The sequence below is a fragment of the Schistocerca nitens genome, chromosome 11, assembly GCF_023898315.1.
Source record: "Schistocerca nitens isolate TAMUIC-IGC-003100 chromosome 11, iqSchNite1.1, whole genome shotgun sequence".
In the NCBI taxonomy this organism is placed as follows: Eukaryota; Metazoa; Arthropoda; class Insecta; order Orthoptera; family Acrididae; genus Schistocerca; species Schistocerca nitens.
Genome location: NC_064624.1, coordinates 124,616,123 through 125,585,712, shown reverse-complemented (window position 1 = coordinate 125,585,712; position 969,590 = coordinate 124,616,123). Strand labels below are relative to the sequence as shown.

The 969,590-nt window shown below is 45.5% G+C and overlaps 1 protein-coding gene, 1 non-coding gene and 1 pseudogene across 2 annotated transcripts; 2 read left to right on the top strand and 1 right to left on the bottom strand.

The window, feature by feature from the left end:
• The first annotated feature begins 64,775 nt into the window (after positions 1–64,775).
• LOC126212700 (pleckstrin homology domain-containing family G member 5) lies at positions 64,776–935,341 on the top strand. The gene is made up of 22 exons (XM_049940115.1): positions 64,776–65,015; positions 116,571–116,671; positions 401,286–401,416; positions 534,857–534,939; positions 714,196–714,366; positions 724,347–724,449; positions 754,115–754,269; positions 774,542–774,742; positions 796,816–796,926; positions 811,020–811,169; positions 822,805–822,915; positions 836,914–837,063; positions 851,517–851,759; positions 865,050–865,342; positions 876,168–876,347; positions 881,711–882,030; positions 897,553–897,735; positions 910,529–910,743; positions 918,729–918,921; positions 923,429–923,604; positions 927,087–927,286; positions 929,396–935,341. Exons 1-22 carry the CDS (start codon positions 64,776–64,778, stop codon positions 929,403–929,405), a joined length of 3,720 nt encoding a protein of 1,239 aa, XP_049796072.1. The 3' UTR covers positions 929,406–935,341.
• Positions 93,898–93,972, top strand: Trnas-uga (transfer RNA serine (anticodon UGA)). The gene has a single exon. It is a non-coding gene; the product is annotated as a tRNA-Ser (tRNA).
• On the bottom strand, positions 717,491–717,608 carry LOC126214045 (5S ribosomal RNA; annotated as a pseudogene).
• Positions 935,342–969,590: the final 34,249 nt, after the last annotated feature.

Below are 969,590 nucleotides of genomic sequence, written 5' to 3'. Positions count from 1 at the left end.
CCCCTAGAACTTAGAACCACTTAAACCTAACTAACCTAAGGACATCACACAACACCCAGCCATCACGAGGCAGAGAAAATCCCTGACCCCGCCGGGAATCGAACCCGGGCGCGGAAAGCGAGAACGCTACCGCACGAACACGAGCGGCGGACAGCCCAGACATTAATCCTATTGAGCACCTTTGGCATGTATTGGAAGATAGCATCAGGGGAAGGCATAGTTGTAACAGGAGAGACCTAAAAGAAGCATTTCAAGACGAGTGGGACAAAATTCCAGCCTCTCTGACGGAAAACGTGGTCAAGGTGATGCCCAGATGACTACTAGCAGTAATAGCTGCATAGGGAAAGACCACTAAATATTAATTTTTGTAATTGAAATCATATTTTCAGATTCTAAATTTAAAAAATATATGAGTGGACGAATACTTTTTTAAGTGGCCCTTGAATAAATTCTTCGTTTTGTCAAATTTGCTATCGCTATGGATGTATATATTTCCTTGTCCATCAATAAAAATAGCTAACCAAGGTTCGTTGCATATGACTGGATGTACGCATTTTATGTTCCCTTCCTTTCACGTGACATATACTTAGTTATTAAAAAAATAACAATTAGACGAATACTTTTTGGACTCCCTGCACCTCTGTGATTCTAACAATATGTAAACTTGGTGAACTATACAGTTAACAGACCTCTCCCCGTAAGGTCATGTGAAATATGAAGAAAAAGAAGCGCAACAGAAACTATTGAACATACGAATTTAAAAAGAGGTGGCCCAATCGAACTTGAAACAGGAGTACGGTGGCTTCGCATAGGCATACTGAGGAAGTGTTTCATCAAACTATGGAATGAAACTGAGGGTTTCAATGAAATCGTGTTTGACAGAATTGGAACTTTCGTACCACAATATTGCGGAAGCTGTAATTAGGACCCGGCCAATGTGGCCGAGCGACCGCTACGGTCGCAGGTTCGAATCCTGCCTCGGGCATGGATGTGTGTGATGTCCTTAGTTAGGTTTAAGTAGTTCTAAGTTCTAGGGGACTGATGACCTCAGGTGTTAAGTCCCATAGTGCATAGAGACATTTGAACGATGCATGCGTGGTCGTCTTGTCTGACGTTCTTGACGACAGAGTCCAGAGTGATGTATTGAGAACCACTGCCGGCCATTGTCGCCAAGTGGTTCTAGGCACTTCAGTCCAGAACCACACAGCTGCTACGCTCGCACGCTAGAATCCTGCCTCGGGCATGGATGTATGTGATGTCCTTAGGTTAGTTAGGTTTAAGTAGTTCTAAGTTCTAGGGGACTGATGACCTCAGGTGTTAAGTCCCATAGTGCATAGAGACATTTGAACGATGCATGCGTGGTCGTCTTGTCTGACGTTCTTGACGACAGAGTCCAGAGTGATGTATTGAGAACCACTGCCGGCCATTGTCGCCAAGTGGTTCTAGGCACTTCAGTCCAGAACCACACAGCTGCTACGCTCGCACGCTAGAATCCTGCCTCGGGCATGGATGTGTGTGATGTCCTTAGGTTAGTTAGGTTTAAGTAGTTCTAAGTTCTAGGGGACTGATGACCTCAGGTGTTAAGTCCCATAGTGCATAGAGACATTTGAACGATGCATGCGTGGTCGTCTTGTCTGACGTTCTTGACGACAGAGTCCAGAGTGATGTATTGAGAACCACTGCCGGCCATTGTCGCCAAGTGGTTCTAGGCACTTCAGTCCAGAACCACACAGCTGCTATGCTCGCACGCTAGAATCCTGCCTCGGGCATGGATGTATGTGATGTCCTTAGGTTAGTTAGGTTTAAGTAGTTCTAAGTTCTAGAGGACTGATGGCCTGAGATATGTCCTATAGTGCTCTGAGCCATTTGAACCATTTGTAATTAGCAAATTAGAATTAAAATGGGGATGATAGTTCATATGACCACATTAGCTGTTTACAGTAGTCCTTTCAAACAGCCACAACCAGTTTCGTACCTTAAAGGTGCATTTCTGTATAAAAGATTTACACTCTTTCCATTATAAAAAATCATCAATGAATTTAAAAAATTAAAAACCTATAAAAATTTTGAATTCTGTAGAGGTATTGCTAAGCAGCGTTGTCTTAAATAAACTTTAAGAAACTTTTATTACAAATGTCGTATTATATGCTGGTATTAATTGTAATTTTGCGTATTCATTACTTACAAGTAATCGCTTCATGCCTGATGAGAATTACGATGTTCCAAGCTATAAATCAAAGTGACTGATCCCTCAGCGGTCATTTCAAACTGAAACGTTGTTAAACACCGATGGTGCGTCTCCAAAATAAAATCTGCTTGCAAAATGAGGGTGTGTGAGCTTCTATGGTGAAAACATGCGGTAGGTCAAGAACTGGGAGTCGTTTATTGAAGTAACTAAAATGATGCTTTGGGTTGTATTATAGTATGAACGTTGCAATTCCGTTGATCAATGTATTATTTTAGCTACGGTTGCCGCACCTAGAGTAGTTTGTGAACTGTTTATTACAAAGACGAATTAACTCAAATCAAATAATTGAATATGCAAGACAGGTAAGTACAAAGTGCACAAAGGCTCAAATGAAGCATTAAACGTACGTCATAACACTTTGACACAGGTGGGCGCAACTGGAAATGAAGTGACACAGTCAACTCTGTGCATGTAACCCCGACATATTGTTAAATTAGCGAATACGTTAAAGACCCAGAAAAGTACGTATAAGCGCCAGCTCCGTTTCCTAGGCGCACAGTGAGTTCAACTAGCTCAGGGCTTCACAACATATGTGCTCGCGGAGCAAGCTGTGAGCAGCAAGGCGCGAGCATGGAGCAGCGCGAGCACGCTACCCCCACTACCGGACCAGAGCGGAGAGTGGGGAGAGTCACGTGGGGCACACAACAGCTGCCGCCAGTCAATGTAAACCCGCGGCCACCTGCAGGGATATCACTCACGAATTATTACTGCGACAAATGAAACAAATAAAGGAGAATGTACGCGTGCCACATAATTTTATTAGCTTAGTGTATGCCTCTACCATCTGTAGACACTGAAACTAATGAATTCCACGACAATCCTATATTTTCAACACTTTCTTCAACACTACTTAAAATAACAACTCCGGTTGTAGTGTTCTTCATGGCTACTACATCGAGGAGCTCCTCCTTCACCTGAAGATCTCTGTTAACACCTCTAATAAATATGGAAAGCTGCGCTGTTCCAGTGATATCGACACTTTCGTCCAGAGCTAGAGAATACGCCATAAAATCTTAACAGATATTTGCAAGCTGGCTCTGGACGTCGTCTGCCATGTCCTGTATGCGACGCATAATGGTCATGTTAGATAATGGCACAATCCAAAACTGTTCAACTTGAGATGGACAGAAATGTTCCGCAGCAACTACCAAACATTCTTTTATTAAATCGCCATCAGTTAAGGGGCGCAGGGATTTTGCTAAAAGCAAAGAAATTTTGTAACCCACTCTGAGAGCTGCCTCAGTTGATTTTTCTTCGTCGTCCAGATCTTCTTCGGATAGCTTCCTTTTAAGTTTAATAACTTCCTGTGCACGATCTGGTCCATCACATTTTCCACTTCTGTAGTCTTTCGCGTGGTACGACATATAACGTCGCTGCAAATTAAATTTCGTAAAAGAATTCAGCGTTTTGTGACATACTAAACATTTTACAACACCATCTTTTTCAGTAAACACAATTCCTCCCAATGGGGGTTGAACTGCGAAAGCATGGTTGGGTTACACAACGGCGACTTGACATGATTCTTAACCAGCGAAGTGACTGTTAAGAGCTGATTGTAGTACTTTCAACGTTACACAGTCGGCGCGAATTCAATAGGCACGCTGCGGCCCTATTCAAACGTGCGCGCGCATTTCCCCTCCCTCCCCTCCCTCCCCACTCCACGACCTTGCAGCTGCTCGAGAGCACGTGCCTGAGCAGACGCGAGTACTCGCGCTCAAAACAGGCCAGTTGTTAAGCCCTGAACTAACTGAAGGCGTGAATTAATTCAGCAAAGCAAAACTCTTGACTCGAAACAAACGACTGTTCGGTGCCCTCGTCATGACGCACGCAAATGCAGCTAATGCTTACCACCACTCTAAAAACAGTGACAGCTGAGAGTTTCACACTGAGATTACAAAGCCATATGCACATATACAGATGGCGGCAGTATCACGTACACAAAGTGAGTGACAACTCGCAATTTTTCACAAACTTTTATTTATGTAAGTTTACAAGGTTGATGACTGAACAAGAAAAGGAAAGTAGCAATAACGATGCCAGTAAAAGTCTCATAATTGAGGCAAACAAAAGTTCACTTCTACTTTTTCAGAAAGATTCGTGGTAACACACACACGCACGAGTAAAAGTCCAATTCAGAGATGAAGCCGTAATCTTCAGAGGTCGAAGTCCATGAGGTCGGCATCCTGAGTGAACTGACCTACGGGCCTGGTTCTAGCCCCTAAATAGCTGTCTCCAGCCAATCAGGTTGTGGCGTTGTGATACTTCCTGCAGGCCGTGACTCGAGCACCACGCGCAGGAAGTAGTGCTCGGAATGTCTTTTTCCAGTATCTTGTGTGTAAATAGCCGGTGTTGACCATGGCGCTTTTGGTACGCCTTGGACATAGACAACCTCGTCCTCTGTGGTGTAATATCGGTTGCCGACCCTCAGGGGCTACCTTGGCTCCGGCACAACACAACCATTGGCGGAGCTGTCATTTGTTCTCAATTGATTCATATCAAAAGGTTTCCAAACTGATCATGGCCACATGAGGGGAATTAACAGACCTTGAACATGGAATGATAATAGGAGTTACATGCATGTGACATTCCATTTCGGCAGCCTTTAGGGAGTTCAGCATTCCGAGATATAGTGTCAAGAGTGTGCCAAGAATACCGCATTTCATGCGTCACCTCTCACTATGGAAAACGCAATCGCCGACGGAGTTAACTTAACGACCTACATCTACATCTATATCTACATTTACACTCCGCAAGACATCCAACAGTGTGTGGCGGAGGGCACTTTACGTGCCACTGTCATTACCTCTCTTTCCTGTTCCAGTCGCGTATGGTTCGCGGGAAGAACGACTGCCGAAAAGCCTCCGTGCGCTCTCCAATCTCTCTAATTTTACATTCGTGATCTCCTCGGGAGGTATAAGTAGGGGGAAGCAATATATTCGATACCTCATCGAGAAACGCACCCTCTAGAAACTTGGACAGCAAGCTACACCGCGATGCAGAGCGCCTCTCTTGCAGAGTCTGCCACTCGAGTTTGCTAAATATCTCCGTAACGCTATCACGCTTACCAAATAACCCTGTGACGAAACGCGCCGCTCTTCTTTGGATCTTCTCTTATCTGCACTGTCAACCCGACCTGGTACGGATCCCACACTGATGAGCAATACTCAAGTATAGGTCGAACGAGTGTCTTGTAAGCCACCTCCTTTGTTGATGGACTACATTTTCTAAGCACTCTCCCAATGAATCTCAACCTGGCACGCGCCTTACCAACGATTAATTTTATACGATCATTCCACTTCAAAACGTCCCGTACGCATACTCCCAGATATTTTACAGAAGTAACTGCTGCCGGTGTTTGTTCCGCTATCATATGATCATACAATAAAGGATCCTTCTTTCTATGTATTCGCAATACATTTCATTTGTCAGAGGAGCGGCGTTATCGTAGGGTTGTCGGTGCCGACAGACCAGCAACAATGCGTGAAAAAACGTACCTGTTAGGACAGTGCGGCGAAATTGATGTTAATGGGCTATGGCAGCAGACGACCGACGTGAGTGAAAAAAATGTTCAAAATGTTTGTGAAATGTTATGGGACTTAAGTGCTAAGGTCATCAGTCCCTAAGCTTACACACTACTTAACCTAAATCACCCTAAGGACAAACACACACACCCATGCCCGAGGGAGGACTCGAACCTTCGCTGGGACCAGCCGCACAGTCCATGACTCCAGCGCCCCAGACCGCTCGGCTAACCCCGCGCGGCTACCGATGCGAGTGCCTTTGCTAACAGCATGGCACCCTTTCCTGGGCTCGTCACCATATCGGTTGGACCCTAGGCGACTGGAAATCCGCGGCCTGATCAGATGAGTCCCGACTTCAGTTGGTAAGAGCTATGATTGGTTTCGATTGTGCCGCAGACCCCACGAAGCCATCGACCAAAATTGTTGTCAAGGCACTGTGCAAGCTGATGGTGGCTCCATTAGTGATGTGAGCTGTGTTTACATGGAATGGTTCAAATGGTTCAAATGGCTCTGAGCACTATGGGACTCAACTTCTGAGGTCATGAGTCACCTAGAACTTAGAACTAGTTAAACCTAACTAACCTAAGGACATCACACACATCCATGCCCGAGGCAGGATTCGAACCTGCGACCGTAGCAGTCGCGCGGTTCCGGACTGAGCGCCTAGAACCGCGAGACCACCGCGACCGGCTTACATGGAATGGACTGAGTGCTGGGTTATGTTCGGCTTCTTGGAGACCATTTGCAGGCATTCATCCCATCGAACACTGGAATGTGGGGCATAATGGGGAGGTCAGTTAGTGCACAAAATCCTGCACCGACAACACCTTTGCAGTTAAGTACGGCTGTAGAGGGAGCATGGTTCAATATTTCTGCAGGGGACTTCCAATGACTTTACATTTGAACTAAAGTTCAGTCTTGATCACAACACGTATGTCTCGACAACGTAGGTGACCGGTTTCGGTTATATTTATATAACAATCTTCAGACCCATGGCTTCCTTGGAGGACGGTAGGCGGAGCTCTCCTCAGCTGCTACGAAGTCAACTGAGGAGAGCTCCACCTACCATCCTGCAAGGAAGAAAATGACGAACGGAACTCGATCCAGCAATCCAGCGGCTTGACCGCCAAACACCTTTTTTTCGATTTAAAAAAAAAACATTTTGTTTTATATTGTTCGCTGAACTTGTCCAGGGCTGACGTCCGGTGACACCTGTTCAGTTTGTTCGTTGATCCATCGCTCAGTTTTTTTATTAGAAAGGGAAGCTAACACGCTGACCGAACGCCCTTTTTTTTAATCTCATTTTGTTCGCTTTTGTTCGTTGCCGATTCCCGGCGGGGTCAGGGATTTTCTCTGCCTCGTGATGGCTGGGTGTTGTGTGTGATGTCTATAGGTTAGTTAGGTTTAAGTAGTTCTAAGTTCTAGGGTACTGATGTCCACAGATGTTAAGTCCCATAGTGCTCAGAGCCATTTTTTTTGTTCGTTGCGTCGTAAGACATCCGTTTAAGTTCGTTGTTGATCGATTGACTCAGTTTTTTTATTACAGAGGGCAGCTAACCCTCTGACCGAACGCGCGATTTTTTTATTTTTGTTTATTTTTTAATTTTTTTTATTGATCGTTGTGCTTGGTCGTTGCGGACGTCGCAAGACATCCTGTTCAAGTTCGGTGGTTGATCCTTCCACTCAGTTTTTTATTACAGAGGCCAACCGGCTCTCTGACCGAACACGTTGAGCTACCGTGCCGCCACCACTCGGGTGCTGCCGCTTCGTGGTTAAAATGGCCACGCACAGATACATATTTGACGACCGAAACTATCTTGCGATTATCTCAGTAACGCTTGAGAAGTACGCGCTACTGCTCACACATTTTGTTGTCCTCATGGAGTGCTACGAGTGTGCGAAATTTACGGTAAATCCGCCTTCCAAACCTCGTGGCCTCCCCTTGTAAGTTGAAGTAAAGGATGTATCCCATGAGTTTTGCCACCTCAGTGTAAGCTCAGCCCTGGCAACTTTGATCAGGTCTAGGATGAAGTCCTCTGTCTCTGCAGTTGCAAGGTGGAGATGTGTGTCCCTTTAATGATCCAAGACGAAATGTCTATCCGCTCTCCCTCTCAAAATCTTGCTGGTTCTGCCGGTGGAACGTGAGCAACCGTCTCTGACAGAGCCCATCCATTCAGTGTGTTCGTGGCTGGTAGTTCGCCTTTCAGCGAGGAGCAGTTTTACGACTTCTTCCGGCTGTACCTCTGTGGTGCTCATATATCTCACAGCCATCCAGCGGACCCAGGTTACAGGGCAACATTACACTTTATGGAAATGAAACAAGCAAGTACTTATTGAGTTTCCTATCATTGGAGTATAGCTAACACTTGGTTCAAGAATCATAAAAGAAGGTTGTATACCTGGAAGAATCCTGGAGATACTAAAAGGTATCAGATAGATTATATAATGTTAAGACAGAGATTTAGAAACCAGGTTTTAAATTGTAAGACATTTCCAGGGGCAGATGTGGATTCTGACCACAATCTATTGGTTATGAACTGCAGATTGAAACTGAAGAAACTGCAAAAAGGTGGGAATTTAAGGAGATGGGACCTGGATAAACTGAAAAAACCAGAGGTTGTACGGAGTTTCAGGGAGAGCATAAGGGAACAATTGACAGGAACGGGGGAAAGAAATACAGTAGAAGAAGAATGGGTAGCTCTGAGGGATGAAGTAGTGAAGGCAGCAGAGGATCAAGTAGGTAAAAAGACGACGGCTAATAGAAATCCTTGGGTAACAGAAGAAATATTGAATTTAATTGATGAAAGGAGAAAATATATAAATGCTGTAAATGAAGCTGGCAAAAGGGAATACAAACGTTTCAAAAATGAGATCGACAGGAAGTGCAAAATGGCTAAGCAGGGATGGCTAGCGGACAAATGTAAGGATGTAGAGGCTTGTCTCACTAGGGGTAAGATTGCCTACAGGAAAATTAAAGAGACCTTTGGAGAAAAGAGAACCACTTGTATGAATATCAAGAGCTCAGATGGCAACCCAGTTCTAAGCAAAGAAGGGAAGGCAGAAAGGTGGAAGGACTATATAGAGGGTTTATACAAGGGCGAAGTACTTGAGGACAATATTATGGAAATGGAAGAGGATGTAGATGAAGATGAAATGGGAGATAAGATACTGCGTGAAGAGTTTGACAGAGCACTGAAAGACCTGAGTCGAAACAAGGCCCCGGGAGTAGACAACATTCCATTAGAACTACTGATGGCCTTGGGAGAGCCAGTCATGACAAAACTCTACCATCTGGTGAGCAAGATGTATGAGACAGGCGAAATACCCACAGACCAAGAAGAATATAATAATTCCAATCCCAAAGAAAGCAGGTGTTGACAGATGTGAAAATTACCGAACTATCAGTTTAATAAGTCGCAGCTGCAAAATACTAACGCGAATTCTTTACAGACGAATGGAAAAACTGGTAGAAGCGGAACTAGGGCAAGATCAGTTTGGATTCCGTAGAAATGTTGGAACACGTGAGGCAATACTAACCTTACGACTTATCTTAGAAGAAAGATAAAGAAAAGGCAAACCTACGTTTCTAGCATTTGTAGACTTAGACAAAGCTTTTGACAACGTTAACTGGAATACTCTCTTTCAAATTCTGAAGTTGACAGAGGTAAAATACAGGGAGCGAAAGGCTATTTACAATTTGTACAGAAACCAGATGGCAGTTATAAGAGTCGAGGGGCATGAAAGGGAAGCAGTGGTTGGGAAAGGAGTGAGACAGGGTTGTAGTCTCTCCCCGATGTTATTGAATCTGTATATTGAGCAAGCAGTGAAGGAAACAAAAGAAAAATTCGGAGTAGGTATTAAAATTCATGGAGAAGAAGTAAAAACTTTGAGGTTCGCCGATGACATTGTAATTCTGTCAGAGACAGCAAAGGACTTGGAAGAGCAGTTGAACGGAATGGACAGTGTCTTGAAAGGAGGATATAAGATGAACATCAACAAAAGCAAAACGAGGATAATGGAATGTAGTCAAATTAAATCGGGTGATGCTGAGGGGATTCGATTAGGAAATGAGACACTTAAAGTAGTAAAGGAGTTTTGCTATTTGGGGAGCAAAGTAACTGATGATGGTCGAAGTAGAGAGGACATAAAATGTAGACTGGCAATGGCAAGGAAATCGTTTCTGAAGAAGAGAAATTTGTTAACATCGAGTATAGATTTAAGTGTCAGGAAGGCGTTTCTGAAAGTATTTGTATGGAGTGTAGCCATCTATGGAAGTGAAACATGGACGATAAATAGTTTGGACAAGAAGAGAATAGAAGCTTTCGAAATGTGGTGCTACAGAAGAATGTTGAAGATAAGGTGGGTAGATCACGTAACTAATGAGGAGGTATTGAATAGGATTGGGGAGAAGAGAAGTTTGTGGCACAACTTGACTAGAAGAAGGGATCGGTTGGTAGGACATGTTTTGAGGCATCAAGGGATCACCAATTGAGTATTGGAGGGCAGCGTGGAGGGTAAAAATCGTAGAGGGAGACCAAGAGATGAATACACTAAGCAGATTCAGAAGGATGTAGGTTGCAGTAAGTACTGGGAGAAGCTTGCACAGGATAGAGTAGCATGGAGAGCTGCATCAAACCAGTCTCAGGACTGAAGACCACAACATGGAGTTTGTTTCAGTTGCATTCGTACTTTCTTGAATAGCCAGTAATGAAAATTTATTTGATAGTCTAATTTGAATAGAGGGTTTTTAATTAGGCTACAGTTAGTTTCGAAAAAGAATACTGTCCTGTAAACCTACCTAGGAGTCGTCGAATGCATACCGCACACAACTGGAGCTGTATTGTGTTTGAGAAGTTGACTAATATGCTATTAAACAGATGTTCATAATGGATGATTCTTCGGTGCATATAGTTCATGTTTTAGGTACAGTTTATGAGTGTTGTTTAGAACAACGCTATTCCTGCCTGCTACAACCTGATATATCTGCTGTGACCGACCACTGTAGCTTCACAGACAGCACATTCTATATACCTAAAAGGATGCCCAGGTTTCACTGTTTGTATTATACTTCTCGGATCCGCTTTGCAGGGAAGCCATTCAGATAAGTTTGAAGAGTGATTTACTTAATTATGATGATAGTTTCAGCTTTGACAAAATGTGCAACCCAGCTACTGGCAACAGTTAGCACATACACACAATTGTTCTGCCCCCTGTTGACCAGTATTTGTGACACAACATTCATTGCTGTGATGCCCTCTTTTGCATCCATGTATTCGAACCTAACCCCTACGGTTCCAAACGAAAACCTCTTTATGGATGACAAATGGAGGGCTACCATACCATATAACCTCCATGCAGACTACAATGGGATGCTCAGACCACATTTACTTCTGTTATATATCAGACCTACCCCCTGAGCTCCACCTGCATATGTTTGTGCTTGTTGCACACGTCTGCTTCTCCCCCTTATTTTTGGTCCCTCTCCTCCTCTGTCAATACCTCCTCCATGTGCATCTCGCTCTCTGACCTGTCCTACTTGTCTATTCCCCCCCCCCCTCCCCTACTCCTATGTCCTCCTGTCCCCTCTTTCTATTCATCACCTCCTGCCCCGTCTGCCTACACCTCCTTCTTTCCCCTTTATCCTGCTTATCTCCTCCTTTCCCTATTGATTTCCTCCTCCTCTTTATTCCCCCCTCCTGCCCTCTGTAGTTACCTTCATTCTCCCTTCTCTTATCCTGCAAAATGATGGCCAGGTCCTGCAGATAGTCTCTCTATGCTGCTCATTTTTGGAACTCAACCTACAACCAGCTTAGGCACAAAAGTGATGACACTTTTTGCAGGGCCTGACCATCATTTTGTGGGACAACGCTCTAGCACGTACAGTGCAAGCTGTTACTGGTTTGTTTGACCGACGGGGCTGCTAAGTGCTACACCACCTACTGCACTCCCCTGACTTAAGCCCTCGTGAGTTAAACTGGATTTCTTAACTGAAGGACACACTTCACGGCATTCAGAACTGCTACAAATTCGTCGAGCAATAGACCGCGCTGCTCGAACTGTCAACACAACTGGCACTGCTAAGAGTATCCTATGACTTCCACATTGCTAAGAAAAGGTTATAGAAAATGCTGGTGACTACTCTGAAGGTCAGTAAAACTTTGAAACACCTATCTATTTTGTGTTGTTGTTGTGGTCTTCAGTCCTGAGACTGGTTTGATGCATCTCTCCATGCTACTCTATCCTGTGCAAGCTTCTTCATCTCCGAGTACCTACTGCAACCTACATCCTTCTGAATCTGCTTAGTGTATTCATCTCTTGGTCTCCCTCTACGATTTTTACCCTCCATGCTTTTCTCCAATGCTAAATTTGTGATCCCTTGATGCCTCAAAACATGTCCTACCAACCGATCCCTTCTTCTCCTCAAGTTGTGCCACAAACTCCTCTTCTCCCCAATTCTATTCAATACCTCCTCATTAGTTATGTGATCTACCCATCTAATCTTCAGCATTCTTCTGTAGCACCACATTTCGAAAGCTTCTATTCTCTTCTTGTCCACACTATTTATCATCCATGTTTCACTTCCATACATGGCTACACTCCATACAAATACTTTGAGAAACGACTTCCTGACACTTAAATCTATGCTCGATGTTAACAAATTTCTCTTCTTCAGAAACGATTTCCTTGCCATTGCCAGTCTACATTTTATATCCTCTCTACTTCGACCATCATCAGTTATTTTGCTCCCTAAATAGCAAAACTCCTTTACTACTTTAAGTGTCTCATTTCCTAATCTAATCCCCTCAGCATCACCCGATTTAATTTGACTACATTCCATTATCCTCGTCTTGCTTTTGTTGATGTTCATCTTATATCCTCCTTTCAAGACACTGTCCATTCCGTTCAACTGCTCTTCCAAGTCCTTTGCTGTCTCTGACAGAATTACAATGTCATCGGCGAACCTCAAAGTTTTTACTTCTTCTCCATGAATTTGTATACCTACTCCGAATTTTTCTTTTGTTTCCTTTACTGCTTGCTATTTTGTACCAGCTGTAAATAAATAGTTGCCACTATTAAAGTTCCAACCTTCGTATATAAATGATTAGAACTGTGTGGCAGGTAGAATGGCCAGCAGTGTGTGCACATGTTGTTTGTGTTTAGAGCTGTTACCAAGCCTGGTAGGCCATATAAAGGAGTACAGAAAAGTGTCAGGTATTGAGTGAACACCATGAAGTACAGGGATATGCTGTGTAGTTCTCTGAGACTGCGTTTCAGCAGCTGATGGAGCCTTGCTAACAGTCTAACCACACGGCTGCTACAGTCGCAGGTTCGAATCCTGCCTCAGGCATGGATGTGTGTAGTTAGGTTTAAGTAGTTCTAAGTCTAGAGGACTGATGATCTCAGATGTTGAGTCCTACAGTGCTCAGAGCCATTTCAACTTTTTTTGCTAACAGTCTCCATTTGGCCAGACAGTCGAAACACTTATTACCCAGGCTTATTGGACATTGGAATGTGGACACTGCAAGGGAAAGTCATAGGAGACATGTTCTTCATTAAGCTTCCAATGGACCTAGTCAGATGGTCGAAGCACAGATTTCCCAGATTTGTTGGGCGTTCAGATGTTGGGAGTACATGCAAAGGTGATGGTAGGCAAGATCTTCGTTATGCTTCCAGTCGACCACGCCTAACCACTACAAGGTAGGATCGCTGTATCAGACTCCACGAACGTAATAACTGCGTCACATCTGCAAGCCGATATCTGAGAACACGTAATGTACTCCCTGCAATACTCTTTGTCGTCCCAATCGCAGGTCAGCTGCTAGCATGAGTTTCTTAGAAGTAGATACCTTAGGGGTTGCGAAGCAACTCAAAGCGCTTGATACGGGCAAGTCTTCAGGTCCAGATTGTATACCGATTAGGTTCCTTTCAGATTACGCTGATACAATAGCTCCCTACTTAGCAATCATATACAACCGCTCGCTCACCGATAGATCTGTACCTGCAGATTGGAAAATTGCGCAGGTCGCACTGGTGTTTAAGAAGGGTAGTAGGAGTAATCAATCGAACTACAGACCTATATCATCGACGTCAGTTTGCAGTAGGGTTTTGGAGCATATGCTGTATTCAAACATTATGAATCACCTCGAAGGGAACGATCTATTGATACGTAATCAGCATGGTTTCAGAAAACATCGTTCTTGTGCAACGCAGCTAGCTCTTTATTCGCACGAAGTAATGGCCACTATCGACAGGGGATGTCAAGTTGATTCCGTATTTATAGATTTCCGGAAAGCTTTTGACACCGTTCCTCACAAGCGACTTCTAATGAAGCTGCGGGCCTATGGGGTATCGTCTCAGCTGTGCGACTGGATTCGTGATTTCCTGTCAGGAAGGTCGCAGTTCGTAGTAATAGACGGCAAATCATCGAGTAAAACTGAAGTGATATCAGGTGTTCCCCACGGAAGCGTCCTGGGACCTCTACTGTTCCTGATCTATATAAATGACCTGGGTGACAATCTGAGCAGTTCTCTTAGGTTGTTCGCAGATGGTGTTGTAATTTACCGTCTAGTAAGGTCATCCGAAGACCAGTATCAGCTGCAAAGCGATTTAGAAAAGATTGCTGTATGCTGTGGCAGGTGGCAGTTGACGCTAAATAACGAAAAGTGTGAGGTGATCCACACGAGTTCCAAAAGAAATCCGTTGGAATTCGATTACTCGATAAATAGTACAATTCTCGAGGCTGTCAATTCAACTAAGTACCTGGGTGTTAAAATTACGAACAACTTCAGTTGGAAAGACCAAATAGATAATATAGTGGGGAAGGCGAGCCAAAGGTTGCGTTTCATTGGCAGGACACTTAGAAGATGCAACAAGTCCACTAAAGAGACAGCTTACACTACACTCGTTCGTCCTCTGTTAGAATATTGCTGCGCGGTTTGGGATCCTTACCAGGTGGGATTGACGGAGGACATCGAAAGGGTGCCAAAAAGGGCAGCTCGTTTTGTATTATCACGTAGTAGGGGAGAGAGTGTGGCAGATATGATACGCGAATTGGGATGGAAGTCATTACAGCAAAGACGTTTTTCGTCGCAGCGAGATCTATTTACGAAATTTCAGTCACCAACTTTCTCTTCGGAATGCGAAAATATTTTGTTGAGCCCAACCTACATAGGTAGGAATGATCATCAAAATAAAATAAGAGAAATCGGAGCTCGAACAGAAAGGTTTAGATGTTCGTTTTTCCCGCGCGCTGTTCGGGAGTGGAATGGTAGAGAGATAGTATGATTGTGGTTCGACGAACCCTCTGCCAAGCACTTAAATGTGAATTGCAGAGTAGTCATGTAGATGTAGATGTAGATGTAGTAGCAGCTGCCCCTGAGAAGTACCATCCCATGCGTAGCCTGCCGTTAACGCCACAACACCACCAGTTGGGTTTGGAGTGGTGCATGGCTGGGAAGAATGGGCTGCTGATGAAATCTGTTGGACTGTGCTCAGCGATGAATCGCGGTTCTGCACTACTCCAAATGCCCGACGCTGGCGTGTTTGCCAGTGAACTGCGCAGACATCGGATTCGTCCAAAGTTTTGAAAATTGTCAACGGTGTTAGTCCTGGTGTTATGGTACAATGAATCACATTGTATGAAATCGGATCATGGTTGCCTTCTGTCGTGGGAGCTGTCAAGGGGCAATGGTCAATCGTCTACGGCCTGCACCCTCAGATATTGCCTCTCATGCCTGTATAGTGCAGCCACTTTTCAACAGGACAATGCTCAACCACAGACGACATGTCTCTATGTACTGTCTCCATGACGTTCAGTTACTCTAGCATCCAGCATGATAAACCGGTGTCCTCTATACAACATGTGTGCGACCACTTCACACATCAGTTCCATCCCAGTGCAGTATCCTGATAGTGAGGACTAGTTAACAACAGTTGTGGGACAGTTTTCCTCTGCCTTCCAAACTGAGTCAGTGCACGCATCCATACCAGAGGGGGAGGAACTTCACACTGATGAGGGGGCTGGTGCTGCCAAGGTGTATCGTCAATATGACTCGATTTTGTAATCTGTGAAATAATATAAATATATGAAGATGCTATCTGTCCTTTCGGACATGTCCGAAAGAACAGATACCAGTTTCATATAGATACAGGGTGGTCCATTGATAGTGACCAGGCCAAATATCTCACGAAATAATCATCAAACGAAAAAACTACAAAGAACCAAACTCGTCTAGCTTGAAGGGGGAAACCAGGTGGTGCTATGGTTGTCCCGCTAGATGGCGCTGCCATAGGTCAAACGGGTATCAACTGCGTTTTTTAAATAGAAACCCCCATTTTTTAATACATATTCGTGTAGTACGTAAACAAATATGAATATTTTTGTTGGATCACTTTTTTCGCTTTGGCATAGATGGCGCTGTAATAGTCACAAACGTATAAGTACGTGGTATCACGTAACATTCCGCCAGTGCGGACGGTATTTGCTTCGCGATACGTTACCTGTCTTAAAATGCGGAAAAGGTCGATATCGTGTTGATGTATGGCTATTGTGATCAAAATGCCCAACGGGCGTGTTCTATGTGTGCTGCTCGGTATCCTGGACGACATCATCCAAGTGTCCGGACCGTTCGCCGGATAGTTATGTTATTTAAGGAAACAGGAAGTGTTGAGCCACATGTAAAACGTCAAACACGCCCTGCAACAAATGATGATGCCCAAGTAGGTGTTTTAGCTGCTGTCGCGTCTAATCCGCACATCAGTAGCAGAGAAACTGCGCGAGAATCGGGAATCTCAAAAACGTCGGTGTTTACAATGCTACATCAACATCGATTGCACCCGTACCATATTTCTACGCACCAGGAACTGCATGGTGATGACTTTGAACGTCGAGTACAGTTCTGCCATTGGGCACAAGAGAAATTACGGGACGATGACAGATTTTTTTCACGCGTTCTATTTAGCCACGAAGCGTAATTCACCAACAGCGGTAACGTAAACCGGCATAATATGGACTATTGGGCATCGGAAAATCCACGATGGCTGTGACAAGTGGAACATCAGCGACCTTGGCGGGTTAATGTATGGTGCGGCATTATGGGAGGAAGGATAATTGGCCCCCATTTTATCGAGGGCAGTCTAAATGGTGCAATGTATGCTGATTTCTTACGTAATGTTCTACCGATGCTACTACCAGATGTTTCACTGCATGACGGAATGGCGATGTACTTCCAACATGATGGATGTGCGGCACATAGCTCTCGAGCCGTTGAAGCGGTATTGAATAGCATATTTCATGACAGGTGGATTGGTCGTCGAAGCACCATACCGTGGCCCGCACGTTCACCGGATCTGACGTCTCCGGATTTCTTTCTGTGGGGAAAGTTGAAGGATATTTGCCATCGTGATCCACCGACAACGCATGACAACATGCCTCAGCGCATTGTCAATGCATGTGCGAACATTACGGAAGGCGAACTACTCGCTGTTGAGAGGAATGTCGTTATACGTATTGCCGAATGCATTGTGGTTGACGGACGTCATTTTGAGCATTTACAGGTAATCACGCTGTAACAGCATGCGTTCTCAGAAATGATAAGTTTACAAAGGTACATGTATCACATTGGAACAACCGAAATAAAATGTTCAACGTACCTACGTTCTGTATTTTAATTTAAAAAACCTACCTGTTACCAACTATTCGTCTAAAATTGTGAGCCGTATATTTGTGACTGTTACAGCGCCATCTATCACAAAGCGAAAAAAGTGGTCCAACTAAAACATTCATATTTTTTTACGTACTACACGAATATGTAATAAAAATGGGGGTTCATATGTAAAAAAACGCAGTTGATATCCGTTTGACCTATGGCAGCGCGATCTAGCGGGCCAACCATAGCGCCATCTGGTTTCTCCCTTGAAGCTAGACGAGTGTCGTTCTTTTTAGTTTTTTCGTTTGACGCTTATTTCGTGAGATATTTGGCCCGGTCACGATCGATGGACCACCCTGTATATAAATACAGTTAAGGCTCTCCGGCGATTTGACCATCTTCTTCTCTGCAAATGCACAAACAGTGCGCGAACTCTTACGGGAGTCGGCATAAAGCCGCGAGTAATGAGCATAATGGGCAGGGCCAATATGAATATAGTGCGGGACAATAAGTTGGGAATGTGGGTCTCACGGCAGGCGTGCCAGAGATAAGTCCCTGCAGTCGCACTATCCTCTGTGCCCTCGGTGGCTCAGATGAATTGCCGGTACGGTAGCTCACCGTGTTCGGCCAGAGAGCTGTTTAGCCTCTGTAATAAAAAAAATCAAGGATCAACAAAACGAACTTGAACGGATGTCATGTGGCGTCCGTAACGACAAAACACAACGATCAACAACGAACAAAATTAAAAAAAAAAGAAAAAGATGGATAAGGAGTCTGCCTTATAAGCAGGAGGTCCCGGGTTCGAGTCCCGGTCAGAGCACACATTTTCACCTCTCCCTGTTGACGTATATCAATCCCTGTATGCAGGTAAGCGTAGTGATTTCATTGTAATTTCATTCTGTGAAATAACATCACATACCCTACGAACCAGTCAAGTTCCCTTTCGTTCCACCCTCCCTCTGTGGGTGCTTCACTTTTTTTTTGGGGAGGCAGTGTACGTCGACGGAAATGACATTAGTGCTAATGGTTTGCCAAGAAATTGGTAGAGCAGCGTACTGATCCTGGACGATTTCGCTACAGAATACTTCTTTTCACTTGCCACGGTCGTGGGGTCTGAGGAATAGGAAGAGCGACAGAAAAGCGTTCTCTTGAAAAGCCAGTGGAGCGGACGTTGTGCTCAGCTGGTTACGGTGGGCGAGGGAGGTGGCGGCACAGTTGTCGGTGTGACGTCATCAGCGGGGCAGATCCGACACGGGCGTTCCATTACGGGATTGAGCCAAACAGCAGAGGGTGGGTCCGCCGCTGCTTTCGCCTTCTGTAGGGTCACTGCTGCAAACTAGGCCTCTGCACGTGGGCTGCCAAGCCACGATGAACATTCTTAGGCCTAGTTTACGTATGCGGACAACATGGAAATGCCGTGTGGCTAGGGCTTCCCGTCGGGTTGGCCGTTCGCTTGGTGCAACTCTTTCTAGTTCGGCGACTTGCGTGTGCACGGGGATGAAATGATGATGATAACGACAACACCCAGTCCCTGAGCGGAGAAAATCTCCGACCCAGCCGGGAATCGAACCCGGGCCGTTAGGCATGACATTCCGTCGCGCTGACCACAGAGCTGCCAGGGGCGGACTGCGGATGAAATGAAGACCACTGATGGCGACCAGCTGGGATGCGCAGATATGCAACTCTACAGAAAATTAAGAAGACCTATAGCGGCAAGAGCACCCAAAAATGTGACAGGACATGGTGGATGCTCCGAACAATTCGACGTAGGGAACTGAAGTCGCAGAAGCCTGCTTAAGATGTTGTTGTTGTTGTGGTCTTCAGTCCTGAGACTGGTTTGATGCAGCTCTCCATGCTACTCTATCCTGTGCAAGCTTCTTCATCTCCCAGTACCTACTGCAGCCTACATCCTTCTGAATCTGCTTAGTGTATTGATCTCTTGGTCTCCCTCTACGATTTTTACCCTCCACGCTGCCCTCCAATGCTAAATTTGTGATCCCTTGATGCCTCAGAACATGCCCTACCAACCGATCCCTTCTTCTAGTCAAGTTGTGCCACAAACTTCTCTTCTCCCCTATCCTATTCAATACCTCCTCATTCGTTATGTGATCTACCCATCTAATGTTCAGCATTCTTCTGTAGCACCACATTTCGAAAGCTTCTATTCTCGTTTTGTCTAAACTATTTACCGTCCACGTTTCACTTCCATACATGACTACACTCCATACAAATACTTTCAGAAAAGACTTGCTGAGAGTTAAATCTATACTCGATGTTAACAAATTTCTCTTCTTCAGAAACGCTTTCCTTGCCATTGCCAGTCTATATTTTATATCCTCTCTACTTCGACCATCATCAGTTATTTTTCTCCCCAAATAGCAATAACTCCTTTACTACTTTAAGCGACTCATTTCCTAATCTAATACCCTCTGCATCACCCGACTTAATTCGACTACATTCCATTATCCTCGTTTTGCTTTTGTTGATGTTCATCTTATATCCTCCTTTCAAGACACTGTCCAATCCGTTCAACTGCTCTTTCAAGTCCTTTACTGACTCTGACAGAATTACAATGTCATCGGCGAACCTCAACGTTTTTATTTCTTCTTCATGGATTTTAATTCCTATTCCGAATTATTTTGTTTCCTTTACTGCTTACTCAATATACAGATTGAATAGCATCGGGGAGAGGCACTATGGGATTTAACATCTGAGGTCATCAGTCCCCTAGAACTTAGAATTACTTAAACCTAACGAACCTAAAGACATCACACACATTCATGCCCGGGGCAGGATTCGAACCTGCGACCGTAGCGGTCCCGATGTTCCACACTGAAGCGCCTAGAACCGCTCGGCCACAACGGCCGGCAGTCAAAAAAGATATTTAATATAAAGAAAACTCTGATGGCGAGCCACTAAGGGCTGCTCGTGCTTGCGTGGTGCAGGTTGGAAAACGGACTGAGTAGTCTTTATCTTAAATATCTTTGTGACTAATGTCCTTTTGGCATATTTATTATTTTATAAATGAAATATAACTACTGCCAATAATCTGTCACGATGATTCCGTACTTATACCCTATCATACGTTTTTAGTCATAATTCTGTGACAGTGTTATAGAATATAGACCATTCGTAGATTTAAATTCTGAGGAATACAGTCCTAGCAGTGTTGAAAAAAAATGGTTTTGAGCACTATGGGAGCTTAACATCTAAGGTCATCAGTCCCCTAGAACTTAGAACTACTTAAACCTAACTAACCTAAGGACGTCACACACATCCATGCCCGAGGCAGGATTCGAACCTGCGACCGTAGCGGTCGCAGCGGTTCCAGACTGAAGCGCCTAGAAACGCCTTTTTTTCTTTTTTTTTTACTTTTTTGTGTTTTTTTCTTTTTAGCCTTTTTTATTTATTTTTTTTTCGGGCCTCCTTCCTCCCCTACAGCCCGTCCTTCCGCTCGCCATCTGTGCCTTCTTCGGCTAGCTTCTGTGCTATGTTTGTTCCATAAGAGATAGTTGACCAACGAGGTAAATGTGTACAAGTAAACAAAAGCCCTTCCTTTGGGGTTTGGAAAGAAAATAGGTCCGCTACATTCTTCCATCATTGTGCGGGAGCCATTTTTATAGGAGAGCCAGGCGTACTTCAGCCTGCTGGCGTCTGATGTTTGCGTCAGCAACCTATTAGTCCTGCTACACGTGGGCAAACGAAATAGCCACTTGGTTGGCGTAAAATGAATGAGAAACTTAATAGATAATTTCATAAAGAAAAAAAAAGAAAGGAATCCTGAGATTGTACACAATATCGTGTAATCGTTCTTCAGCTCTGTCGGTAAGACAAAGTTCGGTTCAAGAAATTTGCGTAATTTTCTTTGTATTTCTTTTGTCGTTCGAGCTTTTGATGTTCTGTCATCAGGTACATCCAATAGTCTGCTGCACTCTTCGTCATAGCCGTTTAGACGTAATGGACTGTCAGTCCTTTGAGCCAGTTGGCTGACCCGCTCGGCCACTCCGGCCGGCGCAGTGTTGAAACCAGGTTAATTTGTTAAAAATAATGACAGAGCGCTGTTTTTCTTTCAATTGTAACTATTCACGGTCTCGGAACGTGCAGCCATTTACAAAATTTTGCAAGTGACTTTAGATATCCGCATAGGAAAAAAATCAAGGGTATTCAGGTGAGGTGATCTCGCAGGCCATGGAATAGGATTTCCCCGTCCAATCCAGCGACCAGGAAATACCGGTACTGGTCCATCGCAATGTACTTTACGTCTATAAATAGCACTGACAAGGAAACCTCCCCATCGCACCCCCCTCAGATTTAGTTATAATTTGGCACAGTGGATAGGCCTTGAAAAACTGAACACAGATCAATCGAGAAAACTGGAAGAAGTTGTGTGCAACTATGAAAAAATACACTCCTGGAAACTGAAATAAGAACACCGTGAATTCATTGTCCCAGGAAGGGGAAACTTTATTGACACATTCCTGGGGTCAGATACATCACATGATCACACTGACAGAACCACAGGCACATAGACACAGGCAACAGAGCATGCACAATGTCGGCACTAGTACAGTGTATATCCACCTTTCGCAGCAATGCAGGCTGCTATTCTCCCATGGAGACGATCGTAGAGATGCTGGATGTAGTCCTGTGAAACGGCTTGCCATGCCATTTCCACCTGGCGCCTCAGTTGGACCAGCGTTCGTGCAGACCGCGTCAGACGACGCTTCATCCAGTCCCAAACATGCTCAATGGGGGACAGATCCGGAGATCTTGCTGGCCAGGGTAGTTGACGTACACCTTCTAGAGCACGTTGGGTGGCACGGGATACATGCGGACGTGCATTGTCCTGTTGCAACAGCAAGTTCTCTTGCCGGTCTAGGAATGGTAGAACGATGGGTTCGATTACGGTTTGGATGTACCGTGCACTATTCAGTGTCCCCTCGACGATCACCAGTGGTGTACGGCCAGTGTAGGAGATCGCTCCTCACACCATGATGCCGGGTGTTGGCCCTGTGTGCCTCGGTCGTATGCAGTCCCGATTGTGGCGCTCACCTGCACGGCGCCAAACACGCATACGACCATCATTGGCACCGAGGCAGAAGCGACTCTCATCGCTGAAGACGACACGTCTCCATTTGTCCCTCCATTCACGCCTGTCGCGACACCACTGGAGGCGGGCTGCACGATGTTGGGGCGTGAGCGGAAGACGGCCTAACGGTGTGCGGGACCGTAGCCCAGCTTCATGAAGACGGTTGCGAATGGTCCTCGCCGATACCCCAGGAGCAACAGTGTCCCTAATTTGCTGGGAAGTGGCGGTGCGGTCCCCTACGGCACTGCGTAGGATCCTACGGTCTTGGTGTGCATCCGTGCGTCGCTGCGGTCCGGTCCCAGGTCGACGGGCACGTGCACCTTCCGCCGACCACTGGCGACAACATCGATGTACTGTGGAGACCTCACGCCCCACGTGTTGAGCAATTCGGCGGTACGTCCACCCGGCCTCCCGCATGCCCACTATACGCCCTCGCTCAAAGTCCGTCAACTGCACATACGGTTCACGTCCACGCTGTCGCGGCATGCTACCAGTGTTAAAGACTGCGATGGAGCTCCGTATGCCACGGCAAACTGGCTGACACTGACGGCGGCGGTGCACAAATGCTGCGCAGCTAGCGCCATTCGACGGCCAACACCGCGGTTCCTGGTATGTCCGCTGTGCCGTGCGTGTGATCATTGCTTGTACAGCCCTCTCGCAGTGTCCGGAGCAAGTATGGTGGGTCTGACACACCGGTGTCAATGTGTTCTTTTTTCCATTTCTAGGAGTGTAAACAAAATATACAAACTGAGTAGTCCATGGGCGACATAGGCCACATCAAGGATGATGTGAGCACAGGAGCGCCGTGGTCCCGTGGTTAGCGTGAGCAGCTGCGGAAAGAGAGGTCCTTGGTTCAAGCGTTCCCTCGAGCGAAATGTTTACTTACTTTATTTTTGCAAAGTTATGATCCGTCCGTTCGTTCATTGACGTTCTGTTCACTGTAATAAGTTTAGTGTCCGTGTTTTGCGACCGCACCGCAAAACCGTGCGATTAGTAGACGAAAGGACGTGCCTCTCCAATGGGAACCGAAAACATTTGATCGCAAGGCCATAGGTCAACCGATTCCACCACAGGAAAACACGTCTGATATATCCTGTACGACACTGGTGACGGCATGTGCGTCACATGACAGGAATATGTTGTCGACCCACCTAACTTGTACACTTGGCGAATGGGTAAAAAGATTCTTCTACCTTGCCCGATTTAGGTTTTCTTGTGGATGTGATAATCACTCCCAAAAAAGTGATGGAAACATATGAGTGTGTCACATAAACTGCAACAAATGAATGCAACAGTTTCACAGTCGCACAGTTTTCTCTGTGCTGTGAAAACATATGTTTTTAACGTTTTCAAATTTTTCCGTGTGTAGACCGTCAAATCCTGCATATGTCCAAGCAAATCTGAACATGTCCTGGAATTTTGGAGAGCGAAGTTGATTATGTGTGAGTGCCTGAACTCTGATAATTGTCTGAAAATAAAACTTTAATCTTTTCACTTGAGGGAATTCTTGAACCAATGACCTCTCTTTCCGCAGCTGCTCACGCTAACCACGGGACCACGGCGCTCCTGAGCTCATACTATCCTTGATGTGGACTACTCAGTTTGTATATTTTGCTTATTTTTTTCATAGTTCCACACAACTTCCTGTTTTCTCGATTGATCTGTGTTCAGTTTTTCAAGGCCTATCCACTGTGCCAACTTATAACTAAATCTGAGGGGGGTGCGATTGGGAGGTTCCCTTGTGAGTAACGAATGGGTGTGTCGTTGATTCGTAGCACGTTCTGTCGTGGGACAATGTAAATACGACACCACACAGCCACCTTATGGACAAGTGAAGTAAACAGAGGCTGCATCATGATTTCGTGGTAATCAGGCTCGTCCTCCTTGTTTCCTTGCAGGAAATGAAGAATGTATATGTAAATAAACACCACAGTACCTGTAAACTTGTAGAAATATTAGCTGTAAGTAAGCTTGGAAACAGTAATGCTAGACAAAGCGGTAGCCAGGTCTACTTCCATATCTCCTAAGGCTGGATTCTCCCACTATAGGTTCCCCGCCTGAAATTGTCCACTGGAGATTAGATTAGATTAGATTAATTTTTCGTTCCATAGATCCGTGCTGAGGAGATCCTGGTGGATGGGGAACATGTCATTTTTTTAAAGCTGAAATAACAATACTAATAGTATGAGTATATACATCATTTGTTTCTATTAAATGGTTCAAATGGCTCTGAGCACTATGGGACTCAACTGCTAAGGTCATTAGTCCCCTAGAACTTAGAACTAGTTAAACCTAAGGACATCACAAACATCCATGCCCGAGGCAGGATTCGAACCTGCGACCGTAGCGGTCTTGCGGTTCCAGACTGCAGCGCCTTTAACCGCACGGCCAGTTTCTATTAAAAAATTCGTCAATGGAGTAGAAGGAGTTAGTCACTACTAAGTCTTTCAGGCTCCTTTTAAACTGATCTATATTTGTAACTAAATTTTTTATGTCTGCTGGCAAATTATTGAAGCTGAGTGTTCCTGAGTAGTGGACCCCTTTTTGAACTAAAGTAAGTGCTTTTAAGTCCTTGTGCAGATCATTTTTGTTCCTGGTATTGTGTGTATGAATTGAGCTGTTTGTTGGAAAAAGAGATATATTATTTAGGACAAATTTCATTATGGAGTAAATATACTGAGAGCCAGTAGTTAGTACACCCAGTTCTTTGAAGAGGTTTCTAAGGACGTCCGTGAATTTACGCCACAAATAATACGTATTACACGCTTTTGGACTCTGAAAACTTTTGTTTGACTTGAAGAGTTACCCCAAAATATTATACCATATGACATAATGGAATGAAAGTAGGCAAAGTATGCAAGTTTTTTCATTTTTATGTCGCCTATCTCTGCTAACACTGGAATTGCAAATACAGATTTGTTACGGCGTTTCTGCAGCTCTGTGGTGTGCTCCTCTCAACTGAATTTATTATCAAGTTGTAATCCCAGGACTTCAAGACTGTCAACCTCTTCTATCTGCTCTTATTCATACTTCACGCATGAACATTCTCTACGTCCTGCTACATTTTTGCACGCTCTTATGGAAACACCCTGCATATATGCGCGATATCTTAGTAAATAGAATTGATAAACGTGTGTATATGATTACGCACGCTTTATATTTTTGTCAGATCTATCCCATAAAATTTTGCCTGCAAATTGTTCTATGACATTAGGAGAATGATTACAAAAGTACAAGAGAATACAATATTTTTAAAATTTGTTCAAATAAAACTAGTCCTACGATCAGAAGTAGGCTGCAGGAAACAGGAACAACTGTATTCATATTAATACAATGTAGATTATGGGGCAGGTTGCAACAGTAATGATAGTCTCCCGGTATGGTTAATGGTTAGCGAATGAAAGGTCATAGGTTCGGTAATTGCCTAGTGCATTTTTTTTTTCTTTTTGAACTTTAAATTCTGTGGAACAAAGTACAATTTATTATTGTGAGCATCCTAAATATAACTTTGCAACCATACTGTACAGTTAATCAGGTCAAATTTTTACTAGTCATAACAACTTAGTATGGGACCACTCACTACTTATCATTTTATGACAGTGCCACTAAAGGAGAATTATTAAACACGGTTTTTCGAAACTCCTTCACCAAAGAAGACGAAGTAAATATTCATGAATTCCAATCAAGAACAACTGCCAAAATGAGGAACGTACAAATAGATATCCTTGGTGTCGCAAAGCAGCTTAAATCACTTAATAACGGCAAGTCCTCCGGTCCAGATTGTATACCAGTCAGGTTCCTCTCAGAGTACGCTGATAAAATAGCTCCATATTTAGCAATTATATGCAGCCACTCGCTCACAGAAAGATCCGTACCTAAAGACTGGAAAATTGCTCAAGTCACACCAATACTCAAAAAGGGAAGTAGGAGTAATCCGCTGAATTACAGGCCTGTATCACTAACGTCGATTTTCAGTAGGGTTTTGGAACGTATACTGTATTCGAACATTACGAAGTTCCACGAAGAAAACGATTTATTGATACATAGTCAGCACAGATTCAGAAAATATCGTTCTTGTGAAACACAACTAGCTCTTTAAATTCACGAAGTAATGAGTGCTATCGACAGCGTATGTCAAATTGATTCCATATTTTTAGATTTCCAGAAGGCTTTCGACACCGTTCCTCACAAGCGTCTTCTAACCAAACAGCGTGCCCACGGAGTATCGCCTCAGTTCTGCGACTCGATTCGTGATTTCCTGTCAGAAAGGTCACAGTTCGTAGTAATGGAAAGTCATCGAGTAAAACAGAAGTAATATCTGGCGTTTCCCGAGGAAGTGTTATAGGCCCTCTATTGTTCCTGATCTATATTAACGACATAGGAGACAATCTGAGTAGCCGTCTGAGATTGTTTGCAGATGATGGTGTCATTTACCGTCTTGTAAAGTCATCAGATGATTAAAACGACTTGCAATATCTTTTAGATAAGATATCTGTATGCTGCGAAAAGTGGCAATTGACCCTGAATAAGGAAAAGTGTGAAGTTATTCACATGAGTACTAAAATAAATCAGTTAAATTTCGATTACGCGATGAGTCACACAAATCTGAAGGCTGTAAATTCAGCTAAATACTTAAGGATTACAATTACAAATAACCTAAATTGGAACGATCACATAGATAATGTTGTGGGTAGAGCAAACCAAAGACTGCGATTCATGGGCAGAACACTTAGAAGGTGCAACAGGTCTAATAAAGAGACTGCTTACACCTCGCTTGTCCGCCTTATTCTGGAGTATTGTTGTACGGTGTGGGATCCGCATCAGGTGGGACTGACGGATGACATCGAATAAGTACAAAGAAGGGCAGCTCGTTTTGTATTACCGCGAAATAGGGGAGACAGTGTCACAGACATGATACGTGAATTGGAGTGGCAATCATTAAAACAAAGGCGTTTCTCGTTGCGACGGGATCTTCTCATGAAATTTAAATCACCAATTTCCTCCTCCGATTGCGAAGACATTCTGCAGGCACCCACCTACATAGGGAGAAATGATCATCACGATAAAATAAGAGAAATCAGGGCTCGCACAGAAAAATTTAAGAGCTCGTTTTTCCCGCGTGCCGTTCGAGGGTGGAACGGTAGAGAGACAGCTTGAAGGTGGTTCATTGAACCCTCTACCAAGCACTTGATTGTAAATAGCAGAGTAATCACGTAGATGTAGATGTAGACAATTTGCTACGCGGAAGCCATCGCAATTAGGGAAGCAATATAAAACGGCAGGTCTTTCTCATGAAGCGGTATGGTGGTGTTAAAGGACTCCCTAACTGTACTCGGGAGTGTCCAAAAACAAAACTGAAACGGAAATGTGTCGCCTATACAGTGTCTCCCAGGAGGAGTGATCAATAGTCAAGGATATGACAGGACCGATCGTTCGAAAGAAAAAAGTCTAGTAAACATACCCTCTAATATGCATATGTTCAGACTTATGAGCGCTTCTTCATGTATGATTCAGCGAAAAAAATCTCTTCTACTGCAAGTTACTTGATTTCCAATATTGTGAGCTGGTAGTATGGACAAAAACAAGGAAAAAATGTGCAGTGAGTGCTGTCTGTGAAATGCATATCTGAAAAGCTACGAGCACTTCTTTTATTATGGATACTGTGAAACAAATTTCTTCTGCAGCAAACGTTTTCTTTTCCAATTCCGAGAATAGCTAGTATGCACAGGGGAAAAAAAAACAAGAAAAAATTGTTTACTGAGCACAGTCTGTAAAATGCATACCTTAAGAGTTAAGAGCACTTGTTCAACTTCAGTAATGTGAAACAAACATCTTCTACTGCAGTCTCTTTGCTTCCCACATTTTGGGAGGAGGCAGCATATATATAAAAACAAGAGAAAATGTTCAATTAGACAGAGGCTCTACAATGCATACCTTGTGACTAGAGACCGCATTGCATGCATTTCTAAATTTGGCTCCTTTACACCGGTTATTGCAAATACTCTACTGACCATTAAAATTGCTACACCACGAAGATGACGTGCTAGAGACGCGAAATTTAACCGACACGAAGAAGATGCTGTGATATTCAAACGATTAGCTTTTCAGGGCATTCACACAAAGTTGGCGCCGGTGGCGACACCTACAACATGCTGACATGAGGAAAGTTTCCAACCGATTCCTCATACACAAACAGCAGTTGACCGGCGTTGCCTGGTGAAACGTTGTTGTGATGCCTCGTGTAAGGAGGAGAAATGCGTACCATCACGTTTCCTACTTTGATAAAGGTCTGATTGTAGCCTATCGCTATTGCGGTTCATCGTATCGCGACATTGCTGCTCGCGTTGGTCGAGATCCAATGACTGTTAGCAGAATATGGAATCAGTGGGTTCAGGAGGGTAATACGGAACGCCGTGCCGGATCCCAACGGCCGCGTATCACTAGCACTCGAGATGACAGGCATCTTATCCGCACGGCTGTAACCGATCGTGCAGCCACGTCTCGATCCCTGAGTCAACAGATGGGGACGTTTGCCAGACAACAACCATCTGCACGAACAGTTCAGTAGCACGGACTATCAGCTCGGAGACCGTGGCTGCGGTTACCCTTGACGCTGCATCACAGACGGAAGCGCCTTCGATGGAGTACTCGACGACGAACCTGGGTGCACGAATGGCAAAACGTCATTTTTTGCGATGAATCCAGGTTCTGTTTACAGCATCACGACGGTCGCATCCGTGTTTGGCGACATCGCGGTGACCGCACATTGGAAGCGTGTATTCGTCATCGCCATACTGGCGTATCACCCGGCGTGATGGTGTTGGGTGCCATTGGTTACACGTCTCGGTTACCACTTGTTCGCATTGACGGCACTTTGAACAGTGGACGTTACATTTGAGATGTATTACGACCCGTGGCTGTACCGTTCATTCGATCCCTGCGAAACCCTACATTTCAGCAGGATAATGCACGACGGCATGTTGCAGGTCCTGTATGGGCATTTCTGGATACAGAAAATGTTCGACTGCTGCCCCGAGCAGCACATTCTCCAGATCTCTCACCAGTTGAAAACGTCTGGTCATTGGTGGCCGAGCAACTGGCTCGGCACAATACGCCAGTCACTACCCCGTGAACTGTGGTATCGTGTTGAAGCTGCATGGGCAGCTGTACCTGTACAAGCCATCCAAGCTCTGTTTGACTCCATGCCCAGGCGTATGAAGGCCGTTATTATGGCCAGAGGTTGTTGTTCTGGGTACTGATTTCTCAGGATCTATGCACCCAAATTAGGTGAAAATGTAATCACATGTCAGTTATAGTATAATGTATTTGCCTAATGAATACCCGTTTATCATCTTCATTTCTACTTGGTGTAGCAATTTTAATGGCCAGTAGTGTATCTCCCTTCAGTGCCACAGCAGTTACGCCACGTTACAGGGACGACCTGTATGCCTGCACGGTACCTCTCTACTGGTCGACGTCTTCCTACATCAATAACCTCTTCATCATACACGCGCTGCTTGTCGCGGCGTGCCCCCTTTATTGTGCCAAACGGATGGAAGTCGGAAGGTGCGAGATCCGGGCTGTAGGTTGGATGAGTAAGAACAGTCCACTGAAATTTCGTGAGCACCACCAAAAGAGAGGTCCAGCTGAATGGCGAGGTGTTTGGTTGTCGACCGCCTCGAATGAGAGTGTCTGCACTTTCCAACGCTGCAGGAGTCACAGCTGTGATCGGCTGGCCAGTACGCGGGAGACCGGACACGTTTGCGCGACCTTGTTGCGATGACGGCAGACGTCTCGCTCAACGACTCAACGCGCTTTTGTTGACAGGCAGGAGTCCGGAGATATTCCGCAAGTTGCTGCGGATATTCTGCGATAATCTGGTTTTCCATCCGAAAGATGCTCAGTGACAGCTCTCTGTGTGGAATGCATCTCCGTTACCGATGTGGTTTTTAAGGCTACGTCCAGCGCCACCACATACACTCCTGGAAATGGAAAAAAGAACACATTGACACCGGTGTGTCAGACCCACCATACTTGCTCCGGACACTGCGAGAGGGCTGTACAAGCAATGATCACACGCACGGCACAGCGGACACACCAGGAACCGCGGTGTTGGCCGTCGAATGGCGCTAGCTGCGCAGCATTTGTGCACCGCCGCCGTCAGTGTCAGCCAGTTTGCCGTGGCATACGGAGCTCCATCGCAGTCTTTAACACTGGTAGCATGCCGCGACAGCGTGGACGTGACCCGTATGTGCAGTTGACGGACTTTGAGCGAGGGCGTATAGTGGGCATGCGGGAGGCCGGGTGGACGTACCGCCGAATTGCTCAACACGTGGGGCGTGAGGTCTCCACAGAACATCGATGTTGTCGCCAGTGGTCGGCGGAAGGTGCACGTGCCCGTCGACCTGGGACCGGACCGCAGCGACGCACGGATGCACGCCAAGACCGTAGGATCCTACGCAGTGCCGTAGGGGACCGCACCGCCACTTCCCAGCAAATTAGGGACACTGTTGCTCCTGGGGTATCGGCGAGGACCATTCGCAACCGTCTCCATGAAGCTGGGCTACGGTCCCGCACACCGTTAGGCCGTCTTCCGCTCACGCCCCAACATCGTGCAGCCCGCCTCCAGTGGTGTCGCGACAGGCGTGAATGGAGGGACGAATGGAGACGTGTCGTCTTCAGCGATGAGAGTCGCTTCTGCCTCGGTGCCAATGATGGTCTTATGCGTGTTTGGCGCCGTGCAGGTGAGCGCCACAATCAGGACTGCATACGACCGAGGCACACAGGGCCAACACCCGGCATCATGGTGTGGGGAGCGATCTCCTACACTGGCCGTACACCACTGGTGATCGTCGAGGGGACACTGATTAGTGCACGGTACATCCAAACCGTCATCGAACCCATCGTTCTACCATTCCTAGACCGGCAAGGGAACTTGCTGTTCCAACAGGACAATGCACGTCCGCATGTATCCCGTGCCACCCAACGTGCTCTAGAAGGTGTAAGTCAACTACCCTGGCCAGCAAGATCTCCGGATCTGTCCCCCATTGAGCATGTTTGGGACTGGATGAAGCGTCGTCTCACGCGGTCTGCACGTCCAGCACGAACGCTGGTCCAACTGAGGCGCCAGGTGGAAATGGCATGGCAAGCCGTTCCACAGGACTACATCCAGCACCTCTACGATCGTCTCCATGGGAGAATAGCAGCCTGCATTGCTGCGAAAGGTGGATATACACTGTACTAGTGCCGACATTGTGCATGCTCTGTTGCCTGTGTCTATGCGCCTGTGGTTCTGTCAGTGTGATCATGTGATGTATCTGACCCCAGGAATGTGTCAATAAAGTTTCCCCTTCCTGGGACAATGAATTCACGGTGTTCTTATTTCAATTTCCAGGAGTGTATAAAGACTTCGCGACTGGACTGAAGCAGAAATATTCCACAATATCCCACAAAAAATTGTAGATTATTTTAACTGAAATTGGCCGAGGAAAAGAAAGTGTTGTATTACTTTTTGAATGTGTGGATTAATTGCCGCATTGTAAGTGCTGCCTGGTCTGTAGAATGTTCCAACACAAGCTTGAAAAAATATTATAATTTCGAAAATATCGTAAGTTTCTATATTACCTTACCTTCACTTACCTCAAGATTCTCCCGAGGAACCCTGCTTCCAGCGGAATAATTCGGCTAGAGACGCCCCTAGCGACAACTTTTAGCTAACTATTAACAGAGTGGAAACTTTTTTGCCCTGTGGAGCTCTTCGGTGCTGTGAACGTAGCAGGCAAAACTTGTTTACCAACTTAGTGTCACCTAATTGAGTGCTAGGTTGGGATACTGGTGATCTTATCGCCAGTCCCGCAGGAGAGAACGGGAAGTTCTGCAGGGCGCTGTTTCGCCAACTTCAGTTTTAATTTCCGGCTGCAGCCACACAGCGGCTAAATGAAAGATTAAGACACCTGGGCGACCAAAATAAAAGCAGGCAACTTGTTTATTGTCTAGGGCAGGCATCGGCAACCTTTGTGGACCTGCGCGCTTAGTTAGCATACTTACTTAACCCCAGAATGCCCCAGCAATTTTATCACGGTACACTCCTGAGGTGAGCCTGCGAGACGCGTAGGTTTTTCTTTTCACAGTCTTACTTTTTCACTAAAACAAACAACGAAAATATGAATAAATTCTATTTCAGCAAGGTTTTGTTAATATCAGTGCATAAATAACAACATTTTTATTTATTCGTCGAAAACTCACTAAAAGTTAAAGATTGAAGAAAATTATCTGTTAATATTGTATAAGTTTTTCTATTATACTAGCTATACTTAGCCACGCTTTTGCTGTGGGTCAGTCTGCTTATATCGAATACAAAGAAAAGAGAAAGCACAGGTTTCTAATACGTATGGGAATTGGATATACGTCCTAACCTCTTTCTCTATGAAATTTTGACACAACAATGCACTGCAATACACATTTATTTTTAATATACCTATTTTTAACATATTTAACACATAATTTTTTATAAATTTAATAATAGGGAAACGTTGTTGTATATATATATATATATATATATATATATATATATATGGTGTGAATTTTAAGTTGGGAAATCAGAATAACTCGAAAAATAAGCTTCAAACGAAAAAATGTGTAGAATCCAAAGTTGATTATTTTCGAGGGGGACATCTGCTGGTTCTAAAATTAGCCCGCCACCCTTGGGTGTGGGGCGGGAGGCAACTTTAAAATTTCAAATGGGAACCCCCATTTTTTATTGCAGAATCAGATTCTACATAAAAAACTACGTACATTTTGTCTTAAACATTTGTTTTGATTCTTGGTAGCTGGCGCTGTAATTTAAAAAAATCCATGTTCCCTTTTTTGCGTGGAAAATGGTAACGGATGAATAAAAAATACTTATTTACTTCGTAAATTTTGATTCGCTAGAACTAAAACTCTCCCTCTCTCCCTGTAGGGTGCAGTTTGAGAGAGAGGAATTACATTTTTACAAATGTTGACCCATACATTAATGATTTCTGCACGTTCGGATAAGTTTTGTTTGTTTCGTGGTCATAAGGCTGTAAGTAGGCTGTTTATGTTTTCTTATTGGCAACGTTACATAGCGCTCTGTATGAAAATCACTGGCTGTGCTGTTTTATGTTTTCTTATTGGCAACGTTACGTAGCGCTCTGTATGAAAATCACTGGCTGTGCTGTGTGCATGTGTGCGGCTAGTTTGCATTGTTGTCTGCCATTGTAGTGTTGGGCAGCGGCAGCTGGATGTGAACAGCGCGTAGCGTTGCGCAGTTGGAGGTGAGCCGCCAGCAGTGGTGGATGTGGGGAGAGAGATGGCGGAGTTTTGAAATTTTTAAAATTGGATGTCATGAACTGCTATGTATATTATGAGTTTTCAACATTATTAAGGTAAATACATTGTTTGTTCTCTATTAAAATCTTTCATTTGCTAACTATGCCTATCAGTAGTTAGTGCCTTCCGTAGTTTGAATCTTTTATTTAGCTGGCAGTAGTGGCGCTCGCTGTATTGCAGTAGTTCGAGTAACGAAGATTTTTGTGAGGTAAGTGATTTGTGAAAGGTATAGGTTAATGTTAGTCAGGCCATTCTTTTGTAGGGATTTTTGAAAGTCAGATTGCGTTGCGCTAAAAATATTGTGTGTCAGTTCAAGCACAGTCATGTATAATTGTTCAAAAGGGGACGTTTCAAGGCCACACAACTTTTATTTATCAAACAAATCATCTGATTAGTTAACTAACTAACCAAACATCCTACTTACTAACTTAAGTATTTTTTATTTATCCGTAACCATTTTGCACGCAAAAATGAGAACATGGATTTTCTTGAATTACAGCGCCAACTGCCAAGAATCAAAACAAATGTTTAAGACAAAATGTACGTAGTTTTTTTATGTAGAATCTGATTCTGCAATAAATAATAGGGGTTCCCATTTGAAATTTTAAACTTGCCTCCAGCCACACCCCCAGGGAGCTGGAGAGTGACGGGCTAATTTTAGAACCAGCAGATGTCCCCCTCGAAAATAATCAACTTTGGGGTTTCCCCTTTTTTTCGTGTGAAGCTTATTTTGCGAGTTATTCTGGTTTGTCAACTTAAAATTTACACACTTTATACAGAATGTATTTCTTCACTATACAGGGTGTATCGTAATTAATGGCGTAAACGCATACAGTTGAAAATATTCGTTATTAGAAGCAAAAAAGTCGTAAACGTAGGGTGATAAATGCATACCTTACGAGCTAGAAGCGATTTCTCCTCTTCAATATTGTGAAACACATCTCTTCTACTGCAAGCTCTTTGCTTTCCATATTTTGGGAAGTGGCAGTATGGACCAAAACAAGACAAAATATCCAGTAAACATAAGCTCTAAAATGCATACGTTAAAAGCTGTGAGCAATTTTTCATCTGAGCATCTTTGAACATAACTCTTCTAATGAACAAATGCTCATAACCTCAAATAAAGAGGTGTGGAAACAGGTACAAGAGGACGCTGCGCTCGACAACGCCTTTAATAGGACATCGAGTGTCTGACGCAGTTGTTAGATCGGTTACTGCTGCTACAATGGCAGTTTATCAAGATTTAAGAGAGTTTGAACGTGGTGTTATAGTCGGCGCACAGGAATGGGATACCGTATCTCCGAGGTAGCGATGAAGTGGGGATTTTCCCGTACGACCATTTCACGAGTGTACCGTGAATATCAGGAATCCGGCTAAACGTCAAATCTCCGACATCGCTGCGGCCGGGAAAAGATCCTACAATAACGAGACCAACACAATCGTTCAACGTGACAGAAGTGCAAACTTCCCACAAACTGCTGCAGATTGGAATGCTGGGCCATCAGCTAGCATCAAGAGAGCGAACCATTCAACGAAACCTCATCGATACTGGCTTTCGGAGCCGAAGGCCCACTCGTGTACCCTCGATGACTGCACGACACTAACCTTTACGCCTCGCCTGGGACCGTCAAAACCGACACGGTACTGGTGTTGACTAGAAACATGTTGCCAGGTCGGACGAGTTTCATTTTAACTTGTATCCAGCAGATGGACGTGAACGGGTATGGAGACAAAATGGTTCAAATGGCTCTGAGCACTATGGGACTTAACATCTATGGTCATCAGTCCCCTAGAACTTAGAACTACTTAAACCTAACTAACCTAAGGACATCACACAACACCCAGCCATCACGAGGCAGAGAAAATCCCTGACCCCGCCGGGAATCGAACCCGGGAACCCGGGCGTGGGAAGCGAGAACGCTACCGCACGACCACGAGATGCGGGCAGAAGGTATGGAGACAACATCATGAATGCCTGGACCGTGCATGTCAGCAGAGGACTGTTCAAGTTGGTGGAGGCTATGTAATGGTGTGGGGGTGTGCAGTTGGAGTGATGTGGGACCCCTGATACGTCTAGATACGACTGTGACACGTGACACGTACGTAAGCGTCCTGTCTGATCATGTCCACTGTGCATTCCGACGGACATGGTCAATTCCAACAGGACAATGCAACACCCCACACGTCCAGAATTGCTACAGAGTGGCTCCAGGAACACTCTTCATTGTTTAAACACTTCTACTGGCTACCAAACTCTCCAGACACGAACATTATTGAGCATATCTGGGATGCCTTGTAACATGCTGTTCAGAAGACATCTCTACCCTCTCCTACTCTTACTGATTTATGGCCAGCCCTGCAGGATTTATGGTATCAGTTGCCTCCAGAACTACACTCCTGGAAATGGAAAAAAGAACACATTGACACCGGTGTGTCAGACCCACCATACTTGCTCCGGACACTGCGAGAGGGCTGATCACACGCACGGCACAGCGGACACACCAGGAACCGCGGTGTTGGCCGTCGAATGGCGCCAGCTGCGCAGCATTTGTGCACCGCCGCCGTCAGTGTCAGCCAGTTTGCCGTGGCATACGGAGCTCCATCGCAGTCTTTAACACTGGTAGCATGCCGCGACAGCGTGGACGTGAACCGTATGTGCAGTTGACGGACTTTGAGCGAGGGCGTATAGTGGGCATGCGGGAGGCCGGGTGGACGTACTGCCGAATTGCTCAACACGTGGGGCGTGAGGTCTCCACAGTACATCGATGTTGTCGCCAGTGGTCGGCAGAAGGTGCACGTGCCTGTCGACCTGGGACCGGACCGCAGCGACGCACGGATGCACGCCAAGACCGTAGGATCCTACGCAGTGCCGTAGGGGACCGCACCGCCACTTTCCAGCAAATTAGGGACACTGTTGCTCCTGGGGTATCGGCGAGGACCATTCGCAACCGTCTCCATGAAGCTGGGCTACGGTCCCGCACACCGTTAGGCCGTCTTCCGCTCACGCCCCAACATCGTGCAGCCCGCCTCCAGTGGTGTCGCGACAGGCGTGAATGGAGGGACGAATGGAGACGTGTCGTCTTCAGCGATGAGAGTCGCTTCTGCCTTGGTGCCAATGATGGTCGTATGCGTGTTTGGCGCCGTGCAGGTGAGCGCCACAATCAGGACTGCATACGACCGAGGCACACAGGGCCAACACCCGGCATCATGGTGTGGGGAGCGATCTCCTACACTGGCCGTACACCACTGGTGATCGTCGAGGGGACACTGAATAGTGCACGGTACATCCAAACCGTCATCGAGCCCATCGTTCTACCATTCCTAGACCGGCAAGGGAACTTGCTGTTCCAACAGGACAATGCACGTCCGTATGTATCCCGTGCCACCCAACGTGCTCTAGAAGGTGTACGTCAACTACCCTGGCCAGCAAGATCTCCGGATCTGTCCGCCCTTGAGCATGTTTGGGACTGGATGAAGCGTCGTCTCACGCGGTCTGCACGTCCAGCACGAACGCTGGTCCAACTGAGGCGCCAGGTGGAAATGGCATGGCAAGCCGTTCCACAGGACTACATCCAGCATCTGTACGATCGTCTCCATGGGAGAATAGCAGCCTGCATTGCTGCGAAAGGTGGATATACACTGTACTAGTGCCGACATTGTGCATGCTCTGTTGCCTGTGTCTATGTGCCTGTGGTTCTGTCAGTGTGATCATGTGATGTATCTGACCCCAGGAATGTGTCAATAAAGTTTCCCCTTCCTGGGACAATGAATTCACGGTGTTCTTATTTCAATTTCCAGGAGTGTACATATCTTGTCGAGATGAGGGTCACTTTGGATAATGGGGACAAAATCATCTTTCAAAACCTTCACGTACGTTTCGGTACTCACCGTGCCACCGAGGAATATCGCACCTCTTGTTCCTTGACTGTACATTGCACACCACACAGTCACCCGTTGAAGACACTTCTCGATCGCGAAATGCGGATTCTCAGTCCCCAAAATGCGCCAGTTTTGCTTATTGACGAACCCGTCCAAATGAATGTCGGCTTCGTCGCTAAACCAAATCAAACGTGCGCATACTAGTTCCCATCATGCACCGCGGCCAACCGTGCAGTTTGTACGCCCTAACGCAAACCGTTCAGAAGTTATGATGAGTTTATTTCATACAGTTCTACAATTGTCACACAGTATGTTAACTTTCTTCTCAATGCCTTTGTCACAGTTAAAATCCGGCCGTGGTGGCCGAGCGGTTCTAGGCGCTTCAGTCCGGAACCGCGCGACTGCTACGGCCGCAGGTTCGAATCCTGCCTCGGGCATGCATGTGTGTGATGTCCTTAGTTAGGTTTAAGTAGATCTAAGTTCTAGGGGACTGATGACCTCAGATGTTAAGTCCCATAGTGCTCAGAGCCATTTGAACCATTTTAATATTTCATCTGGTAATTTGTCGAAAATTCTTACAGTAGCATATTTTACCCCTTTCTGTGCCAAAGATAGGTTGAGTAGTGTGAGTCTTTCTTTTTTCTGGTATTATAATCATGAATGTCACTGTTGTTATTAAACTGGTCCATATTGTTGGTAACAAATTTCATTAGTGAGTAAATGTACTATGAGGCTATTGTAAGAATTCCCAATCTTTTAAAAAGATGCCTACAACATATGCGTCTATGAACCCCACACATTATTCTAACCATTTTCTCATTCATTATTATTTCCGATATAATTGCCTTCTTTCTTTTGAAAGCCATTATTTCTGTCTTATTTCCAGATAAAGTTTGCCATTTATCTCCTTCTATATATTGCTCTTTGAAAATTATATTCCGCTTCCTGTATAACAATCTGGTCATCAGCATATAACATAGTATTTACGGTACGCTAGATCCTATTTTAATTCCTCGGCGTATTTCATCTTTCCACTTCGTAACTGTGCTTAAACAGTTCCGCTGGCTACCAAACTCTCCAGATACGAACATTATTGAGCATACCTGGGATGCGTTTCAACATGCTCTTCAGAAGAGATCTCCACCCCCTCGTACTGTTACGGTTTTATGGACAGCTCTGCTTCAGACATTAGTCGAGTCCATGCCACGTCGTTTTGCGTCTCTTCTTCATGCTCGCGGGGGCGCTACACGATATTAAACAGGTGTACCAGTTTCTTTCGCTCTTGAGGATACTTATCCATTGTTATGAGCAACAAGCAAGTCACTAGCCGTCACCGAGAGGTTTACTGTTGAAAATTCGACTGCATGCTTTCCAAAGGAAGTAGAAAAGGTAGGAATTTTTGGATTTAACTTCCCGTCGACGTCGTGGTCATTAGAGGCGGAGTTGGAGCTCCTGAATCTCTCAAGGATTGCGAAGGAAGCCGGTCGTACCAAGCCAACTATATTGGCATTTGCCTGGAACGATTTACGGAAATTACGGAAAACGTAAAGCTGGATGGTCGAACGCGGATATGAACCGCCATCCTCCCAAATGCGAGCTCGGTGTAATGACCACTGCTGCGGCTACGTCACTCGGGCGTACGTTCCAAGAACGGTCGAACGTCCCGTTGCTTCCTCCCACATACGTCTCACGAAGTGACCACGACCAAGAGGTCAGAGAAATCAGTTCTACTAGGGAGTTTTACCGACAGCCGTTCTTCCAACACGCCATTTGTGGATGGAAGAGGGAAGGAGGATCAGATAGAGGCAACAGAAGCACCCTCTGCCGTACACCATCCGGTGGCTTGCGGAGTACAGACGTGGATGTAGTTAGTTAGTCATTTAGTTGTTCTATAGGTCATTTGAACGATTCTTTTATTATCGAACCGATGTGGAACGAGTTAGTTTGCAGTGTATCAAGGCCTGTATGATTAGTGTTTACATTATTGAACACACTATTATATTAAGTGCTACCCAGTTAAGTAAATTTTTTATTTTTGTTTACTTACTTTTTCTGGCTACAAGTTTTTAAGTAGAAATTCGTGAGCGGGAGTTGTCCAGGAAAAATTTAAATTAGTTTTAAAACTTCCTTCGCTGCTTTTATTATTGTGCAAATGATCAAATTTTTATTGCTGCGTATAGAACCCCTTTCTGGCCCACTGACAGCTTTAACAATAGGTAAGGAAGATCATTTTTCCCACTAGCGTTGTAGTCATGCACATCAATGTTCTTCTCAAATTGTGATGGATAATTAATGACGAATTTCGTCAGCGAATATATGTATTGTGACGACGCAGTTAAAATGTCTCGCTCCCTGAAGAAGTATCTACATGTTATCGGTCGAAGAAGTATCTACATGACATCGGTCGATGAACACCATACCTTATTCTCAATGTTCATGTTTGTACAATCATTTCTTTCTTTCTAAGTGATGAGTTACCCCAGGGGATTACTCCGTACGACATTACTGAATGGAAATATGGAAAATATGTCAGGAGACTCATACCGTTGTTTGCAAGAAAAGTAATTATATAAAGAGCAAAAATAGCTGAACATAACTGTTCGAGAACCTCAGTTATATGCTCGTTGTAATTAAAATTGACAGAAAAAAACATGGAGTCCTGTACTCTATTTTCTGACTCCTGCTAATGAGGTACGTCAGTTGTTGGTATGCCTGTATTTGTTGTGCAGAACTGAATATAGTGTGTGTTTGTGTTGGTTTTTTTTTCAATATTTAAGGAGTTTCGATTTTCAGAGAACCACTTAATAATTCTTTGGAAAACATCATTTCGCAAGTCTTCTGTTGTTTCCTCTCTAATGCGATGTATTATAAGACTAGTAACGTCTTCAAGAAGTATCAACTTTCTTGTTGAAAAGTGGAAGGTCATACTCTTATGTAAGCAATAGTAGTGGTCCCAAAATTGAACGCTGCGGGTCCCCCGTTGTTATATATTTTTTCCGCAGTAACTAAAATTTTCTACCTTTCCGACATTGTCTGAGTTATTGTTTAAGTATGATTCACTCCAGCTCTGCCAAAAGCCATCAATTCCATAACACTTGATCAAACCAGCTGTGCGAGAAGTCATCAATTACATAAAACTTGAGTTTTTCTGAGAGAGTATCATGACGTACACCGTCAAACGCCTTGAGCAGATCACAAAAGAATACCAACTGGCGATACATTAATATTTAAGCCGTGCAGTGTTTGATAAGTGAATGCCCGGGCGGAGTGGCCGAGCGGTTCTAGGCGCTACAGTCTGGAACCGCGCGACCGCTACGGTCGCAGGTTCGAATCCTGCCTCGGGCATGGATGTGTGTGATGTCCTTAGGTTTAAGTAGTTCTAAGTTCTAGGGGGCTGATGACCTCAGAAGCTAAGTCCCATGGTGCTCAGAGCCATTTGAACCATTTGATGAGTGAATGCATAAATAACATTCTCAGTCGAGGAAACCTTCTGGAATCAAAACTGTGATGTAGATGTAGAGTAGCGTGTGGGACTCCATCAGACCAGGCTTGGTACTGAAGTCAACATCAACAACAACAACAACAACAACAACAACGCCTCCCCTCGTCAACAACGTCCGGCTAGTACTTACCTCCAGCATATTGTTTATCATGTCGACAATTCGTAGCGAGATGGAATGGGCGAGTGCCCGATCGACTGCTTCTTGTATCGATCTCTCTCCCTCGCTCGCTCGCTCCTGTCTCGACCTCAGTGTTAACGACCTCTTAATGGCCGCCGTTCCAGCGCTCCAGTGCGGCCAGGAGTAATCAAGGCTGGAAATAATCCCTGCTTGGCGTGCTCCAGCAAAGACGCGAGTCCATAAAAAAAGTTACGCCGCCGTGCGCCGCGCCCTTTGCATTCGCCATAAAAAGCCATAACTGGCCTCTATCGGGCCGTTCCACGGCCGAGATTGGCTCTGTTTAAAGGGGCCAAACTCTTCATTCCGGCAGCGGTTTCTGCCTCCGAAGCGGCGGAGCGCCGCTGCCGGAATAAACGTCATTCCATTTCGTGACTCCCCGCTCCTACCGAGGCCAGCTTCTCGCTGCAGTTAAAAAAATACAGGCGTGTTTGAAACCTGGTAGTCAGGGCAAGGCAGGATTCGGTTACACACAATTTATTCCAAACCAATAATTCAAGACTCAACAATAAACAAAAAAAAACACACCTTATTAATGAAGGAATAAACAACTGTGCAAATAATAGTTATTTCAGTGAGTTACAATTTAGCAAATCAACATTGAATACCGATACAACAGATAATGTTCAGTTGAAAAAAAAAAAAAATTGTTCAAATGGCTCTGATCACTATGGGACTTAACTTCTGAGGTCATCAGTCCCCTAGAACTTAGAACTACTTAAACCTAACTAACCTAAGGACGTCACACATATCCATGCCCGAGGCAGGATTCGAACCTGCGACCGCGCGGTTCCAGACTGTTTCAGTTGAAACATCCGGGCTGAGAGACCGTGGTCGATGTATAAAATTCTCACCTGACGTTTCGTCTCCATCTGCGGGAGACATCTTCTGACGTCGTCCGGCTACTGCCACTGAGACAGCAGGTACTCTCGCATTTATAGAGCGCGTAGAGGGCACCACCATTCGTCACGTGATGCCTATCTTTAGAAGGCGTCATCATTCTCGATTAAGAGTAATCGATTGTCATTCAGCCGGCCCAACGTCGACATTCATATTTTGTCCAACTTTAAAACTTCCTCTCTTCTATTAAAACTGTTATGGTGTTTGTGAATCTCTATTGCTTCTCTATACATGCGCGCATGATAATGGTATGTTCGCGCTAGAACGCTTGTCTAATTCAATTTAATTTCATGGTTCCCATCACGGAAAAAACGCCCAGCTACGGCCGATTTTCCGATGTGTCATAAGCGACAGTTTCTTTTATGTTCGGCTAAGCGGGTGTTTACACTTCTTTTCGTTGTTCCAATATACACTTGTCCACAACTGCATGGAATTTTGTATACCCCAGGTGTTGCTAGGGGGTGTCGGGCGTCTTTTGCAGTTCTTAAATATTCCTTAATCTTCCTGGTGGGTCTGAAGATTTTTTCGATATCCCATACTTGGCCAGAACTTTCCCACTCCTGCTGAGTCAACACTCACACGACCCGGACAAACAACGACGTCCCCCCAAAGATGGGCAACAGTTACTACACATCGATAACCGCCGCTGCTGCCACTGGCGGACAGGCAACGCTTGGGAAACCGAGTGGTGCCAGTCAACATGAGTAGAAGACAAACAACCGTAACCATGCCAAGTAAACGATACCGTTTGGCCTTCAACAGAGGGCGGAAACCTACAAACAGCACCTATGCGAGCCGCACCACAGCTCAGTATTGTTAATGCTGAGGCTGTAACTTTACATTAAACTTTTACTCGCTATTGGCCCACTTCAATATGGCTTACATGGTCATTTCATAGTCTTATACAGGATCTTATTCAGGGTGAGATTAATAATTTACGTAAAAGGTTGTGTGTGTGTGTGTGTGTCTGTGTGTGTGTGTGTGTGTGTGTGTGTGTGTATGTGTGTGTGTATATGTGTGTGTGTGTGTGTGTGTATCTATGTAGATTATGTTTCACTTACGATTTCTTTTTTTGTTATGTTCTTCATTGCCAAGTTCAGTGTTTTGAGTGAAACATAATGTAAATAGACACACACACACACACACACACACACACACACACACACACAACCTTTCACATAAATTATTAATCGTAGCCATAGCCACAACAGTTTAGAAATCGTAATTTTTGCGTAAATGTTTTGCCTAAATTATGTTCTATATACACTCCTGGAAATTGAAATAAGAACACCGTGAATTCATTGTCCCAGGAAGGGGAAACTTTATTGACACATTCCTGGGGTCAGATACATCACATGATCACACTGACAGAACCACACGCACATAGACACAGGCAACAGAGCATGCACAATGTCGGCACTAGTACAGTGTATATCCACCTTTCGCAGCAATGCAGGCTGCTATTCTCCCATGGAGACGATCGTAGAGATGCTGGATGTAGTCCTGTGGAACGGCTTGCCATGCCATTTCCACCTGGCGCCTCAGTTGGACCAGCGTTCGTGCTGGACGTGCAGACCGCGTGAGGCGACGCTTCATCCAGTCCCAAACATGCTCAATGGGGGACAGATCCGGAGATCTTGCTGGCCAGGGTAGTTGACTTACACCTTCTAGAGCACGTTGGGTGGCACGGGATACATGCGGACGTGCATTGTCCTGTTGGAACAGCAAGTTCCCTTGCCGGTCTAGGAATGGTAGAACGATGGGTTCGATGACGATTTGGATGTACCGTGCACTATTCAGTGTCCCCTCGACGATCACCAGTGGTGTACGGCCAGTGTAGGAGATCGCTCCCCACACCATGATGCCGGGTGTTGGCCCTGTGTGCCTCGGTCGTACGCAGTCCTGATTATGGCTCTCACCTGCACGGCGCCAAACACGCATACTACCATCATTGGCACCAAGGCAGAAGCGACTCTCATCGCTGAAGACGACACGTCTCCATTCGTCCCTCCATTCACGCCTGTCGCGACACCACTGGAGGCGGGCTGCACGATGTTGGGGCGTGAGCGGAAGACGGCCTAACGGTGTGCGGGACCGTAGCCCAGCTTCATGGAGACGGTTGCGAATGGTCCTCGCCGATACCCCAGGAACAACAGTGTCCCTAATTTGCTGGAAAGTGGCGGTGCGGTCCCCTACGGCACTGCGTAGGATCCTACGGTCTTGTCGTACATCCGTGCGTCGCTGCGGTCCGGTCCCAGGTCGACGGGCACGTGCACCTTCCGCCGACCACTGGCGACAACATCGATGTACTGTGGAGACCTCACGCCCCACGTGTTGAGCAATTCGGCGGTACGTCCACCCGGCCTCCCGCATGCCCACTATACGCCCTCGCTCAAAGTCCGTCAACTGCACATACGGTTCACGTCCACGCTGTCGCGGCATGCTACCAGTGTTAAAGGCTGCGATGGAGCTCCGTATGCCACGGCAAATTGGCTGACACTGACGGCGGCGGTGCACAAATGCTGCGCAGCTAGCGCCATTCGACGGCCAACACCGCGGTTCCTGGTGTGTCCGCTGTGCCGTGCGTGTGATCATTGCTTGTACAGCCCTCTCGCAGTGTCCGGAGCAAGTATGGTGGGTCTGACACACCGGTGTCAATGTGTTCTTTTTTCCATTTCCAGGAGTGTAGTTGCAGGTGACAAACTGCAAAGAAAAACAGACATTATAAAAACGTAATATAGCAGGAAAACCACACCATGTAGTGAGAAGGTACGAATTAAAAATTTTATGTGCTCCTCAAAAACCTGTAATTACGATTTAGAAACTAATATTTGTATGTATTTAAATAGTAAAGAACATTTCTTATGTTTAACAAACATAATAACAACAAAAAACCACTGATGCTGCTGCAACTGCAGTCAAACATGTCTGGGACAGCAAACAAAATAGTGTTTTGCTAAAGGCGGACCCCACTCAAAAACACATGGTAACAAATAGCATTTATAACTTGACAACATATTTACAAGAATAACATTCAGCACAACTAATAAATGAAACTTCGCAAAACACGTAGAAATTTTATGATCATCCACAGACTTGTGGTGTTACAAGTTGTGTATGGATATGTTCCGTATACTCGTTCCTTTAACAGTCCCCAGAAGTAACAGCCAGAAGTGGACAAGTCTAGTGACATAGGAAACCAAAAGCCTTTGCTGGTTGCCCTCTCTGATATAAACAGCTCATCCACACAGGACAATGACGCAGCTGATGTGTGGCGTGTTGCACCGTCCTGCTGAAAGCAACACATCCGACGCTTCTCTTCTGTCAAATTTGAATAAAACTCCTCCCGGATTCCCAGATATACGTAACTGTTCAATCTAGTTCCAAAGAATGTTGTTTTTGTTGTGGTCTTCAGTCATGAGACTGGTTTGATGCGCCGGCCGAAGTGGCCGTGCGGTTAAAGGCGCTGCAGTCTGGAACCGCAAGACCGCTACGGTCGCAGGTTCGAATCCTGCCTCGGGCATGGATGTTTGTGATGTCCTTAGTTAGGTTTAACTAGTTCTAAGTTCTAGGGGACTAATGACCTCGGCAGTTGAGTCCCATAGTGCTCAGAGCCATTTGAACCATTTGAACTGGTTTGATGCAGCTATCCATGCTACTCTATCCTGTGCAAGCCTCTTCATCTCCCAGTACCTACTGCAGCCTACATCCTTCTGAATCTGCTTAGTGTATTCATCTCTTCGTCTCTCTCTACGATTTTTACCCTCCACGCCGCCCTCCAATACTAAACTGGTGATCCCTTGATGCCTCAGAACATGTCCTACCAACCGATCCCTTCTTCTGGTCAAGTTGTGCCACAAACTCCTCTTCCCCCCAATTCTATTCAATACCTCCTTATTAATTATTCGATCTACCCATCTAACATTCTATTCAATACTTCATCATTAGTTATGTGATCTACTCATCCAATCTTCAGCATTATTCTGTAGCACCACATTTCGAAAGGTTCTATTCTCTTCTTGTCCAAACTATTTATCGTCCATGTTTCACTTCCATACATGGCTACACTCCATACAAATACTTTCAGAAATGACTTACGGACACTTAAATCTATACTCGATGTTAACAAATTCCTCTTCTTCAGAAACGCTTTACTTGCCATTGCCAGTCTACATTTTATATGCTCTCTACTTCGACCATCATCAGTTATTTTGCTCCCCAAATAGCAAAACTCCTTTACTACTTTAAATGTCTCATTTCCTAATCTAATACCCTCAACATCACCCGACTTAATTCGACTACATTCCATTATCTTCGTTTTGCTTTTGTTGATGTTCATCTTATATCCTCCCTTCAAGACACCATCCATTCCATTCAACTGCTCTTCCAAGTCCCTTGCTGTCTCTGACAGAATTACAATGTCATCGGCGAACCTCAAAGTTTTTATTTCTTCTCCATGGAGTTTAATACCTACACCAAATTTTTCTTTTGTTTCCTTTACTGCTTGTTCAATATACAGATTGAACAACATCGGGAAGAGGCTTCAACCCAGTCTCACTCCCTTCCCAACCACTGCTTCCCTTTCATGTCCCTCGACTCTTATAACTGCCACCTGGTTTCTGTACAATTTGTAAATAGCCTTTCGCTCCCTGTATTTTACCCCTGCCACCTTTAAAATTTGAAAGAGAGTATTCCAGTCAACATTGTCAAAAGCTTTCTCTAAGTCTACAAATGCTAGAAACGTAGGTTTTCCTTTCCTTAATCTTTCTTCTAAGATAAGTCGTAAGGTCAGTATTGCCTCACGTGTTCCAGTATTTCTACGGAATCCAAACTGATCTTCCCCGAGGTCGGCTTCTGCTAGTTTTTCCATTCGTCTGTAAAGAATTCGTGTTAGTATTTTGCAGCTGTGGCTTATTAAACTGATAGTTCGGTAATTTTCACATCTGTCAACACCTGCTTTCTTTGGGATTGGAATTATTATATTCTTCTTGAAGTCTGTGGGTATTTCACCTGTCTCATACATCTTGCTCACCAGATGGTAGAGTTTTGTCAGGACTGGCTCTCCGAAGGCCGTCAGTAGTTCCAATGAATTGCTGTCTACTCCGGGGGCCTTGTTTCGACTCAGGCCTTCCAGTGCTCTGCCAGACTCTTCACACGGTATCGTATCTCCCATTTCATCTTCATCTACATCTTCTTCCATTTTCATAATATTGTCCTCAAGTACATCGCCCTTGTATAGACCCTCTATATACTCCTTCCACCTTTCTGCTTTCCCTTCTTTGCTTAGAACTGGGTTTCCATCTGAGCTCTTGATGTTCATACAAGTCGTTCTCTTATCTCCAAAGGTCTCTTTAATTTTCCTGTAGGCAGTATCTATCTTACCTCTAGTGAGATAAGCCTCTACATCCTTACATTTGTCCTTTAGCCATCCCTGCTTAGCCATTTTGCACTTTCTGTCGATCTCATTTTTGAGACGTTTGTATTCCTTCTTGCCAGCTTCATTTACTGCATTTATATATTTTCTCCTTTCATCAATTAAATTCAATATTTCTTCTGTTACCCAAGGATTTCTACTAGCCCTCGTCTTTTTACCTACTTGATCCTCTGCTGCCTTCACTACTTCATCCCTCAAAGCTACCCATTCTTCTTCTACTGTATTTCTTTCCCCCATTCCTGTCAATTGTTCCCTTATGCTCTCCCTGAAACTCTGTACAACCTCTGGTTCTTTCAGTTTATCCAGGTCCCATCTCCTTAAATTCCCACCTTTTTGCAGTTTCTTCAGTTTTAATCTACAGCTCATAACCAATAGATTGTCGTCAGAGTCCACATCTGCCCCTGGAAATGTCTTAAAATTTAAAACCTGGTTCCTAAATCTCTGTCTTACCATTATATAATCTATCTGATACCTTTTAGTATCTACAGGGTTCTTCCATTATACAACCTTCTATCATGATTCTTAAACCAAGTGTTAGCTCTGATTAAGTTGTGCTCTGTGCAAAATTCTACCAGGCGGCTTCCTCGTTCATTTCTTCCCCCCAATGCATATTCACCTACTACGTTTCCTTCTCTCCCTTTTCCTACTACCGAATTCCAGTCACCCATGAGTATTAAATTTTCGTCTCCCTTCACTATCGGAATAATTTCTTTTATTTCATCATACATTTCTTCAATTTCTTCGTCATCTGCAGAGCTAGTTGGCATCTATACTACTGTAGTAGGCATGGGCTTTGTGTCTATCTTGGCCACAATAATGCGTTCACTATGCTGTTTGTAGTAGCTAACCCGCACTCCTATTTTTTTTATTCATTATTAAACCTACTCCTGCATTACCCCTATTTGACTTTGTATTTATAACCCTGTATTCGCCTGACCAGAAGTCTTGTTCCTCCTGCCACCGAACTTCACTAATTCCCACTATATCTAACATTAACCTATCCATTTCCCTTTTTAAATTTTCTAACCTACCTGCCCGATTAAGGGATCTGACATGCCACGCTCCGATTCGTAGAACGCCAGTTTTCTTTCTCCTGATAACGACATCCTCTTGAGTAGTCCCCGCCCGGAGATCCGAATGGGGGACTATTTTACCTCCGGAATGTTTTACCCAAGAGGACGCCATCATCATTTAATCATAGAGTAAAGCTGCATGCCCTCGGAAAAAATTACGGCCGTAGTTTCCCCTTGCTTTCAGCCGTTCGCAGTACCAGCACAGCAAGGCCGTTTTGGTTAATGTTACAAGGCCAGATCAGTCAATCACCCAGACTGTTGCCCCTGCAACTACTGAAAAGGCTGCTGCCCCTCTTCAGGAACCACACGTTTGTCTGGCCTCTCAACAGATACCCCTCCGTTGTGGTTGTACCTACGGTACGGCTATCTGTATCGCTGAGGCACGCAAGCCTCCCCACCAACGGCAAGGTCCATGGTTCATGGGGGGGCCCTAGAACTTAGAACTACTTAAACCTAACTAACCTAAGGACGTGACACATATCCATGACCGAGGCTGGATTCGAGCCTGCGACCGCAGCGGCGGCGCGGTTCCACACTGTTTCAGTTGAAACATCCGGGCTGAGAGACCGTGGTCGATGTATAAAATTCTCACCTGACGTTTCGTCTCCATCTGCGGGAGACATCTTCTGACGTCGTCCGGCTACTGCCACTGAGGCTCCAGCTACTCTCGCATTTATAGAGCGCGTAGAGGGCACCACCATTTGTCACGTGATGCTTATCTTTGGAAGGCGTCATCATTCTCGATTAAGAGTAATCGATTGTCATTCAGCCGGCCCGACGTCGACATTCATATTTTGTCTAACTTTAAAACTTCCTCTCTTCTATTAAAATTGTTGTGGTGTTTGTGAATCTCTGTTGCTTATCTATACATGCGCACACGATAATGGGATGTTCGTGCTAGAACGCTTGTCTCATCAAATTTAATTTCGTGATTCCCATCACGAAAAAAACGCCCAGCTACGGCCGATTTTTCGATGTGTCATAAGCGACAGTTTCTTTTACGTGTATGTTCGGCTAAGCGGGTGTTTACAATTCTTTGCGTTGTTCCAATATATACTTGTCCACAACTGCATGGAATTTTGTATACCCCAGGTGTTGTTTCGATCCCATACTTGGCCATCTGATTTAATTCGACTACATTCCATTATCCTCGTTTTGCTTTTGTTGATGTTCATCTTATATCCTCCCTTCAAGACATTGCACATTCCATTCAGCTGCTCTTCCAGGTCCTTTGCTGTTTCTGACAGTATTACAATGTCATCGGCGAACCTCAAAGTTCCGTGGATTTTAATTTCTACTCCGAACTTTTCTTTTGTTTACTGCTTGCTCAATATACATATTGAATAACACCGGGGAGAGGCTGCAACCCCGTCTCACTCCCTTCCCAACCACTGCTTCCCTTTCATGCCCCTCGACTCTTATAACTGCCATCTGCTTTCTGTACAAATTGTAAATAGCCTTTCGCTCCCTGTATTTTACCCCTGCCACATTCAGAATTTGAAAGAGAGTATTCCAGTCAACATTGTCAAAATATTTCTTCAAGTCTATAAATGCTAGAAACGTAGGTATATCTTTCCTTAATCTATCTTCTACGATAAGGTGTAGGGTCAGTATTGCCTCACGTGTTCCAGCATTTCTACGGAATCCACACTGACCTTCGCCGAGGTCACCAGTTTTTTCATTCGTCTAGAAAGAATTCGTGTTAGTATTTTGCAGCCTTGACTTATTAAACTGATAGTTCGGTAATTTTCACACCTGTCAACACTTACTTTCTTTGGAATTGGAATTATTATAGTCTTCTTGATGTCTGAGAGTATTCAGTAGTTCTAATGGAATGTTGTCTACTCCTGGGGCCTTGTTTCGACTTAGGTATTTCAGTGCTCTGTCAAACGCTTCACACAGTTTCATATCTCCCATTCCACCTTCATCTACGTTCTCTTCCATTTCCATAATATTGCCCTCAACTACATCGTCCTTGTGTAGGCCTTCTATATACTCCTTCCACGTTTCTGCCTTCCCTTCTTTGCTTAGAACTGAGCTGTTGATACTCATACAAGTGGTTCTCTTTTCTCGAAAGGTCTCTTTAATTTTCCGTTAAGCAGTATCAATCATACTCATAGTGATATATGCCTCTACATCCTTACATTTGTCCTCTACCCATCCCTGCTTAGCCATTTTGCACTTACTGTCGATCTCATTTTTGAGACGTTTGTATTCCTTTTTGCCTGCTTCATTTCAGTATCTCTTCTGTTACCCAAGGATTTCTGCCAGCCCTAGTCTTTTTACCTACTTGATCCTCTGCTGCCTTCACTATTTCATCTCTCAAAGCTACCCATTCTTCTTCTACTGTATTTCTTTCTCCCGTTATTGTCAATCGTTCCCTAATGTTCTCTCTGAAACTCTCTACAGCCTCTGGTTCTTTGTTTTTATCCAGGTCCCATCTCCTTAAATTCCCTTCTTTTTTTCAGTTTCTTCAGTTTTAACCTACAGTTCTACATCTACATCCATACTCCGCAAGCCACCTGACGGTGTGTGGCGGAGGGTACTTTGAGTACCTCTATCGGTTCTCCCTTCTATTCCAGTCTCGTATTGTTCGTGGAAAGAAAGATTGTCGGTATGCCTCTGTGTGGGCTCTAATCTCTCTGATTTTATCCTCACGGTCTCTTCGCGAGATATACGTAGGAGAGAGCAATATACTGCTTGACCCCTCGGTGAATCTGTTCTCGAGACTTCAACAAAAGCCCGTACCGAGCTACTGAGCGTCTCTCTTGCAGAGTCTTCCACTGGAGTTTATCCTTCATCTCCGTAACGCTTTGGCTATTACTAAATAATCCTGTAACGAAGCGCGCTGCTCTCCGTTGGATCTTCTCTATCTCTTCCATCAACCCTATCTGGCCTGGATCCGACACTGGTGAGCAATATTCAAGCAGTGGGTCAACAAGCGTACTGTAACCTACTTCCTTTGTATATTCATAACTAATAAATTGTGGTCAGAGTCCACATCTGCTCCTAGATATGTCTTACAGTTTAAAACCATGTTCCTAGGTCTCCGTCTTACCATTGTATAATCTATGTGAAACCTTCCAGTGTCTGCAGGCCTCTTCCATGTATACAACCTTCTTTCATGATTCTTAAAGCAAGTGCTAGCTATGATTAATTTATGCTCTATGCAAAATTCTACCAGGCGGCTTCCTCTTTTTTTATTCCTTACCCCCAATTCCATATTCACCTACTACTTTTCCTTCTCTTCCTTTTCCTACTATCGAATTCCAGTCGCCCATTATTAAATTTTCGTCTGCCTTCACTATCCGAATAATTTCTTTTATCTCATCATACATTTCTTCAATGTCTTCGTAATCTGCGCATCTTGTTGGCATATAAACTTGTACTACTGTGGTAGGCATGGGCTTCGTGTCCATGTTTGCTACAATAATGTGTTCACTGTGCTGTTTGTAGTAGCATATGCGCACTCCTATATTTTTATCCATTATTAAACCTACTCCTGCATTAGCTCTATTTTATTTTGTGTTTGTAACCCTGTATTCACCTGACCAGAAGTCTTGTTCCTCCTGCCATCGAACTTCACTAATTCCCACTATATCTAGCTTTAACCTATCCCTTTCCCTATTTAAATTTTCTAACCTACCTGCCTAATTAAGGGATCTGACATTTCACGCTCCGATCCGAGCCTCAAAATATTTCTATTTCTTGGGGCCATTGTCTCATGCCACATGGGGTCGGCTGTGGTACTATTTATTTGACAGTCTTAGTTGTAGAGGGTGGCCAGATGCCCTTCCTGCCTCCTCCCTGAACCCCTGGGACGGAATTAGTGTATCCCATCCGTTTGTGTGTAGTGTAAGCCAAGGAAATGGAATTGAGCGTTTGGCGTCATTGGCCGGGAGGCCCCTTGCGGAGCAGGTACGGCCACGTGCAGGTCTTGTTACATTCGATGCCACATTTGGCGACCTGCGCTCCGGATGGGGATGAAACGATGATGAAGACAACACAACACCCAGTCCCTGAGCGTAGAAAATCTCCGACCCAACCAGGAATCGAACCCAGACCCGTTGGACAGCAATCCCTCACGGTGACCACTCAGCTATTGGGGCGGACAGTGTAAGCCATGGAACAATGCGTACGTTTTCAAATGTCTGCGAGTCGTGTAACTGACGCGCAACGAGGGGACCAGCCCAGTATTCAGCTATCGGGATGTGGAAAACCCCCTAAAAACCACTTCCAGGCTGGCCGTCAGGCCGGCCCTCGTCGTTAACGCGCCGGGCGGATTCGATACAGGGCCTACCCGAGTCGAGGAAGCAGCGCTCTCGGCTAACCCGGCCGGTCTTCTGAGTTTCAAAAAATATGGGCCCCATAATGCATTCAGTGGAAATGGCACACGCATGTGGATTTTCTGTTGATCAGTGCCAGTTGTTTTTGGAATCTGTCTGGGCACAGACAGGTGGGACGGTGACTGATCACTCATGGTGAGCCTTAGGGGGTCCTAGACACCACTGGCAACATTTCCCAGCAGCCACGAACAGAAGAAATGTACTCTCTTCCTCAGGTCAGGCGCCTTCAGTTCTTGTACAGCACTTACCTGGTACCGTTTCAACTTCAGTCCCTTTAAAACACGTCTGCAACTTCTCTATCCGCATCAGCTTGTTCACTCAATCTCTTGTTGTGATTCATTATCTGCTGCACCTGCCTCTTTAATTCAGGTGTGCAGACAGTTGGAGGTCTGCTACTGGGAGCATTTTGGACCGATCCTGAATGCCGCCATTTTTCAATCAGTTCCTGTATGGTGTTTCTTGTTGCCACAGAACGTCCTGAAAATGCCTCCTGAAACAAATTCTTTGTTTTCGCAAAAGATCAAGAACGAATGAACGCTTCAACAATGGCAGCACGCTCGGGTAACGAATTTGGCATTATCACAGACTCACCCTAACGCGGCTTCGCGCAGCCACGCCTTTTTCTCAACTGGTTTCGACGAACATCCGCGCAGTGTCGGTACATGAGAGGAAGTGATTAGTTCGTGCACAACTGTGAGGACGGAATTTGTGGTTTTCCATTATTATTGATGCGCGGCGCGGGCACGCGCTGGAACCTTATGTTCGCGTACAACAGGGTAGTTTTACGTGCCGCACCCTGTATAAGTACTTCATATGTAAAAGGTTAAGGGGCTCCGCTCAAAATCATGAAAAGTTCAATTTTTACTTTTTTGCGTTTTCTGAATCTGCAGACTATTACCTTTTAATAGATATATAATTTATTCAATTCCGAAGACTACAACTATTTTTAATTTTTTTTTTTGAAATGTCTTCTACATGGGCGTGACCCACTGTGGCGCTGTTAAACTGCTGTCAAATGGTGTTATTATTAACGTCCGCGTTCATCAGGTACATTTTAGTGATGTGAGATAAAGTATGTGTTGTGGCTAACCTGTGATGGTTCAATATATATATCGCTGGTGTGATTGTCGATTGTTTCATATTTACTCCGTCGTTATCTCGAAAATATTCGTAATTAATTCTGCTTCTTGAGTCTCTGTTTTGTTGAAGTATAATAATGAGTAAAAGTAATGTTATTAGAAATACTCTGAAGGCTTTTAAGAAAAGGAGAAATGTTGGAAAGCCAAAGGTATGTGTTATTACTGTAAACAATAAAGACGATAACCAAGTGAGTGAACCTAACCTCTCAAGTACACCTGCCCATAGCAGTCAAAGTGGGAAAGAAAATACTTCACAGAAGAAGCTTGGTTCAATGAGTGAAAACTATGAATGTTTTATGGGCGAATCGGATGTGAATGAAATATTTGATATGTCGGTTCTCAAAGGAATTTTTTCAAACTGTGTAAGATGTATTCATTGTAGTGAAGTTGGTCTGGAACTCTCCATAATAAAGCACGTAGGACTTGCTAGTGAAATACAACTGAAATGTGATAAGTGTTCATACATGACCACCTTTTGGAACAGTGTTGCAGTAACTGCAACTGAAGAAAATGGTAGCAAAATCTACGAACACAACAACGAGCGATGCTTGCTTTAGACAAGGAACGCCTTCGGGCTGCAGACAGGGCTATAAAGAGTCTAGACATACAAGCAAGAGTAAACAGGAGGAGGAACAAGAGGAAGCTGGAGGAGGAGTTTGCAGAGGATGAAGAAAATCCATCCTATGGACCTGGAATGCACTAAAAAGTTAATCCAATCTTTGTCGCTCGATTCCCAAAACTTTTATTTTCTCATACTAATCACATGTTTTCTAAGGATCTTCCAAACATATTTGTTTCAAACTTTCAGTAAATGTTACGCAGTACCTTCTGCATAATTTAACACAGCCTTTTTCCAAAAAACTGTATATTTTTGAATATATAAATAAAAAATTGCAAAAAAGTTGTGAATTTTCATTACAATTGAAAAAAAAATCATCTTTAATAACTGAACTAAAATTTTGTAAAATCCCTGTGTTAAGTTGTAGCCCATATTCCAATAAATAATCTGTAAAAAGTTCAACTTCCTACCTCAAATACTTTGTGAGGAAAGATGTAATTTATAAGCGTTATTTTAACATTGCAAGTATAGGGCGTTCCGGAGCCCCTTAAAAATACACAAAAATATACGTAATGTAAAGAAGCAAACAATCAAACCAGAGAAATCATTGTGACTGAATATCTGGATCTCTTAACCGCTGTACACTTCTTTTTGTCACCAAATGTAGCTCTCTGAGTCTACCAGGAAATTTTCGTAGTATACACTCTGTCCTGTGTCGTTTTCACTGGATCACACATTCATTCGCCGGGGCATCGTTAAACCCTCATTCTTATTGTCAGGCACCGCATCTTCCACGAACTGTACGGAATCAATTGAGGCGTGTCCACAGTCTTTTGGAAAGACCGAATCCATTCACACGTTTGTTAGGGCCAATTTGCGGTTGTTTCCTGATGATACCATGGTGTACGGTAAGGTGTCGAAGTTGAGTGATCATAGGAAGATCTAAGACAAAATTTCTGGTTGGGTATGATGAATGGCAGCTAGCCCTAAATGTAGAAAAATGTAAATTAATGCTGATGAGTAGGAAGATCAAACCTGTAATGTTAGCATACAGTATTGATCTGAGGTCATCAGTCCCCTAGACTTAGAACTTCTTAAACCTAACTAACCTAAGGAGAGCACACACATTCATGCCCGAGGCAGGATTCGAACCTGCGACCGTTGCAGCAGCGCGGTTCCGGACTGAAGCGCCTAGAACCGCTCGTCCACAGCGGCCGGCAAATACAGTATTACTAGTGTCCTGCTTGGTACAGTCAATTCGTTTAAGTATCTGGGCGTAACGCTGCAAAGCGATTGTGATGGAACGACCATGTTATAACTGTAATGGGGAAGGCAAGTGGTTGGATTCGGTTTATTGGGAGAATTTTAGGAAAGAGTGGTTCACAAGTAAAGCAGACAGCATATAGGACGCTGGTGCGACCTATTCTTGAGTACTGCTCGAGTGTTTGGGATCCGTATCAGGTCGGACTGAAGGAAGGCATCGAAGCAATTCAGAGGCGGGCTGCTAGATCAGTTACTGATACGTTCGAACAACACGTAAGTGTTAGAGAGATGCTTCGGGAACTCAAATGGAAACCCCTGGAGGGAAGGCGACGTTCTTTTGGAGAATCACTGTTGAGAGAATTTAGAGAACCGGCGTTTGAAGGTGAATGCCGAACGATTCTGTTGGCGCCAACATACATCACGGGTAAGGACCACGAAGATAAGATACGAGAAATTAGTGCGAGTGGAACAGGAAAGGAAATGTCTAGTAATGGTACAGTGTACCCTCCGCCACGCACCGTAGGGTGGCTTGCGGGGTAGCTATGTAGATGCAGATGTAGTTATGAGAATTAGTGGGAGGAAATTTCCGCCAACCTTCTTCCCATTCTAGAAGGGCATCACATACAAGAGGTACATCTTGCGTTGGCCAGGGTGGTTTTCTAGATTTGAGTCTGATGGCAGCTGTATGTGATGTGTCGGCAGCTGGGCCAACACCTTGTAGATAGAGGTGGCTTAAAAGGCACGCTAGACTAACGCAGACGGGCGTGAAGTACTGGAACAGGATACGTAATTAATGCTATGAAGAAAAGTACGTAGCTGGTATAATACTTATCTTTAATCAATCATTGTGGTACATCGCACAAAGGAGACTTTAGTTACAATCACTGTAAGGCTAATGGCGCCTTGCTAGTTCGTAGCCATTAACTTAGCTGAAGGCTATTCTGTCTCTCGGCTAATGAGAGAGAAAGGCTTCGTACGTCTAGTCGCTAGCTCTGTCGTCCGTACAACTGGGGTGAGTTCGAGTCAGTCTCTCGAGACCTGCCTTGTGGTGGCGCTAGGTTTGCGATCACACAGTGGCAACACGCGGGTCCGACATGTACTACAGGACCGCGGCCGATTTAAGCTACCACCTAGCACGTGTGGTGTCTGGCTGTGACACCACAGTATGTTATACTTGATTATACAGAAGCGAGTGAAACACTTTTGGAAGTCTCTTATTGCTGCTGGATCTCGTCTTATTGATGGAGCTGCAATACTACGGAATACGAGAAACCATGGAAGTGGTGTAGATTTAGTAGTGCTACTGATTATTCTCATTTATTGATGCAATTTGACGTCAGGTATGCTGACATGTGCAGTATTTTTCCATGATGGAGCACAGTATTCTGACGTGGAAAAAATTAATGCCAGTTGAGAGCAGTACGAGGAGTGTCTGAGGTCCATTCTAAACCAAGCAGCTTTCTGACAATATCAATCCTGTGTTGACCTTTCTTTTCTTTTTTTCTTTTTTTTTCCTTTCCTAAATGGTTCTTAAAGGTAAGATCCCGGTCTAAAACGTCCCGAAAGTATTTTGGGTATGGGTTATGTTCCAGCGGAGCATTTCTGAAGACCATTTATTGCCACACTGTTCTTAAGACGGTAAGGATTTACCTCCGTTTTAGATGGATTTGGCTCAATCTCCACTTCTTGGAATAGTTGCCCATTATGCTGAGGGAATTAGATTAGGAAATGAGACACAATAGTAAAGGAGTTTTGCTATTTGGGGAGAAAAATAACTGATGATCGTGGAAGTAGAGAGGATATAAAATGTAGACTGGCAATGGCAAGGAAAGCGTTTCTGAAGAAGAGAAATTTGTTAACATCCAATATAGATTTAAGTCTCAGGAAGTCATTTCTGAAAGTATTTGTATGGAGTGTGGCCATGTATGGAAGTGAAACGTGGAAGATAAATAGTTTGAACAAGAAGATAATGGGAGCTTTCGAAATGTGGTGCTACAGAAGAATGCTGAAGATTAGATGGGTAGATTACATAACTAATGAGGAGGTATTGAATAGGATTGGGGAGAAGAGGAGTTTGTGGCACAACTTGACTAGAAGAAGGGATCGGTTGGAAGGACATGTTCTGAGGCATCAAGGGATGACCAAATTAGTATTGGAGGGCAGCGTGGAGGGTAAAAATCGTAGAGGGAGACCAAGAGATGAATACACTAAGCAGATTCAGAATGATGTAGGTTGCAGTAGGTACTGGGAGATGAAGAAGCTTGCACAGGATAGAGTAGCATGGATAGCTGCATCAAATCAGTCTCAGGACTGAAGACCACAACAACAACATGAATAAATCTGTGGTCAAAGATACTACACACACTTCCAGCTTTCTTGCTTGATAAGCTTGTGCGAGGCCGTCAGCAAATTGTATCATTTTTGCCATAGTCTTGGCCATATCGGTGGTATAAGGATTAAAAATCGTTGGAAATAACACAGATTCCTGCGGTAGCCCATAATTCAGCCTTCACCATCTGATCCCTTTGTTTTGGAAGAATACTGACCATGCTGTCCATTCAGTTAACCAACTTTTTGCATGGTACGATTTCTGCAAATACAGAGCTGTGTAAACAGGCAGAATACGGCGCTGCGGTCGGCAACGCCTATATAAGATAACAAGTGTCTGGCGCAGTTGTTAGATCGGTTACTGCTGCTACAATGGCAGGTTATCAAGATTTAACTGAGTTTGAACGTGGTGGTATAGCCGGCGCACGATCGATGGGACACAGCATCTCCGAGCTAGCAATGGAATGAGGATTTTCCCGTACGACCATTTCAAGAGTGTACCGTGAATCCTGTAAAACATCAAATTTCCGGTATCGCCGCGGCCGAAAAAAGATCTTGCAGGAACGGGACCAATGACAAGAGAATCGTTCAACGTTTCGGATTACTGCATATTTCAATGCTGGGCCATCAACAAGTGTTAGCGTGCGAACCATTCAACGAAACATTATCGATATGGGCTTCGGAGCCGAAGGCCCACTCGTGTACCCTTGATGACTGCATGACACAGAGCTTTGCACCTCGCCTGGGCCCGTCAACACTATCGCGGCACTTCTGCATGCTCGCGAGGGCCGTACATGGTAATAGGCAGGTGTATTTATGTCAGGTGACGTTCAAAACCGAAATACACCACTCCCAAAGCAGTACGATGCAACTCTCAGAAATACTTGATAAAATCTACTTTGAATTTTTCCGCCCCTTTTTAACATGGGAAACTAAGGTTTTGCACTTTTTTCCCTTTATTTTACACGCAGGGTGGCTAATGTAGTAGAATGTTCACTTGCTGAATGGGGGGGAGGGGGGGAGAGGGCCTGGGTTCGAATCCTGACGAAAACAAATTCTTAAACAAAGAGGCAAGTTCGCAAGCATTTCGTGAAGCGTAAAATACAAAAAGAGAAAAAAAAATATTTCTAAAATTCGCAATCTTGGCAACAAAACGACTATTCACGTTGGTGTGTAAAATATATGAGTCTGGCGACATACCATCTGACTTTCGGAAAAGCATCATCCACACAATTCCGAAGACGGCAAGAGCTGACAAGTGCGAGAATTATCGCACAATCAGCTTAACAGCTCATGCATCGAAGCTGCTTACAAGAATAATATACAGAAGAATGGAAAAGAAAATTGAGAATGCGCTAGGTGACGATCAGTTTGGCTTTAGGAAAAGTAAAGGGACGAGAGAGGCAATTCTAACGTTACGGCTAATAATGGAAGCAAGGCTAAAGAAAAATCAAGACACTTTCATAGGATTTGTCGACCTGCAAAAAGCGTTCGACAACGTAAAATGGTGCAATCTGTTCGAGATTCTGAAAAAAGTAGGGGTAAGCTATAGGGAGAGACGGGTCATATACAATATGTACAACAACCAAGAGGGAATAATAAGAGTGGACGATCAAGAACGACTCGTATTAAGAAGGGTGTAAGACAAGGCTGTAGCCTTTCGCCCCTACTCTTCCATCTGTACATCGAGGAAGCAATGATGGAAATAAAAGAAAGGTTCAGGAGTGGAATTAAAATACAAGGTGAAAGGATATCAACGATACGATTCGCTGATGACATTGCTATCCTGAGTGAAAGTGAAGAAGAATTAAATGATCTGCTGAACGGAATGAACAGTCTAATGAGTACACAGTATGGTTTGAGAGTAAATCGGAGAAAGACGAAGGTAATGAGAAGTAGTAGAAATGAGAACAGCGAGAAACTTAACATCAGGATTGATGGTCACGAAGTCAATGAAGTTAAGGAATTCTGCTACTTAGCCAGGTAAAATAAGCAATGACGGACGGAGCAAGGAGGACATCAAAAGCAGACTCGCTGTGGCAAAAAAGGCATTTCTGGCCAAGAGAAGTCTACTAATATCAAATACCGGCCTTAATTTGAGGAAGAAATGTCTGAGGATGTACGTCTTGAGTACAGCATTGTATGGTAGTGAAACATGGACTGTGGGAAAACCGGAACAGAAGAGAATCGAAGCATTTGAGATGTGGTGCTATAGACGAATGTTGAAAATTAGGTGGACTGATAAGGTAAGGAATGAGGAGGTTCTACGCAGAATCGGAGAGGAAAGGAATATGTGGAAAACACTGATAAGGAGAAGGGACAGGATGATAGGACATCTGCTAAGACATGAGGGAATGACTTCCATGGTACTAGAGGGAGCTGTAGAGGGCAAAAACTGTAGAGGAAGACCGAGATTGGAATACGTCAAGCAAATAATTGAGGACGTAGGTTGCAAGTGCTACTCTGAGATGAAGAGGTTAGCACAGGAAAGGAATTCGTGGCGGGCCGCATCAAACCAGTCAGTAGACTGATGACCAAAAAAAAAATCCGTAACTAAGAATGTTTCTTTGCAATGAATACCGGATTTTTGTTTGCAGTATATAATAAGAAATAAGAATATGTGAATTTTTCATAAAAATGACATGTGTTAATTAGCATGTATTTGATGAATTATACAGGGTGAGTCACTAACTATTGCCACTAGGAGTAACTCCAAAAGTATGATTGGAGCTGAAAAGTTTGTCGGATAAAAGTCGCGTGGGACAACGGGAGCCATAATATGACGTTGGTTTTTGATTGCGAGGTGGGCTCGCTTCAGAGATATGGTAGGAAGTACACCACATTCTTACAAGAAACATTTGGTCTGTTATTGGAAGAAATACCTTTAGGAACATAGAACAGAAAGTGGTGTTAACACGATGGATGTCCGGCACATTTTTCGCTGATGGCCAGAAAAGAGTTGGATAGACAATTCCCAAATCGTTGGATTGGACGCGGAGGAGATGCGTCGTGGCCAGCTCGTTCGCCAGACTTGATGCCTAGGCGCTACAGTCTGGAGCCGAGCGACCGCTATGGTCGCAGGTTCGAATCCTGCCTCGGGCATGGATGTGTGTGATGTTCTTGGGGTAGTTAGGTTTAATTAGTTCTAAGTTCTAGGCGACTGATGACATCAGAAGTTAAGTCGCATAGTGCTCAGAGCCATTTGAACCATTTGAACTTGATGCTTCTAAAATTTTTCTTGTGGGGCTTCGTAAAAGACATTGTTTATAAAGACGTTCCAACTACACCTGAACATATGCCAGAGAGAATTGTCAGAGCATGTGCTTCGATAAGTGACGATGTGATAAGAAATACCACTCAGTCCATGATAAGAAGGTTGCAGCACTGCATTGTTACCAATGGTCATCACTTCGAACGTCTTCTGCAAATGGGCGTTCATGCCGCCTTTTTGACTTTCAAAAACCTTACCGTTAGATATCGTTGCATTCATCTCGGAGGTCGCTATCAGAAAATAAGTACCAAACTATAGCAGCCTATTTAAAAAAACGAAGTTTATCTTCATATTTCTGAAGCGACCCCACCTAGCACCAAAAAACCAATGTCATATTATGGTCCCCGTTGTTCCACACAACTTTTTCCCCACAAACTTTTGAGCTCCAGTCATACTTCCAGAGTTATTCTAGGTGGCAAAAGTTAGTGAGTCACCGTGTATATTAAAATGACGTAAGTATCCGAACTGCAAACAGAAAAGAGAAAAAATAACGACGGGAAAGAGACTCGATCGAGCGCGAGTGATCACGATTCTTCTGCACTTTATGTGCTTTACCCTTCACAGAAATAATCGTAGAACACCTTTCTTTCAAACCAAAAGCCTTCCGCCATAAGTTGTAGCACTTTGCCCCAGAACCACCACATTGCACATGCTTACTTCAGCACATTAAGCAAGTTTGGAAAACTTCAAAGTCTATTTTCTTGAGAATTTTTGAGAGTTGCATCGAACTGCTTCGGGAGAGGTGTGTTTGAGTTCTGAACTTCACGTTGAGAAATATAAAAAATTGTAAAGGTCTGTTATCAGTGTGGTCCCCTTATTTATCTAACATTCGTTTGGATAATGCTTTATGTAAGAAAACGTTCAAATGTGTGTGAAATCTTATGGGACTTAACTGCTGAGGTCATCAGTCCCTAAGCTTACACACTACTTAAGCTAAATTATCCTAAGGACAAACACACACACCCATGCCCGAGGGAGGACTCGAACCTCCGCTGGGATCAGCCGCACAGTCCATAACTGCAGCACCTTAGACTTTATGTAAGACTCCATGTCTTTATGTTGCGCAAATCTGCACTCTATTTCAAAAGTCAGTGGCTTCATTACGGTATGCACATTTTTTATTTTTAACCAATTGGAGTCACACATTTACTCAACAATTAGTGTGTGAAACTGCAGTACTTACACATTGTTACAAGGAGGGACAGTTTATTGAAACGTATATCAAAGGCCATTGTTGTAGAATTTATATAACAATGTTGTCACTGTTGCCAATGTTGCTACTGTGGTGTATACTTTACACCACATGTGTGCTTACATGTTAAACAGGGTGTTACAAAAAGGTACGGCCAAACTTTCAGGAAACATTCCTCACACACAAATAAAGAAAAGATGTTATGTAGACATGTGACCTGAAACGCTTAATTTCCACGTTAGAGCTCATTTTAGTTTCGTCAGTATGTACTGTACTTCCTCGATTCACCGCCAGTTCGCCCAATTGAAGGAAGGTAATGTTGACTTCGGTGCTCGTGTTGACATGCGACTCATTGCTCTACGGTACTAGCATCAAGCACATCAGTACGTAGCATCAACAGGTTAGTGTTCATTACGAACGTGGTTTTGCAGTCAGTGCAATGTTTACAAATGCGGAATTGACAGATGTCCATTTGATGTATTCATTAGCACGGGGCAATAGCCGTGGCGCGGTACGTTTGTATCGAGACAGATTTCCAGAACGAAGATGTCCCGACAGGAAGACGTTCGAAGCAATTGATCGGCGTCTTAGGGAGCACGGAACATTCCAGCCTATGACTCGCGACTGAGGAAGACCTAGAACGACGAGGACACCTGCAATGGACGAGGCAATTCTTCGTGCAGTTGACGATAACCCTAATGTCAGCGTCAGAGAAGTTGCTGCTGTACAAGGTAACGTTGACCACGCCACTGTATGGAGAGTGCTACGGGAGAACCAGTTGTTTCCGTACCGTGTACAGCATGTGCAGGCACTATCAGCAGCTGATTGGCCTCCACGGGTACACATCTGCGAATGGTTCATCCGACAATGTGTCAATCCTCATTTCAGTGCAAATGTTCTCTTTACGGATGAGGCTTCATTCCAACGTGATCAAATTGTAAATTTTCACAATCAACATGTGTGGGCTGACGAGAATCCGCACGCAATTGTGCAATGACATCATCAACACAGATTTTCTGTGAACGTTTGGGCAGGCACTGTTGGTGATGTCTCGATTGGGCCCCATGTTCTTCCACCTACGCTCAATGGAGCACGTTATCACGATTTCGTACGGATACTCTACCTGTGCTGCTAGAACACGTGCCTTTACAAGTACGACACAACATGTGGTTCGTGCACGATGGAGCTCCTGCACATTTCAGTCGAAGTGTTCGTACGCTTCTCAACAACAGATTCGGTGACCGACGGATTGGTAGAGGCGGACCAATTCCGTGGCCTCCACGCTCTCCTGACCTCAACCCTCTCGACTTTCATTTATGGGGGCATTTGAAAGCTCTTGTCTCCGCAACCCCGGTACCAAATGTAGAGACTCTTCGTGCTCGTATTGTGGACGGCTGTGATACAATACGCCATTCTCCAGGGCTGCATCAGCGCATCAGGGATTCCGTGCGACAGAGGGTGGATGCATACATCCTCGCTAACGGAGGACATTTTGAACATTTCCTGTAACAAAGTGTTTGAAGTCACGCTGATACATCCTGTTGCTGTGTGTTTCCATTCCATGATTAATGTGATTTGAAGAGAAGTAATAAAATGAGCTCTAACATGGAAAGTAAGCGTTTCTGGACACATGTCCACAAAACATATTTTCTTTCTTTGTGTGTGAGGAATGTTTCCAGAAAGTTTGGCCTTACCTTTTTGTAACAACCTGAATATAGGTAATACTACTAAGCTCTGCCAACCATCTGAAACATAGCCATTTCTCTGGAGTGGATATATAATCTTTGTTGTCATTTTAAGAATTCCCATGAACACAGCCTGTTCGTAGTTGGCACGCCTGACCACCTGTTGCAGGCATGTGCGTGTCAGTGGGCCCGGGATTCCCCAGCCTGGGCCCTGGGGTTCCCCCGGCGGCCATGTCTGCGCCGGCCGCGTCGCCCGCTGCTGCCTGCCTCGACGTGCCGGGGGCGGACAGCGGGGGTGGGGGCGAGCCTCCGCCCCCAGGACAGGCCCCCGATAAGGCGTCCGGCGCCGGCGTCACCACTGTCACCTCCTTTGTTGGCAGCAGCCGCAGACACCGCCTCGTCCGGTCGCAGGTGAGCATTCAACAATACCCAACATCTGTTGTTGATAATTCTTCCGGGTTATATGGCCATGGTCCATGGAATTCTTCAATTCCTAACGTTTCGTCCAATACTACGTTGGCTCAGCAGGACCAGCCATACGAGGATGGACCACGGCCATATAACCTGGAAGAATCATCAACAACAGTACCATCTGGTCGTGAAAGCCTTCATTGTATGAATACCCAACATCTGTTTACTTAATTATTATTGCTTACAATCCCGACCCCCGACACTTCAAACCAAATTCAGGTCTTATTTCTAACAGCCGCAGTACCTTATATGCAACTGTAACCAGACATTCACCTCAAGATTTGTAATGTAGTCTGAACATATTCAATAATGGGTAAAATTAAGTACTAAAAAACCTAAGAAAAAGATGCTTGATCGATCTGTCTGAAATTTTTAATATTTTTGTTTGAGTCGTCAATCTGCTGACTGGTTTGTTGCAGACCATTACAAATTCCTCTCCGTTGCCAACCTGTTCATCTCACAGTACCACTTGCAAACTATGTGCTCAACTATTTGCTAGATGTATTCCAATCTCTGTTTTCCTCTTCAATTTTTATCCTGTACAGCTCCCTATAGTACTGTGCAAGTTATTTCCTGGTATCTTAACAGAAGTTCTATCATACTGTCTTCTGAGTGTTTTCCATGCACACCATTCCTCGCCGATTCTCCTCCTCATTCCTTACCTTATCAGTGCACCTAATTTTACATCTACATCTACACGGATACTCTGCAAATCACATTTAAGTGCCTGGCAGAGGGTTCATTGATCCACCTTCACAATTATTATTCCAATTTCGTTTAGCGGGCGGAAAGAATGAACATCTGTATCTTTCCGTACGAGCTCTGATTTACCTTATTTTATCTTCATGATCGTTCCTCCCTATGTAAATCGGTGTCAACAAAATATTTTCGCATTCGGGGGTGAAAGTTGGTGATTGGAATTTCTTGTGGACATTCCATCGCAACGAAAAACGCCTTTCTTTTAACGATGTCCATCCCAAATCCTGTATCATTTCAGTGACACTCTCTCCCATATTTTGCTATAGTACAAAACGTGCTGCCTTTCTTTGAACTTTGTCGATGTACTCTGACAGTCCTATTTGGTAAGTATCCCACACAGCGCAGCAGTATTCTAAAAGAGGACGGACAAGCGTAGTGTAGGCAGTCTCCTTAGTAGGTCTGTCACATTTTCTAAGTGTCCTGCCAATAAAACGCAGTCTTTGGTTAGCCTTCCCCACAACATTTTCTATGTGTTCCTTCCAATTAATTTTCAACATTCTTCTGTAGTACCACATCTCAAATGCTTCGAGTCTTTTCCAGTTTTCCAGGAGACCATGTCTTACTGCCATACAATGCTATGCTTCAAATGTACACTGCCAGAAAATTCTTCATCAGATTAAGGCATATCTTTGATGCTAGTAGACTTCTCTTGACCAACAATGCCCTTTTTGCCAGTGCTAGTCTGCCTTTTATGTCGTCTGAGATCCATACATCATGTCCAGGTAGCAGAATTCCTCCCCAGTTGCGATGTTAAGTTTCCTGCTGTTCTCATTTCTGCTACTTCTCATTAGAGATGGGCAAAACTGTTCTTTTCAGAGATTGGATCAGAACTGTTCACTCCCTGAAATGAATTAGCTCTTTTTCATGACTCACCACTCATTTACAATAGAAAATAAATGGAAGGCACATTGCCCTTTAAACTTGGTTTATTCCAGTACTATACGTGTATTTTGATCTTATTTGATCCTATTTTGAAGTAACACAGATAATGAGTAAGAATTTTGTATTGTTTATTGAAATTTCCACGATATGACAAAGTTTTTGATTATTGATTTATTTTGCACTATCGTGGTTTTTTGGGTGATCGGAAAATGTTGTAACTTGAGATTTACATTAACAATATATTTGGCTATAATGTATTAAAATTTCATTAACCTCATACAAATACATCGCAAGCCATATATTTTTAAAGTGAACGTTTCCTTCCGAAGACGCCTAAAATCGCAAAATCCGTACCAGAATAAGAAAAAAAATATAAATTTGACTGTAAAACGAAAGTGCTGCATATAGCCTTACGCAGAATAAAACAAGGAAAATATTGGTGTATCACATTTTGCGATACGTTTATCGGTTCGCTCGTAATTAAAGCGTAAATTCGAGTGTCCATAATAAAAATCCTATAGTAAGAGGAGTCATCAGGAACCTAATCTAATCAGTTTAACCAAATAAAAATAAAATAAAAACAATTGATGTATACATAACATAATAATGTAATATACATAGCGGTATTACTACGAAGAACAATATCCAGTAGGGACGAACTCCGATGCAGAGGCGCTGAGTCGAGCAGGTCGAGCTGCGAGCTGTATTGCTGCATGAGCTGAGACCGCAGAGACCAGAGTGACACCTGAGTCGCTTTGCTCAACGCTCTGGCTAGAGTCGAGACGGTGGGGTGAGCGTTGAGCGGGCAAGTTCCGAGGGTGGGGGAAGCGGTGAACTCACCCGCTCCGAGACAAATCGTCCGCTCTCTTGCGAGTAGGTTGTTGCAAGTAGTTCCAATGTTATCCGCTAGGTGGCTCTCTGTCCTGTTGCTCGCATCAACTGCCCAGAGGGCAGGACGTGCGACTGAAACGATCGCCGACAGAGCGCGATGCTAAGTTAAGCTGCGCCAGACACTGCGCGCGGCAGAGGACGCACAGAGACGGCACGGCATATTTGAAACACAAAATCCAATGGGGCACTGCACAATGCAGGCAGCCAAGGTAGAAGCAGGGCAGAGGCCGGCGCTGGCTGTGTTGTGTGGCGTGCAGCGTGCTCTGACCAGCAGAGGCCCCGCTGATATGTTCCGCTGATATGTTCCGTCTCTCTCTCTCTCTCTCTCTCTGCTGTGGGAAACGTTTGGAGCTACCGTTCTTTTTTTCAGAATCACTGATTGTTCACTCCTTTGAAAGATTCAACTCTATGAATTAGTTCAAGAGCGGATACCCCATCTCTACTTCTCATTACTTTCGCCTTTCTTCAGTTTACTATCAGTCAGTATTCTGTACTAATTAGACTTCATTACAATCAGCAGCTCGTATAATTCTTCAATCAGGATAGCAACATCATCAGCGAATCATATCACTGATATCCTTTCACCTTGATTTTAATTCCACTCGTGAACCTTTCTTTTTTTTCCATCATTGCTGCTTCGATGTACAGATTGAACAGTAGGGGCGCCCTTTTTAATCGGAGCAGTTGTTTCTTGGTCTTCCACTCTTATTATTCCCTCTTGGCTCTGGTACCTATAGGTTACCGCTGCTTATCTCACGATTTTGAATACCTTGCACCATTTGACACTGTCAGATGCTTCTTCCAGGTCGACAGATCCTACGAATGCATCTAGATTTTTCTTTAGCCTTGCTTCTATTATCAACCACATTGTCAGAGCTGCCTCTCTGGAGCCTTTACCTTTCCTAATCTCAAACTGATCATTATCTAATACATCCTCAATTTTCTGTTCCATTCTCCTGTACATTACTCTTGTCAGCAGCTTGGATGCATGAACTGTTAAGATGACTGCGCAGTAACTCCCGCACTTGTAGACTCTCAGCTACTGTATGTCCACATGCATCACTGGGGATAGATTTCAGGGAGGCACATTGGCCCCTGATCGAATCCACCTGGTAAATTACGAGTATTACATATGACTTAGGCAGTACAGGCTGGTACGCATGTCCTTCCGTAGTTATATGATGGTGAAAATTTTGAAAAACGTTCTCACACTGTTGCAGTGGTGCGGTAGCTAGACGGATGGGATACAGAAACTCCAACCGAGCGAGGTGGCGCAGTGCTTAGCACACTGGACTCGCATTCGGGAGGACGACGGTTCAATCCCGTCTCCAGCCATCCTGATTTAGGTTTTCCGTGATTTCCCTAAATCGTTGCAGGCAAATGCCGGGATGGTTCCTTTGAAAGGGCACGGCCGATTTCCTTCCCAATCCTTCCCTAACCCGAGCTTGCGCTCCGTCTCTAATGACCTCGTTGTCGACGGGACGTTAAACACTAACCACCAGCACCACTACAGAAACTCCAACCCAGTGGGAAGGAGGTTGAGCTGGAGGGCTGGTGGTGGGAAGTGCATCTGGCGACCCTGTACCACCAACATCGCCAAACTCAGACAAACCTGCTGCCCCCTTGAAGACATGGGATACGGTTAGGGAAGAAAGAAAGCTAAATTGTTTGTCACCTAAACTACCATTGCAAAAATTGGTTTACCGGCAGTTGCTAATATTAACCATTGTAGCACCTCAGAGCCAGGCAAGTAGTATGCCTTAGGAAGACCCTCTTGTGGAATTCTATGTCTGTAACCTACGCTAGCATTACTTAAGTCTACATGGTAGAGTCCCCAGCTGCTGGGGGAAAGAATGCTAATTGTCTAGAACTGAAGTTGGAGCAATCCCATACCATGCGCAAGCAAACCCAACACACCAGCCTTCAGCCCTGTGGTGGGGCCAACCGATGTGCAACCACTGTCATCTGCAGAACCAGTGGGACTTTATAATGGATCCACCACAGAAAAAATCCAGCAGCCTGCCCTTGCAGGAAGAACCGCGTAGGTCACACACGAGTTCACATTCTTCCTGCTGATTCTGCCACTGGTTTTTGCTTGCGGTCATCCTCTGTGTAGGGACTAATTTCGATATCGGTGAATCCTCGGTGATATTCACTGCACAGTATGTGCCTCACACTATCATGTACTGTCGAGTTTTCCCTTGCCATGCCTTTATCTGTTACTTAGTTCACCAGTGGTCTTTGCTTCCAACAATATCATATAGTATATTATTTACCCTTACTTGAGTTCGCAGATCTTGATATGCTGGGCACTCTGGTAGGATATGATGCGGTGCACCAATGTCGCCACATGCACATACATTTGTCAGACTTTTTCGTACTCTGTATAAATATTTCATAGTATGACCCATGACTCTGTTTGGCCCATGACTCCTTAAACGGTGAATCGTTTCTCTAGATGGATGTACATGGCTCATAAGCAGTCTCTCCTTTGAAACTTCCTGGCAGATTAAAACTGTGTGCCGGACCGAGACTCGAACTCGGGACCTTTGTCTTTCGCGGGCAAGTGCTCTACCGTCTGAGCTACCCAAGCACGACTCACGCCCCGTCCTCACAGCTTTAATTCCGCCAGTACCTCGACTCCTACATTCCAAACTTTACAGAAGCTGTCCTGCGTACCTTGCAGTACTAGCACTCCTGAAAGAAAGGATATTGCGGAGACATGGCTTAGCCACAGTCTTGGGGATGTTTCTAGAATGAGATTTTCATTCTGCAATGGTGCTGATATGAAATTTCGTGGCTGATCAAAGTGTGTTCCAACAGGGACTCGAATTTGGGACCTTTACCTTTGACAGGCAAGTGCTCTACCTACCGAGCTACTCAGCGACTCACAACCAGGCCTGACAGCTGCATTTCTGCCAATAACTCATCTTGCCTTCCAAACAGCAGAGTGATAGGTCATTCTCAAAATAAACCCCAAGCTTTGGCTAAACCGTGTCTCCGCGATATCTGTTCTTCCAGGAGTGCTAGTCTTGCATGTACCGCAGGAGAGCTTCTGTGAAGTTTGGAAGGTAAGATACGAGGTTCTGGCGGAAGTACAGGCGCTCTTCCATGTGCCTCGGCGAATGCTGGCTGGTTCCCCTTATTCCATCTCAGTTACACTATATCGGAAATTGGTGCGCAAACACTATTTCCACATAAACGTACACCATAATTACTCCACCATGCAAACATTTGGGGCTACACTTGCTGTTTTATGGGGCATTGGCATTCTGGGGGGGGGGGGGGGCGGGGGGTAGGGGGGGGTCCACTGGGGGCCGAACCACACAGTAAGACTGGTTTCGGTGTGGGGCGGCGGTGGGGTGGGTAGACTGCTGTGGCCTGTTGTGGGGTTGTGAACCACTGATGGCTACGGCGGGACGAAGCCTCTCTGTCGTTTCTAGGTCCCCGGTTCAATACACCAATATCATAAGAAGATGGAAACGAATTACAAAATGACTTAGACACCATATCTGTATTGTGCGAAAAGTGGGAATTGACTCCAAATAAAGAAACGTGTCAGGTCATCCACATGAGTACCAAAAGCAATCAGTTAAATTTCAGTTACACGATGAGTCAGGCAAATCTAAAGGCTGTCAGTTCAACAACATACCTAGGAATTACAATTTGGAACAACTTAAATTGAATCGATAATGTCGTGGGGAAGGCAAATCAAAGACAACGTTATATTGGCAGAGCACTTAGGAAATGAAACACATCTACTAAAGAGACTGCTTACAATACGCTTTTCCGTCCTCTGCTAGTCTGTTGCTGTTCTGTGTGGGATGCTTACCGGGTAGCATTGGAGGAGGGCATCGAGGAAGTTCAAAGAAGGGCAGCTCGTTATGGATCATCGCGAAATAGGAGAGAGAGTGTCACGAATATTATAAGCGAACTGGGGTGGCAGGCATTAAAACAAAAGCGTGTTGGGTTGAGGCGAAGATTTTTTCGCGGATATTGTCAAGATTGTCCTCTCAATGGGGAAATATTTTAGGAGCACCACCCTTCATAGGGTGATTTTTTCATGGTAATACAATAAGAGAAAGTTCGCACGAAAATATTTTAGTGTTCATTTTTCTCATGAGGAATTAGAGAGTGTAACGGTGGGGAAACAGCCTGAAGATGGCTCCAAGACCCGTCTGCCAGGGACTTCAGTGTGAATTGCAGAGCAGTCATATAAATGAAAATAGATGTACATCGACATCCATACTCCGCACGCCCCCTGACGGTGTGTGGCGGAGGGATATATAGATATTGCTTCCATCAGAGTTGTCCCGGTTCTCTACGAATACCCCTTCCCTCCTCTCCCATCTCCCTCCCCACTCCCCCCCCCCACCCCTCTCTCTCTCTCTCTCTCTCTATCTCTGAAGCGGAATATTATGCTGAGTCTTCCCGACATATCTGTTCTGTTCGTTGGACTGGAACTGGTTCAAATGGCTCTGAGCACTATGGGACTTAACATCTGTGGTCATCAGTCCCCTAGAAAACTAATTAAACCTAACTAACCTAAGGACATCACACACATCCATGCCCGAGGCAGGATTCGAACCTGCGACCGTAGCGGTCACGCGGTTCCAGACTGAAGCGCCTAGAACCGCACGGCCACACCGGCCGGCGACTGGAACTGGATCGAAATAACACGAGAAATATAGAATGAAATTTTCTGTCTGCAGCGGAGTGTTGCGCTGTTATAAAACTTCCTGGCACAGATACTGGGGGAAGTGAAGCTGTGAGGACGGGGCGTGAGTCATGCTTGGCTAGCTCAGGTGGTAGAGCACTTGCCCGTGAAAGGCAAAGGTCGCGAGTTCGAGTCCCAGTCCGGCACACAGATTTACTCTACCAGGAAGTTTCACGAGAAATATATCTTGAATATCCTAATATTCTTACGTAAACCACCTCTTGGAGCCAGCCAGAGTGGCCGAACGGTTCTAGACCCTTCAGTCTGGAACCGCGCGACCGCCACGGTCGCAGGTTCGAATCGTGCCTCGGGCATGGATGTGTGTGATGTCCTTAGGTTAGTTAGGTTTAGGTAGTTCTAAGTGTAGGGGACTGATGACCTCAGATGTTAAGTCCCATAGTGCTCGGAGCCATTTGGGCATTTTTTGCTTGTTCTGGTCCACCATTCTAGCACGTCAGAAGCTTGTCTACCCTACAATTTGACAGTTGGGTTGATTTGGGGGAGGAGACCAAACTGCTAGGTCACCAGTCTCATCGGATTAGGGAAGGACGGGGAAGGAAGTCGGCAGTGGCCTTCCAAAGGAACCATCCCGGCATTTGCATGAAGTGATTTAGGGAAATCACGGATGGCCGGACGCGGGATTGAACCGTCGTTCTCCCGAATGCGAGTCCAATGTGCTAACCTTCGCACCACCTCTCTCAGTGCCTACAATCTGAGCAACAATAGTACCACAGGTGTCTTTTTTGTGTCAGTTTACTAAGACACACCCTCATCAATTCAGATCCGGTCCAACTGTCTCGGTGAACAAGTGAGAGGAGACTCAAAGCAACGGCTGAAGAACAGCCGAGCATAGCACGTTGAAGGTGTGGCGGTGGATCTTTAAGTTCCGTGCCACTATCCGACGGTGGAAGTATATAAGAAGGGTACTAAAATGTAGACTTTCACGGCCGGAAATGTCATGTCCATTATGATTATCCGGGCTGTTGTGCCGTGGTCAGTTGGTAAATTTTGTCTCAATTCCCAACGTTTCGTCCCCGTCTGCGGGAGACATCTTCAAGGGGGTCTGTAGCTCGATGGAAGTTCCAACACAGCCAACACAACGACCCAGCGGGTGGGTTGGACCTTCCATCGAGCTACAGACCCCCTACAAGAAGGGTGCAGTAATGCGCCAACTCTATGGTCAAGGAAAAAAGTGGCTAGACGTGAACAGGCGACTGTTACTGACTGTACGAAAACAGTCAGAAATCGTGGTCGTATTGGGCCTATCGTCAGTCATAGCCCGAATCCGAGTCCTCCAGGATGGTGAGCGGAACGGGGTGTCAGCGCCAGCGTGGAACTGTGGTGCCGATGGTTTGTAGTCCTGCGACCGTCTCACGGAAGGCGTCCACCTTACTGTATTATGGTTGGCTATCCTTACGGCGAATGGTCGTCTCGAGAAGGGCCGTATTTGTCTCCTCAAGCAGAGTGACAATCCTGGTGAGCGGAGGGGCGTGAAGACTCCACCTGAGAACTTTATTCTGTAGGCGCGGGAGCGGCAGCATCCGGAACTTACTAATCGTGGCCCACGCAGAGGAACCATATGTTAGTGCGGCTAGGACAACGGATTGATATAGCTGGAGCTTGGCATCTAAATTCAGCTCTCGCCTGGAGAAGAGCGGGTATAACGCCTTTGCCTTTGTCAACTTTAAACCTTTATGGGTGATGTATTCTGCGTATTTCTTATCCAACCACACCGTGATATGGTAGCTTGGGCCCCCAGAGGGTTACACTACAGCATCGCCACCCTTCCGCGGTCTAACTGTGTTGGTGAGCCAGTAAATACACTACTGGCTACTGCTACACCAAGAACAAAAGCATATGATAAACGGGTATTCATTGGACAAATATGTTATACTAGAACTGACATGTGATTACATTTTCACGCAATTTGGGTGCATAGATCCTGAGAAATCAGTACCCACAACAACCACCTCTGGCCGTAATAACGGCCTTGATACGCCTGGGCATTGAGTCAAACAGAGCTCGGATGGCGTGTACAGGTACAGCTGTCCGTGCAGCTTCAACACGATAGCACAGTTCATCGAGAGTAGTGACTGGCGTATTATGACGAACGAGGTGCTCGGCCACCATTGACCAGACGTTTTCAATTGGCGAGAGATCTGGAGAATGTGCTGGCCAGGGCAGCAGTCGACTATTTTCTGTATCCAGAAAGGCCCGTACAGGACCTGCAACATGCAGTCGTGCATTATCCTGCTGAAATGTAGGGTTTCGGAGGGATCGAATGAAGGGTAGAGCCACGGGTCGTAACACATCTGAAATGAAACGTCCACTGTTCAAAGTGGCGTCAATGCGAACAAGAGGTGACCGAGGCGTGTAACCAATGGCACCCCATACCATCACGCCGGGTGATACGCCAGTATGGTGATGACGAATACACGCTTCCAATGTGCGTTCACCGCGATGTCGCCAAACACGGATGCAACCATCGTGATGCTGTAAACAGTACCAGGATTCATCCGAAAAAATGACGTTTTGCCATTCGTGCAGCCAGGTTCGTCGTCGAGTATACCATCGCAGGCGCTCCTGTCTGTGATGCAGCGTCAAGGGTAACCACAGCCGTGGTCTCCGAGCTGATAAGCCATGCTGCTACTACAAACTGTTCGTGCAGATGGTTGTCGTCTTGCAAACGTCCCCATCTGTTGACTCAGGGATCGAGACGTGGCTGCACGATCCGTTACAGCCATGCGCATAGGATGCCTGTCATCTCGACTGCTAGTGATACGAGGCCGTTGGGATGCAGCACGGCGTTCCGTATTACCCTCCTGAACGCACCGATTGCATATTCTGCCAACAGTCATTGGATCTCGACCAACGCGAGCAGCACTGTCGTGATACGATAAACCGCAATCGCGATAGGCCACAATCCGACCTTTATCAAAGTCGGAAACGTGATGGTACGCATTTCTCCTCCTTACACGAGGCATCACAACAACGTTTGGCCAGGCAACGCCGGTCAACTGCTGTCTGTGTATGAGAAATCGGTTGTAAACTTTCGTCATGTCAGCACGTTGTAGGTGTCGCCACCGGCGGTTACTTTGTGTGAATGCTCTGAAAAGCTAATAATTTGCGTGTCACAGCATCTTCTTCCTGTCGGTTAAATTTCGCGCCTGTAGCACGTAATCTTCGTGGTGCAGCAATTTTAATGGCCAGTAGTGTACAAACCATCGGGCAGTGACACTGCGTCGCTGCAATACACTTTGGAGGTGTGGTGGTGGGACTTAGATTGCCATAGCACCCTGCAACGGTGACAGTACTCGTCTCTCCGGCAGAAAAACGTAGCCGTACAAGGGCAGGTAGGAATGGAAAGTCGTGGATGTGGAGTGGAGGGCTACTCCTGGCATTCATGGTGGCCGTGCCAGGCCCAGCACTAGTCCTGTTCGGTAGCCGATTCCTCGAGGATGGTCAGCGGAACCGGATGGCGATGCCAGCGACGTGGATGTGTAGTCCCAACGTGGCATAGGGCATCCACTTTGTCATAGAGCCGCCGCGCATCGTTGCGTATGGTCTTCTTGAGGGGGACGATATCTGCTTCCTCGTGGAGACTCACTGTGGTGTCACCGCCAGACACCACACTTGCTAGGTGGTAGCCTTTAAATCGGCCGCGGTCCGTTAGTATACGTCGGACCCGCGTGTCGCCACTATCAGTGATTGCAGACCGAGCGCCGCCACACGGCAGGTCTAGTCTAGAGAGACTCCCTAGCTCTCGCCCCAGTTGGACAGCCGACTTTGCTAGCGATGGTTCACCGTCTACATACGCTCTCAATTGCCGAGACGATAGCATAGCCTTCAGCTACGTCATTTGCTACGACCTAGCAAGGCGCCCTTACCAGTTACTATTGACACTGAGTCATCTACAGTCAAGAGCGACGCTCATCATTAATGGATTAAAGTCAAGTATTCCAACAGCTACGTCCGTTTTTCTAAAGTCTAATTTCCTTGTCCTCTTCCAGAGCTCACGCCAGCCTGCGTGAGCTAAAACGCGTCCCTTTCGGCTTCCTCTAATAATACTGTGTTGGCTCTCCTCCCAACCCACAACACTCACAGTCCGAGTGAATGGCTGGGCGTGCAGGCCCCACCTGAGAACTTTGTTCTGCAGGCGCTGCAACGCCCACATCCAGATGACACTAATCGTGGCCCATGCAGTGGAGCCATATGCGAGGGCAGGCAGGATAACGGAGCTTGGTAGGCAGGTTAAGTCGAGAGGTGTCATTTTTTTTTCCTTTATTGTAATTTTAATCACCTCATACAAGGCGGGCTGGCAGCAGCATAATACGCTGCTCTTCAGCCTTAAGGAGTACAATAATGCGATATATAGGTGACACAGACAATACAAAAAATGGCGGGGAAAGAAAGTAGATACAAAAAACAATAAACAAGAAGCCGTTCACGTTGGACGATAAAAACACTAACACTTGTGGACACGGCACACAAAACACGGAGAACGGCGACGGCACATGTGAACAGTTGAGTTGTAATTGCACGAAACACAAAACGAAGCGCACACACTAGACACTGATGGCGATGATCTACGGCGCGCGAATGTTCACTATGCTTGTGCAAGTCCGGGGACCTGCCAAGAGAGGAGGAGGAGGAAGGGGAGTGGGAGAGGGAGAGGGGAGAGCAGAGATGCCACGGGCAGGGTAGAAAGGGGGGAGGGAGGAAGGGGGAGGGGAAGCCCGGGGGAAGAGGGGTGGAGGGAGGGGACAGTGGAAAAGGAAAGAGAAGGGAAGGGAAGGGAAGGGAAGAGAAGGGAGGGAGGGAGGGAGGGTGCCTAAGGAAAGGACACCGGAAGTGGGGGGTGGGGCAGGGTCAAAGTTGAAAGGAGGGAGGGGAGGAGGACATCATCAGGGAGGGGGAACTGGCGGAAGCCACCTTGGGAGAGGGTAAGGAGGGTGGACAGATGGAGACCGGGTGGGACGTGGGCATACAGGCGCGGCAGCGGGCAGGGGTGGGAGAGGATTGGGGAGACGAGCGGGTGAGGAGGATCGAGTTTGCGGGAGGTGTACATTATCCGTATCCTTTCAAGGAAAAGGAGGAGGTGGGGGAAGGGGATGAGATCGTACAGGATCCGCGTAGGGGAGGGGAGACGGATGCGATAGGCGAGGCGGAGAGCATGGCGTTCAAGGATTTGGAGGGATTTATAAAAGGAAGGGGGGGGCGGAGATCCAAGCCGGATGGGCATAACAAAGGATAGGGCGGATGAGGGATTTATAAGTGTGGAGGATGGTGGAGGGGTCCAGACACCACGTGCGGCCAGAGGGGAGCTCGAGGAGACGGAGTCGGGATGCGTGCCTTGGCTCGGATTGTCCGGAGGTGGGGAGTCCAGGAGAGGCGACGGTCGAGGGTGACGCCAAGGTACTTAAGGGTGGGAGTGAGGGCGATGGGACGGCCATAGATGGTGGTGTAGAAATCAAGGAGGCGGAAGGAAGGGGTGGTTTTGCCTACAGTGATCGCCTGGGTTTTGGAGGGATTGACCTTGAGCAACCACTGGTTGCACCAAGCGGTGAACCGGTCAAGATGGGATTGGGGAAGGTGTTGGGAGCGCTGCAGGGTGGGTGCGAGGGCAAGGAAGGCGGTGTCATCGGCAAACTGGAGAAGGTGGACGGGCGCTGACGGCGGCGGCATGTCCGCCGTGTACAAAAGGTACAGAAGGGGGGAGAGGACGGAGCCTTGGGGCACGCCGGCAGAGGGGAAAAAGGTGTAGGAATCTGTGTTATGGATGGTGACATAGGAAGGACGGCGGGAGAGAAAGGAACCGATCAGACGGACGTAGTTAATGGGAAGGGCGAAGGTTTGGAGCTTGAAGAGGAGACCGGAATGCCATACGCGGTCATAGGAACGTTCGAGGTCCAGGGAGAGGAAGATTGCGAAGCGACGGGAATTAAGCTGTTCGGAAAGGAGATGAGTGAGGTGAAGGAGAAGGTCGTCGGAAGAGAAGGATGGCCGAAAGCCACACTGGGTAATGGGAAGGAGGCGGTGCTGGCGGAGATGCTGGTGGATGCGGCGGGTGAGGATAGATTCCAGGACCTTGCTGAAGACCGAGGTAAGGCTGATGGGGCGGTCAGGTGTCAGAACGGTGTTAGTTTATAACTTTCGACTCGTTCCGTTTCCCGTACAGGGACCCATATCTCAAACTGACGCTTTTACACTTCTCCACCCACCGTAGAAAGTTTGTAAAGTCACACAGAATCACCCAGTATGTATACGAGGGTTGCCCAGAAAGTAATGCACCGCTTTTTTTTTCTCAGCTGAAAACAATGCTACGAATGCGAAACTTTACGTACGTACTATTTGAAGTCTCCTGAGTGAGCGCGCCAAGTTTCCGTCACTTCCGACAGATAGCGCAGCTGCAGGACAGTTTCAAAATGGCGTCTGTAGGTGGTGTACGTTACAAGCAACGTACCGTCATTGAATTTCTCACTGCAGAGAAAGAAACTGTAGGAAATATTCACAAACACCTGCGCAAAGTTTTGCAAAAACAGACATAATGTCTGATTGGATAGCAGCAATCAGCGATTGTATAATGTTACTTATAATCCGTCTTGATTGCAAAATTTTTTTATTCATTTGACCGGTTTCGGTTCATCCAGAACCATCTTCAGATCTGATATTTCAGTGACAGGAGTAACCCGTCCAAATCCAGCATCTTTCACGCAGCATGTGCAAGGTGCTGGGTTTGGACGGGTTACTCCTGTCACTGAAATATCAGATCTGAAGATGGTTCTGGATGAATCGAAACCGGTCATATGAATAAAAAATTTTGCAATCAAGACGGATTATAAGTAACATTATACCTGTGCAAAATCTGAGGAGCATCTGCTGTCGACAGTCCGGCCGCGGTGGTCTAGCGGTTCTGGCGCTGCAGTCCGGAACCGCGGGACTGCTACGGTCGCAGGTTCGAATCCTGTCTCGGGCATGGGTGTGTGTGATGTCCTTAGGTTAGTTAGGTTTAAGTAGTTCTAAGTTCTAGGGGACTTATGACCTAAGATGTTGAGTCCCATAGTGCTCAGAGCCATTTTGAGCTGTCGACAGAAGGACAGTCCGAAGCTGGGCACGGAGGGTGAGGTCATCAGAAGGCGGTTCGGCGGAGCTCCACGATTTGCAGCGGTCGGCGAGTCCATCCACTGCTGTCACACCTGACCTAGTTCCCTCGAACTTCCACTTGTTTCGGCCATTAAAGGATGCCATTCGTGAAAAACATTTCGAGGACGATGAGGAGGTGATTCACACAGTGGAACATTGGCTCCGCCTCCAGGACAGGGATTGGTACCGACTGGGCATACACGCCCTTGTTTTGCGCTGGAGGAAGGCCATAGAACGGGATGGAGATTACGTGGAAAATAGGGTGTGTAGATAAACACCATTCTTTCGTCTGTGTAGTTCTCATTATGTCAAATAAATAATTGTTGAAGAAAAAAATGCGGTGCATTACTTTCTTGGCAACCCTCTCAAACCTTCCCGTCGCCTCTATATCTCTTTTTTAAACAACCTCCCTTCTACAATAACCTATGAAACCTTCCCTTAGGATTTCTATCTCTTGCTTAATAATAACAAATGAAATCTTCCCTTTGAAGTTAATTCTCTTTCTCAATCTTAACATATCAATTTAATTGCTGCTTATTAAAAGTGGTTTTCTGATTATTTCGACGAAACATAGAATGTGTCGTCGTCGTGGCCCTCAGTCGTTACCTGCAATAACCCAAAACTGTTCCTCACCTTTTTTACTGTTACTGGATCGCCACCTGACTGCTACATCGAACTGCGACATGAATGTACTTACTCTGCTTTACTATACTCTATTAGCTGCTGGTGGGCTGTCATAATAAGTGGCTGTATTTATTACCAAAGCTTACGTTATTGTTCAAATGTTCAAACGTGTGTGAAATCTTATGGGACTTAACTGCTAAGGTCATCAGTCCATAAGCTTACACACTACTTAACCTAAATTATCCTAAGGACAAACACACACATCCATGCCCGAGGGAGGACTCGAACCTCCGCCGGGACCAGCCACGACTGCAGCGCTTTACATCGCTCGGCTAATCCTGCGCGGCTAGCTGACGTTATTCTTTAATAGCAAAGCTGACGTTATTCTTTAATTAATTTGACTTTAGTTACGTAATTCATAGTTAAACTTTTTCTCCACAGCAATAAAATTTTCCAAAGTTTTACATTGATGGTTTTTGGGATGGATTATATTACAAATGGAATATTGCTGGCAAAAGTTAATTATATTCTGAATGAAATGATTTTACAAACGTTCAAATGGGACTTACTTTTTACAATAATCTTACAACTAGCATTGCGCAAACATACCTTCAGTAGTCTCGAATTTCTATAAAATAATAATAATAATAATAATAATAATAATATTAGTTCCTCTTATGATAATAGTTAGCTGGTGTCTCTGTCCATCCGTTTATAATCTCTTGTAAGTCACAGCTGGTGGCTGGCAGGCACGCCGCTCCTCTCAACCTCTCCCTTCAGACCTGCTACCGACTCGCTTCACTTCTCGCTTACTACTCACTTCCTACGAACGCTAAAGTGCGGTCTCTCCCGCCAACAATGCTTTCTGGTGCAGACAGTCCCTGCTACCGTTACAAAATGTATCAATGCGCGGTCTTTCCCGCTCTTTTCTTAAAACGTATCCATACGCGGTCTCTCCCGCCCTTTTTAAAATTATATCAATGTGCGGTCTCTCCCGCCGACAATAATTTGGTGCAGACGTTCCCTGCTACCACAATTATTTCCAAAATGACAAATTATTCCTACTTAATCCTATTAATAAAATATAAACATATTTCATGACTTGTGGTTTTCCAATAGACAATAGAAATATACACGTCTTACACCTCGTACATACATTTACAGGCGCCGGCGCCTATAACTTTGACGCTCTGTAGCGACCCTGCATGACGTTTTCGGACATGGGATCTTATGTAAAACATCAGCTACTAAGTCCCCTCTACAAACGCTAGAAGTGTGTAACTATGAATTCTAAAACACCCTGTATGTCGTATTGCAGATTCAAAGACGACAGGAAACTACGGTTGAAACCGGTCATCAATTCAAAATAAATCTGAAAAGGCGATCTTGACGCGGAAGTATTTCTTCAAATATTAGAAAATAATTTTCTCCATTGATTTTATTAGTACCTGTATGGCGAAAAACAAATTTCGTTGTGCAATTCCACCTAGTGTTTTGAACAATTTGTCTCACAAGGGAACCTCCCCATCGCACCCCTCCCCCTCAGATTTAGTTATAAGTTGGCACAGTGGATAGGCCTTGAAAAACTGAACACAGATCAATCAAGGAAACAGGAAGAATTTGTGTGGAACTATGAAAAAATAAGCAAAATATACAAACTGAGTAGTCCATGGACAAGATAGGCAACATCCAGGGTAATGTGAGCTCAGGAGCACCGTGGTCCCGCGGTTAGCGTCAGCAGCTGCAGAATGAGAGGTCCTTGGTTCAAGTCTTCCCTCGAGTGAAAAGTTTCAAATTTGTATTTTCAGACAATTATCAAAGTTCAGGCACTGACACATAGTCAACTTCGCTCTCCAAAATTCTGGGACAAGTTCAGATTTGCTTGGACATATGCAGTATTTGACGGTCTACACACGGAAAAATTTGAAAAAGTTAAAAACAAATGTTATGACAGAGCACAGGGAAAACTATGCGACTATGAAACAGTTGCATTCATTTGTTGCAGTTAATGTTGCATCACTTTTTTGGGAGTGATTATCACATCCACAAGAATACCTAAATGGGGCAAGGTAGAAGAATCTTTTTACCCATTCGCCAAGTGTACAAGTTAGATGGGTCGACAACATATTCCTGTCATGTGACGCACATGCCGTCACCAGTGTTGTATAGAATACATCAGACGTGGTTTCCTGTGGAGGAATCGGTTGACCTATGAGCTTGCGATCAAATGTTTTCGGTTGCCATTGGAGAGGCACGTCCTTTCGTCTACTAATCGCACCATTTTGCGGTGCGGTCGCAAAACACAGACACTAAACTTATTACAGGGAGCAGAGACGTCAATGAACGAACGGACAGATCATTATTGCGAAAATAAAGAAATTAAACGTCTCACTCGAGGGAAGACTTGAACCTAGGACGTTTCGTTCCGCAGCTGCCCACGCTAACCACGGGACCACGGCGCTCCTGAGCTCAGGCTATCCTTGATGTTGCCTATGTTGCGCCTGGACTACTCAGTTTGTATATTTTGCTTATTTTTTTCATAGTTCCACACGACTTCTTCCTGTTTTCTCGATTGATCTGTGTTCAGTTTTTCAAGGCCTATCCACTGTGCCAACTTATAACTAAATCTGAGGGGGGTGCGATGGGGCCCGCATCTCGTGGTCGTGCGGTAGCGTTCTCGCTTCCCACGCCCGGGTTCCCGGGTTCGATTCCCGGCGGGGTCAGGGATTTTCTCTGCCTCGTGATGGCTGGGTGTTGTGTGGTGTCCTTAGGTTAGTTAGGTTTAAGTAGTTCTAAGTTCTAGGGGACTTATGACCACAGCAGTTGAGTCCCATAGTGCTCAGAGCCATTTGAACCATTTGGTGCGATGGGGATGTTCCCTTGTCAGTAGAAATCGTAAACACTAATGTCATCACATATTCGTGAGATAGCAGTATATGACCACGCCGATCAATATCCCCGGCGATCGCTCTCTGCCGTTCCTGCCTCCCACTGCCACGCACACTCTGAGCTGACGTCGATGACCTCGCCGTAGACGGGCCACTGCCGCCCGAAACCACTTTCTCCTCGCGACGTTCAGCGCTCCCTCGCCTGACGTCAGCAATTTATAGGCTATTGTGTCGGCCCTTTCTTTTCTTTTCCTTTTTTTTACGACAGGATTCCTCTTCCGCTCACATCGTGTATTTGGCGTTCCTCAAGGTTCAGTTCCGTGTCCCCGCGCAGGCCAGACAGTAAAAGTATCGATGTACGCCTGTCAGACTGCTGAAGAAACCGCGTTAAATATGGATGCGTCCGTGTCGTGGCTCGGTGGGGGGGGGGGGGGGGAGGGAGGAGAGGGGGCGCTATTATGACGTCATGACATGCAACATGCATAATGCAACCTAAACAGAGGGCTCCCAGCTACGGAACAGGCGATGTACACCGCAGCTTATCAAAACACCGCACTGTTTGGGACGCAAACAACAGGGCCGTTTGCACTCGCGATAGCACCGGCTTTCGGCCTAATTGCGCGCGGTAGGTATGACGGTTTTATCTGATTACATGAAGATGATCAGTTCATCGCTGTCGAAACGACCATTTTTTTTTATTAATCGGCCAAGAGAGGGAGAATACGTATTACTTTATTTAACATACGTCAATACAATTCTGTGAAATTCTGAAATTAACACGAGTATAATACAGGCAGTGACATGCTACGAGGGTCACTGCAAAAGAAATGCACACTACCTTTTTTAAAATCCATCTTTTATTCTGTGTGTCGGAAGTTCCATGCGACTTTTCGCGGATGATGCTGTAGTATACAGAGAAGTTGCAGCATTAGAAAATTGCAGCAAGCTCTACAGTGGATAGGCACTTGGTGCAGGGAGTGGCAACTGACCCTTAACATAGACAAATGTAATGTATTGCGAATACATAGAAAGAAGGATCCTTTATTGTATGATTATATGATAGCGGAACAAGTAACTGGTAGCAGTTACTTCTGTAAAATATCTGCGAGTATGTGTGCGGAACGATTTGAAGTGGAATGATCGTATAAAATTAATTGTTGGTAAGGCGGGTGCCAGGTTGAGATTCATTGGGAGAGTCCTTAGAGAATGTAGTCCATCAACAAAGGAGGTGGCTTACAAAACACTCGTTCATCAGTGTGGGATCCGTACCAGGTCGGGTTGACGGAGGAGATAGAGAAGATCCAAAGAAGAGCGGCGCGTTTCGTCACAGGGTTATTTGGTAAGCGTGATAGCGTTACGGAGATGTTTAATACACTCAAGTGGCAGACTCTGCAAGAGAGGCGCTCTGCATCGCGGTGTAGCTTGCTCGCCAGGTTTCGAGAGGGTGCGTTTCTGGATGAGGTATCGAATATATCGCTTCCCCCTACTTATACCTCCCGAGGAGATCACGAATGTAAAATTAGAGAGATTAGAGCGCGCACGGAGGCTTTCCGGCAGTCGTTCTTCCCGCGAACCATACGCGACCGGACCAGGAACGGGAGGTAATGACAGTGGCACGTAAAGTGCCCACCGCCACACACCGTTCGGTGGCTTGCGGAGTATAAATGTAGATGTAGATGTTGGAAAGTTTTACAGTGTGTAGATGCATCCTTTAGGAACAATATTTTCATTTCCCCACATAATTTCCATCCCTCTCAACTGCCTTACGCCATCTTGGAACCAGCGCCTGTATACCGAAACAGTAAAATTCTGGACCAACCTGTTGGAGCCACTGTTTGGCAGCGTGCACAAGGGAGTCATCATCTTCAAACCTTGTTCCATGAAGAGAGTCTTACAGTTTCCCAAAGAGGTGATAGTCACATGGAGCCAGGTCAGGACTGTAAGGCGGATGTTTCAGTGTTGTCCATCCGAGTTTTGTGATCGCTTCTACGGTTTTTTGACTGACATGTAGCCGTGCATTGTCGTGCAACAGCAAAACATCCTGCTTTTGCCGATGTGGTCGAACACGACTCAGTCGAGCTCGAAGTTTCTTCAGTGTCGTCACATATGCATCAGAATTTATGGTGGTTCCACTTGGCACGATGTCCACAATCAAGAGTCCTTCGGAATCGAAAATCACCGTAGCCATAACTTTTCCAGCAGAAGGTGTGGTTTTGAATTCTTTTTTTCTTGGGTGAATTTGCACGATGCCACTCCATTGATTGCCTCTTCACCTCTGGTGAAAAATGATGGAGCCATGTTTCATCACCTGTCACAATTCTTCCAAGAAATTCATCTCCACCATTCTCGTACTGTTCCAAAAGTTCGCTGCATACCGATTTTCTTGTTTCTTTGTGAGCCAGTGTCAACATCCTGGGAACCCACCTGGCACAAACCTTTTTTAACGCCAACACTTTCAGTATTCTGCAAACACTTCCTTCCCCTATCCCAACGTAGCGTGACAATTCGTTCACTGTGATGCGTCTGTCAGCAGTCAACAGTTCGTTAACTCTCTGCACATTGGAGTGTGTGCAGTACGAGGCCTGCCGCTGCGAGGACAATCCTCAATATTGCCGTGCCCGCTTTCATCACGTAACCTGCTTGCCCACCGACTAACTGTACTGCGATTGACAGCAGCATCTCCGTACACCTTTTTCAACCTCTTGTGGATGTTTCCCACTGTCTCGTTTTCACAGCACAGGAATTCTGTGACAGCACGTTGCTTCTGACGAACGTCAAGTGTAGCAGCCACCTTGAAGACATGCTGTGACGGCGCCACTCACGGGAACAGGTTGAACTAAGTTTGAAAACAAGCGGGAAGGATGTATCTACATACTGTAAAACTTTCACACATGCAGAATGAAAACTGCATTTTTACAAAAATAGTGTGAATTTCTTTCGGAGTGACCCTCGTATCTACAACTTGCTCAGGAACTAGACGCGAGGGGCACGGAAGGAAAGCAGTGATAGAGAATGGAGTGAGGCAGGCCTTTAGCCTCTCCCTGAAGTTATTCAATCTGTATATTGAGCAAGCAGTAACGGAGAGCAAAAAATAATTTGTAGGAATTAAATTCAAGGGAGAAGAAATAAGAACTTTGACGTTTTCCGACGACATTGCAATCCTGTCAGAAACAGCAAAGGACTAGGAAGAGCAGTTTAACGGAATGGACAATGTCTTGAAAGAAGAATATAAGATGAACATCAACGAAAGCAAAACGAGGATAATTGAATGTAGTCGAATTAAATCAGTTATTGCTGGAGGAATTAGATTAGGGAATGTGACACTGAAAGTAGTAGATGAATTTTGCTGTTTGGGTAACAAAATAACTGATGATGGTCGAAGTAGAGAGGATATAAAATCTAGATTGGCGATGGCAAGAAAAGCGTTTGTGAAGAAGAGAATTTAGTTAATACACTACTAACCACGAAGATGACGTGCTACAGACGCGGAATTTAACCGACAGCAAGAAGATGCTGTGATATGCAAATGACTAGCTTTTCAGAGCATTCACACAAGGTTGGCGCCGGTGGCGACACCTACAACGTGCTGACATGAGGAAACTTTCCGACAGATTTCTCACACACAGACGGCAGTTGACCGGCGTTGCCTGGTGAAACGTTGCTGTGATGCCTCGTGTAAGTAGGAGAAATGCGTACCATCACGTTTCCGACTTTCATAAAGGTCGGATTGTAGCCTATCGCGATTGCGATTTATCGTATCGCGACATTACTGCTCGCGTTGGTCGAGATCCAATGACTATTAGCAGAATATAGAATTGGTAGGTTCAGGAGGGTAATACGGAACGCCATGCTGGATCCCAACGGCCTCGTATCACTAGCAGTCGAGATGACAGGCATCTTATCCGCATGGCTGTAGCGGATCGTGCAGCCACGTCTCGATCCCTGAGTCAACAGATGGGGACGTTTGCAAGACGACAACCATCTGCACGAACAGTTCGACGTCGTTTGCAGCAGCGTGGACTATCAGCTCGGAGACCGTGGCTGCGGTTACCCTTGACGCTGCATCACAGGAGCGCCTGCGATGGTGTACTCGACGGCGAACCTGGGTGCACGAATGGCAAAACATTTTTTCGGATGAATCCAGATGCTGTATACAGCATCACGATGGTCGCTTCCGTGTTTGGCGACATCGCGGTGAACGCACATTGGAAGCGTGTATTCGTCATCGCCATACTGGCGTATCACCCGGCGTGATGGTATGGGGTGCCATTGGTTACACGTCTCAGTCACCTCTTGATCGCATTGACGGCACTTTGAACAGTAGACGCTACATTTCGGATGTGTTACGATCCGTGGCTCTACCCTTCATTCGATCCCTGCGAAACCCTACATTTCAGCAGGATAATGCACGACTCCATGTTGCAGGTCCTGTACGGGCCTTTCTGGATGCAGAAAATGTTCGAATGCTTCCCTGGCCAGTACATTCTCCAGATCTCTCACCAATTGAAAACGTCTGGTCAACCGGCTCGTCACAATACGCCAGTCACTACTCTCGATGAACTGTGGTTCAAAATGGTTCCAATGGCTCTGAGCACTATGGGACTTAACATCTGTGGTCATTAGTCCCCTAGAACTTAGAACTACTTAAACCTAACTAACCTAAGGACATCACACACATCCATGCCCGAGGCAGGATTCGAACCTGCGACCGTAGCAGCCGCGCGGTTCCGGACTGCGCGCCTGGAACCGCTAGACCACCGCGGCCGGCGATGAACTGTGGTATCGTGTTGAAGCTGCGTGGGCAGCTGTACCTGTACACGCCATCCGAGCTCTGTTTGACTCAATGCCCAGGCGTATCAAGGCCGTTATTACGGCCAGAGGTGGTTGTTGTGGGTACTGATTTTTCAGGATCTATGCATCCAAACTGCGTGAAAATGTAATCATATGTCAGTTCTGGTATAATATATTCGTCCAATGAATACGCGTTTATTATCTACATTTCTTCTTGGTGTAGCAATTTTAGTGTATTTAGTATAGATTAAAGTGTTAGCAAGTCTTTTCTGAAGGTATTTGTATGGAGTGCAGCCTTTATCTGAACTGAAACTTGGACGATAAACAGTTTAGACCAGAAGGGAATAGAAGCTTTCGAAGTGTGGTGCTACAGAAGAATACTGAAGATTAGATGGGCAGATAGCATAACTAATGATGACGTGCTGAATGGAATTGGTGAGAAAAGGAATTTATGGCATAATTTTCAGAAGAAGGGATCGGTTGGTAGGACATGTTCTGAGGCATCAAGGGATCACCAATTTAGCGTTGGAGGGCAGCGTGGAGGGTAAAAATCGTAGAGGGAGACCAAGAGATGAATACACTAAGCAGATTCAGAAGGATGTAGGTTGTAGTAGGTACTGGGAGATGAAGAAGCTTGCACAGGATAGAGTAGCATGGAGAGCTGCATCAAACCAGTCTCAGGACTGAAGACCACAACAACATGGCCAAAGAAAGTGAACTCCAACCAACATACATGAACTGTATCATTTTACAGAGAAAATGGACCTAAACAGTTAATCTACAAATTAATAACTAAAATTTTAATGCATTCAAGTACTGCCTCTCTCACTTCAGAGAAATATTCCACATTTGCAGGTAATCTCGCCCGCTACATGTTGTTACAGTATCTTTGACGGTGTGATGCACTCTGCCGTAGTCACATTGTGAAGATGCAGCCTTGCTCATCTGTCGAGACTTTCTGCAAAAACACCATGGCCTGGAAGAATCGTAGTAATTTTTTTCAACCACGTCGCGGTAATTGCATGCCGGCTGGTCTTCTACCGGGTCTCACGAGAGTCTGATATTCCTCACGGCAACATTATTCTACATTTCCACGTTTCTGATCAGTTCCTGCTCATGGTGACATCCAATGCTTCCAGCGAGTCTGCCAGTATGATAGATATTTACATTAATAATGATTGACAGCCATTCGAAATCAGATCGGAATACGTTCACTGGATGGAAATAAGTTGGTGTGAACTGTATTAGGTACATACTTTCTATCAGTTGGTGACACGTGAAAATTTTTGCCGGACCGGTGGTCGAATAGGGATTTCCCGCTCGCGATACGATGAAATTCCGGGTTCGAGTCCCGGTCTGACACAAATTTTCATACATCATCAAAAGGTAGAACATCTGTAGCCGATAAAGTAGTCGAAATCCGCGAAAGTAATAGTGGAATGTCTGAAGACAATATTTATCGAATTTACTATGAAAGTATTAGGTACATACAAGACATAAACAATCGTGAGTTACGCAGTTTCTTTCATGACGTGAGTAACAAAATAAGGAAATTGCTATGAAGGCACTCATTGTCCTGTCGTGTTATTGTACTGTTAGTTCTTTGTCCATCCTCTGTTCATCCTAATTACCTGAAAAATTCTCTTCCACATTGGTTTTGTTAAGATTTGTAGTTTTTGCACTGATATTCTCGCCGTCTGTTCACGTACTGCACTTTTTCAGATCACATACAGCCTCAAATTGGCTTCCATTGCGATAAACACGCAAGTACTCGCCGAAGGTTCAAATGGTTCAAAAGGCTCTGAGCGCTATGGGACTTAACATCTGAAGTCATCAGTCCCCTAGAACATTTTACTTAAACCCAACTAACCTAAGGACATCACACACATCCATGCTCGAGGCAGGATTCGAACGTGCGACCGCAGCGGTCGCGCGGTTCTAGACTGAAGCGCCTAGAACCGCTCGGGCCTCGCCGAAGGTTTTCGTGGGGGTTCGTATCTGGGCTACGTGCAGTCCAGGGCAAGACGTCGATATCTTTACCTTCAGACGACTTATTGGTTGCAGTAGAAACATACACAGATGCATAATCTTGTTGAAACATTAGACTTTCGGCCGGCCGAGCGGTTCTAGGCGCTTCAGTCCGGAACCACGCGACCGCTACGGTCGCAGCTTCGAATCCTGCTTCGGGCATGGATGTGTGTGATGTCCTTACGTTAGTTAGGTTTAAGTAGTTGTAACTCTAGGGGACTGATGATCTCAGATGTTAAGTCCTAGAGTTACAACTTAGAGCCATTTGAACCATTCTTACCGGTTGCCAGTCATACCGACATCTATCCGGATCATCTAAATCAAACTTCTTTTCATCACTGAAAATCACCTTATCCCGTTCTGAAGCCCGTGACATACTTTTTCACCAAATTACAGTCTGCCCTGTTTATGTTTGGGTGTCAGATCAGGTTTATGCAGTCTTTCTTGAGTGCAAGATGGCACTCATGCGAAAAAATTTGCAGTACACTTCCCGCAGTTACTCAAAACTGTAAATCAGCATGAAGGTGAGAAAAATAACGGTTTGTGGCCATTTCCTTGCGCAAAAGTTGCAGTTTCGAGCCTCAGATAACTTTTTGCTTCTCCCGTTTTTCCATTCTGTCCATGTCGTGCGGCTAATCTAACGAAATTGTCTATCACTGTACCTGAATAGTTCAACATCTTGACAATTTGACAAATAGAGAGTCACATTTCATTGTACATACTCATTTTTTTCTTTTTCACTACATGATAACTGTTTACCATATGGCATTCGTAGAATCGTTGTTTATCTATTCAGTACAGTCAAAGGCACGTATGCACACGCTTAACACTGCACCGAGCTGACGGCCTTTATGCAGACTTCCACACTCTTTAGCCTTTGATGTCTTGTCATACATTTTAAGTTGACAAACCATAATAACTCAAAAAATGAGCTTCACACGAAAAATTTTGTAGAATCCAAAGTCGATTATTTTCGAGGGGGACATCTGGTGGTGGTAAAAGTAGCCCACCATCCCAGCCCCTTGGGGGTGGGGCGGGAGGCAGCTTTAAAATTTCAATTGGGAATCCCCATTTTTATTGCAGAATCAGATTCTACATAAAAAACTGCGTACATTTTGTCTTAAACATTTGTTTTGATTCCTGGTAGTTGGCACTGTAATTCAAGAAAATCCATGTTCTCATTTCTGCGTGGAAAATGGTTAAGGATAAATAAAAAGTACTTAAGTTAGTAAGTAGGATGTGTGGTTAGTTAGTTAGCTAGTCATATGATTTGTTTGTCAATTAAAAGTTGTGTGGCCTCATGCCCACGAAACAAGCAAAACTTACCCGAATTTGCGGAAAAAATTAATATTTGGGTCAACATGTGTAAAAATCTAATTCGTCTCTCTCAAACCCCACCCTATGACGAGAGAGGGAGAGTTTTAGTTTTAGCGAATCAAAATTTACGAAGTAAATAAGTACTTTTTATTTATCCGTAACCATTTTCCACGCAGAAATGAGAACATGGATTTTCTTGAATTACAGCGCCAACTTCCAAGAATCAAAACAAATGGTTCAAATGGCTCTGAGCACTATGGGACTCAACTGCTGAGGTCATTAGTCCCCTAGAACTTAGAACTAGTTAAACCTAACTAACCTAAGGACATCACAAACATCCATGCCCGAGGCAGGATTCGAACCTACGACCGTAGCGGTCTTGCGGTTCCAGACTGCAGCGCCTTTAACCGCACGGCCACTTCGGCCGGCAATCAAGACAAATGTTTAAGACAAAAAGTACGTAGTTTTTTTATGTAGAATCTGATTCTGCAATAAAAAATGGAGGTTCCCAATTGAAGTTTTAAAGTTGCCTCCCACCCCACTCCCAGGGGGCTGGGGTGGCGGGCTAATTTTAGCACCAGCAGATGTCCCCCTCGAAAATAATCAACTTTGGATTCTAACAATTTTTCGTGTCAAGCTTATTTATCGAGTTATTCTGGTTTGTCAGCTTAAAATTTACCTCCTGTGTACTGTACTACTGACATCAAATGCGGTACCATTTGACTCCATTTGTTGGTATACTGGATTTCTACTACTGCATATAAATTGCGCACAACTATTCCATTGGGCAATGTTAATTTTCCTATAATTATCCATGCCTTTGAATTGATTTCCACCACTGTACAGATGACACCACGTTATTCGTATTCAGTGAATTTGTTTCGATTTAAGATGAGAGGCGAGTGCCTGGATTTCAATCGCCTCGTTCTAGGGGCCAACAAGCACATCACAGTGGCTTAGGAGCTGAGGAATTTTAATTATTTTTTTTACATCCCTTGAAAATGAAGTTCTGTCTTCGAAGATCTACAGGGTCAATGTGGTTTAGAGTTAGTAACCAGTGAAACGGAGTACATCTCATTCAACCTGTTATTGTCGTAACTGCTGCATTTAGTTGACCGTCGGTTTTTCTCAAGTGTGGACAACTAAGCAACACTGGAACACACCATTCGGCAGCAGAGTCGACGAGCTCCAAGGAAGAACATGGCAGTATTGTAGCTCTTGCGCCCCAAGCCGTATATTGTTATTGCGTAATCTCAGTTTTTTCATGTAGCACACGGTTTCTTGTAAGCAGCTTGAGTAGCTCAGTTGTTAGAGCACTTGCCCGTGAAAAGCAAAGGTCCCGAGATCGAGTCTCGTCCCGGAACACAGTTTTAATCTGCCACGGAATTTCATACCAGCGCACACTCCGATGCAGAGTCATAATTTCCTTCTAGATATTTTACCAAGTCGTGGTGGCAGAGGACTGTACCATTTGATATGACAACTGGCCGTGGTGGCCGAGCGGTTCTAGGTGCTTCAGTCTGGAACCGCGCTGCTGTACTTAAGTTAGTAAGTAGGATGTGTGGTTAGTTAGTTAGCTAGTCATATGATTTGTTTGTTAATTAAAAGTTGTGTGGCCTCATGCCCACGAAACAAGCAAAACTTACCCGAATTTGCGGAAAAAATTAATATTTGGGTTGCGCTGCTGTTACGGTCGCAGGTTCCGATCCTGCCTCGGGCATGGATGTGCGTGATGTCCTTAGGTTAGTTAGGTTTAAGTAGTTCTAAGTTCTAGGGGACTGATGACCTCAGATGTTAAGTCCCAAAGTGCTCAGAGCCATATGAGCCATTAGATATGACATGTAGCTTTGCATTGGCCATTCTATTGTTAAGATGAAAGCAGCTGACATGAATTGGCAACTACAATACGACGGTTCTTCTCAGGAGCGATCGACCAGATATCTGGGTCATAACGTTCGAAACTTTCGGCTTAATGTTGAGAAAACAATGTAGAGGTGGCAGTGATTCAAGTAACACACACACATACACACAGACACACACACACACACACACACACACACACACACACACAGAGAGAGAGAGAGAGAGAGAGAGAGAGAGAGAGAGAGAGAGAGAGAGAGAGGCACTGAGAAAGGCGATATTCAAAAGGACGTATAGCCGATTGTGGAATCCAGGGAGCTACATATCAGCAGAGAATACGTCGAGGGGGTGTGACGCGTTATTCAGTGGCCCCTAGGGTGCAACAGTGTACTAATAGGCGCCATATTTTGCGTAGGCATTCTGCAGTTCTTGTGAGAGCGAGAGAGTTTGCGTATTGTTTTGTAAGCTACACACTTGCCGAATTTATTTTCGGAATTGTGCCCGCCGTTTGCTCAGGCTATATACAGGATCCAGAATGAGATTTTCACTCTGCAGCGGAGTGTGCGCTGATATGAAACTTCCTGGCAGATTAAAACTGTGTGCCCGACCGAGACTCGAACTCGGGACCTTTGCCTTTCGCGGGCAAGTGCTCGCCCGCGAAAGGCAAAGGTCCCGAGTTCGAGTCTCGGTCGGGCACACAGTTTTAATCTGCCAGGAAGTTTCATATCAGCGCACACTCCGCTGCAGAGTGAAAATCTCATTCTGGAAACATCCCCCAGGCTGTGGCTAAGCCATGTCTCCGCTATAACCTTTCTTTCAGGAGTGCTAGTTCTGCAAGGTTCGCAGGAGAGCTTCTGTAAAGTTTGGAAGGTAGGAGACGAGATACTGGCAGAAGTAAAGCTGTGAGACCGGGCGTGAGTCGTGCTTCGGTAGCTCAGTTGGTAGAGCACTTGCCCGTGAAAGGCAAAGGTCCCGAGTTCGAGTCTCGGTCGGGCACACAGTTTTAATCTGCCAGGAAGTTTTATATACAGGATGTCCCATATATCTTGACCACCCTGAATAACTGTTTGTCCAGATGCAAATTACAAGATGTCCCAAGCAAATGTTCTTTAGTCGTCAGGGGGACATCAATCAGCATGATTGCCTTCGTGGTAGCTTTGTTTTTTGCAAAGATATGAACAGCAATATGACTTTTTTAAAAGGCATCCTGTATTTTTTATTCGGTAATTCATTTAGTCTCCTAAAGGCCTGTTCAAAAATGTATCACAGTGTACCATTCACTGAAACACAACATCATTAATTGCGTAACACAACACTGACTTTGGGCCCGGGATCACTAACTCGTCCACTTGCTGGAGTTGTCACAAAAGAAATGAAAAACAAGTAAAAACATAACACAAAATTGACTTTGACTCTCCTGTACCACTGGCCAGGAGTAGAACATTCCAAAGTGCTCAAAGTGGTGACCCTGGACACCGATACACTGGTTCACTCGTTGAATGAAAGAATTACGAGGTACATTCAAGTTCTAAGGCCTCCGATTTTTTTTTCTCCGGACTGGAAAGAGATAGAAATATGCGCATTGTTTTAAAATGAGGCTGCGTTCATTGTCAATACGTCCCAGAGATGGCAGCACTGTACGGCAGATGGAATTTTACCGCCAGCGGCGAGAATGAGAACTGTTTTCAATACTTAAAATGGCGACGTTTTCCTTACTTGAACAGCGTGCAATCATTCGTTTTCTGAATTTGCGTGGTGTGAAACCAATTGAAATTCATCGACAGTTGAAGGAGACATGTGGTGATTGAGTTACGGATGTGTCGAAAGTGCGTTCGTGGGTGGTGGGTGTGACAGTTTAATGAAGGCACAACATCGTCTGACAACAAACCGAAACAACCTCGGGCTCTCACCAGCCGGTCCGACGACACGACCGAGAAAGTGGAGAGAATTGTTTTGGGGGATCGCCGAATGACTGTCGAACAGATCGCCTCCAGAGTTGGCATTTCTGTGGGTTCTGTGCACACAATCCTGCATGACGACCTGAAAATGCGAAAAGTATCATCCAGGTGGGTGCCACGAATGCTGACGGACGACCACACGGCTGCCCGTGTGGCACGTTGCCGAGCAATGTTGACGCGCAACGACAGCACGAATGGGACTTTCTTTTCGTCGGTTGTGACAGTGGATGAGACGTGGATGCCATTTTTCAATCCAGAAACAAACCGCCAGTCAGCTCAATGGAAGCACACAGATTCACCGCCACCAAAAAAATTTCGGGTAACCGCCAGTGCTGAAAAAATGATGGTGTCCACGTTCTGGGACAGCGAGGGCGTAATCCTTACCCATTGCGTTCCAAAGGGCACTACGGTAACAGGTGCATCCTACGAAAATGTTTTGAAGAACAAATTCATTCTTGCACTGCAACAAAAACGTCCGGGAAGGGCTGCACGCGTGCTGTTTCACCGAGACAACGCACCCGCATATCGAGCTAACGTTACGCAACTTTGAAGTGATTCCTCATGCTTCCTACTCACCTGACCTGCCTCCTAGTGACTTTTACCTTTTTCCAACAATAAAAGACACTCTCCGTGGCCGCACATTCACCAGCCGTGCTGCTATTGCCTCAGTGATTTTCCAGTGGTCAAAACAGACTCCTAAAGAAGCCTTCGCCGCTGCCATGGAATCATGGTGTCAACGTTGTGAAAAATGTGTACGTCTGCAGGGCGATTACGTCGAGAAGTAACGCCAGTTTCATCGATTTCGGGTGAGTAGTTAATTAGAAAAAAAATCGGAGGCCTTAGAACTTGAATGCACCTCGTATTTACTGCTTCCAGTGTTGCCAGCTGAAGAGAATTACAAGCAAGCACGATACATTACTACATGATCTCTGGAGATGTTGGAATATCGTGATAGACAACGTCTTTAATGCATCCACAAAGGAAAAAGTCCAGAGGGTTTTCAATCACGAGACGTAACAGGCCAAGTAACTGTTCCTTCTCGACCGTTCCATCTGCCAGGATGCTTTCGGTTCAGAACACGACGTGCACGGAAGGCATTATGTGCTGGACACCCACCGTGTTGATACCACATGCGCATTCTGGTTCTTAGCGGCACTTCATCCAGAAGAGGAGGAAGAATTCGTCTGAGGACGTGGGTATACGCTGTGCCGTTTAGACTACCAGTGATGAAATAAGGACCAATAATTGTAGTACCAAGCATCCCACACCACACGTTAACTCTCCATTGACGCTGATGTCCCACCTGTCTAAGCCATCGTAGGTTGTCGCCGGACCAATAATGCATGTCCTTTCTATTTACCTGTCCTTCGTTTGAGAAGGAACATTCATCGGTAAATAGAACATTGGAGAAGAAGTTCGGGTTGGCGAGGATTTGCTGCTGTGTCGACGGCCAGAACTGTACACGTTCCTGGGAATCATTCCCATGCAATTCATGATGTAGGTGTACATGTCTAGGATGGAACCGGTGACGTGTAGAAATACGATGTACACTGGCTTTAGGAATGCCAGTCTCGTGTTCAAGCTGTCGTGTGCTCACATGTGGATTCGTAGCAACGGAAGCGAGAACAGTAACTTCGGCAGCTTCGTCTGTGCGAGTGCTACGACGATTGCGTTGTCGTGGGCTGAAACTTCCCTTTTTCTGAAGTGTCGCAGCAAGACGAGAAAACATTAGTCGGGAAAGTGGGTTCTTGTCAGGATATCATTCTCTGTACAGTTCTGCTGCCTGTCTACCATTTCACCTACCTTCGGCAACAACAATAAAAGACGCGTTATGTCATGCAGTTTGTAGGAAGGACAGCCTTTACTGCATGCCTACTTCACACAACAGTATTTAAAAGGACTAAACTGCCGTACATAAGAAAACAGTTTTCCAATTACTGTCCTGCTAACTTGCATTCCTCATAGACGAGTAGCATTTCTACCTTCTCTTCGTTGGTGTACATTCTACTCACGCAACTCTTCTACTGACGATGGTTGATGACGGAATGACGGGCGTGCATTCTACTTGTGTTTACATTTGTCCTCTGTCAACATCAGCACGTGGATGTTTTCCATTACCCCGAGTACCTGCACTAAGCGCTGGGAGCGTTAACGCCAGTGATATGTAATTAATAGCGTTGTGTTTCAGTGAACGGTAACACTGTGGTACATTTTTGAGTAGGTCTTTAGGAGAGGAAATGAATTACCGAATAAAAAATACAGGGTGCAATTTTAAAAAAGTCATACCGCTGTTCATATCTTTGTATAAAACAAAGCTACAACGAAGGCAATCATGCTGATTGATGTCCCCCTGACGGCTAAGGAACATTTGCTTGGGACATCTTATAATTTGCATGTGGACAAACAGTTATTTAGGGTTGTTGTTGTTGTGGTCTTCAGTCCTGAGACTGGTTTGATGCAGCTCTCCATGCTACTCTATCCTGTGCAAGCTTCTTCATCTCCCAGTACCTACTGCAACCTACATCCTTCTGAATCTGCTTAATGTATTCTTCTCTTGGTCTCCCCCTACGATTTTTACCCTCCACGCTGCCCTCCAATACTAAATTGGTGATCCCTTGATGCCTCAGAACATGTCCTCTTCTCCCCAATCCTATTCAATACTTCCTCATTAGTTACGTGATCTACCCATCTAATCTTCAGCATTCTTCTGTAGCACCACATTTCGAAACCTTCTCTTCTTGTCCAAACTATTTACCGTCCATGTTTCACTTCCATACATGGCTACACTCCATACAAATACTTTCAGAAATGACTTCCTGACACTTAAATCTATACCCGATGTTAACAAATTTCTCTTCTTCAGAAACGCTTTCCTTGCCATTGCCAGTCTACATTTTATATCCTCTCTACTTCGACCTCATTTCCTAATCTAATTCCCTCAGCATCACCCGACTTAATTCGACGACATTCCATTATCCTCGTTTTGCTTTTGTTGATGTTCATCTTATATCCTCCCTTCAAGACACCATCCATTCCGTTCAGCTGCTCTTCCAAGTCCTTTCCTGTCTCTGACAGAATTACAATGTCATCGGCGAACCTCAAAGTTTTTATTTCTTCTCCATGGATTTTAATACCTATTCCGAATTTTTCTTTTGTTTCCTTTACTGCTTGCTCAATATACAGATTGAATAACATCGGGGAGAGGCTACAACCCTGTCTCACTCCCTTCCCAACCACTGCTTCCCTTTCATACCCCTCGACTCTTATAACTGCCATCTGGTTTCTGTACAAATTGTAAATAGCCTTTAGCTCCCTGTATTTTACCCCTGCCACCTTTAGAATTTGAAAGAGAGTATTCCAGTCAACATTTTCAAAAGCTTTCTCTAAGTCTACAAATGCTAGAAACGTACGTTTGCCTTTCCTTAATCTTTCTTCTAAGATAAGTCGTAAGGTCAGTATTGCCTCACGTGTTCCAGTATTTTTACGGAATCCAAACTGATCTTCCCCGAGGTCGGCTTCTACTAGTTTTTCCATTCGTCTGTAAAGAATTCGTGTTAGTATTTTGCAGCTGTGGCTTATTAAACTGATTGTTCGGTAATTCTCACATCTGTCAACACCTGCTTTCTTTGGGATTGGGATTATTATATTCTTCTTGAAGTCTGAGGGTATTTCGCCTGTTTCATACATCTTGCTCACCAGATGGTAGAGTTTTGTCAGGACTGGCTCTCCCAAGGCCGTCAGTAGTTCCAATGGAATGTTGTCTACTCCGGGGGGCCTTGTTTCGACTCAGGTCTTTCAGTGCTCTGTCAAACTCTTCACGCAGTATCGTATCTCCCATTTAATCTTCATCTACATCCTCTTCCATTTCCATAATATTGTCCTCAAGTACATCGCCCTTGTATAGACCCTCTATATACTCCTTCCACCTTTCTGCTTTCCCTTCTTAGGGTGGTCAACATAAATGGGACATCCTGTAAATGCACCCACATTCCTTGACAAAAGGTGGAAAATTTATGTGTCGTGTAGCTGTGCTGTGCTGTTGTTTTGTGTACATCGGCTTTTTGTTTACTCGTGCAATAAAGATTATGCAAGTTCTCCTTGCCGTATACCTCAAGCCATATGATACGAGGTGCGGCTGTAAAATAACGATGCTGCCGCAGAGAAAGTACGCATGCGCCAAAGATGAAGGAGCAACTGCTGTGCAACGCGAAGCCTCCTCAGTTGAATGCTGTAGAAGAATCAGTGTGGCCGGAAAAACGATATGCGTAATAACAGACCAATGAATTGTCTTGAATTTCGACATCAATCTTGGGAAAACTGCTACTGACACCTGTTGGGATACTAAAAGAAATCTGTGACGAAGACTGTTTAACACGTACTCGAATCTTTGAGTGGTTCAAGCGTTCCCAAGATGGCCGAGAAGACGTTGAAGATGACTCACGCCTAGGGCGCTCTTCAACATCAAAATAGGATGAGACTATCAAAAAAGCAGGTAATCTGATTCTATCTGACAGTCGGTTCAGTATTCGAATCGATTGCTGAAACCGTGGGAACTGACAAATGATATGTAAGGCAAATTTAACATAATAAAATTGAGATCAGAAAAACGTGTGCCTAACTGGTGCCGAAAATTCTCACGATCGAACAAAAAGACGCTCTTGAAAATGTTTGTGCTGATACTTTGGATAGCACTGAAAACGATCGTAATTTCTCGGAAAGTGTGATAACATGTGACGAATCTTAGTTTTTCGCTTACGATCCAGAAACTAAGGGCCAACCCATGCAATGGAAGGGCTAAACCCTACTGAGACCGACAACAGGTTGAATGAGCAACTCAGGATTCAAAGCGATGATGACTGTTTTTTTTCCGATATTCACGGAATTCTGTATCTTCACTGGGTGTTACTTATAATCCGTCTTGATTGCATAAAATGTTTATTCACATGAGCTGTTGCGGATCCTCTAGAACCATCTTCAGATCAGTAGTGATTCTGCAACGGTAAGAGGTTCCTACTCAGTGGTCTGAAGATGAACACAGCAGTGGTCGAAACCGGTCACCTTGATAAATAAATCGTGATCAAGACTGTTTTTAATAGTAAATATCCTCAGATCTGCAATTTTGGTAACAGGAGTAACCCGTCCACACTCAGCAACCTTCACATGCTGCGTCACATGCTACACCTGGATTTATTGTCTGGGATGCGATTTCATATGTCAGCAGGGGCACTCTAGTGGTTACCCCACACACCCTTACTGCAAATTTGTTGTTCAATCTGGTGATTCGACCGATTGTGTTGCTTTTCATGAACAGCTTAGCAGGGAGTGTTTTCCAACAGGATAACGCTCGCCCGTATACCGCTGTTGTAACCGTACATGCTCTACAGAATCTCGAGATGTTTCCTTGGCCTGCTCGATCATCAGATCCGTCTCCAATCGACCATATATGGGACATCATCCACAAACAGCATTAACCGTCCCTGTATCGACCGACCAAGTGTAACAGGCATGGAACTTCATTCCATAAACTGACATCTGGCATCCGTACAACACAATGCAGGGACGTTTGCATGCATGCATTCAACATTCTCGCTGTTACACCGTTCAGTAATGTACCAGCATTTTACATTTGCAATGCCTTATCTCGCGCTTACGTCGACCTGTGATCTTCCAAAGTTAATCACTTAAATATGTTACCTAGTCAAATGTTTTCCCGAAGTTTCATTAGTATATACACTCCTGGAAATTGAAATAAGAACACCGTGAATTCATTGTCCCAGGAAGGGGAAACTTTATTGACACATTCCTGGGGTCAGATACATCACATGATCACACTGACAGAACCACAGGAACATAGACACAGGCAACAGAGCATGCACAATGTCGGCACTAGTACAGTGTATATCCACCTTTCGCAGCAATGCAGGCTGCTATTCTCCCATGGAGACGATCGTAGAGATGCTGGATGTAGTCCTGTGGAACGGCTTGCCATGCCATTTCCACCTGGCGCCTCAGTTGGACCAGCGTTCGTGCTGGACGTGCAGACCGCGTGAGACGACGCTTCATCCAGTCCCAAACATGCTCAATGGGGGACAGATCCGGAGATCTTGCTGGCCAGGGTAGTTGACTTACATCTTCTAGAGCACGTTGGGTGGCACGGGATACATGCGGACGTGCATTGTCCTGTTGGAACAGCAAGTTCCCTTGCCGGTCTAGGAATGGTAGAACGATGGGTTCGATGACGGTTTGGATGTACCGTGCACTATTCAGTGTCCCCTCGACGATCACCAGTGGTGTACGGCCAGTGTAGGAGATCGCTCCCCACACCATGATGCCGGGTGTTGGCCCTGTGTGCCTCGGTCGTATGCAGTCCTGATTGTGGCGCTCACCTGCACGGCGCCAAACACGCATACGACCATCATTGGCACCGAGGCAGAAGCGACTCTCATCGCTGAAGACGACACGTCTCCATTCGTCCCTCCATTCACGCCTGTCGCGACACCACTGGAGGCGGGCTGCACGATGTTGGGGCGTGAGCGGAAGACGGCCTAACGGTGTGCGGGACCGTAGCCCAGCTTCATGGAGACGGTTGCGAATGGTCCTCGCCGATACCCCAGGAGCAACAGTGTCCCTAATTTGCTGGGAAGTGGCGGTGCGGTCCCCTACGGCACTGCGTAGGATCCTAGGGTCTTGGCGTGCATCCGTGCGTCGCTGCAGTCCGGTCCCAGGTCGACGGGCACGTGCACCTTCCGCCGACCACTGGCGACAACATCGATGTACTGTGGAGACCTCACGCCCCACGTGTTGAGCAATTCGGCGGTACGTCCACCCGGCCTCCCGCATGCCCACTATACGTCCTCGCTCAAAGTCCGTCAACTGCACATACGGTTCACGTCCACGCTGTCGCGGCATGCTACCAGTGTTAAAGACTGCGATGCAGCTCCGTATGCCACGGCAAACTGGCTGAAACTGACGGCGGCGGTGCACAAATGCTGCGCAGCTAGCGCCATTCGACGGCCAACACCGCGGTTCCTGGTGTGTCCGCTGTGCCGTGCGTGTGATCATTGCTTGTACAGCCCTCTCGCAGTGTCCGGAGCAAGTATGGTGGGTCTGACACACCGGTGTCAATGTGTTCTTTTTTCCATTTCCAGGAGTGTATTAATTATTTTTTAGTGTGACGAGTTTTGTTTCTGTCAGTGTTTTAATCAACATTACTACCTTGAGGTTCTTGCTCAACACCGAGAGAAAATAAGAAAAAAACGAGTCGAATTATGGAAGTACAAATCATGTGTTCTGCGTCGAGGCTGACCGACTCATAACGCATTCTCCGCCGAGAGCTTTCTGGCGAAGTACAGCACCTCACTGTTGAACTATCCGCTTTATTCACCTGACCTACCAACACGTGACTATTCGCCAGGGTCAAGTCTGCGTTAAAAGGAATCCGTTGAAGCAGTGAAAGGAAAACCGTCACACGTTATCAAAGAGCTCACACAGGAAAACTTTCAGTAGTGTTTCCATCAGTGGAAAATTCGCACGGAGTGTTGTGGGGGCAGAGGGGGGGGGGGGGGGAGTATCTTGAGGATGACAGTAATTAAATATGTAAGTTTTCGAAATAAAATATTTTACGGCAGTAGTCCCGTTATTTTATAACCACACTTCGTACTCCGAGAGTTTAATGACGATGGAGAATCTTGCATCATACTTCGTAACATTTACGAAACGTCAGTAGCACTAGTTTTTGTTGCGAATGAAAACTTATTTACTGGATGGCAGGTATGGTGAATTACCTCTTTTTTTCAGTGCGTGTTATGAAGAAAATGATTCAGATTTTAGAAGATGCAACAAGCATTACTCCACTTATTGTTTTGTGTTGTCTACTAATAATTTGAAATGAAGTATGACTTCATATTACAAAATATGGCTTTGAGACAGCAAGGCATGTAACTTCCTGTGAGAAAAGTTTGTTGCTTTATATTATAAGTTCAAATTATAACAGGAGCCCCTTGTATTTTTATGCAGATTAGAAAGTGCAAATTACTCTTCAAAATTATCTTTATATACTTTGTACACTCATAATTGTACTGCGAAGTTTTACATCTGTACAATGAGCAGATGATGAACTAATTCAAGAGAAAGCTAGTTTAGCTAGGCAGTATCTTAAGTATTAATTTCATAATCTTAACGATCATCCAGCAACTTTGTTGCGTGTTCGACTGTCTGGGTGGGGCCGGGCGATGTGGCCGAGCGGTTCTAGGCGCTTCAGTCCGGAACCGCGCTACTGCTACGGTCGCAGGTTCGAATCCTGCCTCTGGCATGGATGTGTGTGAAGTCCTTGGGTTAGTTAGGTTTAAGTAGTTCTAAATCTAGGGGACTGATGACCTCAGATGTTAAGTCCCACAGTGCTACATCTATATCTACATTTACATTTATACTCCGCAAGCCACCCAACGGTGTGTGGCGGAGGGCACATTAGGTGCCACTGTCATTACCTCCCTTTCCTGTTCCAGTCGCGTATGGTTCGCGGGAAGAACGACTGTCTGAAAGCCTCCGTGCCCGCTCGAATCTCTCTAATTTTACATTCGTCATCTCCTCGGGAGGTATAAGTAGGGGGAAGCAATATATTCGATACCTCATCCAGAAACGCACCATCTCTATCTCCTCCGTCAACCCGATCTGGTACGGATCCCACACTGATGAGCAATACTCAAGTATAGGTCGAACGAGTGTTTTGTAAGCCACCTCCTTTGTTGATGGACTACATTTTCTAAGCACTCTCCCAATGAATCTCAACCTGGTACCCGCCTTACCAACAATTAATTTTATATGATCATTGCACTTCAAATCGTTCCGCACGCATACTCCCAGATATTTTACAGAAGTAACTGCTACCAGTGTTTGTTCCGCTATCATATAATCATACAATAAAGGATCCTTCTTTCTATGTATTCGCAATACATTACATTTGTCTATGTTAAGGGACAGTTGCCACTCCCTGCACCAAGTGCCTATCCGCTGCAGATCTTCCTGCATTTCGCTGCCATTTTCTAATGCTGCAACTTCTCTGTATACTACAGCATCATCCGCGAAAAGCCGCATGGAACTTCCGACACTATCTACTAGGTCATTTATATACACTCGTGGAAATGGAAAAAAGAACACATTGACACCGGTGTGTCAGACCCACCATACTTGCTCCGGACACTGCGAGAGGGCTGTACAAGCAATGATCACACGCACGGCACAGCGGACACACCAGGAACCGCGGTGTTGGCCGTCGAATGGCGCTAGCTGCGCAGCATTTGTGCACCGCCGCCGTCAGTGTCAGCCAGTTTGCCGTGGCATACGGAGCTCCATCGCAGTCTTTAACACTGGTAGCATGCCGCGACAGCGTGGACGTGAACCGTATGTGCAGTTGACGGATTTTGAGCGAGGGCGTATAGTGGGCATGCGGGAGGCCGGGTGGACGTACCGCCGAATTGCTCAACACGTGGGGCGTGAGGTCTCCACAGTACATCGATGTTGTCGCCAGTGGTCGGCGGAAGGTGCACGTGCCCGTCGACCTGCGACCGGACCGCAGCGACGCACGGATGCACGCCAAGACCGTAGGATCCTACGCAGTGCCGTAGGGGACCGCACCGCCACTTCCCAGCAAATTAGGGACACTGTTGCTCCTGGGGTATCGGCGAGGACCATTCGCAACCGTCTCCATGAAGCTGGGCTACGGTCCCGCACACCGTTAGGCCGTCTTCCGCTCACGCCCCAACATCGTGCAGCCCGCCTCCAGTGGTGTCGCGACAGGCGTGAATGGAGGGACGAATGGAGACGTGTCGTCTTCAGCGACGAGAGTCGCTTCTGCCTTGGTGCCAATGATGGTCGTATGCGTGTTTGGCGCCGTGCAGGTGAGCGCCACAATCACGACTGCATACGACCGAGGCACACAGGGCCAACACCCGGCATCATGGTGTGGGGAGCGATGTCCTACACTGGCCGTACACCACTGGTGATCGTCGAGGGGACACTGAATAGTGCACGGTACATCCAAACCGTCATCGAACCCATCGTTCTACCATTCCTAGACCGGCAAGGGAACTTGCTGTTCCAACAGGACAATGCACGTCCGCATGTATCCCGTGCCACCCAACGTGCTCTAGAAGGTGTAAGTCAACTACCCTGGCCAGCAAGATCTCCGGATCTGTCCCCCATTGAGCATGTTTGGGACTGGATGAAGCGTCGTCTCACGCGGTCTGCACGTCCGGCACGAACGCTGGTCCAACTGAGGCGCCAGGTGGAAATGGCATGGCAAGCCGTTCCACAGGACTACATCCAGCATCTCTGCGATCGTCTCCATGGGAGAATAGCAGCCTGCATTGCTGCGAAAGGTGGATATACACTGTACTAGTGCCGACATTGTGCATGCTCTGTTGCCTGTGTCTATGTGCCTGTGGTTCTGTCAGTGTGATCATGTGATGTATCTGACCCCAGGAATGTGTCAATAAAGTTTCCCCTTCCTGGGACAATGAATTGACGGTGTTCTTATTTCAATTTCCAGGAGTGTATATTGTGAAAAGCAATGGTCCCATAACACTCCCCTGTGGCGCGCCAGATGTTACTTTAACGTCTGTAGACGTCTCTCCATTGATAACAACATGCTGTGTTCCGTTTTATAAAAACTCTTCAATCCAGCCACACAGGTGGTCTTCTTCAAAACGGGGAATCATTTATGTATTTGCTACTACTGCACTGTTTGTACCTACAAGTGGTGCAGTACAGTTTCAACTTCTCTCTTTCACCACTTGTTTGCAATGGAAGCCTGCTACTACTCGTCAAGTGAAATGGCGGATATGATATTCTGCTACGGGTTAGGACATGGACGTAGGCTGCGTGACAGTGCCCCCTACGCCGAAAAATATCGACAGCTCAGAGTGCCCTCTGGTAAACTGTTCGGCAGACCTTAGCAGCGCCTGACAGCACAAGCAGCCTTGCACCTCGGAAGACTGGCGGTGGAAAGTCCAGCACAGCCCGCACGCCTGACATTGAGGAGCGTCCGAACGCTAGGTGGAAGAAATCCCTGGCGCCAGTGTGCGACGATTAGCGGCAGCAGAAGGCGTGTCTCACTCTCTTATCTGGAGAATACTTCGTGAATAAATGCTGTACCCATGTCATCTACAGCGCGTTCGTGCCGTAAGGCCACAGGATCATCAATGGCAGACGGCGGTCTTACACTACTGGCCATTACAATTGCTACACCAAGAAGAAATGCAGATGATAAACGGGTATTCATTGGACAAATATATTATACTAGAACTGAAACGTGATTACATTTTCACGCAATTTGGGTGCATAGATCCTGAGAAATCAGTACCGAGAACAACCACCTCTGGCCGTAATAACGGCCTCGATACGCCTGGGCATTGAGTCAAACAGAGCTCTGATGGCGTGTACAGGTACAGCTGCCCATGCAGCTTCAACCCGATACCACAGTTCATCAAGAGTAGTGACTGGCGTATTGTGACGAGCCAGTTGCTCGGCCACCATTGACCAGACGTTTTCAATTGGTGAGAGATGTGGAGAATGTGCTGGCCAGGGCAGCAGTCGAACATTTTCTGTATCCAGAAAGGCCCGTACAGGACCTGCAACATGCGGGCGTGCATTATCCTGCTGAAATGCAGGGTTTCGGAGAGATCGAATGGAGGGTAGAGCCACGGGTCGTAACACATCTGAAATGTAACGTCCGCTGTTCAAAGTGCCATCAATGTGAACAAGAGGTGACCGAGACGTGTAACCAATGGCACTCCATACCATCACGCCGGGTGATATGCCAGTATGGCGATGACGAATACACGCTTCCAATGTGCGTTCACCGCGAAGTCGCCAAACACGGATGCGACCATCGTGGTGCTGTAAACAGGGAATCTCCATTCATCCGAAAAAATTCGTGAAATCAGGCTCGTTGTCGAGTACACCATCGAAGGCGCTCCTGTCTGTGATGCAGCATCAAGGGTAGCCGCAGCGACGTTCTCTGAGCTGATAGTCCGTGCTGCTGCAAACGTGGTCGAACTGTTCGTGCAGATGGTTGTTGTCTTGCAAACGTCCCCATCTGTTCACTCAGGGATCGAGACGTGGCTGCACGATCCGTTACAGCCGTGCGGATAAGATGCCTGTCATCTCGACTGCTAGTGATACGAGGCCGTCGGGATCCAGCACTGCGTTCAGTATTACCCTCCTGAACCCACCGATTCCATATTCTGCTAACAGTCATTGGATGTCGACCAACGCGAGCAGCAATGTCGCGATACGATAAACCGCATTCGCGATAGGCTACAATCCGACCTTTATCAAAGTCAGAAAAGTGATGGTACGCATTTCTCCTCCTTACACGACGCATCACAACAACGTTTCACCAGGCAACGCCAGTCAACTGCTGTTTGTGAATGAGAAATCGGTCGGAATCTTTCCTTGCGTTAGCACGTTGTATGTGTCGCCACCGGCGCCAACCTTGTGTGGATGCTCTGAAAAGCTAATCATTTGCGTATCACGGCATCTTCCTCCTGTCGGTTAAATTTCGCGTCTGTAGCACGTCACCTTCGTGGCGTAGCAATTTCAATGGCCAATAGAGTATCATTCGCTCTTGCAAAAGTGTGCCACAGATCCACTGTTCACATGCAAGATTGTATTTACCGATGAGGCAGATTTGACAAGAGATGGTGTTGCGAATTTCCACAACCAGCTTGTATGGGCGTATTTAAATCCCCAAGAAATTCAGCAGAGAGGTCATCAACACCGATTCTCAATCATCGTATGGGAAGGCGTACTGCGCGATAGATTAACAGAGCGATGCGTTCTGCTACGGTCGCAGGTTCGAATCCTGCCTCGGGCATGGATGCGCGTGATGTCCTTAGGATAGGTTTAAGTAGTTCTAAGTTCTACGGGACTGATGACTATGTTAAGTCCTATAGTGCTTAGAGCCATTTGAACCATTTCGATACGTGCTACCGCAAAAGTTAAGTGTGGAGCAATATCTAAACCTTCTCATTAATCTGTTGCCTACCTTGCTAGAGGCCGTGCTATTGCAGCAAGGAATACGAAAGTGATTCATGCATCATGGTGCACCAGCACACTTTCATCGCATATGACGCTGGCATTTTAGGACCGCTGGATTGGTCCAAGTGGGGGCGGCACGGACGCCAAAATGGAAAATATTGAAATAAACGATATCGGAATTGAAAAACAACTGCTATCACTTAGTAGCGGAAAAGCATCCGGACCAGACGAGATACCCATAAGATTCTACAGTGATTATGCTAAAGAACTTGCCCCCTTTCTATCAGCAATTTATCGTAGATCTCTGGAAGAACGTAAAGTACCTAGCGACTGGAAGAAAGCCCAGGTCGTTCCCATTTTCAAGAAGGGTCATAAATCAGATGCGAATAATTATAGGCCTATTTCGCTTACGTCAATCTGTTGTAGAATAATGGAACATGTTTTGTGTTCTCGTATTATGACGTTCTTAGATAATACAAATCTCCTTCATCATAACCAACATGGATTCCGCAAACAGAGATCATGTGAAACTCAGCTCGCCCTATTTGCCCAAGAAATTCACAGTGCCGTAGACACTGGCGAGCAGATTGATGCCGTATTCCTGGACTTCAGGAAGGCATTTGATACGGTTCCGCACTTACGTTTAGTGAAATAAATACGAGCTTACGGAATATCGGACCGGGTTTGTGATTGGATTCAGGATTTCCTAGAAGAAAGAACACAACATGTCATTCTTAACGCTTCAAAATCTGCAGATGTAGAGGTAATTTCGGGAGTACCGCAAGGAAGCGTGATAGGACCTTTATTGTTTACAATATACGTAAATGACTTAGTTGACAACATCGGTAGCTCCGTGAGGCTATTTGCAGATGACACGGTTGTCTACAAGAAAGTAGCAACATCAGAAGACTCGTACGTACTCCAGGAAGACCTGCAGAGGATTAATGAATGGTGCGACAGCTGGCAGCTTTCCCTAAACGTAGATAAATGTAATATAATGCGCATACATAGGGGCAGAAATCCATTCCAGTACGATTATGCCATAGGTGGTAAATCATTGGAAGCGGTAACGACCGTAAAATACTTAGGAGTTACTATCCGGAGCGATCTGAAGTGGAATGATCACATAAAACAAATAGTCGGAAAAGCAGGCACCAGGTTGAGATTCATAGGAAGAATTCTAAGAAAATGTGACTCATCGACGAAAGAAGTAGCTTACAAAACGCTTGTTCGTCCGATTCTTGAGTATTGCTCATCAGTATGGGACCCTTACCAGGTTGGATTGATAGAAGAGATAGACATGATCCAGCGAAAAGCAGCGCGATTCGTCACGGGGACATTTAGTCAGCGCGAGAGCGTTACGGAGATGCTGAACAAGCTCCAGTGGCGGACACTTCAAGAAAGGCGTTACGCAATACGGAGAGGTTTATTATCGAAATTACGAGAGAGCACATTCCGGGAAGAGATGGGCAACATATTACTACCGCCCACATATATCTCGCGTAATGATCACAACGAAAAGATCCGAGAAATTAGAGCAAATACGGAGACTTACAAGCAGTCGTTCTTCCCACGCACAATTCGTGAATGGAACAGGGAAGGGGGGATCAGATAGTGGTACAATAAGTACCCTCCGCCACACACCGTAAGGTGGCTCGCGGAGTATAGATGTAGATGTAAGCCTGCCTTTTCCTCAGATGTCAATCCCCTAGACTTTTGCTTGCGGGGACACTTGAAGGAATTGGTAAACGCCATTCTAATCAACGACGCCATGCCAATCAATTACGTGAGGGCGCTACAGGATAGCGTCTTCAATGCGTCCCGGAAGGTACAACAACAACCGGGTGTACTTCAAAGGGTGCGTAACACGTTACTCTGGAGGGCAGAGGGGGGCATTGTCATTAATGGACCCCACGTTGAACACCTCCTGTAAACACGTGTTTTTCGCAGAAAGTACGCATTTCCGGACCCATGTACTGAAAGGAGTCTATTGGGGCACACTTGTACAGGGTGGCGCACGAAATATGTTACCAACTGTTTCTTTCACAATTTACGACGCACATTAGATATCCCGCTGGGATCACTACAGCAGTACCAGCAGAGCTTGGAAAAACAAACGAGTTACGAAATGACGTGTAATTCACGATACTGCCGCTAGGGGACTAGTAAGCAGCAATGGCTGACAATGGAAGACTGACGACACAGCAACGATCGGCAATTGTGTTACTTTTTAATGAAACGAAAAGTCTTGTTGTGACTCAGAGGCGTTTTCGACAACAGTTTAACACACGATGGCTCCCTTGCAAGAAGACCATCCACAGATTGTACGATAAATGTGGACAGGAAGGAACAGTATTGGAAGCGAAGCGACCTCGGCCTAAGCCTGTTTGTCCGCCGGAGAATACTGTAGCGGTACGAGTTGCTGTACAGAGAAGTCCCGGGAAATCGTGTAGAAAGGCAGCAGTGCAACTGGGAATACCCAGACGCTCCGTTCAACGCATTCTTAAAAGTGACCTCCATATGTACCCATACAAGATGACCTGTGCACAGAAGCTCACTGTAGAACACAAGCAGCAGAGACTACTGTTTGCTCGGTGGGCGGAGGATAGGGAAGAAACTCTCAACAGCGTTTGGTTTTCAGACGAGGCGCATTTTCATTTAGACAGTGTGGTTAACAAAGTATACGCTTTTGGGCCGCTGAAAACCCACAAATACTTCATGAACGTCAACATTATGCTCCGAGGATTACAGCGTGGGCCGCAATTTCCAGTCACGGACTTATTGGACCCTTTTTCTTTGAAGAAACTGTGAACAGCGAGCGTTATTTGAGCATGCCTCGCAATAGCTTCATTCCACAGCTTCTTGCTACTGCCTTGCCCTTCAACACGCAGTGGTTCGTGCAAGATGGAGAAAGGCCACATACTGCAAACACTGTGTTGGAGTTTTTACACGAGCATTTCGACATGCGGATCATTTCACTCTGGTTTCCAGGTCGCTTCAATGACGGACAAAATTGGCCCCCCAGTAGTCCAGACCTCAATCCGTGTGACTTTCTTCTTTTGGGGGTACCTAAAGCAAAAAAATTTTCTCGAAACGTCCACGGGATTTACTGGAGCTGAGAAGACTTATTCTTCAAGCTTGCAGTGCAATTACGGAAGACATGTGCCGTATGGCTATCACTAACTGCAGTGTTCGTTTGAAGGAAGGTAGGAAACAAAATGGTGGACATATTGAGCATGTGCTGAGTTAGAACAAATCTCCATGGACGGCTCTTCATTGTAGTATGTGTTCCTTTCAGATTGTACTCACATAAAAGTTTATACTCAAAAAATTTTAACACATCTCGTGCGCCACCCTGTATTGGGGCACCAGAATATGATAACAATATTAATGCAAATTAAAACGAAACTATTATATTTCAAACGATGTATGTCTGTGATAGGCTTTATAATGCGGATCGCTGACTGTACACCACCGCAGAGCCAAAGATGCTGCTTCTGGTCTGAGATTGTAGTGTCGGAGTAAGAGAGTGCTTGGCGCACAGTAGTGGGCAGCTGTCTCTAAGCGAAAGAGGATGGAGTAGGCAGTTTCTGTGGTGTTCTGTGTGAAACCACGAACTGTTAGATTACGAGAACAGTAAGCAGAAGTCTTCTCGCAGGCAAGGTAAAGATGTTAAATAATCTTCATTTTTGTTTTGCCAGCACGTAGCGTAGAAGTGTTGGCTGATAATTTGCAATTGTTGCGTAACCACAGAACATACGTAAACTGATTTGATAAGAAGCCTAGTTAGATATTTCACTTTTATAATGTTTCTATGATTCGTTCTTTCTTCTGTAGTGGTCAATCCAATGATTGGTTTGCAAACAGCTACAATGGTAGCTTGTCTCCATTCTGTGCGTCTTTCAGCTTTTCTCTTCATTTCTTTATAGGTGTTGCATCCCACATCTTTCACGATTTGATCCATGTACCTCAGTCGTGGTCTTCCTCTTGGTCTTTTTCCCTCGACATATCCCTCTATGTTCAGGAGTCCTTAATGTCGTAATAGATGGCCTGTAAATTGCACTCTTCTTTTAACAATGAAACTCCAGAACCTTTTCACCTTCTCTCGCCAGAGCCACTTCGTTTGTAACTGTTAACAGAGCTATATCTAATTTGATGATTTGCATTTATGCTGGTTTAGTGAGGTTAGATAATACTTGCTGTATAAATCTCGCTGTTTGTGGATCAATTAGTAAATATGATATATTATTCTAACTTATGTAACATCAATTGTAGATGTTTCTGAAAAGACAAACTTGACTTGCGATATAACTTTGCTAAAAAAAAGAACCTCAGTGTTAGTAATTCACCATAATCAGTACAGCCTCCTTGTACAGGTCGTATGTGTTTCAAAGAAGTTTGGTTTTCAAAAATGGTTTCAAAAATGGTTCAAATGGCTCTGAGCACTATGCGACTTAACTTCTGAGGTCGTCAGTCGCCTAGAACTTAGAGCTACTTAAACCTAACTAACCTAAGGACATCACACACATCCATGCCCGAGGCAGGGTTCGAACCTGCGACCGTAGCGGTCGCTCGATTCCAGACTGTAGCGCCTAGAACCGCAAGGCCACTCCGGCCGGCAAGTTTGGTTTTTCCTGAAATCTCGTTTATCACCAAGTTTTTCTTGTATTTTTGAAAGTATTACGGCCAGCATTGATCACGACTGAGCATGTAGCTAGCATATTTTATTTTTTTCATGAGAGACCGGAATATATCGCCTTCTACCTTTGCTGCTTTACAGGTAAGACAATTTAATGTATTTGATAGGTGCACACGGACCAAAGTTATCAGTTTTGAACAGGGCCAGAGGATTCAGTCCGTAAGGGACTGAATATATTTTGTAGTGACTCTATTTCTTTACTGGTATTGGGAGTTGCACTGCCCCATCAATTCGTGTAAAGTTTTGCTAGCAATAACACAGAGTAAGTACACTATTTGTAGCTACAACATGCTACACGATAACTCATGTATGCATTCCACATTTCAGACATTAATTCAGCGTAATTGTATGACGTTTTCTTTTTAAAAGAACGTTACTGTATCCATTTCCGGTTCATGTTTATTGGAGTTATTTTCCTTGTTTCTATGAGTACTGCTACCTGTTAAAGTACTCGACTTGTTCTTTAACACCCTGTATCCCCTCCTTTGCTAATGCTGCCACCTACCGCCTGTGAGTGGTAACTGCACGTCCATGTTTAACACCATTGATGGTCACATTAACATGAGTAGACCGTTTATTAACATCCATTGTAAATATTTCTGAGGCAATCTGCTGTAGAATTTCTCCAAGATATTTAAATCCACTACCTCGCTCTGTTTCACCTATTTGTGCTTGTATGAATTTTCGCGCATTTCTTAAGCTACTGTGCCTCAGTCGGTTAAAACGGATGAGTTTGTTGTACGTTTGTGTGCCTTTCTGTCCTCCTCTTTAGACACCTTTTTCTCAGGAATGGGTGGAGGTTTTAAACTGAAATTTATGTCAAATAGTAATGTGTAATGCGCCTTGGTGCGGCAAAAAATTTAAGTTTTTATGTCGATGCAATTAAAAGTTACGGCCATTTATGCCACACATTTTGCTATTAACAAACTCACTCATAATAACCTGTAGAGGAACTTTCTAAAAGTAAACAATTAAGTTTTAATCATCCCGAGCTTGTAGATCTTCTTGCCCTGTTTGCTTGGGATGTTGTAGGAGGGGCTCCATCTGGAGCAAAACACGGTTTTATCTTTTCTTTCCCAGAAGTGTTCTGCTGAAGTTTCAGCATCATCAGTGGGCTTTTATTTTATTTCTTGTTACCACATGCTGTGCGGATTTCCTGTTTCTTGCCGCGCGGGGTAGACATTCTAAGAAAATGTGACTCATCGACGAAAGAAGTAGCTTACAAAACGCTTGTTCGTCCGATTCTTGAGTATTGCTCATCAGTATGGGACCCTTACCAGGTTGGATTAATAGAAGAGATAGACATGATCCAGCGAAAAGCAGCGCGATTCGTCATGGGGACATTTAGTCAGCGCGAGAACGTTACGGAGATGCTGAACAAGCTCCAGTGGCGGACACTTCAAGAAAGGCGTTACGCAATACGGAGAGGTTTATTATCGAAATTACGAGAGAGCACATTCCGGGAAGAGATGGGCAACATATTACTACCGCCCACATATATCTCGCGTAATGATCACAACGAAAAGATCCGAGAAATTAGAGCAAATACGGAGACTTACAAGCAGTCGTTCTTCCCACGCACAATTCGTGAATGGAACAGGGAAGGGGGGATCAGATAGTGGTACAATAAGTACCCTCCGCCACACACCGTAGGGTGGCTCGCGGAGTATAGATGTAGATGTAGATGTAGATGTATGAGGCGCCTTGCCACGTTCGAGTCTTCTCTCGGGCATGGGTGTGTGAGTCGTCGTTAGCGTAAGTTAGATTAAGTTATATTAAGTAGTGTGTAAGTCTAGGAACCGATGACCTCAGCAGTTTGGTCCCATACGAACTTACCACAGCCGGCCGGAGTGGCCGAGCGGTTCTAGGTGCTACAGTCTGGAACCGCGTGACCGCTGCAGTCGCAGGTTGGAATCCTGCGTCGGGCATGGACGTGTGTGATGTCGTTTAACTAGTTCTAAGTTCTAGGGGACTGATGACCTCAGAAGTTAAGTCCCATAATGCTCAGAGCCATTTGAACCATTTTTTGAACTTACCACAATTTAAAAAAAAATACTGTTTCTTCTTTTTTTTTTGCACTTGTTTTCTTTCGCAGTCTGACATTTTTTCTGGTTTTTCCGTTATCTTCACTGTGAAAACCTGCACTATGCAAGTTATCCTGTCACTGTTTATGCTGTTTACAGTGGCAGGTTTTCACAGTGAAGATAACAGAGAAACCGGAAATAATTACAGACTCCGAAAGAAAACAAGTGCAATAAAAAAATATGAAAGAAACAGGAAAACCACACGACTTGTGCTACGAAGAAAGTAAACAGAAGCCCACTGATGATGCTGAAACTTTAGCGAAACACTTCTGGGAAATAGAAGATAAAACCGTGTTTTGCTCAAGGCGGGGGCCCTCCAAAAACAAACCTATAATTTTTTGCGAAACATTGAAAGCGCGAGTTCTTCTTCCACTTTTCGTTTTTTTTTTTGGTTTCAAAAAATTTTTTTTTGTTTCAGTTAAAATTTTGAGACCAGTTCTATTAGCTGTTTTCCAGAAAATTTATTTCAGTAACCGCTTCTGTCAAATTTTCTGAAAATATAGCAAAAATCGTCTCCAGAATCTGCACAGTTCACCTTAATTCTTTTTTAATTTATTGGCTTTCATGACGTGCCCATACAGTCATCTCCAGAGTGGAATATCAAGGTATGACGATACGAACGTAAGAACAACACAACAACAGCCAGAAAATCTCCAACTCCGCCGGGAATCGAACTCGGGCCCTTGAATAGCTGACCACGCATCTACTGAGACGGACAGTTTGCCTTAAGGGGAGGTTTACTATCTTTGGCCCGAAAAAAAGCATGTTCTTTCAGAATTTTTTTTCTCGGGATGTGTTACAGATATCAATGTCAAATTTGGTCAAAATGTTTATTGATCTTTTCTCTACAAACTAAAATTTTTTCGACCGGAAATGTCGAAGAGCAAAGGCGAAAGTGCCGTCGGAACGAAACAAAATTTCGATGTAGACCTCCACGCACGGTATGTCACAGGTCAGCCGGCTCGTCTGAAATCAAAATTGAGTTGACCTTAGCGAAGTAAATGAGATTCTTTAGGAGTTGTGCCTCGCTTAAGTTATTTGGACCATAGAAAACAAAATGGCGGCCATCTGAAAAAAATAGTTTTTTCCATCGATTTTTCGACTTCGTCGGCCAAGTAAAAATATTTATAGTGGATGGATCGGAATAAAAGTGGTTCGACTGCTAGACAATTAAGCTAGCTTCGTCGGAAACTAAGAATCATGTCAATCGATTCAGTAGATTTGATGCAAATGCTTGGAGGCTAACTTCCAAACACACGCGTTCAAACTTTCATTTGAATTTTGTGTGTTTCCTCCCAAGCACTGGTACGATAACTTGTCCTCCGGAAGAAAAAAACTGGTGCGTGAAAAAGGCCAATTTCTGGCAGGTGCATTTTTTTGTTGAACCGCGAATAACAAACGTTTCCGTTCCGTATTCGGAAAAACCGTTTCAGGGGTGGACTCTAAACACTTTAATGGATCCAAAAATGCAATTTTAAAAAAATCCATTTTTTGAACTAAAAGATAGTAAACTTCCCCTTAAATCAACTGGTTTGTGACGTTTTATCTCCGAATGCCAGATCCCATTTTTCTAAAAGGCTTGCAAATAGTAAATGTGATAAGAAGTCTTTTTGTGTATCACCACCTTTTATTTTATGGGTCCTCGTTCGATTCCCGGCCCTGAGCAGAATTCGCAACCTGTGCGAAAACTTAAGATACATCACACACTACGCTTACGGGAGACTCAGCCCTGAAATCAATGTTACTGTGCTAATTTTTCTTTTTTTTAACCCATCGTCGACGACGATTCACACCTCTTCTGTGGTTGCGTCCTCAGGTGAACAGCTCCGAGTACTTCAGCGTGAGCTTCGAGCTGCCCAACGGCGCGGACGCGGGCCCGGACGAGTTCGTCGCGGCGTGTCGCGGCGTCACGCTGGCGTGAGTACCACCCACACATGTGTGGGCGTGTGTTTCTGCTTTACTCCTCTTCCACCCGCACACGTGGCCACAAAGCGCATGGGGTCGGGTTGCAGGCGCCAAGGACGCAGCAGGGCTGAAGCCGACCGCGAAACACGGCGGCAGCGGCTCACACCAGCAGCATTTCACGACGGCACGAAATGCTTATCTCACCTCGGACGGACCCAGAATTTAACTCGTGTTTCGCGCGCCACCCGTCACGGTTTTCTCTCGTCAGTTCCACACGCAACCAGCAGATACCGTCTGCTGTGGGCAGAGTTGTAAAACTACCATAGAGTACCGTAGACTATCACAAGGCGCCGTAGACTAATGTAGTTTTCCTTCTAGCTTCGGTCACTTAAGATCGCGAACGCATTAACTGCTTGTTGGGTGTGTTGCATACCTTTCAGGCGGTCCCCCCCCCCTTTTTTTTTTAATCACTTTGTTTGCAAAAGCGAACAGTCTTTTTTGCCAAGGGAAGAGTACAGTAGACTATCACAAGTTGCCGTAGACAAATGTACACTCCTGAAAATGGAAAAAAGAACACATTGACACCGGTGTGTCAGACCCACCATACTTGCTCCGGACACTGCGAGAGGGCTGTACAAGCAATGATCACACGCACGGCACAGCGGACACACCAGGAACCGCGGTGTTGGCCGTCGAATGGCGCTAGCTGCGCAGCATTTGTGCACCGCCGCCGTCAGTGTCAGCCAGTTTGCCGTGGCATACGGAGCTCCATCGCAGTCTTTAACACTGGTAGCATGCCGCGACAGCGTGGACGTGAACCGTATGTGCAGTTGACGGACTTTGAGCGAGGGCGTATAGTGGGCATGCGGGAGGCCGGGTGGACGTACCGCCGAATTGCTCAACACGTGGGGCGTGAGGTCTCCACAGTACATCGATGTTGTCGCCAGTGGTCGGCGGAAGGTGCACGTGCCCGTCGACCTGGGACCGGACCGCAGCGACGCACGGATGCACGCCAAGACCGTAGGATCCTACGCAGTGCCGTAGGGGACCGCACCGCCACTTCCCAGCAAATTAGGGACACTGTTGCTCCTGGGGTATCGGCGAGGACCATTCGCAACCGTCTCCATGAAGCTGGGCTACGGTCCCGCACACCGTTAGGCCGTCTTCCGCTCACGCCCCAACATCGTGCAGCCCGCTTCCAGTGGTGTCGCGACAGGCGTGAATGGAGGGACGAATGGAGACGTGTCGTCTTCAGCGATGAGAGTCGCTTCTGCCTTGGTGCCAATGATGGTCGTACGCGTGTTTGGCGCCGTGCAGGTGAGCGCCACAATCAGGACTGCATACGACCGAGGCACACAGGGGCAACACCCGGCATCATGGTGTGGGGAGCGATCTCCTACAGTGGCCGTACACCACTGGTGATCGTCGAGGGGACACTGAATAGTGCACGGTACATCCAAACCGTCATCGAACCCATCGTTCTACCATTCCTAGACCGGCAAGGGAACTTGCTGTTCCAACAGGACAATGCACGTCCGCATGTATCCCGTGCCACCCAACGTGCTCTAGAAGGTGTAAGTCAACTACCCTGGCCAGCAAGATCTCCGGATCTGTCCCCCATTGAGCATGTTTGGGACTGGATGAAGCGTCGTCTCACGCGGCCTGCACGTCCAGCACGAACGCTGGTCCAACTGAGGCGCCAGGTGGAAATGGCATGGCAAGCCGTTCCACAGGACTACATCCAGCATCTCTACGATCGTCTCCATGGGAGAATAGCAGCCTGCATTGCTGCGAAAGGTGGATATACACTGTACTAGTGCCGACATTGTGCATGCTCCGTTGCCTGTGTCTATGTGCCTGTGGTTCTGTCAGTGTGATCATGTGATGTATCAGACCCCAGGAATGTGTCAATAAAGTTTCCCCTTCCTGGGACAATGAATTCACGGTGTTCTTATTTCAATTTCCAGGAGTGTAGTTTTATTAGTAGCTTTGGTCACTTAACATCGTGACCGCTTTACCTCCATGCTGGGTATGTTGCATACCTTTCAGGTGTTACCTCTATTTAATCGCTTTGTTTGCGTACGCGAACAGTCTCTTCTTCCAAGAGAAACTCCACATTGCATCCCCCTCATATTTATTGGTAAGATTACCCAGTAGACAGACTGTCAAAAACTGAACACAGATCAAGCATGAAAACAGGAAGAAGGTGTACTGAGCTGTGAGAAAAGAAACAAAATAGAAACAGTGGACTGTCAAAGCTCATACTTGTGTAGCCACGGCGTCGTGGTTGTGTGATCAAGGTGTTCGACAGTTAAAGTGGAGACCCGCGTTCAAAATTCGCTCATGCTCCAATTTTTTTTTTCTTTTCACAAAATGAAACAATGGGATCAAAAGTATCTGGACACCCCAAAAACATAAGTTTTTCAAATTGTGTGCATTATGCTGTCACCTACTGCCAGGTATTCCATATCAGCGACCTCAGTAGTCATTTGACACCTTGAGAGCAGAATGCGGCGCTACGCAGAAGTCACGGACTTTGAATGTGATCAGGTGACTCGGTTTCACTTGTGTCATATGTCTGTACGTGAGACTTCCACAGCCCTAAACATCCCTGGCTCCACACTTCCCGATGTAATAGTGAAGTGGAAACGTGAAGAGACACGTACAGCACAAAAGCGTACAGGCTGATCTCGTCTGCTGTCTGACAGAGACCGCTGACAGTTGAAGAGGGTCGTAATGTGTAATAATCAGACGTATATTCAGACGATCACACAGGAATTCCAAACTGCATCAGGATCCACTGCAGGTACTGTGAGAGATAGGCAGGAGGTGAGAAAACTTGGATATCATGGTCGAGGTCGAGCGGCTCCTCTTAAGCCGCACATCACGCCGGTAAATGCCAAACGACGCCTCGCTTGGTGTAAGGAGCGTAAACATTGGACGACGGAACAGTGGAAAAACGTTGTGTGGAGTGACGAATCACGGTACACAATGTGGCGATCCGATGTCAGGGTGTGGGTATGGCGAATGCCCGGTGAACGTCATCTGCCAGCGTGTGTAGTGCCAACAGTAAAACTCGGAGGCGGTGGTGTTATGGCGTGGTCGTGTTTTTCATGGATGGTGCTTACACTCCTAGTTGTTTCGCATGGCACTATCACAGCACAGGCCTACACTGATGTTTTTAGCACCTTCTTGCTTTAAACTGTTGAAGAGCAATTCGGGGATGGCGATTGCATCTTTCAACACGATCAAGCATCTGTTCATAATCCACGGCCTGTGGCTGAGTGGTTACTCGACAGCAATATCCCTGTAATGGACTGGCCTGCACAGTGTCTTGATGTGAATCCTATAGAGATGCTTTGGGGTGCTCTGGAACGCCGACTTCGTGCCAGGCCTCACCGACCGACTTCGATACCTCTCCTCAATGCAGCACTCCGTGAAGAATGGGCTGCCATTCCCCAAGAAACCTTCAAGCACCTGATTGAACGTGTGTGTGCGAGAGTGAAAGCTGTCATCAAGGCTAAGAGTGGGCCAGCACCATACTGAATTGCACCATAACCGATGGAGGGCGCTACGAGCTTGTAAAGTCATTTTCAGCCAGGTGTCCGGATACTTTTGGTCACATAGTGTATTAATTTTCCGTCCGGTCGTTGACATGTGTGTTCTCCTTCTGTAGTCTGGGCTGTTGTCATACTATACACTGGTTACAGACTGTGTGAGTCATGTAGTAAGTATATATTACCCTGGCAAGTGAATAAACACTCCTGGAAATTGAAATAAGAACACCGTGAATTCATTGTCCCAGGAAGGGGAAACTTTATTGACACATTCCTGGGGTCAGATACATCACATGATCACACTGACAGAATCACAGGCACATAGACACAGGCAACAGAGCATGCACAATGTCGGCACTAGTACAGTGTATATCCACCTTTCGCAGCAATGCAAGCTGCTATTCTCCCATGGAGACGATCGTAGAGATGCTGGATGTAGTCCTGTGGAACGACTTGCCATGCCATTTCCACCTGGCGCCTCAGTTGGACCAGCGTTCGTGCTGGACGTGCAGACCGCGTGAGGCGACGCTTCATCCAGTCCCAAACATGCTCAATGGGGGACAGATCCGGAGATCTTGCTGGCCAGGGTAGTTGACTTACACCTTCTAGAGCACGTTGGGTGGCACGGGATACATGCGGACGTGCATTGTCCTGTTGGAACAGCAAGTTCCCTTGCCGGTCTAGGAATGGTAGAACGATGAGTTCGATGACGGTTTGGATGTACCGTGCACTATTCAGTGTCCCCTCGACGATCACCAGTGGTGTACGGCCAGTGTAGGAGATCGCTCCCCACACCATGATGCCGGGTGTTGGCCCTGTGTGCCTCGGTCGTATGCAGTCCTGATTGTGGCGCTCACCTGCACGGCGCCAAACACGCATACGACCATCATTGGCACCAAGGCAGAAGCGACTGTCATCGCTGAAGACGACACGTCTCCATTCGTCCCTCCATTCACGCCTGTCGCGACACCACTGGAGGCGGGCTGCACGATGTTGGGGCGTGAGCGGAAGACGGCCTAACGGTGTGCGGGACCGTAGCCCAGCTTCATGGAGACGGTTGCGAATGGTCCTCGCCGACGCCCCAGGAGCAACAGTGTCCCTAATTTGCTGGGAAGTGGCGGTGCGGTCCCCTACGGCACTGCGTAGGATCCTACGGTCTTGGCGTGCATCCGTGCGTCGCTGCGGTCCGGTCCCAGGTCGACGGGCACGTGCACCTTCCGCCGACCACTGGCGACAACATCGATGTACTGTGGAGACCTTCACGCCCCACGTGTTGAGCAATTCGGCGGTACGTCCACCCGCATGCCCACTATACGCCCTCGCTCAAAGTCCGTCAACTGCCCATACGGTTCACGTCCACGCTGTCGCGGCATGCTACCAGTGTTAAAGACTGCGATGGAGCTCCGTATGCCACGGCAAACTGGCTGACACTGACGGCGGCGGTGCACAAATGCTGCGCAGCTAGCGCCATTCGACGGCCAACACCGCGGTTCCTGGTGTGTCCGCTGTGCCGTGCGTGTGATCATTGCTTGTGCAGCCCTCTCGCAGTGTCCGGAGCAAGTATGGTGGGTCTGACACACCGGTGTCAATGTGTTCTTTTTTTCATTTCCAGGAGTGTAGATGAATAGTGATAGCAGACCAGATGCCGCAAAGTCCTCTCAAAGAAATTTAATCAGCAAATAAATGGGTGTGAACTGTGTTTCAACAAAGGAATTCGAGAGTCAAAACTTCCAAAACGGAACGCAACAGTCATAACCTGCAGTACTTGTGTAGAACAAATAGGATCTATGTACGCCTAGGGGTTACTTCCTTACACTTTCCTGTGCATACGGACATTTCACCACGACACAGAGAAAAATTTGAATACAACCAGGAAACAGACACGTCAATGACCGGACGTAGTTCATAATTTTGACACAGGGGGCAGAAGGGAGTTAATGAACACAGACCTCCCCCTTTGCAGTCCGAAACCGTCACCACACAGTCACGACGCTGTAGCTCTTCCAATTGGCTCGATGTTGCACATCTTAAGCTTGGAACTTTCACTGTTTCTATTTTCCTTCTGTTTTCACAGTTCAGTACACCTTCTTCTTGTTCTCGTACTCGACCTATGTTCAGTTTTTGATCGGCTATCCACCCGGCCATCTTACCACTAAATCTGAGAAGGCTGCGATGGGGGAGGGACTGGGGACGTTTCCCTCCTTAGGTTCCTCTGGAAACCGGCAGCGGTGAATCGTTTAGAAACGTACTGAGGATATGTGAAAGGTCGCACACTTTACGGAACATTTTTGGTTGCGTAAGTATCCTGCTGTCCGTTGCTTATTGGAAAATCGAAACTGTCAATGTTTAATTCAAGTTTTATTCCAAAATTGTAACGTGAAAAGGAGGGATGTTGTGTTCAAAATTAAAAAAAAATACTTATTTAAAATATAGCGCTAGAAAACGCAATTTTCTCCAGAAAAAGATAAAATAAAAAGTATATGAAAGAGCAACATTTCAAACATCGGTTCAATACTTCATTGAGCTTGTATAAAATATGTTTCTGTGATTTATAAACAACTTACGCGCTTATTAGTAGTAAGAGGTAATTCTTGTCTTTGATCATGTTGAGGGACGTTCTGTTGAGTAAAAATTAACAGCGATATTATATGGATTCTGCGTGTAAACTGCACTTGCGTGGAAAGCAATCCGATTAACTAATTTTTATTTCTTATAAAATGCAGTTTATATTTCGTAAGGATATAAAATAAATGGTTCAAATGGCTCTGAACACTATGGGACTTAACATCTGAGGTCATCAGTCCCCTAGAACTTAGAACTACTTAAACCTAACTAACCTAAGGACATCACACACATCCATACCCGAAGCAGGATTCGTACCTGCGACCGTAGCGGTCACGCGATTCCAGACTGAAGCGCCTAGAACCGCTCGGCCATTCCGGCCGGCGATATAAAATACTCAGTGGTCTATCGCTGAACGCTATGCGACAATAATTACGGCCGGCTGGTGTGGCCGAGCGGTTCTGGCGCTTCAGTCTGGAACCGCGCGACCGCTACGGTCGCAGGTTCGAATCCTACCTCGGGCATGGATGTGTGTGATGTCCTTAGGTTAGTTAGGTTTAAGTAGTTCTAAGTTCTACGGGACTGATGACTAAGTCCCATAGTACTCACAGCCATGTGAACCATGTGAACAATAATTACGTCAAAAGTAAACAACTCAAGACAAATCAGAGGGAACTGTCGGCTCCCAGTTTCTCTCTCATACATTTATTTTTGTTTCATTTCCTTTTTCATGCTACCAAGTGAAAATCTTCCTCGTACCTCTGACCTGCAATACACTTTTGGTGCTAAGATCGCACCATAGGCGACCTTCAGAAGTGGTCGTAGGGACCAAAACAAGAAAACATATCCAGTAAACGTGGGTTCTAAGCTGCATGACTTAAGAGCAATAAGCACATGCTCATATTCGCTAGTGTGAAACAAATTTCTCTTACTGAGCAAGCGCCCATAGCACTTTCAAGTATCCATTTTACAGCCTATACAGGGTGGTCAGTTAATCGTGACCGGGCCAAATATCTCACGAAATAAGCGTCAAACGAAAAAACTACAAAGAACGAAACTCCTCTAGCTTGAAGGGAGAAAGCAGATGGCGCTACGGTTGGCCCGCTAGATGGCGCTGCCATAGGTCAAACGGATATCAACTGCCTTTTTTCAAATAGGAACCGCCATTTTTCATTAAATATTCGCTCGTACGTAAAGAAATATGAATGTTTTAGTTAAAGCACTTTTTTCGCTTTGTCATAGATGGCGCTGTAATAGTCACAAACATATGGCTCACAATTTTAGACGAACAGTTGGTAACAGATAGGTTTTTTAAATTAAAATACAGATCGTAGGTACGTTTGAACATTTTATTTCGGTTGTTCCAATGTGATACATGTACCTTTGTGAACTTATCATTTCTGACAACGCATGCTGTTACAGCGTGATTACCTGTAAATAACACATTAATGCAATAAATGCTCAAAATGATGTCCGTCAACCTCAATGCATTTGGCAATACGTGTAACGACATTTCTCTCAACAGCCTTCCATAATGTTCGGACATACATTGACAATGCGCTGCATGTTGTCAGGCGTTGTCGGTGGATCACGATAGCAAATATCGTTCACGTTTCCTCACAGAAAGAAATCCGGGGACGTCAGATCCGGTGAACGTGCGGGCCACGGTATGGTGCTTCGACGACCAATCCACCTGTCATGAAACGTGATATTCAATACTGCTTCAACCGCACGCGAGCTCGAGCTATGTGCCAGACATCCATCATGTTGGAAGTACATCGCCATTCCGTTATGCAGTTAAACAGCTTGTAGTAACATCGGTAGAACATTACGTAGGAAATCAGCATACATCGCACCATTTAGATTGCCAGCGATAAGATGGGGGCCAATTATCTTTCCTCCCATAATGCCGCACCATACATTAACCCGCCAAGGTCGCTGATGTTCCACTTCTCCCAGCCATCGTGGATTTTCCGTTGTCCAACAGTGCATATTATGCCGGTTTACGTTACCGCTGTTGGTGAATGACGCTTCGTCGCTAAATACAACGCGTGCAAAAAATCTGTCAACGTCGCGTAATTTCTCTCGTGCCCAGTGGCAGAACTGTACATGACATTCAAAGTGGTCGGCATGCAATTCCTGGGGCATAGAAATATGGTACGGGTGCAATCGATGTTGATGTAGCATTCTCAACACCGACGTTTTTGTGATTCCCGATACTCGCGCAATTTGTCTGCTACTGATGTGAGGATTAGCCGCGACAGCAGCTAAAACAGCCGCTTGGGCATCATCATTTGTTGCGGGTGGTGATTGACGTTTCACATGTGGCGGAACACTTCCTGTTTCCTTAAATAACGTAACTATCCGGCGAACGGTCCGTACACTTGGATGATGTCGTCCAGGATACCGAGCAGCATACATAGCACACGCCCATTGGGCATTTTTATCACAATAGCCATACATCAACAGGATATCGACCTTTTCCGCAACTGTTAAACGGTCCATTTTAACACGGGTAATGTATCACGAAGCAAATACCGTCCGCACTGGCGGAATTTTACGTGATATCGCGTACTTACACGTTTGTGACTGTTACATCGCCATCTATCACATAGCGAAAAAAGTGGTCCAACTAAAACATTCGTATTTATTTACATACTACAAGAATATGTAATAAAATGGGGGTTCGTATTTTTAAAAACACAGTTGATATCCGTTTGACCTATGGCAGCGCCACCTAGCGGGCCAACCATAGCGCCATCTGGTTTCCCCCTTCAAGCTAGACAAGTTTCGTTCTTTGTAGTTTTTTCGTTTGATGCTTATTTCGTGAGATATTTGGCCAGGTCAAAATCGATGGTTCACCCTGTATTTACTGGTCTTTCTTGTTGTTTAGTTCCGTACTGGTTCCTCCGAAAATACGGAAGCCAAAGAGTTTTGCAGTAGAAGGGATGTGTTTCACACTATCGAAGATGAACAAGTGCTGATAGCTCTTAAGTTAGGAGTGGCCAACCCGCGGCCCACGAGTGGCCCAAAGCAAGTATCAATGCGGTCCAAGTAGTGACCGTTTTACACTGCGAGGGGGCATCTAAAAGGAACCGGAATAACACTGCCGTGACTGGAGCTTGTGTAGTAAGGCTTGCTGCCGTTGGAAGTGAATAGTGCAGCTCATTGCCAGTGCATCGACGCCTGTTGTTCGACCCGGACTGTTCTGTTCTTCTGTAGTCATTGTTTTCGCTAGCGCTGTTTTGTTCTTGTTCCGGTTTTTATGATGACAAGTGCAAGTGAACAACGCACAGCTGTCAAAATTTTGTTTACTACTCGGTAAAAATGCTGCTGAAACTGTTTTAATGTTGAAAACATCTTATGAAGACGACGCTACGGGGAAAACTCAAGTGTGCGTGTGGTTTGCACGATTTAAAAATTGTGGCATGTTGTTTGATGATAATCCTCGTTCTGGCCGTGCATCAACTGCCCGAATCCCCCAAAATACTGAAAAATTTGCACAGCAGCGCTCGTCAAAAAAATACCCGATTTGTGGCAGGCAGGAGACTGCTTCTTCCAGCACGACAACGCACCTGCACACACAGCCGTCTCTGTTAGACAGATTTTGGCTAAAAATGGCACGTTTCCGGATGCCTCACGCACCTTACACGCCTGACCTGGCTCCGTGCGACTTTTTCTTATTTCCACGCATGAAAAGGGCACGAAAGGACACCTATTTGACAACACTGAAGAAGTTAAGAGAAAAATGAGTGAGGAACTGTCAGCCATTTCTCAATATGGCTACAAAAAATCGTATTAGTTGTAATGGGGAGTATTTTGGAGGGGATAAGGTTGTTTTGTAAACAATTTGAAAGTATATAGCTTTTAAAAAACAATTCCGTTTTGTTGTGTACATAGTTCCGCGTAGTCAGCGCGTACACAACTTTCCCACTAGAGCGCGCCCCGCTAAGCACAACAGCGCAGGCGCAGCGCTCGTCCGTCTCCGCACTACGAGATGGCGCTGCCTTAGAGACGGACCAAATTCTGCTTCCGCCGATCCGCGTATTAATGTGTAACGCAGCCAATGAGATTGCTGCTAACGTAGAACCTTTTGTCCTCGCGGATCACACTCGCGCAGTGATACCTGAACGCGCGAGGTATTATAACGAGTGTACAGACCTCCCATTGCCCAGTCTGCATTAGTCTGCCTCAGTCTGCATTAGTCTGTACCAGTCTATAGTCAAGTTTCAGTCTGCGCCTAGTAAGATTACCATATTCCTGTACATAGCCATGAAGATATATGAATAGACACTTTGTCAAGTATCAGAGATATGTGAGAATAAGATTAACGTACCCAGACCAAAGGAACTTCAGATTGTCAATTGTAAATAGCATCCAGAATCAAGTTACGTAAGGTTTATGCTTGTTATTATTTTAATAAATGTGTGTGAAAATTAATCAAGTTCTGTTTAAAGTTGGTCACCGTCAATCTGCTACTCTAGGCGTGCAAGTGGCATTTCTATCGTCTGACCTAACGGCAGAAGATAAACACGCCACGATAAGACCACGAGACATATTGCTGACGCTCGCCTACCTCGTTAGAGCGACAAGTCAAATAATCTGATGGTGTGTGTACCGAAGGTCTTACAGTACGCACAGCACACGTTTTTTTTATACCCCCTCGTACAGCGTCTATTTAGGTCCTTACAGCACTACCCACTGCATTGCCAGTCTAGTATGTCTGCCGTTGCATCAGTTAGGTTACAGCGTCAAGAACGCACTGCTAGTTTCTGCTTTTTCTCCCACAAAGATCCTCTCCCAGGAACGCCAAAGAGGTTTCGAAGCTCTCAATGTTTCCACATACATGAAAGAGCGATATTCGACTGCGAGCGTCTTAAGCTCTCTGGGACGCTCATAAATATTCTCTGAATTAGCAATGTTAAAGTAATCCGTCGTGAAAAATCTCTTCCATCTGGTGTGCAAGATATATGAGAGGGGCAGAATACCCCGACACTTCAACAATAATAATTCCAATTCCAAAAAGAGCAGGTTATGACGTATGTGACAACTGTCGAGCTATCAGAAGTCTGGCTCCAAAAGTATTAACACGAATTATTTGCAGAGGAATGGAAAGACTGATAGAAGCTGACTTCGCAGAAGATCAGTTTGGATTCCGGAGAAATTGGAAACACGCGAGGCAATACTGACCCTACGACTTATTTTGGAAGATAGGCTAAGGAAAGGCAAACCAACGTTTATAGCATTTGTAGACTTCCAGAAAGCTTTTGACAGTGTTGACTGGAATACTCTCTTTGAACTTCTAAAGGTCGCAGAGGTACAATACATGGAGCAAAAGGCTATTTACAACTTACACAGAAACCAGATGGCAGCTATAAGAGTGGAGGGGCATGAAAGGGAAGCAGTGGAAGGGGGTGAGATAGGGTGGTGGCCTATCCCCGTTTACTATGACAGGATGTCCCAGAAAGAATGGTAAATATTCAGGGGTACGACATGAACGATAATTGGTAACGAAACGGTGCAGTAAACATAGGCTCTTGAACGCGTACCTTGCGAGCTATGAGGACTTCCTTATCTTCGATACTGTGATACAAATCTCTTCTACGTTCCTTCGCATATTGTGGGAGGACGTAGTATGGACCCAAACAAGGAAAAAAATGTCTAAGAAACATAGACTCTATAATGCGTAACTTGAGAGCTATCAGCACTTCTTCAATGGTACACGTATGTTTCGCAGTATCGTAGATTAACAAGTGCTTATAGTCCTGAAGGTTTGGTCCATACTGCCCCCTCCCAAAATATGCCAAGCAAAGAGCTTGCAATAGGACAGATTTGTTCCACAGTATGGAACATGAAGAGTGTTCGAGACCACATGTTTACTAATCGATTTTGCTTCGAGGGATTGTTCCACTCATATCCCTGAATACTAGACCTGTGAATCGATACATCCGTAGAACGATACTTATTCCAACGTACTGATATATACTGGTGATGTCATTTCCACTGATATACCAATATGAAAATGGCAATATCAGGTTCCGATATTTTTATTTATATTGTATTTTTTTTATAATTTTCGGCAAATATTTGTTCTTTTGAAATTGTAGTAGAACACGAATTTACTTTCACTGCGTGAAGGAGTCTTACTACTTTTACAGCCTTCATCACGTCCAGTGTTTCTCTTTGGCTGTGTGAAGCAAGTTTATGTGGTATTAAAGAAGTCCAATTGCACTGGGGTGCGGCGGTGCGAATGGAATAACATGATTTACAATGCGAAGAAATAGCACACCAGTTAAAAATCATTAGCATTCTTGAAAAACGGTTGCTGAAAATGACGAATTAAAATGAAAATGACAAGATTCGTCTTTGCGGTGGGCAGAGACATATGAGGGGAAATGCTGACGTAGTTTGCGTTCGGCGCTGCAACAGAAACAGCAACTTTTAACTTCGACAATTCAACTGCTATGTGCTGGCGCTTGCTGAAATGGAAAACAGGGAAATTCGACATGAAGTGTTCCGGAAAAATTCGATATGTGACGAAACCGAACGACGGTCCCATTGAATACCTTTTATTGTGCCAGTTACCTGTAATTACCATTATTAGCAAAGTGGTTATCGCCAAGCGTGAACGTGCATCATTTTTGTCTCAGTTCTTGCTGTATGGCTGGATAGGCAGGCTGCCAGCTTGTTGATGAGCAGAATATCTACTAATAAATCAATACTTTAATATACAGCACTAAAAACGGCTGCATGTTTACAACACGCAGCAGATATTTTTATAGGCTTGTAAGTCGATATTTTTCGCGTCGATGTATCTATAAATTTTCAGATATGCAGAGTTGTCCATTGATAGTGACCGGGCCAAATACACTCCTGGAAATTGAAATAAGAACACCGTGAATTCATTGTCCCAGGAAGGGGAAACTTTATTGACACATTCCTGGGGTCAGATACATCACATGATCACACTGACAGAACCACAGGCACATAGACACAGGCAACAGAGCATGCACAATGTCGGCACTAGTACAGTGTATATCCACCTTTCGCAGCAATGCAGGCTGCTATTCTCCCATGGAGACGATCGTAGAGATGCTGGATGTAGTCCTGTGGAACGGCTTGCCATGCCATTTCCACCTGGCGCCTCAGTTGGACCAGCGTTCGTGCTGGACGTGCAGACCGCGTGAGACGACGCTTCATCCAGTCCCAAACATGCTCAATGGGGAACAGATCCGGAGATCTTGCTGGCCAGGGTAGTTGACTTACACCTTCTAGAGCACGTTGGGTGGCACGGGATACATGCGGACGTGCATTGTCCTGTTGGAACAGCAAGTTCCCTTGCCGGTCTAGGAATGGTAGAACGATGGGTCCGATGACTGTTTGGATGTACCGTGCACTATTCAGTGTCCCCTCGACGATCACCAGTGGTGTACGGCCAGTGTAGGAGATCGCTCCCCACACCGTGATGCCGGGTGTTGGCCCTGTGTGCCTCGGTCGTATGCAGTCCTGATTGTGGCGCTCACCTGCACGGCGCCAAACACGCATACGACCATCATTGGCACCGAGGCAGAAGCGACTCTCATCGCTGAAGACGACACGTCTCCATTCGTCCCTCCATTCACGCCTGTCGCGACACCACTGGAGGCGGGCTGCACGATGTTGGGGCGTGAGCGGAAGACGGCCTAACGGTGTGCGGGACCGTAGCCCAGCTTCACGGAGACGGTTGCGAATGGTCCTCGCCGATACCCCAGGAGCAACAGTGTCCCTAATTTGCTGGGAAGTGGCGGTGCGGTCCCCTACGGCACTGCGTAGGATCCTACGGTCTTGGCGTGCATCCGTGCGTCGCTGCGGTCCGGTCCCAGGTCGATGGGCACGTGCACCTTCCGCCGACCACTGGCGACAACATCGATGTACTGTGGAGACCTCACGCCCCACGTGTTGAGCAATTCGGCGGTGCGTCCACCCGGCCTCCCGCATGCCCACTATACGCCCTCGCTCAAAGTCCGTCAACTGCACATACGGTTCACGTCCACGCTGTCGCGGCATGCTACCAGTGTTAAAGACTGCGGTGGAGCTCCGTATGCCACGGCAAACTGGCTGACACTGACGGCGGCGGTGCACAAATGCTGCGCAGCTAGCGCCATTCGACGGCCAACACCGCGGTTCCTGGTGTGTCCGCTGTGCCGTGCGTGTGATCATTGCTTGTACAGCCCTCTCGCAGTGTCCGGAGCAAGTATGGTGGGTCTGACACACCGGTGTCAATGTGTTCTTTTTTCCATTTCCAGGAGTGTATCTCACGAAATAAGCGTCAAACGAAAAAACTACAAAGAAGGAAACTCGTCTACCTTGAAGGGGGAAACCAGATGGCGCCATGGTTGGCCCGCTTGATCACGCTGCCATAGGCCAAACGGATATCAACTGCGTTTTTTTAAAATAGGAATCCCCATTTTTTTATTACATATTCGTGTAGTACGTAAAGAAATATGAATGTTTTAGTTGGACCTCTTCTTTTCGCTTTGTGGCAGATCGCGCTGTAATAGTCACAAACATATGCCTCACAATTTTAGATGAACAGTTGGTAATAATGCGATAAATGCTCAAAATTAAGTCCGTCAACCTCAATGCATTTGGCAATACGTGTAACGACATTCCTCTCAACAGCGAGTAGTTCGCCTTCCGTAATGTTCGCACATGCATTGACAATGCGCTGACGCATGTTGTCAGGCATTGTCGGTGGATCACGATGGCAAATATCCTTCAACTTTCCCCACAGAAAGAAATCCGGGGACGTCAGATCCGGTGAACGTGCGGGCCACGGTATGATGCTGCGACGACCAATCCACCTGTCATGAAATGTGCTATTCAATACCGCTTCAACCGCACGCGAGCTATGTGCCGGACATCCATCATGTTGGAAGTACCTCGCCATTCTGTCATGCAGTGAAACATCTTGTAGCAACATCGGTAGAACATTACGTAGGAAATAAGCATACATCGCACCATTTAGATTGACATCGATAAAATGGGGGCCAATTACCCTTCCTTCCATAACGCGCACCATACATTAAACCGCCAAGGTTGCTGATGTTCCACTTGTCGCAGCCATCGTGGATTTTCCGTTGCCCAATAGTGCGTATTATGTCGGTTTACGTTACCGCTGTTGGTGAATGATACTTCGTCGCTAAATAGAACGTGTGCAAAAAATCTGTCATCGTCCCGTAATTTCTCTTGTGCCCAGTCGCAGAACTGTACACGACATTCAAAGTCGTCGCCATGCGATTCCTGGTGCACAGAAATATGGTACGTGTGCAATCTATGTTGATGTAGCATTCTCAACACCGACGTTTTTGAGATTCCCGATTCTCGCGCAATTTGTCTGCTACTGATGTGCGGATTAGCTGCAACAGCAACTAAAACACCTACTTGGGCATCATCATATTTGTTGCAGGTCGTGGTTGACGTTTCACACGTGGCTGAACACTTCCTGTTTCCTTAAATAACGTTAACTATCCGGCGAACGGTCCGGACACTTGGATGATGTCGTCCAAGATACCGAGGAGGATACATAGCACACGCCCGTTGGGCATTTTGATCACAATAGCCATACGTCAACATGATATCGACCTTTTCCGCAATTGCTAAACAGTCCATTTTAACACGGGTAATGTATCACGAAGCAAATACCGTCTGCACTGGCGGAATGTTACGTGATACCACGTACTTATACGTTTGTGACTGTAACAGCGCCATCTATCACAAAGCGAAAAAAGTGGTCCGACTAAAACATTCATATTTCTTTACATGCTACACGAATATGTAATAAAAAATGGGGGTTCGTATTTTATAAAACGCAGTTGATGTCCGTTTGATATATGGGAGCGCCACCTAGCGGGCCAACCATAGCGCCATCTGGTTTCCCCCTTCAAGCTAGACGAGTTTCGTTCTTTGTAGTTTTTTCGTTTGACGCTTATTTTGTGACATATTTGGCCCGGTCACTATCAATGGGCCACCCTGTATAACGAGAGCCGAAAATGGTATTTTTTTAAATGTCGATATATCTGACTGCCTATATTTTTAAAAATATCATCAGTCGTAACCTGAATATTGATTATTCCTCTTGGGTCATCCTTTAGAGGTAGATTTGTCGAGAATCCCCGAGTGCCTGTTCCAAAGTACGAGTCAACAGATTTTGCGAGCTGTAGGGAAATAACAGTTTAGAATTACAAAGTGCTGTTCTATGAAACTGCCAGACTCTGTCCGAGTATTCTCAAAGGAGTTAATTTCCGCTAGACTTGTTCTGTTTTATCCCCTCGGCCGTCGTAAGGTCTGAACAGGCGTGGCGACACAGCAGCCAGAAAGTAGGAGCGAGATGGGAATTTTCTCCGGAGATAAAAAATTCTGCAGTCAGCGTAGAGAGAGAGAGAGAAAAAGAGAGAGAGAGAAAAAGAGAGAGAGAGAGAGAGAGATAGTTCAGATATATCCAGTGTATCAGAAGACAAGGGGCACAGGGAGAATTAAAGAATACGCGAGGAAATTGCCGGAGTATTGAGAAGTGTGCAGTCCTGATGGACTGTGTATCTGTGGAGAACACAGTTGAAATGTGTGTCGCTCAAGCAACTGTACTCTGACCGATAAAGTTACTGGCGTACGGCAACAAACTACGGAAATAAACAGAATAAAAATTAGTAAAAACATCGTTGTAGGAAAACATTTTTGCAGGGATTGTATGTTGTTGTTGTTGTTGTTGTGGTCTTCAAAGACTGGTTTGATGCAGCTCTCCATGCTACTCTATCCTGTGCAAGCTTCTCCATCTCCCAGTACCTACTGCAACTTACATCCTTCTAAACCTGTTTAGTGTATTCATCTCTTGGTCTCCCTCTACGATTTTTCCCCTCCACGCTGCCCTCCAATGCTAAAGTGGTGAACCCTTCATGCCTCAGAACATGTCCTACCAACCGATCCCTTCTTCTAGTCAAGTTGTACCACAAACGTCTCTTCTCCCCAATCCTATTCAGTACCTCCTCATTAGTTACGTGATCTACCCACCTTATCTTCAGCATTCTTCTGTAGCACCACATTTCGAAAGCTTCTATTCTTCTCTTGTCCAAACTGGTTATCGTCCATGTTTCACTTCCATACATGGCTACACTCCATACAAATACTTTCAGAAACGACTTCCTGACACTTAAATCTATACTCGATGTTAACAAATTTCTCTTCTTCAGAAACGCTTTCCTTGCCATTGCCAGTCTACATTTTATATCCTCTCTACTTCGACCATCATCAGTTATTTTGCTCCCCAAATAGCAAAACTCCTTTACTACTTTAAGTGTCTCATTTCCTAATCTAATTCCCTCAGCATCACCCGACTTAATTCGACTACATTCGATTATCCTCGTTTTGCTTTTGTTGATGTTCATCTTATATCCTCCTTTCAAGACACTGCCCATTCCGTTCAACTGCTGTTCCAAGTCCTTTGCTGTCTCTGACAGAATTACAATGTCATCGGCGAACCTCAAAGTTTTTACTTCTTCTCCATGAATTTTAATACCTACTCCGAATTTTTCTTTTGTTTCCTTTACTGCTTGCTCAATATACAGATTGAATAACATCGGGGAGAGGCTAAAACCCTGTCTCCCTCCCTTCGCAACCACTGCTTCCCTTTCATGTCCCTCGACTCTTATAACTGCCATCTGGTTTCTGTACAAATTGTAAATAGCCTTTCGCTCCCTGTGTTTTACCCCTGCCACCTTCAGAATTTGAAAGAGAGTATTCCAGCCAACATTGTCAAAAGCTTTCTCTAAGTCTACAAATGCTACAAACGTAGGTTTGCCTTTACTTAATCTTTCTTCTGAGATAAGTCGTAAGGTCAGTATTGCCTCACGGTTCCAATATTTCTACAGAATCCAAACTGATCTTCCCCGAGGTCGGCTTCTACCAGCTTTTCCGTTCGTCTGTAAAGAATTCGCGTTAGTATTTTGCAGCTGTGGCTTATTAAACTGATTGTTCAATAATTTTCACATCGGTCAACACCTGCTTTCTTTGGGATTGGAATTATTATATTCTTCTTGAAGTCTGAGGGTATTTCACCTGTCTCATACGTCTTTCTCACCAGATGGTAGAGTTTTGTCAGGACTGGCTCTCCCGAGGCTGTCAGTTGTTGTAATGGAATGTTGTCTACTCCCAGGGACTTGTTTCGGCTCGGGTCTTTCAGTGCTCTGTCAAACTCTTCACGCAGTATCGTACCTCCCATTTCATCTTCATCTACATCCTCTTCCATTTCCATAATATTGTCCTCAGTTATGTAAGGAGCATCTCGTTCTCATTTGCGCTATCCAAAATCTCTTCACAGATTGCGACGCGAAGGTCTTTCTGGTCTCGACTCATTAGCCGCGGGACGAACTTGGCGGCAACAGGGTCGTGCTGAACGAAGGTCATCATTCAACTTCCGTCCGTCCATTTTTAAACCGTGTGGACCATTCGTAACACCGACTACGGCTCAAGCACTCGTCACCGTAGGCTTCCCGCATCATTTGGTGCGTCTCTTTAAAGGTTTTCTTGAATTTCGCACAAAATACAGGGTGATTCAAAAAGAATACCACAACTTTAGGAATTTAAAACTCTGCAACGACAGAAGGCAGAGCTAAGCACTATCTGTCGGCGAATTAAGGGAGCTATAAAGTTTCATTTAGTTGTACATTTGTTCGCTTGAGGCGCTGCTGACTAGGCGTCAGCGTCAGTTGATGCTAAGATGGGGACCGCTCAACAGAAAGCTTTTTGTGTTATTGAGTACGGCAGAAGTGAATCGACGACAGTTGTTCAGCGTGCATTTCGAACGAAGTACGGTGTTAAACCTCCTGATAGGTGGTGTATTAAACGTCGGTATAAACAGTTTACAGAGAATGGGTGTTTGTGCAAGGGGAAAGTTCTGGACGGCCGAGAACGAGTGATGAAAATGTAGCACGCATCCAGCAAGCATTTGTTCGCAGCCCAGGAAAATCGACTCGCAGAGCTAGCAGAGAGCTGCAAATTCCACAATCGACTGTACGGAGAGTCCTACGAAAAAGGTTAGTTATGAAACCAGAACGTCAACTACCCGAGGCGATGGATCGGCGGCCAGGCAGCCCGTGACAGAGCACTTCATCACTGGCCTCCAAGAAGCCCTGATCTTACCCCCTGAGATTTTTTCTTATGGGGGTATGTTAAGGATATGGTGTTTCGGCCACCTCTCCCAGCCACCATTGATGATTTGAAACGAGAAATAACAGCAGCTATCCAAACTGTTACGCCTGATATGCTACAGAGATTGTGGAACGAGTTGGAGTATCGGGTTGATATTGCTCGTGTGTCTGGAGGGGGCCATATTGAACCTCTCTGAACTTGTTTTTGAGTGAAAAAAAACCTTTTTAAATACTCTTTGTAATGATGTGTAACAGAAGGTTATATTATGTTTCTTTCATTAAATACACATTTTTAAAGTTGTGTTATTCTCTTTGAATCACCCTGTATAGCGCAGACGCGTTGCTCCACTAACTCTGCCACCTCGAAATTCACAAACCGAGCGACTCGACGCTCTACTCAATACTGCACTGAAAGATAACTTGAAACTTCTGGCAGATACAAATTAAACGCACGAGTGTGCAGGGATACCAACAATCTTACGCTTCAACACCCCACTGGCGCCAAATTAGGAATGTTTCGGATTTTTTTGGACAGACCTCGTGGTATATTTTTTCAGCTTAACACAACGGTAATATACACTTCCTTTCCCAAGAATGTCATATCATTGTGACATCATCCTTTACTGCACGGAAATGCTCACGCAGATGTATCCTAAAGTCAGTGGTGTACTGACATGAGGCAGTAACACAGGAAGGCTATACATCCGTGTTGCTGAGTGCACCTGGTGATTCAGCTGCCCCTACCGTCGTTTTATGCAACCCGCAATTCTATAGCTGGCTTTCGAGAAACGCGCGACATTTTTCAGTCCTCTCGGTCGCTAAGCACAAACAAGTAGACCTACAGAAAAAAATGAACAGTGCCTTTTTGAAGGAAACTTAATTTAGTCAACTTTTGTACTGGGATACATTTTCGCTAGAGGCCACGATTTTCAAGGTACGCGAGAAAGACGCACAAAAGTCAGCTTCAAACGTCCGCAGCTCGTGGTCGTGTGGTAGCGTTCTCGCTTCCCACACCCGGGTTCCCGGGTTCGATTCCCGGCGGGGTCAGGGAATTTCTCTGCCTCGTGATGGCTCGGTATTGTGTGATGTCCTTAGGTTAGTTAGGTTTAAGTAGTTCTAAGTTCTAGGGGACTGATGACCATAGATGTTAAGTCCCATAGTGCTCTGAGCCATTTGAACCATTTGAGCTTCAAACGCACCTCTATCCCCACACTAATTTGCCTCCCGTCACGATTTCTAGTACGTTGGCCGTGTCACTCCCTCCTACCACTGTACTGACAAGCGAACCTCCCCATCGCACCCCCCTCAGATTTAGTTGTAAGTTGGCACAGTGGATACGCCTGGAAAAACTGAACGCAGATCAATCGAGAAAACAGGAAGAAGTTGTGTGGAACTATGAAAAAAAGCAAAAAAATACAAACTGAGTAGTCCATGTGCAAGATATGCAACATCAAGGATAATGTGAGCTCAGGAGCGCCGTGGTCCCGTGGTTAGCGTGAGCACCTGCGGAACGAAAGGTCCTCGGTTCGAGTCTTCCGTCGACTGAAAGTTTTAATTTCTTTATTTTCGCAAAGTTATGATCTGTCCGTTCGTTCATTGACGTCTCTGTTCACTGTAATAAGTTTAGTGTCTGTGTTTTGCGACCGCACCGCAAAACCGTGCGATTAGTAGAAGAAAGGACGTGCCTCTCCAATGGGAACCGAAAACATTTGATCGCAAGGTCATAGGTCAACCGATTCCTCCACAGGAAAACACGTCTTATATATTCTATACGACACTGGTGACGGCATGTGCGTCACATGACAGGAATATGTTGTCGACCCACCTAACTTGTACACTTGGCGAATGGGTAAAAAGATTCTTCTGCCTTGCCCGATTTAGGTTTTCTTGTGGATGCGATAATCACTCCCAAAAAAGTGATGAAAACATAAGAGTTTGTCACATAAACCGCAACAAATGAATGCAACAGTTTCACAGTCGCACAGTTTTCCCTGTGCTCTGTCACAACATATGTTTTCAACGTTATCAAATTTTTCCTTGTGTAGACCGTCAAATCCTGCATATGACCAAGCAAATCTGAACATGTCCTGGAATTTTGGAGAACGAAGTTGATTATGTGTGAGTGCCTGAACTTTGATAATTGTCTGAAAACAAAAAATTAAACTTTTCACTCGAGGCAAGACTTGAACCAATGACCTCTCATTCCGCAGGTGCTCACGCTAACCACGGGACCACGGCGCTCCTGAGCTCACATTATCCTTGATGTTGCCTATTGTGTGCATGGACTACTCAGTTTGTATATTTTGCTTATTTTTTCATAGTTCCACAGAACTTCTTCCTGTTTTCTCGATTGTTCTGTGTTCAGTTTTTCAAGGCCTATCCACTGTGCCAACTTGTAACTAAATCTGAGGGGGGGGGGGGGGGGTGCGATGCGGAGGTTCCCTTGTGAGTTATTCCCCACTTTCGTAAACGTTGCGCTAAAACTAATTACGTTGATAATTCGATCGAAACTTAAAATTTCCGCAAACTTCAGTTTTAAGTGCTTCACTAAGCCGGTGGCGTAATAAGGCCATTCAAAGAAAGCCAGAAAAGGTCGAATGTGGAACCTCGCAGTCGCAGATTTTTATACGGTGATGGGAGCGAATGCCGAGTACAGCACACTAGAAATCCTGAACGGTGGAGGCTGAGTGTGGGAGTGGGGGTGCGTTTAAAAACCACTTTTCCTGGTTTTTCTTGAATAACTCGAAAACTACGGCCCTGTAGCGAAAACGTAAACTGCTTTAATGGTGTACGAAAAGGTCCTGCTGATTCTTTTCTGTAACACTTAATAGTTTACGCGTAGTGAACGACAGAATATGAAAATCTTGGGAGAGGTTTTTGAAAGGCCAGATTTGGAATTGCAGGTTGCATAAAACGCCATCGGTAGGGGCAGCTGAACCAGCCTACATAAGTCCGCACTTGTCAAGAAGTACGGGGTCGTGCAGTTAATTGTTAGAATTCTCCTGTCAGCATTTCAGTTTATTTCATTACTGAACGTAAACGACGAAGAATTCCTTCATATCGCGCACCAGCAGTTATTGCACATATTCGCTGAAGGATATTTCAGAGCCCAAAGAAGTCTGGTGCGGTGTAACAGGAACGCGCATCACCGGATCGACATTTTTTGCCCTCAACACGGTTGCATATATACACTCCTGGAAATTGAAATAAGAACACCGTGAATTCATTGTCCCAGGAAGGGGAAACTTTATTGACACATTCCTGGGGTCAGATACATCACATGATCACACTGACAGAACCACAGGCACATAGACACAGGCAACAGAGCATGCACAATGTCGGCACTAGTACAGTGTATATCCACCTTTCGCAGCAATGCAGGCTGCTATTCTCCCATGGAGACGATCGTAGAGATGCTGGATGTAGTCCTGTGGAACGGCTTGCCATGCCATTTCCACCTGGCGCCTCAGTTGGACCAGCGTTCGTGCCGGACGTGCAGACTGCGTGAGACGACGCTTCATCCAGTCCCAAACATGCTCAATGGGGGACAGATCCGGAGATCTTGCTGGCCAGGGTAGTTGACTTACACCTTCTAGAGCACGTTGGGTGGCACGGGATACATGCGGACGTGCATTGTCCTGTTGGAACAGCAAGTTCCCTTGCCGGTCTAGGAATGGTAGAACGATGGGTTCGATGACGGTTTGGATGTACCGTGCACTATTCAGTGTCCCCTCGACGATCACCAGTGGTGTACGGCCAGTGTAGGAGATCGCTCCCCACACCATGATGCCGGGTGTTGGCCCTGTGTGCCTCGGTCGTATGCAGTCCTGATTGTGGCGCTCACCTGCACGGCGCCAAACACGCATACGACCATCATTGGCACCCAGGCAGAAGCGACTCTCATCGCTGAAGACGACACGTCTCCATTCGTCCCTCCATTCACGCCTGTCGCGACACCACTGGAGGCGGGCTGCACGATGTTGGGGCGTCAGCGGAAGACGGCCTAACGGTGTGCGGGACCGTAGCCCAGCTTCATGGAGACGGTTGCGAATGGTCCTCGCCGATACCCCAGGAGCAACAGTGTCCCTAATTTGCTGGGAAGTGGCGGTGCGGTCCCCTACGGCACTGCGTAGGATCCTACGGTCTTGGCGTGCATCCGTGCGTCGCTGCGGTCCGGTCCCAGGTCGACGGGCACGTGCACCTTCCGCCGACCACTGGCGACAACATCGATGTACTGTGGAGACCTCACGCCCCACGTGTTGAGCAATTCGGCGGTACGTCCACCCGGCCTCCCGCATGCCCACTATACGCCCTCGCTCAAAGTCCGTCAACTGCACATACGGTTCACGTCCACGCTGTCGCGGCATGCTACCAGTGTTAAAGACTGCGATGGAGCTCCGTATGCCACGGCAAACTGGCTGACACTGACGGCGGCGGTGCACAAATGCTGCGCAGCTAGCGCCATTCGACGGCCAACACCGCGGTTCCTGGTGTGTCCGCTGTGCCGTGCGTGTGATCATTGCTTGTACAGCCCTCTCGCAGTGTCCGGAGCAAGTATGGTGGGACTGACACACCGGTGTCAATGTGTTCTTTTTTCCATTTCCAGGAGTGTATTTAGACGTACGAGTGTGGGGAACTTGTGTGTCTCATACCGACAGACAGTCCTCCAGAGTGAATTCCACGTCAATTTCGGCCCCATACTCCGAGGAATAACTGCTAAGCGCGAATCATACGGCGCTTTGCCGCATCCTGTGGAAGTGTTAGTTCCGAAATATTGCCGGCATCGCCGTAGCAGCGTGGTTTACGAGCGCCACAAAGGCTAAGACTGCATACGCTCGGCCGCCGGCGATAAATTGCGCTGCTCCGTTTAAGGCAGTCGATCCCGCTTTACCGCAGTTGCCCCGTTCGATCGATCGATAGAGGCCCACCTCCACTTTGCGGGATCCCCCGCCATAAGCTCTCCGCCACTTTGGCGCGGGCGGAGGTGTATTCCGCCTTCTCGGATACTGAAAGGGGGCGCCGAGACGGGACGTAAAGTTGCCTCTCGACCGGGACGGAAACCATCTCTTACCTGAAGATTCTGTCACGAGTGCGAAACTCCATCCGACAGCTTTCCGTGAATCACTCGTAGCTATGTAAACACTCGCGTACTGTTTCAGTGTTCAGTACGTGGCATGTGTTGAGCGCTCATTGCCATGCTCACCTCTCGTTCACTTCCCTCGCCGGATAAAACCGTGAATAAAAGAGGAAAGTTGAATTTAACGGTAACGCAAGAGACAAGCCATCTTCCATGAAATATTCTGTCGGCACCTCGAGGAACATGGCCCCACCGGACACGGAAATAGACAATATTATTGTTCCACATCAACATTTATTTTGTAGTTCTGTGCAAACCGGTTGTCTGGGCCACCGTGGTTTAACAGCGCAATTCGGAGAATGCTCAGGATGCAAAGGCAGTTGCACTCGCGGTACAAGAAAGATCGGGAGAATGAGGACAGGCAAAAGTTAGTAGAGATTCGTGCTGCTGTAAAAAGAGCGATGCGCGAAGCATTCAACCACTACCACCGTCATACCTTAGCAAAAGATCTTGCTGAAAACCCGAGGAAATTCTGGTCTTACGTAAAATCGGTAAGCGGGTCGAAGGCTTCTATCCAGTAACTCACTGATCAGTCTGGCCTGGCAACTGAAGACAGCAAAACGAAAGCTGAAATTTTAAATTTAGCATTTGAGAAATGTTTCACGCAGGAGGATCGTACAGACATACCGCCGTTTGAGTCTCGTACAGATTCCCGTTTGGAGGACATAGTGATAGACATCCCTGGGGTTGTGAAGCAGCTGAATGGGTTGAAAATAAGTGAACCACCAGGCCCTGATTGGATTGCAGTTCGGTTTTACAGAGAGTACTCTACTGCATTGGCTCCTTACTTAGCTTGCATTTATCGCGAGTCTCTTGCCCAACGTAAAGTCCCGAGCGACTGGAAAAAAGCGCAGGTGACGCCTGTATATAAGAAGCGTAGAAGGAGGGATCCTCAAAATTACAGACCAATATCCTTAACATCGGTTTGTTGCAGGATTCTCGAACATATTCTCGGTTCGAATATAATGAATTTCCTTGAGACAGAGAAGTTGCTGTCCATGCATCAGCACGGCTTTAAAAAGCATCGCTCCTGCGAAACGCAACTCGCCCTTTTTTCACGTGATATCTTGCGAACCATGGATGAAGGGTTTCAGACGGATGCCCTATTCCTTGACTTCCGGAAAGCGTTTGACTCGGTGCCCCACTGCAGACTCCTAACTAAGTACGAGCATATGAGATTGGTCCCCAAGTATGTGAGTGGTAGGTCCGCTGTTATTTTCTATCTACATAAATGATATTTTGGATAGGGTGGATAGCAATGTGCGGCTGTTTGCTGATGATGCTGTGAAGTATGGGAAGGTGTCATCGTTGAGTGACTGTAGGAGGATACAAGACGACTTGGACAGGATTAATGATTGGTGTAAAGAATGGCAGCTAACTCTAACTATAGATTAATGTAAATTAATGCAGATGAATAGGAACAAGAATCCCGTAATGTTTGAATACTTCATTAGTAGTGTAGCGCTTGACACAGTCACGGCGATTGAATATTTGGGCGTAACATTGCAGAGCGATATGAAGTGGGACAAGAATGTAATGGCAGTTGTGGGGAAGGCGGCTAGTCGTCTTCGGTTCATTGGTAGAATTTTGGGAAGATGTGGTTCATCTGTAAAGGAGACTGCTTATAGAACACTAATACGACCTATTCTTGAGTACTGCTCTAGCTTTTGGGATCCCTATCAGGTCTGATTGAGGGAGGACATACAAGCAATTCAGAGGCGGGTTGCTGGATTTGTTACTGGTAGGTTTGATCGTCACGCGGGTGTTACGGAAATGCTTCAGGAACTCGGGTGGGAGTCTCTGGAGGAAAGGAGGCGTTCTTTTCGTGAATCGCTACTGAGGAAATTTAGAGAACCAGCATTTGAGGCTGACTGCAGTACAATTTTACTGCCGCCAACTTACATTTCGCGGAAAGACCACAAAGATAAGAGAAGAGAGATTAGGGCTTGTACAGAGGCATATAGGCAGTCATTTTTCCCTCGTTCTGTTTGGGAGTGGAACAGAGAGAGAAGATGCTAGTTGTGGTACGAGGTACCCTCCGCCACGCACCGTATGGTGGATTGCGGAGTATGTATGTAGATGTAGATCCTGAAACAAGATGACATTAAGCAGATGGTCTACTCGAGTATCAACACGATAAGACAGCTGTACAAGAAGTGTTCCTCCAAAAGTATGCGACCTCTGACGACTACACATTGAGGTCACAAAAGTCATGCGACACCTACTAACATCATATCGGATCTCCCCCGGCGTAGTGGAGCAGCACGGGATGGCATGGACTCAACAAGTCGTTGAAAGTTCCCTGCAAGTACACTACTGGCCATTAAAATTGCCACACCAAAAAGAAATACAGATGATAAACGGGTATTCATTGGACAAATATATTATACTAGAACTGACATGTGATTACATTTTCACGCAATTTGGGTCCATAGATCCTCACAAATCAGTACCCAGAACAACCACCTCTGGCCGTAATGACGGCCTTGATACGCCTGGGCATTGAGTAAAACAGAGCTCGGATGGCGTGTACAGGTACAGCTGCCCATGCAGCTTCAACACGATACCACAGTTCATCAAGAGTAGTGACTGGCGTATTTTGACGAGCCAGTTGCTCGGCCACCATTGACCAGACGTCTTCAACTGGTGAGAGATCTGGAGAATGTGCTGGCCAGGGCAGCAGTCGAACATTTTCTGTATCCAGAAAGGCCCGTACAGGACCTGCATCGTGCGGTCGTGCATTATCCTGCTGAAATGTAAGGTTTCGCAGGGATCGAATGAAGGGTACAGCCACGGGTCGTAACACATGTGAAGTGTAACGTCCACTGTTCAAAGTGGCGTCAATGCGAACAAGAGGTGACCGAGACGTGTAACCAGTGGCACCCCATACCATCACGCCGGGTGATACGCCAGTATGGCGATGACGAACACACGCTTCTAATGTGCGTTCACCGCGATGTCGCCAACGGATGCGACCATCATGATGCTGTAAACAGAACCTGGATTCATCCGAAAAAATGACGTTTTGCCATTCGTGCAACCAGGTTCTTCGTCGAGTACACCATCGCAGGCGCTCCTGTCTGTGATGCAGCGTCAAGGGTAACCACAGCCACGGTCTCGGAGCTCATAGTCCGTGCTGCTGCAAACGTCGTCGAACTGTTGGTACAGATGGTTGTTGTCTTTCAAACGTCCCCATCTGTTGACTCAGGGATCGAGACGTGGCTGCACGATCCGTTCAGCCATGCGGATATGATGCCTGTCATCTCGACTGCTAGTGATGCGAGGCCGTTGGGATCCAGCACGGCGTTCCGTATTACCCTCCTGAACCCACCGATTCCATATTCTGCTAACAGTCACCTGATCTCGACCAGTGCGAGCAGCAATGTCGCGATACGATAAACCGCAATCGCAATAGGCGGAAACGTGATGGTACGCATTTCTCCTCCTTACATGAGGCATCGCAACAACGTTTCACCAGGCAACGCCGGACAACTGCTGTTTGTGTATGAGAAATCGGTTGGAAACTTTCCTCATGTCAGCACGTTGTAGGTGTCGCCACCGGCGCCAACCTTGAGTGAATTCTCTGAAAAGCTAATCATTTGCATATCACAGCATCTTCTTCCTGTCGGTTAAATTTCGCGTCTGTAGCACGTCATCTTCGTGGTGTAGCATTGTTAATAGCCAGTAGTGTAATATTGCTGTCTATACAGCCGACCATAATTGTGAAAGAATTGCGTGTGCAGGATTTTGTGCACGAGCTGACCTCTCCATTATGTCGCATAAATGTTCGATGGGTTTGATGTTAGGTGATACGGGTTGTTGTGGCGGAACATGCTAGTCACGCCACACTGAGGAGGAAGCCGAAAGGCACGCGTACACACACGCCGACTGGCGTCAAGTCTGGAACAGGATACGTATTGAATACTATAAAGAAAATACGTATCTTTGGAATATACTTAACTTTTAATCAATCCTTGTGATACATCTCTCTTGACTATACAAATGAGACTCGTATGATACATGCGATGGTACAAATGGCGCCTTGCTTGGTCGTAGCCATTAACTTAGCTGAAGGCTATTCTAACTGTCTCTCGGCAAATGAGAGAAAGGCTTCGTCAGTATAGTCGCTAACAACGTCGTCGTACAACTGGGGCGAGTTCTCGTACGTCTCTCGAGACCTGCCGTGTGGTGGCTCTCGGTCTGCGCTCACACAGTGGCGACACGCGGGTCCGACATGTACTAATGGACCGCGGCCGATTTAAGCTACCACCTAGCAAGTGTAGTGTCTAGCGGTGACACCACACGGGTGACCAAACTATTAGCTCGAACTGTCGGATATGTTCTTCAAAGCAGTCACGGAGAACTGTGGTTTGGTGACACAGTGCATTGTCATCCATAACACATCGTTGTCTTGGAACATGAAGCCCATGAATGGCTGCAAATGCTCTTCAAGTAGCCTAATGCAACCATTCCCGGTCAGTGATAAGTCCGTTTCCTGTAAATACACTCCTGGAAATTGAAAAAAGAACACATTGACACCGGTGTGTCAGACCCACCATACTTGCTCCGGACACTGCGAGAGGGCTGTACAAGCAATGATCACACGCACGGCACAGCGGACACACCAGGAACCGCGGTGTTGGCCGTCGAATGGCGCTAGCTGCGCAGCATTTGTGCACCGCCGCCGTCAGTGTCAGCCAGTTTGCCGTGGCATACGGAGCTCCATCGCAGTCTTTAACACTGGTAGCATGCCGCGACAGCGTGGACGTGAACCGCATGTGCAGTTGACGGACTTTGAGCGAAGGCGTATAGTGGGCATGCGGGAGGCCGGGTGGACGTACCGCCGAATTGCTCAACACGTGGGGCGTGAGGTCTCCACAGTACATCGATGTTGTCGCCAGTGGTCGGCGGAAGGTGCACGTGCCCGTCGACCTGGGACCGGACCGCAGCGACGCACGGATGCACGCCAAGACCGTAGGATCCTACGCAGTGCCGTAGGGGACCGCACCGCCACTTCCCAGCAAATTAGGGACACTGTTGCTCCTGGGGTATCGGCGAGGACCATTCGCAACCGTCTCCATGAAGCTGGGCTACGGTCCCGCACACCGTTAGGCCGTCTTCCGGTCACGCCCCAACATCGTGCAGCCCGCCTCCAGTGGTGTCGCGACAGGCGTGAATGGAGGGACGAATGGAGACGTGTCGTCTTCAGCGATGAGAGTCGCTTCTGCCTTGGTGCCAATGATGGTCGTATGCGTGTTTGGCGCCGTGCAGGTGAGCGCCACAATCAGGACTGCATACGACCGAGGCACACAGGGCCAACACCCGGCATCACGGTGTGGGGAGCGATCTCCTACACTGGCCGTACACCACTGGTGATCGTCGAGGGGACACTGAATAGTGCACGGTACATCCAAACCGTCATCGAACCCATCGTTCTACCATTCCTAGACCGGCAAGGGAACTTGCTGTTCCAACAGGACAATGCACGTCCGCATGTATCCCGTGCCACCCAACGTGCTCTAGAAGGTGTAAGTCAACTACCCTGGCCAGCAAGATCTCCGGATCTGTCCCCCATTGAGCATGTTTGGGACTGGATGAAGCGTCGTCTCACGCGGTCTGCACGTCCAGCACGAACGCTGGTCCAACTGAGGCGCCAGGTGGAAATGGCATGGCAAGCCGTTCCACAGGACTACATCCAGCATCTCTACGATCGTCTCCATGGGAGAATAGCGGCCCGCATTGCTGCGAAAGGTGGATATACACTGTACTAGTGCCGACATTGTGCACGCTCTGTTGCCTGTGTCTATGTGCCTGTGGTTCTGTCAGTGTGATCATGTGATATATCTGACCCCAGGAATGTGTCAATAAAGTTTCCCCTTCCTGGGACAATGAATTCACGGTGTTCTTATTTCAATTTCCAGGAGTGTACATCTCAAACCATTAGGCAGCTACCAGCAGCTTGCCTTGTTGACAACCTCGGTCCATGGCTTCACGGTGTGTGCGCCGCACTCCAACCCTCCTGTCGGCTCTAGGCAACTCAACTCGGGACTCATCTGACACCGTGTCCGTTTTCCAGTCGTCTAGCATCCTATACGATATCGTCGCGAGGGCAGGAGAGGCGCTGCAGGCGAAGTCGTGGTGTTAGCAAATGCACTCAGGGTCGACTGCCAGAGACTGCACCATTCATCAATTCTCTGCAGGACGTTCCTGCAAACTCTTACTATACTCTGGCGTTGCTGCTTTGGTACAGACATCATCTGCGAATAGCCTTACTTGCAATGTTAAAATAACGCTTATAAATTACATCTTTCCTCACAAAGTATTTGAGGTAGGAAGTTGAACTTTTTACAGATTATTTATTGGAATATGGGCTACAACTTAACACACGGATTTTACAAAATTTTAGTTCAGTTATTAAAGATGATTTTTTTTTTCAATTGTAATGAAAATTCACAACATTTTTTTGCAATTTTTTATTTATATATTCAAAAATATACAGTTTTTTGGAAAAAGGCTGTGTTAAATTATGCAGAAGGTACTGTGTAACATTTACTGAAAGTTTGAAACAAATATGTTTGGAAGATCCTTAGAAAACATGTAATTAGTATGAGAAAATAAAAGTTTTGGGAATCGAGCGACAAAGATTGGATTAACTTTTTAGTGCATTCCAGGTCCATAGGATGGATTATCTTCATCCTCTGCAAACTCCTCCTCCAGCTTCCTCTTGTTCCTCCTCCTGTTTACTCTTGCTTGTATTTCTAGACTCTTTACAGCCCTGTCTGCAGCCCGAAGGCGTTCCTTGTCTACAGCAAGCATCGCTCGTACCGTGTTAGAACCTATCTTCATTCACATATTTCTAAATACCTTTGGCTTTCCAACATTTCTCCTTTTCTTAAAAGCCTTCAGAGGATTTCTAATAACTTTACTTTTACTCATTATTATACTTCAACAAAGCAGAGACTCAAGAAACAGAATTAATTACGAATATTTTCGAGATAACGACAGAGTAAATAAACATGAAACAATCGACGATCACACCAGCGATATATATTGAACCATCACAGGTTAGCCACAACACATACTTTATCTCACATCACTAAAATGTACCTGATGAACACGGACGTTAGCCCTCATCTCGTGCTCGTGCGGTACCGTTCTCGCCTCCCACGCCCAGGTTCCCGGGTTCGATTCCCGGCGGGGTCAGGGATTTTCTCTGCCTCGTGATGGCTGGGTGTTGTGTGATGTCCTTAGGTTAGTTAGGTTTAAGTAGTTCTAAGTTCTAGGGGACTGATGACCATAGATGTTAAGTCCCATAGTACTCAGAGCCATTTGAACCATTTGAACCTTTGAACACGGACGTTAATAATAACACCATTTGACAGCAGTTTAACAGCGCCACAGTGGGTCACGCCCATGTAGAACACATTTCAAAAAAAATTTAAAAATAGTTGTAGTCTTCGGAATTGAATAAATTATATATCTATTAAAAGGTAATAGTCTGCAGATTCAGAAAACACAAAAAAGTAAAATTCGAACTTTTCATGATTTTGAGCCTTTCCGGAGCCCCTTAAAGAGCATCCGAGAATTATTTACATATATTGTAAACAACAACGGTGCTATCACACTTCCCTCTGGTACTCCGGATATTACATTTACATCTGTCGATTTAGTTCCGTTAAGAGTGACGTGTTGAGTTCTATCTGCAAGAAAGTCTCGAATCCAATCGCAGGTCTGCTGCGGTACTCCGTAAGCTCGTAGTTTATTCATTAAACGACAATGTGGGACGGTCTCAACGCCTTACTGAACTCAACGAACACAGCATCAGCCTGAGAGCCGTTGTCCACTGCGCTGCAGATCCCATGGGGGAACAGAGAGAGCTGAGTTCCTCTGAGAAGTGGCCGACCGCCTTCACTTAACGACCGAGAGCAGCGGCGTTTGCGTACATTTGTCGGTGCTGACAGACAAGCAACACTGCGTTAAATAACGGCAGAAATCAATGTGGGACGCACGTTTCACAGGATCTCTGTTCGCAGAACCCATGTTCATTTTCGAAGAACGTCATAATTCTTGAGCAAAAACATGTTCCATAATTGTACAACAGATTGACGTCAATGATATAGGTCTATAGTTGTGTGGATCTGTGTTACGGCATTTGTTAAAAACGGCAATGACTTGCGCATTTTACCAATCGTCAGGTTCCTTTTGTGCACGAGCACGACCTGAGCTCTCCACTGTGTCCCATAAATATTCGATGGGATTCATGTTGGGCGACCTGGGTGGGGAAATCATACTGTCTAAATGTTCCGAACGCTCTTCAAAATAACCGCGAACAGCTGTAGCCTGGATTGACAATGTAAAGTCCTCGAATGGCTGCAAATGGTCTCCTAGTAGTTGAACATAACCATATCCAGTCAATGATCGGTTCAGTTGGACCAGATAACCCAGTCTGTCCAATAGAAACGCAAGTCCACACCGTTATGGAGCCACCACCAGCTAGCACAGTGCCGTGTTGACAACCTGGGTCCATCCATCTGGGACGGAAATATGGACTCATCTGACCAGTGGACGGTTTTCTAGTCGTCCAGGGTCCCACCGATACGGTCGCGAGCCCAGGAGAAGCTCTGTAGGCGATGTCGAGCTGTTAGCAAATGCGATCGCGTCGGTCGTCTGCTGTCACAGCCCATTAACGCCAAATTGCGCCGCTCTGTCCTAACGGATACGTTCGTCGTACGTCCCACATTGATTTCTGCGGTTATCTCAGGCAGTGTTGCTTGTCTGTTAGCACCGACAACTATGCAATCGCCGCTGCTCTCGGTCGTTAAGTGAAGTCCGTCGGCCACTGAGTTATCGGTGGTGAGAGGCAATGCCTGAAATTCGGTGCTCTCAGCACGCTCTTGACCCTGTCGATCTCGCAATACTGAAATCCCATAACGATTTCCGAAATGGAACGTCGCATGTGTGTAGCTACAACTACCATTCCGCGCTCAAAGTTTGTTAGTTGCCGTCGTGCGGTCATAATCACGTCGGAAACGTTTTCTCATGAATAAGCTGAGTGTAACTGTCAGCTCCGCCAATGCGCTGCCTTTTTATACCTTGTATGTGCAATACTACCGCCATCTGTATATATGTATACCGCTATCCCATGAATCACGTCGCCTCAAAAAAATGTTCAAATGTGTGTGAAATGTTATGGGACTTAACTGCTACTTAACCTAAATTACAAACACACACATGCATGCTCGAACCTCCGAGGGACCAGCCGCTCAGTCTATGACAGCAGTGCCCCAGACCGCTCGGCTAATCCCGCGCGGTTTACGTCGGCTCAGTGTATATCATATGTTCACACTGAAGAGCCACAGAAACTGGCACACCTGCATAACATCGTGTAGGGCTCCCAGGAGCGATCCGAAGTGCTGCAACACGGCATGGCATGGACTCGACAAATGTCTGAAGTTGCGCCGGAGGGAAATGACACCATGAATCATGAATCCTGCAGGGCTCTTGATAAATCCGTTAGATGTTAGATTCATGGTGCCATTTCCCTCCAGCGCAACTCCAGACATTAGTCGAGTCCATGCCATCCCATCTGGCAGCACTTCGGCTTGCTCGTGGGAGCCCTTGGTTCAAATGGTTCAAATGGCTCTGATCACTATGGGACTTAACATCTATGGTCATCAGTCCCCTAGAACTTAGAACTACTTAAACCTACCTAACCTAAGGACAGCACCCAACAACCAGTCATCACGAGGCAGAGAAAAATCCCTGACCCTGCCGGGAATCGAACCCGGGAACCCGGGCGCGGGAAGCGGTCGGAGCCCTACACGATGTTATGCAGGTGTGTTAGTTTCTGTGGCTTTTCAGTGTAAACATATGATATACATGTAAGCCTAGGCTTCCGCGGCCGTTGTCTTCTTCAATAAAATTCTTCAGGGTATCAGACCGCATCGTCATAATTTAAAATGCGCCAACGTTTCGGCCAGCGTTGCAGCTAGCCTTCATCAGGGCCTGATGAAGGCTAGCTGCAACGCTGGCCGAAACGTTGGCGCATTTTAAATTATGACGATGCGGTCTGATACCCTGAAGAATTTTATTGAAGAATATGATATACAGTCAGGCGACGTAATTCATGGGATAGCGGAATGCAGATATACAGGCGGCGGTAGTATCGCATATATAGGGCAGTGCATTTGCGGAGCTGACAGTTACACTCAGCTCATTCATGAGAAAACGTTTCCGACGTGATTATGACCGCTCGACGGCAACTAACAGACTTTGAGCGCGGAATGGTAGTTGTAGTTACACACATGCGACGTTCCATTTCGGAAATCGTTATGGGATTTCAGTATTGCGAGATCGACAGGGTCAAGAGCGTGCTGACAGCACCGAATTTCAGGCATTGCCTCTCACCACCGATAACTCAGTGGCCGACGGACTTCACTTAACGACCGAGAGCAGCGGCGATTGCATAGTTGTCGGTGCTAACAGACAAGCAACACTGCCTGAGATAACCGCAGAAATCAATGTGGGACGTACGACGAACGTATCCGTTAGGACAGAGCGGCGCAATTTGGCGTTAATGGGCTGTGACAGCAGACGACCGACGCGATCGCATTTGCTAACAGCACGACATCGACTACAGAGCTTCTCCTGGGCTCGCGACCGTATCGGTGGGACCCTGGACGACTAGAAAACCGTCCACTGGTCACATGAGTCCATATTTCCGTCCCAGATGGATGGACCCAGGTTGTCAACACGGCACTGTGCAAGCTGGTGGTGTCTCCATAGCGGTGTGGGCTTGCGTTTATATTGGACAGACTGGGTTATCTGGTCCAACTGAACCGATCATTGACTGGATATGGTTATGTTCAACTACTAGGAGACCATTTGCAGCCATTCGAGGACTTTACATTGTCAATCCAGGCTACAGCTGTTCGCGGTTTTTTTGAAGAGCGTTCGGAACATTTAGAGAGTACGATTTCCCCACCCAAGTCGCCCAACATGAATCCCATCGAATATTTATGGGACACAGTGGAGAGCTCAGGTCGTGCTCGTGCACAAAAGGAACCTGACGATTGGTAAAAAGCGCAAGTCATTGCCGTTTTTAACAAATGCCGTAACACAGATCCACACAACCTATAGACCTATATCGTTGACGCCAATCTGTTGTACAATTATGGAACATGTTTTTGCTCAAGAATTATGACGTTCTTCGAAAATGAACATGGGTTGCGCGAACAGAGATCCTGTGAAACGTGCGTCCCACATTGATTTCTGCCGTTATTTCACGCTGTGTTGCTTGTCTGTCAGCACCGACAAATGTACGCAAACGCCGCTGCTCTCGGTCGTTAAGTGAAGTAGGTCGGCCACTTCTCAGAGGATCTCAGCTCTCTCTGTTCCCCCATGGGATCCACAGCGCAGTGGACAATGGCTCTCAGGTTGATGCCGTGCTCCTTGATTTCAGTCAGGCATTTGACACCGTCCCGCATTGCCGTTAAATGAAAAAAAAAGTACGAGCTTACGGAGTATCGGAGCCGACCTGCGATTGGATTCAAGATTTTCTTGCAGTCAGGACGCTCTTAACGGAGCTAAATCGACAGATGTAAAGGTAATATCCGGAGTACCACAGGGAAGTGTGATAGCACCGTTGCTGTTTACAATATATAAACGATTTGAAATTTTGAAGTTGCCTTCCGCCGCACCCGCAGGGGGCTGGGGTGGAGGACTAATTTTAACACCAGCAGACGTCCCCCTCGAAAATAATCAACTATGGATTCTACACGTTTTTTTGTATGAAGCTCATTTTTCGAGTTATTCTGGTTTGTCAACTTAAAATTTACACCCTGTATTTTATGGCCTGCATTGGATCACATTAGTCAATATTATGAATTAGGTTCTTCTGTTTTTTGTTGGCCCAATACTTTATTCTTTCAGATGGTGCCCGTCTGTCCTAATCTGAAACCGCTCTTACCCTTCTCTGTTTGTTGATTTTTATTCGTAGTGTGATATGTTTTTCCTGAAGTATCGTGAGCGCATCTGTCTTGCCTTTCAAATCCTCCATCGTAATCTGTAATTTCCTGATGTCTTCCTTGATCTCTGCGATCCATCTAATGCCTCTCTTACTATTCTGTATAACTTCTCAATTATTCTCGTTCTAATTCTATTTTCTGTTGTCCTCATAAAACGTGACGGCGGAAATGGACAAGGCTTGGGACCCGGTGATCTCTCTAATTACCTGACAGTTTGTTCACAATGACACGTCTGGCGACATCTGACGTCTGTTTCTAGCAACGCGGGCGCACATTCCGACAGAGGGCGGACGTGCAGTTTTCACCTTTACCCATGCGCTTGCGCTCCACAGATAGAACAGTAGCTCCAGAGGATGCGGATTTCGATAGAGGACGCTCCTGTGACGGAGGCTAAAACGCATGCGTTTTCGAGCCAATTTTTTGCTATCACGTTGACTCCGGGAACTTGCAGTCTCCAGTGACGGACACTCACCTGAAGATAGCTGGACAACTGCCAGCCGAAATATCGGGGCAAGAAATCAACGTGATCCGGCTGCAATCCCGAAATCTCATCGAACATTCAGTACGCCGGGAAAACCTAGAGAATCACAGAAGATTACGTGTTCATAATTGTAGACCTGGAGGAAGCTGTAGAGAGCAGAAAGCTGTAACGGGAGGGAGAGATGGAAATAGATCATACTAATAATTGAGGTCGACGGATTCGTAAAAGCAGGGAGCATAGAATGGTATAAAGTGTTAACTCCTCCAGAACAGGCCATGAAGGCCCAAAGGTACCGACCGGCCGCCGTGTCATCCTTAGCCCAAAGGTGTCAGTGGATGTGGATATGGAGGGGCACGTGGTCAGCACACCGCTCTCCCGGCCGTATGTCAGTTTACTAGACCGGGGTCGCTACTTCTCAGTCAAGTAGCTCCTCAGTTTTGCCTCACAAGGGCTGAGTGCACCCCGCTTGCGAACAGCGCTCGGCAGACCGGATGGTCACCCATCCGAGTGCTAGCCCAGCCCGACAGCGCGTAACTTCGGTGATCTGACGGGATACGATAATGTAGACTTTCACGGCCGGAAATGTCATGTCCATTATAATTATCCGGGCTGTTATGCCGTGGTCGGTTGATGAATTCGGTGTCAATTCCCAACGTTTCGTCTCCGTCTGCGGAGGACATCTTCAAGGGGGTCTGTAGCTCGATGGAAGGTCCAACACACCCACTGGCTCGCTACTGACTGCCGCCAAATTCCGTGTCGCGCGCTCCCGCGCCGCGGCGTGACGTCACGTGTTTTGAAAACGTCAGTGCAATTGGCCGCTGCCCGCTGCCATCACCCAGTGGTGGACGGGTGGTACACATCTTCTTCAACACCGGCATCCATATACCGTTTAATTTCACGCCCTCCTCCTTTCGAACCGAGCGAGGTGGCGCAGTGGTTAGCACACTGGACTCGCATTCGGGAGGACGACGGTTCAATCCCGTCTCCGGCCATCCTGATTTAGGTTTTCCGTGATTTCCCTAAATCGTTTCAGGCAAATGCCGGGATGGTTCCTTTGAAAGGGCACGGCCGATTTCCTTCCCAATCCTTCCCTAACCCGAGCTTGCGCTCCGTCTCTAATGACCTCGTTGTCGACGGGACGTTAAACACTAACCATCACCACCACCACCACCACCTTTCGATTGAAATTTTTAGGGTGTTTGGCGATTTCGATTGCCTCCCTGTAGAGCCTTTCGTAATATCCGCTTGTGGCCGCTAGTACTTGCGTCTCCTCGAAACGAATATGGTGGTTCCCTGGCTGGAAAGCATGCTCCGCAACAGCTGATCGTTCCGTTTCCCCTCTTCTACAATTGCCCTTGTGCTCTTCCAAATGTTTTGAAACAGTTCTTTAAGTGGTACCCACACAAACATCTCCACAGCTGCACGGGTTCCTATACACTCCAGCTTTTTCCAATGGCTTGCGAGCGTCCTCGGCAGGCTTAAGGTATTCCTGTATCTTCCTGGTGGACTTGTAAATTACGGCCGGTCGGAGTGGCCGAGCGGTTCTAGACGCTACAGTCTGGAACCGCGCGACCGCTACGGTCGCAGGTTCGAATCCTGCCTCGGGCATGGATGTGTCTGATGTCCTCAGGTTAGTTAGGTTTAAGTAGTTCTAAGTTCTAGGGGACTCATGACATCAGAAGTTGTCCCATAGCGCTCAGAGCCATATATATATATATATATATATATATATATATATATATATATATATATATATATTTTAATTACGGTAATATTCCGCTTCGTCAAGATCCTCCCTTTTCTTTCCATTACAGTTTTAACAAACGGCAGGAAAACCTTAGATTTTGCAGTAGCCTGTACGTCACTATGGTTTCTGCGGGGCTGTCTGAACGCACGTTTTATTTGGCGGACGAATATCCGTTCTTCATTAGTGCATTGTGGAGATGTTCCATCTCAGCGTGGAGCAACTCAGCTTCACAAATATTTCTAGCTCTATCCGCTAACGTCTTGATAACACCACGCTTCTGTTCTGGGTGGTGGTTCGAATCCCGGTGCAAATAACGGTCCGTGTGCGTGGGTTTGCGGTTTACTGACAAGGGAACCTCCCCATCGCACCCCCCTCAGATTTAGTTATACGTTGGCACAGTGGATAGGCCTTGAGAAACTGAACACAGATCGATGGAGAAAACAGGAAGAAGTTGTGTGGAACTATGAAAAAGATAAGCAAAATATACAAACTGTGTAGTCCATGTGCAAGATAGGCAACATCAAGGATAGTGTGAGCTCAGGAGCGCCGTGGTCCCGTGGTTAGCGTGGGCAGCTGCGGAGCGAGAGGTCCTTGGTTCAAGTCTTCCCTCGAGTGAAAAGTTGACGTTCTTTATTTTCGCAAAGTTATGATCTGTCCGTTCGTTCATTGATGTCTCTGTTCACTGTAATAAGTTTAGTGCCTGTGTTTTGCGACAGGACTGCAAAACCGTGCGATTGTTATTGAAGTCGCGAGCTATATTTGCTTGATTCATATTGCCCACGGAATACATCTCACGTGCCGGCCGCGGTGGCCGTGCGGTTCTAGCGCTGCAGTCCGGAACCGCGGGGCTGCTACGGTCGCAGGTTCGAATCCTGTCTTGGGCATGTATGTGTGTGGTGTCCTTAGGTTAGTTAGGTTTAAGTAGTTCTAAGTTCTAGGGGACTGATGACCTAAGATGTTAAGTCCCATAGTGTTCAGAGCCATTTCTGAAATACATCTCACGTATTTAATGCACTCTCGTCCAATGCACTCTCGTCCAGCCAGGGAGCCTCGTTGGCAGGAATACTCTCTCTTCCGTGCGCCGTAGTCGACTGACGTCGTGTGTTTCGATGTTTGTTTAGGTGTAGCGTCCCCATACTGCGGCGCAGTTACCTCGCATCGGACGGACGGACGGACAGATAATAATTGTCTGAAAATAAAAAAAATTGAACTTTCCACTTTTTTAAAAATCTGATTTTGTTCGCTTTCGTTCGTTGTATCTGCTCGGGGCGGACGTCGTAAGACATCTGTTTAAGTTCATTGTTGATCGATAGAGGGCAGCTAACCGTCTGACCGAACACGCTGAGCTACCGTGCCGGCTACACTCGAGGGAAGCCTTGAACCAAGGACTTCTCGTTCCGCAGCTGCTCACGCTAACCACGGGACCACGGCGCTCCTGAGCTAAGACTCTCCTTCATGTTGACTATCTTGCGCTTGGACTACTCAGTTTGTATATTTTGCTTATATTTTTCATAGTCCCACACAATTTCTTCCTGGTTTCTCCATTGATCTGTTTTACAAGACCTATCCACTGTGCCAACTTATAACTAAATGCGAGGAGGGTGCGATGGGGAGGTTCCCTTGTGAGTGGCCCAATCGACGTCAGCGGACAGCGGCCAATTGCACTGACGTTTTCAAAACACGTGACGTCACGCCTCGGCGCGGGAGCGCGCGGACACGGAATTTGGCGGCGGGCAGTAGCGAGCCAGCGGGTGTGTTGGACCTTCCATCCAGCTACAGACCCTCTTGAACATGTCCTACGCAGTCGAAGACGAAACGTTGGGAACTGACAGAGAATTCATCAACCGACCACGGCATAACAGCCCAGATAATTATAATGGACATGATCTGATGGGAAGGCTGGTGGCCGTATGAAGTGTTGCTCATCCCGTATTTTCAAACCCAAACTCCAGTTCCCATCTGTCAACACTCCTCCGCACTCACTTTGTCCCTCTTCTGTTTCTATAGACAACCCAGAGGAGAGCTGAAGTTTTGGCCGGTGTGTAAAAAGTGAGAAGATGACGTCACTTCATTTTTGAACAGAATGACGGAGTGGCTATGGGTAGTCCATTGTCACTCATAGTCCCCAGTTTATTTATGGAGGACTTCGAGGACATGGCACTGAGGACTTCAGCTTTGCAACCAACGTGCTTCTGGAGATACATGGACGATACCTTCTTCGTCCGGCCGCATGGACGTGATGCTCTTAACAGATTTTTGGACCACTTCAGCTCTCTTCATTCCCGTATCAAATTTACTATGGAGGTTGCAAATGATGGGATGCTTCCATTTTTTTTTTTTTTTTTTTTTTCTCATCAGTCTACTGACTGGTTTGATGCGGCCCGCCACGAATTCCTTTCCTGTGCTAACCTCTTCATCTCAGAGTAGCACTTGCAACCTACGTCCTCAATTATTTGCTTGACGTATTCCAATCTCTGTCTTCCTCTACAGTTTTTGCCCTCTACAGCTCCCTCTAGTACCATGGAAGTCATTCCCTCATGTCTTAGCAGATGACCTATCATCCTGTCCCTTCTCCTTATCACTGTTTTCCACATATTCCTTTCCTCTCCGATTCTGCGTAGAACCTCCTCATTCCTGACCTTATCAGTCCACCTACTTTTCACCATTCGTCTATAGCACCACATCTCAAATGCTTCGATTCTCTTCTGTTCCGGTTTTCCCACAGTCCATGTTTCACTACCATACAATGCTGTACTCCAGACGTACGTCCTCAGAAATTTCTTCCTCAAATTAAGGCCGGTATTTGATATTAGTAGACTTCTCTTGGCCAGAAATGCCTTTTTTGCCATAGCGAGTCTGCTTTTGATGTCCTCCTTGCTCCGTCCGTCATTGGTTATTTTACTGCCTAGGTAGCAGAATTCCTTAACTTCATTGACTTCGTGACCATCAATCCTGATGTTAAGTTTCTCGCTGTTCTCATTTCTACTACTTCTCATTACCTTCGTCTTTCTCCGATTTACTCTCAAACCATACTGTGTACTCATTAGACTGTTCACTCCGTTCAGCAGATCATTTAATTCTTCTTCACTTTCACTCAGGATAGCAATGTCATCAGCGAATCGTATCATTGATATCCTTTCACCTTGTATTTTAATTCCACTCCTGAACCTTTCTTTTATTTCCATCATCGCTTCCTCGATGTACAGATGGAAGAGTAGGGGCGAAAGGCTACAGCCTTGTCTTACACCCTTCTTAATACGAGCACTTCGTTCTTGGTCGTCCACTCTTATTATTCCCTCTTGGTTGTTGTACATATTGTATATGACCCGTCTCTCCCTTAGACGTTATGGTTTATAAAAAACCAGATGGTACTTTGGGATACAATGTTCACCGAAAGCCGACACACACACATTGGTATCTCCATCCTAACAGTTGTCGTCCACCACATCAACGTAGTGGCGTCCTTAGGACTTTGGTACGGAGAGCATATGCCATTTCCGACGCGGACAGCTTAACCCAAGAACTTGAGCATTTGATGGCTGTTTTTAAGGAAAGTGGATACACCGAGAAGCAGGTTCGTCGGGCTATGGAGTTTGGACAATCTCCGGAGGTGTATGAAGAGGAACATAAATCTGTGGCCTTTCTTCCTTATGCTGGAGGCTTATCGTTTAAGATTGGACAAATTTTAAGTAATTTTAACACTAATAGTGTATTCCGTCCAACTTCTAAGATTAGGGCTCTGGCTCTGAGCACGATGGGTCTTAACTTCTGAGGTCATCAGTCGCCTAGAAAAAACTATTTAAACCTGACTAACCTAAGGACAACAGCCGGCCGAAGTGGCCGTGCGGTTAAAGGCGCTGCAGTCTGGAACCGCAAGACCGCTACGGTCGCAGGTTCCAATCCTGCCTCGGGCATGGATGTTTGTGATGTCCTTAGGTTAGTTAGGTTTAACTAGTTCTAAGTTCTAGGGGACTAATGACCTGAGCAGTTGAGTCCCATAGTGCTCAGAGCCAACCTAAGGACAACACACACATCCATGCCCAAGGCAGGATTCGAACCTGCGACCGTAGCGGTCACGCGGTTCCAGACTGAAGCGCCTAGAACCGCACGGCCACGCCGGCCGGCTCTAAGATTAGGGCTCTGCTCGGCTCTGTGAAGGATGATTTGCGTCTTAGGAAACCCTGTGTGTACAAAATTCCGTGTCAGTGTGGGAAAGCTTACATTGTCCGTTCGATTCGCACAGTGCATGACAGGTGTGTGGAAGATCGCCGTCATACGAGGCTACAACAGCCGGAAAAATCGGCAGTAGCAGAACACTGCCTAAATGAGGGACACAGTATGAAATTTGATGAGACGATGGTAGTTGCCAACATTTCCGGCGATTGAAATTAGGTCGGCTGATAATTTAATCAACAGAGACATTGGGTTTCCTCTTAGCAAGACGTGGAATCCTGTATTATCTCGCATCAAAACTGAACGTTCTTCGGTGCGGCCCTGAGTGCGATATATCGTTGCCAGCAGTGTTACACTAAGGGCTGCGCCACCTCCCTGTCTTGGAAGGCAGAAACCGTGATGGGCGGCGCATGCGCCATGTACTGAACGGTGGCCTATACAGGGTGTTACAAAAAGGTACGGCCAAACTTTCAGGAAACATTCCTCACACACAAATAAAGAAAAGATGTTATGTGGACATGTGTCCGGAAACGCTTAATTTCCATGTTAGAGCTCATTTTAGTTTCGTCAGTATGTACTGTACTTCCTCGATTCACCGCCAGGTGGCCCAATTGAAGGAAGGTAATGTTGACTTCGGTGCTTGTGTTGACATGCGACTCGTTGCTCTACAGTACTAGCATCGAGCACATCAGTACGTAGCATCAACAGGTTAGTGTTCATCACAAACGTGGTTTTGCAGTCAGTGCAATGTTTACAAATGTGGGGTTGGCAGATGCCTATTTGACGTTCGGATTAGCACGGGGCAATAGCCGTGGCGCGGTACGTTTGTATCGAGACAGATTTCCAAAACGAAGGTGTCCCGACAGGAAGACGTTCGAAGCTATTGATCGGCGTCTTAGGGAGCACGGAACATTCCAGCCTGTGACTCGCGACTGGGGAAGACCTAGAACGACGAGGACACCTGCAACGGACGAGGCAATTCTTCGTGCAGTTGACGATAACCCTAATGTCAGCGTCAGAGAAGTTGCTGCTGTACAAGGTAACGTTGACCACGTCACTGTATGGAGAGTGCTACGGGAGAACCAGTTGTTTCCGTACCGTGTACAGCGTGTGCAGGCACTATCAGCAGCTGATTGGCCTCCACGGGTACACTTCTGCGAGTGGTTCATCCGACAATTTGTCAATCCTCATTTGAGTGCAAATGTTCTCTTTACGGACGAGACTTCATTCCGACGTGATCAAATTGTAAATTTTCACAATCAACATGTGTGGGCTGACGAGAATCCGCACGCAATTGTGCAATCACGTCATCGACACAGATTTTCTGCGAACGTTTGGGCAGGCATTGTTGGTGATGTCTCGATTGGGCCCCATGTTCTTCCACCTACGCTCAACGGAGCACGTTATCATGATTTCATAAGGGATACTCTACATGTGCTGCTAGAACATGTGCCTTTACAAGTACGACACAACATGTGGTTCATGCGCGATGGAGCTCCTGCACATTTCAGTCGAAGTGTTCGTACGCTTCGGTGACCGATGGATTGGTAGAGGCGGACCAATTCCGTGGCCTCCACGCTCTCCTGACCTCAACCCTCTCGACTTTCATTTCAAATGGTTCAAATGGCTGTGAGCACTATGGGACTTAACATCTGAGGTCATCAGTCCCCTAGAACTTAGAACTACTTAAACCTAAGTAACCTGAGGACATCACACACATCCATGCCGCCGGCCGAAGTGGCCGTGCGGTTAAAGGCGCTGCAGTCTGGAACCGCAAGACCGCTACGGTCGCAGGTTCGAATCCTGCCTCGGGCATGGATGTGTGTGATGTCCTTAGGTTAGTTAGGTTTAACTAGTTCTAAGTTCTAGGGGACTAATGACCTCAGCAGTTGAGTCCCATAGTGCTCAGAGCCATTTTGAACATCCATGCCCGAGGCAGGACTCGAACCCGCGACCGTAGCGGTCGCGTGGTTCCAGACTGTAGCGCCTAGAACCGCTCGGCCACCAACGGCCGGTGACTTTCATTTATGCGGGCATTTGAAAGCTCTTGTCTACGCAACCCCGGTACCAAATGTAGAGACTCTTCGTGCTCGTATTGTGGACGGCTGTGATACAATACGCCATTCTCCAGGGCTGCATCAGCGCATCAGGGATTCCGTGCGACGGAGGGTGGATGCATGTATCCTCGCTAACGGAGGACATTTTGAACATTTCCTGTAACAAAGTGTTTGAAGTCACGCTGGTACGTTCTGTTGCTGTGTGTTTCCATTCCATGATTAATGTGATTTGAAGAGAAGTAATAAAATGAGCTCTGACATGGAAAGTAAGCGTTTCCGGACACATGTCCACATAACATGTCTTCTTTATTTGTGTGTGAGGAATGTTTCCTGAAAGTTTGGCCGTACCTTTTTGTAACACCCTGTATAGGGCGTCGATTTGCAGCCTGGTGTCAGTTCTCAGCGGGACTCACCAGCAGAAGCAGCATTTTCCTGAAGATGGCGACCAGTTTGATCACCGAAATATCAAGATGATATTAGGATTCGGCAGCAAACCCGAAGAGACTTTCAAGACGTCAGTTCTACTCATCTATCTCGACTTTTAAGCTCTTCTCCCAAAAGTTACGAATAATAATGACGTCACTGTGTGTGCGTGTGTGTAAGTGTGTGTGTGCGTGCGCGCGATCCCAGTTTTCTGCGGCGCTACACGCCAAGCTCTTTAGAATTTCTTAATACCCTGTGCGACCAGTGGAGCGTGAAATTAGGTGCCCGCCTGGTGGCACGCCATTAGTTGCCCGATACTTGTCACTCTCGCTATCGTCTGTAATGAGCGGAGGTAGAGTTAAATTAGTTCTCAATATCTGAGTGATTAATGACGGAGATGACAAACAGTGGCGCGCGGGATTAGCCGAGCGGTCCTGGGCGCTGAAGTCATGGACTGTGAGGCTGGTCCCGGCGGAGGTTCGAGTCCTCCCTAGGGCATGGGTGTGTGTGTTTGTTCTTAGGATAATTAAGGTTAAGTAGTGTGTAAGATTAGGGAGTGATGACCTTACAAGTTAAGTCCCGTAATATTTCACATACATTTGATTTTTTTTTTTTTTTTTTTTTTTTTTTTTTTTTTTTTGCAAACCGTGGCGGAGTGAGGAGTGAAGCGACGATAGCCCTGTTCGTAGGACACGTCACAGCATTCGTTAAAACGCATTTCTGCATATACAGTTGATAGTAGTGTTGCGTACGCAAGGCATAAAAGGCCACTGCTATGGTGGCGTTGTCATTTCCATTCTAATGATTAAAAAAAAAACATTCCGTCGTCAGGACACGAGTGGCCTACCGGGACCATCCGACCGCCGTGTCATCATCAGTGGAGGATGCGGATAGGAGGGGCGTGGGGTCAGCACACCGCTCTCCCGGTCGTTATGATGGTTTTCTTTGACCGGAGCCGCTACTATTCGGTTGAGCAGCTACTCAATTGGCATCGCGAGGCTGAGTGCACCCCGATAAATGGCAACAGCGCATGTCCTACCAACCGATCCCTTCTTATAGTCAAGTTGTGCCACAAACTTCTCTTCTCTCCAATTCTATTCAGTACCTCCTCATTAGTTATGTGATCTACCCATCTAATCTTCAGCATTCTTCTGTAGCACCACATTTCGAACGCTTCTATTCTCTTCTTGTCCAAACTAGTTATCGTCCATGTTTCGCTTCCATACATGGCTACACTCCATATAAATACTTTCAGAAACGACTTCCTGACACTTAAATCTATAATCGATGTTCACAAATTTCTCTTCTTCAGAAACGATTTCCTTGCCATTGCCAGTCTACATTTTATATCCTCTCTACTTCGACCATCATCAGTTATTTTGCTCCCCAAATAGCAAAACTCCTTCACTACTTTAAGTGTCTCATTTCCCAATCTGATTTCCTCGGCATCACCCGACTTAATTCGACGGCATTCCATTATCCTCGTTTTGCTTTTGTTGATGTTCATCTTATATCGTTCTTTCAAGACACTGTCCAATCCGTTCAACTGCTCTCCCAAGTCCTTTGCTGTCTCTGACAGAATTGCAATGTCATCGGCGAACCTCAAAGTTTTCATTTCTTCTGCATGGATTTTAATACCTACTCCGAATTTTTCTTTTGTTTCCTTTCCTGCTTGCTCAATATACAGACTGAATAACATCGTGGAGGGGCTACAGCCCTGTCTCACTCCCTTCCCAACCACTGCTTCCCTTTCATGCCCCTCGACTCTTATAACTGCCATCTGGTTTCTGTACAAATTGTAAATAGCCTTTCGCTCCCTGTATTTTACCCCTGCCACCTTCTGAATTTGAAAGAGAGTATTCCAGTCAACATTGTCAAAAGCTTTCTCTAAGTCTACAAATGCTAGAAACGTAGGTTTGCCTTTCCTTAATCTATTTTCTAAGATAAGTCGTAGGATCAGTATTGCCTCACGTGTTCCAACATTTCTACGGAATCTGAACTGATCTTCCCCAAGGTCGGCTTCTACCAGTTTTTCCATTCGTCTGTAAAGAATTCGTGTTAGTATCTTGCAGCCGTGGCTTATTAAAGTGATTGTTCGGTAATCTTCACATCTGTCAACACCTGCTTTCTTTGGGACTGGAATTGTTGTATTCTTCTTGAAGTCTGAGGGAATTTCGCCTGTCTCATACATCTTGCTCACCAGATGGTAGAGTTTTGTCAGGACTGGCTCCCCAAGGCTGTCAGTAGTCTAATGGAATGTTGTTTACACCTGGGGCCTTTTTTCGACTCTTCCATTTCCATAATATTATCCTCAAGAGCATCGCCCTTCTATAGACCCTCTATATACTCCTTCCACCTATCATATACATCTGTACACCGTATATGATAGAGAATCGCCAACTAATGTACGGGACGAATTTCATTGACACTAAGGTCAATAAAACTTCCTTTATTTCAAAAATATTTCCATAAGCGACGTATACTCTAGAGTGATCTGTTAATGAAATCTACACTCCTGGAAATGGAAAAAAGAACACATTGACACCGGTGTGTCAGACCCACCATACTTGCTCCGGACACTGCGAGAGGGCTGTACAAGCAATGATCACACGCACGGCACAGCGGACACACCAGGAACCGCGGTGTTGGCCGTCGAATGGCGCTAGCTGCGCAGCATTTGTGCACCGCCGCCGTCAGTGTCAGCCAGTTTGCCGTGGCATACGGAGCTCCATCGCAGTCTTTAACACTGGTAGCATGCCGCGACAGCGTGGACGTGAACCGTATGTGCAGTTGACGGACTTTGAGCGAGGGCGTATAGTGGGCATGCGGGAGGCCGGGTGGACGTACCGCCGAATTGCTCAACACGTGGGGCGTGAGGTCTCCACAGTACATCGATGTTGTCGCCAGTGGTCGGCGGAAGGTGCACGTGCCCGTCGACCTGGGACCGGACCGCAGCGACGCACGGATGCACGCCAAGACCGTAGGATCCTACGCAGTGCCGTAGGGGACCGCACCGCCACTTCCCAGCAAATTAGGGACACTGTTGCTCCTGGGGTATCGGCGAGGACCATTCGCAACCGTCTACATGAAGCTGGGCTACGGTCCCGCACACCGTTAGGCCGTCTTCCGCTCACGCCCCAACATCGTGCAGCCCGCCTCCAGTGGTGTCGCGACAGACGTGAATGGAGGGACGAATGGAGACGTCTCGTCTTCAGCGATGAGAGTCGCTTCTGCCTTGGTGCCAATGATGGTCGTATGCGTGTTTGGCGCCGTGCAGGTGAGCGCCACAATCAGGACTGCATACGACCGAGGCACACAGGGCCAACACCCGGCATCATGGTGTGGGGAGCGATCTCCTACACTGGCCGTACACCACTGGTGATCGTCGAGGGGACACTGAATAGTGCACGGTACACCCAAACCGTCATCGAACCCATCGTTCTACCATTCCTAGACCGGCAAGGGAACTTGCTGTTCCAACAGGACAATGCAAGTCCGCATGTATCCCGTGCCACCCGACGTGCTCTAGAAGGTGTAAGTCAACTACCCTGGCCAGCAAGATCTCCGGATCTGTCCCCCATTGAGCATGTTTGGGACTGGATGAAGCGTCGTCTCACGCGGTCTGCACGTCCAGCACGAACGCTGGTCCAACTGAGGCGCCAGGTGGAAATGGCATGGCAAGCCGTTCCACAGGACTACATCGAGCATCTCTACGATCGTCTCCATGGGAGAATAGCAGCCTGCATTGCTGCGAAAGGTGGATACACACTGTACTAGTGCCGACATTGTGCATGCTCTGTTGGCTGTGTCTATGTGCCTGTGGTTCTGTCAGTGTGATCATGTGATGTATCTGACCCCAGGAATGTGTCAATAAAGTTTTCCCTTCCTGGGACAATGAATTCACGGTGTTCTTATTTCAATTTCCAGGAGTGTAGCTCGAGAACAATTCCGACGGAGGCCTTCTAAATAAATAATTTGATGCTTTCTTCGGAAAAGAAATGATTTCACGGATCTTTTTATTTATTTATTTATTTTGGGCTCCATTGTTTCTAAGCACTGAAGGCAAATCTGATTGCTATGCATCAGAGCCCCGACGAATATTTCTCCGCAACTTCGACTAACACTTTCAGCTTCAATACTGCATCTGCAGCAGCTGGAGCAAATCGTCATGACAACGGAAGCGTATAGTGTGAAAGCAGTTTCAGCCATCGCCCGTGTCCCACCAGCTGTGTATATATTCACTACAGCAGAACACACACACAGACAATCACTCATACATATAAAGGCACAACACAAGGTGGTGTGGGAAACATCTCACTATAAATGGCTCAGTATAGGCAAAATAGAAATAACAGTAAGTCAAGATAGCTGAATGATTTTGTAAATGACAACAACACACTGCTCGTTCGTATTCTTAGCCGCATTGTCTGGTAAGAGTACGCGACATGCAGTCAAAGTGTACGCACTAACATAAACCAGAAGAAAATCCAAGATGTACTCCATAATCTGTGCGTTGTTCATGTCACCGTTGGGAGCAATTATCACACTTAATCCAATCTTCCGTCAGGATCCTTATAGACTTCACCAAACTCTGGGCAATTCAAAACAGCATATCCATCTTTGGGTTTCGTAAAGATGATGTGGCGAGGTTAAGTCGAGATAAGCCCTAGAGATTCTGCGTTATTCGCTGCCGGTATTTTATCTCTTCTTGGTTTTTTGTGATATAGTTTCTTTTTCCAACAGTGCTCGGAGACCCAGACAACATTTCGGATTTTTTGCAATTTTATTCTGTTTTGTTGGTCGTTCATATTTTGGCAGTTGGCCGGCCGCTGTGGCCGAGCGTAGTCGCTTCAGTACGGAACCGCGCTGCTGCTACGGTCGCAGGTTCGAATCCTGCCTCGGACATGGATGTGTGTGATGTCTTTAGGTTAGTTAGGTTTAAGTAGTTCTAAGTCTAGGGGACTGACCTCAGATGTTAAGTCTCATAGTGCTTAGAGCCATTTGAACGATTTTAGGCAGTGGATAGTGGATAAACTTTTTCAATTATGGGAGGCTATAGAGGCGCCATGGCTCAGTATTTCTGCAGCGGACTTTCAACGACTTGAGTCCATGGTATGTCGAGTTTCTCCTCTACGCCGGTGAAAGGAGATTCGACACGATATCAGGAAGGAACCTATGAATTTTGTCAGCAGTTTATACTTTGCACGTGACTGTGGAGTGGATAGCTACATATGGAGCGGTCTTACGTGTTTGCACGCAAAAGTATTCGATGTTATCACGCCTGGACTGCAAGTATGGCCTTTTGTCTCCGCCAGAAAGATCCCCTATTGAGTCGACCTTTTGTTCGCCACGTATTATTTGATGTTCTGTCGCTGCGGCAGTCGTTTTAATTATCGGAAAATATACATGTACCGGGGACGCTCATAAATGCAAGCACAATTCACCGTTCTCGATATAGTATTTAAAAAAAAGTTAATCCAGTTGTACGAATGCTGGTCCGTGCGTAATACCAGTGTGGCGTATAATTTCACTCCGTATAAATCCATGCTAGTATTGTTCCTGTTTGGGAGAGATGAAAAAATTAGCGTCGGTCATATTACATTAACTGCAGCATTATTCTTCCTCCATTGGCTGTCTAATGGCTCAGAAAACCATGTAATTACGTTTCTTCCTCTAATTGTACTCTGCTGTTAGTTTTGAAAGCTTCCCTTTTTACTTGTTTATTAGGTTGGAGCCATCCTTTCCTGTGCTGGCAGAAAACAATGAAATACTATCTGGTGTCGTGGGCTACCGATAGAGCGCGTGCCTGGTAACGGAAAGGTCGCAGTGTCGATTCCTGGTCGGGCCACGGATTTCTCAGACTACCATATCTCTGAGAGACACAAGAAGTTTGTGTAATTCTCTTTCCGACAGAATTTATTCGCCAATGGTAGTCTCAGTGTAATGTAAAATTTCACAACTCAAGTTGAAGGCTTTCCCTAATGTTGCTATTAAACTGCTTAGCCTTATGTTGAATATAATTTTTATTTCCTTTATTTTTCTAGTTTGATGTAGCACGCCAGGAATTCCGTCTCCGCCTGCGCTATTCTGCCGTTTATGTCCTCCTCGCTTTGACCGTCATAGGTTATTCTGCTTCCAAAAATTCTCATTTCCGTCCAATTTGTGACTACTAATTTTGATCTTTTGTAGCTTTTCTGATATCTACTAGCTATCATCATTTGTCTTATTCGCAAACCGTATCCTTTACTCATTAGGCTGTTCATTCCTTGCAACATGTCCTGAAATTTTTCGCCACTTTCACTGCCGATAGCAATGTCATCACAGAATCTTAATATAGATATCCTTTCAGCCTGAGTTTTAACCCAACTCCTGAACCTTTCTTTTATCTCCGTCATTGCTTCACCGAAGTATAGACTGAACAGTAGGGGCAAAAACTGCATGCGTGTCTTACACCCTTTTTAATCCGAGCACTTCCTTCTCGATCTTCCACTGTTACTGTTCCCTTCTGGTTCCTGTACATATTGTATATTACCCGTCCTTCCCTACAGCTTACTGCTATTTTTTTTTCTCAGAATTTCGAACATATAGATTTCACATTGTCGAACTTTTTTGCACTTACAAGGGGAGGCCGCCAATTGTGAAATTCAGATTCGATTCATACTGCGCATAATAAAAGCTCATGGCCAGAGGTGTAATGTGGCAAAGCACCAAGATGCACTTCTCAGCCGTTGTCGAGAAAATCGACAGTTAAAAGAAACCGTTGCGGTGAAATAATCTCTACGATTAATAGTTTTCTACAGCGTCGTGGCGCAGCGATAAGCGCTCGGGTTCGTAATCCAAAGGTCGCCGGATCGAATCTCGTGCCATGCAATTTTTTTTATTATTAGTTGTTTGTAATTCATATATATATATATGAATTGCTTATGCATTTTGGTGAAAGCGGATCGCTCTCCAATTGTACCGCCTCCATTTTTCCGTTTGTTTAACAGGGTGTACCAAAGCTCTCACGTCCGCACTGATTTTCGACGATGTTATAAGTTGCGCTAGGGACCGCATCTACCTTCTTTCGAAGTTAGCAGGCAACTACGCTGTTATGCGGCGGCTCGTTTCGGCCCATTCAACATCTGTTCTTCAAGTGTAACGAGCGAGTAACGGAGTTTATATTTCATACCTGCCACAGCAAATTTGTGTTCCTGGGGTCTCTATTCTAATTCGAACGTTTGACTTACGCTATAGTTATTCGTTTCGGAATATCGTTTCTACGTCTTCCGTAAAGTATACGTGGTTAACATTATGAAGACAATTAATAACATTTGTGAAATACAACTTTGTTTGCGGAAAACATAATGATGTTCGAAGTCGCAAGTTTTTCCACGACAAACGACTTTCAACAACTTGTTATATGCATAATTGTTGCAACTGATCGCCGGGAATTTTATATATATATATATATATGTGTGTGTGTGTGTGTGTATAGACACATTTGAATAACAAAAAACAAATACTAAAAAAAAATCGCATGGCGCGAGATTCGATCCGGCGACCTTCGGATTTTGAACCCGAGCGCTTACCGCTGCGCCACGACGCTGTCGATAATTATTAATCGTAGAGAGTAATTCACCGCAACGGTTTATTTTAGCTGCTTCTCGACAACGGCTGAGAAGTGCGTCTTGGTGCTTTGCCACATTACACCTCTGGCCATGAGCTTTTATTATGCGCAGCATGAATCGAATCTGAATTTCACAGTTGGCGGCCTCCCCTTGTTAGACAAATCCGATGAGCGTATCTTGATTTCCTTTCAGTCTTGCTTCCATTATCATGCATAAATTCAGAACTGTCTCGGCGGGCGTTTACCTTTGCTAAAGATAAACTGATTGTGATCTGACACGTCCTTTGGTTTGTTCTCCATTATTCTGTATCTTATTGTTGTCAGCAGCTTCGATGTATCAGCTGCTTATACTGACTGTGCGATAATTCTCGCACTTGTTATCTCTTGCTATCTTCGGAATTGTGTGGATCGTCTTTTCCCGAATGTCTGATGTTCGCAGCTCGTGGTCTAGTGGCTGGCGTTGCTGCCTCTGAATCACGGGGTCCCGGATTGGATTCCCGGCCAGGTCGGGGATTTTCTCTGCCCGGGGACTGGCTGTTTGTGTTTTCCTCATCATTTCATCATCATTCGTGACAGTGGATACACTGGGCTGCGACAAACAAAACATTGCACTGTGTAAAAATTGGGAATTTGTAAGGGCGCTGATGATTGTGCAGTTGAGCGCCCCCAAACCAAACATCATGGTTCAAAAATGGTTCAAATGGCTCTGAGCACTATGGGACTCAACATCTTAGGTCATAAGTCCCCTAGAACTTAGAACTACTTAAACCTAACTAACCTAAGGACATCACACACACCCATGCCCGAGGCAGGATTCGAACCTGCGACCGTAGCACCAAACATCATCATCATCATCATACGCCAGTTTCATCGATCCTACACACTGGATTGAATAGTGCCTTCGTTACCATTGGCCGCTGACTTTACGAATTCCAATGGTATGTCATCTAAAATGGTTCAAATGGCTCTGAGCAAGACTTAACTTCTGAGGTCATCAGTCCCCCTAGACTTAGAACTACTTAAACCTAACTAACCTTAGGACAGCACACACATCCATGCCCGAGGCAGGATTCGAACCTGCGACCGTAGCAGCAGCGCGGTTCCGGACTGAAGCGCCTAGAACCGCTCGGTCACAGCAGGAATGTTATCTATCCCTTCAGCTTCATTTGATCTCAAAACCATACAAGGCGTTAAAGATACCAGTTCCAATGTTTTAGTTTTCTGAGTACTTACCCAATAACCGTGATAGCTGACGTGGAACTGCGTTGGGCAAGTTCAGAGATTCTATAGTCCAACAAGAGCATGCCAGCATCACGATGGCACTACCATATAACTCGCCTAGATATGAGAATAAGGTAAGAAGGATGAGGGTAGGTTGTGAAGCATATAGATGGTGTTTTTTCCCTCAAAAAGTACGCGAATGGAATAGGAAAAAGAATTCGACAATATCGGTGCAGTCCACCGACTGCCATGCAATGTAGAGAGGACTGCACTGTATATACCCTGAGGTGAGAAAAGTCATGGGATCCTGATACCGTGTCGAACTTCCTTTTGCCCTGTGTAATGCAGGAACTCAACAGGAAGTCGGAAGTCCGCTGAGAAATATTTGCTATACTACTGGCCATTAAAATTGCTACACCAAGAAGAAATGCAGATCATAAACGGGTATTCATTGGACTAATATATTATATCATAACATGTGATTATATTTTCACGCAATCTGGGTGCAAAGATCCTGAGAAATCAGTACCCAGAACAACCACCTCTTGATACGGCTGGGCATTGAGTCAAACAGAGCTTGGATGGCGTGTACAGGTACAGCTACCCATGCAGCTTCAACACGATACCACAGTTCGTCAAGAGTAGTGACTGGCGTATTGTAACGAGCCAGTTGCTCGGCCACCATTGACCACACGTTTTCAATTGGTGAGAGATTTGGAGAATGTGCTGACCAGGGCAGCAGTCGAACATTTTCTGTATCCAGAAAGGCCCGTACAGGACCTGCAACGTCCGGTCGTGCGTTATCCTGCTGAAATGTAGGGTTGCGCAGGACGATGATGGGTCGTAACACATCTGAAATGTAACGTCCACCGTTCAGTCAATGCAAACAAGAGGTGACCGAGACGTGTAACTAATGGCACCCCATACCATCACGCCGGGTGATACGCCAGTATGGCGATAACGAATACACGCTTCCAATGTGCGTTCACCGCGATGTCGCCAAACACGGATGCGACCATCGTGATGCTGTAAACAGAACCTGGATTCATCCGAAAAAATGACGTTTTGTCATTCGTGCACACAGGTTCGTCGTCGAGTACACCATCACAGGCGCTCCTGTCTGTGATGCAGCGTCAAGGGTAACCGCAGCCACAGTCTCCGAGCTGATAGTCCGTGCTGCTGCAAACGTCGTCGAACTGTTCGTGCAGATGTTTGTTGTCTTGCAAACGTCCCCATCTGTTGACTCAGGGATCGAGACGTGGCTGCACGATCCGTTACAGCCGTGCGGATAAGATTCCTGTCATCTCGATTGCTAGTTTTACGAGTCCGTTGGGATCCAGCATGGCGTTCCGCATTACCCTCCTCAACCCACCGATTCCATATTCTGCTAATAGTGATTGGATCTCGACCAACGCGAGCAGCAATGTCGCGATACGATAAACCGCAATCGCGATAGTCTACAATCCGACCTTTATCAAAGTGGGAAACGTGATGGTACGCATTTCTCCTCCTTACACGAGGCATCATAACGTTTCATCATGGAACGCCCGTCAACTGCTGTTTGTGTATGAGAAATCCGTTGGAAACTTCCCTCACGTCAGCACGTTGTAGGTGTCGCCACCGGCGCCAACCTTGTGTGAATGCTCTGAAAAGCTAATCATTTGCATATCACAGGATCTTCTTCCTGTGTGTTAAATTTCGCGTCTGTAGCACGTCATGCTCGTGGTGTAGCAATTTTAATGACCAGTGGTGTACTTTTATCGCTGTCCGTATTTGCGAAAGTGTTGCCGGCGCAGGACTTTGTGCACGAACTGAGCTCTGGATTGGATCTGGGTGGCTTAAACATTCGCTCGAATTATCCAGAATAGCCAAGTGACATGTCACATTGCCATCCATAAAAATTCCCTCCTTGTTTGGGGACGTGAAGTCCATGAATGGCTGAACACGGTTCCAGGTAGCTGAACATTATCATTCACAGTCATTGATCGGTTCAGGTGGTCAGAGGCCCAGTTTACATGAAGACAGCCCTCACCATTATGGAGCCATCAGCAGCTTGCACAGTACCTTGCTGACAACTTGGGTCCACAGCTTCATGGAGTCTGTGCCACACTTGAACCCTACCATCACCTCTTACGAACTGAATTCGGTTCTTATCCAACCAGGCCACGGTTTCCTAGTCGTCTTGGCACAACCGATATGGTCACGAGCCAAGAGGCTGTAGTCTGTATCGATCATACCAATTGGTGCGGTAGGTTACCATCTGTAGTGACGCCATTATCGGTTCTTTATGCGAAACTGCTATTCTCTAAGCTTCTGAGACGTGTTACCGATCGGTCCTGCCACCGGTTTTCCGACAACTACGAGGTGTGGCTAGAAAAAAACCGGACTAGTACTGGTGAAACAATAAAACGAATGCAATAAGGCTGAAAGTCGCGTGGCCTGTCACGTGACTCTCGCTCCGCCTACTGCTCGAGTTTCATCTGCCTCCTGCACTCAGTCTGCCCGTGGCGTCTGTTTTAAGTAGTTGACGTTTTGTCTGTGCGTCGGAAAATGTTGAGTGTACAGAAAGAACAGCGTGTTAACATCAAATTTTGTTTCAAACTAGGAAAATCTGCAAGTGAAACGTTTGTAATGTTACAACAAGTGTACGGCGATGATTGTTTATCGCGAACACAAGTGTTTGAGTGGTTTAAACGATTTAAAGATGGCCGCGAAGACACCAGTGATGACACTCGCACTGGCAGACCATTGTCAGCAAAAACTGATGCAAACATTGAAAAAATCGGTAAACTTGTTCGACAAGATCGCCGTTTAACAATCAGAGCATTGTCTGAGTTAACAGGAGTTGACAAGGAAAGTGTTAGGCAGATTCTTCATGAAAGTTTCAACATGAACAAAGTGTGTTCAAAAATGGTTCCAAAGTGTCTCACAATTGAACAGAAGGAACGCCGAAGAATGATTTGTTCTGACATCCTGGAAAACATTGAAAGTGATCCCACCTTCTTACAAAATGTTATTACTTGCGATGAATTGTGGTTTTTTACTTACGATCCCGAAACTAAACGCCAATCGATGCATTGGAAAACTCCTGGTTCTCCACGACAAAAAAAAGCACGAATGTCAAAATCGAAATTCGAGGCAATGATGATTGTTTTTTTTTTTTGACATCAAAGGGATTGTGCACATTGATTGGGTACCAGAGGGACAAACAGTGAATCAGCATTACTACATTAGCGTCCTGGCTACCCTACGTGAGCGAGTACGGAGAAAACGGAACGATTTGTGGAGAAAAAAGTCATGGATCCTTCACCGAGACAATGCCCCAGCTCACAGTGCGTTGTCAGTGAAGACGTTTTTGGCAAAACACAACATTCCCATCTTAGATCATCCACCCTACTCACCTGATTTGGCCCCCTGTGACTTTTTTCTTTTCCCTAAAGTCAAGTCAGCTTTGAAAGGAACTAGATTTGAGACTGTTGAAGCAGTAAAAGAAAAAGCGACGGAAGTAATGTATGGACTTACCGAAAATGATCTGCAGCATTGCTATGAACAGTGGAAAATTCGTATGGAGCGGTGTAGAGACCGAGGAGGAGAGTACATTGAAGGAGATAACATGAAACTGTAAATAATTGAAAATAAATGTTTTTCCAGCATCAGTCCGGTTTTTTTCTAGCCGCACCTCGTATACCGAGGTGGTTAGGTTTCCGTATGGGCACTGCTTCGATTCGGTGCGAATTATTTACAGCTAGAATTTGTTATTTTAGACATACTGAGCGGTTTTAGCTTCGGATTTAGGGACTACGTTTTACTTAAGAATCACCAGAACGCATCCAAGTGGAAAGTGAGGCGGCCGCCGTCGACGAGCAGTTCTAGGCGCTTCAGTTTGGAATTGCGCTGCTGCTACGGTCGCAGGTTCGTATCCTGCCTCAGGCTTGGATGTCTGTGGTGTCCTTACGTTTGTTAAATTTAAGTCGTTCTAAGTATAGGAGACTGATGACCTCAGATGTTAAGTCCCATAGTGATTAGAGCCTTTTGAACCATTTTTGGAAAGTGAGTTCATATTAGACTATTTTCCTTTGTTAGTAATATGGTTTGTGTTGTTACTGTGAATGATCATAAGATCAGAAAAACATTTTCGGTTAATATTCTCACAAAATAACTGTTATTTTTAAGTAATTAAGAGTTTAAAAATCATCAAATTTCATTAGGTCGGCTCTGCTTACGCATATTAAATGTGTGTTAGCTGAAATTACTAGTGACTTCGCGTACTTTTCCCACAAATAGTTTACTTATTAACTATCGAAACGCGTTCGAAACTTTTAAGTGACAAGGGAAACGAACTTTCTGAAGCCTGATAGCGGAAACCTTCCAAAATTGCATGCATTTACGGCTTACGCCCACATTATTTGGCAACCAAGTCAGCCTGCGTCTGTCTCGATTTGCATTAGCAGGAACAAAGGACATCGCGTACGAGAGTTCCAGCGAGGTTTCCAGTGAGGTTTCGCATACCACTGGGTACGAAAAATATTTGTTCCTCTTCGTGTTTGTAACACATTCTGAGACTCCGTTATTCGTGAAAGTTACGCATTTTTCTGAAATATAGTTTTCACATGTGAGAGCGCGCTTTCTCAGTAATCACTATCTTCGATTTCGCACTTCAGTATGTTTAAGAAATGAAATTGTTGTGCATGAAACAACTGACCATGATGTTCATATCTTTCTTGTCACAAGTAAGTGACAATTTCTTTCCGAATACGTAGCGATTTCCGAGCGTGTTGTCAGGCAGGAATCTAAACACTGCAAACGAAACGCAGCAATCTTCATTGCTTGTCCCCACCTCATATGAAACATTTTGATTCATCAGATGCATGTTATAAAGTAAGACGAACTTCAGTAGCTGCACTCGACACATGCTCTCGAAAAGGCGTTTCTTAAGTTTTGTTTTTAAGACCCAAATCGTTGATGTATCATATAGGGAAGTAGGCTACCTCATTATTTGGATCTCCAAGAGCGAGTTGCGACCACATTCTGTGCATCTTCTTATTCTTTGACACTCTCTTAAACAATTTTTCGGGTTCGTTGCAAATGTGTACCGTCTATGCAACTAGCTAAAGGCAGTTTGTTTATCGCCGTACGCGCTTCGCTTCTTTTATTTGTGAAGCATCTTCACTAATAAAACAAACGAAATGCGTATGGCAGTAAACAAACTGCCTTCAGTTAGTTGCATAGACGGAACGTACCTCCATGAAATTTGAAGCAACTAAGTTACTACGGAAAACAGAAAAAATGACGAATTTTTCGGATATTTCTATATATGGTTCAAATGGCTCTGAGCACTATGGGACTTAAGTTCTGAGGTCATCAGTCCCGTAGAACTCAGAACTACTTAAACCTAACTAACCTAAGCACATCACACACATCCATGCCCGAGGCAGGATTCCAACCTGCGACCGTAGCGGTGGCGGTGCGGTCCCCTACGGCACTGCGTAGGATCCTACGGTCTTGGCGTGCATCCGTGCGTCGCTGCGGTCCGGTCCCAGGTCGACGGGCACGTGCACCTTCCGCCGACCACTGGCGACAACATCGATGTACTGTGGAGACCTCACGCCCCACGTGTTGAGCAATTCGGCGGTACGTCCACCCGGCCTCCCGCATGCCCACTATACGCCCTCGCTCAAAGTCCGTCAACTGCACATACGGTTCACGTCCACGCTGTCGCGGCATGCTACCAGTGTTAAAGACTGCGATGGAGCTCCGTATGCCACGGCAAACTGGCTGACACTGACGGCGGCGGTGCACAAATGCTGCGCAGCTAGCGCCATTCGACGGCCAACACCGCGGTTCCTGGTGTGTCCGCTGTGCCGTGCGTGTGATCATTGCTTGTACAGCCCTCTCGCAGTGTCCGGAGCAAGTATGGTGGGTCTGACACACCGGTGTCAATGTGTTCTTTTTTCCATTTCCGGGAGTGTATATACGTATTTATGCAATGTGGTACTACACACCATTCCTAACTCATATTGCGAAACGTAAAATCGAAAACAAGACGACGATGTGAACGAGAATAAAATGACATAATGGGCCACTTATGACAGTTTCCACAACACAGTGAAATATTCTGTTGTTACTATGCATGCATGGAAACACGTGGTGAGTGAAATTTGAACAGTATTACGTACTCTAACCACACTTTTCGGTACTGTGAAGAATGGTATACCTGTGTCGGCTGCTAGCCACTTCGGGTTCGTGCCGTTGTGTGCGTTGTAGTGCGCATGCGCGGATCTTAGGCAGATTGCTTTTGATTGGGTGGCGCGAGGAGAACTGACGACAGCATGTCGGTCCGCTGGAACAGCATCGCTTCCGAAGTGCTTACAGAATAAGGTGGGGGCTCTGCTTCGAAAAAAACGCCGATTGGTGCGTCCGCCTAGCGATCCGATCGGCAGAGCGGCCGAAAGATGCAGAATAGGGCCCCTGGGGCGCTATCCTGTACCGTCCATACCGATCGGTGTAGTAGGTTAGTCTCGGTAGTGACGTCATTTTCGGTTCTTTACCGAAATATCCTATTCAGTAAGCTTCTGAGACCTGTTACCGAACGGTCCTCCCACCGATTTTACGACAATTGTACCGAGGTGTTCTGGATTTCGGTCTGGCCCTGTCGATCGGTGAGCTGTGGTTTATGTACACCTATAATTTGTTATTTTAAACATATTTAGCGGTTTTAGCTTTGGTTTTAGTGATTTTGTTACTTAAGAATCACCAGAGGACGCATCCAGTGCGGAAAGTGCGTTCATAATAGACTATTTTCCTTTATAGAACTATAGTTCGGCTAGCTTGTTACTGTGCATGATTACATAAAAAAAAAGTTGTCGGTCAATATTCTCTCAGAATACGAATTATTTCGATGCAAATGGGAGTTTAAAGATCGTTAAATATCAAGACATCGGCTCTCCTTACATATTACATGAGTGCGAACTGATGTTACTAGTGATTTTGTGTTCTTCTTTTCACAAATGGTTTAGTTAGTTGTAGTGGTTAATAAAAAAAAAGAAAAAGAGAAGAAAAGGTTGAAAATATGGTAGAAATCGCGAATAAAAATGGTTTTTTCAAAATCGTTAATGACCGTGAAAAAGGGAAAGAATGAAAAGCAAATCGGACTTTGTATTACAGAAAAGCTATCGGACTTCGTTATTCGGAAAAGCTATTGTTGGGGTGGTCCTTGTGGCGTTTTTGAGCAAAAGTTAAACCAATTTCCACTACAAAAATTTTTGAAAAAGAACAGAGAACAACAAAATGTAACTGACAGGGGGGAAATGGCGTAGCTTTGAGTTCATTCTTTACCAGGTTAACTTGTCTTCTTTCGGGCGGCGTCCAGGTCTTCAAAAATCTCCATTTTGCGTGAAAAGTCTGCTCCGAAATCTTGCAATAGTCCAGGCATCACTAATTTATACCAATTAAAATCATCTTGATACTGTATGCAATTTAATTCACTTTGCTACTTCCATCATCCGAATTTCTTAATAACTTCCACAATGTCTACACATTACAATCAGATCAAGATTAGCATTTTAGTTTTTACGTCAGCATCCGATCACGTCTGCCTTAAGCTACGGCTATCAAGAGACAATGGAAACGGAATAAAAAACAAAAAAAGAGTTAACAATTTTAGTATTTTCTCTCTGCCGTCGAGCGCTCATACCGCTGCGACGGGATATTTTTATCTGAGGGAACGAATGTAGCGCGGCGAAATTCAAAGTCCCGCTACATCGCCCCCTCGACTGTCACGCTAAAACATTTAGCGTGGCAGGCTTGCAAACAATAGAATAGATATATCTAGATGTCTATTATACATATTTTCCCAGGAAACGCCACGTGCATACTTAGAGGATTATCTTTGTCAATACTGGGTTTCTAAATCTATATACTACATTCAATTGTTACAGTTTTAATCCTTTTTACACAATTAATATATATTTACATACAGTTTGTTTGAACAAGCTGCTCGCCAGCGCAGTTAATGTCATGCCCTTCCAGCGTTGGTTTCCCAATGCATCTCTGGCAGCACGTAGTCTTTGCGCATGCGCAGTAGCATCACTGAATTTCGCGTGCGGCAGTTTCAAAATCGCTGTGTTATGACAGTCTTGAACAATATTCACTCTCACATAGTGTTCATTACAAGTTGTTATTCCAGCATGATGTAGCGGGACTTTGAATTTCGCCGCGCTACATAGTAATTATCGAAACGTGTTTACAACTTTCAAGTAACAATGGAAAGCAATTGTGTGAAGCCTAATATTGGAAACCTTCCAAACTCTCACGCATTTATTATGACTTACGCAACACCATTTGGCAGTAGAGTTAGCCTACGTTCCTCTTCGCAATAGTACGAAAATTGAGTGCTGCGTTTCTGTTGTTTGCCGTGGCTAAATGGATGCCGGCACGGTAGCTCAGCGTGTTCGGTCAGAGGGTTAGCTGCCCACTGTAGTAATAAAAAAAAATAAAAAAAAACTGAGTAAAGGAATCGACGACGAACTGAAACGGGTGTCTTGCGACGTCTGCCCCGAGAAGATGAAACGAACGAGAACGAACAAAATGAGATTTTTTAAAAAAAAGTGGTTAGCGCGCGGGAATGCGATATGAAAGGACACGGGTTCGCGCACGGATGGGTGCAAAAATAATTTTTTTTTTCCTTTTCTTATAGACAACACGTTCTGAGACATCGTTATTCGTTTAAGTTAAGATTTTTCTGCGATATTCGTCATTACTTACATGTAAGAACGCACTTCCTCACTAATGATTTCGTGATTTCTGTGTGTTTGAAAAATGAAATATGAAATTGGTGGAGATGAAATTGCTGCGAGTGAAACAGCCGACAGTGACCTCTATATTTTTTCTTGTCAGAAATAATTCACCATTTTTTCCGAATATATAGCGATTTCCGAGTATGCGGTTAGACAGGAATCTAAGAGCACAACTTAAATTACTGGGAGTGTAACTAGCACCAGTCATCTTCATAATCTTGCTTGTCACATTTATCTGCGATCGAATCTTCAACCACAGTAGACAGAGAAGAAAGGTCTCCGCCGTAATATTTTTAGACTGTAGCACCATATGCAAAACATTTTCATTCATGAGATGCATGTTATAAACTTCGACGAACTGCAGGAGCTCTCGAAAATGCGTTTTTTTTTTTTCAGACCCAAATCGTTGACGTATCATATAGGGAAGTGGGCTACTTAATCATTTGGATCTCTAGGAGCATGTTATAACCACATTCTGTTTATCTTCTTATTTTTTGAAACTCTGAGAATCAATTTTTCGGGTGTTTTTATAGATAGTACAATGTGGTACTACACACTATTCCTAACTCATTTTCCGAAACGTAAAATCCAAAACACGACGTCAGTGTGAATGAGAATAAGATGGCATAATGCAGCGTTTACGACTATCTGCAGAATACAGTCAAATACGCTATCGTTATTATGCATGCATGGAAACATGCGGTCAGGGAAACTGTAAAGATTTCTATGCATTTAAGCTGAGAATCATGGAAATGGATATACTGCGCCTGATACTGTTAAGGAGGAGGCAAGGGCGATGAAGGTTGACACGTCAGCTCGATGGAATGCGGTGTCACGCGTTATGGCAAAAGTAAACGCATTTTCGGTACTTGGAAGAATAGCGCGCCTGTAGTTTCCTTTGAGCAGTTACCAGACAGCGCCAGCCAACAGGCTATACTGCGCATGCGCAGCTACGATGACGTAGGCAGTTCGTGCTTGGTGCTTGCTCTGCTCATACGCTTTTCGTCGCATTTCTGGTGGAATTTCGTGCGTGGTGCATGTGCAGGCCTGCGTCATGTTGTTGAGAGGACATACAGAGTTAGAGCAAATCGTTTATCATATCCCACCCCGATAAAGGGTGCAAATAAGGAAGCAGTTCTTGGCAAAATATCATTTCGAAATTAGACTCCACAGCTCGAAGTACCGTAACATTTTGCTATGGGGTGAATTTGACAGATTTTTTTTTTTAATTCGTACTCTGCAATGTTGTTATGTAGCATTTCCAACAGGTTTACATCTACACAGCATTGCAAAAAGCTAGTAGGATGGAATACAAATTTCATGCAAAAAAAAGTAAGTTTCTTGTGTAGGAATAAAGGACAAAATTTCACGACTATTTCAAAATGTGCAAAAACTTAACAAGATTGTCTGTGAGGCAAAGAAACTGTACAACTGACAGTTTATATTCTGCTCTAGGATTAAATATGAAGCCATGTGGGAAGTTAGAACGATAAAACACGGTGTGCTGCCAGTCTACAATTTAGTATAGAATGGCATTCTATAAATTTAAGACGTAAACACAAATTAAGAAATAACTTCAGGCCTAGACGAAGTACTAGACAAGTGCCTTGTGGTCGAAAAACACTTTCACAGAAGGCAGATCTGTAAAATTCTGCTACAGCTGTCATTATACACTCCTGGAAATTGAAATAAGAACACCGTGAATTCATTGTCCCAGGAAGGGGAAACTTTATTAACACATTCCTGGGGTCAGATACATCACATGATCACACTGACAGAACCACAGGCACATAGACACAGGCAACAGAGCATGCACAATGTCGGCACTAGTACAGTGTATATCCACCTTTCGCAGCAATGCAGGCTGCTATTCTCCCATGGAGACGATCGTAGAGATGCTGGAAGTAGTCCTGTGGAACGGCTTGCCATGCCATTTCCACCTGGCGCCTCAGTTGGACCAGCGTTCGTGCTGGACGTGCAGACCGCGTGAGACGACGCTTCATCCAGTCCCAAACATGCTCAATGGGGGACAGATCCGGAGATCTTGCTGGCCAGGGTAGTTGACTTACACCTTCTAGAGCACGTTGGGTGGCACGGGATACATGCGGACGTGCATTGTCCTGTTGGAACAGCAAGTTCCCTTGCCGGTCTAGGAATGGTAGAACGATGGGTTCGATGACGGTTTGGATGTACCGTGCACTATTCAGTGTCCCCTCGACGATCACCAGTGGCGTACGGCCAGTGTAGGAGATCGCTCCCCACACCATGATGCCGGGTGTTGGCCCTGTGTGCCTCGGTCGTATGCAGTCCTGATTGTGGCGCTCACCTGCACGGCGCCAAACACGCATACGACCATCATTGGCACCAAGGCAGAAGCGACTCTCATCGCTGAAGACGACACGTCTCCATTCGTCCCTCCATTCGCGCCTGTCGCGACACCACTGGAGGCGGGCTGCACAATGTTGGGGCGTGAGCGGAAGACGGCCTAACGGTGTGCGGGACCGTAGCCCAGCTTCATGGAGACGGTTGCGAATGGTCCTTGCCGATACCCCAGGAGCAACAGTGTCCCCAATTTGCTGGGAAGTGGCGGTGCGGTCCCCTACGGCACTGCGTAGGATCCTACGGTCTTGGCGTGCATCCGTGCGTCGCTGCGGTCCGGTCCCAGGTCGACGGGCACGTGCACCTTCCGCCGACCACTGGCGACAACCTCGATGTACTGTGGAGACCTCACGCCCCACGTGTTGACCAATTCGGCGGTACGTCCACCCGGCCTCCCGCATGCCCACTATACGCCCTCACTCAAAGTCCGTCAACTGCACATACGGTTCACGTCCACGCTGTCGCGGCATGCTACCAGTGTTAAAGACTGCGATGGAGCTCCGTATGCCACGGCAAACTGGCTGACACTGACGGCGGCGGTGCACAAATGCTGCGCAGCTAGCGCCATTCGACGGCCAACACCGCGGTTCCTGGTGTGTCCGCTGTGCCGTGCGTGTGATCATTGCTTGTACAGCCCTCTCGCAGTGTCCGGAGCAAGTATGGTGGGTCTGACACACCGGTGTCAATGTGTTCTTTTTTTCGATTTCCAGGAGTGTATATACGTATTTATGCAATGTGGTACTACACACCATTCCTAACTCATATTCCGAAACGTAAAATCGAAAACAAGACGACGATGTGAACGAGAATAAAATGACATAATGGGCCACTTATGACAGTTTCCACAACACAGTGAAATATTCTGTTGTTACTATGCATGCATGGAAACACGTGGTGAGTGAAATTTGAACAGTATTACGTACTCTAACCACACTTTTCGGTACTGTGAAGAATGGTATACCTGTGTCGGCTGCTAGCCACTTCGGGTTCGTGCCGTTGTGTGCGTTGTAGTGCGCATGCGCGGATCTTAGGCAGATTGCTTTTGATTGGGTGGCGCGAGGAGAACTGACAACAGCATGTCGGTCCGCTGGAACGGCGTCGCTTCCGAAGTGCTTACAGAATAAGGTGGGGGCTCTGCTTCGAAAACAACGCCGATTGGTGCGTCCGCCTAGCGATCCAACGGCAGAGCGGCCGAAAGATGCAGAATAGGGCCCCTTGGGCGCTATCCTGTACCGTCCATACCGATCGGTGTAGTAGGCTAGTCTCGGTAGTGACGTCATTTTCGGTTCTTTACCGAAATATCCTATTCAGTAAGCTTCTGAGACCTGTTACCGAACGGTCCTCCCACCGATTTTACGACAATTGTACCGAGAGGTTTTGGATTTCGGTCTGGCCCTGTCGATCGGTGAGCTGCCGTTTATGTACAGTTATAATTTGTTATTTTAAACATATTTAGCGGTTTTAGCTTTGGTTTTAGTGATTTTGTTACTTAAGAATCACCAGGGGACGCATCCAGTTCGGAAAGTGCGTTCATAATAGACTATTTTCCTTTATAGAACTATAGTTCGGCTAGCTTGTTACTGTGCATGATTACATAAAAAAAAAGTTGTCGGTCAATATTCTCTCAGAATACGAATTATTTCGATGCAAATGGGAGTTTAAAGATCGTTAAATATCAAGACATCGGCTCTCCTTACATATTACATGAGTGCGAACTGATGTTACTAGTGACTTTGTGTACTTCTTTTCACAAATGGTTTAGTTAGTTGTAGTGGTTAATAAAAAAAAAGAAAAAGAGAAGAAGTTGAAAATATGGTAGAAATCGCGAATAAAAATGGTTTTTTCAAAATCGTTAATGACCGTGAAAAAGGGAAAGAATGAAAAGGAAATCGGACTTTGTATTACAGAAAAGCTATCGGACTTCGTTATTCGGAAAAGCTATTGTTGGGGTGGTCCTTGTGGCGTTTTTGAGCAAAAGTTAAACCAATTTCCACTACAAAATTTTTTGAAAAAGAACAGAGAACAACAAAATGTAACTGACAGGGGGAAATGGCGTAGCTTTGAGTTCATTCTTTACCAGGTTAACTTGTCTTCTTTCGGGCGGCGTCCAGGTCTTCAAAAATCTCCATTTTGCGTGAAAAGTCTGCTCCGAAATCTTGCAATAGTCCAGGGATCACTAATTTATACCAATTAAAATCATCTTGATACTGTATGCAATTTAATTCACTTTGCTACTTCCATCATCCGAATTTCTTAATAACTTCCACAATGTCTACACATTACAATCAGATCAAGATTAGCATTTTAGTTTTTACGTCAGCATCCGATCACGTCTGCCTTAAGCTACGGCTATCAAGAGACAATGGAAACGGAATAAAAAACAAAAAAAGAGTTAACAATTTTAGTATTTTCTCTCTGCCGTCGAGCGCTCATACCGCTGCGACGGGATATTTTTATCTGAGGGAACGAATGTAGCGCGGCGAAATTCAAAGTCCCGCTACATCGCCCCCTCGACTGTCACGCTAAAACATTTAGCGTGGCAGGCTTGCAAACAATAGAATAGATATATCTAAATGTCTATTATACATCTTTTCCCAGGAAACGCCACGTGCATACTTAGAGGATTATCTTTGTCAATACTGGGTTTCTAAATCCATATACTACATTCAGTTGTTACAGTTTTAATCCTTTTTACACAATTAATATATATTTACATACAGTTTGTTTGAACAAGCTGCTCGCCAGCGCAGTTAATGTCATGCCCTTCCAGCGTTGGTTTCCCAATGCATCTCTGGCAGCACGTAGTCTTTGCGCATGCGCAGTAGCATCACTGAATTTCGCGTGCGGCAGTTTCAAAATCGCTGTGTTATGACAGTCTTGAACAATATTCACTCTCACATAGTGTTCATTACAAGTTGTTATTCCAGCATGATGTAGCGGGACTTTGAATTTCGCCGCGCTACATAGTAATTATCGAAACGTGTTTACAACTTTCAAGTAACAATGGAAAGCAATTATGTGAAGCCTAATATTGGAAACCTTCCAAACTCTCACGCATTTATTATGACTTACGCAACACCATTTGGCAATAGAGTTAGCCAACATTCCTCTTCGCAATAGTACGAGAATTGAGTGCCGCGTTTCTGTTGTTTGCCGTGGCTAAATGGATACCGGCACGGTAGCTCAGCGTGTTCGGTCAGAGGGTTAGCTGCCCACTGTAGTAATAAAAAAAAATTAAAAAAAAACTGAGTAAAGGAATCGACGACGAACTGAAACGGGTGTCTTGCGACGTCTGCCCCGAGAAGATGAAACGAACGAGAACGAACAAAATGAGATTTAAAAAAAAAAAGTGCTTAGCGCGCGGGAATGCGATATGAAAGGACACGGGTTCGCGCACGGATGGGCGCAAAAATAATTTTTTTTTCCTTTTCTTATAGACAACACGTTCTGAGACATCGTTATTCGTTTAAGTTAAGATTTTTCTGCGATATTCGTCATTACTTACATGTAAGAACGCACTTCCTCACTAATGATTTCGTGATTTCTGTGTGTTTGAAAAATGAAATATGAAATTGGTGGAGATGAAATTGCTGCGAGTGAAACAACCGGCAGTGACCTCTATATTTTTTTCTTGTCAGAAATAATTCACCATTTTTTCCGAATATATAGCGATTTCCGAGTATGCGGTTAGACAGGAATCTAAGAGCACAACTTAAATTACTGGGAGTGTAACCAGCACCAGTCACCTTCATAATCTTGCTTGTCACAAGTCTTTATCTGCGATCGAATCCTCAACAACAGTAGACAGAGAAGAAAGGTCTCCGCCGTAATATTTTTAGACTGTAGCACCATACGCAAAACATTTTCATTCATGAGACGCATGTTGTAAACTTCGACGAACTGCAGGAGCTCTCGAAAATGCGTGTTTTTTTTCAATTTTTGTTTTTCAGACCCAAATCGTTGACGTATCATATAGGGAAGTGGGCTACTTAATCATTTGGATCTCTAGGAGCATGTTATAAGGCCGGTATTACACTATCAAATTTCTTTGTCCAATATCTTTGTCAAAGATTTTTGATAGAGTAATAGGGATCTTTGACAAATGTCGTCCAATATTTGATCAAATCTAGGCCGAGGCCGTATATTTGATCAAAGAAATCGCTTGTCTTCTGTTCACTGCAGTGTGACATGTTACCACATGGAGCGCTAGCATCGCTGCAGCGTTCTGTCGTCTGTAGTGTTTTTATAACCATTGCCGGTAAATACAATCGGTGTGTGCCGACAACTACAGAATCAATAGAGATGTATGAATCTGATGAGGCGCTTTACAACGTGAGGCACCCTGAATACAAAAATAGATTAAGAAGATTGGAGACCTGACTTGGCCTAACCTAACCTAACGTAACAGAACCCTCTCCTGTAGCAAGGAATCGGAGTGTTATAGTGAGCCTGTCTTCTGAAGATGTAGCAGTTCTTAAGTGAAAATTGTGCTTTGTGATATGAGGATACACTTCATTGAGCACATACAGAAATGTATGCTCATCCATTCTTAAGTAATTGATGTACGACTTGACGTCTTCCACTGTAAGCCCACGTAACAAGTTTTGTTGAATGCTTTTATCGTGTCGTCGTAAAACCCACGGCTTCACCCAGATTAGATTAGTTTTTCGTTCCATAGATCCGTGCTGAGGAGATCCTCGTGGATGTGGAATATGTCGATTTTTTTAAGCTGAAATAAAAATACTAATAGTATGAATAAATACATCATTTGTTTCTATTAAAAATTTCGCCAATGGAGTAGAAGGAGTTGGCCAGTAGTAAGTCTTTCAGGCTCGTTATAAACTGATCTTTATTTCTAACTAAATTTTTTATGTTTCCTGGCAAATAATTGAAGATTATAATTGAGTAGTGGACCCCTTTTTGAACTAAAGTAAGTGCTTTTAAGTCCTTGTGCAGATCATTTTTGTTCCTGGTATTGTATGTATGAACTGAGTTGTTTGTTGGAAAAAGAGATATATTATTTACGACAAATTTTATTAAGAAGTAAATATACTGAGAGGCAGTAGTTAGTATACCCAGTTCTTTGAAGAGGTTTCTGCAGGAGGTCCGTGAATTTACTCCACAAATAATACGTATTACACGCTTTTGGACCTTGAAAACTTTTGTTTGACTTCAAGATTTACCCCAAAATATTATCCCATATGACATTATGGAATGAAAGTATGCAAGCTTTTTTCATTTTTATGTTGCCTATGTCTGCTAACACTCGAATTGCAAATACAGATTTGTTAAGGCGTTTCTGCAGTTCTGTGGTGTGCTCCTACCAACTGAATTTATTATCAAGTTGTAATCCCAGGACTGTTAAGACTGTCAACCTCGTATGTATGGTTCCATTTTTTCCCCCCACTTCTTTTCCGCATGTGCACACAATGCAATTGGAGTACGAATAACAAGTTGTTGTCAGCCCTCTTGAACTTTGACGAAAAATTTGATGACAGTGTAATACCCCTTCTAGCGCTACGTCAAAGATCTTTGTCAAATATATTGGACGGAATATTGGATCACATCTTTGATCAAATCTTTGACAAAGAAATTTGATAGTGTAATACCGGTCTAACCACATTCTGTTTATCTTGTTATTTCTTGAAACTCTGAGAATCAATTTTTCGGATGTTTTTATAGATGTATTAGTACAATGTGGTACTACACACTATTCCTAACTCATTTTCCGAAACGTAAAATCCAAAACACGACGTCAGTGTGAATGAGAATAAGATGACATAATGCAGCGTTTACGACAATCTGCAGAATACAGTCAACTACGCTATCGTTATTATGCATGCATGGAAACATGCGGTCAGGAAAACTGTAAAGATTTCTATGCATTTAAGCTGAGAATCATGGAAATGGATATACTGCGCCTGATACTGTTAAGGAGGAGGCAAGGGCGATGAAGGTTGACACGTCAGCTCGATGGAATGCGGCGTCACGCGTTATGGCAAAAGTAAACGCAATTTTCGGTACTTGGAAGAATAACGCGCCTGTAGTTTCGTTTGAGCAGTTACCAGACAGCGCCAGCCAACAGGCTATACTGCGCATGCGCAGCTACGATGACGTAGGCAGTTCGTGCTTGGTGCTTGCTCTGCTCATACGCTTTTCGTCGCATTTCTGGTGGAATTTCGTGCGTGGTGCATGTGCAGGCCTGCGTCATGTTGTTGAGAGGACATACAGAGTTAGAGCAAATCGTTTATCATATGCCACCCAGATAAAGGATGCAAATAAGGAAGCAGTTCTTGGCAAAATATCATTTCGAAATTAGACTCCACAGCTCGAAGTACCGTAACATTTTGCTATGGGGTGAATTTGACAGATTTTTTTTTTTTAATTCGTACTCTGCAATGTTGTTATGTAGCATTTCCAATAGGTTTACATCTACACAGCATTGCAAAAAGCTAGTAGGATGGAATACAAATTTCATGCAAAAAAAAGTAAGTTTCTTGTGTAGGAATAAAGGACAAAATTTCACGACTATTTCAAAATGTGCAAAAAATTAACAAGATTTTCTGTGAGGCAAAGAAACTACAACTGACAGTTTATATTCTGCTCTAGGATTAAATATGAAGCCATGTGGGAAGTTAGAACGATAAAACACGGTGTGCTGCCAGTCTACAATTTAGTATAGAATGGCATTCTATAAATTTAAGACGTAAACACAAATTAAGAAATAACTTCAGGCCTAGACGAAGTACTAGACAAGTGCCTTGTGGTCGAAAAACACTTTCACAGAAGGCAGATCTGTAAAATTCTGCTACAGCTGTCATTATATTTGAAACAAAATATTTAGTTCAAAACCACTGACCGAATTTGCCTACTTAGCTTCAAGTCAATGTTTACGTGTGTTTGTACATATATACACTCCTGGAAATGGAAAAAAGAACACATTGACACCGGTGTGTCAGACCCACCATACTTGCTCCGGACACTGCGAGAGGGCTGTACAAGCAATGATCACACGCACGGCACAGCGGACACACCAGGAACCGCGGTGTTGGCCGTCGAATGGCGCTAGCTGCGCAGCATTTGTGCACCGCCACCGTCAGTGTCAGCCAGTTTGCCGTGGCATACGGAGCTCCATCGCAGTCTTTAACACTGGTAGCATGCCGCGACAGCGTGGACGTGGACCGTATGTGCAGTTGACGGACTTTGAGCGAGGGCGTATAGTGGGCATGCGGGAGGCCGGGTGGACGTACCGCCGAATTGCTCAACACGTGGGGCGTGAGGTCTCCACAGTACATCGATGTTGTCGCCAGTGGTCGGCGGAAGGTGCACGTGCCCGTCGACCTGGGACCGGACCGCAGCGACGCACGGATGCACGCCGAGACCGTAGGATCCTACGCAGTGCCGTAGGGGACCGCACCGCCACTTCCCAGCAAATTAGGGACACTGTTGCTCCTGGGGTATCGGCGAGGACCATTCGCAACCGTCTCCATGAAGCTGGGCTACGGTCCCGCACACCGTTAGGCCGTCTTCCGCTCACGCCCCAACATCGTGCAGCCCGCCTCCAGTGGTGTCGCGACAGGCGTGAATGGAGGGACGAATGGAGACGTGTCGTCTTCAGCGATGAGAGTCGCTTCTGCCTCGGTGCCAATGATGGTCGTATGCGTGTTTGGCGACGTGCAGGTGAGCGCCACAATCAGGACTGCATACGACCGAGGCACACAGGGCCAACACCCGGCATCACGGTGTGGGGAGCGATCTCCTACACTGGCCGTACACCACTGGTGATCGTCGAGGGGACACTGAATAGTGCACGGTACATCCAAACCGTCATCGAACCCATCGTTCTACCATTCCTAGACCGGCAAGGGAATTTGCTGTTCCAACAGGACAATGCACGTCCGCATGTATCCCGTGCCACCCAACGTGCTCTAGAAGGTGTAAGTCAACTACCCTGGCCAGCAAGATCTCCGGATCTGTCCCCCATTGAGCATGTTTGGGACTGGATGAAGTGTCGTCTCACGCGGTCTGCACGTCCAGCACGAACGCTGGTCCAACTGAGGCGCCAGGTGGAAATGGCATGGCAAGCCGTTCCACAGGACTACATCCAGCATCTCTACGATCGTCTCCATGGGAGAATAGCAGCCTGCATTGCTGCGAAAGGTGGATATACACTGTACTAGTGCCGACATTGTGCATGCTCTGTTGCCTGTGTCTATGTGCCTGTGGTTCTGTCAGTGTGATCATGTGATGTATCTGACCCCAGGAATGTGTCAATAAAGTTTCCCCTTCCTGGGACAATGAATTCACGGTGTTCTTATTTCAATTTCCAGGAGTGTAGCATTAAGAGATCTCAGAGTGTCATGAAAGGAAGAGGACATCAGAGACTATTGTAGCCAGCATCGTAATTTCATAAACCACACTAAAATGCTTCATTCCCGCTCTAATTGCACATTTCTATGTCCAGATGCACTCTGAAGTACCTTATATTCAGCTTTTCATGTGGTTTCCGTGATACCAATTTTCTCGGAGGTCCAGTACTGTACTCTTATGTTTGGTTCTTTATTATGGTATAGTGTCATTCGTCCCAGAAAATGAAAATTTGCACTTGATATTGAACGAAGTTGAAAGTAGCCAATAGTGCGGAATGAAACACTTCGCATCAAATAAACTAACTGCCTCGGCGGAAAAAAAATTAATAGAAGCAAATTTCTCTACAAAACAGACAGAAATAGTTTCATTAAGACATTAATGGTTGATTGCTAATAACGTCGAAATAATATGTTGTTGTTGTTGTTGTTGTTGTCTTCAGTCCTGAGACTTGTTTGATGCAGCTCTCCATGCTACTTTATCCTGTGCAAGCTTCTTCATCTCCCAGTACCTACTGCAGCCAACATCCTTCTGAATCTGCTTAGTGTATTCATCTCTTGCTCTCCCTCCACGATTTTTACCCTCCACGCTGCCCTCCAGTACTAAATTGGTGATCCCTTGATGCCTCAGAACATGTCCTACCAACCGATCCCTTCTTCTAGTCAAGGTGTGCCACAAACGCCTCATCTCCCCAATTCTATTCAATACCTCCTCATTAGTTATGTGATCTACCCATCTAATCTTCAGCATTCTTCTCTAGCACCACATTTCGAAAGCTTCTATTCTCTTGTGTAAACTATTTATCGTCCATGTTTCACTTCCATACATGGCCACACTCCATACAAATAGTTTCAGAAACGACTTACTGACGCGTAAATCCATACTCGATGTTAACAAATTTCTCTTCTTCAGAAACGCTTTCCTTGCCATTGCCAGTCTACATTTTATATCATCTCTACTTCGACAATCATCAGTTATTTGGCTCCCCAAATAGCAGAACTCCTTTACTGCTTTAAGTGTCTCATTTCCTAATCTAATTCCCTCTGCATCACCCGACTTAATTCGACTACATTCCATTGTCCTCGTTTTGCTTTTGTTGATAAAATCAGAAAATTGAAACTACTAACTTATTTTGGTCTTTCATGGTTATGAGACTATATTAATTCACTTGATAGCTCCCGGCCACAGAAATCTCTTTTGATTTCATTTGACGTGGGACCGGCAATATTACAAAGACACGGGTCATGTGGGGAACGATCTGTCCCACTATAACCCAGCTTGCTCTGCGCATGCGCGAATCTGGCAGCTTGGACACGCCGGAAAAAATTTTCCGGGTACCATCTGGCTACTCGCTGCTACTGCTCATACGGCAAACAGCCACGCTCCAAGTAGCCAGAAGCGGGAGGAAGGCACTGCTCAGACGCGAATTCAGCTCTGCGCATGCGCACGAGCCCGCTGGCAACTGCTCATACGAACCTTGTGTCGTGTGCTAGCCGCTTTGTGTTCGTGGCGCTGCGCGCGCTACAGTGCGCATGCGCGGATCTGCGGCCGCTTGCCTTTGATTGGCTTGCGCGACGCGAACCGACAACAGCGCTTCGGTTCTCTAGACCCGAACGGTATCGCTACCGAAATGCATACCGAGTAACGCAGGGACTCTGATTCGAGTACTAGACCGTTCGGTGCTCTTGAGTACCGAAACGATCGGCACAATGACGGAAAGATACAGAATAGGCACCCAGGAGAGGCACAGTGGAAGGTGCCGTGCGCCCGTGTCGACCGTCTGCTGCCCATTAACGACAAATTTAGCCGCACTGTCTTAACGGATACGTTCGTCATACGTTCCACATTGATTTATGCGGTGTTGCATGTCTGTCAGGACTGTCAACTTCACTCAAACGCCGCTGCTCTCGGTTGTTAAGTGAAGGCCGAAATTTTGTATTATTGGCACACTCTTGACATTGTGGGTCGCAGAATTTTAAATTCACTAACAATTTACGAAGTGGGAGGGTCCCATGTATGTAGCTCCAAGTGCTGTTCGGCATTCATAGTCTGTCAGTTCCCGTCTTGCAGCCGTAATCACGTCGCAAATCTGAGCCACAAATGGCAGCTCTGAAAGTGCACTGCCCTTTTATACGGGGTGTTCAAAAAGTCTCTCCGCAGTGCCGCATGATTGTTAGCTGCGCGTGCCGTATGCCGCAGTGAATATACCGACATGAAGCTCAGTGTAATAAAAGTTATTAATTTATGGAATATTCATTTTTACGTACAAATTTTCACATTAAAAGTTGAAAGTGTCCAACCTGTTGTTGAATACACAATTCACTTCGTCTTATCAAGTTTCCTAACACAAGCTGTAACATTTCTTCTGTGACAGAAGCAGTGAAAGTGGATATTGCAGTTTTCAATTCATCGATGGAGTTTGGACGGTTTTTATAGACAGTTGCTTTCGCTGCACTCCTGAAGAAAAAGTCAGGTGGTGTTAGTTCAGGCTATCGTTGAGGCCAAAGTCCCTGTGAAATCATGCGATCACCAAAAACATCAGCAAGCAGTGACATTGAAACTTGAGCGGTATGCGCGGTTGCACCATCTTGTCGAAAATAACCGTTCAGTATTTCACTTAACACAAGTTCTCCTGTGAATCGGTACAGAATATCACTGCAGTATTGTTGTGCGTTTATTGTTTAGTTGAAAAATATGGGACCCACAATCCGACGTCTAGAAATTGCAATCCAATCTCCTATTTTCACAGAATGAAGTGGTTCCTCATAGATACACAATGGATTTGCAGTACTCCACGTACGAGAATTTTGCGAGTTCATGTACCCGGATAAATGAAACCACGCCTCATCAGTGAAAAACGTTTCATTAAGAATATCCCTTCCATTTTGTTGAACGAAAGTTTTGAAGCATTGACAGGACGAAGTAGTGATGGCAGCAGAGGATCAAGTAGGTAAAAAGACGAGGGCTGGTAGAAATCCTTGGGTAACAGAAGCAATATTGAATTTAATTGATGAAAGGAGAAAATATAAAAATGCATCAAATGAAGCAGGCAAAAAGGAATACAAACGTTTCAAAAATGAGATCGACAGGAAGTGCAAAATGGCTAAGCAGGGATGGCTAGAGGATAAATGTAAGGATGTAGAGGCTTGTCTCACTAGGGGTAAGATAGATACTGCCTACAGGAAAATTAAAGAGACCTTTGGAGATAAGAGAACCACTTGTATGAATATCAAGAGCTCAGACGGAAACCCAGTTCTAACCAAAGAAGGGAAAGCAGAAAGATGGAAAGAGTATATGGAGGGTCTATACAAGGGCGATGTACTTGAGGACAATATTATAGAAATGGAAGAGAATGTAGATGAAGATGAAATGGCAGATATGATACTGTGTGAAGAGTTTGACAGAGCACTGGAAGACCTGAGCCGAAACAAGGCCCCCAGAGTAGACAACATTCCATTGGAACTACTGACAGCCTTGGGAGAGCCAGTCCTGACAAAACTACCATCTGGTGAGGAAGATGTATGAGACACGCGAAATACCCTCAGACTTCAAGAAGAATATAATAATTCCAATCCCAAAGAAAGCAGGTGTTCACAGATGTGAAAATTACCGAACTATCAGTTTAATAAGTCACAGATGCAAAATACTAACACGAATTCTTTACAGACGAATGGAAAGATAGAAGCCGACATCGGGGAAGATCAGTTTGGATTCCGTAGAAATATTGGAACACGTGAGGCAATACTAACCTTAGGACTTACCTTACAAGGAAACCTCCCCATCGCACCCCTCTCAGATTTAGTTATAAGTTGGCACAGTGGATAGGCCTTGAAAAACTGAACACAGATCAACTGAGAAAACAGGAAGAAGTTGTGTGGAACTGTGAAAAAACAAGCAAAATATACAAACTGAGTAGTTCATGGGAAGGTAGGCAACATCAAGGACAAACCATTGCGTGAAAAGTCTAATTTCTTATTTTCAGTTTCTGTGACAAACTCTTATGTTTTCATCACTTTTTTGGGAGTGATTATCACATCCACAAGAAAACCTAAATCGGGCAAGGTATAAGAATCTTTCTACCCATTCGCCAAGTGTACAAGTTCCGTGGGTCGACAACATATTCCTGTCATGTGACGCACATGCCGTCACCAGTGTCGTATAGAATATATCAGACGTGTTTTCCTGTGGAGGAATCGGTTGACCTATGACCTTGCGATCAAATGTTTTCGGTTCCCATTGGAGAGGCACGTCCTTTCGTCTACTAATCGCACGGTTTTGCGGTGCGGTCGCAAAACACAGACACTAAACTTGTTACAGTGAACAGAGACGTCAGTGAACGAACGGACAGGTCATAACTTTGCGAAAATAAAGGAGGTAAAACTCTTTCTCCAGGGAAGACTTGAACCGAGGACCTCTCGTTCTGCAGCTGCTCACGCTTCCACGGGACCACGGCGCTCCTGAGCTCACATTGTCCATGATGTTGCCTATGTTTCCCATGGACTACTCAGTTTGTATATTTTGCTTGTTTTTTCACAGTTCCACACAACTTCTTCCTGTTTTCTCAGTTGATCTGTGTTCAGTTTATCAAGGCCTATCCACTGTGCCAACTTATAACTAAATCTGAGAGGGGTGCGATGGGGAGTTTCCCTTGTTAGAAGAAATATTAAAGAAAGTCAAACCTAAATTTCTAGCATTTGTAGACTTAGAGAAAGCTTTTGACAATATTGACTGGAATACTCTCAAATTCTGAAGGTGGCAGAGGTAAAGTATAGGGAACGAAAGGCTATTTACAATTTGTACAGAAACCAGATGGCAGTAATAAGAGTCGAGGAGCATGAAAGGGAAGCAGTGGTTGGGAAGGGAGTGACAGGGTTGTAGCCTCTACCCAATGTTATTCAATCTCTATATTGAGCAAGCAGTAAAGGAAACAAAAGAAAAAAGAGAAGAAATAAAAACTTTGAGGTTCGCTGATGACATTGTAATTCTGTCAGAGGTAACAAAGTACTTGGAAGAGCAGTTGAACGGTATGGACAGTGTCTTGAAAAGAGGATATAAGATGAACATCAACAAAAGCAAAACGAGGATAATGGAATGTAGTCAAATTAAGTCGGGTGATGCTGAGGGAATTAGATTAGGAAATGAGACATTTAAAGTAGTAAAGGAGCTTCGCTATTTGGGAAGCAAAATAACTGACGATATTCGAAGTAGAGAAGATATAAAATGTGGACTGGCAATGGCAAGGAAAGCGTTTCTGAAGAAGATAAATTTGTTAACATCGAGTATAGATTTAAGTGTCAGGAAGTCGTTTCTGAAAGTATTTGTATGGAGTGCAGCCATATATGGAAGTGAAACATGGACGATAAATAGTTTGGACAGGAGGAAAATAGAAGCTTTCGAAATGTGGTGCTATAGAGGAATGCTGAAGATTAGAGGGGTAGAGAACATAACTAATGAAGAGGTATTGCATAAAATTGGGGAGAAGAGGAGTTTGTGGCACAACTTGAGGAGAAGAAGGGACCGGTTGGTAGGACATGTTCTGAGACATCGAGGGATCACAAATTTAGCATTGGAGGGCAGCGTGGAGGGTAAAAATCGTAGAGGGAGACCAAGAGATGAATACACTAAGCAGATACAGAAGGATGTAGGTTGCAGTAGGTACTGGGAGATGAAGAAACTTGCACAGGATAAGGTAGCATGGAGATCTGCATCAAAGCAGTCTCAGGACTGAAGACACAACAACAACAACAACAACAACATGACTTCTGTCACCTGTGTGTGTGTGTGTGTGTGTGTGTGGATGTAATGTTGTCCTCTCCCTGTAAAGAGGTCGTCTTCCTGATGCAAGTTACTATAAAACGCGCTTTAGTGTGTATTTCTAACGATAAATTATTCCCGTCGTGTAACAATTGGCTTTTAGTGGCAATTCGGCTTTTATAGCCACTTAATATTTCAGTTGCTTCCACTACCTCGTAATAAAGTGAATTATCCACGACAATTTGGCGTCTCATAAATGACAGTAAGAGTGCTTTCATCACTGCAGGACATTTGAGATGCGAAAAGCGTCACGGAGTCATGCCATCACAAGCTAAGGAGAAGCGAAAAGGCTTTCTCAGTGCTAACGTAACGGCCGAGACGATAGAATTTTAGATTCGTCTGTATGAACATTAAGGACTGCGTTCTGGTGGAGGGTATGCCAACATAAGACATGTGTTTGCCGTTTTTTCTGTATCATCATCCGTATTCTTCACACGAGAAACTTTTACAATATGACTTCATTTCGCGCCTTTTATGTTCCACAATGTCACTTATACACTTCATAAAATTAAAATTTCTGATTATGAGAGTACTGAAAGGCGATCTGTTTCAATTGTTAAGAATCATTCAAGACCCAAGATCGCATCAAATATTTTTGGTTCAAGACAACCAGTTTCAACGGTCTCAGCTGTCATCTTCAGGTCTTAAACATTCTTTTGTAGCAAAATATGTTCCTTTTACGCTGAACCTCACGCAGAAGATATCAAGTGGATAAAACTCAGCACATTATGAACTTCTGACATCGCTTAAACATTTGAAAACGCACAGCACCTTGTCCAAAACGCTATTTGCATATACTTAATTGCTCACAGGTGCTTGTTACGTGATACAAATTCGGTACACAACAGCACATCAGTTTGTATATGGTGGACACGTAATAAACAGTGAAAATCCGCTTTGAATGGCGTACAAGGTACGTCGATATCTTGCACATGAGATTCAACATACACTATGTGATCATAAGTATCCAGACACCTGGAGGAAAATGACTTACAAGTTCGTGGCGCCCTCCATCGGTAATGCTGGAATTCAGTATGGTGTTGGCTCACCCTTAGCCTTGATGACAGCTTCCACTGTCCAGGTATACGTTCAGTCAGGTGCTGGAAGGTTTCTTGGGGAATGGCAGCCCATTCTTCACGGAGTGCTGCACTGAGGAGAGGTATCGATATCGGTCGGTGAGGCCTGGCACGAAGACGGCGTTCCAAACCATCCCAAAAGCGTTCTGTAGGATTCAGGTCAGGACTCCGTGCAGGCCAGTCCATTACAGGGATGTTATTGTCGTGTAACCTCTCAGCCACAGGCCGTGCATTGCGAGCAGGTGATCAATCGTGTTGAAAGATGCAATCGCCATCCCCCAATTGTTCTTCAACAGTGGGAAGCAAGAAGGTGCTTAAAACATCAATGTGCTGTGATAGTGCCATGGAAAACGACAAGGGGTGCAAGACCCCCCCCCCTGAAAAACACGACCAAACCATAACACCACCGCCTCCGAATTTTATTATTGGCACTACACACGCAGGCAGATGACGTTCACCGGCCATTCGCCATACGCGCAGCCTGCCATCGGATCGCCACATTGTGTCCCGTGATTCGTCGCTCCTCACAACGTTTCTCCACTGTTCAATCGTCCAATGTTTACGCTCCTTACACCAACCGAGGCGTCGTTTGGCAGTTACCGGCGTGATGTGTCGCTTATGAGCAGCCGCTCGACCACGAAATCCAAGTTTTCTCACGTCCCGCCTAACTTTCATAGCACTTGCAGTGGATCCTGGTGCAGTTTGGAATTCCTGTGTGATGGTCTGGATAGATGTCTGCCTGTTACACATTATGACCCTCTTCAACTGTCGGCGGTCTCTGTCAGTCAACAGACGAGGTCGGCCTGTACGCTTTTGTGCTGCACGTGTCCCTTCACGTTTCCACTTCACCATCACATCGGGAACACTGGACCTAGGGATGTTTAGGAGTGAGTAAATCTCGCCTACAGACGTATGATACAAGTGACACCCAATCACCTCACCATGTTCGAATTTCGTGTGTTCCGCGAAGCGCCCCATTCTGTTCTCTCACGATATCTAATGACTACTCAGGTCGTTGATATGGAGTACCTAGCAGTAGGTGGCAGCAAAATGCACCTAATATGAAAAACGTAGGTTTTTTGGGGTGTCCGGATACTTTTGATTACGTAGTGTACTTATTGCTCAAAGGTGCTTGTTACGTGATAAAAATACGGCACACAATAGCACATCAGTTTACATATGCTGGACACGTACTAAACACTGCATATCCACTTTAAATGGCGTAAAAGGTACGTCGACATCTTGTGCATGAAGTTCAACGTAAAATGAACGTGTTTTGTTAAAAAAAATTTAAAAAAAATATTGAGACCTCAAGATGACAGCTAAGACTATTGGAACCGGTTGTCTTGAATAAATAATATATTTTGTGATCTTGGGTTTTGAATGGTTTTTAACTTCTGCTACAAAGTGTGTACTAATGTGCTCTTCTTATTATAAATTACGATTAGCATGTTAACAATAGCGTATCGAGATCGGCTATTATACGTAATTAATGTTTCAACTTCTTCCATTACGTGTCACTAAGAGAATTATCTGCCACTATTTTGTGTTTCAGTCCTAATAACAAGACTGCTTTCACTATTGCGGAGCTTTTACGAAGTCTCAGAGAGTCAACAGATCTTCACCTATAGAAGAGGCATTCGCATACGCAATGCTAATGTAACGACCAAGGCAGTAGAATTTTAGATTTCTTCCACTCTGCATTAAGGCCGTTGTAGAGGAGGGGGCGAGGGCCAAAGTACTTGGTAACGTGACAAGTTGTCATCTTGGAAGGGAAGATGGTTTTGTTATGGCTAAAATTTTGGTTCTATTACGTTGGTATAAGATGCATCATAGCGTGTGATAAAGGTTAATTTGACCTCTGGAATAAACTCAATACCTTACATGCTTTTCTCATCTCTATCTGTTTGTGTTGCGTTCCTTCCAGCCTGTCTGTTAACTTTGTTCTGTTACTTATTTTTGTGGCGGCCTTCGTAGCGACAACACTTCGCTGTAGAAACGGCCTACGAAGTCACCGCCACACTTTTAATAGCGGGCCGACCGGTCCGCTGGAACAGTGAACAGAAAGATGAAAACCCAAACACTCGGATTAAATGAAAGTCGGTACTTATCTTTATTAACGACGATACAGAACACAGTGGTGAACATGGTCTACAGAGATCTGTCTAGTTCGAGTCGGAGCGGCTTGGTCAGCGTCGGCTGACGACAAACAACAACTCTGCTGCGATGAACACACAACTGACTAGCAGGTACACAATTCGGTGGCGAGTCTACAACTGAGCGGCGAATCCAGAACTGTCCTAGCGCTCGCGACTCCAGCGCTTAAGAAGCCAGAAGCCAGCGGTGGCGCGCGCAGACTTGCGGCGATTTCCTGTCTCGCTGGCGCTGCTTATGCGGACGGCGTCCGGACTTTGATGCTGCCAACCTTTTGGCAGCGGGCTCGGGTGGCATTACTGGCTAGGATATAACACTTATAGCTCTTTCCCTGAGCAGTGAATATCTTCAGCAGGTTTAATTTTTTTCTCTATTGCTACCAAGCATCACTGTTGCACGTATTAGATAGGCGCGTAAGTTCGTAGTGATTTTCTGTAAGTTTAATAAACACAACAGATACATACAACAGAACCTTAGTCAATAATACGTTCGCCTTCACTCTGCCAAAGCTAGGGCAACTTTTCGATCATGGGACTGTAGAAACTGCGTGGTTTTGAGGCTCGTCGAGTCGTGATCGGAGAGCATATTCATCGGGGAAGGAAGTTCCTCGAAGACTTTTCGATAGTGTGTCGAGAAGGTCAAAATCTGAGGGTGCAGCATCAGGTGAATAAGGTGGGTGCGGACTGACATTCCAACCTAACTCCTATAACGTTCTTTTTTCTTTTTCTTTTTTTTTTTCACTTGATGCAGTGTCTCTGGTCGTCGCTCTTGCACTGCGACTGCGAGACGTCTCAGTTGTTAACAATAAATCTCAGCAGTGAAGGTGTAAGTAGGCTGCTTAGGTTTTTATGTTGGTAACGCCACGTACTTGAGGACAATATTATGGAAATGGAAGAGGATGTAGATGAAGATGAAATGGGAGATACGATACTGCGTGAAGAATTTGACAGAGCACTGAAAGACCTGAGTCGAAACAAGGCCCCGGGTGTAGACAACATTCCATTAGAATTACTGATGGCCTTGGGAGAGCCAGTCCTGACAAAACTCTACCATCTGGTGAGCAAGATGTATGAGACAGGCGAAATACCCACAGACTTCAAGAAGAATATAATAATCCCAATCCCAAAGAAAGCAGGTGTTGACAGATGTGAAGATTATCGAACTATCAGTTTAATAAGCCACAGCTGCAAAATACTAACGCGAATTCTTTACAGACGAATGGAAAAACTGGTAGAAGCCGACCTCGGAGAAGATCAGTTTGGATTCCGTAGAAATATTGGAACACGTGAGGCAATACTGACCTTACGACTTATCTTAGAAGAAAGATTAAGGAAAGGCAAACCTACGTTTCTAGCATTCGTAGACTTACAGAAAGCTTTTGACAATGTTGACTGGAATATTCTCTTTCAAATTCTAAAGGTGGCAGGGGTAAAATACAGGGAGCAAAGGGCTATTTACAATTTGTACAGAAACCAGATGGCAGTTATAAGAGTCGAGGGGCATGAAAGGGAAGCAGTGGTTGGGAAGGGAGTAAGACAGGGTTGTAGCCTCTCCCCGATGTTATTCAATCTGTATATTGAGCAAGCAGTAACAAAAGAAAAATTCGGAGTAGGTATTAAAATCCATAGAGAAGAAATAAAAACTTTGAGGTTCGCCGATGACATTGTAATTCTATCAGAGACAGCAAAGGACTTGGAAGAGCAGTTGAACGGAATGGACAGTGTCTTGAAAGGAGGATATAAGATGAACATCAACAAAAGCAAAACGAGGATAATGGAATGTAGTCAAATTAAGTTGGGTGATGCTGAGGCAATTAGATTAAGAAATGAGATGCTTAAAGTAGTAAAGGAGTTTTGCTATTTGGGGAGCAAAATAACTGATGATGGTCGAAGTAGAGAAGATATAAAATGTAGACTGGCAATGGCAAGGAAATCGTTTCTGAAGAAGAGAAATTTGTTAACATCGAGTATAGATTTAAGTGTCAGGAAGTCGTTTCTGAAAGTATTTGTATGGAGTGTAGTCATGTATGGAAGTGAAACATGGACGATAAATAGTTTGGACAAGAAGAGAATAGAAGTTTTCGAAATGTAGTGCTACAGAAGAATGCTGAAGATTAGATGGGTAGATAACATAACTAATGATGAAGTATTCAATAGAATTGGGGAGAAGAGGAGTTTGTGGCACAACTTGACTAGAAGAAGGGATCGGTTCGTAGGACATGTTCTGAGGCATCAAGGGATCACAAATTTAGCATTGGAGGGCAGCGTGGAGGGTAAAAATCGTAGAGGGAGACCAACAGATGAATACACTAATTCAGAAGGATGCAGGTTGCAGTAGGTACTGGGAGACGAAGAAGCTTGCACAGGATATGGTAGCAAGGAGAGCTGCATCAAACCAGTCTCAGGACTGAAGACCTCAACAACAACAACAACGCCACATAGCGCTCTGTATGAAAATCACTGGCTGTGCTGTGTGCAGTTTGTGGCTTGTTGGTATTGTTGTAAAATTCGCTGTTGTAGTGTTGGGCAGATCGCAGTTAACAGCGCGTAGCGTCGCGCAGTTGGAGGTGAGCCGCCAGCAGTGGTGGATGTGGGGAGAGAGATGGCGGAGTTTTGAGAGCGGATGATCTGGACATGTGTCCATCAGAAACAGTAAATTTGTAAGATGGGATGTCATGAACTGATATATATACATATATGATGACTTTGGAACATTATTAAGGTAAATACATTGTTTGTTCTCTATCAAAATCTTTCATTTGCTAACTATGCCTATCAGTAGGTTCAAATGGCTCTGAGCACTATGGGACTCAACTGCTGTGGTCATAAGTCCCCTAGAACTTAGAACTACTTAAACCTAACTAACCTAAGGACAGCACACAACACCCAGCCATCACGAGGCAGAGAAAATCCCTGACCCCGCCGGGAATCGAACCCGGGAACCCGGGCGTGGGAAGCGAGAACGCTACCGCACGACCACGAGATGCGGGCTATGCCTATCAGTAGTTAGTGACTTTATTTAGTTGGCAGTAGTGGCGCTCGCTGTATTGCAGTAGTTCGAATAACGAAGATTTTTGTGAGGTAAGTGATTTGTGAAAGCTATAGGTTAATGTTAAGTCAGGGCCATTCTTTTGTAGGGCTTTTTGAAAGTCAGATTGCGTTGCGCTAAAAATATTGTGTGTCAGTTTAGTGTTGATCAGAATAGGCAAAGAGCGAAATGTCTGAGTACGTTCAGTTCTGTTCAGCTGTTTGAAAATCAAATAATGTAAGAGGTTTATCACCACAGTAATTCATAATTTTCCAAAGGGTACGTTTCAATGGTTACACCACGGGGAAGCGATTCGTAGTACACCACACCGTCGCTGTTCCGAAAGATGCATATTTTGTGGATGCACGCAGATCTTTGTACCGGGAGTTGCTGCTTTGATTCGGCTCAAACATTTCTTTTTTTCCTTACTGTCCCTGGCCAATTTATCAGAGGCACTACGGGTTTTAAGCAAATTTTGATATACAGGGTGGTCCATTCATCGTGACCGGGCCAAATATTTCAGGAAGTATGCGTCAAACGAAAAAACTACAAAGGACGAAACTCATCTAGCTTGAAGGGGGAAACCAGATGGCGCTATGTTTGGCCCGCTAGATGGCGCTGCCATAGGTCAAACGGATATAACTGCCTTTTTTAAAAAATAGGAACCCCCATATTTTATTACATACTCGTGTAGTACGTAAAGAAATGTCAATGTTTTAGTTGGACCACATTTTTCCCTTTGTGATACATGGCGCTGTAATAGCCACGAACATATGGCTCACAATTTTAGACGAACAGTTTGTAACAGGTAGGTTTTTTAAATTAAAATACAGAATGTAGGTACGTTTGAACATTTTATTTCGGTTGTTCCAATGTGATACATGTACATTTGTGAACTTATTTCTGAGAAGGCATGCTGTTAGAGCGTGATTACCTTTAAATACCACATTAATGCAATAAACGCTCAAAATGATGTCCGTCAACCTCAATGCATTTGGCAATACGTGTAACGACATTCCTCTCAACAGCGAGTAGTTCGACTTTGGTAATGTTCGCACATGCATTGACAATGCGCTGACGCATGTTGTCAGGCGTTGTGGGTGGATCTTGATAGCAAATATCCTTCAACTTTCCCCACAGAAAGAAATCCGGGGACGTCTGATATGGTGAACGTGCGGGCCACGGTATGGTGCTTCGACGACCAATCCACCTGTCATGAAATATGCTATTCAATACCGCTTCTACCGCACGCGAGCTATGTGCTTGACATCCATCATGTTGACAGCACATCGCCATCGCGTCGTGCAGTGATACATCGGTACAACATTACGTAGGAAATCAGCATACATTGCACCATTTAGATTGCCATCGATAAAATGGGGGCCAATTATCCTTCCTTCCAAATGCCACAGCACACATTAACCCGCCAAGGTCACTGATGTTCCACTTGTCGCAGCCATCGTGGATTTTCCGTTGCCCAATAGTGCATATTATGCCGGTTTACGTTCCCGCTGTTGGTGAATGATGCTTCGTCGTTAAATAGAACGCGTGCAAAAAATCTGTCATCGTCCCGTAATTTCTCTTGTGCCCAGTGGCAGAACTGTACACGACTTTCAAAGTCGTCGCCATGCAATTCCTGGTGCGTAGTAATATGGTACGGGTGCAATCGATGTTGATGTAGGATTCTCAACACCGACGTTTTTGAGATTCCCGATTCTCGCGCAATTTGTCTGCTACTGGTGTACGGATTAGCCGCGACAGCAGCTAAAACACCTACATGGGCATCATCGTTTGTTGCAGGTCGTGGTTGACGTTTCACATGTGGCTGAACACTTCCTGTTTCCTTAAATAAGGTAACTATCCGGTGAACGGTCCGGACACCGAGCAGCATACATAGCACACGCCCGTTGGACATTTTGATCACAATAGGCATACATCAACACGATATCGACCTTTTGCGCAATTGGTAAACGGTCCATTTTAACACGGGTAATGTATCAGGAAGCACTGGCGGAATGTTACGTGATACCACGTAGTTATACGTTTGTGACTATTAGAGCGCCATTCATCACAAAGCGAAAAAAGTGGTCCAACTGAAACATCCATATTGCTTTACGCACTACACGAATATCTAATAATACTTGGGGGTTCCTATATAAAAAAACGCAGTTGACATCTGTTTGACGTATGGCAGCGCCATCTAGCGGGCCAACCATAGCGCCATCTGGTTTCCCCCTTCAAGCTAGACAAGTTTCGTTATTTGTAGTTTTTTCGTTTGACGCTTATTTCTTGAGATATTTGGCCCAGTCACGATCAATGGACCACCCTGCATGTCTAGAGGAATTTGTTTTTTTAATACATAAATTGTGATAAAATGATTATGTGTAATCTACTTTATAACTAAGGTGATATAACGAATAAATAAAACGTAGTATTTCTTGAAAATACTTTATTTCAATAGTTACAATAAAAATTATAATATTGTGAAAGTGAAAACATTAGTTGTAATATGTTGTTGAGCCACCTTTTGCAGCTATGAGCCTTAATAGGACGTGACATCCTGCCAATGCAGGAGTGCACTGACACATGCATTTGTGGATGATGATACGACACATGCATGATCTTCTCTAAGAGCTGTGTTTTTGGTGTGATGACACCTTTTGCCCCTTCCCTCTTCTTTAGTTACCATACATTTTCTATGGGGTTAACGTCGGGATTATTAGCTGGCCAGTCTAACAGAGGGATATTTTGTTCCTTCAGAAAGGATTTAACTAACCTGGTTGTGTGACAGGGAGCTCCATCCTCCATAAAAATAAATGGCTCCCCATTCGGGATCCATTCTCTGAGCTGTGATATTAACCGTTTTTGCTGAACTTCCTTCTACTGGTCACAGATGACAGACCAAACCATCAACTTAGTTGCGTGTTTTACGGTCTGAATAATGCAGTCGGGATGAAATTTTTCTCCTGTTCGACGGCGCACGTTCTGAAATTTGTTAGTGAAAATTTTAAACGTGCTTTCATTGCCGAAGCGTACCTGTAAAAATCAAGAAACGTAATTAATATACTACAAATAAATGTACACTCCTGGAAATTGAAATAAGAACACCGTGAATTCATTGTCCCAGGAAGGGGAAACTTTATTGACACATTCCTGGGGTCAGATACATCACATGATCACACTGATAGAACCACAGGCACATAGACACAGGCAACAGAGCATGCACACTGTCGGCACTAGTACAGTGGATATCCACCTTTCGCAGCAATGCAGGCTGCTATTCTCCCATGGAGACGATCGTAGAGATGCTGGATGTAGTCCTGTGGAACGGCTTGCCATGCCATTTCCACCTGGCGCCTCAGTTGGACCAGCGTTCGTGCTGGACGTGCAGACCGCGTGAGACGACGCTTCATCCAGTCCCAAACATGCTCAATGGGGGACAGATCCGGAGATCTTGCTGGCCAGGGTAGTTGACTTACACCTTCTAGAGCACGTTGGGTGGCACGGGATACATGCGGACGTGCATTGTCCTGTTGGAACAGCAAGTTCCCTTGCCGGTCTAGGAATGGTAGAACGATGGGTTCGGTGACGGTTTGGATGTACCGTGCACTATTCAGTGTCCCCTCGACGATCACCAGTGGTGTACGGCCAGTGTAGGAGATCGCTCCACACACCATGATGCCGGGTGTTGGCCCTGTGTGCCTCGGTCGTATGCAGTCCTGATTGTGGCGCTCACCTGCACGGCGCCAAACACGCATACGACCATCATTGGCACCAAGGCAGAAGCGACTCTCATCGCTGAAGACGACACGTCTCCATTCGTCCCTCCATTCACGCCTGTCGCGACACCACTGGAGGCGGGCTGCACGATGTTGGGGCGTGAGCGGAAGACGGCCTAACGGTGTGCGGGACCGTAGCCCAGCTTCATGGAGACGGTTGCGAATGGTCCTCGCCGATACCCCAGGAGCAACAGTGTCCCTAATTTGCTGGGAAGTGGCGGTGCGGTCCCCTACGGCAGTGCGTAGGATCCTACGGTCTTGGCGTGCATCCGTGCGTCGCTGCGGTCCGGTCCCAGGTAGACGGGCACGTGCACCTTCCGCCGACCACCGGCGACAACATCGATGTACTGTGGAGACCTCACGCCCCACGTGTTGAGCAATTCGGCGGTACGTCCACCCGGCCTCCCGCATGCCCACTATACGCCCTCGCTCAAAGTCCGTCAACTGCACATACGGTTCACGTCCACGCTGTCGCGGCATGCTACCAGTGTTAAAGACTGCGATGGAGCTGCGTATGCCACGGCAAACTGGCTGACACTGACGGCGGCGGTGCACAAATGCTGCGCAGCTAGCGCCATTCGACGGCCAACACCGCGGTTCCTGGTGTGTCCGCTGTGCCGTGCGTGTGATCATTGCTTGTACAGCCCTCTGGCAGTGTCCGGAGCAAGTATGGTGGGTCTGACACACCGGTGTCAATGTGTTCTTTTTTCCATTTCCAGGAGTGTATATAGGTTATATAACGTGAATAATAGTTTTAAAGTTAAATTACCGATCTCCAGTAGTCCACATCTGTGTCACACCACTGTTTAACCCACTTCAGACGCTTTGGCTGTTAACTTCAGTTTTCTAGCGGGTCGACAGGCCTTGAAATCAGTATCAAAAATGGCTCTGAGCACTATGGGACTTAACATCTGAGGTCATCAGTCCCCTAGAACATAGAACAACTTAAACCTAACTAAGCTAAGAACATCACACACATCCATGCCCGAGGCAGGATTCGAACCTGCGACCGTAGCAGCCGCGTGGTTCCAGACTGACGCGCCTAGAACAGCTCGGCCACAGCGGCCGGTGAAATCAGTATCCTACCTCCTGCGAACAGTGCGTTCAGATGCATTCACATTAGCCTCTTCCACCTGAGATTTTATGTGTTTCGTCGTTAGAAATCCGTTTTCTAGCAAATTCTTTTGAGAAATCTTTCTGAGGTACAAGATTCAAACCCCGATGATGATAACGTGTTTGGTGTATTATACGAGAAAGTGTTACATGCGACTACTAATACTTCTGCACGTGTAATGCAATTATTTCTTTATTCTAGTGTTCCAGTTGTTTATGTTTATTCTGTGAAATTGCAAATGCAGTAGCTGCTTCATCACGAATGTCGTCTGTAATGTCGCACATGTCTATCTGTACAAATGCGCTGTACAGTTTTGCTACGTTCAATTAAAGAAGCGAAAGCAGACTCCAAAAAGAACACCGCTACAAACTCCGGAAAGTCTTTTTACATCTCAGTAAAATGTTCCCCAATATAACAATTTCACGCCTAAACAGTTGAAAAAAGTATCATCAGCCCGTTTTGAACGCGGGACTTTTGGTATCACGACATAACACTCTAGCAACTCACGCAAGCGAAGGTTATCTGCACTGAAGAGCCAAAGAAACAGGTACACCTGCCTAATACCGTGTAGATCACCCGCGAACACGCAGAAGTGCCGCAACACGACGTGGCATGGACTCGACTAATGTCCGAAGTAGTGCTGGAGGGAACTGACACCATGGATCTTGCGTGGCTGTCCCTAAACCCGTAAGAGTACGAGGCGGTGCAGATCTCCTCTGAACGCCATGTTGCAAAGCGTCCCAGATATGCTGAATAATGTTCATGTCTGAGGAGTTCGCTCGCTAGTGGAAGGGTTTTAACTCAGAAGAGTGTTCCTGGAGCTACTCTGTAGCAATTTTGGACATGTGGAGTGTCGCATTGTCCTGCTGGAATTGCCAAAGTCCGTCGGAATGCACAGTGGACACGAATGGATGCAGGTGATCAGACAGGATGCTTACGTACGTGTCACCTGTCAGAGTCGTGTCTAGACGTGTCAGGGTTCCCATATCACTCCAACTGCACACGCCCCACACCATTACAGAGCCTCCACCAGCTTGGACAGTCCCCCGCTCACATGCAGGGTTCACGGATTCGTGAGGTTGTCTACATACCCGTGCACGTCCATCCACTCGGCAAAATTTGAAACGAGACTCGTCCGACCAGCCAACATGTTTCCAGTCGTCAACAGTCTAATGTCGGTGTTGACGGGCCAATGATCAAGGGAACACGAGCAACATGTTTTCATTCATCAATAGGTCAATGTCGGTGATGATGGGGCCAGGCAAGGCGTAAAGCTTTGTGTCGTCCAGTCATGAAGCCTCCGAAAGCGCATATCGATGATGTTTCGTTGAACGGTTTGCACGCTGACGTTTGTTGGTGCCCAGCATCGAAATCTGCAGCAATTTGCGGAAGGGTTGCACTTCTGCCACGTTGAACGATTCTCTTCAGTCGTCGTTGGTCCCGTTCTTGCAGGATCTTTTTCCGGCCGCAACGATGTCGGAGATTTGACTTTTTATCGGATTCCTCATATTTACGGTGCACCCGTGAAATAGTCGTACGAGAAAATCGCCACTTCATCGCTGCCTCGGAGACGCTGTGTCCCATTTCTCGTGCGCCGACTATAACATCATGCTCAAACTCAGTTAAATCTTTATAACCTGCCATTGTAACAGCAGTAACCGGTCTAACAGTTGCGCCACGCACTTGTCTTGCATAGGCGTTTCCGACCGCAGCGCCGTATTCTGCCTGTTTACATATCTCTGAACTGGAATAGGCGAGCCTATACCAGCTTCTTTAGCGCTTCAGTGTACAGGGTGATTTAAAAAGAATACCACAACTTTAGGAATTTAAAACTCTGCAACGACAAAAGGCAGAACTAAGCACTATCTGTCGGCGAATTAAGGGAGCTATAAAGTTTCATTTAGTTGTACATTTGTTCGCTTGAGGCGCTGTTGACTAGGCGTCAGCGTCAGTTGATGCTAAGATGGCGACCGCTCAACAGAAAGCTTTTTGTGTTATTGAGTACGGCAGAAGTGAATCGACGACAGTTGTTCAGCGTGCATTTCGAACGAAGTATGGTGTTAAACCTCCTGATAGGTGGTGTATTAAACGTTGGTATAAACAGTTTACAGAGGATGGGTGTTTGTGCAAAGGGTAAAGTTCTGGACGGCCGAGAACGAGTGATGAAAATGTAGCACGCATCCAGCAAGCATTTGTTCGCAGCCCAGGAAAATCGACTCGCAGAGCTAGCAGAGAGCTGCAAATTCCACAATCGACTGTATGGAGAGTCCTATGAAAAAGGTTAGTTATGAAACCTGAACGTCAACTACCCGAGGCGATGGATCGGCCGCCAGGCAGCCCGTGACAGAGCACTTCATCACTGGCCTCCAAGAAGCCCTGATCTTACCCCCTGCGATTTTTTCTTATGGGGGTATGCTAAGGATATGGTGTTTCGGCCACCTCTCCCAGCCACCATTGATGATTTGAAACGAGAAATAACAGCTGCTATCCAAACTGTTACGCCTGATATGCTACAGAGAGTGTGGAACGAGTTGGAGTATCGGCTTGATATTGCTTGTGTGTCTGGAGGGGGCCATATTGAACATCTCTGAACTTGTTGTTGAGTGAAAAAAAACCTTTTTAAATACTCTTTGTAATGATGTATAACAGAAGGTTATATTATGTTTCTTTCATTAAATACACATTTTTAAAGTTGTGGTATTCTTTTTGAATCACCCTGTATTACTCGCACACACGCCTTTCCTGTGTTCCGCATTTCCGGTGTTACAATTAATTACCATTTACACCAGTTGTACGGGACGACAGCACATAACGCGAACTAGATCGGTGTTTTGGTTGATACTCTGTCAAAACAGAGCGTTTGGTACTGACCTGAGTACCTAACATCTGGAGGTTTGGGTGTTAGCAACTAAAATCGGGACTCATCTGAACAGGGCACGATGGTTTTCCAGTGGTTATGGCGCTGGATGCAATGTCGTGCTGTTAGCAAAGGCACTCGCGTCGGTCTTCTACTGCCACAGCCCAATAACGCCAAGCCGGCCGCAGTGGCCGTGCGGTTCTAGGCGCTACAGTCTGGAACCGACCGACCGCTACGGTCGCAGGTTCGAATCCTGCCTCGGGCACGGATGTGTGTCACGTCCTTAGGTTAGTTAGGTTTAAGTAGTTCTGAGTTCTAGGCGACTGATGACCTCAGAAGTTAAGTCGCATAGTGCTCAGAGCCATTTGAACCATTTGAAGAACGCCAAATTTCGCTGCACTGTCGTAACGGACACGTTCGACATGCGCCCCACATTCGTATCTGCGGTTGCAATGTTGCTTGTCTGTCAGCACTGACGTTGTAACGCAAAAGCCGCTGCTCTCGGTCGTTAAGTGAAGGCTGTCGGCCCTGAGTAGTCCGTGGGGAGAGGTAAAGCCTGAAATTTGGTACTCTCCGCACACTATTGTTACTGTGGATCTCGAAATATTGAACTCCCTACTGATATCTGTAATGTAATGTACTGAGGTTCTAGCTCCATCTACACTACTGGCCATTAAAATTACTACACCAAGAAGAAATGCAGATGATAAACGGGTATTCATAGGACAAATATACTGGAACTGACATGTGATTACATTTTCACGCAGTTTGGGTGCATACATCCTGAGAAATCAGTACCCAGAAAAACCACCTCATGCCGTAATAACGGCCTCGATACGCCTGGGCATTGAGTCAAACAGAGCTCGGATCGCGTGTACAGGTACAGCTGCCCATGCAGCTTCAACACGATACCACAGTTCATCGAGAGTAGTGACTGGCGTATTGTGACGAGCCAGTGCCTCTGCTACCATTGACCAGACGTTTTCAATTGGTGAGAGATTTGGAGAATGTGCTGACCAGGGCATCAGTCGAACATTTTCTGTATCCAGAAAGGCCCGTACGGGACCTGCAGCATGCGGTCGTGCATTATGCTGCTGAAATGTAGGGTTTCACAGGAATCGAATGAAGGGTAGAGCCACGCGTCGTAACATATCTGAAATGTAACGTCCACTGTTCAAAGTGCCGTCAATGCGAACAAGAGGTGGCCGAGACGTGTAACCAATGGCACCCCATACCGTCACGCCGGGTGATACGCCACTATGGCGATGGCAAATACACGCTTCCAATGTGCGTTCACCGCAATGTCGCCAAACACGGATGCGACCATCACCATCACGATACTGTATATAGAACCTGGATTCATCCGAAAAAATGACGTATTGCCATTGGTGCACCCAGGTTCGTCGTCGAGTACACCATCGCAGGCACTCCTGTCTGTTGGTTCAAATGGCTCTGAGCATTATGCGACTTAACATCGTAGGTCATCAGTCGCCTAGAACTTAGAACTAATTAAACCTAACTAACCTAAGGTCATCACACACATCCATGCCCGGGGCAGGATTCGAACCTGCGGTCGTAGCGGTCGCTCGGTCCCAGACTGTAGCGCCTAGAACCGCTCGGCCACGCCGGCCGGCGGCTCCTGTCTGTGATGCAGCGTCAAGGGTAACCGCAGCCACGGTCTCCGAGCTGATAGTCCGTGCTGCTGCAAACGTCGTCGAACTGTTCGTGCAGATGGTTGTTGTCTTTCAAACGTCCCCATCTGTTAAACGTGATGGTACGCATTTTTCCTCCTTACGCGAGGCTTCACAACAACGTTTCACCAGGCAACGCCGGTCAACTGCTGTTTGTGTACGAGAAATCAGATGGAAACTTTCCTCATGTCAGCACGTTGTAGGTGTCGCCACCGGCGCCAACCTTGTGTGAATGCTCTGAAAAGCTAATCATCTGCATATGACAGCATCTTCTTCTTGTCGGTTAAATTTCGCGTCTGTAGCACATCTTCGTGGTGTAGCAATTTTAATGGCCAGTAGTGTACTATTCCACGTTCAACGTCTGATAATTCTCGTCGTGTGGCCATAATCACGTCCGAAACGTTTTCACACAGATCGCCTGAGGTGCCGATGACAGCTCCGCCAATGCGCTGGTGTTCTATAACTTGTCCAGTCGATACTGCCGCCATCTGTATGTGTGGATATCGCTATTCCGTGACTGTTCTAGAATGTCTCTGATGCAGAGCCACTGTGAGCTGTGACGAAGCGTCGGTGGTGGGAGGAGGGGGAGGGGGAGGCGTTGTCGTCGGTGGGCGTGAGTTATGAGGTCGGAGCGCAGTGTTTGGGTTGCAGAGGTGTGCCTTACAAGTCATTAGCGGGGCTTCGGCTATATATGGAACCCGACCGGCTGGAGCAATTAAAGCCCCCGAACGGCCGGCGCGTGTAGCCTGCAGGCAGTGTAGGAGTGTGTTAGTGTACTGCCAGCACTCGGCCCTTCGGGGTCAGACTCATTAAACACCCACCAGGTCCTGACGTATTGTTCACCTACGTCACAGAACCGGCGCACCGGTCTAAGCGACGGGTGAAATGCAACCGAGGAGATGGCAGTGGTGAAGTGCCGGGTTCCAAAATGCACTGTGTCGAAAATTAAAGCAACAAATCGAAATTTTGCACGGTTGCGTTTACTTTAGCACAAAACAGTGGAAGCAGGTTGTAACCTCCCAACAGTAAAATATAAATAAATAATTATATCATTCGCATTCAGTGTAACCTCCCAACAGAAATGTTCTGAAACCTCTCAAGAGTAAAAAAATTTAACATTGACATTAAGCATAACGTCCCAATAAATATAAATTCCGTAACGTACCAATAATAAGAGGCCTGTTCAGAAAGTAAGCTCCGATTGATTGCCAAATTGAAACCACAGTGAACATCAGAAATGTTTTACTTGTAACAATTAGCTACACCTTTCAGCTACTTCTCTACGTAGTCGCCGTTCTGACTTAGACTTTTGTCATAGCGTTGTACCAACTTTTCAATAGCCTCATCATAGAAGGCAGCCGCCAGTGCTTTCCGCCAATTCTCCACGCTGGCCTACACATCGTTGTCTGTGTCAAAATGTTGTCTTCAGCGGTTCATGTGACCATAGATGAAACTCAGGGGGAGACAATTGCGGACTGTATTGTGGGTAATCTCACATTTCCATTTGAAAACGATGCAGGAGCATCTTCATTGCCCCTGCAGAATGCGGCTGAGAATTGTCTTGAAGAAGAAACAGCACGACAGTTATGTAATGTTAGCTGCATAGCTTCAGGCGAAATTTCTCACCAGGCCCTCGTACTTGGCGGCAGACACTATTTTCTAGACATCTTTACGCACTCACTGCGAGCTCAGAAATGAGAAGAGCGACGTGATGCTAACTGGGGTTATACTAGAGACACTACCCAACACATCTGTGCAAAGCTTTATCGGATTGTCATAGTCGTTTCCATTTCGCGACCGATCGGAGCTTACTTTCTGAACGCCCCTCCTACAATGTGACTAACCTCTCAAGAAAATTGTCGCTAACTTATAACCTTTTAATAATGACTGTGAATTTAAACCGGTGAATTTTGGAGGTCAGCAGCGCTGCGTCATTGCCCTGAAAGATCATTCTGAATAAATTCAAAATTCTTATCTCAATAAGGTCGCCGGATAACGCATATATATCTGCTCGTATAAGAAATTTTTCTGGCACAGTCCAGTGCAATGTTGGCCGATAGATTTGTCATGTATAAAAGGAAACAACTTATTTTTCTTTACAATAATCAGGATGACCATGGGTTGGAGAAATTAGTAAATTCTTTAAATTGAGATGAATGATTGTCAAAAGTTAATTTTTATTAAAAAAAAAGATTATTATTAAGAGATTTTTTGAAAAATTTACAAGGGACTTGATATAACAATAGTACATATGCGCGAGGCTGCTTTTACCTTATACGGGGTGCATTCAAGTTATAAGGCCTCCGATTTTTTTTCTCCAGACTGGAAAGAGATAGAAACATGCGCATTGCTTTAAAATGAGGCCGTGTTCATTGTCAATACGTCCCAGAGATGGCAGCACCGTACGGCAGATGGAATTTTACCGCCAGCGGCAAGAATGAGAACTGTTTTAAATACTTAAAATGGCGACATTTTCCTTACTTGAACAGCGTGCAATCATTCGTTTTCTGAATTTGCGTGGTGTGAAACCAATTGAAATTCATCGACAGTTGAAGGAGACATGTGGTGACGGAGTTACGTATGTGTCGAAAGTGCGTTCGTGGGTGCGACAGTTTAATGAAGGCAGAACATCGTGTGACAACAAACCGAAATGACCTCGGGCTCGCACAAGCCGGTCTGACGACACGATCGAGAAAGTGGAGAGAATCGTTTTGGGGGATCGCCGAATGACTGTCGAACAGATCGCCTCCAGAGTTGGCATTTCTGTGGGTTCTGTGCACACAATCCTGCACGACGACCTGAAAATGCGAAAAGTGTCATCCAGGTGGGTGCTACGAATGCTGACGGACGACCACCCGGCTGCCCGTGTGGCACGTTGCCGAGCAATGTTGACGCACAACGACAGCACGAATGGGACTTTCTTTTCGTCGGTTGTGACAATGGATGAGACGTGGATGCCATTTTTCAATCCAGAAACAAAGCGCCAGTCAGCTCAATGGAAGCACAGAGATTCACCGCCACCAAAAAAATTCGGGTAACCGCCAGTGCTGAAAAAATGGTGTCCATGTTCTGCGACAGCGAGGGCGTAATCCTTACCCATTGCATTCCAGAGGGCACTACGGTAACAGGTGCATCCTACGAAAATGTTTTGAAGAACAAATTCCTTCCTGCACTGCAACAAAAACGCCCGGGAAGTGCTGCGCGTGTGCTTTTTCACCAAGACAACGCACCCGGACATCGAGCTAACGTTACGCAACAGTTTCTTCGTGATAACAACTTTGAAGTGATTCCTCATGCTCCCTACTCACCTGACCTGGCTCCTAGTGACTTTTGGCTTTTACCAACAATGAAAGACACCCTCTGTGGCCGCAAATTCATTCACCAGCCGTGCTGCTATTGCCTCAGCGATTTTCCAGTGGTCAAAACAGACTCCTAAAGAAGCCTTCGCCGCTGCCATGGAATCATGGCGTCAGCGTTGTGAAAAATGTGTACGTCTGCAGGGCTATTACGTCGAGAAGTAACGCCAGTTTCATCGATTTCGGGTGAGTAGTTAATTAGAAAAAAATCGGAGGCCTTAGATCTTGAATGCACCTCGTATTATATCGCTCAGGCTCCGCCATCACACCCCCCGACCGACCCAGCCAACTTGATACACACGACTGCTAGCAACAACTTACACCTACTACTACACAGTTCCCTACTGCAGTCAACACTGCTCTCTGGTCTAAGATTCTCTTATAGCTTACATATCGCAGGCAGCGCGTCAGCAATCCATCGAAATTGCGCTAGCAACAAATTACTTAATCATGGACCTCTTACAAGGTGATACTGGAGTAGAAACAATGTAAAGAGTACAGAATGTAAACAACAGTTACAAAAAAGTGGTTCAAATGGCTCTAAGCACTATGGGACTTAACATTTGAGGTCATCAGTCCCCTAGACTTAGAACTACTTAAACCTAACTAACCTAAGGACATCACACACATCCATGCTCGAGGCAGGATTCGAACCTGCGACCATAGCAGTTCTTTGTTCGTTTCTTTTTTTTTTCAACTTGACAGATTTGCACACACATTTCGACAGCTAATTAATGTGGTCGGTATGGCCCGCATCTTGTGGTCGTGCGGTAGCGTTCTCGCTTCCCACGCCCGGGTTCCCGGGTTCGATTCCCGGCGGGGTCAGGGATTTTCTCTGCCTCGTGATGGCTGGGTGTTGTGTGCTGTCCTTAGGTTAGTTAGGTTTAAGTAGTTCTAAGTTCTAGGGGACTTATGACCACAGCAGTTGAGTCCCATAGTGCTCAGAGCCATTTTGGTCGGTATGTTGTGTGACCACCTCTGGCAGCTATACAGACCTGATACGACGGTGCAAGTTGTGAATGATGTCATCAGTCTGATGTTGAGGCAGTAACGCCCGTTCTTCCTGCAGAGCTGCTCGCAAGTCTCGGAGAGGGGTTGGTGGTTACTGACGTGGTGCAACCCGTCTCCCTAGCGCATCCCAGACATGCCCTGTGAGATCCAAATCGGGAGAGCGTGCACGATACGCAATTTGTGCAATGTCTTCCGTCTGCAAGAAAACATCGACCACCTGTGTGCTCTATGTGATCGAGCGTTATCGTCCAACAATACGGGGTCTCGCTTCACAGCGCCTCACAACAAATTAGATCTCAAGATCTTCTCACGGTACCTGACAGCACTTAAACCTTGCTTATTCACCTGTACAATATCATGGAGAAGTCTTCCAGTGGTCAACATAATCCCTGTCCACACCATTAGGGATCCCCCTCTATATCAGTCTCTTTCCACAATCTCATAGATCTTAAATTAAACTTTCGCTGTGACATTTAAGTCTCTAATTTATCTACGATAACGTTGGAAGCTGAAGAAGTGAATTAAAATTTGGGCTGCAGCTGGGACTTTTTGTAACCATATATATTTATTGAAATGAAATGTCGTGTGACGAGGGCCTCCCGTCGGGTAGACCGTTCGCCTGATGCAAGTCTTTCGATTTGACGCCACTTCGGCGACTTGCGCGTCGATGGGGATGAAATGATGATGATAAGGACAACACAACACCCGGTCCCTGAGCGGAGAAAATCTTCGACCCAGCCGGGAATCGAACCCGGGCCCTTTGGATTGACAGTCTGTCGCGCTGACCACTCAGCTACCGGGGGCGGACTATATATATTTATTTAAATATATTAACAACGATGCATTTAAAAGAAAATTATTCTATTAACCGACTCGAACCCAGAACTTCTTGCTTACTAGGCACCTACGCTGACCATTACACCACCACAGCTTGATGCTCGACATAGCCTCACAAACTACCGAAGTCTAGTACCCTTCCCAACATAGTCCTGGTACGAGGTGCATTCAAGTTCTAAGGCCTCCGATTTTTTTTTCTAATTAACTACTCACCCGAAATCGATGAAACTGGTTTTACTTCTCGACGTAATCGCCCTGCAGACGTACACATTTTTCACAACGCTGACGCCACGATTCCGTGGCAGCGGCGAAGGCTTCTTTAGGAGTCTGTTTTGACCACTGGAAAATCGCTGAGGCAATAGCAGCACAGCTGGTGAATGTGCGCCCACCGAGAGTGTCTTTCATTGTTGGAAAAAACCGAAAGGCACTAGGAGCCAGGTCAGGTGAGTAGGGAGCATGAGGAATAACTTCAAAGTTGTTATCACGAAGAAACTGTTGCGTAACGTTAGCTCGATGTGCGGGTGCATTGTCTTGGTGAAACGGCACACGCGCAGCCCTTCCCAGACGTTTTTGTTGCAGTGCAGGCGGTTACCCGAAATTTTTTTGGTGGCGGTGAATCTGTGTGCTTCCATTGAGCTGACTGGTGCTTTGTTTCTGGATTGAAAAATGGCATCCACGTCTCATCCATTGTCACAACCGACGAATGCTCTCGTTGCGCGTCGACATTGCTTGGCAACATGCCACACGTGCAGCCGTGTGGTCGTCCGTCAGCATTCGTGGCACCCACCTGGATGACACTTTTCGCATTTTCAGGTCGTCGTGCAGGATTGTGTGCACAGAACCCACAGAAATGCCAACTCTGGAGGCGATCTGTTCAACAGTGATTCGGCGATCCCCCAAAATAATTCGCTCCACTTCCTCGATCGTGTCGTCAGACCGGCTTCTGCGAGACCGAGGTTGTTTCGGTTTGTTGTCACACAATGTTCTGCCTTCATTAAACTGTCGCACCCACGAACGCACTTTCGACACATCCATAACTCCATCACCACATGTCTCCTTCAACTGTCGATGAATTTCATTTGTTTTCACACCACGCAAATTCAGAAAACGAATGACTGCACGCTGTTCAAGTAAGGAAAACGTCGCCATTTTAAGTATTTAAAACAGTTCTCATTCTCGCCGCTGGCGGTAAAATTCCATCTGCCGTATGGTGCTGCCATCTCTGGGATGTATTGACAATGAGCTCGGCCTCATTTTAAAACAATGCGCATGTTTCTATCTCTTTCCAGTCCGGAGAAAAAAAAATCGGAGGTCTTAGAACTTGAATGCACCTCGTAATAGTGATAATATAAGACGAGTTGTGAATTAGAGCCGGCCGCGGGGGCCGAGCGGTTCTAGGCGCTGCAGTCTGGAACCGCGCGTCCGCCACGGTCGCAGGTTCGAATCCTGCCTCGGGCATGGATTTGTGTGATGTCCTTCAGTTAGTTAGGTTTAAGTAGTTCTAAGTTCTCGGGGACTGATGACCTCAGGTGTTGAGTCCCATAGTGCTCAGAGCCATTGAAAATTTATGTTTGCGTAAAACCACACTAGCAGAAGCTTGCGTTAAGTTTGGCTTGAGCCTGACGAGGCAATATTTGAGAATTCAAAGAATTTTCAAATTATTTCGGGTCATATAGAGAAATATTTAATATCCATCCCAGAGATAATTTTTCGTAGCCATAAAATATGTCTGTGATCTGAGAATAATAATTCATAACATCACGGTGAAATTCATTATTAATGGCTATTGTTTTTATGAACACCATTGAAAAAATTTTAGGTAAAAAGAAGAAGAAGAGGCAAGCCGGGCCCTTACTGTCGCCAATGAAAAACACAGACAAACAGGAAAAGAAGTGGTGCAGATTACCGTTGAAACCTTCCCGTCTCCTTTGTATATCTCTTTTGTTACGCGACCTTCCCTTCTACAATAATCTATGAAACCTTCCCTTAGTACTTTTATCTCTTGCTTAATATTAACAAATGAAATCTTCCCTTTGAAATTTATTCTCTTTCTCAGTCTTCGCATACAAATTTAAGTGCTGCTTATTAAAAGTGGTTTTCTGATTATTTCGACGAAACATAGAATGTGTCGTCGTCGTGGCCCTCGGTCGTTACCTGCAATAATCCAAAACTGTTCCTCACCTTTTTTACTGTTACTGGATCGCCATCTGACTGCTACATCGAACTGCGGCATGAATATACTTACTCTGTTTTACTATACTCCATTAGCTTCTGGTGAGCTGTCATAATAAGTGGCTGTATTTATTACCAAAGAAGACGTTATTCTTTAATAGCAAAGCTGACATTATTCTTTAGTTCATTTAACTGACGTTACTTTTTCGTGACAACAATAAAATTTTGCAAAGTTTTACGTTGATGGTTTTTGTGATGGATTATAATCAGTAAGGCAATATTGCTGGCACAAATTAATTATATTCTGAATTAAATGATTTTACAAACTTTCAAATGGGACTTACTTTTTACAATAATCTTACAACTAACAATGCGCAAAGATACCTTCAGTAGTCTTGAGTTTCTCAAAAAATTAATTCAATAATATTAGTTCTTCTCATGATAATAGTTAGCTGGTGTCTCTGTACATCTGTTTATGATCTCTTGTAAATCACAGCTGGTGGCTGGCAGGCACACCGCTCCTCTCAACCTCTCGCTTCAGACCTGCTACCGACTCGCTTCACATCTCGCTTTCCACTGACTTCCTACGAACGCTAAAGTGTCGCTTCTCCTGCCAACAATGCTTTCTGGTGCAGACAGTCCCTGCTACCGTTACAAAATGTATCAATGCGCGGTCTTTGCCGCTCTTTTCTGAAAACGTATCCATACGCGGTCTCTCCCGCCCTTTTTACAATTATGTCAATGTGTGGTCTCTCGTGCCAACAATACTTTGGTGCAGACATTCCCTGCTACCACAATCATTTCCAACATGACAAATATTAATTATTCCTACTTAATCCTATTAATAAAATATAAACATCTTTCTTAAGTTGTGGTTTGACAATAGACAATAGAAATATACACGTCTTACACCGTTTATAGGGAAAACATCAAATAACATAAGTAACGTCTTGAAGGCAAAGGGTTTGTGTTTTTCTATGCTCCTCAGACAATAGGTGGTTCCCTGTCCAATGGAAAAGACAAACAACCAGCTATCACAAAAGTGGGGTTTATAAAATCACACCCCGGGAGTGTCAGTCTTGCTACATCGGAGAGATGGGGAGGTCAACCTGATCAGGCTTAGAGAACACCACAGAAGCTGGTGAGGAAGTTTGATTCAGCCATTGCAGAACATTGCCTGAACAATAATCACAAATACACAATAGATGTACAAGTCCTACACACAGAGGAAAATGGGCCCAAACTCGAGCAATTAGAAATTTTAGAAATTAAAAAAACAGATATGTGTATCCCCACACCTATTATTAAACGAGCAAACCCAATTCAATTATTCACCTCTTTTAGATGAAATCACAACCCCAGGATAGAAGCAAAACTTTGGACCCCAGTCCATCGTAGTTAAAAATATCTTAGCTGATGCATAACTTTAGTCCGGCCATTCTACGAGGACGGTTCAGAAAGTAACCTCCGATTGGTCACAGTGCGGGTTGTGGGGGGAGTAGCGACGCCATCTGTGCGTTCACGCACTCAACAGGTCAGTCGGCATCAAGCCGTGGTCGAGTGAACGTCGTACCCGCGCTAGTTTAGTTTTCGTGGCAGTTTGAAATGTGTGCTGCAATAGAAAACCCCGCCAAATGTGAAGTGCGTGCTGTCATAAGGTTTTTTACAGCCAAAGGATATTCTGCAGCAGCTATTCATCGTGAGCTTTGTGCCGTGTACGGACCGAGAGTTATGAGTGAAGGAGTTGTCTGTGAATGGGTACGTTTATTTGAAAGTGGACGCGAAAACGTTCCTGATGAAGAGAGGAGTGGTAGACCATCATTGGTGACTGACGAACTCGTTCAGACAGTTGATGCAAAAGTTCGTGAAAATCGACGTTTCTCAATGTCTGAGTTGTCTACTGGTTTTCCACAGATTTCTAAGACTCTCTTGTACGAGATACTGACAGCGAGATTGGGTTACCGTAAGTTCTGTGCACGATGGGTCCCCAAAATTCTTACCGACCACCACAAAACTCAAAGAATGGCCTCTGCATTAGACTTTCTGTCACGTTATGAGGACGAAGGAGAACCATTGTTAAACAGAATCGTGACCGGTGACGAAACCTGGATTAAGTACGTGAACCCTGAGACAAAAGAACAATCAAAGATGTGGGCACATTCAAATTCGCCTACCAAACCGAGAAAAGCCTCGCAAGACTTTTCTGCCAGAAAACTGATGGCAACGGTGTTTTGGGATGCCAAAGGGGTGTTGTTGGTTGAATTCATGGAACGTGGTACGACCATTAATCGAGACGTGTACTGTGAAACAATAAAAAAGTTACGACGGGCTATACAGAACAAACGCCGTGGTATGCTGACTTCCGGTATCGTTTTTTTGCACGATAACGCCCGTCCCCACTCTGCTCGCAGAACAACGGCCCTTCTCGAGTCCTTCAAGTGGGACGTTATCAACCGTCCACCTTACAGCCCAGACCTGGCGCCAAGTGATTATCACCTCTTCATGCATTTGAAGAAATGGCTCGGGTCACAGCGGTTTGATGACGACGAAGAGCTCAAAGATGCGGTCACAGGCTGGCTCCAGGCACAAGCGGGTGATTTTTATGCAGAAGGAATTTCAAAGCTTGTGAAGAGATACGATAAGTGCCTCAATCGCTATGGAGACTATGTAGAAAAATAGTGCAAAGATGTAGTTGTAAGATGTATATATTAAAATATTTTTATTTAACTTGGTGTATTTTTTTAAATCAACCGGAGGTTACTTTCTGAATGGCCCTCGTAATATAATTGGTGAATGTGTAATAATGAATGCAATTTGTTAAAAAAATGGTCATTGATGTAAGTGTACATTAAGCTATGGATCGATACCTTAGAAGCTGAGAATCTTTGCCTTGTCATCATGTTTATCTATGTATTATCATCTTTCTGAATCAGTAATGTACTTGAAAATGGGCTTATAACCCGAAACCTAGGTTGTGCAACAATATTAATAATAAATTGTGGAACAAGGCTAAAAACAGTGTTTGTTTAGTTAATTTACGATGCTTCACCAAGAAACTACAGTTGATTCAATTAAAAGAAAATAGTTTTAATATATATATATACTGTTCTATAGATCGTGTTACCAGTAGCTTGTTGTACACAATAAGCAGTTTTGTACGCTCTCATAGCTGAAATAATTCAAAATTCTGCATTTTGTATCAGAGCTGCAATTTTCTGTCTTTTTTCAAACTCTCTTCTAAGAATTTCCCTCTCTGTTACATCCTTCCCTTCATTATCGCCATAGCCATAGAAATCCTGTGCATTATATCAGTCTTTCTCCTGTAGATATTTCGCAACATTATGCAGTACAAAGTAGCAAGCTATAAAACGAAATTGGAATATTTTTGATAAGTGATAAGTGCAAAGTGGGAAACCGCCTCTTCAGATGACAAAAACTCTGGTCTATCACGATTTTTTTTTTTTTTAAGACGTCTGTTGAATGATTTGTGACTCTCTCCTGTTGGATGGCGAGAGGAAGTGATCAACTATGGCTCTAGACCATGGCCTTCTTCACCCAAAAGAACACTGTTCTTGAATTCAATTAGTGCTTCCACGACATTTGAATTTCTCCATATTCTATTGTCATGTACTGGCCCGCACCAGCTAAGCTCGGCGCTAGTGTAATGTTCCTTTGCACTGCACGCAGCCAGCACATTTATACTACCTTAACCATTTCTATTCATGCATTCGTCGCCATACCGCATACGTTCGGAGTCCGCAGCTCGTTCTCGCTTTCGGCGCACGGGGTCCCGGGTTCGATTCCCGGCGGGCTCAGGGATTTTTCTCTGCCTTGTGATGACTGCGTGTTGTGTGTTCTTCATTATCATTTCATCATCATTGACTTGCTTGTCGCCGAAGAAAACAAAAAGAAAAGAATAAAAAAAGAAAAAAAACGAAAAAAGAAACAAAAAATTAAAAAATAACAATAAAAAAAGAAATGAAAAAAACAAAAAATAAAAAAACACACCGGTTCTTGTCCGATCACCGAAGTTAAGCAACATCGGGCCCGGTTAAATATAATAAACAAAGAAAAGGAAAAAAAATTGGCGTCAACTAAAAAGGACTTGCAATACGGCGGCCGAACTTCCGCGCTTGGTGCCTCCTGGCCAACAATACCATACGATCATTTCATTTCATTTCATAGGTTCAGAATACCGCGTGCAAGATTTCCATTTTTCTAGCTACTCATTTTTGCCACAATCACATGACGTGGTAACGACGAAAGTTTGATCCCCAAGTCAGCTTTTTCTATTATCCTCTTAGAAATTCAACTCACTCTGCTTTGACGAATCCCCATTTCTACTGTTACGACGGACTGGGTTCCTAGATCGTCTGCATACCGAATCAAAACCTTCCTCCTCTGTTCTTACGATAGCGATCCACCTCTTCATTCTTACGTGTCTGGCAAAAAATGATTCCCCATCCATTTCACATTTTTTTTTTTCGTTGAAACGATGTAGAGTCTTAAAATGCTCTGCAAGTGAACATCCACGAGGTCTGTATCTTTTTTCAAGGCGTTCACATTCTGGTGGTTCAAATGGCTCTAAGCATTATGGGACTCAACATCTGAGGTCATCAGTCCCCTAGAACTTAGAACTACTTAAACTAACCTAAGGACACCATACACATCCATGCCCGAGGCAGGATTCGAACCTGCGACCGTAGCAGCAGCGCTGTTCCGGACTGAAGCGCCTAGAACCGCTCGGCCACAGCGGCCGGCCACATTCTGATGGTTCAGTCGTACGTCCACCCAGCAAATGTGACTTCTACTGACCAGCCTTTACATTTTATAAGCCTTTGCTTTCCAGAACGAAATAAGAGCTTCTCTATACTCATACAATTTATCAAATGCCGAAGCTAAAACTCAAGGCAAGGGAAAAGCTTTCCCCTCCCTTCTGTCCCCACGAGCTACAGCCCTCGCTTCAGATTTTATTTATAAATTCCGAAGTTTCAGCTCCGAAATTGCGAGGAAAATCTCTTGCTTCACTTCTTTCATACGGCCCAATGAGAGCGATTACCAACAAACTTTAAACGTAATTTCAAAGCTCATCTAAACTTCTTCTCACCTACAGTCCCGAGAAAATAATGAAATGCAAACTGTTTATCGGTTTCTAAATATTGGTTATTCATACGGTGAAACTTGAGCAGAAAAGCTAGATTTTCAAAAAAAAAAAAAATTGGGATGGTAACGAAATTGTAAGAAATGATAACGTCTCGTAATGCTTCATTGAACGGGTATTACAAAATAGATGGTTGAGGTGTTACTGGACTAGCACTCGTATTTATTTTTTTGCCCGCGAGGGATCCTCTTTTTTCCGTGTCGCTGGCGCAAGGTAAAGGAGTGGCTTATTCAGTTGCTTCGCAGCGCGGCGGAAGGAACAAAGAGTTCAGAAGGAGGCCAGAGAGAGAGAGAGCAGCAGGCTGAGGTAGCAGAAGTAACTGAGCAAAGAGCGTGCGCCTCGCAGACTGTCCCTTCCGCGGGGACAGGTTCAAGGGGCGTGGAGAGACGCGGCAGCTCTCGGCAGATTATCTTTCGCCTTTCTCGTCGCGTTTCGCCGCTGCGTTTTCCAGCCAAGATGGCCCTTAATGGAATTAAGAGCCGGAACCGGGTACGGCCCGTTCCGCGAACATAGACCCCTGCCCGCCCGCCGGCGTCGACGGCGATAGATCGATCGCCGCGCTTATCGAGTATTAGCCCGGTGACCGAGTAACGCCGGATATGGGCCGCTACTAGCCGTCTCGCAAACATCGGCTCCCGACGCTCTTAAATTACATCGCGGTGTGACTTCAGAGGCAGGAGGAAACAGCTACACAGCAAGGAAGAAACTTTTCTTGTAGAAACTGAGGGAAAAAAAGGTAGGAAGGAGGAAGAGGCTGCTGCAGCAAGGATACGAAATGGCTTGTAAGTTTAAAGATGAAAGATACGTCTTAACCAAAGAACTCAAAAGAGAAAACAGGAAAGTCCGAATAGAGCTTGCACTCCAAGGTTTCTGTACAAACTTAATTATGTTTATTGATAGTTGATACATCCCAGGAATTAAGAATCCCGACGATTTTTACCTGTCACCGATACAGATACTGGCAAGATATCGGTCGCGGGAATCCCAAGACATTCAACGATCTTTTAATGTTAAGCTTAAAATTTTTGAGCAGTTTTGCATTCACTATTGCAGTTTTTCACTTATTTTTTTTCTAAATTTTGACATTATATTTACATGCTATGCTAATTGGCAATTGCAGAAGTGTTGATTTCATTTGCTGTCGTCCCTGTTGCAATTACTGGGACGACCACTGTGGCCGAGCGGTTCTAGGCGCTTGTAACATTGTTGCCAAAAATGTCAAAAAGTTCTCTCCCAATTTGCTTCACATTCCTACATCATACCATAATAAACATCCAGAGATATAGGCTACACATTTCTTTAATATATATGGTATATCAATACATTTAGACTGTATAAAGATGAAAGGTTTTTAGCAAAAAATCTCGAAAAGTTATTGACCAATTTATTTCAAATATTTACAAGATATATGGTAACACGCATTTTTTTATTTATATACACTCCTGGAAATTGAAATAAGAACACCAGGAATTCATTGTCCCAGGAAGGGGAAACTTTATTGACACATTCCTGGGGTCAGATACATCACATGATCACACTGACAGAACCACAGGCACATAGACACAGGCAACAGAGCATGCACAATGTCGGCACTAGTACAGTGTATATCCACCTTTCGCAGCAATGCAGGCTGCTATTCTCCCATGGAGACGATCGTAGAGATGCTGGATGTAGTCCTGTGGAACGGCTTGCCATGCCATTTCCACCTGGCGCCTCAGTTGGACCAGCGTTCGTGCTGGACGTGCAGACCGCGTGAGACGACGCTTCATCCAGTCCCAAACATGCTCAATGGGGGACAGATCCGGAGATCTTGCTGGCCAGGGTAGTTGACTTACACCTTCTAGAGCACGTTGGGTGGCACGGGATACATGCGGACGTGCATTGTCCTGTTGGAACAGCAAATTCCCTTGCCGGTCTAGGAATGGTAGAACGATGGGTTCGATGACGGTTTGGATGTACCGTGCACTATTCAGTGTCCCCTCGACGATCACCAGTGGTGTACGGCCAGTGTAGGAGATCGCTCCCCACACCATGATGCTGGGTGTTGGCCCTGTGTGCCTCGGTCGTATGCAGTCCTGATTGTGGCGCTCACCTGCACAGCGCCAAACACGCATACGACCATCATTGGCACCAAGGCAGAAGCGACTCTCATCGCTGAAGACGACACGTCTCCATTCGTCCCTCCATTCACGCCTGTCGCGACACCACTGGAGGCGGGCAGCACGATGTTGGGGCGTGAGCGGAAGACGGCCTAACGGTGTGCGGGACCGTAGCCCAGCTTCATGGAGACGGTTGCGAATGGTCCTCGCCGGTACCCCAGGAGCAACAGTGTCCCCAATTTGCTGGGAAGTGGCGGTGCGGTCCCCTACGGCACTGCGTAGGATCCTACGGTCTTGGCGTGCATCCGTGCGTCGCTGCGGTCCGGTCCCAGGTCGACGGGCACGTGCACCTTCCGCCGACCACTGGCGACAACATCGATGTACTGTGGAGACCTCACGCCCCACGTGTTGAGCAATTCGGCGGTACGTCCACCCGGCCTCCCGCATGCCCACTATACGCCCTCGCTCAAAGTCCGTCAACTGCACATACGGTCCACGTCCACGCTGTCGCGGCATGCTACCAGTGTTAAAGACTGCGATGGAGCTCCGTATGCCACGGCAAACTGGCTGACACTGACGGCGGCGGTGCACAAATGCTGCGCAGCTAGCGCCATTCGACGGCCAACACCGCGGTTCCTGGTGTGTCCGCTGTGCCGTGCGTGTGATCATTGCTTGTACAGCCCTCTCGCAGTGTCCGGAGCAAGTATGGTGGGTCTGACACACCGGTGTCAATGTGTTCTTTTTTCCATTTCCAGGAGTGTATTTACAAGATATACGGTAACACGCATTTTTTTATTTATATATAAACAAGTCTTGCTTAAAGTTGTTATCAAAAGTCTCGAAAAGTTCTCGACCGATTTGCTTCAGATTTTGACACAATACTCCAGTTAACGTTCTGACAGACACAGGTCACACGTTTCTTTAATATATGCTATATGAAGTGTATATCTTTAACATAAACTAAATAAAGGGCGAAAAGTGATAGGAAAAATCTCTATAAGTAGTTGACTGATTTTCTTCAAGTTTTTACACAGTACTCTAATAAATATTCAGACGGACATCGACTGCATATTGTTTCTAAACAACAATTTACATGTTTTTCCTTAAAACTGTCTGCAAGACAAAATGTTTTTATATGCTGTGTTGAAGTAGAACATTACTACAGAATCTGAAATGTCGACTGCTTTGTAGTCCTACCCTTGCACAGATTAAGAGCATGTGAATTAGTGCCATTGAAGCTCCTAACCTCAGTGATGCAGCAATAAGGAACGTCCGTGTTACCCCAAATCCGATTTACCTGTTCATTTTGAGCGACTTCTATTCCCAGTCAAGGACTCGCTGGCCATAACAATAAATAGAGCTGAAGAGAGGTTGGAGGAGATGCACAGATGAGGGGGAGGAAATGAATGTGGAGGAGGGGAAGGAGGAGGTTGACAGGTTAATGGGGGTGTGCATTATTTAGGACATATACCTAGTTCCCATATATTTTAGCAATCGGAAAGCAATGCCGGTTTCACTAGTCTCATATAATTACAAATTAACAATTTCGGATTTTTTTCCCCCTCTTGTACCGTGAAACCTCGCTTCTTGCCAAATTTCAAGACTCTAGTCGAACGGGAAGTACCCTATAAGCCGTATCTTTTGATTGCATTGACAGAGAAGTTTAAATTTTTTACTCCGCCAAGAGAACTTAGACCTCATTATGTGACGTACAACTGATCTTCATACGCATGGCTTTTAACAGTCAGATGGACAGACGGTTAACATATGAAACCCTAAAAAATACTGTAGAATTAAACTGCTAGTATTAGTCTGAACCACCTGAATCGATACAAACTCCTAGAAAATGGTTTTGGGATGCCACGCTTTTTCGTCTGAGGCCAAAACTCAAGTTGGAGAGAGCAGTGGTTTGCGATACTTTCCTGCTGTGTTATTAAAAAAAAATGGTTCAAATGGCTCTGAGCACTATGGGACTCAACATCTTAGGTCATAAGTCCCCTAGAACTTAGAACTACTTAAACCTAACCAACCTAAGGACATCACACACACCCATGCCCGAGGCAGGATTCGAACCTGCGACCGTAGCAGTCCCGCGGTTCCGGACTGCAGCGCCAGAACCGCTAGACCACCGCGGCCGGCTGTGTAAAAAAGAAAAAAAAAAAGTCCATCAGGTGAACAAGATAGGTGAAAACTGTCTATAACCCAAAGAGAATTGGAACTAAGTAAATGGCAAATACGTATAGCTTTTGCCAGTGATATAGCCAGTCTGTCGAATGACGCCGAGACTGCTAGGATTCAAATGGACATTCATATAGACATGTGAGAGGAAACCGACAAACAAGCTGGTCTCCAGATATAATTTGGAAAAGAAATAGAGCGGAAGTCATGACTAACATCGAAGATGCCTTCCAGAACTCGAGACAAAATATGAAGACATCGCGAGAGTAGGAAATTTTGTAACGAAGTTATCCGGAACCCTCGCATAATCAGTCAGAGCACCTGATCAATTCTTTGTAATGAGAATGAGACCACCCAAGTATGTACCCACCCAAGTATATACACTCCTGGAAATGGAAAAAAGAACACATTGACACCGGTGTGTCAGACCCACCATACTTGCTACGGACACTGCGAGAGGGCTGTACAAGCAATGATCACACGCACGGCACAGCGGACACACCAGGAACCGCGGTGTTGGCCGTCGAATGGCGCTAGCTGCGCAGCATTTGTGCACCGCCGCCGTCAGTGTCAGCCAGTTTGCCGTGGCATACGGAGCTCCATCGCAGTCTTTAACACTGGTAGCATGCCGCGACAGCGTGGACGTGGACCGTATGTGCAGTTGACGGACTTTGAGCGAGGGCGTATAGTGGGCATGCGGGAGGCCGGGTGGACGTACCGCCGAATTGCTCAACACGTGGGGCGTGAGGTCTCCACAGTACATCGATGTTGTCGCCAGTGGTCGGCGGAAGGTGCACGTGCCCGTCGACCTGGGACCGGACCGCAGCGACGCACGGATGCACGCCAAGACCGTAGGATCCTACGCAGTGCCGTAGGGGACCGCACCGCCACTTCCCAGCAAATTAGGGACACTGTTGCTCCTGGGGTATCGGCGAGGACCATTCGCAACCGTCTCCACGAAGCTGGGCTACGGTCCCGCACACCGTTAGGCCGTCTTCCGCTCACGCCCCAACATCGTGCAGCCCGCCTCCAGTGGTGTCGCGACAGGCGTGAATGGAGGGACGAATGGAGACGTGTCGTCTTCAGCGATGAGAGTCGCTTCTGCCTTGGTGCCAATGATGGTCGTATGCGTGTTTGGCGCCGTGCAGGTGAGCGCCACAATCACGACTGCATACGACCGAGGCACACAGGGCCAACACCCGGCATCATGGTGTGGGGAGCGATCTCCTACACTGGCCGTACACCACTGGTGATCGTCGAGGGGACACTGAATAGTGCACGGTACATCCAAACCGTCATCGAACCCATCGTTCTACCATTCCTAGACCGGCAAGGGAACTTGCTGTTCCAACAGGACAATGCACGTCCGCATGTATCCCGTGCCACCCAACGTGCTCTAGAAGGTGTAAGTCAACTACCCTGGCCAGCAAGATCTCCGGATCTGTCCCCCATTGAGCATGTTTGGGACTGGATGAAGCGTCGTCTCACGCGGTCTGCACGTCCAGCACGAACGCTGGTCCAACTGAGGCGCCAGGTGGAAATGGCATGGCAAGCCGTTCCACAGGACTACATCCAGCATCTCTACGATCGTCTCCATGGGAGAATAGCAGCCTGCATTGCTGCGAAAGGTGGATATACACTGTACTAGTGCCGACATTGTGCATGCTCTGTTGCCTGTGTCTACGTGCCTGTGGTTCTGTCAGTGTGATCATGTGATGTATCTGACCCCAGGAATGTGTCAATAAAGTTTCCCCTTCCTGGGACAATGAATTCACGGTGTTCTTATTTCAATTTCCAGGAGTGTATATACAGGGTGGTCCATTGATAGTGACCGGGCCAAATATCTCACTAAATAAGCGTCAAACGAAAAAACTACAAAGAACGAAACTCGTCTAGCTTGAAGCGGGAAACCAGATGGCGCTATGGTTGGCCCGCTAGATGGCGCTGCCATAGGTCAAACGGATATCAACTGCGTTTTTTAAAATAGGAACCGCCATTTTTATTACATATTCGTGTAGTACGTAAAGAAATATAAATGTCCTAGTTGGACCAGTTTCTTCGCTTTGTGATGTATGGCGCTGTAATAGTCACAGATATATGGCTCACAATTTTAGACGAACAGTTGGTAACAGGTAGGGTTTCTAAATTAAAATACAGAACGTAGGTACGTTTGAACATTATATTTCGGTTTTTCCTACGTGATACATGTACCTTTGTGAACTTATCATTTCTGAGAACGCATGCTGTTACAGCGTGATTACCTGTAAATACCACATTAATGCAATAAATGCTCAAAATGATGTCCGTCGACCTCAGTACATTCGGCAATACGTGTAACGACATTCCTCTCAACAGCGAGTAGTTCGCCTTCCGTAATGTTCGCGCATGCATTGACAATTGTCAGGCGTTGTCGGTGGATCACGATAGCAAATATCCTTCAACTTTCCCCACAGAAAGAAATCCGGGGACGTCAGATCCGGTGAACGTGTGGGCCACAGCATGGTGCTTCGACGACCAATCCACCTGTCATGAAACGTGATATTCAATACCGCTTCAACCGCAAACGAGCTATGTGCCGGACATCTATCATGTTGGAGGTACATCGCCATTCTGTCATGGAATGAAACATCTTGTAGTAACAGCGGTAGAACATTACGTAGGAAATCACCATACATTGCACCATTTAGATTACCGTCAATAAACTGGGGGCCAATTATCCTTCCTCCCATAATGCCGCACCATACATTAAACCGCCCAGGACGCTGATGTTCCACTTGTCGCAGCCATCGTGGATTTTCCGTTGCCCAATAGTGCATATTATGCCGGTTTACGTTACCGCTGTTGGTGAATGACGCTTCATCGCTAAACAGAGCGCGTGCAAAAAATCTGTCATCGTCCCGTAATTTCTCTTTTGCCCAGTGGTAGAACTGTACACGACCTTCGAAGTCGTCGCCATGCAATTCCTGGGGCATAGAAATATGGTACGGCTGCAATCGATGTTGAATGTAACATTCTCAACACCGATGTTTCTGAGATTCCCGATTCTCGCGCAGTTTGTCTGCTACTGATGTGCGGATTAGCCGCGACAGCATCTAAAACAGCTCCTTGGGCATCATCATTTGTTACAGGTCGTGGTTGACGTTTCACATGTGGCTGAACACTTCCTGTTTCCTTAAATAACGTAACTATCCGGCGTATGGTCCGGACACTTGGATGATGTCGTCCAGGATACCGAGCAGCATATATAGCACACGCCCGTTGGGCATTTTGATCACAATAGCCATACATCAACACGATATTGACCTTTTCCGCAACTGTTATACGGTCCATTTTAACACGGGTAATGTATCAGCAAGCAAATACCGTCCGCACTGGCGGAATGTTACGTGATACCACGTACTGCGACTATTACAGCGCCATCTATCACAAAGGGAAAAAATTGGTCCAACTAAAACATTCATATTTCTTTACGTACTGCACGAATATGTAATAAAAAATGGCGGTTCCTATTTAAAAAAACAAACGCAGTTGATATCCGTTTGACCTATGGCAGCGCCATCTAGTGGGCCAACCATAGCGCCATCTGGTTTACCCTTCAAGCTAGACGAGTTTCGTTCTTTGTAGTTTTTTCGTTTGACGCTTATTTCGTGAGATATTTGGCCCGGTCACGAGCAATGGACCACCCTCTATATATACGAGGGTTGGAACTTACTCGCAACCGACACAAGAGAGATAAATGTTACAGCTGTTACTGTCTTTCAAAGTATTCACCAGCATTGTGTGGAACTCGTTACCAGCGCCAATAGAAAGACTGCCACCAGGCTATTTGTCGACACGAAACTCCCTCTCTCTCTCTCTCTCTCTCTCTCTCTCTCTCTCTCTCTCTCTATATATATATATATATATATATATATATATATATATTCCTGGAAATTGAAATAAGAACACCGTGAATTCATTGTCCCAGGAAGGGGAAACTTTATTGACACATTCCTGGGGTCAGATACATCACATGATCACACTGACAGAACCACAGGCACATAGACACAGGCAACAGAGCATGCACAATGTCGGCACTAGTACAGTGTATATCCACCTTTCGCAGCAATGCAGGCTGCTATTCTCCCATGGAGACGATCGTAGAGATGCTGGATGTAGTCCTGTGGAACGGCTTGCCATGCCATTTCCACCTGGCGCCTCAGTTGGACCAGCGTTCGTGCTGGACGTGCAGACCGCGTGAGACGACGCTTCATCCAGTCCCAAACATGCTCAATGGGGGACAGATCCGGAGATCTTGCTGGCCATGGTAGTTGACTTACACCTTCTAGAACACGTTGGGTGGCACGGGATACATGCGGACGTGCATTGTCCTCTTGGAACAGCAAGTTCCCTTGCCGGTCTAGGAATGGTAGAACCAAGGGGTCGATGACGGTTTGGATGTACCGTGCACTATTCAGTGTCCCCTCGACGATCACCAGTGGTGTACGGCCACTGTAGGAGATCGCTCCCCACACCATGATGCCGGGTGTTGGCCCTGTGTGCCTCGGTCGTATGCAGTCCTGATTGTGGCGCTCACCTGCACAGCGCCAAACACGCATACGACCATCATTGGCACCAAGGCAGAAGCGACTCTCATCGCTGAAGACGACACGTCTCCATTCGTCCCTCCATTCACGCCTGTCGCGACACCACTGGAGGCGGGCTGCACGATGTTGGGGCGTGAGCGGAAGACGGCCTAACGGTGTGCGGGACCGTAGCCCAGCTTCATGGAGACGGTTGCGAACGGTCCTCGCCGATACCCCAGGAGCAACAGTGTCCCTAATTTGCTGGGAAGTGGCGGTGCGGTCCCCTACGGCACTGCGTAGGATCCTACGGTCTTGGCGTGCATCCGTGCGTCGCTGCGGTCCGGTCCCAGGTCGACGGGCACGTGCACCTTCCGCCGACCACTAGCGACAACATCGATGTACTGTGGAGACCTCACGCCCCACGTGTTGAGCAATTCGGCGGTACGTCCACCCGGCCTCCCGCATGCCCACTATACGCCCTCGCTCAAAGTCCGTCAACTGCACATACGGTTCACGTCCGCGCTGTCGCGGCATGCTACCAGTGTTAAAGACTGCGATGGAGCTCCGTATGCCACGGCAAACTGGCTGACACTGACGGCGGCGGTGCACAAATGCTGCGCAGCTAGCGCCATTCGACGGCCAACACCGCGGTTCCTGGTGTGTCCGCTGTGCCGTGCGTGTGATCATTGCTTGTACAGCCCTCTCGCAGTGTCCGGAGCAAGTATGGTGGGTCTGACACACCGGTGTCAATGCGTTCTTTTTTCCATTTCCAGGTGTGTATATATATATATATATATATGTTTTGATGATAATAATAATAACAGTTTGGTGCCGGTAAGTAGCCTGGTGGAAGTCTTTCTATTGGACACCACTTTGTCGGCTTACATGTCCCTAACTTACCCCAAGTGAGAAAAGTGGACATACAGTTAAACACAGAATCCCAACCACATGTTCTTTGTGGCAACTCCTCACATCACTAAGAGATGAAGCCTAGGTTAAAACGAGGACTGAAAAACCTGAGATTCGTTCCTGCGACCTCTCGTTTTCCAGCCTCGAGTTTTACCACCAGGTCCGACATGTATACAGGCATGGGTTTGACGAATGAGTTTGCGAGCGTGAAAATATGTGACATAAATGGCCATACCTTTCGACTCCACTGGCTTAGAATCTTAAATGTTGTACACCGCCGAAGGACAATAGACCCCAGTACGTGACACAAATTTCAGCTTGATACGTCTACCCGTTCCTGAGAAAAAGGGTTTTCGTCAGTCGAACAGGCAGATAGACAGCAGTTGGACAACAAAGCGCTCGTATAATAGTTCCATTTTTACCGAGTGAGATACGGAACCCTGTCAATGGCCTTGCCGCAGTGCTAACACCGCTTCCCGTCAGATCACCCTAGTTAAGCGCTGTCGGGCTGGGCTAGCAGTTGGATGGGTGACCATCCGGTCTGCCGAGCGCTGTTGGCAAGCGGGGTGCAATCAGCCCTTGTGAGGCAAACTGAGGAGCTACTCGACTGAGAAGTAGCGGCTCCGGTCTCGTGAACTGACATACGGCCGGGAGAGCGGTGTGCTGACCACATACCCCTCCATATCCACATCCACCGACGCCTTGTCAGCTGAGGATGACATGGCGGCCGGTCGGTCCCTTTTTGTCTTCCAAGGCCTTTTCGGACATAGTTTAGCTTAGAGGTATGGAACACTAAAAACAAACTGGAATCATTGAAGGAACGAATAACCGAGCGAGGTGGCGCAGTGGCTAGCACACTGGACTCGGATTCGGGAGGACGACGGTTCAATCCCGCGTCCGGCCATCCTGATTTAGGTTTTCCGTGATTTTCCTAAATCGGTCCAGGCAAATGCCGGGATGGTTCCTTTGAAATTGCACGGCCGACTTCCTTCCCCGTCCTTCCCTAATCCGATGGGACGGATGACCTCGCTGTCCGGTCTCCTTCCCGAAACAAGCCAAAAGAAGGGACGAATACGTAAACCAGAAATTTCCAACAAAATGTCGCGCACGAACTTCGAACTACAAATGCCTTTCGCGAAAGTCTAATATACGTCACTTACGTCACTATGAAATGGTTCTGAAGCCAGAAGTTATTTATGTATGCAGCCGGAAAGTTATCTCAATGCGAATAAACGCCTCCTCGAAAAGTGGAGGAAAAAGAGCGCAGACCAGTAACAGGAATGCTAGCAAAAAAAAAAAAAAAAAAATATCGACAAGGAAGTCCGTGGCAAAACGGGGAAAATTACGGTCTGCCGAGCGCTGTTGGCAAGTGGGGTGCACTCAACCCTTGTGAGGCAAACTGAGGAGCTACTTGACTGAGAAGTAGCGGCTCCCGTCTCGTGAACTGACATACGGCCGGGAGAGCGGTGTGCTGACCACATGCCCCTCCATATCCACATCCACCGACGCCTTGTCAGCTGAGGATGACATGGCGGCCGGTCGGTCCCTTTTTGTCTTCCAAGGCCTTTTCGGACATAGTTTAGCTTAGAGGTACGGAACACTAAAAACAAACTGGAATCATTGAAGGAACGAATAACCGAGCGAGGTGGCGCAGTGGCTAGCACACTGGACTCGGATTCGGGAGGACGACGGTTCAATCCCGCGTCCGGCCATCCTGATTTAGGTTTTCCGTGATTTTCCTAAATCGGTCCAGGCAGATGCCGGGATGGTTCCTTTGAAATTGCACGGCCGACTTCCTTCCCCGTCCTTCCCTAACCCGATGAGACCGATGACCTCGCTGTCTGGTCTCCTTCCCCAAACAAGCCAAAAGAAGGGACGAATACGTGAACCAGAAATTTCAAACTAAATGTCGCGCACGAACTTCGAACTACAAATGCCTTTCACGAAAGTCTAATATACGTCACTTACGGCACTATGAAATGAAGCCAGAAGTTATCTATGTATGCAGCCGGAAAGTTATCTTTGAATGCGAATAAATGCCTCCTCGAAAACTGGAGGAAAAAGAGCGCAGAATCAGTAACAGGAATGGTAGCCACAAAAAAAAAAATCGACAAGGAAGTCCGTGGCAAAACGGGGACAATTACAGGCACAATCCACTAAAGGCGCCTCCTCAGACGAATGGACGGGAACAGGTAAATGTGCCACTTTTCATGGTTCCCTGCCTCAGTCGGTCAAAACGGAACCACTATAGCATCACTTTGTTGTCTGTCTCTCCGTTAGGACCCCTTTTTCTCAGGTGGAGGTACCGCATTGAAATTTAAGTACTACGAGGTGTGGCTAGAAAAAAACCGGACTAGTACTGGTGAAACAATAAAACGAATGCAATAAGGCTGAAAGTCGCATGGCCTGTCACGTGACTCTCGCTCCGCCTACTGCTCGAGTTTCATCTGCCTCCTGCACTCAGTCTGCCCGTGGCGTCTGTTTTAAGTAGTTGACGTTTTGTCTGTGCGTCGGAAAATGTTGAGTGTACAGAAAGAACAGCGTGTTAACATCAAATTTTGTTTCAAACTAGGAAAATCTGCAAGTGAAACGTTTGTAATGTTACAACAAGTGTACGGCGATGATTGTTTATCGCGAACACAAGTGTTTGAGTGGTTTAAACGATTTAAAGATGGCCGCGAAGACACCAGTGATGACACTCGCACTGGCCGACCATTGTCAGCAAAAACTGATGCAAACATTGAAAAATGTTGAAACTTTCATGAAGAATCTGCCTAACACTTTCCTTGTCAACTCCTGTTAACTCAGACACTGCTCTGATTGTTGAACGGCGATCTTGTCGAACAAGTTTACCGATTTTTTCAATGTTTGCATCAGTTTTTGCTGACAGTGGTCTACCAGTGCGAGTGTCATCACTGGTGTCTTCGCGGCCATCTTTAAATCGTTTAAACCACTCAAACACTTGTGTTCGCGATAAACAATCATCGCCGTACACTTGTTGTAACATTACAAACGTTTCACTTGCAGATTTTCCTAGTTTGAAACAAAATTTGATGTTAACACGCTGTTCTTTCTGTACACTCAACATTTTCCGACGCACAGACAAAACGTCAACTACTTAAAACAGACGCCACGGGCAGACTGAGTGCAGGAGGCAGATGAAACTCGAGCAGTAGGCGGAGCGAGAGTCACGTGACAGGCCACGCGACTTTCAGCCTTATTGCATTCGTTTTATTGTTTCACCAGTACTAGTCCGGTTTTTTTCTAGCCACACCTCGTATAACTCTTCCCCGAAACTAAAATCATCGCCGCCTTGCAACACCCTGTGACCTAACGAAACTCAGTTTGCTGAGTGCGTGCGGAGTTGAGTTGCGTGCTGACGCAACAGCGCGGTTACGTCAGCTGACGCTATCGCCGGCTGCTGTAGCGTGTCTTCTGGTCGTCCGTTTTCCCGCACAGAGCTCAAACTGCGCGTCCTGAAGGAAACTTGCCTGCCAACACGCGCAGGGCAGGGGGAGAAAGGGGCTTGTCTGCTGCGGTAATTACCGGAAACACGCGACACGGCGTCAACACTGCAGAATTAAATATCTCGCACAGGCACCGTGATATGCTAACAAGGTGCGACATGTAAGTTTGATCTCATATTCTGTGGCTCGGCTTGTGCACATAACGAAGCAGGGCGGACGGAAATGGTTGTCAGTTTCTATTTTAAGCACGTCTTCCGTACGTACCACACACTCAGCACGTACACTGATCAGGCAGAACGCCATGACCACATAGCTAACAGCCGGTATGTCCGCCGGCCGAAGTGGCCGAGCGGATCTGAGCACTACATTCGGAACCGCGCGACCGCTACGGTCGCAGGTTCGAATCCTGCCTCGGGCATGGGTGTGTGTGATGTCCTTACGTTAGTTACGTTTAAGTGCTTCTAAGTTCTGGACAGGTGAAGTACCCCCAGACTTCAGAAGAATATAATAATTCTAATCCCAAAGAAAGCGGGTGTTGTCAGATGTGAAAATTACCGAACTATCAGTTTAATAAGTCACGGCTGCAAAATACTAACGCGAATTCTTTACAGACGAATGGAAAAACTGGTAGGAGCCGACCTCGGCGAAGATCAGTTTGGATTCCGCAGAATTGTTGGAGCACGTGAGGCAATACTGACCCTACGACTTATCTTAGAAAATAGATTAAGGAAAGGCAAACCTACATTTCTAGCATTTGTAGACTTAGAGAAAGCTTTTGACAATGTTGACTGGAATACTCTCTAATTCTAAAGGTGGCAGGGGTAAAATACAGGGAGCGAAAGGTTATTTACAGTTTTTACAGAAACCAGATGGCAGTTATAAGAGTTGGGGGACATGAAGGGAAGCAGTGGTTGGGAAGGGAGTGAGACAGGGTTGTAGCCGATTCCCAATGTTATTCAATCTGTATATTGAGCAAGGAATAAAGGAAACAAAAGAAAATTCGCAGTAGGAATTAAAATCCATGGAGAAGAAATAAAAACTTTAAGGTTCGCCGATGACATTGTAATTCTGTCAGAGACAGCGAAGGACTTCGAAGAGCAGTTGAACGGAATGGACAGTGTCTTGAAAGAAGGATATAAGATGAACATCAACAAAAGCAAAACGAGGATAATGGAATGTAGTCGAATTAAATCGGATGATGCTGAGGGAATTAGATTAGGAAATGAGACACTTAAAGTAGTAAAGGAGTTTTGCTATTTGGGGAGAAAAATAACTGATGATGGTCGAAGTAGAGAGGATATAAAATGTAGACTGGCAATGGCAAGGAAATCGTTTCTGAAGAAGAGAAATTTGTTAACATCGAGTATAGATTTGTCAGGAAGTCGTTTCTGAAAGTATTTGTATGGAGTGTAGCCATGTATGGAAGTGAAACATGGACGATAAATAGTTTGGACAAAAAGAGAATAGAAGCTTTCAAAATGTGGTGCTACAGAAGAATGCTGAAGATTAGATTGGTAGATCACATAACTAATGAGGAAGTATTGAACAGAATTGGGGAGAAGAGGAGTTTGTGGCACAACTTGACAAGAAGAAGGGACCGGTTGGTAGGACATGTTCTGAGGCATCAAGGGATCACAAATTTAGCGTTGGAGGGCAGCGTGGAGGGTAAAAATCGTCGAGGGAGACCAAGAGATGACTACACTAAACAGATTCAGAAGGATGTAGGTTGCAGTAGGTACTGGGAGATGATGAAGCTTGCACAGGATAGAGTAGCATGAAGAGCTGCATCAAACCAGTCTCAGGACTGAAGACCACGACAACAACAGGATCTCCCGTCGGTTAGACCGCTCGCCGGGTGCAAGTCTTTGGATTTGACGCCACTTCGGCGACTTGCGCGTCGATGGGGATGAAATGATGGTGATTAGGACAACACAACACCCAGTCCCTGAGCGGAGAAAATCTCCGACCCAGCCGGGAATCGAACCCGGCCCCTTAGGATTGACATTCTGTCGCGCTGACCTCTCAGCTAGCGGGGGCGGACACAAGTCACATAATTCCCGTAAATTCCAGGGAGGGGGCTGAGAACCCCTGCTATACCCGCAGGACAGGACAGATAGTTTAATTTGAGGAAAAGGACCAAAATGAGTGGCTGTCAGTTGCACTCGAACATACTACTTTATTCATTTGACAAACATGACAGGAGCAAAGAAAACATTAAAAACAGAACAAGGCAAACATTAATTTTAGAACTTAATTCCCGGCTAAATGCGCCATTCAGTCTCACGGGCAAAACAACTTTAATTTAAAACCGGCTGAAGGCCAACCACTTAAGACTCAAAAACAAGAATTTAGATTTTAAAACGCAGAAGGTTTCATCTTAAAACATTTCTCTAAATTAGGCTGAAGGCCCAAACAATCTCACGCCATAAGGGCAAAACAACTTTAATTTAAAATCGGCTCAAGGCCAATAACTTAAGACTCAAAAACAGGAATTTGAATTGAAAAGGCAGAAGGCCTTATCTTAAAACATTTCTCTAAATTGGGCCAAAGGCCCAAACAATCTCACGCCCTAAGGGCCAAACAACTTCAACTTAAAATCAGCTGAAGGCCAATAACTTGAAGGCTCATAACAGGAATATGAATTTTAAATGGCAGAAGTCCTTACCCTAAAATTTAAATCAGGCTAAAGGCCCAAATAGTATCACGCCATAAAGGCAACACAACTTTAATTTAAAATCGGCTACAAGCCATACATAGACAAACAGCGACAAATAAGAAAAGGGAACACATCAAACGGCGCTCAGAAGTTTCCAAGGCTCAGCCTGGAATTCAAACACTAATGCTCGCTTAGGTGAGACAGGAGGCATCAGGCCAACCATTCACCATCCGACGGCAACCCAACCGACAGTCAGTCAAAGCGACAGTATAACTTCTGCTCTACCTGACCAGCACACAACTGGCTGTCAAACTTCAAGCCATGCTGGACAGCCACAACTCGAGGAAAATACACTGCCTGAATTTTCGTCAATAGCCAGTGCAGGTAACTGGAACGTTAATGGCCACAAGGCAGAAGATTCCGCTGGTGCACTTCAATTCCAAAATAATAAAGTCAAGTTAAACTCCACAGGAGGGCAACTAGAATTTCGCCAACTTGGAAACACACGTTGTTGCTCGCGGGAATAATCGAAACGACACAATCTGAACGGTCGTGACTTTCTGGTAGATTAAGTCAAAACTCAACTTTCGTATCCAGGATCGGTGAGGCGCGGACCTCGTAGCAATGGGAACAGCACCTCACATTCCGACCGCGAGTGGACGCCGCCAGCGGCCCCGGCTAGACACACGCCGCGGAGACTTCCTTGCTGCTCCACGCCAAGACGAGCCAGCCATGGCTCAGGGGCGATGTGCTTTGCAGCTACATTCAGTCACATCCTAGATCGATCGTCTTCAGATCTTGCGGATTGGGGGGGGGGGGGGCAGTATGTCAATTCGAAATCGCCACTGTGTTCCTCTAACCGCTCCATCACGCTTCGGCCTAGTGACATGACGCGTTGTCTTGCTGAAAAATACCACTGTCGTTGGAAACGTGATCTTCATAAAGGGGTGTGCGTGGTCTGCAAGCAGTGTACGATACTTTGCAAACAGACCCGTCCGCTACAGCCTATGGGCCTGCATGACAGAATTTTAAAATAAAAAAGTCTTTGTTTTATTTGGTTGGTGTCTGAGCCCCCGAAAAATATAACTCTCACCAAACACGCCTCGGAAGGCCCAGCTGAACCAACCGACCGCCGTGTCATCCTCGGCCGATAGTCGTCACTGCATCTACATATACATCTACGTGGTTACTCTGCTATTCACAATAAAGTGCCTGGCAGAGGGTTCATTGAACTACCTTCAAGCTGTCTCTCTACCGTTCCACACTCGAACGGCACGCGAGAAAAAAGAGCACTTAAATTTTTCTGTGCCAGCCCTCTTATTTTATCGAAATTATCATTTTTGTACGATGGTGCCAGCAGAATGTTTTCGCAGTCGGAGGGCAAAACTGGTGATTGAAACTTCATGAGAAGATCCCGTCGCAACGAAAAGCACCTTTGTTTTAATTTTTGCCACTCCACGTATCACGTCTGTGACACTATCTCCCCTATTTCGCGATAATACAAAACGAGCTGCCCTTCTTTTTACTTTTTCGATGTCATCCGTCAGTCCCACCTGATGCGGATCCCACACCGCACAGCAGTACTCCAGAATAGGGCGGACAAGTGTAGTGTAAGCAGTCTCTTTAGCAGACCTGTTGCACCTTCTAAGTGTTCTGCCAATGAATCGCAGTCTTTGGTTTGCTCTCCCCACAGTATAATCTATGTGATAGTTCCAATTTAGATTTCTGGTAATAGTAATCCCTAAGTATTTAGTTGAATTTATAGCCTTCAGGTTTGTGTGACTTATCGGGTAATCGAAATTTAGTGGATTTCTTTTAGTGCTCATGTGAGTAACTTCACATTTTTCTTTATACAGGTTCAATTGCCACTTTTCGCACCATACAGATGTCTTATCTAAATCATTTTGCAATTCGTTTTGGTCATCGAATGAATTTACAAGTCGGTAAATGACAGCATCATCTGCAATTTTTTTAGCTAAAATTGATGACTTTTTTTGCCAATTTCGGTTACTTTAGCGTTATTTTTTAAAAATTTTCTTTACCTAAAATTGGTGACTTTTTTGCCAAATTCGGTGACTTTAGCGTTATTTTAAAAATCTAGTGTTATTTTTACCAAACTTGGGATTATATTTTGCCAAACTTGGTATTTTTTTGCCAAATTCAGTATTATTTTTGCCAAATTGTTTGTTTCTTGCTGAAATGGGAGTTATGTTTTGGCAAATTCGATGTTATTTTTTCCTCAAATCCTGTGTAACTTGTTATCCAAATTGGATGTTTTTTTTTTTGCCAAATCCGTAGTTACTTTTTTTTGTCGAGTTCAGTTTTTTTTTGTTGCCAAATTCAGTATATTTATTTACCAAATTTGGTGTATTTTTTGCCAAATTCGGTGTTTGGGTATGATTCCGTGATTTTTTTTGTCAGATTCAATTTTTTTTGTTGCCAAATTTGCTATTTTTGTTTCAGATTCCGTGTTATTTTCTCTAATGGTGGTGTTTTCGCCAAGCTTCCAAGTTCAGTACGGGGGAAATAACCTTTCAGTTTAAGATTATACACGAAGCAAAGTTTTGAGAAGAGTGCAGTTTTAACATTCAACAACCATCAGTTACGAATCTTAGTAAACCTCCGTCAGGCTGATGCAATTTTTATAAGCAAGATTACAAATTTTCGTGATGTAAAAATCGCCGATTTCACGTTATTTCGCCAAAAACCGCCGATTTCGCTTTATTTTCCGCGTTATCGTTTCCACACAATTTTCCTGTCGCTACACATGCGTTGTTTGTTCCACGTGCTGCATGACGCGCGGCTGGTTGACTTTTGTGGTTCTCTACAGTGCTTTGCAGCTAATTATCATGATCCCCCTGGGAGCGCCAGCTGTTGCCCCAATCCGTAACGCCAACAGCTTACCTCCCTTAGTACGTACTTCCGCCTACAGTAGCGCGGGCATCTGCGCTCTCCGTGTAACGACAGTACAAAGTGTTTACCCACCCACCAGCAGACCAGCGCTGTGTGAGGAAACAGCTGTTCCTTCCTGACCGATTCAGTGTACAACAATGCCCATAAAACTGCGATATGACATTGCAGCGCCTGTTTTGTTAAGTCCTAAGGAACAGGCACTGCGGAACTTCCACGCTTCTCTCTCTTTATTATTATTTTTTTTCTCAGTAGGCTTGTGACTGGTTTGATACGGCCCGCCAAGAATTTCTCTCGTGTTCCAAACTTTCCATCTCGGAGTAGGAAATACTGCCTACTACGTCCTCAGTTACTTCCAGGATGGATTCCAATCTCTGTCTTCCTCTACAGTTTTGGCCCTCTACAGCTCCCTCTACTCCCGTGGAAGCTATTCCCTGATGTCTTAACAGCCGTTACGAAATACACTACTGGCCATTAAAATTGCTACACCACGAAGAAATGCAGATGATAAACGGTATTCATTGGACAAATATATTATACTAGAACTGACATGTGATTACATTTTCACGCAATTTTGGTACATAGATCTTGAGAAATCAGTACCCAGAACAACCATCTCTGGCCGTAATAACGGCCTCGATACGCCTGGTCATTGAGTCAAACAGAGCTCGGATGGCGTGTACAGGTACAGCTGCCCGTGCAGCTTCAACAAGATACCACAGTTCATCGAGAGTAGTGACTGGCGTATTGTGACGAGCCAGTTGCTCGGCCACCATTGACCAGACGTTTTCAGTTGATGAGAGATCTGGAGAATGTTCTGGCCAGGGCAGCAGTCGAACATTTCTGTATCCAGAAAGGCCCGTACAGGACCTGCAACATGCGGTCGTACATCATCCTGCTGAAATGTAGGGTTTCGCAGGCATCGAATGAAGGGTAGAGCCACGGGTCGTAACACATCTGAAATGTAACGTCGACTGTTCAAAGTGCCGTCAGTGCGAACAAGAGGTGACCGAGACGTGTAACCAATGGCACCCCATACCATCATGCCGGGTAATACGCCAGTATGGCGATGACGAATACACGCTTCCAATGTGCGTTCACCGCGATGTCGCCAAACACGGATGCGACCATCATGATGCTGTAAACAGAACCTGGATTCATCTGAAAAAATGACATTTTGCCATTCGTGCACCCAGGTTCGTCGTCGAGTACACCATCGCAGGCGCTCCTCTCTGTGATGCAGCGTCAAGGGTAACCGCAGCCACGGTCTCCGAGCTGATAGTCCGTGCTGCTGCAAACGTCGTTTAAGTGTTCGTGCAGATGGTTGTTGTCTTGCAAACGTCCCCATGTGTTGATTCAGGGATCGAGACGTGGCTGCACGATCCGCTACAGCCATGTGCATAAGATTCCTGTCATCTCGACTGCTAGTGATACGAGGCCGTTGGGATCCAGCACGGCGTTCCGTATTACCCTCCTGAACCCACCGATTCCATATTCTGCTAAGAGTCACTGTATCTCGACCGACGCGAGCAGCAATGTTGCGATACGACGAACCGCAATCGCGATATGCTACAATCCGACCTTTATCAGAGTCGGAAACGTGATGGTACGCATTTCTCCTCCTTACACGAGGCATCACATCAACGTTTCACCAGGCAACGCCGGTCAAGTGCTGTTTGTGTATGAGAAATCGGTTGTAAACTTTCCTCATGTCAGCACGTTGTAGGTGTCGCCTCCGGCGCAAACCTTGTGTGAATGCTCTGAACAGCTAATCATTTGCATATCACTGCATCCTCTTCGTCTCGATTTTATTTGGCGTCTGTAGCACGTCATCTTCGTGGTGTAGCAATTTTAATGGCCAGTAGTGTACATGAAATTTATTCGCTGTTACGAATGCGAACAACCACGCATGCATGTCCGAAGGAACGTTGCATCGTACTTATCAACAAAACAGCACTGAAATATCGCATTTATCCGCCGATATGAGGCAGCAACTTACAATTAAAATGTTATCCCCTGTACGGGAATTATATAATGTGTGTGGGACTACAGATGGTGACGCAAGAACGACGACACGTGAAAGATTGGACTTGGCCGTCGGCCGTGCTCGGATAGCCGAAACGGTTAAAATGACGGCTCGCGTAAAGCAGGAAATCCGGGTTCGAGTCCCGGTTTGTCAGAAATTGCCGTTGTCGTCATGATTTTTCGTATTCCCAGCTGCGAATAAGTTTCACTTGTTCCATAAAACCGTGCCTACAGCGCGTAGACCAACGCCAAAGCAGCATATTGACCGATCGCCGAGTCAAATGGTTCAAATGGCTCTGAGCACTATGGGAATATCTGAGGCCATCAGTCCCCTAGAACTTAAAACTACGTAAACCTAACTAACCTAAGGACATCACACACTTCCGTGCCCGAGGCAGGATTCGAACCTGTGACCGTAGCGGTCACGCGGTTCTTGACAGAAGCGTCTAGAACCGCTCGGCCACACCGACCGGCAGATCGCCGAGTCATACAGCTACATAATCGCGTCTGGAGTTCCAATCACATCTCAGCTGCAAAATTATGGCGGCTTCCTTTCTTGATAATGAGGCTTGGATATACTTAACAAGGGGACCACACGCAAGTGTGTGATAGTCAAAATGGTTCAAATGGCTCTGAGCACTATGGGACTCAACTTCTGAGGTCATTAGTCCCCTACAACTTGAAACTAGTTAAACCTAACTAACCTAAGGACATCACACACTTCCGTGCCCGAGGCAGGATTCGAACCTGTGACCGTAGCGGTCACGCGGTTCTTGACAGAAGCGTCTAGAACCGCTCGGCCACACCGACCGGCAGATCGCCGAGTCATACAGCCACATAATCGCGTCTGGAGTTCCAATCACATCTCAGCTGCAAAATTATGGCGGCTTCCTTTCTTGATAATGAGGCTTGGATATACTTAACAAGGGGACCACACGCAAGTGTGTGATAGTCAAAATGGTTCAAATGGCTCTGAGCACTATGGGACTCAACTTCTAAGGTCATCAGTCCCCTAGAACTTAAAACTACTTAAACCTAACTAACCTAAGGACATCACACACTACCGTGCCTGAGGCAGGATTCGAACCTGTGACCGTAGCGGTCACGCGGTTCTTGACAGAAGCGTCTAGAACCGCTCGGCCACACCGACCGGCAGATCGCCGAGTCATACAGCTACATAATCGCGTCTGGAGTTCCAATCACATCTCAGCTGCAAAATTATGGCGGCTTCCTTTCTTGATAATGAGGCTTGGATATACTTAACAAGGGGACCACACGCAAGTGTGTGATAGTCAAAATGGTTCAAATGGCTCTGAGCACTATGGGACTCAACTTCTGAGGTCATTAGTCCCCTACAACTTGAAACTAGTTAAACCTAACTAACCTAAGGACATCACACACTTCCGTGCCCGAGGCAGGATTCGAACCTGTGACCGTAGCGGTCACGCGGTTCTTGACAGAAGCGTCTAGAACCGCTCGGCCACAACGACCGGCAGATCGCCGAGTCATACAGCTACATAATCGCGTCTGGAGTTCCAATCACATCTCAGCTGCAAAATTATGGCGGCTTCCTTTCTTGATAATGAGACTTGGATATACTTAACAAGGGGACCACACGCAAGTGTGTGATAGTCAAAATGGTTCAAATGGCTCTGAGCACTATGGGACTCAACTTCTAAGGTCATTAGTCCCCTACAACTTGAAACTACTTAAACCTAACTAACCTAAGGACATCACACACTACCGTGCCTGAGGCAGGATTCGAACCTGTGACCGTAGCGGTCACGCGGTTCTTGACAGAAGCGTCTAGAACCGCTCGGCCACACCGACCGGCAGATCGCCGAGTCATACAGCTACATAATCGCGTCTGGAGTTCCAATCACATCTCAGCTGCAAAATTATGGCGGCTTCCTTTCTTGATAATGAGACTTGGATATACTTAACAAGGGGACCACACGCAAGTGTGTGATAGTCAAAATGGTTCAAATGGCTCTGAGCACTATGGGACTCAACTTCTAAGGTCATTAGTCCCCTACAACTTGAAACTACTTAAACCTAACTAACCTAAGGACATCACACACTACCGTGCCTGAGGCAGGATTCGAACCTGTGACCGTAGCGGTCACGCGGTTCTTGACAGAAGCGTCTAGAACCGCTCGGCCACACCGACCGGCAGATCGCCGAGTCATACAGCTACATAATCGCGTCTGGAGTTCCAATCACATCTCAGCTGCAAAATTATGGCGGCTTCCTTTCTTGATAATGAGGCTTGGATATACTTAACAAGGGGACCACACGCAAGTGTGTGATAGTCAAAATGGTTCAAATGGCTCTGAGCACTATGGGACTCAACTTCTGAGGTCATTAGTCCCCTACAACTTGAAATTAGTTAAACCTAACTAACCTAAGGACATCACACACTTCCGTGCCCGAGGCAGGATTCGAACCTGTGACCGTAGCGGTCACGCGGTTCTTGACAGAAGCGTCTAGAACCGCTCGGCCACAACGACCGGCAGATCGCCGAGTCATACAGCTACATAATCGCGTCTGGAGTTCCAATCACATCTCAGCTGCAAAATTATGGCGGCTTCCTTTCTTGATAATGAGACTTGGATATACTTAACAAGGGGACCACACGCAAGTGTGTGATAGTCAAAATGGTTCAAATGGCTCTGAGCACTATGGGACTCAACTTCTAAGGTCATTAGTCCCCTACAACTTGAAACTACTTAAACCTAACTAACCTAAGGACATCACACACTTCCGTGCCCGAGGCAGGCTTCGAACCTGTGACCGTAGCGGTCACGCGGTTCTTGACAGAAGCGTCTAGAACCGCTCGGCCACAACGACCGGCAGATCGCCGAGTCATACAGCTACATAATCGCGTCTGGAGTTCCAATCACATCTCAGCTGCAAAATTATGGCGGCTTCCTTTCTTGATAATGAAGCTTGGATATACTTAACAAGGGGACCACACGCAAGTGTGTGATAGTCAAAATGGTTCAAATGGCTCTGAGCACTATGGGACTCAACTTCTAAGGTCATCAGTCCCCTAGAACTTAAAACTACTTAAACCTAACTAACCTAAGGACATCACACACTTCCGTGCCCGAGGCAGGATTCGAACCTGTGACCGTAGCGGTCACGCGGTTCTTGACAGAAGCGTCTAGAACCGCTCGGCCACACCGACCGGCAGATCGCCGAGTCATACAGCTACATAATCGCGTCTGGAGTTCCAATCACATCTCAGCTGCAAAATTATGGCGGCTTCCTTTCTTGATAATGAGGCTTGGATATACTTAACAAGGGGACCACACGCAAGTGTGTGATAGTCAAAATGGTTCAAATGGCTCTGAGCACTATGGGACTCAACTTCTAAGGTCATCAGTCCCCTAGAACTTAAAACTACTTAAACCTAACTAACCTAAGGACATCACACACTTCCGTGCCCGAGGCAGGATTCGAACCTGTGACCGTAGCGGTCACGCGGTTCTTGACAGAAGCGTCTAGAACCGCTCGGCCACACCGACCGGCAGATCGCCGAGTCATACAGCTACATAATCGCGTCTGGAGTTCCAATCACATCACAGCTGCAAAATTATGGCGGCTTCCTTTCTTGATAATGAGGCTTGGATATACTTAACAAGGGGACCACACGCAAGTGTGTGATAGTCAAAATGGTTCAAATGGCTCTGAGCACTATGGGACTCAACTTCTAAGGTCATTAGTCCCCTAGAACTTAGTACTAGTTAAACCTAACTAACCTAAGGACATCACACACTTCCGTGCCCGAGGCAGGATTCGAACCTGTGACCGTAGCGGTCACGCGGTTCTTGACAGAAGCGTCTAGAACCGCTCGGCCACACCGACCGGCAGATCGCCGAGTCATACAGCTACATAATCGCGTCTGGAGTTCCAATCACATCTCAGCTGCAAAATTATGGCGGCTTCCTTTCTTGATAATGAGGCTTGGATATACTTAACAAGGGGACCACACGCAAGTGTGTGATAGTCAAAATGGTTCAAATGGCTCTGAGCACTATGGGACTCAACTTCTAAGGTCATCAGTCCCCTAGAACTTAAAACTACTTAAACCTAACTAACCTAAGGACATCACACACTTCCGTGCCCGAGGCAGGATTCGAACCTGTGACCGTAGCGGTCACGCGGTTCTTGACAGAAGCGTCTAGAACCGCTCGGCCACACCGACCGGCAGATCGCCGAGTCATACAGCTACATAATCGCGTCTGGAGTTCCAATCACATCTCAGCTGCAAAATTATGGCGGCTTCCTTTCTTGATAATGAGGCTTGGATATACTTAACAAGGGGACCACACGCAAGTGTGTGATAGTCAAAATGGTTCAAATGGCTCTGAGCACTATGGGACTCAACTTCTAAGGTCATCAGTCCCCTAGAACTTAAAACTACTTAAACCTAACTAACCTAAGGACATCACACACTTCCGTGCCCGAGGCAGGATTCGAACCTGTGACCGTAGCGGTCACGCGGTTCTTGACAGAAGCGTCTAGAACCGCTCGGCCACACCGACCGGCAGATCGCCGAGTCATACAGCTACATAATCGCGTCTGGAGTTCCAATCACATCTCAGCTGCAAAATTATGGCGGCTTCCTTTCTTGATAATGAGGCTTGGATATACTTAACAAGGGGACCACACGCAAGTGTGTGATAGTCAAAATGGTTCAAATGGCTCTGAGCACTATGGGACTCAACTTCTAAGGTCATCAGTCCCCTAGAACTTAAAACTACTTAAACCTAACTAACCTAAGGACATCACACACTTCCGTGCCCGAGGCAGGATTCGAACCTGTGACCGTAGCGGTCACGCGGTTCTTGACAGAAGCGTCTAGAACCGCTCGGCCACACCGACCGGCAGATCGCCGAGTCATACAGCTACATAATCGCGTCTGGAGTTCCAATCACATCTCAGCTGCAAAATTATGGCGGCTTCCTTTCTTGATAATGAGGCTTGGATATACTTAACAAGGGGACCACACGCAAGTGTGTGATAGTCAAAATGGTTCAAATGGCTCTGAGCACTATGGGACTCAACTTCTAAGGTCATCAGTCCCCTAGAACTTAAAACTACTTAAACCTAACTAACCTAAGGACATCACACACTTCCGTGCCCGAGGCAGGATTCGAACCTGTGACCGTAGCGGTCACGCGGTTCTTGACAGAAGCGTCTAGAACCGCTCGGCCACACCGACCGGCAGATCGCCGAGTCATACAGCTACATAATCGCGTCTGGAGTTCCAATCACATCACAGCTGCAAAATTATGGCGGCTTCCTTTCTTGATAATGAGGCTTGGATATACTTAACAAGGGGACCACACGCAAGTGTGTGATAGTCAAAATGGTTCAAATGGCTCTGAGCACTATGGGACTCAACTTCTAAGGTCATTAGTCCCCTAGAACTTAGTACTAGTTAAACCTAACTAACCTAAGGACATCACACACTTCCGTGCCCGAGGCAGGATTCGAACCTGTGACCGTAGCGGTCACGCGGTTCTTGACAGAAGCGTCTAGAACCGCTCGGCCACACCGACCGGCAGATCGCCGAGTCATACAGCTACATAATCGCGTCTGGAGTTCCAATCACATCTCAGCTGCAAAATTATGGCGGCTTCCTTTCTTGATAATGAGGCTTGGATATACTTAACAAGGGGACCACACGCAAGTGTGTGATAGTCAAAATGGTTCAAATGGCTCTGAGCACTATGGGACTCAACTTCTAAGGTCATCAGTCCCCTAGAACTTAAAACTACTTAAACCTAACTAACCTAAGGACATCACACACTTCCGTGCCCGAGGCAGGATTCGAACCTGTGACCGTAGCGGTCACGCGGTTCTTGACAGAAGCGTCTAGAACCGCTCGGCCACACCGACCGGCAGATCGCCGAGTCATACAGCTACATAATCGCGTCTGGAGCTCCAATCACATCTCAGCTGCAAAATTATGGCGGCTTCCTTTCTTGATAATGAGGCTTGGATGTACTTAACAAGGGGACCACACGCAAGTGTGTGATAGCCAAAATGGTTCAAATGGCTCTGAGCACTATGGAACTCAACTTCTAAGGTCATTAGTCCCCTAGAACTTAGTACTAGTTAAACCTAACTAACCTAAGGACATCACACACTTCCGTGCCCGAGGCAGGATTCGAACCTGTGACCGTAGCGGTCACGCGGTTCTTGACAGAAGCGTCTAGAACCGCTCGGCCACACCGACCGGCAGATCGCCGAGTCATACAGCTACATAATCGCGTCTGGAGTTCCAATCACATCTCAGCTGCAAAATTATGGCGGCTTCCTTTCTTGATAATGAGGCTTGGATATACTTAACAAGGGGACCACACGCAAGTGTGTGATAGTCAAAATGGTTCAAATGGCTCTGAGCACCATGGGACTCAACTTCTAAGGTCATTAGTCCCCTAGAACTTAGTACTAGTTAAACCTAACTAACCTAAGGACATCACACACTTCCGTGCCCGAGGCAGGATTCGAACCCGTGATCGTAGCGGTCACGCGGTTCTTGACAGAAGCGTCTAGAACCGCTCGGCCACACCGACCGGCAGATCGCCGAGTCATACAGCTACATAATCGCGTCTGGAGTTCCAATCACATCTCAGCTGCAAAATTATGGCGGCTTCCTTTCTTGATAATGAGGCTTGGATGTACTTAACAAGGGGACCACACGCAAGTGTGTGATAGCCAAAATGGTTCAAATGGCTCTGAGCACTATGGGACTCAACTTCTAAGGTCATTAGTCCCCTAGAACTTAGTACTAGTTAAACCTAACTAACCTAAGGACATCACACACTTCCGTGCCCGAGGCAGGATTCGAACCTGTGACCGTAGCGGTCACGCGGTTCTTGACAGAAGCGTCTAGAACCGCTCGGCCACACCGACCGGCAGATCGCCGAGTCATACAGCTACATAATCGCGTCTGGAGTTCCAATCACATCTCAGCTGCAAAATTATGGCGGCTTCCTTTCTTGATAATGAGGTTTGGATATACTTAACAATGGGACCACACGCAAGTGTGTGATAGTCATCGTAAGAACAGGGAAAGCAGTCATTTTGTCGACATCTATTTGATTCGCACCTCCGATTTCGTTGAAATTTAAGGTAAGTGCAAGACTTGCCCAAAAATTAAAGTGACACAGCTAGGAGCTCCACATGGCCAACCACGGAGACAAGACAGCGTTTTTGGTGCTGGTCAGGCGGAGGTATCAGCCTTTTAAGTTAGCCTAGTTTCCAGCCAGCGATTGGCCCATTGGGAAGAGCACAAAAGGGTAATCTGGGCATAGTGGTGCCGAATCCCTTTACCGAAACATCTTTTTATTTTCAATTCCTACGTCACTTACACTGCCAAGTAAAGCGAAGTAATGCTCAGTATAGTTTATTCATTAATAATTTCATAAATGGCACGAAGAAGAAAGGCAAAGGAAAATTTAAGATTGCAAATAAATTTATAGAAAAGGTTCTAAGGTGTGCCCAAGAACTTCGTATATAAAATTAGATACTTTTGCTACGTTGATGTTGACGATTTGGACGTACTAGCCTATGGCAGTCGTCGTAAGAACAGGAGAAGCGCTAATTTTTCTCGGCATCTGAATGGGGAACCTGTTGTTCCGCGTGCTGCTGCCGAGGGTTGCTCGAAGGTCAAAATGGAACTAACGGAAAAAAAGTCGTCCGCGCTTTAATTACAATTCCTTATTGGGAAGGTATATGCGGAATCCTCATGGGCGCTATTGAGTACAATCCTTCACAAAACGGGTATATGATTAGTGAAACTGAACAGTTCAAATTTCTAGGTATTGAGATGGATAGTAAAGCCCACGTTCAGGACCTTGTTCAAAGACTCAGTGCTACCATTTTTACAATTGGAACGGTATCTGAAGTGAGTGATCATTCGACACGAAAATTAGTCTACTTTGCTTATTTTCATTCGCTTATGTCGTATGGTATTATATTTTGGAGTAACTCTTCCCATTCTAAAAGGATATTTTTGGCTCAGAAACGGGCGGTTTAGGCAATAACTGGTGTAAATTCGCGAACCTCTTTTCGACCTATGTTCACTAGTCTCCGTATTCTGACAAAAAAATGGTTCAAAATGGCTCTGAGCACTATGCGACTTAACCTCTGAGGTCATCAGTCGCCTAGAACTTAGAACTACTTAAACGTAACTAACCTAAGGACATCAGACACGTCCATGCCCGAGGCAGGATTCGAACCTGCGACCGTAGCCGTCGCGCGGCTCCAAACTGAAGCGCCTAGAACCGCTCGGCCACAACGGCCGGCGTATTCTGACATTGGCCTGTCAATATAAAGTATATCCTCCGTGCTGTCGTTTCTTGTTAACCATATTAGATTATTCCCAAGGATTAGAAGGTTTCACTCAGTTAATACTAGGCAGAAATCCAATCTGCATTTGGATCGCACTTCCTTGACTCTTGTGCAGAAAACTGTACTGTATACTGCTGCATCCATTTTCAATAAGCTGCCACAATAATTCAAAAATCTTAGCAGTAATTCATGCGCTTTCAAATCGAAACTGAAGAGTTTCCTCATGGGGAACTCCTTCTATTCTGTCGAGTTACATGAAAAATTATGCTGATTCCTAGGTTATATTCTTGATTGCGTTTACTTAAACTCACAGCTTGACATTTTTTGGGTTCATAAACCTTTTATTTTATCTATTATTTTCTTTCATGTTGTAATTTCATGTACTGACACGTTCGATGACATTGGACTTTTGCTTCTCACTTTGGTCCTACGCAACTAGACGTGTAAATAAAGGCAAATGGTTGAAATGGCTCTGAGCACTATGCGACTTAACTTCTGAGGTCGTCAGACCCCTAGAACTTAGAACTACTTAAACGTAACTAACCTAAGGACATCACATACATCCATGCCCGAGGCAGGATTCGAACCTGCGACCGTAGCGGTCGCGCGGTTCCAGACTGTAGCGCCTAGAACCGCTGGGCCACAACGGCCAGCGTATTCTGACATTGGGCTGTCAATATACTGTATATACTCCTTGCTGTCGTTTTCCCAGGAATTAGCAGCTCTCACTCAGTTAATACTAGGCAGAAATCCAATCTGCATTTGGATCGCACTACCTTAACTCCTTGTGCAGAAAGGTGTACTGTATACTGCTGCATCCATTTTCAATAAGCTGCCACAATAATTCAAAAGTCTTAGCAGTAATTCACGCTCTTTCAAATCGAAACTGAAAAGTTTCCTCGTGGGTCACTCCTATTACGTCGAGTTCCGTGAAAAATTAAGCTGATTCCTAGGTTATATTGTTGATTGCGTTTACTTAAACTCACAGCTTGACATTTTTTGGGTTCATAATCTTTTTATTTTATCTATTATTACTTTTGTGTTGTAATTTCATGTACTGACACGTTCGATGGCCTTGGACTTTTGCTCCTCACTTTGGTCCTACGCAACTAGACGTGTAAATAAAAAAATAAATAAACATTTACCGGCTGCTTTAGTAATGCTATGTATCTTACTACGATACTTGCTGCAGGTACGGCAGCTGCATTTCAGCGTCCGCCACGGGAGAATGGGTACTGCATGGTGCTGTCTGACGGCAGAAAACCGCGACCCTATAGCCCTTTGACAGACAGCTGATCCGCCAGTAATGGCGCGTCACATAGAGATTGTCGCATCATAGCGTTCTCTGACCTCACCTTGACACCTCTCTCTCTCCCTCTCTCCCTCCCTCCCTCCCTCCCTCCCTCCCTCCCTCCCTCCCTTGCCTCCATCACTCTCTCTCCCTCTCTCTCCCTCCCTCCCTCCACCCCTCCCCTGCCTCCATCTCTCTCTCTCTCTCTCTCTCTCTCTCTCTCTCTCTCTCTCTCTACCTCCTCCCTCACCCTCCTTTTTGCTCCACCCCATCTATTCCCCACTCCACTCCACCCCTGTCACCGCGCACATCTGTGTCCCCGATGCTCGGTGCTGCCGGCACCGGACAGATGGGTACTTTGTCGGGTGCTTCGTCTGCGGTCTGTTGCAATTCCGGCGAGCTGATGTGCGGTCGGCCTCGCCTCTCCAGTACGTGGCTGGTGGGGGGGGGGGGGGGGGAGGGGAGGCTGGAACCGCTGCCACGCTAAATATTCCCGCGTAGCTCTGCACAAGCGGAGCGGATCGGCGCGTTAGGACTGCGCAGGCGTATAGCGCTGACGGCTGCGTTTCGGCCACAGGGCTGCCTTTATCAGGACAAACGCAGCACAGAGGGCAGCACGTGGCTGTTTCCGACCCCCTCCCCATCCCCCTCCCCCCGCCCACCCCGCAGACACACACACACACACACACACACACACACACACACACACACACCACAAGCTGTATCTCCTGTACTGGATAAGCACAATCAGTGCCTGATTAGCCAAGTAGCAAGAGATAGCAAATGCTAAGGGTCCCGCACATTAGTGGCCACGAACCTGAATAAAAAAAATCTACGAGGCGTGGTTTTTAAGTAAGTACCGTTTTGAAATAAAAAAAAAGACGTGCTAAGATATCTCAATAATTTTATTTTTACATGAAAGCCTGTACCTTAATCTACTTTTCTACATAAGGCTATTCTACAAACCACATTTAAGTACCTGACAGAAGGTACCATCTTCAGAATAATTATCCGTTATTCCACTCCCGAACAGCTCGCGGTAAAAGAACGAACTCCTATATCTTTCCCAGCGCTCTCTGTTTCCCCGTATCGTTTCTATGTAGGTCGGCGTCACCAAAATATTTTCGCATTCGGTGGAGAAATCTGGTGACTGGAATGTCGTGAGAAGATCGTACTGCAACGAGAAACGCCTTTCTTTAAGGACGTGCACCCCAAATCCGAGAAACTGTCTCCCCTATTTCACGGTACTAGAAAAAGTTCTGCCCTACTTTGAACTTTCTCGATATACTCCGTTAATCCTACCTGGTAAGGATCCCAAACGGCGCAGCAGTACTATAAAAGACGACGGACAAGCGTAATGATGATGATGATGATGATTGGCTTGTGGGGCGCTCAACTGCGCGCTGATCAGCAGCCGTACAAATTCCCAACCTTTGCTCAGTCCAATCTCGCCACTTGAATGAATGATGATGAAATGCAAGAACAGGTGAAAATCCTGGACCCCGCCGGGAATTGAACCTGCGACCCCGTGCTCGGGAAGCGAGATCTGTTACGTTTTCCAAATGTTCAGCCAATAAAACGCAGTCTTTGGTTTGCCTTCCACACAATATTTTCTATATGTTCTTTCCAGTTTAAGTTGTTGGTAACCGTAATTCCTAGGTGTTTAGTTGAATGTACGGCCTTTAGATTAGAGTGATTTATCGTGTGACCGAAGTTTAAGGGGCTCTGAAACGCCCTATACTTGCAATGTTAAAATAACGCTTATAAATTACATCTTTCCTCACAAAGTATTTGAGGTAGGAAGTTGAACTTTTTACAGATTATTTATTGTAATATGGGCTACAACTTAACACAGGGATTTTACAAAATTTTAGTTCAGTTATTAAAGATGATTTTTTTTTCAATTGTAATGAAAATTCACAACATTTTTTTGCATTTTTTATTTATATATTCAAAAATATACAGTTTTTTGGAAAAAGGCTGTGTTAAATTATGCAGAAGGTACTGTGTAACATTTACTGAAAGTTTGAAACAAATATGTTTGGAAGATCCTTAGAAAACATGTAATTAGTATGAGAAAATAAAAGTTTTGGGAATCGAGCGACAAAGATTGGATTAACTTTTTAGTGCATTCCAGGTCCATAGGATGGATTGTCTTCATCCTCTGCAAACTCCTCCTCCAGCTTCCTCTTGTTCCTCCTCCTGTTTACTCTTGCTTGTATTTCTAGACTCTTTACAGCCCTGTCTGCAGCCCGAAGGCGTTCCTTGTCTAAAGCAAGCATCGCTCGTACCGTGTTAGAACCTATCTTCATTCCCATATTTCTAAATACCTTGCACCTTACAATGTTGCCATCATTGAAAGTCGCAACAGCATCATACACACCAAAGTGAAGTGTTTCTATTCCAACAAATACAGTCTTGGGGATTCTCGACCATATAACACTATTTACACTTTCATTGAGGTTTTGAGTTTTTCCGTGAATACACTTTTTCAACATTTCAGGTGCTGCTAAGTCTCTGAAAATAGGTTTTATCACCTCCATTATAGCAATGCTTTGTTATATTTACACCAACTGTCTTCTTCTTTGGGACACAAGCTATGTTGGGGATTTTCATCGTCTTTATTGTTTACAGTAATAACACATACCTTTGGCTTTCCAACATTTCTCCCTTTCTTAAAAGCCTTCAGAGGATTTCTAATAACTTTACTTTTACTCATTATTATACTTCAGCAAAACAGAGACTCAAGAAACAGAATTAATTACGAATATTTTCGAGATAACGACAGAGTAAATAAACATGAAACAATCGACAATCACACCAGCGATATATATTGAACCATCACAGGTTAGCCACAACACATACTTTATCTCACATCACTAAAATGTACCTGATGAACACGGACGTTAATAATAACACCATTTGACAGCAGTTTAACAGTGCCACAGTGGGACACGCCCATGTAGAACACATTTCAAAAAAAATTTAAAAATAGTTGTAGTCTTCGGAATTGAATAAATTATATATCTATTAAAAGGTAATAGTCTGCAGATTCAGAAAACGCAAAAAAGTAAAAATTGAACTTTTCATGATTTTGAGCCTTTCCGGAGCCCCTTAACGGGTTCCTTTTAGCACTCATCTGGATGACCTCACACTTTCCATTATTTAGGGTCAATTGCCAATTTTGGCACCATTCAGATATATTATTTAAGTCGTTTTGCATTTTGTTTTCGTCTACTGATGACTTTCTATAAAAGACATCGTCATCTGCAAACAACCTAAGATGGCAGCTCAGATTGTCTCATAAATCGTTTATATGGATAAGGAACAGCAAAGGGCCTATAACACTACCTCTGGGAACGGCAGAAATCAGTTCTGTTTTGCTCGATGACTTGCCGTCATTTGTCCTTTCTGACAGGAAATCAGTCGCATAACTGAGACGATACTCTTTAAGCACGTAATTCGATTACAAGCCACTTGTGAGGTACGGTGTCAAAAGCCTTCTGGAAATGTAGAAGTACGGAATTAATCTGAAACCCCTTGTCAATAGCACTCAGCACTTCGTGTGAGCTGTGTTTCACAAGAACGATGTTGCTAAATCCGTGATGACTATGCGCCAATAGACCGTTCTCTTCGCAACAGCGATCGTGTGAGACCCAACTCGCGTTATTTGTTCATGAGACCCAGAAAATATTAGATACAGGCTCACAGGTAGATGCTATTTTTCTTGACTTCCGGAAGGCGTTCGATACAGTTCCGCACTGTCGCCTGATAAACAAAGTAAGAGCCTACGGAATATCAGACCAGCTGTGTGGCTGGATTGAAGAGTTTTTAGCAAACAGAACACAGCATGTTGTTATCAATGGAGAGACGTCTACAGACGTTAAAGTAACCTCTGGCGTGCCACAGGGGAGTGTTATAGGACCATTGCTTTTCACAATATATATATAAATGACCTAGTAGATAGTGTCGGAAGTTCCATGCGGCTTTTCGCGGATGATGCTGTAGTATACAGAGAAGTTGCAGCATTAGAAAATTGTAGCGAAATGCAGGAAGATCTGCAGCGGATAGGCACTTGGTGCAGGGAGTGGCAACTGTCCCTTAACATAGACAAATGTAATGTATTGCGAATACATAGAAAGAAGGATCCTTTATTGTATGATTATATGATAGCGGAACAAACACTGGTAGCAGTTACTTCTGTAAAATATCTGGGAGTATGCGTGCGGAACGATTTGAAGTGGAATGATCATATAAAATTAATTGTTGGTAAGGCGGGTACCAGGTTGAGATTCATTGGGAGAGTGCTTAGAAAATGTAGTCCATCAACAAAGGAGGTGGCTTACAAAACACTCGTTCGACCTATACTTGAGTATTGCTCATCAGTGTGGGATCCGTACCAGATCGGGTTGACGGAGGAGATAGAGAAGATCCAAAGAAGAGCGGCGCGTTTCGTCACAGGGTTATTTGGTAACCGTGATAGCGTTACGGAGATGTTTAGCAAACTCTAGTGGCAGACTCTGCAAGAGAGGTGCTCTGCATCGCGGTGTAGCTTGCTCGCCAGGTTTCGAGAGGGTGCGTTTCTGGATGAGGTATCGAATATATTGCTTCCCCCTACTTATACCTCCCGAGGAGATCACGAATGTAAAATTAGAGAGATTAGAGCGCGCACGGAGGCTTTCAGACAGTCGTTCTTCCCGCGAACCGTACGCGACTGGAACAGGAAAGGGAGGTAATGACAGTGGCACGTAAAGTGCCCTCCGCCACACACCGTTGGGTGGTTTGCGGAGTATAAATGTAGATGTAGATGTAGATAGTGTTCCAACACAATGCATGTCGACGTCAGTGATATGGATCTCTAATGTAGATTACTCCTACTACCTTTCTTGAATATCGGTGTGACCTGTGCAACTTTCCAGTCTTTGGGTACGGATCTTTCGTCGAGCGAACGGTTGTATATGACTGTTAAGTGTGGAGCTAATGCATCAGCATACTCTGAAAGGAACCTAATCGGTATACAATCTGCACCGGGAGACTTGCTTTCATTAAGTAATTTATGTTGCTTCACAACTCCGAGGATACCTACTTCTAACAATGGAACCTCCCCATCGCACCCCCCTCAGGTTATAAGTTGGCACAGTGGATAGGCCTTGAAAAATTGAACACAGATCAATTGAGAAAACAGGAAGAAGTTGTGTGGAACTGTGAAAAAATAAGAAAAATATACAAACTGAGTAGTTCATGGGAAGATAGGCAACATCATGGCCATTGGGAACGCAGGAGCGCAGTGGTCTCGTGGTAACGTGAGCAGCTGCGGAACGAAAGGTCCTTGGTTCAAATCTTCCATCGAGTGAAAAGTTTAATTTTTTTATTTTCAGTTTATGTGACAAACTCTTATGTTTTCATCACTTTTTTGGGAGTGATTATCACATCCACAAGAAAACCTAAATACGGCAAGGTAGAAGAATCTTTTTACCCGCTCGCCAAGTGCACAAGTTAGGTGGGTCGACAACATGTTCCTGTCATGTGACGCACATGCCGTCACCAGTGTCGTATAGAATATATCAGATGTGTTTTCCTGTGGAGGAATCGGTTGACCTATGACCTTGCGATCAAATGTTTTCGGTTACCATTGGAGAAGCACGTCCTTTCGTCTACTAATCGCACGGTTTTGCGATGCGGTCGCAAAACACAGACACTAAACTTATTACAGTGAACAGAAACGTCAATGAAAGAACGGACAGATAATAACTATGCAAAAATAAAGAAAGTAAAATTTTCACTCAAGGGAAGTCTTGAACCAAGGACCTCTCCTTCTGCAGCTGCTCACGCTACCACGGGACCACGGCGTTCCTGAACTGAGATTGTCCATGATGTTGCCTATGTGGCCCATGGACTACTCAGTTTGTATATTTTGCTTATTTTTTCACAGTTCCACACAACTTCTTCCTGTTTTCTCAATTGATCTGTGTTCTGTTTATCAAGGCCTATCCACTGTGCCAACTCATAACTAAATCTGAGGGGGGTGCGATGGGGAGGTTCCCTTGTAAGTTTCTCATGTTGACTGCTGTTCTTGATTGGAATTCTGGAATATGTACTTCGTCTTCTTTCGTGTAGGATTTACGAAAGGCTGTGTTTGGTAATTGTGTTTTAGCAGCACTGCCATCGATAGTATTTCCATTGCTATCGCGCTGGAAAGCCATGGATATACCACTAGCATATTTTACATACGATCAGAATCTCTTTGGACTTTCTGCCAGGTTTCGAGACAAAGTTTCATTTTTTTCCGATTTTGGCCGTCTAGGGACCGCGTTAAACAACTATTTTTCAATGTACATTTCTCCTATTGCGCTCCTCCTCTTTTCTCTTCTGCCAATATGTCTTCATCCTCTCTCTGTGCTGCTCCCTTCGCTCTTCTGTCCACACTGTTCCTCCAGTTCTTCTCTTCTTCACTTCAAATCCTTCAAAATGTTGAATTTTGTCTCTCATTAAGTCTCTGTTGGTTATATCATCTTCTCCTATACCCATCTCCTCCAAGTCTGCTTTGACTTCTTTGAACCAGGTAATTTGGGTTCTGGGGTTCTTGTCAAAAAACATGAATATTTTCTTTGTCAGCCTTTCATCATGATAACTATCATAATCATCTCACATTGAAGCCCGCGCTAAATTTCGTTTGTTATTTTATTTGGTATAAATCTCTCAATTGCTGTCGATACTATTTTTTTTAATCCAGGCGACATCTGGTTTACACATACAATGTTAATTTAGAAGGAGCGGAGATTATCTCTCAGGAATGCATCAAGCGTATCTTATCTACTTTCTAGAACAGGTATATTTTTCATTTATTTTTGGCGATTTTGGGAGTTACGGTATTAAGTCTCGCTCTAACAACGCTATGTTCATTAATCCCTGTATCCGTTAATCCCTGCTCGTTATTAGCGCTCGATTATTTGTTGCTAACAGGTCAAGTGTGTTTTCACAACCGTTTCCTATTAGAGTGGACTCGTGAACTAATTGCTCGAAATAATTTTCAGAGAATCCGTTTAGCACAATTTCGGATGATACTTTATGCATACCTCCAGATTTAAACATGTATTTTCGCCACCATGTAGACTCTACATTGTAGAGGGTAAATTGAAGTCACCACTAACTATAATGTTATGAGTCGGGTACGTGTTTGAAATTACTCTCACGTTATCTTTGAACCTTTCAGCAGTTGTATCATCTGAGGTGGAAGGTCGGTAAAAGGATCCAATTATTAGTTTATTCCGTTTACTATGAATGACCTCTACCCTTACTAACAAACAGGAACTACGTACTTCAGTTTCGCTACAACAGCAACGAACATGACACCGCCAACCGCGTTCAGCCTATCCTTGCTGAACACCGTTAGGTCCTTGCCAAAAGTTTCGGCTAATCTTATCTCCGGTTCAAATGGTTCAAATGTCTCTAAGCACTATGCGACTTAACTTGTGAGGTCATCAGTCCCCTAGAACTTAGAACTACTTAAACCTAACTAACCTAAGGACATCACACACATCCATGCCCGAGGCAGGATTCGAACCTGCGACCGTAGCGGTCGCTCGGTTCCAGACTGTAGCGCCTAGAACCGCACGGCCACTCCGTCCGACTGTTATCTCCGGCCTTAGCCAGCTGTCAGTGCCTATAACTATTTGAGCATGTGCTTTCTGTTAGCGTTTGGTGCTCTGGTACTTTCCCAACACAGCTACTACAATTTACAGCTGTTACATCGATGGTTCCTAGATCTACGTTCGACCTGCACCGTTTGAGGCTGAAGGCCTTTCTTTCTTTCCGTGAGTCCCTGTAACGTATAAAACCGCCAAACAGCCGACACTTGGATGTAATACCAGTCCAGGTAGATACTTCGTGATGCAACTTTTTTTTCGTAAATCCCACTTTTCCCCAAAATCTCAGCGTCATATATCTCCTCCCGTGTTTGCGTCTCTGCGGACACCCGCTTTTCGGGGATGGGAATTAAGTTTGTGGTAATTGCTTGTAATGCCGATGCAGCGCCTGCCCAATTGGATTTCCCGCAACGCAGCCCGGCTTTGCGGCTTGTATACTCCGTGACGAGTAGGGGCAACGTGTTGCGTATGTCAGATACACATCTGCAAGACGTGGTCAAAGCAGTATCTAATACGGTTGCCGTTAGCATTAGAAGTGGCCACGCTCTTCAGACGGTTGGAAATGTGTAACCGCAGAGTGGTTTACATCAGTATTTTAATCGAAAGCTTACAAAGGATATGCTGTCGCCCATATGACTGTTGCAACCCGAGAAGGCTACAGCAAAATGCGGGGAAGACTTACAGGAAACTGATGTCTAGAGTAGGGACTGGCAGTTGACCGTGAACGTAAACAAATGTAATGTCGTGCGCGTAAACAGGCAAAAATTCCCATCGTTGTATGATTGTAAGATTGTCGAACAATCACCGTGCTTGTGGATCTCACACACAGACAGCCTTCAACGGTGAAGCGGTTCGGACGGTGTTTACGTCCCTGCCGCACGTGTGCGCTAGAGGTATTTACATTAAGTGTATATCGGGAGCCCGCATCTCGTGGTCGTGCGGTAGCGTTCTCGCTTCCCACGCCCGGGTTCCCGGGTTCGATTCCCGGCGGGGTCAGGGATTTTCTCTGCCTCGTGATGGCTGGGTGTTGTGTGCTGTCCTTAGGTTAGATAGGTTTAAGTAGTTCTAAGTTCTAGGGGACTGATGACCATAGATGTTAAGTCCCATAGTGCTCAGAGCCATTTGAACCATTTGTATATCGGTGTGCCGTGGTAATACATAGAACGAATGATAGCCTTGTCGTTTCGCAAATCGAGACTGAAATTTAGTTTCGGTAAACAATATGCTCGGCCGAAAGCTTACGAGATGGAACGTTATTTACGGGACGAGGTAAAAATCGAAACTCATCAACGAAGCGGTTTGTGACGAATTACTACGCCGACATCGACAACGACTTCGTTTGTATCATTCCGACGGGAATGTTGTGGCAATTACAGTCGAACACGCCAGCGTGTGACTACGAACGATCCTTGTCTCTGAACTTCCATTCGTAGTGCGAGAAGAATTGGTGACAGTCGCCCTACGTCTTACAAAACGGTTTTATCCCATGTGGCTGAAAAATGGGATCGAACTTCGAAAACATGTTGCGTCATAACTATACATCGCTGGTTGTAGGGCGATTGTCTCCGTGTCGGACAACCAGTAACGTGCTCTGGGTGTGGGAAGGAGGGACACGTACGTTCTGAGTGTACCCAACTAAGGTTGTTACAGCTGCCACCACACACCGCATCCGACTGTGCTCCCCATGACCTACGAGGTGCGGCTAGAAAAAAACCGGACTGATGCTGGAAAAAATATTTATTTACAATTATTTACAATTTCATGTTATCTCCTTCAATGTACTCTCCTCCTCGGTCTCTACACCGCTCCATACGAATTTTCCACTGTTCATAGCAATGCTGCAGATCATTTTCGGTAAGTCCATACATTACTTCCGTCGCTTTTTCTTTTACTGCTTCAACAGTCTCAAATCTAGTTCCTTTCAAAGCTGACTTGACTTTAGGGAAAAGAAAAAAGTCACAGGGGGCCAAATCAGGTGAGTAGGGTGGATGGTCTAAGATGGGAATGTTGTGTTTTGCCAAAAACGTCTTCACTGACAACGCACTGTGAGCTGGGGCATTGTCTTGCTGAAGGATCCGTGACTTTTTTCTCCACAAATCGTTCCGTTTTCTCCGTACTCGCTCACGTAGGGTAGCCAGGACGCTAATGTAGTAATGCTGATTCACTGTTTGTCCCTCTGGTACCCAATCATTGTGCACAATCCCTTTGATGTCAAAAAAAAAAAAACAATCATCATTGCCTTGAATTTCGATTTTGACATTCGTGCTTTTTTTTGTCGTGGAGAACCAGGAGTTTTCCAATGCATCGATTGGCGTTTAGTTTCGGGATCGTAAGTAAAAAACCACGATTCGTCGCAAGTAATAACATTTTGTAAGAAGGTGGGATCACTTTCAATGTTTTCCAGGATGTCAGAACAAATCATTCTTCGGCGTTCCTTCTGTTCAATTGTGAGACACTTTGGAACCATTTTTGAACACACTTTGTTCATGTTGAAACTTTCATGAAGAATCTGCCTAACACTTTCCTTGTCAACTCCTGTTAACTCAGACACTGCTCTGATTGTTAAACGGCGATCTTGTCGAACAAGTTTACCGATTTTTTTTTTCAATGTTTGCATCAGTTTTTGCTGACAATGGTCTGCCAGTGCGAGTGTCATCACTGGTGTCTTCGCGGCCATCTTTAAATCGTTTAAACCACTCAAACACTTGTGTTCGCAATAAACAATCAAACAATCATCGCCGTACACTTGTTGTAACATTACAAACGTTTCACTTGCACATTTTCCTAGTTTGAAACAAAATTTGATGTTAACACGCTGTTCTTTCTGTACACTCAAAATTTTCCGACGCACAGACAAAACGTCAACTACTTAAAACAGACGCCACGGGCAGACTGAGTGCAGGAGGCAGATGAAACTCGAGCAGTAGGCGGAGCGAGAGTCACGTGACAGGCCACGCGACTTTCAGCCTTGTTACATTCGTTTTATTGTTTCACCAGTACTAGTCCGGTTTTTTTCTAGCCAAAAATTGCACACCTCGTATGTCGCGGCATAAGCGCCGCCAGCGGTCCCGGCGTGCTGTCGCTCTCCGCAGACCTCCCCGCTCACACCACCAGAAAAGGGCGAGGTCGCTCCAAAGATAAGGCAGCAGACTACACTCCTGGAAATTGAAATAAGAACACCGTGAATTCATTGTCCCAGGAAGGGGAAACTTTATTGACACATTCCTGGGGTCAGATACATCACATGATCACACTGACAGAACCACAGGCACATAGACACAGGCAACAGAGCATGCACAATGTCGGCACTAGTACAGTGTATATCCACCTTTCCCAGCAATGCAGGCTGCTATTCTCCCATGGAGACGATCGTAGAGATGCTGGATGTAGTCCTGTGGAACGGCTTGCCATGCCATTTCCACCTGGCGCCTCAGTTGGACCAGCGTTCGTGCCGGACGTGCAGACCGCGTGAGACGACGCTTCATCCAGTCCCAAACATGCTCAATGGGGGACAGATCCGGAGATCTTGCTGGCCAGGGTAGTTGACTTACACCTTCTAGAGCACGTTGGGTGGCACGGGATACATGCGGACGTGTATTGTCCTGTTGGAACAGCAAGTTCCCTTGCCGGTCTAGGAATGGTAGAACGATGGGTTCGATGACGGTTTGGATGTACCGTGCACTATTCAGTGTCCCCTCGACGATCACCAGTGGTGTACGGCCAGTGTAGGAGATCGCTCCCCACACCATGATGCCGGGTGTTGGCCCTGTGTGCCTCGGTCGTATGCAGTCCTGATTGTGGCGCTCACCTGCACGGCGCCAAACACGCATACGACCATCATTGGCACCGAGGCAGAAGCGACTCTCATCGCTGAAGACGACACGTCTCCATTCGTCCCTCCATTCACGCCTGTCGCGACACCACTGGAGGCGGGCTGCACGATGTTGGGGCGTGAGCGGAAGACGGCCTAACGGTGTGCGGGACCGTAGCCCAGCTTCATGGAGACGGTTGCGAATGGTCCTCGCTTATACCCCAGGAGCAACAGTGTCCCTAATTTGCTGGGAAGTGGCGGTGCGGTCCCCTACGGCACTGCGTAGGATCCTACGGTCTTGGCGTGCATCCGTGCGTCGCTGCGGTCCGGTCCCAGGTCGACGGGCACGTGCACCTTCCGCCGACCACTGGCGACAACATCGATGTCTGTGGAGACCTCACGCCCCACGTGTTGAGCAATTCGGCGGTACGTCCACCCGGCCTCCCGCATGCCCACTATACACCCTCGCTCAAAGTCCGTCAACTGCACATACGGTTCACGTCCACGCTGTCGCGGCATGCTACCAGTGTTAAAGACTGCGATGGAGCTCCGTATGCCACGGCAAACTGGCTGACACTGACGGCGGCGGTGCACAAATGCTGCGCAGCTAGCGCCATTCGACGGCCTACACCGCGGGTCCTGGTGTGTCCGCTGTGCCGTGCGTGTGATCATTGCTTGTACAGCCATCTCGCAGTGTCCGGAGCAAGTATGGTGGGTCTGACGCACCGGTGTCAATGTGTTCTTTTTTCCATTTCCAGGAGTGTAGATATCGATAAGCGCCGATGCTGCCACTAGTGGACAGGCAACGCTTACGAAACCGAGTGGCGCCAGCGAACACGAGAAGAAGACAAACAACGCAACCATGCCAACTAAACAATATGGTCTGGCAGAAATCTAGACACGGCACCAACGTGAGCCGCATCCCTGCTCACTGGCTTTCTCCTTTCTCCAGTTTCACCTGAGTGATAAAACCTCTCAAAATAACCTGTTTCTGAAATAACCGCTCTTCGGTTTTTCGTTACTATCGCTTCAGCAATTTACGCAAACATCGAACAAAGAAGGAGTGGGTCGAAGAACAGTCTAATTTATTAGCACCTCGCTTTTTTTCTTGTTTTGTAAGTAGGTCATCTGACGATGACTTGCTGACAACTTAAAAGCGACTGGAATGTACGCGGTATGTGTTGGTGACTCAGGGAATTTTTCTGAGCAACAGACATATCAGAAACCTTTTCGATGATGCCACAGTCACAGACTATTTTTCGAAGCAATACACCGCCATTTACTGTACAGGGTAGTCCATTGATAGTGGCCGGGCGAAATATCTCACGAAATAAGCATCAAACGAAAAAACTACAAAGGACGAAACTTGTCTACCTTGAAGGGGGAAACCAAATGGCGCTATGGTTGGCCCCCTAGATGGCGCTGCCATAGGTCAAACAGATATCAACTGCGTTTTCTTAAAATAGGAATCCCCATTGTTTTATTACATATTCTTGTAGAACGTAAAGAAATATGAATGTTTTAGTTGGACCACTTTTTTCGCTTTGTGATACATGGCGTTGAAATAGTCACAAACGCATAATTACGTGGTATCACGTAACATTCCGCCAGTGCGGACGGTATTTGCTTCGTGATACATTACCCGTGTTAAAATGGACTGTTTACCAATTGCGGAAAAGGTCGATATCGTGTTGATGTACGGCTATTGTGATCAACATGTCCAACGGGCGTATGCTATGTATGCTGCTCGGTATCCTGGACGACATCATCCAAGTGTCCAACCGTTCGCCGGATAGTTACGTTATTTAAGGAAACAATGTTCAGGGACGTGTGACACGTCAACCACGAGCTGCAACAAATGATGATGCACAAGTGTTTTAGGTGCTGTCGCAGCTAATCCGCACATCAGTAGCAGACAAACTGCGCGAGAATGGGGAATCTCAAAAACGTCGGTGTTGAGAATGCCACATCAACATCGATTGCACCCGTGCCATATTTTTATGCAACAGGAATTGCATGGCGACGACTTTGAACGTCGTGTACAGTTCTGCCACTGGGCACAAGAGAAATTACGGGACGATGACAGACTTTTTGCACGCGTTCTATTTAACAACGAAGCGTTATTCACCAACAGCGGTAAGGTAAACCGGCGTAATATGCACTATTGGGCAACGGAAAATTCACGATGGCTGCGCCAAGTGGAACATGAGCGACCTTGGCGGGTTAATGTATGGTTCGGCATTATGGGAGGAAGGATAATTGACCCCCATTTTATGGGCGATGTACTTCCAACACCATGGCTGTCCGGCATATAGCTCGCGTGCGGTTGAAGCGGTATTGAATAGCATATTTCACGACAGGTGGAGTGGTCGTCGAAGCATCATACCGTGGCCCGCACGTTCACCGGATCTGACGTCCCTGGATTTCTTTCTGTGGGGAAAGCTGAAGGATATTTGCTATCGTGATGCACCGACAACGCCTGACAACATGCGTCAGCGCATTGTCAATGCATGTGCGAACATTACGGAAGGCGAACTACTCGCTGTTGAGAGGAATGTCGTTACACGTATTGCCAAATGCATTGAGGTTGACGGACATCATTTTGAGCAGACGAATATGTAATAAAAAATGGGGATTCCTATTTTTAAAAAATCTCAGTTGATATCCGTTTGACCAATGGCAGCGCCATCTAGCGGGCCAACCATAGCACCATCTGGTTTCCCCCTTCAAGCTAGATAAGTTTCGTTCTTTGTAGTTTTTTCGTTTGACGCTTATTTCGTGAGACATTTGGCCCGGTCACGATGAATGGACCACTGTGTATATTTCTGCATATTTCCTGCGCACATGGCGGTATATTCCTCCAAAAAAAATTACATCAGTATTTATTTCATCTGCAGACTAATAATTGTAGCTATTAGCAGTAGTATGCGTTTAGGTTAGTTAGTACCTCCAAGTACGTGTGGCAAGAGCCAGCCATATGCTGATGACACCGCCTTCCTGGCTCTCTATCCTACCCTTCAACGGTCTCAACGTACCCTCCAAACCCACCTTCACCAGTTCACTACTTGGTGTAACCAGTGGTTCCTCCGTCTCAACCCCTCCAAAACCCAGGCAATCATCATAGGCCGCACCACTCGCTCCTTCCGCCTCCATGATTTCTACCTCATCCTTTATGGTCGTCCTATTCAACTCACCCCCACCCTGAAATACCTTGGCCTCACCCTTGACCGACACCTCACCTGGACCCCTCATCTCCTGACCGTCCAGCAGAAAGCCCATTCCCGCCTCTGCCTTCTGAAACTCCTGTCTGGCCGGACATGGGGATTGCGTCCTTCTACCAACCTCCACACCTACAAATCCCTCATCCGTCCTATCCTCTGTTATGCCAGCGCTGCCTGGATCTCCGCCCCACCCGCTTTTACAAGGCCCTCCAAATCCTTGAACGCCATGCGCTCCGCCTTGCCTTCCGTATCCGCCTTCCTTCCCCCACACGGCTCCTGTATGAACTGATCCCCTTCCCCCACCTCCTGTTCATCCAACATCTCCGCATCCTTTACATTGTTCGCAGGCTTGATCCCCCCCACCCTCTGGTTTCCTCCTTCCTCTCCACCCCCCGCCCGTTGCCGCGCCTCTATCGCTGTATCCCTCCCTCTCTCCACCTCCACACGGAGGGCAATTTCCAACGCCTCCCCCTCCCGGATGACGAACTTCGCCGTGACATTTACCCTTCCTTCCAACTATAACCTGGCCTTGTTCCCCCCCCCCTCTCCCCAGGGCCCCCTTTTCCTCTTTCCTCCTCCTCCCAGAGCGGATTTTCCTCCGTCCCCCCCCCCCTCCCCTGAGACCCTGCACCCCATACTTGCCTCTCTCCTTCCCACATCCCACCCTACCTGGCCCTCTTCCGCGCGCCCCCCGCTCACCTCCCCCATCTCTTCCCCTCCCTCCCTTCTTCAGGCCTCCCTCATCTCCTAGCGCCTGGCAGATCCTCTGTACTGCTCTTCGTCAGTGTGCCACATCAGTGTTGTTTAGTGCTGTTTCTCGTGTGCGTCAAGAGGTGTGCTTTTGTGTCCTGCCTTGAGGTTCGCCGTCAGTGTTACGTTATGTGCTATGCCATCCGTCGCTACCTTTATGCTCCAGTCTTACTGTGCCTTGTGTTCTTTTAACCATCGCAGTGTGTGGCTTTTTGTGTGTGCTACTTTTAAACAGTTTTTTTATCTCCATTTTACAGTCACCCCATTTTTTGTCTATTGTCTTCCATTATGTTCCACTTTTTTATATCTATGTTCACCTTATTCTCTCCTTTGCTGTTTTTAAATGTCTTCTATTGTTTTGTTCTATGTCTTTCGGCTGAAGAGCAGCGCCTATGCTGCTGCCAGCCCGCCCCGATGGGGAATTGAAATACAATAAAGGAAAAAAAAAAGCCAGCCATTAATGTTTATTTTTCTCCGCGGCAGCAGATCGGGTACTGACGTATGAATACATGGAAGCAAGACAGTGTGTACTGGCAGGAGTAGCCGATTTCGTGGTTCAGTTACGACCATGCGGAAAGCAGCAGGTAGCAAATTACGCGAAGCGTTTGCGGAAAGACTGTTGGACGCATAGAAAAAAGCTACTGACATGCTAAAGTGGGCACATATTAAGGTACCAAGTATCGCACTAACTGTACTACTAGCTCTAACAGCCTGTATAATAGCAAACATTTTCATATTGTCATTTACTTTTAAGGGGTTTACTATCTTTGGCCCGAAAAAAGAATGTTGTTTGAGAATTTTTTTCTCGGGATGTGTTATAGATATCAGTGTCAAATTTGGTCACAATGTTTATTGATAATTGCTCTACAAAATGGAATTTTTTTCGACCGGAAATGTCGAAGAGAAAAGGCGGAAGTGCCGTCGGAACGAAAAAAAAAGTCGATGTAGACCTGCACGCGAGGTAAGTCACAGGTCAGACGAGAGGTCAGCCGGCTCGTCTGAAATCAAAATTGAGTTGACTTTAGCGAAGTATATAAGATTCTTTAGAAGTTGTATCTCGCTTAAGTTATTTGGACCGTACAAAAAAAATGGCGGCCATTTGAAAAAAAAATAGGGTTTTTTCATCGATTTTTCGACTTCCTCGGCCAAGTAAAAATATTTATAGTTGATGGATCGGAATAAAAGTGGTACAAGTCCTAGACAATTTAGTTAGGTTCGTCGGAAACAAAGAATCATGCCAATCGGTTCAGTAGATTTGAAGTGACCATAACGCGCGATAAAAAAAACGTCATTTCGAGAAAAACGCGTTTGAAGTTATGACTACGTATAAATGCAGTGTTATGCAACGTACGTTCAATCTGCTATTCCGGGTCCATAAACTAGTCCTTCCTCACAGAGGGCGTTCTGCTCGGTCTGGGCCATCCTGCGCTGCTCCAGAGCCGCCCGTACGGCCGGTGACAAGCGGTTCTCGGCCGCTCGAATCCGGTGGTCGTCCGAATGCTCGGCGAACTGCGTCGAATCGAGAGTCCCAGGGTGACGTCCATCGTTGTCACGGCCTTCAGAATTGCCGAATACCCTTCGTTGAAGCTGCTCACTGCCAGGAAAGTCGCAATCTCCACAGTCTTCGCACCAGAATGCAAGTGCTTGAGGGCTGGCTTCCAAACACACGCGTTCAGACTTTCATTGTAATTTTGTGTGTTTCCTCCCAAGCTCCGGTACAATAACTCGTCCTCCGAAAGAAAAAAAACTGATGCGTGAAAATGGCCGATTTCAGGCAGGTGTATTATTGTGTTCAATCGCGAATAACAAACATTTGCGTTCCGTCCAGAATGAGATTTTCGCTCTGCAGCGGAGTGTGCGCTGGTATGTAACTTCCTGGCAGATTAAAACTGTGTGCCTGACCGAGACTCGAACACGGGACCCTTGCCTTTCGCGGGCAGTAGGAGACGAGGTACTGGCGGAAGTAAAGCTGTGAGGACGAGGCTTGCTTGGGTAGCTCAGATGGTAGAGTACTAGCCCGCGAAAGACAAAGATCTCGAGTTGGAGTCTCGGTCCGGCACACATTTTTAGTCGGCCAGGAAGTTTCATTTCCGTTCCGTATTCGGAAAAACCGTTTCAGGAGTGGATTCTAAACACTTTTTTTCTTTTTTGTCATCAGTCTACTGACTGGTTTGATGCAGCTCGCCACGAATTCCTTTCCTGTGCTAACCTCTTCATCTCAGAGTACCACTTGCAACCTACGTCCTCAATTATTTGCTTCACGTATTCCAATCTCTGTCTTCCTCTTCAGTTTTTGCCCTCTACAGCTCCGTCTAGTACCATGGAAGTCATTCCCTCATGTCTTAGCAGATGTCCTATCATCCTGTCCCTTCTCCTTATCAGTGTTTTCCACATATTCCTTTCCTCTCCGATTCTGCGTAGAACCTCCTCATTCCTTATCAGTCCACCTAATTTTCAACATTCGTCTATAACACCACATCTCAAATGCTTCGATTCTCTGCTGTTCCGGTTTTCCCACAGTCCATGTTGCACTACCATACAATGCTGTACTCCAGACGTACATCCTCAGAAATTTCTTCCTCAAATTAAGGCCGGTATTTGATATTAGTAGACACTTTAAGGATCCAAAAATGCAATTTTAAAAAAATCGATTTTTTGAACCAGAAGATACACTCCTGGAAATGGAAAAAAGAACACATTGACACCGGTGTGACAGACCCACCATACTTGCTCCGGACACTGCGAGAGGGCTGTACAAGCAATGATCACACGCACGGCACAGCGGACACACCAGGAACCGCGGTGTTGGCCGTCGAATGGCGCTAGCTGCGCAGCATTTGTGCACCGCCGCCGTCAGTGTCAGCCAGTTTGCCGTGGCATACGGAGCTCCATCGCAGTCTTTAACACTGGTAGCATGCCGCGACAGCGTGGACGTGAACCGTATGTGCAGTTGACGGACTTTGAGCGAGGGCGTGTAGTGGGCATGCGGGAGGCCGGGTGGACGTACCGCCGAATTGCTCAACACGTGGGGCGTGAGGTCTCCACAGTACATCGATGTTGTCGCCAGTGGTCGGCGGAAGGTGCACGTGCCCGTCGACCTGGGACCGGACCGCAGCGACGCACGGATGCACGCCAAGACCGTAGGATCCTACGCAGTGCCGTAGGGGACCGCACCGCCACTTCCCAGCAAATTAGGGACACTGTTGCTGCTGGGGTATCGGCGAGGACCATTCGCAACCGTCTCCATGAAGCTGGGCTACGGTCCCGCACACCGTTAGGCCGTCTTCCGCTCACGCCCCAACATCGTGCAGCCCGCCTCCAGTGGTGTCGCGACAGGCGTGAATGGAGGGACGAATGGAGACGTGTCGTCTTCAGCGATGAGAGTCGCTTCTGCCTTGGTGCCAATGATGGTCGTATGTGTGTTTGGCGCCGTGCAGGTGAGCGCCACAATCAGGACTGCATACGACCGAGGCACACAGGGCCAACACCCGGCATCATGGTGTGGGGAGCGATCTCCTACACTGGCCGTACACCACTGGTGATCGTCGAGGGGACACTGAATAGTGCACGGTACATCCAAACCGTCATCGAACCCATCGTTCTACCATTCCTAGACTGGCAAGGGAACTTGCTGTTCCAACAGGACAATGCACGTCCGCATGTATCCCGTGCCACCCAACGTGCTCTAGAAGGTGTAAGTCAACTACCCTGGCCAGCAAGATCTCCGGATCTGTCCCCCATTGAGCATGTTTGGGACTGGATGAAGCGTCGTCTCACGCGGTCTGCACGTCCAGCACGAACGCTGGTCCAACTGAGGCGCCAGGTGGAAATGGCATGGCAAGCCGTTCCACAGGACTACATCCAGTATCTCTACGATCGTCTCCATGGGAGAATAGCAGCCTGCATTGCTGCGAAAGGTGGATATACACTGTACTAGTGCCGACATTGTGCATGCTCTGTTGCCTGTGTCTATGTGCCTGTGGTTCTGTCAGTGTGATCATGTGCTGTATCTGACCCCAGGAATGTGTCAATAAAGTTTCCCCTTCCTGGGACAATGAATTCACGGTGTTCTTATTTCAATTTCCAGGAGTGTAGTAAACCTCCCCTTAAGCTTATCGTCGCATTGCTTTGCCACGATAGAGATGCACATAGTACGATGGATTACGGACGGGACGTGACGGGAATTAGTCGGGAATTTCTAACAGAGACACAGACAGTCGTGCAGAAAGTCACGGCGCTGCCTTTTCGCAGCCGCCGTGTCAGGGACAGACCGATGCTCGACTTATCGTTCGCACGGAACCACTCAGCCTAATTGACCATCTGGCTAATAAACCCCGCACACGATCCAATATGGCGCTAGCCCATGCTGCGCGGCTACTGTCACCGACTGCACTACGCATGGGCGAGACTCAAATTTCCCTCCTGAACTTACCTCCCGTAGATTGATCCGGCGCACAGTGGGCGAACTCGCTTCAAAACTTGGACAGAATAGAAAAAAGAGGCGCGCTTTCCGACTTTAGTCCCGTGAAATCTTGTGTAGATTGCGCTGCTAAATACTTGCTCACATGGAAACCTCCCCATCGCACCCCCCTCGGATTTAGTTATAAGTTGGCGCAGTGGATAGGCCTTAAAAAACTGAACACAGATCAATCGAGAAAACAGGAAGAAGTTGCGTGGAACTATGAAAAAAATAAGCAAAATATACAAACTTAGTCCATGCGCAACATAGGCAACATCAAGGATAGTGTGAGCTCGGGAGTGCCGTGGTTAGCGCGAGCAGCTGCGGAACGAGAGGTCCTCGGTTCAAGTCTTCCCTCGATTGAAAAGTTTACATTCTTTATTTTCGCAAAGTTATGACCTGTCCGTTCGTTCCTTGACGCCTCTGTTCACTGTAATAAGTTTAGTGTCTGTGTTTTGCGACCGCACCGCAAAACCGTGCGATTAGTAGACGAAAGGACGTGCCTCTCCAATGGGATCCGAAAACATTTGATCGCAAGGTCATAGGTCTCACCGATTCCTCTACAGGGAAACACGTCTGATATATTCTATACGACACTGGTGACGGCATGTGCGTCACATGACAGGAACATGTTGTCGGCCCACCTAACTTGTGCACTTGGCGAGTGGGTAAAACGATTCTTCTACCTTGCCCGATACTACGGCGGAATTATCTCGCATCGGACGGACGGACGGACAGATAATAATTGTCTGAAAATAAAAAATTAAACGTTTCACTCGAGGGAAGGCTTGAACCAAGGACCTCTCAGTCTGCAGCTGCTCACGCTAACCACAGGACCACGGCGCTCCTGAGCTCACACTTTTCTTGATGTTGCCTATCTTGCGCATGGACTACTCAGTTTCTATATTTTGCTTTTATTTTTTTCATAGTTCCACGCAACTTCTTCCTGTTTTCTCGATTGATCTGTGTTCAGTTTTTCAAGGCCTATCCACTGTGCCAACTTATAACTAAATCTGAAGGGGGTGCGATGGGGAGGTTCCCTTGTCAGTGCTGCGCTGTCATTCTAGTCTAGCCGGCCGAAGTGGCCGTGCGGTTAAAGGCGCTGCAGTCTGGAACCGCAAGACCGCTACGGTCGCAGGTTCGAATCCTGCCTCGGGCATGGATGTTTGTGATGTCCTTAGGTTAGTTAGGTTTAACTAGTTCTAAGTTCTAGGGGACTAATGACCTCAGCAGTTGAGTCCCATAGTGCTCAGAGCCATTTGAACCATTCTAGTCTCGAGTCGATATGATAGGTGCGTGACAATTGACGGTAAACAGTGAGTCGGTCAGCTATACGATTTACAGGTATTGTTTGCGTGGTCTTTTCAATATATGACTGCCATCCTGCCTAGTTTTCAGGATAAAATAAGACGCCTAGCACTTCTGAAGGTATTTAACGACATTTTAACCGATGCAATTACGTATAACGACTTTTCAATATCATCCGAAATCATTCCTTACACAATTTCCACCGCGTGGGTCCACTTTTGTAAACAGCTCTCTTATTAATCAAAATATCCACGGGTGTGCTGTCGGTCTATAGTGTCCAACGGGCACAATATTTCGGCATTCATACATGTCGCCATCATCAGGTGAACTGACGGACTGAGCTCCTGTGAACGTGCCGGCACGGAGATCCGTACGCTAAGGCTGCTCAGAGGGAACTGGGTTCGGTCGCGGCGGCGGCCGATTTAAATACCCTCCGCCCGCGGCGCGCCCCCTCCGCCGTCCGCGCCCCGCGCCACGGTCGCGCGGTGGAACAGATTGCGACGGCGTCTGAGATGACGTCGGTGTGACGGCTCTGTCCGCCGTGGTCGTCACAACTATACGTTTGCTCGATTTACTCTCGATTAACCCGATCGCTGGTTCCCAAGCCTTGCTAAGATTATAGCCACAGTCACGGTTTATGAGGTCGTCATTGGTGCGAATTTCGATGGCCTCTCTAACAACGCTGTCCAAGTATCGCGACGTCTGTACCAGAATCTTCGTGCGTTCATACTCCATAGCGTGATTTTCCGACAATGTTCGGCGACCGCCGACTTGCTCGGGTACATCAGTCGAGTGTGCCTCTGGTGTTCACGGCATCGATCCTCGACGGTACGCATCGTCTGACCAATATACGACTTGCCACATTGACGCGGAATCCGGTACACGCCGGCCTTCCTCAAACCGAGGTCATCTTTGGCGCTCCCTACCAGTGCACGAGTTTTATTTGGGGGACAAAACACAGTTCCGACCCGGTGTTTCTTCAGAATGCGGGCGATTTTCCCCGAGAGTGCGCCTGTGTATGGAATAAATGCAGTGCCTACCTCCTCCCTCGTGACTTCATCCATCTCAACAGGTTGTGCTGCAGTGGCTGGGCGGAGAGCACGTTGAATCTGCCACTCTGAGTACCCATGTTTTCGAAATACAGTTCTCAGATGTTCCAATTCCTGGGGTAGACTCTCTGCGTCAGAGATAGTGCGCGCCCTATGTACTAGAGTTTTAAGTACCCCATTCCTCTGTGAAGGGTGGTGGCAGCTGTCTGCTTACCTTGACAGTACACTTAACGAGTTCTATGAACTGGATCTGAGTGGCACATATTTACATGTCTTTACTGCACGGTCATTTTTCTACCGTGCAGCAGTGACATACGCTAAAAATGGATCGAGCATTATCGCAATTATCTCATAAACTATTATCTCCACAAAAAATGTCTTTAGGAATTTCTATATATTTCTTGGGGAACTATTCGAAACTGTGACAATAATTTTTTCTTAAACTTGCAAATAACATGTTTTTTTACAAGATTAAAAATTTCTCGAACCATGTTTCCTTCGCGAAATGTTGCAGGCATATTGAAATCTTGTGCCGAGAACTCTAGAACCAAAATGTGTGTGAGAAAATAAAAATGTATATTTCCCGAAAGTCGGATGGCAACTTCACCCGACTCACAGTATTCTGCAGTAATGCCCGATGCTGACATTAGCGCACATGGTTTTGACGCACAGATATGCCATACTCGAAGCTGCTCTGTTGTCGATTGGTCGGCATTCTGAAGATGCGCAGGGAGCTCGGAATAAAGTTACCCGGTGTTACCCAGAACATTTTACACGCAAATATCCCCGTGGGGAAAAGGTGTATGTTGTATTGCACTGGCCTCTGGCATTTTCAGATCCGTTCATCTCGATAGTCCAGAAAATGACAATTCAGGAAGATAAACAGATGACACCTAAGATAAAAGGATACGCAGTCAGAAGATTCCAGGTTCGAATCCTGGCCGGGTCGCCATATGAAACGCCCCCTTAGAAAAATTAATGAATTACTATGCTGATAAACCCCTTACGTTATTTGATTTTCAAACAGCTGAGCAGAACTGAACGTACTCAGACATTTCGCTCTTTACTTATCCTGACACACAATACTTTTAGCGCAACGCAATCTGACTTTCAATAATCCCTGCAAAAGAATGGCCCTGACTAACATTAACCTATACCTTTCACAAATCACTTACCTCACAAAAATCTTGGTTACTCGAACTACTGCAATACAGCGAGCGCCAATACTGCCAGCTAAATGAAAGATTCTAACTACCGAAGGCACTAACTACTGATAGGCATAGTTAGCAAATGAAAGATTTTGATAGACAACAAACAATGTATTTACCTTAATAGTGTTCAAAAGTCACATACACTCCTGGAAATTGAAATAAGAACACCGTGAATTCATTGTCCCAGGAAGGGGAAACTTTATTGACACATTCCTGGGGTCAGATACATCACATGATCACACTGACAGAACAACAGATTCATAGACACAGGCAACAGAGCATGCACAATGTCGGCACTAGTACAGTGTATATCCACCTTTCGCAGTAATGCAGGCTGCTATTCTCCCATGGAGACGATCGTAGAGATGCTGGATGTAGTCCTGTGGAACGGCTTGCCATGCCATTTCCACCTGGCGCCTCAGTTGGACCAGCGTTCGTGCTGGACGTGCAGACCGCGTGAGACGACGCTTCATCCAGTCCCAAACATGCTCAATGGGGGACAGATCCGGAGATCTTGCTGGCCAGGGTAGTTGACTTACACCTTCTAGAGCACGTTGGGTGGCACGGGATACATGCGGACGTGTATTGTCCTGTTGGAACAGCAAGTTCCCTTGCCGGTCTAGGAATGGTAGAACGATGGGTTCGATGACGGTTTGGATGTACCGTGCACTATTCAGTGTCCCCTCGACGATCACCAGTGATGTACGGCCAGTGTAGGAGATCGCTCCCCACACCATGATGCCGGGTGTTGGCCCTGTGTGCCTCGGTCGTATGCAGTCCTGATTGTGGCGCTCACCTGCACGGCGCCAAACACGCATACGACCATCATTGGCACCGAGGCAGAAGCGACTCTCATCGCTGAAGACGACACGTCTCCATTCGTCCCTCCATTCACGCCTGTCGCGACACCACTGGAGGCGGGCTGCACGATGTTGGGGCGTGAGCGGAAGACGGCCTAACAGTGTGCGGGACCGTAGCCCGTCTTCATGGAGACGGTTGCGAATGGTCCTCGCCGATACCCCAGGGGCAACAGTGTCCCTAATTTGCTGGGAAGTGGCGGTGCGGTCCCCTACGGCACTGCGTAGGATCCTACGGTCTTGGCGTGCATCCGTCCGTCGCTGCGGTCCGGTCCCAGGTGGACGGGCACGTGCACCTTCCGCCGACCACTGGCGACAACATCGATGTACTGTGGAGACCTCACGCCCCACGTGTTGAGCAATTCGGCGGTACGTCCACCCGGCCTCCCGCATGCCCACTATACGCCCTCGCTCAAAGTCCGTCAACTGCACATACGGTTCACGTCCACGCTGTCGCGACATGCTACCAGTGTTAAAGACTGCGATGGAGCTCCGTATGCCACGGCAAACTGGCTGACACTGATGGCGGCGGTGCACAAATGCTGCGCAGCTAGCGCCATTCGACGGCCAACACCGCGGTTCCTGGTGTGTCCGCTGTGCCGTGCGTGTGATCATTGCTTGTACAGCCCTCTCGCAGTGTCCGGAGCAAGTATGGTGGGTCTGACACTCCGGTGTCAATGTGTTCTTTTTTCCATTTCCACGAGTGTATATCAGTTCATGACATCCAGTCTTACAAATTTACTGTCTCTGATGGACACACTTCCACGTTATCCGCTCTCAAAACTTCGAAATTGTCCGCAAGTCTTCGATGGTGATTGTGCACCTGCACAGTCGCAACAGATGGCTGCTGGTCGTCTTTACAAGGACTACAGTGGGTCTGAATCCTTGCTGGCCCACCAATAACATTATTTCTACAAGGACTGCGGTGGGTCTGCACCTCTGGTGGCCCACCAATACCATACTCTCTACCAGGACTACAGTGGGTCTGCTCTGTGATGACCTACCCACCAATACTCTTCAAAACTTCGACTGACTCTGCAGTGGGTTTGTTCTGTTGTGGCCCATTACCTGTCTGCATGTCAAGAGTCAGCATTGTCTTTCCGTTGGAAGGACAACACTACTTCTTCGAGACTGCATGGAAATCCACTACTTCAGTGTGCATTTTATTTTTCTGACCAGACTTTGTGCAATGCAACTACTACTGTAATGAATGATCAGGACTGTCTTTATGGACTGTGAGAAAATTTTAGCTTTTGACCAGCATTGTATCAATATGTGAGTGCATTTCATTTCTTTGTTATTGTAATTATGAAAATTTTTTTCAAATCTGTATTGGCCACTGCCCAAAACAATTTGTAAAATTTTTGTGGATAGGCGGGGGCTATGTAAGTAGGCTGTTTAGGTTTTTATGTTGGTAACATCACGTAGCGCTCTGTATGAAAATCACTGTGCAATCTGTGGCTGGTTGGCATTGTTGGAATATTCACTATTGTAGTGTTGGGCAGTTGGGTGTGAACAGCGCGTAGCGTTGCGCAGTTGGAGGTGAGCCGCCAGCAGTGGTGGATGTGGGGAGAGAGATGGCGAAGTTTTGAGAGCGGATGATCTGGACACAGACAGTAAATTTGTAAGACTGGATGTTATGAACCAATATATATGACTTTTGAACACTATTAAGGTAAATACATTGTTTGTTGTCTATCTAAATCTTTCACTTGCTAACTACGCCTATCAGTAGTTAGTGCTTTCAGTAGTTAGAATCTTTTATTTACCTGGCAGTATTGTCGCTCGCTGTATTGCAGTAGTTCGAGAAACGAAGATTTTTGTGAGGTAAGTGAGTCATGAAAGGTATAGTTTATTGTTGAAATGGGCCATTCTTTTGTAGGGGTTATTGAAAGTCAGATTGCTTTGCGCTAAAAGTATTGTGTGTCTGTTTAGTGTTGATGAGGATAAGTGAAGAGCGAAATGTCTGAGTACGTTCAGTTCTGCTCAGCTGTTTGAAAATCAAATAACGTAAGGGGTTTATCAGCACAGTAATTCATTAATTTTTCTAAGGGGACGTTTCATCATTATCCCCCCTTGGCTTTTGTACATATTATATATTATCCGTCGGTTCCTATAGCTTATCCCTTTTTTTCTGAGAATTTCGAACATGTTGGACCATTTTACATTGTCGAACGCTTCTTCCAGGTCGACAAATCCTATGACTGTGTCTTGATTTTTCTTTAGTGTTGCTTCAATTATCAATCGCAACGTCTCTGGTGCCTTTACCTTTTCTAAAGCCAGAGTGGTCGTCATATAACAGATCCCTAATTTTCTTTTCCATTCTTCTGTATATTATTGTTGTCATGAACTTGGATTCATAAGCTGTTAAGCTGATTGTGCGGTAATTCTCGTACCTGCCAGCTCTTGCATTCTTCGGAATTGTACGAATGATGTTCCTCCGAAAGGCAGATGTTATGTCGCCAGTCTCATACATTCTACACACCAAAGGGAATAATCGTGTTGTTGTCACTTCCGCTAATGACTTTAGAAATTCTGATAGAACGTTGTCTATCACTTCTGCCTTATTCGACCTTGTTGTTGTTGTTGTGGTCTTCAGTCCTGAGACTGGTTTGATGCAGCTCTCCATGCTACTCTATCCTGTGCAAGCTTCTTCATCTCCCAGTACCTACTGCAGCCTACATCCTTCTGAATCTGCTTAGTGTATTCATCTCTTGGTCTCCCTCTACGATTTTTACCCTCCACGCTGCCCTCCAATACTAAATTGGTGATCCCTTGATGCCTCAGAACATGTCCTACCAACCGATCCCTTCTTCTGGTCAAGTTGTGCCACAAACTTCTCTTCTCCCCAATCCTATTCAATACTTCCTCATTAGTTATGTGATCTACCCATCTAATCTTCAGCGTTCTTCTGTAGCACCACATTTCGAAAGCTTCTATTCTCTTCTTGTCCAAACTATTTATCGTCCATGTTTCACTTCCATACATGGCTACACTCCATACAACTACTTTCAGAAACGACTTCCTGACACTTAAATCTATACTCGATGTTAACAAATTTCTCTTCTTCAGAAACGCTTTCCTTGCCATTGCCAGTCTACATTTTATATCCTCTCTACTTCGACCATCATCAGTTATTTTGCTCCCCAAATAGCAAAACTCATTTTCTAATTTAAGTGTCTCATTTCCTAATCTAATTCCCTCAGCATCACCCGACTTAATTCGACTACATTCCATTATCCTCATTTTGCTTCTGTTGATGTTCATCTTATATCCTCCTTTCAAGACACTGTCCATTCCGTTCAACTGCTCTTCCAAGTCCTTTGCTGTCTCTGACAGAATTGCAATGTCATCGGCGAACCTCAAAGTTTTTATTTCTTCTCCATGAATTTTAATACCTACTCCGAATTTTTCTTTTGTTTCCTTTACTGCTTGCTCAATATACAGATTGAACAACATCGGGGAGAGGCCACAACCCTGTCTTACTCCCTTCCCAACCACTGCTTACAAAGCCTTATTAAATTTTGATTCTAATACACGATCTTCTAAATCTACTCGTGTTTCTTTTTCTGTCACGTCATCAGACAATTGTTTCCCCTGAATGAGGCCTTCAGTGTGCTCTTCCAACCTATCAGCTCTCTCCTCTTCTTTGTTAACAGCAGACTTTCCATTGCACTCTTAATGTTACAGGGTGATTCAAAAAGAATACCACACCTTAAAAAATGTGTATTTAATGAAAGAAACATAGTATAACCTTGTGTTATACATCATTACAAAGAGTATTTAAAAAGGTTTTTTTTTTTCACTCAAAAACAAGTTCAGAGATGTTCAATATGGCCCCCTCCAGACACTCGAGCAATATCAACCCGATACTCCAACTCGTTCCACACTCTCTGTAGCATATCAGGCGTAACAGTTTGGATAGCTGCTGTTATTTCTCGTTTCAAATCATCAATGGTGGCTGGGAGAGGTGGCCGAAACACCATATCCTTAACATACCCCCATATGAAAAAATCGCAGGGGGTAAGATCAGGGCTTCTTGGAGGCCAGTGATGAAGTGCTCTGTCACGGGCTGCCTGGCGGCCGATCCATCGCCTCGGGTAGTTGACGTTCAGGTAGTTGCGGACAGATAAGTGCCAATGTGGTGGCGCTCCATCCTGCTGAAATATGAATTGTTGTGCTTCTTGTTCGAGCTGAGGGAACAGCCAACAAATGCTTGCTGGATGCGTGCTACATTTTCATCACTCGTTCTCGGCCGTCCAGAACTTTTCCCTTTGCACAAACACCCATCCTCTGTAAACTGTTTATACCGACGTTTAATACACCACCTATCAGGAGGTTTAACACCATACTTCGTTCGAAATGCACGCCGAACAACTGTCTTCGATTCACTTCTGCCGTACTCAATAACACAAAAAGCTTTCTGTTGAGCGGTCGCCATCTTAGCATCAACTGACGCTGACGCCTAGTCAGCAGCGCCTCAAACGAACGAATGTACAACTAAATGAAACTTTATAGCTCCCTTAATTCGCCGACAGATAGTGCTTAGCTCTGCCTTTTGTCGTTGCAGAGTTTTAAATTCATAAAGTTGTGGTATTGTTTTTGAATCACCCTGTACATTAATGTTACTATCCTTGCTTTTAATTTCAGGGAAGGTTGTTTTGACTTTTCTGTAAGCTGAGTCAGTCCTTACGACAACCAACCCCAAAACATACTACTCGTAGCAGCTGTAATTATTAGTCTGCAAATGAAGTAAAAACTGCTGTGATGTTGTCCTGTAGACTGTCCCGTACACTGTTCTGTCACCGACAGAAATATCTGCACTCATACCCGTAACATACTGTACGAACAGCGTGAACTAAGAATAGCCAACAATGATCGGCTCCCGCCTAAGTTACGATTTTACACTGACGTTCAGAAAAATCACAACACCTTGAACTACGAGGTGCATTCAAGTTCTAAGGCCTCCGATTTTTTTTCTAATTAACTACTCACCCGAAATCGATGAAACTGGCGTTACTTCTCGACGTAATCGCCCTGCATACGTACACATTTTTCACAACGCTGACGCCATGATTCCATGGCAGCGGCGAAGGCTTCTTTAGGAGTCTGTTTTGACCACTGGAAAATCACTGAGGCAATAGCAGCACGGCTGGTGAATGTGCGGCCACGGAGAGTGTCTTTCATTGTTGGAAAAGCCAAAAGTCACTAGGAGCCAGGTCAGGTGAGTAGGGAGCACGAGGAACCACTTCAAAGTTGTTATCACGAAGAAACTGTTGCGTAACGTTAGCTCGATGTGCGGGTGCGTTGTCTCGGTGAAACAGCACACGCGCAGCCCTTCCCGGACGTTTTTGTTGCAGTGCAGGAAAGAATTTGCTATTCAAAACATTTTCGTAGGATGCATCTGTTACCGTAGTGCCCTTTGGAGCGCAATGGGTAAGGATTACGCCCTCACTGTCCCAGAACACGGACACCATCATTTTTTCAGCACTGGCGGTTACCCGAAATTTTTTTGGTGGCGGTGAATCTGTGTGCTTCCATTGAGCTGACTGGCGCTTTGTTTCTGGATTGAAAAATGGCGTCCACGTCTCATCCACTGTCACAACGACGAACAGAAAGTCCCATTTGTGCTGTCGTTGCGCGTCAACATTGCTCGGCAACGTGCCACACAGGCAGCCGTGTGGTCGTCCGTCAGCATTCGTGGCACCCACCTGGATGACACTTTTCGCATTTTCAGGTCCTCGTGCAGGATTGTGTGCACAGAACCCACAGAAATGACAACTCTGGAGGCGATCTGTTCAACAGTCATTCGGCGATCCCCCAAAGCAATTCTCTCCGCTTTCTCGATCGTGTCGTCAGACCGGCTCGTGCGAGCCCGAGGTTGTTTTGGTTTGTTGTCACACGATGTTCTGCCTTCATTAAACTGTCGCACCCACGAACGGACTTTCGACACATCCGTAACTCGATCACCACATGTCTCCTTCAACTGTCGATGAATTTTAATTGGTTTCACACCACGCAAATTCAGAAAACGAATGACTGCACGCTGTTCAAGTAAGGAAAACGTCGCCATTTTAAGTATTTAAAACAGTTCTCATTCTCGCCGCTGGCGGTAAAATTCCATCTGTCGTATGGTGCTGCCATCTCTGGGACGTATTGACAATGAACGCGGCCTCATTTTAAAGCAATGCGCATGTTTCTATCTCTTTCCAGTCCGGAGCAAAAAAATCGGAGGCCTTAGAACTTGAATGCACCTCGTAGCTCATGCAGGCTGGCGTGAGGAGGGAAGGACTATACTGAGGTGAGGTCTGGAACATGACAAGGAATGAGAGTTCAGAAAGCGAACGTAGCTAGTTTGATACTTAACTTTAATCCATTAATGATGAACGTCGCTCTTGACGGTACATGATTCACAATATTATCTTTTCAGAATGCATTCTAACTACTGAATTTGGCACCTTGCTAGGTCGTAGCAAGTGACGTAGCTGAGGGCTATGCTAAACTGTCGTCTCTGCAAATGAGAGCGTATGTAGACGGTGAACCATCGCTAGCAAAGTCGGCTGTACAACTGGGGCGAGTGCTAGGGAGTCTCTCTAGACTAGACCTGCCGTGTGGCGGCGCTCGGTCTGCAATCACTGATAGTGGTGACACGCGGGTCTGTACAAATTATAAATAGCTTTGCCCGCATCTCGTGGTCGTGCGGCAGCGTTCTCGCTTCCCACGCCCGGGTTTCCGGGTTCGATTCCCAGCGGGGTCAGTGATTTTCTCTGCCTCGTGATGGCTGGGTGTTGTGTGATGTCCTTAGGTTAGTTAGGTTTAAGTAGTTCTAAGTTCTAGGGGACTGATGACCATAGATGTTAAGTCCCATAGTGCTCAGAGCCATTTTTTCAGAAAACAAATGATTGCTCGCTGTTCAAGTAAGGAAAACGTCACCATTTTAAGTATTTAAAACAGTTCTCATTCTCGCCGCTGGCGGTAAAATTCCATCTGCCGTACGGTGCTGCCACCTCTGGGACGTATTGACAATGAACGCGGCCTCATTTTAAAACAATGCGCATGTTTCTATCTCTTTCCAGTCCGGAGAAAAATATCGGAGGCCTTAGAACTTGAATGCACCTCATACTAAAGATAGGATATTCGTATTCAGAGGACACGTTCTGCGGAAATAATTAGCGTTGCAATCACCTCAGTTCAGGTATTCAGTTGCCTAATAGTCACAGGCATGGGTCCTGATAACTTGTTCCAAGCGTGATGGCCTCGACGCGTATAAGGCGCGAACGGCGTCTTGTGATACAGACCTGCTTCCGAAGTTCCTCTGTTGCGATCAGCATTAAGTCACAGCGCCCATCCTTTCACCTTATTCCAGGGCAAAAGCTGACGTCCTGTGACAGAAAGAAGGTACGTGTTCGTGGTCGTGCATTGTCTTGCTGAAAAATGGGGTCTGGGATGTTGTGCACAATCGGTGTGGCTACAGGCCACAAGATGTCTCTCATGTAGGTCACACAGGTCGCAGTGCCCTGGACACGCACCAACTGTGGTTTGTGGTTCTACCTAATAGCACCCCACACCATAAGGCAGTGAGTTAGTGCTGTGTGTCTTGTGCAGATGCAGTCACTGTGATGCCACTCCCCCTGTCTGCGGCGAACCTATATGCGGCCGTCATTTTCAAACAAACGGTACCTGGATTCGTCCGAAAACACTATCTGATGCCATTCCTGTGCCTAGAGACGTCGTTCCCTACTCCATTGCCGTATAGCATGTTTCTGTACACTCGTCAAAGGTAGGCAGAGAAGGGGACGATGTGCACGTATGCCGTGACAAACGGCCAAGGACCGTCATACCTGACAGCGTGCGATATATTCCAGTGTTGCGCCAGAAGGACGCAGATCTGTCCTGCAGTGCCTTTCGGGAGAGGTGTCGATCTTCTCATGGGTTGGTCTGGGTGATGCAACCTGACCCATTTTTTCGTGTTCTACAGCCTTCCGTGAGCCATTCTGCACTCACCCGTTGCACTGCCGTAACATGTTCCACAAGACAGAAATTTCCCGGATGGATGCATCGCATTCCCTCATGTCAACAAAGCGCCCTCTTTAAAACTCGCTGATTTGATGTTACGATTCTCGCATACGTCTGCGAGACATCCTGCACGTCAGGTCAAGTCACACTGACCCATTACCTTCGGTTTGTAGCGACAACGAGATGTACAGACACATTTTACCGGCAGGTAGTGTTGCTCCACGATATCGATGTTGACCTTGAACCCGCGGGCCGCATGGTTCAAATGCTAATCATTTCTGCAGAACATATTAATGTACATGTCCACTGAATATGAACAACTCTAGTCGTTCAAGATGTTTTGTTTTTTCTGAACATGAATGTGACATCTCCAATGCAGGATGCCTCAAAAGGTTGTTATCATGGGTATCAAGTATCAATATGAAAATATAAGACAAAAATAGATAAAAATTTTCGTTAAAAGGTACTTCAAGAACACAAACTTTTTTTTAATTTTTATTTATTTATTTATTTATTTATTTATTGTTCCGTGAGACCACATGAAGGAGAAGTCTCCATGGTCATGGAACGAGTCAATACATGAAATTATAACACGATTGTAGAAACAGATAAATTGAAATATAAGAAACATATTCAGTTGTAGATTGTAGAAACAGATAAAATGAAATATAAGAAACATATTCAGCTGACACGTCGTTAGTTTAAATAAAGAAAATCAAGAATGTAACACTGGAATTTGCTTAATTTTTTAGCTCTTCCAGGAGCTCCTCGACAGAATAGAAGGAGTGAGCCATGAGGAAACTCTTCAGTTTAGACTTAAAAGTGTTTGGGCTACTGCTAAGGTTTTTGAGTTCTTGTGGTAGCTTATTGAAAATGGATGCAGCAGAATACTGCACTCCTTTCTGCACAAGAGTCAAGGAAGTGCATTCCACATGCAGATTTGATTTCTGCCTAGTATTAACTGAGTGAAAGCTGCTAACTCTTGGGAATAAGCTAATATTGCTAACAACAAACGACATTAAAGAAAATATATACTGTGAGGGCAATGTCAGAATTCCCAGACTATTGAACAGGGATCGACAAGAGGTTTTCGAACTTACACCACACATAGCTCGAACATCCCGTTTTTGAGCCAAAAATACCCTTTTTGAATCAGAGGAATTACCCCAAAAAATAATACCATATGACATAAGCGTATGAAAATATGCGAAGTAGACTTCTTTTCGTGTTGAAATGTCACTTATTTCAGATACTGTTCTAATGGTAAATAAAGCGGCATTTAGTTTCTGAACAAGATCCTGGACATGGGCTTTCCACAACAGCTTACTATCTATCCGTACGCCTAGGAACTTGAACTGTTCCGTCTCGCTTATAACATGCCCATTCTGTCTGATTAAAATATCAGGTCTTGTTGAATTGTGAGTTAGAAACTGTAAAAACTGAGTCTTACTGTGATTTAGCATCAAATTATTTTCCACAAGCCACGAACTTATATCATGAACTACATTATTTGATAATGTTTCAATATTACACACAAGATCCTTCACTACCAAGCTGGTGTCATCATTCTATTTAATATCTACACAGTATCGACCACAGGCGTGACATATTCCACGGTATGTTTTCTTCCATTATTTGTGAAATGTTATGTAAGTTGCAAATATGTTGACATCAGATTTTGTTTTTGTTTAGATTACATATGTATTTAGCGTTTTCTTCATTATGTGTTCCCTGAGACTGCTAACAAGTAATCAGCCACTAGTCTAAATTAATGCACCTGGTCATCTGCAACACATGAATGCTGGGGCAACGTCCGAATTTAATTTTTGCTTAGGGTATAACCCATAAAGTCCGTTTTCCGTTGAAACGATAGTTGTAGCGGTTTTTTACAAGGGTTGGAAATTTAATAGTGGCAACCATTTATTACAGCTCGTACAAAATAGACACGTGTTTCAAAGTTTCGCTGACCTTCAAAGTAGTTCCCAGCATTGCGTATAGCCCGTTGCCACCGATGTGGAAGTCGTAGGATACTCTTAGCAGTGCCAGTTGTGTTGACAGTTCGAGCGGCGCGGTTGTAGGTTGTATACATCACTCAAAGTTACTTCAGTCGTTAAGTGTATTCATTTGTATGTGAATGTGTGGGTGAGTGTGTGTGTGTGTGTGTGTGTGTGTGTGTGTGTGTGTGTGTGTGTGTGTGTGTGTGTGTGGGTGGGTGGGTGGGCGGGTGGGTGGGTGTATGGGGGGGGGGGGGGAGAGAGAGAGAGAGAATGAAAGACAGAGATAGAGAGACGAAGGTTGTTGTGTGTTGTATGCAGCTCATGGACCAGTGTTTAGCAGTCTTACCAGTAGGCGCTGGAGTCCCGGGTTCGTTCCCCGTCGCGGTCGGACGTTTTTATCGCTTCAGGACTGGGTGTTTTTTGTATTGTTTTTATTATTTGGTGGACGAACAATTGCACAAAATGGTCCTTTTTTTTCCTTTTTTGGTATAGTTTATATTGCTTTTCACGTTTTACATGCACAAGAATGCAAAATAAATTCTGTGTCCCATTGCCGCACAATTCATAACAGGTGTACGTATGTACAAGAACAGGTTATTTCAGGAAACACAGTACTAGCTTAAAAACATCGAGAAATACAAAGCAACGTATGGACACTTGTGTAATTGTATACCCAGGGAAGCAGAATGCATGACTATGAGAGGTGGCAGAAGCCCCCTCTCATATTTCTATCTTAGCCTGAGTAATTCGATCTTCCTCTCTAATTGCATGCGTGAAAAGTCGCTATTCCTTCACACGCGGACTTCCCACGCGTCTCTCGTCACCCTGGTGGTCCGGTGACAGGCGGGCTCTGCTGATCTTGAAAGGGTTAAGACAACGAGTGTGAGGGAGTCGAGTGGATGCTTTCCAGATGCCGACATTGTCATAATACCGGCGGAGACACGCCCACAGGGGCCTGAAGGAGCCGCTGGGCTAGAGATTCCGTTACTTCGCAGAAACTTAGTGAAAACACTTTCTGGCGGGCTACCAGCGAGGCGTGGGAATGACTTGTGTTCCCAGGCAGTTCCCGCGTTTTCTGCAAAATCGTAACTGGATTGCTCTGGGCATAGCTCCGTGACGTAGCAAAATCGGCGCAGAAATTGGCGCCAAGAATCTCCATTGGTGGAATGGTAGTGCTTCGGCAATAGAGTGGAATTTTCCTACGGTTTTCGAGTTTCTGATTGGAACGTTTAACCACGGCCACTGTCGTGGGGGTGGGAATGTTCTGTGTTCGGTTTGTACAGGTGCTCTTGTGGGGGTCGGCTCTCGCCTTTCGGTCGGAGTAGTTTACAAGACTGAGCTTTCGCTGCTCTGGACAACCTGCCTTCCGTTGGCTGTCTAATATACTTATTGTAACTGTTTAACGAAGTTGCTGAAGTTTCGACTTCAACGTAACTTTCCGAGTACAGTTGGCAATTGAGCGTTCTACAGACAGGCGGCCTATGTTGTCTGTCTTGGGCAGTTTTGGCTAAAGTTGACTGCATCGGAGTTACAGTGTGACTTCGCTTGTTAAAATCAGTCACTCTACCGTCAGTGATTGTGTGGCGAGCCTTCTTCGTCTCCCTCAGAGGCGCATTTGTATTGATAGGAAGTCTTTAGTCTGGAACAACCAGACGAGGACAATTTGTTTCGGGCTATACTCGCGACATTATCATCTCCACGACGGGACGTCGAAGCAACCAGCCATCGCTTCCGGTACGCCAGATCGTGTCCTTGCAGTTAAGAAGACAGCTTGGTAATGTATGTCCGCAGCACCGGCAGATTAGGGAATTTGTACTGTGATAATCAGAGGTCAGCAGAGCGCGCCTGTTCGTCTTTTTCTAACTTTGTTCTGTCTTGGGTGTTCATTGTCTGAGTTCTCACTACTGTAGCAGCAATTAATGTTGGGTTTGTTGTGTGTTTCTCTTAAGATTTGAGTTGCAAGGGATTGGCTTCGTCATAAATGTCACAATCTAGTTTATGGACAACTTCACCTTCACGGCATTTATTTGTGTATCCAATTTGATCCATTTTGATGTATTGTAAATGTTTCATGTGTCTTGTTGATGATTTCGAGTTTAGCCATAATAAATCAAATTGTTATTTTGGACAGAACTTTCATTCTGTTAATCGGTAGGACAACCCTTTCATTTCTCACTACGTTACTGAAACTTTCCTTTATTTAATTAATGTCTATCAAATTAAATTACTGCAGGTGCCAAACTCTTTTCTACTCCACTTGCAGGGTCGATTACAGTCAGTTCGCGTTTCTTCTTAATCCATGTGCAACAGCAAAAGTAGGAGAAAAAGGGGGGGGGGCTTAGAGCTTCATTTCCATATGAAGATTCGAGAAGAATTTAGTGTTAAATACACTGCTAGCCCCGGCACCTCGCAACTATTACAAAAGAAATGGCTCTGAGCACTATGGGACTAATCATCTATGGTCACCAGTCCCCTAGAACTTAGAACTACTTAAACCCAACGAACCTAAGGACATCACACAACACCCAGTCATCACGAGGCTTAGAAAATCCCTGACCCCGCCGGGAATCGAACCCGGGAACCCGGGCGTGGGAAGCGAGAAAGCTACCGCACGACCACGAGCTGCGGACATGACTATTACTTTCGGCCAACAACGCGGTAGGATCATTTCAGGTTATCTTTTCCAGCACATCGTCAAACAAAATGGGTGACATACCATTTCCTTGTATAACTCCTGCCATAACCTCAATGTGCTTTGAAATCCTGATGAAATTTTTCTTGTGATAAGGTTTACCTTAACTCTTGAATTGCCTTAGTTCTTCCATTTGTTCCGAATTCCTCCAAGACACTGAATAGTGTCTGCCGGTCGGTCGAGGTACATGCTTTCTCTCTCTCTCTATCTCTCTTTTATTTATTTAGCTAAACACACCTACAGAACTTCTACCTGTTATTCCTCTGATGATGCTTTTGAGACAGAAAATCTGTTTCGCGCATGAAGTAAGAATTATTATTAGCCGACATCTTTATTCCAAAATTTGACTGTTCTCCGTGCTTGTTAGCGTCACCACCGATGCCTGATACAGAGTATTGGGCTAGTGAACGGAGCAGCGGAAATTGCCCGACCACTAGGTTCGGCGTTGCTGGGAACACGGCTGGAGTTTCTCCGGATTCGCTGACGCTGGCGTCGCACCAGTGGTAAGCGATGCCCAGCCGGCTGGTCCGTAATCGAAGAGGCCGACCCTCTCCAGACACACAAAGGGAGGCCGTGACGTCACCCGCAGATAGCCGCGCCGCGCCTGACCCGACTAGAGGGCGGCTGCCCGCGAGCCGCCGGAGTGCGCCGGGTTGCCTACACGACAGTGGTTAGGTGCACTCCGAGAGAGGTTTCGCGGGGTTCAGGATGTGGCGGAAATCTCTTTACCGAGGTCTATATAGAGGTGTGGACAAAAGAGTTCCTTATGTAGTCGTCGTATCGGGACCAAAGCAGACGACAACAATGGTACACCGTTAACTCAGAATGTACGGGGGCGTGCTGGAAACATAGCTGGACAACGGTAAACAAAAAACTGACTTCTTCGCCCCTGTTACTAAAAAAGTAACTGCATTAAACGTAAAAGCGTTACTTTACCGATGATTTATCAGACGTTGAAGTTAATCGTTGATCGCTAACTGGTAGTAGCAAACTCTTTGTTGTGGTTCGGTTGAAATGAACAGGAGAATCAAGCGTATTAAGCTTAAATAAAAACGTTTTGATTGAGGAATGTACATGAGCCACTGGATTACAGAAACTGGCGTTTATAATATTGTCAGAAATAGTATTCTTTCTATATGCTATCTGGTGCATCCATTCTAATAATCATATTTTTACTTTAACATCCTTCTGTTTCATGTTAGAGATCAATAATTTTCTCATAAAACCGGAATTAAATATTGTCAAATACACTTTTCATTTAAAGACTGTTTATTTCTAAATAACAGACAGTGGGATAACTGTGCAGAACATCAACGTTCTGTACGTTGCGTGACCCTTTATATACGCTCACTCGATTTGCAAAAGATTCACCGCTTCCGGTTTCTACTGACTGGTTTGATGCGGCCCGCCACAAATTCCTCTCCTGTGCTAATCCCTCGAGTAGCACTCGCAACCTAGGTCCTCATTTATTTGCTGGATGTATTCCAGACTTCCTCTACAGTTTTTGACTTCTACAGCTCCCTCTAGTACCATGGAAGTCATTCCCTTGTGTCTTAACAGATGTTCTTATCAGTGCTCTCCACATATTTGTTTCCTCTCCGATTCTTCACGGAGCCTCCTCATTTCTTACCATTCCACCTAATTTTCAACATTCGTCTGTAACAACACACCTCAAATGCTTCGATTTTCTTCTGTTCCGGTTTTCCCACAGTCCAAGTTTAACTACCGTACATTGCTGTATTCCAGACGTACATCCTCAGAAATTTCTTCCTCAAATTCGGGCCGGTATTTGACATTAGTAGACTTCTCCACCCCAGGAATGCCCTTTTTGCTATTGCTAGTATGCTTTTCATGCCCTCCTTGCTACGTAATTCCCTCAGACTTCAAGAAGAATATAATAATTCCAATCCCAAAGAAAGCAGGTGTTGACAGATGTGAAAATTACCGAACTGTCAGTTTAATAAGTCACAGCTGCAAAATACTAACGCGAATTCTTTACAGACGAATGGAAAAACTGGTAGAAGCCGACGTCGGGGAAGATCAGTCGGGATCCCGTAGAACTGTTGGAACACGTGAGGCAATACTGGCCCTACGACGTGTCTTAGAAGAAAGATTAAGGAAAGGCAAACCTACGTTTCTAGCACATGTAGACTTAGAGAAAGCTTTTGACAATGTTAACTGGAATACTCTCTTTCAAATTCTGCAGGTGGCAGGGGTAAAATACAGGGAGCGGAAGGCTATTTACAATTTGTACAGAAACCAGATGGCAGTTTTAAGAGTCGAGAGGGATGAAAGGGAAGCAGTGGTTGTAAAGGGAGTGAGACAGGGTTGTAGCCTCTCCCCGGTGCTATTCAATCTGCTTATTGAGCAAGCAGTAAAGGAAACGAAAGAAAAGTTCGGAGTAGGTATTAAAATCCATGGAGAAGAAATAAAAACTTTGAGGTTCGCCGATGACATTGTAATTCTGTCAGAGACAGCAAAGGACTTGGAAGAGTAGTTGAACGGAATGAATGGTGTCTTGAAGGGAGGATATAAGATGAACATCAACAAAAGCAAAACGAGGATAATGGAATGTAGTCGAATTAAGTCGGGTGATGTTGAGGGTATTAGATTAGGAAATGAGACACTTAAAGTAGTAAAGGAGTTTTGCTGTTTATGGAGCAAAATAACTGATGATGGTCGAAGTAGAGAGGATATAAAATGTAGACTGGCATTGGTAAGGAAATCGTTTCTGAAGAAGAGAAATTTGTTAACATCGAGTATTGATAGTTTCAGGTAGTCGTTTCTGAAAGTATTTGTATGGAGTGTAGCCATGTATGAAAGTGAAACATGGACGATAAATAGTTTAGACAAGAAGAGAATAGAAGATTTCGAAATGTGGTGCTACAGAAGAATGCTGAAGATTAGATGGGTAGATCACATAACTAATGAGGAGGTATTGAATAGAATTGGGGAGAAGAGGAGTTTGTGGCACAACATGACTAGAAGAAGGGATCGGTTGGTAGGCGTCAAGGGATAACCAATTTAGTACTGGAGGGCAGCGTGGAGGGTAAAAATCGTAGAGGGAGACCAAGAGATGAATACACTAAGCAGATTCAGAAGGATGTAGGTTGCAGTAGGTACTGGGAGATGAAGAAGCTTGCACAGGCTAGAGTAGCATGGAGAGCTGCATCAAACCAGTCTCAGGACTGAAGGCCACAACAACAACAACGTTGCTCCGTCCGTCATTGGTTATTTTACTGCCTAGGTAGCAGAATTCCTTAACTTCATCTACTTCGTGACCATCGATCCTCATATTAAGTTTCTCGCTGTTCTCATTTCTACTACTTCTGATTACCTTCGTCTCTCTTCGATTTACTCTCAATCCGTACTCTGTACGCATTAGACTGTTCATTCCGTACAGCAGATCATGTAATTCTTCTTCTCTTTCACTCAGGAGAGCAATGTCATCAGCGAATCGTATCATTGATATCCTTTCACCTTGAATTTTAATTCCACACCTGAAGCTTTCTTTTCTTTTATTTCCACCGTTGCTTCCTCAATGTACAGATTGAAAAATAGGGGCGAGAGACACTATTTAATACGAGCACTTCGTTCTTGGCCGCCCACTCTTATTATTTCCTCTTGGCTGTTGTATAGAATGTATATGACCCGCCTTGGGAGGGTTGGTGGTAGAAGGGTGAAAATTTTGGGTTGCGTGTATTTTGTAATACCACTTCATAAAAAAAATAAAAAGTTCTGTCCAAAAAAAATAAGTAAAAAAATTTTGGCGTTGACCACCCTTATTACTTAGGGGTATGAAAAATAGATTACGACCGATTCTCAGACGTACCGAATATACAAGTAAAATTTCATCAGAATCAATCGAACCCTTGACTGAATGATAACTGATCAGTTATCGACCGGGGTTGCAAGTTATTACACTACTAAAATCGCTATTAAAAAATAGGGGTTGGTGGTAGATGGGTGAATATTTAGGGCTGTGTGTATTTTTTAATCCCACATCATAAAAAAATAAAAAGTTCTTTTCAAAAAATAAGTAAAACATTTTTGGGGTGGACCACCCTTATCACTTAGCGGTACAAAAAATAGATTACGACTGATTCTCAGACGTACCGAATACACTTGTAAAATTTCATCAGAATCGATCTAGCCGTTTCGGAGGAGTATGGCAACTAACACTGACACGAGAATTTTATATATAAGGATGACGTCATATAAACAGAAAGACGTATGAGCGCTAGTGACAGCCAGTAATCGGTGCTAAAACGTTCCTGTATGTCGCAGAAATCTGCTTCACTGGTTCACCTTACTGCAGCAAGCATTTCATCCTCTTCTCCGCACCTAGTTACCGACAACACGGAATCACTTACTTGGAACAGGATTCAGCACAAGTAACTCACAACAACTCGGCAGAAGTGAAGTATTCCTTTTTGTTTTCCCTTTCTACGTTTCCCTTCTTCCTCAGCCGTACAGTTCGACGGAAAGAACCTCCGATTCTTTTCGGTTCCAGCTTCACTTTTAACAAAACCCGTTACCAAGTCGTTGTGCCCACGACTTTCGCCGACGACAGACTGTACGCGCTCGGCTGTGTTTTACTGAAGAGCGCGATTCAATTAAAACTTCCGCTGTTTCGCAGTAAATCAGCAAAGAGGCCTTCCGCGTGGCTACTAAGAGCGAACAAATGACCAGAAACATCTGCTGCCTTCTCCGCAAAACTTAGCTCTTCGACAACACTGCCCCCATTACCACGTAAATATTTTCCTTTCCTGGATATTAGACTATAGTTACGTGCAGCGTTGAATAACTAATGCAACACATATTTTTTGGAAGCCTTTTGGTTTTATTTCAGCATTCCAATACACCATACTATTCCCCACTCATTTGGCTACAAAATGCTATTGGTCAACATGATATCCGTTCAATACAACGACCTTACGTCATCTTACTGGCAGGTTCTATGTGCCTGCGTGGTACCACTGTACTGGTCGACGTCGGAGCCAATGTCCTGTCATGTCAATGAGGCCCCACCACCCACGTACTGCTTCCTGCATCCTCCATTGGGCCAAACAAATGGAAGTCGGAAAGTACGAAGTCTGGGCTGCAGGGTGGGCGAGAAAGAGCAGTCCATTGAAGATTGATGAGCTCATCTTGGGTGTGCAGACCTTGGAAAAGGAGAAGTTCATTTTTGTGGTGATGGTCTCCCTGAAGTTGTTTCTTCAATTTCCTAAGGTAGCACACTACACTTCTTAGTTGACCGTCGCACCATGAGGGAGAACATCAAAGAGAATAACCCCCTCAGAGTCTACAGCTACATTCATCCATAGTCCACAAGCCACCTGACGGTGTGTGGCGGAGGGTACCTTGTGTATCGGTTCTCCCTTCTATTCCAGTCTCGTATCGTTCGTGGAAAGAAAGATTGTCGGTACGCCTTTGTGTGGGCTCTAATCTCTCCGGACCGAGCGAGGTGGCGCAGTGGTTAGCACACTGGACTCGCATTCGGGAGGACGACGGTTCAATCCCGCGTCCGGCCATCCTGATTTAGGTTTTCCGTGATTTCCCTAGATCACTTCAGGCAAATGCCGGGATGGTTCCTTCGAGAGGCCACGGCCGATTTCCTGCCTCATCCTTCCCTAATCCGAGCTTGTGCTCCGTCTCTAACGACCTCGTTGTCGACGAGACGTTAAAAACTAATCTTCTCCTCCTCCTCCTCTAATCTCTCTGATTTTATCCTCATGATCTCTTCGCGAGATATACGTAGGAGGGAGCAATATACTGCTTGATTCCTCGGTGAAGGTATGTTCTCGAAACTTCAGCAAAAGCCCATACCGAGCTACTGAGCGTCTCTCTTGCAGAGTCTTCCACTGGAGTTTATCTGTCATCTCCGTAACGCTTTCGCAATTATTAAATGATGCTGTAACGAAGCGCGCTGATCTCCATTGAATCTTCTCTATCTCTTCTATCAACCCTATCTGGTGCAGATCCTACACTGCTGAGCAATATTCGAGCAGTGGGCGAACAAGTGTACAGTAACCTACTTGCTTTGTTTTCTGACTGCATTTCCTTAGGATTCTTCCAGTGAATCCCAGTCTGGCATCTACTTTACCGGCGATTAATTTTATATGCTCATTCCATTTTAAATCACTCCTAATGCGTACTCCCAGATAATTTATGGAATTAACTGCTTCCAGTTGCTGACCTGCTATATTGTAGCTAAATGATAAGGGATCTTTCTTTCTGTGTATTTGCAGCACATTACACTTGTCTATATTGAGATTCAATTGCCATTCCCTGCACCTTGCTTCAATTCGTTGCAGATCCTCCTGCATTTGAATTTTCCATTGTTACAACCTCAGTGAACTTCCGATGTTATCCACAAGGTCATTTATGTGTATATTGTGAATAGCAACGGTCCTACGACACTCCCCTGTGGCATACCTGAAATCGCTCTTACTTTGGAGGACTTCTCTCCACTGAGAGTGACATGCTGCGGTTACGTCACAGAGTGTTTCTTGTCTGTTAGCACCGACAACTCTACGCAAACGCCGCTGCTCTCGATCGTTAAGTGAAGGCCATCGCCCACCGCGTACCTCGTTGTGATATTTAATTACTTTGTATTCTCGACACACTCTTGACACTGCGGATCTCGGAATATTGAATTCCCTAGAGATTACCGAAAGGAAAGGCTCCAACTATCATTCCGTGATAGAAATCTGTCAATTCCCGTCATGCGGACAAAATCACGTGGGAAACCTTCTCACATGAGTCACCGGAGTAGAAATGACAGCTCCACCTTTTATATCTTATGTGCGATACTACAAGTGTCTGTATATGTGCGTATCCCTATCCCATGACTTTCGTAATCTCAGCCTATATAAAGTTTTCTTAGACCATACTTGTGACTAGAGATGGGCAAACTGAAACACGTAGCTGTTTCGAAACAAATGAAACAGTACAATGTAATGTTTCGATACACTGTTTCGAAACAGTGAAACAGTTTGTGTTTTGTAATGTAATAAACCTACACATTTTATCATCTTGAATGTCTACTGTATAAGTATGTCCATATAAACACAAATGAGGTGCGAGAGCGATAATCATATCGCAGAAAGAGTGAAACTATCACTTGGGCGTCTTGGCAGTTTCGTATTTCCTGCAGCAAATGCGCTGCTTTCGTGTCGTGTGACTTTCATACTTATCAATTGGCTGAGGACAGCCATAGCCGAAGACAGAAGAGCCACCACGAACGGAACTGGAGGTGGGAGCAAACTGCAGAAACAGCGGATATGCTACTGGGATTCCCACATTCCGTTAGTATGGGTAATATACCCATCCTGCTAATTTCCATGCACACAAATGGAATCATTGTGGATAATAGACACAGTGACTATAGACTCACAAATAACGCCAAATAATTCGAATAAATAACAAAATATAACAGAAAAAAATTTTGTGTTTCAAGGCGTTTCGAACCGTTACTATAAATTCACCATGCTTCTCAGCCCTTCCCGTTCACCATTACACTATCAGTGATACGTCAAACAGATTTCTTGCAATTATACCTACATCAACTTTATGTATATGTCTAATAATTGTCACTCTACGCCTTTTTTTATTCAAAATCTTGTGGTCTTACTTGCGTTTCTTAATATGATTACTGCACATGAACAGAGAAGCGTATGCTATAAAAAAAGTGTAATTTAACTGAATGATTTTCACATATTTATTATTTTGAATGTGAATAGTATGCGTTGTTTTATTGTTTGGTTAGTGTTTATAAGCAGATGTTACACCATTTCGGAATAGGGAAGTCAGCTAGAAACGAAGCTTTATTTTCAGATATCTTAAGCTTCATACTATTGCTTCTCAAAAAGATTTCGACACTCTTGAAAGTGTTTTTTGAAGTGGTATGTTGTGTTTCAGTACCTGTGCCGAGCCCGAATCTCGTCCGACACAGAGCGGAATGAAACATCGCTGTTTCGATACAATTAGTCCGTTCCAAGCACAGGTGGATTGAAACAGCTTTATTTTGAAACAACGATACGTTTTCTGTGTCTGGCTCGAGATCGAATCTGGTCCGGTTATCCGAGACAGGGGCGGAATGAAACACCACTGTTTCGAAACAGTGAACCACAGCCGTTCCGAAACACTGAAACAGTTCCACGTATCGATACACTGTATCGAAACATAGAAACAGTGGCCAAGTCTACTTGTGACTGGTAAATTTATAATTTTACTACACGCTCGGTTCTCAAAATGTCTACTTTCAAGAAGACAGTGTGTATTCCACTGAATATTATTGAATACTTTCTATAAATCTGGAAATGCTATGAACGTATGTTTGCTTTTCCTTGGTCCATCTTTTAATTAAATTCGTTGGGTTAGTATTGCCTCGCATTTTCCTGTATTTCTCCAGAACTCAAATTGATCTCTCTCTCTCGTCAGCTCCTACCACTTTTCGACTCTTCTACAAATCCATATCAGTATTTTCAACCATAAGTTATTACACTGATGGTTTCTTAATATGCACACCTGTCAGCAACTCCTTTCTTCCCACATGTGCGTAATATTTTCTTCATATATGCCGTTACCTCTTTGTAACTTAATAAAGCTGCTCTGTGGCTTTTATTTTGAATACATTTAAAATGTGGGCTGTGGGTGGGTGACGGTTAGGGCGTCGAATATCCACCCTCCCTCACCCTTTACCCAACCTGCCTACAGGAGGTTTCCAATAGCAATCCGAACACATATGCCACGGCTGCGTGTATCGGCAAACTGACACCATTAATGCATGAATGCGATGAATGAAGTTCAGTATCAGTCCACGCTGGCCCAATTATAACGCGCTATTGACGCAATCCCATGCGGTTTTTCCACTCTTTCTCTCTCTCTCTCTCTCTCTCTCTCTCTCTCTCTCTCTCTGGCTCGCTGTGTTTTGACTGGCGCGCGCCACGGAAATGAATCGAATGGGGCTGCCCCATTGCACCGCCGGCCGCCGGGACGAAAACAATGCCCGGCAGAACAATGGGGTACGGCGGCTCTGCCGTTAATTCCATCACTCCCTCACACCACTCCTCCCCCCCCTACCCCTCCCTCTCCCCACATCAGCCCACCGCGCCACAGCCAGCGTCGCTGCTGCTACCCCGGTAAGCGGAGGACCCCTAACTGTGTTTACTTTCTAGATTAGTTTCTATTTCAACACTTCGCTTTACTGCCCCAACTCCTCACTCACACTCCAGTCTCTCGTACAATGCTTTGCGCGTTATCAAACTTTTGAGGGTAGGCATTTCTCACAACACACTCCGGTTCAGTATAAAGTTGCAATGCTCTGCATCACGCCCTCTCTCCTACTTTAATACCCTGTGACTGAAAAGCTACTTTGCAAACGGAGCTGTCGGCTACAGCCTGTGGACCTGCATGACAGAATTTTAAAAAAAACAACGTCTTTGTTTTATTTGTTTGGTGTGTGAGCCCTCGAAAAATATAACTAACTAACTCTCTCCAAACCGGCCTCAGAAGGCCCAATGGAACCAACCGAACACCATGTCATCCTCAGCCGACAGTCGTCACTGCATCTACATCTACATCTACGTGGTTACTCTGCTATTCACAACAAAGTGCCTGGCAGAGGGTTCAATGAACCACTTTCAAGCTGTCTCTCTACCGTTCCACTATCAAACAGCACACAGGAAAACGGAGCACTTAAATTTTTCTGAACGAGCCCTGATGCTCTTATTTTATCGTGATGATCATTTCACCATATGTAGGTGGGTGCCAAGAGAATATTTTCGCAAACAGAGGAGAAAACTGGTGATTCAAATTTCATGAGAAGACCCTGTTACAACGAAAAACGTCTTTGTTTTAATGATTGCCACTCCAATTCATGTATCACGTCTGTGGCACTATCTCCCCTATTTCACGATAATACAAAACGAGCTGCCCTTCTTTGTACTTTTTCGATGTCATCCATCAGTCCCACACTGCACAGCAATACTCAAGAATAGGGTGCACACACGTGGTGGAAGCAGTCTATTTAGTAGACCTGTTGCTCCTTCTAAGTGTTCTGCCAATGATTCGTACTCTTTGGTTTGCTCTACCCACAATATTATCTATGTGATCGTTCCAATTTACGTTATTTTTAATTGTAATCTGTAAGTATTTTGTTGAATTTACAGCCTTCAGATTTGTGTGACTTATAGCGTAATCGAAATGTAGTGGATTTCTTTTAGCACTCATGTGAATACCTTCATACATTTCTGTATTCAGGATCAATTGCCACTTTTCACACCATACAGATATCTTATGTAAATCATTTTGCAAGTCGTTTTGGTCATCTGATGACTTTACAAGACGGGAAATGACAGCATCATCCGCAAACAATCTAAGACGGCTACTCAGATTGTCTCCTATGTCGTTAATATAGATTAGGAATCATAGAGGGCCTATAACACTTTCTTGGGGAACGTGATCTGGGCTGCGTAATGATACCAGTGTTCGATGCTCTGTTTCAAAGTGACAGCTATATTTTGAATGTGAGAGTGGTTACTAAGGTTGAGTGTTATTGATGTAGGGTTATGTATTGTATCATTGAAGAGTTTGCCCTTTTGTCTGGTGCGAGATGCATAAAAAAAATTCTGTGTATACAGTTCGGGTGCGCGCTATAGCTTTTTCATGAAAACGTCTACATAGTCGTAACAGGTGTTTCGTATTAATCTCTCTCATACAGTGGCTACAAAGAGCCGTATAATGGTTGCAGAGCAGATAAAACGTACCGTCGCTGATCGTTGTATGCTGGATGGGCCAGATACGTAATCACTTTACGCCGCTTTTTCATTTCGTTTCGGCGGCCCCGTAGCTCTCGTGTTCGCTCGGCACTGGACGTTTTAGGCTTTTCTGATTACTTTCGAAGTGAGCTTCCATCTGATTAGCGTTTTCTGCAATTCCGAGCATAGTGACGAGTTGTTTGAGAATATCATTCTAAATTTAATATTCTCTTTCAAATTCTAAAGGCGGCACAAATCGCAGAATATCTGAGTGACCACCATCAAACGTTCATTTCTGAGGAAGAGGATGTGGAACAAAAATGGAAAAAATTCAGAAACATCGTCCAGTACGCCTTAGATAAGTTCGTACCGACTAAGGTCCAAAGCGAGGGGAAAGATCCACCGTGGTATAACAATCATGTACGAAAGGTACTACGGAAACAAAGAAAGCTTCATCATAGGTTTAAGAGTAGTCGAATAATAGCTGATAAGGAAAAGCTGAACGAAGCGAAAAAGAGCGTAAAGAGAGCAATGAGAGAAGCATTCAACGAATTCGAACATAAAACATTGGCAAACAATCTAAACAAGAACCCTAAAAAGTTTTGGTCATATGTAAAATCGGTAAGCGGATCTAAATCCCCTATTCAGTCACTCGTTGACCACGATGGCACCGAAACAGAGGACGACCGAAGAAAGGCAGAAATACTGAATTCAGTGTTCCGAAACTGTTTCACTGCGGAAAATCGTAACACGGTTCCTGACTTCAGCCGTCGCACGGACGCCAAAATGGAAAATATTGAAATAAACGATATCGGAATTGAAAAACAACTGCTATCACTTAGTAGCGGAAAAGCATCCGGACCAGACGAGATACCCGTAAGATTCTACAGTGATTATGCTAAAGAACTTGCCCCCTTTCTATCAGCAATTTATCGTAGATCTCTGGAAGAACGTAAAGTACCTAGCGACTGGAAGAAAGCGCAGGTCGTTCCCATTTTCAAGAAGGGTCATAAATCAGATGCGAATAATTATAGGCCTATTTCGCTTACGTCAATCTGTTGTAGAATAATGGAACATGTTTTATGTTCTCGTATTATGACGTTCTTAGATAATACAAATCTCCTTCATCATAACCAACATGGATTCCGCAAACAGAGATCATGTGAAACTCAGCTCGCCCTATTTGTCCAAGAAATTCACAGTGCCGTAGATACTGGCGAGCAGATTGATGCCGTATTCCTGGACTTCAGGAAGGCATTTGATACGGTTCCGCACTTACGTTTAGTGAAAAAAAATACGAGCTTACGGAATATCGGACCAGGTTTGTGGATTCAGGATTTCCTAGAAGAAAGAACACAACATGTCATTCTTAACGGTTCAAAATCTGCAGATGTAGAGGTAATTTCGGGAGTACCGCAAGGAAGCGTGATAGGACCTTTATTGTTTACAATATACATAAATGACTTAGTTGACAACATCGGTAGCTCCGTGAGGCTATTTGCAGATGACACGGTTGTCTACAAGAAAGTAGCAACATCAGAAGACTCGTACGTACTCCAGGAAGACCTGCAGAGGATTAATGAATGGTGCGACAGCTGGCAGCTTTCCCTAAACGTAGATAAATGTAATATAATGCGCATACATAGGGGCAGAAATCTATTCCAGTACGATTATGCCATAGGTGGTAAATCATTGGAAGCGGTAACGACCGTAAAATACTTAGGAGTTACTATCCGGAGCGATCTGAAGTGGAATGATCACATAAAACAAATAGTGGGAAAAGCAGGCGCCAGGTTGAGATTCATAGGAAGAATTCTAAGAAAATGTGACTCATCGACGAAAGAAGTAGCTTACAAAACGCTTGTTCGTCCGATTCTTGAGTATTGCTCATCAGTATGGGACCCTTACCAGGTTGGATTAATAGAAGAGATAGACATGATCCAGCGAAAAGCAGCGCGATTCGTCATGGGGACATTTAGTCAGCGCGAGAGCGTTACGGAGATGCTGAACAAGCTCCAGTGGCGGACACTTCAAGAAAGGCGTTACGCAATACGGAGAGGTTTATTATCGAAATTACGAGAGAGCACATTCCGGGAAGAGATGGGCAACATATTACTACCGCCCACATATATCTCGCGTAATGATCACAACGAAAAGATCCGAGAAATTAGAGCAAATACGGAGACTTACAAGCAGTCGTTCTTCCCACGCACAATTCGTGAATGGAACGGGGAAGGGGGGATCAGATAGTGGTACAATAAGTACCCTCCGCCACACACCGTAAGGTGGCTCGCGGAGTATAGATGTAGATGTAGATGTAGAGCGAAAGGCTACTTACTGTTTTTACAGACGTTAACTGGCAGTTATAAGAGTTGAGGAGCATGAAAGGAAAGCATGGTTGAGAAGGGACAATCATGTACAACTGTACCCAAAGACTGGGTAGTTGCACAGGTCATACCAATATTCAAGAAAGGTAGTAGGAGTAATCCACTAAATTACAGACCCATATCGTTAATGTCGACATGCAGCAGTATTTTCGAACATATATTGTGTTGAAACATTATGAATTACCTCAAACAAACCTGTGTATTGACATACAGTCAACGTGGGTTTAGAAAACATCGTTCCTCTGAAACACAACTAGCTCTTTATTCACATGAAGTGTTGAGTGCTATTGACTAGGGATTTCAGATCGATTCCGTATTTCTGGATTTCCGGAAGGCTTTTGACATGGCACCACACAAGCGGCTTGTAGTGAAATTACGTGGTTATGGAATATCGTCTTAGTCATGTGACTGGATTTGTGATTTCCTGTCAGAGAGGTTCGTAGTAATTGACGGAAAGTCATCGAGTAAAACAGAAATGAGTTCTGGCGTTCCCCAAGGTAGTGTCATAGGCCCTTTGCTGTTCCTTATCTATATAAACGATTTGGGAGACAATCTGAGCAGCCGTCTTCGGTTGTTTGCAGGCGACGCTGTCGTTTATCTACTAATAAAGTCATCAGAAGATCAAAACAAATTGAAAAACGATTTAGAAAAGATATCTCAACGGTGCGAAAATCGGCAGTTGACCCTAAATAACGAAAAGTGTGAGGTCATCCACATGAGTGCTAAAAGGAACGCGTTAAACTTCGGTTACACGATAAATGAGTCTAATCTGATGGCCGTAAGTTCAACTAAATACTTAGGTATCATAATTACGAACAACTTAAATTGGAAGAAACACACAGAAAATGGTGTGGGGAAGGCTAAACAAAGACTGCGTATTATTGGCAGAACACTTAGAAAATGTAACAGACCTACTAAGGAGACTGCCTACACTACGCTTGTCCGTCCTCTTTTAGAATACTGCTGCACGGTGTGGGATCCTTACCAGATAGGACTGACGGAGTACATCAAAACAGTTCAAAGAAAGGCAGCACTTTTTGTATTATCGCGAAATATGGGAGAGAGTGTTACAGAAATGATACAGGATTTGGGCTGAACATCAATAAAAGAAAGGCGTTTTTCGTTGCTACGTAATCTTGTCACGAAATTCCAATCACCAACTTTCTCCTCCGAATGCCAAAACATTGTGTTGACACCTACCTACATAGGGAGAAACGATCACCACGACAAAATAAGGTAAATCAAAGCTCGTACGGACGTGTTCGTTCTTTCCGCGCGCTATACAAGATTGGAATAATAGAGAATTGTGAAGGTGGTTCGATGAACCCTCTGCCAGGCACTTAAATGTAATTTGCACAGTATCCATGTAGATTTAGATGTAGCTGTAGCCTATCACCGATGTTATTCAATCTGTATACTGAACAAGCAGTAAGGGAAACAAAAAGAAAATCTGAGGTATGAATTAAAGTCCAGGGAGAAGAAATAAAAACCTTGAGATTTGCCAATGACATTGTCATCCAGTCGGAGACAGCAAAGCACTTGGAAGAGCAGTTAAACGGAATGTACAGTGTCTTGAATGGAGGATACAAGACGAACATCAACAAAACGAGGATAATGAAATGTAATCTAGTTAAATCAGGTGATGCTGAGGGAATTAGATTAGGAAATCAGACACTTAAAGTAATAAATGAGTTTTGTCATTTGGGGAGTAAAATGACTGATGATGGTTGACGTAGAGAGAATGTAAAATGTAGACTGGCAATGGCAAGGAAAGCATTTCTGAAGAAGAGAAATTAGTTAACATCGAGTATAGATTTAAGTGTCAGGAAGTCGTTTCTGAAAGTATTTTTATGGAGTGTAGCCCGGTATGGAAGTGAAACATGGACGATAGTTTAGACAAGAAGAGAATAGGTTCCGAAATGTGGTGCTACAGAAGAATGCTGAAGATTAGATGGATACATTACATGACCAGTGAGAAGTTACTGAAAAGAATTGGGGAGAAGAGAAAGTTGTGGCACAACTTGACTAGAAGAAGGGATGGGTTGGTAGGACATGGAGACATCAAGAGATCACCGGTTTAGTGCTGGAGGGAAGCGTGGGGGATAAAAATCGTAGAGGGAGACCAAGAGATGAGTACGCTAACCAGCTTCAGAAGAATGTAGGTTGCAGTAGGTAGTGGGAGATTAAGAGGTTTGCGCTGGATAGAGTTGCATGGAGAGCTGCATCGAACCAGTCTTCGGACTGAAGACGGGGACAACAAACAAAAACAACAACCACACCAATTTAGACTCACATTCCGACTACTATTTTTATTTTCTTACTTTCAGTCCTAGCAGTGCTACCCAAGCTCTTGAGAATGACATCCGAATCGATGCCCTAGCCAAAAACGTTTCCAAGCCTTACGAGTTTATAACAGTGCACAAAGCTGATTCGTAGTACTCACTTGCATGCACCTACACCCTTACGATTGCGTCAGAGGCAAAAGAAATACTGCGCCGCAAACACGCACAGAGGTGATCTACACTCCTGGAAATGGAAAAAAGAACACATTGACACCGGTGTGTCAGACCCACCATACTTGCTCCGGACACTGCGAGAGGGCTGTACAAGCAATGATCACACGCACGGCACAGCGGACACACCAGGAACCGCGGTGTTGGCCGTCGAATGGCGCTAGCTTTGCAGCATTTGTGCACCGCCGCCGTCAGTGTCAGCCAGTTTGCCGTGGCATACGGAGCTCCATCGCAGTCTTTAACACTGGTAGCATGCCGCGACAGCGTGGACGTGAACCGTATGTGCAGTTGAAGGACTTTGAGCGAGGGCGTATAGTGGGCATGCGGGAGGCCGGGTGGACGTACCGCCGAATTGCTCAACACGTGGGGCGTGAGGTCTCCACAGTACATCGATGTTGTCGCCGGTGGTCGGCGGAAGGTGCACGTGCCCGTCGACCTGGGACCGGACCGCAGCGACGCACGGATGCACGCCAAGACCGTAGGATCCTACGCAGTGCCGTAGGGGACCGCACCGCCACTTCCCAGCAAATTAGGGACACTGTTGCTCCTTGGGTATCGGCGAGGACCATTCGCAACCGTCTCCATGAAGCTGGGCTACGGTCCCGCACACCGTTTGGCCGTCTTCCGCTCACGCCCCAGCATCGTGCAGCCCGCCTCCAGTGGTGTCGCGACAGGCGTGAATGGAGGGACGAATGGAGACGTGTCGTCTTCAGCGATGAGAGTCGCTTCTGCCTTGGTGCCAATGATGGTCGTATGCGTGTTTGGCGCCGTGCAGGTGAGCGCCACAATCAGGACTGCATACGACCGAGGCACACAGGGCCAACACCCGGCATCATGGTGTGGGGAGCGATCTCCTACACTGGCCGTACACCACTGGTGATCGTCGAGGGGACACTGAATAGTGCACGGTACATCCAAACCGTCATCGAACCCATCGTTCTACCATTCCTAGACCGGCAAGGGAACTTGCTGTTCCAACAGGACAATGCACGTCCGCATGTATCCCGTGCCACCCAACGTGCTCTAGAAGGTGTAAGTCAACTACCCTGGCCAGCAAGATCTCCGGATCTGTCCCCCATTGAGCATGTTTGGGACTGGATGAAGCGTCGTCTCACGCGGTCTGCACGTCCAGCACGAACGCTGGTCCAACTGAGGCGCCAGGTGGAAATGGCATGGCAAGCCGTTCCACAGGACTACATCCAGCATCTCTACGATCGTCTCCATGGGAGAATAGCAGCCTGCATTGCTGCGAAAGGTGGATATACACTGTACTAGTGCCGACATTGTGCATGCTCTGTTGCCTGTGTCTATGTGCCTGTGGTTCTGCAGTGTGATCATGTGATGTATCTGACCCCAGGAATGTGTCAATAAAGTTTCCCCTTCCTGGGACAATGAATTCACGGTGTTCTTATTTCAATTTCCAGGAGTGTATACGTTGTGGGCCGGCTCACGGTGTGAGTATTATTAGCCTCGTAGTTATTAGTGAACCTAATCTGACCGTACTGTGTCACACGGGGAAGTTCGACAGACGAGCGAATAGATGTTTCCGCATCAGAAATAGCGGGCATCCCTGTAAACTTGGGTACTTAATGTTTCAGTTATAGACAGCCTTGGCGTGTTTCTCGGTAGTTCCGCTGTAGCCTCGCAGCAAAACTGAAGACCTGCGTGCAACGCCTCAGACGAAACGCCTGATGACGTCTCAACATTTCTGGCTACACAAATTCCGCATTCTGCTTTCAAGCGGCATTACACAACTAGGCCCCTTACACGTCCTGCCACTGCAGCACAAATAGAGACAATTCCGTGCTCTCTAGCGACAAACACAGAAAAGGGAATCGCATATTCCGCCTTACATTCCGATTCGCTTTGTATTTACATTCAGAATGTTTCAAATGGCTCTGAGGACAACTGAGGTCATCAATCTCCTAGAACTTAGAACTACACTACTGGCCATTAAAATTGCTACACCATGAAGTTGACGTGCTACAGACGCGAAATTTAACCGACAGGAAGAAGATGCTGTGATATGCAAATGATTAGCTTTTCAGAACATTCACACAATGTTGGCGCCGATGGCGACGAAAATGGCTCTGAGCACTATGGGACTTAACTTCTAAGGTCATCAGTCCCCTAGAACTTAGAACTACTTAAACCTAACTAACCTAAGGACATCACACACATCCATGCCCGAGGCAGGATTCGAACCTGCGACCGTAGCAGTCGCACGGTTCCAGACTGTAGCGCCTTTAACCGCATGGCCACCCCGGCCGGCCCGATGGCGACACCTACAACGTGCTGACATAACAAAAGTTTCCAACCGATTTATCGTACACAAATAGCAGTTGACCGGCGTTGCCCGGTGAAACGTGATGCCTCGTGTAAGGAGGAGAAATGAGTATACCATCACGTTTCCGACTCTGATAAAGGTCGGATTGCAGCCTATCGCGATTGCGGTTTATCGTCTCGCGACATTGCTGCTCGTGTTGGTCGAGATCCAATGACTGTTAGCAGAATATTGAATCGGTGGGCTCAGGAGGGTAATACGGAACGCCGTGCTCGATCCCAACGGCCTCGTATCACTAGCAGTCGAGATGACAGGCATCTTATCCGCATGGCTATAACGGATCGTGCAGCCACGTCTCGATCCCCCAGTCAACATATCGGGACGTTTGCAAGACAATAACCATCTGCACGAACAGTTCGACGAGGTTTGGAGCAACACGGACTATCAGCTCGGAGACGGATCAACTGTGTTATCGTGTTGAAGCTGCATGGGCAGCTGTACCTGTACACGCCATCCGAGCTCTGTTTGACTCAATGCCCAGGCGTATCAAGGCCGTTATTACGGCTAGAGGTGGTCGTTCTGGGTACTGATTTGTCAGGATCTGTGCACCAAAACTGCGTGAAAATCTAATCACATGTCAGTTCTAGTATAATATATCATCTGCATTTCTTCGGCCGGCCGAAGTGGCCGTGCGGTTAAAGGCGCTGCAGTCTGGAACCGCAAGACCGCTACGGTCGCAGGTTCGAATCCTGCCTCGGGCATGGATGTTTGTGATGTCCTTAGGTTAGTTAGGTTTAACTAGTTCTAAGTTCTAGGGGACTAATGACCTCAGCAGTTGAGTCCCATAGTGCTCAGAGCCATTTGAACCATTTTTGAACCATTTTTTCTTGGTGTAGCAATTTTAATGGCCAGTAGTGTACTTAAAGCTAACTAACCTAAGGACATCACACACGTCTATGCCGCAGCCAGGATTCGAACCTGCGAGCGTAGCGGTCGCGCAGTTCCAGACTGAAGCGCCTAGAACCGCTCGGACACATCGGCCGGCTGTATTTAAATATTTTCGACGATCGTCGCAGTATTGAGTCGAATTTTTCAGTGGGCAGCTGACGTGAATGAAGTCTGCATTCACCTCTCGAACCCGACACTCCCTCACACCGAATTCCAGGTGACACCCGCTCACACACATGGCACATCAATTTGCTAAATTGCACGAGACTTTTAAAAGAATGGCTAACGGACTTCCAGTAGTTGGAAGTGAGTTCGATTTCCCTGAGAGCCTATTTATTCTACTCGTATAGCTCATGTTCTCCAAATCAGGACCCCTAATACTTTTTTTTCTTACTATCAGTAGATGCGTACTCTGGGGCTCTTGAGGTCGAGGAAAAATGATTCGAGTACAACATTATTCGTTTTAATTTTTCCCATATCTCGTAGCTTCAAACGTGACTGTATTCAATACACTGAAGGTATGAATTAAAAAACATTTTCAGTCACAAGTTTCAGTGTTTTATTAAGTACACGATGCATTTCGGACCCTGTGGGACCATCATCAGGTGTAATTTGTCTTAATACATGCATTATTTTTTCTCTTGAACGGGGTGAAATGCAAAAAAATGGTTCAAATGGCTCTGAGCACTATGGGACTTAACATCTGAGGTCATCAGTCCCCTAGAACTTAGAACTACTTAAACCTAACTAACCTAAGGACATCACACAACACCCAGTCATCACGAGACAGGTGAAATGCATATTCCATATGATCCAAGAGAAGCGTTATTGATGTTTTAGCACATTTGCAAACACACGTTTCTAAACGACAAACATGTGTTTGCAAATGTGCCTCTTGAATGAAGTCACACCTACGAAAACGATGGAGAAAAGAATGTATGCTGGTGCTAAAACGTTAAGAATAATTTCCTTGGGTTATATGAAATATGCATTTCACCTCATTCAAGAGAAAAAATAAAGCATGTATTAAGACAAATTACACCTGATGATGGACCCACAGGGTGCGAAATGGATTGTGTACTTAATAAAAGAGGAAAACTTGTGACTGAAGGCGTTTTTAATTCATACCTCCAACTTTATTCGTTTTACTCTAGTTTTTGCTGATAGTAACAATACACTGTCTGACAAAAGTTTCCGCACATTCCTACGTAACATTCGTTTTGTTATCTTCCACTCCTGAACCTTCATTTTATTTCCATCATTGCTTCCACGGTGTGCGCCGGCCGGAGTGGCCCAGCGGTTCTTGGCGCTATAGTATGGAACCGCGCGACCGCTACAGTCGCAGGTTCGAATCCTGCCTCGGGCATTGATGTGCGTGATGTCCTTAGGTTAGTTAGGTTTAAGTAGTTCTAAGCTCTAGGCGACTGATGACCTCAGGAGTTAAGTCCCGTAGTGCTCAGAGCCATTTGAACCTCGGTGTATAGATTGAACAATTGGGCGGAAATGCTACATCCTTGAAACTTCCTGGCAGATTAAAACTGTGTGCCCGACCGAGACTCGAACTCGGGACCTTTGCCTTTCGCGGGCAAGTGCTCTACCGTCTGAGCTATCCAAGCACGACTCACGCCCCGTCCTCACAGCTTTACTTCTGCCAGTACCTCATCTCCTACCTTCCAAACTTTACAGAAGCTCTCCAGCGAACCACGCAGGACTAGCACTCCTGAAAGAAAGGATATTGCGGAGACATGGCTTAGCCACAGCCTGGGGGATGTTTCCAGAATGAGATTTTCACTCTGCAGCGGAGTGTGCGCTGATATGAAACTTCCTGGCAGATTAAAACTGTGTGCCGGACCAAGACTCGAACTGGGGAACTTTGCCTTTCGCGGGCAAGTGCTCTACCAACTGAGCTACCCAAGCACGACTCACGTCCCGTCCTCACAGCTTTAATTCCGCCAGTACCTCGTCTCCTACCTTCCAAACTTTACAGAAGCTCTCCTGCGAACCTTGCACAACTAGCACTCCTGGAGAAAGGATATTGTGGAGACATGGCTTAGCCACAGCCTGGGGGATGTTTCCAGAATGAGATTTTCACTCTGCAGCGGAGCGTGCGCTGATAGCAAACATCACCCAGGCTGTGGCTAAGCCATGTCTCCGCAATATCTTTCTTTCAGGAGTGCTAGTCCTGCATGGTTCGCTGGAGAGCTTCTGTAAAGTTTGGAAGGTAGGAGACGAGATACTGGCAGAAGTAAAGCTGTGAGGACCGGGCGTGAGTCGTGCTTCGGTAGCTCAGATGGTAGAGCACTTGCCCGCGATAGGCAAAGGTCCCGAGTTCGAGTCTCGGTCGGGCACACAGTTTTAATCTGCCAGGAAGTTTCATATCAGCGCACACTCCGCTGCAGAGTGAAAACCTCATTCTGCTACATACTTGTCTTACCCCCTTTTTAATACGAGCACTTCGTTCTTGGTCGTCCACTCTTCTTATTCCCTCTTGGCTGTTGTACATATTGTAAGGCGCGGGGTAGCCGCGTGGTCCAGAGCGCCTTGTCACGGTCCGTGTGGCTCCCCCCCCCCCTCCCCCGTCGGAGGTTTGGGTCCTCTCTCGGACATGGGTGTGTGTGTTGTCCATAGCGTAGAGTTAGTTTGATTAACTAGTGTGTAGGATTAGGGACCGATGACCTAAGTAATTTGACCCAATAAGACCTTACCACAAATTTCCAACATATTGTATATGAGCCGTCTTTCCCTACAGCGTACTCCTAATTTTTTCAGAATTTCGAACATCTTGCACCATTTTACACTATCGAACTGTTTTTCCAGGTCGACGAAATCCTATGAACGTGTCTTGATTTTTCTTTAGTCTTCCTTCCATTATTAAACGCAACGTCAGAGTTGCCTCTCTCGTGCCTTTAGTTTTCCTTAAAGCGAAACTTATCGTCATCTAGCGCATCCTCAATTTTCTTTTCCATTCTTCTGTGTATTATTTTTGTCAGCAACTTGGATGCATGAGCTGTTAACCTGACTGTGCGACAATTCTTGCACCTGTCAGCTCTTGCCGTCTTCGGAATTGTGTCGATGCCGATAGTCAGATGGTATGTCGCCAGACATACATTCAACACACGAACGTGAATAGTCGTTTTGTTGCCACTTCCCCCAATGATAGTCGGTCAATACAGGGACGGTTAATGCTGGTTATGGATGATGATGTGATATATATGCTCGATTGGAGACAGATCTGGTGATCGAGCAGGTCAAGGCTACATGTCGACGCTCTTTAGACCATGTTGCGTTATCCTGTTGGAAAACACGCCATGGAATGCTGTTCACGAAGGGCACCACAACACGTCGAATTCCTACATGGATGTACAAATTTGCAGTACGAAATCGGACCCCAGACCATAACTCCAGGCGTAGTTCCAGTGTTTCCAGCACGCAGACACCACTATATCGCAAATGGCGGTGGTTTGGGATCAGTGGAATGCACGCTGTAGGACGCCTGTGTCGGAGCTGCCCTTGTAGTTATCAATTTATACCAGTTGGTTGTGTCACTGTGGTGCTGGCTGCTGCTCAGATTTCTGCTGCAGGTGCAGTACGATACGCCAGAGCCATACGCTTAACACGATGGTCTTTCTTCTCGGCTGTGGCACGTGGCCGTTCAGAGCCCGGTCTTCTTGCGACCGTGACCATCGCTGCCAGCAGTCATGTACAGTAGCCACATTCCTGCCAAGTCTTTGTGCAGTATCGCAGAAGGGATGTCAAGCTTCTTGTAGCCCTATTACACAACCTCTTTCAAACTCAGTAAGGCGTTGATAAAAATGGCGACCCTTTTGTGTAAATGCAGTCTTGACTAATATGGCCCCACCAGGTCCATTCTGGACCTTTATGGCGTGTATTTAAAGCAAACCTGATTTGAATCCTCACAGTGGTGCTACTAGCGCCTCCATTATACGGCTGACTTTAAGTTTGATAGACACCGTCTTTAATATGTGAACATGCCTACAACCTTCCGTTTATGTCACGCAACTCTTTGTTGGTGTTGGGATTTTTGTCCCCTTCAATGTTGTTGTTGTGGTCTTCAGTCCTGAGACTGGTTTGATGCAGCTCTCCATGCTACTCTATCCTGTGCAAGCTTCTTCATCTCCCAGTACCTACTGCAACCTACATCCTTCTGAATATGCTTAGTGCATTCATCTCTAGGTCTCCCTCTACGATTTTTATCCTCCACGCTGCCCTCCAATACTAAATTGGTGATCCCTTGATGCCTCAGAACGTGTCCTACTAACCGATCCCTTCTTCTAGTCAAGTTGTGCGACAATCTCCTCTTCTCCCCAATTCTATTCAATACCTCCTCATTAGTTATGTGATCTACCCATTTAGTCTTCAGCATTCTTTTGTAGCACCACATTTCGAAAGCTTCTATACTCTTCCTGTCCAAACTATTTATCGTCCATGTTTCACTTCCATACATGGCTACACTCCATACAAATACTTTCAGAAACGACTTCCTAACACTTAAATCTACACTCGATGTTAACAAATTTCTCTTCTTCAGAAACGCTTTCCTTGCCATTGCCAGTCTACATTTTATATCCTCTCTACTTCGTCCATTATCAGTTATTTTGCTCCCCAAATAGTAAAACTCCTTTACTACTTTACGTGTCTCATTTCCTAATGTAATTCCCTCAGCATCACCCGACTTAATTCCACTACATTCCATTATCCTCGTTTTGCTTTTGTTGATGTTCATCTTATATCCTCCTTTCAAGACACTGTCCATTCCGTTCAACTGCTCTTCCAAGTCCTTTGCTGTCGTAAACGGATCCTTCATGGAACTGTATTTAATGGAAAGTTTTGGTTTGTGTTACCTTATTTTTCCTCCATGTCTATCTAGTCCTCCCAGTTAGCCGTGCACGGCTTTCCGGAGCGGGAAGGAGCGCATGGTCCCCGGCACGAATCCGCCGGGCGGACTTGGGTCTAGGTCTGGTATGCCCGCCAATCTGTGGACGGTTTTTAGGCGGTTTTCCATCTGCCGCGGCGAATGCGGGCTAGTTCCTCTTATTCCGCCTCTGTAACACTATGACGGCGATTGCTGCGCAAACAAGTTCTCCACGTACGCGTACACCTCCATTACCCTACCACCCTAACATAGGGGTTACACTCCTCTGGTGCGAGACGACCGCTGGGGTGGGGTGTCCACCGGAGGCCGAACTGCATAATTACCATGGGTTCGGTGTGGGGCGGCGGAGGGGTGAAGTGGACTGGGGTAGTCGTCGTGGGGCTGTGGACCACTGCAGCTGCGGCGGGGACGGAGCCTCTCCGTCGTTTCTAGGCCCCCGCTTAACATACAATACAATACAATTCATTATGTCTATCTACGCCCTGGATATTCACTCTTCTCCTTCAGTGAGAGTTCTCCTTTTCTTACACTCGCACACTATAATTGTCACGAATACCACACGTGTTTTACTTGCTGTGTGCACCTACTACATTTTATATCCTCTCTACTTCGTCCATTATCAGTTATTTTGCTCCCCAAATAGCAAAACTCCTTTACTACTTTACGTGTCTCATTTCCTAATCTAATTCCCTCAGCATCACCCGACTTAATTCCACTACATTCCATTATCCTCGTTTTGCTTCTGTTGATGTTCATCTTATATCCTCCTTTCAAGACACTGTCCATTCCGTTCAACTGCTCTTCCAAGTCCTTTGCTGTCGTAAACGGATCCTTCATGCAACTGTATTTAATGGAAAGTTTTGGTTTGTGTTACCTTATTTTTCCTCCATGTCTATCTAGTCCTCCCAGTTAGCCGTGCAGTCTAACGCACGGCTTTCCGGAGCGGGAAGGAGCGCCTGGTCCCCGGCACGAATCCGCCGGGCGGACTTGGGTCTAGGTCTGGTATGCCCGCCAATCTGTGGACGGTTTTTAGGCGGTTTTCCATCCGCCTCAGCGAATGCAGGCTAGTTCCTCTTATTCCGCCTCTGTAACACTATGACGGCGATTGCTGCGCAAACAAGTTCTCCACGTACGCGTACACCTGCATTACCCTACCACCCTAACATAGGGGTTACACTCCTCTGGTGCGAGACGACCGCTGGGGTGGGGGGTCCACCGGGGGCCGAACTGCATAATTACCCTGGGTTCGGTGTGGGGCGGCGGAGGGGTGAAGTGGACTGGGGTAGTCGTCGTGGGGCTGTGGACCACTGCAGCTGCGGCGGGGACGGAGCCTCTCCGTCGTTTCTAGGCCCCCGCTTAACATACAATACAATACAATTCATTATGTCTATCTACGCCCTGGATATTCACTCTTCTCCTTCAGTGAGAGTTCTCCTTTTCTTACACTCGCACACTATAATTGTCACGAATACCACACGTGTTTTACTTGCTGTGTGCACCTACTACATTTTATATCCTCTCTACTTCGTCCATTATCAGTTATTTTGCTCCCCAAATAGCAAAACTCCTTTACTACTTTACGTGTCTCATTTCCTAATCTAATTCCCTCAGCATCACCCGACTTAATTCCACTACATTCCATTATCCTCGTTTTGCTTCTGTTGATGTTCATCTTATATCCTCCTTTCAAGACACTGTCCATTCCGTTCAACTGCTCTTCCAAGTCCTTTGCTGTCGTAAACGGATCCTTCATGCAACTGTATTTAATGGAAAGTTTTGGTTTGTGTTACCTTATTTTTCCTCCATGTCTATCTAGTCCTCCCAGTTAGCCGTGCAGTCTAACGCACGGCTTTCCGGAGCGGGAAGGAGCGCCTGGTCCCCGGCACGAATCCGCCGGGCGGACTTGGGTCTAGGTCTGGTATGCCCGCCAATCTGTGGACGGTTTTTAGGCGGTTTTCCATCCGCCTCAGCGAATGCAGGCTAGTTCCTCTTATTCCGCCTCTGTAACACTATGACGGCGATTGCTGCGCAAACAAGTTCTCCACGTACGCGTACACCTGCATTACCCTACCACCCTAACATAGGGGTTACACTCCTCTGGTGCGAGACGACCGCTGGGGTGGGGGGTCCACCGGGGGCCGAACTGCATAATTACCCTGGGTTCGGTGTGGGGCGGCGGAGGGGTGAAGTGGACTGGGGTAGTCGTCGTGGGGCTGTGGACCACTGCAGCTGCGGCGGGGACGGAGCCTCTCCGTCGTTTCTAGGCCCCCGCTTAACATACAATACAATACAATTCATTATGTCTATCTACGCCCTGGATATTCACTCTTCTCCTTCAGTGAGAGTTCTCCTTTTCTTACACTCGCACACTATAATTGTCACGAATACCACACGTGTTTTACTTGCTGTGTGCACCTACGATTTCTGACATCTCAAAATATTTTCCTCGCGATGTGAATTATCTCGGGGGGAATACGGCTGTTGTTAGCTTTTCTGTTTATCCGGAGCCTTCTTTGTCGGTAACTCATTACCGCCGCATTACGGCACAAAAGGGCTGATAAAGCCATTGTTCCGTTAATTCGGCCGTACCATACGCCGCCAGCAGACTGAATGGAACACACGCAGCTTTTTTTTTGCCTGCTGACGGCTCGAATAGTCATAGCTGCAGTTTTGTTTAAAGAAATCCTCTTCGTCTTTATTTTATACCAGTAAACCCGGGATTCTTTAAAGAATCGATGTCCCATGCATAAAACGCTTTCAAACTTCTAATTACTATGCAGATGAATTAATGTGTTAAATATTTGACTTTGCGCAAGTAAATCGGGAATAAGTGGGGAAACGGTTTGAAACTGAGTTGAAGGTTGTTGGAAGGCGCCACCGCGAAAAGTGTTGCGAATGGAGTTTATACACTGCTGGCCACCGTAAATGCAACACCCTGAAGGAAGCATCCGAATCAAGTGAAATTTACACCATGAGTTTGCAGCGATGAGATATGCAACTGATTAGAATTTCAGCGCAGACGCACATCACGCGCGCCTGTGGCGCCACCTCATAGCGCCATTTAAGGCTTGGCGATTTCGACGAGTGTACGTTCGGCACGTGTGTTTACCTTGTGGTTGTTTCACAAGACGATCAGTTATGCCTCGTAGACAACAGCGAACATCTTTTGATCAAGTATCCGAGTTCGACAGAGGAAGGATAGTGGCTTACCGAGATTGTGGATTATCATACAGAGAAATCGCTAGTCGTGTTGGACGAAACCGAACAACTGTAATGCGGATATGTGACCGCTGGATGCAGGAGGGTACGACGGACCGACGTGGTCGATCGCATTCACCTCGGTGCACCACTGCACGTGCTGATAGGCAAATTGTGCGCATGGCAGTGACGGATCGCTCAGTGACATCCCGAACCATAGCACAGCACATTGCGTCTGTAACGCATCATCCAGTGTCTGCGCGTACCATTCGACGCCGTTTACAGCAGAGTGGTCTGTCCGCAAGACGTCCATTGCTTCGTCTACCATTGACGCAGAACCACAGACGTCTCCGTCGCCAATGGTGTGATGACAGACGGATGTGGACGGCAGAATGGAATGACGTTGTCTTTACTGACGAGGACGTTTCTGTCTGCAGCACCACGATGGTCGGATTCGAGTGTGGAGACCCCGTGGAGAGAGGATGCTGGGGACAGCTGCATTATGCACCGCCACACTGGTCTTGCACCGGGTATTATGGTATAGGGCGGTATTGGATATTACTCTCGCACGCCTCTAGTACGCATTGCCGGTACTTTAAATAGCCGGCGCTACATATCCGAGGTGCTGGAGCCAGTTGTCCTTCCTTACCTTCAGGGCTCGGCCACAGCCATATTTCAACAGGATAATGCGCGACCACACGTGGCACGCATTGTCCAAAGGTTCTTCGTCAATAACCAGATTGAATTGGATCCCTGGCCGGCTCGCTCTCCGGATCTTTCGCCGATAGAAAACGTGTGGTCCACGGTTGCTCAGCGAGTGACCCAGATTACATCCCCAGCTGCCACACCAGATGATCTTTGGCAACGTGTGGAAGCTGCTTGGGCTGCTGTACCCCAGGAACACATCCAACGTCTCTTTGACTCAATGCCGAGACGTGTGGCAGCGGTGATCTCCAACAATGGCGGCTACTCTGGCTACTGATTCTGGCAGGAACCACATGTCACAGACGTCTGTAAACGTAATCATTTGATACTTGGTCAACATGTTATCTACAAAATAAATTTTGTTGCGCTACCTCTTGTCTTTCTTGGTGTTGCATTTACGGTGGCCAGCAGTGTAGTAGAGACGTAATGAATGAAAACGTTATGTGTGATACGTTTTACTACACGAAAAGCGAAAATATAACAAGCGATTAACTTTTTTCTTTTGATCGTTTTGTGGCCGGTGTCAGCTCGAAATAGTTTTGGAAAGGTGGAAATTATATGTACAGTTCGTTGAGAGTGGACAAATGCTCGCAATCTCAAATAGGCTTGTTGCATGAGCGCGTCCTGGGCAAATAGCGCGCCGTGAGTTAGCCTGTGTCACGGGGTACAGAGTGCAGAAGAAATGCCGCAGTTGGAGTTATGCACGCGATTTGGATGAAGAGACCACAAAACGAGCTCTATATAAAGACCAACACAGTAACAGACGAAATCACAAAACGCCAAGCCAAATTTTATACTCATATCTACAGGATGGAAGACTCCAGAACAGCAAGTAAACTTTTCAGTATTGTAACAAAGAGTAAATGCGGCACAGAATGGCTGAAAGATGTGCAGAGGGATCTGCAGCAGATCAAGCACTGAGAGCCGGAGTAAAATCACAAGTGTGAAGTTTGAGGAAACAACATCGCGCCAGCCTGGTAAAAAATGAACAGAAGAACGGAAGAAGGAGCGTTCTGAGAGGATGAACAGTTTTTGGAAAGCAAAGAAGAAAAAAGTCGGGAGAAGAAATTATGAATTCAAGTTCAATCGCTCTCCTAAAGGGGAACAGTCGTTATAATAATATAATAATAATATACACGCTTGGAGAGAAAATGCAGTGTTGGGAAAACGGGTAACAAGTGCAAAAAATTAGAGGAACTGAATTTGTTACTTGAGCCTCATTAGTGAGTACGAAGAATTCCCTGTACTAATCAACTAAATCTCGTCTTAAGGGGCTCCGGAACGTCCTATACTTTCAATGTTAAAATAACGCTTATAAATTACATCTTTCCTCACAAAGTATTTGAGGTAGGAAGTTGAACTTTTTACAGATTATTTATTGGAATATGGGCTACAACTTAACACAGGGATTTTACAAAATTTTAGTTCAGTTATTAAAGATGATTTTTTTCAATTGTAATGAAAATTCACAACATTTTTTTGCAATTTTTTATTTATATATTCAAAAATATACAGTTTTTTGGAAAAAGGCTGTGTTAAATTATGCAGAAGGTAGTGTGTAACATTTACTGAAAGTTTGAAACGAATATGTTTGGAAGATCCTTAGAAAACATGTAATTAGTATGAGAAAATAAAAGTTTTGGGAATCGAGCGACAAAGATTGGATTAACTTTTTAGTGTATTACAGGTCCATAGGATGGATTATCTTCATCCTCTGCAAACTCCTCCTCCAGCTTCCTCTTGTTCCTCCTCCTGTTTACTCTTGCTTGTATTTCTAGACTCTTTACAGCCCTGTCTGCAGCCCGAAGGCGTTCCTTGTCTAAAGTAAGCATCGCTCGTACCATGTTAGAACCTATCTTCATTCCCATATTTCTAAATACCTTGCACCTTACAATGTTGCCATCATTGAAAGTCGCAACAGCATCATAAGCACCAAAGTGAAGTGTTTCTATTCCAACAAATACAGTCTTGGGGATTCTCGACCATATAACACTATTTACACTTTCATTGGGGTTTTGAGTTTATCCGTGAATACACTTTTTCAACAGTTCAGGTGCTGCTAGGTCTCTGAAAATAGGTTTTATCACCTCCATTATTGCACGAGGCAGACTATGCTTATGAGTGTACACTTCACCAGTTAGCAATCCTTTGTTATATTTACACCAAGTGTCTTCTTCTTTGGGACACAAGCTATGTTGGGGATTTTCATCGTCTTTATTGTTTACAGTAATAACACATACCTTTGGCTTTCCAACATTTCTCCTTTTCTTAAAAGCCTTCAGAGGATTTTTAATAACTTTACTTTTACTCATTATTATACTTCAACAAAACAGAGACTCAAGAAACAGAATTAATTACGAATATTTTCGAGATAACGACAGAGTAAATAAACATGAAACAATCGACAATCAACCAGCGATATATATTGAACCATCACAGGTTAGCCACAACACATACTTTATCTCACATCACTAAAATGTACCTGATGAACACGGACGTTAATAATAACACCATTTGACAGCAGTTTAACAGCGCCACAGTGGGTCACGCCCATGTAGAACACATTTCAAAAAAAATTTAAAAATAGTTGTAGTCTTCAGAATTGAATAAATTATATATCTATTAAAAGGTAATAGTCTGCAGAGTCAGAAAACGCAAAAAAGTAAAAATTGAACTTTTCATGATTTTGAGCCTTTCCGGAGCCCCTTAACATGATTTGTCTCCTATTTTTTCATCTTTCCTCCTAGTGTCTTTCCATTTCTTCTGTGCATACTGCGCCAGAATTTTTTTTTTCTGGCTTGAAAACCAAGTAAAGTAAAAATTTTACTGTACGTTTCAAAACGTTTGTTTCTGTTATTTCCGTTTTTTTTTAATGTTATTTATTTCCAATACAAACATGCATGGCGACACTGACCGTGTAACTTAACTTTTAAATACGCTGAAGAAAGGCGAACTTACGTTTATAGCATTTGTACCGTTAGAGGAAGCTTTTGACTATGTCGACTGGACTACACTGAAATGTTGGACGTAGGAGAGATAAAACAGAAGGAAGGAAACCAGACTGCAGACGTAAGAGTCCAAGGGCGTGAAAGGGAAGCAGTAGTTGAGAAAGTGAGACAGGGTTGTTATTAAATTTGTACTCTGAGTAAGCAGTGAAGGAAAACACGGAGGAATTTGTGAAAGAGAATTCAAGTTCATGGAGAAGAAATAGAAACTTTTAGGTTTGCCTGTTGTATTGTGATTCCATCGGCGACGGCAAAGGACTTAGCAGAGCAGGTGAACGGAATGGGGAACAACAGGCATAATGGAATGTAATCGAATTGCGATACTAGGGAGGGGGAAATTAAATTAGAAAATGGGACACACAAAATGCATAACTAAACAAGTATTACATCTGCGTCCTTACCTCCACCTCCCGAACAGGCTATGAAGACCCATCGGTACCGACCGGCCGCCGTGTCATCCTCAGCCCATAGGCGTCACTGGATGCGGATACGGAGGGGCATGTGGTCGGCACACCGCTCTCCCGGCCGTATGTCAGTTTACGAGACCGGAGTCTCTGCTTCTCAGTCAAGTAGCTCCTCAGTTTACGTCACAAGGGTTGAGTGCAGCCCACTTGCCAGAGACCGGATGGTCACCCATCCAAGGGCTAGCCAAGCCCGACAGCGCTTAACTTCGGTGATCTGACGGGAACCGGTTCTCGCGCCCGTCGGCCGTCGTAATTTAATATATTATTATTATTCTTTCTTTTCTCAGACGTTATGTCCGGTCAAAAATAAAAGTGACGCGGACCTTGATCAAGCGTGACTTCCTTTTAACTGTACGGTATATGTTACATTGCATTTAGGAACTTTCGGGTTATTGAACATGTATCAATAATTACGGATTTCTGTAGTTGTATATATACGTTTGGATGTAGCTGTATTGCGTTGATGTACTGGTGGATATTGTGCGGTATGACTCCTGTAGTTGATAGTATAATCGGTATAATGCCAACTTTATCCTGACGCCACATATCCTTGACTTCCTCAGCCAGTTGGATGTATTTTTCAATTTTTTTCTCCTGTTTTCTTCTGTATATTTGTTGTATTGGGTATGGATATTTCGATTAGTTGTGTTAGTTTCATCTTTTTATTGGTGAGTATGATGTCAGGTTTATTATTATTATTATTATTATTTGATTGTTGCCGACTTACGTGGTGGGCCTTAATAAAAATGATATTTCATTCAATTTTGATTTACGATTAAATGCTTTCCTAAAGTTCTCCTTTTTAACAATATTAATCTTAAGTTATTTGTTACGTTAATGAACGTTAGACTGACTGAATCTTAAAACATGAGCACATAAGTTGAACAATGGAATAAACTTCTCATATTAACTTCCTCGGCTAGTCCACTTTAAAGCAAAAAATCTTTAGTTATTAATTACAATTGCGGCCCACACACGCGCGAGAGTATTTCTTCTTACCTCCGTTAACCACTGCATTGTAGTCGGAGTCCTGGCTCTGGCTCTCGGCTGTTGTACTGAAAATAAGAACCTTAAAGCTACGTATTTTCTGCAACTTCGTGCGGCTGTGGAGAAAAATGTATATTATGTTAATAGCGGGCGAGTTTTTCGCTTCCGCTAATTTTTGTATTAGTTAATATCGCCACGTAATGGCGTCGTTGGCTGCATCGGCCGCTGCGATTGTTGAACTGCAAATTACTTGAATGCAGGTTAATATAAGGAAGGTGGACATGAAATCGGGATCACCTCTTACAAATTAAAAGTGAACAATAATATTAAATCAATATATTATCTGCTTAATTAGTACAAATATGCTTACATTTGCCAGCACTCGCAAGATGTCCGTCTATACACAATCAAGACAAGAGAAGAAGTGAAGACGACTAAAAAATTAACAAAAGAGCGTATCTTGTCGTCTCTTTAGATCATTTTGTTATACTTCTTTGCCCTCGAAACTTACACAGAGAAATTATTATAATACGGATAAATGAGTAAATGTATATTACCCAATTTTTAAATGTCTCTTCTTTATAAATACTTTTAAGTCTTTTATTATTATTATTTCGCTGGGGACGCTATACGGTGTTAGCGCCGCAGCAAGGGCGTTGGCTCTGCGTGCTAAGACAGCCAAAAACAAGAAAATTGCCTATAAAATTGTATACACACACCTTTGAAATTTAACTTTTCCCTGTGTTTTATTAATCCAGTCTCGTAACATTTTGGATCGACAGGCTACGTCACAGAACTGTGCAGTGGCTCTGTACGGATGTGATCCCCCACGAGCAGGAATAGACGCTGTATTTTGGCACCAAGCATCCATCCAAGCGCCGTATATAAACGGCTAATTCTGCAGAGAGCAACGTACACACAGGTTGTGTGGCTTCCCCAATTAAGTTGCCGTAGAAGCCATGTTGTAGCTTCCATCTGCGCACGTGGCTCTAATTCTGCTCCCCTCCTGCACATCCTGTCCTAGGGATGGCGGTTATCGATGGAACAACCGGTTTTCGATTATATAATTTTTTTTACACGCCTGTTTAACCTGAATGTTAAAACTATTCAAAATAAGTGGTTTCTGAAGCAAGAAATTGTCGTTTGTTCCTATTATTTCCTGTAATAAACGTTGAAATTGAGCAAAGAGGGGGTGGAATGAGGTTGAATATTAGAAAAAAACTCACCAGTATTCTCCGACTGATTCTAATCTTTTAAGACGCTGCGCAAAACTCGTGTTGTAATTGGGCATCATACCACTGTTTGGACATTAAGAATAGTCAGTGGTTTAGGGTGAAAACTAGGTCGAAGAAGTTAAAAAAATAGTTCAAATGGCTCTGAGCACTATGCGACTTAACTTCTGAAGTCATCAGTCGCCTAGAACGTAGAACTAATTAAACCTAACTAACCTAAGGACATCACACACATCCATGCCCGAGGCAGGATTCGAACCTGCGACCGTAGCGGTCGTTCGGCTCCAGACTGTAGCGCCTAGGACCACACGGCCACTCCGGCCGGCCTCGAAGAAGTTCGTTGTGTGTGTTAATTTGTCCGTTTTCATGGCCTACAAGTAGGTGAAGGCGTATTATGTAGACACGGGTAGGAGATTAGCTACTTCCTGTTTTTACTGTGTATCCTGAATGAATAGTTATTACTTATTTAATTTATTACTGTTGCCATAATATCCTTCATCATTTATTGTTTCTTAGAAATGGCAGACAAATGTTTAATATTTTCTACATCTACACTTACACTCCGCAAGCCACCCAACGGTGTGTGGCGGAGGGCACTTTACGTGCCACTGTCATTACCTCCCTTTCCTGTTCCAGTCGCGTATGGTTCGCGGGAAGAACGACTGTCTGAAAGCCTCCGTGCGCCCTCTAATCTCTCTAATTTTACATTCGTGATCTCCTCGGGAGGTATAAGTAGGGGGAAGCAATATATTCGATACCTCATCCAGAAACGCACCCTCTCGAAACCTGGCGAGCAAGCTACACCGCGATGCAGAGCGCCTCTCTTGCAGAGTCTGCCACTTGAGTGTATTAAACATCTCCGTAACGCTATCACGGTTACCAAATAACCCTGTGACGAAACGCGCCGCTCTTCTTTGGATCTTCTCCGTCAACCCGATCTGGTACGGATCCCACACTGATGAGCAATACTGAAGTATAGGTCGAACGGGTGTTTTGTAAGCCACCTCCTTTGTTGATGGACTACATTTTCTAAGCACTCTCCCAATGAATCTCAATCTGGTACCCGCCTTACCAACAATTAATTTTATATGATCATTCCACTTCAAATCGTTCCGCACGCATACTCCCAGATATTTTACAGAAGTAACTGCTACCAGTGTTTGTTCCGCTATCATATAATCGTACAATAAAGGATACTTCTTTCTATGTATTCGCAATACATTACGTTTGTCTATGTTAAGGGACAGTTGCCACTCCCTGCACCAAGTGCCTATCCGCTGCAGATCTTCCTGCATTTCGCTACAATTTTCTAACGCTGCAACTTCTCTGTATACTACAGCATCATCCGCGAAAAGCCGCATGGAACTTCCGACACTATCTACTAGGTCATTCATATATATTGTGAAAAGCAATGGTCCCATAACACTCCCCTGTGGCACGCCAGAGGTTACTTTAACGTCTGTAGACGTCTCTCCATTGATAACAAAATGCTGTGTTCTGTTTGCTAAAAACTATTCAATCCAGCCACACAGCTGGTCTGATATTCGGTAGGCTCTTACTTTGTTTATCAGGCGACAGTGCGGAACTGTATCGAACGCCTTCCGGAAGTCAAGAAAAATAGCATCTACCTGGGAGCCGGTATCTAATATTTTCTGGGTCTCGTGAACAAATAAAGCGAGTTGGGTCTCACACGATCGCTGTTTACGGAATCCATGTTGATTCCTACAGAGTAGATTCTGGGTTTCCAAAAACGACATGATACTCAAGCAAAAAACATGTTCTAAAATTCTACAACAGATCGACGTCAGAGATATAGGTCTATAGTTTTGCGCATCTGCTCGACGACCTTTCTTGAAGACTGGGACTACCTGTGCTCTTTTCCAATCATTTGGAACCCTCCGTTCCTCTAGAGACTAGCGGTACACGGCTGTTAGAAGGGGGCAAGTTCTTTCGCGTACTCTGTGTAGAGTCGAATTGGTATCCCGTCAGGTCCAGTGGACTTTCCTCTGTTGAGTGATTCCAGTTGCTTTTCTATTCCTTGGACACTTATTTCGATATCAGCCATTTTTTCGTTTGTGCGAGGATTTAGAGAAGGAACTGCAGTGCGGTCTTCCTCTGTGAAACAGCTTTGGCAAAAGGTGTTTAGTATTTCAGCTTTACGCGTGTCATCCTCTGTTTCAATGCCATCATCATCCCGGAGTGTCTGGATATGCTGTTTCGAGCCACTTACTGATTTAACGTAAGACCAGAACTTCCTAGGATTTTCTGTCAAGTCGGTACATAGAATTTTACTTTCGAATTCACTGAACGCTTCACGCATAGCCCTCCTTACGCTAACTTTGACATCGTTTAGCTTCTGTTTGTCTGAGAGGTTTTGGCTGCGTTTAAACTTGGAGTGAAGCTCTCTTTGCTTTCGCAGTAGTTTCCTAACTTTGTTGTTGTACCACGGTGGGCTTTTCCCGTCCCTCACAGTTTTACTCGGCACGTACCTGTCTAAAACGCATTTTACGATTGCCTTGAACTTTTTCCATAAACACTCAACATTTTCAGTGACGGAACAGCAAATGAGGTTCTGTAAAGTCACTGTTACGACACTTCGTAAAAATATTTCCATACAAGAGTTGGTGACATTGCACACGACAGCGGATATCTGGGCACATCGTGCTCTGACACTTCTGCGTGCTCTTTGGCTCTTCCAGTGTATGTACGTGAAACACGGGCGACAAACAGGCTGGTCAGCTAGCTTTCGAAATGTCGTGCTACAGAGGAATGTTGAAGATTAGATGGGCAGATCACGTAACAAATGAGGACGTTCTGTATAAAACTGGGGGGAAGAGAAATTTGTGGCACAACTTGACCAAAAGAAGGGACCGCTTGATAAGAAACATTATGGGACATCAAGGGATCACCAATTCAGCATTGGAGGGAAGTGTGGGGAGGTAAAAATCGTAGAGGGAGACCAAGAGATGAATACAGCAAGCAGATTCAGAAGCATGTATGTTGCAGTAGTTACTCGGAGATGAAGAGGCTTGCACAGGACAGAGTAGCATGGAGAGCTCCACCAAACCAGTCTTCGGGCTGAAGACCGCAACAACAAGAAGAGATTCGATCAACAAGCATTATGCTTGCGTTCGCTTCGATGCAAACGAGTCTTAACAAAAATCAGCGTTCCTACGGAGACACATAGATAGTTTTTCCCTTGTTCCATTTGCGTATAGAACAGGAAACGGAATGATTTGCAGTGGTACAAGGCACACTCCGCCATTCACCAGTGGTGGTCGACCTCCTTAAGAAGATACGTTATAATGTCTGATTAACATGTCATAATTTCGACCCTTGTATAGCACGTTAGGCTCCGCCTGTCGATTTCGTGCACAGCAGTTGCGGTGTGCGTGTTGCATACCGGGAAACGTAAGGCGCAAAGCATCTAGCACTGTTCACATTGTACCAACACGGCTTGGGCAAAGTAGTAGGATTAGGCACTTAATAGTGCGCACAATTGCCGTTAGCATTAGAAATCCAATGAGTTCTACACATCTTAATCCCAACAACTGGTCAACAGGATTATATTCTAGTCCCCCGTAAAACAATTGCTCTCTTTCGATGAATTCTGTTTAGGTCTGCTTGTACCTAGGAATGATGGATTACTTCCTACTTGATAATAAAACAACACAAGCATGCATATGGGTTGTTTCAGATCAAAGAATTGTATAGGGCCTTTTGGAGAACCGGTTGTAATGAAAGTGGAAAAATACTAAAAGCTTTTGCTACCCACAACATTATAAAAATAACAAATTCTCTTTTTAAGAAAAGATATACACAATAGCAAACAAGAACCAGCAGAGGTCTTAGATGAATAAGTGACTACAGCTGGAAAACATTAAGCTAGTAGATGAAGTACGGGATACGAGAGTTTATATAGAGGACAACATATAGGATCAGATCATTTTTAGCAATGTCCAGAGTAGATCTTTTACAGAATAGCGGAAAATGATCAAACATATATTTAACTAAGAAGATCAAGGCATTCATAAAGTATACTCATTTAATGAGGACGTTATCGAACATTACTGCCAAAGCAGATTAAATAGACAGCTAGGAAACTTGCAAACTGAAGATAATACAGAAGAAGAATGGTGAAATCTAAAGCGTTTTGCGCACAGAATAGCAGGAGAAGCTCTTGGTAAAAAGGAAAAAAAGTAAGAAAAAGAAAAGCTGTTAAAGAAAAACAGGATGCATATATAAAATAATTAAACACACACATACCTGAGAACACTGTAGGAGAGAAGGAATGTCGCTAAATGTGGTAGTAAGAAAAGCACACTAGGGACATTGGGATAGATTTATTTCTAATTTCTAGGATGAAGCTCACGGGAGACAGCAAATGGCAATAAGATTTTGAAAACATTAGACACAACGGAAAAAAAGATACGAATAAACAATATTGAAAAAAAATGGATAAATTATTGCAGAGCATCAAGCTAGCGTGATACAGCAGAAGAGATATAACCAAGAGATGTCAAGGGATTGGATGAAATATATCTGCCTTAACATCACTTAAGAACAGAAACGTGGCAGGGACAGATGGTATTAACGCTGAATAGCTAAAATAACGAGGAATTACGCTCCGACTCCTACATCTCTTAAACGAATACTGGAAGACCAGGAGTATCCCCAAGAACAGGAAGATTGTAGGAGTGAAAACAATTTTTTTAAAAAAAGGACATAAAAGTCTTACCTACTGAGGAATAAGTGTAGTGGACTCAGCACACAACCTACATGCTGTGTTTTGAAACACGACTTAAAAGTATAAAGAAAGTCGTGCTGCATGAGGAACCAGTGGTTTTTAGGAAAGGGCGTTGTACGATAGATGCAGTTTATATTTTACAGCAGATAATACAAAAACGTAGAGAACAAAGAAGCTTACATTGGTTTTACTGATTTTAAAACAGTTTCGCCGGCCGTGGTGGCCGAGCGGTTCTAGGCGCTTCAGTCTGGCACCGCACGACCGCTACGGTCGCAGGTTCGAATACTGCCTCGGGCATGGATGTGTGTGATGTCCTTAGGTTAGTTAGGTTTAACTAGTTCTAAGTTCTAGGGGACTGATTACCTCAGATGCTAAGTCCCATAGTGCTCAGAGCCATTTGAACCATTTAAAACAGTTTCTGACAGTGTCAATAGACAAAAACTTTGGCAGATATTAAGACTCGCAGATATCCGAAACATTTCATAAATGAGATAAAAAGTTCCTATAAGAACACGACTGTCATTCCAGATGTCAATGAAAAATGGCCAATGAAACACCAAAAAACGAAGGAGAACGGCAACCCTGGTGCATCTTCCCGAATTTGTGCAACATTTACACACATAAAATAATGCAAAAATCGAAAACAGAACTCCAGAAATTTAGCACACAGACAGGAGACCTCTTTTAAATAATTTACACCGAGGTGACAAAAATCATGGGATAGCGATAAACACATATACATACGGCGGTAGTATCTCGTAGACAAGGTACTTGCCCGCGAAAGGCAAAGGTCCCGAGTTCGAGTCTCAGTCGGGCACACAGTTTTAATCTGCCAGGAAGTTTCAAGGTATAAAAAGGTAGTGCATTGGTGGAGGTGTCATTTGTACTCAGGTGTTTCATTTGAAAAGATGTCCGACATGATTATGGCAGCACGATAGCAGTTAACAGACATTGAATGCGGAACGGGACACTGCATCTCGGAAACCAATAGGGAATTCAGTATTCCGAGATGCGTAGTGTCAAGCGTGTACCTAGAGTACCAACTTTCAAGCATTACCTCTCACTACGGACAAGGCAGTGGCCGACGGCCTTCACTTAACGACCGAGAGCAGCGTAGAGTTGTCAGTGCTATCAGACAAGCAACACTGTGTGAAATAACCGCGGAAATCAATATGGGACGTGCGACGGACGTATCTGGTAGGACAGTGCGGCGAAATTTGGCGATAATGGGCTGTGGCAGCAGACATCCAAAGTGAGAGCCTTTGCTAACTCCAGAAATTTAGAACACAGACAGGAGACCTCTTTTAAATAATTTGCACCGAGGTGACAAAAATCTTGGGATAGCGATAAGCACATATACAGATGGCGGTAGTATCTCGTAGACAAGGTATAAAAAGGTAGTGCACTGGTGGAGGTGTCATTTGTACTCAGGTGATTCATTTGAAAAGGTGTCCGACATGATTATGGCAGCACGATAACAGCTAACAGACTTTGAATGCGGAACGGGACACTGCATATCGGAAACCATTAGGGAAATTCGGTATTCCGAGATCCATAGTGTCAAGTGTGTACCTATAGTACCAACTTTCAGGTACTAGCTCCCACCACGGACAAGGCAGTGGCCGACGGCCTTCACTTAACGATCGAGAGCAGCGTAGAGTTGTCAGTGCTATCAGACAAGCAACACTGTGTGAAATAACCGCGGAAATCAATATGGGACGTGCGACGGACGTATCTGGTAGGACAGTGCGGCGAAATTTGCCGTTAATGGGCTATGGCAGCAGATATCCGAAGTGAGAGCCTTTGCTAACTCAGAAATTTAGAACACAGACAGGAGACCTCTTTTAAATAATTTGCACCGAGGTGACAAAAATCTTGGGATAGCGATAAGCACATATACAGATGGTGGTAGTATCTCGTAGACAAGGTATAAAAAGGTAGTGCACTGGTGGAGTTGTCATTTGTACTCAGGTGATTCATTTGAAAAGGTGTCCGACATGATTATGGCAGCACGATAACAGCTAACAGACTTTGAATGCGGAACGGGACACTGCATATCGGAAACCATTAGGGAAATTCGGTATTCCGAGATCCATAGTGTCAAGTGTGTACCTATAGTACCAACTTTGAGGTACTAGCTCCCACCACGGACAAGGCAGTCGCCCACGGCCTTCACTTAACGATCGAGAGCAGCGTAGAGTTGTCAGTGCTATCAGACAAGCAACACTGTGTGAAATAACCGCGGAAATCAATATGGGACGTGCGACGGACGTATCTGGTAGGACAGTGCGGCGAAATTTGCCGTTAATGGGCTATGGCAGCAGATATCCGAAGTGAGAGCCTTTGCTAACTCCAGAAATTTAGAACACAGACAGGAGACCTCTTTTAAATAATTTGCAGCGAGGTGACAAAAATCATGGGATAGCGATAAGCACATATACAGATGGCGGTAGTATCTCGTAGACAAGGTATAAAAAGGTAGTGCACTGGTGGAGGTGTCATTTGCACTCGGGCGATTCATTTGAAAAGGTGTCCGACATGATTATGGCAGCACGATAGCAGTTAACAGACTCTGAATGCGGAACGGGACAATGCATCTCGGAAACCATTAGGGAAATTCGGTATTCCGAGCTCCATAGTGTCAAGTGTGTACCTATAGTACCAACTTTGAGGTACTAGCTCCCACCACGGACAACGCAGTCGCCCACGGCCTTCACTTAACGATCGAGAGCAGCGTAGAGTTGTCAGTGCTATCAGACAAGCAACACTGTGTGAAATAACCGCGGAAATCAATATGGGACGTGCGACGGACGTATCTGGTAGGACAGTGCGGCGAAATTTGCCGTTAATGGGCTATGGCAGCAGATATCCGAAGTGAGAGCCTTTGCTAACTCCAGAAATTTAGAACACAGACAGGAGACCTCTTTTAAATAATTTGCAGCGAGGTGACAAAAATCATGGGATAGCGATAAGCACATATACAGATGGCGGTAGTATCTCGTAGACAAGGTATAAAAAGGTAGTGCACTGGTGGAGGTGTCATTTGCACTCGGGCGATTCATTTGAAAAGGTGTCCGACATGATTATGGCAGCACGATAGCAGTTAACAGACTCTGAATGCGGAACGGGACAATGCATCTCGGAAACCATTAGGGAAATTCGGTATTCCGAGCTCCATAGTGTCAAGTGTGTACCTATAGTACCAACTTTCAGGTACTAGCTCCCACCACGGACAACGCAGTCGCCCACGGCCTTCACTTAACGACCGAGAGCAGCGTAGACTTGTCAGTGCTATCAGACAAGCAACACTGTGTGAAATAACCGCGCGGAAATCAATATGGGACGTGCGACGGACGTATCTGGTAGGACAGTGGCGGCGAAATTTGCCGTTAATGGGCTGTGGCAGCAGACGTGCGAGGTGAGAGCCTTTGCTGACAACACGACTTCACCTGCAGCGCCTTTGTTGCGCTCGTGACCGTATCTGTTGGATCCTAGACGACAGGAAAGCTGTGGCCTTAGTCAGATGAGTCCCGATTTGATAAGAGTCGATGGTGGGTTCGAGTGTGGTACGGATCCTACAAAGCCAAGGACCCAAGCCGGCCGCGGTGGTCTAGCGGTTCTAGGCGCTCAGTCCGGAACTGCGGGACTGGTACGGTCGCAGGTTCGAATCCTGCCTCGGGCATGGATGTGTTTGATGTCCTTAGGTTAGTTAGCTTTAAGTAGTTCTAAGTCCTAGGGGACTGATGACCACAGATGTTAAGTCCCATAGTGCTCAGAGCCATTTGAACCATTGAGCCAAGGACCCAAGTTGTCAACAAGTCACTGCGCAAGCCGGTGGCGGCTCCACAATGATGTCGGCTGTGTTTACATGGATTGGTTTAGGTCCAACTTGTAATGGTCGCCTAGTCGTAGATATTGGTATAATCGCACTATTTCACTCCCGTTTACGGAGCTTCTTAGCACTTGATGTTAGGTTCACTTGTTTTTTACGGAGCTTGTTAGCACTTGATGTTAGTTTCCCGTGTTTTTGATGTGCTTTTGATGATAAATAATGAGCGAAACCAACAAATCTTTAAACTTCAAATTTTTATTACTCTGGTGGCCATCCTAATTCCACTGTCCACCAAAGACAATGACGCAATACAAAGTAATACTTCTTTTACATGTTCTTTGCAATGTTTATCCACCTCGAACAATAACACACGTACATCTGATATGATCCTTTATAAATGGTTTTTGAAAGCCTGCGGCTGTAGATACAATAAGTTTGTTTACAAATAAATAAATCTTCTGCTACCAGTCACGATTTTTTCTTTTTTTTTACTATTCGCACGACGCGTTTCGAGAAATAATTCCCATTTTCAAGTGCGTTTTTTTGGTGTGTATTAAGCCATTTCTTTTGATGTCGTCAGTGTGTGTGGGTCTGCTTCATTTTGTTGACTTTTGCTGTAATACATAAGAAACGCGATTTTAGTTGGGTATCAATTCTTTTTGTGAGGTTAGTGGCTAAAATTTAGAACAATTTGTACTTACAGTTTTCTAATGGTCCATTTGTGAAGAGTCTCACGCACACTTAACATCACACACAACTTGTTGCACACTTTACACATCGAAAATATCTTATATAAACAAAACAGTTACAAAGATCTTCTTACAGGTAGTTCACAGAGATAACATTATGGGTGTTCCACGGATTATGATATGCTTTGGTTAAGAGATTATTTATCTTAAAAATTTGGCTCATGAATTACTTATATTGATTTTACAATTGTGCTTATGTCTATGTTTTACTATCTTTATTTAACTATATTATCGAAACATCTGAAGAAATTCACTGATTCACTTTCAAGTTCTTCATTTAATATTTTATCTTCACCAAAAAAACGCACTTGAAAATGGGAATTATTTCTCGAAACGCGTCGTGCGAATAGTAAAATAAAAAAAAATCGTGACTGGTAGCAGAAGATTTATTTATTTATAAACAAACCTATTATAACACACATACACTTTACAAAAGTGACATTCAGACTCCGCTCCCGACCCTTCTTGCTGCTTGTATTTATAACCTTGTCAAAGAACTACTAAAAAGAGATGTACATCTGTTATCGTAATTTGTGCAGAAAAGTTATTAATTTATATCGAGTGACATAATTTAACAGGTTATTAAAATGACAGACAGATTTGTTGACTTGACAGAATAATTCTTTGTTACAAAAAGGCCGTTTTTTAGAAGTTTGTCAATTGACTTCTCTAATTTGCATAAATAATTAAATAACATTTATTAAGAATTACATTGGTTTTCGTCTAAAATAGGAGTGTTTACGTGAATACTGAGTGAAAACGGTCGTAGTGAACAGATAGGTGATTTTTATTTAAGGAGATCCAAAATACGTAAGTTGGCCACTATTTTTCGTACTTCATATTAAAGATGGACTTAGTGTTTTTACATGATGGTACATTTGCTGTATCAGTGATCAACTGATATTAACTTTTGTGTGGGTCAGCTATTCAGTATAATTTAATGGGTTGACTGTTTATGGAGACATGTTATGCAATCATTGTTAACATACGCAATAACTTTTCTGTAATCGCAAATACTCGTTAAACTGGTTGAATTTGGAGGGTATCGCATACTTCGGTAAGGTAAAGCCTTTAAAAGGTTCCGTTACAAACTGAACCGACTGATTGGAAATGATTACGCTCGGCTACTTGGAGACTATTTGCAGCCATTCATGGACTTCACATTCGCAAACCACGATGGAACTTACTGGGCCACAATTGTTCGCGACTGGTTTGAAGAGCATTCTGGGCATGAATCCCATCGACCATTTGTGGGACATAATCGAGAGGTCAGTAGTTTGTGCACAAAATCCTGCACCGGCAACACTTTCGCAATTAGGGACGGCAATAGAGGCAGCATGACTCAATACTTCTGCAGGGAACTTCCAACGATTTGTTGAGTCCACGCCACGTGGAATTGCTACGCTGTAGCGTGCAGGAGATCCGACACAATATTACGAGATATCCCACGACTTTTGTGACCTGACGATGCAGTGATCCTAGCATATGAATAAGAGGACCTTCCGAAAGGAATTTACTTACTGAAACATTGCGAAATTTGTCATGGAAAATAACTAAGAAAGAACATTTTAGAACCAAACTAGTGATAGATCAGAAGATACCGGGTGTTCAAAAAGCCTCTACGCAGTGCCGTATGATTCTTACAAGGGAACCTCCCCATCGCACCCCCCTGAGATTTATTTATAAGTTGGCACAGTGGATAGGCCTTGATAAACTGAACACAGATCAATTGAGAAAACAGGAAGAAGTTGTGTGGAACTGTGAAAAAATAAGCAAAATATACAAACTGCGTAGTCCATGGGCCACATAGGCAACGTCATGGACAATGCGAGCTCAGGAGCGCCGTGGTCCCGTGGTAGCGTGAGCAGCTGTTGAACGAGAAGTCCTTGGCTCAAGTCTTCCCTCGAGTGAAAATTTTACTTTCTTTATTTTTGCATAGTTATTATCTGTCCGTTCGTTCATTGACGTCTCTGTTCACTGTAATAACTTTAGTGTCTGTGTTTTGCGACCGCACCGCAAAACCGTGCGATTAGTAGACGAAAGGACGTGCCTCTCCAATGGGAACCGAAAACATTTGATCGCAAGGTCATAGGTCAACCGATTCCTACACAGGAAAACACATCTGATACATTCTATACGACACCTGTGACGGCATGTGCGTCAGATGACAGGAATATGTTGTCGACCCACCTAACTTGTACACTTGGCGAATGGGTAAAAAGATTCTTCTACCTTGCCCGATTTAGGTTTTCTTGTGGATGTGATAATCATTCACAAAATGATGAAAACATAAGAGTTTGTCACATAGACTGAAAATAAAAAATTAAAGATTTCACTCGATGGAAGATTTGAACCTAGGACCTTTCGTTCCGCAGCTGCTCACGTTACCACGAGACCACGGCGCTCCTGCGTTCCCAATGTCCTTGATGTTACCTATCTTCCCGTGGACTACTCAGTTTGTATATTTTGCTTATTTTTTCACAGTTCCACACAACTTCTTCCTGTTTTCTCCATTGATCTGTGTTCAGTTTTTCAAGGCCTATCCACTGTGCCAACTTATAACTAAATCTGAGGGGGGTGCGATGGGGAGGTCCCCTTGTTAGCTGCGCGTGCCGTATGCCGCAGTGAATATACCGAAATAAAACTCAGTGAAATACAATTTATTAATTTATCGAATACTCATTTTTACTTACAAATTTTCACATTAAATGTGAAAGTGCCCCCCCCCCCCTGTTGTTGCATACACGATTCAATTCGTCTAATCATGTTTCCAAACACAAGCTGTAACATTTCTTCTGTAACAGAAGCAGTGAAAGTGGATATTGCAGTTTTAAATTCATCGATGGATTTCGGACAGGTTTTATAGGCTGTTGCTTTCGCCGCACGCCAGAAGAAAGAGTCAGGTGGTGTTAGGTCAGGCGATCGTGGAGGCCAAAGTCCCTCTGAAATTATGCGATCGCCAAAAACATCAGCAAGCAGTGACATTGAAACGCGAGCTGTATGCGCGGTTGCACCATCTTGTAGAAAATAACCGTTCAGTATTTCACTTAACACGAGTTCCCCAATGAATGGGTACAGAATATCACCCAGTATCGTTGTGCATTTATTGTTTCGTTGAAAAATATGGGACCCACAATCCGACGTCTAGAAATTGCAATCCAAACTCCTATTTTCACAGAATGAAGTGGTTCCTCATGAATACACAATGGATTTGCAGTACTCCACATACGAGAATTTTGCGAGTTCATGTACCCGGATAAATGAAACCACGCCTCACCAGTGAAAAACGTTTCATTATGAATATCCATTCCATTTTGTTGAACGAATTTTTTTAACCATTGACAGTAATGCAGTCTCTTACCATGATCAGTATTTTTCAGTTCTCGCACGACTGTCACTTTGTATGGGAAAAGTTCTAATTTTTTCCTTACAGCTATGTGGGCCGTTCCGACGCTAACATCCATTTCCTGGGCGCTTTTTTTTCTGACTTGTTCGGACTGATGGACGTTTTATCGGAAATATCGAGTAGTTTATCCTCAGACAAAACGCTAGGAGACCACTTCTCGGTGCATCTGTCACTGAATCCGTACTTCGAAATTTGTTAATCAAATCTCGCACAGTATCGCGATGTGGGAGTGTTGTCTCCGGGAAAACTGAATTAAATGTTTGACGAACTGAAACTGTGTATTTACCGCCAGCTTTGAACACTTGTTCGTCTAAAAACACACGTTCTTCAATGGTTGGCATTTTAACAGTGACAAAAACGAAACAAACGAACAAAGGAACTAAGCTTAAACGCTCACGTCAACTCGTAACGACACACACGAACGGTACTACTGAGGCTGGCTGAGATAAACGAAACAGTGGAATGTTGGGAGAGTCCACTTGAAGGGAAGTAACCCAGGCAGGCGAAAAATCATACGGAGCTGCGGAGAGACGTTTTGAACATTCCGTATTAGGTCAAGTAAAGCACTTCCGTTGTTTAGGATGCGAGGAGACACATGGCTACAACAGATATATAGAAATTAATTTAGTAAACTCAGCCAGATATGTGAAACCGTTGACAGAAACCTTAAATGCAAAACTGGGAAATTTTGGATAAACTAATTTTGGCTCTTGGGCAGCGTCATTGTAAATTACTAAAACAACTGCTGACGTTTCGACCGAATATCAGCGGTGCTCTTCAGGGTGTGTGATGGTAAATGACTTCTTTTATACGAGGTGTGGCTAGAAAAAAAACCGGACTAGTACTGGTGAAACAATAAAACGAATGCAATAAGGCTGAAAGTCGCGTGGCCTGTCACGTGACTCTCGCTCCGCCTACTGCTCGAGTTTCATCTGCCTCCTGCACTCAGTCTGCCCGTGGCGTCTGTTTTAAGTAGTTGACGTTTTGTCTGTGCGTCGGAAAATGTTGAGTGTACAGAAAGAACAGCGTGTTAACATCAAATTTTGTTTCAAACTAGGAAAATCTGCAAGTGAAACGTTTGTAATGTTACAAGTGTACGGCGATGATTGTTTATCGCGAACACAAGTGTTTGAGTGGTTTAAACGATTTAAAGATGGCCGCGAAGACACCAGTGATGACACTCGCACTGGCAGACCATTGTCAGCAAAAACTGATGCAAAGATTGAAAAAATCGGTAAACTTGTTCGACACTTTCCTTGTCAACTCCTGTTAACTCAGACACTGCTCTGATTGTTAAACGGCGATCTTGTCGAACAAGTTTACCGATTTTTTCAATGTTTGCATCAGTTTTTGCTGACAATGGTCTGCCAGTGCGAGTGTCATCACTGGTGTCTTCGCGGCCATCTTTAAATCGTTTAAACCACTCAAACACTTGTGTTCGCGATAAACAATCATCGCCGTACACTTGTTGTAACAATACAAACGTTTCACTTGCAGATTTTCCTAGTTTGAAACAAAATTTGATGTTAACACGCTGTTCTTTCTGTACACTCAACATTTTCCGACGCACAGACAAAACGTCAACTACTTAAAACGGACGCCAGGGGCAGGCTGAGTGCAGGAGGCAGATGAAACTCGAGCAGTAGGCGGAGCGAGAGTCACGTGACAGGCCACGCGACCTTCAGCCTTATTGCGTTCGTTTTATTGTTTCACCAGTACTAGTCCGGTTTTTTTCTAGCCACACCTCGTATATTGTCATTTTCAGTGACTACCGACGTCACATATCAGAGATATCATTGGATAATTTGAAGAGGAGGGTTTGGAGGCGGTGGCAATTCGATACTCTGTCGCTTGTGCCACGCTGGTGGCTAATTGGAAAGTAGTTGGTGGTTGGTAGAAGGTAGCGTATCGGCTTTCTGTTGCCTGTGATTGGTGGGCAGTCTCTCGATAGTGATTGGAAGGCAATAGAAAATCGGCATCTCGTATCCATGGGATAGTGTTTTTCTGCAGCGAGGTGGAAAAATTTGAAAACATACTCAAAACTGTTGCAGTCTCCGCGTTGCTGTGTACAAGCGAGACCTGATTACCAAAAATCAAGAAAGCTGTATTCAGATACAATAGAAGAAATTCCTGAAAAGAGTTAGGGGTCTCACTATAGAAGACAGAGTCTCACTATAGAAGACAGAGTAATAAATCAACGTTTTAGGGAAGAACTAGATATTTTTAGCTTACATTATAAAATTATAGATCAAAGAATCAAATAGAACTTAGAAAGAATAGAGAGCGATAGACTCCTCTTAAACGCTAGAAATTATAAGTGCCAAGGAAGAAGAGATTGAGGTAGGCCCTGGCAAAGATGATATTGTAACAGGCAACTTTGCATAATACCCGAAGAGAGGTATTCTGTTTCTGTTTGTTTCTGTCGCTTTGTATTTCTTTCATTCTCTTTCTCTGATTCTCTTACTGTTTGTTTTATTTTCTTTCTGTTTCTTTAAATCTCTTTCTATTTCTCTCATCCTCTTACTGTTTTTTCATTCTCTTTCTGTTCCTTTTATTCTGTTTCTCTTTCTTTCATTCTCTTAATGTCTAGTTTATTCTCTTTCTGTTTCTTTCTTTCTGCTTCAGTTTGTTTCTGTCTCTTTCTGTTTCTCTCATTCTCTATCTCTCATCTCTTACTGTTTGTTTCATTTTATTTCTGCTTCCTTCATTCTCTTTCTGTTTCTCTCATTCTCTTACTGTTTTTTTCATTCCCATAGTGTTTTTTCATTCTCTTTCTGTTCCTTTCATTCTGTTTCGGCTATGTTCATTCTGTGTCTGTTTCTATTATTCTGTTTCTGTTTGTTTTAGTCTCTTTCTGTTTCAATTGTTCTGCTTCTGTTCATTTCTGTCTCTTTCTGTTTCTTTCATTCTCTTTCTCTCATTCTGTTATTGTATGTTCCATTTCCTTTCTCATTCCTTCATTATCTTTCTGTTTCTCTCATTCTCTTACTGTTTTTTTTTTCATTCTCTTACTTTTTTTTCATTCTCTTACAGTTTTTTTTCATTCTCTATCTTTTTCTTTCATTCTGTTTCTGTTTCATCCTGTGTCTTTTTCTTTCATTCTGTGTGTGTTTCTTTCATTCTGTTACTGCTTGTTTTATTCTCGTTCTGTTTCTTTCATTCTGCTTCTGTTCATTTCTGTCTCTTTCTGTTTCTTTCATTGTCTTTGTCTCATTCTCTTACTGTTTACATTTTCTTTCTGTTTCCTTCATTCTCTTCCCATTTCTTTCATTCTCTTACTGTTTTCTCATTCTCTTACAGTTTTTTTCATTCTCTCCTTGTGTCTCTCATTTCTTTCATTCCGTTTCTTTCATTCTGTTTCTGTTGTTTTCATTCTGTTTCTGTTTGTTTTATTTCCTTTCTGTTTCTGTTTGTTTCATTCATGTTACTGTTGTTTCATTCCCTGTCTCTCATTTTCTTACTGTGTGTTTCATATTCTTTCTGCTTCTTTCATTCTGTTCCTGTTTTTTTCATCCTCGTTTTATTCTTTTTCTCTTTCTTTTATCCTCTCACTGTTCCACTTATCCTCTTTCTATTTCTTTATGTTTCCTTGATACTCTCCCAGTTTTTTTTATTCCCTCTCTATTTACCGCATTTGCTCTCTGTTTCTTACAGTCCCTCTTCCTCTCACACTCTGTGTCTTACTGTTTCTCTCTCTGGCCCTCCATCCCCACTGCTGAACTCCGCAGCCTCGACTACGCAGCGCCCTGTCTGCTATGGACTGCCGCCTCCACACGGAGTCATTTCTCTCCCCTTCGCCGTTCCCCGGGCCACAACTGCACTCAGCGCGTGGCGCGGCCGAGGTCGTATCTCGGCAGTAATCTCTCCTCTGGCGGCCATCGCAGCCCGGAGCGCGCTCCTAAGATGTGGCGTGGACCGCCTTTATGGAGGCTCGGTGTCTCAGGGATGCGCTTAGCCCGGCTCTACCGTCACTGAACTTCCGCCTTCTGGGGCGGCGCCGGCGGCCTTCCCAGACATTCCGTCACAACTTGGCGAGAAGAGCGCCATCAGACGCGTCTAACGCAGCTATACAGGCCGCTTCTCAAATGACTACATGCTGGCATGTGCAGAGTCTCTGTGAAAACCATCTCAACGCCTGAATGCACATACTTCAGACAGTGGTCAGAGGAACTGAAATCAGTTTCTTTTCTTCCATCGGATTGGAAGACGTTCCTACACGCAAAACCTCGATTATGACGTACTTACGATTAGTGCAGGAACGAAGGAGTTGGTAGTGTCGTGAGGATTAAAACTAGCGTGACAGAAGTAAATCTCGCAATCTATAGTCTTCAATTTGAGTCACAACAATATTCCCGAAGCTGATTACCGCAAAAATTCGGATGCCATGCTTCCTGTACTAGGTAGCTATGACTAGAGGATAAATGTAAGGATTTAGAAGAATATATCACCAGAGGAAAGACAGATACAGCCTACAGGAAAATTAATGACACCTTTGGGGAAAAGAGAACCATCTGCATGAATATCAAGAGCTCAGATGCAAAACCAGTTCTAAGCATAGAAGGGAAAGCTGAAAGGTGGAAGGAGTACACAGAGGGTCTATACAAGAGAGACGTACTTGAGGACAATATTATAGAGATGGAACAGGATGTTTATGAAGATGACACGGGATATATAATACTGCGAGAAGATGACAGAGCACTGAAAGACCTAAGTCGAAAAAGGCCCCAGGCGTAGACATCATTCAGATAGAACTATTGCTAGTCTTGGGAGAGCCAGCCATGACAAAAGTCTTCCATCTGACGATTAAGATGCATCAAAGAGGCGAAGTAGCCTGAGACTTCAAGAAGAATATAGTAATTCCAATTCCATAGAAAGCAGGTACTGGCAGGCGTGAAAATTACCGAACTATCAGTTTAATAAGTCACGGTTGCAAAATACTAACACGAATTCTTTACAGAATAATGGAAAAACTGGTAGAAGCCGGCCTCGGGGAAGATCAGTTAGGATTCCGGAGAAATGTAGGAACACATGAGGCAATAATGACCCTACAATTTCTCTTAAAGAATAGGTTAAGGAAAGGCAAACCAACGTTTATAGTATCTGTAGGCTTCGAGAAAACTTTTGACAATGTTGACTCGAATACATTCTTTGAAATTCTGAGGGTAGCAGGGATAAAATACAGAGAGCGGAAGGCTATTTACAATTTGTGCAGAAACCAGATGGCAGTTATAAGAGTCGAGGGACATGAAAGAGAAGCAGTGGTTGAGAAGGGAGTGAGACAGGGTTGTAGCCTCTCCCCGATGCTATTGAATATGTACAGTGAGCAAGCAGTAAAGGAAACCAAAGAAAAAATTGGAATTAAAGTTTAGGGAGCAAAAATAGAATTTTTTAGCTTTTCCGGTTCTAGGGGACTGATGACCTCAGATGTTAAGTCCCATAGTGCTCAGAGCCATTTGAACCATTTTTGAAAATTCCAGTTCACACGGTACAACACATTTCCTCGGTTCGAGAGAGAAACATCTTTCTTCTACGTCGTTAAATCATTTGTGAAGTGTATTTCCATTTTACTGTACTAAAATTCTTTTCATTCTAGTTACATGTTCAGGAAACTGTAAGAGGAATATTCAAAATGAGCCCTGACAGTAAACAGAAAATAAGACGGAGTACATGGAAAGTGTGAAGGTGACGAAGAAGACTTGAATGCAGGATACTGGAAATATTAAAATTCGCTGTTCATTTAAGTAGTTGGGCGTCACTTTTAGAGCAACTGGGAGAAGCAGACAAGATATCGCAAATGAGATTGGAGAAGGAAAAGGAGTAACTGGCCAACTTAGCTCCATGCTGTAGAGTGACAAAATTACAACGAGAACGATGGGCTAGCTCTAAAAATCAGTGTAGAGAGTGTGAGAGCTAATCAAAGAGAAAAATAAATTGCTGTCCTTTGAGATGGATTTTTGGCGAGGATTTTCGCAACTCCAGACTGGAACACGTCAGAAATGGCAGAAGACGGGAATAGGAAAAAAAGGCGCTGTTCTCGCTGCCGTAGGTAGCAAAATATTAATTTGGTATGGCTACCGCCAGCGAATGATGGCCAATACCTAAACAGAATATGTTAATAGGCACCACGTAAGCGAAGAGAACGTGGGCGACCACCCAGATGAGTGAAAAATGTTGAAGATGCGATGAATTCAAGGGGCCTTCACGAAGAAGATGGGACCGATAGGTAATCAAGAAAGTTGAGAAGCGGAAGATAACGATCGTAGCAAAAAAAAAAAAAAAAAAAAACAACGCAAATAAGTATGACACACATTTTAACCATGGGTAACTAGTCCTGTAAACTGAAGGCTGCAGACGTTTGGCGAGCAAATTCAGTTAACAAATCGCATCCTGATCGTTAAAGTAGCTACTCCACCAAACGTAGAGGGAGATAAGGACGACGGTTATCACTGAAACAACCGGTTTTCGGTTATATCGTTTTTTTTTTCCAACGCCAGCATAGCCGGCCTGCTTTCTGAAATAACGGATATTCCTATTATTTCCTGTAATAAATGTACAGGGTGTTTCAAAAATGACCGGTATATTTGAAACGGCAATACAAACTAAACGAGCAGCGATAGAAATACACTGTTTGTTGCAATATGCTTGGGACAACAGTACATTTTCAGGCAGACAAACTTTCGAAATTACAGTAGTTACAATTTTCAACAACATTACAAAGAGTATTTAAAAAGGTTTTTTTCACTCAAAAACAAGTTCAGAGATGTTCAATATGGCCCCCTCCAGACACACGAGCAATATCAACCCGATACTCCAACTCGTTCCACACTTTCTGTAGCATATCAGGCGTAACAGTTTGGATAGCTGCTGTTATTTCTCGTTTCAAATCATCAATGGTGGCTGGGAGAGGTGGCCGAAACACCATATCCTTAACATACCCCCATATGAAAAAATCGCAGGGGGTAAGATCAGGGCTTCTTGGAGGCCAGTGATGAAGTGCTCTGTCACGGGCTGCCTGGCGGCCGATCCATCGCCTCGGGTAGTTGACGTTCTGGTTTCATAACTAACCTTCTTCGTAGGACTCTCCATACAGTTGATTGTGGAATTTGCAGCTCTCTGCGAGTCGATTTTCCTGGGCTGCGAACAAATGCTTGCTGGATGCGTGCTACATTTTCATCACTCGTTCTCGGCCGTCCAGAACTTTTCCCTTTGCACAAACACCCATTCTCTGTAAACTGTTTATACCAACGTTCAATACACCACCTATCAGGAGGTTTAACACCATACTCCGTTCGAAATGCACGCCGAACAACTGTCGTCGATTCACTTCTGCCGTACTCAATAACACAAAAAGCTTTCTGTTGAGTGGTCGCCATCTTAGCATCAACTGACGCTGACGCCTAGTCAACAGCGCCTCAAGCGAACAAATGTACAACTAAAAGAAACTTTATAGCTCCCTTAATTCGCCGACAGATAGTGCTTAGTTCTGCATTTTGTCGTTGCAGAGTTTTAAATTCCTAAAGTTGTGGTATTCTTTTTGAATCACCGTGTATATTACAACAGTATTTAAACAAAAATTTAAATAAAAGAAGTGTTACAAACATTCGGGAACACTCGGACCATGTACAGTGATTACAAATAAAGGTCTCTTCAGAAATAAATAAGATGGTATTTTGTACAAGTGCACTCACATTAAATGACAACGAATTGTAGTTAAATTTTGTTTAAACAGCTATTTATGCCTTCTTGGCAGAAGTGTCTTTTGATTCTCTGTTCAACTGTGGTGTCCACTAACAGCTGACCACTCTCAATACAGCACAGTTTTTCAACAGCGCTTGCAGTCAACATTTGAATAACGTTACTGGCAAAACAATAAACCGTTCATTAAATAAATTCACGAGTATGACAAAATACGAGGTACTCCTATTATATTCATTAGGTATGTAATTGGGGCATATGCGATGTTCTGACAAACATTCGCGTAATGAAGAAGGTATAAAAGACTCGTAAATCAATAGATAAAATAGATACAGGTACGAAGCTTTCAGGTATCATACACTATGTGAACAAAAGTATCCGCGGGACTGCTACGGTCGCAGGTTCGAATCCTGCCTCGGGCATGGGTGTGTGTGATGTCCTTAGGTTAGGTTTAAGTAGTTCTAAGTTCTAGGGGACTTATGACCTTAGATGTTGAGTCCCATAGTGCTCAGAGCCATTTGAACCATTTGAACAAAAGTATCCGGACGCCTGGCTGAACATGACTTACAAGTTCGTGGCGCCCTCCATCGGTAATGCTGGAATTCAATATGATGTTGACCCACCCTTAACCATGATGACAGCTTCCACTCTCGCAGGGATACGTTCAGTCAGGTGCTGGAAGGTTTCTTGGGGAATGGCAGCCCATTCTTCAAGGAGTGCTGCACTGAGGAGAGGTATCGATGTCGGTCGGTGAGGCCTGGCACGAAGTCGGCGTTCCAAAACATCCCAAAGGTGTTCTATAGGATTCAGGTCAAGCCTCTGTGCACGCCAGTCCATTACAGGGATGTTATTGTCGTGTAACCACTCCGTCACAGGCTGTGCATTATGAACACGTGCTCGATCGTGTTGTAAGATGCAATCGCCATCCCCGAATTTCTCTTCAACAGTGGGAAGCAAGAAGGTACTTAAAATATCAATGTAGGTCTGTGCTGTGATAGTGCCACGCAAAACAACAAAGGGGCAAAACCCTCTCCATGAAAAACACCACACCATAACACCACCTCCTCCGAATTTTACTGTTGGCACTACACACGCTGGCAGATGACGTTCACCGGGCATTCGCCATACCCACACCCTGAAATCTGATCGCCACATTGTGTACGTTGATTCGTCACTCCACACAACGTTTTTCCACTGTTCAATCGTCCAATGTTTACGCTCCTTACGCCAAGCGAGGCGTCGTTTGGCATTTTCCGGTGTAATGTGTGGCTTATGTGCAGCCGCTGGACCATGAAATCTACCTCCCGCCTGTCACAGTACTTGCAGTGGATCCTGATGCAGTTTGGAATTCCTGTGGGACGGTCTGGATAGATGTCTGCCTATTACGACCCTCTTCAGCTGTTGGCGGTGTCTGTCAGTCAACAGACGAGGTCGGCCTGTACGCTTTTGTGCTGTACGTGTCCCTTCACGTTTCCACTTCACTATCACATCGGAAGCAGTGGACCTAGGGATGTTTAGGAGTGTGGAAATCTCGCGTACAGACGTATGACACAAGTGACACCCAATAACCTTGACCCCACGCGAGGTCCGTGAGTTCCACGGAGCGCCCCATTCTGCTCTCTCACGATGTCTAATGACTGCTGGGGTCGCTGATATGGGGTACCTGGCAGTAGGTGGCAGCACAATGCACCTAATTTGGAAAACATATGTTTTTCTGGGTGTCTGGATACTTTTGATCACATAATGTAGCTACAGAGCAATGCTGTCATCTGAGATATCGTTTGTTGAAATCACATGAAGCAATTAAAAGTTGTTAATTCAGATGTTCATTGCGAAAATGTTTATTTGCTGTGACATGTTAGCTTCTGTAGTTTTGAAGATGTTGACATACTGATATGTCATGGGATGCGCCTCATTTTTCTGAGATTGCAGATGTATTCAGATATGCATTAATATTTGACTAGATCATTGTAGATTCTCAAAGACCTGTAAGAAGCGATCTTTCCGCTTGTCTCACTCCACCATTTTTGGACCGTTGTCTGCTCTCTTAACTGCCAAAGTTCCCGGTACTACATGCTTCTATATTTCTCATCAAACCACCTCTTTGTGGGTCTTCCATTCTTACTGTTCCTTTCTTGAATCTTGTAGACATAATAAAATTATTCAACAATCTAAGGGCCGATTAGTCTGTCGCTAATGACAGCGCCGTCGACGGGAAGCGCGGCTAACTACCGGGCGTTCGCGAAATGCGGCGCAATCGTTCGCCGGATATTGCCGATGCTGTCAGTCAGGGCTGCCAACGGTCCCCCGGCCGCGGGTTGTAGTACCCCGCGCGCGCACAAATTTCCCTCTTCCTCGCCGCCCACCGTGGCCCTCCTTGTCGGGACGGGCCCGCTGCCACCACAACCGCAACTCCAATCCCCGCTGGACGCCATCCGTCAGCGTAAATCAGGCGCGGGCTATTGGCAGCCCTGCCGGCCGGTGTCGGTAAATCTGTCCTCCGCTGATAGAACTGCCCACGTAAACAAACACACGTTGTATACTGTGTGGCGACCCCTTGTTTTTTTGCGACGAACGGAACAGGAACGTGTTGCTAGGACCGTAACAGGTGACTATAGTGCATACCGAGGAACAGGAAAATTTTGCGAAAACGATAACGTGAAATATTACGCGAAATTTTCCGGTATTAGCGAAATAAGGCGAAATCGGCGATTGTTAAGAGATATCGCGAAATATGCAACTTTGCCATATGAAAAGGTTATAATTCTGTCATTAGCGACAGAAATAACTGACAGTTATTGTATATTAACATTGCATTTTGTCTCCAGCTCTCCTTAAGGACGCCGGCCGAAGTGGCCGTGCGGTTAAAGGCGCTGCAGTCTGGAACCGCAAGACCGTTACGGTCGCAGGTTCGAATCCTGCCTCGGGCATGGATGTTTGTGATGTCCTTAGGTTGGTTAGGTTTAACTTGTTCTAAGTTCTAGGGGACTAATGACCTCAGCAGTTGAGTCCCATAGTGCTCAGAGCCATTTGAACCATCTCCTTAAGGACCGGCCGCGGTAGCCGAGCGGTTCTAGCAGCTTCAGTCCGGAACCGCGCGACTGCTACGGTCGCAGGTTCGAATCCTACCTCGGGCATGGATGTGTGTGATATTCTTAGGGTAGTTAGGTTTAAGTAGTTCTAAGTCTAGGGGAGTGATGACCTCAGATGTTAAGTCATATAGTGCTCAGAGCCAATTTCTCCATAAGGCTGAATGAGCCGGCCAGAGTGACCGAGCGGTCTCGGCGCTTCAGTCTGGAACCGCGCGACTGCTACGGTCGCAGGTTCGAATCCTGCCTCGGGCATGGATGTGTGTGGTGTCCTTAGGTTAGTTAGGTTTAAGTAGTTCTAAGTTCTATGGGAGTGATGACCTCAGATGTTAAGTCCTATAGTGCTCAGAGCCATTTTCTCCTTAATGCTGAATGATGTTTGTGTATAATTTTAAAATAACACTCCATTTCTTGAGTAAGAAACTCGGTGTGATGACGAAAATAGCACCAAATTTGTCCAAATGAGCACCGAATTTCGAAAAGAAGTCACCGATAAAAAAAATCGATTTTGGCAAAAAACGCGAAATTTCGTAAAAATCATCGAAGTGAGCAAAAATAGCGCCGAATTTGGCAACAAACTGCGACGAATTTGACAACAAAAGACAACGAATTTGGCAACAAACGACAACGAATTTAGCAACAAACGACAACGAAATTGGCAACTGGTGACAGTGAATTTGGCAGTAAACGACGACATATTCGGCAATAAGCAAAGACGAAGTTGGCTATGAAAGAGGACGAATTTGGCGACAAACGAGTAATTTTGCAACAATCGAGTATTTGGGCAACAAACGAGTAATTTTGGAACAAACAACGACAAATTTGGCAAACAACACCACCGAATTTGGCAGGAAACAACGCCACCTGATTTGGCAGGAAACAACACTGAATTTAGCAAATAAAAAAACACTGGCAAGGGGAGGCCGCCAATTGTGAAATTCAGATTCGATTCATACTGCGCATAATAAAAGCTCATGGCCAAAGGTGTAATGTGGCAAAGCACCAAGATGCACTTCTCAGCCGTTGTCGAGAAAATCGACAGTTAAAAGAAACCGTTGCTGTGAAATACTCGCTACGATTAATAGTTTTCTACAGCGTCATGGCGCTCTCCAATTGTACCGCCTCCATTTTTCCGTTTTTTTTTAACAGGGTGTACCAAAGCTCTCCCGTCCGCACTGATTTTCGACAATGTTATAAGTTGCGCTAGGGACCGCATCTACCTTCTTTCAAAGTTAGCAGGCAACTACGCTGTTATGCGGCGGCTCGTTTCGACCCATTCAACATCTGTCCTTCAAGTGTAACGAGCGAGTAACGGAGTTTATATTTCATACCTGCCACAGCAAATTTGTGTTGGTGGGGGTCTCTATTCTAATTGGAACGTTTGACTTACGCTATACGTATTCGTTTCGGAATATCGTTTCTACGTCTCCCGTTAACTATACGTGGTTAACATTATGAAGACAATTAATAACATTTGTGAAATACAACTTTGTTTGCGGAAAACATAATGATGTTCGAAGTCGCCAGTTTTTCCAAGACAAACGACTTTCAACAACTTATTATATGCATAATTGTTGCAACTGATTGCCGGGAATTATATATATATATATATATATATATATATATATATATATATATATATATATATATATGAATTACAAAAAAACAAATACTAAAAAAAAAGTTGCATGGCGCGAGATTCGATCCGGCAACCTTCGGATTACGAACCCGAGCGCTTACCGCTGCGCCACGACGCTGTAAAAAACCATTAATCGCAGAGAGTATTTCACCGCAACGGTTTCTTTTAACTGTCGATTTTCTCGACAACGGCTGAGAAGTGCATCTTGGTGCTTTGCCACATTACACCTCTGGCCATGAGCTTTCATTATGCGCAGTATGAATCGAATCTGAATTTCACAATTGGCGGCCTCCCCTTGTGAGTTTGACAAAAAATTACGCTGAATGTTAGATAAAAACAGCACCAAATTTGGCAAAAAATGCAACGAATTTGGCAAAAATTAGAAGTAACACCGAATCTGACAAAAAATTTGGCCATAGAATAAAACGATTTTTTCCTGTCGCAGGCCACACCAAACTGTAACGAAGATGTTCGTAGAAGTTATATCGAGAATATAACACGGATATTAAAAGCATGGCACAATTTCCTGGGAACCGTGGATGAAGGAGAACACGCAAATTCCACATTTCCAGAGCTCCAGAAAGCGTTTGACTAGGTGCCCCACTGCAGGCTGTTAATGAAGATCCGAGCATACGGAACAGGTTCCCAGATGTGTGAGTCGCTCGACGACATTTTAAATTACAGAACCTCGTATGTTGTCCTCAGTGTCTCTGCGCTCCCTCCTGCCCTGTCTTCCCTTTTCCTCTCCCGCCCCATGTGTCTCCTGCCTCTTCGTGAACCCACGGTTGCCCCTCCTCTCTTCCTCCCGCCGCTTCCCCAGCTGCCCCATGCTCTCCCCTCCTTTTCCATCCTCTCTCTTTCCCTCGGCAGGTCCCACCTGGTCGTTTTATTCTTCGTCGTGTGTGCTCCAAGTGGGTTTTAAGTGTGTTGTTTCGGAGTGTTTTTAATACTGTGGCCGACTTTTAACCTGTGCCTGCGCACCCAGTGTCTTCTCTGTGTTTTAAGAATCGCCAACTGTGTTTTTTAACTTTCTGGTGTTTTTTTTTAACTGTCCCCAATGAACGTCTACATATCAGTGTATTTTTACCTCCATTTTCCCCCCTTACTCTGTTTTATGTTCCCCTTTTTTACCTCCTTATGTATGTATTATTTTCTTCTTGTTTTAATTGTCATGTCACTCGGCTGAAGAGCGGCGGATTGTGCTGCTGACAGCCCTCCCTTGCCCATATGGGGCAGGGGAATGAAATCACAATAAAGAAAAAAAAATATGTTGTCCTGGACGGCGGGTGTTCATCAGAGACAAGGCTATCGTCAGAAGTGCCCCAGTGAAGTGTGACAGGACCGCCGTTGTTCTCTGTATACGTAAATGATCTGAAAAATACGATGAGCAGCAGTATGACGCTGTGGTGTAAGGAAAGGTGTCGAAGTTGAGTAACTGCAGGAGAATACAAGATGAGTTACTGTTAGACCAGATTTGTAGTTGGTGTGAAGAGAAAAATGCGAGTTAATGAGGGTCAGGAAGAGAAACAGTCCTGTAGTATTCGAATGCAGCTTTAGTAGTGTACTGTTTGATTGACAAGGGGGGGCCGCCAATTGTGAAATTCAGATCCGATTCATACTGCGCATAATAAAAGCTCATGGCCAGAGGTGTAATGTGGCAAAGCACCAAGGTGCACTTCTCAGCCGTTGTCGAGAAAATCGACAGTTAAAAGAAACCGTTGCGGTGAAATACTCTCTACGATTAATGGTTTTCTACAGCGTCGTGGCGCAGCGGTAAGCGCTCGGTATCGTAATCCGAAGGTCGCCGGATCGAATATCGCGCCATGCAATTTTTTTTTTTTAGTATTTGTTTTTTGTAATTCAAATGTGTGTATACACACACACACACACACACACACACACACACACATATATATATATATATATATATATATATATATATATATATATATATATATATATGTGTGTGTGTGTGTGTGTGTGTGTGAATTACAAAAAAACTAATAATAAAAAAATTGCATGGCGCGAGATTCGATCCGGCAACCTTCGGATTACGAACCCGAGCGCTTACCGCTGCGCCACGACGCTGTCGAAAATTTTTAATCGTAGAGAGTATTTCACCGCAACGGTTTCTTTTAACCGTCGATTTTCTCGACAATGGCTGAGAAGTGCATGTTGGTGCTTTGCCACATTACATCTCTGGCCATGAGTTTTTATTATGCGCAGTATGAATCGAATCTGAATTTCACAATTGGCGGCCTCCCCTTGTCAGTCACAGTTGCAAAACGATATGACATGGAACAAGCAGGTAGTTAGTAGGAAGGGCGAATGGCTGACTTCGGTTTATTGCGAGAATTTTAGAAAATTGTAGATCTACAAAGGCGACAGTGTATAGCACACTACTGTGACCCATTCTTGAGTAATGCTCCAGTGCGTGGGAATCACACCCAGTCGAATTAACCGAAGACATCGAATCTATTCCGAGGCGTTTTGGTAGTTTTGTTACCCGTAGGTTCGATCAGCACAGAAGCGTTACGGAAATGCTCGGTGTCCTCCAATGGCAATCCTTGGAGGGTAGAAGACGTTCTTTCGTGAGACACTGTTCAGGAAGTTTATAAAAATGGCTCTGAGCACTATGGGACTTAACTTCTGAGGTGATCAGTCCCTTAGAACTACTTAAACGTAAGTAACCTAAGGACATCACACACATCCATGCCCGAGGCAGGATTCGAACCTACGACCGTAGCGGTCGCGCGGTTCCAGACTGTAGCGCCTAGAACCGCTCGACCACGTGGCCGGCGAAGTTTACAGAACCGGCATTTGTGGATGACTGCAGAACGACTCTCGTGCCGCCAATGCACATCTCGACCCTGATGACAAGATAAGAGAAATCTGGGCTCGTGCGGGGGCGTATACACTGTCGTTTTTCCCTCGCTCCAATTGAGAGTGGAACAGGAAAGGGAATGACAAGGTGGTACAAGGTACCCTCCGCCACACACCGTATGGTGGGTTCCAGAGTATGTGTGTAGATGAAAATGTACATGGGAAACTCTGCAAGAAAGATGACGTAGCTGGATAAATTAAAAGAACTATTTGAAGACGGCAGTGCGTCTATTATGCTGGTACTAATGTACACTGAGGGGACAGAAGTAATGATGATGATGTTTGGTTTGTGGGACGCTCAACTGCGCGGTCATCAGCGCCCGTACAAAGTCGAAATTTTTACGCAGCCCAATTTTTTTCACACTCCGATCTAGCCACTGTCACGAATAATGATGATGGAAGTGGAAATGCCGTGTGGGTAGAGCTCCTGTCGGGTAGACCGCCTGGTGCAAGTCATTCGATTTGACGCCACTTCGGCGACCTGTGTGTCGATGGGGATGAAATGATGATGATAAGGACAACACAACACCCAGTCGGGAATCGAACCTGGACCGTGAGGTATGACATTCTGTCGCGCTGACCATAGGGGCAGACATAATGATGATGATGAAATGATGAGGACAACACAAACACGTAGTCCACAGGCAGAGAAAATCCCCATCCCGGCCAGGGCACAAGTAATGGGACAGCGATATGCGTCTCTACGGACGGAACTAGTATCACGTACGCAAGGTATAGAAGGGCAGTGCATTTGGAGAACTGTCATTTGTGCTCAGCTGATTCATGTGAAATGGTTTCCGACGTTATTCTAGACCCACGACGGGATTGAACTTTCAATGTGGACTGCTAGTTGGACCTAGATGCGGGGATATTTCGTTTCGGAAACCATTAGCGAATTCAGTATTCCGAGATCCACAGTGTCAAGAGTGTGTCGAGAATACCAAATTCTGGGCAGTAACTATCATCGTGGACAACAAAGTGGCTGTCGGCCTTCGCTTAACGACCGAGAGCAGCAGTTGTCAGTGCTAACAGACAAGCAAAATGCGTGGAATAACCACAGAAATCAATGTGGGACGTAGGACAAACATATCCGTTAGGTCAATGGGACGAAATTTGGCGCGAATGAGCTATGGCGGGGGATGACGGACGAGAATGCCTTTGCTAACAGCACGAGATCGCCTCCAGTGCCTGTCGTGGGCTAGTGAGCTTATCTCTTGGACCATAGACGACTGCAAAACCGTGGCCTGGTCAGATGATTCCTGATTCAGTTGGTAAGAGCTGATACTAGAGTATGGCACACACCCCAGGAAGCCCTGGACCCAATTTGTCAACAACGCACTGTGCACCCTAGTGGAGGCTCATAATAGTGTGGAATGTCTTCAGATGGAATGGACTGGGTCGTGTGCTCCAACTCAACCGATCATTGACTGGAAATGATTATGTTCGGCTACTTGGACACCATTTGCAGCCTGTCATGGACTTCACGTTTCAAAACAACGATAGAATTTGTATGGATGAACAATGAACCATGTCACCGCTGCACAACTATTCCGATTGGTTTGAAGAACGTTCTAGACAATTCGAGAGAAAGGTTTGGCCACCCATGGTACATTTATGGCACATAATTGGGAGGTCAGTTGATGCACAAAATCCTGCACTGGCAACACTTTTGCACATGCATTCCGGGCCACTTCACATTGTTGCCAGATGTCATCCAAGATGGCGGCGACGATGTCATCCAAGATGGCGGCTTGTAGACTTCAACAGCTCATGACGTCGTCCAATATGGCAGCCATGACGTCTTTCGAGATGGCGGATTTTGGCGGAAAGTTCGAATTTTGGCGGGAAGAAGGTCGATTGGGCTACCTCCACTAACCTAATTCCTATCCCCTCTCCTCCTCCAGAAAGTGGTGGGAAGTTCAAATTCCAACAGGATAATGCATCACACCACGGTTATCTCCACTAACCTATGAAAATCTCGGGAAGATAGGTCACCTCCACTAAACTCACACGACCGCCAGTTCATCCTATGAACTGGCGCCAATTTGGAATTTTGCGGTAAACAAAGGTCAATTGTGGTGTCTCTAGTAAGAAAACGACTTGTTGATCCATGCCCTGTTGGCTTGCTGCACTACAGTGGAAAAAGGAGGTCCCATACGATATATCGAGGTACATCTACATCTACATTTATACTCCGCAAGCCACCCAACGGTGTGTGGCGGAGGGCACCCTACGTGCCACTGTCATTACCTCCCTGTCCTGTTCCAGTCGCGTATGGTTCGCGGGAAGAACGACTGTCTGAAAGCCTCCGTGCGCGCTCGAATCTCTCTAATTTTACATTCGTGATCTCCTCGGGAGGTATAAGTAGGGGGAAGCAATATACTCGATACCTCATCCAGAAACGCACCCTCTCGAAACCTGGCGAGCAAGCTACATCGCGATGCAGAGCGCCTCTCTTGCAGAGTCTGCCACTTGAGTGTATTAAACATCTCCGTAACGCTATCACGGTTACCAAATAACCCTGTGACGAAACGCGCCGCTCTTCTTTGGATCTTCTCTATCTCCTCCGTCAACCCGATCTGGTACGGATCCCACACTGATGAGCAATACTCAAGTATAGGTCGAACGAGTGTTTTGTAAGCCACCTCCTTTGTTGATGGACTACATTTTCTAAGCACTCTCCCAATGAATCTCAACCTGGTACCCGCCTTACCAACAATTAATTTTATATGATCATTCCACTTCAAATCGTTCCGCACGCATACTCCCAGATATTTTACAGAAGTAACTGCTACCAGTGTTTGTTCCGCTATCATATAATCATACAATAAAGGATCCTTCTTTCTGTGTATTCGCAATACATTACATTTGTCTATGTTAAGGGACAGTTGCCACTCCCTGCACCAAGTGCCTATCCGCTGCAGATCTTCCTGCATTTCACTACAATTTTCTAATGCTGCAACTTCTCTGTATACTACAGCATCATCCGCTAAAAGCCGCACGGAACTTCCGACACTATCTACTAGGTCATTTATACACTCCTGGAAATGGAAAACAGAACACATTGACACCGGTGTGTCAGACCCACTTGCTCCGGACACTTCGAGAGGGCTGTACAAGCAATGATCACACGCACGGCACAGCGGACACACCAGGAACCGCGGTGTTGGCCGTCGAATGGCGCTAGCTGCGCAGCATTTGTGCACCGCCGCCGTCAGTGTCAGCCAGTTTGCCGTGGCATACGGAGCTCCATCGCAGTCTTTAACACTGGTAGCATGCCGCGACAGCGTGGACGTGAACCGTATGTGCAGTTGACGGACTTTGAGCGAGGGCGTATAGTGGGCATGCGGGAGGCCGGGTGGACGTACCGCCGAATTGCTCAACACGTGGGGCGTGAGGTCTCCACAGTACATCGATGTTGTCGCCAGTGGTCGGCGGAAGGTGCACGTGCCCGTCGACCTGGGACCGGACCGCAGCGACGCACGGATGCACGCCAAGACCGTAGGATCCTACGCAGTGCCGTAGGGGACCGCACCGCCACTTCCCAGCAAATTAGGGACACTGTTGCTCCTGGGGTATCGGCGAGGACCATTCGCAACCGTCTCCATGAAGCTGGGCTACGGTCCCGCACACCGTTAGGCCGTCTTCCGCTCACGCCCCAACATCGTGCAGCCCGCCTCCAGTGGTGTCGCGACAGGCGTGAATGGAGGAACGAATGGAGACGTGTCGTCTTCAGCGATGAGAGTCGCTTCTGCCTTGGTGCCAATGATGGTCGTATGCGTGTTTGGCGCCGTGCAGGTGAGCGCCACAATCAGGACTGCATACGACCGAGGCACACAGGGCCAACACCCGGCATCATGGTGTGTGGAGCGATCTCCTACACTGGCCGTACACCACTGGTGATCGTCGAGGGGACACTGAATAGTGCACGGTACATCCAAACCGTCATCGAACCCATCGTTCTACCATTCCTAGACCGGCAAGGGAACTTGCTGTTCCAACAGGACAATGCACGTCCGCATGTATCCCGTGCCACCCAACGTGCTCAACTACCCTGGCCAGCAAGATCTCCGGATCTGTCCCCCATTGAGCATGTTTGGGACTGGATGAAGCGTCGTCTCACGCGGTCTGCACGTCCAGCACGAACGCTGGTCCAACTGAGGCGCCAGGTGGAAATGGCATGGCAAGCCGTTCCACAGGACTACATCCAGCATCTCTACGATCGTCTCCATGGGAGAGTAGCAGCCTGCATTGCTGCGAAAGGTGGATATACACTGTACTAGTGCCGACATTGTGCATGCTCTGTTGCCTGTGTCTATGTGCCTGTGGTTCTGTCAGTGTGATCATGTGATGTATCTGACCCCAGGAATGTGTCAATAAAGTTTCCCCTTCCTGGGACAATGAATTCACGGTGTTCTTATTTCAATTTCCAGGAGTGTATATATTATGAAAAGCAATGGTCCCATAACACTCCCCTGTGGCACGCCAGAGGTTACTTTAACGCCTGTAGACGTCTCTCCATTCAGAACAACGTGCTGTGTTCTGTTTGCTAAAAACTCTTCAATCCAGCCACACAACTGGTCTGATATTCCGTAGGCTCTTACTCTGTTTATCAGGCGACGGTGCGGAACTGTATCGAACGCCTTCCGGAAGTCAAGAAAAATAGCATCTACCTGTGAGCCAGTATCTAATACTTTCTGGCTCTCGTGAACAAATAAAGCGAGTTGGGTCTCACACGATCGCTGTTTACGGAATCCATGTTGATTCCTACAGAGTAGATTCTGGGTTTCCAAAAACGACATGATACTCGAGCAAAAAACATGTTCTAAAATTCTACAACACCTCATTGTATTATCTCGCTTTGGTAAGATGAGAATAGGATGCTGGAGTTTAGTCTGCGTATGGGGGCAGATAGAGCGTCATTTTTACATGAATGGGGTACGGAAGGAAATGGATAGCACTGGCACGACTTTCCCTACGCCGTGCAGTGGCTTACTGAGTACCGATCTGGTACTCACATTTAAGTGCCCGGCAGAGAGTTCATCGAACTACCTTCAAGATTGTTGTTGTTGTGGTCTTCAGTCCAGACACTGGTTTGATGCAACTCTCCATGCTACTCTATCCTGTGCAAGCTTCTTCATCTCCCAGTACCTACTGCAGCCTACATCCTTCTGAATCTGCTTAGTGTATTCATCTCTTGGTCTCCCTCTATGATTTTTACCCTCCACGCTACCCTCCAATACTAAATTGGTGATCCCTTGATGACTCAGAACATGTCCCACCAACCGATCTCTTCTTCTGCTCAAGTTGTGCCACAAACTTCTCTTCTCCCCAATCCTATTCAATACCTCCTCATTAGTTATGTGATCTACCCATCTAATCTTCAGCGTCCTTCTGTAGCACCACATTTCGAAAGCTTCTATTCTCTTCTTGTCCAAACTATTTATCGTCCATGTTTCACTTCCATACATGGCTACACTCCATACAAATACTTTCAGAAATGACTTCCTCACACTTAAATCTATACTCGATGTTAACAAATTTCTCTTCTTCAGAAACGCTTTCCTTGCCATTGCCAGTCTACATTTTATATCCTCTCTACTTCGAGCATCATCAATTATTTTGCTCCCCAAATAGCAAAACTCCTTTACTACTTTAAGTGTCTCATTTCCTAATCTAATTCCCTCAGCATCACCCGACTTAATTCGACTACATTCCATTATCTTCGTTTTGCTTTTGTTGATGTTCATCTTATATCCTCCTTTCAAGACGCTATCCATTCCATTCAACTGCTCTTCCAAGTCCTTTGCTGTCTCTGACAGAATTACAATGTCATCGGCGAACCTCAATGTTTTTATTTCTTCTCCATGGATTTTAATACCTACTCCGAATTTTTCTTATCTTCAAGATAATTCTCCATTATTCCACTCTCGAACAGTGTGTGGGAAAAACGAACACTTTCTGTGCGGCCTCTGACTTTCCTTATTTTAGTATGATGATCGTTGCTCTCTACGTAGGTTGACGTCATAAAGTATTTTCCTTTTCTAATTTTGTGAGAAGCTCCCCCCGCAACGAGAAATGGCTTTGTTTTGAAGGCGTCCACCCCAAATCCTGTATCATTTCAGCGACACTCTCAACCCCTGTTTCGCGATAATACAAAACCTGCTGCCCTTCTCTGAGCTTTCTCGGCGTACGCCGTTAATCCTATGTGGGAAGAATGCCAGACTACGCAGCTCTACTCCAAAAGAGAACGGGAAAGCCTATTATGGACAGTCTCTTTAGTATATCTGTTACAGTGGCCGTGCGGTTAAAGGCGCTGCAGTCTGGAACCGCAAGACCGCTACGGTCGCAGGTTCGAATCCTGCCTCGGGCATGGATGTTTGTGATGTCCTTAGGTTAGTTAGGTTTAACTAGTTCTAAGTTCTAGGGGACTAATGACCTCAGCAGTTGAGTCCCATAGTGCTCAGAGCCATTTGAACCATTTTTTATATCTGTTACATTTTCCAAGTGTTCTGCCAGTACATCGCAGTCTTTGATTCGCATTGCCCACAACATTTCTTGTGTGTTCTTTCTTCGTAATTGTGATTCCTAGGTATTTAGTTGAATATACGGCCTTTAGATTTGATTGATTTATCATGTAAGCTACGTTTACCGGATTCCTTTTAGCACTCATCTGGATCACCTCAAAATTATCATTATTTAAGATCAATTGCCAATTTTCGCACCAAAAAGAGATATCTCATCTAAATTGTTTTGCAGTTGGTTTTGATCTTCTGATGACTTTACTTGACGATCAACAACATCGTCATCTGCAAACTAGCTTACATGCCTACTCAGATTGTCTCCTAAATCGTATATATAAATAAGGAACAGCAAAAGACCTATAACAGTACCTTGGGGATCGCCAGAAATCATTTCTGTTTTACTCGATTACTTTCTTCCTACGAACTGTGACCTCTCTGACAGGAAATCACAATCCCAGTCACATAACCGAAACGATATTCCATAAGCACGCGATTTCACTACAAGCCGCCGGCCGAAGTGGCCGTGCGGTTAAAGGCGCTGCAGTCTGGAACCGCAAGACCGCTACGGTCGCAGGTTCGAATCCTGCCTCGGGCATGAATGTTTGTGATGTCCTTAGGTTAGTTAGGCTTAACTAGTTCTAAGTTCTAGGGGACTAATGACCTCAGCAGTTGAGTCCCATAGTGCTCAGAGCCATTTGAACCATTTTTTTCACTACAAGCCGCTTGTCCGACACAGTGTCAAAGGCCTTCCGGGAATCCACAAATACGGAATCAATTTGAAATCCCTTTTCAATAGCACTCAACACTTCATGCGAGTAAAGAGCTAGTTGTGTTTCACAAGAACGATGTTGTCTAAACCCATGTTGACTGTGTTTGTGAATAGACCGTTTTCTTCGAGATAATTCATAATGTTCGAGCACAGTATACGCTCCAAAATCCTGCTGCATATCGACGTTAACGATATGGGCCTGTAGTTTAGTGGATTACTCCTACTGCCTTTCTTCAATATTGGTGTGACCTGTGCAACTTTCCAGTCTTTCGGTACGGATCTTTCGTGGAGCGAGCGATTGTATATGATTGTTAAGTATGGAGCTAACGCATCAGCATACTCCGAAAGAAACCTAATAGGTATACAGTCTGGACCGGATGACTTACTTTTATGAAGTGATTTGGTTCAAATGGTTCAAATGGCTCTGAGCACTATGGGACTTAACATCTGTGGTCATCAGTCCCCTAGAACTTAGAACTACTTAAACCTGCCCGAGGCAGGATTCGAACCTGCGACCGTAGCGGTCGCGCGATGAAGTGATTTAAGTTGCTCCGCTACTCCAAGGATCTCTACTTCTAAGTTACTTATTTTGGCAACTGTTATTGATCCGGATTCTGGAATATTTACTTCTCCTTCTTTGGTGAAGGAATGTCGGAAGGCTGTGTTTAGTAACTCTCCTTTACCAGCACTGTCGTCGATAGTATCTCCATTGCTATCGCGCAGCCTCCACCATAAATGTATCCCTGCACAAAACGAAGCCACATTTCCTACAAATAAAGGTGTAATTTTTTCGTAAGGACTATTAGTTTGCCGGCCGGACTGGCCGAGCGGTTGTAGGCGCTATAGTCTGGAACCGCGCGACTGCTACGGTCGCTGGTTCGAATCCTGCCTCGGGCATGGATGTGTGTGATGTCCTTAGGTTAGTTAGGTTTAAGTAGTTCTAAATTCTAGGGGACTGATGATAGTGCTCAGAGCCATTTGATTTGAACTAATAGTTTGCACGCATAAAGAGCACCGCGCATGTTTCGTAGCTTAGGTGGTTTTTGTTGGCCAATTTGAAGCTGTTTCTTAATTTGATAAGCCGGCCGCGGTGGTCTAGCGGTTCTGGCGCTGCAGTCCGGAACCGCGGGACTGCTACGGTCGCAGGTTCGAATCCTGCCTCAGGCATGGGTGTGTGTGATGTCCTTAGGTTAGTTAGGTTTAAGTAGTTCTCAGTTCTAGGGGACTTATGACCTAAGATGTTGAGTCCCATAGTGCTCAGAGCCATTTGAACCATTTAATTTGATAAGATCACGGCTGCCCTGCATCAAATTGTTTGTATGGACTTCCTCTACGCTGGTACGTTATAAGCAGCTATCGTATACATGCTGTACATAACGTCGCTCCCACGTCCTTTGCGTCTTTGCGCTGAAATGCTGATCATGTGCGTAAACAACCTCACACCGATTTTTGTGGATGTTGCGTGTTACCTACACTGTATTATAGTTTCTAACGTCCACCACGGTATCGTGACGGACAAGACGCAGTTAGCATTCCGCCAGCGTTCGGCGGTCAGGCAGGGCTGCCAACATCCAGCACTGCAGCAACAGTGTCGCGCGCTCGGTCTGCTATGTTGGCAATGCCGCGCTGGGGACACGTGCGTCGCATAGCGCAGGGACGCTTGGCGAGGGGGTAGGGGCAGACATTCCAGACTACGCCCGTCGTCCCCCACCCCCATCAAAGTACCCCCCGCCTCCTCCACCCCACCCTGTCCACAGCAATCCAGCAGTTGGTAACGCTCGAAACACCTGCGACATACCTAGTCCCATTCCGCTCATACGGGTAGTATATTACGAGATAAAGGCCGTACTCACCCTGCGCGTCCGAACAGTGGATAGTGAACTGAAAATCCGTTGTTGTTGTTGTGGTCTTCAGTCCTGAGACTGGTTTGATGCAGCTCTCCATGCTACTCTATCCTGTGCAAGCTTCTTCATCTCCCAGTACCTACTGCAACCTACATCCTTCTGAATCTGCTTAGTGTATTGATCTCTTGGTCTCCCTCTACGATTTTTACCCTCCACGCTGCCCTCCAATGCTAAATTTGTGATCCCTTGATGCCTCAAAACATGTGCTACCAACCGATCCCTTCTTCTAGTCAAGTTGTGCCACAAACTTCTCTTCTCCCCAATCCTATTCAATACCTCCTCATTAGTTACGTGATCTACCCACCTTATCTTCAGCATTCTTCTGTAGCACCACATTTCGAAAGCTTCTATTCTCTTCTTGTCCAAACTGGTTATCGTCCATGTTTCACTTCCATACATGGCTACACTCCATACAAATACTTTCAGAAACGACTTCCTGGCACTTAAATCTATACTCGATGTTAACAAATTTCTCTTCTTCAGAAACGCTTTCCTTGCCATTGCCAGTCTACATTTTATATCCTCTCTACTTCGTCCATCATCAGTTATTTTACTCCCTAAATAGCAAAACTCTTTTACTACTTTAAGTGTCTCATTGACTAATCTAATCCCCTCAGCATCACCCGATTTAATTTGACTACATTCCATTATCCTCGTTTTGCTTTTGTTGATGTTCATCTTATATCCTCCTTTCAAGACACTGTCCATTCCGTTCAACTGCTCTTCCAAGTCCTTTGCTGTCTCTGACAGAATTACAATGTCATCGGCGAACCTCAAAGTTTTTACTTCTTCTCCATGAATTTTAATACCTACTCCGAATTTTTCTTTTGTTTCCTTTACTGCTTGCTCAATATACAGATTGAATAACATCGGGGGGAAGCTACAACCCTGTCTCACTCCTTTCCCAACCACTGCTTCCCTTTCATGCCCCTCGACTCTTATAACTGCCATCTGGTTTCTGTACAAATTGTAAATAGCCTTTCGCTCCCTGTATTTTACCCCTGCCACCTTCAGAATTTGAAAGAGAGTATTCCAGTTAACATTGTCAAAAGCTTTCTCTAAGTCTACAAATGCTAGAAACGTAGGTTTGCCTTTTCTTAATCTTTCTTCTAAGATAAGTCGTAAGGTTAGTATTGCCTCACGTGTTCCAACATTTCTACGGAATCCAAACTGATCCTCCCCGAGGTCCGCTTCTACCAGTTTTTCCATTCGTCTGTACAAAATTCGCGTTAGTATTTTGCAGCTGTGACTTATTAAACTGATAGTTTAATTTTCACATCTGTCAACACCTGCTTTCTTTGGGATTGGAATTATTATATTCTTCTTGAAGTCTGTGGGTATTTCGCCTGTCTCATACATCTTGCTCACCAGATGGTAGAGTTTTCTCAGGACTGGCTCTCCCAAGGCCATCAGTAGTTCTAATGGAATGTTGTCTACTCCCGGGGCCTTGTTTCGACTCAGGTCTTTCAGTGCTCTGTCAAACTCTTCACGCAGTATCTTATCTCCCATTTCATCTTCATCTACATCCTCTTCCATTTCCATAATACTGTCCTCAAGTACATCACCCTTGTATAAACCCTCTATATACTCCTTCCACCTTTCTGCCTTCCCTTCTTTGCTTAGAACTGGGTTGCCATCTGAGCTCTTGATATTCATACAAGTGGTTCTCTTCTCTCCAAAGGTCTCTTTAATTTTCTTGTAGGCAGTATCTATCTTACCCCTAGTGAGACAAGCCGCTACATCCTTACATTTGTCCTCTAGCCACCCCTGCTTAGCCATTATGCACTTTCTGTCGATCTCATTTTTGAGACGTTTGTATTCCCTTGTGCCTGCTTCATGTACTGGATTTTTATATTTTCTCCTTTCATCAATTAAATTCAATATTTCTTCTGTTACCCAAGGATTTCTATTAGCCCTCGTCTTTTTACCTACTTGATCCTCTGCTGCCTTCACTACTTCATCCCTCAGAGCTACCCATTCTTCTTCTACTGTATTTCTTTCCCACATTCCTGTCAATTGTTCCCTTATGCTCTCCCTGAAACTCTCTACAACCTCTGGTTCTTTCAGTTTATCCAGGTCCCATCTCCTTAAATTCCCACCTTTTTGCAGTTTCTTCAGTTTCAATCTGCAGTTCATAACCAATAGATTGTGGTCAGAATCCACATCTGCCCCTGGAAATGTCTTACAATTTAAAACCTGGTTCCTAAATCTCTGTCTTACCATTATATAATCTATCTGATACCTATTAGTATCTCCAGGATTCTTCCAGGTATACAACCTTCTTTTATGATTCTTGAACCAAGTGTTAGCTATGATTAAGTTATGCTCTGTGCAAAATTCTACAAGGCGGCTTCCTCTTTCATTTCTTCCCCCCAATCCATATTCACCTACTATGTTTCCTTCTCACCCTTTTCCTACTGACGAATTCCAGTCACCCATGACTATTAAATTTTCGTCTCCCTTCACTACCTGAATAATTTCTTTTATCTCGTCATACATTTCATCAATTTCTTCATCATGTGCAGAGCTAGTTGGCATATAAACTTGTACTACTGTAGTAGGCATGGGCTTTGTGTCTATCTTGGCCACAATAATGCGTTCACTATGCTGTTTGTAGTAGCTTACCCGCACTCCTATTTTTTTTATTCATTATTAAACCTACTCCTGCATTACCCCTATTTGATTTTGTATTTATAACCCTGTAATCACCTGACGAAAAGTCTTGTTCCTCCTGCCTCCGAACTTCACTAATTCCCACTATATCTAACTTTAAACTATCCATTTCCCTTTTTAAATTTTCTAACCTACCTGCCCGATTAAGGGATCTGACATTCCACGCTCCGATCCGTAGAATGCCAGTTTTCTTTCTCCTGATAACGACGTCCTCTTGTGTAGTCCCCGCCCGGAGATCCGAATGGGGGACTATTTTACCTCCGGAATATTTTACCCAAGAGGACGCCATCATCATTTAATCATACAGTAGAGCTGCATGTCCTCGGGAAAAATTACGGCTGTAGTTTCCCCTTGCTTTCAGCCGTTCGCAGTACCAGCACAACAAGGCCGTTTTGGTTAATGTTACAAGGCCAGATCAGTCAATCATCCAGACTGTTGCCCCTGCAACTACTGAAAAGGCTGCTGCCCCTCTTCAGGAACCACATGTTTGTCTGGCCTCTCAACAGATACCCCTCCGTTGTGGTTGCACCTACGGTACGGCCATCTGTATCGCTGAGGCACGCAAGCCTCCCCACCAACGGCAAGGTCCATGGTTCATGGGGGAAGTGAAAAGCCGTAGGTGCTGACAGGTGCTGACAAAGGGACAGATGTCAGAAATAAAACCGTCGTGAGTCTTTCGCCTGTTCGATGTTGTGGTACTGGTGACTTCGGTATTTATTGGCATTACCGAGCGAGGTGGTGCAGTGGTCAGCACACTGGACTCGCATTCGGGAGGACGACGGTTCAAACCCGCGTCCGGTCATCCTAATGTAGTTTTTCCGTGATTTCCCTAAATCACTTCCCACAAATTCCGGGATGGTTCCTTTAAAAGGGCACGGCCGACTTCGTTCCCCGATGAGACCGACGACCTCGCTGTTTGGTCTCCTTCCCCAAGTCAACCAACCAACCAACCAACCAGTCGACCATTTATGAGCATTGGCCCGTGGTCTAACAACGGGACACATCGTATTTATTCGTGCTTACATCAGTTTCCTAAACGAACTAGTAATTCTCAAAACCACTTTAAAAAAAACGTCTTCGATGATTCCTGTGTGCTGCTAAGCATAAGACATTTCAGACATTGCAGCACGGAGCAACGCACAGGTAACGATTTTAGTCACAAATTTCTGCGCTAAGATCGCTGAATCCGACCCGCACGTCGCTCTTCTAACGCTTTCCAGGTGCAACAAAGTTTCATATAATTACTGACCGAATTTAAAAATTTCATATATTTTCATAATGCAGTACACTACTGGCCATTAAAATTTAACCGAAAGGAAGAAGATGCTATGATATGCAAACGATTAGCTTTTCAGAGCATTCACACAAGGTTGGCGCCGGTGGCGACACCTACAACGTGCTGACACGAGCGAATTTTCCAACCGGTTTCTCATACACAAACAGCGGTTGACCGGCGTTGCCTGGCGAAACTTGTTGTGATGCCTCGTGTAAGGAGGAGATATGCGTACCATCACGTTTCCGGCTTTGATAAAGGTCGGATTGTAGCCTATCGCGATTGCGGTTTATCGTATCGCGACATTGCTGCTCGCGTCGGTCGAGATCCAATGACTGTTAGCAGAATATGGAATCGGTGGGTACAGGAGGGTAATACGGAACGCCGTGCTGGATCCCAACGGCCTCGTATCACTAGCAGTCGAGATGACAGGCATCTTATCCGCATGGCTGTAGCGGATCGTGCAGCCACGTCTCGATCCCTGAGTCAACACATGGGGACGTTTGCAAGACGACAGCCATCAGCACGAACAGTTCGGCGTTTGCACCAGCATGGACTATCAGCTCGGAGACCGTGTCTGCGGTTACCCTTGACACTGCATCACAGACAGGAGCGCGTGCGATGGTGCACTCAACGACGAACCTGGGTTCACGAATGGCAAAACTTCATTTTTTCGGATGAATCCAGGTTCTGTTTACAGCATCACGATGGTCGCATCCGTGTTTGGCGACATCGTGGTGAACGCACATTGGAAGCGTGTATTCGTCATCGCCATACTGGCGTATCACCCGACGTGATGGTATGGGGTGCCATCGGTTACACGTCTCGGTCACCTCTTGTTCACATTGACCGCACTTTGAACAGTGGACGTTACCTTTCAGATGTGTTACGACCCGTGGCTCTACCCTTCATTCGATCCCTGCGAAATCCTACATTTCAGCAGGATAATGCACGACCGCTTGTTGCAGGTCCTGTACGTGTCTTTCTGGATACAGAAAATGTTTGACTGCTGCCCTGGCCAGCACATTCTCCAGATCTCTCAGGAATTGAAAACGTCTGGTCAATGGTGGCCGAGCAACTGGCTCGTCACAATACGCCAGTCACTACTCTTGATGAACTGTGGTATCGTGTTGAAGCTGCATGGGAATCTGTACCTGTACACGCCATCCAAGCTCTATTTGCCTCAATGCCCAGGCGTATCAAGGCCAGAGGTTGTTGTTCTGGGTACTGATTTCTCAGCATCTATGCCCCCAATTTGCGTGAAAATGTAATCACATGTCAGTTCTAGTATAATATATTTGTCCAATGAATATCCGTGTATCATCTGCATTTCTTCTTGGTGTAGCAATTTTAATGGCCATAGTGTAATTAAGAGATGTAATCTTATTTCAGCGCCTTAATATAATAATTCAAGTATTAAACTGGATACAAGGCGATTAAAAAAAAGTTTGCAGACTGACATTACACATCGGGCATACAACACGGATCAGTAATCCCACAGGATCAGGGAGTCGCAAAGGCCACGTCAGGGCGCCAGAGTCGCGAGAGAGAAGCTTCAGCCGTGCGGTGTAGCCGCGTGCTGTGGGCGCCTCGCCACGGTTCGCGCGACTCCTGCTTTCGGAGGTTCGAGTCCTCCCTCGGGCATGGGTGCGTGTGTTGTCCTTAGCGTAAGTTAGTTTGATTAAGTAGTGCGTGAGACTAGGGACCGATGGCCTTATCAGTTTGGTCCCATAGGAAGTTACCAAAATTCAAATGGCTCTGAGGTCATCAGTCCCCTAGAACTTAGAACTACTTAAACGTAACTAACCTAAGGACATCACACACATCCATGCCCGAGGCAGCATTCGAACCTGCGACCGTTGCGGTCGCGCGGTTCTGGACTGAAGCGCCTAGAAGCGCTCGGCCACCGCGGCCGGCGGAACTTACCACCACCGAAGCTTCAAGCGGTCCTCGTCGCCGAAGAAATGAAGGAATATCGGGTTCAACGTGCCATCGACATCGAGGTCATTAGAGACGCAGCACAACAAGCCCATATTGTGTCAAGGAAGTACCCCTTCGCTTATAACTGTGGAAGTCTGATGTTTATTCCACATCTCCTCCTAAACGATTGGGTCGATTTTAACCAGCATTAGTACAAATATTATTTACTCTCTGGAAAAAAATAGTGTGGCGGTAAAACAAGCACCGTCCTATTGTGTTGGGGGCGATAACGTGGAGAGAGATCGGTAGAGGAATAGATGGACAGACAGGGGGAAGGAAGGCGTAGGTAAGGGAAAGAGGAGGTAGGAAGAAATGAGAGGTGTCATCACTTCTGTCTCTATGCTGTTCATTTCTGGAACACAACCTACGACAATTTTAGAGACAGAAGTGGTGACACTTTCTGCAGGACCTGACCACCATTTTGCAGGACAATGCTCAAGGCACGTACAGTTTAAGCTGTTACTGATTTGTTTGAGTGATGGGGCTGCTAAGTGCTGTACCACCTACTGCACTGCCCTGACTTAAGCCCTCGTGAGTTCAACTCGATTTCTAAACTGAAGGAAACACTTCACGGCATTCGCTTCAGAACTGCTACAAATTCGTCGGGCAACAGACCGCGCCGCTCGAACTGTCAACACAACTGGCACTGCTAAGAGTATCCTACGACTTCCACATCGCTGGCAACGGGTTATATGCAATGCTGGTGACTAGTATGAAGGTCAGTAAAACTTTGAAACACCTATCTATAGTGTACGACCTGTAAATAAATAGTTGCCACTATTAAAGTTCCAACCCTCGTACTCTATATCTTTAAAAATAAATTGCCGAACGTATGAAAGATCATCACCTGAGAACTGCTTGACATATTAAGTTGATTTTTTTGTATGTGTTCGTTATTGTCACAACAAGGTTATTGTTGTTGTTGTTGTGGTCTTCAGTCCTGAGACTGGTTTGATGCAGCTCTCCATGCTACTCTATCCTGTGCAAGCTTCTTCATCTCCCAGTACCTACTGCAACCTACATCCTTCTGAATCTGCTTAGTGTATTCATCTCTTGGTCTCCCTCTACCATTTTTACCCTCCACGCTGCCCTCCAATGCTAAATTTGTGATCCCTTGATGCCTCAGGACATGTCCTACCAACCGATCCCTTCTTCTAGTCAAGTTGTACCACAAACGTCTCTTCTCCCCAATCCTATTCAGTACCTCCTCATAAGTTACGTGATCTACCCACCTTATGAAATAAAATTTTTGGAATATCCGCTAGAGAAGTCAGAAATCGACATCAGGTGTCGCGTTTATGAAATATCATCAGTTAAGAACGGCTCGACAAATTTTATTGATCTTTGTCTTCTGTTCGAAATTGTCAGGACGAGGTTTGTATTACGGAAAATATTTGTAAAATCCACCGGAAACATTGGGAAATTAAAATCAATTGTGAAAGATTGGCACTTGGGAACGGCTCGACCAATTTTGTCGATTTTTTTGGTGCTGTGTTCGTATAAGTGTGGATGGTAATGATATTTTTACTGCGACAAAGAAAATAAAAGAAATTTGCATTTAGTTTGACAGTTCTGCTGTCACACGTGTTCAAAATAAAAGATCTGTTTGACACTTATATACACACACACACAAAAGTTTTGCATCACCTCGGTTCCGAGAGTTCCGGAACCTGTACAGAAAATTGGAATGGAGATCAATGTAAACATCGTTTCCGCCCTTTTTATTGAACATGAAAACCACGCATTGCATGTTGTACCACCATACAGCGAGACCTTCAGAGGTGGTGGTCGAGATCGCTGTAACACTGCTACCTCTAATACCCAGTAGCACGTCCTCTTGCATTGATCCATGTTTGTATTCGTCGTGGCATACTACCCACAAGTTCACCAAGGCACTGTTGGTCCAGATTGTCCCACTCCTCAACGGCGATTAGACGTAGATCCCTTAGCGTGGTTGGTGGGTCACGTTGTTCATAAACAGCCCTTTTCTATGTATCCCAGGCATTGTCGATAGGGTTCATGTCTGGAGAACATGCTGGCCACTCTATTCGAGCGATGTCATTATCCTGAAAGAAGTCATTCACAAGACGTGCACGATGGGGACACGAATTGTCGTCCATGAAGACGAATGCTTGGCCAGTATGCTGCCGATATGGTTGTACTATCCGTCGGAGGATGGCATTCACGTATCTGACAGCCGTCACGACCACCGGGGTACTGCGGCCCCACATAATGCAACCTCCATCGTGCTTCACTCGCTGGACAGTGTGTCTAAGGCGTTCAGCCTGACCGGGTTGCCTTCAAACACATCTCCGACCATTGTCTGGTTGAAGGCATATGCGACATTCATCGGTTAAGAGCGCGTGATGCCAGTCCTGAGCGGTCCATTCGGCATGTTGCTGCGCCCATGTGTACCTCGCTGCACGGTGTCGTGGTTGTGAAGATGGACCTCGCCATGGACGTCGGGAGTGAAGTTGCGCATCATGCAGCCTATTGCGCACAGTTTGAGACGTAACACGACGTCCTGTGGCTGCACGAAAAGCAATATTCGACATGCTGGCTCCGAGCCATAATCCGTAGATAGCCGTCATGCACTGCAGTAGTAGCCCTTGGGCGGCCTGAGCGAGGCATGTCATCGACAGTTCCTGTCTCTCTGTATCTCCTGCATTTCCGAACAACATTGCGTTGGTTCACCCCGAGACGCGTGGACACTTCCCTTGTTGAGAGCCCTTCCTGGCACAAAGTAACAATGCGGACGCGATCGAACAGTGGTACTGACCGCCTAGGCATGGTTGAACTACAGACAACACGAGCCGTGTACCTACTTTCTGGTGGAATCACAGGAACTCATCGACAGTCGGACCCCGTCCGTCCAATAGGCGCTGCTCATACATGGTTGTTTACATCTTTGGGCGGGTTTAGTGACATCGATGAACAGTCAGACGGACTGTCTGCGATACAAATTCCACAGTCAACGTCTATCTTCAGGAGTTCTGGGAACTGGGGTGATGCAAAAGTTTTTTTTACGTGTGTGTATAAAACACATAAATACACTCCTGGAAATTGAAATAAGAACACCGTGAATTCATTGTCCCAGGAAGGGGAAACTTTATTGACACATTCCTGGGGTCAGATACATCACATGATCACACTGACAGAACCACAGGCACATAGACACAGGCAACAGAGCATGCACAATGTCGGCACTAGTACAGTGTATATCCACCTTTCGCAGCAATGCAGGCTGCTATTCTCCCATGGAGACGATCGTAGAGATGCTGGATGTAGTCCTGTGGAACGGCTTGCCATGCCATTTCCACCTGGCGCCTCAGTTGGACCAGCGTTCGTGCCGGACGTGCAGACCGCGTGAGACGACGCTTCATCCAGTCCCAAACATGCTCAATGGGGGACAGATCCGGAGATCTTGCTGGCCAGGGTAGTTGACTTACACCTTCTAGAGCACGTTGGGTGGCACGGGATACATGCGGACGTGCATTGTCCTGTTGGAACAGCAAGTTCCCTTGCCGGTCTAGGAATGGTAGAACGATGGGTTCGATGACGGTTTGGATGTACCGTGCACTATTCAGTGTCCCCTCGACGGTCACCAGTGGTGTACGGCCAGTGTAGGAGATCGCTCCCCACACCGTGATGCCGGGTGTTGGCCCTGTGTGCCTCGGTCGTATGCAGTCCTGATTGTGGCGGTCACCTGCACGGCGCCAAACACGCATACGACCATCATTGGCACCAAGGCAGAAGCGACTCTCATCGCTGAAGACGACACGTCTCCATTCGTCCCTCCATTCACGCCTGTCGCGACACCACTGGAGGCGGGCTGCACGATGTTGGGGCGTGAGCGGAAGACGGCCTAACGGTGTGCGGGACCGTAGCCCAGCTTCATGGAGACGGTTGCGAATGGTCCTCGCCGATACCCCAGGAGCAACAGTGTCCCTAATTTGCTGGGAAGTGGCGGTGCGGTCCCCTACGGCACTGCGTAGGATCCTACGGTCTTGGCGTGCATCCGTGCGTCGCTGCGGTCCGGTCCCAGGTCGACGGGCACGTGCACCTTCCGCCGACCACTGGCGACAACATCGATGTACTGTGGAGACCTGACGCTCCACGTGTTGAGCAATTCGGCGGTACGTCCACCCGGCCTCCCGCATGCCCACTATACGCCCTCGCTCAAAGTCCGTCAAGTGCACATACGGTTCACGTCCACGCTGTCGCGGCATGCTACCAGTGTTAAAGACTGCGATGGAGCTCCGTATGCCACGGCAAACTGGCTGACACTGACGGCGGCGGTGCACAAATGCTGCGCAGCTAGCGCCATTCGACGGCCAACACCGCGGGTCCTGGTGTGTCCGCTGTGCCGTGCGTGTGATCATTGCTTGTACAGCCCTCTCGCAGTGTCCGGAGCAAGTATGGTGGGTCTGACACACCGGTGTCAATGTGTTCTTTTTTCCATTTCCAGGAGTGTACATAGGTTAAATAAAGGGTGACAATTACTGAACAATATGAAAAATAACGTTAATTAGTTTCAGGATGCGGCATACACACTCTTTATTTAAAACGTAAACATCACAACAGGTATTCGGATTTAGGTTATGACATGTTCGATACGCGATGGCGATGATGTGGCTTAGAGGAAAAGCAAAATTCTGCGTGAGCCGCTGTAGTGTCGCAATGTTGATGCTGTCGACGACCTCGTGAATGGCTGTTTTCTGCTCAGAAATGGTTTTGGGACTACTGCTGTACACCACGTCTTTAATACAGCCCGACGAAAGGGAGTCTCATGTGTTGAGATCCGGGGAGTATGGCGGCCAATCGAGGCCTATGCCAGTGACCTCTGCGTACCCCACAGTCGCAAAGCGGTCCTCATGCTCCTCTAGCTTCGATGGGATCGAGCTCCGTCTTGCATAGCTGTTGATATACTTTTCGGGATGTGAGGTCGTGGTCCAAGAACTTTTCTGCTCCTTACGTTTCGTCCAGGACTGCGCTGGACTTCCTCAGAGGCGCTGCTCCGCTGAGTCTTGCCGACTGACTGGTCGGGTGTCTGAGAGCGACTCATATATTGTAAGAAAGGTGGGCGTGGTTCAGGTCACACGTGATGAGCAGTGATAATCCGTAGCAAAGATAAGGTCCACTATCGATTACCACCTCGTCAAAGATAACAATTGTTAGAGCAGAAAAGTTCTTGGACCACGACCTCACATCCCGAAAAGTATATCAACAGCTATGTCATCCGGTCGTGAAAGCATTCATTCTACAATCCGTCTTGCATGACCATCCTGCCGAAATCATGGTGACTTTGGATAATGGGGATGAAATAATCTTCCAGAGCCTTCAGTACCGTTCGGTAGTCACCGTGCCATCAAGGAATGTCGTATGGATTATCCCGCGAGTCCGTAACTGGACATTTCACACCACACACACGTTGAGGGTGTAGAGACTTCTCGAACGCGAAATGCGAACTATATATGGGGACAGGGAGGACAGCCAATGATCTCTCTGTGCGGATGCAAAAAAACGGTTCAAATGGCTCTGAGCACTATGGGACTTAACATCCGAGATCATAAGTCCCGTAGAACTTAGAACTATTTAAACCTAACAAACCTAAGGACATCACACACACCCATGCCCGAGGCAGGATTCGAACCTGCGACCGTAGCCGTCGCGCGGTTCCAGACTGAAGCGCCTAGAACCGCTCGGCCACACTGGCCGGCTGTGCGGATGCACACCACGCTCGAACTCTTACGGGAATCGGCGAGATGCTGGGAGTACTGTGGGTAATGGGCACTGAATTAGTAGTGTGTGGACAAGCTGAGAATTCCGGCGGGATGGGAGGCGTGTAAGGGTGGTCCGTGGAGCTGTGTCCAGAAGTCTTATTGGTCAGAGCATCTGCCTAGGAAGGAGGACACGTGGGTTCGAATTCCGGTCCGGCACACATTTTCAACCGTCCCCATTAATTTAAATCAATGTTCACTCGCAGCAAATGTCGGTACGGTAATTCCTTTGTGTCTTAACTAATATACAGGGTGAGTCACCTAACGTTACCGCTGGATATATTTCGTAAACCACATCAAATACTGACGAACCGATTCCACAGACCGGACGTGAGCAGAGGGGCTAGTGTAATTGTTTAATAGAAACCATACAAAAATGCACGGAAGTATGTTTTTTAACACAAACCTACGTTTTTTTTAAATGGAACCCCGTTAGTTTTGTTAGCACATCTGAACATATAAACAAATACGTAATCAGTGCCGTTTGTTGCATTGTAAAATGTTAATTACATCCGGAGATGTACGCTTGAGTACCACTCCTCCGCTGTTCGATCGTGTGTATCGAAGAGCACCGAATTACGTAGGGATCCAAAGGGAACGGTGATGGACCTTAGGTACAGAAGAGAGTGGAACAGCACATTACTTCCACATGCTAACACCTTTTTATTGGTCTTTTTCACTGACGCACATATACATTACCATTAGGGGTGAGGTACACGTACACACGTGGTTTCCGTTTTCAGTTACGGAGTGGAATAGAGTGTGTCCCGACATGTCAGGCCAATAGATGTTCAATGTGGTGGCCATCATTTGCTGCACACAATTGCAATCTCTGGCGTAATGAATGTCGTACACGCCGCAGTACATCTGGTGTAATGTCGCCGCAGGCTGCCACAATATGTTGTTTCGTATGCTCTGGGGTTGTAGGCACATCACGGTACACATTCTCCTTTAACGTACCCCACAGAAAGAAGTCCAGAGGTGTAAGATCAGGAGAACGGGCTGGCCAATTTATGCGTCCTCCACGTCCTATGAAACGCCCGTCGAACATCCTGTCTAGGGTCAGCCTAGTGTTAATTGCGGAATGTGGAGGTGCACCATCATGCTGATACCACATACGTCGACGCGTTTCCAGTGGGACATTTTCGAGCAACGGTGGCAGATCATTCCGTAGAAACGCGATGTATGTTGCAGTGCTCTCCGATACACACGATCGAACAGCGGAGGAGTGGTACTCAAGCGTCAACTTTAGGTTACAATATCTCCGGATGTAATTAACATTTTACAATGCAACAAACGGCATTGGTTACGTATTTGTTTATATGTTCAGATGTGCTAACAAAACTAACGGGGTTCCATTTAAAAAAAGGTAGGTTTGTGTTAAAAAACATACTTCCGTGCATTTTTGTATGGCTTGTATTAAACAATTACACTAGCCCCTCTCCTCACGTTCGGTCTGTGGAATCGGTTCGTCAGTATTTGATGTGGTTTACGAAATATATCCAGCGGTAACGTTAGGTGACTCACCCTGTATATTTCTCTTCCTCGTGGAATTTGCAACAACCTTGCCGCAGTGGCTACATCGGTTCCCGTGACATGACCGAAGTTAAGCGCTGTCGGGCGTGGCCCGCACTTGGATGGGTGACCATCCAGGCCGCCATGCGCTGTTGCCGTTTTTCGGGGTGCACTCAGCCTCGTGATGCCAATTGCGGAGCTACTCGACCGAATAGTAGCGGCTTTGGTCCATAATACCATGGTAACGACCGGGAGAGCGTTGTGCTGGCCCCACGCCCCTCCTATCCGCATCCTCCACTGAGGATGACACGGCGGTCGGATGGTCCCGGCAGGCCACTCGTGGCCTGAAGACGAAGTGCTTTTTCCCCTCGTTGAATTGGCGTGTTCGGCATCGCCACTGCTATCTTGACGGACGGGTTAAATGCGTGACGCCGGACCAAGGAATAGGATTCGCCGGTCGCAGGTGAGCGTGGGTGGGTACTGCGAGCCCGCCAGTAGTTGTAAACTTTGGAAGCGGAGCAAAGTCGCGCGCGACCTTTTGCGTCGGCCGGCATTTGAACTGCCGTTCCTGCCTGACCTGGGACAGATAAAGGCCGGCCTTTACATCAGGCCACAGCTGTACCGTATAATTCCATCGCATTCTGCGCCCTTTCCGTTAACCAAAGGCGTGTTCTCTTAGCACTCCATCTCTTCTTAGGGGCTCCGGAAAGGCTCAAAATCATGAAAAGTTCAATTTTTACTTTTTTGCGTTTTCTGAATCTGCAGACTATTACCTTTTAATAGATATATAATTTATTCAATTCCGAAGACTACAACTATTTTTAATTTTTTTTTTTTTTTGAAATGTGTTCTACATGGGCGTGACCCACTGTGGCGCTGTTAAACTGCTGTCAAATGGTGTTATTATTAACGTCCGTGTTCATCAGGTACATTTTAGTGATGTGAGATAAAGTATGTGTTGTGGCTAACCTGTGATGGTTCAATATATATCGCTGGTGTGATTGTCGATTGTTTCATGTTTATTTACTCTGTCGTTATCTCGAAAATATTCGTAATTAATTCTGTTTCTTGAGTCTCTGTTTTGTTGAAGTATAATAATAAGTAAAAGTTAAGTTATTAGAAATCCTCTGAAGGCTTTTAAGAAAAGGAGAAATGTTGGAAAGCCAAAGGTATTTAGAAATATGGGAATGAAGATAGGTTCTAACACGGTACGAGCGATGCTCGCTTTAGACAAGGACAGGGCTGTAAAGAGTCTAGAAATACAAGCAAGAGTAAACAGGAGGAGGAACAAGAGGAAGCTGGTGGAGGAGTTTGCAGAGGATGAAGATAATCCATCCTATGGACCTGGAATGCACTAAAAAGTTAATCCAATCTGTGTCGCTCGATTCCCAAAACTTTTATTTTCTCATACTAATTAGATGTTTTGTAAGGATCTTCCAAACATATTTGTTTCAAACTTTCAGTAAATGTTACACAGTACCTTCTGCATAATTTAACACAGCCTTTTTCCAAAAAACTGTATATTTTTGAATATATAAATAAAAAATTGCAAAAAAATGTTGTGAATTTTCATTACAATTGAAAAAAAATCATCTTTAATAACTGAACTAAAATTTTGTAAAATCCCTGTGTTAAGTTGTAGCCCATATTCCAATAAATAATCTGTAAAAAGTTCAACTTCCTACCTCAAATACTTTGTGAGGAAAGATGTAATTTATAAGCGTTATTTTAACATTGCAAGTACAGGGCGTTCCGGAGCCCCTTAACCCATTCTTCCAGAAAAAAGGCACGTTGTTCATGTGTACGTATTGCGAACTAGCAAACCGGGCAATCCTTCGCAACTGCTAAATATGTGTGGGAATTGCGTATACATCCCACATTCCCAGCCGCACAGCCTCTCTTTCTCCACGTTCTCATCCCCCCTCCCCTCTCTCCGTCCATCTCGTTCTACCCCCACTTTGTGTCCATTTCCGTCTCAACGTTCAGCAGAGTAACGCGTAAAAATTTCAAGTATATCTGTCAAGACCTTTTCGAGATTTTTGGAAACTTTTCCCCTTTTTATGTTACTTGGATATTTATAAATTTGATATAGTACAAAAATATATATTCTATGACTGTCCGAATATTCATTAGAGTATCATGTAAAAGCTGGAAGTAAATCGGTCAAGAACGGTTTGAGATTTGTGGGAACTACGCTTCCCCTTTATATAATACCTATGTCTATATTATATATATGTATCTCTGTGTCTGTGTGTGTGTGTGTGTGTATTCTTTAGGACATGTCCGAAAAAACAGACCATATATATATATATATATATATATATATATATATATATATATATATATATATATATAGGGTGTTTCAAAAATGACCGGTATATTTGAAACGGCAATAAAAACTAAACGAGCAGCGATAGAAATACACTGTTTGTTGCAATATGCTTGGGACAACAGTACATTTTCAGGCAGACAAACTTTCGAAATTACAGTAGTTACAATTGTCAACAACAGATGGCGCTACGGTCTGGGAAACTCTATAGTACGATATTTTCCACATATCCACCATGCGTAGCAATAATATGGCGTAGTCTCTGAATGAAATTACCCGAAACCTTTGACAACGTGTCTAGCGGAATGGCTTCACATGCAGATGAGATGTACTACTTCAGCTGTTCAATTGTTTCTGGATTCTGGCGGTACACCTGGTCTTTCAAGTGTCCCCACAGAAAGTAGTCACAGGGGTTCATGTCTGGCGAATAGGGAGGCCAATCCACGCCGCCTCCTGTATGTTTCGGATAGCCCAAAGCAATCACACGATCATCGAAATATTCATTCAGGAAATTAAAGACGTCGGCCGTGCGATGTGACCGGGCACCATCTTGCATAAACCATGAGGTGTTCGCAGTGTCGTCTAAGGCGGTTTGTACCGCCACAAATTCACGAAGAATGTCCAGATAGCGTGATGCAGTAATCGTTTCGGATCTGAAAAATGGGCCAATGATTCCTTTGGAAGAAATGGCGGCCCAGACCAGTACTTTTTGAGGATGTAGGGATGATGGGACTGCAACATGGGGCTTTTCAGTTCCCCATATGCGCCAGTTCTGTTTATTCACCAAGCCGTCCAGGTAAAAATAAGCTTCGTCAGTAAACCAAATGCTGCCCACGTGCATATCGCCGTCATCAATCCTGTGCACTATATCGTTAGCGAATGTCTCTCGTGCAGCAATGGTAGCGGCGCTGAGGGGTTGCCGCGTTTGAATTTTGTATGGATAGAGGTGTGTTGGATCACCTGCTGCACTAGCTTCGCATTGCCCTCTGTGGTTGCCGTACGTGGTCGCCCTACTTTTCCAGCACGTTCATCCGTCACGTTCCCAGTCCGTTGAAATTTTTCAAACAGATCCTTTATTGTATCGCTTTTCGGTCCTTTGGTTACATTAAACCTCCGTTGAAAACTTCGTCTTGTTGCAACAACACTGTGTTCTAGGCGGTGGAATTCCAACACCAGAAAAATCCTCTGTTCTAAGGAATAAACCATGTTGTCTACAGCACACTTGCACGTTGTGAACAGCACACGCTTACAGCAAAAAGACGATGTACAGAATGGTGCACCCACAGACTGTGTTGTCTTCTATATCTTTCACATCACTTGCAGCGCCATCTGTTGTTGAAAATTGTAACTACTGTAATTTCGAAAGTTTGTCCGCCTGGAAATGTACTGTTGTCCCAAGCATATTGCAACAAACGGTGTATTTCTATCGCTGCTCGTTTAGTTTTTATTGCCGTTTCAAATATACCGGTCATTTTTGAAACACCCTATATATATATATATATATATATATATATATATATATATATATATATATATATATATATATTCCAACTTCGCAACTGTATTCCTCGCATGCTGCATATTAAAACGTACACATACGGAAATTTCGCCTACTCTATACACCTACACTCTGTTAGTCACCATATGGTGAGTGGCAGACAATGCTTTGTGCTTGACTGTTGCCACTTCTTCCATTTGCTGTTCCTGTATCGAGTGGTGGGCCGGAAGACCGATTGTTGGTATGCATCCCTGTGGCCTTGAATCTGTATAACTTTACCTTCATAGTCTGCTCGCGAGCTACGCTTAGGAAACACTTCACGGCATTCGCTTCAGAACTGCTACAAATTTGCCGGCCAATAGACTGCGCCGCTCGAACTGTCAACACAACTGGCACTGCTAAGAGTATCCTACGACTTCCAGAATCGCTGGCAACAGGGTATACACAATGCTGGTGACTACCCTGAAGGTCAGTAAAACTTTGAAACACGTATCTATTTTGCACGAGTCGTAAATGAATAGTTGCCGCTATTAAAGTTCCAACCCTCGTAGAAACGTTTATGTCAGGTTGGCCAACCGTTAGTGAGTTCTTTCAGTCTTTTGCTGACCTTGAAACGAGTTAGTATGTACACTGTCCAACTTCCTGAGCACTGCACTTTGTTTTTTCCTGTTTAATGTGAATTCACCTGTTCTATGGTATTATAGCATAGTATCTGACACATTCATACAGTATCAGTTAACCTTATTTCCATAATTTTCCCAAAATTAAGTTCTCTACAACTCCTGTTGAAAAGTTTATGCACTTGTCTGGAATTTAAAAGACAAATTTGGCCAAGTAGTTACTAAATTAAAAATTTTACGAAATTACGTCTTGGTCTTCTGGATGTTCTGGAAAACTACTGCACATACACATCTGGGCCATGTTTTGCTAGATTCACCAGACCAATAACAACAAAATAAATCGAAATAGAGCTTTACTTTAACCTCGTACAGTTTTGCAATGGCTTGATAGTAGCCAAGTTACTAAATTTGAGGCATCATCTTGTATTAGCCGTAACTCCGTAAGTAAACATTTGCGGACCTACGTTTATATTAACTTTTTTCCTTAGTTTTACTTGTAGAATAACATATTAAAATATTTGCGTAACTTCGTGAATCACACTGTATTTTTAAAAAAGCTTTATTAATTTTCAGTACGTAGCCATATTTACAGATTAACTTGTGACGCCAATGTAAAATGCCTCGTCCCATGTCATCACGATTTATGATACCAAATGCTCCATGGAAAATGAAACTAAGAAACTAAGATAGATTTTTGTGTTAGGACACCTGCTCTGAAGATATTTGTTGGAACTGTAAACCGCGCGGGACTAGCCGAGCGGTCTAGGGCGCTGCTGTCATGGACTGTACAGCTGGTCCCGGCGGAGATTCGAGTCATCCCTCGAGCATGGGTGTGTGTGTTTGACCTTAGGATAATTTAGGTTAAGTAGTGTGTGAGCTTAGGGACTGATGACCTTAGCAGTTAAGTCCCATAAGATTTCACACATATTTGAACATTTTTTTGAACTGTAAGGAAGTGAAACGTCGACTATAAACAGTGCAGACAGGAAGGGAGTTCACACTTCTGAAAAGTGGTGCTTCGAACTGGGAAGACAAGGTATGTGTGGTACAACTTTACTAAATCAACATTCTGAGTTTAAACATTACGAGCCCATTTCGTTAACATGCTTCCGATCGAAGACGGTATGATTAAAATAAAAAATCGACCATGCCATACTGGCAGTATTCCCACCCAGAATCCTGCGTGACATGTACAGGGTTATTACTTTATTATTTGAGATATTTTCACAATGCTTTGCACACACATACAAAAACTCAAAAAGTTTTTTTTAGGCATTCACAGATGTTCGATATGTGTCCCTTTAGTGATTCGGCAGACATCAAGCCGATAATCAAGTTCCTCCCACACTCGGCGCAGCATGTCCCCATCAATGAGTTCGGAAGCATCGTTGCGAGCTCGGAGTTCTGGCACGTTTCTTGGTAGAGGAGGTTTAAACACTGAATCTTTCACATAAACCCACAGAAAGAAATCGCGTGGGGTTAAGTCGGGAGAGCGTGGAGGCCATGACACGAATTGCTGATCATGATCTCCACCACGACCGATCCATCGGTTTTCCAATCTCCTGTTTAAGAAATGCCGAACATCGTGATGGAAGTGTGGTGGAGCACCATCCTGTTGAAAGATGAAGTCGGCGCTGTCGGTCTCCAGTTGTGGCACGAGCCAATTTTCCAGCATGTCCAGATACACGTGTCCTGTAACGTTTTTTTCGCAGAAGAAAAAGGGGCCGTAAACTTTAAACCGTGTGATTGCACAAAACACGTTAACTTTTGGTGAATTGCGAATTTGCTGCACGAATGCGTGAGGATTCTCTACCGCCCAGATTCGCACATTCTGGTTGTTCACTTCACCATTAAGAAAAAATGTTGCTTCATCACTGAAAACAAGTTTCGCACTGAACGCATCCTCTTCAATGAGCTGTTGCAACCGCGCCGAAAATTCAAACCGTTTGACTTTGTCATCGGGTGTCAGGGCTTGTAGCAATTGTAAACGGTAAGACTTCTGCTTTAGCCTTTTCCGTAAGATGTTCCAAAGCGTCGGCTGTGGTACGTTTAGCTCCCTGCTTGCTTTATTCGTCGACTTCCGCGGGCTACGCGTGAAACTTGCCCGCACGCGTTCAACCGTTTCTTCGCTCACTGCAGGCCGACCCGTCGATTTCCCCTTACAGAGGCATCCAGAAGCTTTAAACTGCGCATACCATCGCCGAATGGAGTTAGCAGTTGGTGGATCTTTGTTGAACTTCGTCCTGAAGTGTCGTTGCACTGTTATGACTGACTGATGTGAGTGCATTTCAAGCACGACATACGCTTTCTCGGCTCCTACCGCCATTTTGTCTCACTGCGCTCTCGAGCGCTCTGGCGGCAGAAACCTGAAGTGCGGCTTCAGTCGAACAAAACTTTATGAGTTTTTCTACATATCTGTAGTGTGTCGTGACCATATGTCAATGAATGGAGCTACAGTGAATTTATAAAATCGCTTCAATCATTTGTAATAACCCTGTATGAGGGAAACCAATTCGATTAGGATTATACAATTATTGCGAAATATTTGGTTTCAGCACGACAAAGATGCGTTTTAAAGACGGTACCTTGGTATGGGGTATCCAACTTGGATTGTGATTCTTCTTCTCAACTGTCGCTTGGGACTTGGAGACAATACGCGTTCTCTACATTTCTCTCCCAGTGCTCTCTGTTCCTCGCTTTTGTAGTCCATTCTCCTTTACTCAGTCCCAGTGCCACCCCATCATCATCGATGTCATCCTTCCATCTGGTCCGTTGCTTTCCTCGCTTCCTTCTGCCCCCTATGGATCCGGAGAATGCTATATTTTTGCTAGAGGATAAAACACACAAATCTAAAGGCTGCATGTCTTACAGTCTGGGGATCGTTTTCGCGGCATTCCCTGGATGATCTCGTGGTTCTGGAAGGTTCAGTGGGTCAACACAAGTCTGCATCTATCCCTGGGGGCCATGTCCACCACTACATGCAGTCTCTTTTTTCCCTCGGCACGATGGCATCTTCCAGCAGGACAACGCAACGTGTGAGTCAGTTCACAGCGTGCATGTTGTAATGCACTTCTCCGGGGGACAAATGTTAATTATTATCAGTAGTAGTATATTAAGCTACAAATTATCATTTTAAACCTGTGTGGTCTCCCTGGTGTGCCTAGTTCACCACAAGTCCCTGTCACGCTGTTTACTCTAACAACAGAGTACATACAGGGTTGAAGACATGGAGAAAGAAAGGTATCATCACAATTTGAATTTAGAGTAACAGAACTTTCTTACCTTTATTGGTCGTTGTTGCACGCTCGTGGTCCAGTGATGAATCTCGCCATCCGCTGTTTGTTAAATCAGTTTGAGGTCTAGGGTGTGTATTCTGCTGCGTAGGAACTAACACACATTTTTAAACTTCCTACTTTTATTTCATAAATGCTGACCGTGACGATATTCAATAATTTTCAATGTAACAGCTTTTCCAATACATCATTTGTTCCCTCTATCCTTGACCTTCTCAAAGCAAGCGTATTACAAGACGTCTCAACACCAACAGCCCATTGTCTCTACGCCCGCCAACCACCGGCTCCTGTTCACAGAGCTTTCAAACTGTGCATTACTGCCAACCTTGGTTATATATCGATATTTTACACATCGCACGTATGTTGTTGTTGTTGTGGTCTTCAGTCCTGAGACTGGTTTGATGCAGCTCTGCATGCTACTCTATCCTGTGCAAGTTTCTGTATCTCCCAGTACCTACTGCAACCTACATCCTTCCGAATCTGCTTAGTGTATTCATCTCTTGGTCTCCCTCTACGATTTTTACCCTCCACGCCGCCCTCCAATACTAAATTGGTGATCCCTTGATGCCTCAGAACATGTCCTACCAACCAATTCCTTCTTCTGGTCAAGTTGTGCCACAAACTTCTCTTCCCCCCAATCCTATTCAATACTTCCTCATTAGTTATGTGATCCACCCATCTAATCTTCAACATTCTTCTGTAGCACCACATTTCGAAAGCTTCTATTCTCTTCTTGTCCAAACTATTTATCGTCCATGTTTCACTTCCATACATGGCCACACTCCATACAAATACTTTCAGAAATGACTTCCTGACAGAAATCTATACTCGATGTTAACAAATTTCTCTTCTTCAGAACCGCTTTCCTTGCCATTGCCAGTCTACATTTTATATCCTCCCTACTTCGACCATCATCAGTTATTTTGCTCCCCAAATAGCAAAACTCCTTTACTACTTTAAGTGTCCCATTTCCTAATCTAATTCCCTCACCATCACCCGACTTAATTCGACTACATTCCATTATCATCGTTTTGCTTTTGTTGATGTTCATCTTATATCCTCCTTTCAAGACACTGTCCATTCCATTCAACTGCTCTTCCAAGTCCTTTGCTGTCTCTGACAGAATTACAATGTCATCGGCGAACCTCAAAGTTTTTATTTCTTCTCCATCGCACGTATACATATATGAAAAACTTAGATTGTAAAATGAAAATGTGTATAATATAGTTCTGTGGCAATATACCTCATGATTGTCCTCATATTAACACTTTTGTAACAAAATAATAATATTTTTTTACGTTTACGTAGTTAAAGTTCACTTGCTCCTTCTAGTTGATTGACGGCACCGCACACCTCGCCAGCCGGTGGTATCGGTAGTTTCAGTAGTCCGTTACATTACAATGTGTAGTTGGAAAATGGCTCTGAGCACTATGGGACTTAACATCTGAGGTCATCAGTCCCCTAGACATAGAACTACTTAAACCTAATTAACCTAAGGACATTACACACATCCATGCCCGAGGCAGGATTCGATCCTGCGACCGTAGCAGCAGCGCGGTTCCGGATCTAAGCGCCTAGAACCTCTCGGCCACATCGGCCGGTGTAGTTCGAAACCCATCAGTATGAGTTTACCGTACTCCCCTGGCCGTCAAACACCTCGAATTTAAAACCAATGGTGAATCTGTGGGGAGCACCTCGATCGGGCTGTTCGCACCATGAATCCTGAACCAGGAAACCTAGCGCAGCACAGCACTGGAGCCGGCATGGCTCCAGACACCTGTGGGTGCCTTCCAGAACCTCACTGGCTCCCTTCCGCACGTCTCACATCGGTCCGCGCTCCAGAAGCTGGTTAATGAGACTTCTGACAGGCGGTTCCGTAATTGTGAGTGGAGAGTGCAGTTACGTACACCATTTTGTTTTTCTAATGAAATGATAATTAAATGGACACCCTAGCTGCAAACAGGCGTTGATGTACTTCATTGGGGACATGTTGAAAATGTCTGCCCCGATCGGGACTCGAACTGGGGATCTCCTGCTTACATGGCAGACGCTCTATCCATCTGAGCCACCGAGGACACAGAGGATAGTGCGTCTGCAGGGACTTATCCCTTGCACGCTCCCCGTGAGATCCACATTCCCAACATGTCCACACCACTACATTCGTAGTGCGCCTAATAACTGCAAACAGGCGTTGATGTACTTCATTGGGGACATGTTGAAAATGTCTGCCCCGACCGGGACTCGAACCAGGGATCTCCTGCATTTCATTTGTAGCAAAGCTGCATGGTCATCCACGGTAACTGTTCTTTCGGGAACAGATACTACCGTCATATATATTTTGTTTTTCTGCTTGTGGCCCTTATGCAGTTACAGTGAGGGCTTTGCTACTAGCAAGTCTGTACTTCGCAGGGCCAAACTCACTACTGACACGCCGAGTAGACTTGTGTGGACCGCAGTGGCATGCATTAAGTCTGCTGAACGTGCTCTGCATCTTGAATGAGCGCGGGGGGCCCACCTGTGGAATCCGTGCCACATAAACCAGTGTCTCGGAAGCGATGCTCCCATCGCGGAATGATTTGAGGTGCAGACGTGATCTCGACGAAAACCTCGCCGCAGGGCTGTGACTGAACTGCATCCGCATCTACATCTACATCGCTATTCAGCGCTTAAGTGCCTGCCAGAGGGTTCATGGAACCACCTTCACAAAAATTCTCCGTTTAATTATTCTCTGGAGACGATCGTAGAGATGCTGGATGTAGTCCTGTGGAACGGCTTGCCATGCCATTTCCACCTGGCGCCTCAGTTGGACCAGCGTTCGTGCTGGACGTGCAGACCGCGTGAGACGACGCTTCATCCAGTCCCAAACATGCTCAATGGGGGACAGATCCGGAGATCTTGCTGGCCAGGGTAGTTGACTTACACTCGAATAGAGTGTGGAAAAAAACGCTCTATATTTCCTTGCGAGCTCAGATTTACACTCCTGGAAATTGCAATAAGAACACCGTGAATTCATTGTCCCAGGAAGGGGAAACTTTATTGACACATTCCTGGGGTCAGATACATCACATGATCACACTGACAGAACCACAGGCACATAGACACAGGCAACAGAGCATGCACAATGTCGGCACTAGTACAGTGTATATCCACCTTTCGCAGCAATGCAGGCTGCTATTCTCCCATGGAGACGATCGTAGAGATGCTGGATGTAGTCCTGTGGAACGGCTTGCCATGCCATTTCCACCTGGCGCCTCAGTTGGACCAGCGTTCGTGCTGGACGTGCAGACCGCGTGAGACGACGCTTCATCCAGTCCCAAACATGCTCAATGGGGGACAGATCCGGAGATCTTGCTGGCCAGGGTAGTTGACTTACACCTTCTAGAGCACGTTGGGTGGCACGGGATACATGCGGACGTGCATTGTCCTGTTGGAACAGCAAGTTCCCTTGCCGGACTAGGAATGGTAGAACGATGGGTTCGATGACGGTTTGGATGTACCGTGCACTATTCAGTGTCCCCTCGACGATCACCAGTGGTGTACGGCCAGTGTAGGAGATCGCTCCCCACACCACGATGCCGGGTGTTGGCCCTGTGTGCCTCGGTCGTATGCAGTCCTGATTGTGGCGTTCACCTGCACGGCGCCAAACACGCATACGACCATCATTGGCACCAAGGCAGAAGCGACTCTCATCGCTGAAGACGACACGTCTCCATTCGTCCCTCCATTCACGCCTGTCGCGACACCACTGGAGGCGGGCTGCACGATGTTGGGGCGTGAGCGGAAGACGGCCTAACGGTGTGCGGGACCGTAGCCCAGCTTCATGGAGACGGTTGCGAATGGTCCTCGCCGATACCCCAGGAGCAACAGTGTCCCTAATTTGCTGGGAAGTGGCGGTGCGGTCCCCTACGGCACTGCGTAGGATCCTACGGTCTTGGCGTGCATCCGTGCGTCGCTGCGGTCCGGTCCCAAGTCGACGGGCACATGCACCTTCCGCCGACCACTGGCGTCAACATCGATGTACTGTGGAGACCTCACGCCCCACGTGTTGAGCCATTCGGCGGTACGTCCACCCGGCCTCCCGCATGCCCACTATACGCCCTCGCTCAAAGTCCGTCAACTGCACATACGGTTCACGTCCACGCTGTCGCGGCATGCTACCAGTGTTAAAGACTGCGATGGAGCTCCGTATGCCACGGCAAACTGGCTGACACTGACGGCGGCGGTGCACAAATGCTGCGCAGCTAGCGCCATTCGACGGCCAACACCGCGGTTCCTGGTGTGTCCGCTGTGCCGTGCGTGTGATCATTGCTTGTACAGCCCTCTCGCAGTGTCCGGAGCAAGTATGGTGAGTCTGACACACCGGTGTCAATGTGTTCTTTTTTCCATTTCCAGGAGTGTATTTTATTATGATGGTCGTTGCTCCATAAGTAGGTCGGCGTCAACAAAATATTTTCTCTCCCGGAGGATTGATAAAGTCGGTGACTGAAATTGGGTGAGAAGATCCCACCGCAACGGAAAACACTTTTGTTTCAATGCTGTCGACCCCAAATCCTGCATCATTTCAGTGACACTCTCTCCACTATTTCGCGATAATACAAAACGTGCTGCCCTTCTTTGAACTCTTTCGATGTACTCCGTTAATCATATCCGGTTACGATCCCAGACTGCGGAGCAGTATTCTCAAAGAGGACAGAGAAGTATAGTGTAGGCAGTTTCTTTAGTAGATCGCCGGCCGGTGTGGCCGAGCGGTTCTAGGCGCTTCAGCCTGGAACCGCGCGACCACTACGGTCGCAGGTTCGAATCCTGTCTCGGGCATGGTTGTGTGTGACGTCCTTCGCTTAGTTAGGTTTAAGTAGTTCTAAGTTCAAGTGGACTGATGACCTCAGCAGTTAAGTCCCATAGAGCTCAGAGCCATTTGAACTATTTATTTTTTTTTTAGTAGATCTGCTACATGTTCTGAGTGTCCTGCGAACAAAGCACAGCCTTTGGTTAGCTTTCGCCAAATTTTCTACTCGCTCCTTCTAATTTCAGTTGTTCGTAATATTGCGATGCTAGGCGTGGCAATTTTTCGTCTAACAACGACCCACGTTCATCCTTTCTAACCGGAAACAAAACGGCAAATCATGGGGTGCAGAAACAGTTCAACACCGCGCCACCAGCCGGTAAACTAATAGAAACTGTCTTATGGGACACTCAAGGGGTTAATCTGCTTCGTGTCCTCCCTCATCGTTTCACGATCAACTCGAAACTGTTTTCTGCTGCGCTCAGGACACTGAAGAAACGACTTGATCGTGTTCGACGACCGAACGAACTTCGCCTTCTCTATGACGATGTACACTAAGTGATCAAAAGTATCCGGGCACCCCCAGAAACATACGTTTTTCATGTCAGGTGCATTTTGCTGCCATACCAGTGACCTCGGTAGTCATTAGACATCGTGAGAGAGCAGAATGGGGCGCTCCGCGGATCTCACCGACTTCGATCGTCGTCAGGAGATTCGTGTCACTTGTGTCATACGTCTGTACGCGAGATTTCCACTCTCCTAAACATCCCTAGGTACACTGTTTCCGATGTGGTAATGAAGTGGAAACGTGAAGGGACACGTACGGCAGAAAGGCGTAGAGACCAACCTCCTATGTTGACTGACAGATACCGCCGAGGATCGTAATCTGTAATAACTTATCTATCCAGACCATAACACAGAAATTCCAAAGTACATCAGGATCCACTGCAAGTTCTACGACAGTTAGGCGGGAGGTGAGAAAACTTGGATTTCATGGTCGAGCGGCTGCTCATAAGCGACACATCGTGACGCGTAAATGACAAACGACACGTCGCTCGTTGAAAGGAGAGTAAACATTGGACGATTGAAAAGTGGAAAAACGTTGTGTGGAGTGACGAATCACGGTACACAATGTGGCGATCCGATGGCAGGGTGTGGGTATGGCGAATGCCCGGTGGGCGTCATCTGCCAGCGTGTGTAGTACCAACAGTAAAATTCGGAGGTGGTGGTGTTACGGTGTGGTCGTGTTTTTCATGGAGGGGGCTTCCACCCCTTGTTGTTTTAAGTGGCACTGTCATAGCACATTGATGTTTTAAGCACCTTGCTGCTTCCCACTGTTGAAGAGCAATTCGCGGATGGCGACTGCATCTTTCAACACGATCGAGCACCTGTTCATAATGTGGCGGGGTGGTTACACGACAATAACATCCATGTAGTGGACTGGCCTGCACAGAGTCCTGACCTGAATCCTATACAGGGTGTTACAAAAAGGTCCGGCCAAACTTTCAGCAAACATTCTTCACACACAAAGAAAGAAAATATGTTATGTGGACATGTGTCCGGAAACGCTTACTTTCCATGTTAGGGCTCATTTTATTACTTCTCTTCAAATCACATTAATCATGGAATGGAAAGACACAGCAACAGAACGTACCAGCGTGACTTCAAACACTTTGTTACAGCAAATGTTCAAAATGTCCTCCGTAAGCGAGGATACATGCATCAACCCTCCGTCGCACGGAATCCCTGATGCGCTGATGCAGCCCTGGAGAATGGCGTATTGTATCACAGCCGTCCACAATACGAGCACGAAGAGTGTCTACATTTGGTACCGGGGTTGCGTAGACAAGAGCTTTCAAATGCCCCCATAAATGAAAGTCAAGAGGGTTGAGGTCAGGAGAGCGTGGATGCCACGGAATTGGTCCGCCTCTACCAATCCATCGGTCACCGAATCTGTTGTTGAGAAGCGTACGAACACTTCGACTGAAATGTGCAGGAGCTTCATCATGCATGAACCCCACGTTGTGTCGTACTTGTAAAGGCACATGTTCTAGCAGCACAGGTAGAGTATCCCGTATGAAATCATAATAACGTGCTCCATTGAGCGTAGGTGGAAGATCGAAACTAAAATGAGCTCTAACACGGAAATTAAACGTTTCCGGACACGTGTCCTCATAACATGTTTTCTTTATTTGTGTGTGAGGAATGTTTCCTGAAAGTTTTGCCGTACCTTTTTGTAACAAAAAAATGGCTCTGAGCACTATGGGAACATAGAACTACTTAAACCTAACTAACCTACGGACATCACACACATCCATGCCCGAGGCAGGATTCGAACCTGCGACCGTAGCGGTCGCGCGGCTCCAGACTGTACTGCCTAGAACCGCTCGGCCACTCCGGTCGGCTTTTTGTAACACCCTGTATAACACCTTTGGAACGCCGACTTCGTGCCAGGCCTCACGGACCGACATCGATACCTCTCCTCAGTGCAGCACTCCGTGAAGAATGGGCTGCCATTCCCCAAGAAACCTTCCAGCACCTGACTGAACGTATGCCTGCGACAGTGGAAGCTGTCATCAAGGCTATGGGTGGGCCAACACCATATTGAATTCCAGCATTACCGATGGAGGGCGCCACGAACTTGTAAGTCATTTTCAGCCAGGTGTCCGGATACTTTTGACAACGTAGTGTAAGGCATCATACGAACCGCCTTGTTGCCCAGATGTTGCACTTTCCGACTTCCATTTGTTTGGCCCAACAAAGCATGCACTCTACAGCAAGCGGTGCTTGGATGATGGGGAGGCTACTGGTGCAGCAAGACGTTGGCTTCGTCGTCAACCAGTAGAGACGTACCCTGCAGGCATACACGCCCTCCCAGTAAGGTGGCGGAAAGCCGTCGCACTGAACGGAGATTACGTTGAGAAGCAGCCAAAATAGTGGGGAATAATACGGTGTACTGGGACCCTGAATAAAACCAACCTGGTTTCCGAAAAAAAATTGTTGCATTTCCTACTGGACGGCCCTCGTAGTTCTAAGCGGTGTAAAAATTTGTCCCAGGTTTCTATTTATACTCGCGTAGAAGATATAGGACTGAAGAACAGCACGAATCTTTTTGCTGCCGGTACTCCCTGGGTCATAATCAGGTACCGCCACGAGATTTACATATCATTTGCTGCGATTACCGCCGACTGAGTCACAATTAAATCACTTCAATTCGACACTGCATGCATTCGTGCCTGTAATTTTGTGCGGCCTTAATTACAGCTGTAGATACCGTACTGCGAAATTTTCGTGTACACAGCCGCTCAAGTGCTTACCATATACACTCATGGAAATTGAAATAAGAACACCGTGAATTCATTGTCCCAGGAAGGGGAAACTTTATTGACACATTCCTGGGGTCAGATACATCACATGATCACACTGACAGAACCACAGGCACATAGGCAACAGAGCGTGCACAATGTCGGCACTAGTACAGTGTATATCCACCTTTCGCAGCAATGCAGGCTGATATTCTCCCATGGAGACGATCGTAGAGATGCTGGATGTAGTCCTGTGGAACGGCTTGCCATGCCATTTCCACCTGGCGCCTCAGTTGGACCAGCGTTCGTGCTGGACGTGCAGACCGCGTGAGACGACGCTTCATCCAGTCCCAAACATGCTCAATGAGGGACAGATCCGGAGATCTTGCTGGCCAGGGTAGTTGACTTACACCTTCTAGAGCACGTTGGGTGGCACGGGATACATGCGTACGTGCATTGTCCTGTTGGAACAGCAAGTTCCCTTGCCGGTCTAGGAATGGTAGAACGATCGATTCGATGACGGTTTGGATGTACCGTGCACTATTCAGTGTCCCCTCGACGATCACCAGTGGTGTACGGCCAGTGTAGGAGATCGCTCCCCACACCATGATGCCGGGTGTTGGCCCTGTGTGCCTCGGTCGTATGCAGTCCTGATTGTGGCGCTCACCTGCACGGCACCAAACACGCATACGACCATCATTGGCACCAAGGCAGAAGCGACTCTCATCGCTGAAGACGACACGTCTCCATTCGTCCCTCCATTCACGCCTGTCGCGACACCACTGGAGGCGGGCTGCACGATGTTGGGGCGTGAGCGGAAGACGGCCTAACGGTGTGCGGGACCGTAGCCCAGCTTCATGGAGACGGTTGCGAATGGTCCTCGTCGATACCCCAGGAGCAACAGTGTCCCTAATTTGCTGGGAAGTGGCGGTGCGGTCCCCTACGGCACTGCGTAGGATCCTACAGTCTTGGCGTGCATCCGTGCGTCGCTGCGGTCCGGTCCCAGGTCGACGGGCACATGCACCTTCCGCCGACCACTGGCGACAACATCGATGTACTGTGGAGACCTCACGCCCCACGTGTTGAGCAATTCGGCGGTACGTCCACCCGGCCTCCCGCATGCCCACTGTACGCCCTCGCTCAAAGTCCGTCAACTGCACATACGGTTCACGTCCACGCTGTCGCGGCATGCTACCAGTGTTAAAGACTGCGATGGAGCTCCGTATGCCACGGCAAACTGGCTGACACTGACGGCGGCGGTGCACAAATGCTGCACAGCTAGCGCCATTCGACGGCCAACACCGCGGTTCCTGGTGTGTCCGCCGTGCCGTGCGTGTGATCATTGCTTGTACAGCCCTCTCGCAGTGTCCGGAGCAAGTATGGTGGGTCTGACACACCGGTGTCAATGTGTTCTTTTTTCCATTTCCAGGAGTGTGTTTTATTATGATGGTCGTTCCTCCATAAGTAGGTCGGCGTCAACAAAATATTTTCTCTCCCGGAGGATTGATAAAGTCGGTGACTGAAATTGGGTGAGAAGATCCCACCGCAACGGAAAACACCTTTGTTTCAATGCTGTCGACCCCAAATCCTGCATCATTTCAGTGACACTCTCTCCACTATTTCGCGATAATACAAAACGTGCTGCCCTTCTTTGAACTCTTTCGATGTACTCCGTTAATCATATCCGGTTACGATCCCAGACTGCGGAGCAGTATTCTCAAAGAGGACAGAGAAGCATAGTGTAGGCAGTCTCTTTAGCAGATCGCCGGCCGGTGTGGCCGAGCGGTTCTAGGCGCTTCAGCCTGGAACCGCGCGACCGCTACGGTCGCAGGTTCGAATCCTGTCTCGGGCATAGTTGTGTGTGACGTCCTTCGCTTAGTTAGGTTTAAGTAGTTCTAAGTTCAAGTGGACTGATGACCTCAGCAGTTAAGTCCCATAGTGCTCAGAGCCATTTGAACTATTTTTTTTTTTAGTAGATCTGCTACATGTTCTGAGTGTCCTGCAAACAAAACACAGCCTTTGGTTAGCTTTCGCCAAATTTTCTACTCGCTCCTTCCAATTTCAGTTGTTCGTAATATTGCGATGCTAGGCGTGGCAATTTTTCGTCGAACGACGACCCACGTTCATCCTTTCTAACCGGAAACAAAACGGCAAATCATGGGATGCAGAAAAAGTTCAACACCGCGCCATCAGCCGGTAAACTAATAGAAACTGTCTTATGAGACTCTGAAGGGGTTATTCTGCTTCGTGTCTTTCCCCACCGTTTCACGATCAACTCGAAACTGTATTCTGCTACGCTCAGGACACTGAAGAAACGACTTGATCGTGTTCGTCGCCACAAAAATGCGAACGAACTTCACCTTCTCAATGACGATGTACACTAAGTGATCAAAAGTATCCTGGTACCCCCAGAAACATACGTTTTTCATGCGAGGTGCATTTTGCTGCCATATCAGTGACCTCAGTAGTCATTAGACATCGTGAGAGAGCAGAATGGGGCGCTCCGCGGAACTCACCGATTTCGAACGTGGTCAGGTGATAGGTTGTCACTTGTGTCATACGACTGTGTGCGAGATTTCCACTCTTCTAAACATCCCTAGGTACACTGTTTCCGATGTGGTAATGAAGTGGAAACGTGAAGGGACACGTACGGCAGAAAGGCGTAGAGACCAACCTCCTATGTTGACTGACAGATACCGCCGAGGATCGTAATCTGTAATAACTTGATATCTATCCAGACCATCACACAGAAATTCCAAAGTACATCAGGATCCACTGCAAGTTCTACGACAGTTAGGCGGGAGGTGAGAAAACTTGGATTTCATGGTCGAGCGGCTGCTCATAAGCGACACATCGTGACGCGTAAATGACAAACGACACGTCGCTTGTTGAAAGGAGAGTAAACATTGGACGATTGAAAAGTGGAAAAACGTTGTGTGGAGCGACGAATCACGGTACACAATGTGGCGATCCGATGGCAGGGTGTGGGTATGGCGAATGCCCGGTGGGCGTCATCTGCCAGCGTGTGTAGTACCAACAGTAAAATTCGGAGGTGGTGGTGTTATGGTGTGGTCGTGTTTTTCATGGAGGGGGCTTCCACCCCTTGTTGTTTTAAGTGGCACTGTCATAGCACATTGATGTTTTAAGCACCTTGCTGCTTCCCACTGTTGAAGAGCAATTCGCGGATGGCGACTGCATCTTTCAACACGATCGAGCACCTGTTCATAATGTGGCGGGGTGGTTACACGACAATAACATCCATGTAGTGGACTGGCCTGCACAGAGTCCTGACCTGAATCCTATACAGGGTGTTACAAAAAGGTCCGGCCAAACTTTCAGCAAACATTCTTCACACACAAAGACAGAAAATATGTTATGTGGACATGTGTCCGGAAACGCTTACTTTCCATGTTAGAGCTCATTTTATTACTTCTCTTCAAATCACATTAATCATGGAATGGAAACACACAGCAACAGAACGTACCAGCGTGACTTCAAACACTTTGTTACAGGAAATGTTCAAAATGTCCTCCGTAAGCGAGGATACATGCATCCACCCTCCGTCGCACGGAATCCCTGATGCGCTGATGCAGCCCTGGAGAATGGCGTATTGCATCACAGCCGTCCACAATACGAGCACGAAGAGTGTCTACATTTGGTACCGGGGTTGCGTAGACAAGAGCTTTCAAATGCCCCCATAAATGAAAGTCAAGAGCGTTGAGGTCAGGAGAGCGTGGATGCCACGGAATTGGTCCGCCTCTACCAATCCATCGGTCACCGAATCTGTTGTTGAGAAGCGTACGAACACTTCGACTGAAATGTGCAGGAGCTTCATCATGCATGAACCCCACGTTGTGTCGTACTTGTAAAGGCACATGTTCCAGCAGCACAGGTAGAGTATCCCGTATGAAATCATAATAACGTGCTCCATTGAGCGTAGGTGGAAGATCGAAACTAAAATGAGCTCTAACACGGAAATTAAACGTTTCCGGACACGTGTCCTCATAACATGTTTTCTTTATTTGTGTGTGAGGAATGTTTCCTGAAAGTTTTGCCGTACCTTTTTGTAACAAAAAAATGGCTCTGAGCACTATGGGAACATCTGAGGTCATCAGTGCCCTAGAACATAGAACTACTTAAACCTAACTAACCTAAGGACATCACACACATCCATGCCCGAGGCAGGATTCGAACCTGCGACCGTAGCGGTCGCGCGGCTCCAGACTGTACCGCCTATAACCGCTCGGCCACTCCGGCCGGCTTTTTGTAACACCCTGTATAACACCTTTGGAACGCCGACTTCGTGCCAGGCCTCACGGACCGACATCGATACCTCTCCTCAGTGCAGCACTCCGTGAAGAATGGGCTGCCATTCCACAAGAAACCTTCCAGCACCTGACTGAACGTATGCCTGCGACAGTGGAAGCTGTCATCAAGGCTATGGGTGGGCCAACACCATATATTCCAGCATTACCGATGGAGGGCGCCACGAACTTGTAAGTCATTTTCAGCCAGGTGTCCGGATACTTCTGACAACGTAGTGTAAGGCATCATACGAACCGCCTTGTTGCCCAGATGTTGCACTTTCCGACTTCCATTTCCTTGGCCCAACAAAGCATGCACTCTACAGCAAGCGGTGCTTGGATGATGGGGAGGCTACTGGTGCAGCAAGACGTTGGCTTCGTCGTCAACCAGTAGAGACGTACCCTGCAGGCATACACGCCCTCCCAGTAAGGTGGCGGAAGGCCGTCGCACTGAACGGAGATTACGTTGAGAAGCAGCCAAAATAGTGGGGAATAATACGGTGTACTGGGATCCTGAATAAAACCAACCTGGTTTCCGAAAAAAAATTGTTGCATTTCCTGCTGGACGGCCCTCGTAGTTCTAAGCGGTGTAAAAATTTGTCCCAGGTTTCTATTTATACTCGCGTAGAAGATATAGGACTGAAGAACAGCACGAATCTTTTTGCTGCCGGTACTCCCTGGGTCATAATCAGGTACCGCCACGAGATTTACATATCATTTGCTCCGATTACCGCCGACTGAGTCACAATTAAATCACTTCAATTTGACATTGCATGCATTCGTGCCTGTAACTTTGTGCGGCCTTAATTACGGCTGTAGATACCGTACTGCGAAATTTTCGTGTACACAGCCGCTCAAGTGCTTACCATATATTAATCGTGTAATGAGATTCGCTCACGACTTGTTCTCCCTGTGATGCCAAAATACGTCCGATATATCACATCAGTTCGATGTAATTAGGCGAAACATCTATTACGGCATGTATCGTTTGCGAATATCTGTACCATGTCTATAACACTTATAGAAAACCAGACTGCAGTTAAAAGTTCCGTAGAACACGAAAGGGAAGCAGTGGCTGTGAAGGAGTGAAATAAGGTTGTAACGTACCCTCGAAGGTATTCAGTGTGTACATATAGCATGTAACGCCGGAAATGCATATCCTCCTATTTCCATCTATTGTACTGTAAGTTTTTTCCTTAATTTGTTACCTGAACATATGACATTTCTGTGCCTTTATATATTGTAATTGGTTTACTATTTGTATATATATATATATATATATATATATATATATATATATATATATATGCATTTATGTCGAGGTATAATTGGTTTGTTTCGTAAATATTATTTGTATTTTTACGCTGGGTCTTGCCTAGGGAAAACTGCTATCGAACGATTACATCGATAGGTCGTGTGAAGAATCAAAGTGTGTAGGATCTTTGGTAGTGTTAACTCTGCCGCGTGGAGCGCGGGCAGAGCAGTTGGGGTCTGGCTGGAGTAGCGAGTGGAGCAGGTGTGTGGTGTGACGCTCCCGCGAGTTGCCGCGCTTTCGGGGTTTAGCAGCATGTAATTGCGCTCGACTTGCGATGATAGTTTCTGACATGGTGTCGCGGACGGGAAGCATTAGCTGGCGCACATCAAGAGCCCGTTTCGTCTGGTGACCGTGTTGAGAAGAAGGCGCGCCAACATCCAGCTTCTGCAACAGCGACGGCCGACAATGAGTGACTGTCGCCACCTCCTCGATCGACGGCTTCAAACCTTCAATCAACTAACAAGGAAGACCAAAAGCACGTAAAGTTTCAGAACTGTATGGCAGACCTCAGCTTTTCACATTGTTCCATTTGCCTCGCAAAATTACAGCAACTTAGCATGAACCTTTCTTGCTCATTGTCCCAATTGCATTACCAAGCAGGGTCCCTTCCTTTTCCGAAATGAAACCGAGTGTCGTTGAAATTCAGACGCCAGCATTAAAGTACTGTCATTGCATTTCATTACTTTAGTTTCAAAGTGCAGTTAAAGCATAGCTGGCTACAATAGTTAGATTACACAAGCACAAATTAAGAGTGCGAGTTTTGTTAGCATATTTTAGCTTACCTGTGACTGCAGCTCAGCTTGGTACGTACTAAATTTTACTATTGTTAATTATTCAGAATCATTTAATTCAAGTTCAAAGTTAAATCTCTTGTTTCTAAATTGCGTAGAGTCAAGTTGCTTTTGAAATGATTGTTGAGGTAGTCCAAGGCTAACCGTATTCTGCTGGATTTCGATGTGCTTCAGAAAGAAAGCTCACTATTAACTTCAGTCACTAAATTAACTTTCGATTTTCCGGATTTATTAATTCTTTTGCTAAATTAAGTCAGAGTGTAGCGAAATTTATTACTTCTGACAAACTTTCAGTTTTCACACTACACGTGTCAACCTTCAGTTGCCACGCTTCTAGTGCTAATTATATGTGTAATAACCTTTCTTTTTCAGTTACTATAGTAATTGTCCTTAGGACAGGCGACCGTGATTTCTCCCAAATCTCAAATATCTAATTACCGCTAGTTAATTGTTGACGTAACGGCCGCACATTTACTTTCTTTATTAACTTTACCCCTTTTCAAAATTAATTTCCACCAGTTTCATTTGCATTTTTCCTTTCATTTAGATGTAACCCTTTCCTCCCTCTTTACCGACAGATTAACTTCGGTGACGATTGCTTTCCCAAATTTCCCATTAGGTACACGCGGTTTACTTTTTCACTGTCATTAAGGTCGATAAGTGAGGGGGAGGTTACAAGCACCCAGTAAAGGAAACCATCGAGAAACCTGGAAATGCAATCAAAGATTAGGGAGAAGAAACAAAAACTTTGCTGATGACTCTGTAATTCTGTCAGAGACAGCAAAGGATTTTGAAGAGTAATGGAACGGAACCGATAGTGTCTTGAGAAGAGATTATAAGATGAACATCAACAAAAGTGAAACAGCTGTAGCGGAATGTAGTCGAATTAAATGAGATGATGGCGAAACAATGTGATTAGACAGCGAGACTCTAAAAGTGGTAGCCGGCTGTTGTGGCCGAGCGGTTCTAGGCGCTTCAGTCCGGAACCGCGCTGCTGCTACGGTCGCAGGTTCGTATGCTGCCTCGGGCGTGGATGTATATGGTGTCCTTAGGTTAGTTACGTTTAAGTAGTTCTAAGTTCTAGGGGACTGATGACCTCAGTCACTTAGTGCCTAGAGCCATTTCATCCATTTAAAAGTAGTAGATGAGTTTTGCTATTTGGGCAACAGAACCACTGAAGATTCCATAAGTGCAGAGGATACAAAATTCAGAATGAAAATCTGACTGGTTTTGATTGAATGGTCTCGCCTTCAATTTTAAAAAGACATTTTTGCACATCTAGGGGTACTACTACACCTATGTTAAGAGTAACACGTGGTGAGGAAATAATAAACAGGGTGGAAACTTCAAAAATTTTAGGTGTCAATACCGATGAGAATTTAATCTGGACAGAGCACATTTTGGAACTCCTTTAACTATTTAGTCCAGCCATATTTGCTCGTAGCAGCACTGAAAATGTTGGGCATGGAGAATTCAGTACGTTTACATTTTCGCATATTTTCATCGAGTAATGTCATATGGGATAATCTTCAGAGTAACTCATCCTTGTAGAAAATGTTTAGGGAATTGGGCATTTTGACTACTGTTTCACAGTATATTTTTTCCCTCATGAAATAATCCACTGCGGTTCAAAAGGAACAATGATGTACGTAATTATAATACCAGAAGGAAAAATTACATTCATTATACGACAGTAAGGTTGTTTTTACCTCAAAAAGGAAAGCAATTATAATAAAATTTTTGATCACTTGCCGAGCTGTAAAAAATATCTCACAGACAGCAAAGTAAGCCGGCCGCTGTGGCCGAGCGGTTATAGGCACTTCAGTCTGGAACCGCGCTGCTGCTACGGTCGCAGGTTCGAATCCTGCCTCGGGCATGGATGTGTGTGCTGTCCCTAGGTTAGTCAGGTTTACGTAGTTCCAAGTTTAGGGGACTGATGACCTCAGATGTTAAGCCCCATAGTGCTTAGAGCCATTTGAACCATTTTTTGAACAGCAAAGTAAAATTGGAAAACAAATTGGAAAAGTTTCTCCCTGACAATTCCTTCTTTGCCGTAGAAGAAATTCTATTATTACAATGTGTAGAAAGTGATAGGTGTAAATTCCTGAATCACACCTGTATATAGGGTCATTCAGGAAGATATGCAAATACATTAATATGTTATTATACAAGTAAAACTAAAGAAAAAAGTTCATATAAACATAGGTCCGCGAATGTTTATTTATAGAGTTACAGCTAATGAAAGATTTTTGCCTGAAATTTAGCACCTTAGCTAATACGTATGAAGCCACCACAAAACTGTATGAGGTTAAAGTAAAGCACAATTTCCATTCTATACCGCCTCTAACGCATGCAGAGTAGTGAGTGAGGCTCGAACCAGGAGAGAGAGGTACGGCAGACGTCAAATTCTCTCACCCAGGCCGACGTAACCACCTCTGCCATTAGTACCTTGTTGCAAATATACCTAACAAATATGTTTTCGGTTGCTACTGAAAACAGTCCTCTTACAAGAAGTCTGTAATGGCAATTTCCGAACACCCTGAATGTGTGTTGAGGACTGTGTGACACTGTACACTAATGCGAAATTTCCTCACTAAGAGAGAATTAGGAACTGAGTGCCGTGCACCATGGTCTGAAATCACAAGTTTTGCATTATAACAAATATTGTATCGAGGCCTGGCTCATTAGTGAGCATGTTACAAGATACACTCTTCCAGAAGATGATGCTATAATATGCAGTGTATGTAGACACAGAGCCTTCACCATGAGTGATCTGAAAATAGTTGTTTACCAAGCAAAATTAGTAATCATTCATAATGTAATGTATTTCTGCGATCAGGGAAATTAAAAGATTTTTTAAAAAAATTTTAGCAGTTTTAGAAAGACGAAGTGTCGGTGTTGGTAGTCCCATATCAAAGCAGATAGACAAGTCCCAGGACTACAGAAGCAGTAGTGCGCTAGTTACAGGAAAACAAATCTTAGCAACATGGACTTCAATGCTCTGCTGTCTTTGTGGTGAGCGTATCTTGTATAAGAGAAAATTTTACTACGAAATATGAGATCTGTAGATAGCGTGGCTATCAGTATAATTCACTTGGTGTTGACGCCGCAGCATAGCTAGGAAAAAATCTCAAGCTTTCCTATATTTGGCCCTTCATCGTCTCCTGATGATGAACATTATGCAAATTTTCGAAAGCTCATTCAAAGTGAATCTAACACAGTGGCACTATTACTTAAGGACGGTGTGCTGCAATATGTGTGTGTGTGTATTACATGAGTGTGTTTTTCGTTGTTCACAGAGAGGCACTGCAGGCGTCGTGCAACCGACGCGGCGTCGACGTCAGCGCAGTGAGCGTCTCGGTGGACGACGCCCGGACGCCACTGACTGCCGACACGGCCACCCTTGCTGGACGTCACATCAGGGTCAGAGGTCAGTGACTCTCTCTCTCTTTCTCTATGTCTCTCTCTGTGCATGCATGCATGTGTGTGTGTGTGTGTGTGTGTGTGTGTGTGTGTGTGTGCGTGTGTGAACGACCTGCGTACGTAGAAATTTTTTTTTCTTTATTGTGGTTTTAAAGCCTTTACGTAAAGGTGGGCCGGCAGTGGCCTATCTATGTCGCTCTTTGGCCATAGAAAAACATACATTAGACAGGAAGACATAAAAGCATACATACATGGAGGATAAAACCAGGAGCCATACATATGAAAATAAAGGAAGACATTCACGGACATGCTGCTTGTATAAAAAAGTTCAGCACTATAACAAATGGAGACACAGGGTTGCACACGTGAACATAAGAGCACTGAAGGAGAGACACTGATGAACTGATGGGAAGAGAAACACTAGCACAGTGGCGACGAACTTCGGCGCACTAAAACACACTGTTTGCACGAAAAAGTCGGGGCCTGCCGTAAGTAAGAGGGGAGGGGAGGAGGGAGGAGGGGGGGGAGGATGCAGTGGGAGAGAAGAAGGGAGGGTGTGGGCAGAGGGTACGGGGGGGGGGAAGCCTGGGGAGGTGCCCGGGGAGGAGGGGGAAATAGGAGGGGGAAAGTGAGGAGGGAGAGAAAGGAAAGAGGAATTCCCTGGAGGAATAAGTATAAATGTTTCAAGAAGAAGAATAAGAAGAAGCAGTTATAACTCCGTTAGAGCTCAAATCGGCGCCAGAACTCTCGTCTCTCATTCTCTATTTTTTTACTTTCGTTTTAAATTCATACTGAAGATAAGAAGAGCGTTCACTAGGTATTGCCATATATTTTTTCTCGTCCGATTTCAGTTGGAAAAATGCATAATTTGTTGTAGAACACCATGGAATATTTCTGCCGCAGCCCTTGTAGTTTCATGAGGTTCCGATAAGTGGCAGCTCCACACGTAGCCTTCAAAATGGCTTCTGGAATGGTGGTCCGTTCCAGGTAAAGAGCTGTCACTAAGTTTATTTTAGTGGAAAACCAGACATCACAGGTATTCATAGGCGATTGAAGAACGTCTACGAAGATCTGGCGGTGAACAAAAGCACGGTGAGTCATTGGGCAAGGCGATTTCAATCACTGCAAGAAGGCCGTGCAGACCTGCCCAGTCCCTCACGTACTGGTCGGCTGCACACAGCTGTGACTGCTGCCTTGTTGGAACGTGCGGACAGTCTCATCCGAGGTGATCGGCGGATCACAGTGAAACACCTCACTGCTCAGCTGGACATCTGTGTTGTCTGCAACGTCGACCAGTAGCGTGGTTCCATGTGGGCATACAGGCCCTTCCCGTAAGTTGGCATAAGGCCGTCGTATTGAACGGAGATTATGTTGAAACGTTGGGTGTCATAGTGTATAAGTACATAATGAAAGGCCCCCACGATGCCATAAAATTAAGATTTATTAAAAAACAAAAAATTGATACACCGAGTAACCAGCTCGTTGACAAACATGGTAATTATGAATGCGCAGTAAGGCGCAGACAAACGAAAACATTTTCTCATTCAATTTGTTGTAAGTTTTTTGTTTTAGACAGACATAGATTTTCTTGTATGTAGAAGGACGATGAGGATGTGCGATTTTAGAGATGAAGTATTGCGATCTCGATATATTGTGTATGTGAGTGAATAATACAACGTTAAAGAATCGTACCAGGCATTTTATTTATTTAAGTAACTGAAGAGGAAAGTTACAAGAAGAGGATTTTCGTGATTACGACAAGCGCCGGTGTCCCCGGAGTCCTCTGCCAGCTGCAGATTCAACAAAAATGTAAGGAAGTCGGATGCCTAAAAGAATACCAATAAGCACAGAACATTTCAACAACCATATACATATTCATTTTTTAAAATATATATATATCTTTGACTAGAAACAACAAACGGGTGGCAAAGGTAAAAAACGACCTGAACCAGATCAACATCACAGCAGACACAATAAACGACAGAATAAAATTCAGAAACATCATTAAGAAAAGTAAACTACGTGAGATACACTGTGACAATCGAACAGGCGTGAAATGGAGCGAAGAACGCAAGCAAGATCATAGCCAGAAGATGAAAGAAATTTGGGCAACCAAAAAGGCAATCAAGATGAAGCCGAAGACACGAAGCCGACAAGAAGCATGGACAGAGGACCGGAAACAGAAACACAGCGAGCGAATGAGGGAAGTTTGGGCAGCAAGGAAGGCAGCAAAAGGAATTGGCCATGTAGTTTAGTCCAACTGCGCTCTTCTATTACAATAGGCAAAAGAGAAGAGCCGGCCGGAGTGGCTCAGTCTGGAACCGCGCGACCGCTACGGTCGCAGGTTCGAATCCTGCCTCGAGCATGGATGTGTGTCATGTCCTTAGTTCTATGTTCTATGGGACTGATGACAACAGCAGTTGAGTATCATAGTGCTCAGAGCCATTTGAGCAAAAGAGTAGAGAATAATGTGGAATATTGGAATCCTGAATAAAGCCAACCTGTTTTCAGGAGAGTGTTGCATTAGTCGCTAAACGCACCTAATGTGTTCTAATGAGGCAAAATATTATGACCGTTGCCCAACTGCGAGAGTGAACGCTTCCCGGTGTGACGTTTCCCACTCGTGACACTGAAAGGGAAGTTCGTAAGCGGAGCAGCTATGAATAGGTGTTCATTCTAGTGATGATTCGGGATTTAAATCGGTAAAATCCAGTGACATAGGCGTCTCTGACAAGGGACAAAGTGCAGTGGCCAGGTGCTGGGGGACGAAAATCCAGGAAATGGCGTAGCTAGTCGGGCTGTTGGCGTGCTCCTGTGGTGAGCATCTGTAGAAAGTGATTGAAGGATGGTTAAACCACAAGCAGGCGAGAATGTGCTGGTCTTCCATGCCCCGTCATAGAACGTGGAAGTCGGAGACTTGACCACGATGTATGGCAGACCTGACGACATAATACAGTGCTGGTGTTGGCACAGTTGTTTTGGACCACACCGATCAGCGCACATTGTTGAGCGTGGGGCTCCACAATAGAAGACCCATATGTGTTCTCATTTTGACCCAACTATGATTGCAATGGACACGGGCTCACCGAGATTGGACTCTTGATCAATTGGAGCGTGTGGCCTGGTGTGCTGAATCACGTTTCTTGTCATAACAGGTCTATGGTCGTATATCCATACGCAGCCACCCAGGTGGACGTCTGCTAGAAACAAAATGCGCCACTTATGCAGGTTGGTTGGGTTGATTTGGGGGAAGAGACGAAACAGCGAGGTCATCAGTCTCATGGGATTAGGGAAGGATGGAGAAGGAAGTAGGCCGTGCGCTGTCAAAGAAACCATCCTGGCATTTGCCTAAAGCGATTTAGGGAAATCATGGAAAACCTAAATCAGGATGACCAGACGCGGGATTGAACCGTCGTTCTCCCGAATCCGAGTCCAGTGTGCTAAAGACTGAGCCACCTTTCTCAGTCCTGTGCAGATTGGTGGGGACAGTATTGTCCTATAGGGCGACGTTCCCTTGGGCTTCCGTGGGACTTGTGGTAATGATCGAAGGCACGTTGACAGCTGAACATTAATACGGACCACCTGCATCCATTCATGCCTGATATCTTCCACGATGGCTGTGGCATCTTCCAGCAGGATAACTCCACAAGGCCGGAATAGTTGTAAGGTAGTGGCGTGATAGTGAACTGTCGGCTTGGCAACGAAGATCTGAGGTGGATGAAACACATCTGGGATGTTCAAGGCTCGCAGGAGAGCTTCTGTAAAGTTTGGAAGGTAGGAGACGAGGTACTGGCAGAAGTAAAGCTGTGAGGACGGGGCGTGAGTCGTGCTTGGGTAGCTCAGTTGGTAGAACACTTGCCCGCGAAAGGCAAAGGTCCCGAGTTCGAGTCTCGGTCCGGCACACAGTTTTAAACTGCCAGGAAGTTTCATATCAGCGCACACTCTGCTGCAGAGTGAAAATCTCATTCTGGAGACATCTGGGATGGTACTGGGTGCCAGATCTGAGCCTGTGAGCCAACGGACCACAGGTTTCTGAAAGTGCTTGATCTGTGCGTAGACATCTGATTCCAGGTATCCTCATTATCTATCACACGATGTTCAGCACGAATTTACTGAAATGGTTGAAGAAGTTCGTCAAATTATTTTAACGGAGATAAAACGTAACAAACACTTTTCTGTTATGGTATGTACGATTCTTTAGGAGCCCAAACAGAACAGTGTTTTTATACTGCGCTACGCTGCCCTGAATGAAAACACGGAACTAGAGCGTTTTCTTGGCATTATGACCAGAAGACTGGTCAGTCAGTGGCTAAAATGATTTGTGGTGAGCTTTCGGTCTGTCTTGGACAGGGGTATGGCAACGTTACCAATATATGTTGCATCTACCAGGGGCACATACACATACATTAGAAGAAAATCAAAATGTTCAAATGTGGTCATCAGTCCCTAGGTTTACGCACTACTTAAACTTATGCTAGAAAGCACACACCCACCCATGTCCGAAGGAGGACTCGAACCTCTGGCAGGAAGGGCCGCGCAATCCGTGACATGGCGTCTCAAACCGCGCGACCACATCCGCGCGGCAAAAGAAAATCCGCTGACAACTTTTCTCTTCGTGGTGGTCATTAAATGTTTGTGGCGTCGATGCCGGTGAGAGTTGCATGAATGTAGTTGCATTTTTCGGAACTCTTTCAAAAGCTGGTATTTTTCATTCTAGTCCACAAATGAGAAGGTTGTGTGCAGAATCGGAGAGGAAAGGAACATATGGGAAACACTGACAAGAAGAACGGACAGAATGGTAGGTCATCTGTTAAGACATTATGGAATAATACAGTGCTATTACAAATGATTGAAGCGATTTCATAAATTCACTGTAGCTCCATTCATTGACATATGGTCACGACACACTACAGATACGTAGTAAAAATCATAAAGTTTTGTTCGGCTGAAGCCGCACTTCAGGTTTCTGCCGCCAGAGCGCTCGAGAGCGCAGTGAGACAAAATGGCGACAGGAGCCGAGAAAGCGTATGTCGTGCTTGAAATGCACTCACATCAGTCAGTCATAACAGTGCAACGACACTTCAGGACGAAGTTCAACAAAGATCCACCGACTGCTAACTCCATTCGGCGATGGTATGCGCAGTTTAAAGCTTCTGGATGCCTCTGTAAGGGGAAATCGACGGGTCGGCCTGCAGTGAGTGAAGAAACGGTTGAACGCGTGCGGGCAAGTTTCACGCGTAGCCCGCGGAAGTCGACGAATAAAGCAAGCAGGGAGCTAAACGAACCACAGCCGTTTACAATTGCTACGAACCCTGACACCTGATTACAAAGTCAAACTCTTTGAATTTTCGGCGCGGTTGCAACAGCTCATGGAAGAGGATGCGTTCAGTGCGAAACTTGTTTTCAGTGATGAAGCAACATTTTTTCTTAATGGTGAAGTGAACAGACACAATGTGCGAATCTGGGCGGTAGAGAATCCTCACGAATTCGTGCAGCAAATTCGCAATTCACCAAAAGTTAACGTGTTTTGTGCAATCTCACGGTTTAAAGTTTACGGCCCCTTTTTCTTCTGCGAAAAAAACGTTACGGGACACGTGTATCTGGACATGCTGGAAAATTGGATCGTGCCAGAACTGGAGACCGACAGCGCCGACTTCGTATTTCAACAGGATGGTGCTGCACCGCACTTCCATCATGATGTTCGGCATTTCTTAAAGAGGAGATTGGAAAACCGATGGATCGGTCGTGGTGGAGATCATGATCAACAATTCATGTCATGGCCTCCACGCTCTCCCGACTTAACCCCATGCAATTTCTTTCTGTGGGGCTATGTGAAAGATTCAGTGTTTAAACCTCCTCTACCAAGAAACGTGCTAGAACTGCGAGCTCACATCAACGATGCTTTCGAACTCATTGATGGGGACATGCTGCGCCGAGTGTGGGAGGAACTTGATTATCGGCTTGATGTCTGCCGAATCACTAAAGGGGCACATATTGAACATTTGTGAATGCCTAAAAAAACTTTTTGAGTTTTTGTATGTGTGAGCAAAGCATTGTGAAAATATCTCAAATAATAAAGTTATTGTAGAGCTGTGAAATCGCTTCAATCGTTTGTAATAACCCTGTATATGAAGACAGTAACTGTTCTCGAAAGAACAGAATACTGTTGATGGCCGTGCAGCTTTTCCGTGGAATAAATGATGACTAACTGAAACCCTCAGCTGCCGACGGGTGTTGTTGATATACCTCGATGTGGACAGCTGAAAATCTGTGCCCCGACCGGGACCCGAACCCGGGATCTCCTGCTTACGCGGCAGGTACATCAACAACACCTGTCGGCAGCTGAGGGTTTCAGTTAGTCATCATTATGGAATAACTTTCACGATACTAGAGGGATCTGTAGAGGGTAAAAGCTGTAGAGGAAGACAGAGACTGGAATACATCCAGCAAATAATTGGGGATGTAAGGTGCAATTGCTATTCTGAGATGAAGAGTTTGGTATAGGAGAGAAATTCGTGGCGGGCCGGATCAAACCAGTGAGAAGGCTGATGACCAAAAAAAAGTCCGCCTGGAAGGAAAGTTTTAAAAGAAAATATTGGATAGTCCCCTCACAGGGTATCAGATACATGACGTCTGTGCGGCTAGACGTGATGTGTCCATTTGATAAGCATATGCCGCAAATACAAACAGCTGTTAAAATTGCTAATAACTTTGACTTTGGAGGCACATACTGAACTAAAGGACATCCAGAAGTAACTGGAATCGCTTCAGTGTGTGTTGATGTCTTCAATGCGCTACAAAGTATTAACTGCAATAAACATACCTAACGTTGGGCTTCAAGCTAGAGAAGTCACAACAGATGTTAACAGTGCCAATAGTAAGAGCATAGTGGAACGATTAAAGAAACTGACAAATAGTTGGGGTACTATCTATGCAGAAAGTTGCGGAGTAGCAGAAAACACTGGAATATCACCTTACTTAAACTACTTGCGACACAGAGAAACAGAAGGGAAAAAGAAAATGCTTTATAGATCCAGAAGAACATTTAAACCTGAACCCGGAGGACAGTTTTACACTAGTTAAATTTTCTTCAGTGTTGTTATAGATACGGTTGTAGGAAATTTAACTACGAGGTTTGCTGACATAGACGACATGGACACATTGTAAAATGTAAACTTCGACGGCCGGTGGATATTTTCAAGGGGGATCGTAGCTTTGTTGAATGTCCGAATCACGCCCTGGCTCAGCAGCGAACGAGGGTATGAATAGGGCATTGAACAAAGCTATGATCCCCCTTGAAAATGTCCAGCGTAGATCGGGATGAAACGACGTGTTCTAAGGTGAAATCCATTTCGCCATGCCATAATAGCCCAGAACATTTCATTACTTGTAACACGGACACACATCAGTTTTATAGAGCTACATGAGCCTAGACCATTCTACGCAATCAGAATGCTAGAAATGATGCTATCTTTGCAAAGCGTAGACTAAGAATAATTGTAAAGGAGAAGTCGCGCGGGGTATCTGCGAGGTCTCGGGCGCCTTGCCACGGTTTGCGCGGCTCCCTCCGTCGGAGGTTCGAGTCCTCCCTCGAACATGGGTGTATGTGTTCTCCTTAGCGTAAGTTAGTTTGACTTAGATTAAGTAGTGTGCAAGCCTAGGGACCTATGAACTCAGCAGTTTTGTCCCACAGGAACTTACCACCTAAGGTAAAGGAGAAATTTTGCAGTTAAAAACGATTCGTTCAGCCAATTGGGGCCTGAGCCACTTCCCCATCAGCGCCTTCTCGCTGCTTTTGATAAGTACAGTTTCGGTAACATGTTTCTGGATATAATGGCAGCCTTACAGAACTTCTGCACTTTGCCTGTTATTGTAATTGTGCAAGCAGAGCGGTTACTCCGCTGTCTTCCAAGAGTTAACTGCTTCAGAACTACAGTGGGGCTAGAGCGGTTTGTTAGATTAGCAGCGAACGCAATACAGTGAGAGGTTACCCGCTCATTAGAATATACCATGATTACAATAGAGTCAGCATCTAAAGCCGGCCGGAGTGGCCGAGCGGTTAAAGGCGCTACAGTCTGGAACCGCACGACCGCTACGGTCGCAGGTTCGAATCCTGCCTCGGGCATGGATGTGTGTGATGTCCTTAGGTTAGATAGGTTTAAGTAGTTCTAAGTTCTAGGGGACTTATGACCACAGCAGTTGAGTCCCATAGTGCTCAGAGCCATTTTTTGAACCAATCAGCATCTAAAAAAGCTAGAAAAACCAAGTTTAAAATAAAGAATTTGGGGAAGGGGCCTGAGAATGCTTATCCGGGGCCGGAAGATCCTAGCGCCGGCCCTGCATCACCAACAGTCGATTTGGGCAGCTTTAGAGGGGTTGAGGTGTCCCTGATGGATCTGTTAGTCAGGTAACATCCAGTAACTAGACCGAAGTGACTGAGCTCCAGTGACCAATCCACTCTGCCATCACTGTTTCTCCAGTGACAACACAGTGCTCCCCAGCACTTTTTATAGTGACGGGCCAGCCATTCGGGACACCTAGAGGTGACTTGTGCATATCCGATGTCTGGATACTTTTGATTAGAGCATGTTGTAGCCCAGTTGGACCAGATGACCATTCTAGTTAGAGCCGTTGTTGGTACCGACGTAGCAGTACTCAAACCTGAAATCTCACACCAAGTATACCCTCAGATCACAAACAAATTCAGTTGTATGATCTTCCTGCTGTACCGTAATCGCACAATAACTAGAACTTCGCTACTTATCCTTCCTGCTTTACAGTTTCAACGGCTAGCAGGGGAAAGTAAGTAAGTCTCGCCGAAAACTGTTTTCGTCATTATCAACATAAGCCAGTTCGATCACTCTGTTATGTGGTTTCTTATAGGCGGCGTTGAACGTAGGATCCCTGGAGGTTCTTCCATTTCTGCTGATTCTGAGTTTCCTGTTGCCAGTTCAGGGTCTATCCCATCTGTCTGGTGGTCTTCCCCTTGTCCTTTTTTGGTAAACTGGGCTCCAGTCTAGTATTCGTTTTGACCACCTGCCATCTTTTCTTCGAACGATGTGATCAGCACTCTCCCATTTTAAGGTATTAACTTTTTCCATTATATCACTGACCTTTGTTGTCTGCTTGGTATCACCTGCTTTGTTCCTCTCTTTCTTTCTGAAGACCAACTTTGATCTTTGCATTTCCTTTTGGGCTACCATTAGTTTATAGGTTGACCCTCACATCGGAGTAACACCAGACAGCCACATTTTACACTGCTGTTTATTTATATATACAGCGCCGTTACCAGTTTCGTACCGACAGGTTCATCTTCAGATGGCTAGTTCACGCTTCACATTACCTTTAGCCTTTGGTTTCCCCAACCGACGAGATTTCCTTGGGTGGTGGCCCCTACAACGAAAACAAGATGGAGACAATGTCTTTTTAACGGTAATTGTGCCTCACAACGATTTTAAGTAATTATTAGAGGGAGATGTTTTGTTTACTTACGATGAAAAATCAGCGCCAGTATGTTCCAGTGCAGACTGCTTATGATCTTGAAAACTCTATGATACACTTTATTATTATTATTATTATACATTATGTGATCAAAAGTATCCGGACACCTGGCTGAAAACGACTTACAAGTTTGTGCTGCCCTCCATCGGTAATGCTGGAATTCAGTATAGTGTTGGCCCACCCTTAGCCTTGATGACAGCTTCCACTCTCGCAGGCATACGTTCAGTCAGGTGCTGGAAGGATTCTTCGGGAATGGCAGCCCATTCTTCACGGAGTGCTGCACTGAGGAGAGGTATCGATGCCGGCCGTTGAGGCCTGGCACGAACTCGGCGTTCCAAAACACCCCGAAGATGTTCTGTAGGATCCAGGTCAGGACTCTGTGCAGGCGAGTCCATTACAGGGATGTTATTGTCGTGTAATAACTCCGCCACAGGCCGTGCATTATGAACAGGTGCTAGATCGTGTTGAAAGAAGCAATCGCCATCCCCGAATTGCTCTTCAGCATTAGGAAGCGAGAAGGTGCTTAAAACATCGATTTAGGCCTGTGCTGTGATAGTGCCACGCAAAACAACAAGGGTGCAAGCCCCATCCATGAAAAACACGTCCAGACCACGACACCACCGCCTCCGAATTTTACTGTTGGCACTACACACGCATAGGATCGCCACATTGTGTACCGTGATTCGTCACTCCACACAGGGTTTTCCATTGTTCAATCGTCCAATGTTTACGCTCCTTACATCGAGCGAGGCGTTGTTTAGCATTTACGGGTGTGATGTGTGGCTCATGAGCAGCCACGCGACCATGAAATCCAAGTTTTCTCACCTCCCGCCTAACTGTCATAGTACTTGCAGTGGATCCTTATGCAGTTTGGAATTCCTGTGCGATGGTCTGGATAGATGTCTGCCTATTACACATTACAACCCTCTTCAACTGTCGGCGGTCTCTGTCGGTCAATGGTTGGGGTCGGCCTGTACGCTTTTGTACTGTACGTGTCCCTTCACGTTTCCACTTCACTATCACACTAACTCCGTGAGTTCCGCCGAGCGCCCCATTCTGCTCTCTCACGAAGTCCAGTGACTACTGAGATCGCTGATATGGAGTACCTGGCAGTAGGTGGCAGCACAATGCACCTAATATGAAAAAGGTATGTTTTTGGGGGTGTCCTGGTACTTTTGATTACATAGTGTTTGTATATGTGTGCAAATAATGTAAAACACCACTCTCACACTAAGAAGTTTCATCACATGGACGTATGTATTCAAAGGTGGCGATATTACGACCTTAACAATGCCAAAGGTTCAAAAATGGCTCTGAGCACTATGGGACTTAACATCTGTGGTCATCAGTCCCCCAGAACTTAGAACTACTTAAACCTAACTAACCTAAGGACATCACTCACATCCATGCCCGAGGCAGGATTCGAACCTGCGACCGTAGCGGTCGCGCTGTTCCAAACTGTAGCGCCTAGAACCGCTCGACCACTACTGCCGGCAACAATGCCAAAGACTTCCACTCTCAGAGATATTTCGTTATGTACACGTAGTGACAGTAAAAATTTACAAATTGCTAATGTTACATTACTTACTATTTACATTGAAAGAACACTGATTAGAATTAAGGTAAATAAATAAAGCAGTCAGTTATAAAGTGTTACTGCAGTGATATTACGTAAATATTACGTTATCCATTGGAACCAAAGTAAGGGCCAGATCATAAGTAGTCTGCACTGAAACATAATGGCGCTGATTTTTCACTGTAAGTAACCAAAACATCTCCCTCTAATAATTACTTAAAATCGTCGTGAGGCTCAATTACAGGTTAAAAGACAATGTTTCTCTTCTTGTTTTGGTTACAGGGCACCACCACCCCAAGGTAATTTCGTCAGTTGGTGAAACAAAAGGCGAAAGCTAATGTAAAACGTGAACTAGCCATCTGAAGATGAACGTGTATGTTCGAAACCGCTTACGGCGCTGTTTATATAAATAAATGGTATTGTAAAAAGTGGCTGATTGCTGTTATCTCCTATGTAAGAGTCAACCTATATTTTGAACACAGCCACGGGCTCAAAAAGTCAGTTCTTGACTAAATAGTCATTAATGGCAGTATACGTATTTAACAGCTGATACAGATAGACATATTCTGTGACACTCTGAAGTTGCCTATTTCCAACAGATATACGAGGGTCGTTCAATAAGTGATGCCCCACATTTTTTTTATCAGAACATATTTATGTTGTTGTTGTTGTGGTCTTCAGTCCTGAGACTGGTTTGATGCAGCTCTCCATGCTACTCTATCCTGTGCAAGCTTCTTCATCTCCCAGTACCTACTGCAACCTACATCCTTCTGAATCTGCTTAGTGTATTCATCTCTTGGTCTCCCCCTACGATTTTTACCCTCCACGCTGCCCTCCAATACTAAATTGGTGATCTCTTGATGCCTCAGAACATGTCCTACCAACCGATCCCTTCTTCTGGTCAAGTTGTGCCACAAACTCCTCTTCTCCCCAATCCTATTCAGTACCTCCTCATTAGTTATGTGATCTACCCATCTAATCTTCAGCATTCTTCTGTAGCACCACATTTCGAAAGCTTCTATTCTCTTCTTGTCCAAACTGTTTATCGTCCATGCTTCACTTCCATACATGGCTACACTCCATACAAATACTTTCAGAAATGAATACCTGACAAATCTATACTCGATGTTAACAAATTTCTCTTCTTCAGAAACGCTTTCCTTGCCATTGCCAGTCTACATTTTATATCCTCCCTACTTCGACCATCATCAGTTATTTTGCTCCCCAAATAGCAAAACTCCTTTACTACTTTAAGTGTCTCATTTCCTAATCTAATCCCCTAGCATCACCCGACTTAATTCGACTACATTACATTATCCTCGTTTTGTTTTTGTTGATGTTCATCTTATATCCTCCTTTGAAGACGCTATCCATTCCATTGAACTGCTCTTCCAAGTCCTTTGCTGTCTCTGACAGAATTACAATGTCATCGGCGAACCTCAAAGTTTTTATTTCTTCTCCATGGATTTTAATTTCTACTCCAAAGTTTTCTTTTGTTTCCTTTACTGCTTGCTCAATATACAGATTGAATAACATCGGGGAGAGGCTACAACCCTGTCTTAATCCCTTCCCAACAACTGCTTCCCTTTCATGGCCCTCGACTCTTATAACTGCCATCTGGTTTCTGTACAAATTGTAAATAGCCTTTCGCTCCCTGTATTTTACCCCTGCCACCTTTACAATTTGAAAGATAGTATTCCAGTCAACATTGTCAAAAGCTTTCCTACTAAGCTAGAAACGTAGGTTTGCCTTTCCTTAATCTTTCTTCTAAGATAAGTCGTAAGGTCAGTATTGCCTCACGTGTTCCAGTATTTCTACGGAATCCAAACTGATGTTTCCCGAGGTCGGCTTCTACCAGTTTTTCCATTCGTCTCTAAAGAATTCGCGTTAGTATTTTGCAGCTGTGGCTTATTAAATTGATAGTTCGGTAATTTTCACATCTGTCAACACCTGCTTTCTTTGGGATTGGAATTACTATATTCTTCTTGAAGTCTGAGGGTATTTCGCCTGTTAAGAATCAGAATTTGGTGACGATAGACATCAACATGTCGTGTCCACATCCTATTTTTCTACATAATCTCCATCACGTTCTATGGGCGTACGCCAACGTTGTGAAAGAGCATGTATTCCCTGCTGGTAAAAGCTCTTGTCCTGTAGGTGTAGCCATGTTATCACTGCACGTCTGACACTCCCCTCATCTCCAAAGTGAGTTACCCATAGAGAATCTTTAAGCGGCCCAAAGAGATGCAGGTCTGAGGATGCGACGTCTGGATGAGGCAATGATGTCCAACCCAATTTGGCGATGTGTTCCCGGGTTCTCAGACTTGTGTGTGGGCGTGCATTATCGTGTTGGAGCAAGATTTCTTGCCGGATTCTTGTCCGATAGAGCACGTCGGAAATGGTTCTTCAGTTTATTGAGAGTCTTCACGTGTGCCTCTGAATTGATGGTTGACCCACTTGGCATCACATTCACGTGAATGACGCCATCACAATCCCAGAAGACTGTCATCATGATTTTTCTGGCAGAGGGGGTTTATCTTGAATTCCATGTTTTGTGATAAATAAGGATGATGCCGCTCCATGGATTGCATTTTTGTTTTCGGCGCAAAGTGATGCACCCAACTTTCGTCCCCCGTGGCGATCCGTGACAGAAAGGCCTCTCCGTCGGTCTCAAAACGCTCAAACAATTCAGATGAAATGGCCTTTCTTTGAATCTTGTGGTCCGCTCTGAACACTCGTGGAACCCATCGTGAGAACCTCTTTGGATATCCGAGAGTCTCGGTCACTGCAGACGCACTCCCAGTGCTGACGGACAACTGTAGAGCCAGCTGTCGAATTGTGATTCGCCGGTCGACACGAATGATGGCATTCGCACAATTCAGCATGTCCGGAGCAGTGGCTGTGACAGGACATCCCGAGCGTGGCTGATCATGGAGCTCTGTTTCTGCATTTCCTGAGGTTGTAAGATTCTTCATCCATCGCCCAACTGTACTCCTATCAACTGCAGCATCGCCATACGAGGTGCATTCAAGTTCTAAGGCCTCCGATTTTTTTTCTCCGGACTGGATAGAAACATGCGCATTGTTTTAAAATGAGGCCGCGTTCATTGTCAATACGTCCAAGAGATGGCAGCACCGTACAGCAGATGGAATTTTACCGCCAGCGGCGAGAATGAGAACTGTTTTAAATACTTAAAATGGCGACGTTTTCCTTTCTTATACAGCGCCCAATCATTCGTTTTCTGAATTTGCGTGGTGTGAAACCAATTGAAATTCATCGACAGTTGAAGGAGACATGTGGTGACAGAGTTACGGATGTGTCGAAAATGTGTTCGTGGGTGCGACAGTTTAATGAAGGCAGAACATCGTGTGAGGACAAACGGAAACAACCTCGGGCTCGCACGAGCCGGTCTGACGACACGATCGAGAAAGTGGAGAGAATTGTTTTGGGGGATCGCCGATTGACTGTCGGACAGATCGCCTCCAGAGTTGGCATTTCTGTGGGTTCTGTGCACACAATCCTGCACGACGACCTGAAAATGCGAAAAGTGTCATCCAGGTGGGTGCCACGAATGCTGACGGACGACCACACGGCTGCCCGTGTGGCACGTTGCCGAGCAATGTTGACGCGCAATGACAGCACGAATGGGACTTTCTTTTCGTCGGTTGTGACAGTGGATGAGACGTGGATGATATTTTTCAATCCAGAAACAAAGCGCCAGTCAGCTCGATGGAAGCACACAGATTCACCGCCACCAAAAAAATTTCGGGTAACCGCCAGTGCTGAAAAAATGGTGTCCGTGTTCTGGGACAGCGAGGGCGTAATCCTTACCCATTGCGTTCCAAAGGGCACTACGGTAACAGGTGCATCCTACGAAAATGTTTTGAAGAACAAATTCCTTCCTGCACTGCAACAGAAACGTCCGGGAAGGGCTGCGCGTGTGCTGTTTCACCGAGATAACGCACCCGCACGTCGAGCTAACGTTACGCAACAGTTTCTTCGTGATAACAACTTTGAAGTGATTCCTCGTGCTCCCTACTCACCTGACCTGGCTCCTAGTGACTTTTGGCTTTTTCCAACAACGAAAGACACTCTCCGTGGCCGCACATTCACCAGCCGTGCTGCTATTGCCTCAACGATTTTCCAGTGGTCAAAACAGACTCCTAAAGAAGCCTTCGCCGCTGCCATGGTATCATGGCGTCAGCGTTGTGAAAAATGTGTACGTCTGCAGGGCGATTACGTCGAGAAGTAACGCCAGTTTCATCGATTTCGGGTGAGTAGTTAATTAGAAAAAAAATCGGAGGCCTTAGAACTTGAATGCACCTCGTACACTGTGCACAAACGTTTATGGATGTTCACCACAGTTTCCTTTTCTGCACGCAAGAATTCAGTAACAGCACGCTGCTTGTAACGTAGACGCCATTTTGACGCTGTACTACGGCAGTGCCATCTGCCAGAACGTTTGGAAAGTACACCGGCGCAAGGAACAAACATGAAATGTCAAGCACCAACATGGACGTTCGTCTATGTATATTAATGGCTTTATTATTTTTTTTAAATTGGGGCATAACTTATTGAACGAACCTCGTATTTTCCTCCGGCGTCCAACCATTCACCATGATCTTGGTATTGTCGTAGGTCAATTTTAGGCCAACTTCAGAGCAGACTGACGCAAGTTCACCAACCAGTATTTGAAGTGCGTCTGTGCTATTTGCAAATAGTACAGTATCATCAGCGGACCTCAGAACAGATTAAATACGAGGGGCACTCCAAAAGAAATTCAAACTATATTTTTTAAATCCATTTTATTCTACATGTTCGAAAGTTTTACAGTGTGTATATACATCCTTTAGAAACAATATTTTCATATCTCCACACAATTTCCATCCCTCTCAACTGCCTTACGCCATCTTGGAGCCAGCGCCTGTATACCCGCACGGTAAAATTCTGGACCGACCTGTTGGAGCGACTGTTTGGCAGCGTGCACAAGGGAGTCATCATCTTCAAACATTGTTCCACGAAGAGAGTCTTTCAGTTTCCCAAAGAGATGGTAGTCACATGGAGCCAGGTCAGGAGTGTAAGGTGGGTGTTTCGGTCCATCCGAGTTTTGTGATCGCTTCCACGGTATTTTTACTGACATGTGGCCATGCATTGTCGTGCAACAGCAAAACATCCTGCTTTTGCCGATGTGGTCGAACACGACTGAGTCGAGCTTAAAGTTTCTTCAGTGTCGTCACAAATGCATCAGAATTTATGGTGGTTCTACTTGGCCCGATGTCCACAAGCAAGAGTCCTTCGGAGTCGAAAAACACCATAGGCGTAACTTTTCCAGCAGAAGCTCTGGTTTTGAATTTTTTTTCTTGTGTGAATTTGCAGGATGACACTCCATTGATTGCCTCTTCGTCTCTGGTGAAAAATGATGGAGCCAGGTTTCATCACCTGTCACAATTCTTCCAAGAAATTCATCTCCACCATTCTCGTACTGTTCCAAAAGTTCGCCGCATACCGTTTTTCTTGTTTCTTTATGAGCCACTGTCAACATCCTGGGAACCCACCTGGCACAAACCTTTTTTAACGCCAACACTTTCAGTATTCTGCAAACACTTCCGTCCCCTGTCCCGACGTAGCGTGACAATTCGTTCACTGTGATGCGTCTGTCAGCAGTCAGCAATTCGTTAACTCTCTGCACATTGTCTGGAGTGTGTGCAGTACGAGGCCTGCCGCTGCGAGGACAATCCTCAATATTGCCGTGACCGCTTTCATCACGTAACCTGCTCGGCCACCGACTAACTGTACTGCGATCGACAGCAGCATCTCCGTACACCTTTTTCAACCTCTTGTGGATGTTTCCCACTGTCTCGTTTTCACAGCACAGGAATTCTATGACAGCACGTTGCTTCTGACGAACGTCAAGTGTAGCAGCCATCTTGAAGACATGCTGTGACGGCGCCACTCACGGGAACAGGTTGAACTAAGTTTGAAAACAAACGGGAAGGTTGTATCTACACACTGTAAAAGTTTCACACGTGGAGAATGAAAACTGTATTTTTACAAAATAGTTTGCATTTCTTTTGGAGTGACCCTCGTAGAATCTATTTGCCAGAATTTGGATTCGCTTTGTTTTCCGATTTAATTTAGACATTCCTTTTGTTGTGTTGGCAGAAGAGCCAACACCTTGTTACTAGAGGAGGCCGAACTGCACGCGTTTTAGCTCACGCAGGCTGGCGTGAGGAGGGAACAACTATACTGACGTGAGGTCTGGAACATGACAAGGAATTAGAATTCAGAAAGCGCACGTAATTACTTTGATACTTAACTTTAATCCATTAATGATGAACGTCGCTCTTGACGGTACGCGCTTCACAATATTAACTGTTCTGAATACACAGTAACTGAATATGGCGCCTTGTTAGGTCGTAGCAAATGACGTAGCTGAAGGCTATGCTAAACTGTTGTCTCTTCAAATGAGAGCGTATGTAGACAGTGAACCATCGCTAGCAAAGTCCGTTGTACAACTGGGGCGAGTGCTAGGGAGTCTCTCTAGACTAGACCTGTCGTGTGGCGGCGCTCGGTCTGCAATCACTGACAGTGGCGACACGCGGGTCCGACGTATACTAACGGACCGCGGCCTATTTAAAGGCTACCACCTAGCAAGTGTGGTGTCTGCCGGTGACACCACAGCTTTCTCGAGGACTGCTGAAAACAGTTTTGGAGATAATAGTCACCTTGTTTGACGCCCTTTTTGATAGGAAGTTCATCGGTGCCGTCAACTACATTCACAGACGCTCTGTAAGTTCTGTATATTTTGTATAAAATTTTTTATTAGTATTTAATTATCTGTTGTAGTCCTCGCGTTGCTGTCCTTTGTGGACGAAATGGCTACAAGAGACGGAATTTTTACCGGTCCTGTTCCGCTGAATGAAACAGGGGGACAGAGAGCGAAATCGCTTGCGTCACCATCTGTGGCCCACGTTGCAAAAAAAAAAGGGCGCGGCCTCTTTGATGTATCGATCCCCCAGCCCCCAGACCCCTAACCTCGCTCCCTCCCTCCCTCTCCCTACCACACACACCCACACACACGGGCGCGATGCACAAGTGCAGGTATGCATTCCGCCGTCTGCCCGGGAGGCCAGATCCCCGGACCTCTCCCTCGCACAGTATTGACTACAGAGATCGTTTGCGATCGCCCACACGACTGCAGGGAATACTGTGCATAAATTCGATATAAAGAACCCTATACGTCCTCGCAGACGTATAAAGTTCCACCACCAGACTCTGTAAGATACCTGCAGGGCAAGAAGGCTGAAGCAGAATAGAAGTTAATTTAGAAACACGGAGATGTGACTGTATTACCGTCCGCAGAGGTTATTTATCTGTAAAATTCTGGGCTTGTGCAACGCTGTTCCGAGTTTAAGGAATCTGAAGACTGAAGAAACAACAACAACAACAACAATAACTAATGTTGCCGGCCGGGGTGGCCGAGCGATTCTAGGCGCTACATTCTGGATCCGCGCGACCGTTACGGTCGCAGGTTCGAATCCTGCCTCGGGTATGGATGTGTGTGATGTGCTTAGGTTAGTTAGGTTTAAGTAGTTCTAAGTTCCAGGCCACTGATGACTTCAGAAGTTCAGTCCCATAGTGCTCAGGGCCAATTCAACTATTTGAACAACAACAATAACAAATGTTACTGAACAACTACGTTCACCCATTTCCAGTTGAAAGTTTCGTATCCAGCGGCTTTCAACGACAGCGAAAGTCAATTCCTGGTTCTTACTACTAGTGGCATTGTATATGTGAAGTAAGATTTACCTATAAAAATGACAATTAATAGAAACCCTCTACTGCCGAGAGGTGTTGTTGATATACCTCGATGGGGGACAGCTGAAAATGTGTGCCCCGACCGGGACTCGAACCCGGGACCTCCTGCTTACATGGGAGACGATCCATCCATCTGAGCCATCGAGAACACAGATGAATAGCGCGACTGCAGGGACTTATCCCTTGCACGCTTCCCGTGAAACGCACATCTACATACGTAATGTACGTAACAGATATCTGCCCATCCACTCATTACTCGCGCGCACTAAGGTGACGATTCCCGTAAGAGTTAGGGCAACCTGTGCGCATTCGCACAGACGTAGGTCAATGGCTGGGCAGCCTTTAACTATATATACGAAGACAGTAACTAGTTCTCGAAAGAACAGAAACCATTGATGACCGTGCAGCTTCTCTAGAATAAATGATAATCAATTGAAACCCTCAGCTGCCGACAGGTGTTGTTGATATACCTCGATGGGGGACAGCTGAAAATATGTGCCCCGACCGGGACTCGAACCCGGGACCTCCCCCTTACATGGGAGACGATCTATCCGTCTGAGCCACAACGACTGCAGGGACTTGTCCCTTACACGCTTCCCGTGAGGCGTATGTAGATTGTGGACACTTGGGAATGTGCGTCTCGCGGGAAGCGTGTAAGGGATAAGTCCCCGCAGTCGCGCTATTCATCTATTCATCTGTGTCCTTGCTGGTTCACTGGTTCAGATGGACTGCCGGCACGGTAGCTCAGCGTGTTTGGTCATTTGGTCAGAGGGTTAGCTACCCTCTGCAAAAAAAAAAAAAAAAAAACTGAAGGTTTCGTTAATTATCATTTATTCTAGAGAAGCTGGACGGTACTCTGTGGTTTCTGATCTTTCGAAAACAGTTGCTATCTTCATATACACTCCTGGAAATGGAAAAAAGAACACATTGACACCGGTGTGTCAGACCCACCATACTTGCTCCGGACACTGCGAGAGGGCTGTACAAGCAATGATCACACGCACGGCACAGCGGACACACCAGGAACCGCGGTGTTGGCCGTCGAATGGCGCTAGCTGCGCAGCATTTGTGCACCGCCGCCGTCAGTGTCAGCCAGTTTGCCGTGGCATACGGAGCTCCATCGCAGTCTTTAACACTGGTAGCATGCCGCGACAGCGTGGACGTGAACCGTATGTGCAGTTGACGGACTTTGAGCGAGGGCGTATAGTGGGCATGCGGGAGGCCGGGTGGACGTACCGCCGAATTGCTCAACACGTGGGGCGTGAGGTCTCCACAGTACATCGATGTTGTCGCCAGTGGTCCGCGGAAGGTGCACGTGCCCGTCGACCTGGGACCGGACCGCAGTGACGCACGGATGCACGCCAAGACCGTAGGATCCTACGCAGTGCCGTAGGGGACCGCACCGCCACTTCCCAGCAAATTAGGGACACTGTTGCTCCTGGGGTATCGGCGAGGACCATTCGCAACCGTCTCCATGAAGCTGGGCTACGGTCCCGCAAACCGTTAGGCCGTCTTCCGCTCACGCCCCAACATCGTGCAGCCCGCCTCCAGTGGTGTCGCGACAGGCGTGAATGGAGGGACGAATGGAGACTTGTCGTCTTCAGCGATGAGAGTCGCTTCTGCCTTGGTGCCAGTGATGGTCGTACGCGTGTTTGGCGCCGTGCAGGTGAGCGCCACAATCAGGACTGCATACGACCGAGGCACACAGGGCCAACACCCGGCATCAGGGTGTGGGGAGCGATCTCCTACACCGGCCGTACACCACTGGTGATCGTCGAGGGGACACTGAATAGTGCACGGTACATCCAAACCGTCATCGAACCCATCGTTCTACCATTCCTAGACCGGCAAGGGAACTTGCTGTTCCAACAGGACAATGCACGTCCGCATGTATCCCGTGCCACCCAACGTGCTCTAGAAGGTGTAAGTCAACTACCCTGGCCAGCAAGATCTTCGGATCTGTCCCCCATTGAGCATGTTTGGGACTGGATGAAGCGTCGTCTCACGCGGTCTGCACGTCCGGCACGAACGCTGGTCCAACTGAGGCGCCAGGTGGAAATGGCATGGCAAGCCGTTCCACAGGACTACATCCAGCATCTCTACGATCGTCTCCATGGGAGAATAGCAGCCTGCATTGCTGCGAAAGGTGGATATACACTGTACTAGTGCCGACATTGTGCATGCTCTGTTGCCTGTGTCTATGTGCCTGTGGTTCTGTCAGTGTGATCATGTGATGTATCTGACCCCAGGAATGTGTCAATAAAGTTTCCCCTTCCTGGGACAATGAATTCACGGTGTTCTTATTTCAATTTCCAGGAGTGTATTTACCTATATCTCTGTTGTATACCTCCCCAATCTGTAAGGTACGATAGGCAATTATGTCCGTACTATTAAATGTCCCTGCCCAGGAACTTCTTTTACCTTATCACCGTTATACGGTACTATTGCAGTAGTTGACCAACCATTATCACACAGCGCAGCATCAACTTTGGTAAAGGTAAAATTGACTACACGTCCACATCCACAAAACTTGGGCGCCAATTGCATTACCTGTAGTAATCTCCAAATCGTCGATAGCCTTGTAAACAGTCATACGTGAATGACTTCTGTATCCCATGACCGAATTCAAATATTTCAATGGCTCCCATAGTCTAGTCTTTAACAAATATGAGCTTACGTGAACCATTTGGAAACGAGCATAAAATGCTAGAAATTGCCTCATCCTGACGTGTATGTCCTACTGTGTATCGCAACAGCCCCGAAGTATGGTAACCGTTCTACGTCTACGTCTACATCTACGTATATACGAGGGGCGTTTGAAAAGTCCGTGCGAAGTCCGACAGATGGCACCACCGGCGCGTATCGAGGTCATGTTTAGTTAGTAGCATCTTTGCAAAGAACGCACACCAAGTTTCAGCCATATTGGTCTATTTGTATTTGTTTGGCGTTGGTGTGAATCAAGGAAGTCGAGTGATTGCCAAAAAATGGACGAAAAACAATTTCGTAAGGTGATTAAACATTACTTTATGAAATTCAAAACGCCTCAGGAGACTAAAGAGAAGCTTGATAAACATTATGGTGACTCTTCACCTTCGATTAGAACAGTTTATAAGTGGTTTCAAAATTTTCGGAGTGGCCATATGGGTGCAGCTGATGCTGTACGTTCTGGTGGTTACGACTCCAGAAATCATTGGTAAAACTCATGATATGGTGATGGATGACAGAAGAGTTAAGGTGTGTGAGATTGATAGTGCTGTGGGCATCTCGAATGAACGGGTACATAATATTTTGCATGTTCATTTGGACATGACAAAGCTATCCGCAAGATGGGTTCCGCGGTTGCTCACGCTTGACCAAAAACGGAATCGTGTAAAATGGAGTTGCAATGATTGTTTGCAGCTGTTCAGGAAGAATCCGCAGGACTTAAAGCGTCTTTTCGCCGCTGTCGATGAAACATGGATACATTACTATACTCCTGAGATCAGAGAACAATCTAAATAATAGGTTACCAAGGGAGAATCCGCACCGAAAAAGGGGAAGACCATTCCTTCGGCCGGAAAGGTTATGGCGGCTGTCTTTTGGGATTCGCAAGGGATAATCCTCATCGACTATCTGGAAAAGGGTAAAACTATTACAGGTGCATATTACTGGACATTTGAAAACCGAGCTGCAAGAAAAACGCCTGCGATTGGACCGTAAAAAAGTCCTTTTCCATCACGACAATGCACCAGCACACACCTCAGCAGTTGTGGTCGCAAAATTATTGTAAATAGGATTCCAACTCGTTTCACATCCCCCCTATTCTGCAGACTTGGCTCCCTCGGACTACTATTTGTTCCCCAATCTGAAGAAATGACTGGCGGGACAAAGATTTTACTCAAACGAGGAGGTGCTTACAGCAACTAATACCTGTTTTGCAGACTTGGACAATTCCTATTATTCGGAAGGGAGCCACAAATTATAACAGCGTTGGACGAAGTATATAAGTCTAAAAGGAGACTGTGACGAAAAATAAAAAAGGTTTACCCCAAACACGTAAATAGTTTTCATTTTTGCACGGACTTGTCAAGCGTCCCTCGCAAGTCCTACTGTGTATCGACACAGACTCGAGATATGGTAACCGTTCTACGTCTACATCTACGTAGATACTCCGCAAGGCATCGTACGGTGCGTGGCGGAGGGTACCCCATACCAATACTGGTGTTTTCCTTTCCCGTTCCACTCGCAAATAGGACGAGGGAAAAACCACTATATATGCCTCCGTACGAGGCCTAATTTCTCGTCAGGAGATACGCAAAATAATGTGAGCAGTGGCATTAATGGGATGGTTCTGTTCGACGGTCAACAGCAGGTAAGGCACGTGTTGCGCTGGACTCTGGGTGTTCAGTACGGAATGGGCATCAGTGAAGGTTGTCTGACGTGCAGTCAAAGACTTAACAGAGTTCCGAAAACGGCAGAGTGTGGGGGCAACGATTAGCTGGAGCATCTGTAACGAAGACAGCCAACTTATTGTAAACTACTGGCCATTAAAATTGCTACACCAAGAAGAAATGCAGATGATAAACGGGTATTCAATCGACAAATATATTATACTACAACTGACATGTGATTACATTTTCACGCAATCTGGGTGCATAGATGCTGGGAAATCAGTACCCAGAACAACCACCTCTGGCCGTAAATACGGCTTTCATACGCCTGGGCATTGAGTCAAACAGAACTTGGATGGCGTGTACAGGTATAGCAGCCCCAGCAGCTTCAACACGATACCACAGTTCATCAAGAGTAGTGACTGGCGTATTGTGACGAACCAGTTGCTCGGCCACCATTGACCAGACGTTTTCAATTGGTCAGAGATCTGGAGAACGTGCTGGCCAGGGCAGCAGTCGAACATTTTCTGTATCCAGAAAGGCCCGTACACGACCTGCAACATGCGGTCGTGCATTATCCTGCTGAAATGTAGGGTTTCGCAGGGATCCCCCATCGAGGTATATCACCAACACCTGTCGGCAGCTGAGGGTTTCAATTAATTATAATTTATTCTAGAGAAGCTGCACGGTCATAAATGGTTTCTGTTCTTTCGAGAACAGTTACTATCTTTATATATATATATATATATATATATAGGTAGAGTCACGGGTCGTAACACATCTGAAATGTAACGTCCACTGTTCACAGTGCCGTCAATGCGAACAAGAGGTGACCGAGACGTGTAAGCAATGGCACCCCATACCATCACGCCGGGTGATACGCCAGTATGGCGATGACGAATACACGCTTCCAATGTGCGTTCACCCGATGTCGCCAAACACGGATGCGACCATCGTGATGCTGTAAACGGAACCTGGATCCACCCGAAACAATGACGTTTTGCCATTCGTGCACCCAGGTTCGTCGTCGAGTACACCATCGCAGGCGCACCTGTCTGTTATGCAGCGTCAATGGTAACCACAGCCGCGGTCTCCGAGCAGATAGTCCGTACTGCTGCAAACGTCGTCGAACTGTTCGTGCAGATGGTTGTTGTCTTGCAAACGTCCCCATCTGTTGACTCAGGGATCGAGACGTGCTGCAGAATCCGTTACAGCCGTGCGGATAAGATGCCTGTCATCTCGACTGCTAGTGATACGAGGCCGTTGGGATCCAGCACGGCGTTCCGTATTACCCTCCTGAGCCCACCGATTCCATATTCTGCTAACAGTCATTGGATCTCGACCAACGCGAGCAGCAATGTCGCGATACGATAAACCGCAACGGCGATAGGCCACAATGCGACCTTTATCTAAGTCGGAAACGTGATAGTACGCATTTCTCCTCCTTCCTCGAGGCATCACAACAACGTTTCACCAGGCAACGCCGGTCAACTGCTGTTTGTGTATGAGAAGTCGGTTGGAAACTTTCCTCATGTCAGCACGTTGTAGGTGAAGCCACCGGCGCCAACCTTGTGTGAATGCTCCGAAAAGCTAATCGTTTGCATATCACAGCGTCTTCTTCTTGTCGGTTAAATTTCGCGTCTGTAGCACGGTATCTTTGTGGTGCAGCAATTTTAATGGCCAGTAGTGTATATTCCTAGATTCTTAGCTTAGAGCTGGTTCTTGGGATGTGTGGGGGATTCTTAATATGTCTGTCTCCCAGCGTCTACCAGTTAAGGAATTTCAGCATTTTCGGGTCGCTCTGCCCGTTTAAAATCGTCTGATGCTCCATCTTCGTATGGATCCCGCACACTTGGACAGTGTTCTAGGATGGGTGGCACAAGTGATTTGCAATCAACTTGGTCTACACGTTACGACCGTGATAGCTAGATATTGTTCCTCAAGGTAAACAACTTTCTGACGTACTAAGCTACAGTTTTCCTAAAATTACGAACTAGCACAAAATTTGCATTATCGTAAATTCATTCCGATTGCTGGTCATCTACGTGCAGGCTTATATTTTTCCTTTGATGTGGTCGTGTCTCGACATTGTTAAAATTAATCATGTTTCATTTATACTCCCTTTGAGCGTATGTTAAATATTGCGCAGTAATAGACCTCGATTTCCGTTAATGTACTACGATGATTAAATTTCATAAATGCAAACGAATATTTTTACTTTTTTTTATGCAGTGGATTTACTTTTGTTCAGTTACGCTGTAATTTTAATCAGTCTGATATTGCCATCGCATTCGATGCCGATGTAATTAAAAGTATACTTTTGTACACAGAAACATTTTTCAGTGTTGATCTGCTTTGAAATACCTGTGGGTCATTTGACAGTAACACAGGTTATTCCCGTATCAAGCAGTGGCCCTGGTGTGCGTCCCTAGAACGAGTTTCTCGACGAAACCCTCGTTGAAACTGCCTTCTCCGAGTATTCTTCTGAAGCAACCCACCATCACACATTAGATTTGTCCAGTCCATACTTCCTTCCCGCCTCTCTGTTGGTTGTGGTTTTCCGTAACGCACAACTGTAAGTTTGAAGCTTGCTTCCTAATTGCATCGAATTCCTTAGCGTGATGATGCATTTCGATCTAAATGATCGTCCGTATTAGGACTGCGCATATTTTTAAAATTTTCGGTTAGCCCCCAAGTTGTTGTGGTCTTTAAGTCCAGAGACTGGTTCGATGCAGCTCTTGGTGCTACTCTATCCTGTGCAGACTTCTTCATCTCCGAGTAACTAAAGCAACCTTCATCCTCCACGTTGCCCTCCAATACTAAATTGGTGATCCCTTGATGCCTCGGAACATGTCCTACCAACCGATCCCTTCTTCTACTCAAGTTGTGCCACAAACTTCTCTTCTCCCCAATCCTATTCAATACCTCCTCATTAGTTACATGATCTACCCACCTTATCTTCAGCATTCTTCTGTAGCTCCACATTTCGCATGCTTCTGTTCTCTTCTTGTCCAAACTATTTATCGTCCATGTTTCACTTCCATACATGGCTACACTCCATATAAATACTTTCAGAAACGATTTCCTGACACTTAAATCTACACTCGATGTTAACAAATTTCTCTTGTTCAGAAACGCTTTCCTTGCCATTGCCAGTCTACATTTTATATCCTCTCTATTTCGACCATCATCAGTTATTTTGCTCCCCAAATAGCAAAACTCCTTTACTACTTTAAGTGTCTCATTTCCTAATCTAATTGCTTCAGCATTACCCTATTTAATTCCACTACATTCCATTATCCTCGTTTTGCTTTTGTTGATCATCTTATATCCTCCTTTCAAGACACTGTCCATTCCGTTCAAATGCTCTTCCAGGTACTTTGCTGTCTCTGACACAATTACAATGTCATCAGCGAACCTCAAAGTTTTTATTTCTTCTTCTCCATGGATTTTAATTCCTATTCCGAATTTTTCTTTTGTTTCCTTTACTGTTTGCTCATTATACAGATTGAATAACATCGGGGAGAGGCTACAACCCTGTCTTACTCCCTTCCCAACCACTGCTTCCCTTTCATGTCCCTCGACTCTTATAACTGCCATCTGGTTTCTGTATAAATTGTAAATAGCCTTTCGCCCCCTGTGTTTTACCCCTCGCACCTTCAGAATTTGAAAGAGAGTATTCCAGTCAACCTTATCAAAAGCTTTCTCTAAGTCTACAAATGCTAGAAACGTAGGTTTGCTTTTCCTTATCCTATCTTCCAAAATAAGTCGTAGGGTCAGTATTGCCTCACCTGTTCCAACATTTCTACGGAACCCGAAGTGATCTTCCCAGAAGTCGGCTTCTACCAGTTTTTCCATTCGTCTGTAAAGAATTCGTGTTAGTATTTTGCAGCCGTAACTTATTGAACTGATAGTTCGGTAATTTTCACATGTGTCAACACCTGCTTTCTTTGGGACAAGAATTGTTTTATTCTTCTTGAAGTCTGAGGGTATTTAGCTGTCTCATAAATCTTGCTCACCAGATGGTAGAGTTTTGTCAGGAATGGCTCTCCCAAGGCTATCAGTAGTTCTAATGGAATGTTGTCTACTCCTGGGCCCTTGTTTCGACTTAGGTCGATATAAAGATAATTAAAAAAACGTGTTCATCGTCCCTCGGTATATCGACAAAAAGTATCGATATTTCCACAGGACTAACAGCTGCACGTTGTAAATATACTGCTCGTTTTAGAGTTCTAATTTAAGTATTGATTTATTGTTAGATATTCTGCTAGCAGCCTGCCTACACCCTTACAGCAAGAGATGAAAGAAAAACATTTAATTTGTAGATTTTTAAGTTAATAATGGGACTTTGTGCAGATGACTATTGTATTACAATACATTTTTGGTGGATTGTCTAGTTGCTAATTAACAGGTATGTACGTGGTGCATTGTCATGCAATATTTCATTCCAGATAACCTCTGATACTTTATTTTATTGATTTTTCATTGCCTACATGTCGAAATAAACCTTATTTCACACTGATGTAGGAAAATTTCATGGTGAAGCTAAACGTTGCAGTTTATGTTGGTAGAGCCGAGCCCCAATTACGTCAGCATTTCCACTCGCACGTCTCTACCCGTCGCAAAGACCAGTTTTGTCATTTAGAGGTTTGTTCATCATTTTCAGCAACTGTTTTAGAATAATCCCGATGTGAAGAAATAGTTTTTTTTCTTCATTGCTATTTTAATCACCTTATACAAAGGCGGGCTGTCAGCAGCATAGTACGCTGCTCTTCAGCCACGACTGGTACAATAAATATGACACACAGGTGGTACAGATAATGCAATAAAAACGGCGGGCAAAAACTGTAGACACGAAAAACAAACATGAAGCAGTTCACACTGGACGAGAAAAACACTAACAGCTGTTGACACTGCACACAAAACACGGACGACTGCGACGGCACAGGTGAAGAGTGGTGGCGTGACGGCGAACAAACACTAAAAGCACAAAACGAAGGCACACACACGAGACACTGATGGCGATGACCTCCGGCGCCTGAATGTCCACTGAGCGTGTACGAGTCCGGGGACCTGCCAAGAGAGGAGGAGGGGGGTGGGAGAGGGAGAGGCCAGAGCAGAGATGCCAAGGGCAGGGGAGATAGGGGGTGGAAGGGAGGGAGGAGGGGGGGTAGGGGAAGCCCGGGGAAAGAGGGGCGGAGGAAGGGGGGATGGAGGGAAAAGGAGAGAGAAGGGAGGGAGGGTGCCTAAAGGAAAAGACATGGGAAGTGGGAGGGGAGGATCAAAGTTGATAGGAGGGGTAGATGGAGGGGATGAGGGCATCATCAGGGAGGGGGAGCTGGTGGAAGCCACCTTGGGAGAGGGTAAGGAGGTAAGGAGGGTGGAGAGATGGAGACCGGGTGGGACATGGGAATAAAGGTGCGGCAGCGGGCGGGGGTGGGAGAGGATGGGAGAGACCAGAGGGTGAGGGGGATCGAGTTTACGGGAGGTGTAGAGGATCCGTATCCGTTTGAGGAAAAGGAGGTGGTGGGGGAACGGAATAAGGTCGTACAGGATCCGCGTGGGGGAGAGGAGACGGATACGATAGGCGAGGCGAAGAGCCCGGCGTTCGAGGATCTGAAGGGATTTGTAAAAGGTAGGGGGGGCGGAGATCCAGGCAGGGTGGGCGTAACGAAGGATAGGGCGGATGAGGGATTTATAGGTGTGGAGTATGGTGGAGGTGTCCAGACACCACGTACGGCCGGAAAGGAGCTAGAGGAGACGGAGTCAGAAGCGTGCCTCGGCTCGGATTGTCCGGAGATGGGGTGGTCCAGGAGAGGCGACGGTCGAGGGTGACGCCAAGGTACTTGAGGGTGGGAGTGAGGGCGATAGGACGGCCATAGATGGTTAGATAGAAATCGAGGAGGCGGAAGGAGGGGGTGGTTTTGCCTACAGTGATCACCTGGGTTTTGCAGGAATTGACCTTGAGCAACCACTGGTTGCACCAAGCGGTGAACCGGTCAAGATGGGATTGGAGAAGGTGTTGGGAATGCTGCAGGGTGGGGGCGAGGGCAAGGAAGGTGGTGTCATCGGCAAACTGGAGAAGGTGGACGGGGGGTGACGGCGGCGGCATGTCCGCCGTATACAAAAGGTACAGAAGGGGGGAGAGGACGGAGCCTTGGGGCACACCGGTGGAGGGAAAAGAGGTGTAGGAATCTGTGTTGTGGATGGTGACGTAGGAAGGACGGTGGGAGAGAAAGGAGCCGATCAGACGGACGTAGTTAATGGGAAGGGCGAAGGTTTGGAGCTTGAAGAGGAGACTGGAATGCCATACGCGGTCATAGGCACGTTCGAGGTCCAGAAGAAATAGCACACTAGTTCTGTTAAAAATTGTTTTTCGACGCAAACGGTGCGCTATCTCTTCCATCGGAAGTCTTGTTCTTCCATTCATACCGCCAGTGCAATCATTGTGCAACCTATACTTGCTTCACACAGTCAAACAGAAAGACTGGACGTGACGAAAGCTCAAAAAGTGAAAGTAAAATTATATTCAATGACAATTCCAAAAGGGCAGTTTAAAATACGGGGGGCGTTTGAAAAGTCCGTGCAACGTCCGAGAGATGACACCACCGGCGCGTATCGAGGTCATGTTTAGTAAGTGGCGTCTTTGAAAACAACGCACACCAAGTTTCAGCCATATTGGTCTATTTCTTTGTGTTCGGCATTCGTGTGAATCAAGGAAGTCGAGTTATTGTCAAAAAATGGACGAAAATGAGTTTCGTGTTGTGATTAAACGTTACTTTATGAAAGGCAAAAAGACTCAGCAGACTAAAGAGAAGCTTGATAAACATTACAGTGACTCTTCACCTTCGATTAGAACAGTTTATAAGTGGTTTCAAAATTTTCGGTGTGGACATATGGGCACAAGTGATGCTGAACGTTCTGGACGCCCTGTGGAGGTTACGACTGCAGAAATGGTTGATAAAATCCATGATATGGTGATGGATGACAGGAAAATTACGGTGCGTGAGATTGCTAGAGCTGTAAGCATCCCGAATTAACGGGTACATAATATTGTGCATAAACATTTGGACATCAGAAAGCTATGCGCAAGATGGGTTCCGCGACTGCTCACCAAAAACGGAATCGTGTGAAGTGTTGCAAGGCTGGTTTGCAGCTGTTCAGGAAGAATCCGCAGGACTTTAAGCGTCGTTTCGTCACCGTGGATGAAACATGGGTAGATTACTATACTCCGGGGACCAAAGAACAATCTAAACAATGGGTTACCAGGGGAGAATCTGCACCAAGAAAGACCAGTCCTTCGGCCGGAAAGGTTATGGCGACTGTCTTTTGGGATTCGCACGGGATAATCCTCATCGGCTATCTGGAAAAGGGTAAAACAGTTACAGGTGAATATTATCCATCGTTATTGGTCCGTTTGAAAACCAAGCTGCAAGAAAAACGCCGGCGATTGGACCGCAAAAAAGTCCTTTTCCATCACGACAATGCACCAGCACACACCTCAGCAGTTGTGGTCGCAAAATTATTGGAAACAGGATTCCAACTCGTTTCACATCCCCCCTATTCTCCAGACTTGGCTCCCTCGGACTACTATTTGTTCCCCAATTTGAAGAAATGGCTGGCGGGACAAATACACTCCTGGAAATAGAAAAAAGAACACATTGACACCGGTGTGTCAGACCCACCATACTTGCTCCGGACACTGCGAGAGGGCTGTACAAGCAATGATCACACGCACGGCACAGCGGACACACCAGGAACCGCGGTGTTGGCCGTCGAATGGCGCTAGCTGCGCAGCATTTGTGCACCGCCGCCGTCAGTGTCAGCCAGTTTGCCGTGGCATACGGAGCTCCATCGCAGTCTTTAACACTGGTAGCATGCCGCGACAGCGTGGACGTGAACCGTATGTGCAGTTGACGGACTTTGAGCGAGGGCGTATAGTGGGCATGCGGGAGGCCGGGTGGACGTACCGCCGAATTGCTCAACACGTGGGGCGTGACGTCTCCACAGTACATCGATGTTGTCGCCAGTGGTCGGCGGAAGGTGCACGTGCCCGTCGACCTGGGACCGGACCGCAGCGACGCACGGATGCACGCCAAGACCGTAGGATCCTACGCAGTGCCGTAGGGGACCGCACCGCCACTTCCCAGCAAATTAGGGACACTGTTGCTCCTGGGGTATCGGCGAGGACCATTCGCAACCGTCTCCATGAAGCTGGGCTACGGTCCCGCACACCGTTAGGCCGTCTTCCGCTCACGCCCCAACATCGTGCAGCCCGCCTCCAGTGGTGTCGCGACAGGCGTGAATGGAGGGACGAATGGAGACGTGTCGTCTTCAGCGATGAGAGTCGCTTCTGCCTTGGTGCCAATGATGGTCGTATGCGTGTTTGGCGCCGTGCAGGTGAGCGCCACAATCAGGACTGCATACGACCGAGGCACACAGGGCCAACACCCGGCATCGTGGTGTGGGGAGCGATCTCCTACACTGGCCGTACACCACTGGTGATCGTCGAGGGGACACTGAATAGTGCACGGTACATCCAAACCGTCATCGAACCCATCGTTCTACCATTCCTAGACCGGCAAGGGAACTTGCTGTTCCAACAGGACAATGCACGTCCGCATGTATCCCGTGCCACCCAACGTGCTCTAGAAGGCGTAAGTCAACTACCCTGGCCAGCAAGATCTCCGGATCTGTCCCCCATTGAGCATGTTTGGGACTGGATGAAGCGTCGTCTCACGCGGTCTGCACGTCCAGCACGAACGCTGGTCCAACTGAGGCGCCAGGTGGAAATGGCATGGCAAGCCGTTCCACAGGACTACATCCAGCATCTCTACGATCGTCTCCATGGGAGAATAGCAGCCTGCATTGCTGGGAAAGGTGGATATACACTGTACTAGTGCCGACATTGTGCATGCTCTGTTGCCTGTGTCTATGTGCCTGTGGTTCTGTCAGTGTGATCATGTGATGTATCTGACCCCAGGAATGTGTCAATAAAGTTTCCCCTTCCTGGGACAATGAATTCACGGTGTTCTTATTTCAATTTCCAGGAGTGTATTTTATTCAAAGGAGGACGTGATTGCAGAAACTAATAGTTATTTTACAGACTTGGACAATTCCTGCTATTCGGAAGGGATCAACAAATTAGAACAGCGTTGGACTGAGTGTATAAGTCTAAAAGGAGACTATGTCGAAAAATAAAAAAAAGGTTTACCGCAAACAGGTAAGAAGTTTTCATTTTTGCACGGACTTTTCAAACGTCCCTCTTATTGACTGAAAATTGCGAAAAAAAGAATATCAAATGAAAATATCGGCACTCGATATTACCATCTTGGTATCGACATGTCGATGATTACAGGTAGAAAATATTGCCGGTGTGTTTTTATTTGCTGGAGCAAAAATGGATACATCGATATCTAGTCCATACCGTCATAAATCAGTCTGTCTTATCAGGATTAAGCTAAAACTGAAATATAAGCTAACGAAACAATACAGGTAGACCTACACAATGTTGACACCAATAAAACCCCTGTAAATGTTTGCATTGCTGCGTAGTAAAAAAGCCCTGACGCCAGTTTCGGCTAGAGACGCTGGTTGTATTGTTGCAAATGAACATAATTTTTGTGCAGCAATTGTTTGTAGCCGCAAACTAACTTATCGAGGGAGAAATTTGGATAAAAAGTGAGGATTAATGTCGGGTCAATATGGTATTTAACCCTTGAGTAGTCGTTTTCTTTTGTTATGTTGTCGTCCATACGGGTTCTTCACAGATGTGAATTAGTGAAGCTTCTGATTCCACTTTGGAGATCAATATTTGATAATTTTTGTTTGAATGTGGCTGTTGTTGGGGAGAGGGGTTATATATTTCTCGAAACAAAAAAAAAAATGACGTGGCTCGAAAAACAAGAGGCAGGCGTGCGATAGTGTTCTACTATCTCCTAAACTTAGCTGAAACAAATGTATTTTGCATTTTTAAATTCAATAAAAATGAAAATAAATCACTGAAGACAATTTCTTTTTAACCTGTCTTGCACGGGAACTTACGAAGCTCCAAATGGAAAGGAGATACCCAAGCACCACAGGTTCCTAAGTAGATAGGGAGGCACGGACTTTTCAGTGCTTGAAACGGGAGAGACTGTAAACAGGCCGCAAGAGGAAAGGAAGAGAAAAAGAGGAAGACGTTACGAGTGTGGCAGGTGACGGGACAAATCAACCAGGAAATGTGTTTTGGGGCGATAAGTGGACCTGCACTGATCATTTGAAGGAAGTTTGGGTCAGTTGTTTGGATAATGCGGGCTGAAATAATACATGTGTAAGAAAGAAATTTTAGAAATTTTGATTTAATTGCTGTGTTAGTGAGATCCATACACAGATGCTGCAATGTATGATCCACAAACCACACTTATCGTTTATATTTAGTGCAGTAGGCGCTTCAGTCCGGAACCACGCTGCTGCTACGGTCGCAGGTTCGAATCCTGCCTCGGGCATGGATGTGTGTGATGTCCTTAGGTTAGTTGGGTTTAAGTAGTTCTAAGTCTAGAGGGCTGATGACCTCAATATTAAGTTCACATTCGTTTCTTCATTAAATTATGATTTAATGTGGATATTGTAGTAATTATTATAAAAATGTTATTTCTGCTATCTTCTTAAGCTGCCTTTTCCGACCCCAGGTTCTACACCTCAAATTGTTCTGTGGAGCATCCTCTCTATTATTGCACGCTGTTGCGGAGACACCCTGTATATTCAGCGCACTTCCACATGGACTCCGTTCATTCTGAAACATTACTTTTATCGTTTTAAGAGTATACCCGATTACTTTTTGAAGTGTATCTTGTGAAACAACCTTTGCTGCATCCAGGATTCGAGCTTAGGTTCTGTAGATCCCTGACCTTTGTTTTGCGTACCTTTCACTTCACTTTGTATACCCCAAAGGGAAGGTATCCAAGAGTGCCAAATCAGGTGAATGTGGTGGCCACAGGCTTCTTGAACCTCTGCCCATCCATCTGTTGGTGAATCTTCAATTCTGGTGCTCCCTCACTATGAGAACAAAGTGAGTGGGGTGCTCCATCCTGTTGGAACGCAACACTACCAGAGATCTCTTCTTTCTGAAGCTGTAGCCCCAGGAATTTCCCCAACATATCAAGGTAAAAGTTTCCTGTAGTTTAATGTTTTGGTTAAGTGACAACCAACAGCTATTTATTTATTTATTTACATAGTTTATGCCCACATTGGGGCACTAAAATAAAATACAACAGAGTCTACAATGATTAAGTTTACGTCTTAGCAGTCAGCAATTTCTTCGTTCCCAAAACTTCTTCATTCGCTGTGACCTGGCTGCTCGTTCTTCTGCAGGTATGACGTACTTCTTCCTTTCTGGTGATTTGAATGTCAGCTGTGTGTATTTGTTCTTCAGAAGCAGTTTCTCTTCTCTGTGTTGAATTTGGTGTGTGGTGATGTTCAGTTCAAAATGGTTCAAATGGCTCCGAGCACTACGGGACTTAACTTCTGAGGTCATCAGCCCCCTAGGACTTAGAACCACTTAAACCTAAGTAACCTAAGGACACCACACACATGGATGCCCGAGGCAGGATCCGAACCTGCGACCGTTGCGGTCACGCGGTTCCAGACTGTAGCGCCTAGAACCTCTCGGCCACTCCGGCCGGCCGATGTTCAGTTCATCCAGACCACTTTGTACTTCTTTAAACCAGATGTTTTTTGGTTTTACTGTTCCAGAAGTAACCAAAAGTTGCTTCAGGATTCTGGTATTTGGTAGACGAGACATGGGCCGAAAAATGCAACCCTTCGTTTTCGCATTGTATCAATAATGGATTCACTTTCTTTATGCACTACTGAATTGGAGAAAAGTCTCCACTGCTCATTAACTTGATGTTTCGTACTGATAATTGTCCACAGTATTCTTCTGTCAACTTCCTGCAATTTGTCACTTGTTGCTTCAGCTTTTAGTCTGAATAGTGTTTCGCTTGCATATGTCGCTTCCGGTTTAACGACGGAGGAGTAATGTCGAAATTTATTGAGAGAGGTCGTTTCTTCTAGGTTGGCTACGTGGTTCCCTGCGCTCGCTGAATTTTTAATGTTCTACTATCTATTGATGCTCTTTCGTTAACATTCCAGGTAATAATCTCACCAAGATATTTAAACTTTTTTACTAGCTTGATTTTCTGATCGTTATGAAGTATGATATGGGATGTGTCAACTGGGAATTTGGATATCAATTTCCGATTTCTCAAACGAAATTTGCAATCCGAATTTTACAGCTAATCGTTCTAGTTATTCTATCTGAACCTTTGCTTCATCGGTATTGCTTGCTAACAGCGCCAAATCATCTGTAAATGCAAGGCAGTTAAGTCGAATCTTTCTTCCAATCTTAACAGATAGTGGGCATATCTTGTTCCATTCAAGCATGATTTTCTCCAGCAAAATGGTTCAAATGGCTCTGAGCACTATGGGACTTAACTTCTGAGGTCATCAGTCCCCTAGAACTCAGAACTACTTAAACCTAACTAACCTAAGGACATCACACACATCCATGCCCGAGGCAGGATTCCAAGCTGCGACCGTAGCGGTCGCGCGGTTCCAAACTGAAGCGCCTAGAACCGCTCGGCCACTCCGGCCGGCTTTTCTCCAGCACACAATTGAACAATAATGGAGACAATCCATCGCCTTGTCGAAGGCCAGTATGAATCTCAAACGGTTCAGAGAATTCATTTCTGAACCTTACTCTAGCTTTAGTATTTCGAAGGGTGACTGCAACTAGGTTGACAAGTTTCTGATGTAAACCAAATTCTTTAAGAATTGACAGTAGTGATTCACGATGGATACTATCGTAGGCTTTTTTAAAATCAACAAACGTGATCATTAATTTCTTGTCCCTTACGCTTTGATGTTTCATTACCCATTTAATAATTTGATCAGGGCAGCTTCGTCCTGGACGAAAGCCTCCTTGATAATCGCCTAGTTCACCATCAAGCTGTTCATAAATTCTGAAATACAGAACTTTGGAAAAAATTTTATAAGTAATATCCAGCAAGAATATACCCCCATAATTATTTGGATCCAATCTATCTCCTTTTTTGTGGGTGGGTTATTGCAACGACCATTAAGTAATTGAAAAAATGCATTTTTAACCATCAGTTGTTAGTTATAAAACCCTACATGTCCATCGCTTTCTGTCATGTACCATCTTCGCAGATATCCCCCTGCCCCACAGCTCGTGGTCTAGTGGCAAGCGTCTCCGAGTCGCGGGGTACCGGATTCGATTCCCGGCCGGACCAGGGATTTTCTCTGTCCGGGGACTCATCATTCGAAAAGTGCCGAGGCTGGAAATGGAAAGATTTGGAACTTGTACAGGCCCTGATGACCACGATGTTGAGCGCCCCATAAACCAACATCATCATTATCATCATCATCATCATCATCATCATCATCGCAGATATCCTGGGAGTAGCGAAGCGACTCAAATAACTTGATAAAAGGAAGTCTTCCGGTCCAGACTGTATACCACCTAGGTTCCTTTCAGAGTGTGCAACCGCTCGCTCGAGAAAGATCCGTGTCCAGAGACTGGATAGTTGCACAGGTTACACCAATATTTAAGAAGGGCAATAGGACTATACTAAATTATAGGCCCATATCACTAACTCCGATACGCAGCAGGATGTTGGAACATATATTGTGAATTACCTCGAAGAGAACCGTCCTGGTGCTGCCGTGCCACCGAGACTATACGGCCTACCCAAGATTCATAAGAAAGGGGTCCCGCTTCGTCCGATCGTAACTTGGGTGCTCCTACCTACAATCTAGCCAAGTATTTAGCATCTGTTCTTGGCCCTCACGTCGGTAAATGCGAACATCACATTCCCAATTCTATGGTGTTTATTCAGAGATTGAAGTCCTTGTCTCTTAGTCCCGGCGATTTGCTTGTGAGCTTTGATGTCGTGTCGCTTTTTACCCGGGTTCCGCTGGAAGAATCCTTGCAATTAATTGGTGAGAAACTGGATGAGAACACAACCAGGCTTTGTCGCCACGTGCTGACGTCGACGTACTTTTTATTCAATGACAAATATTTTGAACAGACTGACGGAGCGGCTATGGGGAGCCCACTGTCCCCAATAGTCGCCAACCTTTTTATGGAAGATTTGGAGGACATGGCGCTGAAGACGGCGTCCTTAAAACCAACCTGTTTCTGGAGGTACGTTGACGACACGTTTATGGTGTGGCCTCATGGGAGAGAGGGTCTTGACCGCCTCCTAGATCATTTTAATTCCCTGCATCCTAGCATCAAGTTTACCATGGAGGTGGAAAGTGATGGAAAGCTTCCGTTTCTGGATGTTCTGGTGTACAGAAAGGATGATGGGACACTGGGACACAGTGTTTATCGAAAGCCTACGCATACGGACCGTTACCTGCATCCTTCTAGCTGTCATCCATCGTTCCAGCGTACGGGGGTCCTGCGAACGTTGGCGAGAAGAGCTCATGCCATTTCAGATGGAGAAAGCTTGACACAAGAATTGGACCATCTTAAGGTTGTGTTCAAGCAGAATGGCTATACAGATAAACAGATCCGTCGTGCTTTCCAGTTTGGACCATCGCCTGAACCAACAGAAGATACCTGCAAATCGGTGGCTTTTCTGCCTTTTGCTGGGAGCATTTCCTCGAAGATAGGAAGAATTCTAAAAAGATATCACATTAAAAGTATTTTTCGTCCGCCGGCCAAGCTTAGAGCGCATTTTGGCTCTGTTAAGGATGACTTGGGTTTGAGGAAGCCCGGTGTGTACAAGATCCCTTGCCACTGTGGGAAGGCTTATATTGGTCAGACGATCCGGACCATTCAGGACCGATGTGTTGAGCATCAGCGGCACACACGGCTGCTTCAACCCGAGAAATCAGCAGTGGCGGAGCACTGTCTCACCGAGGGACACAGAATGCAATATGATGCGACACAAATGGTTGCCCCTGCATCTCGCTATTGGGACTGTGTTTTAAAACAATCTATAGAGATTCGTTTATCTGACAATCTTATTAATATTAAGTAAGACTTGGGACCCGGTGTTATCTGACATTAAAAAACAACGGTCTGCGTCTCAATCGTTGGAATAGAATTTTTTTGAAATTTCTTTTATTTTTGACAGCGATATCTCGATTTCGCCTCTTTCCACCACTGGCGGCGCGGCATGTTTACTGCACTAGAGGGCAGCTACGGCACCTTCTCGCGCACGCGTTGTGGGCCTTCTGCGGCCTATATATGGGCTGCCGCTTGCGCTGGGAAGTCAGTTCCGGCGAGATTGTGCACCAGCGCACTCACCTGATGATGGCGGCCAGTTGGACCGCGGAAATATTGTGTCTGGAAGACGTCATGATCCGGCTGCATACCCGAGAAGAATATTATCGAGAACCGTCTGTTGGCTAATATGGATACAGAAAACATCGCATATGGAAAACACAACTAGCTTTGAGTGATATCGACAAGGAATTTCAGATTCATTGCCTATTTCTGGATTTCCAGAACGCTTTTGGCCGGCCGCTGGCGGCCGAGCGGTTCTAGGCAGTCTGGAACCGCGAGACCGCGACGGTCGCAGGTTCGAATCCTGCCTCGGGCATGGATGTGTGCGATTTCCTTAAGTTAGTTGGGTTTATGTAGTTCTAAGTTCTAGCGAACTGATGACCTCAGATGTTAAGTCCCATAGTGCTCAGAACCATTTGAACCTTTTTTTGAATCAGATCGCTTTTGACACCGTACCTCACAGCTGCTTGTAACCAGATTGCTTCCTTATGCGATTAGACTCGTGATTTACCGTCAAAGAAGTTCGTAATAATCGACGGAAAGTCATCGAGTAAAACTGAAGCGATTTCTGGCGTTCCCCAAGGTAGCGTTATAGGCCGTCTGGTGTTCCGTATTTACGTAAACGATTTAGAACAATCTGAGCAACCGTCTTACGTAATTTTCAGATGATACTGTTGTCTATCGTCTAGTAAACTCATTAGAAGATCAAAACGAATTGCGAAACGATATAGGAAACGTATCTGTATGGTGCGAAAATTGGCAATTGACCCTAAATAATTAAAAGTGTGAGGCCACGATAAATCACACAAATTTAAAGACCTTTAATTCAACTAAGTACACAGAAATTACAATTACGAATAACTTAAATTGGAAAGAATACATAGAAAATGTCGTGGGGAAGGCAAACCAAAGACTGCGATTGATTGGTAGAACGCTTACAAGATGCAACAGATCTACTAAAAATACTGCCTACACTACGCTTGTCTGTCCTCTTCTGGAATACTGCTGTGTGATGTGGGATCCTTAACAAATAGGATTACAGGAGTACATCGAGAATGTTCAGGGAAGGGAAGCGTGTTTTTTATTATCGAGAAAAGAGAAGAGAGCGTCACGGACATGAGGCAGGATTTAGGGTGGACATCATTAAAACAAAGGCTTTACTCGTCATGGCTGATTCTTCTAACGAAATTTCTAACCTTATCTTCCGAATGTGAAAATACATTGCTGACGCCGACCTACATAGGAAGAAACGATCATGATAAAATAAGGGAAATCAGAGCTCGCTCGGAAAGATTGTCGTTTCTTTGCGCGCGCTATTCGAGAGTGGAATAATGGAGAATTATTGTGGAGGTGGTTCGATGAACCCTCTGCCAGGCACTTAAGTGTGATTTGCAGAATATCAATGTAAATGCAGATGAAGATGTAGACGTAAAGTGAAAACAGACCAGATAAAAGCATATTTCATGTTCCTTTCAAGTTGATACAACCTCAAGTTGATATACAATCATTAGTTAAATACAGCACTTTCAGCATGTAACGAACACGGGTTCAGAGTGTTTAATGTGAAAGGGACGAAAAATCACAGTGGAGCGTAAGCAGAAGAAACAAGCAAAGACAATCGTCTGTAGCCTATCACCACAGAAGCCTGCATGAGAAAGTGAAAGCATGAAGTGGAAGATTTGGACCCCACATGGAACACTTTATGCTTCAGCATGACAATGCGAGGCCCCCTACGTGCGCCGCGACATCGGCCAACAATCCAACGCCTTGGGTTCACGATCTGTCATTGATCATCATCCGTACTGTCCCGACTTCGTCCCATCCGACTTCCATTCGTTTCCAAAATTTAAAGAACGTCTTCGATGATTGCACTATGATAGCGACGAAGCGGCGGAAGGGTAGCTGAGACTGTTGCTCCGTCAACACAGTCGAAGATTCTACAGCGACGGTATCAACAAACTGGTATTGCGTTGGGAGAAATGTGTTCGGCGCTAGGGGAACTATGCTGAGAAATAAATATGTAGAAATGAAGAATAAATACGTACACTTTTAGTAAAGTTAGTTTTATTTAAATAGCTATAAGAGTGTCAAAATAAAAAATTCGGAGGCATTAATTTTCAGCATGCTCTCGTAGTTTCAGTATTTCACGAGAGATGGCTCTGTGTACTCTTGCAACTAGTCCCGCCTTTCTCCAGAGTTTTACTGAATTGTTACATCTGTCTGGTTAGCGAGGCAGGAAGCGACGTCCATTTACAAAGATCGTAACTTTTTAATCTTGATTGTTGGAGGGTGAGGGAAGAGGGCATAAGAATACACACTCCTGGAAATTGAAATAAGAACACCGTGAATTCATTGTCCCAGGAAGGGAAAACTTTATTGACACATTCCTGGGGTCAGATACATCACATGATCACACTGACAGGACCACAGGCACATAGACACAGGCAACAGAGCATGCACAATGTCGGCACTAGTACAGTGTATATCCACCTTTCGCAGCAATGCAGGCTGCTATTCTCCCATGGAGACGATCGTAGAGATGCTGGATGTAGTCCTGTGGAACGGCTTGCCATGCCATTTCCACCTGGCGCCTCAGTTGGACCAGCGTTCGTGCTGGACGTGCAGACCGCGTGAGACGACGCTTCATCCAGTCCCAAACATGCTCAATGGGGGACAGATCCGGAGATCTTGCTGGCCAGGGTAGTTGACTTACACCTTCTAGAGCACGTTGGGTGGCACGGGACACATGCGGACGTGCATTGTCCTGTTGGAACAGCAAGTTCCCTTGCCGGTCTAGGAATGGTAGAACGATGGGATCGATGACGGTTTGGATGTACCGTGCACTATTCAGTGTCCCCTCGACGATCACCAGTGGTGTACGGCCAGTGTAGGAGATCGCTCCCCACACCATGATGCCGGGTGTTGGCCCTGTGTGCCTCGGTCGTATGCAGTCCTGATTGTGGCGCTCACCTGCACGGCGCCAAACACGCATACGACCATCATTGGCACCGAGGCAGAAGCGACTCTCATCGCTGAAGACGACACGTCTCCATTCGTCCCTCCATTCACGCCTGTCGCGACACCACTGGAGGCGGGCTGCACGATGTTGGGGCGTGAGCGGAAAACGGCCTAACGGTGTGCGGGAGCGTAGCCCAGCTTCATGGAGACGGTTGCGAATGGTCCTCGCCGATACCCCAGGAGCAACAGTGTCCCTAATTTGCTGGGAAGTGGCGGTGCGGTCCCCTACGGCACTGCGTAGGATCCTACGGTCTTGGCGTGCATCCGTGCGTCGCTGCGGTCCGGTCCCAGGTCGACGGGCACGTGCACCTTCCGCCGACCACTGGCGACAACATCGATGTACTGTGGAGACCTCACGCCCCACGTGTTGAGTAATTCGGCGGTACGTCCATCCGGCCTCCCGCATGCCCACTATACGCCCTCGCTCAAAGTCCGTCAACTGCACATACGGTTCACGTCCACGCTGTCGCGGCATGCTACCAGTGTTAAAGACTGCGATGGAGCTCCGTATGCCACGGCAAACTGGCTGACACTGACGGCGGCGGTGCACAAATGCTGCGCAGCTAGCGCCATTCGACGGCCAACACCGCGGTTCCTGGTGTGTCCGCTGTGCCGTGCGTGTGATCATTGCTTGTACAGCCCTCTCACAGTGTCCGGAGCAAGTATGGTGGGTCTGACACACCGGTGTCAATGTGTTCTTTTTTCCATTTCCAGGAGTGTACGTAGTGCCCATGATGGGCAGAAATTCCATTTCAAGGCAAGCAATTTCCTGAATCTATAAAACCCAACTGTTGGCCTAAGACATCCAATCAAAAGCCCACAACTGCCTCCGACTCCTCAAACTCCTCTCTGGCCGGACATGGGGTTTGCACCCCTCTACCATCCTTCACACCTACAAATCCTAAATTTGTCCCATCCTCTGTTATGCCAGTCCCACCTGGGTATCTGCCCCCCCCCCCCAAATTCTATAAGCCCCTCCAGATCCCCGAGCGTCACGCACTCCACCTCGCCTTCCGTATACGCCTCCCGTCCCCCACGCGGATCCTCTACGACCTCATTCCTTTCCCCCATCTGCTCCTCTTCCTCAAATATATCCGCATCCTCTACACCTCCCGCCGCCTTGATCCCCCTCACCCCCTGGTTGCTCCTCTCCTCTCCCATCCCGACCCCCTGCCACACCTTCACTGTTGTGTCCCCCCTACCCTCCATCTCTACACCCTTCATCTCCTTTCCCAAGGTGGCTTCCGTCAACTCCCCCTCCCAGATGGTGCCCTCTCTCCCTCCATCTATCCCTCCTATCAACTCTGATCCCCACCCCCCCCTCCTTTCCTCCGACCTTTCCCTGGGCTCCCTCTTCCCCCCCTTCCATCCATCCTGTTTTCTCCCCACCAAACCTCTTCCTCCCTCCATTATCCCCCCCCCCCCGAGTCCTTTTTGTATTCCCCTCCTCTGCCTTCCCCACTCCCTGTCGCGTCTGCCCAGCATCCCCCACCCCTCTTATGGGTCGTCATCCTCCATCGGCTCCTTTCCCACCTCCCCCCCTTTCGCTTTTCCTCTCCTTCCCCCCTTTTTTATTTTCCCACCATCTGTCCAGTTTCCCCCCACCTGCTCTCGGCTGTGGTCTGTCACATTTGACAACTTTTTAGTGCAGTGTTCCAGTGACTGTTCAGTGTTGCTCATCTTTCTCGTGTTGCGAACAGAAACCGTGCTGTCGCTAGGTGTGACTTTTATATCTTTTGCGAACAGAAACCAGACAGTCGCCGTGTTTTTTAATTGTCTGTCTATTGTTTTACCTGTCTGCTTCGTATGTACTTTATGATCCCTCTGTTCTTTTGTTTTAAGTTCCACGATTTTTTTCCCGCCATGTTACTCTTTAAGTCTCCGATTTTATCGCCTGTTTTTATTATTTATTCACTTCACCTTTTTAAAACAAAGTCTGTAGGCTGAAGAGCGGCGTACTACGCTGCTACCAGCCCGCCCCCTTCGGGGGGAATTGAAATTCAATAAAGAAAAAAAAATTAGCCTAAGATGAACGTCGAGCACAAAATTTAACATATCCCAAATTGTAAAATGTCAAAGGATAAACTTCCGTCTATTTCGGAAGTGACACGACACGTTCTCATTATTTTATTTCAATTGCTAACCATTTCGGTGTATCGTTTTTCGTTACAGATTGTCATAATGTTAAAATTAAAACAAAATTTTAATCAACGATACCGCACCTATTTTCATATTGAGTGCGCGGCATTTTTTTTTAAATTCATTAAATATTTAATTCAGTATGAGTTTACAGTTATTAAATTTCCACGAATTATTAACTAGGCTATGTCTGGCATTTTCCCTTTTTGCTCAATGCCTTTATTTCCGTGTAATTGTGCTGAAATATTCGTCACAGTCTTTCATATACGCAATTATTTAAAAACAAAATGTTTGTACAAGAAGAAAATAGAGTTCCGGACATATTTAATCACTCATGGTATTTCAATAAGCGTACTATAAAAACGCTGTTAGAAGTCAATTACTGTGCAATATGTAACGAATTAAAGAGAACTGCCGTGCACTACACATATATTACCGCTGGATATATTTCGTAAACCACATGAAATACTGACGAACCGATTCCGCAGACCGAACGTGAGGAGAGGGGCTAGTGTAATTGGTTAATACAAACCATACAAAAATGCACGGAAGTATGTTTTTTAACACAAACCTACGTTTTTTTAAATTGAACCCCGTTAGTTTTGTTAGCACATCTGAACATATAAACAAATACGTAATTAGTGCCGTTTGTTGCATTGTAAAATGTTAATTACATCCGGAGATATTGTAACCTAAAGTTGACGCTTGAAACCTCCGACGTTCAGTTGCGTGTTGTAACAAACACGGGCCACGGTCGGCGAGCAGCATCTGCAGGGACATGTTTACGATTACGACCGTGTTTACGACTGTGGCTGTAGTGCACTGTTGTGGTTTGGTCTAGCTGTCGCAGTGTCCGCATGTAGCGCTTGCTGCTATTGTTATTCTGCAACCGTCTCCGCACGCAGACCAACTGTAGTACACCGTGTTACCAGACGTCTGTGATAGTGTAGTGTTGTAGGAACTGTGACCGTGGTGTATTCGAACTCTGAAAAGGCGGAGATGATACTCATCTGTGGCGAGTGTCGACGAAATGCAGCTGAAGCCTGCAGGGTGTATGCAGAACGGTACCCGGACAGAGAGCATCCAACGTGCCGCACATTGCAAAACATCTACATGGCTCTGAGCACTATGGGACTCAACTGCTGAGGTCATTAGTCCCCTAGAACTTAGAACTAGTTAAACCTAACTAACCTAAGGACATCACAAACATCCATGCCCGAGGCAGGATTCCAGACTGCAGCGCCTTTAACCACACGGCCACTTCGGCCGGCCGCAAAACATCTACCGCCAACTGTATGCAACAGGTATGGTCGTAGCACTCAAACGGGTCCGTAACAGGCCCGTCACAGGAGAAGAGGGTGCAGTTTGTGTATTAGCTGCTGTTGCCATGAACCCACACGTGAGTACACGGGACATTGCGAGAGCCGGTGGACTGAGTCAAAGTAGTGTCATGCGCATACTGCATCGTCACCGCTTTCACCTGTTTCATGTGTCGCTACATCAGCAATTACATGGTGATGACTTTAATCATCGAGTGCAATTCTGTCAATGGGTATTAACAGAGAATGCGTTGCAGTTCTACCTGTTTACCGATGAAGCGGGTTTCACAAACCACGGGGCAGTGAATCTACGGAACATGCATTACTGGTCCGTGGACAATCCTCGCTGGCTCAGACAGGTAGAGCGACAGCGACCGTGGACTGTAAATGTATGGTGCGGAATCATTGGCGACCACCTCATTGGTCCTCACTTCATTGCAGGGGCCCAAACAGCTGCAACATACATCGCGTTTCTACAGAATGATCTGCCAACATTGCTCGAAAATGTCCTACTGGAAACGCGTCGACGTATGTGGTATCAGCATGATGGTGCACCTGCACATTCCGCAATTAACACTAGGCTGACCCTTGACAGGATGTTTGACGGGCGTTTAATAGGACGTGGAGGACGCATAAATTGGCCAGCCCGTTCTCCTGATCTTACACCTCTAGACTTCAATCTGTGGGGTACGTTAAAGGAGAATGTGTACGTGATGTGCCTACAACCCCAGAGGATGTGAAACAACGTATTGTGGCAGCCTGCGGCGACATTACACCAGATGTACTGCGGCGTGTACGACATTCATTACGCCACAGATTGCAATTGTGTGCAGCAAATGATGCCACCACATTGAACATCTATTGGCCTGACATGTCGGGACACATTCTATTCCACTCCGTAATTGAAAACGGAAACCACGTGTGTACGTGTACCTCACCCCCCCCCCCCCCCCCATGGTAATGTACATGTGCGTCAGTGAAAAAGACCAATAAAAATGTGTTAGCATGTGGACGTAATGCGCTGTTCCAGTCTCTTCTGTACCTAAAGTCCATCACCGTTCCCTTTGGATCCCTACGTAATTCGGTGCTCTCCGATACACACGATCGAACAGCGGAGGAGTGGTACTCAAGCGTCAACTTTAGGTTACAATATATCCGGATGTAATTAACATTTTACAATGCAACAAACGGCACTGATTATGTATTTGTTCATATGTTCAGATGTGCTAACAAAACTAACGGGGTTCCATTTAAAAAAAACGTAGGTTTGTGTTAAAAAACATACTTCCGTGCATTTTTTTATGGTTTGTATTAACCAATTACACTAGCCCCTCTCCTCAAATTCGGTCTGTGGAATCGGTTCGTCAGTATTTGATGTGGTTTACGAAATATATCCAGCGGTAATGTTAGGTGACTCACCCTGTATATGATTCACGTGCAATAATTAATTAGTGATATAGGTAGGGTTGCATATGGAGATTGCAACTTTGCTACAAAGCCACGGCTTGTTTCCGACTCCAGACAGGTAAATACAATAGACAGTGTAACCTAAAAACCTGCTGTGCCCAAAACTTGTTTAGGAGACGTAATAAAAATGTATCACAGGAGTTTTCATTTTGATATTAAATGTCGTGTGCACGAAATAGAAGGACAATTGTGAGTAGGTTCTTGTATTTAACTGATGATACTGTATATCACATAACTATTATGAATTGTTGAGGACTTTAATATTAAACATAAAAATGTCGTGTGACGAGGGCCTCCCGGCGGGTAGACCGTTCGCCTGGTGCAAGTCTTTCGATTTGACACCACTTCGGCGACTTGCGCGTCGATGGGGATGAAATGACGGTGATTAGGACAACACAACACCCAGTCCCTGAGCGGAGTAAATCTCCGACCCAGATCGAAATCGAACCCGGACCCTTAGGTACGACATTCTGTTGTGATGACCATACAGCTACCAGGGGCGGACAATAATGAACATAGCTAAGTGTGTACAGCTTTTTACTCGAAAATCGGCTAAGTGCAAAAGGTAGTTTCACTCTTAGTACCTGCACGCACAGAGACTCAAAATACAGGCCAGTTCACATTAGTATGATACAAGTTCTCATAAAATGGTCTGTATTTTTCATCCAAATAAGGTGTCATTGATAACAGGTCTTCCTTTTTCTCTTTGCTGAATATTCTTTGTCCTTCAATTTCGTAGAACATTATGCTTCTGATGTCAGAAGCTTTCGCTCCCTTTTTTATAATATTAACATTTTCAAGTTTCGAATGCGGTGAAGGCGCATTTCACTTCTAGAACTATGTGATTCCTTGCTGGGAAAGGAAACGTAATAAATAAATTTTCTTAACAAAGTACAGCATTTGAATCGACACTTGCTTGCAAGCTATAAGTAAAGACGAGCAGAGATTGTACATATCTTAAACAATATAAAATAATATGATACTAGTAAGTGTTTCACATTATGAATTTAAATGAAGTATTATTTAAGAACAATAAATGCCTTCAAATTCTAGGACCTGCTTTTTTTCTGGTTTTTGCTCATTCGTAAATGTTTTCTTCGTTGTACCACCAATTCTCTGTTTCTTCTGCACATCTAACTTATATCCAGCAAACTTTCTTCTTTTCGCCTCAATTTCGACAGTATGTGCGTACAAGTAAGCCGAACCATTACCCTCCATTTTTCAAATCAGCTGTCGGTAGTTAGTAAACATTAGGTAAAATGGTGAGCAACACAACAAAGCTTCTATTTTGTAAATGATAATTAAATGGACACCCTAGCTGCAAACGCGCGTTGGTATACTTCATTGGGGACACGTTGAAAATGTGTGCCCCAACCGGGAGTTGAACCCGGGATCTCCCGCCTACATGGCAGACGCTCTATCGATCTGAGCCACCGAGGGCACAGAGGATAGTGCGTCTGCAGGGACTTATCCCTTGCACGCTCCCCGTAAGACGCACATTCCCAACGTGTCCACACCACTACATTCGTAGTGCGCCTAATAGATGTTTGCCCATCATACTCATTACTCGTGGCAGATTAATCTACCAAGTCCCGTACGAGTTCGGGCATAGCGTGAGCGTTCGCACAAGAAGGTCAATGGCCAGGAAGCAATATTTTAACTAAACTATTGGCCATCAAAATACACTCCTGGAAATGGAAAAAAGAACACATTGACACCGGTGTGTCAGACCAACCATACTTGCTCCGGACACTGCGAGAGGGCTGTACAAGCAATGATCACACGCACGGCACAACGGACACACCAGGAACAGCGGTGTTGGCCGTCGAATGGCGCTAGCTGCGCAGCATTTGTGCACCGCCGCCGTCAGTGTCAGCCAGTTTGCCGTGGCATACGGAGCTCCATCGCAGTCTTTAACACTGGTAGCATGCCGCGACAGCGTGGACGTGAACCGTATGTGCAGTTGACGGACTTTGAGCGAGGGCGTATAGTGGGCATGCGGGAGGCCGGGTGGACGTACCGCCGAATTGCTCAACACGTGGGGCGTGAGGTCTCCACAGTACATCGATGTTGTCGCCAGTGGTCGGCGGAAGGTGCACGTGCCCGTCGACCTGGGACCGGACCGCAGCGACGCACGGATGCACGCCAAGACCGTAGGATCCTACGCAGTGCCGTAGGGGACCGCACCGCCACTTCCCAGCAAATTAGGGACACTGTTGCTCCTGGGGTATCGGCGAGGACCATTCGCAACCGTCTCCATGAAGCTGGGCTACGGTCCCGCACACCGTTAGGCCGTCTTCCGCTCACGCCCCAACATCGTGCAGCCCGCCTCCAGTGGTGTCGCGACAGGCGTGAATGGAGGGACGAATGGAGACGTGTCGTCTTCAGCGATGAGAGTCGCTTCTGCCTTGGTGCCAATGATGGTCGTATGCGTGTCTGGCGCCGTGCAGGTGAGCGCCACAATGAGGACTGCATTCGACCGAGGCACACAGGGCCAACACCCGGCATCATGGTGTGGGGAGCGATCTCCTACACTGGCCGTACACCACTGGTGATCGTCGAGGGGACACTGAATAGTGCACGGTACATCCAAACCGTCATCGAACCCATCGTTCTACCATTCCTAGACCGGCAAGGGAACTCGCTGTTCCAACAGGACAATGCACGTCCGCATGTATCCCGTGCCACCCAACGTGCTCTAGGAGGTGTAAGTCAACTACCCTGGCCAGCAAGATCTCCGGATCTGTCCCCCATTGAGCATGTTTGGGACTGGATGAAGCGTCGTCTCACGCGGTCTGCACGTCCAGCACGAACGCTGGTCCAACTGAGGCGCCAGGTGGAAATGGCATGGCAAGCCGTTCCACAGGACTACATCCAGCATCTCTACGATCGTCTCCATGGGAGAATAGCAGCCTGCATTGCTGCGAAAGGTGGATATACACTGTACTAGTGCCGACATTGTGCATGCTCTGTTGCCTGTGTCTATGTGCCTGTGGTTCTGTCAGTGTGATCATGTGATGTATCTGACCCCAGGAATGTGTCAATAAAGTTTCCCCTTCCTGGGACAATGAATTCACGGTGTTCTTATTTCAATTTCCAGGAGTGTAGCTACACCACGAAGATGACGTACTACAGACGCGAAATTTAACCGACAACGACAGGAAGGAGATGCTGTGATATGCAAATGATTACCTTTTCAGAGCATTCACACAAGGTGGGCGCCGGTGGCGACACCTACAACGTGCTGACATGGGGAAAGTTTCCAACCGATTTCTCATACACAAGAAGCAGTTGACCGGCGTTGCCTGGTGAAACGTTGTCATGATGCCTTGTGTAAGGATGAGAAATGCGTACCATCACGTTTCAGACTCTGATAAAGGTCGGATTGTAGCCTATAGCGATTGCGGTTTATCGTATCGCGACGTTGCTGCTCGCGTTGGTCGAGATCCAATGACCGTTAGCAGAATATGGAATTGTTGAGGCAGTAACGCCCATTCTTCCTGCACAGTTGTTCGCAAGTCTTAGACAGTGGTTGGTGGGTGCTGACGTGGTGCAACCCGCCTCCCTAGTGCATCCCAGACATACTCTGTGGGATTCAAATCGGGAGAGCGGGCAGGTCACGCCATGCGCGCAATATATTCCGTTTCCCCCAAAACATCGACCACCTGTGCTCTATGAGGTCCATCATTATCGTCCATCAGTATGAAGTCCGGGCTCACAGCACCCCACAACAACAGCACATGGGGTCCCAAGGTCTCCTCACAGCACTTCTCAGCAATTAAATCTTGCCGATTCACCTGTACAATTTCATACAATGTCATATGAATAAAAAATTTGCAATCAAGACGGATTTTAAGTAACATTATGCAACATGTATAACGTTATACTGGGAATCGAACCCGGGACCTCGTGCGCTGGAAGCGAGAACGCTACCGCAAGACCACGAGCTGAGGACATAGTAAAGCAGAAATAATCCAAGAAATACAGAACGTAATCAACTGCAACACGTATAACGGTAGACAAAAATGTACTTCGTTTTTTCCAACTTAACGGATTTGCACACACGTTCTAACGACTGGTTAATGTGCTCATCATGGGATGTGACCACCTCTGGCACTAACATAGGCCTGAAAACGATGGGACATGCTGCCACCTCATGTTGGGGCAATTACATCCGTTCTTCCTGCAGAGCTGCTCGCAAGTCTTGGACAGTGGTCGGTGGGTGCTGACGTGGTGCAACCCGCCTCCCTAGTGCATCCCAGACATACTCTACGGCATTCAAATCGGGAGAGCGGGCAGGTCACGCCATGCGCGCAATATCTTCCGTTTCCCCCAAAACATCGACCACCCGCGCTCTATGAGGTCGGGCATTATCGTCCAGCCGCGCGGTGTAGCCGCGCGGTCTCAGGCACCTTGCCACGGTTCGCGTGGCTCCCCCCCGTCGGAGGTTCGAGTCCTCCCTCGGGTATCGGTATCTTTCCATAATGTTTGAGTTCAGAAGTCGTGTTCCACGTTCCCTCCGGATGCGAATCCACCGAGAACCACTTTCCAGGCCACATCGGGGCTCATCTGTGAGAAGAACGTTGGCCCACTGTTCGACCGTTCAGGGGGCATGTTGACGGTTCCTTCTGTGAAGATACGCCAGAGGTCTCTGACAATAAAAGCCTTCTGCATACCATTTCCCTCGATGCAACACGTGCAGTGGATGCTGTGAGGTCAGATGCCAGTTGCCGTACGGTACTAAGGCGGTACTGTTGTGCCCTTACAGCCAAATAACGGTTCTCTCTTCCGAAGTCACACGTGGTCGGCTCTGCCCTGGTCTTTGGAATACAGTTTCGGTCTCTGTCGCCTCATCCGAGAAACAACAGAACGATTCCCATAAAGCCATCGGGCCTAATCAGCTGGCGACTGCCCTGCTTCCTTTCTTTCCATGTCCCTCCACCGCAGAGGCTGGTAGGCTTCTTCTCTGTGCCATACTGCACCGTCTGTTACTGTGTACACACTGACTGTGGATGTGGCACCAACCGGCAAACACGTGTCCGTTTGAGAGGTGCGTTAATGCCACCGTTGACGTGGTTGTCTGTGGACTGGAATGCCATCTTCCGTGTACAACACGAACGTACAGACATCTGGTTGACAGTTTGTATGGTTATATCCTGAATTACTGACACGTTTCAGATAGATTATATAATGGTAAGACAGAGATTTAGGAACCAGGTTTTAAATTGTAAGACATTTCCAGGGGAAGATGTGGACTCTGACCACAATCTATTGGTTATGAATTGTAGATTAAAACTGAAGAAACTGCAAAAAGGTGGGAATTTAAGGAAATGGGACCTGGATAAACTGACTAAACCAGAGGTTTCAGGGAGAGCATAAGGGAACGACTGACAAAAATGGTGGAAAGAAATACAGTAGAATAAGAATGGGTAGCTTTGGGGGATGAAGTAGTGAAGGCAGTAGAGGATCAAGTAGGTAAAAAGACGAGGGCTAGTAGATATCCTTGGGTAACAGAAGAAATATTGAATTTAACTGATGACAGGAGAAAATATAAAAATGCAGTAAATGAAGCAGGCAAAAAGGAATACAAACGTCTCAAAAATGAGATCGGCAGGAAGTGCAAAATGGCTAAGCAGGGATGGCTAGAGGACAAATGTAAGGATGAAGAGGCTTATCTCACTAGGGGTAAGATAGATACTGCCTAAAAGAAAATAAAGAGACCTTTGGAGAAAAGACAACCACTTGTATGAATATCAAGAGCTCAGATGGAAACCCAGTTCTAAGCAAAGAAGGGAAAGCAGAAACGTGGAAGGAGTATATAGAGGGTCTATACAAGGACGATGTACTTGACGACAGTATTATGGAAATGGAAGAGGATATAGATGAAGATGAAATGGGAGACATGATACTGTGTAAAGAGTTTCACACAGCACTGAAAGACCTGAGTCGAAACAAGGCCCCGGGAGTAGACAACATTCCATTAGAACTACTGACAGCCTTGGGAGAGCCAGTCCTGACAAAACTCTGCCATCTGGTGAGCAAGATATATGAGACAGGCGAAATACCCTCAGACTTCAAGAAAAATATAATAATTACAATCCCAAAGAAAGCAGGTGTTGACAGATGTGAAAATTACCGAACTATCAGTTTAATAAGTCACGGCTGCAAAATACTAACGCGAATTCTTTACAGACGAATGGAAAACCTGGTAGAAGCCGACCTCCGGGAAGATCAGTTTGGATTCCGTAGAAATTTTGGAACACGTCAGGCAATACTGACCCTACGAATTATCTTAGAAGCTAGATTAAAGAAAGGCAAACATACGTTTCTAGCATTCGTACACTTAGAGAAAGCTTTTGACAATGTTGACTGGAATACTCTCTTTCAAATTCTGAAGGTGGCAGGGGTAAAATACAGGGAGCGAAAGGCTATTTACAATTTGTACAGAAACCAGATGACAGTTATAAGAATCGTGGGACACGAAAGGGAAGCAGTGGTTGGGAAAGGAGTGAGACAGGGTTGTAGCCTCTCCCCGATGTTATTCAATCTGTATATTGAGCAAGCAGTGAAGGAAACAAAAGAAAAATTTCGAGTAGGTATTAAAATCCATGGAGAAGAAATAAAAACTTTGAGGTTCGCCGATGACATTTTAATTCTGTCAGAGACAGCAAAGGACTTGAACGGAATGGACAGTTTCTTGAAAGGAGGGTATAAGATGAACATCAACAAAAGCAAAACGAGGATAATGGAATGTAGTCGAATGAAGTCGGGTGATGCTGAGGGAATTAGATTAGGAAATGAGACACTTAAAAAAATGGTTCAAATGGATCTGAGCACTATGGGACTCAACTGCCGTGGTCATTAGTCCCCTAGAACTTAGAACTAGTTAAACCTAACTAACCTAAGGACAACACAAACATCCATGCCCGAGGCAGGATTCGAACCTGCGACCGTAGCGGTCTTGCGGTTCTAGACTGCAGCGCCTTTAACCGCACGGCCACTTCGGCCGGCGAGACACTTAAAGTAGTAAAGGAGTTTTGCTATTTGGGGAACAAAATAACTGATGATGGTCGATCGAGGGAGGATATAAAATGTAGACTGGGAATGGAAAAGAAAGTGTTTCTAAAGAAGAGAAATTTGTTAACATCGAGTATAGATTTAAGTGTCAGGAAGTCGTTTCTGAAAGTATTTGTATGGTGTGTAGCCATGTATGGAAGTGAAACGTGGACGATAACTAGTTTGGACAAGAAGAGAATAGAAGCTTTCGAAATGTGGTGCTACAGAAGAATGCTGAAGATTAGATTGGTAGATCACATAACTAATGAGTAGGTATTGAATAGGATTGGGGAGAAGAGAAGTTTGTGGCACAACTTGACTAGAAGAAGGGATCGGTTGGTAGGACATGTTCTGAGACATCAAGGGATTCCAGTTTAGTACTGGAGGGCAGCGTGGAGGGTAAAAACCGTAGAGGGAGACCAAGAGATGAATACACTAAGCAGATTCAGAAGGATGTAGGTTGCAGTAAGTACTGGGAGATGAAGAAGCTTGCACAGGATAGAGTAGCATGGAGAGCTGCATCAAACCAATCTCTGGACTGAAGACCACAACAACAACATCGTGAATTAGACACAGTACCGGCAAACAGCGGTTTGTTGCTTTCATTTTGAACATCGGTGTAGATGGGTTCTAATGCGGAAACTAATTTATTGAAAAATTGAACATATCAGGTTTTTGGGTTATAGTCGCTAGGCAGACAGCGATGAAAGTCAGATGTCAAAGTGTTGTTGACAGTCTGGTGATTAGGATCGCGCCGCCGTCGCAGATGGACCTAGGGGGATTGGGTTATGAAGAGGAGTCCAATCAGCAATAATAGGAGTAATCCACTAAATTGCAGGCCATGTCATTAACGTCGATATGCAGCAGGATTTTGGAAAATACAGGGTGGTCCATTGATCGTGACCGATCCAAATATCTCACGAAATAAGCGTCAAACGGAAAAACTACAAAGAACGAAACTCGTCTAGCTTGAAGGGGGAAACCAGATGGCGCTATGGTTGGCCCGCTAGATGGCGCTGCTATACGTCAAACAGAAATCAACTGCGTTTTTTAAATAGGTACCCCCATTTTTTATTGCATACACGTGTAGTACGTAAAGAAATATGAATGTTTTAGTTGGACCACTTTTTTCGCTTTGTGATAGATGGCGCTGTAATAGTCACAAACACATGGCTCACAATTTCACACGAACAGTTGGTAACAAGTAGGTTTTTTAAATTAAAATACACAACGTAGGTACGTTTGGACATTTTATTTCGGTTGTTCCAATGTGATACACGTACCTTTGTGAACTTAACACATCTGAGAACCCATGCGTGATTACCTGTAAATACCACATTATGCAATCAATGCTCAAAATGATGTCCGTCAACCTCAATGCATTTGGCAATACGTGTAACGACATTCCTCTCAACAGCGAGTAGTTCGCCTTCCGTAATGTTCGCACATGCATTGACAATGCGCTGACGCATGTTGTCAGGTGTTGTCGGTGGATCACAATAGCAGCAAATATCCTTCAACTTTCCCCACAGAAGGAAATCCGGGGACGTCAGATCCGGTGAACATGCCGGACACGGTATGGTGCTTCGACGTCCAATCCACCTGTCATGAAATATACTATACAATACGGCTTCAACCGCACGCGAGCTATGTGCCGGACATCCTTCATGTTGGAAGTACATCGCCATTCTTTCATGCAGTGAAACATCTTGTAGTAACATCGGTAGAACATTACGTGGGAAATCAGCATACATTGCCCCATTTAGATTGCTATCGAGAAAATGGGGGCCAGTTATTCTTCCCCCCATATTGCCGAACCATACATTAACCCGCCAAGGTCGCTGATGTTCCACCTGTCGCAGCCATCGTGGATTTTCCGTTGCCCAATACTGCATATTATGCCGGTTTACGTTACCGCTGTTGGTGAATGACGCTTCGTCGCTAAATAGAACACATGCAAAAATTTTGTCAACGTCCCGTAATTTTTCTTGTGCCCAGTGGCAGAACTGTACACGACGTTCAAAGTCGTCGCCATGCAACTCCTGGTGCATAAAAATATGGTACGCGTGCAATCGATGTTGATGTAGCATTCTCAACACCGACGTTTTTGAGATTCCCGATTGTCGCGCAATTTGTCGGCTACTGATGTGCAGATTTGCCACGACAGCAGCTAAAACACCTACTTGCGCATCATCATTTTGATGCAGGTCGTGGTTGACGTTTCACAGGTGGCTGAACACTTCCTGTTTCCTTAAATAACGTAACTTGAAACGTCCCCTTAGAACAACTGTACATGACTGTGCTTAACCTGACACACAATATTTTTAGCGCAACGCAATCTGACTTTCAGAAATCCCTACAAAAGAATGGCGCTGACTAACATTAACCTATGCATTTCACAAATCGCTTACCTCACAAAAATCTTGGTTACTCGAACTACTGCTATACAGCGGGCGCCACTACTGCCAGCTAAATAAAAGATTCAAACTATGGAAGGCACTAACTACTGATAGGGACAGTTAGCAAATGAAAGATATTAATAGAGAACAAACACTGTATTTACCTTAATAGTCATAATATATATAGCAGTTCATGACAAATTACAAAACTCCGCCATCTTTCTCCCCACATCCACCACTGCTGGCGGCTCACCTCCAACTGCGCAACGCTACGCGCTGTTCACAGCCAGCTGCCTAACACTACAATGGCGAGTATTACAACAATGCAAAGCAGCCACAGACTGCACACAGCACAGCCAGTGATTTTCATACAGAGGTGGCGTTACCAATAAAAAAACCTAAACAGCCTACTTACAAACTATCTGGCGAACGGTCCGGACACTTGGATGATGTCGTCCAGGATAGCGAGCAGCATACATAGCACACGCCCGTTGGGCATTTTGATCACAATAGCCATACATCAACACGATATCGACCTTTTCCGCAATTGGTAAACGGTCCATTTTAACACGGGTAATGTATCACGAAGGAAATACCGTCCGCACTGGCGGAATGTTACGTGATACCACGTACTTGTACGTTTGTGACTATTACAGCGCCATCTATCATAAAGCGGAAAAAGTGTTCCAACTAAAATATTCATATTTCTGTACGTACTAAACGAATATGTAATAAAAATGGGGGTTCCTATTTAAAAAAACGCAGTTGATACCCGTTTGACCTATGGCAGCGCGATCTAGGGGGCCAACCATAGCGCCATCTGATACCCCCTTCAAGCTAGACGAGTTTCGTTCTTTGTAGTTTTTTCGTTTGATGCTTATTTCGCGAGATATTTGGCCCGGTCACTATGAATGGACCACCCTGTATATTGTGTTCGAACATTATGAATTATCTGGAAGAAAACTCTCTATTGACACACAGTCAACATGGATTTAGAAAACATCGTTCTTGTGAAACACAGCTAGCTCTTTATTCGGATGAAGTGTTGAGTGCTATTGCCAAGGGATTTCAGATCGATTCCGTATTTCTGCATTTCAGGAAGATCATTTGACAGTGACCACACAAGCAGCTCGTAGTGAAATCGCGTGCTTATGGAATATCGTGTCAGTTTTGTGACTGGATTCGTGAATTCCTGTCATAGAGGTCACAGTTCTTAGTAACTGAAGGAAAGTCATCGAGTAAAACAGGAGTGATTTCTGGCGTTCCCCAATGTAGTGTTATTGGCCCTTTGCTGTTCCTTATCTATATAAACGATTTGGGAGACAATCTGAACAGCGGTCTTCGGTTGTTTGCAGATGACGCTATCGTTTATCGACTAATAAAGTCACCAGAAGATCAAAACAAGTTGCAAAACGATTTAGAAAAGATATCTGAATGGTGCGAAAAGTGGCAGCTGACCATAAATAACAAAAAGTGTGAGATCATTCACATGAGTGCTAAAAGGAATTCGTTAAACTTCGGTTACACTATAAATCAGTCAAATCTATAGAGGTCGTAAATTGAACTAAACAACTTAAATTGGAAGGAACACACAGAAAATGTTGCCGGCCGTAGTGGCCGAGTGGTTCTAGGCGCTACAGTCTGGAACCGCGCGACCGCTTCGGTCGCAGGTTCGAATCCTGCCTCGGGCATGTGATGTCCTTAGGTTAGTTAGGTTTAAGTAGTTCTAAGTTCTAGGGGACTGATGACCTTAGAAGTTAAGTTCCATAGTGCTCGGAGCCATTTGAACCATTTGAACAGAAAATGTTGTGGGGAAGGCTAACCAAAGACTGCGTTTTATTGGCAGGACACTTAGAAAATGTAACAGACCTACTAAGGAGACTGCCTACACTACGCTTGTCCGCCCTCTTTTAGAATACTGCTGCGCGGTGTGGGATTCTTACCAGATAGGACAGAGTACACCGAAAAAGTTCAAAGAAGGGCAGCACGTTTTGTACTATCGCGAAATATGGGAGAGAGTGTCAGAGAAATGATACAAGATTTGGGCTGGAAATCATTAAAAGGAAGGCACTTTTCGTTGCGACGGAATCTTCTCACGAGATTCCAATCACCAAGTTTCTCCTCCGAATGCGAAAATATTTTGTTGACACATAGGGAGGAACGATCACCACGGTAAAATAAGGGAAATCAGAGCTCGTACGGAAAGATATAGGTGTTCTTTCTTTCCGCGCGCTATACGAGATTGGAATGATAGAGAATTGTCTAGGTGGTTCGATGAAGCCTCTGCCGGCCACTTAAATGTGATTTGCAGAGTATCCATGTAGATGTAGATGTAGACCGATTTTTGTACGTGGGTGGAGACGGGAATTTACTGCCTCCGTAAGAAAATGTATTCGCACTTGACGACGCACCACAGTTTGGCCACGTACAGGCTCAGAAAGTAGGAATAGTAAACTAATCGCCCGCTACTGTACCCACCCGGAGCAATGAGTTCGTTACAGGATTCGGGGAGGTGAGCCTGTCCCGTGAAGGAATAACGACAAGGACTGGCGATCCAAACAAGTTGGACTTTGGCCTTTAGGCGGTTTTCCACATCATCTTCGTCATAACCGCCAGTGCTCTGCGCGAAGGCGTGTTCTGATGTCATAACTCTGCGATTTTTAAAGCACTTCGAGTGGAAATGCTGTTCTGAGGTCAAGAGGTTGACACAGGAGACGAATTCGTGTCAGGCCGCATCAAACCATTGAGAATACTGACGAACTTCCCCCCCCCCCTTCCCCCCGATCATACTCCCACCGAAAAAAAAAAAGGGAAAAGCGGTGCATAGTGAATAGATATTACGTAAGGGTCCTGTCCAAGCACACTAACCCTTAGAAATTACATTCTCAAAGCGCTCTGTTAGAAATACTGCGTTACCTGTTATGCCATCCAGAACTGTCACAGGCGTCCCGTGTGAGTGAAACTTCCTGGCAGATTAAAACTGTGTGCCCGACCGAGACTCGAACTCGGGACATTTGCCTTTCGCGGGCAAGTGCTCTACCATCTGAGCCACCGAAGCACGACTCACGCCCGGTACCCACAGCTTTACTTCTGCCAGTATCTCGTCTCCTACCTTCCAAACTTTACAGAAGTTCTCCTGCGAACCTTGCACAACTAGCACTCCTGAAAGAAAGGATATAGCGGAGGCATGGCTTAGCCACAGCCTGCGGGATGTTTCGAGAATGAGATTTTCACTTTGCAGCGGAGTGTGCGCTGATATGAAACTTCCTGGCAGATTAAAACTGTGTGCCCGACCGAGACTCGAACTCGGGACCTTTGCCTTTCGCGGGCAAGTGCTCTACCAAGGTTCGCAAGGTTCTGCAAGGTTCGCAGGAGTTTGGAAAGTAGGAGACGAGATACTGGCAGAAGTAAAGCTGTGGGTACCGGGCGTGAGTCGTGCTTCGGTAGCTCAGTTGGTAGAGCACTTGCCCGCGAAAGGCAAATGTCGCGAGTTCGAGTCTCGGTCGGGCACACAGATTTAATCTTCCAGGAAGTTTCATATCAGCGCACACTCCGCTGCAGAGTGAAAATCTCATTCTGGTCCCGTGTGAGTTTTTGCCTCTCGTCCGCGGATGCCCTAAAAATGAGTTCCGCAGACTTTGTGTATGTGTGGAACACACCTTTACTCCGCTGGACGGTTTTATCTTTTTCTCGCAGTGTGTAGTCGGTCGGCGCGCGGCGAACTTTAAAAAACCCATTCTCGTCGCTCCGTGGGCGCCGTGTTACAGTACAGCCAACCAGGGCGCACTCTTTTATGCCCTTCCGAAGAGCCCGACCTCCATAAAGCGCGACGTAATAAGTCCCCATAAACAGCTCCGTAAAACTCAGCAGCGGAACAAAGTTTCGCCTCTCTCTCTCTGTCTCTCTCTATGTGACTCATACTTTTCTCTCCGTCTCCTGTTTATTTTCTTCTCCGCTATTTTATTCCTGGGCAATTGACGCGATCTGCTTCGCTCCCTGCGCCCGTCATACCGTCACAAGGCGAGTGTGGCAAGACTGATGTAATGAGATCGGTTTTTAATTGTCCTGGGGCCAAAACCAGTATGAAAACCAAAACAATAAGGCCAACAACCGCATAAAAACGCAAAGGATACCGGATACGTGGTACTTACTGGAATTAAGGAAAATATGGAAGGGAGGAACTACCAATATAACTTTCTTTTCACACAACCTGTTTATTTAATACTATAGAACCTATGTTTTACTGATAATCGAAGCATTTAATCACAAAATTTTCTTTAACAAAATGAACAAATTTGGAAAATGCTTTTTGTAGTGGACTGTCAAGGCAGCCAGTCCACAGAGACGGGTAGCCGAAAGGGCACACGTACACACACGCCGACTGGCGCGAAGTCTGGAACAGGATACGTGATGAATGTGATAAAGAAAAGAACGTAGCTACTAGAACACTTAACTTTTATATCGTCCTTTGGTATACAGCATTCTTGATGATACAAGTGAGACTATCTTGAGGTACATGCAATGGTACAAATGGCGCCTTGCTAGGTCGTAGCCATTAACTTAGCTGAAGGCTATTCTAACTGTCTCTCGGCAAATGAGAGAAAGGCTTCGTCAGTGTAGTCGCTAGCAACGTCGTCGTACAACTGGGGCGAGTGCTAGTCAGTCTCTCGAGACCTGCCGTGTGGAGGCGCTCGGTCTGCGATCACACAGTGGCGACACGCGGGTCCGACATGTACTAATGGACCGCGGCCGATTTAAAGCTACCACCTAGCAACTGTGGTGTCTAGCGGTGACACCACACTTTTGACCTCAAACCTTAAGTTCAATAAGCTTCGGATCTGTGCAAAAGAAGTCTGAAGCGCTGTATTGCAAAACAGTAAACTATGACAATGATTACAAGACGGCCGGACCTGCAAACCCGCCCGTTATCGGGTGAAACAACGGTGTTTGCTACCGAGCTGGACTCAGTCGGTCTCATTAAATGCCCTTCTGGTTAAAAAATGGTTCAAATGGCTCTGAGCACTATGGGACTTAACTTCTGACGTCATCAGTCCTCTAGAACTTAGAACTACTTAAACCTAACCAGCCTGAGGATACCACACACATCCGTGCCCGAGGCAGGATTCGAACCTGCGTCCGTAGCGGTCGCGCGGTTCCAGAGTGTAGCGCCTAGAACCGCTCGGCCACTCCGGCCGTAAATGCCCTTCTGCAACACACGAAACTGTATAAGCACCATCGATGACAAGAGTGATTCAGTTACTTAAAACAGATGACTTAAAGTTTAATCTGAATGCTGTATATCGAACGGTTCGGGGTTAAAATGCGCAGCTGTGCTTAAAGGTTAAACAGATTAGCAAAAAATATGACAATGATAAGGTTTACCTCAAAGCAACCAACCTCTTAATTTCAACCGGCAACCAAGGTGCGACTGGGTCCCAACCCGTCTCTTCTGACAATCTTATTCTGACCAAAGCCCTGGTGACAGTTGGCTGTTAATATTGTCAGTTATCAACACCGCTCTGAAAACATCTTAAAACATCACTTGTGAAGACTTATTACAAGAGATATTATAGAACAAGTAAGCCCTCGGTCAGAAATATTAACTCAAAATTGACCAGGTTTCGACGCTACTATGAGCGTCGTCTTCAGAATTAAACTAACTATTCTAAAACATATTACGTATATAATACATTAATAAAATTAAAGTTTGCACTGACTGGAAAGAGATGCAGTACTTACGAGTCACATTTTTAAAAAATCTAAGCCGGAAAGGTGACGTCATGAATAGTTGTAAATAAGATGGCGAGCCGCTAAGGCCTACTCGTACTTGAGTCCATGTGACTTGTAAGTCTTGCATCTCTTTCCAGTCAGTACAAACTTTAATTTTATTAATGTATTATATACCTAATGTGTTTTAGAACAGTTAGTTTAATTCTGAAGACGACGCTCATAGTAGCGTCGAAACCTGGTCAATTTTGACTTAATATTTGTGACCGAGGGCTTATTTGTTCTAATATAATTCTGACACGGTCACTGAACCTTAGCAGCTATGTTCAAAGTTTTATATTACAAGAGAACTCACTCGACGGAACCACAAGATCCAGCTAAAATACATCAATAATGACGAAGTCTTTCGAACACGGAAACGAACAAAACGAATAGCTTAGTACAACAGGTTGTTCAAAAAATGTTCAGATGTATGTTAAATCTTATGGGAATTAACTGCTAAGGTCATCAGTCCCTAAGCTTACACACTACTTACCCTAAATTGTTCTAAGAACAAACACACACACCCATGCCCGAGGGAGGACTCGAACCTCCGCCGGGACCAGCCGCACAGTCCAGGTTGTTCAGATTACAACTAATGACTGAGAAATTCAATTACAATCGAAGAATTGAACCGGTTAACAGCTAAATTTAACCACAAGGTCCGTCTTTTGTTTAACAGCAACCTGTGCCTTAGTACAATTGTTCCGGCTGTATCTACGACCAAGAGCTGTTTAATGACCGGGTATAAAACCAGAAAGGAAAGACAATATAATAGCGCGACAAATTTTCAAACGACAACTAGTGTCTTAGTACAATAGTACTGCCTATGTATACGACCAAAGAGCCGAACCTGTGCGGTTGGTCCCGGAGGAGGTTCGAGTCCTCCCTCGGGCACGGGTGTGTGTGTTTGTCCTTAGGATAATTTGGGTTAAGTAGTGTGTAGGCTTAGGGACTGATGACGTTAACAGGTAAGTCCCATAAGATTTGACACACATTTTTGAAAGAGGCGACCGAGTAAAACTCTGAGGGTCGGGTACAAACCAGAAAATAATAAGGAGAGCAGGCAGACAATGAGCCGGCGCTGTGACCGAGCGGTTCTAGGCGCTTCAGTGTGGAACCGCCCGACCGCTACGGTCGCAGGTTCGAATCCTGTCTCGGGCATGGCTGTGTGTGATGTCCTTAGGTTTAAGTACACTCCTGGAAATTGAAATAAGAACACCGTGAATTCACTGTCCCAGGAAGGGGAAACTTTATTGACACATTCCTGGGGTCAGATACATCACATGATCACACTGACAGAACCACAGGCACATAGACACAGGCAACAGAGCATGCACAATGTCGGCACTAGTACAGTGTATATCCACCTTTCGCAGCAATGCAGGCTGCTATTCTCCCATGGAGATGATCGTAGAGATGCTGGATGTAGTCCTGTGGAACGGCTTGCCATGCCATTTCCACCTGGCGCCTCAGTTGGACCAGCGTTCGTGCTGGACGTGCAGACCGCGTGAGACGACGCTTCATCCAGTCCCAAACATGCTCAATGGGGGACAGATCCGGAGATCTTGCTGGCCAGGGTAGTTGACTTACACCTTCTAGAGCACGTTCGGTGGCACGGGATACATGCGGACGTGCGTTGTCCTGTTGGAACAGCAAGTTCCCTTGCCGGTCTAGGAATGGTAGAACGATGGGTTCGATGACGGTTTGGATGTACCGTGCACTATTCAGTGTCCCCTCGACGATCACCAGTGGTGTACGGCCAGTGTAGGAGATCGCTCCCCACACCATGATGCCGGGTGTTGGCCCTGTGTGCCTCGGTCGTATGCAGTCCTGATTGTGGCGCTCACCTGCACGGCGCCAAACACGCATACGACCATCATTGGCACCAAGGCAGAAGCGACTCTCATCGCTGAAGACGACACGTCTCCATTCGTCCCTCCATTCACGCCTGTCGCGACACCACTGGAGGCGGGCTGCACGATGTTGGGGCGTGAGCGGAAGACGGCCTAACGGTGTGCGGGACCGTAGCCCAGCTTCATGGAGACGGTTGCGAATGGTCCTCGCCGATACCCCAGGAGCAACAGTGTCCCTAATTTGCCGGGAAGTGGCGGTGCGGTCCCCTACGGCACTGCGTAGGATCCTACGGTCTTGGCGTGCATCCGTGCGTCGCTGCGGTCCGGTCCCAGGTCGACGGGCACGTGCACCTTCCGCCGACCACTGGCGACAACATCGATGTACTGTGGAGACCTCACGCCCCACGTGTTGAGCAATTCGGCGGTACGTCCACCCGGCCTCCCGCATGCCCACTATACGCCCTCGCTCAAAGTCCGTCAACTGCACATACGGTTCACGTCCACGCTGTCGCGGCATGCTACCAGTGTTAAAGACTGCGATGGAGCTCCGTATGCCACGGCAAACTGGCTGACACTGACGGCGGCGGTGTACAAATGCTGCGCAGCTAGCGCCATTCGACGGCCAACACCGCGGTTCCTGGTGTGTCCGCTGTGCCATGCGTGTGATCATTGCTTGTACAGCCCTCTCGCAGTGTCCGGAGCAAGTATGGTGGGTCTGACACCGGTGTCAATGTGTTCTTTTTTCCATTTCCAGGAGTGTAGTTCTAAGTTCTAGGGGACTGATGACCTCAGATGTTAAGTTCCATATTGCTCAGAACCATTTGAACCATTTTTTGAAGTAGAGAATGACACAAATCACCTCGAGAATTACAGAACGTTACCCCCCCCCCCTTACCAGGAAGCAGTTCAAAAAAGTGGTTCAAATGGCTCTGAGCACTATGGGACTTAACATCTATGGTCATCAGTCCCCTAGAACTTAGAACTACTTAAACCTAACTAACCTAAGGACATCACACAACACCCAGTCATCACGAGGCAGAGAAAATCCCTGACCCCGCCGGGAATCGAACCCGGGAAACCGGGCGCGGGAAGCGAGAACGCTACCGCACGACCACGGGCTGCGGACAGCACGCAGTTCAATGGTTCCACGGTGTGTCGCAGCGGTTACTGAGTGGTGCCGATGAAAGCCAGGGAGAAGGGGGAGCCAGGCCACGAGCGGTCGTCAGACACGAATGTTTGTCAACCAACCAACGGGATGTCGGCCTGCTGCTTGTAGTCGACGCTGAGGCCAGTGAAGAACTTCTGATATGAAGATCGATGGCAGCATGTCATTCACACAAATGCAGGATGCTTTTCGCTCGGTACCTGTGGGATTTGTAGAGGGAAGTTACAGGCTAGCACCAGTGGCTTGTTGTAGGAATCGAGAACTTTCGTTCTTTCTTTTGCTACAGCCATTATCCCGCATGGTGCGCAGGGTCGGCTGGGTGAAGTACGGATTTCGCCTGGTTAATTTTAAGGGGTGGCCGGATGCCCTTCCTGCCGCCAACCCATACCCCCCCAGAATGGAATTAGTGTACCCCAGCTGTCTGTGTCCGGTGTAAATCGTGAAATAGTGTGAATGTGTTTCTAATGCCTGCAAGTCGTGTAACTGAGGCGGAACTGGGGGACCAGCCCGGTATTCACCTAGTAGGATGTGGAAAACCGCCTAAAAACCAGGCTGGCCAGCACACCGGCCGTCGTCGTCAATCCGGTGGGCGGCTTCGATCCGGGGCCGGCGCGCCTACCCGAGTCGAGGAAGCAGCGCGTTAGCGCTCTCGGCTACCCTGGCGGGTCTTGTAGGAATCTGGAACATTCTACAATAATTAGTTCTCGAATGCATTAGTAAGTAACTTTCACTTAACTGTGCGCTGCTACTACACTCCAGGGACATAACTAATAACACCTATCTTTAAATGATAAGTAACTGAAATCCTGAGCTGCCAACAGGTGTTGACATACCTCTGTGGCGCAGATGGATACAGCGTCTGCCATGTAAGCAGGAGATCCCGGGTTCGAGTCGCGGTCGGGGCACAAATTTTCAGCTGTCCCCATCGAGCTATATCAACAACACCTGTCGGCAGCTGTGGGTTTCAATTAATTATCATTTATTCTAGAGAAGCTGCACGGTCATCAATGGTGTCTGTTCCTTCGAGAGCAGTTAGTAACTTCCGAGCTATCCTTCTTGAATACAAACGACTCATTAAGAAACATTAACTGCATTATACAAAAGTGAAGATAACACAATTCTGTATTATATGCGTAATGCATGCTCGAACTAGAGGCTGCGAACCTAGTGAGCTGAAGGCTATTGTAATGTGACTTCGCTCGCAACCTGTAGCTGACTGGGCCGTACCATACGGAGGCGCTGCAAGCGCCAGAGAGGTTGCAAGTGCCGGACCGCTATCGATTATCGCAACCTCTAGCATGGTGTCTAACGTTGACACCACACCTCTCGTACCTAGAGATGGGGGATCCGCTCTTGAACTAATTCATAGAGTTGAATCTTTCAAAGGAGTGAACAATCAGTGATTCAGAAAAAAAGAACGGTAGCTCCAAACGTTTCCCACGGCAGAGAGAGAGAGAGAGAGAGAGAGAGACGGAGACGGAGCATATCAGCAGCGCCTCTGCTGGTCAGAGCACAGTGCACGCCACACAACACAGCCAGCGCCGGCCTCTGCCCTGCTTCTACCTTGGCTGCCTGCATTGTGCAGTGCCCCATTGGATTTTGTGTTTCACATCTGCCATGCCGTCTCTGTGCGGCGTCTGTCGTGTGCAGTGTCTGGCGCAGCTTAACTTCGCATCGCACTCTGTCGGCGATCGTTTCAGTCGCACGTCCTGCCCTCTGGGCAGTTGATGCGAGCAACAGGACAGAGAGCCACCTAGCGGATAACATAGGAACTACTTGCAAAAACCTGCTCGCAAGGGAGCGGACGATTTGTCTCGGAGCGGGTGAGTTCACCGCTCCCCCCACCCTCGGAACTCGCCCGCTCAACGCTCACCCCACCGTCTCGACTCTAGCCAGAGCGTTGAGCAAAGCGACTCAGGTGTCACTCTGGTCTCTGCGGTCTCAGCTCATGCAGTAATACAGCTCGCGGCTCGACCTGCTCGACTCAGCGCCTCTGCATCGGAGTTCGTCCCCACTGGATATTGTTCTTCGTAGTAATACCGCTATGTATATTACATTATTATGTATTGTATACATCAATCGTTTTTATTTTATTTTTATTTGTTTAAACTGATTAGATTAGGTTCCTGATGACTCCTCTTACCATAGGATTTTTATTATGGACACTCGAATTTACGCTTTAATTACGAGCGAACCGATAAACGTATCGCAAAATGTGATACACCAATATTTTCCTTGTTTTATTCTGCGTAAGGCTATATGCAGCACTTTCGTTTTACAGTCAAATTTATATTTTTTTTTCTTATTCTGGTACGGATTTTGCGATTTTAGGCGTCTTCGGAGGGAAACGTTCACTTTAAAAATATATGGCTTGCGATGTATTTGTATGAGGTTAATGAAATTTTAATACATTATAGCCAAATATATTGTTGATGTAAATCTCAAGTTACAACATTTTCCGATCACCAAAAAAACCACTATAGTGCAAAATAAATCAATAATCAAAAACTTTGTCATATCGTGGAAATTTCAATAAACAATACAAAATTCTTACTCATTATCTGTGTTACTTCAAAATAGGATCAAATAAGATCAAAATACAGGTATAGTACTGGAATAAACCAAGTTTAAAGGGCAATGTGCCTTCCATTTATTTTCTATTGTAAGTGAGTGGTGAGTCATGAAAAAGAGCTAATTCATTTCAGGGAGTGAACAGTTCTGATGCAATCTCTGAAAAGAACAGTTTTGCCCATCTCTACTGGTACCGTCGCTCTGCGCAGGGCCTCCTTGCGCAACTCGTGGCTTCGGCCGCTCGGACCTCGGGACCACATCTTGTCGCAACGCTACCGCCAATCCCCAAACGTTGTGCCTCTCTCTGGGGCCAGCGAACCCCGTATATACAATGTGGTCCATCGATCGTGACCGGGCCAAATATCTCACGAAAGAACGAAACGCGTCTAGCTTGAAGGGGGAAACCAAATGGCGCTATGGTTGGCCCGCTAGATGGCGCTGCCATAGGTCAAATGGATATCAACTGCGTTTTTTTAAACAGGAACCCCCATTTTTATTACATATTCATGTAGTACGTAAAGAAATATGAATGTTTTAGTTGGACCACTTTTTTCGCTTTGACATAGATGGCGCTGTAATAGTCACAAAGGTATAAGTACGTGGTACCACGTAACATTCCACCAGTGCGGACGGTATTTGCGTCCCGTGTTAAAATGGGCCGTTTACCAACTGCGGAAAACGTCGATATCGTGTTGATGTATGGCTATTGTGATGAAAATGCCCAACGGGTGTGTGCTATGTATGCTGCTCGGTATCCTGGACGACATCATCCAAGTTTCCGGACCGTTCGCCGGATAGTTACGTTATTTAAGGAAACAGGAAGTGTTCAGCCACATGTGAAACGTCAACCACGACCTGCAACAAATGATGATGTCCAAGTAGGGGTTTTAGCTGCTGTTGCGCGTAATCCGCACATCAGTAGCACACAAATTGCGCGAGAATCGGGAATCTCAAAAACGTCGCTGTTGAGAATGCTATCTCAACATCGATTGCACCCGTACCATATTTCAATGCACCAGGAATTGCATGGCGACGACTTTGAACGTCGTGTACAGTTCTGCCACTGGGCACGAGAGAAATTACGGGACTATGACAGATTATTTGCACGCGTTCTATTTAGCGACGAAGCGTCATTCACCAACAGCGGGTCCGCAGCCCGTGGTCGTGCGGTAGCGTTCTCGTTTCCCACGCCCGGGTTCTGGAGGTTCGATTCCCGGCGGGGTTAGGGATTTTCTCTGCCTCGTGATGACTGGGTGTTGTGTGATGTCTTTAGGTTAGTTAGATTTAAGTAGTTCTAAGTTCTAGGGGACTGATGACCATAGCTGTTAAGTCCCATAGTGCTCAGAGCCATCTGAACCATTTTTGAACCAACAGCGGTAACGTAAATAGCATAATATGCACTATTGGGCAACGGAATATCCACGATGGCTGCGACAGGTGAAACATCATTGAACTTGGCGGGTTAGTGTACGGTGCGGCATTATGGGAGGAAGGATAATTGGCCCGCATTTTATCGACGGCAATCTAAATGGTGGAACGTATGCCGATTTCCTACGTAATGTTCAACCGATGTTACTACAAGATGTTTCACTGCATGACAGAATGGCGATGTACTTCCAGCATGATGGACGTCCGGCACATAGCTCGCGTGCAGTTGAAGCGGTATTGAATAGCATATTTCATGACAGGCGGATTGGTCGTCGGAGCACAGTACCGTGGCCGGCACGTTCACCGGATCTGACGTCCCCGGATTTCTTTCTTTGGGGAAAGTTGAAGGATATTTGCTATCGTGATCCACCGACAACGCCTGACAACATGCGTCAGCGTATTGTCAATGCATGTGCGAACATTACGGAAGGCGAACTACTCGCTGTTGGGAGCAATGTCGTAACACGTACTGACAAATGCATTGAGGTTGACGGACATCATTTTGAGCATTTATTGCATTAATGTGGTATTTACACGTAATCACGCTGTAACAGCATGCGTTCTCAGAAATGATAAGTTCACAAAGGTACATGTATCACATTGGAACAACTGAAATAAAATGTTCAGTCATACCTACGTTCTGTATTTTAATTTAAAAAACCTACCTGTTACCAACTGTTCGTCTAAAATTGCGAGTCATACGTTTGTGACTATTACAGCGCCATCTATCACAAAGCGAAAAAAGTGGTCCAACTAAAACATTCATATTTCTTTACGTACCACACGAATATGTAATAAAAAATGGGGGTTCGTATTAAAAAAAAACGCAGTTGATATCCGTTTGACCTATGGCAGCGCCACCTGGCGGGCCAAGCATAGCGCCATCTGGTTTGCACCTTGAAGCTAGACGAGTTTCGTTCTTTGTAGTATTTTCGTTTGACACTTATTTCATGTCATATTGGCCCGGTCACGATCAATGGACTACCCTGTATACACTCCTGGAAATTGAAATAAGAACACCGTGAATTCATTGTCCCAGGAAGGGGAAACTTTATTGACACATTCCTGGGATCAGATACATCACATGATCACACTGACAGAACCACAGGCACATAGACACAGGCAACACAGCATGCACAATGTCGGCACTAGTACAGTGTATATCCACCTTTCGCAGCAATGCAGGCTGCTATTCTCCCATGGAGACGATCGTAGAGATGCTGGATGTAGTCCTGTGGAACGGCTTGCCATGCCATTTCCACCTGGCGCCTCAGTTGGACCAGCGTTCGTGCTGGACGTGCAGACCGCGTGAGACGACGCTTCATCCAGTCCCAAACATGCTCAATGGGGGACAGATCCGGAGATCTTGCTGGCCAGGGTAGTTGACTTACACCTTCTAGAGCACGTTGGGTGGCACGGGATACATGCGGACGTGCATTGTCCTGTTGGAACAGCAAGTTCCCTTGCCGGTCTAGGAATGGTAGAACGATGGGTTCGATGACGGTTTGGATGTACCGTGCACTATTCAGTGTCCCCTCGACGATCACCAGTGGTGTACGGCCAGTGTAGGAGATCGCTCCCCACACCGTGATGCCGGGTGTTGGCCCTGTGTGCCTCGGTCGTATGCAGTCCTGATTGTGGCGCTCACCTGCACGGCGCCAAACACGCATACGACCATCATTGGCACCAAGGCAGAAGCGACTCTCATCGCTGAAGACGACACGTCTCCATTCGTCCCTCCATTCACGCCTGTCGCGACACCACTGGAGGCGGGCTGCACGATGTTGGGGCGTGAGCGGAAGACGGCCTAACGGTGTGCGGGACCGTAGCCCAGCTTCATGGAGACGGTTGCGAATGGTCCTCGCCGATACCCCAGGAGCAACAGTGTCCCTAATTTGCTGGGAAGTGGCGGTGCGGTCCCCTACGGCACTGCGTAGGATCCTACGGTCTTGGCGTGCATCCGTGCGTCGCTGTGGTCCGGTCCCAGGTCGACGGGCACGTGCACCTTCCGCCGACCACTGGCGACAACATCGATGTACTGTGGAGACCTCACGCCCCACGTGTTGAGCAATTCGGCGGTACGTCCACCCGGCCTCCCGCATGCCCACTATACGCCCTCGCTCAAAGTCCGTCAACTGCACATACGGTTCACGTCCACGCTGTCGCGGCATGCTACCAGTGTTAAAGACTGCGATGGAGCTCCGTATGCCACGGCAAACTGGCGGACACTGACGGCGGCGGTGCACAAATGCTGCGCAGCTAGCGCCATTCGACGGCCAACAGCGCGGTTCCTGGTGTGTCCGCTGTGCCGTGCGTGTGATCATTGCTTGTACAGCCCTCTCGCAGTGTCCGGAGCAAGTATGGTGGGTCTGACACACCGGTGTCAATGTGTTCTTTTTTCCATTTCCAGGAGTGTAGTTTTCTGCATAATTTCCACCAATATCGAGGCACTTGTCATAACGTTGTACCAGTTTTTGAATACCCTCCTCATTTGCTGCTTGACTAGTTAACCAATGCATCACCACTGCTTTGACTTCGTCATCGTCTCGAAGACGCTGACCGCCCAGGTGTTTCTTCAAGTGTAGGAACAGATGGTAGTCACTGGGCGCGAAAGATAGGGGCTGTACGGAGGATGATCTAGAGTTTCCCATCGAAAAGATGTGATGAGATCTTCGGTCTGATTCGCCACCTGTGGACGGGCATTGTCTTGCAGCAAAACGATGCCCTTGCTCAACTTGCCACATCTTTTGTTCTGAATTGAACGGCGCAGATTGTGCAATGTCTTACAGTAAGCTGCAGCATCGATTGTCTCATTACGAGGCAAAAATTCCACAAGCAACACTCCTTTTCTGTCCCAAAAAACAGTGCACATGATTTTCTGGGCAGAAATTCTTTGCTTAAACTTCACTTTTCTGGTTGAATCTGAATGCCGCCATTCCACGGACTGTTGCTTTGATTCTGGTGTGACGTAGGCCACCCACGTTTCATCGCCCGTAACAATTTGGCTTAAGAAATCGTCACCGTAGTTGTGGTATCGCCCAAGGGAAGTCAATGCACTGTCTAAACGTTTGGTTTTGTGCACATCCGTCAACATTTTCGGTACCCAACGTGCGCACAGTTTTCGGTAATTCGAGTGCTCGGTCACAATGCCATACGAAACACTACGAGAAACATCAGGAAAGTCATCCCGCAAGGAGGAAATCGTAAAGCGTCTGTTTTCTCTCACCTTATTGTCCACTTCCTGCACCAAACTTTCATTAACGACCGAAGGACGCCCACTCCGTTGTTAATCGTGCACATTTGTGCGGCCACCTTTAAATGCTCGCACCCACTTTCTTACCATTCCGTCACTCATAAAGTTTTCTCCGTAAACTGCACAGATCTCACGATGAATATCGATCGCTTTTAGGCCTTTAGCAGTAAGAAATCTTATAACAGCCCGTACTCCACAGTCGGCGGGACTCACGATTATTGGAGGCATCTTAAACACTCAGTACACAACGTAAACAAGGAAGAACCAGACTGTAATGGCGTCACTGTGTATATTATGGTACGGGCTTTCGTGTAAAAATAAAATGATTGAGATATCTCAGCACGTCTTTTTTTCAATTTCAAAACGGTACTTACTTAAAAAAACACACCTCGTATTATCGTAAATTAACTGTTGACCTTGAATAAAAAGACTACACGTTGATCTTCCCCAAAGCAACTCTTCTTGCTTTTGTAGCTCCCTGGGGTACTCTGGGACGCTCTGGGTCATCTGTGACGCCCCTCTGTCTGTGAGCCGTTACTACACTACTCGCCATTAAAATTGCTACACCACGAAGATGACGTGCTACAGACGCGAAATTTAACCGACAGGAAGAAGATGCTGTGATATGCAAATGATTAGCTTTTCAGAGCATTCACACAAGGTTGGCGCCGGTGCGACTCCTACAACATGCTGACATGAGGGAAGTTTCCAACCGATTTCTCCTACACAAACGGCAGTTGACCGGCGTTCCCTGGTCAAACGTTGTTGTGATGCCTCGTGTAAGGAAGGGGAAATGCGTACCATCACGTTTCCGACCTTGATAAAGGTCGGATTGTAGCCGATCGCGATTGCGGTTTATCGTATCGCGACATTGCTGCTCGCGTTAGTCGAGATCCAATGACTGTTAGCAGAATATCGAATCGGTGGGTTCAGGAGGGTAATACGGAACGCCGTGCCGGATCCCAACGGGGTCGTAACACTAGTAGTTGAGTTGACAGGAATCTTATATGCATAGCTGTAACGGATCGTGTAACCACGTCTCGATTCCTGAGTCAACAGATGGGGACGTTTCCAAGACGACAACCATCTGCACTAACAGTTCGACGACGTTTGCAGCAGCATGGACTATCAGCTCGGAGACCACGGCTGCGGTTACCCTTGCGCTGCATCACAGACAGGAGCGCCTGAACGACGAACCTCGCTGCATGAATGGCAAAACGTCATTTTTTCGGATGAATCCAGGTTCTCTTTACAGCGTCACGACGGTCGCATCCGTGTTTGGCGATATCACGGTGAACGCACATTGGAAGCGTGTATTCGTCATCGACATACTGGCGTCTCACCCGGCGTGATGGTATGGGGTACCATCGGTTAGACGTCTCTGTCACCTCTCGTTCGCATTGACGGCACTTTGAACAGTGGACGTTACATTTCAGATGTGTTACGACCCGTGGCTCTACCCTTCATTCGATCCCTGAGTAACCCTACATTTTAGCAGGATAATGCACGACCGCATGTTGCAGGTCCTGTACGGGCCTTTCTGGATACAAAAAATGTTCGACTGCTGCCCTGGCCAGCACATTCTCCACATCTCTCACCAACTGAAAACGTCTGGTCAATGGTGGCCGAGCAACTGGCTCGTCACAATACGCCAGTCACTACTCTTGATGAACTGTGGTATCGTGTTGAAGCTGCATGGGCAGCTGTACCTGTACACGCCATCCCAGCTCTGTTTGACTCAATGCCCAGGCGTATCGAGGCCGCTATTACGGCCAGAGGTGGTTGTTCTGGGTTCTGATTTCTCAGGATGTATGCACGCAAATGGCGTGAAAATGTAATCACATGTCAGTTCTAATATACGAGGGCCGTTCAGAAAGTAACCTCCGGTTGATTTAAAAAAATACACCAAGTTAAATAAAAATATTTTAATATATACATCTTACAACTACATCTTTGCACTATTTTTCTACATAGTCTCCATAGCGATTGAGGCACTTATCGTATCTCTTCACAAGCTTTGAAATTCCTTCTGCATAAAAATCACCCGCTTGTGCCTGGAGCCAGCCTGTCACCGATTCTTTGAGCTCTTCGTCGTCATCAAACCGCTGTGACCCGAGCCATTTCTTGAAATGCATGAAGAGGTGATAATCACTTGGCGCCAGGTCTGGGCTGTAAGGTGGATGGTTGATAACGTCCCACTTGAGGGACTCAAGAAGGGCCGTTGTTCTGCGAGCAGAGTGAGGACGGGCGGTATCGTGCAAAAAAACGATACCGGAAGTCAGCATACCACAGCGTTTGTTCTGTATAGCCCGTCGTAACTTTTTTATTGTTTCACAGTACACGTCTTGATTAATGGTCGTACCACGTTCCATGAATTCAACCGACAACACCCCTTTGGCATCCCAAAACACCGTTGCCATCAGTTTTCTGGCAGAAAAATCTTGCGAGGCTTTTCTCGGTTTGGTAGGCGAATTTGAATGTGCCCACATCTTTGATTGTTCTTTTGTCTCAGGGTTCACGTACTTAATCCAGGTTTCGTCACCGGTCACGATTCTGTTTAACAATGGTTCTCCTTCGTCCTCATAACGTGACAGAAAGTCTAATGCAGAGGCCATTCTTTGAGTTTTGTGGTGGTCGGTAAGAATTTTGGGCACCCATCGTGCACAGAACTTACGGTAACCCAATCTTGTTGTCACTATCTCATACAAGAGAGTCTTAGAAATCTGTGGAAAACCAGTAGACAACTCCGACATTGAGAAACGTCGATTTTCACGATCTTTTGCATCAACTGTCTGAACGAGTTCGTCAGTCACCAACGATGGTCTACCACTCCTCTCTTCATCACGAACGTTTTCTCGTCCACTTTTAAATACACGTCCCCATTCACAGACAACTCCTTCACTCATAACTCTTGGTCCGTACACGGCACAAAGCTCACGATGAATAGCTGCTGCAGAATATCCTTTGGCTGTAAAAAACCTTATGACAGCACGCACTTCACATTTGGCGGGGTTTTCTATTGCAGCACACATTTCAAACTGCCACAAAAACTAAACTAGCGCAGGTACGACGTTCACTCGACCACGGCTTGATGCCGACTGACCTGTTGAGTGCGTGAACGCACAGATGGCGTCGCTACTCCCCCCACAACCCGCACTGTGACCAATCGGAGGTTACTTTCTGAACCGCCCTCGTATTTGTCCAATGAATACCCATTTGTCATCTGCATTTCTTCTTCGTGTAGCAATTTTAATGGCCAGAAGTGCAGTACCAGAGTTAAAAACGTGTTTGGTTACGTAACTGCCGGCCGGTGTGGCCGAGCGGTTCTAGGCGCTTCAGTCTGGAACCGCGCGACCGCTACTGTCGCAGGTTCGAATCCTGCCTCGAGCATGGATGTGTGTGACGTCCTTAGGTTAGTTAGGTTTAAGTAGTTCTAAGTTCTAGGGGACTGATGACCTCAGATGTTAAATCCCATAGTGCTCAGAGCCATGTCAGCCATTTTTGTTACGTGACGCAACTGCGTAGTAAAGAAGCTCTTACGGTAGTGGGTCTTAGTTTCTGGCGAGGATGAGGGTGGCCCGGACTCTGATAATGCGATTGCAATGCCGTGAAATCGGTCATTAGTTCAATTAAAAAAAAAATGCTTCTGCATCGTCCCGCCTGCCCCTCACGCCCCACCCCCTGCCACTCCCCCGCACAGGTAACACTATAAATATTTTCGCAGTCAGCGAAAGGCAGCCTTGTGTGATTTATTTCTCTCGATAAAATTTGTGGCCCTCCGGCGTTAATTCCGGCTTTTTGTGTGGCACGCTCGCCCGCTCCGCCTCCACAGAGCTGACCTCGGCACGCAAACTCAGCCGAGTGCAAAATTACCCGTCCACTGGCACAGAAAAGTGGCCAAGTTACCTTTCGCTGTCGGAATACAGTGAGCCCGCTGCACACCGGAGCGTAAACAAGCGAACGAGATTTCTGTGTGGTGTAAACGTTGCGCGAGCAGGTAGCATTCGGTCTTCTTCGGTTGGCATACCGGCAGCGGTCCATCAAAGCAAGTTCGCTTGCTCTCCGCTTCGGCGCTAGCAGTACAGCAAGCTTTCGTCTGCTGTTTTGTCTGCTTCTGCCGTCGTTCAAGGACGTAGCCAAAGGAACCCCCCCCCTCCACCTCCCCTCCCACTCCGTCAGCTACATGAAATTACAGACGACTTAGTGGCCATGTAGTGAAATTGAAAGATAGTTTAATTTTCAATAATACGAAAAGAGATATATATATACCCCGTTCATCTTAAGGGGCTCCGGAACGCCCTATACTTTCAATGTTAAAATAACGCTGACCTGTGGAAAACCTCCCGTATCCTGATGTTCTCCAAACCCAATAAGCCTCCATCTGATGCCTCTTCCTATCGTCCTATCTGTCTCACATCGGTGTTCAGCAAGCTCTTGGAATCCATCCTTTCCCGGCGCATCCATCTCCACCTCCACCAAAACCACCTCCTCCCAAACACCCAATGTGGCTTTCGACCTTCCTTCTCTGCTGATGACCAACTCCTCCGCCTCACTCATCTCCTCTCCCTCCAGCTTAACTCCCGTCGCTCCGCCATTTTTGTCTCACTTGACCTCGAAAAGGCCTACGACCGTGTCTGGCATCCTGGTCTCCTGTTTAAACAAACCTACGCCCTTCCTATCAACTACATCCGTCTGGTGGCCTCCTTCCTCTCCCACCGCCCCTCCTATGTTACCATCCATCATGCCAATTCCCACACCTTCTACCCCACTGCCGGTGTGCCCCAGGGCTCTGTCCTCTCCCCTCTCCTCTACCTCCTGTACACGGCCGATATGCCCCAACCCCCCCCTCCAGTACACCTCTTGCAATATGCTGATGACACCACATTCCTCGCCCTCGCTCCTACCCTCCAACGGTCCCAACGCCTTCTCCAGATTCACCTTGACCTTTTTGCTGCATGGTGTAACCAATGGCTCCTGAAACTCAATCCTTCCAAGACCCAGGCAATCATCGTAGGTCGTACCACTCGCTCCTTCCGGCTCCTGGATTTCTCCCTTACTGTCTGCGCACGTCCTGTCCGCCTCGCCCCCACCCTCACCTACCTTGGCCTCACCATTGACCGTCACCTCACCTGGATACCTCATCTCCGCTCCATCCAATCCAAAGCCCGCAACCGCCTCCGACTCCTCAAACTCCTCTCTGGCCGGACATGGGGGTTGCACCCCTCTACCATCCTCCACACCTACAAATCCTTAATCCGTCCCATCCTCTGTTATGCCAGTCCTGCCTGGATATCTGCCCCCCCCAAATTCTATCAGTCCCTCCAGATCCTTGAGCGTCATGCACTCCGCCTCGCCTTCCGTATCCGCCTCCCGTCCCCCACGCGGATCCTCTATGATCTCATTCCTTTCCCCCATCTGCTCCTATTCCTCGAACATATCCGCATCCTCTACACCTTCCGCCGTCTTGAACCCCCTCACCCCCTGGTTGCTCCTCTCCTCTCCCATCCCCACCCCCTGCCACGTCTTCACCCTTGTGTCCCCCCTACCCTCCATCTCTACACCCTCCATCTCCTTTCCCAAGGTGGCTTCCGTCACCTCCCCCTCCCGGATGATGCCCTCTCTCCCTCCATTTATCCTTCCTATCAACTCTGATCCTCACCCCCCTCCTTTCCTCCGACGTTTCCCTGGGCTCCCTCTTCCTCCCCCCTTCCATCCTGTGTTTTCTCCCCACCCAACCTCCCCCTGTGTCCCTTCTCCTCCCCCACCCCCCGAGTCCTTTTGCATTCCCCTCCTCTGCCTTCCCCACTCCCTGGCACGTCTGCTCAGCACCCCCCACCCCTCTTATGGGTCTTCTCCATTGGCTTCTTTCCCCCCTCCCCCCTTCACTTTTCCTCTCCTTCCCCCCCCCTTTTTTTTTCTCCATCATCTGTCCAGTTTCCCCCCCACCTGCTCTCGGCTGTGGTATGTCTTCTTTGTGCCAACTTTTTAGTGCCGTGTTTAAGTGAGTGTTCAGTGTTGTGCATCTTTCCACAGTGTTGCGAACAGAAATCATGCTGTCGCTGGGTGTGCATTTTATATCTTGCGAACAGAAACCAGACTGTCGCCGTGTTTTTTTAACTGTCTGTCTGTTATTTTTCTGCTTCTTGTGTATTATCTTAGCATCATCACCCATGTGTTTTATGTTTTAAGTTCTAGAATTTTCTGCCATATTACCTTTAAGTCACCGAATTTATCGCCAACTGTTATTTTTTATTATCTTCCTCTTTTTAACACAAATTCTGTAGGCTGCAGAGTGGCGTAGTCAGCTGCTGCCAGCCCGCCCCCTTCGGGGGGAATTGAAATTCAATAAAGAAAAAAAAAATAACGCTTATAAATTACATCTTTCCTCACAAAGTATTTGAGGTAGGAAGTTGAACTTTTTACAGATTATTTATTGGAATATGGGCTACAACTTAACACAGGGATTTTACAAAATTTTAGTTCAGTAATTAAAGATGATTTTTTTTCAATTGTAATGAAAATTCACAACATTTTTTTGCAATTTTTTATTTATATATTCAAAAATATACAGTTTTTTGGAAAAAGGCTGTGTTAAATTATGCAGAAGGTACTGTGTAACATTTACTGAAAGTTTGAAACAAATATGTTTGGAAGATCCTTAGAAAACATGTAATTCGTATGAGAAAATAAAAGTTTTGGGAATCGAGCGACAAAGATTGGATTAACTTTTTAGTGCATTCCAGGTCCATAGGATGGATTATCTTCATCCTCTGCAAACTCCTCCTCCAGCTTCCTCTTGTTCCTCCTCCTGTTTACTCTTGCTTGTATTTCTAGACTCTTTACAGCCCTGTCTGCAGCCCGAAGGCGTTCCTTGTCCAAAGCAAGCATCGCTCGTACCGTGTTAGAACCTATCTTCATTCCCATATTTCTAAATACCTTGCACCTTACAATGTTGCCATCATAGAAAGTTGCAACAGCATCATACACACCAAAGTGAAGTGTTTCTATTCCAACAAATACAGTCTTGGGGATTCTCGACCATATAACACTATTTACACTTCCATTTGGGTTTTGAGTTTTTCCGTGAATACACTTTTTCAACAGTTCAGGTGCTGCTAAGTCTCTGAAAGTAGGTTTTATCACCTCCATTATTGCATGAGGCAGACTATGCTTATGAGTGTACACTTCACCAGTTAGCAATCCTTTGTTCTATTTACACCAACTGTCTTCATCTTTGGGACACAAGCTATGTTGGGGATTTTCATCGTCTTTATTGTTTACAGTAATAACACATAACTTTGGCTTTCCAACATTTCTCCTTTTCTTAAAAGCCTTCAGAGGATTTCTAATAACTTTACTTTTACTCATTATTATACTTCAACAAAACTGAGACTCAAGAAACAGAATTAATTACGAATATTTTCGAGATAACGACAGAGTAAATAAACATGAAACAATCGACAATCACACCAGCGATATATATTGAACCATCACAGGTTATCCACAACACATACTTTATCTCACATCACTATAATGTACCCGATGAACACGGACGTTAATAATAACACCATTTGACAGCAGTTTAACAGCGCCACAGTGGGTCACGCCCATGTAGAACACATTTCAAAAAAAAAAATTAAAAATAGTTGTAGTCTTCGGAATTGAATAAATTATATATCTATTAAAAGGTAATAGTCTGCAGATTCAGAAAACGCAAAAAAGTAAAAATTGAACTTTTCATGATTTTGAGCCTTTCCGGAGCCGCTTAAGTATAAACCTCATGTGAACATTACACTGTGCATTCTTCCGCGTTTGCTGGAATCTCATTGGATTTCGTTTCACGTGTAGCAAAAGGAAGCCCGACCCGAGTACAGTCAAGTACCACAATGAGGACACGTTTTATGCTGTGCGTTGCGTGCACATCGACTCAGCTGTAATACGGGACAACAGCTTTACCGCCGCATTTGACTTGAAGAGCACCTGGCGCAACTAACCTGCACTGATGTGAACAGTTGTAGTAAAGGCGTAAAAAGAGACGAGCAGAGGACAATATAGTCTTGAATGTCATTTAATTTTTGAAACAGAAGGAAATAATGGTAAAACTAGGGCGATACGCTTCTTATGTGAACTGAAGGAAAACATGCTCTCAGTTAACATACACTACCGGCTATTATAATTGCTACACCAAGAAGAAATGTAGATGATAAACGGGTATTCATTGGACAAATATCGTATACTAGAACTGACATGTGATTACATTTTCACGCAATTTGGGTGCATAGATCCTGAGAAATCACTACGCAGAACAACCACCTCTGGCCGTAATAGCGGCCTTGATACGCCTGGGCATTGAGTCAAACAGAGCTTGGATGGCGTGTACAGGTACAGCTGCCCATGCAGCTTCAACACGGTACCACAGTTCATCAAGAGAAGAGACTGGCGTATTGTACGAGCCAGTTCCTCGGACACAATTGACCAGACGTTTTCAATTGGTGAGAGATGTGGAGAATGTGCTGGCCAGGGCACAGTCCCAACATTTTCAGCATCCAGAAAGTCCCGTACAGGACCAATAACACGCGGTCGTGCATTATCCTGCTGAAATATAGCGTTTCGCAGGCTCACGGGTGGTAACACATCCAAAATGTAACGTCCACTGTTCAAAGAGCCGTCAGTGCGAACAAGAGGTGACCAAGACGTGTAACCGAAGGCATCCCATACCATCACGCCGGGTGATATGCTAGTATGGCGATGACGAATGCACGCTTCCAATGTGCGTTCAACGCGATATCGCCAAACACGGATGCGACCATCGTGTTGCTGTAAACAGAACCTGGATTCATCCGAAAAGATAACGTTTTGCCATTCGTGCACCCAGGTTCGTCGTCGAGTACACTGTTCTGTGATGCAGCGTCAAGGGTAACCGCAGCCACGGTTTCTGAGCTGATAGTCCGTGCTGCTGCAAACGTCGTCGAACTGTTCGTGCAGATGGATGTTGTCTTGCAAACGTCCCCATCTCAGGGATCGAGACGTGGCTGCACGATCCGTTACAGCCATGCGGATAAGATGCCTGTCATCTCGACTGCTAGCGATAGGAGGCCGTTGGGATCCAGCACGGAGTTCCGTATTATCCTCCTCAAGCCACCGATTCGATATTCTGCTAACAGTCATTGGATCTCGACCAACGCGAGCAGCAATGTCGCGATACGATAAACCGCAATCGCGATAGGCTACAATCCGACCTTTATCAAAGTCGGAAACGTGACGGTACGCATTTCTCCTCCTTACACGAGGCATCACAACAACGCTTCACCAGGCAACGACGGTCAACTGCTGTTTGTGTATGAGAAATCAGTTGGAAACTTTGCTCATGTCAGCACGTTGTAGGTGTCGCCACCGGCGCCAACCTTGTGTGAATGCTCTGAAGAGCTAATCATTTGCATATCACAGCATCTTCTTCCTGTCGGTTAAATTTCGCGTCTGTAGCACGTCATCGTCGTGGTGTAGCAATTTTAATGGCGAGTAGTGTAGTATTGTAATTAAAAACGAGAGTGATGAAAATTCCTAATTTAATAAGAGTAATTTTTCTGCATGAGGTATGTGCAGCGTAAAAGTACACTGCTGGGATTTCACCGTGTAGGTAAATATTGAAGCCACTGAACGTATTACAATCAGTCGTATGGCAATCTCTGAAATTCTTCCATATCGGACTCCGAAGAAAGCGGCACATTTCAGTACTGATACCGAGGCGAACAACAACAGAATCGTAAGTCACCAAAAAGTCGACATTTCCTCCTCCTACTTTTTTAGGACGCGCTGTTCTGCATTTCACCATCGTTCGCCATTGACGTGTCACAAAGCTTCGTGCATTAGTTCTAGTAAGTCTGGCCGCTTAAATGTCTTGTTTTTTTTTTTTTTTTTTTTTTTTTTGGCGACAAATAGGCTAGGCGCAAATTGGGACGCGTATAGCGCGACGCACCGCAGCGCGTGTTTTTGTAACATCACGGGTTGAAATGGGACCGCGCAAACTGCGACGCGACGCGACGCGACTGGGACGCGACACGCGCCTGCGCCAGGTCGCGCGGCGTTGTGGTTGAGGCACAGTTTCTCGCGCCGCGCATTACGCTTGCCTCGCTAGCACCGTGGGAAATTTGAGGCGGGGAGCGGAAAAGTAGCCCGGCCATGTGCTCACATCGGAACGGCGCATATGAGCAGTGGTAATATTGCCCATACGATAAATTTTGCCTTACTGTGTACTGAATTTTATTCCCTTTGAGTAGTGTTTCGTTTTTCGCCATTTAAACGCTCCAGCTTTCTTCGTTAGCACGTTATACTTTTCTGTTATGTATATCTGCATAGTTTTGTTTTGTTTTCTTCTGTCAAGAAAAGTGTATACTTCAGTAACTGATGAGCCATTGGCCGCTGGAATTGCACCATATGGCTCAGCTATGTTTTCAGATCGCAAGAAGGGACAGAGGGTAGTGAATAAGGAAGCAAGGAATATTATAAAATCATGTGATTAAGAATCAAGGCAGGAAAGTAAAGCAAGGTTATATTCTCGCTGCCTAGTAAGCTAGCGTATCTGTACGATCTGTTACAAAAGTTTAGAAAGGGATAATCTCCACAGGTGTGATCCCTTTGTTCTTGTGGTAAAAAGCGTCCAAGATCTGAAGTATAGAAGTTTCACTGTGATTACTCTGATATGGATGTAATAATGTAATACGACACACTGCACTACATGCATGTGAACAACATATATCCACTGCAAGCTAGAAACAGTCGAAAAGCAGTCACAAATAACAGTGTTTTAATTGGTTCGCTGTGATGAGAAAAAGCATTTCAATTGTTGCATGGACATTATCAGCATTAATAAACTAATTATACAACAACAGGCTACACAAATGAAGAAAATCGTCCGTATTACTACGAAAGTAGGAATATCCTAAAAGATTGTTGTGATTAGATATATTTAATTTGTTGAAATGTGCTGCTGACAAAGGCAGATCTACTTTCATGACAATGTTTTTCGAACTCCATCTCACAAGGCACACATGGCTAGCTTGTGCATTCCTGTCGCGCGCATTATCCTCCGCTGCTGACAATACACTGACCATTGTGTTGTGCGAGAGACCATTTGTTTATCTTTCTCAATAACAACTATTTTATTCGCGATCACGCATTGTCAGTTTGGCGAGCGCTAGGTGGGTAAACAGTATCTGGCGTGTGCCTATCATTCCGCCTGAAGGAACGCTCGTCATTATTTTAATACTGCTCAGATCAAGAGAAGGAATAAAATCCTTTGGTAAGTTTCCATTCCAGTCGCTCGGTGTTAAAAATACGATGGGTTACGGGGATTCCACCAAAATTCCAACAGAATTGCCAATCTGTTTTTGTGTGAGTTGTTAACCTTTTCTCATTCGAAGAAGCATCGCCATTTATGAGTAAAGGCCACATTTCTCTTGGTGACTGGTTTAATTGTACTTCCTTTGTCACAATGTAATTTGCAAACCTCATCTCACAGCAGCTATTGAGACAGAATTCCGAAACGGAGGGCCTCATTAAACAAGTAATTGGCAATCACAGAGCTCAATAGCTTACGAAAAACCTCATAGTATAGGTTTGCAGTAACATAAAAGAAGAAATTTCATGTTTATTTCCATACTAGGAAGCTCTTGTTTCGCTAGCTGTCGATAACTCTCAAAAAATTACTGTCACTGGAGTGAAATAAATAAAAAAAAGTAGTGATGTCTCGCCATAAATAAGAAAGTTCCGTGTGTTTAATAATTGGCAAAACACTCTCCTCCTTGTGTTCTATCATTCACCAAACTTTCGATGTCTCGAGCGGTTTAGGAGATACGAGAGATGTTGCGAGTATTTCAACCCTCGCGGGCGTGAGATCGGAAGTGAGCGCGCTACATGGGATCCATTTCCTCGAAATCGGAGTCTAAACAAAAATTCAGCATGTTAGCTAAATTTCATACGCAGCAACATATGGTGTAATACGCACCAAACGCAAAATCATAGCGACCCCTAATTTTCGTTGCAAACTTTTTGAGTTTTGCGTAGTGTCTTACTAAAATGTGTACATCACAATAAGAACGGTCATTAGCGAGGTGATGGGCACCGTCACAAAGCTGACATATAACGCTTCAAGTAAGCCAAAAATCATATATTTTCAGAGAATAGTTTCTGTAAAAGAAAGATTTTGCGCGCGCTTCAGTTCTGTTAGCGCAGAGCGTCGCCAGTCGGCGCGTGCGAAGTACGGTGTACGCGTCGCAATATGCGCTGCACCCGCGCGACTCGGGCGACACGTGCGTGTCGCGCTGTAGTGTCGTGTCACGACACACGTGCTATACGCGTCTCAATTTGCGCCTAGCCTAGGGTACGGCCACACGAGCGTTTTTTTCACGCGCGCTTCTGCCGGCGTTCACGCCGACATTATAGACCACTGCGTGTTGAATGGGGCTGGCCACACGAGGCGTTTTCGCACGCCGCGGGCCCCCAAACTTCGGCGTTCACGCTGAGCGAACGCTCTCGGGTGCATTCGTTCTGCGTGTTTCTCACGCCGGGCGCTGGCCACACGGCCGGGAGACACTCTGCGGCATCTACATCTACATCTACATTCCGCAAGCCACACACCGGTGTGTGGCGGAGGGCACTTTACGTGCCACTGTCATTACCTCCCTTTCCTGTTCCAGTCGCGTATGGTTCGCGGGAAGAACGACTGTCTGAAAGCCTCCGTGCGCGCTCTGATCTCTCTAATTTTACATTCGTGATCTCCTCGGGAGGTATGAGTAGGGGGAAGCAATATACTCGATACCTCATCCAGAAACGCACCCTCTCGAAACCTGGCGAGCAAGCTACACCGCGATGCAGAGCGCCTCTCTTGCAGAGTCTGCCACTTGAGTTTATTAAACATCTCCGTAACGCTATCACGGTTACCAAATAACCCTGTGACGAAACGCGCCGCTCTTCTTTGGATCTTCTCTATCTCCTCCGTCAACCCGATCTGGTACGGATGCCACACTGACGAGCAATACTCAAGTATAGGTCGAACGAGTGTTTTGTAAGCCACCTCGTTTGTTGATGGACTACATTTTCTAAGCACTCTCCCAATGAATCTCAACCTGGTACCCGCCTTACCAACAATTAATTTTATATGATCATTCCACTTCAAATCGTTCCGCACGCATACTCCCAGATATTTCACAGAAGTAACTGCTACCAGTGTTTGTTCCACTATCATATAATCATACAATAAAGGATCCTTCTTTCTATGTATTCACAATACATTACATTTGTCTATGTTAAGGGTCAGTTGCCACTCCCTGCACCAAGTGCCTATCCGCTGCAGATCTTCCTGCATTTCGCTACAACTTTCTAATGCTGCAACTTCTCTGTATACTACAGCATCATCCGCGAAAAGCCACACGGAACTTCCGACACTATCTACCAGGTCATTTATATATATTGTGACCGGAACCTCAGCCCTTTCCTCCGACGCTTACCGACAATTACCGAACTGAAATCGTAGCGATGCCAACATATGCAACAATGCGTGGAGCGGTATTATTTCAATAGGTATTCCATAATAAAGGACATATGCAGTCTAACAATGCGTGGTGCGATATTATAAAAAGTAGGTATTTCATAATGAAGTAGCCACACATGTCTTATTTTTGGTTTCATAACATGCCAAATGTATGATATGTATGATAAATGTACGTGGTTTGAAAGCAAAAGTACGAGATTTTAGTTGTTTATGTACGAGGAAAAAAGTTCTATGGTTGGTAACCCTGCTCGGCAGCTCGCTGTTCAGTTCACGGACAGACTTTGGCGTCCTCGCTTCGTTGTCATTGTAGCAGTCTTCTTGTATTTTATAAAGTGCCAGAATGGAGCGTCTGGACAGTGAAATCATTGTTACGGAAGTGCAGAAACATCCATGGCTGTACAATACAAGGGATCCGGAATACAAAATTTGAGAAAGAAAAAGAGAATCGTGGCGAGCAGTTAAAGCGGCCGTTCTGGGAGGAAAATGGGATGGAATGGATAACAAGCAGAAATCAGATCTAGGTAATTACAGACAGTAAATATTTTATTAAATGCTATAAACAGTGTACAGTGAAATTTATATATGAATACAATGTTACCAAGCCAATACAAAAATTAGTCTTCATCCGAAGAAGTTTGCATCATGGTCTTGCCATGGTACAGATCCTTGAGGGGAACAGAAGTAGTTGATCTGTCGCTTAATATGGGATGAATCCAGTATTTTTTTCCTGCCGTCGTTCCCGACGCCTGTGTACAACTAACGCAGCACATACTGCAAGAACCGCGTTCTTGTTTGATGTATTTCCGCTCATAGTTGATACTAAACTGCGCACAGTAGATGCTGTCACAGCTTGCACCATACCACTACTGGCGTTTCGCATGAGAGAGGCGGCCATGTGGCCGCGCGTGTTGCGTGAATTCTGGCAGAAACGCGCGTGGAAAAAACGCTCGTGTGGCCGTAGCCTTAAGGTACGTTGTCCAAGACGCGACGCACACTAGCGACTGCGACGGGTCGCTACGTGACGTCAGAAGTTGCCTGCTGGCGCATGCGCAGTTCGAGTTTGGGATGCGACGCGCGACTGTTGCGGCAGCTGCCGCAGCACTGCACCAGTGAGCAGTGTTGCGACGGAAGTCGGACGACTCAAAGACGTACGGCTGCCAGAAAGATGTCGAGCCAGTCAAGGAAAACTGTAATGAGCCACTCACAGGATGTGATGCTCTGTGAGCTGGTCTCGCAGCATCCTTGCCTTTACGATTTGAAGAACCCTAAATATAGAGACACTATGTTCAGAGACAGAATTTGGGAACAAATTGGTGCACAGTTGAAACTGGCAGGTGAGTGAAATATATAATATTTTCCCATTAATGCAAATTTTTCTGGCCTGTTATGAAAATCAGTATAATTCATGCAGATGTAGAATTAGAATGATAAAAATGAACTTGAAGGTCAATTTTCGCATTACTCTTTTTTGTGACGATAAAAATTGAAAACGGCAAGTACATTAAAAATGAACAATCTAAAGTACAACGAGAAAGTTACATTTTACAATACCTTCACTTTGAAAGTAAACGGTAAATTGGTGTCTTGATGATACCTTCTAGTTGTGAAAAACCACCACCAGATTGTTGTACAGCTTTCTGTTATCAATAGATGTTCGTTTTTGAGGAAGGCGTTTCTCAACAGATTGCGCAAACAGTATGCTGCAATAAGTAATTTGTAACATTCACTTCAATTCATTGGTAGAAGGTGGTGCTCAAAAAACTTGTGCCAAAAGTGCACTACTGTTTTACAAGGCCATTCTGGTCTGACACAGTTCACAATTGAAATTCGTCTTTTGTAAATCCTGGAGTCATCTTTTGAGTGCAGCTTGGCAAGATTAAATGTTCATGTCATCCGTAACGATGTATGCTGTCAGAATATAAGAACATGGAAGTTCATTTGGATGGGAATGAAGATTCAGTCGGCTATGAAAGTTGCCTTAACTTGTTCCAAAAGTTTCTGCATGGGAGAAACTGACAAGTATAATTTGGGGAAATTTTGTGAACAAGCACGGACTTTATTTCTTCCACATTTCTGCCAGTGTATACTGTAGACGTTCAGAATCAAAATTCTAGAAATGTTTAAGGTGTAACCCTATCTTGTTGTCAAGAACTTGAAACAATGCAATGACGCTAGCGTGCGCTTATTGTTAATAAACTTATCTTTCATTGGAATTTTAGGTGAAATGTGCAAACACAGATGGAGGAATATTCGGGACTCGTATCAGAGAAATAAACGAGAAAGAAAGCTTGGAACAGGTTCAGATGCCTCAGCAAAACCAAGAAAATGGGTTCTGCTTGATCACTTGGCTTTAAGAAACCTACATTTCGCGGCATTTTGAATGAAATTGTCAAGAGCATATGGAGAAATATTAGCAACTCATACCGGAGAAATATGACGTAAAATGGTTTCATTAGGTCCAAATGTGTCAGCGAAACAAAACAAATGCATTCTCTATCGTGTGATGACCACACGATTCCCGTTGCGCGTCGACAGAACTGGCGGCTAGTCGCGACGCTCCCGGAGATATATGAGCCCAACTCTCGGAAACGGAGATCGATATCATTCTGATCTCAACTTTAAAAATAATTTCGATATGTTAGCTTCTTTTCATCGGCAACGATGTATGACCTAACGTGAACCATACGCAAAGTAGCCAGCGACCACATTTTTCACTGTACACAATTCAAAGTTTATGCAGTAAGTTACTTGTAAATTAAGTATCGGAATAACTGTGACGAATATCGGGAAAATAGACACCTCATTATCAAGCTGTGATGTGAAACTGTAAGATACGCAAACATCAATTTTTTGTGCCTTTTACTTTCGTCACAATTAATAGAGAAGTAATATACAGCGAAAAAAACACGCAAAACCGGAAGAGATACTTTTCAATTTTTTAAAGGAGAATCTGATCGAAAAACTAACTCTGGGAGCCGATGTAACTTTGTTGCATTAACATTCAGTATTTTTTACAGCAAGAAAATCGGAATTCTTGTTTTTCTTATGTATTTGAATCCGCCGCCGCCGACCGGAGCTTGGGAAACGGCGACGACTCCAGTCGTGTTGCGGCCGTGTCGCCGTCTGCCAGGGTGGGAAAAGAGGAGGGGGCAGCGTCGCAGTCGCAGCCAACTGTCGCGTCTTGCACAACGGAACTTCAGTCTGGAGCCGCGCGGCCGGTACGGTCGCAGGTTCAAATCCTGCTTCGGGCATGGATGTGTGTGATGTCCTTCGCTTAGTTAGGTTTACATAGTTCTAAGGTCTAGGGGACTGATGACCTCAGATGTTGAGTCCCATAGTGCTTAGAGCCATTTGAACCGTTTGAACCCAATCCCTTAACTTGGCTCCAGTTCTATTGGGTTCAGACAGCCTTGCTACGGTGACAACTGTAAAAATGCAGCATTTGTACAGTGTGCTCGACGCCGTGAAAATTGTTTCCCATGTTTCTACGACGCTTATCACTCTGGCTCGTGTGAGACCACATGTGTCTTATAAAACAGTGGGCATAGTCAAACAGAGAGTGTTTGATTTTTCATTTTTGTCCAAAAAAATTAATTGTGTAATTTTTTCGTAACTTCAAAATCTTTAGTAATATATCGATAATTAATAATATGTATTCGCAATGAAAACAGAATTCTAGAATGAGATTTTCACTCTGCAGCGGAGTGTGCGCTGATATGAAACTTCCTGTCAGATTAAAACTGTGTGCCGGACCGAGACTCGAACTCGGGACCTTTGCCTTTCAAGGGGCGTGAGTCGTGCTTGGGTAGCTCAGTTGGTAGAGCTCTGGCCCGCGAAAGGCAAAGGTCCCGAGTTCGAGTCTCGGTCCGGCACACAGTTTTAATCTACCAGGAAGTTTCAAAACAGAATTCTGCTTGTCATATGTAATTACAAACCAGAAGATGCATTTTTCTTCATAAAATGATGGTTAAGTATGAGTTAAACTACTACATCTTTATAAATTTCATATTTAAATGATTTAGATATTGAAACGGAACAAAGAAGTAGTTGTTTACAACGGGTTTCGAACCTGCGCCCCCTAGCCCGCTTGGTAAGAAAGATATGACGCTATTCATTGCACCACGGTTACAATCAAAATTGCCTTAGCTCAGATGACAAAATATCGCTGAGTCTGGTCATCAGGGCGGCACTGTTAAGAAAAAAACTTCCTATACGGTACACTGGAGAGGCGTTTGTGGAGAGAGGAAGGGGCATGTGATGACAGCCAGTGGCGGATACAGAAAAACCTCAAGGACGGGGCGCTAAAGATATCTTGAGATACCTTTACTTTCACCCTAATAAACGCCTTCCTCAACGCTCGCAACAGGTTCTACACAATGCTGGTGACTACTTTGAAGGACAGGGAAGCGTTCTGGGGCCTCTGCTGTTCCTGATCTACACTCCTGGAAATTGAAATAAGAACACCGTGAATTCATTGCCCCGGAAGGGGAAACTTTATTGCCACATTCCTGGGGTCAGATACATCACATGATCACACTGACAGAACCACAGGCACATAGACACAGGCAACAGAGCATGCACAACGTCGGCACTAGTACAGTGTATATCCACCTTTCGCAGCAATGCAGGCTGCTATTCTCCCATGGAGACGATCGTAGAGATGCTGGATGTAGTCCTGCGGAACGGCTTGCCATGCCATTTCCACCTGGCGCCTCAGTTGGACCAGCGTTCGTGCTGGACGTGCAGACCGCGTGAGACGACGCTTCATCCAGTCCCAAACATGCTCAATGGGGGACAGATCCGGAGATCTTGCTGGCCAGGGTAGTTGACTTACACCTTCTAGAGCACGTTGGGTGGCACGGGATACATGCGGACGTGCATTGTCCTGTTGGAACAGCAAGTTCCCTTGCCGGTCTAGGAATGGTAGAACGATGGGTTCGATGACGGTTTGGATGTACCGTGCACTATTCAGTGTCCCCTCGACGATCACCAGTGGTGTACGGCCAGTGTAGGAGATCGCTCCCCACACCACGATGCCGGGTGTTGGCCCTGTGTGCCTCGGTCGTATGCAGTCCTGATTGTGGCGCTCACCTGCACGGCGCCAAACACGCATACGACGATCATTGGCACCAAGGCAGAAGCGACGCTCATCGCTGAAGACGACACGTCTCCATTCGTCCCTCCATTCACGCCTGTCGCGACACCACTGGAGGCGGGCTGCACGATGTTGGGGCGTGAGCGGAAGACGGCCTAACGGTGTGCGGGACCGTAGCCCAGCTTCATGGAGACGGTTGCGAATGGTCCTCGCTGATACCCCAGGAGCAACAGTGTCCCTAATTTGCTGGGAAGTGGCGGTGCGGTCCCCTACGGCACTGCGTAGGATCCTACGGTCTTGGCGTGCATCCGTGCGTCGCTGCGGTCCGGTCCGAGGTAGAGATGGGGGATCCGCTCCTGAACTGATTTATAGAGTTGAATCTCTCAATGGAGTGAACAATCAGTGATTCAGAAAAAAAGAACGGTAGCTCCAAACGTTTCCCACAGCAGAGAGAGAGAGAGAGAGAGAGAGAGAGAGAGAGACGGAGACGGAGCATATCAGCGGCGCCTCTGCTGGTCAGAGCACACTACACGCCACACAACACAGCCATCGCCGGCCTCTGCCCTGCTTCTACCTTGGCTGCCTGCATTGTGCAGTGCTCCATTGGATTTTGTGTTTCACATATGCCGTGCCATCTCTGTGCTTCCTCTGCCGCGTGCAGTGTCTGGCGCACCTTAACTTAGCATCGCACTCTGTCGGCGATCGTTTCAGTCGGACGTCCTGCTCTCTGGGCAGTTGATGCGAGCAACAGGACAGAGAGCCACCTAGCGGAGAACATAAGAACTACTTGCAACAACCTGCTCGCAAGAGAACGGACGATTTGTCTCGGAGCGGGTGGCTGGTGGCCGCTCACCGCTCCCCCCACCCTCGGAACTCGCCCGCTCAACGCTCACCCCACCGTCTCGACTCTAGCCAGAGCATTGAGCAAAGCGACTCTGGTGTCACTCTGGTCTCTGCGGTCTCAGCTCGCGCAGTAATACAGCTCGCGGCTCGACCTGCTCGACTCAGCGCCTCTGCATCGGAGTTCGTCCCCACTGGATATTGTTCTTCGTAGTAATACCGCTATGTATATTACATTATTATGTTATGTATACATCAATCGTTTTTATTTTATTTTTATTTGTTTAAACTGATCAGATTAGGTTCCTGATGACTCCTCTTACTATAGGATTTTTATTATGGACACTCGAATTTACGCTCTAATTACGAGCGAACCGATAAACGTATCGCAAAATGTGATACACCAATATTTTCCTTGTTTTATTCTGCGTAAGGCTATATGCAGCACTTTAGTCTTACAATCAAATTTTTTTTTCTTATTCTGGTACGGATTTTGCGATTTTAGGCGTCTTCGGAAGGAAACATTCACTTTTAAAATATATGGCTTGCGATGTATTTGTACGAGGTTAATGAAATTTTAATACATTATAGCCAAATATATTGTTAATGTAAATCTCAAGTTACAACATTTTCCGATCACCCAAAAAACTACGATAGTGCAAAGTAAATCAATAATCAAAAACTTTGTCATATCGTGGAAATTTCAATAAACAATACAAAATTCGTACTCATTATCTCTGTTACTTCAAAATAGGATCAAATAAGATCAAAATACAGGTATAGTACTGCAATAAACCAAGTTTAAAGGGCAATGTGCCTTCCATTTATTTTCTATTTTGAATGAGTGCTGAGTCATGAAAAAGAGTTAGTTCATTTCAGGGAGTGAACAGTTCTGATCCGATCTCTGAAAAGAACAGTTTTTCCCATCTCTAGTCCCAGGTCGACGGGCACGTGCACCTTCCGCCGACCACTGGCGACAACATCGATGTACTGTGGAGACCTCACGCCCCACGTGTTGAGCAATTCGGCGGTACGTCCACCCGGCCTCCCGCATGCCCACTATACGCCCTCGCTCAAAGTCCGTCAACTGCACATACGGTTCACGTCCACGCTGTCGCGGCATGCTACCAGTGTTAAAGACTGCGATGGAGCTCCGTATGCCACGGCAAACTGGCTGACACTGACGGCGGCGGTGCACAATGCTGCGCAGCTAGCGCCATTCGACGGCCAACACCGCGGTTCCTGGTGTGTCCGCTGTGCCGTGCGTGTGATCATTGCTTGTACAGCCCTCTCGCAGTGTCCGGAGCAAGTATGGTGGGTCTGACACACCGGTGTCAATGTGTTCTTTTTTCCATTTCCGGGAGTGTATATAAATGACCTGGGTGACAATCTGAGCAGTTCTCTTAGGTTGTTCGCAGATGATGCTGTAATTTACCGTCTAGCAAGGTCATCCGAAGACCAGTATGAGTTGCAAAGCGATTTAGAAGAGATTGCTGTATGGTGTGGCAGGTGGCAGTTGACGCTAAATGACGAAAAGTGTGAGGTGATCCACACGAGTTCCAAAAGAAATCCGTTGGAATTCGACTACTCGATAAATAGTACAATTCTCGAGGCTGTGAATTCAACCAAGTACCTGGGTGTTAAAATTACAAACAACTTCAGTTGGAAAGACCACATAGATAATATTGTGGGGAAGGCGAGCCAAAGGTTGCGTTTCATTGGCAGGACACTTAGAAGATGCAACAAGTCCACTAAAGAGACAGCTTACACTACACTCGTTCGTCCTCTGTCAGAATATTGCTGCGCGGTGTGGGATCCTTACCAGGTGGGATTGACGGAGGACATCGAAAGGGTGAAAAAAAGGGCAGCTCGTTTCGTATTATCACGTAATAGGGGAGAGAGTGTGGCAGATATGAAACGCGAGTTGGGATGGAAGTCATTAAAGCAAAGACGTTTTTCGTCGCGGCGAGATCTATTTACGAAATTTGTCACCAACTTTCTCTTCCAAATGCGAAAATATTTTGTTGAGCCCAACCTACATCGGTAGGAATGATCATCAAAATAAAATAAGAGAAATCAGAGCTCGAACAGAAACGTTTAGGTGTTCGTTTTTCCCGCGCGCTGTTCGGGAGTGGAATGGTAGAGAGATAGTATGATTGTGGTTCGATGAAACCTCTGCCAAGCACTTAAATGTGAATTGCAGAGTAATCATGTAGATGTAGATGTAGACAGGAACAGATGCAAACAAGTAACTCTTTTGTACCGGTTATGTACATGAAATTTAAAGAAATTGGTGGTTTCGGAATAAATGAAAACATGAGCCGTTTTAAGGTCCTCTTTAACAAACTGGACCACCCTCCCCCCCCCCTTTCACAAAATCCTGGCTACGTCCTTTCGTCATTGACAGGACCTGTGTCGGCCATGAGGTGGTCTGAAGAGAATGGAATGTTCATAATAGTAAAGGCGTCTAGATATCATAGCTGCTTGTGGAATCCGAGAGATCCCCAACAGAAAAGCCGAAGGAAAACAAATATCATTGCTAGATAGTCCATGTGCAATTAGGCAGGAGATCAACGATCAAGATCGAAGATTTTTCGGCTGCCTCAAATCACTGTTCTTTAGCACCGCCCAGGGGACACGTGTATTTTAGGCATGCTACGGACGCGAACACTTGTTGTCTCATGCAATAAATAAAATAATAAATCACGGCTAGAAAACAGCTGAAGCTTTCAAAGGTCCAACTGAAGACATCCAAAAGGTGACAAATTTATGACATGCTTGCACCGGGCAGGAACGCGATGAATAAGCACAAGCTTTCTAATTATACACTCCTGGAAATTGAAATAAGAACACCGTGAATTCATTGTCCCAGGAAGGGGAAACTTTATTGACACATTCCTGGGGTCAGATACATCACATGATCACACTGACAGAACCACAGGCACATAGACACAGGCAACAGAGCATGCACAATGTCGGCACTAGTACAGTACCTTTCGCAGCAATGCAGGCTGCTATTCTCCCATGGAGACGATCGAAGAGATGCTGGATGTAGTCCTGTGGAACGGCTTGCCATGCCATTTCCACCTGGCGCCTCAGTTGGACCAGCGTTCGTGCTGGACGTGCAGACCGCGTGAGACGACGCTTCATCCAGTCCCAAACATGCTCAATGGGGGACAGATCCGGAGATCTTGCTGGCCAGGGTAGTTGACTTACACCTTCTAGAGCACGTTGGGTGGCACGGGATACATGCGGACGTGCATTGTCCTGTTGGAACAGCAAGTTCCCTTGCCGGTCTAGGAATGGTAGAACGATGGGTTCGATGACGGTTTGGATGTACCGTGCACTATTCAGTGTCCCCTCGACGATCACCAGTGGTGCACGGCCAGTGTAGGAGATCGCTCCCCACACCATGATGCCGGGTGTTGGCCCTGTGTGCCTCGGTCGTATGCAGTCCTGATTGTGGCGCTCACCTGCACAGCGCCAAACACGCAAACGACCATCATTGGCACCGAGGCAGAAGCGACTCTCATCGCTGAAGACGACACGTCTCCATTCGTCCCTCCATTCACGCCTGTCGCGACACCACTGGAGGCGGGCTGCACGATGTTGGGGCGTGAGCGGAAGACGGCCTAACGGTGTGCGGGACCGTAGCCCAGCTTCATGGAGACGGTTGCGAATGGTCCTCGCCGATACCCCAGGAGCAACAGTGTCCCTAATTTGCTGGGAAGTGGCGGTGCGGTCCCCTACGGCACTGCGTAGGATCCTACGGTCTTGGCGTGCATCCGTGCGTCGCTGCGGTCCGGTCCCTGGTCGACGGGCGCGTGCACCTTCCGCCGACCACTGGCGACAACACCGATGTACTATGGAGACCTCACGCCCCACGTGTTGAGCAATTCGGCGGTACGTCCACCCGGCCTCCCGCATGCCCACTATACGCCCTCGCTCAAAGTCCGTCAACTGCACATACGGTTCACGTCCACGCTGTCGCGGCATGCTACCAGTGTTAAAGACTGCGATGGAGCTCCGTATGCCACGGCAAACTGGCTGACACTGACGGCGGCGGTGCACAAATGCTGCGCAGCTAGCGCCATTCGACGGCCAACACCGCGGGTCCTGGTGTGTCCGCTGTGCCGTGCGTGTGATCATTGCTTGTACAGCCCTCTCGCAGTGTCCGGAGCAAGTATGGTGGGTCTGACACACCGGTGTCAATGTGTTCTTTTTTCCATTTCGAGGAGTGTATTTTTACTAAAATATAATAGAATAAATTTTTCCAAAATCTACATCTACATGGTTACTCTGGAGTTCACACTTAAGTGCCTGGCAGAGGGTTCATCGAACCATTTTCACTACTTCTCTACCATTCCACTATCGAATGGAGCGTAGGAAAAAGGAACACCTAGTTTTTTCCGCTCGAGCTATGATTTCTCTTCTTTTATTACGATGATCATTTCTCCGTGCGTAGGTGGGTGTCAACAAAATATTTCCGCATTCGGAAGAGAAAGTTGGTGATTGAAATTTCGTAAATAGATCTCGCCGCAAAGAAAACCGCCTCTGTTTCTGTGACTGCCACCCCAACTCGCATATCATATCAGTGACACTCTCACCCCTATTGCACGATAACACGAAACGAGCTGCCCTCCTTTGCATTCTTTCGATGTCCTCCGTCAGTCCTATCTGTTAAGGACCCCATAGCGCGCAGCAGCGTGTAATGTAGGCTGTCTCTTTAGTGGGTTTGTCGCATCTTCTAAGTGTTCTGCCACCAAAGCACAGTCTTTATTTCGCCTTCCCCACAATATTATCTACGTGGTTTCTCCAATTTAAGTTGCTCGTAGTTGTAATTCCTACGTATTTAGTCTAATTGACAGCGCTTTGATTTGTGCGATTTATCGTATCCCAAAATTTATCGGATTTCTTTTAGTACCGATGTGGAAGACCTCGCACTTTTCTTTGTTTAGTGCCAATTGCCACTATTCGCACCTTACAGAAATTCTCTCTAGATCATTTTGTAATTGGAATTGACCGTCTGATGATTTTATTAGATGGTAAATTACAGCGTCATCAGCAAACAGTCAAAGGCGGTTGCTCAGATTTCCAGCTAGATCATTTATGTATATCAGGTATAGCAGAGGGCCTATGACACTACTCTGCGGAACGCCAGATATCACCTTCCGATCTACTCGATGATTTACCGTCCATCACTACGAACTGTGACCTCTCTGAGATGAAATCACGAATCCAGTCACAAAACTGAGACGATACTCCATATGCACGCAATTTGATTAATAGTCGCTTGTGAGGAATGTATCAAAAGCCTTCTGGAAATCTAGGAATATTGAATCGATCTGAGATCCCTTGTCGACAGCACTCATTACTTCATGGGAATAAGGAACTAGCTGTGTGGCACAAGAACGATATTTTCTGAATCCGTGTTGGTTATGTATCAGTAAGTCATTTTCTTCAAGGTGGTTCATAATGTTCGAGTACGGTATATGCTCCAAAATCCTACTGCAAATTGAGGTCAGTGGTGTGGGTCTGTAATTCAATGGGTTACTCCTATTTAAAGTAAGTAAGTACTGATGTGCATCTGTCATGATGATTAAAATAAAAGATATAATAAAGACCTAATCATTCTCGTTGCTTACGTTGAGGCTACACTACTGGCCATTAAAATTGCTACACTAAGAAAAAATGCAGGTGATAAACGGGTCTTCGTTGGACAAATATATTATACTAGAACTGACATGTGATTACATTTTCACGCAATTTGGATGCATAGATCCTGAGAAATCAGTACTCAGAACAACCACCTCTGGCCGTAATAACGGCTTTGATACGCCTGGGCATTGAGTCAAACAGAGCTCGGATGGCGTGTACAGGTACAGCTGCCCATGCAGCTTCAACACGATACTATAGTTGATCGAGAATAGTGACTGGCGTATTGTGACGAGCCAGTTGCTCGGCCACCATTGACCAGACGTTTTCAATTGGTCAGAGATGTGGAGATTGTGCTGGCCAGGGCAGCAGTCGAACATTTTCTGTATCCAGAAAGGCCCGTACAGGACCTACAACATGCGGTCGTGCATTATCCTGCTGAAATGTAGGGTTTCGCAGGGATCGAATGAAGGGTGGAGCCTTGGGTTGTAACACATCTCAAATGTAACGTCCATTGTTCAAAGTGCCGTCGATGCGAACAAGTGGTGACCGAGACGTGTAACCGATGGCACCCCATACCATCACGCCTGGTGATATGCTAGTATGGCGATGACGAATACACGCTTCCAATGTGCGATCACCGCGATGTCGCCAAACACGGATGCGGTCATCGTGAGGCTGTAAGCAGAACCTGGATTCATCCGAAAAAATGACGTTTTGCCATTCGTGCACCCAGGTCGTCGAGTACACCATCGCAGGCGCTCCTGTCTGGGATGCAGCGTCAAGGGTAACCGCAGCCACGGTCTCCGAGCTGATAGTCCGTGCTGCTGCAAACGTCGTCGAACTGTTCGTGAAAATGGTTGTTGTCTTGCAAACGTGCCCATCTGTTGACTCAGGGATCGAGACGTGGCTGCACGATCCGTTACAGCCATGCGGATAAGATGCCTGTCATCTCGACTGCTAGTGATACGAGGCCGTTGGGATCCAGCACGGCGTTCCGTATTACCCTCCTGAACCCACCGATTCCATATTCTGCTAATAGTCATTGGATCTCGACCGAGCAGCATGTCGCGATACGATAAACCGCAATCGCGATAGGCTACAATCCGACCTTTATCAAAGTCGAAAACGTGATGGTACGCATTTCTCTTCCTTACACGAGGCACCACAACAACGTTTCACCAGGCAACGCCGGTCAACTGCTGTTTGTGTATGAGAAATCGGTTGGAAACTTTCCTCATGTCAGCACGTTGTAGGTGTCGCCACCGGCGCCAACCTCGTGTGAATGCTCTGAAAAGCTAATCATTTGCATATCACAGCATCTTCTTCCTGTCGGTTAAATATCGCGTCTGTAGCACGTCATCTTCTTGGTGTAGCAATTTTAATGGCCAGTAGTGTATTTGTAATTACTCAGCTGATTCGTCTCTTTATTTTCTCTTGAGCTTGTAGCATGGGAGACGCCTTCCAGTGACGTAATAGAAAACGGTGAAGTATAAGAATGCTGCTACAATTGTTAATTTCTAGACGTTTTACATTACGAATTGGCCTGTTTCGGAACTACCGCCATCTCCAGGCTGTTTCCGTATTGCATCGTGACGCGTTTCCGACTGCAGCCAATTTTTGAAGTATTTAACGTAATTATCTCTATTAATTGCTGTTGCTGGCAAATGTGAGCTACGTCTTTGATTGCTTGTCTACACTGCAGCAGCTGTGACAGCTAAGATTGACAGCTAATCCAGCGATGCTGTCAGTGGTAGCTGTCAACATCAGAACAGTTACACGAGCGATGAAAGACCTAGTTCACACTTGCGAATAGGAGTCCCGATTTGAGATGGTAATGTGGCGGAAATCCCATGTACCCATGGAACCAGGTCGTTGTCAACAGTATACCATCGCGCCAGGCCACAATTGTTCGCGATTGCTTTCAAGAACATTCTGACCAGTTTGAGCGAACTATTTGGCCATACAGATCGCCCACCACGAATCCCGCCAAACATTAAAGAGGCCATGATCGAGACGTCAGATCGTGCACAAAATCCTGCACCGGTAATAGTTTCGCAGTTATGGACGACTGTACAGGCAGCATGGCATGGACCCAATAGGTCATTCGCTGCAGATTTTCAGATCTAGTTCTGTCGAGTGACTAAAATGTCAGTCTCCAATTGACAAACAACAACAATCGAGCTACAGTCACAAGTACTCTCATGCTGGTAAATTAAGGATAATTGCAGAATGTGGTGCCACACAACGTGGCACTACACAAAACTGGCGCTAATAGCATAGGCTCATAGGGAACACACACGACACGGATCTGTAAGTCCACGGAATTGGTGATAGGTTGAGAAAACCGTCCCGAAACACATGTGGTACAAAACGCCACTGTTTCCTGCGCATGTACTCCGACATCAGTATGGGATATGATCGCCGTGTACACGTACACAGGCCGCACAACGGGTTGGCATACTCTGGATCAGGTGGTCGAGCAGCTGCTGGGGTATAGCCTCCCATTCTTGCACCAGCGCCTGTCGGAGCTCCTGAAGTGTCGTAGGGGTTTGAAGACGTGCAGCGAACCGTCGACCGAGAGCATCCCAGACGTGCTCGATGGGGTTTAGGTCTGGAGAACAGGCAGGCCACTCCATTCGCCTGATATCTTCTGTTTCAAGGTACTCCTCCAAGATGGCAGCTCGGTGGGGCCGTGGGTTATCATCCATCAGGAGGAAGGTGGGACCCACTGCACCCCTGAAAAGGCGGACATATTGGTGCAAAATGTCGTCCCGATACACCTGACCTGTTACAGTTCCTCTGTGAAAGACATGCAGGGGTGTACGTGCCCCAATCATAATCCCACCCCACACCATCAAACCACGACCTCCGTACAGCTCCCTTTCCAGAACATTGAGGGATTGGTATCTGGTTCCTGGTTCACGCCAGATGCAAACCCGGCGAGAATCACTGTTCAGACTATACCTGGACTCGTCCGTGAATATAACCTGGGACCACTGTTCCAATGACCATGTACTGTGTTCTTCACACCAGGCTTTAAGGGCTCTCCTGTGACCAGGGGTCAGTGGAATGCACCTTGCAAGTCTCTGGGCGAATAAACCGTGTCTGTTCACTCGTCTGTAGACTGTGTGTCTGGAGACAACTGTTCCAGTGGCTGCGGTAAGGTCCCGAGCAAGGCTACCTGCAGTACTCCGTGGCCGTCTGCGGGCACTGATGGTGAGATATCGGTCTTCTTGTGGTGTTCTACACTGTGGACGTCCCGTACTGTAGAGCCTGGACACGTTTCCTGTCTGCTGGAATCGCTGCCATAATCCTGGGATCACACTTTGTGGCACACGGAGGGCCCGTGCTACGACCTGCCGTGTTTGACCAACCTCCAGTCACCCTAGTATTCTACCCCTCGTAACGTCATCAATATGTGTACTTTGAGCCATTTTCAACACACATTCACCATTAGCACGTCTGAAAACGTCTGCACACTTACTCGCTGCACCGTACTCTGACATGCACCAACACACCTCTGCGTATGTGGACTGCTGCCAGCCCCACCGTGCGACGGCCGCAGGTCAAATGCACCGCATGGTCATACCCCGAGGTGGTTTAAACCCGCAAACCGCCCACCAGAGCGTTGTTTCACCATGTATCAGCATTATCCTTAATTTATGAGCCTGAGTGTACATAATCAATTCCTTTCGCCACGGCTTATCAATGTACTCAAATATGCTCACTACAAATCACGGTATTTAAATGGTCGCTCCTGACACTTTGAAATACTGCCTAATTTTGTTTTATATTGTCTTCACTATCCTGTGTATTATGCGAAGAAATTTCATTCATTTTATGTTCGTGGTGTAAGAAAGCGTTATGTTTTAAGCCTGTATTTACAGACTCCCATTACTGTAATGATTTTGTATCACAATAATGAGTTACTTATTATTTTCAACTAACACAATACATTTCTGCAAAACGGTACATTAAAAAAAAAAGAATACCAAAAATTAATGTAAAAAGGAAAATAACATTCGGAACATAAAACAAACATAAACATAATAAATAGCTAGACTAATAATGATTGTTTATATATTTTGATTAGGTATATTGAAAATACTCAAAAAATGGTTCAAATGGCTCTGAACACTATGGGACTTAACTTCTGAAGTCATCAGACCCCTAGAACTTAGAAATACTTAAACCTAACTAACCTAAGGACATCACACACATCCATGCCCGACGCAGGATTCGAACCTGCGAGCGTAGCGGTCACGCGGTTCCAGACTGTAGCGCTTAGAACCGCTCGGCCACAGAGGCCGGCCTGAAAATACTCGGGCAGCATATCATGTACAGCTTATTTTCCAAAAACGATATTTCAGAAAGCAGCCTAATCACATACGGTTGCATGCATAATTTATGTTGTAACAAAAGTTTTTGTTTTTTCAAAAATAATTATTGGTGGTGGGGTATTTTGCAAAATTTAAAATTATGGCAAAATGCGATTATACATTTTTCAAGCACTTTAATTGTATACGAACTTTTATACGAGAAACATTTTTGTACGTAATCGTTTCGAATATACAGGGTGATTCAAAAAGAATACCACAACTTTACAAATGTGTATTTAATGAAAGAAACATAATATAACCTTCTGTTATACATCATTACAAAGAGTATTTAAAAAGGTTTTTTTTCACTCAAAAACAAGTTCAGAGATGTTCAATATGGCCCCCTCCAGACACTCGAGCAATATCAACCCGATACTCCAACTCGTTCCACACTCTCTGTAGCATATCAGGCGTAACAGTTTGGATAGCTGCTGTTATTTCTCGTTTCAAATCATCAATGGTGGCTGGGAGAGGTGGCCGAAACACCATATCCTTAACATACCCCCATAAGAAAAAATCGCAGGGGGTAAGATCAGGGCTTCTTGGAGGCCAGTGATGAAGTGCTCTGTCACGGGCTGCCTGGCGGCCGATCCATCGCCTCGGGTAGTTGACGTTCAGGTAGTTACGGACAGATAAGTGCCAATGTGGTGGCGCTCCATCCTGCTGAAATATGAATTGTTGTGCTTCTTGTTCGAGCTGAGGGAACAGCCAATTCTCTAACATCTCCAGATACTGTAGTCCAGTTACAGTAGCACCTTCGAAGAAAAAGGGACCAAAAACTTTATTGGCTGAAATGGCACAGAAAACGTTCACCTTAGGCGAGTCACGTTCATACTGAGTTGTTTCCCGCGGATTCTCAGTGCCCCATATACAGACATTGTGACGGTTGACTTTCCCATTAGTGTGGAAAGTTGCTTCATCACTAAACACAATCTTTGAAACGAAAGATTCATCTGTTTCCATTTGAGCAAGGATAAAATCACAGAAATCGATTCTTTTAATCTTATCAGTGCAGACAGTGCTTGAACCAATTTCAGACGATAAGGTTTCGTAACTAACCTTTTTCGTAGGACTCTCCATACAGTTGATTCTTGAATTTGCAGCTCTCTGCTAGCTCTGCGAGTCGATTTTCCTGGGCTGCGAACAAATGCTTGCTGGATGCGTGCTACATTTTCATCACTCGTTCTCGGCCGTCCAGAACTTTTCCCTTTGCACAAACACCCATTCTCTGTAAACTGTTTATACCAACGTTTAATACACCACCTATCAGGAGGTTTAAGACCATACTTCGTTAGAAATGCACGCTGAACAACTGTCGTCGATTCACTCAATAACACAAAAAGCTTTCTGTTGAGCGGTCGTCATCTTAGCATCAACTGACGCTGACGCCTAGTCAACAGCGCCTCAAGCGAACAAATGTACAACTAAATGAAACTTTATAGCTCCCTTAATTCGCCGACAGATAGTGCTTAGCTCTGCCTTTTGTCATTGCAGAGTTTTAAATTCCTAAAGTTGTCGTATTCTTTTTGAATCACCCTGTATTCTCTAATATGCCGAATTATCTTTCGGGCGGTATTTTACCTCTTTGAAAGTGAAAGTGGGCAGAAACAAAAAAATCATTACCAGACTGAGATTTACACTCTGTAGCGGGGTGTGCGCTGATATGATACTTCCTGGCAGATTAAAACTGTGTGCCGGACCGAGACTCGAATCCGGGACCTTTGCCTATCGCGGGCAAGTGCTCTACCGTCTGAGCTACCCCCAAGCACGACTCACGGCCGATCCTCACAGCTTTACTTCCGCCGTAGGTCCCGAGTTCGAGTCTCGCCGCTTCACACACTTTTAACCTCCCAGGAAATTTCAAAAAAATCATTAGTTTGTTCCCTCTTCACAACCGCCAACCCCGATCAAGATCGTTTGCCGACACTTTGGAATTTGTCGGCGGAAACCACGTTGGCTTGCTCGTTTCTCTTACGTGCCTCCAGGTATTTTTCATACTTAACGCGCGCCTCTGGCATAGGGAATAGGCTACGGTCTAGCAAGTGGCGGTGTTCAATAGAGAGGACCATTAATAGCGTGCCAGCACCAATTAGAAGTAACTGCCGAAGAGAGTGTATGTAGTATACGGTAACCGGGAGTTACCGTACTTGCACCCACGAAAGACTGCTTATAGGCAGAAATTTTTCTCTTACTTTAAGAAACAACACGCCTTTGTAAATACTCTGAGGTGAAAAAATTCATGGGACAGCAAATTGCATGTATATACAGGGTGGTCCATTGATCGTGACCGGGCCAAACATCTCACGAAATAAGCATCAAACAAAAAAACTACAAAGACGGAAACTCGTCTAGCTTGAATAGGGGAACCCTATGGCGCTATGGTTGGCCCGCTATATGGCGCTGCCATAGGTCTTTTTTTTAAATATGGCTCACAATTTTAGACGAACAGTTGGTAACAGGTAGGTTTGTTAAATTAAAATACAGAACGTAGGTACGTTTGAACATTTTATTCCGGTTGTTCCAATGTGATACATGTACCTTCGTGAACTTACCATTTCTGAGAACGCTTGCTGCTACAGCGTGATTACATGTAATACCACATTAATGCAATAAATGCTCATAATGACGTCCGTCAACCTCAGTGCATTTGGCAATACGTGTAAGGACATTCCTCTCAACAGCGAGTAGTTCGCCTTCCGTAATGTTCGCACTTGCATTGACAATGCGCTGACGCATGTTGTCAGGCGTTGTCGGTGGATCACGATAGCAAATATCCTTCAACTTTCCCCACAGAAAGAAATCCGGGTACGTCAGATCCGGTGAACGTGCGGGTCACGGTATGATGCTGCGACGACCAATCCACCTGTCACGAAATATTCTATTCAATACCGCTTCAGCCGCACGCGAGATATGTGCCGGACATCCATCATGTTGGAAGTACATCGCCATTCTGTCATGCAGTGAAACATCTTGTAGTAACATCGGTAGAACATGACGTAGGTAATCAGCATACATTGCACCATTTAGATTGCCGTCGATAAAATGGGGGTCAATTATGCTTCCTCCCATAATCCCGCACCATACATTAACCCCGCCACGGTCTCTGATGTTCCACTTGTCCCAGCCATCGTGGATTTTCCGTTACCCAATAGTGCATATTATGCCGGTTTACGTTACCGCTGTCGGTGAATGACGCTTCGTCGCTAAATAGAACGCGTGCAAAAAAATCTGTCATCGTCCCCTAATTTCTCTTGTGCCTAGTGGCAGAACTGTACACGACGTTCAAAGTCGTCGCCATGCAATTCCCGGCGCATAGAAATATGGTACGGGTGCAATCGACGTTGATGTAGAATTCTCAACAGCGTCGTTTTTGAGATTCCCGATTCTCGCGCCATTTGTCTGTTACTGATGTGCGGATTAGCCGCGACAGCAGCTAAAGCAGCAACTTGGGCATCATCATTTGTTGCAGGTCGCGGTTGACATGTGGCTGAACGCTTCCTGTTCCCTTAACTTGTCTGCCTCGTGATGACTGGGTGTTGTGTGATGTCCTTAGGTTATTTAGGTTTAAGTAGTTCTAACTTCTAGGGGACTGATGACCATGGATGTTAAGTCCCATAGTGCTCAGAGCCATTTGAACCATTTTTGAACCAGTTTTTCCTTAACTAACGTAACTATCCGGCGAACGGTCCGGAAACTTGGATGATGTCGTCCAGGATAACGGGCAGCATACATAGCACACGCCCGTTGGGCATTTTGATCACAATAGCCATACGTCAACACGATATCGACGTTTTCCGCAATTGGTAAACGGTCCATTTTAACACGGGCAATGTATCACGAAGCAAACACCGTCCGCACTGGCGGAATGTTACGTGATAGCACGTACTTATACGTTTGTGACTATTACAGCGCCATCTATGCCAAAGCGGAAAAAGTGGTCCAACTGAAACATTCATATTTCTTTACGTACTACACGAATATGTAATAAAAATAGGGGTTCCTATTAAAAAAAAGGGCAGTTGATATCCGTTTGACCTATGGCAGCGCCATCTAGCGGGCCAACCATAGCGCCATCTGGTTTCCCCCTTCAAGCTAGACGAGTTTCGTTCTTTGTAGTTTTTTCGTTTGATGCTTATTTCGTGTGATATTTGGCCCGGTCAATATCAATGGACCAGCCTGTAGATGGCGGTAACGAGGACACAAGGTATAAAAGGGCGGTGCATTGGTGGGGCCGTCATTTGCACTCAGGTGGTTCACTATAAAAGGTTTCCGATGTGGGTATCGCTGCACTACGGGAACTAACAGACTTTGAATGCGGAATGGTAGTTGGATCTAGAAGCATGAGGCATTCCAGTTTAATCGTCAGGGAATTGAGTACTCCGAGTGTTACGTCATGAGTCAGTGCGCAGTAGCATTTATCGCACTACTTTGCAGTAGACTTGGCCACTGTTTCTATGTTTCGATACGTGGAACTGTTTCAGTGTTTCGGAACGGCTGTGGTTCACTGTTTCGAAACAGCGGTGTTTCATTCCGCCCTTGTCTCGATCTCGAGCCAGACACAGAAACTGTATCGTTGTTTCAAAATAAGGCTGTTTCAGTCCACCTGTGCTTGGAACGGACTGATTGTATCGAAACAGTGATGTTTCATTCCGCTCTGTGTCGGACGAGATTCGGGCTCGGCACAGGTACTGAAACACAACATAACACTTCGTGAAACACTTTCAAGAGTGTCTAAATCTTTTTGACAAGCAATAGCATGAAGCTTAAGATGTCCGAAAATAAAGCTTCGTTTCTAGCTGACTATCCTATTCCGAAATGGCGTAACACCTGCTTTATAAACACTAACTAAACAATAAAACAACGCATACTATTCACATTCAAAATAATAAATATGTGAAAATCATTCAGTTACGTTACAATTTTTTATAACATATTCTTCTCTGTTCATGTACTGTAATCATATTAAGAAACGCAAGTAAGCCGGCAACATTTTGAATAAAAAAGGCGTAGAGTGACAGTTATTAGACATATACATAAATTTGATGTAGGTATAATTGCAAGCATCTGTTTGACATATCACTGATAGTGTAATGGTGAACGGGAAGGACTAGGAAGCATGGTGAATGTATAGTAACGGTTCGAAACACCTTGAAAGACAAAATTTTTTGTTATATTTTGTTATTTATTCGAATTATTTGGCGTTATTTGTGAGTCTATAGTGACTGTGCCTATTATCCTCAATGATTCCCTTTGTGTGCATGGAAATTAGTAAGATGGGTATATTACCCATACTAAGGGAATGTGGGAACCCCAGTAGCATATCCGTTGTTTCTGCAGTTTGCTCCCACCTCCAGTTGCGTTCGTGGTGGCTCTTCTGTCTTCAGCTATGCCTGTCCTCAGCCAATTGAAAAGTATGAAAGTCACACGACACGAAAGCAGCGCATTTGCTGCAGGAAAAACGAATCTGCCAAGACTCCTAAGTGATAGTTTCATGCTTTCTGCGAAATGATTAGCGCTCTCGCACCTCATTTGTGTTTATATGGACATACTTATACAGTAGACATTCAAGGTGATAAAATGTGTAGGTTTATTAGATTACAAAACACACATTGTTTCACTGTTTCGAAACAGCGTATCGAAACATTACATTGTACTGTTTCATTTGTTTCGAAACAGTTACGTGTTTCAGTTTGCCCATCTCTACTTTGCAGTACAGCTGGTAGCTTTGGAGCCGTTGGCAGTGACAGAAGCAGCCGCTTGTATCTTAGCGTGACTCATTCGCACCTGTCGCTAACCTAGCCGTGGGAAGCGGTACCTGTGTCTTTATTTATTTATTTATTTATTGTTCCGTGGGACCAAATTAAGGAGAAGTCTCCATGGTCATGGAGCGAGTCAATACATGAAATTATAACACGATATTAGAAACAGATAAAATGAAATATATAAAAAAAACATTCAGGTGACAAATCGTAAGTTTAAATATAGAAAATCAACAATGTAACACTGGAATTTGCTTAAATTTTTAGCTCTTCCAGGAGCTCCTCGACAGAATAGAAGGAGTGAGCCGTGAGGAAACTCTTGAGTTTAGACTTAAAAGTGTTTGGGCTACTGCTAAGATTTTTGAGTTCTTGTGGTAGCTTATTGAAAATGGATGCAGCACAATACTGCACTCCTTTCTGCACAAGAGTCAAGGAAGTGCATTCCACATGCAGATTGGATTTCTGCCTAGTATTAACTGAGTGAAAGCTGCTAACTCTTGGGAATAAGCTAATATTGCTAACAACAAACGACATTAAAGAAAATATATACTGTGAGGGCAATATCAGACTTCCCAGACTATTGAATAGGGGTCGACAAAAGGTTCTCGAACTTACACCACACATAGCTCGAACAGCCCGTTTTTGAGCCAAAAATACCCTTTTTGAATCATAAGAATTACCCCACAAAGTAATATGACATAAGCGTATGAAAATATGCGAAGTAGACTACTTTTCGTGTTGAAGTGTCACTTATTGTCCGCAGCTCGTGGTCGTGCGGTAGCGTTCTTGCTTCCCGCGCTCGGGTTCCGGGTTCGATTCCCGGCGGGGTCAGGGATTTTCTCTGCCTCGTGATGACTGGGTGTTGTGTGCTGTCCTTAGGTTAGTTAGGTTTAAGTAGTTCTAAGTTCTAGGGCACTGATGACCATAGATGTTAAGTCCCATAGTGCTCAGAGCCATTTTTTTTGTCACTTATTTCAGATACTGTTCTAATGGTAAATAAAGCGGCATTTAGTTTCTGAGCAAGATCCTGAACATGGGCTTTTCACAACAGCTTTGTATCTATCCGAATGCCTAGGAAATTGAACTGTTCCGTCTCGCTTGTAATATGCCCATTCTGTCTGATCAAAATATCGGTTCTTGTTGAATTGTGAGTTAGAAACTGTAAAAACTGAGTCTTACTGTGATTTAGCATCAAATTATTTTCCACAAGCCACGAACTTATTTCATAAACTACATTATTTGATAATGTTTCAATATTACACACAAGATCCTTCACTACCAAGCTGGTATCATCAGCAAATAGAAATATTTTTGAATCACCTGTAATACTAGAAGGCATATCATTTATATAGATAAGAAGCGAGCGACAGAATATTCAAGCCCGTAAGAAGCTACAGGGTGTTTCAAAAATGACCAGTATATTTGAAACGGCAATAAAAACTAAACGAGCAGCGATAGAAATAGACCGTTTGTTGCAATATGATTGGGACAACAGTACATTTTCAGGCGGACAAACTTTCGAAATTACAGTAGTTACAATTTTCAACAACAGATGGCGCTGCAAGTGATGTGAAAGATATAGACGACAACGCAGTCTGTGGGTGCGCCATTCTGTACGTCGTCTTTCTGCTGTAAGCGTGTGCTGTTCACAACGTGCAAGTGTGCTGTGGACAACATGGTTTATTCCTTAGAACAGAGGATTTTTCTGGTGTTGGAATTCCACCGCCTAGAACACAGTGTTGTTGCAACAAGACGAAGTTTTCAACGGAGGTTTAATGTAACCAAAGGACCGAAAAGCGATGCAATAAAGGATCTGTTTGAAAAATTTCAACGGACTGGGAACGTGACGGATGAACGTGCTGGAAAGGTAGGGCGACCGCGTACGGCAACCACAGAGGGCAACGCGCAGCTAGTGCAGCAGGTGATCCGACAGCGGCCTCGGGTTTCCGTTCGCCGTGTTGCAGCTGCGGTCCAAATGACGCCAACGTCCACGTATCGTCTCGTGCGCCAGAGTTTACACCTCTATCCGTACAAAATTCAAACGCGGCAACCCCTCAGCGCCGCTACCATTGCTGCACGAGAGACATTCGCTAACGATATAGTGTACAGGATTGATGACGGCGATATGCATGTGGGCAGCATTTGGTTTACTGACGAAGCTTATTTTTACCTGGACGGCTTCGTCAATAAACAGAACTGGCGCATATGGGGAACCGAAAAGCCCCATGTTGCAGTCCCATTGTCCCTGCATCCTCAAAAAGTACTGGTCTGGGCCGCCATTTCTTCCAAAGGAATCATTGGCCCATTTTTCAGATCCGAAACGATTACTGCATCACGCTATCTGGACATTCTTCGTGAATTTGTGGCGGTACAAACTGCCTTAGACGACACTGCGAACACCTCGTGGTTTATGCAAGATGGTGCCCGGCCACATCGCACGGCCGACGTCTTTAATTTCCTGAATGAATATTTCGATGGTCGTGTGATTGCTTTGGGCTATCCGAAACATACAGGAGGCGGCGTGGATTGGCCTCCCTATTCGCCAGACATGAACCCCTGTGACTTCTTTCTGTGGGGACACTTGAAAGACCAGGTGTACCGCCAGAATCCAGAAACAATTGAACAGCTGAAGCAGTACATCTCATCTGCATGTGAAGCCATTCCGCCAGACACGTTGTCAAAGGTTTCGGGTAATTTCATTCAGGGACTACGCCATATTATTGCTACGCATGGTGGATTTGTGGAAAATGTCGTACTATAGAGTTTCCCAGACCGCAGCGCCATCTGTTGTTGAAAATTGTAACTACTGTAATTTCGAAAGTTTGTCTGCCTGAAAATGTACTGTTGTCCCAAGCATATTGCAACAAACGGTGTATTTCTATCGCTGCTCGTTTAGTTTTTATTGCCGTTTCAAATATACCGGTCATTTTTGAAACACCCTCCGCCGTTTTTCCCCCAAAATTTGAGGCTTTAATGAAACAAATTCATTACACATGTATCGTTCAAAGTATTTTCCATGACTGGCCACTACTCTCTCCTATCTTTCGGGCAGTGTACGAATCCCGCGTCGAAAAAATTGTTCATCTTTTGAAGCGATCCACAAATCGATCCAATTTGTGACTTCTTCATGAGATCGAAAGTGTTGGTCAGCCAGGCAATGCGCCATTGATCTAAACAGGTGATAGTCAGCGGGAGCAATGTCTGGAGAATACGGAGGGTGGGGTAGAACTTCCCATTTTAACGTTTCCAAGTACGATTTGACCTCTCTTGCAACGTGGGGTCGAGCGTTGTCGTGCTGAAAATCACTTTATCGTGCCTCTCGATGCACTGCGGCCGTTTGTCTTTTAATGCTTTTAATTGCGATCGATAACGAGCACCTGTTTCACTTGGTTTTAACACCTCATAGTACAAGACACGGAGCTGGTCCCACCAAATGCAGAGCACGATCTCGGAGCCGTGAATATTGGGTTTGGCCGTCGACGTGGAAGCACAGCCGGGATATCCGCATGATTTTTTGCGTTTAGGGTTATCGTAATGAACCCAATTTTCGTCCCCGGTACAATGCGATGTAGAAATCCCTTCCGTTTTTGCCTCTGAAGCAACTGTTCGCAAACACACAAACGCCGTTCAACGTCTCTCGGCTTCAGCTCACACGGGACCCAAGTCCCTTCTTTCTGAATCATGCCCATAGCCTTGAGATGATTTGAAATGGCTTGCTGTGTCACTAATAGTGCCAATTCTTCTCGAGTTTGACGCGAGTCTTCACTCAGCAATGTCTCCAATACTGCATCTTCTAAAACACTCTCTCTTCCACCACTGCCGGCCGGGGTGGCCGTGCGGTTCTAGGTTAGTTAGGTTTGAGTAGTTATAAGTTCTAGGGGACTGATGACCTTAGAAGTTAAGCATAGTGACAAGCAACACTTCGTGAAATAACTGCAGAAATCCATGTGGGACGTACGACGAACGTATCCATCGGGACAGTGCGGCGAGTTTTGGCATTGTACGAGGTGTGATTGGAAAGTTTTAAGAAGGGCTTGTAATTGTACAGTGGTGGTACTTACACGCTACTGTGATGCATCTCCTTTAAAATAGTCCCCTTCTGACTGAACACACGGACTCCAACGGTGTTTCCACTTTTGGGAACATTACTGGAAATTTTTTTCTTGAACTTTGTTAAGGACACTCTCTGTATTTGCCCTGATGTCTTCAATCGAGTCAAATCGCTTGCCTTTCAGAGGAAATTTCAGTTTAGGAAACAGGTAGAAGAGCGGAGGGGGCCAGATCATGGGAATATGGCGGTTGTGGAAGCACAGGAATTTTGGATTTGGTCAAAAATTCAACGATGGAGAAGGCACGAATAGCTGGAGCATTGTCATGGTGCAGCACCCAACTCCTGTCTTTCCACAATGCATGCCTTTTTTCTGCACCGTTTCACGCAAACGCTCAAGGACACATTTGTAGTATTCCTGTTAATTGTCTGTCCTCCAGAGGTAAATTCATGATGCACAGTACCAGTTCAAATGGTTCAAATGACTATGTAGTATGGTACTTAACAGCGGAGGTCATAAGTCCCCTTGCCTTAGAACTACTGAAACCTAACTAACCTAAGGACATCACACACGTCCATGCCCGAGACAGGATTCGAACCTGCGACAGTAACAGCAGCGCGGTTCCGAACTGAAGCGCCTAGAACCGCTCGGCCACCAATGGCCGGCTAAATTAAGTTCATCAGCCATCTCCCTAATTGTAAGGCTACGATCAGAGCGCACTAAGTCATTCGTTTTTGAGGTGGAAGGACGGCCGGACCTTGGTCCATCTTCAACTGATTCGTGGCCATTTTTAAATCAGTTGAACCAGACAACAACATTTTGCTGCCTAATACAGTTATCTCCAAAAGCTCTTTTTAATGGTTTGTAAGTCTCAGAAGCTGATTTCCTGGTTTTAAAACACAATTTCACACAAACTCGTTGCTCCGTTTTTACATCCATTTTCATCCAGACAGAATCCGGCAACAAGCCCTAACACACCTGCACTCAACCAGCTGCCACAACCAACTGAATAAGGGAAACGCAGTTTCCTGTCAGAGAGCGTTCAAGGACAAGGCAATGACTCACTCCTCACCCGCCGTGTACCTGCCCGCCAAACCAGTAGGCAGTAGCTGATCCATTCTCAAAACTTTCCGATGACACCTCCTAATATGGGGGCCGTGCCAGCAGACGACCTAAGCCAGTGCCTTTGCTAACAGCACGACATCGCCCGCTGTGCCTCTCTTGGGCTCATGACGTATAGGTTCGACCCTAGACGACTGGAAAACCGTGGCCTGGTTGACGAGTTCCGATTTCAGTTGCTAAGAGCTGATGGCAGGAATCGAGTGTGGCGCAGACATCTACATCTACGTCTACATTTATACTTCGCAAGCCACCCAACGGTGTGTGGCGGAGGGCACTTTACGTGCCACTGTCATTACCTCCCTTTCCTGTTCCAGTCGCGTACGGTTCGCGGGAAGAACAACTGCCGGAAAGCCTCCGTGCGCGCTCTAATCTCTCTAATTTTACATTCGTGATCTCCTTGGGTGGTATAAGTAGGGGGAAGCGACATATTCGATACCTCATCCAGGAACGCACCCACTCGAAACCTGGACAGCAAGCTACCCCGCGATGCAGAGCGCCTCTCTTGCAGAGTCTGCCACTCGAGTTTGCTAAACATCTCCGTAACGCTATCACGCTTACCAAATAACCCTGTGACGAAACGCGCCGCTCTTCTTTGGCTCTTCTCTATCTCCTCTGTCAACCCGACCTGGTACGGATCCCACACTGATGAGCAATACTCAAGTATAGGCCGAACTAGTGACCAGGAGTCCATTGACCGAAGGTGTCGACAAGGCACTGTGCAGGTTGGTGGTGGTTCCATAAAGGTATGGGCTGTGTTTTCGTGCAGTGAATTGAGCTCTCTGGTCCAACTGAACCGGTCATTGGCTAGAAATGGTTATGTTCTACATCTACATCCATGCTCCGCAAGCCACCTGACGGTGCGTGGCGGAGGGTACCCTGAGTACCTCTATCGGTTCTCCCTTCTATTCCAGTCTCGTATTGTTCGTGGAAGGAAAGATTGTCCGTATGCTTCTGTATGGCCTCTAATCTCTCTGATTTTATCCTCACGGTCTCTTCGCGAGATATGCGTAGGAGGGAGCAATATACTGCTGGACTCTTCGGTGAAGGTACGTTCTCGAAACTTCAACAAAAGCCCGTACTGAGCTACTGAGCGTCTCTCTTGCAGAGTCTTCCACTGGAGTTTATCTGTCATCTCCGTAAAGCTTTCGCGATTACCAAATGATCCTGTAACGAAGCGTGCTGCTCTCCGTTGGATCTTCTCTATCTCTTCTATCAACCCTATCTGGTACGGATCCCACACTGCTGAGCAGTATTCGAGCAGTGGGCGAACAAGTGTACTGTAACCTACTTCCTTTGTTTTAGGACTGCATTTCCTTAGGATTCTTCCTATGAATCTCAGTCTGGCATCTGCTTTACCGACGATCAACTTTATATGATCATTCCATTTTAGATCACTCCTAATGCCTACTCCCAGATAATTCATGGAATTAACTGCTTCCAGTTGCTGACCTGCTATATTGTAGCTAAATGATAAGCATCTTTCTTTCTATGTATTCGCAGCACATTACACTTGTCTACATTGAGATTCAGTTGCCATTCCCTGCACCATGCGTCAATTCGCTGCAGATCCTCTTTCATTTCAGTACAATTTTCCATTGTTAGAACTTCTCGATATACTAGAGCATCATGCGCAAAAAGCCTCAGTGAACTTCCGATGTTATCCACAAGGTCATTTATGTATATCATGAATAGCAACGGTCCTACGACACTCCCCTGCGGCACACCTGAAATCTCTCTTATTTCGGAAGACTTCTCTCCATTGAGAATGACATACTGCGTTCTGTTATCTAGGAACTCTTCAATACAATCTCACAATTGGTCTGATAGTCCATATGCTCTTACTATGTTCATTAAACGACTGTGGGAAACTGTATCAAACGCCTTGCGCAAGTCGAGAAACCCGTGTCTATGGCCGTCTTGAGTCTCGTAGACGAATAACGCGAGCTGGGTTTCACACGATCGTCTTTTTCGAAACCCATGCTTATTCCTATAGAGTAGATTTCTAGTCTCCACAAAAGTCATTGTACTCGAACATAATTCGTGTTCCAAAATTCTACAACTGATCGACGTTGGAGATATAGGTCTATAGTTCTGCACATCTGTTCGACGTCCCTTCTGGAAAACGGGGATGATCTGTGGCCTTTTCCAATCCTTTGGAACGTTACACTCTTATAGAGACCTACGGTACACCGCTGCAAGAAGGGGGGCAAGTTCCTTCGCGTACTCTGTGTAAAATCGAACTGGTATCCCATCAGGTCCAGCGACCTTTCCTCTTTTGACCGATTTTAATTGTTTTTATATCCCTCTGACATCTATGGTATTTCGATATCTACCATTTTGTCATCTGCGCGACAATCTAGAGAAGGAACTACACTGCAGTCATCCTCTGTGAAACAGCTTTGGAAAAAGACATTTAGTATTTCGGCCTTTAGTCTGTCATCCTCTATTTCAGTACCATTTTGGTCACAGAGTGTCTGGACATTTTGTTTTGATCCACCTACCGCTTTGACATGACCAAAATTTCTTAGGATTTTCTGCCAAGTCAGTACATACAACTTTACTTTCGAATTCGTTGATCGTCTCTCGCATAGCCCTACTCACATTACATTTCGCATTCAAATGTGTCTTCTGTAAAATATAATTGTTCGCGGCTGCGTAGTTTAATGTTACTAAAATTTGGCCACGTACGTAGAAATTGTGTCTCCGCGAACCACGTGGGCACACGAGTCTGTTGTGAATCGTATAGCGTGCCGCAAGCAATTGTCTGAAGTAGTGCTGCAGGGAACTGACACCACGAATCCCGCAGGACTGTCCATACATCCGTAAGATTACGAGGTGGTGGAGATCTCTCCTGAACAGCACGTTGCAAGACACCCCAGATATGCTAAAAATGTTCATGTCTGGGGAGCTCGGCGGGTTGCCGAAGTGTTCAGACTCTGAAGAGTGTCCCTGGAGCCACTCTGTAGCATTTCTGGACTTGCCGGGTGTAGCGTTTTCCTACCGGAATTGCCCAAGCCCGTCTGAATGCACAATGGACACGAATGTATGCAGGTGGTCAGACAGGATGCATACATACGTGTCACCTGTCAGAGTCGTATCTAGTCGTAGCAGGGGTGCCCTATCACTCCAACTGCAGACGCCCCACGCCATTACAGAGCCTCCAACAGCTTCAACAGTCCCCTGCTGACAAACAGGGTCCGTGGATTAATGAGGTTGTATCCATATCCGTACACGTCCATGCACTCGATGCAATTTGAAACGAGACTTGTCCGACCAGGCAACATGTTTCCAGTTATCAACAGTCCGATGTCGGTGTTGACGGACCCAGGAGAGACGTTAAGCTTTGTGTCGTAATGGAGGGTTCACGAGTGGGTCTTCGGATTCGAAAGCCCACATCGATGATGTTTTGTTGAAGGCTTGGCTCAAATGGCTCTGAGCACTATGGGACAACTTCTAAGGTCCAGTCCCCTAGAACTTACAAGGGAACCTCCCCATCGCACCCCCCTCAGATTAAGTTATAAGTTGGCAGAATGGATAGGCCTTGAAAAACTGAAAACAGATCAATCGAGAAAACAGGAAGAAGTTGTGTGGAACTATGAAAAAAATTAGTAGAACATACAAACTGAGTAGTCCATGTGCAAGATATGCAATAACATGGACAACATGAACTCAGGAGCGCCGTGGTCCCGTGGTTAGCGTGAGTAACTGCGGAGCGAGAGGTCCTTGGTTCAAGTCTTTCCTCGACCGAAAATTTTACTTTCTTTATTTTCGCAAAGTTATGATCTGTCCTTTCGTTCATTGACGTCTCTGTTCACTGTAACTAGTTTAGTGTCTGTGTTTTGCGACCGCACCTCAAAACCGTGCGATTAGTAGACGAAAGGACGTGGCTCTCCAATGGGAACCGAAAACATTGGATCGCAAGGTCATAGGTCAACCTATTCCTCCACAGGAAAACACGTCTGATATATTCTATACGACACTGATGACGGCATGTGCGTCACATGACAGGAATACGTTGTCGACCCACCTAACTTGCACACTTGGCGAATGGGTAAAAAGATTCTTCTACCTTGCCCGATTTAGGTTTTCTTGTGGATGTGATAATCACTCCTAAAAAAGTGATGAAAACATAAGAGTTTGTCACATAAACTGAAAATAAAAAATTAAACTTTTTACTCGAGGGAAGACTTGAACCTCGGACCTCTCGCTCCATAGCTACTCTCGCTAACCACGGGACCACGGCGCTCCTCGACTCCGATTGACCTTGATGTTGCCTACCTTGCGCATGGAATACTCAGTTTGTATATTTTACTAATTTTTTTCATAGTTCCACACAACTTCTTCCTGTTTTCTCGATTGATCTGTGTTCAGTCTTTCAAAGCCTATCCACTGTGCCAACTTATAACTACACTCCTGGAAATGGCAAAAAGAACACATTGACACCGGTGTGTCAGACCCACCATACTTGCTCCGGACACTGCGAGAGGGCTGTACAAGCAATGATCACACGCACGGCACAGCGGACACACCAGGAACCGCGGTGTTGGCCGTCGAATGGCGCTAGCTGCGCAGCATTTCTGCACCGCCGCCGTCAGTGTCAGCCAGTTTGCCGTGGCATACGGAGCTCCATCGCAGTCTTTAACACTGGTAGCATGCCGCTACAGCGTGGACGTGAACCGTATGTGCAGTTGACGGACTTTGAGCGAGGGCGTATAGTGGGCATGCGGGAGGCCGGGTGGACGTACCGCCGAATTGCTCAACACGTGGGGCGTGAGGTCTCCACAGTACATCGATGTTGTCGCCAGTGGTCGGCGGAAGGTGCACGTGCCCGTCGACCTGGGACCGGACCGCAGCGACGCACGGATGCACGCCAAGACCGTAGGATCCTACGCAGTGCCGTAGGGGACCGCACCACCACTTCCCAGCAAATTAGGGACACTGTTGCTCCTGGGGTATCGGCGAGGACCATTCGCAACAGTCTCCATGAAGCTGGGCTACGGTCCCGCACACCGTTAGGCCGTCTTCCGCTCACGCCCCAACATCGTGCAGCCCGCCTCCAGTGGTGTCGCGACAGGCGTGAATGGAGGGACGAATGGAGACGTGTCGTCTTCAGCGATGAGAGTCGCTTCTGCCTTGGTGCCAATGACGGTCGTATGCGTGTTTGGCGCCGTGCAGGTGAGCGCACAATCAGGACTGCATACGACCGAGGCACACAGGGCCAACACCCGGCATCATGGTGTGGGGAGCGATCTCCTACACTGGCCGTACACCACCGGTGATCGTCGAGGGGACACTGAATAGTGCACGGTACATCCAAACCGTCATCGAACCCATCGTTCTACCATTCCTAGACCGGCAAGGGAACTTGCTGTTCCAACAGGACAATGCACGTCCGCATGTATCCCGTGCCACCCAACGTGCTCTAGAAGGTGTAAGTCAACTACCCTGGCCAGCAAGATCTCCGGATCTGTCCCCCATTGAGCATGTTTGGGACTGGATGAAGCGTCGTCTCACGCGGTCTGCACGTCCAGCACGAACGCTGGTCCAACTGAGGCGCCAGGTGGAAATGGCATGGCAAGCCGTTCCACAGGACTACATCCAGCATCTCTACGATCGTCTCCATGGGAGAATAGCAGCCTGCATTGCTGCGAAAGGTGGATATACACTGTACTAGTGCCGACATTGTGCGTGCTCTGTTGCCTGTGTCTATGTGCCTGTGGTTCTGCCAGTGTGATCATGTGATGTATCTGACCCCAGGAATGTGTCAATAAAGTTTCCCCTTCCTGGGACAATGAATTCACGGTGTTCTTATTTCAATTTCCAGGAGTGTATGTGGATATCAAACGAATCGTCTCCTCTCTTGATACACAATCGAGAGAAATCGCGACCCGCGAATCGTATTATGAGAAATACCTGGAGTACACACACGAGTCCTGCGCTTCCACAGTGTGTTATGTAAATGAGAAGCGGCCCCAGGTAGGGAAGGGTTCCCTCTCTCTCGACGTCACGATGTCAGCCGCGGCTCGGAATAAAATCCGCAAAAACCGCAAAGTAGCGCCGCTGACGTATTTCCGATAACATTCCGCTCCTATCTGATGTCTCTCCCACGAAATTCCTTCCAGCCTCTGCCCGACTGACTGGCTCCTATATTTTTTCCGCCCGTCCCAGCCTCGGCGTTCTCGTACTTTCACGAGACATGGAAATGTTAAAAAAAAGGGAAAAAAAGTGGATACCTGGAACATTCCGTCAGCCGAGCGTAAAGCGCTCTCGCGGTAAAAATGGTTTTGCCGGAATTTGTCCCGACGAGAAATATTGCTACCTGGAAATGCACTTTTCCGTTTATTACACAGATGAGTTGGTGGAGCAAATATTCGTCGCTGAGTCGCAGTGGATCTTGCTTCGTGGACGATTTTAGTAAAACTGCGTTAGAAAATTGGTAGAGGAACTCTCATTTTTTTAGCATTTATGGATTTAGAAAAAACTTTTGCCATTATTTTTGGTAATAGATCTTATGAAGTTCCGGATAAAATACAGGGAGAGAGTGGTTATCTACACCATGTATAAACACCAGATGCAGATAATAAAAATGGAAGGACATGGAAGGGAAGCAGTGGTTGAGGAGTAATTGACACAGGGCTCTATTCTATCGCCAACGTTACTGAATCTGAACATGGACGATAAATAGTTTGGACAAGAAGAGAATACAAGCTTTCGAAATGTGGTGCTGCAGAAGAATGCTGAAGATTAGATGGGTAGATCACATAACTAATGAGGAGGTATTGAATAGAATTGGGGAGAAGAGGAGTTTGTGGCACAACTTGACTAGAAGAAGGGACCGGTTGGTAGGACACGTTTTGAGGCATCAAGGGATCACCAATTTAGTATTGGAGGGCAGCGTGGAGGGTAAAAATCGTAGAGGGAGACCAAGAGATGAATACACTAAGCACATTCTGAAGGGGCTAGGTTGCAGTAGGTACTCGGAGATGAAGCTTGCACGGGATAGAGTAGCATGGAGAGCTGCATCAAACCAGTCTCAGGACTGAAGACTACAACAACAACAACTGAATCTGTACGTTGAGCAGAGGGTAAAAGAAGCCAGACAAAATTTTGGGAGGGGTGTTAAAGTTTAGCGAGGAGAAATGAAAACCTCGAGGTTTGTCGGGTACGGCAAAGAAGTTGCAAGAGCATTTGATCGGAATAGATGATGTCTCGAAAAGAGCTTATTCCATGAACATTAATGAAAGTAAGTCGAGGCTTATGGAATATAGACGAAATAAATCGGGCAGTGTTGAGGAATTAGATCAGCGGTAAAAACAGAAGGTAAGCTTTGTTACAGCAAAGTAAGTGACGAGAGCAAAGTAGAGAGAAAATAAAGTGCAGATTGGTAAGCGATAGAAATGACTGATAAAGAGGAATTTTTTCACATAGAATATCTTTCAGTTTTAGAGGGTCTTTTCGGAGGGTAAGTGAAAGTTGCCTATACAGAGGGGTGCAGGAGAGTACAGACACTCTTTGATAACCAATGTCAATGGAACAAAATGACATACTTCCAGAATGAGATTTTCATTCTGCAGCGGAGTGTGCGCTGATATGAAACTTCCTGGCAGATTAAAACTGTGTGCCGCACCGAGACTCGAACTCGGGACCTTTGCCTTTCGCGGGCAAGTGCTCTACCAACTGAGCTACCCAAGCACAACTCACGCCCGGTACTCACACCTTTACTTCTGCCAGTACCTCGTCTTCTACCTTCCAAACTTTACAGAAGCTCTCCTGCGAAGCTTGCAGGACTAGCACTCCTGAAAGAAAGGATATAGCGGAGACATGGCTTAGCCACAGCCTGGGGGTTCTTTCCAGAATTCTGGAAACATCCCCTAGGCTGTGGCTAAGCCATGTCTGCGCAATATCCTTTCTTTCAGGAGTGCTAGTCCTGCAAGGTTCCAGAAGTGTGGAAATAGCCCCCAGGCTGTGGCTAAGCCATGTCTCCGCAACATCCTTTCTTTCAGGAGTGTTGGTTCTGCAAGGTTCGCAGGAGAGTTTCTGTAGTCTGGAAGGTAGGAGACGAGGTACTGGCAGAAGTGAAGCTGTGAGGATGGGGCGTCAGTCTTGCTTGGGTAGCTCAGATGGTAGAGCATTAGAAAGGCAAAGGTCCCGAGTTGGAGTCTCGGTCCGGCACACAGTTTTAATCTGCCAGGAAGTTTCATATCAGCGCACACTCCGCTGCACAGTGAAAATCTCATTCTGCAAACATCCCCCAGGCTGTGGCTAAGCCATGTCTCTGCAATATCCTTTCTTTCAGGATTGCTAGTTCTGCAAAGTTCGCTGGAGAGCTTCTGTAAAGTTTGGAAGGTAGGAGACGAGGTACTGGCAGAAGTAAAGCTGTGAGTACCGGGCGTGAGTCGTGCTTGGGTAGCTCAGGTGGTAGAGCATTAGAAAGGCAAAGGTCCCGAGTTGGAGTCTCGGTCTGGCACACAGTTTTAATCTTCCAGCAAGTTTCAAAATGCCATACTGTTACAAGTCTTACAGGAGGGAGGGGAGGGAGGGGATAGATTATTTTATGTGCTCAAAGTGACCCCCATTAGCAGTCGGACAACAGTCATGGCACTGAACTATTGGGCGAACTACTGCTGCCAGTGTTGCAGGTGTGATAGCAGCACAGGGCGCATGTGTGGTTTCTCGTAACTCGTTCAGTGTAGCTAGCTCCTGTTGATATCATTTTTCGAGGTCCCCCACTGGAAGGAATCAAGATGTATAAGGGCCTGAGACTGCGGTGGGTACTCGGCAGCTCCTCTTCGACCTTTCCGTCGTCCAGGTAGATTTTCATCGACGTAAGCTCCGACATCTCCGTCAGAGTGCCATCTTGTTGTAGGTAAAATCTTTTATCTCCGAACACCTCTCGGATGGCAGGTAAAACCTATGTTTGTAGCTTATGTACATCTCACCAGTTAGGGCACTTCCAAAGAAGAATGGGCCAACCAAAGTACTTGTATGGAGTGTGGTCATATGTGGAAGTGAAACATGGACGATAAACAGTTTAGACAAGAAAAGAATAGATGCTTTTGAGATGTGGTGCTACAGAAGAATGCTGAAGATTAGATGGGTAGATCATGTAACTAATGAGGAGGTACTGAATAGAATTAGGGAGTAGAAAAATTTGTGGTACAACCCGACTATAAGAAGGGATCGGTTGGTAAGACACGTTCTGAGACATGAAGGGATCACCAGTTTAATACTGGAGGGCAGCGTGGAGGGTAAAAATCGTAGAGGCAGACCGAGGAAATGAATACAGTAAGCAGAGTCAAAAGGATGTAGGGTGCAGTAGTTACGCTACTGGACATTAAAACGACTACACGACGAATATGACGTGCTACAGACGCGAAATTTAACCGACAGGAAGAAGATGCCGTGATATGCAAATGATTAGCTTTTCAGAACATTCACACAAGGTTGGCGCTGGTGGCGACACCTACAACGTGCTGACACGAGCGAAGTTTCCAACCGATTTCTCATACTCAAACAGCAGTTGACCGGCGTTGCCTGGTGAAACGTTGTTGTGATGCCTCGTGTAAGGAGGAGAAATGCGTGCCATCACGTTTCCGATTTTGTTAAAGGTCGGATTGTAGCCTATCGCGACTGCGGTTTATCGTATCGCGACATTGCTGCTCGCATTGGTCGAGATCCAATGACTGTTAGCAGAATATGGAATCGGTGGGTTCAGGAGGGTGATACGGAACGCCGTGCTGGATCCCGACGGCCTCGTATCACTAGCAGTCGAGATGACAGGCATCTTATCCGCACGGCTGTAACGGATCGTGCAGCCGCGTCTCGATGCCTGAGTCAACAAATGGGGACGTTTGCAGGACAACAACCATCTGCACGACAAGTTCGACGACATTTGCAGCAGCATGGACTATCAGCTCAGAGACCGTGGCTGCGGTTACCCTTGACGCTGCATCACAGACAAGAGCGCCTGCGATGGTGTACTCGACGACGAACCTGGGTGCACGAATGGCAAAGTGTCTTTTTTTCGGATGAATCCAGCTTCTGTTTACAGCATCATGTGTTTGGCGACATCACGGTGAACGCACATTGGAACCGTGTATTCGTCATCGCCATACTGGCGTATCACCCGGCGTGGTGGTATGTGGTGCCATTGGTTACACGTCTCGGTCACCTCCCGTTCGCATTGACGGCACTTTGAACAGTGGACGTTACATTTCACATGTGTTACGACCCCTGACTCTACCCTTCATTCGATCCCTTCGAGACCCTACATTTCAGCAGGATAATGCACGACCGCATGTTGCAGGTCCTGTACGGGCCTTTCTGGATACAGAAAATGTTCGACTGCTGCCCTGGCCAGCACATTCTCCAGATCTCTCACCAATTGAAAACGTCTGGTCAGTGGTGGCAAGGCAACTGGCTCATCACAATACGCCAGTCACTACTCTTGATGAACTGTGGTATCGAGTTGAAGCTGAATGGGCAGCTGTACGTGTACACGCTATCCAAGCTCTGTTTGACTCAATGCGCAGGCGTTTCGTGGCCGTTATTACGGCCAAGGTGGTTGTTCTGGGTACTGATTTCTCAGGATCTATGCACCCAGATTGCATGAAAATGTAATCACATGTCAGTTCTAGTATAATATATTCGTCCAATGAATACCCATTTATCATCTGCATTTCTTCTTGGTGCAGCAATTTTAATGGCCAGTAGTGTACTTGGAGATGAAGAGGCTTGCACAGGATAGATTAGCATGGAGAGCTGCATCAAAGCAGTCTTTGGAGTGAGGACCACAACAACAAGAACTCTCTACGGGTACAAAGTAATTCAAACGTACTGGGTCAGTTGATGTAGCGGAGGTGTCTTTGAAATATCCGAAAAGCGTCAGTAAAATATAAAATTTCACCTTCAGAATATTAAAAACATGCCCAAAATTGTGGTCGCCATTGGGTAATACGTCCACAGCTCGTGGTTTAGTGGCTAGCGTTGGTGCCCCTGTTTCACGGGGTCCTAGGTTTGATTCCCGGCCGGCTTGGTGATTTTTCTCTTTCCAGGGACTGGGTGTTTGTGTTGTCCTCATCATTTCATCATCATCATTCGTGACCATGACTAATTTGTATTTTTTAACAATTGGACTGGTGAAAATTGGGACTTTGTATGGGCGCTGATAACCACGCAGTTGAGCGCCCCGCAAATGAAACATCATTGTACAGATCGTGCACTAAAGTGCGCGTCATTTACGACGGTGGCCGAGTTTAGGTTCGTTCTGCGCATCTGACGTCACAAAACACAGTCAGCCAATGAACAGAGAACGACGTTGCCAGAGCTCGACTGCAGTGCAGAGCACGGACGAGTGTCTGCAGTTTTAGAAACGTTCGGTCATAAATAAAGTAATTGAACAAAAGCAGTGTCTTGATACCATACTTCCTACAAAAGAATGTTTGGAAAAAGGATTCTTTATACCAGCTGCTTCATATTCTATTAATTAATTAAACCAAACAAGCAATAAGCCTCCTAATCCAGGCGATAGCAAGGAAATTCATTCTCACCAACCGCTTCTTCGCAATAAAGAACAGCGGTAATTGTTTATTTCCTACTGTACTTCGATGCCAGCCGGAGTGGCCGAGCGGGTAAAGGCGCTACTGTCTGGAACCGCACGACCGCTACGGTCGCAGGTTCGAATCCTGCCTCGGGCATGGATGTGTCTGATGTCCTTAGGTTAGCTAGGTTTAACTAGTTGTAAGTTCTAGGGGACTTATGACCACAGCAGTTGAGTCCCATAGTGCTCAGAGCCATTTGAACCATTTTGTACTTCGATGAAACGTAATTCATAGTCATACCAACAGTGTTTATCGGTATTTTGCGTGATTCTTTAAAATCCTCCAGGAACTCAGTTAAATGACAAGCTGTGGTAGCGTAATGGTGAAGGTGTAAGGATGCCAAGTAAAAGGTTCTCAGTAGCCGGCACGGTAGCTCAGCGTGTTCGGTCAGAGGGCTAGCTGCCCTCTGTAATAAAAAAACTGAGTTGATGGATCAACAACGAACTGAAAAGATACAACGAACAAATGAGATTTAAAAAAAAAAAAAAAAAAAAAAAAAAACCTTGTTCAGTGCTCAATATTTTCTTTATTTAAAAACAATATCGAAGTGTCTTACTTCATCAATTTTATTCGTTTGAATGTAATTTTTTCGAAATTTTTAGTGGCAGCTAAAATCTACCATACAGAAAGAATACGCTGTGGACTTTTACCTCTGCAAACTCTTCAAAATTTACTACATTTAATGCTGCACAATAACTGTGTTGAACATTTAAACAAAATTAAGTCATTTATGGGGGAAGGTGTCAGTCAAGAAGATGTGTAAAAATCAAATTATTGGGCCAAATAGTTTTTGTGAAATCGAATGATAAAGTGCGTCAAAGCAGTCGAAACACCATGTGTCTGCACAGGCGAGCAGTGCAGTGATGACAAAATGCGGGGAGCACGTCTCTGTAGCAGCGAAAGGGTTAATGCGGCCGTGGTGGCTTTACTTCATAAACTGCGCGCTCCCCCCTAAACGTAAGTTAGAGAACTGTACTGTACTATGGCGCTGCTTCTCTTGGCGTGTACAACTGGCAACGCAGGAATCTTCTGCGTCTGGGCTGGCATGCGCGAACCGTCAAGATAAAAGAATTCAACTATAGCGCTGCGTATGTAACGCTTGTGTAACATCCACGAGATAAATTTTTGGCTACAGTGCGACGAGAGGAAATTATGCCTCTAACAGTTATAAACATTATCTATTCGACGTATGAAAAAACAGTGAAAACTTATAAATATTAATTATTTATATAATATTCTATGATATAATTGGACATATCGATGTGTATCATACAAAGACAATGATAATTGTAAATTGCTGTTATGATCTGCGTTTGTCTTCCTTTGTTTTTACCTTCTGTTGGTTGGATTTTGTAAGTTCGGACGCATATCAAACTGATGTCTGTTAAGAAATTGTAATTATTTGTTAATTATTACTTGAAAATACAGTTCATTACAGGGCTATTACAAATGATTGAAGCGATTTCATAAATTCACTGTAGCTCCATTCATTGACATATGGTCACGACACACTACAGATACGTAGAAAAACTCATAAAGTTTTGTTCGGCTGAAGCCGCACTTCGGGTTTCTGCCGCCAGAGTGCTCGAGAGCGCAGTGAAACAAAATGGTGACAGGAGCCTAGAAATCGTATGTCGTGCTTGAAATGCACTCACATCAGTCAGTCATAACAGTGCAACGACACTTCAGGACGAAGTTCAACAAAGATCCACCAACTGCTAACTCCATTCGGCGATGGTATGCGCAGTTTAAAGCTTCTGGATGCCTCTGTAAGGGGAAATCAACGGGTCGGCCTGCAGTGAGCGAAGAAACGGTTGAACGCGTGCGGGCAAGTTTCACGCGTAGCCGCGGAAGTCGACGAATAAAGCAAGCAGGGAGCTAAACGTACCACAGCCGACGGTTTGGAAAATCTTACGGAAAAGGCTAAAGCAGAAGCATTTCTTAAACAGGAGATTGGAAAACCGATGGATCGGTCGTGGTGGAGATCATGATCAACAATTCATGTCATGGCCTCCACGCTCTCCCGACTTAACCCCATGCGATTTCTTTCTGTGGGGTTATGTGAAAGATCCAGTGTTTAAACCTCCTCTACCAAGAAACGTGCCGGAACTGCGAGCTCGCATCAACGGTGCTTTCAAACTCATTGATGGGGACATGCTGCGCCGAGTGTGGGAGGAAGTTGATTATCGGCTTGATGTCTGCCGAATCACTAAAGGGGCACATATCGAACATTTGTGAATGCCTAAAAAAACTTTTTGAGTTTTTGTATGTGTGTGCAAAGCATTGTGGAAATATCTCAAATAATAAAGTTATTGTAGAGCTGTGAAATCGCTTCAATCATTTGTAATAACCCTGTATTATTATAAATATGAGTGAATAATTATTTGTAACTTTAATTCCTCTCTCAGTAAGCATTATCTCTGCTAATTATTTCTTTCCGCTGCAACGAGCGCAGCCATTGATGATAGCGATTTGGATCGCGTTTTTGTCTGTGTTTTCCTTAGAAACAAATCAAATGTTTGCTTGATGAGGTCTAAATAGTGCACAATATGAAAGTATAGTTTATAGAGTTTAATAATCATTTCAAATACTTACTTATTTGGTCTAACAATAGAAAGTCTCTATCAATTGTCTGCCGCCATCTTAACAATTATCTCAGCGGCAAATTCAAATTACGCAACTCTGCAGACATAAATGCCGAACGTAATGCAAATGTGTAAAAATAAATGTGCACCGGTGGTCCCGAACACATTTGAATGAAAATAATTCGAATCAGACTGGTTCTTTAAAAATAGTGCTCATAGCACGATCGTTATAACAAACTTTTCTAGCTGATGTATGGAGCCGAAATTAATTACGCACAAGTTGCGAAGAATATTGTTTCAGGTAACATACGTCAGTGTTGTGCGCGGCTGATATTCGGTGATCACTTTGCTGAAGATAACTGTTTCCATCATAATCCATAGTTGTATAGAATCTGTTGTATGAACTGTGATTTAGTGACACTTACGCAACTTACAGACAACACTTTAACACGACGTTAACTTGGAGTTCTTTAGCAACTTGACCAATTCTTTAGCCGGGAGGAAATTTATTTAGTAATTACTCAATGTAATAAAATGAGCCCCCCCATGAACCATGGACGTTGCCGTCGGTGGGGAGGCTTGCGTGCCTCAGCGATACAGATAGCCGTACCGTAGGTGCAACCACGACGAAGGGGTATCTGTTGAGAGGCCAGAAAAACGTGTGGTTCCTGAAGAGGGGCAGCAGCCTTTTCAGTAGTTGCAGGGGCAACAGTCTGGATGATTGACTGATCTGGCCTTGTAACAATAACCAAAACGGCCTTGCTGTGCTGGTACTGCGAACGGCTGAAAGCAAGGGGAAACTACGGCCGTAATTTTTCCCGAGGGCATGCAGCTTTACTGTATGATTAAATGATGATGGCGTCCTCTTGGGTAAAATATTCCGGAGGTAAAATAGTCCCCCATTCGGATCTCCGGGCGGGGACTACTCAAGAGGATGTCGTTATCAGGAGAAAGAAAACTGGCGTTCTACGGATCGGAGCGTGGAATGTCGGGTCCCTTAATCGGGCAGGTAGGTTAGAAAATTTGAAAAGGGAAATGGATAGGTTAAAGTTAGATATAGTGGGAATTAGTGAAGTTCGGTGGCAGGAGGAACAAGACTTTTGGGAGCAAAATAACTGATGATGGTCGAAGTAGAGAGGATATAAAATGTAGACTGGCAATGGCAAGGAAAGCGTTTCTGAAGAAGAGAAATTTGTTAACATCGAGTATAGATTTAAGTGTCAGGAAGTCGTTTCTGAAAGTATTTGTATGGAGTGTAGCCATGTATGGAAGTGAAACATGGACGGTAAATAGTTTGGACAAGAAGAGAATACAAGCTTTCGAAATGTGGTGCTACAGAAGAATGCTGAAGATTAGATGGGTAGATCACATAACTAATGAGGAGGTACTGAATAGGATTGGGGAGAAGAGGAGTTTGTGGCACAACTTGACCAGAAGAAGGGATCGGTTGGTAGGACATGTTCTGAGGCATCAAGGGATCACCAATTTAGTATTGGAGGGCAGCGTGGAGGGTAAAAATTGTAGGGGGAGACCAAGAAATGAATACACCAAGCAGATTCAGAAGGATGTAGGTTGCAGTAGGTACTGGGAGATGAAGAGGCTTGCACGGGATAGAGTAGCATGGAGGGCTGCATCAAACCAGTCTCAGGACTGAAGACCACAACAACAACAACAACAATAAAATGAGATTATCATTTTGATTTACAAATTAGTTAAATACCAAACCACTGAATAACCCAGCGAACGCCACACTTGGTTGCGAGGTGGAAGTATCACATGTACTGCCTGAGGACTGAGGCGAGCTGGGAAAATTTTCGCATATGGACTAATATCACAAAGTTTCATGTTGGCAGCTTGATTTTGGGTCGAGGTGCTAATTAAAACCTTATGAAACTGAAAAAAATTTCCATCACGTATTTCCGCAGCTCCGTCCGTACGCCCCCAGCTCGTTAGTGGGGCGCGCGAGGACGAATGTTAAGCGAGTCGCGATCGTAATGTGTCGCCACGACTCGCCGCATGCATAATGCATGACGCGCATGCGCGGTGTAGAACGAGCCCCGTGGCGCGTGAAATGCGTTTTACACCCCTCCTCCCCCGCCCCCTGTGTTTCCCACACCGATATCAGACTCTTCCCAGAGCGCGCAGCGACTAGCATTGCGTCACTTGTGCCCTCGTAAACTTTCCCCGGTTTATTACCGCTGTTAAAGGAAAAAAGCTCCTTCTTTAATGCCCACCCCTTCCAGTCTCCCCCCCCCCCCACCCTCTGTTCCCCCGCCGTTTTCCTTTACAAACTTGACCTCACTTCCCGCTAGCAGATAGTAACAAGAGGTTATCGCGGGTTTATTACTTCGCGGTTCGCAGAACTCCAGTCTCGTTAATACCCCACTAACTTTTAAATGCACTCCAAATAAGCTTCCTCTCCCCCATCCCCTCGCCACACTTCGCTTACTTTTTTTTTCTACCCCTAAATGTTGCACTTTATTCGCATCGGCAAGGGCGAGATTTAACCCAGAAAGGTCTTTCGGAAACTTTACGTTTCCAGCCACGTTTGTTTCCAGAGACATGCAAACGTAATGTCTGTGTATGGATATACAGTGTGTGCATAAAATCTTTCTCTGAACTCTGAAATTTATTTCTAAGGAACTATGGTACATACAGCTTTGCGGTTTGTCGCAGGTTGTAGCTTAGCCGGCCGGAGTGGCCGTGCGGTTCTAGGCGCTTCAGTCTGGAACCGCTTGACCGCTACGGTCGCAGGTTCGAATCTTGTCTCGGGCATGGATGTGTGTGATGTCCTTAGGTTAGTTAGGTTTAAGTAGTTCTAACTTCTAGGTGACTGATGACCACAGCTATTAAGTCCCATAGTGCTCAGAGCCATTTGTTGTAGCTTACCTGATACACTTTGTTTTTTATGTACACACATGCACATGTGCTCCATTTATTCCCAGTTGATCGTAAAGACGATAGTCAGTTTTTATCCACGTCTTTGCCAACATCTCTTCCGTCGTGTTTTCTACAGCATCTCGTATTCGTGCGGTAGCAGTGTACACACCACGAACTGCTCAACTCAACACTTTATCCTTTGTGTATGTTGTTGTTGTTGTTGTGGTCTTCAGTCCTGAGACTGGTTTCATGCAGCTCTCCTGCTACTCTATCCTCTGCAAGCTTCTTCATCTCCCAGTACCTACTGCAGCCTACATCCTTCTGAATCTGCTCAGTGCATTGATCTCTTGGTCTCCCTCTACGATTTTTACCCTCCACACTGCCCTCCAATACTAAAGTGGTGATCCTTTGATGCCTCAGGACATGTCCTACCAACCGATCCCTTCTTCTAGTCAAGTTGTGCCACAAACTTCTCTTCTCCCCAATCCTATTCAGTACCTCCTCATTAGTTACGTGATCTACCCACCTTATCTTCAGCATTCTTCTGTAGCACCACATTTCGAAAGCTTCTATTCTCTTCTTGTCCAAACTGGTTATCGTCCATGTTTCACTTCCATACATGGCTACACTCCATACAAATACTTTCAGAAACGACTTCCTGACACTTAAATCTATACTCGATGTTAACAAATTTCTCTTCTTCAGAAACGATTTCCTTGCCATTGCCAGTCTACATTTTATATCCTCTCTACTTCGAACATCATCAGTTATTTTACTCCCTAAATAGCAAAACTCCTTTACTACTTTAAGTGTCTCATTTCCTAATCTAATCCCCTCTGCATCACCCGATTTAATTTGACTACATTCCATTATCCTCGGTTTGCTTTTGTTGATGTTCATCTTATATCCTCCTTTCAAGACACTGTCCATTCCGTTCAACTGCTCTTCCAAGTCCTTTGCTGTCTCTGACTGAATTACACTGTCATCGGCGAACCTCAAAATTTTTACTTCTTCTCCATGGATTTTAATACCTACTCCGAATTTTTCTTTCGTTTCCTTTACTGCTTGCTCAATATACAGATTGAATAACATCGGGGAGAGGCTACAACCCTGTCTCACTCCCGTCCCAACCACTGCTTCCCTTTCATGCCCCTCGACTCTTATAACTGCCATCTGGTTTCTGTACAAATTGTAAATAGCCTTTCGCTCCCTGTATTTTACCCCTGCCACCTTCTGAATTTGAAAGACAGTATTCCAGTCAACATTGTCAAAAGCTTTCTCTAAGTCTACAAATGCTAGAAACGTAGGTTCGCCATTCCTTAATCTATTTTTTAAGATAATTCATAGGGTCAGTATTGCCTCACGTGTTCCAATATTTCTACGAAATCAAAACTGATCTCCGCCGAGGTCGGCTTCTACCAGTTTTTCCATTTGTCTGTAAAGAATTTGCATTAGTATTTTGCAGCTGTGACTTATTAAACTGATAGTTCGGTAATTTTCACATCTGTCAACACCTGCTTTCTTTGGGATTGGAATTATTATATTATTCTTGAAGTCTGAGGGTATTTCGCCTGTCTCATACATCTTGCTCACCAGATGGTAGAGTTTTGTCAGGACTGGCTCTCCCAAGGCCGTCAGTATTTCTAATGGAATGTTGTCTACTCTCGGGGCCTTTTTCGACTCAGATCTTTCTGTGGTCTGTCAAACTCTTCACGCACTATCGTATCTTCCATTTCATCTTCATCTACATCCTCGTCCATTTCCATAATATTGTCCTCAAGTACATCGCCCTTCTATAGAGCCTCTATATACTCCTTCCACCTTTCTGCTTTTCCTTCTTTGCTTAGAACGGTTTCCATCTGAGCTCTTGAATTCATACAAGTATTTCTCTTTTCTCCAAAGGTCTCTTTAATTTTCCTGTAGGCAGTATCTATCTTACCCCTAATGAGATAAGCCTCTATAGCCTTACATTTGTCCTCTAGCCACCCCGGCTTAGCCATTTTGCACTTCCTGTCGATCTCATTTTTGAGACTTTTGTATTCCTTTTTGCCTGCTTCATTTACTGCAGTTTTATATTTTCTCCTTTCATTAATTAAATTCAATATATCTTCTGTTACCCAAGGATTTCTACTAGCCCTCGTCTGTTTACCTACTTGATCCTCTGCTGCCTTCACTACTTCAATCCTCAGAGCTACCCATTCTTCTTCTACTGTATTTCTTTCTCCCATTCGTGACAATTGTTGCCTTATGCTCTCCCTGAAGCTCTGGACAACCTCGGGTTTAGTCAGTTTATCCAGGTCTGCAGTTTCTTCAGTTTTAATCTACAGTTCATAACCAATAGATTGTGGTCAGAGTCCACATCTGTCCCTGGAAATGTCTTACAATTTAAAACCTGGTTCCTAAATCTCTGCCTTACCATTGTATAAGCTAGCTGATACTTTCTAGTATCTCCAGGATTCTTCCACGTGTACAACCTTCTTTCATGATTCTTGAACCAAGTGTTAGCTATGATTAAGTTATGCTCTGTGCAAAATTCCACCAGACGGCTTCCTCTTTCATTTCTTACCCGCAATCCATATTCACCTACTGTGTTTCCTTCTCTCCCTTTTCCTGCTCTCGAATTCCAGTCACCCATGAGTATTAAATTTTCGTCTCCCTTCACTACCTGAATAATTTCTTTTATCTCATCATACATTTTATCAATTTCTCCATCATCTGCAGAGCTAGTTGGCATTAAACTTGTACTACTGTAGTAGGCATGGGCTTTGTGTCTATCTTGGCCACAATAGTGCGTTCACTATGCTGTTTGTAGTAGCTAACCCGCGCTACTATTTTTTTATTCATTATTAAACCTACTCGTGCATTACTCCTATTTGATTTTGTATTTATAACCCTGTAATCACCTGACCAAAAGTCTTGTTCCTCCTGCCACCGAACTTCGCTAATTCCCACTATATCTAAATTTAACCTATCCATTTCCCTTTTTAAATTTTCTAATCTACCTGCCCGCTTAAGGGATCTGACATTCCACGCTCCGATCCGTAGAACGCCAGTTTTCTTTTTCCTGATAATGACGTCCTCATGAGTAGTCCCCGCCCGGAGATCCAAATGGGGGACTATTTTACCTCCGGAATATTTTATCGAAGAGGACGCCATCACCGTTTAACCACACAGTAAAGCTGCATGTCCTCGGAAAAAATGACTGCTGTAGTTTCCCCTTACTTTCAGCCGTTCGCAGTACCAGCACAGCAAGGCTGTTTTGGTTAGTATTACAAGGCCAGATCAGTCAATCATTCAGACTGTTGTCCCTGCAACTACTGAAAAGGCTGCTGCCCCTCTTCAGGAACCACGCGTTTGTCTGGCCTCTCAACAAATACCCCTCCATTGTGGTTGCACCTACGGTATGGCTATCTGTATCGCTGAGGCACGCAAGACTCCCCACCAACGGCAAGGTCTACGGTTCATGGGAGGGGGGGGGGCGAAAGACTTCATTCTCCTTAAACAGATGACAGATGCCTCGAAGATGATCATGAGTTAGCACCACATATTATTATTTAATGTAGGTTAATTCTCACAAAGAAGAAGACAGCAACCAGCCACTATTAACTCTGCTATTTATTCAGGTGACACTGTATATCGTCGTGAAATTCCAACATTGCAGCTGCAATGTCAGGGGAGAAAAAAATTATTGTGTGATACTTTGCGATCGTCCCTCGTAGATCCCCGTTAAGCGATTTCGCCTCAGTCATAAGAAACTCCGCTCCCTACCTTGCTTGCATTGTTGACTATGCGAATGAAATAGCACAGTATTTAGTGTAATATTAGTACAATAGCCATTTTAATGTAGGTGTAATGATGCTAGGATTTGTCTAACGAAGATGACATTTCCGCATGGTACTGATGGAGTCGGCACTGTCTATATTTGTTGCAGTTCGCGACGCTCAGAGTCCCACGAGAAGTTCCAGCAAAGACTCCAGCGCGTCCTCGGCACCACTGCTCAAAAGCGTTTCGGAGGTGAGTAAAAACAAAAAAAAATAGTATTTCTCTGCGATACTTTTGGTGTATTGAGATGATAGATTAAGATATTAAATGAACCTAATGAGTTAGCTGTGAATAACCACAGTTGGTTGTCCTTTAGCGTGTGGGTGCTATTCTGTCATTCTGTGCAACGGATTAATCTGAGATGTACCCTTTACCCTGTGGCTCCTGCAAGATACAATTTCCACCCCTCACACTACTACAGAACTCAGACATACGCTCCTAACGTCGTAAAGAGAAATACCTGAAAAACTCGCAGCAATAAATATCTTCTGGAGTCGTCCGCTGTAAGGAAATGACACAAAAATTCACAAAATTTCTTACGTAACTAGTGGGATACTTGGGTACTGGAGTAGTGCTAGGTAGTGTAAGAAAAACATGAAACTAACGAAAATTATTATTTATTTTGCAAAAATTCTGAGAAATCACAATAGCACTTTTAGTTATGAACTGAACAACTTATTTCCAGGTTGTTTTCGGAATGTGAAGTTACCTCTTATGGATAGGATTCGCTAATGAAATTTCTATACAAAGTTTAAGATTGTTATCGACTTGGCAGAATGACTGAGAGGCGCGCCTACTCAACTCGAATAATTATCCGTTAGAATGTTGCTAGGTACGGTCGAGGATGTCGCGTGTGAAATGCAGTGAAGTGTACTGTTGTGGAGGAAATATGGGGCTCGCAAGAGCTGTAGCACACAATACCGTAAGCTGCGATGACTGCTGTCTGCGCCGCTCGCTGCTGACAAATAAGATAACTCTCGTTCTGTCTGGATTGAACTTCGCCAATCAAACTCTCCCTGTGCGCTGATGAAGTCGAGGACTCCTATTCGCCCCTAGTCTAACTATTGGCGTGGTACACCGGTCAGGTAACCAGTCCACCGCAATGCCACTCAAAAATTCACTCGCAGGCGTTTAACTACAACTCTGTCGGTTCACACTGCACAATGAGTGTGGCGGCCAACACAGTGAACAACTCTTAATCGCAAGGACTCAATATAGAGTTGCACTCCGATTCGCTCTCGACAGAGGTGCTCTCCCAGTGAAGTACTGAGGAGAGACTTGTTCCTCGCTCTTTGAGCACACGTACTAGCGCGCATGCTCTCGTTACGTGATCTCGCTGCGAGAGTGACAATGGAACAGACCCTCTCCACGCCAGACGTGAAGGGGTATATCTTTCGGTCTCTTCCATTACTCCTTCAGCTCAAGGCATCAGGAATATCGTCTGCCAATCAGCATTGCTCTTCTGAAACGGGAGAATGACGTTTCGTTTAAGGCGACCAATCCGGAAATGTGTAGCTTCGGCGTTTGGCGTTTGCTGTCTCTCTGTGAAAACCTCTGAAACTGCGTGCTATGTTTGTAAAGAATGCGTAGGCTGGGCGCTCCCAGACAATGTAACGGAATTTGTTTTTAAGCCGAGCACGGGGTCGTTCTCCCCTTTCACTCGGGCAAACACTGTCTGCTCCACAGGCGGTCGCTGTCCAACATAGATAGGCTGAATCTGGAGGGACCGGCCTCTCGGCGTGCGGTCTGCCTCTCCCGAACTAAAAGCCCCTATCACCGTCGTGTATTGAATGTGTGTGTGTGTGTACGCCAGCCTCAAGTATCTCAACCCCGGTGCGCACTTGTTATTTGCGTATCGTTTACATGAATTCATACAACATTGACTTTTATCTTATCGAGACTGCGTTCGAATGAAGCGTCTCGATGTGTGGAATATGATTGTAAGGGCGGAATATGTAAGCAATCAAAGTAAGGAGACCACGACGTCTTACGGTTGATGGGATTTGGGGGAAGGGACCAAACAGAAGAATGGCAAAGAGTCGGACGTTCCCTTTCAAAGGAAGCGTCCTGGCATTTGCATGAAGCGTTTTAGGAAAATGACGAAACATCTAAATCATGATGGCCGGGCGCACATTTGACCCGTCGTCCTCCCGAATGCGAGTCCAGTCTGCCAAACGCTGCACCACCTTGCTCAGAAATCGTACAGTAATTTTACAAAACGACTCCTCATTCTAGCACCAGTTTACAACAAGATGCCGGAGCTATGAAGGGTACCTAGCTACTGGAAAGGAATGCGCATGTCATCCCTATTCCCAAGAAAAGTCGTTTTTAAGTCATCAGTCTTCTGACTGGTTTGATGCGGCCCGCCACGAATTCCTCTCCTGTGCCAACCTCTTCATCTCGTAGCAGCACTTGAAAACTACGTCCTCAATTGTTTGCTCTACGTATCCCAATCTCTGTCTTCCTCTACAGTTTTTGCCCTCTACAGCTCCCTCTAGTACCATGGAAGTCATTCCCTGACGTCTTAACAGATGTCCTATCATCCTTTACTTCTCTTTGTCAGTGTTTTCCACATATTCCTTTCCTTTCCGATTCTGCGCAGAATCTCCTCATTCATTACCTTATTAGTCCACCTAATATTCAATATTCTTTTGTAGCACCACATCTCAAATGCTTCCATTCTCTTCTGTTCCGCTTTTCCCACAGTCCTTGTTTCACTACCATAAAGTGCTGTGCTCCAAACGTACATTCTCAGAAATTTCTTCCTCCAATTAAGACTTATGTTTGCTACTACTAGACTTCTCTTGGCCAGGAATGGCGTTTTCTCCACTACTAATCTGCCTTCGATGTCTTCCTTGGTCTGTCCATCTTCAGTTATTTTGCTGCCTTGGTAGTACAATTTCTTCATCTACTTCGTGACCATCAATCCTGATGTTAAGTTTCTCACTGTTCTCATTTCTGCTACTTCTAATCACTTTTATATTGTAGAATTAACGGAACATATTCCATACCGTCGCGTAGTTACGATTTTTGAAGGACGAAAATCATCTCTGTGAATTCCGTGATCACAGTTCTTGCGAAACTTACAAGAGTATCCGGCGTAGGAACAGTCGAAACTTTGTAGGTGAAATAAGATAAAAAATAAAGGGACATCCATTTTGGCTTAGCTGCCAGCACTTATTAGTTTACGAGAAAATGACAGTCATAAAGTTTCGTTGCCGCGTCACTAGTCCTGTCGCGCAGACTGTATCCAAGTTTGCTGGTAGCGTCATCTTACACTACTGCCCATTAAAATTGCTACACCACGAAGATGACGTGCTACAGACACGAAATTTAAACGACAGGAAGAAGATGCTGTGATATGCAAATGATTAGCTTTTCAGAGCATTCACACAAGGTTGGCGCCGGTGGCGACACCTACAACGTACTGACATGACGAATGTTTCCAACCGATTTCTCATACACAAACACCAGTTGACCGGCGTTGCCTTGTGAAACGTTGTTGTGATGCCTCGTGTAAGGAGGAGAAATGCGTACCATCACGTTTCCGACTTTGATAAAGGTCGGATTGTAGCCTATCGCGATTGCGGTTTATCGTATCGCGACATTGCTGCTCGCGTTGGTCGAGATCCAAAGACTGTTAGCAGAACATGGATTGGTTTAAATGGCTCTGAGCACTATGGGACTTAACATCTGAGGTCATCAGTCCCCTAGAACTTAGAACTACTTAAACCAAACTAACCTAAGGACATCACACACATCCGTGCCCGAGCCAGGATTCGAACCTGCGACCATAGCGGTCGCGCGGTTCCAGACTAGCGCCTAGAACCGCTCGGCCACTCCGGCCGGCGCAGAACATGGAATCGGTGGGTTCAGGAGGGTAATATGGAACGCCGTGCTGAATCCCAACGGCCTCGTATCACTAGCAGTCGAGATGGTTCAAATGGTTCAAATGGCTCTGAGCACTATGGGACTCAACTGCTGAGGTCATTAGTCCCCTAGAACTTAGAACTAGTTAAACCTAACTAACCTAAGGACATCACAAACATCCATGCCCGAGGCAGGATTCGAACCTGCGACCGTAGCGGTCCTGCGGTTCCAGACTGCAGCGCCTAGAACCGCACGGCCACTTCGGCCGGCCGCAGTCGAGATGACTGGCATCTTATCCGCATGGCTGTAACGGATCGTGCAGCCACGTCTCGATCGACAGATGGGGACGTTTGCAAGAAAACAACCATCTGCACGAAGAGTTCGACGACGTTTGCAGCAGTATGGACTATCAGCTCGGAGACCATGGCTGCAGTTACCCTTGACGCGTCATCACAGACAGGAGCGCCTGCGATGGTGTACTCGTCGACGAACCTGGGTGACCGAATGACAAAACGTTCTGTTACAGCATCATGTTGGTCGCATCCATGTTTGGCGACATCGCCGTGAACGCACATTGGAAGTGTGTATTCGTTTCATCGCCATACTGGCGTATCACCCAGCGTGATGGTATGTGGTGCCACCGGTTACCTCTTGTTTGCATTGACGGCACTTTGAACAGTGGACGTTACATTTCAGATGTGTTACGACACGTGGCTCTACCCTTCATTCGATCCCTGCGTAACCCTACATTTCAGCAGGATAATGCACGACCGCATGTTGCAGGTCCTGTACGGGCCTTTCTGGATACAAAAAATGTTCGACTGCTGCCCTGGCCAGCACATTCTCCACATCTCTCACCAATTGAAAACGTCTGGTCAATGGTGGCCGAGCAACTGGCTCGTCACAATACGCCAGTCACTACTCTTGATGAACTGTGGTATCGTGTTGAAGCTGCATGGGCAGCTGTACCTGTACACGCCATCCAAGCTCTGACTCAATGCCCAGGCGTATCAATGCCGTTATTACGGTCAGAGGTGGTTGTTCTGGGTACTGATTTCTCAGGATCTATGCACCCAAATTACGTGAAAATATAATCACATGTCAGTTGTAGTATAATATATTTGTACAATGAATACCCGTTCATCATCTGCATTTCTTCTTGGTATAGCAATTTTAATGGCCAGTAGTGTATTTGTACATTCAATACTTTGTATGCATGCCTTTGTTCTTAATCAACATTTTTATGCTGTTTGGCATAGTTGTCATTAACTTTTCACACGATATTTTAATATCAGTGTCATGGTGGCACACTTCCTCTAGTTTCTCCATGAGACCTTTTTTGGTGGTTGTTGTAAATTTCCTTATCCTCTGTTTCACAATAGGCCATACATTTTTAATTGGGTTCATATCAGGGCTATTGCCTGACCAGGGCAACACTTTCAGTTGCTTTTTCTTTCAAGTATTTGGATCACTTTTGGCTTTGTGGCAAGGTGCCACATCATGCAAAAAAATAGTATCTTTGTTAGGAACACTCATTTATTTGGGGGGAAAGTTCGTTTTCAAGGATTTCTTTATTGTTCTCGCCTCATTGTCTATTCAACAATGTGTAATCTGCCAGGACCTTTCACGGGCCTCACACTACAGACCATAACGGAAGTTGGATGCTTCACACATTGCTGCACACACTCACCTTTGAACTGTTCTCCAGGTCTGCAACGAACATACTGGTTGCTTTCTTCAATCACAGTGAATGCAGATTCATCACTGAAGCATACCTGAAGCATGAGTACGAAGTTGCAGGTTAGGAAAGTTGTGAATATTACCATAAGAGTCCTCAGCAATCCCAACATTCAAATGTGCATTTCTTCAGTATCAATAAAACATCATAATTTCAAGCTAAAACTCCTAACTTTAGATATCAGACACACTTAATTTACCACATCATTGCACGTACCGTAGTCCAATCCTCATTTGTCCATTCCTGAAGTTGTTTAGCCCACTGCAATCGTTTGGTTTTCATGGCAGGTGTGATTTTCGGTGTGATTTTCTGCTTTTTCGTTGGTCGGCATTGCCTTTAAACCACTTTCAAACAGCCTTCTCCTCACTGTCACGGGTGAAACTTGAACAAAATGGTTCAAATGGCTCTGAACACTTTGGGACTTAACATCTGAGGTCATCAGTCCCCTAGACTTACAAGGGAAGCTCCCCATCGCACCCCCCCTCAGATTTAGTTATAAATTGACGCAGTGGATAGGCCTTGAAAAACTGAACACAGATCAATCGAGAAAACAGGAAGAAGTTCTGTGAAACTATGAAAAAATAAGCAAAATATACAAACTGAGTAGTCCATGTGTAAGATAGGCAACATCAAGGATAATGTTAGCTGAGGAGCACCGTGGTCTCGTGGTTACAGTAAGCAGCTGCGGAGTGAGAGGTCCTTGGTTCGACTCCTCCCTCGGGTGAAAGTTTTACTTTCTTTATTTTCGCAAAGTTACGATCTGTCCGTTCATTCATTGACGTCTCTGTTCACTATAATAAGTTAAGTGTCTGTGTTTTGCGACCGCACCGCAAAACCGTGCGATTAGTAGACGAAAGGACGTGCCTCTCCAATAGGAACCGAAAACATTTGATCGCACGGTCATAGGTCAACCGATTCCTCCACAGAAAAACACGTCTGATATATTCTATACGACACTGGTGACGGCATGTGCGTCACATGACAGGAATATGTTGTCGACCCACCTAACTTGCACACTTGTCGAATGGGTAAAAAGATTCTTCTACCTCGCCCGATTTAGGTTTTCTTGTGGATGTGATAATCACTCCCAAAAAAGTGATGAAAACATAAGAGTTTGTCACATGAACTGCAACAAATGAATGCAACAGTTTCACAGTCGCACAGTTTTCCCTGTGCTCTGTCAAAACATGTGTTTTTTACGTTTTCAAATGTTTCCGTGTGTAGACCGTCAAATCCTGCATATGTCCAAGCAAATCTAAACATGTCCTGGAATTTTGGAGAGCGAAGTTGATTATGTGTGAGTGCCTGAACTTTAATAATTGTCTGAAAATAAAAAATTAAACTTTTCACTCGTGGGCAGATTTGAACCAAAGACCTCTCGTTCCGCAGTTGCTCACGCTAACCACGGGACCATGGCGCTCGCAAGCTGATACTCTCCTAGATGTTGCATACCTTGCGCATGGCCTACTCAGTTTGTATATTTTGCTTATTTTTTTCATAGTTCCACCCAACTTCTTCCTGTTTTCTCGACTGATCTGTGTTCAGTTTCCCAAGGCCTATCCCTGTGCCAACTTATAACTAAATCTGAGGGAGGTGCGATGGGGAGGTTCCCTTGTTAGAACTACTTAAACCTAACCTAAGGACATCACACACATCCATGCCCGAGGCAGGATTCGTCCCTGCGACCTTAGCAGCAGGGCGGTTCCGGAATGCAGCGCCTAGAACTGCTCGGCCACAAGGGCGGGCAAACTTCATCACCCAAACCTTTCAGCTGATGGCTCACGTCTGTAGAAGTAAGTTTACGGTTCATTCCTTCCACGTTTGTAAATCTTCTCATTGTTCTAGGGCTGATTTTTCTTTTAAGTCCACATTTTTCATTCGTATATGGCTTGTATTCACCACCTTTCTGCACTGAAAATTTGATTCTGCTGACAGTTTTCTGTGATATTCTGTCAGCAATATCTTGCTTTATATAGCAGTTTTCAGCAAGAAGTGATACGACAGCCGAAACTTTACGAGGTGAAACATTTTGGGTCCTCCCCACAGCCTTACTTTCTTTGGAAACTCCACGGTTTCTTCAAATAGCTAAAAACACAAGCTATACAGTGTCTTGTTAATGTAGCAAGAAGTTGATAGAATAAATAACAAGTTGAAGTACACCACAGAAACATAAAGCATTACTGTAGAGCTGGCCTTTGTTACCGAACGGTTCTAGGCGCTGCTGCTACGGTCGCAGGTTCGAATCCTGCCTCGGGCATGGATGTGTGTGATGTCCTTGGGTTAGTTAGGTTTAAGTAGCTCTAAGACAGAGCTTCACAACATACGTGCTCGTGCAGCAAGCTGTGAGCAGCAAGGAGCGAGCACGGAGCAGCGTGAGCACGCTACCCCCACTACCGGACCAGAGCGGAGAGTGGGGAGAGTCACGTGGGGCACACAACAGCTGCCGCCAGTCAATGTAAATCCGCGGCCACCTGCAGGGATATCACTCACGAATTATTACTGCGACAAATGAGACAAATAAAGGAGAATGTACACGTGCCACATAATTTTATTAGCTTAGTGTATACCTCTGAATTCGCATTAATTTGTGAACTGTTACACAATAAAAGGTGTCACTGAAGTGTGGGATTCTCGGTTATCTTGTACTTTTTGCCCTTTACAATTGCGTCTGCGTTCGGAGTAACTGTTATTGTGCATTGTAGGCGCAGCGTGCAGTTTAAATTTCGATCAGGTAATGCGTTTCTCAGGCGCGTCTTGTTACATTTCATTGCAGAGAACAGTTGTTCACAAACATACATGAAACCGAACATTGATATTATTGTAGCCGCCAATTTGTGCAAACGAGGAAATCTATCCTGAGGGAAGTGTCTGTAGAATTGCAAATTTTTTTCTTGTTCTGAAATTTGTCTCTGTATTCTCTGTCACACTTCAGGTCAATAATTTCTAGTTCCAGCTCAGGACGAATCTCTTCAATATTCGCTGAATATGGAGAGGAGAACAGAGCAAAATCACTGTCTAGTGCTGTCGGATCTTGAAAGCGTTGATCAAATTCTTCCTTAAGGGCAACTAAACTATTTTAAACGTTCACAGTCTTTGTGAACATCTTGCATGGATGATAACTTAGGAAAATGAGCTAGATTTCCTGTTTCCAGCTGACTCACCCAAAGTGTCAATTTCATTTTAAAAGCTCGTATTCGATCTATGAAATGATTAATTAGCAGATCTTTACCTTGTAGTAAAATGTTCAAAGCATTCAGATGGCTAGTTAAATCTGCTAAGAACGCGAGATCACATTCAAATGTGCGCGCGCATTTCCCCTCCCTCCCTACTCCGCGACCTTGCACCTGCTCGCGAGCACGTGCCTGAGCAGAGGCGAGTACTCGCGCTCAAAACCGGCCAGTTGTTAAGCCCTGCTCTAAGACTAGGGGACAGATGACCTCAGACCCATAGTGCTTAGAGCAGTCTGAGCCATTACTGTATACACTGTTTCAAACCATGTACACAGACAACTAACACCAATACCAAATGTTACAACTGCGAAAAATTCAGTGATCTGCGAGTTGTTTGGAACGGAAATTTCGTGTCATCAATCAAACCATTAAAACAAATCAATTATTACATTTTTATCTCCTATTTTTACACCACAAAAGAGTATCAAAAATAATCGTTTAGTGTAATAATTCGAACACGTCTGCAAACCCAATTTACAAATGGTTCAAATGGCTCTGAGCACTATGGGACTTAACGTCTGATGGCACCAGACCCCTAGATCTACTTAAACCTAACAAAGGACAGCCGGCCCGGGGAGGGCGTTCGGTTCTAGGCGCTACAGTCTGGAACCACGCGACCGCTACGGTCGCAGGTTCGAATCCTGCCTCGGGCATGGATGTGTGTGATGTCCTTGGGTTAGTTAGGTTTAAGTAGCTCTAAGACTAGGGGACAGATGACCTCAGACCCATAGTGCTTAGAGCCGTCTGAGCCGTTAAGTGTAGATACAGTTTCAAAGCATGTACACAGACAACTAACACCAACACCAAATGCGAAAAATTCAGTGATCTGCGAGTTGTTTGGAACGGAAATTTCGTGTCATCAATCAAACCATTAAAACAAATCAATTATTACATTTTTATCTCCTATTTTTACACCACAAAAGAGTATCAAAAATAATCGTTTAGTGTAATAATTCGAACACGTCTGCAAACCCAATTTACAAATGGTTCAAATGGCTCTGAGCACTATGGGACTTAACGTCTGATGGCACCAGACCCCTAGATCTACTTAAACCTAACTAAGGACAGCCGGCCTGGGGTGGCCGAACGGTTCTAGGCGCTACTGTCTGGAACCGCGCGACCACTACGGTCGCAGGTTCGAATCCTGCCTCGGGCATGCATGTGTGTGATGTCCTTGGGTTAGTTAGGTTTAAGTAGTTCTAAGTTCTAGGGGACTGATGACCTCAGACCCATAGTGCTTAGAGCCGTCTGAGCCATTACTGTAGACACAGTTTCAAAGCATGTACGCAGACAACTAACACCAACACCAAATGTTACCAAATGCAAAAAATTCAGTGATCTGCGAGTTGTTTGGAACGGAAATTTCGTGTCATCAATCAAACCATTAAAACAAATCAATTATTACATTTTTATCCCCTATTTTTACACCACAAAAGAGTATCAAAAATAATCGTTTAGTGTAATAATTTGAACACGTCTGTAAACCCGATTTACAAATGGTTCAAATGGCTCTGAGCACTATGGGACTTAACGTCTGATGGCACCAGACCCCTAGATCTACTTAAACCTAACAAAGGACAGCCGGCCCGGGGAGGGCGTTCGGTTCTAGGCGCTACAGTCTGGAACCACGCGACCGCTACGGTCGCAGGTTCGAATCCTGCCTCGGGCATGGATGTGTGTGATGTCCTTGGGTTAGTTAGGTTTAAGTAGCTCTAAGACTAGGGGACAGATGACCTCAGACCCATAGTGCTTAGAGCCGTCTGAGCCGTTAAGTGTAGATACAGTTTCAAAGCATGTACACAGACAACTAACACCAACACCAAATGCGAAAAATTCAGTGATCTGCGAGTTGTTTGGAACGGAAATTTCGTGTCATCAATCAAACCATTAAAACAAATCAATTATTACATTTTTATCTCCTATTTTTACACCACAAAAGAGTATCAAAAATAATCGTTTAGTGTAATAATTCGAACACGTCTGCAAACCCAATTTACAAATGGTTCAAATGGCTCTGAGCACTATGGGACTTAACGTCTGATGGCACCAGACCCCTAGATCTACTTAAACCTAACTAAGGACAGCCGGCCTGGGGTGGCCGAACGGTTCTAGGCGCTACTGTCTGGAACCGCGCGACCACTACGGTCGCAGGTTCGAATCCTGCCTCGGGCATGCATGTGTGTGATGTCCTTGGGTTAGTTAGGTTTAAGTAGTTCTAAGTTCTAGGGGACTGATGACCTCAGACCCATAGTGCTTAGAGCCGTCTGAGCCATTACTGTAGACACAGTTTCAAAGCATGTACGCAGACAACTAACACCAACACCAAATGTTACCAAATGCAAAAAATTCAGTGATCTGCGAGTTGTTTGGAACGGAAATTTCGTGTCATCAATCAAACCATTAAAACAAATCAATTATTACATTTTTATCCCCTATTTTTACACCACAAAAGAGTATCAAAAATAATCGTTTAGTGTAATAATTTGAACACGTCTGTAAACCCGATTTACAAATGGTTCAAATGGCTCTGAGCACTATGGGACTTAACGTCTGATGGCACCAGACCCCTAGATCTACTTAAACCTAACAAAGGACAGCCGGCCCGGGGAGGGCGTTCGGTTCTAGGCGCTACAGTCTGGAACCACGCGACCGCTACGGTCGCAGGTTCGAATCCTGCCTCGGGCATGGATGTGTGTGATGTCCTTGGGTTAGTTAGGTTTAAGTAGCTCTAAGACTAGGGGACAGATGACCTCAGACCCATAGTGCTTAGAGCCGTCTGAGCCGTTAAGTGTAGATACAGTTTCAAAGCATGTACACAGACAACTAACACCAACACCAAATGCGAAAAATTCAGTGATCTGCGAGTTGTTTGGAACGGAAATTTCGTGTCATCAATCAAACCATTAAAACAAATCAATTATTACATTTTTATCTCCTATTTTTACACCACAAAAGAGTATCAAAAATAATCGTTTAGTGTAATAATTCGAACACGTCTGCAAACCCAATTTACAAATGGTTCAAATGGCTCTGAGCACTATGGGACTTAACGTCTGATGGCACCAGACCCCTAGATCTACTTAAACCTAACTAAGGACAGCCGGCCTGGGGTGGCCGAACGGTTCTAGGCGCTACTGTCTGGAACCGCGCGACCACTACGGTCGCAGGTTCGAATCCTGCCTCGGGCATGCATGTGTGTGATGTCCTTGGGTTAGTTAGGTTTAAGTAGTTCTAAGTTCTAGGGGACTGATGACCTCAGACCCATAGTGCTTAGAGCCGTCTGAGCCATTACTGTAGACACAGTTTCAAAGCATGTACGCAGACAACTAACACCAACACCAAATGTTACCAAATGCAAAAAATTCAGTGATCTGCGAGTTGTTTGGAACGGAAATTTCGTGTCATCAATCAAACCATTAAAACAAATCAATTATTACATTTTTATCCCCTATTTTTACACCACAAAAGAGTATCAAAAATAATCGTTTAGTGTAATAATTTGAACACGTCTGTAAACCCGATTTACAAATGGTTCAAATGGCTCTGAGCACTATGGGACTTAACGTCTGATGGCACCAGACCCCTAGATCTACTTAAACCTAACAAAGGACAGCCGGCCCGGGGAGGGCGTTCGGTTCTAGGCGCTACAGTCTGGAACCACGCGACCGCTACGGTCGCAGGTTCGAATCCTGCCTCGGGCATGGATGTGTGTGATGTCCTTGGGTTAGTTAGGTTTAAGTAGCTCTAAGACTAGGGGACAGATGACCTCAGACCCATAGTGCTTAGAGCCGTCTGAGCCGTTAAGTGTAGATACAGTTTCAAAGCATGTACACAGACAACTAACACCAACACCAAATGCGAAAAATTCAGTGATCTGCGAGTTGTTTGGAACGGAAATTTCGTGTCATCAATCAAACCATTAAAACAAATCAATTATTACATTTTTATCTCCTATTTTTACACCACAAAAGAGTATCAAAAATAATCGTTTAGTGTAATAATTCGAACACGTCTGCAAACCCAATTTACAAATGGTTCAAATGGCTCTGAGCACTATGGGACTTAACGTCTGATGGCACCAGACCCCTAGATCTACTTAAACCTAACTAAGGACAGCCGGCCTGGGGTGGCCGAACGGTTCTAGGCGCTACTGTCTGGAACCGCGCGACCACTACGGTCGCAGGTTCGAATCCTGCCTCGGGCATGCATGTGTGTGATGTCCTTGGGTTAGTTAGGTTTAAGTAGTTCTAAGTTCTAGGGGACTGATGACCTCAGACCCATAGTGCTTAGAGCCGTCTGAGCCATTACTGTAGACACAGTTTCAAAGCATGTACGCAGACAACTAACACCAACACCAAATGTTACCAAATGCAAAAAATTCAGTGATCTGCGAGTTGTTTGGAACGGAAATTTCGTGTCATCAATCAAACCATTAAAACAAATCAATTATTACATTTTTATCCCCTATTTTTACACCACAAAAGAGTATCAAAAATAATCGTTTAGTGTAATAATTTGAACACGTCTGTAAACCCGATTTACAAATGGTTCAAATGGCTCTGAGCACTATGGGACTTAACGTCTGATGGCACCAGACCCCTAGATCTACTTAAACCTAACAAAGGACAGCCGGCCCGGGGAGGGCGTTCGGTTCTAGGCGCTACAGTCTGGAACCACGCGACCGCTACGGTCGCAGGTTCGAATCCTGCCTCGGGCATGGATGTGTGTGATGTCCTTGGGTTAGTTAGGTTTAAGTAGCTCTAAGACTAGGGGACAGATGACCTCAGACCCATAGTGCTTAGAGCCGTCTGAGCCGTTAAGTGTAGATACAGTTTCAAAGCATGTACACAGACAACTAACACCAACACCAAATGCGAAAAATTCAGTGATCTGCGAGTTGTTTGGAACGGAAATTTCGTGTCATCAATCAAACCATTAAAACAAATCAATTATTACATTTTTATCCCCTATTTTTACACCACAAAAGAGTATCAAAAATAATCGTTTAGTGTAATAATTCGAACACGTCTGCAAACCCAATTTACAAATGGTTCAAATGGCTCTGAGCACTATGGGACTTAACGTCTGATGGCACCAGACCCCTAGATCTACTTAAACCTAACTAAGGACAGCCGGCCTGGGGTGGCCGAACGGTTCTAGGCGCTACTGTCTGGAACCGCGCGACCACTACGGTCGCAGGTTCGAATCCTGCCTCGGGCATGCATGTGTGTGATGTCCTTGGGTTAGTTAGGTTTAAGTAGTTCTAAGTTCTAGGGGACTGATGACCTCAGACCCATAGTGCTTAGAGCCGTCTGAGCCATTACTGTAGACACAGTTTCAAAGCATGTACGCAGACAACTAACACCAACACCAAATGTTACCAAATGCAAAAAATTCAGTGATCTGCGAGTTGTTTGGAACGGAAATTTCGTGTCATCAATCAAACCATTAAAACAAATCAATTATTACATTTTTATCCCCTATTTTTACACCACAAAAGAGTATCAAAAATAATCGTTTAGTGTAATAATTTGAACACGTCTGTAAACCCGATTTACAAATGGTTCAAATGGCTCTGAGCACTATGGGACTTAACGTCTGATGGCACCAGACCCCTAGATCTACTTAAACCTAACAAAGGACAGCCGGCCCGGGGAGGGCGTTCGGTTCTAGGCGCTACAGTCTGGAACCACGCGACCGCTACGGTCGCAGGTTCGAATCCTGCCTCGGGCATGGATGTGTGTGATGTCCTTGGGTTAGTTAGGTTTAAGTAGCTCTAAGACTAGGGGACAGATGACCTCAGACCCATAGTGCTTAGAGCCGTCTGAGCCGTTAAGTGTAGATACAGTTTCAAAGCATGTACACAGACAACTAACACCAACACCAAATGCGAAAAATTCAGTGATCTGCGAGTTGTTTGGAACGGAAATTTCGTGTCATCAATCAAACCATTAAAACAAATCAATTATTACATTTTTATCTCCTATTTTTACACCACAAAAGAGTATCAAAAATAATCGTTTAGTGTAATAATTCGAACACGTCTGCAAACCCAATTTACAAATGGTTCAAATGGCTCTGAGCACTATGGGACTTAACGTCTGATGGCACCAGACCCCTAGATCTACTTAAACCTAACTAAGGACAGCCGGCCTGGGGTGGCCGAACGGTTCTAGGCGCTACTGTCTGGAACCGCGCGACCACTACGGTCGCAGGTTCGAATCCTGCCTCGGGCATGCATGTGTGTGATGTCCTTGGGTTAGTTAGGTTTAAGTAGTTCTAAGTTCTAGGGGACTGATGACCTCAGACCCATAGTGCTTAGAGCCGTCTGAGCCATTACTGTAGACACAGTTTCAAAGCATGTACGCAGACAACTAACACCAACACCAAATGTTACCAAATGCAAAAAATTCAGTGATCTGCGAGTTGTTTGGAACGGAAATTTCGTGTCATCAATCAAACCATTAAAACAAATCAATTATTACATTTTTATCCCCTATTTTTACACCACAAAAGAGTATCAAAAATAATCGTTTAGTGTAATAATTTGAACACGTCTGTAAACCCGATTTACAAATGGTTCAAATGGCTCTGAGCACTATGGGACTTAACGTCTGATGGCACCAGACCCCTAGATCTACTTAAACCTAACAAAGGACAGCCGGCCCGGGGAGGGCGTTCGGTTCTAGGCGCTACAGTCTGGAACCACGCGACCGCTACGGTCGCAGGTTCGAATCCTGCCTCGGGCATGGATGTGTGTGATGTCCTTGGGTTAGTTAGGTTTAAGTAGCTCTAAGACTAGGGGACAGATGACCTCAGACCCATAGTGCTTAGAGCCGTCTGAGCCGTTAAGTGTAGATACAGTTTCAAAGCATGTACACAGACAACTAACACCAACACCAAATGCGAAAAATTCAGTGATCTGCGAGTTGTTTGGAACGGAAATTTCGTGTCATCAATCAAACCATTAAAACAAATCAATTATTACATTTTTATCCCCTATTTTTACACCACAAAAGAGTATCAAAAATAATCGTTTAGTGTAATAATTTGAACACGTCTGTAAACCCGATTTACAAATGGTTCAAATGGCTCTGAGCACTATGGGACTTAACGTCTGATGGCACCAGACCCCTAGATCTACTTAAACCTAACAAAGGACAGCCGGCCCGGGGAGGGCGTTCGGTTCTAGGCGCTACAGTCTGGAACCACGCGACCGCTACGGTCGCAGGTTCGAATCCTGCCTCGGGCATGGATGTGTGTGATGTCCTTGGGTTAGTTAGGTTTAAGTAGCTCTAAGACTAGGGGACAGATGACCTCAGACCCATAGTGCTTAGAGCCGTCTGAGCCGTTAAGTGTAGATACAGTTTCAAAGCATGTACACAGACAACTAACACCAACACCAAATGCGAAAAATTCAGTGATCTGCGAGTTGTTTGGAACGGAAATTTCGTGTCATCAATCAAACCATTAAAACAAATCAATTATTACATTTTTATCTCCTATTTTTACACCACAAAAGAGTATCAAAAATAATCGTTTAGTGTAATAATTTGAACACGTCTGTAAACCCGATTTACAAATGGTTCAAATGGCTCTGAGCACTATGGGACTTAACGTCTGATGGCACCAGACCCCTAGATCTACTTAAACCTAACTAAGGACAGCCGGCCTGGGGTGGCCGAACGGTTCTAGGCGCTACTGTCTGGAACCGCGCGACCACTACGGTCGCAGGTTCGAATCCTGCCTCGGGCATGGATGTGTGTGATGTCCTTCGGTGGGTTAGGTTTAAGTAGTTCTATGGGACTGATGACCACAGTAGTTAAGTCCCATAGTGCTCAGAGCCATTTGAACCATTTTTTAACCTAAGGACATCACATACATCCATGCCCGAGGCAGGATTCGAACCTGCGACCGTGGCGGGTCGCGCAGTTCCAGACTGAAGCGGCTAGAACGGCTCGCCCACAACGGCCGGCCCCCATTTTCATCCTCATGGTGGAGTTTCTAGCGCCACTCTTATGCGGCTGGCTCAAAATTTGAATAGACCTCATGTTTCAGATGTCGGAACGCACCTACCAACTTTCATTATGTCGTACAACTCCTTCTTGGTGTTGCAGTTTTTTTCTGTCCGTGTTTTTTTTTTTTATGAAGTACGCTTTTGCCGTGCACTGTGAAGTGGCTTTGCGGAGTATAAACGCAGATGTAGGTGATGCAGACTGCGGAATACGCTTCGCGGGCACAGCTGTGTCGGCTGCACGGGCCCCGACAGACAGCGAGACGTATGCCGACTGTTTGACGCCGTTGTGCTTTAAAAGCGAAGCCGCATATGGAATCCCGACCTCCCTGCTCTCTGTTTGACTAACAGCGGCGGCCAGACGTCTGCCTCTGCCTTTGGCTTTGTCTGCCTTTGCCCGGCCTGTGCCGCGACCCGCGAGCGGCATTACGCTCGCCACGAGACTGTGAGATAGCTGCGCCAGGGCTCTGCCTTAATAACACGCGCTGACGTCACCGCTCCACTCTGCGTGGGCTGCCGGCGTGGAGCACCTGGCGACGGTGGCTACCGCTCAAACAACCGGTTTTCGGTTCTATCAGTTTCTTTCGCCACGCCACTTTAACCTGGGTGTTAAAAACGCTGAAATAACCGATTTTCGGTATTTTATTCCTATTTTTTCCTGTACTAAAAGTGTCGCTCTGTCAGCTTCGAGAAACATAGAATGAAAATGTTAAATTAAACAGGCAAATAAAAGAAAACTTATTCCTACCACCGTTCGCTGCTTTTCTCGAAAAGTGATTTAGGTTGTGGCCTTCAGTACAAAGGCAGGTTTGATGTATCTCTCACGCTACTCTATCCTGTGGAAGCCTTTTCATCTCCGAAAAACTACTGCAACCTACATCCTTCTCAATCTGCTTACTGTATTCATCTCTTGGTTTCCCTCTGAACCGTGAATTTACTTTCATTCAAAATCTTCGTGGAAGTAGTTGCCAATGAGTAACTGATAAACGCCGGCCGCGGTGGTCTCGCGGTTCTAGGCGCGCAGTCCGGAACCGTGCGACCGCTACGGTCGCAGGTTCGAATCCTGCCTCGGGCATGGATGTGTGTGATGTCCTTAGGTTAGTTAGGTCTAAGTAGTTCTAAGTTCTAGGGGACTGATGACCACAGCAGTTGAGTCCCATAGTGCTCAGAGCCATTTGAACCATTTTTTTAACTGATAAACAATTTTTTTTTATAAATGCAAATTTTATTTCTAAAAGCCTCCTTTTTTTTTTGAAACAGGTTTTAAATTATAATCAGAAAACACCCTGTAAATATCAAGTTCAAATTTATTCAGAGGCAGAAATAACATTTTTTTTAATGTATAGTACGAGCTTTCGGGCTGAGAACCTTGCCGGTGCCTTTTAACACGGCCGTAGTCACGACCGCTCACAACAACCTCTGGAAGACTACACAGGTGCAAATCTGCAACACACCAGGTTACTTTAAACTAAAAATTTTAACAACTCACACAAACACATAAACTATGCATTCCCGTAAGAGGGACGGAAATGGTACAAAACACTCACATTAAAAATTATTTGCTACCGAAAGTGCAACTTGTTTTTAAAAGAATTCTTAAGGTGGAAGGGTGGTAACTTTATATACTAAAATGACCATTTAAATAAAACAAACCATGAAATGCAGTCTTACATAAAATATACAAACATGCTCTACATTACACATGTACCGCCTCTCAAGATGATAGGCAAGATAAAATGCCGGCCGAAGTGGCCGCGCGGTTCTAGGCGCGCAGTCCGGAACCGTGTGACCGCTACGGTCGCAGGTTCGAATCCTGCCTCGGGCATGGATGTGTGTGATGTCCTTAGGTTAGTTAGGTTTAACTAGTTCTAAGTTCTAGGGGACTAATGACCTCAGCAGTTGAGTCCCATAGTGCTCAGAGCCATTTGAACCAAGATAAAAAGATATTTCAGGAATTCGGCCATTACACTTCAAGCAATACATTCGTTAACACCGAATCCGACAAACATGACAGAGGCAGCTATTAACGTACGGCAGGCCGACAGACAGACAGACACTGACTGCGTAACAAATACGGACGGGAGACAGACGAGCAAGCTGTAGACGTGAGACTGACCGAGAACAGAAGTAGAATTTAACAAGTAAATGAAACAACATATCACCTGTTATATCCTAGCCAGTAATGCCAACCGAGCCCGCTGCCAAAAAGGTTGGCAGCATCAAAGTCCGGACGCCGTCCACATAAGCAGCGCCAGCGAGACAGGAAATCGCCGCAAGTCTGCGCGCGCCACCGCCACCGCTGGCTTCTTAAGCGCTGGAGTCGCGAGCGCTAGGACAGTTCTGGATTCGCCGCTCAGTTGTAGACTCGCCACCGAATTGTGTACCTGCTAGTCAGTTGTGTGTTCATCGCAGCAGAGTTGTTGTTTGTCGTCAGCCGACGCTGACCTAGCCGCACCGACTCGAACTAGACAGATTTCTGTAGACCATGTTCACCACTGTGTTCTGTATCGTCGTTAATAAAGATAAGTACCGACTTTCATTTAATCCGAGTGTTTGGGTTTTCATCTTTCTGTTCACTGTTCCAGCGGACCGGTCGGCCCGCTATTAAAAGTGTGGCGGTTACTTCGTAGGCCGTTTCTACAGCGAAGTGTTGTCGCTACGAAGGCCGTCACAAAATCACCAATCACCTAACTTCTAATAAACTGCGATTTCTGGCGAACACCTGGCGCAGCACCCCCAAATCGCGCTCCCGAACCGTGCGCTGCCAGCCGCTTCAACGGACGCAGGAATGCGCGCCGATCTCCCGTCTCACGGCGTCGCAGCTCGCGCCGGCCAGACCGACGTCGTGGGTTGAGTCCTGTTGCTCTCGTGTCGGCCGCGAAGCCACTACCCCTCGCTACACGGCGCGGCCCACTGGACTCACGTGGGGACTTCACATGCGCCGACGCTCGAGACGGACAAGTCATCTCGTGTCTCAGTGCGCGACCGACCAACCGATCCATCCAACCGCAAATGGCCACTGCCTGAACAAACTCGCGCAGACTGGCGGCCTAACACATACTAGCACTCCGGACAGACAGACAGACACTGACTGCCCCATACTGACCCGGCTGACCAACTGACTGACCCCGACTGACAGACCGAAGAATGCCGAGTTTTTTTTTTTTACTTTATTGTTATTTTAAAACCTGTACAAATCAGGTAGGGTGGCAGCGGCACACTACGCCGCTCTTCAGCCATAGCGTTTTACAACAGTATAAAAACGGAGAATGATAATGAACAAAGTGACGGGCAAAAGAGAGAGGTCACAGAGACACAAAAAACACGGAGTCGTTCACACGTGACGATAACAACACTGAAAACACGTTGGCACGGCGCACAGAACACTGACGAATCCGATGGCACAAGTGAACGTAGTAGTGGAACGGCGGACACCAAAAACACTAAACGATGACACACACACGAGACACAGAAGGCGATGATCTCCGGCGCGCGAATGTTCACTATGCGTGTGCGAGTCCGGGGACCTGCCAAGAGAGGAGGAGGAGGAAGGGGAGTGGGAGAGGGAGAGGGGAGAGCAGAGATGCCATGGGCAAAGGAGAGAGAGGGGGAGGGAGGAAGGGGGAGGGGAAGCCCGGGGGAGAGGGGAGGAGGGAGGGGGGAAAGGAAAGAGAAGGGAAGGGAAAGGAGGGAGGGAGGGTGCCTAAAGGAAAGGACACAGGACGTGGGGGGGGAGGATCAAAGTTGATAGGAGGGGTAGATGGAGGGGAGGAGGACATCATCAGGGAGGGGGAGCTGGCGGAAGCCACCTTGGGAGAGGGTAAGGAGGGTGGAGAGATGGATACCAGGTGGGACGTGGGCATACAGGCGCGGCAGCGGGCGGGGGTGGGAGAGGATCGGGGAGACGAGCGGGTGAGGAGGATCGAGTTTACGGGAGGTGTACAGGATCCGTATCCTTTCGAGGAGAAGGAGGAGGTGGGGGAAGGGGATGAGGTCGTACAGGATCCGCGTAGGGGAGGGGAGACGGATGCGATAGGCGAGGCGGAGAGCATGGCGTTCAAGGATTTGGAGGGATTTATAAAAGGAAGGGGGGGCGGAGATCCAAGCCGGATGGGCATAACAAAGGATAGGGCGGATGAGGGATTTATAAGTGTGGAGGATGGTGGAGGGGTCCAGACCCCACGTGTGGCCGGAGAGGAGCTCGAGGAGACTGAGTCGGGAGCGTGCCTCGGCTTGGATTGTCCGGAGGTGGGGAGCCCAGGAGAGGCGACGGTCGAGGGTGACGCCAAGGTACTTAAGGGTGGGAGTGAGGGTGATAGGACGGCCATAGATGGTGATGTAGAAATCAAGGAGGCGGAAGGAAGGAGTGGTTTTGCCTACAATCATCGCCTGGGTTTTGGGAATGCCGAGCTCACAGCACCCCTTAAATGCTCGTGGACAGACAACCTTTCCCCTTTCCCACCAGAGAGAGACACCAAAGCTGCGATTGCCACAGCGGCGCCACCGCCAGAAACGGAGGGCGACCGCTTCACACTACGCGCTGCGGCGCACTCTTCAAAACAGCAAATTTTACCACGGTTCACCCTCTACGATTTTTATCCTCCACGCTTCCCTCCAGTACTAAATTCCCCCTTGATGCCTCCGAATGTGTCCTGCCAACCGATCCCTTCTTCTAGTCAGGTTGTACCACACATTTCTCTTCTCCCCAATTCTATTCAGTACCTCGTCATTAGTAAAAGGATCTACTCATCTAATCTTCAGCATTCTTCTGTAGCATCACATTTCACCAAAGCTTCTGTTCTCTTCTTGTCCAAACTATTTATCGTCCATGTTTCACTTCCATACATGGCTACACTCCATACAAATACCTGCAGGAGAGACTTGCTGACACTTAAATCTATTCTCGATAACAAATTTCTGTTCTTCAGAAACCCTTTCCTTGCTATTGCCAGTCTACATTTTATATCCTCCCTCCATCGACCATCATCAGTTATTTTGCTTTCCAAATAGAAGGACTCATTTACTACTTTAAGTGTCTTATTTTCTAATCTAATTCCCTCCAGCATCACCTCATTTAACTCGACTACATTCCATTATCCTCGTTTTGCTTTTGTTGATGTTCATCTTATATCCTCCTTTTAAGACACTGTCCAGTCCGTTCAGTTGTCCTTCCAGGTCCTTTGCTGTCTCTGACAGAATTACGTCATGGGCAAACCTCAAATTCTTTATTTCTTCTCCCTGGACTTTAATTCCAACTCCGAATTTTTCTTCTGTTTCCTTTACTGCTTGCTCAATATACAGATTGAATAACATCGGGGATAGGCTACAACCCTGCCTCACTCCCTCCTCAACCACTGCTTCCCTTTCGTGTTCCTTGACTCTTGCAACTGCCATCTGGTTTCTGTACAAATTCCAAATAGCCTCTCGCTCCCTGTATTTTATCCCTGCTCCATTTAGAATTTGAGACTATTCCAGTCAATATTGTCAATATGTTTCTCTAACTCTACAAATACTAAAAACGTAGGTTTATTTTTCCTTAACGTATCTTCTATGAGAAATCCTAGGACCAGTATTGCTTCGCGTATTTCTGCATTTCTCCGGAATCCAAATTGATCTTTCCCGAGGTCAGATTCTACCAGTTTTTCCATTCTTCTGCAAAGGATTCCTGTTAGTATTTTGTAACCGTGACTTATTAAAAATATAGTTCTATACCTTCTTTCTATGGAATTGGAATTATTGTATTCCTTTTAAAGACTGCGGGTATTTCACCTGTGTCATACATCTCGCTCACCAGATGGAAGAGTTCTGTCATGGCCGGTTTTCCCAAGGCTTATCAGTAGCTCTAACGGAACCTTGTCCACTAACGTGATTACTTGAGCCCCGTATTGCGGAGTCGAGCGAACAACGGTGTGTTGTATGACGCCACGGTGCACAGTTTTCAACATCTCTAGCTGGCCGGAGTGGCCGTGCGGCTCTAGGCGCTACAGTCTGGAGCCGAGCGGCCGCTATGGTCGCAGGTTCGAATCCTGCCTCGGGCATGGATGTGTCTGGTGTCCTTAGGTTAGTTAGGTTTAATTACAGGGTGTTTCAAAAATGACCGGTATATTTGAAACGGCAATAAAAACTAAACGAGCAGCGATAGAAATACACCGTTTGTTGCAATATGCTTGGGACAACAGTACATTTTCAGGCGGACAAACTTTCGAAATTACAGTAGTTACAATTTTCAACAACAGATGGCGCTGCAAGTGATGTGAAAGATATAGAAGACAACGCAGTCTGTGGGTGCGCCATTCTGTACGTCGTCTTTCTGCTGTAAGCGTGTGCTGTTCACAACGTGCAAGTGTGCTGTAGACAACATGGTTTATTCCTTAGAACAGAGGATTTTTCTGGTGTTGGAATTCCACCGCCTAGAACACAGTGTTGTTGCAACAAGACGAAGTTTTCAACGGATGTTTAATGTAACCAAAGGACCGAAAAGCGATACAATAAAGGATCTGTTTGAAAAATTTCAACGGACTGGGAACGTGACGGATGAACGTGCTGGAAAGGTAGGGCGACCGCGTACGGCAACCACAGAGGGCAACGCGCAGCTAGTGCAGCAGGTGATCCGACAGCGGCCTCGGGTTTCCGTTCGCCGTGTTGCAGCTGCGGTCCAAATGACGCCAACGTCCACGTATCGTCTCGTGCGCCAGAGTTTACACCTCTATCCGTACAAAATTCAAACGCGGCAACCCCTCAGCGCCGCTACCATTGCTGCACGAGAGACATTCGCTAATGATATAGTGCACAGGATTGATGACGGCGATATGCATGTGGGCAGTATTTGGTTTACTGACGAAGCTTATTTTTACCTGGACGGCTTCGTCAATAAACAGAACTGGCGCATATGGGGAACCGACAAGCCCCATGTTGCAGTCCCATCGTCCCTGCATCCTCAAAAAGTACTGGTCTGGGCCGCCATTTCTTCCAAAGGAATCGTTGGCCCATTTTTCAGATCCGAAACGATTACTGCATCACGCTATCTGGACATTCTTCGTGAATTTGTTGCGGTACAAACTGCCTTAGACGACACTGCGAACACCTCGTGGTTTATGCAAGATGGTGCCCGGCCACATCGCACGGCCGACGTCTTTAATTTCCTGAATGAATATTTCGACGATCGTGTGATTGCTTTGGGCTATCCGAAACATACAGGAGGCGGCGTGGATTGGCCTCCCTATTCGCCAGACATGAACCCCTGTGACTTCTTTTTGTGGGGACACTTGAAAGACCAGGTGTACCGCCAGAATCCAGAAACAATTGAACAGCTGAAGCAGTACATCTCATCTGCATGTGAAGCCATTCCGCCAGACACGTTGTCAAAGGTTTCGGGTACTTTCATTCAGAGACTACGCCATATTATTGCTACGCATGGTGGATATGTGGAAAAATCGTACTATAGAGTTTCCCAGACCGCAGCGCCATCTGTTGTTGAAAATTGTAACTACTGTAATTTCGAAAGTTTGTCTGCCTGAAAATGTACTGTTGTCCCACGCATATTGCAACAAACGGTGTATTTCTATCGCTGCTCGTTTAGTTTTTATTGCCGTTTCAAATATACCGGTCATTTTTGAAACACCCTGTAGTTCTAGGTTCTAGGTGACTGATGATCTCAGAAGTTAAGTCGCATAGTGCTCAGAGCCATTTGAACCAACATCTCTAGTACCGAAAAATATCGGTTATTCAGAACTAAAATACCAATATCGGTTTTAACCGGTCGGTTTTTCCCATCCTTGCGTTTCGTCTTGCAGATGTCGCTGCAGCATCGGTTGAATGGAGTAGACAGTAACTTTGTTTTGTTTTGTGTGTAATGTTAATTAATACTTAAGTTGTACAGCGAGAGGACAAAGACCTTTCCTTACTGCAAAAATCTCGTTCTGAGGAATTATGCTAGATCAACTTATAGCCAACTGCTTGGCTCTTGTAGAAAGTTAAGGTCTGCACAGATTTTTCTACTTTTCCTTTAATCGCATTTTTAAACGGCTCTGAGCACTATGGGACAACATCTATGGTCATCAGTCCCCTAGAACTTAGAACTACTTAAACCTAACTAACCTAAGGACAGCACACAACACCCAGCCATCACGAGGCAGAGAAAATCCCTGACCCCGCCGGCAGACGAACCCGGGAACCCGGGCGTGGGAAGCGAGAACGCTACCGCACGACCACGAGATGCGGGCAATCGCATTTTTAAGTTGTTCACAAATTCCACCACCTTCTAAACTTTTCGTCCTAATTAAGGCCACAGAAGCAGGGTCTCCTCTGAATATACTTCTGCCAAAAAAGCGATTCTGGTAGCTGGCAACCAAAGTTTTTGTTAATCACACCTTTTGAGTTGTAACGGCGATATTTCTATAGAAACTTTCATACTTCAACACGTATTTCTGTATATCTAATGTAAATGGAAAAACCAGTGCCGGCCGCTGGTGGCCGAGCGCTTCTGGCGCTACAGTCTGGAACCGCGCGACCGCTACGGTCGCAGGTTCGAATCCTGCCTCGGGCATGGATGTGTGTGTTGTCCTTAGGTTAGTTAGGTTTAAGTAGTTCTGTTCTAGGGGACTTATGACCTCAGCAGTTGAGTCCCATAGTGCTCAGAGCCATTTGAACCATTTTGAAAAACCAGTTTTCATAACTTTGGCTTCAAAAAATTTTTAAGATAAGAAAATATTTTCTGAAAAACTTTCATTCAACTTCCAAAAAACAGTTAAAGACGCATTTAATATTTCCTACAGAGAAGCCAATTACAATTTTTCATAGATTTAGTTTTAAAAATGCTTTCACATTCGAATATTTTCATAAAACATTTCACCCCTTTAGGAGTTGAATTTCCAAATACACTAAAACACGGATTTCTTTATTTGTAACCGAGAACTCAAATACAGATTTCCATAGATGTAGCTCTGAAAATACTTTAGTAGTTCTTTAGTAATAATTGCCTTTCAAAAAACCCTTTTACCCACTATTTAACCCCATAGGTGTTAAATTTCCAAAAATGCTGAAAAATATGTTTATTTCTGACCGAGGAACCAAATAGCCATGTTCGTAGGCCTAGATTCAAAACGGCCCTAATAACGACGTATTTTCAAACAACCTTTCATCCCCTATTTCATCCCCTTATGGGTGGATATTGGAAAAATACCTTCTTAAGCGACATCTACAATAAAAGATCAACATTCTCTGCTAAGTTTCCGTCCTTAATCGTTTCAGCTGGGCGCATGATGAGTCAGCTAACCAGTCAGTCGGAGCATGCCTGTTATATGTAGAGATGAAGCGATGCGGTTTCTTGCAAATTGCAGATTAACTCATGAAATTTTTCTGGACAGACATCCGCATGTGTCCCGTTTCTTACCTGTAGAACATCAAGCGATATTCGACTTCTCTCCATGACTTCACGAACACACTGTCTAATCAAAAGTTTCGGGACACGCCTGTGTAATGCAGAGCTGACAAGTCAGCTCTCTAACATTTCTTCCTTGTAACACTGTATGTGTAGTGTAGAGTGTAACTGCAACAAACTAATTGCTGAAAAATGTGATAAAAATGGTTCAAATCGCTCTAAGCACTATGGGACTTAAGATCTGAGGTCATCAGTCGCCTAGAACTTAGAACTACTTAAACCTAACTAACCTAAAGCCGTCGGCACACGGACCGTGCATCCGAGCGTTGAGCGTGTCGAGTTTCTGACGTCACAGCATGGCATAGCACGTTCGGGAGGCTTTCCGAACGTGCAGAGCAATATCTGGCATGTCAGATATTCTGAGCGTGCGTCTGAGCGTTGACCAATGATATGGCACAACGCCTCCTACGTCACACGCGCGCCGTGTCCCTTCAGTACAGAGTTGTGAGGCGCCATATTGGCATTCATTTCAAGCTTATATGTATATATGCCGTTTCTGAGCACCAGCAAATTCAGAATCATTGGAAAACCCGTTGTTAAAGCCGTCGGCACACGGACCGTGTATCCGAACGTTGAGCGTTGAGCGTGCCGAATTTCTGACGTCATAGCGTGGAATAGCACGTTTGGGAGGTCTTTCCGAACGTGCAAAGCAATATCCAGCATGTCAGATATTCTGAGCGTGCGTCTGAGCGTTGACCAATGACATGGCACAACGCCACTACGTCACACGCACGCCGTCTCCCTTCAGTACAGAGTTGTGAGGCGCCATATTGGCATTCATTTCAAGCTTATATGTATATATGCCGTTTCTGAGCACCAGCAAATTCAGAATCATTGGAAAACCCGTTGTTAAAGCCGTCGGCACATGGACCGTGCATCCGAACGTTGAGCGTTGAGCGTGCCGAATTTCTGACGTCATAGCGTGGAATAGCACGTTTGGGAGGTCTTTCCGAACGTGCAAAGCAATATCCGGCATGTCAGATATTCTGAGCGTGCGTCTGAGCGTTGACCAATGAGATGGCACAACGCCACTACGTCACACGCACGCCGTCTCCCTTCAGTACAGAGTTCTGAGGCGCCATATTGGCATTCATTTCAAGCTTATATGTAAATATGCCGTTTCTGAGAACCAGCAAATTCAGAATCATTGGAAAACCCGTTGTTAAAGCCGTCGGCACACGGACCGTGCATCCGAACGTTGAGCGTTGAGCGTGCCGAATTTCTGATGTCATAGCGTGGAATGGCACGTTTGGGAGGCTTTCCGAACGTGCAGAGCAATATCTGGCATGTCAGATATTCTGAGCGTGCGTCTGAGCGTTGACCAATGAGATGGCACAACGCCACTACGTCACACGCACGCCGTCTCCCTTCAGTACAGAGTTCTGAGGCGCCATATTGGCATTCATTTCAAGCTTATATGTATATATGCCGTTTCTGAGCACCAGCAAATTCAGAATCATTGGAAAACCCGTTGTTAAAGCCGTCGGCACACGGACCGTGCATCCGAACGTTGAGCGTTGAGCGTGCCGAATTTCTGACGTCATAGCGTGGAATAGCACGTTTGGGAGGTCTTTCCGAACGTGCAAAGCAATATCCGGCATGTCAGATATTCTGAGCGTGCGTCTGAGCGCTGACCAATGAGATGGCACAACGCCACTACGTCACACGCACGCCGTCTCCCTTCAGTACAGAGTTCTGAGGCGCCATATTGGCATTCATTTCAAGCTTATATGTATATATGCCGTTTCTGAGCACCAGCAAATTCAGAATCATTGGAAAACCCGTTGTTAAAGCCGTCGGCACACGGACCGTGCATCCGAACGTTGAGCGTTGAGCGTGCCGAATTTCTGACGTCATAGCGTGGAATGGCACGTTTGGGAGGTCTTTCCGAAGGTGCAAAGCAATATCTGGCATGTCAGATATTCTGAGCGTGCGTCTGAGCGTTGACCAATGAGATGGCACAACGCCACTACGTCACACGCACGCCGCCTCCCTTCAGTACAGAGTTCTGAGGCGCCATATTGGCATTCATTTGAAGCTTATATGTATATATGCCGTTTCTGAGCGCCAGCAAATTCAGAATCATTGGAAAACCCGTTGTTAAAGCCGTCGGCACACGGACCGTGCATCCAAACGTTGAGCGTTGAGCGTGCCGAATTTCTGACGTCATAGCGTGGAATAGCACGTTTGGGAGGTCTTTCCGAACGTGCAAAGCAATATCCGGCATGTCAGATATTCTGAGCGTGCGTCTGAGCGTTGACCAATGACATGGCACAACGCCTCCTACGTCACACGGGCGCCGTGTCCCTTCAGTACAGAGTTGTGAGGCGCCATATTGGCATTCATTTCAAGCTTATATGTATATATGCCGTTTCTGAGCACCAGCAAATTCAGAATCATTGGAAAACCCGTTGTTAAAGCCGTCGGCACACGGACCGTGCATCCGAACGTTGAGCGTTGAGCGTGCCGAGTTTCTGACGTCATAGCGTGGAATAGCACGTTTGGGAGGTCTTTCCGAATGTGCAAAGCAATATCCGGCATGTCAGATATTCTGAGCGTGCGTCCGAGCGTTGACCAATGAGATGGCACAACGCCACTACGTCACACGCACGCCGCCTCCCTTCAGTACAGAGTTCTGAGGCGCCATATTGGCATTCATTTCAAGCTTATATGTATATATGCCGTTTCTGAGCACCAGCAAATTCAGAATCATTGGAAAACCCGTTGTTAAAGCCGTCGGCACACGGACCGTGCATCCGAACGTTGAGCGTTGAGCGTGCCGAGTTTCTGACGTCATAGCGTGGAATAGCACGTTTGGGAGGTCTTTCCGAACGTGCAAAGCAATATCCGGCATGTCAGATATTCTGAGCGTGCGTCTGAGCGTTGACCAATGACATGGCACAACGCCTCCTACGTCACACGCGCGCCGTGTCCCTTCAGTACAGAGTTCTGAGGCGCCATATTGGCATTCATTTCAAGCTTATATGTATATATGCCGTTTCTGAGCACCAGCAAATTCAGAATCATTGGAAAACCCGTTGTTAAAGCCGTCGGCACACGGACCGTGCATCCGAACGTTGAGCGTTGAGCGTGCCGAGTTTCTGACGTCATAGCGTTGAATAGCACGTTTGGGAGGTCTTTCCGAACGTGCAAAGCAATATCCGGCATGTCAGATATTCTGAGCGTGCGTCTGAGCGTTGACCAATGAGATGGCACAACGCCACTACGTCACACGCACGCCGCCTCCCTTCAGTACAGAGTTCTGAGGCGCCATATTGGCATTCATTTCAAGCTTATATGTATATATGCCGTTTCTGAGCACCAGCAAATTCAGAATCATTGGAAAACCCGTTGTTAAAGCCGTCGGCACACGGACCGTGCATCCGAACGTTGAGCGTTGAGCGTGCCGAATTTCTGACGTCATAGCGTGGAATGGCACGTTTGGGAGGTCTTTCCGAACGTGCAAAGCAATATCCGGCATGTCAGATATTCTGAGCGTGCGTCTGAGCGTTGACCAATGAGATGGCACAACGCCACTACGTCACAGGCACGCCGTCTCCCTTCAGTACAGAGTTCTGAGGCGCCATATTGGCATTCATTTCAAGCTTATATGTATATATGCCGTTTCTGAGCACCAGCAAATTCAGAATCATTGGAAAACCCGTTGTTAAAGCCGTCGGCACACGGACCGTGCATCCGAACGTTGAGCATTGAGCGTGCCGAATTTCTGACGTCATAGCGTTGAATGGCACGTTTGGGAGGTCTTTCCGAACGTGCAAAGCAATATCCGGCATGTCAGATATTCTGAGCGTGCGTCTGAGCGTTGACCAATGAGATGGCACAACGCCACTACGTCACACGCACGCCGTCTCCCTTCAGTACAGAGTTCTGAGGCGCCATATTGGCATTCATTTCAAGCTTATATGTATATATGCCGTTTCTGAGCACCAGCAAATTCAGAATCATTGGAAAACCCGTTGTTATAGCCGTCGGCACACGGACCGTGCATCCAAACGTTGAGCGTTGAGGGTGCCGAATTTCTGACGTCATAGCGTGGAATGGCACGTTTGGGAGGTCTTTCCGAACGTGCAAAGCAATATCCGGCATGTCAGATATTCTGAGCGTGCGTCTGAGCGCTGACCAATGAGATGGCACAACGCCACTACGTCACACGCACGCCGTCTCCCTTCAGTACAGAGTTGTGAGGCGCCATATTGGCATTCATTTCAAGCTTATATGTATATATGCCGTTTCTGAGCACCAGCAAATTCAGAATCATAGGAAAACCCGTTGTTAAAGCCGTCGGCACACGGACTGTGCATCCGAACGTTGTGCGTTGAGCGTTGAGCGTGCCGAATTTAAGACGTCATAGTGTGGAATGGCACGTTTGGGAGGTGGTGGTGGTGGTTAGTGTTTAACGTCCCGTCGACAGTGAGGTCATTAGAGACGGAGCGCAAGCTGGGGTTAGGGAAGGATTGGGAAGGAAATCGGCCGTGCCCTTTCAAAGGAACCATCCCGGCATTTGCCTGAAACGATTTAGGGAAATCACGGAAAACTTAAATCAGGATGGCCGGAGACGGGATTGAACCGTCGTCCTCCCGAATGCGAGTCCAGTGTGCTAACCACTGCGCCACCCTGCTCGGTCGTTTGGGAGGTCTTTCCGAACGTGCAAAGTAATATCCGGCATGTCAGATATTCTGAGCGTTGACCAATGAGATGGCACAACGCCACTACGTCACACGCACGCCGTCTCCCTTCAGTACAGAGTTCTGAGGCGCCATATTGGCATTCATTTCAAGCTTATATGTATATATGCCGTTTCTGAGCACCAGCAAATTCAGAATCATTGGAAAACCCGTTGTTAAAGCCGTCGGCACACGGACCGTGCATCCGAACGTTGAGCGTTGAGCGTGCCGAATTTCTGACGTCATAGCGTGGAATGGCACGTTTGGGAGGTCTTTCCGAACGTGCAAAGCAATATCCGGCATGTCAGATATTCTGAGCGTGCGTCTGAGCGTTGACCAATGAGATGGCACAACGCCACTACGTCACACGCACGCCGTCTCCCTTCAGTACAGAGTTCTGAGGCGCCATATTGGCATTCATTTCAAGCTTATATGTATATATGCCGTTTCTGAGCACCAGCAAATTCAGAATCATTGGAAAACCCGTTGTTAAAGCCGTCGGCACACGGACCGTGCATCCGAACGTTGAGCGTTGAGCGTGCCGAATTTCTGACGTCATAGCGTGGAATGGCACGTTTGGGAGGTCTTTCCGAACGTGCAAAGCAATATCCGGCATGTCAGATATTCTGAGCGTGCGTCTGAGCGTTGACCAATGAGATGGCACAACGCCACTACGTCACACGCACGCTGTCTCCCTTCAGTACAGAGTTGTGAGGCGCCATATTGGCATTCATTTCAAGCTTATATGTATATATGCCGTTTCTGAGCACCAGCAAATTCAGAATCATTGGAAAACCCGTTGTTAAAGCCGTCGGCACACGGACCGTGCATCCGAACGTTGAGCGTTGAGCGTGCCGAATTTCTGACGTCAGAGCGTGGAATGGCACGTTTGGGAGGTCTTTCCGAACGTGCAAAGCAATATCCGGCATGTCAGATATTCTGAGCGTGCGTCTGAGCGTTGACCAATGAGATGGCACAACGCCACTACGTCACACGCACGCCGTCTCCCTTCAGTACAGAGTTCTGAGGCGCCATATTGGCATTCATTTCAAGCTTATATGTATATATGCCGTTTCTGAGCACCAGCAAATTCAGAATCATTGGAAAACCCGTTGTTAAAGCCGTCGGCACACGGACCGTGCATCCGAACGTTGAGCGTTGAGCGTGCCGAATTTCAGACGTCATAGTGTGGAATGGCACGTTTGGGAGGTCTTTCCGAACGTGCAAAGCAATATCCGGCATGTCAGATATTCTGAGCGTGCGTCTGAGCGTTGACCAATGAGATGGCACAACGCCACTACGTCACACGCACGCCGTCTCCCTTCAGTACAGAGTTGTGAGGCGCCATATTGGCATTCATTTCAAGCCTTTATGTATATATGCCGGTTCTGAGCACCAGCAAATTCAGAATCATTGGAAAACCCGTTGTTAAAGCCGTCGGCACACGGACCGTGCATCCGAACGTTGAGCGTTGAGCGTGCCGAATTTCAGACGTCATAGTGTGGAATGGCACGTTTGGGAGGTCTTTCCGAACGTGCAAAGCAATATCCGGCATGTCAGATATTCTGAGCGTGCGTCTGAGCGTTGACCAATGAGATGGCACAACGCCACTACGTCACACGCACGCCGTCTCCCTTCAGTACAGAGTTCTGAGGCGCCATATTGGCATTCATTTCAAGCTTATATGTATATATGCCGTTTCTGAGCACCAGCAAATTCAGAATCATTGGAAAACCCGTTGTTAAAGCCGTCGGCACACGGACCGTGCATCCGAACGTTGAGCGTTGAGCGTGCCGAATTTCTGACGTCATAGCGTGGAATGGCACGTTTGGGAGGTCTTTCCGAACGTGCAAAGCAATATCCGGCATGTCAGATATTCTGAGCGTGCGTCTGAGCGTTGACCAATGAGATGGCACAACGCCACTACGTCACACGCACGCCGTCTCCCTTCAGTACAGAGTTCTGAGGCGCCATATTGGCATTCATTTCAAGCTTATATGTATATATGCCGTTTCTGAGCACCAGCAAATTCAGAATCATTGGAAAACCCGTTGTTAAAGCCGTCGGCACACGGACCGTGCATCCGAACGTTGAGCGTTGAGCGTGCCGAATTTCAGACGTCATAGTGTGGAATGGCACGTTTGGGAGGTCTTTCCGAACGTGCAAAGCAATATCCGGCATGTCAGATATTCTGAGCGTGCGTCTGAGCGTTGACCAATGAGATGGCACAACGCCACTACGTCACACGCACGCCGTCTCCCTTCAGTACAGAGTTGTGAGGCGCCATATTGGCATTCATTTCAAGCTTATATGTATATATGCCGTTTCTGAGCACCAGCAAATTCAGAATCATTGGAAAACCCGTTGTTAAAGCCGTCGGCACACGGACCGTGCATCCGAACGTTGAGCGTTGAGCGTGCCGAATTTCTGACGTCATAGCGTGGAATGGCACGTTTGGGAGGTCTTTCCGAACGTGCAAAGCAATATCCGGCATGTCAGATATTCTGAGCGTGCGTCTGAGCGTTGACCAATGAGATGGCACAACGCCACTACGTCACACGCACGCCGTCTCCCTTCAGTACAGAGTTCTGAGGCGCCATATTGGCATTCATTTCAAGCTTATATGTATATATGCCGTTTCTGAGCACCAGCAAATTCAGAATCATTGGAAAACCCGTTGTTAAAGCCGTCGGCACACGGACCGTGCATCCGAACGTTGAGCGTTGAGCGTGCCGAATTTCAGACGTCATAGTGTGGAATGGCACCTTTGGGAGGTCTTTCCGAACGTGCAAAGCAATATCCGGCATGTCAGATATTCTGAGCGTGCGTCTGAGCGTTGACCAATGAGATGGCACAACGCCACTACGTCACACGCACGCCGTCTCCCTTCAGTACAGAGTTGTGAGGCGCCATATTGGCATTCATTTCAAGCTTATATGTATATATGCCGTTTCTGAGCACCAGCAAATTCAGAATCGTTGGAAAACCCGTTGTTAAAGCCGTCGGCACACGGACCGTGCATCCGAACGTTGAGCGTTGAGCGTGCCGAATTTCAGACGTCATAGTGTGGAATGGCACGTTTGGGAGGTCTTTCCGAACGTGCAAAGCAATATCCGGCATGTCAGATATTCTGAGCGTGCGTCTGAGCGTTGACCAATGAGATGGCACAACGCCACTACGTCACACGCACGCCGTCTCCCTTCAGTACAGAGTTGTGAGGCGCCATATTGGCATTCATTTCAAGCTTATATGTATATATGCCGTTTCTGAGCACCAGCAAATTCAGAATCATTGGAAAACCCGTTGTTAAAGCCGTCGGCACACGGACCGTGCATCCGAACGTTGAGCGTTGAGCGTGCCGAATTTCTGACGTCATAGCGTGGAATGGCACGTTTGGGAGGTCTTTCCGAACGTGCAAAGCAATATCCGGCATGTCAGATATTCTGAGCGTGCGTCTGAGCGTTGACCAATGAGATGGCACAACGCCACTACGTCACACGCACGCCGTCTCCCTTCAGTACAGAGTTCTGAGGCGCCATATTGGCATTCATTTCAAGCTTATATGTATATATGCCGTTTCTGAGCACCAGCAAATTCAGAATCATTGGAAAACCCGTTGTTAAAGCCGTCGGCACACGGACCGTGCATCCGAACGTTGAGCGTTGAGCGTGCCGAATTTCAGACGTCATAGTGTGGAATGGCACGTTTGGGAGGTCTTTCCGAACGTGCAAAGCAATATCCGGCATGTCAGATATTCTGAGCGTGCGTCTGAGCGTTGACCAATGAGATGGCACAACGCCACTACGTCACACGCACGCCGTCTCCCTTCAGTACAGAGTTCTGAGGCGCCATATTGGCATTCATTTCAAGCTTATATGTATATATGCCGTTTCTGAGCACCAGCAAATTCAGAATCATTGGAAAACCCGTTGTTAAAGCCGTCGGCACACGGACCGTGCATCCGAACGTTGAGCGTTGAGCGTGCCGAATTTCAGACGTCATAGTGTGGAATGGCACGTTTGGGAGGTCTTTCCGAACGTGCAAAGCAATATCCGGCATGTCAGATATTCTGAGCGTGCGTCTGAGCGTTGACCAATGAGATGGCACAACGCCACTACGTCACACGCACGCCGTCTCCCTTCAGTACAGAGTTCTGAGGCGCCATATTGGCATTCATTTCAAGCTTATATGTATATATGCCGTTTCTGAGCACCAGCAAATTCAGAATCATTGGAAAACCCGTTGTGAAAGCCGTCGGCAAACGGACCGTGCATCCGAACGTTGAGCGTTGAGCGTGCCGAATTTCTGACGTCATAGCGTGGAATGGCACGTTTGGGAGGTCTTTCCGAACGTGCAAAGCAATATCCGGCATGTCAGATATTCTGAGCGTGCGTCTGAGCGTTGACCAATGAGATGGCACAACGCCACTACGTCACACGCACGCCGTCTCCCTTCAGTACAGAGTTCTGAGGCGCTATATTGGCATTCATTTCAAGCTTATATGTATATATGCCGTTTCTGAGCACCAGCAAATTCAGAATCATTGGAAAACCCGTTGTTAAAGCCGTCGGCACACGGACCGTGCATCCGAACGTTGAGCGTTGAGCGTGCCGAATTTCAGACGTCATAGTGTGGAATGGCACGTTTGGGAGGTCTTTCCGAACGTGCAAAGCAATATCCGGCATGTCAGATATTCTGAGCGTGCGTCTGAGCGTTGACCAATGAGATGGCACAACGCCACTACATCACACGCACGCCGTCTCCCTTCAGTACAGAGTTCTGAGGCGCCATATTGGCATTCATTTCAAGCTTATATGTATATATGCCGTTTCTGAGCACCAGCAAATTCAGAATCATTGGAAAACCCGTTGTTAAAGCCGTCGGCACACGGACCGTGCATCCGAACGTTGAGCGTTGAGCGTGCCGAATTTCAGACGTCATAGTGTGGAATGGCACGTTTGGGAGGTCTTTCCGAACGTGCAAAGCAATATCCGGCATGTCAGATATTCTGAGCGTGCGTCTGAGCATTGACCAATGAGATGGCACAACGCCACTACGTCACACACACGCTGTCTCCCTTCAGTACAGAGTTCTGAGGCGCCATATTGGCATTCATTTCAAGCTTATATGTATGTATGCCGTTTCTGAGCACCAGCAAATTCAGAATCATTGGAAAACCCGTTGTTAAAGCCGTCGGCACACGGACCGTGCATCCGAACGTTGAGCGTTGAGCGTGCCGAATTTCTGACGTCATAGCGTGGAATGGCACGTTTGGGAGGTCTTTCCGAACGTGCAAAGCAATATCCGGCATGTCAGATATTCTGAGCGTGCGTCTGAGCGTTGACCAATGAGATGGCACAACGCCACTACGTCACACGCACGCCGTCTCCCTTCAGTACAGAGTTGTGAGGCGCCATATTGGCATTCATTTCAAGCTTATATGTATATATGCCGTTTCTGAGCACCAGCAAATTCAGAATCATTGGAAAACCCGTTGTTAAAGCCGTCGGCACACGGACCGTGCATCCGAACGTTGAGCGTTGAGCGTGCCGAATTTCAGACGTCATAGTGTGGAATGGCACGTTTGGGAGGTCTTTCCGAACGTGCAAAGCAATATCCGGCATGTCAGATATTCTGAGCGTGCGTCTGAGCGTTGACCAACGAGATGGCACAACGCCTCCTACGTCACACGCACGCCGTCTCCCTTCAGTACAGAGTTCTGAGGCGCCATATTGGCATTCATTTCAAGCTTATATGTATATATGCCGTTTCTGAGCACCAGCAAATTCAGAATCATTGGAAAACCCGTTGTTAAAGCCGTCGGCACACGGACCGTGCATCCGAACGTTGAGCGTTGAGCGTGCCGAATTTCTGACGTCATAGTGCGGAATGGCACGTTTGGGAGGTCTTTCCGAACGTGCAAAGCAATATCCGGCATGTCAGATATTCTGAGCGTGCGTCTGAGCGTTGACCAATGAGATGGCACAACGCCACTACATCACACGCACGCCGTCTCCCTTCAGTACAGAGTTCTGAGGCGCCATATTGGCATTCATTTCAAGCTTATATGTATATATGCCGTGTCTGAGGACCAGCAATTGAGAATCACTGGAAAACCCGTTGTTAACTGTGTGATTCGTTCCAATAAAATAATGAGAAACAACATATTCATGGCAAAAGAATTATTGTAACTTGCATATTATGAGAGTAGGCTATTTGAAGGCAACGACACTCTGAAGACACACCCAATACGCAATGTTCTTGGTACAACTTGTTATAACTAAATTTCAATCAGTAACATATCTACGATAAGGTATTCTGCAAGACGTAACATATTATGATTAGTTCCAAATGTCGGGTTGTTGGTTTGGCGTAATGAGTAGCGTCGCTGTCTTGCTTTGGGTCGTTAGTCGGGGCGGTGGTTCGAGTCTCGACACTCTTAAATTTTATTTCCTGACATTCGCGCTTATATTAGGTTCTGATACTTTATTATTAGTTTAATGTAAGTATATACTATAATATTTGATGTTATAGAAATATAAGTTCATCTTTTTTGAGGGGTGACTTTGTTCGATTGGCTTTATCTAGAGGACAGCTTGCGCTACTTGTAAAAAGATATTTTGCTCATTTTTCTTTTACGCATCGTAATTCACATATTGCAAAGTTTCTGCTACTGGGCAGGAACAGTGATTAAGTAAGACCGACCTTGGGATTATACTAAAATGTGGGAATGATGAAATAATGTTTATCTTATGCGGAGAAGTATTCCACATTTGTACCGCACTGTTTGTAATGGAACTTTTATATGTCTCTGTCCTTACTGATTGGACATGGTACTTTCCTTTTCGTGGACGATGGAGGAAATGTGTGTTTTAATAGAGCGGAAATTTTACGCGCGCACGTTGAGTAAACAGTGTGATTTACGAACTAGAAACATCCCTCAACTGCCGCTGGAGTGCGTTGCGATCGCGTATACCACGTTGGGGCCCACGTACCGTATGCCCGAGTCGCATCGTTCCTGAGCGTTCAGCAGCACGTTGAACTTGGCACGCTCAACGTTAACGTTCGACAGCACGGTCTGTGTACCGACGGCTTAACTGTGTGATTCGTTCCAGTAAAATGACGAGAAACATCATATTCATGGCGAAAGAATTACTGTAGCTTCCGTCTTATGAGAGTAGGCTATTTGAAGGCAGTGACACAAGGATGATCCGCCCAAAATGCATTGTTCTTGTACAATTTGTTATAATTAAATTTCAATTAGTAACGTATCTACGATAAGGTTTTCTGCAACGGGTGACATACTTGGATTAATAGCGAGATGGGTTCGTGTGTTGTTAGATTAGTGTAATGAGTAGCGTAATTGTTTCTTATTTAGTTGATATTTGGGGCGGGGGTTCGCGTCTTAACACTGCTGTATTTTATTTCTTAACATTAGCGGTTTTATTAGGTTCTGATACTTTATTATTAGTTTAGTATAAGTACAGGGTGATTCAAAAAGAATACGACAACTTTAAAAATGTGTATTTAATGAAAGAAACATAATATAACCTTCTGTTATACATCATTACAAAGAGTATTTAAAAATGTTTTTTTTTCACTCAAAAACAAGTTCAGAGATGTTCAATATGGCCCCCTCCAGACACACGAGCAATATCAACCCGATACTCCAACTCGTTCCACACTCTCTGTAGCATATCAGGCGTAACAGTTTGGATAGCTGCTGTTATTTCTCGTTTCAAATCGTCAATGGTGGCTGGGAGAGGTGGCCGAAACACCATATCCTTAACATACCCCCACAAGAAAAAATCGCAGGGGGTAAGATCAGGGCTTCTTGGAGGCCAGTGATGAAGTGCTCTGTCACGGGCTGCCTGGCGGCCGATCCGTCGCCTCGGGTAGTTGACGTTCAGGTAGTTACGGACAGATAAGTGCCAATGTGGTGGCGCTCCATCCTGCTGAAATATGAATTGTTGTGCTTCTTGTTCGAGCTGAGGGAACAGCCAATTCTCTAACATCTCCAGATACTGTAGTCCAGTTACAGTATCACCTTCGAAGAAAAAGGGACCAAAAACTTTATTGGCTGAAATGGCACAGAAAACGTTCACCTTAGGCGAGTCACGTTCATACCGAGTTGTTTCCTGCGGATTCTCAGTGCCCCATATATAGACATTGTGACGGTTGACTTTCCCGTTAGTGTGGAAAGTTGCTTCATCACTAAACACAATCTTTGAAACGAAAGATTCATCTGTTTCCATTTGAGCAAGGATAAAATCACAGAAATCGATTCTTTTAATCTTATCAGCTGCAGACAGTGCTTGAACCAATTTCAGACGATAAGGTTTCATAACTAACCTTTTTCGTAGGACTCTCCGTACAGTCGATTGTGGAATTTGCAGCTCTCTGCTAGCTCTGCGAGTCGATTTTCCTGGGCTGCGAACAAATGCATGCTGGATGCGTGCTACATTTTCATCACTCGTTCTCGGCCGTCCAGAACTTTTCCCTTTGCACAAACACCCATTCTCTGTAAACTGTTTATACCAATGTTTAATACACCACCTATCAGGAGGTTTAACACCATACTTCGTTCGAAATGCACGCTGAACAACTGTCGTCGATTCACTTCTGCCGTACTCAATAACACAAAAAGCTTTCTGTTGAGTGGTCGCCATCTTAGCATCAACTGACGCTGACGCCTAGTCAACAGCGCCTCAAGCGAACAAATGTACAACTAAATGAAACTTCATAGCTCCCTTAATTCGCCGACAGATAGTGCTTAGCTCTGCCTTTTGTCGTTGCAGAGTTTTAAATTCCTAAAGTTGTGGTATTCTTTTTGAATCACCCTGTATATACTACGATATTTGATGTTATGTAAATATAAGTTCACCTTTTTTTGAGGGCTGACTTTGTTCGATTGGCTTAATCTACAGGACAGCTTGTGCTAGTTGTGTAAAGATATTTTGCTCCTTTTTCTTTTACGCTTCGTAATTCCCATGTTGCAAAGATTCTGCTGCTGGGTAGGAACAGTGATCAAGTAAGACTGACCTTGGGGTTTTACTAGAATGAGGGAATGATGAAATAATGTTTATCTTATGCGGAGAAGTATTCCAAATTTGTACCGCACTGTTTGTAATGGAACTTTTATATGTCTCTGTCCTTACTGATTGGACATGGTACTTTCCTTTTCGTGGACGGTGGAGGAAATGTGCGTTTTAATAGAGCTAACGTGGGAATTTTACGCGCGCCCGTTGCGTAAACAGTGTGATTTACGAACTAGAAACGTCGCTCAACTGCCGCTGAGGTGCGTTGCGATCGCGTATACCACGTTGGGGCCCACGTACCGTATGCACGAGTCGCATCGTTCCTGAGCGTTCAGCAGCACGTTGAACTTGGCACGATCAACGTTAACGTTCGACAGCACGGTCCGTGTGCCGACGGCTTAAGGGGCTCCGGAACGCCCTATACTTGCAATGTTAAAATAACGCTTATAAATTACATCTTTCCTTACAAAGTATTTGAGGTAGGAAGTTGAACTTTTTACAGATTATTTATTGGAATATGGGCTACAACTTAACACAGGGATTTTACGAAATTTTAGTTCAGTTATTTAAGATGATTTTTTTTCAATTGTAATGAAAATTCACAACATTTTTTTGCAATTTTTTATTTATATATTCAAAAATATACATACTTTATCTCACATCACTAAAATGTACCTGATGAACACGGACGTTAATAATAACACCATTTGACAGCAGTTTAACAGCGCTACAGTGGGTCACGCCCATGTAGACTCTTTACAGCCCTGTCTGCAGCCCGAAGGCGTTCCTTGTCTAAAGCAAGCATCGCTCGTACCGTGTTAGAACCTATCTTCATTCCCATATTTCTAAATACCTTGCACCTTACAATGTTGCCATCATTGAAAGTCGCAACAGCATCATACACACCAAAGTGAAGTGTTTCTATTCCAACAAATACAGTCTTGGGGATTCTCGACCATATAACACTATTTACACTTTCATTGGGGTTTTGAGTTTTTCCGTGAATACACTTTTTCAACAGTTCAGGTGCTGCTAAGTCTCTGAAAATAGGTTTTATCACCTCCATTATTGCATGAGGCAGACTATGCTTATGAGTGTACACTTCACCAGTTAGCAATCGTTTGTTATATTTACAGCAACTGTCTTCTTCTTTGGGACACAAGCTATGTTGGGGATTTTCATCGTCTTTATTGTTTACAGTAATAACACACACCTTTGGTTTTCCAACGTTTCTCCTTTTCTTAAAAGCCTTCAGAGGATTTCTAATAACTTTACTTTTACTCATTATTATACTTCAACAAAACAGAGACTCAAGAAACAGAATTAATTACGAATATTTTCGAGATAACGACAGAGTAAATAAACATGAAACAATCGACAATCACACCAGCGATATATATTGAACCATCACAGGTTAGCCACAACACATACTTTATCTCACATCACTAAAATGTACCTGATGAACACGGACGTTAATAATAACACCATTTGACAGCAGTTTAACAGTGCTACAGTGGGTCACGCCCATGTAGAACACATTTCAAAAAAAATTTAAAAATAGTTGTAGTCTTCGGAATTGAATAAATTATATATCTATTAAAAGGTAATAGTCTGCAGATTCAGAAAACGCAAATAAGTAAAAATTGAACTTTTCATGATTTTGAGCCTTTCCGGAACCCCTTAAGGACATGACACACATGCATGCCCGAGGCAGGATTCGAACCTGCGACCGTAGCAGCAGCGCGGTTTTGGACTGAATCGGCTAGAACCGCTTGGCCACAGCGGCCGGCTAAATATGTGCCAACTTGAGCCCTTATTGCGGAGTCGAATAAACAACAATGTGTTGCATGACGTCACACTGGACAGTTTTCAACATCTCAACGACACGCCAAGATACAACTAATAAAAATTACGCATCAAATGAACTTCTAAGTTTTGTCTGAATAAATAATCCACATTACTTTAATTAAAGTCCACAGCTGCTTTACGTACATACTTGACTTGCGAAACAAAACTCAGAATACGAAAAACGTTTCACGTACGGATATATCGCGACTGCAATTTACTTTGTAAAGCAGGGAAATAACTTCCAAACTAATTGTTAGCTACCTGATCTAAGCACTGATTGACTGTGTAATGATATTGCTCTGTGTGTACAGTGCACTTACAAGGGGAGGCCGCCAATTGTGAAATTCAGATTCGATTCATATTGCGCATAATAAAAGCTCATAGCCAGAGGTGTAATGTGGCAAAGCACCAAGATGCACTTGTCAGCCGTTGTCGAGAAAATCGACAGTTAAAAGAAACCGTTGACGTGGAATACTCTACGATTTTTAACTTGCTACAGCGTCGTGGCGCAGCGGTAAGCGGTCGGGTTCGTAATCCGAAGGTCGCCAGATCGAATCTCGCGCCATGCAACTTCTTTTTTTTAGTATTTGTTATTTGTAATATATATATATATATATATATATATATATATATATATATATATAAAAATTCCCGGCAATCAGTTGCAACAATTATGCATATAATACGTTGTTGAAAGTCGTTTGTCGTGGAAAAACTGGCGACTTCGAACATGATTATGTTTTCTGCAAACAAAGTTGTATTTCACAAATGTTATTAATTGTCTTCATAATGTTTACACGTGTAGTTAACGGAAGACGTAGAAACGATATTCCGAAACGAATACGTATAGTGTAAGTCAAACGTTCGAATTAGACCCCATGATATATATATATATATATATATATATATATATATATATATATATATATATATATATGAATTACAAAAAACAAATACAAAAAAATTGCATGGCGCGAGATTAGATGCGGCGACATTTGACTTACGAACCCAAGCACTTACCGCTGCGCCACGACGCTATAGGAAGTTATACTTCCTAGAGAGTATTTCACCACAACGGTTTCTATTAACTGTCGATTTTCTCGACAACGGCTGAGAAGTGCATCTTGGTGCTTTGCCACGTTGCACCTCTGGCCATGAGCTTTTATTATGCGCAGTATGAATCGAATCTGAATTTCACAATTGGCGGCCTCCCCTTGTTAGCTCGGTTCAGTAAAAGCAGCGACGCAGCAAAGCTAAATTAAAATTGTAAACTAGAAATGACGCTGAACAGCGCGTTTACCGCCACGTGCAATGCCGACTCAAGCAACACAGGATCTTGTGCATGGGAACAACTTTGGTTTCTAATATACTGCAAATGATTTTTCTAAAAACGGTTTTATAGCAAAGAATTATTTTATAGCTTGACCTTCACCACCGTGAACAATATTGATTTTACACAAAAATGACTGCTTTTTTTATCAGGTCGATTCTTCAAAAGTTTTACTCTACATAAAGATTAACCTACGCAAAATGACATCTGTTCTTTCAGATAAATGTATACGTAGAGAAGGAGAACTAGCTTCTCAAGCTGTGAGCAAACCGTGAGATTTCTTTCAACCAAATTTCGGCACCACAATTAATTTTACAACAGAGTATGCGAAGCTGCAGATGTACCTTAAATCACAATTCTTTACATGACTCTCTTCAAATTCCATATAAACACTCATTATGATCATCATCTTATTAAATCATTTCCTGCAAATCTGTATTCGTATTTAGCTGCTCAATTTCAGATTAAAATTTCCTGAACATTCAGTTGCACGTCTGCTTCTCAACACATTTCGACTAATAATAATAATAATCTCCCTGTATGAGCATAGAGTAAATATCTCTGGAGTGAGCACTCACATGCGCAGAACAGATTTTGTGTTGTCAACATACATTGCCGGCCTGGTCACGTGTTCTCGGGACGTCGTGTGTTTGTCCGTATAGCGCCCTGTATATTTAGAATGTCACTACATCCCTAGTACAGACGGATTCTTTTCGTACGTGCCGTGGATTATTTATATTTGTCGCGCAGACATTTTAACAGTATCCATTTGATACCGGGAATAAACCAGCTACGTAACTTTTAAGGGCAAGTGATATTACATTCTGCTTCTTTGCGATGGGTGTCACAGTTCAGATGCACTCGATTTTTGGTAGTTTTCGGTATGATACGGCACTTTATAGTATTACAGAGCCTGACGTACATTTTTGCAGTAATGGTCTTGCAAAACGACTTGACAGTACGCCAAATTTGTCACACATTAGCGATTATATCCCTGCTAATTCGTCCTTTTTTCTGCTATTTCTGCGTATTTATTTTCTCGTTTTTGTGACTTAAACCACAACTTTTCTTACTGGTGACACTTTATTATTTATTTAACGCATTTTACGTACTTGCTCCCAGTTTATTAAATAAATAGTACACTGAGTAATCTATATACATCATCGACAAGTTATGGAGGATAGTATTTGCTGAAACAACTAACCATTCCCTTTCCTGTTCCACTAGCAAATTTACGAGAGGAAGCGATTGTTTGTAAGCTTTTGTACGAGCCATAATATCTGTTATATAATCATAAAATCGTAGAAAAATAGGTCTACAGAATCAAGCATTAATTATAATAAGTCTCGAAATTTTTAAACATATACAGTGTCTCTTACTAATATGATAACTATAATAAGAGCTACATGGTATGTACCCATGAAAAGTTACTATCCCTCCTTTCACATATTTTTCTTTGCATCCGTAGCAACAACAGTAATTCACCGTCGCTATTACACTATCAACAAACGGTGAAACACAACAAAAACTCTTGATATTATACACTTAAAACGCTACAGAAAGCACACACGCACAGCGAAGTCCCGAAAACACGTGACAATCCTGGTTTAATGTTGACTACATGCGCAGAACGCAATGATCACTCCAGAGATATTTACTCTATGCGTATGAGTGTCCCCAGGCAGAGATGGTGTAACAAAACAACCAAAGATCGCGTGTCAGTACGGCTTGTGCTCAGTTGTGTGCATATTGATCAGGCCCCCACAACCGCACGAGTGGTCGACTGTGAAGAGCGGACAAATTGTATAGCTGGGCGGCGGCCATTAGAGTGGTAAACTGACGCGCCGAGTTCGAATGTTTATACATCGCTTTTGGTTATAAAATGCCTTCCCTTGACTTAGGTCACAAACATAATGCCTCATTTAAATACGTTACTACAATATACTTCTTAATTTATGAACAAACAGCAACTAGTCGCTGTATATGAATTTATCTTACGTACTACATGGAATCTGCCTTAGCTAAAAGTTATGGACTGGACCCCTAGAATTTTTCGTAGTTCATTTACGATAAATGTACGCAAAATGCATCAAAATACTCGAAGATTTGCCCACTATATTAATAGATATTTTCTGACTCTACCTTGCTTTAGATTTTATGACGAGAAGTGCGTTATATACGGCATAGTGCTTTGGCAACTCACGACCAAATTATCAAGTTTCAACCTAACCTAGACCATGAAAACACTACCGATCAGCCAACTTTCTTCAAAATGATCAGAACATATAAAAAGTTATTCTGTCGGTCGGAAATCTTGCCTCCTGACAGCGTGTAACCATTTTTGTAACAGCTGTGGTTTTGAGAAAGGAAACCTGCAAATAGATGCACAGACATTATGCTAATACCGTGTTACAAAAACATTTATTAAGCAAGTGCACCGACATACAAAACAACTTAAAATATTCACATATCTGTGAAATGTAATATTCGTTCCTTTCTCGAATTTATTTGTACAATTAATCGCTGCACAACTCTTCACCATTGTACACTCCTGGAAATGGAAAAAAGAACACATTGACACCGGTGTGTCAGACCCACCATACTTGCTCCGGACACTGCGAGAGGGCTGTACAAGCAATGATCACACGCACGGCACAGCGGACACACCAGGAACCGCGGTGTTGGCCGTCGAATGGCGCTAGCTGCGCAGCATTTGTGCACCGCCGCCGTCAGTGTCAGCCAGTTTGCCGTGGCATACGGAGCTCCATCGCAGTCTTTAACACTGGTAGCATGCCGCGACAGCGTCGACGCGAACCGTATGTGCAGTTGACGGACTTTGAGCGAGGGCGTATAGTGGGCATGCGGGAGGCCGGGTGGACGTACCGCCGAATTGCTCAACACGTGGGGCGTGAGGTCTCCACAGTACATCGATGTGGTCGGCGGAAGGTGCACGTGCCCGTCGACCTGGGACCGGACCGCAGCGACGCACGGATGCACGCCAAGACCGTAGGATCCTACGCAGTGCCGTAGGGGACCGCACCGCCACTTCCCAGCAAATTAGGGACACTGTTGCTCCTGGGGTATCGGCGAGGACCATTCGCAACCGTCTCCATGAAGCTGGGCTACGGTCCCGCACACCGTTAGGCCGTCTTCCGCTCACGCCCCAACATCGTGCAGCCCGCCTCCAGTGGTGTCGCGACAGGCGTGAATGGAGGGACGAATGGAGACGTGTCGTCTTCAGCGATGAGAGTCGCTTCTGCCTCGGTGCCAATGATGGTCGTATGCGTGTTTGGCGCCGTGCAGGTGAGCGCCACAATCAGGACTGCATACGACCGAGGCACACAGGGCCAACACCCGGCATCACGGTGTGGGGAGCGATCTCCTACACTGGCCGTACACCACTGGTGATCGTCGAGGGGACACTGAATAGTGCACGGTACATCCAAACCGTCATCGAACCCATCGTTCTACCATTCCTAGACCGGCAAGGGAACTTGCTGTTCCAACAGGACAATGCATGTCCGCATGTATCCCGTGCCACCCAAGGTGCTCTAGAAGGTGTAAGTCAACTACCCTGGCCAGCAAGATCTCCGGATCTGTCCCCCATTGAGCATGTTTGGGACTGGATGAAGCGTCGTCTCACGCGGTCTGCACGTCCAGCACGAACGCTGGTCCAACTGAGGCGCCAGGTGGAAATGGCATGGCAAGCCGTTCCACAGGACTACATCCAGCATCTCTACGATCGTCTCCATGGGAGAATAGCAGCCTGCATTGCTGCGAAAGGTGGATATACACTGTACTAGTGCCGACATTGTGCATGCTCTGTTGCCTGTGTCTATGTGCCTGTGGTTCTGTCAGTGTGATCATGTGATGTATCTGACCCCAGGAATGTGTCAATAAAGTTTCCCCTTCCTGGGACAATGAATTCACGGTGTTCTTATTTCAATTTCCAGGAGTGTACTTCTTTTGATTGGAACGTACAGACAGTAGAATAAGAGTAACAAATACTGTATGTACGCCCCAACAAATATACAAACCTGAATCAGGGTCTTAATAAACAACAATACTACACAACACATCAGACTACAACCACTATAATGGCGTCCAGCCGAAGGTTCAAATCATCCCGCGACTGCAGCGCCATCAGTGAGTCTAGTTATTTTTTACAAGGTCTTTGATATTGATATACACTGAAGAGCCAAAGAAACTGCTACACCTGCCTAATATCGTGTAGGGCCCGTGCGAGCTCGCAGAAGCGCCGCGACACGACGTGGCATGGACTGACTTATGTCTAAAGTATTGCCGGAGGGAACTGACACCATGAATTCTTCAGGGCTGTCCATAAATCCGTAAGTACGAGGGGTTGGAAATCTCTTCTGAACAGCACTTTTGCAAGGCATCCCAGATATCCTCAATAAATTTTGATCTCACTAAATCATTGGGGGAAGTGGCAACAAAACGACTATTCACGTCTGTGTGTAGAATATATGAGTCTGGCGACATACCATCTGACTTTCGGAAAAGCATCATCCACACAATTCCGAAGACGGTAAGAGCTGACAAGTGCGAGAATTATCGCACAATCAGCTTAACACCTCATGCATCGAAGCTGCATACAAGAATAATATACAGAAGAATGGAAAAGAAAATTGAGAATGCGCTAGGTGACGATCAGTTTGGCTTTAGGAAAAGTAAAGGGACGACAGAGGCAATTCTGACGTTACGGCTAATAATGGAAGCAAGAAAAATCAAGACACTTTCATAGGATTTGTCGACCTGGAAAAAACGTTCGACAATATAAAATGGTGCAAGCTGTTCGAGATTCTGAAAAAAGTAGGGGTAAGCTATAGGGAAAGACGGGTCATATACAATATGTACAACAACCAAGAGGGAACAATAAGAGTGGACGATCAAGAACGAAGTGCTCGTATTAAGAAGGGTGTAAGACAAGGCTGTAGCCTTTCGCCCCTACTCTTCAATCTGTACATCGAGGAAGCAATGATGGAAATAAAAGAAAGGTTCAGGAGTGGAATTAAAATACAAGGTGAAAGGATATCAATGATACGATTCGCTGATGACATTGCTATCCTGAGTGAAAGTGAAGAAGAATTAAATGATCTGCTGAACGGAATGAACAGTCTAATGAGTACACAGTATGGTTTGAGAGTAAATCGGAGAAAGACGAAGGTAATGAGAAGTAGTAGAAATGAGAACAGCGAGAAACTTAACATCAGGATTGGTGGTCACGAAGTCAATGAAGTTAAGGAATTGTGCTACCTAGGCAGTAAAATAACCAATGACGGACGGAGCAAGGAGGACATCAAAAGCAGACTCGCTACGGCAAAAAAGGCATTTCTGGCCAAGAGAAGTCTACTAATATCAAATACCGGCCTTAATTTGAGGAAGCAATTTCTGAGGATGTACGTCTGGAGTACAGCATTGTATGGTAGTGAAACATGGACTGTGGGAAAACGGGAGCAGAAGAGAATCGAAGCATTTGAGATGTGGTGCTATAGACGAATATTGAAAATTAGGTGGACTGATAAGGTAAGGAATGAGGAGGTTCTACGCAGAATCGGAGAGGAAAGGAATATGTGGAAAACACTGATAAGGAGAAAGGACAGGATGATAGGACATCTGCTAAGACATGAGGGAATGACTTCCATGGTACTAGAGGGAGCTGTAGAGGGCAAAAACTGTAGAGGAAGACAGAGATTGGAATACGTCAAGCAAATAATTGAGGACGTAGGTTACAAGTGCTACTCTGAGATGAAGAGGTTAGCACAGGAAAGGAATTCGTGGCGGGCCGCATCAAACCAGTCAGTAGACTGATGACAAAAAAAAAAATGAGAAAACACAATTTATAAAATTCTGTACAGTAAATGGCATAACACCATAAATAAATATAGACTATGAACGGCACTCTGTTGCTAAGGCAGAATACTCAAAATTTCTGGGTGTGTGGACTGATGAGAAATTGAATTGGAAGAAACAGATCGATGATCTGCTCAAACGGTTAGGTTCAGCTACTTATCCTATTAGAGTTATTGCTAATTTTGGTGATAAACATATTAGTAAATTAACCTACTATGCGTATTTTCATTCACTGCTTTCATATGGCATTATATTTAGGGGCAAATCGTCATTAAGAGAGAAAGTATTCAATGCGCAAAAGCGTGTAATCAGAATAATAGCTGGAGCCCACCCAAGATCACCTTGCAGACATTTACTTAAGGAACTCGGGATATTCACAGTACGTTCGCAATACATGTATTCACTTAGGAAATTTGTCATTAATAACCCATCCTAATTCAAAAATAACAGCGAAGTGCATAGCTACAACACTAGAAGAAAGGATGATTTTCACTATTCTGGATTAAATTTCAGTTTGGCACAGAAAGGGGTAAATTACTCTGCCACAAAAATCTTTGCTCATTTGCCAAATAGCATTAAAAGTCTGGCAGATAGCTAACCAACATTTAAAAGCAAATTAAAAGAATTTCTGGATGATAACTCCTTCTTCTCAATAGATGAATTCTTAAATATGAAGTAGTAACTGTAAACAAAATTAATTAATTATTTCGTGTAAAGAAAACTTAGTGACACATTCCACATCTTGATCAATTGAACAAGGATTAATATAATGTGGCCAGCGGAAGTGTTTAAAGTCAGAAGAGTGTCCCTGGACCCACACTGCAGCAATTCTGGACGTGTGGGGTGTCGCATTGCCCTGCTGGAATTGCCCAAGTCCGTCGGAATGCACAATGGACATGAATGGATGCATACACTCCTGGAAATTGAAATAAGAACACCGTGAATTCATTGTCCCAGGAAGGGGAAACTTTATTGACACATTCCTGGGGTCAGATACATCACATGATCACACTGACAGAACCACAGGCACATAGACACAGGCAACAGAGCATGCACAATGTCGGCACTAGTACAGTGTATATCCACCTTTCGCAGCAATGCACGCTGCTATTCTCCCATGGAGACGATCGTAGAGATGCTGGATGTAGTCCTGTGGAACGGCTTGCCATGCCATTTCCACCTGGCGCCTCAGTTGGACCAGCGTTCGTGCCGGACGTGCAGACCGCGTGAGACGACGCTTCATCCAGTCCCAAACATGCTCAATGGGGGACAGATCCGGAGATCTTGCTGGCCAGGGTAGTTGACTTACACCTTCTAGAGCACGTTGGGTGGCACGGGATACATGCGGACGTGCATTGTCCTGTTGGAACAGCAAGTTCCCTTGCCGGTCTAGGAATGGTAGAACGATGGGTTCGATGACGGTTTGGATGTACCGTGCACTATTCAGTGTCCCCTCGACGATCACCAGTGGTGTACGGCCAGTGTAGGAGATCGCTCCCCACACCATGATGCCGGGTGTTGGCCCTGTGTGCCTCGGTCGTATGCAGTCCTGATTGTGGCGCTCACCTGCACGGCGCCAAACACGCATACGACCATCATTGGCACCGAGGCAGAAGCGACTCTCATCGCTGAAGACGACAAGTCTCCATTCGTCCCTCCATTCACGCCTGTCGCGACACCACTGGAGGCGGGCTGCACGATGTTGGGGCGTGAGCGGAAGACGGCCTAACGGTGTGCGGGACCGTTGCCCAGCTTCATGGAGACGGTTGCGAATGGTCCTCGCCGATACCCCAGGAGCAACAGTGTCCCTAATTTGCTGGGAAGTGGCGGTGCGGTCCCCTATGGCACTGCGTAGGATCCTACGGTCTTGGCGTGCATCCGTGCGTCGCTGCGGTCCGGTCCCAGGTCGACGGGCACGTGCACCTTCCGCCGACCACTGGCGACAACATCGACGTACTGTGGAGACCTCACGCCCCACGTGTTGAGCAATTCGGCGGTACGTCCACCCGGCCTCCCACATGCCCACTATACGCCCTCGCTCAAAGTCCGTCAACTGCACATACGGTTCACGTCGACGCTGTCGCGGCATGCTACCAGTGTTAAAGACTGCGATGGAGCTCCGTATGCCACGGCAAACTGGCTGACACTGACGGCGACGGTGCACAAATGCTGCGCAGCTAGCGCCATTCGACGGCCAACACCGCGGTTCCTGGTGTGTCCGCTGTGCCGTGCGTGTGATCATTGCTTGTACAGCCCTCTCGCAGTGTCCGGAGCAAGTATGGTGGGTCTGACACACCGGTGTCAATGTGTTCTTTTTTCCATTTCCAGGAGTGTATTTGCTAATCCATTATGGACTATGGGACAACGGCTGACATGTGTTTATTGATACAATAATTTACCAACTGCCGTATGTATTGTAGATATTTATTGTACGAACTTCTTATATGCAACTAGTTTCGGCAGTCTGTTTCGCCTGATCACAAAGAGCTGTTGCATAGCGATTTCATTCAAGGATCGTTTCTGAAGAAGAGAAATTTGTTAACATCGAGTATAGATCTGTCATGAGGTCCTTTTGAAAGTATTTCTATGGAGTGTAGTCATGTATGGAAGTGAAACATGAACGACAAACAGTTTAGACAAGAACAGAATAGAAGCTTTTGAGATGTGGTGCTACAGAAAAATGCTGAAGATCACGTAACTAATGATGAGATGCTGAACAGAATTGGGGAGATGAGAAATTTGTGGTACAGCCTAACTAGAAGAAGGAATCGGTTGGTAGAACACATTTTGAGGCATCAAGGGCGAATTTAGCACTGGATGGAAGTGTGAAGGATAAACATCGTAGAGGGAGACGAACAGATGAATGCAGTAAGCGGAATCAGAAGGATGTAGGTTGCAGTAGTTATTCGGAGATGAAGAGGCTTGCACAGGATAGAGTAGCATGGAGAGCTGCATCAAACCAGTCTTCGGACTGCGAGCACAGCAACAACGGCGAGATTTTAATGACCTGAAGATGAGTTCTTGATGAGTCGAAACCATTCATCCTTTAATAAACTTGCGGCGGGGACAACTAAATTTTATACAGGGTGAAAAGTACAGGGTGATTCAATAAGAATACCACAACTTTAGGAATTTAAAACTCTACAACGACAAAAGGCAGAGCTAAGCACTATCTGTCGGAGAATTAAGGGAGCTATAAAGTTTCATTTAGTTGTACATTTGTTCGCTTGAGGCGCTGTTGACTAGGCGTCAGCGTCAGTTGATGCTAAGATGGCGACCGCTCAACAGAAAGCTTTTTGTGTTATTGAGTACGGCAGAAGTGAATCGACGACAGCTGTTCGGCGTGCATTTTGAACGAAGTATGGTGTTAAACCTCCTGATAGGTGGTGTATTAAACGTTGGTATAAACTGTTTACAGAGAATGGGTGTTTGTGCATAGGGAAAAGTTCTGGACGGCCGAGAACGAGTGATGAAAATGTAGCACGCATCCAGCAAGCATTTGTTCGCAGCCCAGGAAAATCGACTCGCAGAGCTAGCAGAGAGCTGCAAATTCCACAATCGACTGTACGGAGAGTCCTACGAAAAAGGTTAGTTATGAAACCTTATCGTCTGAAATTGGTTCGAGCACTGTCTGCAGCTGATAAGATTAAAAGAATCGATTTCTGTGATTTTATCCTTGCTCAAATGGAAACAGATGAATCTTTCGTTTCAAAGATTGTGTTTAGTGATGAAGCAACTTTCCACACTAACGGGAAAGTCAACCGTCACAATGTCTGTATATGGGGCACTGAGAATCCGCGGGAAACAACTCAGTATGAACGTGACTCGCCTAAGGTGAAAGTTTTCTGTGCCATTTCAGCCAATAAAGTTTTTGGTCCCTTTTTCTTCGAAGGTGCTACTGTAACTGGACTACAGTATGTGGAGATGTTAGAGAATTGGCTGTTCCCTCAGCTCGAACAAGAAGCACAACAATTCATATTTCAGCAGGATGGAGCGCCACCACATTGGCACTTATCTGTCCGTAACTACCTGAACGTCAACTACCCGAGGCGATGGATCGGCCGCCAGGCAGCCCGTGACAGAGCACTTCATCACTGGCCTCCAAGAAGCCCTGATCTTACCCCCTGCGATTTTTTCTTATGGGGGTATGTTAAGGATATGGTGTTTCGGCCACCTCTCCCAGCCACCATTGATGATTTGAAACGAGAAATAACAGCAGCTATCCAAACTGTTACGCCTGATATGCTACAGAGAGTGTGGAACGAGTTGGAGTATCGGGTTGATATTGCTCGAGTGTCTGGAGGGGGCCATATTGAACATCTCTGAACCTGTTTTTGAGTGAAAAAAAACCTTTTTAAATACTCTTTGTAATGATGTATAACAGAAGGTTATATTATGTTTCTTGCATTAAATACACATTTTTAAAGTTGTGGTATTCTTTTTGAATCACCCTGTATTTAAACCAACAAACTCTGGGGGGTTGTAGGGGACTTAAAAAATATATTTTTCGCTAATGTCGATTTTTCCTATGAGGATTATTTAAATCGGTGGAGGCCGTATTACGCTCTTCAGTTGTAGGCAACTGCTGTCCACCAGCTTAGCAGTGCATTGTCTCTGTTTACTAGTGGAGCGATACACCTGGAGTGAGTACACTGATATGGTTGGTGCGTGCTACGTAGCGCACCACAACGGACGAGCTGCACAGCGGGTTTATCAACAACAATAGCCTAATCGACGTATCCCGCATCATACGGCCTTTGCTGCTGTGTACCAACATCTGCGTGAGACCGGGCCATTTAGCAGATTACCTGGACAAGGACGCCGTCGCACGGTAAGAAAGCCGCAATCTGAGGAAGCTGTCTTGCATCATGTGGAGCGGGATCATTCAATCAGCACTCGTGCAATTGCACGTAACGTGGGGACGAATCAGACCAATGTAAGAAGAGCCCTTCGACAGCAATTGTTACGTCCATTTCACTTACAGCGTGTCCACAACCTGGAACCAGTTGATTATCCACTCAGAGCACAGTTTTCGCAGTGGTACCTGGAACAGTGTGAAATGCATCCTACATTTCCAGTCGTGCGGTAGCGTTCTCGCTTCCCACGCTTGGGTTTCCGGGTTCGATTCCCGGCGGGGTCAGGGATTTTCTCTGCCTCGTGATGGCTGGGTGTTGTGTGCTGTCCTTAGGTTAGTTAGGTTTAAGTAGTTCTAAGTTCTAGGGGACTAATGACCACAGCAGTTGAGTCCCATAGTGCTCAGAGCCATTTGAACATTTCCATCCTCTGTGTTGTTTACCGATGAATCAACGTTCGTCCGCAGCTCGTGGTCGTGCGGTAGCGTGCTCGCTTCCCACGCCCGGGTTCCCGGGTTCGATTGCCGGCGGGGTCAGGGATTTTCTCTGCCTCGTGATGACTGGGTGTTGTGTGATTTCCTTAGGTTAGTTAGGTTTAAGTAGTTCTAAGTTCTAGGGGACTGATAACCTCAGTAGTTAAGTCCCATAGTGCTCAGAGCCATTTTTTTTTTTTTTGTTAACTCCCATAGTGCTCAGAGCCATTTGAACCAATCAACGTTTGGGCGTGATGGAGTCTTCAACATTCAAAATTCGCATGTTTGGAGTGAGGATAACCCACATGCCACAGTTACTAGCGCTCAAGTGCGGTTCTTCGTTAATGTGTGGGTCGTTGTTGTTGGGTACTGTTTAACTGGGCCGTATCTGATACCTACGCCATTGAATGGCAGGCACTATTACAATTTTCTCGCCAGAGCATTGCCAGAATTGCTGGAAGACGTCCCGCTCCCTACAAGACAACGCATGTGGTTCCAACATGACGGGGCGCCGGCACATTTCAGTCGTCGTGTGCGTCGATTCCTGGACCGACGGTTCCCAGAAACGTGGATTGGCAGAGGTGGTCCTGTACCGTGGCCTGCTCGATCCCCAGATATGTCCCCTCTGGAACTTTTTGTGCGGGGACAGATGCGCAACCTTGTTTACGCAACTCGTTTTGGATCAGAAGAGGATCTGGTTTCCCTGATAGTAGCAGCAGCAGGAACAATTCAGGATACTCCTGGGGTATTTGCCCGTGCCAGACAGAACGTGATCCGACGGTGTAAACTTTGTTTACGTGTCAATGGAGGCATTTTTGAAAATCTACTGTAATTGAAATTGGGTTGTGTTAATGTGTTGTCTCTTAGTCATAAAAAAATGGGAAAGTATTTGCTGGTTTAATTAATTTGCCGCCAGAGAAATCCTCTTCTACCGGTTTAAATAATCCTCAGAGGAAAAAATGACATTCGGGAAATATATTTGTTTTGATGTCCCCTACAAAGTCCCAGAGTTTGTCGGTTTAAATACTTTTCACCCTGTATTTTCATTTGTGACAGCAGAGTTCTTAAACGTGTCTCGTAATCGATTTGTCGCTGCGTATCATATCTGCGACAAGAAGAGAATAGAAGCTTTCGAAATGTGGTGCTACAGAAGAATGCTGAAGATAAGGTGGGTAGATCACGTAACTGATGAGGAGGTATTGAATAGGATTGGGGAGAAGAGAAGTTTGTGGCACAACTTGACAAGAAGAAGGGATCGGTTGGTAGGACATGTTTTGAGGCATCAAGGGATCACAAATTTAGCATTGGAGGGCAGCGTGGAGGGTAAAAATCGTAGAGGGAGACCAAGAGATGAATACACTAAGCAGATTCAGAAGGATGTAGGTTGCAGTAGGTACTGGGAGATGAACAAGCTTGCACAGGATAGAGTAGCATGGAGAGCTGCATCAAACCAGTCTCAGGACTGAAGTCCACAACAACAACATCATATCTGCCGAACTGAAGGACATTTTTAACGGTGCACTGACAAGCAGCTCGAAGAGAAGGCAACAGACGAGGGGGTTGATAATATTGTGCATCCGTGAGGAAGTAAGGAAGCAGTGTTTGTGCAGACGGGAATTCTCGAGCGGGCGAAAGGACGGTGACGTCTGCGCTTTGCAATTCACACAGCGCCGCAATTAACATACGGAGGAGACGAAGCGGAGCGGGTAGAAGGCAGCGGGGTGACGGGGCGTGAAGGAGGGGGCGCCGTCCGCGTCTGCGACAACAGGGCCGCGCTGGGCCGCCATAGGCACTGACGTGTCTGCCACGTACAAGCCTCTAAAGCTGCGTTTGCACGCGCCGTATTTTGTAGCAATGCATGGGCGCGAAAGTGTTGTCATCAACACAGCTGGAATGAGGCCGCAATACACGGAAGCAATACAGCATGGCTGCACAATATTGCTGACGGAACAGGCTGTAACCTCCCCACAACAAAATAATATGAACAATATTCACGTTTACTGTGACCTCTCAACAGAAAAGTTCCGAAACCTCCCAACAATAAAAAATATAACTATAACATTGACATTTAGCGTAACCTCCCAATAAATAAAGTGCGTAACCTATCAATAATAAAATGTGACTAATCTCAATAAAAAAATTGTGGCTCACTTATAACCTTTCAATAATTGACTGAAAACGTTAAATTTTGGACGTCAGCAGCGCTGCGTCATGGCCCTGAAAGGTCATTCTGAATAAAAAATTAAAGTTCTTACCTCAATTGATAACACTTGGTTTAAGAATCATGATAGAAGGTTGTATACATGGAAGAACCCTGGAGATACTAAAAGGTATCAGATAGATTATATAATGGTAAGACAGAGATTTAGGAACCAGGTTTTAAATTGTAAGACATTTCCAGGGGCAGATGTGGACTCTGACCACAATCTATTGGTTATGACCTGTAGATTAAAACTGGAGAAACTGCAAAAAGGTGGGAATTTAAGGAGATGGGATCTGGATAAACTGAAAGAATCAAATATTTGTACAGAGTTTTAGGGAGAGCATAAGGGAACAATTGACAGGAATGGGGGAAAGAAATACAGTAGAAGAAGAATGGGTAGCTTTGACGGATGAAGTAGTGAAGGCAGCAGAGGATCAAGTAGGTAAAAAGACGAGGGCTAGTAGAAATCCTTGGGTAACAGAAGAAATATTGAATTTAATTGATGAAAGGAGAAAATATAAAAATGCAGTAAATGAAGCAGGCAAAAAGGAATACAAACGTCTCAAAAATGAGATCGACAGGAAGTGCAAAATGGCTAAGCAGGGATGGCTAGAGGACAAATGTAAGGATGTAGAGGCTTGTCTCACTAGGGGTAAGATAGATACTGCCTACAGGAAAATTAAAGAGACCTTTGGAGAGAAGAGAACCACTTGTATGAATAACAAGAGCTCAGATGGAAACCCAGTTCTAAGCAAAGAAGGGAAGGCAGAAAGGTGGAAGGAGTATATAGAGGGTCTATACAAGGGCGATGTACTTGAGGACAATATTATGGAAATGGAAGAGGATGTAGATGAAGATGAAATGGGAGATACGATACTGCGTGAAGAGTTTGACAGAGCACTGAAAGACCCGAGTCGAAACAAGGCCCCCGGAGTAGACAACATTCCATTGGAACTACTGACGGCCTTGGGAGAGCCAGTCCTGACAAAACTCTACCATCTGGTGAGCAAGATGTATGAAACAGGCGAAATACCCTCAGACTTCAAGAAGAATATAATAATTCCAATCCCAAAGAAAGCAGGTGTTGACAGATGTGAGAATTACCGAACAATCAGTTTAATAAGCCACAGCTGCAAAATACTAACACGAATTCTTTACAGACGAATGGAAAAACTAGTAGAAGCCGACCTCGGGGAAGATCAGTTTGGATTCCGTAGAAATACTGGAACACGTGAGGCAATACTGACCTTACGACTTATCTTAGAAGAAAGATTAAGAAAAGGCAAACCTACGTTTCTAGTATTTGTAGACTTAGAGAAAGCTTTTGACAATGTTGACTGGAATACTCTCTTTCAAATTCTGAAGGTGGCAGGGGTAAAATACAGGGAGCGAAAGGCTATTTACAATTTGTACAGAAACCAGATGGCAGTTATAAGAGTCGAGGGACATGAAAGGGAAGCAGTGGTTGGGAAGGGAGTAAGACAGGGTTGTAGCCTCTCCCCGATGTTATTCAATCTGTATATTGAGCAAGCAGTAAAGGAAACAAAAGAAAAATTCGGAGTAGGTATTAAAATCCATGGAGAAGAAATAAAAACTTTGAGGTTCGCCGATGACATTGTAATTCTGTCAGAGACAGCAAAGGACTTGGAAGAGCAGTTGAACGGAATGGATGGTGTCTTGGAGGATATAAGATGAACATCAACAAAAGCAAAACGAGGATAATGGAATGTAGTCGAATTAAGTCGGGTGATGTTGAGGGTATTAGGTTAGGAAATGAGACACTTAAAGTAGTAAAGGAGTTTTGCTATTTGGGGAGCAAAATAACTGATGATGGTCGAAGTAGAGAGGATATAAAATGTAGACTGGCAATGGCAAGGAAAGCGTTTCTGAAGAAGAGAAATTTGTTAACATCGAGTATAGATTTAAGTGTCAGGAAGTCATTTCTGAAAGTATTTGTATGGAGTGTAGCCATGTATGGAAGTGAAACATGGACGGTAAATAGTTTGGACAAGAAGAGAATAGAAGCTTTCGAAATGTGGTGCTACAGAAGAATGCTGAAGATAAGGTGGGTAGATCACGTAACTAATGAGGAGGTACTGAATAGGATTGGGGAGAAGAGAAGTTTGTGGCACAGCTTGACTAGAAGAAAGGACTAGTTGGTAGGACATGTTTTGAGGCATCAAGGGATCACAAATTTAGCATTGGAGGGCAGCGAGGAGGGTGAAAATCGTAGAGGGAGACCAAGAGATGAATACACTAGGCAGAATCAGAAGGATGTAGGCTGCAGTAGGTACTGGGAGATGAAGAATCTTGCACAGGATAGAGTAGCATGGAGAGCTGCATGAAACCAGTCTCAGGACTGAAGACCACAACAACAACAAGATAAGGAAATTAGTTCTGCAGAGACCTACGAGCTCATAGAAATACACTCATCCCGAGCACAATTATTTTAGCTTCAACAATAAGTTCTACCAACAACATGATGGTTTGGCAATGGGAAGTAGCTTAGCTGGGATATTAGCAGACATTTACATCAACCATCTTCGAAACCAGTAATGGTACTTTGTAGATAAAGTGACATAAAATCAACTTGTGACTGGTTGCTGGGCAACATCAACAGTTTATTCTAGATAACAGCCACGGCCTCCAACCATGTCTATGTATCACAAAATTGCATGATGTCTGATATGTTTTTGTTATGCATTTTTTAATTGAACTTTGTTGTTGAGAAAATTAATTTTTCTAGCACTATGTGATAAATCCACATTGTTTTCCATATTTTACTACAACATCCTTCCTTTTCACGTTACAAATGAACTATTTCCGAATAAAACCTGTCTTCGAACTTGGATATCCTGGTTTACGCGAGCTTTCATCGTAACTGCTTTGGCTATCTGTGCACGACTCACGCCCAGGTCCAAACAGAATCGAGGTGCGTGCCCTGTAATCTTTCTCAGTCGATTTTGCGCAAACTATTCAGTAAAAAAATTAATTTTTTGGGTTACTTGTAGCTTTATATGACTCTTTGATATTGATGTGCCCATAGTTTCGTTAATGGTCATAGTTTTGGTGATATTTACATCGAAGTAAAACCTTGCGCGAAATTCGAAAAAGTTTGCAATGAAAAATAGGCGTCGCTATGATTTTGCGTTTGATGCGTATTACATACACTACTGGCCATTAAAATTGCTACACCAAGAACAAATGCAGATGATAAACGGGTATTCATTGGACAAATATATTATATTAGAACTGGCATGCGATTACATTTTCCCGCAATTTGGGTACATAGATCCTGAGAAATCAGTACGCCTGGGCATTGAGTCAACGTGCCGTCAGTGCGAACAAGAGGTGACCGAGTCGTGTAACCATTCCATCACGCCGGGTGATACACTAGTATGGCGATGACGAATACACTCTTCCAACTGCTGTTTGTCTGTGAGAAATAGGTTGGAAACTTTCCTCATGTCAGCACGTTGTAGGTGTCGCCACCGGCGCCTACCTTGTGTGAATGCTCTGAAAAGCTAATCATTTGCACATCACAGCATCTCCTTCCTGTCGGTTAAATTTCGCGTCTGTTTCACGTCATCTTCGTGGTATAGCAATTTTAATGGCCAGTAGTGAAGATGATTTTGACCCACTTACTGCCGGCCGCTGTGACCGAGCGGTTCTAGGCGCTTCAGTCCGGAACCGCGCTGCTCCTACTGTCTCAGGTTCGAACCCTGTCTCGGGCATGGATGTGTGCGATGTCCTTAGGTTAGTTAGGTTTAAGTAGTTCTAAGTCTAGGGGATTGATGACCTCAGATGTTATGTCCCGTAGTGCTTGGATCCATTTGAACCATTTTCTTGACCCACTTACCGATTTTACATACGGTCAAAATCTCTTAGGGTTTTTACTCAGGTCGGCTGACAACGTCTTAATTTCGAAATTATTGAACGCTTCTCTCATTCCTCTCCTTAATTTCGCTTCGTTCAGCTTTAGGTTTCATAACCAACTACTTAATAACATCAAAAGCTAACTCAAGGATAAAATCTAAGAGTAACTTATTATTCCCAAAAGTCACATTTCCCGACAGTTTGGCACAACAGATCGTACTAAAAGACGCGGTTTGGAGAGTGTTGATGATGATGATGATGTTTGGTTTGTCGGGCGCTCAACTGCGCAGTCATCAGCGCCCGTACAATCCACTTTCCTGGATGATGATGAAATGAGGAGGACTATACAAACGCCTAGTCATCTCGAGGCAGGTAAAAATCCCTGACCCCGCCGGGAATCGAACCCGGTACCCAGCGCTCGGCGAGACCACGAGCCGCGGACTGGTTTTGGAGAGTGTATGTTAGCTTCTGGTATTTTCATGTCGACTTCGGACGTTCGATGTTTTCTGCACTCAAACTGCGGTTGTATGGGCCCGCGTGACGAAACAGTGATGTTTCCATGACGTCACGGGTCTTGTGCTGTGTGTGATTGGACGACGTGAGGAACCTCAGCTGTTTTCAAGTGCTACAGCGCACAGCTGTTTTGTAGATTGCTCTGTCAAAGTTGAGTGTATATTCTTGCCTACATTTTCACTGTTTTTGTTCTTGACTGATGTTCACGTCGAATATGGACGCGCAAGAGATAGAGAAGATCCAACGGAGAGCAGCGCGCTTCGTTACAGGATCATTTAGTGATCGCGAAAGCGTTACGGAGATGATAGATAAACTCCAGTGGAATACTGCAGGAGAGACGCTCAGTAGCTCGGTACGGGCTTTTGTTGAAGTATCGAGAACATACCTTCACCGAGGAGTCAAGCGGTGTATTGCTCCCTCCTACGTATATCTCGCGAACAGACCACGAGGATAAAATCAGAGAGATTAGAGCCCACACAGATGCATACCGACAATCTTTCTTTCCACGAACAATACGAGATTGGAATAGAAGGGAGAACCGATAGAGGTACTCAAAGTACCCTCCGCCACACACCGTCGGGTGGCTTGCGGAATATGGATGTAGGTGTAGATGTTACTAAACTGTATCGTCAGGATTCACTTGCTCACTACATGTGTATCAATGATTCATGTTTCGTTTTAGAGGCAGAAAATGGCTAGTAAATAGCAGACGAGAAGACTTTATGAAAAAGACCCAGTTTACCTGTATAATAATATTAGGTTTTTGTTCGCTACATTTCGAACAAATCCAGTTTATGAACGCAGACAATAATAAACTCGTGTGGAATGCAGTACTCACGCTGTTTGACATCCCAAATAAGCCACCTCAACTGACGACGAAGAGGAAACTGCCACAAAGATTCGACAATCAATCTGAAGTTGCAGAGCAGTCCTATGACACAGAAGCAGCCACTTCAACTCTCCGTGTATCACTGCCAGATTCGTGTGAATCATCAACACAGATCTGCTTTGTCGATGAAGTGGTTAGATTAAGTGCAGCTGTTCGTGTCTTACAAAAGTATGTGAAGTGTCAGAATGTGCCGATCGCTAGACTTGGAGCAAAACTGTTACAGGAAGAGGAAAATGCCTACAGACAGCGACAGAAACTGAGAGGGATCAAGTGAACAAGGACAAATGAATGCTGATGACTGTAGGATCCCGATATTTATTGGAATCAAGACATAGTTTCTAACAACAAGAAAGCAAATAAACTGAAGAAGTTAGCTCATTTGGGCTGCCAATTTCTTTGGTATGTATTTCATTCACTTCTGTTGTCACTAAATTTTCCTTCCTTCATGTGATGACATTATTTTGTTATCACCTTTTTTACTGACACATTGTTTGAAAATTATTCAAATATTTGGTTTTGCGTGAAATGTAATGTAATCAGCTCAATGTTTTCAGGATATTTCTCTCACTATTTAGACTAATATAAAGATGAAGGTCGTACTTGTGGCAACAGGCGACAATGACAAACACAGTAGGCCTACAGAACGATAAAAGAGCTGTCGATCGCTTTTGCATGTAGAGGTACATGTCTGTGCTTCTTACGTGTGAATCTGTGTGTTTATATTCTTTTGATGTCAACGTTGTAAGTTGCAGTTCTATCCAACGTCACAAGTGTTTCTTCACGAGTGTGTTGTAACTTGCCACACGATTCATGGTTTTTGTCCATACTTGCGCTTATTTTAGAATCGTTTTTAGAAACATATATGCCTTCTGATACTACACAAACCATTGGAGGCAAGAAAATAACTCAAATATTTCGTAAATTACGTAGGAACTTGGCGCAAAACAAACACTATGCTTACGACACGTCTGACGTTCACCTTACTCGCCGACTGGAGCGCTAGTGTCGCTCCATCTGTCAAACAACTTTTACAGCAGTGAGTGTCACGACTGTTATGGTAGACTGTGGTGATACAGGGCGGTTCAATAAGTAATGCAACACATTTTTTTTCTGAAACAGGGGTTGTTTTATTCAGCATTGAAATACACCAGGTTATTCCCCAATCTTTTAGCTACACAACACTATTTTTCAACGTAATCTCCATTCAATGCTACGGCCTTACGCCACCTTGAAATGAGGGCCTGTATGCCTGCACGGTACCATTCCACTGGTCGATGTCGGAGCCAACGTCGTACTGCATCAATAACTTCTTCATCATCCGCGTAGTGCCTCCCACGGATTGCGTCCTTCATTGGGCCAAACATATGGAAATCCGACGGTGCGAGATCGGGGCTGTAGGGTGCATGAGGAAGAACAGTCCACTGAAGTTTTGTGAGCTCCTCTCGGGTGCGAAGACTTGTGTGAGGTCTTGCGTTGTCACGAAGAAGGAGAAGTTCGTTCAGATTTTTGTGCCTACGAACACGCTGAAGTCGTTTCTTCAATTTCTGAAGAGTAGCACAATACACTTCAGAGTTGATCGTTTGACCACAGGGAAGGACATCGAACAGAATAACCCCTTCAGCGTCCCAGAAGACTGTAACCGTGACTTTACTGGCTGAGGGTATGGCTTTAAACTTTTTCTCGGTAGGGGAGTGGGTGTGGCGCCACTCCATTGATTGCCGTTTTGTTTCAGGTTCGAAGTGATGAACCCATGTTTCATCGCCTGTAACAATCTTTGACAAGAAATTGTCACCCTCAGCCACATGACGAGCAAGCAATTCCGCACAGATGGTTCTCCTTTGCTCTTTGTGGTGTTCGGTTAGACAACGAGGGACCCAGCGGGAACAAACCTTTGAATATCCCAACTGGTGAACAATTGTGACAGCACTACCAACAGAGATGTCAAGTTGAGCACTGAGTTGTTTGATGGTGATCCGTCGATCATCTCGAACGAGTGTGTTCGCACGCTCCGCCATTGCAGGAGTCACAGCTGTGCACGGCCGGCCCGCACGCGGGAGATCAGACAGTCTCGCTTGACCTTGCGGCGATGATGACACACGCTTTGCCCAACGACTCACCGTGCTTTTGTCCACTGCCAGATCACCGTAGGCATTCTGCAAGCGCCTATGAATATCTGAGATGCCCTGGTTTTCCGCCAAAAGAAACTCGATCACTGCCCGTTGTTTGCAACGCACATCCGTTACAGACGCCATTTTAACAGCTCCGTAGAGCGCTGCCACCTGTCGGAAGTCAATGAAACTATACGAGACGAAGCGGGAATGTTTGAAAATATTCCACAAGAATTTTCCGGTTTTTTCAACCAAAATTGGCCGAGAAAAAAAATGTGTTGCATTACTTATTGAACTGCCCTCGTACTTATGTTACCGTTCCCTAGCGCACTCTGGCGAGACACTGGCGAACTTATTCCAGAGGTCGATAGAATAGGCAATGGCAGAAACAAAACAAAAAAAAGTTCAAAACACTATCAAACAATAATACTAAAAGTCGATTAAAGACGCATCAAAGCACAATTAAGATATAGAGAGACGGGCGAAGTTTCAGCATGTGCTCATTCTCTTTGGATGTAAGCAATTGAACGTGAAAATTGTGTCCACATGGGTAGGACATCTTAGGCTGAAACACCAGAGCTTTCGAGATGGCCATAAGAGCTGTACTCCGAGGAAACCACGCCCTCAAACCTCTGCTACATAGAGCTAAAAGGCACTGCACTAAGTCTAGCTACTACCTGTTCGAGAAACATCACGTGACATCACATATCAACAGTTCCAAAAACGTTCACCAGCATTATTTAAATTCGTGTGGGAAGTATGCGAAATGCTTTCTGTTAATTTAAATTCTGTAAAACGTTACTGAGAAATGTATGTTAATGTTTATTCTGGGGCGGCTCGGCCTCACAGCAACTAATTACGAGCCATGCTTGTCCTAAGTAAATTTGAATAAATGTTGTACCTAGTGTAAAATGTTCGACATCGTTTCGCGATTAGTTTGCGTGTTAATTAAATTTGAACTCGTCGAAACACTGTAGTTTCAGGTGAAAGTCCAACAGCCATGGTGAAGCTTACCATAAAATGTCTGCATTTAACAACCTTCACAGTCAATCTGGAACTATGTTTGGCTATCTTTCTGATGGTTCATTCCTGTAGTTTGAAAACTGTCTGCATATCCCGTTTATCCGAACGCCAAAAATTGATTCGATCTGAGCGCAGATAAGGCATGTAGCTACAAGCCAACCCTGTTCACAAGCTGGTGACAGAACTCTCAAGGAGAAACTTGCTGACGACATTCTTTGCTGGTATCGTTCTGTGATCATTCGTGTACAAATCACAGTCAACGCTTATTTGTTACACAATCTGTGGAATTATCTACATTTAAAAATACAGAATTATTTTACCTCTTCACTCAGAAATAAATTCCCATTGTTCTATTTATGTTCAGTGTTGTTTTCTTGTACAAGGCGCATTCAATAAGAGAGGCAATACATTTATTTTCCTAAAGCATGCTGGTTTCATTCACACTTACAATATACCAAATTATTCCCTACTCTTTTGGCTACAAAATCCTATTTTCAACATAATATCCGTTTAATGCGGTGGATTCAGGATGCGTTAGATGACAATCAGATCGGCTTTAGGAAAAGTAAAGGCACCTGAGAGGCTATTCTTAGGCGGTTGATAATGGAAGCAAGACTAAAGGAAAAACAAGACACGTTCATAAGATTTGTCGGCCAGGAAAAAGCTTTCGACAGTCTATCACGGTGCAAGATGTTCGAAATTCTGGGAAAAATAGACGTAAACTATAGAGAGAGAGGGGTACAAGAGCCAAGAAGAAATAATACACTACTGGCCTTTAAATTGCTACACCAAGAGGAAATGCAGATGATAAACGGGTATTCATTGGACAAATATATTATACTAGAACTGACATGTGAGTATATTTTCACGCAATTTGGGTGCATAGATCCTGAGAAATCAGTACCCAGAACGACAACCTCTGGCCGTAATAACGGCCTTGTTACGCCTGGGCATTGAGTCAAACAGAGCTCGGATGGCGTGTACAGGTACAGCTGCCCATGCAGCTTCAACACGATACCACAGTTCATCGAGAGTAGTGACTGGCGTATTGTGACGAGCCAGTTGCTCGGTCCCCACTGACCAGACGTTTTCAATTGGTGAGAGATTTGGAGAATGTGCTGGCCAGGGCAGCAGTCGAACATTTTCTGTATCCAGATAGGCCCGTACAGGACCTGCAACATGCGGCTGTGCATTATCCTGCTGAAATGTAGGATTTTGCAGGGATCAGAGCCACGGGTCGTATCACATCTGAAATGTAACGTCCACTGTTCATAGTGTCGTCAATGCGAACAAGAGGTGACCGAGACGTGTAGCAAATGGCACCCCATACCATCACGCCGGGTGATGACGAATACACGCTTCCAATGTGAGTTCACCGCTATGTCGCCAAACACGAATGCGGCCATCGTGATGCTGTAAACAGAACCTGAATTCATCCGAAAAAATGACGTTTTGCCATTCGTGCACCCAGGTTCGTCGTCAAGTACACCATCGCAGGCGCTCCTGTCTGTGATGCAGCGTCAAGGGTAACCAGAGCCGTGGTCTCCGAGCTGATGGTTCGTGCTGCTGCAAACGTCCTCGAACTGTTCGTGCAGAGATGGTTGTTGTCTTGCAAACGTCCCCATCTGTTGACTCAAGGATCGAGACGTGGCTGCACGATCCGTTACAGCCGTGCGGATAAGATGCCTGTCATCTCGACTACTACCGATACGAGGCCGTTGGGATCCAGCACGGCGTTCCTTTTTACCCTCCTGAACCCACCGATTGTATGCTAACAGTCATTGGATCTCGACCAACGCGAGCAGCAATGTCGCGATACGATAAACCGCAATCGCGAGTGGCTACAATCCGACCTTTATCAAAGTCGGAAACGTAATGATACGCATTTCTCCTCCTTACACGAGGCATCACAACAACGTTTGACCAGGCAACGCCGGTCAACTGCTGTTTGTGTATGAGAAATCGCTTGGAAACTTTCCTCGTGTCAGCACGTTGTAGGTGTCGCCACCGGCGGCAGCCTTGTGTGAATGCTCTGAAAAGTTAATCATTTGTATATCACAGCATCTTCTTCCTGTCGGTTAAATTTCGCGTCTGTAGCACGTCATCTTCGTGGCGTAGCAATTTTTATGGCCAGTAGTGTAATAGTGGACAACCGTCGACGAAGTGCTTGGATTAAAAATGGTGTTAAGACACGTATGTAGTCTTTCGCCCCTACCGCTCAACCTGTACATCGAAGAAACTATGAAGGAAATAAAAGAAAGGTTCAGGAGTGGGATTAAAATTCAAGGTGAAAGGATATCAATCATACGATTGGCTGATGACATTAGTAACATGAGGGAAAGTGAAGAATAATTACATGGTCTGCTGGATGGAATGAAGTCTGATGAGTACAGAATGTGGACTTTGAGTAATTCGACGAAAGACGAAAGCAGTGAGAAGTAGCACAAACGAGAACAGAATTGATGGTCACGAAGTAGATGAAGTTAAGGAATTCTGCTACCTAGGCAGCAAAATAACCAATGATGGACGGAGCAAGGAGGACATCAATAGCAGACTAGAACTGGCAAAAAGGGCATTCCTGGACAAGAGAAGTCTACTAATATCAAAACTCGTTCCGGGCGGGAAGGAGCGCCTGGTCCCCGGCACGAATCCGCCCTGCAGACTTGTGGCGAGGTCCGGTGAGCCGGGCAGTCTGTGGGTGGTGTTTAGGCGGTTTTCCATCTGCCTCGGCGAATGCGTGCTGGTCTCCCTTATTCCGCCTCAGCTACACTATGTCGACGATTGCTGCGCAAACAAGTTCTCCACGTACGCGTACACCTCCATTACTCTACCACGCAAACGTAGGGGTTACACTCCTCTGGTATGAGACGCAAAGTAACCCTGAAAGAGCTGTTCGGTGTGGGGCGGCGGAGCGGTGAAGTGGACTGCGGTAGTCGTCGTGGGGTTGTTGACCACTGAGGCTGTGGCGGGGACGGACCCTCTCTGTCGTTTCTAGCACCTGGTTAATATAAAATACTATATCAAGAAACGCCCTCAATTTGAGGAAGGAATTTTTGAGACTGTACGTTTGGAGCAGAATATTGTAAGGTAGTGAAAGATGGACTATGGGAAAAGCGGAACAGAAGAGAATCGAAGCATTTGAGTTGTGGCGCTATAAACGAATGTCGAAAATTTGATCGACAGATAGGGTAAGGAATGCAGAATCGAGAGGAAAGGAATATGCGGAAAACACGGATAAGGAGGACAGGATGATAGGACATCTGTTAAGGCAGCAGGGAATGACTTCCATGGTACTAGAGGGAGCTGCAAAAGGCAAGGGAAGAGGAAGAAAGAGACTGGGAGACATTCAGAAAATAATTGAAGACGTAGGTTGCAAGAGCTACTCTGAGATGAAGAGGTTGGCACAGGACAGGAATTCGTAGTGGACCGCATCGAACCAGCCACAATGATGCCTCAAAAAAAAAAAAAAAGTGCGGCACCCTTATGACACCTTGCACCATGCACCTACAAGCCTCCATGGTACAACTCTATTGGTCGAATCGGAGCCAACGTCTTGCTGCATCAGTACCCTCCCCATTATCCACCTACTGCTTCCTGTGGAGAGCATCCTTCCTTGGGCCAAACGGGTGGAAGTCGGAAGGTGCGAGATCTGGGATGTAGGGTGGATGAGGAAGAACAGTCCAGTGAAGTTTTGTGACCTCCTCTCGGGTGCGCAGGCTTCTGTGAGGCCTTGCGTTGTCATGCAGAATGAGAAGGTCGTTTGCATTTTTGTGGAGACGAACACGCTGAAGTGACTGATTCAGTTTCCTGAGACTAGCATAATATAGACTACTGGCCATTAAAATTGCTACACCAAGAAGAAGTGCAGATGATAAACGGGTATTCATTGGACAAATATATTATACTAGAACTGACATGTGATTACGTTTTCACGCAGTTTGGGTGCGTGGATTCTGAGAAATCAGTACCCAGAACCACCACCTCTGGCCGTAATAACGGCCTCGATACGCCTCGGCATTGAGTCAAACAGAACTTGGATGGCGTGTACAGGTACAGCTGCCCATGAAGCTTCAACACGATACCATAGTTCATCAAGAGTAGTGACTGGCGTATTGTGACGACCCAGTTGCTCGTCCACCATTGACCAGACGTTTTCAATTGGTGAGAGATCTGGAGAATGTGCTGTATCCGGAAAGGCCCGTACAGGATCTGCAACGTGAGGTCGTGAATTATCCTGCTAAAATGTAGGATTTCGCAGGGATCGAATGAAGGGTAGAGCCACGGGTTGTAACACATCTCAAATGTAACGTCCACTGTTCAAAATGCCGTGACGAGAGGTGACCGAGACGTGTAACCGATGGCACCCCATACCATCGCGCGGGGTGATACGCCAGTATGGCAATGACGAATACACGCTTCCAATGTGCGTTCACCGCGATGTCGCCAAACACGGATGCACCCACCATGATCCTCTAAACAGAACCTGGATTCATCCGAAAAAATGACGTTTTGCCATTCGTGCACCCAGGTTCGTCATCCAATACACAATTGCAGGCGCTCCCTTCTGGGATGCAGCGTCAAGGGTAACCGCAGCCACGGTCTCCGAGCTGACAGTCAGTGCTGGTACAAACGTCGTCGAACTGTTCGTGCAGATGGTTGTTGTCTTGCAAACGTCCCCATCTGTCGACTCAGGGATCGAGACGTGGCTGCACGATCCGTTACAGCCGTGCGGGTAAGATGCCTGTCATCTCGACTGCTAGTGATACGAGGCCGTCGGGATCCAGCACGGCGTTCCGTATTACCCTCCTGAACCCACCGATTGTATATTCTGCTAACAGTCATTGGATCTCGACCAACGCGAGCAGCAATATCGCGATACGATAAACCGCAATCGCGACAGGCTACAATTCTACCTTTATCAAAGTCGGAAACGTGATGGTACGCATTTCTCCTCCTTACTCGAGGCATCACTAGAACGTTTTACCAAGCAACGCCGGTCAACTGCTGTTTGTGTAGGAGAAATCGGTTGGAAACTTTCGTCATGTCAGCACGTTGTAGGTGTCGCCACCGGCGCCAACCTTGTGTGAATGCTGTGAAAAGCTCATCATTTGCATATCACAGCATCTTCTTCCTGTCGTTTAAATTTCGCGTCTGTATCACGTTACCTTCGTGGTGTGTAGCACTTTTAATGGTCAGTAGTTCGTTGCACCGTAAGAAAGACATCAAACTGGATAACCCCTTCAGAGCCCCAGAACACCGTCGCCATGACTTTACTGGATGAGGGAGTGGCTTCAAACGTTTTCTTCGACGGAGAGCTGGTGTGGCACCACTCCACGGATTGCCCTTTCGTTTCTTGTATGAAGTGCTGAACCGATGCTTCATCGCCCGTGACGATGTTCGACAAAAAAATTTCACGATCAGCCTTGTAACTTGCAAGCGATTCCGCACATATGGTCCTCCGTTGCTCTTTATCGACTGTTAGGCGGCGACGAAACCAGAGGGCACACACCTTTGGGTATCCTAACTGGTGAATGTGTATGTCGGCAATATCAACAGGTATGTCGAGATGAGCAGCCAGTTTTTTTCATTATGGTCGGTGGGTGACATCGAATGAGAGTGTCCGCACGTTTCAACATTGCAGGAGTCACAGCAGTGTGCGGACGACCCGCGGGAGATAGCACAGGTTTCAGATTCAAATGTGTGGGAACTCCTAAGGGACCAAACTGCTTAGGTCGTCGGTCCTTAGACTTACACACTACTTAAAATGCAACTTATGCTAAGAGCAACACACACACACCCATGCCCGAGGGAGGATTCGAACCTCCGGTGGGAGCGCCCGCGCAGTCCGTGACATGCCGCCTCAAACCTCGCGGCCCTGTTGCGATGACGACGCCCCACGACTCACCGTGCTTTTGTTCATTGCCAGGTCTCCCTAGGCATTCTGCAAGCGCCTTTACTAGTTAGTTACGTGTTCCATTCATCAACTCGCGAGCCGGCCTGTGTGGCCGTGCGGTTCTAGGCGCTTCAGTCTGGAACCGTGAGACCGCTACGGTCGCAGGTTCGATGACCTCAGGTGTTAAGTCCCATAGTTCTCAGAGCCATTCGAACCATTGTTTTCATCAACTCATGTTAACCGCTATGATGCGGAACGTGTCAAGTGTATAAGACATGCACACATGAATTTTCTTTTGTTTTTTTAAAGCTTAAAATTTTTATTACCTACCCCATTCACTTAACTGGCACGAAATGCATATATTATACCTATAGATTTATTTATTCCTGTTCAAGAATTCATCTGTGGTATAGAAGGAGTTGTCAAAGAGATGTGATTTCAATTTATTTTTAAAACTGTTACTGCTGTCTGTCAGACATTTTAATTCATCTGGTGATTTGTCGAAAAGTTTTACAGCAGCATACCTTACTCCTTTCTGTGCCAAAGATATGTTAAGTAGATGATAGTCTCTACGTCTTTTCTTCTTCTTGTATTATAATCATGAGTGACTCTTGTTTTTAAACTGGTCGATGTTGTTGAGAACAAATTTCGTAACTGCGTAAGTGTACTGTGAGACTGTTGTAAGAATTCCTAACTTTTTAAACAGATGCCTACAAAATCTGCAATTATGAGCCCCATACATCTATTGAAACCACTTTCTTTTGAGCAGTGAATACTTTTTGCCTAAGTGTCCACTTACCCTAAAATATTATTCCGTATGACATCAGAGAGTGAAAGTATGTTAGCTTGCCGGTCGCTGTGGCCGAGCGGTTCTAGGCCTTTCAGTACAGAATCACGCTGTTGCAACGGTCGCATGTTCGAATCCTGCCTTGGGTATGGATGTATGTGATGTCCTTAGGATAGTTAGGTTTAAGTAGTTCTAAGTCTAGGGGACTGATGACCTCAGATGTTAAGTCCCATAGTACTTAGAGCCATTTGAACCATTTTTATGTTAGCTTGTTTATTTCTATATCCTCAAAATTAGCAATTATTCTGATTGCGAAATTTGCTGAACCTAGTCGCTTTACATTTTAGAAGCTCCAAAATATGAATTTACCAGTTAAGATTCTCATCGACATGTACACACAAAAACTTAGTTACTCTACCCTCGCTAGTGACTTCTTTTGATGTGTTATATTTATTGAAGGAACTATACTCCTGGCAGTAGAAAATTGGATGTACTATGTTTTTGCAAAGTTCAGAGCAAGCCCATTCGCAGAAAACCAATCAGTAACTTTTCCAAAGACATTATTTGTATCACTTTCTATTGGAATTTCTTTTACCGGATTAATAATGATGCTTGTCTCATCAGCAAACAGTGTCAGTTTAGCTTCTTGTTTCAGATAGGGAGGTCATTCACATATATCAAGAACAGGAGGGGACCCATGATCGAACCCTGTGGAACACCTATTGTAATTTCATCCCACTTAAATGAAGTTGGAAACTTCCTTAAATCACATAAACCATGTAAAGAAAACTTTTGCTTCCTGTTCCGTAGGTATGACTTAAACCGCTCACATACTGTTCCATTTATACAATGGAATTGTAACTTCTGTAACATAATGTTATGGTTCACACAATCAGACACTTTGGATAAGTCACAGAAAATTCCTATTGGTGACATTTTACTATTTAAAGACTCTGTCATTTGGACAGTGAAACTGTATATTGCTGTCTCAGTGGAACAGCAATTTTGAAATCCAAACTGTGATTTACTAAGTATCCCTTTACTGCTGAGATGGGTAACCACTCTTGAGTACATTGCTTTCTCGACAATTTTTGAAAATGCTGTGAGCAAGGATACTGGCTGGTAATTATTGACATCTGTGGTGCCCCCTTTTTTGTAGAGAGGCCTGACAATGGCATATTTTAACCTGTCTGGGAAAATACCTTGAGTTAGTGATGCATTACAGATGTGACTCAGAACATCAGCTGTAACTGCTCCACGTTATTTTAATATCTTATTAGAGATGTCATCTACTCCAACCCAACATTTATGTTTGAAAGATTTCATGATTTTTCCTTATTTCACAAGAGGTTCTTAGATGAAAATTAATCTGACCAGGATTTCTCAAAACTGACTCTTCCATGTAATGCGTGGCTTTTGCTTTTGATCTTTTTTTTCAGCTACACTTAAGAAATGGCTGTCAAATACTAGAATATCTTTGATTGGCGACTCCATGGCGTGCTGTGTGCACCACAACCAAATAGTGGATAGAATTGGAAGGAAAATCAGCATTGGTCGTATTTTGTTGTTTTATTGTCAGCAAAATAGATTTTCGGTCAGCACTGAGGATGGTCACTAAGTGACGGAAAATCGATTTTGCTGACAGTAAAACAACAAAATACGACCAATGCTGATTTTCCTTCCAACTTGAATATCTGCGATGCTCTGCTTTTGTTCCAGAAGGAACTCAATGACAGACACCATTCTGAAGGGAACGAAAAACGCTGGCGCCTATTGAAGCTTCATGAAACTATAGGAGTTGAAGCGGGAGTACACCTCGATGTTTCACAACAAATTCCGTATTTTTTCAACCGAAAGTGGCCGAGAAATAACAATGTGTTGCATTACTTATTGACGCTCCTCGTAGTAAACACATTTGGCGTCTTATACTGAGGAAATGGAAAATTCAGCATGTTTTCTAACTGAGGGTAGCGTATGGCTGCGTTATCGATGGTCTACTTCACAACAGTGAAATTAAATTTGAGTTAGAGAATTAATAAAATAAAATTGCGCTCCGTCCTCTGGCTTTTTTTAATATACGGAGACGTAAGAGCGTCAGATATCTGCAAGTCGTGACAATGCGGAAATGAGATTTCTGCAGACACTATCGAAGAAATGGTATAAAGGTCACTGGTATTATAAAGTTGACTGAGTGACTGGCAAGAGATATACGAGGGCTATTCCGAAAGTAAGGTCCGATAGGTCGCGAAATGGAAACCACGGTAAAAATCAAAAATGTTTTATTTGCAACAGTTAGATACGCCTTGCAGCTACTTATCTCCATAGTCGCCGACCCGACTTAGACGTGTATCGTAGCGTTGTACCAACTTTCCCATACCCTCGCTATAGAAGGCAGCCGCCAGTGCTCTCCGCCAATTCTCTACGCTGGCCTACGGCTCGTTGTCTTGTGCCGAAATGTTGTCTTCATAACCAGCGGTTCATGTGACCTGAGCTGAAACTCAGAGGGAGACAATTACGGGCTGTATTGTGGGTACTCTCACATTTCCATTTGAAAACGATGCAGGAGCATCTTCATTGCCCCTGCAGAATGCGGCTGAGAATTGTCTTGAAGACGAAACAGCACGACAGTTATGTAATGTTAGCTGCATAGCTTCAGGGGAAATTTCTCACCAGGCCCCCGTACTTGGCGGCAGACACTATTTTCTAGACATCTTTACGCACTCACTGCGAGCTCAGAAATGAGAAGAGCGACGTGATGCTAACTTGGGTTATACTAGAGACACTACCCAACACATCTGTGCAAAGCTTTATCGGATTTTCATAGTCGTTTCCATTTCGTGACCGATCGGACCTTACTTTCGGAATAGCCCTCGTACATTGTTCTGTCCAGTTGTTCCTTATTCAAAACTATCGCTTTTGTCGAGGCTTCACCCGCGTACGCATTTCGCATATACAGGCATTACTAAATGACTATTCCGGCTCATGGCTCACAGAGTCAGTAGCGGCTTCCAGCAGCAACCAAAATTATCATCATCATCATTTAAGACTGATTATGCCTTTCAGCGTTCAGTCTGGAGTCCCCTTATAAAATTCCTCCATGATCCCCTATTCAGTGCTAACATTGGTGCCTCTTCTGATGTTAAGCCTATTACTTCAAAATCATTCTTAACCGAATCCAGATACCTTCTCCTTGGTCTACCTCGACTCCTCCTACCCTCTACTGCTGAACCCACGAGTCTCTTGGGTAACCTTGCTTCTCCCATGCGTGTAACATGACCCCACCATCTAAGCCTGTTCGCCCCGACTGCTACATCTATAGAGTTCATTCCCAGTTTGATTTCCTCATTGTGGACACCCTCCTGCCATTGTTCCCATCTACTAGTACCTGCAATCATCCTAGCTACTTTCATATCCGTAACCTCAACCTTGTTGATAAGGTAACCTGAATCCACCCAGCTTTCGCTACCATACAACAAAGTTGGTCGAAAGATTGAACGGTGCACAGATAACTTAGTCTCGGTACTGACTTCCTTCTTGCAGAAGAGAGTAGATCGTAGCTGAGCGGTCACTGCATTAGCTTTGCTACTCCTCGCTTCCAGTTCTTTCACTATGTTGCCATCCTGTGAGAATATGCATCCTAAGTACTTGAAACCGTCCACCTGTTCTAACTTTGTTCCTCCTATTTGGCACTCAATCCGTTTATATCTCTTTCCCACTGACATTAATTTCGTTTTGAAGATGCTAATTTTCATACCATAGTCTTTACATTTCTGATCTAGCTCTGAAACATTACTTTCCAAACTTTCAATCGAATCTGCCATCACAACTAAGTCATCCGCATATGCGAGACTGCTCATTTTGTGTTCACATATCTTAATCTCACCCAGCCAGTCTATTGTTTTCAACATATGATCCATAAATAATATGAACAACAGTGGAGACAGGTTGCAGCCTTGTCTTACCCCTGAAACTACCCTGAACCATGAACTCAATTTACCGTCAACTCTAACTGCTGCCTGACTATCCATGTAAAGACCTTTAATTGCTTGCAAAAGTTTGTCTCCTATTCCATAATCTCGTAGAACAGACAATAACTTCCTCCTAGGAACCCGGTCATATGCCTTTTCTAGCTCTATAAAGCATAGATACAAAACCAAAAATTGAATTTTAACATTTTGCGTAATTACTGTCCATATTGAAGAACTGAAAATGCTGTGGTAACACACTCACTAAGACGTATACTCTTTCATTGAAGGTTTAACACAGCAACGTAAATATTACAGTTAGGAACTGTGTTTATGTGCTTAGGCAGTATAACCCGCCTTATGCAAGTATCCAGATTATACGAGGGTCGTTCAATAAGCAATGCCCAACATTCTTTTTAAAAGCCATTAATACACACACACACACACATACACACACTCACACACAAACGACCTTGTTGGTGCTTCACATTTGATGTTTGTTCTGTGCGCCGGTGTAGTTTCCAGACGTTCTGGCAGATGGCAGTGCCGTAGTACAGCGTCAAAATGGCGTCTACGTTACAAGCAGCGTGCTGTTACTGAATTCTTGTTTGCAGAAAAAGAAACTGTGGTGAACATCCATAAACGTTTGTGCACAGTGTATGGCGATGCTGCAGTTGATAGGAGTACAGTTGAGCGATGGGTGAAGAAACTTACAGCCTCAGGAAATGCAGAAACAGAGCTCCACGATCGGGACGTCCTGTCGCAGCCACTGCTCCAGACGTGCTGAATCGTGCGGACGCCATCATTCGTGCCGACCGGCGAATCACAACTCCACAATTGGCTCTACAGTTGTCGGTCAGCATTGGAAGTCTGCAATGATCGAGACTCTCGGATATTCAAAGAGGAGCTCACGATGGGTTCCACGAGTGTTCAGAGCGGACCACAAGATTCAAAGAAAGGCCATTTCATCCGAATGGTTCGAGCGTTTTGAGACCGATGGAGAGCCCTTTCTGTCATGGATCGTTACGAGCGACGAAAGCTGGGCGCACGACTTTGCGCCAGCAACAAAAAGGAGGTTCATGGAGTGATATAATCCTCATTCAGCCCCAAGAAAAAATTCGAGACAACCCCCTCTGCCGGAGAAGTCACAGTGACAGTCTTCTGGGATTGTGGTGGCGTAATTCTCACGGGTGTGATGCCAAGAGGATCAACCATCAATTCAGAGGCATACGCGAAGCCTCTGAATAAACTCAAGAACCGTTTCCGTCTTGTTCTACTGGACAAGAATCCATCAGAAATCTTGCTCCAACGCGATAACGCACGCGTACACACAAGTCTGAGAACCCGGGAACACATCGCGCAATTGGGTTGGACATCACTGCCTCATCCACCCTACAGTCCAGACCTGGCATCCTCGGACTTCCATCTCTTTGGGATATACGTCTCTTTGAGACAGACGTGAAGACTCTGAATAAACTGAAGAACCGTTTCCGACTTGTTCGACCGGACAAGAGTCCAGCAGAAATCTAGCTCCAGCACGATAACGCACGCTCACGCACAAGTCTGAGAACCTGTGAACGCATCGCCAAATTGGGCTGGACATCATTGCCTCATCCAGACCTGGCATCCTCGGACATCCATCTCTTTGGGATATACGTCTCTTTGAGACAGACGTGAAGACTCTGAATAAACTGAAGAACCGTTTCCGACTTGTTCGACCGGACAAGAGTCCAGCAGAAATCTAGCTCCAGCACGATAACGCACGCTCACGCACAAGTCTGAGAACCTGTGAACGCATCGCCAAATTGGGCTGGACATCATTGCCTCATCCAGACCTGGCATCCTCGGACATCCATCTCTTTGGGATATACGTCTCTTTGAGACATACGTGAAGACTCTGAATAAACTGAAGAACCGTTTCCGACGTGTTCGATCGGCCAAGAGTCCAGCAGAAATCTAGCTCCGGCACGATAACGCACGCTCACGCACAAGTCTGAGAACCTGTGAACGCATCGCCAAATTGGGCTGGACATCATTGCCTCATCCAGACCTGGCATCCTCGGACATCCATCTCTTTGGGATATACGTCTCTTTGAGACATACGTGAAGACTCTGAATAAACTGAAGAACCGTTTCCGTCTTGTTCTACTGGACAAGAATCCATCAGAAATCTTGCTCCAACACGATAACGCACGCCTACACACAAGTCTGAGAACCCGGGAACACATCGCGCAATTGGGTTGGACATCACTGCCTCATCCACCCTACAGTCCAGACGTGGCATCCTCGGACTTCCATCTCTTTGGGATATACGTCTCTTTGAGACAGACGTGAAGACTCTGAATAAACTGAAGAACCGTTTCCGACTTGTTCGACCGGACAAGAGTCCAGCAGAAATCTAGCTCCAGCACGATAACGCACGCTCACGCACAAGTCTGAGAACCTGTGAACGCATCGCCAAATTGGGCTGGACATCATTGCCTCATCCAGACCTGGCATCCTCGGACATCCATCTCTTTGGGATATACGTCTCTTTGAGACATACGTGAAGACTCTGAATAAACTGAAGAACCGTTTCCGACGTGTTCGACCGGACAAGAGTCCAGCAGAAATCTAGCTCCGGCACGATAACGCACGCTCACGCACAAGTCTGAGAACCTGTGAACGCATCGCCAAATTGGGCTGGACATCATTGCCTCATCCAGACCTGGCATCCTCGGACATCCATCTCTTTGGGATATACGTCTCTTTGAGACATACGTGAAGACTCTGAATAAACTGAAGAACCGTTTCCGACGTGTTCGACCGGACAAGAGTCCAGCAGAAATCTAGCTCCGGCACGATAACGCACGCTCACGCACAAGTCTGAGAACCTGTGAACGCATCGCCAAATTGGGCTGGACATCATTGCCTCATCCAGACCTGGCATCCTCGGACATCCATCTCTTTGGGATATACGTCTCTTTGAGACATACGTGAAGACTCTGAATAAACTGAAGAACCGTTTCCGTCTTGTTCTACTGGACAAGAATCCATCAGAAATCTTGCTCCAACACGATAACGCACGCCTACACACAAGTCTGAGAACCCGGGAACACATCGCGCAATTGGGTTGGACATCACTGCCTCATCCACCCTACAGTCCAGACCTGGCATCCTCGGACATCCATCTCTTTGGGATATACGTCTCTTTGAGACAGACGTGAAGACTCTGAATAAACTGAAGAACCGTTTCCGACTTGTTCGACCGGACAAGAGTCCAGCAGAAATCTAGCTCCAGCACGATAACGCACGCTCACGCACAAGTCTGAGAACCTGTGAACGCATCGCCAAATTGGGCTGGACATCATTGCCTCATCCAGACCTGGCATCCTCGGACATCCATCTCTTTGGGATATACGTCTCTTTGAGACATACGTGAAGACTCTGAATAAACTGAAGAACCGTTTCCGACGTGTTCGACCGGACAAGAGTCCAGCAGAAATCTAGCTCCGGCACGATAACGCACGCTCACGCACAAGTCTGAGAACCTGTGAACGCATCGCCAAATTGGGCTGGACATCATTGCCTCATCCAGACCTGGCATCCTCGGACATCCATCTCTTTGGGATATACGTCTCTTTGAGACATACGTGAAGACTCTGAATAAACTGAAGAACCGTTTCCGACGTGTTCGACCGGACAAGAGTCCAGCAGAAATCTAGCTCCGGCACGATAACGCACGCTCACGCACAAGTCTGAGAACCTGTGAACGCATCGCCAAATTGGGCTGGACATCATTGCCTCATCCAGACCTGGCATCCTCGGACATCCATCTCTTTGGGATATACGTCTCTTTGAGACATACGTGAAGACTCTGAATAAACTGAAGAACCGTTTCCGTCTTGTTCTACTGGACAAGAATCCATCAGAAATCTTGCTCCAACACGATAACGCACGCCTACACACAAGTCTGAGAACCCGGGAACACATCGCGCAATTGGGTTGGACATCACTGCCTCATCCACCCTACAGTCCAGACCTGGCATCCTCGGACTTCCATCTCTTTGGGATATACGTCTCTTTGAGACAGACGTGAAGACTCTGAATAAACTGAAGAACCGTTTCCGACTTGTTCGACCGGACAAGAGTCCAGCAGAAATCTAGCTCCAGCACGATAACGCACGCTCACGCACAAGTCTGAGAACCTGTGAACGCATCGCCAAATTGGGCTGGACATCATTGCCTCATCCAGACCTGGCATCCTCGGACATCCATCTCTTTGGGATATACGTCTCTTTGAGACATACGTGAAGACTCTGAATAAACTGAAGAACCGTTTCCGACGTGTTCGACCGGACAAGAGTCCAGCAGAAATCTAGCTCCGGCACGATAACGCACGCTCACGCACAAGTCTGAGAACCTGTGAACGCATCGCCAAATTGGGCTGGACATCATTGCCTCATCCAGACCTGGCATCCTCGGACATCCATCTCTTTGGGATATACGTCTCTTTGAGACATACGTGAAGACTCTGAATAAACTGAAGAACCGTTTCCGACGTGTTCGACCGGACAAGAGTCCAGCAGAAATCTAGCTCCGGCACGATAACGCACGCTCACGCACAAGTCTGAGAACCTGTGAACGCATCGCCAAATTGGGCTGGACATCATTGCCTCATCCAGACCTGGCATCCTCGGACATCCATCTCTTTGGGATATACGTCTCTTTGAGACATACGTGAAGACTCTGAATAAACTGAAGAACCGTTTCCGACTTGTTCGACCGGACAAGAGTCCAGCAGAAATCTAGCTCCAGCACGATAACGCACGCTCACGCACAAGTCTGAGAACCTGTGAACGCATCGCCAAATTGGGCTGGACATCATTGCCTCATCCAGACCTGGCATCCTCGGACATCCATCTCTTTGGGATATACGTCTCTTTGAGACATACGTGAAGACTCTGAATAAACTGAAGAACCGTTTCCGACGTGTTCGATCGGCCAAGAGTCCAGCAGAAATCTAGCTCCGGCACGATAACGCACGCTCACGCACAAGTCTGAGAACCTGTGAACGCATCGCCAAATTGGGCTGGACATCATTGCCTCATCCAGACCTGGCATCCTCGGACATCCATCTCTTTGGGATATACGTCTCTTTGAGACAGACGTGAAGACTCTGAATAAACTGAAGAACCGTTTCCGACGTGTTCGATCGGCCAAGAGTCCAGCAGAAATCTAGCTCCGGCATGATAACGCACGCTCACGCACAAGTCTGAGAACCTGTGAACGCATCGCCAAATTGGGCTGGACATCATTGCCTCATCCAGACCTGGCATCCTCGGACATCCATCTCTTTGGGATATACGTCTCTTTGAGACATACGTGAAGACTCTGAATAAACTGACGAACCGTTTCCGTCTTGTTCTACTGGACAAGAATCCATCAGAAATCTTGCTCCAACACGATAACGCACGCCTACACACAAGTCTGAGAACCCGGGAACACATCGCGCAATTGGGTTGGACATCACTGCCTCATCCACCCTACAGTCCAGACCTGGCATCCTCGGACTTCCATCTCTTTGGGATATACGTCTCTTTGAGACAGACGTGAAGACTCTGAATAAACTGAAGAACCGTTTCCGACGTGTTCGATCGGCCAAGAGTCCAGCAGAAATCTAGCTCCGGCACGATAACGCACGCTCACGCACAAGTCTGAGAACCTGTGAACGCATCGCCAAATTGGGCTGGACATCATTGCCTCATCCAGACCTGGCATTCTCGGACATCCATCTCTTTGGGATATACGTCTCTTTGAGACATACGTGAAGACTCTGAATAAACTGAAGAACCATTTCCGACTTGTTCGACCGGACAAGAGTCCAGCAGAAATCTAGCTCCAGCACGATAACGCACGCTCACGCACAAGTCTGAGAACCTGTGAACGCATCGCCAAATTGGGCTGGACATCATTGCCTCATCCAGACCTGGCATCCTCGGACATCCATCTCTTTGGGATATACGTCTCTTTGAGACATACGTGAAGACTCTGAATAAACTGAAGAACCGTTTCCGACGTGTTCGATCGGCCAAGAGTCCAGCAGAAATCTAGCTCCGGCACGATAACGCACGCTCACGCACAAGTCTGAGAACCTGTGAACGCATCGCCAAATTGGGCTGGACATCATTGCCTCATCCAGACCTGGCATCCTCGGACATCCATCTCTTTGGGATATACGTCTCTTTGAGACAGACGTGAAGACTCTGAATAAACTGAAGAACCGTTTCCGACGTGTTCGACCGGACAAGAGTCCAGCAGAAATCTAGCTCCAGCACGATAACGCACGCTCACGCACAAGTCTGAGAACCTGTGAACGCATCGCCAAATTGGGCTGGACATCATTGCCTCATCCAGACCTGGCATCCTCGGACATCCATCTCTTTGGGATATACGTCTCTTTGAGACATACGTGAAGACTCTGAATAAACTGAAGAACCGTTTCCGACGTGTTCGACCGGACAAGAGTCCAGCAGAAATCTAGCTCCGGCACGATAACGCACGCTCACGCACAAGTCTGAGAACCTGTGAACGCATCGCCAAATTGGGCTGGACATCATTGCCTCATCCAGACCTGGCATCCTCGGACATCCATCTCTTTGGGATATACGTCTCTTTGAGACATACGTGAAGACTCTGAATAAACTGAAGAACCGTTTCCGACGTGTTCGACCGGACAAGAGTCCAGCAGAAATCTAGCTCCGGCACGATAACGCACGCTCACGCACAAGTCTGAGAACCTGTGAACGCATCGCCAAATTGGGCTGGACATCATTGCCTCATCCAGACCTGGCATCCTCGGACATCCATCTCTTTGGGATATACGTCTCTTTGAGACATACGTGAAGACTCTGAATAAACTGAAGAACCGTTTCCGACTTGTTCGACCGGACAAGAGTCCAGCAGAAATCTAGCTCCAGCACGATAACGCACGCTCACGCACAAGTCTGAGAACCTGTGAACGCATCGCCAAATTGGGCTGGACATCATTGCCTCATCCAGACCTGGCATCCTCGGACATCCATCTCTTTGGGATATACGTCTCTTTGAGACATACGTGAAGACTCTGAATAAACTGAAGAACCGTTTCCGACGTGTTCGATCGGCCAAGAGTCCAGCAGAAATCTAGCTCCGGCACGATAACGCACGCTCACGCACAAGTCTGAGAACCTGTGAACGCATCGCCAAATTGGGCTGGACATCATTGCCTCATCCAGACCTGGCATCCTCGGACATCCATCTCTTTGGGATATACGTCTCTTTGAGACAGACGTGAAGACTCTGAATAAACTGAAGAACCGTTTCCGACGTGTTCGACCGGACAAGAGTCCAGCAGAAATCTAGCTCCAGCACGATAACGCACGCTCACGCACAAGTCTGAGAACCTGTGAACGCATCGCCAAATTGGGCTGGACATCATTGCCTCATCCAGACCTGGCATCCTCGGACATCCATCTCTTTGGGATATACGTCTCTTTGAGACATACGTGAAGACTCTGAATAAACTGAAGAACCGTTTCCGACGTGTTCGATCGGCCAAGAGTCCAGCAGAAATCTAGCTCCGGCACGATAACGCACGCTCACGCACAAGTCTGAGAACCTGTGAACGCATCGCCAAATTGGGCTGGACATCATTGCCTCATCCAGACCTGGCATCCTCGGACATCCATCTCTTTGGGATATACGTCTCTTTGAGACATACGTGAAGACTCTGAATAAACTGAAGAACCGTTTCCGTCTTGTTCTACTGGACAAGAATCCATCAGAAATCTTGCTCCAACACGATAACGCACGCCTACACACAAGTCTGAGAACCCGGGAACACATCGCGCAATTGGGTTGGACATCACTGCCTCATCCACCCTACAGTCCAGACCTGGCATCCTCGGACTTCCATCTCTTTGGGATATACGTCTCTTTGAGACAGACGTGAAGACTCTGAATAAACTGAAGAACCGTTTCCGACTTGTTCGACCGGACAAGAGTCCAGCAGAAATCTAGCTCCAGCACGATAACGCACGCTCACGCACAAGTCTGAGAACCTGTGAACGCATCGCCAAATTGGGCTGGACATCATTGCCTCATCCAGACCTGGCATCCTCGGACATCCATCTCTTTGGGATATACGTCTCTTTGAGACATACGTGAAGACTCTGAATAAACTGAAGAACCGTTTCCGACGTGTTCGACCGGACAAGAGTCCAGCAGAAATCTAGCTCCGGCACGATAACGCACGCTCACGCACAAGTCTGAGAACCTGTGAACGCATCGCCAAATTGGGCTGGACATCATTGCCTCATCCAGACCTGGCATCCTCGGACATCCATCTCTTTGGGATATACGTCTCTTTGAGACATACGTGAAGACTCTGAATAAACTGAAGAACCGTTTCCGACGTGTTCGACCGGACAAGAGTCCAGCAGAAATCTAGCTCCGGCACGATAACGCACGCTCACGCACAAGTCTGAGAACCTGTGAACGCATCGCCAAATTGGGCTGGACATCATTGCCTCATCCAGACCTGGCATCCTCGGACATCCATCTCTTTGGGATATACGTCTCTTTGAGACATACGTGAAGACTCTGAATAAACTGAAGAACCGTTTCCGACTTGTTCGACCGGACAAGAGTCCAGCAGAAATCTAGCTCCAGCACGATAACGCACGCTCACGCACAAGTCTGAGAACCTGTGAACGCATCGCCAAATTGGGCTGGACATCATTGCCTCATCCAGACCTGGCATCCTCGGACATCCATCTCTTTGGGATATACGTCTCTTTGAGACATACGTGAAGACTCTGAATAAACTGAAGAACCGTTTCCGACGTGTTCGATCGGCCAAGAGTCCAGCAGAAATCTAGCTCCGGCACGATAACGCACGCTCACGCACAAGTCTGAGAACCTGTGAACGCATCGCCAAATTGGGCTGGACATCATTGCCTCATCCAGACCTGGCATCCTCGGACATCCATCTCTTTGGGATATACGTCTCTTTGAGACATACGTGAAGACTCTGAATAAACTGAAGAACCGTTTCCGTCTTGTTCTACTGGACAAGAATCCATCAGAAATCTTGCTCCAACGCGATAACGCACGCCTACACACAAGTCTGAGAACCCGGGAACACATCGCGCAATTGGGTTGGACATCACTGCCTCATCCACCCTACAGTCCAGACCTGGCATCCTCGGACTTCCATCTCTTTGGGATATACGTCTCTTTGAGACAGACGTGAAGACTCTGAATAAACTGAAGAACCGTTTCCGACGTGTTCGATCGGCCAAGAGTCCAGCAGAAATCTAGCTCCGGCACGATAACGCACGCTCACGCACAAGTCTGAGAACCTGTGAACGCATCGCCAAATTGGGCTGGACATCATTGCCTCATCCAGACCTGGCATCCTCGGACATCCATCTCTTTGGGATATACGTCTCTTTGAGACATACGTGAAGACTCTGAATAAACTGAAGAACCGTTTCCGACGTGTTCGATCGGCCAAGAGTCCAGCAGAAATCTAGCTCCGGCACGATAACGCACGCTCACGCACAAGTCTGAGAACCTGTGAACGCATCGCCAAATTGGGCTGGACATCATTGCCTCATCCAGACCTGGCATCCTCGGACATCCATCTCTTTGGGATATACGTCTCTTTGAGACATACGTGAAGACTCTGAATAAACTGAAGAACCGTTTCCGACGTGTTCGACCGGACAAGAGTCCAGCAGAAATCTAGCTCCGGCACGATAACGCACGCTCACGCACAAGTCTGAGAACCTGTGAACGCATCGCCAAATTGGGCTGGACATCATTGCCTCATCCAGACCTGGCATCCTCGGACATCCATCTCTTTGGGATATACGTCTCTTTGAGACATACGTGAAGACTCTGAATAAACTGAAGAACCGTTTCCGACTTGTTCGACCGGACAAGAGTCCAGCAGAAATCTAGCTCCAGCACGATAACGCACGCCCACGCTCAAGTTTGAGAACCTGTGAACACATCGCCAAATTGGGCTTGACATCATTGCCTCATCCAGACCTGGCATCCTCGGACTTCCATCTCTTTGGGATATACGTCTCTTTGAGACATACGTGAAGACTCTGAATAAACTGAAGAACCGTTTCCGACTTGTTCGACCGGACAAGAGTCCAGCAGAAATCTAGCTCCGGCACGATAACGACGGCCACGCACAAGTCTGAGAACCTGTGAACGCATCGCCAAATTAGGCTGGACATCATTGCCTCATCCAGACCTGGCATCCTCGGACTTCCATCTCTTTGGGGTATACGTCTCTTTGAGACATACGTGAAGACTCTGAATAAACTGAAGAACTGTTCCCGACGTGTTCGATCGGACAAGAGTCCAGCAGACATCTAGCTCCAGCACGATAACGCACGCCCACGCTCAAGTTTGAGACCCCGGGAGCACATCGCCAAATTGGGTTGGACATCATTGCCTCATCCAGACCTGGCGTCCTCGGACTTCCATCTGTTTGGGCTGCTTAAAGACACTCTACAGGAGACACACTTGACGAGAGTGTCAGTCATGCAGTGGAAACATGGCTACACGTACAGGTCAAGAGCTCTTAGCAGCTGGGAATACATGCTCTTCCACAACGTTGGCGTATGGCCATAGAACGTGATGGAGACTATGTAGAAAAGTAGGACATGGACAAGACACGTGATGTATATTGTCAGCAAGTTTTGACTCTTAACAATAAATACGAGGGCGGTTCAGAAAGTAACCTCTGATTGGTCACAGTGCGGGTTGTGGGGGGAGTAGCGACGCCATCTGTGCGTTCACGCACTCAACAGGTCAGTCGGCATCAAGCCGTGGTCGAGTGAACGTCGTACCTGCGCTAGTTTAGTTTTTGTGGCAGTTTGAAATGTGTGCTGCAATAGAAAACCCCGCCAAATGTGAAGTGCGTGCTGTCATAAGGTTTTTTACAGCCAAAGGATATTCTGCAGCAGCTATTCATCGTGAGCTTTGTGCCGTGTACGGACCGACAGTTATGAGCGAACGAGTTGTCCGTGAATGGGTACGTTTATTTAAAAGTGGACGAGAAAACGTTCGTGATGAAGAGAGGAGTGGTAGACCATCAATGGTGACTGACGAACTCGTTCAGACAGTTGATGCAAAAGTTCGTGAAAATCGACGTTTCTCAATGTCGGAGTTGTCTACTGGTTTTCCACAGATTTCTAAGACTCTCTTGTACGAGATAGTGACAGCAAGATTGGGTTACCGTAAGTTCTGTGCACGATGGGTGCCCAAAATTCTTACCGACCACCACAAAACTCAAAGAATGGCCTCTGCATTAGACTTTCTGTCACGTTATGAGGACGAAGGAGAACCATTGTTAAACAGAATCGTGACCGGTGACGAAACCTGGATTAAGTACGTGAACCCTGAGACAAAAGAACAATCAAAGATGTGGGCACATTCAAATTCGCCTACCAAACCGAGAAAAGCCTCGCAAGATTTTTCTGCCAGAAAACTGATGGCAACGGTGTTTTGGGATGCCAAAGGGGTGTTGTCGGTTGAATTCATGGAACGTGGTACGACCATTAATCGAGACGTGTCCTGTGAAACAATAAAAAAGTTACGACGGGCTATACAGAACAAACGCCGTGGTATGCTGACTTCCGGTATCGTTTTTTTGCACGATAACGCCCGTCCTCACTCTGCTCGCAGAACAACGGCCCTTCTGGAGTCCTTCAAGTGGGACGTTATCAACCGTCCACCTTACCGCCCAGACCTGGCGCCAAGTGATTATCACCTCTTCATGCATTTGAAGAAATGGCTCGGGTCACAGCGGTTTGATGACGACGAAGAGCTCAAAGATGCGGTCACAGGCTGGCTCCAGGCACAAGTGGGTGATTTTTATGCAGAAGGAATTTCAAAGCTTGTGAAGAGATACGATAAGTGCCTCAATCGCTATGGAGACTATGTAGAAAAATAGTGCAAAGATGTAGTTGTAAGATGTATATATTAAAATATTTTTATTTAACTTGGTGTATTTTTTTAAATCAACCGGAGGTTACTTTCTGAACGGCCTTCGTATGTTCTGAGAAAAAAATTTGGGGCATTACTTATTGACCGACACTGGTATTCTTCCAGTATTTGAGAATGGCAGCACTTGGTGACTTGCAACCAATTCTACACATACGAGATGTCTGACAAAAGTAATGATGCTGATGTTTTTACCTACTAAAGTTAATATTTTTTCCCAACAACAATATTGTCGCCCCCAAAGTAGCTGCTGTCGTTTCCAGTCTTGGTAGCAGCCCTGAAAGGCTTCAACTGTTGTGACCTTTAACATGTCGGTCACATTCTTTTGAATGTTCTCCAGACTCCCAAAAGGCATTTTTCTTATTTCGGGGCCGCGCGGGGTAGCCGCGCGGTCAGGGACGCCTTGTCACGGTTCGCGCGGCTCCCCCCGTCGGAGGTTCGAGTCCTCCCTTGGGCATGGGTGTGTCTGTTGTCTTTAACGTAAGTTACTTTAAGTTAGATGAAGCAGTGTGTAAGCCTAGGGACCATTGACCTCCGCAGATTGGTTCCATAGGAACTTACCACAAAAAATCTATTTCGGGAAAAGGAAAAAGTCACAGATTAGATGAATGGGAGGGAACAGAGGGGCGGGGGGGGGGGGGGGTGAGAAAGGCTGTGGAAGAACAGGAACGCATTTTGAGGTCAAAGTTTCAGTGATGCAAGTGGCCGTGTGACATGGGGCGTTGTTATGATGCCGCATTTGATTGTCTGCAACCACGTCTTTGTAAAACACTTGGTTCACAGTTTGTCCTGGAGGAACGAATTCTTTATTCATGATACCTCTACTGTCAAAAAAGTAAATCAACATTTTCTGATCTTTGATTTGCTCATTCGAGCTTTCTCAGTAGAGAAGGTCTCAGTTTGACAAGCCTCACTTTTCCACTTCGTCTCAGAAAAATCCAGGATTCATTATCTGTGACCTCATGACTGAACCATTCGTGGGTCACTGGCAGTCCATACACCTTTCTTAGATTGTTTTTCTGCTCAGTTGTGAGGTTTTTCGGCGCCATTTTGGCACAAACCTTTCCCATGTGCAAAACTCCTTCGGTCAAAATTTTATGTCCAGTAAAACTAAGTTTAATAGGTGACCCATAACCCTTATTGTTAAATGTCGGCCTGATCTCACGAGAGCACGCACATGATCGGAATTTTCGTTGGTTTCTGAAGCTGAAGCTGTCCCTGAGCGAGGTTCATCTTCATCGTGTTTTCGGCCCTCCAAAAATGATTTTTAGCAGCGAAAAACGGATAAGAAATTTTCTCCATAGGCCTGTTTCAACTTTTTAAAAAGGCACACCCGCGGATTCTCCAAGTGTAACACGAAACTTGATGGCGTAACGTTTTCCATTTTCGAAAAACGGAGCAAAAACACAACTTCACTGATGGCGAAAATCACGTGATGGCTGTACGGAGCTGAAACAAGCTACCGCATCAGGATTGACGATTTAATGTATTACTTCTTTCCTGCAAACTCTGTCTGCAACATACTTTGCAAGCAGTATTTGTCGATAACATTGAATTTGAAACTTCCTGGCAGATTAAAACTGTGTGCCCGACCGAGACTCGAACTCGGGACCTCTGGTTCGCAGGAGAGCTTCTGTAAAGTTTGGAAGGTAGGAGACGAGGTACTGGCAGAAGTAAAGCTGTGGGTACCGGGCGTGAGTCGTGCTTCGGTAGCTCAGTTGGTAGAGCACTTGCCCGCGAAAGGCAAAGGTCCCGAGTTCGAGTCTCGGTCGGGCACACAGTTTTAATCTGCCAGGAAGTTTCATATCAGCACACACTCCGCTGCAGAGTGAAAATCTCATTCTGGAAACATTGAATTTACCGGTAAATTGTGTAATTGTAGCTCACAAGTCTACGAGATATGTTGTCATAAAAATGGAGATGCGTGACAAATTAGCTTTCGCTTAAAACGAAGCGCAAATTACTATATTCATCCGGTGTTCTATAAGTAGAGCACATAACGTCTTCCAACAACCATTAACCATAATTTCAAACCTTTTCTGAACTGTTTCTCGCTCGTGTGCATAATGCCGATATTGTATCACGTTAACTGTTGGGAAAGTAATCAGACGTTGGAAGCTGTTTGACATAAGAGACTTCGATTCTTAAAAGAATTATCAGTTTACTCGTATACTGCTAAATAATGGCAGCTGAGATTATGTGGATTAAAATGAGAGCACTTACCGACTTCCAACAAACTCTGAACACAATTTCAAACCATTTCTAAACTACAAGAATGATGGAAGCTGAAGAAATGAAATTTGTGCCATGGCCGGGACTCGAACGCGGGTCTTCTTGCTTACTTTTTATTATATAATCTTCAAATGGCTCTAAGCACTATGGGACTTAACATCTGAGGTCATCAGTCCCCTAGACTTAGAACTACTTAAACCTAACTAACCTAAGGACATCACATATATCCACGCCCGGGACAGGATTCGAACCTGCAACCGCAGCAGCGGCGCGGTTCCGTTCTGAAGCTCCTAGAACCGCTTGGCCACACCGGCCGACTTTTTTAAAAAATCTCATTTTGTTCGTTATAGTTCGTTGAGTTAGTTCGTGGCGGACGTCCCATGACACCTGTTCAGTTTCATCGTTGATCCGTTCACTCAGTTTTTCTTTTTTTACTACAGACAGCAGCTAAGCCTCTGATCGAACACGTTGAAGTATTGTACCGGCTGCTTACTAGGTAGAAATGCTGATCGTTACACCACCGCAGCACTATGGTCAACATTGCTGCACAAACTTCCCAAGTCGAATGCCCTCCCAAAAACCAGACTTAAACTGATATCTTCAGTTTACTTTCCCCCTACAGTGTCATTATTGCCAGGACTCCCCGGCACTGGAATAGCACGCCAGCTTTGGACGTAATGGGGAAGTCCTGTACCACAGGTGATCTTATAGATCTTATAATTACAATTTCAGCGAGACATTTAAGTCTCATCTTTATCTACGATAATGATGGAAGCTGAAGAAATGAATTAAAATTTGTGTGACTTCCGGGACTCGAACCCCGGTTTCCTTGCTTTACACCACCCTAGCACTACGGTTATAAGACCTGTAAGATCACCTGTGGTAGAGGACTTCCCCATTACGTCCAACGCCGGGGTGCTATTCCAATGCCGGGGAGCCCTGGTAATAGTGACGATGTAGGGAGAAAAATAAGCTGAAAATATGAATTGAAGTTTGTGTTGGGGAGGGTTCAAAAATGGTTCAAATGGCTCTGAGCACTATCGGACTCAACTGCTGAGGTCATTAGTCCCCTAGAACTTAGAACTAGTTAAACCTAACTAACCTAAGGACATCACAAACATCCATGCCCGAGGCAGGATTCGAACCTGCGACCGTAGCGGTCTTGCGGTTCCAGACTGCAGCGCCTTTAACCGCACGGCCACTTCGGCCGGCCAGTTGGGGAGGGTACTCCACTTGGGTTCGTGTAGTAATGTTGACCGTGGTGGTGTAACACTAAGCATTTCTGCCTCGTAAGTAAGAAGACTTGACTTCGAGTCCTGGCCCTAGCACAAATTTTAATTCATTTCTTCAGCTTCCATAATTCTCTTAGATAAAGATGAGACTTAAATGTGTCAGGGAAAAGGCGGCCGCGGTGGCCGAGCGGTTCTAGGCGCTGCAGTCCGGAACCGCGGGACTGCTACGGTCGCAGGTTCGAATCCTGCCTCGGGCATGGATGTGTGTGATGTCCTTAGGTTAGGTAGGTTTAAGTAGTTCTAAGTTCTAGGGGACTGATGGCCTAAGATGTTAAGTCCCATAGTGCTCAGAGCCATTTGAAGCATTTTTCGGTCTCAGGGAAAATTTGCCTATAAGACCTATAAGATCATTTCTAAACTTCCCACTTCCATGCTTAACCTCAAATATTTCACAAGTCAACTGATCTGAAAAGTAATCAGATATCTGAAGCCCTCATGTACAGCAGTTTGATTCTTTAAAGACCTGGGGGGGGGGGGGGGGGGGGTCGGGAGGTGTCTTTACTAGTAGATAATATGCCAGGCTGCACTAAATAGGACTGAACATCAATTGTCAACATAGCTCGGTTTGTTGTACTGCTTATAAAGGCTGATTTAGGTGCCTCTACCTAAGGGATTTATGCAACCTGCAACACCTTCAAAATTTTCATATACTCTCGTTTGCTACACGCAAATTGCTCGTCCTACGGCAAAAAGGTATAGGACATTTTTGTAGGAAATTTAATGTAGATAAATTTTATACTGGAATGCGTTTTCACTGTAGGCCAAGATTCTCGAGTTATTCAACAAACATGTGTTTGAAGGTAACTTTTCTACGTTTTTGTTGAATAATTTGTAAACTGCAGCCTCTCGCGAAAACGTATCGCAGTACAAAATTTAACTACATTAAATTTCTTTCAAAAAAAAATCCTGCTCTTTTTTTTCTAGGGGTAATGCACTGACGAAAAAATCGCAGCACCAAAAAATAATTGTTGTATAGAAATGAGATTCCAGTAATACATTTGTATAGGTAATATATTTCAGTGATTAACATTGCACGATCACAGATTAATGTAAGTGCGAGATATATTCTATACGACACTGGTGACAGCATCTGATCGTGTGTCAATTATCAAAGTTCAGGCACTCACACATAATCAACTTCGCTCTCCAAAATTCCAGGACATGTTTAGATTTGCTTGGACATATGCAGGATTTGACGGTCTACACAGGGAAAAATTTGAAAACGTTAAAAACATATGTTTTGACAGAGCACAGGGAAAACTGTGCGACTGCGAAACTGTTGCATTCATTTGTTGCAGTTTATGTGACAAACTCTTACACTTTCATCACTTTCTTTGGAGTGATTATCACATCCACAAGAAAACCTGAATCGGGCAAGGTAGAAGGATCTTTTTACCCATTCGCCAAGTGTACAAGTTAGGTGCGACGACAACATATTCCTGTCATGTGACGCACATGCCGTCACCAGTGTCGTATAGAATATATCGGACGTGTTTTCCTGTGGAGGAATCGGTTGACCTATGACCTTGCGATCCAATGTTTTCGGTTCCCATTGGAGAGGCACGTCCTTTCGTCTACTAATGGCACGGTTTTGCGGCGCGGTCGCAAAACACAGACACTAAACTTATTACAGCGAACAGAGACGCCAATGAACGGACTGAGAGATCATAACTTTGCGAAAATAAAGAAAATAAACTTTTCACTCGAGGGAAGACTTGAATCAAGGAACTCTCGTTCCGCAGCTGCTCACGCTAACCACGGGACCACGGCGCTCCTGAGCTTTCATTATCCTTGATGTTGCCTATCTTGCGCATGGACTACTCAGTTTGTATCGTTTACTTATTTTTCTCATAGTTCCACACAACTTCTTCCTGTTTTCTCGATCGATCTGTGTTCAGTTTTTCAAGGCCTATCCACTGTGACAACTTATAACTAAATCTGAGGGGGGGGGGGGGGGGGTGCGATGGGGAGGTTCCCTTGTTAGTGTTGCGGTTTTGCCCGTCAGTGTAGATTAGACATAGCGAGCAAGCGAATAGGAAAATCTCGCAGGTGGTATAGGAAGGTTTGCGGGTTACATAAAACCAACACTGAGCAGCTGAATCGCGTTGTGTATGCTTACTGTCTGCTCAGTGCATTAGACTGTGGTGGCTGGTAGAGGGTACTTTGAACGAGTAGCGGGTTCTTTCTGTCGCGGTTCATTCGCGTTGTGACCGCTTGGGAAGTAACTGTCTACATGCGCCTCTGCGCACGCCGATCTGTGTGTTTGCCCCCTACTGCATGACGCTGGACGCAAAGCTCATTAGAAATTCTTTACCCCCCCCCCCCCTGCGTGACCAGTGGGGCGTTAAATTGGGTGAGCCCTTGATGACAGGCCATTAATTTCTCGCTAGTTCTCGCACAGCCTGACTTTTGTCACGAGGGAAGCTACGGATATATTGGTTATCTGTTTGTGAAAGATTAATTGCGGAGGTTCAAAGCAGTGGGGCGAGACACACTAGCCGCGTCGAGGGGTAACGTCCGTGCTTTCACTAATTTGCATTCCTGCACAAACTTGTACCTCTATAATTCCTGTTAGGTATTTGTTATCAGTATGAGTCAATATCTGTCCCGTTCCATTCGCTTATTCAGCGAGGGAAGCAGTGTCTATACGACCAAGTACGTACTTTGATCTACGAGGGCAGTTCAATAAGTAATGCAACACATTTTTTTTTCTGAAACAGGGGTTGTTTTATTCAGCATTGAAATACACCAGGTTATTCCCCAATCTTTTAGCTACACAACACTATTTTTCAACGTAATCTCCATTCAATGCTACGGCCTTACGCCACCTTGAAATGAAAGCCTGTATGCCTGCACGGTACCATTCCACTGGTCGATGTCGGAGCCGACGTCGTACTGCATCAATAACTTCTTCATCATCCGCGTAGTGCCTCCCACGGATTGCGTCCTTCATTGGGCCAAACATATGGAAATCCGACGGTGCGAGATCGGGGCTGTAGGGTGCACGAGGAAGAACAGTCCACTGAAGTTTTGTGAGCTCCTCTCGGGTGCGAAGACTTGTGTGAGGTCTTGCGTTGTCACGAAGAAGGAGAAGTTCGTTGTGATTTTTGTGCCTACGAACACGCTGAAGTCGTTTCTTCAATTTCTGAAGAGTAGCACAATACACTTCAGAGTTGATCGTTTGACCGTGGGGAAGGACATCGAACAGAATAACCCCTTCAGCGTCCCAGAAGACTGTAACCGTGACTTTACCGGCTGAGGGTATGGCTTTAAACTTTTTCTCGGTAGGGGAGTGGGTGTGACGCCACTCCATTGATTGCCGTTTTGTTTCAGGTTCGAAGTGATGAACCCATGTTTCATCGCCTGTAACAATCTTTGACAAGAAATTGTCACCCTCAGCCACATGACGAGCAAGCAATTCCGCACAGATGGTTCTCCTTTGCTCTTTATGGTGTTCGGTTAGACAACGAGGGACCCAGCGGGAACAAACCTTTGAATATCCCAACTGGTGAACAGTTGTGACAGCACTACCAACAGAGATGTCAAGTTGAGCACTGAGTTGTTTGATGGTGATCCGTCGATCATCTCGAACGAGTGTGTTCGCACGCTCCGCCATTGCAGGAGTCACAGCTGTGCACGGCCGGCCCGCACGCGGGAGATCAGACAGTCTCGCTTGACCTTGCGGCGATGATGACACACGCTTTGCCCAACGACTCACCGTGCTTTTGTCCACTGCCAGATCACCGTAGACATTCTGCAAGCGCCTATGAATATCTGAGATGCCCTGGTTTTCCGCCAAAAGAAACTCGATCACTGCCCGTTGTTTGCAACGCACATCCGTTACAGACGCCATTTTAACAGCTCCGTACAGCGCTGCCACCTGTCGGAAGTCAATGAAACTATACGAGACGAAGCGGGAATGTTTGAAAATATTCCACAAGAAATTTCCGGTTTTTTCAACCAAAATTGGCCGAGAAAAAAAATGTGTTGCATTACTTATTGAACTGCTCTCGTAAAAATGGTTCAAACGGCTCTGAGCACTATGGGACTTAACATCTGAGATCATCAGTCCCCTAGAACTTAGAACTACTTAAACCTAACCAACCTAAGGACATCACACAAATCCACGCCTAAGGCAAGATTCGAACCTGCGACCGTAGCAGGCGCACGGTTCCGGACTGAAGCGCCTAGAACCGCTCGGCCACTCGGGCCGGCGAATGAGGAATGGAAGCTAGAAAATCTAAAAAGGGAAATGCAAAGGTTCAGTCTAGATATACTAGGCGTCAGTGGAGTGATGTGGAAAGAAGACAAGGATTTCTGGTCAGATGGGTATAGGGAGATATCAACAGCAGCAGAAAATTGTACAACGGGAGTAGGATTCGTTATGAATAGGAAGGTAGAGCAGAAAGTTTGTTATTGCGAAAAGTTCAGTGATAGGGTTGTTCTTATCAGAATCGACAGCAAACCAACACCGACAACGATAGTTCAGGTATACATGCCGACATCGCAGGCAGAAGATGAAGAGATAGAGAAACTATGTGAGGAGTTTAAAATCTAATGCTCATGGGGGACTGGAATCCAATTGCAGTTGTAGGGGAAGGAGTAGAAGGAAAGGTTACAGGAGAATATGAGCTTGGGACAAGGAATTAGAGAGGAGAAAGACTAATTGAGTTCTGTAATAAATTTGAGTAAGTAATTGCGAACACTCTGTTCAAGAATCACAAGAGGAGGAGGTATACTTGGAAAAGGTTGGCTGATACGGGAAGATTTCAGTTAGATTACATCGTGGTCAGACAGAGATTCAGAAATCAGATACTGGATTGTAGGGCGTACCCAGGAGCAGACATAGACTCAGACACAATATACAGGGTGTTACAAAAAGGTACGGCCAAGCTTTCAGCAAACACTCCTCACACACAAAGAAAGAAAATATGTTATGTGGACATGTGTCCGGAAACGCTTACTTCCCATGTTAGAGCTCATTTTATTACTTCTCTTCAAATCACATTAACCATGGAATGGAAACACACAGCAACAGAACGTACCAGCGTGACTTCAAACACTTTGTTACAGGAAATGTTCAAAATGTCCTCCGTTAGCGAGGATACATGCATCCACCCTCCGTCGCACGGAATCCCTGATGCGCTGATACAGCCCTGGAGAATGGCGTATTGTATCACAGCCGTCCACATTACGAGCACCAAGAGTCTCTACATTTGGTACCGGGGTTGCGTAGACAAGAGTTTTCAAATGCCCCCATAAATGAAAGTCGAGGTTTGAGGTCAGGAGAACCTGGAGGCCACGGAATTGGTCCGCCTCTACCAGTCCTCTACCAATCTGTCGGTCACCGAATCTGTTGTTGAGAAGCGTACGAACACTTCGACTGAAATGTGCAGGAGCTCCATCATGCATGAACCACATGTTGTGTCGTACTGGTAAAGGCACATGTTCTAGCAGCACAGGTAGAGTATCCCGTATGAAATCGTGATAACGTGCTCCATTGAGCGTAGATGGACGAAACTAAAATGAGCTCTAACATGGAAATTAAGCGTTTCCGGACACATGTCTACATAACAACTTTTCTTTATTTGTGTGTGAGGAATGTTTCCTTAGCCAGGAAGAATCAATACACAAAGAAGTAGTATATGAAAGTACTAAGGAATGACGAGATACGGTTGAAGTTCTCTAACGCTATAGATCAATAAGGAACAGCGCAGTAGGCAGTACAGTTGAAGAGGAATGGACATCTCTAAAAAGGGCCATCACAGAAGTAGGGAAGGAAAACATAGGTACAAAGAAGATAACTGCAAAGAAGCCATGGGTAACAGAAGAAATACTGCAGCTGATCGATGAAAGAAGGAAGTACAAATCTGTTCACGGAAATTCAGGAATACAGAAATACAAGCCACTGTGGAATGAAATATATAGGAAGTGCGGGGAAGCTAAGGCGAAACGGCTGCATGAAAAATGTGAAGGAATCGAAAAAGAAATGACAGTCGGAAGGACTGACTCAGCATATAGAAAATTGAAAACAACCTTTGGTGACATTAAAAGCAACGGTGGTAACATTAAGAGTGCAACGGGAATTCCACTGTTAAATGCAGAGGAGAGAGCAGATAGGTGGAAAGACTATATTGAAGGCCTCTATGAGGGGGAAATTTGTCCGATGTGATAGAAGAAGGAACAGGAGTCGATTTAGAAGAGATAGGGGATCCAGTATTAGAATCGGAATTTAAAAGAGCTTTGGAGGACTTTCGGTCAAAGGAAGTGGCAACAAAACGACTATTCACGTTGGTGTGTAGAATATATGAGTCTGGCGATATACCGTCTGACTTTCGGTAAAATATCATCCACACAATTCCGAAGACTGCAAGAGCTGACAGGCGCGAGAATTATCGCACAATCAGCTTAGCAGCTCATGCATCCAAATTACTGACAAGAATAATATACAGAAGAATAGAGAAGTAAATTGAGGATGTGTTAGATGACGATCAGCTTGGCTTTAGGAAAGGTAAAGGCACCAGAGACGTTGCCATTGATAATGGAAGCAAGACTAAACAAAAATCAGGACACGTTCATAGGATTTGTCGACCTAGAAAAAGCCTTCGATAAAGTAAAATGGTGCAAGAAATTCGAAATTCTGAGAAAAGTAGGGTTAAGCTATACGGAGAGACGGGTAATATACAATATGTACAACAACCAAGAGGGAATAATAAGAGTGGACGATCAAGAACGAAGTGCTCGTATTAAGAAGGGTGTAAGACAAGGGTGTAGTCTTTCGCCCCTACTCTACAATCTGTACATCGAAGAAGTAATGATGGAAATAAAAGAAAGATTTAGGAGTGGAATTAAAATTCGAGGTGAAAGGATATCAATAATACGATTCGCTGATGACATTGCTATCCTGAGTGAAAGCGAAGAAGTACTTGATCTGGTGAATGATATGGACAGTCTAATGAGTACAGGATACGGATTGAGAGGAAGTGGAAGAAAGGCGAAAGTAATGAGAAGTAACAGAAGTGAGAACAGCGAGCAACTTAACATCAGGATTGATGGTCAGGATGTAGATGAAGTTAAGGAATTCTGCTACCTAGGCAAGAAAATAACATATAACGGAGGGAGCAAGGCGGATATCAAAAGCTGACTAACACTGGCAGAAAGGGCATTCCTGGCCAAGAGAGGTCTACTAATAGCAAACACAGGCCTTAATTTGAGGAAGAAATTTCTGAGAATATACGTTTCGAGCACAGCATTGTATGGTAGTGAAACGTGGGATGTGGGAAAACCGGAACAGAAGAAAATCGAAGCGTTTGAGATGTGGTGCTACAGACGAATGTTGAAAATTAGGTGGACTGATAAGGTAGGGGATGAGGAGGTTCTGCGCAGAATCGAAAGAAATATGTGGAAAACACTGAGAACGAGAAGGGACACGATGATAGGACATCTGCTAAGACATGAGGGAATGACTTCCATGGTACTAGAGGGAGCTGTAGAGGGCAAAAACTGTAGAGGAAGACAGAGATTGAAATAGATCCAGCAAATAATTGACGACTTCCGTTGCAAGTGCTACTCGAAGAGGTTGGCACAGGAGAGAAGTTCGGGGCGAGCCGCATCAAACCAGTCAGAAGACTGATGACAAAAAAAATCAACAGACTGTCAGCAGATGTCCTTATGACCCTGCTCTGCCGGAAGATGGCATTCCGGTCAACGGACAACCATGCCAACGGTTTATTTAATCGTAAGGCTAGGGCCTCCCGTCGGGCAGACAGTTTGCCGGGTGTTGGCCTTTCAATTGGGCACCACTTCGGTGACCTGCACTCGATGAGGATGAAAGGATGATGCTGAGGACAACACCAGTCCCTGGGTGGAGAAAATTCTCCTACCCTGCCGGGAATTGATCCCGGGCCCAGAGGATTGACAATCCGTCACGCTGACCATTCAGCTACGAGGGGCGGACATGCCAATGATGATGTCAGGGCACTGCGAAACGCGGTAGTGTTTGCCATATAGTCCAATATCCACAGTCATAGCTGATGCAGTATGGCGCAGAGAAAAAAATGGTTCAAATGGCTCTGAGCACGATGGGACTCAACTGCTGTGGTCATCAGTCGCCTAGAACTTAGAACTACTTAAACCTAACCAACCTAAGGACATCACACACATCCATGATCGAGGCAGGATTCGAACCTGCGACCGTAGCGGTCGTGCGGTTCCAGACTGTAGCGCCTTTAACCGCTCGGCCACTCCGGCCGGCTGGCGCAGAGAAGACGCCTACCAGACTTACCTGCGGTGGAGGACCATGGGAAGAAATGAAGCAGGACAGTGAAACGTCCCCTTAGAAAAGTTATACATGACTGTGCTTAAACTGACACACAATATTTTTAGCGCCACGCAATCTGACTTTCAATAATTCCTACAAAAGATTGGCCCTGACTAACATTAACCTATAGCTTTCACAAATCACTTACCTCACAAAAATCTTCGTTACTCGAACTACTGCAATACAGCGAGCGCCAATACTGCCAGCTAAATAAAAGATTCAAACTACTGAAGGCACTAACTACTGAGAGGCACAGTTGGCATATGAAAGATTTTAATAGAGAACAAACAATGTATTTACCTTATTAGCGTTCAAAAGTCATTATATATATATATATATATATATATATATATATATATATATATATATATATATATATATATATCAGTCCATGATATCCAATATTAAAAATTGACTGTCTCTGATGGACACACGTCCAGATCATCCGCTCTCAAAATTCCGCCATCTCTCTCCCCACATTCACCACTGCTGGCGGCTCACCTCCAACTGCGCAACGCTGTCTGCATGTCAAGAGTCGGCACTGTCTTTCTGTTGGAAGGACAACACTACTTCTTCAAGACTGCATGGAAATCCTCTACTTCCGTGCGCAAATTTCTTTTACTAATGAGACTTTGTGAAAAAAACTGTAATTACTATTGTGATAAATGATCAGGACTGTCTTTATGAGAACAATTTTTGCTTTTGACCGACAGTGTATCAATAAGTGTGTGCATTTGATATCTTTGTTATTGTAACTATGAAAATTTTTTTCAAATCTGTATTGGCCACTGCCCAAAACAATTTGTAAAATTTTTTGTGGGGAGCATGGGGGCTATGTAAGTAGGCTCTTTGGATTTTTTTTATTGGTAACGCCACGTAGCGCTCTGTATGAAAATCGCTGGCTGTGCTGTGTGCAGTCTGTGGCTGGTTGGTATTGTTGCAATAGTCGCTATTGTAGTGTTGGTCAGGTGGATGTGAAGAGCGCGTAGCGTTGCGCAGTTGGAGGTGAGCTGCCAGCAGTGGTGGATGTGGGGAGAGAGATGGCGAAGTTTTCAGAGCGGAAGATCTGGACGTGTGTCCATCAGAACCAGTACATTTGTAAGACTGGATGTAATGAACTTATATATATAATGACTTTTGAACACTATTAAGGAAAATACATTGTTTGTTCTCTATCAAAATCTTTCATTTGCTAAGTATGCCTGTCAGTAGTTAGTGCCTTCAGTAGTTAGAATCTTTTATTTAGCCGGTAGTATTGGCGCTCGCTGTATTGCAGTAGTTCGAGTAACGAAGATTTTTGTGAGGTAAGTGATTCGTGAAAGGTATAGGTTACTGTTAGTCAGGGCCATTCTTTTGTAGGGATTATTGAAAGTAAGACTGCGTTGCGCTAAAAGTACTGTGTGTCAGTTTAAGCACAGTCATTTGTAACTTTCCTAAGGGGATGTTTCAACAGTTACAGATTGATGTGGCCCGATGACTTGATGTGAATCGTTCTGTTGTTTCTCGGGTGTGGCAACAGTTTATAGAGACCGAAACTGTATCCCAAAGACTAGGACAGGACCGACCTCGTGCGATATCAGAGAGAGTGGACCGCTATTTGGCTGCAAGGGCACGACAGTACTGCCTCAGTACTGCACGGCAAATGGCATCTGACCTCACAGCATCCATTGGACGTGTTGCATCGAGGGAAACGGTGCACAGAAGAGTTCGCCAGGGTGGCCTTTATTGTTGGAGACCTGCTGTCTGTTTACCTCTGGCGTGTCAAGGAAGGGAACGTCTAGAGTGGATCCGTCTCATGCCATCTGGACAGTCGAACAGTGGGCCAATGTTGTTTTGACAGATGAGTCGTGATTTGGTGTCGAGAGTGATTCTCGACGGATCCTGATGTGGATGGTATGTGGAACACGATTTCGAGATCCAAACATTATGGAAAGTAGGAGACGAGATACTGGCAGAAGTAAAGCTGTGAGGACGGGGCGTGAGAGTCGTGCTTGGGTAGCTCAGATGGTAGAGCACTTGCCTGCGAAAGGCAAAGGTCCCGAGTTCGAGTCTCGGTCCGGCACACAGTTTTAATCTGCCAGGAAGTTTCATTATGGAAAGTGACTGGGATCGAGGAGGATCCCTAATGGTGTGGGAGGGATTATGTTGACCACCCAAACCCCTCTTCATGAAATAGTAGGGGTGAATCAGCAAGGTTTAACTGCTGTTAGGTATCTTGACAAGGTCTTGGAACCTCATGTATGGATGTTGCGAGGTGCTGTGCGCCCATACATCGTACTGGTGGACGATAGTACTCCAACGAGTGGCCGATGTTTTCTTGGAAATGGAAGATGCTGCATGCATGGTGTGGCCTGCTCGCCCTCTAGGTTTGAGTCCCAGACAGCCGGTCTGTTATGCACTAGGAAGACAGATTGCATCATGTCAGCATCCACCAGCCACTTTCCAAGACTTGCGAGCGGCACTACAGGAAGAATGACCGTCATTGCCTGAACATGAGACTGATGGCACCATTCACAGCATGCCCCATCGTTGTCAGGCCTGCATTGGTGCCAGGGGTGGTCACACCCCAAACTGAGCACGTTAACCAGTTGTCGGAATGTGTGAGCAAGTCCATCAAGTTGGAAAAACGAAGAATATTTTTGTCTACCGCCAGGCATGTTGCAGCTCTTTACGTTCTGTATTCTTTACATTGCTTCTACTATATCACCTGTTTATACTGTTTCGTGGCAAAGTAAACACAACCTTGCAAAATTTCCACCTCTTGCTTTAATTTTTGACACCAGTGTGGATTGTGAACAGTAATGTCCCTGTAACTCATGCTTGGTGTACACACAAACTTTCTTCAGCTCTAGCAATAGCAGCAGATTTTCAAGAACTTATACCACCACGTAGGAAGCGGTGGTCTGGTGTGGTGAGAGGTTTATGCACACCACAAAAAGGTAAATTTCGGTAATTGTTGTTATATTTCATTAACAACATACTTTTTGAATAGGTACTGATGTCGAGGAAGGGTCCAAAACCTGACGCTATCGGAGAGTCTTTGCAGATGACAAGTTGATTGTGTAGTAGACGTAAACATACTGACACAAACATCCGTTAGCTTCAAGTGAGGTATTAAACAAACGCGTACATCCACTTTATTTCCAGATGTGCTCAAAACCAGATCCTTTAGACATATCGTAAATAAACAACATAGAATTCCTCAAACCAGTGACACATGCCTCAACTCTACAGTGTACGCAAACCAATGTAAAATATTTCTCAATAATTGCTCATTTTACAAATGTAAATTATTTGTGTCACAGGTTTCCTTAAGGGGGATAGGACGTCAAACGGGCCGACTTGGAGCGGGAGAGGCACCACAGGACATTTTAATTTCCACTGTCTATACTTTTACGAATAAATTCATAAAACTTTGTCACAATGACCAGGAAGGATTCAGGATTCACAATCATAGCAGTGGAAGTTAAAAAAAATTACAAAATAAATTTTTTTTTACATGTGAAAGTTCATCATTTTTTCACTTCTATTGGCTGCGTTTGTTGCTATAGGTACACGTTTCTTCATAAGTAAGAGAGACTGCTCGATGAATTTCGCACAGCATACAAACCGTACTTACAGGTGTATGAAACTCTAGAAATTATTTAATTTATGAAAAAATGAATGTGCTGTTACATTTTAAACTTCATACTTAGAAAAAAATCAATTTTTACCACAGTTTCTAATAGATTTGGAAAATTCTAGAGTTTCATACACCTGTAATTATGAGATTTTCACTCTACAGCGGAGTGTGCGCTGATATGAAACTTCCTGGCAGATTAAAACTGTGTGCCGGACCGAGACTCGAACTCGGGACCTTTGCCTTTCGCGGGCAAGTGCTCTACCAACTGAGCTACCGAAGCACGACTCACGCCCGGTACTCACAGCTTTACTTCTGCCAGTACCTCGTCTCCTACCTTCCAAACTTTACAGAAGCTCTCCTTTCATATCAGCGTACACTCCGCTGCAGAGTGAAAATCTCATTCTGGAAACATCCCCCAGGCTGTGGCTAAGCCATGTCTCCGCAATATCCTTTCTTTCAGGAGTGCTAGTTCTGCAGGTTCGCAGGAGAGCTTCTGTAAAGTTTGGAAGGTAGGAGACGAGGTACTGGCAGAAGTAAAGCTGTGAGTACCGGGCGTGAGTCGTGCTTCGGTAGCTCAGTTGGTAGAGCACTTGCCCGCGAAATGCAAAGGTCCCGAGTTCGAGTCTCGGTCGGGCACACAGTTTTAATCTGCCAGGAAGTTTCACCTGTAAGTATGGTTTGCATGCTGTGCAAAATTCATTGAAGAATCTCCCTTACTTAGGAATGAAAGTGTACCTATAGCAACAAATGCAGCCAATGGTAAGTGAACAAAAGGCAATATACAAATGTAAAAAACAGAACAAAAAATTATTTTCTTATATTTTTGAACTTCCACCACTATAAGGGTAAACCCTGAATCCTTTCTGATCATTCTGACAAAGTTTTATGATTTTATTTTGAAAAATATAGACAGTGGAAATTGAAAATTCCTGTGGTGTCTGCCGGCCGGAGTGGCCGAGCGGTTCTAGGCGCTTCAGTCTGGAACCGCGAGACCACTACGGTCGCAGGTTCGAATCCTGGCTCGGGCATGGATGTGTGTGATGTCCTTAGGTTAGTTAGGTTTAAGTAGTTCTAAGTTCTAGGGGACTGATGACCTCAGAAGTTAAATCCCATAGTGCTCAGAGCCATTTGAACCTGTGGTGTCTCTCCTGCTCCAACTCGTCACGTTTGACGTCCTACCCCCCTTAAAGGTTAACACGAAACGACAATTACTTTGTAGGAGGAAAAATAAGCAAATGAACCTACTGAAGATAGCACAAAAGTGCTGAAACATGCCTGGGTTAAAAAAATCTCCAAAGGTGTCTTGCATAAGGCGGAATTCCTGATCCAATTTTCTTAGCAAGCACGGAAATAAGAAGAACTGCAACATTCAGAAGATTTTTACCTGAAGATGTCTTTTAGCACAGTCGCACAGTCGTATAACGTCGGGGATGGGGAGAGGGGGAGGGTTTTGCGGCATTTTCTGACCACGACAAAAAATTTAAGTAATATAAAATTCTAAGATTTTGAAGTTACGCTCTGTAGGATCCAGTGCCGCGTTTTATATTAAGTGTCATGTATATACAAATCTGTCAAGTGATACACTACATGTTGACGGATCCAATATCAAATGTGTCATATTTTAAAAAGTTTTAAGACAAAGCTGTACAGCACAGAGCTACTACTTTTATATGACGTAATTTAGATGGTGATTAAATGGATGGCACGCACGAGTACTATACTCCGTTCATCATAAGAGTAAATCTGATGCAAACAAACACAAAAGCCGTGATCGGTCAGAAGCCGTAGCACACGTACACTGGTGGTGTTACGCTCTTTGAAGTAGCTCCTACTTATGTGTTAGATATTTATTATTATTATACAAATTTGGCCGTTAAAGACCGTGAAAACAGTTATTTCTTGCGCTTCTGGGAAGTCTTCTTTCTCTCAGTCCACACTTCTTTCATTCTTGCGCTGAAGGCGGCTTTTCTCTCTTCAGACCATTTAGTTCCACAAGTCTTCTTAATTTTCACACCGAAACCCGTGAATGAATTCAGTTTTTTTCTAAAAAGGTTTCTGTTAAATATTGTTTCCTGATCTATGTCCATTTCTTTTAGATCTCTTTCTGTGTTGATAAACCATAAATTTTTATTTTTTAGATTTGCGATGTACGAAAATATTTGTTTTGTAAGCCTATTCGGGTTCATCCTCATGATGTGAGCATAAAAGGAGCATCTTCTTTTTCTAATTTCGTCTGTAATTTTGCTGCACTTCGTATACACTCCTTTGTTGCTTTTTAGTCTGTATACAGGCTTGCCTTGATCATCTGTTATTTTCCTGTGTCCAAGAATTGTCCTCACAGTTCTTCTTTCACGATTTTCTATCTGTTCTGCGTATGTAAAATTTGCCAGTGTTTCTGATCTGCGGTCTAATGACAGTCTGGTAGTGTCTGAGTTTAATGTTTTTGGATATACATTTTTTTGAATAAATTTGTCTGCAGTAGTGAGTTGCTGTCTCTAGTTTTTGTATTCTAGCCCTGCAGACTGGATGACCTTTTGCCAGAGGCTGAATTAGTTCACCAAGATATTTAAAATGTTTAGATACCTGTATTTTCCGCCGGCCGAAGTGGCCGTGCGGTTAAAGGCGCTGCAGTCTGGAACCGCAGGACCGCTACGGTCGCAGGTTCGAATCCTGCCTCGGGCATGGATGTTTGTGATGTCCTTAGGTTAGTTAGGTTTAACTAGTTCTAAGTTCTAGGGGACTAATGACCTCAGCAGTTGAGTCCCATAGTGCTCAGAGGCAGAGCCACCTGTATTTTCCCGTATTTCGTAGTTATTTTCTTTGGTGGATTTTTGATATTTGTAATGATTTCTGTCTTTTCGAATGAAATTTGCAAGCCTGCTTTTTCAGCAGTTTCTTTAAGTAATTCTATTTGTTTTATTGTCTCTTTTTGTGTGTAAGCTAAACAGGCGAGATCGTCAGCTAAGGCAAAACAGTTGGTTTCAATGGCTTTGTAGCACTTCCCTCCAATTTGGACTTTCTCAACTCCATGTTTTTGCGTGAGTTTTCTCCATTCTGCTATGACTTTATCCAGAACACAGTTGAAGAGTACCGGGTACAGCGCATCTCCTTGTCTGACGCCGGTTTTGACCTCGAAATGCCGTGAAATTTCTCCTTGGAATTTTACTTTTGATGTTGTATTTGTTAATGTTTCTTTGATTATGGTGATTGTTGTTTCATCTATTTCATACTCTCGAAGTGTTTTGATGAGTGTGTCCCTATCGATTGAGTCATAAGCTTTTTTGAAATCAATGAATGTTATGAAATATTTCTTGCTCCTTGTAGATAAATAGTGTGCTAGATATATTATTACCAAGTTACCTTAAATGAAACTTTAAGATATTCAAATGTATTAACAGTAATCAACGTTCACGCTTTAGCTACGTAGCTTTTATTTCCAAAATCGTGTAGTCACAGCCTCTGCAGCGTTATGCTCTGATTGTCGCGCTGTTAATACGCAGTATGAAAATGGCTGAGGCTGCTTTTTGTTACGTAGTGAAACACGTGCGTGGAACACAGTTAAAAAGTGCCGAGAAATAGACTTAATGTCTTTCATAAATTTACGGAAATAATCCGCGGTTGTACATAATGAAGTTGCTAAATACACCTGCAATGAATGTGTAGCGCAGGTGGTAACGTAGTGGAATGTGAGCTAAATGCGGTTATTCGTGCGTTTCTACAAATGTTCCCAATACCATTTTTTTTCTCGGACAATTTGAAATACCTACATCTCGTAATTATAAAACTCATCATAATTTTTTATGACTAATGCACGTCTTCTTGTTTCTAATTACATATTGGACGCGAAATTCCTGTTTCCATTTCAAACACAATTCTTAATGTGGTGTCACAGCCAGACACCACACTTGCTAGGTGGTAGCTTAAATCGGCCGCGGTCCTGTAGTACATGTCGGACCCGCGTGTCGCCACTGTGTGATCGCAAACCTAGCGCCACCACAAGGCAGGTCTCGAGAGACTGACTCGAACTCAGCCCAGTTGTACGGACGACAGAGCTAGCGACTAGACGTACGAAGCCTTTCTCTCTCATTAGCCGAGAGACAGAATAGCCTTCAGCTAAGTTAATGCCTACGAACTAGCAAGGCGCCATTAGCCTTACAGTGATTGTAATTAAAGTCTCCTTTGTGCGATGTACCACAATGATTGATTAAAGATAAGTATTATACCAGCTACGTACTTTTCTTCATAGCATTAATTACGTATCCTGTTCCAGTACTTCACGCCCGTCTGCGTTAGTCTAGCGTGCCTTTTAAGCCACCTCTATCTACAAGGTGTTGGCCCAGCTGCCGACACATCACTTAATTATCGATATTTTATGAAAGACTGTTCATACAAGTTGTTGAAATTAAGAAAACATAACAATTTTTAAGGCAAAAATGAAAAACCAAATCCTCTTTATTGGTACTATGTCCACCGTTTTATACCACAGAGATAGATACGTATCGTAAAAACATGAAAAACAATCGTTTTCGCAGCATCGAACACAGCATACAAATGCTGCCTTTTTACGTTTTCCACTGTGCCATTACAATATGTACCCAACAGAACTGATCTGGAACCAAGCTGCGTGACTTAGTCCGAGAAGTAACAAGACTGTTAAACTGCCGGACGTACTGGAACTAACGCACGCAGCTTTTTCACACGTCACTGCCGAACATTTGTGCGATATATAGAAGAAGATATATAGAAGAAGAGAAAATGCTGTGCCTGGTTGCCTTCGTGGATTCTGTTGTTGGTAGGCTCGTAATCAACGTAGCAGCTGACGCTTCCAGAACTGGAAACTATTTCTCGGATTCGGATAAGGTAGGAGCTAAGAGGTTACTATACGACTGACTGTAACTAATATCTTCAGTGGCTTCAATATTTAACTATACGGTGAAATCCTTCAATATTCTCTTACGTTGCACACAGCTTACGCAGCAAAATTGCCCTGTGGTTAAGTCACGAATTTTCACCATTCTTGTTTTCAGTTACAATAGTTGTTGTTGTTGTTGTTGTTGTTGTGGTCTTCAGTCCTGAGACTGGTTTGATGCAACTCTCCTTGCTACTCTATTCTGTGCAAGCCTCTTCATCTCCCAGTACCTACTGCAACCTACATCCTTCTGAATCTGCTTAGTATATTCATCTCTTGGTCTCCCTCTACGATTTTTACCCTCCATGCTGCCCTCCAGTACTAAATTTGTGATCCCTTGACGCCTCAAAACATGCCCTACTAACCGGTCCCTTCTACTAGTCAAGTTGTGCCACAAACTCCTCTTCTCCCCAATTCTATTCAATACCACCTCATTAGGTATGTGATCCAAATGGTTCAAATGGCTCTGAGCACTATGGGACTCAACTGCTGAGGTCATTAGTCCCCTAGAACTTAGAACTAGTTAAACCTAACTAACCTAAGGACATCACAAACATCCATGCCCGAGGCAGGACTCGAACCTGCGACCGTAGCGGTCTCGCGGTTCCGGACTGCAGCGCCTTTAACCGCACGCCCACTTCGGCCGGCCTGTGATCCACCGATCCAATCTTCAGCATTCTTCTGTAGCACCACATTTCGAAAGCTGCTGTTCTCTTCTTGTCTAAACTATTTATCGTCCACGTTTCACTTCCATACATGGCTACACTCCATAAAAATACTTTCAGAAACGACATCCTGACACTTAAATCTATATTCGATGTTAACAAATTTCTCTTCTTCAGAAACGCTTTCCTTGCCATTGCCAGTCTGCATTTTATATCCTTTCTACTTCGACCATCATCAGTTATTTTGCTCCCCAAATAGCAAAACTCCTTTACTACTTTAAGTGTCTCATTTCCTAATCTAATTCCTGCTGCATCACCCGACTTAATTCGACGACTTTCCTTTATCCTCGTTTTGCTTGTGTTGATGTTCATCTTATACACTCCTTTCAAGACTGCTCTTCCAAGTCCTTTGCTGTCTCTGACAGAATTACAATGTCATCGGCGAACCTCAAAGTTTTCATTTCTTCTCCATGGATTTTAATATCTACTCTGAACTTTTTCTTTCGTTTCCTTTACTGCTTGCTCAATATACGGATTGAATAACATCGGGGAGAGGCTACAACCCTGTCTCACTCCCTTTGTTTCCCTTTCATGTCCCTCGACTCTTATAACTGCCATCTGGTTTCTGTACAAATTGTAAATAGGCTTTCGCTCCCTGTATTTTACCCCTGCCGCCTTCAGAATTTGAAAGAGAGTATTCCAGTCAATATTGTCAAAAGCTTTCTCTAGGTCTACAAATGCTAGAAACGTAGGTTTGCCTTTCCTTAATCTTCTAAGATAAATAGTATGTCAGCTAAAAACGATAATGTGTTGCGGTTTTCGTCTAGTCGTCTAAGGAGCGTATTGTGGTAGATTTGCGGTGTATTATTTCTTTCTGCCTAGGAGTTAAATGACATTAGAAGCTGTGCTGCTGCTCTGCTCGCCTCTCTTTACGTGTGAACTTTTTTTTTTTTTTTTGAGAGCACTATGGTACTTAACATCTGTGGTCATCAGTCCCCTAGAACTTAGAACTACTTAAACCTAACTAACCTAAGGACATGACACACATCCATGCCCGAGGCAGGATTCGAACCTGGTACTGTAGCGGTCGTACGGGTCCAGACTGAAGCACCTAGAACCGCTCGGTCACACTGGCCCGCCTCAAGGTTCAATAAACTTGTCTTTTGCTACTGCTTGGCTGTTATTTCCGGTCCATGGAAGCTGTTGACATTCTTCCAAGATGGCATGGGACAATTTTTATTAATTCGTTATCGTTTACTTTTAGTTTTGTTGAAAAATTTGAAGCAGTTACGGAATTTCGCAGAAGAAATCATTGAAAACAATAATTCTTTTTAAAAATGGACGATAAATAGTTTAGACAAGAATAGAAGCTTTCGAGATGTGGTGCTACAGAAGAATGCTGTAGATGGGTAGATCACATAACTAATGACGAGGTATTGAACAGAATTGGGAAGAAGAGGAGTTTGTGGCACAACTTGACTAGAAGAAGGAATCGTTTGGTAGGACATGTTGTGAGGCATCAAGGGATCACAAATTTAGTACTGGAGGGCAGCATGGAGGGTAAAAATCGTAGAGGGAGACGAATAGATGAATACACTAAGCAGATTCAGAGGGATGTGGGCTGCAGTAGGTACTGAGAGATAAAGCTTGCACAGTATAGAGTAGCATGGAGAGCTGCATCAAACCAGTCTCTGGACTGAAGACTACAACAACAACAAAACATAATGTACATGATGAGATTACAATATTTTCAAAAGGTGGGGGACGTAAGGTGCACTCCCCCCCCCCCCCCCCGACCATTACCCTTTGGTGCTGCTAGTATTAACGGTCGAAGATTTCTCTCCGTTGAGAATCACATCACACGCTGCGTTTTGTTTGTTAGGAACTCCTCAGTGAAATCACATAGCTGGTCTGAAATTCCGTACGCTCATGTGTTTTTCATTAGGCGACAGAATGAATCTGTACTAACCGTGATACGTTCCACAGCTCGAGAACTTCTGTCTTGGTTTCACCGGAGACCTGCAATAAAATTCCTTTCACTTCTCCTTAGAGAGAGAGAGAGAGAGAGAGAGAGAGGTGGGGGCGGGGGGGGGGGGGGGTGGAAGACTGCCCGGTAGAATTCGGTAACAACCGACACGACCACGTATTGGCACAGGACCGGAAATTAACAGAGCTAGGTAGCCGCCGATGGCGCACTTCCCGCGTGGTCGCGGAAATTAAAGTCGAGTGCCTCCTGCCCCACCCCCATATTTCTCTCTCTCTCTCTCTCTCTCTCTCTCTCTCTGACTCTTGTAGTGTCTACATCTTCAAAGACGTAAGGCGAAATAGGCCGCATCAATGTTCAACGGTCACACACTCGTGGAAACAATCGATCCAACAGTCGGCTGCAGTATACCGAAATGACCCTCTTTCCAAAATATAAAAGGTTTGCTGCAATTCTTGTTAAAATCTGTGTTATTTTTTTTAACTCTTTACTTTGCTAATGTATTACAGGGTGTACATAAAATCTGAGAACACTTTCAATTCTTTATTGCACAAGGACTAAACATGTACAGATGTCATACATATTGCATTTTGAAGAGAAACTCTGAAAGTTATTTTTACAAACATTCGGTGTGCGAACCATGAGTGACCAGGCAGAAGTCAACTCTATCGATCTATCTATCTATCGTTTGAGCTTCGTGCCGCAGTTACGCAGGGTCAGCCATCGTTAATCGGATTTGGCTGGCATGTTTAATGTTTAAGGGGGTGGCCGAATGGCCTTCCTGCCGCCACCCCCGCGACAGAATCTGTGTACCCCAACTGTCGAGCGTAATCCATGGAATAGTGCGAAAGTGTTCAGATGTCTGCGAGCTGTATAACTGAGGCGGGACATGGGGACCAGCTCGGTATTCACCTAGCGGGATGTGGAAAACAGCCTAAAAACCACATCCAGGCTGGCGGAATACGGTGATCGAATTCTTGCCATACCCGTCCGAGAACGGCATCGTCGACTGTGGCAGTCGCTTCCCGTTTTCTCTCCCGCCTCCCACATCGCGTGGTAGAGGCCTTTACACCAGATCTTTAATGTGTCTCACACGGAGTGAGACCTGGTGATCGGCGAGGCCATTTCGGCCGATCCGTCGATGCGTCAGCTTCGTGTTCAGGTAACCACGAACTTCACGATGGAAATGGGGTGGAGCACAATCTTGCGGAAAGATGAACGGAGAGTCCCAATTCATTTGAGACATCAGCCATTGCGCTACGGTCGCAGGTTCGAATCCTGCCTCGGGCATGGATGTGTGTGATAGGTTAGTTAGGTTTAAGTACACTCCTAGAAATTGAAATAAGAACACCGTGAGTTCATTGTCGCAGGAAGGGGAAACTTTATTGACACATTCCTGGGGTCAGATGCATCACATGATCACACTGACAGAACCACAGGCACATAGACAGAGGCGACAGAGCATGCACAATGTCGGCACTAGTACAGTGTATATCCACCTTTCGCAGCAATGCTGGCTGCTATTCTCCCATGGAGACGATCGTAGAGATGCTGGATGTAGTCCTGTGGAACGGCTTGCCATGCAATTTCCACCTGGCGCCTCAGTTGGACCAGCGTTCGTGCTGGACGTGCAGACCGCGTGAGACGACGCTTCATCCAGTCCCAAACATGCTCAATGGGGGACAGATCCGGAGATCTTGCTGGCCAGGGTAGTTGACTTACACCTTCTAGAGCACGTTGGGTGGCACGGGATACATGCGGACGTGCATTGTCCTGTTGGAACAGCAAGTTCCCTTGCCGGTCTAGGAATGGTAGACTGATGGGTTCGATGACGGTTTGGATGTATCGTGCACTATTCAGTGTCCCCTCGACGATCACCAGTGGTGTACGGCCAGTGTAGGAGATCGCTCCCCACACCATGATGCCGGGTGTTGGCCCTGTGTGCCTCGGTCGTATGCAGTCCTGATTGTGGCGCTCACCTGCACGGCGCCAAACACGCATACGACCATCATTGGCACCAAGGCAGAAGCGACTCTCATCGCTGAAGACGACACGTCTCCATTCGTCCCTCCATTCACGCCTGTCGCGACACCACTGGAGGCGGGCTGCACGATGTTGGGGCGTGAGCGGAAGACGGCCTAACGGTGTGCGGGACCGTAGCCCAGCTTCATGGAGACGGTTGCGAATGGTCCTCGCCGATACCCCAGGAGCAACAGTGTCCCTAATTTGCTGGGAAGTGGCGGTCCGGTCCCCTACGGCACTGCGTAGGATCCTACGGTCTTGGCGTGCATCCGTGCGTCGCTGCGGTCCGGTCCCAGGTCGACGGGCACGTGCACCTTCCGACGACCACTGGCGACAACATCGATGTACTGTGGAGACCTCACGCCCCACGTGTTGAGCAATTCGGCGGTACGTCCACCCGGCCTCCCGCATGCCCACTATACGCCCTCGCTCAAAGTCCGTCAACTGCACATACGGTTCACGTCCACGCTGTCGCGGCATGCTACCAGTGTTAAAGACTGCGATGGAGCTCCGTATGCCACGGCAAACTGGCTGACACCGACGGCGGCGGTGCACAAATGCTGCGCAGCTAGCGCCATTCGACGGCCAACACCGCGGTTCCTGGTGTGTCCGCTGTGCCGTGCGTGTGATCATTGCTTGTACAGCCCTCTCGCAGTGTCCGGAGCAAGCATGGTGGGTCTGACACACCGGTGTCAATGTGTTCTTTTTTCTATTTACAGGAGTGTAGTATGTCAGCTAAAAACGATAATGTGTTGCGGTTTTCGTCTAGTCGTCTAAGGAGCGTATTGTGGTAGATTTGCGGTGTATTATTTCTTTCTGCTTAGGAGTTAAATGACATTAGAAGCTGTGCTGCTGCTCTGCTCGCCTCTCTTTACGTGTGAACTTTTTTTTTTTTTTGAGAGCACTATGGGACTTAACATCTGTGGTCATCAGTCCCCTAGAACTTAGAACTACTTAAACCTAACTAACCTAAGGACATGACACACATCCATGCCCGAGGCAGGATTCGAACCTGGTACTGTAGCGGTCGTATGGGTCCAGACTGAAGCATCTAGAACCGCTCGGTCACACTGGCCCGCCTCAAGGTTCAATAAACTTGTCTTTTGCTCCTGCTTGGCTGTTATTTCCGGTCCATGGAAGCTTTTGACATTCTTCCAAGATGGCATGGGAAAATTTTTATTAATTCGTTATCGTTCACTTTTAGTTTTGTTGAAAAATTTCAAGCAGTTACGGAATTTCGCAGAAGAAATCATTGAAAACAATAATTCTTTTTAAAAATGGACGATAAATAGTTTAGACAAGAATAGAAGCTTTCGAGATGTGGTTCTACAGAAGAATGCTGTAGATGGCTAGATCACATAACTAATGACGAGGTATTGAACAGAATTGGGGAGAAGAGGAGTTTGTAGCACAACTTGACTAGAAGAAGGAATCGTTTGGTAGGACATGTTGTGAGGCATCAAGGGATCACCAATTTAGTATTGGAGGGCAGCATGGAGGGTAAAAATCGTAGAGGGAGACGAATAGATGAATACACTAAGCAGATTCAGAAGGATGTAGGCTGCAGTAGGTACTGGGAGATGAAGCTTGCACAGGATAGAGTAGCATGGAGAGCTGCATCAAACCAGTGTCTGGACTGAAGACCACAACAACAACAAAACATAATGTACATGATGAGATTACAATATTTTAAAAAGGTGGGGGACGTAAGGTGCACTCCCCCCCCCCCCCCAACCATTACCCTTTGGTGCTGCTAGTATTAACGGTCGAAGATTTCTCTCCGTTGAGAATCACATCACACGCTGCGTTTTGTTTGTTAGGAACTCCTCAGTGAAATCACATAGCTGGTCTGAAATTCCGTACGCTCATGTGTTTTTCATTAGGCGACAGAATGAAACTGTACTAATCGTGATACGTTCCACAGCTCGAGAACTTCTGTCTTGGTTTCACCGGAGACCTGCAATAAAATTCCTTTCACTTCTCCTTAGAGAGAGAGAGAGAGAGAGAGAGAGAGAGAGAGAGAGGTGGAAGACTACCCGGTAGAATTCGGTAACAACCGACACGACCACGTATTGGCACAGGACCGGAAATTAACAGAGCTAGCTATCCGCCGTTTGGCGCACTTCCTGCGTGGTCGCGGAAATTAAAGTGGAGTGCCTCCTGCCCCACCCCCATATTTCTCTCTCTCTGACTCTTGTAGTGTCTACATCTTCAAAGACGTAAGGCGAAATAGGCCGCATCAATTTTCAACGGTCACACACTTGTGGAAACAATCGATTTAACAGTCGGCTGCAGTATACTGAAATGACCCTCTTTCCAAAATATAAAATGTTGTTCCAAATCTTGTTAAAATTTGTGTAATATTTTAGCTCGTAAGTTTGCTAATGTAGTACAGGGTGTACATAAAGTCTGAGAACACTTTCAATTCTTTATTGCACAAGGACTAAACATGTACAGATGTCATACATATTGCATTTTGAAGAGAAACTCTGAAAGTTCTTTTTACAAACATTCGGTGTGCGAACCATGAGTGACCTGGCAGAAGTCAACTCTATCGATCTATCGTTTGAGCTTCGTGCTGCAGTTACGCAGGGTCAGCCATCGTTAATCGGATTTGGCTGGCATGTTTAATGTTTAAGGGGGTGGCCGAATGGCCTTCCTGCCGCCACCCCCGCGACAGAATCTGTGTACCCCAACTGTCGAGCGTAATCCATGGAATAGTGCGAAAGTGTTCAGATGTCTGCGAGCTGGAGGCGGGACATGGGGACCAGCTCGGTATTCACCTAGCGGGATGTGGAAAACAGCCTAAAAACCACATCCAGGCTGGCGGAATACGGTAATCGAATTCTTGCCACACCCGTCCCAGCACGGCATCGTCGACTGTGGCAGTCGCTTCCCGTTTTCTCTCCCGCCTCCCACATCGCGTGGTGGAGGCCTTTACACCAGATCTTTAATGTGTCTCACACGGAGTGAGACCTGCTGATCGGGGAGGCCATTTCGGCCGATCCGTCGATGCGTCAGCTTCGTGTTCAGGTAACCACGAACTTCACGATGGGAATGGGGTGGAGCACAATCTTGCGGAAAGATGAACGGAGAGTCCCAATTCATTTGAGACATCAGCCATTGCGCTACGGTCGCAGGTTCGAATCCTGCCTCGACTGGGTGTAGTGTGCTGTCCTTAGGTTAGTTAGGTTTAAGTAGTTCTAAGTTCTAGGGGACTGATGACCACAGCAGTTGAGTCCCATAGTGCTCAGAGCCATTTGAACCATCAGCCATTGCTGCAACATGTCCAAGTAGGAATATCCAGTGACAGTGTTCTTGGCGAAGAAGAATGGCCCTTAGAGTTCGTGACGTGACAAGACACAAAAAACATTTACCTTTGGCGAATCACGCTGAAATTCAGTGGATTTCTGTGGATACTTTGTATCCCAGTTTCGACAATTATGCCCGTTCACTTTTCCATTAGTGTGAAAAATGGCTTCGTCGCTAAAAACTAAGCCATCAACAATGCCATCCCCATCCTCATTCAGTTGTTGCAACTGCGAACAAAACTCAAAACGCTTGTCTTTGTTGTCATTATTGAGCTTTTGCACTAGCTCCAATCTGAATGGTTTCACAGACAACTTATGTCGCATGACTTTCCACACTGTCAGTGGGGCCCTTTCGAGATCGTAAGATGCACGACGCACCGATTTCTTTCGTCTCTCGTTGTTGTTGTTGTTGTTGTTGTTGTTGTTCAAATGGCTCTGGCCACTATGGGACTTAACTTCTAAGGTCATCAGTCCCCTAGCACTTACAAGGGAACCTCCCCATCGCACCCCCCTCAGATTTAGTTATAAGTTGGCACAGTGGATAGGCCTTGAAAAACTGAACACAGATCAATCGAGAAAACAGGAAGAAGTTTTGTCGAACAATGAAAAAAATAAGCAAAATATACAAATTGAATAGTCGATGTGTAACATAAGTCACGTCAAGGACAGTGTTATCTGACGAGCGCCGTGGTCTCGTGGTTAGCGTAAGCGACTGCGGTACGAGAGGACTTTGGTTCAAGTCTTCCCTCGAGTAAAAATTTTAACTTTTTTATTTTCTAGCAATTGACGTGTGTCAATTATCAAAGTCGGGCACTCACACAATCAACTTCGCTCTCGAAAATTCCAGGACATGTTGAGATTTGCTTGGACATATGCAGGATTTGACGGTCAACACGGAAAAAATTGGAAAACGTTAAAAACATATGTTTTGACAGAGCACAGGGAAAACTGTGTGACTGTGAAACTGTTCCATTCATTTGTTGCAGTTTATGTGACAAACTCTTATGTTTTCATCAGTTTTTTGGGAGTTATTATCACATCCACAAGAAAACCTAAATCGGGCAAGGTAGAAGAATCTTTTTACCCATTCGCCAAGTGTACAAGTTAGGTGGGTCGACAACATATTCCTGTCATGTGACGCACATGCCGTCACCAGTGTCTTATAGAGTACATCAGACGTGTTTTCCTGTGGAGGAATCGGTTGACCTATGACCTTGCGATCAAATGTTTTCGGTTCCCATTTGAGAGGCACGTACTTTCGTCTACTAATCGCACGGTTTTGCGGTGCGGTCGCAAAACACAGACACTAAACTTATTACAGTGAACAGAGACGTCAATGAACGAACTGACAGATCATAACTTTGCGAAAATAAATGAAGTAAAATTTTAACCTGAGGGAAGACTAGAACCAAGGACCTCTCGTTCCGCAGTTGTTCACGCTAACCACAGGACCACGGCGCTCCTGAGCCAAAACTATCGCTGATGTTGTATATATTGCACATGGACTACTCAGTTTGTATATTTTGCTTATTTTTTTCATAGTTCCACACAACTTCTTCCTGTTTTATCCATTGATCTGTGTTCAGTTTTTCAAGGCCTGTCCACTCTGCCAACTTACAAGTAAATGTGAGGGGGGTGCGATGGAGAGGTTCCCTTGTTAGAACTACTTAAACCTAACTAACCTAAAGACGTCACACACATCCATGCCCGAGGCAGTATTCGAACTTGCGACCGTACCGGTCGCGCGGTTCCAGACTGTAGCGCCTAAAACCGCTCGTTGTTGTTGTTGTTGTGGTCTTCAGTCCAGAGACTGGTTTGATGCAGCTCTCCATGCTACTCTACCCTGTGGAAGCTTCTTCATCTCCCAGTACCTACTGCAACCTACACTCCTGGAAATGGAAAAAAGAACACATTGACACCGGTGTGTCAGACCCACCATACTTGCTCCGGACACTGCGAGAGGGCTGTACAAGCAATGATCACACGCACGGCACAGCGGACACACCAGGAACCGCGGTGTTGGCCGTCGAATGGCGCTAGCTGCGCAGCATTTGTGCACCGCCACCGTCAGTGTCAGCCAGTTTGCCGTGGCATACGGAGCTCCATCGCAGTCTTTAACACTGGTAGCATGCCGCGACAGCGTGGACGTGAACCGTATGTGCAGTTGACGGACTTTGAGCGAGGGCGTATAGTGGGCATGCGGGAGGCCGGGTGGACGTACCGCCGAATTGCTCAACACGTGGGGCGTGAGGTCTCCACAGTACATCGATGTTGTCGCCAGTGGTCGGCGGAAGGTGCACGTGCCCGTCGACCTGGGACCGGACCGCAGCGACGCACGGATGCACGCCAAGACCGTAGGATCCTACGCAGTGCCGTAGGGGACCGCACCGCCACTCCCCAGCAAATTAGGGACACTGTTGCTCCTGGGGTATCGGCGAGGACCATTCGCAACCGTCTCCATGAAGCTGGGCTACGGTCCCGCACACCGTTAGGCCGTCTTCCGCTCACGCCCCAACATCGTGCAGCCCGCCTCCAGTGGTGTCGCGACAGGCGTGAATGGAGGGACGAATGGAGACGTGTCGTCTTCAGCGATGAGAGTCGCTTCTGCCTTGGTGCCAATGATGGTCGTATGCGTCTTTGGCGCCGTGCAGGTGAGCGCCACAATCAGGACTGCATACGACCGAGGCACACAGGGCCAACACCCGGCATCACGGTGTGGGGAGCGATCTCCTACACTGGCCGTACACCACTGGTGATCGTCGAGGGGACACTGAATAGTGCACGGTACATCCAAACCGTCATCGAACCCATCGTTCTACCATTCCTAGACCGGCAAGGGAACTTGCTGTTCCAACAGGACAATGCACGTCCGCATGTATCCTGTGCCACCCAACGTGCTCTAGAAGGTGTAAGTCAACTACCCTGGCCAGCAAGATCTCCGGATCTGTCCCCCATTGAGCATGTTTGGGACTGGATGAAGCGTCGTCTCACGCGGTCTGCACGTCCAGCACGAACGCTGGTCCAACTGAGGCGCCAGGTGGAAACGGCATGGCAAGCCGTTCCACAGGACTACATCCAGCATCTCTACGATCGTCTCCATGGGAGAATAGCAGCCTGCATTGCTGCGAAAGGTGGATATACACTGTACTAGTGCCGACATTGTGCATGCTCTGTTGCCTGTGTCTATGTGCCTGTGGTTCTGTCAGTGTGATCATGTGATGTATCTGACCCCAGGAATGTGTCAATAAAGTTTCCCCTTCCTGGGACAATAAATTCACGGTGTTCTTATTTCAATTTCCAGGAGTGTATATCCTTCTGAATCTGCATAGTGTATTCATCTCTTGGTCTCTCTCTACGATTTTCATCATCTACGTTGCCCTCCAATACTAAATTGGTCATCCCTTGATGCCTCAGAACATGTCCTACGAACCGATCCCTTCTACTCAAGTTATGCCACAAATTTCTCTTCTCACCAATTCTATTCAATACCTCCTCATTATTTACGTGATCTACCCATCTAATCTTCAGTATTCTTCTGTAGCACCACATTTCGAAAGTTTCTATTCTATTCTTGTCCAAACTATTTATCGTCCATGGCTACACTCCATACAAATACTTTCAGAAACGACTTCCTGACACTTAAATCTATACTCGATGTTAACAAATTTCTCTTCTTCAGAAACGCTTTCCTTGCCATTGCCAGCCTACATCTTATATCCTCTCTACTTCGACCATCATCAGTTATTTTGCTCCCCAAATAGCAAAACTCCTTTGCTACTTTAAGTGTCTCATTTCCTAATCTAATTCCCTCATCATCATCCGACTTAATTCGACTACATTCCATTATCCTCGTTTTGCTTTTGTTGACGTTCATCTTATATCCTCCATTCAAGACACTGTCCATTCCGTTCAACTGCTCTTCCAAGTCCTTTGCTGTCTCTGACAGAATTACAACGTCATCGGCAAACCTCAAAGTTTTTATTTCTTCTCCATGGATTTTAATACCTACTCCTAATGTTTCTTTTGTTTTCTTCACTGCTTGCTCAATATACAGATTGAACAACATCTGGGAGAGGCTACAACCCTGTCTCATCCCCTTCCCAACCACTGCTTCCCTTTAATGTCCCTCGATTCTTATAACTGCCATCTGTTTTCTGTAAAGCTGCATGCCCTAGGGAAAAATTACGGCTGTAGTTTCTCCTTGCTTTCAGTCGTTCGCAGTACCAGCACAGCCAGGCCGTTTTGGTTAGTGTTGCAAGGCCAGACCAGTCAATCATCCAGACTGTTGCCCCTGCAACTACTGAAAAGGCTGCTGCCCCTCTTCAGGAACCACACGTTTGTCTGGCCTCTCAACAGATACCCCTCTGCTGTGGTTGCACTTACAGTACGGCTATCTGTATCACTGACGCATGGAAGCCTCCCCACCAACGGCAAGGTCCATGGTTCATGGAGGAGGATGTCACTCGTAAGCGTTCCACATTCACTTCAATCACACTGGGACGTCCGCTTCTCTTTCCCGGGCACAAGCAACCCGTCGTAACGAATTTGTTGTGCCAGTGGTAAATGGCCTTTTTGTTGATGGCTTCTTACCATACTTGATTCTAAACATGCGTTGAACAGATGTAGCATACATAATGAGATTTTCACTCTGCAGCGGAGTGTGTGCTGATATGAAACTTCCTGGCAGATTAAAACTGTGTGCCCGACCGAGACTCGAACTCGGGACCTTTGCCTTTCGCGGGCAAGTGCTCCCGGACTTTATGGTAGAGCACTTGCCCGCGAAAGGCAAACTTCCCGAGTTCGAGTCTCGGTCGGGCACACAGTTTTAATCTGCCAGGAAGTTTCATATCAGCGCACACTCCGCCGCAGAGAAAATCTCATTCTGGAATCATCCCCCAGGCTGTGGCTAAGCCATGTCTCCGCAGTATCCTTTCTTTCAGGAGTGCTAGTTCTGCAAGGTTCGCAGGAGAGCTTCTGTAAAGTTTGGAAGGTAGGAGACGAGATACTGGCAGAAGTAAAGCTGTGAGTACCGGGCGTGAGTCGTGCATCGGTAGCTCAGACGGTAGAGCACTTGCCCGCGAATGGCAAAGGTCCCGAGTTCGAGTCTCGGTCGGGCACACAGTTTTAATCTGCCAGGAAGTTTCATATCAGCGCACACTCCGCTGCAGAGTGAAAATCTCATTCTGGAAACATCCCCGAGGCTGTGGCTAAGCCATGTCTCCACTATATCCTTTCTTTCAGGAGTGCTAATTCTGCAAGGTTCGCAGGAGAGCTTCTGTAAAGTTTGGAAGGTAGGAGACGAGATACTGGCAGGAGTAAAGCTGTGAGTACCGGGCGTGAGTCGTGCTTCGGTAGCTCAGATGGTAGAGCACTTGCCCGGGAAAGGCAAAGGTCCCGAGATCGAGTCTCGGTCGGGCACACAGTTTTAATCTGCCAGGAAGTTTCATATCAGCGCACACTCCGCTGCAGAGTGAAAATCTCATTCTGGAAACATCCCCGAGGCTGTGGCTAAGCCATGTCTCCACTATATCCTTTCTTTCAGGAGTGCTAGTTCTGCAAGGTTCGCAGGAGAGCTTCTGTAAAGTTTGGAAGGTAGCAGACGAGATACTGGCAGAAGTAAAGCTGTGAGTACCGGGCGTGAGTCGTGCTTCGGTAGCTGAGATCGTAGAGCACTTTGGCCGGCCGAAGTGGCCGTGCGGTTGCAGGCGCTGCAGTCTGGAACCGCAAGACCGCTACGGTCGCAGGTTCGAATCCTGCCTCGGGCATGGATGTTTGTGATGTCCTTAGGTTAGTTAGGTTTAACTAGTTCTAAGTTCTAGGGGACTAATGACCTCAGCAGTTGAGTCCCATAGTGCTCAGAGCCATTTGAACCATTCGTAGAGCACTTGCCCGCGAAAGGCAAAGGTCCCGATTTCGAGTCTCGGTCGGGCACACAGATTTAATCTGCCAGGAAGTTTCAGGTGTAGCATAGTTGGTTTTGCGGAACTCCAACACACAGAAAGCTCGCTCCACACCTGAACTCGCCATGTTTGCGGCTAGCGCTGACTATCGGCAAATTACCAAACTATGCTGTGGCTCTATACATGGAAAAAAAAAAATCTTTCAGGACTCTTCAAAATGACATATGTATGATATTGTACAATGTTTCGTTCTTCTGCAATAAACAATTGAAAGTGTTCCCGGACTTCATGTACAGCCTGTACATTTAGAAATTACAGAAAGATTGGTCATTCAAAACTGAATCTGAAAAATACACTGCCCGAAAAAAAAACATTCGATGTGCGAACCATGAGTGACATGGCAGAAGTCAAGTACAGCTGGAAAGACGTCGTCGATTTTGGTCCAATGGCGGCGTATTCCATCTGGTGGATAGTAGATGTACTGATGATGGTTTCAACGTCGTCCGCCGACAGATGGCGTAGTGGCATAGCTAGCAGGGCGGCGTATTCCATCTGGTGGATAGTAGATGTACTGATGATGGTTTCAACGTCGTCCGCCGACAGATGGCGTAGTGGCATAGCTAGCAGGGCGGCGTATTCCATCTGGTGGATAGTAGATGTACTGATGATGGTTTCAACGTCGTCCGCCGACAGATGGCGTAGTGGCATAGCTAGCAGGGCGGCGTATTCCATCTGGTGGATAGTAGATGTACTGATGATGGTTTCAACGTCGTCCCCCGACAGATGGCGTAGTGGCATAGCTAGCAGGGCGGCGTATTCCATCTGGTGGATAGTAGATGTACTGATGATGGTTTCAACGTCGTCCGCCGACAGATGGCGTAGTGGCATAGCTAGCAGGGCGGCGTATTCCATCTGGTGGATAGTAGATGTACTGATGATGGTTTCAACGTCGTCCGCCGACAGATGGCGTAGTGGCATAGCTAGCAGGGCGGCGTATTCCATCTGGTGGATAGTAGATGTACTGATGATGGTTTCAACGTCGTCCGCCGACAGATGGCGTAGTGGCATAGCTAGCAGGGCGGCGTATTCCATCTGGTGGATAGTAGATGTACTGATGATGGTTTCAACGTCGTCCGCCGACAGATGGCGTAGTGGCATAGCTAGCAGGGCGGCGTATTCCATCTGGTGGATAGTAGATGTACTGATGATGGTTTCAACGTCGTCCGCCGACAGATGGCGTAGTGGCATAGCTAGCAGGGCGGCGTATTCCATCTGGTGGATAGTAGATGTACTGATGATGGTTTCAACGTCGTCCGCCGACAGATGGCGTAGTGGCATAGCTAGCAGGGCGGCGTATTCCATCTGGTGGATAGTAGATGTACTGATGATGGTTTCAACGTCGTCCGCCGACAGATGGCGTAGTGGCATAGCTAGCAGGGCGGCGTATTCCATCTGGTGGATAGTAGATGTACTGATGATGGTTTCAACGTCGTCCGCCGACAGATGGCGTAGTGGCATAGCTAGCAGGGCGGCGTATTCCATCTGGTGGATAGTAGATGTACTGATGATGGTTTCAACGTCGTCCGCCGACAGATGGCGTAGTGGCATAGCTAGCAGGGCGGCGTATTCCATCTGGTGGATAGTAGATGTACTGATGATGGTTTCAACGTCGTCCGCCGACAGATGGCGTAGTGGCATAGCTAGCAGGGCGGCGTATTCCATCTGGTGGATAGTAGATGTACTGATGATGGTTTCAACGTCGTCCGCCGACAGATGGCGTAGTGGCATAGCTAGCAGGGCGGCGTATTCCATCTGGTGGATAGTAGATGTACTGATGATGGTTTCAACGTCGTCCGCCGACAGATGGCGTAGTGGCATAGCTAGCAGGGCGGCGTATTCCATCTGGTGGATAGTAGATGTACTGATGATGGTTTCAACGTCGTCCGCCGACAGATGGCGTAGTGGCATAGCTAGCAGGGCGGCGTATTCCATCTGGTGGATAGTAGATGTACTGATGATGGTTTCAACGTCGTCCGCCGACAGATGGCGTAGTGGCATAGCTAGCAGGGCGGCGTATTCCATCTGGTGGATAGTAGATGTACTGATGATGGTTTCAACGTCGTCCGCCGACAGATGGCGTAGTGGCATAGCTAGCAGGGCGGCGTATTCCATCTGGTGGATAGTAGATGTACTGATGATGGTTTCAACGTCGTCCGCCGACAGATGGCGTAGTGGCATAGCTAGCAGGGCGGCGTATTCCATCTGGTGGATAGTAGATGTACTGATGATGGTTTCAACGTCGTCCGCCGACAGATGGCGTAGTGGCATAGCTAGCAGGGCGGCGTATTCCATCTGGTGGATAGTAGATGTACTGATGATGGTTTCAACGTCGTCCGCCGACAGATGGCGTAGTGGCATAGCTAGCAGGGCGGCGTATTCCATCTGGTGGATAGTAGATGTACTGATGATGGTTTCAACGTCGTCCGCCGACAGATGGCGTAGTGGCATAGCTAGCAGGGCGGCGTATTCCATCTGGTGGATAGTAGATGTACTGATGATGGTTTCAACGTCGTCCGCCGACAGATGGCGTAGTGGCATAGCTAGCAGGGCGGCGTATTCCATCTGGTGGATAGTAGATGTACTGATGATGGTTTCAACGTCGTCCGCCGACAGATGGCGTAGTGGCATAGCTAGCAGGGCGGCGTATTCCATCTGGTGGATAGTAGATGTACTGATGATGGTTTCAACGTCGTCCGCCGACAGATGGCGTAGTGGCATAGCTAGCAGGGCGGCGTATTCCATCTGGTGGATAGTAGATGTACTGATGATGGTTTCAACGTCGTCCGCCGACAGATGGCGTAGTGGCATAGCTAGCAGGGCGGCGTATTCCATCTGGTGGATAGTAGATGTACTGATGATGGTTTCAACGTCGTCCGCCGACAGATGGCGTAGTGGCATAGCTAGCAGGGCGGCGTATTCCATCTGGTGGATAGTAGATGTACTGATGATGGTTTCAACGTCGTCCGCCGACAGATGGCGTAGTGGCATAGCTAGCAGGGCGGCGTATTCCATCTGGTGGATAGTAGATGTACTGATGATGGTTTCAACGTCGTCCGCCGACAGATGGCGTAGTGGCATAGCTAGCAGGGCGGCGTATTCCATCTGGTGGATAGTAGATGTACTGATGATGGTTTCAACGTCGTCCGCCGACAGATGGCGTAGTGGCATAGCTAGCAGGGCGGCGTATTCCATCTGGTGGATAGTAGATGTACTGATGATGGTTTCAACGTCGTCCGCCGACAGATGGCGTAGTGGCATAGCTAGCAGGGCGGCGTATTCCATCTGGTGGATAGTAGATGTACTGATGATGGTTTCAACGTCGTCCGCCGACAGATGGCGTAGTGGCATAGCTAGCAGGGCGGCGTATTCCATCTGGTGGATAGTAGATGTACTGATGATGGTTTCAACGTCGTCCGCCGACAGATGGCGTAGTGGCATAGCTAGCAGGGCGGCGTATTCCATCTGGTGGATAGTAGATGTACTGATGATGGTTTCAACGTCGTCCGCCGACAGATGGCGTAGTGGCATAGCTAGCAGGGCGGCGTATTCCATCTGGTGGATAGTAGATGTACTGATGATGGTTTCAACGTCGTCCGCCGACAGATGGCGTAGTGGCATAGCTAGCAGGGCGGCGTATTCCATCTGGTGGATAGTAGATGTACTGATGATGGTTTCAACGTCGTCCGCCGACAGATGGCGTAGTGGCATAGCTAGCAGGGCGGCGTATTCCATCTGGTGGATAGTAGATGTACTGATGATGGTTTCAACGTCGTCCGCCGACAGATGGCGTAGTGGCATAGCTAGCAGGGCGGCGTATTCCATCTGGTGGATAGTAGATGTACTGATGATGGTTTCAACGTCGTCCGCCGACAGATGGCGTAGTGGCATAGCTAGCAGGGCGGCGTATTCCATCTGGTGGATAGTAGATGTACTGATGATGGTTTCAACGTCGTCCGCCGACAGATGGCGTAGTGGCATAGCTAGCAGGGCGGCGTATTCCATCTGGTGGATAGTAGATGTACTGATGATGGTTTCAACGTCGTCCGCCGACAGATGGCGTAGTGGCATAGCTAGCAGGGCGGCGTATTCCATCTGGTGGATAGTAGATGTACTGATGATGGTTTCAACGTCGTCCGCCGACAGATGGCGTAGTGGCATAGCTAGCAGGGCGGCGTATTCCATCTGGTGGATAGTAGATGTACTGATGATGGTTTCAACGTCGTCCGCCGACAGATGGCGTAGTGGCATAGCTAGCAGGGCGGCGTATTCCATCTGGTGGATAGTAGATGTACTGATGATGGTTTCAACGTCGTCCGCCGACAGATGGCGTAGTGGCATAGCTAGCAGGGCGGCGTATTCCATCTGGTGGATAGTAGATGTACTGATGATGGTTTCAACGTCGTCCGCCGACAGATGGCGTAGTGGCATAGCTAGCAGGGCGGCGTATTCCATCTGGTGGATAGTAGATGTACTGATGATGGTTTCAACGTCGTCCGCCGACAGATGGCGTAGTGGCATAGCTAGCAGGGCGGCGTATTCCATCTGGTGGATAGTAGATGTACTGATGATGGTTTCAACGTCGTCCGCCGACAGATGGCGTAGTGGCATAGCTAGCAGGGCGGCGTATTCCATCTGGTGGATAGTAGATGTACTGATGATGGTTTCAACGTCGTCCGCCGACAGATGGCGTAGTGGCATAGCTAGCAGGGCGGCGTATTCCATCTGGTGGATAGTAGATGTACTGATGATGGTTTCAACGTCGTCCGCCGACAGATGGCGTAGTGGCATAGCTAGCAGGGCGGCGTATTCCATCTGGTGGATAGTAGATGTACTGATGATGGTTTCAACGTCGTCCGCCGACAGATGGCGTAGTGGCATAGCTAGCAGGGCGGCGTATTCCATCTGGTGGATAGTAGATGTACTGATGATGGTTTCAACGTCGTCCGCCGACAGATGGCGTAGTGGCATAGCTAGCAGGGCGGCGTATTCCATCTGGTGGATAGTAGATGTACTGATGATGGTTTCAACGTCGTCCGCCGACAGATGGCGTAGTGGCATAGCTAGCAGGGCGGCGTATTCCATCTGGTGGATAGTAGATGTACTGATGATGGTTTCAACGTCGTCCGCCGACAGATGGCGTAGTGGCATAGCTAGCAGGGCGGCGTATTCCATCTGGTGGATAGTAGATGTACTGATGATGGTTTCAACGTCGTCCGCCGACAGATGGCGTAGTGGCATAGCTAGCAGGGCGGCGTATTCCATCTGGTGGATAGTAGATGTACTGATGATGGTTTCAACGTCGTCCGCCGACAGATGGCGTAGTGGCATAGCTAGCAGGGCGGCGTATTCCATCTGGTGGATAGTAGATGTACTGATGATGGTTTCAACGTCGTCCGCCGACAGATGGCGTAGTGGCATAGCTAGCAGGGCGGCGTATTCCATCTGGTGGATAGTAGATGTACTGATGATGGTTTCAACGTCGTCCGCCGACAGATGGCGTAGTGGCATAGCTAGCAGGGCGGCGTATTCCATCTGGTGGATAGTAGATGTACTGATGATGGTTTCAACGTCGTCCGCCGACAGATGGCGTAGTGGCATAGCTAGCAGGGCGGCGTATTCCATCTGGTGGATAGTAGATGTACTGATGATGGTTTCAACGTCGTCCGCCGACAGATGGCGTAGTGGCATAGCTAGCAGGGCGGCGTATTCCATCTGGTGGATAGTAGATGTACTGATGATGGTTTCAACGTCGTCCGCCGACAGATGGCGTAGTGGCATAGCTAGCAGGGCGGCGTATTCCATCTGGTGGATAGTAGATGTACTGATGATGGTTTCAACGTCGTCCGCCGACAGATGGCGTAGTGGCATAGCTAGCAGGGCGGCGTATTCCATCTGGTGGATAGTAGATGTACTGATGATGGTTTCAACGTCGTCCGCCGACAGATGGCGTAGTGGCATAGCTAGCAGGGCGGCGTATTCCATCTGGTGGATAGTAGATGTACTGATGATGGTTTCAACGTCGTCCGCCGACAGATGGCGTAGTGGCATAGCTAGCAGGGCGGCGTATTCCATCTGGTGGATAGTAGATGTACTGATGATGGTTTCAACGTCGTCCGCCGACAGATGGCGTAGTGGCATAGCTAGCAGGGCGGCGTATTCCATCTGGTGGATAGTAGATGTACTGATGATGGTTTCAACGTCGTCCGCCGACAGATGGCGTAGTGGCATAGCTAGCAGGGCGGCGTATTCCATCTGGTGGATAGTAGATGTACTGATGATGGTTTCAACGTCGTCCGCCGACAGATGGCGTAGTGGCATAGCTAGCAGGGCGGCGTATTCCATCTGGTGGATAGTAGATGTACTGATGATGGTTTCAACGTCGTCCGCCGACAGATGGCGTAGTGGCATAGCTAGCAGGGCGGCGTATTCCATCTGGTGGATAGTAGATGTACTGATGATGGTTTCAACGTCGTCCGCCGACAGATGGCGTAGTGGCATAGCTAGCAGGGCGGCGTATTCCATCTGGTGGATAGTAGATGTACTGATGATGGTTTCAACGTCGTCCGCCGACAGATGGCGTAGTGGCATAGCTAGCAGGGCGGCGTATTCCATCTGGTGGATAGTAGATGTACTGATGATGGTTTCAACGTCGTCCGCCGACAGATGGCGTAGTGGCATAGCTAGCAGGGCGGCGTATTCCATCTGGTGGATAGTAGATGTACTGATGATGGTTTCAACGTCGTCCGCCGACAGATGGCGTAGTGGCATAGCTAGCAGGGCGGCGTATTCCATCTGGTGGATAGTAGATGTACTGATGATGGTTTCAACGTCGTCCGCCGACAGATGGCGTAGTGGCATAGCTAGCAGGGCGGCGTATTCCATCTGGTGGATAGTAGATGTACTGATGATGGTTTCAACGTCGTCCGCCGACAGATGGCGTAGTGGCATAGCTAGCAGGGCGGCGTATTCCATCTGGTGGATAGTAGATGTACTGATGATGGTTTCAACGTCGTCCGCCGACAGATGGCGTAGTGGCATAGCTAGCAGGGCGGCGTATTCCATCTGGTGGATAGTAGATGTACTGATGATGGTTTCAACGTCGTCCGCCGACAGATGGCGTAGTGGCATAGCTAGCAGGGCGGCGTATTCCATCTGGTGGATAGTAGATGTACTGATGATGGTTTCAACGTCGTCCGCCGACAGATGGCGTAGTGGCATAGCTAGCAGGGCGGCGTATTCCATCTGGTGGATAGTAGATGTACTGATGATGGTTTCAACGTCGTCCGCCGACAGATGGCGTAGTGGCATAGCTAGCAGGGCGGCGTATTCCATCTGGTGGATAGTAGATGTACTGATGATGGTTTCAACGTCGTCCGCCGACAGATGGCGTAGTGGCATAGCTAGCAGGGCGGCGTATTCCATCTGGTGGATAGTAGATGTACTGATGATGGTTTCAACGTCGTCCGCCGACAGATGGCGTAGTGGCATAGCTAGCAGGGCGGCGTATTCCATCTGGTGGATAGTAGATGTACTGATGATGGTTTCAACGTCGTCCGCCGACAGATGGCGTAGTGGCATAGCTAGCAGGGCGGCGTATTCCATCTGGTGGATAGTAGATGTACTGATGATGGTTTCAACGTCGTCCGCCGACAGATGGCGTAGTGGCATAGCTAGCAGGGCGGCGTATTCCATCTGGTGGATAGTAGATGTACTGATGATGGTTTCAACGTCGTCCGCCGACAGATGGCGTAGTGGCATAGCTAGCAGGGCGGCGTATTCCATCTGGTGGATAGTAGATGTACTGATGATGGTTTCAACGTCGTCCGCCGACAGATGGCGTAGTGGCATAGCTAGCAGGGCGGCGTATTCCATCTGGTGGATAGTAGATGTACTGATGATGGTTTCAACGTCGTCCGCCGACAGATGGCGTAGTGGCATAGCTAGCAGGGCGGCGTATTCCATCTGGTGGATAGTAGATGTACTGATGATGGTTTCAACGTCGTCCGCCGACAGATGGCGTAGTGGCATAGCTAGCAGGGCGGCGTATTCCATCTGGTGGATAGTAGATGTACTGATGATGGTTTCAACGTCGTCCGCCGACAGATGGCGTAGTGGCATAGCTAGCAGGGCGGCGTATTCCATCTGGTGGATAGTAGATGTACTGATGATGGTTTCAACGTCGTCCGCCGACAGATGGCGTAGTGGCATAGCTAGCAGGGCGGCGTATTCCATCTGGTGGATAGTAGATGTACTGATGATGGTTTCAACGTCGTCCGCCGACAGATGGCGTAGTGGCATAGCTAGCAGGGCGGCGTATTCCATCTGGTGGATAGTAGATGTACTGATGATGGTTTCAACGTCGTCCGCCGACAGATGGCGTAGTGGCATAGCTAGCAGGGCGGCGTATTCCATCTGGTGGATAGTAGATGTACTGATGATGGTTTCAACGTCGTCCGCCGACAGATGGCGTAGTGGCATAGCTAGCAGGGCGGCGTATTCCATCTGGTGGATAGTAGATGTACTGATGATGGTTTCAACGTCGTCCGCCGACAGATGGCGTAGTGGCATAGCTAGCAGGGCGGCGTATTCCATCTGGTGGATAGTAGATGTACTGATGATGGTTTCAACGTCGTCCGCCGACAGATGGCGTAGTGGCATAGCTAGCAGGGCGGCGTATTCCATCTGGTGGATAGTAGATGTACTGATGATGGTTTCAACGTCGTCCGCCGACAGATGGCGTAGTGGCATAGCTAGCAGGGCGGCGTATTCCATCTGGTGGATAGTAGATGTACTGATGATGGTTTCAACGTCGTCCGCCGACAGATGGCGTAGTGGCATAGCTAGCAGGGCGGCGTATTCCATCTGGTGGATAGTAGATGTACTGATGATGGTTTCAACGTCGTCCGCCGACAGATGGCGTAGTGGCATAGCTAGCAGGGCGGCGTATTCCATCTGGTGGATAGTAGATGTACTGATGATGGTTTCAACGTCGTCCGCCGACAGATGGCGTAGTGGCATAGCTAGCAGGGCGGCGTATTCCATCTGGTGGATAGTAGATGTACTGATGATGGTTTCAACGTCGTCCGCCGACAGATGGCGTAGTGGCATAGCTAGCAGGGCGGCGTATTCCATCTGGTGGATAGTAGATGTACTGATGATGGTTTCAACGTCGTCCGCCGACAGATGGCGTAGTGGCATAGCTAGCAGGGCGGCGTATTCCATCTGGTGGATAGTAGATGTACTGATGATGGTTTCAACGTCGTCCGCCGACAGATGGCGTAGTGGCATAGCTAGCAGGGCGGCGTATTCCATCTGGTGGATAGTAGATGTACTGATGATGGTTTCAACGTCGTCCGCCGACAGATGGCGTAGTGGCATAGCTAGCAGGGCGGCGTATTCCATCTGGTGGATAGTAGATGTACTGATGATGGTTTCAACGTCGTCCGCCGACAGATGGCGTAGTGGCATAGCTAGCAGGGCGGCGTATTCCATCTGGTGGATAGTAGATGTACTGATGATGGTTTCAACGTCGTCCGCCGACAGATGGCGTAGTGGCATAGCTAGCAGGGCGGCGTATTCCATCTGGTGGATAGTAGATGTACTGATGATGGTTTCAACGTCGTCCGCCGACAGATGGCGTAGTGGCATAGCTAGCAGGGCGGCGTATTCCATCTGGTGGATAGTAGATGTACTGATGATGGTTTCAACGTCGTCCGCCGACAGATGGCGTAGTGGCATAGCTAGCAGGGCGGCGTATTCCATCTGGTGGATAGTAGATGTACTGATGATGGTTTCAACGTCGTCCGCCGACAGATGGCGTAGTGGCATAGCTAGCAGGGCGGCGTATTCCATCTGGTGGATAGTAGATGTACTGATGATGGTTTCAACGTCGTCCGCCGACAGATGGCGTAGTGGCATAGCTAGCAGGGCGGCGTATTCCATCTGGTGGATAGTAGATGTACTGATGATGGTTTCAACGTCGTCCGCCGACAGATGGCGTAGTGGCATAGCTAGCAGGGCGGCGTATTCCATCTGGTGGATAGTAGATGTACTGATGATGGTTTCAACGTCGTCCGCCGACAGATGGCGTAGTGGCATAGCTAGCAGGGCGGCGTATTCCATCTGGTGGATAGTAGATGTACTGATGATGGTTTCAACGTCGTCCGCCGACAGATGGCGTAGTGGCATAGCTAGCAGGGCGGCGTATTCCATCTGGTGGATAGTAGATGTACTGATGATGGTTTCAACGTCGTCCGCCGACAGATGGCGTAGTGGCATAGCTAGCAGGGCGGCGTATTCCATCTGGTGGATAGTAGATGTACTGATGATGGTTTCAACGTCGTCCGCCGACAGATGGCGTAGTGGCATAGCTAGCAGGGCGGCGTATTCCATCTGGTGGATAGTAGATGTACTGATGATGGTTTCAACGTCGTCCGCCGACAGATGGCGTAGTGGCATAGCTAGCAGGGCGGCGTATTCCATCTGGTGGATAGTAGATGTACTGATGATGGTTTCAACGTCGTCCGCCGACAGATGGCGTAGTGGCATAGCTAGCAGGGCGGCGTATTCCATCTGGTGGATAGTAGATGTACTGATGATGGTTTCAACGTCGTCCGCCGACAGATGGCGTAGTGGCATAGCTAGCAGGGCGGCGTATTCCATCTGGTGGATAGTAGATGTACTGATGATGGTTTCAACGTCGTCCGCCGACAGATGGCGTAGTGGCATAGCTAGCAGGGCGGCGTATTCCATCTGGTGGATAGTAGATGTACTGATGATGGTTTCAACGTCGTCCGCCGACAGATGGCGTAGTGGCATAGCTAGCAGGGCGGCGTATTCCATCTGGTGGATAGTAGATGTACTGATGATGGTTTCAACGTCGTCCGCCGACAGATGGCGTAGTGGCATAGCTAGCAGGGCGGCGTATTCCATCTGGTGGATAGTAGATGTACTGATGATGGTTTCAACGTCGTCCGCCGACAGATGGCGTAGTGGCATAGCTAGCAGGGCGGCGTATTCCATCTGGTGGATAGTAGATGTACTGATGATGGTTTCAACGTCGTCCGCCGACAGATGGCGTAGTGGCATAGCTAGCAGGGCGCCATCTGTGTCTACCCTTTAATGGGGAATACTCACAGCCAGAAGGATCAGTGTGGTCCAAACGTGTGAAGCGAGCAGGCAGTCGTGCTTCCTACAGCCAACTGAGCGAGTTTGAAAGCGGTGAAATTGCTGCCTTCCGAGTGGCAGGATGGTCCTTACGGAGAATTGCTACAAAATTTGGACGTGCTGCGTCAGTTGTGCAACAATGGTGGTGCTATCTCTAGTCACGTGAACATAGATGAGGTTCCGGACATCTACGCTGCACACACGCCCGCCTTGATCGTCGTATCGTAAGGGTAGCAAAGGCAGAACGTACAGCTGAAAGGTGGCAAGCCACTACTCTGCCAGTCGGACTAACATTCATACACTATGTGATCAGAAGTATCCGGACACCAGGCTGAAAATGGCTTACAAGTCCGTGGCGCTCTCCGTCGGTAACGCTGGAATTCAATATGGTATCGGTCCACCCTCAGCCTTGATGACAGCTTCCACTCTCGCAGGCATACGTTCAGTCAGGTGCTGGAAGGTTTCTTGGGGAATGGCAGCCCATTCTTCACGGAGTGAAGATACCGGCACCCAGGTAGATGCTATTTTTCTTGACCTCCGGAAGGCGTTCGACACAGTTCCGCACTGTCGCCTGATAAACAAAGTAAGAGCCTACGGAATATCAGACCAGCTGTGTGGCTGGATTGAAGAGTTTTTAGCAAACAGAACACAGCATGTTGTTATCAATGGAGAGACGTCTACAGACGTTAAAGTAACCTCTGGCGTGCCACAGGGGAGTGTTATGGGACCATTGCTTTTCACAATATATATAAATGACCTAGTAGATAGTGTCGGAAATTCCGTGCGGCTTTTCGCGGATGATGCTGTAGTATACAGAGAAGTTGCAGCGTTAGAAAATTGTAGCGAAATGCAGGAAGATCTGCAGCGGATAGGCACTTGGTGCAGGGAGTGGCAACTGTCCCTTAACATAGACAAATGTAATGTATTGCGAATACATAGAAAGAAGGATCCTTTATTGTATGATTATATGATAGCGGAACAAACACTGGTAGCAGTTACTTCTGTAAAATATCTGGGAGTATGCGTGCGGAACGATTTGAAGTGGAATGATCATATAAAATTAATTGTTGGTAAGGCGGGTACCAGGTTGAGATTCATTGGGAGAGTGCTTAGAAAATGTAGTCCATCAACAAAGGAGGTGGCTTACAAAACACTCGTTCGACCTATACTTGAGTATTGTTCATCAGTGTGGGATCCGTACCAGATCGGTTTGACGGAGGAGATAGAGAAGATCCAAAGAAGAGCGGCGCGTTTCGTCACAGGGTTATTTGGTAACCGTGATAGCGTTACGGGGATGTTTAACAAACTCAAGTGGCAGACTCTGCAAGAGACGCGCTCTGCATCGCGGTTTAGCTTGCTCGCCAGGTTTCGAGAGGGTGCGTTTCTGGATGAGGTATCGAATATATTGCGTCCCCCTACTTATACCTCCCGAGGAGATCACGAATGTAAAATTAGAGAGATTAGAGCGCGCACGGAGGCTTTCAGACAGTCGCTCTTCCCGCGAATAATACGCGACTGGAACAGGAAAGGGAGGTAATGACAGTGGCACGTAGGGTGCCCTCCGCCACACACCGTTGGGTGGCTTGCGGAGTATAAATGTAGATGTAGATGTAGTGCTGCACAGAGGAGAGGTATCGATGTCGGTCGGTGAGGCCTGGCACGAAGTCGGCGTTCCAAAACATCCCAAATGTGTTCTATAGGATTCAGGACTCTGTGCAGGCCAGTCCATTACAGGGGTGTTATTGTCGTGTAACCACTCCGCCACAGGCCGTGCATTATGGACAGGTGCTCGATCGTGTTGAAAGATGCAATCACCATCCCCGAACTGTTCTTCAACAGTGGGAAGCAAGAAGGTGCTGAAAACAGCAATGTAGGCCTGTGCTGTGATGGTCCCGCACAAAACAACAAGGGGTACAAGCCCCCTCGGTGAAAAACATGACCACACCGTAACACCACCGCCACCAGATTTTACTGTTGGCATTAAACGCGCTGGAAGATGACGTTCATCGGGCATTCGCAGTACCCACACCCTGCCATCGGATCGCCACATTACGTACCTTCATTCGTCACTCCACACAACCTTTTTTCTATTATTCAGTCGTCCAATGTTTACGCTCCTTACACCAAGCGAGGCGTCGTTTGGGATTTACCGGCGTGATGTGTGGCTTATGAGCAGCCGCTCGACCATGAAATCCGAGTTTTCTGATCTCCCGCCTAACTGTCATAATAATTAACCAGTTATAGTGTGTTTACAAGTCCGCAGCGGTAGCGTTCTCGCTTCCCGCGCCCGGGTTCCCGGGTTCGATTCCCGGCGGGGTCAGGGATTTTCTCTGCCTCGTGATGACTGGGTGTTGTGTGATGTCCTTAGGTTAGTTAGGTTTAAGTAGTTCTAAGTTCTAGGGGACTTATGACCAGAGATGTTGAGTCCCGTAGTGCTCACACCCATTTGAACCTTTTTTTTTTTGCGTTTACAATTAGTTGCGACTTTTGAAGTTTGGCTGACCAGAGGGGGACGAGACGCCGTTGCGCAGGTAACACCAATGGCGAGCCGGCTTTTCCTAATACGCCGCCAGCGGTTCTGCTGGAAAATCGCCCCTGTTGCCACGCCGGCTGTAGACAGTATCACGTGGAGACATGCATTAGATGCGTCAACATTTGTCAGCTCTCATTGTAAAGTTCTATTTTCTCGCATTGAAATGTTCTGCAGTCATGACCTATTGTGAACAAGTGTTTTGTTTTGGCGTTGTGACTAAGAGATTTGCAATAAAAGCGGCGTCCGAGAACGTGTTCACCGGCAGAGAACTGTTGTGATGGATAAAGCTCCAATAGCGCAGTGGAGGAAAGCGGATATTTTGTTCTGGTTACAAAGGATTGTTCCATGGAGTAAAGTTTAGACCAGCTGCGACATAGTTGCGTATTTGAACAGTGAGCAGTGATCCAATACTGTCAAATGTTTTTTATTCTAGTCTTTGGTCACAATATCAGTTCTTTTGACGGTGAGCGGTTTCAGTTAGTAATGAGCATCCTCAGATCTTTTGTACACCAAGTCCCAAAATGATAAGCCCGTAATGGCCGTAATGGCATCTATGTGACGATGCTGTGCTTATTTATATGTTTTGACGATGCCAACACAGCCTTATCACTTTAGGACATTGTGTAGATAAGATCTGAGGATGGTCGTCACCGACTGAAGCGAGGTGGCGCAGTGGTTAGCACACTGGACTCGCATTCGGGAGGACGGCGGTTCAATCCCGTCTCCGGCCATCCTGTTTAGGTTTTCCGTGATTTCCCTAAATCGTTTCAGGCAAATGCCGGGATGGTTCCTTTGAAAGGGCACGGCCGATTTCCTTCCCAATCCTTCCCTCACTCGAGCTTGCGCTCCGTCTCTAATGACCTCGTTGTCGACGGGACGTTAAACACTAACCACCATCACCGTTACCGACTGAAACCGGTCATCGTCAAAATAATTGATATTCTGATCAAGGACGGGAATAAAAAACATTAGATAAAGTTTAATCTAGCGTGTGTAAGGCGAAGTTCATGAAACTTCTAGTGTTGGGCCGGCCGGTGGGGCCAAGTGGTTCTATGCGCGTCAGTCTGGAACCGCACGACCGCTACGGTCGCAGGTTCGAATCCTGCTTAGGGTATGGATATGTGTGTGATGTCCTTAGCTTAGTTAGGTTTGTAGGGGACTGATGACCTCTGATGTTGTCCCATAGTGCTCAGAGCCATCTGAAACCTTTTTTGTGGTGTTGTACAAGTCAAATCTCCACGAAGGTCGACGAACTGGCTAACGGTAAAGGGCATAGTTTGTGTGTGCATTGAACCAGTGGTTCACAACAGGCCAGAGCAGTCCACCCACATTACCGCTGCCCGACACCGAACCCAGGGTTATTGTGCGGTTCGACCCCCAGTGGACGCCCCCTCCACTTTTTAGGTTTTGTATTAGAGTTGTATTCTATAAAATGTTCTTGTCTTTAAAGTTTGATTGTGGTGGTTATTGGTCGCGCCAGACCGCTCGTGAATTTTTTTTTTTTAATTAAAAGAACTTTATGTATTGCTCATTTTTAGGTTAAGATGTTATAACCTCAATAGAATAAAAACCTCAAAGTCCTGCTCAGACACACAGCCGAAGGCCATCCTATGAAATGGCCTCACAGTAAGTGAGGTCTCCTTATCAGGGTGATTAATATAGGTATTTATATTAAAGAACTGTTGAAGAAGTGTTCCCTGGGTGGTCTAGTGTGTGTTGGCGCGGGGAAGGTGGGTGGGTCTTACGTATTTCGTGTGTTACGACGCCCGTAGCGTGTGAGAGCGCGTGACCTTTATTCGGACTTAGAAATTTTCAGCGTGCCTTATATTTACTTGACCCGTGTTTGCATGGTAGAGTAATTATGGTGTATGTGTACGTGGAGACAGTGCTTGGGCAGCAATCGCCGACACAGTGTAACTGACGCGGAAGAAGGGGAACCAGCCAGCATTCGCCGAGGCAGATGGAAAACCGCCTAAAACCCATCCACAGGCTGGCCGGCACATCGGACCTCGACACTAATCCGCCGGGCGGATTCGTGCCGGGGACCGGGCGCTCCTTCCCACTCGGGAAGCAGCGCGTTAGACCGCGCGGCTAGCCGGGCGGGCTGACGTCATAGTTTAATCAGGCTTCCTCCGTATCATGCTCATTTGAATCCAACTGAGTATATGGACCTAGGTGAAAAAGTAATGCGGCAAAAAACAGCAAGAAGTTTCACTGAAGTTGAAATGTTCACAAAAGAAGCCATTGCAAATGTTACACGACAGTACTGGTCTTGAGATGTCATCCGTACCAGGACGGTAATGGGGAGCCAATGATGAAGGGCTGTGACGAGTTCTGAGGGATACGTAACTTCTCTTGTTGCTATGTCAAAAATCTGCTTCTGTTGTCAGAACACAGCAGAGTTTAGAAATATTCATCTCACTAACATTGCAATGCTGTTGAAATTATTATTAAACTAACAACTGAATGCAAGTCAGGTCAATAGTTTACCAAACAGCCCATTCTCAGTATAAAAATAAACGTGTAACTTCATCACTTACGTCGTTAAAACACCATAGCAGCTATCGTTTCACCAGGTATCGATGGCCCTCAATAATTACATTATTTGATTGAAAAAAACCTGTAGTCTCTTGAATATCGTGGTAGATATCGAAGTTTCGTATATTAATCACGTGGCATAGCAACCTAGTCCGTATGCGCTATCATTTGCCAAAATCTTGTTTCCATATCTCAAACCATTCATAAGATAAGAAGAATTTATGAATACTTCATTCTAGCTTTTTCACTGGCGCACGCCGGCCGCGGTGGTCTCGCGGTTCTAGGCGCGCAGTCCGGAACCGTGCGACTGCTACGGTCGCAGGTTCGAATCCTGCCTCGGGCATGGATGTGTGTGATGTCCTTAGGTTAGTTAGGTTTAAGTAGTTCTAAGTTCTAGGGGACTTATGACCACAGCAGTTGAGTCCCATAGTGCTCAGAGCCATTTTGAACCACTGGCGCACGAGTTCGTGACGGAGCGGTTTACATTCAATCAATTTTCTCTGCAAATAGACAGCTGTGTTGTTGTGGTCTTCAGTCCAGAGACTGGTTTGATGCAGCTCTCCACGCTACTCTATCCTGTGCAACCTTCTTCATCTCCAAATACCTACTGCAACCTACATCCTTCTGAATCTGCTTACTGTATTCATCTCTTGGTCTCTTTCTACGATTTATACCCTCCACGCTGCCCTCCATTTTATTATGTGATCCCTTGATACCTCAGAACATGTCCTATCAACCGATCCCTTCTTCTAGTCACGTTGTGCCACAAATTTCTCTTCTCCCCCAATTCTACATCTACATCTACATCCATACTCCGCAAGCCACCTGACGGTGTGTGGTAGAGAGTACCTTGAGTACCTCTATCGGTTCTCCCTTCTATCCCAGTCTCGTATTATTCGTGGAAAGAAATATTGTCGGTATGCATCTGTGTGGGCTCTAATCTCTCTGATTTCATCCTCACGGTCTCTTCGCGAGATTTACGTAAGAGGGAGCAATATACTGCTTGACTCCTCAGTGAAGGTATGTTCTCGAAACTTCAACAAAAGCCCGTACCGAGTTACTGAGCGTCTCTCTTGCAGAGTCTTGCACTGGAATTTGTCTACCATCTCCTTAACGCTTTCGCGATTACTAAATGATCCTGTAACGAAGCGCGCTGCTCTCCGTTGGATCTTCTCTATCTCTTCTATCAACCCTATATGGTACGGATCCCAAACCGGTGAGCAGTATTCGAGCAGTGGGCGAACAAGTGTACTGTAACCTACTTCCTTTGTTTCCGGACTGCATTTCCTTAGGATTCTTCCAATCAATCTCAGTTTGGCATCTGCTTTACCGACGATCAACTTTATATGGTCATTCCATTTTAAATCACTCCTAATGCCTACTCCCAGATAATTTATGGAATTAACTACTTCCAGTTGGTGACCCGCTATATTGTAGCTAAATGATAAAGCACCTTTCTTTCTATGTATTCGCAGCGCAATACACTTGTCTACATTGAGATTCAATTGCCATTCCCTGCACCATGCGTCAATTCGCTGCAGATCCTCCTGCATTTCAGTACAATTTTCCATCGTTACAACACCTCGATATACTACAGCATCATCCTCAAAAAGCGTCAGTGAACTTCCAATGTTATGCACAAGGTCATTTATATATAATGTGAATAGCAACGGTCCTACGACACCCTCATGCGGCACACCTGAAATCAGTCTGACTTCGAAAGACTTCTCTCCATTGAGAATCACATGCTGCATTGTGTTATCTAGGAACTCTTCAATCCAATCACGCAATTGGTCTGATAGTCCATATGCTGTTACTTTGTTCATTAAACGACTGTGGGGAATTGTATCGAACGCCTTGCGGAAGTCAAGAAACATGGCATTTACGTGTGAACCCGTGTCTACGGGCCTCTGAGCCTCGTGGACGAATAGCGCGACCTGGGTTTCACACGACCGTCTTTTTCGAAACCCGTGCTGATTCCTACAGAGTAGATTTCTAGTCTCCAGAAAAGTCATTATACTCGAACATAATACCTGTTCCAAAATTCTACAACTGATCGGCGTTGGAGATATAGGTCTATAGTTCTGCACATCTGTTCGATGTCCCTTCTTGAAAACGGGGATGACCCGTGCCCTTTTCCAATCTTTTGGAACGCTACGCTCTTCTAGAGACGTACGGTGCACCGCTGCAAGAAGGGTGGCAAGTTCTTTCGCGTATTCTGTGTAAAATCGAATTGGTATCCCATCAGGTCCAGCGGCCTTTCCTCTTTTGAGCGATTTTAATTTTAATTCAGTACCTCCACATTAAGACAGCTGTATCCTTCAAATGTAAAGAATAATTCAATATATTACCTACATCTAACCCAGGGCTTGACAACATACGTGCTCGCGGAGCAAGCTGTGAGCAGCAAGGCGCGAGCAGGGAGCAGCGCGAGCACGCTACCCCCACTACCGGACCAGAGCGGAGAGTGCGGAGAGTCACGTGGGGTACACAGCAGCTGCCGCCAGTCAATGTAAACCCGCGGACACCTGCTGGGATATCACTCACGAATTATTACTGCGACAAGTGAAACAAATAAAGGAGAATGTACACGTGCCACATAATTTTATTAGCTTAGTGTATGCCTCTACCATCTGTAGATACTGAAACTAAAGAATTCCACGACAATCCTGTATTTTCAACACTTTCTTCAACACTACTTAAAATATCACCTCCGGTTGTAGTGTTCTTCATGGCTACTACATCGAGGAGCTCCTCCCTCACCTTAAGATCTCTATTAACACCTCTAATAAATATGGCAAGCTGTCTGTTCCAGTGATATCAACACTTTCGTCCAGAGCTAGAGAATACGCCATAAAATCTTTACAGATATTTGCAAGCTGGCTCTGGACGTCGTCTGCCATGTCCTGTATGCGACGCATAATGGTCATGTTAGATAATGGCACAATCCGAAATTGTTCAACTTGAGATGGACACAAATGTTCCGCTGCAACTACCAAACATTCCTTTACTAAATCGCCATCAGTTAAGGGGCGCAGGGATTTTGCTAAAAGCAAAGCAATTTTGTAACCCACTCTGAGAGCTGCCACAGTTGATTTTTCTTCGTCGTCCAGATCTTCTTCGGATAACTTCCTTTTAAGTTTAATAACTTCCTGTGCACGATTTGGTCAATCACATTTTCCACGTCCGTAGTCTTTCGCGTGGTACGACATATATTCAGCGTTTTGTGACATACTAAACATTTTGCAACACAATCTTTTTCTGTAAACAGATACAATTCGTCCCAATGGGGGTTGAACTGCGAAAGCACGGTTGGGGTTACATAACGGCGACTTCACATGATTCTTAACCAGCGAAGTGACTGTTAAGAGCTGATCGTAGTACTTTAAACGTTACACAGTCGGCGCGAATTCAATAGGCACGCTGCGGCCCTATTCAAACGTGCGCGCGCATTTCCCGTCCCTCCCCTCCCTCCCTACTCCACGACCTTGCACCTGCTCGCGAGCACGTGCCTGAGCAGGCGCAAGTACTAGCGCTCAAAACCGGCCAGTTGTTAAGCCCTGATCTAACCTAACACGCACCAGACACAAATTCATAGCGACACCTGCTTTTCACTGCAAACCCAGAATTTCTTGCCTTAGTTTACCTGTTATCGAAACATCGCAATGGCTATGACCATTAACGGAATGATACGCGGTTCATCACGAAGCTGACGAATGTAACTCTAATATGTCCGAGAATGATTAGTACCGAATAGTTTCTTTAACCTTTTGTCGGGCGTGGCTGTTCAAATTATACACCTCGAAGTTTACTGTAAATTACACTCCTGGAAATTGAAATAAGAACACCGTGAATTCATTGTCCCAGGAAGGGGAAACTTTATTGACACATTCCTGGGGTCAGATACATCACATGATCACACTGACAGAACCACAGGCACATAGACACAGGCAACAGAGCATGCACAATGTCGGCACTAGTACAGTGTATATCCACCTTTCGCAGCAATGCAGGCTGCTATTCTCCCATGGAGACGATCGTAGAGATGCTGGATGTAGTCCTGTGGAACGGCTTGCCATGCCATTTCCACCTGGCGCCTCAGTTGGACCAGCGTTCGTGCTGGACGTGCAGACCGCGTGAGACGACGCTTCATCCAGTCCCAAACATGCTCAATGGGGGACAGATCCGGAGATCTTGCTGGCCAGGGTAGTTGACCTTCTAGAGCACGGGATACATGCGGACGTGCATTGTCCTGTTGGAACAGCAAGTTCCCTTGCCGGTCTAGGAATGGTAGAACGATGGGTTCGATGACGGTTTGGATGTACCGTGCACTATTCAGTGTCCCCTCGACGATCACCAGTGGTGTACGGCCAGTGTAGGAGATCGCTCCCCACACCATGATGCCGGGTGTTGGCCCTGTGTGCCTCGGTCGTATGCAGTCCTGATTGTGGCGCTCACCTGCACGGCGCCAAACACGCATACGACCATCATTGGCACCGAGGCAGAAGCGACTCTCATCGCTGAAGACGACACGTCTCCATTCGTCCCTCCATTCACGCCTGTCGCGACACCACTGGAGGCGGGCTGCACGATGTTGGGGCGTGAGCGGAAGACGGCCTAACGGTGTGCGGGACCGTAGCCCAGCTTCATGGAGACGGTTGCGAATGGTCCTCGCCGATACCCCAGGAGCAACAGTGTTCCTAATTTGCTGGGAAGTGGCGGTGCGGTCCCCTACGGCACTGCGTAGGATCCTACGGTCTTGGCGTGCATCCGTGCGTCGCTGCGGTCCGGTCCCAGGTCGACGGGCGCGTGCACCTTCCGCCGACCACTGGCGACAACATCGATGTACTGTGGAGACCTCACGCCCCACGTGTTGAGCAATTCGGCGGTACGTCCACCCGGCCTCCCGCATGCCCACTATACGCCCTCGCTCAAAGTCCGTCAACTGCACATACGGTTCACGTCCACGCTGTCGCGGCATGCTACCAGTGTTAAAGACTGCGATGGAGCTCCGTATGCCACGGCAAACTGGCTGACACTGACGGCGGCGGTGCACAAATGCTGCGCAGCTAGCGCCATTCGACGGCCAACACCGCGGTTCCTGGTGTGTCCGCTGTGCCGTGCGTGTGATCATTGCTTGTACAGCCCTCTCGCAGTGTCCGGAGCAAGTATGGTGGGTCTGACACACCGGTGTCAATGTGTTCTTTTTTCCATTTCCAGGAGTGTATTTGTCAACGACGCCTACTCGCTAGTAGCTAACCTTTTCCGAACGCTTGTCATTGTTGTGTGCTTCAGTGTCGATACGACTGCTCTGTTGTCGATATGTGTGCTGATTGATCAGTTTGATACACTTGGCCCGTTCGTGTTGCATTTCAACAATTCATTTCTTGGGTTATCAACATAACGTAGTAAGTAGTACAATGTTAATATACAATGTGTGATGCACTTATTTTCTTTTTGGACCGTTTAATCGTCAGTTAAGAATGTTTGATACACTGCGCCTGACTGCGTTATTTTATAGGAATTTCATCATTTTAGGTGTGAGACACTTGATCATGGCAGGCTACAGTAAGACGTACAAACTTCTTGACCCAAAACATGTTGCAGAAATGAAAAAATGTTGTTCGAGGAGGATAATGATGAAGTTCAAGAGGATTTTGAAGATGAAGTAGACACAGATTGTGATGACGCAGTTGAAGTTCAGCAGGAAGATTCAGAAACAGAGGAAAACGACGAGGAAGTACTTGAAGAAAGCCAGCATTATTATACTGGAACGGACAAAGAAACAAAATGGAGTAAAGTTCCACCATCGCAGAGAGTACGTTTCAGGGCCCACAATATTATTCGAAAGTTACCTGGTCCTATAGGTGCTGCGAAAGCATTGAGAACGCCTTTAGAATGTTGGAATTGCCTCATAGATGACGACATTTTGTCGATTATAGTTCTGTATACCAATCAATATATTGAGAGCATCAAAGCTTCTTTTCAGCGAGAGAGAGACGTAAAACCTATTGATATTATTGAATTAAAAGCTTTCATTTGTCTTCTGTTTTTGGCTGCTGTTAACAAAAGTAACAGACAAAGCTTAGAAGATCTGTGGGGAAGTGATTGGGATGGAATTGAAAAATTTCGTCTCGTTATGAACATAAAACGTTTCAAATTCATCATGCAGTGCCTTAGATTTGACAGTCGTGTGACTCGCGATGAAAGGAGAAAATTAGACAAGATAACAGCGATTCGGGAAATATTTTCTCTGTTTGTACAGAATTGCCAGAAATCCTACACCCTCGGAGAAAACGTTACAGTAGATGAGAAACTTGAAGGATTCCGTGGAAGGTGCAGTTTTTGCCAATACATACCTAGCAAACCAAACAAATATGGAATTAAGATATATGCTGTTGTGGATTCCCAAGTATTTTATCTCTATAATCTGGAAATATATGCTGGGCTGCAGCCAGAAGGATTGTACCACGTTAGCAATAAACGTTCAGATGTTGTTCTTCGACTGTGTGAACCAATTTATCAGTCAGATCGAAATGTGACAGCAGGCAATTGGTTTACTAGTATTGGTTTGATAGAAGAGCTAAGGAGAAAAAATCTTTCTTTTGTTGGGACGATGAAGAAAAACTAGCGTGAGATTTCTCTGGAGTTTGCTACCAGTAAAGGCAGGGCTGTCCATAGTTCACTTTTTGGCTTCAAGAAAGGCTGTACTCTAGTTTCCTGCGTTCCTAAAAAGGGGAAGTGTGTTATCTTGGCATCAAGTTTGCATAAACAGAAGCCATCCATTGTAACATTTTACAATAGCACCAAAGGTGGAGTCGACACTGCAGATAAGTTGACCGCTTCATACAATGTAGCAAGAAATGTGTGCCGTTGGCCCATGGCCGTATTTTTTGCAATGATCAATATGAGTGGAATCAATTCACAAGTAATTTACTACGGCAACAACGAGAATTTTATCCGAAGAAAAGGATTCCTGAAGCAACTCTCACATGCGTTAGTTCTACCTCACTTGGTTCGTAGATGCTTGGACACCTCAGGAATTCACAGGGATCTTCAATTGCGGCTACAACAATATAGGCCAACGTGTGAAGAAGAAGCAGAAGACACAAGCAGAAACGAAGAACAAGGGACTGGGATCAAGAAGAAAAGGTGTAATACTTTCACAGAAAAAAAAGACTGACAAAATATTGTTGCAAAATGTGTCAGAAGCCTATCTGTTTGACACACATTGAACCTTTTTTCTCTGAATGCGGAAAAATTCCGCATTTGTTACCACAGTCAAAAAGTGACGATGAAACAAATGAATGAGTTGTAATATCATTGTTGTTCTGCTCCAGTGTCATAATAGCCTTTCTGTAAAGATAATTGTCATTTGTAATGTGTTTTATTAGTGAAGTATAATAAAGAAGCAAATGAAAAAGCGACGTTTTTATCATTTGTTACTAAAGCCCAACATTGACGATAAGAAATCTGAATGATGAATATTTCTAGTGCAGTTGTGCTTTCATAGAGGCTTTCAATGTATTCTTTCCACCTATCTGCTCTCTCCTCTGCATTTAACAGTGGAATTCCCGTTGCACTCTTAATGTTACCACCGTTGCTTTTTTTAGTGTCACCAAAGGTTGTTTTCACTTTCCTGTATGCTGAGTCTGTTCTTCCGACAATCATATCTTTTTCGATGTCTTCACATTTTTCCTGCAGCCATTTCGTCTTAGCTTCCCTGCACTTCCTATTTATTTCATTTCTCAGCGACTCGTATTTCTGTATTCCTGATTTTCCCGCAACATGTTTGTACTTCCTCCTTTCCTCAATCAACTGAAGTATTTCTTCTGTTACCCATAGTTTCTTCGCAGCTACCTTCTTTGTACCTATGTTTTCCTTCCCAACCTGTGATGGCCCTTTTTAGAGATGTCCAATCCTCTTCAACTGTACTGCCTACTGCGCTATTCTTTATTGCTGTATCTACAGCGTTAGAGAACTTCAAACGTATCTCGTCATTCCTTAGCACTTCCGTATCCCACTTCTTTGCGTATTGATTCTTCCTGACTAATGCCTTGAACTTCAGCCTACTCTTCATCACTACTATATTGTGATCTGAGTCTATATCTGCTCCTGGGTACGCCTTACAATCCAGTATCTGATTTCGGAATCTCTGTCTGACCATGATGTAATCTAATTGAAATCTTCCCGTATCTCCCGGCCTTATCCAAGTATACCTCGTCCTCTTGTGATTCTTGAACAGGGTATTCGCTATTACTAGCTGAAACTTGTTACAGAACTCAAATAATCTTTCTCCTCTTTCATTCCTTGTCCCAAGCCCATATTTTCCTGTAACCTTTTCTTCTACTCCTTCCCCTACAACTGCATTCCAGTCGCCCACGACTATTAGATTTTCGTCCCCCTTTACATACTGCATTACCCTTTCAATATCCTCATACACTTTCTCTATCTGTTCATCTTCAGCTTGCGACGTCGGCATGTATACCTGAACTATCGTTGTCGGTGTTGGTCTGCTGTCGATTCTGATTAGAACAACCCGGTCACTGAGCTGTTCACAGTAACACACCCTCTGCCCTACCTTCCTATTCATAACGAATCCTACACCTGTTATACCATTTTCTGCTGCTGTTGATATTACCCGATACTCATCTGACCAGAAATCCTTGTCTTCCTTCCACTTCGCTTCACTGACCCCTACTATATCTAGATTGAGCCTTTGCATTTCCCTTTTCAGATTTTCTAGTTTCCCTACCACGTTCAAGCTTCTGACATTCCACGTCCCGGCTCGTAGAACGTTATCCTTCCGTTGATTATTCAACCTTTTTCTCATGGTAACCTCCCTCTTGGCAGTCCCCTCCCGGAGATCCGAATGGGGGACTATTCCGGAATCTTTTGCCAATGGAGAGATCATCATGACACTTATTCCTGTGGATACACGTTACGTGTCTTTAATGCAGTGGTTTCCATTGCCTTCTGCATCCTCATGTCGTTGATCATTGCCGATTCTTCCGCCTTTAGGGGCAATTTCCCACCCCTAGGACAAGAGAGTGCCCTGAACCTCTATCCGCTCCTCCGCCCTCTTTGACAAGGCCGTTGGCAGAATGAGGCTGACTTCTTATGCCGGAAGTCTTCGGCCGCCATTGCTGGTTATTTATCAAAATTTAGGCAGTGGCGGGGATCGAACCCGGGACCGAAGACGTTTTGATTATGAATCAAAGACGCTATCCCTTTTTTTTTAATTTTTTTATTTCTCATTTTGTTCGTTTTCGTTCGTTGTATGTGCTCGGGGCGGACGTGGTAAGACATCCGTTTAAGATCGTTGTTGATCGAACACGCTGAGGTACCGTGCCGGCATTCCCCTAGACCAAGCCCACCTCCAATTTGGCACTTATAATATGTTTTGTGAACAGAATTTAATAAATGATCACGTGAATAAACGGTGTGATCAATTTGATACACCGCGCCCGTTCTCGGTGCGACAAACACCGCGCCCGACAGAAGGTTAAAATCGTTTCAGAAAGATCGCAGATCGCCCGGCTTGCTGTTGACACAGTCAGGCGATCCTGCCTGATTCCGCGTCGAATGGGACTGGCATTAATTGTGCTGTGGCCACCTGGTGATGCGAGCTACACGCGCCGGCAACTACGCTTCCCTCCGTTGGCTCTGTACTGAACTGTCAAATGTCGCGACTTTTTTTAAACGCACTATAAATGAAACTATCCTCACCCTGTCTACACACTAGAGATGGGCAAACTGAAACACGTAACTGTTTCGAAACAAATGAAATAGTACAATGTAATGTTTCGATACGCAGTTTCGAAACAGTGAAACAGTTCGTATTTTGTAATCTAATAAACCTACACATTTTATCATCTTGAATGTCTACTACATATGCCCATATAAACATAAATGAGGTGCCAGAGCGATAATCATATCGCAGAAAGTGTGAAACTATCACTTAGACGTCTTGGCAGTTTCGTATTTCCTGCAGCAAATGCGCTGCTTTCGTGTCCTGTGACTTTAATACTTTTCCATTGGCTGAGGACAGGCATAGCTGAAGACAGAAGAGCCACCACGAACGGAACTGGAGATGGGAGCAAACTGCAGAAACAACGCATATGCTACTGGGATTCCCACATTCCGTTAGTATGGGTAATATGCCCATCCTGCTAATTTCCATGCACACTAGGGAATCATTGTGGATAATAGGCACAGTGACTGTAGACTCACAAATAACGCCAAATAATTCGAATAAATAACAAAATATAACAAAAAAATTTTGTCTTTCGAGGTGTTTCGAACCGTTCCTATAAATTCATCATGCTTGCCAGCCCTTCCCGTTCACCATTACACTATCAGTGATACGTCAAACAGATTGCTTGCAATTATACCTGCATCAAATTTATGTATATGTCTAATAACTGTCACTCTACCCCTTTTTTTATTCAAAATTTGGTAGGCTTACTTGCGTTTCTTAATATGATTACTGCACATGAACGAAGAAGCGTATGTTATAAAAAAAGTATAATTTAACTGAATGATTTTCACATATTCATTATTTTGAATGTGAATAGTATGCGTTGTTTTATTGCTTGGTTAGTGTTTATAAAGCAGATGTTACGCCATTTCGAAATAGGACAGTTAGCTAGAAACGAAGCTTTATTTTCGGATATCTTAAGCTTCATGCTATTGCTTGTCAAAAATATTTCGACACTCTTGAAAGTGTTTCACGAAGTGGTATGTTAAATGTGTTTCAGTACCTGTGCCGAGCCCGAATCTCGTCCGACACAGAGCGCAATGAAACATCACTGTTTCGATACAATTAGTCCGTTCCAAGCACAGGTGGACTGAAACAGCCTTATTTTGAAACAACGATACAGTTTGTGTGTCTGGCTCGAGATCGAATCTGGTCCGAGACAGGGGTGGAATGAAACACCACTGTTTCGAAACAGTGAACCACAGCCGTTCCGAAACACTGAAACAGTTCCACGTATCGATACACTGTATCGAAACATAGAAACAGTGGCCAAGTCTACTACACACACACTGTTCCTTTACCAGCACATGAGCAATCCTGGTCGGCACATGCGGGTACATTATAGGAAGTACTGGCACTTTCCAAATGAAGCATATTGATACGAAAATTCAATACGCTAATGAAAATGACGCGGTAAAGTATTGGAAATTTAAGAAATTATAATTCAATAAATTAACTGAATAAAAATCATAACGAAAAGCTGTTGATCACATTTACAAATAAATGATTTACCGTATTACGTGAGTTTCGAACCAAGGACCTTCTGCATGAGGAGCTGATATCCTAACCTCTGCCCTGATTTTTTTTTTTTTCGCGATCTCATTTTGTTCGATATTGGTCGTTGCATTTGTTCAGGGTGGACGCACCATGCATGACATTCGTTCAAGTTCATGGTTGATCATCTTGCACCGTATTTTTTATTACAGGGGACAGCTATTCCTCCGATCGAACGAGCTTAACTACAATGCTGGCAACCCAACAACACCGCAGCATGTGTATGTTATACGAGGGTTGCAACTTAAATAGTGGCAACTATTTATTCACAACCGATACAAAAGAGTTACATGCTTGCATCTGTTACTGTCCTTCAAAGTAGTCACCAGCGTTGTGTAGAACCCGTTGTCAGCGATGTGGAATCGTAGTATACCTTTAGCAGAGCCTGTTCTGTTGATGGTACGAATGGAGCGGTGTAAACTTACGGTGATTCTCGTGTACGATTGTGATGGTGTTATCCTAACGCATTACGTTCCCTAAAAAAAAAAAAAAAAAAAAAAAAAAAAAAAGGTTCAAATGGCTCTGAGCACTATGGGACTTAACATCTGTGGTCATCAGTCCCCTAGAACTTAGAATTACTAAACCCTAACTAACCTAAGGACATCACACACATCCAGGCCCGAGGCAGAACCTGTGACCGTAGCGGTCGCGCGGTTCCAGACTGAAGCGCCTAGAACCGCTCGGCCACACCGGCCGGCTTACGTTCTTCCACGGCACACTTGTCAGTGCACAGTATTACTGTTCGCTTTTGGAGCTTCACCTGCGACCAGCTTTGCGAAAGAAGCGACGACACTTTCTTCGCAACCCACCCATCATTTTGCACGACAATGCGCGGGCGCATACAGCGCAAGCTGTGGCTGCTCTGTTCGGCCGATGGGACTGGGAAGTACTGTACCGTCCACCATACTCCCCGGACTTACGCCCTTGTGACTTTGATTCGATTCCGGAGATGAAGGAACCACTTCGTGGCATTCGCTCCGGAACTGTTCCAGAGATTCGACAGGCAGTAGACCGCTCCATTCGCGACATCAACAGAACAGGCTCTGCTAACGGTATACTACGCCTTCCACATCGCTGGCAACGGGTTCTACACGACGCTGGTGACTACTTTGAAAGACAGTAACAGGTGGAAAGATGTAACTCTTTTGCATCGGTTCTGAATAAATAGCTGTTACTATTTAAGCTCAAACCCTCGTATTTATGGCTCTGATATTCCAGTAGGAAAGATGAACTGCAACCTTCAATAATTTGATTGTGGTGCGAAACTTTTCTAATGTAAGCCGAGCTCTGTGATTATAATAACTGTATACAGGGTGAGTCACCTAACATTACCGCTGGATATATTTCGTAAACCACATCAAATACTGACGAACCGAACGTGAGGAGAGGGGCTAGTGTAATTGGTTAATACAAACCATACAAAAATGCACGGAAGTATGTTTTTTAACACAAACCTACGTTTTTCTAAATGGAACCCCGTTGGTTTTGTTAGCACATCTGAACATATAAACAAATACGTAATCAGTGCCGTTTGTTGCATTGTAAAATGTTAATTACATCCGGAGATATTGTAACTAAAGTTGACGCTTGAGTACCACTCCTCCGCTGTTCGATCGTGTGTATCGGAGAGCACCGAATTACGTAGGGATCCAAAGGGAACGGTGATGGACCTTAGGTACAGAAGAGACTGGAACAGCACATTACGTCCACATGGTAACACCTTTTTACTGGTCTTTTTCACTGACGCACGTGTACATTACCATGAGGGGTGAGGTACACGTTCGACGGGCGTTTCATAGGACGTGGAGGATCTTACACCTCTAGACTTCTTTCTGTGGGGTCTGTTAAAGGGGAATGTGTACCGTGATGTGCCTACAACCCCAGAGGATGTGAAACAACGTATTGTGGCAGCCTGCGGCGACATTACACCAGATGTACTGCGGCGTGTACCACATTCATTACGCCACAGATTGCAATTGTGTGCAGCAAATGATGGCCACCACATTGAACATCTATTGGCCTGACATGTCGGGACACACTCTATTCCACTCCGTAATTGAAAACGGAAACCACGTGTGTACGTGTACCTCACCCCTCACGGTAATGTACATGTGCGTCAGTGGAAAAGACCAATAAAAAGGTGTTAGCATGTGGACGTAATGTGCTGCTGCAGTCTCTTCTGTACCTAAGGTCCATCACCGTTCCCTTTCGATCCCTACGTAATTCGGTGCTCTCCGATACACACGATCGAACAGCGGAGGAGTGGTACTCAAGCGTCAACTTTAGGTTACAATATCTCCGGATGTAATTAACATTTTACAATGCAACAAACGGCACTGATTATGTATTTCTCTATATGTTCAGATGTGCTAACAAAAGTAACGGGGTTCCATTTAAAAAAACGTAGGTTTGTGTTAAAAAACATACTTCCGTGCATTTTTTTATGGTTTGCATTAACCAATTACACTAGCCCCTCTCCTCACGTTCGGTCTGTGGGTTGGATTCGTCAGTATTTGATCTGGTTTACGAAATATATCCAGCGGTAACGTTAGGTGACTCACCCTGTATAGCGTTTGATTAATGCTATGTACGAAATGCGTGAATATCGTTAGCACCGTTGTGTGTGTGTGTGTGTGTGTGTGTGTGTGAGAGAGAGAGAGAGAGAGAGAGAGAGAGAGAGAGAGAGAGAAATGGTTGAAATGGCTCTGAGCACTATGGATTTAACTTCTGACGTCATCAGGCCCCTAGAACTTACAACTACTTAAACCTAACTAACATAAGGACATCACACACATCCATGTCCGAGGCAGGATTCGAACCTGCGACCGTAGCGGTCGCGCGGTTCCCGACTGTAGCGCCTAGAACCGCTCGGCCACTACGGCCGGCAGACAGACAGAGAGAGAGAGAGAGAGAGAGAGAGAGAGAGAGAGTGTGTGTGTGTGTGTGTATGTGTGCCGGCCGTTGTGGCCGTGCGGTTCTGGGCGCTACAGTCTGGAACCGAGCGACCGCTACGGTCGCAGGTTCGAATCCTGCCTCGGGCATGGATGTGTGTGATGTCCTTAGATTAGTTAGGTTTAATTAGTTCTAAGTTCTAGGCGACTGATGACCTCAGAAGTTAAGTCGCATAGTGCTCAGAGCCATTTGAACCATTTTTTTGTGTGTATGTGTGTTCGTTGTTTTGTGGTTATCACGTGTGATGAAATACGAAATCAAAAGGCCAGGTCCAGGATTCGGGGTCCAAACACAATAAGAAAGACAGCCAGACAAGGTGAACTGACCATTTGTTGCAGCAGTTTGGCAACGGTGGGCGGTTCGGGCGTGATGTTGCGTTCTGTGATTGGAGGAAATGAGCTACAGCCCGTAAGGTGTCAACTATCAAGGAACAGTAATCGGGCTATCCCCTGTGCATGTACTGTTCACGTGCTAGAAGGCATGAACCCCCATCAGGGCAAAATGACGCACCCAATTAGGAATCCTGACACATTCCACAGCTACGGAACGTAGTCGCGAACAATACAGGGTGATTCAAAAAGAATACCACAACTTTAAAAATGTGTATTTAATGAAAGAAACATAATATAACCTTCTGTTATACATCATTACAAAGAGTATTTAAAAAGGTTTTTTTTCACTCAAAAACAAGTTCAGAGATGTTCAATATGGCCCCCTCCAGACACTCGAGCAATATCAACCCAATACTCCAACTCGTTCCACACTCTCTGTAGCATATCAGGCGTAATAGTTTGGATAGATGCTGTTATTTCTCGTTTCAAATCATCAGTGGTGGCTGGGAGAGGTGGCCGAAACACCATATCCTTAACATACCTCCATAAGAAAAAATCGCAGGGGGTAAGATCAGGGCTTCTTGGAGGCCAGTGATGAAGTGCTCTGTCACGGGCTGCCTGGTGGCCGATCCATCGCCTTGGGTAGTTGACGTTTAGGTAGTTACGGATAAGGTTTTATAACTAACCTTTTTCGTAGGACTCTCCATACAGTTGATTGTGGAATTTGCAGCTCTCTGCTAGCTCTGCGAGTTGATTTTCCTGGGCTGCGAACAAATGCTTGCTGGATGCGTGCTACATTTTCATCACTCGTTCTCGGCCGTCCAGAACTTTTCCCTTTGCACAAACACCCATCCTCTGTAAACTGTTTATACCCACGTTTAATACACCACCTATCAGGAGGTTTAACACCATACTTCGTTCGAAATGCACGCTGAACAACTGTCGTCGATTCACTTCTGCCGTACTCAATAACACAAAAAGCTTTCTGTTGAGCGGTCGCCATCTTAGCATCAACTGACGCTGACGCCTAGTCAACAGCGCCTCAAGCGAACAAATGTACAACTAAATGAAACTTTATAGCTCCCTTAATTCGCCGACAGATAGTGCTTAGCTCTGCCTTTTGTCGTTCCAGAGTTTTAAATTCCTAAAGTTGTGGTATTCTTTTTGAATCACCCTGTATATCTAGGAATAAGCTAAACAAGTTCGGAACATGTATCAGAAAGATATACATATCTAAGAAACGTCTAGAGAAGAGAGGCAATGACAGAGGGAACTTGCGAATGATGAGCAGGCGTGAAAAGACGGTTTAGTACCGGTGGGAGAAAACGACAAACACTGCTTTATCAGGAAAATGTTCTGTAGTGTTTCGTAATAAGTTGTAATTTAATTTTAATATAAATATATTGGTTATTAAAAGTAATAATTGTGATGATTCGATGTTTTTTGTCGAGTCGCTAAACACGTGGCCGGTTGATTACAGATGGTTGAAATGTACCCTATTTTTCCACACAGTGCAGGCAAAACCCAGACTGAGGTAACCGCAAACCGCAATTAGCAAGGCAAATACGTTTCCTAACTTTCGTTACTTGTTGTTGTTCTTCTGGTCTTCAGTCCTGAGACTGGTTTGATGCAGCTCTCCATGCTACTCTGTCCTTTGCAATCTTCTTCATCTCCCAGTACCTACTGCAACCTACATCCTTCTGTATCTGCTTAGTGTATTCATCTCTTGGTCTCCCTCTACGATTTTTACCCTCCACGCTGCCCTCCAATGCTAAATTTGTGATCCCTTGATGCCTCAAAACATGTCCTACCAACCGATCCCTTCTTCTAGTCATGTTGTGCCACAAACTTCTCCTCTCCCCAATCCTATTCAATACCTCCTCATTAGTTACGTGATCTACCCACCTTATCTTCAGCATTCTTCTGTAGCACCACATTTCGAAAGCTTCTATTGTCTTCTTGTCCAAACTAGTTATCGTCCATGTTTCACTTCCATACATGGCTACACTCCATACAAATACTTTCAGAAACGACTTCCTGACACTTAAATCTATACTCGATGTTAACAAATTTCTCTTCTTCAGAAACGCTTTCATTGCCATTGCCAGTCTACATTTTATATCCTCTCTACTTCCGTCATCATCAGTTATTTTACTCCCTAAATAGCAAAACTCCTTTACTACTTTAAGTGTCTCATTTCCTAATCTAATCCCCTCAGCATCACCCGATTTAATTTGACTACATTCCATTATCCTCGTTTTGCTTTTGTTGATGTTCATCTTATATCCTCCTTTCAAGACACTGTCCATTCCGTTCAACTGCTCTTCCAAGTCCTTTGCTGTCTCTGACAGAATTACAATGTCATCGGCGAACCTCAAAGTTTTTGCTTCTTCTCCATGAATTTTAATACCTACTCCGAATTTTTCTTTAGTTTCCTTTACTGATTGCTCAATATACAGATTGAATAACATCGGGGAGAGGGTACAACCCTGTCTTACTCCTTTCCCAACCACTGCTTCCCTTTCATGCCCCTGGACTCTTATAACTGCCATCTGGTTTCTGTACAAATTGTAAATAGCCTTTCGCTCCCTGTATTTTACCCCTGCCACCTTCAGAATTCGAAAGAGGGTATTCCAGTTAACGTTGTCAAAAGCTTTCTCTAAGTCTACAAATGCTAGAAACGTAGGTTTGGCTTTTCTTCATCTTTCTTCTAAGATAAGTCGTAAGGTTAGTATTGCCTCACATGTTCCAACATTTCTATGGAATCCAAACTGATCTTCCCCGAGGTCCGCTTCTACCAGTTTTTCCATTCGTCTGTAAAGAATTCGCGTTAGTATTTTGCAGCTGTGACTTATTAAACTGATAGTTCGGTAATTTTCACATCTGTCAACACCTGCTTTCTTGGAATTATTATATTCTTCTTGAAGTCTGAGGGTATTTCGCCTGTCTCATACATCTTGCTCACCAGATGGTAGAGTTTTGTCATGACTGGCTCTCCCAAGGCCATCAGTAGTTCTAATGGAATGTTGTCTACTCCTGGGGCCTTGTTTCGACTCGGGTCTTTCAGTGCTCTGTCAAACTTTTCACGCAGTATCTTATTTCCGATTTCGTCTTCGTCTACATCCTCTTCCATTTCCATAATATTGTCCTCAAGTACATCGCCCTTGTATAGACCCTCTATATACTCCTTCCACCTTTCTGCTTTCCCTTCTTTGCTTAGAACTGGGTTGCCATCTGAGCTCTTGATATTCATACAAGTGGTTCTCTTCTCTCCAAAGGTCCCTTTAATTTTCCTGTAGGCAGTATCTATCTTACCCCTAGTGAGACAAGCCTCTACATCCTTACATTTGTCCTCTAGCCATCCCTGCTTAGCCATTTTGCACTTCCTGTCGATCTCATTTTTGAGACGTTTGTATTCCTTTTTGCCTGCTTCATTCACTGCATTTTTATATTTTCTCCTTTCATCAATTAAATTCAATATATCTTCTGTTACCCAAGGATTTCTATTAGCCCTCGTTTTTTTACCTACTTGATCCTATGCTGCCTTCACTACTTCATCCCTCAGAGCTACCCATTCTTCTTCTACTGTATTTCTTTCCCCCATTCCTGTCAGTTGTTCCCTTATGCTCTCCCTGAAACTCTCTACAACCTCTGGTTTAGTCAGTTTATCCAGGTCCCATCTCCTTAAATTCCCACCTTTTTGCAGTTTCTTCAGTTTCAATCTGCAGTTCATAACCAATAGATTGTGGTCAGAATCCACATCTGCCCCTGGAAATGTCTTACAATTTAAAACCTGGTTCCTAAATCTCTGTCTTACCATTATATAATCTATCTGATACCTTTTAGTATCTCCAGGATTCTTCCAGGTATACAACCTTCTTTTATGATTCTTGAACCAAGTGTTAGTTATGATTAAGTTATGCTCTGTGCAAAATTCTACAAGGCGGCTTCCTGTTTCATTTCTTCCCCCCAATCCATACTCACCTACTATGTTTCCTTCTCTCCCTTTTCCTACTGACGAATTCCAGTCACCCATGACTATTAAATTTTCGTCTCCCTTCACTATCTGAATAATTTCTTTTATCTCATCATACATTTCATCAATTTCTTCATCATCTGCAGAGCTAGTTGGCATATAAACTTGTACTACTGTAGTAGGCATGGGCTTTGTGTCTATCTTGGCAACAATAATGCGTTCACTATGCTGTTTGTAGTAGCTAACCTGCACTCCTATTTTTTTATTCATTATTGAACCGACTCCTGCATTACCCCTATTTGATTTTGTATTTATAACCCTGTAATCACCTGACCAAAAGTCTTGTTCCTCCTGCCACCGAACTTCACTAATTCCCACTGTATCTAACTTTAACCTATCCATTTCCCTTTTTAAATTTTCTAACCTACCTGCCCGATTAAGGGATCTGACATTCCACACTCCGATCCGTAGAATGCCAGTTTTCTTTCTCCTGATAATGACGTCCCCTTGAGTAGCCCCGCCCGGAGATCCGAATGGGGGACTATTTTACCTCCGGAATATTTTACCCAAGAGGACGCCATCATCATTTAATCATACAGTAAAGCTGCATGTCCTCGGGAAAAATTACGGCTGTAGTTTCCCCTTGCTTTCAGCCGTTCGCAGTACCAGCACACCAAGGCCATTATTGGTTAATGTTACAAGGCCAGATCAGTCAATCATCCAGACTGTTACCCCTGCAACTACTGAAAAGGCTGCTGCCCCTCTTCAGGAACCACACGTTTGTCTGGCCTCTCAACAGATACCCCTCCGTCGTGGTTGCACCTACGGTACGGCCATCTGTATCGCTGAGGCACGCAAGCCTCCCCACCGACGGCAAGGTCCATGGTTCATGGGGGGGGGGGGGGGGGGTTTCGTTACTTACTTTCGTTTTATTTTCTTCCTGACTGATTATAAAATTATAAATATATACTTATTAAGTTTTATTGTACAATTTTGTAACTTAATGTTACATCTTTATAATTTAGGAAAAAATGTATACTATGAAGTAGAGAATATTCAGTGTGCTGATGTGTTGTACTACTTGCTTTAGAGACACAGGTGAGCAGGTTTTATGATGCCAATAAATAGATACAGCTTAGAATGTGGAACAAAAGAAATCGCTAGGAAAAAAAAGCTACACAAAACTTTTTGAGTTGCTTTACATGACACCACAAACTGCATAGGTATTTTTTTCTTTTTGTTTTTTTTTTTTTTTTCATCGTGGCCTTTCGTGGACAGCCTCTATAGAAAATGTTGAAAAAAACGATCCTTTGTCTTTCAAAGACTCACCCCATCCCCTTATTCTCCCTCGCAGAAAAAATTGCAACGTGATAATGCGAAGCACACGTCACTGACTATGACGTCGGGCCCAGAGCGCTGAAATTAGCCGACGTGCTGTCCGAGCGAAGCCTTGTAACAAAGTGAGCGTATCTCGTCACGTTGTAACGGTTGACGGCGAAGGAAAAGTTAATTGACGGCTACACGCAGGGGGAGCTAACCCCCTGTTCTCTCACCCCAGCCACGGACCGTGATTGCGGGCCGGTGGTGGGGGGCACAGAGGGATTACGTAGCTCCGCTTACACGCAGTTAATTAGAAGAGCACATACGAGCGGCGAGCGCCGCCGGAGCTGCCATCTAGCGGCGAACGAGTGGAACCGCGTTGTGAATGACTAGCTGCTACCAGGAGATGCCGCGCGCGTCTGCCAAGCGTAATAACATTCCGAAACTTCATTCTCGCTATAGCCATGACGCAATAATAAGTTTTCAACGGCCGCTTCTCTTCTTCTCGCATTTGTTTTCTTTTGCGTTACACGCTTCCGTGAGCACGACGCATCTCTAGTCTCAGCTTTGCAGAAAGTCGGCCACACGTCAGCAATATTTTCTAAAAATAAAAAAAATATGGATATGCATTGACGATTGTTTAAACTTTAAAGAGTCAACCTCTCTTGTATTAAACAGCTTCAAAAGTCTGATTTCTTTACAAATGTTTGCGTGATAAACACAGGGTGATTGAAAAAGAAAGAAATTTCAATTGTGTATTGCAGAGGAACTATGAAAGATAGAAACACAAAGTTTTATGTTCACACAGACTCTATACCACTCACTCAACATGAGCATCACGCGTTGCTCGAGAAACATCGAAACGATAATCCTTTCCAGTTCACACACGAGTCAACAAGTCCCTGCTCATTGAATCGACAGCTTCAACAATTCAGTGGTTCAAATGCTTCAAATGGCTCTGAGCACTATGGGACTCAACTGCTGTGGTCAGTAGTCCCCTAGAACTTAGAACTACTTAAACCTAACTAACCTAAGGACATCACACACCTCCATGCCCGAGACAGGATTCGAACCTGCGACCGTAGCAGTCGCACGGTTCCGGACTGCGCGCCTAGAACCGCGAGACCACCGCGGCCGGCAACAATTCAGTGCCTCAGCTCTTGTCTCAGCTGCCAAAGGTGGAACAAAGACTCTGTGTTTTATGTACCCCGATGGAAAAAAAATCGCAAGGTATAAGGTCCGGGAGGACAAAAGCAATGAACAAGATCTTATCAACCTCTTCCATTAGAACGTTATGGGATGCTGTTGTTGAGAACGCCGCATCTGAAGGTGCAAATTTGGCGGGGCGCCGTCATGCATAAAAATGAAATCATTGGAATCTTCGTAAAGTTGATAAAACAACAGTTTTGCAGCATGTACAGGTATAAAACTTTGTGAACAGAAATGACGCCGAACAATTCTGTATCAGTGAGTCTCTTTCATGTTAGACCACGACGCTAAGGAAATTCTTCCAATGTGGTATACAGCAAACCAGTGCTTAACAGTATTGGTTAAAAACAGTCGTGGTTGCAATTTTAGTTTTTTGTTTTTCAACTACGCGTTTCGCCTTATTTAGGCATCTTCAGGTTATCTTAATTTGGTATTTCTTAGAAGGATCCTTCAGTCAGTGTAGCCAAAGGGCATCGCCTTCGTTAAACTCAGTAAAAACTTTTCTAGATGGACGCGAGTGACACCAAGATCTGCATAACGCGTTCCCGTTCACAGGAGCGAGTAACAGAATAAGATGGGGCTCAGGTAGTAAGCATTAACGGGAACGCGTTATGCAGATCTTGGTGTAAAAATTGCAACCAAGACTGCTTTTAACCAATACGACGCTAGGATTTGGGTGACGCCCAAATTTTAACATTATGGCGGTTTACTTTACACGGTAGGTGATTCGTCAGAAAAGATAAGTCGTTCGGAAAATGTGTCCTCTGCCAAATCCTGGAGAAGTGAAGTACAGAATTCGTACCGTCTATTATGGTCTCCAGAACGAAATTGCTGCAGTACCAGCAAATTGAAAGGCCTCATAATGCAGGCTTTGTTTCTGAACACATAACTTCGTTATTTGAGGGAGCTGAAATTCCTAGACTGCCCGAATTGTGAATTTGACGAGGGCTCAGCGTGAACGCATCTCGGACACCCTCAACATTTTCATAAGGCGTGCGTCGCCGACCACTGCTCTTCGCTTTGCATATACACTCCTGGAAATTGAAATAAGAACACCGTGAATTCATTGTCCCAGGAAGGGGAAACTTTATTGACACATTCCTGGGGTCAGATACATCACATGATCACACTCACAGAACCACAGGCACATAGACACAGGCAACAGAGTATGCACAATGTCGGCACTAGTACAGTGTATATCCACCTTTCGCAGCAATGCAGGCTGCTATTCTCCCATGGAGACGATCGTAGAGATGCTGGATGTAGTCCTGTGGAACGGCTTGCCATGCCATTTCCACCTGGCGCCTCAGTTGGACCAGCGTTCGTGCTGGACGTGCAGACCGCGTGAGACGACGCTTCATCCAGTCCCAAACATGCTCAATGGGGGACAGATCCGGAGATCTTGCTGGCCAGGGTAGTTGACTTACACCTTCTAGAGCACGTTGGGTGGCACGGGATACATGCGGACGTGCATTGTCCTGTTGGAACAGCAAGTTCCCTTGCCGGTCTAGGAATGGTAGAACGATGGGTTCGATGACGGTTTGGATGTACCGTGCACTATTCAGTGTCCCCTCGACGATCACCAGTGTTGTACGGCCAGTGTAGGAGATCGCTCCCCACACCATGATGCCGGGTGTTGGCCCTGTGTGCCTCGGTCGTATGCAGTCCTGATTGTGGCGCTCACCTGCACGGCGCCAAACACGCATACGACCATCATTGGCACCGAGGCAGAAGCGACTCTCATCGCTGAAGACGACACGTCTCCATTCGTCCCTCCATTCACGCCTGTCGCGACACCACTGGAGGCGGGCTGCACGATGTTGGGGCGTGAGCGGAAGACGGCCTAACGGTGTGCGGGACCGTAGCCCAGCTTCATGGAGACGGTTGCGAATGGTCCTCGCCGATACCCCAGGAGCAACAGTGTCCCTAATTTGCTGGGAAGTGGCGGTGCGGTCCCCTACGGCACTGCGTAGGATCCTACGGTCTTGGCGTGCATCCGTGCGTCGCTGCGGTCCGGTCCCAGGTCGACGGGCACGTGCACCTTCCGCCGACCACTGGCGACAACATCGATGTACTGTGGAGACCTCACGCCCCACGTGTTGAGCAGTTCGGCGGTACGTCCACCCGGCCTCCCGCATGCCCACTATACGCCCTCGCTCAAAGTCCGTCAACTGCACATACGGTTCACGTCCACGCTGTCGCGGCATGCTACCAGTGTTAAAGACTGCGATGGAGCTCCGTATGCCACGGCAAACTGGCTGACACTGACGGCGGCGGTGCACAAATGCTGCGCAGCTAGCGCCATTCGACGGCCAACACCGCGGTTCCTGGTGTGTCCGCTGTGCCGTGCGTGTGATCATTGCTTGTACAGCCCTCTCGCAGTGTCCGGAGCAAGTATGGTGGGTCTGACACACCGGTGTCAATGTGTTCTTTTTTCCATTTCCAGGAGTGTACAAGAAGATTCAAAGAGTTCCGAACACTAGGCGTCCCTCTATCTGTGCAGAGGCGCTTCTTGCTGGATCGACGGCGGAATGCAGGTTGCACTTGAACAATTGGTAGATTTAGCGCAAATTGCGACAAACAAAATGGTTTTTTATCGTGGTGTAGTCTCCATTTTGCTGCAATCAAAACCAGCGCAGCTGTGTTAAAACATTGAACCTTCTATACAGAGAAATGAGCAAATGTTTCTATCTTTTATAGTTTGTTTGCAATAAACAGTTGGAATATGATCCTTCTCTCTTGTCTCGTATACAGGGTGGTCCATTGATAGTGACCGGGCCAAATATCTCACAAAATAAGCATCTAACGAAAAAACTACAAAGAACGAAACTCGTGCGGCTTGAAGGGGAAACCAGATGGCACTATGGTTGGCCCACTAGATGGTGCTGCCATAGGTCAAACGGAAATCAACTGCGCTTTTTAAATAGGAACCCACATTATTATTACATATTCGTGTAGCACGTAAGGAAATATGAATGTTGGACCACTTTCTTCGCTTTGTGATAGACGGCACTGTAATAGTCACAAACGTATAAGTACGTGGTATCACATAACATTCCGACAGTGCGGACGGTATTTGCTTCGTGATACATTACCCGTGTTAAAATGCACCGTTTACCAACTGCGGAACCTTGGCGTCACCCTCGACCGTCGCCTCTCCTGGACTCCCCACCTCCGGACAATCCAAGCCAAGGCATGCTCCCGACTCCGTCTCCTCAAGCTCCTCTCCGGCCGTACGTGGGGTCTGGACCCCTCCACCATTCTCCACACCTATAAATCCCTCATCCGCCCTATCCTTTGTTATGCCCATCCGGCTTGGATCTCCGCCCCCCCTACTATTTGCAAATCCCTCCACATCCTTGAACGCCATGCTCTCCGCCTCGCCTATCGCATCCGTCTCCCCTCCCCTACGCGGATCCTGTACGATCTCATCCCCTTCCCCCACCTCCTCCTTTTCCTTGAAAGGATACGGATCCTGTACACCTCCCGCAAACTCGATCCTCCTCACCCGCTCGTCTCCCCGATCCTCACCCACCCCCGCCCGCTGCCGCGCCTGTATTCCCACGTCCCACCTGGTCTCCATCTCTCCACCCTCCTTACCCTCTCCCAAGGTGGCTTCCGCCAGCTCCCCCTCCCTGATGATGTCCTCCTCCCCTCCATCTACCCCTCCTACTAACTTTGATCCTCCCTCCCTCTTCCTGTATCTGTTCCTTTGGGCACCCTCCATCCCTCCTCCCCTTCTCCCCACTCATCCCCCGGGCCTCCCCTCCTCTGTCCTTTTACTCCTCCTCCCATCTCCTCAGCCATTGGCATCTATGTTCTCCCCTCTCCACCCTCTCCCCCCCCCCTCACCCTTCTTCCCCTCTTGGCAGGTCTCCGGACTCGCACACGCTACGTGGACTTTGGCGCGCCGGAGATCATCGCCATCTGTGTCTCGTGTGTGTGACGTCGTTTAGTGTTTTTAGTGTCCGCCGTCCCGCTTCTACGTTCACTTGCGCCGTCGGATTCATCAGTGTTATGTGCGCCGTGTCAACGTGTCTTCAGTGTCGTTATCGTCGCGTGTGAACGGCTCCGTGTTTTTTGTGTATCTGTGACCACTGTTTTTTGCCCATCACTCTGTTCATTTTAATTCTCCATTCTGTGTACTGTGATTGTCAACACTATGGCTGAAGAGCGGCGAAGCATGCCGCTGCCAGCCTACCTGATTGTTCAGGTGTTAAAATAACAATAAAGAAAAAAAAAACAATAAAACTGCGGAAAAGGTCAATATCGTGTTGATGTATGGCTAATGTGATCAAAATGCCCAACGGGCGTGTGCTATGTATGCTGCTCGGTATCCTGGACGACATCATCCAAGTGTCCGGACCGTTCACCAGATAGTTACGTTATTTAAGGAAACAGGAAGTGTTCAGCCACATGTGAAACGTCAATCACGACCTGTAACAAATGATGATGCCCAAGTAGGTGTTTTAGCTGCTGTCGCGGCTAATCCGCACATCAGTAGCAGACAAATTGCACGAGAATCGGGAATCTCAAAAACGTCGGTGTTGAGAATCTACAACAACCTCGATTGCACTCGTAGCATATTCCTATGCACCAGGAATTGCATGGCGACGACTTTGAACGTCGTGTACAGTTCTGCCACTGGGCACAAGAGAAATTACGGGACGATGACAGATTTTTTGCACGCGTTCTGTTTAGCGACGAAGCGTCATTCACCAACAGCGGTAACGTAAACCGGCACTATTGGGCAACGGAAAATCCACGATGGCTGCAACAAGTGGAACATCAGCGACCTTGGCCGGCCGAAGTGGCCGTGCGGTTAAAGGCGCTGCAGTCTGGAACCGCAAGACCGCTACGGTCGCAGGTTCGAATCCTGCCTCGGGCATGGATGTTTGTGATGTCCTTAGGTTAGTTAGGTTTAACTAGTTCTAAGTTCTAGGGGACTAATGACCTCAGCAGTTGAGTCCCATAGTGCTCAGAGCCATTTGAACCATTTGAACCATCAGCGACCTTGGCTTGTTAATGTATGGTGCAGCATTATGGCAGGAAAGATAATTGGCCCCCCATTTTATCGATGGCAGTCTACATGGTGCAATGTATGCTGATTTCCTACGTAATGTTCTACCGATGTTACTACAAGATGCTTCACTGCATGACAGAATGGCGATGTACTTCCAACATGATGGACGCCCGGCACATAGCTCGCGTGCGGTTGAAGTGGTATTGAATAGCATATTTCATGACAGGTGGATTGGTCGTCCAAGCACCATACCGTGGCCCGCACGTTCACCGGATCTGACGTCCCCGGATTTCTTTCTGTGGAGAAAGTTGAAGGATATTTGCTATCGTGATCCACCGACAACACCTGACAACATGCGTTAGCGTATTGTCAATCCATGTGCGAACTACTCGCTGTTGAGAGGAATGTCGTTACACGTACTGCCAAATGCATTAAGTTTGACGGACATAATATCAAGCATTTATTGCATTAATGTGGTATTTAAAGGTAATCACGCTGCAACAGCATGCGTTCTCAGAAATGATAAGTTCACAAAGGTACATGCGTCACATTGGAACAACCGAAATAAAATGTTCAAGCGTACTTATGTTCTGTATTTTTCTTTAAAAAACCTACCTTTTACCCACTGTTCCTCTAAAATTGTGAGCCATATGTTTGTGAATATTACAGCGCCATATATCACAACGCAAAAAAAGTGGTTCAACTAAAACATTCATAGTTCTTTACGTATTACACGAATATGTAATAAAAATGGTAGTTGATACCCGTTTGACCTATGGCAGCGCCATCTAGCGGGCCAACCATAGCTCCATCTGGTCTCCCCCTTCAAGTTAGACGATTTTCGTTGTTTGTAGTTTTTTCGTTTGACGCCTGTTTCGTGAGATATTTGGCTCGGTTACCATCAATGGACCACCCTGTATATCAATTTCACTTCCCCTTCACCAACTAAATTTCGCTGTCTGCCGTTACAAAGAAGAGGTGTCGTATAAAATGGTTCAAATGGCTCTCAGCACTATGGGACTCAACTGCTGTGGTCATAAGTCCCCTAGAACTTAGAACTACTTAAACCTAACTAACCTAAGGACAGCACACAACACCCAGCCATCACGAGGCAGAGAAAATCCCTGACCCCGCCGGGAATCGAACCCGGGAACCCGGGCGTGGGAAGCGAGCACGCTACCGCACGACCACGGGATGCGGGCAGGTGTCGTATATCGTAGCTCGTGTTAGGAGTTACAAATCAATAGAAATATTTAATCCATTCTGTAGATTAAGTTAACAACGACTCGCTGCAAAGCTTGGTTAACAGTCTCACGGGCACAAGAAAGGAGTTATGATAATGGGGGGGGGGGAGGAGTGGTACCCTTCCCCCCCCCCCCCCTCAACGCTTCTAGCCAAATGCTGCCAACTTAACGCTACGAAAGAGAGCGGACGGAAAACGAAATAATAAATCTACAATTCAATTTCCTTCAGTTCCAAACCAAAGCGTAGTTACCGCTTCCACTGTACGAAAGCGTATGCGAGAGTATTTTTACTATCATCCTGAACATCTGTTCAATTTGTCTGCTACTGATGTGCGGATTAGCCGTGACAGCAGCTAAAACACCTACTTGGGCATCATCATTTGTTGCAGGTCGTGGTTGACGTTTCACGTGTGACAGAACACTTCCTGTCTCCTTAAATAACGTAACTATCCGGCGAACGGTCCGGACACTTGGATGATGTCGTCCAGGATACCGAGCTGCCGTTGGGCATTTTGATCACAATAGCCATACATCAACACCGATATCGACCTTTTACGGAGTTGATAAACGGTCCATTTTAACACGGGTAATGTATCACGAAGCAAATACCGTCCGCACTGGCGGAATGTTACGTGATACCACGTACTTGTACGTTTGTGACTATTACAGCGCCATCTATCATAAAGCGGAAAAAGTGGTCTATCTAAAACATTCATATTTGTGTACGTACTACACGAACATGTACTAAAAAATGGGGGTTCCTATTTTAAAAAACGCAGTTGATATCCTTTTGACCTATGGCAGCGCCATCTAGCGCCATCTGGTTTCCTCCCTCTAGCTAGACGATTTTCGTTCTTTGTAGTTGTTTGACGCTTATTTCGTGAGATATTTGGCCCGGTCACTATCAGTGGACCACCCTGTATGACACAGAATGTGAGCGAATACCTATTAACTTTGACTTTTTTCCTTAGACAGTCCTACCAGCTGATGAAATTACTCTATAGAGTGTATTTTCTAAAACCGTCAGACACATTTTCTCTGTTCTTTCGCCAGATATTTCCAGTTTAGTTCTTCCAGTGTATAGCTGGAGTGAGCGCAAACAGATGCTGCCCATACCTGAAATTGGATTCCGTTGGGAAATTTGTGCCGCATGACGATACAAGTGTTGCAAACAAGAGAAACTCCAACATTGGTTCTATAAATTTGAAACCTTTTTCCTTATTGCATATCGATATCAATCACAGAATGACCATCTTCAGCGCTAAGATAAAATGAAAACACACCAAGGCAAACCTGAACGGCCAGTGCACAAACATATGTGTCAAATTTCAATAGAGAACGCTAAAATTTACAAGGTAAAATACATACCAACACTAAGTCCAGTGGAGTCATATAAGCACGCACAAAATGTAACTTCACTGTGTTCACAGTGAAGAACCTAACAATGAGCAGGTAAGATTCAAACTGACAACGGGAGGCCGCCAATTGTGAAATTCAGATCCGATTCATACTGCGCATAATAAAAGCTCATGGCCAGAGGTGTAATGTGGCAAAGCACCAAGACGCACTTCTCAGCCGTTGTCGAGAAAATCGACAGTTAAAAGAAACCGTTGCGGTGAAATACTCTCTACGATTAATTGTTTTCTACAGCGTCGTGGCGCAGCGGTAAGCGCTCGGGTTCGTAATCCGAAGGTCGCCGTATCGAATCTCGCGCCATGCAATTTTTTTTTTTAGTATTTGTTTTTTATACACACACACACACACACAGATATATATATATATATATATATATATATATATATATATATATATATATATATATATATATATTAAATTCCCGGCAGTCAGTTGCAGCAATTATGCATATAATAAGTTGTTGAAAGTCGTTTGTCTTGGAAAAACTGGCGACTTCGAACATCATAATGTTTTCCGCAAACAGAGATGTATTTCACAAATGTTATTAATTGTCTTCATAATGTTAACTATGTATAGTTAACGGAAGAAATGGCTCTGAGCACTACGGGACTCAACTGCTGAGGTCATTAGTCCCCTAGAACTTAGAACTAGTTAAACCTAACTAACCTAAGGACATCACAAACATCCATGCCCGAGGCAGGATTCGAACCTGCGACCGTAGCGGTCTTGCGGTTCCAGACTGCAGCGCCTTTAACCGCACGGCCACTTCGGCCGGCTAGTTAACGGAAGACGTAGAAACGATATTCCGAAACGAATAAGTATAGCGTAAGTCAAACGTTCGAATTAGAATAGAGACCCCACGAACACAAATTTGCTGTGGCAGGTATGAAATATAAACTCCGTTACTCGCTCGTTACACTTGAAGGACAGATGTTGAATGGGTCGAAACGAGCCGCCGCATAACAGCGTAGTTGCCTGCTAACTTCGAAAGAAGGTAGACGCGGTCCCTAGCGCAACTTATAACATCGTCGAAAATCAGTGCGTACGTGAGAGCTTTGGTACATCCTGTTAAACAAACGGGAAAATGGAGGCGGTACAATTGGAGAGCGACCCGCCTTCACCAACATGCATAAGCAATTCATATATATATATTTGAATTACAAAAAACTAATAATAAAAAAATTGCATGGCGCGAGATTCGATCCGGCAACCTTCGGATTACAAACCCGAGCGCTTACCGCTGCGCCACGACGCTGTCGAAAATTTTTAATCGTAGAGAGTATTTCACCGCAACGGTTTCTTTTAACTGTCGATTTTCTCGACAACGGCTGAGAAGTGCATCTTGGTGCTTTGCCACATTACACGTGTGGCCATGAGCTTTTATTATGCGCAGTATGAATCGAATCTGAATTTCACAATTGGCGGCCTCCCCTTGTGAGCCAGCTGCTTACAGAAACCCGAGTTCCATGTTTGAGGTGGCCGTCATCGGCGTCCTGGTTATTGAATACATTTGCGACAGTCAAGAACTTTGTAGGCAAAGCCATGTTCATCTCGAAATATGCACGGCTGTATGACATAAACTGACTCACTTTGTGTCAGACAGAAATACATTCCTGGACAACAGTATATCTGTTCAGAACGTTGATATTACCTACACACATGTATTGAGGGCTTTGTTACGTTGTATTTTATTTTTTAATTTATCAGGTGAATTTTTCTTTTGTTAGAGCATGATTCTTTCTCTCAGGCATATGATCTTTTCTTGTCACTTTTACTTACGTGCTTAAGTAAATATGAAACGGGTTCTTGAAGGGCCGCTGTTATTGATGTACCAGCTTTAGATTTTGAACGTGATAAAATATAGTTGCCGTTAACTGAATTGAATGTAATTTTGTTAATTTCTATTTACTGATTGCAAAGCAAGGCTCGAGAGAATTGCAGTTGTTGCCGTGGAGCGGCCAAGATAAAACTTACTGAAGTCATGGAATCTGTGTAATTTAAAAAATGAACTTTAACGTAAATTAATTATCTGTTGCAATTCAAAAAGGTTCTTACAACGAAATCTCTCGCATTACAGTTACTGTTAACACTTTGAAAAATAAATTAATACACTCCTGGAAATTGAAATAAGAACACCGTGAATTCATTGTCCCAGGAAGGGGAAACTTTATTGACACATTCCTGGGGTCAGATACATCACATGATCACACTGACAGAACCACAGGCACATAGACACAGGCAACCGAGCATGCACAATGTCGGCACTAGTACAGTGTATATCCACCTTTCGCAGCAATGCAGGCTGCTATTCTCCCATGGGGACGATCGTAGAGATGCTGGATGTAGTCCTGTGGAACGGCTTGCCATGCCATTTCCACCTGGCGCCTCAGTTGGACCATCGTTCGTGCTGGACGTGCAGACCGCGTGAGACGACGCTTCATCCAGTCCCAAACATGCTCAATGGGGGACAGATCCGGAGATCTTGCTGGCCAGGGTAGTTGACTTACACCTTCTAGAGCACGTTGGGTGGCACGGGATACATGCGGACGTGCATTGTCCTGTTGGAACAGCAAGTTCCCTTGCCGGTCTAGGAATGGTAGAACGATGGGTTCGATGACGCTTTGGATGTACCGTGCACTATTCAGTGTCCCCTCGACGATCGCCAGTGGTGTACGGCCAGTGTAGGAGATCGCTCCCCACACCATGATGCCGGGTGTTGGCCCTGTGTGCCTCGGTCGTATGCAGTCCTGATTGTGGCGCTCACCTGCACGGCGCCAAACACGCATACGACCATCATTGGCACCAAGGCAGAAGCGACTCTCATCGCTGACGACGACACGTCTCCATTCGTCCCTCCATTCACGCCTGTCGCGACACCACTGGAGGCGGGCTGCACGATGTTGGGGCGTGAGCGGAAGACGGCCTAACGGTGTGCGGGACCGTAGCCCAGCTTCATGGAGACGGTTGCGAATGGTCCTCGCCGATACCCCAGGAGCAACAGTGTCCCTAATTTGCTGCGTAGGATCCTACGGTCTTGGCGTGCATCCGTGCGTCGCTGCGGTCCGGTCCCAGTTCGACGGGCACGTGCACCTTCCGCCGACCACTGGCGACAACATCGATGTACTGTGGAGACCTCACGGCCCACGTGTTGAGCAATTCGGCGGTACGTCCACCCGGCCTCCCGCATTCCCACTATACGCCCTCGCTCAAAGTCCGTCAACTGCACATACGGTTCACGTCCACGCTGTCGCGGCATGCTACCAGTGTTAAAGACTGCGATGGAGCTCCGTATGCCACGGCAAACTGGCTGACACTGACGGCGGCGGTGCACAAATGCTGCGCAGCTAGCGCCATTCGACGGCCGACACCGCGGTTCCTGGTGTGTCCGCTGTGCCGTGCGTGTGATCATTGCTTGTACAGCCCTCTCGCAGTGTCCGGAGCAAATATGATGGGTCTGACATACCGGTGTCAATGTGTTCTTTTTTCCATTTCCAGGAGTGTACTTCGGCGCGTAATGGCCGACCAGAGGCTGCATCGGAAGATGAGCTTACCGCAGCGCAAATTACTGACAAAAATGCTTATTAAAAATGATTAGCCGCTGCGACCATTTGAGGTGACAACTATTACAAAGAAATTCATTTTGTGATAACAATAATTAGTTTATTTTAGCAGAATACCGAATAACTTACATAAAATATGTGTAGCTGCTCAATGGCTGCCTTCCGCATCGCGAAACAAAACAATGTGTTTACCACAAAGTACGTCCTTCCTCCTCGGCCGTACAATCGCGTCTCTTATCGATCCTTTTTGGTTTACATAGACATTAAATAAAGATGCTACTTTTAAATTATCGCTGCATATCAGTTGTTGCAAGAACATTAACTGTATCTTTTATACTAATTATATTCAAAATATGTTAACCACGGTTGACACCCGATAAAAATGTCAATATTTATGTGATGTACCGTCACAGCTTGCGTAATGTATCTTCATGATATTAATTGATTTGAACGCTGTATTCAATGGTCGATTGATTGGGCAGTCCTACAGATGTCTGAATATGGAGTTACAAAATATGAAACTTAACATACAGACATATAAATAGTAAACGTAAAGAGAGGTGACAGTAACACATTTTACTAATAAATATAGTAGTACAGCTAAGAAATCCGAGTGGCTAAATGGATAACACAAAATTTCTGTGGATGATTTTGTAACTTTCTGTTGTGTTAATTTAACTCCAGCTTTGAGTCTCTCTATTGAAATGCCATCATCTCCTGGGCAGGAATATACACCGAAAAGCCACAGAAACTGGTACACTTGCGTAATATCGTTTAGGACCCCCCCCCCCCCCCCCCCCGAACACGCAGAAGTGCCGCAGCAAGAAGTGGCCTGGATTCGACTAATATCTGAAGTGCTGGAGGGAACTTGCATGGGGGCTTAATTATATACAATGCAAATTATTTTAATTTTAGTAGCTGTATGTACGATTACGAAGTCTCGTAAACGGTTGGCCCTGACTGGTATAGTACGCAATCTGACTGCATAGAATAACAACAAAGAACGAAAGAAAACTTCCGTTAACACAATTAATTTATTAAATCCCCAGCAACTATAAAACCTACGAAACCAAAGCACAAGTGTAACTGTTCTGTGTGTGGAAGTGTGATTCAACGTACACATCTGGCACGGTTCTTCCTCAATAAGACAAGATATTTTAAATACCATTTATACTGAAGTAATTAAAAAAATAAACAGAAACACTATAATTGCACATTGAAACCAGAAATACAGTCTAATAAAGAACACGAGCCAAATGCTTTGTTGACTGAACCTGTGACCAAGGGGCGTTATTGTTTAACACATTTGAAATAAAAAAATAAGAAAATTTTCTTTTACCTTCATATATCTTGACGGAAAGTACTCTGATCATTACAATATCTCCATTCGAACAGCATCTGGTGTCTAGGCCATCAAAACATCTGCACACAACATGGCCTCAAATAGTACAGGTATCAACATCCTCTCTCCAAAGCACTAACTACCACCACATCTCAACAACGACCGACTACTGCCACTTCTCAACAAGCACTGCCAGTGGAGGCGGCGGAATAATACTCTCTGGCGCGATCTCTGGCGCTGTGGCTCAGTGTAGCCACCTTTCAAACTGTCACCATGGGTCCTGCAGGGTTGTTCATAAATCCGTAAGAGTACGAGGGGGTAGATACCTCTTCCAAACAGCACGTTGCAAGGCACCCCAGATATGCTCAATAATGTTCGTGTCTGGGGAGTTTGGTGGCCAGCGGAGGTGTTTAAACTCAGAAGAGTGTTCCTGGAGCTACTCTGTAGCAATTCTGCACGTGTGCGGTGTCACATTGTCCTGCTGGAATTACCCAAGTCTGTCGGAATGCACAATGGACACGAATGGATGCAGGTGATCAGACAGGATGCTTACGTACGTGTCACCTATCAGAGTCGTATGTAGACGTATCAGGGGTCTCACATCACTCCGACTGCACGTGCCTCACACATTTACAGAGCCTTCACAAGCTTGACCAGTCCCCTGCTGTCATGTCGGGTCCGTGGATTCATGAGGTTGTCTCCATCCGCTCAATACAGTTTGAAACGAAACTCGTGGTTACGCTGCAACATGTTTCCAGTCATCAACAGTGCAATGTCGGTGTTGACGGGCGCAGGTGAGGCGTAAAGCTTTGTGTCGTTGCAGTCATCAGGGGTACGCGAGTTTGCCTTCGGCTTCGAAAGCGCATATCGATTATCGATGACGTTTCGTTCAATGGTTCGCACGCTGACACTTGTTGATGCCCCAGCACTGAATTCTGCAGCAATTTGCGGAAGGGTTGCACAACCGTCACGTTGAACGATTCTCTTAAGTCGTCGATGGCCCTGTTCTTGCAGGATCTTTTTCCGGCCGCACCGATGTCGGAGATTTGATGTTTTACCGGATTCCTGATATTCACGGTACTCTCGTGAAATACACTGCTGGCCACCGTAAATGCAACACCAAGAAAGACAAGAGGTAGCACAACAAGATTTATTTTGTAGATAACATGTTGACCAAGTATCAAATGATTACAGACGTCTGTGACATGTGGTTCCTGCCAGAATCAGTAGCCAGAGTAGCCGCCATTGTTGGAGATCACCGTTGCCACACGTCTCGGCATTGAGTCAAAGAGACGTTGGATGTGTTCCTGGGGTACAGCAGCCCAAGCAGCTTCCACACGTTGCCAAAGATCATCTGGTGTGGCAGCTGGGGATGTAATCGGGGTCATTCGTTGAGCAACCGTGGACCACATGTTCTCTATCGGCGAAAGATCCGGAGAGCGAGCCGGCCAGGGAAGCGATTCAATCTGGTTATTGACGAAGAACCTTTGGACAATGCGTGCCACGTGTGGTCGCGCATTATCCTGTTGAAATATGGCTGTGGCCGAGCCCTGAAGGTAAGGAAGGACAACTGGCTCCAGCACCTCGGATATGTAGCGCCGGCTATTTAAAGTACCGGCAATGCGTACTAGAGGCGTGCGAGAGTAATATCCAATACCGCCCCATACCATAATACCCGGTGCAAGACCAGTGTGGCGGTGCATAATGCAGCTGTCCAGCATCCTCTCTCCACGGTGTCTCCACACTCGAATCCGACCATCGTGGTGCTGCAAACAGAAGCGTGCCTCGTCAGTAAAGACGACGTCATTCCATTCTGCCGTCCACATCCGTCTGTCATCACACCATTGGCGACGGAGACGTCTGTGGTTCTGCGTCAATGGTAGACGAAGCAATGGACGCCTTGCGGACAGACCACTCTGCTGTAAACGGCGTCGAGTGGTACGCGCAGACACTGGATGATGCGTTACAGACGCAATGTGCTGTGCTACGGTTCGGGATGTCACTGAGCGATCCGTCACTGCCATGCGCACAATTTGCCTATCAGCACGTGCAGTGGTGCACCGAGGTGAATGCGATCGACCACGTCGGTCCGTCGTACCCTCCTGCATCCAACGGTCACATATCCGCAGTACAGTTGTTCGGTTTCGTCCAACACGACTAGCGATTTCTCTGTATGATAATCCACAATCTCGGTAAGCCACTATCCTTCCTGTGTCGAACTCGGATACTTGATCAAAAGATGTTCGCTGTTGTCTACGAGGCATAACTGATCGTCTTGTGAAACAACCACAAGGTAAACACACGTGCCGAACGTACACTCGTCGAAATCGCCAAGCCTTAAATGGCGCTATGAGGTGGCGCCACAGGCGCGCGTGATGTGCGTCTGCGCTGAAATTCTAATCAGTTGCATATCTCATCGCTGCAAACTCATGGTGTAAATTTCACTCGATTCGGATGCTTCCTTCAGGGTGTTGCATTTACGGTGGCCAGCAGTGTAGTTGTACGCGAAATCCCCACTTTATCGCTACCTCGGAGATGCTGTGTCCTATCGCTCGGGCGTGAACTATATAACCGACCACAACACCACGTTGAAATTCATTGAAATCTTGATAACCTGCCATTGTAGCAGCAGTAACCGATCTGACAACTGCGCCAGACACTAGTCTTATATAGGCGTTGCCGACCGCTCCGCCGTATTCTGCCTGTTTACATATCTCTGTATTTGAATACGCGTGCCCGTACCAGTTTCTTTTGCGCTTCAGTGCATATTGTTAGGTATATAGCTCGTTTCCCACTGACATGAGGTAGGGAATATTAGAGAGTTGGCTGTAGGAACTTCTCACTGATACAGTTTGCTGTATGAGTAACTTAGAAGTAAGTATCTTCGGCTTAGCGAAACAGCTTAAAACATCTAAGGAAGGCAAGGCTTCCGGTGCAGGTTGTACAACAGTCAGGTTCCTTTATGCTGATACAAAAGCTCCGTACTTAGCAGTCATATACAACAGCTCACTCGTAGAAGGATCTGTACCCAGAGACTAGGAAATTGTACTAGCCACACCAATGCTCAAGAAAGGAAACAGGAGTAATCCGCTAGATTACAAACCCATGTCACAAACGTCGATTTGCTGTAGGGTTTTGGAGCACATACTGTGCTCGAACGTTATGAATCATCTCGAAGGAGACGATTTATCGACTGGCCGTGCGGTTCTAGGCGCTGCAGTCCGGAACCGCGAGACCGCTACGGTCGCAGGTTCGAATCCTGCCTCGGGCATGGGTGTGTGTGATGTCCTTAGGTTTAACTAGTTCTCAGTTCTAGGGGACTAATGACCTCAGAAGTTGAGTCCCATAGTGCTCAGAGCCATTTAGATTTATCGACAAATTGTCAACACGGATTCAGAAAGTATCGTTCTTCCGAAGCACAGCTAGCTCTTTATTCTCACGAAGTAATGGGTGGTACCGACAAGGAACTTCATATTGATTCCATATTTTTAGATTCCCAGAAAGCTTTTGACACCATTCATCACAAGCGACTTCTAATCAAACTGCGTGGCTATGGAGTATCATCTCAGTTGAGTATATTCGTGATTTCCTGCCAGAAAGGACACAGATCGTAATAACCGACGGAAAGTTTACGAGTAAAAGAGAAGTAATATCTAGCGTCCCCCAAGGAAGTGTTACGGGACCCCTGCCGTTCCTGATCTACGAGGTGCATTCAAGTTCTAAGGCCTCCGATTTTTTTTTCTAGTTAACTACTCACCCGAAATCGATGAAACTGGCGTTACTTCTCGACGTAATCGCCCTGCAGACGTACACATTTTTCACAACGCTGACGCCGTGATTCCATGGCAGCGGCGAAGGTTTCTTTAGGAGTCTGTTTTGACCACTGGAAAATCGCTGAGGCAATAGCAGCATGGCTGGTGAATGTGCGGCCACGGAGAGTGTCTTTCATTGTTGGAAAAAGCCAAAAGTCACTAGGAGCCAGGTCAGGTGAGTAGGGAGCACGAGGAATCACGTCAAAGTTGTTATCACGGAGAAACTGTTGCGTAACGTCAGCTCGATGTGCGGGTGCGTTATCTCGGTCAAACAGCACACGCACAGCCCTTCCCGGACGTTTTTGTTGCAGTGCAGGAAGGAATTTGTTCTTCAAAACATTTTCGTAGGATGCACCTGTTACCGTAGTGCCCTTTGGAACGCAATGGGTAAGGATTACGCCCTCGCTGTCCCAGAACATGGACACCATCATTTTTTCAGCACTGGCGGTTACCCGAAATTTTTTTGGTGGCGGTGAATCTCTGTGCTTCCATTGAGCTGACTGGCGCTTTGTTTCTGAGTTGAAAAATGGCATCCACGTCTCATCCATTGTCACAACCGACGAAAAGAAAGTCCCATTCGTGCTGTCGTTGCGCGTCAACATTGCTCGGCAACGTGCCACACGGGCAGCCGTGTGGTCGTCCGTCAGCATTCGTGGCACCCACCTGGATGACACTTTTCGCATTTTCAGGTCGTCGTGCAGGATTGTGTGCACAGAACCCACAGAAATGCCAACTCTGGAGGCGATTCGCTCAACAGTCATTCGGCGATCCCCCAAAACAATTCTCTCCACTTTCTCGATCGTGTCGTCAGACCGGCTCGTGCGAGCCCGAGGTTGTTTCGGTTTGTCGTCACACGATGTTCTGCCTTCATTAAACTGTCGCACCGACGAACGCACTTTCGACACATCCGTAACTCCGTCACCACATGTCTCCTTCAACTGTCGATGAATTTCAATTGGTTTCACACCACGCAAATTCAGAAAATGAATGATTGCACGCTGTTCAAGTAAGGAAAACGTCGCCATTTTAAGTATTTAAAACAGTTCTCAATCTCGCCCAGTTCCATCTGCCGTACGGTGCTGCCATCTCTGGGACGTATTGACAATGAACGCGGCCTCATTTTAAAACAATGTGCATGTTTCTATCTCTTTCCAGTCCGGAGAAAAAAAATCGGAGGCCTTAGAACTTGAATGCACCTCGTACATAAACGATTGGGAGACAATCTGAGCAGCCCTCTGAGATTGTTTGCAGATGGTGCTGTCATTTACCGTCTTGTAGTTACCAGATGATGAAAACCAATTGCAAAATGTTTTAGACAAGGTATCAGTAGGATGCTAAAAGTGGCAATTTGTGTAACGAAAGGTGCGAGGTCATCCTCGTTAGTGTTGAAAGTAAGTCGCTAAATTTCGGCTACACGATAAATCACAGGTATCTAGAGGCTATGACCAAGTATTTAAATTATGACTAGCTTGAACTGGAACTATCACATAGATAATTTTGTGGGGAAAGCTCAAAGACTGCGATTCATTGGCAGGTCACTAAAATAATGTAGAGGATGTACTAAAGAGACTGGTTGCCTCGTCTGCCCCCATCCGGAGGATTTCTGTGCGGTGTGTCTCCTTGCTTAGCTCAGTCGCAACGTGCTCGCCTACCATGCAGCGGGCCCGGGTTCGATTCCCGGTCGGGTTGGAGATTTTCTTGTGGACTGGGTGTTGTGTTGTCCTCACTTTCATCCTCATCAACGTCACGCGAGTCGCCCAATGTGGCGTCGACTGATTAAGATTGGCACTCTGCGACCGAACTTCACCGGATGGGACCTCCCGGCGAGCATTTCATTTTTGCTGTGTGCGCAGGATGTCGAAAAAGTTCAAAGAAGGGCAGCTCGTTTTGTGTTGTCGCGGCATGAGGGATAGAGTCCCACGGATACGGTACACAAATTCTGGCGGCAGTCATTAAAACAAAGGCGTTTTTCGCTGCGGCAAGATCTTCTCATGAAACTTTAATCACCGACTTTGTTCTCAGAGTGTGAAAATATTTTGTTGGCGCTCACATATATAGGGACAAATAATCATAGTAAAGGAAGAGGAATCGGAACTTGCACGGAAAGATGTAGCTGGTCGATTTTCCCACTCGCTGTTCGAGAGTGGAACAGTAGAGAGCTAGCGTAAAGGTCTTCGCGGACACGTAAGTGTGAATTGCAGAGTAATCATTTAGATGTACACTACTGGCCATTAAAATTCCTACACCAAGATGAAATGCAGATGATAAACAGGTATTCATTGGACAAATATATTATACTAGAACTGAAACGTGATTACATTTTCACGCAATTTGGGTGCATACGTCCTGAGAAATCAGTACGCAGAACAACCACCTCTGGCCGTAATAACGGCCTTGATACGCCTGGGCATTGAGTCAAACAGAGCTCGGATGGCATGTACAGGTACAGCTGCCCATGCTGCTTCAACACGATACCACAGTTCATCAAGAGTAGTGACTGGTGTATTGTGACGAGCCAGTTGCTCGGCCACCATTGACCAGGCGTATCCAGTTGGTGAGAGATCTCGAGAATGTGCTGGCCATGGCAGCAGTCGAACATTTTCTGTATCCAGAAAGGCCCCTACAGGACCTGCAACATGCGGTCGTGCATTATCCTGCTGGAATGTAGGGTTTCGCAGGGATCGAATGAAGGGTAGAGCCACGGGTCGTAACACATCTGAAATGTAACGTCCACCGTTCAGTCAGTGCGAACAAGGGGTGACCGAGACGTGTAACCGATGGCACCCCATACTGTCACGCCGGCTGATACGCCAGTTGGCGATGACAAATACACCCTTCCAATGTGCGTTCACCGCGATGTCGCCAAATACGGATGCGACCATCGTGATGCTGTAAACAGAACCTGGATTCATCCGAAAAAATGACGTTTTGCCATTCGTGCACCCAGGTTCGTCGTCGAGTACACCGTCGCAGGCGCTCCTGTGGGTGATGCAGCGTCAAGGGTAACCGCAGCCACGCCCTCTGAGCTGACAGTCCGTGCTGCTGCAAACGTCGTCGAACTGTTCGTGCAGATGGTTGTTGTCTTGCAAACGTCCCCATCTGTTGACTCAGGAATCGAGACGTGGCTGCGCGATCCGTTAGAGCCGTGCGGATAAGATGCCTGTCATCTCGACTGCTAGTGATACGAGGCCGTTGGGATCCAGCACGGCATTCCGTATTACCCTGCTCAACCTACCGATTCCATATTCTGCTAACAGTCATTGGATCTCAACCAACGCGAGCGGCAATGTCGCGATACGATAAACCACAACCGCGATAGGCTACAATCCGACCTTTATCAGAGTCTGAAACGTCATGGTACGCATTTCTCCTCCTTACACGAGGCATGACAACAACGTTTCACCAGGCAACGCCGGTCAACTGCCGTTTGTGTATGAGAAATCGGTTGGAAACTTTCGTCATGTCAGCGCGTTATAGGTGTCGCCACCAGCGCCAATCTTGTGTGGATGCTCTGAAAAGCTAGCCATTTGCATGTCACAGCGTCTTCATCCTATCGGTTAAATTTCGCGTTTGTAGCACGTCATCTTCGTGGTGTAGCAATTTTAATGGCGAGATGGGTGTCCCCCCGTAGTTGATGAGCCCCCTACCATAGTTTGTGCATGCTGACTGTAGCTGATGTTCCCTCCCCGTTTTGCAGCAGAGCTACGACCGCGGCTGGTCCTCCGGACGGTCGTTCTTCAGCGTGAGCACCGATGAAGGCGGCGACCAGGAGGCGGCGCCGAGCCGGGCCGACAGGGGCGCCGCCGGCGTCCGCTCCCAGGGCTCGTCCTCCAAGCAGCGCTGGAGCAGCCTCTTCGGAAACTCCAAGGTAGGTTTCAGATAAGCTGATAGCCCCAGTGTAGGGTTGTGGTTGTGGTGCGGTGGAAATTCCAAACTCGTATGATGGGGTTTGTAGTGTGATGGGGACTCCCAGAAAGGCTTGTAGTGTACTGGGGACTCCAAGGGAGGTTTGTGGTGTCCTGGGAACTCCAAGGGAGGTTTGTGGTGTCCTGGCGGCTTAATGTAACTTTGTAGATTGCTGGAAAGTCCATATTGGTCTCTTTATATACTGGGGACTCTAAGGTAGGTTGGTGTTTCTCCAAACGTCTGATACCATACCGCCGGACACAAACATCCTACACACCAACGTGAATAGTCGTTTTCTTGCCACTTCCCCCAATGGTTTTAGAAATTCTAATCGGATGTTATCTATCCCTTTTGCATTAATTGATCTTAAGGGGGTAGGCTGTCAGGTTCCAGATACGCTGATAGCTCCAGTGTAGGGTTGTGGCGCGGTGGAAATTGCAAAGTCGTATGATGGGAACTCGATGGTGGGTTTGTAGTATGATGGGGACTCTGAGAAAGGCTTGTAGTGTACTGGGGACTCCAAGGGAGGTTTGTGGTGTCCTGGGGACTCCAAGGGAAGTTTGTGGTGTCCTGGGGGCTTAACGTAACGTTGTGGATTGCTAGAAAGCCCATATTGGTCTCCTCATATAACCAGGTAGCCTGGTGTTTCTCCAAAAGTCTGATGCCATATCACCAGTCTCATACAGCATAAACACCAACGAGAATAATCGTTTTCTTGCCACTTCCCCCAATGGTTTTAGAAATTCTAACCGAATGTTATCTATCCCTTCTGGATTAATTGATCTTAAGGGGGTAGGCTGTCAGGTTCCAGATACGCTGATAGTTCCAGTGTAGGGTTGTGGCGTGGTGGAAATTCCAAAGTCGCATGACGGAAACTCGACGGTAGGATTGTAGTGTGATGAGGACTCCAAGAAAGGCTTGTAGTATACTCGGGACTCCAAGGGAGGTTTTTGGTGTCCTGGGAAGTCCATGGGAGGTTCGTGGTGTCCTGGGGGCTTCGCATAACCTTCTGGATTGCTGGAAAGTCCATATTGGTCTCTTCATATACTCGGGATTCTAACAAGGGAACCTCCCCATCGCACCCCCCTCAGATTTAGTTGGCACAGTGGATAGGCCTTGAAAAACTGAACACAGATCAATCGAGAAAACAGGAAGAAGTTGTGTGGAACTATGAAAAAAATAAGCAAAATATACAAACTGAGTAGTCCATGCCCAAGATAGGTAACATCAAGAAGAATATGAGCTCAGGAGCGCCGTGGTCCCGTGGTTAGCGTGAGCAGCGGGGAACGAGAGGTCCTTGGTTCAAGTTTTCCCTCGAGTGAAAAGTTTAATTTTTTATTTTCAGACAATTATTATCTGTCCGTCCGTCCGTCCGATGCGATCACTTTTTTGGGAGTGATTATCACATCCACAGGAAAACCTAAATCGGGCAAGGTAGAAGAATCTTTTTACCCATCGCCAACTCTATAAGTTAGGTGGGTCGACAACATATTCCTGTCATGTGACGCACATGCCGCCACCTGTGTCGTATAGAATATATCAGACGTGTTTTCCTGTGGAGGAATCGGTTGACCTATGACCTTGCGATAAATTGTTTTCGGTTCCCATTGGAGAGGCACGCCCTTTCGTCTACTAATCGCACGGTTTTGCAGCGCGGTAGCAAAACACAGACACTAAACTTATTACAGCGAACAGAGACGCCAATGAACGAACTGACAGATCATAACTTTGCGAAAATAAAGAAAATAAAATTTTCACTCGAGGGAAGACTTGAACCAAGAACCTCTCGTTCCCTAGCTGCCCACGCTAACCACGGGACCACGGCGCTCCTGAGCTCATACTATCCTTGATGTTGCCTATCTTGCGCATGGACTACTCAGTTTGTATATTTTGCTTTTTCTTTTTTCATAGTTCCACTCAACTTCTTCCTGTTTTTTCGATTGATCTGTGTTCAGTTTTTCAAGGCCTATCCACTGTGCCGACTTATAACTAAATCTGAGGGGGTTGCGATGGGAAGGTTCCCTTGTAAGGTAGGTTGGTGTTTCTCAAAAAGTCTTATGCCATATCGCCGGACACAAACATCCTACACACCAACGTGAATAGTCGTTTTCATGCCACTTCCCTCCTGCATTAATTGATCTTAAGGGGATAGGCTGTGAAACGGGACGACTTGGAGCAGGGGAGGCACCACCGCACATTTTAATTTCCACTGTCTATAAAACTTCCTGGCAGATTAAAACTGTGTGCCGGACCGAGACTCGAACTCGGGACCTTTGCCTTTCGCCTTTCTACCAACTGAGCTACCGAAGCACGACTCACGCCCCGTCCTCACAGCTTTACTTCTGCCAGTACCTCGTCTCCTACCTTCCAAACTTTACAGAAGCTCTCCTGCTAACCTTGCAGAACTAGCACTCCTGAAAGAAAGGATATTGCGGAGACATGGCTTAGCCACAGCCTGGGGGATGTTTCTAGAAAGAAATTTTCACTCTGCAGCGGAGTGTGCGCTGATATGAACCTGCCTTGCAGATTAAAACTGTGTACCGGACCGAGACTCGAACTCGGGTCGGTTGAGCAGTTCCCCGCGAAAGGCAAAGGTCGCGAGTTCGAGTCTCGGTCCGGCACACAGTTTTAATCTGCCAGGAAGTTTCATATCAGCACACACTCCGCTGTAGAGCGAAAATTTCATTCCACTGTCTATACTTTTGCAAATAAATTTATAAAACTTTGTCAGCATGACCAGCATTCAGGATTCACATTCATAGCAGTGGAAGTTCAAAAACATAAAAAAATAAATATTTTTACAGGTGCAATTTCATCATTTTTCACTTACTATTTATTGGCTCCATTTGTTGCTATAGGTACACTTTTCTTCATAAACTCCGTCCGAACAGGCCCTGGAAGGCCCAACGGTACCGACCGGCCGCCACGTCATCCTCAGCCCACAGGGGTCACTTGATGAAGATATGGAGGGGCATGTGGTCAGCACACCTCTCTCCCGGCCGTATGTCAGTTTACGAGACCGGAGCCGCTACTTCTCAGCCAAGTAGCTCCTCAGTTTGCCTCACAAGGGCTGAGTGCACCCCGCTTGCCAACAGCGCTCGGCAGAACAGATGGTCACCCATCCAACTGCTAGCCCAGCCCGATAGAGCTTAGCTTAGGTGATCAGACGTGAACCGGTGTTACCACTACGGCATGGCCGTTGGCACATATCTTCATGAGTGAGAGAGAGTCTTCGATGAATTTTGCACAGTATAAAAACCATACAGGTGTATGAAACTCTGGAATTTATTTAATTTATGAAAAAAATGAATGAGCTCTTACATTTTAAGCTTCATGTTTATAAAAAATCAAATTTTATAGTTAATTATCTCAATTTTTACCAGTTCTTAATGGATTTGTAAAATTCTAGAGTTTAATACACCTGCAAGTATGGTTTGTATGCTGTACGAAATTCATGGAATAACCTCTCTTACTTACGAAGAAAGTGTACCTATAGCAATAAATGCAACCAATAGTAAATAAAAAAATGATGGAATTTCACATGTAAAAAAAAATATTTTGTTATGCTTTTGAACTTCCAGTACTACGAGTGTGAATCTTGAATGCTTGCTGGTCATACTTACATAATTTTATGAATTTATTTGTAAAAGTATAGACAGTGGAAATTAAAATGTCCTGTGGTGCCTCTCCTGCTCCAAGTCGGCTCGTTTGACGTCCTATCCTCCTGAAGATATCCACAGCTCTTTTAAATTCCACTGTATTACTAAATCCTCTATCTTTTTCCTGTTGACTCCTGTTTCTTCTTCTACCACGTCATCAGACAAGTTCTCCACCTTGTAGAGGCCTTCAGTGTACTTGACCATCTATCTGCTCTGTCATATGTGTTTAGCAGAGGAATACCCATTGCATCCTCATTGTTTCCACCCCTCCGTTTAATTTCACCGACGGTTGATTTGACTTTGCTATATGCTGAGTCAGTACTTCTGACGCTCATTTCTGTTTCGATTTCTCCTCATATTTTCTGCACTCATTCCGCCTTGGCTTCCCTGTACTTCCTTAGGCGTTTATATTTCTCTTTTCCTGCCATTTCGCGGAACATTTTTATACTTCCTTCATTCGTTGATTTCCTTTGTTGCCCAAGATTTCTTGGCAGTTACCTTTCTAATGCCTATGTTTATCTTTCCAACACCTATGATTGCTGTTTTCAGAGATGCACAATCCTCTTGAGCTGAAATTCCAACTGTGACATACCTTATCACAGCATCCCCATCTTCAGCGAACTTCGAACGCACTAACCGAGCAAGGTGGCGCGATGGTTAGCACATTGGACTCGCATTCGAGAAGACGACGGTTCAAACCCGGGTCCGGCCACCCTGATTTAGGCTTTCTGTGATTTCCCTAAATAGCTTCAGGCAAATTCCGGGAAGTGGCATAGCCGATTTCCTTCCCCATCCTTCCCTCATCCGATGGGACTGATGACCTCGCTGTTTAGCCCCCCCCCCCCCCCCAAACGAATCAAATGCATCTCATTTTTCCTCAGAATGTCAGTACCCCACTTTCTTCTAGACTGATTCTTCCATACGATTCTCTTAAACTTCAGTCTACTTTTCATCAGTACAAAGTTGAGGTCTGCTCCTGTGTAAGCCTTACAATTAACACTTGATTTCGGAATCTCTGTTTGATCGTGATGTAATCCGGTTGGAATCTTCCAGTTTGCATGTAGACCTTGTTTACTTGTGATTCTTCAACAGTATAGTCGATATTACCAGCTGAAATTTATTGCGGAACTCAATTAGTCTTCGTCCTCTTTCATTCCTGTTACCAAGCCCATATTCTCCTGCAACCTTTTCTTCTACTCCTTCTCCTTCCCCCGCATTCCAATACCCATGAATTTTGTCAACTGAATTACCTGTTCAATATGAAACGTCCCCTTAGAAAAATTATACATGACTGTGCTTAAACTGATACACAGTATTTTTAGCGCAACGCAATCTGACTTTCAATAATCCCTACAAAAGAATGGCCCTGACTAAGAATAACCTATACCTTTCATGAATCACTTACCTCACAAAAATGTTTGTTACTCGAACTACTGCAATACAGCGAGCGCCACTCCTGCCAGCTAAATAAAAGATTCTAACTACTGAAGGCACTAACTACTGATAGGCATAGTTAGCAAATTAAAGATTTTAATAGAGAACAAACAATGTATTTACCTTAATAGTGTTCAAAGGTCATAATATATATAGCAGTTCATGACATCCAATAATACAAATTTACTCTTTCTGATGGACACACGTCCAGATCATCCGCTCTCAAAATTCTGCCATCTCTCTCCCCACATCCACCACTGCTGGCGGCTCACCTCCAACTGCGCAACGCTACGCGCTGTTCACACCCAACTGCCCAACACTACAATAGCGAATATTACAACAATGCCAACCAGCCACAGACTGCACACAGAACAGTCAGTGATTTTCATATAGAGCGCTACGTGGCGTTACCAATATAAAAACCTAAACAGCCTACTTACAAATATCCTTATATACTTTGTCTCTTCAACTTGTGCTTGCGACATCGGCAAGTATACCAGTTGCCGGTGTTGGTTTGCTGTCAGTTCTGATTAGAAAAAGCCTATTGCTGAACTGTTCAGAGTAATTCATGGTATCTTCTACCTTCCTACTCATAACGAATCCTACTCCCGTTATACCATTTTCTGCTGCTATTGATATTACCCTACACTCATTTAATCAGAAATCCTTCTGGCCCTAACTATATCTAGATTTAGTCTTACAAGGGAACCTCCCCATCGCACCCCTCTCAGATTTAGTTATAATTTGGCATTGTGGATAGGCCTTGAAAAACTGAACACAGATCAATCGAGAAAACAGGAAGAAGTTGTGTGGAACTATGAAAAAAATAAGCAAAATATACACTCCTGGAAATTGAAATAAGAACACCGTGAATTCATTGTCCCAGGAAGGGGAAACTTTATTGACACATTCCTGGGGTCAGATACATCACATGATCACACTGACAGAACCACAGGCACATAGACACAGGCAACAGAGCATGCACAATGTCGGCACTAGTACAGTGTATATCCACCTTTCGCAGCAATGCAGGCTGCTATTCTCCCATGGGGACGATCGTAGAGATGCTGGATGTAGTCCTGTGGAACGGCTTGCCATGCCATTTCCACCTGGCGCCTCAGTTGGACCAGCGTTCGTACTGGACATGCAGACCGCGTGAGACGACGCTTCATCCAGTCCCAAACATGCTCAATGGGGGACAGATCCGGAGATCTTGCTGGCCAGGGTAGTTGACTTACACCTTCTAGAGCACGTTGGGTGGCACGGGATACATGCGGACGTGCATTGTCCTGTTGGAACAGCAAGTTCCCTTGCCGGTCTAGGAATGGTAGAACGATGGGTTCGATGACGGTTTGGATGTACCGTGCACTATTCAGTGTCCCCTCGACGATCACCAGTGGTGTACGGCCAGTGTAGGAGATCGCTCCCCACACCATGATGCCGGGTGTTGGCCCTGTGTGCCTCGGTCGTATGCAGTCCTGATTGTGGCGCTCACCTGCACGGCGCCAAACACGCATACGACCATCATTGGCACCAAGGCAGAAGCGACTCTCATCGCTGAAGACGACACGTCTCCATTCGTCCCTCCATTCACGCCTGTCGCGACACCACTGGAGGCGGGCTGCACGATGTTGGGGCGTGAGCGGAAGACGGCCTAACGGTGTGCGGGACCGTAGCCCAGCTTCATGGAGACGGTTGCGAATGGTCCTCGCCGATACCCCAGGAGCAACAGTGTCCCTAATTTGCTGGGAAGTGGCGGTGCGGTCCCCTACGGCACTGCGTAGGATCCTACGGTCTTGGCGTGCATCCGTGCGTCGCTGCGGTCCGGTCCCAGGTCGACGGGCACGTGCACCTTCCGCCGACCACTGGCGACAACATCGATGTACTGTGGAGACCTCACGCCCCACGTGTTGAGCAATTCGGCGGTACGTCCACCCGGCCTCCCGCATGCCCACTATACGCCCTCGCTCAAAGTCCGTCAACTGCACATACGGTTCACGTCCACGCTGTCGCGGCATGCTACCAGTGTTAAAGACTGCGATGGAGCTCCGTATGCCACGGCAAACTGGCTGACACTGACGGCGGCGGTGCACAAATGCTGCGCAGCTAGCGCCATTCGACGGCCAACACCGCGGTTCCTGGTGTGTCCGCTGTGCCGTGCGTGTGATCATTGCTTGTACAGCCCTCTCGCAGTGTCCGGAGCAAGTATGGTGGGTCTGACACACCGGTGTCAATGTGTTCTTTTTTCCATTTCCAGGAGTGTACAAACTGAGTAGCCCATGGGCAAGATTCGCAACATCAAGGAGAGTGTGAGCTGAGGAGCGCTGCGGTCGCGTGGTTAGCGTGAGCGGCTCCGGAACGAGAGGTCCTTGGTTCAAGTCCTCCCTCGAGTGTCAAGTTTGCTTTTTTTATCTTCGCAAAGTTATGATCTGTCCGTTCGTTTATTGACATCTCTGTTCACTGTAATAAGTTTAGTGTCTGTGTTTTGCGACCGCACCGCAAAACCGTGCGATTAGTAGACGAAAGGATGTGCCTCTCCAATGGGAACTGAAAACATTTGATCGTAAGATAATAGGTCAACCGATTCCTCCACAGGAAAACACATCTGATATATTCTATACGACACTGGTGACGGCATGTGCGTCAAATGACAGGAATATGTTGTTGACCCACCTAACTTGCACACTTGGCGAATGGGTAAAAAGATTCTTCTACCTTGCCCGATTTAGGTTTTCTTGTGGATGTGATAATCACTCCCAAAAAAGTGATGAAAACATAACGGACGGACAAATAATAACTGTCTGAAAATAAAAAATTAAATTTTTCACTCGAGGCAAGACTTGAACCAGGGACCTTTCGTTCCGCAGCTTCTCACGCTAACCACGGGACCACGGCGCTCCTGAGGTGCCACTTTCCTTGATGTGGCATATCTTGCACATGGACTACTCAGTCTGTATATTTTGCTTATTTTTTTCATAGCTCCACACAACTTCTTCCTGTTTTCTCGATTGATCTGTGTTCAGTTTTTCAAGGGCTATCAACTGTGCCAACTTATAACTAAATCTGAATGGGATGCGATGGGGAGGTTCCCTTGTTAGGAGTTCCCTTTTCAAATTTTTTAGCTTCCGTACCATATTCAAACTTCTGACATTCTACCCCACCCCCCACCCCCCCACCCCCCTCCCCGACTCGTTATTCCATCTTTTTCTCATAATCACCTCCTCCTTGGCAGCCCCATCCCACAGATCTGAGTGAGGGGTTCAAAAATGGTTCAAATGGCTCTGAGCACTATGGGACTCAACTGCTGAGGTCATTAGTCCCCTAGAACTTAGAACTAGTTAAACCTAACTAACCTAAGGACATCACAAACATCCATGCCCGAGGCAGGATTCGAACCTGCGACCGTAGCGGTCTTGCGGTTCCAGACTGCAGCGCCTTTAACCGCACGGCCACTTCGGCCGGCGAATGAGGGATTAATCCAGATTTTTTTTGCCAGCGGTGAGATCATCATGACACTTTACAATTACAGATCACATGTGATACGGATACACATTATGCATCTTTAATGTAGTGGTTTCCATCACCTTCTGCATCCTCATACCTTTTATCACTTCCAATTCTTCCACCTTTAAGGGGCAGTTTCCATCCCAAGCAGAAGAGAGTGCCCTGGACTGCTCCTCGGCACTTTTTAACGCGGCCGTTGGCAGAATGTGGGTGATTTCTTATATCAGAAGTCATCGACGGCCATTGCTGATGGTCTTTGTTCACAACTGAAGCCTTGGCTAGGTTCGAACCCAGCATCCAGGGCGTATTCATTACTAGTCAACGAAGCAAATCCCAGACTGTGTGTAGGTATGCATGAAATTATAAAGGTAATTTACCGGGTTTTAACAAGATTTTAATTAATTACAAGAACATTTCATTTTCAGTCATTGGTGACATTTCAAGATTTACTAAAAAAATAATCAGATATAAATGGAAAAAAAATTAGGTAGCATGTTTCTATTGTAGTGTTACAATCTACGTCAGAAACACGAATCTATTGGCATTTTCTTATAAAAATGAACTATGCTGTATCCAGATATGAGACGCTATGTAGAACTTTACCTAAGGAGCCACCTCTACAACTGATATAGGTGCCTGATAGGGACCTTCAGACACTGGCCAGCCTGGGTGTGGTTTTTAGGTGGTTTTCCACATCCTTTAGGTGAATACCAGCCTGGTCCCCTTGTCCGGCCTCAGTTACATGACTCGCAAACACGTTTGCACTGCCGGCCGGAGTGGCCGTGCGTTTCTAGGCGCTTCAGTCTGGAACCGCGTGACCACTATGGTCGCAGGTTCGAATCCTGCCTCGGGCATGGATTTGTGTGATGTCCTTAGGTTAGTTATGTTTAAGTAGTTCTAAGTTCTAGGGGACTGATGACCACAGCAGTTAAGTCCCATAGTGCTCAGAGCCATTTGAACGTTTGCACTATTCCATGGATTACACTAGATGCAGACAGCTGGGGCACACTGATTCCATCCCGGGGGGTACGGGGCGGAAGGAAGGGCATCCGGCCACCCTTTAACATTAACCATGCTGACCCAGCGAAACCGAGGGATAAAGACACAAGCATAAGAAGAAGAAAATTATATCATTTTTATGGATTCAGTGCACAACAGTAATTTTGACTGATTTTTTTTTTTTTTTTCGTACGCATTGTGTCAAAAGCGCCGATAGGGACCTTCAGACACCTTGTGTGTTTTCCCGTACCATAAGTAGCTTTGCCTCAGATGAGATAAGTGAAAATGGCACGAGGTTTACACGTATCGTCAGTAATGTCGTTTCATGCCGTGTTTCCATCCTCAGGACACGAAGATGGAGGCGCTGGTGGAGCAGCTGAAGCAGTACTCGGAGAGTGGCATTCCCAGGCACGTCCGCGCAGATCCAGATGAGTACGAGACCCACCGTGGTGAGTTTCTGCCTCAGTCGCCTTCTGCAGCCTGCATTTGTACTCTGCCAAAGACATTAGTAGGTTTGGATATGACAGACATATCACGACAACACAATGTCTGACACTTTTAGCACACAATACACCTGTTGATCAACACCACCACCACCTCCATTATCACAACTATTACCAAGTGATCACGATGGTCAATCACATAATCAAAATGGTCATTTCCGTGACTACTATCTTCCTTTATGTGATCAGTAGGGAGTGGTTTTCCCCGCAAATAAATGCTGCATGCATGTTTGTATGTGTTGACCATTCGAGGAGTAAATGCTTGATTCGAAGAGTTTTTCGATATAATAACATGAGGTTAGATATTTATAACGCTTATTATATCATTTTTATACCTGCCAGTTCAGCCGAGAGCATGCAGCTTTATGGTTAAATGATGATGGCGTCCTCTTGGGTAAAATATTCTGGACGTAAAATACTCCCCCATACGGATCTCCGGGCGAGGACTACTCAGGAGGACGTCGTTATCAGGAGAAAGAAAACTGGCGTTCTACGGATCGGAGCGTGGAATGTCAGATCCCTTAATCGAGCAGGTAGGTTGGAAAATTTAAAAAGGGAAATGGATAGGTTAAAGTTACATATGGCAGGTCGTTATCAGGAGAAAGAAAACTGGCGTTCTACGGATCGGAGCGTGGAATGTCAGATCCCTTAATCGAGCAGGTAGGTTAGAAAATTTAAAAAGGGAAATGGATAGGTTAAAGTTAGATATGGCAGGAATTAGTGAAGTTCGGTGGCAGGAGGAACAAGACTTTTGGTCAGGCGAATACAGGGTTATAAAAACAAAATGAAATAGGGGTAACGCAGGAGTCGGTTTAATAAAAAAATAGGAGTGCGAGTAAGCTACTACAAACAGCATAGTGAACGCCTTATTGTGGCCAAGGTAGACACGAAGCCCACGCCTACTGTAGTAGTCCAAGTTTATATGCCAACTAGCTCTGCAGATGACGAAGAAATTGAAGAAATGTATGATGAAATAAAAGAAATTATTCTGATAGTGAAGGGAGACGAAAATTTAATATTCATGGGTGACTGGAATTCGGTAGTAGGAAAAGGGAGAGAAGGAAACGTAGTAGGTGAATATGGATTGGGGGGAAGAAATGAAAGAGGAAGCCGCCTGGTAGAATTTTGCACAGAGCATAACTTAATCATAGCTAACACTTGGTTCTAGAATCATAAAAGAAGGTTGTATACCTGGAAGAAGCATGGAGATTCTGACAGGTTTCAGATAGATTATATAATGGTATGACAGAGATTTAGGAACCAGGTTTTAAATTGTAAGACAATTTCCAGGGGCAGATGTGGACTCTGACCACAATCTATTGGTTATGAACTGTAGATTAAAACTGAAGAAACTGCGAAAAGGTGAGAATTTAGGGAGATGGGACCTGGATAAACTGACTAAACCAGAGGTTGTACAGTGTTTGAGGGAGAGCATAAGGGAACAATTGACAGGAATGGGGGAAAGAAATACAGTAGAAGAAGAATGGATAGCTTTGAGGGATGAAGTAGTGAAGGCAGCAGAGGATCGAGTAGGTAAAAAGACGAGGGCTAGTAGAAATCCTTGGGTAACAGAAGAAATATTGAATTTAATTGATGAAAGGAGAAAATATAAAAATGCAGTAAATGAAGCAGGCAAAAAGGAATACAAACGTCTCAAAAATGAGATCGACAGGAAGTGCAAAATGGCTAAGCAGGGATGGCTAGAGGACAAATGTAAAGATGTAGTGGCTTATCTCACTAGGGGTAAGATAGATACCGCCTACAGAAAAATTAAAGAGATCTTTGGAGGAAAGAGAACCACTTGTATGAATATCAAGAGCTCAAATGGAAACCCAGTTCTAAGCACAGAAGGGAAAGCAGAAAGGTGGAAGGAGTATATAGAGGGTCTATACAAGGGCGATGTACTTGAGGACAATACTATGTAAATCGAACAGGATGTAGATGAAGATGAAATGGGAGATACGATACTGCGTGAAGAGTTTGACAGAGCACTGAAAGACCTGAGTCGAAACAGGACACCGGGAGTAGACAACATTCCATTAGAACTACTGACAGCCTTGGGAGAGCCAGTCCTGACAAAACTCTTCCATCTGGCGAGCAAGATGTGTGAGAGAGGCGAAATACCCTTAGACTTCAAGAAGAATATAATAATTCCAAACCCAAAGAAAGCAGGTGCTAACAGATGTGAAAATTACCAAACAATTAGTTTAATAAGTCACGGGTGCAAAATACTAATACGAATTCTTTACAGACGAATGGAAAAACTAGTAGAAGCCGACCTGGGGGAAGACCAGTTTGGATTCCGTAGAAATATTGGAACACGTGTGGCAATACTGACCCTATGACTTCTCTTAGAACCTAGATTAAGGAAAGGCAAACCTATGTTTCTAGCATTTGTAGACTTAAAGAAAGCTTTTGACAATATTGACTGGAATACTCTCAAATTCTGAAGGTGGCAGGGGTACAATACAGGGAGGGAAAGGCTATTTACAATTTGTACAGAAACCAGATATAAGAGTCGAGGGGTATGAAAGGGAAGCAGTGGTTGGGAAGGAAGTGAGACAGGGTTGTAGCCTCTCCCCGATGTTATTCAATCTGTATATTGAGCAAGCAGTGAAGTAAACAAAAGAAAAATTCGGAGTAGGTATTAAAATCCATAGAGAAGAAATAAAAACTTTGAGGTTCGCCGATGACATTGTAATTCTGTCAGAGACAGCAAAGGACTTGGAAGAGCAGTTGAACGGAATGGACAGTGTCTTGAAAGGCGGATATAAACATCAACAAAAGCAAAACGAGGTTAATGGAATGTAGTCGAATTAAGTCGGGTGATGCTGAGGGAATTAGATTAGGAAATGGGACACTTAAAGTAGTAAAGAAGCTTTGCTATTTGGGGAGCAAAATAACTGATGATGGTCGAAGTAGAGATGATATAAAATGTAGACTGGCAATGGCAAGGAAATCGTTTCTGAAGAAGAGAAATTTGTTAACATCGAGTATAGATTTAAGTGTCAGGAAGTCGTTTCTGAAAGTATTTGTATGGAGTGTAGCCATGTATGGAAGTGAAACATGGACGATAACTAGTTTGGACAAGAAGAGAATAGAAGCTTTCGAAATGTGGTGCTACAGAAGAATGCTGAAGATTAGATTGGTAGATCACATAACCAATGAGGAGGTATTGAATAGAATTGGGGAGAAGAGGAGTTTGTGGCACAACTTGACTAGAAGAAGGGATCGGTTGGTAGGACATGTTCTGAGGCATCAAGGGATCACCAGTTTAGTATTGGAGGGCAGCGTGGAGGGTAAAAATCGTAGCATGGAGAGTTGCATCAAACCAGTCTCAGGAGTGAAGACCACAACAGCAACAACACCAACCTGCCAGTTCAGACGAGAGTGCTAATTCGCTGCCTCCTGGACTCGGGTAGGCGCGCCAGCCCCGGATCGAATCCGCCCATCGGATTAAAACGACGAAGGCCGGTGTGCCGGCCAGCCTGGGTGTGGATTTTAGGTGGTTTTCCAGATCCCATTAGGTGAATACCGGGCTGGTCCCTGCATCCCGCCTCAGTTATATGACTCGCAGACATCTGAATAAGTTCGCACTATTCCATGTATTACACCAGATGCAGACAGTTGGGGTACACTAATTCCATCCTGGGGGGTATGGGGTGCCGGCAGGAAGGGCATCCGGCCACCACTTAACATTAACCTTGCCAAATTCGACCCTAAGCATGCCGACCTTGCAAAACCGCGGGATAAAGGCACAAGCAAAAGAAGAAGAAGATTATATCATTTTTATGGACTCAGTGCATATATTACAGTAAGTTGCATGACAGCAATTTTTACTGATTTTTTTCATACGCATTACGCCAAAGGTGCAGAATATGAGTCATTTTGCGAATTTTGTTAGTGAGCTCAGGGGCCCTAGTTCAGCTTGGTAGCCATCAGTATAAGTCAGTACGCTTTGTGCCTTCTGTCACTGCTGCCAATCCTTGCTATCTACTGTAAATGATGCGAATTATTGGACGTGAGTGTCGCTGCACGAAAATATGTTGCCAGCACTGTAGGACGTACTTCCCTCTGCAGTGCTGCCCTGTCCTACTCCGTACCCGTTCACTGCAGTCGCATCTGACGTAGCTCAATATGAAATTTACATACTCTGTATAAATCATTAAGCAATTAATTAATTAATTATTAAGCAATTAATTAAAGTATCTGCCAGGGTAGCTGAGAGCGCTAATGTGCTGCTTCCTGGAGTTGGGTAGGTGTTCCAGCTCCGTACCGAATCCGCCCAGCGGATTAACGACAAAGGCCGGTGTGCCAGCCAGCCTGGGTACAGTTTTTAGGTGGTTTTCCACATCCCACTAGGTGAATACTGGATTGGTCCCCTCATCCCGCTTCAGTTACATGACTCGCAGCCATCTGAACATGTTTGTACTATTCCATGGATTAAACTAGATGCAGACAGCTGGGGGTACACTAATTCCATCCCAGGGAGGGGGTGGGGGTATGGGATGGAAGGAAGGGCATCTGGCCACCCCTTAATATTCACCATGTCAACTCTGCGAAACCAAGGAATAAAGACACAAGCAAAAGAAGAAGACGGTTATATCATTTTTATGGATTCACTGCATGACAGTAATTTTAACTGATTTTTTTTCGTACGCATTATGTCAAAAGTGCAGAATATGAGTAATTTTGCAAAATTTGTTAGTAAGCTCAAGCGCCCTAGTTCAGCTTGGTAGCCATCAGTATAAGTCAGTATACTTCGTGCCCACTCTCACTTCTGCCAGTCCTTACTATCCACTGTAAGTGGTACGAATTATTGTACTTGAGTGTTGCTGCACGAAAATATGTTGGCAGCACTGTAGGAGGTACTTCCCTCTGCAGTGCTACCCTGTCCTGTTCCGTACCCATTCACTGCAGTCGCCTCTGACGTAACTCAATATGAAATTTACAGACTGTGTATCAATTATTATTGAGCAATTAATTTTAAGCCATTAATTAATTTAACCAATTGTGAGCAGGACATTGGTTTGTGTAACTGTGTGTACGAGTAAAATACGGCCAAAAGCACGTCACTGAACCAGTTTCTTCCCGCTTTGGTATTACAAAGACGGTCGACAATGCAACACTTCCCACGGTTTTTTTTATAAGACATAATATTCGTCGTTGACTTTACAAATTATTTATTTACCTATTGCAGTTCCGGCCTTTGTGTCATTCTCAAGTGGCACTACAAAAGAGTTCCATCCTGCACATGTGAGACTTTAAAATCCTCCGACATATATGCAAGTCATCGTCAAAAGTAGACGTTTTTCTTTCCACATCGTACAGAGCTTCACACTCGCCTGACGTTACTGTATTTCTACAGTGAAAAGGCCTAATTTTTGACGATGACATGTATACATCTCGGAGGATTTTAAAGTCACGTGTGCTGAAACAAAATCTTTTGCAGTACCACTTGAAAATAACCCAAACGTCGAAATTGTAGTGATGAAATAAACAATTTCTACATTCAATGTCCTTTAAAAAATTCTACGTGACTGTGCACCCCAATCGTGAGAAGTTAATCATTTTCCATTGTCGAATAAAAATCTCTCTGTGTACATGCCGCGTCAATTCTGGATAAAACTCCAAGCTTCCGACCACTACCTCCATGGTCGTCGTCAGGGCTAAAACTGACTGTCGTGAACTAGCGAGGTTCCCACTTTTATATGCCAAGGACGGCTTCTGATTGGCTGGAATACGTCAGCGATATGGCGCGTAGTGAAGTGGTGCCCTCTACTTCCATAGATGTAGATTCTATCCCGCGTTGCTTGCAGCGCCATCCCTTGAATCAGGAGGTAAAGTGCGGGAAGTTTTTCTCTGCGATTTTTCTTTATCCAGTGCACTCTTCCAAGTGTTGCTAAGTGCATAGCCGTTGTCTCTGTTACAGTTATTATCGCTGAGTCTAATTTCGACTGCTTCCCGGATCACAGAGTCCCAGTAATTCGATGCGTGGGCTATTACTCTGGTTTCTTCAAATAAAATCTTATGCTTGTTAAGCAGGCTATGTTCAGCCACCGCTGATTTTTCCAAATACCTGTATTTCAGGTGGCGCTGGTGCTCGATGCAGCGGTCGGCAACGGTTCTTACAGACTGGCCCACGTAATTCTTGCCGCATTCGCAAGGAATAGTATAAATTCCCTGCACTCTTAAGCCGAGACTATCTTTGACTGGTCTCAACATTTCCTTAATTTTCCTAGGTGGTCGGAAAACTGGTTTTATTCCTTGCCTCTTCAGGACTCTGGCTATCTTGCTCGTTGTAGCACCGCAAAAAGGAAGCCGCGCTATGTGTTGGTCCTCTTCTTGTATGTGGCCGGCATCGTGTCTTTCTTGGACAATACTGATTTAATTTCACCGGCAGAATAACCATTCCTCTTGAAAACAGTCGTCAAATGGTCAATCTCGGGACCGAGGTGGTCCTTGTCGGAAATAGTCCTGGCTCTGTGTACTAAAGTATTCAGCATAGCTCTCTTCTGAGACGGATGATGGAAGCTATGGCTATGCAGATATGTCTGTATGGGTTGGCTTCCTGTACACAGAATGGCCCAGTCGTCCATCCGGCTTTCGCTCTACCAACACATCTGAAAAAGGTAACTTCCCTTCCTTCTCTACCTCCAATGTAAATTTTATGTTTGGATGTACACCATTCAGATGTTCGACGAACTGCTGCAGCGTGTCGCTGCCGTGTGGCCAGATTAAAAAAGTATCGTCGACGTATCTGTAGAAGCATGATGGGCGGAGGTGAGCACTGTTCAACGCCCGTTCTTCAAAGTCCTCCATGAAAAAATTCGCTATAGCTGGTGACAGCGGCGAACCCATAGCTGTTCCATCCGTCATTTCATAATAATTTCCACTGTATAAAAAGTAAGTGGTCGTCAAGGTATGCCGGAACAACTTCAAAATCTCTGAGGAAAAATGAGCAGCCAACAGTTGTAAGGTGTGATCCACAGGTACTTTGGTGAACAGAGAAACCACGTCGAGGCTGACCATGATATCACATGGGCCTATCTTCATCTGTTTTATGATATCAACAAACATATTTGAATTCTTAATATGATGTGGGCAGTGACCAACTATAGGCGCCAACAATTTAGTTAAGTGTTTTGCAAGCCTGTACGTAGGAGAGCCAATAGCGCTAACAATCGGTCTCAACGGGACGTTCTCCTTATGAACCTTTGGCAAACCGTACAGTCTTGGTGGCCTAGGTGCTCTCGGCCGTAAGTTTATCCAGAATTGACGCGGCATGTACACCGAGAGATTTTTATTCAAGAAATACGTCGCGAAAGCCTTCGTAGCCATTTTCCATTGTCGCTAGCAAACGAAAGCCGCTGATATCTTACCACTCAGGATCTAATGAATTCGGGTACCTCATACATTTGTCTCGGATTCTAAAGTTTAATAATGGCTTCTAGAATTGTCCGGAAATTTTTCAACAGTGCACTTAACCACTTCTTGTAAAATAGAAGGGGCACTTTCTATGTACAGAAACGTACCGCCAGACAACGCATGAGCCGAAGTGAAAAATTTAGAGAAATTGGTTATGTCCTGTTTTAGCAGACAACAGAAATTAGGACTGAATTTTGATGTCCCATATTTAAATTGTTTTGCTGCCTCATTGTGTGTCTGTGTTTTTAGTGGTATGATACTGCACGAATGCATGCATATTTTACGACTTGATATTGCATGAAAATCCAGGTCCTAGTGATCACTACATGAACAATTACGCTATCATGCTCGACATTTATGGTATGACGAGTGTCACGCGACTGCTACGGTCGCAGGTTCGAATCCTGCCTCGGGCATGGATGTGTGTGATGTCCTTAGGATACTGCACGAATGCATGCATATTTTACGACTCGATATTGCATGAAAATCCAGGTCCTAGTGATCACTACATGAAAAATTACGCTATCATGCTCGTCATTTATGGTATGACGAGTGTCACGCGACTGCTACGGTTGCAGGTTCGAATCCTGCCTCGGGCATGGATGTGTGTGATGTCCTTAGGATACTGCACGAATGCATGCATATTTTACGACTTGATATTGCATGAAAATCCAGGTCCTAGTGATCACTACATGAAAAATTACGCTATCATGCTCGTCATTTATGGTATGACGAGTGTCACGCGACTGCTACGGTCGCAGGTTCGAATCCTGCCTCGGGCATGGATGTGTGTGATGTCCTTAGGATACTGCACGAATGCATGCATATTTTACGACTTGATATTGCATGAAAATCCAGGTCCTAGTGATCACTACATGAAAAATTACGCTATCATGCTCGTCATTTATGGTATGACGAGTGTCACGCGACTGCTACGGTCGCAGGTTCGAATCCTGCCTCGGGCATGGATGTGTGTGATGTCCTTAGGATACTGCACGAATGCATGCATATTTTACGACTTGATATTGCATGAAAATCCAGGTCCTAGTGATCACTACATGAAAAATTACGCTATCATGCTCGTCATTTATGGTATGACGAGTGTCACGCGACTGCTACGGTCGCAGGTTCGAATCCTGCCTCGGGCATGGATGTGTGTGATGTCCTTAGGATACTGCACGAATGCATGCATATTTTACGACTTGATATTGCATGAAAATCCAGGTCCTAGTGATCACTACATGAACAATTACGCTATCATGCTCGACATTTATGGTATGACGAGTGTCACGCGACTGCTACGGTCGCAGGTTCGAATCCTGCCTCGGGCATGGATGTGTGTGATGTCCTTAGGATACTGCACGAATGCATGCATATTTTACGACTTGATATTGCATGAAAATCCAGGTCCTAGTGATTACTACATGAAAAATTACGCTATCATGCTCGTCATTTATGGTATGACGAGTGTCACGCGACTGCTACGGTCGCAGGTTCGAATCCTGCCTCGGGCATGGATGTGTGTGATGTCCTTAGGATACTGCACGAATGCATGCATATTTTACGACTTGATATTGCATGAAAATCCAGGTCCTAGTGATCACTACATGAAAAATTACGCTATCATGCTCGTCATTTATGGTATGACGAGTGTCACGCGACTGCTACGGTCGCAGGTTCGAATCCTGCCTCGGGCATGGATGTGTGTGATGTCCTTAGGATACTGCACGAATGCATGCATATTTTACGACTTGATATTGCATGAAAATCCAGGTCCTAGTGATCACTACATGAAAAATTACGCTATCATGCTCGTCATTTATGGTATGACGAGTGTCACGCGACTGCTACGGTCACAGGTTCGAATCCTGCCTCGGGCATGGATGTGTGTGATGTCCTTAGGATACTGCACGAATGCATGCATATTTTACGACTTGATATTGCATGAAAATCCAGGTCCTAGTGATCACTACATGAAAAATTACGCTATCATGCTCGTCATTTATGGTATGACGAGTGTCACGCGACTGCTACGGTCGCAGGTTCGAATCCTGCCTCGGGCATGGATGTGTGTGATGTCCTTAGGATACTGCACGAATGCATGCATATTTTACGACTTGATATTGCATGAAAATCCAGGTCCTAGTGATCACTACATGAAAAATTACGCTATCATGCTCGTCATTTATGGTATGACGAGTGTCACGCGACTGCTACGGTCGCAGGTTCGAATCCTGCCTCGGGCATGGATGTGTGTGATGTCCTTAGGATACTGCACGAATGCATGCATATTTTACGACTTGATATTGCATGAAAATCCAGGTCCTAGTGATCACTACATGAACAATTACGCTATCATGCTCGACATTTATGGTATGACGAGTGTCACGCGACTGCTACGGTCGCAGGTTCGAATCCTGCCTCGGGCATGGATGTGTGTGATGTCCTTAGGATACTGCACGAATGCATGCATATTTTACGACTTGATATTGCATGAAAATCCAGGTCCTAGTGATCACTACATGAAAAATTACGCTATCATGCTCGTCATTTATGGTATGACGAGTGTCACGCGACTGCTACGGTCGCAGGTTCGAATCCTGCCTCGGGCATGGATGTGTGTGATGTCCTTAGGATACTGCACGAATGCATGCATATTTTACGACTTGATATTGCATGAAAATCCAGGTCCTAGTGATCACTACATGAAAAATTACGCTATCATGCTCGTCATTTATGGTATGACGAGTGTCACGCGACTGCTACGGTCGCAGGTTCGAATCCTGCCTCGGGCATGGATGTGTGTGATGTCCTTAGGATACTGCACGAATGCATGCATATTTTACGACTTGATATTGCATGAAAATCCAGGTCCTAGTGATCACTACATGAAAAATTACGCTATCATGCTCGTCATTTATGGTATGACGAGTGTCACGCGACTGCTACGGTCGCAGGTTCGAATCCTGCCTCGGGCATGGATGTGTGTGATGTCCTTAGGATACTGCACGAATGCATGCATATTTTACAACTTGATATTGCATGAAAATCCAGGTCCTAGTGATCACTACATGAAAAATTACGCTATCATGCTCGTCATTTATGGTATGACGAGTGTCACGCGACTGCTACGGTCGCAGGTTCGAATCCTGCCTCGGGCATGGATGTGTGTGATGTCCTTAGGATACTGCACGAATGCATGCATATTTTACGACTTGATATTGCATGAAAATCCAGGTCCTAGTGATCACTACATGAAAAATTACGCTATCATGCTCGTCATTTATGGTATGACGAGTGTCACGCGACTGCTACGGTCGCAGGTTCGAATCCTGCCTCGGGCATGGATGTGTGTGATGTCCTTAGGATACTGCACGAATGCATGCATATTTTACGACTTGATATTGCATGAAAATCCAGGTCCTAGTGATCACTACATGAAAAATTACGCTATCATGCTCGTCATTTATGGTATGACGAGTGTCACGCGACTGCTACGGTCGCAGGTTCGAATCCTGCCTCGGGCATGGATGTGTGTGATGTCCTTAGGATACTGCACGAATGCATGCATATTTTACGACTTGATATTGCATGAAAATCCAGGTCCTAGTGATCACTACATGAACAATTACGCTATCATGCTCGACATTTATGGTATGACGAGTGTCACGCGACTGCTACGGTCGCAGGTTCGAATCCCGCCTCGGGCATGGATGTGTGTGATGTCCTTAGGATACTGCACGAATGCATGCATATTTTACGACTTGATATTGCATGAAAATCCAGGTCCTAGTGATCACTACATGAAAAATTACGCTATCATGCTCGTCATTTATGGTATGACGAGTGTCACGCGACTGCTACGGTCGCAGGTTCGAATCCTGCCTCGGGCATGGATGTGTGTGATGTCCTTAGGATACTGCACGAATGCATGCATATTTTACGACTTGATATTGCATGAAAATCCAGGTCCTAGTGATCACTACATGAAAAATTACGCTATCATGCTCGTCATTTATGGTATGACGAGTGTCACGCGACTGCTACGGTCGCAGGTTCGAATCCTGCCTCGGGCATGGATGTGTGTGATGTCCTTAGGATACTGCACGAATGCATGCATATTTTACGACTTGATATTGCATGAAAATCCAGGTCCTAGTGATCACTACATGAACAATTACGCTATCATGCTCGACATTTATGGTATGACGAGTGTCACGCGACTGCTACGGTCGCAGGTTCGAATCCTGCCTCGGGCATGGATGTGTGTGATGTCCTTAGGATACTGCACGAATGCATGCATATTTTACGACTTGATATTGCATGAAAATCCAGGTCCTAGTGATCACTACATGAAAAATTACGCTATCATGCTCGTCATTTATGGTATGACGAGTGTCACGCGACTGCTACGGTCGCAGGTTCGAATCCTGCCTCGGGCATGGATGTGTGTGATGTCCTTAGGATACTGCACGAATGCATGCATATTTTACGACTTGATATTGCATGAAAATCCAGGTCCTAGTGATCACTACATGAAAAATTACGCTATCATGCTCGTCATTTATGGTATGACGAGTGTCACGCGACTGCTACGGTCGCAGGTTCGAATCCTGCTTCGGGCATGGATGTGTGTGATGTCCTTAGGATACTGCACGAATGCATGCATATTTTACGACTTGATATTGCATGAAAATCCAGGTCCTAGTGATCACTACATGAAAAATTACGCTATCATGCTCGTCATTTATGGTATGACGAGTGTCACGCGACTGCTACGGTCGCAGGTTCGAATCCTGCCTCGGGCATGGATGTGTGTGATGTCCTTAGGATACTGCACGAATGCATGCATATTTTACGACTTGATATTGCATGAAAATCCAGGTCCTAGTGATCACTACATGAAAAATTACGCTATCATGCTCGTCATTTATGGTATGACGAGTGTCACGCGACTGCTACGGTCGCAGGTTCGAATCCTGCCTCGGGCATGGATGTGTGTGATGTCCTTAGGTTAGTTAGGTTTAAGTAGTTCTAAGTTCTAGGGGACTGATGACCACAGTAGTTAAGTCCCATAGTGCTCAGAGCCATTTTGAACCATTTTTTTCGAGTGTCAACGTACGAGACTGCAATCGTCATTTACGTGATCACGATCTCTATTTACACGGTCACGATCGCAGCTCATTTGACCACGGCGGCCATTTACTTGATTGTAAGCATCATTTGCATAACTACGATCATTAGTTATTTCATCGTGATCGTCATTTGCATAATAGTTAACGTAATCGGCGTGGTCATTTACGTGATAACAGTTGTCATTTACACGATCACAATCCTCACGTACATGATCGCGATCGTCAGTGCTCAGTTGACATGGACAAGATTATTTATGTGATCACATTCGTCATTTACGTGGTCGTGACCACCAGTTATGCGATAACTGTTATCTGCAATGTGATCGTTACTGTCCCTTATATGATCATGACCATCTTACACATATCCACAGTATAATAGCTATGGTGGCTGTATATGAGATGTGTTTAGATTAGATTATTTATTAGGTATGCTTTTGCTTCTACAGATTCGTTGTGAGAAGGTCCTCAATAATGTAGAATATGATATGTGTTAAAAATACACATAATACACATTAATGACGAATTAGATAGCCTGTGTTCCTTCCACAGATTTAAAGAGACGTGGACCTAATGAGTGTGAAATAAGTAAAAAAAATCAAAAACGTTTTAATTTGGATTCTGTAATTGCCATGTTTCCATGAATGACTTAGGAATGTTTGGATATTGGGGGCGGGGGATGGTGTAGGGGGAGATAGGGGTGTAGGGGAGGAGTGTCCATGGTCGTAGTTTCATCCAGAATCAGCATTGTATTCCTACTATAATGAACGTTCGTTAATATCTTCGGCACAAAATTGGCGTTATCTGAAACTGATGCAACACACTCAGGACACTATTAGGCAATGTCTCCACGGCTATAATCAACTGGTCCATAGTTTAAGCCTGTTGCGTGACCTATTCATAATGTATATACGTGAACTGAAGTGACAAATGAAAATTTGTACCAAGGCCGGGATTCGAACCCGGGTTCCCCGCTCGGTAGGCAAATGCTCTAACCACTACGCCACCCTGCCACAGAGATGCTACTCCAGTACAGTTGGAGAGTCTCTCCAGTGCTGTTCGTGTTTAGGGGGACTACCAAATGGGCTCAGGCGTGAATGGGAACTTGGACTCAGGGGCATGTTAGGTCAGTCCGCGCAGTTGTGCAAAGCCACTGTGTGTCATCTACTTAGTGAGCAGGAGACCCAAGTTCGAATCCTGGCCTTTGTACAAATTTTCATTCGTCACTTCTGTCTGCATATATACGTCACAGATATTTGAGACTTGAAAAGGCCTCTGGAGCTGTACAGTTCCTATTGACTATTTGTAGATGATTGGTATCACATATACAGAGTGTCTAAAAAGTTCGGCGAATGCTGTCAGACAACTAGACGCCACCCGCTACAACACACTTTTGACAACGTTGGTACAGCTTCTGGAAACTACCAGCGGAGGCCTGCTGTGGAATCGATTGCAGAACGGCTGCCAAATGATCCCTCATGGCATTCACGTGCCCACAACGTTCACCTTTCATAGCCGCCTTCAAGCTGGGAAACAGGAAGAAGTCTGCAGGAGCCAGATCAGGGAAGTACGGAGGGTGTTCCAGAACAGTTGTCATCTTCTGCGCCACGGATCGCGCAATGTGCAGGTGCGTTATCATGGAGCACCATCCATTTTCCAGTCCTGTGCAACTCTGGCCGAAACCTCCGGATACCCTGTAGCAATCGGCTCAAAACTGACTGGTAAAACGCAGTATTCATGGTCTGACTTTCAGGAACAGATTCCTCGTGGATGATGCCGTTGTTGTCGAAGAAGGCGATCAACAGTGCTTTCAACTCGGATGTTTGCAGACGCCTTCTTTTGGACGTGGGGAAGACGGTGAACACCACGACATCCATTGCCTGCCCTTTCGATCCCGGCTCGAGGTGGTAGCATCAGGTCTCATCTGCCGAGACGATGGTGGCCAGAAGCAGTGGATCCTGGTCACGCATGGAAATGAAATCACCAACGGTTTCCATCCGTTTTGCTTTCTGCTTCTCTGTGAGCATGTGTGGCACAAATCGGGAGCCGATCTTGCGCTTACCCGTATCATCGCAGTCGATGGTGTGCACCGTGTCCTTGCTTATGCGCAATTCCTCCGCAGTCAATCTGAGAGTCCGTCGCCGATCTCGTGCCAGCATTTGGATCTTTTCTGGGGTTCTGGCTGGCCTGAACGTGGCTCACCCTCAGTTGTTCCCTTCACGGAAGCGTTTAAACCAGGGCTTCACAACATACGTGCTCACGGAGCAAGCTGTGAGCAGCAAGGCGCGAGCACGGAGCAGCGCGAGCACGCTACCCCCACTACCGGACCAGAGCGGAGAGTGGGGAGAGTCACGTGGGGTACACAACAGCTGCCGCCAGTCGATGTAAATCCGCGGCCACCTGCAGGGATATCACTCACGAATTATTACTGTGACAAATGAAACAAATAAAGGAGAATGTACACTTGCCTCATAATTTTATTAGCTTAGTGTATGTCTCTACCATCTTTAGACACTGAAACTAAAGAATTCCACGACAATCCTATATTTTCAACACTTTCTTCAACACTACTTAAAATATCACCTCCGGTTGTAGTGTTCTTCATGGCTACTACATCGAGGAGCTCCTCCCTCACCTGAAGATCTCTATTAACACCTCTAATAAATATGGAAAGCTGCGCTGTTCCAGTGATATCAACACTTTCGTCCAGAGCTAGAGAATACGCCATAAAATCTTTACAGATATTTGCAAACTGGCTCTGGACGTCGTCTGCCATGTCCTGTATGTGACACTTAATGGTCATGTCAGATAATGGCACAATCCGAAACTGTTCAGCTTGAGATAGACACAAATGTTCCGCTGCAACTACAAAACCATCTTTTATTAAATCGCCATCAGTGAAGGGGCGCAGGGATTTTGCTAAAAATAAAGCGATTTTGTAACTCACTCTGAGAGCTGCCTCAGTTGATTTTTCTTCGTCGTCCAGATCTTCTTCAGATAGCTTCCTTTTAAGTTTAATAACTTCCTGTGCACGATCTGGTCAATGACATTTTCCACGTCCGTAGTCTTTCGCGTGGTACGACATATAATGTCGCTGCAAATTAAATTTCGTAAAAGAATTCAGCGTTTTGTGACATACTAATCATTTTGCAACACCATCTTTTTCAGTAAACAGATACAATTCCTCCCAATGGGGGTTGAACTGCGAAAGCATGGTTGGGGTTACACAACGGCGACTTGACACGATTCTTAACCAGCGAAGTGACTGTTAAGAGCTGACCGTAGTACTTATAAACGTTACGCAGTCGGCGCGAATTCAATAGGCGGGCTGCGGCCCTATTCAAACGTGCGCGCGCATTTCCCCTCCCTCCCCTCCCCTCCCTCCCCACTCCGCGACCTTGCAGCTGCTCGCGAGCACGTGCCTGAGCAGACGCGAGTACTCGTGCTCAAAACCGGCCAGTTGTTAAGCCCTGGTTTAAACGATCCGTAAACACATTTTCTGCTCACGTCTTCCCTCCTGTACACCTGCACCAACATTCCACGTGACCCCGTTCCAAAAAAAATGGTTCAAATGGCTCTGAGCACTATGGGACTCAACTGCTGAGGTCATTAGTCCCCTAGAACTTAGAACTAGTTAAACCTAACTAACCTAAGGACATCACAAACATCCATGCCCGAGGCAGCATTCGAACCTGCGACCGTAGCGGTCTTGCGGTTCCAGACTGCAGCGCCTTTAACCGCACGGCCACTTCGGCCGGCTTGACCCCGTTCCAGCCTTCCCCAATTAGTAGCAGAACTTGATGTTTAGACGGTGCTCCACTGCGCTGTGACACTTCCCCGCACACTGACTACGTTCAATTGGTCCCAGTCTGTGTACGCAGCCAGTCACATGCAATGTGTGCCGTGTAATCGATTCTCCTCAGGCCTCTGAAGACCCATACGCATGCACGCACACATGTGCCTGGTTCAGATATGACGCCATTCACCGAACTTTTTAGACACACCACGTATCTTGCGCGCAAAATTGGCCGATTTGAACCTGATGAAATACGCCTGAGACGTTATAAGGCAATGCCTCCACAGCTATAATCCACTAGTGCATAGTTTATATTTTCTTGATGCAATAATTTACCAACAGCCGTATGTATTGTAGAAATTTATTTTATTTTATGTGCTACCAGACGAGTGGGCCCCGAAGATGGCATCAGCGTAAGGCCGAAACTGGTAGCACATAGAAGTTCATAAAATAAAATAAATTTCTACAATACATACGGCTGTTGGTAAATTATTGCATCAAGAAGTTCATGCCAGCCGTCGTCCCACGATCCATAATGGATCAACGAAGATAGTTCATATCGGTTGTGTGACTTATTCATACAGGGTGTTTCAAAAATGACCGGTATATTTGAAACGGCAATAAAAACTAAACGAGCAGCGATAGAAATACACCGTTTGTTGCAATATGCTTGGGACAACAGTACATTTTCAGGCGGACAAACTTTCGAAATTACAGTAGTTACAATTTTCAACAACAGATGGCGCTGCGGTCTGGAAAACTCTATAGTACGATATTTTCCACATATCCACCATGCGTAGCAATAATATGGCGTAGTCTCTGAATGAAATTACCCGAAACCTTTGACAACGTGTCTAGCGGAATGGCTTCACATGCAGATGAGATGTACTGCTTCAGCTGTTCAATTGTTTCTGGATTCTGGCGGTACACCTGGTCTTTCAAGTGTCCCCAAAGAAAGAAGTCACAGGGGTTCATGTCTGGCGAATAGGGAGGCCAATCCACGCCGCCTCCTGTATCTTTCGGATAGCCCAAAGCAATCACACGATCATCGAAATATTCATTCAGGAAATTAAAGACGTCGGCCGTGCGATGTGGCCGGGCACCATCTTGCATAAACCACGAGGTGTTCGCAGTGTCATCTAAGGCAGTTTGTACCGCCACAAATTCACGAAGAATGTCCAGATACCGTGATGCAGTAATCGTTTCGGATCTGAAAAATGGGCCAATGATTCCTTTGGAAGAAATGGCGGCCCAGACCAGTAGAGGATGCAGGGACTGCAACATGGGGCTTTTCGGTTCCCCATATGCGCCAGTTCTGTTTATTGACGAAGCCGTCCAGGTAAAAATAAGCTTCGTCAGTAAACCAAATGCTGCCCACATGCATATCGCCGTCATCAATCCTGTGCACTATATCGTTAGCGAATGTCTCTCGTGCAGCAATGGTAGCGGCGCTGAGGGGTTGCCGCGTTTGAATTTTGTACGGATAGAGGTGTAAACTCTGGCGCACGAGACGATACGTGGACGTTGGCGTCATTTGGACCGCAGCTGCAACACGGCGAACGGAAACCCGAGGCCGCTGTCGGATCACCTGCTGCACTAGCTGCGCGTTGCCCTCTGTGGTTGCCGTACGCGGTCGCCCTACCTTTCCGGCACGTTCATCCGTCACGTTCCCAGTCCGTTGAAATTTTTCAAACAGATCCTTTATTGTATCGCTTTTCGGTCCTGTGGTTACATTAAACCTCCGTTGAAAACTTCATCTTGTTGCAACAACACTGTGTTCTAGGCGGTGGAATTCCAACACCAGAAAAATCCTCTGTTCGAAGGAATAAACCATGTTGTCCACAGCACACTTGCACGTTGTGAACAGCACACGCTTACAGCAGAAAGACGACGTACAGAATGGCGCATCCACAGACTGCGTTGTCTTCTATATCTTTCACATCACTTGCAGCGCCATCTGTTGTTGAAAATTGTAACTACTGTAATTTCGAAAGTTTGTCCGCCTGAAAATGTACTGTTGTCCCAAGCATATTGCAACAAACGGTGTATTTCTATCGCTGCTCGTTTCGTTTTTATTGCCGTTTCAAATATAGCGGTCATTTTTGAAACACCCTGTAGATGTATGTATGTAAACTGAAGCGACAAATGAAAGTTTGTACCAAGGCCAGGATTCGAACCCGGGTCCCCTGCTCACAAAGAAAATGTGCCAACCAGTACGCCACCCTGGCACCTCGACTTTGCACAACGGCATGGACTGTCCTAACGTGCCTGCCTCCTCAATTCCAATTCCCATTCACACCATTGGTACTCCCACTCCCAGAAAACTCGAACAGCATTGCAGGAGTCTCCATCTCCTATGCCTGAACTTCAGTCAGGATCACCTGTTTCGTTTGATGCTAAGATGCAACTCCAGTACAGTTGGAGAGTCTCTCCAGTGCTCTTCGTGTTTAGGGGGACTACCAAATGGGCTCAGGCGTGAATGGGAACTTGGACTGAGGAGGGGGGCATGTTAGGTCAGTCCGCGCAGTTGTGCAAAGCCACTGTGTGTCATCTACTTAGTGAGCAGGAGACTCAAGTTCGAATCCTGGCCTTTGTACAAATTTTCATTCGTCACCTCTGTCTGCATATACACTCCTGGAAATGGAAAAAAGAACACATTGACACCGGTGTGTCAGACCCACCATACTTGCTCCGGACACTGCGAGAGGGCTGTACAAGCAATGATCACACGCACGGCACAGCGGACACACCAGGAACCGCGGTGTTGGCCGTCGAATGGCGCTAGCTGCGCAGCATTTGTGCACCGCCGCCGTCAGTGTCAGCCAGTTTGCCGTGGCATACGGAGCTCCATCGCAGTCTTTAACACTGGTAGCATGCCGCGACAGCGTGGACGTGAACCGTATGTGCAGTTGACGGACTTTGAGCGAGGGCGTATAGTGGGCATGCGGGAGGCCGGGTGGACGTACCGCCGAATTGCTCAACACGTGGGGCGTGAGGTCTCCACAGTACATCGATGTTGTCGCCAGTGGTCGGCGGAAGGTGCACGTGCCCGTCGACCTGGGACCGGACCGCAGCGACGCACGGATGCACGCCAAGACCGTAGGATCCTACGCAGTGCCGTAGGGGACCGCACCGCCACTTCCCAGCAAATTAGGGACACTGTTGCTCCTGGGGTATCGGCGAGGACCATTCGCAACCGTCTCCATGAAGCTGCGCTACGGTCCCGCACACCGTTAGGCCGTCTTCCGCTCACGCCCCAACATCGTGCAGCCCGCCTCCAGTGGTGTCGCGACAGGCGTGAATGGAGGGACGAATGGAGACGTGTCGTCTTCAGCGATGAGAGTCGCTTCTGCCTTGGTGCCAATGATGGTCGTATGCGTGTTTGGCGCCGTGCAGGTGAGCGCCACAATCAGGACTGCATACGACCGAGGCACACAGGGCCAACACCCGGCATCATGGTGTGGGGTGCGATCTCCTACACTGGCCGTACACCACTGGTGATCGTCGAGGGGACACTGAATAGTGCACGGTACATCCAAACCGTCATCGAACCCATCGTTCTACCATCCCAAGACCGGCAAGGGAACTTGCTGTTCCAACAGGACAATGCACGTCCGCATGTATCCCGCGCCACCCAACGTGCTCTAGAAGGTGTAAGTCAACTACCCTGGCCAGCAAGATCTCCGGATCTGTCCCCCATTGAGCATGTTTGGGACTGGATGAAGCGTCGTCTCACGCGGTCTGCACGTCCAGCACGAACGCTGGTCCAACTGAGGCGCCAGGTGGAAATGGCATGGCAAGCCGTTCCACAGGACTACATCCAGCATCTCTACGATCGTCTCCATGGGAGAATAGCAGCCTGCATTGCTGCGAAAGGTGGATATACACTGTACTAGTGCCGACATTGTGCATGCTCTGTTGCCTGTGTCTATGTGCCTGTGGTTCTGTCAGTGTGATCATGTGATGTATCTGACCCCAGGAATGTGTCAATAAAGTTTCCCCTTCCTGGGACAATGAATTCACGGTGTTCTTATTTCAATTTCCAGGAGTGTATACGTCACAGATATTTGAGACTTAAAAAGGCCTCTGGAGCTGTACAGTTCCTATTGACTATTTGTAGATGATTGGTATCACATATACAGAGTGTCTAAAAAGTTCGGCGAATGCTGTCAGACAACTAGACGCCACCCGCTACAACACACTTTTGACAACGTTGGTACAGCTTCTGGAAACTACCAGCGGAGGCCTGCTGTGGAATCGATTGCAGAACGGCTGCCAAATGATCCCTCATGGCATTCACGTGCGCACAACGTTCACCTTTCACAGCCGCCTTCAAGCTGGGAAACAGGAAGAAGTCTGCAGGAGCCAGATCAGGGAAGTACGGAGGGTGTCCGAGAACAGTTGTCATCTTCTGCGCCACGGATCGCGCAATGTGCAGGTGCGTTATCATGGAGCACCATCCATTTTCCAGTCCTGTGCAACTCTGGCCGAAACCTCCGGATACCCTGTAGCAATCGGCTGAAAACTGGTGCAAGTGTGCTGTGGACAACATGGTTTATTCCTTAGAACAGAGGATTATTCTGGTGTTGGAATTCCACCGCCTAGAACACAGTGTTGTTGCAACAAGACGAAGTTTTCAACGGAGGTTTAATGTAACCAAAGGACCGAAAAGCGATACAATAAAGGATCTGTTTGAAAAATTTCAACGGACTGGGACTGGTAAAACGCAGTATTCATGGCCTGACTTTCAAGAACAGATTCCTCGTGGATGATGCCGTTGTTGTCGAAGAAGGAGATCAACAGTGCTTTCAACTCGGATGTTTGCAGACGCCTTCTTTTGGACGTGGGGAAGACGGTGAACACCACGACATCCATTGCCTGCCCTTTCGATCCCGGCTCGAGGTGGTAGCATCAGGTCTCATCTGCCGAGACGATGGTGGCCAGAAGCAGTGGATCCTGGTCACGCATGGAAATGAAATCACCAACGGTTTCCATCCGTTTTGCTTTCTGCTTCTCTGTGAGCATGTGTGGCACAAATCGGGAGCCGATCTTGCGCTTACCCGTATCATCGCAGTCGATGGTGTGCACCGTGTCCTTGCTTATGCGCAGTTCCTCCGCAGTCAATCTGAGAGTCCGTCGCCGATCTCGTGCCAGCATTTGGATCTTTTCTGGGGTTCTGGCTGGCCTGAACGTGGCTCACCCTCAGTTGTTCCCTTCACGGAAGCGTTTAAACCAGGGCTTCACAACATACGTGCTCGCGGAGCAAGCTGTGAGCAGCAAGGCGCGAGCACGGAGCAGCGCGAGCACGCTACCCCCACTACCGGACCAGAGCGGAGAGTGGGGAGAGTCACGTGGGGTACACAACAGCTGCCGCCAGTCGATGTAAATCCGCGGCCACCTGCAGGGATATCACTCACGAATTATTACTGTGACAAATGAAACAAATAAAGGAGAATGTACACTTGCCTCATAATTTTATTAGCTTAGTGTATGTCTCTACCATCTTTAGACACTGAAACTAAAGAATTCCACGACAATCCTATATTTTCAACACTTTCTTCAACACTACTTAAAATATCACCTCCGGTTGTAGTGTTCTTCATGGCTACTACATCGAGGAGCTCCTCCCTCACCTGAAGATCTCTATTAACACCTCTAATAAATATGGAAAGCTGCGCTGTTCCAGTGATATCAACACTTTCGTCCAGAGCTAGAGAATACGCCATAAAATCTTTACAGATATTTGCAAACTGGCTCTGGACGTCGTCTGCCATGTCCTGTATGTGACACATAATGGTCATGTCAGATAATGGCACAATCCGAAACTGTTCAGCTTGAGATAGACACAAATGTTCCGCTGCAACTACAAAACCATCTTTTATTAAATCGCCATCAGTGAAGGGGCGCAGGGATTTTGCTAAAAATAAAGCGATTTTGTAACTCACTCTGAGAGCTGCCTCAGTTGATTTTTCTTCGTCGTCCAGATCTTCTTCAGATAGCTTCCTTTTAAGTTTAATAACTTCCTGTGCACGATCTGGTCAATGACATTTTCCACGTCCGTAGTCTTTCGCGTGGTACGACATATAATGTCGCTGCAAATTAAATTTCGTAAAAGAATTCAGCGTTTTGTGACATACTAATCATTTTGCAACACCATCTTTTTCAGTAAACAGATACAATTCCTACCAATGGGGGTTGAACTGCGAAAGCATGGTTGGGGTTACACAACGGCGACTTCACATGATTCTTAACCAACGAAGTGACTGTTAAGAGCTGATCGTAGTACTTTAAACGTTACACAGTCGGCGCGAATTCAATAGGCGGGCTGCGGCCCTATTCAAACGTGCGCGCGCATTTCCCCTCCCTCCCCTCCCCTCCCTCCCTACTCCGCGACCTTGCAGCTGCTCGCGAGCACGTGCCTGAGCAGACGCGAGTACTCGTGCTCAAAACCGGCCAGTTGTTAAGCCCTGGTTTAAACGATCCGTAAACACACTTTCTGCTCACGTCTTCCCTCCTGTACACCTGCACCAACATTCCATGTGACCCCGTTCCAGCCTTCCCCAATTAGTAGCAGAACTTGATGTTTAGACGGTGCTCCACTGCGCTGTGACACTTCCCCGCACACTGACTACGTTCAATTGGTCCCAGTCTGTGTACGCAGCCAGTCACATGCAATGTGTGCCGTGTAATCGATTCTCCTCAGGTCTCTGAAGACCCATACGCATGCACGCACACATGTGCCTGGTTCAGATATGACGCCATTCACCGAACTTTTTAGAGACACCACGTATCTTGCGCGCATAATTGGCCGATTTGAACCTGATGAAATACGCCTGAGACGTTATAAGGCAATGCCTCCACAGCTATAATCCACTAGTGCATAGTTTATATTTTCTTGATGCAATAATTTACCAACAGCCGTATGTATTGTAGAAATTTATTTTATTTTATGTGCTACCAGACGAGTGGGCCCCGAAGATGGCATCAGCGTAAGGCCGAAACTGGTAGCGCATAGAAGTTCATAAAATAAAATAAATTTCTACAATACATACGGCTGTTGGTAAATTATTGCATCAAGAAGTTCATGCCAGCTGTCGTCCCACGATCCATAATGGATCAACGAAGATAGTTTATATCGATTGTGTGACTTATTCATACAGGGTGTTTCAAAAATGACCGGTATATTTGAAACGGCAATAAAAACTAAACGAGCAGCGATAGAAATACACCGTTTGTTGCAATATGCTTCGGACAACAGTACATTTTCAGGCAGACAAACTTTCGAAATTACAGTAGTTACAATTTTCAACAACAGATGGCCCTGCGGTCAGGAAAACTCTATAGTACGATATTTTCCACATATCCACCATGCGTAGCAATAATATGGCGTAGTCTCTGAATGAAATTACCCGAAACCTTTGACAACGTGTCTGGCGGAATGGCTTCACATGCAGATGAGATGTACTGCTTCAGCTGTTCAATTGTTTCTGGATTCTGGCGGTACACCTGGTCTTTCAAGTGTCCCCACAGAAAGACGTCACAGGGGTTCATGTCTGGCGAATAGGGAGGCCAATCCACGCCGCCTCCTGTATGTTTCGGATAGCCCAAAGCAATCACACGATCATCGAAATATTCATTCAGGAAATTAAAGACGCCGGCCGTGCGATGTAGCCGGGCACCATCTTGCATAAACCACGAGGTGTTCGCAGTGTCGTGTAAGGCAGTTTGTACCGCCACAAATTCACGAAGAATGTCCAGATAGCGTGATGCAGTAATCGTTTCGGATCTGAAAAATGGGCCAATGATTCCTTTGGAAGAAATGGCGGCCCAGACCAGTACTTTTTGAGGATGCAGGGACGATGCGACTGCAACATGGGGCTTTTCGGTTCCCCATATGCGCCAGTTCTGTTTATTGACGAAGCCGTCCAGGTAAAAATAAGCTTCGTCAGTAAACCAAATGCTGCCCACACGCATATCGCCGTCATCAATCCTGTGCACTATATCGTTAGCGAATGTCTCTCGTGCAGCAATGGTAGCGGCGCTGAGGGGTTGCCGTGTTTGAATTTTGTACGGATAGAGGTGTAAACTCTGGCGCACGAGACGATACGTGGACGTTGGCGTCATTTGGACCGCAGCTGCAACACGGCGAACGGAAACCCGAGGCCGCTGTCGGATCACCTGCTGCACTAGCTGCGCGTTGCCCTCTGTGGTTGCCGTACGCGGTCGCCCTACCTTTCCAGCACGTTCATCCGTCACGTTCCCAGTCCTTTGAAATTTTTCAAACAGATCCTTTATTGTATCGCTTTTCGGTCCTTTGGTTACATTAAACCTCCGTTGAAAACTTCGTCTTGTTGCAACAACACTGTGTTCTAGGCGGTGGAATTCCAACACCAGAAAATTCCTCTGTTCTAAGGAATGAACCATGTTGTCCACAGCACACTTGCACGTTGTGAACAGCACACGCTTACAGCAGAAAGGCGACGTACAGAATGGCGCACCCACAGATTGCGTTGTCTTCTATGTCTTTCACATCACTTGCAGCGCCATCTGTTGTTGAAAATTGTAACTACTGTAATTTCGAAAGTTTGTCCGCCTGAAAATGTACTGTTGTCCCAAGCATATTGCAACAAACGGTGTATTTCTATCGCTGCTCGTTTCGTTTTTATTGCCGTTTCAAATATACCGGTCATTTTTGAAACACCCTGTAGATGTATGTATGTAAACTGAAGCGACAAATGAAAATTTGTACCAAGGCCAGGATTCGAACCCGGTTCCCCTGCTCACAAAGAAAATGTGCCAACCAGTACGCCACCCTGGCACATCGACTTTGCACAACGGCATGGACTGCCCTAACGTGGCTGCCTCCTCAATTCCAATTCCCATTCACACCATTGGTACTCCCACTCCCAGAAAACTCGAACAGCATTGCAGGAGTCTCCATCTCCTATCCCTGAACTTCAGGCAGGATCACCTGTTTCGTTCGATGCTGAGATGCTACTCCAGTACAGTTGGAGAGCCTCTCCAGTGCTCTTCGTGTTTAGGGGGACTACCAAATGGGCTGAGGCGTCAGTGGGAACTTGAACTGAGGAGGGGGGGGGAGGGAGAGGGGGAGGGAGGGGCATGCTAGGGTAGTCTACGCAGTTGTACAAAGCCACTGTCTGTCATCTACCTAGCGAGCAGGACAGCCGAGCTCGACTTCTGGCCTCGGTACAAAATTTCATTCGTCGCTTCTGTCTGCATATATAGGGTGCTCCCTTGATATTGAGCGGGCCAAATTTCTCAAAAAAAAATAAACATCAAACGAAAAAACTACAAAGAACGAAACTCGTCTAGCTTGAAGGGGGAAACCAGATGGCGCTATGGTTGGCCCGCTCGATGGCGCTGCCATAGTTCAAACGGATGTCAACTGCGTTTTTTTTTTAATAGGAACCCCCATTTTTATTACATATTCGTGTAGTACGTAAAGAAATATGAATGTTTTAGTTGGACCACTTTCTTCGCTTTATGATAGATGGCGTTGTAATAGTCACGAACGTAGAACTACGTGATACCATGTAACATTCCGCCAGTGCGGACGGTATTTGCTTCGTGATACATTACCCGTGTTAAAATGGACCGTTTACGAATTGAGGAAAACGATTTCGTGTTGATGTATGGCTATTGTGATCAAAATGCTCAACGGGCGTGTGCTATGTATGCTGCTCGGTATCCTGGACGACAACATCCAAGTGTCCGGACCGTTCGCGCGGATAGTTACGTCATTTAAGGAAACAGAAAGTGTTCAGCCACATGTGAAACGCAAACCATGACCTGCAACAAATGATGATGCCCAAGTAAGTGTTTTAGCTGCTGTCGCGGCTAATCCGCACACCAGTAGCAGACAAACTGCGCGAGAATCGGGAAATTCAAAAACGTAGGTGTTGAGAATGCTACATCAACATCCATTGCACGCGTACCATATTTCAATGCACCAGGAATTGCATGGCGACGACTTTGAACGCAGTATACAGTTCTGCTACTGGGCACAAGAGAAATTACAGGACGATAACAGATTGTTCTGCACGCGTTCTATTTAGCGACCAACAGCGGTAACGTAAACCGGCATAATACGCACTATTGGGCAACGGAAAATCCACGATGGCTGCGACAAATGGAACATCAGCGACCTTGGCGGGTTAATGTATGGTGCGGCATTATGGGAGGAAGGATAATTGGCCCCCATTTTGTCGATGGCAAACTAAATGGTGGAATGTATACTGATTTCCTACGAATGTTCTGCCGATGTTACTACAAGATGTTTCACTGCATGCCAGAATGGCGATGTACTTCCAACATGATGGATGACCGGCACATAGCTCGCGTGCGGTTGAAGCGGTATTGAATAGCATATTTCGTGACAGCTGCATTGATCGTCGAAGCACCATACCGTGGCCCGTATCTAACGTCCTCGGATTTGTTTCTGCGGGGAAAGTTGAAGGGTATTTGCCATCGTGATCCACCGACAACGCCTGACAGCATGCGTTAGCGCATTGTCAATGCATGTGCGAACATTACGGAAGGCGAACTACTCGCTGTTGAGAGGAATGTCGTTACACGTATTGCTAAATGCATTGAGGTTGACGGACATCATTTTGAGCATTTACTGCATTAACGTGGTATTTACTAGTAATCACTCTGTAACAGCTTGCGTTCTCAGAGATGATAAGTTCACAAAGGTAGATGTATCACATTGGAACAACCGAAATACACTCCTGGAAATTGAAATAAGAACACCGTGAATTCATTGTCCCAGGAAGGGGAAACTTTATTGACACATTCCTGGGGTCAGATACATCACATGATCACACTGACAGAACCACAGGCACATAGACACAGGCAACAGAGCATGCACAATGTCGGCACTAGTACAGTGTATATCCACCTTTCGCAGCAATGCAGGCTGCTATTCTCCCATGGAGACGATCGTAGAGATGCTGGATGTAGTCCTGTGGAACGGCTTGCCATGCCATTTCCACCTGGCGCCTCAGTTGGACCAGCGTTCGTGCTGGACGTGCAGACCGCGTGAGACGACGCTTCATCCAGTCCCAAACATGCTCAATGGGGGACAGATCCGGAGATCTTGCTGGCCAGGGTAGTTGACTTACACCTTCTAGAGCACGTTGGGTGGCACGGGATACATGCGGACGTGCATTGTCCTGTTGGAACAGCAAGTTCCCTTGCCGGTCTAGGAATGGTAGAACGATGGGTTCGATGACGGTTTGGATGTACCGTGCACTATTCAGTGTCCCCTCGACGATCACCAGTGGTGTACGGCCAGTGTAGGAGATCGCTCCCCACACCATGATGCCGGGTGTTGGCCCTGTGTGCCTCGGTCGTATGCAGTCCTGATTGTGGCGCTCACCTGCACGGCGCCAAACACGCATACGACCATCATTGGCACCGAGGCAGAAGCGACTCTCATCGCTGAAGACGACACGTCTCCATTCGTCCCTCCATTCACGCCTGTCGCGACACCACTGGAGACGGGCTGCACGATGTTGGGGCGTGAGCGGAAGACGGCCTAACGGTGTGCGGGACCGTAGCCCAGCTTCATGGAGACGGTTGCGAATGGTCCTCGCCGATACCCCAGGAGCAACAGTGTCCCTAATTTGCTGGGAAGCGGCGGTGGGGTCCCCTGCGGCACTGCGTAGGATCCTACGGTCTTGGCGTGCATCCGTGCGTCGCTGCGGTCCGGTCCCAGGTCGACGGGCACGTGCACCTTCCGCCGACCACTGGCGACAACTTCGATGTACTGTGGAGACCTCACGCCCCACGTGTTGAGCAATTCGGCGGTACGTCCACCCGGCCTCCCGCATGCCCACTATACGCCCTCGCTCAAAGTCCGTCAACTGCACATACGGTTCACGTCCACGCTGTCGCGGCATGCTACCAGTGTTAAAGACTGCGATGGAGCTCCGTATGCCACGGCAAACTGGCTGACACTGACGGCGGCGGTGCACAAATGCTGCGCAGCTAGCGCCATTCGACGGCCAACACCGCGGTTCCTGGTGTGTCCGCTGTGCCGTGCGTGTGATCATTGCTTGTACAGCCCTCTCGCAGTGTCCGGAGCAAGTATGGTGGGTCTGACACACCGGTGTCAATGTGTTTTTTTTCCATTTCCAGGAGTGTAGAATGCTGAAACGTAGCTACGTTCTGTATTTTAATTTAAAAAACCTACCTGTTACGAAGTGTTCGTCTAAAATTGTGTGCGATATGTTTGTGACTATTACAACGCCATCTTTACGTACTACACGAATATGTAATAAAAATGGTGGTTCCTATTTTTAAAAAAACGCAGTTCATAGCCATTTGACTATGGCAGCGCAATCTAGCGAGCCAAGCATAGCGCCATCTGGTTTCCCCGTTCAAGCTAGACGAGTTCTTCGAATTTTTTTCGTTTGATGCTTCTTTCGCGAGATATTTGGCCCGGTCACGTTCAATGACCACCTTGTATATGTAAACTGTAGTGACAAATGAAAATTTGTACCAAGGTCAACATTGGAACCCAGGTCCCGCCCTCACTATGCAAATGCACTTACCACTACGCCATCCTGGCACACTGGCTTTGCGCAAGTGCATGGACTGCCCTAGCATCTCTCCTCCTCAATCCCAACTCTCATTCAGCCCTGAGCGCACCTGGTATTCCCTATAAACTGCAAAAGCTTTGCAGGGGTTTCCATCTCCTATGCCTGGATTTCAGGCAGGATCACCTGTTTCGTTCGATGCTGAGATGGTACTCCAATACAGTTGGAGAGTTTCTCCAGTGCTGTTCATGTTTAGGGGGAATACCAAATGGGCTGAGGCGTGAATGGCAACTAGGACTGGGGAGGGGGATGTTACGTTAGTCCGCGCAGTTGTGCAAACCACTGTATGTCAGCTACCTAGTGACCAGGAGAACCGAGCTCAACTCCCGGCCTCGGTACAAATTTTCATTTGCCACTTCTGTCTGCACATACGCGTCACAGATATTTGAGACTTGAAAAGGTCTCTGGAATCATATAGTTGCTATTGCCTAGATGATTGGTATGACATACTTTGAGATCACTGCCAAGGTATTCCTAAATTCTGGCCACGTATAATTGCGTTCCAGAGGTGGAGCATCATACTCTGAAGCAGGTGACCAAATTTTTTCGGCTCACCAGTGTAGTTCATCATTTTAAAATGACTCTCTCCAAGGTAGTTGCTCTGCCTGATAGAAGTGTGTGGTGTTTCGCAGAGGAGCTGGAGCAGATGGGCAAAGGCGACTGGCGGGAGCTGCTGTGTGGGGGCGGCGCCGAGCTGACGGAGCGGCGGCGCCAGCAGCAGGCGGCGCTGTGGGAGCTGCTGGCCACCGAGGCCGCCTACGTCCAGGTCGTCCACGTCGTCACCAGGGTGAGTCTCCCAGCCGGCCGGACCAGCCAGGTTCTGCCACCGTCTCTGACGGCCTCGCCAGGTGATGCGCTAGGGTCTGCTGGGCACTTCATCAAGTGGAGCCACCCTGGCACAGTGCCTTTTCTGGGAACCATATACACATTGTGATCAAAAGTATCCACTGCTGGCCACCGAGGCTGCCTACATACACTTCATCACCAGGGTGAGTGTGGCAGCCGGCTGACCCAGCATCTGCCACAGTCGCTGACGGCCTGGTCAGATGATGCGGTAGGTCTGCTGGGCACTTCATCGAGTGGAGCTACCCTCGCACAGTTCCTTTTCAAGGACCCACATACACTATGTGGTCAAAAGTATCCACTGATGGCCACCGAGGCTACCTACGTCCAGGTCATACACATCATCACCAGGGTGAGTCTGGCAGCTGGCCGACTCAGCTTCTTCCACAGTCTCTAACGGCCTCATCTGGTGATGCGGTAGGGTCTGCTGGGCACTTCAAGTGGTGCCACCCTGGCACAATTCTTTTTCAAGGACCCATATACACTATGTGAACAAATGTATCCACTGCTGGCCACCGAGGCTGCCTATGTCCAGGTCATACACATCATCACCAGGGTGAGTCTGGCAGCCGGCCGACTCAGCTTCTTGCACAGTCGCTAACAGACTCATCTGGTGGTGCAGTAGGGTCTGCTGGGCACTTCAAGTGATGCCACCCTGGCACAGTTCCTTTTCAAAGACCCATGTACGCTATGTGAACAAAAGTATCCACTGCTGGCCACCAAGGCTGCCTATGTCCAGGTCATACACATCATCACCAGGGTGAGTCTGGCAGCCGGCCAACTCAGCTTCTTGCACAGTCGCTAACAGCCTCATCTGGTGGTGCAGTAGGGTCTGCTGGGCACTTCAAGTGATGCCACCCTGGTACAGTTCCTTTTCAAAGACCCATGTACGCTATGTGAACAAAAGTATCCACTGCTGGCCACCGAGGCTGCCTATGTCCAGGTCATACACATCATCACCAGGGTGAGTCTGGCAGTCGGCCGACTCAACCTCTTCCACAGTCGCTAACGGCCTCATCTGGTGATGCAGTAGGGTCTGCTGGGCACTTCAAGTGGTGCCACCCTGGCACAATTCCTTTTCAAGGACCCATATACACTATGTGAACTAAAGTATCCACTGCTGGCCACCGAGGCTGCCTATGTGCAGGTCATACACATCATCACCAGGGTGAGTCTGGCAGCCGGCCGACTCAGCTTCTTCCACAGTCGCTAACGGCCTCCGGTGGTGAAGCAGTAGGGTCTGCTGGGCACTTCAAGTGGTGCCACCCTGGCGCAGTTCCTTTTCAAGGACCCATATACACTATGTGATCAAAAGTATCCACTGATGGCCACCGAAGCTGCCTATGTCCAGGTCATACACATCATCACCAGGGTGAGTCTGGCAGTTGGCCGACTCAACCTCTTCCACAGTCGCTAACAGCCTCATCTGGTGATGCAGTAGGGTCTGCTGGGCACTTCAAGTGGTGCCACGCTGGCACAATTCCTTTTCAAGGACCCATATACACTATGTGAACAAAAGTATCCACTGCTGGCCACCGAGGCTGCCTATGTCCAGGTCATACACATCATCACCAGGGTGAGTCTGGCAGCCGGCCGACTCAGCTTCTTCCACAGTCGCTAATGGCCTCAGGTGGTGAAGCAGTAGGGTCTGCTGGGCACTTCAACTGATGCCACCCTGGCGCAGTTCCTTTTCAAGGACCCATATACACTATGTGATCAAAAGTATCCACTGATGGCCACCGAAGCTGCCTATGTCCAGGTCATTCACATTGTCACCAGGGTGAGTCTGGCAGCCAGCTGACTCAGCCTCTTCCACAGTCGCTAAAGGCCTCATCAGGTGATGCAGTAGGGTCTGCTTGGCACTTCAACTGATGCCACCCTGGCACGGTTCCTTTTCAAGGAACAATATACACTATGTCATCAGAAGTATCCGCACCCCCAAAATATTAGGTGCATTGAGTTGCTACCTAATGCCAGGTACTCCATATCAGCGACCACAGTGGTCATTAGTCATCGAGAGAGAGCTGAATGGGTGCTCCGCAGAGCTCAACAGACTTCGAACATGGTCAGGTGATTGGGTGTCACTTGTCACATACGTGTGTATGCGAGATTTCCACAGTCCTAAACATCCCTAGGTCCACTGACAGCCGCGCATGATTAGCCGAGCGGTCTGAGGCGCTGCAGTCATGGACTGTGTGGCTGCTCCAAGCGGAGGTTCGAGTCCTCCCTCGGGCATGGGTGTGTGGGTTTGTCCTTACGATAATTTAGGTTAAGTAGTGTGTAAGCTTAGGGAGTCATGACCTTAGGAGTTAAGTCCCATAAGATTTCACACACATTTGAACATTTGAAGATCTGATGTGATAGTGAAGAGGAGGCGTGAATGGACAGCACAAAAGCATACAGGCCGACCTCGTCTGTCGACTGACAGAGACCGCTGACTGGTAAAGAGGGTCGTAATGTGTAATAGGCAGTGTGGCCGAGCGGTTGTAGGCACTTCAGTCTGAAACCGCACTGCTGCTATGGTCGCAGGTTCGAATCCTGCATCGGGCATGGATGTGTGTGATGTCGTTAGGTTGGTTAGGTTTAAGTAGTTCTAAGTTCTAGGGGACTGATGACCTCATATGTTAAGTCCCATAGTGCTCAGAGCCACTTGAACTTGTAATAGGCAGACATCTATCCAGACCATCACACCGGAATTCCAGACTGCATCAGGATCCTCTGCAAGTACTGTGACAGTTAGGCGGGAGGTGAGAAAACTGGGATTTCGTGGTCGAGCGGCTGCTCATTCGCCACACATCACGCTGGTAAATGCCATATGACGCCTCGCTTGGTGTAAGGAGTGTAAACATTGGTTCAAATGGCTCTGATCACTATGGGACTTACCTTCTGAGGTCATCAGTTCCCTAGAACGTTAGAACTACTTAAACCTAACAAACCTAAGGACTTCCTGGCAGATTAAAACTCAGTGTCGCACCGAGACACGAACTCGGGACCACTGCCTTTCGCGGGCAAGTGCTCTACCAACTGAGCTACCCAAGCACGACTCACGCCCCGTCCTCACAGCTTTACTTCTGCCAGTACCTCGTCTCCTACCTTCCAAACTTTACAGAAGCTCTCCTGCGAACCTTGCAGAACTAGCGCTCCTAAAAGAAAGGATATTGCGGAGACATGGCTTAGCCACACCCTGGGGGATGTTTCCAGAATTAGATTTTCACTCTGCAGCGGTGTGTGTTAGTTCTGCAAGGTTCGCAGGAGTGCTTCTGTAAAGTTGGGAAGGTAGGAGACGAGCTACTGGCGGAAGTAAAGCTGTGAGGACGGGGTGTGAGTCGTGCTTGGGTAGCTCAGTTGGTAGAGCACTTGCCTGCGATAGGCAAAGGTCCCGAATTCGAGTCTCGGTCCGGCACACAGGAAGTTTCATATCAGCGCACACTCCGCTGCAGAGTGAAAATCTCATTCTGGTAACCTAAGGACTTCACACACATCCATGCCCGAGGCAGGATTCGAACCTGCGACTGCAGTGGTCGCGCGGTTCCAGACTGAAGCGCCCAGAACCGCTCGGCCACCTCGGCCGGCAGCGTAAATATTGCACGATTGTATGGGATGACGAATGACGGTACACAATGTGGCGATCCGATGGCAGGGTGTGGGTGTGACGAATGCCCGGTGGACGTCATCTGCGAGCGTGTGTAGTGCCAACAGTAAAATTCGGAGTCGGTAGTGTTATGGTGTGGTGGAGGGAGCTTGCACCCCTTGTTGTTTTGCGTGGCACTATCACAGCACAGGCCAACATTGATGTTTCAAAAAATGGTTCAAATGGCTCTGAGCATTATGGGACTTAACATCTGGGGTCATCACACACATCCATGTCCGCGGCAGGATTCGAACCTTCCAGACTGAAGCGCCTAGAGCCCTTCGGTCACACCGGCCGGTATTGATGTTTTAAGCACCATCTTGCTTCCCAATTTTGAAGAGCAATTCAGGGATGGCGATTGCATCTTTCAACACGATCGAGCACATGTTCATAATGCACGGTGGAGTGGTTACACGACGATAACATCCCTGTAATGGACTGGCCTGCACAGAGTCCTGACCTGAATCCTATAGAAGACTTTTGGGATGTTTTGGAAGCCGACTTCGTGCCAGGCCTTACCCACCGACATCTATTCCCCTCCTAAGTGTAGCACTCCATGAACAATGGGCTACCATTCCCCAACTAACCTGCCATCGCCTGATTGAACGTATGCCTGCAAGAGTGGCAGCTGTCATCAAGGCTAAGGGTCGGCCAATACCATATTGAATTCCAGCATTACCGATGGAGGGCGCCACGAGTTTGAAAGTCATTATCAGCCATGTGTCCGGATACTTTTGATCACATAATTTAGTTTCATTGAAAAAGCACCTGTGAATGGGTTCCAGGCGGGATCCCGTGTTCCGTTCGAGTCCGAGGTGCTATTCCGGTGCAGTTGGAGAGCCCCTGAAATGCTGTTCGAGTTTAGGGGGAACTCCAAGTGGACTGAGGCGTGAATGGGAATTTGAATTGAGGAGAGAGGCATGCTAGGGTAGTCCGTGCAGTGGTATAGAGCCACTGTGCCAGGGTGCCGTAGTGGTTAACGTGTGTGCCCAGTGAGCAGCAGATCTGAGTTCGAATCCCGGCTTTGTTACATATTTTCTTTCCGCGCTTCAGTGTGGATATATACATCATACATGTTTGTGACTTCAAACGGTCTCTGGAACTGTACAATTTCATTCGCTAGCGCCATCTGTCGACTAAAACTTTTCCTAAATTTTTTTGAACAAAGATTTTAATTGACACTACGATTAGGAATAGTATTTAATACCAACACAGAACTTACTTTTGTACGTTCTAAGCTTTTTGGTGTGTGTACCTTCAAAAATATTTTTTGACCTTTTCATTTATTATATTTCATTAGCTTATTGCTCTATAAGAAACGCCAATCTCTCTTCGAGTTCCTTTCATTTTAATAGCATATATCTGATGATGCCGAAACGTCGTGATGAATGAAGAAATTTTACTAAATGATCCAGACGGGTTTACTGCCAACATATTCACAATGATCGCATGTCATCATTTACAGATTTTGTGTGCGCCGAAAAATAATTTTGACTTAAGAACCTTTCCAGGGTATGATTTTTTAGAACTCGCCATTGACACCTAAACTATGTGAAGATCAGCCTAGAAATGTGTCTGTCTTAAAAGCCCACATAAAGCTACAGTTTTTAACTGATACTGCGAATTCAAAAGAGATCGGCTTTTTCTTAGTAATGAATTTCGTGAAGAACCGATGAAAATATTGGCGCAGTTCCAGTTTGAAGAAGATGCACAGACATCTTATGATTTTATTCGTACGACATAGGGCGTTCTACCTCTTTATCACCCCATATTACCATATCATCTGCAAAAATCATCTTTTTGTCTTTTTCTTTTACTATATCTTTAACTGCCCTATTCATTCCCTCCATCACAGCATTAAAAAGTGCAGGAGATAGAATACTTCCTTGCTTAAGTCCTTGTCTTATTTCGAAGTATTCAGAGTTCCCCAATGGTGTTCTAACTCTACAATTGTGTCCTCTGTACACTGTCTTTATTACATTAATGTATCCATCTTCTATATCTATCTTCTTCATTTCTTCCCAGAGTCTTTCCCTGTTAACTGAGTCATATGTCTTTTCTATGTCTATAAAAACCATTATCTCCCTTTCGTTATACTCTCAACTTTTTTCCATCAGTTGACGGATAGAAAATATCAGGTCGATCGTGATTCTTGCTTTCCTAATCCCCATGTTCTTCTTCACTCAGCTCCTTTTCTATCTTTTCACTTATATGTAGTAAAATTCTTTCAAAAATCTTGGCTGTTTGACGCATAAGGGTTATTCCTCTGTAGTTTTTACAATGTATTTTATTGCCTTTCTTCAAGATGGGAACAATGTGTCCTCTACTCCAATCGTCAGGTATTGTACTATTTCTCCACACGCTTGATAGTACTCTACAGTACAGTTACAGCTTGATGCGTGGAAGGAAATAATGAAAAGGTATGGATTAAAAATAAATAAAGATGAGAGTGAAGTAATGGTATTTTGAAGAGAGAAAGGCATCAATGGAAATATTACCTTGAATGGAGAACCCCTCAAAGTGGTAGAAAGTTTCACTTATTTAGGAAATGAAATATCTAGGGATGGAAGAATAACTAACCAAATTAATAGGAGATTACAGAAGGGAGGCAATTTCTGCCACAAAATAAAACACCTGATTTGGAATATGGAAGTTTCAGAAAAAGTAAAACTCCTTATGTATAAGAATTATTACTTCCCTATTGTCACCTATAGTTGAGAAACATGGACAATGACAGCAAGGGACTGGAGCAGACTGCAGCCAGGGGAAATGAAATTTCTCAGAGCAGTTAAGGGATAAACAAGAATGGACAGAGTAAGGAATGTAGAGCTTAGAAAGGACCTTAAAGAAGAAAGTATGAGAAAAGAAATTGAAAAACAGAGATTAAGATGGTATGGGCATGTTAAGAGGATGCATGGGCAGAGACTCCCCAAAATTATGGAAGAACTAAAGATGGATGGAAAAAGACCTAGAGGGCGCCCAAGAACACGGTGGAAAACTGGAGTGAGAATATCTGTGGAAAGGAGAAGTGTGACCTGGCAGCAAGTGGAGGAAGAAAAGTGGTGGGAGGACCGAGCCAAATGGAGAGGACTCGCCAGCACCCAGATCCGGCAGTAGCTGGAGCGGGATCCACATATAGATAGACATAGGGCATTAATTTCGGTGAAATTCAAAACATTTTGCACCGATGGATTCCATATAAACTTATCCCTGATCAAGAACAACAACATATTGATCGGCACAGAGAAACGCTGGAAAATTCCAAGGTAACACTTGAAAATTCGTTTGGCATATCATTTGCTCCTGAAAAGCTAGTTGTTTTTATCGTTACGTCGACGACACGTTCGTTGCCTGGTCTCATGGACGTGAAAAGCTGGGAGAATTCTTGGACCACATCAACAACATCCATGACAACATCAAGTTCACGATGAAGATAGAGACAGGTGCCTTGCCGTTCCTTGATATCCTCGTCCACCGCAAATCAAATGGGTGTATCAGCCACAGCATTTACCGGAAACCCACCCACACAGACCGATATCTGCACGCTAACAGCTATCACCATCCGTCGCAGAAACGTTTTGTTCTGAGGACCTTAGTGCATCGGTTCGAAACCGTCTCAGATTCTAAAAACTTTCCGAAGGAACTGAGCCACTTACGGAAAGTATTCAAGGAAAACGGCTAAAACAATCCCCAGATTTCGCCCGAAAATACGAAAGCAGAAACACTCTGAGGAGGACTCGAAGAAGTTTGCGTTCTTGCCGTTCTGTGACTCAGTGACAGGAAAGATAAGTGGGCTCCTAAACGGGCATAAAATCGATTCACTCTCCAGAGCTCCAGCAAAAATTCGACAACCCTTGAGGCCTGTGAAAGACGAGTTAGGACTCATAACGCGACGTTTTTGTTTCTCTTTTTTTCTTTAAAAAAATCTTTATTCTTCGATATACAGGGTGAGTCACCTAACGTTACCGCTGGATATATTTCGTAAACCACATCAAATACTGACGAACCGAACATGAGGAGAGGGGCTAGTGTAATTGGTTAATACAAACCATAAAAAAATGCACGGAAGTATGTCTTTTAACACAAACCTACGTTTTTTTAAATGGAACCCCGTTAGTTTTGTTAGCACATCTGAACATATAAACAAATACGTAATCAGTGCCGTTTGTTGCATTGTAAAATGTTAATTACATCCGGAGATATTGTAACCTAAAGTTGACGCTTGAGTACCATTCCTCCGCTGTTCGATCGTGTGTATCGGAGAGCACCGAATTACGTAGGGATCCAAAGCGAACGGTGATGGACCTTAGGTACAGAAGAGACTGGAACAGCACATTACGTCCACATGCTAACACCTTTTTATTGGTCTTTTTCACTGACGCACATGTACATTACCATGAGGGGTGAGGTACACGTTCGACGGGAGTTTCATAGGACGTGGAGGACGCATAAATTGGCCAGCCCGTTCTCCTGATCTTACACCTCTGGACTTCTTTCTGTGAAGTACGTTAAACGAGAATGTGTACCGTGATGTGCCTACAACCCTAGAGGATATGAAACAACGTTTTGTGGCAGCGTGCGGCGACATTACACCAGATGTACTGCGGCGTGTACGACATTCATTACGCCAGAGATTGCAATTGCGTGCAGCAAATGATAGCCACCACATTGAACATCTATTGGCCTGACATGTCGGGACACACTCTATTCCACTCCGTAACTGAAAACGGAAACCACGTGTGTACGTGTACCTCACCCCTCATGGTAATGTACATGTGCGTCAGTGAAAAAGACCAATAAAAATATGTCAGCATGTGGACGTAATGTGCTGTTCCAGTCTCTTCTGTACCTAAGGTCGATCACCGTTTCCTTTGGATCCCTACGTAATTCGGTGCTCTCCGATACACACGATCGAACAGCGGAGGAGTGGTACTCAAGCGTCAACTTTAGGTTACAATATCTCCGGATGTAATTAACATTTTACAATGCAACAAACGGCACCGATTACGTATTTGTTTATATGTTCAGATGTGCTAACAAAACCAACGGGGTTCCATTTACAAAAAACGTAGGTTTGTGTTAAAAAACATACTTCCGCGCATTTTTTCATGGTTTGTATTAAACAACTACACTAGCCCCTCTCCTCACGTTCGGGCTGTGGAATCGGTTCGTCAGTATTTGATGTGGTTTACGAAATATATCCAGCGGTAATGTTAGGTGACTCACCCTGTATATGATACATGTTTTTGTTTACGGTACCCAGTGAAAATCAGCGGTAGCAGAGCATACATTAGAAAACGGTCATCGTATTTCATTCGACGAGACATCTAGTAGCACGCGGACTAACAGTTTTTCGGATAGAATCGTGAAAGAAGCGATCGAAATAAAAATTTGTGACAACACGTTCAATAAAGACGGCAGCCTGCAGCTAAGCACAGCGTGGGACCCGGCCATCGGAAGGCTGAAGCGCACAACGTAAACATTACCATATATGGTGCCGAAGCGGGTCCCACTGACGTCACAGAAGGCAGCGCGGCTATATAAGGACGACAGCAGCAACCTGAAGACAGTCACCACTTGAGAATGGCCGAGGAGTTGTCGGCCGAAAGGTCGTGGATTTTAAACCACTTGACGCGTCTGGAAGCCTGGCAAACCTCTATTATTAAATATAAACATTAATCTCGCCGCTAGAGGCGTTAGTGTCGTTCCAGCTGTCAGACCGTACGACAGCAACTTTCTGAGCAGCGTTACCAGATCATGTCCTCTAAATTCCCCAAAGTGCCACCATTTCGGTAACTTTTCCCCAAATATCTTACACGTATCTTTTCCTTGTATTAGTGAAGAGACAGATGTAGTGTTGGCAGAAGAGCCAACACCGTGTTACTATAGTGGAGGCTGAAATGCACGCGTTTTAGCTCACACAAGCTGGCGTGAGGAGGGAAGGACTATACTGACGTGAGGTCTGGCACATGACAAGGAACGAGAAATCAGAAAGCGGACGTAATTAGTTTGATACTTAACTTTAATCCATTAATGAGGAACGTCGCTCTTGACGGTACATGATTCACAATATTATCTGTTCAGAATACATTCGTAGTAACTGAATATGGCGCCTTGCTAGGTCGTAGCAAATGACGTAGCTGAAGGCTATGCTAAACTGTCGTCTCTGCAAATGAGAGCGTATGTAGACAGTGAACCATCGCTAGCAAAGTCGGCTGTCCAACTGGGCGAGTGCTAGGACGTCTCTCTAGACCTGCCGTGTGGCGGCGCTCGGTCTGCAATCACTGATAGTTGCGACACGCTGGTCCGACGTATACTAACGGACCGCGGCCGATTTAAAGGCTACCACCTAGCAAGTGTGGTGTCTGGCGGTGACACCACAATAGAATTATTTGTTCAGGCTCGTAAAATGATCGTAAATATCAAATAATTGAAGTAATAATTAGTAATTAAAGTCAACAGCCTGACCAGAAAAATGAAAAGCATGCTCTATGCGCACCACATTTTATTTCTTCATGTGTTTTGGACTGCTCTGTTAATTTTTCGTTAGCGTAACACCCATATACCGCTTCATAACTCGACACCTCTACCCACTAAGCCACTGTGACCACACAAACTCCATGCCTGTGTTGGTTCCACTATTTGGTTCCATTAACGAGGTCATACACAATATGGCCATATTTAGGTTTTTTGCTGCCACGTTAAGTATATGTAAAAGTTTATGTAGGTTATCTTCATTGTTTGCCAGCAGAACTGCATCTTGCCGGCCGAAGTGGCCGTGCGGTTAAAGGCGCTGCAGTCTGGAACCGCAAGACTGCTACGGTCGCAGGTTCGAATCCTGCCTCGGGCATGGATGTTTGTGATGTCCTTAGGTTAGTTAGGTTTAACTAGTTCTAAGTTCTAGGGGACTAATGACCTCAGCAGTTGAGTCCCATAGTGCTCAGAGCCATTTGAACCAAGAACTGCATCTTCAGCATAACAAATGATTTTTACTTTTTCGTCCCCCACTACCAGCCTGTAGCTTCTTTATCATCTCGTCAGTGACTATATTAAAATGCAGCTGGCTTAAAGAGTCACCTTGTCTAATTCCACTACTATATAGCTAGTTAACCTGGAACCAATTTCCGCCTGGGATGTTATTTGTTGCAATGAATGTTTTCAACTGTTTTTGTTAAGTTGGAAGGAATCCCTTGATTGTAGGGCACGTTTAAAACACCTGTTAACTGGACCATATCGAAATACACTCCTGGAAATTGAAATAAGAACACCGTGAATTCATTGTCCCAGGAAGGGGAAACTTTATTGACACATTCCTGGGGTCAGATACATCACATTATCACACTGACAGAACCACAGGCACATAGACACAGGCAACAGAGCATGCACAATGTCGGCACTAGTACAGTGTATATCCACCTTTCGCAGCAATGCAGGCTGCTATTCTCCCATGGAGACGATCGTAGAGATGCTGGATGTAGTCCTGTGGAACGGCTTGCCATGCCATTTCCACCTGGCGCCTCAGTTGGACCAGCGTTCGTGCCGGACGTGCAGACCGCGTGAGACGACGTTTCATCCAGTCCCAAACATGCTCAATGGGGGACAGATCCGGAGATCTTGCTGGCCAGGGTAGTTGACTTACACCTTCTAGAGCACGTTGGGTGGCACGGGATACATGCGGACGTGCATTGTCCTGTTGGAACAGCAAGTTCCCTTGCCGGTCTAGGAATGGTAGAACGATGGGTTCGATGACGGTTTGGATGTACCGTGCACTATTCAGTGTCCCCTCGACGATCACCAGTGGTGTACGGCCAGTGTAGGAGATCGCTCCCCACACCACGATGCCGGGTGTTGGCCCTGTGTGCCTCGGTCGTATGCAGTCCTGATTGTGGCGCTAACCTGGACGGCGCCAAACACGCATACGACCATCATTGGCACCGAGGCAGAAGCGACTCTCATCGCTGAAGACGACACGTCTCCATTCGTCCCTCCATTCACGCCTGTCGCGACACCACTGGAGGCGGGCTGCACGATGTTGGGGCGTGAGCGGATGACGGCCTAACGGTGTGCGGGACCGTAGCCCAGCTTCACGGAGACGGTTGCGAATGGTCCTCGCCGATACCCCAGGAGCAACAGTGTCCCTAATTTGCTGGGAAGTGGCGGTGCGGTCCCCTACGGCACTGCGTAGGATCCTACGGTCTTGGCGTGCATCCGTGCGTCGCTGCGGTCCGGTCCCAGGTCGACGGGCACGTGCACCTTCCGCCGACCACTGGCGACAACATCGATGTACTGTGGAGACCTCACGCCCAACGTGTTGAGCAATTCGGCGGTACGTCCACCCGGCCTCCCGCATGCCCACTATACGCCCTCGCTCAAAGTCCGTCAACTGCACATACGGTTCACGTCCACGCTGTCGCGGCATGCTACCAGTGTTGAAGACTGCGATGGAGCTCCGTATGCCACGGCAAACTGGCTGACACTGATGGCGGCGGTGCACAAATGCTGCGCAGCTAGCGCCATTCGACGGCCAACACCGCGGTTCCTGGTGTGTCCGCTGTGCCGTGCGTGTGATCATTGCTTGTACAGCCCTCTCGCAGTGTCCGGAGCAAGTATGGTGGGTCTGACACACCGGTGTCAATGTGTTCTGTTTTCCATTTCCAGGAGTGTACTTTGTAGTCCAATAAAACAACGATGAGCTGATCCATTATATTCAATGGACTTCCCTACAACCTGTCTAAGAATGAATGTAGCGTCTGTGTATGTCCTATCGGACCTGAAACTATACCGTTCCTCTGCAAGCCTTGTAATGCTTTTTATTTCATTTCCTATTATTTTTGTTACGGGTATAGGAACTGAACTCAGTAGATCTATCCCTCTGTAGTTGTAAGGGTTTTTCATATCTCCTTTGCCGGCCGCGGTGGGCGAGCGGTTCTAGGCGCTCCGGAACCGCGCGGCAGCTACGGTCGCAGGTTCGAATCCTGCCTCGGGCATGGATGTGTGTGATGTCCCTAGGTTTGTTTAAGTAGTTCTAAGTTCTAGGGGACTGATGACCTCATATGTTAAGTCCCATAGTACTCAGAGCCATTTGAACCATCTCAATTTTGTATATGAGAATTTTATTGTAGTAAGAATTCTCCTTTCGTTTGAAACTTTATTGCCAGTTATAGTATTTTAACCACCTTGGTTAACTCTTCACTTAGTTGATATCCTCCACACGTCAGCAATTCATTCGAGATCCTGTCTTTCCCAGGAGACTTTCTATTTTTTAATCTGTATGCGATAAAAACTGGACACATGTTATATGGAATGTTTTATTCCAATTAGTTTACACTACGACTTCTTAAAATACTTTTCTTCCTGAAACCCCTATACTTATATACAGTAGTTAATCGCAGGGGCGTTGGTGTTGGAAGGTAGTTCACCTCGTAATGAAACTGAAGTAGATAGTTCCTGTGAGTTAGTAGGGGTAGAAGTTGTACTTGACAACTGGAATAAATTAATAACTGGTTTCTTTTACCGACTCAGCGACTCTGATGACATAGTTCCTGAAAAGTTGAAAGAAAAACCGAGTCTCAATTCAAATAGATATCCTATCCATACAATTATAGTTAGTTGTAGTTTCAATCTACCCTCGATATGTTGACAAAAGTCTCAGTATATAAAAGCCAATGTCTTGACTGACTGTATGACTGACCATCATCGCCATGCCAAACCGCTGAGAACAGAATCTTGAAATTTGAAGAGGATGTGACCATAGGTGTCGTTTAAGAAGGGTGGTGGTGGTTAGTGTTTAACGTCCCGTCGACAACGAGGTCATTAGAGACGGAGCGTAAGCTCGGCTTAAGGAAGGATTGGAAAGGAAATCGGCCGTGCCCTTTCAAAGGAACCATCCCGGCATTTGCCTGAAACGATTTAGGGAAATCACGGAAAACCTAAATCAGGATGGCCGGAGACGGGATTGAACCGTCGTCCTCCCGAATGCGAGTCCAGTGTGCTAACCACTGCGCCACCTCGCTCGGTTTTAAGAAGGGATTTTTCAAAATTCCAACCCTTAGGGGGTGAAATAGAGGATGAAGGTTTCTTTTAAAAAGAAGTCGGTATTAAGGCAGTTGTGAAGCTAGATGTACGGAAATAAAGAAATCCGTGTTTGAGCATTTTTGGAAATTTAACGGTATGGGGGTGAAATTTTTTTTGAAAATATATCATTATGAAAGAACTACTAAATTATTTTTAGAGCTATATCAAAGAACACTGGTATTTGACTTCTCGGTTAAAAATTTGAAAAAAATATGTATTTAAATGTCTCTGGAATTTGAACACCTAAGGGGGTGAAATAGGGGATTAGATTTTGAACGTAAATATTTTATTACGAAAGAATTTTTAAAGTTAAATCTATGAAATTTAAATTTGGCTTCTCAGTTAGAAATTAAAAGGATACACGTTTCGCTATTCTTGGAAATTCAGCCCGTATGGGTGCGAAAGGGGGGATGAAAGTTTTTATGGAAATATTTCATCGTTTAAGCGTTTTTGAAGCTAAGTCTAAGAACAATTGTATTTAGATTCTCTGTTAGAAATGAAACATACGCATATCACTGTTTTTGGATATTCAGCCACTAAGGGGGTAAAATAGTGGGTGAAATTTTCAGCTTCCCCTCTCTCTATCGAACATCCTACAAGAGACTTTTCCGGAAGAAAATGCGCTCCGAACATTGCGCAGCGAGTTCATCGCCTCAAAACCGTGTGATTTCTGGTGGCGGAATCGTAATGTTACCGCAGCTTCGGCAGACTGTTGTAAATAGTGAAGGAGAATACATTGTTGATGACCAAAGTGTCGTGTTTATTGGCTCTGAGCACTATGGGACTTAACATCTATGGTCATCAGTCCCCTAGAACTTAGAACTACTTAAACCTAACTAACCTAAGGACAGCACACAACACCCAGCCATCACGAGGCAGAGAAAATCCCTGGCCCCGCCGGGAATCGAACCCGGGAACCCGGGCGCGGGAAGCGAGAACGCTACCGCACGACCACGAGATGCGGGCTGTCGTGTTTATTAAACGTAAGGAAAAATGCTGCGAACTTATGCACCGACCGAATGTTAGGGCAGCCCGCAGCTGCCTGATAATGGCTTCCGACGTAACACTGGGGAAGCCGGAGAGGCGAGAGATTTATCTTTGTCAGAGTATCGCCAATTGGGAACAGTGCCAGGTCGGGGCATTAATGGTGTGGAATCTCCTATGTATCCCATAGCATCTGGAGGGGGTGGGCGATCCCTCGCATCGACGCGTATTGGCCCCCGAGGTGACATTGAGGTGTGTGTGTGTGTGTGTGTGTGTGTGTGTGTGTGTGTGTGCGTGTGTGTGCGCGCACGTCAGGAGGGGAGTTGTGATCAATTACCTCTCCGCCACACGACACCTCCTCGAGAGGGGAGGTAGGGCTAGTGGCCAAGAGATCTGAGGCCATCGGATTGCCTCTTAAAGCCGTCCACACACGCTCAATATCTATTGCGCAGCGGTATAGTTTCAATTTACTACGGGCTGTTCAAAAAGTCTCTCCGCAGTGCCGTGTGATTGTTCGCCTGCCTGGGTTACTCCCCTTCAAGTGGACTCTCCCAACATTCCACTGTTTCGTTTATCTCAGCCAGAGTCAGTAGTATCGTTGGTGTGTGTCGTTACGTGGTGACGTGAACGTTCAAGTTTAGTTCCCTTGTTCGTATGTTTCTTTTTTGTTACTGTTAAAATGCTAACCGTTGAAGAACGTGTGTTTTTAGTGGAACAAGTGTTCAAAGCTGGTGGTAAGTACACAGTTTCAGTTCGTCAAACATTTAATTCAGTTTTTCCGGAGACAACACTCCCACATCGCGATACTGTGCGAGATTTGGTTAACAAATTTCGAAGTACGGGTCCAGTGACAGATGCACCGAGAAGTGGTCATCCTTGCATTTTGTCTGAGGATAAACTACTCGATATTTCCGATAAAATGTCCACGAGTCCGAAGAAGTCAGTAAGAAAAAACGCCCAGTAAATCGATGTTAGTGTCGGAACGGCCGACACAGCTGTAAGGAAAAAATTAGAACTTTTCCCATACAAAGCGACAGTCGTGCAACAACTGAAAAATGCTGATCATGGCAAGAGGCTGCAATATTGTCAATGGTTCAAAAATGTCGTTCAACAAAATGGAATGGATATTCTTAATGAAACGTTTTTCACTGGTGAGGCGTGGTTTGATTTATCCGGGTACATGAACTCGCAAAATTCTCGTATGTGGAGTACTGCAAATTCATTGTGTATTCATGAGGAACCACTTCGTTCTGTGAAAATAGGAGTTTATATTGCAATTTCTAGACGTCGGATTGTGGGTCCCATATTTTTCAGCGAAACAATAAACGCACAACGGTACTGCAGTGATATTCTGTACCCATTCATAGGAGAACTTGTGTTGAGTGAAATAGTGAACGGTTATTTTGAACAAGATGGTGCAACCGCGCAATACAGCTCGCGTTTCAATGTCACTGCTTGCTGATGTTTTTACTGATCGCATAATTGCACAGGGACTTTGGCCTCCACGTTCGCCTGACCTTACACCACCTGACTTTTTCTTTACTTTTGGGGTGCAGCGAAAGCAGCTGTATATAGAAACCGTCCATCCATGATTTGGAAACTGTAATGTCCACTTTCACTGCTTCTGTTACAGAAGAAATGTTACAGCTTGGGTTTGGAAACATGATTAGACGAATTGAATCGTGTATGCAACAACAGGGGAGACACTTTCAGCATTTAATGTGAAAATTTGTAAGTAAAAATGAATATTCGATAAATTAAAACTTGTATTTCACTGAATTATATTTCGGTATATTTACTGCGGCATACGCCACGCACGGCTAACAATCATACGGCACTGCGGAGAGACTTTTTGAACATCCGTTACTTGAAATTGCGAGGCCGAAACAGCACAATATTATTGCGCAATATCTCCTCCCGGGACGCGACAGCCACAAGACTCTGCCTTCATAGACAACACGTCGGCGCCCGGCGATGCACGAAGACGCGTGTCTTTCCATTCTTTACCTTGGAAAAAACGAGCAGACATTATGCAGAACGGACGACAAAAGTCTGAGAAGCTTCCAATAAACATTTCAGTGGACCTGGAGACTGATTACTACAGCACTCACTGGTAATCCATAATAACATATAAACTAAACAAGCCAACTGCGTAATTTATCGTGTGTGTGCTGTTTTCTGCACCGACGGAAAAAAAAAATCGGAGCCCCAAGACGGAGTTTTGCGACGTAAACGAAAGTTGGTCAGTGTGTTTCTGCATCTGACAGATGGTGACTGTTCAGATTTCGCGCCAGTCGCATAAAGCCTAGTTTACACGACGAAATTGGGTTGCGCTACTCGCGTGTATTGAGTTGCACGCAACTGGTTTCGTATTTGGCTGTAGACACGGCGAAACCGGTATACACTTCAGTTTCGTCGTTTTTGTTGGTCCCTGAGTCGTGTCTGAAATGAAAGTTTTGGCTGCTGCACGTAGTACGAGCTGTAATGCAGTTAAAGCATGTTGTGCGGAATCTCTGCATAAGAAAACAATAACAAACGTGTTTCAATTCGTGACTGGATGAAGAAAACACGTCAGCTCGGTTGCTCAGCATCCTTGCTGAAATAATTTATAATGCAAGACCCAAGACGTTCTTTTACTTATGTTAGAATGTCATTGGAAATGTTAACGTTTATCCTAAATGGCTCTGAGCACTATGGTACTCAACATCTGTGGTCATAAGTTCCCTAGAACTTAGAACTACTTAAACCTAACTAACCTAAGGACATCACACACATCCATGCCCGAGGCAGGATTCGAACCTGCGACCGTAGCGGTTACGCGGTTCCAGACTGAAGCGCCTTTAACGGCACGGCCACACCGGCCGGCTAACGTTTATCCTAAGTAGTGTTAATTATGCGGTAAGGAATAAATGCACTATAATGCATGAAGCACTGTCGCCAGAACTGAAATTACATATAATATTGCGTGCATTACAATCGAGAATACTCGGCATGCTATAAGATGCGGGTTTAGTTGGTGATGACGTTTTTTCATTAACACCAATAATCATTAACTGTAATAATTATTAACATTAACAGCAGTAATTATTCGAAGCAGGCCGCATTAAGAAGAGAATGGTTTGCAAACTACTCTCTTGAAGATAGATCTGTACAGTGGAAATATATCAAAATTCAAACGATATGGCCGCGCGGGATTAGCCGAGCAGTCTCAGGCGCTGCAGTCATGGACCGTGCGGCTGGTCCCGGCGGAGGTTCGAGTCCTCCCTCGGGCATGGGTGTGTGTGTTTGTCCTTAGGATAATTTAGATTAACTAGTGTGTAAGCTTAGGGACTGATGATCTTAGCAGTTAAGTCCCATAAGGTTTCACACACATTTGACCATTTTTTTTTCAAACATATGGTGAGTACTGCAGCGACGTTTTAAGTAGATGAATATTGTATAAAGAATGCAGTTTCTTGAATTTGTAGAGCCTCCCCTTATGTCAACAATATTTGTTAATAAAAAACAGTGGGTCAACTCGAACGATGGGATTTTAGTCTTGTAGACGAGAGCATGGTCATCAGTCCCCTAGACTTACAACTACTGAAACCTAACTAACCTAAGGACGTCACACATATCCGTTTCCGAGGCAGGATTTGAACCTGCGACCGTAGCAGCAGCGCGGTTCCGGACTGAAGCGCCTAGAACCGCTTGGCCACAGCGGCCGGCCTTCGTGGAGGAGGTACACTAATGTGCAGACCACATACTAATTGAAGATGACCATACCAACTTCGTATCTTCCTGGAGAATGTACATACACACCACGGGTTAACTGAAGATGACGATACTTTGTTTTGCTCCTGAATGTACATAATGTACAGATAATTGAAGATAACGATACCAACTTAGTGTTCTTTGTATAGATTGTACGTAATGTGCAGATCACAGGTTAATTCAAGACGATATGGGCTATGGGGCGTCATTTCCTCTATTTGTTTCCCACTTCTTGTTGTTGTGGTCTTCAGTCCTGAGACTGGTTTGATGCAGCTCTCTATGCTACTCTATCCCGTGCAAGCTTCTTCATCTCCCAGTACCTACTGCAGCCTACATCCTTCTGAATCTGCTTAGTGTATTGATCTCTTGGTCTCCCTCTACGATGTTTACCCTCCACGCTGCCCTCCAATGCTAAATTTGTGATCCCTTGATGCCTCAAAACATGTCTTACCAACCGATCCCTTCTTCTGGTCAAGTTGTGCCACAAACTCCTCTTCTCCCCAATTCTATTCAATACCTCCTCATTAGTTAACTTTCCCAGATGGTGTTGTCAAAAGTCACAAATTTGCACGAGTGTCCCGTTAGTTACATACTCGTTTTTAGATTATTTCGAATATATTTTCTGTTACTAAATCGTCGTCGTCGTTGTTGTTGCGTTTCCTATGGCCGCAAGAGCAACGTTATGTCCGCCCAATTGTCTGTAGATTCTACGCTTGTGTCCATCATTTTCATTATATCCGGAGGCAAAGCCGATCCCGGGTATCGAACAATTCATTATTTCCAAGAGTGAGTTGAATGTGTTCACAGTGCACATAAATTTTTTGGATGTGAGTGTAGGATGTTTTGCAGTTGTGCATGTCTTGACAACCATTGGAAATGTAGACTTTCACGGCCGGAAATGTCATGTCCATTATAATTACCCGGGCTGTTATGCCGTGGTCGGTTGTTGAATTCTGTCAATTCCCAACGTTTCGTACCCGTCTGAGGGAGACATCCTCAAGGGGGTCTGTAGCGCGATGGAAGGTCCAACACACCCACTGGCTCAATACTACTCAGTCAGTGGCGAGCCAGTGGGTGTGTTGGACCTTCCATCGAGCTAAAGACCCCCTTGAAGATGTCTCCCGCAGACTGACTGAGTAGTATTGAGCCAGTGGGTGTGTTGGACCTTCCATCGAGCTAAAGACCCCCTTGAAGATGTCTCCCGCAGACTGACTGAGTAGTAGCGAGCCAGTGGGTGTGTTGGACCTTCCATCGAGCTAAAGACCCCCTTGAAGATGTCTCCCGCAGACTGACTGAGTAGTAGCGAGCCAGTGGGTGTGTTGGACCTTCCATCGAGCTAAACACCCCCTTGAAGATGTCTCCCGCAGACTGACTGAGTACTAGCGAGCCAGTGGGTGTGTTGGACCTTCCATCGAGCTAAAGACCCCCTTGAAGATGTCTCCCGCAGACTGACTGAGTAGTAGCGAGCCAGTGGGTGTGTTGGACCTTCCATCGAGCTAAAGACCCCCTTGAAGATGTCTCCCGCAGACTGACTGAGTAGTAGCGAGCCAGTGGGTGTGTTGGACCTTCCATCGAGCTAAAGACCCCCTTGAAGATGTCTCCCGCAGACGGGGACGAAACGTTGGAAATTAACACAAAATTCATCAACCCGGATAATTATAATGGACATAACCATTGGAAAGCAACCTGAAGTCTCCCTCCCCACTTGTGTGCGCCAGCTGGTGGTGTGGTGGACAAGTGGCCCGCTCACTCCACCCCCGCTCTGTGTCCGCAGCTGTTCCTGGCGTGCCTGCGCTCCCTGCAGGGCTGCGGCCTGCTGGTCGAGGTGGACGCCGGCCGGCTCTTCTGCAACGTGGAGGCGGTCGCGGCCGCCAGCCTGCAGTTCTGGGTTCGACACCTGGCGCCCGCCGTCGCCAGCGCCCGGCACCGCTCGCTGCCGCTCGACCCACTACACCTCAGGGACGGCTTCCTCAGGGTGAGACGAGGAGCTCTGTCTGATTCCAGGACCGTGACCGGCCGCAGAAATTGATCCGGGAGGAGCGTGGTACAGGGTGGGTGGGGGGGGGGGGTGGAAAGCCCCTAAAATTACCATTCTCGACATAAATGAGATGGTCAGTTTCGAGACGTGTCATGCCACGTGAATTACACTACTGGCCATTAAAGTTGCTACACCACGAAGATATGCTACAGCGAAATTTAACCGACAGGAATCAGATGCTGTGATACACAAATCATTAGCTCTCAGAGCATTCACACAAGGTTGGCGCCGGTGGCGACACCTACAACGTGCTGGCATGAGGAAAGATTCCAACCGATATCTCTCACACAAACACCAGTTGACCGGCGTTGCCTGGTGGAACGTTGTTGTGATGCCCCGTGTAAGGAGGAGAAATGCGTACCATCACGTTTCCGACTTTGACAAAGGTCGGATTGTAGCCTATCGCGGTTGCGGTTTATCGTATCGCGACTTTGGTGCTCGCGTTGGTCGAGATCCGATGACTGTTAGCAGAATACGGAATCGGTGGGTTCAGGAGCGTAATACGGAACGCCGTGCTAGATCCCAACGGCCTCGTATCACTAGCAATCGAGATCAAAGGCATCTTATCCGCATGGCTGTAACGGATCGTGCAGCCACGTCTCGATCCCCGAGTCGACAGATGGGGACGTTTGCAAGACAACAACCATCTGCACGAACAGTTCGACGTTTACAGCAGCGTGGACTATCAGCTCGGAGACCATGGCTGCAGTTACCCTTGACGCTGCATTACAGACAGGATTGCCTGCGATGGTGTACTCGACGACGAACTTGGGTGCACGAATGGCAAAATGTCATTTTTTCGGATGAATCCAGGTTCTGTTTACAGCATCACGATGGTTTCATCCGTGTTTGTCGACATCGCGGTGAACGCACATTGGAAGCGTGTATTCGTCTTCGCCATACTAGCGTATCACCCAGCGTGATGGTATGCGGTGCCATTGGTTACACGTCTCGGTCACCTCTTGTTCGCATTGACGGCACTTTGAACAGTGGACGTTAGATTTCAGATGTGTTACGACCCGTGGCTCTACCTTTCATTCGATCACTGCAAAACCCCACATTTCAGCAGGATAATGCACGACTGGATGTTGCAGGTCCTGTACGCGCCTTTCTGGATACAGAAAATGTTCGACTGCTGCCCTGGCCAGCACATTCTCCAGATCTCTCACGAATTGTAAACGCCTGGTCAATGGTGGCTGAGCAACTGGCTCGTCACAATACGCCAGTCACTATTCTTGATGAACTGTGGTATCGTGTTGAAGCTGCATGGTCAGCTGTACCTGTACACGCCATCCGAGCTCTGTTTGACTCAATGCCCAGGCGTATCAAGGCCGTTACTACGGCCAGAGGTGGTTGTTCTGGGTAGTGATTTCTCAGGATCTATCCACCGAAATTGCGTGAAAATATAATCACACGTCACTTCTAGTATAATATATTTGTCCAATGAATATCCGTTTATCATCTGCATTGCTTCTTGTTGTAGCAATTTTAATGACCAGTAGTGTAAATTTTATAGATATCACAAAGGACTTATTATGTCCCAGAGATGTGATGGTTATCGATGGAGTATAAGAAATCCTGGACTACTGATTCCCAGGGCGGGTGGTGAAAGTGCCGCCTCTTGCAACCTCCTCCCCCCTGCGCCCCCTGTTACGGACGGCAATGCTCATGACCACGTATTATTGTGACCTGCCTGTAGAATGCCATGTTTATCATTGCTCAAACGTCGAGCTGAGTGGAGACGGCACCCCCTGCAAATTACCCATTGGGTTGAGGGAAAACTAGGAATTGGATTATTGTCAGAGTCTTCATCGGCAAACAAAGAGTGACAAATGGACGAATGGGGTTATCAAACTGACCAGCCTGAGATTCAGTTTCGAATAAAAATCGTTTTAACTGCTTGAAAGTTATCAGAGTGATCTAATACAAGTTAACTGGTGATTAGAAGGAAAACTGTCTCATAAAAAGCTCCTATTAGTTATGAGTGAAAAAGTTCATCTCTTCAAGGCCTACGAATTTTGGCACAAAAAGTTGCATTGATATGATATTTCTCTGTGTAAAAGGCTTACAATATTTCGAGAACGGAAGACGCTAGGAAAGCAAATGGGGTGTCCAAAAGATGGTGCTTTCTGAACAAAACATGAAAATAAAAAAAATTACTTTTGAATACATTATGGGAGAGAACAGGTATCAATGTGTTACAAATATTTACTATCAAAAAGAGTGTTGATCACAATTTATTTATTACGGTGACCCGTTTCGACCACTACTGTGGCCATCTTCAGACCTACAAGTCGTACACAAAGCTTTAATTAGAGGGCTACATACATTGAAGAAAATACATAAAGTTATAAAGCTTTAAAACGAAGAATTACCAATGAGTAAGAACGTCCTTCTGCTGGAAAATCACTACTGGAGAAACCAGTGCACGTCTTACTATATACACTCTTGGAAATTGAAATAAGAACACCGTGAATTCATTGTCCCAGGAAGGGGAAACTTTATTGACACATTCCTGGGGTCAGATACATCACATGATCACACTGACAGAACCACAGGCACATAGACACAGGCAACAGAGCATGCACAATGTCGGCACTAGTACAGTGTATATCCACCTTTCGCAGCAATGCAGGCTGCTATTCTCCCATGGAGACGATCGTAGAGATGCTGGATGTAGTCCTGTGGAACGGCTTGCCATGCCATTTCCACCTGGCGCCTCAGTTGGACCAGCGTTCGTGCTGGACGTGCAGACCGCGTGAGACGACGCTTCATCCAGTCCCAAACATGCTCAATGGGGGACAGATCCGGAGATCTTGCTGGCCAGGGTAGTTGACTTACACCTTCTAGAGCACGTTGGGTGGCACGGGATACATGCGGACGTGCATTGTCCTGTTGGAACAGCAAGTTCCCTTGCCGGTCTAGGAATGGTAGAACGATGGGTTCGATGACGGTTTGGATGTACCGTGCACTATTCAGTGTCCCCTCGACGATCACCAGTGGTGTACGGCCAGTGTAGGAGATCGCTCCCCACACCATGATGCCGGGTGTTGGCCCTGTGTGCCTCGGTCGTATGCAGTCCTGATTGTGGCGCTCACCTGCACGGCGCCAAACACGCATACGACCATCATTGGCACCAAGGCAGAAGCGACTCTCATCGCTGAAGACGACACGTCTCCATTCGTCCCTCCATTCACGCCTGTCGCGACACCACTGGAGGCGGGCTGCACGATGTTGGGGCGTGAGCGGAAGACGGCCTAACGGTGTGCGGGACCGTAGCCCAGCTTCATGGAGACGGTTGCGAACGGTCCTCGCCGATACCCCAGGAGCAACAGTGTCCCTAATTTGCTGGGAAGTGGCGGTGCGGTCCCCTACGGCACTGCGTAGGATCCTACGGTCTTGGCGTGCATCCGTGCGTCGCTGCGGTCCGGTCCCAGGTCGACGGGCACGTGCACCTTCCGCCGACCACTGGCGACAACATCGATGTACTGTGGAGACCTCACGCCCCACGTGTTGAGCAATTCGGCGGTACGTCCACCCGGCCTCCCGCATGCCCACTATACGCCCTCGCTCAAAGTCCGTCAACTGCACATACGGTTCACGTCCACGCTGTCGCGGCATGCTACCAGTGTTAAAGACTGCGATGGAGCTCCGTATGCCACGGCAAACTGGCTGACACTGACGGCGGCGGTGCACAAATGCTGCGCAGCTAGCGCCATTCGACGGCCAACACCGCGGTTCCTGGTGTGTCCGCTGTGCCGTGCGTGTGATCATTGCTTGTACAGCCCTCTCGCAGTGTCCGGAGCAAGTATGGTGGGTCTGACACACCGGTGTCAATGTGTTCTTTTTTCCATTTCCAGGAGTGTATAATGGAGGCTCCATCCACTTCTGACGGAATCATGTCATTACTAACCAATGGGTTATAGGTCGAATAACAATGTAAAATTTCTTAGAAGAACATTCTCAAGAAAGAAAAATAAACACACATTAAACTTAGCTTATTTAACAGCTATTGTCAATTAAGAAGCGTTAGAAATATTCAAACATGTAGGGTAAACGAACTTCGTTTTGATAGTACATCGGTTGCCTTCTCAAGGCCTGTTAGTGAACCATTTGGAACCACTGGTTGCCATGCTGAAGTTGGACGTCCTTCGAACGACATGGCAGCAGGCTTCTGTCCATTGAAGTTGTTGTAAAGTCGATAGGCAAACTAGTGGTTGCCATGGTGAGGATAAACGCCAGTGCAAAGATGTGGCAGCAAGCTTCTTTCTAACGTAGTTGTTGCGAAAGTGGAATGGCAAAGACTGTCACATCAGACGATGTACTATTGAGCAGCAACGTGTCTTTATTGAAACGATTTTCAATGAATAGGCTGCAATAATCTTTAGCTGACATGTATAGTACATACTGCACAGATACGTTCTACTGCTGTAATAAGAGACTTTCATTTACACAGATTACGTAACAATTCTTGCAGATCATGTAACCTCCCCACAAAAATATTCGAAAGACAATACTTAATAGAAATGGAGCCACAGCTAAGTGTAACCTTCCCGCAAAAACATTAATGACAAAGACAATTAAATAAAAATTAGCTATCTGACCCAAGTATAAGTTTCTCACAAAATGAAGGTCAATTCAGTGATAATAAAAATCTCAGTGACAATGAAAATGCAAATAGACCGGAATGTCAGTCTTTGGCCCTGTGCGAAATCAGAATTAATTTCTTACCTCAATATAACTGCATGTCAAAGTTCTGCTCTTATTGTTGGCCGCGGGTTGGAGGAAATGCATTGCAATAATTATTATTATTTTTTTTTAAACTTATCTGAAAATTTTCTTTAAGGAAATGCAAGGGAATCAAATGATTTTTTTTTTTGGTTAAAAATTGTTTTGAAATCAACATTATTATTGGCGCGATTCTTTAAAGTCAATTACAATGAATGTACATTAGATTATCTGATGAGCGCAAAGCTGCATGAATACTTATTTAATAAAAATATACCTCATCCTGAATCTCGACCATTGCGGTGCCGACGCCCGCCGACTGCTCTGGGCTACCACTACTGAACTCTCTCGCAACTACATCGCAACTCTACTCGGCTACAACTGCCGACAGACTACTGTACTGCACTGCGCCTCGAGCGCAACTGCTCTCTGGTCAGAGATTCTACAATGCCTCATCATCGCTGCCACACAACATACGTGTTTCATAACCCTCCACTGGGGGGGCAAAAATTTGGCAGCGATGGTGAGTCATTTGGACTTGCCATCGTAACAAATTTTTTCAACTAATTAACTTTTACAATTTACAAAATATTCACTTATAGTACAAAATGTGAGTACAAAACATATCAGAAAAATATACAAATTATTTGACAGATAACAAAGTGCATACGCACTGTAAGATTCTGTAGCTTTTTCAGAACAAAATCATGTTGACAAAGGACATGAGTGCACATGCACTGCAGTGGAGAATATATCAGCAAAAGACGAAATGTATATACAATGAATAACAAATGACATAAATCATAAAAGTATGCAGAATGAACACAAATCATATCGAAAATTGAGAAAAGTGCACAGGCACTGAAATTCAGTAGAAAACACATAACTGCACATGCGCTGAAAACTTTTGAACATTTTCAAAAGAAATAAACGCAAGGGTAAAAAATTCATCAAATCACAAAAAGTATATACAATATAGATGACAAGAGTGCACACATACTGCACTTCAGAACAAATCGAAAAATGTCTTTAGTATAATGGCAAAAAAAATCATGTCGACAGGTGACATAAGTGTACTCGCACTGGAGTTCCACAAATTGAAAAAAAATGTATAGGCCATGAACATAAATGGTGTTAGTTAAAAATGATTTTCACTATTAGGATAGGAAAGGAAAGGATTGCATCATGGTTGTAGCACTTTAGTTTGCACACAGCTGCACTGAAAGTCCATATCTTTCCACAGGGTCACAACACTAAGTGATACAATCTGCAGTTCCGTTCCCAGAAGTATTTATCAGCGTATCAAGACACTGAAACGTCGTAGTAATATTCCATGCTATCATTTGGCAGTATGCCAGGTACACCAAACAGTGGGACCATAATAACGTCTTCGTCGCTTACGGTGGTGGACAGCATGTCGTGTCAACACCACGCTCGTAAGAGGCACACCAACGTAGAATTAGTGCAAAAACCAAATATAGTGCTCCATGATAATGAGGATGGACAAGACAAATGGATGTTACAATAATTTCAGGTAGTTAGGTCAGAAGGTGAAGGACATTATATCACAGACTAGTTTTGATTACATTAGTAGTTTGCGGTATCCATAGCCTAGTTATTGAACATTTCTGTACCAAGTATTTTAGTATTACAGAATAATGTTCATAAATTGTTTTACAGACAACATTGTCATTGCTCATTTCAATACCGTAATCAGTAGCATTCGTTTCCTAATTACAAAGCATCATTAATTAATCATTGGTCATTTCAATACAGTAATCGGTAGCATTCTTTTCCAAATTACAAAGCATAATCAATAGCATTCAATTCCTTGTTACAAAGCGTAATTAGTAGCATTAATTTCCTAGTTACAAAGCATTAGTAATTAATCATTGGTCATTTAAATACAGTAATCATCTCAATACAGTAATCACTAGCATTCTTTTCCAAATTACAAAGCATAATCAATAGCATTCAATTCCTTGTTACAAAGCGTAATTAGTAGCATTAATTTCCTAGTTACAAAGCATTAGTAATTAATCATTGGTCATTTAAATGCAGTAATCATCTCAATACAGTAATCACTAGCATTCTTTTCCAAATTACAAAGCATAATCAATAGCGTTCAATTCCTTGTTACAAAGCGTAATTAGTAGCATTAATTTCCTAGTTACAAAGCATTAGTAATTAATCATTGGTCATTTAAATACAGTAATCATCTCAATACAGTAATCACTAGCATTCTTTTCCCAGTTACAAAGCATAATTAGTAGCATTCGTTTCCTTATTACAAAGCATAATCAGTAGGATTCATTTCCTAGTTACAAAGCATAATTAATTAATGTTCATTTCAATACAGTAATCAGTAGCAATCATTTTTCGGGTGACATTATTCATAGCTGATCAGCATTACACAGAATTCTCTTAAACTGCTATCATTATTTGGGACTGGTAATACATTTTTGTTAGCAATGCATTGCGTTGGGATCGATAATTAATTGCTCAGGCATAACAATATTTGCTTTTGACCTATTGCTGCAAATGAGGATAGGTAACGTCATTCGTCATGAGTCAGCTGTAGCAAGGTTATGAAACAAGGCAGTATATGTGATCACATTTATAAATTATAGACACAAATAGATAAAAAATAAAAAATGCAAGTATTAGAACGGTATAATAAGTAACAGGTTTAGTAAGTATCATGAAAAGCTTCTGCTGGAAAATACAAAATGGATTATTAAGCTGAAAGAAGAAACGTAGACTATGCTGAAAAGTAGTGAACTTCGAATTAACAAGTAGTGAAATGTCTATAAAAAATGTGTTCCATAGCTGTCCTTTCCAAAATCTTCAGTCATCCTACTATGCAATATAACCCCTGCTGTCAAAGCAAACTGCAACAAATACTTAAATAACTACATAGCATAAATACATAACTTCAACATTATCCTCATCTGTAAAGAAAAAAACTTCATTATCCATAGTATCATAACTCCATCATTATCATCATCACCTGTAAAGAAAAAACTTCATTATTCATAGTAGCATATTCTTCATCATTATTCTTCATCAGCATTCATTATCATCTGCAAAAAGTCACTTCATTACTCATTACATAACTATTCCTTATCTCTAGCATATTATATCAGTTAAAACTAAGATGTGTAGTTCTGTCTGACAGCTTGCATCAATCGCCTTGTATTCTGAAAGAAAAAATTAGTTAAGACTGCTATTCTTCGATGTGTATAGTATATTCTTGTTAATGCTTGTTAATTCTGATCCATTTACTCGTCCTCATAAGGTTTTGTATCTTCTTTCATCTATTCCGTAGTTGAAATTCCCATTTCTGTTTAATTTATTTCCTTTACGCATCATTCCTTTCTGAAACTGATGAACAAAGATTAATGTCTTGCATTTAAATCATATACCCGCTAAATAATGACTGGTTAATGGTGACACAATTAAGCATACAGCATAACATGACAGAAAACGTAATATGTCAAAAGCATAGACAGTGTTCAAAGGCAAAAAGTGTACAGAGAATATCATAATGCAGCAGCAAAAAAAAAAAAAGGAAAATGTAAAACAGTCACGATGTTGAGATATCACAGGGCAAAAATGTCAAAGTCAACTGGTGTGTTATACCTTCATTATTTCACAGTGCATACAAACAAAACGTAAAAACAATCATACATACAAAAAATGGAAAATGTGCACGGTCTGATGTGTAACGACAAGAAAAGCGACCTGCCAACCTTACCTTGCCGGGCACTTGCCAAGAAAAAATACGATAATCATCAGTAATTAGTAATGTGAATATAATTGCATAAGTGGTCATAAAATGTGTAAGTTCATCTGAAAAAATGTGCACAGTCTGATGTGTAACGACAAGAAGAGCGACCTGCTAACCTTACCTTGCCGGGCACTTGCCAAGAAAAAATACGATAATCATCAATAATTGTTCACATAAATATCTGGAAAATGTATTACAGTGTGATAAATCATAAAGTATGTTCATTCAATAAACGGTTTAACATTGGAGATATGGTGATTGCCTTTCGATTTTCTGGTTCTCAAAGTTTCGACGTGTACAACATTGGGGTGAGGAATGCTGCGAATCTGATATGGACCTGCGTATAGAAGTTCAAATTTACTGCACTTACCTTTTATTTTGCTGGATAAATAGTGTGTACGTACTAATATCTTCTGTCCAACGTGAAAGTCTCGGCGTCTACAAACCTGTTTTTGCTGTCTTCTCCGGCGCTCTGCGGCACGTTTGATGTTGTTCAGCGCAATGTCAATTATTTCGTGGTGTCTTAGTCGACGTGATCTAGGAAAATTTACTAACTCTTTGATTTTGTTTGGTGGTTCAACGTTTTTCAGTATAACAGACGGAGATAGCATAGTAGATTCATTTGGAATGGAATTAATTACATCTTGGAATGAGTGTATGTGTGTGTCCCAATTAACATGTCTTTTGTGGCAGTATATTCTACACAGTTTACCAATTTCTTTCATTAACCGTTCACAAGGGTTCGAAGAAGCGTGGTACTTGGATATATAAATCGGAGAAATGTTTCTAGCTCGTAACATGCGTGTCCATATAGCAGAACGAAATTGTGATCCATTGTCAGAAATTACTTTCTTCACATGCCCTACATGAAATAGAAAATGCTTTACAAATGCTTTCGAAACAGTTTTAGCAGTAGCTTTGCGTAACGGAATGAAAGTAACAAATTTTGAAGTGAGTTCAACAGCGACAAAGATGTAGCAGAAACCTCTATTAGTTCTCGGAATTGGACCAAAAATGTCTACTGCGGCCATATGTCTTAATTTAACAGGTACAATGGGATATAATGGAGGAATATGTGAAGTGGTGTCAGACTTAGCTTTCTGGTAAATTTTACATGACGCTAAAACTCGTCGTATACGTTTTTCCATGTTTGGAAAATAACAGTTCTGTCTCAATATAAGAAAACATTTTCTTGCTCCGTAATGTGCGTAGCTTAAATGCGTGTACCATATTAATTTGTTAACCAGTTCGTCAGGAATGCATAATAACAAATTGTTGCTGTCTGGATGAGAGCGGCGAAACAGAATGTCATTGCGTGCAGTGTAGTGGTTTCTAACCGTAACATTATTCTTATCTTGCCAAAGGTGTTTAATTTCTTTCCACACATTGTCTTTGCTTTGCTCTCGTGCTATGTCCTGTAATGACGAGGAAATAAAATTTTCAAATGCTACTTGCTGAATGTACATGACACTGAAATTTGCTTTGCAGAAGTTGGTTGCTACGTCTTGCTGATTGTTGCTGAGAGAACGAGAAAGTGCATCTGCTATAACATTTTGTGTGCCGGGAATGTGAACTATTGTAAAATTAAATTCCTGTAAATATAGTTTCCATCTGCTTAATCTATCGTGAGTAAATTTAGCTGAAAGTAAAAATTGAATAGCTCTGTGATCTGTGTAAACGGTGGTGTGTCTGCCATAAAGAAAATGCCTAAATCTCGTAAAAGCCCAAACAACACATAACGTTTCCAATTCAGTGACGGAATAATTTCGTTCAGCAGGTGACAAAATGCGACTTGCAAATGCGATGTTTTTAATTACTGTAGAGCCATCTTCTTCAATTTCCTGAAAAATATGTACGCCTAAAGCTGTGTTGGAACTATCGGTGGCAATGGAAAAATTTCTGGTAAGATCTGGGTGCGATAAAAGTGGAGCATTCAACAAAGCATGTTTCAGGTTCACGAATTCAGAGTGTGCTTGCTTATCCCATGACCAAATAGTGTTTTTACCTGTTAATTGGCATAATCTAGGTGTGTCTAGTGCAGAGTGATGAATAAATTTGCGAAAAAAGTTAATTAACCCCAAAAAACTGCGTAATTGTTTCTTTGTCGTAGGAACAGTAATGTCACGTAGAGCTTGAAGTTTTTCCGGATCAGGCGCAATGCCTTCTCCTGAAATTACGTGTCCAAGAAATTTTATAGAAGTTTTACCAAAATGCGATTTACTGAGGTTAACTGTGAGTCCTTGTGCATGGAAAGTTTGCAATAGTCGTTCTAAAATCAGATTATGTTCAGACCAGTTAGCTTCTGCAATAAGAATGTCGTCTACGTACGTCGTAATTCTGTCTTTAAGTTCTGTCGGAAGTATTGTGTTCAAACCGCGAATAAAAGCAGCAGAAGAAATAGTTAAGCCGAACGGTAATCTACAAAATTGATAACAGTCGCCGAAACAGAGAAAAGCTGTATATTTTCTGCAATTTGGATGAAGTTGAATTTGCCAAAATCCCGATTTTAAATCTAGTGTAGAATAAATAGCTGTACCGTGAAATTTCTGTAGCAGTTCCTCTAAAGTCTGTGGTCGATCGGTTTCATTAATAATTATGTCATTAATGTGACGCGAATCAAGTACAAGGCGAAGTGAGCCATCCTTTTTCTTAACAATATGTAGCGGGTTTATGTACGGACTGACTGCTGGTTCTATAATTCCTTGGTCGAGCATATCCTGCAACTCTTTTTTAACCTGTTCTCTGTGGATATATGGAATGGGATAATGCTTTGCTTTAAATGTATCGTGCTGTTTGACTTGAAATTCATACATAAAGCCGGACATAGTACCAGGAATATTGTCGAAAACTGGAGCTTGCTGCAAAAGAATTTTGTGTAATTGCGTTCGTTCGTCGTCTGTATTTGCACTGCTTTGTTTAACTTTATCAGAAATCATCTGTATTACGTCGTAGTCAGTTTCGTCTGGAGTATTATAGTTATGTACATACGTATCCGTGAACAATGTGGGATTACAGTCTATGTCACGTGTTGCGGAAATGACCTCTGTGCGGTTAATTGTTTGTTCTTCCGCAGATAAGGAATGCTGAAATTCTAAAGCCAATTGCACATTTTCGTCCTTCAACATTAAGTAGGAATTTTGAAAATCAACCACTGCGTCGTGTTGTACCAGAAAGTTCATGCCTAAAATAACGTCTGTTGTCAATAAGGGAACAATCCAAAAATTTGAGTGAAAAGTATGACCTCCAATACAAAATGATAAATGCGTCTGTAATTTAACGTCTACTCCTTTACTCGATACTGCTCCTTTCACTTTCGTTTTACCTAATGGTAATGTGGGATAAGTATTCTCTTTGTTGCACTCGTTAAAAGTTTCCTCATTAATGACTGACATAGGTGATCCGGAATCGATTACTGCTGAAAATTTCGATGAACCTATTTTAATTTCGATAACAGGATGTGAAATAGTTTTCTGAACAACTGGTCTTTCCTGTAAAAGAGTGTCTCGGATGTCGTCGAAAGTAATAACATTTTCGTGAACAACATTTTGCGTGTCTAAAGTAGTGCTTGTGTTATTGGAAGATGCGTCCTGTACAGTATCTAGTCAGATTCTATCTGACGTGTTACTATTATCAGGAGGATGTTGTGGCATTTCTACTATTTGAACAGTTCTATTACTTCTTCCAGACGTGTTACGCTCCGGATGATACCTACTGTCGGGTTCATTTACTAGAATATGTTGTTGCTGATGATTTTGTTGCTGGTAGGACCGACTGTTATTAAACGTACGCTGATAATTGTGCTCGTCATTTTTACGTCTGTCGTGATACTCATTCCTATACGGAGCATTGCGATAGGAATTGAAATACTGTCTTCTCTGTACGTAGTCATTTCCTTGCTGCCGTGCGTTACTATTTGTTGTACCAGGGACTATACGTTCACGCGGCGAAACATTAAAGTTTGGTTGACCTTGTGCATTCCATTGTTGGTTAGGTATGTTAACCGGTTGACTTTCATGCTGTTGTGGTGAAAAACGTCTATTGTTACCAAAAAGGTGGTTCCTGTTGCTGAAAATTTTGACGATTGCTGTAAATGCTATACATACTGATGATTAAAATTTTATCTGATATGAAAATTACGCTAGTAGTTCTGGAGTGCCTAATGATAATTGTCACTTTCGGTAAAAGTTGTCTTATCGGGTTTTCTTTAGTCATTTTTCTTAATTCTAAGTAGAGCAATAGTTAAAGAGCTGTTTTGATAGATATAAAGGATAGTAGGAGAGAAGGCAGCAGTGCAGAAAACTAAAGATGAAACAGCACTACTACAGCTCGGGGCCCTATGCTCGCTACGGCACATATTCATTAAAGCGTAATGAATCCCCTGAGGTCAATTACGCACTGCAAATAAATTTTAGCTTTAGCGTTACAGGCAATAGCGGTAAAAATTCAGAAATAAATTGCTGTCTCAATGCTAATTGTTGTTTCTTCATTACAGGCAATGCTGATGAAAATACAATGGCAAATTGTCGTATCAGGTTCAAAGTTTGTTTCACTGTTACAGACCAAGCTGGTGAAAGTACAAAAATAAATCGACGTAACCAGTTCAAATCGTGTATCTGTACTCTGTCATTATTATGTTCCTTAGATTTTTTTACAAATAAAAATTGCTCGTAATGTACGTTCTCGTCACTGAATTTAAGAAAACGTTCAGGTTTGTGTGAGAAACCTTTTGTCTGTGTCATTTCGTACTTCAAGTTGCGTAGCTTTTCAGATTTTAAGTCGCTTAGTCTCTGTAAATTAGCCAAATTGTACGTGCTGTGTAACTCTGACAAATGTTCGCAAAGTGGCGGATTTTGTGACGTATTGGTGACTGAAATAGTTTTCATCTCTGTTACTTCTTGTTGTAAACTTGACAACTTTCTATGCAAGGTGTTATTAGACGAATCGATCTCATTAACTGTCTGCTGTAAATTTTGAAATTCCGGTGTTTGATTAAATGAAACCGGTGAAGTATCGTCTGATTTGCTGTCATTATTACTTTCAATCACATCAATACGACTGGCCAATTCATCACATTTTTCAGTCAGTATTTTTACCTGATCATCGGTTTTAGTGTCAGTGGCATTAATCTGGTTTTGCAATTTACGTGTAGTTTCGTTCAGTTTTCTAACGTCAGCTTTGACGACATCGGAATTCTGTGTTAGTTCTAATTGTTCGAGTCTGTCGGTCACTGTTTGAAAATCGGTTGTGTATGTGTCTGTTTTTGATTTAAGATCAGAAATTTCGTCACGTAATTCTGTGTTCGACTGTTTGATGGTATTAATTTCGTCGGACACTGTGGCAATATTATTGTCTACGTATGTTTTTGCTTTCGCAAACATTTTACGTTTGTCTTCCTGTCTCTGAGCAGTGATTGTTTCCATTACTTGACGTTTTACTTTATTTTGATCATCAATAAATTTGCGGAAACGCGTATCACTGTTTTGTATGTGAAGACTAAGACGTTCGTTAATTTGAGTGTTCTGTTGTTCGAATTTCGCGTCAATCTTTTCATCCATTGTGCGCGAAAGTTCTGCTGCCATTGCTTTAAACTCGTCGCGTAATTGTGTAGCTTTTTCGGAGCATTGTTTTGCGACTGTACTGATTTCCGCTCTAAGTGTTTCTGTTGTGGCTGTGTGCATTTCCCTTAATTCTTGAGCAACAGATCTAATTTCTTCGCTATTTTTTTTTTTTTTGAACACGCCTCAATTTCCTCGCGTAACTGTTCCTTAGTGTCATGACACTGCTCGGCAACGGCTCTAATTTGTTCACTAAGCTGTCTGGAATCTTCTCTCTGTTGTCTGGCCTGTTCACTCTGTTGTTTGGAATTGTTATCAAATCTTTCATTAAACTGCTTACTCATTTGTAGCAACAATGCCATGACTGGATTCGACTCAAAGTCAGCATTTCTATTCTCTGTGCTGTTCAATGGTGGATCTGGAATTGTCTCGCTTTCTGTAACCATTTGGTTATTTCGAGATTTACAAAAAGCTTTGTCAGTCGAACGTACACTGTCGGTCACTATTTCGGAATTAAATAAATCCGGCGTACTTTCAGTACACTGATCATTTTCATTCGAAAAATTTGTCTGTACGTTACTTGAATTTTCCAAACCGGGTGTATTAAACTGGGCAGCGCTCATTACAATAAAGCCCCCCGCGTCATCAATTGTCGTTAAATTAACAGTGGAGACAATTGAGTTCGCTTGTTCATCATTAAGGCAAAAGTCATCATTAGTAGTTGGAACGCATTGATTGTCAGTGAACGCAGGATTGTCATCATTACACTGCGTGTCACTAGTACTATCGGTCACGTTGTTTAAGTCGGTAAATTCGTTCACTACACCTCGCGACGTACTATTAATAGTCTTTCGCGGCATTTTTACAATAGTCACAATAAATCACAAAACAAATAAACACAATGCAAAAAGCAACACTCAAATACAACAGAGCAACGAATTGCCGATGATCTGAGGAAAGAAAGTCACAAATTAGTAAAAGCGTTGCGCCAATTTCTAATTATATTTAAGCAAATAAGAGCAGATATCTGACTGTTTTTCAAAGGATTCTCACGAAATACGATCCTGGACCGGGTGTCGCCAAGTGTAACCTCCCCACAAAAATATTCGAAAGACAATACTTAATAGAAATGGAGCCACAGCTAAGTGTAACCTTCCCGCAAAAACATTAATGACAAAGACAATTAAATAAAAATTAGCTATCTGACCCAAGTATAAGTTTCTCACAAAATGAAGGTCAATTCAGTGATAATAAAAATCTCAGTGACAATGAAAATGCAAATAGACCGGAATGTCAGTCTTTGGCCCTGTGCGAAATCAGAATTAATTTCTTACCTCAATATAACTGCATGTCAAAGTTCTGCTCTTATTGTTGGCCGCGGGTTGGAGGAAATGCATTGCAATAATTATTATTATTTTTTTTTTAAACTTATCTGAAAATTTTCTTTAAGGAAATGCAAGGGAATCAAATGATTTTTTTTTGGTTAAAAATTGTTTTGAAATCAACATTATTATTGGCGCGATTCTTTAAAGTCAATTACAATGAATGTACATTAGATTATCTGATGAGCGCAAAGCTGCATGAATACTTATTTAATAAAAATATACCTCATCCTGAATCTCGACCATTGCGGTGCCGACGCCCGCCGACTGCTCTGGGCTACCACTACTGAACTCTCTCGCAACTACATCGCAACTCTACTCGGCTACAACTGCCGACAGACTACTGTACTGCACTGCGCCTCGAGCGCAACTGCTCTCTGGTCAGAGATTCTACAATGCCTCATCATCGCTGCCACACAACATACGTGTTTCAATCAATACTAAGAGAAAAATAAATAAATAAATAAATCGAGAGGGCACAGTAGTTGTGCATATTTATGAAATATTGTCTGTGAAATTCGTATGTAGATTCCATTATTTTTTTTATTACATATATAGTAAGATGTGCACTGGTTTTTCCAGTAGTGAGTTTCCCAGCAGAAAGAGGTTCTTACTCATTGGCAATTCTTCCTTTTATAGCTTTATAACTTTATGTATTTTCTTTAATGTCTGTAGCCCTCTAGTTAAAGCTTTTTAAACGACTTGTAGGTCTGAAGATGCCCACAGTAGTGGTCGAAACCGGTCACCGTAATAAATAAATTGTGATAAACACTCTTTTTGATAGTAAATATTTGTAACACATTGATAACTGTTCTCTCCCATAATGTATTCAAAAGTAATTTTTTTTTATTTTCATGTTTTGTTCAGAAAGCACCATCTTTTGGACACCCCATTTGCTTTCCTAGCGTCTTCTGTTCTCGAAATGTTGTAAGCCTTGTTCACAGAGAAATATCATACCAACGCAGCGTTTTATGCCAAAATTAGTAGGCCTTGAAGAGATAAAAATTTTCGCACATGACTAACAGCAGCTGTTTTTGAGATATTTCAGTTTTCCCTCGAATCACCAGTTAACTTGTGCTTGATCACTTTCATTACTTTCAAGCAGTTAAAACTATTTTTATTCGAAGCTAAATCTCCCACTGGTCAGTTTGATACCCCATTCGTCCATTTGTCACTCTTCGTTTGGTGATGAAAACTCTGACAATAATCCAATACGTAATTTTCCCTCAACCGACTGGGTAATTTGTAGGGGGTGCCGTCTCCACTCAGCTCAACGTTTGAGCAATGGTAAACACGGCATTCTGCATGCAGGTCACAATAATACGTGCTCATGAAATGTTTTGGTAAATGTGTTGTGTATGACTTTTTTCACAGCAGTAAGGAGAGGTTGGCTGCAGAGTGGCGCAGCAACTGCTATCATAGAAAAGCTGTACAGGAGCAGTAATGATTAACAAACGAGATAACACAGCAAACAGAAGATTTGTTCTATATTTCTCCAAGTATATGAAGGCTCATTACGAATAATGCAGCAAGAAATAGAGTCCAGCTCTCAATGTCAACAAGGATGAGCCTCTCTGAAGTAAAGCATGAATGATGGTGTCAGAGCTGTGACTAGGCAACATCTACATAGCACCACATAGCAAAGAGGCTCCAAGTGTGGGTGGCCTGTGTCCAGATGCCTGCCATCCTGTTGTGCAGCGGCAGAGGCTACTCGTGGTACGGAGCCGTTGCAGCCGTGGCTCAGCGGGCACGCGGCATTGGGTCCGCCATATTGCGCGTGCCCCCTGTCGGCGCCTGGCAGAAACTGGCAATTCCGGTGCCGGTTTAAAGCAACACCGACTCAAAAGGAAGGCCTCGGCGCTTGTTCGTGACGTCACGTCAGCTAGGCACGGCGAACGCCAGGTCTGTTGCAGGCATACTCATAATGGTGGTGTCTCCCTCTCTGACACAGGAAAATGTGAAACTATTGGCGATAGTTGACCGACACACATTGTTCTGAGAGATTTCTGCAATCAATTAATTGTGCAATTCATTACACTTCTTAAACAAATAGTGTACTCCTGACCTTAAATTTCCACCTGTTTTAAGGATTGACGTACAAAGACAACTTCATGGTCCAGCAGCAACAGAATTCGTTCTTCTTTACCTTATTTGTAAATCTGAGGAAGTTACGTTTGTACTGGGTTGCTTTTACAAGAAACTGTGAACATATTGGTGCTCTTCTTTAGGTATCTTGGTTGACTATGGGGTGAGGAGCACTGAATGTTAATGAAATATCTTGCGATTGTACACGTTGGGGAGGGGGTGGGGGACAGAAGCAGAGGCAAAATGGAGATACTTGTTTTATCAAATAAAATTTTTTTATCTTATAAAGCTTCTCCTTTCAGTTGCAAGAGGGGAATATTTATCATTTCTAATGCGCATGTTCAAAAAAGTTTATGCTCAGCAGTATTTTCGATGTATGAAGCTATTTTGTTTCCTGTTTAGAATTCCTTTCGTTGAAAACGACTGTAATCTAATGACTGGCAACAGTTGGACATTTACACATGTAAATTAGTTCACATTTCCAGTGACGATGTCAAACGAAAATAAATAAATAAATAAAAGAAACGAGTTAATTGTAAGGGGGTTGGGGTAAGTTTCGATAACAAAATGGATCAAGTAAATATAGTTACTTGAATGTAAAATTTCCGAAGCTTGCAATGGGACAAAGCGTCTTCTCATATTGATCTACGTTTGTTTCGACAGGATTCAGTAATAAACTATGATCTTCATTTGTAGCTTTAAGATAGTAAGAAAATCTTTTATCTAAATAAAACTGCAAAATCCAAAACAATACCAAACATTTCGTCCACAAATAAGAGATTTATAGTGATAAGCACGCCCAGGCGTTTCTGCCTGCAACAGACCTGGCGTTCGCCGTGCCTAGCTGACGTGACGTCACCAGCAAGCGCCGAGGCCTTCCGTTGAGTCGGTGTTGTTTAAAGGCGCCGGTAGGGTGCTATTGATACACGATACCACAAAATGATTAATTCAGAAGTAAGGAATAAAATAGATAAACATTTGACCCAGCTTTGAATGGTGCTCGAAATCGTATAGAGCAAATGAGGCAGCGATTACAGATTCAATTTTCAGTGTTTTATGTATAAACTGAGAATTTTAAAGAGTATGGACATTAGTCTGGTGGAATATGTAGGGTGTGCTGTTTGCTTTTGTGTAGCCTTGACATATTTCTATCATCTATGCCTGTAGGTGTAAAAAAGCCTGTACAATTTTTGAGTCTCAAAAATTTTCCAACATAGAATGCCTCAAATAGCGGTATAGAGAATGTACATTTGCTGTGCATAATTTCAAGTATATTTTAAAGGCGTGTCAAATGTTTCTCTTAACCATTTTATTTGTCAATTTTAGGCAAATAGTTTCACAAAACGTTTGTTTTATTCATTATTTGTCAGGACAAGAATAGTAAACAGAAGAATGGAAAATGAAATTCAGCATCTGTTCAGTGACTGTCGACGTGGCTTTAGGAACGTCAAAGGAACCACAGGGGTTGATAACGCAGGCAAGGCACAAGAAGAATCGAGACACGTTCATAGGAATTGTCGATGTATAAGAATCGATAGACAATGTAAAGGTCTGGAAGACGTTCGAAATTCCAAGGAGAATAGGTGTGAACTATAGAATGTAGAATGCTGCCGATGAATACCAGATTCGACAGGTAGCATTTCACATCTGCTGTCAGAAGACTTGTTTGTAATTAATACTTGTGTGTAGTGATAGACACACTAACATTCCGTGCGAATGAGTCTATAGATTAACGAAAATCGTATCAAAATCTCCACACTAGTTCCTGAGATTAGCCCAAACATACAGACAGAAAAACGTGGCAGGGGAGTTCTGTGTGATATATATATATATATATATATATATATATATATATATATATATATATATATATATATATATATATATTCTCTTACAATTAGTATATTCTGTCTATATGTTTGGGTTTATCTCAGGGATTTCCCTCTTGCAATTAGTAATTGTGAGGAAAAATAACAATAGAAGACCAAGAACGAAATGCTCACATCAAAATGACGTGAAACAGGGATGCGGTGTTTCGCCCCTACTGTTTCACCTATGCAGTGAAGAAGCAATGATGGAAATAAAAGAAAGCTTCAGCGGCATTAAAATTGAGGGTGAAAGGATATCAATGATAAGATTTGCTCATGACATTGCTGTACTTAGTGAAGGTGAAGAAGAATTGCAACATCGGGTGAATGGAATGAAGACTGCAATGAGTACAGAATATGGATTAAGAGTAAACCGAAGAAAGACGAAAGCAGTGAGGAGTAGCACAAATGAGATTGGCGATGAAATTAACATAATAATTGACTATCGCAAAGTAGATGAAGTTAAGGAGTCTGTAACCTAGGCAGCAAAGTACCTCATGACGGACAGAGGGAGGGGGACATAAAATGCAGCGTAACACAAGCTGAAATGGCCTAGAGAAGTCTGCTGGTATCAAACATAGGCCATAATTTAAGGAAGACGTTTTGGAGTACCTAAATTTGTAGCACAGCATTCTACGGTAGTGAATCATGGACTGTGATGAAAAGAAGGAACAGGGTGATAGGATGTCTGTTGAGATATCAGGGAACAATTTCCGTGATCATGGAGATGTAGAGGTTGAAACCTGTAGAGGAAGACGTAGGTTGCAAGTGGTACTCTGGTATGAAGAGGTTGACGCAGGATAGGAATTTTTGATGGGCCGCCGTCTTGAATCTTGTATGTATTATATACGAGGACTGTCCAATAAAGAATGATCATAATTTTTTATGGTCATAATTTTTCGGGCTAAAATTTAATCTTATGATGTTCTGTTAGCTTGATGTGCAACAAATACGCCGTAGTAGTTTCATTGCTGGGACTCCTGGTTCCCGCCGGTGAGAGGCAGTCAATGTAAGACATGTTCAGTATCGCCTATCGCTGCAATGGAGGTAACACGCGAGGAACAACATGTAGCTTTGAAATTCTGCTTTCATCTCAACAAATCTTTAGCTGAGGCATGTAAAATGTTGCAGGAGGCCTAAGGAGAGTCTGTTCTTCCCTACAGTACAGCTCGAAGGTGGTTTAAAATGTTTAAAAAGGGAAGACAATCAATTTCAAAGGAATGTGGACCCAGTGCTCCAGTTACTGCTCTTACGGAAGAAAACATCAACACTGCTGCTTTCATTGTGAGAGAGGATCGACGAATTACCTTAAGATCGCTTTCTGAAGTACTGAACATTTCATTGGGTGCCACCCACACATCGGTGACAGAAAAATTACACATGACACGTGTTTGTGCGCGATGGGTTCTAAGACAGTCGATTTCCGAACAAAAGGACGTTCGCGTGCAGGTCTGCATGCAGTTAAAGTTGGTGTTAGAGGAAGATCCGGAGTTTCTTTCAAACGTAGTCACTGCTGATGAAAGTTGGCTACATCATTTTGATCGTGAGGGCAAACAGAAAAGCTCAGTGAGTAAATCTCCTTCATCACCAACCCCCAAAAAAGCAAAAGTGGTTGCTTCCGGTGGGAAAGTGACGGTCATCTCATTCTTTGATATTCGTGGAATGGTTTATCAGCATGTTGTACCCGCACACACACATCAGTAGCTGGACGATACTACAGGGATATCCTGAAAACATTGCAAGTCCATATCAGGCGCAAAAGACCACATTTCCGTGGAGCAGGCTGGATGCTGCACCAGGATAATGCGCGGCCGCATATTGCCAATGTTGTTGCTGAATACCTTGCAAAAACCGACGTGAAGTGCATCCGTCACCCTCCCTATAGTACGGATTTAGCCCCGTGTGACTTTTTTCTGTTCCCTAACTCGAAGTAACGCCTTAGTGGGAGGCATTCAAAATGGTTCAAATGGCTCTGAGCACTATGGGACTCAACTGCTGTGGTCATCAGTCCCCGAGGCAGGATTCGAACCTGCGACTGTAGCAGCAGGGCGGCTCCTGACTGGAGCGCCTAGAACCGCACGGCCACAGCGGCCGGCTAGTGGGGGGCATTATCAGTCATCAGAAGCAGTGGTGAAGGCTGCGGAGGCGATTTTGAAGGATTGAAAGACCTCTCAAAAAATGGTTTCCAGCACGTATTTGAGGACTGGCAGGAACGCTGGGGCAAGTGCGTCGCATTCATGGGAGACTACTTCGAGAAGGACCATCAAAATTATGAGGATGAGTAGTTGTCAAAACAAAAAAAAAAAAAATTATTATCATTGTTGAACAGCCCTCGTTTTATGCGTGTCTTCTTGTAGCTTAGACTTACATATCTGAGAATTTCGAACATCTTGCAGCATTTTACACATATGCGACGGAAGTGGCTTGATTTTTGTCAAACCTCGATTCCATTATCACCTGCCCCTCTTGTGCCTTTGCCTTTCCTAAATCGAACAGGTTCTCAGTTTTACTCTCCATTCTTCTGTATATTATTCTGGGCAGTGACTTTTATGAAGGAGATCCTTTGCAGGCTAGTGCTAAGCAGAGTGTGTGCATGTTGCAGTTCCACGAGATCTTCCAGCCGTACACGCGCTACTGCGCGGAGCAACTCAACTGCCAGGCCTACTGCCGGGAGATGTGCCGCAAGGACGAGCTGTTCGCCGCCTACCTGGCGGTGAGTACCTCCACACCTGTCTCGCAACACATCCACAGGGGTTGGGCAAAACTGTGGAATAAAAAAAAATGGCTCTGAGCACTATGGGACTTAACTTCTGAGGTCATCAGTCCCCTAGAACTACTTAAACCTAACTAACCTAAGGACATCACACACATCCATGCCCGAGGCAGGATTCGAACCAGCGACCGTAGCGGTCGTGCAGTTCCAGACTGTGTGGAATCGTCCCCACGCAGATGCTAACCGAGCCAGCACTCCTGTACAGTAGGGTGGGGAAAATAAAAGTGGCCCGGAGAACAGAGATCCAGGATGGACAGCAGAGGAAAGGAAATATACTAAACTGACTGCCGGTCTATGTGTCCGAGCGGTTCTAGGCGCTTCAGACTGCAACCGCGCTGCTGCTACAGTCGCAGGTTCGAAACCTGCCTCGGGCATGGATGTGTGTGATGTCCTTAGCTTAGTTAGGTTTAAGCAGTTCTAAGTTCTAGGGGACTGATGACCTCAGCTGTTAAGTCTCATAGTGCTCAGAGCCATTTGAACTGACTATAGCAAATGTTGAAAGCGGCCACCATTCACCTCTTGGCTCTTTTGGGCACCTGGTCTGCAAGCTGTTGAAGGCAGATCGAAGTTGGACTGCCATAATTGCTACATTTATTGGAGACTATGAGGGTTGTTGTGATACACCTTAAACTTCATGGCTCCCTACACAAAGTACACCACTGGCCATTAAAATTGCTATACCAAGATGAAATGCAGATGATAAATGGGTATTCATTGGACAAATATATTATACTAGAACTGACATGTGATTACATTTTCACGCAATTTTGGTGCATAGATCCTGAGAAATCAGTACCCAGAACAACCACCTCTGGCCGTAATAACGGCATCGATATGCCTGGGCATTACGTCAAACAGAGCTTGGATGGCGTGTGCAGGTACAGCTGCCCATGCACCTTCAACACGATACCACAGTTCATCGAGAGTAGTGACTGGCGTATTGTGACGAGCCAGTTGCTCGGCCACCATTGGCCAGACGTGTTCAATTGGTGAGAGATCTGGAGAATGTGCTGGCCAGGGCAGCAGTCGAACATTTTCTGTATCCAGAAAGGCCCGTACAGGACCTGCGACATGCGGTCGTGCATTATCCTGCTGAAATGTAGGGTTTCGCAGGGATCGAATGAGGGGTAGAGACACGGGTCGTAACACATCTGAAATGTAACGTCCACTGTTCAAAGTGCCGTCAATGCGAACAAGAGGTGACCGATATGTGTAACTGATGGCACCCCATACCATCACGCCAGGTGATACGCCAGTATGGCGATGACGTATACACGCTTCCAATGAGCGTTCACCGCGATGTCGCCAAACACGGATGCGACCATCATGATGCTGTAAACAGGACATGCATTCATCCGAAAAAATGACGTTTTGCCATTCGTGCACCCAGGTTCGTCGTCGAGTACACCATCGCAGGCGCTCCTGTCTGTGATGCAGCGTCAAGGGTAACCGCAGGCACGGTCTCCGAGCTGATAGTCCGTGCTGCTGCAAACGTCGTCGAACTGTTCGCGCAAATGATTGTTGTCTTGCAAACGTCCCCATTTGTTGACTCAGTGATCGAGACGTGGCTGCACGATCCGTTACAGCCATGCGTAAGATGCCTGTCATCTCGACTGCTAGTGATACGAGGCCGTCGGGATCCAGCAGGGCGTTCCGTATTACCCTCCTGAACCCACCGATTGCATATTCTGCTAACAATCGTTGGATCTCGACCGACGCGAACAGCGACGTTGCGATACGATGAACCGCAATCGCGATAGGCTACAATCCGCCCTTTATCAAAGTCGGAAACGTGATGGTACGCATTTCTCCTCCTTACACGAGGCATCACAACAACGTTTCACAAGGCAACGCCGGTCAACTGCTGTTTGTGTATGAGAAATCGGTTGGAAACTTTCCTCATGTCAGCACGTTGCCACCGGCGCCAACGTTGTGTGAGTGCTCTGAAAAGCTAATCATTTACATATCACAGCATCTTCTCCCCGTCGGTTAAATTTCGCGTCTGTTGCACGTGATCTTCGTGGTGTAGCAGTTGTAATGGCCAGTAGTGTAATCTGCTAACAGCTCCGTCAGGTGTGAAGATTGTGTAAATGTGCTCCAAGGTTCGGCCAGCTGTACGGGCAGTTGCCCCATCTTGCTGGAAGTAAGTGCAAGTCTTATTCTCCTCCGTTAATGGTGTCACAGATGGTTTCAAAATGTTGGCAATGTAGTGTGACGAAGTCAGCGTCTGATGAAAGATGATGGGAGCAGTAATGCGGCTTGGAGACACTGCACACCAAACCCCAACCATCTGATCGAGCAATGGTGTTTCGTGGAAGTTATGCGGATTCTCCGCTGCCCGAACTTGGGATTCTGTGAATGGACATAACCCCTCAGGTGAAACCAGGCTTCATCAGACAGATCCATGTCCAAGCCATTCATTGTTTTCTCAGGCGCTGAGGAACGTCTGCTGGTTTTAATGTACGAACAACAGACGCTCAGTAGGGGTGCACGTGGCAGTCCAGGTCGAGTATCCGTTCACACGATTGACGTGATATGCCGGTCTCTTGCGACAGGTGTCGGGTTGATTTGGTAGGACTCTGAAGGATTCTCTGATGACTTGCAGTCACATTTTCTGGTGTATGTGCACATTCCGGAATGCTTTTCGACTTGTTCAAAACAGATCCTGTATGACGCCATTTTCGGACTATATGTTGCATGGCGCTCTTTGCTCTTACTTTGACACCATTAAACTTCTCAGCAAACGACTGACCACACCGTTTCCACGACTTTGTTGTCACATAACTTTCCACAGTGAACACCCGTGAGTACCATCATGCCCTTTGCACTGCTCCACTCACACTGACACAGCCTGCCCTAAGCTCTGAACCAGTGCCGGTCACCTGGTGAGCGTACACATGGTGTCCGTGCACACGGTGTGGCTATTTGCATACGTGCACTTCCAATCATATCCACTCACGTGGGCCACTGTTATTTGTCCCACCGTGCACTTGACCATGGACAGCACCTGTGCAATGTGCTCAATACCTAGCAAGTGTCACCCATAGTGAGAAAAGTCTTCTATGTAGTTGTCGAAGCACAGTGATTTTGAACGTGGGCAAATTGTTGCAGCTGATATGGTGGGCGTTTTCATAAGCACAGTAACCAAACTGTTTGGTGCTTCAAGAGGCACCGCATCACACATTTATACCACATACAAAGAGAGCAGAAAAAGAACTTCTGCTAAGGTACAACAGTGAAACGTCGCCAGACTTTGGTGATGATGTGGTACTTCATGGCTTATGCAAACATTTAGACTTATCAGGTCCATCATATGTTACACTGTTTGTTCTCCAATGATGGTGGTGGGTTCCAAGATGATTGAAATAGTCTCATCTCAGCTGCCCAGTACAGTCACCAAACCTCATTATTATAATATATTTGTAACATACTTTGGAGAGAAAGGTGTATGATAATTACCCACCTCCATCATCGTTGCCTAAACTTGTCAGTATCCTGCAGGAAGAATGCTGTAAGATACCATCGAAAACTGTATACAACCTGTATTTATCCATTCCAAGATGACTTGAAGCTTTTTTCAATGCCTTTGGTTTTCCTACACCGTATTATGTATACTAATATGTTGTGATTTTGATGTTTCCGCATAGTTGACAACCCACTGTATTTCTTACTGTAAGTACCACCACACACAAAACATATTCTGATGGCGGTCGTTAGTATGGGGTATGACCACCCCCCGCCCTTATGACTACTTGAACTCCGCTGGGAACACTTTCAGTGAGGGATCTGAATGTCTGTGGTGGAATGGCAGCCCATTCTTCCTCAGAGGTGAAACCGGAGAAGGTAGGGATGCTACACTTTGGGTTCTGGAGTGAAACAGATGTTCTAACTCATCCAAAGGTATTCCACTGGGTTTTGGCCAGGCAGACCAGTCCATATCAGGAATGTTAATTGTCCACAAACCATTGCTTTACTAGTGCTACTTTATGACAGGATGCATTGTCATGCTCATACAAACAATAATCGAATCCCAATAGTCCCCCTACTTTTAGCAGTACACACTGCTGTAAAATGTAATGTTGTTCCACATTTCCCATTCCTTGAGCTCAATAAGAGGATCGCTGCCCAACCACGAAAACCACCCGCTTACCGTAACACCAGCTCCTCTGCACTTCACCGTTGGCACCGCACATGATGCCAGGTAACGTTCTCTATGCATTCACCAAACCCAAACAACTCCACCGGATTACCGCGAGGTGTAGCGCGATTCATCACCCCAAATCACTCGTTTCCAGTCATCCACTGTTCCAGTGACGTTGCTCTTCACCCCACCTGAAGCGTCGCTTACCACTGACTATAGAAATGTGTGACTTACGAGGATCTGCTCGACCTCGGTACCAGGCTCTTTTCAACTCCCTAAGCACAGACATTGTGCTAGCTGGACTGCTGGTAGCTCTTTGGAACAAGTGGTTCCTTCTGATGATTTCATACGAGTTTTCACCACCACCTTCGACAATGCTCAAAGATCTCTGTCTGTCAGTACATGACAGGTCTCAGTTTCGCTGTGACTGTTCCTTCACATTTCCACTTCACAATCGCACCAGCAAGTCGACTTTTTCAGCCTTACATGGGATGAAATGTCCCTGATGGATTTGTTACTCAGGTGACAGCCAATGACTATGTCAAACTCTCGCGGCATTCTGAATATTCTATGATGTTTCGGGATTGCAGCTGCATCATGTTGATTTCTTGCAACAATATTTCGGCCAGCAACCATTTCAGCCATCTTCAGGTGAGTGTCCGCCACTGTTTTTTTTTTTTTCTTTATTGTGATTTCATTCCCCTGGCCCCCATATGGGCAGAGGAGGGCTGGCAGTGGCACAATCCGCCACTCTTCAGCTGAGTGACATTACAGTTAAATGAAAAGAGGAAATGGTGCATAAAAAGGCGGAAAAAGGGGGACATAAAAACGTACATAATAAGTAGAGGCAATGGGGGTTAAAATATACACTGATATGGGGATGTTTATTGTGGGACAGTTAAAAAGTCGGCAGAAAGTTAAAAGAAGACAGAATGGAGAAAATAAAATACACTGGAGTCACACACACAAGTTAAGATTTGGCCACAGTATCAAAACACACCGGAATGAGAGGCACTTAAAAAACCTCTGTAAGTTATGGAGCACACAAGAAGAATAAAAAATGCCAGGAGGTACCTGCCAAGGGAGTGGCCTGATAGGAGGGGAGAGGAAGTGGGGAGGACAGCTGGAGGGGGTGGGAGCAAAAGAAAAAGTTGGGGGGTGGGGGCCGTACCAAGGGACAGGAGACAGGCGGAGCAGTCTGGAGGGAGCACAGAGACAGAGAAGGGGGGATGGGAAAGGGATGATGGTGTAGGAGGGAGGAAAACTGCCGAGGGGAAGGGAGGAGGAGGTGAAAGGGAGCCCTGCGAAGTAGGAGGGGGGAAGGTGGGGTTAGAGTTGGTAGGAGGGATAGATGTCAGGGCAAAGCTAATCATCCGGGAGGGGTAGGTGCTGGAAGTTGTGTTGGGAAAGGAGGTGGAGGGTGTGGAGATGGAGAGAGGGCGGGACACAAAAGTAAAGGCACGGAAACGGCTTGGAGCAGAGAGGATAGAAGGTGGCTCAAGCTGTTGACCACTGGTCTTGTGATCAGATGCTACCAATACACTCCCTCTGCCCCCCTCGTTCTATTCTGTGAAGAATCGCACTCTCATGTACAAAACAGCTTCAGACTTCTGACTGCTTTAATAATGAGTTAATGTGGTAAATATTTGACATTAAACACGTAAGCAGCAAAAAATCTGAAAAAGATTAGAAATTATGTTTGAAATTTTTTGTAAGCCACAAAGAGCTCTCATTCTCAAATATAGGATGACTATTTTTTTCTTTTTGTGGTTCATCATTCTTCTGACTGGTTTGATGTGGCCTGCCATGATTTCCTCTCCTGTGCCAACTTTCCAAGTAGGACTTCCAACCTACATCCTTTCTTATTTCTTGGATGTATCCTAAAGTCTGACTTCCTTTACAGTTTTTGCCCTCTATGTTTCCCTCTAGTACCATGGATGTCATTCCCTTATGTCTTAACAGATGTCCTATGATCCTGTCCCTTCTCGCCAGCTGGAGTAGCCGAGCGGTTCTATGCGCTACAGTCTGGAACCGCGCGACCGCTACGGTCGCAGGTTCGAATCCTGCCTCAAGCATGGATGTGTGTGATGTCCTTAGGCTAGTTAGGCTTAAGTAGTTCTAAGTTCTAGGGGACTGATGACCTCAGTCCCATAGTGCTCAGAGCCATTTGAACCAATTGTCCCTTCTCCTTATCAGTGTTTTCCACATATTCCTTTCCTCATGCCATACCTTATCAGTCCACCTAATTTTCAAAGCTTTGATTGTCTTCTTTTCTGGTTTTCCAACAGTCCATGTCTCACTACCATGCAATGCTCTACTCCAAACGTATGTTCTCTGAAATTTCTTCCCCAAATCAAGATCTTTGTTTGATACTAGCAGACTTCTCTTCGCCAGGAATGCTGTTTTTGCCAGTGGTAGTCTGCCTTTTATCTCTTCCTAGCTCCATCTGTAATGGGAAATTTTGTTGTCTAGGTAGCAGAATTCGTCTACTTCGTCATCCCCAGTTGTGGTGTTAAGTTTCTCACTGTTCTCATTTCTGCTATTTCTCATTACTTTGCCGGCCAGTGTGGCCGTGCGGTTGTAGGCGCTACAGTCTGGAACCGCGTGACCGCTACGGTCGCAGGTTCGAATCCTGCCTCGAGCACGGATGTATGTGAGTTCCTTACGTTAGTTAGGTTTAAGTAAATCTAAGTTCTAGGGGACTGATGACCTTAGATGTTAAGTCCCATAGTGCTCAGAGCCATTTCTCATTACTTTCGTCTTTCTTCGATTTACTCTCAACCCATATTCTGTACTCAATACACTGCTCATTCATTCAACAGATCCTGTAGTTCTTCAGTTTCACTGAGGATAGTAATATCAGCGAATCTTATCATTGATATCCTTTTACCTTGAATTTTAATTCCACTCTTGAAACTTTCTTTTATTTGCGTCATTCCTTCTTCGATGTATAGACTGAACAGTAGGAGCGAAACACTACAACCCTTTCTTACAGCTTTTTATTGCTCGCTTTTGGTTCTTGTACATATTATTTATTACCTACCTTTCCCTATAGCTTATTTCTATTTTTCTTAGGATTTCATTTGCACCATTGAACACTGTCGAACGTTTTTTGCAGGTCGACAAATCCAATCAACATTTCTCGATTTTTCTTCAGTCTTACTTCATTATCATCCGCAATGTCAGAAATGCCTCTCTGATCGTCATCAGGCAAATCCTCAGTTATCTTTTCCATTCTTCTGTACATTACTCTTGTCAGCAATTTGGATGCATGAGCTGTTTAACTGATTCTGCGATTACTCTCGCACTTGTCAGCTCTTGCAGTCTTCGGAGTTATGTGGGTGATATTTCTCCGAAAGTCAGGTGTTATTTCGCCAGACTCGTACAGTCTAGACACCAACGTCAACTTTGTTGCCACTTCCTCTAGTGATTTTGGTAATTCCGATGGACTTTTATTGATCCATTCTCTCGTATTTGATCTTAAGTCTACTAGGCCTCTTTTGAATTCTTAGACCCTTATCTCTTCTACATCATCTCCAGTTTCTTCTTGTATTCAGTCATCAGAGAAATCTTCCACCTCACAGAGGCCTTCAGTGTCCTCCTACCACCTGTCCACTCTCTGCTGTGCATTTAACAGTGGAACTCCCATTTCACTCTTAAGGTTAATATCCCTGCTTTTAATTTCACCGAAGGTTGTTTTGAGTTTTCTATATGCTGAGTCAGTCCTTCTGACAGTCATTTCATTTTCGATTTCTTCACGTTTTTCACGCTGCCATTTCGCCTTAGCTTCCCTGAACTTCCTATTTGTTTCATTGCTAAGTGTATAGTGTGCCTAATTTGCGCACCATAAGTTACGCTACCTGAAGAAATATACACACTTTCTGTAGTACCTGTCTTGCTGTGTGACGCCTTTAACGTAACACTATACCTCTTATTCAGTAGAGTATGACAGCACATTACATTTCTAAATTCGGACAGTAATAATATGAAATTTTGAAAACAAAATTTTTATTGTGCCTGGAAGCTTCTGGAGAGACACCGTGCTATTGGGTCTGTGCACCGTGAATGTTTGTACATGGTGGCGCACGAAATGTGTTACCATTTTGTGTTTGAATATAAACTTTATTGTCAATACAATCTGAAAGAAATATGTACTACAATGAAGAGCCGTCCATGGAGATTTGTTCTAACTCAGCACATGCTCAATATGTTCACCATTTCGTTTCCTAACTTCCTTCAAACGAACACTGAACTTAGTGACTACCCTACGGCACATGTATTCCGTAATTTCACTGCAAGTCCTCTGAGCTCCATTAAATCACGTGGACGTTTCCCGAAATTTTTTTCCTTTAGGTACCCCCAAAGAACAAACTCACATGGATTGAGGTCTGGACTATTGGGAGCCCAATTTTGTCCGTCATTGAAGCGACCTGGAAACCTGAGTGAAATGACCCGCATGTCGAAATACTCGTGTAAAAGCTCCAACACAGTGTTTGCAGTATGTGGCCTTGCTCCATCTTGCACGAACCACTGCGTGTCGAAGGGCAAGGCAGTAGCAAGAAACTGTGGAATGAAGCTATTGCGAGGCATGCTGAAATAACGCTCGCTGTTCACAGTTTCTTCAAAGAAAAAGTCCGTGACTGGAAATTTCTGCCCACGCTGTAATCCTCGGAGCATAATGTTGGCGTTCATGAAGCACTTGTGGGTTTTCAGTGGCCCAAAAGCGTGCACTTTGTTCGTCAACCACACCGTCTAAATGAAAATGCGTCTCGTCTGAAAACCAAACGTTGTTGAGAGTTTCTTCCCTATCCTCCGCCCACTGAGCAAACAGTAGTCTCTGCTGCTTGTGTTCTACAGTGAGCTTCTGTGCACAGGTCATCTTGTACGGGTACACATGGAGGTCACTTTTAAGAATGCATTGAACGGAGCGTCTGTATATTCCCAGTTGCACTGCTGCCTTTCTACACGATTTCCCGGGACTTCTCTGTACAGCAACTCGTACCGCTTCAGTAGTCTCCGGCGAACAAACAGGCTTAGGCCGAGGTCGCTTCGCTTCCAATACTGCTCCTTCCTGTACAAATTTATCGTACAATCTGTGGATGGTCTTCTTGCAAGGGACCCACCGTGTGTGAAACTGTTGTCGAAAACGCCTCTGAGTCACAACAGGGCTTTTCGTTTCGTGAGAAAGTAACACAATTGCCGATCGTTGCTGTGTCGTCAGTCCTCCACTGTCAGCCGTTGCTGCTTACTAGTCTCCTAGCGGCAGTATCGCGAATTACACGTCATTTCGTAGCTCATTTGTTTTTCCAGTCTCTGCTGGTACTGCTGTAGAGATCCCAGCGGGATATCTAACGTGCGTCGTAAATTGTGAAAGAAACAATTGGTAACACATTTTGTGCGCCACCCTGTATTTATCGGTTTCTTTCTCTTCGTTATGCACTGAAGTGACAAAAGTCATCACATACCTCCCAACACTGGTCAGGGGACCGGTGACCCTATCAGCTTGGTCCCTTAGGAATTCACACACACAAACCGGTTGGACGTCCTTCTCCCCGGCTTACTGCAGCATCTCGGCATGGCATGCACTCAACATGTCGTTGGAAGTCCCTAAAGTGCGCGTCATTTATGTTGGCGGCCGAGTTTAGGTTCGTTCTGCGCATCTGACGTCACAAAACACAGTCAGCCAATGAACAGAGAACACCGTTGCCAGATCTCGACTGCAGTGCAGAGCACGGACGAGTGTCTTCAGTTTTAGAAACGTTTAGTCATAAATAAAGTAATAGAACAAAAGCAATGTCTTGATAGCAGACTTTCTTTTATATAAAGTTTGGAAAAAGCATTCTTTATACCAATTGCTTCATATTCTATTAATTAATTAAACCAAACCAGCAATAAGACTCCTAATTCAGGCGATAGCAAGGAAAGGTGTTTGTATCAATCACACAAACTGCTTTTTCGCAATAAAGAACAGCGGTAATTGTTTATTTCCTATTGTACTTCGACGAGTGTGAGTAATTCATAGTCATACCAACAGTGTTTGTCAGTATTTTGCGTGACGTGTTAGAGTCTTCATGGGGGTCTGCAGTCAGATAAGTTGCGGTAGCGTAACGGTCAAGGTGATGCACTTCCACGTGAAAGGTTATGAGTTCAAACCTTGTGCGGAGCCTAATATTTTCATTATTTAAAAACAATATCGAAGTGCGTTACTTCACGAATTATATTCGTTTGAATGCAATTTTTTGAAATTTCTAGTGCTTTGTCTCTTTATTTAAAATAAAGCCAAACGTGCTCAGTGCAAATAAAACTTTTGTTACAGTCGCGAAGGACGGAATATTTCTCAATATTACATACGACTCCTATGTGGTACTTAAATGAAATATTGTTATATAGTAAATTTTATATGAGATGTAGGTATCTTTTCCACATTTCATTCTCAATATTGTGACAACTAAAATCGACCATACGGAAAGTATGCTCTGTGGACTTTTACCTCTGCAAACTCTTCAAAATTTGGTGCAATGGTTTACTATATTTAATGCTGCATAATAACTGCGTTGAACATCGAAACAAAATTAAGTCATTTATGGGGGGAAGGTATCAGTCAAGAAGATGTGTAAAAATCTAATTTTTGGGCCAAATAGTTTTTGTGGAATCGAATGATAAGTGTGTCAAAGCAGTCGGAACTCGATGTGTCTGCACAGGCGAGCAGTGCAGTGACAAAATCGCGCACAGCGCGGAATGCGGGGAGCACGTCTTTGTAGCAGCGAAAGGGTTAATGCGGCCGTGGTGGCTTTACTTCATAAACTGCGCGCTCCCCTCTAAACGTGAGCTTGCAAACTATGCTGTACTATGGCGCTGCTTCTCTTGGTGCGTGCAACTGGCAACGCAGCAATCTCCAGCGTCTGGGCGGGCATGCGCGAGCCGCCAAGATAAAAGAATTGAACTATAGTACAAACATACAGCCATGCAGCATCTATATCTGACCACAGTTGTGAAAGCACTGTCAGTGCAAGATTTTTTGCACGAACTAACCTCTCGATCATGTCCCATAAGTGTTCGATGGGGTTCACGTCGGGCGACCACGCTGATTGTACCATTCGCTCGAGAATTGCCCAGCATGTTCTTCAAACCTATGGCAAACAATCATGTCCCAATGACACACCATTGTTGATTGTTAACATGAAATCCATGAGAGGCTGGAAATGGCCTCCAAGTAGCCGAGTATAACCATTCCATTTCCAGTCAGTGTCACCGGAGGACCCAGTCCATTCCACACCAACACAGTCCACACCAAGATGGAGCCACCACCAACTTACACAGTGCCTTGTTGACAACTTGTGTCCACGGCTTCATGTGGTCTACGCCATATTCGAACCCTGCCATCAGCTCTTACTAATTGAAATCGGGACTCATCTGCCCAGTCGTGTAGGGTTCAAATGATGTGGTCATGAACCCAGGAGAGGTGTATCAGACGATGTCGTACAGTTAGCAAAGGCACTCGTGTTGGTCGTCTGCTGCCATAGCCCATTAATGCCAAATTGTCCACCTGCTTAGCTGGGTGGTAACGTGCTCGCCTCCCACGCAAGGGGGTCCAGGTTCAATTCCTGGCTGGGTTGGAGATTTTCTCCGCTCGTGGACTGGGTGTTGTGATATCATCATTTGATCCTCATCACTGGCGTGCAAGTCGCCCAACGTGGCGTCGAATGAAATAAGACCTGCACTTGGTGGCTGAACTTCCCTGAATAGCCGGCCAGTGTGGCTGTGCGGTTCTAGGCGCTTCAGTCTGAAACCGCGTGACCGCTACGGTCGCAGGTTCGAATCCTGCCTCGGGCATGGATGTGCGTGGTGTCCTTAGGTTAGTTAGGTTTAAGTAGTTCTAAGTTCTAGGGGACTGATGACCACAGATGTTAAGTCCCATAGTGCCCAGAGCCATTTGAACCATTTTTTTTCCCTGAATAGGGGCCTCCCGGCCAATGATGCCCTACGCTCATTTCCATTTCAACGTCAAATTTCACTGCACAAATTGCCGTACGTTCCACGTTATTTCTATGTTTATTATGTTTATTTCACGCAATGTTGCTTCTCTTTCAGTGTTGACAACTTTACGCAAACGCCGTTGCTTTTGGTCGTTAAGTGTAAGGCAATCGGCCACTGTATTGTCCGTGGTGAGAGGTAATGCCTGAAATGTGGTATTCTCAGCACACGCTTGACACTGTGGATCTTGGAATATTGAACTACCACTCCACATCCAAAGTCTAATAATTCTTGTCATGCTGCCATAATGGTGCGGGAAACCTTTCCATGCGAATCACTTGAGTGCGAGTGACAGCTTTCCATTGGAACTGCCCTTTTATGCCTTGTTTGCTCGATACTACCGCCATCTGCATATGTGCATATCACACTCCCATGACGTTTGCCTGTGTAGTATAGGCCTGATCTCCCACGTATCCACATATTTACAGTGTTCCCACATGTTATACGGAACGGAAATGAGCATCAAGTCTTTTTCCACTTCCTTAGGATCATCTTTCTATGGATGAATATGTATGTTATCATGTCCATTATAATTATCCGGGCTGTTACGCCGTGGTCGGTTGATGAATTTTGTCTCAATTCCCAACGTTTCGTCTCCGACTGCGGGAGACACCTTCAAGGGGGTCCGTAGCTCGATGGAAGGTCCAACACACCCACTGGCTCGCTACTGACTGCCGCCAAATTCCGAGTCCGCGCGCTCCCGCGCCGAGGCGTGACGTCACGTGTTTTGGAGACGTCAGTGCAATTGGCCGCTGTCCGCTGCCGTCGATTGGGCCATTCAGTATATCGCAAACCCACGCACACGGACCGTTATTTGCACCGGGATTCGAACCACCGCCCACAACAGAGCGGGGTGTTATCAAGACGTTAGCGGACAGAGCTAGAAATATTTGTGAACCTGAGTTGCTCGACGCTGGGATGGAACATCTCCACAATGAACTAATGGAGAACGGATATTCGTCCGCCGAAATAAAACGTGCGTTGAGACAGCCACGCAAAAACCATAGTGACGTACAGGCTACTGCAAAATCTAAGGTTTTCCTGCCGTTTGTTAAAAATGTAACGGAAAGAATAGGGAGGATCTTGACGAAGCGGAATATTACCGTAATTTACAAGCCCACCAGGAAGATACAGGAATGCCTTAAGCCTGGCAAGTACGCTCGCAAACCATTGGAAAAAGCTGGAGTGTATAGGATTCCATGCAGCTGTGGAGATGTTTATGTGGGTACCACCAAAAGAACTGTTTCTAAACGTTTGTAAGAGCACAAGGGCAATTGTAGAAAACGGAACGATCAGCTGTTGCGGAGCATGCTTTCCAGCCAGGGAACCACAATATTCGTTTCGAAGAGACGCAAGTACTAGCGGCCACAAGCGGATATTACGAAGGGCTCTGCAGGGAGGCAATCGAAATCGCTAAACACCCAAATAATTTCAACCGAAAGGAGGAGGGCGTGAAATTAAACGGTATATGGATGCCGGTGTTGAAGAAGATGTGTACCACCCGTCCACTACTGGGTGATGGCAACGGCAGCGGACAGCGGCCAATTGCACTGACGTTTTCAAAACACGTGACGTCACGCCTCGGCGCGGGAGCGCGCGGACACGGAATTTGGCGGCAGTCAGTAGCGAGCCTGTGGGTGTGTTGGACCTTCCATCGAGCTACGGACCCCCTTGAAGATGTCTCCCGCAGTAGGAGACGAAACGTTGGGAATTGAGACAAAATTCATCAACCGACCACGGCATAACAGCCCGGATAATTATAATGGACATGATATTTCCGGCCGTGAAAGTCTACATTTTAGTATGTATGTTATGTGCTGTGAGTGGAGCTGTATTTTATTTTTATTTGATTTTCCAGTGGTGCGAGGCGCAGCCAGCGTGCGGCCGCCTGAGGTTGGCAGACCTGCTGGTGAAGCCGATGCAGCGCCTCACCAGATACTCCCTGCTGCTCAGGGCGGTGCTCCGACACACCGACGACGAGCACCACGCCACCGCCCTGGCCCGGATGGTGAGTACTGTGAAAGATGGTCGAGTAAATCCAAAAATTGGGCCTCAAGCATGTCTATGCTGTACACATGTCGGATGGTGCATATCTTGGCAGAGTCATGATCCAGATAATACTCGAGCTTTTGATGTCAGTGTCCTTGCCCAGGTGTCACACAAACACCACACCACCACACTGACCTGATTGGTGAGTACCGTGAGAGGTGATTGCAGGGGCGGAGTGGGGGGGGGGCCTTCAAAATACATGTCTGCTGTGTATGTGTTGGGTGGTGCATGTCTAGGCAGAGTCATGATCTGTATAAACCTGAAGCTCTCGATTCAGGGTGGTTCCTTGCGCAAAGAGCACAGATCCGACATGGATGGCAAGTACTGAGGGGCCTGAAGACATTCCAAAGTAGGGGGAAGGGAAATACATCGTTGCAGCTTTGTGCTGCAGCAGCAAAATGGGGACTTCAGTGGTCTTGCTGATCAGGTAATGACAAGCCGCAGGTGCAGGTGCAGGTGTAAAGAGCCAGCAAGTCCCATGGAATGTCAGCTGTGCAATATGCAACCACATGGGACTCAGACCCAGAACTCATTCTAGATGCCCAGAGACCAGATGAAGTCAGCCTAGAGGTGACCCCCTTTCAATGGCCCCAGCATGAGCCCTAGAAGCAGTGGATATAGCAGGGTCCCATAGACCAGCCCTAGTGGATGATGTAGCTAGTTGTGATCAAACCAGCTGGCCTACGTCGTGGGACTGTCAACTGGCACGGAATATGTCTCAGTGTAGGTGTCAGTTGTAGATAAGGTCCCAGTAGGGTACAAGTGATGAACATGTATAATTGCTTGACCCCCATTTTTTGTGGCAGGGCATGCCTTCTTTTCATGTAGTTGACCAAGATGGCTCAGTGTTGGACCACTTCATGGGGTAATTCAGCTCACCATTGCAGCCCTGGCCACAGCTTGTGAAGTCTATACCGAGGTTTTTATTCAAACATATAATAAAAAACAAATGTGGTGTCTGTTCTTTTGGACATATCTGCAAGAACAAACGCAATGTGGAATCTGCAGCTGTGATATATATCATGTAAATTGAAGATGGAGGGGGGAGAAAGGAAAGGAATTATTGATGACAGCTGCATCGGATCTTTACACGGAATCAGTAGTGACAAATTAATATGTGTACCAGACCAGGATTCAAACCCAGGATCTCCTGCTTATAGGCAGTCGTGTTAGCCATTTGGAACCAGAGGATATCACAACTGGACGGACTACCTCGACACACCCCTCGGCGAACCCACATTCCTACCCAGCTGCAGATTCCATGTGGTGTCCAACACCATGCATTCACATAACTGATTTGCCTTGATGGGCAGTGATTCAATCATCTTCAATATGGATTAAGTCCAACCACCTGTGGGACTCTCAAAGTAGTGAGCATGACGGACATTGATGGGGACGGCAGATAGATGGGAATGTGGGTTGGCCAAGAGGCACGTCGGAATAGTCTGTCCAGTTACAATAAACACTGTGTCCTGGATGGTGCAGTGGTTAAACGCACCGCCTAGCAATCAGGAGATTCCTGGTTCAAGTTCCCGTCTGCCACGCATTTTCATTCGTCGCCACTGATTCCACATAAAGTCCTGACGCAGTTTACATCAATGATCCCCTCCCTTTCCTTTCCTTTATCCCTCCTCTACCTACAATTTACATAGAAAAATCTTTAAAATCAAACCATTCTAGTTGTTATGATGAAATATGGTATCATCAAAGTTAATTACAGGTGTTCTTGTGAGTTTAGTAAAATTTTAATAATTTGTGCAGCCAGTTTTATCACTGTACCATTTACTGACAGGCTGAAATATTCCGACATTAAATCCCTTTTGAAGGAACTGTATAAAGAAATTTCATCAAATTTCACACATTGCTCTCTTCCAAGCACTCTCAAAAACTTTTTTTTCAATAATGCATAAGAAACTTCGTAACCATCTGACAATGAATAACATACAGCCTCCAAGACACAGTCTGGGTTTTTGAACAGATTCAATATTGAGAAGTCTATTTACACATGTGACGGTAATGTACATAATTCATTACACAATAAATTACAGTCTGCAGGCATTTTCTGTGATTTGTCAAAGGCATTTGCCTGTGTGAGCCACAACGTCCTTTTAAGTGCATTAGAGTGCTATTATGTCATTGGCAATGCTGCAAAGCGGCTCAAGTCATATGTTGCAAACAGAAAACATAGTGTGTCTACACAAGAGACCAGTGAATCAAGCTCTCAGTCATCATCAGATTGGGAAGTAGTTCCGTGTGGTGTCCCACTGCTTTTTCTTGTGTACATTAATGACCCCTCATCAGCTACATTGACAGACAGGATTTGTTTTGTTGGCAGATGATTTGAGTATTGCAATTAACAACAGTTGTGAAATTTTCTTGTATGTAAATGAATGTTTTATAGCTACCTCACTGTCATTAAACTTTGAAGAAAGCCACACCTTGCAGGTTAGAACATAAAGAGATTTACAAGTATGGACAAGCGCAGATAGGAGAGCTTGACACTGTTAAATTCTTAGGATCAAAACTTGATAATAAATTCAGTTGGAAGGAGCATCCCACAGAACTGCTAAAATGTCAGAACAAGTCTTTATCTGCAGTGCAAATGTTATGAGACGTAATTCTGAACTTTTTGTATGTCTAGCCTTTTGAGTGGAGGTCTTGGGGACCATTACTATTGTAAGAAAATGAAAAGCCCACAGCCGTCGTTGTGAACTTAATTATTTTTTAGCTACTAGTTTTGGCAGTTTAATGCGCCATCTTCAGACCATAGTTGATGCTGAAGGGGTTGACACAATCCTTATATGTACCAAATCAGTGGCCAGTTGGCAGTTGATGGTTGGAGTGCTGACATCAAAGTTTACAGATGGTCTGCGTAACCAGTTATGTTGGCCGCTGATGTGGTATACATAGGGATTGTGTCAACTCCTTCAGCATCAACTATGGCCTGAAGATGGCGCATTGAACTGCCGAAACTAGTAGCTAAAAAATAATTAAGTTCACAAGGACGGCTGTTGGCGTTTCAATCTCTTATAACTCTAAACTCCCCAGCCGACCAGGTCTCTGAAGTGCCAGTGGTACTGAACTCACCCATTTGGCGGCACTGGATGCGGAGGGGCATGTGGCCAGCAAAATCACTCTCCCAGCCGTTGTCAGTTTTTCTGACCAGAGCCGCTACGAGGTGTGGCTAGAAAAAAACCGGACTAGTACTGGTGAAACAATAAAACGAATGCAATAAGGCTGAAAGTCGCGTGGCCTGTCACGTGACTCTCGCTCCGCCTACTGCTCGAGTTTCATCTGCCTCCTGCACTCAGTCTGCCCGTGGCGTCTGTTTTAAGTAGTTGACGTTTTGTCTGTGCGTCGGAAAATGTTGAGTGTACAGAAAGAACAGCGTGTTAACATCAAATTTTGTTTCAAACTAGGAAAATCTGCAAGTGAAACGTTTGTAATGTTACAAGAAGTGTACGGCGATGATTGTTTATCGCGAACACGAGTGTTTGAGTGGTTTAAACGATTTAAAGATGGCCGCGAAGACACCAGTGACGACACTCGCACTGGCAGACCATTGTCAGCAAAAACTGATGCAAACATTGAAAAAATCGGTAAACTTGTTCGACAAGATCGCCGTTTAACAATCAGAGCAGTGTCTGAGTTAACAGGAGTTGACAAGGAAAGTGTTAGGCAGATTCTTCATGAAAGTTTCAACATGAACAAAGTGTGTTCAAAAATGGTTCCAAAGTGTCTCACAATTGAACAGAAGGAACGCCGAAGAATGATTTGTTCTGACATCCTGGAAAACATTTAAAGTGATCCCACCTTCTTACAAAATGTTATTACTTGCGATGAATCGTGGTTTTTTACTTACGATCCCGAAAGTAAACGCCAATCGATGCATTGGAAAACTCCTGGTTCTCCACGACAAAAAAAAAGCACGAATGTCAAAATCGAAATTCGAGGCAATGATGATTGTTTTTTTTTTGACATCAAAGGGATTGTGCACATTGATTGGGTACCAGAGGGACAAACAGTGAATCAGCATTACTACATTAGCGTCCTGGCTACCCTACGTGAGCGAGTACGGAGAAAACGGAACGATTTGTGGAGAAAAAAGTCACGGATCCTTCACCGAGACAATGCCCCAGCTCACAGTGCGTTGTCAGTGAAGACGTTTTTGGCAAAACACAACATTCCCATCTTAGATCATCCACCCTACCACCTGATTTGGCCCCTTGTGACTTTTTTCTTTTCCCTAAAGTCAAGTCAGCTTCGAAAGGAACTAGATTTGAGACTGTTGAAGCAGTAAAAGAAAAAGCGACGGAAGTAATGTATGGAGCTACCGAAAATGATCTGCAGCATTGCTACGAACAGTGGAAAATTCGTATGGAGCGGTGTAGAGACCGAGGAGGAGAGTACATTGAAGGAGATAACATGAAATTGTAAATAATTGTAAATAAATGTTTTTTCCAGCATCAGTCCGGTTTTTTTCTAGCCGCACCTCGTATTTCTCAGTCAGCTCCTCAGTTTTCCTCACAAGAGCTGAGTGCGGCCCATTGGCCAACAGCGCTCGGCAGACCCGGACGGTCACGCATCCGAGTCCTAGCCCAGCCCGACAGCACCTGACGTCTGTGGTCTGAAGGGAACCGGCGTTACCAGCGTGGCAAGGCCGTTGGCTTATCAGACATACATGATATAAGAATAAAAATCCGGCAAAAATTGTTTACTTTCATTGCTTAATGGCATTTTGAACTAACTATTCGAGTGAAACAAAAATTATCAGCATGTAATGTGCATTATTTGTGTTCTGAATTCATGGGCAATAGCCTAATACTACTGAGTACATATTTCATTCCTCGATGAAGTTTGTCGTAAATAATGTGTCCCTTTTTCCAACAAAGAGTTCAGTTCACAAAATCAGTACTAGGAACGAGAACAGACTAAATAAATGTTTGAACAGCACTTGTTATAGTCCAAAAACAGGGTCAACCATTCAGGAGGACACGTTTCAGTAACTTGCCAACCATCTGCATCTACATATATACTCCGCTAGCCTCCAATCAGTGTGTGAACCATAAAAAGGTTAACTACAAATAAGGTTCAGTTTAAGAGGAGCCTGAAAGACTTATTTGTGGCCAATTCCTTCTAACCCACTGACGAATTTCTGCACAAAGCAGTTGATGTATTTTATGTATAATCACTACTATTACTTTATTTTTTTAGTGTCACACACTGTAATAAAATCTAATGTCCGTCTTCGACAGCGATCTCCTCAATATAGAGGGTGTTTCACAGTTCGTGTCACACACACTTCTAGATGTGGCAGAGGGGACTTACAAGTTTAAAAAAATGGTTCAAATGGCTCTGAGCAGTATGGGACTTAACTACTGAAGTCATTAGTCCCCTAGAACTGAGAACTACTTAAACCTAACGAACCTACGGACATCACACACAACCATGCCCGAGGCAGGATTCGAACCTACGACAGTAGCGGTCGCGCGGTTCCAGACTGAAGCGCCTAGAACCGCTCGGTCACCGCGGCCGGCTTAGTAGACAAAGTTTCACATACATACCCATGTCGGGAAACATCCAGTGACGCTACAGGGCGACAAAGATATAGGCGCCGGCGCGTGTAAATGTATGTATCTAGGGGATGATTCCATGATGATGTTACAAACCTCCAAGGATGATGGACACGGATAATTGTACCAATTTGAGGTAAGGTCCTTGGTTTGGAAACGAAAGACTCGAAAGTTATAAACAAAATACCAGTCTGATACCTCTGTGGAATACATGTACCGGTACTGTTGTTTCTAAGAATGTAGGTCAGACAGCTTTCAGATGTGGTTGTATGAACCAAAAGAAGAAAAAAATGTCTGGTAAACATGGGCTATAAAATGCATACCTAAGGGGCTACAAGCCCTTGTGCATCTTTGCTACTGGGTGAGACCCATCTCCTCTACTCAACAAGTACTCCTATCTCTTGAGGTATCCATCTTAGCGCCCATGTTTACGATACAGTTTCCCTTGTTTTGCTCCATACTACCACTTCTGAAAGTTGCCTGCCCTACAGTCTTAGCAACAGGAGTATCGGTACATGCATTCCACTGTCATAGATATCAGAACATTTTTCACTTATAACTTCCGAATCGTTCGTTTCGGTACAGGGGACCTTAACTCAAACTGAAACACTTATTCGTCTCCATCGTCCTAGAAAACTTGTAACATCATCACGGAATCACTATATATAAACCACTATATATAAACCAGAAGACTTACAAACTCATTATATCTTAATCAAACAGTTTCAGTTAAAGTGAGAGGAGAAAGTACAAACTGGATCAGGCTAGGAAAAGGAGTAAGACAAGGATGCTGTCTATCACCTACTCTTTTCAACCTCTACTTGGAAAATATGGTTGACCAATGCTCATTAGATGACAAAGGAGTAGAAATTGGAGGAAGAAGAGTAGGGTGTTTGAGGTTTGCTGATGAAAAAAATGGTTCAAATGGCTCTGAGCACTATGGGACTCAACTGCCGTGGTCATCAGTCCCCTAGAACTTAGAACTACTTAAACCTAACCTAAGGACATCACACACATCCATGCCCGAGGCAGGATTCGAACCTGCGACCGTAGCAGTCGCACGGTTCCGGACTGCGCGCCTAGAACCGCGAGACCACCGCGGCCGGCTTTGCTGATGACATGCTCCTTTTAGCCACAGGGGAAAAAGAATTACAGGATTTGGTGGATACCATTGCAACTAACGGAAAAAATATGGGATGAAAGTTAACACAAATAAAACAAAAGTATTGGCACTAGGAGGAAATAAGGAAATAAAAATTATGCTGAATGGAGAAATGCTAGAACAGGTGCAAAATTTTAAGTATCTTGGAAGCAGGATAGACACCGACTGGAAGTGCACCACAGAAATTAAAACAAGGATAGGAATGGCAAAGGAGCGGTCTGGACAGAGAACTCAGAAAGAGACTCATAAAATGTCTTGCATGGAGTGTTCTTCTATATGGCGCTGAAACATGGACTATGAGGAAAAGAGACAGAGAAAGGCTGGAGGCTTTCGAGATCTGGACATGGCGGAGGATGGAAAGAATAAGTTGGGTGGACAGAGTAAAAAATGAAGAGGTACTGAGGAGAGTGGGAGAAAAAAGACAGTTAGCAGATGTAATAAAGAGAAGAAAAAGAAATTGGGTTGAGCATATATTAACAAAGAATGACGGGCTGATAAAAACAGTTTTAGAAGGTTATGTAGAAGGGAAAAGGAAGCGAGGAAGGAAGAGATTCCAGATACTGAATGACATGATGGACGGTACAACATACAGCAGCCTTAAGAAGGAAGCAATGTATCGCATAATATAGCAGATAACTGATTTATATATATATATATATATATATATATATATATATATATATATATATATATATATAGGGTGAGTCACCTAACATTACCGCTGGATATATTTCGTAAACCACATCAAATACTGATGAACCGATTCCACAGACCGAACGTGAGGAGAGGGGCTAGTGTAATTGGTAACCATACAAAAATGCACGGAAGTATGTTTTTTAACACAAACCTACGTTTTTTTAAATGGAACCCCGTTAGTTTTGTTAGCACATCTCAACATATAAACAAATACGTAATCAGTGCCGTTTGTTGCATTGTAAAATGTTAATTACATCCGGAGATATTGTAACCTAAAGTTGACGCTTGAGTACCACTCCTCCGCTGTTCGGTCGTGTGTATCGGAGACCACCGAATTACGTAGGGATCCAAAGGGAACGGTGATGGACCTTAGGTACAGAAGAGACTGGAACAGCACATTACGTCCACATGCTAACACCTTTTTATTGGTCTTTTTCACTGACGCACATGTACATTACCATGAGGGGTGAGGTACACGTACACGCGTGGCTTCCGTTTTCAATTACGGAGTGGAATAGAGTGTGTCCCGACATGTCAGGCCAATAGATGTTCAATGTGGTGGCCACCATTTGCTGCACACAATTGCAATCTCTGGAGTAATGAATGTCGTACACGCCGCAGTACATCTGGTGTAATGCCGCCGCAGGCTGCCACAATACGTTGTTTCACATCCTCTGGGGTTGTAGGCACATCACGGTACACATTCTCCTTTAACGTACTTCACAGAAAGAAGTCCAGAGGTGTAAGATGAGGAGAACGGGCTGGCCAATTTATGCGTCCTCCACGTCCTATGAAACACCCGTCGAACATCCTGTCAAGGGTCAGCCTAGTGTTAATTGCGGAATGTGCAGGTGCACCATAATGCTGATACCACATACGTCGACGCGTTTCCAGTGCGACATTTTCGAGCAACGTTGGCAGATCATTCTGTAGAAACGCGATGTATGTTGCAGCTGTTACAACACGCAACTGAACGTCGGAGGTTTCAAGCGTCAACTGTAGGTTACAATATCTCCGGAATTAATTAACATTTTAAAATGCAGCAAACGGCACTGATTACGTATTTGTTTATATGTACAGATGTGCTAACAAAACTAAAGCGGTTCCATTTAAAAAAACGTAGGTTTGTGTTAAAAAACATACTTCCGTGCATTTTTGTATGGTTTGTAGTAAACAATTACACTAGCCCCTCTCCTCACGTTCGGTCTGTGGAATCGGTTCATCAGTATTTGATGTGGTTTACGAAATATGTCCAGCGGTAACGTTAGGTGACTCACGCTGTATATATATATATATATATATATATATATATATATATATATATATATATATATATATATATTATTAGTCGTAAAGCTCCCAACATGGAAGACGCTAAGTAAAGATGGTTCACTTCTGGGGCTTCTTATTCTTCTTGTTTGCCCACCAGGTCTTCATTCTTTGCGAGAATTCAGCTTTTCTTTCTTCGCTCCATTTTGTTCCAGTTCTCGGCGCTTTTGTCTCTGGTTTGACCTCCCATTTGTCAACTTTAAGTTTGAAATTGTTTCTTTTGTTCATGTCTTCAGTAGTAATGTTGGCTAATTCCAGATCTTTCTTTATATTTTTGATCCATTCTCCTCCATTAACAAGGGATGCTACGTATCTTACTATTTTTTTTTGTAAGTCTGTGATCGGGAAGTCTCATTATGTGGCCATAGAATTTTAGACGCCTCTTTCTCATGTCTATCTCTATGTTAGAATATTCTTCAATTTTAGAATTTTTCTGTAATCTATACCCCTCTTTGGTCCATCTTGGTCCCAGAATTTTCCTAATGATTTTCCTTTCCTCTTTCTTCAGGTTTTCCATATCTGTTTTCCTTTTAAGTGTCAAGGTTTCGCTGGCATATAGCATTATTGGTTTAATTACCGACTTATAATGTTTAATTTTTGTATTTATAGATAGACATTTTTTATTGTAAATGTTTTGGACCAGCCCTAGACCCCTACGAGCTTTTAATATTCTTTCTTGTTGTGAGTATTTTTCAGAAATTATCTCTCCTAAATATTTAAAGTATGGTACCCTCTTAATTTCTCCATATTTGGTTTGTAACTTAGAAATTTCTAGATTTGTTGTTGTAAACACCGTTTTCTCAAAAGATATTTGTAGGCCAACTTTTCCTGCACACTCTTTTAAGGTTTCTATCTGTTTGACTGCCATTTCACTAGAATCTGCCATTATTGCAAGATCGTCTGCGTAGGCTAAGTAGGGGATTTGTAGGTCATCTTTTTTGGTTCCCAGTGATATTGGTTTCCAGTACTTTTCTTTTTTGAGTTCTTTTTCGCATTCTGCCATGACTCTATCCAGAACTAAGTTAAATAACAGAGGTGATAATCCATCACCTTGTCTAACCCCAGTTTATATATATATATATATATATATATATATATATATATATATATTGTCAACTTTTCATCTACACGGAAGCGCCAAAGAAACTGGTATAGGCACGCATATTCAAATACAGAGATATTTAAACAGGCAGAATATGGCGGTGCGGTCGGCAACGCCTACATAAGACAGTGAGTGTCTGGTCCAGTTGTTAGATCAGCTACTGCTGATACAACGGCAGGTTATCAAGATTTAAGTGACATTATAGTCAGCGCACGAGCGATGGGACACAGCATCTCCGAGGTAGCGATGAAGTGGGGATTTTCCCGTACGACCATTTCACGAGTGTACCGTGAACATCATAAATCCGGTAAAACATCGAATTTCCGACGTCGCTGCGGCCGGAAAAGATCCTGCAAGTACGGGACCAACGACGACTGAAGAGAATCGTTCAGCTTGACTGAAGTGCAACCCTTCCGCAAATTGCTGCAGATTTCAGTGCTGGGCCATCAACAAGTGTCGGCGTGCGAACCATTCAACGAAACATCATCGATATGGGCTTTCGGAGCCGAAGGCCCACTCGTGTACGTTTGATGACTGCACGACACAAAGCTTTGAGCCTCGCCTGGGGCCATCAACACCGAGATTGGACTGTTGATGACTGGAAGCATGTTGCCTGGTCAGACGAGTCACGTTTCAAATCGCATCGAGCGTATAAACATGTACGGGTACGGAGACAACTTCATGAATCTGTGCCCGCATCTCGTGGTCGTGCGGTAGCGTTCTCGCTTCCAACGCCCGGGTTCCCGGGTTCGATTCCCGGCGGGGTCAGGGATTTTTTCTGCCTCGTGATGGCTGGGTGTTGTGTGCTGTCCTTAGGTTAGCTAGGTTTAAGTAGTTCTAAGTTATAGGGGACTGATGACCATAGATGTTAAGTCCCATAGTGCTCAGAGCCATTTGAACCATTTTTTCATGAATCTGTGGACACTGCATGTCAGCAGGGGACTGTTCAAACGGGTGGAGGCTCTGTAATGGTGTAGGGCGTATGCTGTTGGAGTGATATGTGACTCCTGATACGTCTAGATACGTCCCTGACAGGTGACACATATGTAAGCATCCTGTCTGATCACTCGTGTCCATTGTGCATTCCGACAGACTTGGGCAGTTCCAGCAGGACAATGCGACATCCCGCACGTCCAGAACTGGTACAGACTGGCTCCAGGAACACTCTCCTGAGTTTAAATACTCTCACTGGCCACCAAACTTTCCAGACATAACAGTATTGAGCATATCTGGGATGCCTTCCAACGTGCTGTTCAGAAGAGATCTCCACCACCTCGTACTCTTATGGATTTTTGGACATCCCTTCAGGATTCATGGTGTGATTTGGGTCCAGCACAACTTCCGACATTAGTCGAATCCATGCCACGTCGTGTTGCGGCACTTCTGCATACCCACAGGGTCCCTACACGATATTAGGCAGATGTACCAGTTTCTTTCGCATGTACATATGTATATAACTTTGTCTCTCTGTAGCATTGTTGGATGTCGTTTCCCGACGTGGGTTCCCATGTGAAACTTGATCTATGAAGTTTCCTCTGCAGCCTCGAGAAGTGTGCAACATGAATTGTAAAATACCCGGTAAATCCATGGAATAAAGTATTATCTGGTCTCATCTATTGTAACCATCCAAAGTTTTCAGTACCTGTACAATGTTAGATTTCATTAGAATGATGCAAAGCGACTGCTTGCACTGTGGAGAATATTAAAAATTTAAATTCTCTTTCTTTTCCAGATAACGAGTGTTGACGAGTTCGTCAACAATGTGAATTCCTCACTGAAGACGAAACAGGACAACGAGAAGCTGAAGGCCCTCATAGCGAGGATCGAGTCCTACGACGTCGTGGTGAGTGATGACTGAGTCACCGATCCCTCCACTTCTCCTGCTCAATCCGGACCCTAATTTCTCTGCAATTTCAGGAAATTGGTCCTGAGCAAGAAATTTGTCAACTTGCGTCGTCTCCCAGCGGGTGTGCGAATGGGGTCCATGTAAAGTTCTTCCTTCTGACGATATTCACATTCCGATGAGAGTGGAAAATACAGTACAGTCGCTGCCACTTTGTGATATGATACTATCATTCCGATGAGAGTGGAAAATACAGTACAGTCGCTGCCACTTTGTGATATGATACTATAGCCCGATTCACGAACGATGGCGGTTCGTGCATCTGTAGACACTGACGGGAATTACATTGTTGCTGGTTCCAAGAGACGGTTGTCGTAAGCGCACACACGTGCTCTGCACTTGAAAAAGGCGTGCAGACTGCAGATTATATCTCTGGCTTGCTAGGGTGCAGAATTTGTTGCTTACGACCGCCTTTAGTCGTGACAACCAGCAACAAATGGAATAAACATTCACTAAATACCACTCTACGGTCACGGTTAATGCTCGCATTGGCTACGATAGATAAAGAGGAGTCTTCGATACGAGTCGCTGGCTTTGGCGAGTGACGTAAAAAACATGCAACAAACGTCGGAAATATTATGCCTAAAGTAACGTCATACCAAAGTGGATTTCTTCATCGTAACAGAAAGGGGAAAAAAAAAAAACAGCGTCGCAAAGCAAACACTTCGGATTACGAATATTGTAATGAAAGAAATAGTTTTTAGAGCGAAAAAGTAATCGAATAGGCCCTGTCGTAAAAACACAGTCTACCGCTTCAATGGACGCCAGTACGGCAAATGAGAAGTGGAAAGAAATAATTCTGGTAAAAATGGTATCTAGTCTAATTTTAAACACATTTCATTTATATGTATATACAGGGTGTTTCAAAAATGACCGGTATATTTGAAACGGCAATAAAAACTAAACGAGCAGCGATAGAAATACACCGTTGGTTGCAATATGCTTGGGACAACAGTACATTTTCAGGTAGACAAAGTTTCGAAATTACAGTAGTTACAATTTTCAACAACAGATGGCGCTGCGGTCTGGGAAACTCTATAGTACGATATTTTCCACATATCCACCATGCGTAGCAATAATATGGCGTAGTCTCTGAATGGAATTACCCGAAACCTCTGACAACGTGTCTGGCGGAATGGCTTCACATGCAGATGAGATGTACTGCTTCAGCTGTTCAATTGTTTCTGGATTCTGGCGGTACACCTGGTCTTTCAAGTGTCCCCACAGAAAGAAGTCACAGGGGTTCATGTCTGGCGAATAGGGAGGCCAATCCACGCCGCCTCCTGTATGTTTCGGATAGCCCAAAGCAATCACACGATCATCGAAATATTCATTCAGGAAATTAAAGACGTCGGCCGTGCGATGTGGCCGGGCACCATCTTGCATAAACCACGAGGTGTTCGCAGTGTCGTCTAAGGCAGTTTGTACCGCCACAAATTCACGAAGAATGTCCAGATAGCGTGATGCAGTAATCGTTTCGGATCTGAAAAATGGGCCAATGATTCCTTTGGAAGAAATGGCGGCCCAGACCAGTACTTTTTGAGGATGCAGGGACGATGGGACTGCAACATGGGGCTTTTCGGTTCCCCATATGCGCCAGTTCTGTTTATTGACGAAGCCGTCCAGGTAAAAATAAGCTTCGTCAGTAAACCAAATGCTGCCCACATGCATATCGCCATCATCAATCCTGTGCACTATATCGTTAGCGAATGTCTCTCGTGCAGCAATGGTAGCGGCGCTGAGGGATTGCCGCGTTTGAATTTTGTACGGATAGAGGTGTAAACTCTGGCGCACGAGACGATACGTGGACGTTGGCGTCATTTGGACCGCAGCTGCAACACGGCGAACGGAAACCCGAGGCCGCTGTCGGATCACCTGCTGCACTAGCTGCGCGTTGCCCTCTGTGGTTGCCGTACGCGGTCACCCTACCTTTCCGGCGCGTTCATCCGTCACGTTCCCAGTCCGTTGAAATTTTTCAAACAGATCCTTTATTGTATCGCTTTTCGGTCCTTTGGTTACATTAAACCTCCGTTGAAAACTTCGTCTTGTTGCAACAACACTGTGTTCTAGGCGGTGGAATTCCAACACCAGAAAACTCCTCTGTTCTAAGGAATAAACCATGTTGTCTACAGCACACTTGCACGTTGTGAACAGCACACGCTTACAGCAGAAAGACGACGTACAGAATGGCGCACCCACAGACTGCGTTTTCTTCTATATCTTTCACATCACTTGCAGCGCCATCTGTTGTTGAAAATTGTAACTACTGTAATTTCGAAAGTTTGTCCGCCTGAAAATGTACTGTTGTCCCAAGCATATTGCAACAAACGGTGTATTTCTATCGCTGCTCGTTTAGTTTTTATTGCCATTTCAAATATACCGGTCATTTTTGAAACACCCTGTATAAGCGCCAGTTAACCAAGACCGCTAAGGCACTGCTTCTTGGATACGGATAGGCGCGTCGGCCCCGGATCGAGTTCGAATCCGCTTGTCGGATTAAGGACGATGGCCAGTGTGCCGGCCAGCCTGTATGTGGTTTTTCGGCGGTTTTCCACATTCCACTATGTGAATACCGAGCTGGTCCCCATGTCCCGCTTCAGTTAATCGGTTCACAGACATCAGAACACATTCGCACTTTTCTATGGATTACACTAGTCGCAGACAGTTGGGGTACACTAATTACATCCCAGGGTATACTGGATGGCACACAAAAACACACACACACACACACACACACACACACATATATATATATATATATATATATATATATATATATATATATATATATATATATATATATATATACCGTTCATTACGAATTTGCAAATTCTGTAGATATACTGTTGGACACTAAATCGAATCACAACCAAGAAATATAACCACATATACCTGTTGAAAACGGCAGAAACTACCGAAGTAAGAAATACACATTAATGTTCTCAAAATACAGCCCACGTAACTGAAAAAATAAATTGTGTTACTGAAAGAGAGTCACCACCATCATACAAAATAGTGAACTACAAATACACTTACAGGCTCAGCTACTTTTCCAAAGTCTGCAGCTATTGATAATGGATCCCTTGATTTTCGGAAATAATATTTGCTTCACAAATAACCGTAGCTCATATGATACTCGCAAACTGCGAAATACATCTCATAAATAATTCCTCGCACATCGAGTCATATTCGGGACTAATTCAAACAAGCGTCACAATGAACAAACTGAGAATGTAAAATCGTTAGTATGCTGTCAGACAATGACAAAACTCATTCGTAAATAATATGAGCTGCAGTTTACTACGAATAAATCGTAACTGACCCACATTGTCCAAATATTCGGCAATGTCGTAAATACAGGTAGAATATTGTGAAGAGCATCGTGTACCCCCGATATAAAATATAGGTCAATAAGGCGCTGTACGTTAACTTAGGTATTCGCTTCCTTCAACACCTCAACGAAATTTGCACATTACATCTAATGGAGATCTCTTGCTGTACACGAGGTGAGTCTCTTAACACATATAGTTGACTCACCTCCGAAGATGTTCTCCGTAGTTGAGAACGAAACGTCAGGGAGAAGAAGTTCTACTGATCGACCACGGCAACTTAGCCCGTAAGTGTTTATTGATGAGGACATATAGTTGTGTTGGCTTTAACGAAAAAATTGTTGCATTTCAACCTGCTCTAGAACTCGGGCTACGCTACAGATCAGTCTTCCACCATAGAAATCTCTTCCACTGTCACATTCGTTGGCTTTGCCAACTCACAACCGAACTCTTGCATTCCAGCCTAACCTGGACCTCATTCTATGCTACAGATCACTGTTTCACCACAGAAATCGTATCTGCTGTCTGATTCTTTGGCTTTGCTACCTCACAACCAAACTGTTGCATTCCAGCCTAACCTAGAACTCGGGCTACGCTACAGGTCATTGTGTCATCTCAGGAAGCTTTTCCACATTCTTTGGTTTCGCCAATTCACAACCGAACTGTTGCTTTTCCAGTCTAACCTAGAACTGGGGCTATGCCACAAATCAATGTGTAACTACAGAAACCTTGTCAACTGTCACCTTCGTTGGCTTCACGAACTCACAAAGTGTTGCATTCCGACCTAACCTAGACCTCGGCCCGTTCTACGGATCAGTGTGACATCACAGAAATCTTATCCGATGTCAAATGGTTCAAATGGCTCTAACAAGGGAACCTCCCCATCGCAGCCCCCTCAGATTTAGTTATAAGTTGGCACAGTGGATAGGCCTTGAAAAACTGAACACAGATCAATCGAGAAAACAGGAAGAATGTGTGGAACTATGAAAAAACAAGCAAAATATACATGGGCAACATAGGCAACATCAAGGATAGTATGAGCTCAGGAGCGCCGTGGTCCCGTGGTTAGCGTGAGCAGCTGCGGAACGAGAGGCCCTTGGTTCAAGTCTTTCCTCGAGAGGAAAGTTTAATTTTTTTATTTCCAGACGATTATCAAAGTTCAGGCACTCACACATAATCAACTTCTCTCTCCAAAATCAAGGGCATGTTCAGATTTGCTTGGACATATGCAGGATTTGACGGGCTACACACGGAAAAATTTGAAAACGTTAAAAACATGTGTTTTGACAGAGCACAGAGAAAACTGTGTGACTGTGAAACTGTTGCATTCATTTGTTGCAGTTTATATGACACACTCTTACGTTTTCATCACTTTTTTGGGAGTGATTATCACATCCACAAGAAAACCTAAATCGGGCAAGGTAGAAGAATATTTTTACCCATTCGCCAAGTGTGCAAGTTAGGTGGGTCGACAACATATTCCTGTCATGTGACGCACATGCCGTCACCATTGTAGTATAGAATATATCAGACGTGTTTTCCTGTGGAGGAATCGGTTGACCTATGACCTTGTGATCAAATATCTTCGGTTCCCATTGGAGAGGCACGTCCTTTCGTCTACTAATCGCACGGTTTTGCGGTGCGGTCGCAAAACACAGACACTAAACTTATTACAGTGAACAGAGACGTCAATGAACGAACGGACAGATGATTTTGCAAAAATAAAGTAAGCAAACTTTTCGCTCGAGGGAAGAATTGAACCAAGGACCTCTAGTTCCGCAGCTACTCACGCTAACCACGTGACCACGACGCTCCTGTGCTCACAGAATCCTTGACGTTGCCTATCTTGTGCATGGACTACTCAGCTTGTATATTTTGCTTGTTTTTTCATAGTTCCACACAACTTCTTCCTGTTTTCTCGATTGATCGGTGTTCAGTTTCTCAAGGCCTATCCGCTGTGCCAAATTATAACTAAATCTGAGGGGGGTGCGATGGGGAGGTTCCCTTGTAAGTACTGTGGGAACCGGGAGGACGACGGTTCAATCCCGCGTCCGGCCATCCTGATTTAGGTTTTCCGTGATTTCCCTAAATCGCTCCAGGCAAATGCCGAAATGGTTCCTTTCAAAGGGCACGGCCGGCTTCCTTCCCTAATCCAATGAGACCAATGACCTCGCTGTCTGGTCTCCTTCCCCAAAACAACCAACCAACCAACTGTGGGAACAGCGGAAGTCATCAGTCCCCTAAACTTAGAACTGCTTAAACCTAACCAACCTAAGGACATCACACGCATCCATGCCCGAGGCAGGATTCGAACCTGCGACCGTAGCAGCCGCGTGGTTCCGGACTGAAGCGCCTAGAACCGCTCGGCCACAGCGGCCGGCTATCCGATGTCAGATTTGTTGACTTTGCTAACTCACAACCAAACTGTTGCATACCATCTAACCTAGACCTCAGGTTATGCTGCAGGTCAGATGTCACTATACACACCTTTTCCACTGTGTCTATGCTATGGATCAGCGTGTCTCCCCAGAATTCTTATCTGCTGCCAGTTTTGCTTGCTTCGCTTACTCCCAAACAAAGTGTTGCGTACCAACCTAACACAGGCCGCAGTTTATGTTACACATCAGTGTGTCAGCACAGACACCTTTCCCACTGTAAGATTCGTTGGCTTTGCCAACTCGTGTCCATATCGTCACATTCCATCCTAACCTAGACCTCTGGCTAAACCAACCCATTATAGTGACATTTTTAAGCTTCTCTATTGACTCACGAGCCAACCACTCTCCCGGAAATTCCGAACTTCTTCAATAATTCCAAAAAATATACCTCTGCTTTCACTCCACCTCCTCCTCGACATGTACTCAATTGTTATTTAAAAATTCGCTAACACCAACACCAACAATTGCCAACATCAGCACATAATGCAAGATCCACTACACAGCACGCCAGTGTTAGAAAAAACCTAGTGTAGAAATGAAAATTACGGTATTAGGGTACGCACCACAACTTATCAATACAGACTAATATCCCTAACTGGTTGATATCGAAGAAATCAAGTCTATGTATGAACTATAAAAAAAATCCCAATCATTCAAAACCAAAGATATAACAAAATTAATGAAATAAGACAAATTGCAAAAGTTAAAATAATCTAAAAAATGTACCTCCATTCCAAAGCAGCAACTAAACTCTCTTTCTTTGGCACCTCCATCCTCGCCACACCTTCCAAAAATACGTCAAACAAGCACTGGTTTTGTGGGACATCCTTCCTCCACACATGCTCATCTAAACGGCTCTGTAGTGCTGAAATTTTCCTTTTCTCTCGCCCAGTAATACTTTTTACTGCCCGCCTCCCATATCCCTTCAGCTGTATTTGTACATGCCCCTGTTTTTTTGTCACTAAGTTCAACGGAATAATTCACAGCCAAATACATGACCCCAATTTCGTCTAATCCCTTACAACTAGCCCACCCATCTGACATGATTGACCCATCTCTATTATAACTTTGTACCAAGTGAAACATTGTAAAAGTTCTCCTATCACCTTAAAAATTATGTTTGGAGAACAGTGATTTCCTAAAACAACTGCCCACCCCCCTCTATCACTTTCTTTCTTTTTTTTTTTTTTTTTTTTTTTTGCAATTGCGATTTTTGAATTTGTATAATAGCCACAGCCCACCAACAATTTTGCCCCTTCTCTTAACAAAAGCCGAACAAATTTCCCAGCAAAACGAATGCCAGTCTATAACAGATTTACGGTCTGTTTCTCTCTCATGAGGAACAAGGTTAGGTTAGGTTAGTGGTGTTTAACGTCCCGTCGACAACGAGGTCATTAGAGACGGAGCGCTAGCTCGGGTTAGGGAAGGATGGGGAAGGAAATCGGCCGTGCCCTTTGAAAGGAACCATCCCGGCATTTGCCTGAAACGATTTAGGGAAATCACGGAAAACCTAAATCAGGATGGCTGGAGACGGGATTGAACCGTCGTCCTCCCGAATGCGAGTCCAGTGTCTAACCACAGCGCCACCTCGCTCGGTCGAGGAACAAGCCAAATAGATCCTAAACATAACAAAAAATGAAAAAGTAAAAAAATACTGTTCATAGGAAGTCTTGATTTCACATACCACGTCCTTCTACGAACATACCTCCACACAAGATCTTTTGCACAGCGCCACATATACAAATTACCCGTGTGTTTCCTCAAACTTTGCCCAATGTCATCTACTTGCCACAAACACTACACTTACAATAGCGAGCATTTAAATTGTATTGTCTGGCAAAACTGATGACATTCGTTGGTACGCCCGATTCATAAGCTCATTTCACAATAATGAAGCGAACGTGAGGAATATGTTGTTCCCCGTTCCTACTACTCTCCACAGCTTCAAAATCAGGAGCAGAACTTGGCCCCACAATTGCCTCCATATTTCGCGATGGCAGTAATAGCTGAAAAGAGGTTACAAATCCAGCGCAAAGATTAACAAATTACTTTCTGTATAAACCAACGAGAAGGCGACGCAGAAATTCAATTCAAAATATGCACCAGAACGCGACGTCATAGCAGCCATTACGTCACATGTCAACGTCGACGGCTAGTTTCGAACAGTCCTCTAGAACCGGCTACGACATTTAGAACAGAGCGCTAAAAATACTGCCGAACGCCCATCGGTTGTCGGAGAATGAGTGACGTAGGTGCGTAGAGCAAGCCTAAACTCGACCACCATCGTTCGTGACTCCAATTATAATACAGAGTGAGTCAAAAAGGACTTTACAACTTTGGGATGATATACACTGAATAGCCAAAGAAACTGGTACAGCTGCCTAATATCGTGTAGGACCCCCGCAAGCATGCAGTAATGCCACAATCCGACGTGGCATCTGCTCGACTAATGTAGTGCTGGAGGGAACTGACACCATGAATCCTGCAGGGCTGTCCAAAAATCCGTAACAGTACGATGGGGTGGAGATCTCTTCTGAACAGCACGTTGCTAGGCATCCCAGATACGCTCAATAATGTTCGTGTCTGGGGAGTTTGGTCACCAGCGGAAGTGTTTATACTCAGGAGAGTGTTCCTGGAACCACTCTGTAGAAATTCTCGCATTGTCCTGCTGGAATTACCAGAGCCCGTCGGAATCCACAAGGAGATGAATGGATGCAGTTGATCAGACAGGGTGCTTACGTACGTGTCACCTGTCAGAGTCGTATCTAGACGTATCAGGGGCCCCATATCACTCCAACTACACACGCCCCACACCATTACAGAGCCTCCACCAGCTTCAACAGTCCCCTGCTGACATGCAGTGTCTACCGTTTCATGATGTTGTCTCCATACCCATACACGTCCATCCACTTGGTACAATTCGAAGCGAGACCCGTCCGACCAGGCAACATGTTTCCAGTCATTAACAGTCCAATGTCGGTGTTGAAGGGTCCAGGCGAGGCGTAAAGCTTTGTGTCGTGCAGTCATGAAGGGCACACGAGTGCACCTTCAGCTCCAAAAGACCATATCAGTGATTTTTCGTTGAATGGTTCGCACGCTGACACTTGTTGATGGCCCAGCATTGAAATCTACAGCAATTTGGGGAAGCTTTGGACTTACGTCGGGTTGAATGAATCTCTTCAGTCGTCGTTAGTTCTGTTCTTGCTGGGTCTTTCTCTGGCCGCAGCGATGTCGAAGATTTGATGTTTTACCGGATTCCTGATAGTCACAGTACGCTCGTGAAATGGTCATACGGGAAAATCCCCATTTCATCGCTACCTAGGAGATGCTGTGCCCCGTAGCTCGTGCGCCGACTTAAAACCACTCCCAAACTCACTTAACTCTTGATAACCTGCCAAAGTAGTAGCAGTAACCGATCTAACAGATGCTCCAGACGCTTCTTGTCTTATACAGGCGTTGCCGACCGCAGCACTGTATTCTGCATGTTTACATATCTGTATTTGAATACGCATGTCCATACCAGTTTCTTTGGCGCTTCACTGTATAAATTGACTGAGATAACTTAAGATCCGGTAGATGTGTCATTTTCTAGCAAACCACCTCAAGTTTCACATAAAAATCTCAAGCTCAATTTTGGTTCGATGTGACTACCGTTTGTGATGTGGCGGACATCCGACTGGTAATCACCGAGCGAGGTGGCGCAGTGGTTAGCACACTGGACTCGCATTCGGGAGGACGACGGTTCAATCCCGTCTCCAGCCATCCTGATTCAGGTTTTCCGTGATTTCCCTAAATCGTTTCAGGCAAATGCCGGGATGGTTCCTTTGAAAGGGCACGGCCGATTTCCTTCCCCATCCTTCCCTAACCCGAGCTTGCGCTCCGTCTCTAATGACCTTGTCGACGGGACGTTAAACAACACTAACCTAACCTAACCGACTAGTAATCAATTTCTTGCCACACTCGTTGCTGCAGATCTGGCCTAACTTGTGCGATGGCAGCGTAGATCCTTCTTTTTTTTTCAGATCGGCTGAATTGTTTGGCAAGGGAGGAACATACTGACGGTCTTTAATGAAACCCCCGAGAAAGAAATACAGTGGTGTCAAGTCTGGGGAGCAAGGTGGACACAGTCCACAGCAGTGGAAGTAGCCATTTTAACTGCACACTAGAGATGGGGAGCTCGCGAATGAGTCGTTCAAATGAACGCTTCACTCCAGTGAAGTGTGCACTAACCACTCAATTTCAATGAACTGCTACTTCAGACTCTTCACAGATAGCACACTCCACACTTTTTTCTAGTTCACTCACTCTCTACCCCTCTCCCGCTACATCGGCGCTACGTCACTCATCCTCCCTTCACTTCAGTCCTCCCTCTACTGCCTGTCGAGGAATCGCGCGGTGTTTGTGGGGAACGACAGGTTTACGAGGGGTTGGAGATGTGAGGGGCGAGGGGAATGCAGCGTCAGCTGCTTCCTGCAGTGCTGACAACATTACCCGTGACTATTTGTGCGGTGAAACATCGCGTCTACGGGTAGCCTACCGTTGGCAGCACTTGCAGACAAATGAATATTAAAGATACAAACGAAGAGGCTGGCTGTGTGAGCACGCACAGCCAACATGAAAATAAGAGCTTTGTTAATAACACTGAAAGAGGGATTTTACGTGAAATCGTACCAGTGACTACAGGTGACAGTTTACGTTTTGAATCTGGAGGGTTATTATTCTCAACAAAAATAAAATCCACAGGAAAACTTCTGAATCATTACTTAACGTAGATATATAGACTTTGTGACAGTGATAAACATACTCATTCTATTTTGGATTAAGTTTTAAAAGGAACGTAAAATTGGACTGCAATTCGTTGGTAGGCCTAGTTTTCAGTCCATGAATACAACAAATAATGTTTAATTTGGCACATAACGACTTTTTTGGGCGCTTCATGAGAAAATGTCGAGCAAGATTAAATGTAATACCTTCTTTATATGTGACAGGCTTCTCTGTTTATCTTTCCTTTGTCCCCTCCGACCATGCTCTATTTAAGTTAACTCAGACGCTGTAAGGGCGTAAAACGTTGCGTGCGCGTTACTGCATAGTTCGGCCATCTGTTGGTAAAATTATGAAGTATTACGAAGCTTTATTGTACGAGCGATGCGAAGCGAGCGCAGCCGCGGCTGAGCGCCGAACTGGGCAACTTCGCCAGGCTTCCGTACTTCATGAATGAACTACTTCGTTTGAACGCTTCACGGCAAAGAGTGAAATGAATGAAGTAGTTCACGGGAATTAACGATTTCGACCCATCTCTACTGCACTCTACGCTGGCGCTCCTGGTGGCGGAATGGGGTAATAGTGCACTACGTGAATCAAACTTGAGGTTTTTAGCTACAAAATGAAACATCTACCGATTCCGTAAGTTCTCTCAATAAATTTCTATACCGGGTGTTCCCGTAAGAGCGGGCAAAAATTTAACGATTTCAACGGACGCTGCATTGAACAATTTGAGGTAGGGAACCTGGGATCGGAGAGGCCAGTTTAAGGTGGTAATAGGAATAAAATCACATTACTGTGTACTTTTTTATTTACATTAGTTAACTATAAATGCCATAATTGACATAATGAATGTACCATTTGTGCCGTAACTTGCAAAATACGTTGAAACTGATGGCAATCAACCTCAAAGCAAGCATGATGTCGGTGAACAAGATTCTGACGCACTCTGACAAATGTCCCTGGTGTACATCGAATCACATCACAGGTAGCTACATTTCTGACAGATAATTGCGTTTCCAAATCCAGTTGGTCTCGTACACAAGTGACTTTATAGATCCCCATAGGAGATAATCAAGGGGATTCAGGTCATGTGACCAAGCAGGCCTTGGAATAGGACCTCCTCTTCCGATCCAGCGACCAGGAAATACTGTACCAGTGCTGCTCCATCGTATTGTGCTATACATCTCTAATTACCGTTGAGTAATGAATGCATATATCGCTGATTCATAGCACGTTCTGTCATGGGAAAATGTAAATACAATACAACAGAGCCACCTTGTGGATAAGTAAAGTAAACAAAACCTGCATCATGAATTCCTAGCAACTCCTTGTTTCCTTGCAGGAAATAAAGAATGTACATGTGAATAAACAGCACAGTATGTGTAAACTTGTATGGATGTTAGTTGTAAATAATCTGGAAAGCAATAATGCTAGGCAAAGCACTAGACAACTTTCTTCCATATGTCTGTAAGCTGTCTTTTCGGACCCCAAATTCCCTGTCTCAAATTGTTCAATGGAGCATTCTCTATGTCCTGTTACATTTTTGCATACTCTTATGGAAATACTCTGTACAATTCCAAAGTTGTAACGTCCTTTTTGACTCACCCTGTAGAACTCACGAAGTTCATAGTCGCTTATTCTGAAATGCAGACCTTATTCCTGTAACCTTTTATCAACTTTTCATGCTTTCATGAGTGTTTGTACATCAAATCGTTCATTAATACACTACAGGCCATTAAAATTGCTACACCACGAATATGACGTGCTACAGACGCGAAATTCAACCGACAGGAAGAAGATGCTGTGATATGCAAAATATTAGCTTTTCAGAGCATTCACGCAAGGTTGGCGCCGGTGGTGACACCTACAACGTGCTGACATGAAGAAAGTTTACAACCGATTTCTCATACACAAACAGAAGTTGACCGGCGTTGCCTGGTGAAACGTTGTTGTGATGCCTCGTGTAAGGAAGGGGAAATGCATACCATCACGTTTCCGACTTTGATAAAGGTCGGATTGTAGCCTATCGCGATTGCGGTTTATCGTATCCCGACATTGCTGCTCGCGTTGGTCGAGATCCAACGACTGTTAGCAGAATATGGAATCGGTGGGTTCAGGAGGGTAACACGGAACGCTGTGCTGGATCCCAACTGCCTCGTATCACTAGCAGCCGAGATGACAGGCATCTTATCCGCACGGCTGTAACGGATCGTGCAGCCACGTCTCAATCCCTGAGTCAACAGATAGGGACGTTCGCAAGACAACAACCATCTGCTCGAACAGTTCGAAGACGTTTGCAGCAGCATGCGATGGTGTACTCGACGACGAACCTGGGTGCACGAATGGAAAAACGACATTTTTTCGGATCAAACTAGGTTCTGTTTACAGCATCACGATGGTCGCATCCGTGTTTGGCGACATCGCGGTGAACGCATATTGGAAGCGTGTATTCGTCATCGCCATCTTGTTCGCATTGACGGCACTTTGAACAGAGGACGTTACATTTCAGATGTGTTACGACCCGTGGCTCTACCCTTCATTCGATCCCTGCGAAACAATACATTTCAGCAGGATAATGCACGACCACATGTTGCAGGTCTTGTACGGACCTTTCTGGATACAGAAAATGTTCGACTGCTGCCGTGGCCAGTACATTCTCCAGATCTCTCACCAATTGAAAACATCTGGTCAATGGTGGCCGAGCAACTGGCTCGTCACAATACACCAGTCACTACTCTTGATGAACTGTGGTATCGTGTTGAAGCCGCATGGGCAGCTGTACCTGTACACGCCATCCAAGCTCTGTTTGACTCAATGCCCAGGCATATCAAGGCTGCTATTACGGCCAGAGGTGGTTGTTCTGGGTTCTGATTTCTCAAGATCTAGGCATCCAAATTGCGTGAAAATGTAATCACATGTCAGTTCTAGTATATATATTTGTTCAATGAATACCCGTTTATCATCTGCATTTCTTCTTGGTGTAGCAATTTTAATGGCCAGTAGTGTATTTACTGCGTTTCATGTTGTGCCATTAAGTTAATGGTGGTGGCATATGTGTGTGTTGTCCAATGACATTTTACAGGCATAGAACTGAGAGTAAGAAAATCGAAGTTGGAGTGGGTTGTGTGTGTGTGTGTGCCTGTAGGTGGTTTTCAGTGGGATACAAAAATTAGAAACGAAACGAATGGAAGGAGAGTTGGAGAAGTTTGGAGAGAACTGTTTAATGTGGTGTGTGTTTTATAGTGTTGTGATGCATTTGTGTGTGTGTGTGTGTGTGTGTGTGTGTGTGTGTGTGTGTGTGGTTGTAAGTGGTGTTCAGTGGGATAGAAGAATTGGATAAATGAAAGTAACAAGAGGAGAGTTGGAGGAGGATTGGAAAGGATTGTTAATGTGGTGTATTTTTGTAGGAGGCGGTCAAGGACGAAGAGCTGGAGCGGCTGGTGCGCGTGCACTCCCAGCTGGACCTGACGGGCCCCATGCCTGGTTGCCACGTCTCACAACCCAGGCAGCTGCTTCTCGAGTCCGACCTCAAACTGCGCGAGGGCGCTGCCTCCAAGGTGGGTACCTCACGCACTGATATAGTGCTAGGGGTTGTCAGTGGTGTGTGACCATGTACTCATCCAACGACGCTACGGTCTGTTCAAATGGTTCAAATGGCTCTGAGCGCTATGGGACTTAACTTCTGAGGTCATCAGTCCCCTAGAACTTAGAACTACGTAAACCTAACTAACCTAAGGACATTGCACACATCCATGCCCGAGGGAGGATTCGAACCTGCGACCGTAGCGGTCACGTAGTTCCAGACTGTAGTGCCTAGAACCGCACGGCCACTCTGGCCGGCGCTACGGTCTGTCACTGCTGTAGGGGACACAACCTACCACCACTTGGCGACCCACAAAGTGGCTACTGTGGTTAAGCCCTCATCTAATTTGATGTCGAATTTTACTCGTGGCACATGGCTGGGGAATGAGGTAGATGAAGGACGGGCATAATGGCCAGTGCATGCGTTATGGCCATTTGCATTTATGAATCCATACAGTACTCATACAGAAATTGCACAAATGAGTCATTGAAACTCTCTGAGCTACACATAGTCACTTGAATGAGCCAGGATACCATGTTGTCTCGCAGTCACGTACGGTATCGTTTTGAGACCCTATGCTCTAAGGTAAGTTCTCACTTCATGCAAGTATTACAAATTTCCATAATATGTTAGATTTTGCAAACACGTGGTCTAGGGGTAGCGTCTTTGATTCATAATCAAAACCGTCTTCGGTCGCGGGTTCGATCCCCGTCACTGCCTAAATTTTGGTACATAATCAGCATTGGCGGCCGAAGACTTCCGTCGTAAGAAGTCAGCCTCATTCTGCCAACGGCCTCGTCAAAGAGGGCAGAGGAGCGGATAGTTCAGGGCACACTCTTGTCCTAGGGCCCGCATCTCGTGGTCGTGCGGTAGCGTTCTCGCTTCCCACGCCCGGGTTCCCGGGTTCGATTCCCGGCGGGGTCAGGGATTTTCTCTGCCTCGTGATGGCTGGGTGTTGTGTGCTGTCCTTAGGTTAGTTAGGTTTAAGTAGTTCTAAGTTCTAGGGGACTTATGACCACAGCAGTTGAGTCCCATAGTGCTCAGAGCCATTTGAACCATTTGAATCTTGTCCTAGGGGTGGGAAATTGACCCTAAAGGCGGAAGAATCAGCAATGATCAACGACATGAGAATGCAGAAGGCAATGGAAACCACTGCATTAAAGACACGTAACGTGTATCCACAGGAATAAGTGTCATGATGACCTCTCCATTGGCAAAAGATTCCAGAATAGTCCCCCATTCGGATCTCCGGGAGGGGACTGCCAAGGGGGAGGTTACCATGAGAAAAAGATTGAATAATCAACGAAAGGATAACGTTCTACGAGTCGGGGCGTGGAATGTCAGAAGCTTGAACGTGGTAGGAAACTAGAAAATCTGAAAAGGGAAGGATATAGTAGGGGTCAGTGAAGTGAAGTGGAAGGAAGACAAGGATTTCTGGTCAGATGAGTATCGGGTAATATCAACAGCAGCAGAAAATGGTATAACAGGTTCGTTATGAATAGGAAGGTGGGGCAGAGGGTGTGTTACTGGTAACAGTTCAGTGACCGGGTTGTTCTAATCAGAATCGACAGCAGACCAACACCGACAACGATAGTTCAGGTATACATGCCGACGTCGCAAGCTAAAGATGAACAGATAGAGAAAGTGTATGAGGATATTGAAAGGGTAATGCAGTATGTAAAGGGGGACGAAAATCTAATAGTCATGGGCGACTGGAATGTAGTTGTAGGGGAAGGAGTAGAAGAAAAGGTTACAGGAGAATATGGGCTTGGGACAAGGAATGAAAGAGAAGAAAGACTAATTGAGTTCTGTAACAGGTTTCAGCTAGTAATAGCGAATACCCTGTTCAAGAATCACAAGAGGAGGAGGTATACTTGGAAAAGGCCGGGAGATACGGGAAGATTTCAATTAGATTACATGATGGTCAGACAGAGTTTCCGAAATCAGATACTGGACTGTAAGGCGTACCCAGCAGCAGATATAGACTCAGATCACAATATAGTAGTGATGAAGAGTAGGCTAAAGTTCAAGATATTAGTCAGGAAGAATCAATAGGCAAAGAAGTGGGATACGGAAGTACTAAGGAATGACGAGATACGTTTGAAGTTCTCTAACGCTATAGATACAGCAATAAGGAATAGCGCAGTAGGCAGTACAGTTGAAGAGGAATGGACATCTCTAAAAAGGGCCATCACAGAAGTTGGGAAGGAAAACATAGGTACAAAGAAGGTAGCTGCGAAGAAACCATGGGTAACAGAAGAAATACTTCAGTGGATTGATGAAAGGAGGAAGTACAAACATGTTCTGGGAAAATCAGGAATAGAGAAACACAAGTCGCTGAGGAATGAAATAAATAGGAAGTGCAGGGAAGCTAAGACGAAATGGCTGTGGGAAAAATGTGAAGACATCGAAAAAGATATGATTGTCAGAAGGACAGACTCAGCATACAGGAAAGTCAAAACAACCTTTGGTGACATTAAAAGCAACGGTGGTAACATTAAGAGTGCAACGGGAATTCCACTGTTAAATGCAGAGGAGAGAGCAGATAGGTGGAAAGAATACATTGAAAGCCTCTATGAGGGTGAAGATTTGTCTGATGTGATAGAAGAAGAAACAGGAGTCGATTTAGAAGAGATAGGGGATCCAGTATTAGAATCGGAATTTAAAAGAGCTTTGGAGGACTTACGGTCAAATAAGGCAGAAGGGATAGATAACATTCCATCAGAATTTCTAAAATCATTGGGGGAAGTGGCAACAAAACGACTATTCACGTTGGTGTGTAGAATATATGAGTCTGGCGATATACCATCTGACTTTCGGAAAAGCATCATCCACACAATTCTTAAGACGGCAAGAGCTGACAAGTGCGAGAATTATCGCACAATCAGCTTAACAGCTCATGCATCGAAGCTGCTTACAAGAATAATATACAGAAGAATGGAAAAGAAAATTGAGAATGCGCTAGGTGACGATCAGTTTGGCTTTAGGAAAAGTAAAGGGACGAGAGAGGCAATTCTGACGTTACGGCTAATAATGGAAGCGAGGCTAAAGAAAAATCAAGACACTTTCATAGGATTTGTCGACCTGGAAAAAGCTTTCGACGATATAAAATGGTGCAAGCTGTCTGGAGTGGAATTAAAATACAAGGTAAAAGGATTTCTATGATACGATTCGCTGATGACATTGCTATCCTGAGTGAAAGTGAAGAAGAATTAAATGATCTGCTGAACGGAATGAACAGTCTAATGAGTACACAGTATGGTTTGAGAGTAAATCGGAGGAAGACGAAGGTAATGAGAAGTATTAGAAATGAGAACAGCGAGAATCTTAACATCAGGATTGATGGTCACGAAGTCAATGAAGTTAAGGAATTCTGCGACCTAGGCTGTAAAATAACCAATGACGGACGGAGCAAGGAGGACATCAAAAGCAGACTCGCTATGGCAAAAAAGGCATTTCTGGCCAAGAGAAGTCTACTAATATCAAATACCGGCCTTAATTTGAGGAAGAAATTTCTGAGGATGTACGTCTGGAGTACAGCATTGTATGGTAGTGAAACATGGACTGAGGGAAAACCGGAACAGAAGAGAATCGAAGCATTTGAGATGTGGTGCTATAGACGAATGTTGAAAAGTAGGTGGACTCATAAGGTAAGGAATAAGGAGGTTCTACGCAGAATCGGAGAGGAAAGGAATATGTGGAAAACACTGATAAGGAGAAGGGACAGGATGATAGGACATCTGCTAAGACATGAGGGACTGACTTCCATGGTACTAGAGGGAGCTGTAGAGGGCAAAAACTGTAGAGGAAGACAAAGATTGGAATACGTCAAGCAAATAATTGAGGACGTAGGTTGCAAGTGCTACTCTGAGATGAAGAGGTTAGCACAGGAAAGGAATTCGTGGCGGGCCGCATCTAACCAGTCAGTAGACTGATGACCAAAAAAAAAAAAAAAAAAAAAAAAAAAAAAAAAAAAAAAAAAATGTGTTGAAAGAGTACTTACTTAGTTACAAATTCCCATGTCGACGATTGGTTCTTCGGAGGCTGTCCCAAACTAGAAACAGCTTTTACGGAATGACATCTAGGCGAGCACAATGGCCAGCCATTGGAGCATACATTGGCGTGACGAAAGTAATGGGATACTTCCTAACAACGTATTGGACCTGTTCTTGCTTGGCATAGTGCGGCAATTCGACGTGGCGTGGACTCCAGAAGTCTTGCCAAGTCCCCTGCACAATATTGAGCCACACTGCCTCTAGCTGGCCTCTGTGGCCGAGCGGTTCTAGGCGCTTCAGTCCGGAATTGCGCTGCTGCTACGGTGGCAGGATGGAATACTGCCTCGGGCATGGATGTGTGTGATGTCCTTAGGTTAGTAAGCTTTAAGTCTAGGGGACTGATGACCTCAGTTGTCCCATAGTGCTTTGAACCATTTGAACCATATAGGTTCGCCTATAATGACGAAAATGTGGCCCGTGCAGGATATTGTGTGTGATTTCTCGATTATGTCCCACAGAAGTTCACTGAGATTCATTGTGGGCGATCTGGGTGGCCAAACCATTTACCCTAACTGTCCACAATGCTCTTCAAACCAATTGCAAACCGTGATGGCGCTTTGTCATCTATAAAAATTTCACCATTGTTTGGGTACGTGAAGTTGGAAATTGGAAATTTGTGGTAAGTTCATATGGGACCAAACTGCTGAGGTCATCAGTCCATAGGCTCGCACACTACTTAAGGGGCTCCGGAAAGGCTCAAAATCATTAAAAGTTCAATTTTTACTTTTTTGCGTTTTCTGAATCTGCAGACTATTACCTTTTAATAGATATATAATTTATTCAATTCCGAAGACTACAACTATTTTTAAATTTTTTTTGAAATGTGTTCTACATGGGCGTGACCCACTGTGGCGCTGTTAAACTGCTGTCAAATGGTGTTATTATTAACGTCCGTGTTCATCAGGTACATTTTAGTGATGTGACATAAAGTATGTGTTGTGGCTAACCTGTGATGGTTCAATATATATCGCTGGTGTGATTGTCGATTGTTTCATGTTTATTTACTCTGTCGTTATCTCGAAAATATTCGTAATTAATTCTGTTTCTTGAGTCTCTGTTTTGTTGAAGTATAATAATGAGTAAAAGTAATTAGAAATCCTCTGAAGGCTTTTAAGAAAAGGAGAAATGTTGGAAAGCCAAAGGTATTTAGAAATATGGGAATGAAGATAGGTTCTAACACGGTACGAGCGATGCTTGCTTTAGACAAGGAACGCCTTCGGGCTGCAGACAGGGCTGTAAAGAGTCTAGAAATACAAGCAAGAGTAAACAGGAGGAGGGACAAGAGGAAGCTGGAGGAGGAGTTTGCAGAGGATGAAGATAATCCATCCTATGGACCTGGAATGCACTAAAAAGTTAATCCAATCTTTTTCGCTCGATTCCCAAAACTTTTATTTTCTCATACTAATTACATGTTTTCTAAGGATCTTCCAAACATATTTGTTTCAATCTTTCAGTAAATGTTACACAGTACCTTCTGCATAATTTAACACAGCCTTTTTCCAAAAAACTGTATATTTTTCAATATATAAATAAAAAATTGCAAAAAAATGTTGTGAATTTTCATTACAATTGAAAAAAAATCATCTTTAATAACTGAACTAAAATTTTGTAAAACCCCTGTGTTAAGTTGTAGCCCATATTCCAATAAATAATCTGTAAAAAGTTCAACTTCCTACCTCAAATACTTTGTGAGGAAAGATGTAATTTATAAGCGTTATTTTAACATTGCAAGTATAGGGCGTTCCGGAGCCCCTTAACCTAAGTTAAACTAACTTATGCTAAGGACAACACACACACCCACGCCTGAGGGAGGACTCAAACCTTCGACGGGGGCGGACCTGCGCAAACCGTGGCAAGCTGCGTGAACCGTGGCAAGGCGCCCTAAGACCGCACGGCTATCCCGTGTGGCCGTGAAGTTTGCTGCGCATGGTCTCCAAGTAGGTGAATGTAACCATTTCCAGTCAATTATGGGTTCAGTTGGACCAGAGGAGCCAGTCCATTCCATGTAGACACAGCCCACACCGTTATGGAACTACCACCAAGTTGTACAGTGCCTTGTTGACGACTTGGGTCCATGGCTTGGTGGGGCGTCCACCACACTCGAACCCTATAATCACCTCTTACCAATTGAAATCGGAACTTATCTAACGAGGCCACGGTTTTCCAGTCGTCTAGGGTCCAATTGTTAAGATCACAACCCAGGTGTAGTTTTGCTGTTCGCAAAGGCACTCGTGTTAGTCTTCTGCCGCCATAGCCGATTAATGATAACGTTCGCTGCACTGTGCTGGATGGACGAAAATTAGTCAGTGCACATCAGTCACCGTATCCTGCGTGGACTCTAACGAAGGGTTCTTAATATGCATTAGGTGTGATTACACCATGAAGTATGGTGCGTGCTGGGGACATCTGTGGCACAGCAGCTGCAGACGGTAGTGGATCTGAGACGGCGCCTGGTCAGACATCAGTGTTTTCTAGTTTTTATGCCGTTCTGCAGTTGGTCATGCCGTGCGTGCTGGCGACAGATGTGGCTCAGAAGCTGCAGACAGTAAGGACCTGCGATAGAGTCATGCAGCACCCTGGTGTTTTCTGATTTTACTCTGCAGACAGTATGTAGTAGCAATATATGGACATTGGGGTTTGCAAATCAGCCAGGATATGGCATGGCTCTGTTAAAGACACTTCACCTTTCCATTTACCATGTATGTTGCGGGACAGGCCTTGCATTGGGCCACTGGTAGAGGGAAAACAAATGCTTGTTGTTTCTTGTTGTGGTCTTCAGTCCTGAGACTGGTTTGATGCAGCTCTCCATGCTACTCTATCCTGTGCAAGCTTCTTCATCTCCCAGTACCCACTGCAACCTACATCCTTCTGAATCTGATTAGTGTATTCATCTCTTGGTCTCCCTCTACGATTTTTACCCTCCATGCTGCCCTCCAATACTAAATTGGTGATCCCTTGATGCCTCAGAATATGTCCTACCAACCGATCCCTTCTTCTAGTCAAGTTGTGCCACAAGCTCCTCCCCAATTCTATTAAATACCTCCTCATTAGTTATGTGATCTACCCATCTAATCTTCAGCATGCTTTTGTAGCACCACATTTCGAAAGCTTCTATTCTCTTCTTGTCTAAACTAGTTATCGTCCATGTTTCACTTCCATACATGGCTACACTCCATACAAATACTTTCAGAAACGACTTCCTGACAAATCTATACTCGATGTTAACAAATTTCTCTTCTTCAGAAACGCTTTCCTTCCCATTGCCAGTCTACATTTTATATCATCTCTACTTCGACCATCATCAATTATTTTGCTCCCTAAATAGCAAAACTCCTTTACTACTTTAAGTGTCTCATTTCCTAATCTAATTCCCTCAGCATCACCCGACTTAATTCGACTACATTCCATTATCCTCGTTTTGCTTTTGTTGATCTTATACCCTCCTTTCGAGACACTGTCCATTCCGTTCAACTGCTCTTCCAAGTCCTTTGCTGTCTCTGACACAATTACAATGTCATCGGCGAACCTCAAAGTTTTTATGTCTTCTCCGTGGATTTTAATGCCTACTACGAACTTTTCTTTTGTTTCCTTTACTGCTTGCTCAATATACAGATTGAATAGCATCGGTGAGAGGCTATCGTCCATGTTTCACTTCCATACATGGCCACACCCCATAGAAATACTTTCAGAAACGACATCCTGACACTTAAATCAATACTCGATGTTAAAAAATTTCTCTTCTTCACAAACGCCTTCTTTGCCATTGCCAGTCTATATTTTATATCCTCTCTACTTCGACCTTTCGCTCCCTGTATTTTACCCCTGCCACCTTCAGAATTTGAGAGTATTCCAGTCAACATTGTCAAAAGCTTTCTCTAAGTCTACAAATGCTAGAAACGTAGGTTTGCCTTTCCTTAATCTTTCTTCTAAGATAAGTCGTAGGCTCAGTATTGCCTCACGTGTTCCAACATTTCTACGGAGTCCACACTGATCGTCCCCGAGGTCGGCTTCTACCAGTTTTTCCATTCGTCTGTAAAGAATTCGTGTTAGTCTTTTGCAGCTGTGACGTATTAATCTGACAGTTCGATAATTTTCACATCTGTCAACACCTGCTTTCTTTGGGATTCGAATTATTATATTCTTCTTGAAGTCTGAGGGTATTTCGCCTGTTTCATACATCTTGCTCACCAGATGGTAGTTTTGTCAGGACTGGGTCTCCCAAGACCGTCAGTAGTTCTAATGGAATGTTGTCTTCTCCCAGGGCCTTGTTTCGACTTAGGTCTTTCACTGCTCTGTCAAACTTTTCACGCAGTATCATATCTCCCATTTCATCTTCATCTACATCTTCTTCCATTTCCATAATATTGTCCTCAAGAACACCGCCCCTGTATATGCTTAGAAGTTATAAAATCTTATCACGTCACTAGCTGTGCTTTTGATAGCTGTCTTTGCCATCGTCATCAGGAATTAAAATCACTAACTGCCAGGTAATGAATTTAGAGAGATCCGCTTCAGCTGTACTATTTATTTATTCAAATCATCACCTGTTTTGGGATCTTAATATCACATCTTCAGCTGTATGAAATGATTGATTTCGTAACACATAACATGCAGTTGGGCCAGTCAGTGGAAGAGCTGCAGTCACTGCATGTTGGCTGAAGCTGTCCACTGCCAGGCAGCCACACAGTAGGAACACCAACAACCACTGGCCTGGCCCAGTGTTCTGTTCACACAGATGTGATAGCCGCTTCTGGAACCTTCAGGACATGGCGAAAGAGACACATGCATGGAAAGCAAGATGGCAGCTCACAGTAGCTCCATCCCACCGCAGGACAACCGTATCAGGTGGCATGCGGAGCCAACACCAAACTTGAAACTGATGCTTTCGCCCCCTAAAAGGATTAAGCCTCCATCTTTGCTTCCGCTCGATATCCAAAGCCTACTCCCATGCCCTGCGAAGTGTGTCTCGGTTTACTCTAATTTCACCTACTTCTTCTACAACATTAGACAAATATTACGATTTTGGAGCCAAAACTCTCCTTTTTTCAAATTAGACTTCATCCCTACTTTCTAGGCAGTGTTCAGCCACGGCCAGCTTCTCAAATTCCAGTTGTTTAATATGTCATGAGTGGTCTGCACATTGCTCGCCAGAGTGTGGATAGTTTGTCCTATGTGGATGCTACCACATTCGCAGGGGACACCATACACTCTAGGAACTCGAAGTTGTCTTTAACTGGGTGTGACATATCTCGTATCTTGGAGGTGAGCTTGAACACTGGTCTCAGTCCATGCCACTTCAGCTCTCATCCTATCTTGCTAATAATTACTCTACAGTATGCAAGAAACAAAGCCGGCTTAGCCTCTTCCACAGATTCACAAGACGTCTTTCGTCGGCGGCGCCAGAAAAGTTGTGCATTTTCTCCCTTTGTGTAACCATTTTCCCTAAACATGAACTTCAAGTGCGGAAACTCAGACTGTGGATGGTTGTCCTCAGAAAAAATCTTGGTCCTGTCTATTAAAGTGTTCAGGACTGCGTTCTTGTGTACAGAGTGATTAAAATTATTGGCGTTCAAGTACCATTTAGTGTGCATAGATTTCCTGTACGCTAAATCACCTCCTGTCTTTTTCTCAAATAAAATGTCCAAGAACAGAAGCTTGCCTCTTCATTTCGAAAGTAAATTTAATGTAGAGATGAGCACAATTAATGTGATCGATGAACTGCTGTAGTGCATTTTCACCATGAGGCCATATCAGGAACATCCTTAGAGAGTTCAGGGCTTGCTTCTCAAAGGACCCCATGAAGAAGTTTGCAATAGATAGAGCAGTGGGCACCTCACAACAGTACCATCCATTATACACTCCTGGAAATGGAAAAAAGAACACATTGACACCGGTGTGTCAGACCCACCATACTTGCTCCGGACACTGCGAGAGGGCTGTACAAGCAATGATCACACGCACGGCACAGCGGACACACCAGGAACCGCGGTGTTGGCCGTCGAATGGCGCTAGCTGCGCAGCATTTGTGCACCGCCGCCGTCAGTGTCAGCCAGTTTGCCGTGGCATACGGAGCTCCATCGCAGTCTTTAACACTGGTAGCATGCCGCGATAGCGTGGACGTGAACCGTATGTGCAGTTGACGGACTTTGAGCGAGGGCGTATAGTGGGCATGCGGGAGGCCGGGTGGACGTACCGCCGAATTGCTCAACACGTGGGGCGTGAGGTCTCCACAGTACATCGATGTTGTCGCCAGTGGTCGGCGGAAGGTGCACGTGCCCGTCGACCTGGGACCGGACCGCAGCGACGCACGGATGCACGCCGAGACCGTAGGATCCTACGCAGTGCCGTAGGGGACCGCACCGCCACTTCCCAGCAAATTAGGGACACTGTTGCTCCTGGGGTATCGGCGAGGACCATTCGCAACCGTCTCCATGAAGCTGGGCTACGGTCCCGGACACCGTTAGGCCGTCTTCCGCTCACGCCCCAACATCGTGCAGCCCGCCTCCAGTGGTGTCGCGACAGGCGTGAATGGAGGGACGAATGGAGACGTGTCGTCTTCAGGGATGAGAGTCGCTTCTGCCTTGGTGCCAATGATGGTCGTATGCGTGTTTGGCGCCGTGCAGGTGAGCGCCACAATCAGGACTGCATACGACCGAGGCACACAGGGCCAACACCCGGCATCATGGTGTGGGGAGCGATCTCCTACACTGGCCGTACACCACTGGTGATCGTCGAGGGGACACTGAATAGTGCACGGTACATCCAAACCGTCATCGAACCCATCGTTCTACCATTCCTAGACCGGCAAGGGAACTTGCTGTTCCAACAGGACAATGCACGTCCGCATGTATCCCGTGCCACCCAACGTGCTCTAGAAGGTGTAAGTCAACTACCCTGGCCAGCAAGATCTCCGGATCTGTCCCCCATTGAGCATGTTTGGGACTGGATGAAGCGTCGTCTCACGCGGTCTGCACGTCCAGCACGAACGCTGGTCCAACTGAGGCGCCAGGTGGAAATGGCATGGCAAGCCGTTCCGCAGGACTACATCCAGCATCTCTACGATCGTCTCCATGGGAGAATAGCAGCCTGCATTGCTGCGAAAGGTGGATATACACTGTACTAGTGCCGACATTGTGCATGCTCTGTTGCCTGTGTCTATGTGCCTGTGGTTCTGTCAGTGTGATCATGTGATGTATCTGACCTCAGGAATGTGTCAATAAAGTTTCCCCTTCCTGGGACAATGAATTCACGGTGTTCTTATTTCAATTTCCAGGAGTGTATAATACAGTGGCGCCAATACAAGACACCCAGGATCTTCCCACACAAAGGTTCTCACTAGGAATCATGAAGCTGTTCCACCATGTCTTAATGACAGCTTACTTCCTGTACTGTGGTGGGATGGAATTGCCATGAGGTGCCCAACTTGCCTTCTGCTCACACGTCACTTCAGCCCTCTGTGGAAAGTTCCAGATGCTGCTGTTCCATCTATATAAGCTGAACACTGTGTCAGTGATTTTGAACTCCTGATGGTGAAGATGGTGGAACTAGCATCAAAAACTCAAATGTTTTATTTGAAGTGATGTGGTTTGTAAACTGACAGGATTTTCTTCAAACATTCCTCTGCAAAAGGCTCTGACTAAATGCTCAGAACTACTTGATAATTGTGTGTCTGAGATGGAGCCCTGTGGGACACCACTGTTTTTTTCCAGTTTTTATGTTATTCTGCAGGCGAATGTATAATGTGTGCTTTCAATGTACCATGTACATTGCTTGTCAGGCCTTTCACTGGACCCCTGGTACAGGAACAGCAAATGCTCAGAAGTACTTGATAGTGATAGACCCAAGATGGAGCCCTGGAGGGCACCAGTATTTTACTTTTGATGTCATGTGATGCCTGCTTTTCATGTATCATGTAGATTGATGGACAGGGATTTCATGGGGATGGAGGTAGAGGAATGGCAAGGCAAGTGCTCAGAAGTAATCGATAGTGGTGGGCCCAAGATGGAGCCCAACAGAACACCAGTATTTCACTTTTTTATGTCTTTCTGCAGATGGATATGCAGTACTTGCTTTCCATTTACCATGTACATTGTCAGACATGACTTTCATGGGAACAATGGTAAAGGAACAGCAACTGCTCAGAAGTACACAATAGTGGTGGACCAGCGATGGAGCCCTGTGGGACACCAGTGAGCTTTTTTTTTTATGTCGCTCTGCAGATGGACGTGTGGTGCATGCTTTCCATGTATGATGTACGTACCTGGGCAGGTGTTTCATGGGTCCACTCACAGAGGAACAGCAAGTCTACTGAAGATTTCGATAGTAGTGGACATCTACATCTACATCTACATGACTACTCTGCACATTTAAGTGCTTGGCAGAGGGTTCGCCGAACCACAATCATACTATCTCTCTACCATTCCACTCACGAACAGCGCGCGGGAAAAACGAACACCTAAACCTTTCTGTTCGAGCTCTGATTTCTCTTATTTTATTTTGATGATCATTCCTACCTATGTAGGCTGGGCTCAACAAAATATTTTCGCATTCGGAACAGAAAGTTGGTGACTGAAATTTCGTAAATAGATCTCGCCGCAACGAAAAACGTCTGTGCTTTAATGACTTCCATCCCAACTCGCGTATCATATCTGCCACACTCTCTCCCCTACTACGTGATAATACAAAACGAGCTGCCCTTTTTTGCACCCTTTCGATGTCGTCCGTCAATCCCACCTGGTAAGGATCCCACACCGCGCAGCAATATTCTAACAGAGGACGAACGAGTGTAGTGTAAGCTGTCTCTTTAGTGGACTTGTTGCATCTTCTAAGTGTCCTGCCAATGAAACGCAACCTTTGGCTCGCCTTCCCCACAATATTATCTATGTGGTCTTTCCAACTGGAGTTGTTCGTAATTTTAACACCCAGGTACTTAGTTGAATTGACAGCCTTGAGAATTGTACTATTTATCGAGTAATCGAATTCCAACGGATTTCTTTTGGAACTCGTGTGGATCACCTCACACTTTTCGTCATTTAGCGCCAACTGCCACACCATACAGCAATCTTTTCTAAACCGCTTTGCAACTGATACTGGTCTTCGGATGACCTTGCTAGACGGTAAATTACAGCATCATCTGCGAACATCCTAATAGAACTGCTCAGATTGTCACCCAGGTCATTTATATAGATCAGGAACAGCAGAGGTCCCAGGACGCTTCCCTGGGGAACACCTGATATCACTTCAGTTTTACTCGATGATTTGCCGTCTATTACTACGAACTGCGACCTTCCTGACAGGAAATCACGAATCCAGTCGCACAACTGAGACGATACCCCACAGGCCCGCAGCTTGATTAGAAGTCGCTTGTGAGGAACGGTGTCAAAAGCTTTCCGGAAATCTAGAAATACGCAAACAACTTGAGATCCCCTGTCGATAGCGGCCATTCGATGAAGCCCTGTGGGGCATTAGTGGTTTTTGTTTTTCTTTTACTTTTTTATGTCTCTACGCAGATGGTCATGCAGTGCATACTTTCTGCATACCATGTACATCTACATCGACGTCTACATCCATACTCTGCAAGCCACCTGACGGTGCGTGGTGGAGGGTACCTTGAGTACCTCTATCGGTTCTCCCTTCTATTCAAGTCTCATATTGTTCGTGGAAAGAAGGATTGTCGGTATGCCTCTGTGTGGGCTCTAATCTCTCTGATTTTATCCTCACGGTCTCTTCGCAAGATATACGTAGAAGGGAGCAATATACAGCTCGACTCTTCGGTGTAGGTATGTTCTCGAAACTTCAACAAAAGCCCGTACCGAGCTACTGAGCATCTCTCCTGCAGAGTCTCCGCTGGAGTTTTTCTATCATCTCCGTAACACTTTCGTGATTACTAAACGATCCTGTAACGAAGTGCGCTGCTCTCCGTCGGATCTTCTCTATCTCTTCTATCAACCCTATCTGGTACGGATCCCATACTGCTGAGCAGTATTCGAGCAGTGCATGAACAAGCGCACTGTAACCTACTTCTTTCTTTTCGGACTGCATTTCCTTACGGTTCTTCCAATGAATCTCAGTCTGGCATCTGCTTTACTGACGATCAACTTTATATGATCATTCCATTTTAAATCACTCCTAATGCGTACTCCCAGATAATTTATGGAATTAACTGCTTTCAGTTGCTGACCTGCTATATTGTAGCTAAATGATAAGGGATCTTTCTTTCTATGTATTCGCAGCACATTACATTGTCGGACAGGCCTTTCGAGGGACCACTCTTTGGAGAACGACGAGTGTACTGAAGTTTTCGACAGTAGTGGACCCGAGATGGATCCCTGTGGGACACAGTGTTTTTTACGTTTCTTATCTGGCTGTGCAGACGGACGTGCGGTGCGTGCTGGTGACGGACGCGTTGCTGGTGTGCAAGCCGGCCGGGAGGCGGCGCGGCTCCGCCTCCAGGGCGGGGGCGGCGTTGCGGGTGGTGCGGCCGCCCTACCTGGTGGAGCGGCTGCGCGTGGCAGAGCTCCCCTCCGGCCTGGGCATCGCCGTCGTCTACTTGAGCGAGTGGCGCACCGCCGTGCACGCCTTCACCCTCTCCAGCAACGACCCCAGGACCGTCCGGGTGAGTCTTACGTCACTGACTAGTCCAGTCAGATGTCACGTAACTTAAAGGTACTTGTTCGTGGAACTACTGAGAAAGAACTCACTTGTCATTAATGTCACCAAGTAGAAGACAAATTAAATCAGGTATTCTTTCCAGAATGAGATTTTCACTCTGCAGCGGAGTGTGCGGTGATATGAAACTTCCTGGCAGATTAAAACTGTGTGCCAGACCGAGACTCGAACTCGGGACCTTTGCCTTTCGCAGGCAAGTGCTCTACCATCTGAGCTACCGAAGCACGACTCACGCCCGGTGCTCACAGCTTTACTTCTGCCATTATCTCGTCTCCTACCTTCCAAACTTTACAGAAGCTCTCCTGCCAACCTTGCAGAACTAGCACTCCTGAAATCCCCCAAGCTGTGGCTAAGCCATGTCTCCACAGTATCCTTTCTTTCAGGAGTGCTATTTCTGCAAGGTTGGCAGGAGAGCTTCTGTAAAGTTTGGAAGGTAGGAGACGAGGTACTGGCAGAAGTAAAGCTGTGAGGACGGGGCGTGAGTCGTGCTTGGGTAGCTCAGTTGGTAGAGCACTTGCCTGCGAAAGGCAAAGGTCCCGAGTTCGAGTCTCGGTCCGGCACACAGTTTTAATGTGCCAGGACGTTTGAGGTATTCTTTGTACTAAAATTTTGTTATTTGCTGTCCTCGAGGCAACGGCCTTGCCGCTGCGCCTACACCGGTTCCCGTGAGATCACCGAAGTTAAGGGTTGTCGGGCGTGCGCTGTTGCCATTTTTCGTGGTGCACTCAGCCTCGTGATGCCCGTTGAGGAGCTACTCGACCGATTAGTAGCGGCTTCGGTCAAGAATGCCATCATAACGACTGGGAGAGCGGTGTGCTGACCCCACGCCCCTCCTATCCATATCCTCTCTGAGGATGACGCGGCGGTCGGATGGTCCCGGCAGGCCACTCGTGGCCTGAAGACGGAGCGAGAGTGCTGTCCTTGATGTACAGTATTATGTCCAGCATTGTACTAGTAATTACTAGTAATTTCCTTCTGCTTATGGGACTGATGACCGCGTAGTTTGGTCCCTTCTCCAATCCAACCAACCAACCTTCTGCGTAGACTCAATAAATTTGAAGAATGACATTTTCCCACCAGACTGTGATGATGAGGTCCCATAACCCAGGGAGCATAGGGGACGATGCGGGAAACGCGCACCGCCGTACTAGGCAAGGTCCCTGCAGAGGTGGTTTGCCATTGCCTTCCTCCGACCGTAATGGGGATGAATGATGATGATGAAGGCGACACAACACCCAGTCATCTCGAGGCATGGAAAATCCCTGACCATGCTGGGAATCGAACCCGGGACCCCGTGCGCGGGAAGCGAGACCACGAGCTGTGGACATCAGACTGTATAGGAAATTTATTATTCATTTTTCACACAAACAGTTTCGAGCGTTTCCCATTCTCCAGTGTGTCTCTAGTGACACATGTCAGTACTTTCCCCAATGCCAGGCGTGACAACGCATCGACCATTTTCTTCTGTGTTGGCCCCACATCCTCAATAAATTTGAAGAACGACATTTTTCACCAGATTCAGATGGCTCTGAGCACTATGGGACTGAACATCTGAGGTCATCATTTCCCTAGAATTTAGAACTACTTAAACCTAACTAACCTAAGGACATCACACACATCCATGCCCGAGGCAGGATTCGAACCTGCGACGTTAGCGATCGCAGGGTTGCAGAGTGAAGCGCCTGGAACCGCTCGGCCACAGCGGCCGGCTTTTCACCAGATTATCTACTAAATTTTTCATTTATTGTTCCCTCGTGACCCGCACATGTAACAGCTCGTTGCGTGAGTGTACATTGTGTTTTTCTTAGGAAATAGTGCAAAATGAGGACGTCTGATGACTGTGCTTTGGACAGTTATGCATGGCATGCGATTTTTAAATTGATGACAATGTAGCCACATGTGTCATGAGAGAGACACTTGAGAATGGGAAGTGATCGAAACCCGTATTGAGGAGAATAAATAAAATATTTTATACACACTCTGGTGGAAAAATGTTGTTCTTCAAATTGTACCAGGCAGTGTGTCAGGACAGTTTTAAGTACACTACCCGAAGGTAGCTCTTTTTTTTATTTTTATTCTTTTATACACCTTGGTGTCCGCAGCTTGTGGTCTCGCTGTAGCGTCCTCGCTTCGCGAGCACTGAGTCCCAGTTATTAGATTCCTGGTGGGGTCAGGGATTTTCACCTGCCCCGAGATGACTGGGTGTTGTGTCGTCTTCATCATCATCATTCATCTCTATTACGGTCGGAGGAAGGCAATGGCAAACCACCTCCACTAGGACCTTGCCTAGTATGGCGGTGCGGGGCTGCAGCACCGTTCACCTACACCCTGTCAAGGAATATGGGACTTCATCATCGCACCTTGGTCTCATTCCATTGCATAAAGAATGTGTTTTTTGTGATTTGGACTCAGCTGGAAATTGGGAAGGGGTACCTAAAGGTTCTTGTATTTTGCAAAAAACTATAAACAGTATAAAACTAACATGTACTGTCTATATCACTACACAGCTAAAATGGTCGCCCGATACCAGTTTCAACAACTTATAGGAGCAAAAAAAATTAGATTTTAAGTATTTCATATAATTTTTGAGCGAATTTAAGAATTTCAAATGCTGCCATAATCTACTCTTCACGTTAATGATTCAGCACAATAACTCATGCATTACCATCACAAAGAGTGTATGTGTCTTGAGAAGGCGTAAGTCAGTCACAGCACAAACGTTACATAGACTATATTCATCCAGCACTGGACACTTAGCGACTTACAGAAAACTTTACTCACAATTCCAAACCTTTTCTTGCTCACACTCCCCCACACAAAATCATTACGAGAAAAAGAAAATTTTACTTGTTACTATGCTGTCCTCCTCCATAGCTGGGTGCTCATCGAGACAGACCTTCATACGGCAGACCCGGGTTCGATTCCCAATACTGCCACGTATTTCTCCTCGGTGGGAGACCTGGACCGAGGTGCGCTCAGCCTTGCGATGCTGACTGAGATGTAGCGCCTCAAAGCTTAGAACGTCGACGATGATCGTGAATGTGGTGTGCTGACTACATGCTCCTGCATACCGCATCTGATGATGAATGTTGAGGATGATTTGGCGGTCGGTCAGCTATCGCGTGAACTTCAGGGCCCCTGATCGCGCATCTACCTGTTACTACTACCACTTAAATTTTCGCTGTTCCTGCAGTAAAACATTATGTTTTAACTTATTACTTCTTTACTACTAATTCTTTTCGCAATACATTTGGCAGACAGTAGCCACACATACTGCAGGATCATCATCATTTAAGACTGATTATGCCTTCCAGCGTTCAGTCTGGAGCATAGCCCCCTTATAAAATTCCTCCATGATCCCCTATTCAGTGCTAACATTGGTGCCTCTTCTGATGTTAAACCTATTACTTCAAAATCCTTCTTAACCGAATCCAGGTACCTTCTCCTTGGTCTGCCCCGACTCCTCCTACCCTCTACTGCTGAACCCACGAGTCTCTTGGGTAACCTTGCTTCTCCCATGCGTGTAACATGACCCCACCATCTAAGCCTGTTCGCCCTGACTGCTACATCTATAGAGTTCATTCCCAGTTTTTCTTTGATTTCCTCATTGTGGACACCCTCCTGCCATTGTTCCCATCCACTAGTACCTGCAATCATCCCAGCTACTTTCATATCCGTAACCTCAACCTTGTTGATAAGGTAACCTGAATTCACCCAGCTTTTGCTCCCATACATACGGTGCACAGATAACTTAGTCTCGGTACTGACTTCCTTTTTGCAGCAGAGAGTAGATCGTAGCTGAGCGCTCACTGCATTAGCTTTGCTACACCTCGCTTCCAGTTCTTTCACTATGTTTCCATCCTGTGAGAATATGCATCCTAAGTACTTGAAACCGTCCACCTGTTCTAACTTTGTTCCTCCTATTTGGCACTCAATCCGTTTATATTTCTTTCCCACTGACATTACTTTCGTTTTGGAGATGCTAATCTTCATACCATAGTCCTTACATTTCTGATCCAGCTCTGAAATATTACTTTGCAAACTTTCAATCGAATCTGCCATCACAACTAGGTCATCCGCATATGCAAGACTGCTTGTTTTGTGTTCACATATCTTTATCTCACCTTGCCAACTGCAAAATTATATCATTGTGTGGCACATGGTTCAGGTGGTATAAGGAGTTCAGGTGGGCAAATGGGGTGTTTTTCTTACACGTGAATTGAGAAATGCCAGGATTCAGAGAAAAATGGGTTTTACTCCCAAGCACAACCACTAAGGGGCACAACGTTCACGAAAACTGGCTATGGTCCGCGGAGTGAACCGCACATGGTACAGAAAGAGCATTTCGCCCTCAATCGGAAGGACTGGTGGATATGTCCAGAGGGTAAGGAGCGTGGCAGTCAACAGAGCGACCTGCTGTTGCGGCCGCTACCTCGCTGACCCTCTTGCATACGTCACGTGACGACACCCGGTACTCCCATTGGTGGGTTTGTGGCAGAAAGATGGCGTCCCTAACTCTGCAATACCGTTGTGACGTCCCTAGCTCAGCGTAATAGCGCATGGGAGCTGGTCACAAGTACTGCATTTATGTAACTGCTCACACCACAACCTGAGGCTTAATATGATGCAGGCAGACTACAATAAAATTTTTTACCTTTATTGCCAGTTACCATGAACAGTGCGACTCGTAGTTCAGGAGATATACTATGTGATCAAAAGTATCCGGACAGCTGGCTGAAAATGACTTACAACTTCGTGGCGCCCACCATCGGTAATGCTGGAATTCAGTATGGTGTTGGCCCACCCTTAGACTTGATGATAGCTTCCACTCTCGCAGGCATACGTTCAGTCAGGTGTTGGAGGGTTTCTTTTGGAATGGCAGCCCAATATTCATGGAGTGCTGCACTGAGGAGAGATATCAATGTCGGTGAGGCCTGGCATGAATTCGGTGTTCCAAAGCGTCCCGAAGGTGTTCTGTAGGATTCAGGTCAGGACTCTGTGCAGGCCAGTCCATTACAGGGATGTTATTGTCGTGTAACCGCTCCGCCACAGGCCGTGCATTATGAACAGGTGCTGGATCGTGTTGAAAGATGCAATCGCCATCCCCCACATTCCTCTTCAACAGTGGGAAGCAAGGAGGTGCTTAAAACATCAATGTAAGCCTGTGCTGTGATAGTACCACGCAAAACAACGGTGGGTGCAAGTCCCCTCCATGAAAAACACGACCACACCATAACATCACCGCCTCCGAATTTTACTGTTGGTACTACACATGCTGGCAGATGACGTTCACTGGCTATTCGCCGTACCCACACCCTGCCATCGGATCGCCACATTGTGTACCATTATTCGTCACTCCACTCAACGTTTCCCACTGTTCCATCGTCCAATGTTGACACTCCATACACCAAAAGAGGCGTTGTTTGGCATTTACCGGCGAGATGTGGGGCTTATGAGCAGCCGCTCGACCATGAAATCCAAGATTTCTCACCTCCCGCCTAACTGTCATAGTACTTGCAGAGGATCCTGATGCAGTTTGGAATTCCTGTGTGATGGCCTGGATAGATGTCCTCCTATTACACATTACGGCCCTCTTCAACTGTCAGAGGTCTCTGTCAGTCAACAGACGAGATCGGCCTATACGCTTTTGTGCTGTACGTGTCCCTTCACGTTTCCACTTCACTATCACATCGGAAACAGTGGACTTAGGGATGTTTAGGAGTGTGGAAATGTCGCGTACAGACGTACGACACAAGTGACACCCAATCACCTGCCCACATTCGAAGTTTGTGAGTTCTGCGGAGCGCCCCATTCTGCTCTCTCACGATGTCTAATGACTACTGAGGTCGCTGATATGGAGTACTTGGCAGTAGGTGGCAGCACAATGCACCTAATATGAAAAACGTATATATTTAGGAGTGTCCGGATACTTTTGATCACATACAGTATGTCGTCATAAACATTGAGATGGGTGAAAAACTAGCTTCTTCTAAACAAAACGAAGTGCAAATTACCCACAGTTTAGTCATTCAGTGTTTGATAATAAGAGCTGTTTTATCTGTGAGATCTCGATTCTTTAAAGAATGGGTGGTGGAGGTAAAATGGGGGGAGGGTAACTGCCTTTAGATAAATAGCTGATCAATCGAAGAGTTCATTGCTTTCATTTCCTTTATTAGCATAGTAATGTGCTGCGTTACTTTCAGTGTTCCTTACCAACATTCCTATGTACAATTTTTTTAGCAGCTGATAATTTGTAGACCTCCATGTGCCTGATGCCTCTTAACTGGAAAATTAACAATCCTACTGCCAGGATTTTTACGCTTGACTGACTCATAAAGACCCCAAGGGATTTACACGAGGTATAGTCGCAGGATCGTAATGAACCAACAAAAAACCATAGAATACGGCTGTCCAATGCAGTATTCGTCATTCTATTTTCAAAAGTGCTTTGTTCAAGAAACAAAAACAAAAATAGATTGGAGTCATAAAGTGGCACTCATTACAAACAACAGTGAATAAGTTGTAACCCGCAGAAAATATAAATTTTAAAAAGTTGACTGGATGTAATTGAATCAGAGGGAGAAAGACATAAATTTCGGAAATAATAGCTTTGGAAACGAGGGATACACATAAACTGCGGTGAGAAAGGTCATGGAGTACCTACTAATACCGTTATGAAACAAAGAATGTAGCAGCAAGAGTTTACAAGAAGGCGGCATTCCAGCATGTAGCTATTTTATGTTCAATAATAAATGAATGACTTAGGTTGAGTAAAATAATTAAAAGAAATATTGAATATGATTTACATATTGTCCTCAGTGCTGTGTGGATGGATTATGAAAGTATTGTGGATTCTCAGTATTGGTAACATGAACTGATGTTCTGGTAAAAGCCACGAAATTACGTGTTCTGCAGGTATGTCTTCCAGAAAGACAATGATATAATTTTGCACGTACATCCAGCAGTATATGTGGCTACTGTATGCCAAGTGTATTGCAAATAGAACTAGTAGTAAAGAAGTAATAAGGAGAGAATGATAAGATTGAATATACAATGCGAGGAATTGAGTAGATATTATTAGATCCCATATATGAACTTACAGTTTACAAAATATGATCGACCTGTGAGACTTTGTGAGTTAAAATTCACTAAACTTTCTGCACACTGAATGATTGCAAAATATCTGTATTAATATTTAGACCACAAAATTGAAATTACCTACAGCCTCTCCAACCTATTAACCAGCACGGCAAAGTAAATTGGAAACATCTCACCCAAAATCTCCAATATTGCAGACCTCTTAAACCAGTTCCAGAACACAAAGCAGAAAGCAATGCAATGCACATTCGAATCTCTACAGCTATATAGTGTGTTTGCTTCATGCATGCCCCACATTGGCTGACACAAGTAGAACCATACCACAGATGTATACACATCTCAACAGTGTCACAGAGAGATAAAGAAAATACTTTGGCTCGTGTAATCATAGCTGACAATATGATGTCTTTGCTGAATACTGCAAAGATAATTCGCGATTTTAAAGGCAAAATTAGTGTGCAATTTAGGAAGCAACTTTCACCCATTCCGTCTGACTCCATTAGAGACTACATACCTCATAAAAATGTATCCTCTGTGTGTGTGTGTGTATGTGTGTGTGTGTGTGTGTGTGTGTGTGTGTGTGTGTGTGCGTACGTGCGTGTGTGCGCGCATGTTTCATGGCTCATGTGTATTGATATGTGGCTTTGGCAGGTGTGTACAGAGATGGTACAACGTACACAGCATCTATATGCGACAATTCGGATGGCCTGGTCCCCATTGCGGATGTTCTCCAAACAAATATGCATAATTTTATACAGCTGGTACTGCGAATTGTACTACTAAAACCTTTTTAGTTTTGTAAAGCTCTCCTGTATGTAGTCAGAACATAGCCATCCTCTAGTGACTAATACAGTCCAGTGCACCTTCACAGTATTTAGTATACTGCTCAATGCACCCAATTCTATTACTGTGTGTATGGTGTGCAAACTCTGTGTGTGTGTGTGTGTGTGTGTGTGTGTGTATGAGCGCGCGCGCGCATCCACGTATGTTTCTTGGCTCAATTGTCCTTTGCCAGGTGTATACCGAGATGGTATAATGTCCACAGGACCAATATGCGATGATATGAATGGCCTGGTCCCCATTGCAGATGTTCTCTCAACAAATATACATAATTTTCAATGACTTGTACCACAACTAGTACTACTAAAACTTTTTTACTATTGTAAGGCTTTCTTATATGTAGTCGGAACATCACCATCCTCTGGTGACTAATATGGTCTAGTACACTTGGAACTATTTACTATACTCCTCAGTGCACCTAGTTCTGTTACTGTCTATATGGTCTGCAAAGTGTGTCTCCCCCATTTCTCTCTCTCTCTCTCTCTCTATATATATATATATATATATATATATATATATATATATATATATATATATATATGCTGTCCCAGCTATCTTGTCCACCCAAAATATCTCTGGAACAATAACAGCTATTGGAAAACGACTTTCACCGGTATCAATGTAGGGCTGGGACCCATGAATTTACATATTTTGAAACATTCTAAAACGAAAGCATATGTGTTTTTTAACAAACTTATGTTTTTTTTAAATGGACCTCCTATATTTTTTCTTCGGCAATCCATAGCATGACAAAGCACATACACAATGGCGATGATTGCATCGCAATATTCCCATTACATCCCGAGATATTGAGACGCGAAGTTGACGCTTGAAACACCCGACATGCGCTGCTAGCACACGTCCTGAGGCTCAGGCGTGAACGCCATGCTGCCCGTAATCGCGATGTGATTGACATGTGTAATCACACCTCCATACTTATCAAGAGGGACACTTACTTGTCAATCACATCGCGATTACGGGCAGCGTGGGGTTCACGCCTGAGCCTCAGGACGTGCGCTAGCAGCGCATGTCGGCTGTTTCAAGCGTCAACTTCGCGTCTCAATATCTCGGGGTGTAATGGGAATATTGCGATGCAATCATCGCCATTGTGTATGTGCTTTGTCATGCTATGGATTGCTGAAGAAAAAATATAGGAGGTCTATTTAAAAAAAGCATAAGTTTGTGTTAAAAAACACATATGCTTTCGTTTTAGAATGTTTCCAAATATGTACATCCATGGGCCCCAGCCCTACATTGATACCAGTGAAAGTCGTTTTCCAATAGCTGTTATTGTTCCAGAGATATTTTGGATGGACAAGATAGCTGGGACACCCTGTATATACAGGGTGTTACAAAAAGGTACAGCCAAACTTTCAGGAAACATTCCTCACACACAAAGAAAGAAAGTATGTTATGCGGACATGTGTCCGGAAACGCTTACTTTCCATGTTAGAGCTCATTTTATTACTTCTCTTCAAATCACGTTAGTCATGGAATGGAAACACACAGCAACAGAACGTACCACCGTGACTTCAAACACTTTGTTACAGGAAATGTTCAAAATGTCCTCCGTTAGGGAGGATACGTGCATCCACCCTCCGTCGCACGGAATCCCTGATGCGCTGATGCAGCCCTGGAGAATGGCGTATTGTATCACAGCCGTCCACAATACGAGCACAAAGAGTCTCTACATTTGGTATCGGGGTTGCGTAGACAAGAGCTTTCAAATAAATGAAAGTCAAGAGGGTTGAGGTCAGGAGAGCGTGGAGGCCACGGAATTGGTCCGCCTCTACCAATCCGTCGGTCACCGAATCTGTTGTTGAGAAGCGTACGAACACTTCGACTGGAATGTGCAGGAGCTCCATCGTGCACGAACCACATGTTGTGTCGTACTTGTAAAGGCACATGTTCTAGCAGCACAGGTAGAGTATCCCGTATGACATCATGATAACGTGCTCCATTGAGCGTAGGTGGAAGAACATGGGGCCCAATCAAGGCATCACCAACAATGCCTGCCCAAACGTTCATAGAAAATCTGTGTTGATGACGTGATTGCACAATTGCGTGCGGATTCTCGTCAGCCCACACATGTTGATTGTGAAAAAAACAATTTGATGACGTTGGAATGAAGCCTCACCCGTAAAGAGGACGTTTGCACTGAAATGAGGATTGACACAACCATTCGCAGAAGTGTACCCGTGGAGGCCAATCGGCTGCTGATAGTTAGTGCCTGCACACGCTGTACACGGTACGGAAACAACTGGTTCTCCCGTAGCACTCTCCATACAGTGACGTGGTCAACGTTACCTTGTACAGCAGCAACTTCTCAGACGCTGACATTAGGGTTATCGTCAACTGCACGAAGAATTGCCTCGTCCATTGCAGGTGTCCTCGTCGTTCTAGGTCTTCCCCAGTCGCGAGTCACAGGCTGGAATGTTCCGTGCTCCCTAAGACGCCGATCAATTGCTTCGAACGTCTTCCTGTCGGGACACCTTCGTTCGGGAAATCTGTCTCGATACAAACGTACCGCGCCACGGCTATTGCCCCGTGCTAATCCGTACATCAAATGGGCATCTGCCAACTCCGCGTTTGTAAACATTGCACTGACTGCAAAACCACGTTCGTGATGAACAATAACCTGTTGATGCTACGTACTGATGTGCTCGATGCTAAAGTTCAATTCTTTTATCTTGGCGGCTCGCGCATGCCCGCCCAGACGCGGGAGATTGCTGCGTTGCCAGTTGCACACGACGCACGCGCCAAGAGAAGCAGCACCATAGTATAGCATAGTTCGCAAGCTTAAGTTTAGGGGGGAACGCGCAGTTCATGAAGTAAAGCCACCACGGCCGCATTAACCCTTTCGCTGCTACAGAGACGTGCTCCCTGCATTCCGCGCTGTGGGCGATTTTGTCACTGCACTGCTCGCCTGTGCAGACACATTGTGTTCCGACTGCTTTGACATTCTTTATCATTCGATTCCACAAAAACTATTTGGCTCAAAAATTAGATTTTTACCTATCTTCTTGACTGATACCTCCCCCCCACAAATGACTTAATTTTGTTTCGATGTTCAACGCAGTTATTATGCAGCTTTAAATATAGTAAACCATTGCACGAAATTTTTGAAGAGTTTGCAGAGGTAAAGTCCATAGAGTATACTTTCCGGATGGTCGATTTTAGTTGCCACAGTGTTGAGAATGAAATGTGGACAAGATACCTATATATTTCATTTAATTTAAGTACCACATAAGTGTCGTATGTAATATTCAGAAATATTCCACCTTTCGCGACTGTAACAAAAGTTTTACTTACACTGGGCACGTTTGGCTTTACTTTAAAGCACTTCAATCAATCAAAAGGAAGTAGACAAAATACATTAAACAAAACTGTGGACTTACAAAAACATTAGGACTTGAATATACCGTCTGTCAGTGAAGTGCTCAGAGCTATGTCAAATATAATTTTGTGTGTGGCACACACAAACAGCATTTATTTGCTGAAACACTGATGAGCCAACACAAACGTTGAATATTGTGCTACCGCAGCACAAAACTACGAAAGGTGCCTTGGCAATGGAGGACACAAAATACAGTCCTCTTATGATGCTTCAAAAGAGAGAAACGCATCTGGTCTAAGTAAGTCGCTTATTACAGTTGCAGAAGAGGGATATATTTCAATACCATTGGTAAAACTGCGACTGTGGAACAAAAACAAGAAATAGAACATGAATACCATTGTGTATGTGCCATACCTTTTCACCTTTCACTTTAAAATAAAGCCAAACGCGCCCTGTGTAAATAAAACTTTTATTACAGTCGCGAAAGACGGAATATTTCTCAATATTACATACGACACCTATGTGGTACTTAAATTAAATGAGATATTGTTATACAGTAAATTTTATATGAAATTTAGGTACCTTGTCCACATTTCATTCTCAACATTGTGGCAACTAAAATCTACCATACGGAAAGTTTACGCTATGGACTTTTACCTCTGCAAACTCTTCAAAATTTCGTGCAATGGTTTACTACATTTAATGCTGCACAATAACTGGGTTGAACATCGAAACAAAATTTAGTCATTTATGGGGGGAAGGTACCAGTCAAGAAGACGTGTAAAAATCAAATTTTTTGGCCAAATAGTTTTTGTGGAATCGAATGATAAGTGTGTCAAAGCAGACGGAACACCATGTGTCTGCACAGGCGAGAAGTGCAGTGATGACAAAATCGCGCACAGCGCGGAATGCGGGGAGCACGTGTCTGCAGCAGCGAAAAAGTTAATGAAGAGGCAAAGCACTAGAAATTTCATTCAAACGAATAAAAATCGTGAAGTAAGGCACTCCAATATTGTTTTTAAATAAAGAAAATATTAAGCACCGCACAAGGTTTGAACTCGTAACCTTTCACTTGGTTGCCCAACACCTTAACTCTTCCACTACATTGGCTCATCGAACAGCGTAATTCCATAAGGACTGTAACACCTCACGCAACTACTTATAAACACTGTTGGTATGACTATGAACTACTCACGCTTCGTCGAAGTACAATAGGAAATAAACAGTTACCGCTGTTCTTTATTGCGAAAAAGCAGTTCGTGAGATTCAAACAAACACCTTTCCTTGCTATCGCCTGAGTTAGGAGTCTTATTGCTTGTTTGGTTTAATTAATTAATAGAATATGAAGCAATTGGTATAAAGAATGCTTTTTCCAAACTTTCTATAAAAGAAAGTCTGCTATCAAGACACTGCTTTTGTTCAATTACTTTATTTATGACTGAACGTTTCTAAAACTGAAGAGACTCGTCCGTGCTCTGCACTGCACTCGAGATCTGGCAACGTCGTTCTCTGTTCATTGGCTGACTGTGTTTTATGACGTCAGATGCGCAGAACGAACCTAAACTCGGCCGCCAAGATATATGACGCGCACTTTAGCACTGTAGAGCAATGAGTCGCATGTCAACACAAGCACCGAAGTCAACATTACCTTCCTTCAATTGGGCCAACTGGCGGTGAATCGAGGAAGTACAGTACATAGTGACGAAACTAAAATGAGCTCTAACATGGAAATTAAGCGTTTCCGGATACATGTCCACATAACATGTTTTCTTTATTTGTGTGTGAGCAATTTTTCCTGAAAGTTTGGCCGTACCTTTTTGTAACACCGTATATATATATATATATATATATATATATATATATATATATGTGTGTGTGTGTGTGTGTGTGTGTGTGTGTGTGTGTGTGTGTGTGTGTGTGTGTGCGGCTGAGCTCACGAGTAGTGGTGTGTGGCTTTTGTAGGTATGGGTGGAGGCAGTGCAGCGCGCACAGGACCTGTACGCGACGGCGCGGATGGCCTGGTCTCCGGCGCCACAGCTGTCTTCCCCACTCGGGGCGGCGCCGCCCCTGCCTCTTTCCCATATGGGGGTGGCACAGCAGCAGCAGATGGGGGCGGCAGAGCCTCAGCCGGAGTGGCCAGGGGCGGCGACAGCAGCAGCAGCGGGGACGACAGCGGCAGCCGAGGCGATGCCGCACAGCCCCCGACTGGAGTCCAGTAGGAGCAGCCGCCTCTCCAGCCTGGCACACTCGCACAGGTACTTCTGAGTTGTCCCCTCGATGGCGATTACGTCACAATATCGGAATTGTCGTCATATGGCAGATATGCCCTCAGGTGACAGAAGCCGTGGGGTACCTCCTAATATGAAGTCAACCACCTCTTGCCCATCAGGGTGCACGAGCTCGACATGGCATGGTCTTGACAAGTCCTTGGAAGACCCTTGAGGAAATATTAAGCCATACGGCCTCTGTAGCTGCCCGTAACTTGGAACTGTTGCCAGTGCAGGTTTTTGTGCAGGAACTGACTTTCCATAATCTCCAATGGGATTCATGTCAGGGGGGTCTGGATGGCCAAATCATTTGCTCGAATTGTCCAGAATGTTCTTCAAAGTAGTTGTGAACAATACTAAAATGGTTCAAATGGCTCTGAGCACTATGGGACTGAACATCTTACGTCATCAGTCCCCTAGAACTTAGAACTACTTAAACCTAACTAACCTAAGGACATCACACACATCCATGCCCGAGGCAGGATTCGAACCTGCGACTGTAGCAGCCCCGCGGTTCTGGACTGCAGTGTCTAGAACCGCACGAGTGAACAGTACTGACCCGGTGACATGGCGCATGAAACTTCCATTACTGTTTGTGAACAAGTAGCCAAACATAACCATTTCCAATCAACGACTTGTTCAGCTGGGCTGGGGTATTTGGTCCACTGCATGAAAACACAGCCTACATCATTATGGAGGCATCATTGGTTTGCACAGTACCTTGTTGTCAACCTGGGTCTGTGGGGCCTGTGCCCCACTCGAATCCTACCATCAGCTCTTACCAACTGAAATTGGGACTCATCTGACCAGAGCACAGTTTACTAGTCGTCTAGGGTGCAACTGATATAATCACGATCAGCGGAGAGGCTCTGCACACAATGTCGTGCTGTTAGCAAACTCACTCGCATCCTGCTACGTTAGTCGTACATCCAATAGTAATTTCTGCGGTTATTCCAGGCAGTGTTGCTTGTCTGTTAGCACTGACGACTCTACGCTAACACTGCTGCTTTCGGTCGTTAAGTGAAGGCCGTCGGCCAGTGCGTTGTCCCTGGTGAGAGGTAATGCCTGAAATTTATACTATCGGCACAATCTTAACACTGTGGATCTCAGAATACTGAATTCTCTAACAAATTCTGAAATGGAATGCCCCATGCGTCTACTTCCAACTATTATTCTGCGTTAAAAGACTATTAATTGTCGCCGTCTGGCCACAAGCACGTCGGAAACCTTTCCAATGAATTGCCTGAGCACAATGTACTGCACTCAACCAATGCACTGCCCTTTTATACGTCGTGAACGCTAAACTACCGCCATCTGTATATGTGCCACTATCTCACGACTTTTGTCATCTCAGTGTGATATTGAAATTCTTGCATCAGTGTGTCACACTGTTAATGTATCCACAATATCAATAAATTTCTCTGATATATCTACACAACTGGCGCTTAAAATTGCTACACCACGAAGGTGACGTGCTACAGACGCGAAATTTAACCAACAGGAAGAAGATGCTGTGACGCGCAAATGATTAGCTTTTCATAGCATTCACACAAGGTTGGCGCCGGTGGCGACACCTACAACGTGCTGACATGAGCAAAGTTTCCAACCGATTTCACATACACAAACAGCACTTGACCGGCGTTGCCTGGTGAAACTTTGTTGTCATGCCTCGTGTAAAGAGGAGAAATGCGTACCATCACGTTTCCGACTTTGATAAAAGTCGGATTGTAGCCTATCGCGATTGCGGTTTATCGTATCGCGACATTACTGCTCGCGTTGGTCGAGATCCAATGACTGTTAGCAGAATATGGAATCGGTGGGTTCAGGAGGGTAATACGGAACGCCGTGCTGGATCCCAACGGCCTCGTATCACTAGCAGTCGAGATGACAGGCATCTTATCCACACGGCTGTAAAGGATCGTGCAGCCACGTCTCGATCCCTGAGTCAGCAGATGGGGACGTTTGCTAGACAAAAACCATCTGCACGAACTGTTCGACGACGTTTGCAGCATGATCGACTATCAGCTCGGAGACCGTGGCCGCAGTACCCTTGACACTGCATCACAGAAAGGAGCACCTGCGATGGTGAACTCGATGACGAACCTGGGTGCACGAATGGCAAAACGTCATTTTTTCGGATGAATCCAGGTTCTGTTTACAGCAGCACGACGGTCGCATCCGTGTTTGGCGACATCGCAGTGAACGCACATCGGAAGCGTGTGTTCGTCATCGCCATGCTGGCGTATCACACGGCGTGATTGTATGGGGTGCCATTGGTTACATGTCTCGGTCACCTCTTGTTCGCATTGACGGCACTTTGAACAGTGGACGTTACATTTCAGAGGTGTTACTACCCGTGGCCCTACCCTTCATTCGATACCTGCGAAACCCTACATTTCAGCAGGATAATGCACGACCGGGTGTTGCAGGTCGTGTACGGGCCTTTCTGGACACAGAAAATGTTCGACTGCTGCCCTGGCCAGCACATTCTCCAGATCTCTCACCAATTGAAAACGTCTGGTCAATTATGGCCGAGCAACTGGCTCGTCACAATACGCCAGTCACTACTCTTGATGAGCTGTGGTAACTTGTTGAAGCTGCATGGGCAGCTGTACCTGTACACACCATCCGAGCTTTGTTCGACTCTATGCCCAGGCGTGTCGAGGCCGCTATTACGGCCAGAGGTGGTTGTTCTGGGTACTGATTTCTCAGGATCTATGCACCCAAATTGCGTGAAAATGTAATAACATGTCAGTTCTAGTATAATATATTTGTCGAATGAATGCCCGTTTATCATCTGCATTTGTTCCTGGTGTAGCAATTTTAATTTCTAGTAGTGTACATCTACATCCATTCTCTGGATTCACGTAGGGAGCACGGATAGAATGACTGCTTAAATTATGAACCTCTGTAATTAGTATGTCTTGCCCTGATGGTACCTATGGGGGCAATGTGTATGGGACTGTAGTCTATTCCTAGAGTAACTATTTAAAGCCAGTTCCTGGAACTTTGTAAGTAAGCTTTCACATTATAGTTTGTCTCTATCCTCAAGTGTCTGCCAGGTCAGCTTCTCCAGTATTTCTGAGACACTCTCCAAAAGGTCAACTAAACAGCGACCATTCATGCTGCCCTTTTCTGTGGACATTCAATAGTCCTTGTTAGTCCTATTAGGTAAGGATATCACACACATGACCAGTATTCTCAGATGGATCGCAGTTTTGTCAGCAATCTCCTTTGTAAACTGATTGCATTCTAGTCCCTGTCGGGGCACACATTTTCAGCTGTCCACATCGAGGTGTATCAATAACACCTGTCGGCAGCTGACTGTTTCAGCTAGTCATCATTTATTCCAGGGAAAAGCTGCACGGTCATCAACAGTATTCTGTTCTTTCAAGAACAGTTACTGTCTTCATATGTATGATTGCATTTCTCTAGTGCTCTACCAATTATGTCACCTATTTCACTATATAACCATTCCATTTCATATCCCTACAAATTTCTAGACTCAAGTTTTTGTATGAGTTGATTGAATCCAACTGAGACTTGTTGGTATTGTAGTCACAGAGTACTACATAAATCATTGTGTGAAGTGCATGATTTTACATTTTTCAACATTTACTGAAAGTTACCAACGTTACACCAGTATGAAATCTTATCAAGATCTGACTGAATATTTGTGCAGACTTTTTCAGAAAGTACTTCTTTATGCATAACTCCATTATCTGCAGGAAGTCTGAGGTTACTTACAAGATAAGACTGCAATGTTTTTAATATACAATACGAACAGTAAGGGTCGTTTCACACTTCCCTGTGGTACAGCTGAAGCTGCTTCTAGACCTGTCCTTGCAATGTATATGTGACATATCAGTGTCCATACATGCGGTGGGAGAGCTGATCATGTAAAAGCCATTCTGATTTGTATGCCACGTTCATTCAGAACAATGAAAACACTGCTGGTGTCCGACCTCAGGGCAGATCACTTTGGGTTCCGGAAACATGGTTGACTGGTTGATTTGGGAGAGGGGACCAAACAGCGAGATCATTGGTCCCGTCAGTTTAGGGAAGGATGCCGTTTGGAAGGAACTATCCCAGCACTTTTCTGAAGCGATTTAGGGAAATCACACAAAACCTACACTCCTGGAAATGGAAAAAAGAACACATTGACACCGGTGTGTCAGACCCACCATACTTGCTCCGGACACTGCGAGAGGGCTGTACAAGCAATGATCACACGCACGGCACAGCGGACACACCAGGAACCGCGGAGTTGGCCGTCGAATGGCGCTAGCTGCGCAGCATTTGTGCACCGCCGCCGTCAGTGTCAGCCGGTTTGCCGTGGCATACGGAGCTCCATCGCAGTCTTTAACACTGGTAGCATGCCGCGACAGCGTGGACGTGAACCGTATGTGCAGTTGACGGACTTTGAGCGAGGGCGTATAGTGGGCATGCGGGAGGCCGGGTGGACGTACCGCCGAATTGCTCGAGACATGGGACGTGAGGTCTCCACAGTACATCGATGTTGTCGCCAGTGGTCGGCGGAAGGTGCACGTGCCCGTCGACCTGGGACCGGACCGCAGCGACGCACGGATGCACGCCAAGACCGTAGGATCCTACGCAGTGCCGTAGGGGACCGCACCGCCACTTCCCAGCAAATTAGGGACACTGTTGCTCCTGGGGTATCGGCGAGGACCATTCGCAACCGTCTCCATGAAGCTGGGCTACGGTCCCACACACCGTTAGGCCGTCTTCCACTCACGCCCCAACATCGTGCAGCCCGCCTCCAGTGGTGTCGCGACAGGCATGAATGGAGGGACGAATGGAGACGTGTCGTCGTCAGCGATGAGAGTCGCTTCTGCCTTGGTGCCAATGATGGTCGTATGCGTGTTTGGCGCCGTGCAGGTGAGCGCCACAATCAGGACTGCATACGACCGAGGCACACAGGGCCAACACCCGGCATCATGGTGTGGGGAATGATCTCCTACACTGGCCGTACACCACTGGTGATCGTCGAGGGGACACTGAATAGTGCACGGTACATCCAAACCGTCATCGAACCCATCGTTCTACCATTCCTAGACCGGCAAGGGAACTTGCTGTTCCAACAGGACAATGCACGTCCGCATGTATCCCGTGCCACCCAACGTGCTCTAGAAGGTGTAAGTCAACTACCCTGGCCAGCAAGATCTCCGGATCTGTCCCCCATTGAGCATGTTTGGGACTGGATGAAGCGTCGTCCACGCGGTCTGCACGTCCAGCACGAACGCTGGTCCAACTGAGGCGCCAGGTGGAAATGGCATGGCAAGCCGTTCCACAGGACTACATCCAGCATCTCTACGATCGTCTCCATGGGAGAATAGCAGCCTGCATTGCTGGGAAAGGTGGATATACACTGTACTAGTGCCGACATTGTGCATGCTCTGTTGCCTGTGTCTATGTGCCTGTGGTTCTGTCAGTGTGATCATGTGATGTATCTGACCACAGGAATGTGTCAATAAAGTTTCCCCTTCCTGGGACAATGAATTCACGGTGTTATTATTTCAATTTCCAGGAGTGTATATCAGGATGACTGGATGCGCGTTTGAACTGTTGTCTTCCTGAATGCGTGTCCAGTGTGCTAACCAGTTCGCCTCTTCGTTCAGTAGGGAAATGCGAGGAAATCCTAATGACTGGACTTGGAAGATACAGTGGAGAAATCTAAACCTACATGCATAGCATTTGTAGATTTAGAGAAAACTTTTTGCATTGTTGACTGGAGTACACACTTCAAAATTATGATGGTAGTAGCCTTAAAATACAGCTCATATACGAGGGTTGTTTTTTAAGTAAGGGCCGTTTTCGTTTTAAAAAAAAGATACAAATACTTTTGTAAAAAACCTTTTATTTTCTGATTCTACACACTTTTACCTGTTTTTCTACATAGTTGCCTTGTTTAAGCACTTGTCATACCGTACAACTAAGTTTTTAATTCCCTCTTCAAAGAATTCGGCCGCCTGCTCCGACAGCCGAGAGTTCACGGCCGCTTTCACTTCACCGTCGTCATTGAAGCGCTGCCCGCCAAGATGGTGTTTCAGGTACCGGAGAAGGTGAAAATCGCTAGGAGCAAGGTCGGGGCTGTATGGTGCACGGTCCAAAACTTCCCAGCCAAAAGAATCAATCAAATCCCGAGTCTTTTGAGAGGTGTGAGACCTAGCGTTATCGTGCAGGAGCAAAACTCCTTTTGTCAGCATGCCGCGCCTTTTGTTTTGAATTGGTCTGCGGAGCTTCTTTAGAGTTGCACAGTAGGCATCTGAGTTGATTGTCGTTCCTCGTGGCATGAAGTCCGCTAGCAAAACACCGCGCCTGTCCCAGAACACAGTTGCCATAATCTTGCGCTTTGACAGCGTCTGTTTGGCTTTGACCTTGACAGGTGAGGTTGTGTGTCGTCATTCCATCGATTGTCGCTTGCTTTCGGGAGTGATATGGTATACCCAACATGACTCAACATGTCATCCCCTTCTTCCTCGTAACGAATCAAAAAGTCCAATGAAGTGTGCAAATCTCTTCCCTTTGTGGTCCTCTGTGAGGAGTCTGGGTACCCACCGAGAACACAGTTTCTTAAAGTTTAGGTTTTCAGACACAATTTTGTACAAAACCGATCTTGAAACTTGTGGAAATTCCAAAGAAAGAGTGGAAATTGTGAATCTTCTGTCCTCACGAATCTTTGTTTCGACTGCAGCCACCAAATCATTAGTGATCACGGAGGGCCGGCCTGAGCGTTCTTCGTCACGGACGTTTCGACGGCCATTTTTAAACTCTCTAACCCATTGACGCACTTTACCTTCACTCATGCACTCGAGCCATAAACTTCCCTTAACTGACGATGAATTTCTGCAGCTGATAGGCTTCTCGCGGTCAAAAAACGTATCACTGACCGTATCTCACACGCGGCGGGCGATTCAATAATCGTAAACATTATAAAGTAGCACAGCGATGCGTACACGTCAGCTACAGAGCTGCAACTTGCATTAGTGTGAACGGGAAGGATGCCGGCAAGTGGCGCGGTGGCTTGCTGCGGCGTCCGCGCGAACTACGGGACTATATGCGCGAACGGTCCTTACTTAAAAAACAACACTCGTAGAAACACGACTGCATAAGAGTCGGGGGGGGGGGGATGAAAGGGAAGGGTTGTCGGCTATTCCCAGTGTAATGCAGACAGTACGTTGATTAAGCAGTAAAAGACGCGAAGGAGAAATGTGGAAACCAAATTACAGTTCAGGGAGAATAAATAAAATTTTTGAGGTTTGCCTATGACGTTATTCCATCAGAGATGACAAAGGGCTCGACGGAACAGATGGAAGGAATGGATAGTGTCTTGAAAATAGGTTGTAAGACAAACATCCGTAAAAGTAAAACAAGATAATGGAATGTAGACAAATTGCATTACGCAATTCTCACGGAATTAGGTAAGGAAATGAGATACCGAAAGTAACAGATGATTTTTTCTATGTGGGCATTAAAATAACTCATGATGGCTGAAATAGAATGGATACAAAATGAAGACTAATACAGTAAGAAAAGCATTTCCCAAAAAGAGAAATTTGACAACATGGTATTTTAATTTAAATGGTAGGTATTTTATGGAGTATAGCCTTGTGCAGAAGTGAAACGTCGATGACTAACAGTTCAGAGAAAAAGTGAATAGAAGCTTATGAAATGTGATGCTGTAAGAGAACACTGAAAAGTAAATGAATAGAAAGAATAACTAATGAGGAGGCACTGACTGTAATTGAGGAGAAAAGAAATTTGTGGCACATCATGATTCAAAGAAGGGCTCAAAAGACAAATTCTGAATCATAAAAAAATCTTCATTTTGGTAATGGAGGGAAGTGTAATTGTAAAAACTGTGTTGGGAGACCAAGAAACGAACACACTCAACAGTTCAAGTTGATGTAGGTTCCAGTAGTTATGCAGAGATGAAGAGGCTTTTTTTTACCTTCATCATATTCCCGCCCAATCCAGTGCACTTGTCTCATCTTGACTGCCACTCCTGGAAAATGTGATGAAGGCCATTCTTTGTCTTGCATTTCAAATTCGCCTCAATAGCTTTCATTGCCAGAGTTTCATTGTCAAAGTGACATCCCTAAAGGTTCTTTTTTGCTGTTGGGTACAGCAAAAATTTTGCAGAGTGCCAGGTCAAAATTGTGAGGTGGATGGGAAACGTATAAATGCCTTTACTGGTCAAAAACTTCATCGCAATTTGAGCAACTTGGGAACTGACATTATCGCAAAAAGCTTGCACTGACCAACAAGTTCTTTCCTCTACTCACAAGGGAACCTCCCGATCGCACCCCCCTCAGATTTAGTTATAAATTGTCACAGTGGATAGGGCTTGAAAAACTGAACACAGATCAATCGAGAAAACAGGAAGAAGTTTTGTGGAATTATGAAAAAATAAGCAAAATATACAAACTGAGTAGTCCAAGTGTAAGATGTGCAACATCAAAGACTATGTAAGCTGAAGAGCGCCGTGGTCCCGTGGTTAGAGTGATCAACTGCGGAACGAGAGGTCCTTGGTTCGAGTCTTCCTTCAAACAAAAATTTTACTTACTTTATTTTCGCAAAGTTACGATCTGACCGTTCATTCATTGACGTCTCTGTTCACTGTAATAAGTTTAGTGTCTGTGTTTTGCGACCGCACCGCAAAACCGTGCGGTTAGTAGGCGAAAGGACGTGCCTCTCCAATAGGAACCGAAAACATTTGATCGCAAATTCATAGGTCAACCGATTCCTCCCCAGGAAAACACGTCTGATATATTCTTTACGACACTGGTGACGGCATGTGCGTCACATTACAGGAATATGTTGTCGACCCACCTAACTTGCACACTTGGCGAATGGGTAGAAAGATTCTTCTACCTTGCCCGATTTAGGTTTTCTTGTGGATGTGATAATCACTCCCAAAAAAGTGATGAAAACATAAGAGTTTGTCACATAAACTGCAACAAATGAATGCAACAGTTTCACAGTCGCACATTTTTCCCTGTGCCCAAGCAAATCTGAACATGTCCTGGAATTTTGGAGAGCGAAGTTGATCATGTCTGAGTGCATGAACTTTGATAATTGTCTGAAAATAAAAAATTAAAACTTTTCACTCGAGGGAGGATTGAACCAGGGACCTTCCGTTCCGCAGCTGCTCGCGGTAACCACGTGACGACGGTGCTCCTCAATGTACACGTACCTTGACGTGGCTTATCTTGCACACGGACTACTCAGTTTGTATATTTTGCTTATTTTTTTTCATAGTTCCATACAACTTCTTCCTATTTTCTCGATTGATCTGTGTTCAGTTTTTCATGTCCTATCCCCGTGCCAACTTATAACTAAATCTGAGGGGGGTGCGATGGGGAGGTTCCCTTGTCAGGAATCTGATCTCTCATCAGTTGGGTAAGAACTTGACTTTGGGTATGCTGCAGTGACTGTTGGGCATCTTGATAAGCTGTGTATGTACATCTTGCCTTTGTAATCGAAGAATGTGACGACCATATCCTTAGTCGCAGACTAAGTGTATGCACTTCTTTCGAGGGTGGCTCGCAATATTGCAGCTGTTCTGTGCATCCCCGGTTCATTTATGGGTCACGACAATATACCCACATTTCATCTCCAGAGATAGTGTTTGACCGTCATGCGTCATCACACTCATCCGTAACACACCTTCGCCAACAGTGCCACACAACACACGTTTCTGCTTTTGCTCCAGAGTAAGAAACTGTGGCACCATCATGCATATACTCTAGATGTGTGAGTGCGAACACCTCCAGTGGATATCTCAGCAATCAGTGCAAGGTATCTAGTAGTGAGACGTGGACCACTGCGAATAATGGCAGACATTTCATTTAACAGTTTTACATAACAGCATATTCCTGTCTCAAATGTAGAAACCTTCTTTCTGAAATAACAACTTTCTGAAACTTCGATTTATCGAAAGAATCGATATTTAACCTCCGAGTCATCATCATAATCATTATCACTCAGACGGTTTATCGAAAAGTTGATATATAGATATCTCAGAAGATTTTGTCGTGTCTACTGAATGCTCAGAAACGTTGTTACTCTCGTCTGGGCCGACAACTGTATGAAGGCGAGATACTTCAGAGAGCTACAATTCATCTCGTTTAGTACAGTGACTGTTTACTTGAGCAGGCTATTAGTCACATACAATTAGCTCTGGGAACTGAAAGATTCAAAATTCCCTAGCACTGCTGTCCAGACAAACTTACATGTCATTGTCTTGAACGATTTCCCGTATCCGGCTGATTTCTTGTTCACAGCCCATCACAACTAATGCTGTATTTCTATCGAGTCATAAGTAAGTGGTCAGAAGGGTTAGGTTGTGAAGTGTAAGGGGAAGTCAGAATGGGGTGGTTTGTTTATACCATGTTGTTCAAAAAATGGTTCAAATGGCTCTGAGCACTACGGGACTTAACATCTATGGTCATCAGTCCCCTAGAACTTAGAACTAATTAAACCTAACTAACCTAAGGACATCACACAACACCCAGCCATCACGAGGCAGAGAAAATCCCTAACCCCGCCGGGAATCGAACCCGGGAACCCGGGCGTGGGAAGCGAGAACGCTACCGCACGACCACGAGATGCAGGCTATACCATGTTGTAAATCACCAGAGTTAAATTTGCGTGAAGTCCAATGACCTACTGCACTTTTTGATCCACCCCTTCGCCATTCTCTTTAGGGCTCAGTAGAGTTGTAATGTTAGCTGGTTAGTAGAAAAGTTGACGTAGGACTTTTTCCTGACATCATGCATTGCATTTGCAGCAGCTCACTGGAGATGAACGAGGCGTCTTCGCTGAGCAGCGCATCCCAGTCGCAGTCTCGTGAGGCCAGCGTGGACATCAACCGTGGCTCCAGTGTCAGCTCTGACGAGGGCCTGCTGATGCCCCATTCCACGACAGCCACTGGAGACTCCAGGCAGGCCACCTCACCCAGGACTGACAGGTCAGTCATGGTAGAACCAACACCATCAGGTTAATACTAAATCTGTCCATATGATAAGGGATATTTGAGGTAGAGAAAACATAAGACTTGTGTACACTAAAAGGTGCTGTGGAAACAATGTGGCACAGTGGTAAAGTTACAAGGTATGCTGGAAAACTGACTGTGGAACTGAGGGTCATTTGGCAGCAGGCAGCCCTAGCACACATGGCATTTGATAGAGCAGGCTGTTCCAGCGTTGCCCCATAGGATGCTGGTTGTCGCTAACATAGCTCATGGGCAGTCACAACTAAAATACACTCCTGGAAATTGAAATAAGAACACCGTGAATTCATTGTCCCAGGAAGGGGAAACTTTATTGACACATTCCTGGGGTCAGATACATCACATGATCACACTGACAGAACCACAGTCACATAGACACAGGCAACAGAGCATGCACAATGTCGGCACTAGTACAGTGTATATCCACCTTTCGCAGCAATGCAGGCTGCTATTCTCCCATGGAGACGATCGTAGAGATGCTGGTAGTAGTCCTGTGGAATGGCTTGCCATGCCATTTCCACCTGGCGCCTCAGTTGGACCAGCGTTCGTGCTGGACGTGCAGACCGCGTGAGACGACGCTTCATCCAGTCCCAAACATGCTCAATGGGGGACAGATCCGGAGATCTTGCTGGCCAGGGTAGTTGACTTACACCTTCTAGAGCACGTTGGGTGGCACGGGATACATGCGGACGTGCATTGTCCTGTTGGAACAGCAAGTTCCCTTGCCGGTCTAGGAATGGTAGAACGATGGGTTCGATGACGGTTTGGATGTACCGTGCACTATTCAGTGTCCCCTCGACGATCACCAGTGGTGTACGGCCAGTGTAGCAGATCGCTCCCCACACCATGATGCCGGGTGTTGGCCCTGTGTGGCTCGGTCGTATGCAGTCCTGATTGTGGCGCTCACCTGCACGGCGCCAAACACGCATACGACCATCATTGGCACCAAGGCAGAAGCGACTCGCATCGCTGAAGACGACACGTCTCCATTCGTCCCTCCATTCACGCCTGTCGCGACACCACTGGAGGCGGGCTGCACGATGTTGGGGCGTGAGTGGAAGACGGCCTAACGGTGTGCGGGACCGTAGCCCAGCTTCACGGAGACGGTTGCGAATGGTCCTCGCCGATACCCCAGGAGCAACAGTGTCCCTAATTTGCTGGGAAGTGGCGGTGCGGTCCCCTACGGCACTGCGTAGGATCCTACGGTCTTGGCGTGCATCCGTGCGTCGCTGCGGTCCGGTCCCAGGTCGACGGGCACGTGCACCTTCCGCCGACCACTGGCGACAACATCGATGTACTGTGGAGACCTCACGCCCCACGTTTTGAGCAATTCGGCGGTACGTCCACCCGGCCTCCCGCATGCCCACTATACGCCCTCGCTCAAAGTCCGTCAACTGCACATACGGTTCACGTCCACTCTGTCGCGGCATGCTACCAGTGTTAAAGACTGCGATGGAGCTCCGTATGCCACGGCAAACTGGCTGACACTGACGGCGGCGGTGCACAAATGCCGCGCAGCTAGCGCCATTCGACGGCCAACACCGCGGTTCCTGGTGTGTCCGCTGTGCCGTGCGTGTGATCATTGCTTGTACAGCCCTCTCGCAGTGTCCGGAGCAAATATGGTGGGTCTGACACACCGGTGTCAATGTGTTCTTTTTTCCATTTCCAGGAGTGTATATAGACAGCCCTATTGTACACATTCTGCACATCAATGAACCACTTGTCCAACATCGCCCACATGCAATCGAGTGCTGCAGAACAGTCACATAGAGTGTGGTCTGGTTGCAAGACTGCCCACATATCAGCTGTTTGCCCACCCATACCTAGCTCTGCCTGTGGGCTCCAGGCTGCCCACTGGAACCAGAACAACCTGGCATTAAGAATGCCATTGTGTGGTGTGACAGCCTCACATGGAAGTATGAGATGTAAAATAGCTCACCAACATGGCTTATGGTAATACCTGGCATTGTCGGGCAAATTCCTTTGGAGGTCAGCAGTGGACTGTCGATTTAGGGCTGTCACGTTCAGCCTCAAGCATGCCACAAATGTTCAGTCAAACTTATCTGGTGACTGAGCTGGACACACTGAAACATGGAGTCAAATGGTTCAAATGGCTCTGAGCACTATGGGACTTAACATCTATGGTCATCAGTCCCCTAGAACTTAGAACTACTTAAACCTAACTAACCGAAGGACAGCACACAACACCCAGCCATCACGAGGCAGAGAAAATCCCTGACCCCGTCGGGAATCGAACCCGGGAACCCGGGCGTGGGAAACGAGAACGCTACCGCACGAAACATGGAGTCACCAAGTTTCAGGTAGTCATCTACCACACCAACCTTGCCTGGCCAGGCACAATAATACCTCCTTAGAAACTGCACATACCATTTCAGGACGCTGCCCTTGCAGGCTGCAGCCATAACTGTGTCTCTAGTAAACACATACAGTGACACATCTATCTACCATGCTTCACTAAGGAGTTTCTTTCATTTGTCCCTGGAACCCAAACCACTATAGCTATCTCAGACTCCTGCCTTCAAGTTTGAGCAGGACTAGCTTGACCGATATGAAGCTAAGCAAATTCTAAACCTCAATTCTCAAATTATTAGAGGAGTTTAGCAATCAGTCCCTGCCATTCAGCTCTATACCCTTGTTTATGCTGAAACACCTGTTGCCCTTCATACCATTTGGCAGCCATTTGAACTTCCTTGTACTAGGGTCTCCTTCTTTTTACTACCTATTATAGCAGCCTCAATATACACTACTGGCCATTAAAACTGCTACACCAAAAAGAAATGCAGATTATAAACGGGTATTCATTGGACAAATATATTATACTACAACTCACATGAGCTTACATTTTCACGCAATTTGGGTGCATAGATCCTGAGAAATCAGTACCCAGAACCACCACCTCTGGCCGTAATAACGGCCTTGATACGCCTGGGCATTGAGTCAAACAGAGCTCGGATGGTGTGTACAGGTACAGCTGCCCATGCAGCTTCAACACGATACCACAGTTCATCAAGAGTAGTGACTAGCGTATTGTGACGAGCCAATTGCTCGGCCACCATTGACCAGACGTTTTCAGTTGGTGAGAGATCTGGAGAATGTGCTGGCCAGGGCAGCAGTCGAACATTTTCTGTAACCAGAAAGGCGGCGATGACGAATACACGCTTCCAATGTGCGTTCACCGCAGTGTCGCCAAACACGGATGCGACCATCATGATGCTGTAAACAGAACCTGCATTCATCCGAAAAGATGACGTTTTGCCATTCGTGCACCCAAGTTCGTCGTCCAGTACACCATCGGAGGCGCTCCTGTCTGTGGTGCAGCGTAAAATAAATAAATAAATAAATAAATAAATAAAAATAAAAATAAAAAAAATAAAAATGGTTCAAATGGCTCTGAGCACTATGGGACTTAACATCGGAGGTCATCAGTCCCCTAGAACTTAGAACTACTTAACCTAACTAACCTAAGGACATCAGACACATCCATGCCCGAGGCGGGATTCGAACCTGCAACCGTAGCGGTCGCGCGGTTCCGGACTGAAGCGCCTAGAACCGCTCGGCCACTCCGACCGGCGCAGCGTCAAGGGCAACAATGGTCTCCGAGCTGATAGTCGATGCTGCTGCAAACGTCGTCGAACTGTTCGTGGAGATGGTTGTTGTCTTGCAGACGTCCCCATCTGTTGACTCAGGGATCGAGACGTGACTGCACGATCCGTTACAACCGTGCGGATAAGATGCCTGTCATTTCGACTGCTAGTGATACGAGGCCGTTGGGATCCAGCACGGCGTTTCGTATTACCCTCCTGAACCCACCGATTCCATATTCTGCTAACAGTCATTGGATCTCGACCAACGCGAGCAGCAATGTCGCGATACGATAAACCGTAATCGCGATAGGCTACAATCCTACCTTTATCCTAGTCGGAAAGGTGATGGTACGCATTTCTCCTCGTTACACGAGGCATCACAACAACGTTTCACCAGGCAGCGCCGGTCAATTGCTGTTTGTGTATGAGAAATCGGTTGGAAACTTTCCTCATGTCAGCACGTTGTAGGTGTCGCCACCGGCGCCAACCTCGTGTGAATGCTCTGAAAAGCTAATCATTTGCGTATCGTAGCATCTTCTTCCTGTCGGTTAAATTTCACGTCTGTAGCACGTCATGTTCGTAGTGTAGGAATTTTAATGGCCACTAGTGTAATTTTCAGCAGTTCGCCAAGAAGATAAATCTATTCCTTAGTTGTTACTAGAATCTTGGGAGACACTCTTATATTCAGCTCTGCTTTTTCTTACCTTATTTTCCCTGTTGGACCACCCGCTGCCCGAAACAGCATTCAGCAAGCAGGACGATTTTTCTGTACTCCTTGCTGCCTAAACCGCTGTACCAAACGTGCCTTGCAGCTTGTGTAGGACCAGCTCCGCTCAATACGAAATGATTCTCAGCTAGTGAACAAGGAAGTAAATTCCTTCCCTACTCATAATGAGAAATTTTGCACACACACACACACACACACACACACACACACACACACACACACACACACACGCACACTGCCTTTCAGCTTTGTCTTTGTGTGTGTTCTATGCAACCAAACACTTGGTAATCAGCTGAATCTCATTCGTATTTGGTCCAGAGTTTCCATCTGCCCTCATTGCCATGAAAACCATTCTACATACCACAGCACCCAATCTCCTAATTTTAGTAGGACCACTTGCTTATGTGCCTAGTGACCGCTACGGTCGCAGGTTCGAATCCTGCCTCTGGCATGGATGTGTGTGATGTCCTTAGGTTAGTTAGGTTTAAGTAGTTCTAAGTTCTAGGGGACTGATGACCATAGATGTTAAGTCCCATAGTGCTCAGACGCATTTGAACCATTAATATTTCTTTTGCCAGTAGACTAATTGTGCCATCTGTGTTGTCCAAACAACGACACCTATAAGACCCCTCTACCTTCCAAATGGGTAGCACCACATTCCGCTCAACCTAACACTGAACACCCAGTTGGAACTTACCCTTCCTTCATCCAAGATGTTTGCCTTGCACTTTTGGTGCCAAAATAGAAGTAGCAATCTCATCATCCCATCGTCCAGTATGGGTAGGTCCATTCAGCATTGTAGCCTTGTTTAATCTGAAACACCTGTTGCCCATCACACCACTTGGCAGCCATTTGAACATACTTGTTGTGGGACATCCCTTCTACCCTTTTTACTACTTAAACTATCATACCAACCTTGGCGCTCCACCAGATAACATGGTCCTCACACATTTGGCTATCAGGCTGATATGTTTCCCTCTGGACCGCAGGAGGTCCCGCCTGCTGTCGCCGACTCCCAGCTCGCTGTGCCTGCTGCAGCCGCCCAGCTTCCAGTCGGGGCTGGGCCAGTCGCTGCCCAACCTGACCCTCAGCTCCAGCCGGGGCACAGACACGGTGCTGGCCTCGCGCAGCGTCACGCCCACGCCCAGGTCGTCGCCGGCTGCAGCCGGACCTGCCACCACCGGTGGCTCCCCGGTCCTGGGCCAGAGCCCACCGGCTTCACTCCTCCTGGTGCCCGGACAGGGCCACGGCGCCATCCGGAAGCAGCGGCACGCCCAGCCACAACACCTGCTCAGCCCCGGACACAGAGGTGAGGCACGTCGAGGCATTCAAAGCGTAATGATAAACTTGAGAAATTAATTCTCTGGTATAATCCGTTCATCGTTAGAATAAACCTGATGTAAACAAACACAAACGCGATGATTGGTCAGAAGCCGTAGCACACGACGTACACTGGTGTTGTTACGCTCTCGGAAGTAGGTCCTACTTATGTACACTCCTGGAAATTGAAATAAGAACACCGTGAATTCATTGTCCCAGGAAGGGGAAACTTTATTGACACATTCCTGGGGTCAGATACATCACATGATCACACCGACAGAACCACAGGCACATAGACACAGGCAACAGAGCATGCACAATGTCGGCACTAGTACAGTGTATATCCACCTTTCGCAGCAATGCAGGCTGCTATTCTCCCATGGAGACGATCGTAGAGATGCTGGATGTAGTCCTGTGGAACGGCTTCCCATGCCATTTCCACCTGGCGCCTCAGTTGGACCAGCGTTCGTGCTGGACGTGCAGACCGCGTGAGACGACGCTTCATCCAGTCCCAAACATGCTCAGTGGGGGACAGATCCGGAGATCTTGCTGGCCAGGGTAGTTGACTTACACCTTCTAGAGCACGTTGGGTGGCACGGGATACATGCGGACGTGCATTGTCCTGTTGGAACAGCAAGTTCCCTTGCCGGTCTAGGAATGGTAGAACGATGGGTTCGATGACGGTTTGGATGTACCGTGCACTATTCAGTGTCCCCTCGACGATCACCAGTGGTGTACGGCCAGTGTAGGAGATCGCTCCCCACACCATGATGCCGGGTGCTGGCCCTGTGTGCCTCGGTCGTATGCAGTCCTGATTGTGGCGCTCACCTGCACGGCGCCAAACACGCATACGACCATCATTGGCACCGAGGCAGAAGCGACTCTCATCGCTAAAGACGACACGTCTCCATTCGTCCCTCCATTCACGCCTGTCGCGACACCACTGGAGGCGGGCTGCACGATGTTGGGGCGTGAGCGGAAGACGGCCTAACGGTGTGCGGGACCGTAGCCCAGCTTCATGGAGACGGTTGCGAATGGTCCTCGCCGATACCCCAGGAGCAACAGTGTCCCTAATTTGCTGGGAAGTGGCGGTGCGGTCCCCTACGGCACTGCGTAGGATCCTACGGTCTTGGCGTGCATCCGTGCGTCGCTGCGGTCCGGTCCCAGGTCGACGGGCACGTGCACCTTCCGCCGACCACTGGCGACAACATCGATGTACTGTGGAGACCTCGCGCCCCACGTGTTGAGCAATTCGGCGGTACGTCCACCCGGCCTCCCGCATGCCCACTATACGCCCTTGCTCACTGTCCGTCAACTGCACATACGGTTCACGTCCACGCTGTCGCAGCATGCTACCAGTGTTAAAGACTGCGATGGAGCTCCGTATGCCACGGCAAACTGGCTGACACTGACGGCGGCGGTGCACAAATGCTGCGCAGCTAGCGCCATTCGACGGCCAACACCGCGGGTCCTGGTGTGTCCGCTGTGCCGTGCGTGTGATCATTGCTTGTACAGCCCTCTCGCAGTGTCCGGAGCAAGTATGGTGGGTCTGACACACCGGTGTCAATGTGTTCTTTTTTCCATTTCCAGGAGTGTATTAGATACGTTATTACCAAGTTGCGTTGAATCTCTCTTTAAGATATTAAAATGTATTAACGGCCATCAACGTTTTTCTTCATCACGCTATAGCTCCGTAGTTTTTATTTCAAAAATCTGCAGCGTTATGCTCCGATTGTCGCGCTGTACATGCGCAGTCTGAAAATGGCGGATTCTGCCTCCTGTTCCGGAGTGAAACACACGCTTGCAACACGGTTAAAAAGTGCCTAGAAAAAGGTTGTTCTTAATGTTTTTCATAAATTTACGGAGATAATCGGCTTTGAAATATTCCCAGCGTTGTATACAGGGTGTTACAAAAAGGTACGGCCAAACTTTCAGGAAACATTCCTCACACACAAAGAAAGAAAATATGTTATGTGGACATTTGTCCGGAAATGCTTACATTCCATGTTACAGCTCATTTTATTACTTCTCTTCAAATCACATTAGTCATGGAGTGGAAACACACAGCAACAGAACGTACCAGCGTGAATTCAAACACTTTGTTACAGGAAATGTTCAAAATGTCCTCCGTTAGCGAGGATACGTGCATCCACCCTCCGTCGCATGGAATCCCTGATGCGCTGACGCAGCCCTGGAGAATGGCGTATTGTATCACAGCCGTCCACAATACGAGCACGAAGAGTCTCTACATTTGGTACCGGGGTTGCGTAGAAGAGAGCTTTCAAATGCCCCCATAAATGAAAGTCAAGAGGGCTGAGGTCAGGAGAGCGTGGAGGCCACGGAATTGGTCCGCCTCTACCAATCCGTCGGTCGCCGAATCTGTTGTTGAGAAGCATACGAACACTTCGACTGAAATGTGCAGGAGCTCCATCGTGCATGAACCACATGTTGTGTCGTACTTGTAAAGGCACATGTTCTAGCAGCACATGTAGAGTATCCCGAACATGGGGCCCAATCGAGACATCACCAACAATGCCTGCCCAAACGTTCACAGAAAATCTGTGTTGCTGACGTGATTGCACAATTGCGTGCGGATTCTCGTCAGCCCACACATGCTGAAAATTTACAATTTCATCACGTTGGAATGAAGCCTCATGCGTAAAGAGAACATTTGCACTGAAATGAGGATTGACACATTGTTGGATGAACCATTCGCAGAAGTGTACCCGTGGAGGCCAATCAGCTGCTGATAGTGCCTGCACACGCTGTACACGGTACGGAAACAACTGGTTCTCCCGTAGCACTCTCCATACAGTGACGTGGTCAACGTTACCTTGTACAGCAGCAACTTCTCTGACGCTGACATTAGGGTTATCGTCAACTGCACGAAGAATTTCCTCGTCCATTGCAGGTGTCCTCGTCGTTGTAGGTCTTCCCCAGTCGCGAGTCATAGGCTGGAATGTTCCGTGCTCCCTAAGACGCCGATCAATTGCTTCGAACGTCTTCCTGTCGGGACACCTTCGTTCTGGAAATCTGTCTGGATACAAACGTACCGTGCCACGGCTATTGCCCCGTGCTAATCCATACATCAGATGGGCATCTGCCAACTCCGCATTTGTAAACATTGCACTGACTGCAAAACCACGTTCATGATGAACACTAACCTTTTGATGCTACGTACTGATGTTAATGGCTCTGAGCACTATGGGACTCAACTGCTGAGGTCATTAGTCCCCTAGAACCTAGAACTAGTTAAACCTAACTAACCTAAGGACATCACAAACAACAATGCCCGAGGCAGGATTCGAACCTGCGACCGTAGCGGTCTTGCGGTTCCAGACTGCAGCGCCTTTAACCGCACGGCCACTTCGGCCGGCTACGTACTGATGTGCTCGATGCTAGTACTGTAGAGCAATGAGTCGCATGTCAACACAAGCACCGAAGTCAACATTACCTTCCTTCAATTGGGCCAAATGGCGGTGAATCCAGGAAGTACAGTACATACTGACGAAACTAAAATGAGCTCTAACATGGAAATTAAGCGTTTCCGGACACATGTCTACATAACATCTTTTTCTTTATTTGTGTTTGAGGAATGTTTCCTGAAAGTTTGGCCGTACCTTTTTGTAACACCCCGTATAAGGCGGTTTATGAACAAATCTGCATCGAACGTGTAGCGCAACCGGTAAGCCGGCACGGTATCTCAGCGTGTTCGGTCGGAGGGTTAGCAGCTCTCCGTAACAAAAAAAACTGAGTAAATGGATCAACAAGGAACTTCTGCGGGTGTTGTGGGACGTCCGCCCCGAACAAAGGCAACGAACATTAGCGAACAAAATGAGAAAAAAAACAGGTAGCGTAATGGAATGTGAGCCGTACGCTGCTATACGCACATTGGTTCGAATCTCCCAATTATCTTTTTTTTTTTCTCGTTCAATGTGAAATACCTACATCTCTTAGTTATAAAACTCATCATCATTTTTTTATGAATGACGCACATCTTGTTTATAATTACATATTGACCATGAAAGTCCCGTTTGCATTTCAAATACAAATTCTTAATTATCGATGTTGTATGAAAAACTCTCCATAAAAGTTCTTTAAATTAGAAGAGATAACAATTTAATTTTTTAAACCAAAAATGAGAAAGCAAATCCTCTTTATTTGGACTATGTCCGTCGTTTTATAACACAGAGGTAGATAAGTATTGTAGAAACATGAAAAACAATCATTTTCACAGCATCGAGCACACCATATACAAATGCTGCATTTTTACATTTGCTGGTGTACCGTTACAATATGAACCCAACAGAACTGATCTGGACCCAAGCTGCGGGATTTGGCCCAAGAAGTAACAAGACTGTTAAGCCGACAGACGTACTGGAACTAAAGCACGCAGCTTTTCCACTCGTCACTGTCGAAACCTGGCGGGATACAGGACGGCACCTCATAAAGGAAAAAGAGAAAATACTGCGCCTGGTTGGCTTCGTGGATTCTCTTGTTGATGGGCTGATTATCAACGTAGCAGGTGACACTCCCAGAGCTGAAGTGTATTTGTCGGATTCGGATAAGGAAGGAGCTAAGAGATTACCAGACCAGTGGCTTCAATATTTAACTATACGCTGAAATCCTTCAATACTCTCTCAAGTTACACACAGCTTAGGCAAAAAAATTACCTTGTAGTTAAGTCAGGAATTTTCATTATTCTTGTTTTTAATTACAATAGTACGTCAGCTAAAAACGATAATGTGTTGCGGTTTTCGTCTAGACGTCTAACAAGGGAGCCTCCCCATCGCACCCCACTCAGATTTAGTTATAGGTTGGCACAGTGGATAGGCCTTGAAGAACTGAACACAGATCAATCGAGAAAACAGGAAGAAGTTGTGTGGAACTATGAAAAAAAATAAGCAAAATATACAAACTGAGTAGTCCATGCGCAGGATACGTAACATCAAGCCCAGGAGCGCCGTGGTCCCGTGGTTAGCGTGAGCAGCTGCGGAACGAGAGGCCCTTGCTTCAAGCCTTCACTCGAGTGAAAAGTTTACGTTCTTTATTTTCGTAAAGCTATGATCTGTCCGTTCGTTCATTGACGTCTCTGTTCACTGTAATAAGTTTAGTGTCTGTGTTTTGCGACCACACCGCAAAACTGTGCGATTAGTAGACGAAAGGACGTGCGTGTCCAATGGGAACCGAAAACATTTGATCGCAAGGTCATAGGTCAACCGATTCCTCCACAGGAAAACACGTCTGTTTTATTCTATACGACACTGGTGACGGCATGAGCGTCACATGACAGGTATTTGTTGTCGACCCACCTAACTTGTACACTTGGCGAATGGGTAAAAAGATTCTTCTACCTTGCCCGATTTAGGTTTTCTTGTGGATGCGATAATCACTCCCAAAAAAAGTGATGAAAACGTAAGAGTTTGTCACATAAACTGCAACAAATGAATGCAAGAGTTTCAGAGTCGCACAGTTTTTCCTGTGCGTCAAAACATATGTTTTTAACGTTTTCAAATTTTTCCGTGTGTAGATAGTCAAATCCTGCATATGTCCACGCAAATCTGAACATGACCTGGAATTCTGGAGAGCGAAGTTGATTGTGTGTGAGTGCCTGAACTTTGATGATTGTCTGAAAATAAAAAAATTGTCACTCGAGGGAAGACTTGAACCAAGGACCTTCCGTTCCGCGTTTGTTCAAGCTAACCACGGGACCACGGCGCTCCTGAGCCCTTATTTTCCTGGATGTTGCCTATCTTCCCCATGGACTACTAAATTTGTATATTTTGCTTATTTTCTCCATAGTTCCACACAACTTCTTCCTGTTTTCTCGGTTGATCTGTGTTCAGTTCTTCAAGGCCTATCCGGTGTGCCAACTTATAACTAAATCTGAGGGGGGTGCGATGGGAAGGTTCCCTTGTAAGGAGCGTATCGTGGGACATTTGCAGTGTATTATTTCATTCTTTTCAAAAATTAAACGCCATTCGAAGCTGTATTGCTCCTCTGCTCGCCTCTCTTTACGTGTGAACTGCAGCTGTCCCCGCCACTGCAGGCTAGCTGCACCAGCTGACCGGCCACTGCTGTCCGAGTCAAATGCGCCGCTAAAGCTGTTGTCCCGTATTCTCGCTAAGTCGATGTGCGCTTAACGCTTATTATCATACTTGACAGTAGTCTAGATAGCTTGGCTGCAGTCCCACGTGAAACGGAAATCCAATAAGGTTCCAGCAAACACGGAAGAATACATATTGCGATGTTCACATCAGGTTTATTCTTAAAAAAAAATGGTTCAAATGGCTCTGAGCACTAAGGGACTTACCACAAATGGTCATCAATCCCCTAGAACTTAGAACTACTTAAACCTAACTAACCTAAGGACATCACACAACACCCAGTCATCACGAGGCAGAGAAAATCCCTGAGCCCGCCGGGAATCGAACCCGGGAACCCGGGCGTGGGAAGCAAGAACGCTACCGCACGACCACGAGCTGCGGACTTTATTCTTATGGTGAACGGATTATAGCATTAAAGTTTTTGGGGTAGAGTGAAAAACACGTTATCGATGGCTGCAGTGATCATCTCCTGGGATTAATGACATATGTTTTGATCCAGTGTCTATTTTATTTCGCCATGGGACCTCTACCGAGTACGACATTACATCACAATCCTAAAGGTAGTGATATTATTGGACTGCTCTAATGGAACAGGTGGGAAACTTTATTAGATCGTTTTATTATATTGTCTATTGCCTCGTACAATAAGAATTGTTACCTGCACTAATCAGCGATGATGATGAAGTTTGGTTTGTGGGGCTCTCAACTGCACGTCCGTACAAATTCCCAACCTTTGCTCAGTCCAATCTCGCTACTTTCAGGAATGATGATGAAATGATGAGTTCAACACAAACACGCAGTCATCTCGAGGCTGGTGAAAATCCCTTACCCCGCCGGGAGTCGAACCTGGGAGCCCCGTGCAGTCGCCAGTGAACGTGGTCTAGATTCCTGTTTTCCTGTTATGGGCCATCGGCCGTGTAGTGGGAGCCTCGTGATGGCTGGGTGTTGTGTGTTGTCCTCAGGTTAGTTAGGTTTAAGTAGTTCTAAGTTCTAGGGGACTGATGACCATAGATGTTAAGTCCCATAGTGCTCAGAGCCATTTGAACCATTTGTGTAGTGGGAGTTACTCCTTTACAGCGTCTGTAAGATCTACGACGTGTGATGCTCCATAAAGGACGGGACAGATGCATTGCAGAGTGTGAGCATATACTCACACAAGATGGGCTGTGAATTTGGTGAACTGTACATTGGCAAAACTGGAAGGCCAGTAGCAGTGCGCATCTGGAAGCAGGAGTGCAATATCCCAGTTGGGCAGTACGACAGATCGGCATTGGCTGAACACCAGAAAGACTGCATTGCAAAATAAAATCTTATAGAACTTGGGAACTTTCCTAGCAGTGTAGAACTGTGAAGCAGTGGTGAAGCATCTACCAACCCTAGCACAACAAAGGTCAGCATTTAATAACGATTGTGGTGTTGCTCTCGCTGCTAAATACTGCATTTTCGGGCAACAACAGTCATATTATGTGGCAGGTGTCATTAGAGCACAGTTAATAAACTCATTTCATGTAATAATAAAAAAACTAGGCACTCATCTTTTTGTGTTTCCCACGCTGGTCTCGTCGTAAAATCATGGCTGAATCGTCGAAAATCTAGGTGGATATGAGATGCAAAGAGGCCTAGGTTTTATTCTGCTATATTCATAAGTTTTGTAGATGCGCTTCACAAACCATTCTTGAAGATTACACTTTAGCAGGACAATGGTAATGTAAAGAATAATCAGCACTCCGACTTTAAGTTACACTTCCTTTTAATTGAAATATGACCTGACACGCAAAACATCACTTCACAATACAAAACATACTTGAGAACATCTTCCTCACAGTCACTGTTAAACTTCACATTGCCGGCCGCGGTGGTCTAGCGGTTCTGGCGCTGCAGTCCGGAACCGCGGGACTGCTACGGTCGCAGGTTCGAATCCTGCCTCGGGCATGGGTGTGTGTGATGTCCTTAGGTTAGTTAGGTTTAAGTAGTTCTAGGTTCTAGGGGACTTATGACCTAAGATGTTGAGTCCCATAGTGCTCAGAGCCATTTGAACCAAACTTCACATTTTATAAGCTGACGACAATATTCGTCTTTCCAAGATGACGTCCACGACTTGAATTTCTCAAGGTCCGACCCTCTAACAAGTTGACAACTAACTAATAATCGCTTACGCGCCCAAAAATCAGAGTTACAAGTACGTCAAAGATCATACTGACAAAAGAAGGAATACACATAAGAATAATATCATTGCAATATAAACATATCGATGTATCACAAATGAAATCAAAATCTGAATGTTGTCTCAGAAATATATTAAGTAGTTAACAGAATCACAGTGGAATATTACTGGTATCGAGAGGTTCAGATGAGGTACCATAATGGTTACGCAATTCAAGTACCATTACAAGCACAAGAGCAAGGAGGCCATAGAACTATTAAAGCATGCTAATAACATGAACAGAGAAGACAGTGTTACATTTGTTGACTGCCAGCCATTAGTGCCCAACAGCCCTTACAAAGAACTGGAGCTGTGAGAGTGACTGATGAACAAATGCCACTGGGCACCCCATGCCCATAATGAGGAAGACAGGAATCCACATGCCACTCGCTGACGACTGCTAATCTTGACACATATTGTAATAGGCAACAGCAACAGCAGTAATAGACCACTCGCTCCAACACAGGAAACAAGCTACAGTAACATAAAAGTTTATTCATCAGAAACCCACAGCTAAAACACTTCATATCGAGTAAGAAAGCACCGCAGTAGCTGTATAGCTACTTCATTTAAAAAGCATGACCAGTTCCATAACATTACTTACATTTCCAGGAATAATAGAGGTTCTGACATACTGCAAAGATGAAGCATGATCTTTTTAAATCCCTGGAAGTTTACAGAATTACATATAATGACTGCCAGTACAACTACACTCCTGGAAATGGAAAAAAGAAAAAAAGAACACATTGACACCGGTGTGTCAGACCCACCATACTTGCTCCGGACGCTGCGAGAGGGCTGTACAAGCAATGATCACACGCACGGCACAGCGGACACACCAGGAACCGCGGTGTTGACCGACGAATGGCGCTAGCTGCGCAGCATTTGTGCACCGCCGCCGTCAGTGTCAGCCAGTTTGCCGTGGCATACGGAGCTCCATCGCAGTCTTTAACACTGGTAGCATGCCGCGACAGCGTGGACGTGAACCGTATGTGCAGTTGACGGACTTTGAGCGAGGGCGTATAGTGGGCATGCGGGAGGCCGGGTGGACGTACCGCCGAATTGCTCAACACGTGGGGCGTGAGGTCTCCACAGTACATCGATGTTGTCGCCAGTGGTCGGCGGAAGGTGCACGTGCCCGTCGACCTGGGACCGGACCGCAGCGACGCACGGATGCACGCCAAGACCGTAGGATCCTACGCAGTGCCGTAGGGGACCGCACTGCCACTTCCCAGCAAATTAGGGACACTGTTGCTCATGGGGTATCGGCGAGGACCATTCGCAACCGTCTCCATGAAGCTGGGCTACGGTCCCGCACACCGTTAGGCCGTCTTCCGCTCACGCCCCAACATCGTGCAGCCCGCCTCCAGTGGTGTCGCGACAGGCGTGAATGGAGGGACGAATGGAGACGTGTCGTCTTCAGCGATGAGAGTCGCTTCTGCCTTGGTGCCAATGATGGTCGTATGCGTGTTTGGCGCCGTGCAGGTGAGCGCCACAATCAGGACTGCATACGACCGAGGCACACAGGGCCAACACCCGGCATCATGGTGTGGGGAGCGATCTCCTACACTGGCCGTACACCACTGGTGATCGTCGAGGGGACACTGAATAGTGCACGGTACATCCAAACCGTCATCGAACCCATCGTTCTACCATTCCTAGACCGGCAAGGGAACTTGCTGTTCCAACAGGACAATGCACGTCCGCATGTATCCCGTGCCACCCAACGTGCTCTAGAAGGTGTAAGTCAACTACCCTGGCCAGCAAGATCTCCGGATCTGTCCCCCATGAGCATGTTTGGGACTGGATGAAGCGTCGTCTCACGCGGTCTGCACGTCCAGCACGAACGCTGGTCCAACTGAGGCGCCAGGTGGAAATGGCATGGCAAGCCGTTCCACAGGACTACATCCAGCATCTCTACGATCGTCTCCATGGGAGAATAGCAGCCTGCATTGCTGCGAAAGGTGGATATACACTGTACTAGTGCCGACATTGTACATGCTCTGTTGCCTGTGTCTATGTGCCTGTGGTTCTGTCAGTGTGATCATGTGATGTATCTGACCCCAGGAATGTGTCAATAAAGTTTCCCCTTCCTGGGACAATGAATTCACGGTGTTCTTATTTCAATTTCCAGGAGTGTATATCAGCCACAGAGGTAGGACATTTGAGGTCAGGTCAAGTGAACATTTATCTGGATCAGGCGCTGACCCAGCTCAGTGTAGCAATTTTTCTGAGACGTATCACTCTGTTACCAGTATTCCATCCATTCAATCCATCAGTATTGCAAAGGGAACGTAAAGGCAATGTTTCTAACAAGAGACTTACCTTGTCATACAGCAATCACCTAGTCATACACTCAAAACCAGGGTACGTTTTGTGCTTTTACCAGTGTGGGGGGGGGAATGTCTTAGGGGGTTAGTAGAATTATATATGTTACTAGCTTGGACCGTGGCGTTACGCATGGTTGAACAGCTATTTATAAATAGATGTTAATGCCGAAACTCACTATTGACGCGCATGCACTATCAGAAAAGCCGTCCCTTGTTATATCTTTAAAAGTACATTATAGGTAAAGCTTATTTACAAAATCATCTACATACGGGTACAGATATACGAGAGGAATTCAAAAAGTAGAGGCACATTTGTGAAAAGTTGTACTTGTTCTGATGATAGAAAACTGAAACATATTAATACACTCCTGGAAATTGAAATAAGAACACCGTGAATTCATTGTCCCAGGAAGGGGAAACTTTATTGACACATTCCTGGGGTCAGATACATCACATGATCACACTGACAGAACCACAGGCACATAGACACAGGCAACAGAGCATGCACAATGTCGGCACTAGTACAGTGTATATCCACCTTTCGCAGCAATGCAGGCTGCTATTCTCCCATGGAGACGATCGTAGATATGCTGGATGTAGTCCTGTGGAACGGCTTGCCATGCCATTTCCACCTGGCGCCTCAGTTGGACCAGCGTTCGTGCTGGACGTGCAGACCGCGTGAGACGACGCTTCATCCAGTCCCAAACATGCTCAATGGGGGACAGATCCGGAGATCTTGCTGGCCAGGGTAGTTGACTTACACCTTCTAGAGCACGTTGGGTGGCACGGGATACATGCGGACGTGCATTGTCCTGTTGGAACAGCAAGTTCCCTTGCCGGTCTAGGAATGGTAGAACGATGGGTTCGATGACAGTTTGGATGTACCGTGCACTATTCAGTGTCCCCTCGACGATCACCAGTGGTGTACGGCCAGTGTAGGAGATCGCTCCCCACACCGTGATGCCGGGTGTTGGCCCTGTGTGCCTCGGTCGTATGCAGTCCTGATTGTGGCGCTCACCTGCACGGCGCCAAACACGCATACGACCATCATTGGCACCGAGGCAGAAGCGACTCTCATCGCTGAAGATGACGCGTCTCCATTCGTCCCTCCATTCACGCCTGTCGCGACACCACTGGAGGCGGGCTGCACGATGTTGGGGCGTGAGCGGAAGACGGCCTAACGGTGTGCGGGACCGTAGCCCAGCTTCATGGAGACGGTTGCGAATGGTTCTCGCCGATACCCCAGGAGCAACAGTGTCCCTAATTTGCTGGGAAGTGGCGGTGCGGTCCCCTACGGCACTGCGTAGGATCCTACGGTCTCGGCGTGCATCCGTGCGTCGCTGCGGTCCGGTCCCAGGTCGACGGGCACGTGCACCTTCCGCCGACCACTGGCGACAACATCGATGTACTGTGGAGACCTCACGCCCCACGTGTTGAGCAATTCGGCGGTACGTCCACCCGGCCTCCCGCATGCCCACTATACGCCCTCGCTCAAAGTCCGTCAACTGCACATACGGTTCACGTCAACGCTGTCGCGGCATGCTACCAGTGTTAAAGACTGCGATGGAGCTCCGTATGCCACGGCAAACTGGCTGACACTGACGGCGGCGGTGCACAAATGCTGCGCAGCTAGCGCCATTCGACGGCCAACACCGCGGTTCCTGGTGTGTCCGCTGTGCCGTGCGTGTGATCATTGCTTGTACAGCCCTCTCGCAGTGTCCGGAGCAAGTATGGTGGGTCTGACACACCGGTGTCAATGTGTTCTTTTTTCCATTTCCAGGAGTGTATAATGACTGCCAGTACAACTATATCAGCCACAGAGGTAGGACATTTGAGGTCAGGTCAAGTGAACATTTATCTGGATCAGGCGCTCCAGCTCAGTGTAGCAATTTTTCTGAGACGTATCACTCTGTTACCAGTATTCCATCCATTCAATCCATCAGTATTGCAAAGGGAACGTAAAGGCAATGTTTCTAACAAGAGACTTACCTTGTCATACAGCAATCACCTAGTCATACACTCAAAACCAGGGTGCGTTTATGTGCTTTTACCAGTGGGGGGGATGTCTTAGGGGGTTAGTAGAATTATATATGTTACTAGCTTGGACCGTGGCATTACGCATGGTTAAACAGCTATTTATAAATAGATGTTAATGCCGAAACTCACTATTGACGCGCATGCACTATCAGAAAAGCCGTCCCTTGTTATATCTTTAAAAGTACATTATAGGTAAAGCTTATTTACAAAATCATCTACATACGGGTACAGATATACGAGAGGAATTCAAAAAGTAGAGGCACATTTGTGAAAAGTTGTACTTATTCTGATGATAGAAAACTGAAACATATTAATAGTATTAATAGTAAGACTTATTAAAAACTTTCAGTGTTCGGCTCCACAAATTTAAATTATATGTAAAGTTTTATTCCAGTGCGGGAGTTCTGACTCCCGGGGAGGTGGGTGGGTGTTATTCATTGCTGTGTGCGCCGCCATGTTGGCGGATGACCTTGAACGAGCTTCGCTTGGCAGCCACAGCGGCGCATCGCGCTCTAGTTTTAACAGAGCGCGATCCGCTGGAAAATTCGGCTTCCGGTGACGCCATTGCGCTTCTGAGCGTGTTTACTTCCTGCCACACCCCGATAAGCTTATCGCTATTACGTCATGGGACTATATATCTCGCTCGTGAGGCAACAGCATGCTCATTCCCTTCGAGGCAGCCGCACTGAGCACAGAGCAATGCCTTACAGGAGGAGGAGAGTATATCGTCGTTTACGTATGACAGTGTACAAGACTGTTGATAGTTTTGAATTTACACCGAATCCAGTTGTTCAACAGGAACTGCTAACAGGACCCATATCTTTTGTTGGTTGTTAGATTAACTTTTCTTGTACGACAAACGAGGTTGTCACTGGTAATTCTTGGATGACCTTGGCTATAGTGAGAGGGAATGGAGAACCTCTTGCTGGTCTGGTCCCAGGTTGGGATGCAGTGCGTGGGAAATAAACGTCCCAGGTTGGGACGCATAAATGAAAAACAGAGGAGGGGATAGTCTGATGCAGAGGGGGGGAAATCCCCCCCATACCCCCCTGCAAATCGCACACTGCTCAAATCCCAACTTGAACTGAGATAATCGAACTTAGCTAATTTTGAATATCTCAATGGATAACACAGCCCATTACGTGTTTTTGCATTGCCTCCTCTTTTGTCTCCACCTTATATTTGGGTCTTTTATGGTTTGGGTCCCTCTTATTTTAGTTTTTTCAAACAGATTTAATAATTTTCCACAGTAAGCCATCTACATCTTCCTACACTACCTATTTTATATTTTCTATTGCAAGTATTTGACTTTGTAATCTCGTTTGTGCCTAATTCCTCGTATTTTCTCACGTTCGGGGTTTGCCTTACCCCTTCTGCACATGTGCCACCTGTCTAGCGGCCCATTATGTGTTCCTACGTTAGTCTGCGGTTAGTGCCCTGCACTCCACTTATACTACTGGTACAAGGTGTGGTTTTCTCCTGTCTTTCTGTTTTCCATGTACCATGCAGTGTTTTAACTATTTATTTATATTCCTTGTTAGGTCATCAGCTATTCCCTCCCGTTCTACATTAGTCTGTGTGGGTTGACACATGTTTTTTTTTTTTTAGAATGGAGTGAAATTCCAGGAATTGGGAGAAAGCTTAACATCAATATTGTACTCCAGCATCATGTTGTAACTGTAATTATTGGTCATTGTCACACTTTATATTACTTACATACAATCATTTTTAGCTATGATCTGATGTTCCTTTTTGTTCAAGGTTCTCATTTCCTGGTACTATTTCACGGTTTCGTCCTGTTCAGGGCTCCACCTGATGATGTAACTAACGTTGCAAACCTGGTTATGCTTTTTAAATAAAGCAACCAAACAACTGCAGTGGTGCTTTTTACTCAGTATGTAACTACACCAAAGCTTTCCAATAAATTTCAGTACAACACACCAATAATGTCAATATAACAACGAAAAGAAACTGACCCTGGACAACACACTAGACATTTAGGCCCAAAGGAGGCCACTGCAACTGTGACTGAAACATAGGTTTTATTCAGTGGCAGTTACTTTAAAATTTTAGATGTACACCCACAAAAAGTTTATGTTAATTGACTCAGATTGGGAAAGGCTGCACAGTTGTAAAATTCTCAGGTGCCCATCGGGCAGAATACTTCACCAAATGAGAATATTGCCATCATCTGGTATTCTCACGAACAGACTGCCATTGCATGGTTGGTTGGCTGACTTGGCGGAGGGGCCAAACAGTGAAGTCATCGGCCCCATCAGATTAGGGAAGGATGGGGAAGGAGGTCAGCCATGTGCTTTCAAAGAAACCATCCTGGCATTTGCCTGAATTGATTTAGGGAAATCACAGAATGCTAAATCAGGGCAGCCGAACGCAGGTTCGAACCATCATCCTCCCAAATGCAAGGCCAGTGTGCTACCCACTGCGCCACCTCGCTCATTACCAGTGCATGCAGATGAGCTTTTATCTACATACCAACATTTCCCACTTGCTGTGAGGGATAACTGGACACAACTAGAAATGGAGAAGGTGGTACGTAATTGCCAGAAAACTTCTGTACTTGTTAATCAGCAGCTAGTTCATTGTAAGGCTTGATTTGGTTGCGTGCAAAAATATTGTGCCCCTAGGATAGCAACGGCAATTAACTAATATCTTATCACTCCCTCAGTCCTTCTACAGGAAGATGACAGCAACAACAACAGTGTAAATGTTCTGCTATCAACGATCCTCGAAATTTATCTTGAAAAATCTCTTCACTGCATTAGAATATATCCAACAGCATTACATGTTAAGGGTGTTTCGGTGGTTTTCCACAGGTGTGTCTTATCCACCACCCAGTCCGTGCCGAGGGTCTCTGCAGCGCGCAACGCCGGTGCCACAGTCTCGGAACCCTCCACTGGTGAAGACTGGTCATGTGGCCAGCGTGGGCAGTATAGGGCTCCAGCACACGCCACCACCACCACAGCGATTCTCCGATCTCGAAGTGCCACTTATAGCAGGTAAGGACAGAGAGTGTGCATCACCTTCAGGTCTGCCTGAGTTCATTTATTTTCTGGCATTTAATCGAGCCCCCATTGGTATGTACCCATAACCACAACTCCATGGATATAAACTCATTGAACACAATACACTTTATGACAGAAAACAAAACAACATGAAGGAATTATCCAAATGGGACAGAAATCGCTAGATGTATAGACAAATAAATGATGACAGTTTCAGAAAAAGGAGAGAGCTTTACAAATTGTGTAATTCAATATCCCATTCGTCCACTGATGGCCCCCATGCAAGCAGCTATTTGGCTTCACACAGACAGAGTTGTTCAGTGACCTCCTCTGGGACATTGTGCCAAATTTTGTCCAATTGGCGCTTTAGATCATCAAAATCCCGAGCTTGTTGGAGGGCCCTGCCCATAGTGCTCCACACATTCTCAATTGGCTAGTGATCTTGCGACGACTTAATAGTGATCGGGGCTCATTTCGAAGTGAGACTCATCAATGAATACAATATTGCTACAGTCAATGAGATTCCAGGGTGAAGACGTGCCTGAGATGCCCTGGACTGCAGTTGGATACCAACTTGACTGTCACCAGCCATACGGCCTGACAGACAGGAATGATGGTCTGGGGTGCCATTTCTTTTCATAGCATTTCTTGTCATCCGTGGCACCCTTACAGAACAGTGGTATGTTGACGATGGTCTTCGCCTCGTTTTGTTGCCCTTCATGGAAAGTCAAAATGGTTCAGACTGCTCTGAGCACTATGGGACTTAACATCTGAGGTCATCAGTCCCCTAGAACTTAGAACTACTTAAACCTAACTAAGCTAAGGACATCACACACATCCATGCCCAAGACAGGATTCGAGCCTGCGACTGTAGCGGTCACGCGGTTTCAGACTGAAGCGCCTAGAACCACACGGCCATGGAAAGTCATCCTGGGCTTACATTTCAGGAAGGTAATGCCAGGCTACACATGACAAAATTTTCTCCTGCTTATCGTGCTCATGCAAGGTTGCTGGATCTCCCCCCAATTGAAAACATTTGGAGCAATATGGGCAGGGTACTCCAAACACCTCAGGATTTTGACGATCTATAGCACTGATTGGACTGAATTTGCATATCCCTCAGGAGGACATTTAACAAATCTACCAATCAATGCCAATCTGAAGAATTGCTTGTGTAAGGGCGAGAGGCAGACCAACGCATTATGGACATGCACAATTTGTAAAGCTCTTTTACTTGAATAAATCATACAAATTTTCTGAAATTGTAATCGTTTATTTGTCTATACATGTACATCACATCTACTGATTTCCATATGAATTAGATAATTCCTTCATGGTGCGCCGTTCTTTTGACTTAAGAGTGTGCTGGTCGTCCCCTCCCCCCCCCCCTCCACAAAAGAGCACATGCTCTCTTTGGAGCACTGTTGATAGTGTAGACTTAGTACTAGGTGATCATTTGAACCTAAGTAATTCATGTAAGTCAAGTAGTGAGTATGTGCCAGTCGGTTGTGTGGAATGAGAACTGTAAAATGCGTCGACCTGGATGGAGATGCATGACAGACTGGCAGAAAGGAGCTATTGTGTTTAGACGTGCCCGTGACCAGAATGTGAATGACGTTGCTCAATTTGCCTTTGTATCAATGCAAATGCCCCAGCGTGTCTACAGTTAATGGCGTTCCACCCACAGCCCTGTAAAACAGTCTGAGAACAGTAGTCGTAATACACATACCAAAAAACGTTTTGTATGACCTCGGTTCCAGGAGTTCTGGAAGCTGTACAGAAAATTGGAATATAGATTAACACAAACATCATTTCAGCCCTTTTTATTACTCATGAAAACCACACATTGCATGTTGTACCACCATACAGTGAGACCTTCAGTGGTGGTGGTCCAGGCTGCTGTACACACCGGTACCTCTAATACCCAGTAGCACGTCCTCTTGCACTGATGCACGCCTCTATTCATCGTGGCATACTATCAACAAGTTCATCAAGGCACTGTTGGTCCAGATTGTCCCACTCCTCAACGGCGATTCGGCGTAGATCCCTTAGAGTGGTTGGTGGGTCATGTCGTCCATTAACAGCCCTTTTCAGTTTATCAAATGTTCAAATGTGTGTGAAATCTTATGGGGCTTAACTGCTAAGGTCATCAGTCCCTAAGCTTACACACTACTTAACCTAAATTATCCTAAGGACAAACACACACACCCATGCCCGAGGGAGGAAACTCCGCCGGCATTCAGTCTATCCCAGGTATGTTCGAAGGGTTCATGTCTGGAGAACATGCTGGCCGCTCTAATCGAGCGATGTCGCTATCCTGAAGGAAGTCATTCACAAGATGTGCACGATGGGGGCGCGAATTGTCGTCCATGAAGGCGAATGCCTCGCCAATATGCTGCCGATGGTTGCACTATCAGTCAGAGGATAGTATTCACATATCGTACAGCCGTTATGGCGCCTTCCGTGACCACCAGCGGCATACATCGGCCCCACATAATGCCACCCCAAAACCTCCACCTTGCTGCACTCGCTGGACAGTGCGTCTAAGGCGTTCTGCCTGACCAGGTTGCCTCCAAACACGTCTCTGATGATTGAATGGTTAAAGGCATATGTGACCCTCATCAGTGAAGAGAACATGATACCAATGCTAAGCGGTCCATACGGCATGTTGGTGGTCCCATCTGTATTGCGCTGCATGGTGTTGTGGTTGCAAAGATGGACCTCAGTGATGATGTTTGTTTTGTGGAGCGCTCAACTGCATGGTCACCAGCACTCGTACAAAGTCCCAATTTTTACACAGTCCATTTTATTTTCACAATCCAATCTAATCACCCTCACAAATGATGATGATAAATGACGAGGACAACACAAACACCCAGTCCCCAGGCAGAGAAAATCCCGAACCAGGTCTGGAATCGAACCTGGGAACCCGTGATCCAGAGGCAGCAATGCTAGCCCCTAGACCACCACCTGCCGACAAGATGGACCTCACCATGGATGTCGGGAGTGAAGTTGCGCAACAGCCTATTGCACATAGTTTGAGTCGTAACACGACCTACTGTGGCTGCACGAAAAGCATTACCCAACATGGTGGCGTTGCTGTCAGGGTTCCTCCGAGCCATAATTCGTAGGTAGCGGTCATCCACTGCAGTAGTAGCCGTCAGGCGGTCTAGGCGGGGCACGTCTTCGACAGTTCCTGTCTCTCTGTATCTCCTCCATGCCCGAACAACATCACTTTGTTTCACTCCGAGATGCCTGGACTCTTCCCTTGTTGAGAGCCCTTCCTGCAAAAAAAATGAGAATGTGGGCGCGATCGAACCGGGGTATCGACCGTCTAGGCATGGTTGAAGTACAGACAACAGGAGCCGTGCACAACCTTCCTGGTGGAATGATTGGAACTGATCGGCTGTCGGACCCCTCCGTCTAATAGGCGCAGCTGATGCATGGTTCAAAATGGTCCAGATGGCTCTAAGCACTATGGGACTTAACATCTGAGGTCATCAGTCCCCTAGACTTAGAACTACTTAAACCTAAGGACATCACATACATCCATGCCCGAGGCAGAATTGGAACCTGCAGCTGTAGTGGTTGCGTGGTTCTGGACTGCAGAGCCTAGAAACGCTCGGCCACAGCGGCCGGCTCATGCATGGTTGTTTACATCTTTGGGCAGGTTTAGTGACATCTCTGAACAGTTAAAAGGACTGTGTCTGTGGTACAATATCCACAGTCAACACCTGTCTTCAGGAGTTCTGGGAACTGGGATGATGCAAAACGTTTTTTGATGTGTGTAAGATCCTAATGGACAATGGCCGGAGACGAATGTCATGCACTGTCAGTGACAATTTGTTTCAGACCCAACAGGAATTGCTGCTCTCACTGAATGCAGAGCCATCTCAACCACTTTCCAGGCAATTATCGTGAAGGCAACTTGGTTACAGCAGCACACAAATCTTTGCACCTTCAGTGGGCCAGACGACACAGGCGCTGGACAATGGCTGACTGGGGAGCCACATAGTATGGACTGATGAGTCGCGAATCGCCTTCTTCCAAATATTGCAGGGAGCCAAGTGCACCGATTGCCCAGTCAGGCATTTGATCCACAGTGCGTGGAGGGTGCAGTTCAATCCACAATGTATTCTGTCATGTTACTGAGTGTGCTCTTCCTACAATGATTTTGGACCAGTCATTCAGGTGACCCTGAACATGAACCAACACGTTCATTTGTTCACTTTCCTTACGAAGGAATCACCATTTTTCACACATTCCTGATAAATTATCCATGGACACTGCCATCTTCCAGGGAGATAACACCATGTTCACAGGGCTCAGTGCATATGTTCCTGGTTTGATGAACGCTTGGGCATATAATCACACCTCAGTTCTCTTACAAAATCGCCCGATTTTAATACTGTAGAAAGTGTGTGGGACTGTGTGGAACAGTGACAGTCAATAAGCCCTCAATTTGGTAGCTGTGTGGGACCTCATGGTCAGTGTGTCATTTCAGATGGATATACCATACCTGAAGAAATGGACAGACTCCCTTCCTCCTTGGATTGTGGCCATTATCGAGGCTTGAGGCCTTATTACATGGTATTGGTGTCATGTCCTCTGGGGGGGGGGGGGGGGGGGGACTAAATATTTGTCCAGTGTACTTACCTCAATTTACTTCGTTTCGTCCAGAGTAACAGGTTGATGTCTGTGTTACCTTCTGACATGACAATGAAGTTTGAATAAGGAACAAAGACATTACACAATATTTGTTTATTCTTTAGTATCAGAACTAAAACAGAAATATTCTGCAACATACCCGCTCAAAAAATCGAAAATATAATTCCCATCTGACGTGACACTCTTACTGTCAGATCTTGTTCTCCTGTCCTTCACTGCTGATGCTCTGATACTATTCTGTTCTTTGTTATGAGTGCATTATTCACTGCTGGGAAAAAAACACAACACCAAAAAAAAAAATTAATGTTGATTAATGCAATGTCGGGAATACATTTCTCTTGGTAACACATTTAAGTGATTGACACTGCGAGATTAATGTAAGGACCCCGATCCACTCTGGGAACGATGCTTCAAATAGAGAGCTCTGCTTGCACCCCGCGTATGAGGCCAGCTGTCTTCACCAAATCCGCCAGTTGTTGAGTGACTGTAGGAGGATACAAGATGACTTGGACAGGATTTGTGATTGGTATAAAGAATCGCAGCTAACTCTAAATATAGATAAATGTAAATTAATGCAGATGAATAGGAAAAAGAATCCTGTAATGTTTGAACACTCCATTAGTGGCGTGGCGCTTGACACAGCCACGTCGATTAAATATTTGGGCGTAACATTGCAGAGCGATATGAAGTGACACAAGTGTGTAATGGCAGTTGTGGGGAAGGCGGATAGTCGTCTTCGGTTCATTGGTAGAATTTTGGGAAGATGTGGTTCATCTGTAAAGGAGACCGCTTATAAAACACTAATACGACCTATTCTTGAGTACTGATCGAGCGTTTGGGATTCCTATCGGGTCGAATTGAGGGAGTACATAGAAGCACTTCAGAGGCGGGCTGCTAGATTTGTTACTGGTAGGTTTCATCATCACGCGAGTGTTACGGAAATGCTTCAGGAACTCGGGTGGGAGTCTCTGGAGGAAAGGAGGCGTTCTTTTCGTGAATCGCTACTGAGGAAATTTAGAGAACCAGCACTTGAGGCTGACTGCAGTACAATTTTACTGCCAACAACTTACATTTCGCGCAAATACCAGAAAGATAAGATAAGAGAGATTAGGGCTCGAACAGAGGCATATAGGCAGTAATTTTTCCCTCCTTCTGTTTGGGAGTGGAACAGGGAGAGAAGATGCTAGTTGTGGTACGAGGTACCCTCCGCCACGCACCATATGGTGGATTGCGGAGTATGTATGTAGATGTAGATGTAAGTGCGAGATAAGCCATTCAAAATGTGAAATACTATATTGTTAACAGGTTTTAACCCCCAGAATGTTTAATGCAAGCATGAAAACTAGCATCCATTGCATTGTACAGGTGCCGAGTGTCAGATTGTTGGCTGGAGGTCCATGCCCGTTGCACTTGATCAGTCAATTCAGGGGCAGTTAATGGTGGTAGTGAATGATGCTAGAGTTGTCGTCTCATTGTGCTCAGTTGGAGACAGATCTGGTGGCCGAGCAGGCGAAGGGACATGTCGACACACTGTAGAGCATATAGGGTTACGACAGCAGTATGTGGCCGAGCGTTATCCTGTTGGAAAACACACTGTGGAAAGTGTTCTTGAATTGCAGCACAATAGGTCGAATCACCAGATTTATGAAGAAATTTGCGGTCAGAGTGCGTGGGATGGCCACGAGAGTGCTCCCGCTGTCATACTTAATCGCACCCCAGACCATAACTCCAGGTGTAGGTCCAGCGTGTCTAATATGCACACAGGTGGTTGCAGGCCATCAGCGGCCTACTTCTAATCAACACATGGCCATAACTGTTAATGAAGCAGAAGTAGCTTACATCGGAAAACACAACAGAACTCCACCCTGTCCTCGAGTAAACTCTCACCTGACACCGCTGAGTCGCAAATGGCTGTGATTTGGGACAGTGGAATGCTGCGAGTTGTCTGGGTCGGAGCTGTCCTCGAATTAACCATTTTGCAACAGTTCGTTGTGTCACTGAGGTGCCAGCTGCTGCTCAAATTGCTACTGCACATGAATTACACTTCTGGCCATTAAAATGGCTACACCACGAAGATGACGTGCTACAGACGCGAAATTGAACCGACAGGAAGAAGATGCTGTGATATGCAGATGATTAGCTTTTCAGAGCATTCACACAAGGTTGGCGCCGGTGGCGACACCTACAACGTGCTGACATGAGCAAAGTTTCCAACCGATTTCTCATACACAAACAGCAGTTGACCGGAGTTGCCTGGTGAAACGTTGTTGTGATGCCTCGTATAAGGAGGAGAAATGCGTACCATCACGTTTCCGACTTTGAATAAAGGTCGGATTGTAGCCTATCGCGATTATGGTTTATGGTATCGCGACATTTCTGCTCGCGTTGGTCGACATCCAATGACTGTTAGCAGAATATGGAATCGGTGGGTTCAGGAGGGTAATACGGAACGCCGTGCTGCATCCCAACGTCCTCGTATCACTAGCAGTCGAGATGACAGTCATCTTATCCACACGGCTGTAACGGATCGTGCAGCCACGTCTCGATCCCTGAGTCAACAGATGGGGACGTTTGTAAGACAATAACCATCTGCACGAACAATTCGACAACGTTTGCAGCAGCACGGACTATCAGCTCGGAGACCGTGGCCGCGGTTACCCTTGACACTGCATCACAGACAGGAGCGCCTGCGATGCTGTACTCGACGACGAACCAGGGTGCACGAATGGCAAAACGTCATTTTTTCGGATGAATCCAAATTCTATTTACAGCATCACGACGGTCGCATCCGTGTTTGGCGACATCGCGGTGAACGCACATTGGAAGCGTGTATTCGTCATCGCCGTACTGGCGTATCACCCGGCGTGTGCATGGGGTGCCATCGGTTAGACGTCTCTGTCACCTCTTGTTCGCACTCACGGCACTTTGAACAGTGGACGTTACATTTCAGATGTGTTACGACCCGCGGCTCTACCCTTCATTCGATCCCTGCGAAACCCTACATTTCAGCAGGATAATGCACGACCGCACGTTGCAGGTCCTGTACGGGGCTTTATGGATTCAGAAAATGTTTGACTGCTGCCCTGGCCAGCACATTCTCCAGATCTCTCACCAATTGAAAACGTCTGGTCAATGCTGGCCGAGCAACAGGCTCGTCACAATACGCCAGTCACTACTCTCGATGAACTGTGGTATCGTGTTGAAGCGGCATGGGCAGCTGTACCTGTACACGCCATCCGAGCTCTGTTTTACTCGATGCCCAGGCGTATAGAGGCCGTTATTACGGCCTGAGGTGGTTGTTCTGGGTAATGATTTCTCATGATCTATGCACCCAAATTGCGTGAAAATGTAATCACATATCAGTTCTAGTATAATATACTTGTCCTACGAATACCCGTTTATAATCTGCATTTCTTCTGGGTGTAGCAATTTTAATGGCTAGTAGTGTAGATGTACCAGAGCCATATGCGCGAACGTGATGGTCTTCCCTTCTGGTAGTGCCACATGGGCGTCTAGAGCCTGGTGTTCTCATGATTGTACATTCTCTTGACCAACGGTGCCAGCAATCATGTACAGTGGCTACATTCCTACCAGATCTTGCTTGAGTATAGTAGAGCAAACATCCAGCTTCTTTAGTCCTATTATATGACCTCATTAAAACTTAGATGTTGATAATGGCTTTCTTGTCGTCTTAAAGGCATTCTTGATTAACATGAACTTACCACGTCCAGTCTCATAGATAACTAATGCTCGTGACCGTTTCAGCGTGTATTTAAAGCAAATGTGATCCTCATAGTGGCGCTATAAACGTGCGGCGCGAAATCTGAGTAGATATCGTCTACCAGATGTGGAAACACGCCTACTAACTTTCGTTAATGTCGCACAATTCCTTCTCGATGCTGTATTTTTTTTACCAGTTTTGTTTATTAAAGCATGAGGAAAGAGCATGAACCCGCATACAGACATAGACACACCGGAATGGGACGTTATTGTCCATTTTAATATATCGAAAAGCAACTGCTATCTTTCCTGTCTCTGCTAATCTCTCTTTGAAGTCTATAATAATACGAGGGCAGTTCAATAAGTAATGCAACACATTTTTTTTCTCGGCCAATTTTGGTTGAAAAAACCGGAAATTTCTTGTGGAATATTTTCAAACATTCCCGCTTCGTCTCGTATAGTTTCATTGACTTCCGACAGGTGGCAGCGCTGTACGGAGCTGTTAAAATGACGTCGTAACGGATGTGCGTTGCAAACAACGGGCAGTGATCGAGTTTCTTTTGGCGGAAAACCAGGGCATCTCAGATATTCATAGGCGCTTGCAGAATGTCGACGGTGATCTGGCAGTGGACAAAAGCACGGTGAGTCGTTGGGCAAAGCGTGTGTCATCATCGCCGCAAGGTCGAGCGAGACTGTCTGATCTCCCGCGTGCGGGCCGGCCGTGCACAGCTGTGACTCCTGCAATGGCGGAGCGTGCGAACATACTCGTTCGAGATGATCGACGGATCACCATCAAACAACTCAGTGCTCAACTTGACATCTCTGTTGGTAGTGCTGTCACAATTGTTCACCAGTTGGGATATTCAAAGGTTTGTTCCCGCTGGGTCCCTCGTTGTCTAACCGAACACCATAAAGAGCAAAGGAGAACCATCTGTGCGGAATTGCTTGCTCGTCATGTGGCTGAGGGTGACAATTTCTTGTCAAAGATTGTTACAAGCGATGAAACATGGGTTCATCACTTCGAACCTGAAACAAAACGGCAATCAATGGAGTGGCGCCACACCCACTCCCCTACCAAGAAAAAGTTTAAAGCCATACCCTCAGCCGGTAAAGTCACGGTTACAGTCTTCTGGGACGCTGAAGGGGTTATTCTGTTCGATGTCCTTCCCCGTGGTCAAACGATCAACTCTGAAGTGTATTGTGCTACTCTTCAGAAATTGAAGAAACGACTTCAGTGTGTTCGTAGGCACAAAAATCAGAACGAACTTCTCCTTCTTCATGACAACGCAAGACCTCACACAAGTCTTCGCACCCGAGAGGAGCTCACAAAACTTCAGTGAACTGTTCTTCCTCGTGCACCCTGCAGCCCCGATCTCGCACCGTCGGATTTCCATATGTTTGGCCCAATGAAGGACGCAATCTGTGGGACGCACTACGCGGATGATGAAGAAGTTATTGATGCAGTACGACGTTGGCTCCGACATCGACCAGTGGAATGGTACCGTGCAGGCATACAGGCCCTCATTTCAAGGTGGCGTAAGGCCGTAGCATTGAATGGAGATTACGTTGAAAAATAGTGTTGTGTAGCTAAAAGATTGGGGAATAACCTGGTGTATTTCAATGCTGAATAAAACAACCCCCTGTTTCAGAAAATAAATGTGTTGCATTACTTATTGAACTGCCCTCGTACATGTCCATGAGATAATGCATCATGATAACTGGTTATGAGGAAAGATTGTTCCTTTCGCTTTGATATTATCCATACTAGATGAGAGGTCGTGATTGTGAATGTCAATGTTAAAAATATATCGGCTCAACCAATTGTTTATAGTGTAAAACACTAAGATTGACGCGTTTCAGGAGTCAAGCTTCCATCATCAGAATAATGAAAAGTAAAAGATCCTGTTAAAACTCGCTAAAATGGAACATGTACCAGGCACAATAAAATTGATAATAAAATTAATACATCGTGGCTACTTCCCTTGTTGCAGCCGTGTCTTCCAAGGTGCAGATGATTTGTTATCAGTTTTATTGTGCCTGGTGCATGTTCCATTTTAGCGAGTTTTAACAGGTTCTTTTACTTTTTATTGTTCTGATGATGGAAGCTTGACTTCCGAAACGCGTCAATCTTAGTGTTTTACACTATAAACAAGTGGTTGAGCCGATGTATTTTTAACATTGTTCCTATCACGATGCACATATATCCATAAACAGCAAGGCCGTTGGCAACCATGCCATAGAGTGTCCTGAAAGCAATATCATAACGATAACAATAGTAGTAATAATCACCATAATCGTTATCATCAAAAAGAGTATCATCTCATGATTGTGATCATGTACGTTATTGTGGCTGTGATCAGTAATCACTGGTTCCTAGCCAATTCTTGACCACTAAACTTTGAAAAAACACACTACATGCAGTTCAGAACTTGTAAGGGGTGTCCCAAGAGTATATGTCTAACATACGATGACAAGAAGATAGAAGAAGTGGTCAGTGTTAAATTCTTGGGATTACAGCTTGATAATAAATTCAACTGGGAGGAGCACACCACAGAACTGCTGAAGCGTCTTAACAAATCTCTGTTTGCAATGCGAATTTTGTCAGACATAGGGGATATAAAAATGGAAAAGCTGGCATACTATGCTTACTTTCATTCCATAATGTCATATGGGATTATTTTTTGGGGTAATTCATCAAGCCAAGCTAAAGTTTTCCGGGCACAAAAACGTGCAGTAAGAATTATATGTGGTGTGAACTCAAGAACATCCTGGAGAAGCCTGTTTAGGGGACTAGGGATACTAACTACTGCTTCCCAATATATTTATTCCTTAATGAAATTTGTCATTACAAATATATCACTTTTTCAAACCAAGAGCTCAATTCATGGAATCAATACTAGAAATAAGAATAATCTTCACAAGGATTTAAAGTCACTTAGTCTTGTACAAAAAGGTGTGCGTTAGTCAGGAACACACATTTTCAATAACTTGCCAGCAGCCATAAAAAGCTTAACAACCAATGAAATTCAGTTTAAGAGAAGCCTAAAGGATTTATTGGTGGCCAACTCCTTCTACTCCATTGATGAATTTCTTAGTAAAACCAACTGATTTGTATATAAGTACAACATAACTTCTGCACAATTTCAGTGCAGTAATGTGTTCATTGAAAATTTGTGTGTGTGTGTGTGTGTGTGTGTGTGTGTGTGTGTGTGTGTGTGTGTGTGTGTATGTGTATGTAAGTATAATCTAACTTCTGCACCATTTCAGTGCAGTAATGTGTTCATTGTAAATAAGTATTACAGTAGTTGTATTACATGTTTATTACCTTATAAATAAATAAAAAACTTTTTTATTTTAAATTCAGTGCATTAGTATTTGTAAAATGACTCTTAGTGTTCATTAAAAAATGACGATCATTCCACTTGGGACCTGTGGAATGGTACATTAGCTTATTTGTTTTAGTTGTAAATATTTGTCATGTATTGTTGTTTTTCTGACATGTTCCACATCCTGGAGGACCTCCTCACTACGGATCAATTGGAATGAAAGTAAATCTAATCTAATCTAAAAATGTATTGTGATCGTATGTGATCTTGATTGTTGTCGTGACTGCGATCACTGTTGTTGTTATTTACGCATCCATGATCATTTTAGTGATCTTTGATAATCGTGATTATGACTGTGGTTGTCATCTTTACAGTACTGTGGCCATTGACACGAATGTGGTTGTGATCATTATTATGAATAGGCTAATGACGACTATCGTGATTATGACCACATTCATCATAGTAAAATGTTAATGTCGAGTGACTAGAGTAAAATGTTAATGTCGAGTGACTAGGTCCTCCCGTCGGGGAAGACCTTTCGCTGGCTGCAAGTCTTTCGATTAGACGCCACTTCGGCGACTTGCGCGTCGATGGGGATAAAATGATGACGAATAGGACAACACAACACCCAGTCCCTCAGTGGAGAAAATCTCCGACCCATCCGGGAATCGAACCCGGGCCCTTAGGATTGACATTCTGTCACGCTGACCACGCAGCTACCGAGGGTGGATCTTTATCATAGTGATTTACCAATGATCACAATCATTGTCATTATCATTTAGTGACCATTGTTGTGATTATGACTTTGGTCATTATTGTGATCATGCTTTGAGCATTATGGTGAATTTCCTTGTGTGATTACGATGATTATCATGATCATGATCATTATTGTGATCATCATCATGACAATTACAGTGGTGATAATGATAATGATCATCATCACCACTGCAAAAAAATTTTATGGCTTTCACTGCCAGATGCACTGACTGATGCGAGATCGAAGACCGCTGAACCATAAAGTGAAAATACTGTAAGCAGCAGCAGTTGAACTTGTGTTGCGTAATGTTTTGAAGGTGTTTCACCGCCAAGTGACGAGAAGCCGTCACCGGGGGATTACCCTGCTGAAGATGGCAGAGGACCGCCTCAACAGCTGCTCCAGTCTCCAGGCGCCGGTCCCGTCGATGTCGGTGTCACTGGCGCCGCTGATGGCGGCAACGGCAATGGCAAGAGAGCCGGCCGCACCGACAACCGGAGGTACAAGACTGCCGGGGCCATAGACGACATCAAGGTAGGTCTCTCCGCCCTACCCTATCTTGCCTCTAAATGACACAACGAATTTGTGACATAATGTAAGGAGAAAACTCAAAAATTAAGAGTTCATTCATAGTTTGCAATAAAAATAGAAAGGCTCAAATGGCTCTGAGCATTATGGACTTAACATCTATGTCATCAGTCCCCTAGAACTTAGAACTACTTAAACCTAACTAACCTAAGGACACCACACAACACCCAGCCATCACGAGGCAGAGAAAATCCCTGACCCCGCCGGGAATCGAACCCGGGAACCCGGGCGTGGAAGCGAGAACGCTACCGCACGACCACGAGATGCGGGCGAAAAAATAGAAAGGAACTGACCTCCTGCCATTGCCTATATAATATCGCGCGCTTATGGAATATCGTCTCAGTTATGTGACTGGGTTTGTGATTTCCTGTCAGAGAGGTCACAGTTCGTAGTAATTGACGGAAAGTCATTGAGTAAAACAGAAGTGACTTCTGGCGTTCCCCAAGGTAGTGTTACAGGCCCTTTGCTGTTTCTTATCTATATAAACGATTTGGGAGACAATCTGAGCAGCCGTCTTCGGTTGTTTGCAGATGACACTGTCGTTTATCAAATGGTTCAAATGGCTCTGAGCACTATGGGACTTAACAGCTGTGGTCATCAGTCCCCTAGAACTTAGAACTACTTAAACCTAAGGACATCACACACATCCATGGCCGAGGCAGGATTCGAACCTGCGACCGTAGCAGTCGCGCGGTTCCGGACTGGGCGCCTAGAACCGCTAGACCACCGCGGCCGGCGTGCCGTTTATCGACTAATAAAGTCACCAGAAGATCAAAACAAACTGCAAAACTATTTAGAAAAGATATCTGAATGGTGCGAAAAGTGGCAGTTGGCCCTAAATAACGAAAAGTGTGAGGCTTATCCACATGAGTGCTAAAAGGAACTCGTTAAACTTCGGTTACACGATAAATCAGTCTAATCTAAAAGGCGTAAATTCAACTAAGTACCTCGGTATTACAATTACGAACAACTTACAAAGGAAGGAACACACAGAAAATGTTGTGGGGAAGGTTAACCAAAGACTGCGTTTCATTGGCAGGACACTTGGAAAATGTAACAGACCTACTAAGGAGACTGCCTACACTACGCTTGTCCGTCCTCTTTTAGAATACTGCTGCACGGTGTGGGACCCTTACCAGATAGGACTGACGGAGTACATCAAAAAAGTTCAAAAAAAAGGTAGCATATTTAGTAGTATCGTGAAATATGACGCAGTGCGTCACAGAAATGATACAGGATTTGGACTGGACATCGTTAAAAGAAAGGCGTTTATCGTTGCAACGGAATCTTCTCACGAAATTCCAGCCACCAACTTTCTCCTCCGAATCGAGGACACCAACCTACATAGGGAGGAACGATCACCACGATAAAATAAGTCGAGCGGTTCTAGGTGCATCAGTCCGGAACCGCGCGACTGTTACGGTCGCATGTTCGAATCCTGCCTTGGGCATGGATGTGTGTGATGTCCGTTGGTTAGTTAGGTTGAAGTAATTCTACGTTCTAGGGGACTGACCTCAGATGTTAAGTCCCATAGAGCTCAGAGCCATTTGCACCGGTTTTTGATTTTAAAAAAAGGGAAATCAGAGCTCGTACGGAAAGATATAGGCGTTCATTCTTTGCGCGCGCTATACGAGATTGGAATAGAGAATTGTGAAGGTGGTTCGATGAACCCTCTGCCAGGCACTAAAATGTGATTTGCAGAGTATCCATGTAGATGTAGAATATGCCTTTGTCTGCTTGTAGGCACTGAAAACGGTAAATCAACACGAAAAATACAGTTATTCAGCCTCAGTCTTCACCTTTTAGCAATAACTGTTTGAAACGTCCAAATAGTGGCATGATCCCCGATAACAACGTGGGTTTTGAGCACAATTTCAAAAACGTAGAATCAATAGCAGAATACTGGTGACCGTGTTGTTAGTATTGAACCACCTATCACGTGTTGACAGATGTGAGAATTACCGAACAATTAGTTTAATAAGCCACAGCTGCAAAATACTAACACGAATTCTTTACAGACGAATGGAAAAACTGGTAGAAGCCGACCTCGGGGAAGATCAGTTTGGATTCCGTAGAAATACTGGAACACGTGAGGCAATACTGACCTTACGACTTATCTTAGAAGAAAGATTAAGGAAAGGCAAACCTACGTTTCTAGCATTTGTAGACTTAGAGAAAGCTTTTGACAATGTTGACTGGAATACTCTCTTTCAAATTCTAAAGGTGGCAGGGGTAAAATACAGGGAGCGAAAGGCTATTTACAATTTGTACAGGAACCAGATGGCAGTTATAAGAGTCGAGGGACATGAAAGGGAAGCAGTGGTTTGGAAGGGAGTAAGACAGGGTTGTAGCCTCTCCCCGATGTTATTCAATCTGTATATTGAGCAAGCAGTAAAGGAAACAAAAGAAAAATTCGGAGTAGGTATTAAAATCCATGGAGAAGAAATAAAAACTTCGAGGTTCGCCGATGACATTGTAATTCTGTCAGAGACAGCAAAGGACTTGGAAGAGCAGTTGAACGGAATGGATGGTGTCTTGAAGGGAGGATATAAGATGAACATCAACAAAAGCAAAACGAGGATAATGGAATGTAGTCGAATTAAGTCGGGTGATGTTGAGGGTATTAGATTAGGAAATGAGACACTTAAAGTAGTAAAGGAGTTTTGCTATTTGGGGAGCAAAATAACTGATGATGGTCGAAGTAGAGAGGATATAAAATGTAGACTGGCAATGGCAAGGAAAGCGTTTCTGAAGAAGAGAAATTTGTTAACATCGAGTATAGATTTAAGTGTCAGGAAGTCTTTTCTGAAAGTATTTGTATGGAGTGTAGCCATGTATGGAAGTGAAACATGGACGATAAATAGTTTGGACAAGAAGAGAATAGAAGCTTTCGAAATGTGGTGCTACAGAAGAATGCTGAAGATTAGATGGGTCGATCATATAACTAATGAGGAGGTACTGAATAGGATTGGGGAGAAGAGGAGTTTGTGGCACAACTTGACCAGAAGAAGGGATCGGTTGGTAGGACATGTTCTGAGGCATCAAGGGATCACCAATTTAGTAATGGAGGGCAGCGTGGAGGGTAAAAATCGTAGGGGGAGACCAAGAGATGCATACACTAAGCAGATTCAGAAGGATGTAGGTTGCAGTAGGTACTGGGAGATGAAGAAGCTTGCACAGGATAGAGTAACATGGAGAGCTGCATCAAACCAGTCTCAGGACTGAAGACCACAACAACAACAACTCGTTTCCAGAAAAGCAGCGAACGGTGGGCGGTCAAAGTTTTCTTTTATTTGCCTATTTAATTTAATGGTTTTTTTTCGTGTGTCTTAAAACTGAGGCAGTCAATTTCTTTGAAACCTTTGTTCAATTTCTGCGTTTATTACAGGAAATAACAGGAATACAAACCCCAAAATCGGTTATTTCAGAAACCGGTTATTCTGGGCCCATACAAAGATTTAAAAATGGCTGCTTGGTTCAGTGACCGTTTATACATTAAAGTTGGAAAGAAAGAGCTCTCGGTCGCAATTTTTAGTCTTATTAACCAGGTTTCACCACTTCCAAGAGTGCCTTCATCTGAATTTAAATGTTTAAAGTGGCCTACAACATAATTACAAATTTATGGGAAAAGAAAATTTTTTATATAAAAGTGTAAGTACTAACTAACAATACATAGTGGCTCGCCTTTCATGCATTCTTTTTTTAAAAATTATGTGACTAAAGCCCTTCTGGCCTGTTATTTATTTTATACGTGACATGTAAGTACTGCCTCTGTCTTCTATTGTTAGTCAGTACTTACACTTTTATATACAAGTTTTCTTTTCCCATAAATTTGTAATTATGTTATAGGCATCTTTAAACACTTAAATTCTAATGAAGGCACTCATGTTGTTGTTGTGGTCTTCAGTCCTGAGACTGGTTTGATGCAGCTCTCCATGCTACTCTCTCCTGTGCAAGCTTCTTCATCTTCCAGTACCTACTGCAACCTACATCCTTCTGAATCTGCTTAGTGTATTCATCTCTTGGTCTCCATCTACGATTTTTACCCTCCACGCTGCCCTACAATGCTAAATTTGTGACCTCTTCATGCCTCAGGACATGTCCTACCAACCGATCCCTTCTTCTAGTCAAGTTGTGCCACAAACTTCTCCCCAATCCTATTCAATACCTCCTCATTAGTTACGTGATCCACTCACCTAATCTTCAACATTCTTCTGTAGCACCACATTTCGAAAGCTTCTATTCTCTTCTTGTCCAAACTGGTTATTGTCCATGTTTCACTTCCATACATGGCTACACTCCATACAAATACTTTCAGAAACGACTTCCTGACACTTAAATCTATACTCTATGTTAACAAATTTCTCTTCTTCAGAAACGCTTTTCCTTGCCACTGCCAGTCTACATTTTATATCCTTTCTACTTCGACCATCATCAGTTATTTTGCTCCCCAAATAGCAAAACTCCTTTATTACTTTAAGTGTCTCATTTCCTAATCTAATACCCTCAACATCACCCGACTTAATTCGACTACATTCCATTATCGTCGTTTTGCTCTTGTTGATGTTCATCTTATATCCTCCTTTCAAGACACTGTCCATTTCGTTCAACTGCTCTTCCAAGTCCTTTGCTGTCTCTGACAGAATTACAATGTCATCGGCGAACCTCAAAGTTTTTACTTCTTCTCCATGAATTTTAATACCTACTCCGAATTTTTCTTTTGTTTCCTTTACTGCTTGCTCAATATACAGATTGAATAACATCGGGGAGAGGCTACAACCCTGTCTCACTCCTTTCCCTACCACTGCTTCCCTTTCATGCCCCTCGACTCTTATAACTGCCATCTGGTTTCTGTACAAATTGTAAATAGCCTTTCGCTCCCTGTATTTTACCCCTGCCACCTTTAGAATTTGAAAGAGAGTACTCCAGTCAACATTGTCAAAAGCTTTCTCTAAGTCTACAAATGCTAGAAACGTAGGTTTGCCTTTCCTTAATCTTTCTTCTAAGATAAGTCGTAAGGTCAGTATTGCCTCACGTGTTCCAAAATTTCTACGGAACCCAAACTGATCTTCCCCGAGGTCGGCTTCTATCAGTTTTTCCATTCGTCTGTAAATAATTCGGGTTAGTATTTTGCAGCTGTGGCCTATTAAACTGATAATTCGGTAATTTTCACATCTGTCAACACCTGCTTTCTTTGGGATTGTAATAATTATATTCTTCTTGAAGTCTGAGGGTATTTCGCCTGTCTCGTACATCTTGCTCACCAGATGGTAGAGTTTTGTCTTAGAAGTGTTAAAACCTGGTTAATAAGACTAAAAATTGTGACCGAGGGCTCATTTGTTTCAACTGTAACCCATACAAAGTCCCAGTCTTTAGACAGTACAATCTAACCACTTTCATGAATGAGGAATGATTAGGACAACACAAACATCCAGTGCCCAAGTAGAGAAAATCCCCATCCCGGCTGGGAATCGAACCCGTGACGCCACGATCCAGAGCACAGCTAAAACTGTTGATGTCCTCCTAATGAAACGGTGGCCGGACATGGCTATTTGAAAGCGTGTGGAGGGACTAGGGATGGCGATTATCGCTGAAATGACCGGTTTTCGGTTACATCGGTGTTTTTCAACGGCAGTTTACCCGAGTGTTAAAACCGCTCTAAATAATCGGTTTCTGAAATAACCGGTTTTTGGTTTCCTATTCCTGTTATTTCCTATAATAAATGTGGAAATCGAAGGAAGGTCGAAAAATTTTGACTTTGTCAATTTCAAGATGCCTACAATCAAAATATTAAAAGTAAATAGGCGAATAAAAGAAAACTTATTCCTACCACAATTCGGTGCTTTTCTCGAGAAGCGGTAAATTGTTCAATACTACAAAAAAGTCTTCAGTATTCTCCTATTGATTCTAATTTTTTGAAACTCTACGCAAAATTCGTTTTGTAACCAGGGATCATACCACCATTTGGTCATTACGAATAGTCAGTGCTAAAGAGTGGAAACTGACGTTGAAGAACTGTATTTTTCGGGTTAATTTCTGCGTTCTCAAGGCGTACAAGCGGATAAAGGCATATTATGTAGAGACAAGCAGCACATTAGCTGCTTTCTATTTTTATTGTGAGCTATGAGTGAACTGTAAAGTTTTAAGGTTTCTCCTCATATGATGTCGCAAGATTGTTGAGCCTCCTCCCGTTTTTAACCGTTTACAACAAATGGAGCATTGTGCTTCATTGACACCATAGTTTGTTAAATATTTACAGACTAGCTATGGTGTCATTCTGTAATACAATTAATGTCCGACGTAGAAAACGAGAAACCATGCACATGGTGCAAGTCTTACACACTGCATGTACACACATGCCATCTAATAGGCCACACCACATGGTAACAGGTACATTGTTGGCTCAACAATGCTGTACCAGTTCTTATGCCAAATGTTTGTTGCTCGTTCTGTTAGCATTGTTCTTATAATAGCACTGATCGCTTTTCCCATTTTCTATACTAACGCAAATTTACAAAGCAATGGAAATTTTGAAAATTAAAATTACTCGTTTCTTTTTTTAAAAAGGTTTATTTAAAAACCAAAATTTTTTGCATTGCTGCTGTTGCTAATTCATATTTCGGTTTTTTACCTGGTTATTAGTAAAATATAAAAAACACCTGTTACAACTGAGGCTAAAAACATTTAAAAAAAACGGTTATTCGAAACTAAAATACCGGTATTGGCTTTAACCAGTCGGTTCTTCCCTTTCATAGGAGGGAGACAAGAAACAAACAAAAATATCTAGGTTTTTGAATGAGTAGTTCATCTGCTACAAACTATTAAGTAGAGTAGACTGCATGTTAATGTAGTGTTGCATATTCAGGATTTTGACCACGAAATGAACTCTTGATTATGTCCTATAAATTTTGGATAGGGTTCGTGTCGGGCGATCTGGGTGGCCAAAAGATTCGTTCGAACTGCCCAAGTCTTTTTCAAACCAGTCACTAACTTTTGTGGTCTTGTGACATTGTCATTCATAAAAATTCCATCATTGTTTGCGGACATAAATTCCATGAATGGCTGCATATGGTCTTTAAGTAGTCGATCATAACCATTTCCATTCAATGATTGGTTCTGTTGGACCAGAGGACCCAGTCCATTCCTTGTAAACACAACCAACGCCACCATGGAGCCAGTACCAGTTTGCACAGTGCTTCGTTGACAGTGTGGGTCCATTGCTTCATGCGGGCTGTGCCACACTCGAACCCTACCATCAGCTGCTACCATCTGTAATTGGTATTGATGTGACCAGGCCACGGCTTTCCAGTCATTTACGCACCAACCGATACGGTGACGAGCCCAGGAGAGGCACTGCAGGCAATGTCATGCTGATGTCGAAGGCTCGAAGGCACTCGCGTCCATCGTCTGATGTCGTAGCCCATCGACACCACATTTTGCCGCATCGCCTTAGCGGGTTCAGTAGTCTTACGCCCTACATTGATTTCTGAGGTTATATTACGCAGGTGATGCTTGTCTGTTAGCATTGACAACTCTGCTGTCGGTCGTTAAATGAAGGCCATCAGTCACTGCATTGTCCACCAGGTTTGGTATCCTCAGCACATTCCTGGCACTGTGGATCTTGGAATATTGCATTTCCTAACGATTTCCGAAATGGACTGTCCAATGCATCTACATCCAGCTACCAGTCCACGTTCAAAGTCTGTTATTCCCTTCGTGCGGCCATCGTCATGTCAGAAACCTTTTTCACATGAATCACCGGAGTACAAATTACAGCTCCACCAGCATTGCCCATTTATACCGTGTTTACGCGATACTGCCGCCATCTGTGTATGTTCATATCGCTGTCGCGTGACTTATGTCACGTGTCTGTAGCACTGATGTGTGAAGAGGGTGTAAAGTGAGTCGTGCATGCGTGTGTCACGTTTCAGAAACAGGAGTCGCGCGACTGCAGCATCCACAAGAGGCTGTCCTGGAACTGCGGCCGCCAGCAGCAGCAGCAGCCGGGGACTGCGGGGGCGGCGGCGGCCGTGGGGGCGGGCAGTGGGGGCGGCAGCCAGGAGAGCGTGCGCTCATCCAGCGGCGTCAGCTCCGGGGGCAGCGCCGGCTGCCTACTGCCGCAAGGTACGCTCGCCTGAAGATGCCGTCGCACGCTGCTGCTGAAACGTCTCCCCCTCAACCTATCCAACAGTTTTATGCCAATCCCCGAATAGTTTTACGCCAGTCACCGAACAGTTTTATGCCAATCGCCGAATAGTTCTGTGTCAGTCGCCGAACAGTTTTATGCCAGTCGCCGAACAGTTTTATGCGAGTCGCCGAATAGTTCTATGACAGTCGCCGAACAGTTTTATGCCATTCGCCGAACAGTTTTATGCCAGTCGCGAAATAGTTTTACGCCAGTCACCGAACAGTTTTATGCCAATCGCCGAATAGTTCTATGCCAGTCGCCGAATAGTTCTATGCCAGTCGCCGAACAGTTTTATGCCAATCGCTGAAATAGTTCTATGCCAGTCGCCAAATAGTTCTATGCCAGTCGCGAAACAGTTTTATACCAGTCGCCGAACAGTTTTATGCCAGTCGTGAAACAGTTTTATGCCAATCGCCGAATAGTTCTATGCCAGTCGCCGAATAGTTCTATGCCAGTCGCCGAACACTTTTATGCCAATCGAATAGTTCTTTGCCAGTCGCGAAACAGTTTTATGCCAGTCACCGAACAGTTTTATGCCGGTCGCCATCTCGCTATCTCTCCATATCTGCATCTACTCGGCTACTCTGCATATCGTACTTCAGTGCCTATCAGTTCATCGAACCACCTTCACAATAATTCTATATTATTCTACTTTCGAACAGTATGCGTAAAAAAACAAGCACCCCATGCGGGTTCTGTTTTCCCTTATTTTACTACTATCATACCTTCTCCATATGTAGCCCAGCGTCATCAAAATTTTTTCGCATTTGGAAGAGTAAGTTTGTGGTTGAAATTTCTTGAGGAGATCCCACCCCCAACGAGAGATGTCTTTATTTCAATGGCGTCCACAGCAAATCCTGTACCACATCCCTGCCACTCTCTCCTCTATTTCTCGATAATACAAAACGTGCTGCCCTTCTTTGAACTTTCTCGATGCACTCCGTGAATCCTATAGGGTAAGGATCCCACACCACACAACACTACTCCAAAAGAGGAGGGATAAGCGCAGTGTAGGCAGTCTCTTCAGTAAATCTGTTGTATTTTCTAATTGTTTTGCCAATAAAACGCAGTCTTTGGTACGCCTTCTCCACACTTTCTGCGTGTTTTTTATAATTAAGCTGTTCGTAATTGCAATTTCTATGTATTAATTTGAATGTATGGCCTTTAGACTTGATTGATTCATCGTGTAACCGGACTTTAAACAATTCCTTTCAGCACATGGCCTCACAATTGTCTTATTTTTCGATTGCCAACTGTCGCAACATTCAGATGTCTCTCCTAAATAGTTCTGCAATTTGTTTTGGTCTTCTGGTGACTTTACTAGATGATAAACGATAGTATCATCTGCAAACTACCCAAGATGGCTGTTCAGATTGTCTCCTAAATCATTTATATAGAAAGGAACACCCCAGGGCCTATTACTTTACCTTGGGGAACGCCAGAAATCACTTCTGTTTTGCTCGATGACTTTCTATCAGTTACTACGAAATGTGACCTCTCTGACAGAAAATCACAGATCTAGTTGCATAACTGAGATGATTTCTACAAGCATGCAATTTAATTATATGGTCAATGTCAAAATATCCAGACTAGTGAACAGGTGTCAACAAGAGGTTCGCGAACATACACCACCTATTATTGCCCGAACCGCCCATTTCTGAGCCAAAAATATAGTTGTAGAATGGGATGAGTCACTCCAAAATATAATACCATGCGACATAAGCGAATGAAAATAAGCAAAGTAGACTAATTTTCATGTCGAACAATCACTTACTTCAGATACCGTTCGAATAGTAAAAATGGCAGCATTAAATCGTTGAGCAAGACCCAGAACGTGGACTTCCCACAACAGATTACTATGTATCTGAACACCTAGAAATGTCAACTGTTCAGTTTCAGTAAACATATGCCAATTGTGTAAAATTAAAACTGTATCTTAAGGTGATTTAGTGTTTGTTTATTTTCGACAAGCCATGGACCTAGGTCATGAACTACACTATTTGAAATGAGCCAATGTTGCACACAACATCCTTTATTACTAAGCTAGTGTCATAGCAAACAGGAATATTTTAGAGTTATCTGTAATACTAAAGGGCATATTATTTATATAAATAAGAAACAGTAGTGGCCCCAACACTGATCCCTGAGGCACCTCCTATTTGACTGTACCCCACACAGACCCCCACAGCCATTCTCAACACTGTGAATAATGACCTTTTGCTGTGTGTTGTTGAAGTTGTGAGCTACTCCCTGTTTTCTGTAATGGTCCAACTTCTGGAGCAATATTTTGTGATCAACAGAATCAAACACCTTAGTTAAATCAAAAAATATGCCTAGCGTCCGAAACGTGTTGTTTAACCCATCTAGTACCTCACAGAGGAAAGAAAATATATTATTTTTATTTGTTAAATGACTTCTAAAGCCGCTGTACATTTGATAGCAAATTATGTGATATAAAATGATCAATGGTCCCTACATACACAGCCTTTTCAATAACTTTAACAAACACTGATGGCATAGAAATAGGTCTAAAATTGTCTGCATTATCCCTTTCTCCCTTTTCATAATGTGGCTTTACTACTGAGTACTTTAATCGTCCAGGAAATTGACCATTACCGAGCGAGTTGGTGCAGGGGTTAGCACACTGGACTCGCATTCGGGAGGATGACGGTTCAATCCCGTGTCTGGCCATCCTGATTTAGGTTTTCCATGACTTCTCTAAATCGCTCCAGGCAACTGCCGGGATGTTTCCTTTGAAAGGGCACGGCCGACTTCCTTCCCCGTCCTTCCCTAATCCGATGAGACCGATGACCTCGCTGTTTGGTCTCTTCCCCCAAAACAAACCAATCCAAACTGACCATTCCTAAAGGAAAAATTAAAAATATGGTTAAGTACAGGGCTAACATGTGCTGCACACTACTTTAATATTCTCTAGGCACTCCATCATCTTCAAGAGAGTCCTTAGTCTTCAGTGATTTGATTATTGACTCAATCTCCCTGTATCACAGACGAGTATTTCACACACCAATCTCAGAAAGGCATTTGCCAAGATAGTTGTATGATTCCCTGTAGAAACTAAATTTTTATTTAATTTACTAGCAATGATCAGAAAATGATTGTTAAATACTATCTTTCAGTAATTTTACAATGTCAGGGAACGTTGATATTAATAAATAAATTAATAACTTTGGCATAACCAAAGATGTACCATTTTACATGAACCATACTGATTGTACTCTCAAGTTACAGACTAGGCGGTAGAGTCGGCATTGATAGGATGCGTTTGGGTCGAGTCATGATCAGTTCATCACATTTGCCAGTTCCCGAGTACACTGAGGTGGATCACTGTGGATTAATGTGTTTAAACGATCTTCATCAGACCATGAAGCTCTTCCGGAATGTGGAGAGTCAGTAATGCCAAAACAGCCTTCCATGAAACGAAGAAACATTTTCTTGGCACGCTCTGCCCAATGGAATTATCGCCATACATGGCGCAAAAGTAACTGACAGCCCTCACTGTTGTCTCCCATCTCTTTAACTGAAACAGAAGTCGGAAGTGTTCTGATTTCTCCACTTGGAACTCCATTTTCTAGCGGCCACAGCTCTGTTCGCAATATCCAAATGACAAAATTATAGTATGTAAACTCAGATACCAATAGTGAACTACAAATAAAAAGTGACAGTCTATAAATAAACCGGTAGCTAACGGAACACCAACGTGGAAAACAAAAGTGCTATCAACTTACGTACCTACCTAATATTATAATTATTATTAATTATGGGTGTGCCAATATTATTATTGTGATTGTTGTGTAATATTTGTGTGTGTGTGTGTGTTATTCTTGGCTACATGTAAGAGAGGGCATTAAAGCCCTAACCTGGTCAGGCAAAATAAGCAAGAAATAAGTAACTGAAGATGCTATAGGAGCTGTGAGTATGTAAACATTAATGCAATCCATGTCTTACCTAACAGCGGCAGCATTTTCCAGCATGATAACTGCCCATGTCACACGGCCGAAATCCTGGTGCAGTGGTTGGAGGAACATGATAGTGAAGTCATGTTGAAATCTAGGGCACCAAATTCGCCTTATCTGAACTCGTTGGAACACATTCTGGACAGTATCGGGTACCACTTCTGGGCCCCAAACCGCTAGTGTAGTTTAGTGGACTAGCGTGACGTGTGCATAGACACTTGGTGCCACATACCGTCAGAAACCTACAGAGGACTTACTGAAACTTTGCCACACAGAATCGCTCTGTATCGTGTTCAGAAGGTCGACCATACCCTATTAGGCACGTGGTGATACTGTGCTGCCTCAGCACAGTGGGTCATTATATACAGCACAAAACCTGGAAGCAGGGCCACTTACTGTGATGGTGTGCTCGGTACCAGCTGGGGCAGTAGTGAGACAAGAACGTTTCTAACTTTTGTTTCATCTTCAGGTGCGGAGCCGGTGCAGGAGGTGGTGTACGAGTGGCGGCGTGCGCCCTCGTGCCCATCTCAGCCACAGCCCCAGGGGCAGCGCCAGCTATATCTGGGGACAGGGGGCTACTACCCCCAAGGGGGCACACCTCCCCTCTCTCCGCGGGCTGTGCCCCTCGAGGCAGTCAATGTCGAGGTGAGTAGTGACTACTGTAACCAGTGCCAGAATCTCTCCATTTTCCTGCCACTGTACTGCCATCTCTCTCTCTCTCTCTCTCTCTCTCTCTCTCTCTCTCTCTCTCTGTTCCCCACCACACCATCGCACCCCCACATTCTAATTCAGACATCCCCTCTCACCATCCTACTTCCCATTAAAAATATTTGCAGTAATAAAAGTCCGTACACTGATAGTGGACGAATGTTCTTTTCATGTAAGGAACACCCTGTTCTATCGGCTTAGTCCCCTTTCAGGACAATGTAGTTTGTTAAATGCTTTTCTAGTGATTACATTCCACCTCTGAATAGCAAATCTTGGAAATCTTAGAAAACATCTATTTACTGCTTCCATAACCTCACATTAGACTCTAACCAACTCAAAAGCTTTTTAGACATCAGACTAGATGATGCTTCATGGTCTCCAATCTGGTGAATATGGTAAATGTTGTAACATTCTGTGTTTCAAATACCTCAATATTACCCACTGACTAAACAGGTGCAGTGTCTTGATGAAACCCGGTTCTTTTTGTTCATTGCCCACGCCTCTTCCCAAATAGTTCCTCAACTAGTTGATGCCAAAGATGTGCAAAGCATGCATGAATTATTTTGTCCTTTACAATGTAATCGATAAACCAGTAAGGGGAATCACTTTCACTTGCCAAGGGACGCTGTCAACGAACTTTCTGGCAGGTGAAATCGCCTTCCCCTTTTTTCAGGGAAGATCAACCGACTTCATTAAAAAACAAAAAAGCCAAATATAGGACAGAGAAACGCATTCACATTTCCTCCTGTTTTTTCAATGAGTGTGTCAATCAGAGTTTGTTGTGGAATTAACAGATGTTCAAAGATGTTTAGCTAGTTTGTCCATTAACTGTTATCTATGAACTAAACATATGTCACTTAGAAATGTCACAAAACCCGTTTACCAGGAAATGGTGAGATTTGTCGACCTGGCAGTCAAAGACTTTTTAAAAAAAGATCTTACTGGCACATCAAAACTGTTTCCAAAACGAGTTCCAGTGTGGGAGCTTGCCCTTACCGAGTGAGCTATCCAGACATATATGATGCCACACCCCACAGCTTCACTCGTCTCTCATATTCCAAATACCACAGAGGTTCTCCGGCACACTTTGATGGACTAGTGTTGTGCCAGAAAGGATATTGCTGTGAAATGTCTTAACCGCAACATATGAGATTGTTTCCAAACCTTTCACTCTGCAGGGGAGTGTGCTGTGTTTTTAAACTTCCTCGCAGATTAAAAGGAGGTTGTTCTCAGATCAGGATTTATGTCGGAATATAAACCTCTTTAAAGTCACTGCATTAGATCAGATGATTTTCACGGTGAGAAAATTCAATCTCCCATGTGTGGTCCTTGAAGATCTGAAAAACACTCACTTATGGCTGTCTGTAAACTTTTTTCAAGCCACAAGTTTCTTCTGATAATGGAATGTCTACATCTACATCAATGCTCTGCAAACCACAGTGAGGTGCATGGCAGAGGGCAGTATGTAGAAGTCAGAGAGTGTCAAATCTCTTGAATGGGGAGGGGGAAAGGACATTCCAATAACTCATACTGCAGACATACAGTTTTTCCATCACCAAAGCAGCTTTGTAGAGCACAATGTTGGTGGATTGACAGTCATGGCAGAAAATTTTACAGACCTGCACTGTGACCATCTGTTGGCAATACGTCATCATTTAAAAACAGTGCAGGAGAAGTCGGCATAATTTGTTGTGCATGGTCACTGTATGTTATGCAGCTTTAACGATTAACCCGAAACCAAATTTGCGTTCTTGTAGACATAATGTTTCTTATCACATAAGTCCACATTAGCTAACAAAAATGAAGTAAAGTGGTCTCTATTTCATATTATAAGTAGATGCAATACTATTCAGCAGTTGTAACGATGCCTTTGATTACATTTGTCAGAATGAACATGAAACATGATGAATATGTGTACCCGTTTAGATGAGTCTTGAAATGACTGAATATTTTTACTCCAGTCATGATATTCATTAGCATAAATGAAAGACTGCAGAAAATGTAAATGAAGATAATAATCAAATGAACTGTAAATATTAATTTACAGAACCTTTGCATAGTTGACACAAATCTTCCTGCTACATTCCAGGCAAACTATCTGAGCACATTTGGTGCACTTATACACTTTTACATTCTGTCTCATGGTATGCCTCTAATAAGTCATCATCAAATAAGTTCTCCCATATTTGAGATTTACTAGGCATTTGAGCCAAAATTCCATTTCTCCTTTTAGTCCAGGCATTCCTCCTTCCAAAATGTTGTGTCTGAATCTTTTCCTTGCTCTAACAGGCTCTGAACATTGCCATTTGAAATTACCATTGCCATAAGAGTACTGTGTTTGCCGTGAGGTATTACCTGTTGCCCAGGTCACAACAGGCTCTTCCAATAGAACCTTTTATGCACTAATATTACTCTCTGTATCACGGTGACTATCAGGTACCACAGAATCAGCATCAAAATCATCCAATTTCTCTCTTTACCTACATCATGTAGTTTGTGTTGGACCCAAGCTTCAAAATTTGAATCAACTGCAGGCATCTTATTCCACTTAGAAAGTCGCCCCAAGCTATAGTTAATAAATAATGCAAGTTCATGTGTATATGGTTCAAATGGCTCTGAGCACTATGGGACTTAACATCTGAGGTCATCAGCCCTAGAACTTAGAACTACTTAAACCTAACTAACCTAAGGACGTCACACACATCCATGCCCCAGGCAGGATTCGAACCTGCGACTGTAGCGGTCACGCGGTTCCAGACTGCAGCACCTAGAACCGCATGGCCACACCGGCTGGCTCGTGCTTATAATTCAATGCTATAAAATAAGAAAATCCGAAAAAGCAATTGAAAGCAAAATATGTAGTAATGAGAAATATCATTACATAATGTGAAACAAGCGGTCAGATAGGCACCCAATTTTGTGCTCACTTCAAAATAATATACTTTATCGCTAGACTGGCAAAATCTAGCCGATTGTTGAATGTTCTTTCACATGTGGCAAGTATTAAAACGAAGATACTGAAAACCGGAGACCACAATTTTTTGCAGTGCTGCTGTATTCGATGTTTAAAATGGACGACAGGCCTGAGAGCCTGATGAGGATACTTTCTTACTAGCTGGCCGGTGTGGCCAAGTGGTTCTAGGTGCTTCAGTCTGGAACCGCGTGACTGCTACGGTCGCAGGTTTGAATTCTGCCTTCGGCATGGATGTGTGTGATGTCCTTAGGTTAGTTAGGTTTATGTAGTTCTAAGTTCTAGGGGACTGATGACCTCAGATGTTGAGTCCCATTGTGCTCAGAGCCATTTTGAACTTTCTTACTGCTCATCTCAGTTTTTTTACATCCACATCATGAACCCCCATGTTGCTGACTCCCATCACTGATGCAGTACCCCGCAAGAGTATGTTCCCTCTACGCTACAGATGGTGCACCCCGCAAGGACTCCCGAGTCCAGCCAAGGTGCGAGTGGGACTCCGACACCGAGGGCAGCCACGCCATCGCCGACGCCACTGGAGCACCAGCACCACCACCACCACCGCCACCAGCACCACCAGAGGAGGCCACCTGGTGGGCTGCAGAGGATGAAGGACGCCATTGTCATGGATTCCCCCGTTGATGGCTCGTGAGTGGACCGCTCTGTCTGTCTGTCACTGTCCTCCACCTTATGTTTTAATATTGTGCTAATCTCATCCCCTCTATGTAAACTACCACAGCTATTGTCCCCTACAATCCATTGAGTGAGCAGTGACACCTGAATAAACCTCATGTCAAATTGCACCAGTCTGAGGGGTGTTGCCCAAAGATTATTGGATTGAAGAGTTCCTAGATAACAGAACGCAGCACGTCATTCTCAATGGAGAGAAGTCTTCCGAAGTAAGAGTGATTTCAGGTGTGCCGCAGGGGACTGTCGTAGGATCGTTGCTATTCACAATATACATAAATGACCTTGTGGATGACATCAGAAGTTCACCGAGGCTTTTTGCGGATGATGCTGTGGTATATCGAGAGGTTGTAACAATGGAAAATTGTACTGAAATGCAAGAGGATCTGCAGCGAATTGACGCATGGTGCAGGGAATGGCAATTGAATCTCAATGTAGACAAGTCTAATGTGCTGCGAATACATAGAAAGAAAGATCCCTTATCATTTAGCTACAATATAGCAGGTCAGCAACTGGAAGCAGTTAATTCCATAGATTATCTGGGAGTACACATTAGGAGTGATTTAAAATGGAATGATCATATTAAGTTGATCATCGGTAAAGCAGATGCCAGACTGAGATTCATTGGAAGAATCCTAAGGAAATGCAATCCGAAAACAGAGGAAGTATGTTACAGTACGCTTGTTCGCCCACTGCTCGAATACTGCTCAGGGGTGTGGGATCCGTACCAGATAGGGTTGAGAGAAGAGACAGAGAAGATCCAATGGAGAGCAGTGCGCTTCGTTACAGGATCATTTAGTAATCGCGGAAGCTTTACGGAGATGATAGATAATCTCCAGTGGAACACTCTGCAGGAGAGACGCTCAGTAGCTCGGTACGGGCTTTTGTTGAAGTTTCGAGAACATACCTTCACTGAGGAGTTAAGCAGTATATTGCTCCCTCCTATGTATATCTCGCGAAGAGACCATGAGGATAAAATGAGAGATTAGAGCCCACACAGAGGCATACCGACAATCCTTTTTTCCACGAACAATACGAGACTGGAATAGAAGGGAGAACCGATAGAGGCACTCAAGGTACCCTCCGCCACACACCGTCAGGTGGCTTGCGGAGTATGGATGTAGATGTAGATGTAGATCTAGATCCCCCTCCCCCTCCTTTCTTTCTCACCTAATGACAATGTGGCTGCCATGGCTGCAATACCAAATAAAATACTTTGCATTGGTTCCAGGCTGGTTGTTTTCAAACAGAATTGGCTCTCCAGCGATGCCCATTTGTTTTTGTTTTATTTACTTAGTGTGATAAAGCTGTCTGGTTCCCTGTGTATCCGTTGCCTGTGAGGTAAATGCCTATATGTGTGTTGGCTGTACTTATCTGTTTGTATTTTTTGTCATCTGTCTGCGTGTTTTTGGTGCATGTATGTTTCTGTTTTTTTCTGTACGTGTTTGTTTGTGGATTTTCTGTACATTTGTATTTTCATGTTTTGTGTATGTCTCTGTGTGTTTTGTGTATGCGTATATGTCTGTGTTTCTTTTTCTGAACACACCTGTTTGTTTTCTCTGTACATGTATAATTCTGGGCTTCCTGCACATATCTGGTTTTGTGTTTCTGGCACAGGTCTATTTCTGTGCTTTTACATGTGTCTGTTTTATGTACACATTTGTTTATGAGTTTTCTGTGTATGTATTACTCTGTTTTCTATCCTTGTCTGTTGGCATACTTTTTGTATATGTATGTGTGCTTTCTGTATGTATCTGTTTGAATGTTTTTCTGTACATGAGCATTTCTGTGGTTTTCTGTGCATACATGACAGTTTGTTTTCTGTCCATATGTGTTTTTATGTGATCCTATACATTGGAATTTGTGTTTTCTGTACATTGCTTTTGTGTGTTTTCTGTAAGTTATTTGCTTCCCCCCACCCTTCCTCTCTCTCTCTCTCTCTCTCTCTCTCTCTCTCTCTCTCTGTGTGTGTGTGTGTGTGTGTGTGTGTGTGTGCGCGCGCATACAAGCAGTATAAAAGAAATATATGCAGAGAGGAACTTTAACAAGCACTTTCTTCTTTTTCTCCAGGAATGTCTGATGACCAATCTGGAAATATCTCTACAGTATTTTATTGGACTGCAAGATCAGTAGAGTGAGGAAAGTTTGGAAACATTGTGACATTGCACCAAGGATGGTCACCGTGGCAGCAAGACATGGTGACATGGTGTCTGTCTTTTTACAAAGTGTACTCATTTTTATTCTTTAGAAATGTAATGTAAGACAGGTGCTTTCTAGCTGGAAAAAAGAAATGTTTCTGCTCAGGATTCACTTTCTGATGTCCTCTGATTAGTGTAGAACCTTGCACCTAATACTGTATAAACATTTTTGATAGTGCATTGGTAACTTACTGTGTGCATACATTCTGTGAATTAGTGACTGATACGAGGGAAACAGGATTGGTTCTAAGAAAACACAGTATATTAAGTTCTTCCTGATGCTGTGATTTTGAGTTCCACTTGGCTTTAACACTATCAGCTTTAAATGAGTACTTGAAATATGTACAATAATGTCACTGCAAATGAAAAATTATGATGAGTAGTAGGCCAGAAGGAGTTCCCTAAGGCCTGTTGCTGTATTTCTGTATTAGGTGGTTCATAGTATTTTTATCTTTTATATTGCTCTTTACATATGCTGTTGTGCACTGTCAGACGTTTTTTATTAGTTTTTGGCTATGAAATGGGTGCCATATATGGCATACTTTGTCCTATACCAAAAGACAAGAATGTTTTAGCTGCAGCTTGCAGTATGTAGAAAATGTTTGTGATGAGTAGGATGATATATTAATTCTGAAATGAACTGTAGTGTACAAAGAGAAATCTAACCTGATATTCAATGCAGTATGAAAACCCTGTCCATCTATTTTGGAAATGAACTACCAAAAGCTATTTAACTATACATGTTCATTTCATGTGTCACTGTACTTAATTATAGGGACCATAACATTGAAAAACTTTTTGGGATACAAAAGAGGTTGTGTGGTGCCCTCAAATAGTCTTTTTTTCTAATACAACGAGAAACGTATGGAGCAAATTAATATAATGTCTGTACACTATGTGTCTGTATAAACGCCTAAGCGCATATGTTGTCGCAAGATGACAACTTCTTCTGAATGTTTGGCCTTATAATCTTGGACCAAGATACCAGATCATTATTGCAAATATTTACAAACAGTATTTTAAATTGTATGTGTACTCTAGCAGTATTATGTGCACAAATTAGTTATTTACAACTAAATGTTTACTCTTGTAGGGAAACATAGATAGCTGTTAAAATTGTTAAAGTTCTTCTCTTGTTGTTACATTTGTGTATAAAGACTTTTCAGTCACTCTACCCTTGCTTGTGAATTTGCAAGACTTGGTAGTTTTATGGTGAACAACAGTTTACATACTTAAACATCATTGAACTGTAAGTTTGTACTAATTTTGCACTGGGAAAATTCTATTTTCCCATTTCCTTCTTAATACTGGTATTCTTTTGATGGAGGGCACTGAATTTATTTCTCTCCATGAGGAGTAACAGCCAGCAAAATGCAGTCAGAAAGTTGTATGTTTTAAATATTTACATGTCTAGAAGTAGAATGTTTTAGTCAAAAATTTGATATGTGAGCCATTTTGGCAAATAATCTGAGATTGCATTAGTTCACTGATATAATATTGTAAAAACTTTTTAGTCATTGTAATTGTTTATTTTAATTTATGGGTCTAAATGTAAGTTCAGACCTATTTTGTTAGTAAATCAAAATATCAGGCCCACAGAGTTCATTTAGGTAACAATGTCAGGTACTGCAATCAATCAGCTTTTACCAAATGGAAAATCTAGTGCAATGAAATGTCTAGTCCAATTAAATCATGAACACATAATAAATGTCAGTAAGTCTTCTTATCCACATAATGTAAAAACCCTGAATGTTCTGTATATTTAGTTATTGTAGGTTTTACCTTAAATTTAATGAGCAGATCTAGTGTATATTACAAGGAATTATATGATAAATATTGTTTTGTAAGTCAAACTTTGTGGACTCAAATGTTTGGATTAAGTAGATTTTGATGACCGATAAGATGTAGTGACAAAAACCAAAAATATTATGTCAAATACTAAATTTTATTTTAGCAATATTTTATATACAATGAAAAAATATAATCTCATTTTTAATTATACTTTATTTTCACATATTTTGACATTGCTTATGTGACGGCAACCACTTAATAATTAAAGAAGCATATGGCATCTGTTATAGACTTCATGCAACCGTTTATTTGTAGAAATTCACCATGATACTGTCAAATGGATTTCACATTTCCAGTTTCAATTGTAAAATATTAACTGCATGTATTCTCTTTTTCTGTGCACTTTATTGATTCGATATTTCATATTACTCTAGTGTAGTTGCTTTAGCTAACCATTTGATATATCATGTAATGTTTCTCAGTTGTGCTGCAAGATAAGTCAGTATTGTTATAATAACAGAGAAACTGATTGCTTTTGAGGAGCTATTATGAAGAACTAAATGTAAGATTTTTACCTGGAGATATAAAACCAAGCCCCTGGGATGTTTTGTGACAAATGTATGCAAAATATGGATATAAGTTGTGGTATGTTTCTGTCAGTTGTAAGTAAAATCAAAGATATAGACTGTACAAATATGAGGAAATAGGTATTCCTACATTTTTATGTTGTTGATTTCAGTAAGACCAAACTTTTTTTCTCTTCAGACATGACCCTCCTGTCCATGCAGAAATTTTGTTTCATATACAACATGTGCACAATACAAGCATGTAGCCAATTCCCATTGTTCACAGTAGAGTGTCCATTTAAAGCCACTAGAACATAAAGAACTGCAGAATTCTTGTTGTTGCTAATGAAGACATATCCCTATTCCAAAATAGGAACATTAATAGCTCTTATGTTTCATTTGATTAAATTAGGAGTTGAGATCAATAGGACAGGTGCACATATCCTCTATCTGCCTAAGTCAAGGTGTCCACAAACATTACCCTTCTCATGCTTTCATCTTTGGTGTTTCAGTATGAAGCGAATACAGAGTTTTGAATGGCATCTGTTACAGTTCTGGTTTCCTCTTAGGGGGCTGATGATGATGTACTTCTGACAGTTATTTTGTTGGAAGAGAGACTTGATGTACTGCTGACATTGCATGATTTTTTTGTGATGCTGCTGCACATCTCATGCGTGTTTTTGCATCCCTGAGACACTGACATTATTAACACTATTTTGTTGTTCACAGTGTTCACCAAGCATCTTTCCCCATTGCATACTTCCATTTTCTTGTTTAAAAATCAAACATCAAGATAAAAAGTTTACTGAATACCATGTTAGGAAACAAAAATGCACCAATCTGCATGAACCTCTGAAATTTTTCTAATTATTCCTGGTATCCAAGTTAGCCCCATAATAATAAATAGTTTTACATGATATAAATAAAACTGTCTTTTATCTCTCGTAGGAGACATACCTCCAGTTGTCTGCAGTGTGTACACCCCCCTCCCTTTTTCATTCCTAATTTTTAATAATAATGTTCATCCAAGTTCCCAGCAGCCAGATACACAGCTGCCTATCAAAAATTGAACTGAATACTTAAATCAGCCTGTGCACTGCGGCCTATATATATATATATATATATGGAACTGTGTTTAACACTTTTTCTAAAATCATGAGACATCACTCAAATTAAACACAGCTTTATTTGTTCACATCCAGCTTATGGGCCCTTATCGACCTCCTAAGTTTCAACATCACTCACCCTACTTAACCACTCAAGTCAGTTTCTTTCATCTGTTTCACATGAAGAATATCTCAATTATTCGATTACCTTAGCCATCGGTGTTAAGACTTCTGCCAGTATTCAGGTATTATACATGGTTGCCTTTTGACGGATTTGATACAGCCTGTCATGAATTCGTCTTCTGTGCCAACTCTTCATCTCAGAGTAGCACTTGCTGGTTACATCCGCGAGTGTTAGTTGTATTCCAATCACTCTCATTCCCTACAGGTTTTACCCTCTACGTCTCCCTCTAGTACCAATCAAAGTTATTCCCTGATGTCTTACATGTCCTAACAATCTGTCCCTTCTTCTTCTCAACCGTTTCAATATGTGACCCATTTTCCTTTCTTTGCTGAATCTTCAGATAACCTTCTCATTCCCTGTCTTATCAGTCCACCTAATGTTCAACATTGTTCTATAGCACCACATTTCAAAAGCTTCAATTTACATAGGCCATCATCCAGTACCATACAATGCTGAGCTCTAAATATACATTCTCAGATATTTCTTCATCAGTTTAAGGCAAATATTTGACATCAGAACCAGGAATACCCTTTTTGCCTGTGCTGTTCTGCATTTCATGTCCACCTTGCTATGTCCATCATGTGTTATTTTACTTCCAATGTGGAAGAACTGCTTAACTTTGTCTGCTATGTAATCCCCAATTTTTATGTTAAATTTATTGTCAATCTCATTTCTGTGACTCCTCAGTATTTTGATCATTTTTCAGTCTACTCTAAATCTATATTCTGTACTCATTAGACTGTTCATTCCATTCAACTGGTCTTGTAATCCTTCTTCACTTTGACTGAAGGTTCATGCACATGCAAGCACTCTGAAAACAAATCCATATTTTGAATCTGGCTGAGTATCATAAGTGTACAAAAGAATAGTAGTGCCACTAATTAACAGTTCACATCACATATACAGTTTATGTTTTAAACATGTTTGGTGACAGATGCAGGTAAATATTTGTGAAGAACTGACAGTGATTGATCATCTTTACAATAATTGTGTAATAAAACATTTCCTGATACATCAGAGCTTCCCCTGCTGTTGCGTTTTCCTTTCTGTGAATAATCAATGTGGATAAATTTACCTCTGTCAGAGATTGCAATTTCTTTCTCCTTGCATGTGAGGTTACAATAACTGCAGTTTTAATCTCTTTGAAATATGAATCTAATCTATAGAAATAAACTGATTATCCAACAACAATATGAAGGGGGAATACGTCTTAATAAGTGTGGTGGCTTTCCAATGAGCAAAAGCCACACATTTTATTCTGGTTTTAGGTTATGTGTTATATGTGTGCATGCTTTAACTTTAGAAGCCAAAGTGTCATTTGTAGATTTGATACAGTTTGTTAGTGTAGGGGAACTAAATGTATTAGTTTTGGAGTGTATTAGAATGTGTTTAGAACCCTGTTCAGTGGAATAATGTTGGCCTACAATAGATTACGCTTACACCACTACTGTTTTTAAAATCAGAGCACCAAAGTTCCAACAGAAAAACATTTAAAAGCTAAGAGATGTAGAATTATCTGTGTTAAGTTGTAATGTGTCAATTCTAGTATGCAACTAGCTGAGAAATATTAATGGAGATGTGTTATATTATTATGAAGGACTGTCAGAATTTCATTACTAACAATATTGTATTGAGTGATGTATAGCACCAAATTTTCTGATTCCTTCATTCTGTTTTATATATAAATATATTTTGTAGCAAAGTTTGTACACTCATGTCAATGTGTACTGTTGCAGCATTATTTATCAGCAAAGCTGTACAGAGATGGATTTATACAGTTCAACTATCCAATGTAAGAAAGTAATTCCACATTTTTAAAAAATATTATGCATTAGATAGTGTAGCACTTATGAGAAAAATACATATATTATGGCCTGTAGATAATGTCTAAGTTATCTATTAAATTATTATTCTGTTTGATTTTTAGTAAGTTTTTGCAATGGTAGTACATTTCTTGAAGAACAAGGAACCTGGAGCCCAAGGAGTAAATTTCCCCATAAATAGTGTAATCTACCATTTAAGTACACCGTAGTTATGCAGTGAACTGTGTACATAATAATTCTGTAATTATTATTGTTTAATGTATAGCTATAAATGTATAAACTTTGGTCCAATTGATTTTTGTACAGTATGTCTTGTAATTTGCTGAACAATGAAGTATATTTAAAACATCTGTATTGCATACTTTATATGATATATAGTGGCAATAATTCACTATGTTCATTTCATTGTGCACAACATATCTACCTACTGTCAGAGAAATGAGGATACTGCACACTTATTTTCTAAATTTCTTTCCAGAAAACATCCCTCTTCCCTCATAGTTATAACAATACCTTACTGTATTCCAAATTTGATGCATAGTTATATTACCTTTATAATCTGGAGATTGGGGGGGGGGAGGGGTGTAAATCATTCACATCAAAAGATTCTGTCATCTGTACATACAGCCAGCTATCCATCCATCATCAATTAATCAATCATTCTTGCATCAATAAATTATCAGTCACCCATCCATCAATAAATCAAGTAATCAATCAATCCATAATTGATGCCATGTCATAGGAACCATGATCTCTTTTGTTGTAATAAATAACAATCACCATCTGTATCACTTCTTTTATTACCGACTACGAATTTCAATCTGTACTGCACATCATCTTCAGGTCTAGTTGTAACATGAAAAAGATGCAGCAACAATAAAAATGATGAAATTGCGAAATACAAACACTACCATCAGAGGCTGCTCAATTAACAGCAGAATATTATGAGAAACTACACGTACCTCAAACAAAAAATTACAGTTTGTCAACTAACATAAAATATAAGTATTTTTGATGGGTAATAATTTTTGTGTCGTCATGTGATATGTATGCATGTCATAGGTTAGTATATTAAAACAGCCTCCCCAATAAAATAAAATAAATAACGAGCTCAAGAATAAAAGGATATGACAAGGTAACGCATGAAGAAAATGCACTTTGTGGCCCCAGGTATGAGTGGGTTCTTATAATATTTTGTTGCTAATTTTGCAGCCTCTGATGGTATGTCTGTAATAACATACTTTAGTAATTTTTATTGTTGTTCCCTTTTTTCTGTTCCAACTAGGTTAGAAGATGATCTACAGTTCAGGTTGAAACCTGTATTCAGTAATAAAAGAAGTGAACAAGATGGTGTTTCTTCATTTATTTAACGAATCAAGGTTTGGTGTGTGGGGAGAGGGAGGTTAGAAGGTGTGACATGCAAAAATATTTGATAACTAACTTAGCAAAAATATTTGATAAATAGCTTAGTGCCTGCTGCTGCAGTCACATAGACTTTATGGTCTGCACAGATTTTTTTCTTTAATTGAATTTTTGTGTGGTTCATAAATTGCAACAGCTTCTAAACTTTAGATGCTAATGAAGGCCATAGAAGCACGATCTTTTTGCAGATATACGTCTGACTAAAAAGCGATTTTTGTTAGCTGGAATCCAAGGTTTCTGTTAATCGTACCTCTTGTGTTCTTGTGGTGGTATTTCCACAGAAACTTTCATCGCCTACCACATATTTCTTTTATATCCAAACGAGAAGTGAAATACCAATTTTCATAGATTTATTTTTTAAAAAAATAACGAAATATTTTCGTAAAAATTTTCATCTCCTATTTTACCCTGTGAAACGTACTTTTTTATTTCTAACAGAAAAGCCAAATAAAAATGTTCATAGAATTAGGTTCGAAAATGCTTTCACAATGAAATAATTTCATAAAACTTTTTGTCCTGTATTTCTCCCTCTTACAGGTGGAATTTTGGACAGTTTCTTCTTAGATGATGCCTATAGTATAAGATCAGCACCTCTCCAACTTTCTAGTTTCTGTTTTTAGCTGTTTGGGCTGCGCAATGAGGGCGCTATTTCACTTTTTTCGGAGTTGAATTTCCAAAAACAGTGAAACACATAATACTTTTTCATTTCTAACCTAGGAGCTAAATGCGTCTGAGGTTCAACTTTAAAAAGGAGTAAGTGACTGCTAATGAAGATTCTCTAAAACTTTCTGAAATGACAGTTGTTAGTAACTCCGAGCATTATCAGACGAATGGCAGCACTAATTACAGAGATGTGAAGGTTCCAGCTGTCGTGGAATGCCACGTTCAGGATCTTGTTCAGACGCTTAATGCTGCAATTTTCACTATTCGAACAGTAACTGAAGTAAGTGATCGTTCGACACGAAAATTAGTCTACTTTGCTTACTTTCATTCGCTTATGTCGTATGGTATTATATTTTGGGGTAACTTTTCCCATTCTAAAATGATATTTTTGGCTCAGAAACGGGCAGTTCGGGCAGTTATTGGTGTAAGTTCGTGAATCTTTTGTCGACCTCTGTTCGCTGTAATCCGTTCATCATAAGAATAAACATGATGTAAAGATTGCGCTATGCATTCTTCCGCGTTCGCTGGACCCTCATTGGATTTCAGTTTCACGTGGCACTGCAGCCAAGCTGTCTCGAGTACTGTCAAGTACGGTAATGAGGGTGCGTTTCGTGATGAGCGTTAGGCGCACATCGACTTTAGCGACAATACGGGACAACAGCCTTAGCGGCGCATTTGACTCGGACAGCAGTGGCCGGTCAGCTGGTACAGCTAGCCTGCAGTGGCGTGGCCGGCTGCAGTTCACACGTAAAGAGGGGCGAGCAGAGGAGCAATACGGCTTACAATGTCATTTAATTTTTAACCAAAATAAAATAATGCTCTGCAAATCTCCCACAATACGCTCCTTTGACGACTAGGCAAGAACCGCAACACGTTATCGTTTTTAGCTAACGTACTATTGTAATTAAAAACAAAAGTGATAAAAATTGCTGACTTAACCACAGGATAATTTTTCTGCATAAGCTGTGTGTAATGTGAGAGAGTATTGAAGGATTTCCTTTTTTTTTTTTTTTTTTTGGTCATGAGTCTACTGACTGGTTTGATGCGGCCCGCCACGAATTCCTTTCCTGTGCTAACCTCTTTATCTCAGAGTAGCACTTTCAACCTTCGTCCTCAATTATTTGCTTGACGTATTCCAATCTCTGTCTTCCTCTACAGTTTTTGCCCTCTACAGCTCCCTCTAGTACCATGGAAGTCATTCCCTCATGTCTTAGCAGATGTCCTATCATCCTGTCCCTTCTCCTTATCAGTGTTTTCCACATATTCCTTTCCTCTCCGATTCTGCATAGAACCTCCTCATTCCTTACCTTATCGGTCCACCTAATTTTCAACATTCGTCTATAGCACCACATCTCAAATGCTTCGATTCTCTTCTGTTCCCGTTTTCGCACAGTCCATGTTTCACTACCATACAATGCTGTACTCCAGACGTACATCCTCAGATATTTCTTCCTCAAATTAAGACCGGTATTTGATATTAGTAGACTTCTCTTGGACAGAAATGCCCTTTTTGCCATAGCGAGTCTGCTTTTGATGTCCCCCTTGCTCCGTCCGTCATTGGTTATTTTACTGCCTAAGTAGCAGAATTCCTTAACTTCATTGACTTCATGACCATCAATCCTGATGTTCTCGCTCTTCTCATTTCTACTACTTCTCATTACCTTCGTCTTTCTCCGATTTACTCTCAAACCATACTGTGTACTCATTAGACTGTTCATTCCGTTCAGCAGATCATTTAATTCTTCTTCACTTTCACTCAGGATAGCAATGTCATCAGCGAATCGTATCATTGATATCCTTTCACCTTGTATTTTAATTCCACTCCTGAACCTTTCTTTTATTTCCATCATTGCTTCCTCGATGTACAGATTGAAGAGTAGTGGCGAAAGGCTACAGCCTTGTCTTACAACCTTCTTAATGCGAGCACTTCGTTCTTGATCGTCCACTCTTATTATTCCCTCTTGGCTTTTGTACATATTGTATATGACCCGTCTCTCCCTATAGCTTACCCCTACTTTCTTCAGAATCTCGAACAGCTTGCACCATTTTATATTGTCGAACGCTTTTTCCAGGTCGACAAATCCTATGAAAGTGTCTTGATTTTTCTTTAGCCTTGCTTCCATTATTAGTCGTAACGTCAGAATTGCCTCTCTCGTCCCTTTACTTTTCCTAAAGCCAAACTGATCGTCACCTAGCGCATTCTCAATTTTCTTTTCCATTCTTCTGTATATTATTCTTGTAAGCAGCTTCGACGCATGAGCTGTTAAGCTGATTGTGCGGTAATTCTCGCACTTGTCATCTCTTGCCGTCTTCGGAATTGTGTGGATGATGCTTTTCCGAAAGTCAGATGGTATATCGCCAGTCTCGTATATTCTACACACCAACGTGAAATGTCGTTTTGTTGCCACTTCCCCCAATGATTTTAGAAATTCTGATGGAATGTTATCTATCCCTTCTGCCTTATTTGACCGTAAGTCCTCCAAAGCTCTTTTAAATTCCGATTCTAATACTGGATCCCCTATCTCTTCTAAATCGACTCTTGTTTCTTCTTCTATCACATCAGACAAATCTTCACCCTCATAGAGGCTTTCAATGTATTCTTTCCACCTATCCGCTCTCTCCTCTGCATTTCACCGTATAGTTAAATATTGAAGCCACTGAAGTCGTCTGATAATCTCTTAGCTCCTTCCTTATCCGAATCCGGGAAATACACTTCAGCTCTGGGAGTGTCACCTGCTACGTTGATAATCAGCCCATCAACAAGAGAATCCACGAAGCCAGCCGGGCGCAGCATTTCCTCTTCTTCTTTTATGACGAGCCGCTCCATACCCCGCCAGCGTTCGGCAGTGACGTGTGAAAAACTTGCGTGCGTTAGTTCCGGTACGCCTGGCAGCTTATTGGTACAGTAGCAAATGTAAAAAAATGCAGCATTTGTATGATGTGCTCGATGCTCTCAAAATGATCGTTTTTCGTCTTTCTACGACGCTTATTTACCTCTGTGGTATAAAACGATGGACACAGTCCAAATAAAGAGGATTTGGTTTATCATTTTTGCGTTAAAAATTGAATTGTTATGTTTCCTTTCTTTAAACAACTTTTATGAACAGTCTTCCATAAAACATCTATGGCTAAGAATTTGTATTTGAAATGGAAACAAGTATTTCGTGTCCAATATGTAATTAGAAACAAGAAGACCTGCACTATTCATAAAAAATGATGATGAGTTTTATAAAAATGGTTCAAATGGCTCTGAACACTATGGGACTCAACTGCTGAGGTTATTAGTCCCCTAGAACTTAGAACTAGTTAAACCTAACTAACCTAAGGACATCACAAACGTCCATGCCCGAGGCAGGATTCGAACCTGCGACCGTAGCGGTCTTGCGGTTCCAGACTGCAGCGCCTTTAACCGCACGGCCACTTCGGCCGGCCTGAGTTTTATAACTACGAGATGTAGGTATTTCAAATTGCCCGAGAAGAAAAAAATGGTATTGGGAACATTTGAACAAACGCACGAATAACCGCGTTTAGCTCACATTCCATTACGTTACCACCTGCGCTACTCATTCATTGTAGGTGTATTTAGCAACTTCATTATGTACAACCGCGGAAAACCTTCAAAGCCGATTATCTCCGTAAATTTATGAAAGACATTAAGAACAGTCTATTTCTCGGCACTTCCACGCGCGTGTTTTACTACGGAACAGAAAGCAGCTTCACCCCTTTTCAGCCCTTCGCGACAATCAGAGCACAATGCTTTAGAGGCTGTGACTGTAAGCGGTTTTTGAAATAAAAACTACGTGGCTAAAGCGTGATTAAGAAAAACGTCGATGGCTGTTTCTTCTATTCTGTTGAGGACTTCCTTGAAAAATTAAGCTGATTCTTATGTTACATTATTGATTGTATGTTAATAATTTTTACTTATGGACCGTCTGACAGCAACTGAATAAAACACAATTTTAGTGCCATACGCGTTTCGCCTTTATTTTCTGCAAGGCATCATCAGTGGCAGGTTGCGTGGACAATTTCCTACATATTACGCTCCTGTTGCATTTTTGGTGTTGTTCTTCTTCTTATGAACGCCAATTTGCGGTTTTTTTCCCCATTCCACAACACTATGCACTGAACGCTTGTTTTAAAGTAATGTTTTAGTTTCTGTTACCGACTGTCAAATATGGCACTAAAATTGTGTTTTATTCAGTTGCTGTCAGACGGTCCATAAGTAAAAATTATCATTATACCGTAATATTACACGCAACTGAGGAAGACAGGACTATAAAAGTTGATTATTGATTGTGTTTAATTAAACGTATGCCTTTACTTTTTTCGGGTTCATAAATATTTTATTTTATCTGCTATTACTTTTATGTTGTAATTCCATGTACTGACACGTCCTCCTCAGTTTAGTCCTACGGAGCTACACGTATAAATAAATAAATAAATAAATAAAAATCAAAGTTTTCTGCATGATGATGAAAATTTTTGGATCGTGCTATCTTCAGTGATTTCACCTAAGTGGAAATGTGAGCACACTTAATATGCGCATCTGGGGCTCAGCAAATCCGTACGAGGCGGTCCAGTTGTACCTAGTCTGCCGTAAATTGAATGGTTCTTGTGCTATATTCCGATAGAAAAACTACTGGCCTTTCTTTTTCTGTGAAGCAACCCTAACTGGTGTTTCTTACACTATGTGATCAAAAGTATCCGGACACCTAGCTGAAAATGACTCAGAAGTTCGTGACGCCCTCCATCGGCAACGCCGCAATTCAATATGGTGCTGGCCCACCCTTGATGACAGCTTCCACTCTCGCAGGCATACGCTCAACAGGTGCTGGAACGTTCCTTGGGTAAAATGCTGCACTGAGGTATCGATGTCGGTCGGTGAGGTCTGGCACGAAGTCGGCGTTCCAAAACATCCCAAAGGTGTTCTGTAGGATTCAGGTCAGGACTCTGTGCAGGCCAGTCCATTACAGAGATGTTATTGTCGTGTAACCACTCCGCCACAGGCCGTGCATTATGATCAGGTGCTCGATCGTGTTGAAAGATGCAATCGCCGTCCCCAAATTGTTCTTCAACAGTGGGAAGGAAGAGGTTGCTTGAAATACACTCCTGGAAATGGAAAAAAGAACACATTGACACCGGTGTGTCAGACCCACCATACTTGCTCCGGACACTGCGAGAGGGCTGTACAAGCAATGATCACACGCACGGCACAGCGGACACACCAGGAACCGCGGTGTCGGTCGTCGAATGGCGCTAGCTGCGCAGCATTTGTGTACCGCCGCCGTCAGTGTCAGCCAGTTTGCCGTGGCATACGGAGCTCCATCGCAGTCTTTAACACTGGTAGCATGCCGCGACAGCGTGGACGTGAACCGTATGTGCAGTTGACGGACTTTGAGCGAGGGCGTATAGTGGGCATGCGGGAGGCCGGGTGGACGTACCGCCGAATTGCTCAACACGTGGGGCGTGAGGTCTCCACAGTACATCGATGTTGTCGCCAGTGGTCGGCGGAAGGTGCACGTGCCCGTCGACCTGGGACCGGACCGCAGCGACGCACGGATGCACGCCAAGACCGTAGGATCCTACGCAGTGCCGTAGGGGACCGCACCGCCACTTCCCAGCAAATTAGGGACACTGTTGCTCCTGGGGTATCGGCGAGGACCATTCGCAACCGTCTCCATGAAGCTGGGCTACGGTCCCGCACACCGTTAGGCCGTGTTCCGCTCACGCCCCAACATCGTGCAGCCTGCCTCCAGTGGTGTCGCGACAGGCGTGAATGGAGGGACGAATGGAGACGTGTCGTCTTCAGCGATGAGAGTCGCTTCTGCCTTGGTGCCAATGATGGTCGTATGCGTGTTTGGCGCCGTGCAGGTGAGCGCCACAATCAGGACTGCACACGACCGAGGCACACAGGGCCAACACCCGGCATCAGGGTGTGGGGAGCGATCTCCTACACTGGCCGTACACCACTGGTGATCGTCGAGGGGACACTGAATAGTGCACGGTACACCCAAACCGTCATCGAACCCATCCTTCTACCATTCCTAGACCGGCAAGGGAACTTGCTATTCCAACAGGACAATGCACGTCCGCATGTATCCCGTGCCACCCAACGTGCTCTAGAAGGTGTAAGTCAACTACCCTGGCCAGCAAGATCTCCGGATCTGTCCCCCATTGAGCATGTTTGGGACTGGATGAAGCGTCGTCTCACGCGGTCTGCACGTCCAGCACGAACGCTGGTCCAACTGAGGCGCCAGGTGGAAATGGCATGGCAAGCCGTTCCACAGGACTACATCCAGCATCTCTACGATCGTCTCCATGGGAGAATAGCAGCCTGCATTGCTGCGAAAGGTGGATATACACTGTACTAGTGCCGACATTGTGCATGCTCTGTTGCCTGTGTCTATGTGCCTGTGGTTCTGTCAGTGTGATCATGTGATGTATCTGACCCCAGGAATGTGTCAATAAAGTTTCCCCTTCCTGGGACAATGAATTCACGGTGTTCTTATTTCAATTTCCAGGAGTGTATCAATGTAGGCCTGTGCTCTGATAGTGCCACGCAAAACAACAAGGGATGCAAGCCCCCTCCATGAAAAACATGACCACACCATAACACCACTGCCTCCGAATTTTACTGTTGGCACTATACACGCTGGCAGATGACGTTCACTGTGCATTCGCCATACCCATGTCCTGCCATCGGATCGCCATATTGTGTACCGTGATTCGTCACTCCGTACAACGTTTTCCCACTATTCACTTGTCCAATGTTTACGCTCCTTACACCGAGCGAGGCGTCGTTTGGCATTTACTGGCGTCATCTGTGGCTTATGAGCAGCCGCTCGACCATGATATCCAAGTTTTCTCACCTCCCACCTAACTGCCACAGTACTTGCAGTGGATCCTGATGCAGTTGGGAATTCCTGTGTGATGGTTTGGATAGATGTCTGCCTATTACACATTACGACACTCTTCAACTGTCGGCTGTCTCTGTCAGTCAACAGACGGCGTCGGCCTGTATGCTTCTGTGCTGCACGTGTCCCTTCATGTTTCCACTTCACTATCACATCGGAAACAGTGCACCTAGGGATGTTTAGGAGTGTGGAAATCTCGCGTACAGACGTACAACGCAAGTGACACCCGATCACCTGACCACGTTCAAAGTCCGTGAGTTCCACAGAGCGCCTCATTCTGCTCTCTCCAGATGTCTAATGCCTACTGAGAATGCTTATATGAAGCACCTGGCAGTAGGTGGCAGCCCAATGCACTTAATATGAAAAACGTATGTTTTTGGAGGTATCCGGATACCTTTGATCACACGGTGTATCTTGGTGCTCTAGAACTACGGCTCTTGTAGCAGTTGGTGCAACCTGAACAACAGAACTTTATTTGGCAGCAAGATGGTGTCCCGTCTCAGTGGAATAACTCAGTAAGCGATTGGTTAAATGCCGTTCTACCCGGCGAGACGGCAGACCACAGAAACCATTTTGCATGACATCCACCGTTCACCCCATCTGACACCATGTGATAACATGACATAGTGAAAGTTTTGGCCGGCCGAAGTGGCCGTGCGGTTAAAGGCGCTGCAGTCTGGAACCGCAAGACCGCTACGGTCGCAGGTTCGAATCCTGCCTCGGGCATGGATGTTTGTGATGTCCTTAGGTTAGTTAGGTTTAACTAGTTCTAAGTTCTAGGGGACTAATGACCTCAGCAGTTGAGTCCCATAGTGCTCAGAGCCATTTGAACCATTTTTTGAAAGTTTTGGATCAAGTTTCTTGATTTCCGAAAAGCATTTGACGCAGTACCACAGCTACGCTAGTATGATAATATGGGGTGTCAAGTCAAATAGTTAGTAGACAAAGTTCAAGGTCTCGCTGGGATTGCTCCATGTGACATCAAAAGAGAGGTCGCCGCTAACATCGAGAGGCGTAAATCAAATACAGTGACCTCACATCCACACTTTGGACATCAACCTGCCAAGCCAAGACTGTCCAGGAAGAGTTTCCTAACAACTTCATAGCCCTTAGAAGTATCAGCTGCGGCTACCCGACTCACCAAGTGGAAAGAAAGATGCCAACATCTGTCAAACTGGATGAGACTACAAGAATCCCTGCCGCCTGGACACACGGAGAAATGGGTCATCTGGAAGTCCTTGAACAGACTTCAGACCGAAGTCGCAAGATCGTGGGACAATCTCCTTAAATGGAACTTCCAACTGCCAAATGCCAACACAACACTGTGCAAATGCAGTGAATTGCAGACAACCCGCCATCTCTTCAAATGTAACTTATGCCCAACCAGCTGTAGCCACCGAATGCTATCAAAGTTGCCCAATTCTGGGTGAATTCTGTATAGTTTTCTTTGTGTGTATTGTATGTGTGTTCATTTTAGTGTACCTCTGACACGAATAAAGAAAGAACCAAGTAAAATTTGTGGCTGGGGTGAGAACTCTTTGGCAGGAAGGACACAGGGTCTTATTTTGGATGGAGAGCCATCATCAGATGTAGAAGCAACTTCGGGTGTGCCCTAGTGGAGTGTTTCGGGGTCCTTGCTGTTCTTGTTGTATTTTAATCACCTTGCATACAATATTAATAGTAAAATCAGGCTTTTTGCAGATGATGCAGTTACCTATAATGAAGTATTTTCTGAGAGTAGATGCATAAATATTCTGTCTGATCCTGATAAGGTTTCATTGTGATGGAGAGATTGGCAACTTGCTCTAAATGGTTAGAAATGTAAAATTTTGCACTCCACAAAACGAAAAAAACATAGCATCCTATAATATCAATGTGTCACTGCTGGAATCGACCAACTAATACAAATACCTGGATGTAACACACTGTAGTCATATGAAACGGAATGATCGCATAAGCAATGGCAGACTTTGGTTTATTGGTAGAATATTGGCGATGTGCAATCAGTCTACAAAGGAGGCTGGTAACAAATCACTCGTGCGACCAGTTCTAGAATATTGCTCAAGAGTGTGGGACCTGTACCAGATGGGACTAATGGTGGATATTGGACGTATACAGAGAAGGTTCAAAATGGTTCATATGGTTCTGAGCACTATGGGACTTAACATCTGAGGTCATCAGTCCCCTAGAACTTAGCAGCAGTGCTGTTCCCGACTGAAGAGCCTAGAACCACTCGGCCCCAGAGGTCGTCTGCAAGAACATCGTTCAATGTGACAGAAGTCCAACCCTTCCCCAAATTGATGCATATTTCAATGCTGGGCCATCAACAAGTGTCAGCGTGCGAACCGTTGAACAAAACATCATTGATATGGGCTTTCGGAGCCGAAGGCCCGCTCGTCTGACCTTGATGACTGCACGACACAAAGCTTTACGTCTCGCTTGGGGCCATCAACACCGACATTGGACTGTTGATGACTGGAACGTGTTGCCTGGTCGGACGAGTCTCCTTTCAAATCGAGCGGATGGACGTGTATGGATGTGGAAGCAATCTCATGAAAACGTGGACCCTGCATGTCAACATGGGACTATTCAAGCTGTGGAGGCTCTGTAATGTTGTGGGGCGTGTGCAATTGCTGTGATACGGGACCTCTGATACGTCTAGATACGACTCTGACAGGTGACACGTACGTAAGCATCCTGTCTGATCAGTTGCATCCATTCCTGTCCATTGTGCTTGCCGGCGGACTTGGGCAACTCCAGCAGGACAATGCGACACCCCACACGTGCAGAATTGCTACAGACTGGCTCCAGGAACACTCTTCCGAGTTGAAACATTTCCGCTGCCCTCCAAACTCACGAGAAATGAACATTATTGAGCATATCTGGGATGCCTTGCAAGGTGTGTCTGGAAGAGACCTTTACCCCCTCGTGCTCTTACGGACTTATAGACAGTCCTGCAGAATTCATAGTTAAAAAAGAGATGGGGCCCCTCCACGCCCGCACCAACGTGGTGACCAAACCAAAAGTTCTACTGTCACCTCCGTAAACATGTTAGTTATCTAGTTTATCTAGTAAGTGGATCACAGGATGCTGGGCTGTGATGTTGTCCGTGCGTCTGGGTAAGGCTACGCATTAACACGGTCCATCAGGTGATAGATAGTGGACGAAACGCGAGTGAGGGTAGCGATTTGAAGAGCAGAGGGAAAAAAGTGTCATGGCTCGTGCCGTGGGAAAAAAACCTCTGTGACAGTGGGAAGGGTAGTAAGAGCAGTAGTGGCTTACTAGCTGCGATGGCTCATGCAAGGTTGGATTTGTTAGTATGGGTATCATGCATCATTACCGTGACAAGCGATGGCGATGTGTCCCAGTTGCTGCAGCTGCTACATTCCTGGAACAATCAACATCGTTATACAGTAGTGGGAGATCGGCCATAGATCATCTCACCATGTGGGGGGTGTGTGGAGCTTGTTTGCGTGCAGTGTACGGTACGGCTTCCCTGTGTGGTGCCAGTTATTCGGCAGTGTATTTCAGCTGGATATCCAGTAAATGAGTCTGATTAACAGGGGCTCGCTTGCGTATGCTTGGCCATAGATGTTATGTCCTTGCAAGTATGTCTTTTGGTCTTTTATGTTTCCATCTATGGTTGTGGTCGTAGTTCCCCAGATTCAGAATAAACGGGTTCTGCGAGTGTCTGTAGTTTCTGTATAGTCTTGTGGCGAGTTTGTGGATTACCTCCGTGAGAGTCTCAAGTCGGTATTCCCGGTGAAGGTCCGCGATGCGTGTGTATCGTGGAGCATTGCTTATGATTTTGAGTACTTTGTTTTGTATGAGCTGCAGACGGCGCAGGCGTGTAGGCGCAGCGTATCCCCAGACAGGAGCTGCGTACGTCATCAGGGGTCGGATAAGTGTCATGTACATGGACCTCGACACCCTTCTGTTCAGTGTGCTACGCCTGTTGAGCATAGGATAGAGCTGTTTGAGCCTCGCGCTAGCTCGGTTGGTCATGTGTTGTATGTGGTCCCCCCAGAGTAATTTCCTGTCCAGCCAGACACCGAGGTATTTGACTTTCTCGCGGAAACGTATTGGGCGTGCATGTAGAGTTACTGGTCTGCAGTAGCGGTGTTTGTGTCACTTACCTGCAGCACTACTCCAGACATTAGTCGAGTCCATGCCACGTCGTGCTGCGTCACTTCTGCGCCTTCGGTAGAGCCCTACACGATATTAGCCAGGTGTGCCAGTTTCTTTGGCTCTCCAGTGTACTGTGAAAGGTTTCTGTCCACTAGCAAGTAAATTCTGCAAACACTTGCTGAGGTATATACATTAGAACAAAAACTCACCTTCTAGACGCTTCAGTCTGGAACCGCGTGACCGCTACGGTCGCAGGTTCGAATCCTGCCTCGGGCATGGATGTGTGTGATGTCCTTAGGTTAGTTAGGTCTAAGTAGTCCTATGTTCCATGGCACTGATGACCACATATGTTAAGTCCCATAGTGCTCAGAGCCATTTTTCAAAAAACTCACCTTAGTTTTTTTTCTTCAAGTCACCGTGGCAAGTTTACTTCAGGAACTTCCTAAAAGTACTTATTGCAGAAGTGCAGTTATCCCTAAAAACCAGAGCAGTCGCCAATGTTGTTGCATTCTAATTAATGAATAAAAATCTGACTAATCACAAAAATAAAAAAAATTGAGTGTTAGAGAAGTCATACTGATGTTACCAAGAAACACTATACAATTAACTAAAATCACAGGCCTTCACTTACGTTAAAAACCTTGAGGATGCCGAACATCTCTTCTCTATTGCATGATCAAATATTTGCTAATAGGAAACAATAATACGGCGTGATATCTCACCAACAGTCTGCGTTTTAATCACTTTTTGATTTTTGCAAGCAGTATGTACTACTTTTGTGACAAATGTAATGCGTTTACGTTTACGCTAACATGAAGAAATCGGCTAAAATTTAAAGACCTCTGTACTGCCATTTAATTTCTCTTCCGGTGAAATAAATTGGTTAGTAAACTCATTTCGCGTTTCCTTGACTGGTGGCACCGGTTATATGTGTTCAGGGTTTACAGTAATACACTCCTGGAAATTGAAATAAGAACACCGTGAATTCATTGTCCCAGGAAGGGGAAACTTTATTGACACATTCCTGGGGTCAGATACATCACATGATCACACTGACAGAACCACAGGCACATAGACACAGGCAACAGAGCATGCACAATGTCGGCACTAGTACAGTGTATATCCACCTTTCGCAGCAATGCAGGCTGCTATTCTCCCATGGAGACGATCGTAGAGATGCTGGATGTAGTCCTGTGGAACGGCTTGCCACGCCATTTCCACCTGGCGCCTCAGTTGGACCAGCGTTCGTGCTGGACGTGCAGACCGCGTGAGACGACGCTTCATCCAGTCCCAAACATGCTCAATGGGGGACAGATCCGGAGATCTTGCTGGCCAGGGTAGTTGACTTACACCTTCTAGAGCACGTTGGGTGGCACGGGATACATGCGGACGTGCATTGTCCTGTTGGAACAGCAAGTTCCCTTGCCGGTCTAGGAATGCTAGAACGATGGGTTCGATGACGGTTTGGATGTACCGTGCACTATTCAGTGTCCCCTCGACGATCACCAGTGGTGTACGGCCAGTGTAGGAGATCGCTCCCCACACCATGATGCCGGGTGTTGGCCCTGTGTGCCTCGGTCGTATGCAGTCCTGATTGTGGCGCTCACCTGCACGGCGCCAAACACGCATACGACCATCATTGGCACCAAGGCAGAAGCGACTCTCATCGCTGAAGACGACACGTCTCCATTCATCCCTCCATTCACGCCTGTCGCGACACCACTGGAGGCGGGCTGCACGATGTTGGGGCGTGAGCGGAAGACGGCCTAACGGTGTGCGGGACCGTAGCCCAGCTTCATGGAGATGGTTGCGAATGGTCCTCGCCGATACCCCAGGAGCAACAGTGTCCCTAATTTGCTGGGAAGTGGCGGTGCGGTCCCCTACGGCACTGCGTAGCATCGTACGGTCTTGGCGTGCATCCGTGCGTCGCTGCGGTCCGGTCCCAGGTCGACGGGCACGTGCACCTTCCGCCGACCACTGGCGACAACATCGATGTGCTGTGGAGACCTCACGCCCCACGTGTTGAGCAATTCGGCGGTACGTCCACCCGGCCTCCCGCATGCCCACTATACGCCCTCGCTCAAAGTCCGTCAACTGCACATACGGTTCACGTCCACGCTGTCGCGGCATGCTACCAGTGTTAAAAACTGCGATGGAGCTCCGTATGCCACGGCAAACTGGTTGACACTGACGGCGGCGGTGCACAAATGCTGCGCAGCTAGCGCCATTCGACGGCCAACACCGCAGTTCCTGGTGTGTCCGCTGTGCCGTGCGTGTGATCATTGCTTGTACAGCCCTCTCGCAGTGTCCGGAGCAAGTATGGTGGGTCTGACACACCGGTGTCAATGTGTTCTTTTTTCCATTTCCAGGAGTGTACATTTGTTTTGGTCCGTCTGTCTTTGTGCCATTCACCTTTTCGACACAGATATTTTCACACAGGTACCGCACACACACAACTTCCGTAATTTTGAAAAAAAAAAACTTATACAAAATCACAGAACTGACAAGTTCGGCAAGTACTTGCAGAGGTGTGTACGCTGATTCCAAACTTCCTGAAAAATTAGAACTGTGTGCCGCACCGAGACTCGAACCTGGGAACCCGGTCTGGCACACACAGTTGTAATTTGTCAGGAAGTTGCGTACAAGAAACTGTTTCAACTAGCTTGCGAACATCTTGTAGTTGACGAAACTAGCTGACGTCTACGCGAAATGGTGGGAGTGGTGGGAGGGGTGGTAGGGGGGGGGGGGCAGCTGTGATGGTTCCATATATTCCAGCCAGTTCTGTGGTTGTATGCATGATGCGCAGCATCATAGGAGGAAGATCTACAGAACGCTTAATAAATACGATTTCCGGATTACGATGTTACAGTGGTTGCAAGATAGGTTAATAAACTGCAACGACTGAGTGAGGGAGACCGAACTGTTATCTACAATAAAGGAAAACCAGTCATCCGTAAAAGTGTACGTCGTGGATAAAATCTCTGAGAACAGAGGGAACAAAGTACACCACTGGCCATTAAAATTTTTACACCAAGAAGAAATGCAATTGATAAACGGGTACTCATTGGACAAATATATTATAGTAGAAGTGACATGTGATTACATTTTCACGCAATTTGGGTGCATAGATCCTGAGAAATCAGTACCCAGAACAATCACCTCTGGCCGTAATAACGGCCTTGATACGCCTGGGCATTGAGTCAAACAGAGCTTGGCGTGTACAGGTACAGCTGCGCATGCAGCTTCAACATGATACCACAATTCATCAAGAGTGACTGGCGTAATGTGACGAGCCAGTTGCTCGGCCACCATTGACCAGACGTTTTCAATTGGTGAGAGATCTGGAGAATGTGCTGGCCAGGGCAGCAGTCGAACATTTTCTGTATCCAGAAATGCCCGTACAGGACCTGCAACGTGAGATCGTGCATTATCCTGCTGAAATGTAGGGTTTCGCAGGGATCAAATGAGGGGTAGAGCAACGGGTCGTAATACATCTGAAATGTAACGTCCACTGTTCAAAGTGCCGTCAATGCGAACAAGAGGTGACCGAGACGTGTAACCGATGGCACCAAATACCATCACGCCGGGTGATATGACAGTACGGCGATAACGAATACACGCTCCCAATGGGCGTTCACCGCGATGTCGCCAAACACGGATGCGACCATCATGATGCTGTAAACAGAACCTGGATGGAGCCGAAAAAATGATGTTCTGCCATTCGTACACCCAGGTTCGTCGTCGAGTACACCATAGCAGGCGCTCCTGTCTGTGATGCAGCGTCAAGGGTAACCGCAGCCACGGTCTCCGAGCTGATAGTCCGTGCTGCTGCAAACGTCGTCGAACTGTTCGTGCAGGTGGTTGTTGTCTTGGAAACGTCCCCATCTGTTGACTCAGGGATCGAGACGTGGCTGCACGATCCGTTACAGCCGGGCGGATAAGATGCCTGTCATCTCGACTGCTAGTGATACGAGGCCGTTGGGATCCAGCACGGCGTTCCGTATTTACCCTCCTGAATCCACCGATTCCATATTCTGCTAACAGTCATTGGCTCTCGACCAACGCGAGCAGCAATGTCGCGATACGATAAACCGCAGTCGTGATAGGCTACAATCCGACCTTTATCAAAGTCGGAAACGTGATGGTACGCATTTCTCCTCCTTACGCGCGGCATCACAACAACTTTTCACCAGCCAACGCCGGTGAACTGCTGTTTGTGTATGAGAAATCGGTTGGAAACTTTCCTCATGTCAGCACGTTGTAGGTGTCGCCTCCGGCACCAACCTTGTGTGAATGCTGTGAAAAGCTAATCAATTGCATAGCACAGCATCTTCTTCCGGTCGGTTAAATTTCGCCTGTGTAGCACGTCATCTTCGTCGTGTAGCCATTTTAATGGCCAGTAGTGTAGTCCGTTTATAACCCTACAACTGCGATTTAATTCCGCCGGATTGGCATTACCAAAATAAAACATTTTCAGGTAGAAAAACGTCACTGGTGACATTCCTAACGAAAGATTGCAGAACCTAATTAATCTCGCTTTCCTTTCAGTTACTGCAGTGGAGTGGCAATGTTATTCCGGGAAAGTGCAGCAGCTGGAGCAAGAGTTCAAATGGTTCATATGGTTCTGAGCACTATGGGACTTAACATCTGTGGTCATCAGTCCCCTAGAACTTAGAACTACTTAAACCTAACTAACCTAAGGACATCACACACATCCATGCCCGAGGCAGGATTCGAACCTGCGACCGTAGCAGTCGCTCGGTTCCGGACTGCGCGCCTAGAACCGCTAGACCACCGCGGCCGGCTGGAGCAAGAGTAATGGACACGAGACGGAATAATGGAAATCGCCATGGATGACGTTATCATCAATACAAAGCCCTCAAACGATGTTCATGATGATCTTGATCTTGATCTTTAATCAAACAGAAATGACAGTGATCTTTAGTGAACATCACTTTGACATTTTTTCAGTCACTGTTAATTACACTTTGTAAACATTACTGCTGCGCTGTGTTTAATAAATGCTATGTGCAAACAGACTCCAAAAATCAGTTTTTGACTGTCGGTTCATGGTGCTCTAAGTCGTACATTCATCTACTTTCACGTTTCATTATTTACGATAAATAAATAATAAGTTGTATACTGAAGAGCCAAATTACAGCTGAACTGTGGAAAAATGTCAATAGAAATGCCATAGAATCTCTCCAAAACATATTTGAAGAAATACGGAAAACAGAAAGAATTCCGGATGAATGGAAGATGGCCCTCATTCACCCAATTCATAAGAGGGGATCCAGAACAGACCCCAACAATTACAGAGGGATTTCGCTCCTTGACGTAACATACAAAATACTTTCTAAAGTCCTTTTGAACAGAGCAGAACCCCAGCTAGATTGTCAACTTGGAGAATACCAGGCAGGCTTCAGAAAGGGAAGATCCTGCCCAGAACAAGGCGTACGACTCCATAGACAGGGAATCTCTAATCTCCATATTAAAAGAATTGAACCTAGACAATAAAACTACAAACCTAATTAGAGAAACCATCACCAACACATACTCCAAAATTAAATTTATGGGAGAACTCTCAGACCTATTTGAGATAAAAACTGGAGTACGACAAGGTGATGGACTCTCTCCATTGTTATTTAACTGTGCCCTAGAAAAAATAGTAAGAGAATGGAACAAGAAAATCAATAGTGGAATCCGACTAGGAACAAAAAACAAAGGCATCAAGGTTAATTGCCTAGCATTTGCAGATGATATGGCCCTACTAGCTGAAACATGGGAAGAAGCCAAAGAACAGATCCTCGAATTACAGAAACAAGCAGAGAAAATAGGCCTTAAAATTTCTTTTGAAAAAACCAAAATAATCACAAATATAAAAAATCCAATGAAATATCTTAAAGTAAGAGACCAAAAGATCGAAATTGTTAAAGAATTCAAATATCTTGGTGAATGGATTAGCTGGAACGCCCTTGAGAAAAAAGCAATAGAATTAAGAAGAAACAAAGTTGAACTAGCCTTTCAGCTTACTAAAAATACTTATAATAAAAAGTCCCTCTCATGGAATTCAAAAATAAAACATTACAACACTGTCATTAAACCAGAAGCACTATATGCAGCTGAGACATTATCTATCACTAACCATGGCCCAATTGAAAGGCTAGAGATCAAAGAAAGAAAAATATTGAGAAAAATCTTAGGCCCCAAATTTCATAACGACAAACTAATTCATACCAAAAATGAAACACTCTACAAAACCACAGAAAAACTTTCGGATACAATGAGGAAAAGAAGAATTGAGTTTTATGGGCACATTCTCAGAATGAACCCAAATAGACTTACAAAAAGAATGTTTGACTACTTCAGGAATAAAAAATCCAAACCAAATTGGTTTATCCAAACAGAGAAAGACTTACGAGAACTACACATCACAGAAAAAATGCTCACAGACAGGACCGCAAAAATGATAAGCAAAGACAGAAAAGAGGGATTCCAGCTCCAAAATAGGAAGAAAAGAACGATTGTCATCTCTGATGAGGAAAGAAAAGCAAGATCAGAAAGAATGAAGCAGTACTGGGCGAAAAGAAAGGCACAGAACACACAGAAGTGATTGATTCAACGTACCCCAAAGTTGGGTGAAACGAAGAAGAAGAAGAAGAGCCAAACAAACTGGTACATCTGCCTAATATCGTATAGGGCCCCCACGAACACGCAGAAGTGCCACAACACGACGTGGCATGGACTCGACTAAAGTCTGAAGCTGTGCTGGAGGGAACTGCCACCATGAATCCTGTAGGGCTGTCCATAAGTCCGTAAGAGCACGAAGGGGTAAAGGTCTCTTCCAGACACACCTTGCAAGGTATCCCAGATACGCTCAGTAATGTTCGTGTCTGGGGAGTTTGGTGGCCAGCGGAAGTGTTTAAACTCAGAAGAATGTTCCTGCAGCCACTCTGTAGCAATTCTGCACGTGTGGGGTGTCGCATTGTCCTGCTGGAGTTGCCCAAGTCCGTCGGCAAGCACAATGGACAGGAATGGATGCAAGTCATTACACAGGATGGATGCGTACGTGTCACTCGTCAAAGTCGTATCTAGACGTATCAGCGCTCGCATAACACCTCAACTACACAAGCCCCACACAATTACAGAGCCTCCACCATCTTGAACAGTTCTCTAATGACATATACTTCTTCTTCTTCTTCTTCTTCTTCAGTAGCTCTACAGCCCTTGGTGAGCCTTGGCTTCTTCAACAATCTTCCTCCACACTTCTCGGTTATTTGCTGCTTTTTTCCACCCCCGGACTCCCATATTGCTGATATCCATTATTACCTCACCGATCCATCTTCTTCTAGGTCTCCCTTTTCGCCTAACTGAATGGATCATACCTTTCATCATTTTCTTTGGAATTCTATCCTCTGCCATTCTCTCCAAGTGTCCTAGCCATCGTATTCGCTTTGATTTAACAAATTTTACTATGTCCCTGCCTTGTATTAACTCCTGTAATTCGGCATTGTAGCGTATTCTCCAGCCTTCTTCCTCCCTTATTGGCCCATAGATTTTGCGTAGTATTTTCCGCTCAATGCTTCTTAGAGCATTTTTATCGTGTTCTGTCAACGTCCATACCTCTGAGCCGTATGTGATAACTGGGCGGACTAGGGAATTATATATTAGCAATTTAGTTTTTCTTGTAACAAGGCTACTTTTGAAAAGCTGCATATTTGCAAAGTAAGCTCTGTTTCCTGCTTGTATTCTTTCCCTTATAGCCTTTCCAATACTGTTATCATTTATTATTAGGGCTCCCAAGAAGTTAAAAGAGGACACTCCACTGAAGCATCTCCCATTGATGTTTAGGTTTTTAGGGGTTCTTCTGGCCTCAGATTGTGACATTACCATATATTTTGTTTTGTTTACATTTACTATGAGGCCAATTTTTAAGGCTTCTGTTTCCATTGCCCGGTATGTTTCTAGAAGTGTATTGGTATTTCTTCCTACTATAGCAATGTCATCAGCGTATGCACATATCTGGCTAGTTTCCATAAATATGGTGCCTCTTTTGTTGATTTTATTTACTGCACTATGCAGGGCTATGTTGAATAGGACAGTGGAGAGACTATCCCCTTGCTTCACACCTTTATTAAAGTCAAAGCTTTCACTTGTTCTGCTAAGGACCTTTACTTTTGCTCTTGTCTCTGTCATTGTCATTCTGATTAGTCTTATTAATTTAGCACATATACCAACTTCTTTCAGTACTCTGTATAGTTCTTGCCGATTTATGCTGTCAAAGGCTTATTTGAAATCGATGAATAAGAAATGCAGATCTACACTCCTGGAAATGGAAAAAAGAACACATTGACACCGGTGTGTCAGACCCACCATACTTGCTCCGGACACTGCGAGAGGGCTGTACAAGCAATGATCACACGCACGTCACAGCGGACACACCAGGAACCGCGGTGTTGGCCGTCGAATGGCGCTAGCTGCGCAGCATTTGTGCACCGCCGCCGTCAGTGTCAGCCAGTTTGCCGTGGCATACGGAGCTCCATCGCAGTCTTTAACACTGGTAGCATGCCGCGACAGCGTGGACGTGAACCGTATGTGCAGTTGACGGACTTTGAGCGAGGGCGTATAGTGGGCATGCGGGAGGCCGGGTGGACGTACCGCCGAATTGCTCAACACGTGGGGCGTGAGATCTCCACAGTACATCGATGTTGTCGCCAGTGGTCGGCGGAAGGTGCACGTGCCCGTCGACCTGGGACCGGACCGCAGCGACGCACGGATGCACGCCGAGACCGTAGGATCCTACGCAGTGCCGTAGGGGACCGCACCGCCACTTCCCAGCAAATTAGGGACACTGTTGCTCCTGGGGTATCGGCGAGGACCATTCGCAACCGTCTCCATGAAGCTGGGCTACGGTCCCGCACACCGTTAGGCCGTCTTCCGCTCACGCCCCAACATCGTGCAGCCCGCCTCCAATGGTGTCGCGACAGGCGTGAATGGAGGGACGAATGGAGACGTGTCGTCTTCAGCGATGAGAGTCGCTTCTGCCTTGGTGCCAATGATGGTCGTATGCGTGTTTGGCGCCGTGCAGGTGAGCGCCACAATCAGGACTGCATACGACCGAGGCACACAGGGCCAACACCCGGCATCATGGTGTGGGGAGCGATCTCCTACACTGGCCGTACACCACTGGTGATCGTCGAGAGGACACTGAATAGTGCACGGTACATCCAAACCGTCATCGAACCCATCGTTCTACCATTCCTAGACCGGCAAGGGAACTTGCTGTTCCAACAGGACAATGCACGTCCGCATGTATCCCGTGCCACCCAACGTGCTCTAGAAGGTGTAAGTCAACTACCCTGGCCAGCAAGATCTGCGGATCTGTCCCCCATTGAGCATGTTTGGGACTGGATGAAGCGTCGTCTCACGCGGTCTGCACGTCCGGCACGAACGCTGGTCCAACTGAGGCGCCAGGTGGAAATGGCATGGCAAGCCGTTCCACAGGACTACATCCAGAATCTCTACGATCGTCTCCATGGGAGAATAGCAGCCTGCATTGCTGCGAAAGATGGATATACACTGTACTAGTGCCGACATTGTGCATGCTCTGTTGCCTGTGTCTATGTGCCTGTGGTTCTGTCAGTGTGATCATGTGATGTATCTGACCCCAGGAATGTGTCAATAAAGTTTCCCCTTCCTGGGACAATGAATTCACGGTGTTCTTATTTCAATTTCCAGGAGTGTATATCATATTCATAGAACTTTTCTATCATTTGCCTTATCACAAATATTTGATCAGTAGTTCCTCTGCCCGGTCGAAAGCCACACTGATATTCCCCTAGTATGCCTTCTGCACACTTCCGTATCCTTTCGTTTAATATACTTGTGAAGATCTTATAAGCTGTACTTAGGAGTGTTACACCTCTATAGTTTTCACATGCTGTTCTGTCCCCTTTCTTATAAATGGGGACTATTATTCCAATTTTCCAATTATCTGGCATAGTTTCTGTTTCCCATATATCTGATATTAATTTGTGCAGTTCCTTTATTACAGCCTCACCACCAGTTTTTATTAATTCAGCAATTATGCTGTCTTCCCCAGGGGCTCGATTGTTTTTTGACTTGTGCACAGCCTGGGAGACCTCTTGTAGTGTTGGTTTTCTTGCCTCATTGGTTTCATCGTCTACTTCCAGCTCCACTCTTCCCTCCTGTGCAGCTGTCTCTTCATCTTCTAGGCTGGTACTTAGTGTAGCTTTGAAATATTCTGCCCATCTTCCCACTATCTGTTCTTCCTCTCTTATCATTTTCCCATCTTTACTGGAACAGGCCATTGTTTTTGGTTGGAATCTATTCTTCATTTTGCCTATGTCATGATAGAACTTTCTTATTTCACTCTGTTCCTTTAGTTCTTCTAGTTCTTGAAATTTCTTCTTATTCCACTCTCTTTTCTTTCTCTTGCACAGTCTGTTAGCTCTTCTCCTTAATTCTCTATATTGTTCCACATTATTTCTGGTTTCTCTCTGTAGACATATACGGTCCACGGATTCATGTGGCTGTCTCCGTAGCTGTATACGTCCATCCGCTCGATACAATTTGAAACGAGACTCGTCCGACAAGGCGACATGTTTCCAGTCGTGAACAGTCCAATGTCTGTGTTGACTGGCCCAGGCGAGGTGTAAAGCTTTGTGTCGTGCAGTCATCGAGGGTACACGAGTGGGCCTTCAGCACCGAAAGCCCATATCGATGATGTTTCGTAGAATGGTTCGCACACTGACACTTGTTGATGGCCTAACGTTGAAATCTGCAACAATTTGCAGAAGGATTGCACTTCTGTCGTGTTGAACGTTTCTCTTCAGTCGTCGTTGGTCTCGTTCTTGCAGGATCTTTTTTCGGCCGCAGCAATGTCGGGGTTTGATGTTTTACCGGATTCCCGACATTCACGGTACACTCGTGAAATGGTCGTGCGGAAAAGTCCCAACTCCATCGCTACCTCGGAGATGCTGTGTCCCATCGCTCGTGCACCGACTGAAACACCACGTTCAAACTCACTTAAATCCTGATAACCTGCCATTGTAGCAGCAGTAAACGATCTAACAACTGCGCCAGACACTTGTCTTATACGAGGGGCGTTCAGAAAGTAAGCTCCGATCGGTCGCGAAATGGAAACGACTATGAAAATCCGATAAAGCTTTGCACAGATGTGTTGGGTAGTGTCTCTAGTATAACCCCAGTTAGCATCACGTCGCTCTTCTCATTTCTGAGCTCGCAGTGAGTGCGTAAAGATGTCTAGAAAATAGTGTCTGCCGCCAAGTACGAGGGCTTGGTGAGAAATTTCGCCTGAAGCTATGCAGCTAACATTACATAACTGTCGTGCTGTTTCTTCTTCAAGACAATTCTCAGCCGCATTCTGCAGGGGCAATGAAGATGCTCCTGCATCGTTTTCAAATGGAAATGTGAGATTACCCACAATACAGTCCGCAATTGTCTCCCCCTGAGTTTCATCTCTGGTCACATGAACCGCTGTCTTTGAAGACAACATTTTGACACAGACAACGAGGTGTAGGCCAGCGTGGAGAATTGGCGGAAAGCACTGGCGGCTGCCTTCTATGATGAGGCTATTGAAAAGTTGGTACAACGCTATGACAAAAGTCTAAGTCAGAACGGCGACTACGTAGAGAAGTAGCTGAAAGGTGTAGCTAATTGTTACAAGTAAAACATTTCTGATGTTCACTGTGGTTTCAATTTGGCAATCAATCGGAGCTTACTTTCTGAACAGGCCTCGTATAAGCGTTGCCGACTGCAGCACCGTACTCTGCCTGTTTACATATCTCTGTATTTGAATACATATGGCTATACCAGTCTCTTTGGCGCTTCTGTGGATATTTCAAGAATCTGCAACAAGGAAACACATGTGTGTAGATGTTGTGCTACCATCTGGTGTCGATGAGACGAATCCAAACCCAAAAGCTCAACGCCGGCCGCGGTGGTCTAGCGGTTTTCGGCGCGCAGTCCGGAACCGCGCGACTGCTACGGTCGCAGGTTCGAATCCTGCCTCGGGCATGGATGTGTGTGATGTCCTTAGGTTAGTTAGGTTTAAGTAGTTCTAAGTTCTAGGGGACTGATGACCACAGATGTTAAGTCCCATAGTGCTCAGAGCCATTTGAACCATTTGAGCCAGCTCAACGATCTATTTCAGTGCATCCCACCCAATGAACTGTAAATGCAAACTCTTTGACACGTTTCAGGGAAAACTATGAGCGGATCCAGAAAACGGTGACCAAAATATTGAATGTCAGAGACGAAATAAGGGCAGTCATGTGGGGTTATATGATTCGGCTAAAAAAAAAGGTTGAAACTGTTTTTTATGTAACAGTAACAACTGAGGTGAAGAACTAGCCAGATCCCTATAGAACACAAATTTTAATTCATGCGGACTGAAACTTTCTACAGAAGTTATAAAAGCAGCTCTTGCAAGTCCTTGGACTACAGAAGCATTTGATATGTTGAAACTTCCTGGCAGATTAAAACCGTGTGCCAGACCGAGACTCGAACTCGGGACCTTTGCCTTTCGCGGGAAAGTGCTCTACCATCTAAGCTACCCAAGCACGACTCACGAACCGTCCGCACAGCTTTAATTCCACCAGTACCTCCTCTCCTATGTTCCAAACTTCACAGAAGCTCTCCTGCATACCTTGCAGAACTAGCACTCCTGGAAGAAAGGATATTGCGGAGACATGGCTTAGCCACAGCCTGAGAGATGTTTCCAGAATGAAATTTTCACTCTGCACCGGAGTGTGCGCTGATGTAAAAAAATCCTGGCAGATTAAAACTGTGTGCCGGACCGAGACTCGAACTCGGGAATTTTGCCTTTCATGGGCAAGTGCTCTACCATTTTTTTAAAATCTCATTTTGTTCGCTTTTGTTCGTTGCATCTGCTCGGGGTGGACGTCGTAAGACATCTGCCAGGAAGTTTCATATCAGCGCACTCTCCACTGCAGAGTGAAAATTTTATTCTGGATTTGATATGCTGTTAGAGAAATCCAAAGATTATTCTGAAAGCCTAAATATGAAAGAGTCAAATATCTCCCGGCCAAGAAAAATACCAGTGAAATTGCAACACACAGAAACACCGTCTGTTCCCAAAGAATTGCTTCAAGAACGCGTATTTTAGGAACGATTTGTTTGAAATTTTTGATCTCCTTCTGAATGTGACTGATCGAAGGTTCAACCAAGAGGATCTAAAGCGACCATCCCATCTTGAAGACACATTTATTACGTCCTCCCAAATACATCCTCCATCTACACGACATTTGGAAGAATTGCTTGGAGTATATACCACAGGCTTTAACCCCTTCATGCACAGCCCGAAACGTTGCGAGTCATTACAACTAGTATACAACCATGCAACGTATCCTCCATTGGAATAAAATTTATTGCTCAACCTGGTACAGTTAAAGGACTCTTTCAGGAAGTTATTCGCCTCAACATTCTGATTCTGACAATTCCAGTATTGCCAGCATCCTCTGAGAAGTCATTCAGCGCCTTGCGGCGACTTAAAACTTGCCTCAGACCAACAATGACTTCGTCGAGACTCACCCAACTATTTCTCCTCCATCTTCATCAAGACAGGGCTGGAAAAATTAATCTTATGGATGCCATGAAAGGAAAACTACATTTGCAAATTGTACTAAAGTTTTTAGTCAGAATCAAACCAAAATAAATGTCTTCTTATTTTTCAAAGAAATTATGTTTTTCTTTTTTCATTATGATGTGTTGCCTTTGTAAAATACTAATTACAATAAAAGGTTTCTCTCTGGCCTATTGATATTGTAGTCTAGAGTAAATATGAACTCCTTTTGGCAAATGGTCTCAAAACAAAGTAGGACCAATGTCCTCCCAGATAAATGACGTCTTTTTAAAAATTAAAGCAACGAAATTGTTTTCAAGAGTATAGCGTATAAAATTGGGTCCATATTAGTATTAATGAGTTGCTTCGTAGAACAACATAGTACTGATTATCTAACACACCTTCCCACACTATCGATCATTCTTAACGGTTTTGCTGAAAGACGAAATCAGTATATGGGTTCGCTCGCCCCCCCCCCCCCCCCCACCACCACCCCCCCTCTCGCTCTATAGAAGTAATTGGTACGCCGCTAGTCTGACAGTTTCTTTTTCTTCTTCTGTTACCCAAACTCCCTTCATGAAATCGTGCGCTGCCCTCTCCTCTTTCTTCCAGTGATCATTTTTTTTTCTTTTTTTAGCTTTCGTTGCAAATTTGTGATTTGCTACTAAGATTCCAAAGGTTTTTGCGTTTTCTGATGCTGTCTCCTGTGGCATTCATTTCTTGCAACTTCTTCTAACCACGCGATTTTTACCTTATTTGAGTATATTATTAGGTTGGCGAACAAGTACATACCGTTTTTTTGTTTTGCATCTTTGTGTTCCGGCTACCAGGGTTTATTTATCGATTATGCGCAGCTCGTGGTCTTGCGGTAGCGTTCTCGCTTCCCGCGCTCGGGGTCCCGGGTTCGATTCCTGGTGGGGTCAGGGATTTTTTCTGCCTCGTGATGACTGGGTGTTGAGAGTCCATCATCATTGACTCGCAAGTCGCCGAAGTGGCGTCAGCTAAAAAGAGCTTGCAATACGGCGGCCGAACTTCCCCGCATGCCCCCCCCCCCCCCCCCCCCGGCCAACAATGCCATGCGATCATTTCATTTCATTTATCGATTGTCCCCTTTTATTTGTAGTTAATTATTGCTACCTGAATTTACATATTGTCATTTGGAGACAGTGAGAGCAGCTGTAGACGCTAGAAAATGGAGTGCCAAGTGGAGAAATCGGAACATTTCCGACATATTCTCCTGTTTGGGTTAATAGAGGACTGACAGCAGCGGAGGCAACCAGAAACTTTTGCGCCAGGTATGGGAATAATGCCCATTGGACAGTGGACGGCAAGAAAATGATTTTCTCGTTTTAAGGAGGCCTTTTTGGCGTTAGTGACACTGCACGTTCGGGAAAGAATTCGGGGTTTAATGAAGATCGTTTAAACTGCGGTAATCAAATGGCTCTGAGCACTATGGGACTCAACTGCTGAGGTCATAAGTCCCCTAGAACTTAGAACTACTTAAACCTAAGGACAACACACACATCCATGCCCGAGGCAGGATTCGAACCTGCGACCGTAGCGGTCGCGCGGTTCCAGACTGTAGCGCCAGAACCGCTCGGCCACCAGCGGCCGGCTAAACTGCGGTAATCCCCCACGATCCACATCACTGTACTCGAGAAACGGCAAATGTAATGAACTGTGAACAATCTACTATTGTACGTTATTTACATGCAGTGCGGAACGCAAAAAAATCGGGTGTATGGGTACCGAATGCTCAAAGCTGAAATCGCAAAAATCAGCAGGTGACCATATGCGCATCTCTGCTCGCTCGTCATCAGTTCGTTCATGGAAATGGTTCAAATGACTCTAAGCACTATGGGACTTAACACCTAAGGTCATCAGTCTCCTACTCTTAGAACTACACTACTGGCCATTAAAATTGCTACACCACGAAGGTGACGCCCTACAGACGTGAAATTTAACCGATAGGAAGACGATGCTGTGATATGCAAATGATAAGCTTTTCAGAGCATTCACACAAGGATGGCGCCGGAGGCGACACCTACAACGTGCTGACATGAGGAAAGTTTCCAACCGATTTCTCATACACAAACAGCAGTTCACCGGCGTTGCCTGGTGAAACGTTGTTGTGATGCCTCGTGTAAGGAGGAGAAATGCGAACCATCACGTTTCCGACTTTGATAAATGTCGGATTGTAGCCTATCACGATTGCGGTTTATCGTATCGCGACATTGCTGCTCGCGTCGGTCGAGATCCAATGACTGTTAGCAGAATATGGAATCGGTGGGTTCAGGAGGGTAATACGGAACTTCATGCCGGATCCCAACGGCCTCGTATCACTAGCAGTCGAGATGACAGGCATCTTATCCGCACGGATGTAACGGATCGTGCACCCACGTCTCGATCCCTGAGTCAACAGATGGGGACGTTTGCAAGAGAACAATCATCTGCACGAACAGTTCGACGACGTTTGCAGCAGCATGGACTATCAGCACGGAGACCGCGGCTGCGGTTACGCTTGACGCTGCATCACAGACAGGAGCGCCTGCGATGGAGTACTCGACGACGAACCTGGGAGCACAAATGGCAAAACGTCATTTTTTCGGATGAATCCAGGTTGTGTTTACAGCATCACGATGGTCGCATCCGTGTTTGGCGACATCGCGGTGAACGCACAATGGAAGCATGTATTCGTCATTGCCGTACTGGCGTATCACCCAGCGTAATGGTATGGGGTGCCATTGGTTACACGTCTCGGTCACCTCTTGTTCGCACTGACGGAACTTTGAACAGTGGACGTTACATTTCACATGTGTTACAACCCGTGGCTCTACCCTTCATTCGATCCCTGCGAAACCTTACATTTCAGCAGGATAATGCACGACCGCATGTTGCAGATCCTTTATGGGCCTTTCTGGATACAGAAAATGTTCTACTGCTGGCCTGGCCAGCACAATCTCCACATCTCTGACCAATTGAAAACGTCTGGTCAGTCGTGGCCGAGCAACTGGCTCGTCACAATACACCAGTCACTACTCTTGATGAACTGTGGTATCGTGTTAAAGCTGCATGGGTAGCTGTACCTGTACATGCCATCCAAGCTCTGACTCAGTGCCCAGGCGTATCAAGACCGTTATTAGGCCAGAGGTTGTTGTTCTGGGTACTGATTTCTCAGGCTCTATGCACCCAAATTACGTGAAAATGTAATCACATGTCAGTTCTAGTATAATATATTTGTCCAATGAATACCTGTTTATCATCTGCATTTCTTCTTGGTGTAGCAATTTTTATGGCCAGTAGTGTATAATGCCTCTTATTCTATACATATCCAAACAATTATAGTACTTCATATCTCGGACACCTTTTACCAGGAGCACAAAGGGGCCATACCTGAGAAAAATAAGCCTTTTCGATTTTTTGTAACAGATCGTAGAGATATGTAAGCATAACAGGCAGAAAGTACATAACCTTGTTATAATTTCCTGCCTTGCATCTAGATCACATTATTTTATAATATTCTTCCTTATTCACTACCCTCACGATAAATCGTCTGTCCCTTCTGACAATCTGGAAACATTTTGGAGGCAGAAGATATAATTCCAGTGGCTAATGGCTCACTAATTATTGAATTGTCCATTGTTCTTGACATAAGAATAAACAAAACAAAAAAGTATACGCATATATGTAAGAGAGAGAGCGCTTAAACGGCGAAAAACGAAACGCTACTCAGTGACAATAAAATTCAGTATACAGTAAGGCTGTATTTTTCGGATGGGCAATACTTCCGCTGCCCATGTGCGCCATGCCGAAGTGAGCATACGGCGGAAGTGCCTTCCCCCCTCCCCTCTTCCCCCTCCCTCAGTGCTCGCGTGACGCGAGAAACTGTGCCTCAACCACAACGCCGCGCGACCTGGCGCAGGCGCGTGTCGCGTCCCAGTCGCGTCGCGTCGCAATTTGCGCGGTCCCATTTGACCTGTGAAGTTACAAAAATGCGCGCTGCGCTGCGTTGCGCCACACGCGCTATACACGTCTCAATTTGCGCCTAGCTTGGCTTAGCCTTAGGCTAGGCGCAAATTGAGTCGCGTATAGCGCGCGTGGCGCGACGCAGCGCAGCGCGTGTTTTTGTAACATCACAGGTTCAAATGGGACCGCGCAAATTGCGACGCGACGCGACTGGGACGCGACACGCGCCTGCGCCAGGTCGCGCGGCGTTGTGGTTGAGGCACAGTTTCAAGCGCAGCGCGTCGCGCTTGCCTCGCTAGCACCGTGAGAAATTTGAGGCGGGGAGCGGAAAAGTAGCCCAGCCATATGCTCACACCGGAACGGCGCATATGAGCAATGGTAATATTGCCCATACGATAAATTTTGCCTTACTGTGTACTGAATTTTATTGCCTTTGGGTAGTGTTTCGTTTTTCGCCATTTAAACGCTCCAGCTTTCTTCGTTAGCACGTTATACTTTTCTATATCTGCATAGTTTTGCGTTGTTTTTCTGCTGTCAAGAAAAATGTATACTTCAGTAACTGATGAGCCATTGGCGCTGGACTTGCACCATATGCCTCCGCGATGTTTTCAGATCGCAAGAAGGGACAGAGGGTAGTGAATAAGGAAGCAAGGAATATTACAAAATCATGTGGTTAAGAATCAAGGCAGGAAAGTAGAGCAAGGTTATCTTCTCGCTGCCTAGTAAGCTAGCGTATCTGTACGATCTGTTACAAAAATTTAGAAAGGGATTATCTCCACAGGTGTGATCCCTTTGTGCTTGTGGTAAAAAGCGTCCAATATCTGAAGTATAGAAGTTTCTGATATGGATGTAATAATGTAATACGTGAACAACACATTTCCACTGCAAGCTAGAAACAGTCGAAAAGCAGTCACAAATAACAATGTTTTAATTGGTTCGCCGTGATGAGAAAACGCATTTCAATTGTTGCATGGACATTATCAGCATTAGTAAACTAATTATGCAACAACAGGCTAAACAAATGAAGAAAATGGTCGGTATTATTACGAAAGTAGTAATATCCTAAAAGAGTGTTATGATTAGATATATTTAATTTGTTGAAATGTACTACTGACAAAAGGCAGACCTACTTTCATGACAATGTTTTTCGAACTACATCTCACAAGGCACACATGGCTAGCTTGTGCATTCCTGTCACGCGCATTATCCTCCGCTGCTGACAATACACTGACCATTGTGTTGTGCGACAGATCAATTGTTTAACTTTCTCAATAACAACTATTTTATTCGCGATTACGCATTGTCAGTTTGGCAAGCCCTAGTTGAGTAAACAGTATCTGGCATGTGCCTATCATTCCGCCTGAAGGAACGCTCGTCATTATTTTAATGCTGCTCAGTTCAAGAGAAGGAATAAAATCCTTTGGTAAGTTTCCATTCCAGTCGCTCAGTGTTAAAAATACGATAGGTTACGGGGATTCCACCAAAATTCCAACAGAACTGCCAATCTGTTTTTGTGTGAGTTGTTAACCTTTTCTCATTCGAAGAAGCATCACCAAATGGTTCAAATGGCTCTGAGCACTATGCGACTTAACTTCTAAGGTCATCAGTCGCCTAGAACTTAGAACTAATTAAACCTAACTAACCTAAGGACATCACACACATCCATGCCCGAAGCAGGATTCGAACCTGCGACCGTAGCAGTCGCTCTGTTCCAGACTGAACCGCACGGCCACTACGACCGGCGAAGCATCACCATTTATGAGTAAAGGCCACATTTCTCTTGGTGACTGGTTTAATTGTACTTCCTTTGTCACAGTGTAATTTGCCAAACTCATCTCACAGCAGCTATTGAGACAGAATTCCGAAACGGAGTGCCTCATTAAACAAGTAATTGGCAGTCACAGAGCTCAATAGCTTACGAAAAACCTCATAGTGTCGGTTTGCAGTAACATAAAAGAAGAAATTTCATGTTTATTTTCATACTAGGAAGCTCTTGTTTCGCTAGCTATGGAGAACTCTTAAAAAATTACAGTCACTGGAGTGAAATAAATAAAAAAAGAAGTATAAGTACTGATATATCGCCATAGATAAGAAAGTTCCGTGTGTTTAATAATTGGCAAAACACTCTCCTCTTTGTGTGCTATCATTCGCCAAACTTTCGTTTCGATGTCTCGAGCGGTTTAGCAGATACGAGAGATGTTGCGAGTATTTCATTCTCGCGGGCGTGAGATCGGAAGCGAGCGCGCTACATGGGATCCATTTTCTCGAGATCGGAGGCAGATAGAGATCTCCCAAGTCTAAACAAAAATTCAGCATGTTAGCTAAATTTCATACGCAGCAACATATGGTGTAATATGCACCAAACGCAAAATCATAGCGACCCCTAATTTTCGTTGCAAACTTTTTGAGTTTTGCGTAGTGTCTTACTAAAATGTGTACGTCACAATAAGAACGGTCATTAGCGAGGTGATGGGCACTTCGTCACGAAGCTGACATATAACTCTACAAGTACGGCAAAAACCAAATATTTTCAGTGAATAGTTTCTGCGAAATCGTTTGAGAAAGATAACAGGTTGCACTCACTTCGGTTCTGTCAGCGCACAGCATCGCCAGTCGGCGCGTGCGAAGTATGGTGTCATCATCATTATCAGTTATCTGCTATATTAGCAGGTCATTTGCCTCTCCATTTTCTGCGATCCATTGCTTCCTTCTTAAGGCTGCTGTCTGTTGTACCGTCCATCACGTCATCCAGTATCTGGAATCTCTTCCTTCCTCACTTCCTTTTCCCTTCTACATAACCTTCTAAAACTGTTTTTATCAGTCCGTCATTCTTTCTTAATATATGCCCAATCCAATTTCTTTTTCTTCTCTTTATTACATCTAGTAACTGTCTTTTCTCTCTCACTCTTCTCAGTACCTCTTCATTTTTTACTCTGTCCATCCAACTTATTCTTTCCATCTTCCGCGATGTCCAGATCTCAAAAGCCTCCAGCCTTTCTCGTCTTTTTTCCTTATAGTCCATGTTTCAGCGCCATATAGAAGAACACTCCATACAAGACATTTTATGAGTCTCTTTCTGAGTTCTCTGTCCAGACCGCTGCAGAAGATTCTCCTTTTCTTATAAAACGCCTCTTTTGCCATTGCTATCCTTGTTTTAATTTCTGTGGTGCACTTCCAGTCGGTGTCTATCCCGCTTCCAAGATACTTAAAATTTTGCACCTGTTCTAGTGTTTCTCCATTCAGCACAATTTTTATTTCCTTATTTCCTCCTATTGCCAATACTTTTGTTTTATTTGTGTTAATTTTCATTCCATATTTTTTTCCGTTAGTTGCAATGGTGTCCACCAAATCCTGTAATTCTTTTTCCCCTGTGGCTAGAAGGACCATGTTATCAGCAAATCTCAAGCATCCTACTCTTCTTCCTCCAATTTCTACTCCTTTGTCATCTAATGAGCATTGGTCAATCATATTTTCCAAGTACAGGTTGAAAAGAGTAGGTGATAAACAGCATCCTTTTCTTACTCCTTTCCCTAGTCTGATCCAGTCTGTACTTTCTCCTTTCACTTTAACTGAAACTTTTTGATTAAGGTATAATGAGTTTATAAGTCTTCTGGTTTTCCAGTCCACTCTCTTTTCCCTCATAATGGTCGCCAGCTTGTCCCAAACCACATTGTCAAATGCCTTTTCTAAATCGATGAAGCACATATATAGGTCTCTTCCTTTTTCAATAAGCCTTTCTCCCAAGATTCGTAGGAGCCCTATTGCATCTCTGGTGCCCGTATTCCGTCTAAAGCCAAACTGCTCCTCGCCGAGATTCTCCTCCATTACTTTTTCAAGTCTTTTATTAATTATTCTTAACATCACTTTGGCTGCATGT

Bases quoted from the DNA above. Each gene is read 5' to 3' on its own strand.
- LOC126212700 (XM_049940115.1), top strand. From the start codon at position 64,776: ATGTGCGTGTCAGTGGGCCCGGGATTCCCCAGCCTGGGCCCTGGGGTT. The intron at 65,016-116,570 runs GTGAGCATTCAA...TTGCGTCCTCAG, and splicing joins ACCGCCTCGTCCGGTCGCAG to GTGAACAGCTCCGAGTACTT. The intron at 923,605-927,086 runs GTGAGTAGTGAC...TCTACGCTACAG, and splicing joins TCGAGGCAGTCAATGTCGAG to ATGGTGCACCCCGCAAGGAC.